The following is a 1,138,410-nucleotide window of genomic DNA, read 5'->3' on the forward strand; positions in this document are numbered from 1 at the left end:
TTTCATTCAAGAGAACGGCAAACAGGTGAAACCTAAAAACAAAATATTATTGAGTTAATTTGCAAGAGCATTTAGTTTGTGGTGAGCTATGTGCTTAATATAAATGTATAATATTTTTTATTAAACAATGGGTGGCCCAGCACTCAAATAAGTTAACTATCAGTAAAGGTTGTTAATTAACCATAGTCACAATGCAAGAGAGAGCAGTCCATCAAGATCTTCCCAATCAAAGAAAAGCACTGGTAGATGCACTGGTAGATTTTGATTGTAGATACAAACATTATTTTATTCTTTATTGGAATACAAATTGCTGTAGTCAAGAATTTCTTGAGATTAAGTATTTATAAAAATTCAATCAGGTCAAATTGCAGAATAAGTTAATATGAGATAATTCGTACAATTACGTAAATCAGAATCATGTCCCGAAATCTGAGGGGACCTGAATAACACGTGTAGTCCTTTAACAACAGTGATGTGGCAAATGTATCTCCTGTACTTCTGTGAGGCCGTCTGGCAAGAAGATAACTATTCGTATTAGTTGTATTCTTCAATTCATCAATCTAGACACTCACGCGCCCATCACTGCACTCACTTTTCCTTACAAGATTTCGATTGCTAGCCCATTCACTGACATACAGAAACTTAAATCGTTCCCAGATCCTGGAAGAGGTTTGACTACTCACTGCCTCAGCCTCACTCCCCTACAGGTGCCCCACACAGTCCTCACCCCTCCATCCATTCATGCTCACATCCATCTTTCCACGCACACACATCCACGGACCATCTGTATATGAACTCTTATTCATCCAAGCAGAGTCAATCTCATATCCATTTACTCAATCATCCATAAATCCATGAATAAAGCATTGCCTTCACTTTTAAGCCAAACCTATTGTATTTGTCATTGCTTGGTTGTTAATGAAAATAAACTTTAGAGATTAATTGCTTGGTTTTTTCGCTATAGTAACCCTGGAATCTGTTTCAGTTTGGCAATTTCTTCATAATAAACCACACCTCTGCTGTATTCATTGTAAAGTGCGTGCATTTAGCAATATAGCACTGCTGAAAGTATTAAATACCTAAATATTTGGATGGCAGTGCACTATGATTAAAGTAATTACTCTTGCAGATATCAAATTTAGGAGCTAAACAATAGTTCTACGACACCCTTCCAACAAATCTCAGCCTCTGTATTCTCTTGGATAGCATTTTTCTGCACATTTTAATTGGCAATGCATCCCAAGCTTCTTCTTTCTCCTGCCTGCTATTGCAGGCAGAACATGCTCTCCCACAAGGCATGCCTTTTTTCTGTTTATTTTCTTTGGTTACTACGACGGCACTTGCACTTTCGCTTTAAACATCTATTGTTTCGTAAACGTGTTGGGCCTCATAAATTGTTTTATATTTGATTTAGTTTCTCTTACAACAGAATAACCTCAGCTACCATGTCTCATCTCGAAGGTCCTCCGATGGATCTTGTTCTATGCTGAAAGGACTGGAATATTTAGGGAGGAGCGATTATCATATGAGGGCCTGGAATAGATAATTGCTAACATTCAAAATTAGAAGCAACCTCTCATGAAAACACCCCATTCTTAATCAGTTGAACATTAAATCAAATTTGAATTTAGCCACAACCAAATAAACGAAGCAGAATCAGCCGAATATTTTATCATAACATTTTTCCGTTTAAGTATCAAAGGATTACCATACAGCCTTAATTTCAAATTATGTCAGATTTAATAAGCATTCACAAATTCTGCGGGATTCAGAATTGAGAGAGCTATCTTCCTCAGCTGAGGGAGATTTTATTGACTCTAGAATAGTGAATTAGCAGGAAATTAGTCAAATCTCACAGAAACCTTCTAGGAAAGTTCAGCAAATATCGAATGACCAGTTCCAGTTCATAGACAGAATTGACTGCTTTTGTCTGCACTGCGGCACCAATGCCACAGCTGCTCTATAATGTAACCTTTCAGCTGAAAAGGTTCCATTGTGATAGCATATGATAGCATACCAGCAGACAGCAAACACGGTGTTTCCAATTATTTCAGCAGGACTTATCCCTCTTCTTAAACAAGTGTGTTTAAATGTGTTGGTTCCACTAGCATGTCTCACATGATACATTTTTGGAAATACTATTTCCATATAGCAGCATCCATACCAATGTTTTGGTAACTTATAATAGGCAATTTCCCACTGATATAATATACTCCTTCATCTGAGCCAACATCAGTTTTTCCTTCAACCTCTTAAACTTGGAATCCATTTAATCTCCACTATATTTTGCAAACTGAAGAATCTTGTTTATGGGCTTGCTTTGCCAACAAATCAAATGCTGTTGTATCATTGCACTTTTTTCAGGTCTTAATCCATTCACAAATCAATATACAAAATGTCTCATATCTTTCCCTGACACATTTTCCATACCACTATACTGTGTAAATGCCTGGAGAAGCCTCACATAATACGCACGCACTGTGTCTTTCAGTTCTTTGTCGTCCTGTCAATCTTTACCCAACCAGTTTCCTTTGGAGAAAGTTTTCCCTTTAAATAAGTAATGATCTGATTCTATTTTTTTATTACTTCAGGTGATGGTGCACCAGTTTTCTGATCTCTTGCAGGTTCTGTTTCTGGCCAATCTACTGCAATTGTACTCTCAGCCCATAAATCACTCAGGACCACAATGTCAAACAATGTATCTAAATCCCTCAACAACATCTTTGAAACCTTCACATATCTCTCAAACTGTCCATACCATTCAACTGGTTTCTCTCCTAACTTGGGAAATAATTTGTTAAGGGCAGTATGTCTGGTCTAGTCCAAGGAACATTAACATATCCTCCCCCCGGCACTTCCCTCATTGTAAGTATCTTTGCCTCTAAATTTTCAGTTTCCACTTTGAACATTGGATACGTTCACATGGTTGCCTTTTTAGTTTCCATCTTTTTAGCCCATCTGCCTTTCTATCTTTTTAACTCACCCCATTTCCTAAGTGGCTACAGTAACTCCTTAATCTGTAATCTTTTTCCTGATCGGTTTAGACTCTCAACATCTTTATCACTGAAATCCAATCGATATGTTTTTTGTAATGATTTCAATTTCTGTATGTCCCTCCCATATTTGTGAGCAGCCTCAGCCAAGTTTTCATGAGTATTTCTAGCTCTCCTGGTAATATCTTTACATATGAACGATAATTTATCATCCTGATAATTGACAATTGTTCCAGGACTGATAGTTCCCAAAATCATTGCTTCCAATTACACCTTACGTTCAGCTACATCGAGTGACTTTTCATCTAAATTCCTTATCCCTGGAGTTTCCTGCTCTTTTTCACCCTTGTCAAAATTAGAAGGGGCAATATCCTTAATCCAATCATTGAGCTCTTGTGGGGCAAGCCCTATTGTTTCACCTTATGTAATCCTCCATTGGCTTCCTCCATCTGTGGTGTGACACGAATTTCAGGACTCTAAGTTCCCTTTTATAAAGTTATTCCTGCCATAGCCTGTGATCCTCTGTTAGGAGTTTCCATAATCCCTTCTGCAGTATTAGACAATGGAATTAGTCTCACTTGATTATGTGACACAGTAGTTCGAATGGTCCCTGCACTGACTTCTGATTCATTCCCTTGTTGAGAGGTATTTACATTCAGAAATGTCAAATTGTAATTTATTAGATTCTACTCAATTCCAGTGAAACACTATCCATTCCCCCAATCCAGTGCCACAGTTAGTACATGTATTTGCTGGCCTCCCATACCTGACTGGTACAAGGGAACCACAGGTCCTATGGTTTCTGGAACTGAAAGAGCATCTGGAGCATTCAGTATTATGGGGGTTATTAAACCCTACAACTCTAGGTGTCTGCTCTTCAGTTTGGAAAGGATTAACAGAATTTAAACTATTTGGCAATGCAGTTGTATCTTGTTGAATTCCCACCAATGGATTGGATCCTGTCTGTGACTGTTCTTCATTATATGGTGGAGGTCGATTTATCAATAATTCACTCGGAAACTCATGGTCAATCTCATCGCCACTTTCATCAATTAACGTGAGAGCTTGAGGGTTTTCTATATGTTTCTTCTTTTTCTCCTTCGCTTTTTTCTGCTACTAATACAGGATACATTAGTGCTCCCTCAGCAGTATCTCTTCTTCATATTCGCCGTTGAGAGTTCCACTTGGCTTCTATATATTTATTTAAAGTATTCTTATATCTGCCCTGATATTTCCCCTTTTCCTGCTGATGGGCCACATGTTCCCATTCTTCAAGAGCTTCAAATTGCATATGTCTTAATCACATCTAAATCTAATATTAAATCTAATACGCAGGTGCGGCAATTGCTTCAAACGTAAAGAAATAGCAAAAAATTATATTTCTTTACTTTTGAAGCAATCGTGGCACCCTCTTTTTAGCTTTACATGTTTGAAGCTAAAGCACGGTGCCGCCATTGTAGCAAGGTTTCACCATGGCGTGACTAACTTTAATCTACACCTGCACCAGGTTCACAGGGTTGCGGCAGCTGCCATCTTTCCCCACTTCCAATGTGCCAATCTTTGCTTGGTTTTCCATCCCCTATCTGCCTCCATATGCTCTCCCACCCTCATCAGGGCTGGTCTGGATGTGATTGGCTGATAATGTGGTCCAGCGTACATTGCTGACTGTGAGCACCCAGTCTCAGATCTTCCAGCACGTCTGGCAGTCCTTGTGGTTCCACTGCCGCCGGCTGCTACCGCTCTCACCCAGCATCATGCCTGTCTGCTCTTTTTCCTCCATTCTCTCTGTGCTCGTCCCTGTAGCAACATGTCCACCTCTAACGTAGGCTCCATGCAGAGGTTGGTGAAGCAGTTCAAGATGGAGGCAGGTATGGAGCAGATCAAGGTGAGTGGGGTCTGGGTTTACCCACTTTCACTACATAATCCTGTACCAGAGGACGCAGCCTTTGCTGTGTCGTTAGCTGTATCCTCTTAGTAAAGTATAGTAATGACACGCTTCTCCTGTGCATGAAACACAATGTTTTTGTTTTATTGGCCAAAGCAGGGATCTAAATATAATGTCGTCGTTAGTGCTTTAGAAACAGGCTTGGTTTTGCACTGCTGGCTGCAGTGGGTTGTTAATGTACAACTGCTGTGCTAGTGTTTACATTCTTTAACAGGTGATGATTTGGATGATACGCGGAAGTTACTTTTTATGTAGTATGCAGCAACAGTTGGTTCAGTAAGGGAGGTTATATTTCTTTTACAAAAACATTAACTAATCACAAACATTCTTTGTGGCATGGCAAATCAATTGCACCATGATAAGGACAAAATAATACTTTAAGATACCAAGGAGAGTGATTTTAAGAGCGGTATATTATCAATCATATACCCTAAGGTGATGTAAATAATAACAAGTCACAGAATCACACCGGACTGTTAAGAGACATGTAGAATAATGAAAATTAAAAAACAGGAGTTAACAAAAATTAAGACTTAAACACAATTAACACATACAATGATACAAAAAATACATAAATGGTTCTTTTTAAGGTGTCCCAAAAACAGATGACTGCGCAAGTAGATGTTCTTTTAAATTAAAACATGAAAATAGCTTGCCAGGCTTATGGAGCACCAACAATTATCATCAACGTTTCGACCCTTTATGTATGTAATTCAAAAACATCACCCGGGTCTCCATCAGGAAAGTGCCAAGAGAGCAACCTGTGTGTTAGAAAAATATGTATTTGTGTCAGTTAGCAAAAACTAATCAAAAAGTTGCTCAAACCGGTATATACCCAGCCATGGCCCCTGGAGTGAGTTCCGTGGGGCAGAAAGGCGGGGCGGGGGAGGGGCAGGGTGGGGGGTGGTAAACACTGGAATATGGATGATTGCAGGTAAGTAAACAATTAAATTAATAAAACGAATTTCTTAGTGCACCCTGCATCAAATTTTGCGATGCAGGGCACGCAACAAAATTCGTGACCCTCCCCCGCCCCGCCTGTCTGCCCCACAGAACTCCCTCCACGGGCTGCGGCTGCATATGCCAAGGACTCCATGAGCGTCTCACCTGTGATAATGGTGAGAAGTAGCCTCAACTGGAGGTATCTAGATCCGACAAATAATGTGGTATTGAGAGGTAAGAATAGGGCCCATATTATTCTGGCCTAAATGCAGAGAAACAAATGAGGGGAAAAAGGGAATCGATCAATCCCGGTTGATTTAGCAATATATAATTACAAGTACCAGGTCTTACTCGGATCTTAACTTAGGCACGTGAGAAACATTCTACCAGGGAAGTATAATAACTGAGGTCATGATTGAACACTATGGGGCCGATTAGGATCGCGGACGGACCTGCGTCCGTCCGCGACCCCCGAGGTGGAGGGAACGTCCGCAGGGGCTGCGGCGTTCCCTCCAGTGCAATTAGGATGTGACCGGCACACTGGCGGTCACATCCTCAATATTTAACATTGCGGCGGGTGCTGCTTGAAGCAGCACCCGCCGCAAGGTTAAATATGCATGCTTCGCATTTGCATGCACAAAGCGGGAGGCACCACGCGGTGCCTGGTGCTTTGTGCATGCAAATGCAGGGGGGTACCATAGGTACCCCCCATGTGCACCCCCACCCCCCGTCACCCTGGGGGCCCGCAACGGGCCTCCAAAGAAAACACTGTATGCCTTTCCACGGCGGAGAAGCCGCCGCGGAAAGGCATTTGTTTTGCCCCATCCTAATATGGCTGGCGGTGTCTGTTAGACACCGCCTTCATATTAGAGCTTTTCCGCCGCGGTCGTAAGACGACCGCAGCGGAAAAGCGGCGTACGGTCTTCCTGACCCCCCAGCCATCCTAATCTGGCGGGGGGTCTTTGAAGCCTCCACAGCGGTTTTTCTCCATCCTTCGGCCGGCAGACACTTCCGCCAGCCCGGAGGATGCGAAAAAAACGCAATCCTAATCGGCCCCTTAGTAGGCATAGATTTCCCTGAGATCCGAGTCAGATTCTCTGTTGGAAAATTATTACATAATAATTGTATTGGCCTTATTGCCAAAAAATGATAAGACGATAGCCAATAATAGTTCAAAAGTGTGGGCGCACAAGATACATATACAAGCGTATTTACTATTTAGTACAACGTTGAAAGAGTATCTAAAATAAATCAAGAAAAGTCAAAATGGTGCTCCTTTTAGATGACGGTCATGCTTTACAAATGCACATTAAAATTAAAATTCAAAAAGAGCTCACCGAGTTGGGAGCGAGCAAATTAAAACCACCGGGCGGAGGAGACGCATAGTCCTTTAAGGAATGGGCAAGCCTCCAGCGTCAGTTATGAGGCAGGAATCTTCAGGCAAAAGTTGTCATGGAGCCCATAGTTAAGCTTCAACCACAGAAAAATGTGAAGTGTTTAGGGAAGGCGTGATCGTATTGCGCCTATGCTGGTAGAATGACGTGTGTTTTGTAAAAAAATGGGGGGGTTTTGAGGGAAAGTGTATCCCAAAGACTAACGGCTTCTTTCAAGCGCCTGTCAATTAAAAGTGTAAATGCAAGTGGATCAACATTGGGTAAAATACATTCAATACATACCCACACCAATTCTATGGTTACTCAATGTGCAAATCAAATGTTCGCAATTATGTAATTAGATAACTAAATATATGAGAACACAGAATGTATCATTAGGATACTATGGTTGCTCACAAGTTTAACATATCTAAAGGTAAACATCCAGTTAGTATAACAATGTGTGTCAACACCTGTACTATACAAAACATACGTTCCGAGTTGTGTTTAAATACAAATTTTGTCTTGGGTCTACATCCATACTGGTATTAGGATAATGCAGTTAGTCGCATGCTTAATAAGTTGGATTGTGAAAGTTCATTGCTACCTAATGTGTACCAGCATTTGCACTGTGTTCTTTTTTAACAAATATATATACAAGCCATATACAGAAGTTAGATTTGGGCAAATGATGGCGCATGGCCAATAATCATAATGTGTATATAAGTTATTCCATCAATCCATTTGGTTAGTTCCATTATTCATAGACCATGGTTACTCTGTAGTGCCATATCAAGAGTGTCCATATCAAAATAAGGGCCTGTAGTGTGGCTGGTTGAATAGACTAAATGCAGTTATGAGCAACAGTCAGAAGAGCAAATTAGTTCATAGAAAACCAACGCTACATCCAATCCACCATGTGTATTGGACCTAACATTAACTAGCAATTAGAAACCCATATTCAGGGGAGAAATTTGTCTGGATATTTCCTCAGATTCATTGAGCCCATGGTTCCCTGTGTCAAGTAAGTGTATCCACTTACATTCTCTTAGGCTAAGGGTAGCTGACAGGTCGCCACCTCTTGGTTTACGCAGTAACCTCTTCACGACCCACCAAAGTATACTGTCTGCTTTGTGACTCATTCGGCTGAAATGATCCACCAAGGGTGTTCCCTGTGTATTGCAATGGACTCTGGAGCAATTGTGAAGGATTCTGGCTTTCACCTTCTGATGTGTTTGACCTACGTATAGTTTATCACATAGGCAAGTGATGGCGTAGATCACATCAACTGAGTTACAATTAGTGTGGTGCTTCAGAGTATACTTGCGATTAGAGTGTGTAAAGTATTTTCTCTCAATTGTAAGTGCAAACTCTTTACAGGCACCACACTTGAAATGACCAGTCAAAGGAGGTAATTTCAGTTGGGCTTTTAGATCAGGGGTAGGGGCTGTTTGAAGATATGACATAACTACAAAGTCCTGATATTCCTGCCCCTTTTGAAAGCAAAGAGTGGTTTGCCTGACACATCTAACTCATCAGAGATAAGATCCTAGTGGTTGGTAATAATCTTTTTGATCTCATTGTTTCTAGTGTTGAACATAGTAACACACACTAATCTGCTATCTGAGGTATTACGGATGGGTTTGACCTCCAGCAAGGTTTCACGAGGACAGTACCAAGCCCTTTTACTTGATCTTTTGAGTAGTCCTTTCAAGTAGCCGCTCTCCTTTAATAGTGGCAATAGAAGGTCAATTTCTTGGAAATAATCCGCACTAGGAATAATTTTTCATTTCTCCATAATACCCATTGTTCCAGTCTAAACTCATTGCCAAATAAGTTTTTTTCTTCCCCAACATTTATTTTCCGATTGTCTGCAGATACTGCCATGTCTCGGCGTGATATGTACATACGCTGTGTTCGCAGTGTTGGGTGCCTGGTATGACGCCAGTTATTTTTTCAGGTGTGTTAGGAGAGATGGCAGAGTGGCTTATTTACCCAATGCTTGTATTTTTTTGTACACTTGACTTTTAAGATTCGGGGTTGTTGTTGGATGCAGTAAGCCTAAGGCTTGCTGTAGAGAATGTACGGAATTGTGTCTCAATCCTACCGATGTTTTACACAAAGATGCACCTTATCGTCACCGTTCAGAAAAAAAGTAATTGTGTGACCCATTAAAAAAGAATATAGGAATTATTAATGAGTTATTCCAGTTCCTCCACTGGCCATAGCTAATGGTGCTTTAGGTTGAGCAGTTACTGGCTTGCACAAACCTAGCAGAGGAGCACATTATGGTGAGTGCTGGGAGGTGATACAGGATCATGCACATCAAGTGATAATTTACATCTTACTGAGGCAGCATTAGGATATTGCTGCACATGGCCTTGACTTATACAAGCAGTGAATTTGGGTTTGGCTACCTGATGTCTGTGACAGGGGGGCCCTCGTGTAGGAGCAATGTGGGGTCTCGTCAAGGAGCTTTCCCTCCACTGCTATCTTACTAAACATCTCAAAGCTAGGTAAAATTCTGTTTTGTGACAATCAGCTATCAGATGACAAACCACTGCCAAATGCTCTACTGGCAAAGGCAGAACACAAAATCCCCCTCCCTCCACTGCCATTCCCAAACCCGCCACCCCAACTTTACTATTTGTACGGGTGTCCCAGCGAGCTAGAGTACCCCTTTGATAGCAAGATGTGGATCTGGACCCCCCCATCACCTGATTTACAACCTCCTCCTATTACCACCACCTGAAATACGCCACAAAAGCGCAATCCCTTCCGCCAAGTCAAACATTCATAACCTGTAAGCAGCACATTAAAACCTAAAGGAGTCTCTGTTGTTTCAAAATACCATTACATTCAAATTGTAAACATGCGTAAGTTTAAATTCGGCCAGATGCAGAAATACACTATGCAATATGTACTAGAGAAGATTGCAATAGTTGACACTTCGGTGCATTTCCTGACTGCGCTGCAGGTAACAGGTAAGACTTTCATTAAAATGTGCAAACGCCTTCTGCTGAGCTGGCGCTTTTGTGCTAAAGTTATTTCACTGCTTTCCCCATATTTACAATTAAAGTGAGACTACACAGGTGTTTTGAAACTTCAAAAGTTCTGTTAAAAGTTCACCTCAAGAGTTTACACGAGAAGTGGTCTCCAACAATAGCCAAATCATCAGTTCAAATAAAAAATGACTTCTCTTTCTTGGTCACGAGTTGTGCCACATTTGTAATTTCTGCCCGCCAAAAATGTGTGCTCCACTTCTAAAAACGGTTACTGCACACCTGCGGGTAGTGGAATGTCACCCAACTGCTGTCATGGCAGCGCACACGTAGGTGGCTTTCTTGTCACATTGAAGTGCATTCAAGGACCGAGATCAAATGTCTCGCTCGTTTTGGAGGGCGCCTCTTTGCTGTTAATTGTTAAACTCAAAGTTTTGTTTGTTATACATGGGCGTAACACTGCCACGCTGAAAACCCCTGCCTAGTCATTTCTAAAATCACATTGTTTACGTTTAGTAAGGATATAAGAAATGGGCATTGAAACACGCCCCTTCCAGCCCTGCAGTCATATTCTTAACGTTTAAGGCAACAACTCTGAATGATTTCTCAATAATGATTGTAGAAACGTTAACATATCTATATTGTTTCTGCTTAGATTTCACATGCTTTACTTAATCTTCCATTTCCTATGAGTCTTTACTATTTCCTGGATGTTGTTGCTTATTTTTCCAGCCAGCACATTACTCTTTTCTTCCCTGTCGCTAACCTATTTCCCATTTTGAGGTTCTCCAGCGCCACAAGGTAAAATAAATGGCTACAGCGCTATTCAAATATCAGCACTCCACTGCACACAAAAACATCCTCATTTTCAACATCCGGTCTCTAGCTTTCACAAATGCGAGACCTGTTGCATTGCCGATGCTTCCTTTTATGTACAGCTTACTCGACTCAAAGGTATCAAAGCGCTTTACATGAGCACAGGCAATGACAGACGGACACGTTCATTTTTCAGGCACAGGAAGATTAAGTGATTGCCCAGGATACTTGAGCTTCCGCCAACTAGGGTGACCAACTGGCATTGGTGCAAATTCAGGACGGTGAGTGTAAAAATTCAGGACAAAGGGTCAAAATTCAGGACACAAATTCAGGACAGGAGGTCAAAATTCAGGACAAAATATCAGGACAATTGGATAAGTTTTACAGACACGTCAGAGGTCGCGCAATAGTATATAAGTAAGCCCAGCCATATCCAAACATATTCAACCATTTGCAAACCTATCCATCATGTATCCTTCCATCTATCCTTTCACTCATCCATCCCTTCATCCAACCTTTATCCGTCCATCCACCCTTTCACCCTAGCCATCTGTACACTCATACATCCACTCTTCTACCCATCCATCCATCCATTCACTCATCCATCCCTCCATCCACCCTTTCACTCATCCAACCATTATCCATCCATCCACCCTTTCACCCTATCCATCTGTACACTCCTTCATCCACTCTTCTACCCATCATCCATTCACTCATCCATCCATCCAGCCATTTACCCTTTCATCCAGCCATCCTTTCACTTACTCATCCATCCACTCAGTCACTCATCCTCCCTCCCATCCACCCTTTCAGTCATCCATCCATCCTCCCTTTCTCTCTCCATCGACCCTTTCACTTAGCCATCCATCCACCCACCCATCCATCCACCCACCCATCCATCTACTCATCCACTCATGAATCCATCCATGGACCCCATCACTCATCCATCCTTTCTCTCATCCATTTATCCTTTCACTCCTTCACTCATTTATTCATCCTTTAGTCCATCTACCATCCCTTTCACTCACTCGTCCATCCTTACATCCACCCTTTCACTCATCCATCCATCCATTCACCCTTGCACTTATCAATTCACAATCCATCCATCTTTTCACTCATCCATCCACCCATCCACTCACTCATCCACCTTTTTACTCATCCATCCTTTCCCTCATCCATCCACCCTTTTACCCGTCCAGCTACCCTTCCACCCATACATCCAGCTATTTACCCTTTCTCCCTTCCATCCTTCCACCACTCACTCATCAATCCACCCATCCTCTTTTATTATCCATCTATTCAATCTTTCATTCATCCATTCACCCTTTTACTAATTCATCCATTCACTTACTCACTCGCCCACCTTTTCATATTAATTTTGAGCTGAGCATTTTTGAGCTGCAGGAGCCATTCTTGGACTGAGACAGAAGCCACCCAGGGCAGAGACAGGATCCACCACAGGTGGGGGGAAGGGGGAGGGACAGGGGCCATCACTGGGGGAGGGTAGGCAGGAGGGGGGCCAGGATCCACCAGGGTGGGCACAGGGGTGGGCATGCGGTATTCTAGTATCATCTTGGTCTCTTCCAGGGTGGGATAGGGCTCCTCACCCCCTCCTGGACAAGACAATGAGAAGTCAGTCTCTCTTTCCAAAGTGTTACTTTTGTCATCCCCCACTGTGATGTACAGTACTTAAAGGAGATACTCCAAGAGAACTAATATATCCGTTTGTCCTCCATACTTTGTTAGTGTGGGTGCGATTGTGCCATTTCTTTATTTTATTATATTAAAGACTTCATGTTTGAAGAATCGAGGTTTGTTTACAATTTAGTGACAGTAATTAAGCTCTGTGCTGTGAAGAGCGTGCTGCCTCGGTGTAATCCAGACCGGTTGTAGGATGTTTGGGGCCCTGGGCAGAAAGGGAATGTCTCACACAAATTGCAGAGCCATGACGCATTCAGGGCTGTTTGCATCTGAATAGATGCCCCCTGCTCCTGAAGCTGCAGCCCCCCCACCCCCTCCCCTCAGTCACCTCACCTCTTAACAGCTCATCAAGGGCTGGAGGTGTGAGGTGGGGGCTGCAGCTTCAAGAGCAGGGACATCTATTCAGATGCAAACAGCCCTGAATGCGTCATGTCACGTCAAGAAGGAAGGTGAGTGGAAGCTGTGCCGGCTTTAAGGAGGTGCGACCGGTGGCCGGTTAAAATTACGGACAAATGGCGTCCGTTAAAGAATCCTTCACGGACAACGGACAGACGGCCGATATTACGGACTGTCCGTGAAATTTACGGACGGTTGGTCACCCTACCGCCAACACGTGAAACTGGTTCCCCAGCTTGAAGATGGGCAGCTCTGGCCCGTAGCCACACCCTCTCCCCTCCACCCATCCATTTCTCCCGCCTCCACCTATTCGTTTGGCCTGTTTTCCTTTCAGAAAGCGATCGCCCATCCTGGATCTTTTTGTCCCTCGTCAAATAGAAGCACCAGTCGGGTTGATAACATGGATGTATGGAGCTTTATTTCCTGGCTGTTGCTCTCTGTCCTGGCCGTGGCAGCCCTCGCCTTCCTGGTTTTCTGCTGTTATGTGAAATACTCGCACATGAGGTTTGACCACATTCCAGGGCCCCCGAGGGAGAGGTGAGCCCAGCGAAGACTTTCTTATCTTTTCTTTCTATCAAAGGGCAGGGGGTTCGAAAGACAAACCGCTCGTAACTCGGTGACAGCGTTACTTTACTTGGAAAAACTACTGCGTGGATTTCTCGGTTTTCATTTTAGTAAATACTGCCCGAGAGCTGTGGTCAAAGTTTGGCATATATATATATATGTATATATAATTCTGGCTATTAAACTCAAAATCTCAGGCAGGTCTAGACCTTCACGCAATGCGGAAAACTAGCTGGCACATGCATCAATATTGCATTTTGCGATTCCTTAATTGCGAAAAATAAGGAATCGCAATTAAGGAATTGCAAACTGCAATGCATCAAGAAATCGCTATAAAAATAGCAATTTCCTCAAATTCCTTAATTGCGATTCTCCTGTTGCACCCCTGAAATCTTCTTAGAAGTACATTTTGCAAACTCACATGCCCCAAGGGCACATGTGTGTGTAAAATGGAACTTTGAAAAATGCTCTTTAGTGCATTTTTCAAAGTTTTCGCAAATTACCATGAAGGTCAACTTCATGGTAATTTGCTCCCCTTATTTGGGTATTCGCAAATTTTTAGAGTTTGATGCATTGCATTTAAGGAATCTCAAATTGCGATTCCTTAAATGCAATCGCAAATTTAGAAATCGCAACATGATTGCGATTTCTAAAATTGCGAAAAACATGATGCATCCCAATTTTTGTCAATTGCATTCGCAAACACCGAAATTTGCGATTCGCATTGTTTGTGAATGCAAATGACAATGATGCATGTGCCCGTTTATCTTAACCCTTTTCGCAAATTTTGCAGCAGCCTTTCTTGTACTTTTGTGTAATGAAAGTTTAAAATCAAGAAATTTCACAGTGATTTCTGTCACAGTTGGACCCGTAGCACCAAATGTACACAAGTCACTATTCTCCACTGCATTAACCAGGATTACATTCTGTGGCTCTCTGGTGCAGCACATTAACTAATGGAGGTTTCATAGTGTACAATAGCACACTACACTGATTACCAACACTTGCATTTAATTTCCATTTAAGCTGTGCGTTGTTTTATATGTAGTTACCTGAAGGCAAAAGACTGAAAAAAGTTACAGAATATTTAGTTTTTTTGTCACGCCTTTGACCACACCCCCCACGCTCACCCACCCCCATTGCACATAGTGTCACAGTTTCCATACTTTTTCAATGCATTTTAACCACTGCCCAAGAGTTGTATTGATTAAATAAAAGCCCTCTGTTACTTTTATGTACTGCCTTGACGTAACACTGCCAAAACAATGACATGCTCATTTAGAGAACAATAATTTGAGGATGTGAGTGTGCTGCCCTCTAGAGTCATCTCAATATCATACATTTTAAAAGTGGCTATTTGCCAATTTTATGTGCAGCCCACCACTCCACTTTTATTATATATTCTTAACTTTTTACGTCTGGGTTTTGACAGTGCTGCCATAAAACGAACCTTTTGCTAGCAATTTAATGACGTTTCACACAATGCCAGACTTCCTGCTCTGCATTGCATGAATGGGAAACACAGCGCAGACTGTTGCAATAGGAATTTCACACAAAATCCAGGTAGGTTTTACACTGTATATCTATTCCAGCAGCAACTAGTAATATCTGTGGAGCTCACAGTCAGCTTACCTTTTGCATCGACCGTTCACCGGTAAGTGCGCTAACCAACACTAAGGGCAGTATGGGCTGCGACATCCACATTCAAACTCAAGCAAAATATATATACAAAATTGAGCGTGTGAGGAGGCTCCCCCCCATAACAAAAGATGCACAACACATTCAAGGAATAACACACCATGAAAGAACACAGAGCTCCATGAGAGAACACAGAGCATAGAGAATAGAGATACATACCGACAACACCTTTCCCTTTTTGAAAAAATGAAGATAAATATTATAGGAAATTGTACAAAAATCCTAAACCAAATTTTCATCAATTAAACATTTTCATGCAACATAGTCATCCTTGAATTTTGTGGGCATGCCCGCATTGTGTGAAACTGTGAGAGTGGACACAAACCTTTTGACCCATCTGTGAATCTACACTAGTCCCAGCATCATCAAAAGAATTGACAGGGTCACTAGGCATAGAGACAAAAACAGAATCACAGGGTACAAAGACCATGGTGTTAGATCCACTGCCAAAATGCACTTCAGAATTTAGCCCCAAAAAATCATTTAAGGAAGTTTCATCACAATCCCTAGCAGATTGGATTTTCTGAGCTTGATCAGATGTATTTTTGACTACATCTCTCCTGCTCCACCAGCCTTTGCTATGCAACAGAACCAATCCTTTCGAAACTTTCTTCCCTCTTACAGGTGTTGCAAATTTAGATTCACCTTTCTTCACCCTTGTTTGAACCCTGACCAAATTGCAATCACGAATGTTCAACTCTATGTTCTTGACATTATGTTTATCAAAAAGTTATTTTGTGTGAGTTTGATTAGTTTTCACTCTATGAGGCAAGCACCTAAGTTGACAGATTTTGTTTTACTCAACTCCCATGTCTAATCAGGACACATTGCTCACCTGGGGAAACTCTTGTGTAACAAAACAAAAGGGCACACACATGTAGTGCTATGAGGTGCCACTAAATAGGATCAAACCTTTTCTTTTAGAAAAGGATCCACTTGATGCCCCTTTGTCAAAGCTGTCTGCACACCTTCTTTCAGTAATTTGTTCATGCATTCCACAAGGCCATTTGATGAAGGTGAATAAACGGCCACTATAATGTTAGAAATTTGAAAATCAGCAACAACGTTTTTCATGATACTGACCGTAAAATGAGTCCTATTATCGGTCACTATCGACCTGGGTTCCTCTTCAATGGCAAAAACTCTTTCCAAACATTTAATTACGAAATCAGTGTTGTGAATTGGTGTTGAAGTCAAAATACACCCACTTTGAAAAATAATCCCTTTTAAAGGGCGATTTCCCTGACCCACCGTTGGTGCATGCTCCATTATTGGCTACCTCCTTGTACCGTGATGCCTAGTCACGGTCCAGGCTACAACCGCCTCTTTGAGAGGGAGGAGCTCAGGGTAGTTTTTAGGAGTGAGTTATAGTAAATAATACCCAAATGATGAGCTAAGGTTGGCAAGGGCAGCAGAGCAGAAGAGAAAGTGAAACATAAAATTAGCTACAGGGTCCACAAATTACTTTATTAGTCCGTCCCTGGGCCACGATAACAAACGGGGCACTACAAGGAAAAATTCAACCTGCTTGAGAGTCAAAGAAAGGTCGACATATTTCAGCCTATAACCGTCAGCAGAGTTATTGGGAGAGAGGGGTGGGGGGAGAGTGAGCAGACCCAAAAACCATTGAAGTGTGAAAAAGGCCGCTTTATTGGAACAGGTGCACATTTACAAATACACACACTCGGCAACCGCCTCACAATCTAAATCACAACCCAAATTTTTGTTCGTTTTTATTTCAAACCCCAAACCCCGCCCCCACCCCACACCCTCCATCACAACCACCCCCACCCGTACATACCCAACACAAAACCATACAAACCCCAATAACATTATAACATTATAACATCACCTAACAAATATAAAATATCACATCTCCGACTATAAACCAACTGATCATATCCCCCGACCCATATTCTCCGAACCCCACCTCAATCAATCTGAAAAATCCCCAAACAAGATCCGATTACAACTAACGGGTCCAAACTTGGCCCAAAAATGACCATCACATAGCAAAACCGCCACGCACCTGTCCCAAGCGACAAAAGAACAGCATAAAGACCCCATGAACACATGTTTCAAACCGCAGCCAAACAAATAAATAAATAATATAAAAAATCCCCTAAAAAGGGGGAGGGAGGGAGGGACAAAAAATTCTAAGCTCAACCGGCCACCAGGTCACCAAGCCTAAAATGGTGCCCGGAGCGAGGAGCCCCGCCCATTTATAGGAGAACGCACAATACAACCAAAACCAGCCCAAAAAACGCCCAATGGAACCTGCTAGAATAAAGACCCCCACCCAGATCTCCCAAACCACCCGGGGGAGAGACCTCCCGGGGGTCGGCTGCCCTCCCCCAAGCCCCCCTTGGGAGAGAGGGGTGGGGGGAGAGTGAGCAGACCCAAAAACCATTGAAGTGTGAAAAAGGCCGCTTTATTGGAACAGGTGCACATTTACAAATACACACACTCGGCAACCGCCTCACAATCTAAATCACAACCCAAGTTTTTGTTTGCTTTTATTTCAAACCCCAAACCCCGCCCCCACCCCACACCCTCCATCACAACCACCCCCACCCGTACATACCCAACACAAAACCATACAAACCCCAATAACATTATAACATTATAACATCACCTAACAAATATAAAATATCACATCTCCGACTATAAACCAACTGATCATATCCCCCGACCCATATTCTCCGAACCCCACCTCAATCAATCTGAAAAATCCCCAAACAAGATCCGATTACAACTAACGGGTCCAAACTTGGCCCAAAAATGACCATCACATAGCAAAACCGCCATCCAGAAAGCCGTGGGGTGAAAGACTGATACGGAGAGAGCCCCACCTTTCTGCCCCCCACACCGACCAAAAACAGGGGGGGGGGGGATGGGGGGGGGGAGCGAGGAAGAGCACATAAGCAAAAGGAAAGGAAACCAAGAACTACCACAACGACTCCCACTTATTCACCAACAAACTGTTGCACAGTCAAACAGCGAGATAGAACCTCCCGCAACTCCAGCAGATATAGGTCCATACCCATACGGGACAAATGGACACCGTCCCCCCCTAAAAAATTCCACCGCATCATATTTAATGTCACTATGAACGATGCGCCCGAAACCCAAGTCCCTACAAAAACGGGAAACCTCCAGATTCACTTTCCTCCGGGATTTATCCACCGCCTTCGGTTTCAACGCATACCTCCAAACCCTCCGCGGCACCATTTCCGTCCAAATGACATGACAACCCGACCACTGGCTGTGCAATAAGGCCAAATCCTTTTTAATTGCCCGGAGCAGGACAACCCCTTTAACAGAACCCATGTCATTTTCACCCAAATGGAGCACCAGAACATCCGGGCAAACCCCCCCTACCAACCAAGAATTCAAGGCAGGGATAAGTTCCTTCCATAACATACCCCCCCTACCCTTCCAAACCACATTAAACAAACGATCATTGAAACCCAACGATGAGCCAAAATAACTCTGACGAGCTTGAACTTGAGCTCTCTTAACGAAGGAATGGCCCACGATCCAAACTGTAATGTAAGCAGCCCGAGGACCAGCCACAGAACCTGTAAAAGAAAACAGAATCAGACAGGCAAAACAGATGAAGACGCCAGCGCTCCAGCAGCCTCATCACGAACATAGCGCCGAAAACAATTAGAAGTCCAGCGCCCCAGACCCATGATGTCCTCCCTCGACCAGCCCCTGTGGAAGGCCTCCGTGGCCGCCCCAATCCTAAAGGAATGAGTACCGTATAAAGACCCATCCAAACCAATATGTTGCAGCGCTTTACGCAGCACCATGCGTAGTTGATAATTTGTCACACAAGAACCATTGGTATGGCGAAAAACTAGAAGATCCAAAGGCCCACCCGACAGTTTCTTCCAACAAATAGCCCATTTTAAAGGGCACGTTTCCGGAGGCGAAACCGCCTCCAACCAGACACCCTTACCCATACTCCTCTGATCCGTTTTGGAGTGTGAGAGCCAGATGTGGACCCCCCGCTCCGATATTTGAACATCCCCCCACAGAAGGCCAGGGGAGGACCTGTTGCCAAGCAATTCAGACACACGAAAGGCTCCAAAAAACATCCACACCATCAACGTAGCAAACAAACACGCTTCCACTCGGTCAGTACACACAACCGGGAGAACAGAAATAACTTGAAACAGCCTTTGCCAAGACAAAGGGGATCGCAAAGTGCGTATAGCACCACTCTCTCTAGACCACCCCTCCAACATTCTCCTACCCAACTCCCCAGCCGACGGAGAGTAACCCCACAAAAGCTTACCCATGAAAGAAACACCAGCTAGTTTACCGGAAATAGTGATTCTAGACAACTTCTTATCCATCAAAACCAAAATGAACTGTACCACATCCTCTGACCGTTGCCAATCCAGTTCCCGCCAACAAGCACCCGACTCCAAAAACTCCTTCCAGGCTAACTCATACGCTGTCCTCGTGGAAGGAGCCAGGGAACCTAAAACCAGGTGAAGGACCCGGTGTTGCCTACCGTCCACAGGTGGTCTGGCATGAGAGTCGGCTCCTCGTCTGCCTCCAAAGCAAGCCCACGGAATCTCTCCCACTGTGAACGAGACAAAGCATCCGCAATGTCATTGTCCACGCCAGGAACGTGCAGGGCCCGAAAACAAATATCATGTTTCAGACAACCCAACACAAACACTCTCAGAAGCTTCAAAATCTGGGGATCTCTGGCCGACTGTTTGTTAATCACCTGAACCACGGCCATATTATCGATCCGAAAGAGAACCTTTTTGTGGGCCAACTCCGCCCCCCACAGTGTGACCGCAACAACCACAGGAAAAAGTTCCAGAAAAGCAATACTTCTACCACCATTCTTCCACTGGGGGGGCCACTGTTGAGCACACCACTTTCCTTGCCAGTAGAGACCAAAACCCTCACTACCAGCGGCATCAGAGAAGATCTGTACCTCCCAACACCAATCCACCTCCCAACACAAAGGCACACCATTGAAGGAATGTAAGAAGAAGACCCACATACGTAAGTCCTCTTTCACCTCCGCAGACAGTCTCACCCGATGATGTGGAAGGGAATGACCAGACAAAGCTCTGCCCAACCCGCCCGAACCACTCTGCAGGCAAAATTCAGATGTCCCAGCAAAACTTGTATCTCTCTCACAAACACCTTCTCTTTCCCCAACATATTTCCAACCAGCACAAGCATTTTCTGTTTCTTGTCCAACGGAAGACGAGCCTGCATCAAATGAGAGTCAAGCTCGATCCCTAAAAAAGACATGGTCGCGCAAGGACCCATGGTCTTCTCCGGGGCCAATGGCACACCCAAGTAACTCATCAATGATTGAAAAGATGTGAGAGCCGCTTGGCAAACCAAGGAATTGGCAGCACCCACAAAAAAGAAGTCGTCCAAATAGTGAGTGACAAGGTCATGGCCACTCTGTGTAGTAAACCACCATTGAAGAAATGTGCTGAAAGTTTCGAACAACGCACAAGACATGGAACAGCCCATTGGCAACGCCTTGTCCACGTACCATTTTCCAAGGAAATGGATGCCCAGAAGACACCAGTCTTCAGGATGGACTGGAAGGAGCCGAAATGCGGATTTGATGTCGCATTTTGCCATCAGAGCATCAGGGCCCGCAGAGACAACCAGCTGCATGGCTACATCCACCGATGAATAAGATACCGATGCAGCTTCAGTATCAATGAAATCATTCACCGACCCACCCTCAGGCCACGATAGGTGTTGAATGAGCCGGAACTGACCAGGCTCCTTCTTGGGGACTACACCAATAGGAGATACAATTAGGTTCTCCAGAGGCCAATCATCAAACGGGCCCGCCATTCGACCCTCACTCACCTCCTTGTCCAATTTCGACTGTACAATATCAGGGTGTTCACTCGCTGACTTCAAATTCTTGGACCAACGTCTTAAACGCGGTCCTTCATACCCCAAACGAAACCCCACCTGAAAACCCAGCAACAAGACCGACCGCAGCTCGGCAGGCTCGTAGTCCCGTAAAGCAGCGGCCAGTCGAGTAACATTAACCGGCGTACGAGCCTTTGGGCCCAGCACCGGATGAAGACTTCCCTCCCCTGGGAGCTGAGGGTTGCTGAGGTGGCACGAAAGTTCCTGGACTCTGTTGGGAACCCTGGGGGCCTGATGTCCTAGGACCCCAGCAACGGGACAACGGATGGCTCTTCCTACCACACTGTGAGCATTCGTGACGGAATTTACAGAACTGTCTAGTACAGGTCCCGGTATTAAAATCCCAACATGTGCCGGTAGGCGACTGGGAAGTAGAGATGGCCCCCACCCCTCCCCGGGTGGGACGGGACTGAAAGGGACGATATAATATAGGAAGACCGCTGGCTGTAAAAATGGTTTTACCAGAGGCAGACGACCCCATCGTTTGCTGCCAAAGGTCAGAGTCCAACTCACCCCATTTCGCCTCCGGATCCCAAGCCATACGTGCCCTAAACTCCTCATCATATTGAGCCCAAGCATAATCATTCCTAGTTAGCTGAGCCTTACGGATAACATCCATGTACTTAAATAAGGACACGCAGCGCTCAGGGAACTTCTCACAGTAGACGCTGGCAAAGATTAAAAAGGCCGCCGTCCAATTTTCTATAGTCAAAGGCACCTTAGGGCGTTTCGCCAATTCAAACTCCTCCTCCTTGGAACCCTCTTTAGCACGAACCTCCCTGTGGAGCAATTTCAACAGTTCCACATACTCACCATTCCATATCTTTTCCTTCGTACTGAGCATCAAATGAGCCCCCAAAGGCTTTGTAACACCCATGTACGGCAACTTTTTGATTTTAAGCTCTTTACTGTGGAGTACATTTTTCGTAGTGCCCAAACCAACAGTGGACGTGCCACTATCCACCTTTTCACTTGTATTGACATCATCCCCGTTTGTACCTACACCTTGATCTCGTACCACACGTCCTTTATGTAGTTTACCATCCTTTTCAGGAGCCATTAAATCTACACCAACACCAATAGACACCATATTGGGCCGCACGGCCTGAACCACATTCTCACCTGGACGTAAAAGAGGCGGTTGACTGGCTTCCGTCCTCCACGCCGTCTGTGCACCGTCGTCCGCCCTCCGAGGAGCCCTCACCGCGGGGCCGAGCACTCGTGGCCTTGACGATTCCACACGACTCCGAACCACTTGGTCCTGTAACATATCACGAGAAACAATAACATGCCCCCCCCAGACACTAACTCACGAACTTCACCCTCTTCAGGGCTATCCTCATCATAATCTAGAATGAGTGATTCCTCCAACTGAGGGGGGGCAGGGACAACCACTGAAGTCTGCCTTGACTCCACCGTATTTGAACGACCATGGGCCTTACCAGCCCTCACTCTGGACCTAGGCGGGGAGGACGACTGAACTCTTCTATACATCCCCCCCACCAGAACTACTGACAACCTGTTGACTTCCAGAAAAAGATAAACCAGTAGTATAACCACCACGTGGCACGAGAGAGGTCGTACGTAACCCGCTCCCATGTACAATGTTGGAGTCCAACGCTGAGGATGGGAAGGTCGTGCCGGACCCGGAAGCACCGCCCATGTGGAAATCCCTCGTTGGGACCATCGAGGTCGTAGTAAACCTGCGTGTGATGGCCGCGACGGGATCCCTCGAAGGTATGGGACGTGCCGCGCTAGGCTCCACCCGCACTTCTCCTCGGCGTACCCGGGCTGCCTGCCGCCCTGCCAAGTCTGCTGCCGAAGGTCGAGCTTCTTCCTGTAAAGAAAAAGGCCGGACTGGTGTGCCGGGTCCCTCACAAAAACCAACTCTATGTGCAGAAGACAAGCCGCCAACAGTAAAACCGCCACCCCTGCCAGACACCATAAAACTTCCAGAACTAACAGCACTCTTCCTTTTTAAAGCATCGCAAAGCCGAGGAGACGGCGGACAAACCTCCTCATCCGAGCTACCATCCAACACAGCCTGAATAATCCGCGAAGCAGTTCCCTGAGGATCCCAATCCTGAACTCCCCTAACAGAAACCGCACCCCGAGATGCAGGCCCCGAAACCACCTTCCTACCAGGACACTGAAACTCCCCCGCCAGCCTATAAAAAGACCCTTCTCCCTCCTCACAGTGCCGAGCAACATCCTCTCCACTCACAACCCCCCCGATAGGAAGGTCTCCCACCACCTCCAACTGATGGAAACCCCCCACCGAGCCGCCCGCGTCACCCAAATCCCCACCCGGCATAAGCATGTCAGACCGCCCAACACCCTCCCCCAAACCCATCTGGGCCCATTCCCCCTCCCCCAGTGAACTGCCACCCCCGGACACAGCTTCCCCCCCAACAGATCCCGAGGGAGAAAACAATAACGGACTCTGCATATCCCTCCCCACCGAACGAACAAGCACTCCACGGCCCTCAGGCCCTCCAACTCCAGGATTCGATACCAAAGGACGCGCGATGGGCACACCTACTGCACCACCGTCAACCGTTAATGGCACCTGAACCACATGGCGGCGTATAACGCTCAAAGGAGCGACCACCTCCTGCATGTCCTGACCCGAAGCACCCCGTAACGGTTGCTGCGCCACAGAAACCTCATCCAAAATGGCCTCCGCCCGCCCCACCTGAGAGACGTCAGTCCCCACCCCCGCGGAGGCAGAAGCCGAACGCCGCGTGCAACCACGTTGCCTGGAAGCACGACGGCCCCGCAAAACGGGAGCAGAGGCTGCTCTTTCCCGCAAACCCACCTCGGAAACCACCCCCTCCACAGGATGAAAACCACCTTCCCCAGCCACTTCCAACAACGAGGAATCCAAAGAAACGGCCGGATCAGAAGAACTAGCATCACTCCCCCGCCGGGCCCTAGAACCCGCCCGCCGAGTCCTGGGACGACCCCGCTCACTTACCCCATCCTGCCTCCGACGTTTCGGGGAGTAACAAGCTGCCACCACAGCCGACACCCTCGCAGAGGCCTCCCGCTGGGGGCGCGGGGTCTCAGTCTGACCCCGGTCGCCAATGACCAGGTCCAAACGCCCGCCTCGCTAAGTAGGCGAATAGCCTCCAACACTCGGTAATCTTCACCAGACATGACCACGAATCAAAAAACACAAGGAAACAAGACAAAAAATTCTAAGCTCAACCGGCCACCAGGTCACCAAGCCTAAAATGGTGCCCGGAGCGAGGAGCCCCGCCCATTTATAGGAGAACGCACAATACAACCAAAACCAGCCCAAAAAACGCCCAATGGAACCTGCTAGAATAAAGACCCCCACCCAGATCTCCCAAACCGCCCGGGGGAGGAGACCTCCCGGGGGTCGGCTGCCCTCCCCCAAGCCCCCCTTGCAGCTTTCTTCAGGACCTAGATTCAGTGTTTCTACTCAATGGGCTCAAATCATAAAACACGTTAAATATGTTATGTTAATCGGTTTTGTACAGAACTTAGCTGCCCAAATTGGGCTTCCCGGTGCTGACAGGAGGATAAGTACCAGATTGTGTAACAGGGTGTTGGCTGAAGGTTTATCTGAAGAGATGGGTTTTTAGTTGCCTTCTAAAGCTTAACAGGATATTTGAACTCAGCTGGACAGGGAGCGAGTTCCATAGTTGGCAGTGAGGTAAGCAAATGAGCGACGTCCTTTTCTTGATTCTCGTGACAGCAAGTAGGGAGCGATTGTTCAATCTTAGTGCTCTGGGGGCCATATGTGGTGTAATGATGTGCTGCAGTACACTTGGTGGGGTAAATATTTTAGCCTGTGTGAGATGTGAGCCAGCGGGCTACCAACCTGCGGACATCTATCACTAAAATCTCAACTGGGCCCATAAACACATTCATACAATATAGGTCGGTAAAACACAGCTGGGGATCAATTTATAGGGCTACAATAAGTTATAGATTCATTTGCCTATACATTCTTTACTCTATTACTGATCCGCAGCCCTATTTATGACTAATGGATCTATTTTAGTGATTGGTATTTGTTGATTATGACATGAATCTCATTTACCTGAATTTTCATTAAATAACCACAAACTCAAATAAAATTAAATTTTTTTATCTAAATTAATCATAAGAGCAAAAACAAATTACAGTGTTAACTCAATCTTTCAGAGGAAGTAGTTTTGGTCTCTCCAATTAAATAAGAATTCACAATAACAAGTACCTCAGGAAAAGAGGATAGAAAGAGAAGAGGCACATTCAATCAATCAATCAGTAAAATTTATAGAGCGCGCTACTCACCCGTGAGGGTCTCAAGGCGCTGGAGGGAGAGGAGGGAGGGTGGTCTTACTGCTCGAAAAGCCAGGTCTTGAGATGTTTCCTGAAGGTGAGATGGTCCTTGGTCAGTCGTAGGTGTGTGGGTAGGGAGTTCCATGTTTTGGCTGCCAGGTAGGAGAACGATCTTCCTCCGGTGGTAGTTCTCCGGATCCGTGGGACGAGGGCGAGGCTGGCAGAACATAGCTGGCGTGTGGGGGTGTAGAACAAGAGGCGGTTGTTGAGGTATTCGGGCCATTGTCGCGGAGTGCTTTGTGTGCATGGGTGAGGAGCCTGAACGTGATCCTCTTGCTGACGGGGAGACAGTGCAGGTTTCTCAGGTGGGCGGTTATGTGGCTGTGGCGGGGGATGCAGAGGCGTTCTGTACGTGCTGGGGTCATTTCGGAAGTTTGGCTGTGGTTCCTGAGTTTGACACACTACACAGATTTATTTTTACCTAGGATGGTGCGAAAATCAGACCCTTTTGGCCAAGAGTCATGGGCCCCTTAAAGAGTTCAGATGACAGGTTCTTCAGGACAGGATAGGACTGGATAGATGACCTCTACTAGATTCAACACCTGCGTCTCACCCCTCTCTGATGCTTACTTCGTCCTCGATTCTTCCGTGATCTTCTTCTAATTCTATTGCCTCCCCGATACTTCTGTGATCTTCTTCTAATTCTAATTTGCTTTTGAGAATTCTAAGTCTGCTTCATCAGGTAATCGATCAGCATTCGGACAGCATCTCTGTCTTTCAGCGTTCTGGAAGCGACTACCATGCCTAATCTAATTAACTATCCCAATTATCATTTCCTAAGGCATGTACCGCCCCCAAATGTTTCAATTCTATGAAATTCCTAATTCTGATTGGACGAGCTGAGGGGATGATCATCACACCATACTAAGTTTAATACTTTTTTCTTAAGTTCATTGTTTTAAGTTCCCGCCCTTTCATTTGTTTCTCCCAAGCTTTATTTCCCACCCATGTTCACAAACGTATCAACAACTATGTATACAATTTCACAGTTGTCCATTGAATCTTCAGGATGTTCAGCTGGTTCCCAGGACATATGTGGAGAATGTCCTTGGACGAGTCCCAAGACTTGAGCTCATTGCTCCGGAGTTATCCCCTTTGCGCATGCGGCAAAACCACGTGGGTGTCAGACTTTAGCACTCTTTTGAGGCCCAAATACGAACTAGTAGAGAAGTCAAAAGAACAAGTATTAATTTCAAAATAAAATGATTTCACTGTATACCACCTGTCTATTCTCTAATACCATTTACGTATAAAGACTATTTTTGCGTTAGCATTTAGTATATAACACAGTTTAGTTTCAGCAAGGCAGATGCTTAGCAAATGAGCTTCCAAGCAGCCATTTTAAGTGCCATTGTGCAGAAGCAGAATTTTTTCCCTCCAAGCCTTAAGACGTCATGCAGCTGCCGCATGTGCATTACATTTTCCCACATTAGCAGCCATCTTTAATCGCACTTGAGTTACTTGTTAGTAAAACACATAGGCAAGCTTCCCCCTTTCTAGGAAATGTGGAATATTGTGCAGAATTAGTATTACAAACGTTATTAATACTTTGTTACGGGGTTATATGAGAGGATTGCGTCTGAGCAGGTCTCTCTTTCACGAGTCCTTGCTCCATCAGATGTATAGGTCCTTTAATTCTATTATTTTGTTGATAGGTAACCAATGGAGTTGTGCGAAAGCCGGGCATGTGGATTTCATTTTAAGCAGACCCAAGAGGGCTCCAGCAGCAACATTTTGGGTGACCTGCAATTTTATTGTGACATAAGCAGGACTGCCCAAATACAGGGAGCTGTAAACTAGGTGAGAAAGGATTAGGACTTGCACCACTGTCCTCCGGCATTCTGCAGGAAGCCGCTTGAGCATTTTCCTAAGGGATATTAACAGGCCAAAGCAAGTACCCACCACCTTCTTAGTTTGGGAGATCATAGTCAAATCTTTGTCCACAGTTAATCCAAGATTCTTGACTGCAGTTTTAAGGGTGTAGGACTCATCCAGACAAGGGGGCCATATGAGTTGTTCCTAGAGCACCGGGTTGTTGCCAACCACTATCACCTCTGATTTGTCCCCACTCAACGTGGGACATCCAACTGGCCACCTGTTTCCAGGCATGTATTAAGTTTCTTAGAGGTGGATTTGTTGTTAAGAGACATAGAAATGACAATCTGACTGTCATATGCGTCGGACACCATCGTAAATGCATGGGCACAGAGGATGTCTGAAATAGGTTGAACATATATGTTGAAAAGGTGGGGCTCAAAGAAGAGCTCTGCGATACTCCACATTCCAACTCATAGGTTTCTGACAATGATATACAAAGTAAATATATACAAAACCATCCAGAGATTCTGTGAGAAGGTGAAGGATGTACTGGCGGTATCTGCAAGAAACATGTGCAGAACGTTTTTATATGAGCTTTAGTGGAGAGTTTAAAACACCAACAAAGTTACGGACACAACAACATTTAGAAAAAAGCAAGATCCACAGTTATGCTTAGGTTGACGTGCAGAAGTGTCAAATAGAATGGCATCTCCCCGCGGTACACCCCCAATCCATTATATGCTCAGCGCCCCTTAATTCTACTCCAGTGGTGGAGCAAATCATTGCAAACTACAATAACTCAGGGTGAGGCTTTCCGCTAGTGTCAGGAGTCGTACCTCACCTCACCCTAGCATTGGGTCCAGGTTGCTCTCTGTCCTGGATGACAATCATAGGAAGGTAAATAAAAAAATAGAAAAGTCTCCTTAGAAAACGGGAAAGGGGAGCAAAGAAAGTATTGAAGGTATTTCTAAAAGGAGGTGTATAGAGGCATGTAGAGGTATATACATTGATACACAAATGTGTTGTGTAGTTGTTTTATTGAAAGAGATGTTGAAAACAGAGGCATTAGCCTCAGCTAGGTGACATCATAGCACCCACCTACTAAAGCATGTGAGAAAAGATGTGTGCCCAACATGGAAACAGGCAGTAATGGTTTCACAAGTCCAACTAATCCAAGTCATACTTATAATTACATGGTTAGGGAAGCACAGACCACTCCACTACAAGAACACAGTTGTGATTCCTCTTGGCAAATGTGCAGAATTGCTGGACCTCATCACTAGAACAATACAGTTGTGCTCCCTCCTATCAAATGTACAGAGTGGTCAGGTCCATTCAATCTTGTTAGAGATGCAACAGTGCATGGTCTTGCTAAGTGTACCCAGTATGGGTGGTACTGATTCTCCTGCTAGTGTGCTCTAAGTTCAGACACAATTGCACTAATACCTGCTATACAGAGATCTGGCTGACCACTTTGCCAAACCAGGGAAGAAGACGCTATCCACAACAGTGGCTGGAGCTTATGTACCGGCATCAATTGGCCTGAACACAGATCTGCTGTGTATGGAGTTACATAATCATGTGATGTGCCACACACGTTTCAGTCACGTGGGGTGAGGCTGCTGGGAATTGCAGTATCATCTCTATTATACAGGAGTTATTGTGATGTGCAATTATATGCTTATGAGATGTCCCGGTTGCAGTGACTTCATACAAGTGCGACATCTTCCTTGTGGTCTTATAGGGCAGCATGTGTGAGAAGTAAAGTTAACTAAACCCCAAGTTAGAAATGTATGTGGACAGGTTGTCTTCTAATTTCTAATTTAAAATATTTCTAGAGCGCAGCGTACACCTTGCGGTTTCTTGGCGCTGGGGGGATTGGCAACTGAGGGAAAGAGACCAGAAGAAAGAATAAGAGAAGGTATTAAGAGAGTTTAAGAGGGGAAGGCCTGGCTGAAGAGGAACGTTTTCAGATCTCTACGAAAGGGGAGGTACTGAGTGGCAGAGCGGAGGTGGTCAGGGAGTGAGTTCCAGAAGGTTGGAGCCAGGGTGGAAAAGCTGGCCCGCCCCACTTTTTGCGTGTGAAGCGAGGGGTCTGAAGAAGGGACTTGGAGGAAGACCGAAGTTCTCTTGCAGGTACATACGGATGGATTAATGAGGTGATAAAAGAGGGGGCAGTGCCCTGGCGGGCCTGGAAGGCCATGCAGCCGATCTTAAAGAGGGAGCGTTGTTTTACAGGGAGCCAGTGAAGCTTCCTGAGAAGGGGGGTGGAATGGTGATAACGAGGAAGGCCATACACCAGTCGGGCTGCCTGGTTTTGGATAATCTGGAGTCTACGCAAGCTGTACGCGGGGATACCATGGTAGAGAGCGTTTGCGTAGTCCAGTCGCGATATCACAAGTGCGGCCATGATGATCTTGAGTGCCTGGGGGGAAAAGAAGCGGGAAATAGTGCGGATAGTGCGGAGAGTGAGGAAACAAGAGGATACCACGGAGCTAATTTGTGAATGGAGAGTGAGCTGGTTGTTTATTTTGACACCGAGTGTTTTGACCGTGGTGGAAGGGGTAGGTGAGGGGCCGAGAGAGGGGGGCCAGAAGAGAGAGTTCCAGGGGCTGGATGAACCACCCGTGAGAACCAGCTCGGTTTTATCCGGGTTCAGCTTAAGGTGGTTGTGGTTCATCCAGTCCCTGATGAATGTCATAGTTGACTGGAAGTTAGAGACAGAGAGAGGAGAGGGGGACAGATCAAAGATGAGCTGGAGGTCGTCCGCGTAATTATAAACGGTGACCTCCAGCTGCTGGAGTGCGAAAATGAGAGGAAAGATATAGAGATTGAAAAGCAAAGGGGAGAGAGAGGAACCCTGGGGAACACCACAAGTGACAGGAAGAGGAGTGGCCGTGAAGTTGCCTAGCCGAACCGCCTGAGTGCGGTCTCTCAGAAAGGAGGAGAGCCAAACCAGAGCTGATCCCCCGATACCAGCCGCCTTGACACGGGTAAGTAAGATGGTATGGTCCACCGTGTCAAAGGCGGCGGAGAGATCAAGGAGGACCAGTGCCTGGTGTTTGTTCTCATCCCTGCCCTTTCTGAGATTGTCTAAGACTGCGACCACGACTGATTCGGTCGAGTGCCTGGGACGGAACCCGGCTTGGCGGGATGCCAGTCCTCCGTTTGCCTCAACATGGGCGCTAAGTGCCGCGGTGACGTGGCGTTCCAACACTTTGCCCAAAAAGGGTAACAGGGAGATGGGACGGTAGTTGGCCGAGATGGAAGGGTCCGCGCCAGGTTTTTTTAGGATGGGCACTATTGTAGCTGCCTTTAGGACGGAGGGCACAACGCCCTGTGCCAGAGAGCTGTTGAGGAAAGCGATGGGGAGGTCAGGGCAGCTGGAGTAAATTTGCTGCAGGACTCATGCCGGGCAGACGTCCGCAGGAGACCCCGACTTCACTTTGGGGAGTATCTCCAGAAAAGAGTCCTGGGTGAGGGGGGGAATGGAGGTAAATGGGCATAGGACGGAAGGGGGGGAGGGATCGACGAAGGCAGACGAGGGTGGTGGGATGTTGGTCTTGATGGTAGCAATTTTCTCTAAGAAGTAGGTATTAAGTTGATCACAGAGAAGCTGGGAAGGAGGAATTTGGGACGAGGTTCGGTCTGAGAATGCCAGGTCATTCACTATGTCGAAGATTTCCCTGGTTTTGTTTTCTGCAGAAGTTATTTTTGAAGAGAAGTAGGAGGTTTTAGCATCCAGGATTGCAGTTTTGTATTTAGCCAGTGCTGATAGAAAGTGGGTTTTTGATAAGGGGCTGTAATTTTTCCTCCATTGCCTCTCCGCCCGTCGGGCGCTCAGTTTGAGATCTTTTAGGTGGTCATTGAACCATCTATTGGAGTCCTTAGGTCGGCGGATGGAGATGCGGCGTAAGGGCGCCACTGAGTCGCAGCCTCCAGCCAGCCAGGTGTCAATGGCCTTGGCTTGAGAGGCAGATGATAAGCCGGCGAGAATGGGAGTGAAGTTGCGGAGTGAGGAGGTCAAGGAGGGATAATCCAGTCTGTTCCAGTTCCGCGCCCAGGTGTTTTTGGTGTGCGGAGTTTTGGGCATCGGGTTTCGGAGAATGGAGAAGGAAATTAGGGTATGGTCGGACCATGAGCACGGCGAGACAGAAGCCAAGGCCACAGGGAGGTTAAGGGACCAGACCTGGTCCAATGTGTGCCCATGGGAATGAGTGGGGACGGATATGTGTGACACGAAGTTGAGGGATGAAAGGTAATCTGTAAATTCTTTAGAGGCTGAGCACTCATGTGGGTCTGAGGGCCAGTAATTGAAGTCCCCTAGGACCAAGATCGAGGCGTAGTTGACCACCAGGTTAGCCAACAGGTCTTGAAATGCCGGCAAGAATAAGGGCGAGGGCTGAGGTGGGCGGTACATAAGGAGACAAGTGATGGGGGGGGAGAATGAAAGAGAGCGGACTACCAGGAAGTAAGCAGGGGGAATAAGGGGAAAAGGGAGTTGTTGAAAGTTCAGCTCCGACCGAGCAATTAGGGCGACCCCACCACCAGCCTTGCCTGTCGGCCGGTCGGCCCGCAGGGCCACATAGGAGGGCGGTAGGGTGGCCAGGAGAACAGGGAGGGAAGAGTCACAGTACCAGGTTTCGGTCAGGAGCAGTATGTCTGGTTTCTCTGAGTCGAGTAAGACGAACAGCTCGTGGTGGTGCTTGACCGCTGACCTGGTATTGAGTAGGACAACAGACAATGCCGGAGAGCGGGGGAGGGGGTCAAGGGGGGGGGGCAAGGTGACGAGGGGGCGTGCTGCAGGGGGTGGGATGCAATGGGGGAAGAGGGAGCGAGGCCTAGTGAGGAGACCAGACTACGGATGGGATCCGGGAGTGGCCAGTGGCCTTGGAGGGCAATTAAGTCCTTGGTAGTGTAAGACATAGTTTTAGCATGGAGTCGTGCCCCTAGCCCCGTCCGGCCGCGGACGGGCGCAGACGGGCTTGCCTTAGTCGCGCCTTTGGCGCGCAAAAGTCGCGCCCGCTGCGCTCGTCCGCTGCGCTTCCTGGCAAGACACATGCTTTATGTTGGCGGGTCAGGAGGTTGGAGGGGCGTGGCCAGCCGAGGGGGCGTGTCTCGCCTCGCCCTCGGGAATGGCGGGGATCGTTGCAGCGAGTAGCGCTGTTTGTGGAAGCCAAGAGATGCAGGTAAGTGAGGATGCCTGGTTAAAAACACAGTATTTCTAGTACAAATAGATTTAAAAAGTAAATAGCCCTGCTCCCGGCTTTCCGCCTCAGGAGCCAATCGTTAATGCGACGCTAGTCAGCGGCGCGCTCTATTTGTAGGTATGGCGGGGGGCGTGGCCAGCCGAGGGGGCGTGTCTCGCCTCGCCCTCGGGAATGGCGGGGATCGTTGCAGCGAGTAGCGCTGTTTGTGGAAGCCAAGAGATGCAGGTAAGTGAGGATGCCTGGTTAAAAACACAGTATTTCTAGTACAAATAGATTTAAAAAGTAAATAGCCCTGCTCCCGGCTTTCCGCCTCAGGAGCCAATCGTTAATGCGACGCTAGTCAGCGGCGCGCTCTATTTGTAGGTATGGCGGGGGCGTGGCCAGCCGAGGGGGCGTGTCTCGCCTCGCCCTCGGGAATGGCGGGGATCGTTGCAGCGAGTAGCGCTGTTTGTGGAAGCCAAGAGATGCAGGTAAGTGAGGATGCCTGGTTAAAAACACAGTATTTCTAGTACAAATAGATTTAAAAAGTAAATAGCCCTGCTCCCGGCTTTCCGCCTCAGGAGCCAATCGTTAATGCGACGCTAGTCAGCGGCGCGCTCTAGTTGTAGGTATGGCGGGGGGCGTGGCCAACCGAGGGGGCGTGTCTCGCCTCGCCCTCGGGAATGGCGGGGATCGTTGCAGCGAGTAGCGCTGTTTGTGGAAGCCAAGAGATGCAGGTAAGTGAGGATGCCTGGTTAAAAACACAGTATTTCTAGTACAAATAGATTTAAAAAGTAAATAGCCCTGCTCCCGGCTTTCCGCCTCAGGAGCCAATCGTTAATGTCTTGCTTTCCCTTTGGAAGTGCATACTGGGATAGGTAGCCTTAGTCATTTCTGTCATAGAACAAGGGTGTTTAGAATGCGATACATGGCATAAGGGGTGGAACCAAGATAGGACCAAGTGTGAGAAGAATTTTTAGGTGACTGAAACATGTAAATGTACATGGTGTAGGTTGTCATCAGATACCAACCACCTAACGGTGTGCAGAAAGGCATAGCTGGAAAAACCTGATGGATGGCGGAATCCTTTTACATAGATTTCAGTTCTAATCAGAATAATATGGCAATGTAGGATACAGTTGAAATCAATACACCTAAGGTGTTTATAGTAATATATCTCCCCCACCACAGTATCAGGCAGACTTTATGTTTATAGACTCAGGTGATGGTCCCTTGGTATAAAAGGATGGAGGACCACGGAATCTCATCATTCGGACCATCTCTATCGCATTGTAGTCTGTACACCTACTTTTCCCTGATGAATACAAATGAGGTATGTTGTTGAAGGATGGTGGTATGTTGGGTTCATCAAGGACTGTCAACCTCAGTTCATCTGCTTGATGACCTCTTTCAATGAAGTAATTTGTGAGTTTGGTTACCTGTTTCCTGCATCTTATGGTACTCATGCTCCATGATCAGAATTTTCACTTTGCGCGTTGTCAGTTTGTTGCTATTGCAGTTGTTGTTTTTGTTCCAATGGACTGTTTCATCTCTCACTAGATTGAACTACTTCACCACTCTGCACATTTGATAGGAGTGAGCACAACTGTATTATTCTAGTGATGGGGCTTTGCAATTCAGCACATTTGTCAAGATGGATCATGATCGCATTCTCGTAGTGGAGTAGTCTGTGCTTCCCTAACAATGTAAATTTAAGTATGCCTTGAATTAGTTGGACTTGTGAAACCGCTACTGCCTGTTGCCATGTTGGGCACATCTTTTCTCACACGCTTTAGTAGGTAGGTGCTATGATTCCACCTAGCTGAGGCTAATGCCTCTGTTTTCAGCAAGTAATTCCATAAAACACCCACACAGCACATTTGTGTATCAATGTATATACCTCTACATGCCTCTACAATCCTCCTATTAGAAATACCTTGAGTCTTTCCTTCCCGCCCTTTTCCTGTTTTGTAAGGAATCTTTTCAATATTTTTGTTTTCCTTCCTATGATTTTCATACAAGACAGAGAGGACCCTGAACCCCATGCCAGGTTTAGTATAGGTACGACTCCTGACACTAGCGGGTAAGCCTCACTCTGAGTTATTATTGTCATTTTCAATGATTTGCTCCATCACTGCAGTAGAATTAACGGGTGCTGAGCATATAATGTATTGGGGTGTATGGCGGGGATTTCTCATTCCATTTAATGCTTCTGCACGTCAACCTAAGTGTAACTGTTGATCTAGCTTTCTTCTGAATTTGTTTGTGTCCGTAACTTTGTTGGTTTTTTAAATAGTCCTCTTTAGCTCACATAGAAACCTTCTGCATATGCTTCGTACAGGTATTGCCAGTGATTCCTTCACCTTCTTACGTCTCACAGGATCAGGGGACGCTTTTGTATATATTTACTTGGTATATAGTCATCTTGTTTTTGTGATTTGAGCACATTGAACAGCAGCACTAAATCTAGGTCCTGATGGAAGACACAACACCTCTGCTGAGGGCTATAGGCTGAAATATGTCAATCTTCCTTTGACACTCAAGCAGGTTTAATTTTTCCCTGCAGTGCCCTGTTTTTAATCGTAAATTGTATGGAACAGTGGTCCTTGTTAGAGCAATAAATGCAGAAAGTAAATATAGAACACAATTGATTCTATATGGTCTACCCAGCTGGATAGACAATTTAATACAAATAAATAAGATTTCTGTCCAAGGACAGTTGCAATATCCAGTAGGATACAGTCCTGTATCCAAAGCAATACATAAAAAGGTGTGACGAGGTGACAATTTAAACACACAAATCATAAAGAAAACAAAACAAAATTCAAAACAGTCAGGCGAAACAGAAGGAGAGCTTGTTCATAATTATACATGAAAGCGACAAGCATGATATGTAGCTACAGATGTGACACATTGAGGTACAATTATTTGTGTGCACGCTGTTTTTTAAGGTCGACGAAGTTTCGATCTCTTTCATGGGATAACTGGGATCATAATCAACACAAAATTACTGTAAGCCTGAGATAATACTATGTCAAAATTCAACAATAATTGAAAACATGAAGAAATGGGAAAAGAAAAGGGAGAAAAGAACGAAAAAGGAAATTACAATTAAAAACGAATTGTTGTGCATTATGTCATTCATACAAAGCCAGAAACTGATCCTGAAAATAACAACTGATGGTAAAGACCAAGGTTTCCTTAGCCAAAAGGAATTTCTATTTCTCAACACAAAGTCCCCTCACACCCCAGTAATTTATACCTTACCCAAAATCCATAAAAATGAGACCTCACATCCTGGACGCCCCATAGTCTCTGGTTGTGGCTCCATTCTGGAGCCCCTCGGCCAGTATGTAGACTACTTCATAAAAGACTTTGTACCATTCACGGAATGTTGTGTCAGGGATAACATGTCTATGATCAACCTGGTGGAGCACCATCCCATAGACATTGAATCTGACATCTTGTGTACATTAGACGTAGAATCGCTCTACCTCAATATACCACAGGTTGAAGCGATGTTGGTCATTGAAAAAATATTGGATAGAAGACCACGTCCACATAATGTCCCCACCATTTTTATACTACAGCTATTGGAAGTATGTCTTATCAGAAAATTATTTTCCTTTGAAACAGAATTTTATCAGCTAGGTGAGGGGCACCTCAATAGGCGCAGTTTTTGCTCCAAACTTAGCCATTCTGTACATGGATCACCTGGAAACTTCTAGAATTCTCACCCAAAATAACCTGTTCTTTGAAGGCATTTCTATTTGGAATTGCTATATTGATGATATTTTTTTAATTTGGCATTCCAAAGAAAACAGCCTCTCCCAGTTCCTACATTGGCTCAATAACAACTGCCAGGGCATTACCTTAACACTCACACACAACAGATAATCCATAGCATTCCTGGATCTTACTATCTACCACGACAATAACAAACTCATTACCAAGTTATACCGTAAGCCCACAGAAAGAAACACACTATTAAAATATGACAGTAATCACCCCCGAGCACTCCGTGACTCACTCCCTTACTCACAATTTTTACGAGTGAGGAGGAACTGTTACCATAAGGAAGACTATTTCCAGGAAGCATCCATACTCTTGTTAAAGCTACATGCTCGTGACTACCCCAAACGACTGATACGGAATGCTCGTAAAAGGGCATGGTACTGCCCACAGGAAGTATTACTCACTCCCAAACCCAAGACTGACCAAAATCGCATGGTATGTGTTACTACTTTTTCACCAGTCTCAAATGCCATACGCAAATCCATCTTAAAACATTGGACCATACTAAATGCAGGTACTTTGACCATTGCTTGTCCATTGTTTGCCTTCAGAAAGAGCCGCAATATAAAAGACTATCTGGTCAGGGCAGCTCTCCCCATCACCAAATCACCTTCCACACTTACTGAACTTTGGGGATTTACTCCCTTGATGGGACATAAAAAGTGCGGTAACTGCAGTGTTTGTGAGTATGCTATTGAAGGCAAAGATTTCACTTGTAATGATGTAAATATCAAATCAAACAGCTTCACCAATTGTAATTCTTGTAATGTAATTTATGTGACACAATGTCCATGTAAAAAAATTCACATAGGTCAAACAACCCAGAAAGCACGGACTGGGATATGCCAACATCAAAGCCGTGTCCTTTGCAAAACACCGAACGCACCCCTGGTTGAACATTTCTCAAATCATGGACATGATGAGAATGACATTAAATGGACAATCATTAATCAGATTAAACCACCTCCTAGGGGAGCGTACATTGGCAGTCTACTAAACAATGTGGAGCTAAAACGGATTTTGCTCACTCAAAGTATAAATAATGGCCTTAACAGGACCGAAGATTGGACAACCCTTCTGTAACACCATTACTAGTACTTTCCAGAACAGAACTTGGTTTTTATTACATGTCTCCACTGCATTGTAAGTATTGTTGTTGTGTACTATGCTTCTTTCACATATGTGCTTTCACTGTAATTCGTTTCCACAGACTGTAATTTATGACAGAATTCCTTTACTGTTATCAGGACTTTCCATGAGTGTCTTCAGACTATCTTTCCCTATTTTTTCACTCACTCACGACCCACACCTAAGATGGCCACCGACTTGCCATAAAACTACTTCCTGGTTGGGCACACTTCCTGTTCCAAGGCTCTACTCGCCCATTCTTTCTTAGTCACGGTTGTTAATATGCACTTCCTTGACTCACGTAGCCCAGATCCCCTGAGCCACCGTGCACAGGCATTGTGATCCAGAAAGCGGCCAGAAAACGGTATCTACCGTTCCTAATTGACGATTCATCACCAAGCGACACTGACCGAGTGATTCCAGACCCCCCGCCACCCGGCGTTGTCCAGCCACTATATTCTTAAGGTATGTTCTGCTTGCAAACGCCGGGATATCGGTCTAGTTACCGTTAGCGCAATTGCTACAGTTCCATAATAATTTCTCCCTTCACAGGTCACCGGCCTCCCACCAGAACCCGCCACAAGCTTATTAATTCTACAAACCGGTATTTTCCTGCTGCCTCCCCTCACAATTCTCCGCACGTTATCTCCGGTTATTTTCAATTCCGTTCTTTGTCTCCCTTACAGCCCAGGGGAAGGAGCTGGAATCCTTCCCTCCGCGAACCACTCAGTCTGTGTGCCTTGCACCATTAGGTAACTTGCCCCCGCACATCCTTTTCACTTATTCATTGCCCATTCGGCATGCTATTGCCACCCCCACCATCCGGTAATTCCACAGATGCAAGGCATGGTTTGTTTTACTTCTTTTCGAATCGAGCCACTCGTGGTTAGACTCCGCACTCGGCGCCAGCATATTTTGCTCTTGACCGCTATGAACATCGTGCATGTTCTCATTACCTGGTTGCAAGACTTTTTGAACCTGTCTGATACACTCTTGATCTCAGCAACCTATACCCGGCGTCTATTTCTAAATTATTTCTCCTTTATCCCTTTTTTCCTTTTTCCTCTCTCCACTCCCACGCACAATTATGCACATCGCGGTTGGCCTCAATATAAATCATTCAAATTCGTACCAGCACTGCATTGATTTTCTTTAAATATAATTCTATATCTGGCAATCACACCTCAAATGTCCGCCTAATGATCTCGTATATGGCTTCCTATGAATGACATAATGCACAACATTTAGTTTTTAATTGTAATTTCCAATTTTTGTTCTTGTCCCATTTCTTTATGTTTTCAATTATTGTCGAATTTTGACATAGTGTTATCTCAGGCTGATGATGATCCCAGTTATCCCATGAAAGGGATCGAAACGTCGTCGACCTTAAAAAACAGCGTGCACACAAATAATTGTACCTCAATGTATCACGTATGTAGCTACATATCATGCTTGTCGCATCATGTATAATTATGAACAAGCTCTCCTTCTATTTCACCTGACTGTTTTGAATTTTGTTTTGTTTTCTTTATAATTTGGGTGTTTAAATTGTCACCCTGTCACCTTGTCATACCTTTTTATGTATTGCTTTGGATACAGGATTGTATCCTACTGGATATTGCTACTGTCCTCGGACAGAAATCCTATTTATTTATATGAAATTGTCTATCCGGCTGGGTAGACCATATAGAATCAATTGTGTTCTATATTTACTTTCTGCATTTTTTGCTCTAACAAGGACCACTGTTCCATACAATTAACTTATACCCTAGGTCCTTGGCTACCTTTAGGGTTCCCTTGTCTTTAAATAAACACTGTTTTTAATTAGGCACAGGGATTCACTAATAAAGTAATTGTGGACCCTGTAGCTAGTTTTAATTTTCCCTTTCACTTCTGCTTTGCTGTCCTTACCTTTATCTCGTCATTTGGGTATTTACTATACCTCATTCTCAACAACATCCCTGAGCTCTTAATTCTAAGAGAGGGGCTTGTATCCTGGTACGAAGAGGTTCCCAAAAATGATGCGGGCAACCTATAGTGTGTGGTAAACCGTCTTTTAAATGGATACTTGACCATGGCTAGGTCTCCGGACTATGCAGTTTCTATAGACCCAAGTTTTTATTTGTGGTTTGAATAACTCCAAGAGCCCTGCAAAATCTTAAGGAACCTTGTATCATGCTTCTTCAGGAAATGTTACTTTGTGAAGCTGAGATTCATAAACCGTCCAATGCTTGTCTGAAACCAAGCAATCAGTACATTAACCAGCTAACTTCGCAACCTGAGACAACATAGCTGGCCATCAGTAAAATTGTTTAAGTGCAAACACCCAAATGACCTTTATGGGCGTTCTTGATGAGTGTTTCGGAGGGGCATTGGTGGAATACAAACATAAGTTCGCAATAATGCACCATCTACCAGATAAAGGTCCTCAGACACCTATACATACGATCTCAGAGAGGCTTCAACATTCCTCTCTCTAGGCCACCCATTCTTCATATATGTGCAAACAGTTTGCAGAATAGGATCCTGACTGTCAGCCAGTAACCAAATTTGGTGTGTAATTGGGCATGAATTTTCCAGATTGTCATTAACCAGCGCAATTACACACTCTTCCTCACAGACACGGTCCTTGCTGCCACCATCCAGAGGGAACGTGGACAAGCAGTCAACATGTACATTCTTTCCACCAGGGTCATAAGTGAAATTGAACTTCTTCAATTTGGACAGCAACCAGACAATCAGGCGGACGCCTTCACAGACCCATTCCATTAAATGCAACAATGGTTTGTGATCCATATACAAGTGTGTACCCAAAAAGAAAGATTTAAATCTCTCATCTACCCAGGAACATGACAACTCCTCCCCCTCAATTGTACTGTAATATGACTCAGCCGTACTGAGAAAGCATGAGGCAAAAGCAATGGTGTACTGTCTTCCCTGGACTAATTGGGAAAACACAGCCCCCAGACCAAAAAGATTGGTGTCAACTGTAATAACACACCTTCTGCCTGTCAAAAATGAAGATAACACAGAGGCAGAGATCACAAGTTTTGTAACCATTTGTAAAGCTTCTTGAACCTCATTTGACCAGATATACCTGACACCATTTTTAAGTAGTACAAAAGGGGGTGGTGATGGACAGAGCATCTGATCCAATCAAACACTCACACCCAGTCAACCAGTCACACCCAGTCAACCAGTCAACCAAAGCGGTACAAAAGATGTACCGCTTTGGCTGCCACAAGTTGGCAGGGTATGCTCAGACATGAGTCCCTTGCTCACTTTGCCACTGGATTCAAGCAAGCCTGGCTGAAGATGGCTGTAATGCCAGAAACCGGTCCTAGGAAGCTTGAATACGGTCCAGGGAAGGCATGGCTTGGCAGTTCGGGCTGGACTGTTCCCATGAGGCACAGGGTCAGACTGATTTGCATATGGCCATGTCTGAACTGGGGTGGCAGAGTGGGCTAAAGAACGGTGATGGATTAAACCCAGATCTGTTGACTGAGTGTGAGTGTTTGATTGGTTCAGATGCTCCGTCCATCACCACCCCCTTTTGTACCGCTTTAGCCGCCATAAGTTGGCAGGGTATGCTCAGACATGAGTCCCTTGCTTACTTTGCCACTGGATTCAAGCAAGCCTGGCTGAAGACGGCTGTAATGTCAGAAAACGGTCCTAGGAAGCTTGAATCCGGTCCAGGGAAGGCATGGCTTGGCAGTTCGGGCTGGACTGTTCCCATGAGGCACAGGGTCAGACTGATTTGCATATGGCCATGTCTGAACTGGGGTGGCAGAGTGGGCTAAAGAACGGTGATGGATTGAACCCAGATCTGTTGACTGGGTGTGAGTGTTTGATTGGTTCAGATGCTCCGTCCATCACCACCCCCTTTTGTACCGCTTTGGCCACCATAAGTTGGCAGGGTATGCTCAGACGTGAGTGCCTTGCTCACTTGCAAGCCTGGCCGAAGACAGCTGTAATGCCAGAAGCCGGTCCTAGGAAGCTTGAATCCGGTCCAGGGAAGGCATGGCTTGGCAGTTCGGGCTGGACTGTTCCCATGAGGCACAGGGTCAGACTGATTTGCATATGGCCATGTCTGAACTGGGGTGGCAGAGTGGGCTAAAGAACGGTGATAGATTAAACCCCGATCTGTTGACTGGGTGTGAGTGTTTGATTGGTTCAGATGCTCCGTCCATCACCACCCCCTTTTGTACCATTTTTAAGTAGGTTTCTGAAAGGCAGAACAATATATGCATATCCCTTGATGAAATGTGAGTAGTACTCAGTTAACCCCAAGAAGGAACAGCGAGTGTATTTATACCTTGGTGGCTTGGCTTACTCAGTGGCTTTTATGAGTGAAAACTTTGGAGAAATCCCAGCGGGACAGATGGAATGACCCAAATAATTAAACTGTTGTGCAAGAAATCTGCACTTGCCAGTGTGGAGTGTGATGGGATTGTCCCTAACGCTCGCAAATACTATGGCCAAAATATGGTTGGGCTCAACCAGCATCTTTGCAGAAATGAGAACATCCATTTGGAAGGCCTGCGTTCCAAAACACCCTCCAAGATGGCGTTCATCAATCGGTGAAATACGCTGGCCGCAGATGCCAACACAAAGGGTAGCCTACAAAGTGTATACACCCCTAACAGGGTGAGTTCTTGCAAGATATCATCCAAAGGAGTCTGCCGATAAGCTAACTTGAGGATCAACAAAGAAAATAACTTTGAATCACTAATGTTGGACAGAAAGTCCTGTACTTTTTGAAGTGGGTGCCAATCCACCACAAAGTTTTTGTTCACACTGTACAAGTCAGCACATAGTCTGATGTCACCAATCTTTGTGTGGACAACAACTATGGGCTGACCCATTCAGAGGAATCAGCATTCTTAATAATATCATCATTAACCATTTTCTCAAGGAGACTCTTCAACTCCGGTCTTACATTCCACAGTACAGATGGGACCTTATGAGTGACCAGCACTGCATTCTTTTATAACTTGATATAATGTACTTTGTTTTTAATACACCTAATATTGTCATTAAACATTTAAGGGAAAGCTTTGAAAATCTCATCAATCTTGTTGTCATCACTCAATTCAACAAGAGAAATAGGCACACTGGAAATTCTTACTGGTGGGTCCGCACCTGGAACCAGCATAAGGCCTAGTTTGGCCAGGTCTTGCCACCCTACAATGTTCCTACCTTTGACGGCTACATAAACCTTAATGAAAGTTTTCTACCTTAACATGTGACATGTTCGCAAAGAAACCCACCAAGTCAGTATCATGTTCACCATTTGTCTTGGGGTGAACATCTGACGTTTTCAAACTGACACTTGCACCCTTATGCAAGTTGAATAAGGTATCAGAAATGATTGCAACAGGCACTCCAGAATCACAAATGATCTCAAGGGTGAGGGCACTACCCAAAGTTACCTGACAAATAGGATCCTTAACTTTACCAGCCACCACAAAAACCAAATCCAGGTTTAACACAGGATTTGAGAAATCCAGCACACTGTCATTATCAGACACATCACTGCTGTGCACCTTCCTTGAATTATTTCCCCTCTTACACACATACACTCTGAATCTGCCAACGTTTATTGCACTTGAGGCAACACTTGCCAACCGAAGGACTTTGTACAAAATTACTTCAATGTGACCTGGACTCACACCTGAAATAAAATGGTTGGAGTTACGAGACATAGGTTATACATCAACATGTTGTGAGGTTCCCACAGCATTCACAAAGGTGGAAGAAGGTAGGGCACTCACCTGAGTCATCATGCGAGTAGACACCTTCAGTACTCTTTGTCAAATCCAGGACTTCACTTAATGAATGATCCATGAAGCTAAGGAGTCTGTTCTGTATCTTCTTAGAAAACCAGCTGTAAACAAACTGATCCTGTACATAAGTGTCAAGGGTTGCACCAAAATTGCAGGTTGCAGCTGACAACTGTAACACTGAGATAAATTATTTTATAGATTCATCAGACGAATGTTTCTTTTTAAAGAAATGTAACCATTCAGGTAATACACTAAGTTCATCCTCAAATTTCTTCTTGAGTCTGGTAACAGCTCCAGGGAATTGATCCCACTCAGCAAACTCACCAGAAGGTCCCACAACTTTGGGTAAATTATCACAAATCTGTTGACCCTCATGGCCGAAATGACTAAAAAGTATAGCAGCTTTGCTCTTCAGATCAAACTCTTGAGCGCCAACAGCAATTAAAAATAATTTTCAAAAGATCTTAGCCACATGTTCCTTTTGACTGGTGGCTTCTCATGGCTCTGCAGGAATGGGGCAAATTGAGCAAAATTTGGTGCAGACACTGTAGCCATAGTTATAATTAAACATCAGCAAAACTTGCAATTCAAATCAGTAAACCACTTAAAGCTGTGTTGCAATAATCTGCAAATATTAATCCAAGTGGTGATGCAATTATGAATCCAGGTGATAACAAGTATAAACATACGCTAATACACTGGTAACAAAGCCTTAACAGTCAAATGCACATAATTTGCACAGCTCTTGTCATCCAAAAGTAGTTTCAAAATTGAAGAAAGCAGAATAACTGCCCAAACCAAGATGGTAGCATAGTTACTACCACCAATCAATTGAAGATGGCATCCGGGGTATAATGCTTGTAATCATGTGCCTTAATTGATCTACTTTAAAGAAGCACTAAGTTAGACATTACTTACTGTCCCCCTGTTGCACTCTGGCGTGGTTATTGATAACCTGTTTCAATTTTTAAAAAATCACAAATATTTGTTGTGTCTTTATATCGATGAATTGCAATTTATTTCATTTCTTTTTCATGACATATTGATAATTCTCATAGATGCCTATGTTTGATATGGATCAAATTCTTGGTAACTCAGACTGTTCGACATGTCGTGTCAATCATCCCTATGCATTTCGGGTCATAAGACCCTTCATCAGGGCACTGTACATCCTAGGAACAAATCAAGCATTTAGACTCTGTGGTACAATATACCATCAAAAACAACATATATGACGGTTCATCAATTATGCATATCATTGGGTGACTGTGCAACGGTGGTATCAACAAAAACACTGAGTTATACTGGTGAGGACGTGTACCCAGATGCATTACTAACAAACAGAGTGTAAGTGTTTCGAGTTTACGATGAGAATTATTCAGTGTACATTTAATTTAAAAAAGAAACAAGAAACAAGTAGCAGTGCTCTGAGTGCCGGGTGAGCTGAACGACATCCGTAGGTGATTACTTGATCTAAACAGTGTTTCAGGAGAAATTGCATATAATTATGGCTTATGATTATGTTGCAAAAGGAATTCCTCACAAAATCCAGGTAGGTTTTCCACTGTGTGTTTATTGCAGCAACAAGTAGTAATATTGACGGAGCCCACTGTCAGCGCACCCTTCGTATCAGCCACTAAGTAACTGCACTAAACAACACCAAGGGCAGCCTGTGCCTTCAATCAATCAATCAATCAATCAAAGCATTTATATAGCGCACTACTCACCCAGAGGGTCTCAAGGCGCTAGGGGAGGGGCATAAAGTGACATTCACTTTAAAACATAGGCAAAATATATATATATATAACACATTGAGCATGTGGGGAGTCTTACGCCATAACAAAAGATTTACAACACATTCAAGGAATAACACTCCTTGAGAGAGCACAGAGCACCATGAGAGAGCACAGAGCGTAGAGAACTCTCGGAGCAGAATGCAAAGCCTGAGGGACAGCTCGCCCTGCACAGCGATACATGCCTACAGCACCGACCCATATCTGCTAAGACAGGCATGGTCCTGATATCATCCCCTGCACACAAACAGCTACCTTGGCTATGCGCAGCCTCACGCGTTGGCAAAGAGGCGAACACGCACTATCCAGCATAAGATTTTTACTCCAATTGTAAATGTATTTATGTAGCGCTTGAAACCTCTGACAAAGCATTGTGTCCACCAAGGACACAGTCTTTATCATAGACCCCAGAAGCGTCAGATGCATTAGATGTGCTCTGTGCACTACATCACACAAATTATGCGATGGTTTCTGTGGGAAATTGATGCATTCACTCTTGCTTGTGCCAACTTGATGTTAGATTTTTATGCAAAGTCCGGCCAGGTTACCTTAGTTGAGTGATCTTTGTGCCCGAACGCCCCAAAACACCCAATTTAAGCAATATGGATCTGCCACCCTGAAAAGACCCCCTACCCAGCTCAAAACACTTTTTATGCTGGAAAGCAAACCCCTGCTGCCATTTTGCGTTGTACTAGCACAAAGCATTCATACATTTGGCACAGAGAGTGGTCATTGGGTCTGCTCCTTCTGATCTTTAACTTTTGTTAGTCAGCCTCGTTTAGCCATTTGCTTAAGACTTTGTGAATCAGGTCTTGGTTCAGCCCAGTGGAGTATTCATCTCTCACATAATGCTATTGGCTGGTTGGATGCATTATTCGGTTACCAGCTGAGTGCCTGCATTGATCTGCATGTGGGACTACCTTACAACTGCCTGCTCCCACTGACTTTCCTCCTTTGTCTCTCGCTTTAATGTTCTAATGTTGCAGTTGTTAGCACATTAAACCCAGACCTGTTGGCTTTGCCAATGATTCGTACTAGTAAGTGTTCAGCAATCTCCTTGGGTTGTTACTTTGATAGATGCTTCACCTTGAAAAAAAAGTCTAATAAACATTGCCAAAGCCAACATGTTGCTGTGCCACTGGCTTTAAACTAGCCTGGCTGATGAGGAGTGATACCCCGAAACAGGTCCCTTGATGCTTGTTTCCAGTCCAGGAGGACCTGCGTTGGCAGTTCGGGCTGGACTGTTCCCATGAGGAGCAGGGTCAAGACTGATTTGTATATGGCTGGTTCCAAACTGGAGTGGTGTGGTGAGCAAAATAACAATGGATTAAACCGAGTCATTGTGACTGGGGGTGAGTGTTTGAATTGTACAGCATTATGTCCATCTTTTTTCCTTTTTTCCGATGTATTCCTTACAGACCTATGTACACGAAGTACACGCACTAGCCACACACGCCCAATACTTCTCTATCCCTGTACTGTACCCTTCCTAGACACACATACATCCAGCTCAGAGTCACTACTCTTGTGCTGTGAAGAACTCCATATCTACCTGATGTAGGCTAAGGGCTGAGTTAAGCACACAGCAGCAGAACCTTTAAAATGATGAGTGAGTCTATAGACCTCATTCCAGTGACACAGGACAAGAGAGTCTGTTCACTACTGCTGATCACTACACAGTATGCTTCCACCACCGCCCTCGTGCTGCCTAACTCCTGGTCAAGCTGGTAGCCTTTCACCACTAAGAGCGTAGTGCTTTGGGCACCCCTCCCGGTCCAACAAGACAGCTTATCTGCGAGACAGGATTATGTCATTGTGCATACTCATGATTTGAATTCTCCATTTGAATGACACAAAATCATCAGTAGCGATCCAGACAACAGTGCATTTGGGCATTCAGGGCCAGGGAAAACCTCTCCAAGAAGAAAGTTACAATACATAACCCTATAGCACAACAGAAAAAAACTGCATACGGTAAACTACTTTTACTCTACATCAAATGAATAACACTGCATTATGGCTTGCAGACAAAACAATACCATGTCCAAAATATAAACAACACCTACTTTCGGCCTAAGGAAGTGGGCTTCTATTCTAGTACTGTTAACCCTACTTATCTGGATCACATGTATTCCAGCCCTGCTGCCTCTAGCTGCTCAGCCAGAGTGTGAGTTGGTCTTAGAATGTTGGTGTGCCTGTAATGCATGGTACATATATAAGGGGGTCCCCGCAAGAGAGGTGTATTGTATAACTACATACACTGGGAATATACTGGATAATTCAATGATACAAAGAATTTACAGGTATTGTCATTTATTAATCAACAATACGTAGTTGCCAAATGGCAAGTTACAATCACATAAAATTTGAAAGTTGAAAACCCCAAAGGGGGGAAAGGGGGGTAGGAGGAGGGAAGGAAGTGCTAAAGGGAGTGTCAAGTCAAAGGAAAGTAAACACAGTTCCAAGAGAAATAAATTACAATATTGCAATCAAAGTCATGACAATTATGGTGCAAAGCCCAGATTCAAGGCATATGTTGGAAACTGTTCAAAAGATGACATTCACGGTCACATACAAAATTCAGAAATATCGGGGCATGTGCCGGAAGTCCGAGGAGAGGAATAACCGTCGACGTTTCGACCCCTAACTACAGGCTATGTTGAGTCCTTTCACGGGGTCTTCATCAGGACATCTACAAGGGGTAGGAAGGGAGGTGGGGCCATTTTGTTCTGAAAAAAATGTAATAAAGGATTCGCACTTTAGTACATAAGGCGAGTTTGGACCATCCAATTTATGCTCAAACGTTAAAAAATTAATTAATTAAATTAAATTACCATGGAGTAAGGCCCTGCTGGGCTCTGTACATGAAAAGAAGAATAAGCCACGCAGGGTGTCGTGGTCAAACTCAGAGGAGAGAAATCGCAACTGCAGAGAAGACAACAATCAATCAGATACATAGAATGAGGAATTATTCTATGGTAACAAGATGTCTGTAGGACTTGAAAAATTGAATGCATGGTATGCCTGGGTGTCTGAGTGGGATGAATGTTGGCAGTTAGAGATGGGCTGAGCCGCTAGGCAGGCTGCTCCTGGTGGGGCTGTTACCACATTAGGCTGGCTGGAGTCAAGATTGATGAAACCTGAACTGAAGACCTATTAAAGAAGACTTAAATATACATCCTGGCTCCTGGTGTCTATCTTCATATTCACAACATATTTTGGTGACGAGCAGACTCAAAGGTGAGCAAATAGTACAATTCTGTAAGAATATAAAATGTAACATTTGAAGTAAACACTGTAAGCAAATGCATACAGACGCAAAGGACCAAACATCCTGCAAGAACAATCCCAAATGTAAGCAAACAAAATGTATATGGGTCTGCCACCCATAAACACACCCGTGTAGGGATGCACCTTGTTACTGCGCGCAACTAAATATGGAGACTAAATCCATATCCCAACCCAGTGTAAGGGTTGACCTAGATCTAATATGGGAACTAACCCATGTCCAACCCCATTTTGAGAGATTAACCTGGATCCAATATGGGAACTAACCCTTGCCCAATCCCCTTGGAGATTACATACTGCCATATAGGGGTAACAAAGCGTGAAAAAAGAAAAGGAGTGTTACTAACATCCACATTATGGGTACGGGACCAACTGTGATAACCACTACAAGAGAAAGACCCATCCTAATAAAAGCGTAATACTATAGAATTGCTACAACAAATTTGCTGAAAAGGAAACACCCTTTAACTTAAATACCAAGATATGTGGATACTATAGTTTTTTTTTTTTAAATAACAATACAATATGAAGACAGTTATGGTACTACGGCCAATGCCCCAAAACCCATCACACCTTTAAGTGATACACTGTGATGACCATCATGCCCCCAGAAAAACTGGCATGCCCCAGAGCAAAACGCCGGTGAGCAATCTCTCATGAGTTGAGTTACAATAGGCACACAGAAAATACTGAAACACAGAGCACCCCATAGAAAAAAATGACTCAAATCTCAAATGACAATGTAAGGAGCAAACCACATAAATATGTTACAAGTTAAAACCATTACACTTGTAATACAGAAGAGTTCATAAAAACAAAACCCGTCTGTAAAAATGACCACATTCTTGTTGATCTTCATATGTCTCACCTCCAGTTAACGAGTCTATGGCAAAGCTCACAAAAAAATCACAAATTGCACTTGACCACAATTCCTGCATAACCAACTTTGCCCAGGTGTACACCGTGTCCTCGCTGGTACTTAACACAGCGCCTGCTCCAGCCAAGAGTATTCGATGTCCACAGTTCAAATCCGGGAAACCATAACGAGCTGTGGCGTGCGAACACAACTCATGTGCATAAACAACAAAAGAGTACCTGGTGCCTGAAGTTGCTTGTACATCTTAACCCCTTCCATGCTCATCACGAGCTCAGCTCGTCATGAGGCATACTGGAGCTGTGCTTATGACGAGCTGAGCTAGTCATGAAATGCCGCTTTCCAAGGTTTTTCAGCACAGGACGGGAAAAGCCATAGCAGCCAAGGTGTTAAAGTATTCCCTAGAGTCTGAAGTCTGTATGCATTTGCTAACAGTGTTTACTTCAAATGTTACATTTTATATTCTTACAGAATTGTACTATTTGCTCACTCTTCAAATATTTTTGCATGGGGGAGGATGGTGGATATTGTTGCTCAACCTTATGATGCTGTATTGTAACCATTCTGTCTTGTTTTTATGGTCTATCTTCTTTGATGCTCTGTCCCTTTGGCTGCATCTTTGAGATTCGTTCCATTACCTTACCTGAGTATAGTTCTCCCGTTTCCTTTTTGCCTTTGTTAAAGGAAAAAGGGATAATGTTATACCCTACTTATCTGTATAACATGTATTCCAGCCCTGATGCCTCTAGCTGCTCAGCCAGAGTGTGAGTTGGTCTTAGAATGTTGTTGTGCCTGTGATGAGTGGAATGCCTGGGTGCCTGAGTGGGATGAATGTTGGCAGTTAGAGATGGGCTGAGCAGCTGGGGAGGCTGCTCCTGGTGGGGCTGGTACCACACTAAGCTGGCTGGAGTCAAGACTGATGAAACCTGAACTGAAGACTTATTAACACCTTGGCTGCTAGTGATATTTTCCTCCTGTGCTGAATATTATATTTTCCCTTTGTTCATGACGAGCTCAGCTCGTCATGAGCAGCGAAGGAGTTAAAGAAGACTTAAATATACATCCTGGCTCTTGGTGTCTATCTTCATAGGCCACAACATATGCCCTCTCCAGCAACCTCTTGATTAGAAACAAATACATGTTAAGAATGTTCCCGTGCAAGCAAGACCGTAAAGCTCACTTAATATTGTATATTTAATCAAGTAATGGAGGTCACATTTGAGCTCTTGGGTGTAAAATCAGGGAGGGAGGAAAAAAGTTTGTGTTAGGCATTGTGCCTAACACGATTTAAACTATGTGGGTTGAAAACACAACAAGGCCAAGTTCAGGTCAGCTTAATAAAATCCATTATTATACACAATAAATACACGACATTTGCAGCTCATTAATATTAATTTAAAGCACAGAATGAATACTAGTAAAATCTTCTTCCACAGTTTTAAAACGTACATGTTCTCATAGTAGTTCCTGGCATGGAAGGAAATACAATGTGTGTGAATGTGCTTGTAATGAACGAGCAGAATGTTGTCACTCATAGGGAAGTTAGCCCACGGCTAAGGAGGGCTGACCCATTGTCATATGCTCTGGGCTGGAGTGAGCATAAGAAAAATGTGAATGACACTACAGACAGCTGGATGAAAGCCCCAATGAGTAGTATAATATATATATATATATATATATATATATATATATATATATATATATATATATATATATATATATATATATATATATATATATATATATATATATATATATATATATATATATATATATGTATATATATATATGTATGTATATATATATATATATATATATATATATATATATATATATATATATATATATATATATATATATATATATATATATAACCCTATCAACAGAAGCAGACATTTTTTTTAAAAAAGAACACACATCATGCAACACGGACTTTGCAGTCTATGCCTTGTTCTGCCCATGTGACATGTGTTACATCGGCAGCACTACCAAAAAGGCTAAGCTTAGAGTGTTAGAAAATTTACGAGCAATAAAAAATGGAGATAAGTCATATCCAATTGCTAGACACTTTCAGAGTCATCATAAGCAGGATACATCATTGCTAAGTTTTTGTGTGCTAGACATGATCAAATTGGATGAAAGAGGTGGGAATAGAGTCCAAAGCCTGCGGAGGTTAGAATCAAGAATCATCATACAGTACAAAACAATGACCCCGCTAGGGCACAATTGCGGTGAAGAGCTAGAAGTACATCTGGGTTAGCTGGAAATGTCCCAGTCAGGTTTTTAAGAAAAGAACAGTAATATGTTGTATTGTAAGAAAAGTTGTATCATTCAATGATAAGATGAAAATGTTCGATAGTTTTGGAGCTTGCTAACAGTAGTCCACACAATATCTGGATAGTTGACAAGAAATAACGAATAATTTGATCTCTCGTAGAAAGCAATTTTAAGACATAATTTTAAATGTATTTATTAGTTAGAGTTTGTTTTGTATTCTTTCTTTTCTTCAGAGCACATGAGAGAGAAAAAAGAAGCAGTATAACTTGGAGATATCAAAAAAGAAACCTTTTTCCTGAATGCACTACAGTTTAAGACTAAGAGCTGTGATTCTGGTTGTTGAGGGAATCGCCCACTAGGGCATGATACCTAGCTTTTTGGGTTTTTAAGAACCAGTCGGATGAGAGAGCGATGACAAAAGGGTATGTAACCAAGCCCTTAGAAAAAATGCTGTTATTTATTTAAGATGAGGGTGCCCACTTGGCCTAGGTACCTCGTCTTTGCCTGACTATTTCCTTCTTTAGGACTACTAGGTAGATTTTGTCCCATAGGGACATTAACAGACAGCAACACAGTACTCTCACCGTGAGACTTCGTTAGAAACCATTTTTTGATTAATTTAAAACCCTCAGAACCAAACAGCCCAAGACTCTAAATGGTGTGTGCATTTAAAAAGAAGTAGCATGACTCATATGAAATTATCCGCTAGAAACATGTGTGTAAGAAATTTATTATTCACATTCATGATTTAATTTTGACAATAACAGTTATAGTCTGTTTTTCCTTTTTATTGTTAACACAACTGTCACATGACTATTTAAAGTTGCACTTAGAAAAATAAAAATTACTCGTGAGCAAGGGTTTCTGACCCGAAACGCGTAGAGTGATGATTGCCTTTTATCTACTTCATTAAAAGACTTCTTGGAGATTACAGTGTTTCTGTGCTTTCTTCCATCAAGGAAACGAAGAATGTATGATTTTATATATGTATATATATATATATATATATATGGCAGTAATTCTCCTCCGAAAAAAGAGAAAGTGACCCAGGCAGGGGGTTTCAAGGAAGCACTTTATTAGCAGCAGAGTCCCGGGCGAATGCATTTCGGCATGTGTGCCTTCGTCAGCGCTCCTCTCCTACTGCTTGCTGTGCTGTGGCGTAGGCAGACCTGTCTCGATGCTGGAGTAGTCCATCTTGCTCCGCCCCCATGATGTCGTCGTGCTCTCCCATTGTAGTCCCATGGACAGAGACTACACAGCCCAGAATGCCTCTGTATGGTGCACCCAGGGAAGGAGATGCTGTACGGGGAAACTTGCACGGAGTAGGTATCGAAGACAGGCACAGACTCGAAGAAAGAAGGAGGGTGGGACCAGACGGTAATGTAGTGTCTCCTCTAGTCCCCTGCCTTGGACCGCAACAACCTTTCCGCCTGGTGTTCATCACGGGGGTCGGCAAGGAAATCCCTGTCACCCAAGAGGAAGTAAATACAACCAGACCGCTGTGTATTCCAGGCATCGTGGTGGGTGCTGGGCGAGACTGCAACCACAATCAAGTAAGTAAGCTCGGATGAGCAAACCAGAACGTCCAGACCTCTTGTGCTGCGTGGGTTCACTGTAATGCGTTCTGGCAACCGCATTGATATATGGCAGTAATTCTCCTCCGAAAAAAGAGAAAGTGACCCAGGCAGGGGGTTTCAAGGAAGCACTTTATTAGCAGCAGAGTCCCGGGCGAATGCATTTCGGCATGTGTGCCTTCGTCAGCGCTCCTCTCCTACTGCTTGCTGTGCTGTGGCGTAGGCAGACCTGTCTCGATGCTGGAGTAGTCCATCTTGCTCCGCCCCCATGATGTCGTCGTGCTCTCCCATTGTAGTCCCATGGACAGAGACTACACAGCCCAGAATGCCTCTGTATGGTGCACCCAGGGAAGGAGATGCTGTACGGGGAAACTTGCACGGAGTAGGTATCGAAGACAGGCACAGACTCGAAGAAAGAAGGAGGGTGGGACCAGACGGTAATGTAGTGTCTCCTCTAGTCCCCTGCCTTGGACCGCAACAACCTTTCCGCCTGGTGTTCATCACGGGGGTCGGCAAGGAAATCCCTGTCACCCAAGAGGAAGTAAATACAACCAGACCGCTGTGTATTCCAGGCATCGTGGTGGGTGCTGGGCGAGACTGCAACCACAATCAAGTAAGTAAGCTCGGATGAGCAAACCAGAACGTCCAGACCTCTTGTGCTGCGTGGGTTCACTGTAATGCGTTCTGGCAACCGCATTGATATATGGCAGTAATTCTCCTCCGAAAAAAGAGAAAGTGACCCAGGCAGGGGGTTTCAAGGAAGCACTTTATTAGCAGCAGAGTCCCGGGCGAATGCATTTCGGCATGTGTGCCTTCGTCAGCGCTCCTCTCCTACTGCTTGCTGTGCTGTGGCGTAGGCAGACCTGTCTCGATGCTGGAGTAGTCCATCTTGCTCCGCCCCCATGATGTCGTCGTGCTCTCCCATTGTAGTCCCATGGACAGAGACTACACAGCCCAGAATGCCTCTGTATGGTGCACCCAGGGAAGGAGATGCTGTACGGGGAAACTTGCACGGAGTAGGTATCGAAGACAGGCACAGACTCGAAGAAAGAAGGAGGGTGGGACCAGACGGTAATGTAGTGTCTCCTCTAGTCCCCTGCCTTGGACCGCAACAACCTTTCCGCCTGGTGTTCATCACGGGGGTCGGCAAGGAAATCCCTGTCACCCAAGAGGAAGTAAATACAACCAGACCGCTGTGTATTCCAGGCATCGTGGTGGGTGCTGGGCGAGACTGCAACCACAATCAAGTAAGTAAGCTCGGATGAGCAAACCAGAACGTCCAGACCTCTTGTGCTGCGTGGGTTCACTGTAATGCGTTCTGGCAACCGCATTGATATATGGCAGTAATTCTCCTCCGAAAAAAGAGAAAGTGACCCAGGCAGGGGGTTTCAAGGAAGCACTTTATTAGCAGCAGAGTCCCGGGCGAATGCATTTCGGCATGTGTGCCTTCGTCAGCGCTCCTCTCCTACTGCTTGCTGTGCTGTGGCGTAGGCAGACCTGTCTCGATGCTGGAGTAGTCCATCTTGCTCCGCCCCCATGATGTCGTCGTGCTCTCCCATTGTAGTCCCATGGACAGAGACTACACAGCCCAGAATGCCTCTGTATGGTGCACCCAGGGAAGGAGATGCTGTACGGGGAAACTTGCACGGAGTAGGTATCGAAGACAGGCACAGACTCGAAGAAAGAAGGAGGGTGGGACCAGACGGTAATGTAGTGTCTCCTCTAGTCCCCTGCCTTGGACCGCAACAACCTTTCCGCCTGGTGTTCATCACGGGGGTCGGCAAAGAAATCCCTGTCACCCAAGAGGAAGTAAATACAACCAGACCGCTGTGTATTCCAGGCATCGTGGTGGGTGCTGGGCGAGACTGCAACCACAATCAAGTAAGTAAGCTCGGATGAGCAAACCAGAACGTCCAGACCTCTTGTGCTGCGTGGGTTCACTGTAATGCGTTCTGGCAACCGCATTGATATATGGCAGTAATTCTCCTCCGAAAAAAGAGAAAGTGACCCAGGCAGGGGGTTTCAAGGAAGCACTTTATTAGCAGCAGAGTCCCGGGCGAATGCATTTCGGCATGTGTGCCTTCGTCAGCGCTCCTCTCCTACTGCTTGCTGTGCTGTGGCGTAGGCAGACCTGTCTCGATGCTGGAGTAGTCCATCTTGCTCCGCCCCCATGATGTCGTCGTGCTCTCCCATTGTAGTCCCATGGACAGAGACTACACAGCCCAGAATGCCTCTGTATGGTGCACCCAGGGAAGGAGATGCTGTACGGGGAAACTTGCACGGAGTAGGTATCGAAGACAGGCACAGACTCGAAGAAAGAAGGAGGGTGGGACCAGACGGTAATGTAGTGTCTCCTCTAGTCCCCTGCCTTGGACCGCAACAACCTTTCCGCCTGGTGTTCATCACGGGGGTCGGCAAAGAAATCCCTGTCACCCAAGAGGAAGTAAATACAACCAGACCGCTGTGTATTCCAGGCATCGTGGTGGGTGCTGGGCGAGACTGCAACCACAATCAAGTAAGTAAGCTCGGATGAGCAAACCAGAACGTCCAGACCTCTTGTGCTGCGTGGGTTCACTGTAATGCGTTCTGGCAACCGCATTGATATATGGCAGTAATTCTCCTCCGAAAAAAGAGAAAGTGACCCAGGCAGGGGGTTTCAAGGAAGCACTTTATTAGCAGCAGAGTCCCGGGCGAATGCATTTCGGCATGTGTGCCTTCGTCAGCGCTCCTCTCCTACTGCTTGCTGTGCTGTGGCGTAGGCAGACCTGTCTCGATGCTGGAGTAGTCCATCTTGCTCCGCCCCCATGATGTCGTCGTGCTCTCCCATTGTAGTCCCATGGACAGAGACTACACAGCCCAGAATGCCTCTGTATGGTGCACCCAGGGAAGGAGATGCTGTACGGGGAAACTTGCACGGAGTAGGTATCGAAGACAGGCACAGACTCGAAGAAAGAAGGAGGGTGGGACCAGACGGTAATGTAGTGTCTCCTCTAGTCCCCTGCCTTGGACCGCAACAACCTTTCCGCCTGGTGTTCATCACGGGGGTCGGCAAGGAAATCCCTGTCACCCAAGAGGAAGTAAATACAACCAGACCGCTGTGTATTCCAGGCATCGTGGTGGGTGCTGGGCGAGACTGCAACCACAATCAAGTAAGTAAGCTCGGATGAGCAAACCAGAACGTCCAGACCTCTTGTGCTGCGTGGGTTCACTGTAATGCGTTCTGGCAACCGCATTGATATATGGCAGTAATTCTCCTCCGAAAAAAGAGAAAGTGACCCAGGCAGGGGGTTTCAAGGAAGCACTTTATTAGCAGCAGAGTCCCGGGCGAATGCATTTCGGCATGTGTGCCTTCGTCAGCGCTCCTCTCCTACTGCTTGCTGTGCTGTGGCGTAGGCAGACCTGTCTCGATGCTGGAGTAGTCCATCTTGCTCCGCCCCCATGATGTCGTCGTGCTCTCCCATTGTAGTCCCATGGACAGAGACTACAGAGCCCAGAATGCCTCTGTATGGTGCACCCAGGGAAGGAGATGCTGTACGGGGAAACTTGCACGGAGTAGGTATCGAAGACAGGCACAGACTCGAAGAAAGAAGGAGGGTGGGACCAGACATTTTTTGATTAATTTAAAACCCTCAGAACCAAACAGCCCAAGACTCTAAATGGTGTGTGCATTTAAAAAGAAGTAGCATGACTCATATGAAATTATCCGCTAGAAACATGTGTGTAAGAAATTTATTATTCACATTCATGATTTAATTTTGACAATAACAGTTATAGTCTGTTTTTCCTTTTTATTGTTAACACAACTGTCACATGACTATTTAAAGTTGCACTTAGAAAAATAAAAATTACTCGTGAGCAAGGGTTTCTGACCCGAAACGCGTAGAGTGATGATTGCCTTTTATCTACTTCATTAAAAGACTTCTTGGAGATTACAGTGTTTCTGTGCTTTCTTCCATCAAGGAAACGAAGAATGTATGATTTTATATATGTATAGATATATATATATATATATATATATATATATATATATATATATATATATACATATATATATATAAATGAGAAGGTCTTGGCTAACACTAGACCTACAAATGGGGTACATTTGCTTGCTGGTTAGCAAAAGACAACGATAATCCGAATCAGCCAGCAGATAATTTAATTTACGTAGAAGGTGTAGTGGGTTGCACACACGCCGGGTCCTTGCGCCACGGCTACTTCCTGCAGCAACAATGGCTGTGCGCCTATCTCCACATGACGTTAGGGACCAATAAGGATAGATCCTCTTGTATACAGGAGTCGATCACTGTGCTTAATGAAGACTTTTTGCTGTCAAACATAAAGTACCCAAGTACTCAGGTATTTGTTAATTTTGAACTGATCTGTAATTTATTTTTCTTTGTTGCAGCTTTTTATTTGGGCATATGCCCTTAATCATGCGTATGATGAAGAAGAACGAACTCTTTTATGACCAGGCACTGGAATGGTAAGTTGAGCTTCAGTTGTTTTTAGATTGCTTTTTAAAGGTTAGTCGTCTGTTTCCATCCCAAAGGCAGGGCAGGAGCAATTAGCTGCTCATTGCTTAGACATTTATTGTAGAGACAATTCCCATTTAATAGCAAAGTGCAAATTAGTGCTGGAGTGTTGCTGAGAGAGTTACTTTATATGTAGCTTACCATGGAAAGATGCAAGCATCCCTGTTACAATTATAGGTGGTTTAATTCCTTTTTTTACACCTGTGGTAATCGAAGGTGGAAATGTAAGCAATTCTGCCCGTTTCTGCTAGTTTGCATCTGCTTGCCCCGTATAAAAAAAGGCAGAATGCAGGCAGAATCTCCTGCTGCACAAGTGTTCCTGGTTCTGCGTAGTGAGGAATGGATGGATGGATACATTCTTCCACCTTTCTGCACTGTCAGAGACTGGATAATATATTTGCCTGGCGTTAACTACATTGCATGGTACCTGTCACTGCACAAAAGCCAATTTCCAGGCACCTACCAACTAGAGCGCCCAGAAACCCCATGAGGGAGGAACTGCACACAGCCTTGGCTGCTGGAGAAGTTGTTCTCAAGAGCTGTCAGAATTTAGGGCAGTGAATGAATTAACCTTATTGCCATTATCATCTGCTAAAAGCATCTGTGTTGGGCTTATGTTTTTTTCTGCTTGCAAACACAAAATGGGCGAATTTCACAGGTTCTGAAATTCGCCCGAATGTTCCAATTATCCCTAGAATGTCTGTGTTGCAATAAAGACTAAAACCAATCTTGTAAACTTAATAGAGCTGCCTGTGACCTTTTGTGTGTGTAGATTGGGGTAGGTTATTTTTACTCAGTAGTGCTTCCTTTTTTCATTAAAATACTATAATGTATTTGTCTTTATTTACATTGTTTTTTCCTATTGCCCCCATTGTAGGGTAGAGAAATATGGCCCCGTTATACGTCTAAATTTTATTCACAGACCAGTGATCTTCCTTTCAAGCCAAGACGCAGTCAAAGTAAGTACAACAAGCTCAGGTATCTCAGTCTTATATCACTGTAGGTTGGTAGCTGTAAAATATGTATTTGGATATTAATACCCACCTAGACTCGTTGGACACCAGTTATGAGCAACGCAACCAACCATACATTTGATTGTGACCCTATTTGTCATGTTAGATTAATCACTTTTGCATTGCATACTTTTACCAATTGTAGAGAGTTTCAGGGCTTTTGGGGTCTGGGTGTCCAGTACACATGTGTGATTCTCTGTAGTCCGATTCACGGTAAGGCTGGTTATTGAAGATATGCCTTTGCAATGTATTGATGAATATTGTTTCATAGTGAATGATTGTGCCCATGAGATGCCTTGGGGCCTTTAGGGATCTTTGCAGTCTCCTAAATGCCGGGATGTGGCCCAAGGAGGATGTCCTGTCGATAATTATAATTAGTTTGCTGCTTGGCTTCGATTTAAAGTTGGACATTAACGTGTTTGGCATATTTTGGCTAACTTGTTTATCTTACATATGACATCACAGATCACAATATTGATGTCATCACAGGTGACGTGACATGTGACTTCAAAATAATCACCAGGCCGTGGGAGCGGTGACTGGGCTTCAAGATCCCGGACTTTAGAGTGAAATGTTGCCCAACTCCAAGCCCCCTTTGGCTGTGACCAGCATGTTGTAGGCATACAGAACCTGGGAAGGTCGTGTGCTAAAGATCAAAGGGCATTGACTTATGTCATGACAACATGTACTCTGTGTACACGGATGGGCCTCTGGTCAAGTCCTGCATCTTGGACCTGAATTCAGCTCTTCAAATCCCAACATCCTCTGGAGAGTTTGCTGGGTACTTCTCAAGGCAGCACCCATTGATCTCTGGGCCCAGGCAAAAAGGACAGTCCCAGTGTTCCCGATACCTACCTCCACAGCTGATTGTTCTTATCCTTGGTGATACCCAATGTATTATGGGAATAGAGTTCGGGTTTTAGCCTGACCATTTTTTGTGTTCCTGCTGCAAGAGCAGCGTCATTTATGTTATTGATGATTACACATTTAATATTATCCATGATAACAAATAGGAAGAAATGAGCAGTCAACAGGTGGGGTTATGGTTTTGTTGCTTATCTTGTTTGGCAAATGTAATTTTTTTTTAACATTGCACGTTGTGCAATTGGGTTGTAGTGATGGAACTACACACACAAGACTTGGAGAAGACGATAAGTTTATTCCAACACCTCGGCCATGCAAAGCAACTGTCAAACACAATCAGTCACTGCAGGAAGGCTTCCATGGAACCTTGTGACCTAAAGGTTCTGATGGCTGGAGCCAATCCCCACTCCCTTGGTTTCTGGTCTCGGGCCAATACAGTGACCACAGATCAGCTATTGTAGATGTCGTCAAAAGCAGAATGCCACACATCTCGCTCCTTTATACAATGGCATGCATAACAATATTACATGTGAGCTAAAAGTAAAACCATACATAACATTTATACTGGGAAGGAAACCGAGCAGGGTGGCATCAGGGAGGATGTGGCCAGGACTGGAGGAAAAGGGAAGAAGAAGAAGAATCTTTGCTATTAGCTGGGATACGGGTCACCTGCCCACTCATCCTGAAGGATATCGCTGATTTGTCCATGTTAGTCACAGTTTTTTCTGTCCCCTGTTCAGGTTCCACACAGTGGACCACCCTTCGGAGATTCCAAATTCTTCCATTCTGCGTTTTTGCTGGATTGCAAAAGAGTTTGTTAAGCTTCCTGGGTTCAGTGAATTTTGATCAATGGGAGCCTTCGCCTTTACCCACTCACCCAGCTTAAACCTGATTATTTTGGCATTGTGTGCATGGCCATATCGTTCCTTCCTTGCCTTTTGCAATTCTACCTCCCTTCTTCTCCAAGGCTGGTTGGTGTCCACCTTTACCCATCCCTTGTACCACCCTGGCACTAACCTTGAGTTCAGTTTGCGACCTTTCAACAGTTCAAAAGGTATCCTGTCAGTGAAGTGATACAGTGAGGCAATAGGCTACAAACCTTTTCATGGTTTCCTCCCTCCAAAGTAAACCCCTGCTCTTCGCTAGTTGAATACCTTCCTTAAGAGTTTGGTTGAATCGGTCCACTACTCCATTTGTTTTTGGATGATATAGGGCACAGAGTTTGTGTCTAATCCCATTGCCATCTAGAAACTCCATTTCTCTGATGGAAAATTGTGTCCCATTACCTTTTCTTATTAACACTTCCATCAAAAATGTATTTAACGCACCAGAACTGGTATCAGTCACAATTTTACTTTCTGGCCAACATGAGAAAAGATCATTCAAGCATTACCTTCACCTGACAAAGGACCTATTATGTCCACCTCCATCCATGGCTGAGCATGATAAACAGTCTCCCACCACACTACAGCATAAACAGCCAGCCACCAACAATCCTGGCACAGTATCTGCTTGGTTTCAGTGATGCCCAAATGGCCCTCGTGCAATTTCTATTAACCTCTTTCTTAGGGTGCTTTGGGGTATCAACTGTGCGCCTCCAACAGCTCTACCTTGTCAATCCAATCTTAACTGTTCCTCCAATTTGTTTTCAGTGTCCCACCCCTTTATCAATAACTCTGACACCTTCTTAAGGATGAGATTAGTGATAAATGTATGCTTCCACATGCCTTCTTCCATGGCCCCACTGGTTCTCATCCTGATCTTTGTCCATCACTTTGCCCCGACCACTCTCTGCCTCTCTTACCAAGTGTAACAAACAATCTGTTGTATAGCTCTTGACTCCTGAAAAATATTCCATCTCAAAACTAAATACTTGTAGACTTACCACCCACCTCTTGATCCGGCTAAAGATCTCTACTATACCTTTGTTTGTGAAAACCACTGTTCCCCTTACGAAATCCCTAAATTTGGTGAGCGCCCATACAGCTAGTGCTTCACATTGAATTACAGAGTAGTTAAATTCTGCCTGTCTTAAAGGAAGGCAAAGCAATGGAATGTTCCCCATTACTACCTTATTGTAATAGCACTGGCCCCAGCCCTTTAGAGCTGGCAGAGGATCACTGGCAGAATATCGAGGAGCAAAATATCGACTTGCCAAAATATCGAGGAAAAAATATAGAATGCCAGAATATCGACCTCCTATCTACAAACAGGTAAGTAAAAAAATATCGACTCCAAAATATCGATTGTAAAAAATATAGACAGTCAAAATATCGAATTTTTGAAATGTTTTAAAAGTAATTTAAAATTAATATAATAATAAATATAATTAATTTAAACCTACTTAAAATACTTAAATAAACTTAAAATTAATAAATAATTAATGTAACTTAAAAAAATAAATTATATAACAATAAATATAATTAATTTAAAAAAACTTAAAGTACTTAAACTTAAAATTAAAAAAATAATTAATGTAACTTTAAAAAAATTTGATAATAATAAATATAATTAATTTAAACATACTTAAAATATATATATATATATATTAAGGATAGGATTCCAGTTCCAAGTAGTTTCTGGCTGAATACATCCAGGCACTCACAAGCATTATTCCATAGGTTTCTTTATTTATTTAAAGCAATGTCATCAACGCGTTTCGGGAGTCAGGCTCCCTTGATCACGATGTTTTTGCGTTGTCTAGAGTCCTCCCTTTAGTGCATGCAACAGAAGGTGGAAACAGTAGAGGGACTCATAGTAAGACATACTGGTATGTGCGAATACAGCGGCCATTTTAACACATTCTAGATGCCTTTAACAGAGATGTAAAATGAATGCAAACATTCGGTTCCCCGCTTTAAAATTCATTCTCATGTGAATAAACGTAACTGTCCTAAATGAAAGCAAGCAAAATATAATAGTGTCGCTCATAAAGACAATTACGGTATTTAAAGTGCAAGTGCAATTTTTATGTTAAAAGCGTTAACACAATATTTCACAATTTGATTAGGGCAAGTGCCTATTTCAGTAAGTAGAACCCTATTTGTAAACGGGAATCATTCATCATTTACATCTCATATTATTTAAATATTTTGCCACAGTGTATACAACTTAGCACAGTTTTGTCTTATATGGATTTACCTCTGGCTCATTAATACACATATATATATATACACATATTATTAAGAAAACATATACAATAATTTTACCGTAGGTTAGCGAGAGGGTTAAATTTACTATTACCACTCCAGTGAGTGCAACAGTAGAGAAAACATTGGATAGCGTAGGGGTAAAAATTACTATTCCCACTCCAGAAAGTGCAACAGTAGGGGAAGCATTGGATAGCATAGAGGTAACAATTACTATTCCCACTCCAGAGAGTGAAACAGTAGGGAAAGCGTTGGATAGCGTAGGGGTATAAATTACTATTCCCACTCCAGTGAGTGCAACAGTAGGGAAAGCGTTGGATAGCCGAAAATTTAAAATTACTATAACAAATTCATTGAGTGCAACAGTAGGCAAAGTATTGGATAGCGTAGGGGTAAAAATTACTATTCCCACTCCAGTGAGTGCAACAGTAGGGAAAGCATTGGATAGCGTAGAAGTAAAAATTACTATTCCAACTCTTAAGAGTGTAACAGTAGGGAAAGTGTTGGATAGGGTAGGGGTAAAAATTACTATTCCCACTCCGGAGAGTGCAACAATAGGGAAAGCGTTGGATAGCGTAGGGTTAAAAATTACTATTCCCACTCCAGAAAGTGCAACAGTAGGGAAAGCGTTGGATATGCTACGGGTAAAAAAATCTATTCTCACTCCTGTGAGTGCAACAGTAGGGAAAGCGTTGGATAGCCGGAGGGTAAAAATGACTATTCCCATTCCAGAGAGTGCAACAGTAGGGAAAGCGTTGGATAGCGTAGAGGTACAAATTACTATTTCCACTCCAGTGAGTGCAACAGTAGGGAAAGCGCTGGATAGCGTAGGGGTTAAAATTACTATTCCCACTCCAGAGAATGCAACAGTAGGGAACATAAATACTTCATTTATGAATGAAGATTAAGTAAATATGAATACCAATTATATATTTTTTTAAAATAATTTTTTGTTGTTTATAATACATTAATTAATTTCAACAAAAATAAGCAATAAATAAATAAAAAAATGTAATTTTTTATAATGAAATTACTTCCGACCTATTCCCCTAAAAACCCACAACCCACTACTGAAAAGAATTTAATACAATTAGCATGATTAACATTTAATCAATTCATTAAAATTAATTACCAATTATATTTTAATTACTTACCAATTATGAATTAATTAACAATGAATTACCAATTTTATTTTAATTACTTACCAATTAATCAATTATTAAAATTAATTACCAATTTAATTTTGATTATTTACCAATTAATAATTAATCAACAAATAATTAAAAATGAATACCAATAAATAAATTAACATATTTAATTAATTATAATTAAATTACTTCCCACCCTATTCCCCTATAAACCCACAACCCGCTACTGATTTATAGTACGCAAAAATAAAATACCATAAAAATAATTATTTAAAATAAATTATAAATTAAATATACACTTTTCACACATATAGTAACATAAAAAACACTTAAAAAAATTAATATTAACTTACTTACCTGTAATTCGATATTTTTGTTGTCTATATTCTGTCCAGTCGATATTTTGTCCATTCTATTTTTTGGAATCAATATTATTGCTATTGTAGACGATATTTTTGTTGTCCATATTCTGTCCAGTCGATATTTTGTCCATTCTATATTTTTGAATCGATATTAATGTAAATCGATATAAAAAACTCGATATTTTGACTGTACACCGCTGGCATCAGTTGCTATGATGGTTTTTTCCCTGGGACTAAGGACTGGAGACTAGGGGCCCGATGTAGGTAATCCCAGATTACCACTTCCTAAATACCGAATCATATTGATTCGGTATTTAAGAACTGGCAATGGGGATGTAGGTATTTTTACCGAATTAATGACAGAATCGGTAAAAATTCGGTAATTACCGATTCGGTAATTACCGAATCTGTATTTGCCATTGATTCCTATGGGCCTTGAAGCCCATAGGAATAAATGGCAAATACAGATTCGGTAATTACCGAATCGATAATTACCGAATCCTGCCAGGGGGAACAGGGTGTCATTTTGAAACCCTGTAGCACCCCTGTTTTGGCTTGTGTGCAATGTGACACACATACATGCCCTTAGGGCATGTATGTGTGCCACACGGCACATGTGTACATGCACAGATGTGCATGTACACAGGAATTCCTTATTTACCACCCAATTGTATTGGGTGGTAAATAACGAATTCTTAGAGGCCTCTAGCACTGTCAACAGTGCTACCTACATTAGAATTTACAGATTCTGTATTTTTACCGAGTCTGTATTTACCGATTCGGTAATTTTACCGATTCGGTAAATACAGAATCGGTAAAAATACTGTATCGGTAAATAAATGCCTCCTACATAGGAAAAGGCATTTACCTGTCGGTAACGGCCGAATTCGGCCGTTACCGACCGGTAAATGCCTACCTACATTGGGCCCTAGGTGTGCTAGACAGTGCTTTCTTAGTATGTAAAAATTCACTTTTACACCCCTCATCCCATGATTTAGGGGTATTCTTTGTGAGCAATTTGCTCATCTGTAATGTGCAGCCAGCACAGTTGTTTACAAATTTGCTATAGAGCTAGACCATCCCCAAGAATGACTTGAGCTCATCCTTATTCTTGGGGGCAGTCAAATTCAAAATTGTGTTTAAAATATTCTCCTTTGGATGCATACCTTCATCCGAAATTGTTTGCCCTCAATAATTTATTTTTGCACACTTAATCTTACATTTCACCCTTTTTACTGTGAGCTCATATTCCATGAATGTTTGTAAGCACTAAACATAACCTTTCATCGTGATTGGTGTCCGCCTCCCCAAAGATTAAAACTTTGTCCTGATAAAAGAAAGCCCCTGGGATATCAGCCAGTATAGTTGACGTGGTCCTCTGGAAAACTGATGCCGCCGGCAACAGGCAGAATGACATTCATTTGAATTTGTATGCACCCATAGGTGTTATAAATGCTGTGAGGTCTTGGGATTCTGCATGAAGGCAAACCTGGCAGTATGCTGATGTGAGATGAAGTGTGGAGAAGTTCTTGCCACCCGCTAATTTGGTAAAGATTTCCGTGATTTTGGGCAAAGGTAACTTGTCCGCCATGACTTCCCTATTGAGGGCTCTCAAGTCGATGCATAGGTGGATTTTTCCATCAGATATTTTTGCAACAACTATTTGGGCCAACCACTCTGTCGCCTCTACATGCATAATTTGTGCAGGGGCTTTCAGGTGCTCAGAACCTGCTCTTCTTTCACAAGGCCGGGCCACAATTTCTGAACCTGCAGGTGGTGGTCTCAATATTAATTGTTCAAATTCAAAATAAAAAGAATAAAATATATTGCATTGTAACTGGCTGGTAAATGTTCATACGCAGGCCAGCATACGCCTGTCCAGGAAGGCATGATTGTGTATCACCACGTTAGTGATGATGTCATCACGCTGATCACAAATCCAAGAAATCATCGAAAAACTATGGCTTGCATTCTAATCCCCTAGTCTGCTGCACTTTGCCACTGCCTGAGCCTAAACCTTCCATTGGATAATTTGGCTGGGGGCCATCTCATGACGGAGTTGAGGCAAGGAAGCTGCAAGAGCGCATTCGGAACTTGGGAGTGAGGGCTCTTGAGGAAGAATAAATCAAAGTAAGCATGGACTTTCCACTTGTTCCGTAGTCAGAGTAGCACATCCGGCAGCCCTGCATTGCTGCTATCCTCAATGTGCTCAATGCGGCTGTGGCCCAACACAACTTTTGTGCGCCATGGCGTCACCTGTAGAATCTGTAAGCTGCATCCCAGTAAGGTAATTGCTGAGTGTGAGTGAGTCCAGTAGGCACCACAGCCATACTTACCGGCAATGTCAGCATTTCTGCTGGAGACAATACCTGTGCTGTAGCAGGCAGGATCACAGCAAGCTGAGCAGTGGATGTTGATGCCGTCGCCACATGTACATTTTGTTTTTGCACTCGGTGTAGGTAAGAAAGTAAAACACGTCATGTTCCGCTTCTTTAGCAATGACAACAGGAAAACGCAGAGTTCAAAATAGTAGGGACATGTACAGGCTGACGACAAGGGTCACAGGCAGCAGCACTGTTAGAGATGAGACACAGCAAGAGTAAAGAGGAGAAGAAACAACATGAGAGGATAGAGATATAAGGAGCAAAGTTGAAGAAAAGGAGGAGAGCAAATTCAATACAAAGAGAAAGCAGCCAAAATGTGAAGAAAGCATTAAGAAGAGAGAAGATAGAATGAAAGGATGTGGAGGACAGGACAGAGGAAAAAAAACACAAATGATAAATTGGAGACACAGCTAATCACTGTTAGAGAGTGATAGTAAAGAGGCAAGATCGAGGGGAGAGAGAGCAGAGCATGGATAAAAGTGAAGAGAAAAAAGGGCAGGGCTAAAATGAATAGAGGGCAAATCACAAATACAGGGTGTGACAAAGATGATAGAAAACAATTAGAGAGGTGAGAGGATAGACTCTTAGAGCAAAGACTTAGGGGACAGACAACAGATCAAGGTTAGAAGATAGAGACTGAGGCAGTGAGAGTGTTGAAAGTGGGGCTCACCGGAGGAATACGTGAGCGGTGGCCTCCTTGGCAAAATTTTCAGCACCTGCACTTCTTTTTTTACAAATTAAGTACTAATAACCCCTAATTTGCACACATTTGCCATCACAGCTTCTTGTACACTAATGTGCAGAGGCAGAGACTAGAGTGGCATTGTCTTTCATTTTTATTTTATGTACAAAGTTCTTTAGGTACCCAAACTTGTCAATGAAGACTTCAGGGAACTCCTCCTCAGTTTGAAGCCTATTCTTCCTCATTTGTGTAACACTCTGTACCAAGATTTGAGGGCAGGAATTCAGATCAAGATATACTCCTAAATCCTTCTGTACCAGCCACCCCAGGATATTGTCCCCATGTTCTGATACGTACATCTTATATACTGCTTATATGTTTTTGTACTCTATTTTTCCCATGAAAAACCCTTTCATTTTTATCAGCTGCCCTCCATATGTCCCAGGAAATAGGTCAATATTTCGCAGTTTCACCTGACCATTATGAATTTGTTTGAACAATTATCTGACACAATTGTGAGCCTAGAGCAAGAGTCAAACATGACCTCAACCTCTTTGTCATTTATTTTTTTTACAAAATCTTTAGGATTGCCCAGGTTTGAGTCAGATACTTGCAGCACTATTTCATCACAGATTTCTGTTACATTTCTTCTATCTGGTTTCTGAATAAACTTCCCAGTCCTACAATGCCACAGCATGTCATGTAATGCCCTCTTCTGCCACATTTGTTACATTGCACATTTATCTCTGCTGTTGGCCAAATTCCCTTCATGTCCACGTCAGAAGCACCTCCCTTTAAAAACCACCCCTTTCTTCTTCTCACTTGGAAACCTTTTCTTCTTTATTGATTGTACACTGCAGTCTTCCATGTCCACTTGTTGCATCTCCTCTTTGCTTGTGCCTGTGTTGTCCCTCTTTATCTCATGTGCGCACTCAACATGTGCTTCTCCGGTTTAGCAACTATTAGCACCTCACTCAACAGCAGATTGTCCTTTAGCCATAACTCTTCCCTAACTTTCTCTACATTGCAATTTAGTAGAAATTGGTCTTGAATGTGCTCATCTGCACTAGCCCCAAAGTTTCATGTGACAGCGAATTTCCTTAGTGCTGATACAGTCTTCCACGCTTTCTCCTTCCTTCTGCGACCATTTGCCAAAATGGAAGCATTCTGGTATGGTGCTAATAAGGGGTAGAAAGTGATTGTCCAACTTTTGTATGCTTATCTTGTACTCATTCAAACCCCTGGCTGCATTCATCCCTAATTCTGACAGGGGCTCTAATACTTCCTGCCCTTCCGCACCTAAGCAATAGAGCAACAAAGCTGTTTTCCTTTCAAGCCCTAAATTTGGTCCGCAGACAACTGCATACTTGTGGAAGACCTTTTCCCACTTGCTCCACTTCAATGGAGGTTCTCCTGGGCATCCTAAAAAAAAGGGAGGGGGTGTGACACCGTGCATGTTAGCTATTTACACCCTTGGACTAGGCAATGTCACTGGCCCACATGCATCAAGCATTTTTGTAGTCGCAAACGGTGCGATTACTTAAAATCGGCCGTTTGCGAATGCAAAAGTGCTTTTTGGAATGCATGAAGCAATTTTAGAATTCGTAACATTGTTGCGAGTTCTAAAATTGCGGGTGCTTTTAAGAAGTCGCAGATGTGCGATTTCTTAAAAGCAATGCATCATTACTTTCACAAGTGCAAAGTCGCAATTAGGGTGCCAAATTTACCGAGTGGTTGAACCACTCGGTAAATTTGGAAAAAGTGTTTAAAATGCTGCAAATGGTTTTTTTTCTACATTCATGTTTCACACACACATGTCCTTAGGACATGTGTGTGTGAAACATGATGCGAAAAATACATTTCACGGGTGCATGGGGGGGTCCTTTGGACCCCCACCTGCACCCATGAAATTTTCAAAGTGCCACTCGCAATTTGCTGATGCCTTCCCATTGACTCCTATGGGCCTTTTGGCCCATAGGAATCAATAGGAATTGCGAAAATGCACTTAAGAATTCGGTATTCATTTGGGATTCGGTAAAAATTGCGATTTTTACCGAATCCCAAATGAATACCGAAAACAATGATGCATAGCATTTTGCACTTCTTAATTTGCGATTCCTTATTTTTCGCAAATTAGGAAGTGCAAAATGTAACAATGATGCATGTGGGCCACTACTGTTCCTTGACTCCTCCAGGAAATACCCCAAATAGTGATTTGTAGAAAAGGCTAATCAACACTTGACAAACAGTGTGCCAATCACAGATGAAGTATGAGGTTGATGCGCCAGAGAAGGAAGGCTAAAGAAGTGGAATTAAAAAGGCCAATTTCACAGTGTGCAGATCACTGAAGAGGCACCAACAGAGATCGCTTTGAAACTGCTCCTATTTCTTGCTCCCTTTTAGCTTGTGTAAATTCTTTCATTACCAAAATTGTAGTGGGCGGATCACTGAAAGGTTACCATCAGAGACCGCAGAAAAATTCGGGCTTAAAGGGCCAAGTTCACAGAGTGCATATCACTGAAGAGGCACCAGCTGAGACTGTATAGTAATTGCCTTTAATTCTTTTTCCTTTTTTTAATCCTCTGTAAAGGCTTACATCACCAAAATTGCATTGTGCGGATCACTGAAAGGTTACCACCAGAGACTGCGGATTAAATGCATCTATTGGTTTTCTAACCAACAAATCTCTACTCTTCAAAAAAAATATGCTTTATCTTTGTAATCACTGGCAAAAGATGCATGCACATATTCAGTGTCCACAATTCTACCAACAGACCACTAGGTGGCAATATTAAAGGCAGAGTTATGAAGGCGATGAGCAGACCTTGCAGAGAGGGAAGCCACTTCCTCAGTGACTCATGCTACTCTCACTCCGGTCAGGAAACTTCTGCAGGGTTGCTGTGGACAACAGACGAGCGCCAGCAACTCCGCCGCCTGCACCCTAGGTGCATTCCACATTTGGAAAAGCCTCCGACCCAGAGCCCAGTGGAGCATGACTGCGTCTTGGTAAAGAGAACAGTCATGCGTAGGGCACACCGCCTCTAAAGGTACCTCTCACAGAGCCTGGACAGGCTGAAAACACCACAGGCCACCCAGTTAGGTGCCTTCCTTATAAATTCACACCACAGTGAAAGAAGTGTGGGATAACTCATGGTTTGACAGTCCCCGCAATTGAGTCAGTGGGTATAAGTGCTTCTGCAACCCCAGGCCAGTCTCTAGATGCGGGCAGGCTTGTAGTTTCAGCCACGCTGGTCTTCAGCTTCTTTAAAGCCGTAATAGTGCCTGCTGCGAAGTATTCCCTTTGGTGTGTTAGGGTTTATTAGAGACCGTTCCTTAACCTCCCGTCCATCGTCGCCAGCGTGACATTGGGCTGTAATTAAGGAATGCCACACACAATATTGTAAGAAGAAGTTAAGTTTATTTCAACACCTCAGCCACCGCTGAGCAACTGTCAAACACATCCAATCACCTCAGAGATACGTATAAAGTGGTCAGAGTCTATTGATTAACACAAACATCAAATGTCTCACATGAATATTGCCAATTATAAATTATCAACATTTCATCCATGTAGTGCAAAAACTTTTATTTAAGCACCTTGTTACCTGGATACTTAGTATTATTCAATAAATACCAGAAATTGTAGAATAAAAATTAAACATATGAAAGAACATTTCAATTACTTAATTGAATCAAACAAATATTTAAGGGCACAAGTATCAATTTAGTGCATAGAAAAACTTCATATGTAGAAAAGATTCATACATATTATCTGCATTGTAACATATCAACGCGCTCAAAGTGATGAGAAAAAGAGGTAGTTAGATGGGATGGATGTGATGGGGTAAAGGTGGGGACTGAGTAAAGGTTGTTGTGACCATAAAACACAGTGATATTCAGTATGGCCTTTACAGTCTGATTAGGATCAGTAGTTCCAAGTAACTCTTTAGCATGGGATCTGTATTACTCCATTAGTTTCTCCTATGGTTAGAGGGTAGGTATAGTCTGGTCTACGTTTCGACCCCCGGTTTAAGGGTTGGTTGAAGCCTCATGCTGGGGTCTTCTTCAGGATATAAAAAGAACATGAGCGCTTTGTGTAAGGCCGTTCAGTGGCCGTTAGGATTGGACCATCCTCGGTTCCTATGTAGACGAATATTACTGGGACATCGTGGTTTTCCAATCAGTGTATCTGGTATTTCGGTTAATCATGTGTCCAACGGAGACCTTTGGGGTGCGCGAATAATCTCGCAGCCCTCGGGGTTCGTGAAATCCGCTAGGAAACGTGTGTATCCATCTTCGCTGCCGAGCAGTGAGTGATCTGCCTCGAGGTGCAGTCGCTCGATACTTCCTGAAGGCTCGCCAGTAATATTCGTCTACATAGGAACCGAGGATGGTCCAATCCTAATGGCCACTAAACGGCCTTACACAAAGCGCTCCTGTTCTTTTTATGTCCTGAAGAAGACCCCAGCATGAGGCTTCAACCAACCCTTAAACCGGGGGTCGAAACGTAGACCAGACTATACCTACCCTCTAACCATAGGAGATACTAATGGAGTAATACAGATCCTATGCTAAAGAGTTACTTGGAACTACTGATCCTAATCAGACTGTAAAGGCCATACTGAATATCACTGTGATTGTTTTATGATCACAACAACCTTTACCCAGTCCCCACCTTTACCCCATCACACCATCCCATCTAACTACCTCTTTTTCTCATCACTTTGAGCGCGTTGATATGTTACAATGCAGATAATATGTGTGAATCTTTTCTACATATGAAGTTTTTCTATGCACTAAATTGATACTTGTGTCCTTAAATATTTGTTTGATTCAATGAAGTAATTGAAATGTTCTTTCATATGTTTAATTTTTATTCTACAATTTCTGGTACTTATTGAATAATACTAAGTATCCAGGTAACAAGGTGCTTAAATAAAAGTTTTTGCTGTACATGGATGAAATGTTGATAATTTATAATTGGCAATATTCATGTGAGACATTTGATGTTTGTGTTAATCAATAGACTCTGACCACTTTATACGTATCTACTTAACTGACCCAGGTCAGAGAGTTCTTAGGGTATACCCCGTTATAACTCACCAATCACCTCAGAGAGGCTGCCATGGAACCTTGGTGACCAAAAGTTTCCGTTGGCAGGAGCCAATCCCCCACTCCCTTGGTTTCTGGTCTCGGGCCAATACAGTGACTACAGACCAGCTAATGATATGTCATCAAAGGCAGACTGCCACACACGTCGATTCACCTTACGCAATTAGGAGTATGTTTGTTTTGTAGTAATTAGTGTTTTCTCTTCTGTTTTCTGAGCAAAGAACCATACATTACCTTATAATAATGTTTGTCAGATTTTTGGCGGGGATTTTTGTAACATACTTGGGTCTGTGCCAAAAGCATGAAGACAATGTTATTTGCCAAATGATTTACTCAGCAGTTGGTAGGCACAAGTTGTGACCTCAAGGCCACTTCTGTGAGCATGCCAAGGGCCTTCACAATCCAATGTGTATGGACTTTGGCCATGCTCTATGTCCTTTTCAACTAATGGACTTCCAATTTTATTTTCTTCTTTTAGACCCCTCCTAGAGTCTGCTTAGCTGCATCTACAGCTTTTTGTAATCTTGTAAATGAATGCATCAGAATCTTAGAGACACTACATACAGGATGGGGCTTTGGGTCATCCTCCTTTAGCCATTGCTTTGTTGAAGTGTCAATCCCACTCTAGTACGGCCCCCTAGGGCAGCATAGCTGAAGTGGGAGACTTGGTCTGCTCCCTTCAGTCATTTGTGTGTAGGCAATGCTATCCTCATTATGTATCAGCCCTGAGGAGAAGCATGTTGTGTTTGGCTTGTCATATAGTGGCAGTGTGAATGATGACATTTTACCTACTTAATGAGTTATTCTGCATCCACCGGCGACAGCTTTGTACAGGAAAACTGTCAGTTTGTGAACTTCTATAGTACGCCCACCCTCATTCTGAGTGCTTAACTGCTCCTCAATATGACCCTGGCTCCTGCTCATCAAATTCCTTCTTGCTACAATTTCTCACAACTGTTTCAGGTCTGCTCTGCCCCACCCGTGCCTCACAGTAACTCATTTCATTACAGTAGGCGTTTTGCATTATAATGTTTATCAATAGGTTATGCAGTAAAAATGCATAACATTTTGAGATCTTGACAGAGCAGTGCCGTATTACCAACTCCACCACCAATGCTGTTCGACATCATTAGCACCACATCAATAATTGCCATAATCACCACCATCAACACTGCTGCTGCTCTTGAAAGCAATGGGCTTCATGCAGAGCAGTGGGGGCAAACATCAGCCCCCAAAAGCCAGTAACTTTAGGGTGAGACAGAACTACTCACCTGTGCTGAGCCAACATGTGAATGACACTGGCTTAAAGATAGGGCTGAAGGAGGCTAAATCGGTGGCCCCTAGTGGCAGGAATGACCTTATTGAAAAGACCCTACCTCTATATTCTTCATGTTAATAACAAAATACCTTAGCTATTACCAGAACTAACAATGACTTGGGTCCTGATTTAAATCTTGGTGGATGGTAATACTCTGCCACAAACATGACGGATATCCCATCCACCGTATTACAAGAGGCATAGGATATAATACACTTGTAATATGGCAGACTGGATATCCGTCACGTTGGTGATGCAGTATCCCATCCACCAAGATCTAAATCAAGCCCTGGGAATGAGTAACGTCTGCGTTAATGTAAAATTAAATTCAGTTGTGCTGGACAGTTTTTCTGTAGAAAGAAGCAGCCATTGACATAGGACTTTAAGAGCTAAACACTACTTTTAGCTCACCACATATTGCTTTGCCCCATACACTCCTTGAAAAGGACTCGGCTCAGAAGTGACAAACCTGAACTATACATGCCAACTGTATGTAGATTAACATTTCAGGTTCAAGTTGCCCACTTGTGGAATAAACTGCCTGCCACACTAAGGGAACTATCTGTTATCTGGCTTTTTAGGAAACAGCTTAAAACGTGGCTTTTCCAGCAATAATTCTCCCTCTCTCCACGAGCTCCATGGCTGCTGAGGAAACAGCTCCAGTGTGGTTATTCCTGTAATAATTGCTCCCTCTCTCTGCGAGCTGTCTCTACCTGTTTCCATTAAACGTTGTGCTCTGCTAGCAACGGGACACTCTTTTTGAGTAGCTGCGCGCTCTATAAATACGTTATAACATAACATATAACATGCAGCTGCATCAAGATGTGCCAAGGATATTGCAAACTTAGGGGCATATTAGCAAGGGCAATATCACCGCTTTAGCTGCACTTTATGCCGGCAAAGCGGCAATATTTTTATCGTCCTATTAGCAGGCTGTCGCTAACAGCAGTTAGTGACAGCTTTTAGGCAATAGCAACCGGTTTGGGGCCCGCTTTGCATGTCAGCGATATTTATCACTAATGATATGCAAAGTGGACATACCAAAACTGTTAGCGACTGAAAGCAGTCGCTAACACAGCTATCGCCTATTAGCAAGGCAGGCTTAGCGATATAATAAGTTGTGCTAAGCGCGATTATCGCTATATTCTAACGCCTGCTAAAAACATGACTTACCTGTTTATCCAAGGGGAGGTGGATTATCAGGTTAAGTTCCCATTGGCGTTAATGCGTGAATATCGCTGGATTTCCAGCGATATTCACGCATTTTGCTGTTATCGCTGGATATTTTAGCACAATGGAGAAAAACGTTGCTAATAGCATGTTTTCTCCGCTAACATATCCAGCGATAGGCAGCAATAAAAATAAATGCGCTAAGCGTATTTTGCGATAAATATTGCTATTCCTAGCTAATATGCCCCAGCATGTTTTCTCCGCTAACATATCCAGCGATAGGCAGCGATAAAAAAATGCGCTAAACGCATTTTGCGATAAATATCGCTATTCCTTGCAAATATGCCCCTAAACTTGTTTACTATGGTAGTCTCTGCATAAACATAACTACATCAACACTATCACTGATTCAGTGTGATTAATGTAATATACATGCTGGTATGCAGAGCATAGTACTCTTTCCCACTGTTGTGTGTGGAGATGGGTCACAACTCATGAGAGGAGAATCCCTGAGTGGATCATGATCCATTTTCCCTCCCATAACAATTGCCATTGATAAATAGCTTGTTTCTCTCAGCAATGTTTTCGTATATTTGTATGTGTTTGTGTGAGTGTTTGTTGCCCTTGTGAATGTGTTTATGTTTTTGTTCGCATGGGTGTAAGATTATGTCCTTCACCACAGTTTCAAAATAAAACAAATATAAAAGATGAAAATCACCTTATTATAATAATGTTTTAATGTGTTTTTTTCATTCCAGGAGTGTCTGATGTCACACAAGTACAAAAAAGATAAATTCTATGAAACAGTATTTTCGCTTTTTGGAGTAAGGTAAGGATCACGATATGAAAGAGTTACCAAAAATGTATGAGATTAAACAAAATTGCATTGTTAGGTTTTACACCATGCAACCTCATTTTATCTCAAACAGTGTATTGCAGCTCAAAAGCAGAGTCGGTTTCTTTCATGGCCTTTTTTTTTGCAGCCTACCTGCTAAGTACCACACTACAAACTTCAAATCCTACTCTTTACCTTAATTTGTTCTCAAGAAAATGAAAGAGGCTTTATTTTTGGGCAAAAGCTAAAATTCCTCAGAAGAAGCTCAAAAGGAAATGGGACAAATGTCTGGGCATACCTGTGCATCTGCTGCAACAAACAACGAGGTGATGGAAAGAATGGTTGGATTAACCTCAGCCACTGCTGATTGCTCAGGCTGCATTCCAGTCCATTGTTTTTCACCCACTATGCCACTCCAGACAGAGAGAGATTTGCATATAGCAGGTATACCTAGATGTAGGTCCCATTCTTGCTGTGTCATAGGGCTCTAGCTGCACCCGACTAACAAGGCCCAAATTAGCTGAGACCTGTCTGGGGTTGCTTGTGTTCCCATTCAAAGGAGAGCTGCCCTGAAAGCTTGGGCTAGACTGTTCCTCTTAGAGCAAGGCTGATTTGGATATGGCTAGTTCCTATTGGAAGTTGCATGGGGCAAAAAAAACTATTGGACTGGATTAATGCAGCCCAGATTAATTAACAGCGGCTGAGATTAATTCAAGCAATCCGCCCATCACTTTTTGTTTTATGCACAAGTAACTCCCAGGATGGCACACAACAGTTTCAGTCATAATAAGTGCTCTTCAAGGGCTACTCTTGAATGGTGGAGGAGAAACACTCAGGAATTCACTTGATTACATAATTGGAACATTTGTATTGAGTCCCCCTCAACAAAATGGGAGGGATTCTTAGACAAGCATTTTCAGATGGTTTACAGCAAGCACCCTTTATTGATACAAGATGCTCATCAATGGCCTGCGCTGGATGCAGGCAACCACTAAAAGACAAAGAAATCTCACTCAGTTCAGGCGCATATCCAGTAGGTATACATGGGAGAAGAGAAGTGTAATGATCTTGGATGAAAGAGTCAGACACAAGGTTGGTGAAAATCAAGCCAAACAAAAAGAATATTTTGATGAGAGAAAAAGGGCTGCCAGCAGAGATTTTGTTGTGGGAGAGGTAGTTAGAATAAAAAGACAGGGTTTTGTAAAAAAAGGTGAGTCCAAATTCAGTAACCCTGTTATTGTTGATAAGGTATGTGGAAGTGCTGTTCGCGTCAATGGACGTGATTGGTGGAACATGAACAAGATTGTAAAGAGTAAAGTCATTAACAGTCATCGGGGCAACACTAACAATGACTCAGAAGCTGCTCCTCATGTTATACCTGGTAACAGTTCAGTTCCTGATTCATGCAATCCTCCTATTGTTCCAAGGAGGAGCTCAAGAGTGGTCCGTTTGCCTGTCAGATACAGGCGTTAGTTTCTTTCTCTCTTTACTTATTCTTGTCTTACTCTCGTCTCTGCTTGTTCTCAATCTCACTCTCTCTCTCTCTCATCTCTTTCTCCTCCTCTTCTCTGTTCTCCTTTCCCCTGCTCGTTCCTATTTTCTTCTTATTTGTCTGTTAAGAAAAGGAGATATATGTAATGATCTAGCCTTCGCGCGACATGCACGCGACCTCTGCCCAGCGTTGGCCTCGCACCGCCTGCGTGCGTGCGTATTGTGCACTCTGTGACAGTTGAATTGTCAGTTAAGATTTCCCCTGTGACCTGTGCAGCCGCATGTGTTCGTTTTCCTGTGGGACTCATTAAAGACTTATCTTAAGCTTAATTACTAGTGTTTCTTTCTAATTACTACAAGAAGCCATAGTGGGAACTTTGTAGGATCTACCCCGGACTGGTAGATGGAAGTCTGCAAATATGTACTGGTTATAGGCAGTGAGAGGAGTTTTATTGCAGATAAAGACTCCAGTCAAACAATACAAACAAAACCAACAGAAATGGTAGAGATCTGTGGGTCTGGGGTCTGGGGTCTGGCTGAAGGATTGAACCTAGACAGGAAATTGTTGCCTAGACTCTCTGGTGCACACACAATGGACAGGAGTTGCTGGCAGAGAAGAACAAAGGATTGGGAACCTCTTGGACACAGCTTAGCCCTTAACTCAGGGCCTGATGTGTATGCAGTTTGTTCAGTGACATGTTTGAATAGTATTACACTGCACCTACACCCAGGACCTGCTGCAAGTAGCTAGTGGTTATTTGAGGGTGGTTTAGTGACACAAGAGGCTGGCATAGGGCTATAAGCGATAGCAGCTGGATTGTGGTTTATGGGCTGGCTGGCATGGAGGCTAGTGTAGGGTGGTAAGCCAGGCAGGGTATATTCATTATTGCCACGGGCCATACACAGTTTACCTGGTGGTATAGCCCTGCGCCCACAGCCAGCTTCCCCACCTGAAATGAAATTAATTTTAAAACCTAGGCACCCAAATAAGCTCTATAACTGCACATATATTCATTCTGTGCAGCATGATTTGGCTGCATGGTGGGATAGCCACTTAGGAGGTTGGGAGCAGGGATTGGCTTCTAAAATTAACACTTTCAAATTATTAATTCCCCAAAAATGCTTTGAAAACCGAACACCTCCCACATTGTTTCTTCCCGAAATATATTGAAGTAAGGATAGTGTGGAAAGATACAGTTTAAGGGTTAGGGTTTAAGGGATTAGGGCATTGGGTATATGGATTAAGGTTATGGGTTAAAATTGGTGTGTTGTCATTAGAAACTGGGCGAACAATAACGTGCACTCCTTGTATGCAGGGCTCATGATTTCATTGGTGAAGTTATACATGATCTCATCAATGATATAATCAGTGATGCTATGGATGCTCATGACTGGTCTATTAAATCTGACATATAGTTCCCCTTACTCTGCTGGATCAAAACATGGCTGGATCCGGAGCTATCATTAAATCATAAGATTATAAAGGATTGTGTGAGCTTAGAGAGAGCTAATGAGATACAGTGGCTGTCCTTTATCAAGGCAATGTTTACGAAACTGGGGCGATCTGAGATCTTTTTTGTACCTGAGGGAATACTAAAAGCAGATGTAAAGTGTGTTAAAACTAACTAAATGAATTTTAGAGAACAGGAACGTGAGGCAGTTGAACTAAAAAAAACTCTGGTTAGGGCACACTATTTATTAGTAACATCTTTTACTATTCAGCCCTATTTAAAAATCGTTTCAAAACCGTTCCACCGTTGGTTATTAACCAGATTTCGTTTTAACCAGATTCACCTCGTTTTTGGGTATTTTGTGGGGTGGAGTAAACCAGAGGACGCTGCTTTCTGTAACTGTGATTGTTATTCAATTCACGACACTGCGCACTTTACATTCTTTTGTACTTTTTATACAGATATCTGAAAGAAGTACATAATCCCACTGTTAGATAAAGGCTTTTTACAGGTTAAACCAGCTTTACTGTATCTACAATTATTGGATAACCCACGGAACATTTTTTATATTGCAAACTTTTTTGTATCTGCTGTTCGGATCAAGAAACTAAGAAACACAAGAATGATAGAATTATGAATTTTATTGGACCATTTAAAATTATAATGAAATTGTTCTTATTGAGAAATGTTGTATTGTATATAGGAGTCTTATAAAATTGTATTCATGGATGTATTTTAAAGTATACTTTTATGATTTTTAATAATCGAATAAATTGGTTTTGACTGACTGACATATAGTTTGTATGGCTAACAATAAGCAACACATACCAGAGGTTTTTCCACTGGAATTAATAAGTAGATCTTCACTTTTACTGAGGCGTGTTAGTGAGTTTCCAAGGTTTTCATAATGTAATTTTACTTTTATGAGCAAATAGTATGCTAATCAGTTTCTTTCTCTGCATAGCCAAAGCCGTGCCGGCCTTTGTCCATGTGCAATAGAGATTGCCCACAGGGTCTGGCTACAAGCCAGTCCTGTAACCCTGCACCCCACTGTACCTAACCTTCGCCCATTTGCCTAGAAGTTTGGAAGCAGGTCGTGGCCCAGAAATTCATCTCTTTTGGCATACTGCTCCATTCTGCTGGGTTTGTCCAGTAGACAGGCCCTGCATCCATCTATGGTGCACGCACAACACCTTCAGCTGTGCGAACACACAGACCCTGCACAAGCCCCTTTCCCACCCAAACCAGCCATGAATGGTCATTTGCCATTCTCAGAAGGTTCTCAGTTCAGGAACCGGCCTACAGCCAGGCCGTCTCCTCAAGTTTTGAAGTGATTTATAAATCTGAAGTTAGAAAAACAGTTTTAAAAAAATCATTAAATATTTGCAAATCCACTCATTAATATACAGATCCATGAACTATACCCTGCACATTTTCTGGGGCAGGACCTGACTTTTTGTTTTAGGGCATAGGCTTCAGTGCCTGGTATCCTGCAGTGGCATTCCCAATACATATTTTCATTTCTAACTGTTAGACCTGGCATCCTTGGCGTGGTTTCCCATGACTTTTTTGCCTCTACCTCCTGTACGTTTGATGCTGTGCTGGATTTCGTTTTTTCTGGCTTAGATGCTTTGGGCATTTGCCACCGCTGATCAGTGTCAAAGTGCAAGTGCTCCCATACAAAATTGGTATAGTGATTGGTTCTGCCTGAGTGGCATGTTGGATTCACCAATAAGTCCCTAGTAACATGCACTGAGTGTGCTAGAGTTGGTGAATCAGACGGTACTAGTGGGCCTGATTGTGCCACCCACCTGAGTAGCCTTAAAATGAGTTTTCAGGCCTGCCACCACAGTGCCTGTGCGCTTTTTAACTGCCATGTTCTTGGCAAGTACGCCAGGCCCTACCTTTCCCTTTTAGTACACATAGGACACCCCTATGGCAGGCCCAAGTTACCCCCCTGGACAGGGTGCTGTGTATGTGAAAGGCAAGACATGTACTAATATGTGTAACATGTCCTGATAATGAAACACTACCAATTTAGTTTTTCTCGATGGAACGGCTGCTTTGCCTATAGGACAAAATGGGGAATGCTTTGTAACATCTTACAAGCATATCTTCCCATAGTCACAAAATAGGAAAGTGGAGTTGGGTATCCCTGAACTCAAAATTTAATAACACATCATTTATACTGGCTATTAAAGGCCCGCTCCCGCGTTAAAGGCTGAGTTGAAGGGGAGGGACTATAACAAAAGACCAGGACTTTAATAGCCAGTATAGCCCTGTTACGAAGGGCTATAAGGCTATTAGACCATTCTGCCACTAGAGGGCAGAATGTTCTAACAAATAAAACAAAGGTCTCTCGGAGCTCGAGAGGATTTAAATCCCCTCGAGCTCCGAGATGCCTTTGTAAAACATTGGAATATTGCTCTGTGGGCCTTTACCGGCCAGTAGAAGCAGGGAGAACAATGGAGCTCCCAACATTCCAATGTTCTAATAATGGTTCCAGTGTTGATTATAAATTTCTTGAATTTATTTTCTGGATGCTACACATATTTCCATTCTGTTATGTTTCTTAATCTCCGTGACCATATTCCAAGATCATCTATGCACTAAACAATGCAATGCTGGCTGATTTCGTTGCCTAATTTTGATCCTGAGCTTTGGCATTGTCAGGCATTACACTTGCTCATCCCACATTCTTCAACTAGCATCTGCCCTGTGGCTGATTTATCACTTTGGCATATGTATTTGCCATCTTTCAGACATGGGAACATCTGTTGCCTTTGTGAAAGAACTATGTTATAGAAGTGTGCAGTGATGAGGGTAGATCCATCCTCGTGGAATAAAACTGCAATTTCCATGGAGGAAGTATAGCCAGGCTAATATTGGCGTATTCAAACCCCACATATTGTCCCAGTGGAAGAGAAGCCATGGACAGGAACAGAGAGAGGGATCAGATTCCCAGAGAGCTCTTCACTTTACGTTATGGCTTTGCTTAAGATGTTCCTCAATAGGTGGTTCGGAACTTCCAAAGAAAGAATATCACGCTCTTTCCCAAAATTAACTCAATTTGATTGTGACTGTTAATACAGTGACTGACAGTGGCTGGTGGTTATACTTACTGTGCTCGTTCTGTAGTTCTTTTTTTTCCCCTCGGCACCTTGACTCCCTACTGGTGACGACCGGCCCTCTCGCTGCTGTCTCCTGACTTCATGATGCAGCAGTGCACTGCACTCTCCCATGCCCAGTGGACTGGAGTTAGCCGCCCTGGGCTGCTTGGAAATAATTCTCCAGCATGGCCAATAATTTAGCTCTTGTGTCCCCTGAACAGAGAGGGCCGCCTGGACAGGTCTGAGCACCATCATGCTTTACACGTCGTGCTTTTGGACTTGCTGCCTTTACTTTTAGGTAACACCTAAGTTTGAAATCGTTGCTTAGCTTGTGTGCCGCCCGGCTGGTGTTTTGCTGCTTCTTTCTGTCTCTGCATCCAGATAAATAATACAACAAGTAACATTACACCTACAGCAGTAAAATCTTATGACGGTACCACTGTTGGAGTCTTGTGCTTTTCGAAACCCAAAATGTACTTGCCTGTGTAACCAATTCATGTCATGGTGTGTGAATCCAACTTGCAAACCCGCCTTAAGAGCCTTAACGTGGCACTGTATGTGTGGAACTGCCTTTTTTTCACTTTTTTAAGCAAAGGTTTAGAGCGATATTTGGCGCTGCTCCCACACGCGCGGTCTGGGTCCTGCCACACATAGTCTTCCCTGCAGCGCACATAGACCTTACACTGCCGCCCACATAGGGAAAAGATTAGAGGGAACATTGGGCCTAACTGTTGTACTCCTCGAGGCTGACAATCTGAGAACAGTCACTGGATGTAGTCCACTGCTCCTCTTCCTCAGAACTCCTCGATGCCAGGTAGACAAAGCAACTGTCCTCAACTAGGTCAAGGCCTCTTTAACCCCCGTAGAGCTCACTGTTATACCTGCTGCTCAGTCAGTGTGATTGGGTTGATGGAATGTTGGTGTGAGAGGTGGCAGTGGAATGTTGGATGAGTGAGGTTGTCAGTTGGAGGATGGGCTGAGCAGCAGAAAGGCTGCTCCTGGTGGGGCTCTATGCTGTAACATCTTACTTGGAATAAACTTACTTGGAAACTATTTGGACCAGATCTACTTTTATTCACTACATTTTGGTGGCTTTATTGGAAAGAACCTGCGTGTGCCATCCGTTTGGACTGTAACTTTCGAGCTTGAAGTAAATGGAAATCAACTAAGTAATTCTTGAAGAAGCTGGCAGCCCTGAGTCCCACCAGTGGCCACTACACCGGTCAGCACCAACTCAGGTGTGCCAGATCCTGCAATGTTTTCCTGGACTTGATTGGAATGGAGCTGCAGTATTTTAAGCTGACCCTCATTTGTCCATTTATTGGTCTGCCGTAACCTAGGGACATCCTGCTGGGACTGCTCCAGCTCTGTTACTGCCACATCGTATGTTGTGCCTCCAACCCTGTGTATTTGGGCTACTGCGGTGTGACCTGTGTGCTGCCTCTTGAGAGATATTAGCCTCCATAGCCCCTGTGTGCATTTACTAATGGCAACTGCACGTAGTAACCGTTTCGCGGGCAGTGGAGCCCCTTTGTGCCATCAAGAGGAGCATCCTGTGAGGAGCTCAGAGTGCAGGTCATGGAGTTACGTTTGGCCTCAAGTGTTTCTTGTGTGTTTCTTGTGTTAATCGGAGCAATAGCTGTGAATAGCCCCAGAGTTCATGTCATTGGCGGCTTCTGAAGAGGAATTTCCACCTGCCGATGACCAAGTCACAATCATAGGGGATGGACTTGAAATCCAAATGAAGAGGAGACCATTTTTTAGTTTATGTCACTCTTTCCTCATACAGCCTTTGTATATTCAAACATAAATCAAAGGCAAACATGCAATGGTCAAACAATGTTGTCCTAAAACCGAGAAATCCCAGGGACATGTTAATAAAACAATTTCTGCATTTGTCCATGACCATGGGATGGACTCTATTTATCTTACTAACATATTTTGTGATATGCCACAGGCGAGATGGAGTGCACTTCACTGCAGAAGGAAACAGGATCGTCCTTAATAGCATCAAGGAATGCATCCAATTGCACATCTAATGTCCACCACATACTATAAACACAGCTGCTCTTTTAGAGCTACCTACACCATCATTATCTGTTTGTTTTATGTTACAACTCCCTTTTTAAAAAATAAATTAACACCTTTTAACTCCCATGGGAGCACCCTAACAGTATCCTCTCCTCTAAATTTTTCCAACTCCTTTGAGAGACCCTCAAGCTCTTACATGTCCTCTACAATTACTGGCTGAAAACGATGCAGAATACGATGCAGGAAATGACTTGGCTTTCTGCAGAGTCCTCTCTCCAATGTGAAAGAAATACATAGAATGACGTTGAGAGGGACTATACTTGTTGCTGAGACCTCTACCCAGGGCAACAAGTGAGCATTATAGGCTGTTGGGAGGGTCTAGCCTTTCTGATGAGACTTCTCCACTAGACAAGTGTGCATAGTAAATTGTGAACACAGATTGGCCTCTCCCCTAACACCTTTGCCCATTGCAACAGGTGAACGTGTTATGATGTTATGATGTGAGAAGAAACTCGCCTCTCCACTACAACCTCTTCCCAGGGCGACAAGCGTGCATTGTAGGGTGTGAGCAGGGACTAGCCTCTCCACTGGCACTCTCCCCAGAATTACGTGCATGCATAGTTGGGTATGCAGATGGGCTATCCTCTCAACTGAGACTTCCCTCTTGGATGAGGGATGTACGTAGTAGGTTGTACAGAGAGTCTGGCCTCTTCACAGAGACCTCTTTCTTGAATTACAGGTCTGCATAGTTGAGTGTGGAAAGAGACCTCACTCTGGACAAAAGGTGTGGAAAGTAGGATGTCAAGACGCACTGGCCTTTCTGCTGAGGCCCATCCCAGGATGGCAGGTGTACAAAGTATGGTGTGGGGAGGGACTAGTCTCTCCACTGAGACCTCTCTTCTAGGCGACACGTGTGAAATAGGATGTGGGGAGGGACTGGCCTCTCCACAGGGTGTACTTGTAGGGTGTAGGGAAGGACTGGCCTCTCCACTGAGACCTCTTTCTTGGATGATGGGTGTGCATAGTAGTGTGTGCAGAGGGACTGACCTCTCTGTTGAGATCTCTGTCTTTAACGATGTGTATTTGTAGTAGGATGGGGGAGGGACGGGCCTCTCAGCTGAGATTCCTCCCATTGGTGACGAGTGTGAGAAGGGACTACCTTCTCTGCTTACACCCTTCCCCAAGATGACAAACGTGCTTAGTAGGGTGTACATAGTAAGGTGTGGAAATAGACTGCTCAGATCCCTCCCAGGGTGGCACTCGAGCACAGTAGGTTGTGGGGAGGGACTGCCCTCTCCACTGACACCTCTCCCCTAGACAACAGGTGTGCGTATTAGGGAGTAGGGAGGTACTGGCAACTCATGTCAGACCCCTCTACAGGTTGACGGATGTGCATAGTAGGGTGTAGGGATGGACTTCCCTCCCTGCTGAGATTCCTACCCTTTGATGTGTGTAGTGGGGGGTACAGAGGGACTGGCTTCTCTGCTGAGACTCCTACCCTTTGGTGTCGATTGTGCATTGTAGGTTGTGGGGAGGGGCTGGCCTCTCTGCGGACACCCCTCCCCAGGATTATGGGAATGCATAGTAGGGTGTGAGGAGGGACTGGCCTCTCTGCTGACACTTTTCCCCTAGGCAACAGGTTTGCATAGTAGGGTGTGCAAAGTGACTGGCCACCCCCTTTTTTCACACTCCTGTGAGACTCCTGTGCGATCACTATATTTGTTAGAAAACAATTTACAGTTTGCTTCATCAAACTACTAATGCCTCATGGAACTCCTCTCAATTAGTAGGGGGACAGGACGCCTTTACCCTGTCCCCTTATATAACGTTTCATGATCATTTACATAACACCTTGTACTCAGTAATGGCGGTATTTCATTTTTGTTCCACCAACAGTAAGTCAATCAGACCGACTCTCTGTAGCCTCCTGTTTTAACAGGACCAAGAAAGCCGACATGAAAAAAGCCTTCTTGAGCAAGCAGATCGCTCCATTTTATAGAATTTCATCAAGATATATAGACATGCCTTTTACAAGTGAGCATTTTTGTTGCAGTGCAAGTAGATGATTCATTGAGGCAAATGAAAAAAACAATGTCAGTGCAAGCGCAGGGCAGGGGATAAGGGGTGTACAAATGAGAGTATCTTATAAAAGAGGGACCTACCATATTAAAAAGGCCTGGAAGGCTGCTTTGTTCAAGAACTTGCAAAGGCATACACACAACACCAAATTGGTTCATAGCAAAAAACACACTCATCAAAAACAAAGTTTTTTAGGTAGAGGTAATGTAAAGACCTAACAGGCTTAATACCACCTAAAAATGACACTTTATGTCTGCCAAATGCAATACCAGTGGGCAACAGAATACTAATTTTTTTCATTGAAAATGGCAAGCAACAGGCAAGTGGATATTGAATCTACCAAACTATGAAGTAATGCATAAAGAAACTACATACAGTAAAATTAAAAAAAATCAAAGGTACAGAACAACTACAAATCCTACAAAAAGATGTATCCGAGTTACTCCTGAAGGATACCATAGAAAGACTACCATTACAGGAACAGGACACAGGAGTGTGCTTAGTATCCTTCCTAATTGATAAACAACCTTTACTCCAAGACCTATACTAGTCCTGTGCTATTGATCCTTCAGGAGTTGACTCCCTTACAGAGAGAGAATGACTGATTGGCAACAGTAGACCTCAACAATATATATTTTCACACTCCATTGCATTCAGCTCACACCAAGGGGTATATGTATAAGCCCCTACCGCCACCACAATGTCACCTATAGTGATGTTGTGGTGGGGATAGGGGCTTCGCCTTATGTACAAGGCAGCGTTAAGCCACTTAGCATGGCTTAACGCTGCCTTGTACATAAGGCCCCCTTTCACGCTATGGTTAGAGTGAAAGGTGTGGGCAGTGGATGTTGCGGTGGGCATTCCCCCGCAACACCCATTCATTTTGATGCTTTCCTCTATGTACAAGGGTGGCGTACATAGGAGGCAGTGCCAAAATTAAGACCAGGTACAAACTGGTCTTAAGATGGCGAACCAAGGAGAAATGCATTATTTCTCCTCGTTTTTGTTTTTCCCATGTGGGCTGCCTTGTGCAGAACACATGGAAAAAGCAAAATGGTATTGTTTGTTTAAGTACAGGAAGGTGTTCCTTCCTGTACATAAGCAAACTTTTTTTAAACAATCCTATTTTGTCACTTTCATGTGTGCTGCATGAAGCAGCACGCATGAAAGTGACAGAATGGCATTTCTAGGATTGTATATTTGCATGAAGGGATACCTTCCTACACATAAACAATCCTCCCCTGCACGCAGACACACTTGCACTCTGGTGCAAGGGTGCCTGCATTGGAGCAAAGTTGCTAAACTTAGCGCCATTGCAGGTGTAACTGCACGGCTGCCCCACATTCTTGTAAACATGGTGCAGCCTTGTGTTTCAGAAGTGGAGGAGAAAGACGTTAAGCCAGGAAGACTAATGCCTCTCTTCACCACTTCATTGTACATATCCCCTAAAGTACTTAAGGTTAGTAAAGAAAGAGGGGTCTTTTTGCCAATTCAAAGTTCAATCTTTCGGCATCAAGTGTACTCCAGGAATCTTCACGAAAACACTTTTGGTAGAAGCAGCACACCTGAAATGTCAAACTCTGGTTAGGATTATTTGAATCTCCTTTTCAGCACGCTGGTTAGAATTATTTGATGGCAAAATATCCGGAAACAGTGATAATAATGTCTGGGGATGTTAATACCGGTCTCCTCCCTGTGCAGTTAGATAAATACCTGGAGGAAGCAATGCATTCTTATAACATTCCCCAGCACCGTTCCCCCTGGTACCTTCGAAAAAGAGGCTAAAGTGTTGAGTCAAAGGCTGGTGAGACAAGGTTTGATTTATTTAAATGGACGATTAAAAAATGACTCATCAGAAGCAGCAGCCTTCCGGCAGGGTCAGGCTTTGGGCCCTATTGACTATATATTCACATCCCTTTGGCATTCTGACCTTTTTAAGAGTTTTGAGGTGGAAAAATATGAGGGGAGTGACCACTGGGCTACTATAGCAGTCCTTGACCCGTGTGTGCCGATATCCCCTGAGAGAATCCTGCCTTTAGAGATGTCCTACCCGCATAGGCTCACAACACGCTTCAATCTCATCTATCTTCATCAAATAGCCTCCCTTCAGCTAGAGGTGATGCTTGATATTCACCTTATTTATGTAAATGATGTTATTGTGTGGTACTATAGAATTGTGCAACCAGTTTTGGGCTGTATTTCAGTCAATTTATGTGAAAAGGGCGTGCAGGTAAAATCCTGTCAAAAGGAATCAGGGGGCTGGTTCGGCTCGGATTGCCAAAAGTTGAAATGATTGATGAGACAGAGAGCAAGGAGTGGTAGGCGTTTTAACTGTGCAACGGGCCCTTTACGGTCTCGGCCCTATCTATTTGCAGAAAGGACTTGCTTGCTACATACCAGGGAGACAGTTGCGTTCGTCTTCTCAGCTGCTGATGCAAACTCCGAGGTTTAAATGCCAGCGACTGGGGTAAAATTCCTTTGTGCGCAAAGCTTGTCTGGCCTGGAATACGCTGCCCTTAGCCTTAAGGGCCATCGAGGATCCTCTGCTGTTCAGGAAAACCTTTAAAACCCTGCTGTTTTAATTGGCTAACTGTTCATTTTCTCCTTTCTGTTGTAAGCGCCGGGACACTTCCGAGTAGCTGTGCGCTGTACAAATTAATAACATAACAACATCTCCCCAGCCACCCATGAGCTGGCTTAACCTAAACGAAACTATACATCCCTTGTGCAGGCAAAGAAGACAGCTTTGTACCATATTAAGTGGGATGAGATGTAGGAAATCATATCATTAAATGACCAGAAAAAATTCTAGAAAAAGGTCAATGAGTTTAATGGCAAAATAGGGGCCTCTTATCAGACAGACTTATATAGGGGACCTTCCAGCTCAGACGGCCTCAGAAAATGTATGGGCAAACTCTTCCCGTTATATGGTTCTCAGTAAAGGAAGTAACAGTTGGTATCGAGAGGTTAAAAACTCTCTCGAGCCACTGGCCCCAATAACGTTGCAGCAGTAATAATCAAAACAAATAGTGACTGGTGGGCTACGATTTATTCCTCTCTTTTCAGTTGGATCGTCATGTCTTTCTCCTGGTATGGATCCATAGTGAAACCAATTTGAAAAAAAGGTAGTGGTACAGACCCTATGCACTATAGGCTGATAAGCCTCCTGGATATTTCATTAAAAATATTTTCCAAGATTATTCTAGCTTAACTCGAAGATTCGGCCACCGAAATTAAGAGAATCTCACTAGAACAAGGGAGCTTTCATGAGGGTATTTCCACCATAGATCACTGTTTTTCTCTATGGGCCATTATCCGAAAAGCTCTGGAGGAAAATCAAAGGCTGTGCTGATGCTTTGTAGATTTTGAGACAGCCTTCGATTCTGTTTATAGGTATAATCTGTGGGAAAAACTTGCTTCCTGGAACCTACCACCAAATCTTCTTGGGGCACTCCGATCCTTGCACTCTTGCAATTGGGCTCAGGCGGAGTTAGATAAGTCGGGTCGGTAATCTCAAAGAATTTCTATTGACAACAGTCTGCACCAGGGGTGTGTTTTAGCGTCCTTGCTTTTTAGGTTATTCTTGGCCGTCCTTCCAACTTTTATTTCCCAATCTGAGTCCTTTTCACCAAAAATCAGTAAACATCATATTGCTTGTCTGCTTTATGCAGACAACCTGGTATTATTGGATTATACCCCAATTGGTTTAAAAGGGGAAACTCAATGCCCTGGCAACCTATAGCAAGCAGAACCAGCTCCGTATCAATTTGGAAAAGACCAAGATCATAATCTTTGGAAAAAAAGGTACAGAGTTTTTCTTGGTATCTAGGTACCCAGGTGGGGGAGCAAGTTGATCAATACAAATATCTGGGCTTAATCTTTAGGAGAAATCTGAATTGTGGTACACATTGGGATGCTACCAAACAGAAGGCCCTATTGCAGGCCAGCTGTCTATCAAGATTCAATGGTAGGTTCGGGGGGCTAGCTCATTTCCCACTATTAAAGGCTTACAAAGGGAAGATACCTCCGATAGGCCTGTATGGGGACAGCTTTATTTCCTTGATCCAACCTATGATTGGGATAGATTGGAAGGGGTAGTGCTTAGGACTTTTAGCACTCCCCCAAGGTACCATGGTTCAAGCCATAAGGAGAGAGTGCAATCTGGTTTCTTGAAACATGGCGGCCTCTAAGATATTTTAACACATTGTTGGAAGATGATGAGGTGCTTAAAGTTTTCAAGGGGCAGATTTATAAGCCCCTTGAGACACATTTACGCCATTGTTGCATCACTTCTGTGATGCAGCTTTGTCGTAAAAAATGCACCATGTTGCAACAAATTTACAATGTGACGCAACTCGGGAGATGTGTCATGTTGTAAAGCCCTGCGTTACATTATACCTGCGTCAGGTATAATGTATGCAAGGTGGGCTTTCCGTCGCAAGGAATCCTCATAAAAGTGACGCAGTGAAATCTACAAGATTTCACGGAGTCACTTTTATGACAACGCTACGTCATAACCTTACGCCTGCTTGTAGCATGGTGGCACAAGCTTTTTTTAAGTGTCGTATTTTAACTGGCACATCCCTGCTAATATGCAAGGATGCGCCAGTTCTTCCAAATCTGCCCCCAAATTCTGTTGGGAAGAGATAAAAAGCAGTGAAAGGATGTGGGCAAAGGCCGTAAGAACCAGAATATTTGAACATAGGAATACCCATTTAAATAGTGGTACAGTCACATCTTGACTCCCCTTTCCAGGCAAACAAGCACTGAGAGATTAAGCTGCTGCGGCGTCTGAATCGATCGACCTAGTGTATCTAAAAAAGAGATCATCTATTGGCCTCTCGATTGCTACATTGGGCTAGGATAGTGTATTTTCTTATCTATCAGGGTTACCAGACCTAGAAGTGAGGAATTAAATATTATGGTGGTAATTCAGATTACTCATACAGCCCACATAGGATCAGGGCGCAGAATAATAGTAGCCTCGGCCCCTGTCCCTTGAAAGTTAAATATACCCTTACGCATATTCTTATGGATTGGGTCTTTTATTATGCAAATTGAATTTTTAAGACCCTTGTTTTTTAAATATGATGCTCTCCATAGGAATAAAGCTGTGGAGTTATTGTCCGAAATGCATTATTTTGATGTGGCAGTTGGAAATACTCGGTTTTTATGGCCTGTCAAACAGAATTTTAACTATGAATTGTAGGGGGTGGGGGTAGGGTAGCTAGGAGGGGTCTTTTTATCGATTTAACTGTAAAGTGTGCCTTGTTTTAGAATGTTTTATGGACAAATGTTTAAATAAACTTCTTTTTTTAACCTGAACCTGAAATGTCAAACAATTCCCATGTAGCCCTAACAGGATGACTGGTAAACACAAGTTCTTCTTAGCAATGCCAAACAAACAGACGGACAGACATTTGAAGATACCATTTTGAATCTGGAATACGTAGGCAACATAAAGAAATCCTCTCCAACTCCAGATAAAATAAAAACCTTTGTGGGGGTAAGAGAGGCAACAATGTCTCTAGTATGGCCTCTAAGGAGAAGTGTAAATGAATTGCAGGGATTAATTATCCTCTACCACAAGTCTCATTATCTGACAGTATGGAATGCATTGAAACTGTTGGTTCAAATACTTGATTACATGTGGGAGCAAATCAGGAATGATTAAGCAGCCAATGTTTGTAAATACAGGCCCACGGGAAGCTCTAGAGTTCTGAAAGTGAATGCCATGGTGGAACCCAGACAATATGGCAAATTGGAGACACTCTCATATGCACACCCTTCAAACCATCATGAGAATGGGGTGGGGGTGAGGTACAAAACTGAAAAAGCTGATCATCTAGGGTCAGTGATCAGAAACAGACAAGACAGATATTATTCGGACTAAAAACCTGTTCTACTAGACTTGAAAATGTTTCCACAGCAAGCAAAAACAAAGTTGTGCAAACCGTTTTGGAAAAATCAACAGAATTTTAGCAGAACAGTATACTTTCCCCTGTGACAGCTAGCTCAAGAAATACTGAAATGAACAATGCAAAGTATATAACATTGATTTCACATTTGGCACCAGGTGTGGGTAGTGTTCAGGTGAGCATAAGAGAATCTGGATTTTTTTTTTTTTAGTTTAAGAAATGTTTATTAGGATTTAACAAATACAATACATAAGCCATATAGAGGATATGAGTAACAAAATAAGATAAAACATGTGGCATAAGTTAAATGTAGGATAAAAGCTAAAAGGGGGAAGGGAAGAAGGGAAGAAGAATAGGAAGGTGATTAAAAGAGAAAAGAAAAGGAAAGAAGAGAAGGGAAGGAAAAGAAAGAGAGATCTAGAACAAGACAAGAAGGAATATTTGCAAGAATGAAAAAGACCAGGCAATTAGCTGGGAGATTTGGAAGAAAGATAGATAGTAAAGGGAAGCCAAAGAAGATCAGATTTAATTTTTGAAGAAACAGAGGAAGAGGAGGCGACAGCATTCCTATGTTCATCACAAATGAAATTCCACCAAGTACAGATAATTTAGAGTTATCTTTCCAACACGATAAAATAACTTTAAAAGCAAGAGCAATGAAAAGATCAAGTAGTCCAGCATTAGAGGATACAATATCTATATCAATTGATAAAGAACCTAAAAAAACATTCAACAATGATAAAGAGGAAGAACATTGAAACATTGGCATGCAAATATTCCAAACAGAGTTCCAAAATGATAAAACAGATGGACAATCATACAATTGATGTTTAAGTGTGCCCCTTTCTTTGGAACAAGACCAACAAAGTGGGGAAGATGTTGGCGAAAACGTAGAAATACTAAAAGGTGTAATAATAGCTCTGTGATAAATAAAAAGTAAAGATTGAGTAATGCGTGCAGCTTTAGAAACTTTAAACAGTTTGGACCATAATCGATCCCATAATGCAACAGATAGAGAAACAGACAAATCAGTTTCCAAAGCAATCTCAGTAATTGATTTAGAACGATCAATAACATTAGATAACAATATTTTATAGAAAAGGGCAGCTTTAGGTTGGTGCAACGAAAATAAAGAATATAGAGGAGAAGATGGAGAGAAAGATGGTAAGATATCAGGAGCTGACAGAGTAGCCAGGTGAGATTGTATAGCAGAAGTAAAAATGGTATAGTCAATAAGGCAAGATGCGGGCAATTGATATAAAGTTTGCAATTCATTAAAAGGATTAATAGAGTTATTGGAGAAAAATTGATGGACAAAAATGATATCCTTTTCTTTCCAATATTTGTAATAGAAGGATTTGCCTTTATACTTGAGGAATATATTATACCACACAGAGGAGGATAAAAAACACTGAAGAGGAGAGAGGTCTTTAGAAAATGTATTGTGAAGCAATGTGTGGGAGTATTTGAGAACCGGGTGTTTGGCCAAAAAAGGAACAATTTGACATAAAAATGGTGTGTTGAAATAAGAAATCCTTAAATAATGAGCGTTCAAAAGCAACCCAACTTGGAATTGGAGTGTCCATAAAATCATAAGCTAAAGAAAAGGATTGTTTTATCAAAAAGGCAGAGTGATAGGATTTAAAATCAGGAAAATGAACCCCACCTTCATTTTTAGGACGGGAGAGTTTATATAAGGCAATGCGAGGGTGTTTATTATACAACAAAAATTTAGTACAAATGGAGTGTATGCAGGTAAAATATGCATTAGGAATTTTTATAGGGAGCATGGAAACAGTATATAGTATATGAGGAGTGATCATCATTTTGATAGTATCCAGCCTACCCCACCAGGACAAATATAGAGGAGACTAAATAAGGAGAAGAGATTGAATTTTCCTTATAAGGGAAGCAAAAGTGAGTTTAAGTGTGTCAGCCATGGAAGAAGAAAACAAAATGGCAAGGTATTTAATTTTAGAAGGGCACCATGTGAAATCAGTAGAGTTAAACATGTATTGGTAACATAAAGAATTCAGAGGTAAAACTTCAGTTTTAGATAAGTTAAGTTTATAACCCAAAACAAAGGAATATAAACGGACTTCGTCCAAAAAATGAGGCAGAGAAGAGGCAGGGTTAGCCATATAAACCAAAATATCATCAGCGTAAGCAGATATTTTTGTCTCAATAGAGGCAAGTTTGAAGCCATTAATTTCAGGGTGAGAACGAATTTGTTCTAAAAAAGGTTCAAGACAAAGGATAAACAATAACGGGGATAGGGGACAACCTTGTCTCGTACCTCTGGATAAGGAAAAAACCTAGAAAATTGAATATTAACAAAAATACTGGCTCGGGGGGAAGAGTAAAGGAGTTTAACCAAGGAGATAAAAGAGGGACCAAAACCAAACAATTGTAGGGTACGAAACATAAATTGCCAATTGATACGGTCAAAGGCTTTCTCAGCATCTAAAGACAGAGCTGCTAAGGGGGCTTTAACATTTTTGCTATGAGAGATAATGTTAGAAAACATACGGGCATTATCAGCGGCTAATCTGCCTTTCACAAATCCAACTTGGTCAGTTTTAATCAGGAGTGGTATATTAGAGTCAAGACGGGAAACAAGAATTTTAGCAAAAATGTTACTGTCATAGTTGATTAATGATATGGGACGAATGTTTTTACAGACAAATCTGTTTCCCAAGCAATCTCAGTAATTGATATTGAACGATCAATAACATTAGATAACAATATTTTATAGAAAAGGGCAGCTTTAGGTTGGTGCAACGAAAATAAAGAATATAGAGGAGAAGATGGAGAGAAAGATGGTAAGATATCAGGAGCTGACAGAGTAGCCAGGTGAGATTGTATAGCAGAAGTAAAAATGGTATATTCAATAAGGCAAGATGCGGGCAATTGATATAAAGTTTGCAATTCATTAAAAGGATTAATAGAGTTATTGGAGAAAAATTGATGGACAAAAATGATATCCTTTTCTTTCCAATATTTGTAATAGAAGGATTTGCCTTTATACTTGAGGAATATATTATACCACACAGAGGAGGATAAAAAACACTGAAGAGGAGAGAGGTCTTTAGAAAATGTATTGTGAAGCAATGTTTGGGAGTATTTGAGAACCGGGTGTTTGGCCAAAAAAGGAACAATTTGACATAAAAATGGTGTGTTGAAATAAGAAATCCTTTAATAATGAGCGTTCAAAAGCAACCCAACTTGGAATTGGAGTGTCCATAAAATCATAAGCTAAAGAAAAGGATTGTTTTATCAAAAAGGCAGAGTGATAGGATTTAAAATCAGGAAAACGAACCCCACCTTCATTCTTAGGACGGGAGAGTTTATATAAGGCAATGCGAGGGTGTTTATTATACAACAAAAATTTAGTACAAATGGAGTGTATGCAGGTAAAATATGAATTAGGAATTTTTATATGGAGCATGGAAACAGTATATAGTATATGAGGAGTGATCATCATTTTGATAGTATCCAGCCTACCCCACCAGGACAAATATAGAGGAGACCAAATAAGGAGAAGAGATTGAATTTTCCTTATAAGGGAAGCAAAAGTGAGTTTAAGTGTGTCAGCCATGGAAGAAGAAAACAAAATGGCAAGGTATTTAATTTTAGAAGGGCACCATGTGAAATCAGTAGAGTTAAACATGTATTGGTAACATAAAGAATTCAGAGGTAAAACTTCAGTTTTAGATAAGTTAAGTTTATAACCCAAAACAAAGGAATATAAACGGACTTCGTCCAGAAAATGAGGCAGAGAAGAGGCAGGGTTAGCCATATAAACCAAAATATCATCAGCGTAAGCAGATATTTTTGTCTCAATAGAGGCAAGTTTGAAGCCATTAATTTCAGGGTGAGAACGAATTAGTTCTAAAAAAGGTTCAAGACAAAGGATAAACAATAACGGGAATAGGGGACAACCTTGTCTCGTACCTCTGGATAAGGAAAAAACCTAGAAAATTGAATATTAACAAAAATACTGTCTCGGGGGGAAGAGTAAAGGAGTTTAACCAAGGAGATAAAAGAGGGACCAAAACCAAACCATTGTAGGGTACGAAACATAAATTGCCAATTGATACGGTCAAAGGCTTTCTCAGCATCTAAAGACAGAGCTGCTAAGGGGGCTTTAACATTTTTGTTATGAGAGATAATGTTAGAAAACATACAGGCATTATCAGCGGCTAATCTGCCTTTCACAAATCCAACTTGGTCAGTTTTAATCAGGAGTGGTATATTAGAGTCAAGACGGGAAACAAGAATTTTAGCGAAAATTTTACAGTCATAGTTGATTAATGATATGGGACGAAGGTTTTTACACAGAGAATGATCTTTATCGGGTTTGGAAATTATAATATTTAATGCATCCATGAAAGACCCAGAGGCCTTAGCTTCAGCAATAAAGTAGTTAAAAAGTTGTAGCAGTTTAGGTGCAAAAATGGCGTGAAAGGTAGAGTTTAAACTCAACAGGTAGTCCATCAGGACCTGGTCCCTTTGATTTTTTCAGAGTGTTAATAGCCCGAAGAATTTCTTGAAGAGAAATATCTTTCTCCAACTGTTCAAATTGATCAGGAAGGGACGGTGGTGAGGGGAGACCATCAAAAAAAGATATTAAGTTCTGGGCAGAAGAATGTGTGTCATCAGTATAAAGAGATTGATAATATTTATGGAAGACTTCCGCAATGTCTTCATCAGACGAAACCAGTTTACTAACGGATTCATTAAGAATGGGGCCTACAGTTTTACGTTCAGACTTGATTTTGAGATAATTTGCCAACATTTTACCAGCCTTGTTTTGACCCCCATGAAATTTGGATTTAACTTTAAGCAAGATGTTACATGCTTCAACAGTAGCAATTTTATTAAGCCCAGTTTTGGCAGTGATAAGGTTCTGAAGAGCATCAGGAGAATTAGAGGTGAAATAAGAATGCTCGAGTCTTTTGATGTTCTTGAGTTGGGCTTCATATTTAGTTCTATTGAGTTTCCTTTTTTAGCGACATAAGATATAGTGAAGGCCCGTAAAGCAGCCTTAAAAGCATCCCAATTATTCGGGACAGAGGTGTCCGCCGGATTGTTAAATGTAAAAAATTAATTAATAAACACAGTAAGTTCCTTTACAAAAACAGTATCAGACAGAAGGAAAGTATTGAATTTCCAGTGACTAAATTTAGAAGAAGTAAGGGCAAGGTCAAGGACAGCATATACAGGAGCATGGTCAGAAAAAAAAATAGAACCAATTTCGGATTTTTGAATTGAGGGGAGTAAAGATTTACTGACCAAAATGTAGTCAATCCTTGAGCGGGTATGATGAACATTCGAAAAAAAGGTGTATTCAAGGGAGTCAGGATTACACGTTTTCCACACATCATATAAGGCACGAGAGGCAATGGCAGATTGGAAACATTTATGGGATTTATCAGGTTGAAATTTGCATGAGGAGATTGGTTAAAATCACCTGCAATGACAATATTAGGACAATCAATGGAAGAGATAAGAATTTTAACAGCATTCCAAAATTTGGGTTCAGGTCTAACAGGGCCATATATGTTTAATAAAACCAAAGTTTTGTTCTGAATCACAACCTAAGCCATTGCCCAACTACTTTCATCATCATTTTGAGACGAGAGATTTTGAACAGCTAACCCTTTATGAAACAAAATAGCAACACCCCCCTTTTTGTTAACGGCAGGAGATAATACAACTTGACCCACCCATTGTCTTTTTAGCTTGATCGATTCAACAGCCGTACAGTGGGTTTCTTGGAGAAAAACAACTTGTGAATTAAGCTTGGATAAATGAGACAATACCTTTTGACGCTTGACAGGGTGTCCAAGACCTCGAACGTTCCACAAAACAAAATTACACATGATGGAAGGTGAGGATGATGGGGAACATTAGGAGTAGACACACTGCAGGACAACGGCTACAAAAAGAGAGGACACAGTAAAAAAATCCATTACAAATGAATAAGAACCAGATAGAATCACAATGATAGAAGGTAGTAAGCCCAAAGTCAAATTGGAGAGAAACACCAAATACGAAAACCAAATACAGAGAGATTGATTAGGAGAATGAGAGAAGAAAAGTGCACAAACCATGAAAGACAAACAGAAAAAGAAGAGGAAAGTGGGAAAGAGGAGAAAAGGAGAATAAGGAGAGAAAGAAACATGAGCATACGGATCAAAGCAAAAAAGCCAGGTCTGAGAAGAAAAGAGAAACCAAGACAGTGGGAGCGAAGAGACGCCAAAGAGGACGCGTAGCCGAACGAGCAACAGAGGAGCTAAGAAAGAAAGTGAAAGGATAGACCTTCAAAAAGAGAGACATAAAACAGAGAAAGGACGAAAAGGAGCCAAGAAAATCATATGCACAGAACAATTTCAGTCAAGCAGAAAAAAAATATTAAGCATTAGTGTCCATGCTAGATGAGGAGACACTCTGTAGATACTTGCGAAGCTTCTGAGGATCATCAAACGAGCAGGAATGACCGTGATGCGTAATCTTGCAGAAACACGGATGCAGGATACCATATTGGATGTCCAATTGTCTCATTTGAGGGCGAAGATTCAAAAATTCCTTGCGTCGAGCATTCGTTGCATTGGAAAGGTCCTGGGAAATAAAAATATTATGACCGGACCATATAAGACGTCGTTTGAGCCTTGCAGCCTTCAGGACATTCATTAACTCTGTGAATTCAAGAAACAGCATAATAATGCCACGAGGCTTAGATGCATTGGAAGTAAGGTGGCCTAAATGGTGATCCCTCTGGATGTTAAGAGGATGGGACGCAGGTTGAAGTTCCAAAAGTTCATGCAAAAATATCCGTATGAAAGACACCATGTCAGACCCCTCAACATTTTCTGGAATGCCATAAATACGTAGGCTGTTCCTACGATTACGATTGTCAAGGTCCTCAGTATGTAGTTTCAGCTTGTGGATCTCTTGTTCCAGTAGGGGTATTTTAGTGGAAACATCCTGAATGTCACTGACACGTTGTTCCAGATTCAAAACTTTGCCTTCCAAAATGACCCATCTTTCTTCAATTTGTTTGAGTTTTTCATTAGTTGCAGCCATAAAAGGTTGGATACCCCGTACCTCCTCTAAAATGGAATCCGTAATAGGATTTGGAGAGGTGTGAATGGGGGAAGGCGGGTCCTTTTTCTGTCGCTTAGGTTTTGTTCCGGTAAGTAAAGACTTCGTAGTGCTTGCGTCATGTGACATCGTGAGAACGTTAAGAGAGATCCAAAATAAGGCGGAGGAATTGAGGACTGTATAAAAGCAAGGACTCCACAAAAAACTCTGAGGCAATGTGAAGTAGATAAGGCTCCACAAAAAAAGAAACCACAGAGAAGCTCAGTCAGAGATAATCAGTGGAGCGCGAGGCGTAACAAATGAAAGCAGGCGGCACCACCTTTTCTGATAATAGCTGACAGAAAAAACAGTCTCAATCTCCTGAAGACCTCAGACTAGAAGAGGGACTGTAAAAAATAATTATTTGACAAGGGGTTGCGCCAATGAAGAAAAAGCAAATGAGCAGAGCAGAGGCAACATAGCAGGAACCTTCGCGCCAAAAATCTAAAATGGCGGCCAATAATCTCAAATAGGCACAAAAATAGAGGCTGCTGACAGAGAAACTGGCAAAAATATCGCAATATATGCCATACCTTAAATGGTGATGAAAGGAGGATGGCAACGCGATATATATGTTGGTTGAGTGAGCATTATCTCTGCAGAATGACGTTGCGGTGAAGAGATTGGGGACGCGGGCTCAGCGGCACAAAATGGCAGCCGCCCGCGTCCGATGACGGAAGAAATCACTGATAGTCCAAAATGATGCAAAAGCGGCTAAAAACCATGGAGCGAAGCTGCAAACAGGAGCGCACCATATTCCGCCGGCAAGGTAGCAAGAAACCAGGCTCCTAGGGGTGCTGAGAGAGGTCCATACGGCGTTGAAAGTCCTGTAGCTCTACGGAGCTCACGGAGAATCTGCCATCACTCTTCAGCGCGTAAGCCACGCCCCCGAGAATCTGTATTTTTAAACAAGCAGAATTAGATCACATTTACAACACATAGGGAAACCAGACATAGCTCTATTTGCAACACATGAAAACGCAAAAAGGCAAAGCATCACAACCATGCATTACCATCAGCAGACAGAGGGAAATGTGCTGTCAATAACTGGCCCAGGAAATTTACGTACTTATTTCCACTGATTTTACTGCTTCAAACTGTAATAAACCAGTTCAGTACATTAAAGAGTAACATTAGTAGCAGTCATCTAATGCAAATGTTTCACCAAAACATCTTCAAGTTGCCAACACATAAAATATACTTACAATACAGGGTAGCATATTTCACGCTGAACCACAAACTGCGCGACTGGGGTCTTGGATCCTCGGTTGTAGAGTTTGCACATCTCCTTCCACCACATACATATAAGGCTATCATTAAAGATGCAAGGAAGCCATCAACAAAGAAGTGCTGTGAAGTTATTTGGTCCTGATACATTATTTGGTGTATGAAGATTGGAAATGTAGAGATATTATCTAGTGAAACAGTAATTCCACCCTATTTAAGACAGCTGTTCGACCCATTTACAAAAGGGGCTCAAAAACAATTCTGTTTCCATTCCATTTATATAATGCTTTCTTGAAGGGGCTATAGCAGTGTATACCCCACATGTGGTACCACCACCTCAACAGAACTTTCATCTAGTATAAGCTTGTATATAAAAGCATTCTTTGAACCTTTATAAACAGCAATTTTAAAATATCTTATGTTACAAACAACCTTATTAGTAGCCATTGCATATGCACACACTAACAGTTTAAAATCCCTACCTGAATGTTCACAAGCACAAGGTAATCTTGGTAACAAATTCAACGTTTTCATGTCAATCAATCAACACAGTTGCCTTTGTTCCTTCAGAATCCACCTAATTCAGCAGAAAGGTTGTTACTTTCTGTAGACATTAGAAGAGTTTTATGTATTATATACAAGACACTGAAAACATTTGCAAAGTTAAGCTTTTTGGGGGAAACATGCTCTATTAATATTAGGACTACCTGTAACAAAGGTACCATTCCAAGATGGATTGCACAAACAATTCAGTTATGATACTTAAAAAAAGCTACATATTAAAAGGCACAGGCTATAAGAAAGAAAGAGGCTACATTAGCCATTCTTGGCAATGTATCATTGAAAGACATTTGTAAGGATGTAGCAAGGTCTATGAAAATTGGTAGACATGCATGCTCATTATAGGTCCAACAATTTTAAAATCGTTAATTGCCACTACACCCTCTTCACATCACCCTCCATAGTGGGAAAATACAACAACATAATCTTTACACAGCATTTGAATCTAGAAGAGATTTCACACCATGAAAGATACCTTTTATCTTTAAATATGGTTCTGTAGCTCGAAACTTGTCTAGATTTACATGTGATTCCTCCACCAAGCTGGTAAAGGAGAAGGGTTGGTGCAAACAAAATTAAAGTGAAAGTCATATTCAGGGGCATTTGTGATCTGATGGTCGTTATTGCAATGAGCTTTAGTGACTCCACTCAAGTCAACACCCATAGGTAAAACAAAAAAGACTACTAGAAACTCTTCCGGACCCAGCCTTTAGATTGTGGAATTGTGCTTGGTATGTGTATCTAGAGCTAAATTTTAAGCTGCATCACTATAATCACAGATATTTTACCAGAAGTATAAATCAATCAAACGACTTGGAAAGTTCGACTACTCACCCGTGAAAGCCTCAATTCGCTGGGTGGGAGGGGAGGGGGTTGCTTATCCGTCGAAGGAACTGTGGTACAGATAAAGTGCCAGGTCTTGAGGCCCTTCCTAAATTACGGATTTAATGGTGATTGCCTGAGGTGGAGAGGCTGGGTGTTCCAGGTCTTTGCTGCGAGGTAGAAGAAGGATCTACCTTCAGTCATGGTCTTGCGGATACGTGGGATGGCGGCTAGGGCCAGTTTGGTTGAGCAGTAGATCCTACCATTTCTTAAACTTGTTTGGAGGCATAACCAAACAAAGAAATTGTTCATGACACAAAACTCAGTGAGCATTGCGAGGCTGCTGGAGACATCGGGATTCATTTCGCAAATTTAGAGGAGTTCTCTTTTATTGCTGGCACAACCTCTATTAGAGGGCAGGAGGGTATATTACTGCAAACCCAATTAAAAAGTCATTTTACCTCGCGTGACTTTACTGCCAACCTTTACATGAACGTATTAGCCATATAGGAGCTGAATGAATCTGACTGGTTTAAGTAAAATGAGAGTTTTGTTAAGGCAGCCATTACATTATTTGTAAATTTCATGTCACATATCACAATATCTTTTTTGGTGCCATTGGGACGAGGAGATGACAACATTGCACAACAGTTGTTAACTCTGAATAGACCTTGGGAAATCTTGCATATAGAAGTATAGCAATCTTTATATTTCCAAACAAAAGATCTTTCAAAAATCTAAACTTTTACACTTCAAGGATATTGATGATGATGTCACTGGAGATATATTTTGGTGACATATGTGAGGTGATGATAAGTGCAATGGTCTAACTACATAGCTCACCATAATTTGCATATTGCAGTTTTTCTATTTTCATGGTGTCCCTTCAACTAAACTTAACTAGGTGAATCCGAATCATACTTTTTTATAAAACAGGTTATTTTGCGACGTAATGTAAAGAACTATCAGCCTGATTCATCATCGGCATGTTTTGCGAGTCTGTAATAGCGAATAATAAGGAATCGCTATTACAGACTCGCAAAACGGGATTTATGTAGGAATAGCAAAATAAATTGCGATTCCTAGACATTCCTTATTTGCGATTAGCAAATTACTAATCGCAAATAAGGAATAACTCCCCATTCATTTCAATGGGCCTAAAGGCCCATAGGAATGAATGGGGAGTTATTCCTTATTTGGGATTAGCAATTTGCTAATCGCAAATAAGGATGCGATTTCAAGGGTGCTAGGGGTGTCCACAGGACACCCTGTAGCACCCCTGAAATGTAAATTAGACTCATGTTGCGCACACACACGTCCAAAGGACATGTGTGTGTGTAGCATACAACTGAGAAAAATGCACAAAAGTGCATTTTTCTCAGTTTTCGCTATTTACCACGAAGTCTGACTTTGCGGTAAATAGCGGGAAAAAATAGCGAATTCGCATTTTTTTTATTGGGTCATGAATAGCATTTAAGGAATCTCAAATTGAGATTCCTTAAATGCGATCGCAATTTGAGGAATCACAATTTTTTGCGATTTCTCAAATTGCGAGTACATGACCCAATGATGAATTTCAAATGCCATTTTTGCGGGTGCAAACGGCCGAATTCTGCGATTCGCACCGTTTGCGTCCGCAAAAATGCTTCATGAATCTAGCTGTATAACTTGAAGTTTCTTCAGTTAACTCTTTTTTTTGCAATGCTTTGTCACTAAGATGTCACAACTCACACTTGAAACAAATTTAATTTCTTCAGTTGTCGACTTTATTTGTAATGGTGTCTATAACGAGCTACCGAGGACAACAGCCAAGCAGCAACTCACACAACCCGGCAATTTCACATTCTACTAGAGAACATGGAACTGCCACATGGTAAAGTTCCAAATCCCTAACTATGTCACTAAGTACTACACAGAGTATCGAATGGGCATTCTGCAGATGGCATGGCCTTTGGTTGTGCCCTGCAGCCCATGTCCATGCCCCAAACTCCATTTTGCATAACTATCTTCCATGTCCGAAGGGCTTCTGGCACATGGCATTACTTTTAACCGTTGACTTGTCAATTTGCCATTTGACCACCCTCAATATATATGAGTGGGTTTGAACGTGGAAGAGGTGTGGCGCAGCGGCCAGGGAGTCTGACTCTGGAACCCGGGGGCTCACGGTTCGATCCCTGGCACCTGCGGCAGATCAGCCCAACACCATGTGACTCTGGGCAATAGCCTGCTTAATCTTCCCGAGGGCTCTCATCACCTTGACACCTTCGGGTAATTGTTCGTGCTTTACTAATACTGGACATTTACATTTACATTTGAATTGTCATTGCTGTGTATATTCTGTTAAGGTCTGTGGACATCATGAACAAATTTGTTTTGTAAAGGAAAAAGGCATTTTCACCCAGGGTGATCCCTGCTGTCACCCTTTAAGCTCCCATTACACTAGTGCATTGTCTCTATGATGGAATTTGCATGCCTCTTTCCAGATCTGCAGAACTCAGACATTGCACATGGGGGGCAAAGTGAGTAGTTCTTTGTGGCCACACATTCTTACCTTCCATCTGAACTGTGTGGTTTGTTAACACACCCATCATTGTATCTCAAATAACATTTTTTTCTTTGTTTTATACAATTCTTTCAGACTTCATAGAACAGATTTGCACAAAAATACAAGGTGTATTGTGACAGTTACTACTTTCATGGCAAGTTAGTTATTGGAATGTACAGCGCTTTACTCTATGCTTGCTAAAATGTGTTTATTTAATTTGAGTAGGAAAAGCAACTTTTGGCATCCTTCTATCTTCAAGTTTTTGATATCTTTACATGAGAGCTGACAGAATTACGTTTGTTATATAAGTTTCCCTAACAGATTTGGCCCCTCAAAATTGGGCCAAAATTATTAGCGAAACAAATGCCACTCTGTTAATGAAAATGTGTCTCAAACAACACTACAGAGTGTTGGTAGCTGAAACTACTATGTTTATGAATAATCTATATACCTTGGTGACCATGTTGGACTTTACACTTTGTTAGTTTCATTATAATGAATTATTTCAGTAGGATGTGTTTTGAAATATTGGTCACTTTTTCCTTTGCACCCTCTTTTTGAAACAGGTTTTTGGGAAATGGTTTGTTGACTTCTCGAGATTATGATCATTGGCACATGCAGAGAAGAATCATGGACCCTGCATTCAATCGAACGTAAGTTACACTTACACGTTTACTGTTCGTGAGCTGTTTATAGAATATTCAAAACTAAGTATGTGCAGATTTTTTTTAAACGTTTTGTCTCTGAAAACATTACTAACTGTAAATTGTACTGGGAAAAAATATCTGTCTTTCCAATCTTAAATCACACTTTAGGTTATTAGCAAGGGTATGATATTGCCCAAATTCTGTCATCTTTAATTATGAAATTGTTATGGTTGTTAGCTTATTTGATTTAATCAGTTTGCACCATGCACCAATCAAAGCTTTCCTTTACAAATCTTCCTAATCTTGGATTTATTTAATTTTATTCAAGTGAAAACCGAGTGATCACCACTGTGTAAGCCACCAGAAAAGATCAGTTAATTAACACCAGTATATTCACAAGTTATCATGCATTTTAAAACATTCAATACGAGTTCTGCAGTATGTTAAAGGGTGAATTGTAGAAGAGGAAGACCCCTCCATGATGGCCACCAAATTTGTGAGCAGAAAGAAAATGCAAAATGTATAAAAAAAAAAACATTGAATTTGGCCGGAAAGAGCACAGCTACAAAATAGTTGGAACTACGTAAGTGGTTGGAAGAGCCACCACTAAACCTTGCTTGTTTGTGGAAACTTCAAACACACTCTATAGTATGTACCAGGTCTTTACGTTTACCTCTCCAAGATCTTTAGGGTCTGCATCTCACAGGGGTCAGCGGTTGGGTGCTGCCAGATTCACGAATATTAGAAAGAGAGAAATGGTTGTAACGAATGTTGGGGAGATCAACGCCTTGAGTAAGTGTAACTCAGGGTAAACCAGGGTTCAGTTCTTTTCCTGCCAATAGCAATGGAAACTTGTCCCACTAGATATTGCTCTGTTCTCCTAGTGCAATCTGGGGCAGAGGAAGTCTATGGGTCAATGGGACTGTGAGCACTGACAGCTTTCTGATGACTGGACCCTCCTCCGTAGTCGCCCTCCATTCCTCCAAGGTCTGCATGGGGGCAGAGCACCCAGCAGAAGCTGTGTGTCCAAATAGAGTTCAGCTTGGTTACTACAGGGCAGTCCACAGTTCTAGATCATGGGAATCTGGTGTGAGGGTTGACATAACTTCACCTGCCTAACACACATTTGAACTACAACCCCCATGATCCTGTGGGAGAGGAAGTACTTAGGCGAAGTAGCGCATTGGGGGATGTGCGTAATTTTGTTCCCTTCCTGGCTCCGGTTCTGGCAGTGGAAGGTCGGAGTGCCAGCAGGATTTTTGCTTTGCCCCGAGTGTTTGGTTCCAAAGTTGGCATCCTGTTCTGTGATTGCTGCGATCGGTTAGGAGAGAAACGGTTGGAGTGTCCATAGCAGAGCGTGGTGGTAGGACGCCACGGACTGCCCTTTTCCTCTGTTATTATTTTCTAAAGAGTCCGCAGTGCAACAAGTTAAAGGCAGAGCGCGGTAGTGAAAGCAAACTACGCGCTGCTGTCTTTTCTGTGTGGAGTTACCTGTTTTGGGATTTTGGCATACAACGGGACGCGGTGGCAGTCGCAGCCATGCGTTACCGGCTTTATCTTTTGGAAGAAATAATTTGTGATGATTTATGGGAGCGCGGTGGTAGGAGGCCACGCGTTACCTTATACTGTGTGTTTTTTTAATCAGGATTCAGAAGCTGAGCGCTGTGGTGGCTGCCACACTTTACAGTATTCTATGACACTAAAGAACAAAGGGAAGGGTTGTAAGAATTGGTGACTTGACCAAATATTGGCCAAACAACTTTGCTTTCATTACACCTTACTTTGTATTTCTGCATATTGAACTATGAACCTTTAATTGCTTTGTTCTGTACAGAGGGGATGATCATACAATCCTGTCATATAATTTCATTGGCCAAAAAACAGAAAGGGAAAGGCCTATCAAAGATGAATAGGAACCAGTTACTGAAAATGGCCTGAGTAGAGTCTTATGATTGCTTGTAGAAAACAGTCTTGGGAGTAAATCATATTGACTACAGAGTTCGTTTATATAACAGGTATACAAGAGCTTAGTGAGATCAAATGAAAGTAGCCACATATTCTATGCATTGGTTATATTATGGTCTTTTGTTGTTTCAAGTCTCCTTCCCAGCTGGTCCGAATACCCTGTATATAATAATCAGGGTGTTGGAAACATCTGGAGGTGGACCCTTGCTTGCATCAACCGAATTCTGCGGAGCACAACCTGACATCTGGTGCTTGTAGTCAACTTATTGGTTTCAATTCTTCATTCTTTGATCCTGCCTTCCTCCCTTCGCCAGCTCCGGGATCCAGCTTCAGTATCCCAGTGGGTAAAAGACATGCCAGCAGTGATCATGAATACATCATTGTTGAAGGAGTGATGCGTGCCAGCTAGGAATTCTCCCATTGCAGGAGATGAGGGAGCTATCTATGGAGCTAGTATGCAGGGCAAAGAAGCAGAGGTGTTCCCTGAGTGTAACTGTCTGATTGAGCTTAAGTACAAACTCCTAGCTCTGAAGCAGCAGGAGTGGACAGAGACTGCTGGTGAATAAAGCCTCCCAGGGGCCACAGGGGACTTGACAGAGTGCAGTCTCCACCAGTGGAGCCAATGCCGAAGCACTGGTGGGCCAGTGATTCTCAACAGGGTTCAGCCCATCTCGCTAGCAGAGGTAGGACAGGCCCGCTGTGCCAAGATCATTTGCTTTAGTTTCCAAGCAGGTAGGGAGACATTGGTACCATCAACAGTGCAAGCAGCAGCTGAAAGCTGCCCTACTCCAAGGAGGAAGAGACAAGGTAGGTGTTTTGACTTCAATGTCTAATACCTTTTTTGGAGTGTGGCTTGAGTCCTACCTCCCTAAGCCATTGAAATGCTCCAGGGACCCCAACCCTGGACCAAATACATTTTTAATAGAGGAGAGGGGCATGGGATCCCCTCCGCAAGCCATTCTATAGCCCCAGGGATCTCTCCTGATGGCAGCAGTGTTCAAGGGGCCATATCACCCCGACACTTTTCCCTACCCAGGAGAGTTCAGGTAGGGAATACAAATCTAGGTTCCTGCCTGCACTCTCCAGGGTAGGGGACACAACGTTTCTCTTGACTGGCATGAGCAGAGAAGGAAAGCTGTCCCCTTTGGGCGGTAGCAAAGAAATAGAGTTGGCTCCTGATACTGACTAGGATGGGTGCTGGTAGGGGAGCCGGCGGGTCGCTGGGGCCCTGGTGCACCCCTCACAAAACCCATCCAAAAAAAAGGTTTGGGTGTCCCTGTTGACCACTAGGGAACCCGAAATACATACATATAACAAAAAAGAATAATAAATGAGCGCCAGGAGCACCACCAAACTTTTTTTAATGTTGTAGGGGGTGGGCTGCAGGGAGTGCGGCAGCCCCCGAACAAAGGTAAATAAAACTGGGTCATTGAATCCATGACCCTAGGAGAACTTTTTTTTAAAGCACTCTTAGCTAGAGCTTTAGGCGGTACAGCTAGAGTGCAGGCCCCCTTGTGGTCAGTTTTATGCCTGCACTTTGTAGCTTGAAAAATATTTTAAAGGATTCAAAGACGTTGATTTTTTTAATAGAGTTTTATTAATTTTTTATGACAATCATTTTTATTGAACTGTTATTTAATTAAATATACCTTTCATTAGAATTATTGCTCATTTCTTGACAAAGACAATACATGTGATTTATATATGTTGCTATTCTGACCCCTTCATATAGCCAAATTGGCCCACTTTTTATATTGTTATATTCAGCAAATTGAGCCAATTAGAGTTTGTTTACCTGGCCCTGCACCAAACTTCCCGCTGTGGACAAGACATTCTGGGTGGGGAATTGGGTTCCAGTCGTGTCACGCAGCTAGCCCTATGATGTACATGGCCGAAGGCTGTGTTTGACGTGGGGTTGCACAGGATGTGCTCAACTTTGGGTTGGCTTTCTGTTTGTCATTAAGATATCACTTTACGTTAAAAACTCTGAAGATTCACTGAAAAAAAAACAAAGGTTAAAGTGATGTTAAATTTAGGTATGGAAATAATATCTTACTTTTCATTGAAAGAAAGCCTTCGAAATTCACTGAAAAATGTTGGGTTAAAGGGATGTTGTCGTTAGGTGAAAATATTGGTTAAAACATACCGTTTTAAACTAACAAAACCACTGAAATTCACCAGAATTAGTTAGCTCAAGTAACTAAACTTGCACCCTAAGATATCTAGAACTTGCACCCTCGCCCCATATTACATCACTCATGACATAATCTATGACAGCATTGATACCATGACTGCAATGACATCCTTGATGACAAGCCTGTGCATGGTGGCAGTGCGATTTAGAGTTACCTTAGGGTACGAGTTATAGTCACTTGAGATAACTATAACTGATGACCTTAAGTGGTTTTGTTAATTTACAAAGATATGTTATAACTGACATTCTAACCTAACTATAACATAACTATAACCTTATATATCTCACTGACATTGAACTTAACTCTGCTGAACAACAATTGTTAACATTAGGCCTCAGTTTCTGCCCAGAAAGTAATTTTGGTTTTGTCCGTACGCGGGTGGATGTTTACAAATTTATACGTAAACTGAAACTGCGAAAGTTTTTTATGATTAAAAATCAGGGCAGCAACACAAGTAAAGATACTACTTCAGCATCCAGAGCACTGACAGCCATGTCAGCGGGTACGATCCCCACGTTAGTAACATTGCACACGTTAAGGGATGATTGCACTGAAACTCTGGGATCACAAAAGGTCGCACAAAATGAAGGGATAAATATTTCCCTACCAGGGAACAGTCCATTTAAGCCACCATCTACTTTTGTGCCTATTATGCCGAGGGATGCCCTAGATATCTTTCACGAAAGGATTACTGACAAACTTAAAAGTTTATATAGAAACGTTTGCAGATCTAGACCTAAAAACAGTGGCAAGACGAAAGAATATTTTCAACTCATGAAAAAATTAAAGGACAATAAGAAGGTTGTTATCAACAATGCAGATAAGGGGGGCAATATTGTCCTGTGGGACAAAGATCTTTACAGGGCAGAAGCTTTCAGACAATTAGAAGATATAGAGTGTTATGAAGGCAGTGATGGAATTTCAGTACGGAAAATCAATAATGACTACAAAAATGACTTATCAAAGTCGCTGAGGGAAGGTTTTATTACCAAGGATGAATACACATTTTTGTATAATGAGTGTCCAGTTTTACCCTTGTTTTACCTAATCCCGAAGGTGCATAAAGAACTGAGCCCACTGCAAGGCAGACCCATCATCTCGGCCATTAATAGTTGTTTTGAAAGCACCTCCAAGTATGTTGACTATTACCTGCAAGAATTTGTCACAGCCTTACCTACATACCTACAAGATTCCAGAGACTTTTTGAACAAGTTAAACACTGTGCAATGGACTAATGATATGGTGTTTTTGACGTTGGATATAACGGCATTATATACATGCATCAGGCATGAAGACGGATTGAGAGCAGTTAAATACTATCTCGATCAGAGAGAGATAGGAATGTACCAACACAACAAAATGCTTATAGAAATGATCCGCAAATGCTTGATGAATAATGTATTTCTGTTTGATGCCAAAATATATAGACAAAAGAGAGGTGTAGCTATGGGGGCATGCTTCTCCCCCAGCTATGCATGTGTACATGTAGGCTGGTGGGAGGAGCATGTCCTCAGAAGACACCATAGGGCAATTTTCGATGCGCATATTGCACACATGTGGAGATATATAGATGATGTTTTTATCGTGTAGAAAGGCAATATAGATCAGGCAAATGATTTCGTAAAATGCATCAACAACAATGATCTCAATTTAACCTTTACCAGTAACATCAACAACACACGTACCAACTTTTTGGATATTGAGGTCTCAATTCATAATGGGGCTATTGAAACTAGTCTATATCAAAAACCCACAGCTGGTAATACGCTATTACACGCATCTAGTTTTCATCCACGCCACACCATAGAGAGTCTCCCATATGGAGAACTTCTGAGAATCAGAAGGGCATGCAGTACGGATAAGGCATGGAAAGAATCACAGGAAATTGCCAAAGCCAGACTATTAGCTCGTGGATATGGGGCACGTAAAGTAAAATTGCCTTTACAAAAGGTCAACCAACAGGATAGGCGTGCTTTACTACAATCAGTTGCCACCATCCAGAGTAGTGAAACAGAGCTAACCTCAGCTATACATACAAATCCGGTCAGCTGCAATGGCAATTCACAATGTAGGTTCATCACTACGTACAGTAAACAATCTCATGCCATAAGAAAAATCATTAATGCTCAGTGGCCCATTGTTTTAACTGATGGGGTTCTTAAGGGAGTCTTGCCCGTAACACCCAGTATCACTTACCGAAAAGAATACTCTATGAGATCGGATCTGGTACAAAACAGTCCAGAACTTCTGAATAAATATGTATGGTTCTCCACAAAGAAAGGCTTTTTCAAATGTAGTAGTTGCAGAGCCTGCAAGTTTGGTGCGAATACTAAATCCTACAAAAATGCTTTTTCTGAGGAGTTGATTGAGATCAAAGGCAACTTTAACTGCAAAACAGACTATGCAGTGTATGTCTTGACATGTATATGCGGTCTCCGCTATGTAGGAAGCACAAAACTTCCAGTACAGGCACGCATTTTACAACATTTGCGAGCAACAGTGAATTCGGACCCAACATACCCCGTTGCGAGACACGTTAAGTCTGAACACGATAACAATTTGAATGTATTATCTTACTTTGTTATTGACAGTGTCCCTATAAATAAAAGAGGACGTAATAGAGATAAAGCTCTGAGACAACTGGAAACTAAATACATTCTAGAACTCAATACTAAAAGCCCCCGAGGTCTGAATATGTGTGAGGACATGTATCATTATTTATGATTGTATGTATAATATAAAGTAAGTGGGTTTTTACAGAGGTTTATGACATGGTCCTGAGGAGTAGTTCAGAGCTGGCAGTCGGTTTTATATTGTATATATGGTAGCATTTTATGTCTCCATTTGGTCGCTAGTGAATGTGTGTATTATCATGAATTTTTAGTTTATGGTTTTATACTATTTATTGGCACTCATTTGCACAGATGTAATTTGCACGAACAAAAATGTATTTACCCAGCTGCTATGCACGGATCACTTTATTCTTGGAAAATATCTACTGGCAAATGTTTCTCAATATGAAGTAACAATCTAACAAGTAACGCTGATTCTCTCCCCTGAGTGGGGTTCCCGGCTGGGATTCCCCAATATTTATTTTTATTTAAGCACTTCATTCACTTATTGCACTTTTTTTTAGCACAACAGCACTTTCAATAGTACGGTTACTATTTTATATGATCTTTATACATGTGACAAAATAGCTTGATGGTAAAACATTATGAATTCAACACAGATATATTTGGGATGTAAACAATAGTGTATTAAGCAGTTATTGCAATGTATTGTTATGCTTTTGATAATTATCAAAATATTTATTGTTTTAGATATTAATTTAGGCAAACATACTAAAATATCGTTTTGTTTTTCCCCAAAATATTTCATATGCAATGTTATTGTATTTGTACAGACATTATCCACATTGCGACTACTACCATAGGAAAGTCGACTATGATTAAGTCTGTTTTCTATGTCAATAGCTATGACTCATGGTCACGTGATATCTGGTAAAAAGTGCTCTGATTGGTGGTTCACAATTTAAATGTTATGCACTTACAAACACTTTCATCTGGTGAGCAAGGCGACAGGATCGCCGAAACGCGTCAGATCGCGGCACCCCTGATTCACTGAAAATGAAATACATTAAAAAACTCTGCTGCATCCATTACCGGATTTGGTGTCTATTCTTCTCCTGGGGAGTGCTGGCTTGTGCGGAGCGCTGTGGGAGCGTCAGCGTATATATATTTATATATATATATATATATATATATATATATATATATTACCTACTGGCGATAGCCAGTAGGTATATATAGTTAGGATTTTTTCTCTATGGGACTTTTGAAAATTCTATGTCTAATAACTTTGGCGTTTGTGGACATAATCGGCTGAAATTTTCAGGAAAAGGGCACATTTTGTTTTTGAGCAGCCCCTGAAAATTTGAGGGGGTTTCATCAAGGGGAGGCAGAGAAAAAGGGGGGTCCCAAAACGCGTTTTTCCCATTCATTTTTCCATAGGGAGTTTGGCCTCACTTTTAGCTCGAACGGTTGAATGGATTTGCACGAAACGTGGCAAAATTGTAGGGACTGTTAGCCCGATGTGCCTTTGCTAGGTCTCAATATATGTGCTCCAGTGGATTTTGAGAAATTAATGTTTTAAAAAACAGATATATCTGTGACAGCGCTCCGGGTAGCGCTCCGGTTCGCGTACTTTTCACGTAACGGAACTTTGCGAAGCGAGGCTGATTGGCTCTCCGGTGTCTGTCAACATTCTAAACAGTCCGGAACGGCCGCCATCTTGTCTCTCGGTAGGATCGAGAGACAAGAGGAGGAGAAAAACGAAGGGGGAATTTAATGAAAGAGGCAAGGTAGACCCTTCTTGACCCCCTAGGAATGATGTTGGGGTTATTAAAGGGTCCCGTGGGGCAAATAAAAAAAAAATTGATTTTTTGCGGTAGAAGCGCTTCCCGGTTTGCGAAACGGGTAGCTAACCGGGTCGCAAAACTGGAATTCGCCATTTTGTGTTTCGTTTTAATTAAATTACAAGATGGAGGAAAAACAAAGTGAGAAGTGGGTATAAGGGGGTACGGGAGACGTATCCTGACCCCGTATGTTTTCTGAGGGTGGCTGAGGATGCTCATATATGTTGATACTTGTCTTCCAGCGGCTGCGCACAAGCGTTTTTTTTTTTTTTTGCTGCGTGACATCTGTTAACGTTCGATTCGAAGGAAATCAGTAAGTGTTGACCGCATTTTGACACTGCGAGTAAATATATTGTTAAAAATAATTGTTATAAATTAATCCATATTGATAAACATTGTCTGCGCCATCTTGCTTTTTTTCCAATGCCACACTTTTGTCGTGCACGGCAGCCATTTTAGATGTCTTGACCAGACCCACTCTCTGCATGCCGCCGATCCTCAGCATGGCTCCCCACCCTCGCAAGCATCTCCCCCATGCACTGGTCACCCCCGCTCTCTCTCTAATGCATGGGCCATAAACCTCCCCATCTGCGCTGCTGTTCCCTGAGAATCACACCCTTGCCCGCCCGACACCTCCCTTTCACCCTATTCACTACCGCACCCTCTGACACTCCTCTTCCTCTGTATCCGATTGTCCAGGCCGGTCCCAGGCTATCACCTAGCCCTGCGGAAATAGTTTATGGCCCCAACTGTAAAGAATCACCCCTCTTCAAAGGAGTTACAGTAGATCAAGGCCCCCACCCCATGAGATCCGTCACACCACACGTGTTCCTACTATCTGATCACGATCCTGTATTGTGATTGGGGAGGGGATTCTCACTGTGAGGGTGTGTGGGACCGAGCCTGAAGCGGAAGATTCCAGGGATGCCTTTTTGTACATCAAAGTCTTCACAATTATGTGTCATATTAAAAATATATAGCACTCCAACAAAGTAGTAGGATTATAACACTTTAATAACTTATAAATATATACAACGCTCCAACAAAGTAAACACGTTAAAATAAAAATTTAAAACAAAGCAACAATGGGCTGCTGTGAGATGGCGTCAGTAGCGGTCTGTTGTGCGAATAGTCTGAAGGCAGCACAACGCGCTGAGATCTGGACGGCACCCAGGTGATGCCCTTTACTTGCCGCACTGGTCTTGGCATCCTACAATGCTGCGCTGAAAAACGGCGTGGGGCGCCCCGGGGGGGAGGGGGAGGCGGCGTGAACGGGCCTCCCCAGGTGGAGGCTCCTCTGCTGCAATGGGGTGCCCCTTTAGCGTTTCAGTTGCCATTCAGCGGTTTTCCGCCCGCTTTTGCTGCACTGTGCCTCATCCGCCATTCAGCTGTTTACCGCCCGCTCTTGCGGCTACAGCGTCTCGCTCACCATCTAGTTGAATTGCGCCCACTCTTGCGGTGCAGCGATAGGCGGCTGCCACAGGACTCTTAAAATGGCGGCCGGCTCTTCGGATTTGGGCCTGGTCCACTAAAATGGCCCTGGGACACCTTGGAACTCGGACGCTTGTCTGCTAGGGCTTGGGCCCCATTCTCGAACGCGTCCCCTCAGCCTTGAAGATTCTACAAAAGTCTTGGGGGCCCCCGACTCCCGCAGGCTTCCGGTGGGGAGCGGCTGCCATGATTGCTTGCGGAATGGCCACGACGGAGCTACGAGATGGTGGTGCTCTCATGCTGACGCCAGATTCAGTCTGAAACATCCAGAAACACTGTAGACTATCAATTCTATGACTTCCGGTGGAGCCTCAACGTGACCCGGTAGGGAAGAACTTGCCCTCCCCTCTTTTGACTGATGGTTCTTGTTGCCTGTCCCCTCTGTTGTCATCTAACGGAACCTTTTTGGATTGCCGAGTGAGAAAAAAAAAGGAGGGGCTTTCATTGTTTTAATCCAATGAAAAGTGTTATTTTTAGGTCATATGATCAAGCATTTCATCATTAGGAAACCAAAAGTAAAATGAACCAATGAAAAGTTTTATAAGCAAGTCACATGACCTGTTATGCGGCTTTGGGCTATAAAAAGCCTACAAAATCCGTTGGCCTGTGAGGCGGCGTCAGTAGCGGACCGATGTGCGAATAGGCCGAAGGCAGCACAACGCGCCGAGATCCGGATGGCACCGAGGTGGTGTCCAGCAAGTTGCCGCACTGGTGTGGCCATCCTACAATGCTGCGCCGAAAGATGGTGTGTGGTGCCCGGGGGGGGGGGGGGGTGGGGAGGCAGCGCGAACTGGCCTCTCTCGCCTGATGTGCAGTGCGGCGCCTCTTATCGTTTCACTCGCCGTCCAGCAGAGTTGCGCCCGCACTTGCTGCTACAGTAGGGCAATGGCAGCACAACGCGCCGAGATCCAGATGGCACCGAGGTGGTGTCCAGCAAGTTTCACTGGTGTGGCCATCCTACAATGCTGCGCCGAAAGACGGCGTGGGGTGCCCGGGGGGGGGGGGAGGCGGCGTAAACTGGCCTCTTCCGCCTCCCCAGGTGAAGGCACCTCATCTGCAGTGGGGCGCCTATTAGCGTTTCACTCGCCTTCCAGCTGAGTTCTGCCCGCTCTTGCGGCACAGTGCCTCACCCTCCATCCAGCTGAGTTCCGCCCGCTCTTGCCGTACAGCGTCTCGCCCGCCATCCAGCTGAGTTTCGCCCGCTCTTGCGGTACAGTCACTCACCCGCCATCTAGCTGAATTGCGGCTACTCTTGTGGTGCAGTGATAGCCGGCTGCAACAGGACTCTCAAAATGGTGGCCAGCTCTTTGGATTTGGGCCTGGTCCACTAAAATGGCCCTGTGACACCTTGGAACTCGGACGGCTGCCTGCTCGGGCATGGGCCCCATTCACGAAAGCGTCCCCTCTTTTGACTGATTGTTCTTGTTGCCTATTTCTTCTGTTGTCATTTAACTGAACCTTTTTGGACTGCCGAAAGGGGTTCTGGTCCGACCGCTGGTTGGTGGAGACATTTTGACTATATCCTGGACCTATCCGGCCTAGCCCAAAATGGCGCCGGTATAAATGGGACTCGTAACTCCTTGTTGTGTACTGGTTGCCCAACCTTGATATCATGAGATACGTATGCAATTTGAAGCACATGGCAGGCGGGGACGAGAATTGATTGAACATTTGGACATCCCTATTGATATTAAGTTCTGATGTGTTATTGATTACTGTACTATTGAAAGTTCAAATTAACGTCACCCATGGTACTTGCCTGCAAATGTATATCTAGATAATTTTATTATAACTGGCCCTGTCGTACTTTAATTATAAAATGTACGTTCACCGATTCTGCAAATGTTAGACACCTTAGTTCTTGCAACCTAATGGGTCGCCCGTTACGTTCTTCTACAGTGTAAATGTCCCCTCATCATATACGATTCCAGTTTGCTCCGTGGCCGGCCCACGTGGTTATAGGCCCGTATTTGTATACTGACATTTTCACAATAAAGGTTTTTAAAACAAAACATGGTAGTAGTACCTTTTTTGGTAAAGTTTTGAATAATAGCCACTGTTTTCGAATCAGTAAAAGGCAAGTGAAATAAAGCAGTCCAATTACTTGACGGTTAAAAGGTATAATACGCAGGAACGCAGTAAGGATAAATGGTCAAGGGCTGTTGTGTTTTCCACTCCTGCAACATAAAGTGATCGATAAGAATCCTTTGCTTTACAAGTCAGAGTGAGAAAAAAAAAGGTGAGGCTTTCATTATTTGGGAAAAAAAATGTTCGAAAGCAATGAAAAGTGTTATTTTTAGGTCATATGACCAAGCCTTTCATCATTAGAATACCAAAAGTAAAATGAACCAATGAAAAGTTTTATTAACAAGTCACATGACCTGTTATGCGGGCCGCACTCTGGATCGTTTCTGGGAAGCTGCGCCTCGTGCACCGGAGCACTTCCGGGTGCGCTAACGCAGCGCGTCATATGACGCATTACGTGACAACGCAGGTCCAGAATATAGTCAATATGTCTCCACCAACCAGCGGTCGGAACACAACCTGTTTCAGCAGTCCAAAAAGTTCTGTTAAATGACAAGAGAAGGGACAGGCAACAAGAACTATCAATCAAAGAGGGGAGGGCAAGTTCTTCTCTACCGGGTCACATTGGGGCTCCACCGGAACTGGTCGAATTGGTAGTCTACAGTGTTTCTGGATGTTTCAGACTGAAACTGGCGTTAGCATGAGAGCACCACCATCTCATGGCTATGTTGTGGCCATTCCGCGAGCAATCATGGCAGTCGCTCCCCACCGGTAGTCTACGGGAGTCTGGGGTCCCGTTGACTGTTGTAGAATCTTCAAGGCTGAGGGGACTCTTTTGGGAATGGGGCCCATGCCCTAGCAGTCAAGCATCCGAGTTCCACGGTTGCCCAGAGCCATCTTTGCAGGCCAGGCCCAAGTCTGTGGAGCGGACCGCCATTTCGTGAGCTCCGTAGCAGCCGCCTGTCGCTGTACCGCAAGATTGGGTGCAATTCCGTTGGATGGTGGGTGAGACGTTGTAATAGCAAGAGCAGGCGCAATTCAGCTGGCCGAGCGAGGCACTGTGTCGCAAGACCGGGCGCAAGTCAGCTGGTCGAGTGAAGCGCTGGGGTGTAGCTGAGAAACCTCCACCTGGGGAGGTGGGGGAGGCTCGTTCGCGCCGCCTCTCCCTTCTACTGCACCCCACGCCGTCTCCTGGCGCAGGTATATGTGATGGTCGGACCAGGGCACCGCAGGACGTGTCTTCAGGTCAAACGGATTGTGGGACAAGGTGTGGAGCAGGCGAAATTATCTCGGGGGCCTCCATCAAGCGGTTCAGGGAGGCACCGCATCACATTGTTTTCCAATGCAGTCAGGTCCACAAACAGCCCCCACTTACTTTGAGAATAGTGAAGCTGCAGCAGGTGCAAATAAGCTTCAGACAGTGTTACAAGCGCTGCCCCGAACCCTCAACGATGGCACCCAACATCCAGGACTAATGCCATTTGTGCAAGGCAGTGACATCGAAGCATCTCAGGGACCAAGCAACATACCATATCCAGAGTCCTTCCCACAACCTCTGCCTTCCTTCTTACCTAGTTATTGTTCTTTCACTCCCACTCCAGGCTTTTAGTCTGTGGATGGAAAACCATGAACCTACACTCACCTATGAAAATCTTACTATTGATGGTTTATTTTGAGCCCAAAATACAAAGGCTTGTTTGGATCGATGTTGCAGCAGGCTGCCATGTAAATAGTTATTCAATAAAACGTTTTACCCTGTTACTTTGCTGGTGTGTTGTATATATTTATAATATTTGCATAGTGTTTGTCGTTATTTTGGGTGGGGTGGGCGGCGGAGCCGAGCCGTCTTGCAGCCATCAGGGTGTCGAGCTCAGTTCCTCTCACTAGTTTCGTATTTGTCATGAGGGGTTGTTCATAATGTTTCTATTTTAGCGAGGTCAAAAAGAGATCCCATTAGTGGCCTACTGATTTTGCTTGATTCCTTTTGTTTTTTAACGATTTTTCACTATCTGCAAAGACTAAATAGAGTATTGCGACTCTGTGCTTGTTTGTAAATAGAGAATGAACCAAAGAGAACCAATTACAAAACAATAAATGCTAGGATAACAATCAATCAAATGGAGAGGGAAGCAGGCACGACGGATTACAACGGGGGCAAAGGCCTGTGTTACCTACCCTTCACTATCTGCAAAGAGAGAATATTCCTAAAAGAAAAGAGGAAGGGGGGGCAGCGTTCAAAGCACATCAGCGTGCATAAATACGAAAATGTTTTTACCTACCACGTAATTGACATTTTACAGCTTTTGATATTTGCTATTAAAAAACCATTGAAATTCACTGAAAAAACCATAGGTTATAGACCATATATAGTTAGGAATTAGCATTTACAAAACCTTGAAAATTCACTGAAAAAACCATAGGTTATAGACCATATATAGTTAGGGATTAGCATTTACAAAACCTTAATTTACTCGCACAAAACCATTGCACCTACTAAATCCTTCATCCAGACACTTATACATCCACTCATTCTTCAATATGTAAGACATATTTTAACTTTACAGAAACATACAGTCACTGGATGTTGTCATCAGTGATGTCATTTGAGATGTCGTCAGTGATGTCATCAGTGATGTCACTGACCATGTCATGAATGATGTAATATGTGACATCATCAGCAGTGGATTGCGGGTGCGCGATATATAGTTAGTGCAATTAACTATATATGCGAATTTCCATGGTTTTGTGCGAGTAAATTAAGGTTTTGTAAATGCTAATCCCTAACTATATATGGTCTATAACCTATGGTTTTTTCAGTGAATATATATATATATATATATATATATATATATATATATATATATATATATATATATATATCTGGAAACCCTCAAACCACTTCCTGAGTTCTCCCAGCGGCAGTCAGGCGAGGAAAGAGACGGTTTTTTCAGTGAATATATATATATATATATATATATATATATATATATATATATATATATATAACCTACTGGCGGTCGCCAGTAGGTATTTATAGCTAGGATTTTTTTCAATGTTAAATCTCAAAATTCTATTTGGAATAACTTTAGCGCCGGTTGACGAATCTGCCTGAAAATTTCAACAAAATGGCCACGCGGCGCCCCGGTCCTTTCCTGAAAATTTGGGGGGGATTTGTCAAGCGGGGGCTGAGATAAAAGGGGGGTCCCAAAACGCGTTTTCCCCATGTTAATTTCCTTAGGGCGGTCAACCTCACTTTTAGCCCGAACGGCTGAATGGATTTCCACCAAACTTGGCAAAATTGTAGGGACTGGTAGCCCAATGTGCCTTTGCTATGTCTCAAGATATGTGCTCCAGTGGATTTTGAGTAATTTAGGTTAAAAAAAATATAGATATCTATAGCAGCGCCCCGGTACGCGCACCTGGGCGCGTACCGGGCGCGCCACGCGACTTGCGCACGGAAAGCTGATTGGCTGTCGGGTGTCTGTAAACATTCTAAACAGTCCGGAGCGGCCGCCATCTTGTGTCTCGGTAGGATCGAGACACAAGAGGTGGCCAAAACAAAGGGGGAATTGACCATAAGGGGGCAGAGTAGACCCTCCCTGACCCCCTATGTTTGATGTGGGGGCTTTAAAAGGGCCCCGCGGGGCAAAAAAAAAGTAATTTTTTTTTCGATTTTTGCGGGGGGAGCGCCCGGTACGCGCACCGGGGAGCGGACCGGGGAGCGTACTATGGGGAAAAAAGAATGACAGGCTTTTCAAAAATTGTGTGTTTATTAATTGTTCTTTTTGTTGTTTTTTTTTATTTTTTTATTTAAGTACCAACATGTAGGTACCAATGCAGAGTCTAAAATTTAATATACACCGTCTCCTTTGTAGATATCTTGCATGTTGTTACAGAAGTTATTGTGGTATATGGAATTCATACCATAGTCTGTCAGGAAAGCAGAAACAATATGGAGGCAGTAGATGATAAAGAGATGTTAAATACACATTGGAGATAATGTAGTGGGAGAAAGGAAGTAACTATGAGCAAACTTACTATGTAACACAAAAAAGTTGCACAGTATATTTTAAGTCTCACTTTATATTATATCTATTTTGGTACTATTTCATAATTTACATATAAAAAAGAATAATGTCTCAAAGAATTTTTAATTTTTAAATAAAAATTTATTGTGATTTTTCAAAGTCTAAAAGAATTTGCAACAATAATTCATCAGGTATGTCCTCCTTTTCATTCCATGATTCAATTTCTTCTACACAATTAATTAAGTCTTGGTCCAGAGAGTGATCCAAAAAGTCTATTTCATCTTTGTCTTCCTTAGGATTGTTTTCCATATTAATTTCAAATGAAATATTAATTTCATTTTGTTGTCCTTCCATTTTCTTGCTGTAAATTGCATAAAAAATAAATATATCAGTAGAGATAGGGCACTGTTGGGTTTAAGTTCAGACAGGTACTTGTGAGTTTTTAACAGTGAAGTTATCTTTGGGCAGTGTATGGTTTCAGGCAGGAAGTAGAACTATTAAAAAGTGCCTGTGATGAAGCCTAAGTAAATTCATAATTATACCAGAAAAGCCTAACTCAATCCATAATTATAATAGACAAGCCTATCTCAATGTCTAACTCTTACAGAGGGACAGTATATAACTATCTGAAAACGTTTTCCCAAATTAACTTAAAGTGTATAACATAGTTCTCCTTTCAAATTAACAACTTACCTTTTTCAAATTAGTTGAAGTTTTCTGACAACATTTTTTCCAAATGTACCTTAGGTAGTGTTAGTCAAAATGGCTGTGTTTCCCTCTCATTTTTCATTTACATTCATGTACTTAACCAATCAAATGTCAGCACATAAAAGTACAAAATGTAAGTAACATTTTAATTGGTTGAAAATTCAAACAGTTTCATATGTGTTTTGGTCATGTAATTTACCTCAGGATATTTAGACAGGGCTACAGCCCAAATGGCTCAATGGAATACCACCAAATTTGGGTAAATGGTAGGGACTGCTATGTAATAGCGCGTATTCTATATTTGGTGTCAGTGTCTCCAGTGGTTTTTCTGTAAATTACTTTCCCACCTTTTTGTTGGGAGCGCTTACCGGTGCGCGCCCCGGTACGCGCTCCGGCAGCGTTACGGGAGTCCTCCATTTTGTGTTTCGGTAGAATTGAGACACAAGATGGAGGACAAACAACGTTGGGAATGGGTAGAAGGGGGCACGGTAGACACTTCCTAACCCTCTAGGTTTTCTGAGGGGGGTTTAGAAGGACCCCATTTATGTCCCCCCCCAAAAAACATTCTTACATTTTTTGCAGGGGAAGCGCCTGGTACGCGCACCGGGGAGCGTACCGGGGAGCGTACCGGGGAGCGTACTTTGGTGAAAAATAGTGAAAAAAGTTTGAAAAAGAAAATCATTATGAGTGATCAGAGGTAGGGTAGCTCTGAAAAGAGCGTTTGGGTTCTGTGGCTGATTTAAGTACCTACAAGTAGGTTCCAATGCACAGTCTTAAATTCAGGAGGAATATTCTATTCCCCTCATCTGAGAAGTGCACACCATCTCCTCTGTAGATGTCTTGCATGTTGTAACGCAAGTTGTTGTTGTATATTGAACCCATTCCATAGTCTCTCATGTAAGCAGAAACCGATTTATTCACATGTTTCCGTGCTTTCTCAAATTGTGGACAAAATTGGTTGGACCAGTTCCATTTCTGTCTTTGGCATATATTGGAATATACCAAGGCAGTTTGTGGAAAAAGTGTCATCAATTGATCAAAGGTGTCCTTTAAAAGCATTTCCAGACCAACCCCAGTCATAGTGCCCAAATCATTTCCACCACAGTGCACTATTAAGAGGTCAGGGTTTGGCAGATGCAAAAAGGTTGTCACCAATGGTATCAATTGGTGACATCTCAATCCGCTCTGGCCAATCCACTTGATTTCCACATTTGATAAATCAAGGTTGTGATAATTTCTGCTTGCTGCATACCTTTGAGCCCAGTGGATGTAGCTATGTCCAATAATCCATACAGAATACATGATGAGAGAAGGTTCTGGTGCAGTCAGTTGAAGTGTGGGAATGAAATGGCAGTTGGAACAGTAGGAGTTTACAAAAAAAAATTGTAGAGTTTCCCTGCTGTTGAATCACAAGCAATGATTGGTGGATTCAGATAGTTGAAAACTGAAAGTTAGGGTGCATGGTTGTGTTGTGTTTAAAAAGCAATTTGAATGGTTAAGAAAAAGTCACTAAAAGCAATAATGCCCTGGATAAGCTGGTGTATCGAGAGGTCAAACATCCTTGCTGACTTAATTTGCAACATTGTAGAATAAACTTTTGAACCTGAGAGTTCAGGTAGGAGGGAGTTGCTATGGTAACAGATAGAAAGGTCTGAGAGGGGGAAGGGTGTTGGTTTGAAAATAGTGAGGGAAGACTTTTGATTGTTTGAAATAAGGCATATGTGTGTAGAAGTAGAGATTTTCTATGCCAGTCTTGGTTTCAGTGTATTGAGTGCACACCTTTTGCTCTGCTAAAGAAAAATTGGTGTGTGTGTCTGACACTGTTCTCAATCTCCCAAAGCATTTGTAAAGGTAAGTAATGATTCATTTAATTTAGATAGAGACTTGTTTGCTCTATGGAGAATATTTGGAAGCAGATAGTGAAGTTTCAGTAGTGAAATTGATTGCTTGTACATTGGACTTGGGCTGTGTTTGTAAAAAGTTATTTAAAAAACGATTTTGGGGTAAAAGAATGGCTTTTATATTTTTGAGAAGTAATTAATGGTGTTTGCCTCATTAAATAAATATATTTGAACCTTTTAGAATGATGTCACTTGCATTACCTCAGATTTGGAAGCAGATTGAGATTCTTTTTTATTGGTTTGTGGCATGTTTTTTGGGAAATGCTTGCTATGAACATTTGCAAGATAGGGGATTTGTATTTTGTGAAACAGTGAGGTTTCAGTAGTGAAATTGAATGCTTGTACATAGGTCCTGTGTTGTGTTTCTAAAATGTTATTCAAAAAACGATTTTGGGGGCAAATCAATGGTATTTACATTTGGGCTTCATTTATGATTGCTTTGTGCTGCTAGTGCATCACTTTAAACATGGGAAAAAAGTGACGCTCTGATGGCGCAAGGCCTTCATACATTTTTTTTTGTATGTTCTTATATAGCGCTCGAATCACCAGGGAGGTATCTCGGCGCTTGCCTTGGGAACCCGTCCTGGCTTTTTCCCTGTGAGATAGCCCCTACAGGGCATCCCCAAGGTGAAAGTCAGGCATCCCGCCGCGGGGGGTGCCGTTGTGGAGATTAAGCTAGCTTAATGCCCAGAGTTGCAGAGTGTGAACCCATGATTAGGGCAGGCACCGAAGCGAGAATTATCGAGTCCGTGGACATTTGAGCTCAAGACCCTGCCGCATCGGGAATTGAACCCTGGTCCCGGGTCTGACCTCAGCTTCAGGGTCTGCCTGCTCTAACCGGTGAGCCACACTTCTCCACCCTTATTTATGATTGCCTTGTGCTGCTGGTGCTTCACTTTAAACATGGGAAAAAAGTGACGCTCTGGTGGCGCAAGGCCTTCATAAATAAGGCCCTGAGTTTGTTTGCTGTTGGTTTTGTTTTTTGCTTTTTGATAATGCTTGCTATGAACATTTGCAAGATAGAGGATTTGTATTTTGGGAAACAGTGAGGTTTCAAAAGTGATATTGAGTGGTTGTACAAAGGATCTGCGCTGTGTTTTTTAAATGTTGTTCAAAAAACAATTTTGGGGGCAAATCAATGGTATTTACATTTGGTCCTTATTTATGATTGCCTTGTGGCACCGGTGCGTCTCTTTTAACATGGGACGCACTGGTGGCGCAAGGCCTTCATAAATAAGGCCCTGAGTTTGTTTGCTGTTGGTTTGTTTTTTGCTTTTTGATAATGCTTGCTATGAACATTTTCAAGATGGAGGATTTGTATTTTGGGAAACAGTGAGGTTTCAAAAGTGATATTGAGTGGTTGTACATAGGTTCTGTGCAGAGTTTCTTAAATGTTATTCAAAAAACGATTTTGGGGGCAAATCAATGGTATTTACATTTGGCCCTTATTTATGATTGTCTTGTGGCGCCGGTATGTTACTTTTAACATGGGAAGAAAGTGACACACTGGTGGCGCAAGGCCTTCATAAATAAGGCCCTGAATTTTGTTGTTGTTGGTTTGTGTCTTGCTTTTTGATAATGCTTGATATCAACATTTGCAAGATAGAGGATTCGTATTTTGTGAAATAGTGAGGGTTCAGTAGTGAAATTGAGTGCTTGTACATAGGATCTTCGCTGTGTTTCTAAAATGGTATTCAAAAAACGATTTTGGGGGCAAATCAATGGTATTTTCATTTGGCCCTTATTTATGATTGCATTGTGCTGCCGGTGCATCACTTTAAACATGGGAAATAAGTGACGCTTTGGTGGCGCAAGGCCTTCATAAATAAGGCCCTGAACTTGTTTGCTGTTGGTTTGTTTTTTGCTTTTTGATGATGCTTGCTATGAACATTTGCAAGATAGAGGATTTGTATTTTGGGAAACAGTGAGGTTTCAAAAGTGATATTGAGTGGTTGTACATAGGATCTGAGCAGTGGTTTTTTAAATGTTATTCAAAAAACGATTTGGGGGGCAAATCAATGGTATTTACATTTGGCCCTTATTTATGATTGCCTTGTGGCACCGGTGCGTCTCTTTTAACATGGGACGCACTGGTGGTGCAAGGCCTTCATAAATAAGGCCCTGAGTTTTTTAGTTGTTGGTTTGTGTCTTGCTTTTTGATAATGCTTGATATCAACATTTGCAAGATAGAGGATTTGTATTTTGTGAAATAGTGAGGGTTCAGTAGTGAAATTGAGTGCTTGTAAATAGGATCTTCGCTGTGTTTCTAAAATGATATTCAAAAAACGATTTTGGGGGCAAATCAATGGCATTTTCATTTGGCCCTTATTTATGATTGCCTTGTGCTGCCGGTGCATCACTTTAAACATGGGAAATAAGTGACGCTCTGGTGGCGCAAGGCCTTCATAAATAAGGCCCTGAGTTTGTTTGCTGTTGGTTTGTTTTTTGCTTTTTGATAATGCTTGCTATGAACATTTGCAAGATAGAGGATTTGTATTTTGGGAAACAGTGAGGTTTCAAAAGTGATATTGAGTGGTTGTACATAGGTTCTGCGCAGTGTTTCTTAAATGTCATTCAAAAAACGATTTTGGGGGCAAATCAATGGTATTTACATTTGGCTCTTATTTATGATTGCCTTGTGGTGCCGGTACGTCACTTTTAACATGGGAAGAAAGTGACGCACTGGTGGCGCAAGGCCTTCATAAATAAGGCCCTGAGTTTTTTTGTTGTTGGTTTGTGTCTTGCTTTTTGATAATGCTTGATATCAACATTTGCAAGATAGAGGATTCGTATTTTGTCAAATAGTGAGGGTTCAGTAGTGAAATTGAGTGCTTGTACATAGGATCTTCGCTGTGTTTCTAAAATGGTACTCAAAAAACGATTTTGGGGGCAAATCAATGGTATTTTCATTTGGCCCTTATTTATGATTGCCTTGTCCTGCCGGTGCATCACTTTAAACATGGGAAATAAGTGACGCTCTGGTGGCGCAAGGCCTTCATAAATAAGGCCCTGAGTTTGTTTGCTGTTGGTTTGTTTTTTGCTTTTTGATAATGCTTGCTATGAACATTTGCAAGATAGAGGATTTGTATTTTGGGAAACAGTGAGGTTTCAAAAGTGATATTAAGTGGTTGTACATAGGTTCTGCGCAGTGTTTCTTAAATGTCATTCAAAAAACAATTTTGGGGGCAAATCAATGGTATTTACATTTGGCCCTTATTTATGATTGCCTTGTGGTGCCGGTACGTCACTTTTAACATGGGAAGAAAGTGACGCACTGGTGGCGCATGGCCTTCATAAATAAGGCCCTAAGTTTTTTTGTTGTTGGTTTCTGTCTTGCTTTTTGATAATGCTTGATATCAACATTTGCAAGATAGGGGATTTGTATTTTGTGAAATAGTGAGGGTCCAGTAGTGAAATTGAGTGCTTGTACATAGGATCTTCGCTGTGTTTCTAAAATGGTATTCAAAAAACGATTTTGGGGGCAAATCAATGGTATTTTCATTTGGCCCTTATTTATGATTGCCTTGTGCTGCCGGTGCATCACTTTAAACATGGGAAATAAGTGACGCTCTGGTGGCGCAAGGCCTTCATAAATAAGGCCCTGAGTTTGTTTGCTGTTGGTTTGTTTTTTGCTTTTTGATAATGCTTGCTATGAACATTTGCAAGATAGAGAATTTGTATTTTGGGAAACAGTGAGGTTTCAAAAGTGATATTGAGTGGTTGTACATAGGTTCTGCAAAGTGTTTCTTAAATGTTATTCAAAAAACGATTTTGGGGGCAAATCAATGGTATTTACATTTGGCTCTTATTTATGATTGCCTTGTGGCACCGGTGCGTCTCTTTTAACATGGGACACAATGGTGGCGCAAGGCCTTCATAAATAAGGCCCTGAGTTGCTGTTGTATAAACTTTAATATGTTGCAAATTAGTGATTATATCGTTTGCTTTTTGTCATTACTTTGTTGTTTGCTAATAGTGGTCTTTAATGTGTTATTTTTTTCAGAACCACAGATTGAAATCCACATTTTAAAAGCAAGCAAAAATGCCGTCAAGGCAAAGGAGTAGAAAAAATACCATACGTAAAAGAACAAAATCATCAAAGGAATTAAAGGAATCCTCTACAACAAGTACTTCAAAAAACACCAGAAAAGCTCCTGGTAAGACAATAAGTCTTTTCTTCGCAATTTATGTAGATCAAAAAGAAATGTTAACGGTAATGTGAAGATCCAGAAGCAGAGAGCAAATCTAAAAAGGAAGGAGAGGCCCTCAAAAAATGTCTCTATTGGAGCAGGAGAGAAGAGTATGGATAGCAATAGAAGGTTAAATCAATTTAGGGACATTCGTAGACGAATGTTTCGCAATAGGGTAGTTTTAAATTTGCTAAAAAATGAAAAGAAAGTTATACAGAGAGCTGCTTTTTACAAGAAAAAGAAATGTGTAGAGAAGATTGTTGATCAGGCTTTTGAAGTTAAGAAAAAATTATTTATTTTAGTAATCAATAGAATTAGGATACTTAATAAGGCAATTGATGTTTTCAAATCGAACAGTAGATGGAAAAGAATTATTAATCGGACTAATTTTTGTGAAGTATTTTCTGGAGAATGGATGCATAGTTCAAGTTATGAGCCATTTTTTAATGAGGAGAGTTACTTTCAGGAAAATGATTTGGTGCATGCAGTTGACACCAGTGGTCGAGCATATGAGGTGAAAGATGGTTGTGTGATGGAAAAAGATAAACTTATGTCTAGAGATGCAGAAGAGGTGTTAAGTGATGAAGTTTTAGGGAGACGTACTAAGGGTCCAGTGTACACATGGAAGTGCAGTAGCATTTGTAGTGTGCGACAGGATTCAATCGATTTGCTTCGAAATTTCTTACGTACATATAGTAAGAAAAGTCTAAAACAAAAAATGAAGATCTTGCAAGAGTTAGATCCTTGCAGAGTGAGAGAAAACACAGGTTTGCATGGGCATTCACTGGCTTGTCTTTCTAGAAAATATATCAGAGTGTTTTTCATCATTTTAGGATGTTAGCAGTGCATCAGAATAAGGTGAGGAAATTAGTGAGAAGGTTGTATCATGCAAAAAGTCCAGCACTTAAGCTTAAACAGTTAAACAGTGCTCTTTTGCATGGATCTGAAGTAGATGTGAAGACTATTTGTGAAGAAATTGAGTTTTGTTATTTTGGGAACAAAGCGGACAGTGTAGAATTGGATATAGTAATGGATGGTAATGTGGAAGACAATGTACACATTTCAAGTACAGAAAAATTTGATGAGGAAATTACCAAGTTTAAGGTGAAATCAAGTTAAAGGCCTAATTTAACTTGTGTGTGTTGTCGAAGGACTCAATATAAGATTCAGACTAGGTTAGTTGATTTATATGCAAAATGTGAATTGGAAAATAATAGTGAATGGAAGGATTTTGTAAGTTATTTGTTGGTGGAGAATTCTTTTGATTTGAGTTTTGATCAGCGTATTTCTAATTATTTTTTGAAAAAATTAAATGAAAATAGAATGCCTGCTAGAGCTGCTCATAATAATCTTCAGTTGATAGATATTGCTTCTGAATTGATGGATTTAAATACTTATGAATCAATTTTGATTCAATGTGTCCATCCTTTTCAAGCTATTGTTCGCATGGAGCCTAAGATAGGGAAATTACCTCCTACAGATTTACTAAGAGGATTAAAGGGAAGAGTTGTTTATTTGCCTCTAGATGTCAAGAAAAATATTGATACAATTGGTGTAGAAAGAGTAGAAGAGGATCCTCTGGTTATTCTAGTTAATGGGGTTCCGACAAAGAGTAAGAAAATCTGGCAAGATTTAATGTGGATGTTAGGAAAGTCAAAAAGGTAACATTGTATTTGGTCAAAAACAATGAGTACTATAAAGATGTAAGTGTTGGAGCAGAGGAAACAGCTACAGAAGAAGACAGTGATTTTTCAGTTGGCCGAATTGAAAAAGTTGATGTGTCTAGAAGTGAAGAAATATATGAACATTATACTGTTCATCCTTTGCATTCCAAAGAAGTAATAGGGAATGCAATTGACTTGTTTCAAATGAAAGCAGCAAAAGGAAGTCCTATTAGTGTATGGGAAGAAAGTTTGGAAGCTCGTTGTTTTCCACAGTAATTTCCAACAGGTCGAGGTGAACGATATGACGATCGACCAGTTCAAATTCCTGCAGCTGAATACCGGACTTTAAGATTATATGCTGAAGATCCAAGGTTTCGTCAATGCATTCCGTATTTGTTTTATCTACTGTATGAAAGTGATTTGTCTGGGCTTTCTTATGCGGTTAATCATATATTGAAAAGTGGAGCTCATCTGCAAAATGTTTCAGCAAGGGACTTTATGGAGAAAGTCAATCTGCAAGACAGTATTTTGGAATCTAGGCTAATCAATCTCATGGCATGTCAGCGTGGAACAAACGAGTATTGGTTCCGTCGTCATGCTAAGAAACTTAGGAACTCCTACATGGTTCCTCACTCTTAGCTGTGCTGAGTATGCATGGGACGACTTACTTCAATTTCTACGAGAGGCAAATGGAAACATACAAAATATACAATTGAAAACACCTGGAGAACTGTGTTCTTTGGATCCAGTGAATGTTTGCAGATATTTTAATCATAGATTTGAAGCTATGATGTCTTTTATTACCAACAAAATAAATCCTCCCCTTGGAGAGGTTTTGGATTTCTTTTGGAGGAAGGAATATCAAGCGAGAGGTGCTCCTCATATACATATGTTGTTATGGATTAAAGATGCACCCAAATTTGGATCAGGTTCAGATGAAACAGTGATGAGTTTCATTGAAGAGTATTCAACATGTGCTGTTCCGAAAACTACTGAAGAAAACAGTTTAAGGCAACAAGTTTTACGTTTTCAATCTCATCGTTGTGGAAAGTACTGTTGTCGAAAATTCAAAAACAAGGAAAAGTACTACACGAAATGTCGTTTTGCGTTTCCACGACCAGTGATTTCTAAGGGAAGAGTAAATAATTTGATGTCATCTCTACGACATACTGTGATGAGGAAATCACCCAAAAATACATATAATTTAAAAAGAAACGGAGAATCCAAGTACATCAACTACTACAACCCAGTGATTTTGTCCATGTGGAATGCTAACATGGATATTCAGTTAGTTGCTGACAACTCTATTGCTGTGGCTCGATATGTGACATCTTACATCACAAAAAAAGAAAAGACAGAACTGAAGGAAATGTGGGAGGACATTTCACATGAAAAGAGTCTAAGCAAGAAATTATACAGTTTCAGTCTGAAGATGTTGTCGCATCGAGAAATTGGAGCATATGAATGTTCTGATCGGTGATAATCAGCAAGTCTCTATGCCAAATCAAGAACAATCATTTGGGTGAGTCTAGGTCTTGCTGCAACACGAAACCGAATTTTGAAATCTGTACAAGAAATTGAATATTTGGCGGAGAAAGAATCAAACAGTACAGATATTTTGAAGACAAATATGTTGGATACATACTATCCAAATAGAAGTACTCACCTTGAGAACACTTGTTTGTATGAAGTTCTGTAAATCTACAGTTATAAGAGGAACATCACAGAAGATATCAATAATGGAAAATATGCTGTCATTGGATATGAAGGATGTCTAGTGAAGCAGAGAAAAGGCCATTTGATTAATCATCGAAAATTGAGTTGCGAAGCTCCAGACAAAAGAGAATTTTACTATTTAGCTCTTTTGCAACTCTTTAAGCCATGGCGTACAGAAGATGAACTACTTGGAGATTTTCTCTGTTATGAAGACTCTTTTAATGCAACTAAGGATACCATAGAATGTCCTGTTTTTAAAAATTATCTGCAAATGTTGAACGAAGAAATAGAGCAAGAAACCACAATTGCTGAAGAGATTGCTAGAGACAGTTCTCAAGACAGTCAGAGTTCTACTTCATTGAGTCAGGATCCACTAGGAGGACCAATTATCCAAAATGAAGCTGCAACTGCCATGGATGAGGTGGAAAGAGCTATGGAACAAGCTCAAGAGGATGGAGTTAACTTAGAAGATTTGGTAAAGCAACTAAACGTTGAGCAGAAAAAGATATATGACGAAGTTACAGAACAGATTGAACATGGATTTAGACATGAGAAAAAAGTGTGCTCATGTACATCATTTAAGCCTGTTCGACTGTACGTAAGTGGAGAAGCGGGAACAGGAAAATGTTTTCTGATTAAAGCCATTGCAACTTATTTGCAGAAAAGGACTGAATCACCGCTGTCTTGCGTTGTAACCGCTCCAACTGAACTGGCAGCACATAACATTAAAGGGATTACTCTACATCGTTTACTGATGCTGCCAGTTGAGCATGATAATAAATTGCATTACAACAAGTTATCTGGAGATGCGTGTTCTGAAGTTTCCAGAGTCTTGAAGAAAATGAAACTTCTTATCATTGATGAAGTAAGCATGGTCTCAAATCTTATGCTTGCTTTTGTGCATTTGAGAATGCAAGAAATTCTTAGAACAGAGTATGATGTGTTATTTGGAGGAAAACACATTATTGTTTTTGGAGATCTACTGCAGTTGACTCCAGTAAAAGGACAACCAGTGTTTAAAATGCTTATGCATAAAGATACCAGGAAGTCCCTTGGAAGCATTGGAAACGTTAATATATGGTTAAATTTTAAATATGCTGAACTGCTTCAAAATATGCGAAAGGCAAAGGATGAAGATTATAAAAATATTCTACAAGATGTAAGAATCAGAAAAGTAAGTGAGCTTGGGAAAGAAGCTTTACATGCTCGATTAATTTCAAATTTGTATCTAAATGAAAACATTATTCCAGAGAATATTTTTAAAAAAATGACTGAGAAGAAATCTGGGATATGTTTGATGCCAACTCTGCAAGAATGTTCCATCTTCAACAACAAAATGTTAAAGTTAGAAAATGAAGAGATTGTGAAACTGGAAGCAATAGATAAAATAGAGCATATGGGTGCAACAATTGTTTTGTCAGAAAATCTGAAAACAAAATTGGATTCATTAGAGAAAAGTATTTCTAAAACAGCTGGTTTTGAAAAGAATCTGAATGTTTGTTTAAATTGTCGTATCATTTTGAGAAGGAATTTAAATGTTGAAAGAGGTCTGGTAAATGGAGCAATGGGTTATGTTGTTGATTTTGTGAATTATAGAAATAGAGATGGAATTGAATTTTTAAAAATAAAATTTGATGGCATTGAGCAAGTACAACAAATCAGTCGTTGTTCTGCTAGATTTTTGCTTGTAAAAGACTTATATGTTCGCCGAAAACAGTTTCCTGTTTGTTTGGCATATGCGGTGACAATTCATAAATGTCAAGGTTTAAGTGTGGATAGTGCTTTGGTGAACATTGGAAGATCTGTGTTTAAAGAGGGTATGGCATATGTGGCATTATCACGAGTCAGAACTTTATCAGGATTGTACTTGATTGAGTGTGATGAGACAAAGATTTGTGCAGATCTAGATTGTGTTAAAGAATACAATAGGTTAAGAAGAGAGTATGCTCCACATTTGCCTCAATATCCTCTGTTTGAAAAACGTGTGGTAGGCCGAAAAAGAAGAAATGAAAATAATTGCAGTGAGGTAGTAGCAAAAAGACAAAAAGTAGATGAAACTGTAATTCAAAACAGAAAGAAAAAGGATTCTGATGAAAATGTTGTTGGATTTCAGTTTGAAAACAGTTCTGGTGTCAACTGCTATGCTAATGTAGTGGATAATGTTGGTTTTTTTCTTCAAACTTTACAAGAACAGATTGTTGAAAATCGGGATCAAAGATTGTGTGGTTTATTGAATTCTGTGTTTGAGAAATGTAGCAGTGATAGAGCAAAAATAGAAAGTGTAACAGAAATTCGAAATATTTTAGATATGTGTTCTGGTCAAGATAAATTTTCACAGAACATTCAGCAGGATTGTCAGGAATTTTTAATGTATATGTTTGGTGTTCTGGAAGATGAAGGTGTAGATGTAGATAATCTTTTTAGCCTTTCTTATCAATGGCAGCATGACTGCCACAATTGTAGTTCATCAAGTACTACTAGAATAGACACTAAAAGATTTATATATTTGACTTTACCAGACTGTAAATCAGTGTCATTTCAAAATCTAATTAAAGCAGCAGATCATAATATGGTGTGTACCCAATGTAAGTGTCCAATGCTTTCCACATTATTTATACAAAGTTATGGTCAGTATATCATTTTAGTTTTCCAACGATGTAGACCTGATGGAACTAAATTGACAACTTCTATCAAACATTTTGTGGCTTCTCAGTTATCAATTTCAGGAAGAACCTTTACAACTGTAGCTATTATTTATCATAACGGTTCTTCGACAACATCAGGACATTATACATGCTACTTAAAATGTCAAAAAGGTTGGAGTTACTGCAATGATTCTCATTTGACTTATAAACAACGTTTGCCTTATGACTTTAAAAATTTTACCTAGTGTTTTTAAAACCAAAGTTTTAGTAAAGGTAATTGGCCTTTGAAGACGGGAGTAGTTAATAAAAGTTAGTTAGTTAGTTAGTCTAATGTTTAAAATTATTTATCTCATATAGGTACTGTAAGTGGATCTCATAGTAAAAAATACTCATATATCTGACACAATTTGGCCGTAAGGAAAGTGTAAGGTATGATGTTCTTAGATCTTTTTTCATAGGAAGTCGATGAAATGGAAGTTATAGAGAACAGCAGACTTTTTTTCCACCAAAAGGACCTTCACTATCTTCTATTTGGCCTCAAGGAAAAGTAAGTGAATCAAAGATTAGTGTGCATATATGAGTTGTAAGTTTTTATGTTTTTTTTAAACACAATCTTTTAGATTATGTTTTTTTTTCCCGCTATTATATGATGAAGAGTTTGAACTCACTAATTTAAGTGAAATTCAATATATTCTGAGAACAGCAAAAATAAATATTGTAACATATTGTATAAGTCATTCTATAGTTTGCATTGTGTAATTTATATTGTATTCCCATTGTCTCACACTCATTTTCCTTTTTCCACCCTTATTTAGCTCTCTTTACTCACTTACATTGCCTTTTTTCACTTTGTTTCATCGCTGTTCCTTTACTCCACTTCATTCACAACTCCTCAATCCAATTTTCAACTGTCTGCATTTCCTCTCTCCCTTCCACCACTTTTCATCTTTCTCACATTCTCTCAGTACAACTGCTTTAGTTCTCTTCCTCTCTCTTTCCTTCTTTTGCTCCTTTACTCTTTTTCCTTTCTCACTCATTGTACTGCAGTTCACTCAGTCCTTCCCTTTGTCTTTCTGTGTACTTACTCTCTCACTCCTTTTTCCTCTATCGTTCTATATTAACCTCATTCCTTTCATCCCTTCACTCTGTGACTCCCCTTCACTCACTCTCAGTCATCTTCCATTCCTCTTTCTTATTAATAGTTCCTTATTTAGACTCCTCTCCTTTTCACTCATTTTCCTTTTACTTTCTTCTCTTTCCTGATTTCGTTTTGGTATCTCGCATTCTTTTAGTATCTTACTTATCTTCAGTAATTTGTTCTCTTTCTATTTCTTTTTCCCTCTTTTTTCTCTTTCTACATTACTTTATTTCTGTTTTTGTATCCTTCACTATTGCTTTATTTCTTAGTACACTTTTTTTGATTTTTTACCTCTTGACCTGTTTCTTCTATTTTAAAATATATATTTTACTAATTATAACTTGTTTTTTCTTTTGTCTTTCACAGATACAAAGTGTAGTTTAAAGATGCAAGTAAGTTTTCATTAATTATATGGTAAGTGTGACTACAAAATGTAGTTTATCATCACCCTTTGCTTTAACCTCACTACTTTTCTCTCACCCTACCTCACCCCTGTTTTCCTACTCTGCTTCCCTCACTTATTGTTATCCTCCATATTTACTTCTCTTTTCCTTACTTTCCTACCACATTCAACTTCTTTCAGTGCCCATGCTCACCCACACTCCCTCTCTTTCCTTTTTTTTCTGCTTCACTTAGTCCCTTTCTGACACTCCTTCCTTTACTCTCTCTGTTCTTTCTCGCTGTCACTCCCCATGTCTTACCCTTATTCACTTTTATCCACCCTCTTTCACTTCTCTTTACTTACACTCACTGCTATTTTCTTTCCCTCCGTCACCACTGTTCCTTTTCTCTGGTTCCGTCACTACCTTTCATTCTTCATCCTTACTCTCCTTCCTTTAACTCTCATCACCCATTCACATTCTCCCAGAACATCTGCTTTAGTTTTCTTCCTCTTTCTTCTCTTCTTTTGCTCCCTTATTCATTTTCCTTTTCTCAGTTACTTCCTCTTATATCTTTTCTCTGTTTTACTATCTATTACACAGTCCCTCTGTGTTTCTCCCTCTAGCTCTCTTTCTCTTTACACCACTCTCTTTGTCCCCATTCCTCATGCTCACTCCTTCATTATTTTTTTTTCTTTTTTTTTTGTTGGTGCGCTGACGGGACGCGCCCCGGTACGCGCACCGGGGCGCTCACCGGGGCGCTCACCGGTACGCGCACTGGGGGCGCTCCAGAGTGAAATATTAAAAAAAAAGAATATACTTTTTTAAAAATATGTAATATATTAATATACAATATAGGATTCATTTTTAGAAAAGCATACCTTTTTAAGCTATAGATATTTGCGAAAAAATAACCTTAGAAATTCACTAAAAACACATAGGTATGAGGCCCTATAAAAAGTTAGGAATTAGCAGTTAAAAAACCTATGAAATTCACTGAAAAAACCATAGGTTTCACACCAGTTATAGTTAGGAATTAGCATTTAAAAAACCTATGAAATTCACTGAAAAAACCATAGGTTTCATACCAGTTATAGTTAGGAATTAGCATTTAAAAAAACCTATTAAATTCACTGAAAAAAACATAGGTTTCACACCAGTTATAATTAGCTGGAAATTTTACTGACATAAAACCAATGAAATTCCCACGTTATAGTTAGTTGGACTCACTATAACTTGCGCGTGTAATGCACTGCTGATGACATCACATATTACATCACTCATGACATGGTCAGTGACATCACTCATGACATCACTGATGACACCATCCTTGTGACAGAGTGACTGACCTCCTTTCACTGTAAGTAAGCCTTGAAACACACATTCAAAAATAGAAACTAACATTTACAAAAAAGTGGAGATACCTATACCAGTTACAACAACGAATTCAGTAATTCCACCATTTATATACACATCCACTCATTCACCAACAGTTCTATATAGTCATTCATACATATACTCACTTATCATATGTAGTGAGACACCTTTACATCTGTTAACACACCGACAGTCTTCCAAAGGTTGCTCACACACATACTCACATATGCAAATAAACTATTGAACATCCATTTTTTTGCATATACAGCTATACACACACTACCACCTTACTTCTAAGGAAACTTACACATACTTACTCTCCTAAACAATCACTTATAGAAACACATACTTATTAAAACAAGAACTCTTTCAATCTCTCACTCTCACATATACTCACTTATATAGATCAATACTCACATATACTAGATTAAAACATATGTAGTTACTGATAAAGACACTAGTGAAACTGTCATTCACTTACTAAAACATACATATACACACTCATTTATCCATACAGTCCGGAACATATGCTGTCTTCAAAACATATACAAACAGTGAGTCAGTCATTGATGCATCTATGTGCTAAGTAACACCCCCACCAAATCAAACAGACAATTATAAAGATACTAAAAAAAACCATCTAATAACCCATATACACACACATGTAGCTACTCGCCAACCCATGCAGCCACTTATACACAAAGTGAAACACTGATACAAACATTTAAATATTTAAACAATACTCACTAATATATGTATTCACTATGATACACTTAATAAGCCAGTTAACCAATCAATTTAAAAAAAAAACCATCCATTAAGACACTTATTGAAACATTTATTCTTCCATCGACCTTTACATATACATATATAAAACATGTTTATTTTTCAGAAAGACACACATTCACTGAATGGTGTCATCAGTGATGTCATGAGTGATGTCACTGACCATGTCATGAGTGATGTAATATGTGATGTCATCAGCAGTGCATTACACGCGCAAGTTATAGTGAGTCCAACTAACTATTACGTGGAAATTTTATTGGTTTTATGTCAGTAAAATTTCCAGCTAACTATAACTGGTGTGAAACCTATGTTTTTTTCAGTGAATATATATATATATATATATATATATATATATATATATATATATATATATATATATATATATATATATATATATATATATATATATATATATATATATATATATATATCCTCAAAGATACCGCTAATGCGGGCGCAAGTTATAGTTGGCTCAACTAACTATAGCAGCCAAATTTCTCTCGTTTAGCACTAATGAAATGTCCAACTAACTATAACGTCCCTGAAACATATGGCTTTTTCAGTGAATTCCAAAGGTTTTTTAAATGCTAATTTTGAACTATATTGACCCTGAAACCTATGTTTTTTTCAGTGAATTTAAAAGGTTTTTTAAATGCTAATTTCTTACTATAACGTCCCTGAAATCTATGTTTTTTTCTGTGAATTTCAAAGGTTTTTTAATTGCTAATTACTAACTGTAACGTCGCTCAAATCTATATTTTTTACAGTAAATATCAAAGTACTGTTGTGCTATTCATCATTAACACTCTTCAAAGTTTACCACTACGTACAATAAAATAAACAAAAAAGTATTATGTATTGTAATATGTTACACAAATTACACTGTTACTTTTTTAAGACTACAACATAATTTAAGATTTACATAACATTTAATTTGACCTTTTTTGCTGTTCTCAAATTCCACTTTACTTCACTATACAGAGTGATGTCAATGTAGTATCATCATGAGGCAGCGGGAGAAAAAAACAATCAACTAGATTGTTGAAAAAATAACAATGAGCATTATTTTTAATATCTGTACCTATATGTTTTCCTCTTTAAAAAATTTTCATTTCATCCTTCTACTACAGGATGTCTTTCATTTATCTCAAGAACATTTTCAAAATACACTCATTTACATCTCCTACAATATACAGAACAAATATATAAACTATTTGCATTTCAATGTAGTTTTTCCAAATGCAATACTAATAAGCACAAATATTAGTCGCAACACTAGTTATAATTTGTAATTGTTTCCAGTGCTCTCTACTATCTATTCACTTCTTCCCAATAGGCCGAATATTGTATTCAAAACTTTGGTTTGCACAAAATCCAATATGAATTCGTTAAAGCATGTTTACATCTTCTCAATAGGCCGAATGTGTATTCAAAACTTTGGCTTCAAAAATATCAAATATGAATTTGGTAATTCGCAAGGCAATCTGGGTTTTAGTTCCAAGAATGCATCATTGCAATGTATCCATCCTTTATTACACTTTGAATACACAGTATAGTGTCCAAATGTTGTAGTAGGTCCAGCATGGAAAATAATAGCCACTGTTGTAAAAGTTCTTCCAGAAATAGATATTTGCCTAGCAACAACATTTTTCATTCTGGTTTCCAGTTTGCATCCATTTGCTCTACGACGTTGTAGCATTAAAATCAGATATTTTCTATATATTTTTATGTGTAATGTAGATAACATCTCAGATTTGCAACGAGAACATTTCATCTCATCATTTGCTGCTTTTACTAATTTGTTAAAAGCTACAGATTTGCAGTCTGGTATTGTTGAGTATATGAATCTTTCTGTGTCGACTACAGTGCTTGAAGTTAATGAACACTTTTCACATTTATAATCCCATTTGTAACTTTGTTCAAATAATTTTTCAATCTGTATTCATTTATCTTCTAACACTCCAAGCATAAGTATTACAAATCCTTGTGCATCTTGTTGTATATTAGGACTGAAGGTCAAAGAACCAGTACATATATCCAAGAGATGGCAAATACCACAAGCAGTATGGATTTTACTTATGTCAGTTGTCAATTGTTGAAATACATAATGGAGAGCAGACCATAATCTTTTTTCTTGTTTTCCCATGATTTCAAGATGACGATCTTGTAGATAAAATACAACATTCAGAACTACATTAGCATAACAGTTGATAACTGAACTATTTTTCAATTGGTATCCCACAACGTAATCAACACTTTCAATTTTCTGTCTCTTTACACTCATTCCTTTCTCTTAATTTTTTTAATATTTTTCATCAATACTTGATTCTTTAACATATCTCCATTTTGAACACACAACACATTTCTCATAAATGGGATATTCACCTAAATTTGGTGTATAAAGTCTTCTTAAAAGATTATATTCTTTTACACAATCTACATCAGCACTAATCTTGTTGTCATCGAAATTAAATACAAACCAGACAATGTTCTTACTTGAGATAATGCAACATATGCCATTCCCTCTTTGCACACAGTACTTCCAATATTTACCAGAGCACTGTCTATACTTATACCTTGAGATTTATGAATAGTTACTGCATATGCTAAAGACAAAGGAAACTGTTCTGGGAACATACAAGTCTTTTACAAGCAAAAAACGTACAGAACAAAGCCCAATCTGTTTTACCTCTGTAATCTTATCAAATTTTATTTTGAAGAATTCTATTCCATATCTGTTCTGATACTTTAAAAAATAATCAACTTTACCAATTGCTCCATTAACTAAATCTTCTTCTACATTCAAATTACGCTGCAAAATAACTGCACAGTTTATACATACATCTAAAGTTTTTTCTAAGCCAGCAGTTGTAGACACAGTCTGTTCCAAAGAGTGCAATTTAGTCTGTAGTTTCTCTGAAAGAAGAATGATCACTCCCAGGTGCTCTATTTTATCAATAGCTTCAATGTGAACTATTTCTTTTTTTTCTAAATTCAGAAGCTGTTGATTAAATGTACAACACTCGTGCAGTGTAGACATTAGGCAAACTATGGACTACTTTTCTCCAATCTTCTTGTACGTTACTTCAGCTGCTGTGTTTTCAGTTGTAAACAAGTTCCTTGGTAGCAGACTTTCTAAAGCTTGTTTACCATGTTTCATTAGCACACCAATTCTTATATCTTTGAGAATATTTCCATAATCTTCATCAGTCGCTTGCTGCATATTCTTTATAAGTTCTTTATATTCAAAATGTAACCACATGTTCACATTTTCAATACTTCCCAAACATTTCCTAGTGTCTTCATGTACAAGTGTTTAAAAATCTGGTTGTCCTTTTAAAGGAGCAACATTAATAGCTTATCAGTTGTAATTAATGTTGCATTTCATATTTTAATACCACAGTTATTTCTGCTCCTCCCCCAATCCCAACAGTTTCTGCAACATTGAACAGCACGTGCAGGTCACAAGTTCAGCATTTTTTTAAGTTAAGAACAAATGCAAGTAGCAGGTGTGGCTGAGTTCTGCACCTTTGATCGTATCCTATGTAGTGTATGTTTCAAACATTTTTCAGAAACATGTTTTTTCATGAAACTAACATGCAACCTAGTTTTTAGGACAAATTATTCTTCATCAGCAAATCAGTTATCATTTTCTCAAACAAAAAAAGCTTCTTATCCACCTTTCAACATATCTGTCATTCTACCAATGGACTACATGAGCTACAGACATCTTTTGATTCCTTCCAGCCATACCTTCAAAATGCTAGTATGGATCGTAGGACACAGCTATGTTTCCTGGTCCAAAAGGTATGCTGAACAGAGACGTATTGACAAAGACCTCGGTTTACAAAATGTGGACATTAAATAATTTGCACAAAGAAGATTAAAGTGGCCCAATTGTTGCCTTTGATTAAAACCTATTTGCATCTCCAACACCCTGACCTCTTGATTGTGCACTGTGGTGGCAATGACCTAGGCACATTGACTTGGGTAGGTCTACTCTGGAAATGCTGATGAAGATGTTGCATTTGCCTCAAACTGTCTTTGTATACTCTAATATATGCCAAAGTCAGAAATAGAAATGGTCAAATCAATTCTGTCCTCGGATTGAGAAAGCTAGGAAGAATGTCAATAAAGCTGTGTCTGCATACCTCAGAGATCGTTGATTTATTTTATTTATTTATTTAGGAAGTTTTCTATAGCGCTGTCAAGACCCGGAGGTAGCAGAGCGCTTTACAGTAATAGAATGACAAAAATCTGTATAAACATATGCATAACATAAACATGAGCATTGACATAACATATGTAAGGTATAAGCATTCAAAGGGTGACATTGTAAGCGGAACATGGGTGAGTTGCCGAGCTTCTTTGGATTATGGGATTCACTGTAGTCACATAGTTCAGGGGTTGCTTGCTGACCCCGGTTATCAACGGCCAAGGGAGCGGATCAGGAACAAGGATTTGAGTTGCCTTTTGAATTCCACAAAAGAGGGAATAGTTCTGATGTGCGGGGGATGGAGTTCCAGATTTTGGGGGCGTTTCCAGTGAAGGAGCAGTCCGCTGTTCTTTTCTTTCTGGTTTTGGGTAGGATGAGCAGGAAGGAGGTAGAGCTTCTCAGATTCCTGGCTTGGCCTGGGTTTTTGAGTTTATTTGCCAGGTATTCGGGTCTGCCGGTATGGAGGGCTTTGTGTGTTAGGCAGGACGTTCTGAAGTTACTACGCATTTCTACTGGGAGCCATTTGAGTTCCTTGAGTGCTGGGGAGATGTGATCCAATTTTTTGATGACGGTAATCATTCTAGCTGCAGCATGTAGTGTTGTTTTGATCGGTGCCAAGTTCGATTTTGGGATGCCTGTTAGGATTGCATTCCCATAGTCTAGCCTTGACAGTACCAGAGATTGAGTGGCCAGTTTGAGATCTTTGTTAGGAATGTAGGGTTTGATCTTGTTCAACAGTCTGAGGTTAAAGAAAGCACCTTTGGCTGCATTCTTGATGTGTTTTACCATGTTTAGTTTGGGGTCTATGATGATGCCAAGAGATTTAACAGAGTCGGCTAGAGTAAGATTTCCTTTAAGTGCATCGATAGCTTTTAGCCATTCGAAGATTTGCGGGTTGTCTTCCTTGTTCGAGATGAGGAGTGTCTCCGTTTTGTCTGGATTCAGTTTCAAGTGATTGTTTGTCAGCCATTGTTGGACCTCTTTCAGGACAGCATTTAGTCTATGTGTGTCAGTGAGAGAGGAAGTTTCCAGATAGATTTGTGTATCGTCCACGTAGAGGTGAAAGCGGATGTTGGCTTTTCTGAGTAGCTTGGAGAGTGGTTCCATATAGATGTTAAAGAGCTGGGGCGAGAGCACCGAACCTTGGGGGACGCCCTTATTGACCTGTTGGATTTCGGAGGTGAAACTCTTGATTTTTATTATTTGTGTTCGGTTGTGTATGAATGAGGAGAACCATTTGAGAACTACTTCGCCGAGGCCTGCTCTTTCTTGAAGAGCCTTGGTGAGGAGTTTGTGATCCACCGTATCGAATGCTGCAGAAAGGTCAAGGAGAATGAGGAGGCAGCATTTGTCTGAATCCAGAGATCCGTGGAGATAGTCTATGATGTTCAGCATCGCTGTTTCTGTGCTGCATCCTTGTCTGAAGCCAGACTGGAGGGGGTCTAGGAGATTGATGTTGTCCAGATGATGAGTCAGTTGCAAGAGTACACATTGTTCCAATGTTTTGGCTAGTAGAGGGAGGTTAGATATTGGTCTGAAGTTGTTCAGGTCTGTTGAGTCAAGACCTGGTTTTTTCAGCAGGGGGGTAACTTGCCCAATTTTTAGGCAGTCAGGGACTACTCCGTTTTTTAGGGAGCTGTTTATGATTTTGCCCCATATAGGTGCAAGAGAGTGTTTCATTTTCATGATTAGTGAGGGAGGAATGGGGTGAGAGATATGAGCTGATGGTTTGGAGGACGAGATCAGCAAGAGTATCTCTGCGTCTGGGACGGGGCGGAAGCTAAGCCAAGGGGTGCTCAGAGAGCCGGGGGAGAGCGCCTGAGTAGCAGCCGAACTGGTCTTCTTGGGGTGTGAATTGTTGGGGTCAAGTGAAAGTTCAATTTTTGTGATCTTTTCATTGAAGAAGTGGGCGAAATTGTCGCAAAGATCTTTGGACACTAGCACAGAAGAAGACAGTGGTTTGGACGTTTGTTGCCTGATGATGCTGTAAAGTTCCTTCGGTCTATTTTTGGCTTTGTCCAGAGCCTCGCGGAAGAAGCTGGATTTTTTGTTTTTGATGTGGTTGTTGTATTTCCTTCGGGCTGCTTTCAGTTGATCACGAAGGATGGCCGTTGGGTTGTTTCTCCACTTTCTTTCCTTGGCTCTTAGAGTTCTCCTTTCTGCGTTGAGGTCAGCGTTGAACCACGCTCTGGAAGGGATAGCTCTGCTTCTTTTGAGCTTTAGTGGTGCAAGTTTGTCGAGTATGGACACTAGCTCGGAGTTGTAGCAGTCAGTGAGCTCATTGGTGGAAAGGTGCGCTTTATTGGCCGGAAGAAGAGAGCTTAACTGATCATCCAGGATATCCAGGGGTATTTGAGAGGGGTTTCTTGTCCATTTGGGGGGGGGGTCTTGGGGGGGTTTATGTGAGGTAATGGGGTGATTGATATGAAAGAGGATCATGTGGTGGTCTGACCAGTCGACGGGAAGGATGTGGTTGATCGTGATTGATTTCTTTTGTGAGATGATAGCATCCAGTGTGGCTCCTTTGTAATGAGTCTCCTCTGTGCAATGTTGTTGCAGGTTGTTATCATGAAGGAGGCTGGATAACAATTGGATTAGGGGATTGTGTGTCTCATTCCAGCGAAGGTTCAGATCCCCAAGAATTAGGTTATTGGAGTCGCCAAGTGCGCCTTGTGCAATAAGGTCGGAAAGTGTTCTCCAAAAGGGTTGTTTTTACCTGGGGGGTGGTAGAGCAGGTGACACCATAGAGAGTCGTTGTCATTAGTCTTGATGACGGTGGATAGGCATTCGAATGTATCGTAGTCAAAAGAGGTGGTTTCCGAGATGTCTAGGCTGTCCTTGTGGATGATAGCCACCCCTCCTCCCCTATGCTCTAGCCTGTCTTTGGTAATGAGGGAGAAGCCGGGTGGTACCAGCATGTCAAGGCAGGGAGGGGATATCTTATTTAGCCAGGTCTCTGTGAGGAACGCAATGTCAATATCGTGAGTGAGGATAGCTTCAGCTAGTTCTGTTGCGTGCAGTGAGGCCGATCTACAGTTAATTAGCAAGCAATTGGAGAATTGCTCCTGATCGCTGGCCGATTTATCTTTGATCTCCCTTGGTGTGGCGGTGAGGACCGGGTTTCTTTGAGGTTTCGTGGTGGGGTGGACTTTCCGGTGACCTGTGATTACTTGGATTTTGGATTTGGAAGAATCTAAGGCAGGGGTGTTGTATGTGGCGGCTAGTAGGGCTGCTTCGCTGTCTGACATAGGTGCTGCTGATCTTAAAGGCCTTGAAGTCAGGTTTTTGGAGTCTGATATGGGGTTAGGAGGAGTGTGGGAAGGAGTATGAGTCTTGGACCTAGGGAAGGGGTCTCCGGTTTTTGTGGTCTGCTGTAGGCAGGATTCCGAGATCTTGAGGGGGGGATAGTGAAGCTGGGTACTAGAGGTTTCTGTAGGCCTTGGAGAGCGGTTAGCGTTGCCGGAGTGATCCGTCAGCGGGGGGCATTTGGAGGGTCTGCGTCTTATACCTAGGTTGGAGAGGATCTCCAGAAGGCCCTGGGTGATTGTGACAATCTGGTTTTTGAGAGCCGCGAGGCGTTGTGACACAGAGTTGAGGGAGGGGATGGGAGTATCTGGGGTAGCGCCAGGTGTGCTGTGGTTCGGGTTGGGGTGTTGAGGGGTCCGGGGAGAGGACGGGGGAAGGGGAGGGGAAGGTGCAGGGGAGGACTTTGAATGACTGTGAGCTGGGATGGGACTCGAGGGGAGGGGGGTTCCTGAAGGCGGAGGAAGGGGAGGGGAAGGGACAGGGGGAGGCTTTGAATGACTGTGAGCTGGGATGAGGCTCATGGGATCAGGTTGAGGGATCAGGGTGCGGTTGATGGGATCAGGTTGAGGGATCAGGGGAGAAGGCGGGGGAAGGGGAGGGGAAGGGACAGGGGAGGGCTTTGAGTGACTGTGAGCGGGGATGAGACTCGAGGGGAGGGGGGTTACTGAAGACGGAGGACGGGGAGGGGAAGGGACAGGGGGAGGCTTTGAGTGACTGTGAGTTGGGATGAAGTTCGTGGGGCATGAGGTTCCTGGAGGCGAGGAAGTATTGCCAGTGGGGGGATGAGGGAGGCGGTAACTGGGGGAGGTGTGGCTGTTGGAAGAGGGGATTGAAGGAGGGGTTGAAGTTTCCTGTTGTGGCTGATTGGTAGAAAATGACCGTTGTGAGACAACGGGGCAAGGGGGGGGGGCGTAGCAGGCAGGAAAGATATCACGGAGGAGAGGATCATAGTCTTCTCTGTTAGTGGTGAGGGGGGGCGGAGAGAGAGTTGCGGCGTGGTGAGGTAGAGTTGGGGAGGTTGATCTTAATGTGGGGAAAAGGGCGTCGAAGGCTTCAAGGTTCTCGTTATTGGCCTGGATAAGGACCGTGCCGTTGGTGTAGATAGTCATCGTAGTGTAGCCTCTACCAACCGATCCAAAAGGGAGTATAGTGATAAGTTTGCAACTATGGGGAGTGGATGTGGTTTTGGCAATAAATAGTTGCGTTCTGATCACGGAGATCCAGTAATCAGGTCTCTCAGTATGGAATATAAGGTCCATCTTAGTCGGACCATTTGCAGACGAGTGGTAGATGTCTGTGATTAGGGTTTCCCTATGTTGACGGATAAGTTTCTGTTTGAAAGAGCTCTCGATTTAGTAGAGAGGAGTGGGGGGGAGATGATGGTGAAGGAGTTACGGCTATGGGGTTTCAGGTGGGTAGATAATACTTGAGGGGAAGGGGAAGGTCGGTCTCGAGCCATCCTGAAGGTAGTGAAGGGCGTGAGAGTACCTTAGTTAAGTTATGGTGTTGCGCTAGGTGGCGCGACTCACCAAGGTTGTATCTGGTGTCTGCGAGCCGGAGAATCCTTGAAGACAGCCAAATTGTAGACGATCCAGCATCAACTAGAGGATTGCGGGGAGGTCGATGTTGACGGCTGAAGGTGGCTCCGGTACCTGTGAGATTCGCTCTGGAGGTGTCACGGGAAGGCAGGGGAGCGTCGATCACGTTAACATGTAATCGGGCAGACAGTCCCTGCTTTCCGATAGCGTGAGTCAGGCTGCACTTCCTTGCTTAGAGGTGGGCTAGAAGGTATGGAGCTTGGGCGCCAGCTTTGTTAGAGGGCAGAGTTTGAGCGTTTTTAAGCAGTCATAGTGCCCGAGATGGGCCACAGATTGTGGAGAGGCTAGCGTTGCTTCTTTGTTGACTGATTTGACAGGCTACGGTGACGCCCTACCGTGTCTCACGAATCTAACATGAGCACATGATTGACTCGTACAAGGAGCGCGCCGGGCCTTTCAGGGCAGTATGATCCTCATGGTTGGGTCTGGGCATGACGATCTGTACCTCCTTGGTGCGCTGCAGGTAGGGAGGGGGTAGCTTGGGTGCCAGGTGAACTATAGATAGGAGGGCAGGAATCTGGGAGGTCAGGTGGGCAAGGGGTGAAACGAACAATGTACTCACTGTTGCGGGAGAGACTGGAGCGCAAAGGGGAAATAACACGTTGCGGGCCCCTAGCCCGGTGTGGAACGAACAATGTACTCACTGTTGCAGGAGAGACTGGAGCGCAAAGGGGAAATAACACGTTGTGGGCCCCTAGCCCGGTGTGAAAGGAACAATGTACTCACTGTTGCAGGAGAGACTGGAGCCCAAAGGGGAAATAACACGTTGCGGGCCCCTAGCCCGGTGTGAAACGAACAATGTACTCACTGTCAGGTGCATGTAGCAGTAGACTTTTCTTTCGAAAACAGTTTTAAAGCCTTCTGAATGATGTGGTGTCTCCACTTTAATCCCATATCTCAGATTCTGTAACATATGGCAGTACCTACGTTGGCTTGGGATATTTGGTTTAAATTGGTGTGGGTTGGATTAGTTGATTAGATGCAAATCGAAGGATACCTTTGGTCACCCCCTCAGCTTTGCTGGGTAGCTCCTACACATGGATAAGGGTGTTGGAGATGGTTTTAGGTGCTTGTTTTCTTGATAGGTTATCCTTATAGAAGTAGAGACGGTTTTTGATTTTTCTCATGCTTTGAGCTTCATACCGCAGTTCTTGATTTTATCCTGATTGATTTTCAGCTTGTTCCTTATGCAGAACAGTTCAATGGCTGTCATTTGAGATTGGACGGCACTTTGTGTCTAGGCTAGAAAGACAGTTGTTGGCATAAAGGAGTAGTATTTTTACATCTTTTGATTTGAGGCACATCTGGTGTCGCAGTTGGAATAGTAGAATACATTTAATTTAATTTAATTTAATTTAATTTGAGCATTTGAGTTGGAGTAGGGTTCATCACGGTTTTAGTAACCGTTGGATTATCTGAAGACTTTGATAGGGATGAACTGGCTAGCCTTCAGATGCTAATTATGGCTACTAGATGGAGCCCAAAGTTAAAGCAAGAATGCTATCTCAATATCACCAATGACTTCATGTAGCTTGATAGAGTAATTTTGTGTCCTATTTGTGGGCAGGGGGCAAGCAGAGGCTGCTGCATCATTTTTTATGTTCTAAAGCTCCTTAATTCCACAATGTGCAATACTTTCGCAGCGATGGGGGCCAGCGTTACTTGGATGTTGAGTTCATAGATGAATTCACAAAGGCTGATACTCGCAGACCAGTCGTTTAGAAATTGCACGGTGTATTAGATTCATCAAGCTCCCACGTACTGTACTATGAGAAGAATTCCGTTAATTTTGAAGTGTTATTGTTCAATGCAGATAGGTGAACTGCAGCTGCAGAGTTGTAGTCCTCTTTCAATCTTGTCCTAAACCAAAATTAGGCTGAGACGAGTCCATCAGGGGGTTGTTCCAGGGCCAGCGCCTCGAACCTCAGCCTGCTGGCAGTTTAGGGGGCAGGGATGCTGTAGATCGGGACTTGATTCGCAGTTCAGTCGGGACCAGGGAGATGCTCGACGGGCACAGCCTACTGGAAATATGGCCCGGAGTCTGCCGCACCGGAGCTTTTTGGCGTTCACTCTTTTGCTGGGAGGAGGGGGGGGGGGCGCGTTATGAACCTCTTGCTATCCCCCGGGTAATGCCACGTACCAAGCAGGCTTGGGCGCAATGCTAGGTAAGAGGGAGAGTCACCGAGCAAAACCTGCAGCGGGACTCTGCAACCTCGCCCCAACCCAAGCTATTATCTCTCGCCTCATAGCCTACTGACAACTGACATACCTTAGAAGAATGAAAAACTGGTCTCCCGCGTGCAGCTCCCGTGGTGTTCAATAGACAACACGGTTTGGAAAAAATCATAGAAAAGGGTCCATCTACAACAGTCTACGTTTTGATATGGATGACATATACAGAAGTGATGGAGTTCATTTCACCCATCAAGGAGGAAACAAAGTTTTTCTCAACAACGTGAAGCTATGCATCTGCACTTACATGTAGCTCCAACAAACTCATTATGAATATCCAACAAATGCACCAAAGTACACCAAACAATTTGTTACTTTTATCCCAGATCAGTATTATCGCAATAAAGTAACACACAATTCTTATTGTAATAGTTCTGTTAACAAGAGTTCAAGCAATGACCCATAGAAGTTGATACGTCAGATTACTCCATTTGATTCTATTCATAGAAAAAGAAGACGGCAGCTGACGCACGTTTCGTCCTCCTGGACTTTCTCAAGGCTTCAAAGTTTGAAGGACAGTCCTTCCAAAATGTTCCAGGAAAGAATTTCAAGATAAAAGGTTCCCACAAAGAAGTCCTATTCTCTGCTTCATTTGTATCAATACAAAAGGGGGTGGTAATGGACGGAACATCTGAACCAATCAAACAATCACACCCATTCAAAAGATCTGGGTTTAATCCATCACCGTTCTTTAGCCCACTCTGCCACCCCAGTTCAGACATGGCTATATGCAAATCAGTCTGACCCTGTGCTTCATGGGAACAGTCCAGCCCGAACTGCCAAGCCATGCCTTCCCTGGACTGGAAACAAGCTTACAAGGACCGGTTTCTGGCATTCAAGCTGTCTTCAGCCCGGCTTGCTTGAATCCAGTGGCAAAGTGAGCAAGGGACTCACGTCTGAGCATACCCGGCCACACTTATGGCGGCACAAAAACAATGGATTTAGGCCCAGATCTCTGTACTGGGGTGAATGTATGGCATTGTTCTGCATTCTGTCCATGAACTGTGGTTTTTCATTTGTATCAATGGCACTTAAGACACAGCTCTTCAGGCCATGTTAAAATGCATATTATTCATCAGATCAAAGTCCATCTCTTCCGTATCACAATTTGAACTGTCTAGGACGTGCACAGAACGTGATAAGTCCACGCAGGAGTGGCCTACTCCAGACCTTCACCCGGATTCCAAAATGGCCGTATTTCCACGTGGATACCACATTCATGAACAATTGAAATTCTTTTAGCCTTACTTAAACAAACATTTCCAAAATGCACAATTTTGCCACATTAAAAAAATTCTTTACCCTTGGCTGGACATTGCTTGTACTGAGCAGAATGAATTTTTGAACCACAACGATTGCAAGAAAAGCTAGTGCTAGAATTACTAAAAGGTATAAATGGTTTAGAAAATGTAGTTTTGTAAGATCCCAAATTACTATTATCTGTAATAGATAACGCTGCTAAACCCAACTGTAGTGCTGTCAACATTAATGGTTTTAAAATAATTATTAGAACGTTCAACGTTTTTAGTAATGACAATCGCCTCTTGTAATGTAGGATTGTGTTAACGCAAATGCTGGTCTGGAATCTTTTGGGTGGAGCAACGAATGATCAATTGATCTCTAAAATACTTGTCTACTTCAACACGAAGCAAGCCGTCTGCAGCAAGAACCCTCAAGGAGGAAACATAAGCATTCACAGACTCCTCAAGTAATTGGTGGCATGTCCGAAATGAAACATTTCTAAAACTGTATGTGGTTCTTCACTGAATCTTTTTTTTAATCTGTCCGAAGCTTCTGAATAACAGTCAACTGCAACTCCATGTGGTGGTGACATAGCAGGTAAGGGGTTGAAAATATCTTCAGCAAAATATCTTCAGCATCAATGGCCATCAAATTTGGTAGTAAAACTTTTTTTCTTTGGGGTGGAAATATTCCATTGTTAAATGACAAAAAGTAAAATGTCTGAACCATTTGTCCCATTTCATGATGGGTTGATTGGTACCCTTAAAATGTGACAATTTAAAAAAAATATTATCAAACCTGACAAAGTCCAGAAATACGCTGATAATGCTGCTGGTAAGATGAGAGGACGGGGGGCGGAGCTTGCCGGCAACGATGGTGGACGCGTAAACCTCAAGCTCCACTCCGCCGCCAGCAAAATCCGTAATTTATCCTGATTTTCGCCGAGTCTTCGGCAACATTATTGATACTACTGGTGCTGACTGTCCCCCGGGAGGCGTTGGGGCTGGGCTGCGCTCCTGGGCACTGCTCCGTGCCGCTTTCACCCTAGAGGATCCGGGCTATCAACCAGGCCCCAGACAGCGGACTCGAGTGAATCAGGCGCCGCGCGGCATGCTACGACGTGAGGCCTGCAGTGACTGCCAAGGTCCGACAGACTTCAGACGCCGGACTCCTGAGCGAAAGACTGTGGCGATATAAACAATCACGAGGCCCTCGACACCTGGGGCGGACCTGGAGATCAACAGATTTGGCTACGGAGTGCAGCCGAAATTGATTAACAATCGACCCCCTACATCGGGCTCCTGGCACATCGCCCGCCAATTTGGTACCTACGCGGCCTGGAAGCCTTGAGGTGCTGTACCACTCCAGCAGGATTGCCACCATGGGGAAAGGTGACCAGACCCAAAGCAAACTCCAGTTCGAGACCCGCCGTACCAAGACGAGCGACCTGCAGGAGGGAGCCCAGATCTCCCCCATGAATGGCGTCGAAGGTGCAGACTACTTGTATATAAAAACTATGCTGCCGTCTATGGAGAAGGGCATACAAGACAGTATAACATCTATTGGCACTAAATTAGATGCCCTCACATACCACATGGACCGCATGGCGGAGCGCGTGGACAAGCACGCGAATCGCCTGGACATGTCTGAGCGTCGAATCACGGAGGTGGAGGAGGCCCAAACGGAGCTGGATAAAGACCGGCAGACCATTAAGCGGTTACTACAAGTCATCCAAGACAAGACTTAGGACTTGGAGGCCCGCTCTCGGCGATCCAACATACGAATCACGGGCCTGCCGGAAAGGATGCAGACAGGGAACATGGAAAAATTTGTGGAGAAACTCTTGGTCACTCTGCTGGGAGACGATGTTTTTTCACCGGTGTTCATCGTAGAGAGAGCCCACTGTTCGCTGGGTCTGCGCCCTCCCCGGGGGCCCAGCTGCGGCCCATCATAGCCAAGCTCTTGAATTATAGGGACAGAGACACCGCCCTAAGAATTGCCCGTGATAAGAAAAGCCTGCCGTTCGAGGGGTCTGCCATTTCCCTGCATCCGGACTTCACTGCTAGGGTGCAGGAGGAGTGCAGACACTTTGCGCCATACAAAAAGCAGCTCCGGGAACTTGGACTGGATTATGCCATGCTCTACCCTGCGAAGCTTAGGATAAATCGTCAGGGCCACTCCCATTTTTTCACGGACCCCAAAGCACTACAGCAGGCCCTGAAAGGGTGGGCCAAGGACCATCGAGGAGACAAAGGTAACCGCCCGGAGGCAGAGGCCAGCGGGAGTCTACTCGACAAACAGGAGTGAGGCAGGATACCAGCGTATTGAGCGGGTCGTCTTGCTCCCCCCCCACTTAGTGAAGGTGCTTTGACTCGTGCTTGAGCCTGACAATCAGGCTGGACATACCTGCGCATCAGCCCAGGCGACCAGTTATCTGAAGTGGTCTGGAGACGTTGCGCCTCCACAACAGACTTTTCTGACTGTTCTGATACATGTGCCAGGTTTTGGGGGCTGGTGGCTAAACTTTGAAACCCGTCGAAGAGTGTGCGGGCGCCGCGGTTGGGGGCGGCTGTGCCCCCGTGCTCCAGCCCGGGGTGACTATTCAGTGCTGTAAAGACACTTTTTGAACTTTCTAGATCCTTATGGCGACTGTGCGTGAGGAGGCTCTCAGGCTCGGTTGGAAACCACTTGGTTACTGTTTGCCTGGCGACCTCGGCCCCTGCGCTGTATGCAATTTCTGCCCCACAGTGGGGCTTCATTTGTTGTATAACTGGGTAGGGTGGGGGGACCTGAGGGTATAATCATGCAAGGCCTAATTGGGGTTGGTCTGCTGTGGGTGGGGGGTTGGACTTGTTTGAGAGGGGATTGTTTCGTTATTTTTGGGGATCTGATCTATCTGGCTCTATACTCTGTGAATGTGATAGGCATTGACGTAAGCATGCTCCATTTATGCCCAACGGTATTGTGTTATGGTTGACTCCACCTCAGACAGTGGGACATCCCTCGCACCTAGACTTAAGGCACTTACTTAGAATGTCTGAGGCTTAAATAACCACCGCAAAGTCAGGAAAGTCCTCAGTTATCTACAGCGCCAACATATAGACATTGCCCTGCTCCAGGAGATGCATCTCCCTACACACAGTCACATGCTCAGTTGCAGGGGGCTTGAGGGTAATGTCCCTGTAGCTGGGTTCACCTCCAACTCCAGAGGGGTTCTGACATGGGTAAACCCTAAGTCCAAATTGCAGATACAAACCCTGGAGACAGACGCCGAAGGCAGATTCGTAATATCTAGATGCCATGGCCCTGCCATAGACTTCACTGTTGTCAACACCTATGGCCCTACTTCGATTCACTGGAATTCTATAAGACTCTTGCTGCCAAGGCCAAACACTATGACCAGAGAAACATGCTGCTGTGGGGGGGAGATTTCAACCTCAACATGAACCCGACTCTTGATAGATCGTCCGGACCTGCTCGCAGAGCGACGGCTGCTGCTCTAGAGCTGCAGAGTGCAATGATCTGCCTGGGATTGGGGGACGTATGGCGCTCTCGCAATCCTCAGCTGGGTGGGTACACGCATTACTCAGCATATCATGATGTCCATACCAGGATAGATTATTGGCTCGCTCCCTCTTCCCACTTTGACCGAATTAGAGACTGCAGAGTGTTGCCCAGAACACCTTCCGATCACTCGCCAGTGCTGCTGGAACTACGCATCCCAGGTAAATCCATACCACCATTCACATGGAGGTTTCAGCCTAATTCTCTCTTGGACCCGGTGTTTAGGGGAGAGCTGGCTGAGGCCATAGATGTATTCTTCGAAACTAACATTGGCTCGGTGGATAGCTTCCAGGTGGTCTGGGAGGCTTTCAATGTCTATATCCAAGGGGTTACAATGTCGAAACACTCAGGCATACTTAAGACCATTCGGCGGAGACTGGCAGACCTTGAGAAACAACTAGGCGAGCTGGAGCGTAGACAGCGCAACCTGTTAGACGAAACAGTGGGAGAAGAGATTAAGACCTTGCTCGCAGAATATCATGAAGAGGCAGATAGGGAGCTTAGACACATGGGCAAATATGCCACTGTCAGGGTGTGCGGCCAAGGTGAGCGGCCAGGTGCGGTTCTGGCCAATCTCATGAAGGGTGCAAGACGGCGATAGCACATTACGGTGGTGAAATCTGCCTCTGGAGAGCCGCTTACAGACGAGAGGGACATAGCTGATGTCTTCAAAGAATACTACTCAGATCTGTACTCCTCCAAGTGCGGTGATCTGGAAGAAGAAATAAATTACTATCTTGGCCACATTGACATCCCCAAATTGACCAACTCAGACAGGGAATTTCTCATGCTTCCTATTGAAAAGGATGAAATCCTTGAAGCGCTGGCCAGCATGAGGTCGAGCAGTGCTGCTGGAGCGGATGGACGTACGGCGGGCTTCTACAAAGCTTTTAAGAATCAACTACTCCCGCACTTGTCGACTCTCTTTGATGACATATGCGTGGAGGGCAGTATGCCCCACTCTATGTGGGAGGCACTCCTTGTCACCATACTGAAACCGTGGAAACCTCACGATGATTGGAGCTCATATAGACCTCTGTCGCTGCTGAATGTTGATACCAAACTGTTTGCCAAGGTCTTGGCCACCCGTCTAGCGCTCCTCGCTGATCGTCTGGTAGCCCCGGAGCAAGCTGGATTTATTCCTGGTAGGAACCTTGTCTACAACATACATACAGTCCTGGGCACGATTCAGCATGTGAGGCAGGATAGGAAAGCTCTGGCTGTATTTCTAGATATGGAAAAGGCCTTTGACTCGGTGGAGTGGCCTTTCATGCGTATGGTACTGCAGCGCATGGGTCTGGGGCAGCCGTTTCTACAGATGATGGGGGCACTATATCACGATCCACGGGCTCGGCTCCGCATGGGGGACCTGGTCACGGACTCTTTTCCCATCAGTAGAGGTACCAGGCAAGGGTGCCCTCTCTCGCCCCTCCTATATGCTCTGGTGGCTGAACCACTGGCGTGCGCTCTGCGAGAATACCACGGAAATGAGGGCATAGGGTTCCCGGGACATAAGATCACAGTGTCAATGTATGCAGACGACACCCTGCTGTCCATACGAGACCCTGATAATAACCTATCATTGGTTCTCAGGGAGGTGGTTCGCTTTGGTGCACTCTCTGGCCTGAGGGTCAATTGGACCAAATCTCTGGCTTTTCCACTGACTTCGATCACTCAGCCCACACCAATGGAATATCCGCTCCAGTGGACCACAGATTTGGTCTGTTATCTGGGGATCCAGTTACATACGGATGCGGAAATCCTCTTTAGAGCTAACTATGGCACTGCTGTCAGTAAGCTAGGAGACGACGTGATTAACTGGAGTAAGCTTCCTTTGTCCTTAATGGGACGCATATCAATAATGAAAATGGTAGTGCTCCCCAGATGTTTGTTTCTGTTCATGACCATCCCATTGGTTCTCCCCAAATCATTCTTTGCACGACTGCAGCAGCAGATGACCAAGCTGGCCTGGGCGGTCAGGCAGCCGCTTGTCAGGTGGATGATACTCACTATGCCATATTCTATGGGGGTCTTGGAGCCCCGGATCTAGAGGCATACTACCGTGTGGCTCAGGCGGTACATCTGCACACTTGGCTACATGGGGACCGGAACATACCGCATGTCCGCATGGAGACTCTCTTTGCAAGCTCTAACTCACTCCCACATACGATCTTCCAATCGTTGGATCGCAGAACGGGCATATTGGACTCTGTTACAGCCACGAATCTTGTATGGCATAGCCTCTTACAGATGCAAAATGGCATGCTGCTATATTCGCCGGAGAAGCCAGTGGACTGGGCCAGATGTTTGCCCCCGCTTAAGGAGAAGGGAGTAGTTATTGCCTTACAGAACTGAACATAAAAATGGCGGGTGATCTATTCATTGACGGGATTGCAAAGATATGGGAACAGGCCCTGGGAACCTGTGACGCACCCCCACTCCTGACACAATTCTAGTTCCACAGGGTGCACTGCGCTCTCAGTGACCTGCTAGGCGGGGACATGGCAGAACCCCCTGAGGTTCCTGAGCTCACATATGTCCTTAAAACTGCTTCTCCCCGGAAACTGCTGTCCAATCTATATAAACTAATGCAAGCGAGCACACAACACACATACACTAATACGCATTAGCATGGCAGACTGACTTAGACACTGTTTTGGATGATGACACATGGCGATATTGCTGTACGAACACTAAGAAAGTATCACTCAATGGCCGACATGGACTGGTTCACTTCAAATTCCTAAATCAGGTGTAATACACCCCAGCTAGACTCTGCAGATATGGCTTGAGAGATTCTGCGCGCTGTGAGAGGTGCAGTGCCCCAGATGCAGACTTTCTACACCTCGCTTGGCAGAGCCCCGGCGTCTGGGACTTTTGGAAAAAAAAATTCACTGATATTAGTGAGCTGACGGAGGTTGTCATCACACCTGACCGCCTTGGTGGCCCTATTAGGATACACCAAGAAGCTGCAGAGGGCGATCAGGTGTCTGGTTGACATGGGCCTGCTCTGGGCCTGCCGGGTGCTGGTTTGTTGCTGGATGAGACTGAGAGGTCCACTGCCCACTCCTAAGCGCTGGGCGCATGACATGCTCTATTGCTGCACACAATCTGAAAATTATAGTGAGCTACAGCCCCCCTACTAGCAGATCCAAGAACTTCTGGGGCCTGTACCAAACTTACTTGACTAACAGAGAAGGGACCGACGGGGCAGCAGAGTAATAGTGCACTGTGTGCTATAAAGAAGGATGGGACTGGGCTGGTACTCTGAGTGATGCCTTTGTATTGCTGTTACGCACTGCACAGATTGTCTCTTACCAGAAGTATAATTTGCAAATACCGTTGAGCGCCGCCCGCCCTGCTATGGCTTGTTGGCTAAATGGTTGTGTATATTCTTGTAAGAAGGATGCAATGATACCGTGCACGCAGAGGAAGCCAGCAATGTCAGATGGGGGAGGGGGGATTTTGAGCGGGACTGTTGTTTTATAATGAAGATCTCAATGTAAACTCAATAAAGAAATTAAAAAAAAAAAAAAGATGAGAGGACAACCACAATCTTCACCATATAACACGAAAAGTATTAGGTACAAAGGACATAATAGTCCTTAAAAATAACAGACATTCCCCAAAATATGGCCTCAATTGAGTGCAGAGGCATGTACAAAAAAGTCACAATCGGCGCTTGGATTTCTGTGTACATACGATTCAATGAATGTATTGTAATATTGTGCGAAAGGAACCACGAGATCCCAACAGAGGCTGGAAAGAATGGCACAGCATGAGAGAACAGAAACGCTAGCAGGATTTAAAAGTAAGCGCTCAAACAAGCTCCCTGGTTGGACATAAAACAAGATCCGAAGATGCCAGGGAAAAAGTTATGCCACATAGGCAAATAAAAACCAACATTAAACCAATGTTAGTTTCCCATATGAGCTGACCAGAAATGGAGCGTTTCGCTTGCGCCGTGCCACTTGCCTTAATGTAATCCAATTGAAACAGTCTCGTGCATTCCTTTAGCACGGCGCCACTTACCTTATGTTATTCCAAAAATGAACGCAGGAAACTGCAAGCGTGACGATAGTGCGTGCATAAAAATATCTGAATCGGCTCCTCTTCCCAATTAGTTGAGATTGTTTTATCTTCTCGTTTCCATGAAGAGTTCATCAACAAGACAACAGGAATTCAGCAGCAAACAGGTGCGAACGCTCCTTCCTGGTTTTTGCCAAATCATTATCAAAATGAAAATGAAGACGTAAGTGTTCAAATTCCAGTGTTTATTGGAGCATCCACATACAAGATAGACTGGTACCAACTGAATAGGAACAGCAGCCTAGAACGTGGAAAGCCATCAGTATGATGAAGCTCAACCGATGAACACAAAGAATGACAACAATAAGGTACGTAATACCTTTGGCAAAGAAACTTGGAATTAAGAATACTTAGAATGCTATGTATAAGGAAGCTAATACTAGCTACCACAAATGCAAAGGTGCTGCTATCCGAGCGCTGATTCAGGGGAGACGGTCTTTATAATCCACTTTGAAACCTATTCACCTTAATCCTAGCTTAGGGGCTAAGGCCCACATGCATCAATATTGGCATTTGCAAATTCTTATTTGCGAAAAATAGCGAATCGCAAATAAGAATTCGCAAAAGCCTATGCATCATTTTTCTTGCAAATTTTAAGCGATTCGGTAAAAATCGCACTTTTTACCGATTCGCATGAAATTTGCGATTTTTCAATTGCGAATTCGCAATTCCCATTCATTCCTATGGGCTAAAAGTCCTATAGGAATCAATGGGAATTGCGAATTCGCAATTGAAAAATCGCAATTCATGAATGCATTTCAAGGGTGGAGAGGGGGGGTCCAATGACCCCCCCCTGCACCCATGAAATGTACTTTTCAGTACAAGTTACATACACACATGTCCTTAAGACATGTGTGTCTGTAATTGAACAGTTTAAAAAAAGCAATTTTAAGCATATTTAAACCATTTCGCAAATTACCAAGAGGTTCAACCTCGTGGTAATTTGCACTTCCAGTTTCAAATATCGCAATTTTTAAAAAAATTATGCATTGCAAATTTGCAATTCCTTAAAAGCAATCGCATTTTTGGAATTCGGTAAAAATACCGAATTACTCAAAAATGCTTGCTGCATCCCAAAAACATATTTAGGAAGTGCAAACGGCCGAATTTACCGATTCGCACCGTTTGCACTTCCTAAACACGTTGATGCATATGGCCCTAAGGTTCTTAATTATGATGACGACTCACAACTTCTGTTCACTTATGAAAAAGGTGAGCCTTTTGATGAAAACCAAATATATTTGTGTCTGAGTGCCATGTTTGATTGGTTCCGTGGGAACCAATTATCCTGCAATTCCACGAAACCTGAAATAATTTTTTTCGGTCACACCCCAGATGATGAATAGCGGAAATGGTGGCCATCGGATCACCCAGCTCCTTCTAGTCCTGTCACTACGGTCAAGAACCTGGGAGCGATGATGGACTCAGATCTCTCTATGAAGACACAGGTGCAGTCAGTGGCTGGTATGTGTTTTAGGATGCTAAAAATGATGAGGAATTTCCTACCTTTGCTACCATTGGCCCATAGAAAGACAGTGGTCCAGGCCTTGATAATGTCTTCGCTGGACTATGCCAATGTACTCTACTTGGACATCCCTGAGTATTTACTGAGCCGTCTTCAGGTTGTTCAGAATTCAGCCGCCAGAGCTGTGTCCATGGTTGGGCCTAGAACCCACATGACGAATCATCTGAAAACACCTCACTGGCTATCAGTAAGGAATAGAGTCGCTTTTAAGTCGCTTGTGTTGGCCTTTAAGGCTCTTCATAACAGTGGGGATCAGTATATCAGGAAAATAATCTTGCCCTATATTCCAGCCAGGGCCCTAAGGTCATCAACCCAACATCTGCTGTGGGTGCCTAAATTTTGCTTGGCCAGGAAGGGCGGACGCTCCTTCCAGGTGGTAGTGAGCAGAATGTGGAACAGGCTCCCTTTGTCTTTGAGACAAGAAGCAGCACTCCTGAGCTTTCGACTCCAGCTGAAAACCTGGCTGTTCCATCAATAATTGAGTTTGCGTATGAGTAGGAGTAAACGTTGGTTTCTCTCTTCTGGATCTTTTGTTTAACTTTCCTCAGCGCCGGGACACTCCTTCGCATTCTGTTATCAAATTCATCGTTGATTCTTTTAGAGAAGTTCCCTGGGGTTTTTCCCTTCCTCACTAATACAGCTCTGGCAGTTTTTTGTTACCACCCCGCAGGTATTCAGTGACAATCCCTGAATTTAAATACATATTGGCAAAACCAAGTGGCCTGGCTTTAAAGGACTAATGCCTGAAAACTGTAAAGTTAAGAATGATGGTCCATTCGTTGTTGGTAACTTCATGAATATTTATTAAAGTTACAAGTTACAGGAAATAAAGTACATAAATGAAGAACCCCACCAGGAGCAGTCTGAATGTCGCTCTGCCCTTAACCCAACTGACTCAAAGCTTACTCACATTCCAATCCCAAACATTCCAACACACACGTAACCAGGCTGAGCATCACATTACATCATCTCTCTTTTTTTTAATAATGAAAAGGAGAACTGAGATGACAGGTTGAGCATCACATTACATCATCTCTCTTTTTTTAATGATAAAAGGAGATGAGAAGATAAAATATTGAGTGGGAGAAACAATGAGGAAGACTGGAGAAACAAATGAAAGTCTGAAGGCACTAAAGATAAGAAAGACTGAAGGCACTAAAGACGACTCAAACACCCATCTCCCTTTTTCCGAAAACAAACAACCAAAGCACTCCCACGACAAGAACAGGAAGCGACTCAGGTACAAAAATCTTGAAAGCTGGCCGGGCCGACATGAAAAAAATACAAGAGTACAAACTGGAAATAAAGCATGACACCATGTAACATGTGAAAAAGCACAAATGGGTATAAAGGACATTAAATAAATGGGGACACACCACATAAGTAGATGTGGGGACACACCAAAAACAGTATACACACAAAGAAATGTGTACAAAAATACGAATGTATGTTAAACGCATTAAATAGATGGGAACACATCACCAAAATACACCCCATAAAAACAGTATGACATTAAATAGATGGGGACACACCACACAGATGAGGAAACACCACATAAGTAGATGTGGGGACACACCATGATGTGGGGACACACCATAAAAACAATATAACACACAAAGAAACGTGTGGAACAGTACGAATGCGTGTTAAACACATTAAATGGATGGGGACACACCACATAAGAAGATGTGAGGACGCACCATAAAAACAGTACAACATGTGCATAAATTGCAATACATGAAATGTACCTGAGAAGCTTAAAAGCTTGTACCAGTGGAGCTTAAAAGCTTGGTGTGGTTAGCAGTACACTGACGAATGCATTTGCATTTCTAAATGACCACATGTAATAATGTAATGATGGGAAGTCCACACGTAGAGTAGTATTTAATGATGCTTTATTCCAAGATGTAAAGGGAGACCCCACCAGGAGCATCCAACATGGTGCTCAGCCCAGCCAACTGTAATCTGTCAGGCAGATCACCAACATTCTGTTACATGCATCACATTAACATTCTAATGGAGGTAGAGAGGGAAAGCATAGGGAATGACAAGATACTACAGTAACGTTTAAACCATAAATTTTAAGAACAGTGCACTGTTGAATGCATTTGCATTGGTGCGTAGGAGAATGCATTGCATCTCAAGAAACAACATGTAATAAACCACAAATTTTAAGAACAGTGCACTGATGAATGCATTTGCATTGGTGCATAGGAGAATGCATTGCATCTCAAGAAACAACATGTAATAAACCATAAATTTTAAGAACAGTGCACTGATGAATGCATTTGCATTGGTGTGTATACAAGTGCATTTGCACTGGAGACTAACCATCAAATCATTTCATTTTATACATGCCTATATGCGAATCACGAAAGGCTTAAAGTAAAATACTTATTGAAATCACCGTAAAATTCAAATCATTAAGAACGTATGAATAATGTAACTGTAAATATAATGTAAGTGTAAAGCAGATAAAGGTAATAGCATCCTCATAAAAGAGGTAACACTTAACAGAACTTTCGACGTCTGCATTATCAATCTCTAATTCACATCATCATCAAAGTGCAACGATGGAAAATAACCATTAGGTGGCAGTGTTGTGACAAATAAAAGTATTGTACTTTGATAAACAGCAGATCGAGGTGATGAGTTTCCAGAGAAAACGACTCCAGTACTTGTGGAAAAACAATGGATAGAAGTTCTGTTCAATAAAAATGAATGAATTGCAGCTCGTGTATTTCTTTGAAGAAGTGCTCTCAAGCGTGAAGGGAATCCAATGATTGATGAGCTGTCACTGGTGTTATCTGATTTCAGGAGTGCGTGAGCTTAATTGCTCTCAGAAACTTTGAAAACTGAACAAAAATTGCAGAGCACGTATTTCCTTGAGCTCGTGAACTTCAAACTGTATGCGATAAAGCTAATCGTATTTCATGTTCATAAATTGCGCGTTGCTGGGCAACAGTTTAACAATGCCTGAACACTTCCTGACAGATGGAGGCACGCACAGGATTACGTGATGACGTGCAAGAGAAGTCGTCACAGTGTAAGTAAGGTTTGATGCGTGGAGATGCCTCGCGCTGACTTCGAAAGAGGCAAATATCAACGGTAAGAGCGCGAGCAATATCTATTGCTCTTAACTTTTAACATATTAGTAAAGTATAATTAAGAAAATTCTCACGTTAAACACTTGACGCACTGCTGCTGAAGAAAATGTAAAACTCCCTTCCGCCTGCTGCTGAAGTAAAAGGAACACTCTTTTCTTCACTAAAAAGAGCAGGTCAGGAGAAAGCAGAAAACAAACAGTTGTACTCCGGTTGAGAGTCCCTCGTTCAGTTTTCTTGTCATCATGCCGGTCAGTGAAAGGGTTGTTGCACCATCATGCCGGTCAGTGAAAGGGTTGTTGCACCAGAGCACTCAGAAGGTGGCAGGACGGTGTTGACAGGCAGCTGGCGCTTTATAGTTGCAGGTGATCGGTCTCGAAGGAATTGGTATGCCGAGAAACCAGTAGTTTAATTTTAGCCGCTTCCAAAAATACACCTCACTGCCCTCGAGAAACTCTTTATCGGCAATAAGAGTCCTGTTTCAAACTATTACAGCTTTAAAGTTCAGATAAACGCTGCTATGAAAATAACTGGCACTTACTTCTAGGGCGACCGGTGAGAGGTCACTGGTGGGGTTCTGGGTGCCAGTACGCTTGATCTGTTTTGAAGGTTTCTTGCTGCAAAGTTCTTTATCTTAAGTTTCTATTTTCAATCCGTTTTTTTTTTTAACAAAAGTCTTCTTTGAAATTGACACGGAGGTCCGTTTTAAACCCGTCGCCAGATGTAAAGTTAAGAATTATGGTCCATTCGTTGTTGGTAACTTCATGAATATTTATTAAAGTTACAAGTTACAGGAAATAAAGTACATAAATGAAGAACCCCACCAGGAGCAGTCTGAATGTCGCTCAGCCCTTAACCCAACTGACTCAAAGCTTACTCACATTCCAATCCCAAACATTCCAACACACATGTAACCAGGCTGAGCATCACATTACATCATCTCTCTTTTTTTAATAATGAAAAGGAGAACTGAGATGACAGGTTGAGCATCACATTACAAAAACACAGGTACGTGAATTTGTGCATGCATGTGCTTGCATTTTTTAGCATATTACAGCCAGATTTGCCAAAGCTTGTATTGCTGTGCTTTTTCTGCTGCTGGTAAACACACGAGATCGGAAAAGTATTCACTATATTTATCTACCCTCCTTTCCATCGAAGGCCTGTATGGAAAAAGGTACTGATTTCTGATTAATCCCGCGCCTGGAGTTATATCCAAGGGGATTCGAGCTGTTAGGTCTTCTGATGTAACACCTGTCTCCTAATTACTACCTGTCCCTCTTAGCAAATATATTACTGGCAACTGGCATGGCAAAATGAACATTCGCATTTCTTTTGGAAAGCAAAACATGATCATATATGATCTATAGTAAAACATCATAACAAAAATGAACAATAAAAGCAAAGCACTACAGTTCTGTGAAAAGCATGAATGGCTTCTGTTGTGCATCATTTTAAGAGGCCAGTCTTGTGTCCAATCCCTGCAGATATTTTCATCAGTCAACAGTCCGTCTGCAGATGGTTTGCACTCTGTTCTGCAATGAACAGTAACACCTAGCATAAAACACTATGGGCCGGATTCACAAAGGTAAAATCAGACGAAAGTCTAACTTTACAACTTTCGGTAGTACTCGTAAATGCCCTTGGTGGATAGCGAAAGTCGTAAAGTTCAACTTTTGCTATTCACAAATGACATTTACGAGTAGTAAATGTCCTTTGTGAATACCAAAAGTCATAAAGTTAGACTTTCGTCTCAGTTTACATACGTGAATCGGACCCATCGTGTTCACTGATGCGTTATTCAGCTGATGTTATTTTTGTAAAATGACATTAAGGTAAATTCCCTGATGCACATGATATATAATCTTTATGTAACAGGATATGCATTCTGTGTTACACAGTGCACCACAGTATGCAACATGTAAGCGGTGCTCAATTTGTTAAAAAGATAAGTGCAAGGGCGCTCGTCAGGAGGCCACTGCAGTTTGCACCCCACATTGCCCCTGCCATGCTGCCAATCCCAATGCAGCATTTTGGCTCAGATCCCTTATCACTAAATAAATGCACAGAATGAGCAAGGAGTGGTGTGAGTGAGCAGCTAGCCTCATACCATGCATATTATATGCACAGCACTGAATAGGCTGTAACTCTAATATAGTTAAGCGCAGAACGTGCTGTAATTTTTATTGAACTAGCCTGAATAGAGGTTGTTCGTCAAGTCCTTCACGTGTATACTCTGAACTACAGTACTCCATAAATCATGTTTACTATCACTTCCATTGCAATGTGCACTTGTTCTGTAAATAGCATCAGTTTACACAAAAATAGCAGACTGTGGCCCAGATGTAGGTAAATCTGATTTACCGACTCTAGAATAGCAGCAGACCTCACATGGAAGAAGAGAGGAGTTAGGAAGAGCAAGCTAGCTGAAAGCTGTGAAATAGTAAAAATGCTGCAGATTACCTAGTAGTGTGAAATGACACATGGGGGCCCATTAGGATGGCGGGTGGATTGCCCCCGCCAGGCTGGCGGTAGCCACCGCCGGCCTGGCGGGGGCAATCCACCCGCCATCCTATCCAGAATGACCCCGCCATATTAGCAAGGCTGGGGGGTGCGCAGCGGTCGGAAAGACCGTCCGCCGCTTTTCCGCCCCGGTCACCTTGCAACCGGGGCTGAGGTCTAATATGGTGGCGGTGTCTAATAGACACCGCCAGCCATATTAGCATGGGCTTGCAGAGATGCCTTTCCGGAAAGGCATGCTGCCTTCACTTTGTGGGCCCCCTGCGGGCCCCTGGAGTGAAGGAGAGATGGGGGTGCACAAGGGGGGTACCTGTGGTTCCCCCCTGCATTTGCATAAACAAAGCGGCAGGCACCGCACGGTGCCTGCCGCTTTGTGTATGCAAATGTATACAAGCATTTTTAGCATTGTGGCGGGCGGTGCTGGGTGCACCGCCTGCCACAATGTTAAAAATGCAGGATGCGCCCGCCACAGTGGAGGGCGCATCCAAATACCCCCCACGGGACCCCCACTCTTATGGCTGGCGGTCCCTCCACACTACAGGATGACGGGCGGACTTGGACCACAAAACCCTTTTACTCTATGGTGAGCTACACAGCAAGGAATCAGTGATCCCTCTTTGTTTGTCCACTTAAAAGAAAATATTGAAATGTTACACCTATTTAAAGATATGAAGATGACAGCTATGGATTTGTCTTCTGAAGAATGTTTCAATTTGTTAGTTCGACTGAGATATACAGTTGTCCATTGTTTGGCTACAAATGCTCATTTCTTTTTAAGCTACCTTTCTTAATTATGTTGCTTTTATCCCATTGGATATGTAGTTTGATTATATGAAATAATTTGTCAGTATAACTTGAAAAGATGTGCCACAAATGGAAGTAGCACATCGACAACGTTTGACTTTGACATGTATTGTACATATGATGGTGATGTATGGCCACTCATACTTCACAAACCTGCATCTAAATCAAAAGTTCTCTGTCAAAGAGCCCCCTCAAGTGGCCCATTGGGCATAGCAGCACTGGCCCAACAAGTAGCTGCTCTTTGATCAAGCATGACACCCATTTGGATGTGTGAGGGCCATTGCTCCTGCTCTCAGTTCACTACCGACCTTATCTCTGTTGCAATTTTCACTTCTCTTGATAGGAACTGCATACTCTTACTGATTGACACAGATTATTTACCCGAAGCTGATCATTCTGGTAATTCTTGAGCACCAAACTACAAATCCGAACTTCAACTACTGTGTGTTGATTCCAAGCTGCAGTTCTTTTAACATGGACTGTCAACAAACATTTCAGGTAGATTTTATACCCGAGTATATCGTTCAGCAAATCTCTTAGCACAAAACTACAAATCTGAATACTAGCAATAGTGTTTTGAACACGAGAAACCATAAATCAACCTAAACTTAGTTTTTAGAGCTGAATCTTTATCCCAACAGACCATTTGAGTAATTTTTGAGTGTGAGATCCATTATTTCCTGTTATTTTGCTGTAAATTTCTTGCAATTAAGCCCACCCCTAGTGCTTACCTATTTCTATTCTTGATGCCAATGTTACTACTGCCCTGACAATAATAAATTAAATGTGACTCTACATATGTTTGTCAAGCTATCTGCACTCCTAATTTTGATTCACCTGTAAATATGGATTTGCAAATCACATGTTAATGAAAATATAGATAACCCTGCAGAGAGTTTTTCAGAAAAAAGTTCATAACAGTGCAAAATTCACAGATCACCTACCTTTGAAATTAACTCCTTTCAGTAGTTCTGTTGAGTCTCAACATATAATCATCAGCATAGTTTCCTTAATGTATTCATATTAAAAATGGATTCCATATACTTATTAATGTGATTACAAGCCATTATAATAACTAATATCTGTATTATTTTACATACAGCTACCTTATGAATTTAATGGGACCATTTAATGAAAAAGCTGAGGAACTAATGGAGGTACTTGCAGAAAAAGCAGATGGACATAAAGAAGTCAAAATGCATGATATGATGAGCAGGCTGGCCCTTGATGTCATTGCAAAGGTATCAGTCATTTTTAATGCTGGCTATAAACACATTGGAATGTAAAGCAGTACTAAATTATAGAACAGTGATGAGTGTTCAATTTCGATGAAAAAAGACAAACAATGTGAATATCAGTATCACCAAATCCAGGAAGGATACGGATATCAATTCTTTACCTTCTTTTTGCAATATTTTTATATTATGTGAAATAACACCTCTTGACTTGCAATGCCTTTTAACCACCCAGAGGAGATGACTATGGACTGGGCCCTCAACCTGTTGGTCATTTTAATAGCAAATCACTATGACTGCCTTTTTAGGGGGATCATCAGGTTTGTGCCTGCTCAGGGTTGCGATGCACTGCAAATCACGTTCCTTCACCAGTTATAAGCTGAATGTCAATTAAATTAGAGCAATCCCATTAGGAATCAATGGAGAAACCAGGAAGGGAATAGTAAGAGAGGAGTGATAGCACCCCCATAGAATGAATCAAACTTTCCGTACTGGTAGGAAGGCAATCTAGGATAGAGCACTAATATTGCTGTGTAACAGAGGGGCACACAATCAAAGTACACTATAATTTACAAATCAGAAGATTTGGAGGAAGCAGAAAATGGATGGACGGATGTGCAGCTTGGAGGGTCAAGGTAATCAGTGTGTAGGTAAACTATATATATTTAAAAAAAAAACATTTTTATTGTTTTGTCCACATAATAAAACACATAACTGGCATGTCATCATCAAGCAACGTCCCCGTCCTCCCAGCCCCACATCCCTTCCATTTTCGTCAGATTGCAATGTCCCAACAACATAATACAAATGTTCTCTTCATAGAAGGCTGCCTCACAGTTCCACCCACCCTCTTAATTACCTTCAGCATGTCCTCCCTTAGCTAGTCAGCATGGATAAGCTCATGCCCCCTCAGAGACCTCCGTCTAAGCCATGATAGCGTCTCCATTTACTCCATACTCTATGGAATTTCTTTGGGTAATCTCTTGCTCTGTATGTGACCCTTTCAGTTGCCATGTACATGTCGAGACCCCTCCGCCACTCCTCCAACTGGGGTGTATCAGGCGCACCCAATTTCCTAGCTAAGTCCCTTTTGGCCACTACTAGGGCCAACACTAGAAAGATTAGCAGTGGACAGGTCAAGTCCACATCATTAGTCATTCCCAAAAGGATGAGCTTCGGGTCTAATGGAATGTCTATCTCCAGCACCTCACTCAATTCGGCGGTGATCTCCGCCCAATAAACCTGAATCCTTGGGCAGGACCATATTATATGTAGAAAACCCCCGTCCTCATGTCCGCAACGCAGGCAGCTAGGATCAGTTACTCTCCACATTTTACAGAGCAGTATCCTATCATAGTGCGCCCTGTGTAAGACCTTGAATTGGATCAGGCGCAAGCGGGATTTGATGGCCACTTCCCTAGGGTGCATCAAAACCACTCCCCAGTCAACATCATCCATCTCCTCTACGTCATGTTCCCATGTGGCTCAAAGACCCTCCAGTCTATCTGGTTTATTGTTCATGATCGTCTTGTAAGTCAGGGATACAGCTTTTTCAGGAATCTTTTCCTGTAGTAAGCGGCCCTCTAGCAGTGCGTATTCTGGGAGCGGCTCTTGTAATGTGACTTCCCCTCTCCAAGCATGTCGTAATTGTATGTACTTAAAAAACTGGGAGCTGTGTAGTCCAAAATCAGCCTGTAAGGAGGCAAAGGGTTTCAAATCTCCATTTTTGGCTACATCCCCCAGAGTGGGAATGCCGATAGCATCCCATCCCTTGAACGCCTTAAGCTTGCCAAGTTCTTTGAGCGAAGAGCATTCCCATAACGGGGCCTATGTGTCCACCTAGTAATATACGAAACTCTGTTCCATGCCCTCAGTGTGATCTCCGTAGCCGGTAGTAATCTGGTCTGACCCTTCCCCCCATATATGTAATGTAGGCATGAATGTGCGCCCATGGTGTGCCTTTCCAGAGCATATGTGGGGTGTGTGGCAGACGCGTGTATCCAATCATTAATGGGGTGAGATGTTCTGCCCAGTAGTAGGCCTCAAGGTCTGGAAGGGAAATCCCACCATCATACTGGTTGCCAATGCCACTCTATGGTGTTTTCCCAACCAGAGGTAGGACCGGAGCTCCGCCTGGATATCCCGAAAGGTCTGAGGTGGGACTGGGGAGTATTCATTTTGGAAGGCATAGAGGAATTTTGGGAGTGAGATCATTTTAAACATAGCTGCCCGCCCAAGTATTGTCAAGGGGAGCGTTTGCCACCTACAGGCGTCAAGCTTGAAGTCACCTATGACCCGGTTAATGTTACGTTCGTAGGAGAGGGCACTGTCTGTAGTGATAAATATCCCTAGATACTGGAATCCATCTTCGCCTGTCTGTAGTCTCTGTGGCATCTAGAAACAGTCCGTCCGACCTCAGGGGTCATATAGCGTCGATTTGTGCCAGTTGATCTGATATCCCGACTTAGCGCCATATCTTGCCAACTCATCAAACAGCGCCCGTATTGTGGTCTTTGGTTGCGTGACATATAGCAGCACATCATCCGCATACAATGATAGCTTCTCGCCCTGTGCATCTGCCGGTCCCACCCGGAACCCCGTAATCCTCTCATTTTGTCTTACAGCGCAGGCCAGCACCTCGATAGTCAAGGCAAAGAGCAGGGGCGATAGGGGACACCCCTGACGTGTTCCCCGCTGGATGGGAAAGGCCCTCGACATCGTCCCATTAACCATTACTCGGGCACCAGGGTCTACGTAGAGTATTCCAATTTTGGGCCTATATTTGGGTCCGAAGATCATGCGTTCCAGCACTCCATCTAAAAAGGATCAATTGATAGTATCGAAAGCCTTTTCTGCGTCTAATGACAGGAACCAGTGTGGCTCTGTTCTGCCTTCCACCTCATGGAGCCAATTATGTGTTCTTCGCAGGTTTTATCTAGTCGCCCTTTCCGGGATGAACCCCGTCTGATCTTGATGGATCAACCCCGGGATGACCTTTCTCATACGAAGAGCCAGTATCGTGGCATATATCTTCGCTTCCGCATTCAACAATGATATGGGACGATATGATGCGCAGTCCTCCACCTGTTTCCCTGGTTTATGGATTGGAACGATCGTGGCCTGCCTGATGTCCGGCGGGAACTGTCCCTCTTCCTCTGCATCTCGGAAGAGGCCCTGTAGGTGTCGGGTCAGGAGGTCAGCCATCTTCTTGAAAAACTCCGACGGGAATCCATTGGGGCCCGGGGATTTCCCCACTCGAAGTTTAGTCAGCGTCACCCTGACTTCTTCCTCTGTGATATCGGACTCAAGGTCTATTCGGCCAGTGTCTTCGAGAGTTGGAAGGGTGATGTCTGACATGTATTGCAATGCTTCCTGTTTGGATCCCAAATCACGAGCCTTATATAGGGTTTCGTTGTAGCCAGCAAATGCGTCAGCTATCCCGGCATCGGCTGATATCCAATCGGCTTGACCCACACGTAGCCTGTCTACCCAGCGTTCATCTCTCTCTTTCCTGCTAAGCCATGCCAAGAGTTTGCCAGTTTTATCTCCCACGTCGATGGAGAGTGGCCAGTGCCTGCGTCTTAGCCTCCCCCGTCACCAGTTGTCTGTACTGGGCCTGTGTATCTGTAAGGCATTGTTGGGTCCTCGTATCCCTAGTGCGTAAGTGTTCGGTCTCTAGCTGTAATATTAATTTCTGGATCTCTGACTGTCTCTTTTTCCTAGCCTCTGCCAGTCTACATTGAGCCCTATCTCTAAGCACTACTTTAAGTGCCTCCCATAGCACCACCCGGGAGTCCACGGTCCCTATATTTTACGCTAGATATACCTTCACGTCAGCTCTCAGCCCCTTTAAAATGTCCGGGTCTTGCAAATCTCAAGCTGAGAGTCTAAGGATTGCGGGGCTTCCTTCTTTCGCCTACCAATCTGTACCGCCAGGGGTGAGTGGTCAGATATCCCTCTGGCATAATATTCTGCTGAGTCTGTCACCTGTAGTGCCTGTCTCGCCATAAAGATGTAGTCCAGGTGGGAGTAGACTTTGTGCTCTCCCAAGAAGAAGGAGTACGCCTGTGTGTCTGGGTTTAGCCAGCGCCACACATCTAGAAGGCCCAGTGTCATTATAACTTTGGCTAACGGAGTCGTAGTGTGGGGTCTGTCTCGGTCACCTGTCCTATCAACAGCCGTATTCATTACGTCGTTAAAGTCCCCCCCCAATGATTTGAGTCATGTCTGAGGTGTTGAGGATGATGTCTGACACTCCCTTCAAAGTTGCCGCCTGCAGTTTAGGCGGAGCATAGGCGGAGATAAGAGTGTATTCTCTCCTACCCCATGTCCCTCTCACTCCTACATATGTACCCTGGCTGTCACTCCAGACCTGTGCCACTTTCATTGTTTTTTTTTTAATCAGTATTGCTACTCCCCTGGATCCCGATGTAAACCCTGCATGTGCTAGAACCTTATACTGACCCCACGCCAGGAATGCGCACTTAGGGCCCGATGTAGGTAAACTCCAATTTACCACTTCTTAAATACCGAATCATACCGATTCGGTATTTAAGAAGTGGTAAATTGGAGGGGGGAGATGTGGGTATTTCAGAATCGGTAAATACCGAATCTGTAAGATTCGGTATTTACCGATTCTGTAAATACCGAATCGGTATCCCCCATTGATTCCTATGGGCCTTGAAGCCCTTAGGAATCAATGTGCATTACCGGATCGGTATTTACCGATTCGATAATTACCGATTACTGCAAGGGTGCAGGGGGTGTCACTTTGACACCCTCTAGCACCCCCAATACTGGCTTGTGTGCCATGTGGCACACAGACATGCCCTAAGGGCATGTCTGTCTGTCACATGGCATAGGTGTGCATGCACACATGTGCATGCACACCTGGATTCGGTATTTTAACACCCAATTGGATTGGGTGTTAAAATACCGAATCTGAAGGGCCTGTGGGACTGAAAGTAGTCCCACCTACATCCCGATTTTTTAAAATCGGTAAACTTACCGATTCGGTATTTTTCCGATTCGGTAATTTTACCGAATCAGTAAAATACCGAATCGGAGAAAAAAAGGTCCCCTACATCTCAAAAGGCCAAATACCGGTCGGAAACGGCCGAATTCGGCCGTTTCCGACCGGTATTGGCCACCTACATCGGGCCCTTAGTGCCTTGCAGGTGTGTTTCTTGAAGGAATATCACGTCCGCCTCGGACCGTTTGACATAATTATTGACTAGGCCTCGCTTGATCCTGCAACCCAGTCCGTTTACATTCCATGTCATCACCTTAATGCCACCCCTATGGCCAGTATCTCCTTCAGGGCTCCCCGACGTCTGGTAGAGTGTGCTAGGTAATATCGGAAACCTGCTGACTGATTGCGGAGGAGTGTGGCGCTCCGTGTACTTGTCTGCCTGACTAGTGTATGTATTTCTCATGTTGCGAAACCCCTTCCCCCCTCCCATCCAACTCTCCCCAACGCCCTCCCCCTCCCTCCATGTGCCATCCTCTGCGTGTTTAATCCGATGCAAAAACATTCCCCAACATTCCCTCTCCCCCCCCACCCTACCTTCCTCCCCCAACAGGCCCACCTTCTACCACCCTTTGCGATAGGCCGTATTGGCAGGAAAAGGTCTGTCGTCCTCCCAATTATCTCCCTCCCCTGTAGATCTACCCCATCTCGTTAATCACACAATGGTCAAAGCGACCAAGCACTCCAAAGTTCACAGCGTTGGATATCAGTTCTCTATAGGAAGAAGATATAACAATAAAAAAAACAACAATCAAAAAGGAAACAGTTTTAAACCCAAGAAATAGGGGTGCGTGTGAATCACTTGCGTGCATCCATACGGTCTAGCCGATATCGTGTTCATCCACCATCCTGCCAAGTCAAGTGCCACGGGGAACAGTCTCGCCCGGCGGGTCTGGTCCACCCGCGTCAGGCCCATTCTCGAGTTCTTGGATGGCCATTACCAGCGGGTGAAGCGACTGGTCTTCTCCTTCCTCAGCCCCGGTCACTTCACCTCCCGTTTCACTCTCCATCTCCGTACGCTCCTCTACAGCAAGAGCGCTGAACCTAGATCCTGATGGACCGCCAAGCCGCGGGGAGCCAGAGTATCTCCCCGTCCTTGGGGACCCATTCTGCGACGGATACGGCGTCGCTTGCGTCCTCCTTAGTCCCCGTGATCTATGTCTTCTCCATGGCTGCACTTGCTTCCACAGGTTTCCAACTACTGGGTCCGTCCTTGACGTGGTCGTCTCATTCCCCTCTCGCCTGCGGAGGGGTGGGCGTTCCTCTAACCATTGCCATGCATCATCTGGATGGACGAAAAAGTATGTTTTGTCCTTATATATGACCCTTAACTTCGCTGGAAAGAGGAGCATGTATTGTATTTTCAGTTCTCTGAGTTTAGCCTTTACAGTGTCAAAGGAGCGTCGAGCTTTCTGAACCTCGGCTGTAATCGGGGAAAATCATTATTTGTGAGTTCTCAAATCGAATCTCTCCCAATTGCCTGGCTTCTCGGAGAATCAGGTCTCTGTCCGCAAAGTTCAAGAACCTCGCAATGATCGGTCTGGGCCTTCCCCCCGCCAGCGGCTTGGCCATGAGCGCTCTGTGTGCCCTTTCAATGATGAAGCAATCTGAGAAGCGCGCCCGAACGCCGCCATATCGTTCCCCTCGATTCCTTCTCTAAAACTCACAAAACGGAGGTTGTTCCGCCTTGCCCTATTTTCCGCATCGTCCACCTTCCATAGGAGCTGTTTGTGGGCCACCTGTAAGTCTTTAAAGTCCTTCCGGAGGCCGTGTATGACATCCTCTGCTTCCCCCAGCCTCGTCTCCGCCGTGGTGACCCTCTCCGTAAGGTTTCGGAAGTCCTGCCGCAGTAGGTTGACCTCCATCCCCACCTCTCCGATCTTCACTTCAAGGGCCGCTCTGGACGCCTGGATATCTGCCCTGGAGGCCTGAATCAGACTCATCAGAAGAGCAGTGTCCGAGTTCGATCCCGTCGCGTCTCCGCCACCATTCGGATGAGCCACTGCAAATTTGTCTGAGGCCTTGCTTCTGTGCCTTCGCGGCCGCCTCCTTCTTCCCCATGGTGGACTGACTTCTCTGTCGCGGGAGAGAAAGTTTAGAGTCCAAGGAACGAGTATGCGTTTGCAGGCCACTTCTGCCCTCCACCGTGTTTACGGAGTGGGAACCCAGCAGGACACCCGAGGGGAGCACCAACAGACCCAAGGGAGGAACCCAGTGGACGAGGGCCTCAGGCCGCAGTTATTGTTGTCTGGGCGCGATGAGCCGGAGTAGTGGTGGAGCCGGGAAGACCAGCTAGGTCGGGTCCGGGGGGGTATCTCAGTGGGGGGGGGGCCTCCGAAGGGCACGCCGTCCGCCTCTATGCGACAGCAGTACACGCCCGTTCCCAAGCCTCCACCCTGCCTGGACCGGCCCTCTGGAGATTATGGGCACGGGGTAGAGGGAACGGGACGTGCAGCGACATAATAGGACCCCCTCTCCGCTTGTCCCCAAACCTGCTGTCTCCCACCGATCTATGAGCCGCAGCGGGGTCAGCCTCCGCCTGTCCGGGGCGCGCTGCGGCTCCGGGTGTCTGCAGACCGGAGCGGCTCTTCACGCCGCTGTGGCAATAGCGGCCGTTCCGTCGTGGGTCGCAGTGGGTCCCTCTGCCTCTGTCCAGATGTCAGGTCTTGGCAGGGGCCCGGATCCGGGGGCATCCCTTCCTCCAGGCCTCAGCGCCGCTCGGGGGGGAGGGACAGGCGGGTGACTCACCACTCCGGCTCCTCGCCTCGGCAGAGTCCGGGCAGGTCCTGATGGGGCAAAGGATAGCTCTGGGGCAGCTTCGAGCCCCAAGGATGGTCAACACCACCGACCGTAACTCCACAGCCTTCAGGCGGCGTCCAGGCCCGCGCCCCGGATCAATCGCCAATCCTACGCGGCCACCGCCATCTTCAAACCGGCTTCAGCTCCGGATCCGGGTGCTGTTTTTGGGTGACTTTGGCGTTCCCGCGGCTCAGGATTGAGGGCGGAGGTAGCCGTCGTGCTCCGCTAGGTATCCAGCACAGTTTATGGCGTTTTAAAAGTCGGTGAATGCAGTCAGCGATGTCGGATTAAGTCGGCTAGCCGGAGCTGGCGCAGAGTGCGACTCACTCGGCCATGCTGCTAGCCACGCCCCTGTAGGTAAAATATTTTGTTGGAAATTTCAAATTATACAATTATCGAGTCCTGAATATCGTCAGTCTGAAACATCGACTGCAAGAATATCGTAGTCAAGAATATCAATACAAAAAATATAGTTGTTTGAAATATCGATTTTTTAATCAGTGTTATGTATTTTAGTATATGTTTGAAAAGTATGTGATGTATAAGTGTTGTTGATGTTTTTTATTATATGTGTTAAATTTTTAGTAGTTATCAATTTCATTTTAATTACAATTCACGTTTTTTAGTTCTGTAGCGAGTTGTGGGTTTATAAGGGAATAGAGTGGGACATAATTTAATAATAATAAATTATTTATTTGTTTTATTTATAAATAGTTAATTAATTGAGATTTTATAGTGTTATTTGTAGGAATTCATTTGTTTTTAATTAATTATTAAGTTGTTGTTAATTCATATTAATTAATTAAAAATTAAATATGAAAATTGTGTAACTATTTCTAGGTGAGAGTTTTGGGGTTCATATAGGTAAAGGGTGGGAAGTTATTTATTTTTAATTATTTAATAATTAGTTGTTAATTATTATTATTTTATTCATTGAAAATTAAATATGGGAATTGTGTAATTAATTTTAGGCATGGGTTGTGGGGTTTTTAGGGGTAGCAGGTGGGACATTAATGATTTTTTTAGTGTTTTAATTTGTTCTTTATTAATCATATTTAATTGATAATAATTATGTTAATTATGGAAGTACATATTATTTTTGATGTGGGTTGTGAATTGTGTGGTGTTATAGGGTAGGATGTAAATAAAATACATGTATGTAATAATGTTTTTGTTTATAAATAATTTCTATCTAAAAAAATTTGTATGGAAAATATTTTTATTTTTTATTTACGATAATATTTGTAGGTATTTCTGTCATGTATTTAACTTTATTATAAGTTTTTATTTTTTCAATTATATATTTGTATTTAAATTTTTAACATATTTCTATTTATTTTTATTTATTTTTGTTTTAGAATATTTTTTGCTTTTAATATTTTGATTTTTTAATTTTGAATTGTAGTGGGAATAGTAATTTTATCCTCTGCAATCCAACACTTTCCCTACTGTTACACTCACTGGAGTGGGAATAGTAATTATTACCCCTCCGCTATCCAACACTTTCCCTACTGTTACAGTAATTTTTACCCCTCCGCTATCCTACACTTTCCCTCCTGTTACACTCACTGGAGTGGGCATAGAATTTTTACCTCTCCGCTATCCAACACTCTCCCTACTGTTGCACTGATTTGAGTGGGAACAGTAATTTTTACCCTTCTGCTATCCAACACTTCCCCTACCTTTGCCCTCATTGGAGTGGGAATAGTAATTATTACCCCTCTGCTATCCAACACTTTCCTTACTGCTGCACTTATTGGAGCGGGAATAGTAATTTTTATCCCTCCGCTATTCAACACTTTCCCTACTGTTGCACTCATTGGAGTTGGAACAGTACATTTTACCCCTCAGCTAACCAACATATTCCCTACTGTTGCACTCACTGGAGTGGAAATAGTCATTTTTACCCCTTTGCATTCCAACACTTTTTCTACTGTTGCTTTGATTGGAGTGGGAAATTTAATTTTAAATACTTCAATGTTTTAGGTGCAGGCTGTGGGGATTATAGGGGTAAAGGGTGGGAAGTAATGTATTTTTAATTAATTAGTTGTTAATTAATATTAATTTTTTTATTGAAAATTAAATATGGATATTAAGAGTTGAAAATGAATGGAAAGTTAGTGTGAGGCAAGATGGCCACCGAGACGCTGTAGAGGAAGGTCACGCCTGACTCTCCTCCTGATGGTGGTGTAATCGTTCTATGTGGTGCTCATCCCCTGGCTTGCTTTCTCAACTTATCAGCTCCATCTGCTACAGTCAGCTTTCTAAAGGATTAAACCGAGCCGAGCCGACACTGGGACAACACCGGAGAAAATACACCGGAGAGCTGACAGCTGTTGGACATTGGTTGCTGAACGTGATGTTTGGAATCTCTATTTTTTTTTGGCCTGTACGAGTAGAGGATTTTACTCAGCTAAAGGAAAAGACCCTATTTAAGATTATTTCCTTCTTAACAGCACAGTCTCTGTGGTCTGGGCGGGTTCATTGGAGGAACCTATCGAGGGTAATGGCTCCTAAGCTTTTGCAGTCTCCTAGGAAAACTCGCGAACGTGATGGATGGGGTAATGAAGAAGAGGACGCGCCCACAGACGACTCCGGCGCCCCAGCCGCTAACCTGAGAGGCAAAGCGAGATCAAAAGCGCAACAGAGACGGGAGGCTGCGAAGGAGACCAAAATGCGCAAGATTCGAGAAAAGGATGCGGAGAAGAAAAAGATGACGGCTTTGTTAAAGAAGAATAACGAGGTGCAGACTGTCGCCGGCGAGGTGGCAGGGAGAGAGATCGCACTTCGACAAACCACAATAGTGGAGACATTCTCACCTGTACTGAGTGCCCAGCCTGCTCCGCATCGGGTGTTCTTGGTTCCGACACTGGCATCCTTGTGCGGAGAGAAGCGGCGTGGCACGCTCACAGAAGCGGCTGAAGCAACTGGGGTAACTGAGGGAGTGAACCGCGTGGTGGAGCTCGTCAATCAAACTGAAATTACAGAGCCCTCGAGATCACCAGGGCTTTCTACAGACATGGTAGGGGGCGGGGCTGAGCAATTCAAGGAGAGAGAAGTACTTAACAATGAAATCATAGTTAAAGAGACAAAGGCACCTCTTGAACTATCCGGTGCTTGTGCTGATACAGACGTGAGTGAATTGAATGGGCATTCTAATGTAAGATCAGCGCCAGAACTGATTCAAGAGAACATAGTTGATGAAGAGGCAGCTCTCGACCTAGCCCTCGACCTAGTGAAATCAGGGGTCAAGAATCCTGTAAACGCAATCGCAAATGCAAATCATAAAACTGGCAAGAAAATACCAACTGTCTCAGGATCTATTCTGGCTTCCCCCAGCGAGGATGTCTTTTTCACAGGCAATGATGAGGCAGATGATGAGGATGAGAGCGAGAATAGTAGCTTGGAAATGGAGTCTGTCTCAGACTCAGAATTAGAAATATCAGCAGGTTCTGCAGTGGATACTGATTCAGAAATTAATGAGTCTGAATCAGATAGCATCTCATTTTCTTCGGATAGTGACACAGAGCCTATTGAGTTGGAGCAGGAGACAGTCCAAAAGGTCACAAAAAAACGAGACTAAAGACCGCTGCCATAGAGATGAAAAAAACAGTGTTGAACAGCAGACCCAAATGCAAGAGCAAAGTTAAAAATAACCCTAGATGTAAGAACCTGGCTAGAGCACCTCGGGGAGCTCCTGTGAAATCAGTTGTAAAAAAACTTGATTGGGACAATACACTGGAGAGCTGTGCACCGTCTATGGGGTGGCCTGAGAACACAGATATGGGTATCCACGAGGCTAACTCTCAGGGGCCTGAGGGGGGTGCCTCTAACTTTGAAGTCCTATTCTCTACCTTAAAGCAAATACAGGGTGAGGCTCGCGCTGAGAGTCAAAGGGCAAGCAGGCGAGCCAGACATGCAAATAAAAAAATACAAACTTCTTTGCATAAAGTTAATAAAATGTACAAAGAAATGGTCGGGAGAGTATCTGAGGTGGAGGTCAGAACGGGAAAATTGGAGGACGATTTCATCAAAATGCAGGACGCTAAGAGAGATCAGGATAAGACGACAGCGGACATGCTCTGGAAACTGGAGGATTTTGAAAACAGACAAAGGCGTAACAATGTCAGACTACTTGGGATACAGGAAGGAAAGGAGGGGGGCGACGCACGGAGGTTTGTTGTTGAATTATTAAAGGGTGCTTTCCCAGAGATGTCTTCATGGGACTGGGAGCATGAGGTACAAAGAGCACACCGGTTCCCGATGACGCGGAAGGAGACACAGGGTAAGCCCCGCGCAATATTATTCTATGTTGGGAACTTTTATTGCGTGAAGAGATAATCAGCAAGGCAAAACCCCAGGCAAAGCGTACCTATAAGGATGTTGTTTTCTTTGCCCGCCCTGACTTCTGCCACACCACCGTGGAAAGGCGGTGGCGGATGAGGCAGCTGATCACCCCCTTCCAGAATATAGGTTGTGAGGCTTACCTCATGTTTCCAGCACGACTGAAGATTGGTCTAAATGGAAACTTTAAATTCTTCTACTCTGAAATCATGGCACAAGAGTACCTCAGTTTTCTGCGTGAAACTAGAGGTCAACATAAGACACACCATATGGAGTCTGTGGGGCATGACGCGCAAGCAGTCGCTATCAGAGACATTCCCCGCAAGAAGCAGTAAAAAAAAAGAAAGAGACTAATAACATTATGCAGCAGTAGAATTCTATTGTATGTTTAAATATTTGGCTCTTGAGTTAAGATTGTATATTCCTCTTTCTGGGTCAGGGAGAAGGGTAGGTCTGTATTGGTGTTTTGGTGGGTATCATTAGTTCTAGGTTGGTAGCTGGGGTTTAACATTATCTTGGGGGGAGCACCATGAGTGGCATTTATGGTTTAAGAGAATCGGGGGAGGGAGGGCGTGACATCCTGTAGACATCGTCGGTCAGACATAGGTCCTTTGGACCTATTTGCCTGTAGGGGGGGTGGGTTTCTGTGGGAGGGTTGTCTGGGGTGGGGGAAGGGGGAGCAGGGGCAGGACACATGGTCATTGGAATTTGTCGGGATTATGAAGAACATGATTTGGAATGGAAGCATGAGTATGGTTACCGATCTGAAGGGATTGAGAATATAAAAATGGGAATCTGTGAAATAGATACAGCGAAGAATGAGTCTGGAAGTTTGGTAAATAAAAGTGAGCAGCCAGCGGGTAGTCCCTTAAACACTAGATATGTCTCTTAGATTTGTAACGTGGAACGTATGTGGCTTAAACGACGTCCAAAAGAGACAAAAGATAGGAATCCGATTGCGGCAAATGAATGTAGACTATGTATTTCTGCAAGAGATCCATATAATGAGCACCCAAGAGTTCTGTCTTAATCAGTTGGGGTTCCACTTAATAGCAAGGTCCCATCAAGGGACAAAAAACAGAGGGGTAGCTATTCTTTCAAGGAGTAAAAATGTGGTAATCGGGAAAAAACTAGAAGATCAATGGGGTAGGTGGGCCATGGTCGAGATCTTGATAGAGGGAGTATGGACAACATTGGTGGCGGTGTACGGCTCAACCCAGGATGATCCAGAAATTTTACAGTTCTTAGATAATGAGTTAGCAGCTTGGTCCCCTCAGGTTATTATAGGTGGTGACTTAAACATTAATGGGGCGGAAGGGCTGGGGGTAGGCTTGACCAGAAGTTATAAAGGTAGGAAGAAAAGAGTACATAAAGCCTTGGTTGATCTTTTAGAGAATAATACTCTGCAAGATGTCTGGGGCACAATTAGATCGGATCAAACAGGCTTTACATACTACTCCGCACCACATCGTATATGTGTCCGATTAGATTATTTCCTGATATCTAATGACTTAATAACCAGAGTAGAAATCGATAGGCTTCCACAAATTTTTAGCGATCACAACCCCCTAATATTAACAATGAAGCTAGAATGGAGAATAAGATTAAGTAGGGTTTGGACATTTGAAAGAGGGCTCCTCTTGGATAATAATTATATATTGCATATGTCCAAATGGATCAGTGAGTTCTTTGAGAATAATAGAGGGAGTGCCCCGGTGGGAGTTATATGGGATGCCTTTAAGGCGGGTGCTCATGGAGAGACATGCAGCTTTAGTGCTTATAAACGGAAAGCAGAACGACTTAGGCAAAGTGCCATAGAGAGGGCCGTCTCTGAGGCAGAGGAACAGTTTAATAAGTGTGTTATAATGGGTGAACCGACAGAACAATCAATCATAGAATTAATGAAAGCAAAAAGTGAAGCTGAGGATGACTTGGCAAATAAGGCAGCCCAATACTATACTATTAGAAGGGGGAGGTGCTACGAGTTTAGCGAAAAAGTTGGACATGTTCTCGCCATACGCACTAGACAGATAGCGGTAGATGGGACTGTCAGGGAGATTAGGGACGAAAATGGAAGGCTACACGCAGACTCTGAGGAAATTAGGGAAGTGTTTAGGAAATTTGATCAGACACTATATGATGATCAACACCCCAGTAATGCTGAAGAGAATACCTTCAGAATATCCCAGTCGAGAGGGTCTCTATTGAAGACGCAGAAGGGTAAGAGAAATTGCTGGATTATACTGAAATTAAAGAAGCTATGGGCAATCTCCCTTCAGGAAAGGCCGCTGGCCCGGACCAGCTCCCTTTAGAGTTTTATAAGACTTTTTGGGGGAGCTTAGGGCAGGATTTAAGTAGAACGATACAAGCTGCTCAGATGGGGGAGTCCATCCCAAAATCTTGGGGGGGGTGCAGATATCGTTTTAATACTAAAACAAGGGAAACCGACGACTGAGCCAGGGTCCTACAGACCAATTACATTGATGAACAACAATACCAAAATATACTCGAAAGCTCTTGCAATGAGATTCGCAGGAGTAATAAGCACCCTAGTCAGTAGTAACCAACATGGTTTTATTCCCGGAAGAGGGACGACGCACCACACCCGGAAAGTTATAACCATGTTTGATGCCACCGAGGTCACAGGAGACCCGATGGCAATAATGCTGTTAGATGCTGAAAAAGCGTTCAATCGGGTCTCCTGGGACTATTTATTGCACACCCTAATAAGAGCTGGGATTAAGGGTGGTTTTGTGAAAGCTCTACAGACCCTGTATAGGGATCCGGTTGCGGCCTTAAGAGTAAATTGGGGCATCACGGGGACAATTTATGATTAAGAGAGGTACACGGCAGGGGTGCCCATGCTCCCCGCTGCTATTTGCCATGTATATGGACCCATTAATCCGTAGGATAGAGTTATGTGCAGATATCATCCCGTTAAATACATTATTGGGCCCTTGTAAGATACTTGCTTATGCTGATGATGTGGCGGTGATAACACCAAACCCCATGGAAGAGACCGAGCTGGTAGAGGCAGAGGCTCGCAGATTTGGGCAAGTTTCGGGCTATGCCTTAAACACCTCAAAGACTCAGATCATCAAAAACTCAATAACTCTATGCGACGATAATCGAGTGGTCCAGGCAGGGATGTATCTAGGAATCAATATCTCAGGAGACCTTAATACTTTGGTGGAAAAAAATATTGTCCCAATAATAGATAAAGTAAAGAAAGACTTGGATCGATATGAGAACCCTCCACTTGTCACTAGTAGGACGAGTTAATATTATTAAAATGCTGGTTTTGCCAACATTTTTGTATATTTTTAGGGCAATACCACTCTTAGTTGATAATAAGTGGTTTAAAATTTGTGAACAGATGGTTAATCGTTTCATTTGGGCAAAAGGTAAGACGCGGAGGGCATTGAGATATATGTGGCTCCCGCGGGAAAGAGGGGGCTGGTCACTACCGGATTTAAAGCTCTATTATTGGGCTGCAGCACTGCAAGGTATGGTGGGCTTGATTGGAGGGGCTGAGGTGGATGGTTGAGACAAGATTGGTTCGCTCGCTATCTATAGTTTGGTTTTGGGTACAAATGCTGAAAATGTATTTCTGAGATTCACGGAGCAAAGTTACTTCAAAAGAACACAATTTAAGACAGTAATGGCTGCATATAATATATGGAAAGGATTTGTCAAAAAGGTGGGAATTGGGAAGTATAATGCATATACTAGATTAAAAAATAACCCTTCCTTACCTAGCGAGGTTTTCTAGGGAGCTGTATTTCAAGAATGGGAGAGGCGGGGGATAAGAAAGTTTGGAGATATGTTGGGCGGTCATGGTATATTACAATTTACGGAACTGCAAAATAGGCATACTTTGGGCACAAAACATTTCTTTAAATACCTTCAAATAAGAAGCTGTATATTGAATAAAAAAGGGGGATCATTGGGCTTCGAAAGAACTATAATGATGGACCTCATAGAAGGTGGCTTTGATTGTACTATCAAGAGGTTCTATTTAGAATTGACAAAATTAAAGAAAGATGATCTGGAGAAATGGATAGATAAATGGTCTATCGGTTTAGATATAGCCAGGGATATCTTCACTGAGTCATTAGAAATGGGGAGTAAAATGCTGTGTTCATCGTCTCTTCAGGCCCAACATTATAAGATACTATACCATCTATACTATACACCCGCGAAAATCGCCCAGTGGGGGGGCATATCAGGCACTACTTGTTTTAGATGTGGTAGCACAGATGCGGATCTGATGCATATTTTTTCGGTCTGCCCCCATCTGGACAAGACGAAACAGGATATTGTGAATTTCTTCCAGAATGCACTATCAACAACAATAGAGTTAACCCCAGCTGTTATGTTACTGGGGGTTAGTCTTGATGGACAGTCAAACTGTAAAAACTTTATATTTGTAGCAATGGCGATCCTTAGATTGTTAGTGGCTTCTGCTTGGCTTGACCCTAACCCTCCATCATACCATCAATGGCTGGGTAAAGTTTTATCAATACAAAAACTGGAAACTGCCATATATGCTAGGAAGGGAAAAAAGGGTAAGAAACTGGGTATGCAAATTTGGGGTCCTCTTATCCGATAGAAGTCAGGAACCGATTGTTGAAGGACGAAGAACTTGTCTAGTTGAATATTGGAATATGTATGTATGATTTTATGTTCTATGATTTTGTATTTTACTGTGCCCTGCTCATGTTATAAAGAAAATGGGGTAAACATTTTCAATAAAAATATATAAAAAAAAAAGGGAATAATAATTATTACCCCGCTGCTATCCAACACTTTCCTTACTGCTGCACTTATTGGAGCGGGAATAGTAATTTTTATCCCTCCGCTATCCAACACTTTCCCTACTGTTGCACTCATTGGAGTTGGAACAGTACATTTTCCCCCTCAGCTAACCAACATATTCCCTACTGTTGCACTCACTGGAGTAGAAATAGTCATGTTTACCCCTTTGCATTCCAACACTTTTTCTACTGTTGCTTTGATTGGAGTGGGAAATTTAACTTTAAATATTTTTAAATACTTCAATGTTTTAGGTGCAGGCTGTGGGGATTATAGGGGTAAAGGGTGGGAAGTAATGTATTTTTAATTAATTAGTTGTTAATTAATATTATTTTTTTATTGAAAATTAAATATGGCTATTGTGTAATTATGTTTAATTGTGGGTTTAATGTTTTTATGGGTAAAGGGTGGGAAGTAATTTATTTTTAATTATTTAATAATTAGTTGTTAATATTATTTTTTTATTTGAAAATTAAATATGTGAATTGTGTAATTATTTTAGGCGTGGGTTGTGGGGTTTTTAGGGGCGAAGGGTGGGAAAGTAATTACTTTTTAGGGTTTTAATTTGTTCTTTAATTAACAATATGTATTTAATAATTAATTATGTCAATTATGGAAGTACATTTACTTTTAATTTGATGTGTGTTGTGAATTGTTTGGTGTTATAGGGTAGGATGTAAATAAAATAAATGTATGTAATGCTTTTGTTTATAAATAATTTCTCTCTAAAAATATACCCCTCCGCTATCCATCACTTTCACTACTTTTGCACTCATTGGAGTGGAAATAGTAATTATTACCCCTCCACTATCCAACACTTTTCTTACTGTTGCATTTATTGGAGTGGGAATAGAAAATGTTATCCCTCGGCTATCCAACACTTTCCCTACTGTTGCACTCATTGGAGTGGGAATAGTACATTTTACCCCTCCGCTAACCAACACATTCCCTACTGTTAACTCACTGGAGTGGAAATAGCCGTATTTACCCCTCTGCTATCCAACACTTTTTTGAATATTGCTGTGATTGGAGTGGGAAATTTAAGTTTAAATATTTTTAAATACTTTAATGTTTTAATTAATTATAATAATGGAATGTGTTTTGACATAAATGTTATGTTAGCTGTATATATATATATATATATATATATATATATATATATATATATATATATATATATATATATATATATTCACAACACACCTCCACTTTGCTGGGGGCCACCGGTCCTGCAGGGCGAGCTCAAGGCCAGGAATGGAGATCCTGGTACACTACGCGTTCACCATGCCACAAAGATGAGCCCAACAGCGATTCTTACAGCAACTGACTTTTATTCGTCATCAACGGGTGCACAACTTGCTCGCATTTCTCCTTACGCGTTTCGGCGTTGCATGACGCCTTGTTCACAGGTGAGCAATATTAGATCCAAGTGGTCACGTGCCTGACAGGAATACTGCAGGTCCCAGAATGCACCATCATAGTCTTTTGAACCAGCATAGTGATTTCGATTTGTGCTGAGTAGCGTCATTTTCATTTTGCATATTGGTTCATGTTAAAAGTGCATCGAATTGTTGTCACACGCTGCAATGGTGTTGCTGTATTGGCGCTGTTACCGAAGAGAGGAGTCGCCCTCTCTCATCACCCTTTCTCAACCGCCTTTGCCGTGTTGCTGCGGAAGTCCATTTGAGCTGGCAACCGGCGGAGAGCGGTCCATGCCCCCTCAATTCATATTCACAACACACCTCCACTTTGCTGGGGGCCACCGGTCCTGCAGGGCGAGCTCAAGGCCAGGAATGGAGATCCTGGTACACTACGCGTTCACCATGCCACAAAGATGAGCCCAACAGCGATTCTTACAGCAACTGACTTTTATTCGTCATCAACGGGTGCACAACTTGCTCGCATTTCTCCTTACGCGTTTCGGCGTTGCATGACGCCTTGTTCACAGGTGAGCAATATTAGATCCAAGTGGTCACGTGCCTGACAGGAATACTGCAGGTCCCAGAATGCACCACTTTTTCTACTGTTGCTTTGATTGGAGTGGGAAATTTAACTTTAAATATTTTTAAATACTTCAATGTTTTAGGTGCAGGCTGTGGGGATTATAGGGGTAAAGGGTGGGAAGTAATGTATTTTTAATTAATTAGTTGTTAATTAATATTATTTTTTTATTGAAAATTAAATATGGCTATTGTGTAATTATGTTTAATTGTGGGTTTAATGTTTTTATGGGTAAAGGGTGGGAAGTAATTTATTTTTAATTATTTAATAATTAGTTGTTAATTAATATTATTTTTTTATTTGAAAATTAAATATGTGAATTGTGTAATTATTTTAGGCGTGGGTTGTGGGGTTTTTAGGGGCGAAGGGTGGGAAAGTAATTACTTTTTAGGGTTTTAATTTGTTCTTTAATTAACAATATGTATTTAATAATTAATTATGTCAATTATGGAAGTACATTTACTTTTAATTTGATGTGTGTTGTGAATTGTTTGGTGTTATAGGGTAGGATGTAAATAAAATAAATGTATGTAATGTTTTTGTTTATAAATAATTTCTCTCTAAAAATATACCCCTCCGCTATCCAACACTTTCACTACTTTTGCACTCATTGGAGTGGAAATAGTAATTATTACCCCTCCACTATCCAACACTTTTCTTACTGTTGCATTTATTGGAGTGGGAATAGAAAATGTTATCCCTCGGCTATCCAACACTTTCCCAACTGTTGCACTCATTGGAGTGGGAATAGTACATTTTACCCCTCCGCTAACCAACACATTCCCTACTGTTAACTCACTGGAGTGGAAATAGCCGTATTTACCCCTCTGCTATCCAACACTTTTTTGAATATTGCTGTGATTGGAGTGGGAAATTTAAGTTTAAATATTTTTAAATACTTTAATGTTTTAATTAATTATAATAATGGAATGTGTTTTGACATAAATGTTATGTTAGCTGTATATATATATATATATATATATATATATATATATATATATATATATATATATATATATATATATATATATATATATATATGTTAAATTTTTATATATTTTTAAATGAAAATTCAATTAATAGTAAATATATATTATAATTATTTAATATTTGTGTTTAACGTTTTTAAGTTAAGTTTATTTGATATTTTTGTTAAATGTATATTAAACCTATTTATTTCATTCAATTAATTTTAATATTTAGGGGCCGATTCTGATCTTGGTCGGAAGGGCTCCGAATCGGGTTCGGGATTAGCAGGTCAGATTCGGAGAATGAATTTCCGTCCGGTTCGTACACGGGTTCGGACGACAAAGTAAGATGCGAACAAGCACGAAATCTCCATCCAAATCGTTTCCATGTACGAACTGCTCCGTACGAACCTGCCGTAAGCTAACCGTGGCGCTCAATGGAGGCAAATTCCGACCAAGGCAGTACGATGCTCGATTCGGACGGCCGGATCAAGTGGGAGCTTCCGGCTCGCAAAAGCTCCCGTGGCTGGACTTTGGGGGTCCGCATCGGACCCCCTGTTACCCGCAGCCTTACGGCTCGGACACAGGGGGAGACCCATGGGTATCCCCAATACAGGCATGTACACTGCGGATGGCACTGATGCGTACCCACTGTAGGGGATGCACTTGTCCCGAACGTACCCATTCAGTCAATGGGAGCCCATGTACGTGTTGTACGACCGGCTCCCATTGACTTCAATGGAAGTCCGACCGAAACGAGTCCGACAGCATACAGCCGCATAGTACTCCCTTGGTCGGACTGCTGGAGTCCGGATCGATCGGAAAACACCCCGGATCCGGCTCGGTCGAAGTGATTTCTGACCTAGATCACAATCGGCCCCTTAATATATTATTCTATTTTATATGTATGTAAAAAAAAAACATCTATATTTATGTCATCAATATTGTTTCTCTCGATATTTTTGTACTTACCTTTATATTTTTTCCATCTATATTTATGATTCGATATTGTGGTATGGAGATGTTTTGGGTGTCGATGTTTTGTCAATGAACCAAAAAGACTGCTTGATGGTGGGTACAACCATGTAAAATGCTGCAGAGAGGCACAATGTTATGCCCTTCTTTCACCATACCAATTACCTTCCCCATTTTATAATGACATGATAATGAACTAGCTTCTCTATATTCTTTCCACTCAATATATTTAACCGGGCTAGATCTCTACTCGGATTCTCTTAACTATTAAAAGCACATTCCTAATATAAGTTTAAATAAAAACTACACAGAAAATCCCAATCCCTGCCCAAGCCCCACCCTATATTATTTACATTCAAGAGAAAGGCAGGAAAGAACCTGGTTGCGCCAAAGCCCCTAGAAAAAGGGGTAAAAGAGAACATAAGAAGGGGGGGCTTTTTTTATTTAAACCAAGTGATATGTATTATTTGTGATCCTCACTGAAGTGTTCACAAACCGTAGTTAAGACAAAAAAATCACTTAAAAATAATGTTGTACAGTTAATCCATTTGGCAGAAGAAAAGGGGACCATATGAAAGGGAGACATAAAGAAAAGGTCACAGTGTATAAAAATACAGAATCATTAAAAAGAAAATGGAGTCGACTGTTGTTCATGTGCAAACAGCTTAATATTCACAAATGGTGAACAGCCATTCTTCACTGCTTTGTCCATCACAGTATAAGGGCTACAGCAATCACAGCAACGAGTGGCAATACGTTGTGTGTCCCTTTTCTACTACCACTGGTGTTGCTTGTAAATTAGATTTACTAGAGACCAAACATTAAACCCTTTAGGTCTCACCCATCAGATGAGTAAACTGCTTCACTATGATCATTATCAGTGGTGGCTCATCCATAGGGGTGCCATGGCACAGCATCACCAGCACATTGTCCAGGCTTGTGTACATCTCAAACTGCTGACATGATATTACATTTTTACATGAAGACAATGTTTGTTTATAAATTAAAGTACAACATCATGCCAGCAGCAAAAAGTTCCAGTGTCCCTTTGGAATTGTGCCTGTGTCAGGCAATGGATTTACAGCCACACCTCACACATTCCCATTAGATAGCCAATTTGCTCCAGTAGCCTCTGACAGTGCAGCATGTCTGCTAATGAAGCTTTGGTGGAGTTTGCCACTCATCATCCCCATATCCTAGCAGAAGCCAGGATAGGAAAGGAGGGCCCGCCTCCAGCCCTATCATGGCCTCTGATGGGGCAGTAGATCCTGTCCTAGGACAGGACAAGCAAAAGCTTAATTCATGACAGTTTGTGGGATACAGGACCACGGAGCAAAAATCATGCTCCATCAACCATACTGTGGTGCCCCCAGGTAAATTTTATTAACAGCTTATATGTTTGTGTGCATGCCAGTGAGTGTATGCGTGTATAAATTTGTATGTGCCTCAGTATATACATATGTGTCTGTCTTCTGTTATAAGATCCTTTCTCTTCATTTAAAGATTTTTGGCCTTTATTATACCGTTTCTTATGGTTATGAACAAATAGGTTGAGAATACCTACATAATTTCAGTAAGCAGTGAGTATAATTCCAACCTTGTGAATTGCATAAAACCTACAACATCCATATTAATTGGAATGGAGATATGAGAGTAAAGTCCATAGAAATCAGAATCTTTGTCCACAAAAGGAAATATTGTAAGTTAAGGGTGTATAAACGTAGAAATAGTTTGCATAAAATGTGAATCACATCACACCAAATTACTTTCAGATGCATCTGATCAGCTATATTATGAAGTTCTGGGTTTTATCATCATAGTCGTTTTAGGGGCCCATTCAAACATCGTGAAGTCAACAGAAAGGGCAACTGTGCAATTATTAAACTTTCATCAATTGAGTTTAAGAAACAGAGGTCGGCTACATAGCAATTGCTTTGATGTCATACTTCTTGCAGAGCTTCATTCTTAATACCCTATTAACACTTTAGACTTATACGTCCGACTGGACCCTATACTCTGTTCCCAGGCACTCACGTCCTCCCTGCAAGCGCCCAAATACTTGGGGTGTGTAGTCTCTGATCATAACTCCCATACCGTAGACATCTTTTGGGGCACTATCCACGTATCTGCTTCATTATTGCTTAGAGTACCCAGCTTTAGGGCCTCCCAGGCCTCCCATAGTTCTCATTACTTTACTGAAAACCAAGGAACTACCTCAAACAAGCTCCTCGAGTGAGAAGCATTCAAGGTGGTCACCCGTGGGGTTTAGATGTAGGGGATTGTTGGGGTCTGCCACATGCTGGATGATTAGAGAGCCGGAACGCCGCCTGCCGTTGTTGGTGCGTCCGACCGAACAAGACTCTTGTCTCTCAGCATTGGTGGAGGCTAAGAACTAGCACGCCTCCATCCTGGAGCATTTGCGCTGCTTCCGTTCCACTGAGTACACGACTAAAACCCACTTGGATGGCAGTAAATCGGGCCACCTCCTTGCCTGGCTGATTTGTCAGCAACAAAGGGGGACCCCAACCTTGAGCTCCGCTCCACTTTGAGGGTTCGCTCCACGCACAGAGTAGCTCTCTCTAATCCTTCCACACTTGTTACTCTGGCATGCACCAAATGCCGGAGGAGATCCAGGGTGGAGCTTTAGCTGCGCTCCTGGACGGCCTTACCATCCATACTATTGGCACCCCCACCCAAAATAAATTAGATGAGGTCATAACTCTGGCTGATGTCAAACAGGCCATGCAGGACCTGGCTATGAATAAAACCCTGGGATTGAACAGCCTCGACATAGAATATACAGTGCATTTTTGACACTGTCACACCCCGTTTGGCTACTTTGTACGATGCAGCCCTCAGACTGGGTGAGTTACCCTCCTCGTTGTTGTTCTCTCTCCCCAAGCTACACCGGCACAATACAGATATGGCATCCTACCACCCCATTGCTAAACTAGGGTTGATTACAAGATTGTAGGAAAGATCCCACTGTACCTTATCCATCCGGATCAGAATGGGTTAGTCCCAGGACGCCGCACTTCCTACAATCTCCATCATCGCTTTCACATTCAGAATCAGGTGCGCAATCAATATCCTTTTTCAGCTTGCCTTGTTCTGGACCTGGAAACGGCATTTGACTCCTTATACTGGCTCTACCTCTTTTGTGTCCTCAAATGTGTGGTGTTATGCAGGGGTGCCCCCTTTTGCCATTGCTTTTTGTAATGGGAATGGAACCCTTGGTGATTTGACTCTGCATGGATGGCCCATAGTGGGGTAGCCCCCTTGAGGACAGGACACATGTGGTATCACTCTATGCAGACAACCTACTCCTCTTCCTCCATGGGTCTCCGATGACCCCCACAACCATCCACAACGTGTTACAGTCATTTGCCAAGGTGTCGGACTGTGGGTCATTTGGGGCACATCCTCTTCACGACACTCTAGCCCCTCAAAATCATTATGGATGGCGTGCCCCTAGCTTGGTGAGCCTGGGCTGTGGGTTACCTAGGAATGTGCCTATATCATTCCCCTGACAAACTTTTTGAAGATAACCTGCGCCCGGTACTGATCTCACTTAAATCCCTACAATCGTTTTGGAAAAAGTTGCCATTGACCACTACGGGAAGGATCGCTCTGTCAAAGAAGTTTATCCTACCTTGCTTACTGTGCTACTTTACTAATCTCCCTGTAATCCCACCCAAGCTTTTTTGGAAAATCTAGAGTTCTTGCTTATTGAACTTATTTGAAGAGGGGGGCACCGCGGAGTAGCTTTACACAAGTTACGATTACCTCCAGATGAAGGCAGGTTATGTGCCCCTTCATTTGAGCTATACCTCTTGGCAGCTCAATTAAAATGGGTGACTTGGTGGATAGCAGGCAAAAACCTTTGTGAAACCTGCCATCACTCCCTTGCACTCACGTCTTTAGCTGTCAGGGGGCTCTTCCTCCTGGACCAGTCGCCCCGCCCTTCCCAGGCACTCCCGCTGTGAGTGGCGAGTGGGTGTCTCTGAAGGCTTTGCACTTTTACACTCCATGTTGTTCCATATGCTAATTGATTTCCTTTAGTGCGCTATCCAGGTTCTTATTCCAGCTGGACATTACGTGCCTGGTAGAAGCGTTCGATTGCCACTGTCGGACATCTTTTCTTGGACAGCCATCTCCTTCCCTTCTCCCAGCTCCAGGTGAACTTTGACGTTCTGGCTGAACAGTTCCTGACCTGTCACCAGCTGCATGATACTAGCTTTAGGTATGTGGAATACGAGATAAGGAGCCTCCCACACACCATTTTCAGTAGACCCGGCTAACTTTTGGACCCACACAGCTCTTAATCACTTGGCTATCAAAAGGGCTCAGTGGCCACACTTGCATTTCATTAGCTCCATTCTAGACTAAGTTAGAGGACAACATCAGGAGGGTGTTCAACGATAAGGAGTGGTCTTGTACACTGGCATTTCCACACTGATATTAGCCCTCTCTCCCCTTACATCTTTTATTAATCCCCACTATTCACTGTGTAGCTTCTGAGACACCCCCCCTCACTAACCAGTTCAATACACTGGTATTTGTTGTTCTGTCATTCTTTGGTCACAAGACTTAATCTACAGGGACTTCCATTGCCCTTTAAATAACATGCATCACTTGCCATGTCTGATACTGGTTGATGCTATTCACGCGCTAATGGATGTTCGTCCTTGTTGATTCTCAGATTTTCCCTGTATCTATTTCACATGTGCAACATTTCTCAATGAAATAATGTTTTAAAAAAACACAGGTGCCACTCTATCCCAAAAACAGGGGAGCTAGAGGTATTATATACTTTATTAAGGAAGGACGCTACGCTCATACAGCTGATAACTACATAACTATGGCATTCAAAAGGAAATAAGCCTAGAGTAAGTGTGACAATAGGTGTGTAGGCAGACAGTATAAGGGTAAACATGATGCACAGTAGAATGTATTTTTCGTGAGCCTGAATTGAACATAACTTAGGTCATGCTCCTCTCTAGAAAATTGCAGGCTTCAGGTTCAAACTTCCTTAGGGGTTGAATGAAGTTGAGTCATAACACCTCTCATTCAAGCACTTTGACACTATTGAATTTGTAAAGTAAACTATAAATAGGCATTAATAATAGTGGGACCCATGCAGAAGTTAAACAAAACAAAGGCTGCTGCTACTAAAGATTATTACAACGATAAAGGTAAAACACCTCCTATGCCCACAAACCTCAAGAAACATATTCTCTATCCCCAAGAAGAATTGTGATACTTTTAATAGATGGATTCTTTAAGAGTGAAAGGATCTATGGATGAGTGGTGAATAAATAAGAGAGTAGATGGATGAGTGGATGAAAGGATGAGTGGCTGGGTAGGAGGATGGACAGTTGAAAGGATGGCAGAACAAAGGGATGGATGATTAGGTGGATGGACAGGTGAAAAGATGGCAGGGCAAAATGATGGATGATGCATGGGTAAAAAGATGAGTGAATGGATGGCAGAGTGGATAGACAAATGGATGGGTGGGGATTACAGTGGATGAATGCATGATGGATGGATGGGTGAATGGCAGAATGGATGTATTGATGGCAGAGCAGATGGATTGATTGATGGATGATGGTAGGATGGATGGACGAATAGATGACCGAGTGGATGGATGGATGGATGGATGGCAGCGTGGATGGGTGGATAGATAAATGGATGAGTGAATGGATGAGTGGATGGACAGAAGGGTGTATGAAGGAATAGATGAATGGATAGCAGGACGGATGGATAGAATTGGGAACGATTGAGTAATAGATGAAATAATTAATGTATGACAGAATGTAAAGGTGAAATAGTGGACTTCAGTGGGTGGATAGAAGGGTGAAAGGATGAATGGATAAATGCTTGGATGGAATAGACAAGGGATCTCTTCTAGGGATGGTTGGGCTCACTTGCTTCACTTGCATGGTGCCAACAGGTTTAGTTCAAAGTGGGGGGTATTTTCATTTTCTGGCTACTCCCTTTCTATGCATTACATCCTTTTACTTATTTTAACTCCGGGGAGATAAGGCAAGCTTGTCGCCAATTGATCAGCTGTGGGGGTCAGAGGTGTCATCACTTTGATTAATAATTTACCAAAGGGCCAATTTTATAAACTGGAGCCATGTGAGTCCCAAAAGACAATGGCCCAAGACAAATAAAGGAAGCCTACACAAGAAGAGTTTAAACTGATAAACTATGAAGTTTTCTTTAAAATTACAACTCATTATAGAAGTGAAATGGCAATTAGTTAGTCAATTCAAATCAGCAACAATAAAGATCTCAAGTCTAGGAAAAAGTCCAAGTATAGAGTCAAAAAGCAGCCTTCGGAGAACTGAGCAATAGGTCTTGCAAATTAAAATATTCTAAGGACAGATTTAAATAGCAAAGCAACATGGAGACTGATCGATACTAAAGCAGGGAAAGGCCGGTCACGCATCCCAGAAAAGGCAGTTTCTAGAGGTTTGCAAACAGTGAAAGATACACTCATGACATAATTGTAAAGACAACCAATAGATTTCATTAACACATGGAACATTAACTGCAATATTGCTAGTGACTCCTACAGGCTTGTTATGTGTGAAAAAGGCCACTTTATTGAAGACAGGTGAACCTTACAACAAATAGCCTTGGCCTGTACCGTACAAAAGTACACCTCACTAAATATTTTCTTCCTGCATTACCCCCCACCCCCACCCCTAAAGTTTCCCCCTCTGCAACCATTTACAAACCCCCAACTCAGTCATCCCTGCTGACCCATTAAACATGTAACCTCTTATAACTTCCTAAGATAACTATCTAAGTAAACTTTCCTATGCTACTTCCCCTTCCTGCTTGCTCCCGTAGTGACTTTTCCCAACCAATAAACTTAAACTGTAAACAATCTAACAACTATTACCACAAAAAATGCCACTCAGAAAAGACTCCCCCAGACTTTTCTGACCCCCCAAACTAGGGTCAAGGATGTTTCGGATACTGTCTAATGTCCAAAACTCTGTCTAGAACATCCTTGATCTGTATGATATATAACTCCAAACCAAAATACGATAAATGTACCCCATCCTCTCTGAAAAAATATATGGCAGCATACCTAGGCTCCAGATGCTCTACTCTCCCTATGCCCTCTTTGTCACAAAAGCTTCTCTTGTCCCAGTTAATCTTCCTCCTGGCCTTGTCTATCGCTGCTGGGCACTCCGCTCCCCTCCTTGGGATGAATACTGACCAGATAACATAGCACCCTGACCATTGCTGTTTAATCTTGAGCAGATCCCTATTAATTTGTTTCAGCAGTGCCAAACCCTTACACAAAACCATGTCATTCTCCCCTAGATGAATATTCAAAACGTCAGGACCGATACTGCCTTGCACCATCCTGTTTAAGGCAGGAAACAATTTGAGCCACCGCATGCCCCCTTTTCCTTGCTATGAACAACGGAACGTGTCGTCCAGACCCAAATTCCCACCTGTCCCTTTTGACCACTCATAACGCTCTGCCCAATTAACAAAAGAATGCCCCACAATCCAAATGGATAATTCCGCTGCAGCCGGCCCATCACCGCACCTGAAAAGACAGAGATATGAGACAAAATTGAACAGAACTATGCTTCCCCCTCCCCCAAGCCTCGCAGCTGAATGTATATACTAAAGCAGTCCGACTTCCAGCAACCCAAGCGCATATTTTCGCCCTTCCCCCATGCCAGCTTCGCTGCATCAGTCGTTGCCCCTATGCGAAAAGAATGTGTCCCAAACTGTCCAGGCGTCTCCCCCGAAACTAGAAGAGCTCGCCGAATGATCCATAACAGCTGCACCGCTATCACCTGGCTGCCCGCCTCCCTGTTGAACAATTCCCTGTCACCTGCAGCCAGACCCTTGGACACTGTCCTCTCCCAAAATACTGGACATACCTGTGTATCCCATGCAGAACCCATGACCAACCACTTCCCAACTCCCCACTGGCCTGTTTTGAATCAATTTAGCTGCACTGCTACCCCTTCATCACGAAGCTTCACATCACACCTTTTCCCCCCCGTGCCCCCCTACCACCCAGCAATTCAGAAACCTGAAAAGCCCCAAAATACACTCAAGACATAAGGGTGGAAATCAAAACGACCACCTCCGCATTTCGGCAGATCTGCAGCAAAACCTGAATTAAGCAAGCCAAGAGCCCAAGGGACAGAGGCCTCTTCACCTGAGGCCAACTGCCCCTTTCCTGCACCCAACCTTCCAGGAGGCAAGGGCATATAGCCACACCATAGTTTGCCAACGAACAGCATGCTCGACAACTTACCTGCTATAGTGACCCTTGATAGACCCCTGTCAATCATGGACAATATAAACTGCACTACCTCCTCCTTCCTTGCCCATTGCTCTGATGAGTGCCCCACCCACCAGAAATTCCTTCCAAGCCCTTTCATATGCCCTCCATGTGGATGCGGCCAGTGACCCTAATCCCAGCTGGAAAACCCTTTGTCTCCTACATACCACCTTACTTCTGGAACCGGTGTCCTGCCTCTGTCCGCCTCTGTGACTAGACCATGGAACGTCTGCCACTGCAAACGAGACAAAGCATCCGCAATATCATTGTCCAGTCCCGTCACATGCTTGGCTTGAAACAAGATATCATGTTCCAAACAGCTCAGCACAAAAACCTGTAACAATTTCAGCACCTGGGCCTCCCTTGCTGACTACCTGTTCACCACCTGCACTACTGACATGATGTCAACCTTAAAAACCACTTTTTGTGGGCCAAGTCCCGTGCCCATACTGTCACTGCCACCACTAAAGTTCCAAAAAGGCAATGCTCCTCCCCCCATTCTTCCAATGTTGAGGCTGCTCCTCTGCACACCACCTCCCTTTCCAGTGGAGACCAAAACCTCCCTCCCCTGCGGGTTCTGAGTAGATTGTGATGTCCCACTTCCATTTCTTCGGCGGTGCCATTGTGATGCCGTTAAATTCTGCTAGAAATGTGCGCCATAGGCGCAATTCTTCTTTAGTTCGGGCTGACAACTGCATGTGGTGATGCGGCATTGTCAAACCTGCTAGGGACATCCCCAATCTCCTGAAGAAAGACCTTCCTGCCCTTACCACCCTACATGCAAAATTCAGACATCCCAGCAATACCTGCACCTCCCTGACTGTCACCTTCTTTTTGTCCAGTAAACCATCGATCAGCAGCAACATGTGCAGCTTTTTGTCCATCGGAAGGCGTGCCTCGATTGCCCCTGAATCTAGTTTGATGCCAAGAAATGACACCACCATACTGGGACCGTGCATCTTCTCTGGTGTCTGGTACTCCCAGGTAACCCATGAGCTCTTTAAAACTTGACAGCTGCTGCTGACCGTTCGCAGAACCAGGCTGGCCCACCAGGAAGAAGTCGTCCAGGTAGTGTGTTGCCATCTTACCAGTGTGCCATGAGAAAACCCATTGCAAAAATGAACTAAAGCGCTCAAATAATGAGCAGGATATGAAACATCCCATTGGTAGCGCCTTGTCCACAAAGATGGAACCCTCAAATTGTATGCCTAGCAAGGTATTCATCAGGGTGTACTGGCAGTAAATGAAACGCCGATTTAATGTCGCATCTTGCCATGAGGGCACCTGGCCCTACCACGGAAACCAAATCTCGTGCCACATTTACCTAAGAATAGGACACTAACGTCAAGTCAGCCACTATGAAGTCCTTTACCAACGCCCCAACGCCCAGGAGAGGTGTTGTATCAGCCTGTATTATCATGGGTCTTTCTTTGGTACCACCCAAATCGGGGAAATAATCAGGTCGGTTTTGGGGCTACCCGTTATAGGGCTGATCATGCATCCTTCCTGTATTTGGTGCACACTACAGCCAGTGTGTCTTTGCAGATTTCAAATTTTATGCCCACCTGACAGATTGAGGCCCCTCATAACCTAGCCTAAAGCCCTCCTTAAAACCACGTCTCAAGAGCTCTGCGTCGTCTTTCCGTGGATGAGACACCAACCACTGTTCCAAGCGATCCTGCCTAATGGGTGCATAAACCTTTCCCCATATTCCCTTGCACTTCTCTGCCACCCCTACCCTTGTGGGATGCTGTGCGCCCTGGTTGGGTTGCTGGCCTAGCCCGCTGAACCCCGGTCCGTAGCACCAGTGGGTATCTGCCGGTGCACTTTGAGTATTTGTGCTTAAACTTGCAGTACTGCCTGGCACATGTGCCTTTGTTAAAGTTCCAATTGTTACCGCAAACAAATAATGAACGGAATGCTGACAATCTAGTGGCACAGTGAGCAAGGGACCCACGTCTGGGCATACCCATCCCACTTAGGGCGAAAAGTGTTACAGCAAACAAATGATGGATGGAATGCTGACAATGCAAACATTCCCCCCAGTCCCAGCATGCTCCCAGTGTACTCCCGGTGCTGCTTGCTGTGTACCCCACCCCCCCTCAGGTGGGGCGGTTCTGAAAGGGATGGGAATCCAGAGGAAGCCCGCCATGTACATCGTCTTCCCAAACTTCGCCACACCCTTTGGTTGCTGGTATTAATCTGTATCTATCTCCCCCCACTGCACCTCCATGTCCTGTGCCAGCCATGCCCTGAACCCCTCATCCTAGTTAGACCACACGTACTCCCCGTCCGTTAGTTGGGCCCTTCTGATCATGTCCATGTATTTAAACAATGCGGCAGACCTGTCTGGGAACTTTTCTCAGTATACGCTGGAGAATATCAGGAAGACTGCCAACCAATTCTCCATGGTCATGGCCACCCTTGGTCTCTTGGCAAGCTCTAATTCCTCTTCTTTGGACCCTTCCTTCGCTGTAAGCACCCTATGCAGCAGCTTCAGCATATCCACGTAGTCACTTTTCCAAAATTTCTCTTTGGTGGCCAACGTAAGGTGGGCCCCCAATGGCTTAGTTATACCCATGTAAGGCAACTTCTTCTGTGGAACGTTGTGGCTCTCTTTCACCCCCTCTGTGGTGACCCTGCCTGCCCCTGTCGCGTCTGCCTTTAGGACTGTGCTTGGCCCCGCCGTCTGACCCTTCCCTTGTCCGGGTGCCTCAGCCCCCTTCTTGCTCTCCTCCCCACTCCCTTGCTGCACCTCTGGGCCCAACCCTTCATCTTTCACGTATGCACCTCTCAGCAACCGAACCACCCCCTCTCCTCCCCCGATGCATCTGTGCCCACAGACACCTTGCCCTGCGATTTGTTACCTTTCTGCGTGCCTGTCTGTCCTGTGCCTGGCGTTAAGGCTGGTGTCCTCCACGTATCCTGCCAGCCTACCTGTCCGCACCCTGCTACCCTGTCATCGCCCCCACTCTGTGCCTGCACCCCACCACCTCCCCCCATGTCTCTGTGTCTGCTGCCACACCGCCACATGCTATGCTGTTCCTCTGCATGCGTGCTTTAGTCTTACCTGGCGTCAAGGTCGGCGTCTTGCCTGGATCCCGCCGCCTAACCAGTTGTGCAGGCAGTGCCATCACTCTATTCTTGACCGTGAGTGAGCTGTTTTGACCCTTCTGCAAGAAACTAGGCACATCATTAGTAGCCACTCCCTCCTCTCATCCTTCCTGTCTTTCGTCCTCCTCTCTAAACTAACTTCATAGTAATCCCACTGCAAACTGCTGTTCGCACTCGACTCCTCCCGTGTCTGTTCCCTCCCATTGGGTATTCATTCTCCAATGTCTAGTCCTGCATGCCGCTAGTCTGTAAACAGTCTACCCACCTCATCCCTTTTATTCGTTCTCGTCACCTGTGCCCTTTCCCCTGAGGCTGCATCGACCCACCGGGGGTAGTGACACCAGAGACTGGTAGTCCATCCAACATGGTGCTGCATCCTGCACGTCCCCCACAGGGGCCCGGCCGCCTGCACAGGGCACTGCCTGCCCATCCTCTCGGCAGGGCGGAGCCGCATGCAACTGACCCGAGTATCCCACCTGCTGCCCCTGGAAAGTAAAAGCGAGGTCTGACAATGCCCCTCTGGACCCCACTGCCAATTCTCCTCCCCCACTAGCCTTATGACCTTGACATTGACATTTTGCAGTGTCAATCTCAAATATATTCTAGCCTATTGCCCTGCTGGATCAAATAGACTGACTTACTTCGGCCCCTATTGGGGCCCTTCCTTTCAAACTACTGGGGCAAAAGAATGTGGCTTTTCAAAGTCTTTAACATGAGTGGGTTGTAACCTGATCTCTTAGAATGTTGCTGGACTATTTACCAAGTCAAATAATTCTATTTGGAACAACTTCATAAAAAATTAATATATTATTTGTCTGCATGAAACTTGGATGCAAGGTGAGGTTTATATAAAATGGTACCATGTTTCTGGGAGCCTGCACACCCTTCCCAGCAGGCGGGGCAAAGGGGGGCAACTTTGGTATCAGCCTTGATCCCTTCTTCAAAGGGGTCTAAGATTCGGTCTGCCCCATTTTTCTTACTTATTTTACTGTCTGGCTTGAGGGACTTTGATATAATGGTGGTTAATTTCTATTATAACTGTTTTAAGGACATTTTTGTGATGTTTTTCCTTTCGAAGATAAATTGCAAAACAATGTTACTCTAGGCAGGGGATTTTAATTTAAATCTATGTAAGTTACATGCAAAAAGCGTTTGCGGTCTAATAAATTCTGAGGAGGAAAATCTTTCTCATTTCTTACATACTTTATATGAGGATACCCTAAATAGCCTTATTGTAAGACTTTCCTTAGTTTCAGAGAGTGATCTGGTAAAAAATAAAGGAAAGTTTACTCCCCACTTTTACGGGATGTAATGGCAGAAGCACTATTGATTTTATTTTTATGACGCTTGACATGGCCCCCTTACTCAGGATTTTATGGTCGAACCAAACTGCCTAAGTGATCATAACCCGTTAGTTCTGTCTCTGAATCTTGAGGTAAAAGCTGAAAATACAGATAAGCTAAGTGGTGGGATAGTTGCAAGTAGAAGGGGTTCAAAACTGCAATGGGGTTTTGTTTTAAATGAGTAGTCTTTGAGCACTCATCCCTTGCCTACACCTGCCTTGCAGAATATTCCCTAGACCAGGACCTTCAACTAGGCTTTGAAAATGTATGTAGTGCCATATCTGGAAATCTCACTATGGATGTACCCCAAAGGGAAAAACCTTTATTCAGGTGATTTAATGCCAAATGCACGGCAGCCCATAAAAATTGAAAACCTTCCTGCAAACCTCTCCTCAATCAGCAGCACAGACTAAACTTGCCAGATGGCAATACAAACAAAGGCAAGAAGAGAGGAAAAGGGAGATTAGGGCATAAGCATGGGATGACCTACAGAAAGCAATCTTATTATGAAATAACACTTTATTAGAGCACAGTAAATAGGTCTTACTCTTCAGATTCTAGTGTTCCTAAAATAGAGATAGCATGCCCACAGACAAATGGAGGGAGCATTTCAAGGTTATTTTCCATCCAGATGCAATTTCTCTAGCTACTGTCTCCTTAAATACAGATATAATACAGCGCAGAGCTGAAATTTTACCTGATTCTCTATATTTTAACATTAAGGAAGTAGAGGAAGCAATTACAAAAGGCACACTGGGTAAATCGCCAGGTACGGATGGCATGCCAGCATATGTTTTTAAGTCAAGCGTAGAGTTGTGGGTCCCACTTTTGACAAATATTTTCAGAAATGTTGCTAGTGGTTATATCCCTGAATCATGGAAATCGCCCATTATTGTCCCGATTTTCACAAAAAGGGAAAGGTCCTCACCGACATGTATAACATTTCTCTGATTGATTCAAGTATGAAGATTCTTGGTAGAGTCCTTCTAGAGCACCTGGAAAATAGGCAATGGATATCAAAATATTGCCAAATGTGCAATTTGGTTTTAGGCCAGGGGTCAGCACAATTGACCAGTGCCTAAACTTGTACTTAATAGCAAGTATATATGTTTTAACCAAAAAAGGGTTGCTCCATATGGCCTTTATCGATTTATCTTCTGCTTTTGACCTAGTAAATCATGCTAAACGTTGGATCTTGATGGAGGAAATGGGAGGAAAGACAGATCTCCTGGTGTTACTTAAGTACTTACATCAGGACTTTACTGTGAAAGTGTGCTTTGGACCCCAGTGCGAATTGACCCCTCCTATAAAATCTACGTGAGGAGTTAGGCAAGGGTGCATTCTTGCACCCTTCCAATTTTTGATATATAAATGGCATTGTCACACATCTGGTCTAACTAGGGAAAGACATCCCTTACATGGGGGGGGGGGGGGAGCATCAAATTCCTATCTTGCTATAAGCGGGTGATGCATGCTTAAAATTAACTATGGTAAATCGTTTGTTATAACATGTAGGCCACAAAATATGTAAATCTAAACTTATTTGATGGACAGTGCAGTACTGGAGAAAGTACAAAATTAGGGTTAATTATTTTAAAAGTAACAACAAAGCTATTTTTAGATTTAGAAATTAAGCCTAAACCTGTTAAAGATAACTTATCTTTATAAAACGAAATGTGTTTCTGCAGGATCATCGGCACCGGCCTATGGAGCTATATGTAGACCTTTCACAAAAAGTTTAAAACTCGTTTTAAACCCCTCCTCTTCTTCTCTTCTCGGCTCAGGTACACAACTGGCATCAGATGCCACTGCCAGTGCTAGTGCCTCTACTTCACCTTTAGATCTTTCTTCAGTTTTAACAATGTTTTCCAACTTGACAGCTGATATTAAACGAGGTTTTGAGGAGGCATCTAAAATCCAGAGAGAGATTAGATCATACTGTGAATCTCTGGATAGCAAAATTGATGGGCTTTTTTCAAGAACGGGGGCCCTGGAAGAAACTACAGCGGTAATGTCCATAGAGCTAGATAATGCTAAAGAGGAAATAGTGAAACTTAGAAGGGAAGATACTTTACTGGCTGAAAGAATGGAGGTCTTGGAAAATAATGCCAGGCGCTGTAATATTCGCATCTTGAATGTCCCTGAAGCAAATGAAGGTTCCAACATTAAGGCTTATATTATCCAACTCCTAATAAAATCTCTAAATCTAAAATATACAGAGGCGGAGCTCAATATAGACATTCAATGGATCCACAGGGACCCTTTCAGGCGTAATCCGCAGCGTGAAAAGCCTCGTAAGATTTTAGTGAACTTTCACACTTTTCAACTGAAGGATCACATTCTAAATTTGGCCTTAAAACAAAAATATTTGACTGGTGATGGCTTTTCCTTTCAAGTGCGTTCTGACTTGTCAAGGGCGACCCTTGACAGACAGTGGGAACTGGATCGCAGAATGGAGGCATTCAGAAATTTGGGAGCATCAGTCCAGCTGAGTTTTCCCGCAGCATTGAAGATTATGCTTAATAATAAAATGTTCTATATACGCACAGTCCAAGCTGCAGATGAACTTCTGTTAAGTATAGGCACCTCTAAACACTGATGGTAGTGTAGTATCAAGTCGAGAAGTTTATGGTTTATCCTTGTATTGTTGCCTATAGAGTCTATTAAAGAATAAATATACAACAACGACAAAAAAAAAAAAACTTAGCTCAACGCTAACTTTTTCTAATAGAAGACAAAAATAATAAAAAGTAATTTAATTAAAAAAAAAAAATAATAATAATAAGTTAAAAATGAAGGAATAGAAATAAGAAAGGCACTTTGAAAGCACTTTAAATTCACATAAATCACTGCTAGAAAAAAATATATGTATATATGTATATAAATAAAAAAATAAAAAAATTATATATAACAAATAGCAAACCACAACGAATACACGCATACTACCTCAATAACCTTTTATAGAGATACCAGTAAATACTACTTAACCAATTTGTAACTTGACCATGAAGGGCTCGACTTAAAAATAGAAATTTTTAGCCCTCCAATACTCTAGTCATTAATGCCTCGCTTGAGCCTGGACAGAGTATCTGGGGTATCACAAACCGGACCTGTCCCGGTTGGTTAATTGGGGGTTCTTCAGGGGGGGGAGGGGGGCTTTCACGGGGGGAAGGGTAATGGAAACAAAAAATAAAATCTTTCTCATCTCTAAAATGGCGGTCGATAGCTATACAAATGAACAATGGACGAATTTGCTTTGTTTAGTAGTACTGAGGGGTGTGAGTTGACTGGACTCTATTTCACTATTTTTGGATATGTCATTAGATATGTCAGCTATGACTACCATTAAGATTCTCTCCTGGAATGTTAATGGCCTGTGCACCAAACCTAGATCTAACACAATTTTACAATATATCCGTGACTTTGACGCGCAGGTCATTATTCTCCAGGAGACACACTTGGTTGAAGCTGAGATATCGGACCTGCTTAAAAAAAACAGATGGGTAGATTTATCAGTTACTACCACTCAAACAGTTAATACTAGAGGGGTCGCCATTTTCTTTAAAAAAAACATCAAAACAAGACTTTTGAAGCAGAAGGTTGATCCTTTTGGTAGGTGGGCAATAGCATCGGTCATGATTGAGGGAACATATCTTACGTTGGTTGGTTATTATGGACCTAACCGCGATGACCCATCTGCCCTGGCTACGATGTTCTCCGAGCTTCTACATTTTCAAGAACCTTTGATAATAGCGGGTGATTTTAACATTGTACTCAATCCGTTGTTGGATAAGTCTCCTTCTGGTCGACAACTCCCTCACTCTAAATCTAGAGATGTTCTAACTAAATATATGTATCAATATGGATTTATTGACATTTGGAGGGCAAGGTCGGGCCGTAAGACTGGCTTCTCCTTCAGAAACTACAAGTACCGCCATAGATCTAGGATCGATTTTATTTTGATAAACAAAAGTTTGGATAAATCGATCAGGAATGTATCTTATTTACCATCTCACCTATCCGATCATTCGGCAATACTCCTAGACCTCGAGTTGCAGTCCCAACCCCCGACCAGGTCTTGGTCAATGGATAGATCTTTGCTTACATCCCCTGAAGACTTGGAGTATGTTAAGTTGGAGACGCAAGAATTTTTTAAAATCAATATTTGTTCTGCATGCTCCAGCACAGTATGGGATGCTTTTAAGTGCTCTTTGAGAGGCGTTATTAAGAATAAAACTTCGTTTCATAAGAAACAGTATACTCAGGCGGTTGCATTGATAGAGGCCAATATATCAACAGCCCAATCAGAATTAGATAATCTCAACAATCCCCCAGAACATGGTATACATGCTAAACAGGAGGAACTGATTAAGCTTAAAGGGCTACTGGCTTCTGAATTAAACCAACGTATCCTGCAAAGGTGGGAAGCCAGTAAACTAGCCAATTTCGAATTTGGTGAAGGGGCAGGCAAACTATTAGCCTGGAAGTCTAGAACAGACCAGACACGAAACAACATTGACTCTATAACTACTGGCTCCGGTACAGTATCTTCGGACCCAGAAATAAGGTCAGCCTTCAAAGACTTTTTCCAGGCTATTTATCAAGAGGACAATAACATCACTCCTATTGATGTAGGAAATTGGTTGAATAAAATTTCACTACCAGTATTATCTACAGAACAAGCTGCCCTATTAGATCACCCTATAACGGTTGAAGAGGTATCAGCTGCCATACTAAACAGTAAATCTGGAAAGGCGGCGGGCCCGGATGGCCTACCGGCAGAGATATATAAACATATAGCAGCAGATATCGCTCCCTTCCTCACCAAGTTATTCAATCAAATTCTGGAAGATGGCGATTTACCCCCTACATCATGGAACAAAGCTTCTATTACGCTTATTCTGAAACCAGGGAAGGCATCCACCGCCTGCAGCTCCTATCGCCCAATTTCAGTTCTTAACGCTGACTATAAGATCTTCGCGTCTTTACTAGCCAAGAGATTAGGTCAGGTAGCCCCCGCAGTGCTACATTCTAACCAAAAGGGCTTTGTTAAAGGTCGCCAACTCCATGAGTTGATATATGACTTAATAGGAGCGATTGATATGGCAACCAGTTCATCGCAACCCTTGGCCATTCTCACCTTGGACGCAGCCAAGGCCTTCGACAGGGTCAATTGGGTATACTTGTCGGGGGCCTTGGAAAAATTCGGCGTTGGCAGGGCCTTTCGCAGAGCGGTTGAATTACTGTACCATAGCCCATCGGCCTCAGTCTTGGTTAATGGCGGACTGTCGGAACAATTTACCATCACAAGGGGCACTCGGCAGGGCTGCCCGCTTTCCCCTCTACTTTTCGATATCTATATAGAGCCATTTGCTCAAATAATTTGTGATGATATTAACATTGTTCCATTTAAGTATAGAGATTGGGAAAAAAAAGTATCTTTGTATGCTGATGATCTTATGATCATAACCTCTGATATCAGCATAGCGTTCCCGACAGTCATAAACTTAGCTCAACAATTTGGTAACATCTCTGGCTATGAAGTTAACGCCACAAAGACTGAGGTTATGGCATGGAACAGCAAAATACCGAGACTCCCAGTACAACCTTGTGACAACATGAGATATCTAGGCATAAAAATTGTAAAAGACATTAATCTGATCGCCCATTCAAATTTCACTATGGTGGCTAAAGAATGTAGGAAACTAATGAGTTCTTGGAGACATCTTCCATTAACGCTCCTAGGTCGTTCAAACTTAGTTAAGATGTCCATCCTACCTAGACTAACCTTTATCTTTAACAGCTTACCACTCTACTTTGATAAGAAATTGATAGCCAAGATGCAGAGCGACATTACCTCATTTGTATGGGGGAACAAGACTGCTAGAATCTCTTGGAATAAATTAAAACGTCGTAGGGAGAAGGGTGGACTAGCCGGCCCAGACATTCAGATTTATGCTTGGGCCTTTCAGCTGACACATGCCCGAATGCTACTTAAAACTCCATCAGACCGGGGTATTGGGTTATTGTTTTCAGCATTATTACAATGCGAAGGCCTAAGTCAGTTGGGGTTTCTATTTAAGTTTGGAGACCCCAAATTCTTTAAGAAAATCAAGCTGAAGGTACTGCAGGGCCTAGCAAGAACCTGGTTTAACCTTAGAACCACAACCAAAATAGGCTACTACTCTAATGGTGCTCCTATATGGGACCTTCCTGCTGCGCCGGGCTGGACTAAGGATGCACTGATAAGCCCACTAAAAGATGCAGGAATTTCAACATGGGGAGATTTGTTTTTTGAAGGGGAAATGCTTTCCTGGGAACATCTAGTGAGTCAGGTAGGCCCCAATCTCTCCAGACTTAAATTCTTGCAAATCTCAAGTTGGGCGCAAGCACAAAAATTGGGTTCCACACGCCTTCAACAAGGACCTTTGGGAGGAAGTAGCCAACTAGAATCATGCTTACTTGACAACACACCAAAATGTAAAGAGGTTTCCTACTTTTACAACTTAATCCTAGAGGAGATAGACAGAACATTTCACCTTCCGGTCCAGCTGTGGGGTTCTTTATTGCCTGCAGCAAATGTGAATGAACTTTGGCCAACATCTTGCAACGTGCTTTGGGATATTGTTAAACCTGCCTGGCTACGCAGAAACCATCTCTTTACCCTTCACAGGGCTTATTATTCTCCCCAGAGGTTGTCCAAATTTTCAACAGGTTCACCAGTGGCTTGTCCCCGATGCGGCCAAGTCGCAGCCTCAGATGCTCATATGTTTTACGACTGCCCACTTTTAACATCTTTCTGGCAATCAATAGGCAATACAATAACATCATCAATAGGTTCTACTGTGAATATAGATCTTAGCCTGGTAATTTTTGGGGTAATGGACAAAAAACGTAGTACTAATAACAACCTCTTGTTCTACTCAATGCTGGCGGCCCGACGTGAGATTTGTAGGCGCTGGAAAGAGGCCTCTCCACCGACGTTGTGGGACTGGAGTTCTTCGATGCTTCATATATCAAAATTGGACCTTTCTAGGGCTGGGAAAATCGACAAAAGAGCTTTTTGGTTGAAACTTGACTGGTCCCAATAAAGAGAGTGGGTTTTTTTTTTTGTTTTTTTTTTCCCCACAGTTCCAATGATTATGAAGCCATGACACACTCTCTCTGCTCTATCACCTACGTCCTTGTTTCTTTAAGGTCAATTGGTGTTTACGGCAATGGTGGAATCTGGCTAATGGCATACACTACCGAAATAGTACACAAGGGTTCGTAATTATCAGTGAAATTGACATGACTGTAGGGTCCGGGCGCCTCCTCACTACGATCGACCCTCTACCAGTCCTGCACTGAGACAGTATGTCCTTTTCTCAAAATCAAATTTTTCCCAGTCCACGATACTATTGGGCCAGCCATGGTTGGGATGAGGAGCAAAAAAAAAAAAAAAACTCGTTTTTGAGGAGATTATAACAGGTCACCCAAGGTACGACAAACCTGGTATTCATTGACAAATTTAGCCTTCCGTATTTGGTGGATTCTCTAATCCTCGCCTCTTTATTGTTATGGGTCGAGATATGGTCAAATCCTGAGGCTTCTTTGGTCCACGCATGCATATCTGATTGCTTCGGCTTAACAAGGTTGGCTTAGATCCCCTGGCTGCATTATCTAAAGAAGACTTTTGAATCAATAGGCATGAAAGAACTGCATGAAATCCGTCCATCATTACTGCAAATGCAAAAGACATAGTAAAACACAACTTTTTAAATTATTGTTCTAGTAGGCTAAAACAAAGTATGCCAGTATTGGCAAGATATGTCCCACTGGTGTTAGCCAATGACATAGAACCATACTTGACCTGGGTGACCAGCCATCTCTACTGGCGGAATCTATCTCTTTTTAGATTTTGGACGATCCATTTTGTAGTAGCTTTCCCCACTCAACACTGTTGGCCCCACGATTTACCTTCGTGTCGGTGTGACCAACTATCTGCACAAAATATATGTCACTTTTTCTGTTCTGCTCTTTATATGAGGTCTCAAGGGGCTAGTTCTTAACACCTATATTGTGGAAATCAAATTTTATAGCCCATCTGGGTGGCTTACTCTACCTACAGCGCCTGGAGAATGAAGATGTCTCTTGGGCAGTTCTTAACTTTTTAAGGAAATCTTTGGCACTTCAAAAGAGTTATGAACAGGTTTCCTTGGCCTAATACCTCAGGTGAGCACCAAACCAATTAAGTTACAGATACGAGTGGATGTTAATCTGGAATTTTAAAACTTTTTCATTTTTATAAGTTGTAGCCTAAGAGTGTAATGTATAAAAAGTAGTCTAAAATGCTCAAGACGGGGCCCGTGGCTAAAATGGCGGCCTGAGTAGACGCTGGTCCGTGAGGCTCCCTGGCCCGAAACCCCCGGTGGTGCCCATTAAATGACATTTGCGCCCCCAAGCTGGAGTGACTGGTGCCTAGTGAGGTGGGCAACTGGTACCGATCCTTTGGGTGTGAGAAAACGGAGCCACCGCCCGCGACGTCCTTCCCTTTGCGGATCGAGGTTCTGCCCGGCGCTGAAGGGTAATGGCGGCCCAGACCACAAATCCGCCATCACCCACTTCTTATCCCACAATGACAACACAGACTTCGCGGGCAACGTAGTGGGACGCCGTTAAGGCCGTGCTTCGGGACTAATTCATAACTATCGACATAGCCAATAACAAAGAGCGAGCACAGAAACGGACGGAAATTGCTGAGCTGGAGCAAATGCACCAGCGTACGGGAGCCGCGCGGGCCTGGCGCCAGCTGTGCGCAGAGAGGACAATGTTAGCAGCCTTGGACCAAGACAAGGCAGAATACGCAGCCCTCTGTCTTCGACATGCCTATTACGCTGGGGGGGATAGATGCGGACGCCTGCTTGCGAACAAGCTGTGTGAGCAACGCCAGAGACAAGGGGTGTGGGCCATGGTGACTTGGTCTCAGACGAGGGGGCAATAGCGGAGGTGTTCAGGGCGTTTTAGAGAACCTCTATGCAGGTGACTCCCTTGACCCGCAAGTAGGCCAGGGTTATCTGAAGAGTGCACATCTTCCCTCCCTAAACTCAGCTCAGACGGCATTCCTGGACAGAGCCATCGGCCTGGAAGAGGTGGTGTCAGCGATTTCACGTCTGAAGCTGGGAAAATCCCCCGGCCCAGATGGGTACCCGGCGTTTTTTTACAAAACCTTCTGTCACCAGGTGGCCCCCCTGTTGCGAGATCTTTTTAGATCTCGCAACAGGGGGGCCACCTGGTGACAGAAGGTTTTGTAAAAAAACGCCGGGTACACATCTGGGCCGGGGGATTTTCCCAGCTTCAGACGTGAAATCGCTGACACCACCTCTTCCAGGCCGATGGCTCTGTCCAGGAATGCCGTCTGAGCTGAGTGCGATACCTGCTGAACTCTTGGAAACAGCGATTACGGTCATACCGAAACCGGGAAAGGATGCAACCCGCTGTAGCTCGTATCGACCGATTTTGCTATTAAACATTGACTTCAAGCTGTATACAAGGATTCTAGCAGGACGGTTAGCACCCTACATGCCACAGCTGGTGAAACCGGACCAGGTCGGCTTCATACCCCAGCGCAAAACCAGCGACAGCACTAGGCAGGTCCTCCATGTAATTGAAGCGGGTCGGGCACGCGACAAGACTGCATGCTAATAGCAATAGATGCCGAAAAGGCCTTCGTAGGGTTCACTGGCCCTTTCTTGAACAGGTCTTGCACCTCTTTGGACTGGGGGATGTTTTTTGTACCCGTATTCTGAACTGCTACAGGCTGCCTAATGCTGTGGTGCGCGTCAATGGGCATACGTCCTCTCGTTTCTCGATCGGCAGAGGGACTAGACAAAGGTGTCCCCTCTCCCCAATTTTATTCGCTCTATATATGGAGCCGTTAACACAAAGGATTCGGCAACATGCACTTATCACGGCAATCAAATTTGGAGGGAACACACACAAGATTAGCCTTTACGCAGATGATATTTTACTTTCCCTAACTGACCCCGTCCAATCTCTTTAAGCTCTTTGTATTGAAATGCACAGCTACGCACTGACTTCCGGGTTCAAAATCAACACCAATAAGTCCATTGCCCTCAATATTTCCCTGTCGACCAAGACGTTGGCCGTGGTTCAAGAGGAACACTCTATACAGTGGTCCAACACCACAGTCCCATACTTGGGTGTCCTCCTGGGCACCACCATCCCAGCCACCATAGACGCGAACTATTCTATACTCCGCACACAACTCCGCGGAGAGCTCCGGAGATGGAAGCGCCACTCCCTCTCCTGGTTGGGGAGGATAGCGGCCACCAAAATGGCACTCCTGCCGCAGTTACTATACCTCTTTCAGACCCTTCCCTTGCGTCCTCCGACAGGTTGGATTCAGCAGACGCAGTCTGAATTAGAGCGTTTCATATGGCAGAGTCGTCGTCCACGTTTTAAGCAGGCCATTGCGGTTCTCCCACCCGAGCACGGTGGAGTGGGGTTACCCGATCTACAACTCTATTTCTATGCATCACAGCTCTGTTGCCTGGTGGAATGGCACCAGCTGTAGTCTGCCAAAAACTGGCTCTTCCAGGACCAGGCAGTGGCGGGTATGCCCTTGAAAGGGATTCCCTTCCTCCCAAAGCACAACCGGCCGCCTAATCTATATGCGTCCCATATCACTGGCACGGTCATGAAAGTGTGGGATCGAGTCTCTACCAAACACGAGTTAACCTCCTTCCCCTCCCCCTGACACCACTATTTGCCAACTCCGATTTCACCCCGGGTCTCGACCCCAAGGCGATCGCGGCATGGCGGCATTCCCCCTGCAGGTCCTTAGGGCACCTTTTTAACCTTGACGGTATCCTTTCATTCCAACAAATGAGAGAGGGCTATGGCATCCCAGAGGGTGATAGGCTACCTTATATGCAGGTTCGTCATTGGGCACTTCATCCACAGGTTAAGCCAGGAGCGCAACGTCATCTCACTCTGTACCAGAAGTGGCTAGTGACGCGCACGTCTTACAAAAAATGTATTTCCGACTTGTACCAACACCTCCTTGGTACAAACTTTTACACGTACAATGCTGGCAGATGTCGGTGGGAGCGGGAAATAGGGAGAGCTCTCACACCAAAAGAATGGCGCAGCATTTACTACAGAGCTAAACACTCCGCATATCATGCGGGCCTCACTGAAACCCTGACTAAAGTGGCCACCTACTGGTACCATACACCTGAGCGCCTTCATCAATTCGACCCGCGCATTAGTGACCGCTGTTGGAGAGGGTGTGGGGAACTAGGCACACTAGAACATTTGCTGTTGAGTTGCGACCGACTGCAGGAGTACTGGAGCCCAATTCTGGATGATATAGATTCACACTTGGACACCCAACTACTCCGGTTCCAATCCTATATCCTCCTGGGGTTGCCCAACACATTGATGAATCCCTCGAAATCACGGAGAGGCCGCCTCATCGCTATAGCACTAGGGGCTGCCACACAAAACATTCTAGCACACTGGAGGACCCCACAGGCCCCCCCACATACATGCTGGCTGCATAGGTTGTGGATGGTACTCGGCATGGAGAAACTGTAGCTAGTCCTAGCAGGTAGAGGGGAGGAATTCCCAGAATTGTGGCGGCCTTTCCTGACACTACTCACTGGGGAGTTCTTTAAACTGAGTTGCCCAAGATACCTACGCCTTCTGCGTCTGGCAGACACCCCAATCCCAGAACTGCAGAAATGTGTGCTCCCGCGGAAGGCCACACTCTGCTGATTCGTCCATCTTCTCCTTTTTCCTTCTGGCGGGGTCCTCCTTTTTCTTTGTGAACAGAGGAGGTGGGGTGGGGGGGAGGGGGTTCAGTTGATCTGATTTGGGGTGTTCTACGTGACCTGCACTGCTGACCAACTTTAGCATGTACTGAACAAGACGGTCTTTATTGAGCTTGAGTATGTATCGCGATGTCTGAAGAAGAGATTGAGGTCTTTTTGTCTTGTTTTCTCTGAAATCTTAATAAAGAGATTTAAACCATAAAATGCTCAAGACCCTTAATGATGCTATTGATATCGTCTGTATGCACTTTTTATGAAATCATAGTATATATGTAGAGATGTTTTAAATGAAATGTGATTTTGTGTTTTAATTCTATGCTTTTATGGATTAATACGAATCCGAATAAATGTGTTATGGCTGACTGACTATAAGCAAAAGATACTAACTCATTTTCTAATCTAGAGTATAATGGAGGCACGCTATGAAAAATCATAATTAAAAAAAAAATCCAAATCTTCTCAGTAGCTGAGAAATTCATTTTCATTACACCATCAGGAGATTATTTAGCTTAGATAACCATTATTTTTTGTTCGCAACTATAAATGGAAATCAATAGTCTCTCAGGTCAGTGTCTCTTTCACCTGGTTCCGTTTTGTCAAGTCTGCCCGTGCAGATGCAGTGAAGTTCTTGTTTAGCACTCTTGTTCCTATTTTGATCTTAGGCGCTTCACAGTTTTCTCCACTTGACTTGTTATCAAGCTGATATCTTCAGTCAGGTTTGTCTCATGTTCTTCTGTCTCTTGATTTGCACAATAGCAACTTACACACCATGAACTGCTCTTGGGGTTTTCAGAGTTTCAATTTTTGAGATTAGATTTTCTTTTTGCTCGTTTTGTTGTTATTCTTTTTGTTATTCTTTTTGTTGCGTTTCTTGTACTTCTTGTAGTCTTTTTGTCTCTGTTCTCCTGTGCCACCACTTCTTCATCTGCAGTCTTCACTCTCTTTGTGTAAGATGTATGGATCCACTGTGACAAAACTTCACACTTCACAGCGGTATTTGCCATCAAGAGCACTTGGTAAGGCCCTTTCAATCGAGTTTTAAGGCAGTTCTTTGAGACATGGTTCAGCATGCTTCATTACAATCCAGTCCCCAGGTTCTAGGGTGTGGCACGGTTCTTCACTTGCTGAAAGGGTAGTCAAATGTACCAGGTGAGGGACAGAGAGTACCAGAGCAGCCATACTCTTGCATTAAATCAGAACTAGAACATTATCAATATTCACAAGAGCAGATGATGGAATTCCAGAAAATCTATTGGCTCTGACCATTAGTATCTCATGAAGTTACAAGACCATAGTGTTATTGGGCCTGCTCCTCATTCTCAACAATTCCAAAGGTTTGGGCATCTGTCCGTTTCGATGTCGTAGATGTGCACTTCTTTGCTACTCTTACTTTCAAGGTACCATTTGCTCTCTCCACAACTTCTGATTCTTTTGGGTGATATCTACAATGGATTTTTTGCTCAACCTTCAGTGCCGGGCAAATCATTCTCAAAATCTCATTGTTAAAATAAGTTCCCCTAACTGTTTCTAAACAACCAAACCATTTGGCACAGCAAATGTAGGGATCAACTCCCTTAACAAAAGTTTGGGTATATTGGGTATATTGATCTTGAATTTCCAGAAACCCTTAAACGTTATACATGAATTCCCCCCCAAAAGCTGTGCACAAAAATCCCAATAAATCACAATATTTTTCATCAACAGCTAAATTTAGAACAACTTTCGCAATTTGCGTAAAACAATACAGTACAGATTTCCATGCCTGCGTAACTACAAAACACAATTACCCTAACTCCACGATTGCACACACCACAGAACAATTAACTCACTCCAAACCGCATGCCATCACCCTCACAATCCACAAAACACATGCAAAACAACTCACTTCACAAAGTGCCCTATTTATACTCATGTAATGCAACTCCTGAATGCCTCAACAGGACCTGTACACAAGGATAATCTACATGATTCCAGAACGTTAATTCTAACAATTTTTGAGCTGCCTATTTTATTAAGATTTGGGATCAAATACGTCCCAATTTGCTAATAACCATCCTCTCCTACCAAAATCTGTCAGTACTTTGCATAAATAAATTACAGAAGGGCTCGATTTGCTGGACCAGGGCCATGTGAGTCCCAAAGAACAAGTGCCCAATAAAGAAAAAGGAAACATCCGTAAGAAAATATTCAAAGTCCAAATCATAAAGGTTTATTTAAAATTAAGACTCTTTATAGAAGTAAAGGGGAGGTTAGCTAATCATTTCAAATCAGCATCAATAAAGATCACAAGTCTAGAGATAAAGTCTAAGTATAGAGTCAAATAGCTGACTGCATAGAGTCTACTTTCAGAGAAATGAGCATAATGTTTTACGCTTAAAGATTCTCTAAATACAGAATTTGTGGTTCTGTGGTCCCGAATTGGGTTCGATAGCTTGGAAACCCGATTTATAAAGATTGTCGGAAATGGACGATCTTGGTGTCAGCAGACCGCAAATGACGAGTCTAACGTGTCTGAGTGTTTTCGTATGAATCGATATAGGGGAACACTCTGCATTTGAGGATTTAGTTTGAACCCTCGGGTTCCATTTTGTAATGTGGCAGCCATCTTGTATGGTTGCCCTAACATAGGCCCTATGATTGTGGTCAAACGAGTCCTTGACACGTATGCCTTAGCTGACTTTTGTTTGACCTGGCCGAACTGACTCCTCGCCTGGGGTGAATCCTGCTGAGCCAGTTCCTTGGTGAGCAGCTGCACTGATAAAGATCAAAGAACAGGACGTGGTCCGATTTTATGGCCCACCGTTCCCACTCCTCTACCTCCTTTCCATCTGTTTCTGCCTTTCCTTTACGACATATTCATCGATCTGGGTTGAAGGTTTTATGATGGGTTTGTCCGGCCAGATCGAACAGGAAACTAGCATATGTGCGATTGTTTTTGGTGGGCTGGACAACGGAAAGTGGGATTAACTTTGACTGTCGTGATTCGCTACTTTTTGAAATGCTACTTGCTCATTGGTTCGTTTTGTATGCACTGAATGTAAATTGTGATGTTGCCAGAAGCGTAATTTTCGGCATAAAAGACCCAGTTTTGTTCATTGAGATGGTGCAGTCTCTTTCGAACTACCCGTGTGTACTTCGTAGACCTCTGTCCCTGGTTGCAACCATTAAACTTTGGTCTTTGACGTCATCGAGAAGTATCCTGTGTCTCTGTTTGCCAAGACAGGGGAATCCGGGGTCTTTGGGTGTTGCCCTGACACCGCTGGGTTATTGTAGTAGTATCGGTTCCGAGAAAACCCAGTACCTCATTTGGCGCCCAACTGAGGGCGACTTCAGCGGTACCGGTCCAAGCCAGAGGTTCGTGAGGAGCTTCGTGTGAAAATACCGGAGGTTGGCCAGCCACTTCAGCGACCCCTGTATGTCGACGTGGTTCCGAAGGTCTTTGCTGCGAGGTTTCCCGCGTACCGACGGCTACGAAGGACTGCTGCCCTGACTGTCGCCTGTTTTGGAGCCTTAGACGTTTGTAGAGCGAGACGATTGACGGGTCTTCTGGTGACGCTATCGACAACTCAGTTAAGTATAAAGGGAGCGTCTCCTAGTTCTTAGTTTGTTTTGTATCCTTTAGTGGATAGCTTTGATTTGGTACCTGCAGGCCCCAAAGCCAAGGGATTCGTGTCTTCACGAGCTTATCGATTTTAGATTACTCTTGTTGTTTGAATCTAGACTAGTGAGCAAGATGCCTGGTTTTAGCAGTCTTAGGAATTTGTTTAGTTGTGGTACTATGAGGGATTCCCGGTTAGAGGATTCGTGTCCGGTTCCTCGGATCGGAACTCCTACATACGAGTTGTACGTGAAGCATGGAGTAGGTCCTATTAGTTATAATGAGATTTGGGTAAAATATAGGAAGAATGACGGTGTCCTACAGTGGCCCCGTTATGGTAGTTTTGAGACAGAAGTCTTAGATAATCTTGAAGTGAAGTTGTTTAAGAAGAAAGCCCGGCCGGCGATGTTTGACTCTTTCCGCATATGGCGCAAGGAAGCCAAATAGAAAGAAATTAAATTAGCGAAGAAGAATAGAAAGGGTATGTCAATGGTGCAAGCCGCCGTTGCGTACAGAAATGATGAAGAAGAAAGAGACAGTGAGCAGATGCTTAGAGTGAGGAAGTTAGCGGTAGACAGATGCTACCCAGTCTTGCCAGCTAAGGAACAGAAAGACGAAAAGGATCTTGTGAAAGACCCTTTGATGTCGCATTTGCTAAATTCACCACCACCTTATATGCAGAATGCTACGGCACCACCACAGCCTATTGTGGCCGTGCAAGCTCCTATTGCTTTGCCTCCACAGCCAGCTCCTCCGTTGGTTGTTGTTCCTAATGCGCAGCCTTCTCAAGGGTTGCCCACTTTGCCTCCTTCTACTACTGCTGTCTCTATGCCTGTTCCGACTACTACTACTGTTTCGTCTCCTCTTGTCCTTCCGACTGTTCCTTCTCCTAGACAGCGGATGACCCCTGCCTTTTCTAATTTCCTAACTCCTATTTTGGGACAAATGGGTATGTCCCCTATGAATGAGCGTAGACAATTGCGTAGTCAATTGCCCGATACAGATGAGCGAGTGGTTCTAGACCATATGACACGTAGATGGGTGACGTATAAGTCCCAGTATGGTCTAGAAGGTATTATGGATGTTTTCCGACAATGGGAAGCACCAAAGCAGCGTTACGTTTTTGAACTCATGTGTGCATTCCTCCATGAACAATGGATGGACGAAGTGGGTAGAGTTCCTGTAGAATTGTCCCGATTGCGTTCGGAGTTTGCCAAGGGAACGATTGTGAGTCTACCCAATGTTGAGAAAGCAGTATCAACGTTACTGTTGCTCCGTAGCGATGTTCCTACTGAACAGTTGTTTGAGCCAGATTCGTCAGTTAGGAGACATGCGCGTCAATATCCGATGCGAGAGGTTCCTCCAGTATGGAGACCTGCTGATCCTAATGCTGCTCCACCTGTTTTAGCTCACTTTCAGTGAGTGTGGGTACATGTACCATGGAAACGTGCAGAAGTTCTAGCGCTTAAGCAGACTCTACCAGATCCGCGAAAGAATCCCGCGGGGTATTATAAAGAACTTGCGCAAACTGTGAGTTTGTGTGTCATGAATTTGGCGGACATAGATATGCTGTTTGGGAATGTTGTTCCACAGTCCATTTGGAATGTCATTCGTCATACAGATCATGATCATGAATTGGGCGATTCGTGGGTGAATCTCGCTGCAGCAAATGATAGACAAGTGGGAGGTGCTAAGCCTGAAGATGTTATTACTGAACTTCCTGGTAGGATTATTACTTTCATGAAGACTTTAATGCATGAAGTCCGTGTTAATTGGGACAAATTGTCAGCCTGTAAGCAGAAGAAAGAAGAGTCTGTTTCAGACTTTTTCCTCGCATTTCGGGGAAACGTTTGTAGATCATAGTGGTCAGGATATGGCTACAGATGGTGGCCAGAGATTGTTTGTTGATAAATTTGTGCACAATCTTCTTCCTGAGTTGTGTACTAAGTTGAAGGATTCCGAGAGTTCTTGGCCTGTTTCTACTTCCGCGCAGATTCTTGCTACGGCTCAGTACTACGAGAATAGGCGTAAGGATGAGTTAGAGAAAGCGTATAAGAAGACTAAGGAATTGAAGACTAATGTTCTTCTACAACAAGCTTATCCACCTCGTGTTAGTAATCAGCGTGACTATCAGCAACCTCAACAGTATTCGAGGAACTCGCAAAGAGACGAGACTCCTCAACAACAGCGTGTTCAATATGGGCCTAATCAGTGTGCATATTGTAGAGAAGAAGGTCATTACAAGAATAGTTGTCCAGTTTTGTTGCAACGTGCAAATAGTGCTCCTGGCGTTAGAGGTAGAGGTGCTCAACAAGCGCCTAGAGGTAGAGGTCGCGGACAGAACGCGCACCCTTTGCCTCCACAAAATTCAATGAACAGTTTTGATCAACAGCAGAATTCTTCTGGTAGGTCTACACAGTACTACGTAGATGATTACTATGTTGAAGGCGATGGAGAGCAAGGTAATGATTATTAGGACAGCCATGGACAAAGAGAGGGAGTTGTTTCAGTTCCGGTAGATCAGAGTGGACCTTACGTGGAAGTGATTGCATCAGGTGTGTCAGAGCCTTTTCTGCTAGACACTGGTGCCACGAAGAGTTCTATTATGCATTCGAAACTCCCTGGCGCACCTTTGTCTGGCTTAAATAATGTTTCTATAGGTTTTTCTGGCGCCCCCGTTATGAATCCGATTTCCGTTCCATTGCCTCTTTCTGTTGGTCCTCGTAGGTTTGAAGCACCCCTTCTTTTGACAACAGGTTGTAATGAGAACTTACTAGGCCTTGACTTGTTGAAGAGATTATATGTGACTTTGTACTGTTCTCCGTCTGGAGTACATCTTACCTTAGGTGAGAATGTGATTTCTCCGATATATGTTTCGAAAGATTGTCTTCCACCTGAATTGTCTTCTCTATCAGATTCGCTGTGGGCTACGGGTCCAAATGATGTCGGCCTGTTAGACATTCCTCCATACGTTGTAACGTTGAAGGCGAATGCTCAGTTACCTCGCATTCCGCAATATTATATTTCAAGCAATGGTGAACGAGCGCTTTTAGCGATCATTTATGATCTGATTGACAAAGGCGTTATTGAAGAGACTCGAGGTAATGTGTGCAATAGTCCGGTTTTGGCCGTTCTAAAGAGAACTGATTCTTCACAGCCTCCTGTATATAGGTTTGTTATTGATCTCCGTGAAGTGAACAAGATCGCTGTTCCGCAATTCCCTGTTGTACCAGACATTACTGCGTTACTGACACTGATTCCAGCTTCTGCTACCTGGTTTTCGGTGATTGATTTGAAGAATGCTTTCTTCAGCATCCCGATTGCCATAGAGAGTAGAGATATCTTTGGATTCTCTTTAAGAGGACGAAGTTTCCGCTTTAAGCGCGCTCCTCAAGGTTATTGCGAGAGTCCATCGATTTATAGTCAAGCTCTGAAGACGCAACTTGACTTGTTGGCCTTATCCAGTATGTTGACGATTTGTTGGTCGCTGCCGATACTGAAGAGATATGTAAGGATGCCACTGTGTCCTTGTTGTCTCATTTGTCTGAATGCCAACATAAAGTTTCTCTTTCCAAACTACAATTCTGTCGCCAAGAAGTTACCTATCTAGGTCACCTCTTATCGAAGGAGGGAAGGAAACTGACCCCAGAAAGAATCCAGACCATTGCGAAAATGAGTGTCCCTACGACACAGAGAGAAGTACGTGCATTTTTGGGTATTACGTCATACTGTAGACAGTGGATCCCAAATTTTTCTCTTTTAGCGAAAACTTGATAGCTCTTACGGTTAAGGATACTCCAACTCCGATTCCTTGGACTGAGGAATGCCAAAAGAGTTTCTCTGAACTACGTAATGCGTTGTGTTCGGCTCCTGTGTTGGGTACTCTCGACTACAGTAAGCCTTTCACATTGTATGTCCATGAAAGAGAAGGATGTGCATTGTCGGTTTTGACCCAACAATTTGGCGGGAAGCAACGCCCATGTGCGTACTTTTCGTCAACTTTAGATCCTGTGGCTAGAGCGTTGCCGAGTTGCTTGAGAGCAACTGCGCAGCGGCTGTTTCGATTCGACAATGTGCTGGTTTGGTAATGGATAATACGCTAGAGTTATGGTTCCACATGCAGTGGATACCTTGTTGAACCGGACGAAGACACAGCACTTGACTAGTGCTCGGTTGTCAGGGTATGAGCTTACTTTGTTAGCAAGCCATGTGCACATTAAGAGGTGCAATACCCTAAACCCGGCTACATTGTTGCCGATTTCGCTTGAGACAGACGATGATAGCGAAGAGCAACACGATTGATAAAGATCAAAGAAACGGACGTGGTCCGATTTTATGGCCCACCCTTCCCACTCCTCTACCTCCTTTCCATCTGTTTCTGCCTTTCCTTTACGACATGTTCATCGATCTGGGTTGAAGGTTTTATGATGGGTTTGTCCGGCCTGATCGAACAGGAAACTAGCATATGTGAGATCGTTTTTGGTGGGCTGGACAACGGAAAGTGGGATTAACTTTGACTGTCGTGATTCGCTACTTTTTGAAATGCTACTTGCTCATTGGTTAGTTTTGTATGCACTGAATGTAAATTGGGATGTTGCCAGAAGCGTAATTTTCGGCATAAAAGACCGAGTTTTGTTCATTGAGATGGTGCAGTCTCTTTCGAACTACCCGTGTGCACTTCGTAGACCTCTGTCCCTGGTTGCAACCATTAAACTTTGGTCTTTGACGTCATCGAGAAGTATCCCGTGTCTCTGTTTGCCAAGACAGGGGAATCCGGGGTCTTTGGGTGTTGCCCTGACACCGCTGGGTTATTGTAGTAGTATCGGTTCCGAGAAAACCCAGTACCTTAAATTGAGTAGCAAAATGACATGGACACTGCTCGATATGAAAGCAAGGAATGGTCTGGCACGCATCCCAGTAGAGCCCCTCACTGAAATGGTGTGAAATGAAGTAATAATAACAACAACCAGTATATTTCTATAAACTCATTAGAATTTAATTTCAACATTGCTAGAGATGCCTTCAGAGTGCATAATTAATGCTAACCCTTAACGTAAAAACAAGAAAAAACCATTACATCTTCGCATATATTAAATACAATGGACTCTTCATAGTCCTCTATGGGAAGAGGAAAAGTAATTTGCTTGTTAGAAGAGTAGGTACAGTTCGAACCCAGCTTCAGAGGTAGTCACAAAATAAATGAATATTTAGTTCCAGCACCACAGTTCGCTTCCATTTCAACTATTTTATGAAAAGAAAGGCACAGTAGAAGGGAAAACATGCATCCAGATAACTCTGCATTACAATTTTAAAAGTCATAAAGACAGAACATACCGAGTAGATTTGTTTTTGCAGACAGAACATACCGAGTAGATTTGTTTTTGCAGACAGAACATACGAATTTGTTTTTGCAGACAGAACATACCGAGTAGATTTGTTTTTGCAGCCTGGTTATGCTAAGGTCAACACACAAAGTGAACATTGAAAGTTGAATTAATAAATCTGATCTCACAGGAATAGAGCTGTGGTCTTTCTACTGAAAACATGCTTTCTCCCTAATGGCCAAATAGTACATTAATGATATTTACACAGAAAGGCTGCAGGGATAACAGCCTCCCCTAAAGTCCCAATATTCATTTTACCTTTCTCCTTGTCTTGTGAATTTTCTCTCTCGTGTTCTCTTTATGTCTGTCTTCTATTTCCCTTTTCTCTCTGTCATTCCCACACCCTCCTTCACTTTACTGGCATCCCTCAGTCTCCCCAATCTTTTTTTTCACACACTCACCTTCCCTCTACTTTTCCTTCTTTTCATCTCCCACTTTCATCCTTTTCTCTTCTTTCTCTCTGGATGTAATAAGTATATATTTGTTTTTTCTCTTATTTCTAGTTCTTATAATTTAGCTGTTTCCTCATAAAACAATATTATATGTTCCACAATACAATGATGAATACAAGACATAATGAGCTACTCAGTCATTCCTGATTGAGTACAACTGGAAACCTCTGTGCTAGCCATAGTGGATGGCTTTCCATCAGTTGTTGCCCCTCCATTAGGATTAGAAACTGTGGCTTAAATGGCATCGGCAATGGCCACTTTAACCCAATGAGCTGTTTCAAAAGAGAGGGTGGAAGAGGAGGAAGGTGACGAGTGATAGAAAACAATATGTGGAGTAGCAAAAGAGAGGGAAAATAACAGATCAAAAAAGAGAAAGGAAAAACATGATGCTTGGAAGAGCAGCAAAGAGAAAAAGACAAAACAAAAAAAAGAATTAGAGCTAGAGAAGAGAGATACGGCAACATAACATTAGGAGAGAACATGGTCATGTGATGAATGAAAATGGTATAGATGTCAACCTAATTCGGTGACTGATCTCTCTTTTGAAATAACTCCAAAATGTAGGCAGTCAAGATTAAGTGCTGCCTGGAAGAAAGTCAGCTGTGTGGTCACCTACACATGTGAACATGAAAACTGCATACAAATGGTGCACCAGTGGGACTGAGCACTGGCCGCTTGACAGACTAGGCACAAAATGATCTCACTATGATGTTGGTGATTATCAGTAGCTTTGAATCAGCTAGATTTTTGAAGTCCTCCAGACATCGCTGGTAAACGTGCTGTTGTCACTGACAGGAAGCTGACATATATATTTCATGAGGACTGATTTTGTAGTGGAATATTCTCAGATGCATTATCATTTTTTTTATGTGTCAGTGAAGTCAAAGAAGTTTCCATTATTTGGCACAACCACATTTCTTAAATCTGGGTTATGGGAGGACAAGACAAAAACGGTCAGATGGTTTATTAAGTAGTTTATAGAAGAAGAACCACTGATAGGAAAAGGAGCAAAGAAAAGAACGCAAGTGTTTAGGGATGCAAAGGACTCTATATGGTCCCCCTACCTAGCCTTCTCCCCTTATATTTCATTCTCAGAGAAATTTACTGCATGAGCCACAAAGTCAATATGATTATCTTCCTACATTGGCATCGGAATTTAGCGATTTGCGGTGATTTGTTCTCCAGTCACCATGGACAACTGCAGATTAGTAACGTGTTTGCATGAATGTCTAACCGGGATTTCTGTTATGAAGTAATAAGCAAAAGTAGCGGATAGTAATCAGGTCTCTCCATGTCACAGGTGGCGTTTGGCCTGGAACTAGATGCACTGCATGATGACAGTACCCCATTTCCAAGAGCCATTACCATGGTCATGAAAGGAATGATTGAGAACCGCAATCCTATTTCGCAGGTTTGTAGCTTTTTTTTATTGTAGATTACTATTATTTTGTACAGTGGGAGAGTGCAGTTGGATCTATGAAGGAAATCACTGTGGAGGATTAAAAACAAACTGCTGTACTATCTCAGAGTTACTGAATCAAAAATGGGTAGATTTTGCCAATGGAAATACAATTGTCAACAGGAATCTCCATGTTGGAAATTCGTAATATCTCTTCAGTGTTATGATTCATAAACTACTTTTGACAGGTTGTGTACATGCTTCACGTACATGCTTTCACAAACATGAATGCGTGAATATTCCCATCATGCAATCTGTATGTATTGTAATTGTATTCATATAGCGCTTACTACCCCTAACGAGGCCTTGATGTGCTTTTCGGCCAGTAGCACACTGCTCCGGAGCCCAAAGGACTAGAGGTGAATTAGCATAGGAAAATGTAAGTTATTTTTCAGCGGTGAACATGTGAGTCTGTTAGTTTGATTGAATAGGATAAAGGAGAGATAGAGGAGGGAAGAGTCTTGATATTGTTAATTGGGAGACCTCATTAGATAAATGAGGTTTGGGATGAGTCAAAGGAGGGATGGAGCAGGAAAGAGTCTATCAATGGTTATTAGGCAGATTATAGTAGTAAAACGAGTTTTTGGGGTGAGTCAAAGGAGGGATATAGGAGGTAAGAGTCATCTAGGAAGTGTAATTGTGAAGATCATATTAGTAAAATGAGGCTTGGGGTGTGTCAAGGAGTGAAGAGTCTAGAAAGGTTTATGTAATAATTCGCCGTCAGAGACACCTCCTTCTCATTAATGTCAAAGATTGCTTTTGGAGGTATTCTCCTCCTCTCACCATCTTTAGCTACCACAGTGCTACCTTCCCATTCCATGAGTACTCAGAGTTTTCATCTTCTACAATAGCCACTTTCTTACCCACAAACTTGAACATGCGTGCAAAGTGATTCTTTTTGACACATTTGAGGCACTCCTTCCCTACAGCAAAACATAGTTTAGGATCTGCTATGTGATAAGTGGCCAACACACCTGTGGCAAGTGCTAGTTGAAACCATCCCTTGCCCAGATGCTATCCCTCTTGTGTTATTATTCTTGAAGGAACCCCTTTTAGCAGTTAGGAACTTGCTCTTTATAGTATATACTTCATCACTGTCATCATTCAACAAAGCAACATCAGTGGATTTACTGTATACATTAATGTTCTTCATTTCCCACCTACACTTTTCAGACTCCTCCACCATGTTTGCAATTGCAACAGCATCATTCAATGTGAAATGATTTGCAGCCCACAATCTCTCTTGGATTTGTTTTGCTGTTACACTGCACAGTGAGCTGATCCCTTATCATTTTTTCCGTCACTATCCCAAATTTGCACTTTGCAGAAAGCCCCCTTAACTGTGCCACAAAATCATCAATAGACTATTCAGCAAGCTGTGGTTGCATGTAAAATGTATGGCAACACCTGAACACATTTAGTTGTTTGGCAAACCTAGTAGCAAATGTAGAACAGCTTCCTTATACACAACTTCCATCTCTTCAACTTGTCCATTCATGGATGGTGTAAGATTTTTGTACAAATGTTGGCCTTCCCTGCCCAAACACCCCAATAACATCACTTTCTTCCTTACAGTAGAGAATCTGGATCCATCTAAAGCAAGTAGGTAATTCCCAAATCAATCTGTCCAGTCATACCCATTCAATAGGAGGATCACCTGGCATCATTAAAAAAAGGTGGAGGCGCAACAATAGATGTGTTAACACTCATTATTTTCTATGGATGGATAATTGTAAAAATTGACTTGTAATAACCACAGATTGGCTTGACTTGTAAGAAATAAATAATGGACTGACTTGTGAAAACCACCAGGTGGCAGCACAGAACAAGAGATATGAATACAAACAAATTCCCAAAAGTGTGCTTGTCACGGACTACAACTTGCACAGGACACAACAGGAAAAGAGTGTGTTTGTCACTGAATGCAAAATCATATGAATATGAACAAACTCCAAAAGTGTGCATATCACTGACAACAAATGGCACGGGATACGCCAGAAAGAGAGTGTGTTTATCACTTACAGTGCAGTAATTAGTTTATCGCACCAGTAGCAAGGACCGGCGGCTGAAACCATGCCTCCTCACTCAACGAGCAACTCTTGAGCACCCGGAAGGTGACTGGCCTCCGAAAGCATGACACTTAAAACAAGCATTTGCAATGCAATAGGTCTCGCATTAGAAAGTTTTGAGCTATTGGTGTTGTAAATAACAATATTTCTAACTAAGTTGTTTGTTTAAAAAATAGGAAAGTTTATAGGTTTGTCATTTAAAATGTGACACTTATAGCATTTGTAATGTACTTTCTTGTAATATAGAAACAATATATTTGGACTAGTGATGATGCTTTGGTGCTGAGTGATGTTGTGGTGAGTGGTGAGGTGGTGGTATTGAGTATTGTTGTAGTGATGTTGAGTCATGTTGTGGCAGTGCTGTGGCTGTATTGTGGTAGTACTGTGCTAGTGCTGAAGTACTGCAGTAGTGATGCGCAGTTGTGTTGTCTTGGTGCAGTGGCGGCGTTGAAGGATAATGTAGTGGTGCTGTGAGTAAGGCTGACGTAAACGTTTTTTTTTGTATTGCGAGTACAGTAAAGCGTGCATCGCCTGCTTGCTCATGAATGTTAGAGGCACATAATAGAAGCTTCACTGACACTCTGCCAAACACTGGATGAGTAATGTTGCTGTAAAAACTCTTATTTAGATTGCGATTACCGAAGTTGCCAGTGCAAATGAATAAACAACAAACAGCAGGTGTCCTGGACTCAAGTTCCAGAAGTGCTATGCAAAAGACACTGAACGGTGAACATGGAGAAAAAAACAAGTGGATAGCATGCTTGAGAATGTCACACTGAATATGAAACTTTTCATACGGTCATGGTGTACTGAATGGTGGTTTGCAAAGACCTAGCCATCTTCTCAACCAAGAACACTATCACTGAGACCTCTGGGGCTCAGTTCTGTATGATCATAGCTCAACTGTTAAACTTCAGGGATCTAAACCATAGTCCAAAAGGCGCCTAGTCATGAAGCGAGACCTTTGAACATAAGCACATGGTTATTCTCTTCCTAAAATAAAGAGGCTCAAGAGCAGCGTCTATCCTTTGACAAGATAAAGGAGAAACGGTCGGCTGAATGTGGGGTACACGGTGACAGTCCCCTGAACAGCTGAAAGTGTCAGCGAAAGACAATGCAAGGTTCGGTGACAGGGTAAATGGCAGAATGTTGGAAAATGAATATTGAAAGTTAATAGCTAGAGTCAGGATCTAATAAAGGTACACTGGGTGTCAATCTGCACACTAGAAAAACAAGCAGGCAGGAACAACCACCACAGAAGATGGACGAAGAAATTGTGAACCATGCACACCTTCTGACAAAACAGCAAGCATCCCAGGAGGGGCTCCTCTGACAGTGACCTTCCACGGTGAAATGGGTGATAATCGATGCACAAGGAGCTGGGGCGGGAGGTAGTGAACTGGACACAGAGAAACATTGTTCTTCTAGGTAACCCCAATCACTTTTACATCCTTATTTACTGCCCAATATCCTGCCAAGAACAGTGCTAGTGGATTATGGTGAGTGCCACAAAGCAGATGCTATCTCGGTACAAGAACAGTGCATCCCCAAGCGCCCTCAGATCTGCATTTTAGACCGGAGGTAGGAATGGGTGGCACAGGGAAAGTTGTCAGCAACGTTTACTTGGCGATTTTATATATTGTGCTGCTTTGCTTATGATGTTGTGCTCCTATCCCTATTTTGTGTGCAATTCTAATCATTTCATGAAGTTTGACAACAGCATTGTGTTTGCTCTTTTTCCTCCTTTACCCTCATACGTGGTCAGCAATGGTTAAAGCTCGGCAATGATAGTTTGGATACCTTGACTGGGATCAACCGGCAATCATTGACGATATGCTGGTTTACCGACCTGTCTTTAAATTTTACTGTCAATACTGCATGTCATGGGCCACAATTTTAATATCATTGTCCCCTATTTTAATGTTTTTTCATTTACTTATTGTAAATCGGCTCACTCTTTGAGATGCGTTAAAACAGACATATGTCTGGCTCAGAACTGCTGATTTGCCCATTTGAATTTTAATACATTTCTCTGCTGCCGACTTCAGCACCGCGTTTCTAATTCCAGCATTTTGACCTCTTTAGCTTTAAACAGTCCGATTATGTGTCTAGTACACATTTACAAACCATCCTTATTCAAATCAGGCGTGTTAGAAGTCACAAGTAGAGGAAGGGCTAGCCTTAGACTCAATTGCTCTCTTGGGTTTACACCCATTAAAGGGAGGTATAATCCAAATAACAGCCAAACACTGATTAGAATTCGAACATTACACCCAGGAAAAGAGCCTGCTTCATTCATTACTGGGGGGAACTAATATAGGTTGCTATACAGAAAAAGATCTTTAAGCCTTCTATAGGTACTAGAGAACCTCTGTGAGACTATGAAGAGCCACTGACTTAGACAGATGAGGTTGTGGCTATCCACCCGGGGGCTGGCACACCTTTGCTGGAAAGGGTGTTGCCACATGGTTGAAATACCACATATCTGATGCAGAAGGTCTGAGCTCAAAGGTTGTGCATGCAAGTGCTGGGGACTGAACTTATAACCAGGACACAAAGTGCAATGTTATTAATTGGGCGGAGCTATGGCTTCTAAACTCAATTCAATTACCTCTGGTAACATTTTGACATAGTTATTTTTAGCACAACAATTACTTCCAATGGCGTCCTGGCGCTGTAATGGGAGAACATAGCAGATTAAGTGGCCATGGAGAGCCATGTATTGTGCTTTTTCCTAAACAAAGTCTAACAACGAATAACAACGAATGTTCACAAGAGAAATAGGTAGCAAGTTGCACAGTTTAGCCGCCAGGTAAGAAAGAGCGGGTGCCTGTTTTGAATGTGTTCCTGGGGGTAGGGGTGTTTGACATATTTTAGAAATAGGGGAGGGAGGGTTGATTCTTGAGTGACACTGCAGGTAAGATTGGTAGCCCAGAACATAAGGGAGTGAAAGAAATGGTATGAGTCATACATTTGACAACTCAGTTGAGTGATCTTTTAGAGACATCTAGTTGAGAAATTCAATAAAGAAAGTTGAAGTAAGAACCCATAACAAAAGCATTAGAGAAGAATAAGAGCGTTCAAACTTCCAGATCAAGGAGTCGTCTGAGAAAGTTAGTTTCAACCAAAATATGTTACTGTGGTGTGGAAGCAAGTGCCAGACTTCCAGTCACTTTGAATCCACACTTGCATAACAATCACAGACATATGATTCAAGATTCTATACATCTATGGATAGTTATTTGCCATTTACCTGGTTTACTGAATTTTTAATATCTCGAGGTGGACAATGTAGCTCAACCATGTCCGGGAGATGGCTTCAGATTTGTTTACTTACATGGTGTCAGATTTAATTATTGGCTTATTTCGTTCTTAAACATTTAATTACGGAGTGAAATGGGCGCAGTTTTTGTCTAAAGATAAATGTAATTTCCTGCAACATTCGTGCGGTTTTTATTTTTCCCACTGTCAATGTCACCAACTGCCTTTCTCTCAGGTCTCAGGTCGTCTACGGTTTGCCTTTCTGAACTAAATATTTATCTGAACTGGCCTAAGCAACAACACAAACATCATTTGTCCTTAAAGAATCCTAGACGTAAAAGAGTTAATGTGTTGAATCATTTTTGTTCAAAAAAAGCATTTTAAAAACAGAGACTGGTGTCCCGATCCAAGGATGTGCAGTAAGGAGCAATCACCTTATGCGGAATTATTCGGACAATTATGCTTGCTTTCATTTAAAAAGTTGTAATTAATAACACCAACTCTAATTCAGCCCAGAGCTCCCTTATTACAAATTAGAGCGCAGCCAGGGGGTTCCCTTCCTTACACTAGGGCCCATGACGCACTGGCGACGCTACTAGCGTCACACAGCAGAGAAATGTATGTAACCAGGGACAGAAATCCATAAATTCCACACCACATGAAGCTTAATCATTGGCAGTGTCGAGTATAGCACACACCAGCTCGTGAATCACCTCTCCGAGTCTATAAACAGCACACAACACCGCCGCACAGACTCAAGAGTGGGAAGGCTAGCACCCCGTGACAATTACTCCCTCCATGTTTGTTTTTCCTATACAACACCACGCCAAAAGACCTTCTAAGCCAGCGATTGCAGTACCAAGGCTGCGCTGCACACAGATGCACAAGTCGCCTGGTTCTAAGAAAAATTATCACCGCCGACGGGCCCGGGATTCCAGAGGAAACGCTGTGCCCGCCTCCCTGCTCGGGGCCGCGCTGCCATTGGCGGACCCCTGAGGCAGGAAGCCAGGCAACGGGAGAGAAGACGTAGGCCGGGCCAGAAGAAAGAAGGAAGTCCCGCCTGCTGCTGGGCTATGATTGGCTGCCCGCCGGGATGGAGCAAAGAAGCCGAGTCCTCCCACGGCCCGGGGCTTCTGTGAGCTACGGAAAGCCCCGGGGCCGCCCCAGAGAAGAGAAATCCTGCGTAGCCGGTGAGTGGGGTCCGGTGCTGGTGTGTGTGTGTGTATGTGTACGATGGTGGCGGCGGCGGCGGGGGGAGGGGGGTCTTTGTATGTGTGCGTGAGTGTGTGTAGGTGCGCTGGTGTGTGTGTGGGGGGTCTCTGTGTGTGCGTGTAGGTGCGCTAGTGTGTGTGTAGGTGCAGGGGCGGGGGGGCTGTGCCTGTGTATGCGTGTGGCTGTGTATGCGTGTGGCTGTGATGTGCGCATGCGTGAGTGTGGGTGCGCGTGCACGCAGCTGAATCCAGATGGAGAGAAGCGCGTGGCAGTTTCTTGTCCTTCATTCCCCCGAGTCAGCTAGCTATAGTTCTCCACCTGGACCGCATCCTTCGGATGCGTGTTCCCAGGCTCGACCTAAAAAGTAAGTGAAATAGGTTTTTCTGATTCAACTAGCTGCTTTTGTCACTGCATTAAAATGACTTTCGCTGTGGCAGGCAGTGGGTGCCCTCTCCCTGCAGTAGCAGATGAGCAATTCACATTAAAGCCGGTGAGACGTAGATCTCATTGAGCGCGTCTCCTTCACAGCCTGGCAGCTCATTCCTAATGCGCCACACATTCGCTAGTGACCCTCGTATCCTTGAATGCAGGTCATAGCAATGGGAGATAATAGTTGTAGAATGAGGTTTGGGTTGAGCTAGAGAGTGGGGTTAGATGAAATATTGAGAGAGGTGAAGGCTGAGACATGTAGTGCATTGGAGGGAGTTGACGTTTTTTTTCTTTCTTTTTACATTGGGAGTAAAGTAATAAAATATATAGATACATAACCACATAGAAAGGGTATACAGGTATAAAAGAAAATAATAAAGAGACGTAAAATTGTATTGCATAAAGTTCCGTATTTGCAAGCATGGATAAATAGTTAGAAATTCAGACTTTTAGGTGGTGCTGTATGTAAAAGCTAATTTATTTGTGTATTTCTATATATTCCATTAAAAAAAAGTATTTTATGTTTTCTTCAATATTTCAGTAGTGAAACACATAACTATCCAAACAAATAACTTTATATGAAAACAGTGCAGTGACCTATATACACGTTAAGCATAAATTAATGTAAATTTGTGTATAATATATATATATATAATGTATATATATATCACATGAAGAGTCTCACGCTGTATGATCAAGACAGCATTGCTGTCGAAACACGTAACCTTTTGACAAATAAACCTGCACAGAGGGCATTTCCTGAGCCTGCATTTTACTGGGACTCTTCATGTGGTATGTTAGACTGGCTGGCTCCGCCAGCATCACGCTCCACCAGCCAACTTGCCGTGGATTCCAGAAGGATCTGTGGCTTACTTTGGATCTATCTATCTATCTATCTATCTATCTATCTATCTATCTATCTATCTATCTATCTATCTATCTATCTATCTATCTATCTATCTATCTATCTATCTATCTATCTATCTATCTATCTATCTATATAACATTACATCAATATTTCCTGCCCCGTCTGTTGCCGGAAATTCTCCGAGCCAATCCAGCCAGCGATTTTGAAACTTTTTCTATTCGCAACGGAAAAGGATAACGTGTTTTGACCTCACTGTGTCAGTATCATTTAACTCATAGTGAAACAAACAAAACTCGTTGCTACATTGTATTTCCATTGTAGCTTGTTTAATGCATTCAGCCATTATTATTGTTTATACTTTGTAATCAACATGTCAGTAATTCGTAACAACATCTCAGACTCTCAGTAGCCTAATTTTAATGTTATCATTTTAATGTTATATGTTTGGAGTATAGTGAATAGACTTCTTTTAATTTTTAATTTTAAGCTCAAAAGAGCCTTACATTGCAATTGTGTTGTCTAAAGTAGCCTATTTTCAAACATTGCAAAGCATATATCTCCTACATCAGGATTCTGACTGTATGCAAACTTTAAACAAAGTCCTCAGTTATTGCGGCTATAGTAGCATATTTTCATCCTAAGCTAATACTTAGACTCAATTCAACGTTCAAAGTCATACGTAATACATTGTGTCCACTTTCTAGATGTCCTAATCTGAAGCCATAAAATAATGTATAAAGTCAAACAATTTAACAGACATAACAATCCTTAATGAATTTTTTTTATCCATCATGCCCCAGACACTGATAAAAAAAGAATATTCAATCCATTCACACATAAAAAATCAGGAAGCCTCAACCTCTCCTCAATTATTATACTAATTAGTAAACATGCAGCTCTTCATCGATATTCATCCCAAATGGGGCTATACATCCTGCTTCCAAAATGAATATTGGTTCTAATTTTCTTACGGATGCTACCCTAACACGTTCTCTTGGGTTCTTGAGTATAATATCAATGCCAAAGATCTTTGCCGTCTTCCAGTCTCCTACATGAATCACATTAAAGTGCTTGACAGTGCTGTAACTTTGAACATTATTAGTAATGGCTCACCAATGATCCAAAAGGCATTTCTCAAGTGAAAAAATGGTCGAGCCAATATACCATTTTCCACTGGGACATGTAATACCATAAATCACAAACTATGTTTTGAATGTAATCAGTTTACTGATGTGCCATTTTTCTGTGTTCATGCTAGTGTAATTTCCTGCACATTATAACTGAATTTACATAATTTGCATTTGCTAGACCGTCTAAACCCCTTACCCTGTTGTTAGAAATGGGGTCTCTAGTTAGCAGTGATTGCACAATGTCTGAGTAGGGAGCCTCCCTCTAGTCAGGTTAAGGTAGTCACACAGCTAAGATCAACCCTGCTCACCAAAGCCTTGGAAGCTTGGCATGAGCAGTCAGGCTTATCTCAGAGGCAATGTGTAAAGCATTTGTATGGAAGTCATGGGTCGCACTCCAACTCCACCCACCAGCGGGTGAACCCCAGGAGCATCACGGTAGATGCAGTTTTATAGCGAGTGCGCTATTTTCGAAAGTTTGTGTATTCAAGCAAGTTTGCAGCACCAACTCTGGACACCGGTGTTTCGGAATTGTTGTTCCTCGTCAGCAGAGTATAGGTCGGTCAGGGGTTTGCTGTGCAGGCTGCCAAATGTTCTCAGGTTGATACCTCTCAAGGCGCGTGGGTGCGGGATCCGAGCTCGTCAGCTCATAGCTCGAGGGAGCCATTTAACTGGAAGTCATGGGTCGCACTCCAACTCCACCCACCAGCGGGTGAACCCCAGGAGCATCACTGTAGATGCAGTTTTATAGCGAGTGCGCTATTTTCGAAAGTTCGTGTATTCAAGCAAGTTTGCAGCACCAACTCTGGACACCGGTGTTTCGGAATTGTTGTTCCTCGTCAGCAGAGTGTAGGTCGGTCAGGGGTTTGCTGTGCAGGCTGCCAAATGTTCTCAGGTTGATACCTCTCAAGGCGCGTGGGTGCGGGATCCGAGCTCGTCAGCTCATAGCTCGAGGGAGCCATTTAACTGGAAGTCATGGGTCGCACTCCAACTCCACCCACCAGCGGGTGAACCCCAGGAGCATCACGGTAGATGCAGTTTTATAGCGAGTGCGCTATTTTCGAAAGTTCGTGTATTCAAGCAAGTTTGCAGCACCAACTCTGGACACCGGTGTTTCGGAATTGTTGTTCCTCGTCAGCAGAGTGTAGGTCGGTCAGGGGTTTGCTGTGCAGGCTGCCAAATGTTCTCAGGTTGATACCTCTCAAGGCGCGTGGGTGCGGGATCCGAGCTCGTCAGCTCATAGCTCGAGGGAGCCATTTAACTGGAAGTCATGGGTCGCACTCCAACTCCACCCACCAGCGGGTGAACCCCAGGAGCATCACGGTAGATGCAGTTTTATAGCGAGTGCGCTATTTTCGAAAGTTTGTGTATTCAAGCAAGTTTGCAGCACCAACTCTGGACACCGGTGTTTCGGAATTGTTGTTCCTCGTCAGCAGAGTGTAGGTCGGTCAGGGGTTTGCTGTGCAGGCTGCCAAATGTTCTCAGGTTGATACCTCTCAAGGCGCGTGGGTGCGGGATCCGAGCTCGTCAGCTCATAGCTCGAGGGAGCCATTTAACTGGAAGTCATGGGTCGCACTCCAACTCCACCCACCAGCGGGTGAACTCCAGGAGCATCACGGTAGATGCAGTTTTATAGCGAGTGCGCTATTTTCGAAAGTTCGTGTATTCAAGCAAGTTTGCAGCACCAACTCTGGACACCGGTGTTTCGGAATTGTTGTTCCTCGTCAGCAGAGTGTAGGTCGGTCAGGGGTTTGCTGTGCAGGCTGCCAAATGTTCTCAGGTTGATACCTCTCAAGGCGCGTGGGTGCGGGATCCGAGCTCGTCAGCTCATAGCTCGAGGGAGCCATTTAACTGGAAGTCATGGGTCGCACTCCAACTCCACCCACCAGCGGGTGAACCCCAGGAGCATCACGGTAGATGCAGTTTTATAGCGAGTGCGCTATTTTCGAAAGTTCGTGTATTCAAGCAAGTTTGCAGCACCAACTCTGGACACCGGTGTTTCGGAATTGTTGTTCCTCATCAGCAGAGTGTAGGTCGGTCAGGGGTTTGCTGTGCAGGCTGCCAAATGTTCTCAGGTTGATACCTATCAAGGCGCGTGGGTGCGGGATCCGAGCTCGTCAGCTCATAGCTCGAGGGAGCCATTTAACTGGAAGTCATGGGTCGCACTCCAACTCCACCCACCAGCGGGTGAACCCCAGGAGCATCACGGTAGATGCAGTTTTATAGCGAGTGCGCTATTTTCGAAAGTTCGTGTTTTCAAGCAAGTTTGCAGCACCAACTCTGGACACCGGTGTTTCGGAATTGTTGTTCCTCGTCAGCAGAGTGTAGGTCGGTCAGGGGTTTGCTGTGCAGGCTGCCAAATGTTCTCAGGTTGATACCTCTCAAGGCGCGTGGGTGCGGGATCCGAGCTCGTCAGCTCATAGCTCGAGGGAGCCATTTAACTGGAAGTCATGGGTCGCACTCCAACTCCACCCACCAGCGGGTGAACCCCAGGAGCATCACGGTAGATGCAGTTTTATAGCGAGTGCGCTATTTTCGAAAGTTCGTGTATTCAAGCAAGTTTGCAGCACCAACTCTGGACACCGGTGTTTCGGAATTGTTGTTCCTCGTCAGCAGAGTGTAGGTCGGTCAGGGGTTTGCTGTGCAGGCTGCCAAATGTTCTCAGGTTGATACCTCTCAAGGCACGTGGGTGCGGGATCCGAGCTCGTCAGCTCATAGCTCGAGGGAGCCATTTAACTGGAAGTCATGGGTCGCACTCCAACTCCACCCACCAGCGGGTGAACCCCAGGAGCATCACGGTAAATGCAGTTTTATAGCGAGTGCGCTATTTTCGAAAGTTCGTGTATTCAAGCAAGTTTGCAGCACCAACTCTGGACACCGGTGTTTCGGAATTGTTGTTCCTCGTCAGCAGAGTGTAGGTCGGTCAGGGGTTTGCTGTGCAGGCTGCCAAATGTTCTCAGGTTGATACCTCTCAAGGCGCGTGGGTGCGGGATCCGAGCTCGTCAGCTCATAGCTCGAGGGAGCCATTTAACTGGAAGTCATGGGTCGCACTCCAACTCCACCCACCAGCGGGTGAACCCCAGGAGCATCACGGTAGATGCAGTTTTATAGCGAGTGCGCTATTTTCGAAAGTTCGTGTATTCAAGCAAGTTTGCAGCACCAACTCTGGACACCAGTGTTTCGGAATTGTTGTTCCTCGTCAGCAGAGTGTAGGTCGGTCAGGGGTTTGCTGTGCAGGCTGCCAAATGTTCTCAGGTTGATACCTCTCAAGGCGCGTGGGTGCGGGATCCGAGCTCGTCAGCTCATAGCTCGAGGGAGCCATTTAACTGGAAGTCATGGGTCGCACTCCAACTCCACCCACCAGCGGGTGAACCCCAGGAGCATCACGGTAGATGCAGTTTTATAGCGAGTGCGCTATTTTCGAAAGTTTGCGTATTCAAGCAAGTTTGCAGCACCAACTCTGGACACCGGTGTTTCGGAATTGTTGTTCCTCGTCAGCAGAGTGTAGGTCGGTCAGGGGTTTGCTGTGCAGGCTGCCAAATGTTCTCAGGTTGATACCTCTCAAGGCGCGTGGGTGCGGGATCCGAGCTCGTCAGCTCATAGCTCGAGGGAGCCATTTAACTGGAAGTCATGGGTCGCACTCCAACTCCACCCACCAGCGGGTGAACCCCAGGAGCATCACGGTAGATGCAGTTTTATAGCGAGTGCGCTATTTTCGAAAGTTCGTGTATTCAAGCAAGTTTGCAGCACCAACTCTGGACACCGGTGTTTCGGAATTGTTGTTCCTCGTCAGCAGAGTGTAGGTCGGTCAGGGGTTTGCTGTGCAGGCTGCCAAATGTTCTCAGGTTGATACCTCTCAAGGCGCGTGGGTGCGGGATCCGAGCTCGTCAGCTCATAGCTCGAGGGAGCCATTTAACTGGAAGTCATGGGTCGCACTCCAACTCCACCCACCAGCGGGTGAACCCCAGGAGCATCACGGTAGATGCAGTTTTATAGCGAGTGCGCTATTTTCGAAAGTTCGTCTATTCAAGCAAGTTTGCAGCACCAACTCTGGACACCGGTGTTTCGGAATTGTTGTTCCTCGTCAGCAGAGTGTAGGTCGGTCAGGGGTTTGCTGTGCAGGCTGCCAAATGTTCTCAGGTTGATACCTCTCAAGGCGCGTGGGTGCGGGATCCGAGCTCGTCAGCTCATAGCTCGAGGGAGCCATTTAACTGGAAGTCATGGGTCGCACTCCAACTCCACCCACCAGCGGGTGAACCCCAGGAGCATCACGGTAGATGCAGTTTTATAGCGAGTGCGCTATTTTCGAAAGTTCGTGTATTCAAGCAAGTTTGCAGCACCAACTCTGGACACCGGTGTTTCGGAATTGTTGTTCCTCGTCAGCAGAGTGTAGGTCGGTCAGGGGTTTGCTGTGCAGGCTGCCAAATGTTCTCAGGTTGATACCTCTCAAGGCGCGTGGGTGCGGGATCCGAGCTCGTCAGCTCATAGCTCGAGGGAGCCATTTAACTGGAAGTCATGGGTCGCACTCCAACTCCACCCACCAGCGGGTGAACCCCAGGAGCATCACGGTAGATGCAGTTTTATAGCGAGTGCGCTATTTTCGAAAGTTCGTGTATTCAAGCAAGTTTGCAGCACCAACTCTGGACACCGGTGTTTCGGAATTGTTGTTCCTCGTCAGCAGAGTGTAGGTCGGTCAGGGGTTTGCTGTGCAGGCTGCCAAATGTTCTCAGGTTGATACCTCTCAAGGCGCGTGGGTGCGGGATCCGAGCTCGTCAGCTCATAGCTCGAGGGAGCCATTTAACTGGAAGTCATGGGTCGCACTCCAACTCCACCCACCAGCGGGTGAACCCCAGGAGCATCACGGTAGATGCAGTTTTATAGCGAGTGCGCTATTTTCGAAAGTTCGTGTATTCAAGCAAGTTTGCAGCACCAACTCTGGACACCGGTGTTTCGGAATTGTTGTTCCTCGTCAGCAGAGTGTAGGTCGGTCAGGGGTTTGCTGTGCAGGCTGCCAAATGTTCTCAGGTTGATACCTCTCAAGGCGCGTGGGTGCGGGATCCGAGCTCGTCAGCTCATAGCTCGAGGGAGCCATTTAACTGGAAGTCATGGGTCGCACTCCAACTCCACCCACCAGCGGGTGAACCCCAGGAGCATCACGGTAGATGCAGTTTTATAGCGAGTGCGCTATTTTCGAAAGTTCGTGTATTCAAGCAAGTTTGCAGCACCAACTCTGGACACCGGTGTTTCGGAATTGTTGTTCCTCGTCAGCAGAGTGTAGGTCGGTCAGGGGTTTGCTGTGCAGGCTGCCAAGTGTTCTCAGGTTGATACCTCTCAAGGCGCGTGGGTGCGGGATCCGAGCTCGTCAGCTCATAGCTCGAGGGAGCCATTTAACTGGAAGTCATGGGTCGCACTCCAACTCCACCCACCAGCGGGTGAACCCCAGGAGCATCACGGTAGATGCAGTTTTATAGCGAGTGCGCTATTTTCGAAAGTTCGTGTATTCAAGCAAGTTTGCAGCACCAACTCTGGACACCGGTGTTTCGGAATTGTTGTTCCTCGTCAGCAGAGTGTAGGTCGGTCAGGGGTTTGCTGTGCAGGCTGCCAAATGTTCTCAGGTTGATACCTCTCAAGGCGCGTGGGTGCGGGATCCGAGCTCGTCAGCTCATAGCTCGAGGGAGCCATTTAACTGGAAGTCATGGGTCGCACTCCAACTCCACCCACCAGCGGGTGAACCCCAGGAGCATCACGGTAGATGCAGTTTTATAGCGAGTGCGCTATTTTCGAAAGTTCGTGTATTCAAGCAAGTTTGCAGCACCAACTCTGGACACCGGTGTTTCAGAATTGTTGTTCCTCGTCAGCAGAGTGTAGGTCGGTCAGGGGTTTGCTGTGCAGGCTGCCAAATGTTCTCAGGTTGATACCTCTCAAGGCGCGTGGGTGCGGGATCCGAGCTCGTCAGCTCATAGCTCGAGGGAGCCATTTAACTGGAAGTCATGGGTCGCACTCCAACTCCACCCACCAGCGGGTGAACCCCAGGAGCATCACGGTAGATGCAGTTTTATAGCGAGTGCGCTATTTTCGAAAGTTCGTGTATTCAAGCAAGTTTGCAGCACCAACTCTGGACACCGGTGTTTCGGAATTGTTGTTCCTCGTCAGCAGAGTGTAGGTCGGTCAGGGGTTTGCTGTGCAGGCTGCCAAATGTTCTCAGGTTGATACCTCTCAAGGCGCGTGGGTGCGGGATCCGAGCTCGTCAGCTCATAGCTCGAGGGAGCCATTTAACTGGAAGTCATGGGTCGCACTCCAACTCCACCCACCAGCGGGTGAACCCCAGGAGCATCACGGTAGATGCAGTTTTATAGCGAGTGCGCTATTTTCGAAAGTTCGTGTTTTCAAGCAAGTTTGCAGCACCAACTCTGGACACCGGTGTTTCGGAATTGTTGTTCCTCGTCAGCAGAGTGTAGGTCGGTCAGGGGTTTGCTGTGCAGGCTGCCAAATGTTCTCAGGTTGATACCTCTCAAGGCGCGTGGGTGCGGGATCCGAGCTCGTCAGCTCATAGCTCGAGGGAGCCATTTAACTGGAAGTCATGGGTCGCACTCCAACTCCACCCACCAGCGGGTGAACCCCAGGAGCATCACGGTAGATGCAGTTTTATAGCGAGTGCGCTATTTTCGAAAGTTCGTGTATTCAAGCAAGTTTGCAGCACCAACTCTGGACACCGGTGTTTCGGAATTGTTGTTCCTCGTCAGCAGAGTGTAGGTCGGTCAGGGGTTTGCTGTGCAGGCTGCCAAATGTTCTCAGGTTGATACCTCTCAAGGCACGTGGGTGCGGGATCCGAGCTCGTCAGCTCATAGCTCGAGGGAGCCATTTAACTGGAAGTCATGGGTCGCACTCCAACTCCACCCACCAGCGGGTGAACCCCAGGAGCATCACGGTAGATGCAGTTTTATAGCGAGTGCGCTATTTTCGAAAGTTCGTGTATTCAAGCAAGTTTGCAGCACCAACTCTGGACACCGGTGTTTCGGAATTGTTGTTCCTCGTCAGCAGAGTGTAGGTCGGTCAGGGGTTTGCTGTGCAGGCTGCCAAATGTTCTCAGGTTGATACCTCTCAAGGCGCGTGGGTGCGGGATCCGAGCTCGTCAGCTCATAGCTCGAGGGAGCCATTTAACTGGAAGTCATGGGTCGCACTCCAACTCCACCCACCAGCGGGTGAACCCCAGGAGCATCACGGTAGATGCAGTTTTATAGCGAGTGCGCTATTTTCGAAAGTTCGTGTATTCAAGCAAGTTTGCAGCACCAACTCTGGACACCAGTGTTTCGGAATTGTTGTTCCTCGTCAGCAGAGTGTAGGTCGGTCAGGGGTTTGCTGTGCAGGCTGCCAAATGTTCTCAGGTTGATACCTCTCAAGGCGCGTGGGTGCGGGATCCGAGCTCGTCAGCTCATAGCTCGAGGGAGCCATTTAACTGGAAGTCATGGGTCGCACTCCAACTCCACCCACCAGCGGGTGAACCCCAGGAGCATCACGGTAGATGCAGTTTTATAGCGAGTGCGCTATTTTCGAAAGTTTGCGTATTCAAGCAAGTTTGCAGCACCAACTCTGGACACCGGTGTTTCGGAATTGTTGTTCCTCGTCAGCAGAGTGTAGGTCGGTCAGGGGTTTGCTGTGCAGGCTGCCAAATGTTCTCAGGTTGATACCTCTCAAGGCGCGTGGGTGCGGGATCCGAGCTCGTCAGCTCATAGCTCGAGGGAGCCATTTAACTGGAAGTCATGGGTCGCACTCCAACTCCACCCACCAGCGGGTGAACCCCAGGAGCATCACGGTAGATGCAGTTTTATAGCGAGTGCGCTATTTTCGAAAGTTCGTGTATTCAAGCAAGTTTGCAGCACCAACTCTGGACACCGGTGTTTCGGAATTGTTGTTCCTCGTCAGCAGAGTGTAGGTCGGTCAGGGGTTTGCTGTGCAGGCTGCCAAATGTTCTCAGGTTGATACCTCTCAAGGCGCGTGGGTGCGGGATCCGAGCTCGTCAGCTCATAGCTCGAGGGAGCCATTTAACTGGAAGTCATGGGTCGCACTCCAACTCCACCCACCAGCGGGTGAACCCCAGGAGCATCACGGTAGATGCAGTTTTATAGCGAGTGCGCTATTTTCGAAAGTTCGTCTATTCAAGCAAGTTTGCAGCACCAACTCTGGACACCGGTGTTTCGGAATTGTTGTTCCTCGTCAGCAGAGTGTAGGTCGGTCAGGGGTTTGCTGTGCAGGCTGCCAAATGTTCTCAGGTTGATACCTCTCAAGGCGCGTGGGTGCGGGATCCGAGCTCGTCAGCTCATAGCTCGAGGGAGCCATTTAACTGGAAGTCATGGGTCGCACTCCAACTCCACCCACCAGCGGGTGAACCCCAGGAGCATCACGGTAGATGCAGTTTTATAGCGAGTGCGCTATTTTCGAAAGTTCGTGTATTCAAGCAAGTTTGCAGCACCAACTCTGGACACCGGTGTTTCGGAATTGTTGTTCCTCGTCAGCAGAGTGTAGGTCGGTCAGGGGTTTGCTGTGCAGGCTGCCAAATGTTCTCAGGTTGATACCTCTCAAGGCGCGTGGGTGCGGGATCCGAGCTCGTCAGCTCATAGCTCGAGGGAGCCATTTAACCGGAAGTCCTGGGTCGCACTCCAACTCCACCCACCAGCGGGTGAACCCCAGGAGCATCACGGTAGATGCAGTTTTATAGCGAGTGCGCTATTTTCGAAAGTTCGTGTATTCAAGCAAGTTTGCAGCACCAACTCTGGACACCGGTGTTTCGGAATTGTTGTTCCTCGTCAGCAGAGTGTAGGTCGGTCAGGGGTTTGCTGTGCAGGCTGCCAAATGTTCTCAGGTTGATACCTCTCAAGGCGCGTGGGTGCGGGATCCGAGCTCGTCAGCTCATAGCTCGAGGGAGCCATTTAACTGGAAGTCATGGGTCGCACTCCAACTCCACCCACCAGCGGGTGAACCCCAGGAGCATCACGGTAGATGCAGTTTTATAGCGAGTGCGCTATTTTCGAAAGTTCGTGTATTCAAGCAAGTTTGCAGCACCAACTCTGGACACCGGTGTTTCGGAATTGTTGTTCCTCGTCAGCAGAGTGTAGGTCGGTCAGGGGTTTGCTGTGCAGGCTGCCAAATGTTCTCAGGTTGATACCTCTCAAGGCGCGTGGGTGCGGGATCCGAGCTCGTCAGCTCATAGCTCGAGGGAGCCATTTAACTGGAAGTCATGGGTCGCACTCCAACTCCACCCACCAGCGGGTGAACCCCAGGAGCATCACGGTAGATGCAGTTTTATAGCGAGTGCGCTATTTTCGAAAGTTCGTGTATTCAAGCAAGTTTGCAGCACCAACTCTGGACACCGGTGTTTCGGAATTGTTGTTCCTCGTCAGCAGAGTGTAGGTCGGTCAGGGGTTTGCTGTGCAGGCTGCCAAGTGTTCTCAGGTTGATACCTCTCAAGGCGCGTGGGTGCGGGATCCGAGCTCGTCAGCTCATAGCTCGAGGGAGCCATTTAACTGGAAGTCATGGGTCGCACTCCAACTCCACCCACCAGCGGGTGAACCCCAGGAGCATCACGGTAGATGCAGTTTTATAGCGAGTGCGCTATTTTCGAAAGTTCGTGTATTCAAGCAAGTTTGCAGCACCAACTCTGGACACCGGTGTTTCGGAATTGTTGTTCCTCGTCAGCAGAGTGTAGGTCGGTCAGGGGTTTGCTGTGCAGGCTGCCAAATGTTCTCAGGTTGATACCTCTCAAGGCGCGTGGGTGCGGGATCCGAGCTCGTCAGCTCATAGCTCGAGGGAGCCATTTAACTGGAAGTCATGGGTCGCACTCCAACTCCACCCACCAGCGGGTGAACCCCAGGAGCATCACGGTAGATGCAGTTTTATAGCGAGTGCGCTATTTTCGAAAGTTCGTGTATTCAAGCAAGTTTGCAGCACCAACTCTGGACACCGGTGTTTCAGAATTGTTGTTCCTCGTCAGCAGAGTGTAGGTCGGTCAGGGGTTTGCTGTGCAGGCTGCCAAATGTTCTCAGGTTGATACCTCTCAAGGCGCGTGGGTGCGGGATCCGAGCTCGTCAGCTCATAGCTCGAGGGAGCCATTTAACTGGAAGTCATGGGTCGCACTCCAACTCCACCCACCAGCGGGTGAACCCCAGGAGCATCACGGTAGATGCAGTTTTATAGCGAGTGCGCTATTTTCGAAAGTTCGTGTATTCAAGCAAGTTTGCAGCACCAACTCTGGACACCGGTGTTTCGGAATTGTTGTTCCTCGTCAGCAGAGTGTAGGTCGGTCAGGGGTTTGCTGTGCAGGCTGCCAAATGTTCTCAGGTTGATACCTCTCAAGGCGCGTGGGTGCGGGATCCGAGCTCGTCAGCTCATAGCTCGAGGGAGCCATTTAACTGGAAGTCATGGGTCGCACTCCAACTCCACCCACCAGCGGGTGAACCCCAGGAGCATCACGGTAGATGCAGTTTTATAGCGAGTGCGCTATTTTCGAAAGTTCGTGTATTCAAGCAAGTTTGCAGCACCAACTCTGGACACCGGTGTTTCGGAATTGTTGTTCCTCGTCAGCAGAGTGTAGGTCGGTCAGGGGTTTGCTGTGCAGGCTGCCAAATGTTCTCAGGTTGATACCTCTCAAGGCGCGTGGGTGCGGGATCCGAGCTCGTCAGCTCATAGCTCGAGGGAGCCATTTAACTGGAAGTCATGGGTCGCACTCCAACTCCACCCACCAGCGGGTGAACCCCAGGAGCATCACGGTAGATGCAGTTTTATAGCGAGTGCGCTATTTTCGAAAGTTCGTGTATTCAAGCAAGTTTGCAGCACCAACTCTGGACACCGGTGTTTCGGAATTGTTGTTCCTCGTCAGCAGAGTGTAGGTCGGTCAGGGGTTTGCTGTGCAGGCTGCCAAATGTTCTCAGGTTGATACCTCTCAAGGCATTTGTACATACACACACAGTAACCCAGTGACAAAACTACAGTATGAGTCTTCACCTGTTTTGAAAAATAGCCAATTTCTTTTATAACCAACTTTATTAAGACATTTGCGGCAAAAGACAGTATACATAGTGCAAAGACTAGGTTGATGCACCTGCATAGTAGTACAGCAATCCCAGACATCTATAATATATAACATTATCCAGTCATATTGACCCCATTAATAGCTACACCATTTCCCCCCATACGCTTATGCTTCTTAGGGCATCCACAAGTCTCAAAGATCCGCTTCTCCTGGTGAGCTCACCAGTCCACTCCTGCACATCAGCTTTTAACAGTCTCGGTGTATACAGTTTCCATGCACAGACCACTTCCTGTTTGACAACCAATCTGGCCATCCCTAGAAAAACATGCTCAGCTCTTGGGCCACCTACCTCCTCCATCAACCCCAATAGTGCAGTTTGGGGCTTTAGCTCCAGGTTGCGGCCTAGGACAGAGGAAAGTACCTTGTTCACCCCTTCCCAAAATGCACCGGACACTCTCAGGCCACGTGGAAAAAATTGGCAGCGGTAAAGCGTGCACCACACATACACCAATTGCAGATCGGGGAGCAAGTGCTGTAGGCACAGCAGGAGGAGATATGTTGCATGCAAGTAATTAAATTGAATCATATGCAGTAGCGATGAAATCGCCAACTACTGAGGTGCCATACAAGCCTCCCACCATTCCTCTTCTTCCAAGTCACTCAACCAGGACACCCATCTCTGTCGGGCCCTCTCAAGGCTATCAGGTGCATGGATCACTAATGATCGATACATTGCAGAAGTTGCCCCTTTACCCAGCTGCCTGAGAAAAATCTTCACCTCCAACGGACTCTGTTCGGGCAGCAAGTCATTTGGGAGCTTGTGAGTCTGCAAGGCGTGGCGCAACTGAAGGTACCGAAAGAACTGTGAGTTAGAGAGAGAATATTTAACCTTTAATTTCTGAAATTACATAATGCCCTCCAGATTCGACAGCTGACCAAGCAACATTCCCTGCCATAAAAGTGATACCTCTGTGAGATGGTGATGCCAACCAGTGAGCCGAAGGGCCACCCTCCAACAGGTGAGGGACACTGGTGTGCAAACTGGCAGTGTATCAGGCAAACATTCTCCATACAGAAGATCATGCAGGCCATCTATACCCAACATGTGAATTTCCAGCTGGTATGCCGGATAATCCCATCCCCCTTCAACCAGTTATTAACCAGTACCAAGTGTGCTGCAAGGTACTATAAGTAGATACCTGACCCAGGCCACCATCATATGGGGAAATGCCACCTTGTGCCTACTACCAGCCCACACAAAGGTATTGATATTAGCACTCAAGGAGTGAAACCATCTACAGGGGATGGGCTTGGGATAGTTACTCAGAATGTATAAATAACGCGGCAGGCATACCATTTTGAAGAGGGCAGTACTCCCCATGGGGTTCCATGGCAGGTAGACCAAGCGACCGAGGTCACGATCAAGCCGCAGAGCCAGCCCCTGAAAATTGAGAGCCCAGGCCATATCCGAGAGAGGAGACAAGTGTACCCCCAGATCCTTGAAAGAATTGTGCCGTTATTAATATTGGCACACCAAACCCTTCCCAGAGTGTCCCTCCTTACCTTCACCAGACACAACTTGCCTTCCTTAACCCAGAACCCAGATGACTCACCATATAGCCGAAGAAAAGTCAAACAACGGGGCCCAGAGCGCTGGGGATCCTTCAAGAACAGAAGCATATCCTCAGCATATAATATGATGCAGTCGTCAAGGCCATATCCCCAAAGCCAACCCCAAAGTTGGGCATTGCACTGTATAAGCCGCACCAGAGGTTCTATCACCAAAGCAAATAGCAGTAGGGAGAGTGGACACTCCTGGCGCATACCGCGTTTGATAGGAAATCTAGGAGACAGAACCCCATTTCCATGAACCTGAGCAGTCGGAGCATGGTAGAGAAGACAGACTAATCGATTAAAACCCTCTACCACAACCTGGTGAAGGACTCCGTCCATAAAATCTCAGGACACTGTATCGAATGCTTTGATGAAGTCAACTAGCAAGAGGGCCAGAGTGCCATTGAGTCCCTGTGCCCGAGACAGAGCTGCATGGACCTTCCTAATACAGTGGAGCGTGTTGCGGCCCGACATAAATCCACACTGGTCGGAGTGAATCCGATGAGGTAAGGCCTGGCCCAGCCACCTAGCTAAGACTTTTGCGGTAATCAGCTAAATTGGCTGCTAGGTGGAACACAGGGCCCTAAGGAGACCCTCCTTGGGCAGGGCAATGATTGCAGCACAATCTAGTTTGGATGGAAAGAACCCTTGCTGCAGAGTAGCTGTTTAAAAATGGAGGCATACAATCTTGGGGAAGCGCTTTAATACTCAACGAGGTACCCATCAGGACCAGCCGTCTTCCCGGCCCTCAACCCCGACACCGCAGAACTCACCTTTTCCAGGCTTTGGACTTGTCCAACTGTCTGGACAAGACATTGGGCACAATTCGGCAGCGATATGCTGTCCAGGAGGGGATTTGCAGTTTCCGCTGGTGGTGTGGGACATTGCAAATATATCCCCCGGTAAAATTCAGCACAGGTCTGAGCAAATTGTGGGAAGATCTTCTGGGGGACATCCCAACGAGTCCTGAATCACCAGAACCAGTCAGTCGGAGATGATGCATGTAACCAGCCGGTACAATAGTTTACCCAATTTATTTCCAGAGGCATATATCCTCTGCATAGAGGCTCTTTAACGTGCCTTGCTTCTTTTAGGGAAACCTGTTGCAGTTCTGTGTGGGATATAGCAGATAGACAATGAGATTTCTCAATATAATAGCAGCTCCACATGCAGTATCTGAGCTTCCAGGTCAGTCAGGCGCGCCACATGGAGCAACTCAGTTTTACGAACATAGCCTTTAAGGTGGCCTCTCAAGGACGGCTTACTAGCTGCCCAGAGCATGGCCACCGAGGTCATCGAACCTATGTTGAGTTCAAAGAACTGTTGTAGTTCCTCCTGGACAAAATGCTCGCATTCAAAGCTTTGAAAGTACCATGCATTGAACCTCCAAGCAGTACGGTGGGCTGAGCCCCCACAATACCAACAGCAGAGCATGGTCAGAAATACCACACGGGAGAATGCATACAGATTGAACCAACAGAAGATCTGCTGCCGGCAACCACAGCAAATCTGTGTGGGATTCTGCTGTGTGCGCTGCAGATTGATGAGTGTAAGCTCATTGAGTGAGATGCCAAGAGCCCCATGCATCTCAGAGGACCAGTGAATCAACCCATGAGGATAAGCAGACCGACCAGGAGTGCCTAGCAGGATATGGAGCTGAGGAGGCATCCAGGTCTGGATCAGGGAGTGCAATAAAGTCTCCTCCAATCAAGGTAATGCCGTGGGGGAGAGTCAAGATGAAGGATCGCAGTAATTGCAAGGAGGGCTGCAGCAGGTGCGATGTGACATCACAGGATACAACATTGTAATGACTCATTTCCAGGCAGCCCTCAATACCCAGATTGCACCCCTGAGTGTCTGTGTGCTGTGACTGCCAGGGGAAGAGATTTATGCAACAGTATGGCAACTCCTCTGGAGCTACTGGTAAAACCGAGGTGGTAGACCCTGTCATAGCCGAAGAGGCCCAGAAAGGGGCAGTCTGTAGCTAATTGGTTTCCCTCCCGCAAGAGGACGAACGATGGCCTGTGTCGCTTAATATACTGTAACACTGCAGACCATTTAATGCGGTCCAGAAGGCTGTTCACATTCCAGGAAAGCACTGTTATCCTAGTTTTTTTTTATTATTCATCCGGGAGAACAAGGGACCACCCCCACCTAAAGCAGGATGAGACATGATACCCTCAGGGCCTGCAGTGCCATGCCATACATAACTGGCTACTGTGGTCTGCATGTTTGCCGTAAGTAACCTAAAAGGAAAAAACACTGTTAAGATAGAACAGAAAAGGAAATAAATCAGGCTGAAGGAAAGAAAGCCAATATTTATCTGAATAAAACTGGACCAAAATGGCAAAAATCCAACATACATGAGTCAAGATATCACTTTTCAAGGGTTAAAAAAAATTCAGTCCATAGGAATCAATGGATGCGTTTATTTTAGCACTTTGGATGCATCAGAATTCAAAGATGAAACAGGCACAGAAAAGGTGTGGCACTGGAAAAGCAAAGTGATGCATTGGTTCCTCACTCCCAGGGGAAGTGAGGCATCTGTTTCTTACTGCCAAGGCAGGTGATTTTCCGGGTCCTTGTTGCTAGGCAGAGTAGGTGATGCATTGGCTCCTTACTGTCAGGGGAGGTGATGTATCTGTTACTTACTGGAAGGGGGTTGATGAGTCAATCTCTGGACATACGGCCTCAGTTCCTAACTGTGGGGGGACATCAATAAGGACACAGCTTTGAGGGATGCAGCTTCGAAAAATCCAGAGGCACTGCATCGATGCGACAGCGGTCAGGGTCAGAGCTGATTTGCATATCACCATTGTCTAACCCAGGGTGGTGTGGAGTGCAAAAAAACGATGGATTTGGGCCCAGATCTTTTGACTGGGGGAGTGTGTGACATTGATCCACATTCAGTCCATCACTTGTTGTTTTTGCAATTGCCGCCCTAAGTGCGCTGGGGATGCCCAGACGTGGGTCCCAGGCACTCCACACCACTTGGAGTCAAGCTAGCCGGGCTGATGAGAGGTGTTACCTCGAAACCGGTCCGGTCCTCGGATGCTTGATTCCGTTCTGGGAAGGACATGGCTTTTGTAGTTCGGACTGGACTGTTCCCATGGGGCAACAGGGTCAGAGCTGATTTGCATATCGCCATTGTCTAACCCAGGGTGGTGTGGAGTGCAAAAAAACGATGGATTTGGGCCCAGATCTTTTGACTGGGGGAGTGTGTGACATTGATCCACATTCAGTCCATCACTTGTTGTTTTTGCAATTGCCGCCCTAAGTGCGCTGGGGATGCCCAGACGTGGGTCCCAGGCACTCCACACCACTTGGAGTCAAGCTAGCCGGGCTGATGAGAGGTGTTACCTCAAAACCGGTCCGGTCCTCGGATGCTTGATTCCGTTCTGGGAAGGACATGGCTTTTGTAGTTCGGACTGGACTGTTCCCATGGGGCAACAGGGTCAGAGCTGATTTGCATATCGCCATTGTCTAACCCAGGGGGGTGTGGAGTGCAAAAAAACGATGGATTTGGGCCCAGATCTTTTGACTGGGGGAGTGTGTGACATTGATCCACATTCAGTCCATCACTTGTTGTTTTTGCAATTGCCGCCCTAAGTGCGCTGGGGATGCCCAGACGTGGGTCCCAGGCACTCCACACCACTTGGAGTCAAGCTAGCCGGGCTGATGAGAGGTGTTACCTCGAAACCGGACCGGTCCTCGGATGCTTGATTCCGTTCTGGGAAGGACATGGCTTTTGTAGTTCGGACTGGACTGTTCCCATGGGGCAACAGGGTCAGAGCTGATTTGCATATCGCCATTGTCTAACCCAGGGTGGTGTGGAGTGCAAAAAAACGATGGATTTGGGCCCAGATCTTTTGACTGGGGGAGTGTGTGACATTGATCCACATTCAGTCCATCACTTGTTGTTTTTGCAATTGCCGCCCTAAGTGCGCTGGGGATGCCCAGACGTGGGTCCCAGGCACTCCACACCACTTGGAGTCAAGCTAGCCGGGCTGATGAGAGGTGTTACCTCGAAACCGGTCCGGTCCTCGGATGCTTGATTCCGTTCTGGGAAGGACATGGCTTTTGTAGTTCGGACTGGACTGTTCCCATGGGGCAACAGGGTCAGAGCTGATTTGCATATCGCCATTGTCTAACCCAGGGTGGTGTGGAGTGCAAAAAAACGATGGATTTGGGCCCAGATCTTTTGACTGGGGGAGTGTGTGACATTGATCCACATTCAGTCCATCACTTGTTGTTTTTGCAATTGCCGCCCTAAGTGCGCTGGGGATGCCCAGACGTGGGTCCCAGGCACTCCACACCACTTGGAGTCAAGCTAGCCGGGCTGATGAGAGGTGTTACCTCGAAACCGGTCCGGTCCTCGGATGCTTGATTCCGTTCTGGGAAGGACATGGCTTTTGTAGTTCGGACTGGACTGTTCCCATGGGGCAACAGGGTCAGAGCTGATTTGCATATCGCCATTGTCTAACCCAGGGTGGTGTGGAGTGCAAAAAAACGATGGATTTGGGCCCAGATCTTTTGACTGGGGGAGTGTGTGACATTGATCCACATTCAGTCCATCACTTGTTGTTTTTGCAATTGCCGCCCTAAGTGCGCTGGGGATGCCCAGACGTGGGTCCCAGGCACTCCACACCACTTGGAGTCAAGCTAGCCGGGCTGATGAGAGGTGTTACCTCGAAACCGGTCCGGTCCTCGGATGCTTGATTCCGTTCTGGGAAGGACATGGCTTTTGTAGTTCAGACTGGACTGTTCCCATGGGGCAACAGGGTCAGAGCTGATTTGCATATCGCCATTGTCTAACCCAGGGTGGTGTGGAGTGCAAAAAAACGATGGATTTGGGCCCAGATCTTTTGACTGGGGGAGTGTGTGACATTGATCCACATTCAGTCCATCACTTGTTGTTTTTGCAATTGCCGCCCTAAGTGCGCTGGGGATGCCCAGACGTGGGTCCCAGGCACTCCACACCACTTGGAGTCAAGCTAGCCGGGCTGATGAGAGGTGTTACCTCGAAACCGGTCCGGTCCTCGGATGCTTGATTCCGTTCTGGGAAGGACATGGCTTTTGTAGTTCGGACTGGACTGTTCCCATGGGGCAACAGGGTCAGAGCTGATTTGCATATCGCCATTGTCTAACCCAGGGTGGTGTGGAGTGCAAAAAAACGATGGATTTGGGCCCAGATCTTTTGAGTGGGGGAGTGTGTAACATTGATCCACATTCAGTCCATCACTTGTTGTTTTTGCAATTGCCGCCCTAAGTGCGCTGGGGATGCCCAGACGTGGGTCCCAGGCACTCCACACCACTTGGAGTCAAGCTAGCCGGGCTGATGAGAGGTGTTACCTCGAAACCGGTCCGGTCCTCGGATGCTTGATTCCGTTCTGGGAAGGACATGGCTTTTGTAGTTCGGACTGGACTGTTCCCATGGGGCAACAGGGTCAGAGCTGATTTGCATATCGCCATTGTCTAACCCAGGGTGGTGTGGAGTGCAAAAAAACGATGGATTTGGGCCCAGATCTTTTGACTGGGGGAGTGTGTGACATTGATCAACATTCAGTCCATCACTTGTTGTTTTTGCAATTGCCGCCCTAAGTGCGCTGGGGATGCCCAGACGTGGGTCCCAGGCACTCCACACCACTTGGAGTCAAGCTAGCCGGGCTGATGAGAGGTGTTACCTCGAAACCGGTCCGGTCCTCGGATGCTTGATTCCGTTCTGGGAAGGACATGGCTTTTGTAGTTCGGACTGGACTGTTCCCATGGGGCAACAGGGTCAGAGCTGATTTGCATATCGCCATTGTCTAACCCAGGGTGGTGTGGAGTGCAAAAAAACGATGGATTTGGGCCCAGATCTTTTGACTGGGGGAGTGTGTGACATTGATCCACATTCAGTCCATCACTTGTTGTTTTTGCAATTGCCGCCCTAAGTGCGCTGGGGATGCCCAGACGTGGGTCCCAGGCACTCCACACCACTTGGAGTCAAGCTAGCCGGGCTGATGAGAGGTGTTACCTCGAAACCGGTCCGGTCCTCGGATGCTTGATTCCGTTCTGGGAAGGACATGGCTTTTGTAGTTCGGACTGGACTGTTCCCATGGGGCAACAGGGTCAGAGCTGATTTGCATATCGCCATTGTCTAACCCAGGGTGGTGTGGAGTGCAAAAAAACGATGGATTTGGGCCCAGATCTTTTGACTGGGGGAGTGTGTGACATTGATCCACATTCAGTCCATCACTTGTTGTTTTTGCAATTGCCGCCCTAAGTGCGCTGGGGATGCCCAGACGTGGGTCCCAGGCACTCCACACCACTTGGAGTCAAGCTAGCCGGGCTGATGAGAGGTGTTACCTCGAAACCGGTCCGGTCCTCGGATGCTTGATTCCGTTCTGGGAAGGACATGGATTTTGTAGTTCGGACTGGACTGTTCCCATGGGGCAACAGGGTCAGAGCTGATTTGCATATCGCCATTGTCTAACCCAGGGTGGTGTGGAGTGCAAAAAAACGATGGATTTGGGCCCAGATCTTTTGACTGGGGGAGTGTGTGACATTGATCCACATTCAGTCCATCACTTGTTGTTTTTGCAATTGCCGCCCTAAGTGCGCTGGGGATGCCCAGACGTGGGTCCCAGGCACTCCACACCACTTGGAGTCAAGCTAGCCGGGCTGATGAGAGGTGTTACCTCGAAACCGGTCCGGTCCTCGGATGCTTGATTCCGTTCTGGGAAGGACATGGCTTTTGTAGTTCGGACTGGACTGTTCTCATGGGGCAACAGGGTCAGAGCTGATTTGCATATCGCCATTGTCTAACCCAGGGTGGTGGGAAGTGCAAAAAAACGATGGATTTGGGCCCAGATCTTTTGACTGGGGGAGTGTGTGACATTGATCCACATTCAGTCCATCACTTGTTGTTTTTGCAATTGCCGCCCTAAGTGCGCTGGGGATGCCCAGACGTGGGTCCCAGGCACTCCACACCACTTGGAGTCAAGCTAGCCGGGCTGATGAGAGGTGTTACCTCGAAACCGGTCCGGTCCTCGGATGCTTGATTCCGTTCTGGGAAGGACATGGCTTTTGTAGTTCGGACTGGACTGTTCCCATGGGGCAACAGGGTCAGAGCTGATTTGCATATCGCCATTGTCTAACCCAGGGTGGTGTGGAGTGCAAAAAAACGATGGATTTGGGCCCAGATCTTTTGACTGGGGGAGTGTGTGACATTGATCCACATTCAGTCCATCACTTGTTGTTTTTGCAATTGCCGCCCTAAGTGCGCTGGGGATGCCCAGACGTGGGTCCCAGGCACTCCACACCACTTGGAGTCAAGCTAGCCGGGCTGATGAGAGGTGTTACCTCGAAACCGGTCCGGTCCTCGGATGCTTGATTCCGTTCTGGGAAGGACATGGCTTTTGTAGTTCGGACTGGACTGTTCCCATGGGGCAACAGGGTCAGAGCTGATTTGCATATCGCCATTGTCTAACCCAGGGTGGTGTGGAGTGCAAAAAAACGATGGATTTGGGCCCAGATCTTTTGACTGGGGGAGTGTGTGACATTGATCCACATTCAGTCCATCACTTGTTGTTTTTGCAATTGCCGCCCTAAGTGCGCTGGGGATGCCCAGACGTGGGTCCCAGGCACTCCACACCACTTGGAGTCAAGCTAGCCGGGCTGATGAGAGGTGTTACCTCGAAACCGGTCCGGTCCTCGGATGCTTGATTCCGTTCTGGGAAGGACATGGCTTTTGTAGTTCGGACTGGACTGTTCCCATGGGGCAACAGGGTCAGAGCTGATTTGCATATCGCCATTGTCTAACCCAGGGTGGTGTGGAGTGCAAAAAAACGATGGATTTGGGCCCAGATCTTTTGACTGGGGGAGTGTGTGACATTGATCCACATTCAGTCCATCACTTGTTGTTTTTGCAATTGCCGCCCTAAGTGCGCTGGGGATGCCCAGACGTGGGTCCCAGGCACTCCACACCACTTGGAGTCAAGCTAGCCGGGCTGATGAGAGGTGTTACCTCGAAACCGGTCCGGTCCTCGGATGCTTGATTCCGTTCTGGGAAGGACATGGATTTTGTAGTTCGGACTGGACTGTTCCCATGGGGCAACAGGGTCAGAGCTGATTTGCATATCACCATTGTCTAACCCAGGGTGGTGTGGAGTGCAAAAAAACGATGGATTTGGGCCCAGATCTTTTGACTGGGGGAATGTGTGACATTGATCCACATTCAGTCCATCACTTGTTGTTTTTGCAATTGCCGCCCTAAGTGCGCTGGGGATGCCCAGACGTGGGTCCCAGGCACTCCACACCACTTGGAGTCAAGCTAGCCGGGCTGATGAGAGGTGTTACCTCGAAACCGGTCCGGTCCTCGGATGCTTGATTCCGTTCTGGGAAGGACATGGCTTTTGTAGTTCGGACTGGACTGTTCCCATGGGGCAACAGGGTCAGATCTGATTTGCATATCGCCATTGTCTAACCCAGGGTGGTGTGGAGTGCAAAAAAACGATGGATTTGGGCCCAGATCTTTTGACTGGGGGAGTGTGTGACATTGATCCACATTCAGTCCATCACTTGTTGTTTTTGCAATTGCCGCCCTAAGTGCGCTGGGGATGCCCAGACGTGGGTCCCAGGCACTCCACACCACTTGGAGTCAAGCTAGCCGGGCTGATGAGAGGTGTTACCTCGAAACCGGTCCGGTCCTCGGATGCTTGATTCCGTTCTGGGAAGGACATGGCTTTTGTAGTTCGGACTGGACTGTTCCCATGGGGCAACAGGGTCAGAGCTGATTTGCATATCGCCATTGTCTAACCCAGGGTGGTGTGGAGTGCAAAAAAACGATGGATTTGGGCCCAGATCTTTTGACTGGGGGAGTGTGTGACATTGATCCACATTCAGTCCATCACTTGTTGTTTTTGCAATTGCCGCCCTAAGTGCGCTGGGGATGCCCAGACGTGGGTCCCAGGCACTCCACACCACTTGGAGTCAAGCTAGCCGGGCTGATGAGAGGTGTTACCTCGAAACCGGTCCGGTCCTCGGATGCTTGATTCCGTTCTGGGAAGGACATGGCTTTTGTAGTTCGGACTGGACTGTTCCCATGGGGCAACAGGGTCAGAGCTGATTTGCATATCGCCATTGTCTAACCCAGGGTGGTGTGGAGTGCAAAAAAACGATGGATTTGGGCCCAGATCTTTTGACTGGGGGAGTGTGTGACATTGATCCACATTCAGTCCATCACTTGTTGTTTTTGCAATTGCCGCCCTAAGTGCGCTGGGGATGCCCAGACGTGGGTCCCAGGCACTCCACACCACTTGGAGTCAAGCTAGCCGGGCTGATGAGAGGTGTTACCTCGAAACCGGTCCGGTCCTCGGATGCTTGATTCCGTTCTGGGAAGGACATGGCTTTTGTAGTTCGGACTGGACTGTTCCCATGGGGCAACAGGGTCAGAGCTGATTTGCATATCGCCATTGTCTAACCCAGGGTGGTGTGGAGTGCAAAAAAACGATGGATTTGGGCCCAGATCTTTTGACTGGGGGAGTGTGTGACATTGATCCACATTCAGTCCATCACTTGTTGTTTTTGCAATTGCCGCCCTAAGTGCGCTGGGGATGCCCAGACGTGGGTGCCAGGCACTCCACACCACTTGGAGTCAAGCTAGCCGGGCTGATGAGAGGTGTTACCTCGAAACCGGTCCGGTCCTCGGATGCTTGATTCCGTTCTGGGAAGGACATGGCTTTTGTAGTTCGGACTGGACTGTTCCCATGGGGCAACAGGGTCAGAGCTGATTTGCATATCGCCATTGTCTAACCCAGGGTGGTGTGGAGTGCAAAAAAACGATGGATTTGGGCCCAGATCTTTTGACTGGGGGAGTGTGTTACATTGATCCACATTCAGTCCATCACTTGTTGTTTTTGCAATCAGGATATGCAGGGCACACCTCAGCTCCCTTTGTGGGACTGTCTAGATAAATGCACAAGAGCCCAACTGTCAGTCAGCCCAGACAGATAGAGGCAAAGAATGGTTAAGCAAGAAATTGCCTCATTTCTAAAAGCAAAAACAACAGTTGATGGACAGAATGCAGAACAATGTCAGGGAGGACCTGGCTTGGCAGTACGGGCTGGACTGTTCCCATGGGGCACAGGTTCAAGACTGATTTGCATATGGCTGGGTTCAAACTGGATGGCGATGGATTTAGGCCCAGATCTCTGTACTGGGGTGAATGTATGACATTGTTCTGCATTCTGTCATTCAACTGTTGTTATTGCGTTTGTCACGCTGAGTGGGAAGGGTATGCTCAGACATGAGTCCCGTGCTCTCCATGCCACTGGAATCAAGCTATCCTGGCTGATGAGGTCTGAAAGTCCGAAACCGGTCCTAGGATACTTGTTTCCAGTCCAGGGAGGACCTGGCTTGGCAGTTCGGGTTGGACTGTTCCCATGGGGCACAGGGTCAAAACTGATTGGCATATGGCTGGGTTCAAACTGGAATGGCATAGTGAGCATAAAAACAATGGATTTAGGCCCAGATCTCTGTATTGAGGTGAATGTATGTCATTGTTCTGCATTCTGTCCATCAACTGTTGTTTTTGCACTTTCTAAAAGTGGCATTTTCAAACATGCAATTTAAAAATCAACTTTACCAAAATATGTATTTTTAAATTGTGAGTTCAGAGACTCCAAACTCCAAATCGCTATCTGTTCTAAGTGAAAAATAACACTTAAAAGATATTTCAAGGTAATCCACATGTTACCATATGGGAGAGTTAGTCCTTGCAATAGTGAAAAAACGAAATTCATAGTATTTCACCATTGGACATGTAAAATACATCAGCACATGTCCAACCTTTTCATTACAATGCACCCTTACTCATAGGGCTGACTTAGGCCTACCTTGGGGGTGACTTGTAGTAAAAGGGAAAGTTTGGGCCTGGCAAGTCATTGTACTTGCCAAGTCCAAATTGCAGTTCAAAACTGCGCATACAGACACAGCAGTGGAAAGTCTGAGACATATTTGCAGGGCTACACATGTGGGTGGCACAATCAGGGCTGCAGGCCCAGTAGTATTTTTTGATTTACAGTCCATGGCAACACGTGGTGTACTTTACTGGGAACTTACTAGTAAATCAATACTGCCAATCATTGATAAACCAATCACCAATACATTTTACACAGGGAGCGCATGCACTTTAGCACTGGTCAGTAGTGGTAAAGTGCCCAGAGTCTTAAAAACAGCAAAAATGAAGTCAGAAGAATACAGGAGAAAGGGAAAAAGCCTGAGGATAACCCTGCAAAAAGGGCCAGGTCCAACAAGTAGCTATGGGCCAACAAGTCTTTTAGAGATGTATTTCTCCAAAATGTGACGCCTGGGTGTGTGCCCACTTTGTCCTTTAGGAGAGGATCATGTGAAAGAATAGCCCACGTTTTTCTTAATATCTGTTTTAGTCGGTTAGATTTCTGGGTGTATTTAGTGATGAAACATATCGGCTCTTTGGAGTTACTGGTTTATCTTGATATGTGCTTAAATAGTGTTTCTTCCCTATTGACTTAATCAGCACGAGTACCGGCTACTGCCAGCGCTCTATTAGGGTACCCTCTCATTTTCAATCTATTCATCATCTCCGTCTTGGTCTTATAGTACTGCAATTACGCTTAGCTCGAAGAAATTCGCTAAACGTCATACTCCATTTTAAACTTGCTGGATGGCTACTCCACACATGCAAAATTGAGGTTTTCGCTGTCTCTTTTCTAAAGAGTACTGTTACGAGAATTTCTACAGACAGTTTGAGGTCTAAAAAGTCAACAGTCTTTTTGCTGTGGGTCTTGGTAAACTGCAAATACAGATTATTATGATTCAGAGCCATGGCAAACTGTGCTAATTCATCCTCTTCACCATTCCTGATATAAAATAGGTCATCAATATAGCGTAGCCAAATGATAATCTTGTTTTTCCATTGTTCCATATTGGTACCCCAGAGCACCTGCTCCTCCCACCAATCCGTCACCAAATTGGCATAGCTGGGGCAAAGCAGTTGCCCATAACGTACCCTTAATTTGATTGTAGAAATCCTTTTCAAACATAAATACTTTTTCAGACAGATTTTAATCATCTGAAGAAGCATGTAAGTGTGTTCAACAAGTTGAACCAGCCGGCTCTTAGAAAGTATTTACTTGCCTCAAACCCGTCATTATGGCTTAGACTAGTGTAAAGGCTTTCGACATCAAAACAGGCCAAAACAAAAGTGTCTTCCCAGTATAACTTTAGAAGTTTTCTCATAAAATCTTCAGTGTCGCTAACAAATGAGATTAGATTCTGCACAAAATGGTCAACATACATAGATGTTTTTTCTACTAAACTGTTTTTTGAGGATGCTATACGTCGTCCTGGGGTATTGGCCTGATCGTTGTGAATTTCAGGTTGTAGATAGAGTGTGGGTAAATCTGGTGAATCCTTTCTATAGGAACTGCATCTCTTCCCAATTGATGAACTGGTCATTATACTACTCTTTCAGCTGTTCTGCAAACCTAAGCTGTAAATCTGTGTAGTATGCGCTTTCAATCTTTTAATAACATGATCTATTACCTAACTGCATCAGTGCCTCTTTTACATACTTCTCCGTAGACATAAGGACCACGTTACCTCCATTAGTGGAAGGTTTTATAACCAGGTTATCTACTTTCTATAATTTCATTACAGCTTCCCATTGCTCTCTACTTAGGTTGTGTGTCTTGAGTCTCTTGTTACATACTTATAACACTCTGCATCCACTAGATCACAAAACAAATCAATGTTGTCTTTAAGTAGTTGAGGTATATATTGGGATGGTCATTTGAAATCAGTCTCTACAGTCAAATCCTTATGTATCCCATGTTCTTTACTCAAATTCCCAACTTGCATGAGATCAAAGGGATCGGTAACATTTAGGTACATTTACATCAATTGGATTACTCAGATCATATAACACACTAATGCCCACATGCATCAAACTCCCGTTTTGCGTTTCCAAATTTGCGAATTTTACCGAATCGCAAATATGGATTCGCAAAACGGGATGCATCATGGAAAGTGCAAAATATTTCCGATTCGGTAAAATTCGCAATTTTTACCGACTCGCAAATATTTTGTGACTTCAAAATTGCGAATTCGCAATTCCCATTGATTCCTATGGGCCAAAAGGCCTATAGGAATCAATGGAAATTGCGAATGGCACTTAGAAAATTTCATGGGTGAAGGGGGGGGTCCAAAGGACCCCCCCCTGCACCCCCGAAATGTAATTTGAAATGGATGTTTCACACACACATGTCCTAAGGACATGTGTGTCTGTAACATGACATTGTTTAAAATGTAAATTAGTACATTTTAAAAATTTTTCGCAATTTACCACGAGGGTCAACCTTGTGGTAATTTGCACTTCCAAACCTTGTTCTCGCAATTTCATTTCTGAATGATGCATTGCATTTAAGGAATCGCAAATTTGCGATTCCTTAAATGCATTCGCATTCTGGAAAGTCGCAAAATCAGCGAATTCCATTCAGAAATGATGATGCATCTGAAAAAGCACTTTTGCATTCGCAAACTGCCGATTTTAAGGAATCGCACCGTTTGCGAATGCAAAAGTGCTTGATGCATGTGGGCATTCGCATTTCAATATCATCAATGACCAGGTTGGAACGTTTATAGGTCCACCCCTCTTGTGGGTATGATGTTCTATCTTTTGTTTATAGCGTATACTTTGTGTAGTTTTAACTTTCACACAAATTTAAACTGGTCCACTTGCATTTCAGCATAGTTATCAGAAATATCAGGGCAGAAAGAAAGACCCAGTCTCAAGACATCCCCCTCAGTATCAGTCAATTGATGTGGAGAAAGATTTAATACCATCAGTTGGCTTGCTGGTTGACTGCCATCCATTATTGCTTCCTGCGTCCTCACCCATATATATATTTTTTTTAACCATAAGTAATATATACAATTGTTGAGCAGACCTAAAGAATATACATTTTTAAACAAAGTAGTATACATTTTTGTATAAACAAATGCCCATATTTAAATACATAAATATTATCAGAATATACATATTTACATGCACATGCATAGGATGTACATTTGTGATTGCGTGTGGTGGTCATGTAGGAAAGAACCATCTCTTAAGTAGTCTTCTGAAGATTAGATAGTTATCTGTGGTTCTTATGTTTGTGGTTAATGAATTACATCGTTTGGCTGCTGGAACAGTGAAAGTTGTGCCACCCATGCTTTTTTCTGGTATGCTGGGATTTTGAGGCAAGGTGCCAATCTTGGGCATACGTTCCTTTGTTCTATGTATTTGGTGATTTTATTCCTGATAAAATGTGGTCCCATTTCATGTATTGCTTAGTGGGTGATGCAAAGCAGCTTGAATGTGGATCTTCTGGCAACCAGTAACCAATGTAGGGCCCTCAAGGCAGGGGAGATGTGGTCTTGTGGTTTTACATGTAGGAGTAGTCTAGCAGCAGAGTTCTGAACTCCTAGTATTTTTTTTATAGTTAATAAAGATGATCCATGGTAGTGGCCATTGGCATAATCAAGTTTAGACAATAAAAGAGAGATAGTAGCCTGGACCTTGTGTGGTAATCCCCGGTGTGGGAAGATGCTTCACAGAGCTTTCATGATAATGAAGCTTGATCTTACTAACTTGTCCACTTGGGCATTCATTGATAATTTAGAGTCCATGGTAATAACAAGGTTTCTTACTTCCATAGATACTTTAGGAGGTGGACCCAGATCGCCAGGCTCGGCTCAGAGTGAGTCATAACTGTTCCAGTCGCCACATGTGAGTGTTTTAGTTTCAATTTGAGGTGGCTCCATATCATCCACTGATCAACAGCTCTGAGGCAACTGAACATTTTTGAGTTTTCTATGCCTTTGGGGCGTTCCAGTTTAAGAAGTATATTGTGTGTCATCTGCATAGTTATAGCGTGAGAGCTGAAATTCATTGATCATTGCCAGTAATGTCTTCAGGTAGATGTTGAAAAGCATGGGTGAGATGATACAGCCTTGAGGGACCCTACTTTTGTGAAGTATGGTGTGGCTGAGACACGGGGAGTATGGATGAAATTTGTCCTGTATTGAAGGTAGGATGTGATCAGTCGAGAGCAGTCCCCTCAATGCTGGCTTCGTAGAGTCTTCAGATTAGAGTGCCATGGTCATCTGTGTCGAAGGCAGTTGACAGGTCAAAGAGACTAGTGCAGCATCCCTGTTCCTGTCTACTGTGTTTATAAGGTCATCCCATATAGCGACGAGGGCAGATTCTCTGCCTCTTGCTGGACAGAATCCGGTTTGGAAGTTGGGAAGTATTGAGTTATATTCAATGATTTGTGACATCTGGGCAAATGCTGCTCTTTCTATCAGTTTGCCCAGAAAAGGTCCATTTGTAATCGGCCTGTAGTTGTGTGGGTCATGTAGGTTCCAGTTTGATTTCTTTATTAACTGGTGTATGTATGTCTTTTTTAAGTCTTCTGGAAAGATTCCTATAGCTGATAAATTATTGATGATTTTTCTTACTGGTGTGGCAGTAGAGGTAGTTAAATTAATGTTCATGAAGACTTGTGGTGGACAAGGGTCAAAAGAGCAGGAGGCTGGCCTGCTTGCTTTGTCCAAATCCATTAATCCACTTTGTTATAGTTGTTTTAAGGAATGCAGAGTCTGGGATAGCCTACTATTGGAGGGGATTGTTGGAAATGGGTTGGTTCTGGGGCTTTTCCTTTGTTTTAAATAGAAATCCAACATGTCTGCTTTGGTTGTGTAATGATTTGCCAGTTGTTAGTACATTTTCGAGTCTTGGGATGAGTTCTTTCTGTGCAATTTGGGCAAGTCATATTTACATTCTCCAACTCTTCCTTCCTGGAGATCTGTGTCGGCGTCTTGGAAATTATTTGTTACAGCCAAACGTTGGTAATCATGAAGGTGTAAACCGTCCTTTCCCTGATCTAGCCAGTAAGTCATTGAGTGTCTGCAGAGGATGATATGTGCTCCTTCTTGCCTGGGATGCATTTGGCACTTCTTCAGATGCATTTGACACTTCTTCAGATGAGGCCTGGCCTAGCAGATCAGGGTGACTAATGCTTTTTGAGTGTGGCCAGGAATGATTTACATATAACCAGTCCCAGTCGGTACCTGCACAGATGAGCTATACAATGATAGAATTAATATTACCCATAGCAATTATCTATAGAGAAGATTTCAGGAATTCCACCCTAAATTTTTGTGCTGTCTACATGTAACACCAAACTATCATAGAGGTGAAGCTTATGAAGCTCAGGTAGTGCATGTCTCAGTTGTCATCTTATCCACAGCGAGTTACTCTCAGCCCGAAGTGCTGTGTGAGATGAGCGCGCCATGTGATCTGCTGCAGACCTCTCTGATTCCCGGCTGCGCTGCTCCACGACGCTCAACGCTCAACGCTTACGCTGACCTACATGACCACGTCACCGGCTTTCTCGGACCGGATCAGGTTGTACAGTGAGAATGGCGGAGGAGAGTGGAAGGCTTCCAAAAAAAATACCCCAAACGCCGTGATTTTCAAGGAGGTACCGCGCAGGGTGCAAAGAACCAGTTGTACACAGAGCGGGAGGGGGCATGAAGCCCTGAACGCTGCTTTAGTAATAGCAGTCGACCAGGGTGCAGCAAGCAGCTCACAGCCAAGGAACAGAGGTGAGTGTAATTACGGAGTGGGAGGATTAAGGAAATACCGCCAACTAAATTTTGTGGGGGTATAAAAGGAGACGACAGAGTTCTGATACTAAGGTCTTACCATTGAATAGGGCATTGAAGGTGATGGCCCTTGGGAGAACAAGAGCCCGGAAGGGCATTCTAAAAAAGAAGAAACTAAACCCAGATCTTAGTGTGTCAGATGGAGAAGCTATGGACTTGGAAGAAAGGAGCAAAGAATTGGCCAAGGGGGGTATAAAAGGTATGCATGGCAAGATACCAGCACGTAAAAAAGCCCACCTGAAGTAGCAATATCCCCGCATACCACACCGCAACAGGCCTGCCCAAGGAGGGAAAAGGGCAGTCCCTCTGCTACTAAATCAATTAAATACTTTGTGGGGAAATTTTATAAAGGAAAGTGCTTGAAGGATGGGGAACCAAGTGTGGATATAAATCTCCCAACCTCAGCAAATATGGTAGACTTAACTTCAGTCAATACAGATTTTACAGGACAAGATTCACAGGTCCTGTTCGACCTTAACCTCTCTGGAGCATCGCTGGATCCAAGACGGTCCTCATCCCCAAGATTTTCCTCAAGACTTTATGCCTCGCCAAATGCCTCGCCATGTGTCCATGAGATAGGAAGGGAGGCGGAGGAACGGGGGATAGAGGCAGAGGAGTATTCAAGCAATAATCACTCTTCAAAAGAACATTGGGATGAGAGGGAGAAGGACGGAGTGGAAACCTATCAGGATAAAATAACTGATTCCACCAGACCATCTCTGTCCAATTTAGATGTCACAGGGTCTTCTAGTGCTTCAATGTTGGAAGCGATGATGATACTGCAAAATACTTGGTTTACTAGAGGTAGCAGTATTAAATAATGAAGCCCTAATAGCTCAAGAGGCCCAGTTTAATACTATGATAGGGGAGTTAAAACAAATCAAAGATCTAATGCCTTCTATGGTTAGACCGGTTGCAAGAGACCTGGCTGTGTGACGATACCCAAGTAAGGGTAGGGTATGTTCAGCAGACAAAAGTAGCGGTAAGAAGACGCTTTGGTAGACCATCAGGAGGGTAAGCGACATTGGTATCGACCAAAATCGCCAAGAAAGTGGTTCTGTTGAAGGTAAAATGTAAATGGGTGATAGGATGCAGTGTTATTGTTGAACCCAGACCCTCGGTTTGATGGTATTATTATCGTAAATGTGTACATTCAGAAGGGGGAAGAGAGGCTGTACAAAGATGACATGGAAAAATGTAATGAAGATTTGTCAACTATGACTGAGCACTACCCAAGAGATGTAGCGCTAGTGCTGGGTGATTTTAATCATAAGTTAAACCCTGTGAGGACTGACGATTGGTGTCAAGATCTATTGCACTTCTACAAAATTAGGAATGCAATAATTCCAAGGGTGGTAATGTCAAAACAGGACTCGACTTAAGGTCAAATGTTGGGGGCCTTGGGGTTGAATTGTGCAAATGGTAGATTTGATGTAGATAGACCAGCAAAGCGAACCTTTAAGACTGGCCAGCAACTATGCCCAATTGATTATGTTTATATACAAGGCTGACATTTTGAGCTGATCAAACAATTTGAGGTGCTATGTGAAGATGGTAGTGATCACTTCCCGTTGAGGTTTGAAATGTGTGAGCTAAAGAAAAAAGAAAGGGATACAGTGTTGTTGGTCCAAGTTGATTACCCCAGACGACTAACAACTCGGATTACGGAGGAATATTTGGAAAAATTAGTAGCTGTTCAACAGACGTTGCTGGTAGAAGATATCCTGAGGGTAGATGAAAGCGCCTGGTTTGAGAACCCAATCAGTGTATTAGTGGATTTTGTGAAGGTAAAAATTAAAGAAGGAAACTCCAGATGTGAGAGGGAAAACTCAGTATATAAGAAAGGGAGGAATGTAGGAAGGCCAAAACCTTTATTAGGCAACAGGAAAGAGGATTAATGGTAAAATACAATGTAGAACTGTTGTATAATCTCCAGAAGCAAAGGAGACTGTATAAAATGTTAGTGAGGAATAAAAAACGATGTTATAAAGAGAGTTGCTGGGATAAATTGCTGACTGCAATAGAGTCTAAGGATCTGAAAGGGTTTTGGAGGTTGGTACATGAAAGTTCAAGTAAAGTAAGGGGAGTTTTGAAATGTGTGATCCCTGAAAATGAATGGGCGATATACTTGGGGGAAATCTATGGGGACTGGAAAGAAATTGAAGATCGAAATTCAATACTATGGTCTGGTGTTAGTAAAGAAATGGAGGATAATTTTTCTGTTGCTAATGTCAAAAAATTATATCTAATCTAAATTTGACTCGTGCAGCTGGCCCAAACAATCTCCCTGCAGTGGTGATAAAAAAGAGGTCGGAGTGGTGGGCTCTTTTCTTTTCAGAAATGTTCCAGGGGATACTTACCTCAGGCCAAATTTCAGAAAACTGGAGAGGCGCAATTATAAGGCCTATACATAAAAAAAGTGACCTTTATTCCCCAAAAAATTATAGATTAATTAATTTATTGGATAGAGGCGAAAAAGTTTTTGTCAAATTGATTCTGGAAAGACGAAAGGAATGGTCAGAGAAGTATCAGGTTGTACCTCCAGAACAGAGGGGGTTTAAGGAGGGCCATTCAACGGTCGACCACGGTTTCGCACTTTGGTCCATTGTGGGGAAGTCCATGGAGCAGAATGGTAGGTTGTGCTGTTGCTTCGTGGACTTCCGTGCGGCTTTTGATTTGGTGGACCGTGGGAAGTTGTGGGAGACATTGAATGGTTACGATATCCCTAGTGATCTGTTGAGCATAATACAACTCTTGCACTCTGCAAACTGGGCACAGATTATTTTAGACACAGATGGGAGTATCTTTAGAAAAATTCAAATTGGGAATGGGCTGAGACAAGGGTGTGTCTTGGCCCCCCAACTTTTTTCACTTTTTATAGCAGACTTACCCTCAATTTTAGATGGAGCAAGGGGGGCAAGTCCTAAGATAAATGGGAAACATATAGCATGTCTGTTATACGCTGATGATTTGGTGATTTTCGACCAAACAGAGATCGGGTTACAGAAAAAGTTGTAAGTACTGTAGTTATAACAAGTTAGTAGTAAACATGGATAAAACAAAGATTTTACGTTTTGGCGAAGGGAAATAAGGTATAGCTGGTTTTTAGATTCGGTGAAGCCGAAAACAGTAGACGAATATAGGTATCTGGGCATGTGGTTTCAGAAAAATCTGAAATGGACCACTCACCTTGACGCATTAAAAATAAGATCAGCTGCATCAATAAACGGCCTAAAGAAATTTAACGGAATCTACAGAGAAAAATTTGAAAGGCCGGTTTTAAAGGCATATTTAGCTATGGTCCCTCCGCAATGCTTATATGGGGCCAAGGTATTGTTTTAGGGCGGTAAACATAGTTAGGACGCCGAGGAGGGAAAAGTTTTGAAAAATCTATTTTCACTTCCTAAATGCTCAATGGTGCAAGCTGTTAGATTAGAAACAGGTGTAACCTCATGGAAGATAACAGTTTGTACGGCCTTAGTTAGATTCTGGCAGCGCCTGGGATTTGAAGAAGATCATAAAGTCTCGCAATGGTGTAGGAGGGAAGCCATGATGAGTGAACTATCATGGGCTAAAGGGGTAAGAAATTCCTTTAGGCTAGTTGGTAAATTGCTGAGACTGGAGGTAAGCCCAGTGACCCTACAAATGGAAATTGCGATGAGGGCTCTAAGGGAAGTTGGAAATGAAGTATGCTGAGCCGAGGATCAAGATTATATGGCGACGAAAAAGTCGGTACAGTTTTTGACCCAATCCTGGCAAAAAGATGTACATTTTCCTTACATCGATAGACTACCAAATAGAAGGCTGAGAAGAGAAGTCCTAAGGTTAAGAATTGGATTGAATCCTTGCTATTGTAACACAAGAGTAATAAAAGAGACGATAGATAGCATTGGGACTTGTAAATGTATATTGGGAACTTCATGTGATATGATGCGTATTTTATTGGACTGTCCAAAGTTTTTAGAACCACGGAAAGAGATTTTACGCCCCATTTCTCAAAAATACAGTATATACAATAGACTTTCTGCAAGTGCTCTCCTAACCGAAATGAGGAGTTTAGATATTGCTTGTGCCTTGGGGAGATTTATGCAAAAAGTTATACAAAATTTGAAATGGGAGTAGTCTATGTCGCGCGTGATCTATTTTAACGAGATATAAGTTATACATTGTTTTAAAACTTTTATGGAAAACTTATTGTTTTTATGATGTTTTTATCTGTTTAAGGACAATGGGCCAAATAAACTTACATTTTGAACTGAACTGAACACAGAAACCCTCGGCTTCTACAAGCAGTTCTACACTAATTGCCACTTTTTGGGGGTCAGTGAAGCATTCGGTGCTACATGACATTTATTTTAGAGTATATGGAAAATATTTAAATCAACAATGTCATAACTGGCCAAGATCCTACAGGCACATTGGCCGGCACTTCAACTGTTGACAAAGGGACAGGAAGTTGGATGTTACTGTTTTGGCCACCCAAATTTCAGATTACTATTTTTGGGATAGTTTATTTCAGATTATCATTAACATTTATTTATTTTTGATAGATACTTATAACTGCATAGTCCTTACCGTTTGGACTGGATCTGTAAAATAATTCAGCATAGCCCCTGTGCACGGTAATTGGTTCTGTGCTTCTCTGGGTTGACCCTCATCATCCCCGGAAGTGGAGCCTGGAGTCCCATAAATTGCCACCAAAGCGCACTAACATAAGTGCTATTCTTTCTGAGGCTTCGTATATGGATCCGGAGCTAGCTCCCAACTTCTTTTCAGTTGATGAGCTATTTGTACCAAAAATATTTTCTTGTGTGCTGGGTAACAGGTTACCTTCTGAAATTACTGGGACTGTCACAAGCAGATTTCTGTGACCGATCCCCATGAGTTATTGCTCTGGTGTTTGGCCCACAACTCCAAGTCATGCAAAGAGTGTGCTTTTTTCCACCCAAAGGCAATACAAGATCCTTTCCCTCTCTCTGGGCCACTCCTCTGACAAGTCTTCATCATGGTACAAGTCTTCGAGTGGTTCAAACTCCTAAAAGAAACACAAGATGACCCAGTGGTACTTATCCCTGTCTCTTCACTCTCGCTGAGAAGTTGCAAGGATGTTAAGGTGTCTCAGATCCTGCTCCTGGTCTCCTATCATGGAGTCAATATCACAGCTGATCACGATACACACTACACTTTGGGCAGTCAGCAAGGCTGCAATAGATAGAGGCTTTCGGGGATGCCATGATGTGCATCTTTGGCACACTACAAGATCCCTCAGGTGTGCCATCTGGCCCCAGGGATCCAAAGAGCCCTCTATTTGGGTTACCACCAACAGATCCATGCTTGGTTATACTGGTCACTCCTGAACCCACTTCGGGTTAAGCTCTGACTTTGGATTGAGCTCAATGTCTGGCACCAAAATCCATGCCAGTTCCTACCATGCTGATGCTAACCCTGAAGCCAACCCTGTTGTCCTGTGCAACTCCAAGCTGAATATCTTTTTAGCTCAACCATGGGTGTATCATGGAACAGTCTTGATGCAACTGGCCACTGTTCACTCTGACTCAAATAAAACAGCACCTTTGCCTTGGATATGGAGTATGACCAAGCCAGTGAGCCCTTGACGTCAATGACTGATGAGGGTGAATTTCCTCCACAATGTGATGCAACAATTTCTCTTTGGACCTATAAGAGGCCAGTGAACACAACACTTCCCCTGACTTGAGGCTGGCTTCTCCCCCTGGTCACTCAACAGAAGAGACAGACTCATATGCTGTTGTCTTTAGTTGGGTGCTGTATGTTGAGTTTATTTTTATTTATTTATTTTATGGAGTTTGTAAAGCGCGCAGCTACCCCCGAAGGGGTGTCCCGGCGCTAAAAACCAGGGGTTACTGAGTGGAAACAGGAAGAGAAGAAAAAGGACGGTGCAAGAAGTTAGAGTCCGGAAAAGAGCCAAGTTTTGAGCTTGGCTCGGAAGACGGTTTCAGAGGGGCAGAACCTTAGTTCAAGAGGAAGGGAGTTCCAAAGTCTGGCAGCAATGACACCGAAACCTCTGCCACCGGTTCTGGAAAGTCTGAAGCGGGGCGAGATGAGGAGGCGGAGGTCATTGGATCTCAGGGATCTGGTGGAGCGGGATATCGAGACCCGATTTTTCAGGTAAGTGGGACCAGAGTTGTTGACGGCTCGATAGGTAAGGGTGAGTACCTTAAACTGGATGCGGCTGGCCACAGGGAGCCAGTGGAGTTGCCTTCGATATGCAGAAACAGATTGGCGGTAAGGGATAAAATCAATGTCATCACTGAGTTTTGCAGCCTAGACCGACCTCGTACAAACACTGGCTGGAATTCAACAATGCCCTGGCTGACACTGTCATTGGCTCGTGTGCTAAACCTTATTAATTCCCACCTGCAAACAGACAGCTAGCATGACACCACAGATTAGCTCCAGATGATTGTGCCTTTTTGACTCTAGACCATCCTCCGAAGAGCCTGGTGGATGAGGCTTCCACTAGCAGTATCAATCCAAACTCATTCCCCATAAGCCACCCTTCCCAGATAGTGAGTTTAAGAGAATTGATACATTTGAGAAACAAGTATTCTCTCAGCTAGCCTCGCCATTAGGTCAGTCTGTGCCATCTGTTTGCTGAGTAGGTAACTCCTTCCATTATGGGACATAATCACAGGGATGTTGTTAGCAGTCCCAGAGGAATACGACACCAACCTGGTGCAGGCCATTCAGATTGGCCAGGGTGTGGCCAGATATGTCATACAGTCAGACCTGGACAATACCAACTGTTTACCTAGAGCATTGAGGACTAGTGTGGTGCTCCACCTGCATGCATGGATGAGTTCCACCGTCGTCTCTCGTAATATTCAGGCGTCACTCATAGATATGCCTTTTGACAGATCTCCCCTGTTTGTTGAGAACGCAATTTCCCCATAGAGTGCTTTAAAGAACGTAGAGCCACATTGCGCTCCGTCGGCTCCCACACCTGCAAGGCAGAATCCCCAATGATTTTGCCCCTGTTGTGGAATTCCCACAGGTTTCTCCTACAGGCAATGCCAAGTCTCACCACGCCAACAACAGGCACACCATATTTTCAGGGACATGGTAGGGGATCCGATTCAGAAAAGGGGACATGGTAGGGAATCCAGCGGACGACATCAAGGCCTTCAGGAACATTGAACATCCCAGTCTCCCAGATGTGAATTTTGCGAGTGCCACCCCAGAGCTCCCGGGGTTGGTTTCCTACCCAACTGGCACAAGGTTTAAGTTCAGTGCTTCATCATAGAATGAGGAAAACCAGTTGGACCCCAGACCTTACACAAACCCACCTAGCAATCTTGGGCAGGCAGAGTTTTCAGATTACTGTCAGTCCTGTTCAAGTTTCAGGGAAACAGTGGCAATCCCAAAAGTGTTTAGTTTGTGAACAACACATTCAAAGATAACACTAAGAAACGGACATGTAAGTTAAAATGTTTTTTTTTTAATTCCTCAGTCTATATCATAAAATAGGAATAGTAACGACATAGAATATCAATGCAAGAGCAGTTAGACATGTTATGATCAGTAAAAACAAAAACATTCCTAGAATTGTAGTGAGCTGTTCCTAACATCCTAACACTATTTCTAGCACAATGCTAAATTTTAGCTAGAGCATTAAATAGCAAATTTACCTTTTGAGTTTCTCAAGATGCACTGCACATCATACCTTTGAACAGTTAGATCAGCTGTTCCGTATCAAAGCTCAGGGAGAGAGTGAGAATGGGTGCGTTCCGCCAAAGCCAGATATCAGCTCTTTGCCTTAGAGTGTCTCGATCCTCAGTCGGGGCGACCTCTGGTGATAATTCTAATGCGAACACCTCTAATCTACTGTCAAATCCCGGGGTTTAAATAGGGTTTGATCACTGATTCTATCCCATCTTTTCAAAATACAACAGAGCTTGGAGCCACTGTGTCCCTTACCAGACTAATTTAACTTGGCAAAAAAAACATCAGATCTATCTACAAGTATAAATCCAAGTAAGGTGTCATGTTGTTAATGACAAAAGTGACAAAACATGCTAGCTTGGACAATGAGCAGCCATGATGAACTCAGCATTTTTCAAGTGCTGTTAGTAACTTCACACTTTCTATTACACATAACAAACTGAAGGCAGGGCAGGAAACAGAAATAGGCTAATGAAAATAGTGAAAAACATCCCTATAATTTGCTGTTACCCATATATAATTCTATGTGTTATCCCTGTCATTTTAGCAAATGATTTCACCTGTTTTATGATGTTTCTAGATCCTTGCCATATAGAGATAAGTATGGTTGGTCAAATGTACCAAACGTCTGCCTCCCTACATTCGGAGTAAATTTAAGATTTTTGGTAAATTAACCACATGTTTTCGGATTACTTCTGGAAAGCTGTGGCTGTCAGTTTTCTAGCAGTACGCTTAAAATGTACACTTGTGAAAATATATTGATGCTTGTTTTCACTTACTTTCTAGAGCATATGCATTACCAATCTCAAACACCCACTCCCAAGTACTAGGAGATTTGCACACTTATATGCGAGTAAATTCACTATTTGCAAATACAAATTTTACACTCGTCTTTGAGCACGGGCCCACTGGGTTCATAGATTGAAGAATCAATAAATTATTAAACTGTTGTTACAAGTTTTTTTCCTTTATTCCTGTATTTTTCAAATGAGTGAAATAGGCTAACGAAGGCTGATGAGAGAAAGTTCTAATAATCAATATGTCATCCTGCGTAATACCACTTCAGTATTGTTATCAGCTATCCTATTAACAGTTTTTATTATAAATACTCATGCTTGCTTTTACATTTGGATGTCTCTGGCACATGTTCGCTGTTTACCTACTGGATAATTTTCCTTCTTAATGATGCTGGTGCAAAAAAACAAAATTAAAACAACTTTATGCAGTGTTTCCTAATTTATCGTTTAGTACATTCCAGGAAAGCGTGCCTTTGTAAAAGAGGTGCGGGAGAGCGCTCTGTTACTTCGTCGCACGGGAAGGGAATGCATCGAGCGAAGGCAGAAGGCCATTGAGAACGGCGAGGACATCCCAAAGGACATTCTTACTCAGATCCTGAAAGGAGCTGGTAACTTGAACATTATTTGACTTCATTTCACCCTCTTTAGCTAATTCATGCTAAATACTGTTGCTAGCATATATATAAAAAAATAATGAGTTTTGTTTTTGCAAATTTCTCACCTAAATAGCCCAAATAAACGCTTGATTATCTTTAATTACCATCTCGAACTAATTTTCTTTTATATCACATGAATGGAAATCTAAAAGACACACTATGTGATTGGAAAAGATGCTAAAGCATAAAAAAGTGATATTAAATATGAAATACTTGAATTAATCTCAGCCGCTGGTAATTACTCCGGCTGTATCCCATCCATCGTTATTTTGCAAACCTTTCCACTTCAAATTGGAGCCAGCCATAGACAAATCAGTCTTGACCCTGCTCTAATGGGAACAGTCCAGCTTGAACAGCCAGACCAGGTCATCCCTGAACCAGAATAGGAGCAACCCAGGACCAGTTTCACCCTTGTTACGACTCATAAGCAAGGTATAGCTTGATCCTAGTGACACTGTGTGCATGGTACCCACGTCTGGACATGACCGTCCCACTTATAGCGACACTAAAGTATATTAAATTGATTGATGGAATACTTGAATTAATCTCAGTCACTGGTAATTACTTGAGCCGCATCCCAGTCCATCGTTATTTATCACCACTTGCAGCCTCAGTTTGGACCCAGTCGTAGGCACATCAGTCTTGACTCTGCTAGAGTGGGAGCAGTATAGTCTGAACTGCCAGCCACATGTGTTGCGTTGCAGAACATGAACTTTTAGGTAATTGAGAAAATTACTTTTGTCACTCATGAATGGTGAATTCAAATTGGATTGCCAGGATGATCGTCTGAGGCATGTAGGCAAAGCAGCAGCTATCTGCTAATATCCAGTCCACTAGCTCCCCTATAGAACATTGCTTTTGCTCTGTGTAGCCCCTGAAGAATAAAGCCACCCCCTTTCATCTAATCTGGTGGTGGCAGGCATTCCTAAGAGCAGTAGGCTCAACACGGTCATGACACCCTTGTGATCCTCTGTCATGGTCACGTCTGAAGGCTCAGCCCTGCATTAATGCTTCTCTGATGGTGAGGAACCCTTGAACTGCAATATGTTTCTTTCTTTTTATTTTATTTTTTTTATAAAGTTTTATGTAGTGCGAACTTGATCCCGAAGGATATAAGAGCGCTTTACAATTTGTGTGTCCAAAATAGTTTTTCTTAATCGTGCTGTATCCAACCCCCTTTCAGTGATCCTGTGGTGCAGACACCTTTGGGACCAACATCGGCAGTCTGGGTAGTTATCTTTCAAAAGCAGACATTTCTTTAAACAGTTCTTCTAAATGGTGTAGCCTTACACCAGATATTGTTTAGCAATCCTTACAAATCTATCCATCTCAACATTGTCCTACTGTAAAAAAAAGAAACAGTTTGGTTATGGGGAAATGATCAAATAATAGTAGTAACAACAAAATGGAATGAACAGGTCATTGATTTCTGAGGGGATAGTGGCTTGATTTTTAGTTGATCAGCCAAAAGCCCCTGCTTTTTTGTGGCTCACAAAGGAAGATATGAAAATAAAATAAAATGCAAAGTATTGTACCTTCTGGAAATGTGTTTCACAAAATGTTCTATAAGGTTTACTTTGACGAATTCACTCAGTTCTACGGTGGAGAGAGTTGCCTGTGGAGAAGGTAAATTTAAAAGAGGTGCAGAGATAACTTTTACAGCTGGCCCGGTGGAAGGCTTATATCACTATGCTAAGGGGACACATACGATCCTAATTAAGGGAATAGATTAGATCCAGAACAAAAATGAATGGTGGGATTTTTCAAGAGAGTTATGGATGGTGGAGATGAGCATCAGAAAGTGAAGAGAGAAATAAAAGATGATGATAATTGCAGCATAGACAATCCAATCAAGAATTAAGTTTATTCATAGACGCACTGAATGGAGAGAACTAAAATAATTTAAATAGTAATATAAACTATCTTTTCGAGCAGAATAGAAAATATATTTTCTGCTTCGCAGTAGAATAGAAAATATTTTTATAAGCTGAAAATTTGGAAGAGGTCTGGGTGACTCATAAAGGAGACAAAAAAATTCAGCTATACACTTGTGAGAAAACAATAAGGCGAGAAGCATTGTAGATTTAGGACTTCGTTTTAAAATTGGTTTATAAATACAAGATAAAGGCATTTATATTATCTCAACTGATTACATCGCCAGATTTTCTCCCTGGCCCATATTACATTGTAAATACAAATAAATTACATTTTGAAAGGCTCAAGGAAAAAAAGAATCTTAATCAGACTGCTTTTTCTATTTTCAGAATTGGAAGAAGACTATGATTTCGAAAGTATGCTGGACAACTTTGTCACTTTCTTTATTGCTGGTTGGTACTTATAAACTACACTGATTTTACTGTGTTTATAAGCTCTTTCCCTAATAATGGCTTTTTCAATTACCCAATGTTCTTAAATTATCAGCCCGAGATGGTTTCAAGGCAAAGTGAGTCTGCCTGAATTAGGACCTGGAGACATTATGTAGTTTCAAGTTAATTAATAAAGTGCATTACACATAGAAGCTACGTATTAAGACAGCAAATATATTCACTTAAAAACTTTTTAGGTCTCACCTAGGCAGCGATTGCGCTGTTTCTTAGAGAAATGCTGTATTCAGGAATGGACTTTAAGCTCCTCCCATTTTCCACTCACCTTTACAATTTACTTCTCTTCCTGTCCTTTGTAAACAATGGCTTTTTATTCATGACTAGGCTTAGTTGACCGTCCTTAATACCTCCCTGTCTTCTACTGTTGCCTTCCATAAGGACAGCCCCTCTTACCTGTGTCCCTACACTCTAGCTTTCACTAGCAGGTAGGAAGCACTATTTACTAAATTAATGTCTTGCTGAAGCAAGCACAACAGAGCGCATAGTAATGTCCCCACTTGTTTGTATTTGGAGCGTGCCATGCGCGCTTTCACTTTAATAATGGCTGACGTTTGTTTTAGCTGCAGCCCCACAAAGCACTAGTGGGACGCTGGCTTCGGCAATGGCAGACCCTTGATTGTACTGGCAGCACACCATGCGTGCTTTTACTTTATCAATAGCTGTCGCCCCACAGAGCACTCGAGTCCTGCGACTGCTGTGTGGGGGCAGCACCTATTCTAAATGTGAAAGCGCACATGGCACGCTGCAAACATAAGCAAGCAGTCGCCATTTCCGAACAGACGGGGAGCACAAAACAACGGAACACTGGCTTCAGACAATGGCTGCCACCCCACACAGCACTCGCAGGACGCCGGCTTCGGCAATGGCTGCCGCTTGTTTGTATTTGCAGCTCTAGTGTCCTGAGTCTGTGTTTCTTAAAAAGTCGCAAGATTCCAATAATAAGACTAATTCATTTTCAGTCTCAGTTCATCCTGGCATTAGCATGATTATTTGACTTGTTCTCACCATTATAAGCCCATAGATTTGCTTCAAATAGGTGTTCAAGTTTGATGACCTGTGTGTTCAATCAGATATGGGCTGAGTAGAGGTCTTGGATGACTGCTTGTCTGCATGTTTAGGTCTCGACTAGCGTAGGCTGCGATTGCGCAGTCTCACTGACGAGATTTAATGTTTCTAGTAGTGGGGCTTAAACCCGCCCCTCTTCTTCATTGGCTGGCTTCCTAAACGGCGGCCAGCCATTGGAGAAGAGGTTTGTCTTTAAATTTAAGCCCCGTCTTTTTCGGATTGGGGGCGTGTTTTTTCAGTCCCTTCTCTCCGTGACGTACTCAGTCCAAAACACGCCCCACATCAAGCTGCATGCACGCCCAAGTCGGCTCTCTGATTCGTTGATAAATACCAAATAAACACTAACATTAGTGCTCCTTAATAACCAATCAGAGGGCCGACTGGTGCCTGCAGGCAGCGTGAGCATGCTCCGAAGAACCAACGTTTCAGACCAGACGGACACCACATCAACTGAACCCTGAAGCACGGAGAACTTCCTCCTGTCTGCTGGGAGCTGTTAATTAACTGGGTAATTGAGACGCTGACATGTGTTCCCAAAACAAAACAATAGCAAGAAGAGACAAACAAACACTTTATTTGCCAATCATGGGAGGTTGGTCTTTTCAGGGTGCCGCGGCTAAGTAACTGGCTGAATACATAAAACAGTACATCGAGGGCCGGCAGATGCCGGGACAATAATGCCGGACTGACAGCTTATGGCCCATCTGTGCCCAACATTTTGTTAAGGAAATGACTTGACTCGCCAAGCGGAGAGAGCCCGTACAGCTGCCCCCAGCGCTGCCTCCGCGACATAAATCACGGGCTAAATGGTTCCATGCTTAAAATGACAATGCATATTAATAGTCGAAGGGGGACATTTTGTGAGCACAGCTTGACACCGTTATTAATGGCAGAAAAAAGGGGTGGCGCGCGGCTCATGTCGCGGCCGCGAGCGACGCGGGAAAGGTAGTGCAGCAGAAAGGAAACCAAGTGCGTAGCTATAAACAGTGCAGCAGGTGCAGTGGTACCGGGGCCCATGGACGCAAAGGGCCCGCGGCACCCCAAGTATATACAGAGTCAAGGCTGATTTGCATATGGCCATGTCCGAACTGGGGTGGTGTGGAGTGCAAAAAAACTATGGATTTAGACCCAGATCTCTGTACTGGGGTGAATGTATGACAATGTTCTGCATTCTGTCCATCAATTGTTGTTTTTGCATTTGTCACCCCGAGTGGGATGGGTATGCTCAGACGTGAGTCCCATGCTCTCCACGCAACTGGAGTAAAGTTATCCTGGCTGAAGACGGCTGATAGCCAGAAACTGGTCCTAGGATGCTTTATTCCGGTCCAGAAAAGACATGGCTTGGCAGTTTGGCTGGACTGTTCCCATGAGGCACAGGGTGAAGGCTGATTTGCATATGGCCATGTCTGAACTGTGGTGGTGTGGAGTGCAAAAAAACGATGGATGTAGGCCCAGATCTCTGTACTGGGGTGAATGTATGACATTGCTCAGCATTCTGTCCATCAATTGTTGTTTTGCATTTGTCAACCCGAGTGGCATGGGTATGCTCAGACGTGAGTCCCATGCTCTCCACAACACTGGAGTCAAGTTATCCTGGCTGAAGACGGCTGATAGCCAGAAACCAGTCCTAGGATGCTTGATTCCGGTCCAGGAAAGATATGGCTTGGCAGTTCGGGCTGGACTGTTCCCATGAGGCACAGGGTCAAGGCTGATTTGCATATGGCCATGTCTGAACTGGGGTGGTGTGGAGTGCAAAAAAACGATGGATTTAGGCCCAGATCTCTGTACTGGGGTGAATGTATGACATTGTTCTGCATTCTGTCCATCAATTGTTGTTTTTGCATTTGTCAACCCGAGTGGGATGGGTATGTTCAGACGTGAGTCCCATGCTCTCCACACCACTGGAGTCAAGCTACCCTGGCTGAAGACGCCTGATAGCCAGAAACCAGTCCTAGGATGCTTGATTCGGGTCCAGGAAAGACATGGCTTGGCAATTCGGGCTGGACTGTTCCCATGAGGCGCAGGGTCAATGCGGATTTGCATATGGCCATGTCTGAACTGGGGTGGTGTGGAGTGCAAAAAAACGATGGATTTAGGCCCAGATCTATGTACTGGGGTGAATGTATGACATTGTTCTGAATTCTGTCCCTCAATTGTTGTTTTTGCATTTGTCACCCCGAGTTGAATGGGTATGCTCAGACGTGAGTCCCATGCTCTCCACACCACTGGAGTCAAGCTATCCTGGCTAAAGACGTCTGATAGCCAGAAACCGGTCCGAGGATGCTTGATTCCAGTCCAGGAAAGACATGGCTTGGCAGTTCGGGCTGGACTGTTCCCATGAGGCACTGGGTCAAGGCTGATTTGCATATGGCCATGTGTGAACTGGGGTGGTGTGGAGTGCAAAAAACGATGGCTGTAGGCCCAGATCTCTGTACTAGGTGAAATGTATGACATTGTTCTGCATTCTGTCCATCAATTGTTGTTTTTTCTCCTATTATACCAGAAGCATAACTGAGTACTAGGTTTAACAAGAACATTTAGACGTGCTTACAGAGAAAGGCACGTCCGCTTGAGGATGAGCCTGTCATCCGGGGTTACCGGAGGCGCTGGGCTGGCTCACCGCCTGGAAAGGAGAGCACCTAATAAGGGCAGCGTCCCACTCTCCTCCAGCCTGCCAGCAGAGCAGGGGACATGATTTATGGCCTAGGTAGTAAACCTACTGTCCAATTAACGCTTGCTTCTGGAACCATCCACCACAACATCCACCACAACATCCACCACCACATCCACCACCACATATACCTCCACCACCTCCACCACATCCACCACCACCACATCCACCACCACCACCACCACCACATCCACCACCACACCCACCACCACATCCACCACCACCACATCCACCCACCACCACATCCACCAAATCCACCACCACCTCATCTATGTGTGTGGCTCTGTGTGTGTGTGTGTGTGTGTGTGTGTGTCTCTGTGTGTGTGTGTGTGGGTGCAAATGCAATAGTCTTGCATTTGCGAGAGATTAAGTTATTGCCATTGTAAATGACAATACCATATATTTATTGGTTTAAAAAAAAAATGAAAACAATAACATTTGAAATGCCAATAGCTCTAACTTTAACAAAGACGAGACCATTGCATTGTAAATGCTTGTTTTATATTGGCTTGGATAAAAGATCCCCTTAGTGGTTTTGTTCTTTTGGGCAGCAGCCTTGACAAAATCATAGAATGTGCATCATTGTCTCCTTTCCCATTCCACAGAGCCTACACACTTCTCCTGTTGTTGTTCAGGACTCAGGCACAGTCGCATACATGCTAGCTTTAAATGGAATGGGACTCCGTGATCAAAATAAGGATGGAGTTTTGAATACATTGTAAGAATTAATAACTTGACAAGCATAGACTTTCTTTGCCAGCATTGTTTTGTCGTCTTGTAGAGGAAGCGATCTGGTCATTGGTTTGAGACACTTTTAAAATTCTTTAGGTGATACTTGAAGGTTCCTTAAGCTTTCTGCATGAAGAGATTGAACTGCGTCTTTTAAAAAATCATTCAGTCTGGCCTTCAAGTTCAGATTCTTTATTTCGTGCCAGACCCCAACTGATACAGCGTTGTTTTGGCACGTCTTAAGAAAGGCTTTTTTTTATACCCCAAGTGTGTTTCGTAAGGCCAAACTCTAGACACAGCTGGGCCTGTGAGTTATGTTTGAAAGTTTGAATACTAGCCGGTGTGTCTTAGCCGTCAGTGAGTCTAAAAGTCTTGCCATCTTGACTGGTGCGATTTCGGCCCGTATTTTATTGTGAGTATTTATTTTGCAGCCATGACTTTTAGTAAGGGCCCTAACATAGGAGCTTGCAAGAGTTTAGAAAGCTGACTGAATCTTAACATTAGGGAACCAGCCGTTGACTTCATGATATTTGTGTGTGGGATAACGGATCCTCTGTAATCAAGAAACACTCCGAGGTACTTGTATTGTGAGGTACATGCAACCCAGAGACCACCAATTTTCCATGCGGCAGGTGCTCTAAGTCTCTTTTTGAATTTGACCACTTTGGTTTTAGTGAGGCTTACTTCTACTTTGTTCAAGCTGTGAGATTGTGAAGAGACCATTTAGAAGGCACTGCAGCCCTACAGGTGTAAAGCTCAATAGCATCAGGTCGTCTGCATATAAGTTTTGTATCATTGGAAAAATACAGAATTTTTGAGAGTGTGTATTCAAACAGTTTAGATCATGTGACAGCTCTGAGATATAGATGTTGAAAAGCAGCTTGGCAATAAAGCACCCCTGCTTCAGTCCTGTTGTGGTATAAATCTTCAGACAGACCAATTTTAAACAGAGCCATGTTCCGATATGCAGGACTTTGCATAGGAGCCTATCAAAGGCCGCCTTGAAGGCAACAAAACAGGCAAAAGCCTGGTTTATTGCATCGAAGGAAGTCCATAAAGTTTGCCCATGCTGCATGGTCTTACAAGACAAAGATTGCTAAGTATTTTGAGTCCATGTCTAATAATGCTATCAATCAATAGTTGCCTGTATTACTCCTATTACCGCCTTCGTAAATTAGTTGTATAATGGATCCATGTCGTGAAGCAAGTAATATCTGATTCTGAAGCACTACTTTATATAATAACAGCTTTCTTGCCCAATATTCAATGTTAGACCTAAAAAGGGTGGCAGGCAGGCCATGTGGACCAATGGTTTTGTCTTCTTTCTTATAATCACTTCTAGGGTGTTCAGATTTTGATCAGGATTCTGTGGTGAGCAGATGTTTTGTGCAGCCCCCTTATTTGGCATCGCCAGGGTGAAAAATCCTAACTTTTAGGCTTTGAGCTTCCTGTTAGCACTTATTGTACAATGGCACGGTGGTGAATTTCCTGGCCTAATGGGCAGATTATAACCTTTATGTACTACTCACAATCGTGTAGTGAGCAAATTTCCCTCCAAGTCTTCAAGCTAGCATTGTTTGAAGTTTCAGTTGATTGTGTAATATGAACAGCTTTAGAGAAGCCTTAACACTCTGCAGCCTAGCAGCACCTACACTGTATTCTACATTAGTAGTTGCTGCAAAATTATTTTTACAGCTAAATTAATGATTTTCCATGCAAAAAGTTGAAATAGGGGTTGGAAGAAACTCAGCGTACAGAAAATTGATAAATCAGTTTATTTAAAAGTAATTTCAGGTTACCAAGCCTTATCCAGGTTACAAAATATGTATGTTCAACTTGTTTTCTAATAAAACCCATTCCCGAAAAACAAAAAATAAAAAAGTAGCAAAAAATGTATTTGGCTATAGGTATCCAAACTCGACACACCTCCACTGCAGTAAAACACTGACTAACTAGAGTCTGGTGAAAATGTATTTTATTGGAAGTATTATTATTTTTATTATTATTATTATAGAGGCTTTTGTAGCGCGCTCTGTTACTAAGAAAATAGTATCCTGGCGCGAGGTAGGTGAGAGGCAGAGCAGAGTGATTCCAGTGTAAAGAAAGGAGTAAGACCCTATACAGTGATGTTAAAAAGGTGGGTCTTCAGTCCCTTCTTAAACACAGTAATGGATGGGGCTGTTCTCAGATGGAGAGGAAGGGTGTTCCAGGCTCTCGCAGCTCTGACAGAGATGGATTGGCCACCAAGCCTGCTGTATTTAAACTTTGGTACAGTCATTTGGTGCAGATTAGTTGATCTGAGAGGTCGGTTGGGAACATATAGGGAAAATCTTTTCCTCAAATAGACTGGGCCGGTTTGATGGACATCTCGATAAGCGAGGACAAGGATTTTAAATGAAATCCTATGAGCAACTGGGAGCCAGTGAAGGGTACGGAGAGGTTGACGAACACTTAAACTTAAACTTTTGGGTATGTTAAACAAAAGCCGCACAGCGGCATTTTGAATAACTTGGAGACAATGAATCGGGTAGGCTGGTAGGCCACAGAAGAGGCCGTTCGCGTAATCCAATCTGGATAGTATAAGGGCGCGAATGACAGTCTCCTTGACCTGCGTAATGTTTTAAGTGTGGAGAAGCAGATCCCAGTGAGTTTTTTTAAATGATCCTCGAATCTGAGGTCATTGTTAAACCAGACTCCAAAGTTTTTTGCAGGGCCTCCGATGGATTTGGGGCATGGCAGATCGGCAGGCCAAAGAGAGTCGCTAAAGTTGTCTGGGAAAGAACCATATAGCAGGATTTCCGATTTGCTTTCGTTACATTTTAGTTGGGCGAGGGCTAGCCATCGAAAGACAGATGATAGGCAGGATTGGGCTCCCGACGTATCCAGGTTGTTTTTTGGCCATGTGAACAGAAGTTGAGTGTCGTCAGCGTAGGCCATAATTTTTGCTCCCTGCTGTTCGGCGAGATAGATGAGCGGGGTCATATATATATATTAAAAAGCAGGGGGCTAAGGGTAGAGCCCTGAGGTTCACCAGTTGCAAGTTTCTTGGGAGAGGAGGCAAAGGGCAGCATCCAGACTTGCTGAGATCTATTGTCTAGAAAAGATGTCAGCCAGTCAAGGGCGGAGCCTGTTATGCCTATGGCCGCTAGTCTAGTGAGCAGGAGGGAGTGAGGGACCTTATCGAAGGCGGCAGAGAGGTCCAATAAAATCAGAGCCGCTCTGCCACCTCCGTCCAGGCACTCCCGGATAGCCTCGGATATTTCAACCAATGCCGTCTCCGTACTGAAGGCTGCCCTGAAGCCTGATTGCGCTGGATGGAGTGCCTGGGAAGTTTCTACAAATTTGTCCAGCTGTGTGAAAGCAACCTTTTCACATATTTTTGCTAAAGCCGGCAACAGTGATATGGGCCGGAAGTTAGAGGGGACAGCGGGATCTAAACCATTTTTTTTTAAGAGTGGGAGCAATTTGGCTTGCTTCCAGCAGGCCGGAACAGTAGCAGTGAGGAAAGAGCGGTTAATGATATGTGTTACCTCATAGCCGACTGTGTCTGCAAGACGCGCAAACACTCTGGCAGGACAGGGGTCAGAGGGGGATCCTGATTGTAGGGCAGCAAGGATACTAACAATGTCTGTTTTTTCTACTGGGGTGAAATGGTCAAACTGTTCCGTAGGGGCAGGCATCACGGGGGACGGAATGACCAGTGAGGGTGGAAAACTGTTGCATACAGTAAGCAAATCGTCCTGGATTTTGGTGATTTTATCAACAAAGAACACAGAGAGTTCTTCGCACCATTTCTCCGATGAGGTTATTACAGGTTGGGCAGCACAGGATGAGGTAAAGCTTTTCACAATAGCAAAGATTTCCCTACTATTGTTATTGGCCTTAATTATACACCCTTCGTAGTATTGGCTTTTTGCAGTTCTAATCGCTGCATAGTACTTCTTTTGCGCCATCCTCAAGTCCTTTTTAGCCTCGGGGAGATAGGCTTGTCTCCATATCCGTTCAAGTTTTTTGCAACCTGATTTAAGAACACGGAGGGTGTGGGAGAACCAAGGTTTGGAAGGGGTAGAGCGCAATCTGCAAACCCGACCTGTTTTTATTGATGCAGCAGTCCCACATTCAATCCATGAATTGAATGAACTAACGGCTGACTCAATTTCAAGAGGAAGAGTTGGGCGGGAGGTGTCTAGATGTTCAGACAGGATCTCTACGTTAATTTTCTGTTTGTGAGCAGCTGGGTGATTGATCTCGGCCTGGCGGGTCAGGGTCCAGGTAAATCTAATCAGCATGTGGTCTGACCAGGTCACTATTTCGGGGTGAGTCATGTCAATATCAAGGACATGTCCCCCTGAATGAGTGGGTGCCTTAACCCATTTTTTAAGCTGGGCCATAGCGAGAGCTTCGTTTAAGCGGGCCGTGTCAGGAAGATCTAGATTATCCACATGGATTTTAAAATCCCCCAGAAGAAGGTATCTGGAGTATCTCAGAGCCCGTGGGACTGCTATGTCCTCCAGTGTACCCAGGAATTTACCTGCATGACCTGGTGGTCGGTAAACCACAGTGCCCCCTAAAGTAAAGTGCGCCCCAAGTGATAGTGAGAAATGAAGCATCTCGGCATCAGCTGGGGGGCCCTGAAGGTCAAGAGAGAGTGTCCATTGTTCTCTAAATATGGCTGCTATGCCGCCACCTCTGCCTAAGGGGCGATCATTTCTAACAATTTTAAAACTTCGTGGGATGGCAAATTCGACCGCTGGGCTGCATGTCTCATTTAGCCAAGTTTCCGTGACAAAGAGGAGATCGAACTGATTGTCGCTCAGTAATTCAAAGATATCATCGGTGGTTTAAGGTTTAAGGTTTGTTTATTGTACAGTTAATTAAAACTCACAATTATAAAACGTACAAATTTTTTTTAAAAGGTCTGTTTCTTCGTTAAAACAAGTAAGGTGCAGTGGTTCAAAATCTAAAAAGTCTCAGCTTTAGTTGCTTAAGAGTCTGTGGAGTTTTAGTGGGCTTAAATGCTTCCTCTTTTGATGGCCATGAATGCCAGGGGTGTTGTTTAGTTATTATTTGACTTCTGCTAGAGAGTACCCTCTGGTTTTTTCGTTCAGTCTTTTGGCCACTATATCAAAGTATTTTGTTATTCGGCAATTTAGCTGAGTTTCATTAGGGTTAAAGCAGAGCATCACGGCCTGCCTGCAGCTCGTAATGCCCTTCTGGTTCCATAGAGCTCGAAGCTGGGAGCGCCTTATGTCCTGGAGGTTTGTGCAAATGCAGATAATGTGTATAAGGTCTTCTTCTTTTGCAGAGAGACAGAGGCGGCAATGATTTGCATGATTTTCCCTTAACCATGGTGCCAGGTGCGGAGCTATGGGGATTCTACCCATGCGCATGTTAAGAAACTTGTTTTTAGTCTTCTGTGTGAGTCCCATCAATAGGTAGTCTTGTGGTTTAAGAGCGCTATAACAATTCAGCACCACCCAGCCGTGCGCTCTCTTGGCTAGGGTGGCTTTGTCCTCAATTGATGACACCATCTTGGTGACTTTTGACACCACTTTTTTAAAGGTACGAGGGTCAGTAGCCGACTCCCATAGGTCTGCAAGTCCTAAGACCTTCAGGGAGTCCATTAAGTAGGTTCTTGCTGGTGAGTTGTCTCTTATGTTTAGTTCTGTCCATAGATGGGCCAAAGATATCATCGGTGTGCTTGACCAATGATCTGGCGTTGATCAGGCCTGCCGGGATGTGTGATGAATCATCGGAATGCTGAGTAGGAAAAATAAGAATGGGCTGAAAGCGAAAGTTGCAGGCTTGACAAACCCGCGAGGGATTGTCAGCAGCCTCCCATTTGTCACTGCAAGGGCAGGAGTTCGCTCTTAGTGCCATAAGGTACTCACGGGAGTAGCAAGATCTGGTCCTGTGGGGTAAAGGTATAAGTGGGGCACCGACAGGGGGGCTGGCGCTGGCCGCGTCCGGGACACGGACGGGCACAGACGGGCCCTCCTTTGGCGCTCCTTCGGCGCGCAGACGGCGCGCCCGCTGCGCGTGGCCGCTGCGCGTCTTAACTCCTTCCACGTTCATGACGAACCCAGCTCGTCATGCAGTAGCCTGCTGCTACACTCATGACGAGTTGAGCTCGGCATGAACTAATGGAAATGAGACTAAGCCAGCGCAGCAGGGGAATTCCCATAGCATTGAAGGTGTTAAAGTGCATGACTATTTGTAGTTAAAACCCCACCCTCCGCTGGACCGCTAACTCGGGTCCCGCAGGGTCCGGCCCACACTCAAGATGGCGGCCGACCTAGCCCTCCACAACAATCGGCACTTGGAGCCGCGGTGGAACGGGGCTCAGGGGGACCTAATTAATGCAGTGCTAGTAGCGGGAAGTTTTTTAAAAAGTACACACAATAATAACACAGTAATTTGTAAAATCAATTAAGAGTGTTAAAAAGAGTCAGAGTAAATGCATCAGTGGGAAACAGGTAAGAGCAGAGGAGAGCCCTTGCAATCTGCTCGCCTTCTCAAGCGCTGTAATGAGGTGCTGCCACCGCCTCCAACAAACGCACAGCCCCACGAGCAACAGATCTATTTGTAGGCAAAACCCCACCCTCCGCTGGACCGCTAACTCGGGTCCCACAGGGTCCGGCCCACACTCAAGATGGCGGCCGACCTAGCCCTCCACAACAATCGGCACTTGGAGCCGCTGTGGAATGGGGCTCAGGGGGACCTAATTAATGCAGTGCTAGTAGCGGTAAGTTTTTTAAAAAGTACACACAATAATAACACAGTAATTTGTAAAATCAATTAAGAGTGTTAAAAAGAGTCAGAGTAAATGCATCAGTGGGAAACAGGTAAGAGCAGAGGAGAGCCCTCGCAATCTGCTCGCCTTCTCAAGCGCTGTAATGAGGTGCTGCCACCGCCACCAACAAACGCACAGCCCCACGAGCAACAGATCTATTTGTAGGCAAAACCCCACCCTCCGCTGGACCGCTAACTCGGGTCCCACAGGGTCCGGCCCACACTCAAGATGGCGGCCGACCTAGCCCTCCACAACAATCGGCACTTGGAGCCGCGGTGGAACGGGGCTCAGGGGGACCTAATTAATGCAGTGCTAGTAGCGGTACGTTTTTTAAAAAGTACACACAATAATAACACAGTAATTTGTAAAATCAATTGAGTGTTAAAAGGAGTCAGAGTAAATGCATCAGTGGGAAACAGGTAAGAGCAGAGGAGAGCCCTCGCAATCTGCTCGCCTTCTCAAGCGCTGTAATGAGGTGCTGCCACCGCCTCCAACAAACGCACAGCCCCACGAGCAACAGATCTATTTGTAGGCAAAACCCCACCCTCCGCTGGACCGCTAACTCGGGTCCCGCAGGGTCCGGCCCACACTCAAGATGGCGGCCGACCTAGCCCTCCACAGCAATCGGCACTTGGAGCCGCGGTGGAACGGGGCTCAGGGGGACCTAATTAATGCAGTGCTAGTAGCGGTAAGTTTTTTAAAAAGTACACACAATAATAACACAGTAATTTGTAAAATCAATTAAGAGTGTTAAAAAGAGTCAGAGTAAATGCATCAGTGGGAAACAGGTAAGAGCAGAGGAGAGGGCTCGCAATCTGCTCGCCTTCTCACCGCCTCCAAGTGACAATAAAACAGACTCTACACATATCAGCTCAGCAGTATTACGAGCCCTGTTTACTGATAAAAGCCCAGCATGTAGGCATATATGCAATAGACAATAAAGACAGATTTCATCATATTTTTCGAATTATATAATTAATTGATTTGGCCATAATTACATATTTGGGTCGGTGTTATCAAAATGTGTGTATTTTTGAGTCTCCATACTCTCATTTGTCAGTAGTTCAAAAGCGCTTTTCAGTTCAAGTCCAAATAATAATATGCTTGAATTAATCTATTCATAATGCACATTTTATAGTCATTTATAAAGGCAATGTCCAACTCATCCACTGTATCTAACTCCATTGCCCAAATGGTCTTGTATTTTTTGTCGCCTTAGTTTACTATTGTCCATGTGCTGTGTAATCCACAATCGGATGTGAATACGGTAAAGACAATCTTCATATGTTTCTAATTTAAAACATTTCTAGCTACAGTTGCTAAATCACAACAGTTAGATTTTACTTTTCGTGTTGGTAAGTGCACTACCAACTTTTCACTTTTTTTCAGACCATAAGGTTCTCATATATCCATATTTATTACATAACAAGATTCAAGTTTGTGCAATTAATTTCTGTGATTTCTTTCTATTTGTTGTCCTAATGTACTATCTAGTGCAAAAAAATGACTTATCTGTCAAATCCTCATGATGTTTTATAGTGTTTAGCTTCTGGATATTTCTGATCACGATTGGTGATGGCCGGAATGTGCTCCGGAAAGCACTTCTTAACCTGGAAAATGGTGCTTCATACATATCAATACCACGACTAATTACTCCAACTGACCAGATGATGGTCATTCAGAAAGCACTTAGGAGGGAGGACGTGAAGAATGAAGTGTGAGGGAGTTCATTTTACTTCACCAGTAGGTGAGCAAGGAAGCAATTCCTTTTTGTTTAGTTACCCTCACACATCCTAGTGGTGTCATTTTCATCATCAGATCACTACGTCGCCTAGAAGTCGGGGTGGGCTCGACCACAGTGTTGGGAGCTCTTTGAAGTTATAGGAGGCCAAGGGGACTATACAGATACACACCCTCCGACAGATCCCCGGTTTCCATTTATTGTTGGGTCTGTCAGGGTTATTAAAATTACATAAAAGTGAGGTCAGTGTAGGAGTGTTATGGTCCAAAGACCCTAGTGCCAACATCTTTCAGTCCATATGCGGCCGTGAAGGTCCAGGACTTTCTTCAGGGCTATGGTTGGTCTCCCTATGTAGCAGTCAAGGGCATTCCCAATCCTGTCAGTGATGAAAAGGGCAGAGTAGCTGCTCCTTATGTGTTGTGATAAATAATTTATCTATCACATGTGGGTCTCCATCTGTAAGAAATAAACAGAGAAAAAGGAAAAAAACATACAGCCTTGTATGAATATACATGTGGAATTCCACACAAGTGTTTCCCAATTTCGTGCTGAATTGAGAGAGAACGAGGCCACCAGTGCCCAAATATTTGTGCAACATTGCAGTATTCACTCTCTTCCAATCTTGTGCCACTCGCATCAAACCCTGTACATGACATTGCTATGTGACAGACTATAGTGCGGTGGCGAAATTGCTCACAAACTGACATTAATTGCATGCCAGATAGTGCATGTTTCACATGGAATCAAACACAATACAAAAATATCACTCTTCACTCACCCCGTGTCTTTAGTAAAAACATATGTTACATCACAAATAGTCAAATGGATCATATTTGCTAAACTCCGTATCCATTCACAAACATCCATACTGCCTTACCCAAACGTTATGGAGTATCCGCTTCTCAGGGGACCGTGTGGCCATGTTGGGGTAGCTCTGTAGTCAAACCCTAAGATGTGCCCCCAATGGAAAAATGGTAGTGTCAAGTCTAGTGCTATTGGGATAAAGAACGAGGCGGTAACCAATTCAATCCGCTCTTTCAGGGGAACGGGGATCGAAATGATCCTTCTTTTCCCCACAGTCACAATCACTTACTTCATCAAGAGTCCTGCCCGCCATCAAACCTGTTCGGTCTCGGTCCCCGGCTGGTACGAGCTTGTGTGGGGGATCGGCGTATTTGTAATGCATCTTAGAGCGGGAAACGGCACTGATTGATAGTGCTGCCCACCTCGTGACGTCATTGTCGGTACGTGGCGTCGCGGACAGTGTGACCACAGGATCATGGGAATGGTAGTTTTAAAATTATTGTCTCATCTAGTACGTGGTAAAAAATGTTTAAAGACACGTATATTTCTAAGCACCACAGTAAAATCGCTGGATGCTGTAAGTTAATGGAAGAGTAACGGTTCATTGCGTATATGTGTTGTCCGCGATCATAGACTCATGGGACTTGTGGTCTAAAGATCTTGCCACTACCCATTGTGGTATAAATTACTGGTAATAAATGTGATCTTTTGAGCACATAAAAGTGAGTGCTCGATGTTGTTAGTATAAGAGCTTTAGACTAGAAAACCTTGCCATTTCTTGCCTATAGTGTCGCCCCCTGCATGACGTATTTTCGTTGTCAACGCAAAAACGCTAACATCGGATTGTGGGAATTGTGGTCTAAGAGTTATGCCGCTTTTAGTTGGGATAGGTTACCGTAATGGGTTATTAGTACTTTTGTTCACACTATTACCTTACGCCAGAGGATGTAAATAGATGGAACTCATGACTGTAACGACCATCCGGCCATGTTGTCACAATACATTCCTAATATTCTCTGCGTAAGTACGCGCTTTAATGTGTGTGTGTGACTAAACATGCTCTGTATCACGACCTAGTGTGGGGTCCAACAGGACGTGAGTGGTAATGTTATCCCTATATAAGCTTGGTTGTACATGATCTCCCTCAGTGTAATAACCGGGGGAGTCAGTTTCTAGCAAGTCACTCAAGTTTGCATGATAGTAAAAGGGCTGTCATAAGCTTATTTACTGAATAATCACAGGGTCGTGCAGATTCAAATGGATGATGTACGTATAGGTAGGAGCTGCTCAATCATCTATAGAGTTGGCTCCAAGGGATACCATCATTCAGCCCCAGTTCGTTGGTCTTAAGACGGTATACCCACTGTTGTTCTCGTTCCAGCAGTCTACGCGGTAAATTGCCACTACCTTTGACCCTTTCTATGATGGTCTATTTGATTTCTGTGTCCTTGTGTGCCTTTTCTTTGTAATCTGCAGTGAGTCTGGTCGCGGATATAGCGCGTCGTTTTGTACTTCTATGTTCGTTAATGCAAATCTTTATTTTGCGGCTAGTCATTCCAACATGTGTTAGTCCACACAGGCACTTGATTAGATTTACAACTGCTTCAGAGTTGCAGTTTGTATAGGACCTCTGTTCCCAGGGCGAACTTAGTCCTAGATCGAGATATTTTGTGTGCTCTGTGAATGTGCAAGCAACGCAGTTCCCACAGGGGTAATGTCTCTTAAATATAGGTGTATTCTACAGTGTTAATTGGCTCGTTGATGACTGTGTAAGTGTGTTAGTGTGCACCAAGGAGTCCCTTAGACTGGTGTTTCTCTTGATTGAGAACATGGGTTTTTCGTAATTGAGCTTTTTAGACATCAGGATCGACCATTTCCTGTTGATTATCTTCTTCACGTCATTAGACGATGAATTGTATGTGGTGACACATATAAGTTGGTCTGGCTGTGTTTTTTCATTTGTCTCCAAGAGTGCTTCCCTAGGTGTGTTGTGTGCCCTTTTGTTTGCCTTCTCTATGATCTTCTTACGGTATTTCTTCTGTTGTAATTTAGTTGTAAGGAGTGCTGCCTCCTTTTTATATGTGGTGACACATATAAGTTGGTCTGGATGTGTTTTTTCATTTGTCTTCAAGAGTGCTTCCCTAGGTGTGTTGCGTGCCCTTTTGTTTGCCTTCACTATGATCTTCTTAGGGTATTTCTTCTGTTGTAATTCAGTTGTAAGGAGTGCTGCCTCCTTTTTATATGTTTGTAGGTCTGGGCAGTTTCTGCGCACCCTTAAAAACTGACCAACTGGAAGATTTTCCCTGAGTGAGCGTGGATGGGCACTGTCGAACCTCAACAGACTGTTCTTATCAGTTGGTTTCATAAACAGAGAGCTCGCTAGTGTGCCCTCTATTGCTGTTAAGGTTACATCTAGGAATGAGATTTGTTCTCTGTGTGTAGTCATAGTGAAATGAAGGTGGGGGTTCAAATTATCAAACCAGTTCTTGAATTCATTAAGGCTGTCCATATCCCCTTTCCATATCATGGGAATATCATCTATGTACCTATACCAGTTGCAGATCTTCATTGTATAGGGATTATGGGTCCAGATATGTTGGTCTTCAGAATAGCTGACATAAAAGCAAGCTAAGCTTGGGGCGAATGTGCTGCCCATAGAAGTACCATGTACTTGAAGGTACAACTGATTCTCAAACTTAAAGAAGTTTTCTGTGAGTGCCAAACGTATGAGTGTAATAATCCACTCTATAGGGGCTGCCCACACCCACTCCTCCTGTTTCAAAATTTCTTCCACTACTCTGATGCTCTCTTCTTGCGGAATGTATATAGTATATAAAGCCTCAACGTCAAGGCAAACCAGGATGTTCTCTTCGGGGTGTATTCAACATTTGTTAAGAGGTTGAAGAGATGTTTCGTATCCTGCACATACGACCTGATGCTTGTCACCAAGGGGCGTAAGAACCAATCTGTAAACTTGGACAGCTGTTCCAACAGTGAGCCAATGCCCAAAACAATTGGCCTGCCTGGTGGGGGAATTTTGCCTTTATGAATCTTAGGGATCATATCAAACAGTGGGGTTCTAGGATCTTCTTGGTTCAGGAAATCATGTTCCTTTTCGTGATCCATTCTCTTTCCAAGGCGTCCACCGTGAGTGTACCGATGGTTGTGCTTAGACGTTGAGTCGGGTCTCTTATTGTAACGTGTGTCTGCCAGAAGATTCATGCAGCCAGTCCTGTATGCATTCATGCTCTGGATAACTATGGCGCCGCCCTTGTCCACCGGCTTTATAACTATATCCGTTCTGGATTTCAGGGCTTCAAGGGCTGTGCGTTCCTTTGTGCTCAGGTTGTTAAACCCTTCTTTTCTGGGCTGTAGTTCCTCAACTTCTTTAACAACCGCTTCTTCGAACGTCAGGACTTCAGGAGGCATCATGCTTGAGGAGGGAAAAAGACATAGATTTTATCTAAGGGCTGTGTGGATGCCATCATCCGAGGGCTTGTCTTTATCTCTGAAAAACGTCTTCAGGCAAATCTTCCTGAAAAATTCCCCCAATTCACAGCGTAGACGGAATTTGTCTAGGTATGTAGTAGGGACAAAGCCTAGTCCTTACTCCAATACAGCGTTCTCATCAGTGGTCAGAATAGTGTCAGACATGTTCACCACTAGTCCCTCATGTTGCTCGTTCCTGCTTGTTGTGGGCCTCTCGTGTTGCTCCGTGTGCTCATCTGTGTCCTGTCTTCTTCCCATTGAATTCTCTTGTTCCCACATCTTCCTCGTTTCCCTCGTCTTCCACCCTGACCTAAAAAAGGCTGGTTGTAGTCGGGTTGATAGTATGGACTGACAGGAAACTGGGGAGGACCTTGTAACGGTATCGGGCCATATGGGTCTGGCCATGGGTACATCTGTTGGTGTCTGTACCGTTGGTTGTAGCCACCCCTGCGTGGTCTTCTTGCTCTCCACGCCAACTTTTGTTTGACCCGTCACTTGACTAATCATCATGTTCTAAGTCGGATGACATCGATTGTCCTCTCTGTGATGAAAGGGAGTCCGAGTTCTCTTGGCCTTTATAGTCATCTTTGATATAAGGGTACACCTTTTCATGACTGAATTTCTTCAGATCTTTTTGCAGTTTACTGATTTTGTTCTGCATTAGGTAATCCTTATGTTCTGATATCTCCTTGTTCACTTCTTTCAGCTTTTTTTGTATAGAGTCAGTTTGATCTATGTTACCAGTGAGTCCTCACTGGCTTTGATTTTGATTAGTAGAGCATCTGCAAGCCTCTTGGTTGTGTTTATGATTAAAATTAGCCAATCGCGTGAGCACCGCCACGCGATCAGAGACCACTCTTTTTTAAAAAGTGGATCATCCAAAAAATTTCTAGGCTTCATACATATCGACAAGGCAATATACCATGAAATCTGGCATTCAGCTTCTATATTTCATTATTGTACACGTTTTAGCTCTATGGGGTGTCATATTCTATGACACATGCCTATGTTTACATCCCTTGCAGTTATTGCATATAACGCATCCCAATGGTTCATTACCTAACAATATTGTATGTGAGAATGTTGGTAGATGACTTCTTAACATCATACCTCTGAGAGGTCATATTGATGGAATCTTTATGTATTTAGAAATAGTCCTTTCATTCTTCAGTACATCCCAGGTCTTGGGCAAGATATTTTTCACCATTTGTGCCTTATTCCTACACTGTTAATGACTTTGATTCTATGTGTTTCTTTTGTTGATAGCATAGGTATGTGTGAGGTTTATACTGTAAATCTTCCCCTGTGATTATGTCTATTTTCTCTACTAAACTTCATAGTATTCTCTGTGGATAACATCTAACTTATCTTCTTCTATTTTTTTAAATACATGTACTGCAGTTTCTTCTCAGTCAAACAAATTTGCCATATGGAATGTTCGATTTGACTTGTGTTGGATGGCTGTAGGAGGTTTGTAAGATAGTGTTGCCTGGTCTCTTCTTTCTATAGAGCAATGTTTGGGACAGGATCCAGAAGCTCTATCAAAGGTGGACTGTGTGTAATTGTGAAAGTGATATTAAATGTATTATTATTCCAAAGTCTGTTCAATTCTAATAGCTGTTCTACTGAACCATTCCAAATTAGAAATAGGTCTTCAGTATACCTATGTTTCACGTCATCCATGCGCACAACATCAACATCCTCTCCTATGCTGATGACATGCAATTCCTACTCTTCCTCTCAGAAAAGACCACAATAACAGGAACAAGTTCAGTTTGCCGACTGCAAGACCAATGTCACTAACTGGACGAAAACCCACTGTGTCAAGCTCAACACAGACAAGAAAGAAGTAGGGAGATTCTCTAAGATCACTTTACCATTTTTTTTTAAACATATTTTATTAGTTGTGTGTCAACAAAAGTTCAAAATACTGTACAGTGTACAGCCACAGAAACATAACCATATACAAACCATACTATGCTTCTCAATGTAAGGAACCTTAAACAGCTTACCAAATTCTACTCCTAACGCCAACTACGAGCCACCCCCCCTCCCTCCCCAAAGGTGTGTATCACATTAAGTACAATATCCAAAGCGCATTTCGTGATCCATTTATAATGCATTTTTTCCCATCTTGGACATATAAGGGGCCTCCCTTAAGTACACCTTCCTCCATCTATCCCTCCTGTGATTGTTGGTCAGACAGAGATTGTACCAATGTCTCCCATGCTCTCGCCGAATCCAGTGCTTTCTCATTGTTCAAGCATCGTGCCTGTTGCAATTTAATAACACTCTCGCTACTAGCCCATTTATTCAACTCTGCCTTCCATCTCTTGCTATTGGGACCCTCCTTTGACTTCTAGTGCATCGTTATTTCCCTCTTTGCCAGCAGCAACCCCATATCTACAAATTTACTTGTCACCTTTGTCTTGGAGGTATGAGGGAACCAATGTAAAATACATGTTGCCATATCAAAATCTAATTGTCGCTCAGTGACTGCATTCAACAGGCCTCCCACTTTGCCCCAATAATGCCCTAGCTTTGGACACTCCCACAGCATGTGCTCCAGTTCCACCCCCTCACTTGCGCACCAAGGATATGCTGCATCATCAACCTTAAAATACTTCCGGATCTTACCTGGTGTCAAGTATTCTCTGTGTAGTATAAAGAAGTGCACCAGTTGAAACCTTGCGTTCCTGGTACTTTTCCAAGCCCTTCGTAGGATATATCCCCATGCAGTCTCCGGTATGGGCTTCCCAATGCCTGCTTCCCATTTTAGTCGTAAGGTATCCAGTGGGACCAATCCCTCATTTAGCATTCTTGAATAAAGCACGTAACTGCTTTAAACGTCCCTGCTGCCATCGCTACATACTGACATGCCATCGTTGTTTTGGGCTCTACCTATCCCTCCCTCCAATGTTTCAGAATTGCATACACCAGAGCGGCGTGTAGCAAGAATTCCCCCCCAGGGAAATCATACCTCTCCTGCAGTGCCTGATAGGTTAGCAGTTCACCATCCTCGTATAAATCACCAAGGACCTGGATCCCTGCCTGTTCCCACTCCATCAAGGACGTCCAGTATCCAACGTGGGGTAACGCTGTAATCATTCCCAGCGGAATTTCAGGTGCATAGGGATGCAGCACTCCAGCTCTACACTGGCTGCGATTCCAGCATAACCTCAATGTTTTCTCTTCTAATGAGAGATCCCTAAAGTTAAGCTTTTGTTGTAATATTATAAAGGATAGAATGTGCCTCGGAATGCCCTTATCCCTCAACTTCTCAGGACCTCTAAATTCCATTGCAACCGCCTGTGTCAAGACCTTGAGTTGAGCTGCCAAATAATAAAGCTCCAAGTCGGGAACTGCTAGCCCGCCTTCTGCCTTCGGTCTCACCAGCGTTGTCTGGGCCACTCTCCACCTGTCAGATCCCTAGAGGAACCCTACAATCATGGATTTCAGTAATTTAAATGCCGAGCCCGGTATCCAGATGGGCAACGTTCTAAATAAATACAACAGCCTAGGCAGTGCCACCATTTTCAACAAGGCAATCCGTCCCATCACGGATAACGGAAGCGTAGACCAAAATGCCATGCTACCTTTCAGAGCTCTCACGCATCTCCCTATGTTCTAACATATCGTTGACCTCATTATAGATATGCACACCCAGGTATGCCAAACATGTCGGCTCCCAGCGCACATTTTGTGATATCGTAGGTGGTAACCCACCAGACCTCACCGGGAATAAACATGTCTTAGTCCAATTCACCCTCAGTCCGGAAATGTCACCAAACTCCGACAACAAGCCCGCAGCTCCTTCCAGTGCTCCCTCCGCATCCGCCAGAAACATCAATAGATCATTCACATACAACGAAATATACTGCTGGTCCCCTCTGAACTCCAAACCCCGGTAGGATTGTCCCAACCTAGCTCTCGCTGCCAAAGGTTCTATTGCCAGAGCGAACAATAGCGGAGAGAGTGGGCAGCCCTGCCTCGTCCATCGTGACACTCGGTAACAGGGCGAGATTAACGCCCCCACCTTCAACCTGGCCTCTGTGGAGGTATACAACACCCTAGTCCAGCCTACAAATGCATCTCCCAATCCAAAACGCCCCAGTGTCTTATACAAATACAACCATTCCAAACTATCAAAGGCCTTCTCTATGTCCATTGAAAGTATTGTGGACCTAGATGAGCCATGGTGGGCCTCCCCAAAATCCTCAGCTATCTCCTCACGTTCGTAGCCGTGTTCCTAGTTGGGATAAACCCAGCCTGATCCCCATGAATCAAACCAGTCATATGTTGTAGGAGGCAAGACGCTAATATCCGATTCAAGATCTTAAAATCAGTAGACAACATTGATAATGGACGATAGGCAGCTGTGACTGTACCTTCCTGCCCGGGTTTTAACGATGGGATAATGAGCGCCTCTCTCATCGACATAGGAAGTTGACCCAAGTCCCGCGCCTCTCTATAAACTTCCAGCAACCGCGGGGCCAGCAAGTCCACATACCGCGAGTAGAATTCTATTGGCAAGCCGTCTACACCCGGAGTCTTATTGCAAGCCATATGCTTAATTGCGCTCCTAATTTCCTCAAGTGTTATATCTCGCCCCAAACATTTTGCTTGTTCCTCCTCCAGCTGCGGGAGGGGCACGCTCTCTAAAAAGGCGTCAATTTCTTATTCTCCCGCCACCAGCGAGCTCTCATATACCACTTCATAATATTCTGAGAACCGAGCCATAATCTCTCGCTGAGTATATATGGTGCTACCATCCTGCTCCTTCAGTGCCATGATTAGAGAGCCTCGTGAAGTAGGATTGGCTAACCATGCTAATAGCGTCCCCGCCTAGTCCACCTAAGCATGAGCCTTCGTAACATAGTTTTTATAATCGAAGCATCGTAGTCTCTCTATTTCCCCGGCCACTGCTTCCTTTGCTTCCACTACCTTTGCTTGTACTTTGGAATGCTCAGGTCTTGCCTGCTCAGCCGACAGCAATCTGGTTTCCACCCTGTCTACGTCCTGCAGAAACACCTTCTGCACCCCTACATGCTTACTAATACAGAGCCCCCGTACCACCACCTTAAAGGCGTCCCACTCCATTGCTCTAGTGGAAGCTGTCCCAGCATTTTCATTAAAATAAGGTAGTAATGTGCCAATGTGCCTGATAGGCGGTCTGAGAAGCGCGCCTGGTCTATGTTTGGCGCATATACACTGCACAGCGATATGTCCCTACCATGTAAGCGCCCCTCAACCGCTACAAATCTATCTTCAGGGTCTATGGATGTTTTGTGACCTGAAAAGGGACCCCTGCCCTTACCCAAAACAATGCTCCGCGTGCAAATGCCGAGTATGATGTACTAAAAACCTGTCCTCTCCCTCTGCGCTGTGTAATGCCAGACCTTCTGTTTTCGTAAGGTGGGTTTCCTGGAGTATATGTACTCCTCTACTGACGAGATACGCATGGACCTTATGGCACCTTGTCATTGTGTGTAGCCCCCTTACATGCCAAGTGACACAACGTAGATCAGGTACCAACCCCATCATAGAAGAATAACTTTCTCATTTCGCTCTGTACAAAAGTAAACCCACCGGTGAACCCCTCGTCCCTACCATTCTCCCAACCCCCCTTCCCTCCCACACCCCCAAGAACAGGTCCTAGAACAAACTGCTAGTCCCCATCCAAACCAGACCAACAATCAACACACATCTAAGCCCACCAGTTGTCACTGCGGGCATGCCTTAAGGGCAATGGTGGGTGCTCAGTGCCAACGGGCAACCACGTACGCTCCAGGACTAACCCCCACTTCGATCCCCCAAGTAAACACAGTATCCTCTTCCCACCCACGCCCCTTTCCAGAGGCTACCGAGCACCTACAAATTGTTCGATTCCTTCATCGCAGAGCGACCCCTGAAAACCCCCCCTCCCATGAACTACTAAGCACCAGCACCCTGCAGTTGCAACAGTGCTCACAAACCTCCTCCCAGCTCCCAACATTTCTACAACAGCCTCTCAGATTGCAACCATTACTCATCCAGCAGTCCATCTGCTGTGGCCGGAGTGACCTGCGGCAAACGTAGACTGTCCGCCTCCGAGGTCTCAGTGTCCGAATGTGCTTTGTCCTTCTCTGAGTCCGTGTACTCCGGCGACTCTACCATCTGTTCTCCCGACAAAGCTGACACCGCCTCCAGCACCCCCGTCGCTCAACCTCAGTCTTTGACATCGATGGCTTCCGCAGATCCCTCCGCCAGCGCCAAAGCTGCTGTGACTTGCGCAGTGGAAGTTCCCCCGAAGATTCCGGGGCCTGGAGTTCCATTCGATCCGTTCCAGCCCTGTGGGATTCCAAACACGTCCATGCTTCTTCTGGGGTATCATGAAAATGAGTCTTACCATCCAATATTATTCTCAGTTTGGCTGGGAACAACAGGGAGTACTGGAGTCCCTCTGATCTTAACTCTTTTTTAACCGACATGAAGGTCGCCCGGCGGCGCTGGATGTCCAAGGTATAATCCGGAAAGATAGTCACTTTGCCGTTTCCGACCTGATATGGCCCATCAGTGCGCGCTTTTTGGAGCTAGAAGTCTCTGTCCTTATATTACAGTAGGCGAGCTACCACCGGGCGGGGAGGCCGCCCCGGCTGCAGTGGCCTCGCAGGTACCCTGTGCGCACGCTCCAGGGTTTAAAAAGGAGACAATCCCTTGGGAGCCACCACCGTCTCAACTTGTTCTCCAGGTACTGCACCATGTCCGATCCCTCCACTTTTTCAGGCAGGCCCACTACGCAAATGTTATTCCACCGATTTCTACTTTCCGCATTCTCAGCACGTTTCTCCAATGCCAGGATACGGTCCAAGGCATCCGCCATTCTGTTCGTCAACGCAGTTTGGGCTGGTGCCACATCCTGGAGTATTCCTTCCACTTGTTTCACTCGATCCGTGAGCCTAGAGTGATCCGCTCTCAGGAGGCCAAGTCCCGTCGCCACTTGCGCAATGTCCTGTTGCAGGGCCGTGCGTGAGTCCACAATTGCTGCCAGTATTCGGTCAAATTGTTGCTGCATTCCAGGGTCCTGGGATGTTTCCAGGGCTTCCAATGCAGTCTGGGTTGGAGCCTCCCTGTCCGATAGCTGGTGTGCTCCATCCTTCTTCCCTTTTCATTTTCCCCATGGCCAGGCCCTCCAGCGCGTGTCCCAGTATTTATAGGTACCCCACAGCGTTCTGACCCCCGGAGGAGAGCCAAGGTCCAAATCCATTCCAGTCAAGATCAGGAGTCCTTCTCACCAAGAGGCTCCCTGCTCTGCAGCTTGTGTGCTCCACCCCGCAGAGCGCTATCGTATCCCAGCTGCGTTAATCCAGGAGCACTGAAGGAAGGGTCTCATCACCTCTATCTATCCCACGTCATGGTAGCGCTTGTCTGCACTCATGCTCGCTTCCAGCAACAGAGACTCAACTCGTCGCTCTGCAGAAGAGACCCAAGCAGGGAACCTCCACCGCCTGTGGCCCTGCACAGGGGATGCCTCCTTTGCTTTGCTAGTCCGGAGCCAATTCCACGCGGCCCTGGCCGCCACCATGGTCCCAGACCCCAGCGGCGCTCTCTGATCTCCAGGGTTGTTTCAAGGGTACCAAGCCCCCGAGTCCGCTTCAAGCCGCCCCACCTGGGAGGCCGAACACTCTCCACAGTCCTCCTCCGGTTCCTGCAGTGCACCTCCACTTGTTATCTCCCAGCCTCAGGGGTCACAGGACCAGGGCAGCAGCGTTTCCAGCTGCATGCACTGCAGGGGCTGCGAGCGATTCCACAGTAGGTTCCTCGCCAGTAGCCTTCAGCCGACTCTCCGTTCACACCCCCGCTCCCGCCCCAGCTCGCAGGCCACAACCATCCCTGGCATCCGCGGCCCGGAGCTCTGGGTGACGCCACACCCCACTCACCGAGGCAGGATCAGTAGTGCCGCTGCTCCTTTGCAAGCCGCCAGGCAGTCCCATGCCGCCGCGCCCTCTCTTGATCCCGCAGCTCAGCCTCAAGGGGGTCAGAGCCTCAGGGCCAATGCCTCCAGCCTCCGCGCTGACTGTACTACCAGCCGATCTCGCGCAGGGCATCCACAGCGCAGGACGAGGCAGTCCGCAAACCTCTCGAGTGCGGCCCCGAACCGGTCCACAATGAGACCTCCACTGTGCCGCCCCTCCTGTTCCGCCAGTGAATGGGCCTCTCGGTCAGAAGTTCCATTCTACCCCCGACCCAGGCTCAGCTTTCACAACCTCGGCACCGCCGCCATTTTGTGTCCGCCTCCATCAGCGGCCCCGGGCTGGGAAACCACCAAAACTCCCGATTGACGCCGGGTATATCATCAGGATAGCGCCAGTTCAGGCCCGTACCATTCCCAAGTCACTCGGTGCTACCAGTTGGGTCGAAGAACTGGGTTATGTCAGGATTAATATGGGGATCATCGCGGAGCCCAGCGCTCACGGAGCTTGCTCCATCAGCCTCCAAGCCACGCCCCCCTCAAAGATCACTTTACCATGATGCTTCAGCTGGTGGGTGGGCACATTTGGACCCACACGCAGCATTTACAACAGGGACCTCAGAATCATCATCAACAGCAAACTGGATGTGATTAAACAAGTCAATACCGTGAATGCATCCTGCTTCCACACCCTGAAGATTGTAAGGAAGATTTTCAAATGGCTCCCAAGCAACACCATAAGACTGTTACTCATGCCATAGCCACCAGCAAGTTGGGCTACTGGAAAACCCTCTATGCCAAGATCACCAAGCAACTTACCAGAAGACTACAAACCATCCAGAACATGGTAACCCGAATCATTATCAGTCTCCCATACAGAACTCATATCACATCACACCTCAGGGAGCTCCACTGGCTTCCGTTACACAAACACACTCATTTCATACTCCTCACAGAGATGTGCAAGACTCTACGCAACTTATGCACCACCTACCTAAACAGTTGCATCTCCTTCCACTGACTATCCAGACTCATCTGCTGAACTCCTACTTACACATATCCCATGCATACACAGAACCAGATCATTTGGACGGGTGTTCTCTCACATCACTCCTAAAGCGTGGAACCATCTTCTACTCAACATCAGATCCTCTACCTTCTTGAAATCCATTAGAAAGTGAAAACCTGGCTTTTTAGTGAACAGCCTATCCTAGGCACAGCTAGGCACATACACCTGCTCAGTGCCAGGATACACTCAGGATACGCTCAAGGGAGAATGTAAGAAATTGGGTTACTAGTTGAAGAGGGGGGTTATCCCTACTCAACCAGCAACCTTAGTTATTGTCAGGGTGACGCTAAACCCTCTGGTAGTTTGGCACAAAGCAGTCGGGCTTAATTTAGAGGCAATATGTGAAGTATTCATGTAGCAATTCAAACAGTAATAAAGTGCAAGAAAAATTCAAATTTCCACACAAAATTAGAAAAATAGAGTAAACTTTAATAAGTTATTTGACACCATAACAGCCCAAATCCATGTATTAGAACCAGATATATGCAATTATAAATATGTAGGTAAAAATAGTACCTAAAAGCACAAAGCGCCAACTGTGGTTATCAGATCACACCAGACCAGGACAAAGTCACAAGTAAAAGCCAGCCGTGATGGAGCATGGGTTGGATTTTGGGACCAAATTAGGCCCACTGAACAAAGTTCCTTAAATCCTTGTTTCAGAACATTGCTGGATCCCGTGTCGACGAAGCATCACACAGCAGCAGGTGCGACGTCCTGTCTTGAGTATGTATCCCGCAGTGACGATTCAGCAATGCTGCGTGGCTTCAATGCGGGGTCCTGCACCAAGCATACTTCTTGCAGTTGTGGTTCTGAGAAGCTACAGAGCTGCGATACCAGGTCCTGTGTCAAGGGTGCGTAAACCAGCAGCGGTTGCGAGGAGTTGCAAGATCCTGTATCGGGAATGCGTCACACAGTGGCGGTTTCAATGCAGAGATGCGAGGCGATGAGGTGTGCTGCATCGGTTCTGCTAGGACCACAGATGGGCTGGCAGAGCACTTCTAGGCCCACTTCTAAGGGTCTACAACTCTAGTGGCACAACTTAGGTGATATGACTTACAGCAGGGACAATCGTGGTGCAGGGATCAATGATCAATGTAGTTGGAATCTTTTCTGTCCTTGAGGCTTTGATCATGAGTCCAGCCAACTAGTCCTTGGAGTCTCTCTGGTGGACCTGGGTTCAAGATGCAGGTCCAGGCCTTATTACCCAGGCAACAGCAGAGCAGTCCTTCTGGGTCTTCCACAGGTCCAGAGGTGTACTAAAGAGTTGGGTCAGAGGGTATTTATCCTTGGTGCCAGCTTTAAAGAAGGGGAATGTTCTAGAGGGTTCCGCCCCAGAGCTGTTTGGAATTTCCTTTCAACCCTGGTCCCAGCTTGTCTAGGGCACGAAAGGCTAGTGTAAAACCCCTTCTAAGTGTGCTGAGGCAGAGTCTTTGTGATGTGCAAGTGTGGTAGGTGACAGCCCCAACCCCATCAAGTCAGAGATGGTCCATCCTGCCAAAACGTATTCCCCCCTTGTCTCACTGTCTGGGAGCAATGCACAAAGACAAACTGCCAGGTACACCTAGGCATGTCACCCACAGTACAAGCTGCAGGCACCAAATTGATGGGACAGAAAAGCTGCATCTTTCTATAGGTGACATTTTCAGAAACTTGAAATCTAACTGTGCCATTAAAGAGCGTTTTAAATGACAGTTCTTGAGAGACTAAACTCAATATTCCTACTTTCTCCCAATTAAAAGTTATGACTTATTAAATGCAATAAGGTAACCCAATATTATCATTTTGGAGAGACAGATCTGCAATAGTGAAAATCAAATCTGATTTTTCACTACCAGAACATGTAAAAACTAAAGGTATATTTCCAATTTTTTAAATACCATGTACACTGCCGTAGGGCTGTTTAGGGCCTAACTTATGTGTTGAAAACTGCCACACAAGCTGCAGTGACAGGCCTGAGGCATTTTTTTTTAAAGGCTACATAAGCGGGTGGTGCAATAAATGATGGAGGCACCACTAGTAACATTTAATTGATAGGTTCTGGGCACCTGTAGTACCACTTTATTGAGTATTTACAAGTAAATTAAATGTGCCAAATGTGTGTAAGCCAATTGCGCCATGTTTAAATTAAAATAGCACAAGCAATTTAGCACTGGTTAGCACTGGTAAAATATGCAGAGTCCTAAAAGCTAACAAAAACGGGTTCAGAAAATATGAGGGTGAAATCAAAAAGGTTTGGGGTGACCCAACAGTAATAATGACCTTTACAAATAATTATTACATAACAACTTCAACATAACACAGCCATATAAGAACATATTGTATATACATTTCCATTGTTCTGTCTGTGCATACCTGCTCCTTCCACCAGCCCATCAATTGCCATAGGCGGGGATGAAGCAGGTCCCGATTGTGTTACCCTGGATTTGCTTGAACAGACATTGCTCAAACAGAAATACAAATCATGAAAACAAAACATTTTTTAAATTATGTGACGTATAACATAACTCAGTATGCAGGTGGGTAACGTCCCAGAACAACTCCAGGTTTCATTGACAGTACTCAATCGAATAGAAAAAAACTATACATGCATTAACCATTTCAAGATTTCATTGTGGCTTTGTCAGGTCCAAAGGAGAAATACTCATGTAACTAAGCTCACAGCAACCCCCTATAGTTCTTCCATGGGCCCCACACTTTCTCAAATTTAACGTGGCCAGCCTCTCCCCTCATAGACACACCGCTTCACACCAATCCATACTCCATTGCTCCAGATGAGGCATTGCTGGTGACCCCCACAGGTGTCCAATATTCCGTTGGGCTACTATCATACCTAAATTACAAAATAAACATTGATATCTGGTGCCTGCTTGGTGCCCTTTGGCCCATGATGCAGTGTTTCTTAGCAACAAAAGTCCTGCAGATTCTGTTAGGACCCCCAGTGTTCCCACCCACTACTGCTGTAGTGCTGGGCACTCCCACATGGAATGCAGAAACATGCCCTTCTGGCCACATCCCCGGAAAATATCAATGTCAGCTCCACTGATCTTTATCAGAAACCTTCTAGTGTAATACACTCTATGTAGGATATTCAATTGAATTAGGCAGAACCGTGCTCTAAATGTTTCCTTCCTGGCCACTCAGGAGCGTCTCTGTCCACTCCTCATCTGATTGCTCCCCAAGGTCCTGCTCCTACACCGCCCTCAAGGCATCCAAGGTATTAGGTAGATTATTAATACTTTTCCTGTATATAAGAGTGATTCCCTTGTGCCTTAAGGGTTCATCTTGCATGTCATCCACCAATTGTGTTCTCTTCAGCACGTCTTTATAAAAAAATATACCTAAGTCATAGGTAGCAAAAAACCTGTCCCTCTGGCATCATGTAGTTCTCTTAGAGGGCGTCTTCATGTCTGCACCTACCCATATATCTTCCAATTTACTGATCTCTATAAGATCCCGCTGCTCGAATCCAGATAGGCGTTGCACTTCACCCTGTCTCCAGGAGTCCCACAGTGGTATGTCCCCTGTTAGGGTTGAGAACCACCTCATCTATTTTGCCTGTAGCATCACCTTAGTATATGTCAACCAGTTAGCTGACCCTTTTTTTCTTATATGGCTGCCATGTAACGTTTCAGCCCCATTAATCCTCTGTCATGCTGCACAGAGGGCTCATCTTATTTAGCGAGAACCCAGGTGTTATCTAAAACTAATTGTATAGCCCAGTAGTATCTCCTAAGATGCCGATGACCATACCACCATGATACACTCCCTGGACTAATTTATATATTGGTATGCTTGGGACACTGTTATTCCACAGTATGTGCCTCAGTTCCTTGTATACACTCTGGAAGAAACTCTCTGTTATGACTTATGGTGTATTTTGTGAGGCATAAAGAAATATTGGCAACCCATAAGTGTTATACATAGCTTGCCTGCCTAGCAAGGAGAGCAGGAGTGTTCTCCAGTGTGCAGCAGCATCAATCTTAAATGTCTCCTGTCACTATAGAGGTTCCACTGAGCTGATCCTCAGGGATCAGGTAACTCGAATTTCCAAATATCGCTGACAGATCTCTAGATTTCTCTTTATCGATGCTACTGGCTCCCAAGTCCACAGTGGGCTAGGAGCCGATGTTGGCCAATTAATGTGAAACCTACTACATCTCCCAAAGATTTGTTCTACCTGCATTACTATGTTGATAGAGAGCACCGGGTTGGAAATATACAGTACAATGTAAACTACACTTGTTTTTTTGTAACTGTTTCCTAATGTGTTTTTATGGGTGAATTGGTCTTTCTCCTAAAAATGTTTGCATGGCTTGAATTTTGTACATGCACAGATAGACAGACAGTCAATTTATTCTGTATATGTTTGTGGGCCCTTCACTTCCTACTATGTTTTGTAAAATGACCTAGCTGTTTATAGAGTAATTTGATGCGTAGTAGGTTGGATGATATCATCAGTGATGTTATCAATCATTTTAGTTTAGATGTCATCAGTGAAGTCATCAATGATGTCATTTAACATCTCAGTGTGAGTCTATTTAGGTAACTCATGTTCTGCATGTTTTGGATGCTGCTGACCACTAGAGTGCTAGACTGTATTGGGTGAGCAAAGACATACTATTTTTTATTATCATTAAGGATGACTTCTTTCATCCTGACCAGTTCATTGCAAGACTCACAAGTGCTAGCTGCTGACTATTAGTCATGGTTTATAGGCCTTTTAACTTGCACCCAAGTTGGGGTTCTTCCTCCTCTCACTCTCACTGTAAATCAGTGCAGCAAATGACATCAACAGTATTTATTTATTCTTAGTTTTGTAATGTCTGATTTGTTCCAAAAATATGTAAGACAACTTTATATATGAATAGCTACAATACAAACGCACTTTAGCTTAATTATACAACATTTTGCAGAGAAGAAGGTTTGTGGGTTATACGTTATCATCACAAAAAATCTGCATCTACGTCAGTCTGGTGCAATCACCACACAGTCCAGGATGGGAAATTGGTTAAAGCTCACCAGAACCTAGGATGCATGCATTCCAACGTATAGCCTACCCATCTAGACCTTCTATGCAGTAATGCCTGTCACTAGAAAGCTGCTGCCAGACTTGCTCAGGCACACCTTCTGCCAGTGCTGCTGGTAGCGTGGTGAAATAGGCAAGGGCCCAGCAATGTTGTATACATCTTCATAGTTTCCGTCATACTCTATAATGCAAGATTTGCAATTTGTTCATTGTTATCAGCCACAACTATCGTGTTATGTTGGTAGGCACTTAATGTAGTTGAGGTAGAATGGTGGCCTTGGTTACAATCAGTATGGCCAACATTATATGGTACCACTGTGCCTGAAGTGAATTTCCAGTTTATTTTGTCTTTATAGTTTTCTGTAGCACACAGCTGTGTTTGGGCATGGCAGAAACTAAGATGGAGGATCTCTGTGAGAAAATTTCAGCCGCCGACTCATGATCCAACATGATGATCAACTTCAACGAGAAGGAGCCAATTTGACCTGCCACCTCACTAATCAACCTACAATACCCAGTCACGCCATCAGTATCCACAATTGTCTGGAACAGAGTAACCTTTGGCAGATCCAGGGTTGCAGGGTGGAGGTGAGGAGGAGGGAGTTGGAGTGAGAAGTTCGGAGTGTCCGGTGCTGTCCAGTTTGGTATGGCCATAATTAGACAGCCTTTATGAGGATGATGGGTATGTCACCATATATCTAGGTCTGTTATGCATACCACCACCAGCTTTGGGATCCTTTGAGGGAAAGGCAGTCAGTGCAAACCACCTATACGTGCAGGTGGACTGATTGTGATTTCCAACAAATGGGTATCCCAGGCACCTCATGAAGTTGGGCTGTTGTTCAGAATGGCGCTTCCTGGGTGCAAAGAGGGTATTCAGAGATTGGATGTAAAAAACAACATTTAGCAATCATATTTTAGGACAACATTGTGCATTTTACAGCACTTTTGGAGAGTAAAAACCTTCTTGGGACATTTCATGTAATTTATATAATTAAATTGCCTTTCATGCCCTATTACGTTCTGTGTGAGGATGCCTGACAGTGACCCATTGCCCTGTTGCCATTCTTATCAGTGTAAAACAACTGCTTTGTCATCTAGTAATGGTCAGAGGTACTGCTGCCTTGCTATTCTGTCTAAATCAAGTACATCTAGTAATGGCCAGGGCTACAGTTGTCTTTCTTCTCTGTAATAAACAATTTATCTATGGAACATTTCTATTGGTTAGTGATGGTGAAACCTTTTGTCTGGGTAGATGAGTATTGATTTTTATTTCACGACTACTGTACATATACAAGGTCACCTACTAACAGTAGCCATTTTATCTATGTTATCTTTTAAGACATCTGGTCTGGACTTCAATTTGTTATTTATGTGTATTATCCTGTAGTGTCATGTGTATGGTCATGTGCAGTGCATTTGAGGGTGGCGGCATGGTAGTATAGCTTATCCGTGTTCGTTATGCTTTAGAGTTACCAATAACTTCACTTTAACTGAAGTTTGTTGTAGGAACTTTTTATATATTATTGAGAGATTACTGATCTTGGGCCTGATTTAAATTTTCAGGAGAGGGTACCCTAGCAACTGCCACAAAGTACCTCTGCCACCAAACTAAAGGTCTGCCTGCCTGATTTACAGGCAGGCAGACTTTAAGTATGTTGACGATGAAGCCTACACCGACTCCTGTGACATATTGCTCTGACGGAATATTGGCCAACATAGGTTTACAGATCTTTGCAGACTTTCCTAAACATAATGGCAGGCCTAGTGCACCTGGGATGGCAGAATCTAAGAATAGGTCTACTACTTCATGTAGGGAAGAGGTTACTCTGGGACAACCTACTCATAGCTGTCTAGCCAGGTTCTACCCGTTTCCGGTGGCTAAAATTAAAACTCTTTGCCAGCCCAGGGTACTTCAGTTGGCCCCAGACCTACTTGTGGATATCTTGGAGAATGTTTATTCACAGGTTTTGGAGACTGATGTGTACCTGTAGTGTTGGAAGGAGGTGATTATCATTTCTCTTAAGGAAAAGCTGGATGGAGATTTGAAAAATCTACATCCTATTTCTCTGCTGTCTGTTACAGCTAAAATCCTATAGAAGCACATCAACCAGGAATTGGCCCAGTACCTCACTGACCAACAACTCCTTGACCCCTCTCAAAATGGGTTTAGGAGGAATTACAGCATTAAATTGGCATTTCTAGTGGCCATGGACTCCATTCGCAGGCAAGTCGATTAGGGACCTATCAGCTGCCTTTGAAACCATATCTCCATCTCTGTTGGCACAAAGACTGCACCAGGCCGGTCTGAAAGATGTCGCTCTCAACATGCTGGAGTCCTTCCTATGAGATAGTACCCTTACAGTTAGCTGTGGAGATTTTAGAGCAAAACCTTTTCAGCCTCCCTGCGGGGTTCCACAGGGGTCCTCCCTCAGACCTACTTTATTTAACCTCTACATTGCCCCATTGGCTTTGTTGGTACAATCCTTCAGCTTCCAGGTGTTGTTGTATGAGGATGACACCCAGATCATTGTTACCATCTCTCATGACTGGGAAGGGGTGGCTTGCATGACTGAAATCTACACGTGGATAAGTGAGAACTGGCTCAAAATGAATTGGGTTTACCCTGAAATTGTAGATTTTGGTACTGGAAATTCAACCTGGAGCAACTGTTGATGGCCAGAAACTTGTGGCACTTTACCGGTTCCAGTGGCAGCAGCCACAAATCTTGGTGTGATGTTTGATAACACCTTGTCTTTTGACACCCAGGTCAATAGAACAGTGAGCTCCTGCTTTTGGATTATTAAGACTCAGAAGAAAATTCTTCCTTTTCTTCTGAGAGAGCTTAAGGTGTCAGTGGTCATCGTCCTCATTACGTCTCACCTGGACTACTGCAACACCCTATATTCAAATACTAATCAGTACTCCATGAATAAGCTCGAAATTATCCAAAATACAGCAGCTCGATTTGTCCTGGACCTGCCAAAACATACTCAGTTAGGGAGGTTTTGAGACCCCTCCACTGCAAGCCAGTAAAGAAGCTGTTGTCTTTTAATGCCCTTTGCTTGTCTTACAAGGCTCTCCATGGGCAGGGACCAAGATGTCTGAGAACCACTTTCAATATGTATGCCCCTAGCAGACCACTGAGATCAGCATGATGAAGCAAGGTCATTGTTCCCAGGTGTTGGAAGGTTAGATGGGGTGGTGGGGGCCAGGTTGTGGAATCCCCTTCAGGCTATCCACAGCCCATAAAGTATTTACCAAGTTTTTGGCAGTTGTCACAGATCATCTATGCAGACATGTCATCCACATGTTTCCAAATCTACACGATTGACTGATAAAGAACAGCAGCAAAGAACAATATCAAGGAAACACTGAACAAGCAGTGTTTTTACTGAACAAACCCAGTTTTACAAACAATATGGAAAAGTCACATTTCCAACCCCAGCAAATTCAACCTTTCTTAGTGTCAATAATAAATGCTTAAACATGCAAAGCCTACCCAAATCCATAGATGGTGATAGCATTCCAGCAGATGCCTCCTCTCTTTCGGACACAATGTCCTATTAGTGTAAGAAATGTAATGAATCTTTAGAGCATGATGGCTTCCCGCATAACAATAGTACCCTATGCAAGATACATATGGACTTTTTGCATGATTGTTTGGCAAAACAGTAGGCACTAGGAGAAGGCCATTGTGAAGATCTAGTGTTGATAATGACAAGGGCTCACTGGTAGAACATCAACAACCTATTACTCTGCAGGCAATTTCTAGACCCCCTTCTGCAGGTGATCATCACCAAAAATGCCTCTATAATCAAGTGGGGATCTACCTTCATCACATGATAGTTCAGGTACTTGGCCTTTACAGTACCAGCGTTGCCACATCAACTATTGCTCAAACCAACAAGCTAGCACTCAAATCCTTTCTCCCAATGCTTCGAGACAACATTGTACTCATAAAAATTGACAACATGATGGCCATGTTCTACATTCAGGAGCCTTGAGGGACACACTCCACCCTGCTCTGACAGTTGGCACAGGAGATTTGGCATTGGGCACTTACCAGGAGTGGACAAACAATTTTGCAAACCTGCTCAGCAGAATACCATCAGGTTCATGAGTGGGAAATCCACCCACAAGTTCTCCACAAGTACTTTCAACAATAGGGGACTTCCACAATAGATCTGTTAGTCAATCCTGAAAAGACAAAAACATCAAAACTCAGTCGCCATTTACCCACACGCTCAATCCAAGGGCAACACACTGTGCATCAGTTGGTCAGGGATATTTGCATATGCTTTTCCACATCTTCCCACAATACTGTATGTAGTAAGGATGATGCAGTATGCCTCAAGGAAACGTGGACAAGGCAACCATGGTTATTAATCCTTTTAGAAATGTTACTCAACTCTTACAAGAAACTGCAAGTATGCCCGGACCTTCTCACACAACACCAGTGTCAATTAAGCCACCAAGACCTCAAACAGGTGAATGTAGCGTTTCGTATTTGGGTACCTTAATCTTCCACAAGAATGTATGGTTATTTTATGTGAGACTAGGAAACCAACTAATCATGCATGCTACACTGCTTAGTGGAAAAAAATGTGAGCACATTTGCTTGTTTAAACAGATGGACCCATTTGCGATGATAGTATAAGTTGTCACTTCTTATCTTCTCCATCTTTACAATGCAAGACTAGTGTATACTTCATTTGTATCTCACTGCAATTTCAACACAGCCGCAAAATAGACAGCTTTAATCAACTTTTCATGCGCCTGCCATTAAATCATTCATGGAAGGTCTAAAAAGGATTACCCCTTCCAAAAAAGAAATCCAGCACCCACATGGAACTTGCAGGTTGTACTGACATGACTCGGGGGGTACCCATTTGAACCCCTTCTCTCATGTCAATCACAATACCTATCCTGGAAAGTGGCATTCTAAATATCAGTCACTCTCCTCAAACGTATTAGTGAGCTTCAAGCTCTTACAATCTAAGAACCGTTATTTGGGTGCGTAAGGATAGGGTGTTTCTTCTCACTAACCCTAAATTCTTACCCAAGGTTGTGTCATATTTTCACATGAACTAAACTGTTGAGCTGCCAGTATTTTTTCCATTCCTAGATTCAGTAGTGGAATGGGCGCTCCATACTCTCAATGTTTGAAGGGTGCTAATGTACCACATTGCTGGGCTAAAGCTTTTAGAAAGTCCAAACCACATTGTACTCCTTTTGCAAAGCCTGAAAGGGCTCTCCTATTTCAAAAGCAGGTATTGCAGAAGGGTGACTAAATGTGTCCAAACCTGCTATCATAAAAAAAACGCACAATCCCAGTGCCCCCAAGGGCTTACTCTGCATGTGATGTAATCAAGGGGCCATACTGGCTTTCTTAGGAAATATCCCTATCATGGACATTTGTGTGGCTGTTACTTGGTCTACATCGCACACTTTCACTAAACATTACTGTAGAGATGTGTGTGCATGTCAGCAAGACTTAGTAGGCCATGCAATTTTAAGGGCATTGTTTAAAATATCTGCATCATCTGCTACCTAGCCACCACTTTCTTTAGGGACTGCTTTACAATCTAAGCAGAGCACGTCTATATCCCGCCACGCATACATGAAATATGCTACTTACTATGTAACTATCTGGTTGTAGCATGTAGAGCTGAAGATTTACAAGTGCTCTCCCTGGAAGATAGAATTGATTACAAATGTTTACACATATTGACCACATATCATCAGCACACTCATTATAACTTAAGTCACTCAACTTACACTACTTGCCCCTTTGTCTGAAAAATAACCAAAGGTGCAGCCCTTGCGCTGTTGCACTTTAGAACAAAACAAGGGAGGAGTTACAACAGCACTACATGCTATGAACAGTTGGCTCCAGGGTATGTAGCTATGTATATATGCTAATTGTGAAAAAGTACAAATTGAAGAAGTTGTGAAATAGCGAGAGGCAAGAACAGAAAATAATTTGAAATTGGGAAGAAATATAGAAAGCTTGGGAGAAAGAATGAAGAAAGCAAGGTACTAAAAATTTAAAAAAGGAAGGAATTGCAAGATCAAATACTTGATATAGAGATGAAGAAATCCTTAATGGACTGATTTCAAGTTTAAGATAGCAGACATTGGGTCTGCAGGTCTGGTGAGGTGCTATCCCTATTGTTGCTTGTAATCCAGACTACTGTTAACTATATCCATAACTATATCCATAACACTCGCCTGTATCTTCAAACTGCATGAAAATTCTTAAACTTTTTAGTGCAACATTGGTGTTTAGCTAATCTAAATTCTGCACCAGTCATGATTTTAGAGCCTTAAGCTACATGTGCAATGATAGAAAATCAAGAAATATTGTAGATTTTTCACTGTGGTAACGTTACGGTTATGGTAACAATATAGTTGTTCCCAGAAGATAGACAATTTAAACTGCTATAATGCCAACAACAAACCCAGTAAGCTTTCCACCACGTTTACACACCTAAACTATTCCTGAAAATAGTAGAAGCAAGCATAAAAGCCTGGTGAATATATTCTGTGAGAGAGCTTTTTCAAAGGATAAAGGGAATGGGTTTTGTAAGTGCAGAGTGGAGAATGAGCATGAGTAAATATTGGCCTTTTGCAGTATGTCAGAAACATAGCAACTATTGTAGATTTCTAGGACTATTCTCTGGGGTGCCTGAATCAATAAAAATGTAGAAATACACTCCAAATGAAGGGTGAAATACACCAAAGTAAATTCCCGACTTTTTGAAGAAGGTGTTTGAGCATTGGGCTCTCAGTGTTTAATTATATCAAACTGAAAGTTGACATACTTTTTTTTAATTAATTTTTTTATTGATGTTTTATGACAAATGAAACAGAATCAAAATTAAAAATTACAGTTACCATGCTTAGCTGGATCATTTTACATTAAAATACGGTACAGTGTGTATTCTGCATAGTTTTCAAGTTGCATAAACAAGTCTCACTGTGACTCTAGCAAAATTGAGCACGTTCAGTGTGCAATCCGTGGCGCCCATAGCAACAACCTCCCTCAGCCATCCTCCAATTAGCATATATGTAGTTTCTATGTCATTTTCAGTTCTCTTGACTGTTGTGTAGAGCAATGTAGGTTCTATAGGGCCTCCAGATATTCTTGAGTTGAGGCTTTGCTGGCATTAGCTCACAGTGGTCTTCCAGTCTCTCCTGGCAGAAAGTTACATCAGCCAGCTAGTCTTTCAACTGTGGGCTAGTGTTGTATCCTCAGAGCATTCCACCTTTCTTTTGGCTAGCATCAGCGTTGTCGCCGATAGGTGCAAGTCAGGAGTCAGAATATCCTTAACATGTCCCATCAATGCCACCAGCAGCTTTCTATCGATTAATATACAACTTGCTCCTCTCACACTTCTTTGTTGCTTGATAATACAAGCACATAAATCAGGACTACTTCTGATTATGTGGGTTTATTTAGTTTCACCCTTTACTTTTTATTCATTCAAATACAAAAGTGGATCTCTATTGCATGTTTGAGAAACACACGAAACATATAACACTTAATAACAAATGTAGAAATCATGAATGACAGCACATTAATTTCAAAACATCAAATCCAACAAAAATGAAACCACACATTGCACATTGTTTTCTAGCCTTCTTTATGCCGACGCGTTTCGAACCCGTTAATTCAATAAGCGGGGTCTCATCAGGGCCTTGTCACTTCTATCCTTTCTATATCTGTAACTTTGCGTGTAGCCGGATCCAGGGGGTTCGACGCAAAGACTTTAATAGAGAAAATAGAGAAGGAAATCCGGCAGTTTAAAGATATCACTATCAATAATAAAACTGCCCAGTACGATAGAGACTCAAAGTCATTCACGTTAGAGAAGGCATACCCATTCTTAAAGGACGACTATTACTCACAAGCAGACTCGCGCGGAGCACTATATAATTATCAGGGACGCTCTCGCAATAGATTCAAAACATTCTCAGAGACAACTTCATCAGACTCCTCGGGGTCGGAATTAAGAGGTAAAAACAACAAAAAACAAGTCGATTTTTTAGAGAACGGCCAACAGACAAAACAAAGGCAAAAAATACCATGGGAAATGCGGACACGGAAACAATTCTTCCCAGAGACATTGAAAAAGTAAGAAGGCTGTCGAACTCGAACCCCCTGGATCCGGCTACACGCAAAGTTACAGATATAGAAAGGATAGAAGTGACAAGGCCCTGATGAGACCCCGCTTATTGAATTAACGGGTTCGAAACGCGTCGGCATAAAGAAGGCTACAAAGCACACAGGACTCACTGCGACTTGGACTTACTGATTTGTACCCACTAGCCCTCTTGCAGACTCTTTGTCCTTCAATGATTCTATGAAAATTAGCATTTTTGATATAGGCATTCTTGTTTCAAAGTAATTTTTTGAACATTTGCCGCAATAGAAAACAATGTGCAATGTGTGGTTTCATTTTTGTTGGATTTGATGTTTTGAAATTAATGTGTTGTCATTCATGATTTCTACATTTGTTATTAAGTGTTATATGTTTTGTGTGTTTCTCAAACATGCAATAGAGATCCACTTTTGTATTTGAATGAATAAAAAGTAAAGGGTGAAACTAAATAAACCCACATAATCAGAAGTAGTCCTGATTTATCTGCTTTTATTATCAAGCAACAAAGAAGTGTGAGAGGAGCAAGTTGTATATTAATCGATTGTCATATGGTCCAGCTCCTCCCACGTCCCAGGACCTAACTCCTTAAGCTTCAGCACCAGCAGCTTTCTAGGCACCAGGTGACCAGTTACATCTTCAACACAAGTGAAGACCTTTGTTCAAATAATCTGCTATTTTTGTGCAGCCCCAGCTAGATGTAGAAAGTCCTTGCTAATATGGCCACATCGCAGGAATTGAGGGTCAGGTCAGTGGCCCATCTTGAGAAGACCAAAGAGAGTATGATATATACAGTGGAGGAATTTTACGTGTATGAGTCCCAGTCTGTAGTTTGGTGAAAGCCCAATATCTGCATTGCTCTTCATTTAAGCCCTCACCGGGGTCTACCTGCCATCACTCCAATGCCTTAGGGTTGACTTATCTTGCATTGTGGTGCATAGCTTGTGATCAGCCTACTATGGCAGGGGGACCCAAGAACACAGTGAAGAGTGGGAGTGTGTGTCCGGCTCTCAGGGAAAGCGCTATCCCCAGCCTTGCAGGCACTTCAAAGTCAGTGATAAAGGAAAATGTTTAATGGTGTCCAGTTCTTGCTGCCCTACACTTCTTGTAGAGAGAGGAACATGCCTTCTGGGTATATGTACCCCTTTCTCCGCAGCCCGAGGGATCCTGTTGGCCTGTTCCTGCTCTTCATTCGTCGGAGGTAGCACTCTAGATTAATAGCGAGCAGTGTTTCCGCAGAGTAGAGGCAGTCCAGGCGAAATCTGTAGCGTAGTTGACTCCACATCCATAATGTGCATCAAACAGTTTTGATCATGTCTGTAGGGTGGGTTGGTACATTGCAAATAGCAGTTGAGTGTGGGCACAGGTGGGGATTGTCTTTCTCTATGGCAATGTGAAACAGGTGCAGCTTGGGATGGAACCAGTGCTAGGCGTTTAAGGCTTGGGCACAATAATAATTCAGTTCTACATCTGGAACGCTCAACTCTCCCTGTCTGAAGGACAGGGTCAAAAACTCAGAGCCTAGCTGCATCTGCCAGCCAGGCTAAGTCAATCATTTAAAGAGGGAGTAGACTTGAATGTAAGAGACCCTCGGAGGCAGCATGTGGTGATTGGTGAACAAGTAGAGAAACTTGAACAGCACCACCATTTTGGAAATGGGTAGTCTCACAATAAGGGACAGGTGCAAGCCAATCCGTACTGGAATTCGCTCCTTTACACATCCCGCAGCCCTACTGTAGTTCTCATACAAGTGCTGGGACATGTCTCTGCTAAACCAAATCCCTATGTATCTAATTGCTTTGTCCACCCACTTCAGGGGTACTCCATGGGAAATCTCCCCATAGTGTCAGTCAGAGGAAAAAACACAGATTTAGACCAGTTGATCATAATTCCAGTGAGGGCACGTATAATATAAATTTACGTAGCTTAGGCGCCAAGTTCTGGGAAGGGTTCATCACATAAATTGTGACAGCATCTGCATACATTAACACAACAAGCCTTCAAGCCACATAGTTAAGGCCTCGATCAGAATGATGCTGTGTCAAGCATGCAGCGAGAGGCTCCATAGCTTTGCATATAAAATTTGGGAGAGCGGGCATCCCTGTCGAGTGCCTCTGTTGATCATTATTGAGTCAGAGACTATACAATTGATCCAAAGATTAACAGTAGGAGATGCGTACAGGAGCGGATCCATTGAAGGAAGTAGGGGCTGAATTTAATTTCAATAGGGCGAAAGGAATAGCCATTCAAAGGAACCAAAGGCCTTTGTAGCAACTAGGAAGATCTCTGCAGCTGAAACTTGTGAATGGAAAGTATGAAGCAAGGCAAGGAGAATGCGGAGTTTGTGTGCATCGGAATGCTCCGGTACAAAGCCTGACTGATCTGGTCTACCAATGGTGGGGAGAAGGGGGAGTATTCTAGTCACAAGCATACAAGCCAGGATTTTATTATCCATGTTTATTATGGAAATCTGCCTGCAGGAGTCACAAAGGTTAGCCCATTTGTTGAGTTTTAATATTGGTACAATTAGGGCCTCTTGGACCGAGAGGGGTAGGTGGCCAGTCTTCCCAGCCTCCTCATACACTGTCTGTAAATATGGGGCTAGTTTCTCTGCATATTCATTGGAAATTTGAGCTGGCAGTCCATCCAGCCCAAGGGCTTTGTTTCCTGGCATGGTGCTGATTGAAGTAAATCATCAAGTAGTGAATGGGGTGTCTAGAAATTCTGTGGCCATTGTCTAACCTGGGAGGTTGAATAAAATCAAAGTATTTGGTGAGCCTGTTTGGGGGCACCAGGGCACCATGTCAGTAAAGGTATTGTTTGAAAAACATCGGCTAAAGAGCAACTTGGTTTCCCGGTGGGATTTAGTAGTTCAGTGATGTAGAATCTGTTCCACTTTTTCTTAAGTATGGCTACCAGGGTCTTGCTAACTCCGTCGCATTCAATATAGTGATGGGCAACAGCCTCTTTATGCAGGAAGCAGGCTTAGCTTTCAGGGCATTCCTCTTATTCTAGCTGCTTGTCTAAACATTTTACTAAGTATTGCATGTTTGCCAATTCTCCATAGCAAAGTTTGAGCTATAAAATTTGCCTTTCAGAGCCTGCAGCTACCTGTCAAGCTCTCCTGACTTCTTTGTATAAGCCTCAGCCTTGAAGGCTACCCAAAGAAGTCCAAGGGAGGTCACAGAACCTAGGTTGTGCTGGAAGAATTCAGCAATGGCACCCCTTACCTCCTTGTTAAAAAGAGGATTCCTGAGTGCATTTGACAGTAATCTCCATGTGAAGCTGCGGTCCACTGAGTTGACCCACAAGAGTGTTAGGGCCAGCGGTGCAGTTAGTCATGCATGTGCCCTCGTTTGTCAGGGGGTGTCTGGCATGCCAGATAATGAACAATTCCTGGTCAGTCAGGAGGGACTGCAGAAGAAAGCAGCTCAAGAATGCGTCCTCCAATTAAATTGGGATTTATCTGTGTGGGGATCAAGGATCACATTAAAGTTGCCCCCTAGATCACTGTTGAGTGACTAACGCCACTATTGTGCCTCAAACTTTCGTAAAGAAATCTAGGAGTCAACATAAGGGCCAAATACGCTGGCAATGGTGACTTCTTACCTAAGAGTATTCCATGCAGGAGTATGTACCAGCCCTCCGTCTCACAGATCAAACTAAGGGAGGATGGACAATCCCTGCACATAAGCCAAGTAAGTGGATACATAGGCCTCTTCCACCCATTCCGCCCATTGTAACATGTGCTCCGGTGCTCTCTGTTAGGTGGAGCTCCTATATACTGCTGCCTGCGCCAACATTGTGCGTCCAGAGGTACGTTCCAGGACATGAATGTAACATTTCTCATAGCTGTTCTGGGAATGCTACACTTGGGGGGGTCAGGCTCACGAAGGGCAGCGACTCAAGAAGCTGCTGTCGGAAGATCAAAATATGGTCTGTAAGTACAGGGGCAGATGAATGTGCTATGCAAACTAGCATGGGAACTGCTCTAAATCAAAAGTCTTAATAACCTCCAATCTCAACAACCCCAACCTGAAGGACTGGGTTCTTTTGGACCCAGCGGTGCCAGGGCACAACACCTGAAACCTTCGTGGGTAACCTGCTCCGGCGTACAAGTCACAGAGACACGGGACACTTCCTCTGACGTCAAAGATTCAAGGTTTATTTGCTGCAGGGAACACAGAGATCACAGGAAGTACATCGAGTGTAGTTCGGGGAGACTGCTTCAAATTGGTTCTGTGGATCGCTCCTTTTATACAGTTTTTACCCATAGGATAACATGATACACAAAAGTTTACAACCCGGTTCCCACAATTAGCCCCCGGAGGGGTCGCTTTGGTCACTTTGAAACACACAAGGTCCGAAACATAAGTGCGGAAACATTTGGCGGTTCCCAACTGTAAAAACCCATCTTCCCACCATTAGCAAATTCTAATCTGCAGTAAAACAGATCGAAATAGGAACGAAGACAGGTGCAGAGGAAGACGGAGACAGTGGGGAGATCGAAAAGGGTGTAAAAGGGGAGGTATCGGGAAACACGAGATACAGGCATCAAAGGGACGTGCCTAATGAGATGCACGGCTGAGACAATAAGTCCGTGCGACAAGATGAGCCTCGAGCGGCGCCATCTGCTTTACAGTAGCTTCCCCCTCGTCATAAAGACACTTACAAAGAACATGTGTCTTCCACAAATATCTTGGGAGTCCCAGGGTCGCGAAGCGGACAACGTCCGTTCGCTGGCTACTTGAGGGCAAGAGACAAAATGGATGCCGTATCTAAGATGGAACCCGTGGGTACAGATGAAAAACCCACATAACAAACGAACGGTTTAAGTTAGCACAGCGAAACTGCGCACACTTACTAAACTCGTCATTTGCGGTTCATAGATACCAGACTCGACCATATTCGCGCGAGTCGAAAAACCACTTACAATTGTCACGGAACCTCAGACGCTCCTTTTGCCCTCATGTAGGCAAGCACTAGTCGGAATCATATTCGATATTCATCAGACCCTCGAGATGTTGTTGTAGCATAGCTCTGTCCAACCGAGTCCCCTTGGTAACAGATGGTTGTCTCATACACGTTGTAGCACAGAGGCCACATAAGGCAGGACCACACTGCACACAAAGGCAACACGTGAACAGGAACACTACCACAACCCCAACGATCATCAGAATTTTCCAACCCCAAGTCGACATCAAGCCCCAAAACCATCCAAGTAGCGTCCAATCCCCTACATCCACGTGTATGGATTCGGAGATCTTATGCAACCTCGAGATGGCTTGATAGACAGTAGGAGCATTATCTGGAATGAAAATGCAGCAGCTCGAATGGATCACCTTACATACCCCACCGCGATCTGCTAAGATGACATCTAAAACCATTCGGTTTTGTAACGTCATAAGTCTCTCCGCCTGAAGTTCTGTGGTGATATTACCAAGGGCACTGGCAGTAATGTTAGCTGTCGATTCTACCACTCGAGTCAACTGTCTCAGGTTCCTACTATTAACCATAGGTCCCCAAAACGGGAGGAAACCCTTGAAAAAGTCTCCTGCCTCTTGACCGGCGGTGTCTTCTTCGCTAATCACGCCTCGTACAACTCTAGTCTTATGATAATCGGCATCCACAGTGACCGTCGGAGGCAACAGATTTGCAATAAAACATGTGCCCATGAAGTCAGCGGGCAACCATGTGTATGCACGATCATAACAGATAAAGTATGTACCCTTGGCGGCCAGAAACACAGGGGACGAGAACATTGGCAGAATGTAATTTTCAGTGCAAGCACTTGCTCCAAGTCGGGCTTGCGATCTTCGACCACGACCCATAAGACAAAAATTACCAGTGTGGGGTACGACCCATATTGGAGGCGAGCTTTTAAGCTGCTTTTCACTAGTGAACACACTATATTCACCTCTACTTAGGACCTTATAGGCTTGTACCTCTTCTACAGGGATAAGAAAAGGGTCATGGATCTCACTATCCATATCCTCTATTGCTATCGATAAAGGCTTCTGATACGAGGTAGGACCAGAGTAGGGGGAACGTGGTTCTCGAATGGGGTGGAAACCCAGTGCGCTTCGAAACATTGTTTGAAATGCTCGAGCTGACCCTTGGGAACTATACGGTAACACCAGATATGGGATTCCCTTATCCGTAGTATGTGGCATCAACCCACACACCCAACAATTAGTAGTGTTAACCACTAACTGATGCTGATGGAGGAGCTGAATAAAGGAATTGTTGCGGAATTCTACACGTCTAGCCTGTTCGTGTTCCGGTAACATATGAAAAGAATGAGGAGAAGCAGTAGAAGTAAGGTTAGGGTAAGAAGTAGGAGTAGGTGTAGCAGGTAAGAAGTAAGACATAGTGTAATACACCCCACCCGCCAATAATGCAGAAGCAGTCAAAAACAATACGAACAGTTGGAATATAAAACATTTGGTACGACTGAGTTGCTGCAGCTTGAATCTATAGACTTTAGCTCCCTCCAAATCATTCAGCTTCGAGAATGCCATTCCCTATGACCGTCCGCAACGTTTCTTGACGCACTTCGTTCTGTGCAGCAACAGTCAATCCCCAGGAGTTCCTAGGAACCGACGGCCTTTAACCTAGCGTCAAGACCTACTGTCCAGAAGGAAGTACGCGCGCGGCCCTACGGCCTTCAATACACAATATGTATATACAAGCAAAAAGTCTCTCGGCTGTGGAAGTAAAAAGATACAAGGAAGGAAACTCAATATATATATATATATATACAAATCACAGTGATACGAATGTTCAAAATTGATCACGGAAACGAGGATATTGTAGTTGTCAATTTCAGCAAAGCAAGGAAAAATTTTATTTGTCCTTAGTGCGAGATCGCAAAGAATATCGATGTTTCCCGGGACGTGTCTGCTCGTCGAACAAAGGATCCGTTGAAGAGACAGCGTCCTGCTGATCAATTGATTGTTCTGGTCTTGAGTCTTTTGCTGACAATGTTTCAACAGTGGCTTTCTGCTGCGCCGAGGATTCCCCAACACGCTGTGCGTCGCTGAAAGGCACAAACGCCGGCAATGTTTCTGTTTCTGTTGACGCAATGCCTTTCCTTACCCACGGGTCTGCCGGCAAAGGAATAGGGACTCGCTTGCAATGGGTAGCATGTACCCAATTTTTCCGTCCCTCAAGACGAACGGCAGTCCTCGTGGCCAGGAGCACCTGGTAAGGTCCGGTAAACCTTGGGTCCAGATTATTCTTGCGTGAAAAGTTGCGTGTTACCACCCAGTCTCCGGGCTGGAGCTGGTGGCCTGGACCCTCCGTCTGCGTCGGCAATGCGTCGTAAACCTGTTGGTGAATTAACCTCAGTTTAGCAGTCAAGTCATGTAAATAGTCAATCAACATTGGATACTCAAGATCAGAAAATATTCCTGGCCTAGGAACCCCCCACACATTCGCAGGACGGCCGAACACTATCTCATAGGGACTAAGCCCTACTCGGGAGTGTACAGTCGCCCTAGTTGACAGTAATGCTAGAGGCAAAGCGTCAGGCCACAAAAGACCAGTCGTAGCCTGAATCTTCGCTAGTTTTAGTTTAAGGGTACCATTGTACCCCTCAACTAATCCAGCTGACTGGGGATGATTGGCGCTGTGGAATTTTTGGTTTATTCCAAGGCCCTTACACACACTCTTCATCACACTTCCAACAAACTCACTTCCGTTATCTGACCACACGACTCTAGGCATTCCGTACCGAGGAAAATATTCCTTCAGTAGGATTTTCGCAGTAGACAAAGCAGTATTGTCTTTGAGGGGATAGGCCTCAATCCATCGGGAGAATGCGCAAACCACAACCAAAACGTATTTCAGGTTATTGCATCGCTCCATATGGATGAAGTCCAATTGAATCACCTCAAAGGGATACGAAGGAGGAGCAAAACTGCCAGGGGGAGTTGGGGTTCCTTTGCCAGGATTGTACATTATGCATACCATACAATTCTTCACCAGACGTTCAGCACATTTCGTAATGCCGTCATTCTTCCACACATCAGCCAACAACTTGCAAATACCTTTCGCACTAATATGTGCTAACCCATGTGCCATTGTCACAACGGCCAGCACATACGCATCAGGCAACATCCATCTTTTCTGATCCGACAAATCAATCCAACAACCATTCGCGTCCAACTTTCCCGTACTTTCTTTCCACTTCGTCTTTTCAGTCTCGGTGGCCTCATTCTGAATTGCTTTCACACTCTCTATAGTATCCTCACACATACTTGATTCTGTAGGCCACCTAACCGAACTCGTCACATACATTCGAGTGCTAAGGTTCCGGGCAGTCTCCTTAGCAATCTCATCCGCAAACGCATTACCACGACCAACATCATCCGTCACTTTACGATGCGCACTACACTTAACAATCGCAACTTGCTTAGGCAAAGTCAATGCATCCAAAAGATCGTTCACAAGCTGGCCATGCTGTATCTTCGTACCGTGCGACGTCAAGAAACCACGCTCTCGCCACAAACGTCCAAAACTATGTGCTACACCGAAAGCGTACTGGCTATCGGTGTACACATTCACCCGTTTCCCTTTTGCTAACACACATGCTCTAGTAAGAGCAATCAGCTCTGCAGCTTGGGCAGAATTCTGATTCAACCTTGCGGTTTCAACAACAGTGTTCAGTGTTACAACAGCATAAGCAGTAGTCACATCGCCATTCGGCAACTTAAAACATGACCCATCCACATACAGAGTGCCATCCGGATCTTCCAATGGGGTGTTTTTAAGGTCCACTCGACCTTTCGTTTCCTCTTCCGTCCTCAAGTAGCAGTCATGTTCTGCTACTTCATCTGACTCTGCACTAATTGGTAACAAAGTTGCCGGGTTTAGGACATTACAACGTTTTATCTGAATATGGCTTGCCAGTAACGTCAATTCGTACCCAGACAACCTCGCACTCGTCAAGTGCTGAGTTTTCGTACGATTCAGAAGAGTATCGACTGCATGCGGAACCATCACCGTAAGCATATTATCCATGACCAATCCTGCTGATTGTCGGATGGAGACCGCAGCTGCCGCTGTTGCTCTCAAACAACTCGGCAATGCTCTAGCTACTGGGTCTAAGGTCGAGGAAAAATATGCACATGGACGTTGCTTACCACCAAAAGGTTGCGTTAGAACACTCAAAGCACAACCTTCCCTCTCGTGAACATATAACGTGAACGGCTTGCCGTAGTCAGGGGTACCTAACACAGGAGCCGAACACAATGAATCACGCAGTTCAGAAAAACTTTTCTGACATTCGTCCGTCCATGGTAAAGGAGTTGAAACATCCTTGCACGTAAGAGCCACCAATGGTTTCGCTAGCAATGAAAAATTAGGAATCCATTGCCTGCAGTACGACGTGATACCTAGAAAGGCACGCACATCTCTTTGGGTTCTTGGCACAGCCATTCGTGCAATCGCTGCAATTCTCTCTGGGGTCAATCTCCTTCCCTCCTTTGACAATAAGTGACCTAGATAGGTTACTTCTTGACAACAATATTGGAGTTTAGAAGGTGACACCTTGTGATTTAACTCACAGAGATGTTGCAGCAACGATACCGTAGCAATTTTGCAAATGTCCTGAGTATCAGCGGCCACCAATAAGTCGTCGACGTATTGGATTAGAGCCGCACCAACCGGCAACCGAAACGCATCCAGTTGACCCTTCAAGGCTTGACTGTAAATCGAAGGACTTTCACAGTAGCCCTGAGGAGCGCGTTTGAACCGGAAGCTACGTCCACCGAGAGAGAAACCGAAAAGGTCCCTGCTCTCTTCGGCAATCGGGATGCTGAAAAACGCGTTTTTCAAATCAATCACCGAAAACCATGATGCAGTAGCTGGAATCAGAGTCAGTAGCGCCGTGATGTCAGGCACAACAGGAAATTGAGGAACCACAATTTTATTTACCTCCCGTAAATCGATAACAAAACGATAAACAGGTGGTTTTGTAGGATCTGAACGTTTAAGAATGGGCAGTACAGGGCTATTGCACACGTTTCCCCGAGTCTCCTCAATAACATCTTTCTCGATCAGGTCATAGATGATCGCTAACAGTGCTCGTTCACCATCAAGGGAGATACGATATTGGGGAATACGGGGCAATCGCACATTCGATTTCAACTGAACAACATAAGGGGAGATATCAAGTAGGCCCACATCATTTGGACCCGTCGCCCACAAAGACGCAGGAAGAGAACTCAATTCCGGTGGAAGCTTATCGAGGGACAAATACATGGGAGAGACTACCCTCTCTCCTAACGTAAGCTTTACACCCGCAGGAGAACAATACAAAGTTGCATACAAACGTTTAAGCAAATCCAGACCCAAAAGATTTTCACCACAACCAGTAGTCAAAATCAACGGAGCTTCTAGCTCACATGGCCCAATTTGAAGGGGCAAAGGGCGCGAAACTGGATTGCTAACGGGGGCGCCAGAGAATCCAACGGAAACATTTGTTAAGCCAGACAAAGGTGCGCCAGGGAGTTTCGAATGCATGATAGAACTTTTCGCTGCACCAGTGTCCAACAGAAAAGGCTCAACGACGCCCGATGTAGCAACTGCGACGTAAGGCCCTCTCTGATCAACCGGAACTGATACCACTCCCTCTCCTTGTCTTTGGCTGTCCTAGTAATTACTGTCGTCGGTTCCCTGATCGACGTAATAATCGTCTACATTGTACTGCGCAGATCGTCCTTGCGATGATCCACGTTGATCAAAACAGTTATTAGAATTAGACGAGTTGTCTGAGCGATCGTTTTGAGCACCACGACCTCTACCACGTGATGCCTGCTGTGAACACCCACGACCTCCTTTAGACGAGTTACCACCATTACGGTCGTTCAGAACGGGGCAATTAAATTTAATGTGTCCCTCCTGTCTACAATAAGCACATTGATTGTACCCTAACGAAGATCTTTGGGAGGAGGAATCATTACGCGACTGCGATCGATTTGATTGCGACTGCGATCTATTCTGTTGGGGCGCATTCTGATTAGAACGCGGCGGATACGCTTGTTGCAACAACACTTTAGTTTTCAGTTCTTTCGTCTTTTTGTCAGCACGGTCATTCTCCTCTTTCTCCCTATTCTCATAATATTGCGCCGTAGCCAATATCTGAGCTGAGGTAGAAACGGCCCATGCACTCTCCGAATTCTTTAATTTATTGCTCAAATCGGGCAACAAGTTCGACACAAATTTATCCACAAACAACCTTTGTCCACCCTCAGTACCCATATCCTGTCCACTATGGTCAATGAACGCTTCCTCAAACCTTGTAAAGAAGTCTGATACACTCTCATCTTTCTTCTGCTTACAGGCTGACAACTTGTCCCAATTCACCCTCATAGCTGGCATAAGAGTTTTCATTAATGTTATTATTCGTTGAGGAAGAGCAGTAATCAGCTGCTCAGGCTTAGCGCCACCAACTTGCAACCCATCTGCCGCTACAATGGCAGCCCAATCACCACCTAATTCATTTGTGTGATCTTCTTGTTGAATCTTCGCCCATACCGGTTGCGGTACGACATTACCAAACAACATGTCGATATCGGCAAGATTCATTACCGTAGCATCTACAAGCTGCGATAATTCCTTGTAATACCCTGCAGGGTTTTTGCGAGGGTCAGGCAAAGATTGCTTCACTTGTAATACTTCCGATCTTTTCCATGGGAGGTGTATCCATACTCTCTGGAAATACGGCAGAACCGGAGGGTTTGCCCCAGGATTACCTGGCATCCAAACTGGCGGAACTTCACGCATAGGGTATTGGCCAGATTCGTCTCGTTGTTTTTCAATATCCTCAACAAATAATGCATGAGGTATCGGAGCGGGACGAAGAGATAGCAACCGCTCAATAGCACGTCGAACATTAGTATCTACTATCAGTCCAGTTGCGAACTGAAGCCGAAGGTCAGACAGGGCGGTCAGCACCTCGTCAGGCGCATCAGCCGCTATCTGATCATGTAAGAACTGACACATTTCGTCAAACACATATCTCTGAGTTGGTATGTTGAATTGACTAAACGTTTCGAGGACAACACGGGGTGGATTTCTAAGAGGGTTTACCATCCAACCCATCGCCATATTATACAGCGCAACACGTTCTCTGTTTCCAGGAAGCTGACTACGTCTCTGAGGACCATCGAAACCAGCGGACCCATGAACAGGTCCGAGCGACTGAAAGAAACTAGCCGCAAGGGGAGAATTGCGACTACGAGTAGAGGGAGAAGAATAAGACACAGGGCTAACAAGAGAAGGAGTAGAAACAGTAGCAACAACAGGGGTTAACAAAACAGGAGCAGTAGCGGGAGCAGGAGTATGTGGAAGCGGAGGAGCAGTAGGAATAGAAACAGACAAAGGTGCAGGAACAGACGGAAGAGCGGGTGCAGGTTGAGGAACAGGCGGAGGAACAATAGGTGGAAGAACAGGTACGGCAGGGACCACAGGAGCTGCGGTACCCTGTACGTACGGAGGTGGCGACTTCATAAGATAGGACATTAAAGGGTCCTCAACTGCCTCTTCCTTCTTATCCGACTCCGTAGGCAAAGCAGGATAACATTTATCCATGGTCATACGCTGTAGTCTTTCAAACACTTCCTTATCCTTATCCTCCTTATCACGCTGGAACTGCTCAGCTTTCTTCACTATGGTAGCAACATTATCTCGCTGACTACGTTTATTCTGTCTGATCTCCTTCTGTCGGGCTTCTTTGCGCCACAACCGAAAGGCATCAAACATGGCCGGCCTTGATTTACGTTCAAACAACTTCATTTCTAGGTTATCTAAGATCGACGCCTCGAAGCTACCATGAGGTGGCCAACGAAGGTCGCCGTCTTTCTTTGTATATTTAATCCAATAATCGTTAAAGGTAATCGGGCCTAGCCCATGTTTGCTATATAAGTCATAAGTAGGAGTTCCAACCGGAGGTATCGGACACGAGTCCTCCAGTCGGGAATCCGCACCACAAGGTCTGAAACAACTGAACAAAGTACTGCGACCAGGCATCTTGCACACTAGCCGAGTTTCACAAACTTCAAGGGTTACGGGATTTACCAAGTCCCAGCAAAGAACAAAACCCTCGGTTTTTGGCGGCTGCAGTCGTCAAATAACACAACAACAAAGTACGCTAGCAAAGTGTCACCGACAAAAACACTCACACAGCGTGAACAACAAAAACACTCGCTAAAGTGTTCAACAACCAAGAACTCTGGGAGCGACCCACAAATACTTAACTCAAAGATCAATGGCGTCACCAGGAAGGCCCGTCAATCGTCTCGCTATACCAAGGTCTACGCCAGGCGCCAAAACAGGTCTACAGTCAGGGCAGCAGTCCGTCGCAGCCGTCAGGAGGCGGGAATCTTCGCGGGAAAAGTCTTCGGGCCACTTATTTCGACAACAGGATCGATGAAGCGGGGTGCACCTTCCCTCGGAGATTTCACACGAAGTTCCTCACGATCGTCGGGCTTGGACCGGTACCACTGATGCAGCCCCACGTTGGGCGCCAACTGAAGGACTGGGTTCTTTTGGACCCAGCGGTGCCAGGGCACAACACCTGAAACCTTCGTGGGTAACCTGCTCCGGCGTACAAGTCACAGAGACACGGGACACTTCCTCTGACGTCAAAGATTCAAGGTTTATTTGCTGCAGGGAACACAGAGATCACAGGAAGTACATCGAGTGTAGTTCGGGGAGACTGCTTCAAATTGGTTCTGTGGATCGCTCCTTTTATACAGTTTTTACCCATAGGATAACATGATACACAAAAGTTTACAACCCGGTTCCCACAATTAGCCCCCGGAGGGGTCGCTTTGGTCACTTTGAAACACACAAGGTCCGAAACATAAGTGCGGAAACATTTGGCGGTTCCCAACTGTAAAAACCCATCTTCCCACCATTAGCAAATTCTAATCTGCAGTAAAACAGATCGAAATAGGAACGAAGACAGGTGCAGAGGAAGACGGAGACAGTGGGGAGATCGAAAAGGGTGTAAAAGGGGAGATATCGGGAAACACGAGATACAGGCATCAAAGGGACGTGCCTAATGAGATGCACGGCTGAGACAATAAGTCCGTGCGACAAGATGAGCCTCGAGCGGCGCCATCTGCTTTACAGTAGCTTCCCCCTCGTCATAAAGACACTTACAAAGAACATGTGTCTTCCACAAATATCTTGGGAGTCCCAGGGTCGCGAAGCGGACAACGTCCGTTCGCTGGCTACTTGAGGGCAAGAGACAAAATGGATGCCGTATCTAAGATGGAACCCGTGGGTACAGATGAAAAACCCACATAACAAACGAACGGTTTAAGTTAGCACAGCGAAACTGCGCACACTTACTAAACTCGTCATTTGCGGTTCATAGATACCAGACTCGACCATATTCGCGCGAGTCGAAAAACCACTTACAATTGTCACGGAACCTCAAACCCCTTAAACCCTACCCCCAAAACAGCAAAGTCAAACACCAATTAGGAGCCATCCTGTGGGTGACACCGTGAGGAGGGTACTTTCCCTATCTAATAAAGGGGACAGGTGACCTGGAGTGGGTGGATGAATAACTGAGCAAAGTCTATTTCAATTATGGTTGCGACGGGACAGTATAGATAATTCTCAGCCTTTGAGCTTGAGTTTCCCAGTTTGCTGTCATGTTTCTGGCAGAATTCTATGACCAGTTGAGGATCCGTGTAGAACGATTCCGAGCTTATCTTGGGGGAGTATGGTAGATCTGTCTTCCTCAGCAGGTGCTTGGCGGACAGAAGCTCCCTGTGGGTTTCCGACCAGCCACAGTGAAGCCAGGATAGCTGGATAGTTTGTTACCTTGGTAGTGAACCTCCCTCTTTTTTGCATGTAAGGCACAGGATAGTATCTCTATGCCTGTAATGCAGCAATCACCTGTGCTGGTTGCGGCTTTTCTACCGGCAAAATGTTGCTCTCTAAGACACAAACAACCAAGGTGCATTACCGGGGCAAAAGGAAGCCCACTAAGAAACTCCTGACTTCCCATCCTCTCCAATTTTGGAGTATTAATTGTAGATCGCTCTCCAAACATAAATTCAATCTATTTGATTTTATAAATGATGAGTCACCAGATGCATTGTTTTTGACTGAGACCTGGCTCCACGAAAGCTCTGGACCTGACATTGCCATAGCCGTTCCCAACAACTACGTGATGGTACGTCAGGACAGGGCTTCCGGGAAGGGTGGGGGGGTTGCTATTATTTTTAAAACCATCGACCAATGTAAGTTGGAGTCGTTTCCCCTCCCTGGATGCGAGGCCGCACTATTTAAATTAATGATTGGCCCTCAACTAACGCTTTCCGGTCTTTTGATATATCGCCCTCCGGGCAATGCTGGCCCTTGGATATCCTCATTGGCTGATAGTATATCTCCCGTACTACTTAAAACGGTTAATTTCACCATTCTTGGTGACCTTAACATCCATCTTGAAGATGTTGAAGGTACTCTCAGTCAGTCGTTATTATCTGACCTCAAAGTTTTTAATCTTTTACTTCGCAACTCGGGGGCTACTCACTCGGCCGGTCACTTGCTAGACCCAATTATCTCTAATCTACCCTACGACTGCTCCCAAAGGGCCCGCCCACTAGAATGGTCAGACCATTCTGCGGTACACTTCCTGTTACCTCTCTCTTTACCCAATTCTAAGCCCGGTGCCGGTAAGAGTAAGCCTTTCTATCGGTGGGACAAGCTTAATATGGTGGCATTCAATCAACATCTTACTGAATCTACTCCGATTCTGGAAAGCTCTGGATCAGAATCTAATGCTGTAGTTTCTTAGTGGTTAATGGATGCTGTAACTGCATTCCTTCCTCCTACACTTAATAACCACAGATCCCTTCATCCTCCTGCACCTTGGTTCTCTGAAGATTTAAAATTACAACGAGCCAAGTGCAAGGCTCTGGAAAGAAAATGGAGGCTTTCCTATTCAACCCCTAGTAAGGTGGCTTATAAAGAAGCATTAAAGAGCTATCATGCTAACTGTAAATTGGCCAAGGCCACCCTTACGGCATCAACGATTACTCAAGCACAGAACTGTCCGCGGACTCTTTTTGCAGTGGTGAAGAAGCTAACAGGAGCAGACACGGTACCTTCTCCTCCGGCTTTGGATAAATCACAGTGTGATGCCATCGCAGATTTTTTCATCTCTAAGGTGGAGCGTATTCATGAATCCTTGATTACTCCTCTGCCATCTGCTGATTCCCTACCGGTGGATACTTTTAGCAGTCCTCTTCCTTCTCCCTCAATGCACATCTACGACTGGCTATTGTTTGGGTAAGAGTGGTCTGCCTAATTCAGACACTCTGTTCATCACCACCCGCTTTTCTGAATCGTTTTTGGCCACTATAGGTGTGGCAGGGTATACTCAGACATGAGTCCCTTTCTCACTGCTCCATCAGGATTCAAGCAAGCCGGGCCGAAGACGGCTGAAATGCCAGAAACCGGTCCCCGGTAGCTTGTTTCCTTTCTGGTGAAGAATTGGCTTGGTAGTTTAGTCTGCCCTGTTCCCATGATGCACTGGGCCAGGGACAGAGTGATTTGCTTATAGCCAGGTTCTGAGCTGGGATGGGGCAGTGAGATAAATAACGGTGATGGATCAAGCCCTGATCTTTGGACTGGGTAAGAGTGGTCTGCCTAATTCAGACACTCTGTTCATCACCACCCCCTTTTCTGAATCGTTTTTGGCCACTATAGGTGTGGCAGGGTATACTCAGACATGAGTCCCTTTCTCACTGCTCCATCAGGATTCAAGCAAGCCGGGCCGAAGACGGCTGAAATGCCAGAAACCGGTCCCCGGTAGCTTGTTTCCTTTCTGGTGAAGAATTGGCTTGGTAGTTTAGTCTGCCCTGTTCCCATGATGCACTGGGCCAGGGACAGACTGATTTGCTTATAGCCAGGTTCTGAGCTGGGATGGGGCAGTGAGATAAATAACGGTGATGGATCAAGCCCTGATCTTTGGACTGGGTAAGAGTGGTCTGCCTAATTCAGACACTCTGTTTATCACCACCCCCTTTTCTGAATCGTTTTTGGCCACTATAGGTGTGGCAGGGTATACTCAGACATGAGTCCCTTTCTCACTGCTCCATCAGGATTCAAGCAAGCCGGGCCAAAGACGGCTGAAATGCCAGAAACCGGTCCCCGGTAGCTTGTTTCCTTTCTGGTGAAGAATTGGCTTGGTAGTTTAGTCTGCCCTGTTCCCATGATGCACTGGGCCAGGGACAGACTGATTTGCTTATAGCCAGGTTCTGAGCTGGGATGGGGCAGTGAGATAAATAACGGTGATGGATCAAGCCCTGATCTTTGGACTGGGTAAGAGTGGTCTGCCTAATTCAGACACTCTGTTCATCACCACCCCCTTTTCTGAATCGTTTTTGGCCACTATAGGTGTGGCAGGGTATACTCAGACATGAGTCCCTTTCTCACTGCTCCATCAGGATTCAAGCAAGCCGGGCCGAAGACGGCTGAAATGCCAGAAACCGGTCCCCGGTAGCTTGTTTCCTTTCTGGTGAAGAATTGGCTTGGTAGTTTAGTCTGCCCTGTTCCCATGATGCACTGGGCCAGGGACAGACTGATTTGCTTATAGCCAGGTTCTGAGCTGGGATGGGGCAGTAAGATAAATAACGGTGATGGATCAAGCCCTGATCTTTGGACTGGGTAAGAGTGGTCTACCTAATTCAGACACTCTGTTCATCACCACCCCCTTTTCTGAATCGTTTTTGGCCACTATAGGTGTGGCAGGGTATACTCAGACATGAGTCCCTTTCTCACTGCTCCATCAGGATTCAAGCAAGCCGGGCCGAAGACGGCTGAAATGCCAGAAACCGGTCCCCGGTAGCTTGTTTCCTTTCTGGTGAAGAATTGGCTTGGTAGTTTAGTCTGCCCTGTTCCCATGATGCACTGGGCCAGGGACAGACTGATTTGCTTATAGCCAGGTTCTGAGCTGGGATGGGGCAGTGAGATAAATAACGGTGATGGATCAATCCCTGATCTTTGGACTGGGTAAGAGTGGTCTGCCTAATTCAGACACTCTGTTCATCACCACCCCCTTTTCTGAATCGTTTTTGGCCACTATAGGTGTGGCAGGGTATACTCAGACATGAGTCCCTTTCTCACTGCTCCATCAGGATTCAAGCAAGCCGGGCCGAAGACGGCTGAAATGCCAGAAACCGGTCCCCGGTAGCTTGTTTCCTTTCTGGTGAAGAATTGGCTTGGTAGTTTAGTCTGCCCTGTTCCCATGATGCACTGGGCCAGGGACAGACTGATTTGCTTATAGCCAGGTTCTGAGCTGGGATGGGGCAGTGAGATAAATAACGGTGATGGATCAAGCCCTGATCTTTGGACTGGGTAAGAGTGGTCTGCCTAATTCAGACACTCTGTTTATCACCACCCCCTTTTCTGAATCGTTTTTGGCCACTATAGGTGTGGCAGGGTATACTCAGACATGAGTCCCTTTCTCACTGCTCCATCAGGATTCAAGCAAGCCGGGCCAAAGACGGCTGAAATGCCAGAAACCGGTCCCCGGTAGCTTGTTTCCTTTCTGGTGAAGAATTGGCTTGGTAGTTTAGTCTGCCCTGTTCCCATGATGCACTGGGCCAGGGACAGACTGATTTGCTTATAGCCAGGTTCTGAGCTGGGATGGGGCAGTGAGATAAATAACGGTGATGGATCAAGCCCTGATCTTTGGACTGGGTAAGAGTGGTCTGCCTAATTCAGACACTCTGTTCATCACCACCCCCTTTTCTGAATCGTTTTTGGCCACTATAGGTGTGGCAGGGTATACTCAGACATGAGTCCCTTTCTCACTGCTCCATCAGGATTCAAGCAAGCCGGGCCGAAGACGGCTGAAATGCCAGAAACCGGTCCCCGGTAGCTTGTTTCCTTTCTGGTGAAGAATTGGCTTGGTAGTTTAGTCTGCCCTGTTCCCATGATGCACTGGGCCAGGGACAGACTGATTTGCTTATAGCCAGGTTCTGAGCTGGGATGGGGCAGTAAGATAAATAACGGTGATGGATCAAGCCCTGATCTTTGGACTGGGTAAGAGTGGTCTACCTAATTCAGACACTCTGTTCATCACCACCCCCTTTTCTGAATCGTTTTTGGCCACTATAGGTGTGGCAGGGTATACTCAGACATGAGTCCCTTTCTCACTGCTCCATCAGGATTCAAGCAAGCCGGGCCGAAGACGGCTGAAATGCCAGAAACCGGTCCCCGGTAGCTTGTTTCCTTTCTGGTGAAGAATTGGCTTGGTAGTTTAGTCTGCCCTGTTCCCATGATGCACTGGGCCAGGGACAGACTGATTTGCTTATAGCCAGGTTCTGAGCTGGGATGGGGCAGTGAGATAAATAACGGTGATGGATCAATCCCTGATCTTTGGACTGGGTAAGAGTGGTCTGCCTAATTCAGACACTCTGTTCATCACCACCCCCTTTTCTGAATCGTTTTTGGCCACTATAGGTGTGGCAGGGTATACTCAGACATGAGTCCCTTTCTCACTGCTCCATCAGGATTCAAGCAAGCCGGGCCGAAGACGGCTGAAATGCCAGAAACTGGTTCCCGGTAGCTTGTATCCTTTCTGGTGAAGAATTGGCTTGGTAGTTTAGTCTGCCCTGTTCCCATGATGCATTGGGCCAGGGACAGACTGATTTGCTTATAGCCAGGTTCTGAGCTGGGATGGGGCAGTGAGATAAATAACGGTGATGGATCAAGCCCTGATCTTTGGACTGGGTAAAGTGGTCTGCCTAATTCAGACACTCTGTTCATCACCACCCCCTTTTCTGAATCGTTTTTGGCCACTATAGGTGTGGCAGGGTATACTCAGACATGAGTCCCTTTCTCACTGCTCCATCAGGATTCAAGCAAGCCGGGCCGAAGACGGCTGAAATGCCAGAAACCGGTCCCCGGTAGCTTGTTTCCTTTCTGGTGAAGAATTGGCTTGGTAGTTTAGTCTGCCCTGTTCCCATGATGCACCGGGCCAGGGACAGACTGATTTGCTTATAGCCAGGTTCTGAGCTGGGATGGGGCAGTGAGATAAATAACGGTGATGGATCAAGCCCTGATCTTTGGACTGGGTAAGAGTGGTCTGCCTAATTCAGACACTCTGTTCATCACCACCCCCTTTTCTGAATCGTTTTTGGCCACTATAGGTGTGGCAGGGTATACTCAGACATGAGTCCCTTTCTCACTGCTCCATCAGGATTCAAGCAAGCCGGGCCGAAGACGGCTGAAATGCCAGAAACCGGTCCCCGGTAGCTTGTTTCCTTTCTGGTGAAGAATTGGCTTGGTAGTTTAGTCTGCCCTGTTCCCATGATGCACTGGGCCAGGGACAGACTGATTTGCTTATAGCCAGGTTCTGAGCTGGGATGGGGCAGTGAGATGAATAACGGTGATGGATCAAGCCCTGATCTTTAGACTGGGTAAGAGTGGTCTGCCTAATTCAGACACTCTGTTCATCACCACCCCCTTTTCTGAATCGTTTTTGGCCACTATAGGTGTGGCAGGGTATACTCAGACATGAGTCCCTTTCTCACTGCTCCATCAGGATTCAAGCAAGCCGGGCCGAAGACGGCTGAAATGCCAGAAACCGGTCCCCGGTAGCTTGTTTCCTTTCTGGTGAAGAATTGGCTTGGTAGTTTAGTCTGCCCTGTTCCCATGATGCACTGGGCCAGGGACAGACTGATTTGCTTATAGCCAGGTTCTGAGCTGGGATGGGGCAGTGAGATAAATAACGGTGATGGATCAAGCCCTGATCTTTGGACTGGGTAAGAGAGGTCTGCCGAATTCAGACACTCTGTTCATCACCACCCCCTTTTCTGAATCGTTTTTGGCCACTATAGGTGTGGCAGGGTATACTCAGACATGAGTCCCTTTCTCACTGCTCCATCAGGATTCAAGCAAGCCAGGCCGAAGACGGCTGAAATGCCAGAAACCGGTCCCCGGTAGCTTGTTTCCTTTCTGGTGAAGAATTGGCTTGGTAGTTTAGTCTGCCCTGTTCCCATGATGCACTGGGCCAGGGACAGACTGATTTGCTTATAGCCAGGTTCTGAGCTGGGATGGGGCAGTGAGATAAATAACGGTGATGGATCAAGCCCTGATCTTTGGACTGGGTAGGAGTGGTCTGCCTAATTCAGACACTCTGTTCATCACCACCCCCTTTTCTGAATCGTTTTTGGCCACTATAGGTGTGGCAGGGTATACTCAGACATGAGTCCCTTTCTCACTGCTCCATCAGGATTCAAGCAAGCCGGGCCGAAGACGGCTGAAATGCCAGAAACCGGTCCCCGGTAGCTTGTTTCCTTTCTGGTGAAGAATTGGCTTGGTAGTTTAGTCTGCCCTGTTCCCATGATGCACTGGGCCAGGGACAGACTGATTTGCTTATAGCCAGGTTCTGAGCTGGGATGGGGCAGTGAGATAAATAACGGTGATGGATCAAGCCCTGATCTTTGGACTGGGTAAGAGTGGTCTGCCTAATTCAGACACTCTGTTCATCACCACCCCCTTTTCTGAATCGTTTTTGGCCACTATAGGTGTGGCAGGGTATACTCAGACATGAGTCCCTTTCTCACTGCTCCATCAGGATTCAAGCAAGCCGGGCCGAAGACGGCTGAAATGCCAGAAACCGGTCCCCGGTAGCTTGTTTCCTTTCTGGTGAAGAATTGGCTTGGTAGTTTAGTCTGCCCTGTTCCCATGATGCACTGGGCCAGGGACAGACTGATTTGCTTATAGCCAGGTTCTGAGCTGGGATGGGGCAGTGAGATAAATAACGGTGATGGATCAAGCCCTGATCTTTGGACTGGGTAAGAGTGGTCTGCCTAATTCAGACACTCTGTTCATCACCACCCCCTTTTCTGAATCGTTTTTGGCCACTATAGGTGTGGCAGGGTATACTTAGACATGAGTCACTTTCTCACTTCTCCATCAGGATTCAAGCAAGCCGGGCCGAAGACGGCTGAAATGCCAGAAACCGGTCCCCGGTAGCTTGTTTCCTTTCTGGTGAAGAATTGGCTTGGTAGTTTAGTCTGCCCTGTTCCCATGATGCACTGGGCCAGGGACAGACTGATTTGCTTATAGCCAGGTTCTGAGCTGGGATGGGGCAGTGAGATAAATAACGGTGATGGATCAAGCCCTGATCTTTGGACTGGGTAAGAGTGGTCTGCCTAATTCAGACACTCTGTTCATCACCACCCCCTTTTCTGAATCGTTTTTGGCCACTATAGGTGTGGCAGGGTATACTCAGACATGAGTCCCTTTCTCACTGCTCCATCAGGATTCAAGCAAGCCGGGCCGAAGACGGCTGAAATGCCAGAAACCGGTCCCCGGTAGCTTGTTTCCTTTCTGGTGAAGAATTGGCTTGGTAGTTTAGTCTGCCCTGTTCCCATGATGCACTGGGCCAGGGACAGACTGATTTGCTTATAGCCAGGTTCTGAGCTGGGATGGGGCAGTGAGATAAATAACGGTGATGGATCAAGCCCTGATCTTTGGACTGGGTAAGAGTGGTCTGCCTAATTCAGACACTCTGTTCATCACCACCCCCTTTTCTGAATCGTTTTTGGCCACTATAGGTGTGGCAGGGTATACTCAGACATGAGTCCCTTTCTCACTGCTCCATCAGGATTCAAGCAAGCCGGGCCGAAGACGGCTGAAATGCCAGAAACCGGTCCCCGGTAGCTTGTTTCCTTTCTGGTGAAGAATTGGCTTAGTAGTTTAGTCTGCCCTGTTCCCATGATGCACTGGGCCAGGGACAGACTGATTTGCTTATAGCCAGGTTCTGAGCTGGGATGGGGCAGTGAGATAAATAACGGTGATGGATCAAGCCCTGATCTTTGGACTGGGTAAGAGTGGTCTGCCTAATTCAGACACTCTGTTCATCACCACCCCCTTTTCTGAATCGTTTTTGGCCACTATAGGTGTGGCAGGGTATACTCAGACATGAGTCCCTTTCTCACTGCTCCATCAGGATTCAAGCAAGCCGGGCCGAAGACGGCTGAAATGCCAGAAACCGGTCCCCGGTAGCTTGTTTCCTTTCTGGTGAAGAATTGGCTTGGTAGTTTAGTCTGCCCTGTTCCCATGATGCACTGGGCCAGGGACAGACTGATTTGCTTATAGCCAGGTTCTGAGCTGGGATGGGGCAGTGAGATAAATAACGGTGATGGATCAAGCCCTGATCTTTGGACTGGGTAAGAGTGGTCTGCCTAATTCAGACACTCTGTTCATCACCACCCCCTTTTCTGAATCGTTTTTGGCCACTATAGGTGTGGCAGGGTATACTCAAACATGAGTCCCTTTCTCACTGCTCCATCAGGATTCAAGCAAGCCGGGCCGAAGACGGCTGAAATGCCAGAAACCGGTCCCCGGTAGCTTGTTTCCTTTCTGGTGAAGAATTGGCTTGGTAGTTTAGTCTGCCCTGTTCCCATGATGCACTGGGCCAGGGACAGACTGATTTGCTTATAGCCAGGTTCTGAGCTGGGATGGGGCAGTGAGATAAATAACGGTGATGGATCAAGCCCTGATCTTTGAACTGGGTAAGACTGGTCTGCCTAATTCAGACACTCTGTTCATCACCACCCCCTTTTCTGAATCGTTTTTGGCCACTATAGGTGTGGCAGGGTATACTCAGACATGAGTCCCTTTCTCACTGCTCCATCAGGATTCAAGCAAGCCGGGCCGAAGATGGCTGAAATGCCAGAAACCGGTCCCCGGTAGCTTGTTTCCTTTCTGGTGAAGAATTGGCTTGGTAGTTTAGTCTGCCCTGTTCCCATGATGCACTGGGCCAGGGACAGACTGATTTGCTTATAGCCAGGTTCTGAGCTGGGATGGGGCAGTGAGATAAATAACGGTGATGGATCAAGCCCTGATCTTTGGACTGGGTAAGAGTGGTCTGCCTAATTCAGACACTCTGTTCATCACCACCCCCTTTTCTGAATCGTTTTTGGCCACTATAGGTGTGGCAGGGTATACTCAGACATGAGTCCCTTTCTCACTGCTCCATCAGGATTCAAGCAAGCCAGGCCGAAGACGGCTGAAATGCCAGAAACCGGTCCCCGGTAGCTTGTTTCCTTTCTGGTGAAGAATTGGCTTGGTAGTTTAGTCTGCCCTGTTCCCATGATACACTGGGCCAGGGACAGACTGATTTGCTTATAGCCAGGTTCTGAGCTGGGATGGGGCAGTGAGATAAATAACGGTGATGGATCAAGCCCTGATCTTTGGACTGGGTAAGAGTGGTCTGCCTAATTCAGACACTCTGTTCATCACCACCCCCTTTTCTGAATCGTTTTTGGCCACTATAGGTGTGGCAGGGTATACTCAGACATGAGTCCCTTTCTCACTGCTCCATCGGGATTCAAGCAAGCCGGGCCGAAGACGGCTGAAATGCCAGAAACCGGTCCCCGGTAGCTTGTTTCCTTTCTGGTGAAGAATTGGCTTGGAAGTTTAGTCTGCCCTGTTCCCATGATGCACTGGTCCAGGGACAGACTGATTTGCTTATAGCCAGGTTCTGAGCTGGGATGGGGCAGTGAGATGAATAACGGTGATGGATCAAGCCCTGATCTTTGGACTGGGTAAGAGTGGTCTGCCTAATTCAGACACTCTGTTCATCACCACCCCCTTTTCTGAATCGTTTTTGGCCACTATAGGTGTGGCAGGGTATACTCAGACATGAGTCCCTTTCTCACTGCTCCATCAGGATTCAAGCAAGCCGGGCCGAAGACGGCTGAAATGCCAGAAACCGGTCCCCGGTAGCTTGTTTCCTTTCTGGTGAAGAATTGGCTTGGTAGTTTAGTCTGCCCTGTTCCCATGATGCACTGGGCCAGGGACAGACTGATTTGCTTATAGCCAGGTTCTGAGCTGGGATGGGGCAGTGAGATAAATAACGGTGATGGATCAAGCCCTGATCTTTGGACTGGGTAAGAGTGGTCTGCCTAATTCAGACACTCTGTTCATCACCACCCCCTTTTCTGAATCGTTTTTGGCCACTATAGGTGTGGCAGGGTATACTCAGACATGAGTCCCTTTCTCACTGCTCCATCAGGATTCAAGCAAGCCGGGCCGAAGACGGCTGAAATGCCAGAAGCCAGTCCCCGGTAGCTTGTTTCCTTTCTGGTGAAGAATTGGCTTGGTAGTTTAGTCTGCCCTGTTCCCATGATGCACTGGGCCAGGGACAGACTGATTTGCTTATAGCCAGGTTCTGAGCTGGGATGGGGCAGTGAGATAAATAACGGTGATGGATCAAGCCCTGATCTTTGGACTGGGTAAGAGTGGTCTGCCTAATTCAGACACTCTGTTCATCACCACCCCCTTTTCTGAATCGTTTTTGGCCACTATAGGTGTGGCAGGGTATACTCAGACATGAGTCCCTTTCTCACTGCTCCATCAGGATTCAAGCAAGCCGGGCCGAAGACGGCTGAAATGCCAGAAACCGGTCCCCGGTAGCTTGTTTCCTTTCTGGTGAAGAATTGGCTTGGTAGTTTAGTCTGCCCTGTTCCCATGATGCACTGGGCCAGGGACAGACTGATTTGCTTATAGCCAGGTTCTGAGCTGGGATGGGGCAGTGAGATAAATAACGGTGATGGATCAAGCCCTGATCTTTGGACTGGGTAAGAGTGGTCTGCCTAATTCAGACACTCTGTTCATCACCACCCCCTTTTCTGAATCGTTTTTGGCCACTATAGGTGTGGCAGGGCATACTCAGACATGAGTCCCTTTCTCACTGCTCCATCAGGATTCAAGCAAGCCGGGCCGAAGACGGCTGAAATGCCAGAAACCGGTCCCCGGTAGCTTGTTTCCTTTCTGGTGAAGAATTGGCTTGGTAGTTTAGTCTGCCCTGTTCCCATGATGCACTGGGCCAGGGACAGACTGATTTGCTTATAGCCAGGTTCTTAGCTGGGATGGGGCAGTGAGATAAATAACGGTGATGGATCAAGCCCTGATCTTTGGACTGGGTAAGAGTGGTCTGCCTAATTCAGACACTCTGTTCATCACCACCCCCTTTTCTGAATCGTTTTTGGCCACTATAGGTGTGGCAGGGTATACTCAGACATGAGTCCTTTTCTCACTGCTCCATCAGGATTCAAGCAAGCCGGGCCGAAGACGGCTGAAATGCCAGAAACCGGTCCCCGGTAGCTTGTTTCCTTTCTGGTGAAGAATTGGCTTGGTAGTTTAGTCTGCCCTCTTCCCATGATGCACTGGGCCAGGGACAGACTGATTTGCTTATAGCCAGGTTCTGAGCTGGGATGGGGCAGTGAGATAAATAACAGTGATGGATCAAGCCCTGATCTTTGGACTGGGTAAGAGTGGTCTGCCTAATTCAGACACTCTGTTCATCACCACCCCCTTTTCTGAATCGTTTTTGGCCACTATAGGTGTGGCAGGGTATACTCAGACATGAGTCCCTTTCTCACTGCTCCATCAGGATTCAAGCAAGCCGGGCCGAAGACGGCTGAAATGCCAGAAACCGGTCCCCGGTAGCTTGTTTCCTTTCTGGTGAAGAATTGGCTCGGTAGTTTAGTCTGCCCTGTTCCCATGATGCACTGGGCCAGGGACAGACTGATTTGCTTATAGCCAGGTTCTGAGCTGGGATGGGGCAGTGAGATAAATAACGGTGATGGATCAAGCCCTGATCTTTGGACTGGGTAAGAGTGGTCTGCCTAATTCAAACACTCTGTTCATCACCACCCCCTTTTCTGAATCGTTTTTGGCCACTATAGGTGTGGCAGGGCATACTCAGACATGAGTCCCTTTCTCACTGCTCCATCAGGATTCAAGCAAGCCGGGCCGAAGACGGCTGAAATGCCAGAAACCGGTCCCCGGTAGCTTGTTTCCTTTCTGGTGAAGAATTGGCTTGGTAGTTTAGTCTGCCCTGTTCCCATGATGCACTGGGCCAGGGACAGACTGATTTGCTTATAGCCAGGTTCTGAGCTGGGATGGGGCAGTGAGATAAATAACGGTGATGGATCAAGCCCTGATCTTTGGACTGGGTAAGAGTGGTCTGCCTAATTCAGACACTCTGTTCATCACCACCCCCTTTTCTGAATCGTTTTTGGCCACTATAGGTGTGGCAGGGTATACTCAGACATGAGTCCCTTTCTCACTGCTCCATCAGGATTCAAGCAAGCCGGGCCGAAGACGGCTGAAATGCCAGAAACCGGTCCCCGGTAGCTTGTTTCCTTTCTGGTGAAGAATTGGCTTGGTAGTTTAGTCTGCCCTCTTCCCATGATGCACTGGGCCAGGGACAGACTGATTTGCTTATAGCCAGGTTCTGAGCTGGGATGGGGCAGTGAGATAAATAACAGTGATGGATCAAGCCCTGATCTTTGGACTGGGTAAGAGTGGTCTGCCTAATTCAGACACTCTGTTCATCACCACCCCCTTTTCTGAATCGTTTTTGGCCACTATAGGTGTGGCAGGGTATACTCAGACATGAGTCCCTTTCTCACTGCTCCATCAGGATTCAAGCAAGCCGGGCCGAAGACGGCTGAAATGCCAGAAACCGGTCCCCGGTAGCTTGTTTCCTTTCTGGTGAAGAATTGGCTTGGTAGTTTAGTCTGCCCTGTTCCCATGATGCACTGGGCCAGGGACAGACTGATTTGCTTATAGCCAGGTTCTGAGCTGGGATGGGGCAGTGAGATAAATAACGGTGATGGATCAAGCCCTGATCTTTGGACTGGGTAAGAGTGGTCTTCCTAATTCAGACACTCTGTTCATCACCACCCCCTTTTCTGAATCGTTTTTGGCCACTATAGGTGTGGCAGGGTATACTCAGACATGAGTCCCTTTCTCACTGCTCCATCAGGATTCAAGCAAGCCGGGCCGAAGACGGCTGAAATGCCAGAAACCGGTCCCCGGTAGCTTGTTTCCTTTCTGGTGAAGAATTGGCTTGGTAGTTTAGTCTGCCCTGTTCCCATGATGCACTGGGCCAGGGACAGACTGATTTGCTTATAGCCAGGTTCTGAGCTGGGATGGGGCAGTGAGATAAATAACGGTGATGGATCAAGCCCTGATCTTTGGACTGGGTAAGAGTGGTCTGCCTAATTCAGACACTCTGTTCATCACCACCCCCTTTTCTGAATCGTTTTTGGCCACTATAGGTGTGGCAGGGTATACTCAGACATGAGTCCCTTTCTCACTGCTCCATCAGGATTCAAGCAAGCCGGGCCGAAGACGGCTGAAATGCCAGAAACCGGTCCCCGGTAGCTTGTTTCCTTTCTGGTGAAGAATTGGCTTGGTAGTTTAGTCTGCCCTGTTCCCATGATGCACTGGGCCAGGGACAGACTGATTTGCTTATAGCCAGGTTCTGAGCTGGGATGGGGCAGTGAGATAAATAACGGTGATGGATCAAGCCCTGATCTTTGGACTGGGTAAGAGTGGTCTGCCTAATTCAGACACTCTGTTCATCACCACCCCCTTTTCTGAATCGTTTTTGGCCACTATAGGTGTGGCAGGGTATACTCAGACATGAGTCCCTTTCTCACTGCTCCATCAGGATTCAAGCAAGCCGGGCCGAAGACGGCTGAAATGCCAGAAACCGGTCCCCGGTAGCTTGTTTCCTTTCTGGTGAAGAATTGGCTCGGTAGTTTAGTCTGCCCTGTTCCCATGATGCACTGGGCCAGGGACAGACTGATTTGCTTATAGCCAGGTTCTGAGCTGGGATGGGGCAGTGAGATAAATAACGGTGATGGATCAAGCCCTGATCTTTGGACTGGGTAAGAGTGGTCTGCCTAATTCAGACACTCTGTTCATCACCACCCCCTTTTCTGAATCGTTTTTGGCCACTATAGGTGTGGCAGGGTATACTCAGACATGAGTCCCTTTCTCACTGCTCCATCAGGATTCAAGCAAGCCGGGCCGAAGACGGCTGAAATGCCAGAAACCGGTCCCCGGTAGCTTGTTTCCTTTCTGGTGAAGAATTGGCTTGGTAGTTTAGTCTGCCCTGTTCCCATGATGCACTGGGCCAGGGACAGACTGATTTGCTTATAGCCAGGTTCTGAGCTGGGATGGGGCAGTGAGATAAATAACGGTGATGGATCAAGCCCTGATCTTTGGACTGGGTAAGAGTGGTCTGCCTAATTCTGACACTCTGTTCATCACCACCCCCTTTTCTGAATCGTTTTTGGCCACTATAGATGTGGCAGGGTATACTCAGACATGAGTCCCTTTCTCACTGCTCCATCAGGATTCAAGGAAGCCGGGCCGAAGACGGCTGAAATGCCAGAAACCGGTCCCCGGTAGCTTGTTTCCTTTCTGGTGAAGAATTGGCTTGGTAGTTTAGTCTGCCCTGTTCCCATGATGCACTGGGCCAGGGGCAGACTGATTTGCTTATAGCCAGGTTCTGAGCTGGGATGGGGCAGTGAGATAAATAACGGTGATGGATCAAGCCCTGATCTTTGGACTGGGTAAGAGTGGTCTGCCTAATTCAGACACTCTGTTCATCACCACCCCCTTTTCTGAATCGTTTTTGGCCACTATAGGTGTGGCAGGGTATACTCAGACATGAGTCCCTTTCTCACTGCTCCATCAGGATTCAAGCAAGCCGGGCCGAAGACGGCTGAAATGCCAGAAACCGGTCCCCGGTAGCTTGTTTCCTTTCTGGTGAAGAATTGGCTTGGTAGTTTAGTCTGCCCTGTTCCCATGATGCACTGGGCCAGGGACAGACTGATTTGCTTATAGCCAGGTTCTGAGCTGGGATGGGGCAGTGAGATAAATAACGGTGATGGATCAAGCCCTGATCTTTGGACTGGGTAAGAGTGGTCTGCCTAATTCAGACACTCTGTTCATCACCACCCCCTTTTCTGAATCGTTTTTGGCCACTATAGGTGTGGCAGGGTATACTCAGACATGAGTCCCTTTCTCACTGCTCCATCAGGATTCAAGCAAGCCGGGCCGAAGACGGCTGAAATGCCAGAAACCGGTCCCCGGTAGCTTGTTTCCTTTCTGGTGAAGAATTGGCTTGGTAGTTTAGTCTGCCCTGTTCCCATGATGCACTGGGCCAGGGACAGACTGATTTGCTTATAGCCAGGTTCTGAGCTGGGATGGGGCAGTGAGATAAATAACGGTGATGGATCAAGCCCTGATCTTTGGACTGGGTAAGAGTGGTCTGCCTAATTCAGACACTCTGTTCATCACCACCCCCTTTTCTGAATCGTTTTTGGCCACTATAGGTGTGGCAGGGTATACTCAGACATGAGTCCCTTTCTCACTGCTCCATCAGGATTCAAGCAAGCCGGGCCGAAGACGGCTGAAATGCCAGAAACCGGTCCCCGGTAGCTTGTTTCCTTTCTGGTGAAGAATTGGCTTGGTAGTTTAGTCTGCCCTGTTCCCATGATGCACTGGGCCAGGGACAGACTGATTTGCTTATAGCCAGGTTCTGAGCTGGGATGGGGCAGTGAGATAAATAATGGTGATGGATCAAGCCCTGATCTTTGGACTGGGTAAGAGTGGTCTGCCTAATTCAGACACTCTGTTCATCACCACCCCCTTTTCTGAATCGTTTTTGGCCACTATAGGTGTGGCAGGGTATACTCAGACATGAGTCCCTTTCTCACTGCTCCATCAGGATTCAAGCAAGCCGGGCCGAAGACGGCTGAAATGCCAGAAACCGGTCCCCGGTAGCTTGTTTCCTTTCTGGTGAAGAATTGGCTTGGTAGTTTAGTCTGCCCTGTTCCCATGATGCACTGGGCCAGGGACAGACTGATTTGCTTATAGCCAGGTTCTGAGCTGGGATGGGGCAGTGAGATAAATAACGGTGATGGATCAAGCCCTGATCTTTGGACTGGGTAAGAGTGGTCTGCCTAATTCAGACACTCTGTTCATCACCACCCCCTTTTCTGAATCGTTTTTGGCCACTATAGGTGTGGCAAGGTATACTCAGACATGAGTCCCTTTCTCACTGCTCCATCAGGATTCAAGCAAGCCGGGCAGAAGACGGCTGAAATGCCAGAAACCGGTCCCCGGTAGCTTGTTTCCTTTCTGGTGATGAATTGGCTTGGTAGTTTAGTCTGCCCTGTTCCCATGATGCACTGGGCCAGGGACAGACTGATTTGCTTATAGCCAGGTTCTGAGCTGGGATGGGGCAGTGAGATAAATAACGGTGATGGATCAAGCCCTGATCTTTGGACTGGGTAAGAGTGGTCTGCCTAATTCAGACACTCTGTTCATCACCACCCCCTTTTCTGAATCGTTTTTGGCCACTATAGGTGTGGCAGGGTATACTCAGACATGAGTCCCTTTCTCACTGCTCCATCAGGATTCAAGCAAGCCGGGCCGAAGACGGCTGAAATGCCAGAAACCGGTCCCGGGTAGCTTGTTTCCTTTCTGGTGAAGAATTGGCTTGGTAGTTTAGTCTGCCCTGTTCCCATGATGCACTGGGCCAGGGACAGACTGATTTGCTTATAGCCAGGTTCTGAGCTGGGATGGGGCAGTGAGATAAATAACGGTGATGGATCAAGCCCTGATCTTTGGACTGGGTAAGAGTGGTCTGCCTAATTCAGACACTCTGTTCATCACCACCCCCTTTTCTGAATCGTTGGCTATTGTTTGATGACATCACTTTCTCATCGTGCTTGAACAGTATCAGGTCAGGCTCCCCTCGGGACCCTGTTCCTAGGAAAATCCTAAAACTGTTGGACCTCGAACCACGGATAGTCCTAATGAGACTTCTGAATACATCTCTTACAGAGTCTATGGTGGCACAAGAGTGGAAGCATGCCATGGTCGTTCCCTTGTTGAAGAAGACCGGCGCGGACATCACTAACTTAGCCAATTTCAGGCCCATATCCTGCTGCCTGCATGTTCTAAAATCTTGGAACAACATGTGAACACTCAGCTTAATTCATTTGTCGAGAACGTGGGATATCTACATCCGTCCCAATCTGGGTTTCGCGCACATTACTCCACTGAATCCGCACTCCTCGGGTGACGGAGAGGCTTCGGCACGGTATCGATCGCGGGGAGACCTTTGCACTCATCCTTTTGGATTTGAGTGCAGCGTTCGATACCGTGTCTCATTCCATTCTTCTTGACTCTCTCCGCTCCCTTGGTGTTGCTGGATCTGCACTGGCCTGGATTGCCTCCTTTCTAAGTGAGCGCACCTTTCAGGTGTTTTCGACAGAAGCTGAATCTGCTGTCTATTCCTCGGCATATGGCGTCCCCCAGGGGTCGATTCTCAGCCCTCTGCTGTTTAACATCTATGTCAGACCCCTTGCTACCATCGTGGAGGACGCCGGTTTGACAATCTATTCGTATGCCGACGACACGCAGATTGTGTTCTCTCTCTCCAGCAGTGAGGGCCATGAGGTCTCTGCCTTGAAATCTGGCCTGTCACGTGTTGCTGCTTGGATGCATGACCATCTGCTCAAGCTCAACGGTGACAAGACCGAGGTTGTTATTTTGGGCAAGAATAAAGATCTGTGGGGCCCTCGGCATTGGCCCTGTGATATGGGTCCTTTGCCGAAGCCAGTCCCCGTAGCCCGCAACCTCGGCTTCCTCATTGACGACAGGCTCTCTATGAGACAGCAGGTAACAAGGGTGGCTGCAATCTGTTTTTCCACCTTAAGATGGTTGCAGAAGATCCTATGGATGCTGCCTCGCTCTACTCAGAGAACTGTCATCCAGGCTCTTGTGATCTCCCGCATCGACTATGGGAATGTGCTTTATCTTGGGGCCGATAAGGCCACTATAAATAAGCTTCAGGTGGTGCAAAACTCGTCAGCTCGTTTATTATGTAATGTACCCCGGAGATCTTCCGCAGCTCAGGCTCTGCATGACCTTCATTGGCTTAAGGTCCCGAATCGTGTAAAATTTAAAACCTTATGCCTTCTCTTTAAAATCAGGCAGGGTTCTGCCCCTAAATACCTACAGAACCTGGTTCAAGTCTATAAGCCTGGTCGCACTTTAAGATCTTCCACTAGTGGCGATTTTTCTGTTCCCAGAATTAAACTGGCCAAAATGGGTGGCTGCTCGTTTTCTTATCTTGGCCCAAAGATGTGGAATGCTCTTCCGCCGGCCTTGAAAGCCGAGACTGATCTCCTCCCTTTTCGTAAAAAATTGAAGACTCTTCTGTTCAATCAATCCCTCTGCACTGTTTGTTCTGTTTTGGGCCTTTTGCTTGTTTTTCTTTCTTTTATCTATCCCTGGCGCCGGGAAACCCATTGAGGGTAGCTGTGCGCAATATAAGTTTAAATAAATAAAATAAATAAATAATAAATCCAGCAATTGAGAAATAATGGGGCGGGCAAGGGCTCCATTTTAGGTAGACATTCATTGTTTACAGCTGTCGCATCCTCCAAACTGGACATTTGTTGATCTAACTTGGACTGATGATTGCCATGTTTGTCAAAATGATTGCTCATGCGATCCAACCTATTGGTGAGTGTGTCAATCTTGGAGTCAGTAGTTTTGAGGCTGCTGTGGACATTAGCAAGGATATCTTTGATAGTAATTTGCTCAACTTGATCACTGTGCCCCCTATCCCCATCAGACGGTTTTTCCCCACCATGTCCATCAGGCAACTGGGAGTGGGGTCCCTTGTTGTCAAACTTTTGTTTGGTCTGGAGCTTATCCACTTTCCCCAAAGTTGTGGCGTGGGGTCTGTGCCACCTGAAGATGTGGAATTGCAGTTGAAGGGTCTCTAAGTGCCTAGATGGTCCAGTTGTGCAGGACCAGCAATGGCTCCCCTCTCTCCAGAACCCCGTGGAGGGGGCAGGAGCAGATGTCAGCATGTGCTGTGAAGTTGGGACCACAGGGGAGGGAGTCCATCTCACAGAAAGCAAGCCCCACAGGAACATGACCAGCCACCAGGCAAGAGCAGTCAGCAGGAGTCCCAGTACTTAGATCCCTCCATGCTATTGCCCATGGTGTGTTACTTGCAGTGCAAAATAGCGCAGTAGCAGGTGGGCTGGTAGAGCAAGTGGTGCTCCCACCGCCAGCCAATCCAAAGAGCAGCCCAAGTTGGTCTCCTCTGCTCCTTCGGGGATCGCAGATTCTCAGCTATGGGATGCCGGGAGGTACACCCACTTACGGAGCCACCCTCTGCAGGGCTTCAGGCAGGTTGCAACCACTCAGGCCCAGGCTTCTGACCTGAGCATGTCTCTACCGCCAGCCAAGGCATCAGATAATGAGGTGAGCCGCTGTGGGCCAGGCTCTCTTCACCATGGTCACAGTACATCAGGGTTGGTCGCTGCTGGAACAGTTAGGGGGTCCAAATCCCCGCATTGCTCAGGTGCAGAGATGCCCGGACTCCCCGGTCCGATCAGGCCTGTGCCTCCGGGTCGCCCGTCAGTCACCACTTCTCTGTGGATGCCGGCTCCTCAGGCCTCAAAGTATCTCACTGAGAACTTTGTCTTTCAGATGGATAGGTCCCGCTGTGCGGGGGTAGGTGGCGGTCCAATGGCATAGAAATGAACGGGTAATGCGGCAGGCCAGCGCAACCTTACACAATGGTGGCCATCTGGTGACCCGGCTTTCTGGTGCCCCCTGTTTGCATTCTACTTAGCATGTGAAGTAAGCAATTTGCATGTACTCATATTGAAGTATCTTCTCTATCTTCCTCAACATTGAAACATTTAATGATTTGCTTAAAGAGGCCTTTTATGCTTCTTTGAAAATGTTAGTAATACCAATGACTTTGTTTTGTAATAAACAGCCGGTATATCCCACATGTCATTATAGAGACACGAAATATATTGCGATAATACTTTTAAATGCAACTATTTATTAGATTTTCAACAATGTGTTGATCTTCAGGAGAGGGATATTACCAATGTTCAGTCAGCATACACAGGAGGAAATGCAATAGTAGGAGATGACTGGAATGTTAAAGTCAAAAGCTCGTGTTTGGGTACAGGAGACTGTATCGATCTCAAAGAAGATTGAACCATCCTACATGCTAAGCTAAACCTACAAAATCATAGTGCAAAAGGTGCTGTTTTAGCTTTGTGAATCTCATTTGTTTTTTTAATGGATGGATTAAAGATGATTTCTCTGCATGCCTTACTTGTATTCAAGGTGTTTTTGATTCTCTCATTTACTTTTCTGGAATTATTGATTATTTTACTTTTTGACATAACTTCAGAGTTTTTGACAATGAAGATAGTACGCGTTTACCCATAGAGTTTAGCATGGAAATTGCAGAAGCAGGGGCTGCTAAGACACCCACATCTGAGGATAATGTATGTACAATAAGGAAATCTCGGATACATTTTGCATTGATCTACCACAAAACGTCCTCTCCCTTCCCAGGGTTGACGCTACAGGGCTTCAGTGTTTCCTAGTATCTTTTAGTGTTTACTAGTTATTGCTTCTTACCCCTCTCTCTGGGTATATCTACTTTTCTATCCTCCCTTCTTTTTTTCTCCTTTTATTCGTACGATGGAACATATGACCTTGTCTCTATTTATACAAGTGTAAAAATATATAGAGCTGACCCTGTTTCATACAGATTTATTTCTGTGCTAGATGTGTGGGGAAAGATCTTTTAAAATGAAATCTCCATTTAAATTACAGTGATCTGTTACCCGGGGAACAAGACGGTTTAATATTCGGCCCTGGCACTCAATATCGTGGATTTGCATTATGGTACCATGCCCGTACATCCACCCTAGCTGGAAAGCGGAAACGTTCTTGATATTTTGTGGACTTACAGGTAGCATTTGATACAGTAGATGTAAACTTAGTATGGTGCAACTTAAAGGGACTTGGGATTTCTCTGCGTCTTTTTTTATTAAAGCAACTTAATGACTCAACATAGACTTGTGTCCAGTTAAATAATTTAGACAACATGTTGGTACTAATCCCTGTAGAGAATGGTCTCAAACAGGGGTGTGTGCTGTCTCAATAGTTTTTTCATTATTTATCTGCTCCCCAGCACTTTAGTTAATGTATGTAGATGCTGCACAAAACTTGGGATAAACCAATAACAGTATTATTGTATGCTGATGGCCTTGTGGTCCTAGACAGGACTAACATAGGTCTACAACGTCACTTTGGTATCTTATTACAGTAATGTTCTGCTAATAAGTTGAAAATCAACACACATAAAACTCAAACTCTCATTTAGAGTCATCTAGAGGAGGCCTCCCCAGACGTTCTCTTTCTTACTGAAACATGGCTTTCTAATGCTGAACCCGGCCTTGCGCTCCCGGCGGGCTATAGCATTCTTTTAATTAATAGAGCAACTAGGGGTTGGGGAGTAGCGATTGTTTTTAAATCATGCTACCCATGCTCTTTCACTAAACGGATGGTTACCGGTTGTGAGAGTGCCCATTTTAATGTCACTTTGAACCCGAATTACACTATGTTGGGGCTCCTGGTATATCGATCCCTAGGGTCTTCCCTAGGCTTCAGGGAAGCCCTTGTAGATATGGTCAGTATATTAGCAGTTAATATCACCAATTTAAAAATTTTGGAGGATTTGAACCTCCATTTAGATAATTTTGAGGACACCGATATGGCAAATTTCGTGGCCCACCTGGAAGCCTGCCAACTGATGCAGGTGGTCTCAGGCCCAGCTTATATTACAGGGCACCTATTAGACCCAGTTTTTACTAACATACCTCAAATCATAATGCATGCACCGATTAGGATGGGATGGATGGAACATTTTTTTGCTCTCAATGTCCCTATACAGTGTTACTCCTGCTCTGACTGAGGGTCAGTCGACCTCCCTGAAACAGCCGTGGCATAAATTGAACTGGGATCATTTGGATGCTTGCCTCTTGGTTACTCATCCAAATTTGCCAGAGGATTCCAACGAGGCACACAGGGTATTCTCTGAGTGGATAGAGCATCCATTAGACAGCTTAATCTCTATAAAACGGTTTGTCAATCGTAAACCGAAACACGGCCATGGTCTCAGACTGAACTCGCTGATATGCGCAAGGACTGTAAGACATTAGAGCACATATGGAGAAGAGACTTCAGTCCTACTGCTAAAGATCTCTATCGGGCAGCTATTAAAAGGTATAATAAGGCCATATATCAGGCACGTGCAGTTTTTATTTCCAACCATATCCGCGAAAGTGCAAATCCTTCTAAGAGTACATTCTCTATACATGCCAGTTTGCAATCTGAGCAAATTATGGCTGGGTCGACCATTAAGTCTAATAAACAGTGCGAGGACCTGGCCATCTTTTTTGGGACAAGGGTGGATGACATCTACAGGTCCTTCCTGACTGCACATAGTAACGTGCCGGTGGCACGCTGCTGTCAACAGGTTAATATCCTTCACACCTTTCGTCTGATCCCGGTTGATCAGTTGTTAGCTTTTCGAAGTAGGATCAAGTTGGGAACCTACTTAACCAAACTAATTCAAAAAAAGTGCTGTCGACAATCTTACCTTCCTTGAATCAGGTGATAAATGGGTCCCTCAGTACAGCAACTGTGCCCAGGGCCTGGAAACAGGCTAAAGTAATTCCGCTACTTAAAAACCTGCGCTCGACCAAGCCAAACTAGAAAATTACCGCCCTATTTCCTTGCTTCCCTGGGCAGCAAAGATCATAGAGGCTTATGTGAACTCCCTTCTGTCAGACTTTCTGGCAGTGAATAACATACTGGACCCCTCCCAGAATCGCTTCAAACCAGGCCACAGCACGGAGTCAGCTCTCCTAGCTGTTACAGAACATCTCTGGTCAGCAATGGATGAGGGCCAAACGTCGGCGTTGATCTTGTTAGACCTGATTACTGCGTTTGATACTGTGTCTCATGATATATGGCTGAGACGTCTTGCGGAGGTTGGAATTACGGGCTTGGCACTGGAGTGGCTGGCTTCATTTCTCCATGAGAGGTCATTTACAGTAACTGCCCCACCCCCTGTTTGCTTCTGGCGAATTTCCAGTTAAACAAGGGGTGCCACAGGTCCCCTGTTATTTAATATCTATGTTCAAACTTTAGCTGCAGTAGCCGGCAGCAGGCGTCTTCTGACTATGGTCTCCTGCGCTGACAATACTCAGTTGGTGGTGGCACTCTCGAATAACACCGTGCGGGATGCCATTAAGTTTAAGTTTCAGGGTGACCTTGCAGCAGTGGTCGAGTGGATGAACAGCAACTGCCTCCAACTGAATTACAACAAGTCAGTGGTACTGTTGGTAGGAAGGGACCATGGTCGGTGGAGTGACCTCTGGTGGCCAGCCAGCCTAAGCAACCTCCCTTCCCCAAAACAGGCAGTAAAAATCTTAGGGGTTTGGCTGGACTCTTCCTTAAACTATCGAGTCCAAACAAAAAAAATGGCAGGGACCTGTTTTGGTCTTAGACCCTTGCTGTTTTTTTTTTTAGGCATCCATGCATCAGGTCATCATTCAGGCGACGGTTTTGTCAAGACTTGATTATGCCTGTTCCCTCTATCTAGGGTCCAATAAGGCGGAGGTCTCAAGGTTGCAAAGGGTACAGAATGCAGCAGCAAGAACACTCTTAGGCCTGCGCAAATCTTGCTCTGTATCAAACACCATCCGCCGCCTTCACTGGTTACCTGTGGCCAGGCGTATTGAATTTAAAACCTTATGTATCTCTTTCAAGATTTTGAAACTGGCCACTCCTATCCTGGCCGATCTCTTGTTGCCATATGCCCCCACACAGCTTCTCCGCTCACAGGGTCAGCACTTGGTGGTGGTTCCCAGGACATGCAGAGTTTGAGCCGGTGGGCGCTCTTTTCGTTACAGAGCCACCAGTCTTTGGAACACAGTCCCTGGGCAGATTTGTGGCCTTAACAAATATTTCGCATTCATGAAGGCCATTAAGACCTATCTTTTTCCTTCATCTTAGTTATGGCCTGCTTCTTTTGATTTGTCAGTCTTTCCTGTACTAGTGCCGGGACGCCCCTTTGCTGGGGCAGCCGATCGCGCTTTATAAAACACAATAACATAACATAACATTTAAGGACACTTGAAAACCCAAGGGACATTGTACCTAGACACTGAGAAATTGGACACTGAAATATTTGGGAATCACTTTTACCATATCATTTACACAGAAGTTGCAAAGGGAAGCAACTTCAAGTACAGTGTTAATGAATTTTTGAGGCCTGTTAGGTTTTGATCCATTACGGTAGGGATACTAGGTGAACTAATTTTTATGGGCATACACTGCAAACATAGCTCCTGCAATTCTGTATTGCCATCCTATATCGGCATTAGATCCACCTCAGAAGTGTGAAAGATTGATTAGATAGATAAAAAAGGGTATTTTGGCTCTCTATATATGCCATAGTATAGGCTTTAAGTGTTGAGTTAGAGTTGCAATTACATAAAGTTAAAGCTAGCACACAACCCATTCTTTTTATGAACTAGACTAGAGGTGGTATGAGCTCAGTTAGGGATGACTCTTCTTTGGAAATCCGAAGAAGTGCTTTTCAGTGTACCAATGTATAACGTGGGAAAAATACTGCAATTATGTCTTAGGATAAATCTAGACTCGGTAGTGATTTCTTTAGAAGAAACATGTAGAATTCATTTGAATTAAAAGAGAATGTCTTTTTTCACTTCTAGCATGCTTGATCTATATTATGCATCTTCGAAGAGATCATTAGAGATGTGGGTAAGGATTAAAAGCACCTGCGGTCCCCCACGGACCATGCTCACAACCTCAGAATCATCCTGGACTCCGAACTCAAACTGGACCGCCAGATCAATGTTGTCACCTCTTCCTGCTACCACACCCTCTGCCTATTCCATAAGACAATCAACTAGATTCCCCTCGAACACAGGAAAACTGTCACCCACACCCTCATCAGCAGCAGACTGGACTACGGCACCACTTTCTACACCGTGGTCAACAAGAACCTCATTTGCAAACTCCAGAACGCAGCCGCCAGACTGGTCCTCAACCTACCATGCCACTGCCACATCAGCCAACACATACAAACACTTCACGGGCTCCCAGTTGAGAAGAGAATCACCTTCAAGCTTCTAACCCATGCCTACAAGGGCCTACACAACACCAGCCCCACCTACATGAACTTCCGCCTCTCGTTCCATGTACCCCAAAGATCTTTCCGCTCATCCCAGCTCTCCCTTGCAACGGTACCACGCATCAAGAAGTCCAGAACAGGAGGGCGCTCCTTCTCCCTCCACTCAGCCAAGGAATGGAACTCCCTCCCTCTCCACCTATGGAAGACACCAACATTCCCCACGTTCTTGAAGGACCTCAAGACCTGGCTATTCGTCCAAACAAGCTGAACTCACAGGACCTGCCCCCCCCCCTTTCAGCTCCTTGAGACCCTTCCAGATGAGTAGTGTGCTTTACAAACCCACTGATTGATTGATTGAAAATCTTGTCTCTACTACAGACCCCAGACTTAGGCAGATATTGCTTAGCATGCAAATAGGTTTACCAGTGTATATGTATTACATTTGTTTAAAGCCAATTCTTTTCACTCTGTTAACGCAGCAGTGGACTTTTTATGTGTTCTGTATGATGCTCAGGAGGCAATTTCATTAGCTCTGTATTTGAATAATATTACTATTTAAAATGATTGTTGTTGGTATTGTTAAGAGAAAGGATGATATATTTGCATAATATTAGAATATATAGAGATATAGATATAAAGATATATGCATATAGATATGTAGGTGCTATATAGTAATATATAATAATAGTAGTAATATTGTTGATGCATTTCATAGAAAACCTGAGGTGTATATGTTGGTGCAGAACTGAGAAGAAATATTGATTAACTTCATGCTGTATTTGTTTAACCACAACCTGTAACAGGGAAGGGATACAACTACAGTCACCCATTCTGGCTAAATCCCAGTAGTTGTGCTGTCGTGCATGGACCTAAACACTGTGTGATAGATAACAGTGCAATTGTTCAAAGCTTAAAAAGAAAGTATGTATTAATAAAATTGCAAATCCTCTTTAGCGACTTTATTGACTTCTCAACTGCATTTGTTAAAGGGACCGGTCAATTCTATGTAAGTAATTACTTACGCTTGATATCCCCACACACCTACTAAGTCCGCTTATTGCACTTCATTCTTTCACATAGTGTGGAATTTTGATGGGAGTGAACAAGGGCCTAACACCAAAAATACAGGCAGAGAATGGCCTAAAACAAGGAAGTTTGTTGGCCCCTTTTATTTGCTCTTTATAGCTTTATGATCTTCCTGTCCAATTTGTTAATATCAAGAACATCAACATGTGTTGCATTTTATGATTTACATGTGTTAGTGTATGCAGAGCATTTGGTTTTGTTTGATCTTATCCCAGTAGGCTTACAACATAATTTCAAAGCTCTGACTATATATGCTGAGAAAAACTTTAAAAAAAATGAACATCTCTAAACTTAAAGTAATGGATTTTAAAGGAAGAAAAAACTGTTGCCCCATTTGTTGGAATTTAGGTGGAATGCCACTAGAGATGCTAAAATCTTACACATATCTTGGTAAAGCATTTTCTCAGAGTCTAGAAAATAAACCACAATTCTTGCACATAGAGAATACGGCTTTAGGACATGCTGGTGTTTTAAATAGGTTTTATAAATCCTCGGGAAGGAGACATTTTAAATATTTTATAAAACAATGTGTAGAACAAAAATGCCTCAGACTCTCACATATGCACTTGAGTATACACCTATTAGTAAATGGTATTTTACAATCAAAATGAAGGAAACATCCTCCGTAAATGAACTACAGAAAGTGAAATAGTTCCTGTCCAAGCACTGCGGTTAGAATATGCACTCTGCAAGGTCTTGTGCTAAAGCAATGGCAAGTGTAGTCCATTGGGCCTATAGCTTACTGCATGAAGCAGTAGGTACTCTCAGTGATATATTGAGACAAGAAATCTTTTGCAACTCTCTAGAAAGATTACACTTTTATCAGAAGCGTAACGAAACTTGAGGGGGCCCCCCTGCAAAGCACATGGAGGGGGCCTCCCATGTACCACTTTGCCCCACCACGCAGAAATCTGACGTCCAGTGAAACCCACAGAGTCGATGGTTTACCACAGGAGTTAGGAAGAATTCTGCACTTTAGTTTAAAGGAGTAGGCGGGTCCTGTTTACTTCAGTCTTCGTCGTTACCAAATGTGTCTTTTTCATCATGGAATTATTTAAACCCCCGCCACCACCACCTCCCACCACCACCAACTCCCAGTCCCACCTCATACACATTATGCAGCCTCTTCAGTCTGTAAACATTGTCACTTCACTTTTTGGCATATCGATAAGCGGCAATGTAATGTCCTTTTAATGGCACAATATTATAGGGCACAGGGAGAGAGTATTTCTGGAGGCCTTTGTGCGCGGGGTGGGCACTGGGCGGCACCTGGCAGGATGCATGCTAAGGTTACCCCTACCACCTCACAGACGCCCATATACCAGTTGTGCTACTGCTACTCCACTGCTCCCAGTCCCACATTACCCCCTGGGCCCTCCCCTGCCCCAGTGCCCCTGCCCCCGAGGCATACGTAGCAGGCGGCTCGGCAGAATTGAAAGTGAAAGTCGGGACTTGAGTCTGGAGGGAGTAAACAACAAGTGTGACTGCTGTGTGTGCGCGCTGTGCCCGCATCATCCACCCTCCCTGTCCTGCCGCCATTTCATCATCGACCATCGATTCGAGACTTTCGAGTCGACTGAAAAAAATAAACTGCTCAGGAGTCAGGCCTCAGGCTCAGGGGTGGCCCTGGGGCACCAACCATTTATAATTGCACTTTGCAGACCAGAGTGCCCGCAGCCCGGGCCATCAGAGTCAGACAGAGGAGGCACCTGGCAGTGGCAGCACGACTGCACCATTCCCTTCCTCCTCCTCCAAATCTGCCCCCATGACATCATCACATCGTCATCTACCGCCGGTTAAATCTCTGGTCCCACATGGCATGAACACTTACTGGCTGTACTTCACGGACACGGGACACCCGAACTTACACATCTTCAGGGGTACACGTCACGTCCTCCGACCTCAAATTGCAAGCGTTCCCACCTCACACAACCTCCCTACCCGCACAGACATCCAACGCCACGCCAGTGCCACTCACCATCTCCCTCCCCCCAGTCTATTACAATACCAACCCCTGGTCCTTTGGAATGATAGTGATACCTTCCAGAGTTCAATGTTCACACACCCACCACCCACCCTCTGCCTTCCAATCCAGCTACTGCTGCTCCCCTCCACATTTTACCTAACGAATCGAGTAACAAACGTTCTCCTCTCTTATGGGCCGCTACCACGCACACCTGCCTCACAGACGCCCATATATATGCCCCGTTCGCCACCTATGCCATTGAATTAATTGCCCATTCAAAGTTCTTCTACCAGTCCGGACTCGGAGCTCTACTGCACACCATCCTGATGGCATGCGCCACACCCAGGCCAGAGCGCAAGGCTAGCCAGCTGCCAGGCAGGACACAGGAAAGGGCAGGGCGGGGGTCGGGCCGGGCCATTTAAATCAGGATTATAAGGTCCCGCAGGTCAGTGTCACTGTCAGGACGATGACGGCAGGGTCAGGGACAAACTTACTTTGGACAGTCTGTCTGCCGGCGGGGCGGGCCTAGCCTGGCTGGTTTTTGTCTTCTTCTGAATCGTATCAATCTCTTCTCTTCTAAGATGTCTTGACTATGGGCGGCTGCGTGGTCTGTCTCCTTGGGGTGGGCGGGCTATGCGCGCCCTGGCCCATGATGCCACACCTTGTGTTTGCGCCACCGGCAACTGCGCTTGTGCTGCTGTGTGCCGAGTGCCGACAAATGTAATGAGGGCAGGGCATCATTGGTCACCTCACCAGCCAGACAGGCCTGCCCCAGCCCCCCCCCCACCCCACGTGCATACGCGGCAGAATTGAAAGTGAAAGAATTAAAGTCAGGAGGACTGGACAAGACCGACTGGGAGTAAACAATTGTGTGCGCCCATCCACAGTCTGTCCGTCCCGTCGCCTGATTCATCGATCGATTCGCCACCTGACCATTTATAAATGTTATTTGCATCAGAGAGAGAATGCCCGGGGTGCCGTGCCACACTGCCACCACCCTGGCCCTGCCTGCCCTGCATCAGACAGACGGCCGGGCCCCGGCCGGGGCCCCCCAACCCCATTTTGGAATTTTAAATTCGGACTTGACTTGACTCGAGTCGGGCGGGGTCCCCAGCGGGGGGCCCCAGGCCCACCCGCCCCGCACCAACCATTTCGAACTAGAAATCAGAGAGTAGTGACTCGGCCCGCCCGCAGCCCCGCGCACAATTCCACAATAACAATACATTTAATTTGAAAATTCGAAGTTTTGAACTGCTGCCTCACACTAGTCACTCACTCATTACTGACAGCCAGGGCCCCTGGCCGGCCCGCGCCCCACACCATAAAAGATGAAAGACAGACTGAGACTCGGAGGGGCCCTGGCCAGGGCCCTTGCCGCCACCATTTCAAACTCGCAGCAGGGGCCCCGGCCGGGCCCACGCTGCGCGCACCATTTTGTCACAGCCCTACTGTGTGCGCAGCGCAAGCAGCATGTGTTACGTGAGTTGCCCCTGCGGGGCCCCCGGAGCCAGTGGCCCTCGCGGGCCCCCCCACCCCCCGCAATGCGGGGGCTGCGGGGCCTTGTGTTACGCCCCTGTCTTTTATTGAAAACCTTAAATTGGTCTCAGAAAAATTGGAATGCAAGATAGAACACATGCATTCATGGACCCCTGCGTAAATGTAACATTTCCTAAAAACATCCACTCCAAGATAAAGCCACTCTTGTGACATCAGTCATTGTCATTGAAAGTAAACCTGTACAAATCATTCCCAAATATTATAGATAATAAGCAACCTCAGAAATAGAAATATGTATCCTTTACTTTAGATCATTATGTTAGGTGGGCAACACCATCACGCAAGCTGGGATGTTACTACGCAATGCTGGTCTAATTCTAAATGTGAGACAAGCTTGTATGAACAGTGTCACTGAAGGATCCATGATTCAAGACATATACTTTACGCCTGCCTTGCAGTTTCAACTATTTTTTTCCTTTACATTTAACATTTTGTATAACACGAACTGATGACCTGAATAATATTGTCTCCTACAAATGAATAGTTATGTTACAATGTTTTTAGATCTCTTCTTTTAAACTGTTTAAAACAATGTATGCATGTGTAGCAATGGAATCATGTCACAGTTGGGAGCTTAATCAATAAAATATCTGGTATAACTCTGAATTGACTCATCTATTGGGTGCAATCAGGATGGGGGACAATCAAGAGATCTGGACACGTAGAACTGCCTACAGGAGGGAATTAAAGCAGGTTAAAAGAGATTGGAAAGATTAGAAGTGGTCTGACCTACCCAAAGCTGTAAGATCAGAAGGTTTCTGGCAGATTATTAGCAATTGTACCAGGAACTCTCTCTCTCCCGCTGGGTCCTCAATACATTCGTCTGAATGAGCTGCTAATTTCAGCAGGGCTGGACTGGCCATAGCAGGCAAATGGCATTTGCCTGGAAGCCTGGAATGGCGGGGGCCAGTTTTGGAGAAGTGGAGGCCTTTTTGTTACTGGGGACTAGTTTTGCAGCAATGCTGCAATATTGACCCCCCAGTAACAACAGGAGCAGTGCTGGAGGACGGTTTTGTTTAGCAGTAGTGCTAAAAATTCCTGGGCTGTTCTTTGCTGATGACACCCTCCTCTTAGCCAAAACCAGGATGGGCTTGCAAAATCTGGTGAACAGCTTTGGTTAATTTTGTAAGGACTTTGGTCTGAAAGTTAACGCCACCAAGGCCAAGTTGATTATATACACCAAAAGGAAGAGGCTGTGAGGTGCAGCTTCTCTGAACTGTGTGGTATTGGAGAGAGTAACCAAGATTGATTTTTTGGGCATTAGATTGGCGGCCAGTGAATCCTGGTCCCACCAGGTAACTAAGAGCTCTCAAATTATAAGCCACCGAGCAGGGGCCATTATTAGAATGGTAAGAAAGTTTCAGTGGTCCCCAATAAATCCAGCGGTTGAAGTTTATAAAATGCAGACAAGGGGAGCAGCCCTGTATGGGGCAGAACTTTGGTATCAGTGTAACCTGAGCTTTAAAGAGAACAACTTTCTTAGAGCCATTATAGGGTTGGGTAAATCGATTCCTCTGCCTCCCCTAACTTTGGATCTGAGAATACATTCAGTTGCTGAACTTGCAGGACTGACCCCTTTGTTATATTGTGTCCGTGTATGGATGACAAGAGAACTAGATAACTATAGGTCTGGCCGTAGTGGCGTTATGTCAGGTAAAAAAGCAACCCAGAGGCTCCAGTGGCTAAATAATTTGAGAGAGGCATAGATTAAGCTAGGATTAACAGGATTTAGGGACGATCCAGGGTCCATGTCAACCAATGATGTTGTTTTTGTAAATCAAAATTATTGGAAAATGGCCAGCCTACGACCAGTTATTGGAAAGTAGTAGAGGCACACTGTCCAATCATTTTTTATTCTATAAAGATGTCCCTAAAGCTGAGGAGTTCGTGGACTACATAAGACCTACATGGTACCCTTCCTATGCTGTTTTTACCAACTGCTCGGCCCCTTGCGATAGTACAAATTCTGTACGATTATGGATAAAAAACGGATGAACATCTGATTTTCTTTTGCCCTAAACACACAGTGCCTAGAAGAAGGTAGATCACTCCTCTATGTGAAAGCCTGACAATCCTGGATAGGGCTAATACCCTCACGATTTTCAAGACTAAGTCCACCTCAGTGGTGGTGGTTGCAGTCTCAAAATGTGTACATGCAGCATAGGCTATTAGAGGTAATGAACTCTTGAAACTTTAATAATTTTGGGCTAAAATGTATTTAATTGTTGCTGCTAACATTTGCATAGTTTTACTGTTTTAATTAATTTATTTTTTTCTTCTTCGTTGTAATAACCCTCACGCTATCTTCAATTATGAACTATGTAAATGTATTAAATCATTCAAAATGTGCCATTTTATTCTTTTCTAATGGATGTGTGATGATGAAATCTTTTTTATTTCGATCTTTCAATAAACTTTGAAACTTTGACTCAGTTTGCAGTGGTGGTGCACAACATTTTGCACTATAAAATGTTGATCATCAGACCAGCTAGGCAGTTCTGGCTCCTCCGCTAAGGCTGAGAAGCATCGCCCCACTGCTCTTTGAGCAAGGCAAAAAAATAAAAATAAAATTATAATAACATCATGTTATTATCATGTTATTTTTTAGTGTGGACTTGGAGGCAGGTTAGGTCAGGGAGCTGGCCAGAGCAGGGGGAGGTCTGGTTTGCACCCTATAAGGGCGCATGACGGTTTGGCTGGCCCTCTTGGGCTGGCCAAACAGTTATGGCACTTTGCAAGTTCTCTACTGCCCTGTAATGCACAGCCTAGGTGGAGAACATGCACAGCCTCCCGGCCCTTGTCTGAGTGCCGAACCAAGGCGCTCAGACCATTACGGGTATGCTGTCATGGTGACAGCAGTGTCGTGATTGGCTGGAAGGGTCTGGGACTCTGGGTGCTTCCGTTCCGTGCTGCCAATGCCAAGAGAAGAGGATGGAGGAGAGGCAGCAGTGATGTTCAAAGGTAAGTTTCTCTTATTCTTTTTTTTCAGCCGCACCACCCATTCCGGAGGCAGCCGCAACTGCAGCTAGGTGTTAGGTTTTGGACTAGTAAATTTACCATAAATTGGGAATAACTGGGAAAATGGGATGTAGATTCATTTTATGATCCAGCCTGCTATTTTGCCTAATCGATACCTGTTATGAATGCACGCTATTGAGCCCAGGTGTGACCATCTTTTTTAGTTAATTCTATGCTTTACATTCTAGGTCATGAGACAACAGCTAACCAGCTATCATTCCTAATACTTGAATTGACCCGTCATCCAGACATTTTGAAAAAGTAAGTATAGAACACTGCTTATTCCTTCTGTATATGCCTTACAGCTTAATAGAGTGGTGGATGGATATGTGAAAGTCAGAGAACTGTCTCCATTTATTGAAAGATGACAAGTATCCATAATGCTTCATTGCTGTTCATTATAAATCTGGGTTAGAGTCTGGATGCGAACATTTTTGCATAATCCTCACTTTACATTATAAAGCGTGGATTTACACAGGAAAGAGGAACATTGTACATTGCTCCTAATTACGTAGTTTAGCGGAAGAAATTAAAATGTGTGATGTGGTTTTGTCACATTGGACCAACCGTGAAACCAGATAACAGTATGGTAAAGTCCTGAGCCAGTACAACCAGCAAACCATTGCTGCTAACTATGTTCTAATACAGAAGGATAGGTGGATAATATTAATAACACCAACATGTCTTATAATTTCTTTCACATAACCACAATGTTACTACAGATACAGGTGTCTGCTTAACAATTCAGTGCTGTGTTCTAAATGAGCACCTTAGCATTTGACTTTATTTGCTGGCTAGTTAGCGTGTGGTTGAGAACTTATTGCAGGATGTGATAAGGCTTGCATTCAAGGATTCCTAGTACCGTAGTCTCAGAAAGTATGAAAGCGTCACCACCTTAAGAGCTACTACCAGTTCATCTGTGTTGCACACCCCTACCTCAGCTACTACTGTTTTCATCAAGCTGGACTACTAAAACAGTTTTCTCCAACAAGGCTTTCAGCTTACCTCTTTGTAACCGCTTGGAAAATCCATCAATATTTTATTCCGAACCCAGTTCAACCTTACCAGATCACCTCTCTTTCCTCCTATCAGCCATTAGGCTTGTTAGGTAGCACAGTTCCCTATGAAGTACATTTAGTTGCCCTCCCCACAAACCTTCTCCACAACCTCAAGATTTAGGTTCTTTCCTTCTTGGCACACCACCACTCACATTTTTTTCCACTTGTGCTAAAAGATCACCCACCTTCTTGAAGATCTTAAAAATAATAGCCTGCGAGATTCACCTCCTTCAACCTAACCTATCTGCTCTTCTTACCCAAGTCCCCTGTCAGTGTTATTCACATATAATAGATCCTGAGCAATCCCTTCAGTTTGGAGTATAATAATAATGTACCTGCTGTAATTAGCTTGTAATTTATTATACACCTCCCAAACTATTTCCTCCATTTACCTTCCACAGCAAATTTCAGTATATTAGCCAAAACATATCAACCGATATTCTCTCCGAATTACTCACCTCATGAAGAGATACACATTTCTTTATTCCCTTAATGTTTAGCTGCTGGGGTCGCTAGGAATGTGTTGCCTCAGCTTCTAACTTCTAATTTGGCTGGCGTGTGTTACAGTGCATTCAGATTTTGTTGTTTATTTTAGGCAGGATCCTGGCAGTGTTCTATTGATGTTCTATTGGTGTTCTTGGTTTTCATTGGATTTCTTCACAGACACAAATTTAGAATTCCTTGACTATAGTACCTCTAAAATTTGGGCTGCAGAGACAGGTCTGTGTCAGGCTGGCAACCAAAGATTTTAACTTTTTTCGGATCTTGAATAAGGTGTTGTATTCAGTTTAGGAATTATTTAGAGCTTGGTGGATTGAATATTCCCTCAACATTTGGCAGATATCCCATCTGCTGCATTACAAGTGACATAGGCTATGGTGCACTTGTAATATGGCAGACAAGACATATTTGTAACATAGTATCCCGTCCGACAAATTTTAAATAAGTCCCTATCATGTAAAGACATGTTAACTCCTCACAATGGCGGTGGCATTGATTGCTTAACCTCCAGAATTCCTACAAGTGGTCTCCAACATTTTGAAAATGCATTTTCTGCAACAAGATTTTGGAAACTATTAAAACTATGCAAAATGTGTTACAATGTGGTTTGAGTGAAATGAGTAGAAAGTGGTTCTGTTAAAATCTGTAAATTAAAGTTCTATTTTCCTTAATATCAGACTTCAAGCAGAAGTTGATGAAGTAATTGGATCAAAGATCAACGTTGATTACAGTGATCTCGGCAAGCTACAATACTTATCACAGGTACAGCAGGCATTATAGTCAATAGAATATGCAGAACATTGTGAATATAGTCATATCTAGATGTCGAAAGGAATAATCTGCCCAGCTAAGTGGGGAAACAGAATATGAAAGCACAGCACAGGACCCACTCTCAGATCTTGGTTGCGAGGGGCTGTGCTGCGCAATCTTGATAAATAGAACACAAATCCCTTTGTCTATTGTACCATGCGTAGCTGTAGCAACTACGTGCACAGTGCCAGAAATTGAATAAACAAACATTATTAAATCAGTCACCCAAACTATGGTATTGACTAAGAAACTCTTTCGCTCTATTGTGTAAGTCACTATGGCATGTTTGTCATGGAATGGGAGAATATACAACTCAAAAAATAGACAAACAAAGCCTTCAGTAGCTCTGTGAACTACCTCTCCTCATGCACATAATTCACACATTGTGTATCTGTGAGATACTACGCCCCTTGAGAATGTATTGGCTCCGCCCCATCTGGCGTATTGTAAATCTTTGTTTTGGACCTGTCAGGCTGCCCTGGTAGAGTGTATGTATGTCAGCACAGCTGGCAGCAAGCTTTATGAAACTTCCAAAGGCTGTGAAAGTCAAGCTGACTTCTGCCAATCCAATCGAACAATAACGTTCATTGTTTTAATTCTTTATGCTTCTATCGCCGACAATGTGAAGTTTAAATGTATACTTTTTTAGAATAATAAGACGATATACTGTCTTATTTTACTTTTAACGTTGGAAATTATGCACTTTATCCTAAATCTAATCAAGCTTGATTGCAATGATTTTAATTAATTGTGCAATACAAATTATTTTTCTATCTATCTATCTATTTATCTATCTATCTATCTATCTATCTATCTATCTATCTATCTATCTATCTATCTATCTATCTATCTATCTATCTACAATCACTACTTTTTCTCAGAATTGTTTTATGTAATCAGGATATGGTTGGTAAATGCATCTTGTTCACATATGGGTGAGTGACTTGTATCAAGGTGATGGTGGAGCATTAAATGGAGGGTAAACAAAACAAAAAAAATATGATAGCTGAGAAAATTGTAATTTATGGATCCTGTATAATTAGTAAAGCTATGCGATCAATAAACTAAAAGCTTCACAATGGTTTCCTTCAAATCTGGAGTTTCATCTCAATATTTTCTCTTTCGGTGTGTTTTATGACTATTAAGTGTGTCCTGGGCACTTACCTAACAAGATGAAAGTTCTGTTGCATTCTTGAGTCATACTGTAACCAGATACAGACCGAGTTTCTTTTGTCTCCTCTAAGTCACAAAGTATTCATTTTATTTCAAATGGAACTCTACCTGTGTCATTGTTATTGTTACATGTATTCATTTAAATTGCTTTCTTAATGAATTAAAATGTAAACATTTCAATCAAAATAATATACCAGTCTCACCTGATTGAAAGTGCAGCTGTTGCCAGATCTTATGTGATCAACAAAAAAGAGCTTTTAGAAGCAACACTGAGAGAGTGGCTTTCAGTGCACCCACATATTGATTGCATTTAGTGCAGCATTTGGGTTGGCAGATGTTTCTATTGAATGAGTGCTTGTATTGCCCACCTATTGGTTTGTGGAGTGGTTCCCCTCAACTAAAATGGTTGCTACTTTCAAACGGGCATGCCTGTGCAAAGCCAACATGATGCTTTAATTCTGATATGGTTTTAGTTTCCCAATAATGCATGAGCAAACAGCAATACCGCTGGCAGAATGCAGAATTATTTACACTGCTTTTATTTACAGGGTCATGAAATCCAAATACAGTGACCGTTACCGCCTGAAACTTGTGGTTCTTTTTAATTTCAAACGTGCTTAAACATCTGTTGCATGAATACTGCATGTCCATCATGCCTACTCCGCATGCCCGTTATGGCTTATGCCATCTCCTGTATTGTGCAGGCACAGTTTCTACTCCCTTGCATGCCTGCTCATGTTTACCAAGATACCACCACACTTTATTCCCTCTTTCCCAGAATTCAGGCACAGCTTGTGCACTCCCTTTGTACGTTCCCTTACATTGGAGTGCAGGCATTATTTTAGCACCCTTACATTGCCTCCCTACATTCCCAGGGAACTGGTTCAGGTATTGATCCCTCCCATGGGGGCCCACTTTGCTTTGATTTTGGCAGTTACATGACCCTATTTTGCAACCTCCATCCTGAGCGCAGTTTCTGCCCCATGACCAACTTCCTTGGGTGCTAGCACAGACATTGTCCTCATCCCTAGAACAATAGCATCCCTAGAACCATAGCACAGACCCTGACCCTAACCATAGGGACTGGCCCAGTCCCTGCCCTCCTTCCCTTCACTCTTTACCCTCCTCGAATGAGGCTGGCCAAGTACCCCACTGACCTCCACACATTTCCAGGGACTGGCTAAGTACCACCACACTCCACCCCATGAACAACCAGCCTGTCCTTACATACAAAGGCACCGCGCCCCGTGCACCACCCGGCCATACCAGTGGGCCCATGTCAGGCATTGGGAAGAGGAGTCATTACCTCTCATCATTGAGATAGGCCTCTGGCCTTACCATCACACAACCTCCTCTCACAGGAGTAGTCTGGTAATATTAGATTATTATATAGGAGTACTAGCGAAGGCATGCATACAAGTCTTCACATGAAGCTACCTAAAATGACCCACACATTCTGGCACTCTTTCGCACACTATGGCACCCTTTCGCACACACTTCTCTCCACGAGTGCCCTAGTCAGTACTTCATGTTGTAGTAAAATACTCTAATACCTGCTTGTGAACTGTGCACTGTGTGTTGAAAGCCCCACTGCACAGTTGCCAAGTTTCCAGGTTAATTTATCATTTATGACTTCTGGCCCTGTCCATGTTTTTTCTCCTTTGCACTCTTACACTGACAAACAAGAATACAAATCCCAAAGTGCTAATCTAAAGACCGAAATGAAACAGCAATTCACACACTGACTTATGAAAGCCTATTGTACACAAAGTCATGTTTCATGCCGTCTACTTGCCATCAGTCTGCGTGTAAAGCTTTGCATTCCCAGGCATCTTCTCTTTAAAGCCAGACTTATTGGCATTGCCATTTTTGTTATTTATTTTTAAGAACTTTTTCATGCATTTTCAAAGCTAAAATAGTAAAACTATTTGGTCCTGGACTAAGGCAAAGAGAGATTGCCACTCTAAACAGACCCAATCCTAAACCATTACCATGTGAAAATATCTCTGCCAGATCTTCACATTTAAAATACATATGCTACAGATTGAGAATGGGTACTAAATCACCCATGAATTAAGAGCAGTGTGCTCCACATTCCCTTACATCTGAATCACACACAGCTATATTATTTTTGTACATGGCCAGAAATGTTGACACACTTAACTTCAAGGAATCAAAGCCTCTGTCTCCAGACATTACCTAATCTGGGACATATTTTGGGAACTTGGCAATACTAGCTTTGAGAATACCTGAGCATTAGATTAGAAATGTGAAAAAAAAACATTTGTGTCTCTGTTCATCCCCTTGCACTACCAATTGGGGTTTCTGCTTCCTTTTGGGGGGAATTTCTGGGGAGTGGTATGAAATGCATTTTACTGAAACTCTGGCCAGGCAATAAGAATAGGTAGCCTAATTTAGAGTTTGGTAGATGGAGGTCCTGTGACCTTATTACAAGTGCATTGTATCTAATGCACTTGTAATAAGACAGCAAATATATATGTATAATTTGTGAGGAAGTACCCTTCATCCAAACTTTAAGTCAAGCTCAAGGAGAAAATGCTAACAGATAAATAAATAAAATAGCGACAAAAATGTAGTTTTTGAAACTAAAATAATGTAGGATTAAAAAAGCAACACAATATAACAATTATATGGACAACATGTACATAAAATCGGGGTAGGATCACATTAAGGGGCCGATTCCGATCTCGGTTGGAAAGCACTCCGACAGGGCCGGATCCAGGGTGTTTTCCGAACAAACCAGACTCCTGCAGTCCGACCAAGCGAGTCCGATGCAGCCATATGCTGTCGGACTCGGTTCGGTCGGACCCCATAGAAATCAATGGGAGCCGATCGTACGATGCATACATGGGCTCCCATTGACTGAATGGGTACGTTGTGGACAAGTGCGCCCCATACAGTTGGTATGCGTTGGTGCCATCCAAACCGTATCTGCCTGTGTTGGGGAGACCCATGGGTCTCCCCCTGTGTCTGAGTCGTAAGGCTGCGGGTAACAGGGGGTCTGATGCGGACCTCCAAAGCTCTTCTCCGGGAGATATTGCGAGCCGGAAGCTCCGACTCAATCCGGCTGTCCGAATCGAGCATCGTACTGGTTTGGTCGGAATACGCCTCCATAGCGCGCCACGGTTAGCTTACGGCCGAGACGTACGGGGCGGTTCAGACCCGGAAACGATTCGGACGGATATTTCGTGCTTGTTCGCATTGTACTTCGACGTCTGGACCTGTGTACGAACTGGACAGAAATTCAGCCTCCAAATCCGATCTGCTAATGCCGAACCCGATTCAGTGCCCTTCCGACCGAGATCGGAATCGGCCTCTAAGTAGAACAAGAGTGGATGAAATCTGTAGGATCAGCAGACTTCAAAATGTATGAGAGTAGTGTCCCTTTTAGGTGCACAGGGCAATCATACACAACAGAGTAAGGAGCATAATTTCCCTATGGGTATTGCTTCCCTTTTTGCCTGCCTCATCTTGTCCTACACCATCAATTATTTTGCATTGAACTAGACAAAAACAGACCACAAATTGTCTCAATCGACATTTGACTACATATCCCTTGTCACAACCTTTTTACACGGGCTACCTTTGGAGGCTTCAACCATATCCAAGACAAGCTTTCTCACCTGATGGTACTCACCATTTCTGGTGGCATTTGCCCGCAGCATAGCAGAGACCTTTTGCATATGGAATTTCTAACCCTTAATGAAAAAAGCACAGAAATAATAATTCTTGCAACGTTCTCTCAAAATGAACAACTTACTATGATCTGATTTAGAACTGCTCATAATCTTCTGAATGAAGATCACCACATACCTGTTTAGGCCTCGTCTACATTGATCATTAGCTGTGTTGTTGAAGAAGTAGGATGTGATTGAAAGAGGGGTATGGATCCCCACACAAAAAGAGTAAGCCAATTTCTAATCACAACCCTTCTATAGTCACACAGCCAAAAAGGAGCAAAACAGTCAGAAACGTATCCAGCTCAGACCTTTAGTAAGTACAACACCACCCATGGGTACTCACAAATACCTCAGAAAATAATGGCAGAACAGACCTAAAATGAAACCCTTTCTGGAAATAACGTTTAAAATAAATTAATTTAGTTATACCTATTAAAAATATATGTACATATATTTTAATTTAAAAATATATAAACTATAGATAAATATTACTTTATTCAATCTAGAAATAAATGTAACTTTAAAAAAATCGTAAATAAATTCCATACTAAGGGGTTCATTACGATGTTGCGTGGAATCACTTCTGCCTGACATCGCATCGGTCATGGGACTGACTAACACCCGGTCTGCAGCCCGACTGTCCCATTACAATGCGATCAAACACTGTTCGGTCGTATTCCTATATTTTTAAATGGGAGCATGCGTTACGGCCGTAAACCACCCATAATGTATGCTTCCAAAGTACAATGGGAGGTGCAGTTCATCCTAGCACCCCGTGGCAACGTGCCTACCACAAGGTGCAGGGATCAACAGAGGGGCACCATAGGTGTCCGCATGGCCTCCAACAGGAGGCTGTACACTAAAGGGTCCCTGCTGGGGACCCCAAAGTCGGGTCGGATGGACTGGCATGGTAACCATGGCAAAAACGGTCATTGTAATCTCAAGGGCAGAAAGGCCCGCCCTTAAGATTACTTGCCGCATTACGACTGGCTGGAGTCAGCTAGAATGAGCTGTCAGATTTATGTCTGACCGCCTCAATCAAAATGAGGCAGTCGGGAAATAATCTGACCTGCATCTTACGATGTGGCTCAAGACTCCAACCATCAGTCGGAGCCTTCCGAGTCGTATCGTAATCTGCCCCATAATGTTTAGTAACTTTCAATACATAATACATAAATATAAACATTTTACTTTAGGTGGGCAATATTTAAAATAAATCTTTAAAAATTAGTTTTTGTTTAATTTACTCAAAATAATTACATTTAAAATGTAAATGTAGTTAATAGTGCTGTTGTATTTTAAGATCATTCCAAATTTAGAATTCATGTGTAACGTCAATTTGTGTTAACATTTAAAGTACAAAAATTATAGTTATTTTTTTTTACTTCAATGTTTTTAATACTTTACCATAGGGAATTCTCCACCCTGACTGTGGAGGTCTTCAACAAGGGCGCGGAACATCAAATACTGTTGTAGTCACCACTAGTAATAACTTTGCAGTCAAATAGGAAGTTTTTACTGACTCCTCCCCCTGTTTCAGGGGGTTTGGGGAATGTGCATCTACACTTTTCAGTAAGTACACAATAGTAAATCGTAAATTACCAAAAGTAGTAACGTTATTAAAAAGTGTAAGAGTTAACTTGTAAAAGTAGCTTTACTCACCTGTAAGTTTACCTTTGTGTATAGAGTCATTATTGTCCACAACCTAATACATAGAGTGGTTTTTGAGTTAGACAATTGCTAATGATTCAATAGCTTTCTTGTTATTCTCAGTTCCCTGCTCCTTATTTAGTGACTTTTCTCCCTATTCTTGTGTTTTTCCTGCCTTCAGAGCAAGGGTACTCATAGTATGGCCCGCGGGCCGGCAGCGGCCCGGCAAGCCTTCCCTGGCGGCCCGCGTACCTTGCAGACATGGACCCAGTGTTTAAATTTTTTTTTACAATATCAGCAAACACCCCTGCGGTAGCGCGACTCAGACTATGCTGCTCTGTGGGGGCCAGGCGATTCTCGCTATAGTCAGAGTGGGGCTGCAGGGGCGCTAAGAGGTGAACAAAGCCTCCTTAACATGCCAATGGTCGTTTAAAGACCTGTGAAGTGCTCGGAAACGTCCACAATGGTTGCAAGACTATGTGTGTTGATGTAGAGTGTAGTTAAGGATTATTTTGATAGGCGTTTTGATTTCGGGTTCATTCCACTTTATTTTCGCTTATATAGGGGAGAAAGAGGAGTTGTGTATGTAAGTTAAGTTTTATATGTTGACCATGTTATTAAAATAGGTTGTGAGACCTCTGCCTGACTCAGTTTACTGTTCTACGTTAGAATGGTAACACCAGGATGGTTAAGCTTGTGGCAGTTGAACGATGCTAGCCGATGTATTGGGAGTGTTCTGTTTACCTCCTGCGTTCAGGTAGCAATAAACTAAAAGTTACTCAACCTTTTAGTTTGTATTTACTCCACACATGGGTTGAAACCGAGGGTTGTATGGCTAAATATTCAATAGCAGCCCTCTCCTTTCTGGATCAACTCTCTTTGGAGTAGAGAAAGGGCAGGCAGAATAAACGAGCAACTGCAGTTCTTCCCACACTCCTGACCACGGAGTGAAGGAGACCCTCTGTTCAAAGTAAAGGGAGTTGTCACAGTACAGGTTCTGCAGCTCTCCTCATGATAATGTTGATCTACCCAAGGAGGTAAAAGGCAAATGCATGAATATGTTGGAGAGGAGAGGACCATAACCTGGGGAAAGGACTGCTAAATTCTTACTGCATCGCTTACACAACTGATGTCACTGACTTAGTACACGTCAGTTATTTCCACTCAACTTCATTAATTTTGCTTTATTGAGAACGCTCTCTTCCGTCATCCCTAAAAACTAGAATATAATAATCCTAAAAAATGTAAATGATTGTGAGATGCCCCAGAAGACTACGAAGGTCGTCAGTATTAAAGATAAGATGGTGAGAGCAATGCAGGATTAATCTGTAAGAATAGAACATCTGATGTGAATGGAGATGCTGTTTTATATTCAAAAATATGTAACATATGCTATATATAAATCACAGAATGCAATGGCATGGATGGTAGAATCAAGATAAGCTGACTAGGTGGGGTTCCAACCTCCATCAAATAAGAGCAGTTTTAGTGAATTCTAGTCTGGACGAAGGTCCCGGGTAGCTATTCTTCAAGCAAGATAATCTAACAGAGTGTCCTCTATAGATGAATAACACTAGTCAAGTCAAGTCAAGTCAGAATTTATATAGCGCACTACATACCCAGAGGGTCTCAAGGCGCTTGAGGGAGGGGGGGAGGTTTACCTATCGAATATCCAGGTTTTAAGCTGTTTTCTGAAGGCTAGGTGGTTTTGGGTAATGCGGAGGTGGATGGGAAGGGAGTTCCAGGTTTTGGCCGCTAAGTAGGAGAAGGATCTTCCCCCCATGGTGGCTTTGTGGATGCGCGGCACAGCGGCGAGGGCTTGGTTGGAGGAACGCAGTTGGCGGGTGGGAGTGTAGAAGGAAAGGCGCATGCTGAGGCAATCAGGTCCAAGTTCGTAGAGGGCTTTGTGTGTGTGGGTGAGGAGCCGAAACGTTATCCTTTTGTTGACGGGGAGCCAGTGAAGGTCTTTCAGGTGACCGGAGATGTGTTCTGTGCGGGGGATGTCTAGTATGAGTCTGGCTGAGGCGTTTTGGATGCTTTGGAGTTTTTTCAGCAGTATTGCGGTGGTGCCGGCGTAAAGGGTGTTTCCGTAGTCCAGACGGCTTGTAACCAGTGCGTGGGTGACCGTTTTTCTTGTTTCGGTGGGGATCCAGCGAAATGTTTTTTTGAGCATGCGTAGGATGTTGAAGCATGACGAGGAGACGGCGTTGATTTGTCTGGTCATCGAAAGAGAGGAGTCCAGGATGATGCCCAGGTTCCGTGCGTGGTCCGTCGGTATGGGAGCTTTTCCTAGGGCCGTTGGCCACCAAGAGTCGTCCCAGGCGGAAGGGGATGCACCTAAGATGAGGACGTCCGTTTTGTCCGAGTTCAGTTTCAGACGGCTGTGCTTCATCCACTCGGATACTTCTTTCATCCCTTCATGGAGGTTAGTTTTGGCGGTGGTTGGGTCTTTGGTGAGTGAGAGGATCAGTTGAGTGTCATCAGCGTAGGAGATGATGTTGAGGTTGTGCTGACGTGCGATGGTTGCGAGGGGGCTCATGTAGACGTTGAAGAGGGTAGGGCTGAGAGAAGATCCCTGTGGTACGCCGCAGATGACTTCGGTGGCCTCTGATTTGAAAGGGGGGAGCCGGACTCTCTGAGTTCTTCCAGCGAGGAACAAGATGATCCAGTCTAATGCTTTTCCTTGAATTCCGATGTTGCTGAGGCGTTGTATTAGGGTACTATGACAGAATGTGTCGAAGGCTGCTGAGAGGTCGAGGAGGATGAGGGCGACTGTGTCTCCGTTGTCCAGTTGTGTTCGAATGTCGTCTGTTGCTGCGATGAGGGCGGTCTCGGTACTGTGTTTGGCTCGGAAGCCAGACTGTGAGGAGTCGAGTGATTTGTTGGTTTCGAGGAAGGCGGCGAGCTGATTGTTGACGGCTTTCTCAATGACTTTGGCAGGGAAGGGGAGGAGCGAGATGGGGCGGTAATTTTTGAGTTCAGTGGGATCAGCAGTGGGTTTCTTCAGAAGGGCGCTGGGTTCGGCGTGTTTCCATTTTTCTGGAAATGTGCCGAATTTGAGGGAGCAGTTGATGACGTCTCGGAGATGGGGTGCGATGATGGAGTCTGCTTTGTTGAAGATGTGATGGGGGCAAGGGTCTGTGGGGGATCCGGAGTGGATGGAGTTCATTAGGCGGATGGTGTCTTCTGTGGTGATTGGGTTCCAGTTGAGAAGGTTATTCAGGGGGGTACAGCTTCGGAGGTGGGAGGGGTTGACTGGATTACGGGTTGGTTGTCAAAGCTGTTGTGAATGTCGGCGGTTTTGTCATGGAAGAAAGAGGCGAGGGAGTAGCAGAGGACTTGAGAGGGGGTGATGTCGTTGGAGCTGGCGGTGGGGTTGGTGAATTCTTTGATGATGTTGAAAAGTTCCTTGCTGTTGTGGGCGTTGTTGTCTAGCCGGTCTTTGAGTGCTGATTTCTTGGCTGTCCGGATTAGTTGGTGGTGTTTGCGGGTGGCGTTTTTGAAGGCGGCTTGGGTGATAGTGTTTGGGTCTTTTTTCCAGGTTTTTTTAAGGGAGCGGCAGAGTTTCTTGGATTTCTTAAGGTCATCATTGAACCTTGGGGCGTTCTTGCTTCCTTGCTTGATTTGATGTTTTTTCAGGGGTGCTAGTTTGCCTGTGGTTTGGGTTAACCATTGTGTGAAGTTGGTGGCGGCTTGGTTAGGGTTTGTTGAATAGGCAGGGGGTTTTTGAAGAAGTGATGTGGAGATTTGGTCGATTGTGGTTTTGTTCCAATTTCTTCGCAGTGTTGGCTGAGGGTGGTTGTGGATCGTGGTCTTATTGTAAATGAAGTGGATGCAACTGTGATCCGTCCAGTGGAGGGTTGTGGAGTGAGTGAAGGAGATATGCTTGCTGGAGGTGAAGATAGGGTCGAGTGTGTGTCCTGCATAGTGGGTGGGGGTGTTAACAAGTTGTTTGAGTCCGAGATTGGCGAGATTGTCCAGGAGGGTGGTAGTGTTCCTGTTGTTGCTCTTTTCCAGATGGAAATTGAGGTCTCCCAGAAGAATGTATTCTTCTGAGGGGAGGGCGTGTGGGGTGATGAAGTCAGTGATGTCTTCGCTGAATTGAGTACGGGGTCCTGGGAGTCTGTAGAGGAGGGTGCCTCTGAGAGTGGTCTTGGGGTCGGTGTGGATCTGGAAGTGGAGGTGTTCGGCGATAGCGAGGTTGTCTTCTGAGCTGGTTGAGACGCGGATGGTGTTCTTATGGAAGATGGCGATGCCTCCTCCTGTTTGCTTGGTACGGTCCTTACGGATGATCTTGTAGCCGTCCGGGATGGCTATGGCGATGTCTGGAGCTGATGAGGCATTCATCCAGGTTTCTGTTAGGAAGGTGACGTCTGGGGAAATGGTGTTGAGTAGGTTCCAAAGGTCGATGGCGTGTTTGTGAACCGAGTGGGTGTTGAGAAGGATGCATTTGAGGTGGTTGGTGTTGGATCTCTGTTTGGTGTTGGTGGGTTTGGTGTGGGTCTCGATGGAATTGTACTTGCAGGAGTGGCAGGTGAAGGGTCCGTGGGTGTGTCCCGGTGCAGCCTGGGCACAGTTAGGGAGTCGGCCGGGGTTAAGTGTTAGGAGGGTGGATGGGTCGTATGTGATGCGGGAGGGGTGGGTGATGCGGGGACCAGGGGGTCTGGCGCTGGGCGCAGTCCAGGCGCGGACGGGTGTAGACGGGCTTACCTTTGGCGCACCTTCGGCGCGGCTGTAGCACGTCGACGCTGTGCGTTGAGACATCTGTCTTTTATGGATAGTGGAGGGGGCGGAGCGTGGGAGGGTCAGCTGGGAGGCGGGAGCGAGGTGGAGGAAGGGCCAGGGGTTACAAACAAAATGGCAGCAACAACAACAAGGCAGCAACAACAACAAACGCAGCAGCAGTGGAAATGGAGGCGCTTTGGAAATATGCAAAACTCTGTACCAAACACAGCCAAGAAGTGCGCGCTAGCGATATTAAAAAGCAATTTGAATTCAAGCACTATGATCTGAATAAGGACAGTGCAGTCAAGCTCTACGTTATGAGAAAATAATCTGCAGTCAAGCACTACGATAATATTTCCAGAGGCATAGTCAGGCGCTACAATATCAGGTCTGCAGTCAAGCGCTACGGTAATATTTCCAACAGCAGAGTCAGGCGCTACAATACCAGGTCTTCGCAGGAGGAGGCAAGGGGAGCGACCGCTCGTGTCCAGGACAGGACGATCACAGCTCAATGAGAGTGCGAGGACGGCCTACAGCTTCAGTGGGTGGGAGGGTCAGCTGGGAGGCGGGAGCGAGGTGGAGGAAGGGCCAGGGGTTACAAACAAAATGGCAGCAACAACAACAAGGCAGCAACAACAACAAACGCAGCAGCAGTGGAAACGGAGGCGCTTTGGAAAAATGCAAAACTACTGATACTACTACTGATATATGGCTTTGTATCAAAGTGACTGGCAGCTGCTAATAGGCAGCTTTGCAGCAAGGGCAACAAAGGGTTTCAGAACAATTGATGGAATAGTCATCCAGCTTTATCACAAAAAATGTGTAGCAAACCCAAAGCAACCAGTTCTGTGGTTGCATAAGGTGTATGTCCATCTGGTAAGATAAAACAGCTTTCACCAACAGTTTGTGCATGCTTCATCATCGGCCCGTCTTCATCCCATCAATGATCATTTTGGGTTGAGCTCGATCAAGACAATATGGGAGCTCTTGATACTATATGCAGGAATCAGTGTGCCCGGAAGCTGTCACTGCCAGGCACACATAGGCAAGGTGAGATGACAGAGGAAGGTAGAGAAAGGGAGGGAGACAAAGGCACAGGGAGAGGGAGGGAGGGAAAGACAGAGGGAGAGGGAGGGAGGGAGGGGCAGGGAGACAGATGGAGACGGAGGGAGGGAGGGAGGGAAAAGGAGACAGAGGGAGAGGGAGGGAAAGGGAGGGAGAGGGAGGGAGGGAGAGGAAGAAAAGGAGACAGAGAAAGGGAGAGGGTGGGAGACAGAGTGAGGGAGACCTCAGAATGAGGGCGAGGGAAGGAGAGAGAGGGAGACCTCAGAGTGAGGGAGACCTCAGAGTGAGGGAGACAGAGGGAAGGAGAGTGAGGGAGACCTTAGAGTGAGGGGGACCTCAGAGTGAGGGAGAGGGAGACCTCAGAGTGAGGGAGAGGGAGGAGAGAAAAGGAGACCTCAGAGTGAGGGAGAGGGAGGAGGGAGGCCTCAGAGTGAGGGAGAGGGAAGGAGAGAGAAGGAGACCTCAGAGTGAGGGAGAGGGAAGGAGAGTGAGGGAGACAGAGGGAGACCTCAGAGTGAGGGAGACCTCAGAGTGAGGGAGACAGAGGGAAGAAGAGTGAGGGAGACCTCAGAGTGAGGGAGACCTCAGAGTGAGGGAGACAGAGGGAGACCTCAGAGTGAGGTAGACCTCCGAGTGAGGGAGACAGAGGGAAGGAGAGAGAGAAAGACAGAGGGAAGGAGAGGGAAGGAGACAGAGGGAGGGAGACAGAGGGAGGGAGACAGACAGAAGGAGAGGGAAGGAGACAGAGGGAGGGAGAACTCAGAGTGAGGGAGAGGGAAGGAAAGAGAGGGAGGGAAGGTGAGAGAGGGAAACAGAGTGAAGGAGAGGGAAACAGAGAGGGAGAGGGAAACAGAGGGAAATAGAGAGAGAGAGTGAGACAGTCAGAGGGAGTGAGACAGAGGGAGAGAGGGAGTGAGACAGTCAGTGTGAGTGAGAAAGATGGAGACAGGGAGGGAGAGGGATAGAGAGAGGGAGGGAGGGAGATAGAGAGAGGGAGGGAGGGAGACAGAGAGAGAGAGAGAGAGAGAGAGAGAGAGAGAGAGAGAGAGAGAGAGAGAGAGAGAGAGAGAGAGAGAGAGAGAGAGAGAGAGAGAAAGAACGAGAGAGAGAGATAGATGTGTGTATGCCGGGTCTGGTGGCTCAGTGGACGAAGGCGTCCGCTGAAGGGACCTGTGATCAACCTCATGGCCACAGTTTTTTTTTTGTTGCTATAGCCCCGCCCCTTCTCCACTGACCTCGCCCCCACCGGTGTGGCCCTCGGACACATACCACACTGTAAATTTGGCTCCCAAGAGAAAGTTTGTGAGTACACATGCTTTAGAGCATAGCTGATTTGCCAAGTGGATCACTTATATCATTCCACTGCTGACATCAGACAAGTATTTCTAATATTTTTGTTTTAGAATTCCATACGAGTGCATGTCTTTCCAGGCTCACTATTCCCTGTCAGTTTTTTCCCCTCACATCCAAGCATACACACCCTCTATTCTTTATTTTTCCCACTTCCTCTATTTATGTATTGCCCCTCTCATATTCTTACTTGTTTTAGTCTTAGTTTATTTTTATTGTAAACAGAATTTAAGGGACTTGCAGCTGCACACTCCTAAAGGAAGTTTGCTTCTTAATTGACTTGACTTGATATATTTGTTTTAAATTTACTGTTCAAAAATGGTCGTCAGCCACCTTACATTTTAGTTTAAAAAGAAACAAAATTTCAAATAACGTCCAGAGTCAAGTCAATGCTGTATTAGTGTTTTAGTAGCCTGAATGGAGAAATAATCTTTGACCTCACTAAATTCCCAATTTCTCTCGTGCAAGTGTGTGTAGTGTGTGTAGAACATAGCGGCACCAACAAGCACTGTACTTGCTTGTTATGAGCGAAGCTTAGAATGCAGCATGGCTGATAGCCCCTTCATCCTTGCTGGCTTCTTTCACTTGATATAGGTTTTAGCCCTTTGTCTTTCTGAGCTCCTTTAAGTGTTCATGCTTCTTTTGCTGAGATTGATGTGGTGAAATGTTGGAATGATGGTGTGCTGCACTGGTGATGTTGGATGCCTGTTTGGCCAACAGAAAGCAAGCCAGCAGGGCAGGCAGGATGAGCTCCTGCAAAAACTAAAGGTCTGACTGTGTGTTTTGTTCTGTCGATTTTTATTTCAACAGCTCTCTAGAAGATAACAGCCAAATCATCACAGTGACACTCAGACTTATGTTTTTGTTCCTGTAACTGAATTTCTAAAGATGCCTGGTTACTCTAATGTACCTGGTCACCTGACAATAAGTTATACCCTGATCAGGCTGTTGATTTTTTATACCAGCCTCAACTAGAGAACAGCACCTCCAGATTGTACCACCCTAGTCTCATACTCACTATGACTACTGCACAAGAGAAGGGATGCGAGGTATGCGTTGTTTCTCAAGACCCATGCTTATTTGCTGCCAGCTTGCCTTTCACTGGTTTCGGAGAGCTTTATTTGGCCTCAGCCTCAACCTTGGTTCCTCTGCAGAAAATCATAAGTCATGAAATGCTCTATCAAACACTAACCCCCACCACCACCTACCTACCCAATTAGGCTTGTATTTTGAATTCATGTTTTATGGATTCAGGGCAAGTCTCCAATCCTGAGATGGATATTCATTCCATGTTCCATACCAAGAGTATCAATTCCAGAGTGATCTTTGACCCTGATCATGTGCGATATCTTGTCAATTACGTTATCCTAGCCATGCTATTCTCCCAGGCTGTGTGTAAACTGATGAGTGTTTATCAGTTTATTAGTGTTTAATAACAATCAACACAGTAGTTATGGCCAAAAATATAGGGCACACAATGACGTGATTGGAAGGGCTAATACCAAACTTGCCCTAGAAAGGCGACCTTGCTGTAAGACTTGTCTAACTGAGCATCCAGCTCCCACTATTATTATCCTAAGTAAATCCAGCTCTCAAGTGGAAAGTATATTCCGGTTATAGGCTGTTGATGGCAGCAGCCCTATTATCACAAATGATAGGACTAAACGTATTCTTTTTTTGTTTTCAAAATGTTTTATTAAAGTTTGCAAACAGAGATAGACAGTGGTAAAAGAAATACATATACAGTTAGAGAGGTGGGTTACATTGAGGGGGAGAGGGAAAGGCTGTGCATAAGTTGATTCATTATACAGTAATTGATATAGATCACTTCTTTGTGTGAGAATAAATACAGATACAATTAGGCATAAATATCACAGGGAGTCAGTAGTATCTGAACAGCAAGCGTACAAACATACATTTTCATAAAGGACTTTACACTTTCGAATGAGTCCTCCATTGGCGATACATATGCATATAAAACATTTTTGGTACTGCTGATCAAAAAATTTAACCTAATCATACACCTTGATATCTATGAAAATCTGAGGATCTTATCCCTGTTTAGACCTTCATGCCGCTTAAAACAGATTGCATACAATGTGGTTATACGGTGTTATAAGTCTAGAGGGATCCCATTGTATACATAAGATGCACACAGGTTTGAATAAAAAGTGATTGTCTCACGTGAATGAGGGAAGATGGCGGCAAGGATGACCTTGGGGATTAGTATAATACCCCCCGAAGTGTGTTACGTCGGACGTGAAAGGAGAATATTCGAAGGAGAAGTGACCTTCTTTGAGGAGGATTCATGGATGCTTGTGGATGAAGGCTCTTGCATCTAGCGAGTTCCATATTGAACATCAGGAAGCGCGCCATGGGGATAGCTGTAGCTCAATGTTATTGTCTCCTCTGAGTAAAATTACCCACTCTTGCCACATAGAGAAGGAGATCGCTTTAAAGTTTTCCATTTGTTCATAATAAGCATGCAAGCCAAAGTGACCATTAGATCTAGTAAATAACGGTCATTGTCATTCTTAAGTTGGGGGTCCAAAGAGCCCATAATAATGTATGAGAATTCTTTTGTGGGAAGAATATTTACGGTATGTTTGATGAAGTCCAATTATTTGTTCAAGAAGTTCTGGAGGAGAGGGCGTTCTAATAGCCTGTTTGCTAGGGAGTCTCTTGTTTATAACAGCACCAGCAGTTGGGGTTGTGTCTGAGTCTGGTGTGAGTCCAGTATGTCCTATTTACTAACATATATTCAGTTTGTGATAAAATAGGTGAGATTTTGTGAGAGAAGGGAGATTTGTTGAGGGTGATCCAGTCAAAGGCAATATCTTTTGTATTCGATTCAGCTTTCCATTTTTGCTGATTACGTGTTAGACTTTAATTTTGGTTCGATAGGAGAATTTTGTATATGTTGGAGACCTAGTATCCTGCCTTAAGTAGGCGACCCAGAAGGGTAATGAGAGATGGGGTGGCTTCCGAGATATTCTTTTCAGTAAGCCTTACTTTAAGCTGTAAGAATTTATAGAAATCTGAATTTTCGAGATAGAGACGATTTTTCAAAGACGAGAATGGTACCTTTGAAGATGTCTTGATGTCTCAGGTGGTCCCAGACAGAACTCTGGGCAATGACAGACCAGCAATATTCAAAGAAGTCAAAATTGGACGGTAAGCTATATATTTGATTTCTTCTTGGTTAGTCTCTTTGATTCACAGACCAAACTCATTTCTGCTCTTAATTAGCGCTTAAATCTAGCTGCAGTTTGTTGTGATCTTTCTGCTACTGTGCTATATATGTGAACAGTTATTCCTGAGCAGAATGATCCCATTGATGACCATAATTGTAAAACATGGGGTTGCTAGTGAGGGGGGTGCTCCTGAAGAATGGCCGAACATCTTGTAGTTCTCCAACATCACCTATGCCATCTGACAATGAACCATTTAGTAGGGGCTCGCTTAAACAAGTATTAGCGGTGGCAGATCATAATGTAATTAAAAGAACCTAATATGTAGGGTCCATTGAGTATATATGGCCAAAACTAATATTGGCTATTTCACCTCAAATGTCTTCTATTGCATGCTGCTAAAGGTGACATTGTTCAACGGTGTGACATCCAAGCTGGCCCCTTTTCTACTTCATCTCAGTACAAGGTTTCTGTTGAATTAGTACTGGAAGTAAAATGTTTCCTAAAGTGTTACGATCCACCACAAAGGTCTGACTGTGCTCAGGGCAGTGTGTTTCTCATCCTGGTGTGGATGCACACAGTGTTTGCTTAAATACCCCTCACACACCAAAAGGGACGGGCGTGCTACGACCTACGACTACATGGGAGCACTGTTTTAACAAAACTATGTGTAGTGATGGGGTAGTGAGAGGAAGGGTCTAAAGTGAATATGGGTAGGTGAATTAAAAAAGTCCTGGCCTCATGGATTTAAAAAACTTTAATAGGTCGTCAAGGTTGGACTTGTTAAAAAAGTGATGTGGAGATGTCCTGCCTATAATGTGCGGATACTCCTATAAATTCAACATGTTTCGAAGCAAAGGCTTCTTCATCAGGACTGAAAACATCCCCTCAGTACTCACTATGTTGAAAATACCAAATAGGTGTACTATATATAAAAGTGAAAAAATGAGAAAAATGTAAGAATTTCATGCACTTAATACGATACCTAATAGTACCACTATTGTGTTAATCTGAAAGCAAAAGTACAATTAATAGCGCTTTCCAATGCGCAAATACTCAAAATCTGTGAAAGGAGAATGGTTAAAAAAGGTGAAAAATCCACAAGGTGACTGTAGCGTGTTCTTAGTGCTTATAATATCGTGGTCTATCAGTCCAAAGACCTGTGGAGAAAAGGGACAAACAAGACACACACACAAGTGTCGTAATTTGACAATGGCCGAGTTAGCGCTTAGCTGTGCTACACGTTTTCCCGCTTAACTTGGCTATACTTGGAAACGCCATCTTGTTTGTTACGGCGGCCATCTTAGATCATGAGCGGCCTCGTGGCCAGCGTGCCCTTTATTCCGTTGTCCGTACCACTGACCACTCGAGTTTGCCCAGCAACAGGCTATTTTTAGTACTGGTCAAGCCTGTACATGCGCAGTCCCAACTGACCAGTCACCCCTCAGGAATGTGCCGCCCAACTGACCAGCGGGGTTGTAACCCCTCCAATGAGCTGGCTGTGTTCCAAAAAATGACCATATATGTACATAACGCTCTGTAACTTTGTACTGCCTATCTTTTAATTACCTGCAAATTGTATAAAAGAACGGGTCACACCGATGTTCGGTGTGATACTTCTTGCATTACCGAAGGGTGCTGTAGGAATGTACCACCACCCCATGGGGTCTTAATAAACTTGTTCTTTGTACTTTTCAGTTTCCGTGCCAACAGTTCTTTCAGTGTAAGTGGGTTATCTTCGGAACATGTAGGCCTTGGGAACCCGATACTACAAATTGGCGACCACGAAGGGACTCATCGGCGACTCGGATGCCCGAAGGAGAGGTCGTGACGAAGGTTTGGAAACTCGCCATGGACGCGTACGCTGCCACCGAGTGACCCGAGTCTTGGCACCCGCGGTGTTTCTTCCTTTCCTTCTGATCTGACCTTCCAGGTGGCGCCGGTCTCCGACTGAGTTCTCGATCATCTGCGTCGCTGGATAAAGTGCCGCTTGGCTGATTCGATTAAAAGACCTTGGCAGTTGGAATCTGGACCTTTGAGACTTTGGGTAAGATTTGTGATCGGTAAGGTAGTCTGCGGACGCTTACTGAAGTTCTATGATTTGTGATCGGTAAGGTAGTCCTCGGACGCTTGCCGAAGTTCTATGACCTATGATTTTGATTTGAGTTAGCTAACATTTGTGAATTTGTGAACTTTGAATCTATATGTGTAGTGCACTTCACATAGGCAGGCATGTAGAGATGTTTCTCTAATTTTGTTTTTTTCCTTTGAGCGGCACGTTTGTGTGAAGTACTGTAAGTGCCATTTTATACGGTATCGCGCTTTCGTGATACTTTTTGAACATGCCTGTTTTAAGCACACTCCGAGGGATGTGCTGTCTTGGAAATGGTACCACAATTAGGTTAGCGGAAGCACAGCCGGCTCCCCCAGAAGAAACACCAAATCGTGAAATGTATATCAAATTTGGCCTTCCCCCTATAATGTACAGTAAATTATGGAATAAGTATACTAAATCGGATCCTGAATTGCAATGGCCTCTACATGGGTCGTTCGATTTGCGTAAAGTACAGTTTGTGGAGCAATGTTTGTTTCAACGAAGGTCTAGACAAAATATGTTTGATTGTGTACGAATGTGGGAGAAAGCGGTGCGTGAGCGAATGAAACGTGAAGTTGCCTTGGCAGACAAAGAGCAGCGCAACGCTGCTCGTGATAAGGCTTTACAGCTTGAGGAAAAGGAGGCTCAGGAGAAGAAAGAGAGGGAGGAACGGGAACGTAAATTGCAAACGACTGGTCAATTCCCTATTCGCCGACCGCTTTATCCTGTCCTTAATAATGAAATTGATGATTTTTCATTGCTAGATCGATCACCGCCTCCGTACGTTTCGCCTACGGCTCCAGCTGCAGATTCGGATGACGACGGACAGGATAAGCTGGGAAAGAAGGGTGCATCTGGTGTCAGGTTTTCTGCGGAGAGATCCGCACATTTACGTAGTTGGGCTCGTAAAGTGAATACGAATTTTGTTTCTCAGTCTGAAGTTGTTACTGAAAGGGGTAATTGGACAGAACAAGAATTATTGTATTTTTTGGCTACTTTGGCAGATGAAGTTGTTATCGCATATCGTCAACTTTCAGATACGCTAGAACCTAAGGTTGTGTCAGTTCACCGTGAGAATCTGGATAAAGGTATATTTGATCTTGCAGATGTCGATGCCCTTTACAAGCAACTGATCCAGCTGCGAGATGAGACTACCAGATTGCGGGACAAGCGGAAAAAGAATAAGGAGTCCGGGCCGGAGTCTAAGGGGCAATCTAAGGAGTGTTCTCTCCGGGGGTTCAGATAAGAGTTCTGCAATGCATGTTATGCCTATGCGTGAAGCTGCACCTTTGTATGTTCCACCAAAAGGGGAAGGTACAGATGATGATAAAATGTCAAAGGATGCGAAGGGGTATTTTATATATAACTGGGTGTATACGCCTTGGAATAGAGCAGATGTTATGGCGTTGAAAAATTCTTTACCTGACCTTTGTAAAAATCCGGCGGCATTCTATGAAGGGGTGGAAGGGGCTATTTCGTCTTGTGTGATGACTCTTGTCGACATAGATCTGTTTTTTGGGTTAATTATTCCGCCTGATATGTGGAGACAAATTCGTAAAAATAATGATGAAACGATACTTGGGGGAACATGGAAAGAAATAAATGCAGCTGATTTAGATAGGGAACCGGCATGTAAGCCCTGCCAGTTGATTTTAGACCTCCCGGCGGCTATTTTGAATAAATTAAAAACGCTCGTACCTTCTAAAAAGATCGATTGGACTATGTTAGCTTCGTGCAAACAAAAGCCAGATGAAACGGTTTCAGATTTCTTTACACGCTTCGAAGAGGCGTTTCATGATTACAGTGGTCAATCTTTAACAGATGATACGGGTCGGCATTTGTTTGTAGATAAGTATGTGGCTAATCTCCTACCGGAGATTGCAAAGCGATTGAAATCGAGTGAAAGTTCCTGGGCCACGGCGACCCCTGCGTCTTTGTTAACTATGGCTCAGTATTATGAGCGGCAGGAGTTGGAGGCTAAAGAAAGTGTTGATAAAAAAGCGAAAGAATTGAAAACGAAGGTGATGTTGGCACAGGTTCGTGGAACACAGGGTAGAGGGAATGATAGAGGTAGACGAGGTGGAGGCAATACGTCTGTGGTCGTACGGATATAGCGGAGGATCAATGTGCTTATTGTAAAGAGTTTGGGCATTGGGCTGAAGATTGTCCGGTACTTTGTGAACAACGTAGTCAGCGTGGTCGAGGAGGCGGTAGGTCGCGGGGTAGTTACACGGGGGTGAGAGGTGGTGGAGGCGATCGTGGAAGGGCTGAGGAGAGGGGCCGTGGCCAGGATGAACGGAATACTTTTGATAGACGAAACCAATATCAGATATTGGAGGGTGAGAATGTGGAGCACCAGGATTATGTGCATGCATTGGACTGCGTAGGATGGGGTACGGAATCAATTGAAGTGCCGGTAGATCAGAAGGGTCCATATGTAACAGCGGGCATTTTGGGTTCTACTGATCAATTTCTAGTCGACACAGGAGCTACTCATAGCGCTTTGTCAAAAATCTTGGTTCCGAGGGCTCCCCTGTCTGGCGAAATGATAACATGTGTAGGGTTCGATGGCACACCCTCCCCTAGCCCATTGTCAAAACCCCTTGCACTTTGTCTTGACAAATTATTTAGTTTTGGTCAATTTTTGCTATCGCCCCATACACCAGATAATATCCTGGGCATTGATTTGCTTAAATATTTTCGAGCAACGATACGGTGCGCTCCTGAGGGAGTGCGGGTTATCCTGAATGACAATTATCCTGATTCAGATAGGTTTTGCACTATACTAGACATTCCAGCTTTAGCCTCTCTCCCGCACACGTTATGGGCGACCTCAGACACAGATGTGGGAGAGATGCGTATTCCACCTATTCATATTACTGTTAAGGAGGGGGCCTCTCTGCCACGGTTACCACAGTATAAGATTTCGAGAGAAGGTGAAATTGCCCTGACACATATTGTTCAAGATTTGATAACTGCAGGAGTGGTGGAGGAGGTTCCTTATAATGTTTGTAACAGCCCTATTCTTCCGATCCTTAAGAGAGATACTGACGATAAAGTCTATCGGTTTATTATTGACTTGAGAGAAATTAATAAAATTGTCATTCCCCAATACCCGGTGGTGTCCGACATTACGACCTTGCTTACACTGGTACCACCAACGGCAACGACCTTTAGTGTAATTGACTTGAAAAATGCGTTCTTTTCCATCCCTGTCTATCCTGATAGCAGATATTTGTTTGGCTTTACGTTAAATAATAAATCGTATAGATTTTGTCGTGTTCCTCAAGGTTACACTGAGAGCCCGAGTATCTACAGCCAGGCTTTGAAAAGACAGCTTGATTCCTTTGAGTTACAGTCTGGGGTTGTCCTTATCCAATATGTGGATGACCTTCTGCTTGCTGCAGATTCTTATGCACAATGTGAGGAGAGTACGATTGCGTTGCTTTCTTTTCTGGCACAGAATAATCACAAGGTTTCTAAGAAAAAGCTTCAATACTGTAGACCCAAGGTGACCTACCTCGGTCATCTTTTGTCTAAGGAGGGGCGTGCATTAACATCAGATCGAATTCAGGTGATTTTAGATACACCAGTCCCCCGCACACAGAGAGATGTACGCGCCTTCATAGGGTTAACGTCCTTTTTTAGGCAGTGGATCATGGGGTTTTCGCACATTATAAAACCCTTGCTAGCGTTACTGTCCAAAGCTACACCAATGCCCCTTGAATGGACAGATGAATGTCAAAATGCTTTTGAACAATTGAGACAGGCCCTCTGCTCTGCCCCCGTATTAGGTACACCAGATTACACGAAGATTTTCACATTGTACGTGCACGAGAAAGATGGGTGCGCGTTATCAGTGTTAGTGCAAGCACACGGGGATAAGCAGAGGCCATGTGCATATTTTTCAGCCATTCTTGATCCTGTAGCACGAGGGTTGCCTGGGTGTTTTCGAGCAGTGGCAGCAACAGCAGTAGCTATACGGCAGAGTGAGGGAATAGTGTTATCGCATAAATTGTTGGTATTAGTTCCCCACGCACTAGATGCCCTGTTAAATCAAACAAAGACCCAATATCTCACGAGTGCACGGTTAACAGGATATGAGGTTACACTTTTGGCGCCACATATCACACTGAAAAGATGCGCTACCCTGAACCCTGCCACTTTATTGCCCTATCCGGTTGAGGAGGGTCAGGAAGAAAAACATCATGACTGTGTTTTTCTGACCGAGGAACAGACAAAGGGTCGTGTCGACTTACAGGATATGCCACTTCCAGATGTGGATGGGGAACTGTGGGTTGATGGATCGTGTTTGAGGCTGCCAGATGGTACGACTTCCGCAGCCTATGCGATCACGACACTTAAGACAGTGGTAGAAACAGCTAGAATACCACAGAAATCGGCTCAGGCAGCAGAGCTGATAGCCTTGACAAGCGCCTGCGAATTGAGTGCTGGCCTATGTGTGAATATATACACAGACAGCCGGTACGCCTTCGGAGTAGCACATGACTTCGGGCTGCTCTGGAGAGAACGTGGGTTTTTGACTTCCCATGGAGTACACATCATGCATGGAGAACTAGTGTGTGATCTCCTAAACGCGTTACTTTGTCCAAAGAGAGTAGCAATAATAAAATGTAGTGCCCATAAAAAAATCACTGATAAAGTGGGTCAGGGAAATGCCTTTGCGGACAGCATAGCGAGACAAACGGCTATGTCTCGAACTGACTCCCCCATGTACGTGACACAATCACAGGCTGAGCGATGGTATGAAGCTAGAGCAGAGATACTAGATATTCAGAAATCAGCTACTGAATCAGAACTTGCGGCATGGGCAGCAGATGGGGTGCTAGATGATGAAGGTTGTTGGAGAAGCAAAGACATGGAAAGATGGAAATTACCTGCAGCTTACTTGCAAGCGATGGTCCAGATGACACATGGGTTGGCACACGTGAGGGCTCTTGCAATCACTCGACTGTTAACACGAGTTTGGGAGCATCCCGAGATTGGAAATACTGCCAAGAGAGTAGTGCAGACCTGCCTGATATGTTTGCAGCACAATCCTGCAAAGGGGACCCATACTCCGAAAGGAGGGTTCGTTCCACCTTCTGCACCATTCGAGGTACTCCAAATGGATTATATCCAGCTTGAGCGTTGTAACAACCTGAAGTATGTCTTAGTGGTGGTATGTGGTTTTAGCAAATGGGTTGAGGCTTTCCCCACGAAAGACAATACAGCTTTGACAACAGCTAAGGTGTTGCTTAAGGAGTTCTTCCCTCGATTTGGAGTTTGCAAATTTCTGTGGAGCGATAATGGGCCTCATTTCGTTGGGAAAATTGTGGAGTATGTGTTGAAGGGTTTGGGAATTCAGCAGAAGTTTCATGCTGTCTTCCACCCTCAGTCGGCAGGTATTGTTGAGCGGTACAATGCCACGTTGAAACTCCAACTGGCTAAAATTGTGGCGTCCACGACATTGAAGTGGCCGGATGCCCTACCGTTAGCATTGCTCTCCCTCAGATCAGTGCCCCACTCGAGAACTGGCCTCACACCGTATGAGGTGGTGTTTGGACGGCCTATGAATATTTGGGGAGTGCCCAAGCCGCGACTGATACATGATGTGCCTTGTATATTGATGAACGATTATTTGGCACGATTAACAAATGATTTGCTTTCTATTCATCAACAGGTTCGAGAAGCGCTCCCTGACAACTCTACTGGAGAGGCCCACAATCTTCATCCTGGCGACTTTGTGATGATAAAGTCGTTTGAGAGGGCGAACAGCTTGGAACCGAGGTGGCGTGGCCCCGAGCAGGTCCTCCTGGCGACTCGAACAGCTGTACGAGTGACCAATAGAAAGCGGTGGGTGCACTCAACCCACTGCCGTCGTGTCTCTCCTGATCTGGTGAATCCTGCTGTGTTGACCGACTACAAGGAGATTTTGGAGAAAGAAAAGAGCCCAGCTGTGACATCGGCCGAAGTTGAGGGAGCCTTCCCGGACCACACTGTTTCTGGACGAGAGCGCTATAATCTGCGGCCACGATAAAAGAAGATTTTTTTTGGTTTTCGAGACTGGTTGGTTACCGCTCTGGGGTTTGTGAAACGGAAACCGGGAATCTCAAGGGGGGGGGATCAGTTCTGCCAAGAGTAGCGACACCCGTCTTGACCCCGGAGAAGAAAACAACGGCTACCTCGGAGCTCAGCACCGTATTTTTCTTTTTTAGGTATATACATATGTACATTTGAGACTTTGTGAACTTTTGAACTATCTGAGGCATTAAGAACTTTTTGAACTATGGCGTCTTCAGCATCACGAGACAAAAGAATACTTGGTGCCATCCTTTTCGTCTTGACAATTGTGGTAATAGCAGTGATAGCCCGGGTAGTTGAACTCGTGGTGCCTGCACGTGAACATTTGCTGCCGACTACCCCGGCTCCATCTGAACATTTTCACTTCACCTTGCCCTACCATGAAGAACGGCAAAGACAGACTTATTTGAACAATAGCTTTATTCAGATTCTGCATCATACGCATAACATGACAAATACGTCTAATTGTTGGGTGTGTGGGATGTTGCCTGGGCATCAGAAGAAAGGGGGCACTCCACTCATTCCACTCCCGTTTTCACATAATGGTTCCTGTAACGCCTGGTACACTCTTCTCTTCACCTTACGATGGCCAACAAAAGGAGGGGTGCTTTTCCGTTTGAATAAAATTTTCTATCATGACCGGGATGGGTATCTACGGGCCGAGGGTACTCGATTTGAATGGGAGGAGTACCGCCCCGATAATGTGTCTGCCCCACGTGTTTACAGCAATCAAAAGAATATCAATGTATCCAGTTCGCATATTATTAATGTTATTGCCACTAAAGCTGATTTGTGCATATGCAATAAAGATACAATTCCGGTGGGGAAAAGTGAATGTAACACTACACTTACCTTTGACAGTCCGAATGGCATATCGTTTGTAGCATCTCGCAATACTTACTTCATTTGTGGAACGAAGGGTTATCATCAGCTCCCACTAGGATGGTTAGGCACATGTTATGTATCGTTTGTACTGCCCCCTGTATTCATTGCCCCACCAATGTATCATAATGATTATGTCCTTTACCACGATTTCGTGTTGAATCGTGTTAGACGGTCTGTTGTTTTGGATGACATCGATCAGACCGATACTGCTTTGCAACAATATGTGGACTTTAATTTGGGATTGTTTTCCTTTGTGGGGGCTGCACTGAATAGTCGGAAAATACGACGACTGACCCGTGTTGTTGAGGCTGTGGCTAACGATACTGCTATTGCACTAGGTAATATTACTGAAGAACTCCAGATCTCTAGGATTGTTACGCTCCAAAATAGAATGGTTCTAGATGTAGTTCTAGCTGACCGTGGGGGGGCGTGTAGAATTATCGGGAGCAGCTGCTGTGTATACGTACCTGACAATTCTCCATCTGTTTATGATGTTTTTTCTAAATTGCATAAGATAGCTGCTGAAATACACCTGGACAATGGAACTTGGACTCTTTCAGGGTGGTTCTGGTCGATGCTTACCACTTGGGGTTGGAAACTGCTAACGATTCTATGTATCATTGTTGGGATATTGTTTTTTGTATGTTTGTGTATACAATGTGGTCCAGCTTTATGTTCCATGTGCTTATCGGCTTGCATACCATCAAGACGAGCTCTTGCTCACAATAACATGATGCTTCATAAAGAAGTAGCCCAAATAATGATAATTGATATAGAAGATGAACACCCTGACTATGTTCACTATGAGGTAGCTTCAGCTAAACGCTAAAAGGGTCGTCTGTCGTAATTTGACAATGGCCGAGTTAGCGCTTAGCTGTGCTACACGTTTTCCCGCTTAACTTGGCTATACTTGGAAACGCCATCTTGTTTGTTACGGCGGCCATCTTAGATCATGAGCGGCCTCCTGGCCAGCGTGCCCTTTATTCCGTTGTCCGTACCACTGACCACTCGAGTTTGCCCAGCAACAGGCTATTTTTAGTACTGGTCAAGCCTGTACATGCGCAGTCCCAACTGACCAGTCACCCCTCAGGAATGTGCCGCCCAACTGACCAGCGGGGTTGTAACCCCTCCAATGAGCTGGCTGTGTTCCAAAAAATGACCATATATGTACATAACGCTCTGTAACTTTGTACTGCCTATCTTTTTATTACCTGCAAATTGTATAAAGGAACGGGTCACACCGATGTTCGGTGTGATACTTCTTGCATTACCGAAGGGTGCTGTAGGAATGTACCACCACCCCATGGGGTCTTAATAAACTTGTTCTTTGTACTTTTCAGTTTCCGTGCCAACAGTTCTTTCAGTGTAAGTGGGTTATCTTCGGAACATGTAGGCCTTTGGAACCCGATACTACACAAGGAACAGAAATCACACACTCTATTTATGTGGCTAGAGTAATTGTCGAAAGGTACGTATGGTCTGTCGCCCGATTGTGCCCAGTATCGGCTCCATACTTGAGCCTCTCTCCAAACATCAAGAAGAAAAGTAAGCCTGAACTTAGTCCATCGTCGTATAGGCCAATTTCTCTTATTAACACAGATAGTAACGTTTATTCTAAAATAATAGCTTCTAGACTAGCTAAATCATTACCCCTCTAGTGTCTATCCACCAGCATGGGTTCATCCCCGGGAGAGATACAACTGATCAAGTAAGACGTTTAATTGCACTTCGTGACTGGGCTAAAGCTTGGGGATCTTCACTGGGGTGGCCCTGTTGGATGCAGAGAAAGCGTTTGACAGGGACTCCTGGCGATTCATGTGGTTTGTACTGCAGTGGAAGGGGTTTCGCCCTGAATTTATTCAAACAGTGCAGACACTCTATGTATCCCCTGTAGCAGAGATCCGTATATCAAGGCAGGAATCAGGAATTGTGTTCTTCCACCAAGATTCAGGAATTTTCCCCTTTTGGGCCAGCTGAAATAGCGAAACCATATTCTGTCGAAGTGCTGATCTAAATGTCCTAAAGAACTCTAAAGGGATGCTGTCTGGGCCAACCGCCTTACCGGCTAAGAGAGAAACTATGGCACTTTCTATCTCTTCCCATGTGATTGGGGCAGCTAGAATCTTATTTTGTTCAGGAGTAACCTTCCTTGTTTCAAGATCTTCAAAGAACTCAAGGTATGCCTTTAGACCCGCTGCCTCACCCGCACCTGTCTCTTCAGTATATAATTGCTGATAAAAATTCTGGAATACCTCTAAAAATTTTATTTGAGAATCTTGAATCTGGCCAAAATGATCTTTAATCTTACATATTACGCTGGCCACTTCCCTCTCTCTCAGCCTCTTTGCCAGGACCATTCCAGTATATTCCCTAAATTTGTATGTTTCCGCCCGGAACTGTGTATATTTAATAGCAATTTCTTCCCCAAAGTACTGCTGCATTTTAGATTTTAATAGAGCTATTCGCTGAAGACATTCTTCATTGTCCTGACCATCCGCTATTTTATTCATCAGCTCAATTTCAGTCATCCTAAGCTGATCCACCTATCCACTGATCTTTTCTGTTTGGCCTTCTGCCGATATATAGAAAAGCTAAGAGTCTCCCTATGCAAGGCTGCTTTGAACACATCCCAAACAATAGTTTCAGAGGAAGTGCTCCTAATAATACTAAAGAATTTCATTATCCATTTGGACATATAGTCACAGCAGGTCTGCTCAAGGAGCAGCTTTCTTTCGAAAGACCACTTCCTCTGGACCCTAGAGATGCCACTTAGTGGCAGCTCAGCGACCAGTGGGTTGTTGCCCGAAATGGTCCTAGGGGAAATATCAATACTGGCCCTCTCTGCAATATGAAAGGATTTTAAAAAATAGTCCAGACGGACAGATTTGTTATGAAGGGCTGAGTAAAAGGTGTACCCTGGTGTACCCAGAGATCGACTAATCCATGTTCCCTTACTACTCTCTTCAGAGCTTTAAACATCCTAACTTTCCTTCCTTGATATGGAGCATTGCCAGAAAAAAAAAAATTACTGTCCAAATGGATATTAAAATCTCCACAGAGAACTACTGGATACTACCATAGAGCCAATTTGATGTTGAGATGGTCTACGATCTCTGGGTCATCCAGATTAGATCCATACAATGAGCAAATTGTCAATGGGGTTTCGTTAATTACAAACTCTAAAATCACCCACCTTCCCCATTTATTCTCCTTACTTTTTTGACACAAACCAATACCTTTCTTAGCTAGGATGGCCACACCAGTAGTAGTAGTACCTTGATGAGTACAAGCCAATAAATCTAGGCCCAAGCCCCTCAAGTACCCCCGTTTGCCCCATGCTATGTGGGTCTCTTGTAAGTAAATAGATACTTTATTTGATTTAAAAAAATCATAAAAGGGTGGACTTACCACCATGCAAGCGACATTTACATCATAAAAACAACGCAAAATCAACTTTAAATCAAGTTGAAAACTGATATCATAGAATGTGCAAAATTAGCAGGGAAAGGTCTAAAAGGAAAAATAATAAAAGGAATAGTGTGAGTTCGATCTGGATGCACGTTATTTTTGACTCATAATAAGAAGGAGAAAAGTAAAAGGTATGGGAGAATAACGGAAGTTCAACCAGGGTGCACGTTGTTTTTAACTCATGATACAAAAAAGACGACCTTTTAGGGAGGAGGGGGGGAGAGAGGAAGAGTCCGTGACCGGCCGGAGCCTGGCCTATTGTCCAGAGACCTCTTTGGTTGCTGCCCTTTTTTCCAGCTCTATTGCGCCAAGATTCAAAAATGTAATGGTTTTAAATGAGAGTTCTATCCAAGATCCACTTAGGCATCTTATCACTGCCGCCCTGCAAGTTCTCACCTGGGCTTCTCTTGGGAGTGGTAGAAAGAGCGTTTTTGTAAGGTTCTGAAGTGCCGGGCATATGCATATAAGGTGCAGTAAAGACTCTGCACCGTTGCCGCAGAGGCGACAGTCGGGAGTTGCCCACAACTGTAGCCATTTGGGAGTGAGATCTTTAGACAAGAAGCAGCCCAGCCTTAGTAGGCTCAGCTTCCTTTTGTAGTAATCCCTGAAGCAGTTTTTCAAATATTCCTGAGGTTTTAAATAGGTGTATGACGGCAAAATGATCCAGGCATGGCTTTTGCCAGCCACTGCTGCTTTATCCATGAGTAATGATGCTTGTTTGACTGCTTTCTTGGTTATCAGCTTGAAAGCAGTATAAGTCATGGGCAAAAGCCAGGATTCTTCCAGTTTTAATGCTTCAAGTGCTTGCCTCAAGGTCTTGTATGTTGAGTCTGGTAGCCCGGCCTGTTTTTGAACTTCTAACCAGCAAAGGTGGGCGGGGGATTCGTCAGCTGCGTCCCTCATATGCCAATAATATTTGGCGAGTGCTCCTTGTCTTGCCAGGAGCTGGTTAGTGAGACCAAACTCCAAACAAATTTGAGCTTGAGAGATATGACGCAGGATTGAGAAGAGATTTTTGAACAGCCTGGATTGGGCGAGATTTAGCACTGCGGAGTCCCGGGATGCCAGTAATTCAGAGCCGTAAGTTAGTGATGGCAGAAATTTAGCAACATGGGGGACCAGATGGAAACACACTGAATTCTCCAACTGTAAGACCAAGAATGTGGTCTATCTGGTCTTATGTCCCTGCAACAAAATCTATACAGGGAAAACAAGACAACAAGTCAACACTCGCATCTGCCAGCATAGGTCCCGGATTAAAAATAAAATCCTGAATGCCCCGATGGTGGAACACTTCTTGGAAGCCAAACATGACGAAAATGATCTCAAATGGACGGTGGTACACACACTTCGATCCCTACATCGAAACGCAGACGTGGATAGAATGCTTCTTAAAAAGGAAGCATATCTTATCCTTAAGTTCAACAGTGTGCAGAAGGGCCTTAACAGCCTATCAGAAATCGCAAGACTTTAATACCATAGTGCCTTGGCGCCATGTAGCAGCCTCAACTGTTCAGCTTGCCTCGTTCCTCCTCGGTAAATCAATCATTTTCATAACACTTTTAAACACAGGGAGCCACCCCTTCCACCTCAATGCAATTTTTGCATTGAATTGGCTCTAAACCAATCCTCTTTGTGCTTTTGTGCACAAAACTACGTTCCCCATAAGGCTTAGATCTCTACCTGAGGGCTCGTATTAGGTAAACACACCCACCTTCCATCTTGAAACCACTGCAGAACGCCGTATACTAGGACCGGGGCAGACACAGGTATGCCACGCTCGTGCACTCCCTAATTCTGTCACTTAGACTCTTGGCTTTGTTTATTTTTTAATCAATCCATTCCGCTATTTTCGCAGCGGATGCCGTTAAAACCCCGATCTGATAACAAGAAGAATAAACAGAAAAATACGAGGCTACTCGGTACCGGGATCGCTAATCTCAGGTACGTTTCCAGGGGAGATTTGCCGAGCACGATCGGGTTACATCCAAGCATGTTCCTGATCCAATTGCCCTCTTGTTCCCACAGTGCTCGACCCTCACGGCGTTCCTTAATTCCGTCATGGAAAACTATGTCAACATAGCGCCAGCTGCCAGCTTTCCTTAAGTGCACCGGCTGATGGTAGGTCGTTTCACTTCTTTTCCATTTATCGACTGGCCACAGGGATTTGGAGTCAGCTCTCTAATGGTTCATTTGTTTTGTAGGTGGCCCCCGCCCTCACTTTGATTATACAACGACAAGCCCATTCCTGCACTTCCAGACTCAACGTGCTCTTTTTCTTGAATTTGCTTCAACCCCTACACTGGTAGGTTCATGTCAATACCGGAGTGCCACATAAATAGGGTCTAGTGTTCACGATCACAAAAATTAAAATTTCGTTACCCTTTCCCTTTACCCCACAAACAGATTAATTGCGCCCTGATGAGATTCCAGGAAACCACTACCTGGATTCGAAACGCGTCGGCCAGTTAGCAAGGATTAATTTTGATCCATTCCTTTATACCAGCTCTTGCTGGTTGTAAAAAGAGTCACAAAGTGTATTTGCTTCATTGCTATTTTCTTTTCCCTTTTTCTGAACTTTTTGGGGTACTAAACTCATTCTCTATATTTGTGAAAATTCACTGTCTTACGTTGCACATGTTTAAACTGTTCTGTTTGTTTATTTTTGAATTATCTTGTCATTCATGCTTGAATATCTTTTTCTCAGTTTGTAATACATTTGTATGGCGATCAGTCCATCAATTCTGGTGTAAATATGCATTTTTGATAACTGTCTTTGTGTGTCTTCTCATTCATGATTTTTGACAAACTTTGACTAACTGATAAAATGTGTTGGTATAAATAAAAATACCTCGTTGATTACGACATTCAGCGTGTTCAACTTTCCTCAAGTGTGGATTCAAATGTAGGTGGAGAGGTATTCTTTTGGTGTGTTTGGCAGAAATTTAGCGGCTGCAATCTTAAGAATATGGCCGGTGGAATGTCCACTTAGTTGCTTTTGAACAGTTTTAAAAGCAAATTGAAGCTGTTTAGCTTTGGATTTCCCCTGTTCCAGGTGCTGTTTGAACTTTAATTGGTAGTCCAGTAAGATTGTATTCTGGTTAATTTGCGTATCAGTTTACTATTGGAGACAGTTCCTAGATAGGGAAAGAATCCTTTATTGAAATCTGTATATTGTTCCCATGTAGTTTCAGTCTGATCAACTATTGGGAGGTCTCTTTTGTGTCTAACAATATTAAGGCGGGAATTCCTGTGATAGTCAGATGGGGCTAGAAATACTGGTGGTAATAGGAATGCAATGAAACAGGTACCATCCCAATCTGGAGGCAAACGGACATAAGCTGTCTGACCACATATAAAATAGGAATGTCGGGAAGCTTTGAAAGTAGACTTGCCTTGATCACTAAATTCGACCACAGTAGTACAGTCACTGTGACCTAGATGTACTGAACCATTCTTTCTGACACATAATACACCTTTCGCTGGTAGAACTGATATAGATGGCAAGTCTGGACTGGTTTCTGACTGAACATTTAGAATCATGAGGTTAAGTGTAAAATTGCCTAACCCATACACTTCGTTTTCTAGATCGGTCCCTGTCATTTGTGGAAGACCTTCTTCGTTCGGGAAACATGCTTTGTTCATGACTGTGTTCAGATTTCCCCATATCCAATTGCCTTGGGAAACCCTAGAGTCAGTGTCTATAGAAGATATTAAACTAAACCAGGATACACAGGAACCATTATGTGTAAACGGGTAAGGAAAGAGAGGCAGAGCTCCCTTGTAGTTCTGGTAGGGAGGGAGTCGGCCACATATCCAACAATCAGTAGCATTGTTGATCTGGTGTGAATGGTGTAACATACGAATGAATGTATTGTTGCGCAGCGCAAGTCGATAAGACAATTCGTGTGGGGGTAGAGCACTAAACGTGTGTTCTGCAGTGTTATTAGAAAAATGTGCAAGAGGAAAATACATATAAAGCATCCAACTTAAAACAATAATCGTAAGACTCAGAAAAAAACATAATAAGTAATGTGCAGATACATCTGCTCCGGAGACTTTTACAATATTTTCGTTTCTTGGTCTCCTGTCTATCTCTCTCTCTATTTGGGTCTAACTTGTACATTGTCAGAACTGCCTAACCGCTTCACCCAGGGGGGGACTTAAACAATTAAACTGTCTGACTTACTAGACCTCAGTTTCTGGCGATACTCCTCTTGGGGAGTTTTCTCTAGAAGGGGGAGTTTGGTATCAGTCACTGGGACGTGGGAGTTCTGGGATTCAGAGTTTGGCGGAAGTCCATGAAAGCGTTTGACGTGACTGGAGTGCACCCACCCCTTCCGTCCCTCAATTTTCACCGCAGTCCTTGTTGTTAACAAAACAATCTTCGGCTCCTTCCAGCGGGGCTCCAACGGGCTTGACCTGGCGAAGTTGCGTACGACGACTACATCGCCTGGAACCAATTCATGTGGCTTCACCTCGGTGTTGTCTGGGAAGGCTGCCGCGACCTGTGAACGACATGATTGTAGTGCAGACATCAAGGAAGCAAGGTAATCTGTCAGCATAGTACTATCAACATCAGTAATCTTTTGCGGCAGAGGCGTCCCCCACATATTAGGAGGTCTACCGAAGACCACCTCATACGGGGATAGCCCTGTCCTAGAGTGGGCTACCATTCTCATATAAAAAAGTGCAACTGGCAATGCTACTATCCAATCTACTCCCTTCTCTTTACACACTTTTGCAAGGCGAGTTTTCAGAGTCTGATTGTGTCGCTCCACGAGACCTGCTGCCTCTGGATGCCGGACACAGTGAAACTTCCACTGGTATCTCAATAGAAGAGAGACCTGCTTCATGAGTTCGGATGAGAATGGCTGACCGTTATCTGAATACACGACACGGGGCAAACCGTATCGAGGGAAAAATTCACGAACCAACTGCCTGGCAGTGGTCGGGGCAGTGTAATCTGGGACGGGATATGCTTCTGTCCATCGGGATAGGGCACAGACAACTACGAGGACATACTTAAATCCTCGGCATCTGTCCATCTGGATATAATCCATCTGGAGGACTTCAAAAGGATAGTCGGGAGGATGAAATCCACCTTGCTCTACGGGAATCCCTTTGCCTGGATTGAACTGACAACAGATCATGCAGGTACGCACTTTCTGTTTCACTGCTGCTCGTAAATGCTTGTTGAACCAAAGATTCTGTACACTATCTAACATGGCTTTTTCTCCTAAATGTGCTGGACTATGTGCTGTGTTAATGATAACTTGAAACATAGAGTCGGGGAGAAACCATGTGGTCTTTCCCCTCGTCATCCATCCCTGGTCTGTCTGGACCCCTCCTTGTTCAGCCCATTTCTTTATTTCATCTGGAGTGGCATGTGTCTGTATGTCGATGACATCTTGTGTGGGGTCCCTGACTGTCATGCAATGTGTCTGTGATGTTACATCTGTCTTGGTCATGTCCGTCGTTTGAGTATGAGTCAGTGCTGTATGTTTCGCTATTCGATCTGCAAAGTCGTTGCCCTGAGAAATCTTGTCTGTGACTTTCGTATGTGCCTTACACTTCATGATAGCTATAGCTGTAGGCAGATGTATTTCTTCTAACAGAGCTTGAATGAGGGGGCCATGCTGTATCTTGGCTCCGTGGGAGGTCAAGAAACCTCTTTCTTGCCAGAGTACACCGAAGTCGTGAACGACTCCGAATGCATAACGTGAATCTGTGTATATATTTACTTTCTGGTTCTTGGCTCGAATACAGGCTTGGGTCAGAGCAATGAGCTCTGCTGCTTGGGCTGACAGGGTGTCAATGCGATGTGTTTCTATGACATCAGTTTCAGTGGTCACTGCATACGCGGCCACTAACTCTCCTGTATTTGTTCTTAAACATGAACCATCCACATAAAGTGTCAGGTCTGGATCGGGTAATGCGACATCTGTCAAGTCTTGTCTGGGTTTCGTAACTGTGTCAACTACCTCCACACAGTCATGTGAAGTGGGATCTGTTGTGCTCGATGGTAAAAGTGTAGCAGGATTCAGTGTATTACAGCGTCTGATTTCTATGTGTGGCTGGAATAACGTCAATTCATAACCTGTCAGTCGTGCTATAGTCAAGTGTTGAGTCTGTGTTCTGTTTAAAAGAACCTCTACAGAATGTGGAACTTGTACTGTCAATTGATGTCCTAATACAATGGAGTCGCTTTGTCTGATTGCTAGAGCAGTAGCTGCGACTGATTTTAAGCACGCAGGCAAGGCCTGGGCTACTGGATCCAATGTGCTCGAAAAATAAGCACATGGTCTGTGTTTGTCAGCTTGTAACTGAGTGAGAACCGACAACGCTGTGCCATCGCGTTCTGTGACAAAAAGTGTAAAAGGTTTGGTGTAACATGGTGTTGCTAAAACAGGTGCTTGACATAAGGCTTTCTTTAATTCATCAAAAGCTTGTGTATGTTCCTGAGTCCAAGGGAGGACAGACGAAGACGCTGCCTCCTGTGTTGTCAACTGTATGAGTGGTTTAGCTAGAAATGCATATTGTGGAATCCATTGTCTGCAATAGGAAGTGAGTCCAATAAAGGCTCGTACTTCTTTCTGTGTCTTGGGTTGCGGAAGATGTGCAATTAACTGAATTTGTTCAGGTGTCAGCTGCCTACCCCACTTGGTCAGCAAGTGCCCAAGGTACACCACTTGCTGGGCACAGAATTGTAGCTTCGAAGGAATCACCTTGTGTCCCTTGTCCGCCAGGAAAAGTAAAACTGTCAGTGATGCTTGTTCACATTCTGGTTCACTACGAGCAGTGATCAGTAGATCATCGACGTACTGAAGTAGGGCAGTGTTGGCAGGCATGTGAATACTGTCAAGTTGTCGTTTTAATGCTTGGCTGTAGATGCTGGGGCTTTCTGTGAATCCTTGAGGTGCGCGTGCAAATTTGAAGCTTCGGCCATTTAAACAGAATCCGAAAAGATATTGGCTTTCCGGATCAATGGGAACACTAAAGAAGGTGTTCTTGAGGTCAATTACAGTAAAGAACGTCGCTTCGGAATCAATAGCTGTCAATAGGGACGAAATGTCTGGGACCACAGGATATTGTGGTACAATGCATTTATTCAATTCTCGTAAATCGATAACTAGTCGATAAACTGGAGGTGCATTTGGATCAGTACGTTTAAGAATTGGAATGATAGGGGAATTACAAACATTTGAGTCGGTTTCTACAACCACTCCTTGTGCAATGAGCTCGTCAATGATTTTCAGTAAAGCCACTACAGCATCTGGTGGTAACTTGTATTGTCGAATGCGTGGTAGTACTACTCCTGGCTTGAGTGTGACACGATATGGAGTAATGTGCATACAACCTACATCAGTGGGGCCTTGTGCCCATAAATGTGCAGGAACATTCTGTAACCTAGCATCAAAATCCCTCAATACATAATGTCCCTTAAAATCACGAAGGAACAACCTTACTCCTTCCGGAGAACAACAAATTACAGCTCCTAGAGCTTTCAGGGTCTTTATGCCAAGCAAGTTTTCTGGGCATGATTTCGTGAGCAGTAAATCTGTAGTGCGGGACAATGGACCAACTGCAAGGGGAACAGGTTTCGATACTTCATTAACAATAGGCTTTCCTGAAAAACCAAGGGAAACATTCTGTGAGCCTGAGAGGGGTGCCCCTGGAACCTCGTTGTGACTGATGGTTGTCCTGCTTGCCCCTGTGTCAATAAAAAAATTTCTATTCTTCCCTAATACCTGACTGTGTACATAGGGGCCTTCTTGATCTACAGGAACCTCGATAAGGGGCAAGCCAACCTCCCTCTCTAGGCTGTTTCATGTGTATTGCTGGTAGTCGGGGTAATCAGATTGCGCATACTGGTACATCTGCTGTGTGACATGCTGTGTTGCGGCAATGGGTTGTGGCTGTGGTACTGCTACGGTCTGTTGTGGAACCTGCATAGGCTGGACATTCTGTGGAACGTGTTGTTGGACCTGGTCCTGTCTAGGAGGACGCGGTCTCTCTTTAGTTTTACCTGTAGCTATATTGTGTTTCAAAACTGCACAATCGTTTACATAGTGACCTGGCTGTTTACAATAGTTGCATATCCCTTTAACAGGAGCTGCTGAATTTGAGTTATTGGATTGTGTCGTACCCCTTTTATGACTGTCAGCTGGAACTGACTGAGCAACTAGTACTTTCATTTTCGTGTCTTTCATACGTCTCTGTTCGTGATCATGTTCTTCTCTAATTCTGTTCTGGTGATACTGTAACATTTGTAACATTTGGGAAGGCGAATTAGCTTGCCATGTGCTCTCGACTTTCAGTACACGGTTCTTAACCTGGGGCAATGAATTCTCAACTAATTTGGATACAAAAAGGTGTGGGTATGACTCGCTACTTGTTTTCAGACCACTATTAATAATAAAACATTTCTCAAATCGGGAATAAAAATCACTAGTGTCTTCGTCGGGTTTCTGTTTGCAGGCTGAGATTGCATCCCAGTCCTCCTTTTTAGTTGCTAACAATCTTGGCAAAACCTGTACTAACAATCCTGGTAATGCTTTATTTTTATCCCCAAGTCCTACACCTGGGGTTCGAGTCATTTCTTCGGCTTCTAATGCAGCCCAATCAATCTTTTTGTCTCCCACCTCCCATTCTTTTTCTTTGAGTTTCTCGTAAATACCGGCAGGCAATAACACTTTCAATATTTTCATAATGTCGGGATAAGTGTAATCTCCCATGAGTAACATGTCTTTTATTTCACGGTGGAAACCTGCAGGGTCTTTATCATGACTGGGCACTATTTTCTTCATTTCCAATAATTCCATTTTAGTTATGGGCGTGTATACATACACACGTGCAAAGGTATCATCAGGGTTCCGGATTGGATGTACTTCTCGTAAAGGATTCTGTTTGTCAAAGTGATATGGTTGCCTGACTGGGGGTGGAACGGAAACAAGATGTGGAGTCAAGAAAGTTCTATATTTGTGACGTTGTTCTAAAATTGTCTCAATTAGATCGGTACCTAGACCTCTCCATCTTCTCAGGAGTAAGTCCTGTAATAAACTATATAACGGACCTGGATCAGAGGCTTGGTTTTCATACTGTATAATGAGGTGTTGGGTCATGTATATACCAGCTAGTCGCTGTTCTTCTGGAGTAAGACTTAAAAATGTTTGCACTACTGAATCGTCTTTATATATGCTGTCATCTCCGGCCCACTGTACTGCGGACCGGGCCAGTTCCTGATCACGTAAGGTATTGAGTTCGTGATAACCTACCCTCTCTTTCAGTACTTTGTCAGTGATTTGGAATACATGTTCAATGGTACATCGCTCTGGTATTGGGCAAAGGTAACGTTTCTTGTTTTCTAACCGAATGGGTCTATCGAAGGGCCTATCAAGAGGGTACGGTCTAGGGAGTTTCTCTCTACCTACATATGCCACCATGTCTCTATTTGGTAATTGCGAGGTTTCTGCTGGATTCTCTGGTTCTTCCTCCTCTGAGGAGTCCTTATCCTCTGACCCAGAATGTCTTTCAGATTCTCGACGGGCATGTATTGCTATTATTTCTTTACGAATCTTTCTAACCATAGCATGTACACAATTCTCTTTATCATGTTTACCCTCCGAAATATTCTGGCTCCATCTGTTCAATCTATCCATCTCATCCTGTGGAAAGCCTGTCTGATCTTGTTCCCTTATCAAACAATTAACCAAAAATCGCATAATTAAACCTTTGTTCTCAACTTTCTGACGTGACATGGCTTCACCAACACATTCCTGTCTTTCTCCTGTTCTAATAAAATGATACAAATTGTCTAGATGATCTGGCATTTCTGGTAGCAATTGCAAATAATCTGTAACACGTCTTAAACGTAGGGATGCTAACAACATGGGTCCTGTTTTACCAGGCACTGTGTCATATCTGCAATCTGTAAGCTGTTCTCTGAGCTTTTCGGCTGGGGCATTGCAATTCTCTCATTGTCACTCGATGTAACTGGGGCGGGGTGCGATAACCTCCTGTAGCACCTCCCGAGGCGGAGGCTTGAGCATAACCTGGCTGTAGGGTCGGTATTTGCTGTAACGGGGTTGGAACCTGAACCGTGCCAGACCCAAAAGGATTAAGCGGATGAATAGGGGGACCAACAGGTACGGGTGCAGGAAGCGGTACAGGAGGAGTCTGCTGTTGCGGACCCGGGGGCAGATGATCATGGGGTAGGTTGTCAGCAGGGGGTACATGGGCAGGTACATTGGTGTATGCGGGAGCTACGTCGTCTAAATAGGAAGAAAGAAAAATATCTGCTGCGGTCCTGTGACGTAATTTAGTCGGAACCAATGGAGGGGGCAGATTTTTCGGTGTTTCCGGGGTCGCCTTGGGCAGGCCCTCGGCCAGGACTGGATACAGTCCCGTCATAATGGCATTACTCTGTCTGTCGTGTTGTTCCATTCTAACTCGTTCTCCTTCTTCTAGTAGTTCTTTTTCTTTGGCTTTTTCAGAATCCTCTCTACTTTTTTCTGCTTTTCTGAGTGCTTTCTCTGTCCGTCTATGTGATTCTTTACGCCATAATTCAATGGCATCTTTCTGTGACTGTCTAGCTTTCTTTTTCCACAACGCTTCCTCTACTCTCATGATGCACTCGGCATCCCATGTCCCTGTAACGGGCCATCTCTGATTCTCTGCTAAGTCTTTCGTGTATTCCACCCACAAGTCGAGAAATAATATGGCATCTAAGCCGTGCTTGTGGTACATAAAATAACCAGTAGTGTCCCTGGGTGGGATGGGAACAGCTTCCTCAAGTATCCCTTTCCTAGTTCCTATCTGTCTCAATTTCGAGAATAAAGGCATCGCTACCTCGGTCTAGACACTATACACAATGAACACAGAAAAAAAATGCGAACGATCACTCATACCACGACATTAAAACACATTGAAACATTATGAAACGAACAACAATAACTGTATAATTCAATACTAGATGCACTGCTAAACAGTACAGATACACTGCTAAAACAGTGCAGACCGGGTCTGTGTACCCAAACCCGTCTTGACCGGACACAAATTAATGCACCCGTCTAGAGGCGTCCCCAGCAACGGTATTCACCGGGAAGCACGGAACGGAAGGCCTCGGAAACTCGACTGGACTGGACTGACGTCACTGCTTCTGCTGCGCACTACGCATGCGCCTCGACACTACTGGTGGGCCTCTCGATACCTCGGACACTGCTCTCTCGGCTGGGCTCTGGTCGGGATCCTCCGCACTCCTCACCGCCTCGTCTGGATGTCGGCCGCAGTCTCCGTCACCTCCGTAGGCCTGAGGGAGATACAGGAAATCCTGCAGATGTGCATGGGGTCCGTCACAGCTGTAGTCGGGGGCAAAGCCTGCGACGCATCGCCGGCGCGTGGGGTGGGGGAGGGGTCCCTATTCGGGCGCCAATTATGTGGTAAATATTTTACCGTATACTATTTTTCCATATAATTTCAGACAGAAGAAAAGAATAGCTCAATCAAATGAGAGGCAGAGTCCGTGGTGTCTGAGTCATAAGGGCTTTAATCATAAAGGATGACTAAATGACTCGAGTCAATGAGATCTAGTCCATCAATACAAGGGTTCGGGTATGCAATGATGGCAGGAAAAGATGTCAACGATTTATTCACAGTACATGACATATATAGTAAAATGACACAATAGCATTGAATACAGTAGGCGTGACAAGTGAAATGTATATGATAAGAACACATGTACGTAGCAAAAAGGCGTGAACATGGGTGTGCACAGAGGCGTGAACTAGAAACGTCACAGAAAAAGTGTCATAAGTGGGTGGATGCTTGGAGAATTCTTGCAGAGTCAGCTGAAACCTATGGCCTGGATGCGCGCGCAGCTAATATGACGTGTGATTGACGTGCACCGGGAGGAAGCTAAAAGTCTGACTTTTAACACTGGTAGAAGAGACAGAAGTCTGGCATGTCAGATCGACCTGTCCCTATAACATATCTGATATCTAGTATTTGGAGGATGTTTAATCTAGAGGAAAAGGTCTCTTGGGCAGAGGCTACTCTATACGGAATGTTAGTGCGTGCATAGGTGTCTGCGAAGCCAGGGGCCTACTATGGTAACGGGAACTGTAAATTACTTGCACGGAGACAGAGAGACTTGCTCTTTGCTCTGCAGCCGGGGATATGTTTACCTAAATCACTAGACAGGAATGTGTTTTCGAGGAGCTGAGCTGGCTATGCTGATAACTCGAAGGCTAAATACTGTTTTTGGCAGGCAGACCAGGCCGAGCCGCGCACCGCTCGGTTGGCAGGAAGTAAGGCAGAGGTCAGGGATGCATCTCCATGCTGCAGCTTTCAGAGACAGAGGCAGAAGTGACTTGAAGACAGAAATCAGGGCCTAGCTCGGCAGAGCCAGGAAAAAACGTGAAAATGCACCATATAAAGACGGTGGCACGGCATACTTAGGAACGGAATTATCGATCCATTCATGGTGGATCTGATAGAGGACATGTTAACGTTGGACGCAAATGTATTTGCGTCTTCAGATTCGGTCGTGGAGGGTAATTACATGTACTTGAAGTGCGTACATGGAGCCGTTGGGGTCTACATTAGGGGACACAATTGACCATAAAAATTCCAATTACCTCAAGATTCCCAGGCATTTATATTGGTCTACCTGGGTTAGTTAGGTTGAATGAATCTTCTAGACGAATTTTGGTTTTTTCTTTCGAGAGCCGCAGAAGCATAGGATGTTTTTTTTTTTAGATTTATAGTCAGTTGTGTGTTCGAGAGGTACTGCGACAGTTTGTAGATCAAGCGTTGTTGACCGATGGGGGGTTTTGAGAGGAGCACAATGTCGTCTGCGTATTGTAGACTTATTATAGGTGAGTGGGCCAATTTTGGTGGATCTCCCTGAATGGTACGTAGGTCACTTTCTAGGTCCGCGGTGTAGATGTTGAAGAGGCTGGGGGCCAGTACGCAGCCTTGCTTTAAGCCGTCGGTTGTATGGAATTTCCTTGTCAGTCGTCGACCGTCTCCTTTTTTCACTCGGACCCAGGTGTCTGAATAAAGCTCGATAATTGCTCCCAATAACTTTGACGGCACACCCCAAGCTTTCCTTTTGGCCCAAAGATTGGATCTAGGCACTTTGTCAAAGGTGGAGTTGTAGATTGCTTTGTTAACAAGGAGGGTTAACGCAAATAAGTTGGTCAGGGTGCCCAGTCCTGGCCCAGTCCTGGCCGAAAGCCTGTTTGTGTCCGGGGGATTATCCCTGTACTGCTCACCCAAGATTCCAATTCTACCAACAAGTTGGAAGCGTAAATCTTGGCCTCCAAATCTATTAAGGCTATTAGCCTATAGTTGTTAGGGTCTGAGCGGGACCCAGATTTATAGATTGGGTGAAGAATGCTGCCTCTCCATGATTCAGGGATGTTCCCGGTCTTTAGACTGTGACGAAATAAGGGTGTTAATTGGCTGGCCCAGAACGTTAGGTCTTTCCTTAATAAGGCATTGGGAAGCCTGTTTGGTCCAGGCGCTCCATCTGCTCTCAATTATTTTATGGTGTTTGAGACCTGCTTTAGTGAGAACAATTCCATGTCTCCTGCATTCAATGATGTCGGTAAATTGCCAGTGATTTTTGAAACTGGCTTTGTACTCAGGCTGGACCGGGGAGGCTCTTGTATACATAAGATATCTATTTGCATACATTGTATAATTTAAGCCAATACATCTCTTCTCTTTCTATCATTCAGGGTGCATATGGTCAAAGATCAAATGCAAATTTGATCCTTTCCACCCATCATTCTTATTGACAATTGATTCTCCCATCAACCTAAAGAAATAGTTCAGACAATGCAAGTAGACTCCACAAGTCCTATCAAAAAATACTCTTATATTGAAACAAAAGAAAATGCCATGACTATAAGTGACAAACCCTAGCTGTACAGCCCTCCTAACTACCCTTAACCCACCACCACCCCTTACCCCACCCTCTCCTCTCCCTCCACCCTGTCTCCCCCACCCCTTCACCCTGTCTCCCCCACCCCTTCCCTCCCCTTACTACCTATCTTATGATGCTTAGGGACCAAAGGCCCCTGGTGATGGAAAGCTGAGTCATTGGCCCCCTCCTCAAGACCGAACCCCACCCCCCACTACGCTGTCATCGAGAAAAGGAAAAAAAGGACACTGGGTATCAGAGGAATCCTCCAAAGGAATAAAAGATAAAAGAAAGAAATAGGAGAGATAAGAGGAATAGGAGGAAATCCTGAATCAGGCTTTACACCACCCACTGGAATTAATACCCCTATTCATCACAACATTACTAAGAACTTTTTATCCCCCGGTGCATTTTAGATCATTTGTAAATATTCTTTTACTAAAGTCTCAGATAGAAAAGATGGTGTCTGCCCCTGAAAGACTACTTTCAACTTTGTGGGATTATGCAAAAAAAACAGTGCCCCTTTTGCTTTGAATAATGGGATTAATTTGCGAAGCTGCCATCTTTTCTCAACTGTTGCAGGGCAGAAGTCTGGCCTTACAAAGCCCTAACTTACCTCAATTTTTTCAGGATATCGAATCTTTTTTAATATAGTTTTGGGGATCCCGCTTGCAATAACACAAGAATTGGTAATCCTGGGCACTGAGTGCAATGGGCGAGGAAATATAAGAGCAAGATCTGAGAGTAGATTTGTATTTATCGCCATGGCCATTATACGATTGTGTATTACTTCCCAATGGATTAGCCCTGATTCTCCAACTTTTATAATTTGGAGATCAAGGATTTAAGCTATCTATAATATGGAGTCCTCTGTAAATAGATTGAAAGTACGCAAAAGATAGAAACTTGGGCAAAAAACCTGGGCTCCTATTTCCGAGTAGATTGACTAAAATATGTTGTTTGTCTTGTTATGTCAAATTGTTAAGGCTGTTACTTTTTTTTTCTCGATAATGAATTTGCCATGACTTGTAACTGCAATATAGAGATTTAACAATTTTAATAAAAAAATAATAAAATCCCCTCCTCCCATTATAATTGGTTCTTTAAAATCCAAGATATAAGAAAAGACCTCCTTCATGAGGCCAGGATCATAAATATTGATACTGTAGACACCAACCCAAACCATGTGCTTCTTCCTTTCTCTCAACTTCACTATTACCCACCTGCCCCTACATCTTCACTTAATTCCAACACTTCCACTGACTAATATTGCCCACTCACTTTGTACATCCTGTCTATGGAGTGCATAAAGTATGAGCCAGCCATTTTTGTTTATGAAAGAGGGCCAAGCATCCCGAACTTTTAAGATGTTTCTTGTAAAATCATAATCTTCGCCTTGTGATCTCTCAAGTACTAAATCACTAGGTCTTAGTTTCTTTCCATTATCAAACTCTTTACATTCCATGATAGGATTGACAATGACTGGCTCCACCTATTATCTATTCTACTCATCCAAAACACTCACACCTAGATGTGAGAACACCTAAAAATGACATCCCTTTATAATGCCCAATGTTCTGTGTTTGATTGAGCAACTATATTTTTTCATTATGTCTCATATGCTCCACACCCTGTGCCTCCCCCCACAGGGAACCTTCACCTCCATCTTATACGCCATTAATCTTATGTTGTGATTCGAGCTAGCACGCAAAGCTAACTGAACCTTTTTAACGTGAATATTTTACAAATTGGCCTTTCTTACACTGCATTGACCAGACTGATTTATGCTTATGAATCCTAATTTACAGAATAAACTGATCCACTTCCTCCGGTGCATCTGGTTATCATACATAACTTTGGACAGAGCAGGGAATTTGACCTGAGCTTTGGCCCCAAGGCCGTTCAACTCATCTATGCGCATCCCCAGCTCCCACTGTCTATCTGCTGTTACACTAGAAATGTCAGAGCATATCTGGAAGGTGACGCCTTGGGCCTGGAGAGACCCCTCTTTGAGAGCAAACCCCAAAGTCTTCTCTTTTACAGAGTATGACAAAAAGTTCACAAGAATCTTTATAGGTTTCTTGCACCCAGGTGCTAATCTAAACCGGTTCCAATGCACTCTATGGACTTCCTGATACATCTGGGAATCAGCTCATAAAACCACCTCCTTCACTAAAATCATCAAAGAAGGTTTGAGATCATCATGCTTTCCCCCCTATGGAACATTCAAGAATTACAAGTTATTTCTTCTGGCATTATTCTCCAATCTCTTCATTCTGTCCAGAAACTCCTTACTCTTTTACCTCAAACAATTTCTGCTGCGTTAGCCTCCTCTGTAACACTTAGCTTCTCAAAAGCCTTTTACAGAAACTCCGTACGGGCTGTTAAGCAATCCAACTTCTTCACAAAGTTTGACACATGTACATTGAATCTCTTTTTTGTTAGACTCTGAGACCTAAAATCCTTTCCTCATCTCTGCCGATAAAACCAATACGTTTTGTGTATGCTGATCTCCTCACTGTCAGCCTGCCATGCTTGATCTTCCTCATACCCCTTCTGACACTGGTCTTGAAGCAGTGGTTGATCTGTCAAATCCCTGCCTTTCAGTCAGTACTTGATCTGTAACAAGTTCTATGGAATCAGACCTAGGGTCATTTAGCCCCGTTCCTTACTTCCTTCTTCCCGGAGTTTACTCCTTGACCTCTCCCTGCTTCTGCTACATTGCCCTTCATCATGCTATGTGTCATCGTTACTTTAAAGAAGGACCTGAGGGAAAGGGGTTACATTTAGGGCATATTTTGTCTTCTACAGCTGTTAACCTTTGCAGTCTCTTCCTGAACATTCACTGCTGTTCCCGCTTATCTTACTTGACCCGAGAGTGCCCAGGAGTTTGCAGTGAGTGTCCTTGAGTTTTCCCTCTTGTTTTAAGTAAGCGGTGCAACTCAATCTCCAACCTTCAACAACACCTTCCTTCGTAGAAATATTGATTGCTTTCCCAGATCTAAGGCTATACCATGCATGCTTCAAACGAAGGTCAATGGGAGTCTTTTGGAGCTACTCTCATAGACCACACTAGTGAGGTAGCATTTTTATTAGGACAAGCGGGCTAACGCTGGGTGGTTGATATTGTGTGGATACCTGAGTTTCCAGACATTTGCGTCACAGAAATGCAAATGTGGTATTTTAGCCAAAGTTTGAGATTGGCACAGATTTCTGGGAACGAAAATATTGTGGGATCCACACGAGACACACCATCCTGGTCTCCCCCGGATATCTAGTTTTCAGAAATGTTTGGGGTTGGTAGGTTTGCTTGTGTGGCCACCAAGCCCGATTTCAAACACTGGAGCTAACTAATTGTTGATTTCTCCACATTGGGTTTAGGATCATTTGGTGTCATGGACGCTGGGCTCAGCCACACAAGTGGGGTAACATTTTTATCAAGACAAGCGGGGGAAGGTAGGGTAGTTGGCATTTTGTGGCTCTTGGTGGTTTCTGGACATTTATGTTACAGACGCATGGTGTGATGCCTGGGTGAGCTGCCCCCACTCTTCCCTTTTTTTGGGGGGGGGATATTTGTTTTATGGGTCTAGTGGCTTTGTGTCTGCCTGCCCCTGGGGGACAAAAAGGCGACTACACCAGGAGAAAAATATTCTCAAAAATGAAGAGGGGTGGGAGCGGCTCACCCAGGCATTGTGCTGTTCTTCCATCCTAGAACAGGTGCATCAGTCTTCCGGCTCCCCTGGACTGGATTGAGGGTTTTTACCCAAAATATTCCTCCATGGGGCAATATGGCCACTAGACGCCAGGGGTAGAAATAGTCTCATAAAAGAAAAAGGAGTTGGGCAGCTCACTAATGCATGATGCCTTACCCCCAGGCGTGGCCAGTGCTGGTAAGAGCATTGGGGCGGGACCAGCCAGTAAGAGCGGTGGTGTGGGGAGGGGGGAGTAAGTCAACACATGATGGAATAGGGAAACAAAATAAAAAAATTATTAAAACCACTTACCTTATGCGCGCGATGCAGCGAGGTCAAGGTAACTGTTTGTTTTAAATGTTTTTATTTTGTTTCCCTATTCCGTCATCTGTCAACTTAACTCATGCGCTCACCCTGACCCACCGCTCTTATCTGCGCTGGCCACGCTTGCTTACCCCTAGTCCAAAATGGGCACAACAGTTTTCTGACCCACCTCGGGCAGATTGTAGGAGAACATACTCCAACCCCTTTTTACAGAAAAAAGTCTTTGGAGTCTATTGGGCTTTTTGCCACCAAAGCAGGGCATATTTGTGGTAAAGACCTCTTATCTGCCCCCACTTAGATTAGAAAGATTGTTGGGATCATATTGGAGGTGGAGACAGGCCACTCTCACACCTTGTAGTAATGAAAACAAACGTCCTGATGTCTAGAAGGCATTTGGCCCCCAATTGTGTCAGATTGGAGTTAAAGACGTCTTATCTGCCTCCTGGGTAGAGGCAGAAAGTCTGTTCTGGCCATTTATGGGGTGGGTTCCAGGCTGGATGCCTGGGTAGGACTCCCCTACCCATTTCTGCACCAAAACAAAATCTCTGATGGTAATTTGGATTTGGAGAGAAAAAACTTGCTCCGGGGGGATGGTGGGCCACTGCGAGGGGGCCACTCCCCCCCCCCCTTCAAATGCACACCCTGGTGGTCAAGTGGGCTTTCTGCCTTGTCCAGGGGTCAGAAGGGAGGAAAACATCTCATATCTGCCCCAGCAGGGGCAGAAAGGCTGTTAGGGGTTTTTAGAGCAGGGTGGCGGCTAGGCCCAATACCTAGGAGAGCCACACCACCCATTTGTTGATGTAAAAAATATCCCTGGTTTCTAGTGGGCTTTTCTCCCTGGAGTGCTGGGGGCAGAAAGGCTTTTGTGCTTGGGGGAGCCCTAATCCATTGCGAGGGGGGCAGCTCCTCCTTCAAAAAATAGTCCCTGGTGTCTAGTGAGTTGAGACCTGCTTGGGAGTCGGCCTCCTGAGGCTAACCTCAAGCAAGGACTCACTTGAGCAAGGCACCATTAGAAAGGGGAGATTCTTCCCTTTCCAATGACACCTCCCCCGTCTGAATCAGTGCTTGGGGGCTGAGATAAGCCCATGAGCACCAATGCAGTTCATTTTCTCTGAAATTATGTTTGCTTGCTGTGCGTGCCGATCATCATTTCAACAAGAAACAAGCATTTACAATGCAACGGTTTCGCCTTTGGAAAAGTTAGAGCTATTGGCATTGTAAATTACAACATTTTTATTTATGTGTTGGTATTGAAAACAGATAAAACAAGCATTTACAATGCAATGGTTTTGCCTTTGTTAAAGTTAGAGCTATTGGCATTGCTCTTGACATTATTTTTATTTATGTTTTTTTTAACATAAATAAATGGCATTGTCATTTACAATGCCACTAGCTTTATCTCTCGCAAATGACACACACAAACACACACACAGAGCCTCCCCACACACACACCCACACAGAGCCCCCCACACACACACCCACACAGAGCCCCCCACACACACAGCCACACAAAGCCCCCCACACACCCACACAGAGCCCTCCACACACACCCACACAGCACAAGCAGGCAACAGGAGCACACAGAGGCACAAGTAGGCAACAGGGGCACACAGAGGCACAAGCAGGCAAGAGGGGCACACGGAGGCACAAGCAGGCAACAGGGGCACACGGAGGCACAAGCAGGCAACAGGGGCACACGGAGGCACAAGCAGGCAACAGGGGCACACGGAGGCACAAGCAGGCAACAGGGGCACACGGAGGCACAAGCAGGCGACAGGGGCACGAAAACGGAGGCACAAGCAGGCGACAGGGGCACGAAAACGGAGGCACAAGCAGGCAACAAGGGCACACGGAGGCACAAGCAGGCAACAGGGGCACAAGCAGGCAACAGGGGCACACGGAGGCACAAGCAGGCAATAGGGGCACACAGAGGCACAATCAGGCAACAGGGGCACACGGAGGCACAAGCAGGCAACAGGGGCACACGGAGGCACAAGCAGGCAACAGGGGCACACGGAGGCACAAGCAGGCAACAGGGGCACACGGAGGCACAAGCAGGCAACAGGGGCACACAGAGGCACAAGCAGGCAACAGGGGCACACAGAGGCACAAGCAGGCAACAGGGGCACACTGAGGCACAAGCAGGCAACAGGGGCACACGGAGGACTGATGGAGGGCCCCTGACACGTAGGGGCACTCTCAGTGGATATCCCGCCCCCCTCCATCGTGTCGCTGGGGCTGCCGGGGCCTGCGTTACACCAGCATCCAGTGTGTGCCATAACTCGAGCTGAGCATCACCACAGTTTCTACTCCCAGACATAGCTCACCTTTCTTTTCTCATGAGTTCGCCCTCTCCCTGTCCTCAGTCTTTCCTCACTGGCCCCTGCTGTCCTTTACACCTGTTCATTCATCTTCGCCCGTCCCCTCTCCCTCATTAGTACCTGCTCCCCATTTCATCCGTATTCTCACTCCTTTATCTCTTCCTACTGTCCTTTTTATCAGTCCAAAATCTATCTCTTGCTCATTCGTCTCTGCACCCCGTTTATACGTCTGCCCTCCCCCTCTCTTATTAGTCCGTGCTCTCTTTCACTCATCTGCCCGCAACTGCCCTACTAGTTTGTCCTCTCCTTTCACCAGCCGACCACTCTCTGCTCCCCGCTCTGCCTCCCGCCTGTCTACTCTCACTCACTAGCTCCTGCTCTCTTTTAACCAGTCTGTCCCCAGTCAGTCAGTCTACTCTTCTGTCAGTGTTCCCTGCTCGTTCCTCCTTTCATCCGCATATCTACTCTCCCCGCGCTCTTCTTCTTCACCGTGCCCTCTCCTGCTCAGTAGCTCCCGTGAACCTTTCCCCCGTCTGCCACTCTCCCCACGCTGGTATTTTGTATCCATTCACCATTCGACCCCCCCCCCCCCTCGGCCCCCTGCTTTCACTCGCATCCGTCTGTCCTGCCTCTCCCTCGTTGGTATCCGCTCTGCATTTCATCGGTCTGTCCCCGCTCCCACACTGCCTCCTGGCTGCGCTTCTCTCAGCAGGCCGTCCCCGCTCCACTCACTGGTCCTCTGCTCACCTTTTCACCCGCCTCTCCCCACTAGTCCGGGCTCCGCTTTTCATCATTGGGCCTCTCTCTCAACTCTAGTTGTAGTTCTCCATTTGCCAGTCTGCTCTCGCCGCCCACCCCCCAAATTCGACCCTCCTCTCCGTTTCGTCCGTCTGTCCTCTCTCCCTCGTTATTATCTGTCCGTCTGTCACCAGTGCCTGCACACTGCTCTCCTTCACACCAGCCCATAATCTCCGTCCCTCGTTTGTCCCTCCTCTCTTTCTCCTCAGCTGGTCCCCTCTGCCTCATCAGTCCCCGCTCTCTCTTTTTTCCGCCCATCTATCTCCTGCTCCTCTCACTGGGTCGCGTTTTGCTTTCGGCAGCCTCAGCCTGTCCTCTCTCCGCGCACTCGTCCCTTCTCTCTCATAATATCCATTCGCCTCCCTCCCACTCACTATGATCTGCTTATCTTTGTCACCCAACAAGTTGCTGCTTTCCTTGCCTCTCCCCGTCGGCCCGTCTCTCTTCCAGTAGAGGTGCATTTCTGAGCCGTGCTCACCCATCAGCCGTCCTCCTCCCCATCCAGCAAGGGTGCAAGGACGTGCAAGGGGCCCGCAACCCCCAGCTGGAGTGAAGTGGGCTCCTCTCAACCCCTCTGGGCCCCGGTGCCACAGCTGCACAAGTAATGGGGCGCCCTCGCCCCTTCTCATAAATGTTATATAATGTCCGCCCCTATTCACCTTGCACCTAACCCGCTGCCGTCACTAAATAGAAAAAACAGCGCCGTTGTCGCCCTTTGCTGGCGTTGTTTCTGCTTCAATCCCTGCTCACAGACAAAAGGGTCCAACCCTAAAAATACACCGATTAGCCGAGGCACTACTCACTGCGGGCGGCGTGGTGGTGCTGCAGGGCTCTCCCGCCTCTGATGCTGCCGGGCTCCCTCAGCTCACGGGAGCTCGGCAGAGCGCCCGCCATGGTTGTTCTCCTGTCTCCCAGGCTGCGGGGGGCGGGACTTCCGGCCGGCCGGCCGCGCAGGGATTGGCCGGCCTGAAGAAACGGACAGCAAAAAAACGCCCAGCTGGAGTGAAAACGCCTACGGAAGAAAACACGAAAACGGGTCCGGGAACGCCTCCTTCTTCTTATGAGGTTTTTTGGTGCATCGCCGAGGCAAAACCTAACAGGTCAGGTCCCGGGCCGGCAGCCAATCACAGCGCGGCCCGGGAATGACGTCACAGAGGTGTCCCGGCCGGCAGATTCGGGGGCGTGTTTTCGTGCTCTCCCCTTCCCATTGGCTGGATGGTAAAATTCCAGCCAATGGGTAGAGGAGAGGGGCGGGAGTTAAAAAAAGACTGAGAAACGCCCCCGAATCGCGTTCGGACGGGGAAAGAATGATTGATAGCCACTCTCTTCCAATGGCTAGGCTACATTTATGGAGCTAGCCAATGAAGAAGGGGCGGATTCAAGTCCCCCATATTGTAAACAAAAGCTTTCGCCTGGGCGGAGCACTGCTTCGCAGTGCTGCCACCAGGTCAAAACCTAAAAAACGGCCTTGGTTGCTGGAAAAGCTCTTCCCTAGATACTGAGGCTAAAAGGAATATAAGGAAATCCTACTGGCACTCACACAAGAAGGATTTTCTACTGCAAGTGCTAGGACGTGCTAGAGTCGTCCATTGCACCTAAGCAGTTAATGAAGAGTGGCTATTCATTAGGAGCAGCCAACTGCCCTTAGTGAAGTGGTTAGAGATATGCTAAGAATGGACAGTGCCAGAGTAGCGCCACATGGTAAAGACTTGTACAGATCCTCAAAGCTGCTGAACACTTGTGTGAGTTTGTTGGTTTGCCCCCAGATGCACTCCCACCAAAATATATGCATGGCTCTATTCTGGATAATACAGTACTTAATGATCATTTTAATTGCTATTCAAAATGGTTGTTGTTGATTGCTTTTCCTGTCGCATGCTTTTCCTTCCTAGAGCACCAAGTGTTTCTATAGTAATTGTCTGTTGATTCTTCCTATGGCTGTGTGACTAGCAGTAACGTTTCATAAATAAGTGCACTTGACATATTTTGCAAAATAGATTTTGGTTAGACATTTCTATAAGCTGTATGGAGACCTCAGCTTTGCTCAAAGGCATGTTCATAGTACTATACCACTGTAGCCTTTTTTTCAATATGCGGTTCAGAAGGAGAGATAGAAGGAAACAAAGGAGTAGGAGAAGTAAAGGGTTGACTGTGGGGAGAAACAGACAAAAGAGGTTGTAAAGAAGTAGGTGAAAATAGAAAAGGAAAGGTAGCAGAGGTGTTTTTGACTGAGATGTGTCGAGGGAGAGGAGAGCTGAGAAGGAGGGACTAGATTGAAAAGATCAGGTAGGCTAGAGGGAGAGAAGAGTTTGGGCTAGAGATGTATTGGTAGAATATGAAAGAAAAGGAAATGTGTTGCAATGGTTAAGATTCAAACTAAGAAACCAAGCAACTTCAATGATCTCAGATTTCACACTTAATTCAATAATGTGATATGGAAAAATCATGTTTCTCCTATAGCCTTAGCTTCCTAATGTCTCAGCATTCACTGAACTTAGCTGGTTTTCAGCATTTACTATATAAATATTTAATTCCAGCATTCCATTTATCACTTTTCTGTTCTGCTGAGTGAAATACCCTAAGTATGACAATTATACCCAGATTTAGGTCCCATACTCACTATGCATGGGACTCATGCTATACTATACTGATGAGGTTGAAATGGGCTGGAATCATTTTGATGTTGCCTGTGTTCCTGTTTATAGGGGACCTGGTCTGACAGAATGGTGTGTACTAATCGTATTGGATGAGGATCAATGCTGATTTGCATATTGTTGTTTCCTGTCTGAAGAGGGACACTGGTCAAAATAGCTATGGACTGCATTGCTTCCAAGAGTATTTACCAGTGGCTGAGATTAATTCAAGCAACCCACCCTCACTTTTGTTGTTTATTTCATTAGGGAAAGAAAGTTTATTACACTCATCAGAGTGCCTTTCCTATTCTGAATTTGCACCCATGTGCCCGGAGTACTTTAGTTGTCAGAATACTGGAAGATGAGCCTTTTCCTGTTGGCATAGAGTGTCAGAGAAGTCTTAAGTTAGTTGTTCTTTTCAGTATGAAATGTGCTGAGAAAATGGGATTTACATAAAAAAGGGTAATTATATGTTTGAAGGAAATGCTGATAATCTGTATGCATCTGCAGGCAACGGTAACAGAGAGCTCATTTTCTGAAGATGTATATATAATGCATTTTGTTGCATTAAATGCATTGAAGTATTGTAATATATCTTTGTTTCTACCTTCCCAGACTCTCAAAGAAGTGCTGAGGTTGTACCCAACAGCTCCTGGCACTTCACGCTGGTTAGAAGATGAACTAGTCATTGAAGGAATAAGAATCCCTGCTGATGTTCCAATCGTTGTAAGTCCCATCTCTCTGTCTTCATAACAGGAGCAATAAACTATGTCATCTTGATGAATTTCAAAATTTTCAATGTATTCTCTTTAAAGATTTTCAGGCCCTTTGCACACACAATTGTAAGTTTTACAAGTTTTACAGAAGGTCCTAATTTTAAAAATGTACAGTAAATGGTGTTATTGATGGATAATACATGTCTTAAATATTTTGTGGTGTTCCTTTTAAACATTATGGTCATCAGTTTTAATCAGACAAGTATCCCAGCAACACATCTTAGCTTTCTTAATTATTTTAAATCACGTTATACTTAATAGAGTCTTTCTGATCATGACACAGTTCGCAAATTTGGCAGACACTGGTCTGACTGTTGAAAATGATAGTTGGTTCCTGATGGATTTCTCATATGCACAGATGTATCCTGGAAGCGATAAAAGTGTATGTTAGTTAAAAGCCCTCTAACATAGGCTCACTTTAGCGTCCTACCCCTTAGATATCTGGTGTAACTGCGAGACATATGGGTTTACAATTGCACACTAATTCACCTTTTGTTTCAAAATGTGTATTTCACAGTTGCCCTGAGCAATACATGTTGAGACTTTCTGCATTGTATTTTGTTTAAAGGTCATTTTCCTTCTTGCCCTGACCAAGTACTTTAACGGTCTGCTTGCTGAAAGTTGTGACCTTTTCAATCGAATTATGAATCATACAATATTTCTCAAACTGGGCAGTTGCTTATATTGTTAGACTGCAAATTCATACATTTACAGAATCTGTCTGTTACCCATCCCCAGGGCATATTCCTCTGTGATCCCTCATTCAACAACCCTATTCAAAACACTAAGGGGCATATTAGCAAGAACCTCGTTAAAATTATCGCTGTTTTAGCGGCGGTGATAATGAACTTGCTAATATGCGTTATAGACTTCCAACAGAAGCCCAGGTTAGATGTGCAGGACATCTAATCTGGGCTTCTATTGCAATTCTATAATGCATATTATCAAGCCCATTATCGCCGATTTAGCGACAGTTTCCTGCAGCCAAAACGGGGATAATTTTAACGAGGTTCTTGCTAATATACCCCTAAATCTCATCCAAAGTATAAAATTGAACTAGATGACTTTGAAGACCTTTCTCCTAGCAAAGACCTTCTATCCCAAACCCCAAACCGTAATCCTATACCCTAACCAAACTCTAAAACATAACTTTGAACTATTTGCTTCACTTCTATTAAAACCATAATTTCATTGCTGTACACATGGGAGTTAAAAAATAATCCGATACTCACAAACATGAGAAATTCATCAAAAGTGTTACTCACCAACTGATCTTTCCACCATGAAAGCATGTGTTGTAGTTAAATGAAACAAATCAAACGTCAGTCTGTACACTACCTGCCAGGCAAAATGCAATGATTGCAGGACTGTCTAAAAAAACAGTGCACATATCACCAGCCTTTTCAAAAACAAATATATTACACAGAGGCAGGCTAAGATGTTTTTGACAAATCACTTTGAAATGCACTTCAGGACCAAAACAATTCCCTTTATTCCTCATTAATGCCTAGAAAGCTCATGGACCTTAATTACTTATAAGCATTGCTTAGAAGAATGATACCCTCCCCACCTCTAGAGTCTCTCACCAGCGAAACACTCACTCCCATATTCAAGTTTATCTAAAAGTTTCAATGACCAGATGTAGTCAGTGACTCCGTGCCTACCTTATCTAAACCTGGATATCTACTTTCTTCCTGCAGCTTGACCTCCTGCCAAGAAATTGTGTGGACCTAATTAACAAACTGAGGGGGATATTCACAAAGACGGGCGATAACTATTGCCATCGTCAGACATCGCAAGGAAAGTTAACGCTGCCTAACCCAGATGAATATCGCCATGTAACGGGGTATTTTCAAGCCCGCGGTATATGGTGATAGTAACAGGGAAAGGGTGTCAAACCCACGTACTAATCATCGCAATGGTGATTTAAAATCCTGCGTTAGCCGGCGATACGTTGTGAATGGATGATAATCTGCTGAAAAGTCGCATCATCTCTACTTTTGGCTCCCGGCCCAACACTGCCCCTTCTGGAAGCCAGGTGTCACTGTGAGACTGGCAGCATGGTAACCACAGCAATCAGCTTCCTGGAAGTCTGACCATTTGTTTTATCCAAAATTACTGTCATTTTAGTTGTGCTAACTTAGGCAGACACCTTGCATCTGGAATACCTGCATCTTAAAAGGCTCCTGGCTGTGTTCCCTTCCATGCTGCAGGTAGTCGTCCTGCTTAACACCAGCAACAGGCAGGTATAAAATCCCTGGTGCTAACGCGGGTTATACCCTGTTTCTGCTTCGCTTCGCAGATCTGGCAGTTCATTGTGAATGTGGTAATGTGATATTCTTGTGTGTTTTTGCACGGGAACGCCTACTCTGCATCTCATTAGTGTTAGTTGGTGGTGTCCACCGTGGAGATAACTTTAGGGGCAGTTATTGCTGGAATACTGGTGCTGTCTGCAGTTTGCACTAGATTGTGAATGGGCTGTTAATTCTATCACTACTTTTGATGCATTAAAGTGGGGATAATTCAGAGATAAATACTTGTGAATATGCCCCTGAATGTTCTAGTATGTAAACTCAACTACAGCAGTACTACTTACTACAAAATGCAATTTGCTGACATGTGGGAGGAGATCTCCACCTCTCTTATCTTTTTTATGAAATGATATCCACAAAGGTAAATTTACTACTTAGTAATAAATGTGTGAGGGGCCAGAGGGTTGGTATAAATAGATGTAAGAGGGACCAGTGTGAGTGATGGGAAAAGGGAGAATATCAACTACAAAATGGGAGAGTTTTAGGGAAAAGTAAGAAAGGGTTTAGGGAAGAACATTTAGGGAAGAACAAGCTACCACAAATTTCCACCCACAAAAGATTAGGCCCACAGCTATTGACAAACTACTCTTCTAAAATAACTATGGAACTAAAGGTAGAGACTTTTAAAACAAGCACGCACACAATATATAATCATAGTTGGTGATTCAGCAAGTAGATTTTGCTCCAATATATATTTAATGAAGTTATTTTGTACAAGGAAAATTGAAGGATACTGATAGCAGACTGCTGCATTTGCTCCAGTCTTTATTATGTATGCACAGCAAAATTTGTGAAATAGCTGCTTGCACTAGCGCAGTGATTTACTTTGGAATACATCTTTTTGGCTCTATTCCCTGATAAGCAAGTAGTAAACATAGCACAGAAAGTTGCTGCACCTGTGCAAAATTGGGTGTAATGCAAATGATGGCATAAATACAGTACAAGGCATGGTGTACATCTCCCTCTATGTGATGATGTCAGACTATTTTAAAAATAAAATTTAGCCTGTTTAAGTTCAACCTCACACCACTCAGTCACGAATTGACCCTCCCACTAGAATGGTAGATTTACAACTATCAATAAACAGTTTTGATGAAGGCAGTACATCCCATTTAAGTAGCCAAGCTCTTGGTGGGTTGAATCCTCCTACAAGTCACTTCACCCCTGATTCTAGCGATATTAATAAACTGACACTTCTGCCTTTCATTGAACATGCCCTGTCGGCTACAGATTCTGGCATGGACCGAACCAGTATGATTGATGTTTATCAGCCATTTCTGGCTCCATCTATTATGCCTAAAAAGGGTATATATATCTTATCCTGGAATATTGCAGGCCTCAAATCGAAAATTGCTATCCCTGATTGAACTTCTTTTATCAAGATACCTTACCTTTTTACCTTTACCAACAAACTTGGAGTATGGAGCCCAATTTAAACTGGGCTATTTGAACTTTTCCATCCCCGCTACTCATGGTCCTGTTGGAAGACCTGCTTGTGGGCTAAACATAAGGGTAAGATTGGACCTTGACTGTTCCATCCAAATATAGCACCTTGACTCACTCAATATGTTTGAAAATTCAAGTTAAGTTACCTAGGGAGAGTACTCACAATATATACATTTTTAACGTTTATGCAAGAGTGGTATGGGGAGGACTGAGATCTCAACCCATCTCATTTCTAGAAGTCTATTTGACCGCACATTACTCCAAGGCCTAGATGTAGGTAATTTTATTTTACCACTTCTTAAATACCGCATTGTACTAATTCGGTATTTAAGAAGTGGTAAAATAGAGGGGGTATTACCGGTATTTGCCGGTATTACAGAATCGGCAAATACCGAATCGTTAAGATTCGGTATTTACCGATTCTGTAAATACCGATTTGGTAATGCCCATTGATTCCTATGGGCATTGAAGCCCATAGGAATCAATGGGCATTACCAAATCGGTATTTACCGATTCGGTAAATACCGATTCCAGCAAGGGTGCAGGGGGTGTCACTTTGACACCCTCTAGCACCCCAAATACAGGCATGTGTGCCATGTGGCACACAGACATGCCCTAAGGGCATGTCTGTCTGTCACATGTCATAGGTGTGCATGCACACATGTGCATGCACAACTGGATTCGGTATTTTACCACCCAATTGGATTGGGTGGTAAAATACCGAATCTGAAAGGCCTTTGGGACTCAGAAGAGTCCCACTTACATCTAGAAGTTACCGAATCAGTAAAAATACCGATTCGGTGTTTTACCGAATCGGTAAATTTACAGATTCGGTAAAATTGGCCCCCTACATCCCAAAAACCCATTTACCGGTCGGTAACGGCCGAAATCGGCCCTTACCGGCCAGTAAATGGCCACCTACATCTGGCCCCAAGTGAGGAATAATATTAGGGGGTGATTTTAACACCACATCCCCTGGACCAGGATAATAGCACCAGAAACAGGGATGAAAACCAGATCCGGGAAATTCCACAGCTTGATTTCCCTCCCATGCAAAGGTGGGCAGAGGTGGCTTTACAGCTGAAGGCTTTTACATTGGATTTTTCCCTTCGAGCCACAAATGGAGAGTCCTCTCTGATAGGCAGGGAGAAAATACCTTCAGTAATTCCACCCACTTGAATTGTATAGATTATTTCCATCTAGATTTTTGCCAATGGCACAGCCTTGTGGACATGAAGGTCACAAATAGAACTTAAAGCGGTCACGAGTCGCTATGCCTTCATATGGCCTCCCACTGCCATAGGCTAAGAATCTTGACCTTGGTATGTATATGATCAACATCCATTTCAGTCTTTTCAAAACAATTTTGTCTTATTTTTAGGCCATAAAAAGAGCAAATTCAAAAATACTAACTGGTTTAATAAAGAGTGCAGATTATCTCATGGGCAATTGGGCAAGTTATTTTGCACTAAAGATATAAAGCAAATAATTTTAGCTAGGGAGACATATAAAAGGACTCAAATACAGGCCAAGAAAGGCTGAGGCAAAGAAAGATGGCAAGAACTTAAAGGGTCTTGTGACCTGAAGGATTCCACTAGGCTCTGGTACACTTGTAAAACAGAGGAAATAGGTTACAGCATCACATCTCCAGAACAACATCGCCCCCCAGTATTGGGTTGACCATTTCTCTAGCTTATATTCTTTGAATGACTCGGATACCATCCTTGGGATTGAACTCATAAATGGTGCCACAGTTGACGCCGATCTGCATATTGATTCAGCTGATGTGGCCCTAGCTTTGGATGCCATGAATGGAGGAAGAGTGCTACACAAACAAATGATGGACCAAATGCTGAATAATTCATACATTCACCCCCATTCAAGAGATCTGGGTGAAATCCATTGTTCTGTTACTCACCATGCCACACCAGTTTAGACCCAGCCATATGCAAATCAGTCTTGACCTTGTGCTTCATAGGACCAGCCCAGACTGAACTGCGAAGCCAGGTCCTCCCTGGACCGAAAACAAGCATCCTGGGACCGGTTTCTGGGTATTACCCTTCATCAGTCAGGCTAGCTTTAATCTTGTGGCACAGTGAGCAAGGGAACCACGTCTAGGCATACCCATCCCACTTAGGGTGAAAGTTCTACGCAAGCAAATGATGGACAGACTGCTGAATAAATCATACTTCCACCCCCAGTCAAGAGATCCGGGGTAAATCCATCATTCTTTTGCTCACCATGCCATCCCAGTTTAGACCCAGCCATATGCAAATCAGTCTTGACCCTGTCCCTCATGGGAACAGCCCAGACCGAACTGCCAAGTTAGGTCTTTCCTGGACCGAAAACAAGCATCCTGGGACCGGTTTCTGGGTATTACCCTTCATCAGCCAGGCTAGCTTTAATCTAGTGGCACTGTGAGCAAGGGGACCACGTCTGGGCATACCCATCCCACTTAGGGTGAAAGTGCTATGCAAACAAATGATGGATGGAATACTGAATAAACCATACATTCACAGCCAGTCAGGAGATCTGGGGTAAATCCATCATTCTTTTGCTCACCATGCCACCCCAGTTTAGACCTAACCATATGCAAATCAGTCTTGACCCTGTGCCTCTTGGAAACAGCCCAGACCAAACTGCCAAGGCTGGTCTTCCCTGGACCGTTAACAAGCATCCTGGGACTAGTTTCTGGGTATTACCTTTCATCAGCCAGACTAACTTGAATCTAGTGGCACAGTGAGGAAGGGATCCACGTCTGGGCATACCCATCCCACTTAGGGTGAAAAGTGCTACATAAACAAATGATGGACGGAATGATGAATAAATCATATATTCACCCCAGTTAAGAGATCTGGGTTAAATCAATCATTCTTTTGCTCACCATGCCACCCAAGTTTAGAGCCAGCCATATGCAAATCAGTCTTGACCCTGTGCCTCATAGGAACAGTCCATACCGAACTGCTAAGCCAGGTCCTCCCTGGACCGGAAACAAGCATCCTGGGGCCAGTTTCTCTGTATTACCCTTCATCAGCCAGGCTAGCTTGAATGCAGTGGCACAGTGAGCAAGGAACCCACTCAAGGTGAAAAGTGCTACGCAAACAAATGATGGACGGAATTCTGAATAAATCATACATTCACCCCCAGTCAAGAGATCTGGGTTAAATCGATTGTTTTTTTGCTCACCATTCCACACCAGATTAGACCCAGCTATATGCAAATCAGTCTTGACCCTGTGCCTCATGGGAACAGTCCAGACTCTCTCTTTCATTAAGTTATTATTATTACAAGGAAAAATGAAGGAAACTGATTTCAGACTGTTGCATTTGCTCCAATCTTTATTATGCATACACGGCCGAATTTGCAAAATAGCTGCTTGCACTAGCGCCGTTATTTAGTTTGGAATAAATCTTTTTGACTCTATTCCATGATAAGCAAGTAGCAAACATGGCACAGAAAGTTGCTGCACCTGTGCAAAATTGGGTCAAATGAAACATTTGGCATAAATACAGTACAAGGCAGGCTATACATCTCCCTCTATGTGATGATGTCAGACAATTTTAAAAATAATAGTTAGCCTGTTTATGTTCAACTTCACATAACTTAGTCACAAATTGACTCTATCACTAGATTGGTAGATTTACAACTATCAATTAGCACTTTTGATGAAGGCAGTACATCCCATTTGAGTAGCCAAGTGCTTGGTGGACTGACTCCTACAATTCACTTCACCCTGATTCTAGCGATATTAATAAACTGACGTTTCTGCCCTTTATTGAACATGCCCTGTCCTATACAGATTCTGGCATGGACCGAACCAGTTCAGTTCAGTTCAAAAATAAGTTTATTTAGACCGTTCGGTCTTTAAACAACAACTCATACATTTATATTTAAAAGAATCTACACATAAAACATCATAGTCATAAAATCATGATATCCTTTAAAGTTAATTCCTAACAATTTAAACATCAATAAAATTGATTTTTAGATTTTTACGCATCTTGCTGTGCTTAAACCGCTAATGCAACTGGGAACTTGTATACGCCCTGCATAAATTTCCCAACGTCTATCGCAATATCTACATTTTCCATTTTGGCAAGAAGGTCCCATGCTTGTAAACGCGCCCTTACATTATACTTTAAAAAGATCAGACAAAGGATTAATTTACGTAACTTTAAAAAAAATTCACAATCCAATAAAATGTGTAAAATGTTACATTTCATCCCTATCTCACATATAATTTTACCATCTGGTTGCATTATTCCGGATTTTATAGCAATATTTTTCTCAGCCGGGTTAATACCAATTCTTATCCTAAGCACTTCCATTCTTAGCCAACGATTCGCTAATGTGTCTAGGTAAGGATAACTTATATCTTTCTCCCAGCTACTGCACATCCATTTTACAGAATCCTTTTTACTTAAATACGCCTGGTCTGATGCTCTAGACAATTTTTTCCCCGGGTCTATTTTCACATTCAGGTGAACGCAAATGGTCTGAAGTTTACTCCTTGTGGCTTAAGCCCATTTGAGCTCACTAGATTGAATTTCTTTCATACACCATTGCAACACCTTTGTGACCTCCTCAAGACCCAAGCGATTCCAAAATCTGAGTAGGCTTAATTGCACCTGAGCATTCCACGCAGTCAGGCCTAGTTCCAATCTAATTGCCTGGACCACTGCCGAGCTAGGGAGGAACAGTAAAGATTTTAAACATTTCCCTTCCTCCTTATCCCAGGAGTTTGTATCATCAATGCAATACATTTCTGAGCCATATTGGAGTTGCGGGGGAATCATTGCTTTATAGGCTGTCAATAATGGTTTATGGGACATATCACCATAACTTTGATTACATCTTTTCAGCCCACATACCGCCATATTTGCTTTTATTTTCTGTGCCTCCAAATGCAACCCCAACTTCAAAGAGTGAGTGAACCATATTCCAAGGTATTTGTATTAATTTACTATATCAAGTTTGGTTTGGCCCAAATACCAGTTAAACTTCGTATTCCTTTTCCCGAAGCACAACATTTTTGTTTCGTCCATGTTTACGGTTAGTCGTTTTGCTGAGCAGTATGCATTGAATGTATTCAGCTTTCTTTGTAGACCCACCTCAGTTTGATCCAAAATTACTAGGTCATCGGCATACAGTAAACAGAACAGATTCCTTCCATTTCATTTTGGGCTTGCGCCTCTAGCTTACTTATAATAAGATGCATTACTCGCACGAAGGCATATAACGTAGACATGTTGTAACCAAACAATATTGGAACATGACAATGTCCGAGTGTCAGTGCCTTCTATATAAAATGTGGAATATTCTTCATGTACATACATTTTAGCATATCCCTAGCAACCAGCCCCGAGCAGCCACACAATGCAGCTGCACCTTGTATGCACGTTTCCTAATGACGTTTAGCGCATTCCTGACCGATACGGGTGAGCGTGCACATCCTAGGCACGCCAAGAATGTTATTAATCACCCACTTCTGTCCCTAGCACCACTGTTCCAAATGAGTGAGAGCCGGATGGATGCGTGCTGCCAGATCACGGTAAGAACCGAATTGAGAACACTTTTAGAAGCGCATCTTCACGTGCAAAGTGCCCTTTAATTTCAGTGACAACGCTCCCCTCTTCTTAATGTCTTTCAGTAAATCGTCTGAATGGCCACAATCACAGACTCCAATGGATGGGTGGAAGTCTTTAAACAAAGAAATCTGTAAAGAAATACTTTGAGGTATGTCTTAACTCAAACAGACTCTCCTCTGGATTAATCCTTTATTTAACTGCATGCGCGCTAGCGGAATTCCGCTCGCACGCTGGGTTTTTAAAAAACGCACTTTACGTGACGAGCTGGGCTCGTCATCAGCGTGCGAGGAGGCTACGCCATGACGAGCCCAGCTCGTCATCAGCGTCGAAGGGGTTAATAACACCGTGAGTGACTAAATGAATATTGTCATTCTCTTAGGCTACCACTGGCCAAAATATACGGACTATTACCTGATTCATATGCCCTTCACACTCGCAGATATATTAGAGAATCTGCATTTTGGCAAGTCTTACTCCTCCATTAGAACAGTCATATGTTGTTCTATTTTATAACACAGACCTGACTTAGCTTTTCAATTAAACCAATAGACTGCATATCCTCCCTTCCTGTCCTGGAGAAGACCCCCTTGACGCTTCTCATAAATTGCGCAACTTACGGGGTCGAAACGTCGACGCACCATATATGTCTGCACAACGCTTATGATCATAGTTTAACCCTTCAATGGATCCTGAAGCATATGTGCAAAAATCATAAGGACAAACAGAAATTCCCCTTTCCTTTTTTGATTGCACTGTCATTTTTGTTTTGCATATAGTGTAGTGTCTATATCACTAACCTCCACATGTCACTTCTTCACCACAGTCACTCAAACTCTTTTTGCAATTGAATTTGTATATTGCGACAGCCTTGAATATTGGATATTCCCTAAATATATTATTGAAATCTCACCTTAGGGTATTTTATACTCCTTTTCTTAAATCGTTGATATGTTTTACAAGTAAACTGTATGTTTCTTGAACATTTAAAAGCAATTGAAAATCCCGACAGAACCAATTGTTTTGTTTAACACTTATACCCAGGTTCTGAGGGACACCGGGTCGCCCCATTATTATTTCTAATAAATAGAGGAAGGGCACAGAGATTGGATGGCATCTCGGCTGATAACCTTTTGTCTGACAGAGATAACGGAAAAAAGTATGTCCTTCTTTTATCCAATGGCAATGTTTGTGGGTCCCCCATACCCGACTCTTGGAAGGGCGCAGAGTTTATTCCCCCACATAGATAGGGGGATAGAGGTCTCCCACTAAATTATAGACCAGTCATTTTGATAGACTGGACACTAAAAATCTTTGCTCATTTAGTTCTGGGCAGGATAGAGGAGTGGATTACTGATAAGGCCATTATGACTCCTTTTCAGGCAGGCTTTAGAAAAAAGTTTTGCACGTTAGACCAAGCCTTTAGTCTCCTCCTAATTTACTGGAAGACAGTTGTAGTCGGAGGAGGCAACTCGTACGTTGCCTTTGTCAACCTCAAATCTGCCTTTAATCTACTTCTGCTCAACAGGTTATTGAAGGTTCTGGATGATCTGGGCATTCCTAGAAAATTTCTGAGTCTGTTTGACCATCTTCATGAGGGAAACTTTGCCAAGGGTCATTGGGGAGCTCAGGGCCAGTTAACCTAACGATTTTTATTCAATGAAGGTGTTTACCAAGGATGTGTGTTGGCACCTACCTTATTTTCAGTATATATTAGTGATGTCATCCGGCATCTTTCCTCCTATTCAACTAATCACCATGCCTGCCTGGGGAAGAAAACCCTATATTACTTTTCAGGGATGATACTCTGCTGATATCAAAACCTTCTTGTGGTTTCCAACAAGTGTTAATTTACTTTGAGGATTTTTGTTCTGCCCGGGGTCTTGAAATAAACACAGCAAAGACAAAGCTCATGGCCATCAACAAGCATAGATTGTTTAAAGGCAGGTTATCACTGGGTGTTGCACTTCTCAAAATGGCTGAGGTCTTTAGTCATCTGGGTATTACCATTGCTTCTAATTTGTCGTGGAAATACCCAGATAGAACTAATGTGTCACAAGTAGTTAACAGGAGTCTTTGCAAGATAGCATAGCACATCTTTTTCTAAAATATTTGCTCAGGTATTACAGATATATGACAGCAAGGCTGTCAGTTCTGTTCTTTACTCACTGAGTAGTGGGGGCTCTCTAAATTAGATTTGTTGTCTATCTCAGATTCTGATCAAGTTACCCCAACGTCCACCAATTAAACTCCTATTGAGGATATGGGCAATCGTAACCTGGCACAGAGAGCAAGACTTCTTCCCCTACTGGTCTGTGGGAGATTGTAGCAACAACCAGAGATATCTTAGTATGCCCTTGCTCTCAGGGACGTGATGGAGGCAGACTGATTCCACAAAATACCCTGGCTAAAGCAAGTCCAAATGCTATTGCTGCCCATAGGCCTTGGGGAGTTTAGGGATAATATATGCTCCACACCATTGCTGATGGCTGTTTTGATAAATAAACTATACTGGCATTCGGTTGTCGACAACGCTGTAAGTGCAAGCCTTGGTCACTCCTTGGTTAGATGACTTTTTGATTTTAAATCCAACACTTTCTGGAAACTAATTGGGATGCCATTATGGCACCCTTTGTCCAGAAACTGTATTTTCAATGTAGGGTTGGTACGCTACCCCTTAAAACATTTACTACATGCTAGGCTTTGGGCAATGATTCTTTATGCTCCATTTTAACACCTTCCCTGAAACACTAGGTCATGTCTTGTTTTCCGTTAAATGCCAGACATGAATTAAAGCAGTTTGTAGGCTACAAGAAGATGCCTTGTTGCTTTAAGAATCCTAAGATCAGATCCAAATTTGGTTTATGCCTGTGCAGTTCTAAGTTTCTGGGAAAAATGTAGGTTATCAGAGCCAAAGTTATGACATCTGGTGTTCACTCCTGATCTCTGATTGTGCCAAAATATTAATAGATATGAGCGACATTCTGTAGTATCTACTGTGAGAAGTATTGATACTTAATACTTAATATCAGCTCTCTTTTAAAACCACCTATTGGTCTCCATTCAGACAACACTGAAATATGGGTCAGATTCTGTTGATTCCTTTTATCTATCTTGTGTTTACGACCACTTTAATTATGAAATGTGTATATAATATGACTTGTATGATGTTTATTATGTATCTTATTTTTATTGTTTTATCTGTAAATGTTTTCGACTATGTACTATTGGAAGTATTTTGACTGCTTTTATGACAAATTGTTGAATTAAGCTATATTGATGATTAGTTCAACCCCACAGTAAAGGACTACGGATTGCTGACTATTCAGTTAATGGTACCATCTTTGCTTCACTTATATAGGTACATTTAACATGTAGGGTGTGTATTATTGATGTGGCAGACAGTTGTAGGTTGTGTATGAACACATGTGAACTTGTTGCAACAACCATTGTCTAAGGCAGTGCACTTTTCTAACAAAACATATTTTCACTCTGCATATGCAATATTTGAAAGACTTGATACGTGCACAAGGATCATCTAGCACAAAAAACTGAGCAATTTCTTGAAGGCCAACTACTTGAAGCTTGCAGTCTAACATCCACCATTGTGTTCCCCTTCAGGCAGACCTGGACTGCAAGCTAAAAGCAGACCTATAGAATATTTTAATACCGGCTCTAAATTCCATCATGCAAGCCTGATCAATATGCATGTTTGCCCCTCGCTATATGGCTGAGATACCCGCCACCCCCTCTCAACACAATCCCCAAGGATGGGAAACCGGAAACGGTTCTGAACTTTTGGAAGGCGGGAGGGAGTGACCCTCCCGGCCGTATTTATTAAAATATGAAACAAAATCAAAACATTAAAATAACAGTTTCATATTATGTACAATTTCATTTCCACATTACGATGTTTGGCTAACCTTAACAGATCTCTAACACAAAGGTTCTCCTAGCCGAACTAACATCCTACAAAACATTTGACTTGAAATTGTACATCCTAACGTTAAGGGCCAACGGCAAGGTCGTAACCGGTGTCAGATCCCTAAACCAGGAATACCCCCCTCACTTGTGAGGGGAGCGACCGCACAGAGGCGTACCTCAAGTGCATCTACCAATTTCCCTTTGACTTGACGGGGGCCCCAATGACCTCGACGCCATTTAACGGTCATCCGAGGACTCGTGTGAGGTGTCTAAAAGGTAGCGTAAACCCCCTCCCGAACCCCACACAACTTACCCATCTGCCGTCGCAGATGTCCTGGCCCCGGGAAATTCCCCAGGAGGGCCCGTAGCACCTCCTATCCAGGAAGGGGCCTTGACCACCTTTCCTTTCCTTCCGGCGGCCTATCCTTAGAAGGGACCGCCTCCCCGTTGAGGGGCCAATGGCCACCTCCCCCGAGCGCTCCCATCCGTAATGGGTGACGCCCCCCCATAGGGATCTTCCAATTACTGCTCACCGATCATGACCTTACCGCCCGACCAAAATAAATACGACAATTCTACCTAAATTACTAAATTACAACACAATCATAACTTATTACAAGCATGATTACTGATCAACACTAGTGCAGAATTACTTTATTTGAAAAACATACTAAAAATGACCATTCTTTATTGCATATACAAATTATCACGACACTCATCACAACCTGCAAGAAATAGAGTTACCACATTAAAACTTTATTCAAAACAACTAGCTGTCCTCAGGGGCTGGTGGGTGGGTCAAAATTGGCTCTTCGTTCCGTCTCGAGCTCACGTGCAGCGGGGAGGTGCAGCTTCAGAGCACAGGAACAAGAGGATGTTTCCTTGGCTTGTTGCTCCTTTTATCCGTCTTCAGGGCGGGCATAAACCCGCCCCCGCCTGCCTCCGAGGGCGTGGCCGTCCGCGTCAGTGTCTAGGACAACCCACTCCAGGGCGGGAAAAAGGCACGCCCCGGCTACGCCGCTTCGGGCATACCAGCCGAGACTCGCCTCCCGCCCAAGATGGCTTCCCGGGGGGATCGTGGTACTCCACCATACGTTCGGGGGGACCGAATGGTCGCCCCTTTCCATATGGCTGAGATACCCGCCACCCCCTCTCAACACAATCCCCAAGGATGGGAAACCGGAAACGGTTCTGAACTTTTGGAAGGCGGGAGGGAGTGACCCTCCCGGCCGTATTTATTAAAATATGAAACAAAATCAAAACATTAAAATAACAGTTTCATATTATGTACAATTTCATTTCCACATTACGATGTTTGGCTAACCTTAACAGATCTCTAATACAAAGGTTCTCCTAGCCGAACTAACATCCTACAAAACATTTGACTTGAAATTGTACATCCTAACGTTAAGGGCCAACGGCAAGGTCGTAACCGGTGTCAGATCCCTAAACCAGGAATACCCCCCTCACTTGTGAGGGGAGCGACCGCACAGAGGCGTACCTCAAGTGCATCTACCAATTTCCCTTTGACTTGACGGGGGCCCCAATGAACTCGACGCCATTTAACGGTCGTCCGAGGACTCGTGTGAGGTGTCTAAAAGGTAGCGTAAACCCCCTCCCGAACCCCACACAACTTACCCATCTGCCGTCGCAGATGTCCTGGCCCCGGGAAATTCCCCAGGAGGGCCCGTAGCCCCTCCTATCCAGGAAGGGGCCTTGACCACCTTTCCTTTCCTTCCGGCGGCCTATCCTTAGAAGGGACCGCCTCCCCGTTGAGGGGCCAATGGCCACCTCCCCCGAGCGCTCCCATCCGTAATGGGTGACGCCCCCCCCATAGGGATCTTCCAATTACTGCTCACCGATCATGACCTTACCGCCACAGGCCGGATAGTTGACCGGCTATCCGGACCCCCCACAACCACTCCTGCCTAAAGGTCATGTTTTAAACTCTTTAGCCAAGCTATGAGGTCTCCTATGAGTAACTCATTCCCCACCCGGGACAAATGAACCCCATCCCCCAAATACATACTGTCCCCTTTGATACAACCATGCGAAACAGAATGCAGTGTACCTGAACGAAACAATCTACTCACTTTGTTATTTATTTTCTTTACTGAATTATTGATAGCAGAAACCGAAATAGCCCCCCGCCACACTTTCCGTGGGATCATATGGGACCATGCAATTGTGCACCCTGGAACTCTTCTTGCCAACCAACTTACTGTGGAAAGCATTGCCTCAAGAAGAAGTCGTCTACCAGTGGCCACCAAATCGTTGCCCCCAAGATGGACTATGATTATAGACGGCGGTGACCTTGTCCGCCCTAACAAACCCTCAAAAAAGGATTGAAACTGGTCAATACAGAGCCCGCCCTTTCCGTAGAAGGACACCCTGTACCCGTATTCCCCAGCCACGTGAATCATGTCACCTGCTTTGAATACGTCCGCGGCACGCCTCACGTATGAGTGGCCCACGACCCACACCTCCTTTTTCACAGCCGGTGATGTCTGACCGCTGGTCTCCAGGTGTCGGGTCGACTGCCCAGTCCGCCCCGCCTCGTAAGCTTGCGCAACTGAAAACCAAACAAAAACACGAAGCGTGAGTACATCATTACAGCTTCACAACATGTGCAACCGCACATACCTTTTATAACAGTTCGAGGACCAACGCCCCACACGTTTTACTTCTTCTACACTCAGACCCCTGGCTGTAGCCTCAGTAGCAGCCCCTATCCGAAAGGAATGGGTCCCGAACTCGCCGGGGTTCAAGCCCGCGGCCAAAATCGACATCGCAAGCACCCGCTGGAACTGAAACCTCGTCAGTGGGGTGGCGTCAGCGTGTCTCAACAAGGTCCCCCCCATGCTGCCACCCTCTGTGCTAAATATTCCTCTACGCACACCACGGGGCACATGGAAGACCCGGGGATCCTCTGAATGATTACGCAGTCCCCAATTGCACCCTGATCGGATTTGGACCTAACAAACGAGACCGTCATCGTCTCCTCCCTGACCTGGATGTGCTCCCGGCACAGTCCCCCCATCGTATCCTGCTTGTTCTTCGCCACTAGTTCGCTTACGCGCATAGCCCCATGGAATGCTAGCGCAAATGCAGCTCGGAATAACACTGCTTCGTACTGGGATGAACACGTTGCCGGGAGTACGGACAATAACAGGGTCAGCCTATCCAGACCTATCGGGTGCCTCTCATCTACTCTGCGACCCTCAAGGCGTTGCCACCCACGTAGCGCTTTCTGCACAACGAAAGACGCTGTCGGGTCCTGGATCCCATGAGCCCTTGCCATAAAGGAAATGGCGGCCCGATGCCTCTGGGCCGTAGCTACTGATTTGCCTGCCTGATGTAAAGACAGCAGAAATTTTACTACAAACTCCTCCTGGCCCCAAAGCTCCCTCCTAGCAGTACCCAAAAAGGCCCAATAGGAACGGAACGCCCCTTCATATGCCTTCCATGTCCTGGGTGCTAAACTCTCTCCCACGAGGTTTCGTAGTTCGGGGCACCGAGAGACCAGAGAGCTTCGGGAAAGGGTGCCGCCACCGGGTCCGCTGTGGGCAGAAAACCCCAGAAGGCCTGCATACGGAAACGAGAAAGCGCATCAGCCGCTTGGTTCAGTACCCCCGGCACATGCTTTGCCCGAAATAGCACATTCAATTGCATACACAATAAAACAATTTCTTTGAGCAGCCTTAGAATCCATTTGTATCGTGCTGCCTGACTATTGATACACTCAACCACGGTCATGTTATCAGACCAGAACACCACAGAGTGATCCCGGAACCCCTCAGGCCAAGTTTTCAGGGCCACCAAAATAGGGAAAAGTTCGAGAAAAGCAATGTTACTCGTCAGCCCGCACTCGTGCCACCATGACGGCCATTTTTGAGCCGACCATTGTGTACCAAATATGGCACCAAAACCTATACTCCCCGCCGAGTCTGTCCAAAGCCCCAGCTCCTCGGAGGACATCGCCGGTTTGTTCCAGACGATTCGACCATTGAAATCCGCCAGAAATGCCAACCAAATGCGCATGTCCTGACGAACCTCTGCCGAGAGCCTCGTGCGATGTTGACCTTCCTTCAGGCCGACCATGGCTTGTGCAATCGAGCGGGAAAAGGGGCGCGCCATTGGCATCACTTTCAGGGCAAAATTCAACTGCCCCACCACCTGTTGCAATTGATGCAGTTTTACTTTCGTTGCACGAATACATGTTTCAAGGGATAACCTAAATTTTAACACTTTTTCCTTGGGTAATCTAAAACAACCTTCTTCCGAGTCGAGCTCGATCCCCAGAAACTCGAGCGAAGTCGAGGGACCCACAGTCTTACCTGGCGCCAATGGCACACCGAATTGATTCATCAAGGCACAGAATTCATGTAAAGCCTGTCCACACTCAGGATCCCCGGCTGCCCCCAAAACAGAAAGTCATCGAGATAGTGCATAACATGCTGAAAACCTGTCTTCCTTGAGAATACCCATTGCAGAAAACAACTGAACTTTTCGAAATAGGCACAGGAAATTGAGCACCCCATTGGCATACATCTATCCATATAATAGCGGCCCTGAAACATAAAACCAAGGAGGCGCTGATCGTCTGGGTGCACCGGGAGCAACCGGAACGCTGACTCGATGTCTGATTTTGCCATCAGCGCCCCGGGCCCCAGGCGATTCAACATGGCAACGGCCTCATCGAAGGATGCGTACCGCACCGAACACACTTCCGGGTCTATCGCGTCATTCACGGAAAGACCACGTGGGGCTGACAAGTTATGTATCAGCCGAAACTCACCCGGGTCCTTCTTGGGGACCACCCCTAGAGGGGAACAAACAAAGTTAGCAACCGGTGGCACATCAAATGGACCGGCGACACGACCTCGAGTCACCTCCTTCCCAATCTTTACCTGAACCACCGCCGTATGCTGCAAGACCGACAGTTGATTCCTACAGTTTGCTACACCCCGAAAATCCCCCACTGGGATGCGGAAACCATATGAAAACCCATTTCGCAACACCCCAGCGGAAGCATGATCTGGGTATTCGTTGAGCCAAGGAATCATTGCCATGGTATCAATCGGAGTAGGTAAAGGCGCCCCTCGGACCATTTCAGACCTGTTTGGCGCTTCCCCTACCACCGTTATCACCCGTTTTGGCTCTGCACATGGACTCAGGATGGGATGGCTGCCCACACCCCCCACATTCATGTCTGAACTTGCATGACCCCTGGGGCCTTGTACATTTCCCTCTGTTAAAATTCCAACAAATCCCCCTTTTACCTGCATTGCCACTCGGCTTCGAGTGGTACTCGTTACCTGCCCCCGCCCGAAAGGGTGTCCCAGAGTATTGGCGGGAAGATTCACCCCCGTTACTCCCTGACAATGGCACTTTTAACATTCCTGTACTCTCCATTTTTTGCCATGACACAGAGTCGTAACAATCCCAAGTCAGAACTGGGTCGTGTTCCTTAGCTTTTCTAAAAATATTGTCATAGCAGAACCACTGATTGCCCCCATACGCTACGGAATACTCCATGATACGTGATTGATAAATAGGCAACTCGGTCAGCAACTCGGGCCTACGCTCGCCCATGATGGAGGTAAAAATGCCCCACGCTCTGCCCCAAGTACCAATGTTTTCGTCAACCTTAAAGGCGGCCATTTTTGCGCGCCAAACACTCGGGTGCATGAGCTCCTTTTGGCTCTTAACATGCTCCATCTCGTAATGGTCGGTAAGCAAAGAAAAAATGTTAACATACTTATTTGCCCAAATCTTTTCCTTAATTTCCAATGGAACATGCTGAGCCACCTTCTCCCTTCGTGAAGGTACAGGCCCCTCCCCCGCGATCGGCAATGGCCGCTTACCTGAACCAGAAGCTGCATTTGCCGCCGAACCTGGGCCTGTTGCATTTTCCGCCGCCGGAACCGGCGGGGTAACAGAAGATGGTGCCTTCGCAGCCTCCCTAGATTCCTGCAGTTGTCTCATTACTGCCCGGGCGTCGTCAGCCGTGGTGCCCTCGCTATCTTTTCCCAACCACGCTGCCAATTGTGCCGCTAACTCGGGAGGCATATCTTCCCCGGTCACGGGGGTGACCACCACGGGGATCGGGTTCCCCTCCTTCGGCACCGGGGTTGGCTCCTCAAGTGGGGTATCGGGAATCGGGGCTTCCCCCCCAAGCGCCCCCCTTCTGGATCTCTTGCCTCTCCCACCGGGGGCTACTCCCGGCAAAGGCCGTTTCAGTCCTCCCTCCCCGTTCTTAGCCGCCATTTGCTTCTTCAAATCGGCTACCTCCTTCATGAGCATGCGGAGCATCTGATCGGTACCGACCCGCTTTCCGACTTTCTTGGGCATTCTCAGACGGGAAAGATTACAACGCTCAAAATTGGCTCTTCGTTCCGTCTCGAGCTCACGTGCAGCGGGGAGGTGCAGCTTCAGAGCACAGGAACAAGAGGATGTTTCCTTGGCTTGTTGCTCCTTTTATCCGTCTTCAGGGCGGGCGTAAACCCGCCCCCGCCTGCCTCCGAGGGCGTGGCCGTCCGCGTCAGTGTCTAGGACAACCCACTCCAGGGCGGGAAAAAGGCGCGCCCCGGCTACGCCGCTTCGGGCATACCAGCCGAGACTCGCTTCCCGCCCAAGATGGCTTCCCGGGGGGATCGTGGTACTCCACCATACGTTCGGGGGGACCGAATGGTCGCCCCTTTCCAGAAGTGATTGAGGAGTGCCATCAGGAGGGCAGCTGTGTGTGTACTTAGTACTGCACACAGGAGCCAGTGTGGCCTGCTACTGGCAGATTGGGTAGATGTAAAGGAGTTTGCAGGGATGAATGCTTCAAACATTATTTTTGACTCATTATTAAGCCTGACAGTAGGCTGGACAGTTTACACCCTAGGTATCAAGAATTTTGATGGGTGGTGGTTGTAGAACAGAAAGCAAAAGAGCGACAACCCTGCTGCCTGTTTTCTGGTCAGTTGTGGAAATCCAGCTGACAAACGTAAGGTGAAGAACTGAGCAATGGATTTTGAGGGCTGAATGTTGCTGCATTCTGGAGGCAAGGAGGATGTCTTGCTGGATCATTGAATCTAACCTTATAACCTACTGACTCCTAAGTTACATCACCACTACCCTCCCCTGTTCTGCTCTGTTAGAAATGGCATTCCTGGTTGGCTGAGGTATACACCCAGTCCAGACAGGAACCACCACTCTAGTCAGGGTAAGCTCGGTTCACACTAAGAGATAGCCTCTGCTCGCCCTCTGATAGCTTAACAGACAGCCGTCAGACTTATCTAAAGAGGCAATGTGTAAAGTATTTATGCAACACAAACACAATAACACAGTGAATACATCACAAACAAACTCCACATAGGTTGTTAAAAATAGATTAATATATTATAAGAAAAACAAGATCAAAACGACAGAAATCCAATAAGCAAAGATATGCCTTTTTAAACAATAAAAATAGTTTGAGCGCTTAGAAGCAATAAGCACCAGTGAAGGTTATCTCGTTGTTCCAGACCAGGAAAAAGTTACGAGTTCAGACTGACCGCGATTGAGCATGGGACGGCCACAGGGACCCTCTAGGGCACACTGAACGTGGTAGCTTGGATCCTGGGGTGCAGTCTGCACTGTGAGGCAGTGTGGGTCTTCGCATTATCAGTCTTCGGTTCCAAGGAGGTCTCAGTTGTGCGGCGAGGCTTTGCGTCATCCTGCACCTAATTCCGAGAGTCAATGTAGAAAAGGGTTGCACTCTCACCTCTTTAATGAACACTACATCACAGTGCATTAACCGTCCTCAACTCAGCTTTCTCTCCTGTTACTCACCTACTGTAAACTTTCCTTTACCATGTATAGAGCTCAACTGCTTATAGAAATACCATATACATACAAATAAGTACATTTATTTTCCTCACCAGACAAGTTGGCCCAAGCCCTTGCAGTGCAAACTATATGGCTGTCATTTTAGACCAGAGCATGAATCTGTGAAAGAGGATTGTCTGCTTTTAAAGCAAAATTTGTATCCATATTTATAGGTTTTTCAAATAGATATGTATGATCTATTATTGTATAGTCTTTACTATTACGGTGAACGTGCTAAGGAAATGAAGTGAGCTCAGCTTTCATTACTGATTACTGGTTTGATTATGAAAACATGTATAAATATTTCAAAATGTAACAGTTAGGGGCTGTTTGTTATTCTCCCCGATGCCCCTGATTGGATGCAAATATATACAGAAGCCCCAATGTCAGGCTACTGATTATTTGCTCTCAAATTAAACTGCTCACGAAAAAAATTGCAACTTGAAAAAAAAGCGTTGTGCTAAATTGTTGTGTAAATTTGGACACCATTTCTCTCAGGCATGATTTAGTAAAACATGTTTCATGCTTAATTTAGTTAAACGTGTTTTGTGCATGCCAATGTTTAAAAACAGATTAGCAATGGAGAATAAGCTTAATGCCGTTATGGGCAATATGATAACAAATCAGGAGACCGATTATTAAAGAAATTCACAAAAGTGCATCCCGCAGTTATACGTCCTTGTATTGGTGGATATTTATGCCTTTGAGGAATTCACAACAATTTACAGAAGTAGCCCTGGAAACGGTACTCTTAGAAAAAGTTTGTGATTTTCATTAACTCATGATACATGTGTATATTTGTTCATAACAAAATATGTCAAGTGATTGCAAATCCAGTTTCTCTACAACCTCTTTTTTTCTCAACCTGGAAAATGATTTACACTTGCCCATGTCAGGGGTAAGTTTTCAACCTTTTCCAGTGAGGTAAGAGATTGGAGAAGAGTTGGTGAACACCCTTAAACATGTAGGTCTCTGGTTGTGCACAAAGTCATAGGGCATTCCAGTGCTTGAACTACTGCTTCCTTTCTATTTACAGCCCATGCATGTTGAGTTGTGGAATGGTGGCAAAATCAGTTCTTGTATGCAAACCTACTAAATGAACCCTGGCATAATCGATGAAGCTATTATCAGACATCTGATATAATAAGAACGCTGGCATAGATTGTCCCTTCACAACAAAGCTTGAAAGGGGTCAACTGCATTTATTTTATGAGAAAAAAAGTTTCTGAAGCACAGAGGGCCATATTATCAATAAAGGGCTATACATTATCGCTTCTTTTATCGACAGGAAATTGCTGCTAAAGCGGCGTTAATGGGCTTGATAATATGCCCTTGTGAATTCCCTTAGAAGCCTAGGTGAACATTAGAACCTGGGCTTCTATGGGAATTCACAAGGGCATATTATCAAGCCCATTATCGCCGCTTTAGCGGCAGTTTCCTGCCGATAAAAGCGGCGATAATGTATTGCCCTTTCTTGATAATATGGCCCTAAGTTTCTTGGACCAGTAATTATTTTAGAAATGTCCACATCCCTGCTATTTATGTTATGTTAATTATTTTTAGTTTCATTATGTTATGTTGGTTGTGTGTAAAGTGAATAAGAAGGTCTGGTCAAGAAAAGGTTTATTGAGCCGGCTTACCAATAATAATTAAATAGGACATTATTTTCATGCATTTATTTATAGTTCAATGCGTACATCATGGGCCGGCTGGACAAGTATTTCAAGGACGCACTCACCTTCGACCCAGATCGATTTCATCCAGACGCCCCAAAGTAAGTATTTCGCCAAACATTGACAACTGATTCCAACTTTCTAGACATTTGTATTAATCCTATTGCATACCATATTTATTGTTAATGTTGTAGGACATGTTGTTCTGCCTGTTTTGATATTATGAAAACATATATACATTTCTAATAGGCAATAATAATCATGTAGGCCCCAAGATACCTTTATTGATATATTTTTATATATTTTTATTTTTATCTAATTATTTGTATACATTAGATATTTTATTAAGCTATTTAGACATGAGCAGAAAAGTTAACACCCACTTAATTTTGTTTGAAAAAAGTGTTGAATAATGCGCTGTTCTTCCAAGTTCTAGTGGTTTTCTTTCAAATAATATAAACACTGTGAGATTAATATTGAAATGGAGCTTAAAGGCTTTCTGTTTAATTCACCTTTAATATTGGTACTTTTAGATGAGGAAAAACCGTTTGAGCATCTATACTAGAAATATATGATGTTAGTATTAAAATGGGTTTGGATCACTTTTTGTACAGCAAAATTTTCAATGATATGGTGACTCTAAAGTTCACTGTATGTTAACGCTAATCTTTCAGCTCATTTTGATCTTCACAGAGTTACCTGTTAGTACTGCTCCATTTTTTGTTATAAAGCCATAAGCATTTTTACTTGGATTTTTTATAAAGCTAGAGACTTGCAAATATATCTAATTAGAATCTTGTTGGGGACAAATCATATATTTTATATTTGAATAAGTAAGTTGTTAAAGTTATGTGTGATGGATTTAATGTTGTTTGGAACAGTTTCAAGATGAGGTATTATGGTTTATGGTTTTCCACTTCAGTTAAGGATAAACTCCAAAACGAATTTGATAATATTAAGAAAAAGATTTGTAATCTTTTTGAGAGATGGTCGCCTTTATTTCCTTATTGGTGGGCACATCAGACAATATCAAAATAAAATTTGTAACTACCATTTCATACCATATCTCAGTATTTCCTTTGGACTTAACCAGATCCTTCTTTTAAGTATTTGTTTCAAAATTCTCTTTTTAAATATGCCTATTTTATAGTATATAAACAATGAGCTTTGGCCAAGATCCTTACACACCAAACTTTGCCACATGCATCATTTGTCAGTATGGTGCAAGACACCTACTGCGTAACTTTATGCTGCTAAAAAAATATCAAATTGGGTAAAGGAAAAAAGGGGGAGCAATTAAATCCCGTTAAAATGCACTCAACTTGAAATATTTTAATGGGGGTATATTGGTATTGGCAAATAAAAAAGAGATTTTAGTAATGCCAGAATAGATTTCTCTGATATATACTCTACACACAAAAAATATAAATTTACAGACATTCTAATAGCAAACAGTCTTTAACCTTGATTGTTATGTTGATTGCTTCTGTTAATTCCATATTTATATTGTTTCCAAAATCCTCATCTGTTGATCAGCCTTGATAAACAACAAAACTCCACCTACTCCAATAGCACCAATGTGTTTCGTCCCTCATAAGGAACTTCTTCAAGGCAATAATATCATCATTTTAATGTATGCCCTTTGCTTCACCAGATCTATATTTGGATATAATTTGAAAGTGAAATTTGTTTTACAGCTTTTCATCGAACATTGACATATGTATAATAGGCAGTGCTTGGGGTGATATTAAAACAGCTCTGATAAGCCTGGATAGGGACAGGTGAAAGTGTAATAGTGATGTTAAAAAAAACAGGAAATGTATTATATTCAGAAATAGATATAGGATATAGTCATCCTGAAAGGCAAGAAAAGAACAAGTTAAGTAGTACAAAGCAGTATATATTACAAGCACAACCTGAGCAAGAAGGGTCTTGTTGGTGGATGTAACTAGTATTCAGTACATTGGAGTAATTGTATAACAGCCATGGGTGGCATTGAACTGTACAACCATATCAATATTTATATGGGGTTTTAGGTGACAGTGGCATTACTTGCTTGTCATATCATTCATGATGATGTGCTTGTGCTTCAGGTTCAGAGCCTTAGTGAATGTGTTACCCATACAGAATATCTTGGCTCTTGTCCATGGTGAGGTAGATGGGAGGTACATTTGTGATGGAATGATTAGAACTGGTGTTGCACTCTTCAATACCATTGACATAGATTCAGTAATGTTCAGTTATATACAGTATTCAAATAATTATTGTGAAGACCTCAGATATATTATAACATCTTGTTTTCATCTCTCGCTAAGAAGATGGTATAAAATCACATACTTATTTGATAGTTACCTCTCTTTGCATGGAATAAAAAGGGTTGTCTCAGAGTTTTAAATAGCAGAGTCATAAATAGTATTGCAGTCTGTATCCTGATTAATGCCCATATTGCCCACTTTGACCAATCCTAATTTGGCAATAAATTTGCCATCTTTTTATTACAGTCTTGGTATTCCATCTCTTTCTCTAGAGTTGTGTAGCTTCCTTTGAATGTCATCGAAATGGACTTGAATATTAGGGCCTGATTTCAAGTTTGGGGCAACTGCGCCGGCTCCTCTGCGCTAAACCCGCGCAAGGACTGCCAACCATATCACAAGTTGAACTTTAAAGTGCGCACATCAGTTTGGCCACTTAGATTTATCCAACTCAGCTGTATTGCACAGCCGGGTTGGTAAAACAGCACAGACTCCCTATGCCTGAGCGAGCATTAATCCTGCCCGCTCAGGAAATCCCTACACTGCTCTCATGCTGGAGAGCAGCACCGTTATTGGATGGGGAGTCCGTGATGCTGTCCCAGGGACTGCTGGGACTAGATTCTGGATGCAGAGGAGCGCAAGGCAGCTGGCAGCACCAGGTAAGTCTTTTTTTTGGATTATTAACCCCTTGCTGCCCGCTTCACCCTTGGCCTCCTCCACCCACCCCACCACTCTATCTTTGTCGGCTGCCACTGCCTGTTGGCATGTTGCTATAACTAGGAAAGTTGGGTATGGCGGTATTGACTATTGGTTTACCACTGTTTTACTGACATTTGTCCTACTTAATTAAATGTTGCTTGTTTTTCCGTTAGGCCCTACTTCACCTATTTCCCTTTTTCTTTGGGACCACGTGCGTGCATTGGACAAGTTTTTTCACAGGTGAGAAAATACATTTGGGATTTGAGCTTTATATTCAAAGTGGATTCCACGTGTGTGTGTTTATCTTAGCATTAGACAGGGGTAATTTTTTGTGAAGTAATCTCTCCAATATGAGTAGTTTGTTGATTTTTTTAAAAGGATTTTTGCATAACTATTAAAAGCAACCTGCAATTAATATTACTCATCAGTTCATTGTAGTGGGGAGCACTGCAATTATGTCATTCAGTGGCTTTCAATTTTCCACATAATTGTGGGTTTACAGTGCTTGAACGTACAAAAAAATATTTGCCGCTCAAACTGATCAAGCGGTACTGAAAATGGGCCACTCGTGCTGCTGCGCGTTAGCAGACCCATGGCAATGTTTAGCTTGTCACCTTTCAGTTGTTGCATTCGGGTGGTTAACTTGCACTAATTTAGTGAATAAATGAAACCTTTTCCTAGATAATATTAATGTAATACTAATATAAATAGAAACACAATACTGGCACAGAATGTGCCTCATAATTTGCCATTTCTTGACAGATAATTGTGTCAATTCATACATGAGCATGACAGTGGACCCACTAGCAAGAATCGCACCTAACATGTATATCCCCAGATAATTAAACATGAACCATATACCTGATATGTGCACTCAATGACAACACCTGCTGTGAAGGTTCAGTCCAAAAGGAGGACTGTGCAAATGCAAACACACAGTAAGGTGCACCAAATTACTTTTATTGTGTAAATTGTTTAACAATTCTTGTGTTAAAGATATATGGGACAGCTAACAGTTACCACATAATTTGGTCCTCCATTGTCGCAGAATTCCATTTACCCATGTTAGTTGTAGTTGTGAGGTACACCATTTTAGCTACTGCTTGTTCATGTTTTTCTTTCTTCAAGTAGAATATGAAGAGAAATATTTCTAAGAATTGTTTGACTGACAAACATAGAGTATGATTATCTTGTGAGGCCAGCCCTCTCCAAATGGATTGAAGGTTTTGGCTGGGGGGGTGGACTCCAACAAGGTGTGAACTAAATAAGGGCAACATTTGCATTTTATAGCACGGACATCATGGCTAGTAGTCCCCATGTCCTACAAGCAGGTTGGATAGTGGGGGTAATGACATGCTCCAATGCTTCTTCTATAGTAAAAGTATTTTGTGTTGCAGCAAACTATATGGTTGCCTATTAAAAGTGTATGGTTCATTAAAAAAACAGTCAATGCCTATGTTCCTTTACCAGATAGGAGCTTGTACAATAAATTATTAATGAAATACACACACACACACACACACATATATATATATATCGAGGAAAAAATAATGGCACCAGACTGCTTGCAGCTGTTAGGCGTCGAGGGATCGACATTTCCTCAAGACGGCCAGTCACCACGGAACAATTTGGGGAGATTAAGGTATTTTACCTGCTTGGAGCTAAGTCCGCAGTGACAGCCCCTACCCTGTCTGTTGTTCCATGAGGCTGGTTGTTGCAGTGTAAGGGGACCAAGGAAGTCGGCCGTGGCTGTTCGTCTGGATGGAATAACACACAGCCTACCTGCACCAGCGCGGACCTACCGTTCTGCCTCACTCCTCCACACCACCCGCCCAGGCTGGACGGTACAGTGCCTTCTGGGAGCTGTAGTTTATTTGTTGACACTGAACTACTTTGGGTGTGGCGACACCATTATGGGGAGGAGCAGCGTTTGCTGGGAAGATTTTTTAACAGGTGGACTATTAGGTGTGCTCAGTGCTGGGCGCTGAAGAAGGCTGACTACGCCGAAATGCATTCGCCCGCTGCCACTGCCTAAAGATGAAATAAAGCGAGCTGGCTTCTCTGAAAACTCCTTCAGGCCTCTGAGTCCTTCTTTCTGCGAGAGGGACTGTTTCTACAAGTAATTGCTGCGCCTGCCAGGGACGCAGAACAGAAGGCTCTGCAACAACAAATGGTCGAGGAAAAAATACTGGCACCAGACTGCTTGCAGCTGTTAGGCGTCGAGGGATCGACATTTCCTCAAGACCGCCAGTCACCATGGAACAATTTGGGGAGATTAAGGTATTTTACCTGCTTGGAGCTAAGTCCGCATTGACAGCCCCTGCCCTGTCTGTTGTTCCATGAGGCTGGTTGTTGCAGTGTAAGGGGACCAAGGAAGTCGTCCGTGGCTGTTCGTCTGGATGGAATAACACACAGCCTACCTGCACCAGCGCGGACCTACCGTTCTGCCTCACTCCTCCACACCACCCGCCCAGGCTGGACGGTACAGTGCCTTCTGGGAGCTGTAGTTTATTCATTGACACTGAACTACTTTGGGTGTGGCGACACCATTAGGGGGAGGAGCAGCGTTTGCTGGGAAGATTTTTTAACAGGTGGACTATTAGGTGTGCTCAGTGCTGGGCGCTGAAGAAGGCTGACTATGCCGAAACGCATTTGCCCGCTGCCACTGCCTAAAGATGAAATAAAGCGAGCTGGCTTCTCTGAAAACCCCTTCAGGCCTCTGAGTCCTTCTTTCTGCGAGAGGGACTGTTTCTACAAGTAATTGCTGCACCTGCCAGGGACGCAGAACAGAAGGCTCTGCAACACCAAATGGTCGAGGAAAAAATACTGGCACCAGACTGCTTGCAGCTGTTAGGCGTAGAGGGATCGACATTTCCTCAAGACCGCCAGTCACCACGGAACAATTTGGGGAGATTAAGGTATTTTACCTGCTTGGAGCTAAGTCCGCATTGACAGCCCCTGCCCTGTCTGTTGTTCCATGAGGCTGGTTGTTGCAGTGTAAGGGGACCAAGGAAGTCGGCCGTGGCTGTTCGTCTGGATGGAATAACACACAGCCTACCTGCACCAGCGCGGACCTACCGTTCTGCCTCACTCCTCCACACCACCCGCCCAGGCTGGACGGTACAGTGCCTTCTGGGAGCTGTAGTTTATTCATTGACACTGAACTACTTTGGGTGTGGCGACACCATTAGGTGGAGGAGCAGCGTTTGCTGGGAAGATTTTTTAACAGGTGGACTATTAGGTGTGCTCAGTGCTGGGCGCTGAAGAAGGCTGACTACGCCGGAATGCATTCGCCCGCTGCCACTGCCTAAAGATGAAATAAAGCGAGCTGGCTTTTCTGAAAACCCCTTCAGGCCTCTGAGTCCTTCTTTCTGCGAGAGGGACTGTTTCTACATATATATAAATATAAATATATATATATACATGGGCTGGTGGGAGGAGATGGTCCTCATGGTATCACACTCAACAACGATGCAGGCCCAGGTAATTACCTGGCTACGTTTCATTGACGATCTTTTTGTGATCTGGGAAGGGGATATGTTATCAGCTGAAAATTTTATCTCTGATCTCAATAATAACAATCTCAACCTCCAGTTCACAGCTACACTGAGTAAGTCGTCTATTACTTTCCTTGACACTGAGGTGTTTATAGAACAGGGTAAAATGGAGACAAGACTGCACCGTAAGGCCACAGCTGGAAATTCCACCTTACACGCCACCAGTTCCCACATTAAGCACCTCATTAACAGCATCCCTTATGGCGAGATGCTACGCCTTAAAAGGATACATAGTAGGCAGACTGATCTAGATTTGGCACAGAGGGAGAGCAAAGCAAGATTTTTAGCCAGGGGATACTCTCCTAAAATTGTAGATGCGGCTATTGAGAAAGCCAATCAGAAAGACAGATCTCTTTTATTGGCAGGTAACTTACCTTTAACAACAGACTCTGAGGACACCACCACAATGAACTCTGAGTTCAGATTTATTGTACAGTACAACACCCAATACAAGGAAATAGCTAAAATTATTAGCAAAAACTGGCCATTGGTACTCAGTGACCCAGTGGTCGGGAGGGATCTCCCTAAAAGGCCCAGCATTACATATAGCAGAGGGCAGTCAATGAGGGACGAACTGGTCAAAACCAGTCCTGAGGTACTGGAAACAACAGCATGGTACCAAACCCATACAGGATTCTATAATTGCAAAATCTGCAAGGCATGCCAACAAGCTATCAACAAAAAGAGCTACCATTCCCCTTTTGATAGCAGAGAACATAAAATTACGAAACTATTAACATGTAAGACAGAATTTGCTGTCTACGTGTTAATATGCCCCTGCAACCTGTTGTACGTGGGGAGCACTAAGCTCCCAGTACACAGAAGAATCCTGCAACATCTTCGAGCCATTGGGAATCAGGACAATACCTATCCTGTAGCGAGGCACTTTAAGTCAAAACACAATTCCAAAAGTAGTGACCTCAAATACTATGTTATAGACTGTGTACAGGCTAGCAGGAGAGGTGGCAATAGGGAAGACAGATTACGCCGCCTTGAAACACAGTACATCATTGAACTGAATACAAAGCATCCCTCAGGCCTGAACATTACGGAAGATTTATATACTTGTCTATGATAAAGTATACACACAAAACTAATCCCCGCTAATACACAACCTGTTTCAAAGTTCCATGGGTCTTTATTAATTCGGAGAAATATCTAGGACTGTCTATGTTATTTATACCCTTTTGTACCATATACATTAATTAGCCTGTGATTTTATCAATCTATTTATATGTGGTTTTAGATTCATTAATTTTAGTCTTTTATGTAAATTACCATTTTAAGGTATTTATATGGCTTTATATGAATTATGAACAAAATATCGTATTGTTTTTTAATCACTGGGTCACTTGCTGTGAATGGAACAAACGGCTCTATATGAATGATAATATATTCTCCCTAATATACTCTCCCTAGTACTGTACATATCGTGAATGCTATCACTGGTAAAACGACCAAATTGGGGATTGTATTTCGTATTTTACAGAGACTATACCTTTATCCCTCAATGCAATATCGTTTTGCCACCATAGGTGATGTTGTCCTCATGAAATTTGGCAGCTATTTAGTCTTGTTTGCACCAGCACTTTACAGTACTTTTCATGTCTTTGCAGTTTGCACATATTATATGGCAATGTATTCACTTGTGGGGCTCCACATGTGTACGTGTTTTTAAAACACGGACTTTAGCAATAGGGTACTATACCGGTATCATTGCAAAACGTTGAACTTCTAAAAATAATGCTGCACTTTAACCGATAATTAACCATGATTGTTTTTATCCTATTTAAAAATATTTTTTGGTTAAACTCCTATTTTTAATCACTTTCACCGAATGTTTATTACACATGTTTTTTTACTTATGCCAGTTATTTAACTCTACAGATGCTTAAATGTGTTCAAAAGACACTATAAACAAATGCATTTGCAGTCATTGCAACAATAATGTGAGTAGTTCGTAGAGACTTAACTCTTCCATTTCTATTGCACTTGTAGTTCGATTTATATTGGTAGACTGTATTTAAACATGTGTCAGGTGATCACCTGTGTCATGTGATCAAGCGCTCTGTGAAGCGCGAAACTCGTCGTGATGACTAAGGGAACACCATCTGCTAAATAAATCATCAATTTGCACAAAATTTTGGGTTCGAGTCCGTTTTTGCAGCTGTCTGGAAAGCTCTGCGCTCCATCGGATTATTCTTGGAATATATATATATATATATATATATATATATATATATATATATATATATATATATATATATATATATATATATATATATATATATATATATATATATATATATGTATATATATATATATATATGTATATATATATATATATATATACATATATATATATATATATGTTGTCCAAATAGCCTGCGCTCGGGAGGTCACACCACAGCGCCTTCAGTGAAAGATGCAACCAGCTCGCTTTATTTTCTCCTCTTTATTTAGTAATGCTTGCCGACGCGTTTCAGGATCACACTCCCTTCTTCTTGGGCACAAGCAGGTAAATGAAAGGCACACCTGGTTTTGTTTCCTTTATTGACACGTTAATGTTCACGCCCATAGTGGGTGTTGCTGTTGAATTCTGGGATATCGTGTTTTTAGGTGTGCTATCGTCGATTCCTTTAGTAGGTTCATTCATGTTGCTTATCAATTAAATTCTAGTAATTCACCTTTGTAGGTAGAGGAATTAAAACAGCCAGTTTATTTTGCATGGCGATGTGCTTTCTCAGTTCAGAGGGTTCTGAGCTGCAAGTTCGCATGCCGGTTTGCTTGTCTCCCCCAGCCTGCGATGGTGCTCCTCCCCACGGCTGGCGGGCGTGAAAAATGTTTGTTGTCCAAATAGCCTGCTCTCGGGAGGTCATATCACGGCGCCTTCAGTGAAAGATGCAACCAGCTCGATTCATTTTCTCCTCTTTATTTAGTAATGCTTGCCGACGCGTTTCAGGATCACACTCCCTTCTTCTTGGGCACAAGCAGGTAAATGAAAGGCACACCTGGTTTTGTTTCCTTTATTGACACGTTAATGTTCACACCCATAGTGGGTGTTGCTGTTGAATTCTGGGATATCGTGTTTTTAGGTGTGCTATCGTCGATTCCTTTAGTAGGTTCATTCATGTTGCTTGTCAATTAAATTCTAGTAATTCACCTTTGTAGGCAGAGGAATTAAAACAGCCAGTTTAATTTGCATGGTGATGTGCTTTCTCAGTTCAGAGGGTTCTGAGCTGCAAGTTCGCATGCCGGTTTGCTTGTCTCCCCCAGCCTGCGACGGTGCTCCTCCCCACGGCTGGCGGGCGTGAAAATTTTTTGTTGTCCAAATAGCCTGCGCTCGGGAGGTCACACCACAGCGCCTTCAGTGAAAGATGCAACCAGCTCGCTTTATTTTCTCCGCTTTATTTAGTAATGCTTGCCGACGCGTTTCAGGATCACACTCCCTTCTTCTTGGGCACAAGCAGGTAAATGAAAGGCACACCTGGTTTTGTTTCCTTTATTGACACGTTAATGTTCACGCCCATAGTGGGTGTTGCTGTTGAATTCTGGGATATCGTGTTTTTAGGTGTGCTATCGTCGATTCCTTTAGTAGGTTCATTCATGTTGCTTGTCAATTAAATTCTAGTAATTCACCTTTGTAGGTAGAGGAATTAAAACAGCCAGTTTAATTTGCATGGCGATGTGCTTTCTCAGTTCAGAGGGTTCTGAGCTGCAAGTTCGCATGCCGGTTTGCTTGTCTCCCCCAGCCTGCGACGGTGCTCCTCCCCACTGCTGGCGGGCGTGAAAAATTTTTGTTGTCCAAATAGCCTGCTCTCGGGAGGTCACACCACAGCGGCTTCAGTGAAAGATGCAACCAGCTCGCTTTTTTTTTCTCCTCTTTATTTAGTAATGCTTGCCGACGCGTTTCAGGATCACACTCCCTTCTTCTTGGGCACAAGCAGGTAAATGAAAGGCACACCTGGTTCTGTTTCCTTTATTGACACGTTAATGTTCACGCCCATAGTGGGTGTTGCTGTTGAATTCTGGGATATCGTGTTTTTAGGTGTGCTATTGTCGATTCCTTTAAAAGGTTCATTCATGTTGCTTGTCAATTAAATTCTAGTAATTCACCTTTGTAGGTAGAGGAATTAAAACAGCCAGTTTAATTTGCATGGCGATGTGATTTCTCAGTTCAAAGGGTTCTGAGCTGCAAGTTCTCATGCCGGTTTGCTTGTCTCCCCCAGCCTGCGACGGTGCTCCTCCCCACGGCTGGCGGCCGTGAAAAATGTTTGTTGTCCAAATAGCCTGCGCTCGGGAGGTTACACCACAGTGCCTTCAGTGAAAGATGCAACCAGCTCGCTTTATTTTCTCCTCTTTATTTAGTAATGCTTGCCGACGCGTTTCAGGATGACACTCCCTTCTTCTTGGGCACAAGCAGGTAAATGAAAGGCACACCTGGTTTTGTTTCCTTTATTGACACGTTAATGTTCACGCCCATAGTGGGTGTTGCTGTTGAATTCAGGGATATCGTGTTTTTAGGTGTGCTATCCTCGATTCCTTTAGTAGGTTCATTCATGTTGCTTGTCAATTAAATTCTAGTAATTCAGCTTTGTAGGTAGAGGAATTAAAACAGCCAGTTTAATTTGCATGGCGATGTGCTTTCTCAGTTCAGAGGGTTCTGAGCTGCAAGTTAGCATGCCTGTTTGCTTGTCTCCCCCAGCCTGCGACGGTGCTCCTCCCCATGGCTGGCGGCCGTGAAAAATGTTTGTTGTCCAATTAGCCTGCGCTCGGGAGGTCACACCACAGCGCCTTCAGTGAAAGATGCAACCAGCTCGCTTTATTTTCTCCTCTTTATTTAGTAATGCTTGCCGACGCGTTTCAGGATCACACTCCCTTCTTCTTGGGCACAAGCAGGTAAATGAAAGGCACACCTGGTTTTGTTTCCTTTATTGACACGTTAATGTTCACGCCCATAGTGGGTGTTGCTGTTGAATTCTGGGATATCGTGTTTTTAGGTGTGCTATCGTCGATTCCTTTAGTAGGTTCATTCATGTTGCTTGTCAATTAAATTCTAGTAATTCACCTTTGTAGGTAGAGGAATTAAAACAGCCAGTTTAATTTGCATGGCGATGTGCTTTCTCAGTTCAGAGGGTTCTGAGCTGCAAGTTCGCATGCCGGTTTGCTTGTCTCCCCCAGCCTGCGACGGTGCTCCTCCCCACTGCTGGCGGGCGTGAAAAATTTTTGTTATCCAAATAGCCTGCTCTCGGGAGGTCACACCACAGCGGCTTCAGTGAAAGATGCAACCAGCTCGCTTTATTTTCTCCTCTTTATTTAGTAATGCTTGCCGACGCGTTTCAGGATGACACTCCCTTCTTCTTGGGCACAAGCAGGTAAATGAAAGGCACACCTGGTTCTGTTTCCTTTATTGACACGTTAATGTTCACGCCCATAGTGGGTGTTGCTGTTGAATTCTGGGATATCGTGTTTTTAGGTGTGCTATTGTCGATTCCTTTAAAAGGTTCATTCATGTTGCTTGTCAATTAAATTCTAGTAATTCACCTTTGTAGGTAGAGGAATTAAAACAGCCAGTTTAATTTGCATGGCGATGTGATTTCTCAGTTCAAAGGGTTCTGAGCTGCAAGTTCTCATGCCGGTTTGCTTCTCTCCCCCAGCCTGCGACGGTGCTCCTCCCCACGGCTGGCGGCCGTGAAAAATGTTTGTTGTCCAAATAGCCTGCGCTCGGCAGGTCACACCACAGTGCCTTCAGTGAAAGATGCAACCAGCTCGCTTTATTTTCTCCTCTTTATTTAGTAATGCTTGCCGACGCGTTTCAGGATGACACTCCCTTCTTCTTGGGCACAAGCAGGTAAATGAAAGGCACACCTGGTTTTGTTTCCTTTATTGACACGTTAATGTTCACGCCCATAGTGGGTGTTGCTGTTGAATTCTGGGATATCGTGTTTTTAGGTGTGCTATCGTCGATTCCTTTAGTAGGTTCATTCATGTTGCTTGTCAATTAAATTCTAGTAATTTAGCTTTGTAGGTAGAGGAATTAAAACAGCCAGTTTAATTTGCATGGCGATGTGCTTTCTCAGTTCAGAGGGTTCTGAGCTGCAAGTTCGCATGCCTGTTTGCTTGTCTCCCCCAGCCTGCGACGGTGCTCCTCCCCATGGCTGGCGGCCGTGAAAAATGTTTGTTGTCCAATTAGCCTGCGCTCGGGAGGTCACACCACAGCGCCTTCAGTGAAAGATGCAACCAGCTCGATTCATTTTCTCCTCTTTATTTAGTATTGCTTGCCGACGCGTTTCAGGATCACACTCCCTTCTTCTTGGGCACAAGCAGTTAATGAAAGGAACACCTGGTTTTGTTTCCTTTATTGACACGTTAATGTTCACGCCCATAGTGGGTGTTGCTGTTGAATTCTGGGATATCGTGTTTTTAGGTGTGCTATCGTTGATTCATTTCGTAGGTTCATTCATGTTGCTTGTCAATTAAATTCTAGTAATTCACCTTTGTAGGTAGAGAAATTAAAACAGCCAGTTTAATTTGCATGGCGATGTGCTTACTCAGTTCAGAGGGTTCTGAGCTGCAAGTTCGCATGCCGGTTTGCTTGTCTCCCCCAGCCTGCGACGGTGCTCCTCCCCACGGCTGGCGGCCATGAAAAATGTTTGTTGTCCAAATAGCCTGCGCTCGGGAGGTCACACCACAGCGCCTTCAGTGAAAGATGCAACCAGCTCGCTTTATTTTCTCCTCTTTATTTAGTAATGCTTGCCGACGCGTTTCTGGATCACACTCCCTTCTTCTTGGGCACAAGCAGGTAAATGAAAGGCACACCTGGTTTTGTTTCCTTTATTGACACGTTAATGTTCACGCCCATAGTGGGTGTTGCTGTTGAATTCTGGGATATCGTGTTTTTAGGTGTGCTATCGTCGATTCCTTTAGTAGGTTCATTCATGTTGCTTGTCAATTAAATTCTAGTAATTCACCTTTGTAGGTAGAGGAATTAAAACAGCCAGTTTAATTTGCATGGCGATGTGCTTTCTCAGTTCAGAGGGTTCCGAGCTGCAAGTTCGCATGCCGGTTTGCTTGTCTCCCCTAGCCTGCGACGGTGCTTCTCCCCACGGCTGGCGGCCGTAAAAAAGTGTTTGTTGTCCAAATAGCCTGCGCTCTGGAGGTCACACCACAGCGCCTTCAGTGAAAGATACAACCAGCTCGCTTTATTTTCTCCTCTTTATTTAGTAATGCTTGCCGACGCGTTTCAGGATCACACTCCCTTCTTCTTGGGCACAAGCAGGTAAATGAAAGGCACACCTGGTTTTGTTCCCTTTATTGACACGTTAATGTTCACGCCCATAGTGGGTGTTGCTGTTGAATTCTGGGATATCGTGTTTTTAGGTGTGCTATCGTCGATTCCTTTAGTAGGTTCATTCATGTTGCTTGTCAATTAAATTCTAGTAATTCACCTTTGTAGGTAGAGGAATTAAAACAGCCAGTTTAATTTGCAGGGCGATGTGCTTTCTCAGTTCAAAGGGTTCTGAGCTGCAAGTTCGCAAGCCGGTTTGCTTGTCTCCCCCAGCCTGCGACGGTGCTCCTCCCCACGGCTGGCGGCCGTGAAAAATGTTTGTTGTACAAATAGCCTGCGCTCTGGAGGTCACACCACAGCGCCTTCAGTGAAAGATGCAACCAGCTCGCTTTATTTTCTCCTCTTTATTTAGTAATGCACGCCGACGCGTTTCAGGATCACACTCCCTTCTTCTTGGGCACAAGCAGGTAAATGAAAGGCACACCTGGTTTTGTTTCCTTTATTGACACGTTAATGTTCACGCCCATAGTGGGTGTTGCTGTTGAATTCTGGGATATTGTGTTTTTAGGTGTGCTATTGTCGATTCCTTTAAAAGGTTCATTCATGTTGTTTGTCAATTAAATTCTAGTAATTCACCTTTGTAGGTAGAGGAATTAAAACAGCCAGTTTAATTTGCATGGCGATGTGCTTTCTCAGTTCAGAGGGTTCTGAGCTGCAAGTTCGCATGCCGGTTTGCTTGTCTCCCCCAGCCTGCGACGGTGCTCCTCCCCACGGCTGGCGGCCGTGAAAAATGTTTATTGTCCAAATAGCCTGCGCTCGGGAGGTCACACCACAGCGCCTTCAGTAAAAGATGCAACCAGCTCGCTTTATTTTCTCCTCTTTATTTAGTAATGCTTGCCGACGCGTTTCAGGATCACACTCCCTTCTTCTTGGGCACAAGCAGGTAAATGAAAGGCACACCTGGTTTTGTTTCCTTTATTGACACGTTAATGTTCATGCCCATAGCGGGTGTTGCTGTTGAATTCTGGGATATCGTGTTTTTAGGTGTGCTATTGTCGATTCCTTTAGTAGGTTCATTCATGTTGCTTGTCAATTAAATTCTAGTAATTCACCTTTGTAGGTAGAGGAATTAAAACAGCCAGTTTAATTTGCATGGCGATGTGCTTTCTCAGTTCAGAGGGTTCTGAGCTGCAAGTTCGCATGCCGGTTTGCATTTCTTTCCCAGCCTGCGACGGTGCTCCTCCCCACGGCTGGCCGCCGTGAAAAATGTTTGTTGTCCAAATAGCCTGCGCTCGGGAGGTCACACCACAGCGCCTTCAGTGAAAGATGCAACCAGCTCGCTTTATTTTCTCCTCTTTATTTAGTAATGCTTGCCGACGCGTTTCAGGATCACACTCCCTTCTTCTTGGGCACAAGCAGGTAAATGAAAGGCACACCTGGTTTTGTTTCCTTTATTGACACGTTAATGTTCACGCCCATAGTGGGTGTTGCTGTTGAATTCTGGGATATCGTGTTTTTAGGTGTGCTATCGTCGATTCCTTTAGTAGGTTCATTCATGTTGCTTGTCAATTGAATTCTAGTAATTCACCTTTGTAGGTAGAGGAATTAAAACAGCCAGTTTAATTTGCATGGCGATGTGCTTTCTCAGTTCAGACGGTTCTGAGCTGGAAGTTCGCATGCCGGTTTGCTTGTCTCCCCCAGCCTGCGACGGTGCTCCTCCCCACGGCTGGCGGCCGTGAAAAATGTTTGTTGTCCAAATAGCCTGCGCTCTGGAGGTCACACCACAGCGCCTTCAGTGAAAGATGCAACCAGCTCGCTTTATTTTCTCCTCTTTATTTAGTAATGCTTGCCGACGCGTTTCAGGATCACACTCCCTTCTTCTTGGGCACAAGCAGGTAAATGAAAGGCACACCTGGTTTTGTTTCCTTTATTGACACGTTAATGTTCACGCCCATAGTGGGTGTTGCTGTTGAATTCTGGGATATCGTGTTTTTAGGTGTGCTATTGTCGATTCCTTTAAAAGGTTCATTCATGTTGTTTGTCAATTAAATTCTAGTAATTCACCTTTGTAGGTAGAGGAATTAAAACAGCCAGTTTAATTTGCATGGCGATGTGCTTTCTCAGTTCAGAGGGTTCTGAGCTGCAAGTTCGCATGCCGGTTTGCTTGTCTCCCCCAGCCTGCGACGGTGCTCCTCCCCACGGCTGGCGGCCGTGAAAAATGTTTGTTATCCAAATAGCCTGCGCTCGGGAGGTCACACCACAGCGCCTTCAGTGAAAGATGCAACCAGCTCGCTTTATTTTCTCCTCTTTATTTAGTAGGTTAGGTTAGGTTAGGTTAATGACATTTGTTAAGCGCATGGTTGCACAGAGAACAGTGCGTCCCCGCGCTGACAGCCCTATCTACATCTCATTAGCTGGGTTACAGAGGGAGTGCCTGGCCTGCTATGCTGAATTTAGCTTGGGGAAAAGGTGGGCTTTCAGCCTCTGTCTGAACCTGGTTTCAGACAGCTCCATCCTCAAGTCGATGGGTAGGTTATTCCAGTCATTGCTGGCATGGTGTCTAAAGGACCGACCTCCCATCCTAGCTCTATATATCCGAGGCGCCACTAAAAGCATGCTGCCCATTGACCTCAGGGGACGTGAGGGGCGATAGACAGGAAGCAGGTCCTGGAGATATGGAGGTGCTTTTTTGTGAGCTATACGGTGGGTTATACACATAGTTTTAAATTTGATTCGTTCCTTTATTGGGAGCCAGTGGAGGGAGCGTAATGCATGTTTCCCAGAGGCTCTCCTAGGGAGGTTAAGGACCAGCCTAGCAGCTGCGTTCTGGACGCGTTGTAACTGTGCTAGGCCTTTTTTGCTGAGTCCGCATAGAAGGGAATTCCCATAGTCTAGGTGGGAGGTGACCAAGGCATGTACCATAGTTTTTCTGGAGCTGGGGGGCAGAAGGTCCAGGACTTTCCTCAGGACCTTCAGGAGTCCATAGCATTTTCCGGCAACCTTCCCCACATGGTTGGTATATGCTAGCTTAGAGTCGAGAAGGAAGCCAAGGTTTTTGACTGTGTCTACTGGGGCCGGGACCAAGCCCAGTTCCGTGGGCCACCAGGCAGAGGTCCAAATGGAAGGGCAGGGGCCTACGATAAGAACTTCCGTCTTATTGCCATTGAGGCGGAGACAGTTCTGTTTCATCCAGCCGTCAAGTGCTACCAAGCAGGCCGAGAAATTCTCAGCGTCCACAACTGGATCACGGGATAGATTGATCACCAGTTGTGTGTCGTCTGCATAAGAGACTATTGCAACACCATATGACTCCACCAACTTGGCAAGGGGTTCCATGTACAGATTAAATAGAGTGGGGCTCAGGATCGAGCCCTGAGGAACCCCTTGCCTGAGACATCTTACACTGGATTTATATGGTGGGCAGTGCACTTGAAATCTCCTATTGTTGAGGAAGGAGACCAGCCACTCATATGCAGGACCGGTTATTCCCTTTTCATTTAGGCGGTCCAGTAATACGGGGTGAGATACGGTATCAAACGCCGCACTTAAGTCCAATAGGACCAGTGCAGCTGTGTGACCTTCGTCCGCCTTATTTCGCTAATGCTTGCCGACGCGTTTCAGGATCACACTCCCTTCTTCTTGGGCACAAGCAGGTAAATGAAAGGCACACCTGGTTTTGTTTCCTTTATTGACACGTTAATGTTCACGCCCATAGTGGGTGTTGCTGTTGAATTCTGGGATATCGTGTTTTTAGGTGTGCTATCGTCGATTCCTTTAGTAGGTTCATTCATGTTGCTTGTCAATTAAATTCTAGTAATTCACCTTTGTAGGTAGAGGAATTAAAACAGCCAGTTTAATTTGCATGGCGATGTGCTTTCTCAGTTCAGAGGGTTCTGAGCTGCAAGTTCGCATGCCGGTTTGCTTGTCTCCCCCAGCCTGCGACGGTGCTCCTCCCCACGGCTGGCGGCCGTGAAAAATGTTTGTTGTCCAAATAGCCTGCGCTCGGGAGGTCACACCACAGCGCCTTCAGTGAAAGATGCAACCAGCTCGCTTTATTTTCTCCTCTTTATTTAGTAATGCTTGCCGACGCGTTTCAGGATCACACTCCCTTCTTCTTGGGCACAAGCAGGTAAATGAAAGGCACACCTGGTTTTGTTTCCTTTATTGACACGTTAATGTTCACACCCATAGTGGGTGTTGCTGTTGAATTCTGGGATATCGTGTTTTTAGGTGTGCTATCGTCGATTCCTTTAGTAGGTTCATTCATGTTGCTTGTCAATTAAATTCTAGTAATTCACTTTGTAGGTACAGGAATTAAAACAGCCAGTTTAATTTGCATGGCGATGTGCTTTCTCAGTTCAGAGGGTTCTGAGCTGCAAGTTCGCATGCCTGTTTGCTTGTCTCCCCCAGCCTGCGACGGTGCTCCTCCCCACGGCTGGCGGCCGTGAAAAATGTTTGTTGTCCAATTAGCCTGCGCTCGGGAGGTCACACAACAGCGCCTTCAGTGAAAGATGCAACCAGCTCGCTTTATTTTCTCCTCTTTATTTAGTAATGCTTGCCGACACGTTTCAGGATCACACTCCCTTCTTCTTGGGCACAAGCAGGTAAATGAAAGGCACACCTGGTTTTGTCTCCTTTATTGACACGTTAATGTTCACGCCCATAGTGGGTGTTGCTGTTGAATTCTGGGATATCGTGTTTTTAGGTGTGCTATTGTCGATTCCTTTAAAAGGTTCATTCATGTTGTTTGTCAATTAAATTCTAGTAATTCACCTTTGTAGGTAGAGGAATTAAAACAGCCAGTTTAATTTGCATGGCGATGTGCTTTCTCAGTTCAGAGGGTTCTGAGCTGCAAGTTCGCATGCCGGTTTGCTTGTCTCCCCCAGCCTGCGACGGTGCTCCTCCCCATGGCTGGCGGGCGTGAAAAATGTTTGTTATCCAAATAGCCTGCGCTCGGGAGGTCACACCACAGCGCCTTCAGTGAAAGATGCAACCAGCTCGCTTTATTTTCTCCTCTTTATTTAGTAATGCTTGCCGACGCGTTTCAGGATCACACTCCCTTCTTCTTGGGCACAAGCAGGTAAATGAAAGGCACACCTGGTTTTGTTTCCTTTATTGACACGTTAATGTTCACGCCCATAGTGGGTGTTGCTGTTGAATTCTGGGATATCGTGTTTTTAGGTGTGCTATCGTCGATTCCTTTAGTAGGTTCATTCATGTTGCTTGTCAATTAAATTCTAGTAATTCACTTTGTAGGTACAGGAATTAAAACAGCCAGTTTAATTTGCATGGCGATGTGCTTTCTCAGTTCAGAGGGTTCTGAGCTGCAAGTTCGCATGCCTGTTTGCTTGTCTCCCCCAGCCTGCGACGGTGCTCCTCCCCACGGCTGGCGGCCGTGAAAAATGTTTGTTGTCCAATTAGCCTGCGCTCGGGAGGTCACACAACAGCGCCTTCAGTGAAAGATGCAACCAGCTCGCTTTATTTTCTCCTCTTTATTTAGTAATGCTTGCCGACACGTTTCAGGATCACACTCCCTTCTTCTTGGGCACAAGCAGGTAAATGAAAGGCACACCTGGTTTTGTTTCCTTTATTGACACGTTAATGTTCACGCCCATAGTGGGTGTTGCTGTTGAATTCTGGGATATCGTGTTTTTAGGTGTGCTATCGTTGATTCCTTTAATAGGTTCATTCATGTTGCTTGTCAATTAAATTCTAGTAATTCACCTTTGTAGGTAGAATAATTAAAACAGCCAGTTTAATTTGCATGGCGATGTGCTTTCTCAGTTCAGAGGGTTCTGAGCTGCAAGTTCGCATGCCGGTTTGCTTGTCTCCCCCAGCCTGCGACGGTGCTCCTCCCCACGGCTGGCGGCCGTGAAAATTGTTTGTTGTCCAAATAGCCTGCGCTCGGGAGGTCACACCACAGCGCCTTCAGTGAAAGATGCAACCAGCTCGCTTTATTTTCTCCTCTTTATTTAGTAATGCTTTCCGACGCGTTTCAGGATCACACTCCCTTCTTCTTGGGCACAAGCAGGTAAATGAAAGGCACACCTGGTTTTGTTTCCTTTATTGACACGTTAATGTTCACACCCATAGTGGGTGTTGCTGTTGAATTCTGGGATATCGTGTTTTTAGGTGTGCTATCGTCGATTCCTTTAGTAGGTTCATTCATGTTGCTTGTCAATTGAATTCTAGTAATTCACCTTTGTAGGTAGAGGAATTAAAACAGCCAGTTTAATTTGCATGGCGATGTACTTTCTCAGTTCAGACGGTTCTGAGCTGGAAGTTCGCATGCCGGTTTGCTTGTCTCCCCCAGCCTGCGACGGTGCTCCTCCCCACGGCTAGCGGCCGTGAAGAATGTTTGTTGTCCAAATAGCCTGCGCTCTGGAGGTCACACCACAGCGCCTTCAGTGAAAGATGCAACCAGCTCGCTTTATTTTCTCCTCTTTATTTAGTAATGCTTGCCGACGCGTTTCAGGATCACACTCCCTTCTTCTTGGGCACAAGCAGGTAAATGAAAGGCACACCTGGTTTTGTTTCCTTTATTGACACGTTAATGTTCACGCCCATAGTGGGTGTTGCTGTTGAATTCTGGGATATCGTGTTTTTAGGTGTGCTATTGTCGATTCCTTTAAAAGGTTCATTCATGTTGTTTGTCAATTAAATTCTAGTAATTCACCTTTGTAGGTAGAGGAATTAAAACAGCCAGTTTAATTTGCATGGCGATGTGCTTTCTCAGTTCAGAGGGTTCTGAGCTGCAAGTTCGCATGCCGGTTTGCTTGTCTCCCCCAGCCTGCGACGGTGCTCCTCCCCACGGCTGGCGGCCGTGAAAAATGTTTGTTATCCAAATAGCCTGCGCTCAGGAGGTCACACCACAGCGCCTTCAGTGAAAGATGCAACCAGCTCGCTTTATTTTCTCCTCTTTATTTAGTAGGTTAGGTTAGGTTAGGTTAATGACATTTGTTAAGCGCATGGTTGCACAGAGAACAGTGCGTCCCCGCGCTGACAGCCCTATCTACATCTCATCAGCTGGGTTACAGAGGGAGTGCCTGGCCTGCTATGCTGAATTTAGCTTGGGGAAAAGGTGGGTTTTCAGCCTCTGTCTGAACCTGGTTTCAGACAGCTCCATCCTCAAGTCGATGGGTAGGTTATTCCAGTCATTGCTGGCATGGTGTCTAAAGGACCGACCTCCCATCCTAGCTCTATATATCCGAGGCGCCACTAAAAGCATGCTGCCCATTGACCTCAGGGGACGTGAGGGGCGATAGACAGGAAGCAGGTCCTGGAGATATGGAGGTGCTTTTTTGTGAGCTATACGGTGGGTTATACACATAGTTTTAAATTTGATTCGTTCCTTTATTGGGAGCCAGTGGAGGGAGTGTAATGCATGTTTCCCAGAGGCTCTCCTAGGGAGGTTAAGGACCAGCCTAGCAGCTGCGTTCTGGACGCGTTGTAACTGTGCTAGGCCTTTTTTGCTGAGTCCGCATAGAAGGGAATTCCCATAGTCTAGGTGGGAGGTGACCAAGGCATGTACCATAGTTTTTCTGGAGCTGGGGGGCAGAAGGTCCAGGACTTTCCTCAGGACCTTCAGGAGTCCATAGCATTTTCCGGCAACCTTCCCCACATGGTTGGTATATGCTAGCTTAGAGTCGAGAAGGAAGCCAAGGTTTTTGACTGTGTCTACTGGGGCCGGGACCAAGCCCAGTTCCGTGGGCCACCAGGCAGAGGTCCAAATGGAAGGGCAGGGGCCTACGATAAGAACTTCCGTCTTATTGCCATTGAGGCGGAGACAGTTCTGTTTCATCCAGCCGTCAAGTGCTACCAAGCAGGCCGAGAAATTCTCAGCGTCCACAACTGGATCACGGGATAGATTGATCACCAGTTGTGTGTCGTCTGCATAAGAGACTATTGCAACACCATATGACTCCACCAACTTGGCAAGGGGTTCCATGTACAGATTAAATAGAGTGGGGCTCAGGATCGAGCCCTGAGGAACCCCTTGCCTGAGACATCTTACACTGGATTTATATGGTGGGCAGTGCACTTGAAATCTCCTATTGTTGAGGAAGGAGACCAGCCACTCATATGCAGGACCGGTTATTCCCTTTTCATTTAGGCGGTCCAGTAATACGGGGTGAGATACGGTATCAAACGCCGCACATAAGTCCAATAGGACCAGTGCAGCTGTGTGACCTTCATCCGCCTTATTTCGCTAATGCTTGCCGACGCGTTTCAGGATCACACTCCCTTCTTCTTGGGCACAAGCAGGTAAATGAAAGGCACACCTGGTTTTGTTTCCTTTATTGACACGTTAATGTTCACGCCCATAGTGGGTGTTGCTGTTGAATTCTGGGATATCGTGTTTTTAGGTGTGCTATCGTCGATTCCTTTAGTAGGTTCATTCATGTTGCTTGTCAATTAAATTCTAGTAATTCACCTTTGTAGGTAGAGGAATTAAAACAGCCAGTTTAATTTGCATGGCGATGTGCTTTCTCAGTTCAGAGGGTTCTGAGCTGCAAATTCGCATGCCGGTTTGCTTGTCTCCCCCAGCCTGCGACGGTGCTCCTCCCCACGGCTGGCGGCCGTGAAAAATGTTTGTTGTCCAAATAGCCTGCGCTCGGGAGGTCACACCACAGCGCCTTCAGTGAAAGATGCAACCAGCTCGCTTTATTTTCTCCTCTTTATTTAGTAATGCTTGCCGACGCGTTTCAGGATCACACTCCCTTCTTCTTGGGCACAAGCAGGTAAATGAAAGGCACACCTGGTTTTGTTTCCTTTATTGACACGTTAATGTTCACACCCATAGTGGGTGTTGCTGTTGAATTCTGGGATATCGTGTTTTTAGGTGTGCTATCGTCGATTCCTTTAGTAGGTTCATTCATGTTGCTTGTCAATTAAATTCTAGTAATTCACTTTGTAGGTACAGGAATTAAAACAGCCAGTTTAATTTGCATGGCGATGTGCTTTCTCAGTTCAGAGGGTTCTGAGCTGCAAGTTCGCATGCCTGTTTGCTTGTCTCCCCCAGCCTGCGACGGTGCTCCTCCCCACGGCTGGCGGCCGTGAAAAATGTTTGTTGTCCAATTAGCCTGCGCTCGGGAGGTCACACAACAGCGCCTTCAGTGAAAGATGCAACCAGCTCGCTTTATTTTCTCCTCTTTATTTAGTAATGCTTGCCGACACGTTTCAGGATCACACTCCCTTCTTCTTGGGCACAAGCAGGTAAATGAAAGGCACACCTGGTTTTGTCTCCTTTATTGACACGTTAATGTTCACGCCCATAGTGGGTGTTGCTGTTGAATTCTGGGATATCGTGTTTTTAGGTGTGCTATTGTCGATTCCTTTAAAAGGTTCATTCATGTTGTTTGTCAATTAAATTCTAGTAATTCACCTTTGTAGGTAGAGGAATTAAAACAGCCAGTTTAATTTGCATGGCGATGAGCTTTCTCAGTTCAGAGGGTTCTGAGCTGCAAGTTCGCATGCCGGTTTGCTTGTCTCCCCCAGCCTGCGACGGTGCTCCTCCCCATGGCTGGCGGCAGTGAAAAATGTTTGTTATCCAAATAGCCTGCGCTCGGGAGGTCACACCACAGCGCCTTCAGTGAAAGATGCAACCAGCTCGCTTTATTTTCTCCTCTTTATTTAGTAATGCTTGCCGACGCGTTTCAGGATCACACTCCCTTCTTCTTGGGCACAAGCAGGTAAATGAAAGGCACACCTGGTTTTGTTTCCTTTATTGACACGTTAATGTTCACGCCCATAGTGGGTGTTGCTGTTGAATTCTGGGATATCGTGTTTTTAGGTGTGCTATCGTCGATTCCTTTAGTAGGTTCATTCATGTTGCTTGTCAATTAAATTCTAGTAATTCACTTTGTAGGTACAGGAATTAAAACAGCCAGTTTAATTTGCATGGCGATGTGCTTTCTCAGTTCAGAGGGTTCTGAGCTGCAAGTTCGCATGCCTGTTTGCTTGTCTCCCCCAGCCTGCGACGGTGCTCCTCCCCACGGCTGGCGGCCGTGAAAAATGTTTGTTGTCCAATTAGCCTGCGCTCGGGAGGTCACACAACAGCGCCTTCAGTGAAAGATGCAACCAGCTCGCTTTATTTTCTCCTCTTTATTTAGTAATGCTTGCCGACACGTTTCAGGATCACACTCCCTTCTTCTTGGGCACAAGCAGGTAAATGAAAGGCACACCTGGTTTTGTTTCCTTTATTGACACGTTAATGTTCACGCCCATAGTGGGTGTTGCTGTTGAATTCTGGGATATCGTGTTTTTAGGTGTGCTATCGTTGATTCCTTTAATAGGTTCATTCATGTTGCTTGTCAATTAAATTCTAGTAATTCACCTTTGTAGGTAGAATAATTAAAACAGCCAGTTTAATTTGCATGGCGATGTGCTTTCTCAGTTCAGAGGGTTCTGAGCTGCAAGTTCGCATGCCGGTTTGCTTGTCTCCCCCAGCCTGCGACGGTGCTCCTCCCCACGGCTGGCGGCCGTGAAAATTGTTTGTTGTCCAAATAGCCTGCGCTCGGGAGGTCACACCACAGCGCCTTCAGTGAAAGATGCAACCAGCTCGCTTTATTTTCTCCTCTTTATTTAGTAATGCTTTCCGACGCGTTTCAGGATCACACTCCCTTCTTCTTGGGCACAAGCAGGTAAATGAAAGGCACACCTGGTTTTGTTTCCTTTATTGACACGTTAATGTTCACACCCATAGTGGGTGTTGCTGTTGAATTCTGGGATATCGTGTTTTTAGGTGTGCTATCGTCGATTCCTTTAGTAGGTTCATTCATGTTGCTTGTCAATTAAATTCTAGTAATTCACCTTTGTAGGTAGAGGAATTAAAACAGCCAGTTTAATTTGCATGGCGATGTGCTTTCTCAGTTCAGAGGGTTCTGAGCTGCAAGTTCACATGCCGGTTTGCTTGTCTCCCCCAGCCTGCGACGGTGCTCCTCCCCACGGCTGGCGGGCGTGAAAATTTTTTGTTGTCCAAATAGCCTGCGCTCGGGAGGTCACACCACAGCGCCTTCAGTGAAAGATGCAACCAGCTCGCTTTATTTTCTCCGCTTTATTTAGTAATGCTTGCCGACGCGTTTCAGGATCACACTCCCTTCTTCTTGGGCACAAGCAGGTAAATGAAAGGCACACCTGGTTTTGTTTCCTTTATTGACACGTTAATGTTCACGCCCATAGTGGGTGTTGCTGTTGAATTCTGGGATATCGTGTTTTTAGGTGTGCTATCGTCGATTCCTTTAGTAGGTTCATTCATGTTGCTTGTCAATTAAATTCTAGTAATTCACCTTTTTAGGTAGAGGAATTAAAACAGCCAGTTTAATTTGCATGGCGATGTGCTTTCTCAGTTCAGAGGGTTCTGAGCTGCAAGTTCGCATGCCGGTTTGCTTGTCTCCCCCAGCCTGCGACGGTGCTCCTCCCCACTGCTGGCGGGCGTGAAAAATTTTTGTTGTCCAAATAGCCTGCTCTCGGCAGGTCACACCACAGCGGCTTCAGTGAAAGATGCAACCAGCTCGCTTTTTTTTTCTCCTCTTTATTTAGTAATGCTTGCCGACGCGTTTCAGGATCACACTCCCTTCTTCTTGGGCACAAGCAGGTAAATGAAAGGCACACCTGGTTCTGTTTCCTTTATTGACACGTTAATGTTCACGCCCATAGTGGGTGTTGCTGTTGAATTCTGGGATATCGTGTTTTTAGGTGTGCTATTGTCGATTCCTTTAAAAGGTTCATTCATGTTGCTTGTCAATTAAATTCTAGTAATTCACCTTTGTAGGTAGAGGAATTAAAACAGCCAGTTTAATTTGCATGGCGATGTGATTTCTCAGTTCAAAGGGTTCTGAGCTGCAAGTTCTCATGCCGGTTTGCTTGTCTCCCCCAGCCTGCGACGGTGCTCCTCCCCACGGCTGGCGGCCGTGAAAAATGTTTGTTGTCCAAATAGCCTGCGCTCGGGAGGTTACACCACAGTGCCTTCAGTGAAAGATGCAACCAGCTCGCTTTATTTTCTCCTCTTTATTTAGTAATGCTTGCCGACGCGTTTCAGGATGACACTCCCTTCTTCTTGGGCACAAGCAGGTAAATGAAAGGCACACCTGGTTTTGTTTCCTTTATTGACACGTTAATGTTCACGCCCATAGTGGGTGTTGCTGTTGAATTCAGGGATATCGTGTTTTTAGGTGTGCTATCCTCGATTCCTTTAGTAGGTTCATTCATGTTGCTTGTCAATTAAATTCTAGTAATTCAGCTTTGTAGGTAGAGGAATTAAAACAGCCAGTTTAATTTGCATGGCGATGTGCTTTCTCAGTTCAGAGGGTTCTGAGCTGCAAGTTTGCATGCCTGTTTGCTTGTCTCCCCAAGCCTGCGACGGTGCTCCTCCCCATGGCTGGCGGCCGTGAAAAATGTTTGTTGTCCAATTAGCCTGCGCTCGGGAGGTCACACCACAGCGCCTTCAGTGAAAGATGCAACCAGCTCGCTTTAATTTCTCCTCTTTATTTAGTAATGCTTGCCGACGCGTTTCAGGATCACACTCCCTTCTTCTTGGGCACAAGCAGGTAAATGAAAGGCACACCTGGTTTTGTTTCCTTTATTGACACGTTAATGTTCACGCCCATAGTGGGTGTTGCTGTTGAATTCTGGGATATCGTGTTTTTAGGTGTGCTATCATCGATTCCTTTAGTAGGTTCATTCATGTTGCTTGTCAATTAAATTCTAGTAATTCACCTTTGTAGGTAGAGGAATTAAAAGAGCCAGTTTAATTTGCATGGCGATGTGCTTTCTCAGTTCAGAGGGTTCTGAGCTGCAAGTTCGCATGCCGGTTTGCTTGTCTCCCCCAGCCTGCGACGGTGCTCCTCCCCACGGCTGGCGGGCGTGAAAAATTTTTGTTGTCCAAATAGCCTGCGCTCGGGAGGTCACACCACAGCGCCTTCAGTGAAAGATGCAACCAGCTCGCTTTATTTTCTCTGCTTTCTTTAGTAATGCTTGCCGACGCGTTTCAGAATCACACTCCCTTCTTCTTGGGCACAAGCAGGTAAATGAAAGGCACACCTGGTTTTGTTTCCTTTATTGACACGTTAATGTTCACGCCCATAGTGGGTGTTGCTGTTGAATTCTGGGATATCGTGTTTTTAGGTGTGCTATCGTCGATTCCTTTAGTAGGTTCATTCATGTTGCTTGTCAATTAAATTCTAGTAATTCACCTTTGTAGGTAGAGGAATTAAAACAGCCAGTTTAATTTGCATGGCGATGTGCTTTCTCAGTTCAGAGGGTTCTGAGCTGCAAGTTCGCATGCCGGTTTGCTTGTCTCCCCCAGCCTGCGACGGTGCTCCTCCCCACTGCTGGCGGGCGTGAAAAATTTTTGTTATCCAAATAGCCTGCTCTCAGGAGGTCACACCACAGCGGCTTCAGTGAAAGATGCAACCAGCTCGCTTTATTTTCTCCTCTTTATTTAGTAATGCTTGCCGACGCGTTTCAGGATCACACTCCCTTCTTCTTGGGCACAAGCAGGTAAATGAAAGGCACACCTGGTTTTGTTTCCTTTATTGACACGTTAATGTTCACGCCCATAGTGGGTGTTGCTGTTGAATTCTGGGATATTGTGTTTTTAGGTGTGCTATTGTCGATTCCTTTAAAAGGTTCATTCATGTTGTTTGTCAATTAAATTCTAGTAATTCACCTTTGTAGGTAGAGGAATTAAAACAGCCAGTTTAATTTGCATGGCGATGTGCTTTCTCAGTTCAGATGGTTCTGAGCTGCAAGTTCACATGCCGGTTGCTTGTCTCCCCCAGCCTGCGACGGTGCTCCTCCCCACGGCTGGCGGCCGTGAAAAATGTTTATTGTCCAAACAGCCTGCGCTCGGGAGGTCACACCACAGCGCCTTCAGTAAAAGATGCAACCAGCTCGCTTTATTTTCTCCTCTTTATTTAGTAATGCTTGCCGACGCGTTTCAGGATCACACTCCCTTCTTCTTGGGGAAAAGCAGGTAAATGAAAGGCACACCTGGTTTTGTTTCCTTTATTGACACGTTAATGTTCACGCCCATAGTGGGTGTTGCTGTTGAATTCTGGGATATCGTGTTTTTAGGTGTGCTATCGTCGATTCCTTTAGTAGGTTCATTCATGTTGCTTGTCAATTAAATTCTAGTAATTCAGCTTTGTAGGTAGAGGAATTAAAACAGCCAGTTTAATTTGCATGGCGATGTGCTTTCTCAGTTCAGAGGGTTCTGAGCTGCAAGTTCGCATGCCTGTTTGCTTGTCTCCCCCAGCCTGCGACGGTGCTCCTCCCCATGGCTGGCGGCCGTGAAAAATGTTTGTTGTCCAATTAGCCTGCGCTCGGGAGGTCACACCACAGCGCCTTCAGTGAAAGATGCAACCAGCTTGATTCATTTTCTCCTCTTTATTTAGTAATGCTTGCCGACGCGTTTCAGGATCACACTCCCTTCTTCTTGGGCACAAGCAGGTAAATGAAAGGCACACCTGGTTTTGTTTCCTTTATTGACACGTTAATGTTCACGCCCATAGTGGGTGTTGCTGTTGAATTCTGGGATATTGTGTTTTTAGGTGTGCTATTGTCGATTCCTTTAAAAGGTTCATTCATGTTGTTTGTCAATTAAATTCTAGTAATTCACCTTTGTAGGTAGAGGAATTAAAACAGCCAGTTTAATTTGCATGGCGATGTGCTTTCTCAGTTCAGATGGTTCTGAGCTGCAAGTTCACATGCCGGTTGCTTGTCTCCCCCAGCCTGCGACGGTGCTCCTCCCCACGGCTGGCGGCCGTGAAAAATGTTTATTGTCCAAACAGCCTGCGCTCGGGAGGTCACACCACAGCGCCTTCAGTAAAAGATGCAACCAGCTCGCTTTATTTTCTCCTCTTTATTTAGTAATGCTTGCCGACGCGTTTCAGGATCACACTCCCTTCTTCTTGGGGAAAAGCAGGTAAATGAAAGGCACACCTGGTTTTGTTTCCTTTATTGACACGTTAATGTTCACGCCCATAGTGGGTGTTGCTGTTGAATTCTGGGATATCGTGTTTTTAGGTGTGCTATCGTCGATTCCTTTAGTAGGTTCATTCATGTTGCTTGTCAATTAAATTCTAGTAATTCAGCTTTGTAGGTAGAGGAATTAAAACAGCCAGTTTAATTTGCATGGCGATGTGCTTTCTCAGTTCAGAGGGTTCTGAGCTGCAAGTTCGCATGCCTGTTTGCTTGTCTCCCCCAGCCTGCGACGGTGCTCCTCCCCATGGCTGGCGGCCGTGAAAAATGTTTGTTGTCCAATTAGCCTGCGCTCGGGAGGTCACACCACAGCGCCTTCAGTGAAAGATGCAACCAGCTTGATTCATTTTCTCCTCTTTATTTAGTAATGCTTGCCGACGCGTTTCAGGATCACACACCCTTCTTCTTGGGCACAAGCAGTTAATGAAAGGAACACCTGGTTTTGTTTCCTTTATTGACACGTTAATGTTCACGCCCATAGTGGGTGTTGCTGTTGAATTCTGGGATATCGTGTTTTTAGGTGTGCTATCGTCGATTCCTTTCGTAGGTTCATTCATGTTGCTTGTCAATTAAATTCTAGTAATTCACCTTTGTAGGTAGAGAAATTAAAACAGCCAGTTTAATTTGCATGGCGATGTGCTTACTCAGTTCAGAGGGTTCTGAGCTGCAAGTTCGCATGCCGGTTTGCTTGTCTCCCCCAGCCTGCGACGGTGCTCCTCCCCACGGCTGGCGGCCATGAAAAATGTTTGTTGTCCAAATAGCCTGCGCTCGGGAGGTCACACCACAGCGCCTTCAGTGAAAGATGCAACCAGCTCGCTTTATTTTCTCCTCTTTATTTAGTAATGCTTGCCGACGCGTTTCTGGATCACACTCCCTTCTTCTTGGGCACATGCAGGTAAATGAAAGGCACACCTGGTTTTGTTTCCTTTATTGACACGTTAATGTTCACGCCCATAGTGGGTGTTGCTGTTGAATTCTGGGATATCGTGTTTTTAGGTGTGCTATTGTCGATTCCTTTAGTAGGTTCATTCATGTTGCTTGTCAATTAAAGTCTAGTAATTCACCTTTGTAGGTAGAGGAATTAAAACAGCCAGTTTAATTTGCATGGCGATGTGCTTTCTCAGTTCAGAGAGTTCTGAGCTGCAAGTTCGCATGCCGGTTTGCTTGTCTCCCCCAGACTGCGACGGTGCTCCTCCCCACCGCTGGCGGCTGTGAAAAGTGTTTGTTGTCCAAATAGCCTGCGCTCGGGAGGTCACACCACAGCGCCTTCAGTGAAAGATACAACCAGCTCGCTTTATTTTCTCCTCTTTATTTAGTAATGCTTGCCGACGCGTTTCAGGATCACACTCCCTTCTTCTTGGGCACAAGCAGGTAAATGAAAGGCACACCTGGTTTTGTTTCCTTTATTGACACGTTAATGTTCACGCCCATAGTGGGTGTTGCTGTTGAATTCTGGGATATCGTGTTTTTAGGTGTGCTATCGTCGATTCCTTTAGTAGGTTCATTCATGTTGCTTGTCAATTAAATTCTAGTAATTCACCTTTGTAGGTAGAGGAATTAAAACAGCCAGTTTAATTTGCAGGGCGATGTGCTTTCTCAGTTCAGAGGGTTCTGAGCTGCAAGTTCGCAAGCCGGTTTGCTTGTCTCCCCCAGCCTGCGACGGTGCTCCTCCCCACGGCTGGCGGCCGTGAAAAATGTTTGTTGTCCAAATAGCCTGCGCTCGGGAGGTCACACCACAGCTCCTTCAGTGAAAGATGCAACCAGCTCGCTTTATTTTCTCCACTTTATTTAGTAATGCTTGCCGACGCGTTTCAGGATCACACTCCCTTCTTCTTGGGCACAAGCAGGTAAATGAAAGGCACACCTGGTTTTGTTTCCTTTATTGACACGTTAATGTTCACACCCATAGTGGGTGTCGCTGTTGAATTCTGGGATATCGTGTTTTTAGGTGTGCTATCGTCGATTCCTTTAGTAGGTTCATTCATGTTGCTTGTCAATTAAATTCTAGTAATTCACTTTGTAGGTACAGGAATTAAAACAGCCAGTTTAATTTGCATGGCGATGTGCTTTCTCAGTTCAGAGGGTTCTGAGCTGCAAGTTCGCATGCCTGTTTGCTTGTCTCCCCCAGCCTGCGACGGTGCTCCTCCCCACGGCTGGCGGCCGTGAAAAATGTTTGTTGTCCAATTAGCCTGCGCTCGGGAGGTCACACAACAGCGCCTTCAGTGAAAGATGCAACCAGCTCGCTTTATTTTCTCCTCTTTATTTAGTAATGCTTGCCGACACGTTTCAGGATCACACTCCCTTCTTCTTGGGCACAAGCAGGTAAATGAAAGGCACACCTGGTTTTGTTTCCTTTATTGACACGTTAATGTTCACGCCCATAGTGGGTGTTGCTGTTGAATTCTGGGATATCGTGTTTTTAGGTGTGCTATTGTCGATTCCTTTAAAAGGTTCATTCATGTTGTTTGTCAATTAAATTCTAGTAATTCACCTTTGTAGGTAGAGGAATTAAAACAGCCAGTTTAATTTGCATGGCGATGTGCTTTCTCAGTTCATAGGGTTCTGAGCTGCAAGTTCGCATGCCGGTTTGCTTGTCTCCCCCAGCCTGCGACGGTGCTCCTCCCCATGGCTGGCGGCCGTGAAAAATGTTTGTTATCCAAATAGCCTGCGCTCGGGAGGTCACACCACAGCGCCTTCAGTGAAAGATGCAACCAGCTCGCTTTATTTTCTCCTCTTTATTTAGTAATGCTTGCCGACGCGTTTCAGGATCACACTCCCTTCTTCTTGGGCACAAGCAGGTAAATGAAAGGCACACCTGGTTTTGTTTCCTTTATTGACACGTTAATGTTCACGCCCATAGTGGGTGTTGCTGTTGAATTCTGGGATATCGTGTTTTTAGGTGTGCTATCGTCGATTCCTTTAGTAGGTTCATTCATGTTGCTTGTCAATTAAATTCTAGTAATTCACTTTGTAGGTACAGGAATTAAAACAGCCAGTTTAATTTGCATGGCGATGTGCTTTCTGAGTTCAGAGGGTTCTGAGCTGCAAGTTCGCATGCCTGTTTGCTTGTCTCCCCCAGCCTGCGACGGTGCTCCTCCCCACGGCTGGCGGCCGTGAAAAAGTGTTTGTTGTCCAATTAGCCTGCGCTCGGGAGGTCACACAACAGCGCCTTCAGTGAAAGATGCAACCAGCTCGCTTTATTTTCTCCTCTTTATTTAGTAATGCTTGCCGACGCGTTTCAGGATCACACTCCCTTCTTCTTGGGCACAAGCAGGTAAATGAAAGGCACACCTGGTTTTGTTTCCTTTATTGACACGTTAATGTTCACGCCCATAGTGGGTGTTGCTGTTGAATTCTGGGATATCGTGTTTTTAGGTGTGCTATCGTCGATTCCTTTAGTAGGTTCATTCATGTTGCTTGTCAATTAAATTCTAGTAATTCACCTTTGTAGGTAGAGGAATTAAAACAGCCAGTTTAATTTGCATGGCGATGTGCTTTCTCAGTTCAGAGGGTTCTGAGCTGCAAGTTCGCATGCCGGTTTGCTTGTCTCCCCCAGCCTGCGACGGTGCTCCTCCCCACGGCTGGCGGCCGTGAAAAATTTTTGTTGTCCAAATAGCCTGCGCTCGGGAGGTCACACCACAGCTCCTTCAGTGAAAGATGCAACCAGCTCGCTTTATTTTCTCCACTTTATTTAGTAATGCTTGCCGACGCGTTTCAGGATCACACTCCCTTCTTCTTGGGCACAAGCAGGTAAATGAAAGGCACACCTGGTTTTGTTTCCTTTATTGACACGTTAATGTTCACACCCATAGTGGGTGTTGCTGTTGAATTCTGGGATATCGTGTTTTTAGGTGTGCTATGGTCGATTCCTTTAGTAGGTTCATTCATGTTGCTTGTCAATTAAATTCTAGTAATTCACTTTGTAGGTACAGGAATTAAAACAGCCAGTTTAATTTGCATGGCGATATGCTTTCTCAGTTCAGAGGGTTCTGAGCTGCAAGTTCGCATGCCTGTTTGCTTGTCTCCCCCAGCCTGCGACGGTGCTCCTCCCCACGGCTGGCGGCCGTGAAAAATGTTTGTTGTCCAAATAGCCTGCGCTCGGGAGGTCACACAACAGCGCCTTCAGTGAAAGATGCAACCAGCTCGCTTTATTTTCTCCTCTTTATTTAGTAATGCTTGCCGACACGTTTCAGGATCACACTCCCTTCTTCTTGGGCACAAGCAGGTAAATGAAAGGCACACCTGGTTTTGTTTCCTTTATTGACACGTTAATGTTCACGCCCATAGTGGGTGTTGCTGTTGAATTCTGGGATATCGTGTTTTTAGGTGTGCTATTGTCGATTCCTTTAAAAGGTTCATTCATGTTGTTTGTCAATTAAATTCTAGTAATTCACCTTTGTAGGTAGAGGAATTAAAACAGCCAGTTTAATTTGCATGGCGATGTGCTTTCTCAGTTCATAGGGTTCTGAGCTGCAAGTTCGCATGCCGGTTTGCTTGTCTCCCCCAGCCTGCGACGGTGCTCCTCCCCATGGCTGGCGGCCGTGAAAAATGTTTGTTATCCAAATAGCCTGCGCTCGAGAGGTCACACCACAGCGCCTTCAGTGAAAGATGCAACCAGCTCGCTTTATTTTCTCCTCTTTATTTAGTAATGCTTGCCGACGCGTTTCAGGATCACACTCCCTTCTTCTTGGGCACAAGCAGGTAAATGAAAGGCACACCTGGTTTTGTTTCCTTTATTGACACGTTAATGTTCACGCCCATAGTGGGTGTTGCTGTTGAATTCTGGGATATCGTGTTTTTAGGTGTGCTATCGTCGATTCCTTTAGTAGGTTCATTCATGTTGCTTGTCAATTAAATTCTAGTAATTCACTTTGTAGGTACAGGAATTAAAACAGCCAGTTTAATTTGCATGGCGATGTGCTTTCTCAGTTCAGAGGGTTCTGAGCTGCAAGTTCGCATGCCTGTTTGCTTGTCTCCCCCAGCCTGCGACGGTGCTCCTCCCCACGGCTGGCGGCCGTGAAAAATGTTTGTTGTCCAATTAGCCTGCGCTCGGGAGGTCACACAACAGCGCCTTCAGTGAAAGATGCAACCAGCTCGCTTTATTTTCTCCTCTTTATTTAGTAATGCTTGCCGACACGTTTCAGGATCACACTCCCTTCTTCTTGGGCACAAGCAGGTAAATGAAAGGCACACCTGGTTTTGTTTCCTTTATTGACACGTTAATGTTCACGCCCATAGTGGGTGTTGCTGTTGAATTCTGGGATATCGTGTTTTTAGGTTGGCTATCGTTGATTCCTTTAATAGGTTCATTCATGTTGCTTGTCAATTAAATTCTAGTAATTCACCTTTGTAGGTAGAATAATTAAAACAGCCAGTTTAATTTGCATGGCGATGTGCTTTCTCAGTTCAGAGGGTTCTGAGCTGCAAGTTCGCATGCCGGTTTGCTTGTCTCCCCCAGCCTGCGACGGTGCTCCTCCCCACGGCTGGCGGCCGTGAAAATTGTTTGTTGTCCAAATAGCCTGCGCTCGGGAGGTCACACCACAGCGCCTTCAGTGAAAGATGCAACCAGCTCGCTTTATTTTCTCCTCTTTATTTAGTAATGCTTTCCGACGCGTTTCAGGATCACACTCCCTTCTTCTTGGGCACAAGCAGGTAAATGAAAGGCACACCTGGTTTTGTTTCCTTTATTGACACGCTATTGTTCACGCCCATAGTGGGTGTTGCTGTTGAATTCTGGGATATCGTGTTTTTAGGTGTGCTATCGTCGATTCCTTTAGTAGGTTCATTCATTTTGCTTGTCAATTAAATTCTAGTAATTCACCTTTGTAGGTAGAGGAATTAAAACAGCCAGTTTAATTTGCATGGCGATGTGCTTTCTCAGTTCAGAGGGTTCTGAGCTGCAAGTTCGCATGCCGGTTTGCTTGTCTCCCCCAGCCTGCGACGGTGCTCCTCCCCACCGCTGGCGGCCGTGAAAAATGTTTGTTATCCAAATAGCCTGCGCTCGGGAGGTCACACCACAGCGCCTTCAGTGAAAGATGCAACCAGCTCGCTTTATTTTCTCCTCTTTATTTAGTAATGCTTGCCGACGCGTTTCAGGATCACACTCCCTTCTTCTTGGGCACAAGCAGGTAAATGAAAGGCACACCTGGTTTTGTTTCCTTTATTGACACGTTAATGTTCACGCCCATAGTGGGTGTTGCTGTTGAATTCTGGGATATCGTGTTTTTAGGTGTGCTATCGTCGATTCCTTTAGTAGGTTCATTCATGTTGCTTGTCAATTAAATTCTAGTAATTCACCTTTGTAGGTAGAGGAATTAAAACAGCCAGTTTAATTTGCATGGCGATGTGCTTTCTCAGTTCAGAGGGTTCTGAGCTGCAAGTTCGCATGCCGGTTTGCTTGTCTCCCCCAGCCTGCGACGGTGCTCCTCCCCACGGCTGGCGGCCGTGAAAAATGTTTGTTGTCCAAATAGCCTGCGCTCGGGAGGTCACACCACAGCTCCTTCAGTGAAAGATGCAACCAGCTCGCTTTATTTTCTCCACTTTATTTAGTAATGCTTGCCGACGCGTTTCAGGATCACACTCCCTTCTTCTTGGGCACAAGCAGGTAAATGAAAGGCACACCTGGTTTTGTTTCCTTTATTGACACGTTAATGTTCACACCCATAGTGGGTGTTGCTGTTGAATTCTGGGATATCGTGTTTTTAGGTGTGCTATCGTCGATTCCTTTAGTAGGTTCATTCATGTTGCTTGTCAATTAAATTCTAGTAATTCACTTTGTAGGTACAGGAATTAAAACAGCCAGTTTAATTTGCATGGCGATGTGCTTTCTCAGTTCAGAGGGTTCTGAGCTGCAAGTTCGCATGCCGGTTTGCTTGTCTCCCCCAGCCTGCGACGGTGCTCCTCCCCACCGCTGGCGGCCGTGAAAAATGTTTGTTATCCAAATAGCCTGCGCTCGGGAGGTCACACCACAGCGCCTTCAGTGAAAGATGCAACCAGCTCGCTTTATTTTCTCCTCTTTATTTAGTAATGCTTGCCGACGCGTTTCAGGATCACACTCCCTTCTTCTTGGGCACAAGCAGGTAAATGAAAGGCACACCTGGTTTTGTTTCCTTTATTGACACGTTAATGTTCACGCCCATAGTGGGTGTTGCTGTTGAATTCTGGGATATCGTGTTTTTAGGTGTGCTATCGTCGATTCCTTTAGTAGGTTCATTCATGTTGCTTGTCAATTAAATTCTAGTAATTCACCTTTGTAGGTAGAGGAATTAAAACAGCCAGTTTAATTTGCATGGCGATGTGCTTTCTCAGTTCAGAGGGTTCTGAGCTGCAAGTTCGCATGCCGGTTTGCTTGTCTCCCCCAGCCTGCGACGGTGCTCCTCCCCACGGCTGGCGTCCGTGAAAAATGTTTGTTGTCCAAATAGCCTGCGCTCGGGAGGTCACACCACAGCTCCTTCAGTGAAAGATGCAACCAGCTCGCTTTATTTTCTCCACTTTATTTAGTAATGCTTGCCGACGCGTTTCAGGATCACACTCCCTTCTTCTTGGGCACAAGCAGGTAAATGAAAGGCACACCTGGTTTTGTTTCCTTTATTGACACGTTAATGTTCACACCCATAGTGGGTGTTGCTGTTGAATTCTGGGATATCGTGTTTTTAGGTGTGCTATCGTCGATTCCTTTAGTAGGTTCATTCATGTTGCTTGTCAATTAAATTCTAGTAATTCACTTTGTAGGTACAGGAATTAAAACAGCCAGTTTAATTTGCATGGCGATGTGCTTTCTCAGTTCAGAGGGTTCTGAGCTGCAAGTTCGCATGCCTGTTTGCTTGTCTCCCCCAGCCTGCGACGGTGCTCCTCCCCGCGGCTGGCGGCCGTGAAAAATGTTTGTTGTCCAATTAGCCTGCGCTCGGGAGGTCACACAACAGCGCCTTCAGTGAAAGATGCAACCAGCTCGCTTTATTTTCTCCTCTTTATTTAGTAATGCTTGCCGACACGTTTCAGGATCACACTCCCTTCTTCTTGGGCACAAGCAGGTAAATGAAAGGCACACCTGGTTTTGTTTCCTTTATTGACACGTTAATGTTCACGCCCATAGTGGGTGTTGCTGTTGAATTCTGGGATATCGTGTTTTTAGGTGTGCTATTGTCGATTCCTTTAAAAGGTTCATTCATGTTGTTTGTCAATTAAATTCTAGTAATTCACCTTTGTAGGTAGAGGAATTAAAACAGCCAGTTTAATTTGCATGGCGATGTGCTTTCTCAGTTCATAGGGTTCTGAGCTGCAAGTTCGCATGCCGGTTTGCTTGTCTCCCCCAGTCTGCGACGGTGCTCCTCCCCATGGCTGGCGGCCGTGAAAAATGTTTGTTATCCAAATAGCCTGCGCTCGGGAGGTCACACCACAGCGCCTTCAGTGAAAGATGCAACCAGCTCGCTTTATTTTCTCCTCTTTATTTAGTAATGCTTGCCGACGCGTTTCAGGATCACACTCCCTTCTTCTTGGGCACAAGCAGGTAAATGAAAGGCACACCTGGTTTTGTTTCCTTTATTGACACGTTAATGTTCACGCCCATAGTGGGTGTTGCTGTTGAATTCTGGGATATCGTGTTTTTAGGTGTGCTATCGTCGATTCCTTTAGTAGGTTCATTCATGTTGCTTGTCAATTAAATTCTAGTAATTCACTTTGTAGGTACAGGAATTAAAACAGCCAGTTTAATTTGCATGGCGATGTGCTTTCTCAGTTCAGAGGGTTCTGAGCTGCAAGTTCGCATGCCTGTTTGCTTGTCTCCCCCAGCCTGCGACGGTGCTCCTCCCCACGGCTGGCGGCCGTGAAAAATGTTTGTTGTCCAATTAGCCTGCGCTCGGGAGGTCACACAACAGCGCCTTCAGTGAAAGATGCAACCAGCTCGCTTTATTTTCTCCTCTTTATTTAGTAATGCTTGCCGACACGTTTCAGGATCACACTCCCTTCTTCTTGGGCACAAGCAGGTAAATGAAAGGCACACCTGGTTTTGTTTCCTTTATTGACACGTTAATGTTCACGCCCATAGTGGGTGTTGCTGTTGAATTCTGGGATATCGTGTTTTTAGGTGTGCTATCGTTGATTCCTTTAATAGGTTCATTCATGTTGCTTGTCAATTAAATTCTAGTAATTCACCTTTGTAGGTAGAATAATTAAAACAGCCAGTTTAATTTGCATGGCGATGTGCTTTCTCAGTTCAGAGGGTTCTGAGCTGCAAGTTCGCATGCCGGTTTGCTTGTCTCCCCCAGCCTGCGACGGTGCTCCTCCCCACGGCTGGCGGCCGTGAAAATTGTTTGTTGTCCAAATAGCCTGCGCTCGGGAGGTCACACCACAGCGCCTTCAGTGAAAGATGCAACAAGCTCGCTTTATTTTCTCCTCTTTATTTAGTAATGCTTTCCGACGCGTTTCAGGATCACACTCCCTTCTTCTTGGGCACAAGCAGGTAAATGAAAGGCACACCTGGTTTTGTTTCCTTTATTGACACGCTAATGTTCACGCCCATAGTGGGTGTTGCTGTTGAATTCTGGGATATCGTGTTTTTAGGTGTGCTATCGTCGATTCCTTTAGTAGGTTCATTCATTTTGCTTGTCAATTAAATTCTAGTAATTCACCTTTGTAGGTAGAGGAATTAAAACAGCCAGTTTAATTTGCATGGCGATGTGCTTTCTCAGTTCAGAGGGTTCTGAGCTGCAAGTTCGCATGCCGGTTGGCTTGTCTCCCCCAGCCTGCGACGGTGCTTCTCCCCACGGCTGGCGGCCGTGAAAAATGTTTGTTGTCCAAATAGCCTGCGCTCGGGAGGTCACACCACAGCGCCTTTAGTGAAAGATGCAACCAGCTCGCTTTATTTTCTCCTCTTTATTTAGTAATGCTTGCCGACGCGTTTCAGGATCACACTCCCTTCTTCTTGGGCACAAGCAGGTAAATGAAAGGCACACCTGGTTTTGTTCCCTTTATTGACACGTTAATGTTCACGCCCATAGTGGGTGTTGCTGTTGAATTCTGGGATATCGTGTTTTTAGGTGTGCTATCGTCGATTCCTTTAGTAGGTTCATTCATGTTGCTTGTCAATTAAATTCTAGTAATTCACCTTTGTAGGTAGAGGAATTAAAACAGCCAGTTTAATTTGCATGGCGATCTGCTTTCTCAGTTCAGGACAACAAACAACTTTCACGCCGCCAGCCGTGGGGAGGAGCACCGTCACAGGCTGGGGGAGACAAGCAAACCGGCATGCGAACTTGCAGCTCAGAACCCTCTGAACTGAGAAAGCACATCGTCATGCAAATTAAACTGGCTGTTTTAATTCCTCTACCTACAAAGGTGAATTACTAGAATTTAATTGACAAGCAACATGAATGAACCTACTAAAGGAATCGACGATAGCACACCTAAAACACGATATCCCAGAATTCAACAGCAACACCCACTATGGGCGTGAACATTAACGTGTCAATAAAGGAAACAAAACCAGGTGTGCCTTTCATTTACCTGCTTGCACCCAAGAAGAAGGGAGTGTGATCTTGAAACGCGTCGGCAAGCATTACTAAATAAAGAGGAGAAAATAAAGCGAGCTGGTTGCATCTTTCACTGAAGACGCTGTGGTGTGACCTCCCGAGCGCAGGCTATTTGGACAACAAATATATATATGAATATAATATTTTGCACCTATCAGTGTGCGGTGGGGTGTATTTTCACTGCAGTACTTCTGGGACTTCCTATTACACACATTGCAGGCGCTGACGAAGGCCAATCCGGCCGAAATGCATTCGCCATTTCTTCAAGAATAAAGTGTGTTGCTTTGTCAATCCCCTCTGAGGCTCCCGCTTCTTTCTTCGAGAGGAGACTTTTTTTATCTAAATCCACGCGTGTGCCAGAAGCGCGTTCAGGAGCCCACCCACTATCTGTGGCTTGGAGAATCTGGACCCAGTCTCGGCTGCTTCTGTTTCTTCACGGTAGTGAAAATCTCCAAGCTCGCCGGATGTCCAGGTGAATTGATGCGGCTTAATGAGGCATCTTGCCTCCGCCGGGCGGGTTACATTGTTCTCCCGCCCCTGCAACTTTGCTTCTTGGTCTCCGGTTTGTGGGGTGGGGACGCGAGGCAGCACCTTCAACTTCTTGTGCATGTCTTGTCCTGCATTGACCCCAACCCTCGCTATTTTGGACACTTGCATCAACGCCCCTCAGCCAAACTTACCTGGGAACAACCAGTGCATCCTGGGTCACGTAGTCCGTGTACTCCCCCAGACCAGCTGAAAACTTCACTTGTGAGGGGCGGAGCTAATATTTTGCACCTATCAGTGTGCGGTGGGGTGTATTTTCACTGCAGGACTTCTGGGACTTCCTATTACACACATTGCAGGCGCTGACGAAGGCCAATCCGGCCGAAATGCATTCGCCATTTCTTCAAGAATAAAGTGTGTTGCTTTGTCAATCCCCTCTGAGGCTCCCGCTTCTTTCTTCAAGAGGAGACTTTTTTATCTAAATCCACGCGTGTGCCAGAAGCGCGTTCAGGAGCCCACCCACTATCTGTGGCTTGGAGAATCTGGACCCAGTCTCGGCTGCTTCTGTTTCTTCACGGTAGTGAAAATCTCCAAGCTCGCCGGATGTCCAGGTGAATTGATGCGGCTTAATGAGGCATCTTGCCTCAGCCGGGCGGGTTACATTGTTCTCCCGCCCCTGCAACTTTGCTTCTTGGTCTCCGGTTTGTGGGGTGGGGACGCGAGGCAGCACCTTCAACTTCTTGTACATGTCTAGTCCTGCATTGACCCCAACCCTCGCTATTTTGGACACTTGCATCAATGCCCCTCAGCCACACTTACCTGGGAACAACCAGTGCATCCTGGGTCACGTAGTCCGTGGACTCCCCCGGACCGGCTGAAAACTTCACTTGTGAGGGGCGGAGCTAATATTTTGCACCTATCAGTGTGCGGTGGGGTGTATTTTCACTGCAGGACTTCTGGGACTTCCTATTACACACATTGCAGGCGCTGACGAAGGCCAATCCGGCTGAAATGCATTCGCCATTTCTTCAAGAATAAAGTGTGTTGCTTTGTCAATCCCCTCTGAGGCTCCCGCTTCTTTCTTCGAGAGGAGACTTTTTTTTATCTAAATCCACGCGTGTGCCAGAAGCGCGTTCAGGAGCCCACCCACTATCTGTGGCTTGGAGAATCTGGACCCAGTCTCGGCTGCTTCTGTTTCTTCACGGTAGTGAAAATCTCCAAGCTCGCCGGATGTCCAGGTGAATTGATGCGGCTTAATGAGGCATCTTGCCTCCGCCGGGCGGGTTACATTGTTCTCCCGCCCCTGCAACTTTGCTTCTTGGTCTCCGGTTTGTGGGGTGGGGACGCGAGGCAGCACCTTCAACTTCTTGTGCATGTCTTGTCCTTCATTGACCCCAACCCTCGCTATTTTGGACACTTGCATCAACGCCCCTCAGCCACACTTACCTGGGAACAACCAGTGCATCCTGGGTCACGTAGTCCGTGGACTCCCCCGGACCGGCTGAAAACTTCACTTGTGAGGGGCGGAGCTAATATTTTGCACCTATCAGTGTGCGGTGGGGTGTATTTTCACTGCAGGACTTCTGGGACTTCCTATTACACACATTGCAGGCGCTGACGAAGGCCAATCCGGCCGAAATGCATTCGCCATTTCTTCAAGAATAAAGTATGTTGCTTTGTCAATCCCCTCTGAGGCTCCCGCTTCTTTCTTCGAGAGGAGTCTTTTTTATATATATATATATATATATATATATATATATATATATATATATATATATATATATATATATATATATATATATATATATATATATATATATACATTCACTGAAAAAAACATAGGTTTTACAGACTTTATAGTTAGGAATTCGCATTTAAAAAACCTTAGAAATTATTTGAAAAAAACATAGGTTTTAGGGACGTTATAGTTAATTGGACATTTGACTCATATAAAACCAGAAAAATTTGTCAGTTACAGTTAGTTGAGCTAACTCTAACTTGCGCCCCCGCAATGCACTGCTGATGACATCACATATTACATCACTCATGACATGGTCAGTGACATCACTGATGACATCACTGATGACATCTCAAATGACATCACTGTTGACATCATTGATGACATCATCCATGTGATAATCTGATGCACCCCCTCACATCCTAATATAACCTTTGATACACCCACTCTAAATTACAGACTACCATTCTCAAAACCATAGACACTCCAACACCAATAACTATATCTCCACTCACTGATTCTTAGGTTTACACACACATCCACTCACTCACCCGTACAGTCACTCATACTTATGGTCACTCAGTACATGACTATCGTATCCACTCATACACCTATAAAGACACTCACACACTGCCACTCATCCATAGAGGTACTCACACACCTAGTCAGTCATGCAAATAATTAGTCACACTGCCATTTACTCACCTATACAGTTATACACACACCAGCTCAATTACTCATACAAATACTAGCACATTCTTACGCTCTTATACAATCACTGATACAATCACACACTCATCCATACAGCCACTCTCACAATCATTGTTATCATTATGTTGACATGTTACTCATACAAAACAATAGTAATTCAGTAGTTATAGTTATACTTATTTAAAGAAACTATGACTATTTGCCTTAATTTACTTAATGGCACAAGTTATATAGTTTCTTTAGATAACTATAACTGCTGAATGTCTATGGTTATGTATGAGTAAAAAGTCAGCATAACTATAATGACCCTGTAACCTTTGGATTTCAATGGTTTTATTTTTTTCGGCTGCGGCCAAAATTTACAGATGATCCGCTGCTAGTAAACTGCCGCAATAACAAAAAACACCATTTTAGTGTCCTAAAGCTCACGTCAGTGATCCCTCTATGCGTCCTCTGGAGTCAGGATACCTGTATCATGCCCCCTTCTATCTGTTTTACAGTGTATTTTCAGTGCACCAAGCCACTGAGAGGAAACAAATGGTGGGTACAACTTTTCTTTCAAGCTACAGCCAGCTAATCAGGGTCTTCCTTTCACCTCCAGATTTGCGGATATTTCATGGGTAGATTTGCGAATCACCCATGTCCCCAGAAATAAAAATTTGTTTTCCACTTAATATCTCTCAAACTACTGAACGGATTTACACCACATCAGAAAAAGCACAATGTGCATACCAAGATCTAGCTTCCTGCCAAAATTGGTGTAATTCTGTCCAGCGGTTCGGGCTGTTGACTTGTTCAAAGGTGCTATAGGAATTACCATGGGGAAGATGTGTTTTGGGACTCCCCCCTTTTTTCAGCCCCTGCTTGAAGGATCACCCCAACACTTTCCAGACTCCATCTCAATGAGACCGGGCACATTTTGGGGAAATATTTCATGGAGATTCATCCAGTAGCGCCAAAGATATAGGAACCTGAAAATTACCTCTTTCTATGGAAACTACGTTGTAACTATAACTACCTACTGTCGACCGCCAGAAGGTAATATATGTATTTGTTTTTTGTCTTTGTGCAGAGAGATTGCTAACAGGAAACACTGATATTAAGACATTCTTTTATTCTGTAGCTCATGGTACAAAATGAGAAGTGAGCTGATCTCCGGTCTTGGGAGAGCCCTGCTCTCATTTTAAGGTCTTTTACCAATAACCAAAAGTAAAGAACATTAAGCTTTGTTATTTTTCTGACAAACACTCTTCAGTCTGGTAGAGTTATCAAAATAAATAATACAACTCAAAACACAAGGAGACCCTGCAAAAGTTTGTAAAGGCATATTTCGTTGGGACAGCTGGGCCTCCTACACCATCCACACAAATAAAGAAGCTGCATGCCGTGCATTGTTTGTTTTGCGTCATTTAACAGAAATTGTCTTCCTGGCGGAGCCAAGGGTACTACGTGGCAAAATACACCATGGTGGGCACATATCCCACGTTGTGCGACAGCCTTTGCTATCATTCTGCCTTTATTAGCATCATGTGTGCATTTAGTACCAACAATGAAGATAGACTCAGAAAAATACAACTTGTTTACATAGTGCCTACCAAAACAATGTTCCTTCGGTAAGCATTGCAGATTACGTTTGTTACTGTCACTGTATTTGATGATTCTAAATTTCAACCACAAAAGGTTAGTTGTCTGAGTTGGTCTTGCAGGGATCCATACGCGCAACCTACAGGAAGTGGCACAGGGTAAGTGTGGCACAGGCAATAAAGAAAAAGAAGACAACCCAGTCGGATTCCAGGTCTGGCAGCTATAATTGAGTTGGATCAGAGATCCAGATCAGACACACTCAAATCCATGGCTCAGACATGCAGCAGCATCAGGTGGAAAGCTGTCAGAGCTGCTCTTAACAAAAGCACACACAAAATAGACACAGTGTGAGAAGCAGGAGTGTAAGGCCCTTTGCCCCCACGTCTACAGCAGAGCAAGGGGTCACTAGGCCAGCCTTGCCGGGGGAGGCTGAGTATGCTGCACTGACAGTGTGCAGGGGGCATGCCATGGAATGTGTGTGGTATGACCATGACATGAGCAGGAGATGGGCCACCATGAGTGCCTGCAAAAAAATGTATACAGCAACAGTAGGTTTTTCCTACAAGGAACAATAATAACTAAACCATGCAGAAGTCTTGCAAGCTTCAGGGCACCCAATGTCCAATCACTCTACACTCCGGTCAGATGACGCTGAGGCAGGGCTGAAAGGGAATGTTTAGTGAGATTTAGCTGAGGTGTGTCAACAGCAAGGAGCCATAGGACAACGGGGCACTGGTATGCAAGTCTGGTATGGAAGCAGCAATAGGTGTAATGACTACAAACTTCTACCAACAGGCAAATTATCTGCCGCTGCCTGCATTCCGGCAGTGTTAGTGCAGTGGTTCCATGGCTTGTCCTCAGCACTTGAAATCACATGTGAAAATAAGCCCATGCCCTGAACTTCATTGGGCCTCTGTCGGCTGAAAGGGAAGACTGCTTTTATGGAGGAGAGCCGAGGCGGCTCCTCAAGTGGAGGAGCATCGTCCCACTGAACAAAAAGGCAAAATTAAATGATAATAAATATTGTTATTATCATTTTATTTTTCCTATATACTTCAGTGGCTCTCAGGCAGCTCAGGGCTGGCTGAGTAGGGAGAGGAGTAGTTTATACTACTGAAGTGCGCACAACTGCTTGACTGGCCAACTTGTTCCGGCCAAACAGTTATGCGCATTTTTCATCTTTCCCCACCAGGCTGCATTATACAGCCTGGTGAGGAACATGCAAACCCTCCCAGTCCCTGTCATAAGCGCCAATCCACGGTGCTATTGGTTATGAGGAGGCTGGGAGGGCAGGTGCTTCCTGCTTCTGGCTGGGATTACATCAAGTTGTCGGAAGGGACGAGTACGAAGGAGAGGCGACGGCCATATCAGGTAAATAGTTTTTTTTGTTTTCTTTTTTGTCCCCACCACCTAGGTCCAGTAGCAGCATCTACTGGAGAGGAGGACAGCTAATGTAGCCTACAGAGACCTGCATCCTACTTGGGGAATCTCCTGGCGTCCTTGAGAGCCAGTCCACCAGAGGGTGCTACCTAGCGAGGGTTTTGAAACCCACATCGCTGCCTGAATGGTTTTTTAATCTCTTTGTGGGAATCTACATTTGGGCTATGCAGTCTGTGCGTATTTGTTCATGGAAAGTTATCTTTTTGATTATGTGTGGCGCGTTTTTTTCTGATAGTTTTACCCTAGATATAACTATCAACTGCAAAGTCTTCATCACAGCTCATGTGCTTCTGAATATTGTCCATGTTTCTTCACAGATGGAGGCCAAAGTGGTGATGGTGAAACTGTTACAAAGGTTTGAGTTTCAACTGGTGCCAGGACAGAGCTTTAGGATTGTGGACAATGCAACACTGAGAACGCTGGATGGTGTAATCTGCACTTTGAGACCCCGCAAAAGCAGAAACGGATCAGAATAATTTAATTCCTTTGATGTTCTCTTTAAGTTTAAAAAAAAAGTAGATTACACATCTCAATGATTTTAATAGCTGCTTCTTTAATGGTTGAGTCATAATAATAAGTGTATATGAAATAAATTACCTCCTATCATACGTTGAAAAGAGATTTGAAGTTACAGAATACTTCAATAATCATATGGAAGAACAAGGCCAAAGTTGAGTTCCTTTATGAGTTAACATTACACCTGAGGTGACATGCAATATCTTGTACATGTTTGGTTAGCTGTATGTTATTCCTTACAATCAGGGCAGCTGGAATCATGTGAATTGGATGGCATTGCATTTTTTGAATAATTATGGAATTACAGCACTTGGCACGTAATCCCAAAATGTTGCTTTATTTGCAGTTTTAAAATAAAAATATTAAATCCACACAGAAGGTGCTTACAGTTATTATGAATGTATCCACCTCACCGCTCTTTAACATTGGTTTGATTAAAATAAAAATAGTTTATATCTAAAAAAAACTCAACACATTGTGCAGCACAGTGCCTGAGGTTTCCCAGTCGCCTTTCTGTTGCTGATTGCGATTTTGATGTTTTAATCGAGTGGGACAAATCTTGGGCCCGCTTAGTATTGGCGTGTGTTAAGATGTCGAAATGGTCAAATAATAGTTTCACAGAATATGCCACATTATGTCTCATAATTTTCTATTTATGTGTGCATTATATATATATATATATATATATATATATATATATATATATATATATATATATATATATATATATATATATATATATATATCCAAAGTTCTCGCCAAAAAAACCTCCTTGTTGAGAAAAATTAGTGTGGACCACAATTGTTTGCATAAATTCTTATTTTTTATTGAATTCCGTCCGCCATAGCGCGTTTCAACCTTTGATCACATGACAACACATGCACTACTGATCGGCTCTTTTAGAGACACAAGTGTTCACATTTAATTCATGGATGTGGAAAACAGACTCCCCAAATTTACGTGTAAGCCATTGTATGTGTATAAATACTCATTTAACTGTATCGCACAAGTATGACCCCACGCTAAACTCGACATTTATACTGTATAAATACCTAATTATTCATGATGACTACTATATAGCACAAATGCAATTTTCGTTACTGTCCATTTCGTACACAATCCACTATCATTTTGAGCAAATTAAATTAAGTGAATAAAATTACTGAATAATCACAAACCCTACCCAGCTATGACTTGTTCAATGATCAAATCTTTTAAAGTGACAAGTGCTTAAAACATAACGGATGTTTTTTTTTTGATAGGCCAAAATACTTGTATAAATACGGTTTTTGTATATACATACACATACTCATTCAGGTTGATATATGCACACTTACATGCACATATATGTATATACACCTACATATGGCTTGTGATTCCAACGATAACAATCTTTGAATATAAAACCATATAATGGTCCCATATTAAGATTATATTAATTACAATACAATATCATTCCTGCCACATTTGTTATATATCTCGTCCTATTTTATGTGCGAATAACAACCACAAGATAATGTGACTTTGTGCTCGCAAATCCTTCCCAGCCAGGATTTGTTTACTATAAAGAAGTTGGATGGTATCTTTAGCAATTTAATTTGTAAATATACGAAAATTCAACAATCCCTCAAATTTTTAACACAACCTCAAGATCGAGGCGGCTGGTCAGCCCCTAATCTCAGATTTTATTACCTCACAACAGAAGACCGTTGTGACCTCATCAGGAAACGGATATAGAACAGATAAACACTAGGAGGCAAATATGGGCGGTCCCTCTATATATGAGCTGGCCATAGGCAAGGCAGTGCATGGAGTACTTATCCGACAAGAGGAGGCCAGATACTACAAGAAGACTAGGTTTAAGGTGGTAATAGCAATTTGAAAAATCTGGAGTAAAATGGTAGGGCTCATGCAAATACAGAAGTACAATAGATATACACCTTTGTGGTGATCTCCCCTATTTCCCACATCAATGAATGACAACTTAGGTAGGCAATGGGAGGAAAATGGGATCTCCAAAATCGAGTATTTATTCTCAACTGATCAGAGGTTTTCATTAATTGAATTGTGACAAAAATATGGCATAACAGCTGGGACGTATTTTAAACATAAGCAGATTACCAGTTGTCTAAATCAAATAAACAGACAAAAGATCTCCACAAATAGGATTCTTTTAATGGAGGCTATGTCTCATTCCTAGATAAGAATTAAAAAGATATCTAAAATATTATTAGACACACTCCCTGATGATCTGGAAATAGTAGAAACTAAGTGGGCTACTAAATTTGTAGACTCTGATGTTGATCTTTGCCAATCACTAGCATTAGGTAAGGGGACATTTCTCGCAGCTAACCTAAAAGCTCAACATTATTATACCATTTATGATCTCTATTTCACTCCTGCAAGGCTCTACGGTTGGGGAAAAATAGAGGATGATAAATGTCCTCAATGTGATCAAGGGCCAGCGGACCTTGGTTGTGAGAAATTCCGACCTCTTTAAAAGGGAATAGAGAAATTTCTATTAGCAGCACTAGGAAATGTAATTAGCATAACCCTACATTAATGCTGTTAGGATAAGATGAAAAGACACAATATGATTCACGGAAGAATAAGTTTGTCTTTGTCTTAGTAGCTGTGGCCCGATTGCTTATCGCCACACAATGGAAGGATGTTGATCCACCTACATATTATGCCTGGCTGGGTTGTCTGTTGGCCATATATAAGCTTGAAAGGTCATTGTTTAAATGTAAAAGCTGAGGTGCTAGTAGAAGGGGCAGAAAAATCTGGGCTCCAATGAATAAATGGATTACAAGGCAAAATGTAGGGAGGGATTGGTTGGCTTAGGTTGAAGATTTTATGAGGTCAGGCAGCATTCTTTTGTTTTCCCTGACTTTCAATTTTTCTGTCTTCTATGGCACTCTTTTTTTTTCTTTGTATGTATTTATTGACTGTAAATTTTATCCGAACTGTACATATATGAAATGTTGAAAAACTTGATTCTCAGTAAACATATATTAGCTAAAACTATATTTATCTTTACTCATGAACACTTTTTCTGTACTTTTATACTCTCTCCAAATACATTTTTTTTTAAAAAAACATACTGAACATATATAAAAGTGATGCCCTGAGAAGATACACTACCACATTTCTGTTGGGGCCTGTTGAATTGTATCAATGTTTCATCACAAATATGTGTGAAAATCCTCGCTTATATTTAGTCCTCCCGGATGCCTTGAATCCAACTCTAGGATATACCTTGTTTTCAACCTTCTAAGCTTTTCCTTTCATTTCCTACTCTGCATCAATGATAACATATGTAATATATATATATATATATATATATATATATATATATATATATATATATATATATATATATATATACAGACACACACACACACACACACACACACATACATATACATACCTGCCTCCTGCTTTGGTCCTCGCTGCTGCATACCTCCAGTGGCTCTGGTTATAATATATGGTCACACTATGTTTCTCCCTTTCCCTCCACCCCCACAAAATCTTTTGCTTCCGCTTTTCTACACACAGCAATCTATTGGAATGTGGACAATGTATATAACACACGTGGATGTTTTCCTAAGCAAATAAATACATCATGAAGCAGCTTATAGTGATTAGCAAACTATATTCTTAGACCAATTAACTCGAGTCAGTATCACAGCTATTTTTATGTATTGCCATATGAAGGTGACATGGAGATGGTTTCCAGCTGTTCTGTGTTAGAACACAGAAGTGAAATTAATATTTTACCATAAAAAGCTAATGACTGTGAATTTTCAGTATCTATACTTTTTGAAGGAAGGAGTAGCAAAAGGGAAGCCTTTCTTTGATCGTTAAGAGAAAGTTAAGTGTTCAGTTCTGGAACTTGGTTTTCAAGGTGTCTGCTTGCGTTGTGCACAACACACCTGTAAAAACGTATTACAGTAGAGTTGCAATGCGATTTTCTTAATGCAGATGACTAGTGATGGAATAACTAAGCTGTAATGTTAGCATCTTAGAGAGCTTAAAAAATAGTTATTTAAGAGCACTTAGAGTGTATATATATATATATATTCAATGAAAAAACCATAGGTTATAGGCCATATATAGTTAGGAATTAGCATTTACAAAACCTTATTTTACTCGCATAAAACCATTGAAATTCCATATATAGTTAGCTAACTATAAGCGCTAACTATATATCGCGCACCCGCAATCCACTGCTGATGATGTCACATATTACATCATTCATGACATGGTCAGTGACATCACTGATGACATCACTGATTACAACATCCAGTGACTGTATGTTTCTGTAAAGTTAAAATATGTTTCACATATTGAAGAATGAGTGGATGTATAAGTGTCTGGATGAAGAATTTAGTAGGTGCATGACTGACTGTATGAGTGAGTGATTAAATGTGTCTCACTGAGTGCATGGGTTAGTGACTAAACTGTCTTAATTCGTGCATCAGTATGTTTGTTGTTGTGTAAACTGCTGCTTGTGTTGATCAGTAGCTATAAGAGTAGCCATATGGGTTATTGATTGGTTGCCCAAATATTTGAATGGGAGGCTGAGTGTGTGTGTGGGTGGCTGGGAGGTGCGTGACTCTGTGCATAGATGTGTAAGCAGTTGATTCACTAGGAGTATGAGTTCAAGAGTGCATGTGGAAACAGCTATATGAGCGGTTGACTGTGCATGGGTGTGTTGGTGAGTGAATGGATTTCTCATTGCTACATGTGCAAGTAAGTACGTATGTAAAACACAATACATGTGAGAGTTGAGATATATAAATAACTGAACATAAGAGCCAGTGAATGTGTGAGTGGCTGTATCGATCACTGTGAGCTTGTATCAGGGATTATATAAGAGAGTAAATATGTGTTATTATATGTTTGAATAAGTAAGATGTGTATAACTGTATAGTTGAGGAAATGGAGGTGTGATTGATTCTTTGCATGACTGACTAGGTGTGTGAGTAAGTCCATGGATGAGTGACAGTCTGTGAGTGTCTGTTTATACTGAGTGTATGTAAGGTTATATTAGAGTCTGAAGAGGTTCATTGTATTATCACATGAGTGATGTGATCAGTGATGACAAATGAGATGTCATCAGTGATGTCATTTGAGTTGTCATCAGTGATGTCATTTGAGATGTCATCATTGATATCATTTGAGTTGTCATCAGTGATGTCATTTGAGATGTCATCAGTGATGTCATCAGTGATGTCACTGACCATGTCATGAATGATGTAATATGTGACATCATCAGCAGTGGATTGCGGGTGCGCGATATATAGTTAGCGCTTATAGTTAGCTAACTATATATGGAATTTCAATGGTTTTATGCGAGTAAAATAAGGTTTTGTAAATGCTAATTCCTAACTATATATGGCCTATAACCTATGGTTTTTTCATTGAATTTTCAAGGTTTTGTAAATGCAAATTCCTAACTATATATCCACTATAACCTATGGTTTTTTCTGTGAATTTCATTGGTTTTTTAATAGCAAATATGAAAAGCTTTAAAATGTCAAGTACGTGATAGATAAAAACATTTTCATATTTATGCACGCCGATGTGCTTTGAACGCTGCCCCCCCCCTCCCCTCTTTTGCCTTTGTTAGTACTCTCTCTTTGCAGATACAGAAGGGTAGTTAACGCAGGCCTTTACCCCCGTTGTAATCCGTCGTACCTCCTTGTCTCTCCATTTGATTGATTGTTGTCCAAGCATTTACTGTTTTAGAATTGGTTCTCTTTGGATCATTCTCTATTTACAAACAAGCACAAAGTCGCAATACTCTGTTTAGTCTTTGCAGATAGTGAAAAATCGTGTAAAAAAATAAAAGTAATCGAGCAAAATCAGTAGGCCACTAATTGGATCTCTTTTTGACCTCGCTAAAATAGAAATATTAGGAACAACCCTTCTTGAGAAATACGAAAATAGTGAGATGAACTGAGCTCCACACCATGAGGGCTGCAAGACAGCTCGGCTCCATCACCCATCCCGCACAAAATAATGACAAACCCTATGCAAATATTAAAAATATAGACAACACACCAGCAAAGAAATAGGGTAAAACATTTTATTAAAAAACTATTTACATAACGTTGGTTTATAAGATGATGTCAGTAGTGGACCGATGTGTGAATAGATCGAAAACAGCACAAGGCTCCAAGATCCGGATAGCAAGCTCCTGGATGTTGGGTGCCATAGTTTAGAGTTCTGAATTTCAGCCTTTTTCGATGCCTGTGCTTTGTTGAATCAAAATGGCGGCTTGACACAAAGCTGACTCAAGCGTTGTTACTGATGCTATGCAGACCAAAACTGGTTTTCAGTTTGTACATTTTTCTAGATTTTTCAATCCAAGTTTGGTTGACTTTGTAGAACGATGGCTTCAGATTTTCAACATACGGTGTGGTGGCGCTGACTGGGAGGGGGCGCATCGCTCCTGCCCCCTCCCCAAGTAAGATTTTCATACGTGAAAGTACGTTAATGGTTTTGGTCCCCGAGATGCTTCGATGTCACTACCATTCTCAAATAGCATAAGTTCTGGATGTTGGGTGCCATAGTTAAGAGTTCTGAGCAGCGCTTGTAACACTGTCTGAAGCTTATTTCCTCCTACTGCAGCTTCACTATTCTCAAAGTAAGTGAGTGTCGTTTGTGGACCTGACTGCATTAGAAAACAATATGATATGTTACCTTCCTAAACAGCTTGACGGAGGCCCCTGAGGGGCGCTGTGATGGCCATGGACTCGGAGAAGACGCTTGGCTCCGACACCCTCCCCAAGTCTTATAGCACTGGTGTAGCCTGAGATCGCCCCCGACATAGGCGGCCGGCTCCCGGGGTCCGGCGGTACTTTTTGCCTTTTGATGACTCTTCAATTCTGGACCTTGTCCCACAATCCGTTTGACCTGAAGACAAGCTGTAGTGAGGCGCCCCTTTATCGTTTTAGTTGCCATTCCGCCCGCTTTTGCTACACTGTGCCTCTTCCGCCATTCAGCTGTTTTCCGCCCGCTCTTGCGACTACAGCGTCTCGCTCACCATGTAGTTGAGATGCGCCCGCTCTAGCGGTGCAGCGATAGGCGGCTGCCACAGGACTCTCAAAATGGCGGCCGGCTCTTCGGTTTTGGGCCTGGTCCACTAAAATGGCCCTGGGACACCTTGGAACTCGGACGCTTGTCTGCTAGGGCTTGGATCCCATTCTCGAAAAGCGTCCCCTCAGCCGTGAAGATTCTACAAAAGTCATGGGGGCCTCCGACTCCCGCAGGCTTCTGGTGGGGAGCGGCTGCCATGATTGCTCGTGGAATGGCCACGACGGAGCTACGAGATGGTAGTGGTCTCATGCTGACGCCAGCTTTAGTCTGAAACATCCAGAAACACTGTAGACTACCAATTCGATCAGTTCCGGTAGCGCCCCAACATGACCCGGAAGAGAAGAACTTGCCCTCCCCTCTTTGACTGATGGTTCTTGTTGCCTGTCCCCTCTGTTGTCATTTAACAGAACTTTTTGGACTGCTGAAAGGGGTTGTGTTCTGAACGCTGGTTGGTGGAGACATTTAGACTATATTCTTGACCTACGTTGTCGCGTAATGCGTTTTATGACACGCCGCGTTAGCGCACCCGGAAGTGATCCGAGGCGCGGCGCGCAGCGCGTAACGTAAGCATAACAGGTCATGTGACTTGTTAATAAAACTTTTCATTGGTTCATTTTACTTTTGTTAATTTAATGATGAAAAGCTTGGTCATATGACCTAAAAATTACGCTTTTTATTATTTTCGAACAATATTTTTTTTTCAAACATATGTTATAATATTCCAGGCTAATGTACTTTCCCGGAAAATTTACAACTGTCTGGCAAGTAAAATATATTCCTTTTTCGAGAAAAAGGGCGTTTCTTCCTTCCATGACGGAGCCGTTGAGTAAAAGAGATTCGGCCTGCTGTCTTAGTCGCCGATGCGCCTGATTATCAGATTCTTATCGATCACTTTATGTTGCAGACATGAAAAACACAACTGCCCTTGACCATTTATCTTTACTGCGTTCCTACATATTATACCTTTTATCCGTCATGTAATTGGACTGCTTTATTTCACTTGCCTTTTACTGATTCGAAAACAGTCACTAAAAGTAAAAACTTTACAAATGAAAATACTACTACCGTGTTTTGTTTTAAAAACCTTTATTGTGAAAATGTCAGTATACAAATACGGGCCTATAACCACGTGGGCCGGCCACGGAGCAAACTCAAATCGTATATGATGAGGAGACATTTACACTGTAGAAGAACGTAACGAGCGGGCCATTAGGTGACAAGAACAAAGGTGTCTAACAGTTGCGGTATCGGTGGACGTACATTTTGTAATTAAAATACGACAGGGCCACTTACAATAACATTTTCTAGATATACATTTGCGGGCAAAGAGTTACGAGTCCCATTTATACCGGCGCCATTTTGGGCGAGGCCGGGCAGGTCCAAGATATAGTCAAAATGTCTCCACCAACCATCGGCCAGACCAGAACCCCTTTCGGCCCTTTATGTTACAATATGATGTCTTCCATTCAGAAAATATTGGTGGCAGCATTTTGAAAGGAAACAAAAACAGCTGTTCTCCTAGTGAGTTTCACATTGTTACATTTAGGAAGAATGTTGAAGAGTAGTATGTGGAAAATCTGAAGCCATTTTTCTACAAACTCTCAATCAGACTTGGATGGAAAAAAAAACCTGAAGAATGTACAAACTGAAAACCAATTTTTGTCTGTATAGCACCAACAGTAACGCTTGAGTCAGCTTTGTGTCAAGCCGCCATTTTCATTCAATCAATAGCGTCCCCCTGCACACATTCAGGGACCTGGTCGTGTCTTCAGATGAAACGCATTGTAGGAAAAGAAGCAGAAAGGAAAAGGAAAAAAGTTCCGCCGGACCTAGTGAAGCTGCAGCAGGTGCAAATAAGCTTCAGACAGTCTTACAAGCACTGCTCAGAACTCTCAACTGAGGCACTCAACATCCAGGACTTGCCATTCGGATCTTGGCGCCTTGTATTTTTGTTTTGTTTTTGATGGAAGGGAAAGAACAAAAAACAGACATTGAAAAAGGCTCAACAGTGCAGGGCGCCTTGTGCTGGTTCCGACCTATTCACACATCGGTCCGCTACTGACATCACCTCATAAACCAACGGGGCACCCCACGCCGACTTTCGGCGCAGCATTGTAGGATGGACACACCAGTGCGGCAATTTGATGGACACCACCTCGGTGCCATCCAGATCTCGGCGCGTTCATTCATTCAATAACGTCCCCCTGCACACATTCAGGGACCTGGTCGTGTCTTCAGAAGAAACGCATTGTAGGAAAAGAAGCAGAAAGGAAAAGGCAACAAGTTCCGCCGGACCTAGTGAAGCTGCAGCAGGTGCAAATAAGCTTCAGACAGTTCTACAAGCACTGCTCAGAAATCTCAACTGAGGCACTCAACATCCAGGACGTGCCATTCGGATCTTTGCGCCTTGTGCTGGTTCCGACCTATTCACACATCAGTCCACTACTGACATCACCTCATAAGCCAACGGGGCACCCCACGTCGACTTCCGGCGCAGCATTGTAGGATGGCCACACCAGTGCAGCCACTTGCTGGACACCACCTCGGTGCCATCCGGATCTCAGCGCGTTCGAGTCACTGTGCCGGAAGAGTGACCGGAACTCAGCTGAACACGCCGTCTTTCGGCGCAGCATTGTAGGATGGCCACACCAGTACGGCAATTTGCTGGACACCACCTCGGCGCCATCCGGATCTCGGCGCGTTCGAGTCACTGTACCGCAACAGTGACCGCAATTCAGCTGGACACGCCGTCTTTCGGCGCAGCATTGTAGGATGGCCACACCAGTGCGGCAATTTGCTGGACACCACCTCGGTGCCATCCGGATCTCGGCGCGTTGTGCTGCCTTTGGCCTATTCGCACATCGGTCCGCTACTGACGCCGCCTCACGTGCCAACGGATTTTCTACGCTTTTTGTAGCCCTATGTCGCATAACAGGTCATGTGACTTGTTTATAAAACTTTTCATTGGTTCATTTTACTTTTGGTTTCCTAAAGATGGAAGGCTTGGTCATATGACCTAAAAATAACACTTTTCATTGGTTTAGAACATTTTTTTTTCCCAAACGATGAAAGCCCCACCTTGTTTCTGGATCATTCAGACTGAAGCTGGCGTCAGCATGAGAGCACCACCATCTCGTGGCTCCGTCGTGGTCATTCCGCGAGCAATCATGGCAGCCGCTCCCCACCGAAAGCCTGCGGGAGTTGGGAGCCCCCAAGACTTTTATACAATCTTCACGGCTGAGGGGACGCTTTTCGAGAATGGAGCCCAAGCCCTAGCAGGCAAGCATCCGACTTCCAAGGTGTCCCAGGGCCATTTCAGTGGACCAGGCCCAAAACCGAAGAGCCGTCCGCCATTTTAAGAGTCATGTGGCAGCCGCCTATCGCTGCACCGCAAGAGTGGGAACAACTCAACTACATGGTGAGCGAGACGCTGTAGTCGCAAGAGCGGGCGGTAAACAGCTGAATGGCCGCCACCTGGGGAGGCCCGTTCACGCCGCCTCCCCCCCCCCCCCCGGGCCGCCGCACGCCAATTTTTGGAGCAGCATTGTAGGATACCAAAACCAGTGCGGCAGTTTACTGGACATCACCTGGGTGCCTGTCGTACATGTTGTGTCAGCCATGTGACACTGGACACAGACCGCTACTGACGAGGCCTCCCCCCGCACCACCCGGGACGCCCCACGCTGTTTTTCTGTGCTGCATTGTAGGATCCCTAAACCAGTGCGGCACCCAGGCGACATCACCTGGGTGCCGTCCAGAACTCTGCACGTTGTGCTGCCTTGGGACTATTCGCACAACAGACCGCTACTGACGAGGCCTCCCCCCGCCCCACCCGGGAGGACCCACGCCAATTTTCGGAGCAGCATTGTAGGATCCCTAAACCAGTGCGGCACCCAGGCGACATCACCTGGGTGCCGTCCAGAACTCTGCACGTTGTGCTGCCTTGGGACTATTCGCACAAAAGACAGCTTCTAACCATTGTTGCTTTTTGTGTTAATAAATGTTTAAATGTTTTTAGTTTTTGTTCTGTTCATTATCGTTAAAAGTTAATAAAGTTTTATAACCTTACTTTGTTGGAGTGTTATCTATTTTTTGAAAAACGGGTGAATGGGGCCTTGAATCGGGTTATTGTCATGTGTGGGCTTTGGAAGTGTGCTGCTGCAGGATCGGACATTTCAAACTCAAATGCACGTTCTTTTTCTTACCTTTCCGAAGCATGGAGCGCAATAGCAAGCAGAGAAAGGGTGATGCACGTGTTGAACACTACCTGACCTGGCAAGTTGCTGGCAGTGCCCCCCCGCCCGCTCCTGAAAGAGGGCACACACACACCGCCGCCCCGAGTACTTCAGAAATCTTTAAAAGACCATGCGCTTGTTCATGAGGCTTAAATGGTTTATCACCTCTTCTAGAACCCCTACATCGACCCTCTGACGTTTCATGGAAAAATTACCATGTAACACAATACCAAGCCCTATCAGCTGAAACCCCCAAGGAATCGTGGGGCATATTAGCAAGGGGGTTTATCTCCGCTTTTTTGGCTTTAAAAACCATGAAAGCGGAGATAAAATTATTTCCCTATTATCAAGCTGTCGCTAACACCAGTTAGTGACACCTAAAAGGAGATAGCGACCATCTTGGGCCCGGCTTTGCATGTCAGTGATACTTATCACTAATGACATGCAAAGTGGCGTGCCAAGATGTTAGCGACTGGAAACAGTCCCTAACATCGCTACCTTCTATTACCAACTTTTGGAGATATTCGCACTAAGCGCGAATATCTCCAAAAGCTAACACCTGCCCTGAGCAGGTTTTAGCCATGTTATCCAATGGGAGGTGGATAACATGGCTAAGAGCATTAGGTCGATAATACATGAATATCGCTGACTTTTCTGCGATAATAGCAAGGTTTATCTGCGATAAAAATCGCCGATGTGCGGCGATAATTTTTGTCTCTAAACAAGTTATAGACAAAAATTATCGCTAGTTGTTAGTAATATGCCCCCGGGTTTTTGCTTGCAGAAATCGGGAGGCGGGAGACTAGCACTGAAATCAGTACTCACACGCCTGAATCAGGAGGATTGGCATGTCTGAATTCTCTACAGCTGGGGCCATAAACTACATCCGCAGGGGTAGGTGATAGCCTGGGACCAGCCTGGCATCTAAAATGGCTGCCGTGCACGACAAAATTGTGGCATTCGAAAAAAGGCAAGATGGCGCAGCCGCTGGAAGAGATATATCAACATATATCAGCCTCCTCAGCCACCCTCAGGAAACATAGGGGATTAGGATATGTCTCCCGCACCCCCTTATACCTAGTACTTTAATTAACGAAGCACAAAATGGCGAATTCCCGTTTCGCTACCAGTTTGCGGCCCGTGAAGCGCTTCTACCGTGAAAAATCATTTTTTTTTTATTTTCCCCACGGGACCCTTTAATAACCCCAACAACATTCCTAGGGGGTCAAGAGAGGGATACCTTGCCCCCTTTCATTAAATTCCCCCTTAGTTTTTCACCTTTTCTTCTCTCTCGATCCTACCGAGAGACAAGATGGCGGCCGCTCCGGACTGTCACGCAGCAAAAAAAAAAAAAAAGCTCACGCACAGCCGCTGGAAGAGATGTATCAACATATATCAGCCTCCTCACCCACCCTCAGGAAACATAGGGGATTAGGATACGTCTCCCGTACCCACTTATAACTAGTAATTTAATTTACGAAGCACAAAATGGCGAATTCCCGTTTCGCTACCAGTTTGCGGCCCAGTTCGCGGCCCGTGAAGCGCTTCTACCGTGAAAAATCATTTTTTTTTTCTTTTCCCCACGGGTCCCTTTAATAACCCCAACAGCATTCCTAGGGGGTCAAGAGGGGGATACCTTGCCCCCTTTCATTAAATTCACCCTTCGTTTTTCACCTCTTCTTCTCTCTCGATCCTACCGAGAGACAAGATGGCGGCCGCTCCGGACTGTTTAGAATGTTGACAGACACCGGAGAGCCAATCAGCTTTCTGCGCGCAAAGTTCCGATAAGCGAAAAGTAAGCGGACCGGATCGCTGCCCAGAGCGCTGTTACAGATATATATCTTGATTTAAACGTTAATTTCTCAAAAACTACTGGAGCACATATATTGAGACCTAGCAAAGGCACATCGGGCTAACAGTCCCTACAATTTTGCCAAGTTTCGTGCAAATCCATTCAGCCGTTCGAGCTAAAAGTGAGTCCAACCGCCCTATGGAAAACTCAATGCAAAAAACGCGTTTTGGGACCCCCCTTTTTTCTCAGCCCCCCCTTGACGAAACCCCACCAAATTTTCAGGAGCTGCTCAGAAACAAAATGTGCCATTTTCCTGAAAATTTCAGCCGATTCCATCCACAAACGCCAAAGTTATTAGACATAGAATTTTCAAAAGTCCCATAGGGAATTTATCCTAACTATATATACCTACTGGCGAACGCCAGTAGGTAATATATATATATATATATATATATATATATATATATATATATATATATATATATATATATATATATATATACCTGCAATCTTCACCACTGCAGCGAAATGAAGAGACGGACCCAAGGCTGTTGGCAAGGTAAGACACATCTGCAGTCCACTACAATCTAAAGTTTACTTTTAGGCAAGAAAATGTATCACCATTACTTTCATTCTTTTGGAACACCTTCTATTTTTGTATCGTTCATATGGCAAGGCAAACTGCCATATATATATATATATATATATATATATATATATATATATATATATATATATATATATATATATATATATTCACAGAAAAAACCATAGGTTATAGACCATATATAGTTAGGAATTAGCATTTACAAAACCTTATTTTACTCGCATAAAACCATTGAAATTCCATATATAGTTAGAAGCGCTAACTATATATCGCGCACCCGCAATCCACTGCTGATGATGTCACATATTACATCATTCATGACATGGTCAGTGACATCACTGATGACATCACTGATGACATCTCAAATGACATCACTGATGACATCACTGATGACAACATCCAGTGACTGTATGTTTCTGTAAAGTTAAAATAGGTCTTACATATTGAAGAATGAGTGGATGTATAAGTGACTGGATGAAGGATTTAGTAGGTGCATGACTGACTGTATGAGTGAGTGATTAAATGTGTCTCACTGAGTGCATGGGTTAGTGACTAAACGGTCTTAATTTGTGCATCATTATGTCTGTTGTTCTGTAAACTGTTGCATGTGTTGATAAGTAGCTATATGGGTTATTGATTGGTTGCCCAAGTATTTGTATGGGAGACGGAGTGTGTGTGTGGGTGGCTGGGAGGTGTATGACTCTGTGCATAGATGTGTGAGCAGTTGATTCACCAGATGTATGGTTTCAAAAGTGCATGTGGAAACAGCTGTATGGGCGGTTGACTGTGTGCATGAGTGTATTGGTGAGTGAATGGTTATCTCAGTGCTACATGTCAAAGTAAGTACATATGTAAAACACAGTACATGTGAGAGTTGACATATATAAATAACTGTGCATAAGAGCCAGTGAATGTGTGAGTGGCTGTATGGATCATTGTGAACTTGTGTCAGGGATTGTATAAGAGAGTAAATATGTGTTAGTATATGAAAAAGTAAAGTTTGTATAACTGTATAGTTGAGGAAATGGAGGTGTGATTGATTCTTTGCATGACTGACTAGGTGTGTGAGTAACTCCATGGATGAGTGACACTCTGTGAGTGTCTGTTTATACTGAGTGTATGTAAGGTTATATTAGAGTCTGAAGAGGTTCATTGTATTATCACATGAGTGATGTGATCAGTGATGACAAATGAGATGTCATCAGTGATGTCATTTGAGTTGTCATCAGTGATGTCATCAGTGATGTCATTTGAGATGTCATCAGTGATGTCATTTGAGTTGTCATCAGTGATGTCATCAGTGATGTCATTTGAGATGTCATCAGTGATGTCATCAGTGATGTCACTGACCATGTCATGAATGATGTAATATGTGACATCATCAGCAGTGGATTGCGGGTGCGCGATATATAGTTAGCGCTTCTAACTATATATGGAATTTCAATGGTTTTATGCGAGTAAAATAAGGTTTTGTAAATGCTAATTCCTAACTATATATGGTCTATAACCTATGGTTTTTTCTGTGAATTTCATTGGTTTTTTAATAGCAAATATGAAAAGCTTTAAAATATAAAGTACGTGATAGATAAAAACATTTTCGTATTTATGCACGCTGATGTGCTTTGAACGCTGCCCCCCTCCCCTCTTTTCTCTTAGTAGTACTCTCTCTTTGCAGATAGTGAAGAGTAGTTAACGCAGGCCTTTACCCCCGTTGTAATCCGTCCTGCCTGCTTGTCTCTCCATTTGATTGATTATTATCCAAGCATTTACTGTTTTTCAATTGATTCTCTTTGGTTCATTCTCTATTTACAAACAAGCACAAAGTCGCAAAACTCTGTTTAGTCTTTGCAGATCGTGAAAAATCGTGTAAAAAAATAAAAGTAATCGAGCAAAATCAGTAGGCCACTAATTGGATCTCTTTTTGACCTCGCTAAAATAGAAATATTATAAACAACCCTTCATGAGAAATACGAAAATAGTGAGATGAACTGAGCTCCACACCATGAGGGCTGCAAGACAGCTCGGCTCCGTCACCCACCCCGCCCAAAATAACGACAAACCCTATGCAAATATTAAAAATATAGACAACACACCAGCAAAGAAACAGGGTAAAACATTTTATTAAATAACTATTTACATAACGTTGGTTTATAAGATGATGTCAGTAGTGGACCGATGTGTGAATAGGTCGGAAGCAGCACAAGGCGCCAAGATCCGGATGGAAAGTCCTGGATATTGGGTGCCATAGTTCAGAGTTCTGAGTTTGAGCCTTTTTCAATGCCTGTGCTTTGTTGTTTCCCCTCCATCAAAAACAAAAAAAATATATAAAACTGTGCAAAAATACAAAAAAAACAAAAAATGTTTACAAAAGCAGTGCTTGTAAGACTGTCTGAAGCTTATTTCCACCTACTGCAGCTTCACTATTCCAAAGTAAGTGAGGGTCGTTTGTGGACCTGACTGCATTTGAAAACAATGTTATATGGTACCTCCCTAAACCGCTTGACGGAGGCCCCTGAGGGGCGGTGTGATGACACGGACTCGGAGAAGACGCTTGGCTCCGACACCCTCCCCAAGTCTTATAGCACTGGTGTAGCCTGAGATCGCCCCCGACATAGGCGGCCGGCTCCCGGGGTCCGGCGGAACTTTTTGCCTTTTGATGACTCTTCTATTCTGGACTTTGTCCCACAATCCGTTTGACCTGAAGACACGCTGTAGTGGGGCGCCCCTTTACCGTTTTAGTTGCCATTCCGCCCGCTTTTGCTACACTGTGCCTCTTCCGCCATTCAGCTGTTTACCGCCCGCTCTTGCGACTACAGCGTCTCGCTCACCATGTAGTTAAGTTGCTCCCGCTCTTGCGGTGCAGCGATAGGCGGCTGCCACAGGACTCTCAAAATGGCGGCCGGCTCTTCGGTTTTGGGCCTGGTCCACTAAAATGGCCCTGGGACACCTTGGAACTCGGACGCTTCCCTGATAGGGCTTGGGTCCCATTCTCGAAAAGCTTCCCCTCAGCCGTGAAGATTCTACAAAAGTCTTGGGGGCCTCCGACTCCCGCAGGCTTCTGGTGGGGAGCGGCTGCCATGATTGCTCGTGGAATGGCCACGACGGAGCTACGACATGGTAGTGGTCTCATGCTGACGCCAGCTTTAGTCTGAAACATCCAGAAACACTATAGACTACCAATTCGATCAGTTCCGGTAGCGCCCCAACATGACCCGGAAGAGAAGAATTTGCCCTCCCCTCTTTGACTGATGGTTCTTGTTGCCTGTCCCCTCTGTTGTCATTTAACAGAACTTTTTGGACTGCTGAAAGGGGTTGTGTTCTGAACGCTGGTTGGTGGAGACATTTAGACTATATTCTTGACCTACGTTGTCGCGTAATGCGTTTTATGACACGCCGCGTTAGCGCACCCGGAAGTGATCCGAGGCGCGGCGCGCAGCGCGTAACGTAAGCATAACAGGTCATGTGACTTGTTAATAAAACTTTTCATTGGTTCATTTTACTTTTGTTAATTTAATGATGAAAAGCTTGGTCATATGACCTAAAAATTACGCTTTTTATTTTTTTCGAACATTATTTTTTTTTCAAACATATGTTATAATATTCCAGGCTAATGTACTTTCCCGGAAAATTTACAACTGTCCTGCAAGTAAAATATATTCCTTTTTCGAGAAAAAGGGCGTTTCTTCGTTCCATGACGGAGCCGTTGAGTAAGAGAGACTCGGCCTGCTGTCTTAGTCGCCGATACGCCTGATTATCAGATTCTTATCGATCACTTTATGTTGCAGAAATGAAAAACACAACTGCCCTTGACCATTTATCTTTACTGCGTTCCTACATATTATACCTTTTATCCGTCATGTAATTGGACTGCTTTATTTCACTTGCCTTTTACTGATTCGAAAACAGTGACTAAAAGTAAAAACTTTACCAATGTAAATACTACTACCGTGTTTTGTTTTAAAAACCTTTATTGTGAAAATATCAGTATACAAATACGGGCCTATAACCACGTGGGCCGGCCACGGAGCAAACTGAAATCGTATATGATGAGGAGACATTTACACTGTAGAGGAACGTAACGAGCGGGCCATTAGGTTGCAAGAACTAAGGTGTCTAACAGTTGCGGAATCGGTGGACGTACATTTTGTAATTAAAATAAGACAGGGCCACTTACAATAACATTTTCTAGATATACATTTGTGGGCAAGGAGTTACGAGTCCCATTTATACCGGCGCCATTTTGGGCGAGGCCGGGCAGGTCCAAGATATAGTCAAAATGTCTTCACCAACAATCGGCCAGACCAGAACCCCTTTCGGCCCTTTATGCTACAAGATGGTGTCTTCCATTCAGAAAATATTGTTGGCAGCATTTTGAAAGGAAAGATAAACAGCCGTTCTCCTAGTGAGTCTCACATTGTTACATTTAGGAAGAATGTTGAAGAGTAATATGTGGAAAATCTGAAGCCATTTTTCTACAAACTCTCAATCAGCCTAAGTCATGGGCGATCTTTGTCCACACCAGGGCAATAGTGAAGCTGCAGCAGGTGCAAAGGAGCTTCAGACAGTCTTACAAGCACTGCTTTTCTAAACATTTTTTTGTATTTTTGCACAGTTTTATATATTTTTTTTTGTTTTTGATGGAGGGGAAACAACAAAAAACAGGCATTGAAAAAAGCTCAACAGTGCAGGGCGCCTTGTGCTGCTTCCGACCTATTCACACATCGGTCCACTACTGACATCACCTCATAAGCCAACGGGGCACCCCACACTGACTTTCGGCGCAGCATTGTAGGATGGCCACACCAGTGCGGCAACTTGCTGGACACCACCTCGGTGCCATCCGGATCTCGGAGCGTTCGAGTCACTGTACCGCAAGAGTGACCGGAACTCAGCTGGACACGCCGTCTTTCGGCGCAGCATTGTAGGATGGCCACACCAGTGCGGCAACTTGCTGGACACAACCTCGGTGCCATCCGGATCTCGGCGCGTTCGACTCACTGTACCGCAAGAGTGACCGGAACACAGCTGGACACGCCGTCTTTCGGCGCAGCATTGTAGGATGGCCACACCACTGCAGCAATTTGCTGGACACCACCTTGGGCAACAGTGAAACTGCAGCAGGTGCAAATAAGCTTCAGATAGTCTTACAAGCACAGCTCAGAACTCTCAACTATGGCACTCAATATCCAGGACTTGCCATTCGTATCTTGGCGCCTTGTGCTGGTTCCGACCTATTCACACATCGGTCCACTACTGACATCACCTCATAAGCCAACGGGGCACCCCACGCCGACTTTCGGCACAGCATTGTAGGATGGCCACACCAGTGCAGCAACTTGCTGGACACAACCTCGGTGCCATCCGGATCTCGGCGCGTTCGACTCACTGTACCGCAAGAGTGACCGGAACTCAGCTGGACACGCCGTCTTTCGGCGCAGCATTGTAGGATGGCCACACCAGTGCGGCAATTTGCTGGACACCACCTCGGTGCCATCCGGATCTCGGCGCGTTCGAGTCACTGTACCGCAACAGTGACCGCAATTCAGCTGGACACGCCGTCTTTCGGCGCAGCATTGTAGGATGGCCACACCAGTGCGGCAATTTGCTGGACACCACCTCGGTGCCATCCGGATCTCGGCCCGTTGTGCTGCCTTCGGCCTATTCGCACATCGGTCCGCTACTGACGCCGCCTCACGTGCCAACGGATTTTCTACGCTTTTTGTAGCCCTATGCCGCATAACAGGTCATGTGACTTGTTTATAAAACTTTTCATTGGTTCATTTTACTTTTGGTTTCCTAAAGATGGAAGGCTTGGTCATATGACCTAAAAATAACACTTTTCATTGGTTTAGAACATTTTTTTTTCCCAAACGATGAAAGCCCCACCTTGTTTCTGGATCATTCAGACTGAAGCTGGCGTCAGCATGAGAGCACCACCATCTCGTGGCTCCGTCGTGGTCATTCCGCGAGCAATCATGGCAGCCGCTCCCCACCGGAAGCCTGCGGGAGTCGGGGGCCCCCAAGACTTTTATACAATCTTCACGGCTGAGGGACGCTTTTCGAGAATGGAGCCCAAGCCCTAGCAGGCAAGCGTCCGAGTTCCAAAGTGTCCCAGGGCCATTTCAGTGGACCAGGCCTAAAACCGAGGAGCTGTCCGCCATTTTAAGAGCCATGTGGCAGCCGCCTATCGCTGCACTGCAAGAGTGGGAGCAACTCAACAACATGGTGAGCGAGACGCTGTGGCCGCAAGAGCGAGCGCAACTCAGCTAGATGGCCGCCACCTGGGGAGGCCCGTTCACGCCGGCTCCCCCACGCCCCCCCCCCCGGGCCGCCGCACGCCAATTTTCGGAGCAGCATTGTAGGATACCAAAACCAGTGCGGCAGTTTACTGGACATCACCTGGGTGCCTGTCGTACATGTTGTGTCAGCCATGTGACACTGGACACAGACCGCTACTGACGAGGCCTCCCCCCGCACCACCCGGGACGCCCCACGCTGTTTTTCTGTGCTGCATTGTAGGATCCCTAAACCAGTGCGGCACCCAGGCGACATCACCTGGGTGCCGTCCAGAACTCTGCACGTTGTGCTGCCTTGGGACTATTCGCACAACAGACCGCTACTGACGAGGCCTCCCCCCGCCCCACCCGGGACGCCCCACGCCAATTTTCGGAGCAGCATTGTAGGATCCCTAAACCAGTGCGGCACCCAGGCGACATCACATGGGTGCCGTCCAGAACTCTGCACGTTGTGCTGCCTTGGGACTATTCGCACAAAAGACAGCTTCTAACCATTGTTGCTTTTTGTGTTGAGAAATGTTTAAATGTTTTTAGTTTTTGTTCCGTTCGTTAAAGTTAGTAGTTAATAAAGTTTTATAACCTTACTTTGTTGGAGTGTTATCTATTTTTTTAAAAACGGGTGAATGGGGCCTTGAATCGGGTTATTGTCATGTGTGGGCTTTGGAAGTGTGCTGCTGCAGGATCGGACATTTCAAACTCAAATGCACGTTCTTTTTCTTACCTTTCCGAAGCATGGAGCGCAATAGCAGGCAGAGAAAGGGTGATGCACGTGTTGAACACTACCTGACCTGGCAAGTTGCTGGCAGTGCCCCCCCGCCCGCTCCTGAAAGAGGGCCCACACACTCCGCCGCCCCGAGTACTTCACAAATCTTTAAAAGACCATGCGCTTGTTCATGAGGCTTAAATGGTTTATCACCTCTTCTAGAACCCCTGCATCGACCCTCTGACGTTTCATGGAAAAATTACCATGTAACACAATACCAAGCCCTGTCAGCTGAAACCCCAAGGAATCGTGGGGCATATTATCAAGGGGGTTTATCTCCGCTTTTTTGGCTTTAAAAGCCATGAAAGCAGAGATAAAATTATTTCCCTATTACCAAGCTGTCGCTAACACCAGTTAGTGACAGCTAAAAGGAGATAGCGACCATCTTGGGCCCCGCTTTGCATGTCAGTGATACTTATCACTAATGACATGCAAAGTGGCGTGCCAAGATGTTAGCGACTGGAAACAGTCCCTAACATCGCTACCTTCTATTACCAACTTTTGGAGATATTCGCGCTAAGCGCGAATATCTCCAAAATCTAACACCTGCCCTGAGCAGTTCTTAGCCATGTTATCCAATGGGAGGTGGATAACATGGCTAAGAGCATTAGGTCGATAATACATGAATATCGCTGACTTTTCTGCGATAATAGCAAGGTTTATCTGCGATAAAAATCGCCGATGTGCGGCGATAATTTTTGTCTCTAAACAAGTTAGAGACAAAAATTATCGCTAGTTGTTCGTAATATGCCCCCGGGTTTTTGCTTGCAGAAATCGGGAGGCGGGAGACTAGCACTGAAATCAGTAGTCACACGCCTGAATCAGGAGGATTGGCATGTCTGAATTCTCTACAGCTGGGGCCATAAACTACATCCGCAGAATTAGGTGATAGCCTGGGACCAGCCTGGCATCTAAAATGGCTGCCGTGCACGACAAAATTGTGGCATTCGAAAAAAGGCAAGATGGCGCAGCCGCTGGAAGAGATGTATCAACATATATCAGCCTCCTCAGCCACCTTCAGGAAACATAAGGGATTAGGATACGTCTCCCGCACCCCCTTATACCTAGTACTTTAATTAACGAAGCACAAAATGGCGAATTCCCGTTTCGCTACCAGTTTGCAGCCCAGTTCGCGGCCCGTGAAGCGCTTCTACCGTGAAAAATCATTTTTTTTTTTATTTTCCCCACGGGACCCTTTAATAACCCCAACAACATTCCTAGGGGGTCAAGAGGGGGATACCTTGCCCCCTTTCATTAAATTCCCCCTTAGTTTTTCACCTTTTCTTCTCTCTCGAGCCTACCGAGAGACAAGATGGCGGCCGCTCCGGACTGTCACGCAGCAAAAAAAAAAAAAAGCTCACGCACAGCCGCTGGAAGAGATGTATCAACATATATCAGCCTCCTCAGCCACCCTCAGAAAACATAGGGGATTAGGATACGTCTCTCGCACCCACTTATAACTAGTAATTTAATTAACGAAGCACAAAATAGCGAATTCCCGTTTCGCTACCAGTTCGCGGCCGCGCTTCTACCGTGAAAAATCATTTTTTTTTATTTTCCCCACGGGACCCTTTAATAACCCCAACAACATTCCTAGGGGGTCAAGAGGGGGATACCTTGCCCCCTTTCATTAAATTCCCCTTTCGTTTTCCACCTCTTCTTCTCTCTCGATCCTACCGAGAGACAAGATGGCGTCCGCTCCGGACTGTTTAGAATGTTGACAGACACCGGAGAGCCAATCAGCTTTCTGCGCGCAAAGTTCCGATAAGCGAAAAGTAAGCGGACCGGATCGCTGCCCAGAGCGCTGTTACAGATATATATCTTGGTTTGAACGTTAATTTCTCAAAAACTACTGGAGCACATATATTGAGACCTAGCAAAGGCACATCGGGCTAACAGTCCCTACAATTTTGCCAAGTTTCGTGCAAATCCATTCAGCCGTTCGAGCTAAAAGTGAGTCCAACCGCCCTATGGAAATTAACATGGGAAAAACGCGTTTTGGGACCCCCTTTTTTCTCGGCCCCCCCTTGACGAAACCCCCCCAAATTTTCAGGGGCTGCTCAGAAACAAAATGTGCCATTTTCCTGAAAATTTCAGCCGATTCCGTCCACAAACGCCAAAGTTATTAGACATAGAATTTTCAAAAGTCCCATAGAGAAAAAATTCTAACTATATATACCTACTGGCTATCGCCAGTAGGTAATATATATATATATATATATATATATATATATATATATTCACAGAAAAAACCATAGGTTATAGACCATATATAGTTAGGAATTTGCATTTACAAAACCTTGAACATTCACTGAAAAAACTATAGGTTATAGACCATATATAGTTAGGGATTAGCAATTAAAAAACCTTATTTTATTTGCACAAAACCATTGAAATTCCATATATAGTTAGTTGCACTAACTATATATCGCGGACCCGCAATCCACTGCTAATGATGTCACATATTACATCATTCATGACATGGTCAGTGACATCACTGATGACATCACTGATGACATCTCAAATTACATCACTGATGACATCACTGATGACAACACCCAGTGACTGTATGTTTCTGTAAAGTTAAAATATGTCTTACATATTGAAGAATGAGTGGATGTATAAGTGTCTGGATGAAGGATTTAGTAGGTGCATGACTGACTGTATGAGAGAATGATTAAATGTGTCTCACTGAGTGTATGGGTTAGTGATTAAAGTGTCTTAATTTGGCAATCATTATTTATGTTGTTCTGTAAACTGCTGCATGTTTAAATCAGTAGCTATATCAGTAACTATATGGGTTATTGAATGGTTGCCCAAGTATTTGTATGGGAGACTGAGTATGTGTGTGGGTGGCTGGGAGGTGTATAACTCTGTGCATATATGTGTGAGCAGTTGATTCCCTAGGTGTATGGGTTCAAAAGTGCATGTAGAAACAGCTGTATGGGCAGTTGACTGTGTGCATGAGTATATTGGTGAGTGAATGGATATCTCAGTGCTACATGTCAAAGTAAGTACATATGTAAAACACACTCCATGTGAGAGTTGACATATATAAATAACTGAACATAAGAGCCAGTGAATGTGTGAGTGGCTGTATGAATCATTGTGAACTTGTATCAAGGATTGTATAAGAGAGTAAATATGTGTTACTATATGTTTGAATAAGTAAGGTGTGTATAACTGTATAGTTGAGGAAATGGAGATGTGATTGATTCTTTGCATGACTGACTAGGTGTGTGAGTAACTCCATGGATGTGTGACAGTCTGTGAGTGCCTGTTTACACTGAGTGTATCTAAGGTTATATTAGAGTCTGAAGATGTATTATCACATAAATGATATCATCAGTGATGTAATCAGTAATGTCAAATGAGATGTCAGTGATGTCATCAGTGATGTCATTTGAGATGTCATCAGTGATGTCATCAGTGATGTCATTTGAGATGTCATCAGTGATGTCATCAGTGATGTCACTGACCATGTCATGAATGATGTAATATGTGACATCATTAGCAGTGGATTGCGGGTCCGCGATATATAGTTAGTGCAACTAACTATATATGGAATTTCAATGGTTTTGTGCAAATAAAATAAGGTTTTTTAATTGCTAATCCCTAACTATATATGGTCTATAACCTATAGTTTTTTCAGTGAATGTTCAAGGTTTTGTAAATGCAAATTCCTAACTATATATGGTCTATAACCTATGGTTTTTTCTGTGAATTTCATTGGTTTTTTAAAAGCTAATATCTATAGCTGTAAAATATATTCTTTATTAAGTGACGTATCACGTAGCCCGTGAGACGCCTTATGATGCATCGCATAACCGTGACGTATCGTCTCTGCAGCGCAAACCAAACCCAAAACGTAAGCGCGCCAGAACACGCTTAAAGATATATATATATGTTTTTTAACCTTAATTAGACAAAATCCACACGTGCACATATCACAAACGTTCAAAAAACACAATATGTCGGACTCCCGTTACGCTGCCGGTTAGCTGCCCGGTTAACGTACCAGGAAGCACCTTTACCGCGAAAAATCGCAATTTTTTTTTTCTTTTGCCCCGCAGGGAACTTTAATAGCCCCCTCATCAATCCTAGGGGTTCAGGAGGGGTCTGCCTTACCCCTTTCATTCATTTACACCTTTTTTTTTCCACCTCTTGTCTCTCGATCCTAACGAGAGACAAGATGGCGGCCGCTCTGGACTGTTTACAATGTTGACAGCCAATCAGCTACTCCTCAGGATTTTTTTTTTGGGCCCCGCGTGGTTTTATAATATCCCCCTCATCAATCCTATGGGGTCAGAAGGGGTCTACCTTGCCCTCTTTCCTTCATTTCCCCCTTTGTTTTGGTCTCCTCTTGTCTCTTGATCCTACCGAGAGACAAGATGGCGGCCGCTCCGGACTGTTTACAATGTTGACAGCCAATCAGCTACTCCTCAGACTCCCGTTACACTGCCGGTTAGCTTCCCGGTTAGCTGCCCGGTTAGCTGCCCGGTTCGCTTACCAAGACGCGTCTCTACGGCGAAAAAATCGGATTTTTTTTTTGGGGCCCCGCGTGGCTCTATAATATCCCCCTCATCAATCCTAGGGGGTCAGAAGGGGTCTACCTTGCCCCCTTTCCTTCATTTCCCCCTTTGTTTTGGCCTCCTCTTGTCTCTCGATCCTACCGAGAGACAAGATGGCGGCCGCTCCGGACTGTTTAGAATGTTGACAGACACCGGAGGGCCAATCAGCTTCGCATCGCAAAGTTCCGATACGCGAAAAGTTCGCTAACCGGATCGCTGCCCGGAGCGCTGTTACAGATATATATCTTGATTTAAACGTTAATTTCTCAAAATCCACTGAAGCACATATATTGAGACCTAGCAAAGGTACATCGGGCTAACAGTCCCTACAATTTTGCCAAGTTTTGTGGAAATCCATTCAGCCGTTCGGGCTAAAAGTGAGTCCAACCGCCCTATGGAAATTAACATGGGAAAAACGCGTTTTGGGACCCCCCTTTTTTCTCAGCCCCCCCTTGACGAACCCCCCCCAAATTTCTAGGAGCTGCTCAGAAACAAAATGTGCCATTTTCCTGAAAATTTCAGCCGATTCCGTCCACAAACGCCAAAGTTATTAGACATAGAATTTTCAGAAATCCCATAGGGAAAAAATCCTAACTATATATACCTACTGGCGACCGCCAGTAGGTAATATATTTATATATCGTTGCCATATCGTTCATATGGCAAGACAAACTGCTATATATATATATATATCAGTTTGTCTTGCCATATGAACGATCGGCGGCTTCAAGAGTTTGGATTTAGTTTGTTATTGAAATATTGCATTCTGGGACTAGTAGTCCCCGTTGAATCTAACATTATTTGAAGTCTATCGAAGTGTGTCAAAGTACAATACATGTTTATTTAATATTATGTATGCACTGCCCTTTCAGATGTGAAAGCTACACTTGTTTGTTTTAACTAATTTCGGAATTGGAAAATACATTTTCACATAGCAGCTGACAATGAGGCATCAATGCTATAGACCATAGGAGTATAGGATATATATATATATATATATATATATATATATATATATATATATATATATATATATATATATATATATATATATATTACCTAATGGCAGTTGCCAGTAGGTAGTTATAGTTAGGACCTAGTTTCCATAGGAAATCCACAACATTCTATTTGGAATAACTTTGGCGCCGGTGGACGAATCTTCGCGAATTTCTCCTAGAAAATGGCCTGCTTGATTCCGCTCCTTCCCTGAAAGTTTGGGGGTGATTCGTCAAGTGGGGCCAAGAAAAAAGGGGGGTCCAAAAACGTGCTTTCCCCATGCAATTTTCCATAGGGATCTTTAGCCAGGTCTACAGCCCGAAGGGCTGAACGGAATTACTCGGAATTTGACAGAGAGGTAGAGTTCTGTTCGCAGATTGTGGTCTTTGTTAAATGGTGTAAATCCGTTCAGTAGTGTCTGAGAAAATTGCAAGTAAAGTCATAGCGATATCTAGAGTCGAAGTTCAGTACGCGTACTGAAATCTGTTCAATTACGAGTGCGAGCTGCATGCTGATTGGCTGTGAACGGTCTGTCAACACTCGAAACCAGGAAGTGTTGGCGGCCATCCTGTGCCTCGCTAGAACCGAGTCACAAGAAAACAGTAAAACAAAATTGAGAAATAAGGAAAGGGGGTAGGGTAGAGATATTCTGACCCTGTAGGCTTGCTTTGGGGGTCGTATATGGATGTTTAGGCTCTATTTTTTATTTTATTTTTTTGAAAGAAAAATCGCTGCGTACACGTATGTAAATACCTACAATTACGAGCAGGAGCTGCATGCTGATTTGCTGTCAATACTCCAAACCAGGAAGTATTGGCAGCCATGTTGTTTGTCAGACGAGCAGAGTCACAAGGAAACAGTAAAACAAAGTTGAGAAATAAGGAAAGGGGGCAGAGTAGAAACACTCAGAGCCTATAGTCTTGGTCAGGGGGTGGTACATGGATCTTTAGGGTCAATTTTTATTTAAAAAAAATAAAAAATGGCGGGGTACTCATGCAGTACTTGTACGCGGTGGAAAAGGTGAAAAAAATTCATTAGGTCCCGAGCGGGTAAATTATGGGGGCAATTTTTCTGCATAATGGGGGCTTGTAAGGTGCCCCGAGGACTGGGGAACGGCACTCCTCTGGTTCTATTTTGAAGTATGTGGGGGGGTTACGGTCCTACAAAATTAAATATATGTTTTGAGCTCTCTCTCTCTGTCCCAGTACATGTCGCGGGGAACGCCACATTTCTGGGGCAGTGATATGTAAAATGACCTTCCAGCTCCAGGTATCTGCATTGTCTGAAGTTTTTTATTATTGTTGGGAGGGTGGGCTTGATAATACGTCTTTGTTAAGTCCCATAGAAGCCTATCCATAGCAGCCTAGGTTAGGATCAGAACCTGGGTTGCTATGGGAAGTTACAAGGGCCTATTATCAAGCACATTATCGCGCTTTATCGGCAGTTTCCTGTCGATAAAAGCGGTTATAATGTATCGCCTTTTGTATGTAAAGCTTTCCTTTTTTTGGTGTAGCAGTTGTACTCTCTTCGCATGCTCAGCGTCATTTCGAAGTTCACGTTTTTTTCTTCAAGTTCAACAAGCAAACCTTTCTTTATATCAGTTAGTAAATCTGTCGCTTTCTGTTCCCGGTTCGTGTGATTCATCCGGTAATGTACTTTTGTACAGTATTAATAGTCATATTTTTTATATATTTATTTGTAAGGTAGTGCCGAGGTGCCAAACATTGATTACGTACTCCGTCCACCGCCATTTTAGTAGTTTCTCACTGTTGTATTTATTATATCAGTTAGTTAAAACTCAGTAGTTTTCAATCCTAGCCTTGAATATTTTACTATAGTATTTCAACATTATTTTTTATTGTGGACCATCATACCCCCCCCCCATAAAATAAAAGAAGTATGTAGTTTTTTTTAACTAACTTTTATTAAACAATAAATATAAACGAAACTCAATTGTAACTATATTAGAACTGGCAAAATGAGTTAAACAATGTTATAAAAATATTGTGAAATGGAATCCAAAAGGTGCCGATTGGTAATCTGCAAAATAAAAAAGAAAATTAGAGTTTAGAATTATGTAGAAATGAGTAAATGAGGTGAAGCATTACAAGTTGTGGTAACTCTACAGTTTTACGTGTACAGTGTGACTCGTATATTCCTGTTCTGTTATAGTGCCACATTCAAGTGGTGTCTATATGGAAGTGTCTATTGCGTTACTGATGTCCATTATGGCGACTTATTTCTAATGCATTCCTATGAAGGATTTGTAGATCTAGGCTTCTGTGCTTACCGTTGAGTAAACTTTGCGCCAAGCACATTAGGAAGTGGAGTTCACTACTTAAGTTGGGCAGATCTTCTACACGTACAAGCAGACAGCAGTGTCTAAGTTTAAGAGAGAAAGAGAAATGATGTCACAGAGAGTGAGAGAGAGAAAACAACATTAAAACTGTGTTACAGAGTCTGGAGTTGAGATTTTTTGTTGAACCAGACATAGATTTACTAGTTCTTTGCATCACTTTACCCATGTTAAAAGTGACTCAAAAGTGGCGTAATAAGGTTGATGATCTGTTTGTCAGACTGTTGTAACCTATCTGTTGTCACTGCTCGGAGGTAATTATACATTTTACAGAGAAGCTGCTGTACACTACTTACTCTGGGCCATAATATCAAGCCTGGGCGACAAAAATTATTGCCACTTTATCGGCAGGAAAGTGTCGCTAAAGTGGCGATAATTAGTTTGATAATATGCTCTATAGAATTCCAATCGAAGCTCATGTCAGATGTCCTTCATATCTAACATGAGCTTCAATTGGAATTCCATAGAGCATATTATCAAACTTATTATGGCCACTTTAGTGGCAGTTTGCTGCCGATAAAGTGGTGATAATTTTGTTGCCAAGGGTTGATATTTTGGCCCTCTCTCGTTTCACGAAGAAAGCTAACACTACAGTTTTAAGAGTGCAGTGTACCTGGTACATTTTACTTGTTATAGTACCGCGTTCAAATGGTGTCTATATGAAAGTGCCTACTGTGTTACTGACGCCTGTTATACCGAATTATTTCTAATGCATTCCTATGAAGGATTTGTAGATCTAGCCCTCTGTGCTTACCGTTGTGTAAACTGTGCGCCAAACACATTAGGAAGTGGAGTACACAACTTAAGTTAAGCAGATCTTCTACACGTACAAGCAGACAGCAGTGTCTAAGTTTAAAGAGAGAAAGAGAAATGATGTCACAGAGAGTGAGAGAGAGAAAACAACATTCAAACTGTGTCGCAGAGTCTGGAGTTGAGATTTTTTGTTGAACCAGACGTAGATTTACTAGCTCTTTGCATCACTTTGCCCATGTTAAAAGTGACTCAAAAGTGGCATAATAAGATTGATGATCTGTTTGTTAGACTGTTGTAACCTATCTGTTGTCACTGCTCAGAGGTAATTATACATTTTACAGAGAAGCTGCTGTACACTACGCACTCTGGGTAATAAAATCAAGCCTGGGTGACAAAAATTATTGCCACGTTATCGGCAGGAAAGTGTCGCTAAAGTGGCGATAATGGGTTTGATAATATGCTCTATGGAATTCTAATCGAAGCTCATGTCAGATGTCCTTCATATCTAACATGAGCTTCGATTGGAATTCCATAGAGCATATTATCAAACCTATTATGGCCACTTTAGCGGCAGTTTACTGCCGATAAAGTGGCGATAATTTTGGCGCCAAGGGTTGATAATATGGCCCTCTCTCATTTCACAAATAAAGCTAACACTACAGTTTTACGAGTGCTGTGTACCTGGTACATTTTACTTGTTATAGTGCCGCGTTCAAGTGGTGTCTATATGAAAGTGCCTACTGCATTACTGACGCCCGTTATGCCGACTTATTTCTAATGTATTCCTATGAAGGCTTTGTAGATCTAGGCTGCTGTGCTTACCTCGTATAAAGAGTGCGGCCACCGGAGTTCACCACTCGACTTGAACTCTGCTTCTATGCGTTCTGTATGCGAAAGGGGGCAATGTTTCTACTTGGTTTAAAACATGTATGTATTTAATGTACATACTAAGGGCAGACATTTGTGATAAGTATGATTTTCTTTTAATGCTTGTAATAATCATACATTACTTTTAAAAAGAATTACACAAATCGCGGTAGAACATCATGCGTACTCGTATTGAAAGAGCTGCGCAAGCGCATCATAAGCGTGACTTTAAAAGTAGAGATTTGATTGGTTTGTAACTTTTCCTATTGCAAGGGTTGAAAGTTTCATCCCATTATAATTATTCGACTTTGACTTTCTAAGAAGAAGCATTTGTTTTGAGAATCTACTCAAATAGAAGGAAGATCACCATAATAAGAGCAATGGAGATATCATTCAGCAGTTCTTCAGAGGGAGATTTAATTCCTGAAGAAGCTCCAAAGAAGAGGAAAGAAGCTCTAATTTGGAAGTTTTTCACTTTTCCAGAAGGTCAAAAAAAGGTTAATGCTCCAAAAGTAACCTGTAAAATTTGCCAAACAACTCTTTCAAGGGGTGATCCATGTAAAAAATACTCCTTTGGCACAGCAAATATGGTGCGACACATGAAGAACTTGCACTCCAAGAACTTTGCTCGAGCTGAAAGACGGAGATTGAACGAGAACCCAGCTGCTGCTACACCAAGCACATCAACTGCGGCAGCATTTTCAGAAAGCAGTCCACACCCACATATTGATTATGACTTTGCTAAAGTTAGATTTCTTTGCATTTATTGCGATAAACTTTTGTGTTATGGGGAACAGTCTATCGACCTGATAAAACGCAGGATACAGGATCATTGCTGTCCTTGACATTAGTTGTTCTTTTTTTCATTCTTTTCTTTCGCTTGGAATTTGTTGCGAAAACACAAAAAAATACAAAACAAAAAAAACTGTTCTTTTTAGAACTACCTTCACTGGTCAAAGAAAGAACTATATTTCTATGTTAGTGTGTAAAAGTTTGTCAGAATGAATGTGTAGGTCATAAATGAATGAATAAATATCTTACTAGTTTATGGAGAATGTGAAAGTGCAGAACTATAAGAAAGTGCTACAGCATGTATCTATAAGGTGTTTACCTATAGTATACTGTAGTATGTGCGAAGCACTTGAATTTAACATATGTACATAAATATGTTAGAAGTCTATGCTTCAATTTGCGCTGCTGGTGAAACTGTCTGGGTGAATTTGTATGTATTAGGGGCGGATTTACAATCCCCTTGTGCCTCTTTCACATAGCCGTTGCGTCACTTTTGTGACACAGCGGTGGTGCAAAAGATGTGCCATGGTGTGTGCTATTAACAATGTGACGCATCTGTAGGGTGCATTACATTGTAAAGCCTTGTGCCAGAAGAGGCTTTCCTGTGCAGAAGGGGGTGCAGCAACGCCTCCTAAAAGTGACTGAGTGAAATGTATAACATTTCATTCAGTCACTTTTGAGCTTATTCTGCATCAAAACCTTGCACATGCTTGAAGCAGGTGTAAGGATTGATACAGCTTTGTGAGCATAGGGCCCCAGGGCATTGCTTGAGTTGTGTTATACTTGCAACCGAAGTTAAGCAATAATTAATCCAAAAATTACTTTGCAATTTAGTTTTTTTTATTATTTTATAATAAGAATATGAAATATAATCTAAAAAATTAAATACATATAAATATTTATATTAAAAATATAAGAAATTAGTGTAAAAAGAAAGACATAATAATTAATACAGTTATAACTTATCATTTACAAAACCTTTGAAATTCACTGAAAAAACCTTTGACATCAGTGATGTCATTTGAGATGTCATCAGTGATGTCATGAGTGATGTCACTGACCATGTCATGAGTGATGATATATGTGACGTCATCAGCAGTGCATTGCGGGCGCTCAAGTTATAGTTAGCTGAGCTAACTATATCGGAGGAATTTCAAAGGTTTTGTATGAGAGAAATGTTCAGCTAATTATAACGTGTGAAAACTAGGGTTTTTTCAATGAACTTGCATGGTTTTTTAAATGCTAATTCCTAACTATAACGTGTGTGAAACCTATGGTTTTTTTCAATGAATTTGCAAGGTTTTTTAAATTCTAATTCCTAACTATAACGTTTGTGAAACCTATGGTTTTTTCTGTGAATATATATATATATATATATATATATATATCCAAACAACTCCTTCCGCCTGTGAAGAAGCAGAGGCCACAGCGGGGAAACCAGAGGAAACACTTTATTGGCGCTGAATTAGGGCATGATGCATTTCGGCCTGACATAGGCCTTCCTCAGATGCCTTCAGTAATGTTCTGGCGACTTTGCTGCTCGTTAAATGATTCCTGCCACTGTCCCATTGGTTGAGGGGCGCCACACCTTCGAGTGGAGTGAAGTCACGCTGCCTGCTGTTCGTCGGAACTGCAGGCCCCACAATGCATCAGCCAGGTAGGTGCTGCTGTCAGTGTCTCCGAGTGGAAATGCGCGTTGTATGGCAGAATGTTGCGAGGAGCAAACAGTCAATGTCCAGTGAATTGTTTTTCAGAGTGCTCCCTCCGGACCCCGAACGTTCCAGCCCCCTGTTACCGATGTCAAACAGACAGGGACAGAAAAGCCAGTGCTTTTTTCCGTCCTCCGTGAAGTCACGGTCCGCTGCTGCAGCCGCCCAGGGATTCATCAGTGTTTAGAGGCGAACTCTGGGCTGTAGCAATAACTTTCTCCCAAAAAAAGACTGCCGAAACAGGATCCAGATGAACCCAGAGCCTCTTGATGGCGACCTCTGATGCACGTTATCTGGAAACGCGCAAAATATCCAAACAACTCCTTCCGCCTGTGAAGAAGAAGAGGCCACAGCGGGGAAACCAGAGGAAACACTTTATTGGCGCTGAATTAGGGCATGATGCATTTCGGCCTGACATAGGCCTTCCTCAGATGCTTTCAGTAATGTTCTGGCGACTTTGCTGCTCGTGAAATGATTCCTGCCACTGTCCCATTGGTTGAGGGGCGCCACACCTTCGAGTGGAGTGAAGTCACGCTGCCTGCTGTTCGTCAGAACTGCAGGCCCCACAATGCATCAGCCAGGTAGGTGCTGCTGTCGGTGTCTCCGAGTGGAAATGCGCGTTGTATGGCAGAATGTTGCGAGGAGCAAACAATCAATGTCCAGTGAATTGTTTTTCAGAGTGCTCCCTCCGGACCCCGAACATTCCAGCCCCCTGGTACTGATGTCAAACAGACAGGGCCAGAAATATATATTTATATGTATATGTATATTCACTGAAAAAAACATAGGTATCAGCCACGTTATAGTTAGGAATTAGCATTTAAAAAACCTTAGAAATTCACTGGAAAAACCATAGGTTTCATACATGTTATAGTTAGCTGGACATTTCACTCATACAAAACCATTGAAATTCCCCCGTTATAGTTAGTTCAGCTAACTATAACTTGCGCGCCCGCGATGCACTGCTAATCACGTCACATATTACATCACTCATGACCTAGTCAGTGACATGACTCATGACATCACTGATGACATCTCAAATGACATCACTGATAACATCATCCAGTGAATGTGTGTCTTTCTGAAAAATACATATTTTTTTATATATGTATAGCTAAAGGTCGGCGGAAGAATAAATGTGTAAATAAGTGTCTAAATAGATAGGTTTTTTTGTAAAATTGATCGTATAACTGACGTACTAATTGTATCTTAATTAATACATGTATTAACAAGTAATGTTTAAATATTTAAATATCTGTATCAGTGTCTCATTTTGTGTATAAATGGCTGCATGGGTTGGTGAGCAGCTACATGAGTGTGTATATTGGTTATTAGTTTGTTTTTTGAGTACCAATATGAGTGTATGTATGGTTTGGTGGGGGATATTACTTAGTGTATAGATGTATGAATGAGTGACTCACTGTTTGTATGTTTTTTGAAGACAGCATGTGTGTAGGACTGTATGGGTCGATGAGTGTGTGTATGGATGTGTTAATGAGTGAATGACTGTCTCAATAGTGTCTTTATTAGTAAGTACATATGTTTTAAACTAGTATATGTGAGAATTGGTGTATATAAGTGAGTATATGTGAGAGTGAAAGATTGGAAGAGTTCCTGTATAAATAAGTATGTGTTTCTATGAGTGATTGTTTAAGAGAGTACGTATGTTTACGTTTCTGTAGAAGTAAGTGTAGTGGTGTGTAAATAGCTCTATATGCAAGTAAATGGATGTTTGATAGTTTATGTGCATGTGTGTGTGTGAGTAACTCTATGGACGAGTATCGGTGTGTAACAGGATGTATAGGTGTGTGAGTACATATGATGAGTGTGTACATGTATGAGTGACTATATAGAACTGTTGGTGAATGAGTGGATGTGTATGTAGATTTTGGAATTACTGAATAGGTTGTTCTAACTGGTATTGGTATCTAATTTTTTGGAAAATTTTAGTTTCTATTTTTGAATGTATGTATCAAGGGTTATATTACGCTGAGAGCATGTCTGCCACTCAAGGATGATGTCATGAGTGATGTCATCAGTGATGTCATTTGATATTTCATCAGTGATGTCATGAGTGATGTCACTGACCATGTCATGAGTGATGTAATATGTGACGTCATCAGCAGTGCATTGCGGGGGAGTGAGGTATAGTTAGCTGAACTAACTATAACGGGGGAATTTCAATGGTTTTGTATGAGTGAAGTGTCCAGCTAACTATAACATGTGTGAAACCTATGTTTTTCCAGTGAATTTCTAAGGTTTTTTAAATGCTAATTCCCAACTATAACGTGGCTGAAACCTATGGTTTTGTTCAGTGATTTTCAAATGTTTTGTAAATGATCCTTTTTAAATGTATTAATTTTTATATTTTTTATACTACTTTACTACATTGTTTTAAGGTATTTATTTTTTAGATATTTTATTTTTGAACTTACATTACATATTTTTAATATAAATTGAAAAAAATGTTTTTAAAAATATTGAAATTGTAATATTTTTTTCTTTTATTTTATATTTTTTTAATTTATATATATTTTATATAGCAGACGATGATATCCTATGGAAAGAAATTCAAGTTACTGGTAGGTTCAGTTAAATTAACTTTTCAGGAATAGTAGTGAGCTGAAAGATGCAGCACTGAGGTCTCTCCAGATAACAGGTGAGTAAATCGGAATTCGTAGTTCGGCTGATTTTTGTGGATTTTTTTCAAGTTCCAAAACTCCACACTTAAAAAAAAATTCCAAGTGAAACCAGTCAATGTTAGCCTATGAAAAGAAATTCAAGTTACTGTAACTATGATTAGAATTACTTTTCAGGATCAGTAGTGGGCTGAAAGATGCAGCACTGAGGCCTCTCCAGATAACAGGTGAGTAAATCGGAATTCGTAGTTCGGCTGATTTTTGAGGATTTTTTTCAAGTTCCAAAACTCCACACTTAAAAAAAAATTCCAAGTGAAACCAGTCAATGTTAGCCTATGGAAGGAAATTCAAGTTAATGTAAGTATGGTTAAAATTACTTTTCAGGATCAGTAGTGGGCTGAAAGATGCAGCACTGAGGTCCCTCCTGATAACAGGTGAGTAAATCTAAATTCGCTCAATAGTGAAGGAAGGGGGCGGGGCCTAAGGTGACATGTGTGCAAACACGCCCTGTGGCACGTTTTAGTTTGGGGAATTCATTCGTCTTCAATCCTGAGGTCCCCTGTGAGCCAACTAGCCCACCAGGTACCTTCAGTATGCGCCAGGGAGCTGCGTTGCAGAGAGGTGTTCAAAGGGCACGTCCCCTTTTTACAACACGCTGCATCGCAGCTCCGTGGTGCTTACTAGAGGTACCTGTTAGACTAGTTGGCCCCTAGGGGACCTCTGGATTGAAGAGGAATTAATTCCCCAACTTAAAACGCCCCACAGGGCATGTTTGCACACATATCACCTCAAGCCCCGCCCTCTACCTTCACCACTGTGCAAACACGCCCCGTAGTGCGTTCTACATTGGGAGATTAAGTCCCCTTGCATACTGGGGGTCCATGGGGACCAACTAGCCCACCAGGAACCTCCAGTATGCACCAGGGGGCTGCGTTGTAGAGAGGTGTAAAAAGGGGCGTGGTCTCATTACACCTCTCTGCAACTCTGCCCCCTGGCACGTTTGCAGAGGGGGAACTAATTCCACTTGCATGCTGGGGGACCCTGGGGGTCAACTAGCCCACAAGGAACCTCCAGTAAGCGCCAGGGATGTTTGATGATTTGCATGTGTGAGTATGTGTGTGAGTAACTCTAAAGATGAGTGTCGGTTTGTAATAAAATGTATAGGTGTATGAGTACATATGATGAGTGAGTACATGTATGAGTGCCTATATAGAACTGTTGGTGAATGCGTGGATGTGTATGTAGATTTTGGAATCACTGAATAGGTTGTTGTAACTGGTATTGTTATCTCCATTGTTTTGAAATTTTTAGTTTCTATTTTTGAATGTGTATCAAAGGTTATATTACACTGAGAGGAGGTCTGCTACTCTTTCCTAAGGATGATGTCATCAGTGATGTCATTAGTGATGTCATTTGAGAATTCATCAGTGATGTCATGAGTGATGTCACTGACCATGTCATGAGTGATGTAATATGTGACGTCATCAGCAGTGCATTGCGGGGGCGCGAGGTATAGTTAGCTGAACTAACTATAACGGGGGAATTTCAATGGTTTTGTATGAGTGAAGTGTCCAGCTAACTATAACATGTGTGAAACCTATGGTTTTTCCAGTGAATTTTTAAGGTTTTTTTAAATGCTAATTCCTAACTATAACATGGCTATAACCTATGGTTTTTTCAGTGAATTTCAAACATTTTGTAAATGAAAATTGTTAAATGTATTAATTGTTATATTTTTTATACTAATTTACTACATTGTTTTAAAGTATTTATTTTTAGATATTTTATTTTTTAACTTACATTACATATTTTTTATGTAAATTGAAAAAAAATGTTTTTAAAAATATTGAAATTGTAATATTTTTTCTTTTCTTTTATATTTTTTTAATTTATATATATTTTATATAGCAGACAATGATATCCTATGGAAAGAAATTCAAGTTACTGGTAAGTTCAGTTAAATTAACTTTTCAGGAATAGTAGTGAGCTGAAAGATGCAGCACTGATAACAGGTGAGTAAATCGGAATTCGTAGTTCAGCTGATTTTTGAGGATTTTTTTCAAGTTCCAAAACTCCACACTTTCCAAAAATTTCCAAGTGAAACCAGTCAATGTTAGCCTATGGAAGGTAATTCAAGTTACTGTAACTTTGGTTAGAATTACTTTTCAGGATCAGTAGTGGGCTGAAAGATGCAGCACTGAGGTCTCTCCTGATAACAGGTGAGTAAATCGGAATTCGTAGTTCGGCTGATTTTAGAGGAATATTTCGCTCAATAGTGAAGGAAGGGGGCGGGGCCTAAGGTTACATGTGTGCAAACACGCCCTGTCACGTGTTTTGGTTTGGGGAATTCATTCCTCTTCAATCCTAAGGTCCCCTGTGAGCCAACTAGCCCACCAGGTACCTTCAGTATGCGCCAGGGAGCTGCGTTGCAGAGAGGTGTTCAAAGGGCACGTCCCCTTTTTACAACATGCTGCAACGCAGCTCCGTGGTGCTTACTGGAGGTCCCTGTTGGACTTGTTGGCCCCTATGGGACCGCTGGATTGAAGAAGAATTAATTCCCCAACTTACAACGCGCCACAGGGCATGTTTGCACACATATCACCTCAAGCCCCACCCCCTACCTTCGCCACTGTGCAAACATGCCCTGTAGCGCGTTCTAAATTGGGAGATTAAGTCCCCTTGCATACTGGGGGCCCATGGGGGCCAACTAGCCCACCAGGAACCTCCAGTATGCACCAGGGGGCTGCGTTGCAGAGAAGTGTAAAAAGCTGCGTGGTCTCATTACACCTCTCTGCAACTCAGCCCCCTGGCACGTTTGCAGAGGGGGAACTAATTCCACTTGCATACTGGGGATCCCTGGGGGTCAACTAGCCCACAAGGAACCTCCAGTATGTACCAGGGATGTTTGATGATTTGCATGTGTGAGTATGTGTGTGAGTAACTCTATAGATGAGTGTCGGTTTGTAATAAGATGTATAGGTGTATGAGTACATATGATGAGTGAGTACATGTATGAGTGCCTATATAGAACTGTTGGTGAATGAGTGGATGTGTATGTAGATGTTGGAATTACTGAATAGGTTGTTCTGACTGGTATTGGTATCTCCATTTTTTTGAAAATTTGATTTTCTATTTTTGAATGTATGTAACAAGGGTTATATTACGCTGAGAGGAGGTCTGCCAATCTTTCACAAGGATGATGTCATCAGTGATGTCATCAGTGATGTCATTTGAGATGTCATCAGTGATGTCATGAGTGATGTCACTGACCATATCATGAGTGATGTAATATGAGGCGTCATCAGCAGTGCCTTGCGGGGGCGCGAGTTATAGTTAGCTGACCTAACTATAACGGAGGAATTTCAATGGTTTTGTATGAGAGAAATCTTCAGCTAACTAGAACATGGGTGAAACCTATGGTTTTTTCAGTGAATTTCTAAGGTTTTTTAAATGCTAATTCCTAACTATACCATGGCTGAAACCTATGATTTTTTCAGTGAATTTCTAAGGTTTTTTAAATGCTAATTCCCAACTATAACGTGGCTGAAACCTATGGTTTTTTCAGTGAATTTCTAAGGTTTTTTAAATGCTAATTCCTAACTATAACGTGACTGAAACCAATGGTTTTTTCAGTGAATTTCAAAGGTTTTGTAAATAATAATGTATAAATGTATTAATTATTATGTCTTTCTTTTTATACTAATGTCTTATATTTTTAATAGAAATAATTATATTTATTTCATTTTTTAGATTATATTTCATATTCCTATTATAAAATACTAACAAAACTAAATAGCTAAATATTTTTTGGATTAATTATTGCTTGACTTCGGTTGCAAGCATAACACAACTCCAGCAATGCTCTTGGGCCGTATGCTCACAATGCTGTATCAATCCTTACACCTGCTGCAAGCATATGCAAGGTTTTGACGCAGCATAAGCTCAAAAGTGACTGAATGAAATGTTATACATTTCACTCAGTCACATTTAGGAGGAGTTGCTGCACCCCCTCCTGCACAGGAAAGCCTCCTTCGGGCACAGGGCTTTACAGTGTAATGCACTCTCCAGATGCATCACATTCTTAATACAACACACCATGGCACATCTTTTGCACCACCGCTGTGTCACAAAAGTAATGCAACAGCTGTGTAAAATAGGCACAAGGGGATTGTAAATCCGCCCCTCACACATACAAATTCACCAAGACAGTTTCACCAGCAGTGCAAATTGAAGCATAGACTTGTAACATATTTATGTACATATGTTACATTCAAGTGCTTCGGACATACTACAGTATACTATAGGTAAACACCTTATAGATTTATGCTGTAGCACTTCCTTATAGTTCTGCACTTTCACATTCTCCATACACTAGTAATATATTCATTCATTCATTTATAAACTACACATTCATTCTGACAAACTTATACACACTAACATAGAAATATAGTTCTTTCTTTGACCAGTGAAGGTAGTTCTAAAAAGAACTGGGTTTTTTTCTGTTTTTACTTTTCAATTTTTTTTGTGTTTTATCAACAAGTTTTTTTTTAAACCAAAAATATTGAACTGTAACCCAAAAAGTATCAAACAGGAACAAAAGAATGAAAAAAAAACTAATGTCGAGGACAGTGATGCTCCTGCATCCTGCGTTTCATCAGATCAATAGACTGTTCTCTATACAGGGGCGTAACACAAGCCCCCGCAGGCCCCGCATTGCGGGGGGGCCTCGGGCTCCGGGGGGGGCCCCCAGCCGGGCCCCTCAATACATCTGTGACGCTGACGCACAGCAGGCTCTAAAATGGTGCGCAGACAGTGCCAGTGCAGGCCCCGGCCAGGGCCCCTTCAAATCTTTGAAATGGTGCGAGTGCCCGGCCGGGGCCCCAGCCAGGCTTTGAAATGGTGCGGGCGGGGGCCCCGGCTGGGGCCCCAGGGAGTGTTCGAAATGGTGCAGGGCCCCGACCAGGGCCAGAGCCTTCGAAATACTGGGTGCGGGGGGCCCAGCCAGGCTTTGAAATGGTGCGGGCGGGGGCCCCGGGGTGCGGGGGCCCCGGCTGGGGCCCCGAGAGTCAAGTCCAGTCCAGTCCGAAATGGTGGGGGCCAATTTAATTTGGAGGCGGCAGGCACATGTGTGGCGGTTGTTGCTGAGCAGCCAGTGCTCGCACGTATTTTTGAAAATAAAATGCAACTAAAACCTGCACCACCTAGCTTAGTGGTGGTGCGGCGCCGGTGCGCCGTAAGCCGTACTGCTTATGTGGTTCCCAGGGCCGTCAATCTTGCAGCGCAAAATCTCTACCAATGACGGCCCTGGGGACCTTTGTTTGGCCAGCCCACGTGCTACTATAGTGACTCCTAGTATCGACTCGAGAGTCACTGCTTTCACTTTTGTTCAGTTGGGCAGCAGCTGAACTCGGAAATGGCTCACTGCATCACATGCGCCCGATGACCCAGCCTGTCCCACCACCATGATGACCCGTGCAACTGAGCCTGCCAGCTAGAGCGAGCCTGATGTGGGCAGCCGGATACTACAGGGAGAGAGAGGCAAGGCAGGCGGTCGGCATCTCGTAAAATGGAGCTGCTCTCGAGATGGCCACAGCTACAATTTCCTTCAAGTAAGTGTGTGCTTGAAGTTAAAGAGGAATTGTGGAAAGTGAATTTGGATGTCTGAACATGTTTTACAAACGAAGTGCACGATGGGAAATGTAGTGTGGAAAACAAGCTAGCAATTTGCATACCAGTACTCATGGCTCATGAGAGAGGGAACATTTTGAATAATTAACCAATCGGGAGGATGTAATTGATATGGGTGCGTCGTGCGTGCGAAAGCGAGGAGATGAGGTCGGAAGCTTTTAACGTGTGAGACAGGTATGAAGAAAGCTTGTAAATGTTGGCATTTAAAACCTCTAATGACACAAAACGGCTTTGCTGTGAATTCAGGGTGAAGGCAATATAAGAAATCGACAGGTTTAAGTGCACACATACGACCTGAAATGGGCAGAGGTGAGGAGTGGGACGTTGTTAGTAAAGTTCACAGTATGAAAGGAAGTGAGTAATTTAGAAGTGTTGCAGGGGATGAAAGCAACGGGAGTTGCACGGGAGTTGAAGTGTAAAATTCGAGAAAGGGATGAGAACATGCACTAGGATTGATGTGTGATGGCGAGCTGGAGCAGTTTGACTAGTTATAAAGAGAGATGAATGGGTAATGGGAGGATGGACAAGGTAGAAGTAAGTAATGTGACTCTGTGAGAGATCGTATGGATTCTTGGTTGGTAGATTAAAAGAGCCAATTTAGGTTGTGATTAGTCAGGTGGTGAAAGGTATTTGAGAAAGCAGGGCATATGCAAAGTGGGATTCTGAAGGGGGAGAACATGAATGTTTTTCGAAAGTAAGCATGGAGGGGTGATTGTTTTAACGCATGAGAAGGAGGATGAGGAAGGACTTAGTGCAGGGATTGATTTAATGGGTTATCACTAGTGCTGTTGGTTGGAGGGGGAGAAGTGGGGGTATATACGTAAATTGCATGGTAACGTTGCACTTTGATAAAAAGATGTTTTTGGAAGTGTTTATAATGTAAGATTGGTGGGGGTGTAAACGACGCCCCAGTTCATGTTCAAGTTAAAGAGGGGCATCAAATAAGAGTCCTTGCTGGCAAGGTTTCAGATTTTCTTTTGTTTGACATTTTAATAATTTTAGTGTAATTATGAGCGACATTCAATGACTAAGAGTGACGCTTTCTCACGAGATAAAAATCAAGCAAAGACTACAGGGGAAACATACCAATATCAGAATTAACACCCATTTGAGCAATAGGTCTAATAATATCTTACAACTGCTGCACAGCAACAGAATTCAATGCCAAAAAATGTAGCCCATATAGTGAACCTGTCCCACCTACACTTCAGGGTGTGTACTGGAAGACCGAGTCCATATGTGATTTTACTGCAGGAAAGGTTTATGGTAATATAAGAAAAATCAAGAGTACAACCGAGTGCAGCAAACTCAACACACCCAGAAAAAAGCCCAAAACAATCAGCCCAAAACTGTCACTTCAGGGGTTGCATTGGAAGCGGGCATGAAACTCGTTTATAAAATTATAAACACTACAGTGCCCTACCTGCTGGCTATGCCTTATACTTAGACTTATCTGTCTCTCAGCCTGAGGCTTAATGCATTTCTAGTGCTTTGCAGCATTTGTACGAGTTTCTTGTTGATCTAATTTAATATATTTCCCTCTTCATTGCTGGATTTTGCTCGAGAGAAAGTGTCACTCCTAGTCCTTGAAATGTCACTCATTATTACACTGAAATTCTGATAATGTCACACATAGCAATCTGAAACCTTGGCAGCTATGACTCTGACAGCCTAAATAAGGTAAGTGAAAATGAATTACAATTGAATTCTTATTCCTCTGTTCTATACAGCAGCAGTAGGAACTTAACTTAAGGGCGGCTGTCCGTTTAAGGTATCACTGGATATGGGTGACACTGACAGTTGGAAGGATCTCTAGTTTTGACCTGGGGGCCACAGGTGGGTCGATGGTGCTGCTTTTCAAAGGAGTCTCTAATGAGTGCTGGCTGACACCACATGAAGTTACTCAGAGGCAAGGGCGCGGGGCAGGCCTTTAAGGAATGCATGTGGTGGATGAGAAAACATGAAACTGCCTGCACTGTGGGGAAAAATATGTAAATTGTATTTTTTTACGCTATGGACTTTCTTACAGCTCCATTATGGGGGTGGGGGGACTAACCTAGTTAGTCAGTTTGCAAGTAACATCATAGTCTGTGCCATCACAGCCTGTGATGTCACAATGCATGACCTCACACGTGGCATCACAGTAAGTGACATCACATATCATGAGGGCATTTGAGCGCATTATGAGAATTAACAAATTAGATTTCGCTTTGGGGTTGTGCTAAAAAAAAGTGGCGCATTGCCTGATGCCTCAACTAATTTTACAAATTTTCTAAAAGCCTGCCTCAAAGAAATTGGCAGCAAGGAGAAGCATGTTGGTAGATCTTTTATGCTTAATTGTTTGCAAAGTCTGCGTTTTCTAATATTTTTAGGGGGGGAAGACATCTGCTGCAGAGGTGCCCAGTATATATCATGGAATAATAATTGGTGAGATAACCCAGGTGGTTAAAGTATTTCTTGGAGCAATTTCTGTTTTGTGTAGTCCCAGATCTGACTCGAAGTAGTATAGAAGGTTAATGTGCTTGCAAAGCACATCATGTAATATGCAAGTGATAGAATGTTTTTTAGGTAGCAAGGTATGTGGGTTACTGCTTTGAACACAGATCCTTTCGTTACTTGCAGCTCATAAATAGTAAGCCTTTTACTATTGCACAGTGAACCATGTAGGCTATGTGACTGCTGCACCTTTTAACCCTCACTGACTCATGCAATACATCTTGTACACTGATGTACACACTTGCATGAAAATAGTGCTATTTAAATTGTGTGTAAATACTGGGACAAACCAACACATATGACATGCTTACAGTTCATGCACTTACATAAAGGGACCTAATAAAGTCAAACGCATGCCTCTCTTAAGCACCTGTGAAGAGATAACAAGCTGTGTGCTTTTGTTTCCCTCTGTTGCATTTACATAGTGTAAGGTTCCAGGCCACTCCATCAAAAGGAGGCCTAATGGCCCCTTAACTCTACCTTCATCTCTGGCCCAGCTGGAGGTGAACATAAAAAAGCCCCCCTCGCTTCCAGCACGTTGCTGATGGTAATGAAAAGCAGACAATGTGCAGGTGCTGCTGAACGTGTCCAGGAGTCTGAAAATGACACCAGGACACGTTCAGCATATTTCTGTGTGGCCCAACTTCTTGGCAGGGTGGACTGCGTTCACACTGTGAAAATTGTGGGTGGACCCACACAGCACCTCCGCTCCGACCTTTGCTTTCACCTGCAGTGGAGTAGGGAGTGGCGTAACTTCAACCCTGCCAATCCACCCCGCTGCTCGCTGTCCTTTTTCCCCAGCCCCTCGTCCAGAGGCAGCAATCTGAGGGATAGCCCCGGGCGCCAGAAGCTCTAGCTACGCCCCTGCCCGTCGTCACCCTTGTGAGTGTGAGACTGAATGAGGAGCAGTTATTATAATTGAGCTCACACGCAAATGCGCGTTAGGTGTGCTGTGTGGCATCAGGGGCGCGCATATCCATACTCAAGAAGACAGAGAAGAGAACGAAGACAAAGCCAGGCCCGCCCACGCTCAGGACTGTCCAAACAGCCGAACTCCGAAGTAAGTCAGTCACCGGCGGGGCCCCCAGCCTCAGGCGGTGACACCCCATGGAAGGACAGACCGTGGCCATGGGGGGAGTAGTTGACGATCTTAAATGACTTTGGCAAACCAAGGGAATGAAGTCACAAAAGCTGCAAATGGATATATGCTTCCTTTGCAAATCAACAAGCCTTCTTCTTTCCATTCATTTTAAACAACCGTAGGCACTCGGACTTTCATGTGCCTATTAAGGCATGCAAACACAGACATGCACACGTTCTCACAGATGGAGTCGTGTCTCTGTGGTACCTGTCTCTTCCTGTGTTCCTTTTTACCTTCTGTGATTTCCAAGTGTTACCTCCCCACCCCTAGCAAATACAAGGCTTTTAAGAGGTTGTGATTGAGCCAAGGGTCACGCCTGTGTGATGTCTGTTCGGGTGAAAGGATGTCACGTCTTCTGATGTCCATGATAGATCCTGGTGAATCTCGTCTTTGTTTTTTACCGTGTTGATTTATTAGCATACAGTATCCACGAGAAGGCTTTGATAGCATTTTCTAAAAATAGTTCATACATTTGCTGCAGATTCTTTTTATTATGATTGTATTTTTTTATATATTATATTGATGCGTGGGTTCAGTTATCAGGTGGGCAACAACAAATAATTTGTAATATACAGTTATGAAGAACATAACACTTACACATGAATATCTCTATAGTGTACCCAGCAGCATTACATGTGGTTGCAATCCAAAGAGAGGGAGACAGAGAGGGAGGGAGAGAGAGAGAGACAGGGAGGGAAAGAGAGAGAGACAGAGAGGGAGGGAGACAGACAGAGAGGGAGGGAGGGAGAGAGAGAGACCAGGAGGGAGGGAGGGAGAGAGAGAGACAGAGAGGGAAAGAGAGAGACAGAGAGGGAGGGAGGGAGGGAGAGAGAGAGAGAGAGACAGGGAGAGAGAGAGAGAGAGAGAGAGAGACAGGGAGAGATGGAGAGACAGACCGGGAGGGAGAGAGAGAGAGGGAGAGAGAGACAGAGAGGGAGAGAGACGGAGGGAGGGAGAGATAGAGAGAGACAGGGAGAGATAGAGAGGGAGGAAGAGAGAGAGAGAGACAGAGACAATATAGAGGCATTTCCTTTAAATGTTGGAGGTTTCAAAGCAAAATATGCTAGATTTCTGGGTGGTAGGGCAAAGTGGTACATGGTGAGCCGCGCCGCTGCGGGGGGGGGGCATGGTGGGTCGTGCCACGGGGGCCCCCTCCATGTGCTTTGCAGGGGGGGCCCCTCAAGTTTCGTTACGCCACTGTCTCTATAACACAAAAGTCTATCGCAATGAATGCATGCAATTTTAACGTCAGCAAAATCAGGATCAATTTGTGGATGTGGACTGCTTGCTGAAAATCCTGCTGCAGTAGTTGATGTTCTTGGTGCAGGAGCTGGTGGGTTCTCCTGCAACCTCCGTCTTGCAGCTAGAGCAAAGTTATTGGGGTGCAAGTTCTTCACATTTCGCACCATATTTGCTGTGCCAAAGGATCATTTTTTAGATGGATCACCCCTTGAAAGAGTTGTTTGGCAAATAGTACAGATTACTTTTGGAGCATTAACCTTTTTTTGCCCTTCTGGAAAAGTAAAAAATTGCCAAATTAGAGCTTCTTTCCTCTTTTTGGAGGTTCTTCAGGAATGAAACCTCCCTCTGAAGAACTGCTCGAAGATGAGTCCATTGCTCTTATAATGATCTTCCTTCTATTTGAAGAAATTCTCAGAAGAAATGCTTCTTCTTAGAAAGTCAATGTTGAATGATTATAATGGGATGGAACTTTCAACAGTTGCAATAGGAAAAGTTATGAAGCAATCAAATCTCTCCTTTTAAAGTCACATGACTTTACGTACGCTTATGATGCGCTTACGCAGCTGTTTCGATACCAGTACCCATGATATTCTACCGCGGTTTGTGTAATTGTTTTTAAAAGTAATATATGATTGTTAAAACTGTAAAAAAAATGTTCATGGTTATCCCAAATAATATTTTCCTTTAGTATGTACATTAGATACATAAATATATGTTTTTAACCATGTAGAAACATTGGCGCCTTTCCCGTACAGGGCGCCGTTCATGACGTCACACGTAAGCTTTGATGAGACGCGTAACGACAAACTATATTCGTACTGTATGCGCGGGTACACGCTGAGTATGATTAACAGTACAAAGTATATTGCAATCACCGTCTCACTGACAAATCAGAGCTCAGGGGGCGCTAAGGAGAATGATTAGAAGTGGTCACTCATTGGAGATCTGATTCTGGGCCTGCCTCTGCGCACATGATAACACCGCCCCCATCTCTCTCTGTTAATTGTTGGTGCACACACTCACACTTGCACATGCGCGGTGCACGCCCGCCCACACTCCCCACATGCCACCACCTAGCATTCTTGCTATCACTAAGCCTGGAAACCAATACATTAGCCAATGGGATGTCCCCCAAGGCCATCATTCTTATAGACCGCAAAAACGCTACCAATTATGCTCCTGGGCTTGGTTTGCACTGCCCCCGCGGTTCCCATATAATCCGAACACTGACGTGAGCACGCTCTCTTTTGCCTGCTTGTGCTGCGGTGACAGACAGAGTGTCGTAATCGATTTTACTACAAACTCACAGCTCGAACGGAGGAGGACTCCTGACACTCGACGTGGTATCACTACTGCTGCTGCCCAGCCACAATACCATAGGCACGGAGGCGGCGGCGCCCGCACCCAAAACACCCCAGACCCAGTGAAACCGCAGCCTTTAAAGACACAACAGAAGCAAAGGTAAGAAAAGCCATCACAACATCAGACTCCGCTGTAAATTGTATATGCATGATGCTATTTTTTTCTCCATCATATGGCTCTCCTACCCCTCAATGGTTTTAAATTGTATGCACATAGTATAAAAGTTTCTATCTGCGTCACGAGGTCCTATACATCTCTAATTTTATAAATTATGCGTCCATAAATTTATGTGTCGTATTTCTGTACCACGCCACGTGCTTAGGCCTCTATCGTTATTAATTGTGCGTGCATGATGATATTTTATTTTCTGCGTCACGAGGCCGTCCCAGGCATGCCCGGACTGGCCGTTGCGGGCACAGGCAATCCCCCGGTGCGCCGCAAGGGTGGGGGCCGGTTTTGGGCCCCTGGGGGCCGATTTTGTTACAGGGCCATTTTTGCAGCATAGCCCTGTAACAGAATCGGCTGAAAACAGGTCCCGGCAAAGAGCTTGGTCGCACCCCTAACCCCCACCCCTCCCGGGGGAGGGGGTGGGGGGCGGCGAGCACTTTGCCAGGGCCGGTTTTAGTTCCCAGGCCTCCATTCTCATTGATCTTCCTTTGTTGGTCCTAATATTTCCTTCTGTCTTACGGAGCACACCCACGCCTTTTTTATAAATTGAGCTTCCATGAATTTCTGTATCCTATTTTTGAAGTGTGTCACATGCTTTACATTGTGTTCTTTTTATTGTATGTTCATGATGGTAATCTTTTCTGCATCACGTGCCCCTCCTACCCCTCAAGGATTTTGTATGTACATAGTATAAAAGTTTCTTTTTGTGTCACGAAGTCCTCCAGACCTGTATTTTTCTAAATTCTGCGTACAAAAATTTCGGTTTCATATTTTTTAACTGTCACATGCTTTAGCCTGTATTCTTATACATTGTGCGTTCATAATACTATTATTTTTTTTAATCCATCACGTGGCCCTCCCAGCTCTGCTTTGCTTTATTTTTCTGGAATATATGCTTCTGGTTCATCGTATTTGCTCCCTCCTAATTCTCCCATTATTTTTATTATTTATTACTGCGTCACATGACACTCCCAAGCCTGTATTAGTTTTGGAATACTTGTAAGTCTAAACGAATGTAATTGGCAGCCACGACTTGTGCAGGACGTTACACCGGGCAGTGACGTCAGCAGCCATTGCTCGTGCAGGGCGTTACGCCGGGCGGTGACGTCAGGTAGAGGAGGGGCAGGGTGGGGGGTTGTAAAATGCGGGATATGGACGATGTCAGGTAAGTACCGAAAAAAAAAAAAGAATTTAGTTGCCCGCACTGCATCACATTTGGCGATGCAGCGCGGGTAACGAAATTCGTTTTTTTTTGTTTCCGGTACTTACCTGACATCGTCCATATCCTGCATTTTACACCCTCACTCTGCCCCTCCTCTGCCTGACGTCACCTACTGGTGTAACGCTCTGCACGAGCCGTGGCTGCTTAAATGCAATCGCAATTTAATGAATCTCAATTTAGAGATTCCTTAATTGCGATTTTTGCATTTGGGATGATGCATCCCAAATGCAAAAATACCGGTCACAAATGGAAAGATTCTGAGAATCTGCCCGTTTGCGACCGTTTTCTTTGCTTGATGCAACTTCTTTAAAATACTCGTAAATACCAAAGAGGGTTTCCAAGGATAACATTTATGAATATCTACCAAACTAATCTATAGTGCCCGTCGGAACGATATTTCTATTTGCATATCATTTTGTCTCACCATTACTATGGTTCTAACACGGTTGCTCTGAAACCTATGATTGTTTTTTACCCCAATCCTAATAAGAACAATTACTATTCTTTTGAATAGTTGTGACAGCCCCATTACTTTCATTTTAAAACACTTGCAACATGTACAATAATTTGCAAACTACCTTTTCAATGGTTGTCATTGCTATTATGATTTCCTGATATACATCTTTTTTCCATTTACAGTCTATTGAAAAGTATTGTGGTGTCTGCAACCAAAAAGCTTTAGCAACTTATACAGAAAACTTTATGGTAAGAATCTTTTCTGAGTTGCGTGTACTATATTTGAAAGCGGACTATGCACCGTCAAGGATGTGTAATTCCTATAGCCCGACGCACAGCACATATTGTTTGAGGTCAAGCGCAACAAGTTTTCATGTGTATTGTGTCCTTGTAACAAGTAGGCTAAACTCCCACCAGCACAATGGCTGACAGTTAGCAGTACCACATAATGGGTCAGAGAAGGGCACTGTCTGTAGTTAACGTAATATGTTTGCCCATATGTTAATGCTGTTCAAACCTGTATTTATGGTTAATTAATTGAATGCATTTATTACTCGGGCGCGCACTCTAAGTAAATGTTGTAACCTCTGAGTGCACAACTGTCAGTGGCTCCAGTATACAAAAGCGTGCAGCTCTGAAACACGCCTGACCCACGTATGCTTATCAGAAATGTCTGCTGCCGAGTTAATATTTGTGTCCATATGTTAAAGACCTTCAAACTTGTGCCACATTGATGCAGTCATTATTATTAGTTAGAGTGACTCTTCCAAATAAATGTTGTAAACTCAGACTGTACTACTGACAGTTTCTGTAGTAAAAAAAGTGTACACACACTTCCAAAGTTTAGCACTATGAGGCTATGTATACTGGTCCCAGAATGCTCTGCGATTTGATGCAAATAATTGCAGAAGCTTAAAAGCAAGTTTGATAATACTTTGCTTTCAAGATAAAATGTTCATAAAAAAGAAAAAGCAGGAAAAAAAACATTTTGCTAAACTACTATAAAATGTCTGTTACCATTTTTTTGCAGCATCATTTAATAACGTGTTAATCTATGCTAGTATTTCCCAAAAATATTCATTATGGAGAATCTCTGTAACTACTTTCAAAAGGATTATGGGAAACAAAATTCAACAAGCATTGGCAAACACAGTAGGTCTGAAATTGATGGTCACCTTTTTACTTTTGTCATTGTGTGACTCGTTTTGGCATCGTGTTTGTAAAACGTTATTGGCATGTAAGCTGCTGCACCCTCACTATTATACCAAACTTTTGCAAAAGCAAAAAATATTTTTGGTTTTAATAAGCACAAACTTCCACAGTAGTTACTGGCACTGAACAAAACTACTTTGTGTGCCGATATGCTCCTTGTGAAACACCATAATGCTGTGACTCACAGTGAAGCCATCCGATACAGAGACAGAGAGACAGGGAGAGAGAGAGAGAGAGAGAGAGAGAGAGAGAGAGAGAGAGAGAGAGAGAGAGGAGAGAGAGCAGAGTGGATGAGAGTGGAGGGAACAGAGAGAGAGAGAGAGAGATGTAATAAACGTAAAAGGTCACGGTTAATGCCAGACAAAATTAGGGGCCCAATTATTCAAGAAAGTCTCAAAAGTGCACCCATGGAATATGACCTAGCATTAAGTGCAGCTATACAGCTTTTGTGGATTACCAAAAATGTACACAAGTAGGACAAGAAATAGTACTCCTAGAAAATATTTGTGAACTACATTTTAACATGAGCAAATTTGCATGTGTAGATTTGCTCATGAGAAAATCTGAATGTTTACAAATTCACTTTTCCTCCAACACCTTTTTTTGCCAACTCAGGAAGAAGGTTGATGTCTGCCATTGTCGGGAAGAAATTTCCAACATTCTTCACTATGACAAATGATTACAGAAGAGTTGATAAAAACGCATAAAACATGGAAGTTAGTGGGTTTGCAAAGACTCAAAAGGCCATTCTGACACTGGAACTATGTTTACCATGTAAATACATATAAAGTTTTTATTTCAAAAAGGTATTCACCTTTAAACAATGCAATATTAATTACAATGTACTTTTCACTTTCTTCTCAATACGCCCAATGTTTCGAATGCAGCAGATGACTGAACCTTCAATTCACAAAACCAAATGTAAATCATACTTGCCTTTTACTGCCTGAATATGTAAAAAATGTATTATTTTTTTGATTCTAAACACACCTTTTGGATTAGGACTATGGAATAGTGGTATAAAAATATAATTAATTTTAGTGTCCGATATCTACCTTGGTGATAGTGGAATTACCACTACTTTTTAGACAACCATTCTACAATAATGTGTACAGGAGCGGTGTTGCTTCTTCACCTTCAAAGAGGAAGATTTAAATTTATATTTCAACAGATAAACAAAATAATTACTCAATTTCAAAAAGAAAATTAAGTAGGAATGTTAGACGAAGTCTGCTCCAACTCTAAAAGCATTGTGCAAATCGTAACAGGTGAAAAAAGGTGTGTTTTAAGATAATTTGAACACAAGACTAGACTGCATGAGTGTCCAAATTTCTAATTAGATATCTTGCATGTGATCATATGTTACTTAAAAACATACTTATGCACTTTTTATGCTGGACAGTATTGCTTCTAAACACCCTTTCACTGATGTCTTCAAACCTTCAAAAAAGATTTCATGAATTTACATGCATAGTCTTTCAGGTCTGTATATCTCTAATGTAAAACAATCGTACTTGTTTTCTCTTTTGTAAACTGACATATGTAAACTAATCAGTCACTTCTATGGTAAGCCTTTACAATCATGAATGCTGAGTGCTGAGTTTTGTGTGAGAGGATGCCCATACATAACCAAGCTAACTTTTCTTTAGCTACATAGAAATATGTAGTGTAACCTGTCAAACACTTCGAAATACTACCCTTCCACTAGTCCTAGAGGTGGATGTAGAATTCAACCGTTCTTCATAAAATAGAATTGGATGTCACTAAGTACAAAGTATTTCTGTATTATGGAATCCCTAATGCGTACCTTAAAGATTCAAGCAAAGTCCAAACACATACTAACTGAAACACACCAACCATTAGTAACCTGTAAAATTTGCCAAACAACTCTTTCAAGGTGTGATCAATTTAAAAAATACTCCTTTGGCATATCAAATATAGTACAAAACACAAAACACATAAACTACTTGCACCCCAACAACTTTGCTTGAGCTGCAACACAGCTCAAGAAATCAGCCTTCAAGAAACCAAGACTGTCAAGATCTTCAACAAAAAGGCAAGGTATTCTAAATTTACATCTATTTCAAACTCCATCAAACTTCAAATATTAATTCTGGCATCGAGACCCACCAGTGACCCTTTCACCGGTCGCCCCCAACTTTGTTGTGCCAGATTCCTTTTCAAGTCTCAAAATTTGATTTCACAGCAACAACACTTCATCAAGCAAGGTAACTGGCTGTTTCCTTTCTGACGCTTTGCCTTTGGACTGTCATGTTAAGAAGTGTGCTCTGATCTACGCTAGTTCTGTATGCTGTATTTACAACCAAGTCATCTTAACCTTCAAGCATCATTCAAAAATCACGTTTCGTGCGCTCCTATTTACAAGGGTAAACACATCATCTAAATCTCAAAAGGAAATTCATATTAATTTCAATAAGGATACTACAGCGCACTTGGTTCAAGACACCTCAACCATGATGTTTACCTACTGTAACTACAAAACAGTGTGAGCCTACTTACATTTTCTATACCTGCAAGTCAAACCTGCCTGCAAGTGTCTACGTTTTCTGCTTTGAGTCAGGCATCAGCTCTTTTACAAACTGCCTTGTGAAAGAGTGTCTTCAATTGATGTTCTTTCATGGAGGTAAGCCTGACGCTCTCTAAACCTCCCTTCATCTCTGTTCTGTGCCCTGGGAGGTGTCAGTACTCCATCCCAAGATGCAAGGTAAATGTTTTCTATTCAACGCTGTTCAAACCTATTTACTCAACATGCTTTTCTAGCTTGATGCATTTTGGTAAAGACATTTCTTGACTCTCATTTGCAAGTTTATAGACAGCCTGTTTTCTCTAACAGTAGCACTTAATTTTCAAGTTTGTGTCGGTTTTCTACTTGTTTAACCACTATGGGTTGGTAAATATAACAAGAAAATCCATACTTGAGCCATCGCCGGTTTAACTGCCCATTTTACATTTAAAATTCGGCGCGCGCCTCACCTAGTGCTCGTGCTCACTTGTCTACTCTGCCTTCCACGAAGCTCTAGTGACGTGTGGTCTTCCTCGAGGAATCTTTCCTTGGATGAAATCCACCCGGCACGACGTTATCAACATGGCGCCATCTTGTGGATCGTGTTTCTTCAGTGAAGCTGTAACTTTACTCTATCTGTAAGGCTAACTTTGTTTTCCACAGTGAAGCCTGTCAGGTTCTCGAGACACTCTTTTGTGTACATCATTGAATAACGGAAAAGCTCACCTTATAGCAGCGCCAGTGTGTTTTATTTGGATGATTCTTTCAAAAGAGTGAGTGGCATTATTTATACTCGTTGACACAAATAAAAAACACTGTAAAGGAAGAAATGCCATTTGACACGTATCTATTCAATGATGCTAAGGGTACTTTCAATCTAAAAGCACCATGATGCACACAGCATTACAATAAAGGTGCACAAGATCTTCTTTCAAGTACCAGATTTGTCATTTTTATTAACAGACCTACACGATTCCTTTCGTAGCTCAATTGACTCTACACAAGTGCTAATGAACGGTATTCACTGCCTTACATTATACTGCCATCTAGTGACTTTTGGGAATAGTGAATGGAATTATTTTGTACTGCTTGTTTTCTTTAAATATGGACTTCATGTTGACAAATGGAAAGGGGCGACCACTCGGTCCCCCCGAACGTATGGTCGGGTGCCCCGATCCCCCCGGGAAACCATTTTGGGCGGGAGGCGTGTCTCGGCTGGTATGCCCGATGTGGCATAGCCGGGGCGCGCCTTTTCCCGCCCAAGAGGGGTTGTCCTAGACACCTACACCGTTGGACACGCCCCGTAGGCGGTTGGAGGAGGGTCCACGCCCTCCCGAGGAAGAATAAAAGGAGCAACAATCCAAGGAAGCATCCTCTTGTTCCCGTGCTTGGAAGCTGCACCCCCTCGTTGCACGTGAGCCCGAGACGGAACAAGGAGCCAATTTTGAGAACGTGTAATTTTGTGTTTCTCTTTCAGTGAGTCCGAAGCTTTGGATCCAGGACCTCGAATCGAATAGCCGTGAACGATGCCTGGCAAGAAGGTCGGAAAGAAGGTTGGGACCGAACAAATGCTTCGCATGCTGGTGAAGGACATGGCGAACATGAAGAAGCAGATGGCGGCAATGAATGGTACGGGTAGACCGAAGAAAGTCATCGGACCAGCATTGCCGGGAGTAGTCCCTGCCGGGAGAGGTAAAAGGGCCAGGAATAGGGCGGCAGGAGGGGAGGCCCTGGTGCCCGAGTCCCCTCCAGCGAGCCCGGTCAGCCCGGTGGAGGCCACAGTTCCGATCCCGACCGCGGGACAGCCGATCCCTGTGGTCGTTACACCCGTTAGCGAGGGGGATATGCCTCCCGAACTGGCCGCCCAGTTGGCGACATGGTTGGGCAAAAACAATGAGAGTGGTGGGGCATCAGGGGACACGGCCGAAGAGGCCAGGTTAATAATGAAGCAGTTGCGGCAATCGAGAGATGCTGCGAAGGCACCTTGTCCTCTTGTTCCCCCGCAGGTTCCCTCGGAAAAGCCGGCGGCGAGCGTTGGAACGGCAGCAACAACAGATACAGCTACCGGTTCAGGTAAGCAGCCGCTGCCAATGGCGGGGATGGGATCGTTACCCTCAAGGAGGGAAAGGGTGGTGCAGCATATCCCGATGGATGTGAAGGAAAGGATATGGGCTGATAAATATGTGAATATGCTTTCTTTGTTGACCGATCACTACGAGATAGAGCACGTTAAAAATCAGAAGGAGTTGTTACATCCGAGTGTATGGCGTGCAAAAATGGCGGGTTTCAGAGTAGATGAAACGATCTCTAATTGGGCCAGGGCCTTTGGAATGTTCACTGCAATCATGGGGGAACGTAGGCCTGAACTGTTGTCGGAATTAGCCTGTTATCAAACACGTATTATGGAATTTTATGAATCTTACGAAGGCAATCAATGGATGTGTTATGATAACAAATTTCGTAAGGCCAAGGGGCACGACTCATCCCTGACGTGGGATTGTTTCGACTCCATTTCATGGCATAAACAGGGTATGCCGAGCACGGCGAAGTCGTCTTCTTTTGGCGGGAATGGGACAGAGCCTTCCCGCCATTATTCGGCGGCGCCCTTTCGGGCAGGCGCCAACGGGGATCAGCACACAAAGAATAATGGGAACTCAGGTAAAAAAGGGGTCTGTTGGAGCTTTAACAGAGGCAAATGCACTAGGCCACAAGGGACATGCAAGTTCAGGCATGAGTGTGCGGGGTGCGGACAGTCTTCACACCCCGAGAGTTTGTGCAGAGCCAAGAATGGTGAGACAGGACGTAGAGGAGGAGCCAAACAGGTCTAACATCGACCGAGGGGCACCGTTACCTACTCCCGTTGACATCATGGCATTGATCCCTTGGCGGAACGAGTACCCTGATCATGTCTCCGCTGGGGTGTTGCGAGATGGTTTCTCATATGGTTTCCACATCCCGGCGGGGGATTTTCGGGGGGAAGCACAGTGTAAAAATCAACTATCTGTCCAACAAAATACGGCGGTGGTACAGGCAAAGATTGCAAAGGAGGTGACCCGAGGTCGGGTTGCGGGACCGTATGTGAATCCGCCTGTTGTTAATTTTGTTTGTTCACCGTTGGGAGTAGTCCCCAAGAAGGACCCAGGTGAGTTTCGATTAATCCATAATTTGTCGGCTCCTAGGGGTCTTTCGGTGAACGATGCGATTGACCCGGGAGTTTGTTCGGTGCGGTACGCATCCTTTGATGAGGCCGTCGCCATGTTGAATCGCCTGGGGCCCGGGGCGCTGATGGCTAAATCAGATATCGAGTCAGCGTTCCGGTTGCTCCCGGTACACCCACACGATCAGCGTCTCTTAGGTTTTGTGTTTCAAGGACGCTACTACATGGATAAATGTATGCCGATGGGTTGCTCCATCTCTTGTGCGTATTTTGAGAAGTTCAGTACTTTTTTGCAGTGGGCATTCACCAGAGCCACGGGCTTTACGCAGGTTATGCATTACCTTGATGATTTTCTGTTTCTGGGGGCAGCTGGGGACACGGAATGTGCACAGGCTTTGAGGGAATTTTGTAATCTCATGAAACGTTTTGGCGTGCCACTGGCACCAGGCAAGACGGTAGGGCCATCTACTTCACTTGAGTTTCTGGGAATTGAGCTCGATTCTGTAGAGGGGTGCTTCCGTTTGCCCAAGGAGAAGGTAATGAAATTTAAAGCCTCACTTGAAATGTGCCTCGGCGAGAAAAAAGTAACTCTCCATCAGTTGCAGCAAGCTGTGGGTCAGCTTAACTTTGCCCTTAGAGTGATACCGATGGCACGCCCCTTTTCCCGCTGTATCGCACAAGCCATGGTGGGCCTCAAGGAAGGGCACCACCGCACACGACTGTCAGCAGAGGTTCGCCAGGACATGTGCATATGGCTGGCATTTCTGGCGGATTTCAACGGTCGCGTTGTGTGGAACAAACCGCCAGCCTCCTCCGAAGAGCTGGGGTTGTGGACCGACTCGGCAGGGAGTGTGGGTTTTGGCGCCATCTTTGGTAATCAATGGTCGGCACGAACATGGCCGGCGTGGTGGCACGATAGTAGGCTCACAGGTAACATTGGGTTTCTTGAGCTGTTCCCCATTCTGGTGGCATTGAAAACATGGCCAGAAGGCTTTCGTGATCGCACGGTGGTGTTCTGGTCTGATAATATGACCGTTGTTGAATGTATCAATAATCAGGCAGCACGCTGCAAATGGATTTTGAGATTGCTGAAAAAAATTGTCCTGCTATGTATGAAACTAAACGTCCACTTTAGGGCAAGACACATGCCTGGGGTACTGAACCAGGCGGCTGATGCGCTCTCTCGTTCCCACATGCAGGCCTTCCGGGGTTTTCTGCCCTCAGCGGACTTGGTGGCGGCACCATGTCTCGAAGCTCTCTGGTCTCTCGGTGCCCCGGATTACAAAACCTTGTGGGAGAGAGTCTAGCACCCAGGACAAGGAAGGCATATGAAGGGGAGTTCCGTTCATATTGGGAATTTTTGGGTTCAGCTAGGGGGGAGCATTGGGGGCAGGAAGAGTATGTCCTGAAATTTCTGGTATCACTACATCAGGCAGGCCGATCACTGGCAACAGCTAATAGGCACAGGGCCGCCATTGCCTTCATGGCGCAGGCTCATGGCATCCAGGACCCCACATCGTCCTTTCTCGTAAGGAAGGCTCTGCGTGGGTGGCAACGCCTTGAGGGTCGTAGAGTGGATGAGAGGCACCCGATAGGTCTAGAAAGGTTGTCCCTGTTAATGTCCGTACTCCCTGCGACATGTTCATCTCAATCAGAGACAGTGCTGTTCCGGGCCGCTTTTGCATTAGCATTCCATGGGGCGATGCGGGTAAGCGAACTGGTAGCAAGGAATAAGCAGGATACGGGGGGAGGTCTGTGTCAAGAACACATTCAGATAAGGGGTGACACAATGATAGTCACAATGGCCAGGTCCAAGACCGATCAGGGAGCCATCGGGGACAGTGTGGTAATCCAGCAGATCCCGGGGTCTCCCATGTGCCCGGTAAAATGCGTGAAGGAGTATTTAGCGCAGAGGGCGGCATCATGGGGGGGGAGCTTGCTGAGGCACACCGACGCCACCCCACTGATTAGATTTCAGTTTCAGCGGGTGTTAACAATGACAATCGCGGCAGCGGGCTTGGACCCGAGCGATTTTGGGACCCATTCCTTCCGGATAGGGGCTGCTACAGAGGCTACAGCCAGGGGTCTGAGTGTTGAAAAGGTGAAACAGTTGGGGCGTTGGTCCTCAAATTGTTATAAAAGGTATGTGCGATTGCACATGTTGTGAAGCTAATGTCATGCACTCACGCTTCTTGTCTTCTGTTTGGTTTTCAGTTTCGCGAGCAGGCTTTGCGGGGCGGACTGTGCAGTTGACCCGACACCTGGGGACTAGCGGTCAAAGATCACCGGCTGAGGGAAGAGTGGTGTGGGTCGTTGGCCACTCATACGTGAGGCGCGCCGCGGACGTATTCAAAGCAGGTGACATGATTCACGTGGCTGGGGAATACGGGTACAGGGTGACCTTCCACGGAAGGGGCGGGCTCTGTATTGACCAGTTTCAAGGTTTTATGGAGGGACTGTTAGGGCGGACAAGGTCACCGCCGTCTGTAATCATAGTGCATCTTGGGGGCAATGATTTGGTGACCATTGGTCGACGAGTACTGCTCGAGTTAATCTTATCCTCAGTAAGTTGGTTGGCAAGAAGGGTTCTGGGGTGCACGATTGCATGGTCACACATGATTCCTCGGAAGGTGTGGCGGGGGGCCCTCTCTGTGTCAGCATTGAATCAATCGGTAAAGAAGGTTAATAACAAACTGGGTAGGTTGTTTCGTACAAGAAATTTGCATTGTGTTCCACATGGATGTATCAGGGGGGACCATATGTATCTGGAAGACGGAGTCCACTTGTCCCGAGAGGGAAATGTCTTACTCATAGGTGACTTCATAGCTTGGTTAATAAGTTTGTGTAGCCATGACCTTTAGTAGGAGTTTTGTGGGGGGTCCGGATAGCCGGTCAACTATCCGGCCTGTGGCGGTAAGGTCATGATCGTGATCAGTAATTGGAAGATCCCTAGAGGTGGGGCGCCACCCATTATGGATGGGAGCGCCCGGGGGGAGGCGGCCATTGGCCCCTCACACGGGGAGGCGGTACCCTCTAAGGATGGGGCCGCCGAAAGGGAAGGCGGTCAAGGCCCCTCCCTGGGAAGGAGGGGCTACGGGCCCCTCCTGGGAATTTCCCGGGGCCAGGACATCCGCGACGGCGGATGTGGTAAGCAGTGTGGGGTGGGAGGGGGGTCTACGCTACCTTCTAGACACCTCACACGAGTCCTCGGACGACCACCAAGATGGCGTCGAGTAAATATGGGGCCCCCGTTAAGACAAGGGAAATTGGAAGTTGGCACAGAGGTACAGTCCTCTGTGCGCCCGCCCCTCACAAGTAAGGGGGGGAGATCTGGTATTAGGGATCTGACACCGGTTACGAACTTGCCGTTGGCCCGTAATGTTAGGATGTACAATTTGAATTGTGAGAAATGCGTTTACAGGATGTTTTAGAATCGGCTAGGAGAACCTTTGTATTAGAGATATGTTAAGGTTAGCCAATAAATATCGTAATGTGTAAATGAAATTGTACATGATATGAAACTGTTATTTTAATGTTTTAATTTTGTTTCATATTTTAATAAATACGGCCGGGAGGGTAACTCCCTCCCGCCTTCCAAAAGCTCAAGAATTGTTTCCGTCTTCCCATTCTTGGGGATCGTGTTGGGAGGGGGTGATGGGTATCCCGGCCATATGGAAATACCACTCGGTCCCCCCGAACGTATGGTCGGGTGCCCCGATCCCCCCGGGAAACCATTTTGGGCGGGAGGCGTGTCTCGGCTGGTATGCCTGAAGTGGCGTAGCCGGGGCGCGCCTTTTCCCGCCCAAGAGGGGTTGTCCTAGACACCTACACCGTTGGACACGCCCCGTAGGCGGTTGGAGGAGGGTCCACGCCCTCCCGAGGAAGAATAAAAGGAGCAACAATCCAAGGAAGCATCCTCTTGTTCCCGTGCTTGGAAGCTGCACCCCCTCGTTGCACGTGAGCCCGAGACGGAACAAGGAGCCAATTTTGACCCACCCACCAGCCCCTGATGACAGCGATTTGTATTGCAATAAAGTGGATTGACGAGGATTTTATCTCTTTTCAGGTTGTTTCAAATAAAGTTTGGATTATTTTTTGATGTGACAATAAAATGGTTACTGTTTTTAGGCGAAGTATGGCAGCTGAATTGAAAGAGCAGCGATTGCATAGTTTGCAGTTTATATTAAAATGTCCATTATAACTGTTTATTCCGCCTCATTAGATTAAAAAACTGTCGTATTTATTTTTTGGTCAGGCGGTAAGGTCATGATCGGTGAGCAGTAATTGGAAGATCCCTAGAGGTGGGGCGCCACCCATTATGGATGGGAGCGCCCGGGGGGAGGCGGCCATTGGCCCCTCACACGGGGAGGCGGTACCCTCTAAGGATGGGGCCGCCGAAAGGGAAGGCGGTCAAGGCCCCTCCCTGGGGAGGAGGGGCTACGGGCCCCTCCTGGGAATTTCCCGGGGCCAGGACATCCGCGACGGCGGATGTGGTAAGCAGTGTGGGGTGGGAGGGGGGTCTACGCTACCTTCTAGACACCTCACACGAGTCCTCGGACGACCACCAAGATGGCGTAGAGTAAATATGGGGCCCCCGTTAAGACAAGGGAAATTGGAAGTTGGCACAGAGGTACAGTCCTCTGTGCGCACAAGTAAGGGGGGGAGATCTGGTATTAGGGATCGGACACCGGTTACGACCTTGCCGTTGGCCCGTAATGTTAGGATGTACAATTTGAATTGTGAGAAATGCATTTACAGGATGTTTTAGAATCGGCTAGGAGAACCTTTGTATTAGAGATATGTTAAGGTTAGCCAATAAACATCGTAATGTGTAAATGAAATTGTACATGATATGAAACTGTTATTTTAATGTTTTAATTTTGTTTCATATTTTAATAAATACGGCCGGGAGGGTAACTCCCTCCCGCCTTCCAAAAGCTCAAGAATTGTTTCCGTCTTCCCATTCTTGGGGATCGTGTTGGGAGGGGGTGATGGGTATCCCGGCCATATCGATATGTGACTGCATTTTCAATGCCTTACTGTTTAGTATCAATATGCCTATTTTGAAAAGTTTAATTTTTAACAGTTTACAGGGATTTATTCCGTTTACAGCTTACGCTGTTTCATCCTGTTCTACAATGCACAATATTTTTATTCGATGCCAGGTCATGGTGTGTGTGGTATGTATACTGTTCCATTACTGTGTACGTCAAATTACTTTTACACCAGGTTGTCCAGGTTACATGTTCAAAAGGTTTCAGGGTCAATTACTCAATTTTTCTTTATTTTCAATTTGTGCATTTCAAATGTGCATCAAATCTACATCCCTCCCTGGGGATTACATTGTGGTACTTTTCGACGTACTCACTTTTATTTTCAAATAGTCACGTTCAAGAGATTATCTAATGTTTCAACGTGTGACTTTCAAGATTTTCAAATAGTCACGTTCAAGAGAGTATCTAATGTTTTCAATGTGTGACTTTTAAGGTTTTCAATTTTTATTGCTGCCTATCAATATTTCAACCTTCATAGGTTGTCGACATGGAGAATTCTCCATCTCAATGTTTTTGAGGATGTAATTTTTATTGCAGCCTTCCAATGTTTTAATGTTATTCATTAATAATTTCTACAGGTTCTGTTCAAAATCTTTCAATATCTATTCAACTTGTTTTTTATTGCTGTTGAACAGGGTGGTATGAAAGATCTTTATTAGTTCTTTTCTCTGCTTCTGTTTGGTATTTCTATCATATACTCAATGTTTCACCTTTTCATACTCTCCTTAGCAGTGGGTGTGTCTTGAGTGAGTGTTGGGTTGTTCTTTTAATTCTCTTTCTCGTTATTTTCTATAGAGGAGAATGAAAGCTCTTTTTTTTTGTGTGTTCCAGTCTTGCTACTGGTTTGTTCCGCGTTTTTGTATTCATTGGGAAAAAAGGGAAGAATAGTTCCTATTTATGTCCTTGTTACCTGTCTGTTCCACGTTTATGTTTTTGTTGGGAAGAAAGGGAAGAATAGTTCCTATTTATGTCCTTCTGCGTTTCTGTCCCTCTCCTCTAATCTGGGTGTTCTTTCGCTTTTGCTTTGTCTTGTGTTTTGGGAATGTATCTGTCTCTGTCTCTCTCCTCTAATCTGGGTGTTCTTTCGCTTTTGCTTTGTCTTGTGTCTTGGGAATGTATCTGATCTATTTTCCTTCATATCTTCTCTGTAGTTTCTATGCTTCTTGCTGTTCATTCCTTCCTGTCACATCTGTCTGGCCAGTGGGTGTGTCAGCTCGTAATGATCGGTACGTTTTCTTTGTTGATCGGTACTCTTTTTCTTTCTTTCTTGTTCTTTTTTCCTATGTTCTTTTTTGTTGTCGAAGAAAAGGAGGTATGTTATATTCTACTATGGCTCATTTCTATGCATGCCTTTATCCACTTCATGCTTTCTAGTGGAATGCCTTTGGAATGCCTCTGCACTGTGTTTCATCATAGAATGTTGGGTGGAGGTTGAAAGAAACACACTGTTATGATGGGGCTGAGCTGCCTGCTGGTGGCTCCTGGTGGGTTCTTGTTCTTGACTTATTCCTGATTACCTAACATCTCAATAAATACCTCTTGAATACCTCAACTCGGCTGGAGTTACTTACTACAAGATTGCAGGACAACCACTTGCTGCTGCACCAAGCACATCAACAGCTGCAACACCATCTTTAGCAAACAGTCCATACTCGCATATTGATCTTGAGTTTTGTAAATTTACATTTCTATGCATTTATTGTGATGAACTTTTGTGTCATGCAAACACTATATCAACCTCATCAGAAACAAGATACAGGAGCAGCGCTGTCCTCAACATTAGTTATTAGACATTTATCAAGCTTTTTTGTTGTAAAAACTACCCCTTCCGAAGGCAGTTGAAAATGTGTACACTTGCTGCCTTTCTTGGCTGGGGTTATCAATTACTCTTGCATTTCATATTCTGATTCAAACTGGTGGCCCTTTATTGAGCCTTTTTGTTGTACCTACTACCCCGGCCGAAGACAGTGGTACATTTGGACACTTACTGCCTTTCTTGGCTGGGGTTATCAATTATTCTTGAATTTGATATTCTGATTCAAACTCGTGACCCTTTATTGAGCCTTTTTGTTGTACCTACTACCCCGGCCGAAAGTGGGAAATTTGCACACTTGCTGCTTTTCTTGGCTGGGGTTGTCAATTGTCCTTCTTGTAATACAAATTCAAAGTGTAGGCCCTTTATTGAGCCTTCTTGGTAACTATTACTCGTGAATGGCAGTGGGTAATTTGCGCACTTCCTGCCGTTCATGTATAAACAAAAGCTTAAAAGTCTAACATTATTAAAAAAGAGCCAGTATAGTCTATCTTTATCAAATCTTCTGTTTGTTATTGAAATTCAAAGTACAGGCCCTTTATTGAGCCTTCTTGGTAACTACTACCCGTGAATGGCAGTGGGTAATTTGCGCACTTCCTGCCATTCATGTATAAACAAAAGCTTAAAAGTCTAACAATATTAAAAAAGAGCCAGTATAGTCTATGGTTATCAAATCTTTTGTTTGTTATTATAATTCAAAGTACAGGCCCTTTATTGAGCCTTCTTGCTAACTACTACCCGTAAATGGCAGTGGGTAATTTGGACACTTTCAGCCTTTCATATTTTTTACATTCTTCATCCACCACTCAATCAACACATCATCTACACGTACACACACCTACTTGCTGCCTTTCTTAGCTATGGTTGTCAACTATTCTTCTATTTCATATCTGTATTCAAAGTGCGGGCCCTTTATCAAGCCTTTTTCATGTAGATACTGCAGTGCCAGAAGGAAGTGGGAAATTTGCAAACTTACTATATTTCTTCAAAGGGGTTATGAACTATTGTTCAATTTCATATTCCTATTCAAAGTGCAGGCCCCTTATTGAGCCCTTTTTCTTCAATCAATTACCACGGCCGAAGGCAGTGGGAAATTTGAACACTTGCTGCCTTTCTTTGCCGGGGTTATCAATTATCCTTCTTCTAATACAAATTCAAAGTGCAGGCCCTTTATTGAGCCTTCTTGGTAACTATTACTCGTGAATGGCAGTGGGTAATTTGCGCACTTCCTGCCGTTCATGCCTAAAAAAAAAGCTTAACAAAAGTCTGCCAATATTAAAAAAGAGCCAGTATAGTCTTTGGTTATCAAATCTTCCGTTTGTTATTGTAATTGTAATTGTTATTGTAATTCAAAGTACAGGCCCTTTTTTGAGCCTTCTTGGTAACTACTACCCGTGAATGGCAGTAGGTAATTTACACACTTGCAGCCTTTCTTATTTTTCACATCATTCATCTAACACTCAATCAACACATCATCTACATGTACACACACCTACTTGCTGCTTTTCTTGGCTGTGGTTATCAATTATCCTTCTTCTAATACAAATTCAAAGTGGAGGCCCTTTATTCAGCCTTCTTGGTAACTATTACTCGAGAATGGCAGTGGGTAATTTGCACACTTGCGTCCTTTCTTGCGTCCTTTCCACTGCACATTGCGTGTATTTTGTGCACTTGCTTAACTCCTTAGATGAGATACCCATTTCTCAGGCTCCCACTGCGGAATCCGACTCACAGTCTGTAATGGACTGGAAAACCAAACACCCATTTCCTTTACAAGGCAGTGGGTTCTTTCCACATCTGCTACCTTTCTTCCTTTTCACCTTATTCTGCATCCACTACCTAAAACACACCTACCTCCTAACTTTCTTGCAGCCTTTGCCAAGTATTATTCTAATTCAAAGTAGAGTCCCTGAAATGGGCCCGGTGTTGTAATTTTGCAGCCCTACCCCCCACAATGGTAACTTAATGCACTTACATTGCTTTCTTCAATGTCGTAGCCAATTCTTATGCCCCCACTGCAAAATTCGATGCCCTAGCCCTATCCGTATAATGACTTGGATATCCAAAGATCCACTTCCCTGACAACACAGTGGATAGTTTGCGCGTCTTCTGCCTTTCTAATTTTTGACCTTTTTTTTATCTTCCACTCAATCAACACATCATCTACACATAAGATACACCAACTTGCTACCTTTTATGGCTGCAGTTATCAATTATTTTTCAATTTCATATTCTGATTCAAACTCATGGCCCTTTATTGAGTCTTTTTGTTGTAGCTACTACCCCAGTCGAAGGCAGTGGCAAATTTGAACACTTACTGCCTTTCTTGACTGAGATTATCAATAATTGTTCAATTTCATATTCTGATTCAAAGTCAAGTCCTTTTATCAAGCCTTTTTCATATAGATACTGCACTGGCAGAAGGCAGTGGGAAATTTGTACACTTGCTGTATTTCTTCGCAGGGGTTATGAACTATTGTTCAATTTCATATTCCTATTCAAACTGCAGTCCCTTTATCAAGCCCTTTTTATTCTATCAACTACCCTGGCCAAAGGCAGTAGGAAATTTGAACTCTTCCTGCCTTTCTTGGCTGGGGTTATCAATTATCCTTCTTACAATACAAATTCAAAGTGCAGGCCCTTTATTGAGCCTTCTTGGTAACTATTACTCGTGAATGGCAGCGGGTAATTGACACACTTCCTGCTGTTCATGTATGATAAAAAGCTTAACAAAAGTCTACCAATAATAAAAAAGAGCCAGTATAGTCTATGGTTATCATATCTTCTCTTTGTTATTCTAGTTCAGGCCTATACTGAGCCTTCTTGCAAACTACTACCTGTGAATAGCAGTGGCTAATTTGCACACTTACAGCCTTTCTTAGTTTTTACATTATTCATGTTCCACTCAATCAACACATTATCTACACGTACACACACCTACTAGCTGCCTTTCTTGCCTATGGTTATCAACTATTCTATTTCATATTCGTATTCAAACTACAGGCCCTTTATCAAGCCTTATTGTTGTAACAAGTACCCCAGCCGAAGGCAGTAAATAATTGCACACTTGCTGCCTTTCTTGGCTGGGGTTGTCAATTGTTCGTGAATTTCATATTCTGATACAAACTCATGGCCCTTTATTGAGGCTTTTTGTTGTACCTACGACTCCGGCCGAAGGCAGTGAAAATGTACACACTAACTGCCTTTTTTGTCTAGGGGTTATCAATTGTTCGTGAATTTCATATTCTGATACAAACTTGTGGCCCTTTATTGAGGCTTTTTGTTGTATCTACGAGTCCGGCCGAAGGCAGTGAAAATTTGCACACTAACTGCCTTTCTTGGCTAGGGGTAATCAATTATTATTCAATTTCGTTTTCTAATTCAAAGTCAAGGACCTTTATCGAACCTTTTTATTGTAGCTAATACCCCGGCCGAACAAAGAAGGATATTTTCACACTTGCTGCTTTTCTTCACTGGGGATGTCAACTATTTTAAAAGTACCTACAAGCTTAGCAACAATATTTTCTTTTGGAAACAAATTTCAAACTAATCGTCTCTGTAAAACTTCTTTGACATGTTCAGTCATTTCTCCAATTCTTATTTCTTGTAGAATCGTTCCATATTCAGCATCATTTCCTTATTGCATATTTGTAATAACTTCCTTGCATTAAAAATATAACCAAATGTTAACATTACCAATGTTACATTACATCATTTACTTATACTACCTATGGAGCTTAACAACAAATTACAATACCACAGGATATCTGGAGAAGCTTGTTGTGAAGACTCTTGAAGAAAATGAAACTTCTCATTATTGATGACATGAGCATGGTATCAAACTTAATGCTTGCCTTTGTGCATTTAACAATGCTGTAAACTCTTAAAACAGAGTATCACATATTAGTCTCAATTTATTTAAGGCACAGACAATTGTACTATGTCCTCAGATTCTGTTAACTGTACAAAATAACATTCATCAATGTTTGTGTCGAGTAGCACCTTCAATATACATTGCAGACATCAGGGTTCACAACTTCACTTCAGCTTTCCTTCTACATTAATGACAGCATTGAATCCAGCCTTGCTTTACTTAAGGCAGAGACAATTGTACTGTATCCTCACATTCTGTTAACTGTGACAAAATAGCATTCATCGATCTTTCTGTCAACAACTACATTCAATCTACACTGCGGACAGCTGGGTTCACAACTTGCATTCACCAATCTTTCTGTCAACAACTACCTTCAATCTACACTGCGGACAGCTGCGTTCACTACTTGCATTGACCGATCTTTCTGTCAACAACTACCTTCAATCTACACTGCGGACAGCTGGGTTCACAACTTCAATTCAGCTTTCCTTCTACATTGAGGACAGCATTATATTCTTGCTTGCTTTCCTTAAGGCAGAGAAAATTATACTGTGTCCTCAGATTTTGTTATCTGTGACTAAATAGCATTCTTCGACCTTTGTCTCAACAACTGCCTTCAATCTACACTGCAGACAGCTGCGTTCACAGCTTCAATTTAGCTTTCCTTCTACATTAAGGACAGTATTGGATTCTTCCTTGCTTTCCTTAAGGAAGAGACAATTATACTGTGTCCTCAGATTCTGTTATCTGTGACTAAATAGCATTCTTCGATCTTTGTCTCAACAACTGCCTTCAATCTACACTGCGGATAGCTGGCTTAAAACTTGAATTCAGCTTTCCTTTTACATTAAGGACAGCACTGTATTCAACCTTGCTTTCCTTAAGGCAGAGACAATTGTACTGTATCCTCACATTCTTTTAACTGTGACAAAATAGCATTCATCGATCTTTCTGTCAACAACTACCTTCAATCTACACTGCGGACAGCTGGGTTCACAACTTGCATTGACCAATCTTTCTGTCAACAACTACCTTCAATCTACACTGCGGACAGCTGCGTTCACAACTTCAATTCAGCTTTCCTTCTACATTGAGGACAGCATTGTATTCTTGCTTGCTTTCCTTAAGGCAGAGACAATTATACTGTGTCCTCAGGTTATGCAAACAGTGACAAAATAGCATTCTTCGATCTTTGTCTCAACAACTGCCTTCAATCTACAATGCAGACAGCCGGGTTCACAAATTGAATTCAGCTTTCCCTCTACATTAAGGACAGCATTGCATTTAGCCTTGTTTTCCTTAAGGCACACACAAGTATACTGTATCCTGAGATTCTATTATCTGTGACTAAATGGCATTCATCAACCTTTGTGTCAACAAATACCTTCAATCTACACTGCGGACAGAAGGGTTCACAACTTCAACTCAGCTTTAGAACTAAAATTATCTTCAATATCTGTCCTTACAACAACCTTCAATATATTCTGCGGTCAGTAAAAATTAAAACTTCATAGCAAGAGCTCCACTACTGCAGAAAACATTGAATTCAGCCTCGCTTTTTTTAAGGTACAGACTAATGGATTTTATGTGTTACGATTTTGTAAAAGAATGTCACAAATAGTATTCATCTATAACTGCTCACTAGAGCATTCCATCTACACTACGAACAGCTCAGTTCCCAACTTCAATTCAGCTTTCCTTCTACATTAACAACACCATTGTTTTAAGCTTTACTTTCCTTAAGACAGACACAATTATACTGCGTCCTCAGATACTGTTAACTTTCACAACTTGCATTGACCGATCTTTCTGTCAACAACTACCTTCAATCTACACTCCGGACAGCTGCATTCACACCTTCAATGTAGCTTTCCTTCTACATTAAGGACAGCATTGCAAATAGCCTTGCTTTTCTTAAGGCAGAGACAATTATACTGTGTCCTCCAATTCTCTTAACTGTGACAAAATAGCATTCATCGATCTTTGTGGCAACAACTGCCTTCAATCTACACTGCGGACAACTGGGTTCACAACTTGCATTGACCGATCTTTCTGTCAACAACTACCTTCAATTTACACTGCGGACAGCTGGGTTCACAACTTCAATTCAGCTTTCCTTCTTATATTCTTACATTCAACATTGTTTTCCTTAACGCAGATACAATTCTACTCTGTCCTAAGATTCTGTTAAGTGCACAAAATACCATTCATCAATGTTTCTATTGATTAGTACCTTCGATCTACATTACAGACAGCAGGGTTCACAACTTCAAATCAGTTTTCCATGTAAATTTCTCTTCACTATGTGTGCTGAGAAGTGCCTTCAATCAATTCTGCGCTCAGTGGAGTTCACAACTAGATACCAAGAGCGCCAGCACTACAGAAAACATTCAATACAATCTTGATTTACTTAAAACACAGACAATTGCACAATATCCTCACACTTTATTAAACTTTGAACACTAGGAAATTCAGCCTTCATTTATTTAATGCAGACAAAATTCTACTATATGCGTTTCACATTTTGTTTAAATAAGTGACAAAAACAATTAGTCTATATCTGTTAACAACAACCTTCAATCTACACTGCACAGGGAACATACAAGCTCACCACCAAAGATACTACTTACTCAGTGCACCATAAATCATCACAAACAAGAGTGAACACTTTTATGACACAGTGAGACATACTGTCCTTTTTAAATGGAATTAATGCAGAATTCAATCAACAAAACACATTACCTCAATTACTGTACCTCACCCCGACCACACATCATCACAGGGTACATTCAAGCTCAGCACCAAAGGTATTACTAACTCAGTGCACCACAAATCATCACCATGTCACCGTATTAAATGAGATGACTTATTTAGAAAAAAATACATCATACTTTTTGAAAATATACTTCAACTTACTTCTGTGAATGAACAACGAATATTTATTAGAAAACTTGATTTTAAAGATTTTGCTACCAATCTGTGCTGCTTGCACCACACATCATCAAACACTCCACAGAACTTTGTTGCTTTAGATGCACACTTGCTGCCTTTCTTGGCTGGGATTATCAATTATTCCTCAATTTCATATTCTGATTGAACATAGGTTAATACTCAAAGTAATCTGTAAAATTTAGCAAACAACTCTTTCAAGGGATGATCCATTCAAAAAACACTCCTTTGGCACACCAACTATGGTGCGACATGTAAAAACTTGCACCCCAACAACTTCACTTGAGCTGCAACACAGAGATTGCAGGACAACCCACTTGCTGCTGCACCAACCACATCAACTGCTGCAACAGCATCTTCGGCAAGCAGTCCTTACTCACATATTGATCTTGATTTTGGTAAACTTACATTTCTATGCATTTATTGCTATGAACTTTTCTGCTACGTCAAATAGTCTATCAACCTCATCAAAAATAAAAAAAGGAGCATCACTCTCCTCAACATCACTAACTACACATTTATCAAGCTTTTTTGTTGGAAGAACTACCCCATCCAAAGGCAGTAGGAAATGTGCTCACTTGCTGCCTTTCTTGGCTAGGGTTATCAATTATTCTTTATTTTAATATTCTGATTCAAAACAACTCGGAGCATGATGTTTGCACAGCAGCCCAGCTGTGGAATGCGCACCACCGCACCATTACAGTGAATTGAGTGGCTTGAAATCATGTCAGGCACCTTGGGAGAAGCAATACCTAGCAATAGAGACCCAGCACACGATGGGGCCCATTTGAGGGTTTGATTTGGGGACCCTGTGTACAAAGCACCCATTCGGGTGAAATTCACTGCACTACAACTCCCACAAGACCTTGGAGACAGCTCATTAGAGCAAGCCCATTAGCCTATCAGAAGGCTGTGTATGGTATTAAGGTGCAGCAAGAAACGCTGTGTACTTGGCAAACCAGCCTGTGAAGAAGGAATACAATCCGAAACGCGTCAGCTACATCCCACTGTGTGTTGAGGCCTGAGGAGATTCATTGCTTCCAGCGTGCGCTTCGCCAACGTGTCAACTTGGAGCTATATATATATATATATATATATATATATATATATATATATATATATATATATATATATAGATATCTATATATATATATATATATATATATATATATATATATATATATATATATATATATATATATATATATATATATATATAGATAGATATGTAGTTTTAGTTAGAACCCAGTTACCATAGGAAAATGGCAACATTCTATTCCCAATAACTTTGGCACCGATTGACGAATCTTCGCAAAATATTGAAAACAAATTCTTTGTTGAGATCAGCTCCTATGTTGAAAGTTTGGGGGCGATTCGTCAAGGGGGGGCGAGAAAAAAGGGGGTTTAAAAACGTGTTTTTTCAATGCTAATTTCCATAGGAAACTTTAGACAAGCTTGCTGCTGATTGGCTGCGAGCGCTGCGAACGTTTTCAACTAGGAAGTGTTGGCCACCATTTTGTGATTCCGTTGAAGCGAGTAAGGGGAAAAAAGAACGGAAAAAGTGGGAAAGGGGAGGGTAGGAGTACTGTAACCTCTGTAGGGGGATTAGGATGTGCTATATAGGGTGTGCAAAGCAAAGTTTTCACCCCTACCGGTGTGAAAGTGCTGAGCTACGGAAATTAAGTGAGGTATTAGTAGTGTGTGATGTTGCTAAGGTGAGCTGGTGCACGACTCGGGGATTAAAGCTTGAGCCCAAACTGTGTGTCTAATGCTGTGAAGTCATGTGCCCTGGCCGCTGAAGTAGAGTTGTGGAAGTAGTGTCAGCATATGTTTATACCTAGTAGGATGAACTACTGACCCGTACTGGTGTGAAAGACCTGTGGTATGGAAAATATGTGAGGTATTGTCTAGAGTCTCATGGAACTAGGAAGTGTTGGCCGTCATTTTGTGATTTTGTTGAAGAGAGTAAGGGGAAAAAAGGGCAAAATACGTAGGAAAGAGGAGGGTAGGAGCACTGTAACCTCTGTGGGGTGTTTAGGGTGTGGTATACATAGGGTGCGAAGCACACTACTCATATCTACCGGTCTGAAAGTGCTGGGCTACGGAAATTAAGAGAGGTATTGCGTAAAGTCTGATGCTGCTAAGGTGAGGTGGTGCGGGACTCGGGGACTAAAGCATGAGCCCAAATTGTGTGCCTTATGCTGTGAAGTGATGGAGAAAGGTTTTGTGCGTAAAGAGACTTGCTATGAATAAACCTCTCAAAATAATGTATAATATATTAATCAACATGTTTCGTTTCCTAATAATTGCACCACACAACATTTCTAGTATCTAGGGGAAGCTTGACAATGTGCTTTTACTAACAGTAACTCGTATGCATTAAAATGGCCACCAGAACACGGGAATTTCACTGTGCATGCGTCTACCACACTCACGTGGTGTGACGTCTTTTCTGCTTTGGTGGTAAATCTTTCCTTCTGCGCACTAGTGCCAGAAATGGCCGCTTCGAACATCACAAGCTAATGCTTATGCTGCTGCTTGTATTAAACATTGTTCGTTCTGCTTAACTATTAATGCTGTAGCTAAAATAAATTAATGGGAATAGAGTAGAGATAAGTGGTATACAGTGCATTTATTTATTCTTTGTTCTAAAGCTGTTTCTCTTTAACTTTGCTACTAGCTCGTATTTGGGCCTGATGTGTCATTGCTGAACTCCATATTGAAACCCCCATCACGCATGTGCTGAATTTTCAAGAGTCCACAAGCCATGGCATTGAAACCCTGCCGCCAACCTTCTTGCCCGAGATGTGCCTAGGAAGGTCACCTTATGAACTCTCCAGAGGAAGAAGAAAATACAAATGTTATTAAATAATATATCTTTTGCTACAATAATGCTGGGTGGAATAAAAGTGCATGGGAAAATAAAAGTATAGGCGGGAATGAAAATGTGCATTAATGAATTAAATGATCTCATACTGGTGTGGTGTGATGACCTCTCCTCACTTTTTGATCAATCAAATTGAGGGAATACACAAATTTGCAACACTGGGGGGTGGTACATTGCCCTGAAAAATGGTGTAACTAAGGTAGGCTTAGCTAGTTAGATTGTCCGACTTGTCCAAATAGCTGACTTGTCACTGACCCAACGACCTCAATAGGAGATCGAGAGCAGAGGTGCTGGTGGAGCACTCTGTCAGAAGAATCAATAACCCAATCGGGGTTCTGAAGGAGGAGAATCGATAAACCAATTGGGGTTCTGAGGGAGGAGAATCGATAACCCAGTCGGGGTCTGACTGTTAGCCGCAGAGACGGGTGTGATGCTGGCGTTGCACTTTAGCTGAGGGTACCTGTCCTGACCTGCATCTGTCCTGTCCTGATCCATATTGGTCCGCATCTATCTTGGTTCTGGTCTGCAACTGTTTACCCTGTTGGCACCTGAACTATATAGACTATATAGTTCTATATATATATAGTTCTATATAGACTACGGCAATGTGCTATTCCTAGGAACCACTGAAAAAAATATCAGGCGACTGCAGGTACTTCAAAATACCGCAGCACGACTGGTCCTGAGACTACCCAAAAGAGAAGCATCCAAACCAACTCTGGCTGCTCTACATTGGCTACCCATAAAAAAAGGATCCTATTCAAAGCGCTCTTAATGTGCTATAGGATCATATCGCACAAAGCCCCTCTCTATCTGGCGGACCTAGCCCTCACCTATGAGCCAAGCAGAACACTTCGCTCTAGGGGAACTGGCCTACTTAAAATCCCTCGCGTAAAAAAAGCCAGAATGGGAGGCCGATCTTTCAGAGTGCTAGCTGCTAACAAATGGAATTCCCTTCCAGCGAACATCAGGCTAGCAGACACTGAAACTAAGTTCAGAAAACTTTTAAAGACCTACCTGTACGCCCTATAGATTCTGTCTCTTGGTCTCGGTTATGCCTCTCTCTCCACAGCGTGGGGACACGCCGAGATGGCGTCACCAGGCGCTCTACAAACTCCTTTATAATTATATAATTATAACTATCGGGAGTCCTGTTTCCTTTGTCCCAGCCCGTGGCCAGGGTTGGTCTTCACACCATTCTAGGTAAATATAAATCTGTGTGGGTATGTCATTGTATTGTTTCCCTTTTTCTACCCTTCCTATGTTTCAATGCCTAAAGAATTCTCGTAATATTTCTATATATCATTGCTTTTATCATTATTTTTCTAAGTGAAAAGGCTTTAATTGCGTCTGTATGGACTGTGACTTTTAAGATTTTGCATAGATGAAGTGTTTAAACTTTACCCGAGTCTGTGGTTATTTTATGAAGGTAAATGAAATGTTATTTTTCTACCTATTATTCTAACACCTTTGATCTCTTAGGACTTAAATATGGGTGACAAGGATTGGTAAGTCAAAGTGTATAGGTACAATTCCTAAATTATCAAATAAACCTGATTGGCAATTTAGTAGAAACCCGGATTTACCTTTTCAAGTTAAGAAGAAGTGTGGCTCAGGGGTTAGAGGCGGCAGACCTGGAAGCTGAGATCGGTCCTGGACCAGGGTTCAATTCCCCGCCTCGGCGGGTCTTGGGCTCAAAAATTCCACGGACTCGATAATTCTCGTTCCGGTGCCTACTCGACTCACGGGTTCACACTCTGCGACTCTGGGCAATAGCTTGCTTAATCTCCACTACGGCCCCTCGCGGCGGGATGCCTGGCTTTAACCTTGTGGATACCCTGCTGGGGTTATCTCACAGGGGAATACCAGGACGGGTTCCCAAGGCAAGCGCCTTGATGCCTTCGGGTGATACGTGCGCTATATAAATCACAATACATTTACATTTACATTTACAAGGTGTGTATGTTTATGGGCCAAGGTGAGTATGGTAATTGAGCAGGTAGCTCCGCGCACCATCAGTATTTCTTTGGCAGCAGAGTAGTGGTTAGGGTTTAGTTAAGATAGGTAGTTAATTGTGTATTGATTATCAATTTTTGATTATTGATTTTGTATTGAATTCATGTATTAACCAAAACCCGTTTGTATTGTTTTATGTTTGTTTGGAATCCCCGGAGGCAGAATAGCGGGTGGTAAATGGAACCCACACTGCAGTGAGGTCACTTGCCGATGAAGTAAGTGCGTAAAGTTAGTCAGAACTTGAAGTGCTAATTAGGGATTTCTGTATAAATGTGTGAATAAGTGATCGCAAAGGAGTTCGCTGGTGAAACTTTGGTCTTATATCACCTAGAAAGGGTAAGGCTGAGGGAGTAACAGGTTCTCTGATGCTTGTGTGAAGAGTAGTCGGAAGGGATTTACCCATAGTGAGTGAAAGGTAAACGGAAGGGATTTACTCACAGAAAAAGAAAACTATCTTTTCCTTGAATCCAGTCAATCGTGCACAGTAGCAAATGTTTTTACGTTGTAAATTTATGAAAATTGCATTTAAAAGTGAAAATAATTAAGTTTTCATATTGCATTTCAAAGGAGGTAGTCAGTCGCAGTGCTGCGCTGACGTCACAAAGAGCTGCACTGGTATTGGATGAGACAGCGGGTGTGTAGCTGAGGTAATATTGTATTTGTATTTGTATTTTGTATTTGTAGAGCGCCTTATCACCCAGAGGTCTTTAAGCGCTTGTCAGAGGGTGCACACAATACGAAAAAGTGGGCCAGTTAGGCCGAGCCCCAGGCCTCCTGAAACAACACAGTTTTGAGCTTTTTCCTAAAGGGTAGTAAACTCGATTCCTTACGCAAGCTCTCAGGTAAATTATTCCAGACTATAGGGAAAGTGTGGGAGAACGCGCGCCCTCCAAGGGAGGATAGTTTGAACCGAGGGCAGGCCAGAAGTGCGGCATCTGCTGATCGTAGATTTCTGCTGGGAATGTACGGGACTAGACGCTCTCTGATGTATTGTGGGGCTTGCCCGTACAAGGCTTTATGCGTAATGCATAGGCCCTTGAACTTGGCCCGCTACCTTACCGGCAGCCAATGAAGCTTACGAAGGAGTGGAGTAGCGTGGGTCTTTCTTGGTTTGTTAAAAATTAGTCTGGCGGCGTCGTTCATGACTATTTGTAGTCTGGTCAGCAGTTGTTGAGAGATACTGGCATATAGGACGTTGCCGTAGTCCAACCGTGCCAGTATCAGAGCTGACACAGCCCGTCTGAGCGTATCAACAGTCAGGAGGGGAGAAAGCTTGCGCAGCTGTCGCAGTAAACCCACGCAGGTGCCCACTACAGCTGAGACCTGGGTGGACATAGTAAGTTTGGCATCTATATACAGGCCTAGACTTTTCACGGCCTCCGCAGGTACTGGAGAGGGCCCTAGTTCGGTGGGCCACAGGAGATCGTTCCAGGGACTGGATGCCGTCGTAATTGCAAGCACCCCAGTCTTGTCTGGATTTATTTTAAGCGAATTGGCCGTCATCCAATTGAAAATACATTTTAAGATGTTTTGCATTCTCTGGTGTGCAGTTAGAGAGTTATCTATTTGGATGATGATCTGAGTGTCATCAGCATAGTTGTAGATTCTGCAGTCCATCTGATTTAATGCCGAGATATGGGGCTGTAGGTAGGCGTTAAACAATAGGGGTGACAAGGTTGAGCCCTGTGGGACTTCACATGTAAGACCCTCTGCCTCCGAAACCAGGTCAGCTAGTTGCACTCTCTGTACCCGGTCGTCAAGAAAGGATGTCAGCCAGGCATGGGCAGTGCCCCGGGTGCAAGAGCATGAGAACCTGTCTCACAGGAAAAGACGCGCAACTATTGGTTGAAATAATTTGAAATCTAATTGTCGATTGGTTATTGAAAATAAGAAACACACTGGTATTGGAAAGCATTTAAGTAAACAGTTAGCTATAACTTTAAAATCAATTTATCGATTCACATTATATGTGGAATTTAGATCCAGCGGGTATAGGGAATCGTCCTGATAGAAAATATCTAGGTTTTGCTAGAGAACCACAGATTAGAGGAAGACCTTATATCATGTACGGAGAGAAGAGGAAAATGTAATTTCTCAAGAAAATAAAGAATTATTTCAAAAAGGATAAAAACATTAAGAACATAGAAGGGATTATTATTCCACCGCCAAATAAGACCGCATCATACATGATGGTAAAAAGGGGGTATCACACTTTTAAAAATGATATGCTCTGATCTGCTTGATTAACTAAGCTCTTCTTTTAAACGTATTTGCATTCGTCTTGTTTGTACTCGCTGAGCTTGACTCACTAAGCCTCCTACCAGGAACTGCACATTGCACTTTGTTCTACCCCCGCCCCGCTTGAAACACTAAGCGCGATCTCAGCGCTTCCTCACCCTCGTATTTCCTCACTCACCGGGCCAGTCCCAGCCGACTTAAACGCTGAGGGCATCTCCACATCCCCGGGTGAGCTCCAAAAAACCGCAGCGGCCATCTTAGGTGGGGGAAGCCTCAGTCGCTTCCTAGTGGCCAGCATAAAAAGGGCACCCGAGTTAGGTCTCGACCTCACTGTGTGTATGAATCCCTCCTGAGGCGGAAACCGGGAGGTTGCTGTGTCACTGCGCTTAGAATCTGTTTGTTGATTTACTCTGTCCTGAAAGCGACTTTTAAAAATGATATGCTCTGATCTGCTTGATTAACTAAGCTCTTCTTTTAAACTTATTTGCATTCGTCTTTTTTGTAATTGTTTGTACTCGCTCAGCTTGAATCACTAAGCCTCCTACCAGGATCTGTCATTGCACTTTGTTCTCCCCCCGCCCCGCTTGAACCACTAAGCGCGATCTCAGCGCCCCCTCACCCTCCTATTTCCTCACTCACCGGGCCAGTCCCAGCCGATTTAAACGCTGAGGGCATCTCCACATCCCCGGGTGAGCTCCAAAAAACCGCAGCGGCCATCTTAGGTGGGGGAAGCGTCAGTCGCTTCCTAGTGGCCAGCATAAAAAGGTCACCCGAGTTAGGTCTCAACCTCACTGTGTGTATGAATCCCTCCTGAGGAGGAAGCCGGAAGGTTGCTGTGCCACTGCGCTTAGAATCTGTTTGTTGATTTACTCTGTCCTGAAAGCGACTTTTAAAACTTATATGCTCTGATCTGCTTGATTAACTAAGCTCTTCTTTTAACTCCTTGTATGCTGATGACGAACCCCAGCCGTCATGCACTACGGTGCTCGTGTGCTGATGACGGCTGGGGTTCGTCATGGCCCGCCCCTGTTCATTTGTTTACCGCACAGCGGCGGAAACGGGCCAGCAGCGAAGGGGTTAAACTTATTTGCATTCGTCTTTTAAAATTGTTTGTACTCGCTCAGCTTGTATCACTAAGCCTCCTACCAGGAACTGCACATTGCACTTTGTTCTCCCCCCGCCCCGCTTGAACCACTAAGCGCAATCTCAGCGCCCCCTCACCTTCGTATTTCCTCACTCACCGGGCCAGTCCCAGCCGATTTAAACGCTGAGGGCATCTCCACATCCCCGGGTGAGCTCCAAAAAACCGCAGCGGCTATCTTAGGTGGGGGAAGCGTCAGTTGCTTCCTAGTGGCCAGCATAAAAAGGGAATGACATGCCTCCGCGCAGCGGACGCGATCAGCGGGCGCGCCGGAAGCGTGCCGGAGTCGTGCCAGAGTCCTGCCCGTCTGCGCTAGTCCGCGACCAGGACGCGGCCGCGGCAAGCCATAACTCTGCCTTACCTTGCTCCCCTTCTACCATCTCTTACGGTAGTGAATCTCTTTTACACCTCGACTTAAAAAACTGTTCCTATGCGCATAGTTCCTCTTCCGATCCCTCTTCACTACCCTATAAACCCTGTAGTGCACAAAACGGAGACAACAACTCGTTGACACAATGTCATTTCCTACAGGCTTCCACCCGACACCCCGCTGCTCCCAAGAATATGATTATTAACGCAGGACTGATCAACTGCCGCTCACTCGTGAAACACTCATTAGATATAGCCCAGTCGTTAGAGGACAACAAGTGGGACCTCATTTTTCTCACCAAAACCTGGTTAGGAGATGAAACCAACCCGGCACTTTGCCTAGCCATTCCGCCAGAATACAATATCTTGTGCACCAATAGACAGAACATCCACCCCGGTGGAGGAGTGGCCATAATCTACAGATCACAATGGTCCATCTCTTCCTTCTCCTACTCCCAAATAGAATGTATCGAAGCACTACCTTTTGTATTAAATTAGCAGCCAATTGTACATGCTCAGGCTTATTAGTATACCGCCCCCCCAAATCTAAAACTATCCATCTTCCGGATCTCCTTGATTATGCCTTACAGGCCTCCTCCTGTTACGCTAACTTCACCCTTATTGGGGACTTCAACCTTCACGTAGATAATGCCAATGATCCCACCATCGTAAACTTTCTTTCCACCTTATTGGATGGTGGGCTAAACCAAATAATTTCTGGTCCGACCCATAAGGCAGGACACACCTTGGACCTTATCTGCACCAACTTAACCGACATTTCCTCGAGTGACCCCATCCCTGTAACCTGGTCTGATCACCATGTGATCTCTTTTACCATCTCCTTTTGCCATCAGGATCGATCTAGACCTACGACCAAACCAGTGGGCCGCAACTGGAGCATGATTTCCCCAGATAATTTAGCCACTCATCTTTCCTCGGCGGCCCCTGAGGAAGCCACAGATTTAGACACTAGATTGTCCAACTTTAATCACTGGATCACCTCCGCTATTGATCTTCTAGCTCCTATCAGGCCTATTAAATCCTCCTGAGCCACCCCTTCCGCACCCCGGTACTCGGATGAACTCTGCAAATGCAAAGCGGCCTGTAAACAGCTAGAGAGGTGCTGGAGACAATCTTACTCTCCGAACAGCAAACTCATATATAAATCTGCCCTTAAAGAGTACAGGAAGAAGATCATAGACCACAAAAGAACCCATCTAGAAGAGAAAATCACACGGGCACAAGGCTCGTCAAGAGAGATTTTCAATACCGTTAGAACCTTCACTGATCCACTGGCCCTCAAACGTCAAACCCTGGTGTCCCAGACCCTCTGCAATTGCCTCTCTAACTACTTTGAAGACAAAATTGCCACTATCCAAATTCCTTCCCTAGCAAGACCAATTCGGACAATCACGAAACATGCATAGCCAGCTCTAATCCGGTCCATGTCTTCTCTAACTTTGAGGTGATTACCCCAGAACAGTCCCTGGCAGAATTACTAAAATGTAAATCTGGCTCCCCCATGGACCCTTGGCCGGAAAAACAGTACAAATCCTTAGCACCCCTGCTCAACTCCATCTTAAATGGTATATGGAACGACTCCCCCCCAGACAGGCATCTACCCCGATTCCTGGAAGCACACCAGACTGGTTCCCATTCTTAAAAAAGCGAAACAAACCCTAACGAACCTGCTAACTACAGACCCATTTCTCTGCTCCCCGCACCAGCTAAAGTACTTGAGAAACTTGTAGAACAGTAACTGGCCAGCTTTTTGGAAACCCACGGTGCCTTCCATAACTCACAGCACGGATTTAGACCCGGATACAGCACCGAGTCCGCCCTTATTGAGATGGCTGATGCCATTCGATGGAAGTTGGACGAGGGATCAAGAGCCATGTTGGTGCTGCTCGATTTACCGGCAGCATTCGACACCGACTCTCACCCCGTCCTCCTTGACCGTCTGCAGGCAAAAGTCATACAAGGCAAGGCCTTGGAATGGTTTGCCTCTTTTCTGTCCAATCGGACACAGGCGGTATTCACCCCCCCATTTACCTCGGACAGCCGCCCGCTTAGGTGGGGAGTCCCTCAGGGCTCCTCACTAAGCCCTCTCCTGTTCAACGTCTATTTCTCCTCCCTGGCCGAGATCATTGCTCAATCAGGAATCAAGGCCACTTCATACGCTGACGACATCCAGCTATTGTTTTAGTATGACTCCCCATCTCAAACTACCTTTGACCCGTTGAAAAACTGCCTCCGCAACATCGCAAGTTGGATGGATAACAACTCCCTCAGGCTTAACGCCGGCAAAACTGAGGTCCTATTTTTCCATCAGCCCGCGCCTCTGGATTCCAACTTGTGGTGGCCCCTCGAACTGAGTGCGCCCCCTTTACCTAAAGACTCAGTTAAAAACCTCGGGGTAATCTGGGATACCAACCTCTCATTCCAAAAACAAATCCAGACGGTATCCGCTGCTTGCTTTTCCAAGATTAGGATGGTGAAAAAGTTCATCAATTTCCTCTCTAGTCACACTAGGAAAACAATTGTGCAGGCACTGATCACCTCCCATCTGGATTATGCCAACGGACTGTACCTAGGTCTTTCCTTGGGCCTCCACCGGCGTCTCCAGACAGTCCAGAATGCTGCTGTTCGTCTGGTCTGCGGCCTCCCCCTTCGTGAACATATCACACCCCACCGGCGTAAGCTGCACTGGCTTCCCGTTCACAAAAGGGCAGAATTTAAGGCACTTACTCTAGCCCACCGGGCAGTCAAGGGGAAGGGCTCTGCATACCTCTCCTCCTACCTCCGTCAGGCTTCTCCGTTCCAGCTCTAAACATCTTCTTTCCACCCCCAGATTCAAAAAAGTTTGTTCTGGGGGTAAAACATTCCAAGGCTGCGCCTCTACCCACTGGAACAAGCTTTCATGTCCATCCGGTCTATCAAGGAAGAACCCCCCTTCCGGAGAGCTCTAAAAACCTTTCTCTTCTGTTAGCTCCATCTGAGTCAGATACAGCATCAGTATTCACAGGAGCCCGGGACACCCCGTTGGGGTATCTGTGCGCTATACAAAATTCTCTAAATAAATAAAAATAAATAGAAAACTGGATGGAATACACTAAGGAAGATGGTATTTTGGCTTTACAGAAAATGGTACCTTAAATGGTAGAATTATGTACAATTTAAGAACTTGCAGGAATGAGTTAGATCCCAGACCTAGACTAACCCAGTATGAAGCATTAGAGGAATGGGAAACAGAGGCTTTTGAGAGAGACAGACCCAGCAGTGACAGAAATTGGAGCAAATTCTATACAAGATTCCCTAAAGAGACAAGAGATAAGCAAATTAAAAATTGAGACAATCTATGTTAGTGGAAGGATTGTACCCTGTACTATCCCTAGAAGAACCACCAGAAAGCAAATGTACGGAAAATACCAGAAATGTAATGACTAGTGGTGATTCAAAAGATGATTACCTTGAGGATTTGTTAATGAAAAATCCTCTACCTTATCAGTTAGAGTTAACCCTAGTGCCCCGTTCTTGAAATCACCTTTGATTCCGCAAATTGTACATGAAACCTCATTAGAAAAAGTCTTACAGGAAAGGGAAAGAGAAGCAACAAATAAACAGAGAAGTGAATTAATTCAGAAAATTACCCAATTAAATACGAGTCCTGATGCCCTGACAATTCCTGTTAACTATAGGTCCTGTTGTTCCATTGTATGGAGATAAACAGCCCTGTCCTAAAACCCCTGTTCTGACTACACCTGTAGTGCAACCTAGAAAAGAAGCCTTAATAATTTATGATCAGGCAAGTGAGTGTGCGTCAGTGATTTCCCTGATGGATCTACCTATAAGAGAACCTTTGGGTGGTTCAATCAGGAAAAGCACTTCCGGAAACTTTAGAGAGATACAGATGGAAACATCTACAGGAACGAGAAGAGCCACAGTAGGAACCCCAAAAGAAATAGAGAGGTGGACCCGAGAAGTTGAAAAGCCGAAATCACAGCCAAAGGTATTAGACATTTTCAAATTAAGAGTTGAATTAGAGGAAATGTTTGCTGGAAATGTGGGATTGGAAAGGTTAAACACTTTTAGTGAAGACAAATTGTTATTTATATGCAGAAGCATCACTCGAAATACAAAAACGCTTCATGAAAAGTTAATGAGTTTAGCTTCCGACATGGGAATTGACATTGGTAAATCTGAAGAGTTGCAGAAACCTTACCGAGCTGAATTTTCTGACAAAGACTTAGAAAATATGAATGTCAGGACAAAAATTGCAAATAAAAAGAATATCGTCATTTTTACAAAAATGGGGTGATTTAGACAGATGGAAAGCTAGATGGACAAAGAAAAAGGAGGAAGCTCAGGCAAATGGTAGGACATCATGAATATTTACTAAAAGAACCAGAAAAGGTAGAAAGGTTGTGTCCCATGAGAGAAGTGCCAGGAGGAGGGTATGTGCATGTCCCATGATCCCGACAGGATATTTTGTCATTTACAAATGATTTCCCAAAACTTCGAGAGAAACCTGTTGAATGGTACAGGCAAGTCGAAAGGTTTGCAAAGGTCTCGAAAGTGTTGCTAAAAGATGTTTATTCAACATTGTAGTTCCTGCAAATTTGTGGACAGAATGTAAAATTACTGTAGATTGGCCCAATGATGAGTACCGCAGAGACTCGAAGACAGGAGCCCCGTCCAATGATGTTATGAAAAAATATCATCAAGTAATAACTTATTTGAAAAGCAAGGTACCTCCAAAGAGACAGACTGGACAAGGATAGACAGAACTACCCAAAATGAAGATGAATCAGTACATGCATTTTATGAACGCCTTTTACAGGTATGCAAACAGTACAGTGGGTTCGAAACATTGATACAAAGCATATGACCCATTTCATTTATCGTTTTGTGTCAGGGTTAAGACCAGAAATTTTGCAAATGATTAAGGATCATAAAATATGAATCAGAGTCAAGGAGAAGGAAGAGAGGGTAAACCAGGGGGAAGAATGAACAGAGATGAGGCAAAGAAAAATGTTCCCTGTCACGGGTGCGGAAAATTGCGGCATTGGAAGAACGAGCGTAAGGCTGTACAAAGTAATAATGTCCAAAATGACCATTTGAATCCACAGACGCAGAATGGGGTTTCAAGGAAGCAACAACAACAGGTAATACAAAACCAGTTACCACTTGCACCTATGCCAGATTCTCGGAGTCAATCTAAATACAGTGTGGATTAAGCATGGGCTGAAAATTTGTTCCGCTCGTGGAATTTGCGGATTTTCCACGATTTCGCGATCCGCGAAAATCGCAAAATCGCGGTAAAATCCGAGAATCAGCGGGGAAGAATTTTCAGCCAAGCACTTACAGGGTTACAGCAGCAGGTGCAAAAGTTGAAGCACATTTTTTGTAACCTTTTACAAAAGGGTTACAAAGAAATTAACTTCAACTTGGGCACCTGCTGCTGTAAGCCTGTAAGTGCTTCCTGGCGCCTCGTTGCTTACTTGCAACTATTCTCTGACCCTGCTCTGACCCTTGAAGCAGGGTCAGAGAATAGTTACAAGTAGGCAATGAGGCGCCTGTCACGAAAATTAAACCTCAACAGGAAGCACTGACAGAAATAAAAACAAGCATTTGCAATGCAATAGGTCTCGCATTAGGAAGGTTTGAGAGTTTGGTCTTGTAAATGACAACTTTTTTTATTTATGTGTTGGTTTTGAAAATAGCTAAATAAATAGCTTTGTCATTTACAATGCCAATAGTTATAATTTTCGCAAATGTGACACCTATGGCATTTGTAATGCAACATGTTTTGTATTTACGTGACTTAGATGTATTTATATTATAAATTACAATGGTTTTTAATTTTTTTAAATAATTAATACTTAAATAAAAGTGATTTTAATTTATAATGGCAATAGCTTAAACTTTTATAAATAACTTTTGTGAAGATTATGTGCAGTGTATTTTATTGTGACGAAAATCCAAGAACAGAAGTGAAATATTAACATCTTTTTGTGACATTTGTAATAAAGCTTGAAACATTGAGAGAACATATTTGAACCAGTTGTTGTTGAATGGTTGTGCAGATTGATGCTGGGGTGGCGCGTGGTGGCACTGAGTGGTGCTGTGGTGATGCTGAGTGGTGCTGTGGTGGTGCTGAGTGATACTGGGATGGTGCTGAGTGATGCTGGGGTGGTGCTGAGTGGTGCTGTAGTGGTGCTGTGGTGGTGCTGAGTGATGCTGTGGTAGTGCTGAGCGATAATGTGGTGGTGCTGAGTGATGCTGTGGTGGTGCTGAGTGATGCTGTGGTGGCGCTGAGTGGTGCTGTGGTGGTGCTGAGTGGTGCTGTGGTTGTGCTGAGTGATGCTGTGGTGGTGCTGAGTGATGCCTTGGTGGTGCTGAGTGGTGCTGTGGTGGTGCTGAGTGATAATGTGGTGGCGCTGATTGATGCTGTGGTGGCGCCGAGTGATGCTGTGGAGGCGCTGAGTGGTGCTGTGGTGGTGCTGAGTGGTGCTGTGGTGGTGCTGAGTGGTGCTGTGGTGGTGCTGAGTGATGCTGTGGTGGTGCTGAGTGGTGCTGTGGTGGTGCTGAGTGATGCTGTGGTGGTGCTGAGTGATGCTGTGGTGATGCTGAGTGGTGCTGTGGTGGTGCTGAGTGATGCTGTGGTGGTGCTGAGTGGTGCTGTGGTGGTGCTGAGTGATAATGTGGTGGTGCTGAGTAATAATGTGGTGGTGCTGAGTAATAATGTGTTGGTGCTGAGTGATGCTGGGGTAGCACAGAGTGATGATGTGGTGATGCAGAGGGCAGAAAGGCACAAAAAGGAGTCTAACAAAGGGCAGAAGGGTGGAAAAAACAAGGGAAAAACGAGTCTAACAAAGGGCAGAAGGGCACAAAAAACCTGTCTAACAGAGGACAGAAGGGCAGAAAAACAAGGGGAAAACGAGTCTAACAGAGGGCAGAAGGGCACAAAAAACTAATCTAACAGGGGCAGAAAGGCACAAAAACGAGTCTAACAGAGGGCAGAAAGGCACAAAAAACAGTCTATCAGAGGGCAGAAGGGCATAAAAACAAGGGAATAACAGAGGGCAGAAGGGCACAAAAAACGAGTCTAACAGAGGGCAGCAGGGCACAAAAACAAGGGAAAAACAAGTCTAACAGAGGGCAGAAGGGCACAAAAAACGAGTCTAACAGGGGGCAGAAGGGCACAAAAAACGAGTCTAACAGGGGGCAGAATGAATCCCGCCCTGCCTGTTTGTCCACGAAGATGCCACTGTTTTGTACAATACCTCTACTCAACTGGAGTACTTTCTACTGTCTAATCAGTAAGTGCTCCCTCGTTGGCTAAATGTATAGGGGCAGATTTACAATAACTGGCGCATCCCCAGCGATGCACCAGTTATTGTGCGCCGTAGCTCCGCCACCCATGGTCCGCCGCATTTATAATGCGGCGCACCATGTGGCAAAAACGGCACAGATGCTTCACGCATCTGTGCCGTAAAAGCAGCGCATTGCTGGAGCTGCGTCGCAAGCGCTCTGGGGAGCCCTATCTCCCCAATGCTGCGTCAAGCCTTGCGCCTGCTTCAAGCAGGCGCAGGGTTTTGACGCAGCATTTGCCTAAAAGTGATCTTGTAGTTTTCACTCAGCCACTTTTAGAAGGCGTTCCTGCGCAGGAACGCCCTCCCCTGCGCCGGAACGCCTCCTGATGGCGCAGAGCTTTACAACGTGATGCATCTCTCAGCATTGCTAGACGCAGCTCCAGCAATGCTCTGTGGGGCCTTATTTCCCCAATGCTGTGTCAAGCCTTGCGCCTGCTTCAAGCAGGCGCAGGGTTTTGATGCAGCATTGGGCTAAAAGTGACTGAGTGAAATCTTGTAGATTTCACTCAGCCACTTTTAGGAGGCGTTCCTGCGCAGGAACGCCCTCCCCTGCGCCGGAACGCCTCCTGATGGCGCAGGGCTTTACAACGTGATGCATCTCTCAGATGCGTCACGTTGTTAATACCCAGCACCATGGTGCATCTTTTGTGCTGCTGCTGCATCACAAAAGTGACGCAACTGCGGCGCAAAAGAGGTGCAAGCGGCTTGTAAATCTGCTCCATAGTGCTTTTACTTCACTGTAGCTGCGTAAAGGGCCAGAAGATGTGTCTCCAGTGACCATGTGTGCCTGTGCCTGTGTTACAGGCACACATGGTCACTGGAGACACGTCTTCCTGCCCTTTACGCAGCTGCTGTGTAGTAAAAGCACTATACATTTATCCAATGAGGGAGCACTTACTGGATTAGCCAGTAGAAAGTACTCAAGGACAAATCGCAAAACAATCTGGGATTTCACGGGAAAATTTGCGAATTCACTGATTTTTTTTGCGATTTCGCTGGGAAATCCGCGAATTCGCGCAACGCGAATTCGCAAATTTTGCCCATGCTTAGTGTGGATACCACAAATTGGGAGGGAAGTAACAGGAGAGACTCAGTGTACCACAATTTTTTTTTGCATGACACATTTTTCGAAGAAGATAGTTTCTGACGGTGCCTGAGAGGGGAGGAAGAGGAATGCGTACTTGGCGCATCCTTAACGGTAGATCAGTCAGGTCCATACATTGAGGGAAAAGTTGAGGGAAATGATGTTACCTTTTTGTTAGACACTGGTGCTACCCGTTCTACTGTGAGAACATCAGCGTTCCAAACCTACTCCTCTCGGGAGAAGCGATCCAAGTAGTGGGCTTTTCTAATAAACAAATTAGGACTCCTGTTACAGAACCCTTGGACGTCAGAATAGGCAACTTTAAAGAAATGCACAAATTTGTTGTGTGCGATTCCAGTCCAGTGAGCCTGTTAAGCAGGGATATACTGTGCAAAATGAATTGCACCATCTTTTGCACCCCAAGTGGAGTTGAAAATCAGACCCCAGATGAAGATGGAATCTATAAATTAATGTTAGCCAAACAGGAAACTGAAATTAAAAAGATGACCATAGAAGATTTACCAAGGGAACCGCAGAAAACTGTAAATCCTGATGTGTGGGATTTCACGGGAAAAGAAGTAGGATTAATGGCAAATGTCAATCCAATAAAAGTGACAGTGAAAGAAGGTGCAGTTTACCCAACTACTCGACAGTACAAAATAAGCCCAGAAATAAAAGCAGGAGTTGCAGCAGAAATAGAGCGTTTGGTTGAGCAAGGCATTTTACAAGAAATAATGAGCAGTCCATGTAATTCACCTATAAATGGTATAAAGAAACCAAGCAAAAAATACAGGGTAGTGAGAGACCTTCGTAAAATTAATAAAATTGTCGTCCCATGTTGTCCAGTTGTGCCAAATCCTGCAGTAATTCTGTATCAGATACCGGGGGAGCCGGATGGTTCACCGTAATTGATTTATGCCATGCCCTTTTCTCTATTCCATTGCACCCAGATAGCAAATGTTTGTTCTCGTTCAAGTTTGACGAGCATGTCTATGTCTGGAATCGTGTTCCACAGGGGTACAGTGAAAGTCCATCGATTTTTCATCAGATTTTTAAAAAAAATCTTGAATCTGGTACTGCCCGGACAATCTGCCCCGGTGCAGTATATACATGACCTATTGGTGGCGTCCAAGACTCGAAATGACTGCAGTGTTGACACGATTGTATTGCTGAATCATTTGGCCAAAGGTGGACATAAAGTGTCGCCTGAGAAGTTACAATTTTGCACCACTTCTGTAAAATATCTGGGGCACCAGATAGAGAGAGGTGTCAGAAGAGTTACTTCAGAAAAGATCAAAATAATCAGAGACATGAATCTACCTCAAACACAGAAAGAAATTAGAATGTTTCTAGGGGTTGCAGGTTAATGCAGACAGTGGATTGTGGGATTTGCCCTTGTTACAGATGACAAAGAAAAGAGCGAAAGACCCAGTGGAGTGGGATGAAGAAAGCATGTCTGCTTTCTTAAAGTTACGAGAATGTTTGTGTTCAGCTCCAGCATTGGGGATGCCTGATTATTCGAAAGAATTTGCACTGTTCTGTGATGCACGAGACAATAGTGCACTTTCAGTACTGACCCAAACTCATGGTCTGATGAGACGTCCTGTGGCATATTTTTCTGCTACACTGGATCCAGTATTTACAACAAGGGGTGGTGAGGGACAGAGTCTCTGAATTAAACAGAATACTCTCACCCAGTCAAGAGATCAGGGCTAGATCCAACACCGTTTTTTAGCTCACTGCACCATCCCAGTTTCAGAACCTGGCTGTATGCAAATTAGTCTGTTCCTGTCCCAGTGCATGATGGGAACAGGGCAAACCAAACTACAAAAGCCAATTCTTACACTGGGAAGGAAACAAGCTACCGGGGACCGGTTTCTGGCATTTCAGCCTCTTCGGCCCGGCTTGCTTGAATCCTGATGGTGCAATGAGCAAGGGACTCACATCTGAGTATACCCTTCCACGCTTAGGGTGGACAAAAATATTTACAACAAGGGGTGGTGAGGGACAGAGTCTCTGAATTAAACAGAATACTCTCACCCAGTCAAGAGATCAGGGCTAGATCCAACACCGTTTTTTAGCTCACTGCACCATCCCAGTTTCAGAACCTGGCTGTATGCAAATTAGTCTGTTCCTGTCCCAGTGCATGATGGGAACAGGGCAAACCAAACTACAAAAGCCAATTCTTACACTGGGAAGGAAACAAGCTACCGGGGACCGGTTTCTGGCATTTCAGCCTCTTCGGCCCGGCTTGCTTGAATCCTGATGGTGCAATGAGCAAGGGACTCACATCTGAGTATACCCTTCCACGCTTAGGGTGGACAAAAATATTTACAACAAGGGGTGGTGAGGGACAGAGTCTCTGAATTAAACAGAATACTCTCACCCAGTCAAGAGATCAGGGCTAGATCCAACACCGTTTTTTAGCTCACTGCACCATCCCAGTTTCAGAACCTGGCTGTATGCAAATTAGTCTGTTCCTGTCCCAGTGCATGATGGGAACAGGGCAAACCAAACTACAAAAGCCAATTCTTACACTGGGAAGGAAACAAGCTACCGGGGACCGGTTTCTGGCATTTCAGCCTCTTAGGTGTGGCAGGGTATACTCAGACATGAGTCCCTTTCTCACTGCTCCATCAGGATTCAAGCAAGCCGGGCCGAAGAAGGCTGAAATGCCAGAAACCGGTCCCCGGTAGCTTGTCTCCTTTCTGGTGAAGAATTGGCTTGGTAGTTTAGTCTGCCCTGTTCCCATGATGCACTGGGCCAGGGACAGACTGATTTGCATATAGCCATGTTCTGAGCTGGGATGGGGCAGTGAGATAAATAACGGTGATGGATCAAGCCCTGATCTTTGGACTGGGTAAGAGTGGTCTGTTTAACTCAGACACTCTGTTCATCACCACCCCCTTTTTGTAAATCGTTTTTGGCCACTATAGGTGTGGCAGGGTATACTCAGACATGAGTCCCTTTCTCACTGCTCCATCAGGATTCAAGCAAGCCGGGCCGAAGAAGGCTGAAATGCCAGAAACCGGTCCCCGGTAGCTTGTCTCCTTTCTGGTGAAGAATTGGCTTGGTAGTTTAGTCTGCCCTGTTCCCATGATGCACTGGGCCAGGGACAGACTGATTTGCATATAGCCATGTTCTGAGCTGGGATGGGACAAATAACGGTGATGGATCAAGCCCTGATCTTTGGACTGGGTAAGAGTGGTCTGTTTAACTCAGACACTCTGTTCATCACCACCCCCTTTTTGTAAATCGTTTTTGGCCACTATAGGTGTGGGAGGGTATACTCAGACATGAGTCCCTTTCTCACTGCTCCATCAGGATTCAAGCAAGCCGGGCCGAAGAAGGCTGAAATGCCAGAAACCGGTCCCCGGTAGCTTGTCTCCTTTCTGGTGAAGAATTGGCTTGGTAGTTTAGTCTGCCCTGTTCCCATGATGCACTGGGCCAGGGACAGACTGATTTGCATATAGCCATGTTCTGAGCTGGGATGGGGCAGTGAGATAAATAACGGTGATGGATCAAGCCCTGATCTTTGGACTGGGTAAGAGTGGTCTGTTTAACTCAGACACTCTGTTCATCACCACCCCCTTTTTGTAAATCGTTTTTGGCCACTTTAGGTGTGGCAGGGTATACTCAGACATGAGTCCCTTTCTCACTGCTCCATCAGGATTCAAGCAAGCCGGGCCGAAGAAGGCTGAAATGCCAGAAACCGGTCCCCGGTAGCTTGTCTCCTTTCTGGTGAAGAATTGGCTTGGTAGTTTAGTCTGCCCTGTTCCCATGATGCACTGGGCCAGGGACAGACTGATTTGCATATAGCCATGTTCTGAGCTGGGATGGGGCAGTGAGATAAATAACGGTGATGGATCAAGCCCTGATCTTTGGACTGGGTAAGAGTGGTCTGTTTAACTCAGACACTCTGTTCATCACCACCCCCTTTTTGTAAATCGACACTGGATCCAGTGGCATCTGCATTGCCTGGATGTCTGAAAGAAGTAGCTGCAACTTGCATGAGTTTAGAACAGAGTGAGTCCATCATTATGGGACATCCTGTAACCAATCATCTTCAACAGCATCTTATTATGCTCATACATACGAATACTGTTTTTTTCTCCAAAAAATAGTGAACTGCATTGATACAATCAGTGTGGTGAATACTTGTATATAGTGAACAAATGTCCATCACTATTAAATGACAGTCAACTTCCCATTCAACCTTATTAACTTTGCTTAAAAAATGTCCTTTGTCTCTAAAGAATGAAGGCAGATTTTCCAAAAACTCGTTTAAAAAATGATCAACATATTTGGACAAAGCTTCCAATAGACTTTTTTGTGCCGAAATAATTGGTCGGCCTTGGACTGGTACCTAATTTCTATGTACTTTTGAGATAAAGTATAAAATGGGAGTGATGGGGTAATAATTTTTTAAACAACAGTATTCATTTTTAGCCAATAATCCCACTCGTTTCCATTGTGCCAATTCTGTAAAGACAGTATCTTTAATTTGTCTTAATTCCTGAAAGCTGGCATTTCTGTAACAATTTGTATCATTCAGATGGAGCAATGCTTCCTCCATATATGATGACCTTGGCCACAAAACGATATTCCCGCCCTTGTCAGCCTTGTTGATGATTACTTCTGTGTGTTTTTGCAGTTTATGAATGAGTTTTGTGTACTAAATTTCAGAATATTTTTGATGCCTATTTTGTTGCATAACAGTACAATGGAGCTTTTTAAAATCCTCAACCACACAGTCATTAAAGACATCAGTAGCGTCTCTTGGCATCATTGGAATAAAAGTAGATGGAGAACTGAATGGACAATTTGTAGGACTGTTACAGATAATGCCAGCTTCAAGTAAGCTTTCCTGTGTGAAATTAGTTGGTATGTCGTTGGCACCAGCCAATAATTGTGCTACTAAGAGGGTACCGATATCTAATGCTTGTAAATTGGAGCAAAGTCCTTGAGGAGGTCTGACTTGAGATGCAATATCCACTGCATTTTTGAGTTGAAAATGTTTTCTGAGTTTCAGCTTTCGAATACATTTTAAAAAATCTACTCTTGTTTGTGTGTATTTGAAACAATTGGTGGGACAATAGGATAAGCCACGATCCAATAGTTGTTTTTCCGCAATAGACCGGGCTATTTTGGATAGATTCATCACCGTATTGTCTTCCTTCTCTGATTCAGTGCTCACTTCTTGCTGCTGTGATTTTTCTTGCCTCTGGCTCTGTAGTTAGAATTTCCGCCTCTGTTTTCTCGTTGGTTCCTTCTGCACCTTGTTTCAACGCCTGATTGCGTGGTCTCCGTGTTTGCCAACGGTCTTCCACTAAAAAAGTAAGCTCTTCTCCTGGGGCAAAGGTAGTAGGCAGCTGTGGTGTTTTATTTCCCATAATATCATCTGAATCAACGCTACTGTCTACACTGCTGATTTCTGCAGAGGAGAAACGTGAATCTGCTTGAGCTGTAGACGTTGTTTATTACTTTCATTAGCTAACGACTGACGCTTTATATTATTGAATTTTTTCAAAAAAGTAAATATGCGTCCCGTTTCATAATCACGTTTATCTCTAGCAAATTTGTATATCTTTCTCTCTTTTATGGTTTCCTCGTGTTTCTTCAGCCTTGTTTCTATTTGCTCCTCCTGATCTTTCTTTATTTGGTCTTTATGTTCATTAGCTTCCAGCAAGGCGTTGATATAATCTATTTCTTTGAGTATAACCACTCTGTCGATTTCAGCGTATTTTATTAAAATGCCTACCATATTCATTGAGGCATACATATTGTTTGTCGCCCACTCTTTCAGCATTAGAGGGTTTGGATTTTTGAATGAAGGGGCAATCATAATCCGCAAACCCCGCAGAACTCTTCCAGCTTCCTTATATTTTTCTAACGACTTTCGTTCCCACCATTTAGTCATCTCAGTACGGTGGAGCTTTTCTAGCTTCTTTATTAAAGTATTTTTTGATAATCAATTTTTATTGAAACTTCTGTAACAAACAAGTTCATTGGTAGAAAGTCATGTATCACAGTTAAAAAACTTCCATTCCTTGGTGACAACACAAACAAATTTAGCCCCTCTTGAGCGATTACTTTAACATCCACATGGCACAATGACATAGCAGATTAGGGCCCTCAAGATGGTAACAAGCCAAACCATTTGCCCCACACTTTGCCGAACAGTTCTGGGCAACCCCGGGCCTCAAAGAGAGACTCCTCCTGCACCCCGCACCAATCTACGCCCCTTCTCCATTTCCACAGCACCGAGGCCTCAGCCTGGGACCAACAAGCCGCAATGTCCCGCTTCGCCACCGCCACTGCTGTCCCCAGGAACCGCTTATCAGCCCTAGAGCCATCCATGCCATCGAATACCCCCAACAGCAAGTGCCTCGGGTCGTGGGGGACCTCCCACCCCAGGGCCCGTCTGAGCTCAGCTCCACCCCCCTCCAGAACGGCTCCAAGGCTGGACATAGCCATACCATGTGGTAGAAATCGGCTGGAGTACCAGCACAGCGCGCGCAGGCCGGGGAGGCTCTCATGCCGGCTCGGAAGAGAAGCGCGGGGGGAGGTATGCTGTGTGGAGATAGTAAAGCTGAACCAGGCGTAGCTTAGATGATGTAGACAGGGTTTTGGGTGCCATAAGGACGTCTCGCCAGTCCGCCTCATCTAAAGGACCCACCCACCCCTCCCATCGCTCCCTAAGCCGGTCAAGGGATGTAGGACAATTATTTACCAGAGCTCGGTATATACGGGACACGCCCCCCCTCCCCAGGTTTCCCATCATTACCTGGGCTTCCAGAGGACTAAATTCTGGGAGGGAGGTGGGTGTTGGGAGGTGTATGTGAAGAGTATGATGGAGTTGTAAATATTTGTAGAACTGGGAATGGAGGAGGGCGTGCCTGTGCTGTAGGTCAGAAAAGGAGCGCATGTGGTCCCCTACCCACACGTGCCCTAGTAGTGAAATCCCCACCAAGTCCCATTGACGGAAACCCTCACGATAAGCATAAGCCTTGTGGCTAGGTAGTAGGGATGGAGGTTGGTGACTCCCATGCCGTCAAAGGGGGGAATCCGACAGTGAGACAGGGACATTCGTGATCGCCCACCTCCCCACAGAAACCGGGTGAGTGTGCCGTCCAGTTCCCTGAACCAACCACCCGAGAGATGGACCGTGGTGTTCTGCAGAATGTAAAGAAAACGAGGGAGGATCATCATTTTGAAAAGGGCGCTCCTGCCCAGCGGGTTAAGGGGAAGGGATTGCCAGTTCCTAAGGTCGGTTTTCATTCAGGCGACCAGGGGGGGCAACGTTGAGGTCCCATTCCAGCTCCGGTAGGAGGGTTACCCACACACCCAGATACTTGAATGATTTTCTCCGGAGGGGAATCACCGCCTGCCAGTCAAAACACGCCCGAGAGGGGTGTAGGGGGTCCAAGGTGGACTTTGCTGGGTTAAGACAAAGGCCTGAGACCTTCTCAAACGCCGAGAGGGCCGCTAGGGATCTAGGGTGGGAACGCTCTGGATCTGCCAAGTAGAGCAGAACGTCGTCTGCATATAAAGCAATTTTATCCAACGGGCTCTGATCCCAGACCCAACCCCGGGTAAGGGAGTTCTGCCAGATTAACGCCGCCAGGGGCTCCATCACCAGTGCGAATAGGAGTGGTGAGAGGGAGCAGCCCTGGCGGGTGCCTCTCCGGATCGGAAATGGTTCGGAAAGTGCACCGTTGACAAGTACGCAGGCTCTAGGGCTGTTATAAAGAACCCGGATCAGGCGGCGGAAGGGGAGGCCGAAACCCATTCTCTCTAGAACATCACTCAAGTACCCTCAGTCCACCGTGTCAAAGGCCTTCTCAAAGCCCACGAGGAGCAGCGCCAGGTACGGGGATAGCCGATGACGATGGGCCAACGCCAGGTGGAGGCGGCGAATACAGTGGCGGGTACCCCTGGCAGGCATGAACCCACATTGATCAGGGTGGACCAGGTCTTGCAGGAGGGGCCGGAGTCGCTGCACTATCACAGTGGCAAAATTTTAATTTCTGTGTTAATCAGCGAGATCGGTCGGTAGTCAGAGCAATCCAGGGAAGGCGGCTGTGTCTTCGGGATGATCACAATGGTCGCCACATCAGATTCAGACAGGAAGGACCCATTGTCAACCACCTGGCGGAAAAGATCCGTCAAATGAGGGACCAGATCATCCCGGAATATAGCGTAATATTCCTGGGGGAACCCGTCGGGTCCAGGCGTCTTGCTAGAGTGCAGCAAGGTGATGGCCCGTGAATTTCTTCCGGGGTTAGAGGGTCGTCCAGGGTATCCGTAGTTTCTCAGGTGAGACATGGGAGGTGAGTTCCAGACTCCTCCAACAATCCCGCGAGGGAGGCTCTGGGGGGACGCGCTGCATATAGGGCCGCTTAATAATGAGCGAACGTTTGCGCAATGGCTGACGATGTCACTTGATGGGCCCCTGTGACCATTTGGATCTCCGGGATGATGCGGTGGGCCCTGGGGTAAGACACCAGGTAGTGGAGCAGTTTACCATTTTTGTCCCCCCAGCTGTAGATACTGGCCACCCAGGAGCGCCAGAGCATTTTGGCCGACTCCAGGGAGAGCCGCCAAATCTCATCCCGGACCAACGCCAGCTGCCTGTAGGAGTCGGTAATGCCATTGTTCAGCTGAGCACGATCCAGTTGAACAGCTCGGGACTCCAGCTGCACCAGCTGGGCGACTTGGGCCGTTCGCTTGGCATGCACTAGCCCCCTGGCCACCCCGCGAACCACCGCCTTCCCAGCCTCCCAGAGCGTTCCCTGCGAAGGGACCGATCCTACATTAGCGGAGAAGTAGTGGCGGTGCTCCTGGCTGAGGGACTGCACCAATGTGGAGTCCTGCAAGAACCAAGCGTTTAGTCACCACACTGCTCTGGGGCCTGCAGTGGGGGATCCGATGCGGAGAGAGATGGGGGCGTGGTTGGAGATTCCCCTGGGCAGGATCTCCGCTCCCGACACGAGCTGGCAATCTGTGGTGGGCATTAGGATGAGGTCTATGCGGGAGTGGGTATGATGAGCAGCGGACGTGTGTATATTGTTCCCTTTGAGGGTTCCACACCCTCCATACATTGCAAAAGCCTATAGCTGAAGTCCATCCTACAAGGCTATTCGCAGAGGCCAGCCGTTGCACCGACGGAGTACCCGTCAAATCCCTGGAGGGCTGTAAGACAGCATTGAAGTCCCCCCCAACAACAGTAAGGCCCAGGGGAAGGGAAGAGACCACCCGTGTGAGGCGCCGAAGGGTGGTTGTCAAGAGCGCTGGGGGAACATGGGTGCAAAGGAGGTTCACGGGATTTCCTTCAATCATCCCGACACGGCCACATACTGTGTATCAGAGGCAGTGGTAACCAGGGTGAAGGGAAGCCCTCGTCTCAGAAAAATGGCCACCCCCCAGGAACCTTGGGCAAAGCCAGAGTGCCAGACTCGGTCAAACACATAGCGGGCTAAGAAATTGTGAACCCAGAAGGTGTGTCTCCTGGAGGAGCACTTTCACAAGGGTCCTTTTTCTATTTCCACGCTCTCTTGGCTCACTTCTTACGTATATCACGGGCGCCTGAATGACGTGCATGCTCACTCTTTGCTGACACCGGGTTGTTTCCATCGCGTTCCGCAGTATTTTCCGGTAAGCCACAGGCATGTTCTATTTCTACTGTCCAAGCATCATTTTGATAAACTGGGGCACCCATTGTGCGTTTTTTGAACGTTTCAGCGCACCGCGAGTGGTCTCATGGCGTTCGCTCCCGGTCACCCGACTCGTACAGTAAGCTGCATCACAGCATGTTGAATGTGGTTTCACTCTTGCGCATATAAACTTGCTCATATGTGTCACACGCGCCTGCACACGCTCACTGTTCTGTATGGGGATATGTACACACACCGTGTCTGATCGCTTCTACACTCGTGTTTTCATCACGTTTTTATCAATTATGGTTCAGTCGTTTCTTTGGTTTCAACACCGCACTGAGAATTTTGCTTCTATTACTCTTTTTGTGATGGTTTCTTGTACTACACACACACTATCAACTTCTTGTGTCACATTCCTGCACTTGTATTTTCATCACGCCGTTTTTTGCACATGTGGTTGTCTTTGTCAACAACTTGGCATGCGTCTCCTCACACCCTTGTTTGAGTAGATATGAGTCTTTAGCTTTAAAAAAATGTTGGAGGTTAAAACTGCCTTATTATTATTTCTCTAGATCCCCTGATGAAGGGCTTTTTCACAAGCCCGAAATGCATTGGGATTTGCTTATTTACCACATCTGAAGATTGTGACAATATGTCCTGGATTTTGTGAAATTGCAACATTGTCCTTGGATATTACAAGTTCCTTTGATTGCATCAATACAATTCTTCAATAAGAACTTCAACTATTGGTTTTATTTTTTATGGTCCTCAATTGTACAATATGTACAGCACTTAGTTCCTATTATTTGATCAAATGAACATCATTGGAAAACTGTTTTGATTTACACTCTTTTGAGTGATTACGCAGTGCACAAGGCTACTTCGACACATGTCCAGTATTCTTTTTGATTGAAACGACAAAGGGTTTGCAGGACCCTTTTCCTTGTGGCACGCAATTGATTAAGATTGATGACTTGTACTTCTACTAGTACTCAAAGTGAGTAAGTGAGTTACCCGAGTGCATTCAGGTTGCTTCTGTTTCCATTTTCCTGGAGGAGCAGGGCATCAGGCATGTGACGGCAGGCCGCCTGAAGCACAGCGGTACGTTTAATGCGGTCCAAGAGGCCGTTCACATTCCAGGAGAGGATGTGGTGGGGTCTGTTATAGGCGTGAGGCATGTATTAAGGTGATTCTTGATGTGATGCAAGTGCATGAGGAGAGCTGTGTACGGTCAGAGGGGAAGCTCCAGCCATATCTGGGGCACAAGGGCATAGTTAATGGAGATACGGGTGCGTGTGCCAACTGAGGAAGAAAGAAGGACACGTGACTACCAATAGGAACAAAACACAGCGGCCCGTGGGCGGCCAAAAACAACAAACTCCCGGGAGACAACGGTCTCCCCCCTCCCTCGCCCCCAACTCCCCCCACTCTATACTTCATAAAGGGAAGCATCTGTCACCCTAAACAATTCACTAGCACCTCACAAGGAGGTAAACAGCTAAACTAAAATGGTTAGCAACCACAAAAATAGGACATGGCGGAGTTGGACGCCCCTCCATGTGTTCGGATGAAATGCTAACAGCAAGGTCAAAGAAAAAGGAACAAGTATTTGTTGACTAGAGTGTTGGAACCCAGGATTACATCAAAGGTGAGTACCCCACCAAACCAGTCTGGTGAGCTCTGTAAGAGCTTGCTTGGGGAGTCAGAGGCAAGCACAATGATGAAGAACCCCGGAGCGAAGCCCCAGGCGCCGGAGGCACTGTTGATCATGTCCCGGTGTCCACATCAGTGCTTCGGATCACAGGGCTCCTGGACAGGTCGGAGTCTGATGTGGCACATCTCAGAGTTGCACTGGGTCCGGGGACGCTGCCCAGATCGATCAAGGAGGAGGCCAGCGGCGGGGGAGCAGACCCCTGCTCCCGAGTCTGGATCGGAGAGTGTTGGGGCCGTGCCTCCAGCGACTGAGAACCACCATCCCGGCGACCGGCCCTCCTCCGGGATCCGGTCCTGCGTCATCGGGGCTTCGGCTCGGGTTGACTTAGCTGCCCCGGGACCCTCCAGGAAGGAGAAAGAGTTGCTCCCGGCGGGGGGGCGCTCATCCGTGAGCCAGGTCCACGCGGCCTGGGAGAATTGAAGAAGAAGTTCTTGTTTTGGAAGATCACTTTGAGCAGGGCCGGGAAGAGGAGCCCATAACGAAGGCCCTTTGCCCTGAGTTTTTGTTTGACTTCGTCGTAGGAGCAACGTTTTGACTGAACCTCCCTGGAGTAGTCCGGAAACACCATTATCTTAGAGTCCTGGTAGTGCAGCGGCCCCAGCTCTCTGGCCGCCCCCAGTATGGCGACCCTGTCGCGGAAGTTAAGAACACGAAGGATGATGGGACGAGCAGGGGCACCAGGCGGTGGTTTAGGGGCAAGAGAACGATGGGCTCGCTCCACCGCGAACCAGGAGGAGAGTTTCTCCTTAGGCATCCAGGAGCAAATCCAGGTCTCCATAAATGTGGTGGCACGGTCCTTCTCCACTCCCTCCGGGAAGCCCAGGAGGCACAAGTTGTTGCGGTGCACCCTGTTTTCAGCATCCTCGGCCCTACGATGGAGCTCCGAGGTCTACGACTGAAGACGGGCCACTTGGCCACTATGCACCAGCTCCACAGGATCAGGAAGGTCGCTTATCTCCCATCCCCCGAAGTTTTGCTCCAAGTCATCCTGGCCTTGGTCCTCTCCCGCTTGGACTTCTCAAATTCCTTATATCATGGTCTGCCCAAAACCTTGCTCTACAGGCTGCAGATCGCTCAGAACCAAGCGGCGCGACTGGTCTTCAGGATTCCAAAATGGCAGTCGGCCAAGCCTCTCCTTGCCAAACTGCATTGGCTCCCAGTCAATCTCAGGGCAGCCTTTAAGATCGGCTGCATAGTATTCAAATCCCTGACTGGACCCTCTCCTAGGTTCCTGAAATCCCTCATCACTCCGTACTGCCCCCCTCGCAATCTTAGATCCTCCCATCTTCATCTCCTTGCCACCCCCTCCTTCAAACTCGCGAGGGTTGGAGGTCGGAGTTTCTCACATCTTGCTCCTACACTTTGGAACTCTTTTCCCCTCTCTCTCAAATCTGCTAACTCACTCATCCTTTTCCGCAAATCTCTCAAAACTTGGCTTTTCCCCCAATCTGGTTAATCTCTATCTGCTATCTCACTGAATCCCAATCAGCGCCAGGAAACTCACGGTGTCAGTGCGCTTTAAAAGAACCTCCTAACATAACATAACATAACTTGGGACTTGAGGATGGTGACGTCGTCTTCCCCCGTGGAGATACGGGACTCCGCCTCGGTGATACGTTCTGTGGCCTTGCGAAGATCTTGACAAATTAAGGCCACGTCTATCTGCAGCTCCCCTATCTTGCTTTCTACGGATGTTTGGGATGCGCTGATCGCTTGTAAGATGGTCGAAAGGTCTCCCCCGACTGGGCCAGAGCCGGTCAGCATTCCGCTGCTGGGCCCTCAATCTGACTTCGCAAACTGCTTCATCATTGTTTGGGTTGTGGGGCCAGAGGCCTGGATAGCGCGGGGTCTACCCATAATCTCCAGACGGCCAACCAACACATGCTAGGGAAGGATTGGGTGGGCTTCCCAGGCAGTGCCTCCGCACCCCGATATGATGGCCGAACCCCACCCCCACACCCAGCCCATCAACACCAGAGTCTTCCAAGCATAATCTCCAGGGGGGTGGGGAGGGGGCACCACCCGAGGAGATGGGCAACCCACCAGGGACCAGACTGCAGCGTGGTGCTCCGCTGGGGATTAGGTGGCATTCCCAGGCAGACTCCTGATAGTCAAGTCATAGGGGTAGGCCGGGCTGGTCCAAGCCCCTCCGCACTCCTCCTCAGCCACATGGGCCACCAGGCAAGTTAAGGCCACTGGAAGCCCACTTATGCCCCAGCTCCACGAGTCCAAGCCAAAATGGTGGGGGGGCAGACGATCTCTGCCGCCCAGGGAGAAGATGGTTCACAGGGCTGCCACACACGGACCTCCCAGTGGTCCGCAGCTCTCTGTAGGGGAGCCCCCTTGCAGAGGGGTGCACCGGCGCAGTCAGTGCAAGTCCAAGGCCTCAAGGTGGACAGCATGGGCCCAGTCGCGCTACAACCCGGGAGCTCCTCACCGCAATGGCGCCTCCAGCAAGCAGGTCCGCTCCGCGGATCAGCACTCCCACGTCGGCGCGGTCCGGCCAGGTGCCGGCAGCTCCCACAGCCTCCTTGACGTCTCCGCAGATCCAGCCGCCACCGTCTCAGCGCCGCCGGCTCCGCTCACAGCTGCAGGATGGCCCGGCAGCCCGACAGCCTCACGTGCGCTGCCCAGGGCATCCGGGACCACGGGCGTCCTCCCCACTCGCAAGCCCCCAGCTCCGTCAGGCAGTCCACGGCCCCAGGGCAGGAAGGCGGCCCTCTGGATCCGTCACCCCCGACCACCAGCCACGGGGAGGGAGATCACCGGACACCAAGGGCACAAGCGTCCGGGCCCCGGTCCACGTTACCTGGGGGCCGCCATCTTGGAAAAGCCAGGCCGCGATCAGTAAGGGGCTAAATGAGAAGAAGGGAGACCCAGAGCGGCCCCCCCAAGGACACCGGGGGGCAGCGGACAGCACAGGGGGCAGCGTCCAGTAGGTGGATGGACGAGACATAGGCTGATAGCGGCGGATGCGAGGCGGATGACGGAGGGGGTCCGGAGCACTCTCAGAGTGCGACCCCCATCTTGAGGCCTCAGGCCATTCCCCCTCTTTAATAAAGTCTTAATGTCATTATTCGTATTTGAATTGTTGGTTTGAACATTGCGAACTGTTTCTACTTCTGGTATGTTTAAGAAAAGGGCGTTTGCTGCCACTTCTCGGTCCCTTAGCCCGTCCGCTGTTGATAACATGATTATTGCGGTAATCTGCAATGACTCTTTATTATACCAAAAAATCCTTTTGTCTAGTTGTCAGTTTCACTCCACTATCCCTACCAGCCACAATATTCAATAATCAGTCCGACAAGCTGCTTACCTGTTGGAACAACAATTTCGGTACCTTTGGTGTCCTCTGACTCCTCTGGTCCTGACGCTGAATCCTTTGGGTAAAACAAACTCCAACTCCAACCTTCGGTGTAGAACTGTGGGGGACTTTCTCGGAAAATACTCCTTCCAGATTTTGGAACTAATCACTACAGTGATGTCCGCTGTATGCCTTCCAGCCACACAATGGAGGGAAGGTCCGTAGCAACGAAGACAGCCGTAGTTCGTTGAAATCACACGGTATCCATAATCCTGTGAGCGATCCTTTCACGATCCAAGCAGGTACGGACCACAGCATGGAGATAAATATCCTTTATTGCATATTTACATGTGCAAGTGCAAGTGCATAGAATTTACAAGCGAGTGCCCAGCCTGATGCGTTTCGACTGTCCAACGGCAGTCTTGATCACATGACGCACCGGACCTATCAGAGTATATATATAAATTGATTTAAATTAGCACATGATACTATAATATGTAAATTGGTATATATATATATCTATATATAAATATATATATATATATATATCTATATATATATATATATATATATATATATATATATATATATATATATATATATATATATATAATTTTTTTTTCTTCTGGTTGCATAATATGAGGAAGAAGCCAGAGAGATTTGCACATGTCACCGAACCTCAAGATTCAGGTGATATTTTGAAGAAGTGAATTGGCCGCTCCTGGGGGTTCTTGTTGCCCTTCTCCTCTTATCTTTGCCATATGAGGGAGAATACAGTGCCCTTAACCTTGGCTGGATGTGGGGTGGGGTTGTAGTTTTGGCCCACACCGCCACCCTGCCAAAGGGTGGCTGGGATAAATTTAAGTGACCAGGTGCTTGGTAGCCCCCAAACCACTGCCTGCATTACTAGATGCAAACTGGTAACCATATACTGCACCCTGTCATGCCCAAAGGGCAAGATGGCTTGTTCCACCCTCATGTATTGTCCAAGTGATGTTGGGGAATTTTCCCAACTGACCCACTTTTCCCATGACATTAGGTGTTTGTAACCTTGAACACCCTCAGGCTTGCCAAAAGGTAGTTTGTACCTGTGTAACCTAACCCCTTCCTGCCCTGTTTCATCCCCTGAAAACATAGTGTGAAGGAAGGCTGGGACAGGTGTTTTTTATGTCCCTCCAAACATTCATGAACTTTGTAAGGGTGAAGGATTGTAGTATACCTATAAGCATTTTTGTATATTTGCACATTTGCAATCAATTATCCATGTTATCAAGTGATCTTGAACTTTTAAATATATATTCGTAATTGGGGAATGTTTTCTAGACATTTTAGCTTTTATCATTTTAGCTTTTATTATTGAAATACCTAGAGGTGTCACCAAATCAAGAGAGTGTAATTAATGATGAGCATGAGACCCCGTCAGTTAAAGATGATGCATTTTAAATCTGAATTACCCATAGAAAAACTTCCTATGTCAAACCACATTTTATTTTAGAACCTGGAAATTTTTGAGACCCTTATAGTTTAATCCATTTGAGCTGTCTGTCCAAGTCCCAAAATGTTCTTAAATAAGGTAGTGATTAAGCAGTCCTGATTACTCACAGTGATAATTACTTCCTACATGGTAATAAATTGAACATCATGTAGATCTCAAATTTTGTTTTGTTCCAACCCATTTTCAATCTGCATTACCTACTTTAATTTCTTCTGTAGAAGAAGTCAAGATATGGATGATAAGTAAATGGTAACTGTGTCCGCCATATGAAGAACTGATATTGTGCTGTTATTTTGGGAATGATGGCCCTTTCTACAGGGTCACCCGTAAACTTTTTGCCTTCACCCCTCCTGTTTTCTTAACCCGTTTTTTACATATACATGCAGCCTGTAAAAGAAATGCTACTAGTGGGCCTGCAGCAATTATTGTGCTACCCACTTGAGTAGCCTTTTAAAACCTGCCTCATGTCTGCCTTTGCAGCCTGTGAGCAGTGTTAAACTGCCAATTCGACATGGCAAAATAAATGTTTTGTGTGACCTAAACCTCCCTTTCTAATACATATAAGTCACCCCTAAGGTAGTCCCAAAACAGCCCATAGGTTATGGTACATTGTAATTAAAATGTTGGACATGTACATTTTCGTTTTATGAAGTAGTTTAAAGTGTTGTAGAGGCAGTCTAGTTTTGTAGAGCGGAATATAGTATTAGAATTTAGTATAGTGTTGTAGAGTGGAGTGTTTTATTGTGTTGTTTAGTAGTGTTGAGTATTTTGTAATAGTGTAGAGGGTGTTGTGTTTAGTGTTGTAGAGTGCAGTGGCATAGAGAGGGGTATATTGTTATATAGTGTGGAAATATTGTGGTTTATAATATGGTGGAGTAAAGGGATATGCAGTGTATGGATCGAGTTGCATAGAGTGTTGTATAGTATATAACAGTAGAGTAGTGTTGTTGAATGGCATATTGTGGAATATAGTGCTATAAAGTGTAGTGGTATATAGTGGATTTGTGTATTACTGTAGTATAGTTTAATGTAGTATACTATTATAGAGTTTTATATTTTAGAGTGTAGTGTAGTAGATTGTAGTAGTCTCAAGTAAAAGAAATAAGGGAGGTCTCCTTACAAATCCAATCAGGGACAAGGAGCAGTAACAGTGTAAAAAAGGGGGGAAGTCCCTATTTTCCAAACATGGAGGTGCAGTAATAATACAACCCTTAGTAAACATTCAAGTACAAAAAACTACAATGTTCTCAAACACCCTCAATAGAATGAGATAATCAAAAAAACAATATCTAATAGTAGTAAAAAATATTTGTACAATTTATTCAATATAAAACAATACATTCATCCACAGTTTAAGTGCCTTAAAATACAATATTAAAAATGTGTCAAATTCACATGAAGAACAGTTAAAAAACTTTTTAGAAGTTGTCGACGCAGCGTTTCGGTTTTATTATAGCACCTTCATCAGGACAAAGTTCCTGCTGGTTCAAGAATTGAATTATCCTCCTCTTTAACACCATGCGCGCTAGCGGAATTCCGCTAGCGCGCTGGGTTTTTCAAAAACGCACTTTACGTGACGAGCTGGGCTCGTCATCAGCGTGCGAGCGGGCTACGCCATGACGAGCCCAGCTCGTCATGAGCGTCGAAGGGGTTAATCAATTTGAGGTTATCTTCTTCAATATAGTATCAACTTCATAAGAACAAGTGCCAAGTGCTTTTACTTAGTGCACAGACAGTTTCTTTCAATATGTAGCGGATATGTTCTTATTTAAAAGAGTTGTGGGAGCCACCGTTATTTACTGATGCAGGGTTGAAGCCTCGTGTGTGGGGAAGACGTGAATAAGAAGATAACCTCAAATTGATTAAAGAGGAGGATAATTCAATCCTTGAACCAGCAAGAACTGTTCTTCATATGAATTTAACACATTTTTAATATTGTATTTTAAGGCACTTAAACTGTGGATGAATGTATTGTTTTATATTGAATAAATTGTACAAATATGTTTTACTACTATTGGATATTGTTTGTTTGATTATCTCATTCTATTGGCTCTTGTATCTGCTCCGTGGGGCCAAAGTGCTGTCCCTCACCTTCTGAGTTGAGCCCCAGACCCTAGCGCTTCTCTATCCCCGCCATCGCCGTCGCTGCCAGGACACCGCAGCGCGGCACCCGGGACAGGGAACTACATCCCCCAGGAACCTCAGCGGCTGGACGCCGCCTCCACCAACCAGGGTGTGCCCGAAGGCGCTTTAAAGGAAGGGCTGCCCTTGGGGGAGCGGGAGGCTCTTGTATCTGCTCCGTGGGGCCAAAGTGATGTCCCTCACCTTCTGGCTTGCGCCCCAGACCCTAGTGCTTCTCTATCCCCGCCATCGCCGTCGCTGCCAGGACACCGCAGCGCGGCAGCCAGGACAGGGAACTACATCCCCCAGGAACCTCAGCGGCTGGACGCCCCCGCCACCAACCAGGGTGCGCCCGAAGGCGCTTTAAAGGAAGGACTGCCCTTGGGGGAGCGGGAGGCTCTTGTATCTGCTCCGTGGGGCCAAAGTGCTGTCCCTCACCTTCTGACTTGCGCCCCAGACCCTAGCGCTTCTCTATCCCCCCATCGCCGTCGCTGCCAGGACACGCAGCGCGGCAGCCGGGACAGGGAACTACATCCCCCAGGAACCTCAGCGGCTGGACGCCGCCTCCACCAACCAGGGTGCGCCCGAAGGCGCTTCAAAGGACGGACTGCCCTTGGGGGAGCGGGAGGCTCTTGTATCTGCTCCGTGGGGCCAAAGTGCTGTCCCTCACCTTCTGACTTGCGACCCAGACCCTAGCACTTCTCTATCCCCGCCATCGCCGTCACTGCCAGGACACAGCAGCGCGGCAGCCGGGACAGGGAACTACATCCCCCAGGAACCTCAGCGGCTGGACGCCGCCTCCACCAACAAGGGTGCGCCCGAAGGCGCTTTAAAGGAAGGACTGCCCTTGGGGGAGCGGGAGGCTCTTGTATCTGCTCCGTGGGGCCAAAGTGCTGTCCCTCACCTTCTGACTTGCGCCCCAGACCCTAGTGCTTCTCTATCCCCGCCATCGCCGTCGCTGCCAGGACACCGCAGCGCGGCAGCCGGGACAGGGAACTACATCCCCCAGGAACCTCAGCGGCTGGACGCCACCTCCACCAACCAGGGTGCGCCCGAAGGCGCTTTAGAGGAAGGACTGCCCTTGGGGGAGCGGGAGGCTCTTGTATCTGCTCCATGGGGCCAAAGTGCTGTCCCTCACCTTCTGACTTGCGCCCCAGACCCTAGCGCTTCTCTATCCCCGCCATCGCTGTCGCTGCCAGGACACCGCAGCGCAGCAGCTGGGACAGGGAACTACATCCCCCAGGAACCTCAGCGGCTGGACGCCGCCTCCACCAACCAGGGTGCGCCCGAAGGCGCTTTAAAGGAAGGACTGCCCTTGGGGGAGCGGGAGGCTCTTGTATCTGCTCCGTGGGGCCAAAGTGCTGTCCCTCACCTTCTGACTTGCGCCCCAGACCCTAGTGCTTCTCTATCCCCGCCATCACTGTCGCTGTTAGGACACCGCAGCGCGGCAGCCGGGACAGGGAACTACATCCCCCAGGAACCTCAGCGGCTGGACGCCACCTCCACCAACCAGGGTGCGCCCGAAAGCGCTTTAAAGGAAGGACTGCCCTTGGGGGAGCGGGAGGCTCTTGTATCTGCTCCGTGGGGCCAAAGTGCTGTCCCTCACCTTCTGACTTGCGCCCCAGACCCTAGTGCTTCTCTATCCCCGCCATCGCCGTCGCTGCCAGGAGACCGTAGCGCGGCAGCTAGGACAGGGAACTACATCCCCCAGGAACCTCAGCGGCTGGACGCCGCCTCCACCAACCAGGGTGCGCCCGAAGGCGCTTTAAAGGAAGGACTGTCCTTCGCGTCGCGGGTAGCGCGCGGGTAGCGCCGGGAGAAGCCCGGGACAAGGGCAGGACCATCTAAGGCCATCATAGGCCAGAGGAGGCCGGGTCCGGTCATCCCCCCTTGCATTTGATTTGAATACGTGCTATGAGGAACACTGACTCAAGGTACTTTACCAACTGACTATATTTGGGTTTTTCTACGGGGTCTTGACAAGGGTCACTGTTGCTCGACTCCCGATATTGTTTGTGCTCGGATTGTTACAAGCTGTCACACTATGTCTTGTAAGGGGGTCTCTAGAAAACACTCCTTTGAGGGTGACTTACTCAGGGGAAGAATGGACTATTATCTTAAGAGTGCCATATTGCCCATTGCTAGCGAATTGGAGAAACTAGAACGATCTCCAGCCATGGACAGTTCACTTATTAAGGGTTCTCCCTCACAGACTGCTGATATAGCCCCAGCGATATATTGGAAGAACTTCTCCAAAATCAAAGGAAAAACGCGGTACTGATCTTGTTGGACCTCACGGCAGCGTTCAACACAATCTCCCACCTTATACTCCTGGACAGACTTAGGGACATTGGCATCTCTGACCTGGCATTGGACTGGATAACATCTTTCCTAACCGAAAGATCACAATCCATCAAACTAGGACCTTTCAGCTCTGTAGAGAAAAAGATTTGATCAGGAGTCCCACAGGGTTCTATTCTAAGCCCCTCTCTTTTTAACGTTTACCTCATACCCCTTATCTCCCTGATCGAATCATACGGTATCACCGTTACATCTTATGCCGACGATACCCAACTCATAGTCCCGCTAGAGGAGAACTCTACGACTGCCGAACAAAATCTAACAAACTGCCTGAAAGATGTCTTCCTGTGGATGGAAACTAACCATCTCAAGTGTAACACAGGGAAGACAGAGATCCTCCCCATGGGGAAAAACGTCAACTTCTGTCCTCATCTCTGGTGGCCAGAGGATTCCACAGCCCCCCCCCCCCCCCAGACCGTCGTAACTGCAAGAAACCTCGGAGTCACCTTCGATACTGACCTATCCTTTGACCAGCATGTCAGGACAGTGGCAGGAAGCTGCTTCGGAATCATTAAATCCCTCAAAATTTTTTTTGACTTCCTACCAATTGAAGCCAGAAAGGCGGTAACTGTGGCGCTAATCCTTTCGCGCATAGATTACTGTAATGGTCTACTGGCAGGCAGGTGTGAAAAAAGCCACACTCAAAAAACTGCAGAGTGTTCAGCATTCGGCTGCCAGGCTGGTGCTTAAACTCCCCAGAAGATCTTCAGCCTCCACCGCTCTAAGAACCCTCCACTGGTTGCCCTTGAACAAAAGGATCCTATTCAAGATCCTAATCGTTGCTTTTCGGGCATTCAACCACACACTGGCCCCAAGTACCTAATCAGACGCTATCCCCACTACAACCCCCAGAGGACTCTGAGATCCTCCAACAATAACCTACTAAAACTAGCCAACTTCAACCTAAAAACTAAAGGGGGTAAAACTCTTACCCACTATCCTCCAAAGCATGGAACTCTATGCCCCAACATCTGAGATCCCTGACCAAGGAAAGCCACTTCAGGAAACAACTGAAAACATGGATCTTCAGCCTATCTGACGAGTATGTGCGTGACACCATCTAATCCTGCCCAATTCCAACCTTCTACATACTTTCCAGTCAGCGCCAGGATGCTTCTTCCGGAGCGACAGTCGCGCTTTATAAATACCAATTCCAATTCCAATTCCAACTCAATCTAATGTGTAAAGCCTCGTATGCCCCTGTGAATATAGAAAATGTGCTAACTTCTGTTCCAATCTCCCCCATAGCTATGACTAGTCCTGGTCCCAGTCGTTCTTCCCAACCAACCCAGATCTTACAGGATACAATTCACCCAACATCAAATTCCCTACCCATCGTCTCTACCCAGGTGCCCTCAGCCAAAAGGAAGAGAGATAAAGTTAACCAAACGGGCAGTCAGGTCAGGAAACAAAAATTAAACCTACACCGACCAGTACACAATACCCCTAGCACTAATATTCTGAAAGTACCTGTACAGGATTCCCTATTGTCGGCGCTTGAAAATATTATGAAATCTATTATATCCCCATTGCTTGATAAAATGACTAGCCTAGGGGATAGGCTTACGGGACTTGAAGAAGCAATAAAGGCTAATTCGCTACCTACAAAAACCTTGGGAGGACCAGTACAATTACAGTGCCCACCCCCCATAGATTCACCTGATTCTACTATACAAAACACAACCATCTGTAAACAAATAGCTGCCCCACCTATGAACACTTTAAAAAATTCAAAAGCAGCCACGATATCACAGCGTTCTTACCCCAGGGTTGGGCAAAATAAAGAAATGCCATCCCAAAATAGAATAGCGGCTAGTCACGACACCATCCCACGTAAAACTAATCACCTTCATCTGCCTCCAGAAGCAGCTCCTATTGTGTGCGTCCTCGCAGGTATACCAGAACTCCCAAAGGGGAAACATGAAAAACAGCAGGATCTAAGGAACAAGGTAGTGTTCTGGCTAACTCCAAATAGACCATTGCCCCCCAATATAGACGGCACTATACTAAGCGTCAGAATGGTGGGCGGCTAGAACCTCTTGTAAAAAATACTGTGGGCGACTTGATCCTCGTAAAATTCAGCAACAAATATGTCGTCCCATACCTCAAATCTTGGCAGCCGCAAATAGGCGATGGTCCAATATCGACTTGGAGTCTAAGCGACTTCTATCCTAGATCTTTATATGTCCCGTCGCACCGCTAAGTAACTCAGAGTAACTTCCGGACGGCTAGAAGTGGTCCTGTACTGAATGGCCCCCTTTCCCCCTATTTTTAATTGATTTGTTCATTTCTTCTGTTGTCCAGTGATTAGCTGAATTCTTCTATTGATTTAATCATTTTTAAATGCTCGTTAATTTCTTGTGAAATGAAATGTTCTTGATGTGTTGATGTATATATATGTGTTGCTGTTGCTTTTATGATTTTATATTGAAATCGAATAAAGCTAATCAAATCAAATCAAAATCATTCTATTGAGGGTGTTTGACAACATTGTGGTTTTTTGTACTTATGGGCTTGAATGTTTACTAAGGGTTGTATTATTACTGCACCTCCATGTTTGGAAAATAGGGACTTCCCCCCTTTTTTACACTGTAGATTGTAGTAGTGTGTCTTAGAGTTAACTCGCTAAAAAGTACAGTGGTGCCGAAATCATTGCTAAACAGTGTATTGGTGTAGAGGGGATTTGATTTGAGTAAAGCAGTGTATAGTGTATTGGTGTTTTGTGTAGCGAGGTAGAGTGGAGTGTTGTGGTATAGAGTATGGTGGTATGGATTATATTGTAGTTGTATATAGTGGAGTTGTGTATATTGAAGTGTGGTATAGTAAATTATAGATATATATTTATTTGGTGCAGGGTAGAGTGGAGTAGTGTTGGTTACATTGTAGTCGTGTAGAGTGTAGTGGTGTAGAGTGCAGTAGTGTTGAGAGGTGTTGAGTGCAGTAATATAGAACGTAGTGGTATACAGTGTAGTTATGCAGAACTGAGCATTATAGTGTATGTTTGTGTAGTGCTGTGTTGCATAATGGTGTAAAGTATGATGATGCAGAGAGGAGTGAGGTAGAGTACTGTGGTGCACAGTAGAATAGAGTAGTATGTATTGCAGTTTGTTTTAATGTAGTGGCATAGGGTGTAGTGGCGTAGATTGAATGTAGTGTGTAGTGGTGTAGAGTGCTATGGTATAGAGTATAATGTTGTTTTTATAGTGGTGTAAAGTTCAGTGGAGCAATGTAGTTGTTGTAGGTGTAGTGTAGAGTATATTAGCTTTCAGTAAAGTGGTGTTGAGCGTATTGGCATAGAGTGCAGTTTTAGACTACAGCAGCATTGCGTAGTCTGTAGAGGCATTGAGTGAAATAGCATATAGTTTAGTGGCATAGAGTTGCATATTTTGTCGTGATATAGATTGCAGTAATGTATAGTAGATTGTTTTAGAGCACTGTGAAGTAGTGTAAAGTGTAGTGTGTTGAGTGCAATGGTGTATAGTAACGTAGGTTTTTTGTGGTATATAGAAGAATGTGGTAGTGCATGTTGGTGTGAAGTGTAGTAGTGCACAGTAGTTGGCGTAGGTATAGTGGGCTAGAGAGTATTTGTTTTGAGTAAAGTGGTGTAGAGTGAAGTGTTGTAGATTGTAGTGGTTTTTCAGTAGAGTGGTGTAGCGTAGACTGCGGTGGCATATACTGGAGTGATGTAGAGTACAGTGGTATATATTGTATAGGCGTATAGTGTGGCGTGGTGTGGTGGTGATTATTGTTTTATAATGCAGTGGTATATAATGCTGTTGTATACAGAATTTTAATTTTGTGTGTTGTAGTGTGCGGAGTTGTGGAGTAAAGTGCTATTTAGTGCATTTGTGTAGATTGCAGTGGAGTACAGTGGTGCTGAATTAGGTGTTTTAGTGTGTAATGGTTTACAGTATAGCGGTGTGGTGTGCAGTGGTATAGATTAGTGTTTAGTGGTGTGCAGTGCAGGGGTGCTTAGTAGTTTTCCAATGACAGACATGATTTTGGTGGGTTTTTTTGCCTTTTATTTATTTTGCACATATAATTAGTTTCTATATGTTGTGTGTCTGTGTACATGCCAAACTCTACTGCCATAAGGCTCGGATAGGAGTTGTTTTCTGCATAATAAAGGCTCAGTAGTAGAAGTGTTATTCCCACATAACACTGAGATACACTCCTTGTTGTGCATCCATGCTTTTTAGGTACAAGGCGTGTGTTGGAAACGGGACATGCTGCGCATCGCCGAGGCTCGGTGACAAGTCTCTGCTACTTATCCACATGTGGTCAGGTACAAAGCATGTCTTGTGTACAACAAGGGGCACAGATCGGCCCTAAGCAGCCGAGGCGCTGTCATAACTACAGCAAATGAGCTTCCTTATTCTGGCCAGTGAGATGGACTAACTTTAAAGATAGGCGCTCACCCAGGTCTGATCTGCATCTCTCAACTGGATTCCAATGATACAGGTTTCCCCAGGTGATTTTAAGTGACTTTCAGGAAAGAGAAAACAATGTTCTGTACTGGGGTTATTTTTTTACCGAGGGCACTTTAACCCTCGCCAAAGACAGCGTATAGAAACACTTATGCATACAAACCATAAAGGGCAACACAATAATATTTTGCATTAAAAAATGTTCTGTTATTTTGCTGAGTTTAGCCCATGTAGCGAAGCAGCTTATTTCTTTCTTTATCCTCACAAATAACTTTCCAGCTGTGACCTTTTGCACACATTTGCACACATGGCCATGTTGGATTCGTTTCTCTGAAACTAAACTTGTTAGGTCTCGCCTACGCAGTGCGCAAGCGCTGCTTAGGAGGGGAACCTTTTGGAATCACTCATGACTTTTGTTTTAACTTGTGCATGGTTTGCACTGTTGTCTATTGGCACTTCTGCACGTTTGGCGTTTCCCTTGCAGGAGCAAGCAGCGGCACCATCTGTTTTCAATTATATTGCTCGCGCTTTCAAAACAGATGGCGCCGCTGCTCACTCCGGTAAGGGAAAAGTCAAATGTGCTTGTTTTATTCCTGCATTGAGATACCTTTTTCACAGCTACTGAGCACTATAATACAAACTGGCAGCATTGTGCAGGTAGCTCTCCTACCTGCTACCTTCTCCCTTTAATTACAACCATTATGTGTCGAGCAGAATGGCGTTGCCATAGTGACTGCAAACAGCCAGGCCTCCCACTTCCGGGCCTGCTTAGAGCTCAGGCTCTCCCGTGCCTGATCATAAATAAATAGCAGCAGGGTGAGGCTACCCCCGGTAACATCAGCCTTTTTTGCCTCAAATAATGGAGTTTGTTCGTGAAGAAACAGATTAAGACGAGAATAGAAGGCAAGATTGACCCTGCAACAAAAGGAACGCATTTATTTCTACTGCAGCGGAAATCATCCCACGTTGACTTTTGGTATATGCTTTGTTGTCGTAATAGTGTTGATAAAGGGATTAAAAGTTGACGAGGAGGGCGTCACTCCATTCTAGTTCTGGTGTGTCGTTTAGAATTTTAGGTGTTGTAGTTGGGCTTAATTAGACTACTGCACTTTCCTCACATGCTAACGCTCTCGCTTTAGGTTGGAGACTTTCGATTTTTAAGATGTTATTTTAGCTTTATCCCACTTGCATTAGCTTCCATATCAAGACAGGTAAATGTTGAAACCAAATTTAAATATAAGCCAATGCTCTTAATTTAGCCTGTAGACTCACAATTTTTTTTTAAGCTGGAAATGATGCAGTTTTAGCTCTCACCCTTAGAAATCCCTGCGATCCAAGGTAATAAAGTGAGGTAATCAAATGTCCATGCATGACAAAGGACATTATTTTTAAGTCACTGGAGAAAGTCAGCCCCTCAGGTTTCATTTTGTAAATATCCTATTTTCCCAAATGCTATCATGCATTAGTTCTCCGGGTATTTTATTCGCTAATCTCCCTTTTAAGATGTTCCTAAATGTTGGCATGTACGATTATGATGCAGCTTATATCAAAGGACCGTTAAGTAGCAAATCCTGATCAGAAGGGGTTAAATACTTGTGTTGATATGAAGTCTGATGATGTGCCTGAAGCCATTTTATAATTGGGCAGCTTTACATTTAGTAGCAGTTGTTAAACTAACCGCACATCCAATGACAAATGTATGAGGTAGGTAGAACCATACAGAAAGTTGACTTAGAAACTATGCAAGTTGACTTGTTTACATAATTCATATGATCGTGGGTGCTACATAGATCACAATATTGCCACCAACTAAGGACATCCAGAGTACATTGAAAACCATACTCAACCACATATATAGAAGATCCAAAGCACACCTCGAATTAGAGTACATAAGTAAGAAATCAGAAATACATCTATATTTAGTATAGAATCGTGTACATCATATATGCCAATATTTCAGAACAGGAAAGTGAGAGATAGTAAAAAAATAAATATGAGGAATTTATTTTCCCCATTTACTTCTATTGAAGCAGAGGCACTTTCAAGCTGGAGACAGCTACAATAAAGACATTTTTGGCATAAGAATTAGTGAGTCTCCCGCCTGAATTAGGTTTGTTGTCATGTCTGGTACATAGGCAGGATACGTTTCTGAATGCGAATTAAAAGAATACAAACAGAACCAGCCATAGAAAACTCCAATGAAGAACAGTTGAAAACTCTTTGTTAAGCTGATCAGATGTAGTAATATTCATAGGTGTATATTAGAATTTCGTTGTTGGTTGACTGCGGTGTGAGCTCTAGTCATGTAGGAACCACAATCCTTGTCAGAGTATTGCACAAGCAAACCTAAAATTAACCTGTGTTTAACCCCCTGGTAGTTCGGCTCAGAACAGTCCAGCATAAGTTAGAGGCAATGTGTAAAGTATTTGAGCAACACTTCAAATAGTAAAATAGTGAAAACACAACCCCAAGAGAATCACACTCCATGTTAAAAAAATATAGTTTATTTTAATTAATAAAACAAGCAAAGGGTCGGACAGACGGTGCCTGGTGTCGCTCACAGGGCCTGACAGAATCTTGTATGACAGGAGGGGATCAGTTGGGTGCTGTGAAAGCCCATTCAAGAAGCACTGCTTGCCCTGGAGCAGCAGACATGCTCATGGCTGCTTAGTGGTCAATCAATAAATAAAGAAGCCAAAAGCACTTTTTTATTAATTCACGCTACTGGCCTCGAGACTCATTCTTCAAGTACCCTTTTTATGAACTGCTATTTTCTTCTTATTTTCCTAATACTGCATGTAAACGTGAGTACTACGATAATATGCAGACACAAATCTTTTTTGTTAATGGAGTATTTGCATAACATGGAAAGCATTGGCATAGCCAATAGGTCTCGCCTTTGGGATCTTATAAGTGTTAAGCCATGCAACAGTTGATGTTGTTGCACCAAGGATATTGTACTGCATAACTAGATACTTATAGGGTCCCAAAGGCAAGACCTATTGGCTATGCCAATGCTTGTTTTTACATCTAGCTTCGCACAACATTATTACAACACCCTGAACATCATGTACATGGGTTTGTTTCGCACTATGTACAAATGTCATCACTATCTTCATCCATGGAGCGACAGGGCTATCTACAGATCAATAACATCATTAACCTATGCGTAGATGGCAAGGCTGCTTTATATAATAAAAGATGAGCATCCGGATACATTAGCAGAGCAGGTACTTCCATTGATACAGAGGGTCCTTGCATGCTCATGACATCTAATGAAGGGTGTCCAGTTTGTGACCAAGACGGGGTCCTTCACTCTATCCCATCAGGTAATGGGGTTGGATCGTCCCTTGGGGGATTCTTGGCTCTATGCCTACACACACTCTAGGTACACATTGACTAGGGTTTGCATAGTACGAGTACGCCAGATTACTACCTTGTTTATATGCCTGCATATATACAATTGTTTAGTACCATGGCAGAACTATATCTTCTATTTAATAACGTGTATCTGCCTCTATCTACTAATCATTGCAGCACACGTATTTTATGCAAGAATAGCGTTGGCTCAATACATATTATTGAAAATCATCCCACTGTGTATTCGCTGTATATTTCTCTGAGACTAGGTGAGCAAGGTAGACTGAGCGAAAGGTTCTGTACTGTTTCCAGGATCCCTGAGGGGGTCAGGGTTGTCATATTCAGCGGTTGCAGAAACCATTTGCTCCATGGTAGGTTATGGGGGCTTACGGTGACACTGAGCTAGCTGGTCAATAGGCCAACATATCCTGCAGGGGTGTCCGGACTCAGTCTTGACACCAAGCCCTTAGTTTATGTTGCCCGAACGATGCGCAGGGCCTACGGATTGGTAGGAACCGAACGATAGTTCATCTTCAGATTAGAGGCGAGGTTTAACGTCCGGCATACATTTCCCAGACGGCAATGGGAAGTGGCAGGTTCAACTCTAGAGAACTTAAACCAAATCTAATGTTCAAACTGGACGGTATTATAGGGGCTGTGGAAAACTTGATTACAGTGTTACTTATTTATCTTATTCAACTAACAACCATTGACAAAGCCAATTGTCCTGGCTTGTTGTAGGTGTAGTGTTAGTTGTTGTATTGTATATCTGGATGCAATGATAGAAGCAGCAAAATGCCAGTTGGGGGCACATTGTGCTAAGCACAGATTTTAGCTTACCTGTTTAGCCATGCCCTTAATTGCATCGGCCATGCTGCTTTGAAAAACTCCCCTGCTTGTGCATTTATAACCACAGATGTATTTTACTACCAGTAAAAATTCACAATTAGAAGAGATTACCAGACGTAAGAGGGTTACAGTTACTGGTAGAAATGCTGATTTTCTCAAGTGATGGCATGACACTTTGTCCCCAAAAGGCAGGAGGACATATGAGTATAAGGGGATGCAGGAACATGTATGGGAATGTATTGTTTTCTAACCTGTTATGACGTGGTGATTAACCTGTATAAAAGGGTTACTGGTGAGTGTTGGTATATGTCCTTGTTACCAGTGAGTGTTGGTTATATGTCCTTGTTACCACTAGTGTTGGTTATATGTCCTTGTTCCAGTGAGTGTTGGTTATATGTCCTTGTTACCAGTGAGTGTTGGTTATATGTCCTTGTTACCTGTGAGTGTTGCTTATATGTCCTTGTTACCAGTAGTGTTTGTTATATGTCCTTGTTACCAGTGAGTGTTGGTTATATGACCTTGTTAACAGTTAGTGTTGGTTATATGTCCTTGTTACCAGTGAGTGTTGGTTATATATCCTTGTTACCCATGAGTGTTGGTTATATGTCCTTGTTACCAGTGAGTGTTGGTTAGTCCTTGTTACCAATGAGCGTTGGTTATATGTCCTTGTTACCACTGAGTGTTGGTTATTTGTTCTTCGTTACCAGTGAGTGCTGGTTATATGTTCTTCGTTACCAGTGAGTGTTGATTATATGTTCTTGTTACCAGTGAGTGTTGTGAGTGTTGGTTATATGTCCTTGTTACTAGTGAGTATTGGTTATATGTCCTTGTCATGAGTGAGTGTTGGTTGTATATTCTTGTTACCAGTGAGTGTTGGTTATATGTCCTTGTTACCAGTGAGTGTTGGTTATATATCCTTGTTACCAGTGAGTGTTGGTTATATGTCCTTATTACCAGTGAGTGTTTGTTACATGTCCTTGTTACCAGTGAGTGTTGGTTATATATCCTTGTTGCCAGTGAGTGTTGGTAATATGTCCTTGTTACCAGTGAGTGTTGGTTATATGTCCTTGTTACCAGTGAGTGTTGGTGATATGTTCTTTGTTACCAGCGAGTGTTGGTTATATATCCTTGTTACCAGTGAGTGTTGGTAATATGTCCTTGTTACCAGTGAGTGTTAGTTATATGTCCTTGATACCAGTGAGTGTTGGTTATATGTCCTTGTTACAAAGCTGTAGGTAGCACGGGTGAGTGCAGCTGGCGGCCGCTACCTGGATCCAGAAGCTACCACCAGCTGCACTCACTCGTGCTACCTACAGATTTCCAGATACTTCTGTTGACCTACGACCTGAACATACCCTTTCTAGTCTTTCCGCTAACCGGCATATTGTGCCCAGCGGGAGTCTTCCCTGCCATAGGACTCGTTGCGCCTCTCCATGCTACGAAGCCAGTTTTCATTTCACTGGACTTGCGCGCCATTATCGTAGGAATCCAACAGCCCTGCTGAGTCATATCCTCCACACGATGTGACAAAACACGTGTCGGCTGATTGTATTTTTGTATGTACTGATCAAGATTGAACCATAAAACTAAAGACTTAAGCATCATTGGATCTTGACTCCGTTAACTTGTACTTTGTCCAACTCTTCTGGTTCTGACACAAGAACAAAGTACTTTGATATGTGTGCACAGGACTTGTACCTAATTGTTTGGTATGGGACTTGTCCCTCACCTTTACAGGGGCTGTTTTCTGTCTGGGTTTGTACCCCTGACCTGTTTGCACCGTGATATCTGAAGACATTTATATCAAACTTATATCGTACCTGCTTGAGCGCCATTTCTTCCTGTCCTTTACCCAAACCCAATCTTCTCTCACCTCTTAGTCATTTATTCTGATATTTGATTTATGTTCTCACACCTTTGCATGGTCTTTTTTGTTGTTTGTGTTACGTAATCAAGACATCGTAGTGCACTTATTGTAGAAATAAAAGTGTTGTCACAAGTATAATATGCTCTTACGGGTATTGGCTTAAATGGAAAATGTCATCTTTTGCGGCATTGTAGAAGTGGCTGCAATGTAAATACGGGAATGCACCTGACTATTCATTTGCTATTTTAGTCTAGTGTTAATTTTTCTGCCTTTTTACCTGCTCAAATCCAATTTATGTCTGGAGCTGTGGCCTTCTGTACATACCATTTGTGGTTCCTCTACAGATACTTTCTTCAGGTTTTCATCCATTTGTAGTAGTTGTCATTGTTTCTGTACTATTTTCTGTATGTGTCTAAATAAGTGGAGATTAACATTCCTCTCTCACTCTGCTGTTTCTTTATTTGATCCTACACAGGTTGTTGTTGTTGTTTCATCAATTCCGCCTTGTATGACCACATTAATGGTTTGCACTTAAAACGGAGTTAAACTATGTACTAATATAATAGTGTTGTTAATAGAAGGGTATTCTCCGCGGGAGTAGTATTTAGCTCTGTAATTTATATACTCTCAAATTCAGCTACAATACCAAAATGTAGGATTTAACTGTGGAAAAGAATTTCGAGGAGAGACATAAATATAATAACATTTTATTTTTGTAATGTTTTTGTGAAGTACAGTTGAATATAAACAGAATAAAAATAATACAGAAGTTAGTTTATGAAATTGGTTAATTAAGGTAATGACAATGTGTTTGAATGAACCAAGAAGGGAGAAGTCTGGGAAATCAAGGAATAAGTAGGCATTGACAAAGCCACTAGTTACTGCGTTTAATGAACTAATGTAGCCTAGACATTTTACCAGCCAATGCTTGTTTGTTGCTTTTGTTAGTTGGCATTGTAAGGGAAGAAAGGAACGAGGGAGGAGACCAAGGGCAGGGGATTCAAATTGAAAGAATCCTGGGCAGCCATCTTAAAATGACATTGCAATCTTTGAATATTGTTTTACCATTCACCGATGAATGCTTGTTTGGAATCAACACATCAGCTGTTTTAGACCGGTACAACAATGATAAGAATGCAAAATAACATTCCAGAAAAGATAGTACTGGGCGGCCATCCCAGAATTGTACTGCGTAGTGTGTCATTGGTGTACTGTTCCAAGATGACTGATGTATTACATCTAAAAGCGGAGGCCATATTAAAATGGTAAAACAATGCTAAAGTTTTTCAACATCATTTAGAGATAGACACCCATAGAAGCTGTCTTTGCAGGGGGTGTAGTGCACTGAAAGTGCCAGAACACCATATAGGGCCACATGTATTACATTTGGAAATTGCGATTTCCTAATTGAGATTTTCTGAGAATCGTAATTAGGTAATCGCTATTTCCAATGTATTCAATTTCATGAGTTTCATAAACCGATTCCTGGTGGGCCGCAAATCAATCTAACTCCTTAATATTAATGAGGTAGATCGCAATTCGAGACCCCCTAAGAATTGCTAAAATCACAGGGATGATGCCCTGCTGAGGTCAGAAGACCATTTTCAAAAAATGGGGCAACCCAATAGGTCAAGGACCTGGGTGAAGTGCGATAAGAGAAACAATGGTCCTTACCATCAATTAGATATTACATGAGTCAATACTTAGTTACTCAGGCAAAACATTATTTAGAGCATATCATAACTCAACAGCTCAATGTGATGAATCCCATATATGATACAACAAAAGCAACAGAATTATTTCTTACCAAGCAATTTAATTCATTGCTAATCCAATAGATATTTTTCATAATTCATAAAAACAATTTCTGAATATCAATTCAGTACTGTCAATAATCACATTAGTACAGCAAATTGATTAAAGGTGAATATGCCGCAAGAGGGGACGTGCAAAGGTAGACGTGATAAGGAATGATATAAGTGTTTAGAGGACATATAGAAAGAATCAGAAAATTGTGACAAGGAGTGGATTACAATCTTTACAATGGAGAAAAAACGGTTTCGGAATCACAGCCCAAATAAACACCCAGCCATAATATTATTCATATGCAATTTCATCAATGCAAAATGGACATAAATTCCAAATTGAGCACATCAAGTTGGGGGGTGAATCAAGGTCCAGGTGAGATCAAAAATTGGGTGTCGACGTTTCGACTCGTCTAGTGGCCCGATGGGTAGGTTACACCTCGGCCGTGCGAGTCTTCATCAGGACAATAGAAGGAAGGGCAATATCACCAAGGCTTGGTAGTCCCTAAAATGATTAAGGGCATAGTAAGTCTGTTGCACTGATCTAACTATTCCTTGATAATTTAAGGTACCCACAAAAGTGGGCAAGGCTAACCCGCAAAAGTGAAGAGCGGAAGTATATCAACCGTGTGTGGACTCTCTCACATCGGGAAGGGGTATATTATTCTACCTGAAGAACAGATATCCATATGTGGGCTTTCTCACACCGGAAAGGGGTATATTATTTCACCTAGAGGACAATTATATAATAATAAATACTCTGTAGGACAGCCTCAAGAATACTCTGCTTATATAAAAAAAAAAATTAAATGGGGGGGGGGGGGGGTTGATAAACTTTTTGAATTGCCTTCCTACCTTCAGGTTATTTTTTAATTTTTAACGTCTAAATTATAAGTAAGGCTCCCTGTTTTCTGTTTTTACTGATTTTTACAGATGAATACAGACAGAACTATTTATTTTCTTGTCTGTATTTATTTTTAAATGTGGATAAAAACGGAAATTGGATGCTTCTTGAGTGATTATAAATACACTTTGCTATGCCTGTCAAGCCAATAACCATGTGGATTCATAGGTAAGGTGATTAAAAAAGAAAGGAACTTCAATAAAGAGGCTTAAACAGCAGTAGATATGCACAAGGCTGATACTGAAATGTGCTTATTTTCATATGAGTGCATTGAGTTATATTCTGCGGGTGTTCATATCACTGAAACCTGGCAGGCATTCAAGCATGACTGCATATTTATTGGTTAAATAAATGTGGAAATAAACCAGTTTCAGCTTAACTTTTTTCACAAAACTCATAATAAATATGGATTAATACAGATAAAGTTGACAAAAAATAAATATGGATAAATACAGAAGGAAATGACAAAAAAATAAATACCATAAAACCGGGAGCCCTAATTATAAGCAGTGAAATTATCCTTAGACCATAATGCAGTATAATATTTTGACAAATAGGCTGTCCATCCAATACAGTTTACAAATTCTTAAAAAACATCTTGATCATAGAGTCTTTTTACTAGTTCTATGATGATGCCATCGTTCCCTGAGTGATATTACTTCCGCGTTTGGCGCGTTCCCTAACAAACGCTGGAAGTCCGACGAGTGAGGCGCTTCTCGAATGAAGGTAGGGTGTGCTTTCCTCTTTGATAAACTCAAAAACTCTTGAAGTTCCCTTATAATACACCCGTTGGTTCAATATAAGTTTTAATCTATTTCAGGTTGAACCCCTTCTTTGATTAAGATCACGGGGGATATAGTCTGCCACGCCGCGAGTGATGGCTATGCAAATTCTCTCTTTAAACGCGAGGAACTTGTTCCAACAAGAGGTATGTGTACACCTTGTTGCTCTTTATTGAATCAAATGAGACTGAAGTCACATCACATTACTTTTCAGAGATACGGATGTGACTTATGCCTAATCTGCACGATACCCTAGTAATTTTTGGACACCAGTGCGGTTCATATATAACAACCGCTGGGAATCAATCAATATATCGATTGAGCACAATTGGCTATGTAAATTCCCTCATTGAACGCGAGGAACTTGTTCCAACAAGAGGTATGTGTACACCTTGTTGTTCCCTATTGAATTAAATGAGCCTGAAGTCGGCCCCAGCATTTTTTACAACAAAATCACATTACTTTTCAGAGATACTGATGTGACTTATGCCTAATCTGCATGATACCCTTGTAATGTTTGGACATCAGTGCTGTCTATATATAACAACCGTTGGGAACTAATCAATATACCCATTGAGCAGAATTGGACAGCGTAAGGTACGTAAACCCCCCCAATTTCATATATATATATTTTTTTATATATAAGCAGAATATTCTTGAGGCTGTCCTACAGAGGTTTTATTATTATATATTTGTCCTCTAGGTGAAATAATATACCCATTTCCGGTGTGAGAAAGCCCACATACGGATATCTGTTCTTCAGGTGGAATAATATACCCCTTCCCGATGTGAGAGAGTCCACATACGGTTGATATACTTCCGCTCTTCACTTTTGCGGGTAAGCCTTGCCCCCTTTTGTGGGTACCTTAAATTATCAAGGAATAGTTAGATCAGTGTAACAGACTTACTATGCCCTTAATCATTTTAGGGACTACCAAGCCTTGGTGATATTGCCCTTCCTTCTATTGTCCTGATAAAGACTCGCACGGCCGAGCTTTAACCTACCCGTCGGGCCACTAGACGAGTCGAAACGTCGACGCCCAATTTATGATCTCACCCGGACCTTGTTTCACCCCCCAACTTGACGTGCTCAATTTGAAATTTATGTCCATTTTGCATTGATGAAATTGCATATGAATAATATTATTCGACAAAAATGGTTCAGCATGGTTCAGGTGCTGCATTAGCGCAGGTCGCGCTGCCAGTGCGCTGTGTTTTTAAATTTACCTTTCTTGCATTTTCGCTATTTTATTTGGATTCTCCCCTGTTTTTACCACTACTCTGCCTGGGCACTCGTCCCCTTACTTGCACTTAATTTTCGGAAAGTGCACTGCCGTTTGGCGGGTCCGGGTCCCGGGGTTGGACTCTTGTGGGCGCCATCTTGGCTTGGGTGAGTGGAAATTTAGGCGGGCGCCATCTTGGAGCGTCGCGACGCTCGAGCTCTTTATTGCGAAGCCTACTTAAGGCAGACTCGCTTGCTCATCACTTTGATTAAGTGCTGCATTAGCGCAGGTCACGCTGCCAGTGCGCTGTGTTTTTAAATTTACCTTTCTTGCATTTTCGTTATTTTGTTTGGATTCTCCCCTGTTTTTACCACTACTCTGCCTGGGCACTCGTCCCCTTACTTGCACTTAATTTTCGAAAGCGCACCGCTGTTTGGCGGGTCCGGGTCCCGGGGTTGGACTCTTGTGGGCGCCATCTTGGCTTGGGTGAGTGGAAATTTAGGCGGGCGCCATCTTGGAGCGTCCCGACGCTCGAGCTCTTTATTGCGACGCCTACTTAAAGTCGTCCTCTCCCGCGCAGCGGGACCGCGCAGTGGGATGCCGTCGCTTAGCCGGAGTCGTGCCAGAGTCCTGCCCGTCTGCGCTCGTCCGCGTCGAGGAAGCGTGAGCGAGGCCGGGACTCTGGCACTTAGTCATCATACCACCATGCAGAATACTTTGCCGCTCAGGTACAATCGCGCCGCTCTTCTTTCTATTAGAGAGAGGCTCTCGGTGTGTGGTCATGATCCTGTGCACCCGCTGTCGGGCCCTTATGACTGTGCCTAGGCAGTTTGTCACTTGATACCCCCTCTGGGGTGCGCTTTGTGGAAAGGAATGCCCCAAGTACACGTACTAATATTTCTGAGCGTGTACTTAGCATATGGAGTCTGAACGTGAGATCGCTGGTCAAGCACCATCAGTCCTTACGTGATATGATCGAAAAGGACTCTCCTGACCTCATCTTCATCACTGAGACTTGGCTTCAGGATGCGGACACTGCAATAATCAATCTGGCATTCCCTTCCAACTACACAGTGTTCACTCTTAACCGCACTTCTAGAGGGGGTGGCATAGCTATGGTGATAAAATCTTGCTTCCTGGCTGAATGGAAAGCTCTTGACTTACCAGCGTGTGAGAGCGCTTCTTTTAAGGTAGCCTTCAGTCATCAGTTTACTCTTAGCGGTATGCTCATTTACCGCCCGCCAGGGAACGACACTGTCTTCAAGGCTGCTCTTGCTGACCTGGTCAGCTCCTTAGCTCCAAGATGTGCTAATTTTAACATCGTAGGCGACCTCAATATCCATCTTGATCAGAGGTCATCAGAACCTATTAATACCTTCCTAGCGGACCTTGAAGCCATGCAATTGAACCAACTAGTTACCTCCCCTACCCACATAGGAGGTCATATCCTTGACCCCTTCTTTACTACACTGGAGCGGGCTACGGCTTCTGACCCGATGGTGGTAGGCTGGACTGATCATCTGTTGGTTAAAGTTTCATGCCCTATATTTGACCCACAATTTAAACCTGTGGACAGACTGATCCTTAAAAGAAATTGGCATAAGCTCAAACTGGAGGAGTTTTTTAAGATCTTGGAGGCGCAGCCCCTGGGCAATCTGCTGAATGTGGAACAAGGATATGATCAGTTTCGTAACTGGGTCCTAGCCGCCCTTGACTCTCTTATACCGATGCGCTGGTCAAAATGCCATGCTAAAGTTCCCAGCCCATGGTATAATAATACTCTTGCCGAGCTTAAGAGAACGTGCCGGCGAGCTGAGAGGGCGTGAGAGATCCTTTGATCCCACCTTGAAATCTTTGTATTTTGCCCAGCTTAAGATCTATCACAGGACAATCTGTCAAACCCGGGCCGCACACTATGCTTTCGAGTTTCAGAATAGCCCCAACCCATCTAAATTAATCTTTAAGGTTCTCAAAGACCTTATGGGGAAACGGGCCACCTCGGTGGAAATCTGCACGTACTCTCACTGTGAAAGTCTGGCATCCTTTTTCGTGGAGAAAGTGCAGGCAATCTATCGAGGATTTACGTCATCTGTGCCCGGTGCTGAGCAAACTGGTGTGATGGCTACGGTTCATGAAACCCTTTCCTCCCTGCCAGTAATGTCTGACGAGGTTTTCGATACTCTGAGCCTCAAAATTAAATCCGGCTCTCCATTAGATCCGCTGAAGCCAGAGTTATTCAAACTTCTTCCTCCCCTATGTCGTGAGCCTATATTGGATCTGATCAATTTATCGCTCACATCGGGTGTGGTCCCCTCTTCCTGGAAGCAGGCAGTGGTCAGCCCAATTTTAAAGAAGCCTAACCTTGACCCCCTATTACCAGAAAACTACCGTACCATCTCCCTTCTGCCCTGGACCGCTAAGGTTACTGAGGCACACGTGAACTCCATCTTGTCCGCCCACCTTTCTCGTAATAACATTCTAGACGAGATCCAGAATGGTTTTCGTGCACAACACAGCACCGAAACTGCACTGCTCTTTATGACCGAGCACTTGCGAACGGTGCTAGATGCTGGGCAAACAGCGGCGCTCCTTCTGTTAGATCTGAGCGCCGCGTTTGACATGGTGTCTCACGACATTCTGATCCGGCGGTTGGAGGAAGTGGGAATTGAGGGGTCTGCTTTCCAATGGTTTCGCTCTTTCCTCTCGGACCGGTTTTTTAAAGTGGCTATTCCACCTGGTCAGTCCTCTTTCCATCCTCTGGAGCTGGGGGTTCCGCAGGGCTCTGCGTTGAGCCCTACTCTGTTCAACCTATATGTGAAACCGCTGGCTGCAGTCGTCAGACAATGTGGCCTAACCATGACATTGTATGCCGACGACACGCAGCTGGCGGTGACACTCAGCGGTGATCCCGAGGTGAACGCTCCCAGATTCCGTGCAGGACTCATAGCCGTGGCAAATTGGATGCGAACTAACTGTCTGCAGTTAAATGCCAAAAAAAACGAGGTCCTGATTTTAGGAAAACAGGCGGAGCTCTGGGGAGACCAGTGGTGGCCTCCAGAATTGGGGGTGACTCCCATCCCAGCTGCCGAAGTTAAGAACTTGGGGGTCTGGCTGGATCCTACACTCTCCTTCACCAGCCACACGAAGAAGGTTGCAGCTACCTGTTATGGTATTCTGCGAGGGCTAAGACCGGTCCTCAAATTCTTTGACCCCCCTACTCGGCAACTGGTGGTCCAAGCCTCCATTCTTTCGCGGCTGGACTATGGGAGTGCGCTGCTGCTCGGAGTGAATCAGGCAGAGGCTACTAGACTGCAAAGGGTGCAGAATGCCGCGGCACGTGCCATCGTTGGCCTTCCTAGACAGTGCTCTGTCTCTGCAGTTTTGACCTCTCTCCACTGGCTGCCGGTCAGACAGAGAATTAAATTTAAGGCTCTCTGCCTGACATTTAAAATCTTGAAGCTCTCCTCTCCTCCAGCCCTCGCTAAGCTTGTCTCCTCCTATGTCCCTACGCGGTCTCTTAGATCGGAATTTCTCCATTTGGCGGTTAATACACGGTTTAGACTTAGTAGGATGGGAGGTCGCTCCTTTCGAGTATTAGCGGCAGGATTGTCGAATTCTCTCCCCGTCCATATTCGAGCCTTGAACAGCCTTACTCCCTTTAGGCGTGCCATAAAAACTTTTTTGTTCCCAATTGCTGAATGATTTCTTCTTTTCTTTCCCCAGCATCGATTTGTTATGTTGTGGTACCTGATCAGGCGCCGGGACGCCCCTTTGCTGGGGCAGCTGCGCGCCTTATAAAAACTATTAACATAACATAACATAACATAACATACAATGTATAATGACAGTATTAATGAGGTTAATAATATCAATAAGCCATGGTGTATTCTTTTCTTGTTTTATTCCAAATCTTCACATACAAGTAGCCAACGCGTTTCGTCCGAAGGACTTCTTCAGGGCCACAACAAACAAATATGCAAAAATATACATATTATAAAGTGCTATATTACAATTAAAAGCCTAATTTATTTATACAACCTCTTTGGGAAAGGGGAGTCTAAAATGCGGTTACATGATTTATACAAAGGAGTGGCTTACTGACAAAAGTTCAATTTAAATCTCATTGAAGCAAGGAATACACAACATGATTTATTTTATAACAAGATGAAGAGACAAAAAGCTGGATGTTACTGCAAAGGATTACAGAGTTGGGAAAACCATTGTAATGAGAAAAAGTGCCAAAAAATTATTTTTCATTAAACCAAAATACATATTTAAGATCTGTGAACAAGTCTCCAGTGTGATGGGCTAAGTTGCTTTACAATTTAAAAAAGTTTTTGGCAAGCCAATGTTGAACTCATGGTGGAACAGAAGAAGTAATCTTCTAACATTTGTAGTTAGACACAAGGAGGACAAGGATTCAACAAAGAAAGGTTATATCCTACCGAATAATGATAAGATGCTGTTTTGTGTTCTGGACTTTAACAGTAAGAAACAATCTCCAGCTACTGTGTTGGCACCAGTCTCCAGGAACTTGGGTGGCAAATATCCTATTTATAAGCAAGGGAAGGGTGTAAATCTCTCCTGCTCAGTGTATAATTTATACATTTATTCATGGTTCATTGGGCTGACATAAAACATACCTTGTGTTCTGTGATGGACTGGTCAAGTTTCTGTGATAGATATATTCCAGCAAAAAGAAAGGATGTCAAAATACACATCCATGAAAGGTGATGTCAATATTCACCCTAGTGAGAATAAATAATAATAAAAGCTGGGTTAAAAACCCAGAAGGAAAATATCATCATGCCTGTTATATAAACACTGAAGAGATATTTTATTAAATTCCCAGGATGAACCTGGTTATGTGGGGCACGTGCATTTACTGTTTAGCATGTGCATTCGTTAAGGTAAACATGCACACACCCTAATAGAGGTAAGAATAATGGTAAATTAAAGCCTCTGGGAAGGAAAAGCAAGCGTGCATGTCATATGCGCAGTCATAGGTATTTGGATTTCATAGCAAGTCCTCAATATGTAGGGCACATGCTTCTGCTATTTTGAAATACCAGTCCATTGTGCTGGACATATACCATGTCAACATTTTGATGCCTATCCCTGGATTCCATAGAACAACAACATTACTAAAGAGTAGTGTGCTAAAGCAAAAGGGAATAAAGTTTAAACCCAAATGTCGAGTGGCAGAAAGAGCCCCACAACCCCAGCCAGTTTAAAATTAGTGTACAAATGCCCTCCCCAGGTTTCACTTACTTCGCTAAATAACATGTCTCTGTTTCCTTCGGTCTCCTCGGTCGTTGTCTCGGAAAGGTAGTTCGAGATAGACACCGAGCCGGGCCGGTTTAAATAGCCCGCTAAACAAACTTCACCTGCTGTCAATTGACACCAAGGTCGCGTATAAGGATGCTTGCACTGCCGCCATTTTGAAGTGTGCAGATAGTGCATGAAAACAGTACAAAGATGCAGTGAAATTAACGAAAAGACCCCTGATTTTACCGCATGTTGTAATCTTATGAGAGGGGTGTGATCCAGATGTATTATGGAAAGATCTATTATTTTTTAAGGTCACTAATTAATAATATACAGTTCCGTAATTAATTCATGCGTAACGGACTGGGATGCGATGCCTGTTAAGAATCGTCAAAAGAACGGATACTTATTATTTTCTGGGTATTACACACCTCGTAAAACAAGGTTTCAGAGGTTGGCAGCTAGCATTAGACGTTATCGAGGGAAACAAAAAACGGACAACAATTATATCCGATATGTGCTTTTTAGCGTGCCATTTTAGGTCGGAAAACAATCAGGGCAATACACTAGAAATAATATATCGACATGGTAATTTCTGTATGTTCTTTACGGTTTAACAAAAATTCATTCTACTCTGGTTTATTTTATTGGTTTACGGCATTTTATATTAAGAAGTTCTAATCCATTGTGACCTTTTATGCTGGTTGGTGAGTTATTTACAAAGCATATTGGGCATCACGGAATGGCTCATTATTAGAACACATTATTATTAAATGATTTGGGTGACAATGTTTACTAGGGCCAATGTCAGATACCAAGGAATGGCTCATTGTTAAAACACATTCTGACTCAATAATTTGAGTAACAATATTTGCTAGAGCCCATGTCAGATACCAAGGAATGGCTCATTGTTAAACCACCTTCTCACTCGATGACTTGGGACACAGTATTTGCTAGAGCCAATGTAAGATACATTCTATTCTTAGATCCACAATATTAATTATGAATGATCATGCAAGCTTGTTTTAGGGAGACAATGTCTCGTAATTGTTTTATCATGTACAGAAAACACTTAGTATAACAATAATGAACAACTGGACTATCGGAATACATCCATAAAGATTATTTACAGATAAATTTTGTATAACACTGAACGATGGTACATATATTTATACAATTCCAAAACTCATTCATCTGGAAACATACGAGAGGACTAAATTTCATCAACAGAGTGTATACTAGAGGACAGGTATTATTACAGAAAATGGTATAACTCATTGTTGATGTTAAGTCCCTTTGTAATGCTACGAAGCCGACAAATCCATACCGCTTCCCTTTGTCTAAGCATCTTAATTCTGTCTCCACCTCTTGTTGGGGGTTGAACATGATCTATGCCAAAAAAACAGATATTAGATTGATGCGGGTGGTTTTCCTGAATGTGCATAGACACAGGATATCTGTCATCTCTATTTCGTATGGCTCTCACGTGCTCCTGAATGCAGGTTTTAAGGTTTCTAATACTACTGCCCACATATATTTTGTTGCATGCGCATACAATAATATACACAGTGTAGGTAGTGTTGCAATTGATAACAGAATTTATGGAGAACTCCTTTTCAGTGTTATACTTGGGCCACCAGACGAGTCGAAACGTCGACGCCCAATTTTTGATCTCACCTGGACCTTGAAGTAGTGTGGCTCACTGGTTAGAGGCGGCAGACCCGAGAGCAGAGGACGGCCCGGGACCAGGGTTCGATTCCCGGCGTGGCAGGTTTCTGGACCAGGGTCAGCGGACTCGATAATTCTCTCGCCTCGGTGCCCACTCTGATCAGCGATCACACTCGGCAACTCTGGGCATTAGCTTGCCTCATCTTCACTAACGGCCCCACCAGACCGCAGGGGATGCCTGGTCTCACCCTGGAGATACCCATTAAGGGACCATCTCTCAGGGAAGCCAGGAAGGGTTTCGCAGCGGTCGAAGCGCCTTGGGACCCTACGGGTAAGTAGTGCGCTATATAAATGCCAATACATTTACATTTACATTTACCTTAATTCACCCCCCAACTTGATGTGCTCAATTTGGAATTTATGTCCATTTTGCATTGATGAAATTGCATATGAATAATATTATGGCTTGGGGAGGAGCCTAGCCTGCAACCATGATGGCCGCCTAAACCCTCGGCTCCGTTAGTTGTTGTATTGTATATCTGGATGCAATGATAGAAGCAGCAAAATGCCAGTTGGGGGCACACTGTGCTAAGCACAGATTTTAGCTTACCTGTTTAGCCATGCCCTTAATTGCATCGACCATGCTGCTTTGAAAGACTCCCCTCCTTGTGCATTTATAACCACAGATGTATTTTACTACCAGTAAAAATTCACAATTAGAAGAGATTACCAGACGTAAGAGGGTTACAGTTACTGGTAGAAATGCTGATTTTCACAAGTGATGGCATGACACTTTGTCCCCAAAAGGCAGGAGGACATATGAGTATAAGGGGATGCAGGAACATGTATGGGAATGTATTGTTTTCTAACCTGTTATGACGTGGTGATTAACCTGTATAAAAGGGTTACTGGTGAGTGTTGGTATATGTCCTTGTTACCAGTGAGTGTTGGTTATATGTCCTTGTTACCACTAGTGTTGGTTATATGTCCTTGTTCCAGTGAGTGTTGGTTATATGTCCTTGTTACCAGTGAGTGTTGGTTATATGTCCTTGTTACCTGTGAGTGTTGCTTATATGTCCTTGTTACCAGTAGTGTTTGTTATATGTCCTTGTTACCAGTGAGTGTTGGTTATATGACCTTGTTAACAGTTAGTGTTGGTTATATGTCCTTGTTACCAGTGAGTGTTAGTTATATATCCTTGTTACCCATGAGTGTTGGTTATATGTCCTTGTTACCAGTGAGTGTTGGTTAGTCCTTGTTACCAATGAGCGTTGGTTATATGTCCTTGTTACCACTGAGTGTTGGTTATTTGTTCTTCGTTACCAGTGAGTGCTGGTTATATGTTCTTCGTTACCAGTGAGTGTTGATTATATGTTCTTGTTACCAGTGAGTGTTGTGAGTGTTGGTTATATGTCCTTGTTACTAGTGAGTATTGGCTATATGTCCTTGTCATGAGTGAGTGTTGGTTGTATATTCTTGTTACCAGTGAGTGTTGGTTATATGTCCTTGTTACCAGTGAGTGTTGGTTATATATCCTTGTTACCAGTGAGTGTTGGTTATATGTCCTTATTACCAGTGAGTGTTTGTTACATGTCCTTGTTACCAGTGAGTGTTGGTTATATATCCTTGTTGCCAGTGAGTGTTGGTAATATGTCCTTGTTACCAGTGAGTGTTAGTTATATGTCCTTGATACCAGTGAGTGTTGGTTATATGTCCTTGTTACAAAGCTGTAGGTAGCACGGGCCGCTACCTGGATCCAGAAGCTACCACCAGCTGCACTCACTCGTGCTACCTACAGATTTCCAGATACTTCTGTTGACCTACGACCTGAACATACCCTTTCTAGTCTTTCCGCTAACCGGCATATTGTGCCCAGCGAGAGTCTTCCCTGCCATAGGACTCGTTGCGCCTCTCCATGCTACGAAGCCAGTTTTCATTTCACTGGACTTGCGCGCCATTATCGTAGGAATCCAACAGCCCTGCTGAGTCATATCCTCCACACGATGTGACAAAACACGTGTCGGCTGATTGTATTTTTGTATGTACTGATCAAGATTGAACCATAAAACTAAAGACTTAAGCATCATTGGATCTTGACTCCGTTAACTTGTACTTTGTCCAACTCTTCTGGTTCTGACACAAGAACAAAGTACTTTGATATGTGTGCACAGGACTTGTACCTAATTGTTTGGTATGGGACTTGTCCCTCACCTTTACAGGGGCTGTTTTCTGTCTGGGTTTGTACCCCTGACCTGTTTGCACCGTGATATCTGAAGACATTTATATCAAACTTATATCGTACCTGCTTGAGCGCCATTTCTTCCTGTCCTTTACCCAAACCCAATCTTCTCTCACCTCTTAGTCATTTATTCTGATATTTGATTTATGTTCTCACACCTTTGCATGGTCTTTTTTGCTGTTTGTGTTACGTAATCAAGACATCGTAGTGCACTTATTGTAGAAATAAAAGTGTTGTCACAAGTATAATATGCTCTTACGGGTATTGGCTTAAATGGAAAATGTCATCTTTTGCGGCATTGTAGAAGTGGCTGCAATGTAAATACGGGAATGCACCTGACTATTCATTTGCTATTTTAGTCTAGTGTTAATTTTTCTGCCTTTTTACCTGCTCAAATCCAATTTATGTCTGGAGCTGTGGCCTTCTGTACATACAATTTGTGGTTCCTCTACAGATACTTTCTTCAGGTTTTCATCCATTTGTAGTAGTTGTCATTGTTTCTGTACTATTTTCTGTATATGTCTGTAAATAAGTGGAGATTAACATTCCTCTCTCACTCTGCTGTTTCTTTATTTGATCCTACACAGGTTGTTGTTGTTGTTTCATCAATTCCGCCTTGTATGACCACATTAATGGTTTGCACTTAAAACGGAGTTAAACTATGTACTAATATAATAGTGTTGTTAATAGAAGGGTATTCTCCGCGGGAGTAGTATTTAGCTCTGTAATTTATATACTCTCAAATTCAGCTACAATACCAAAATGTAGGATTTAACTGTGGAAAAGAATTTCGAGGAGAGACATAAATATAATAACATTTTATTTTTGTAATGTTTTTGTGAAGTACAGTTGAATATAAACAGAATAAAAATAATACAGAAGTTAGTTTATGAAATTGGTTAATTAAGGTAATGACAATGTGTTTGAATGAACCAAGAAGGGAGAAGTCTGGGAAATCAAGGAATAAGTAGGCATTGACAAAGCCACTAGTTACTGCGTTTAATGAACTAATGTAGCCTAGACATTTTACCAGCCAATGCTTGTTTGTTGCTTTTGTTAGTTGGCATTGTAAGGGAAGAAAGGAACGAGGGAGGAGACCAAGGGCAGGGGATTCAAATTGAAAGAATCCTGGGCAGCCATCTTAAAATGACATTGCAATCTTTGAATATTGTTTTACCATTCACCGATGAATGCTTGTTTGGAATCAACACATCAGCTGTTTTAGACCGGTACAACAATGATAAGAATGCAAAATAACATTCCAGAAAAGATAGTACTGGGCGGCCATCCCAGAATTGTACTGCGTAGTGTGTCATTGGTGTACTGTTCCAAGATGACTGATGTATTACATCTAAAAGCGGAGGCCATATTAAAATGGTAAAACAATGCTAAAGTTTTTCAACATCATTTAGAGATAGACACCCATAGAAGCTGTCTTTGCAGGGGGTGTAGTGCACTGAAAGTGCCAGAACACCATATAGGGCCACATGTATTACATTTGGAAATTGCGATTTCCTAATTGAGATTTTCTGAGAATCGTAATTAGGTAATCGCTATTTCCAATGTATTCAATTTCATGAGTTTCATAAACCGATTCCTGGTGGGCCGCAAATCAATCTAACTCCTTAATATTAATGAGGTAGATCGCAATTCGAGACCCCCTAAGAATTGCTAAAATCACAGGGATGATGCCCTGCTGAGGTCAGAAGACCATTTTCAAAAAATGGGGCAACCCAATAGGTCAAGGACCTGGGTGAAGTGCGATAAGAGAAACAATGGTCCTTACCATCAATTAGATATTACATGAGTCAATACTTAGTTACTCAGGCAAAACATTATTTAGAGCATATCATAACTCAACAGCTCAATGTGATGAATCCCATATATGATACAACAAAAGCAACAGACTTATTTCTTACCAAGCAATTTAATTCATTGCTAATCCAATAGATATTTTTCATAATTCATAAAAACAATTTCTGAATATCAATTCAGTACTGTCAATAATCACATTAGTACAGCAAATTGATTAAAGGTGAATATGCCGCAAGAGGGGACGTGCAAAGGTAGACGTGATAAGGAATGATATAAGTGTTTAGAGGACATATAGAAAGAATCAGAAAATTGTGACAAGGAGTGGATTACAATCTTTACAATGGAGAAAAAACGGTTTCGGAATCACAGCCCAAATAAACACCCAGCCATAATATTATTCATATGCAATTTCATCAATGCAAAATGGACATAAATTCCAAATTGAGCACATCAAGTTGGGGGGTGAATCAAGGTCCAGGTGAGATCAAAAATTGGGTGTCGACGTTTCGACTCGTCTAGTGGCCCGATGGGTAGGTTACACCTCGGCCGTGCGAGGCTTCATCAGGACAATAGAAGGAAGGGCAATATCACCAAGGCTTGGTAGTCCCTAAAATGATTAAGGGCATAGTAAGTCTGTTGCACTGATCTAACTATTCCTTGATAATTTAAGGTACCCACAAAAGTGGGCAAGGCTTTTACCCGCAAAAGTGAAGAGCGGAAGTATATCAACCGTGTGTGGACTCTCTCACATCGGGAAGGGGTATATTATTCTACCTGAAGAACAGATATCCATATGTGGGCTTTCTCACACCGGAAAGGGGTATATTATTTCACCTAGAGGACAATTATATAATAATAAATACTCTGTAGGACAGCCTCAAGAATACTCTGCTTATATAAAAAAAAAAATTAAATTGGGGGGGGGGGGTTGATAAACTTTTTGAATTGCCTTCCTACCTTCAGGTTAATTTTTAATTTTTAACGTCTAAATTATAAGTAAGGCTCCCTGTTTTCTGTTTTTACTGATTTTTACAGATGAATACAGACAGAACTATTTATTTTCTTGTCTGTATTTATTTTTAAATGTGGATAAAAACGGAAATTGGATGCTTCTTGAGTGATTATAAATACACTTTGCTATGCCTGTCAAGCCAATAACCATGTGGATTCATAGGTAAGGTGGTTAAAAAAGAAAGGAACTTCAATAAAGAGGCTTAAACAGCAGTAGATATGCACAAGGCTGATACTGAAATGTGCTTATTTTCATATGAGTGCATTGAGTTATATTCTGCGGGTGTTCATATCACTGAAACCTGGCAGGCATTCAAGCATGACTGCATATTTATTGGTTAAATAAATGTGGAAATAAACCAGTTTCAGCTTAACTTTTTTCACAAAACTCATAATAAATATGGATTAATACATATAAAGTTGACAAAAAATAAATATGGATAAATACAGAAGGAAATGACGAAAAAAGAAATACCATAAAACCGGGAGCCCTAATTATAAGCAGTGAAATTATCCTTAGACCATAATGCAGTATAATATTTTGACAAATAGGCTGTCCATCCAATACAGTTTACAAATTCTTAAAAAACATCTTGATCATAGAGTCTTTTTACTAGTTCTATGATGATGCCATCGTTCCCTGAGTGATATTACTTCCGCGTTTGGCACGTTCCCTAACAAACGCTGGAAGTCCGACGAGTGAGGCGCTTCTCGAATGAAGGTAGGGTGTGCTTTCCTCTTTGATAAACTCAAAAACTCTTGAAGTTCCCTTATAATACACCCGTTGGTTCAATATAAGTTTTAATCTATTTCAGGTTGAACCCCTTCTTTGATTAAGATCACGGGGGATATAGTCTGCCACGCCGCGAGTGATGGCTATGCAAATTCTCTCTTTAAACGCGAGGAACTTGTTCCAACAAGAGGTATGTGTACACCTTGTTGCTCTTTATTGAATCAAATGAGACTGAAGTCACATCACATTACTTTTCAGAGATACGGATGTGACTTATGCCTAATCTGCACGATACCCTAGTAATTTTTGGACACCAGTGCGGTTCATATATAACAACCGCTGGGAATCAATCAATATATCGATTGAGCACAATTGGCTATGTAAATTCCCTCATTGAACGCGAGGAACTTGTTCCAACAAGAGGTATGTGTACACCTTGTTGTTCCCTATTGAATTAAATGAGCCTGAAGTCGGCCCCAGCATTTTTTACAACAAAATCACATTACTTTTCAGAGATACTGATGTGACTTATGCCTAATCTGCATAATACCCTTGTAATGTTTGGACATCAGTGCTGTCTATATATAACAACCGTTGGGAACTAATCAATATACCCATTGAGCAGAATTGGATAGCGTAAGGTACGTAAACCCCCCCAATTTCATATATATATATTTTTTTATATATAAGCAGAATATTCTTGAGGCTGTCCTACAGAGGTTTTATTATTATATATTTGTCCTCTAGGTGAAATAATATACCCATTTCCGGTGTGAGAAAGCCCACATACGGATATCTGTTCTTCAGGTGGAATAATATACCCCTTCCCGATGTGAGAGAGTCCACATACGGTTGATATACTTCCGCTCTTCACTTTTGCGGGTAAGCCTTGCCCCCTTTTGTGGGTACCTTAAATTATCAAGGAATAGTTAGATCAGTGTAACAGACTTACTATGCCCTTAATCATTTTAGGGACTACCAAGCCTTGGTGATATTGCCCTTCCTTCTATTGTCCTGATAAAGACTCGCACGGCCGAGCTTTAACCTACCCGTCGGGCCACTAGACGAGTCGAAACGTCGACGCCCAATTTATGATCTCACCCGGACCTTGTTTCACCCCCCAACTTGACGTGCTCAATTTGAAATTTATGTCCATTTTGCATTGATGAAATTGCATATGAATAATATTATTCGACAAAAATGGTTCAGCATGGTTCAGGTGCTGCATTAGCGCAGGTCGCGCTGCCAGTGCGCTGTGTTTTTAAATTTACCTTTCTTGCATTTTCGCTATTTTGTTTGGATTCTCCCCTGTTTTTACCACTACTCTGCCTGGGCACTCGTCCCCTTACTTGCACTTAATTTTCGGAAAGTGCACCGCCGTTTGGCGGGTCCGGGTCCCGGGGTTGGACTCTTGTGGGCGCCATCTTGGCTTGGGTGAGTGGAAATTTAGGCGGGCGCCATCTTGGAGCGTCGCGACGCTCGAGCTCTTTATTGCGAAGCCTACTTAAGGCAGACTCGCTTGCTCATCACTTTGATTAGGTGCTGCATTAGCGCAGGTCGCGCTGCCAGTGCGCTGTGTTTTTAAATTTACCTTTCTTGCATTTTCGTTATTTTGTTTGGATTCTCCCCTGTTTTTACCACTACTCTGCCTGGGCACTCGTCCCCTTACTTGCACTTAATTTTCGAAAGCGCACCGCTGTTTGGCGGGTCCGGGTCCCGGGGTTGGACTCTTGTGGGCGCCATCTTGGCTTGGGTGAGTGGAAATTTAGGCGGGCGCCATCTTGGAGCGTCCCGACGCTCGAGCTCTTTATTGCGACGCCTACTTAAAGTCGTCCTCTCCCGCGCAGCGGGACCGCGCAGTGGGATGCCGTCGCTTAGCCGGAGTCGTGCCAGAGTCCTGCCCGTCTGCACTCGTCCGCGTCGAGGAAGCGTGAGCGGGGCCGGGACTCTGGCACTTAGTCATCATACCACCATGCAGAATACTTTGCCGCTCAGGTACAATCGCGCCGCTCTTCTTTCTATTAGAGAGAGGCTCTCGGTGTGTGGTCATGATCCTGTGCACCCGCTGTCGGGCCCTTATGACTGTGCCTAGGCAGTTTGTCACTTGATACCCCCTCTGGGGTGCGCTTTGTGGAAAGGAATGCCCCAAGTACACGTACTAATATTTCTGAGCGTGTACTTAGCATATGGAGTCTGAACGTGAGATCGCTGGTCAAGCACCATCAGTCCTTACGTGATATGATCGAAAAGGACTCTCCTGACCTCATCTTCATCACTGAGACTTGGCTTCAGGATGCGGACACTGCAATAATCAATCTGGCATTCCCTTCCAACTACACAGTGTTCACTCTTAACCGCACTTCTAGAGGGGGTGGCATAGCTATGGTGATAAAATCTTGCTTCCCGGCTGAATGGAAAGCTCTTGACTTACCAGCGTGTGAGAGCGCTTCTTTTAAGGTAGCCTTCAGTCATCAGTTTACTCTTAGCGGTATGCTCATTTACTGCCCGCCAGGGAACGACACTGTCTTCAAGGCTGCTCTTGCTGACCTGGTCAGCTCCTTAGCTCCAAGATGTGCTAATTTTAACATCGTAGGCGACCTCAATATCCATCTTGATCAGAGGTCATCAGAACCTATTAATACCTTCCTAGCGGACCTTGAAGCCATGCAATTGAACCAACTAGTTACCTCCCCTACCCACATAGGAGGTCATATCCTTGACCCCTTCTTTACTACACTGGAGCGGGCTACGGCTTCTGACCCGATGGTGGTAGGCTGGACTGATCATCTGTTGGTTAAAGTTTCATGCCCTATATTTGACCCACAATTTAAACCTGTGGACAGACTGATCCTTAAAAGAAATTGGCATAAGCTCAAACTGGAGGAGTTTTTTAAGATCTTGGAGGCGCAGCCCCTGGGCAATCTGCTGAATGTGGAACAAGGATATGAGCAGTTTCGTAACTGGGTCCTAGCCGCCCTTGACTCTCTTATACCGATGCGCTGGTCAAAATGCCATGCTAAAGTTCCCAGCCCATGGTATAATGATACTCTTGCCGAGCTTAAGAGAACGTGCCGGCGAGCTGAGAGGGCGTGGAGAGATCCTTTGATCCCACCTTGAAATCTTTGTATTTTGCCCAGCTTAAGATCTATCACAGGACAATCTGTCAAACCCGGGCCGCACACTATGCTTTCGAGTTTCAGAATAGACCCAACCCATCTAAATTAATCTTTAAGGTTCTCAAAGACCTTATGGGGAAACGGGCCACCTCGGTGGAAATCTGCACGGACTCTCACTGTGAAAGTCTGGCATCCTTTTTCGTGGAGAAAGTGCAGGCAATCTATCGAGGATTTACGTCATCTGTGCCCGGTGCTGAGCAAACTGGTGTGATGGCTACGGTTCATGAAACCCTTTCCTCCCTGCCAGTAATGTCTGACGAGGTTTTCGATACTCTGAGCCTCAAAATTAAATCCGGCTCTCCATTAGATCCGCTGAAGCCAGAGTTATTCAAACTTCTTCCTCCCCTATGTCGTGAGCCTATATTGGATCTGATCAATTTATCGCTCACATCGGGTGTGGTCCCCTCTTCCTGGAAGCAGGCAGTGGTCAGCCCAATTTTAAAGAAGCCTAACCTTGACCCCCTATTACCAGAAAACTACCGTACCATCTCCCTTCTGCCCTGGACCGCTAAGGTTACTGAGGCACACGTGAACTCCATCTTGTCCGCCCACCTTTCTCGTAATAACATTCTAGACGAGATCCAGAATGGTTTTCGTGCACAACACAGCACCGAAACTGCACTGCTCTTTATGACCGAGCACTTGCGAACGGTGCTAGATGCTGGGCAAACAGCGGCGCTCCTTCTGTTAGATCTGAGCGCCGCGTTTGACACGGTGTCTCACGACATTCTGATCCGGCGGTTGGAGGAAGTGGGAATTGAGGGGTCTGCTCTCCAATGGTTTCGCTCTTTCCTCTCGGACCGGTTTTTTAAAGTGGCTATTCCACCTGGTCAGTCCTCTTTCCATCCTCTGGGGCTGGGGGTTCCGCAGGGCTCTGCGTTGAGCCCTACTCTGTTCAACCTATATGTGAAACCGCTGGCTGCAGTCGTCAGACAATGTGGCCTAACCATGACATTGTATGCCGACGACACGCAGCTGGCGGTGACACTCAGCGGTGATCCCGAGGTGAACGCTCCCAGATTCCGTGCAGGACTCATAGCCGTGGCAAATTGGATGCGAACTAACTGTCTGCAGTTAAATGCCAAAAAAACCGAGGTCCTGATTTTAGGAAAACAGGCGGAGCTCTGGGGAGACCAGTGGTGGCCTCCAGAATTGGGGGTGACTCCCATCCCAGCTGCCGAAGTTAAGAACTTGGGGGTCTGGCTGGATCCTACACTCTCCTTCACCAGCCACACGAAAAAGGTTGCAGCTACCTGTTATGGTATTCTGCGAGGGCTGAGACCGGTCCTCAAATTCTTCGACCCCCCTACTCGGCAACTGGTGGTCCAAGCCTCCATTCTTTCGCGGCTGGACTATGGGAGTGCGCTGCTGCTCGGAGTGAATCAGGCAGAGGCTACTAGACTGCAAAGGGTGCAGAATGCCGCGGCACGTGCCATTGTTGGCCTTCCTAGACAGTGCTCTGTCTCTGCAGTTTTGACCTCTCTCCACTGGCTGCCGGTCAGACAGAGAATTAAATTTAAGGCTCTCTGCCTGACATTTAAAATCTTGAAGCTCTCCTCTCCTCCAGCCCTCGCTAAGCTTGTCTCCTCCTATGTCCCTACGCGGTCTCTTAGATCGGAATTTCTCCATTTGGCGGTTAATACACGGTTTAGACTTAGTAGGATGGGAGGTCGCTCCTTTCGAGTATTAGCGGCAGGATTGTCGAATTCTCTCCCCGTCCATATTCGAGCCTTGAACAGCCTTACTCCCTTTAGGCGTGCCATAAAAACTTTTTTGTTCCCAATTGCTGAATGATTTCTTCTTTTCTTTCCCCAGCATCGATTTGTTATGTTGTGGTACCTGATCAGGCGCCGGGACGCCCCTTGGCTGGGGCAGCTGCGCGCCTTATAAAAACTATTAACATAACATAACACAACATAACATACAATGTATAATGACAGTATTAATGAGGTTAATAATATCAATAAGCCATGGTGTATTCTTTTCTTGTTTTATTCCAAATCTTCACATACAAGTAGCCAACGCGTTTCGTCCGAAGGACTTCTTCAGGGCCACAACAAACAAATATGCAAAAATATGCATATTATAAAGTGCTATATTACAATTAAAAGCCTAATTTATTTATACAACCTCTTTGGGAAAGGCGAGTCTAAAATGCGGTTACATGATTTATACAAAGGAGTGGCTTACTGACAAAAGTTCAATTTAAATCTCATTGAAGCAAGGAATACACAACATGATTTATTTTATAACAAGATGAAGAGACAAAAAGCTGGATGTTACTGCAAAGGATTACAGAGTTGGGAAAACCATTGTAATGAGAAAAAGTGCCAAAAAATTATTTTTCATTAAACCAAAATACATATTTAAGATCTGTGAACAAGTCTCCAGTGTGATGGGCTAAGTTGCTTTACAATTTAAAAAAGTTTTTGGCAAGCCAATGTTGAACTCATGGTGGAACAGAAGAAGTAATCTTCTAACATTTGTAGTTAGACACAAGGAGGACAAGGATTCAACAAAGAAAGGTTATATCCTACCGAATAATGATAAGATGCTGTTTTGTGTTCTGGACTTTAACAGTAAGAAACAATCTCCAGCTACTGTGTTGGCACCAGTCTCAGGGAACTTGGGTGGCAAATATCCTATTTATAAGCAAGGGAAGGGTGTAAATCTCTCCTGCTCAGTGTATAATTTATACATTTATTCATGGTTCATTGGGCTGACATAAAACATACCTTGTGTTCTGTGATGGACTGGTCAAGTTTCTGTGATAGATATATTCCAGCAAAAAGAAAGGATGTCAAAATACACATCCATGAAAGGTGATGTCAATATTCACCCTAGTGAGAATAAATAATAATAAAAGCTGGGTTAAAAACCCAGAAGGAAAATATCATCATGCCTGTTATATAAACACTGAAGAGATATTTTATTAAATTCCCAGGATGAACCTGGTTATGTGGGGCACGTGCATTTACTGTTTAGCATGTGCATTCGTTAAGGTAAACATGCACACACCCTAATAGAGGTAAGAATAATGGTAAATTAAAGCCTCTGGGAAGGAAAAGCAAGCGTGCATGTCATATGCGCAGTCATAGGTATTTGGATTTCATAGCAAGTCCTCAATATGTAGGGCACATGCTTCTGCTATTTTGAAATACCAGTCCATTGTGCTGGACATATACCATGTCAAAATTTTGATGCCTATCCCTGGATTCCATAGAACAACAACATTACTAAAGAGTAGTGTGCTAAAGCAAAAGGGAATAAAGTTTAAACCCAAATGTCGAGTGGCAGAAAGAGCCCCACAACCCCAGCCAGTTTAAAACTAGTGTACAAATGCCCTCCCCAGGTTTCACTTACTTCGCTAAATAACATGTCTCTGTTTCCTTCGGTCTCCTCGGTCGTTGTCTCGGAAAGGTAGTTCGAGATAGACACCGAGCCGGGCCGGTTTAAATAGCCCGCTAAACAAACTTCACCTGCTGTCAATTGACACCAAGGTCGCGTATAAGGATGCTTGCACTGCCGCCATTTTGAAGTGTGCAGATAGTGCATGAAAACAGTACAAAGATGCAGTGAAATTAACGAAAAGACCCCTGATTTTACCGCATGTTGTAATCTTATGAGAGGGGTGTGATCCAGATGTATTATGGAAAGATCTATTATTTTTTAAGGTCACTAATTAATAATATACAGTTCCGTAATTAATTCATGCGTAACGGACTGGGATGCGATGCCTGTTAAGAATCGTCAAAAGAACGGATACTTATTATTTTCTGGGTATTACACACCTCGTAAAACAAGGTTTCAGAGGTTGGCAGCTAGCATTAGACGTTATCGAGGGAAACAAAAAACGGACAACAATTATATCCGATATGTGCTTTTTAGCGTGCCATTTTAGGTCGGAAAACAATCAGGGCAATACACTAGAAATAATATATCGACATGGTAATTTCTGTATGTTCTTTACGGTTTAACAAAAATTCATTCTACTCTGGTTTATTTTATTGGTTTATGGCATTTTATATTAAGAAGTTCTAATCCATTGTGACCTTTTATGCTGGTTGGTGAGTTATTTACAAAGCATATTGGGCATCACGGAATGGCTCATTATTAGAACACATTATTATTAAATGATTTGGGTGACAATGTTTACTAGGGCCAATGTCAGATACCAAGGAATGGCTCATTGTTAAAACACATTCTGACTCAATAATTTGAGTAACAATATTTGCTAGAGCCCATGTCAGATACCAAGGAATGGCTCATTGTTAAACCACCTTCTCACTCGATGACTTGGGACACAGTATTTGCTAGAGCCAATGTAAGATACATTCTATTCTTAGATCCACAATATTAATTATGAATGATCATGCAAGCTTGTTTTAGGGAGACAATGTCTCGTAATTGTTTTATCATGTACAGAAAACACTTAGTATAACAATAATGAACAACTGGACTATCGGAATACATCCATAAAGATTATTTACAGATAAATTTTGTATAACACTGAACGATGGTACATATATTTATACAATTCCAAAACTCATTCATTTATCTGGAAACATACGAGAGGACTAAATTTCATCAACAGAGTGTATACTAGAGGACAGGTATTATTACAGAAAATGGTATAACTCATTGTTGATGTTAAGTCCCTTTGTAATGCTGCGAAGCCGACAAATCCATACCGCTTCCCTTTGTCTAAGCATCTTAATTCTGTCTCCACCTCTTGTTGGGGGTTGAACATGATCTATGCCAAAAAAACAGATATTAGATTGATGCGGGTGGTTTTCCTGAATGTGCATTGACACAGGATATCTGTCATCTCTATTTCGTATGGCTCTCACGTGCTCCTGAATGCAGGTTTTAAGGTTTCTAATACTACTGCCCACATATATTTTGTTGCATGCGCATACAATAATATACACAGTGTAGGTAGTGTTGCAATTGATAACAGAATTTATGGAGAACTCCTTTTCAGTGTTATACTTGGGCCACCAGACGAGTCGAAACGTCGACGCCCAATTTTTGATCTCACCTGGACCTTGAAGTAGTGTGGCTCACTGGTTAGAGGCGGCAGACCCGAGAGCAGAGGACGGCCCGGGACCAGGGTTCGATTCCCGGCGCGGCAGGTTTCTGGACCAGGGTCAGCGGACTCGATAATTCTCTCGCCTCGGTGCCCACTCTGATCAGCGATCACACTCGGCAACTCTGGGCATTAGCTTGCCTCATCTTCACTAACGGCCCCACCAGACCGCCGGGGATGCCTGGTCTCACCCTGGAGATACCCATTAAGGGACCATCTCTCAGGGAAGCCAGGAAGGGTTTCGCAGCGGTCGAAGCGCCTTGGGACCCTACGGGTAAGTAGTGCGCTATATAAATGCCAATACATTTACATTTACATTTACCTTGATTCACCCCCCAACTTGATGTGCTCAATTTGGAATTTATGTCCATTTTGCATTGATGAAATTGCATATGAATAATATTATGGCTTGGGGAGGAGCCTAGCCTGCAACCATGATGGCCGCCTAAACCCTCGGCTCCGTTAGTTGTTGTATTGTATATCTGGATGCAATGATAGAAGCAGCAAAATGCCAGTTGGGGGCACACTGTGCTAAGCACAGATTTTAGCTTACCTGTTTAGCCATGCCCTTAATTGCATCGGCCATGCTGCTTTGAAAGACTCCCCTCCTTGTGCATTTATAACCACAGATGTATTTTACTACCAGTAAAAATTCACAATTAGAAGAGATTACCAGACGTAAGAGGGTTACAGTTACTGGTAGAAATGCTGATTTTCACAAGTGATGGCATGACACTTTGTCCCCAAAAGGCAGGAGGACATATGAGTATAAGGGGATGCAGGAACATGTATGGGAATGTATTGTTTTCTAACCTGTTATGACGTGGTGATTAACCTGTATAAAAGGGTTACTGGTGAGTGTTGGTATATGTCCTTGTTACCAGTGAGTGTTGGTTATATGTCCTTGTTACCACTAGTGTTGGTTATATGTCCTTGTTCCAGTGAGTGTTGGTTATATGTCCTTGTTACCAGTGAGTGTTGGTTATATGTCCTTGTTACCTGTGAGTGTTGCTTATATGTCCTTGTTACCAGTAGTGTTTGTTATATGTCCTTGTTACCAGTGAGTGTTGGTTATATGACCTTGTTAACAGTTAGTGTTGGTTATATGTCCTTGTTACCAGTGAGTGTTGGTTATATATCCTTGTTACCCATGAGTGTTGGTTATATGTCCTTGTTACCAGTGAGTGTTGGTTAGTCCTTGTTACCAATGAGCGTTGGTTATATGTCCTTGTTACCACTGAGTGTTGGTTATTTGTTCTTCGTTACCAGTGAGTGCTGGTTATATGTTCTTCGTTACCAGTGAGTGTTGATTATATGTTCTTGTTACCAGTGAGTGTTGTGAGTGTTGGTTATATGTCCTTGTTACTAGTGAGTATTGGCTATATGTCCTTGTCATGAGTGAGTGTTGGTTGTATATTCTTGTTACCAGTGAGTGTTGGTTATATGTCCTTGTTACCAGTGAGTGTTGGTTATATATCCTTGTTACCATGAGTGTTGGTTATATGTCCTTATTACCAGTGAGTGTTTGTTACATGTCCTTGTTACCAGTGAGTGTTGGTTATATATCCTTGTTGCCAGTGAGTGTTGGTAATATGTCCTTGTTACCAGTGAGTGTTGGTTATATGTCCTTGTTACCAGTGAGTGTTGGTGATATGTTCTTTGTTACCAGCGAGTGTTGGTTATATATCCTTGTTACCAGTGAGTGTTCGTAATATATCCTTGTTACCAGTGAGTGTTAGTTATATGTCCTTGATACCAGTGAGTGTTGGTTATATGTCCTTGTTACAAAGCTGTAGGTAGCACGGGTGAGTGCAGCTGGCGGCCGCTACCTGGATCCAGAAGCTACCACCAGCTGCACTCACTCGTGCTACCTACAGATTTCCAGATACTTCTGTTGACCTACGACCTGAACATACCCTTTCTAGTCTTTCCGCTAACCGGCATATTGTGCCCAGCGGGAGTCTTCCCTGCCATAGGACTCGTTGCGCCTCTCCATGCTACGAAGCCAGTTTTCATTTCACTGGACTTGCGCGCCATTATCGTAGGAATCCAACAGCCCTGCTGAGTCATATCCTCCACACGATGTGACAAAACACGTGTCGGCTGATTGTATTTTTGTATGTACTGATCAAGATTGAACCATAAAACTAAAGACTTAAGCATCATTGGATCTTGACTCCGTTAACTTGTACTTTGTCCAACTCTTCTGGTTCTGACACAAGAACAAAGTACTTTGATATGTGTGCACAGGACTTGTACCTAATTGTTTGGTATGGGACTTGTCCCTCACCTTTACAGGGGCTGTTTTCTGTCTGGGTTTGTACCCCTGACCTGTTTGCACCGTGATATCTGAAGACATTTATATCAAACTTATATCGTACCTGCTTGAGCGCCATTTCTTCCTGTCCTTTACCCAAACCCAATCTTCTCTCACCTCTTAGTCATTTATTCTGATATTTGATTTATGTTCTCACACCTTTGCATGGTCTTTTTTGTTGTTTGTGTTACGTAATCAAGACATCGTAGTGCACTTATTGTAGAAATAAAAGTGTTGTCACAAGTATAATATGCTCTTACGGGTATTGGCTTAAATGGAAAATGTCATCTTTTGCGGCATTGTAGAAGTGGCTGCAATGTAAATACGGGAATGCACCTGACTATTCATTTGCTATTTTAGTCTAGTGTTAATTTTTCTGCCTTTTTACCTGCTCAAATCCAATTTATGTCTGGAGCTGTGGCCTTCTGTACATACAATTTGTGGTTCCTCTACAGATACTTTCTTCAGGTTTTCATCCATTTGTAGTAGTTGTCATTGTTTCTGTACTATTTTCTGTATATGTCTGTAAATAAGTGGAGATTAACATTCCTCTCTCACTCTGCTGTTTCTTTATTTGATCCTACACAGGTTGTTGTTGTTGTTTCATCAATTCCGCCTTGTATGACCACATTAATGGTTTGCACTTAAAACGGAGTTAAACTATGTACTAATATAATAGTGTTGTTAATAGAAGGGTATTCTCCGCGGGAGTAGTATTTAGCTCTGTAATTTATATACTCTCAAATTCAGCTACAATACCAAAATGTAGGATTTAACTGTGGAAAAGAATTTCGAGGAGAGACATAAATATAATAACATTTCATTTTTGTAATGTTTTTGTGAAGTACAGTTGAATATAAACAGAATAAAAATAATACAGAAGTTAGTTTATGAAATTGGTTAATTAAGGTAATGACAATGTGTTTGAATGAACCAAGAAGGGAGAAGTCTGGGAAATCAAGGAATAAGTAGGCATTGACAAAGCCACTAGTTACTGCGTTTAATGAACTAATGTAGCCTAGACATTTTACCAGCCAATGCTTGTTTGTTGCTTTTGTTAGTTGGCATTGTAAGGGAAGAAAGGAACGAGGGAGGAGACCAAGGGCAGGGGATTCAAATTGAAAGAATCCTGGGCAGCCATCTTAAAATGACATTGCAATCTTTGAATATTGTTTTACCATTCACCGATGAATGCTTGTTTGGAATCAACACATCAGCTGTTTTAGACCGGTACAACAATGATAAGAATGCAAAATAACATTCCAGAAAAGATAGTACTGGGCGGCCATCCCAGAATTGTACTGCGTAGTGTGTCATTGGTGTACTGTTCCAAGATGACTGATGTATTACATCTAAAAGCGGAGGCCATATTAAAATGGTAAAACAATGCTAAAGTTTTTCAACATCATTTAGAGATAGACACCCATAGAAGCTGTCTTTGCAGGGGGTGTAGTGCACTGAAAGTGCCAGAACACCATATAGGGCCACATGTATTACATTTGGAAATTGCGATTTCCTAATTGAGATTTTCTGAGAATCGTAATTAGGTAATCGCTATTTCCAATGTATTCAATTTCATGAGTTTCATAAACCGATTCCTGGTGGGCCGCAAATCAATCTAACTCCTTAATATTAATGAGGTAGATCGCAATTCGAGACCCCCTAAGAATTGCTAAAATCACAGGGATGATGCCCTGCTGAGGTCAGAAGACCATTTTCAAAAAATGGGGCAACCCAATAGGTCAAGGACCTGGGTGAAGTGCGATAAGAGAAACAATGGTCCTTACCATCAATTAGATATTACATGAGTCAATACTTAGTTACTCAGGCAAAACATTATTTAGAGCATATCATAACTCAACAGCTCAATGTGATGAATCCCATATATGATACAACAAAAGCAACAGACTTATTTCTTACCAAGCAATTTAATTCATTGCTAATCCAATAGATATTTTTCATAATTCATAAAAACAATTTCTGAATATCAATTCAGTACTGTCAATAATCACATTAGTACAGCAAATTGATTAAAGGTGAATATGCCGCAAGAGGGGACGTGCAAAGGTAGACGTGATAAGGAATGATATAAGTGTTTAGAGGACATATAGAAAGAATCAGAAAATTGTGACAAGGAGTGGATTACAATCTTTACAATGGAGAAAAAACGGTTTCGGAATCACAGCCCAAATAAACACCCAGCCATAATATTATTCATATGCAATTTCATCAATGCAAAATGGACATAAATTCCAAATTGAGCACATCAAGTTGGGGGGTGAATCAAGGTCCAGGTGAGATCAAAAATTGGGTGTCGACGTTTCGACTCGTCTAGTGGCCCGATGGGTAGGTTACACCTCGGCCGTGCGAGTCTTCATCAGGACAATAGAAGGAAGGGCAATATCACCAAGGCTTGGTAGTCCCTAAAATGATTAAGGGCATAGTAAGTCTGTTGCACTGATCTAACTATTCCTTGATAATTTAAGGTACCCACAAAAGTGGGCAAGGCTTTTACCCGCAAAAGTGAAGAGCGGAAGTATATCAACCGTGTGTGGACTCTCTCACATCGGGAAGGGGTATATTATTCTACCTGAAGAACAGATATCCATATGTGGGCTTTCTCACACCGGAAAGGGGTATATTATTTCACCTAGAGGACAATTATATAATAATAAATACTCTGTAGGACAGCCTCAAGAATACTCTGCTTATATAAAAAAAAAAATTAAATTGGGGGGGGGGGTTGATAAACTTTTTGAATTGCCTTCCTACCTTCAGGTTAATTTTTAATTTTTAACGTCTAAATTATAAGTAAGGCTCAATGTTTTCTGTTTTTACTGATTTTTACAGATGAATACAGACAGAACTATTTATTTTCTTGTCTGTATTTATTTTTAAATGTGGATAAAAACGGAAATTGGATGCTTCTTGAGTGATTATAAATACACTTTGCTATGCCTGTCAAGCCAATAACCATGTGGATTCATAGGTAAGGTGGTTAAAAAAGAAAGGAACTTCAATAAAGAGGCTTAAACAGCAGTAGATATGCACAAGGCTGATACTGAAATGTGCTTATTTTCATATGAGTGCATTGAGTTATATTCTGCGGGTGTTCATATCACTGAAACCTGGCAGGCATTCAAGCATGACTGCATATTTATTGGTTAAATAAATGTGGAAATAAACCAGTTTCAGCTTAACTTTTTTCACAAAACTCATAATAAATATGGATTAATACAGATAAAGTTGACAAAAAATAAATATGGATAAATACAGAAGGAAATGACAAAAAAATAAATACCATAAAACCGGGAGCCCTAATTATAAGCAGTGAAATTATCCTTAGACCATAATGCAGTATAATATTTTGACAAATAGGCTGTCCATCCAATACAGTTTACAAATTCTTAAAAAACATCTTGATCATAGAGTCTTTTTACTAGTTCTATGATGATGCCATCGTTCCCTGAGTGATATTACTTCCGCGTTTGGCGCGTTCCCTAACAAACGCTGGAAGTCCGACGAGTGAGGCGCTTCTCGAATGAAGGTAGGGTGTGCTTTCCTCTTTGATAAACTCAAAAACTCTTGAAGTTCCCTTATAATACACCCGTTGGTTCAATATAAGTTTTAATCTATTTCAGGTTGAACCCCTTCTTTGATTAAGATCACGGGGGATATAGTCTGCCACGCCGCGAGTGATGGCTATGCAAATTCTCTCTTTAAACGCGAGGAACTTGTTCCAACAAGAGGTATGTGTACACCTTGTTGCTCTTTATTGAATCAAATGAGACTGAAGTCACATCACATTACTTTTCAGAGATACGGATGTGACTTATGCCTAATCTGCACGATACCCTAGTAATTTTTGGACACCAGTGCGGTTCATATATAACAACCGCTGGGAATCAATCAATATATCGATTGAGCACAATTGGCTATGTAAATTCCCTCATTGAACGCGAGGAACTTGTTCCAACAAGAGGTATGTGTACACCTTGTTGTTCCCTATTGAATTAAATGAGCCTGAAGTCGGCCCCAGCATTTTTTACAACAAAATCACATTACTTTTCAGAGATACTGATGTGACTTATGCCTAATCTGCATGATACCCTTGTAATGTTTGGACATCAGTGCTGTCTATATATAACAACCGTTGGGAACTAATCAATATACCCATTGAGCAGAATTGGATAGCGTAAGGTACGTAAACCCCCCCAATTTCATATATATATATTTTTTTATATATAAGCAGAATATTCTTGAGGCTGTCCTACAGAGGTTTTATTATTATATATTTGTCCTCTAGGTGAAATAATATACCCATTTCCGGTGTGAGAAAGCCCACATACGGATATCTGTTCTTCAGGTGGAATAATATACCCCTTCCCGATGTGAGAGAGTCCACATACGGTTGATATACTTCCGCTCTTCACTTTTGCGGGTAAGCCTTGCCCCCTTTTGTGGGTACCTTAAATTATCAAGGAATAGTTAGATCAGTGTAACAGACTTACTATGCCCTTAATCATTTTAGGGACTACCAAGCCTTGGTGATATTGCCCTTCCTTCTATTGTCCTGATAAAGACTCGCACGGCCGAGCTTTAACCTACCCGTCGGGCCACTAGACGAGTCGAAACGTCGACGCCCAATTTATGATCTCACCCGGACCTTGTTTCACCCCCCAACTTGACGTGCTCAATTTGAAATTTATGTCCATTTTGCATTGATGAAATTGCATATGAATAATAATTTTCGACAAAAATGGTTCAGCATGGTTCAGGTGCTGCATTAGCGCAGGTCGCGCTGCCAGTGCGCTGTGTTTTTAAATTTACCTTTCTTGCATTTTCGCTATTTTGTTTGGATTCTCCCCTGTTTTTACCACTACTCTGCCTGGGCACTCGTCCCCTTACTTGCACTTAATTTTCGGAAAGTGCACCGCCGTTTGGCGGGTCCGGGTCCCGGGGTTGGACTCTTGTGGGCGCCATCTTGGCTTGGGTGAGTGGAAATTTAGGCGGGCGCCATCTTGGAGCGTCGCGACGCTCGAGCTCTTTATTGCGAAGCCTACTTAAGGCAGACTCGCTTGCTCATCACTTTGATTAGGTGCTGCATTAGCGCAGGTCGCGCTGCCAGTGCGCTGTGTTTTTAAATTTACCTTTCTTGCATTTTCGTTATTTTGTTTGGATTCTCCCCTGTTTTTACCACTACTCTGCCTGGGCACTCGTCCCCTTACTTGCACTTAATTTTCGAAAGCGCACCGCTGTTTGGCGGGTCCGGGTCCCGGGGTTGGACTCTTGTGGGCGCCATCTTGGCTTGGGTGAGTGGAAATTTAGGCGGGCGCCATCTTGGAGCGTCCCGACGCTCGAGCTCTTTATTGCGACGCCTACTTAAAGTCGTCCTCTCCCGCGCAGCGGGACCGCGCAGTGGGATGCCGTCGCTTAGCCGGAGTCGTGCCAGAGTCCTGCCCGTCTGCGCTCGTCCGCGTCGAGGAAGCGTGAGCGGGGCCGGGACTCTGGCACTTAGTCATCATACCACCATGCAGAATACTTTGCCGCTCAGGTACAATCGCGCCGCTCTTCTTTCTATTAGAGAGAGGCTCTCGGTGTGTGGTCATGATCCTGTGCACCCGCTGTCGGGCCCTTATGACTGTGCCTAGGCAGTTTGTCACTTGATACCCCCTCTGGGGTGCGCTTTGTGGAAAGGAATGCCCCAAGTACACGTACTAATATTTCTGAGCGTGTACTTAGCATATGGAGTCTGAACGTGAGATCGCTGGTCAAGCACCATCAGTCCTTACGTGATATGATCGAAAAGGACTCTCCTGACCTCATCTTCATCACTGAGACTTGGCTTCAGGATGCGGACACTGCAATAATCAATCTGGCATTCCCTTCCAACTACACAGTGTTCACTCTTAACCGCACTTCTAGAGGGGGTGGCATAGCTATGGTGATAAAATCTTGCTTCCCGGCTGAATGGAAAGCTCTTGACTTACCAGCGTGTGAGAGCGCTTCTTTTAAGGTAGCCTTCAGTCATCAGTTTACTCTTAGCGGTATGCTCATTTACCGCCCGCCAGGGAACGACACTGTCTTCAAGGCTGCTCTTGCTGACCTGGTCAGCTCCTTAGCTCCAAGATGTGCTAATTTTAACATCGTAGGCGACCTCAATATCCATCTTGATCAGAGGTCATCAGAACCTATTAATACCTTCCTAGCGGACCTTGAAGCCATGCAATTGAACCAACTAGTTACCTCCCCTACCCACATAGGAGGTCATATCCTTGACCCCTTCTTTACTACACTGGAGCAGGCTACGGCTTTTGACCCGATGGTGGTAGGCTGGACTGATCATCTGTTGGTTAAAGTTTCATGCCCTATATTTGACCCACAATTTAAACCTGTGGACAGACTGATCCTTAAAAGAAATTGGCATAAGCTCAAACTGGAGGAGTTTTTTAAGATCTTGGAGGCGCAGCCCCTGGGCAATCTGCTGAATGTGGAACAAGGATATGAGCAGTTTCGTAACTGGGTCCTAGCCGCCCTTGACTCTCTTATACCGATGCGCTGGTCAAAATGCCATGATAAAGTTCCCAGCCCATGGTATAATGATACTCTTGCCGAGCTTAAGAGAACGTGCCGGCGAGCTGAGAGGGCGTGGAGAGATCCTTTGATCCCACCTTGAAATCTTTGTATTTTGCCCAGCTTAAGATCTATCACAGGACAATCTGTCAAACCCGGGCCGCACACTATGCTTTCGAGTTTCAGAATAGCCCCAACCCATCTAAATTAATCTTTAAGGTTCTCAAAGACCTTATGGGGAAACGGGCCACCTCGGTGGAAATCTGCACGGACTCTCACTGTGAAAGTCTGGCATCCTTTTTCGTGGAGAAAGTGCAGGCAATCTATCGAGGATTTACGTCATCTGTGCCCGGTGCTGAGCAAACTGGTGTGATGGCTACGGTTCATGAAACCCTTTCCTCCCTGCCAGTAATGTCTGACGAGGTTTTCGATACTCTGAGCCTCAAAATTAAATCCGGCTCTCCATTAGATCCGCTGAAGCCAGAGTTATTCAAACTTCTTCCTCCCCTATGTCGTGAGCCTATATTGGATCTGATCAATTTATCGCTCACATCGGGTGTGGTCCCCTCTTCCTGGAAGCAGGCAGTGGTCAGCCCAATTTTAAAGAAGCCTAACCTTGACCCCCTATTACCAGAAAACTACCGTACCATCTCCCTTCTGCCCTGGACCGCTAAGGTTACTGAGGCACACGTGAACTCCATCTTGTCCGCCCACCTTTCTCGTAATAACATTCTAGACGAGATCCAGAATGGTTTTCGTGCACAACACAGCACCGAAACTGCACTGCTCTTTATGACCGAGCACTTGCGAACGGTGCTAGATGCTGGGCAAACAGCGGCGCTCCTTCTGTTAGATCTGAGCGCCGCGTTTGACACGGTGTCTCACGACATTCTGATCCGGCGGTTGGAGGAAGTGGGAATTGAGGGGTCTGCTCTCCAATGGTTTCGCTCTTTCCTCTCGGACCGGTTTTTTAAAGTGGCTATTCCACCTGGTCAGTCCTCTTTCCATCCTCTGGGGCTGGGGGTTCCGCAGGGCTCTGCGTTGAGCCCTACTCTGTTCAACCTATATGTGAAACCGCTGGCTGCAGTCGTCATACAATGTGGCCTAACCATGACATTGTATGCCGACGACACGCAGCTGGCGGTGACACTCAGCGGTGATCCCGAGGTGAACGCTCCCAGATTCCGTGCAGGACTCATAGCCGTGGCAAATTGGATGCGAACTAACTGTCTGCAGTTAAATGCCAAAAAAACCGAGGTCCTGATTTTAGGAAAACAGGCGGAGCTCTGGGGAGACCAGTGGTGGCCTCCAGAATTGGGGGTGACTCCCATCCCAGCTGCCGAAGTTAAGAACTTGGGGGTCTGGCTGGATCCTACACTCTCCTTCACCATCTATTATTTTTTAAGGTCACTAATTAATAATATATAGTTCCGTAATTAATTCATGCGTAACGGACTGGGATGCGATGCCTGTTAAGAATCGTCAAAAGAACGGATACTTATTATTTTCTGGGTATTACACACCTCGTAAAACAAGGTTTCAGAGGTTGGCAGCTAGCATTAGACGTTATCGAGGGAAACAAAAAACGGACAACAATTATATCCGATATGTGCTTTTTAGCGTGCCATTTTAGGTCGGAAAACAATCAGGGCAATACACTAGAAATAATATATCGACATGGTAATTTCTGTATGTTCTTTACGGTTTAATAAAAATTCATTCTACTCTGGTTTATTTTATTGGTTTACGGCATTTTATATTAAGAAGTTCTAATCCATTGTGACCTTTTATGCTGGTTGGTGAGTTATTTACAAAGCATATTGGGCATCACGGAATGGCTCATTATTAGAACACATTATTATTAAATGATTTGGGTGACAATGTTTACTAGGGCCAATGTCAGATACCAAGGAATGGCTCATTGTTAAAACACATTCTGACTCAATAATTTGAGTAACAATATTTGCTAGAGCCCATGTCAGATACCAAGGAATGGCTCATTGTTAAGCCACCTTCTCACTCGATGACTTGGGACACAGTATTTGCTAGAGCCAATGTAAGATACATTCTATTCTTAGATCCACAATATTAATTATGAATGATCATGCAAGCTTGTTTTAGGGAGACAATGTCTCGTAATTGTTTTATCATGTACAGAAAACACTTAGTATAACAATAATGAACAACTGGACTATCGGAATACATCCATAAAGATTATTTACAGATAAATTTTGTATAACACTGAACGATGGTACATATATTTATACAATTCCAAAACTCATTCATTTATCTGGAAACATACGAGAGGACTAAATTTCATCAACAGAGTGTATACTAGAGGACAGGTATTATTACAGAAAATGGTATAACTCATTGTTGATGTTAAGTCCCTTTGTAATGCTACGAAGCCGACAAATCCATACCGCTTCCCTTTGTCTAAGCATCTTAATTCTGTCTCCACCTCTTGTTGGGGGTTGAACATGATCTATGCCAAAAAAACAGATATTAGATTGATGCGGGTGGTTTTCCTGAATGTGCATAGACACAGGATATCTGTCATCTCTATTTCGTATGGCTCTCACGTGCTCCTGAATGCAGGTTTTAAGGTTTCTAATACTACTGCCCACATATATTTTGTTGCATGCGCATACAATAATATACACAGTGTAGGTAGTGTTGCAATTGATAACAGAATTTATGGAGAACTCCTTTTCAGTGTTATACTTGGGCCACCAGACGAGTCGAAACGTCGACGCCCAATTTTTGATCTCACCTGGACCTTGAAGTAGTGTGGCTCACTGGTTAGAGGCGGCAGACCCGAGAGCAGAGGACGGCCCGGGACCAGGGTTCGATTCCCGGCGCGGCAGGTTTCTGGACCAGGGTCAGCGGACTCGATAATTCTCTCGCCTCGGTGCCCACTCTGATCAGCGATCACACTCGGCAACTCTGGGCATTAGCTTGCCTCATCTTCACTAACGGCCCCACCAGACCGCCGGGGATGCCTGGTCTCACCCTGGAGATACCCATTAAGGGACCATCTCTCAGGGAAGCCAGGAAGGGTTTCGCAGCGGTCGAAGCGCCTTGGGACCCTACGGGTAAGTAGTGCGCTATATAAATGCCAATACATTTACATTTACATTTACCTTGATTCACCCCCCAACTTGATGTGCTCAATTTGGAATTTATGTCCATTTTGCATTGATGAAATTGCATATGAATAATATTATGGCTTGGGGAGGAGCCTAGCCTGCAACCATGATGGCCGCCTAAACCCTCGGCTCCGCCGGCCCGCTTGTTTTCCTTCCGTACCGCCACTTATCCTGCAACCTATCCTGTACTCTCGTCGTGGTATTGGACTTGGGAAGCAATGCTGCACCCAACGGTGTGCTCCCCGGCGTGCTCCCTGCGACATTAGTGGCAAAACGTCCTTGTCTCCTCTCTGCTGATCAATGGCGGCGACCGGGTCTTTGTTCTCAGGGGCGGCCGGCCCCGGCTACGATAACAGCGGCTACTGAAGGCAGGGCGGAGTCGGCCGGCGGAGAGCGGCTGCTGCACCGAGTTCTCCGCAACAGTGTGACACTCAATCCCTTTCATCTCTGCGCTTGCTTGATATCGCGGCTACCAGTGATACTTTTGTATCCTTCCCCCTGGATGATTCTGCAAGCTTTTCATTCTCGGGTGTTGTGGAGGGGGCCATTTTGAGCCGAGCGCTCTCTACTTGCAACTGACGGCCCGACCTGCTGCTGAGGGTGCTTACAACGGTCGACGCTGCACTACAATCGTGTGTAGCGTCAGTATGTGCTGCCCCTGTCCCCAAGACCTGGCTGTGTTTGTCGGGGCACCGATGGGATGACGGGCTGCGGAAAGGGGATGTCGGTGGAGGGGCTTGAGGACTGCCACACGTCTTCGAGCCCCGTGTGCATGGAGATACAGCATCCTCCTCTCCTGAGCTGCCCTTAAAACTCGGAGATATTCTCGGCGCCCTGGCTACCTTGCGAGCTGATTTGAGGGACAACGCCCTTGACCTGGGGAGCCGCCTAGATGCCATTGTGCCCATGCTATCCTCTACTGGTCGAGCTAGCATCTGTCTGCAGAGCGCTTCGCCACACCCTGGGCTCGATTATGGTGAGCTGCCTATCCAGAGGTGCATGGAGGCGCTTGGGGTGCGAGACCTGGTTACCGCCGCGACCCTGTCTGCTACAGCTGTGAAGAGGTATGGGACTCCTGGTCGGTTACAACGGCTGGGGAATCGCCTCTGGGCGCCATGTTTTGCACCCTCTTCGGGATTTGCTGGCGATTCTTTCTATTGTGTCCTGGGCATGCTGCTGTCGCTTCGGTGGTTTGACTTTGGAGGATTGCTGCGGTGCACTGCCCCTCTTTGTACACTCTTGGACCACATGGCTTTGAGTTGGTCGGATATTGGTGGACAGCGCCTTGTCCTGTTGTGGTCCTTGCGACTGTCTACCCTACTCTGGAAGGCTGTTTTGCTATTGCACCTCATCGGCACATTGGACCGACAGGGACAAGGTTGAAGATGTTTTTCCCTTTTACTTCTTGTGGATTGCTCTCCTGGGCTTGTGCTGGGTAGACGGGGGAGCCGGACGTTGGTTATATTTCAATTCGGGGTCGGGGGTGGGGCGGCCGAGGATATACAGTTTGGTTGTTTTCGGACACATAAGTTTGGCCCTCCTCCGGTTTTACAGGTATACCTTTTTCCTCCTTTCTCTTCTTTCTTTATTTCGGGAACTCTTTTTTGGGCGACAGGCACACTGCTAGGGGGGGGGTAGGCCGTAGCCTCTGCATGCGTGTAGGGTGGGGGGTAGGGGTGGGGGATTTTATTTTTGTCCGTTTCAGTTTCTATGGGCCTTATTTTTTCTCACTTTTTCTCCAATTCCTTTCCTTTTTCCTTGGGTCAATGAAATGAGTCGAAGTGGGGTGGGTGGTGTCCGGCACGCAACATGCTATGCGATTATCAATCCTTATATGATATCATTGTGCCGCCATTTTGATTCTGTTTTACTGCTTGCTTTTTCTTTGATGGACGTCGCCCACTTCTGTTTTGGACGGATTGTGTGAACTCTGATCCTTTCTAGCGTTTAATATTTCAATATGCTTTACAAAAACCGCAAAATTAAACCTTAAATTCTCCTTCTTCTCGGTAGTGCACGTATTTCCAGTGTAACCCAGGCTGCTTGTATTTTAACATGAGATGCTACTGAGTTGCCATATTGCTTGCTAATGTGCTTCAAAAGATGTCGAGGCCGGCCGGATGGTTGTAGGCCCGTACTTGTTTTCGGATACTGTGCAATAAAGGTTTCCAAAAATAAAAAAAAATAAAAAATAATAATATTATGGCTTAGAGTTTATTTGGGCGGTGATTCCGAAACCGATTTTTTCTCCATTGTAAAGATTGTAATCTACTCCTTGTCACAATTTTCTGATTCTTTCTATATGTCCTCTAAACACTTATATCATTCCTTATCACGTCTACCTTTGAACGTCCCCTCTTGGGCATATTCACCTTTAATCAATTTCTTGTACTAATGTGATTTTTGACAGTACTGAATTAATATTCAGAAATAGTTTTTATGAATTATGAAAAATATCTATTGGATTAGCAATGAATTAAATTGCTTGGTAAGAAATAAGTCTGTTGCTTTTGTTGTATCATATATGGGATTCATCACATTGAGCTGTTGAGTTATGATATGCTCTAAATAATGTAATATCTAATTGAGGTCAGAAGACCACCATGTCCGTGATTGCTTTTAAATAAAGCAGTTTTTTTTTCAAATGCAATTTGTTTTCCTTCAAGGAAAACGGGTTGATTTTAAAAATAACAAATTCAACTTTTTCTTTTCAGTTTTTAAGAACAGGCAGTGGTCCCCTGGTAATAAAAAAACTTTTTACAACCATTCACAAAGGGGGAGGGCTCCCTTGGGGGGACACCTTCCCATTTGCAAATGGGTTACCACCTACTTGAAGTAGGTGGTAAAATGAAATGCTTTGCGAGCTCATTCACGATCACAAAATGTTCAAACATACAATTAGGATTCACTATTTGGAAGGGACGCCCTAAACATGCCTCTTCCAAATACCGAATCGTAAACCCATTTTGCGATTCGGTAACAGGTTACCGAATCGCAAAATAGGTTTTCATACATGTAAAAAGCCTTTTTTGCGTTCGCAAACAGGACGATTCTGCGAATTGTCCCGTTTTTGAATGCAAAATTGGTTGACACATGTGGCCCATAGACAGCTACTGGGCCTTCTAAAAAAATTGGCAAAGTCAAACAACAAAGATTAACCCGCTGGCATTGGCACAGAATTGCACTGCTTTATAGCTGGATGGGCACAATTTATCAGTAAAATGTTGTCATTCAAATTGCAAGTGAGGCAGTGGCTAGAGTGGCTTGACCTTATTACCCCATGCTGTATGCTGTGATATATTGAAGCAAAATGTAAATGGCAACAAGTTAACAGACCAGTGGGTGAAGATAGCCGGCTCAAAACCATCCGGCTATGAATAAATGCATATGTTTAATTTTTTTTTTACATGAGGCTGTTGAGGTATCCTAAACTGTCTCTAGGGCAGACCTAAAAAGTTGTTTTCTACTACATTACAGGTTTGGTCCTTTAGGGCTAACACGATGATCCGTTACAGTCACAAAACAAAGTTAAATATTCTCACATTTATAATTATGGAAGTTAGGGTTGTTGACCTTTTTCTCTCCTGTATTTTTGGCAGGATTTCTTTCCAAGATCTGAAATCTTCAGGTGCGGCTGACAGAGGTGTGTACAAGGAGGCGCCCCTGTTTCAGCAAGAGCTGCATTGCTGTTAGTTGCCTTGCGGTGTCACTCATAGTCATGTTTCTTTCCAAGATGAAGCCTGTTTTTGCTTTTTCTTCGTGCTAGGAGAGAACTGCTGTTGTGGCTGTTGTCTTGCTGACACATGTTAGGATCCCTAGGATGTAATTCAGCCACAGATGAACTTTTGTCTGTTCCCCTGGAGGTCATAAGCAACCTAGGGGCATATTTACAGTGACGTTGTGATGGCGATAGGGGCCTTGCCTTATTTACAAGGAAGCATTGTGGTGTAACGATGCTTTGAAAAGAAGGCCAATTTTCACGCTCTGCTTAGCGTTTAAGAGGAGGGCAATGGGTGTCGCTGTGGGCGTTCCACCGCAACACCCATTTAATCTGATGCTGCCTTCTATTTACAAGGAAGACGTAAATAGGAGGCAGCGCCAGAATTAAGACCAGGGAAAACCTGGGGGCATATGTACAAGAGAAGTGGCGGAGTGAGGCCTTAGCCTTCCTTGCTTAGCGCCTCATTCCATCACTTCAGAAACGCAGGGCTTCACCATATTTACAAGAATGTGGTGCAGCCCTGCGTTTCCTCATGCGCTGGCACTACACTTTACAGCCTAGCGCCAACGCAGACACCCTTGCTTCATATTGCAAGGCTGTCCGCTTGCAGGGGAAGATTGTTTATGTGCAGGAAGGTGCCCCTTCCTGCACATAAACAATCTTTAAATGCCGCCTTGTAACGTTTATGTGTGCTGCTTAAGGAAGCACACACAAAAGTTGTAAACCAGCATTTTCAAAAAATTCTTGTTTATGTGCAGGAAGGGGGACCTTCCTGTACAGAAACAATTGTTGGCCTTTCACTGTTTGCATGTGTGCTGTACGACGCAGTACACATGAAAAAGAAAAAACGAGAAGAAATGAAACAATTCTCCAGATTTTCTCCTGGTCTTTATTCTGGCGCTGCCTCCTATTTATGCCTCCCTTGTAAATAGGAGGCAGCATCAGAATTAATGGGTGTTGCGGTCAAACACCCATAGCAACACCCATTGCCCTCCCCTTTCATGCTAAGCATAGCGTGAAAGGGAGCCTTATTTACAAGGCGGCGTAAAGCCACATTAAGTGGCTTAACACTGCCTTGTAAATAAGGCAAGGCCCCTGTCGCCATCACAATTTCACTGAAAGTGAAGTTGTGATGGCGATAAGGCCTTATACATATGCCCCCTGGTCTTACCCTGGCGCAACAAAGAGCAATATTTCATTTTTCCTAGTTTTTGCTATGTTCATGTGTGCTGCATTGTGCAGCACACATGAAAACAGTCAAAGGCCAAATATTGTTAATGTCCAGGAAGGTTCCCCTTCCTGGACATAAACAAGCATTTTTTTAAATGCTGTTTTGCAACTTTTGTGAGTGCTGCATTAAGCAGCACACATAGAAGTTACAAAGCGGCATTTAAAGATTGGTAATGTGCAGGAAGGAGAACCTTCCTGCATGTAAACAATCTTCCCATGCACGCAGACACCCTTGCACTAGGGTGCAAGGTGTTGGCGCTAAGCTGATAAGTGTAGCGCCAGCGCAGGGTGAAACGCAGGGCCGCACCATATTCTTGTAAATATGGTGCAGCCCTGCGTTTCTGAAGTGACGGAGTGAGGCATTAAGACAGAAATGCTAACGCCTCACTGCGCCACTTCCCTTGTATACATGGGCGTCCGCAGGGGGGGGGGCAAGGGGGGTCGCTTGCCCCCCCTGGATCGCCGGTCTGTCCTGTGCTGGCCCAGTGACAATGTGGTAATTACAGCAGGCTGTGCTGTTCTAGTGCGAGAAGCCCCAGGAGTTGAAACGTTCTCTCACTTGGGGCCTCTCACACTTTTCTCTGAACTCTAAACCCCTTCCGAATCTCCTGCAGACTGTGGCGTGGCCCATTGTCATTCTGTTAGCTCCTGAGCATCACATAAAGAATGACAATGGGCCCTCTGCCTTTAAGGTGCCTTGCAGTGCAGACATCCTACCTGTGTTTTTTTTTTATTAAATAGTGTCAGCTGACACCAATGCAGCAGTGCTGCGATTCACAACTTAGCCCATTAACAAGTAAATGGTCTTTTAAAGACTCCCTGTCTGTCTGTTTCCCTCCCTCACTCTTTGTGATCTGTCGGGCCAGGTGTCACAAAGGCAGTGTTATGGGTTGAAAGGCACGAGCCAGGGGTCACAGCCGCGGCCCCTGGTGACCCCAATATGACGTCCATGGTGCTGTGGCAGGATGCAGTGTGCAGAAACGCAGACCTGATGGAACAAGGGCCCACATGCATCATTGTTTCATTTTGCACTTCCTAATTTGCGATTTTTGGGGAATTGCAAATTAGGAAATGCAAAATGGGATGCATGTACATTTTCTAAAAATATTTGAGAATCGGTAAAAATCGCAATTTTTACCGATTCTCAAATATTATGCGATTACCAAAGTGTGAATTCGCAATTCCCATTCATTCCTATGGGCTGAAATGCCCATAGGAATGAATGGGAATTGCGAATTCGCACTTTGCTAATCGCAAATCCTGATTGCATTTCAAGGGTGGAGAGGGGGGTTCAAATGACCCCCCCCTGCACCCATGAAATGTTGTTTTCGCATCATGTTGCACACACACATGTCCTAAGGACATGTGTGTCCGTAACATGAATGTGTAAAAAATGCTTTTGCAGCGTTTTTAACACTTTTTGCAAATTTACCGAGTGGTTCAACCACTCGGTAAATTTGACACCCTAATTGCGAATTCGCAATTATGAAAGTAATCATGCATTGCTTTTAAGAAATCGCAAATTTGCGATTTCTTAAAAACAATCGCATTTTTAGAAATCGCAAAAATGTTGTGATTTCTAAAAATGCTTGATGCATTCCAAAAAGCATTTTTGGAATCGCAAACGGCCGATTTTAAGGAATCGCACCGTTTGCGACTCCAAAAATGCTTGATGCATGTGCCCCAAGAGAACGCTCTTGAAGTGGCCATGTTACGTGCCTGCAGCAAGCGGTGGGGTGAGGGGGGATTCACTGGCAGGCTTCACAGCAATGGCAGCATCCACAATGGTTCAGATGTGTGGGCAATGCACGGACCGCACAGCATTCTTACACAGAAGCAGGCCAGAGCCTTCCAAGTCACCTTCCTTTTGTTCTTTCGGGCCGTTTTCTCTAATTAAAAAGACCAATTAGTTGATCAGATCTGCTCTTCTTTAACGGAAAACACTTTGATAGGTGAAGGATTGGTGAAGGATTATGAAAAATGCATCCAGTGATTTATTAATGTACTAGGATTATATTTTATGAATAGATCCTGAAATAAATGAATGGCTTCTGACGGAGGGAGACAGAGGGCGACAGACAGAGGGAGGGGGGCGACGAAGGGAGGGAGACAGACGGAGACAGATAGAGGGAGACAGAGGGAGAGAGACAGATAGTGGGAGGGAGACAGAGTGAGAGGGAAAGAGAGGGAGACGGAGAGAGAGGGAGACAGGGAGGGAGACAGAGGGAGAGAGACAGAGGGAGGGAGGCACAGGGAGGGAGACAGACAGAGGGAGACAGAGAGAGGGAGACAGAGAGAGAGGGAGACAGACAGGGTGAGTGAGAGGGAGAGCGAGAGGGAGGGAGGGAAGGAGACAGATAGAGATAGAGACAGAGACAGACAGAGAGAGATGGAGGCAGAGACAGGGGCAGACAGGCAGAGAGAAACTGAGAGGGAGACAGAGGGAGGGAAACAGGGACAGACCGAGACAGGGACAGACAGCGGCAGGGACTAAGACAGACAGAGAGGGAGACTGAGGGATAATTAGAGAGGGAGGGAGACAGAGGGTGATAGAGGGAGGGAGAGGGAGGGAGACAGAGGGAGGGAGACAGAGAGAGAGAGACAGAGAGAGACAGAGAGAGAGAGGGCGACAGAGAGGGAGACAGAGAGAGGGAGACAGATGGAGGGAGACGGAGACAGACAAAGAGGGAGACAGAGAGAAAGGGAGGGAGACAGAGAGAAAGGGAGGGAGACAGAGAGAGGGAGAGAGACAGGGAGAGAGACAGAGAGAGAGGGGAGGGAGACAGAGAGAGGGAGAGAAGAGAGATAGATAGAGGGAGGGAGACAGAGAGAGAGAGTGGGAGTGGGAGGGAGACGGAGAGAGGGAGAGAAGAGAGATGAATAGAGCGAGGGAGACAGATAGATAGAGGGAGAGAAGAGAGATAGATAGAGGGAGGGAGACAGAGAGGGAGAGAGGGAGAGAGAGAGAGATAGGGAGAGGTAGAAGAGAGAGAGGTAGGAGAGAGAGAGAGAGAGAGATAGAGAGAGATGTGTGTATGCTTGGTCTGGTGGCTCAGTGGATGAAGGCGTCCGCTGCAGGGGCATGTGTTCAACCTCATGGTCATAGTTTTTTTGTTGCTCTAGCCCCAACCCCCTGCCCCAATGACCCCGCCCCCACCGGTGCAGCCCTCGGCCACAAACGACACTGTAAATTTGCCCCCCCCCCGAGAGAAAGTTTGTGAGTACCCATGCTCTAGAACCACATCAACCTGATATAGAATTTTTTTGTTTTTTCTTGCCATTTTTAGTTTTTCCCTCTGTGTTATGGTAGTTGCTGTGGCGCCTCACAAGATTTTTCTCTTCCCCCTATGGGTTTCTTTGTTTATTTAAGCTCTTTGTCTTATTAGATTTAAAAAAATTTTTAATTAAGACTTGTGCTCTATCATGTCGGAGAATGGTGATGAAGTTAAAATTTTGCCCCCCCCCTGGAAACATTTCTGCGGATGCCCATGCTTGTATATATGTCCCCTAGTTTTCTTTCTATGTTATTAAAACTGTGCTGTTTTCTGAACTCACTGACCCTTGATGCTCTTCTTTTTCAGACATACAGCACACCCTGATACACAGGCCTTCATTGGATGTGCTGAGAAAAGGCACTGTCAATTCTGCAACGGGAAGTGTCAATATAGTGGGAAGCGTTATTTACAGGGTGGAGAAGGGGGGCACTGCAGCAGCATTAAAAGTCAGAAAAAAACAATCTGTGGAATTGCTTGGTTTTTATGCGCATTTTCACCATTGCACCTTTTTGACAGGTTTTACCTGGCAACATTTGCGCGGGGAAAAAAATTGCAGTTTTAAATGCAAAACTTGTAACTCCCAGAAAGGTGGAAACCTGTTTTAACCCTCGTTCTTTCAGTGGTTCAGTCTACGCAGTCATTCATCGATTTGTCTGTGGTTGTTTTAAAATCTTGTGGAAGAATCCGCTGACAATAATCGTTAGCTTGGCTTTACTTTACTATTTTCCCCACTTGAATTGTGAGGAATTAGATCATTTGTGACCCTTGCTTTCCCACTGGATGTCTCAGGGGAACTGACACCATTTGGGTCCCTTTATTTTTGGGTGGTTTCTTGGGTTTTTCTTGCTGTTTATGATACCAGCTAGGTTATCATATAGCTTACAATGAGTAGACTTGAGAACAGGGCCGGACTGGAAACCAAAACTGGCCCTGGCAAAGTGCTCCGCTGGCCCCTAGGGGGGTTGGGAGTTTGGTCGAGCTGTTTGCCACAGCCGGTTTCTGCCGATTTCGTTGCAGCGGCCAATATTGCAGCCAAGGCCCTTAACATTGCGGCCCACCGGGAAAATGCCCGGTGCCCGCTAAGGCCAGTTCGGCCCTGCTTGAGACCTTTTCAGGCTTGTTATATGTAGGCGTTTGGATGTGTATGTTATCCACTTTCTTAAAAAGACTGTCTCGCCTCTCTAAAGTTTCATGAAATATATTGTGTGTGAATGTAGTCACCATCTTTTTAAGAAAAAAAGTTGCCTTCCAAATTACATATTTCTTTTACTGTTGTTGGTTATTATTAAGGCTCCCAGTTTTCTGTCTTTACTGATTTTAACAGATAAATATAGACAGAAAACATTGTGTTTCCTGTCTGTATTTATTTTTAAAAGAAGGAAAATATGAAACATTTGAGCGACTCTATGCTGTTTTTCGAGATTTCCAGGACAACAGCAGTTCAGATAGATAACATAGGAAGTTAAAAACAGGTTGAGATTTCCATAAATGCCCGCGCACGTTAACATATGTTCGTATTATAATGCTGCTATTGACCTGTAGGTGTCATTGTTTGCTACATTTGGCTGCTCATTGTCTAAAACATGACAGGCAGAAAAGTATGAGTGCATGTGTTTATTCGTTAAATACATATTCGCAAAACACAAAATAAATATGGGTAAATACAAATAAGATGGCCAAAAAAGAAATATAAATAAACACAGAAGGAAATGTTTAAAAAAAAATAGCATAAAACCGGGAGCTCTAGTTATTATACTCTTCCAATGATTGCCATTTGTAGCCCCTTTTCTGTTGCTGCATTAAGTGGCAGATCCTGTGCGCATGTATTGACTCCGCCCCTCAACCGTGAGTATACCCTGTTATTCGAAGTAACTGGCTGTTTGGGGTGGAGGTTCTTGAAAAAAGTTCCATGCCTCCTCCTACTAATTAGCCAAGCTACTTTCAAACGGCTGATTGATAGTCAGTAGTCCACTGTAATGAAGTTATTTTAAGGCTCATATTCATGGATTTGCTGTATTTGCCACATAAACCAGCATCTGATGCATTGCTTCTTGCTCAAATGGATCAAAAGTTACTAAAAACTCATCAGGGTGTGTTTCTGTTGCTAATTGGTGTGTTAAAACGGTACTAATGGTTTTAACCATTGCTCACACAGTGATTACATGTATAAACACAACAAAATCATGAAGCAGTACTGTTAATTTTTTGCCACATAATTTAGCCACCACTGCATTGGAGAGAGGATGTAACCTTAGAACTAAAACGGTCGACGTGGAAGCTTGGGAACCGGACGCTCAAATTTCCTGTGATTCTGGGCAAATCACTTAGGGCCAGATGTAGGAGAGAAAATACCGGTCGGTAACGGCCGATTTCGGCCGTTACCAACCGGTATTTAGGATTTGGCATGTAGGGGCCATCATTTTACAGAATCGGTAAATTTACCGTTTCAGTAAATTTACCGATTCTGTAAAATACTGAATCGGTAATTTTACCGATTCGGTAAATCCACATGTAGGTGACACTCCTAAGAGTGTCACAGGCCCTTAAGAATCGGTATTTTACCACCCAATCCAATTGGGTGGTAAAATACCGAATTCAGGTGTGCATGCACATCTGTGCATGCACACCTGTGCCATGTGGCACACAGACATGCCCACATGGCACAGGGCATTTCTGTGTGTCACATGGCACACATGCCTGTATTTGGGGAGCTAGAGGGTGTCAAAGTGACACCCCCTGCACCCTTGCAGGATTCGGTATTTACCGAATCGGTAAATACCGAATCCTACCGATTCGGTAATTCTTAAATTCAAATTACCTACATCTCCCCCCTTCATATTTACCTACTCTTAAATACCGAATCGGTAAAATTCGGTATTTAAGAGTCGGTAAATATTAATTACCTACATCTGGCCCCTAATCTCCCCGTGCCTAACAAAAATGAATGTGTCCTTATGTAACGAAACTGGTTCTATGAAAGAGCTCTGATACTCGATATCTTCGAGTCTAGCTCGCGCTATAAAAAAAAAAAAAATCCGCTGCATAATTTGGTCCTCCTTTGACACCCGATTACAGTGTATCTAGCCTAGTTGACTCAACCCTGCCGTTCGGGTCAATGCGAAATTAACAGCCATTATTGCTTGCACGTGCAGACAACAACTTTTATTCACACGGACTTAACAACAATATATTAGGTAATTAACTACCCCGAAACATAACTGATAAAAATTCAATTCGTGTTTGCTATAGAAATGGTAATGCCCAGAACTATGAGACGCAGAAGCTCTGAACGCTTTATTGGACGTTAATTATTTCATTTTTCTCAAGGCGGGGATATAAAAAAAAAAATCCCATCGTAGTGGACACTGATTTCTTACACTGCCCTTCCTTGCTTTATTGTGTATCTTCTTTTCTTGTGGGTAAACAACAATAGAATACAAAAAACTGCCAGCTGATGGCGTTCCAAGTCCTCATGTGAAAATTACAATACCAAATTCCAGTTCTGATTGTAGATCATTCGAAAGACAAGTTTAGAATGTTTTGCTCTTTTATTCATCCCTTCACAGTGCTATTGCTGAAATTAGCAACATCGGTTACAGATGACTGGCCACAAGCCAAAAGCATTATTCCTGGGAAATGTTCTTCAGTAGAATTACTTTCAGGTTTGGGTGTAAAAAGAACAATTTTGAGTCACGTGAGAGAGAGAGGGCGCATGTTATACTGAGATGTCGAGACGGTCACACCCTTAATATTTTGTTTTCAATATTGTTTTGCTTATATCTGTGTGGCGCTGTGCGGTGTATATCAAACAGATTGTGGATTTTCCTAAACTGGGGGGCATATTAGCAAGAACCTCGTTAAAACTATTGACGTTTTAGCGGCAGGAAACTGGCGATAATGGGCTTGCTAATATGCGTTATAGAATTCCAATAGAAGCCCAGGTTAGAGGCTCTGCCCATACAACAGTTCATTGCGGGCCCAGCGACATCACGCAAGTGCACATGGTCCTGGCCCCCAGCTGAGCTCCATGCTGAGTTGTTCACTAAAATCAGGTGTACAACTCGAGAGGAAACACCTCTTGCCCATATAAGCACTGTAGTGTGTGCTTTACACACAGGGCACTGACAAACTCATACTAACCCCTGTAACACCATACACATATAAGGTCCTGACGAAAGCCAGTAGAAGAAAAGGCCTGGCTGAAACTACTTGACCGCACAGGACGTCGGAGGCCATAAGTCTACTGTGCACGTCCGATAGCCTTTGTTTTTATTGACTGCGTGGGGCCCACCATCAAAACAGTCTTTGGAACACCCAGGACAGTATTTTAAACCTCACAGCAGCCTCTGGAACAAAAAAAAACCCGCTCCGCAGTAATCTGGCATCGAAGCACATCTGAGGTACACTCGGTACCTCGGGTGGGGCCCGATGATGAAGCATGCCACCAACTAGGTTGGTGCGTGAGGGCCTTCATAAAACCTAATGGTTTTTCTCCACCCGCAGACGTACAAACAATTTAAACCAGAGCTAGGTCTCATTGATTGCTAACATTATTCATATTTTTGTCATTTCAGGATCACTCCGAATGTGCTTACATAGGATTTACAAGTAAGGTCACTGCATGTTGGAAAATATACTTCCACCCACTTAATAATGACTAAATACAAGGGGTGGAAAAAAGTTTGGGGTATTTAATCCTGAGGAAGGCCAAACGACCCAAATGAGCGATGGATACCAGCCAAAACATGTCGACAGGATAGCAGATAGTTGGGATAAAGAAGCAGTAATATATCCACTTCATCACCGTTATTCATTTCAATCCTATATGTGGACCCAGTATTAAAGAGGAACAGGGACATCCCCGAGGTAGTTTTAATTAAATCATTTTCTGCACAGATGATTCCTCTATATATGTGTGTATTGTCTTCCCCCATTGCTCCATCCCCGGAGTTGGTCTTCACAGGGATGTTGTAACACGCCAAATGATGAAGTATGATTATGAGTGGTTGAGGGCATTTATAAAGTGCCTTTCGTTTTCCCCCTGAGAGATTTTTGTTCTGAAATAGAATTTCATTGCCTCCTTTTCCTTTTTGTGTGTATGTATATTGTCATAAATAAGGGAGAACGGAAATGGATGGGTACCTCTCACCCCTTTCTTTTGTGTGTATCAACATAATATATACCTATCTAGATGAGCAGCCATTGTGGCAGGTTTCATTTAATTAGCAAATCAATTGAATATTTCACAGAAGCTCCAATAGCAGCACAGCATTTGGGAATATCAAAGAAACCATTATTTTGGTGGGTATGTTAGAATTTGTGTTGACTACATATGGAAAATTCCTAGTTCATCATGGGCATCTTTCACATGAAAGAGGAGTATAGTGTAGAGCACAAGGCGGGGACAGATGTACAATGACCTGTATACAGCACTTAGGGGCAAAGTCTTGACTACACAGCCTCACTTATCTCATATACACCATTACTGAGATCACTTTTACATATTTCCAGTCCCTAAGATATTATCCCTGGGATACCATCATTCTGATTTCAACACTTCTGACTGACACATTAGGTATTCCTACACACAAGAGTCCTGTGACGATTATCCAGGCAGGCACTCTACATGTTTTTGGAACTATATGCCCTCTGGGAGACCACTTGACTCTGGACTTTGTCTTCATCCAAAGCAAGCTTTTTTTTTAACATGGGTATCTCCTGTCTCCAACATTTGACCTCAACCGTGGTATAGTTGGTTGCAGCTGATTGACAGTTATGTGGACATTTATGAATGTGTGTGGGTACTGCTCTCTGTTTTACCCTTTTTATATGTTTGTTCGGTATGTGTGCTACGCTAGATCAGTGCCTGCTCACTATTGTAAATCAAAATGTGTGGCCTGGTCCCAAAAGGTCACCAGGGCTCTAACGCGCACTACAATAAATTAAAAATCTCCAGTTATACGTTTCAGATACAATTTTATCAGAAGTTGCGAAGAACATCAATGTTTCACATTACTGGCGTATACATTGAAAATTATTCACAAGGTAAACAATAGTATTTCCATCATATCAGTACATGTTCAAATCATAATTCAAATCAATGCGTTAAAAACCCCAATGCATTTCGGGGCTGAGGCCCCTTCGTCAGGGGTCTGTTAAGGAAAAAGAAGAAGAAGGAAACTCAGTTACTAATGGTGCCATTGAGGCTTATAAACTTTTAATGGCTTGTGCTCTTGACGATTATTACCGCGAGTATAGAGTAAACTCGATAAATCCTATATCAAGAAGTTTATTTCGTGGCAACGGTCAATCTAAAAGGAAAGGATTGTTTAAGTATCTGATTTTAGGAACTCTGTATAAAGGATTTTTGGTGTTTATTAAGTTTTATGAATTGGTTTACCTGAGCCTTGCTTGTATATTATGTATCTGCAAAAGAAACATTATATTTGTAGTCACTTCCAAGGAGTGTCAGAATTCATATTATCATCAACGTGAAGCGTTGTTTTAAAATAACGAATTTATTTGCTCACCTTCGAGTCTGTTTTGGACCGAAAATGAAAATGCCCTGTGGGAATGAAAAAAATATATATATTCCAATGAGCGTCGTGATGTTTAAGAAGTCTGCATCTCGAACTATATTGAGTGGAAAGAAAGGATTTTTTTACCTGCGAGCCTCCAAAGAAGTTTAAACAGTCTCGCTGGTTCATTAAAGTAGTCTGGCTGTAAATGAAAAAATAGACGCATTCAGTGGCCTGCTCATTGTTTTAAAATGGTGGAGCACACATTAGTGCTTATTTAAAGTCTTACCGATAGCGCAAATCGTCCCGCGCGGTGTGGCGTTTTCAATCGGGAAGGCCGACCGGAGCTAGTCCTCTTAGTTGTTAGTCCTTTTTTATTGTTTACCCACTATTGCTTAACACGTTGCAACAGATGAAGGACTTGTTCATTAGTGTTATATGGCCGCCATTAGTAAAGGGGCAGGGTTGAATATTGAGTGATAGTTTGAATTTTTAGACTTATTGCAGTGAATATCACGCTATGATGATGCTCAAGAAATATTCAAATGGTTAACAACCTTTGCATATAAGAACCCTAATAATGAAAACATAGTCAACATCTATAAAAATAACAAAAAAATAATAAATAATGAATAAATAAAAATAACAAGAGTGGTTACCACAGACTCAGGTAATCAAGTTCAAATAAGAGAAGATACTACTCCACATATACAAATTCCTGCCTATTTACAATCTGAAATAAACCTTGCGTCGCTGAAGCGCTTATGTGTGTTGAGTAGGTATCAGTCTATCATTGTATCGTGTGTATGTACATATCACTGTGGATTAGAAGCCCTTGAGGGTCTGATTGTGTTAAGAGTTCTTAATTTTGGAATAATTAAGTTTAAAGCTTTAGAGAAAGCAGATCATTTCCATTTTCCTTTTGGCCCATAGGAATGAATGGGAAATACCGATTCAGTAAATACCAAATCGGTAAATATCGATTCGGAAAATTCCGAATCGGAAAGGGAAAAAAGTGAAACCTAGTAGTCAGCCAATCAGCTGCTACCACCCACCCCCTCCCAAAAAGGGGCTGTGCAAATCCACACAGGTGGAAGTAATCAGAAGCTGCTGGAGAGGGAGAGCAAGCAGAGCAGAGTCACTGAGCCACAGGAAAACTTTATTTGTGCATTAAAAGTGTGAATATGACAAGCAGCAGTGAAAAAGAAGCTACAGAGAGGAAGAGAAAACTTAAATTTAGCACCATGGAGCTACAGGTCCTTGTGGAGGAGGTGGTAAAAGAACACCAGAAATAGTTTGGCAAGCTGTCCCTGACTGTGGCTGAATCTGCAAAAAGAACGATTTGGCTGGAAATACAGACTAAGGTGAATGCTGTAGGAGTAACTCCAAGGGATATAGACAACCTGAAAAAGAGGTGGTATGACCTCAGGAGCATTACCAAGAAGAAAATAGCAGAGCTCCACAAAGAGGCAAACAAAACTGGAGGAGGGAAGAACCGTGCACCACCCCTGACTGAGCTGGAGGAGTTGGTGGGGTCTACCATTGAACCAGAGAGTGTCTGTGGACTGGTAGATGCAGACAGCTTAGCCAGAGCTGCCGCAAGAAAAGGTAAGATGCATGCACAGCAATCACCCCCACACCATCACCTTCCCTTTTCCCTAAGTGGCAAACTTAACCCCACTGTAGTAGAGGCAGTATTAGACAGGAGCAATGCATCATGGGACATGCTGTATTTTAAAAACCTACCATGTCATACAGCACAGCAACGAAGAAGTTAGGCAACACATATCCTTCATAATGAGGCTGAGGCAATATGTACAGTGTTTGAGTGAAACAATGTAATTGTAGAAGCAGTGAGACAGGAGCACAGAGCTAATGTATGCTTTTATGTCTACAGGCGAGACATCTCGTAGGCGTACCAGGGAGGAGGAAGGCACAGCATCACAGAGGGATGACAGCCAGGAGGCAGGCCCGAGTGCAGATAATGTCACAGAGTACACAGGTGCACAAACACCACTGCCACCATCCCAAGACCTTGAAATGTCTCCACATCTGCAGGCATCCCCAGAACGTGCAGGATCCCGTCTGCTACTTTCCTCACCTGAACTGCCTGCGTCACTGCCGCAAACAACACCTGCACCTCAAAAGAGCAGGAGGCATGCAGTTGCTCCACTGGTACAAATGGAAACTTCAGCTGGTGAAATGGAGGGTGAAGACACTCAAACCTTGGCTGGGGAAGGAAGCACTGCCACACAGCAGTCCAGTGCAGAGACTGGCCGTATAGGTTTCAGACACCCCAGGGCCAGAGATAGCAGTGATGCACAACATGTGGAGCGTCCCAGTGTCTTTCTTGAACTGGAGGGTACCATGGTAAAGATCCAAAGAATGCAGGGGAAGTCCATCCAGTCTGTGCAACACCCGATGAGGACCCTAAATACACATATGGGAAACATAGGGAAGGGCATCAGTGCACTGGTAGATGAGAATAAAACCATGGCATCAGGTATGAGGGAGATGGCCACAGGTGTGCGGGACATGACACAATCAGTGCAACTCCTGTGCAGGAAACTGGACCAGGACAGGTTAGCAAGACGCAAGGACAGACAACATGCGCAACAACTAAGTAAGGCTATGAACCGCCTGGCCACAGCCACATCCCTTCTCTGCAGACGATGCATCAACATGCAATAGAGACCATCACACAGCAGCAGTGAGGTGTCTAGGGGCCTTGCAAGGGTGACCAGTGCTGCAGAGGTGCCGCTTCATGCACACACAGCACAAACTTCTGCTCTGGATGTACCGGAAAGTGAGGAAAGCACCAGTAGGAGCTGCATGACAAGCCCCCCTGTAGTTGAGACACGGAGGAGCAGCAGGCGCCATGGTGAGACAACACTCCAAACACCCAGTGAGGACAGCCAGCCACTTTCATCTGGCACTGATAGGCGTGCCCGGAAATGACTTGTACAGACCACTCTCAATGAACTTAAATGGTGAAGTGAGACCGGACTACCATTATTACATGGCTGACATTGTTGTAAGAAATCTTTGAATTTTAGTGCCTGCGTAGTGCCAAATATTAAACTACGTTGGGTGCATGCTCCACCTGTCTGTGTGTGTTTACTTACTCAAAAGTAGTTCCGCATGATCTCTGCTCTTCTCTGTCTGTCGTCTGTTGGTGGTGCAACTCCTGCTGTGTTTGGGTCAGGCAGTGCATGTTCATCATCGTGGTCCTCATAGTCACTCAATTCCACTTCTGTGCCTTTCTTAATTGCAAGGTTGTGTAGTATTGCACAGGTTGCAATTATCTTACAGCAGATTATAGGTGAATATTGCTGTGCACCTCCGTTTTTGTGGAGGCACCGGAACCTGCGTTTCAATAGCCCAAAGGTGCGCTCCACGACGTTCCGTGTGGATTTGTGTGCCTGGTTGTAACGTCTCTGGCTACGGGCTGAAGGGTTGAGGTAGGTGTCAGGATGAATGAGCGGACGGCATATGCACTATCCCCTGTTTGAGAAGAAGAAAGCCATTACTCACATGCACACATACACATGCATTGCCAATATCTATCAGGGTGTGTCACAGTGTTTTACCTAGCAAGTATCCTTTGCCAAATTCCCCCGCTGTCAGCCGTGTGTAGATCCTACTGTTCTGAAAGATGTAGGAGTCGTGGGTACTTCATGTGAACTTGGCCACAATGTCTGTGATGATGTGTTGGCATCACAGATTACCTGTACAGTGATGGAGTGGGTTGACTTCCTGTTCCTGTAAATGTACTCTGTGGCAGCAGGTGTGCATATGGGGATGTGGGTGCCATCAATACAGCCAATCACGTGTGGGAAATGTGCTATTTGATAAAAGTCAGTCTTGGTTTTGAGTAGTTCCACGTGTGTGTCTGGGAAGCTGATGTAATGATGCATCCTCTGCATCATGGCGTCAAGGAACTTCCTGAAAAAACGGGACAGGCAGCTCTGAAACACCCCACCTGCCACAGCAATCACCCCTGGTAACTCCCAGACGAAGCAGGTGTAGGCTACAGAGCACCTGCACATGAGGTGGGATGGCATGGGCCCTTGGGGTGGGGTGCTCCAAAAGTGGGTGCAGGTCCCTGATCAAGTCCAGGATGGTTTGGGGGTATAGCCTGTACCTTTGCAGGATCTCTGGTTCTGTGAGTTGAAATAGTGTTATTCTCTGCCTGTACACTTGCTCCTCCCTTAGCCAGACCCTCTCTTCCGCTTCCTGTAGCCATAGCTGCCTTGCTATCACGTAGAATGCCGCCATTCTGGTCACCCTGTTGCATTTTGGGTCCATATTTATAGCCTGCACCTGGTTACCACCTGCTTTCAATCCATGGTAAATACAGACTCTTAAATGATGATTTCATGAAATTCGGTATTTTAGAAGTCTCCTACATCTCAAAACCCATTTTTTTCCATTTCTTATTTACCGATTCGCTAAATACCGAATCGGTAAATTCCGAATCGGTAAATTCAGAATTGGTAAATTCAGAATCAGTAAATTCCGACTCCTATTTACCGATTCGGAATTTTTTTAACACCTACATCTCATTATCCAAATACCAGTCGGTAACGGCCGAAATTCGTTATTTTCGGCCGATACCGACCGGTATTTGGCTACCTACATCTGGCTCATAGCGCTTTATAACATTCAAATTATTGCACGCCACTCATGTTATTTGTATGAGTCTCCAAAACTACATCACCCTCCAAGAGTAGGGGCCACATGTACAAAAAGTAGGAATTGCAATGTCCTAATTTTAATGTAAGAACTCTTACATTCTGTAAGTAGTGATTCCTAGTGGGTCACAAATTGACCTCCCTCATGAATGTTAATGAGGTAGGTCACAGTTGCGACCCATTAGGAATTGCTGTCATCACAGAGATGGTGGTTTGCTGACCGGCCTGCTGGGGTCAGCAGACCACCCTGTCTGTAAATGCTTTTTAATAAAGCAATTTTTTTATGCTGCTCTTTTTCCTTAAAGGAAAACAGAATGTGTTTCAAAAAACAAAATGAAACATTTAAGTTTCATTATTAAGTGAGGTAGTGGGCCTGTGTGACCACCACCTGCTCTAAAAAAAATATTAATTTTAACATTCACAAAGGGAAAGGGGTCCCTTGGGTATCCCTTTCTATTTGTGAATGGTTACCACCTCCTAAGAGGTGTTGGTAAAAAATGAAGGTTTTGCAACTGTAATTTGGCCACCCAACATTCATACATACCATTGTAATTCTGTATTTGGAAGGGCACCCCTAAACATGTCCCTTCCAAATACTGAATCGCTAAACACAAATTGCAGTTCACAATTTGTGATTTGTACATATAAAACAGCATTTTTGCAGTCGGAAACAGCGCAATTTTGTGAATCACACAGTTTTCGACTGCAAAATTGCTTTGTACATATGACTCCTAGTGTTGGCTACTTGACCTCATTAACTCTTAGAGAATCAAAGCGTAAAGAGGAGGTTCTTGGCATTTCAGTAAGTTTAAAGTTGTACCAGTATCATGAGGATCCAGAGACAAATGACAGAGCTTGTCACAAGGATTGCCTAGTTGCCCTGAATTCTCTAGACATTATAGAACTGGGCTGATGTCCGTGATGTCTCAGACATGTCGGCAATTCCTATCCACATGTTCAACACAACTGCTTGACAACACATTCAGTTAGTCACTAACAAGACGTTGAATAATGTTGTAGTGGGAACAAGGTCAGTTCAAGGTACACAAACACATGCTTAGTTCAGTTGCCAGTTAAGAAGACACTGATATTTCCAGTTTATCCATCATAGTTGGGACCTCAAAGATGCCTCAACCCATGGTTCTGGGATCTATACTTTTACCTTAGTTTGGCAGGTGAAAACAGCTACAATTATTGATAATGCAAAATTCACATCAACACATGATAAGACTGATCCTAACTTATGACTCTCATCTTCAAAAAAGATGTTGCGGATTTAGTCACAGGCAGCAATAATAGCCCTGGAGTCCTGCATACTTCACACCATTGCAATGCACTGGTGCATCCTACTTGAGCAGAAAATGGATGCTGATTTCCACTTACCGACCAGGATAGGTGGGGCACCATTGGCACATCAATCTGGGCCTACTACCACTCACCTAGCTGGTAATTGGACGTTCTGTCAACACATTGAAATATTACAAATTCATTGAGGTATTATCAGGGTTTCCAGATCTCAGAATAATCTCACTAACCCTGTTTTGAGGAGTCCTGAATCTAACAGCAGAAATAAAAAGAAAGTACAGATTTGCGATTACTTTTATTTTCTGTAGCTAATCTTACTTTTCTCCTCCTACATTTAGAGGGTAGGCTATTGAAGGCCTAAGAGAGCTATAAGGGTCAATCTTGTGATGTCATCAAGGGATGGAATTTTGGTAAGTTTTTACTACTGTGGAGGTATGGTTCTACTGATGAATAAGAGTTGTGAATACAAACAGAGTAAATGTTATTTTATGTTATCAGGTTGGAGTTATTGAATCCTTCCTGATCTCAGTTTGTTCACATTTTATTAATGTAAACCAATTCTATCCTCTTTCGTATTCTCAATTCTCTCAACATTTAGTTCACTTCTTTTAATTTTGAGCCTGTGTGTATATGACAAAGTCACCCAAAGCCACCCATTGCATTCTCCTTTTCCATTGCCTCTCTCTACAGCAGGGTTCTTCAATCTGTGGGGCGCGCCCCCCTGGGGGGGCGCGGCGCCATCCCAAGGGGGGCGCGGCGCCATCCCAAGGGGGGCGCGGCGCCATCCCAAGGGGGGCGCGGGCTCCACTTCGATCTTCCCTTTGTGCCCGTTTCTTTGTCTGGGTGATTCTCCCAGGAGGGGGCCAATTCAATTCACGAGTCGACACCTTCGGCTGCGTGCGAGGCAGGGGTCTCCTCTGCTAAAAACGAAAGCAAACAAACAGACACGCTTTCAGTTTTAGCAGAGGAGACCCCTTGCCTCCCACTGTAGCTGAAGCTGTCAACTCCGTGAATTAACCCCCTCCTGGGAGAGTTAGCTCTTCCCAGAAGGGAGAGAAGGTTTCGCAGAGGTTTTGAGGCACAGGCAGGGTGGGCTCTGGTCCAGGGCCCCAGCCTTTCAAGGGGGGTGGGAGTGAGGGGGAGTTGGGGGGGCGGGAGTCCTTCAGTTATTTTGGGAAGGGAGGAAGAGGTTGCAATCCGGGTTTGGCCATGAATCGGGACAGTGGGCTCTGGTCAGCGGTCCTCAACTCATGAGGATCTTTGTGTGGGCACCCGGTGTTCAGGGATGTTGGTCTGCAGATTCGAATTTGAATCATAAAAGGTGTGAGGGTGGAGTGGTGGATGTATGGGTGGGGGGTGGATGGATGAGTGAGGGGATGGATGGTGAGTGAAGGGGTGAATGGATGGTGGGAGAGAGGATGGATGCATGAGTGGAGGGATGGATGGGAGTGGATGATGTGTGTATGGTTGGAAGGGTAGATGGATGGGTGGAGGGGTGGATGGATCAGTGAAATGGTGGATGGATCGATGGGGGGGTGGATGGTGGACGAGTCGGTGGGTGGATGGATGAGAGAGGTGATGGATGGATTGATGTATTGATGGGTGAAGGGATGAATGAATGGATGGATGGATGAGTGAAGGGGTGGATGTGGGGATGGATGGGTGATTGAGGAGGGTGGATGGACGGGGGGATGGATGGAGGAGTGAAGGGGTGGATGAGTGGTCAATGGATGGATTCATGAGTGGATGGATGAGTGGGTGGATGGGTGAAGGGTGGATGGAGGGATGGTGGCTGGGTGAGGGGGGAATGGAGAGAGAGGGGGAGGATGGATGGATGGATGGATGAGTGATGACGTGGATGAATGATTGGCAGAGTGGATGGGCAGGTGTGTGCATGGATGAGTGAGGAGAGGAGCATGGAGATGGATGGGTCAGAGAGTGCATGCATGAGTGGGGGGGGTGGAGAGCGGGATGGATGGGTGGATGGATTAGTGGGGGGTTGAGTGGGTGGACGGATGAGTGACTGGGTGGATGGATGAGTGGGTGGGGGATGGCTGGATGGGTGAGAGGGTGGGTGGTTGGATGGATGAGTGGATGGATGGGTGGAGGAGTGGATGGATGGGTGGAAGAGTGGATGGATGAGTGGAGGAGTGGAGGAGTGGATGGATGAGTGGAGGAGTGGATGGATGAGTGGAGGAGTGGATGTATGAGTGGGAGGATAGCTTGGGTGAATGGTTGGATGGATGAGTGGGTGGATGGATGGGTGGAAGAGTGGATGGATTGGTGAAGGGATAGATTGGGTGAAGGGATGGATGGATGATGGATGGATGGGTGAGGGGGTGGATGGAGGGATGACGAGGTGAGATGATGGATGGAGGGATGGAAGGTGGATGGGTTTGCAAGTGGTTGAAGGGGTTTGGATGTGGATGGGGCTCAGATGGAGGGACGGAATGAATGGTGGGGGAGTTGGTGGATGACAAGGTGTACATGATGGATGGGGAGGGTTGTGATGACTTCCTTTGCTTTCTTGGTGCCATAAGAGCTGTGGTTCAGAGTGGAAGGTATTTGAATTGTTTGGCTGCTATCTTGCCTATGTGTTACTGTTCTGTATTCTATGTGTGCTCATGTGTGGGATCTATGCATCATGCTTGTGACATTTTGCGTGACGTCCAGCTGCTACTTGAATGCGGGGCCCCATGGGCAAGGTCTGGTTCCATGTTTTGGGTTCCGCTTGGTGAAGCACCCATGGTGTGTTCCCTATAGTGGGTTCATCACGGCGGTCCTCCCTTTGGTTCACTTGTGCATGGTGCTTTACATCCTACAATGTATTTGTTTATTTGTTGGGGAGTTTGTGAGATTGGGTTCTCAGCACTTGCGGTTTTGAAGACTAGGTACCGTTTAGAACTGGATGTGGAGCACAGCCTGAGGATGGCAGTGGCAGGGATTCACCCACAGATTGAGAGTCTAGGTGTGGCTGGGCACCGGCACACCCGTCACATTCATGTTGGTGGTGTTGTTGTTGATCTGTGTCCTGTGTAAGGCAGGGCAACCTAGTGGGGAGAATTTGCGCACATTTTGTCTTGGAGGATTGTGTTTTGAGCTGTCTGGTACGCCTTTGTCGTTTCGTCATACCCACTCACAGGCCTGCAGTTTGCTATGCACTCTTGTTGTGTTGAGCATCATTTGCTGGATATGGCCTGTGGTGTGCGCGTGGCAGTCGATCATGCGGTGTGCCGGATTCCCGAGGTTTCTGTCGGGTGGTGGGGGGGCCCCAACATCTGGGGGAATTCAGCTGGGGGGGGGCTCAACCGGGAAAAGTTTGAAGACCTCTGCTCTACAGTGATGGAGCACCCACCTCCTTCAGATAGATACTTCTAACCACAAATTCCTCACTTTATGAACATTCCCACAAGCATTAGTCTGGATCTGTAAACTCAAAAGCACTACTCCTGCGCTCTGCTAGTGGTATCATGTGGCTTTGTGATGACATTGTTCTGCTCGTTCTGTCAGTCCCCATTTTTTGCTCCATCATTTGAGGAGCCAGAACTTGCTCCTCTCATCCTAGATGAGTATTTTTTTCCCCCAAAAATACATTTTCCAATGTGCAAGGGAGAATATGTCACCTGTTAAAATGAAAAGGTTTAAACCTTGTAGGGACTGTCACTTACAAATATAGATGACAGATCCCCACGAGGTGTATCTGTGGTGCCTGGAGTCAAGATATGACTCCAGGGCCTGCGACGACTGTGCCCAGATGAACCTGTGAGCCATACACAACTACAAGGCAAAACTCTACATCGCCAAGCATTGAAAGACACCATTCTGTGACCGGCTAAAGTATAATGAAGGTCCAGTTTCCACTCCTGAAGTAAAATCAAATCAAATCAGGGGCATTTGTATAGCGCACACATCACTCAGAAGTCTCATGGCGCTTGCAGACGGCTCTGATGGAGATGCTAGCTTAATTATCAAATAGCCATGACTTCAGCTTCTTATGAAAGCAGTTATGATCAGGGATGGTGCGCAAGTGTGGGGGAATTTTGTTCCATGATATCGGCGCGAGAAAAGAGAAAGACCTTCCTCCTTTTCTGGCGGTGCAGATTCTAAGAGGGGTATGTAATGATTCATTACCAGATCTGAGCACCCTACGTGGCTGATACCAACATAATTTTTTGGACCAGTTTCTCTGGCCCTTTCCATACATATGCTTGTGTGTCAGACAGAGGATCTTAAAGAGAATTCCTTTTCTCACCGGAAGCCAGTGAAGGGCTCTTAAGCAAGGAGAAGATGTAGATTTGCGTGGAAGATCTAGAACTAACCTGGCAGCAGTGTTCCGCAAGAGTTGGTGTTTGTTTAAGAGGTCTTCATTAATTGAAAGCAATAGGGGATTTCCATAGTCCATTCGGTTTATTATTAATCCCTAGACTAATGGTTTCCTGGCCTCAGTAGGAATTCATTTAAAAACCTTCCGCAAACTGCGCATCACTCCAAAACAGGTGCCAATTATGTTTCAACGTGGCTCTTCATGGACAGCTGGTTGTCCATGTAGAAACCTAGGCTGCGTAGCATTTCTTTGGGGATTGGGCAGGGGCCCAAGTTCGGTGGCTACCAGTCTTGTGCCCAATGCTCCTGAGCCTTACCAAAAACATGATCTCTGACTTGCCACCATTCCATTGGAGGTGGTTGTAACTCATCCACCTATCCATATGAGACATACATTTTTTAAAGCGCTGTTTAGTTTCGACAGGGTCTGGGCCAATGGTGATCAGGATCCGCGTGTCGTCTGAATATGATATGACATCAAATCCGAAGGGTTTGATCACCTTAGCCAGTGGAGTCATATACAGGTTAAAAGGGTCGGACTCCTTGTTCTAATATCTTCTTGGTTCAGTGCATTTTCTCTCCCGACAGGATGGGCATTGCTGTTATTACTAGTATTGCTTTGAACCTCACACCCCCGCTGAGAATGAATACATGTACTTTGTATGGCTATAATACTTATTGTACTGCGTTGCACTGTCCTTCAATAATAAAAAGATTTAAACCTAAAAGGGTCGGACTCAAAATAGTGCCCTGTGGCACTCTCATCTTGACCGGTCTCTCACACGAAATGCTGATACCAATTTGGGCAGTTGTTACTCTGTCAGCTAGATAGCTCTTAAACCAGTTGAGGGCATTTCATCTGACACCTATCTCCCAAAGCCGATGTTCTAAAATGCTATGTGAGATGGTGTCAAAGGCAGCGGACAGGTCGAGCACGACGAGAGTGGCTGATGATTGTCCAAGGTCAGCCTGATGTTATCTGTTACCTCAACAAGTGCTGTCTCTGTACTGTGTGCCGCCCTAAACCGGACTGTGAGGGGTCGAAAAGTCCATGGCTCTCGAGATGGTCAACGAGCTGTTGGTTTATGAGGGATCGCAACATTTTCCCAAAGTATGGAAGTAAAGAGATGGGACGGTAATTTAGGAGCAGTTTAGGGTCGGCAGTTTTTTTTTTTAGAATTGGTCTTACCCTGGCTGCTTTCCACATTTTAGAAAAATCAGCCTCTGAAAGAGATTTATAGACCAGTTAAACTTTCCAATAATACCGGTGCAATAGTGGGGAACATTTTTGGAGGTACAGGGTCTGTGGGAGAGCCGGATTTTATCTTTTGAATGACAGTTGTAACTGACATAATGTCACATTTAACAAATTCGTTCAAAATATGAGGGGGGTCAGAGGACATGCTAGGCACATCTTCAGAGTAGATGTTATTGTGTTGTGATGGGAAAGAGTGATGGATGACTGTAATTTTATCTTCAAATAATTTAGAAAGAGAATCAATCCATTCTTGAGAGTTGGGAATTGATGGTTGATTGCTAGGTGTTGAAAATTCTTTTAAGATTTGATAAAGTTCCTTCCAGGAATTTTCTGCCTTATTTTTCCAATTTAAAAGAAATAATTTTTTTGCCAGTTTGATGTCGGTCATATAGTAGTGATGGATTTTTTTATATATTTCACGGTCTGCCATGTTTTGCTTTTGCACCATTTTCGTTCCGCGGTTCCACACAAGAGCTTTGTTATTTTTAATTGATCTGTGAACCAGGGGGTGGTCCTGGGCTTAATTTAACTTGGGTAAGAGGGGCAATTTTTTCCAGTGCAGTCGAAACGGCTTTATCAAAGTCATATGCCGTTTGATTTACGCTTGCTTCTGGATCTTGATGGTCTAGGCAAAAATATTTTGAGGAGAGGCATGACCTTCGCAGTATTGATTCATTTTTATGATCGTTTTTGATCATATTAATAGAAATAGCAAATTTTAATAGATGGTGGTCTGACCATAGTAATGGAACTGGGGGTGCAGCTATGATCCCAGGGGAATTAGTATAAAGAAGGTCAAGAGTATGACCAGCACTGTGGCTAGGACCTGCGATCAACTGAACGAGACCAAGAGTGTTCATATTTGTCATCAACTGGTCGGTGCCTGAGTTTGATAGAATTTCAGCATGATGGTTAAAGTCTCCAATTAGAAAAAAGTTATCAGAGGCCTATACATGCATTGCGGTGATCTCTAATAATTTATTGGAGAAGTCACCTTTGGGTCCTGGGGGTCGATAGATTAAGGCCCCTCTCCAGGTACCATTAGAAAGGCCAAAACCACAAAGACTAGTAGTGGTTGGTACTCTAACAATGAAGACTGAGCAAAAAAGACAGGAGCAAAAGGCTGTGTGTTGGAAAAACTATGTGTGTGAAGGAACGGAGATGAATCCCATCAGCCCACCCAAAGGGCGGAGCCTCATCATCTGGGATTGTAGTAGGTCAAAGTCTAGATAGGAGACACACCTGATGATAATGTGTGTATTTCTCCAATTCTCCAAGACTTCCCCTTGGAAACTCCCTAACTTGTTGTGTTACACCATTAGAAAGGCCGTCTATCTTAAAAATACATATTTCTATGTGGCTTGAGATCAAGATTTCTAAGCCAGTGATATTCAAATCCTCAGTGGAGGCTATTAATAAGCTTCCATCTCTTGTCTCTTTCTTGTCCATTCTGAATACCTTGTATTGAGAAGGAAAGGTGATGTGCACATCAGGGACGGCGTATTCATGCAGCCAAGTTTTCATGATGAAACAGATGTGCGGGGCTACTAGATCTAAAAAGCTCCATATCTCAACTGTGTGTTTTGGGATAGAGCAAGCATTAAAATAAATAGCACTAAGTTGCTTGGGAATACTGGACTGGTTGAGGTGGTGGGGTGTAAGGACTTTATTTGAGTTGATGGGTTCGGTTAAGCAGGAAATGTCTGGAGTTCTATATATTTCCGCTGCTAATGTATCAGTGAGTCCTAAGTGTGGTTTGTTTAGATCTTTTAATTTAATGTTTGAATATTTTTAAGTGTGCCATAATACCTCAATCCAAGGATATCCTTGGACAAGTTGTTGCTCAGGAGGAAGGAACAGAGCAGTGGTCCTGGCATCGGGCGTCAGTTAGGCGCAGACAGGCGCAGATGTGCTTGCCTTTGGTGCACCTTCGGCGCACCACTGAGCGTCACCAATACGTACTTCAGCACCCTTACCTTCTTTAAATAGGAGATAAGGGTAAGGACTAGAGCGCTAACTGCAACTTCTGGCAGATTGGACCGGAAATTATGTTGTTGCCTTGACGACCCTCCGTTCGAGCGGCACAAGCCGTGACAGACCTGGGTCAAAGGCAGCTGGTTAGTGAAACGATAAAACTTGGTAGGTATGGCGCTGTTAAAACAAATGTTAAAAGTTCTATTAAACTTTCAGCAGCAGTGCTGTAATGTTAGCTAAAATTTAAGTGGCGTTATTCTTTACCCCAGAGATACAGCAAAGCTCCAAGATTGACCGAGCGCCGCTGTGCGCGTCCGCACCCTTCCCTTCCCTTCTTTAAATAGGAGATAATAAGGGTAAGGACTAGAGCGCTAACTGCAACTTCCGACAGATTGGACCGGACGTTATGTCGTTGCCTTGACAACCCTTCGTTCAAGCGGCACAAGCCATGATGGGCCGGGGTCAAAGGCAGCTGGCTAGTGAAACGGGAAAACCTGGTAGGTACGGCGCAGTTAAAACAAATGTTAAAAGTTCTATTAAACTTTCAGCAGCAGTGCTGTAATGTTAGCTAAAATTTAAGTGGCGTTATTCTTTACCCCCGATGTAGCCAAGAGATACAGCGAAGCTCCAAGATTGACCGAGCGCCGCTGCGCAAGTCTGTGCCCTTCCCTTCTTTAAATAGGAGATGATGAGGGAAAGGACTAGCGTGCTAACTGCAAATTACGGCAGATTGGACCAGAAGTTATGTTGTTGCCTTGAGGACCCTCCATTCAAGCGGCACAAGCCGTGACAGACCGGGGTCAAAGGCAGCTGGCTAGTGAAACGGGAAAACCTGATAGGTACGGCACAGTTAAAACAAATGTTAAAAGTTCTATTAAACTTTCAGCAGCAGTGCTGTAATGTTAGCTAAAATTTAAGTGGCGTTATTCTTTACCTCCTGATGTAGCCAAGAGATACAGCGAAGCTCCAAGATTGACCGAGCACCGCTGCGCGCGTCCGCGCCCTTCCCTTCTTTAAATAGGAGATAATAAGGGTAAGGACTAGAGCACTAACTGCAAATTCCGGCAGATTGGCCCGGAAGTTATGTCGTTGTCTTGATGACCCTCCGTTCAAGCGGCACAAGCTGTGATGGATCTAGGTCAAAGGCAGCTGGCCAGTGAAACGGGAAAAGCTTGTAGGGATGGCGCAGTTAAAACAAATGTTAAAAGTTCTATTAAACTTTCAGCAGCAGTGCTGTAATGTTAGCGAAAATGTAAGTGGCATAATTCTTTACCCCCTAATGTAGCCAAGAGATACAGCGAAGCTCCATGATTGACCGAGCGCCGAAGTCATTCCCACAATAGATCCTCATCACGGTTGAAGTCATTGGACAAGTTTAAGAAGAAGTCTAAGAAATCAAAGTGGGAATCATCCCCTTCCCAATACTTTCAAACTCTGGAGAGGATGCCAGGGCATCAGCAGGCTTCCCGGTCTAGGTATCAGTTAGGGGGTTTAAATAACCCCAGTGTCAGACCTCACTGCCAACACATCTGTCTAATCAGACATTCCTTGGCCAAGGCACCCAGAGAAAATGTTCAGGGCATATGTGACAACGTGTAGTTCAGTCCCTCGGTCCTCCACCTACCCCAAATTAAAAAACACTTTTCTGTGTCCTTTTTGGCACACACGCAATTTGTAGGATGCAGGTTCAGACATTTCCTCCAAGGGTTATAAGACTTAACTTTAGACACATGGGCCATCCAATACGTCCTCCCATTTCTTTCAATTCCGCCACACTTACTCCCCCATTAACTAAGCTGACGAGAGAACAATTGCCCATTATGCGTCAGGAAATGCAAACCCTTTTGGCCAAAGGAGGAAAAGAGTGGGTTCAAGCCTCGGATGTAGCAACAGCTTATTACTCCTGCTACTTCCTTGTGCTGAAGAATGAAGGAGGCCGCTGTCTTATTCTAGATTTCTGCCTTCTCAATGACTTCCTGCAGAGGACAAAGTCAAGCTGCTCATGTTGGCACAGGTCTTATCTGCCCTGGATTCCGGAAACCAGATGGTAGTATTGGACCTGCAGGATGCGTATCTCCATATTCCTGTCCTGTAGGCCCACAGGTTTACTTCTGCACTACAGTGTGCCAGGAGCATTTCCAGTTTGCGCTGCTCCACTTTGCACTTGCCTTTGCTCCTCAGGTTTTCACAAAGGCGATGGTGATGATCGCAGTGTACCTTCAGAGGTCAGGTGGCCAGTCTTCCTGTACCTCAACAACTGACAGTTTGGTTAGCACCAGGCAGTCCTAGACCGCCTCCAGATGATGGTGCACAGCCGCACCTGACTTCTTCAAAGACTCTCCCCTTTATCTAAGCTATCCTGGATATGGTGCAGTTTTGTGCCTTCCCACTGTAGCAGAGTGTCCAAGACATTCGCGCTATGATCCCAATGTTTCAGCCTCTGTCCTAAATCGCAGTGAGGATGATGTTAAGGTCGTTTAGGCTCCTGACTTCCTGTATCCTGCTAGTACAACATCCTAGATGGCACATGCCGGCTCTGCAGTGGGATCTGAAGACCCAGTGATCACAGCACCAGGCGAACCTGTCCGTTTACATCCAGGTTTCGGAGGGGACTGCAAAAGATTTGCAGTAGTGGTGCTAGACTGTGATCGGGCCAGTGGAAGAACTCTTTCTTTTCCTCACCCAGAGTTTACAGTGGTCAGGATGCATCACTACTGGGCTAGGGAGCACATCTGGGACAATTGGATATCATAAGACAGGTCTCCAGTGGAATCTAAGGGTGTGTGCAACTCACGTAATGTGCTGTAGGGAAATTATGCAAAAGTATCATATAAAATTACCTAAGCACACTGTCTGGCAAAAAATTAAACTTGAAAATGTAATTTCGAGTTGATTTCTAGTTGCTCATGTTCAAAACACTACCGCTCACACATGGATTTGTACCTTTGTGCACAAAAATTACCCAAATGTTCAGCTCAGGTAAGAAATTTACCTGTAGTATCTGTTATCTCCTTTGAGCTTTCTCCTGAGCTTGTTGATGTGTTTCTGGCAGCCAGGTGTCTACAAAATCAGTGTATGGCGAGCGTTGGAACAAGTTTGTGGCTTGGTGCGACAACTGTTATATTGACCTGCTACAAGCCAAGCTTTTCAATTTGTTGTTATTTATTTTGCCATTGACCCAACAAGCATTTGCATTGGGCACTGTTAAAGGCTAAACCTCTCCAGTCTGGGTGTCAATTGTGCCGCAAGATCCACCAGCAATCATTAAGCCAGGTCTGGCGGCTCCGTGAACCAATACCATCCCGACGGGTCACCTCAGCCTTTCATCCACCTGAGGTCAATAACATGAGTACCCTTAAGTTGGGTAACGACAAACCGCTGCTACACAGTGCCAAAATACCCACGAGTGAACACTAAAGATGTTCGCTTAACATGCAAACACATTCTTGTCAATTATTACCAGAACCCCCCCAACTCCGTTTCCGAAGGCAGTGATAAACTGTCATGCTATCCCAAAATTACATCAAAACCAATTCATTGAAACAACTGAGGAGTACAGCAGGTTCTAAACGGCATCCGTAATCTGACGCCACCTACAATTATTGCACTACCGAGAGTGCAGATGTGTGCATAACTATGCATCCCTGAACCTCAGTCTGCTACACCATCCTTTCGGAATTTTCCCTTTGTTCATATAAATGTAACCAGCAACCCCTTTTGACGTTATATTGAAAATGTGACATCAAAATGACAGGATTTTAACTCATAACTTTGGAGTAAGAATCCGGGGCCTTAACCACGAGTCCACCGTGACTCATTTGAACAGACTGTTGATTAATTGTGCCCTCGTCTGCCACCCCAATACGACTGCCACCAAACAGTCAACCTTTGAACTCGTTTACCACTGGTGGCAGTGATAAAGTATCTTGCTATCACAGAATTACCTCCCAACCCATTCATTGAGACAACTGAGAAGTGCAGCAGATCTCATAGGGCATCTGCCATCTGAAGCCAAGCACATGCAGATGTGTATCTAACTATGCATCCCCAAAACCTTAACTCGAAACACAATTCTTTCGGAATCTTACTTGTTCATAAAAATTGCCACCAGTAACCCCTTTTGAAGTAATACCGAAAATGTGAACTCAAAATTACATGATTTGAACGCATAATCTTTGGAGTGAGAGTCAGAGGCCTTAAACACAAGGCTGCAGTGACTCATTCACACACTGTTCATTAAATGTGAAATCATCTGACACCAATTTTGGACTGCCAACAACCCGGCAACCTTTAAGCTCGTTTTCCACAGTGACACCTGTTGCAACATCTGCATCTCCGGCCATTAAACCGCATCCTCTCCACATAATAATGTCCCATCCCTCTCATACGCAGGGGAAATCTGCGAAATCTCTCCGCCACCACCTCATCACATGCCATGCTGCCAGCCCGAGAGCCAACTTTGACCACTCCCAGAAGTCCTGCTCCTTTGCAACTGCACAATAACAGTTGAAGGACAGAACGCAGAACAATGTCATACATTCACCCCAGTACATCTGGGCATGAATCCGTTTTCTTTTTGCTCACCATGCTATTCCAATTTGAACCCCGCCATATGCAAATCAGTCTTGACCCAGTGCCCGACCCCCCCCCCCCCCCGAACAGTCCAGCCCGGACTGCCACGCCAGTCCTTTCGCAAAGCGGCTATTATAAGTGAGAAGCCCAACATTGTGCTCACTAGACACATACTCGTAACTGGACAATGTATAGAAAAGGCCCCTGACATCAAAGCTTTGCTTTTTAACCTTGACATCCATAACTTACATTATCCTTTTTACTTTGTAAACCAGGAGCTCTTAGCTGTAGCCCAGCCGCGACCCGAGGGCAAGAACCTATCGCTTGTTGTCAGCTTCTTACAATTTTGTAATCATTCCCTAAATGAGCTGAAGACCGGCACCTCGATGTGTGCCAACTGAATCGGGCATGCATGACAAGCCATGGCTGTATTTAAGCATGAGTAACACTCGTCCGAGGGCGGGACCTTCCTCCTTCTGTCAGATTCCCCCTATCGGTCTTTCTTTGAAATCCTTGATGCCCTGCTCCCTATTCTCGCTATGCTGGCTCTTCTTTCCTTTGCACCACCCCGTTACAAACTCCAGACTCATTCCGTCAGCCTCCACATACCAGTTTTATGAAGCTGGATGGGCACCCGAAACCGAATCGTTTGAGAGATTTCTAATATCGCCTGACATACTTCGCAGCGCTCTCACCACAGGATAGACATTACCAAGAGTTTTTTTTTTTACATGCCACCCCACGCCTATCCTACAAGTTACACGGTGGCTTTTTACCCACGAACCTCACCACTTTTACCAACGAACGTGGACTGGACCGGTAATACTCCCAAACCCGTTTGCCACCAACGAATTACAAGTAAAGCATCCCGATATTGAAGCATGCACACCGTTAAGGGAAAAACCCACAAATCCTAAGATTTGCATCAGCTACTTACGCATCCAAGGTCCCCAACCACACCGCTGGAGCGCTCACAGCCCTGCCTGCCGCCCCCGCGCTCCCCACATTCTTGCCTTGATTTCTCCTCACAGGCCTTAGATATTCGCCTTCGTTCTTTTTGAATGCTAAAGCGCGCGCCTCGTGCCACTACCACCCCAGAGTGTGTCCAAAATGTCCCCTTAGGCTGAATGTTGCACAGTATAGGTTTTTATTTTATTTATTTTATTTTATGTGTTTTTATATAGCGCGGACTTTACCCGAAGGTGTCAAAGCGCTTCACAATAGGAACATTAATGATACATGAGGAGAAAATTAACTAACGCCTGAACACCAATGTTATTTGGAGGATCATCACCTCATACATTGTTTTCAAGTACATCAAATATTAGCAATTGTCTAGTTGTCAGTGAGCCATGAGAAGGGCTTCCTCTGTGAGGAGGATTTAGAGGGATTTTCCTAGTAACTTGAACAATGTTTTTCGCCGTTCCCGTAACGCGTGAAGTGATGTGTCACATCAGAGACCCCGTCTGAAATGTTAACTATCTGTGTTTGCTTCCTCTGCCCTGACAGTGCGTTCCCTTACTGCGCTTTATCGGAGAGTAAGCCTCTATTTCTATTAAGATTTCCCTGCCAACTGTTTTAAAATAGTCATAAATCCTGGCTGTGTCAAACCAAATGCTATAAAGGGTTACTGCACCTTCTTGTCGGAGACATAACTGATAATAGTTCTGAACGGAGCAGTGTGCCAAGAAGTTTACCCACAAAGCGCTGCCTAAACACGCCTACTCCTTAATCGCCTCTGCTCCCATGATGCCATGAAATAGTCAAGCTCTACGCGGGAACGTTTAACGGACCCTCCTCATTCCATAGCTAATTCCCAAAAATACTTGCAACAGGTCAGGCCCTGGCCTCGAACCCCACACTCAATAAGGAAATACCGCCTGCTCCTACCCGGTGAGCTACGGCGGGTACAGCCTTCAAAACCTTTTGTCTCAAGGCCCCCGCCCAGCCCCCTACTCAATTCCACATTATCAAAATAATATTACTTAAGCAATGACAAAAAGGCCCTAAATCCGAACCTTGCCTTGCTACGCTTTGAGGCCCCCTCACCCCAGTGCCCGCCGCAACTTCCAACTTCCTTATAGCTGTGACCCGCGGCACCCGAGGCAAGAGGACAAAAAGGGCTCGCGCAATAAACAGACCACGCAGTTATAGGCGTAAAAGGCCATTTATTAGACCAGAACTGCGCATAACAATAGAACAGTAAACAATAACAGAAACACCCCACTCATACATCCCCCCCATTCGTTTTCAATCATTCATGTCAGTACTGAGCCCTAGCGGCTCCAAACACCCTCCACTTGCCGTCAATCACCCTTCCAGCCCCCAGCCATTGCCAACTTCAAACCAACTTCGATCCGTCCTGACCAAGTCTCCCCCCCAAGGGATGGGTATGCCCGCTCTTGACCCCCTATCCCTTCGGAACCTGCCTACCGCAGCTCTGGCCTAAACTGGCAACGCAACAAAGCCAACCCACAAACCACCTCTAACTGCCGGGTGGGTGGGTGGTCTTTTTCGAGCTCCCTCCCGATGGTGCCAGGCGCGGAAAAGAGGAAGATCCCTTCCTCCCCCGCGCTTAAGTACCCACCCCCTAGCTCCTCCCCTTCCCCTGCCTGGACTATCCCCTGCGCGAAAGACCCCGGGGAAAGACTAGTCTGCGACTCTGCTTTCCCCGGGGCCCGGCATCGCGCAATAAACAGACCACGCAGTTATAGGCGTAAAAGGCCATTTATTAGACCAGAACTGCGCATAACAATAGAACAGTAAACAATAACAGAAACACCCCACTCATACATCCCCCCCATTCGTTTTCAATCATTCATGTCAGTACTGAGCCCTAGCGGCTCCAAACACCCTCCACTTGCCGTCAATCACCCTTCCAGCCCCCAGCCATTGCCAACTTCAAACCAACTTCGATCCGTCCTGACCAAGTCTCCCCCCCAAGGGATGGGTATGCCCGCTCTCGACCCCCTATCCCTTCGGAACCTGCCACCCAGTGGACCCCCTGTAGGGCGGTACACTGCCCCACCCCCCCCACCAAGGGGCCGTCCGTCCGTCAGGGCCAAGTCACTCCCTCCGACACCAGATCGACTCATTCCACAACTTGCTCACCACATCCCTCAGTTCCATCATCTACCAAGCATTCCCCAGACGAGACAGATGCACACCGTCCTCCCTAAAGGCTAAAGGTTCCTCCAGGCGAATTCCAGGATGTGAGATGACTTTCATCCCCCTGCCAACACAGTAAAGTCTCATTGCCCGATTCAACTTTCTCCGGGCCTTCTCAATGGCCCCATGTTTCATGGCCCCTCTCCAAACTTTACGGGGGACCAGCTCCGTCCAGGCAATGCAGGCCCCCGACATCCTCGATTTAAGCACATCCAAGTCCCTCTGCATCAATTGCAAAAGAGCCAGTCCGGACAATTGCACCAGGTCGTTCTCGCCCAGATGGATGATCAACAAATCCGGGCAGCCCCTCTGGGGCACCATCTTCGCGAGCCAGGGCAGTAGTGCCCCCCATCGCATTCCGCTCTTTCCCCACCACTTCACCTCGTGCAATTGTCCTCTCAGTCCCAGGTTACGTCCGTAAACCTGTTGGTCAGCGTACTTGGATGCCCAGTGCACAAAGGAGTGCCCGACGATCCACGTCACCGTCTTACCACCCGGGCCACCCACGCAACCTACGAAGAAAAAAGAAGTTAGAAACGGGCAAAACGGAAAGCACAAACCATCAACCCGCCTGGGACCCCATCTACTTCCTCACATACCGCTCGCAACAGCGAGACTTCCAACGACCAATACTCCGAATCCGGTCCCAGGACCAACCCAGACGGGCCGCTGCAGTGGCAGCACCAATACGGAAGGAATGAGTACCAAACCCCGCACCATTCATCCCCAGCCGTCCCAAAGCCATCCTCAACACCGCCAACAGCTGGCCCGCCGTCAACCTCGCACCCGAAGCATGCTGGAAAATCTCGCCCCCCCCGCGGGCCTCCCGCCCCGCAGAAGGAGCGCCACTCACGCACCGGGCAAACCGCCCCACCAGCCTCGTTCAACCACACCCACGTACCACGGCCCAACTGATCAGTCTTCGAGCGGCCCAGCCAGATTCCCAAACGTCCCGCATCCACCCGCACATCCTCGTACAAGCGCCCAGGCCCCCGCCTCGTGCCCAGCAACTCAGACACACGGAACGCCCCAAAAAACATCCACACCATGCACAAGCGAAACAAGCCCACCTCAGCTCTGTCATAGCAACACTCAGGCAACACCCCCACCAGACGCACCAACAGGTCAAACGTCACCGCCTCCTGCGGGCGCCCCCCCCCAACACTCCTCTCCCGACCCCACCCCCGCAACATGCGAGCCAGTACCACATCCTTGGTGGGGTCGAAACCCAGAAACAAAACACAGTAAAAGGAAATGCCAGCCAACTTTCCAGAAATCGTAGCAGCAGTCAGGCCCCGGTCCATGCAAGAGAGCACATAGCCCCGCACACCACCCAGTACCTCCGACTCCCCACACACAACACCATCCACCGTCCAACCCATGAAAGAACTAAATTCAGACCATGCCAAACGATATGACCTCCTCGTGGACGGTGCCAACGAACCCTCCACCAGGCCAACCATCCTCACTCCCCCAAGGCCCAGATGCCGGCCGGCAGCTCGGTCTTGCAGGCGTCCGCTCCCGGCGCCAGATGTCGGAACCGCTGCCACTGCGAACGAAACAAAGCATCCGCAATGTCATTATTCGCCCCAGGGACATGCTTGGCCCGAAACACCACATTCAATTGCAGACACGCCAGCATGAACCTTCGCAACAGCTTCAACACTCGCAAGTCCCTCGCCCTCTGGTTATTCACAAGGTCCACCACCGTCATGTTGTCTACGTGGAAAAGCACTGTTCTGTCCCGAAAGTCATCCCCCCACACCTCCAGCGCCACCAGCAAAGGGAAGAACTCGAGAAAAGCAATACTCCTGCCCTGCTTCAACCAGGAGGCCGGCCAGCACTCCGCGCACCACCGCCCATCCCAAAACACACCAAACCCCGCTGACCCAGCCGCGTCAGAAAAGATCTGGCATTGCCACACCGCCCTCTCCTCATCAAACTCCAAGGGTACTCCATGGAACTCCCGCAAAAAGGTGATCCAAGTCCGTAGATCCGACCGCACCCCCAGCGTGATTCTCACCCGGTGATGCGGAAGCACTGCCCCCGACATGGCCATGCCGAGCCGCCGACAGAACGTGCGCCCCGCCCGGACAACCCTGCGCGCAAAGTTAAGGAAACCCAGCAGCCTCTGAACCGCCCGCAACGGGATCCGCCTCTCCCCCACTGCCCATTCCAGACACTCCAAAATCTCCTTCACCTTAGCCGCAGGCAGACGCGCCAACCATGCAACAGAGTCCAACTCGATCCCCAGAAAAGTGAGGCAACAGCTGGGACCAGCCGTCTTCTCAGGCGCAAGAGGCACCCCAAACTGCACCGCCAAGGATTGGAAACGCGACAGGGCCCTGCCACAATCCCCCGACCCCGCCCTTCCCAGGAAGAGGAAATCGTCCAGGTAGTGAGTGACCTCGCGACACCCGCTCGCCCTCACCATGACCCACTGCAAAAAGGAGCTAAACAATTCGAACAAGGCACAAGAGATGGCACAACCCATGGGAAGGACCTTGTCAACATAGATGGCACCCTCGAACTGCATGCCCAAGAGCCCGAAATCCGCCGGGTGAATCGGCAAGAGCCGGAAGGCCGACTTGATGTCGCACTTCGCCAGCTCCGCCCCGGGACCACAAGAACGCACCATCCGGACCGCATCGTCCACCGACGCATACAGCACCCTTGAGTCCTCCTCGGCAATGAAGTCATTCACCGACCTACCCTCCGGCCAAGACAAGTGATGAATCATCCTGAACTCCCCCACCTCCTTCTTCGGCACAACCCCCAGTGGCGAGACAATCAGATCAGGCAGCGGCCAGTCTAGGAAAGGCCCCGCAACTCTCCCCTCCGACACCTCCTTCTGCAACTTCGCAGCCACCACATCCGGCAGATCCCTCGCCGACCTCAAATTCTCGGCCCACCGCCGCTCCCTGGGGCCCTGATAACCCACCCGAAAGCCTTCGGTGAATCCCCAAAAGAGCCGCGCCGCGGCCTCGCGGTCAGGGTAGCACGCGAGCCACGGGGCCATCGCCTCCACCTTAACCGGAGTAGGCGCCCTTCGGGCCAGGCTGTCCTCGCCCCCTGGCATTCCGCCACTGTTCAGAGGGGGTTGCGAGCGAGAGGCAATGAGTGATGGGGTGCTTCCCTCCGCACTTAGAACACTCATGTTTAAACTTGCACGGGTACCTGGAGCAGAAACCCCGACTGTAGCTCCAACACACTCCTGTGGTGGCCCCCCCCCCCCGGCTTGGGCGGCTGTCCGGACACAATGGTGCTGGGCACAGTTCCGCCCCCCGCCCCGCCCTGGGCGGGACGCGTCGGAAAAGACCGATACAACACCGGTAGACCGCTGGCCGTATGAGTAGAGGCCGACGAGTGCGACGACGCCATCCACTGCATCCAGAGTTCCTGATCCACCTCCCCCCAGCTCTTCTCAGGATCGGCGCTGACCCGGGCCCGAAACTCCTCGTCATAGCTCAGCCAAGCAAAACCCCCAAACTGCATCTGAGCCTTGCGGATAATGTCCATGTACTTGAACAATGCAATCGCCCGGTCAAGGTACTTCACACAATAAACACTAGCATAGATCAAAAAAGCCGAAGTCCAATTCTCCATGGTGATAGGCACTCTAGGCCGCCTCGTCAACTCCCACTCCTCCTCCTTGGAACCCTCCTTCGCCTGAACCTCCCGGTGCAACAACTTAAAAACATCCACAAACTCATGTTTCCAGATCCTTTCCCTCATTTTTTCGGACAAATGGGACCCCAACGGCATTGCCAGCCCCATGTACGGCATCTTCTTCGGGACCTTCACCCCTTTCTCATCCTTCCCGTCACTCTTGTCAGTCTGCACCCCCAAAGTCACCGACTTACCATCCACCTTCTTACCGTCCTCAGGTGGACCGCCCGAAGGCGCCCCCCCCTCCCGCACAGACCCATCCCCCACTCCCACCGAACGGCAGGGCCGCTTCCTCCCCTCCCCACCCCGGGGTGCGTCATCCCAAGCCGCCCACCAGGCACTCTCACCTGTTGGTGCCTCCGTCCGCTCCCGGGGCCGTTCTCTGGACTCCTTCCCACGGGCCTTCATTGGACCAGTCCTCCTCCGAGATCCGGGGTCGACCTGCAAGACACCAAGGTCGTCACCCCCCGCTGCGCGGCCTACGCCTTCCAGGTCATCCCGCACCTCCCCTTCTTCCAACTCCTCGCTCTCAGCACCGTAATCCAGTTCAAGCACCGGTTCCTGATCCACACCTTCAGACGAGACACACTTCACCGCACGTTTCACACCCTTGGCTCCACACTCGCGGCCACGCTGTACGGTGGCGCCACCAGAAATCGTTGCCCGATCCCGCGGGGGAGGGACAGCCGCCGCGGACTGCCCTACTGCTTCTGACCGGCGTCTCGGAGCCGTGTTGCGCCCCGCTAGGCCCCCCTTAGCTCTGCCGACACCGCCGACTTGGATCCCCTCCCGCCCCCCAGGTCGCTCGAACCTGGCAGGGCCCCGGCACCATTGGGCCTCAAAGCCGTGCTGGCCGTCCCTACCCCGGCCGCGCCCCCAGTAGGGTGGGCGGCCAGGCCTGACCTCTTCAACCTCGCCTGCCGAATCTCCTCCTCCTGCCTCTCCGCCTCCCTCTCCTCCTCCGAGGTGGGGGTGGGGGGTCCCTCAATGTCGGGGCCCCACACCGAACCAACCCGGGCCCTGGTCTCCTCAGCCCACCTGACCTCCTGTATTTGCTCCAAAATACGCTCTCCCCTAGCCCTCTCCTCCCAGGAGACAGAACCCCAGATCGGAGAGGGGAGCGGCTGGCCGTGGCCAAAAAATTCGCCCCCCCGGGGGAAGAAACCCACCTGGTGGAAACCGTGGACCCAACCCGGACCGCCAATGGGAACCAGAGAGGGGGAAGCACTCCTGCCCACCGCAAAACCAGGCACCAACGGCCGAACCACAGCCGGGGTGCCCGCCCTGGAGCCCCGGGACAAGTCAATCGGGCCGCCCCCAGACACCCGCAGGTCAAGCCCAGGCCCATCCCCACTAAAGGAAGCCCCATCCACACGAACCAAGGCCCCGGGGGCCCCGCCGTCACCCTCCGACCCGACCAGGCCCTGCGCGGGCCCAGCCCGTGCGTCGCCTAGCTCCTCCCCCTGCTCAGCACCGTCCGGCGCCAACAGAGGACCCTGGAGCGGAAGCTCCTCGGGCACGGCCCGCATGGCCGCCCCTGAGGCCCCCGGCAAAAACTCCAATTGGGGGAAGGGGCGAGTGGAAGTCGACCGGCGCTTCCCGCCCCGCGCAGTATCCTTCAGGACTCCCCCCCCCCTCCTGGCCCCCGAGCCACCCTCCTGAACCTGATCGTCCTCCAGGCAGGCAAAAACCGCCGCCTGCACCCCCGCCGAGGCAGCCCTCGTGCCTCTAGTGGCCCCCACCCAGGCCTGATCCATGACCCCGGGCCTAATCAAGTCATCGCGGCCGGCCCTAGCGAGCAGCAACAAGGCCTCACGGACCTGTTCCGCCGACACCCCAGACATCCCAGCCAAAACAGCAACAGCAGCAAGAGAAAGAAGCACAAACCCAGCTGTCGAAGAACAGCTCCGAGAACAATTCCTAAAATTAGCACTAGGCCTCAACTATGCACTAACTACAACTCTTTTTCGAGCTCCCTCCCGATGGTGCCAGGCGCGGAAAAGAGGAAGATCCCTTCCTCCCCCGCGCTTAAGTACCCACCCCCTAGCTCCTCCCCTTCCCCTGCCTGGACTATCCCCTGCGCGAAAGACCCCGGGGTAAGACTAGTCTGCGACTCTGCTTTCCCCGGGGCCCGGCATTCTCGTCTGTGTCTTGTTTTTGTCTGTCAGATTCCTTCTGACAGTGGTGAGTTTATGGACACGAGGCAGTAACCTCATTACTCCACATTCATTTTGAGTTTTTTAGTCGCAGTTTAGGTTGTCTTATTGATGTGTGACGCTTTGTCACATTTGAGTTTGTATCACAAGGTCAGCGCTGTGATAGGCCGTGGGTTGCGGGCAATTTGGTTTGCAGAAGTGTCAGCAAGATTTATCACAGAGTCTTGTTTTCGTCTGTCAAATGTCTTCTAGCAGTAATGAGCTTTTGTTGGCTGCCGTGGCGGTTGCCTTCAGACAGTGATGAGTTTTGCGTACCTGCCAGGCGTTTGACTTCAGGCAGTGATGAGACAGTGCTCTTATCCCTTTCCCTGGGATGGGGGGGTCGCCAGCGCACCTAGGTGACACACAAAGAGCTCGTCCTACCTCCTCGCATTTCCTGTTTACCCCTCCCACTCCCTTGACCACATGTCCACTGACCCAGCCTCTTTCTCGCAGCCTCTCGCCCGAAATGCCACTAAAGGCCCCCCTCCCCTAGACGCGGGGGGCCTCTCATTTCAATCACTTCTTCTAACGAGATGTCTTAAATGTTTACAGCTCATGTCCACCAACGTTCTATCTGATTTCACAGTGAGACCTGAATTTGGTTCTCGTTTTTCTAATATGTACCCCATTTGAGCCAGTGCATAGGTTTCCACTACATCTCTTGACCATGAAAATAAAAATAGCACTACCGAAGGTAAGTAAGTTATTGTTCTATGTCACCTGTCTTTCTGGCTGCCGTTCTGTCACACTCTACCTCCAACCCTCCATTCCCTGGTGCTGATTTTTTCCAGTCCTCCCTTCCTCTTTTATATTTGCCTTTCCTTGCCGTGCCCTCTTACCTTTTCCAAGAGTTGTTTCTTTGGTTCTTCTTTTTCATAAATGTATGTTTCATATTGGATTGCAGTTGATGAAACGTATATACTACTCTAAACTCCTCTTCTGTGGTTGTTTTTTCAGTAATTATCCTTTCAATACCTAATGTTTTAGAAATTGTTAGAATGTCTACTTTTTTCCCCACCAGACCAAAGATGCAACACTGCCTCAGTGGTCAATTTCCTTTATTTAAAAAAAATAACCAGTCTTTTATGGATAAATAGCAACTTGTCTATTTGTCAGTGTCAGCTGCGCCCAGATCTTATGATCCCTGGCAATATGGCTGGTAACTTTATCACCTATGACTCCTCATCGCTGTATAAATTAAGTACAGCTGTTAATCCTAAATGTCTGCATTCTATGCGCCCTTCGGCCAATAGGGCCAGTTGTATGTATTGCAACTGGAAACCACTATCTAACACCATAGGGCGACATCCTTCCCAGGGCACAAGGAGGATGCTCCTCCTGAACTGTAGATCGATGCCCAAACATCACACTGAGTTGGCCATTTTAATAGAAGAGCACAAGCCCGATGTACTATTTCTGACAGAGACTTGGCTTCATTTGGAAGCCGATCCAACCACAATATGGGCAACTCCGCAGGTCTATACTATAAAGAGATCTGACAGGAAAATGGGCAGAGGGGGTGGTCTAGCCATCATCTATAGAGAGCGGTACAAATGTCGTATTACCCCTACCACTACATCAGTCTGTGAGAGTCTGTTGTTTTCATTAGAACTATCTTCTACCAACACTTTTACAGGCCTTTTGGTCTATCGACTACCTGGAACGCTAGGCCAGTTTATCCCGAACATGGCTGACCCAGTCGCCAACCTACGGCTCACCTAGGCGAATTTCACGGTGTTGGGCGATCTAAATTTATATTTAGAGGACCCTCTTGATTCCGCAGCCAATAGTCTTCGGCTGAGCTTTCAAGCGATTGACCTGGCTCAAAAGGGATTCCTTCCAACACATAACAAAGGACATCTTTTAGATCATGTCTATAGCAACCTTGACAATTTAAACACTGAACCGCCTGTGCCACTGCCCTGGACTGACCATTATTTGATACCCCTTACTTGGATAACAGGGAATCCCCCTTCCATGCAAGAATCTACAAAACATTGGGGTAGAAAGTGGTCCAAACTTTCCACCACCAAATGGGAATCTACGCTAGCCAAACTTAAACCTCTGAAAGCCTCCTGCCCCGACACAGCCAGTACTAATTTTGATAACTAGATCCATAATTCCCTCGACTTAGTCCTCCCGAAGGAACCCTTGCACTCCATAAAAAGACAAAAAGTAGCCCCCTGGTATACCTCTGGATTAAGGGACATGAAACAATCATGCCGTAAATTAGAAAGTTTCTGGAGACAAGATCGCTCACAGCACAAGAAGGCAGACTATAGAGCCGCAACTAGGGTTATAAAACCAAAATTAAGTCGGCTCAAGCCCAGTTCTACGAAACTAAAATTAACTTGGCCGCAAACGCTCCCAAGGAAATTATTTTTTTTTGATAGCCAAATCACTGATATCCCCCCCAGAACGAACGCCATTAGATGGGGCACCTGCCCGCTGCAATAATTTAGCATCTTTTTTCTTTCAGAAGAGTCAAACCATCTATTCATCTTTTGCTTCTGATAGAATTGAATCTGATGCCGCTACAATAGTGAACCCCAGCACACCAGCCCCCTGTACGCTGCAAAAGTTCACCCTCCTGGATTTTGTCACCTTAGATAAAATAATTCCTAAAGATACCTCAGGATCCCCTAGAGATCCAGCACCGCCACAGTTCCTTTCCTCAGTCATTGACTCAATTCGCCCAGCTATCCTTGATGTTCTTAACACCTCAATCATCTCGAGCACAGTCCCGACATCTTGGAAATGTGCAATGGTCAAAGCCCTTTTATAAAAGCCCAATCTGGACCAAATTTAGCCAATTTTCGCCCCATCTCCTTGTTACCCTGTATGAGCAAACTGCTAGAAAAGCACATTAATAACATCTTAGTGGAGTACTTAGAATCCAACAATCTGCTATGTGCTTCCCAGATGGGATTTCGTCCCCAACACAGGACTGAGACGGCCTTGCTGGCAGTAACCGAAGAAACAAGAACTGTGCTAGACCGGGGTGGGAAAGCAGCCATCATATTTTTAGATCTTACTGCTGCGTTAACCATGCCACTTTATTACATCGACTCAATGGCATGAGAGTGCAGGGCGCGGCCCTGACATGGCTCACCTCCTTCCTGGACGAGCGCTTCTTTCAGGTGTTTGAAGGAGAGGCTATATCCACCAAGCAGCCACTCAGTTGTGGGGTTTCCCAGGGCTTTGCCCTGAGCCCCACACTTTTTAATGTCTACATGAGGCCTCTAGCAGAGATAGTCCATCCATTTGGCGTTCGAATTGTCACCTATGCAGACGACACTCAGCTGGTGGTCTCACTGAACCACACTGAGGGGTCGTCTAGCACTCTGCGCCCCTGTTTAGAGGCAGTGGCCAGATGGATGGAATCTTCCTGCCTCAGACTAAACGGGAAAAGACGGAAATGATGCTACTGGGCAACCCTTCACCTACCATCTTGGCCCCCATCTGGCCTACGTGTTTAGGTCCCCCAACCCCCATCCCCCCAAACCTCAGATAAAGACCCTGGGAGTTTGGCTAGACAAATCTCTTGACTTCACTTTACAGGCCACCAAAACCGCATCTACCTGTTTTGGGTTGATGAGAGTGCTCCGGAAAGTTCTCCCTCTGCTTCCGTTCCAGGTGAGGAGAGTCATGGTTCAGGCCCTGATACTCTCTCGCCTGGATCACGGTAATGCTCTTTATCTGGGAGCTCCGGTGGCCGAGATCAACAAACTTCAGGTCACCCAAAACTGTGCGGCCCGATTGCTCTTCCAAATTCCACGCTGGCAGTCGGCCAAACCTGCTTTGAGGAAGCTACATTGGCTTCCTGTAGCAGCTAGGATACAATTTAAAGCTATGTGCCTTGTCCAGAAAGCCATACACAGAACAGGTCCAGACATACCGTACTCTCTAGTCACTCCCTATCTCCCCCTCAGAGCTCTCCGCTCCAGTTCGTTAAATTTGGCCACCACTACTAAGATAAACAATGCTCGCTGGGGCGGTCGCTCATTCTCACACAACGCTGCGAGAATATGGAATTCCCTCCCGACTGACCTTAGAGAGAACACCAATCTGATGGCATTCAGAAAACTTTTAAAAACTCATTTGTTTGGAAAAGCCTGTTAGCACCTTATCCTGGCGTCTTCTGACTCCAATTAAAGCGCTGCGAGGCCTCAGGGTAGACTATACGCTATATATATATAATTTTCATTTCATTTCATTCATTTCATTCAGTGTTGCCTCCAGTCGCGGCTGGTGACATTTGAAATAGGCGGGGCGTAAAATCGGACTGACTGCCTCATAATAATAAAAATAAAAATAAATGTAAAAAAACTTACCTTGGCTTGGCTTCCCGCTCTGGCTCTCGACTCGAGTCCTGTCCCGAGGGCCGATACTGCAGACTCCCGCGCGCCATCCTGGATTTTTTTGAATGCCTCCCTCGTCACCGAAGGCTGCAGGCAGCCTCCCTCCCTGCCATGGCAGCCGGCGCTGATTGGTTCGGCCGGCTGCCCTAAATACGTCATGTCTCCTACTCTGCATGCTGCAGAACGGAGAGTGGGAGGAGGCTTGGGGGAGCGGCTTGCCCACTGTTGCTAATACTGTCTGTTTGGACAGCCTCTCAGGCTGTCCAAACAGTCCGTATTCACAACAGTGGGCAAGCCACTCCCCCAAGCCTCCTCCCACTCTCCGTTCTGCAGCATGCAGAGTAGGAGACTGAGGCTCGAGGAAGTTTGCTGACTGATTTCTCGCCGTGCGAGAAGGGCAGGCAGAAACAAATGGTAGTTATAAATAAATAACTACCATTTGTTTCTGCCTTCTTCTCGCACGGCGAGAAAACAGGGGGGGCGGCGCCCAAACGCCCCCACGGTAAAACCGCCACTGGTTGCCTCTAAATTATTGACATGACCTATTTACGTGTTATATCGGCTGTTCCTCAGATGTAACATACTGTCTTTCATCCCTCCACTCCTATCTCCCCTTTATCTCTTCCTTCTACCTTCAGAGCCCTTTCGTTTCTCCACTCTCACTTACTAATCTTTCTGTCTCAGTTCTCCCATCTGATCCTCTCTCCATGGCCCCAACTTCTTTCTCCCCATCTCTGATATCTCCTTCCACATCTCTTCTCGCTCTTTCCCACCTCCTTCCCCTCCATCCCATCCTCATTCTCACTTTCTCCCTTCCTTTCTCCTCCTGTCGCTCAATTCCCCCCATGCCTTCAGTTTCCCTTTCCTCCTCTCATTGTCCAACCTTTTAATTCAACCCCCAGTAATATCAAGTCAAGTCAAGTCAAAAAGCTTTATTTCGATAAAATTTCATTATCATAAAAGCAGAACAGTAAAATTAGTAACACATAGCCAGTTGATAACAAGAAGTAAGACATTACTAGAATAAATATTCTTTAAAAAGGAATTAAACAGAGTATTTTAGCTTTCTGGCTCGAATAGCCCAAGCCCAGGATAAAGATTTGGCTAGGTCACACACATAGGGTACATAGCTATCCGAAACAAGTATCCTAATTGCCACATCATGGCTCCTGGTTCCCAGCTGACGGCATAGATTCTTCAACCACACCCTTCTTGGGTTAGCATATTCCTTACAGACAAATAAGAAATGGGCTAATGTCTCTGGGTGAGCTAAGCATGATGGACACAAATCAGTTTTGCCTGTACAGGATTTCCATGTTTTGGTAAAAGTATTCAGGGGCAAAGTACCCGTTCTAAATCTAAAATACAAAGACCGGGCAAAAGGTTTCCCGATTATGTCTAAGTAGGGTTCTCGCCTGGGACAGTCTTTAAACATCAAAAAATCCTCTGTAAGCCTGCCAATGGACGTGCTGGAGTGTCTTTGGGAGCAAATCCAATCCCGATAGAGCTTTTTGAGTGTTTGTTTTGGAGGTGAAGTTCTGCTTAACCAAGAATCGAGTAGGCCCAAGTTGGACAATAGGATTTTCCTATCTTTTAACCATTTGATTCTGGCCCAATGTGGTGATGCCATTATTTCTTCAAGACCTCTGGCGTAGCCACTAAGTTCTTCTACCCGCCAAATACGGGCCCATAGTAAGAGAGGGCGAAATTTCGCAATTTCGCCGATCTGGGTACAGCCAAGGTCCATGAATAAGGGTAAAAGTGGGGTGCTTTGAGGGAGGGACATTATTTGTCTACAGAAATTATTCTCAGATCTTTGTAGAGCTTCGGTAGATGCAGAGCCCCAAAGTTCAGCTCCATAAAGGGCAGAGATGACACCTTTGGCAGCGTAGATCTCGAGGACTGTTCCTATTGGTTTGAACGAACTGGAACGTTGCTCCCTCAATAGGGCACCTGTGATCCTTTTATGGCTCAGCAGCATCTTGTCTAGATGGGGCGTCCAATCCATTTTGTCTGAAAGGCGTATCCCTAAGTAATCAAATACTTTTACCCTTTCTAAGGGCTCAGTGTTTAAGATGGGGGGACGCACTTGCTGTTTAGGGGGATTGAGGACCAGGTACTTTGTTTTATTGGTATTTATTACCAGGCCCCGGTCAGTGCAAAATGATTGGAAATTGTCCAAGAGTTTCTGTAGTCCCATTGGGGTTTTAGAGATTAAGAGCGTGTCATCCGCGAAGAGGAGGGTCGGTATGCGTGCCCCAGCCAGGGATGGTTCGTCAGATGGAGATTTAAGTAGATGCTCAACCACCCCATTGATGTACAAAGAAAAAAGGGTGGGAGCCAGAACACATCCCTGGCGGACCCCTCTCTCGACCGGAATACAGCCCGTTTTCTCCCCTCCAGAACCCCACCTAATTTGGGCAAAGCTGTCCTGATGGAGCCTGACTAGTAAGGATAGTAGATACTGTGGCAGCCCCATGTTGGCCAGAACCTTCCATACCAAGTCCCTAGGGACAAGGTCAAAGGCAGTCTTTAAATCGATGAATGCGAGATAAAGACTGCCCTTGCCTATCACTACCACCTTCCAATAAATCATCATAAGCCTAAATGCTTGCTCTATCGTTCCAGTACCTACTCTAAAACCGGCCTGAAAATCGGTAAGAATTTTGTTTTCTTCTACCCAGTTGAGTATCCTGAGTAAAAGAACTTTACCGACAACTTTTTGGCTGACATCTAGCAAGCTAATCGGCCTATAATTGGACGGATCATCCCTTGGGCCTTTCTTGTGGATGGGAACCACCTCCGCCCCCTTCCATGACGAGGGAATGGGGGCGCCCCTACAGATGGCAACAAGGAGGGAGTGGATAAGTTTGCCCCATTTAACACTATCAGATTTTAGCAGGTCCCCGGGGATGCCATCTGGTCCAGCAGCTTTTTGTGGAATGATAGAGTTTATAGCATATTCTACTTCCTTTAGCGTAAAGTCAGGGTCGCTAGGGAGAAGCATGTAGTTAATGTGAGGAGAGGATTGAACAAACCCTCTCTCATTGGGGCCATTATGACAGGAATAAAGTTTGGAAAAATGGGCCTCCCATACCTGTCCCGAAATGTTGCAGGTTATAAGGTCACTATCCGGTCTGTTTTGTGCCCTTATAGTGTCCCAGAAACATTTGGAATCTTTTTTCATGCTTGCTTCCTTGAGGGTTAGCCAGTAGGCATCATCCCACTCCCTTCTAGCTAACTGCAGGGCCTTTTTATGTTCTCTTCTGGCAATTTGAATTAATGGGGGGGACTTCCCTTTAACTGCCTCTATTAGACGAGATTTGGCCTTCCTGCATGTTGCCGAGTACCAGTCGTGTTTGCCTTTGGGTTTAGATGGAGGTTTCTGTTTCCCTGAAGACGATTGAACCCAAAAGAGGTCCCCTATGGTTTTTATGGCAGCTTCAAAAATAGCAGTGGCCTTGACTGCTGATTTAGTTAAAACAATAGAGCCAATTTCGGCTTGCGTGCCCTTAACCACTTCGTCTATGGTGGATAATTTGTCGGTGTTACACATAATCTTGCTCCACTTTAGACGCCTGCCACAAGAGGAGACAGTAATCCCCTGTGGGCAGCTTAGTGGGACTGGCAACACTTCAGTGGGCCAAAGGTTTTTTAAGCATAAGGAGAGTGAGTTGTGGTCACTCTCTATGGTAGTAGTAACAACCATGTCAATAACAAGACTCCAGAGGCCCCTATCCAACAGGATGTAGTCAATCCGTGTAGAGTGACCAACTCTGTTGAATGTGGGAGCACCCAGCAGATCAGATCGAGTGCGGCCATTGGCTGCTCTTAAGCCAAACTCCAATGTGAGTGCATTTAGATGGATTGCACTGCGAGTCCAGCGCTTAATGGGTGGGATAGAGAGGGTAGGGATACCCCATCTGCTATCCTCTTCTCCTAAGTCAGGTATTCCTTCTAGGGGGAGTGGCTCGTATGTGCAGTTAAAATCCCCTGCTACTAAGATATGACCAAGTCCACTCTGCTCCCCTAGTTGGGCTTCAAGCTCCATTATTGTAGGTGAGATACGCCCATTTTTTGTTCCTCTGATGTAAACATTATAGAGGTCAACAGTTATTCCTCCCTGTAAGCCCAGTAGGGAAATACCAAGGATATCAGGTGTTCCTGCCTTCTTGATAGTTAGCCTGCAGTTAAGCAGGATGCTTATCCAAATAATAAGCCCCCCCGATGGCCGCCCCTTCCCTGCCTTGGGTTTTACTGCTGGTGTAAAAAAAGTGACAAACCCAACCCGGTGCAGTGGTTCAGTAGCCCATGTCTCTTGGAATATACAAATTTTATGAGTATCAACCAGGGCATTCCACTCCGGGAGGCCTAATTTCCTTGAGATCCCAGCAAGATTCCAACTGAGGATAGGTGGATCTACACTGCCCCTAATTGGTGTAGATGGTGACACCTCTGGGTATGTAAGGAGAGATGTATCCAATACTACATCCTTCGTAGTGTTATTACTGTGAGGGAGGTTAGTATCTAGGCCTTCCTTGAGGGAAAGTCAATCGACCTCATCTATTACACAGTACCTATTTGGATGGGCAAACTGTGAATAGGAGGGGTTAAAGGACGAAGACGGGTCCTGCCATGGCTGTTGCCATTGATGGTTAGCAGAAAGTGATGGCTGAGGGAGTTGTTGCCACTGCTGGGCAGGTTGGAAAAAAGGTGGTAAGGGGTGGAAAGGTTGTTGCCACTGGGGGCCAGCATGGTGCGGAACCAAAGATGGAAAATTAGGCGGCTGCTGCCAGTGGTTAGGGGCATATTGTGGGGGATGTGCAGGCCCTTGATTACTTGGAATAATTGGCCGATGGAAGTTGGATCTTAACGAGTTAGGGAGGAAGTAAGACAAGGGGAGTGGTTTGATTTGGGTGGCAGGACCACTGTTAGGTGTATTGCAGATGAAACTCGCAGCCCCTACATCCCTAAAATTGACAGTGATTACATCCCCTGATATTGTTTTCTTACTCCTACCCACCCAATCCCCTCTACGCACAGCAAGGATTTCCCCACTCATACTACTGGGTAGGGGTCTATGTAGTTGGAGCCACTGGGCACATTTGTTTCTTAACTCTACATAGGTCTCTTTGACTCCTTCCTTCAGTGGGGGGACAGCAGTCAACACAACCACGAAAGGAGAGACTTCTGGTGGCAGGCTAATAGATTTGTAGCGAGCCTGCCTAGGCTTAGGGGCTTCAGAGTTATTAGTAGAGTGAGAAACTGGGGTATTCGTGGGTTTCCCTTTGGAATCCTTAGCTTGGGAGGTGGTAAATTTAGTACCAGCGGCTGGTTGCTGCAAGGACGAAGGATCGCTCACCGCTTTTGGAGTAGGGATAAGTGGGGGTTGAACAAAATTGTTCCCTGGATGGGGCAAGTGTGATGCAGGTTGATCCTTGGTGGATGGGGGTATTTTCGCCTTGTCGGTTATAGTCTTAGTGACCTTGACTGGGGGTTGGGGATTAGGGGGTGGTTCTCTGTGCCCTTGTTGCTGAACAGACCCGGGCTCGTTGATCTTGTTGGGCCATTTTGTATTAATGAGCGACGTTAGTCTATCGAGTTTAGAAATCAAGGGTTTAATTTGGGCTGCTATTGTGGCCTCAAGATCCTGCTTGAGGTCCGTAACCATATTTTCGACCCAACAGGGAATGCCAGACGCTAAGTGAGGAGTGGGTGATACCAAATTGTGGTTCCTGGCTTTGGCTTTGGGCTTCTCCTTGGGTTTAGACTCCTTGGGTTTAGACTCCTTGGGTTTAGACTTGGGCACTTCATTTATAGGTATAGTAGTAGCCTTACCCCCGGAGTCACTAGGCACGAAAGGGGTCGACTTGGCAGTTAGCCCATCCAGGCCCGGTTCCGTCTCTCTAGGTGTCCGGCAGGCTTCTAGGTCTGGGGTCGCCTCCAGATCCACAAAGGACGGGTCCGAGTCCGAACAGGTAACTGACAAGTCAACGGCACTTGGTACTGTAGCAGTGCCTATGGTGGACGAGGGCAAAGGTAAGGAGCGGTTGTTCAAGGCTTGCTGGGAAGGTGAGTTTGCATTTGCAAGGGAGCCCAGGGAGGAGCGTTTGGCATTCATAAGGTCCAAAGAGACTCTTTTCTCCAGAAGTACAATGCTCTTGTCAATTGTCTCGTTTACCCGTGAGATAAAAAGGTCAATGGGGCCAGTCACTTGTGCTACCTCCGTAGCTTTTTTAGTACAACTTCTAGTTTTCTGTCGCATGGTAAACGTTGGTAAGACGGTACCAGGTGTTGAATGGATGTGGCCTCAAAGAGGAGTAAGCGACAGATCAGCCTACCTGGATGGTGGTTTTAGGGCGATGTGACAGGGATTCAGGGCCTGGCCGTCCTCTGCCATCCTTGAACGGCCTTAAACGGCCCGCTCTTTGCCCGGTCTTCGCCCCGGCCGTTGCCCCGCGCGCGTCCCGCGTGCGCGTTGCTCTGAGCGATGTTATAGGAAGAGCAGGTGAAGGGGGCGGGAAGAGGACCAGCTGCGGCCGATCAGCGCCGCGCTGCACGCTGGTCCTCGCAGTCCCGCCTCAAGCAGAAAGGTTGGTGACAACTCGCTGGTATCGCGTTGGTGCTCCTATGCACTATCAGGTATCCTTGGGCAAATCAGACAGCAGAAGTCTTTGCCTTCGAGCCGTGTGCCCCACGCTCCGTAGTCAGACGCTCTGGCTGCTGCGCCACACCTCTCCTAAGTGATACAATTACTGCCTCTTGCGTCATTATGATTGATTTGGGGGGAAATAAGCACAGAAACAACTAATTTAATGAGCATGAGTGGCTGTTCGCCCTGCTGTTCGTATTTTGCATTTGTCGTTATTTTCTTAGTGCAAAATGCATCCTCTAGTCCATTTTGTGCTAAGAAAATAGCGCAAAATGCCGGGAGTAAGTTGGGTGGGAATTGCACTGCTACTCATGTTCTCTTGTATTTAGCAGCATTTCTGAGCGCAAAATGGATCTTTGTGTCTATTTTGAACTAAAGGGGCATTTTTGCACTACGAAAATAGCACTAAATCCTGAATTACTCTTATTGCGTAATACTTTTGCGGTAATTCTGCATGATTACGTGCAGCAAATTACGCAAGGTATGGCCCCCAGTAAATGAGATACAACCAGGGCACTTAACTTCCAGAACATCTGGGAGAGCCATCACAATAAAGCTACTCATTCTACTGGAACTCTGTCCCAGAGACACCAAGACACTCACAATGGGGGAATTTTACCACGCATTATTGTGTAGACTGGAATACAAACACTCATAATGAGGTTTCATTTTTCTTCTTCAAGAAATTGTAAAAATGTAAACAAAAGAAGAAAAACGTGAAGGGCGACAGTATTTTTGTATCCAGATGTTACATAGAAGAACAGCACGAAAGGCTTTGCCACACCCTGAAGATATCAGGGCATGAGACTCATTCCCAGCTGCAGGTCCGCCCTAAATGGAATGATGCTGCCTGGTGATTAAAAGACATGCATATACATGAGCACCGCAGGTGACAGGAGGTTAAACCAGAATACAACGAAGTCAGTTGGAGATTACCAAACGCCTGGCAGCAAGGCCAACTGAACAGTTTCCACTATTTACCCCCAAGTGAGAAACGCAAGTCAATTAAGGGAGGCTGCTGCAAAAGATTAATCTAATATCGCCTTAGGTTTGATTCTGTTCCAAAACGCAAATTGCCAAGAATGACATCTGTTAATTTACCATACATCTGGCGTGCCTCCATGCTTATCTCATTAATTGCTCATAAATTATACTTATTTTTGTGTGTGAAAGATGCTTGCTCGCACTGTTTAGCTGAGCTCATGCACCTCTGACAAGTAGATTAGGAGTAAGCTTATGTGTATGAGCGATGGTTGCAGTAACGTTCATATTGCTGGGTGGGGGGGGGGGGCAAATTCCACCCCCAACAGTGCAGTGAATAAGCAAAGCGAATGGTTCCAAAGTGTTCTAAAGGGGTTTGTGGGGTGCATAATCTCCCCCGCAAAACATGCCTAATGGTTCCTCTTATAATACGTAGATTGACCTTCTGGTCACAGGTTCAAATCCTGGCAGGACCACTCAGGCTTTCATATTTCCGAAGTCGATAAATGTAGTACTAATGCGTTAGATAAGAATAAACATTTGTTATTTTAGTACCAAGAGACCCAAGGGCAAGCGTGGCTGGCACAGGTAAGAGCGGTGGGGCGGGGTAGGGTGAGCAGGAAAAAGTGGGCAGACGATAGGTAAAATTAAATAAAACCACTTGCCTTGCGCTCGCCGCATCGCAAAGTCAGCGATGCGGCGAGCGCAAGGTATGTGGTTTTATTAATTTTTTTATTTAATTTTACCTATCCCATCTTCTGTCAACTTCCACCCTCCCCCCGCCCAACAGCTCTTACCTGAGCCAGCTGCGCCTGCCCAAGGGTGACATGTGCTTTACAAATACGCATGAAATATACAATAAATGTATCCACTCATAAGCAAAGGGGCTCACACAACGCCCACTATGTGTTATTGTATTGGTGACAATAATGATTTGATAACACCCAGCTAAAGTCAATTTTAGGCGAGACCTAAAAAGGTAGCAGTGGGTATTATATTCCACTGAACAAATAAAATAAATTATAGCCTGGTGGCTTCAGTAGTCTCCTGTACTTAGGAGATAAAGGTCAAGCCAGAGGAGAATGCAAGTGTGTAAATCACAGGGAAATATTTGTTAGCGCATCAATTCCAGTGGACATGGTCAGAAATTAGTGTGAAAAGGAGAAGAAGGGTGAAATATAAGCTGATAATGGACCCCAGCACAAACTTACTTACCACACGTTCATGTTGCACAGCAGCCTTGTCTCGAAAAAGCTAACAAGGAGCTTGATTTGGCCTCTAGAAGCAGCTAGTTAAGGGGCTTATTTTATGCAGGTATTTCAATGCAGCACCAACAACCCATCTTTTGAAGCTGCTTCAAGTTGCTTTGATGTGTACATCTTTTCGCAGCTGCAATGTCAGGAATGCTGGTTCCATCAATATGGTGAAAAGAGAAGAAGAAAAAAAGCTAAAGAGGTGTAATTTAAAACGTTCAGAATTTAGCTCAGTATGGTAATGCCCCACAACAAAAATTGGTGCGATCGTTCAGGTCAGTTTTGATTTACCCAAGAGAAGCAACTCTCATATTTCTAAAGACAAGTGAAAATAGCTCCAGCGTGGCTAATTCGAACACTTAGTGCAACAGCGCATAGGCATTTCCCCTGTGCCTCCAATCACAATCCTTTCCCACATATATAAATACCCCTGTTACTTCCTGTTTTGTACCAAGCCCAAAACACCACACTATTGGACTGGCCTCAAAGGCGGGAGGGAGGGAGGGCCGGGGTCATCTGGGAGAGAGAAGGACTCAGAGCAATGCTATTACCGGTAAGTAATCGCAGCATTCCCCCTTCGTCGATCTCGCCGTGGTGACTCACTCATTGAGATGTACCCAAGCCAAAAAGCCGCCTTGACCACCGCACAGAAAATGCATACACAAGTTCAAGCCACAGGCAAAAACAAGGTACAACAGGGAAGCCAGTGCCACAGAAACCAACAAATCTGGAACCGCCAGACCCTACACCACCTAATAAGTAGACCCAAAGGTAGAAAGGAATGCCCAAAAGGCAGCCCAACAGAGTCCCAGCAAAGAAAAACCATGAATCCCAGCCATGGAAGCCATCAAGCCACAAGCAGACATCCCCAGTAAACCCCAGAGGAAAAGAAAGTCCAAACTGCCCAAAAGCAAGCACAAGCACAAACTGACCCACTAGCACAAAGCTGGAGTCAATGACATATCCCCCCCCCCATGAGTGAGACCAAGCACACAAATATGAAGAGGAGACCCGGAACTTCCACACATGGACCGGGAATAGCAGGACCACAATCTGCACGGTAGGCAAAGGAAGGGACACCTGTCCATGAGACAGAGGAGCTGGGGAACAAAGTATACCGGGAAAAACATCACCAAGAGAAAATGAAACAAAAGAAGCACAGGGAGCACAAATCCAAGGTCCAACAAAAGAATAATCCTGTCCACAAAAACCTGAAGCAAAGACAATGAGCCAAATGAAGCCTGCCGATGAGCAGATAATACTGTCACACGAAACAGCACCAGCAAGGCCAAAAGACAGAACCACATAGATGCCAAGGGTGCAAACGTGGGGGACCAAAGATATCGCAAAACCAGAGGCGAATTTCAAAATGGGCACATCAGCAGAGGGACAGGACGGAGATCTGAAAACCCTGAGAAGGTCCCATTAACCAGGCCTGGAACGACTACCAGACCTCCTCAAGGGGGCCAGATGTCAGAAAAGCCCCGTCAGGAGGAAACGAGCGGCCAAGTCAGGGAAACAGAAATGGGAACCCCATGTGACTGAGCGTACAAAGCCAGAAACACTGCCATGCTGAGCAGAAGAATAAGCAGCAAACATCTGGATGCTGTCACAGAAGAGGAAACCCAAGCAGAAACAACAACAGTGGGGTGGTACCAAAGGAAACCGCCATACCAAAGACCTTACCATTGCCAGAAACAGAAGAAACAGACATAACGGGCCATGTCGGAGCCACCAGAACAACCTAAACCCCCATCCTCTGAACCAGAAACCACCAGAGCAATAAAAAGGAGGGAGAGCAGCCAGCAGGCCCACAGGCCAACGATCTGCCAGAAAATGGAATGCATTGAAACACTGACCTCGCAGCACCAAGACACCATCACAGGCCAGAAACCCCAGCACCGTCAGCACATGTAACAGGGCAAGGGAAAAGAAGCCCCTTTGGACCAACTCCTGTCAAGAAATGTGAAGAAGGAAATCCCCAGTAGATGAAGAACAGCCAGCAGGGGAGCCAATACTCAGGAAACAACCCAGAGACTGATACACAGGCCAACAGCGGACCAGGAACAGGAAAAGCACGACTCCACAGTGACCACAGAACTGCCGAAAACATGAGTAAACATGCATGAGTAGAAATGTTGCAAGCAGAATTAATACAGCCACGAAGAACCCAGGAGACAACAGGGAAAGGAGGTGCTGCAAGGACAGAAGCCAAATGGAAAGCACCCATGCTGGAAGGAATGCAGAGTCCGAACACCCACAGGCCATGTCCACACCTGACAGGTCAACCCAGGAGCACTGCACCTAAGAACCTGCATCGTCTGAGACATCGGCCACATAGCCCAACTGTAAGATACAGTCCCCACAGAAGAAAAAGGAGTGTCCGCTCTTATTGGAGAACATAGCCCAACTGTAAGATACAGTCCCCACAGAAGAAAAAGGAGTGTCCGCTCTTATTGGAGAACCCCCGACATCTCTGGCATCTGAGCAAAACCAAAGATCAGAAGAAATGCAGGAAGAGGAACTGCAGCACCAGATGGGCAACCAACCACCTCATGAACCAAAGGATCCAGGGGCAACACCCTAATTCAACTAATGAAGAGCCCCCGCCGGAGCACAGCAGCTCCGGGACACCCACCGACAGCCCTAACCTCCACTGCCCCAGCCAAGCAAACAATGTGGAAGCGTGACAACGCAGATGAAAACCAGACACAAGCTCTCTCAAGGGCATCCACCACTGGTGCATAGCAGCTGGGGCGATGCCGAAACCCAGGCACCCTACCTTGCTGCACCACGCAAGAAAAGAGATGAACCACAAGTCCTGGCCTGCAAAAGATGCTCTGGCCCGCATGAAACTAAAAGCAGATGATGAGCAAGCAAACTTGGAGACAACAGCGATGTAAGAATCCAAATGCAGACATGCCGCAGCCCATGGATATGGCATCCTACATGCCACGCCCAGGTAAACGTGTCAATAAGCCAGGGCGACAATAGGGCAGAGTAGGAAACAGCAGCAGAAGTGCCCACAGCACCAATATGGCAGCCACCCAGAAGAAAAGAAAGTCATATCTATTGAACACACAGACAACACATGTCGATCCATCTGAACTTCGACATCTGGTACACTCGCCCCCTCCTGCACAGACTGAGCCAGAGCCAAAAAACCTTTCCTAAGGATCAAGCCGACAATGTTCCATACAAGGCTGCCCTGGGAACAAAATCAGAGGTCACTAAAAACTCAGTCAGGCCATCATCCACCTTGCAAACAACATAAGTCTTCTGCTAACCCTTTGCGTTGGAAGGAGGAGTGGCGCTGTTGCCTTGTTTATTTCTCTGGCTTTTTGCCTTCGGATCATGTGGTTTGCAAGGTGATGGTGGCCTTAAGGAGTTTTACATGACCTCTAATTTCATTCCAAGGGTAGCCTCATATGGGGCATTGTCGGCTTGATCCTTGGGAAAGGAATTTTTTGCTCTGGCTGAGGCTTTGAAGGGGGAGGTGAGTGTGATGGATATCCAAGTCTGGATGGATAGACATGTGTTGTCTGTGTATTCGCTGGATCTGACTTTGTTTCTTCTGGATGGCTGCCATATTGATGCTGTGGGCACATTGGCTGCTGTTTCCTATGCTGCCTTGTGTTGCCCTGGCTTGTTGACATGTTGCCTGGGTTTGGCACATGGGATGTCATATCCTTGGGCAGCGGCATGTCTGCATTTAGATTCTTATATCGCTGTTGTCTCCAAGCTTGCTTGCTCATCGTTTACTTTGAGTTGTATGCGGGCCGGAGCATCTTCTGCAGGCCTGGACCTGTGGTGCATCTCTTTTCCTGCTTGCAGTGCTGCAGGGTAGGATGCCTAGCTTTTGGTATCCACCAGGCTGCCGTACGCTCATGGTGGATGCCGATGAGGGAGCTTGTGTCTGGTTTCCACCTGCATTGCCATGCTTTCACATTGTCTGCTTGGCAGGGGCAGTGCAGGTAGGGGGTTGGGGGTGGATGTCCCGGGGCTGCTGTGTTCCTGCAGGAGTTATTCATTGGCTAAATGTGGTTGTTGCCCCTGGATCATTTGGTTTGCGTGGTAGTTGGTTGCCCGTCTGGTCCTGCGGGTCATCTACCTGAATTTCTTCTGATCTTTGGTTTTGCTTGGATGCGGGAGAACCTAGGGTTCTCTCATGAGAGGGGCCAATAATTTTTATTCCATGGAGACTGTGAGACTTGGGTTATGTGGCCGGATGTTTCCTCCGATGCGGATTCCTCTGGGTAGCGCTCCTGGCTTGGCCTGTCAGGTGGAAACATGGCCTGTGGGTGGTCGGCATTTGCATCCCTTTCCCGCATGGGTGCTTACCATTTGGCTTCTGTCTTGCAGCAGCTTCTTCTTCTGTTGTGTCCTGGGGTCTTCATGGCTTCATTAATTCTGCTGGTGGCATTTCTACTCATTCACTTTTATCCATGTTTTCAGCAGTTCTGTTGTCGCTGTGATGTCGTGCTTTTACGGTACCTGGTTCTGCCATTCAGCCTATGTACCAGTCTCCGGATTGTTGCCTGAGTGTTGGCTCCTGTGCTGGCTGTTCTTTGTCTACTGGGGATTTTCTTCTTCCCATTTCTGGTCAGCTGTTGGTCCATGGGGGCTTCTTTTCAACAGCTCTATTACATGTGCTGAGGGTGCTGGGGTTTCTGTCTTGTCATCGTGTCTTAGGGATGCAAGGCCTTCGTTCGGTTGCCAAGCAGATCTTTGGCCTGTGGGCCTGTTGTTTGCGATCCCTCCTTTTTATTGCTCCAGTGGTTTCTGGTTTGGAAGGTGGAGGCTCTGGTGGTTGTTCTGATGGTTCCGGCATGGTCCCGATCTGTCTATTTCTGCTGTTGCTGGAGTGGGTATTGGGTCTGATATGGTGGTTTCCGTTGATTCTATCCCCCCAGTGTTTTTTTCTGCCTGGGTTTCCTCTTCTGTGACGTGTCCGGAAGGTTCCTGCCTGTTCTTCTGCTCAGCATGAGAGATGTTTCTGGCTTGGTGTGCTCAGTCACATCGGGTTCTGCTTTCTGTTTCTCTGCCTCTGGTACTGGTTTCTTCCTGACGGGGCTTTTCTGACTTAAGATCCCCTTGGGGGGCCTGGTAGTCGTTCAGGGCCTGGATAACAGGACCTTTATTGGGGTTTTCAGATCTCTGTCCTGTCCCTCTGGTGATGTGCCATTTTTGGAGATTTGCCTCTGGTTTTGTGATCTTTTCAGTCCCCAACTTTTGCGCTGTTGGTGTCTATGGGGCCTGTCTTTTGGCCTTGCTGTTTCTGTTTCTGGTGGCTGTACTGTCTGCTCGCCAACTGGCTGCATTTGGCTCACTATATCTGCTTCAACTGTTTGTGGCTAGGATAATTCTTTTGTTGGGCCCGGGCTTTGTGTTCCCGGTGCCTATTTTGTTTCAGTTTCTGCTGGTGGTTTACTTCAGGTGTTTTTTTTCCCCCAGCTCCTCTGTCTCCGGGACTAGTGGCGCTTCCTTTGCATACTGTGTGGATGGCGGTCCTGCTCTTCCTGGTCATTGTGTGGATGTTCTGGGTCTTCTCTGCATGGTTGTGCACTTGGTCCCGCTCATGGGGGGGGGGGCATAGGGGTTTGCCTTCGACTCTGGCTTTGTGCTGGTGGGTCAGTTTGTGCTTCTGCTTGTTTTTTTAGCACTTTGGTCTTTCTTCTTCTCTGGGGTTTACTGGGGTGGTCTCATTGTGGCTTGTCGGCTCCCATGGCTGGTGTTTATTGTTCTTCTTTGCTTAGACTCTTTCTATCTTTCGGTCTACTTATTGGGCGATATAAGGTCCAATAGTTCCGGAATTGTTAAGTTCTGGAGTGCTGGCTTCCGTATTGTGCATTGTTTTTGCCTGTGGCTTGATCTTGTTTTCGCATTTTCTGTGCGGTTGTCCTGGCTGCTTTGTGGCTCGGGTACATCCCAATGAGTGAGTCATCACAGAGAGAGGTATGAAGAGGTAATACTGCAATTACTTACCCGTAATAGCATTACACAGAGTCGTTCTCTCGCTGGTATGATTCCGGTCCTTCGGCCCGTTCTTTTCAACCAGTCCAACTATGTTATGTTTTGGGATTGGTATGGATGAGGAGGTAAGGAGGAGAGTGAGCTTTTTATCTGTGGGAAAGGATTGTGATTGGAGGCACAGGGGCCTCAATGAATGAGTCATCAGGTGAAGGAAGGACTCCGAGTAATGCTATTACCAGTAGGTAATCGAAGCATGTGTGTGTGTTTGAAAGGCAACAGCTATTATCTTTTCCTATGCTTTTTTTCAACTGTATGTTGAATCTAAAGAAGTGGAACCAAAATCCACCCAAAGCTTTATGAAGTGAGCCAGGCCTGCAAAAATAAAAGAGCTGTGGCTGACCAATAAAAAGCAAGAGAAAGGAGACTGTAAGCTGCCACTGACCAAAGAAAACAAAAGAAAGGAGAGCGATGAACAAGCCTACCAGTGGTAATTAATTGGTGAGCTCTAAGGCTTCCTTTAGATTTTTTTGAAGAACAGTAAACATTCAAGCAACAACGCTAGACCTATTGCATTGCAAATGCTTGTTTTATTCAGTATTCTTCCTCCACATTCTTGGGGTGTCCTGCCCATGGACAAGTCCGTCTCAGATTGATTTGATTGGATTGGATTGGATTGATTGTATCCTTCCAGTGCATATTTAAGTGCACTTTTTAAATGTTCTATTCTGCACTCCCAGCAGGTGCATGTGTTTCCTTGCTTTCTGCCAGTTCCCCTCTTTATCCCATCCATACACTCGTTTTACTGCCTTGCTCCCCTGTAATTACATATATACATATATAGCACTTTTACAGTGTGAACTTAGCCAAAAAGCAGCGGTGCTCTGTACATGGTCAAACTTAAAGGCAGCAAGTAAGATGGGAGGAAGCTGGGTTTTTGTGTTGTATAACCGGTTAACCGCTATGGTAATTCCGCTGCGGTGCGGGCGTTTTCGTGCGGGGTGGGGAGCCGTCGGCCAATGGCCGACGGCAGCACTGGGGAGGTAGTGCTGCCGTCGGCCATTGGCCGACGGCAGCAGGGAAGGGGTTAAAGAGGTTAGTCTTCTACTCTTTCCTAAATTGGAGCAGCATTGAGGTGGCCTGATGGATAAAGGCATGTGGTTCAAAATCCTGGATGATTAGATGGAAAATGCTGGCTGTGCTCTATGTTCTGTTTATTATTTTTTTAAGCTTTTATTTATTTATTTTTTGGGGGCTGGGCAACAAATAAGTGTTTCTGGGTTGTCCACTTCCTTTTTGGCACTGCACACACTTATTGTGGATTCTTTTTTATCTGTTCAATTAATACTTTAACATAGCTTGACACTATTTGCCCTTAGATGCCCTGGTGTCTTGGCACCAGCAGTTGGGCCTTAGCGAATGCAAGTGTGGGGTAACCTTGAAGGTATGTCCACCAAAATCCATGCTGCAGTTCACCTCCAGTCTTGCAATCAAGCCTTTGAAGCAGCACACCCTAGTGTGACTGTGACTCTGTGTTAGAAGGTGGTTCTGACCATCTGAGATGCCTGGATTTGTCGCTTTTGAGCACCTAATTTTTTTGCTTTTACTGTGGGAGATATTTACAAAAAGGGGTGGTGAGGGACAGAGTCTCTGAATTAAGCAGAAAGCTCTCACCCAGTCAACAGATCAGGGCTAGATCCAACACCGTTTTTTAGCTCACTGCACCATCCCAGTTTCAGAACCTGGCTGTATGCAAATTAGTCTGTTCCTGTCCCAGTGCATGATGGGAACAGGACAAACCAAACTACAGAAGCCAATTCTTACACTGGGAAGGAAACAAGCTCCCGGGGACCGGTTTCTGGCATTACAGCCGTCTTCGGCCCGGTTTGCTTGAATCCTGATGGTGCAATGAGCAAGGGTCTCACATCTGAGAATACCCTTCCACGCTTAGGGTGGACAAAAATATTTACAAAAAGGGGTGGTGAGGGACAGAGTCTCTGAATTAAGCAGAAAGCTCTCACCCAGTCAACAGATCAGGGCTAGATCCAACACCGTTTTTTAGCTCACTGCACCATCCCAGTTTCAGAACCTGGCTGTATGCAAATTAGTCTGTTCCTGTCCCAGTGCATGATGGGAACAGGACAAACCAAACTACAGAAGCCAATTCTTACACTGGGAAGGAAACAAGCTCCCGGGGACCGGTTTCTGGCATTACAGCCGTCTTCGGCCCGGTTTGCTTGAATCCTGATGGTGCAATGAGCAAGGGTCTCACATCTGAGAATACCCTTCCACGCTTAGGGTGGACAAAAATATTTACAAAAAGGGGTGGTGAGGGACAGAGTCTCTGAATTAAGCAGAAAGCTCTCACCCAGTCAACAGATCAGGGCTAGATCCAACACCGTTTTTTAGCTCACTGCACCATCCCAGTTTCAGAACCTGGCTGTATGCAAATTAGTCTGTTCCTGTCCCAGTGCATGATGGGAACAGGACAAACCAAACTACAGAAGCCAATTCTTACACTGGGAAGGAAACAAGCTCCCGGGGACCGGTTTCTGGCATTACAGCCGTCTTCGGCCCGGTTTGCTTGAATCCTGATGGTGCAATGAGCAAGGGTCTCACATCTGAGAATACCCTTCCACGCTTAGGGTGGACAAAAATATTTACAAAAAGGGGTGGTGAGGGACAGAGTCTCTGAATTAAGCAGAAAGCTCTCACCCAGTCAACAGATCAGGGCTAGATCCAACACCGTTTTTTAGCTCACTGCACCATCCCAGTTTCAGAACCTGGCTGTATGCAAATTAGTCTGTTCCTGTCCCAGTGCATGATGGGAACAGGACAAACCAAACTACAGAAGCCAATTCTTACACTGGGAAGGAAACAAGCTCCCGGGGACCGGTTTCTGGCATTACAGCCGTCTTCGGCCCGGTTTGCTTGAATCCTGATGGTGCAATGAGCAAGGGTCTCACATCTGAGAATACCCTTCCACGCTTAGGGTGGACAAAAATATTTACAAAAAGGGGTGGTGAGGGACAGAGTCTCTGAATTAAGCAGAAAGCTCTCACCCAGTCAACAGATCAGGGCTAGATCCAACACCGTTTTTTAGCTCACTGCACCATCCCAGTTTCAGAACCTGGCTGTATGCAAATTAGTCTGTTCCTGTCCCAGTGCATGATGGGAACAGGACAAACCAAACTACAGAAGCCAATTCTTACACTGGGAAGGAAACAAGCTCCCGGGGACCGGTTTCTGGCATTACAGCCGTCTTCGGCCCGGTTTGCTTGAATCCTGATGGTGCAATGAGCAAGGGTCTCACATCTGAGAATACCCTTCCACGCTTAGGGTGGACAAAAATATTTACAAAAAGGGGTGGTGAGGGACAGAGTCTCTGAATTAAGCAGAAAGCTCTCACCCAGTCAACAGATCAGGGCTAGATCCAACACCGTTTTTTAGCTCACTGCACCATCCCAGTTTCAGAACCTGGCTGTATGCAAATTAGTCTGTTCCTGTCCCAGTGCATGATGGGAACAGGACAAACCAAACTACAGAAGCCAATTCTTACACTGGGAAGGAAACAAGCTCCCGGGGACCGGTTTCTGGCATTACAGCCGTCTTCGGCCCGGTTTGCTTGAATCCTGATGGTGCAATGAGCAAGGGTCTCACATCTGAGAATACCCTTCCACGCTTAGGGTGGACAAAAATATTTACAAAAAGGGGTGGTGAGGGACAGAGTCTCTGAATTAAGCAGAAAGCTCTCACCCAGTCAACAGATCAGGGCTAGATCCAACACCGTTTTTTAGCTCACTGCACCATCCCAGTTTCAGAACCTGGCTGTATGCAAATTAGTCTGTTCCTGTCCCAGTGCATGATGGGAACAGGACAAACCAAACTACAGAAGCCAATTCTTACACTGGGAAGGAAACAAGCTCCCGGGGACCGGTTTCTGGCATTACAGCCGTCTTCGGCCCGGTTTGCTTGAATCCTGATGGTGCAATGAGCAAGGGTCTCACATCTGAGAATACCCTTCCACGCTTAGGGTGGACAAAAATATTTACAAAAAGGGGTGGTGAGGGACAGAGTCTCTGAATTAAGCAGAAAGCTCTCACCCAGTCAACAGATCAGGGCTAGATCCAACACCGTTTTTTAGCTCACTGCACCATCCCAGTTTCAGAACCTGGCTGTATGCAAATTAGTCTGTTCCTGTCCCAGTGCATGATGGGAACAGGACAAACCAAACTACAGAAGCCAATTCTTACACTGGGAAGGAAACAAGCTCCCGGGGACCGGTTTCTGGCATTACAGCCGTCTTCGGCCCGGTTTGCTTGAATCCTGATGGTGCAATGAGCAAGGGTCTCACATCTGAGAATACCCTTCCACGCTTAGGGTGGACAAAAATATTTACAAAAAGGGGTGGTGAGGGACAGAGTCTCTGAATTAAGCAGAAAGCTCTCACCCAGTCAACAGATCAGGGCTAGATCCAACACCGTTTTTTAGCTCACTGCACCATCCCAGTTTCAGAACCTGGCTGTATGCAAATTAGTCTGTTCCTGTCCCAGTGCATGATGGGAACAGGACAAACCAAACTACAGAAGCCAATTCTTACACTGGGAAGGAAACAAGCTCCCGGGGACCGGTTTCTGGCATTACAGCCGTCTTCGGCCCGGTTTGCTTGAATCCTGATGGTGCAATGAGCAAGGGTCTCACATCTGAGAATACCCTTCCACGCTTAGGGTGGACAAAAATATTTACAAAAAGGGGTGGTGAGGGACAGAGTCTCTGAATTAAGCAGAAAGCTCTCACCCAGTCAACAGATCAGGGCTAGATCCAACACCGTTTTTTAGCTCACTGCACCATCCCAGTTTCAGAACCTGGCTGTATGCAAATTAGTCTGTTCCTGTCCCAGTGCATGATGGGAACAGGACAAACCAAACTACAGAAGCCAATTCTTACACTGGGAAGGAAACAAGCTCCCGGGGACCGGTTTCTGGCATTACAGCCGTCTTCGGCCCGGTTTGCTTGAATCCTGATGGTGCAATGAGCAAGGGTCTCACATCTGAGAATACCCTTCCACGCTTAGGGTGGACAAAAATATTTACAAAAAGGGGTGGTGAGGGACAGAGTCTCTGAATTAAGCAGAAAGCTCTCACCCAGTCAACAGATCAGGGCTAGATCCAACACCGTTTTTTAGCTCACTGCACCATCCCAGTTTCAGAACCTGGCTGTATGCAAATTAGTCTGTTCCTGTCCCAGTGCATGATGGGAACAGGACAAACCAAACTACAGAAGCCAATTCTTACACTGGGAAGGAAACAAGCTCCCGGGGACCGGTTTCTGGCATTACAGCCGTCTTCGGCCCGGTTTGCTTGAATCCTGATGGTGCAATGAGCAAGGGTCTCACATCTGAGAATACCCTTCCACGCTTAGGGTGGACAAAAATATTTACAAAAAGGGGTGGTGAGGGACAGAGTCTCTGAATTAAGCAGAAAGCTCTCACCCAGTCAACAGATCAGGGCTAGATCCAACACCGTTTTTTAGCTCACTGCACCATCCCAGTTTCAGAACCTGGCTGTATGCAAATTAGTCTGTTCCTGTCCCAGTGCATGATGGGAACAGGACAAACCAAACTACAGAAGCCAATTCTTACACTGGGAAGGAAACAAGCTCCCGGGGACCGGTTTCTGGCATTACAGCCGTCTTCGGCCCGGTTTGCTTGAATCCTGATGGTGCAATGAGCAAGGGTCTCACATCTGAGAATACCCTTCCACGCTTAGGGTGGACAAAAATATTTACAAAAAGGGGTGGTGAGGGACAGAGTCTCTGAATTAAGCAGAAAGCTCTCACCCAGTCAACAGATCAGGGCTAGATCCAACACCGTTTTTTAGCTCACTGCACCATCCCAGTTTCAGAACCTGGCTGTATGCAAATTAGTCTGTTCCTGTCCCAGTGCATGATGGGAACAGGACAAACCAAACTACAGAAGCCAATTCTTACACTGGGAAGGAAACAAGCTCCCGGGGACCGGTTTCTGGCATTACAGCCGTCTTCGGCCCGGTTTGCTTGAATCCTGATGGTGCAATGAGCAAGGGTCTCACATCTGAGAATACCCTTCCACGCTTAGGGTGGACAAAAATATTTACAAAAAGGGGTGGTGAGGGACAGAGTCTCTGAATTAAGCAGAAAGCTCTCACCCAGTCAACAGATCAGGGCTAGATCCAACACCGTTTTTTAGCTCACTGCACCATCCCAGTTTCAGAACCTGGCTGTATGCAAATTAGTCTGTTCCTGTCCCAGTGCATGATGGGAACAGGACAAACCAAACTACAGAAGCCAATTCTTACACTGGGAAGGAAACAAGCTCCCGGGGACCGGTTTCTGGCATTACAGCCGTCTTCGGCCCGGTTTGCTTGAATCCTGATGGTGCAATGAGCAAGGGTCTCACATCTGAGAATACCCTTCCACGCTTAGGGTGGACAAAAATATTTACAAAAAGGGGTGGTGAGGGACAGAGTCTCTGAATTAAGCAGAAAGCTCTCACCCAGTCAACAGATCAGGGCTAGATCCAACACCGTTTTTTAGCTCACTGCACCATCCCAGTTTCAGAACCTGGCTGTATGCAAATTAGTCTGTTCCTGTCCCAGTGCATGATGGGAACAGGACAAACCAAACTACAGAAGCCAATTCTTACACTGGGAAGGAAACAAGCTCCCGGGGACCGGTTTCTGGCATTACAGCCGTCTTCGGCCCGGTTTGCTTGAATCCTGATGGTGCAATGAGCAAGGGTCTCACATCTGAGAATACCCTTCCACGCTTAGGGTGGACAAAAATATTTACAAAAAGGGGTGGTGAGGGACAGAGTCTCTGAATTAAGCAGAAAGCTCTCACCCAGTCAACAGATCAGGGCTAGATCCAACACCGTTTTTTAGCTCACTGCACCATCCCAGTTTCAGAACCTGGCTGTATGCAAATTAGTCTGTTCCTGTCCCAGTGCATGATGGGAACAGGACAAACCAAACTACAGAAGCCAATTCTTACACTGGGAAGGAAACAAGCTCCCGGGGACCGGTTTCTGGCATTACAGCCGTCTTCGGCCCGGTTTGCTTGAATCCTGATGGTGCAATGAGCAAGGGTCTCACATCTGAAGAACAGTAAACATTCAAGCAACAACGCTAGACCTATTGCATTGCAAATGCTTGTTTTATTCAGTATTCTTCCTCCACATTCTTGGGGTGTCCTGCCCATGGACAAGTCCGTCTCAGATTGATTTGATTGGATTGGATTGGATTGATTGTATCCTTCCAGTGCATATTTAAGTGCACTTTTTAAATGTTCTATTCTGCACTCCCAGCAGGTGCATGTGTTTCCTTGCTTTCTGCCAGTTCCCCTCTTTATCCCATCCATACACTCGTTTTACTGCCTTGCTCCCCTGTAATTACATATATACATATATAGCACTTTTACAGTGTGAACTTAGCCAAAAAGCAGCGGTGCTCTGTACATGGTCAAACTTAAAGGCAGCAAGTAAGATGGGAGGAAGCTGGGTTTTTGTGTTGTATAACCGGTTAACCGCTATGGTAATTCCGCTGCGGTGCGGGCGTTTTCGTGCGGGGTGGGGAGCCGTCGGCCAATGGCCGACGGCAGCACTGGGGAGGTAGTGCTGCCGTCGGCCATTGGCCGACGGCAGCAGGGAAGGGGTTAAAGAGGTTAGTCTTCTACTCTTTCCTAAATTGGAGCAGCATTGAGGTGGCCTGATGGATAAAGGCATGTGGTTCAAAATCCTGGATGATTAGATGGAAAATGCTGGCTGTGCTCTATGTTCTGTTTATTATTTTTTTAAGCTTTTATTTATTTATTTTTTGGGGGCTGGGCAACAAATAAGTGTTTCTGGGTTGTCCACTTCCTTTTTGGCACTGCACACACTTATTGTGGATTCTTTTTTATCTGTTCAATTAATACTTTAACATAGCTTGACACTATTTGCCCTTAGATGCCCTGGTGTCTTGGCACCAGCAGTTGGGCCTTAGCGAATGCAAGTGTGGGGTAACCTTGAAGGTATGTCCACCAAAATCCATGCTGCAGTTCACCTCCAGTCTTGCAATCAAGCCTTTGAAGCAGCACACCCTAGTGTGACTGTGACTCTGTGTTAGAAGGTGGTTCTGACCATCTGAGATGCCTGGATTTGTCGCTTTTGAGCACCTAATTTTTTTGCTTTTACTGTGGGAGAGCCTCATGAGTTGGGATTCACCCACAGTGAACTCATGATGAAAGAGACTGCATGTGGATTTTACTGGTGTCCCTCTAGCATGACTAGGCTGCTGAGCGGCAGCTGGCGTAAGGGGCAACAGTAGATTCCTGGCGTGCGCAGGCCAGGAGCAGCTACAAAGTGAATGGTGTGGCAGGACTTAGGCAGAAATGGGTGGTGACATGGACTAAGCTTTAGACAATGGGAAGAAACATTTCAGGGAAAGTCAGTGTGCTTTATTGTTTTCACTCCATTACTCCCCTATGAGGATGGGGACCACCTGGGCTAGTTTCACTTTCCTATGGCCTACAAGTTCAAGACAAGCATTAAAGTCCACTGTAACTGGTGTGAGAAGAATTATTCTGAAGAGTCCAAAGTCATATTTGTACTGCTTTTGGATCATCCAGAATTGTTATATTTCCCTGAATCAGCTCATAACCAGGGGCAGGAGCTGGCAGGCTGGATTAATGACCTTTTCTCCAAGAGCGAAGGCCTCCTCTCCAAGAAGAGAAGATGGGTGGAGCTACAGTCTAATCCATCAGCAGCTGTCACCAGGTGCCAGGCACCAAGCTGCACCAGGGAGAAGTCAGCGCGTGGAAAGGGGCTCTCAGAGACCATGTGGCAGGAGACCCTGGATGACACCATTTTGAACAAACCCAGAGGGCTGGGCAGGAAGGAGGGAGCAGGGGCAGAGAAGTGAGGTGTTGCTGTATGATAGGGCAAACAGAGACTTCCTGCCAGCCCCTCCCAAATTCTTTAAAAGAGCTTGCAGGGGATGGGGAGCTCTCTGTGGGGTGTGGTCTGCTGAGGCAGAGGGTGCTGGAGCCTGGCACGATGGTCAGTTGGAAGGAGGAACCCCCTGACTACCCCAGGATCCTGAAAAGCGCCAGGAGAAGAGTCCAGGAACAGTGTGCAGAAGCACGGGCCTCTGCGCAGGGAGAAGAAAGGCCAAGGATGAGAGCCAGGCAAAAGGCTGGCGCAGGGAGCCAGAGAAGACTGCTACCTGCTGAATGCACCTACTTGAGACTAGGAGGACGATGGAGAGTGCTCCCAGTGGCTGGGGAGCACCACAGGAGCAAGAGGAGGCGAGAATGGCACAGATCGGTACCCTGGGGCTGAGATATGCCCCCAGAAGGTAGGTGACCTTTGACCTCCAAGAAAACTGATGATGAAGCGCGTGGGGGTTACACCGCGGGCCTTGAATAGGCCCCCGGGATGGGTCAGGTCCCGGGGGCTGCCCCCAACAGAAGCTAAGGGGGGAGCGCCGTAGCACTCCCCGTGAAGGTGGTGAAAAGGGGCCTGGGATCCCAACTCCGGGCCCGCTGGATGCGGGGCTGCCGTCGTGCCCCCCACAAAGACGGAAGTCTGGAGCGCCGTTGAGCTCCGCGTGAAGGTGCCCCCACGGGGTGCAAGGAACCCACCCTGGCCCCCCACCAAAAATGAAGTTGCTCCCCATGAAGATTTTCTGGGTAGGGGCCCGGGACCCTAACTCTGGGCCCCGTGTGAGGAGGAGGAGGAGGCAGGGAGCGCCATCGCACCCCTGCAAGGAAGCCAAGCTGGAGAGCACCATCACGCTCCCTGTGAAGAGGTGCAAGCGGGGTGCCAGGAGCCCACCATGGCCCCCAAGGAAGAGCGGAGGTCAGGGAGTGCTGTAGCATTCCCCGGGAAGGAGTGCCCCATCTCCGGTGTGCCCTACCCCCTAACCAGCTCATTCACGAGACACTGCAGGAGTGAAGAGTGTTCCAAATCCTCTACCCACGTATCTATCTCTCCTGATGTTAACAAATCGCAAACAGGAGGGAAAAGATACCCTAGTGAGGGAAGGGAAAAAAGGGAAAGGACAAGGACCCACTGCATAGGACCTCCAAACCGATGCCTCAAGGTGATGTTTATTTATTTATTTATTTATTTATGTGCTTCTATAGCGCCTGAATAAATCCCCAAAGGGGTATCTCCGCGCTCATACTGGAGGGGGGGAAAAGACCTGTACCTGATCATTACAGAGGTGAGAAATCATAAACTGATTTAATTAGTGGTGAATAAGTGGGTCTTGAGTGTTTTGCGAAAGGATAAGTGGTTGGTGATGAGTTTAAGTTTGAGGGGAAGGGAGTTCCAGAGAGCGGGACCTGTATGTGCTAGAGCACGGCCACCGAGGCGGGATTTTTTTATTTTGGGGACCTGAAGTAAATGAAGGTTACTCGATCGAAGTGATCGGCCTGGCACATAGGGTTGAAAAGCTTTGGTCAGATATTTGGGGCCCTTTCCTGTCAGGCATCTATGAATGGTACAGAGAATTTTGAACTTCGTACGTTGCCGCACTGGCAACCAATGGAGCTTAGCTAGTAAAAGACGGGATGGAGTTCTAGATGGAACATTGAGAACTAGCCTTGCCGCCGTATTTTGGACTACTTGTAATTTGTTTAGTTGGCCTTCATTAGTTTACAATAGAAGGCCATTACAGTAGTCCAGTCTACTGATCACAAGTGCCTGGACTAGGGTTTTCCTGTGACTATCAGGTATATAAGGGAACACCCTTTTTAATAGTCCGATGGCCCTAAAGCATGTGCCTGCAACTTGGTTGACATGATGTTTGAAAGTCAGGGCTTGATCGAATAACACCCCCAAGTTTTTGGCAGTCTGCTTTGGGACAGGGACTGGTCCTAGTTCTGTAGGCCACCACTCCCCCGGCCATAATGTTGCCGCCTCTCCAAACAATAAGACTTCCGTTTTGCCAGTGGCGGTTTCTAGTCATGGGCGGAGGGGCTCCGCCCCCTTTAATTTTTCCCCGAGGTTAAAGGAAAACTAAATCCAAATCCATTTTTTTCGGTAGCAATAATAACAGCTTCAGTTACACTACCAACTTAAAAAAAACACATTTACACTGGCTCGAGTGACTCGAGTCGATCCTGATTGCTGCTGCACTCTCCCCGAAGCCAATTTTCTTTGCCGGGCTGACGATCTCACCGCTCTGGGTTCTGTGAGGTCATCACCTCAGCAAACACAGATCCTCGGGGGTAATCTCCACCCCTAATGACGTGGTGGGTAAAGTTAGCCCCGGGCGCTTCAGGCTGCAACCCTGTAGCTCCGGGGCTTCACGTCAATCAGGTAGTGGAGCCCATGTCACCCCACCCTCTCCTAACTCATTTCAGGGTAGGGTCAGCGTACATCACTTACTCCACCCAGTGACGAGGTGGAAAAGGGCGGGGTGAAGGCTAAAGGCCAGAAGCAGAGAAATCGAGTCTGCGCAGTGGTTTAAAGACACACTGCGCAAACTCGAGGTCTATGCTTCCCGCCATAGATTTAGTGGGGACGCCATTGAAGTTCCAGTGCCAGCAGACTTGTGCCGTGCGACACAGAAGACAGTAGGCATGCTGCTGCAGGTTTCAAGAAAGAAGCTTGTAGCTTAGTTTCAGCCGCCTTAGGTGCCCTCCACCCACCTCTGTGTAAGGTAAATACAATTTGAGAGCATCGGAAGTAACAAAGAACATTTTGTGTGGCATTTCTCCTTCTTTCGGCACCCGTGTATCTTTTCAGTGCAGCATTCCTTTAGTAAGAGGGTAAATACTGGCCCGGTCATGCAGCGTGCCAAATACCCTTCATTCCAAATAAGGGAAAAGGCCTGGGGGCTTCACAATGCCTGCAAATGACAGGGTCGAGGTGGAGGTGCCGAGGGTTGGTCCAAGGGAGGTTAGACATGACATAAGCAGAGTTGCAGAGGGAGACCCGACATTGAATTAACTGTCACACCTGGTCCCAACAGTCCTACTGTACAGTGTCCAGAAACAAAAGCGGCCCGGGCATTTTTTCAAAACTGTGAAATGAGTTGTGCTTTGTGTGCACGCTGTGAACCTGTGTTCACGAGTACTGGGTGTGTTTAGAGCAAAATGAGTGCAGTTTTTTTCTACTTTCTTCACCTGGAGACGGAGGATACGAGCGTCTGTGCCCTGCTCATTCTCCATTATCAACTTTCCTTGTTGTCCGAGTGTGCAGTAGCAACCCTCAACCTGCATAGTTGACGGCTGCTTGGGTCAGCAGCAGAGAACTGGTGTCTTAGAGTCTGAGCAGATGTCATTTCGTAACCCATAGCATCAGAAAGAACAAAATACTCTTTTGACTGGCCGTTGTGTTTTCTGGGTAGGCCGTAAATTAATTAATGTTCCCCCCACATCATGCATTCCTTTCAGACTGCTTACTGGTTTATGACTCGTCTATCTTGGAGTGCCTCTGAATGTAAGGGGAAGACCAGGCCTCCTACAATGTGCACTTGTTTTAGGATGTTATATACATTTATTGTTAATGGGCAACGCTTTAATGATTAGCCCCAGATTTCCTTTGTGCAAGATGTTGTATTATTTTGATTAGGTGGCACGGAGAGCTGGCAATGTAATTTTTCTGGCAATTCAGCATACTTTCAGTTGTTGCCGATCACCTATTCAACTAAATAGAGTCACATTATTAGTTTGTACATGTTAGCAGATAACTATTTGAATAATTCAGGCTATTTCTCTGTGTCAATGCAGTGAGAGATTGGTTCCTTCATACTGCAAATGTTACGGTTAAAATTCTCACCTAGGCATGATGGCTGCATCCCAGGGAAAGAGTAATTTATGATACACTAATTGTGGTTCTCCGGAGAACCATCATTTAAAAATAACTGAGCATAAGTGAGGTTTGTTGCTCTTTTCTTCTGGGTAAAATTTTAAATGAAGATGATATGCCAGCATAGCTCATAGGAGTATTAATAGCATTACACAATGAATATGCAGATAATGGCTTCGTTGAATTAGGAGATGGTATCAATATATCCTAACACTGAGCATAGATGTTGATGTGACATCAGAAGATGAATTCTGGTTGGAATAAGTTGTCTTGGTCATAAGATTAATATTAAGAGTTTTATGAGATGTACACATTGAAGTTCTTTCTCATTTTACCTAATTTTCAAATATGTATTTGATAATAATAGCTCGTATTTTACATAATGTTTAATACTGCAGTTTTTTCTACATTTAGTGCTAAAACAAATCGCCGGCATTTGAGTTTGTGATATGATATAGTCATGACAGGATCTAAGTGATGAATTTATGTATTGTAAAATGCTTCTGTCTTATAAATGATAAAACATTTAAAACAATAATATTAATAACTATGGAAGGACTATAGACACATAATGTTGTCCTTTGTGTGGTCACCAAGGTTTTTATAAATTATAAATGAACTATTTACAACAACATTATACAAACATTAACAAATGACAGAGGCATTCGACCGAATGATGAATGATGATCGCCATGGTCAAAACTAAGATGGGAGTCTAGAGTTTGTTGGAGTGGGTAAGCTTAAAAAAATTAGCAGTTCATTTGCCCGCCAAGTCTCATGTTTGACAGTGCTTGATCATTCACAAACTCTGCCGATCACTTACCTCAGTGAGAGGCACATTTGAACTGGTGAGGAATTTCAGTGAGCAGTTTCTAACCTAAGGCAACAGAAATCCAGTTCCCCGATGGTTTAATTCCCTCCTTTATCTTTAATATTCTCACTTTCCTTAAAGAGCGGGCCTCCTACAATGTGAAGCAAAGGACGTGGCAGTCAGGAATGGTGTTGCTGCTCTCTAGAAATCAGGAAAAGGCTGCTTGGAGCCCGCAAAGGCTTTAATTTGTGAATTCATTTGAAAATTTCTGGTGACAACTATTCTATTTTTTTAATCATTTTTGAGAGGAAACGTGAGTGTGATATTGATTGAGTTGTGCAGTGATTTCTTCTAATGAAAAATGCATATTTTCACCCCATTTATTTAAAAAATTGCTTAGGCGAATTGCCCCAAACACCCGATATGTCACGACCCCCAACGATGTCCCTCACAGCCCCACCACTTTCAAACTTCACCAGCCGCCACTGCGTTTTGCCCACATTGCATTGAAGGCAATTCTCGGCCATCCAATTTGCGATGGCTCTCATGCCTTCAGCAAAAGATTTTTGCAGGGCAGGAGTGAAAGTTTTAAAGGGGAACATCAGCTGGGTGTCATCAGCGTAGGATATCGGGGTAAACCCGTATGGCCTCACTAAGTCGGCCAGGGGGGCCACATACACATTAAATAATGTGGGGCTTAGGCATGAGCCCTGTGGCACACCCCTGGTGAGCTCCCTGGAGGTGGATTTATGGGAGCCCAGCCTGACTTCTTGGGAACGGCAGGAAAGGAAACTTTCCACCCAGGACAGGGCTGCACCTCCCACCCCTACATCCTTCAGACGATCGACGATTCCCAATAACTATGAACACGGCAGTAGAGAGAGAGAGAAAAAAAGAAGGACAAAGGAACAGTTAACAACAAGGAAACAAGATATGTCCCCTCCCATCCCTTCCAATCCCTAGCTTACCCCCACTAGATTAAGCAGTCCTCTAGGCATATATTTTCTCCATTAGTTCCATTAGAGAATAGGTCTCGTGGGTTAAATGAGTAAAAACAAAAATAAACATAACCATTCCTGTTTCAGTGTTGTGGGAAAAACCCAAACATTGGGAAAAACCTGTATCAGGAATGAATAACCAGTCAAAGGATCCCTTCTCAAGTTATGGAACACAACGAATCAAAGAAGAAATAAAAAACTGTCTCTGGAAACGACCAACACAGTTTGTACTTGTTACCAAAAAAACAGGTCTTGAAACAACAGTTCTGTAAGGGGAGAGGTCCCAAGTCATCCACAATCATCCAGTGGGAAAAACTCCAAACAATCCAGTCTCAAAGTCGCGCTTCCAACGCACGTGCACATCCCACAGCGATATGTCAGCAAACCAAATCCTGCTGACGGCAAAGTCCTTCCAGGGGCCAAAGGACTGGAAACAAAACCAAGCGCTGAAGCCCCGGCTCACTTGGTTTAAATGTGGAAGAAGCTGCCGAACAATCTACAACCCGCCCTCCTCCAGCCCCGTAGGGCAGCTCCGAAGACAGCATAGAAAGAGTACAGGGAGGGAAAGAAAACACAACAAAAAAGGACCCTACGGTACCGCCTCTGGGACATAACAGTACCCCCACCCAAACGCCCTCCCCTCGGTCTGGGCTTAGAAGGATGACGAGCATGAAAAAGGCAAACCAATCTGGGCGCATGAACCCCACTAGCTGGCTCCTATGTACGGTCCTCAGGGGATACCCCTTCATATCTACCAGATAAAACAGTCGACCCAGCCATCTACAAGAATTCAGCATGGCATGTACCTCGAACATGGGCGTCCGCAGACTTTTTTCCAGGTGGGCAAAATGTTAACGTCATCACCATCCTCCGACATGAAGTGTGCCAGGTGGGGCACAAGAAACACTAGGGCGCAGAACTGGGATAAACTCAATTAAATGACAGCAATCCAGGACATGTGACTGACCCTGCCACAGGCCAACAAACACCGCCTGTAGGGAAAATGCTAAACTTTCTGACAAGCTGCTTTATCTCTGTCTGCTAGGTGTGCAGACTTCCGGGTCCTCGATCCAACACCAATCAAGGCTGTCTTCAGCACCGAATACTTTAAAACAGCCTATGATTAAAGCACCAGATTAAATATACTGAATGCACAGTGTATGTTAGGGATTATTTGGAGTGCACATATTTACCAATATTGGCTTCTTTGCGCTAGAATTCATGATAAATGTTACACAAAGTTAAAGCACAACCTCAAAGCCAGTAATAAATAATACAGCAATCACACACGCTAGTGATTCGCCAAGGGGTACTCCCTTTACTAGAATTCCCTGGACATTGCAAAATTTTACACACATTCAATTAATTTATACAAAATAAAATGTATAGGTCCAAATGTTAGCTATATTTTTTTAAAGAAACCTAGAGTCCCTCTACGTGTAGTCAATGTCAAACTGACAATGTGCACATGTTTAGGGATACAATAATGGCCAGCTCCCTTATGCGGAAGCCCTGCACAGTAAATGTGTGGCACATGCAGCGCCCACAGCTGCGGCACATCACAGATCCAGGGATGCTGAGTCTTACACAGTGGTCGAAGTGGGGGAAAAAAGTAGGAGAACAGTGGTCGGAGAATCAGAGGGCGGGAATAACCCACGGATTGGATCTGTGGGGGAAGCCAGAGGTGTGGCTAGAATGAGCAGACATCCCAATTTTTTGTATTTGTTTGGCATTTCACTGCCCAGTTTAATCAACCAATGGATACACATGATTATTTAAGGTTATAATAAGTTATTGACATTAAAATATATTCACAAAGTGGGATATGCTTCTAATCACAGAATGTACCAAATATGTGGAAACACAAGCCATTAGTCTCCGAGCCGTGGAGTTTCTGTCATCAGCACTTCTCCCTTTTTCATAACGCTCTCATTTATACCTTGCAGTTTGTATGCAGTTCTTAGATCACAGTTAATAGCTCACTGTTCTAAGTTAGGATTTTAACTTATACACTGCAAGTAACAAAAGGATCTCTCTGACAAAAGCAGTACCCACTAACCTATTTACATTATGTGCACTTTGTGATCTGCATAGCACATGTTCTTTGCAGCCGGTACATTAACCCTCTGAGCTACTTTCCCATGAGTCAAAACTTCCACCAGACAAAATTCTGATCTCTCTCTAGGAAGAACATTAATCACCAGAGTCATCATGACATTTTTATTGATGCCGAAAATTGCTGGAGGCCAGGATGGAGGCAGCAAGCGTTTTTAAAACCATAATATACTTGCAAACATGATACCACCACCTAAAGTCAGCACCCGGTGCATTCACACTGGTTGCACCGCCCTAGAGCTGGCCCTTCTCAAGGGTTCTGTGACATCAGGGACAGAGTCACTATTGTTCTAGGGCGTGCTGCTTCAAAGTTCTGCTCTCAAGACTGGAGGTGCACTTCAGTATGGATAGTGGTGGACAAGCCTTGAACCTACACTTGTCATGCTAGGTTCCACCTGCTGGTGCGAAGACACCAGGGCTTCTAAGGTGTTGCGAAGCCTTCTAAGGTCTAGCATGTGACTGTGCTCTCGCAGGAGAGTGGTCTGGTGGACTGGTTATTAGGGCTTAACCTCGTTCCCAGTTCCAAATTCAGCAGCTCTGACCATAGTGCCACATCCTCTCCTCCACTGATCACCGGATGCGGCTCAATTTAAATTACGCACTAGACAAGAGCAATATGCGGCCTACAAAAAAAAAGTAACAACATCCTGGAAAAAGCAAACACTTATAGGGAATGCAACATTTAGCAAACCATGGGAAATGTAAGCAGGAACCACATGGTTACCTTAATGCTTTTACACTCACTATTCAGATATCAGTGAGTGCTTTTGCCTGAAAAGTTAAGGACACGACTACAGGGCCCTGAATGGACCCATTTCAATGGCCATTGCTTATATCTTTACAAAACATAAGCAGTATGGTAAAATGACCACATCCCTGGACGCAGAGCCGCAGCACACATTTTGTTTTCCAATCCACACATTGCAGTACCTCCAGGATTGGTGCACTAGCTCCAAGTCCAGGGAAAACAAAGACAAGAAAACAAAAATAGCGCTTCACTGGCAAACTCTGTAAAAGTGGCGCTAATGTGTTTCGGTGTGTATAAATTCAGTTTGGGCAGTTTGCTACCACTCTGTATTACTTTATTTAGTTATTTATCTATTTTTCATATTTTTAGCCTTTTATTCCCAATGCTGCACTTTGGAATTAAAATGTCAGAAAAATACGAAATTTCCAGCAAAAGTGTCTTTCTTTTTTGGATCCATTTCACAGGGAAGCAAATAAAGGAAAGAAGAGGAAAGAGAGTGAGAACCCCGTCTTGAAGTCACGGTTTTCGTGGGTGTCGGCAGGGGGGGCAAGGACGGGTGCTCCACGGGGGGCAAGTGCCCCTCCTTGCGCCCGCCCTGCGGACGCCCATGACCTCGAACTCTACCTCCCCATCAATCAACACTGGAGGAGGCGGGGGCAGCTTCTCGGACGTAACAACATAGGGTTTTAGAAGATTAGTGTGAAAAACAGGGTGTATCCGATAGGCAGGGGGTAAAACCAGTTTCCTGGCTACAGGATTAACCACCCGCTCAATTCTAAACGGCCCCACATATCGGGGCTGAAACTTCCTACACCCCCTATCCTCAAGTTCTTAGATGCCAACCATACCATATCCCTAGGGTCATACAAGGGAGAAGGGCAACGATGCCGGTCAGCCTTTGCCTTCATACTAACTTTAGCAGCAGTTAGTTGGTTGTGTGCTGTCTTCCACACATCTAGCAAGGTTTTATTCAAGGCATCTACCGCAAGTACATAACTTGTGGGTTGAATCGGAATGGCCCTTGGATGAAACCCCATAGAACAGAAAAATGGGGACATACCAGTCACTGAATGTACACTGTTGTGTGCAAACTCAGATATGGGGAGCGCTTTCAACCAACTGCTCGTCAAAGATGTCAATAAACAATGTATATATTGTTCCATCTCTGATTAGTTAGTTCCGTCTGCCTATCTGACTGAGGATGATAAGCAGAGGACAGACGTAACTCCATCTTTAACAGAGCACACAATTCCCTCCAAAAATGTGAAATGAACTAGGCCCCCCTATCTGACACTATAGCAGTAGGAACCCCATACAACCTCAACACCTGGGCTATGAAAACATCAGCTAATTCCCCAGCTGATGGCACCTTGAGCAATGGTATGAAATGCGACATCTTAGTAAATAAATCAACCACTACCAGGATGGTGGTATAACCCTCTTCTGGAGGGAGGTCGGTTACGAAATCCATACTTATGGTGTGCCAGGAAGAGGGAGGGACCGGCAAAGGAAGCAATAACCCTGCAGTCGGAGTATGGGACACTTTTTTTTACTGCAAACACCGGACAGGAAGCCACAAACACCTGTATATCCTACCCTATCTATTTTATCCCACCAAAACCAACGTAGGCATATCTCCCTGGTCTTGGTACTCCAGAATGGCCCACTAGAGAAAGAGAATGACACCAATCAAGCACCTTTTTTCTCATCTGAGGGGAAATAAACAACTGCTGCTCTCCTTGATATAACAATCTGTCTCGTAATTGACAAGCGGCCTCAGTTAACCATGGAGTCAAATCCATCGCTAACAACTGGTCCCTGACCTTATCAAGAAAGTCCTCACTCGAATTACATCCTACAATCCTATCACTGGCAATCACGGTATGTCCTCTAACACTGCAGCCTCTTCCAGGGGAGCAACATGGATTCGTGATAGAGCATCAGACTTCACTTGCTCACTAGCAGGTCTATAAGTAATCGTGAAGTCATACTCATTGAAGAATAGCACCCACCTCATTTGTCTGGGAGTTAACGCTCTTGCAGAATGAAAAAACTCCAGATTCTTATGATCTGTATAGATGGTAATAGTATGTCTCGTCCCCCACAGGTAATGCCTCCATTCCTGAAAGGACAGTTTTATTGCCAAAAGCGCCCTCTCAGCTACAGTGTAATTCTGTTCCGCTGGCAGTAAAGTCTTTGAAAAGTAGGCAATGGGATGCATCAGACCTGTCTCAGTATCCCTCTGTGACAATACCCCTCCCACCGCATATTGGGAAGCATCCACTTCCACATAAAAGGGAAGAGTGGGATTGGGATGTCGCAGTATAGGAGCTAATGTGAACTTGCCCACCAAGGTCTCCAAGGTACCTCTGTGCGGCAGCAGACCAAACAAAAGGTACTCCCTTCCGCAATAACCCAGTAATAGGTGTGATAACATCCGAAAAATGGAACATTAAACGCCAATAAAAATTGGCGAATCCCAACAGGATTTGCATCTCTCTTACACTGGTAGGCACTGGCCAGGTGGTAATAGCCTGCATCTTTTTGGGATCCATCTGTATACCATCAACTGAAATGATAAACCCCAAAAACTCCACACAAGAAACCCCAAAATGGGATTTCTCTAACTTCACATACAAACTATGCTCCCACAATTTCTGCAACACCTGGATAACATGAGCTTCATGCTCCCCAGCAGTCTTAAAGAAGATTAAAATATCATTGATGTAAACAACAACGCTCACATCTAGATACTCTCTCAACACCTCGTTTATAAAAAACTGAAAAGCCGCTGGGGCATTGCAAAGCCCGAGCGGCATGACACAGTACTCAAACAAACCGAACTTTGTTCGAAAAGCGGTTTTCCACTCGTCCCCGACGGACACGAATGAGATGGTATGCGCTCCGCGGATCGAGTTTGGTGAACACTGAGGCATGCCGTTTTCAAAGCACAAATAGAGGCTGCCCTACTAATTTAATGAGGAGGCTCAATAAGAGTCCTTATTCTGAACCATGCATATGAGAGCTCACTGACATCAGAGACTAGACCACAATATTATCAACAATCATTTTATTTTTCTTAAATTCATAATTTTCTCATTTTCGTTTGTGGATTTCAGTAAGTTATTTTAAAACGGTACAACATTAAATTACAATCAAGGCAAACATCACATTTTATTATTTTTATTTTTTTCTCATAAAAAACATATCCCACACACACTCCAAACAATTCTCAACATCAGGATATCCAACAAACATACACACTCAGTGATCAGACATACATACATCAAACACTCTTCATTCAGCCAGGTCCAACAATCTTCCATGATCAGATGTAACCCAATTTCTCTGTCTAGATAGCGCTCCCAGTCACAGCGTGGGAGATCAGATGGCACAACATATGTATCTATCCAGACAGGTAAGGCCACGCCGTACCTGATCCAACAATACCGGAATAAAAGGCAACAGATATTTGTTTTTGATAGTCACCTTATTTAATGCCCGATAATCTACACAGCCCCGAAGATCGCCCTCCTCCTTAGGTATAAAAAAGATAGAAGAAGAGACCGTGAAGAGGATTGCCTAATAAAACCAGATGCCATCCAAATATGCTCTCAAATGCCGTTCTTCAGGCTCAGACAATCCATAAACCCTACTACTGGGCAGAGGAGCCCCCGGGACCAGATCTATCCTACAATCGAAATCTCAAATGGGAGGCATCAACTCTGCTTTGACCTCATCAAACACCTCAGATAATTCCCCATAAGCAGGGGGAAGGCAACACCCTTCCATAGTAACGTCATTGCTACTCGTTGCACAAACTAACGGTGAATTCTAATCCGTTGCCTCACAATAACACTGCCGCAAGCAATGCTCAGAATCCAATGTTATTGTTCGCCGCGCCTAATCAATCCTAGGGTTGTGAGTTTGCAACCATGGTACTCCAAGTATTACCCCAAAGGCAGGAGCATCGATTAAATCAAAACAAACAGACTCTGAGTGCCCATTGTCACAAAGCTAGAAAAGAGGTTCAGTTTGTTTAACAATCAAATCAGAAGTTAAATCAGTGCCATCAATGGCCCTCACTGGTTCTGGTTGTTCTTTACACACACACGGTACCTCCAACCGCGCTGCCAACTGGATATCCATGAAATTCCCGGTAGCACCGAAATCCAACAAAACAGAGATAGCAGACCCTCTACTATTGGTTATCACCAAAGATGCCACTACAGTAAAATGCTGCGGTACCGAACAACAATCGTCTCCCCTGCTGGATATGGCTTCTTGTTTCACCACAGCCACAGCTTTCTTGAGCCCCATAGTAGAGGGCTTTACCGGACAATCACGTGCATAATAGCCACTCTTGGCACAATACAAACACATATCGTGAGTCCGTCTCCTTTCCTTCTCTTCTCTTGACAAGGGGCCCCAAATCCCCCCGATCTGCATAGGTTCAGGCCAGGGCTGAGGCTCCATTTCCACCGTCTGCTCCCCCCTCATCCCCGAGGGAAACGGCGTAGGAAATTGTCTCCTATCTCCTTTCCGTTCCAACAAACGATGATTTAATTTCATGGCCAAATCAATAAATTCTGAACAATCCTCAGGGGGACACACCACCTGGGATGCTACATCCTTAAGCTTGTCACAAAGTCCCTGATAAAACAAGGAAGTTCTTTTTTCAATACGCCAGTGTGTCTCTGTAACCAAACGATTAAAGGTGGAAACATACTCCAACAAGTCCCGCCTGCCCTGTCGCAACTTCAGTAACTCGGTATCACTGGCCTGCATAAAAGCATGTTTCGCAATCAACCGCCGCATCTGTTCTTTAAAAGGATGGAAATCATACAGTACAGGATCATTGTTATCCACTAAAGGAACCAACCACTGAGCCGCGGTACCCGCCAAGTAGGAAATCACAAAAGCAACCTTTGCTGAATCGTCCGGGAATGCCAAAGGTCGACACATGAAATGCAAATGGCATTGATTCATGAAAATGCCAAACTTATTGCTGTGCCCGGAAAAATACTCAGGTACAGCCAACTGTACCTGTACAGGGGTGTGAACTGTAATAGCAACCGGTGTCCCTGAACTGCCAGTGGAACCTCCGCCCAATCAAACTGAAATATGACTGGCTGTACTACAGGGCTAGTAGCATTAGGAATAGCGCCTACTCCCTTTCCCCATGGGTTCTCGCGAGCCTTATAAGTGGTCAACTCCTGACTCAACCCCAGATTTTCTTGCCTGAGTGAACATCAGCTATTGCTTCTCCGGCAACTCTAGATGCGCTCTTTGATGACACCTTCTGTTTGCTTCCGAAGCCTGGTAATAGTTTGAAAAAGAAATATTGATCGTAAAATGTATTGAGGGTGGAATTTTCAAAAGCATTTTGCTTGCACGTGCAGTAAGTGAAAGACAAGTTGCAGTCAAGCGGATGTAAAAACCAAAAGCTAACTGGAGCCACTAGCAAAATGAAACTAGCCGAGAAGTGAAAACAAAAAACAAGGGGGAGGGGCCATCACACGCTGTACAGTGTGATGGCCAAACAAAAACATTCTCTGATTGAAATCGCCAGGAACATAACTAAGCATGCAAAGGAGGGGCATTTACACAAATGCACCAATAACAAGCCAGCATTTCTAAATGCCACAGATAGTAACCATTGGCAATCGGTGGGATTGCCAAAAGTCCACAGAACAGATACAACAGGTTGAAGATTGACCTAAAAATTGGCTAAATTGTGGTTTGCAGCACAAAATTTGGTAAAAAGCAATACACTTTACAGGGACAAATGTAGATACACAATTCAATATGGCTTCCTAGTATTTTCCAAAATGTATAGAGCATTCCTTCACTTTTGTGCTCTACTTTCTTGCATTTACGACTCCTGACCTCTCTATATTGTTTATTAATCATAGTATATGTTTCGAGATATATTTAGAAGGATCAGGAGGCAGAATTGTAATGTTAGGAAGATTTCAAAACCTCAGGCTTTAGTCAGCAGAGCTAGCCCACGGGAAAGGAAGAGCTCAGTGTACAGAGAATGAAGAGGCTTAGAAATCACACACACCACTTTTGTCACGCAAATCCTACGTTGTTATTTCACCGGATATCACTCAAATATAGTTATGATAATGCCATACAAAGCTGTCAATATACACAATGAACTGCTTTTACACGAGAAATGAACAAATACTCAAAAATGTTTGATTTAAGGAATGTACCAGAATTTCATTTGAGTTAATAAACGGATCTATCACAAGCAATACACCATTTTCAGAAATGACATGAATTGGACGTTTTTTGACATTACACCTATTACAATGATAATCTTCAAATAGTAGTCTTTGGTTGTTGGTAAATAATCATTTTGTACCAAATTCCCTCCTTACTTGTATGTGAAAAATGTGCTAACTTTTTTCTTAAATACCATGTTTTTAATGTTGACAAATAAACTAAATTTTCAATCAGTATTGCTTGCCATTCTCTAGAAATATACTTGTGACACCCTCATGTCAGTTTTATATATTTTTGCAAATAGACTCATTTATTCCTCTAATATCCAGTCATACATTTCTAAATATATATAGAAAATCCTTAAAATAAGTAAATACACTTACAAAGTACAATTCATAAAACATAACAATTGTTTACAGGGTACAAAATACACAAAATGCCAGCTCAGTCACAATTAAAATGGTAGCCCCATTTGTTTCCGATGTGTCAATACAGTAAATAAAAATTTACTTAGGCAAGACATGATTAAAGTACTTGTGTCAGGCCTTAGCACAAGGGGCGGTATCCATTTCCTACTTGCTGTTGCATAGATGGGGCCAAAGAATAAGACATGTTCAATATTGTCCTTCCTGTTACCACATGCCTTACACAGACTGTTGCTAGCTGATTCACTCCCCTGATTACAAGTGAAGCTGTTAAGAAATAATATTCCAAATCTGAACTTAATATAAAGTATTTTAGCCCTGTGAGAAACTCTTTCATGAGATATTCTTCAAAGAATGGAGCTGATTTAATATCCAGAACTTTATCCGAGAGGCTACCAATATTTGCATTCATTTACCACTTATGCGCAACAGGTATCCAGGAGGTATTTTTTAGTTCTCGAATATACAGCGCATGCGTTGTCTCTTCAAGATTTTTTTTTCTATTGGTGGACTTCAAATCCATCTTTTCTAGCACAAAACAAAAATGAACTGTGCTGATAGTTCAAAATACATCAGAATGAGAACAGTAGAAATTAAGCAAATTTTGTAATTCTGAAGTGTGGTGGAAACAAATATTTTAATACGATCAAAACAAACCAATACACCTGGTGAGGACATGCACAGTTAAACTGTATTTCTGTGCACATGTAATGGCCATTTTCAATTGGAAATGTGTTGTCTGTAATGGCAGGTACTATCACACCATGCATACTATTAAATCCACGACACAGTGTGGTAGGTAAGAACTTCTTTATTCCATGTCCAGAAGTGCGTCCTCCAACCTCCTCGACCAGCAGCAACTGCTGCTCCCAGAATTCCCCTATTGAATTTCCCTTCCACAACATGCTGTGTTCCATTTTCTATAACACACTAAGAAATTCAAATGCAAAATATCTCCTCTCCTTAGTAAACAATAAGTAAGCAAAACTATATTCAAAATGTGAAGATGAAATGACATCATAAAATACAGTAGTGACATAAAGAAGCAAAACTATATATACATATAAAGATGAAATGACATCATGAAGTGTCCAATGACATGGACATCAACTTCTACACTCCACGTCAGCATCATGGCACTTCGTTAACTTCCTGGCATTCCACACATTGCCACCTTCCAACTCCACGGTATTACCCAACACTCTGGACACCCTGCATGAGGTAGACCACACTGACTCACCATTTCTTCCCAACCTTCCTTTTCTATACCTGACCCAATCGCCCATTTTAAAGCATGCTTTTTTACAATTCGTAGATTTTCCATGCCGCAATTGGTAACCTTGCTGATATTTCTCAACACTTTCCTTCACTTTGTAACCTCAACATTATAAATCACCTTATTCATTTTGCACATCTATGCTGGATATACCAGTGAGTGTGGATTTCTTCCTTTTAACAAACTAAAAGGTGCAACACCCATGGCAGAAAGGGGAGTTATTCTATAGTTCCACAACATTTTCTGCACCTCTTTCTTCCAGTTCAGATTACTACACACAACTAAGCATGAGCGAATTTTGCGGATCTCGCGTTCGCGAATTTTGCGGATTTGCGGATTCGCAATCCGCAAAATCCGCGAATTCCCGCGAATTTGCGGATTTTTTTTTTTGTGTTCGCCCGTGTTTCTGCCAGTTCGCGAGGGTTTTGTACACTTTCGCAAATTGCGAACTTACCTGTCGGGTCACAAGTTTCGCGAACTTGTTGTTTCTACGTGTCCAGCCTGTTTGGGACACTCTTCTTCATCACTGCCACTCTCTGTCACCACTGCCACTCTCTGACTACTCATGCCACCCTCTGGCCCACCCATGCCACCCTCTGTTTCATCACCACACGCTCTGGTTGTCCAGTGTACATTATTTTCGGCAAAGCAAAGCACACCTTCCCTGCCTCAAGTGACCTGAATTAATTTGGGGCTGATTAATGTGTCACAGAATATTTTTTTAGCTGGCACCTGCTTCCTTAGTGCGCCCTGATTAGTGATCTTTTGCACTTGCTAAGTGCTTTCATTGTTGCAAAATTAGTTACAACACCTGCCCTGCCCCAACTGACAATAATGAATTAGGGGCTGATTAATGGATTTTAACTTCCAGCCTGGCTCCTGCTTGTCTCCCTTAGCTGTAATTCAGGACCTTTGTGGCATATGTGTAACTATTCTGAGGTTCAGAGCAGGGTCACATAATAGTTTCAACTGGCAACTGAACTCTGGAGGGGCCCCTCAGGAAGCACTACAGGAAATGGCTACTAATGATGAGCCTGAACTTTTGAACCTGGTAAGTAGTTACTTTCAGTTTTGCTAAAATCGTATTTCTGCAATTTTGCACTTATTCGCGGGGCGCGAACTCACGCGAACAGTGCGAGCAGTGCGAGCAAAATCCGCTGCTCGCGGATTTGCGGATTTTGCGGGAGATTCGCAAATCTCGCGGATTGCGGATTTCCCGAAAATCCGCAAAATCCGCGAGCGGAACGGATTTTCCGCCCATGCCTACACACAACCAATTGCATACACTCCACCAAAACACGATTGAACCTCTCAATCAAACCATTCTCCCTGGGATGATATGGTGCAGTACGATGATGCACAATACCATTGACCTTCAAAAACTCTTCCTTCTTACCAGACACAAATTGAGGACCATTGTCAGTAACTATTTCCTTTGTCCATCCTTCATTCATAAATACCTCAGCTAAAAATTCCACCACAGCATCAGTATTCAAGCAACTAACAAACTTAACCTTAGGCCACTTGGAAAAATAATCCATTAGCACCAAGGAGTACTTTCCCACACATCCTTTATTAACAAACGGCCCACAAATATCCATTCCTAACTTCTTCCATGTCCCATCGGGAATCTTCATGGGAGTAATCGGCGTCTCTTGGGATCTATATGTTTTATCACTCCTTGAACATGGCAAACAACTTCTCACTGTCCTTTCAATCATACAGTCCATGCCTGGCCACCAGAAATGCGTTCTTGCCTTTCTTTTCATCCCAGATATGCCACCATGGCCATCGAGCACCAAACCCATCACCCAATCCCTTAGCTCTTCAGGGATCACCAACTTTTCACCCCTGTTCAATTTACCATCTAATCAAGTTAGCTCAGCCCACACTTTTTTGTACTCATCTAACAAAACCGTTCTCTGCCTGTCCCTTGGCCAATCTTCAGACAAACATTCCTTAACAGTCTTCATAATACTATCAGAGGACATTTTTGCTAATCACTCATCTTCTTGAATCGCACCTTTTCCACACTCAGACAAAGAGGCAACCACAATACCGTCATCCTCCATATCACCTTCTTACATTTCTTTACCATTGCAACATAACAGTAAACTTGATAAGTAATCAGCATTGACATTAGTATGGCCAGGAACATACTTTATCTGAAATGACAATTCTTGCAAATAATACAACCACTTGGCTAATGTAGGTGTGGCTTTACCAGCACCTTGGGTAGAAAACAGATCAAGCAATGGTTTATGATCCGTCCTTAACTCAAGTGAACGGCCCCATATGTAATTCTTGAAATGGTTGATTGCCCACCAACATGATAAGGCTTCTTATCGATGGCACTATAGGTTCCCTCTGCCCCCTTAAGTGTGTGAGAAGCAAAAGCAACAAATCGTTCTTTACCATCCTTCCTCTGCATAAGAACTGCACTTAATCCATACAAACTGGCATCAGTCACCAAAATGGATTGATCATTCACATCAAATAGTTTCAGGTTGACAGAATTAACAATACAATCCTTAATCTTTTTAAAGGCATCTTCACAAGATGGTGTCTAATTAAATTTGGCATTCTTTTTTTACAAATCTCTCAAATTCTTAGCAAAGTCAGAGAAAGGATTAATTAATTTAGCGTAATATTCTGACATTCCCAAGAATGATCTAAGTTGGTACTTATTGATCGGTGCCGGATCATTCATTATTACTTCAATTAGCTTCATTTTTAGGCTCACGCCATTCTCTGAAATTATATGTCCTAAATATTCCACTTGTTTTATTGCAAACTTACATTTGCCCAAACTCACAGTAAACCCAGCCTCATTTAATTTTGGCAACACTTTTCATAATATAATATAATGTACTTGTTCATTCATGCCCCACACCAAAATATCACCTTGAGAACTGTTTACATTGGCTTCATCATCAAATAACTTTTGCATAATTCTTTGAAAAACTGCTGAAGCAGAAGCCAAACAAAATGGCATACGCACAAATCTATATAAACCTTCTAGGGTAATGAACACAGTTAAGTGTTTAGAGGATTGATGCAACTAAATCTGATGGTACACTTGAGATAAATCCAAAATCGAAAACACCTTGGCATGATGACCTATGGTTGTTAACAATTCATTAATGTTAGGCAAGGGGGTACTGATCCACGAAATAGACTTGTCTACGTCGCGACGATCCACACACATGCAGTCCCCCCCATTCGACTTCTTAACCAAAACAATTGGACTTACCCAATCAGCAGATTCCACTTGCTCTATAATACCTTCCATCTGCAACCGGTTCAATTCATTCTTCAAAGAAGATCTAATAGTGATAGCTACACTTCTTACCTTATGAATAACTGGTTTGGCACATTCTTTTAAAACTATCTTATTACAGAATCCCCTTCAACAACCCAGCTTAGTTGTAGAAACATTTGGAAAATAATGTTTCCATTTACAGTTACTCTTTTGCTCAACAATTTGTCCAGTGTTAGTGAACAAGACCTGTTCTGGATAGTTTGGTTCTAAAATAATTCCCAGCAACCGTTGGTCAGACCAACCCAAATGATGTTTTTCCTTCTCTGACAACATAAACAGTGGTCTGTATAGATCTCTCTTTAAAATGTATAGCTGTAGAAAAACAACCCAACATAGGTAATTTCTTCCCACAATAACCCACAGGTTAACTTCAGTAGCAGCCAAACCTGTGTGCCCTAAGCTGTTGTACGTTATAAGGTCAATAATCATGTACGGAGAGCATAAATCTGCCCACACACCTACAACTCTCCCATACATGAGCACATTACATTTCGGCAGATGATAAAAATCACCCAATACATTAATTGATGCCTCCTCTGTGACTAAAACTTCATCATCCTCAGATCCCGATTCCTCAGCTTTGTGAATAACATTTACATTTTGTCTAACTTTCCACTCTTGCTCTTTGCATGCACGAGCGAAATGACCTATGTGTCTACACCTATAGCATCTGACAGTAATTGCTGGACAGTTAGTAAAGAAGGCAACATATTTTTCACTACCACGCCGATACATTAGATTTCTTGCTAATTTTAAACCCTGCTTGTGCGGCGGTACCTCGGCGTCGCGTGAATTAGGGGATTTTATGTCCAATTTCTTTAACCTTTGCCCAACATTTACAGTTTTTAACGTATCTATACATTTGTCAACATCTTGTTGTTTCAATTCTTTGACATACTGAGTGATATTCTCCAACCTTTTTGCTGCCAAAATAGCTTTTTCCAACAAAGGGTCCTTCATGTTGAGTAGTTTTTCCTGAATTTTGATGTTATTCGTCTTATTTACCAACTGATCACTTATTATCTCATCTCGTAAGTCACGGAATTTACATGTGGAAGCCAACGTTCGTAAAACTGTAATGTATTGATCCACAGACTCCCTCGTCATCTGCTCTCTAGAAAAAAAATTATGGCGCTCCACAATGATATTTATTTTTGGCCTGTAATTGCTCTCCAAAGCCCTATTGGCTCATGTAATGTAATGTAAGAGACACTTCTATAGCGCTACTTTAACTCCAAGGAGTATCTTGGCGCTCACCCAACCCAGATGGGAGAGTTGGAGGGAAAAGGATGACTTACACTCTACACCACAAATTACACCAACGCCCTACATGCCGCATCAGACAAAGGGAAGACCCAGGTTTTTAGTGCCTTCCTGAAAGAGGTTTCTTGGGACAGTGATCGTAGAAGGGGCGGAAGCTTATTCCAGGCCTTGGTACCTAGTACAAAAAGGGATTTACCACCTTTTGTTGCCAGCTTGAATCGGGGAGGTGTAAGTAGATTCTGACTAGCAGACCTCAGACAACGTGTCGGTGGTATCTTTTGAAACTCATCATCATCCTCTTCCTCTTCTGCTTCATTGTTTTGCTCCAATGCCTCACGGGGAGGCATTGGCAATAATTTGAATATATTTCTTCCTTCTGCAACCAAGTTATGTTTAAGAATTGCCAATTTGCATTTAGGCACAAACACAGCACCACCAATGGCATCTAAACAAGTTAAAAACGCTTCTTGTCAATCTTCCCACACATACGTGGGTTTCCAGGAGATGCTAAGAATGCAGGAGGAGGTGCTATGGAGTCTAAATTGGCCATATCCTTATGGGTTCTGGAGGTGCTGCTAACCATAAGAAGTAGATGAAAATAAAACTCCCAGTACCGTTAAAACAATCAAAATTGTACCTGTTTAAAAAATCCCACCCTGTTACAGAGACGGACCGATGTCCCACGTCTCCATGGTGAAAAGCAGAACAGGCCCTGGATCGCGTTGCAGGAATTAGCCGCGTTTGGAGACAGCTGATATGGCAACACTGCGGGTAAGCATTTTAACAACATAACGCTCACACCTCCATCTGAAAATTAGGCGGAAGTCAGGCAACAATTATGACGTAATCACGCCTACTCTCTTCCACTGCACTCCTCCAGAGCTGGTGCTTGCGTTGTACTCGTGCCTCTCGTGCTCCCGTATCTGCCTGTCGCCAGTGCTCGCGCAATACTCGCGCACCTCTTGTTCCTCTTGTATCTCTCATGGTGCTCATGCAACGTTTGCACTACACAATTGATACAAGTAAACTGTCTAATTGTCCAAGGAAACTCACAATATCTCCAGCAGACAGCAGTTATTATAGCCCCACTTCAGTTGATAGATTTTAATCTTCTTGGCACAGGCACACGTAAAGACGTCTCCTTCTTGTTTTGCGAAACCTTCATGGATCACAGGAGTGTTGAAGGACCAGTCACCACTCGTCGCCAGTATTAAATCCATGACACAGGGTTGTAGGTAAGAACTTCTTTATTCCATGTCCATAAGTGAGTCCTCCAACCTCTCCGACCAACTGCCACTCCAAGAATTCTGTGGTTTATCAAGAGTAGGGAGGGTGATCAGTCGATCAATTGGGCACTATTTACCACTAAAAGAAGTGGAAGGTCCAGTGTCAGCTTGTGCCCTCAAGTATGGATCAACAGCATGGGTTGCTGGACTGTTCCTTAGATGAGAGAGTGTGTGTAACTGGCGTGACCTGAGGTGAAAGTGTAACACCTTGGGGCATCCATTTTGTTGGAAATATTTGCCTCACACACCCATGCAGGTGTCATGCTTCATCATCGGCGTTGCTCCTCGTCGGGGAGGCGGTGCAATCCCCGACGGACTCACCTCTAAGAGGGGCTCTTTGGCGGAGATCTTTTAAATCCAACTGCCTTTTGGTGAAGTGCAGGTGTGTGGGTAGTTAGGTGTGTAGCCTAGGTGGTGATTTAAAATGGAGTAGAGGGTACCAGAAACTACTTTATTCAGGGGGTCCCCTACTACAATTAAAAACGCGAATCTAATAGTCTAGGTGCCAACAGGTTAGGTGTGGTGGCCATAGATTAGATTTGCAACGATCTGGTCAACATGTTTCTCGCAAGGGTCAGGTGCCCACGATTCATCAGGACCTATAGTGGGTAAGAGCAAGGTCTACAACCGTTAAACAACATGCAAATGTCATGTGCCTAATGCCAGAATTGTGGGATGCTTTATGTTACCTCTGTAGCTTTGTCCTATACCTAATAGTCAGGGACTAAAGGCCACATCAATAATCAGCGGGTCGGTACTGCAGGTCGGAGCCTTTAGGATATCGCTCTCTGTCACAGCGTACTGGTCAAGTCACCTACCCATCGCCGCCGAGCTCAGATATTCTCCCATCGAATTTCCATTCCACAACATGCTGTGTTCCATGTTCTATAACACACTAAGAAATGCAAATGCAACACATACACCACCCTAAGCCACTCCACTTTACAGTACTCCTCTCTACAACACTCTACACCACTTCACACTACAACACTCAGCTCCACTTTAAGCCATTCCAATCTATGCCATGCCATTCCACGCCATGCCACTCCACTCCACTCCACTCCACTCCACTGTAAGACACTCTAGGACACAGCTCACCACTCCACCCCACGCCCCTCCACTCTACATCCCTCCACACCACTCCACCCCCTCTATTGTACCCCACTCCAATCCAATCTACCCCAACTCAATATACCCCACTCCAATATACCCCACTTCACTTCACTACAATCTACCACCATCCACTCCAAGTGAACCCACTCCACTCAATCTAGCCCAATCAAGTACACTACAATCTACAATCTACTTCACTTCAATCTACTCCGCTCCACCTTACCCCTCCACTCCACCCCACTTCAACCACCCTTTATTCCACTCCAGTCTACCCGACTACACTCTGCACAAATTCACCCCACTTCATTCCAATCTACCCTACTGTAATCCACCCAATCTACCAAACTACACGTAGCCCCGCTCCACTCCAATCTGACCCATTCCACACCAACCTACTCCTCTCCTTTCTAATCTCCCTTACTCTAAACCACCCAATCTACCTCACTCAAAGTACTTCACTATAATCTGCCCCAATCAACACCACCTCACTCCACTCCAATCTAACCCAATCCACCCCACTACACTCTTCCCCAATCTACCCCATTCCAGTCTACCCAATATACCTCACTCCGCTTCACCCCAATCTACCCACGATCTACCATACTCCTATCTACCGCAAGCCAACCAAATATACTCCTATCTACTCCTATACACCCAAATCTACCCCACTTCAATCAACCCCACCCCTTTTCACTACCCCACTCTACTCGAATCTACCCCACTACACTACAATCTGCCTCACCCCACTTGAATCTACCCCTCTCCAGTCAATCTACCCCACTCTGCACCACTATAATCTACCCCATTCCAGTCTACCTCACTCTACCCCTCTACAATCTACCCCCTACACTCTAAACCAATCTACCCCACTCCAAGCTACTCCAATCTACCCCACTTCATGCTACCCTAATCTACGCTACTCCAGGCTACTCTAAACAAAAGTACACCCTCTCAATGCTACTCCAGTCTACCCCACTCCACGCTACTGCAATCTACCCATTCCACTCTACTCCAATCTATTCCATTGCTACTAATGTTTAGCCATGCTGGCGTACAACTGGACAGAGTGCCCCCACATGCATGGGAGGATGCGATGCTTAGGACACAGGGCCTTCGTGGCCCAAGCCCCTTGAAATCCAGCAGAGTGCTGGCCAAGGGTGGCTCTGGACAGTTCTGTGGCTTCCTGTTGCCACATCCTGCAATAGGGGGGGCAGGCAGCCGGAAGCGAGTCATCACTCATCACTTCTGCGTGCCGCCACTGAGGGGGTCAAGAGATATAAAGACCCCTTGTCCTTTCACCGTGGCCTCTTTCCTGACCTGGTTATCGCAGCAGTGGCACACAGATCGGCGACAATTTATTTCTTGCGGTTACTTAAACATCTGGTCCTCCTGTGTTTGAAAGCTAACATTTAATTTTGAGCGAAGCATGTACCTGGTATTCGTAATAATGCTGCTGATGCCTTATCTCGCTCCAAGTTGCAGGAATTTCGGGACTTCCGCCCACAAGCAGCAGACGAGATGACGGTGTTCCCTTCATATCTGTGGAAGAGTCCCACCTTACCGGATCTAGTGGCAGCCTCTCTTGCTAAGTGCACCAAAGTGTCTTACGAGAAATGTTTTGCGACTTATAGGTCCTTCATGCAAAGGCAGAATATCTCTAGCATGTTCAGTCCGAGCACTATCTGTCTGTTTCTAGGTAACTTCAGGAAACTGGACAAGACGGTGTCTTGCGCCTGAGCCCACATCTCAGCCATAAGATTCTTCACCAAAGTGCAAGGTGAGACTGACCTGAACAATTCTTTCCTCATTCAGAAAGTACTGGCTGGGTGGGCTCATCTAGAGGGTTCAGAGGACACCAGGCGTCCTCTCATCACACATATTCTGGGCCGCCTGCTAGCTATTCTACCTAGGGTGTGGAATTTACCTTATGAAACAACACTCTTCGCCACAGCATTTACTGTGGATTTTTATGGCGCATTCAGAGTTAGTGAAATAGTCGGATCTGCACAAAATGATTTGGCGGGGGCCTTCAGTGGGCAGATGTGCAGTTAGGCAAAGACAACTTGATGATTTGGTTGAGAAGGTCCAAAACAGATCAGGCGGGTAAGGGGCCCGTGATTAAACTCAAGGCGGCCTCAGGTTCCCACATCTGCCCTATAGCTCGAGTTGGGTCATATTTGGCAATTCGTCCACAAACGGCATCTCCAACTTTATTTCCTCACATAAATGGGGAATGCCTCTCCCAGTACCAGTTCACTGCTGTTCTGTCGGTGGGTCTTAGATAGGCTGGTGTCAATCCTGAGGGTTACTTGTCACACTCCTTTAGTATAGGTGCAGTGGCATAGGCCGTGGGGGCAGGTATGTCAGCCAAAGATGTTAATAATTTGGGTCATTTAGCATCACGGTCATACAAGCGTTATATTCGCCCTGACTTACAATGAAAATGGTAAATTGTCTGTTTTCTTTTTCTATGCATATTCATTCGTGTTTTTCGTTGTTCTTTTAGTAGGATGCCTCTCAAGGTTGTGTGGGTGGTTGGTCACTCCTTTATCCGTCGGGCGGCCTACAGTTTGTAACTGTTCCATGGACCAAAGATTTTCGTCCTGTGTGACGTGGCATTCCGGTGGTGCAATATTGGTGACCTACATATCTCAAAACTACAGCATCTGATTCAAGTTGTCAGATGTTGTAAGGGACTCCAGTCCCCGGATCTCATTGTAGTATACCTTGGTGGTAATGACTTGGTGAGGAAGGGCCGTAAGGCCCTCAGGGAGGCGATTTTGACTGAATTCGCGAAATTGGGTAAGGCTTTTCCTGAGGCGGCTATTGCCTGGTGCCACATGGTGCCAGTCCAGAACTGGGGGAAGAATATAAAGTCCAGAGTGATTAATGTGTTGGTACAGTGGTTGAACTCTGAAGTGTCTAGGTTGTGGCTGGGCCCGGGCTTCCTGTGAAATATCCCCCACAAACTTCTCAAGGGCAATGACATGTTCCATGACGATGGTGTTAACCTCTCGGATTCAGGGACTGATTTTTATATTAAGGACATTTGGGCATTTGCACCGCAAATGTTTTGTGGTGGGGAGTGCAAAGGACCCTGGAGCCCTGGTTGCCCTTGTGATGGGGTCTAGAATCCTAGAGTCACCCCTAGTTAGCAGGGGGAGGTCCTCCAGAAGCAGTCCACCCCACAGGACAGTACTAAGGGGTAAGGTTCTGCAGTTCTGCAGTCCTGAGCCAACCAGAGTATGTACACCACCTTATGGGGTAGGGCGCACAGATAAATCATTGACGGTGGGCACAAGGTGCGCTGCTCCTGCCCACCTCATCGCAGCCCCTGGAGAGCTCGCTGTTTGGGGGAGGTGCCCATAGCGAGGACAACAGTACACTGGTGTGGGACCGCCCCTCACAGATGCAGGTGGTTGCACCTGTGTGGTCCTATAAAGTTCAGGATTGCGAGGTAGCCCTTGGTGCAGAGGGTGTACTTCATGATGTTGATGAATTTTCCCCTTCCTAATTGTGTTTTGCACATATTCTATTTACACTTTCTTTCTTCACGGTTTGGAGACTGTTATGTGTTCCAAGTGTATTTTCATATTGAAGTTTGTTATGACCTTTTCACTTTCACAAGGGTGATATACTATGTTGAATAAATTGATCCAAAACAACAAAGTTTCTCCGTAGATTTGTTGGTACCTCGTTTCTGTGTTTGGGCCAGACTGCAGGTCTCCGGGTCCTAATGGCTAAGACACATTGCCAATAGCTCTCTCATAGGCGAGACCTATTGGCTTTGCCAGTGCTTGTTATAGAATCTCTTGCTGCTGATTGATGCAAGGAGGGTCAGACCACATTCTTTGCAGCCCCAGAGTGCAAAGCCAATACTAATATGGCATAACCAATGTAGTTTGTGATCCCTATCTAACCTTAAGATTTTCCTTAGTCCATTCCTAAAAGATTCCAAGTCTGGTGTTGCCCACAACTTAGCCCAGTATAATAACCGCCTAAGAGCTACTAGATTGTCTGCTCTTTTAAAAGAAATGTCGAAATAGAGTGAAAGGGCTAGAGTACTCTGTAGTAAATTAGGTAGGGATTGTTATATTCCACATAGGTACCCTAAAAAGGGGCAGGTAAAACTGCAACCTTTCACCTGTATCCTTCCCTACATTACATACATAACGGTTCATAGGGACTAACCTTTTACCTAGATACGACACTGCATTCAGAACACGGGTTTTCCCCTAGTTCGAAACTCATACATTATGCATAAGGCTTCTTGGGAGCACATCAGGACTGACAGCAGGACGAACATCTCCTGTATAATATCTCTGTATAAAGTTCAGGCCCGACATCATCCTTTAGGCCGACACAATAACACAACAAGGTAGGACCCCTGGGGAGACCTGTGGGTATATATACATCACATCTTGCTTTAGAAAGACAGAGGAGACCGGCTGACACACTGGCCAGAGACGCTGAGGTTCCTGCATGCAGGCACTCCAGCTCGCAGTGGTCTAACATCCCTCGCTGGGTGTCCAACTCGAGACCAGGACGGGGTCCCAAATACTCTCCTTCTCACGTAATGGGGTTGACTAGGTACATATAGGAAGGGAGGCATTGTAGGAGTACGCACTTTTTATCATGTATTTTATGTTCTTGTATATATTCATGATTACTGCAAAATGGTAGAACTGTACCATCCTATTACTTTCATAGTACTGCTAATCATATATCTCTGCTACTGTCTAATGGTTGTTACAGCTCATCTTTTCTACACTAGAATAACAACTGTTCAATAAATTCTTATTGAAATGCCCAGACTGTTTATTCTATGTATCTATGAGACGAGCTAAGGGAGCACGAGTGACTGAGCGAAAGATAGTACATTGTTTCCACGATACGGGCGGTCAGGGTTGTCATGTTCCCAAGGTTGCCAGAAACTATTCTCTCCCCAATAAGAGGAGATTCTAGTGGCACTGTGAGCTAGCTGATACTAATAGGCTAACGTAGCAGGTGGGGTGCACGGAACTAGTTTGCCACCAATCCCACAGTTTATGTTATCCAAACGTGCAGATCCTGTATAGGGTATATAGGAACTACACGACATGGCGCCCAACGTTGGTTGGGTGCTTATTTAACAGTTGAATCTGAGTAGTTCATTTGTGCTTTTCTCAGAGACCCTTACTCACAAAAACCAGCGACGTCTGTAGTGGGTGGGCACAAACTCCCCCACAGCTGATTGGGCGAAAAATCCTATTTATTACCTGTTGGTTAATCAAGCTTGAAGGACACACAGTTCCTAAAAATTGTGCCTAACACCTGACCTTGATTACCTTGAAAAACTATTTTTCAGTGTTCTAAGAACAATGACTAACCAGGTCTTAGACCCACTATGACAAGCACTCCCCGTCACAGACGATGAGGAAGATGCAGACACAATACAAATTGCATCAAAATTTAGAAATACAGTCACCCTGAAACTGCTAGAGCATGGGTCATCTAGGGGTGGCATAGTAGTTTTCATGATTGAGGCACACGAATCAAACAAAACAGAGATATTTTATTCATGGATTACATTCCCAGCAGCAAATGCAAGAACAAAGACATTTCACTCCTACACGGAATGAGATGCACCAGCAGAATATTGTCCGTTCGAGGACATAGAGGTTCCACTCACGTGCCAGGAAAACTTATACTGGTTTAAAGGTGCCCTACCCCATATAAGAAGAAGAGTAAGACTCTGCCTGCTCGGGGGAGATGGGGCAACATGGCCGATATTAGAGGCCTACACACCACATCCTGACATTGAAACAATGCCACCAGGAGACATTTACAGTCCAACCAACATTAGGTGCAACAAATGGAACTCAAGCTCTGGGTACAGCAACTAAAATTACAACACAAACATTACACGCAGTGATGGGCAAGATGCCCACAAAACGTGAACAAATGCCATTCTGGGAAGCTCAGAATATAACACAGCTAGAGGCAGTATTCCTGAATACTACCCTGTATGAAAAACACAGAATGCTAACAATCTGTGTGCCCAGGGGGATAACACCACAAGTAGAAGACTGTACCACATGGGGTACTATCGTTGCTGCCATTTATACCAGGACTCATGATATTCTGTCCTTAGCAGTGATACCGGATATATTAAGACAAATACAGAACGAGTTCGGAGCAGAGCCTGCTCTGAACTTAGGGATGAAGTTACTAGCTAACTATGCCCAGGTATCTGCCATAATTTTAGCTAATATTAAAGGGGAAGCATCTTCAGTGGCTATCCGCCAATGCCTAAGGGAGTTCAGTCCTTCAGAACAGGAACATGAACTGCCAAAAATAACTGAAACTGCGTATGCAGAATTAGGCAGAGACAGTTTGGGTGGGAAAGCTTTAAAACCACAACTAATGGGCAGTTCTGAAAAGGACACCTCCAAGCAGACACCTACTTCAACTAAATAGAAGTGGGATAATAAAAAACAACAAAGGTTTAAAGAGAACAGATCTCAATCTCGAGGTAGATCTCCTCCACAAGAGCCCTCAGAAAAGAGGTATAACCTTAGGAATATGGATAATATCAGGAAAGCTGACAGGTATCAGGATACTGACACATGTTCCTCTCGTTCCTTTCAGGGTTCATCGTAAAACTCCGAGAGGGAATGACATTCAAAGAGACAAGAAGAGCGTACAAAGTCTAGAGACAAGCAGCACGCTCAAGATTACACTTTCAAAAAAGAAGAGAAGCCAAAGCAAAATCCACAGTTCAAAAAGAAGAAGGTTGCAGGTCTAAAGATCAGACATGCCCAGAATTCTGAGGACTCGACTACTAAATGGGGAATGGGGTCTGACAATGCTAGATAGTGTGGCAGAGGTAACAATAGCTCGCCAGAACCTGATGGAATTTCTGGTGATAGCGGACTTGAATGATTATATCACAGTAGAAACACACGATGCTAGGGTAAGTGTCCCACATAAAGTATATGAAATAACGCTCCAGATGGAGGGGGACAAATTTAGAACAGTGAGAGGTAACTTTTGCGAGAACCTGACATTTGGCTATGACATTTTGTTAGCTGAACGAGATTGGCCACCAGCATTCGTCATGGATTGCCCTAAAGGGGAAACGGTAATTCTACTGGCATTCTCAGATTATATTCCCAGGCACTTGCAACACACATATGCGCAGGAGTGGGCGGTAGCCTAGGCTCCAGCATTATACAAATACCATGTTGGATGGGATGAGGATTCAACCCACCACATAATTCCTTTAAAAAATACTCCAACTGCACAGAGGCAGTATCCAATAAAGCTAGAAGCTAAAACAGGTCAGGGAGATCTTAGATCAACTTGAATACCAAGGCAAGATTGAAAATTGCACCTCGTCAATGAATAATCCTGTGTTTCTGGTCATGAAACCCGACAATTCATATAATGTAGTTTTAGATTACAGACATTAAGACATTTGCAGTTCAAAATGCACACAGTGCAGCATTAATGAATAATATTGTGCGGAAAAAATATAAAACGACACTTGATATCTCAAATGGATTTTTCTGCCAAAATATAGCACCTGAAAGCAGGTATCTAACAGCATTCTCCGCGCTAGGGTTCCAGGCAATTTTGTCGACTCCCCCAAGGGTATAAGAACAGCCTGGGTTTTTTTCGGACAGAGTAACTGAGTTACTTCAAAAATTAGATGAAGAGGCATTGTCCTATGTGGATGATATTTATCTGATGGACGATGACCTAGAGGAACACTTGAACAGAGTGAATACCATCATTTTGAGATTTGCATCTGAGGGCTACAAATTGAACTTTAAAAAATCAAAATTGTCCACCTCAGTGTCCTGCTTTTAGGATATGAGCTTTCAAGTGAAGGAAAAAGCCTGGCAGCCAATTTTGTTGAAAAATGCGGGCTGCTCCAACCTCCAAAATCATGAAAAAATCTACAATCAATCCTGGGATTCCTAAATTTTGGTAGAACATACATTTTAGATTACGCCGAAAGAGTAAAACCTTTCTACGATTTATTAAAACCTGATTTTTCAATAAGACAATGGACACAGGAACACACAGATAGACTTTGTTCCTTACAAGTTGACATGATAGCTTCCAAACACTTACAGACACGCATAAACATACGCAACTTGGTGATCCGTATAATTGCGGGTCAATCTGGGTACACATATCTGACATACAATGAAGGCGAAACAGAACCAATTGCATAAAAAATCACATTTGTACACAAATTCTGAGATGCGCTTTGCATCAACAGAAAAGGTCTGACAGCAGTCCAGATGGCTGTAATTAGAGAAAGAGCACTGGCTCAGGGGTAACGAATAATAGAAGTAACTCTGGTTCCAGCCTTAGAGGCTGTAAAAAAAGTGAGCGTTCCTAACACTAAAGCCTTACATCCAATATGGATACAATGGGCTAATTCTCTCACTGCAAAAGATGTGGAATACAGCTATGACCCAAATTTAAATACACAAGCATTCCTGCAATACGAACAAGAATATCCTCTAGCGAATTAAATAATGCCTCTAGATCAGTATGAACTATCATCTACACTGACGGATCTGCTCAACCGGCCATAGGAAGTAAGCAACAATATAGCGTGGCATGTGCAATCATTAAAGGTTGCATGCAAGATGGAAAGTTCCATCCAAGTTAGACAAAAACGCAATCTCTAGGAGACTGCATGGCTCAGTTGCCAGAGTTAAAAGCCTGGATACTGGCACTGGTAAATACGGATCGCGAATTCCCCACACTAATTGTGTGCGATTTCCTTTACTGTGTGCAGTCATATAATGAATACCTACAATACTGGGTTCAAAACGGGTTCAAAGACGCAAAAGGTGGCATATTTAAGCATAAAATGCTATGGGAACAGGTAGTGGAGTTGGAAACCGAACTACTGAGGGCTCCTGTGATACATACACTGAGTCATCAGAGTGATGGCGTTCACGTTGGAGGGAAATCATTGGCTGATGAAGCCGCAAAGGGGGTGCACATGGGGGGGCATGCGGTTCCTGCATGTAAGGGCCTGTTGAGAGCCCCCGGAGTGTTAGGGGGTGCACATAGGGGGTACCTACATTGGCATTGACAAGGTGGCAGGCACCGCGCGGTGCCTGTTACCTTGTGCATGCCAATGCACATGGTGTATCCACAGCATTGTGACAGTGTCACGATTGCTAGCCTAAGACTAGGCAGGAGAACAGACACAATCAGTAAGCCTCATACACCCTTCCTGGTTTTGCATGAGAACACTGTTTCACATCATGCAGGTTCCTAGACTACATACCCCAGAAGGCCATGGGGCACAGTCATAGGAAGAAGCAACCATGTGAACCGGAATGGCCTCTTCAGATATAAGCTCCCCCTCTAACTAAGGCCGGCGCTTGACAATGTTTGACTTGCACCCGTGTAGCGGATGGTATTCCCCGCTGGATATTTATCTCTCGACAGCGCCGTATTAGACGCTTTACTTACCCCCGTAAGGATCGGTGTTTGGGCCACTAAACTTTCGGGTACTTGATTCCGACTTTTGTGGTCTTCTAAGCGATTCATTTCGGCAGCACCACAGAGATGCTGCCATTTCCTTCGTCTAGTTCTGTGCTGGGAAGTTGGAAATCTCGCTTGCTCGTTTCCGAGTGCCGATTTCCTGAGCAAGAATCTCCCGGTCTGGGAGACGAAGGTATTTCATCTTGTGACCGAGAGTGGAAGACTGCGCATGGGAGCGCTCTTTTCTTGGCCACTCTGTACTTGTGTTCTTTTGTTTATTTTTGCCTATAAGCACAGCGATTGAGTTTCATGACTGTGCAAACTATCAGACGCTCATGGATAGCTCTCTGCATTCTTTGATGAAGTTCCGGACGGAACTTGATTAGTTCATATCTCTGATGTGCTTGACAGCAGCTGTACCTCCATGCTGTACTTCCAATGACATTTTGAATGTAGCTGTGATTTTTTAACAGCAATCTACTAATTGAGACTTTGAAATTACCATTACCTGTGGAGGTCGTATCTGTGATTTATTGAGACTGGTCATTTGTTTGATTTTGAGTTACAAGAAGTCTATACTGTGTCTCTCTGTGAGTTTGATATATTTGCTAGACAAACATTGTACACTGCTTGAATGTATGAGTGATTTATGCCTGACACTTTCCTTCCTTTCTATATCACACAGTGCTACCAAAGAGAGAGATTGATAGACGATTCAAACCAGACCTGTGAAGTAACAGAGGCAATTTTATTATTTTGTCCCCTTCCCTTTTCCCCTGGGTGCTCCCTTCCATAGTGTGGTGCTACGTTGTGGGGGTAGTGCTTAGGGGAAGAAGGAGGCCATTCTCCATGGCATCATTCCTGCTAGCTGCTACAGAAAGGTTAGTGGCAAATCTATATCTTGTGCTTCTGACAACCCCGACAGATTGTCAAGCCCAAGTTGGACGACCAGCCTGAATGATGGACACTGAAGTGGTGTTGACCTCAATGTTGGAGAGGCTAGCAGCTCTCCAGCTGGAGGTGCAAACCTCTCGCCTAGAGAGTTGGGCATGTTACGGCGTGAAGTAGCGGGTCTATCACGTAAAGGTAATAGTTCGTACATAAGAGAAGGAACCTTACCCCCTCTCACACAGACTGTGCATTCCCCAGTATCTTCAAAAGGGGGTACCTTTTTTACAACCAGTCCTACACCATCACCTACCAATGAATCTGTCCCTACAGTCCATGTCATCCAGAACCCAGGGATACCTCTGGCATCCCCGGAACGCTTCTATGAGGATCGAAAGAAGTTTGAAACTTTTCTTAATCAATGCCGGTTACACTTCCTGTGTAAGCCTGCCGTATTTCATGATGAGGCTGCCAAGACCGCCTTTATGATGTCCTACATGGGAGGAAACGCTGATAGCAGGACCATCTCTTTAATGGAACATAACGATCCTGTGCTTCATCGGTTTGCTGATTTTTGTGTGGAAATGCGGAAACTGTTTGATTGCAAATCCCATATGATTTCTTTGGATCGTGAATTGATTGCTCTCCGCCAAGGTTCCCAGGACTTGCTAACATACATCACTACCTTTAACCAACTCATCGTGGAAACAGACTGGCCACAAGAAAAACAGACCACTCTTTTCTACCAGGGATTGAGGGGAGAATTAAAAGATGTCCTATCCCAAGTGGTGCAGTTGCCCCAAACCTGTGAAGAATTGATTGATCTTACGGTTCAGCTTGACCACTGAATACAGGAAAGAAAGGGGGATAGAAACAGGGGAGATATGCGCTTTCTCTTCTCTAGCCCTAAGACTCATCCTGAAGAATCTTCCAAACATACGGAAGGAACAGAACCTATGCAAATAGGAAGTATTTGAGGGCCTCTTACTACAGAAGAAAGAGAAAAGAGGCGCAAGATGAAGCTATGCCTGTACTGCGGAAAAGGGGGATACTTCATCAGAGAATGTCGTGCTCGTGCACAACTCCCATAACTGACCATCGGCTCGAGGAACCAGGCTTCAATGAAGAGCAGGGAACCGTCAGAATACTAAAAAGCCTGAGTCAGGGGGAGATCACTGACTTTGAGGGCACCGGAAATACGATCTCATCCGTTATTGCCAACATTACGGTAAACAGTCATAATATCGATTCCAAAATATAGAATGGACATAATATCGAAGTAAAAATATAGAATGGACAAAATATCGAATGGACACAATATAGTGGTTAAAAATATCGAATTTAAGGTAAGTAATATTGATTTTCAAAATATAGAAGTCAAAATATCGAAGTATACAATATAGGCATTAAATATATCGATTTTTTAATATCAATTTTTGTAAAGTGTTTTGTATGCTAGTATATGTGTGAAAAGTGTATATTAATTTTTGAAATGTATGTTTAATGTATTTTAAGTAATGAATTTTATGTTATTTAATTTTTGCGTAATTTAATTCTGTAGCGGGTTGTGGGTTTATAGGGAAATAGGGTGGGAAGTAATTTAATTGCAATTAATTAAATATTTTTATTTATTTATTGTTAATTCATTTTTAATTTATTGTTATTTTTTAATTGGTAATTAATTTTCTATTAATTGCCAATTAATTTGTATTAATTGATTAATTGTTAAATATGTTAATTTTCTAAATTTATTTTCTGTATCGGGTTGTGGGTTTATAGGGGAATAGGGTGGGAAGTAATTTAATTGTAATTAAGTAAATAATTTTTTTTCATTTATTGGTATTGATTTTAAATGTATTGTTAATTAATTTTTAATTGGTAATTAATTTCTATTAATTGGCAATAAATTTTTATTAATTGGTAATTATTTTGTATTAATTAAATATTTGATAATTAGATAATTGTATTAATGTATTTTCTGTAGTGGGATGTGGGTTTATAGGGGAATAGGGTGGGAAGTAATGTAGTTGTAATTAATTACATATTAAAAATACTTTTTGTGTTTTGATAATTAATTTACTGTTAATGTTTAATTGGTATTAATTTGTATTATTAATTAGTTTTTGTTATTGAAAATTAATTAGTTGTTAAATTATTATGAATAGGTTATTAATTTTTATGTAGTTGTATTTCTAATTAATTATTACATAATATTAAATTGGTTATTAATTTCAATTAATGTTTTATTGGTATTGATATTTAATTTATTTTTAATAATATATTAAATCATTACTTTCCCTACTGTTTAAACTCACTGGAGTGGGAATAGTAATTTTCACCCTCCCGCTATCCAACGCTTTCCCTACTGTTGCACTCACTGGAGTGGGAATAGTAATTTTCACCCCTACGCTATCCAAAGCTTTCCCTACTGTTGCACTATCTGGAGTGGGAATAGTAATTTTTACACTCCCGCTATCCAACGCTTTCCCTACTGTTGCACTCTCTGGAGTGGGAATAGTATTTTTTACCCCTACGCTATCCAACGCTTTCCCTACTGTTGCACTCTCTGGAGTGGGAATAGTAATTTTTACCCCTACGCTATCCAACGCTTTCCCTACTGTTGCTCTCTGGAGTGGGAATAGTATTTTTTTACCCCTACGCTATCCAACGCTTTCCCGACTGTTGCACTCACTGGAGTGGGAATAGTATTTTTTACCCCTATGCTAGCCAACGCTTTCCCTACTGTTGCACTCACTGGAGTGGTAATATTAAATGTTACCCTCCTGCTATCCTACGGTAAAATATTGTAAATTTTTTATTAATAACTTAAATTAATTATATCTTAATTTTAAGGTTATTTGAGTATGTTTAAGTATGTTTTAGTTAATTATATTTATTACTTCATTAATTTTAAATTACTTTTAAGACATTTAAAAAAAATCGATATTTTGACTGACTATATTTTTTACAGACTATATTTTGGATTCGATATTTTTGTACTTACCTGTTTGTAGATAGGAATTCGATATTTTGGCATTCTATATTTTGGTGACTATATTTTGGTAAGTCTATATTTTGTCATTCTATATTATGTCAGTGATCCCAACATTACACAACCTGCAGTGGCACATATAACCATTAATATCTATTTGCAAGTGAGTGACGAGCAAGACATCGAAGTTGCTGCGTTACTTGATTCTGGGGCAACCGGAAACTTTATTGATGTGAAGTATGCCAAAATCATAGGAGTCGCCTGGGAAAAGAAGAAAACTCCAACAAATGTAAGAGAGGTAGACGTAACGGCATTGTCCTCTGGTCCAGTGTGGTATCATACAGTTCCCCTCCTGAAGCGGTTTGGAGAAAACCATCATGAAATAATCCAGTTTGATATCATTGATGCTTCCAGGTTCTGTCTCATCTTGGGTATGCCTTGGTTAACTTTGCATGATCCTGTCGTTAGCTGGACCGCTCGCACAGTACTTATGAACTCTAACTATTGTAAAGAACATTGCACCTGACAGGATGCCTTTCACGACAGAGTCGAGGGCTCTCAGGCCAGTCTACTAGCAACCACGTGTGTGAGCCATGTCTTCTGTGGTGCTACCTCCTTGCCGGAAGAATATGAAGATTACCAGTCAATTTTTGATAAACAGCAGGCCACCCAGCTTCCATCCCACCGGGCTTACGATTGCAGCATTGAACGAATCCCTGGAGCAGAAATCCCATACAGCAGGGTATACACCCTGACCGAACCAGAGACGCACTATGTGCGAAAATACCTCGATGAGAACCTAGATTCTGGTTTTATAAGACATTCCTCATCACCTGCTTCTTCGCCCCTCTTTTTCATCCCTAAGAAGGATTGCGAAGAATTACGCACGTGTATAGATTACGGAGCGATGAATCGAGTGACTGTAAAAAATCGCTACCCATTGCCACTGATTCCAGTGTTGTTGGACCAACTGAAGGGGGCGCGGTATTTCACCAAGTTAGATTTGCGTGGTGCTTACCATTTGGTGAGAGTTAAAAATGGAGATGAGTGGTAGACCACTTTTCGGACGAAGTTTGGGCTCTACGAGTATAGAGTAATGCCATTTGGACTCTGTAATGCCCCGGCGGCCTTTCAATACTTCATGGACGAAGTCCTTCGGGGATTCTTAGACACCTTCTGCGTTGTCTACATAGATGACATACTTGTCTATTCATCCAGTCTTCATGAACGCATTTTACGTGTGAAATCCGTCCTGCATCGGCTCCGACAGCATTCATTGTATGCCAAATTGGAGAAGTGTCTATTCCACGCCCAAGAAGTTGCATTCCTAGGATATATCATCAATGCAAAAGGGTTCCAGATGGAGACAGGCAGAGTGGAAGCCATCACCCAATGGAAAACCCCTCAACGCGTGAAATCCATTCAAAGCTTTTTGGGATTCCTCAACTACTTACGGCGTTTCATCAAAGACTTCTCAAAGATCATCCACCCCATCTCCAGCCTGCTAAGAAAAAATGCTCCTTTCATGTGGGGAGAAGAGGCAGAAAAATCCTTCAATCATCTGAAAGAACGGTTCACACAGGCACCTATCCTAAGAAATCCTGACCCACAACTTTCTTTTATAATGGAAACAGACGTCTCACAACACGCTTTAGGAGGAGTATTATCTCAACGCCATCCTGCCACCGGACAGATTCATCCAGTGGCCTACTTCTCAAAGAAACTCACCCCTAGTGAATTCAACTATTCAATTACAGATAAGGAACTATTAGCCATCAAACGAGCTTGTGAGGAGCTGAGACACTACCTTCTGGGAGCGCATCATGTTATTGAAATCTACACAGACCACAGGAATCTGTTGTTTTTGAAAACAGCCAAAGCTCTAACACCGTGCCAGCTAAAATTGACTCTTTTCTTTTCTGATTATGATTTTGCTATCAAGTACAGACCTGGACCACAGAACGGAAAGGCAGACGCATTATCCCGCATAGCAGAACCTGAGACACCAATGTTACCTGAAACATCTGAAACCCCTTCAATCCTCTCTGAAGCATGTTTTCATACTCCGACAATAGCTTTGATAACAACACAAGATTTCCTAGACGATCTAGCAGTAGCTAACGTCAATACTTAAGCCTAGATTCAAGAATAGCCCTAATGCCGCACAGAAAAGGATGACTTGTTATATCATTATCAAGCATTATATGTCTCAAACCCAGCTCTACAAACCAAAGTTGTATCATGGGCGCATGATTCCACATTGGGGGGGACACCTGGGAAGCTACTAAACCATAGCTAACATGGAACAATCCTTTTGGTGGCCCTCATTGAGAAAAGACACAGAGACATATCTGATGAACTGTGCCGTGTGCACGCAAGGAAAAGCCAACCACAAAAAACCTACATGACTTCTACAACCGTTACCCATTCCTCCTCGACCGTGGCATACGGTGTCAATGGATTTCATCCTAGAGATGCCACCTTGTAACGGATACACAACCATATTGGTAATAGTTGATCATTTATCCAAGATGGGACACTTTATACCTCTCAAGAGGTTTCCCACTTCTGTTGAGTTGGCCAACGTTTTCTTGCAACAGGTGATCAAACTTCACGGAATCCCGAGTGTTCTTATCACAGATAGGGGTACCCAGTTTACTTCCCGCTTTTGAAAGGCGTTGTGCAAAACCATGGACATCGAAGCTAGACTCTCGAATAGCTATCATCCTCAGACCGATGGAAAAACAGAACGCTTAAATCAAACTCTGGAACAATATCTCCGTTGTTTCACCCTGCAAAATACCACAAACTGGTTTACACTCTTATGGATGGCGGAATTCACTTACAGCAATACTGAACACTCCACATTGGGTTGCTCGCCCTTTTATTGCTTGAACAATCATCATCCGAACATGCTTCCTTTTGAATGGCTGATCCAATCCAAGCTTCCGAGCATTCAGGAACATCATGCACACCTCAGGGCAGTGTTGATCGACGCCAAGAAACACCTTGCATCTGCTCAACTGTCTCATAAACACTTTGCTGACAGAAAAAGGTCTCCCGAACCCGTTTACCATGTGGGAGACATGGTATAGTTATCAACCAAGAACCTACACCTAAAAGGGGCGAACAAACTGAAACCAAAATATATTGGTCCCAACGGTATAGAAGAAGTTATAAACCCCGTAGCTATGAGGTTATACTTGACTGCGTCCTGGCATATTCATCCTGTATTCCATGTCTCACTGCTCCAACCCTGTCCTCCTAGCATAAGACTATCAGACAAGCCCCTCCCCGTAGAAATAGAGGGTCAGGAAGAATATGAAGTACAAGAAATCCTCAATTCATGCATAGTGAGAGGTCGAGTGCAGTATTTAATTGAATGGAAAGGATTTGGGGTGGAGGATTGAACCTGGGAGCAAGAACAGAACCTTCATTGTCCTGAAGTGGTAGAACGCTTCCACGCTGCTCATCCGGGTAAACCTGGACGAACGCCAAGACGGCGGTCCTTGAGAGGGGCTTCTGTCGCAAATGCTAGCCTAAGACAAGGCAGGAGAACAGACACAATCAGTAAGCCTCATACACCCTTCGTGGTTTTGCATGAGAACACTGTTTCACGTCATTCAGGTTCCTACGCTACAAACCCCAGGAGGCCATGGGGCGCAGTCATAGGAAGAAGCAACCATGTGAACCGGAATGGCCTCTTCAGATATAAGCTCCCCCTCTAACTAAGGCCGGCGCTTGACAATTTTTGACTTGCACCCGTGTAGCAGATGGTATTCCCCGCTGGATATTTATCTCTCGACAGCACCGTATTAGACGCTGTAATTACCCCCATAAGGATCGGTGTTTGGGCCACGGTACTTTCGGGTACTTGATTCCCGACTTTTGTGGTCTTCTGAGCGATTCATTTTGGCAGCACCGCAGAGAGGCTGCCATTTCCTTCATCTAGTTCTGTGCTGGGCATTAGAGCACTCATGTGCTCGTTTCCGAGTGCTGATTTCCTGAGCAAGAATCTCCCGGTCAGGAAGACTAAGGTATTTCATCTTGTGACCGAGAGTGGAAGACTGCACATGGGAGCGCTCTCCTCTCGGCCACTCTGTACTTGTGTTCTTTTGTTTATTTTTGCCTATAAGCACAGCGATTGAGTTTCATGACTGTGCAAACTATCAGAACGCTCGTAGATAGCTCTCTGCATTCTTTGATGAAGTTCCGGACGGAACTTGATTAGTTCATATCTCTGATGTACTTGACAGCAGTTGTACCTACATGATGTACTTCCAATGACATTTTGAATGTAGCTGTGATTCCTTAACAGCAATCTACTATTTGAGACTTTGAAATTACCATTACCTGTGGAGGTCTTATCTGTGAGTTATTGAGACAGGTCATTTGTTTGATTTTGAGTTACAAGAAGTCTATACTGTGTCTCTCTGTGAGTTTGATTTATTTGCTAGACAAACATTTTACACTTCTTGAATGTATGAGTGATTTATGCCTGACACTTTCCTTCCTTTCTATATCACACAGTGCTACCAAGGAGAGAGAGGGATAGACGATTAAAACAAGACCTGTGAAGTTTGAAGAACAGATCCTGTGCACACGTAAGTGTAGTTTGTAGTTCTGGAGTCAGGACCTGCGGATATGCTGAGAGAAAGGGTTTTCGTAATGGTTTAAAAGATGCCAAGTACAAAGGTTCAGGTGGTTGAAAATATTTATAAATCAAGTGTTGGTCAGTACAGAAATAGTAGCCGGCCGACACGTGTCTCGTCACAACGTGAAGGAGATGTGACTCATCAGGGCTGAAGGGCCACGGTGCTGATACAAGAGTCATGATGGCAGAAATTAAAGGATGCCTGCCGCGTCTAATAAAAGATTTGTGAGTCTTCATAGGTAAATACACAATTGGCACATTACATTCTGACCAGGGCTCTGTGTTTAGCTCTAGGGCTTACAAGGAGGCCATGTGACAATTGGGTGTAGAATTGCGGTACTCCTCTCTGTACCATCCAGAGGGACAATCGGTCATGGAGAGGAAAAACCGAATCTTAAAGCGGTCTTTAACAGCTAGAGTATTAGGCACGGTGAGAGCTGGGTAAAACATCTAGTATGCAGACATAATATTGAGTTTTCATTATCAACATACACTAATATCGAGTTTTAAATATCGTAGGAACAGAATATTGATGTCAAGAATATCGGTGACCAGAATATCGACATTAAGGTAAGTAATATCAGTTTTTTTTATATCGAAGTAAGTAATATCGAAGTAAGTAATATCGTTTGCAAAAATATCGTAATTAATAATATCGATATTTATATTAGTGTTATTTATTTTAGTATGTATTATATATGTATTTGTTTAACATTTTTTGTAATGTTTTTTTAATTATTTTTAAATATATGTATTAAAAGTGTACAAATTAGTAATTTCTTTTAAAGTAAATTTAGCGTTTTAGTATCAGAGTGGGTTGTGGGTTTATAGGGGAATAGGGTGGGAAGTAATTTAATTATTAGTAATTAATTAATATGTTTATTTATTGTTATTGATTATTAATTTCTTGTTAATTAATTATTAATTGGTAATTATTTTTTATTAATTGATAATTACATTAAATGTGTTATTTTTTATGTGTAGCGGGTTGTGGGTTTATAGGGGAATAAGGTGAGAAGTCATTTATTATAATTAAGTATATTTTAATTTTAATTAATTGGTATTGATTATTAATTTATTTTTAGTTAAGTATTATTGGTAAATAATATTTATTAATTGATTAATTGATCATTAAATTAATTGTGTTATTTTTTTATGTGTAGCGGGTTATGGGTTTATAGGGAAATAGGGTGGGAAGTAATTTCTTATAATTAAGTAAATATACATTTTTCTTAATTGATATTGATTACTAATGTATTGTTAGTTAATTTTCCATTGGTAATTAACTGTTGTACATTTGTAAGGGAATAGGGAAGTAATTTGATGTTATTCAAGTAAATATAAATTGAATTTATTGGTATTTATTATTAATTGTTTTCTTAAATAATTGTTAATATCCAATACTTTCCCTACTCTTGCACTCACTGGAGTGGGAATAGTAATTTTAACCCCTACGCTATCCAACACTTTCCCTACTGTTGCACTCACTGGAGTGGGAATATTAATTTTAACCCCTATGCTACCCAACACTTTACCTACTGTTGCACTCACTGGAGTTTGAATATTAATTTTAACCCCTACGCTATCCAACACTTTCCCTACTGTTGCACTCACTAGAGTGGGAATAGTCATTTTAACCCCTACGCTATCCAACACTCTCCCCACTGTTGCACTCACTGGAGTGGGAATCGTATTTTGTACTCCTATGCTATCCAACACTTTCCCTACTGTTGCACTCACTGGAGTGGGAATACTCATTTTTACACCTACGCTATCCAACACTTTCCCTACTTTTGCACTCACTGGAGTGGGAATAGCCATTTTAACCCATATACTATCCAACACTTTCTCTACTGTTGTACTCACTGGAGTGGGAATAGTAATTTTTGCTACTACGCTATCCAACACTTTCCCTACTGTTGCATTCACTGGAGTGGGAATAGTAATTTTTGCCCCTACGCTATCCAACTCTTTCCCTACTGTTGCACTCACTGGAGTGGGAATAGTAGTTTTTACACCTACGTTATCCAACACTTTCACTACTGTTGCACTCACTGGAGTGGGAATAGTGATTTTCACCCCTACACTATCCAACACTTTCCCTACTGCTGCACTAGCTGGAGTGGGAATAGTAATTTTTACCCCTACGCTATCCAACATTTTTCCTGTTTGGAGTTGGAAAAGTAATTTTATTCCCGCTGCTATTTAATATTTTTTGTATTATTTTAGTTAATGTAGTATTTAATACATTTTAATAAGATTAAAATGTTTTTTAATTTTTCCTAATTTGTTATATATATGTATTTAATTTTTATTTATTTTAATGTTTTATGTGTATAGATATATTTGTAATTTATACCATTTAAAAAAAAAAAATTAAAAGACCTTTATTGTACAATTCTGTAATGACACAGCATTCAGCCTACAACCCCAAGGGCCGGTCGCGTTGTTCATAATTTCTTTTCAACACTATCGGTTTAACACAGCCCTTCAGCCGACACCCCTTGGGTCCGGCGGCGCGGTAAAATAAGGTGTACATAGATCCATCAATTTGTGTTCTGGATATCCTCTAGGTCTATCATTATTATTTTTTAATTTTTTTTTAAACTTGTAACAAACATACAGGTTGATAATCAATACGACAAAAATCCTACAAAGATGTTGGTGATACAATTGCTTAGAATCAGAGTTTACAGAAACAGCATCTAGTGTGAGGGCCCACTACGCACTGTTGTGGTTAACAGGCAACAGTTTCAGTCCCAATCCCTTCTACCGCTTCGTCTGAGCTGGCATCTTCCTCCTCCGGCAATGGATCACACAGGCCTCCCCTATATACATTCCAGAAGGTCCAGACCTTGTTCCACTTACGCAGGCAAGCCCTGTTTACATATACCGCCCGTTCTGTAAACATTAACAAGTCCATGCTCCTGCTTCATTGTGCTAACGAGGGCAGTTCTGGAGCGCCCCATTTTTGCGCTATATCTCGTTTCGCCACCATGATGGCTAATGTACCCCATATCAGTCTGTAACTGGACAGATCATTTGGATCCCAAATTTTTAAAAGGCATTTACGTGGTTCAGGAGTCAGCGACACCCCCAGTGCTTGTGACAATGTGCGCATCACCTGACGCCAATAGGCAGCTATGAGGGGACAGTCCCAGAGGGTATGGAGTAGTGTACCTTCCTCCCCACAGCCCGAAGGGGATCACTGAAATATTATCGACGGTCAAAATATCGACTAGCAAAAATATCGTTGGAAAATTATCGATGACAAAAATATCGACTTTCTATACTTATTAAACAAACTACAAAAATATCGAGTAAAATATATTGAGTCTTTAAAATATCGAGTACATAAATATCGACCTACTATATATCGACTACAAATATATCGTTTTTCATCACATTACATCTAACACTACAAAAATATCGACTACAAAAATATAGAGTACAAAGATATCGTCTACTGAAAAATATCGACTTTGATTTATTACCCTTTCATGTCTAAAATACCATTTTAATAGTCTAAAAAATGCATGCCACTATAGTAAATACATATTACATATAATACTAGTTACTTTTATTACATCCCTCTTTATCTACATTTTCCATACATTATATGACATGCGTGCTATTATTTTATAAATATTCAATACATTTAACACATTTTTTTATTCTTTATTTTCACTTATACATCTTATTTCTTGAACTAACCTGCTTTAATGCAGAAATATGCACATATCACCATTCCCACATCAACAAACACACCAATTAACTTAAAAAAAATTCAAACTAGCCTATACAATGCTTCTTTTCTTCCTGTACCCAATCAAATCAAAGCACACAAAATACACATACTATAAAAGGAATACATGCATACTACCATTTGTTGCTGCTAACTCTATAGAAAGAAGAAGTCAACACTCAGAGGATCTTGTTCCTGAACAAACATCTTAAATAATCCAGCTTACTACCAAATTATTCAAGTAAGTTACAGTTAATTATTTAGAAATCAGAAGTTGTAGTCTACTATTTTTCATATATCTCCTAGCTCTTTCACTCATTTTTTCTTCATCTCCTCCTACATTTCTGATAGAGACTACTCCTAAAAAATTCCATATACATGCTCCTATTTGTTCACCCGGAATTTCTGATTGTAAGTATATGTTAATGCTCTTTTATACACAAACTGCTGTTCTTAAACACTATTTTACAAGATCCATTCTTTATTTTCTGTATTTTCTTAACAGATAGTCAGAGAATTTCCTAATTCGACTCTACAAATGTCTAAAACTACACAAATTAAACATGTAAGTATATATGTATTTCTTATTAAACACCGAAAAATAATTAAGCTATTTTCTTAACACCATATCTTGCATATTACATCTTCCCTACAGATCCTGTAAAAACATCCTACATCGACTATACCAAAAGACAAGACTACCCTTGTTAAAAATGTAAGTATACTTGTAATTTTTCTAAAAGTCCCGAAAAATACTAAAGCTATGTTCTAAACACCATGTTATATATTTTATATGTCCTCTACAGATATTCTGAATACATCATACATCTACTCTACCTACAGCAAACTACACTACATTTTTACAATTAAGTATTTATTTTTATTTTCCAATGTTCCCAACCATTAATAATATTTTTATTAATAATTTACATTTATTTATTCTATCTTCTCTACAGATCTCAACTTTACAACCTTGATCTACTCCACCAAATACTAAAACTCAACTGTTTAAACAAGTAAGTATTTCTAATGTTTAGATCAAATATACTACTAAGCTAAATAGAAAACAGCTTTATCCTAGGAAAAACGTTTGTTATGTGTAAACATTTACTTATTATTTATATGTTTTCATACCAACAGTAATTAAAGAAGAACATACAAGATTATATTAGAAAACACAGTTCAGCATTTTTGGAAACAACTTTTAGTCACTGTAAGTATAAATGCATCATTAATTATGTATGCACCACAAACTGAAATATCTCTTTTTTAAATATGTTTCTTTCTACTCTTTCCTAGAACAAGTAAAACAAAATGACAGAAGGTGCAGAATTTGTTATGTCACAGAAAAATAAATTACTGTTATGTTATATGGGGTATGTTTATAATCAGGAAAGACAAAGTGGCAGAAAAGTATTCTGGAAATGTACCAAATATTACTCAAACAAATGCTATGGGAATGCTACTACTAAAGAAACAAATGTGTTATTTACCAGGGAACACAATCACCCCCCCAATGTCACCGAAATAGAAATAAGAGATGCATTGGAAAGTATAAAAACTGCTAGCACACAAAGTGATAAACCAACAACACAAATCCTTAAAGAAGAACTGTTAAAAATTTCAGCCCATGCTTCAGGTCAACTACCCTCTATTGACTCCCTTAAACGCACAATAGCACGCACTAAAAGACTAACTACCACAACACAACGTAACCCTACTACATTTGAGGAAATTATCATTTCCCCAGAAATGAGCGTAACACACAATAATGACAAAGTTATCCTTTTTGACAATGAAAGCAGTACAAACCGAATAATAATGTTTGCAACTGCAAGTAATTTAAGAAAAATCCAACAATGTGACCAATGGATGATGGATGGAACTTTTAAACCATGTCCAAAACCTTTTTATCAACTATATTCCATACATGGTTTATACCATCACTATAACATCCCTTTCATTTACTGTTTGTTACCTAACAAACAGCAAAATACATATACAGAAATATTAAATGTTATCAAAAATGAAATCAATAATTATTTTCCACAAAAAATAATTATTGATTTCGAGCTAGCTATGATTAATAGCATTTAGAAAACATTTCCCCACACAGCAATCCAGGGTTGCTACTATCTTTTTTTTTTTTTTTTTTTTTTTTTTTTTTTTTCTTTATCCTCATTTGTGTGCATAGCTCCAGTCTATCAAAACCGAGAGAAGAAACCACCACAGAGCGAATAGCCAAAAGGTCATGTGCTGTGCCAACTCAGCCATATAGCTGGTGAGGGATTTGTCTATCGAGGGGTACGGCCAGTTCCCATTTGGCACTAAATACAGCGACCAGTCTTAGACTCGCTTAGGATGTTACCTCAGTTGATAGTGCCCGAGTCATCGAGACCCCCTTGAAATGTAGACAATAGTCTTGATAGCCAAGGTAGGCAATGCTCACATTAATCATAGGACCTGGGGGGAAAAAAAAAAAAAAAAAAACCCAGGTAAAGGTCGCAACTAACCAAGCATTGCCCAGTATGCTCTAGTGTTCGGGTTTCCTACCCTGGCTAAGTCAAGTTTAGAAATTTGAAGGAGTGATGTTCGCCATTCATGCACTGTAGGTGGTAGCGCGTCTTTCCAGTGCCTACATATCTCCCTACGTGCTGCAAGGATAGAGTAAAATATTAATCTTGTTGATGCATCATGAGTTTTATTTCTTAAACCAAAAATCACAAGCTCGAGGTCTATTGTGATGTTTTCGCCCACAGAATGCGACAACTTATTTTTAATGGCTTCCCAATATTCTGATAAACTTGGACATTCCAAGAACATATGTGTATCGGTGGCAGCAGCTAGCCCACATCTAGGACATGAAACTGGGCCAGTTAATGAGAATTTTGTTAACCTATGGGGGGGATAGTATGCCCTATGCAAAGTAAAAAGGTGATTCCGACGAAGCCACGATGGTTTAACTAAATCCCAAAGCAATGAACAGGAAGCACTCCAGAGCTCTTCCACTTCAAGCCCCGGCATTAGTTCTGCCCATAAATTTGTTGGTAGTTGAAAGCTAACATCTATTTCATCTAATATTTTGTTATACCATCGGGAAATTTCTTTTTTCACCACTGAGTTGTCTAGTAAGGAAGTTATCAAGTCACTGATGCCACCTATAGGCTGCTTGCTACGTCTCATAGACTGACCATAATATGTCTGAGCCCAGCTAGAAATCTGAATATATTTAAATCTTGACAACTCAGGGCCGACTTTGTTAATAAGATAGTCCCATGGGAGTAGAGCCCCATCCATGAACAAGTCGTCCCAACAGTCAATACCAGCTTCTAGTAAGGGTTTATTAAGGGCGTCTGTTGCCCATAAGGGGGGGGCAGGTAAGTTCCATATCGGTGCCCTAGCTGAATAGTAGCCAATCTTTATCGCTTGTCTTATTTTGTACCAAGTAGATACACAACCTTTTAGAATTTTCAATTTGATTTTTTTAAAGAATTTGGGGTCGCTGAACTTAAACAAGAAACCGGAATGATTAACTCCCTCACTGAGCAATAGGGTAGAAAAAAGAGGGCCCATCCCAGTAGATAGCGGAGTTTTAAGCAACATACGCATGTGCGATAGTTGAAAGGCCCATGCGTATATTTGAAGGTCTGGTCCAGCTAGGCCTCCCTTCTCCCTCCGTCGTCTAATTTTTTTCCACGAAATTCTGGCACTTTTGTTATTCCAAATAAAACTAGTAATAGCACTCTGTAGTTTAGAAATTAATTTTGAATCAAAATAAAGTGGAATTGAATTAAATAAAAAAGAGACTTTCGGTAGAATACTCATCTTCACCAGATTAAGCTTTCCCAAAACAGAAAGCGGGAGATGAGACCAATCTCTCATGAGTTTCCTGCACTCTGCAGCGACTTTATTGAAATTAAGAGAGGCAATTGCATTGATATCCTCAACTATATTCACCCCTAAATATCGAATTTGACTTTTAGATGTCCCGTTATCGTTAGTTCTGTTGCAGTTCCAGGACATTGATTCTGTCTTAAGAGCATTGATCTCATACCCTGAAACTTTCCCAAATGCATGAGCCTGTTCAATTATTTCTGGGTACGCCTCTTCGTAATCTGTGGAAAAAATCATAATATCGTCCGCATAAAGTGCCACCTTCTTATCCCAGCCACCATAAATAAAAGGTTTAATGAGTGTATTATCCCTTAGGATCTGAGCGAATGGCTCTATATATATGTCAAAAAGAAGGGGGGACAGGGGGCAACCCTGTCTGGTTCCTCTCATGATCTTAAAAGGTTCTGTCAGGCCTCCATTAATTAGTAGGGAAGCAGAAGGGTTACGATATAGAAGCTGAACTGTCCTCCGAAATCCATCTCCAATACCAAAGCTCTTCAAGGCCTCCGATAGGTACAACCAATTCACCCTATCGAAGGCCTTGGTAGCATCTAGAGTGAGAACAACCAGTGGAATTTCCTCCTTTATAGCAATATTGATTGAACCAATCAATTCGTATGTAAGCTCACAGAGCTGTCTTCCTTTTATAAAGCCCTTTTGGTTCGGAGCTATTATATCCGGAGCTACCCGCCCCAGCCGGTTTGCTAAAATTGATGTAAAAATTTTATAGTCGGCATTTAGTATAGAGATGGGCCTATATGAGCCACAGTCAGAGGCGGTTTTACCAGATTTCAGAATTAGGGTTATAACGGCACTGTTCCATGACTCCGGTGGTGTTTTGCCCTCTCTAAGAATTTGGTTAAACAAAGTGACTAGCACTGGTGAGAGTTCCGAGATAAGTTTTTTATAAATCTCGCTGGGCATACCATCTGTACCAACCGCCTTTCCGTTTTTTGATTTCTTTATGGCCTCCTCCACCTCCGCTACAGTAATTTCCCCTTCTAAGTAGCAAGACTGTTCTACTGTTAGGGAGGGAAGAGGTATGCCTCCCAGCCAATTAGTTACGTCACCCCGATTCGGCCTGAGATCATCTTGATATATAGTTTCGAAGAACTCTCTAAAAACTGCTCTGATTTCCTCATCTCTGGAAAAAGTACCTTCCGCTGAAATAACTGAACAGATGTTATTTCGTGTCCGGTCAGATTTTGCTTTCCAGGCTAGTAATTTACCTGCCCCCTCTCCATATTGAAAATGGGCGAGCTTACTTGCTTCCCATCTCTGCATGACCCGCTTCTCCAAAACTGCTGACAATAAAAGTTTCAGCCTACTCAATTCTGCTTGTTTAAGATCAAAGGTTGGATTTTCTATGGGATCAGTGTTATCCATATCATTTTGTACTCTCGAAATGTCTCTCTCAATAGAGGTGACTTCTTCTATATATTGTCTACTGCGGAAGGCTACTTTATTCTTAATAAGGCCTCTTAGAGTACACTTGAACGCGTCCCAAATAATCCCTATTGGAGCCGAATCTTTATTAGTGCTAAAAAAATACTTTGTCTCTGATTGTAAAAATACAATATCCTCTGTTGAGGAGAGAAGAGATCTATCAAAGGACCATGTTTTAGTGGGTGATGTTGTGGCTAATTTTAGTACTAATTCAATTGCAGAGTGGTCAGAAAGATGTATTGGGGTATATTGTGTTGAAATAGTATTTTCAGCAAAAGCTCTACTTATAAGAATAAAATCAATTCTAGACCTGTGACTATATTTATGATTTCTGAATGAAAATTCTTGCCTTTGACCCTCTTTAAACCGCCAGATATCTAAATAGTCATATTGGCGCATCAAACCTAACAGGCAGTTTCTAGATTTAGAAGTTATTTTCTGCCTACTGTTAGGGGTTTTATCTAAAAGTGGATTCAAAGTAATATTAAAGTCCCCTGCTATTATCACTGGGTCTGGGAAACTAAGCAAGTTGTTAAATAAAGTTTCCAGTGTTGAGGGATCATCTATGTTAGGACCATAGTATCCCACGAGTGTTAACTTTGTGTCCCCTAATTCTATTGCCGCAATAACCCATCTACCTCCGGTATCTACTTTCTGCTGCTTAACTTTGAATATGACAGATTTTCTAAAAAATATTGAGACCCCCTGTGTGTTAGAGCCTTGTGTTGTTGAGATTGATGATTCTATCCATCTGTTCCTACGGACCAAGTCGAGTATTTCACTCTCTACTAAGTGAGTCTCCTGGAGGATAATGATTCCCGCATCAGTGTCCCGAAGGTACTGCATGATTTTATTAGCTCGTGGTTTGGTGCGGAGACCATTGACATTCCAGGACAATATTTTTAATTTACTCATTAGATTGTACAGTTATGACGTTTATTAGGGGTGGCTGTGACAGGAAGATGATAGAAGATTCAAACAAATTGTTGCTTTGTGTCTTAAGATGAGAAAAAAACATTGTATTGAAGAAAAAGCTATTTACATATAAGGATTGGAGCTCTTTACTAAAAGTGTGATTTTGCCCCCTTACCCCCCCCGTGCCCACCCCAACTCCCACCCTGGGAAAACCCCGTACTCACCACCCGGAAAACTTCCGGAAGTAAGTGCTCCTAGCTCTTCCCCGTCTCATCACCTCGTGCCCATACTATTTAAAAGTGACTCGCTGAACATGGCTGTGTAAATCGTATATTTGTGTTCGTTAGTTATATTTGTTTTTTTTTTTGTTTTTTTTTATCATACTTTCCCCCCATTTTTTTTTTTTTTTTTATTTACGCATTTTTTTTTTCCCTTGGTCATTCCCCTTATCCCTTCCTTCCCGTTTTTTTTTTTTTTTATTCCTTGTATTTATTTATTTATTATTTATTTATTTATTTTTTTATTTTTTATTTTTTTCCTTTCATTTCTACTTTTTTATTATTTCATTTGACTTTCGACCTGTGGCCGTTTCAATATTCTTTTCCAGTTCTTTGCCACCTCTAAGTCTAAGTTCAAGGGTCAATGGCGGTACTTCTTTTCCTCAATTATGAAATCTATTGTCACTCTCCTTGTTTCTTATTGCCAAAGGCTAACAAGAGTTCGTCTGAAGCTTGCACTGATCTGATATTGTGCATTTTATTGACTTTAAGAGATGCAGGGAACCCCATTTGTACTGTGGCACCAAATTTACGAAAAGCGTCCATTCTTTTACCAAGTTCCCATTGTTTGTCCAGAGTGAAGCGGGACAAGTCTGAACGGATGTGGAAGTTGTAGCTTTATATGTTTGTGACTTAAGTTTAAGAGCCTGGTTCAAGATATGTTCTTTAAGTGAATAAGTGTGAAAGTTTACGAGAATTTTCCTAGGTTTAGACCGTTGGATATTGCGCCTAAAAGGATCCCGGTGTATACGTTGAATATCCACTGCTAGCTCCTCAATGGATTGAGTTAGATTTAAGGTTTCTTTCAAAAGAGTGATTACGTAACTCTTGATGTCTGCACCTTCAGACCCCTCCGGAATATTCAAAATGCGTATGTTACTCCTCCTTGCATTATTTTCTAAAACCTCCATTCTTTCTGAGATGTCCTGGTTTTCTTTCCTTAGTTTAACAATGTCCTCCGTGGTACCCTCAGCTCTCATTGATATTTGCCCCACCGTCTCTTCTAGGGCTTGTGTTCTTAGAGTCAAGTTACCTAATCTCTCATCGAGAGATTCACAGAAGGACCTTATCTCTTTCTGATTAGAGGCTGACTCAGCGAAGCCTTGCTTAATTTCTGCAGACAGCTCCGCAAACATTCTTTGCACTGAGGCAACTGAGATTGTGTCCGTACTTGAGCCAGCCACATCACATAAATCTTGATTTTGAGGAGTTCCCAGAGGGGCTTCAGCAAATATATCAGCCTCATAGTTGTCTGCAGTGTTAGCATTGGCGTTAGGACTCTCGAGAGAATTCGTGCCATCTACCGGAAAAATAGAAAATAACGAATCACCCCCTGCTTTTAAAGTATCTTCGTCTAATGTGTCTGCTGTGGCTTGGTGGACTGAACTTTCAGCCTCAGACTCTCTCTGTGAGCTTAATGTACTCCCCTCTGGTTGTGATGTATGGGGCAAATCAAGATTAGCGGCTTGATTATCCTCTAGCTGGTTGGTTTCCATAGTCTCAGAGCCAAACTTGAGAATGCTATTGCTATTACCAGATTGAACTTGTTCTTTACCTAGGTTCAAGATTTGAGGTATCGCCTTAAAATATGAACGCAGCGAGGGGGTGACTCTAGGGGGGAGAGCTGTAGCGGGGTTTGCTTTGGCACGTTTTCTTCCCCTTTTAGCTTTCACCTCAACCGAGAGATATGAAGATACTTCCCGATCTACTTGTGGACTTTTTTCTAGTTTAGACACTTTTTTAACAACCTCCTCCTCAATAGCTTGAAGTGCACTCTTTGCTTTCTTTTTTCGAGATGCACTAACACCTGCTGTATTTCTTGCTACGCTCTTTCCCCTTAACTTTCTAACAGGGTCTGAAGCACTCATGTGTGCCAAATTATGGCAGAAGGGCGCGCTGGATGCTTTGTAGTCGGTCAGCACATCAACACCCTTTATTACATTCAAAACGCACACAGTACTTACTGTGGAAGTCTCAGAACCCCCAGGGGACCCGCCTTCTGGTGTACCAATCGATATAGTACTCACGTGCAGGGAAGAGTAATCACCATGTACCTTGTTTGCTCCTTGCGCGGTGTATCCGACTTTCAAACTGCACATACCAGCGGCTCCATTAAGTTTCCTGGCGCTTCCTACGCCTAGAGAACACTGAAGGCGTTTTACCTTGTGCAACTCGAAAGCGGCAAGATTCCAGGGCTGAAGCCTCACAATCGGGAGCAGCCCACACGGAGAACGGTTTCTTCTTTCACACTCGTCTTCGCGGTTACTGGTGTTTGTCAGGAGCAACCTGCACGAAGGGCGAGTTCTTCCGTGAATACTTCCGCATTCGTCTCCGCTGGCGTTACCGAGGTTGCTGCGCCCTTGCTGGACGCTGCCAGAAATCCAGTAAACTCGGCACATTGGGCGAGAAAAGGTATTTACCCTCGCTAAACAGCCGTGTAAATAACGTAGATGGTTGAAAGCCGAGTCAGGTGTAGATAGCTAGCGGACAGGCATCTGCGAGGGCGAGACGGAGCGGAGCACTTGCCGCAGTCAGCCGACTGCCGCCACGTTTTCCCCTCTCGAGGGTTGCTACTATCATTTCAATCAGAGTATATGGAGACATCTCCAGAAATCCACCTTAAGTATTCTATACTCAACAGATAGCAACTTTGCCTATCAAATTAAAAAAATGATAGCACTAGCCTATGTTCCTGTTACAGATGTAGCGGAACACTATAATTTATTAATTGACAGCACATATTACAAAAAGAATGAAGATAAACTGACCCCATTACTGGACTATTTCGAAGATACTTGGGTGGGAAGGTTACACAGATCTGGACACCGACGCCAACCCAAATTCCACATACCTTGGTGGAATGTATATCTAAGTACATTAAACCAAGAGGCAAAAACTAACAACAGTGTAGAAGGGTGGCACAATGCATACCAAGCTACCACCAGCAGAGCCAAACCCACATTCCATAACCTACTAGAAGCTTTAAAAAAAGAACAAAGCAACCAAGAACTAAGAATCGAACAATCTGTGACCCAAATTGGTCCAAAACTAACTAAACAAACTAAACAAATGTTCAGACTCCTGCAAAGTCAAGTCACACTATATCCTACAACCAGAGGACTAGAATACCTGTCACTAATAGCTAAAAGCCTACTATAAATAATTAACCCTAAAATACAAATGTCTTCTTACAATAATGCTAAATATAAAAAACATAAACATTTCCAAATAATTATAAATAATACATATTTGTTTTACATCTTAAGAACATTTTGGTATATTATTTCTGAACAAATATGCAATATTTATAATAACATCACACATACACATTACATAAAAATCGATATTTCCCACCCAAATAAAATTACGTTAAAATACTTACAATTTATGTAGCAGAGAAAGACGTAATCCAGCCAAATATAATCCATACAATCCCTTACAATCCAGGACAAATCCAATATCGTAAACCCTCAAAAACGCGAAAGTTATGTAAAAATTAAATAAACGCTCCAGGAAATCCCGAAAACACAAGTGTGGACACTTTAGTATTTAAAGTGATATACACACACTTTAAAAAAACTGTAACGCATATTAGTTTCTCAATCCAATACGAGCCCCTCCAACAACCCGAAAAATAGAAAAAAAAAATTTAAACCGCTCCAGGCAATCACGAAAAATAGGATATAGATGTAAAAATATAACCATAATAAGTTATACAGTACTTTCTCCCCCCAAAAAACGCTTCCTTCCATGTACTTCTCATGCGAGGAACCGGAACCTGTAAAAAAGCATACAGAAAGAAACCCACCCACAAATACCCCATAACATTTGTAAATACACTCACAATTAACATTAAACATGTAAGAAGACATTTCCTAACCCTTAAAAGAACACTAGAACTGAAACATACACAACGCATCCATAACTACGACATTTCACCTAAAAGATACCTAAACAAGTACAACAAACACACCAAAACACTACACAGTTCGAATATACCCTCAAACACTACCAATCTGTAAAAAAATTATATATAAAAATAGCCTTACCTCTCTCCTCGCGAAGCAACTCCCAACCGCGAGCTTCTCCAGTCCAGAATGAAGCTCAATAACCTTACGCGGTAAAAAAGTAGTCCCCTTAAACCATATTAGAAAACGATTCATAGTACATACAATGTTATAATACAAAATATAATACATACCCATACTTATTATATAAAAATAATAGACTAGACTCATGATAATTTAATGTGTTTAAATAAATATTTTTTTAATATTAATTAATATATAATAATTATAATATATTATTAATCTTAAAAAAATATTAATACAAGGAAATAATATATGTTAATATTTTATAATCATGTACATTTATTAGAATCACTTTTTCCTTTATTTTATTAACTATACATTATTATTTTTTATGCAAATTATTAATAATAATAAATAATATAATGTATTTATTTTTATTAATATAAATTCAATATAACCATTTGAAATATAAACAATGACCTAAGAAATGTATTTTGTATTTGCTGAATGTATGTCTGAGAAAATAAGTTAGAAATAATTATGTTTAGTAATTAATAATAATAATAATAATAAATATATATTAGTAATTATTATTATTAATTATAACAATTTTTTTGTAATAATTACTAAGTATTATAAATGAAGATAATTACCAAAGTCATTATTTACCAATACCACATATTAATAGCAGACATATTTTTTCCCTATACTGTTATAAACTTTACAACATAATATATGTAAATGTATTATTTAATATGAACATTGTATTTAATATGTACCAAATAAATGTCTTACTTTGTATTTTCATATATTGAACACATATAAAAAAATTACTGTTACTTTATAAAAATGTATATAATCTAAATATATATTTAATAATATTAATATATAAAATATTAACATTATTAAATATAAATGGAAGAAGCTGATAAAGAAGTGAATATTAATTTTATGAAATATAATTACTTGTTACCCCAACATAAAGAATAAAAAAAATATTTTTTTCTGAATAAATATTGTGAAATATTTATTTGTGACAATGTACAACATGTACATAAATAATAATGTGTTATTCTGCTACTACTTTGCAAACAACTTTTATGATAATTTTGCTTTTCATTGTATTGTACTGTACATAAATAAAAATAAAATATCTGAATAAACTGTTGTGTAAACATCCATGTTGCATTATTTTCTAAGATAATGACACAGTAATGTAAAAATGTATGCAAATGTGCTGGACACTGACCAATTACAATGTACTATTCCTACTCCAGTAAAGCTAATATCAAGAAAGGTGCAGGACAATGACCAATTATAATTTTCTATTCCAACTCCAGTGAAGCAAAGATCAGAGCAGGTGCTGGATACTGGCCAATTATTATTTATTATTCCAACTCCAGTCAGGCAAATATCAGGGAAGGTGCTGGACACTGACCAATAATAATTTACTATTCCAACTCCAGTGAAGCTTATATCAGGGAAGGTGCTGGACACTGACCTATGAAAAATTACTATTCCAACTCCAGTCAGGCTAATATCTTGGCAAGTGCTGGACACTGACCAAGTATAATTTACTATTCCTACTCCAGTCAAGCTAATATCAGGGAAGGTGCTGGACACTGACCAAAAAAAAAATAATATTCCAACTCCAATCATGCTAATATCATGGAAGGTGCTGGACACTGGCCAATTAGAATTTAATATTCCAACTCCAGTCATGCAAATATCTTGGAAAGTGCTGGACACTGACCAAGTTGATTTTACTATTCCTACTTCAGTCAAGCTATTATCAGGGAAGGTGCTGGACACTGACCAATAAAAAATTACTATTCCAACTCCAATCATGCTAATATCAGGGAAGATGCTGGACACTGGCCAATTATAATTTACTATTCCTACTCCAGTCAGACAATTATCAGGGAAAGTGCTGGACACTTACCAATTTTAATTTAATATTCCTACTCCAGTCAAGCAAATGTCAAGGAAGGTGCTGGACACTGACCAATAATAATTAACTATTGAAACTCCAGTCAAGCTGATATCAGGGAAGGTGCTGGACACTGAACAAACATAAATTTATATTCCAACTCCAGTCAGGCAAATGTCAAGGAAGGTGCTGGACACTGAATAATATAAATTAACTATTCCAACTCCAGTCAAGCTAATATCAGGGAAGGTGCTGGACACTGACCAATTAATAATTACTATTCTAACTCCAGTCATGCAAATATCAAGGAATGTGCTGGACACTGACCAAGTATAATTTACTATTCCTACTCCAATCTAGCTACTATCAGGGAAGGTGCTGGACACAGACATATAAAAAATGACTATCCAACTACAGTCAAATTAATATCAGAGACGGTGCTGGACACTGACCAATTACAAATTACTATTCTAACTCCAGTCATGCTAATATCAGGGAAAGTGCTGGACACTGACCAAGTATAATTTACTATTCCTACTCCAGTCTAGCTAATATCAGGGAAGGTGCTGGACAGAGATCAAATAATAATTACTATTCCTACTCCAGTCAAGCTAATATCAGAGAAGGTGCAGGACACTGACTAATTTCAAATTACTAATCTAACTCCAGTCATGCAAATATCAGGGAATGTGCTGGATACTGACCATGTATAATTTAGTATTCCTACTCCAATCTAGCTAAAATGAGGGAAGGTGCTGGACATAGACCAATTATAAATTACTATTCCTACTCCAGTCAAGCTAATATCAGGGAAGGTGCAGGACACTGTCCAATTATAAATTTGTATGCCAAATCCAGTGTACCAATTGTTGTAAAATGTCCTGTACACTAACCTATCCAAATTTCCTAATCCTACACCTGTAACTGTAATATTTTTTTACATATTATATATTGTCTCAAAAATGGTTGTTATGAACAAATATTAGTAAATGATATTACATTTATAAAGTAAATAATTAATCATTATTTATTTATTGTTATGTCTTTATGATAAATACTTTATTGTTTATTACATTATTATATGATGAAATTAACATTTATAATAATATTTCATATTTTCTTAGTAGAAAACAATTTTATAATGTTATTATTTTTCAATTCTTTAATTATTTTAAATTTTATTTGTAATCTTAAATTATATTTTTATTTGCACAAATTATATTCCTTTGACAAATATTATATTCAAAATTGTATTATAAATTATTTGCAGACTAGTGGTAAATGTATTATTTTGCACATAAATTTGCAACATTTTTTTATTTTAATATTTTTTGTACTTTTAATATTTAATTATTTTTGCACACATTATATTCCTTTGACAAATATAATGTACACATTTTATTTTTAATTTATTTGCAGACTAGTGTTAAATTTTTTAATTTGCAAAAAACTTTGCAACATTTTTATTTGCTAAAAATTTATTGCTATATATAATTAGATCTCTTTTACTAATTTTCAATTTTTCCATTATTTCTAATTTTTTTTAGTATTTTTACACTATTTTTTTAAATTACTCCCCACCCTTATCCCCTATTAACCCTACATCCCGCTCCTAACATTTTACACAATATTTATTATTTTGTTATAAATAATTTTTTAACAAATATTTTGTTTATTCTCTCACTTATTTTTTTGATAAATCTACCATATATTATATATATATATATATATATTTTTTTTTAATTACTCCCCACCCTTATCCCCTATTAACCCAACATCCCGCTCCTAATAATTAACATTCATTTATATATTTATATTAGTTTATTTATTAATTTTTTTTTTATATTTTATCCTTTTATCTACATATTGTCGATATTTTTTACTTTTACTACGTAACGATATTTTGTGAAGTCGATATTTTTGTGTCAATATTTTTGTACTCGATATTTTATTAACATTACTTTTTTCGATATTTTGGCCAACGATATTTTTTTTCCGATATTTTTTTACTATCGATATTTTTGACACGATATTTTATCCAATCGATATTATGGAGTCGATATTATGCCTAGTTACCCCCCGAAGGCAATAGGGATGTGGAGCTCTTTGTAACTTATGTAGTGCGGTTCTCGTATAATATATACGATGCAGGATTTTCAATTGAACTAGTCTGAACTTAGCCGAGATGCCACCTCCCTCGGGGACGCCAGCGCCTCGTTCCACTCCGTCTCATCCATGTCTCCCAGTTCATCTACCCACTTTTCGCGCAATTTTAGTGTACGGTCTGATTGGTTGTTCATCAGTTTTTTATAGGTAAGGGAAGTGGTACTATGCTGCATATAATCCGTGAGTAATCTATCCTCTAGCGGGGAGGATTCCGGGACTTCATTGTTTGGAGTTATCGCCTGTAGTAATGCGTGCCTTATCTGTACATACCTATAGGTTTCGTTTGGTCCTAATTCATACTGTTGCTGAAGAAGGGAGAACGGGACTACCGCTCCCCTGTCCCACAAGTCTCCCACAACAGATATTCCTATGTTGTCCCATTGTGTAAACCCTTTACTCCGTCTCAGCTGTCCCAGTGCCTTAGTGTCCCAGAGAGGGGTGAGCTTAGTAATCACACCCCTCCAGCCCAGCCTCCCCTGCGCCGCGTGCCACAGCATGGCTGTATGTTTCGTGGGGCCTATCAACTTTGCCACCTGACCTCTGTTATAGAGCACTGAAAGCATACTGTCTGTGCCTAGTTGAGTCCTATCAGCCCTGTATGCTGGGTTATCCCGAGGCGCATGAATCCATTGGTTGACGATCTTGAGTTGGGCGGCCCAGTAGTACAGTTGCAGATTTGGTAATGCAATCCCCCCCTCGTACCAACTTCTGTTCAGTTTGATATGGGCAATAGGTGCCGGCTTGTTACTCCATAACAGGTTGTACACCAATGTTGTCACCTGTCGAAAGTATCTTGGCAGGACAGGGTAGGGCGAGTTTACCAGGGCATAAAGGAATCTTGGGAGAGCCATCATTTTATAGAGTGCAGCCCGTCCGAGGGGTGTCAATGGCAATAAAGCCCAATGTTTCACGTCAGTTCGGAGCCGGGCCAGGGGAAGAGCCAGGTTTTTATCAAAGAATTCTGTTTCATTATCGGTAATATGGATACCAAGGTACTTAAAGGATGACGTGGTCAGCTGTAGTGGGCAATTTACATTGAGCAGAGGCGCTGGCCCCTTCAGAACGTACAATACAGATTTTGACCAGTTGAGAGTGTATCCCGACGATTGTTCGTATTCGTCACATATGGCAAGTAGGGCTGGTATACTTCTGTCTGGATCTGTCAAATATACCAACATGTCGTCAGCATATAAGGACACACGATCCTCCCACCCCTCTTTCCAGCTAATGCCCTTCAATAACAGTGTAGGGCAAACAACAAGGGGGAGAGGGGACAGCTCTGCCGGGTCCCCCTCGCCAGTTGGATTGTACGCGAAATGTGACCATTGGCCGTAATGTGTGCGACCGGGTTGGCGTAGAGAAGACGCACCCGAGCTATGAACTTGGGGCCGAAACCCATTCGTGACAGGACCGCAAAGAGGTGCCCCCATTCTACCATGTCGAACGCCATTCTGGCATCCAATGATAGGATCACGGCTGGTTCCATTAAGGACGGAGCTCGTGCTATCAGCCCATGCACTCGCCTGTGATTGAAAGCTGTGCTCCTGTTCGGCATGAAGCCAGACTGATCCGGGTGCACCAGTAATGGGAGATGGGCCATCAATCTCGTGGCTAACAGTTTTGCAAGGATTTTGGCTTCAGCGTTGAGGCGAGAGATCGGGCGATATGATGTGCAAGCTGTCGGCGGCTTGCCAGGTTTTGTAATCGCCACTATGGTGGCTGTTTGTTGATCCAGCGGGAGTTCCGCTTCCTCATGACTCTCCGTGTACATAGCCAGCAAAGGCAGGCTGAGTGCTTCTGACATGAGTTTGTACCATTCTATGGGGATTCCATTGGGGCCTACTGCTTTCCCTGACTGTATTGCCTGGATTTCTAGTTGTATTTCCTCAATAGTGAGGTCAGCTTCCAAATCTTGGACCGCTTCTTGTGGAAGTGTCTGGGTCAGTATTTGATTCAGAGAGTCCAGGGCTGCACCTTCTGTGACGTTCCGCTCGGGGGTGTATACCCTCTCAAAGTGGTCCGCTAGTATATTTACGATACCCTCAGGGTGTGTCTGCACTGACCCTCACTTGTATACAACTGCTGAATGCCTCTAGTCCTCCCTCCTTTTTTATCTAACCAGGCTAGCATTTTCCCTGCTTTGTCTCCCACATCGTATATTTTGTGGGTCGTAGCCGAGACATTGTCAAGTACCTGCATTCTGAGTTGTTCCCTATACCTTTGCTGGCATAGTTGTAAAGTGTGAGCCTTGTCTACTGTGGGATCTGCCATGTGGGACACATTGGCTGTGTGTACGGACCGTTCCAACTCCGTAAGTTTCTGTCTTTGCGCCTTTTTGTGCCCCGTAATTGAGGCCATCGCCTGTCCATCGCCTGTCCACAGAGGACCGTCTTGTACGCTTCCCAAAGGATCGAGGGGGAGGGCACTGAGTGTTTGTTCTCCTCAAAATAAAGCCTAGTCGCTTTCTTGAGATCCTTCCTAATGCCAGGGATTTTCAGAAAGTTGGGGTATATGGGGTATATTTTCTTACATGTCTTTTCCGGGCCGAACAATGTCAATACTATCGGAGAATGGTCTGATATTCCCGTAGGATTAATTTCAATGGTGTCTACTGCTTGCATTCCGTCTCCTAACCCTCAAAAATAGTCTATACGTGATAAGCTATTGTGTACAGTCGAGTGATAAGTGTATTGCCTCATGGTCGGGTACCTGTGTCTCCATATATCGACCAAACCCATGGCCTCCAAGAACCCCCGGAAACTGGTGGGACCGGGCGTGTGTGTCCGCACCGGGAATTTATCCAGCATTGGGTCAATCACTGAGTTGAAGTCTCCCCCAATGAAGGTGTCTCCCGCCGGGAGGTTTAGTAGAAATTCTCCCAGTGCCGGTAGGGCTACTGTTTGAAGCGCTGGTGGTACATAGACCGATACTATGTTCAAAAGCTGACACTCCCACTGCCCGTGTACTGCTGCAAAGCGGCCCTGATCGTCTATTTTGTGTTTCAAAAAAATGAAAGGGGAGGTCTTTTTTAACAGAATACCCGTCCCCCTGGAGCCAGAGGTAAATTCGGAGTGTGCTACCATCTTGTAACCTCTTCGGTACAGTGCCTGGCATGCCCTCCCCGCGAGGTGCGTCTCTTGCAGCAAGGCCAAATGTGGGCCTTGGTGCTTGAGTGCCTGAATCACCAGTCCCCTCTTAATTTTGTCTCCCAGACCCCGTACGCTCCAGGTCAGCATCTTTAGGGGTGGAACTGCTGTCCGCTGCATCAAGCCACTATGGGCGGCTGCTTGCGAGTGTTGTGACATAGGGAGGCGGTCTAAGTGGGGCCCTCCGTGTCGCCCCCATCAGTGCTGTGATCCCATTGCCCCGTTGAGTGGTGTGTGTGTTTCTCTCGTCGTGTCGTGTCTGAACGTGTAACACCTGAACCGCTACAAGCGCTCTTGCCCGTACGTGTAAAAATAGAACATCAACAATTAACATCCCCTTCCCTACCCCCCCTCCCTGCCTCCCTGCTCCACGGACATATAACCGCCCGCCTCCCCAACTTAGCAGAGTGCATATCCCCGCCCCAACCCAAAGTACTTGCTTGCCGGGTGAAAGAGTTCTGTGGCGGCAGCGGCTCCTTCTGCCCTCTTCGTCTTCACCCTGTCATCAAGCCCGAGGGCAGCACGCCCCATATCGTAGATGAGCGCCGTCTAGTCTCTATCTGTAGGGTCCTCAGGACTCCGGTTACTGGTCATCACTTCCCGGTTCCGCTTCTGATCTGTTGTCCGGGGTAACACTGTCCGTTGCTTGTAAACCCGGGAGGCGCTCACCATGTTGATTCTGGTGACCTCTACCAGAGCGACGAGGTGCTTCCACTTCGCGCCAACCGTCCAGCCAATCTTGTGCTGTCTCTGGTGTGTCAAAGAACCATGTCTTGTTGTTATCGACGACTCACAGTCGTGCCGGGAACAGCATCGAGTAGGGCAGTTCCTTTGCTCGCAGGACTTTTTTAACTTCCGTAAAGGTTTTTCGGCGGCGGGACACCTCAGCTGTGTAGTCCGGAAAGAACGCAAGCGTAGAATTTTGTACCTTAATTGGCGGCACCGTCCGTGCTGTTTGGAGTATGGCGTCTCTTTCTCTGAAGTTGAACAGCCTGGCCAGCAGCGGTCTTGGTGCAGCGCCTGGTTTTGGTGCACCGCAAGGCACCCTATGTGCTCTTTCCACTGAAAAGAAATGCGATAGTCCCTTAGACTGCAGTTGGGTCTTAATTAACTCCTCCACGTAAAGGTCCATCGCTCGCTTGCCCTCCGACTCTGGCAGACCTAGGATTCGCACATTGTTCCTTCTCGAGCGTCCTTCCTGATCGTCCAGCTTCTCCTGGAGCTGGTTAGTGACTGCTTCCATACGTTCCATAGCTCTCTGTAGGTCGGAGGTGTCTTCTACCAGGGATTTCGTGACAACCTCCACTTCTGCCACCCGCTCCGTCATTTTATGAAAGTCGGCCCGTAGTAAGCTAACATCTGTAGATATGGATCCCACCGTTGTCTGTACATTAGACAGCTTGTTCATGATATCCTCTAGTGTCACTTTTTTGGATCCATCACTCTCCGCACCTTTTCCTGCTAGCCAGCCAGTGCTTGGGCAGCCTGTGCGCAGTTCAAAGCCTGAGTGTCAGTGGAGGAGTCGGTGTCCATACCATCTGGTCTTTGTCCGTGACCCGAGGGGTCCACGCCTCCACCATCAGGTGGCCCATCGGGGCTCGTAGGGTATAACCAGGGGTGGATGCCCCATGCCTTAGTTTGTAAACTGGTGCCCTTGCCCCCAGCCGGTGTCTCCATTCTCTTTAGTGTGATCTTACCATATCTCCCCTCAGTGCTGGCCTATTGAGTATTCAGGAGGACTCCCCTTAACAATGTAAGGCAATTTATGTGGCCTCCTTACTGCCACTCTTAGTTCAACTTCCAACACCTTCCAAAGCTCTACCTCTAAGGATGGTGAGTGGGAGATTCTTGATGTCCCCTGCACACAGGGCTGGCGCTATAAGGAAGAGAGGACGAGGGCCTGGGCAAAGTGCCCTAAATAGGCCCCCCACCCTTTCCTCCCACTCCATTACTGGCCCCGGCAGGAAGTGACGTCCGTCTCTCCCCAAAAGTGCTTCGTATTGTTCGGGGCGACCAATCCCTCGGCCAGGAGCCATGAGGGCGTGGCCGGGGATCCTGTGGCCCCGTTTCCTAATGGCGCGCTCCCTTATAGTATGCACTTTCCATTTGGTACATCTAGTTAGGGATGAATCGTAGCAGTACGCACTTTTTATCCTGTATTTTATGTACTCGTATATATTCATGATTACTGGAAAATGGTAGAACTGTACCATCCCTTTACTTTCATAGTACTGCTAATCATATATCTCTGCTACTGTCTAATGGTTGTTACAGCTCATCTATTCTGCACTAGAATAACAACTGTTAAATAAATTCTTATTTAAATTCCCAGACTGTTTATTCTGTGTATCTCTGAGACAAACTAAGTGAGCACGACTGACTGGGCGAAAGTTAATATATTGTTTCCATGAACCTGGGGGATCAGGGTTGTCATGTTTCGAGGTTGCCAGAAACAATTCTCTCCCCAATAAGAGGAGATTCTAGTGGCACTGTGAGCTAGCTGATACAAATACCAAGGGCGAGGCTAGACGAGCCCGCCTTTAGGGGCCGGCCCCCCGGCCCACGCCCCCCCATTGGATAAGAGTAGCCGGTCGGCCACCCTATGGGAGGCGACCGGGGTGGAGGAAGTCCTTCCGGGTTAGCCAGCGGTGACGCATTTCCAGCGCGGGCGGGGTCAGAGGCCGTGACCTATTTAGGTCACAGTCTCAACTCGATCGGCCTCTTCCCTCGCCTGCGTCGTGACCTGCTCGTACCTGCTGGACCCTTACCCCCAGGCTCGTTAGCCTGTTTTCTTTAACTTCTTTAACTTAAGTATTGTCTGGTCCCCGATCTAGTTGCTTCCCCTGCCCCATAGTTGGCGCCTTTTTTCCCGCGGTGTCGAAGGATTTACAGCGGCCGTGCGTGAGGGAGTGCGAGCAGGAGCGAGCAGAATCGTGGTCGGAGCGGAGTAGATCAGCAGCGACCAGTGCGACAGGTAAGGGGTTGTGGCTCACGAGGCTGCGGGCGTGAGTGGGTTTCAGGGCTCGCCCTGCTTCTGGTTAGGCGTTACTTGGGCATCCCTGGGGCCTGCTCAGGCTGCGGCGTTTGTTTAGTTGTATCGATTGAGCTGTGATGCCCCTTGCCTGCCGCCTGGGCGCGAGCTGCGAAGGCGGGAGGGGGTTGGCAATAGCGGCGCGGCGTAGGATCTTACTGCAAGCGAGAGGCCCCGTAGGCGCGCTGCACCGAGCGCTTTAATTTTCCCGCGCGCGAACTTTGCGGGCACTATGCCGCCCAACGGCTTGAACCAGAAGCGCAAGGGTAAAGATCCCGAGGTAGCGCAGCTTCTGAAGGCGCTGTTAGCGAAGTTCGATGGCGGCGAGGACAGCAGTGAGGGGGAGGGAGACGAGGAACCCCCTGAACCCGAGGTGGAGCCCGAGGTAGTCGTGGAACGTCCACGGAGGCCGGGCGTCCCCCCCAGGGCCGCTTTCCCTCCTTTGACTAAAAAACCTAGAGTACAGAAGCAAGGCGGGCGAGGCAGGAACAAGAAAGCTGAAGGGCGGGCGAAGGCTACCCCTAAGGTGGTCCCACTCGAACCCGATATTGTGATCATACCTCCCCCTAGGCAGCCTGAATTACCGCCAGCAGCACCGGGCAGCCCTCAGGGTTTACCACCGACACCTGTCCCTGTAGACCCGCCTGAGGACAGGACGGGGGCGATTTTAGAGGAGATTCGGGGAGCGTTGGCGGCCCTTGCGCCGGTCCCGGTCACGGGGGGAGGGGTGAATTCACCCGGCACTGTAGCACCAGTAGCTCCTCAACCAGCGGTTCCAGTGGCGCCCCAACCGGCAGCACCAGTAAATCCTCTTCCAGGGGGTGCAGCTTCGGGGCCGCTCACAGAAATATTGGGGGCCCTTAGAGCATTGACATCAGGTCCCAAGGTACAGGAGGTAGGGGGGGGGGGGGGGGACGCCGGTGGCGGCGACCCCCACCCCCGTTTCAGGGGCGGTGGCTGCCACTGCGGCAGTCGCTCCATGGGCGCCAAGTGCGTCGGATGACCCCTCCTTGAGCGAGATTAGGGCGCAGCTGGCTTTACTGGTCAAGGCACAGGGAACCAATGGGCAGTTAGGTCAGCAGACCACCGCATCAGGGATGGTCGGTCCCGCGTCTTCAGGAGGTAAGCCTGAGGGCACGAGTATTTTACCGGCCAGTGGGGCAAAAACCGAGGGGGGGCAGGGTTATGTGCTGTCCAAACCTGGCCGCTTGGCTACACATGTGTCCCTTGAAGTTAAAGAGAAGATCTGGAAGGGGGAATATGTAGATTTGTTTTCTCTCATTCGACCCAAAAGGTGGGAGGTAGAGTACAAGGATAAGGATGGTAAGGATAGTGCTTCCAAGGATAGGAGACCGAGAGTGGAAGAGTCCATTACAAACTGGCTGTTTGGTTTTCAGGTGTTCATGACGGTGATGATTGAAAAGAAACCAGAGCTAGCGGCATCCTTGGTGTATTATCAGCATAAGATTTTGAAGGCACACACGACCCATGGTGGCTCAGCTTGGTTGGACTATGATAGGGACTTTAGATGGGAAAAGGTGCAGGATCCTGACATGGGGTGGGACCAAGTGGAGGTCAATGTTTGGCTGGAAAGTGTAAATGGCAAGTCAGGAGGGTTTCAAGCGACTAGGCAGCCCTTTCGGACTTCGCAGGGGGGGGCCGGTGAGAAAAGAGGAACGTGCTGGGCCTTTAATAGAAAGACATGCACCTGGCCCACGGATAAGTGCAAGTTCAAACATGTGTGCTCCTACTGTGGTCATCACTCCCACCCAGAGTTCAAATGTATTAAAAAATCCAAAGAGAAAGGGGGAGGGGGTAAGGATATCAAGCCTCCCCAGCCTTAAGTTGCCCACTCCCGTGGACATTGGGAGACTGATTTATTGGCTGAATCAGTATCCTGACCGGTCAGCAGCTGAGTTATTGTACCTTGGATTCTCAGAAGGTTTTCGCATCCCAGCTCAAGACGCTCCCCCTGTCGAGTATTGCAATAATTTGCTTTCTGCACGGGCACAGCCAGCAGTGGTCAAATCCAAAATAGATAAAGAACTAGGGTTAGGGCGGGTAGCAGGTCCTTTTTTTACTCCTCCCCTACCTGGTTATGTGTGTTCTCCTTTGGGGGTGGTCCCCAAGAAAGACCCTGGTCAGTTTAGGATGATCCACAATCTGTCGGCACCTAGAGGGTCCTCAGTGAACGATGCGATTGACCCTGCCCTTTGTTCGGTGACTTATTCCTCATTTGACGCCGCTTTAGAGAAATTGAAGGACCTAGGCCCGGGAGCCATCATGGCTAAGACAGACATAGAATCTGCCTTTCGCCTTCTGCCGGTACACCCGGAGGATTACCACCTATTGGGTTTCCAGTGGGATGGCAAGTTTTATTTTGACCGGTGTATGCCTATGGGGTGTGCTGTGTCTTGCAGATATTTTGAGACCTTTAGTTCAATGCTCCACTGGCTGTTTTCATATAGGACAGGTTACAAGGGGGTCGTACATTACTTAGATGACTTTATGGTGATGGGGCCGGCGGCTTCTGCAGACTGTGAACATGCTTTAGAACAGTTAGTGGCCATGTTTCAGGAGTTTAAGATACCCCTGGCTCCTGGTAAGACGGTGGGCCCGGCGACATGTATGTCCTTCCTAGGTATAGAGATTGACACAATGGCAGGTGAGTGCAGGTTGCCCCTTGATAAGGTACAGGCCTTTTCTAGGGCCATCGAGGCGGCATTGTCTTCTCCTAAAGTGACTCTACACCAGTTACAGGTACTAGTGGGCCAGCTGAACTTCGCCCTAAGAATCATCCCTATGGGACGCCCTTTCTCGAGGTCAATTGCAAGAGCTATGGTAGGCCTGTCCCAAAAGCACCACAGGGTCCGCCTCGGGGCGGAGGTGAAGAATGACTTGAAGGTGTGGCAGAATTTCTTGACAAACTTTAATGGTTCTGTTGTTTGGCCAGCACCGGCGGTCTCTAGCAAGGAACTGGGGTTGTTCACTGATGCGTCTGGGAGCATTGGTTTTGGGGCAATCCTGGGTTCTCTTTGGTGTGGGGCTGAGTGGCCAAGCGAGTGGCATGAGAGTGGTCTGACTAGGAACATTGCATTCTTAGAGTTGTTTCCGATCCTGGTAGCAGTGACCATTTGGGCTGAGTGCTTCAGGAATAGATGGGTGATCTTTTGGTCAGACAACATGGCTGTGGTTGAGGCTATCAACAGGCAGGGTGCTAGATGTACACTCGTGTTGAGATTGTTGAAACGTTTGATATTGGAATGTTTGAGGTTGAATTTGACGTTCAGGGCTGCACACATTCCGGGTATTGACAATCACGCTGCTGATGCTTTGTCTCGTTCCAAGTTGCAGGAGTTCCGGAAGTACCACCCGGAAGCGGAGGACGAGATGACAGTGTTTCCCCCATCACTGTGGAGGATTGGAGCCCCGCTCTAGCGGGGCTGGTAGGTGCCTCACTGAGTGATCGCACTTGGGCTGGGTATCAACAGTGTTTTTTGACTTACAGGTCGTTGGTGCAGGAGGCGGGCATCACAAGCTGGTTCTCTGATCAAGCCATGTATTCTTTCTTGCAACAGATCAGGGATCAGGGCAGGTCTCTCTCTTATGCTAGGGCTCATATCTCAGCGGTGGGATTCTTTGCTAGATTGGCGGGTTCTCATGATCCTGGGCCCTCTTTTGTGGTTAAGAAAGCGTTATCGGGTTGGGCCAGGCTAGAGGGGCCTAGGCGAGATTGCAGACGCCCTTTAGATGTGAGGACTCTGGGGGACATCCTGGGAGTGTTACCTAGACTTTGCACCTCAGTATATGAGGGCAAGCTATTTGCAGCAGTGTTTTTCTTGGCCTTTTATGGGGCCTTCCGCTTGGGCGAAATTGTAGGGTCCTCTCGTAGTAATCAGGGTGGGGGGATTCAGTTTAGGGACACGAGGATTCAACATGGTGACCTGGTTGTGATCCTTACGAAATCTAAGACCGACCAGGCGGGTAAGGGGGCGGTGATTCAGCTATGCCCCGCTACGGGGGCCCCGGTATGCCCGGTTGCCTGCATGCAGGAGTATTTAGCCATCCGCCCTAGTGGGGGGGGGGGCAGCCCTGTTTATTCATGAGAGTGGGGAGTGTGTATCGCAGTTCCAATTCAAGGCCGTGCTGCAGAGGGCCTTATTAGATCTGGGGCTGGGGGGCGCAGGTTACTCTTCTCATTCCTTCAGAATAGGGGCAGCTACTTTAGCGGCAGGAGCAGGGTTGTCATCTACTGCGGTCAAAAAAGTGGGCCGCTGGTCGTCCGATTGTTTTAAGCGTTACATACGCCCTGAATTGCTTTGACAAAAGGTTTTGTCCATGATTTTGCTTAACTTTTCTATTTCCTCTCTGATTAGTATGCCAAGAATGGTGGTGTGGGTGTTGGGTCACTCGTTTGTGCGGCTGTGACTGTGAGCTAGCTGATACAAATAGGCTAACATATCCGGTGGGGGTGCACGGAACCAGTCCGCCACCAATCCCACAGTTTATGTTCTCCAAACGTGCAGATCCTGTATAGGGTATATAGAAACTACACAACAGTATCTAACAAAATGATTTACCCTTGTAGTGAGCTCTTTGGTGTTATTTGTACCCCAAATTCCTGTCCCATAAAGTACTGTCAATTGAGCTGTTTGTCTATAGATATCTAGTGCTGGGGATACTGATCTAGAAATTGTACATCTATACAGATTTACAATAGATGAAGCCCTATGGAGAATTATTGCTCTACTTTTCTCAATGTGCGGAAAACAGGTCAATGCGTTGTCAACCCTTATATCCCAAAATATCAAAGTGATTGACTTCTTCGAGAATAATATTCCTCACTTATGGGATCTAATTGCAATAAACATGTATGTGTATTAAAACTTCCATACTTCTACATTATGTACACTTAAATACAATTCACAGAGGTACAGGAGTATCTATACCTATGCCAGTCCTAGCTCTTTAGGGCAGAGTTCTCTGAGGAGACAAAGAACTCCACATACATAGTATTGCATTTTAGGTTTAAATGTGGGAGTGGTAGGAAAATAAGGTATATCTCTTACATAGTAAAAGAAGTTAAGGGGAAAAAATGGACATAGGAAGGGACGTGCAAAAACAAAAACACGCCACACAAATGTGTAAGTCAGTTAACTAAATGTACATCCACATCTACTTCAGAAGTACTGCGTCCTAAACAGGCTGAAATCTACAATAGTGAAGCCCTGAAGTAAGTTATGCACCCCAGATGGTTACTCCATGGTACTGCAAAGGGATCACACATAAATCAATGCAGTTAGGGAATAATGAAACCAGCAAAAAGCACTAGACCTGAAAAAACATAAATAAATAAATTGGAATGGTCATATATATTTTAGACATTGAAAATTCCTGTACAAATATTTTAAAAAATATATAAAACAATGTAAATGATTGTCAAAATGGTCACATAAACTTCAGCATTGCATACACCCACACATCACATTATAAAAATGTGAACAAATTACAGATGCTTATTCAACTCTCATTGTAAAAATGTAAACATAACTGAAGCACATACATAGAAAAATAAAAATAGATACATTGTTAATGAGTTATTAAAAAAAACACAGGATGTGTCTTACATCTAACACTACTCTACACAATCTCAAAGGTGCATGAGAACACATTGCATGCCTCAAACACTTTTACACACACACACAAACAATGTAGCAGATGTCTGGTGTCCTCATTCTTGCATTACAAGGCATATAATGCAAAGCACAGGGTGTGGGCTCAAATTTCAAATTTCAAAGCTTTATTCGACATTTGTCATTAAAGCATCCTTCCTAACCCTAATACAATAAATACTACAGCTAAAAATACTTTCTAAAACACATATTAAACATTGACAGTCGAATGCTATACATGTTAAAATACAAAAAAGTTTTTCCAAATTTCATTAAAAAAAATTTTTTAAAAACATTTCATACAACGGAATAATTAGATAATAACAGCCATATTTCATAATGTTATTGTATTTGACATTAAAGTGCGAGTGCGGATTGCCCATGCCCAAGCAAGGAATTTAGCTACAGCAACTACAAATGGTGCAGAACAATCGGATTCTAGTATTCTGAGGGCCATCGATTGACTACGGGTACCAATATTTGAGCACAATGGCTTTAGCCATTTGCGCCTAGGGCTGGCATACAATGGGCAACAGAACAACAAATGGGAAATGTGCTCTATTTGATCCTTACAATAATAACAATGTTCATCCCACATTGGGGACCAGTGTTTCTTAAAAGCATTCACTGGTAATGTTCCTATACGAAATTGGAAGTATAGTTTCCTGTCATGTGGTCGTTCAATTATATCCCAATATCGTTCGCATGACGGATAAATTTTTACATCCAAAAAGCGAGTTGACAATTTTGATTGGGATCCTTTACAGAACATTGTTAAATACACCATCTCCCAATATAGTTCTTTCAATTTTGCTTTTGAAGGAATACTAGCCACATCATTAGTGCCCCATAGGTGTTCCAGCTTTAGCTTTACAAGAAGTCCCCGTAGTTCTTTTAGCCATTCAATACAATGAAAACGATCAAACTTTACAACATCTGCCAGAGCTGCAGCATAATGGCTTAGCTCTGGAGTCACCATCAGGCGTCTCCAATACAAAAGTGGCCGTAGTCTAGCTATGTCTTCAATATTTTTTCTGCCAAGGTCCAGTTTTAGAGGAGTTATGGGTGTACTTTGGGGGACCATTACAAGTCCTCATAAAAATCTATTTTCTGCACGCCCCAACTCTCCCAAGTTTGAAAACCCCCATAATTCGGATCCATATAAACAGGCGCCCAATACTTTCATATTATAGATTTCAAGTGCACAGTTTACCGGCTTTGTTAGCGAGGCTCGATGTTTTACAGCAACTGCGCCTGCTAGCTGGCTAAACTTCAATACTGTTGTGTTAATGTGCGATTTCCACTTCATGTTTCCCTGTAGAATGATGCCTAGATAAGAAAAAGCATCCACTTTCTCTAAAGGGGTGCCTTTGTATTTTATTACACCTTTGAAAGTGGACTGATAGTTTAAGCACATGAATTTGGTTTTGGTGGTATTCAGTTCAAGGCCCCTGCTATCACAAAATTCACCAAAGGCATCAACTACTTTTTGGAGACCGCTCGGCGTGCGTGAAAGTAAAAGCGTGTCGTCCGCAAACATTAAAACAGGGACGTGGGAGCCTGCTATAATTGGAGCGTCACTTGGGGATTTCTTTAAGTGGTCAACAATGCCATTTATATAGATTGAAAATAGTGTTGGCGCTAGGACACACCCTTGCCTTACTCCTCGTTCTATTGGGAAGGGGTCTGTTACTTCTCCCTGCTTGCCCCACCTGATTTTAGCAAAATTATTTTCGTGGAGGCGGACTAGGAGAGTAAGGAGTTCCTGGCTTAATCCTACATCAGCCAAGGTCTGCCACAATTTTTCTCTAGGGACTAGGTCGAAAGCTGCTTTTAAGTCCACAAAAACGGCATACAATGAACCCTTTTTTAATGTGACATTTCTCCAATAGATAGTTATGAAGTAAAGGACTTGGTCAACACTACTAGTCAGGGGGCGAAACCCTGCCTGGTAGGGTGACAGTATGTTCTTTTCTTCAATCCATTGTTGCAGCTTGTTCTGGACTAGGCGCCCCATCAATTTTTGTGCGGTGTCAATGAGGCTGATGGGTCTGTAGTTTTTAGCTAGAGTTGTATCGCCTTTTTTAAATATAGAGATGATTTCTGCCCCCTTCCATGAAGCGGGCACTTCCCCTCCCATCGCCACTGCATTAGCCAACATTTTAAAATAAGTACACCAGGAATTCCGGTCCGATAGGAATATGTCAGCCGGGATTCCATCCATGCCCGGAGCTTTTCCACCCGCTACACAATCCAATGCTTCACTAACATCCTTTTCATTAAATATTTCGCTTTTGAAGAAAATGGATGGGGGGGTTGATCGGAAGTATAGGCTGGATTTCGGGCATACTGTGGTTTGAAAAACTCAGTCCATTTATTTATAGCAACATAGTTTTGTGGCTGGGCAGCTATCCCTCCCCTTTCCCATTTTACTGTGGCCCAAAATCGCTTGGAATCCTTGGCAGCACATGCCTCCTTCAATTCATACCAGCATTCCTCATCCCAGCGTTTCCTGGCCTGTGTGGGCTCCATTTATGTGCTCCCAATAGTAATGTTTGTCAGGGGTATATTTTTTCTCATGTTATACCAGTTTCCTTGTTCTGTTCAATTCAACATTCTACATTTCATTGTCAGAGATCTCTGCCTACACAATGTTGAAAAATATTTGGTAGATTTAGGTTTAAATTACAACAGATGGTCGGTGGTATAATGTTAGGGACACTGGGGCTACAAGGGTGACATCACAGAATATCTCAACTAAAAAGTATTGCTTCAACTGTGCTGTAGGGTGGCGAGAGCTACAAATACACGAAATTGGAACCCCCAGCACACGTTTCTCTTATTCAAAAAATGACATCAGTAGCATAGGTAAATCCACTTAATCACAAAACAAACATAGAAATGAGGTTCTACGTTTCTTTTATTCTTTTTCCTCTTTTTCTTTTTTTATTCGTACAATTTCTTAGCCAGCCAACAACTGTTTTGTCGCCATAGTGGGATAGAAACCAGCGACTTTTTCAAGGCTCTAATGTCACTTGTCCTAATCTGTTTAAATTGTGGTGATAATTCCAACCCACGCGATATGTTGGCGTAGATATTCGTATTTTACGATTTTATCTTCCAATATTCGTCCACTGACACAACCAAAATCTCAGTCTGTCGTGTGTGCTGACGCATAGTTCACCAATGCATTCTTGTTCCTCGAGTACTTAGGTTTAAATTACGACCATAAAGTTACCTACAATTGTATTTTGTATTGTATTTTGAGTTTTACATGTCCCCAGTCCTGTCATTTAGTGGCAGTTGGTGGTAGTGACACGTGCTCCTACTGCTAAGAATAATCTTCAGCTGGAGTTGCTGAACTACACATCCGCAGAGATGTACACCCAGGTGTAGGCGTAAATCTACGTATGTGTAATGTTCTGCCCATATATCACCCTTTTCAAGTTTGTCCTAATATAAACAGTAACGTTTACAAAGCAAGTACACGTGTATGAAGTATTCTAGAAATCTCATCACATTCACATAAACAGGAAACACATTAAAAATCAAAAACACCATACATGCAAGAGACTTATGCAGAAACACGCTACGATTCCTAAAGTACACATGTATGAATCATTCAAAAATCCCTGTTAACATCACTGTAAAAAAGGTATTACTATTCCTAAAACAAATATGGGACGAACACTAGATTTTTCAAAACAAAAATTATGAAAGCCTTCTTGATTTTTTTTCTCAAATACACATGTAGGAACGAAGTTAGAATTTCCACATGCAGGAAGAATATTGGAATTCCCAAAACAAATATACACGTAGGAAGTGCACGAGAATATTCCATGCACGAAGTGTAGGAAGTGCATTAGAGTATAGGAAACCACGAAGGGAGCATATTAGCTTTTCCAAACACGTATACATGAAGTCCTAATCTAGTGTTTCGAAGACAAATGTGTTTAAACCCTTAAAACACGTATATTAGTTAGAGAACTACTAAAAGCGTGTGGATGGCCAGAGCAAAGTGCAAATGCCAGAGATAGAAATACATTAGAACAACCTAAATAAGAACAGAAATCGGAAGACCTTTAAAATGTACAAAACAAGTTCATGCCAGGAAATGAAGTTGTGTAAATTTTTCAAACAAGTACATGTCTAAACCTGGAAGTATTCATCAAATCCTAAAATTAGGTAGAGGTGCTAAGTATTATAGAACTCCAGGTTAATTTCGTCTGTATCATGTATACTAGAATCTCTAACAGAAGCACACGTGTATGAATTGGAAGTCAAACTGAATTCTCTATAAGCGAAGATGTGTAGGGTGTATATTAGGATTTCTCAAAGGGTTACGCGTACTGAAAAAATGGCTGAATTCCCACAAAGACGCGTGCAAAATATAAGTACATTAGTACGAATTATAGTCAAAGCTATTAAATAAATCATCTAATCGTGCATGCATAAACTAGAATTTCCAACTCGATTATACATATAGGAAGTGCACTTCAACTCCTAAAAAAAGAAAGGGGTCATATTCTTTAACAAAAGGGGGTGTCAAATTAAGGTCATTTTTGACTCCAGGGTTCTTTCTATAATTCAATGAATTTTAATGGCCCATTAGTACACTAAACGCGGTCCTTCGATGCCATCACAGGTTGGATACACATCGCGCCTGTGTATTAGTTTAGCCACTAGAGGGCAGTGCTGTTCTTCGTTAGCCTAAAGCACAGATAGAAGAAGAGCCTGGGGTTGAGAGGGAGACACTGATGCTGGTACTCCGTGCTTCTATCGAAGAACCCGCCTCGTTGGGCGTGATCTAAAACCTGGACCCCGCCTATTCACGCCGTCCCTGATATCTCGAAACAGAAGCCAGAGAGCAGCAAGCAATCTTTGGTGCACCGGCGCTGCAGCATGGGAGCCCTGGGTGTTGGCGTGCTCCTGGGCATCGCGCTCTCTGTCGCCGCCCTGGCACTGGTGAAACTCTCCATACCCTCCAATGGGACTGGCAATGGGAGGCACAGATCTTTCCTGGACTCCATGCACCAGGGATTGCTAAAGGAGATCGAGAAAAGGCACGCGGACCTGGCACTGTACCACCGAGCATTACAGAGAGGTCAGAGGTCAGGAGGGCTGCGACCCGCCGACTATAAACTGGACCTCCGAAATCTGGATTGGGAAATGCTCCAGGGCCCGGAGACGGACCGAGAGGGTCTGGGCTGCCAGGAGCTCAGCGCCTTGAAGCAGGTGGACTACCTGGGTGCCGGCTTCACCAAGTTGGTGCTGAAAGCGACGCTGGCCGACGGGCGAGCCGTGGCCCTCAAGTCCGTCCACGGGGAGGGCAGCGACCTGAGGGGGTGCATGCAGCTCTACGGGGACCCGGCGGGCTGCTACAGGCTGGCTACCTACAAGCTGCTGAAGGAGGTGACCCTGCTGAGGGGGCTGCAACATCCGGGCATCATCCAGGCATGTACATACTTTATGCCCCATGTATCTTATTCACTCTCATATATACCTCCCTCATTCCTGTCAGTGCCCCATCTCCGTCACCCCGCGCCTTCCTTACGCATTTATGTAACCTGTCAACTGTCCTCTATTCACTCTCCCCCTGAACCCTGCATGCACCTATTACCCTCCAATTAACGCCCCATTTCTCGGCGCGTGGCTGAGTACACTTGGTTCTCGTGTGTCTCAATCTTGCGAATTCGATCGGTTCTAGGCGCTATTATGCACAACAGTCTCCCCAGTATATTAGAAGTGTATGGCACTGGAGTTTTAACTCTCTGGCCATTTGCAAAGCTTTTACTCTTTCAACTTTCTTCATCTAGTGGATGTTGCATCAATGAAATGGCAATATTTCACTTAAATTGACCTGTGTAATTTCCAAAGGCCGCTGTCGATATTTCTTTCCACAGGTTGTGCACCGAGTATTCTCTCTTCTCTTTCTAGTTTTATTCCTGTTCTTCGTGTAAGTGTTTGTTTTCGGCTTACGTCCTGACCTCTTTGGCCCGGAGTTGACTCAAGCAAACACAGACAGACTACCTTTTATTGTTCAACACTCCCTTTGTACAGAGAGGTGAAACGTGCATCTGACGTGACCAACTGTGACTCCCTGCGTTTCGATTGCCTGGAAACGACCAATACTAATCAGTTTTTATCTTTCATACTGTGAAGGAGAGGACAGCAAATGATACACCCAGGATCACACAATTGCCAGATGAAGTGGCGACGCCGGGATTAGTACCTAGGTTGCGGGCCAGCCATGTAGCCGCCATGGCACACGTTTTCCCTTCTTGCAGACATCCACCACCTCTTTATTCTCTGTACAGACGTTCGCCTTGACGGGTTCTGCTATAGATCGACGCCTCGTCAGGGGTAGGAGGCGCTATATAAAAGCAATCACAATACAGGCGTTCCGCCTGCCCCGGCCTGGGAATCCTCCCGGGCACCGTGGGCTGCTGACAGTGACTCCCTCCCCCTGAGTTTTCTTAGCGCAGCTGCTATTTTTCACACTTGCCGAATGCTCCCCTTGAATGTTTATGCAATGAGAGCAGGGTTTACAGAAACCACTGGGGTTCACCCCCCAGTGCAAATGTCTTCAGGGTGTGACTGGCCTGGTTCCCTACGCCGTGCTTAAAAACACGTTTGGTTGAAATTTTACACACCGGGCGACACGTGTTGTCTTTGGGGCGCGCCTAGGCCTGGTTTGGCTCAGTGTAATCGTTACTGGGCACACTCGCGCCTGCGCGCGTGGAGATGTGAGCTATCATCAAGCGTCTCGGCGCCTCACATGGGGTAGCAAGCGCTATGCAAGAGCTACAAATAAAACACATAGTAGCTGGGTTAAAGCTACTGTTTTAAAGGCTATGTAAATATATGCATATTCTGGTCCAGTTACACACACTGGCACTGTAGGGTTTGCTCCTGGTCTCCCCTAAACTTGAGAGTGGTGGCGCAGCGGCCAGAGCGGCTGACCCTAGAGCATGGGGTTTACAGTTCGATCCCTGGCGCCGGCAGCAGGTGACTCTAGGCAACAGGTCACTTAATCTTCCCGATGGCCTCCAGCGCCTTGACACCCTTAGGGGTAAATGATTAGCGCTTTACAAATACCAGCATTTCATTAATGCACCTACTGCTGAGGCTGTGTCTGAACACTATACTAACCAGCTAGAATTAATTCCTCCGTAGCTGAAGTCAACACCATTGGCATTTGTGTCAATGTACGTCTTTACCTCTCAGTAGTGCTTAGATGCATTGCTGGGCGGACACGTGCTCTACAGAGCTCTAACAATAAATTATATAGGATATCCGCATTCCGAATTCGATAAGAGATCTCAGCGAGTTACATCATTGCCGAAAATAATGTGAAATCTGCCTTTCACAGGTTCTGACATGGACTGACTCTGCCTTTCATCCTTCAGAGGCCCTCCTTCTATAGGCAGTAAAGAGAGTAGTGCTGTCCAGCAGTATAATAACAGAACGTGCCTTGCCACGACGTGTTCTCAATAGGAGTACAAAGACTGTCTCAGCATTTTCTCCTTTTACGGTCAGTAAAACAAGTTTCACTGACTTGGGGAATAACAGCTCATGTAATCAATAGCGCAATGACCGACCTCTTAGTTGCTAAAAACTAGAGCCAATAAAAAAGGTAATTACTTTTTATTAACACTTCTCCAAAGCGGCGTGCCGCTGGCACAAGCGCTATGTATGCAAAAACAAGATGTCTCCGGGCAGAGATGCCCCGGCGCGCCTTGATTTTCCTCCGTTGTCACTCTGCAGGTGTCGAGTTACCAGTCTTTACTGCCTGGACACACTTTCTACGTGCCCTCGGCTCACATTCAAGATGCTTCAGACGGGGAAAGGCTGGAGCGGGCCAGCTGCAACCAGCCCGGTTAAGCGAAAGCACTTTTAGGGGTCGAACAGCGCCGCAGCGAGCCAGAAAGCACTTTTCCACCCCAGAAATCCCACTCACAACAAACTGGGTGGCAGCGGCTTGCAATTAAAGAACCAGCTCGGATGAAGTAGCCAATTAGAGATCACCTTGTAATTAGAGGCCTGCCCTGCCTTCACCTTCTGCAGGGGGCGCATCCTCACTCCTGGAAAAGCCAGGTAGACTTGGCCTCGGCGTTAATGTTCCATTCATTCTGACATCTTTTATGGCCTGAGCAGGAGAATGTTGGAGCGTTTCTTCTTCAATGGCGGCTGCAGCAGCCGGGCTCCAGCCGGACGACGCTTGGTCGCTTCTCTCCCGGGCTCTGCTGTTCGTAACTTTAGAAATCCCTTATTTGGAGGCGGCCGCTTCCTCGTTTGCAAATGCTTTTCCTTTCATGAATTTAAGAATGGGAGCGCAGTAAAGAACACAGTCTGAACTGACAATGATTATGCATCTTTTTCTATTGATTTGTAGTTATGAAGATTCATGATTCAGGGATGTATGAAGAGAAAGTCAGTCAGCTGCCCTATGGCTCTCAGAGTGGTGGGGCGTTTTTGACTTAAAAGGAAGATGTAGCGCTTCGAACAACTTGGTTTCAGATCCCGGCTTTCAGCTTGACTATGCTGTGATCGTAGACAAATCGTGAATTCCATTCACTTACCCCCGAAACTCTTTTCTGCGCAATATCAGTTCTCTGTCCCAAGTCCCTGCAGTACCCGTCCCACCCCTGCCCATCGGTTCAGTTAGTGCTCACTGCTGACATATACTGTGAGCTGCAGATCGCGAGTCCCAATCGTGGCATGGCCGACTCAGCCTTCCATCCTTCCAGATTGATACATTCAGTACTATTACATTGAGCTGAGCAGTAGTAGGAACTGTTGCTTACAGCGCTTAGAAACTGCACCAGTCGTTCTATATGAGAAACAAGATATTATTACCCTCCGTACTGGGCGCACCCTATTAATCCCTTATCGGTCCTTGCTTCCTGTTCGTTTAATCCCTATCCTTTTCGATCCAGGTCACCCTTGGTTCAAGCTGCCCTCTGTCTATGAATGCACCCCCTGGTATTTACATCTGTGTTTCTGTTAGCTCTGTTGCCAGTGCCTTACTGCTCAGCAATGGGTGCTTAGGTCCCATTATTTATGAAAGAAACATGCGTGGCAGTTTTTGGGAATATAGAGTCGCCATCTTTGAATTATTTTGAGGGTAACAGTTCATAGTCAGTTCATTCCACACCGAAAGGTATATAAGGTCATTATAGGCATATATTATGCTCCACAGCTGCGCTCCAAAGAGAGAGATAACGCCAGAGAGAAAGACAATGGAAGACAGCGAGAGATAGTCGCAGACAGTGCTCAATATGTGGTAAAGAAACAAATTTTACTTAGGAGCCCGGCCGCCCCCGCTGCTGAATGCCAGGGTTGCCAGCTACCAGCGTGTCCTAGTCATGGTTCCACCTCATGCCTTGTTTTCAACACCCTGCACTTCCTGTCTATTTATGCCACTCTTATATGTTCTTTTTCATACCTAGTCTCTTTCTTTTTCACTGTTTCCATGTCTTTCTGTTCTTTCCCCGTTGTCTGCCTTTTCCTTTCTTGGCCAAATTTTGGTGATGAAAACTCCCTGTCGTCAAACATGCATGCCTGTGGTGGGCCCTGCACGGATAGCGCAACGGGGAGGTGAAAGAAGAGGGAGAAAACATAGAGGGAGAGATAGAAACAGGGGGAGGAGGGGAGGATAAAGAGAAGAGAGACAGAGGTAAGAGAGAGAAAGACAGAGAGAAGTCAAGTCAAGTCATAAAATTTGTATAGCGCACTACATACCCAGAGGGTTTCAAGGCGCTTAGGAAGGGGAGGAGGATTATTTGTCAAATATCCACGTTTTAAGCTGTTTTCTGAAAGCTAGGTGGTTCTGGGTGAGGCGAAGGTAGGCGGGGAGTGAGTTCCATGTTTTAGCAGCCAGGTATGAAAAGGATCTGCCTCCCATGGTGGTCTTGTTGATGCGAGGTACAGTGGCGAGGGCTTGGTTGGAAGAACGTAGTTGGCGGGAGGGGGTGTAGAAGGACAGTCGAGAGTTGAGGCAATCTGGTCCGATGTCGTAAAGTGATTTGTGTGCGTGGGTGAGCAGTCGGAAAGTGATCCTCTTATTGACGGGTAGCCAGTGGAGGTCTTTAAGGTGACCAGAGATGTGTTCGTTGCGTGGGATGTCTAATATGAGCCTGGCTGAGGCGTTTTGGATTTGTTGGAGTTTCTTCTGGAGTTTAGCGGTGGTACCTGCGTAGAGGGTGTTTCCGTAGTCCAGTCGGCTCGTGACCAGAGCGTGGGTGACTATTTTCCTTGTTTCGGAGGGGATCCAGCGAAATGTTTTTCTGAGCATGCGAAGAATGTTGAAGCAGGAAGAGGATACGGCGTTGACTTGTTTGCTCATCGAGAGTGAGGAATCCAGGATGACGCCAAGGTTCCGTGCGTGGTCTGTCGGGATGGGTGCTTTTCCGAGGGCTTCCGGCCACCAGGAGTCGTCCCAAGCAGAGGGGGATGTGCCTAGGATGAGGACTTCTGTTTTGTCTGAGTTCAGTTTCAGACGGCTTTGTTTCATCCATTCGGCGACTTCTTTCATTCCTTCGTGCAGGCTAGTTTTGGCGGTGCTGGGGTCATTGGTGAGAGAGAGGATCAGTTGAGTGTCGTCCGCGTAAGAGATGATGTTGAGGTTGTGTTGGCGTGCGATGGCCGCGAGGGGGCTCATGTATACGTTGAAGAGGGTGGGACTGAGTGAGGATCCTTGAGGTACGCCGTAGATGACTTCAGAGGCCTCGGACTTGAATGGAGGAAGGCGGACTCTCTGGGTTCTTCCGGTGAGGAACGAGGTGATCCATTCAAGTGCTTTTCCTTGGATTCCGATGTTATTGAGGCGTTGTAGGAGGGTGCTGTGGCAGACTGTGTCGAAGGCTGCAGAGAGGTCGAGGAGGATGAGGGCGACTGTGTCTCCATTGTCCAGTAGAGTTCGAATGTCATCTGTTGCTGCGATGAGGGCGGTCTCAGTGCTGTGTTTTGCTCGGAAGCCAGATTGTGAGGGGTCGAGGGATTTGTTGGCTTCGAGGAAGGCGGCGAGCTGGTTGTTGACGGCTTTCTCGATGACTTTGGCCGGGAATGGAAGAAGCGAGATTGGGAGGTAATTTTTGAGTTCGGTGGGGTCCGCTGTTGGTTTTTTCAGAAGGGCGGTGAGTTCAGCGTGTTTCCAGTCTTCTGGGAAGGTAGCGGAGTTGAAGGAGCAGTTGATGACGTCTCGGAGGTGCGGTGCTATGACGGAGTCTGCTTTGTTGAAGATGTGGTGAGGGCATGGGTCTGTGGGGGATCTTGAGTGGATGGAGTTCATCAGGCGGATGGTGTCCTCGGTGGAGATTGGGTTCCAGTCGTTAAGGGTGTTCACGGGGGGGAGATGGACAGCAGAAGGTAGGGTGGGTTGGTTTCCTGGTTGGTTGTCAAAGCTGTTGTGGATGTCTGCAATCTTGTTGTGGAAAAAAGAGGCTAGGGAGTCGCATAGGGTTTGAGAGGGGGTGATGTCGTTGGAGTTGGCCGAGGGATTGGAAAATTCCTTGACGATGCTGAAAAGTTCCTTGCTGTTGTGAGCGTTGTTGTCGAGTCGATCCTTGAATGCTGCTTTCTTGGCTTTTCGGATTAGTTGGTGGTGAGTGCGGGTGGCGTTTTTGAAGGCGTCCTTGGTGCTGGTGGTTGGATCTTTTTTCCAGGCCTTTTCAAGGGAGCGGCAGAGTTTCTTGGATTTCTTGAGATCATTGTTGAACCATGAGGCCTTCTTGCTGCCAGGTTTGTTTTGACGTTTTTTCAGTGGTGCTAAGGTGTCAGCGGTGTTGGATAACCATAGGGTGAGGTTAGCGGCGGCTTCGTTAGCGTTGGAAGAGGGGGCTGGGGTGTGTTGAAGGAGCGATGCGGAGATTTGGTCCGTGGTGATTTTGTTCCAGTTCCTTTTCAGGGTAGGTTGGAGGTGGATGCTGGGTTTTGGTTTGTTGTAGGTGAAGTGAACGCAGCTGTGGTCAGTCCAGAGGAGGTCCGTAGTGTGGCTGAAGGAGACATGGTTGCTGGAGGTGAAGATGGGGTCGAGTGTGTGGCCTGCGATGTGGGTGGGGGAAGTGACTAGTTGTTTAAGTCCTAGGTTGGTGAGGTTGTCCACGAGGGTGGCGGTGTTGTGGTCGTTGATCTTATCGAGGTGAAAGTTGAGGTCTCCCAGAAGGATGTAGTCTTTGGAGGTGAGCGCGTGTGGGGTGATGAAGTCCGTGATGTCTTCCCTGAATTTTGCGCGGGGTCCTGGTGGTCTGTAGAGGAGGGTGCCTCTGAGTGTGGTCTTGGGGTCGATGTGGATCTGGAAGTGAAGGTGTTCGGAGTTAGCGAGGTTGGCGTCAGAGCTGGTTGAGATGCGGATTGATTTCTTATGGACGATAGCGATTCCTCCTCCTGTGTGGCTGGTGCGGTCCTTGCGTGTGATCTTATAATCATCAGGGATGGCAATGGTGATGTCTGGTGCGGAGGAAGCATTCATCCAGGTTTCCGTTAGGAAGGCGATGTCCGGAGAAATGGTGTCTAGTAGGTTCCATAGGTCAATGGGAAGAGAGACAGAGCAAAAGGAAGAGACAAACACAGGGGAAGGATAAAGAGAAGAGAGACGGAGGTAAGAGAGAGAAATACAGCGAGAAGGGGTTAGAGGGGAAGAGATACAGAGCAAAATGAAGACACAAACACAGGGGAAGGATAAAGAGAAGAGAGGCGGAGGTAAGAGAGAGAAAGGCAGCGAGAAGGGGTTAGAGGGAAAGAGAAAGACAGACCAAAAGGAAGAGCCAGGCAGACATCCGTTTCTTGTCAAGCGAGAGACTGACGAATGATCCAGTATCCGCTGTTTTCCGAGAGCAGCTCTTTCCTGGGAGTTCAGGGGTTTATCAGTCAGGCCTGCCTCGCTCCTCACAGTAGTCTTAACGCGCCTCTCTTCTCTGCAGCTGCGGGGCCAGTGCTACGATAACAGCCCGGATGGTGACACCAGGGTCACAGCTATGCTGGAGCTGGGCTGCCCTCTGGAGATGATTAAACTGCTGCAGACCCCCTGGGAGGAGAGATTTAAGGTAAGAAAACAGAGCAAAGGGAAACGTACCAGCAACTCGCAGCTCTCCAGCTGAGCAGGCTGAGAGGCCACAACTCCTGGGTACTGAATATGACGTTTGCCTGAACAAACCCTCCGGATACAGCTTTGTTTACACGCCTATTAAGCATCTTCTCTCTTCATCGAACATCGTCATGTTTGTGTTCATTTTGCTGGTAATCCCGCCGGTAAAAAGATTTGGAACTGCAAACAGTGTCAGGTATAATCCTTAATTGCAGGGCCTGGCCTGGGTGCTACGGCCCGTCTCCGCCCTGTGACGCAGCCTCTTTCAGCAGCGTGGGGGGCTTGTTTTCCTGACGAGATAAGGCGGGCGCTTGTAAACAGAGACGCCTCAGAAGGCCTGCGCGCGGCGGGGGGAGGATGCGCTGCTCCCGTAGATAAGCACGAGAGCCCTCCTCGTGAGAGTGAGGTGCACACGTGTTACAATCTCTGTGAAACTCCTCTAAAAGGAGAGCTGGCAGCTGGTAAAGCCACATCCAAAACTTTCTGATGTCCTGCCACGTCACTTTCTGCCAAATGAACCCAGAATATACTCCCCTTGAACGCCGAGTTGAAAGCAAGCCTTATTACTTAAAAACTTTCCTGACATATAGTTGTAATCTCCCCTGTCACTGCTGAGCGGCATACTACACAGCCACATCATGCCATTTCTTTCAGGAGTAAATAATGATATTGCAACAAGCATTTTCCAGCCAAGGGAGATGAAGTGTGCGTGAAACTGCGAGGTAGTTCTTGCCTGAAGGGGTGCGTGAAAATAAAATGTAATGTGGTTTTAATAGCATTTACGTCATCAGAGGTAGCCATTATTTCTTCACATGCACATATTTGCTTACACGCAACTAATTACGCAGTGATATGAACATACCTAACTCTAAGGAGTGCTTTGAAAAGAACATTATATTGTGACAGGAGCATGTCAAACATTTTTTTGCATTGTATTATGCTATTTGTTTATAGCGCTTGCTTCTCCTTGCCACTGGATTCAAGCATGCCGGGCTGAAGACGGCTGGAATGCCAGAAACCGGTCCTTGGAAGCTTGTTTCCGTTCCAGGGAAGACATGGCTTGGCAGTTCGGGCTGGACTGTTCCCATGAGGCACAGGGTCAGACTGATTTGCATATAGCCATGTCTGAACTGGGGTGTCATAGTGGACTAAAGAACAGTGATGGATTAAACCCAGATCTTTTGACTGGGTGTGAGTGTTTGATTGATTCAGATGCTCCGTCCATCACCACCCCCTTTTGTACCGCTGATTGGTGGGAGCGGCCTTTGTCGGCAATCCTGAGGGAGCTGGATGTCTGCACTCAAGGCCGGACTGGCCGTAGCAGGCACCAGGCATTTCCCCGGTGGGCCGGAAAGGTAGGGGCCCGGTTTTGGACACCTGGGGCCGGTTTTGTTTCAGATGACCGGTTTTGCAGCAGTGCGTCAATATCTGCCCCTTCTAACAAAAGCAGCAGCAGGAGCGGTGCTTCCCACTCGCACCCCCCCCCCCCCCCTTGGGGACTGGTCAAGCTGATTACCAGGGCTGGTTTCAGTTCATAGTCCGGCCATGCCTGCACTTGCTCTCAACCCAGCTGTGTAAAGACAGCTGGGTTAAGAGGTCTAAAGTGTGCATGTGTGACTGGCCATCTCAAGACGGCCGGCCAAAGATATATGCATACTTTAAACAAGTGCAAAGTGGTCTTCTGCCCACCATTCCTACCAATTCACTCAGTAGGCCTGCCCCGTCCTGACTGTCGGTTCAGGACGGGATGATAAAAAATAAAATGGTAAGCAATTATTCTTTTCTTTTTTTATCTGTGGGGCTTTGGGAGGCACTTAGGTGGAGCGACGCTCCTCCGCTCCAATGGAGGAGCCGCCCCATAGTTTGTCCGAGGCTGCAATCCATTTGTGGGCGCAGTATGGACCGCTGCTAGGCGTAGAATGCCTCTGGGAGTCTGTATGACATTGTTGGTAAGTCGCTCAAGTGGAATTAAGAGACCCGAGCTCTTCTGAACTTGCTATCTGATTTCACGCCCAACTCTTCACACTGCCCTTTAACTGAACCCAACACAAAACGTCTCGATCAGAGAATTTCAGACACAGTTACTCACCCGTCGACTAGACTCTAAGCACCCCTTTCAACGTCTTGATGTATAATTTAATCACAAGTACTTAGACTAAAGAAAGAAGACACATAGAACTCTGAAAATGTACCATTGAGTTGGGTAACAACTTCTAGTAGTTTAGCACCAAGAAGCGCAAGGTTGAACACCCACGTAACAAATATATGTTATGTTAAAACATTGTAATAAATAAATAAATACTTTAGGCTTCCTCATGTGTCCGCATTGTGCAATCCTGGACACATTACATTGTATCTCTGATCCTCAGATCCATTATCTACTAACATTTTATGTGTTTAGCTAGAGGTTAGCTTCCAGGATTCCATACCATATAAAAGCTTGGGCATTTACAACAGCTTGGCGCTGGGACCTATGGGTGGCCGGTGGGCCTCATCAGACCTACAACTGTTGGGCCTGCAGGTGTCTAGAGGGATTGGGGTTTCTTTCCTGTGCCATGTGATGTGATGCCGTGGTCCCCTTTTCCTCACTTTGCAGTAGGAGAGGACTATTGGGATTGAATTAGCAGTGTTATTACTACATCTACCACTCTGGGTGGTGGCGGTTAGTTAACATGGCCAGTTTAACCATTGTAAGCGGAGGTGACATCTGGCTAGTTTCTAGGGCTGTAGAGCAGCAAGTGTACTTATAACCACTGAGCTTCACATTTAATCTTTTTCGAATGCTCCAAGGGAAAAGAAGAGATAGCTTTGTTTGTGGAGAGAATAGCTATTGAGTGTCCACATTAGTAGGGTGACCAGACGTGCTGGAATAGTCCCAGTTTTAAACCATCTGCCCTAGCAACTTTCAGTAAATCAATACATGTAGTACATGTCCTGGTTTTCTGAGAGGGTAGACTGAACACAGAGAGAGGCACATTTTCATGTGTTCCAGTGGATAATTAGTTAGCTTACCCTAGCAGAAAGCAATTTATTTAACACAGATGGTACTTTGTGTAAAAGCTGCATTTAATTTACATTGGTACAACATTGTCTTCGCTTTCTTTGTTGGTGAGATCTGTCAGTTAGGCCTCTCGGTCCATTTAACACTGTAGTCTTTCTTCTGTGTTTGTCGAATGCCCCTGTTTTTTGTTTTCGTATTCTGGGCCTCCACTCACTAGGGGAGTATGAAGTGTTTATTAAGCAAGTGAAGTATTGCATAGATCCTTGTTATTGACCTACCTGTGGTTCACAGAGTTGTCTGGATTAACAGCATTTAGGCCCTTTCGTAGATTTTGCATGCCAACTTGCAATATTTTCTTGTGTATGCTTGGAAGCGAGGAAAATGGATGTGCTGTTTTCTCACAAGATAACTATAAAAAAATGTTCCTTGGAAATTTTGAAAGCTAGTGGCAGTTGGAGATCCTTTTTCTCCCCACAGCTACCTAAATGGCTATAAAAGTCCTGATTTTAATATAAACAGCAACATGCAGAAAACGTATGGATCTTCATCGTATAATTTATTAGAATTAAGAACATTTCACAAGAGAAAAACTTTGCAGCTGCTCACATCCCTTGTCCTCATGCATGCCAAGTAATGCTTTGATTTACTGCCTTCAGGGCCTCAATCAATTGAAAGATCACTAGTAATTTTGTAGACTATGTTAGACTCCGTTTTTACATTTGAGGAATATTTTACTTTCATTTCATTATAATGGTGGCATTTCATCAGTTCTGTGGTATCAACTGAAGCAGTAGTTGGTGCATCAATATTAAGACCATTAATGATAATATGCACAGTCTGTGATAAGTTAGATTTTTTTTTAATTGAATGTGTTCAGTGCCAAGTGTTTCCATTCTTAAGGTTTTTCATTTCCTATCCTTTTGGTGCAACACAGTTTAAGACTTTCAATCACTTAATGTTTGTTGTTACTATTATCTTGCTCTCTGAAGATCGGAGATCAATTGTGATGTCAATTATTGTAGGCATACTGTTCACTATACAAGAAATCATAGGAAGAATGCCGATGGGAATGTGACATTGAGGAGGCCAATTTCTCTTATTTTCTCTAGATTTGTCTGAACCTTGTGCAGCTTCTACATTACCTGGCACAGTCGCCATTGGGCTCAATAGCTCTTCTGGATTTCCAGCCCAGGCAGTTTGTCTTGGTCGACGGAGAGCTGAAAGTGACCGACCTCGACGATGCTAGCACCGAAGAGCTCCCTTGTAGAGAGGACGATGACTGTCGCCTCGACTTCCCAACAAAAACATTTGCCCTTCGTTGTTCACCTTCTGGGACTTGTGAAAGGCTAAATGAGAAGAGGAACCTATATAATGCATACAGGTGAGTGGCACTCTTGTTTAATCCGTAGAGAGGTATCCGCAGCTCCAGGCGTTCATTTCACTCCCCGCTTTTCCCATGGGTGTCGATTCACCCAAATACAATGGGAGTAAAAGAGGCATTCTGTATATATGGTGGTGTTTTATACCGCAAACCTAACTGGAAAGCAACTATGGAGGTATTGGCAGACAATGTAAGATTATGTATCTAATGTGGAAATTTACATATATATATGTTTTACATAGCGCAAACTTGACCCACAGGTATTAGAGCACTTTACATGAGCACCAGTTGCATCACAGACGGACACATTCATTTTTTTGTTAGTCATTGAGAGATTAAGTGATTTGCCCAGAATCACAGGATGTTGAGCCTCTTTGCCAAGACTCCAATGACTCGAACCTGGTTCTCCAGCTTCGATGTTGACCGCTCTAGTCGTTAGGCCACATCCTCTTCTCTATATTTGAATTACACAATTGCATTTCATGTATTTACATTTTAGTTCCACAGAGATATCAGATTCACACAATTTTCAATCAAACGCTTTGGCTGGCATTTGAACCTAGGTGCCCAGATTCCAAAGTCTCAAGCTTTGCCACCAAGCCAAATCTCGTGCTATCACAGGGTTATACCCTTGCTCCACCCTTCACCTTTAAAACCTCCTTCTTGTTGCTGAGAAGCTAGTGTAGCAGCGCAGAGTGGAAACTAGAGAAAGAGAATGAAACTCTTAGCCCTGTTTACTTTCTGTTCCCGCCTCTGCCTTCCTGACCCCCCGAGACCAGAAAGGTAGTGCCAGGAGTATCAAAGAGCAATCCAGGGACAGTAGCTGCTATACCTGTCTACCCTTAATTTTCATCCTTTTAATATAGTTTTATGATACAGTTTTACTTTTCTATTGATTTACAAGGCTGACATTCTGAAACCGAAAAACTGACATGAAGCCGGTGACAATTTTGGTGTCTGACACAATCAAGGCTTTGTATACACATTTCATGCATATTTAAAGTCCCTGACTCATCCCCAAGTCCACATGGTAGCAATATTCCTCCATCTAATTGTTTCTTAAGCACTACCTTATGCAATAGATTGAAATAATTAATGTAACACACAACTCCGTATTGCTTAACTGTATTTGTTCCTGAGTTAGTTTTTCGTGTTGATGTGTCGCCCTTATGCGACCATTGTTTTCTCAAACATCTTAATATAAAATACAAGAAGTGATAATAGATAATTAGTGGTAAAACTATTTCATTTATTGGGCTCTTTGTTCTCGTAAACAGTCTGTTTTATTTGTCCACTGTCTGAACAGGTAATGTTGCAAGCATATGCGATTTGCAGAGGTTTTTGGGGCAGCAACAATTGTTACACATATTTTGCTACCTGAAAAATCCATGTTTATTATTTTGTAGCCTCTGTGAAATCACAATCTTGCTACCGATCTTTAAAGAGCCTTTGATAGTTTTAGCAGCTGGTTGTTTGTGTCTCTTATTCATCATAATTTATCAGGATTGCAAAGTCTTGAGTTTGCATTAAAATTTAGTTTGACAAAGTATACAGTGGCCCGTTTATTGGATCAAAGATTGAGCAATGGCAATTCTTCTGATATCAGGGGGGAACAAAGCAAAATATTTTTCATTCTGCCAGGTAGATGCTCATTGCAGCCTGGTTGATTCCAGTGCTCATCTAACTATGTGTTAGCTAAGATAAGCTTTACTGAAACAAACAGGCTTACATGTTTAAACAGTGGCGTAGCAAGGTCAGGTGGCACCCAGTGCGGAAAATGACAAAAGGGCAAACATATGTGTTTATAACACATATTTTTGCCATTTTGTCACCCCCCTCAGTGATGACACCTGGGGCGGCCTGCACCCACCACACCCCCCTTCCTACACCACTGTGTATAAACTTATGGATCCCTGAAAAATACTCAAAGCCAAGTTGGTGAACCTTGATACAAAATCTCAAGCTGCGGAAACTAGGCTAACTAACTATTCTCCAAAACACCCCTCTCTGAAGACTGAGACACATAAGAAAGAGGGAGGGGCGGAAGGAGTTAGCAAGAGTGGGCACACAAGAGGAAAGTTGAAGGGTTGGGAACAAGCATTGATAGGCCAACAGAGAGGCCTAATTCAGTTTGATACAAACATACTTTTGGAGTCAGAAAGATCAAATTCAACATTCAGTATCATCTGCTAAGAGAGAAATATTCCTCTGGGCTGACACAAGATGTGATAGACAAAGTCTCAGACTAATGGCTGAAAGACGCTGGTCTGAAGAAGGCCAGTGTTTGAAAGGGGTGAACTCAGCCCACTTTTATTTGAAAACTATACTGTCAAAACCAAGACATTAAAAACAGAGTCGTTCTAGACAAATGATCTCAAGGAAGAATGTATTTCTTCAAGATAAAAGACGTATCTCGTTGGGTTCATCAACCTGAGGAATTCTGTTCATTTTGAAAAGTTATTATTTAAGATTCAGCAAAACAAATTCCCTTAAAAAGCTTTTCTTCAAGAATGCAAGCAATCCAAAGCAAGGGAGCTTATGTTAAAATTAACAAGCAAAACACAAGAATCTCTTGAGGTGAGAGAAAACACAGTTCTTTTATTTCCAATTGGAAAGCCTGAAGAGCTGCACCTGTGTGGATCTTTTTCACCATCTGGTTTTCATGCTAAGTTTCTGCAGTATAGCTGAGCATAGAGGGGTAAAGGACCCCAATGAGATCCCAAAGTCTGTGAATCACCCTTCTTTTTTGTTACTGTCACTTTACGGTGAATGGTTTCTCACCAGTCGTCCTATTCTTCTACCCAACTCTCTTCGGTTATTTAGACTTATCATTCCAATCACAACTTAGCCTGCACCATCTTTAGTGGTTGAAGAACCAGTTCAATGTGGATAAGACCTTTAAATCATGGCCTCAGCTTCTGGATCTAACGACATTGCATGCTGAAGTCGATACCAGCCAGCTATCTGAATGGGCAATTACCAAATGTGCCGGGTGCTAGAAGATGACGAAGAAGCTGCCCCTGAATACTTCTGTTACAGTAACCATTAGTAGTTAGTATTTAGCGAACTGTTCTTTCCATGGCGCTTGTGCCATGAAACTAAATAGCAGGAATAGAAAGTTGGCTTCTTTTATTCACCTGGACAAATTATATTCATCTAAAGTTGCTGAAAGCCCCTTAACCCCTTCGATGCTGATGACGAGCTCAGCTCGTCATCAGCCACGGGGGGCGTGTGCGGATGACGAGCTGAGCTCGTCATCTAACGCGGCTTTTGCAAAAAAGCAGCGCAGCGCAAAAATAACCGCCGCAGCGATGCGGTTAAATGCAGCACTTTTCTTATAAGACTCTGATTTTCTTCCTTATTACAGTCTCCACAGTCCCAGCTGTATCACATTGTTGTATTCATGGTTTTGGAAGAATGACCCTCCTTCTTGAGTCAGGGCATGTTAAGCTAAATAGCTGAGCATCAGTTATTTTTCATCTTTCTATGTCTGGAGCTCCAGTCTCCAGCTCTTGAAACATTTGCGTTTTATTCTCTAGCTGCTGGCTTGAGATCCTCAAAAGGGTTTAAATGAGTTAATAACACATGTGGTATATGTTTGAAGAATAAGCAGTGTTGCACCCGTCTCATACTAATACTAATCTTAGGACTGTGGTTGGTGTTTGGGAAGTGCATGTCCACAGGTATGTGCATAGGTGTGTGTGTAGGTGTGTGTGGGTGTGTGTGTGGTTATAAAGTTGTGTGAAAACCTTCTTCTAATTCCTTCAAAACTGGATAAAGAGGGGAAGACTTTTTTAATTGTTATGATCGATTTTTAAATTGAAGATTCCACCACATTAATTCTGCACACACAATTTAGGCATTCTAGAAAGTAAACGTGATCTTGCAGAAGGTATCCAGAATCTAGCCATGGATCAGAATAGGGGTGACTCAAGAAACAATTGCACCATTGTTTTTCCAGTTCTTTATAGGCCTTCGAGATCAGCAAACCTGTTGCCATATTTTGCAAGGTAAACTTTAAAATCAAAGTTTCGGTCTCCAAGCGGTGGATGCCATTGAAGAGCAAGTTCGTACACAGCGAGGAGCTTGTTTTCAAGTAGGCGTGTGTCCCCAGGGCATCAACATTGCAACCGTTTGATATTTCTGCTGGCTCATCTTTCTAAACAACATATATGGAGGTACAGAGACGAAAGAGTGAACTTACACATCTCCTGAAATTTCTAAGCAAAATGGAAGTTGCACGTTTTGCAAGTTTTGAAGTTAAAGGAATGCACTCGTAACCAGTGTTACAAATAAATCACCTATCTTCCTTTTAGCCACTCATAAAACAACTACTTAAAAATCTGAAGAAACACTGTAAACAGTAAAAAAATAAAATATACACTAGTGGTTTTGGCAGCCATTAGGGTGCAGTTTAGAAGGAATGGCCTTGTTGATGTAGTACAACACTGAAGGAATTTATTGTGGTAGTTCCTAACAATGTTGACATTGAAAATATCAGCACAGAATAGGCATTTTGATCCAGCTTAGTACACAGTTTATATTTTTATGATCAGGTTCAATATAGTACTCTCATTATATTTGGATGATGAAGGTAAATAAAGAATAAGAATGTTGGTATGATGAACTTTAATACAGAATATGAAATTACAATTCAGAATTGATATCTTGATGAAGTTCAAAATAGAAAGGATATTTTGATGCCACAGAATACAGAAGCTCTAATTTTATGATGAAGTTCAATACTTAGGGCCTCACTACGATGTCGGGCGGATGTCATGTTGGATTGGGAAGTGACCGACCTCAGGTTGGCGGTTCCCACTGCATTATTTGAATACGACCACACACAGTGGGTTTGGAAACATCCATTTTCCAATGGGAGTTTGTGGGGTGGGCAGAAAACGGCAGCAGCATAAGCTCCCACAGAACAACGGAAGTTTCCAAACATCCCTGGACGGTGTAGCAGGCACCTCACAGTGCCTGCCACACAGAGTAGGAGTATTTAGGGGGGCACTACAGGTGCCCCCCAGGACCAAATGTGAGTGTCGTGGAGGAACGGGGGCCCTGCTGTCCGACATTAATTGCATGACGGAAAGGCCGACATCGAATGGCTGTTGGAAACCGACATCATAATCCTGATGGCCGAAACTCCCTCTTTAAGGGATTATGGTGAGTTTCCGACTTAAAGCATCGGTCATCCCTCCGACTGCTGCCCCTGACTGCACGCATCATAATGCGTTCATCGTACTGCTGCAGGAGATGGCAGTCGGCGAGCCGCCAGTTGTAGTCCAACCGCTATAGTAATGATGCCTCTAACATATTGTTTTAATGATAAAGTTAATTAGAGAATGAACATTTTGTTGTGCAAAATTTTAATACAGAATGGATGTTTAAAAATTCTGTTCAGAATTGATATCTTGCTGAAAATCAACATAGAATGGACATTTTCATGCAGCTTAATACAGAAGCTTTATATATGATGATGATCGATACAAAATGGATATATTGTTTTAATCATGAAATTAATTAGGGAATAGAAAGTTTAGTGCAGGAAACTTTATTACAGAATGGATAGTTGATAGAGGTCCATATAGATTTTATATTTTGAGGGATCTCGATACAGAATTGAGATTTTGATGGAGTTCAACACAATAGAGAATTGCCAATTAGATGTTCAATACAAAATATATATTTTGATGCAGCCTAAAATAGAAGGGCAAATAAATAATGCTTTTTTTCCACATGCAGATATTTTTTCACATACCTCCTGCCTCATTCGGCCCCGCCAGCTCTCCAGCCGCTCCTCTATGATATCATGAATGCTACAGGTACCAGCACACCTTCTATATGGTTTTTTTTTACAGTATAAAAAGAAGTCTTCATAGCAGCTCACTTAACAATATCATCTTTCCTCCCGCTCAGGCGATTTACGATATGGGATAAACGACACCCTGGAAGCTTTTGAAAACGTTTTCCATTTGTACAAGTCTGGACTGTATCTACATAAAAGGCCTCGCTATTTGAAAGGTATAGTTGATAGCATGCTTTGGGATATATTTTAATTAACACTCTGGCTGCCTGACTGCATGTGTTGATTAAGTGTCTCCGCTAAGTATGCTTTATGCCATTTGATACCCCAGATGCGTTGTCGAGAGGGCGGGAGGCAGTGGGAACATGCATTGAGACTAGTCATTTTCTGGAGCCACGTGGATACTTTAAGATTAAATGAGAACAGGGAGGGGCAGCCCCCCAACTTAGCCCCAGGCAGATTCCTCCCAGGTTTCCTTGATCTCACTTTTGTTCAGTTCATTTGCAGTGGAGGAGTAATTATGGTGAGTGTAATCCACCTCCATTTTGTAAAACCACACTTTTCAGATTCTCACACTCCTGCAGCTGCCTGCGTCACCCACAACAGTATTGTTAGAAGATACTTGCAATACGAAGAGGTAACTCAGAGGGTTGACCAGTCGCTGCAGAGAGGCTTGCCACCAGGTCTGCTGTGTTTACAGGTCCTGCAGGTCAGGAAAAAAATGCTTAGCCATGGCTGACTCTGCCTTTTATCCTTCTGATGGCAATGAAAGGAGTACTATTAATATATGGAATGATATCCCCTCTTGTTAACTGCTAAGAGACACAGTAATTCTGTGGTGAGAGCTTATTATTGATTAATGTATTGTCTGAGGACATTAGCAAGCTGGGAGCTCCATTGATCATCACTTGTACCTCAGGTCTATAATTCATGGACTTGCAGATAGCGAATGGTATCGCCATCGGCTATGAACTATTATACTTTATAATATACACGATGAGTCAGATTTACTAATATCTCATGCAACTGAGTACAGTAACCAAAATGTATGTGCTGTGTTGCGTGCAAGGGAGAGAGCAGGATAGAAACATATCTTCTAAGATACAGCGCTGATGTTCTTTTTCCAAGTGCTGGCTCACAATTTGGCTACCTTGCACTTTGCACCATAGCATTTGTTTGCTAATTCCATACTGTGTATATACATAGGAAAGATGTGCAGAATAGTCATGTGCTCGGTTGTTCTGGAATACTAACCTTACTTGCACTGAATCTTGTCAGAATAGGTGCTTCCTGGGAAATGTGAATGATATAATTTCTCCCCCTGATTTAAAGTTAGAAATGAAATCCAGCACACCAACGCTCATGACATGCATGAACATGTATGCCCTGTTCTTAGAAAACAGGTAGGGGACATTTTTGCACCCAGTCTGCTTTTTACCTGGCCCTGCACGGATACTGTGTCAGAGGGAGACTCACTGAGTGAAAGGGGAACCTTGGTAGAAGGAGCACATACACATACTCCAATGTTGTGATTACCCAAGCTATCTCTAGAAGTGGTTGTGAGCACATACACCACATTATGTGTGCATGCAAATTCATTTTATGACTTTGTCCATGGACAATATGCACTCTTTTTCATTATGGTGATTTGGGTTCATAATGTGGCCATGTCCTACAACCTTCACTGCATATTTTGTGGGTTGCGTATGTTGCAAGGAGCATTTCATCAGCCCTGAGTAACGTGCATCAAAAGATGGGTTGAGGCAGAAGAAGAACGGTCAACGGGTACATTTTGGGATTGGATTTTTCAGAGCATGAAACACACTGGGCAGTAGGCAAACTGAGAGGTTTTAATTTCACAAATCATAAAGCCATCTTTGTAGTAAAAAGGAACTGGTGGAAAAACTCCTGGAATCAGGTTTTCCCGGTGTAACCCCTTCTATCCATTACAGGTGTTTTGTATACAAAAGTAGGAGATTCTCGGTGCAGTTTTGGAATTCATTACATCGTTATTCAGTTCCCTTACATTAAACTATAGGCCACTGAACAGTATTAATGTTGGGAAACTAATCTGTACTAATTTGATCGACCAACCACTTTCAAAGGTTGCGATGCCATTATTCGAATCTGGCGATTTACATATTGTTGTTATAAATAGCAAAATGTATGCCTACAAAATATAGGCCATCCCACCATCAGAACATCCTTACTCAAGCTGGTGGGAAAAATATACTTGTATAATAAAAGAAATCCATGTGTTTATATCTAACAAACCATTTAAGCTACCCTACAGTAAATTGTGCCGCCGAAAGGCAGTATTTCTTGTAGCAGTGCATATGGCCGGATTAGTGTGACATCACGAATGCAACTCTCCTGCAACATTGCCGAATGAAATTAACTGTGGGGAATCCTTTGATTTTTTTATCCAAGGTTATCAGATTTTACCTGCAGCCATCTCGGAAATGGGTGCTGCTTTCTGATTATCTGTGGGAACCTCCCTTTTGTCACGTTAATATTTGTGTACTTACAGAATGTATCATTGTAATAAGGAATTGGATTTTGTTTGGGGGGAGCTTATATGTATATACTCGTCTTCCCCTTCATCATAAGATTATAGGGTAAGCAAGAAAGACATCACAGGGAATTATGTTGTCGCAAAGTGAGCTGTGTGTGGCGTGGAAATTGCAGGTTCAAAACATGGAGAGCATGACTCAGCATTTCAACTTAATAATGTAGTATCTGCAGAGTGCTCTATCTGAAGGAGAAGTTATTCTCCTTGGCAGCTATCTGGTTACAACTGCTGATGAGTGTCTGCTGTTAGTCATATTTATTAACACCTGGTTCGTAATATTTTTCAGATTACACACTCTTGAAGGGATTTCGAATCAAGGAGACACAGGATTACAAATGCTGGCCTTCCTTCAGCCACCTCGGATGCTTACTCTCCGTCCACAATGCTGAGGAAGCGGGCGCCATCTGCAACTCCCATCCACAGTGCCAGAGCTTTGTTATCGGCGAGGCAACAACGTGGACAGGTGAGATGACACTCTCTTTATTAAAGAAAATTTCAGGGAATTTTTACTTCAGTGGTCATTCAGTGAATCGAAGGGAGGATACGGATAAAGTGGATACTGTGAAACTGTAGGCTTGAGTTTTAGCCCCGATTGCCTTCCTGACAGTTATTCTACGACTCAACAGAATGATAACCTTGCTCCGTGACTCAGTTCCCTTATGTGCTCTTTGAGTCGCATAGCTTTGGTCTAAAATTGTCAGATTAGAATATTTTATGAGTGGGACCTGCTGCGATACTGAGCACGGCCCCAGAAGCACTTCAAGTATATCTGGTGACGCCTACTCCCAAAGGAGCCAATCACAGCTTGACTTACTGGGAGGCAGCGGTGCAATTACGCCACCAACCTCACTTCCTAGGCCTGGCGAGTCCGCCACACGTGCGGCTCCCCTGAGCTGGGGAGCCTTTGCCATATGGCCTGGTATTGCTGAGGCTTCCCCATAAATAGGCACTTCATCCACTCCTAACAACAGACCCTCCCTGCCCCGTCACAGGTAGACTCTACAAACTCCATTCTTCTTTGTGTTAGGGGTTGTGTGAATCCCCGGCCATATTTATTTTAAAAACACAAAAAATTACAGTTAAGAACACACAACTCTTCCATAATTATACACAGTAAACCATCATAATGTACACCTTTATTAACATTTGTTTGATGACTAGCCTTAACAGAGGCGCTAATATGTTACATTTTCTACGCATATCTAAACTTATTCCTGCGTATTCCTAAATTGGCCCGTCGAGTGACATCACGACTGGTCCCACTGGTGTCCCTTGCTCTGAAATCTCCTTCCCCGCTAAAGGAACCTGGATGGATCCAACCTTAGGGGAGGAACTCACCTGCCTGCATCCCCTCCCGGGGTACTCTTGTGCAGTGGGTCCATCTGCCTGCTAGGATACCTACCGTGTGCATCCCCCACGCCCATCATTATCTCCCCAAGGGCTTGTGCTAGCTTGGCGTTCATTACAGCTGTGCGGGGTTTGGCCAGAAGAACCTAATGGCCACGTTCACTCTCAACCCCCACACCTCTGCAACCTCTATTTGACTCGCTGCAAGCCCCCCTTGGAGAGCCCTGTGACACTGCTATTATGTTTATCTGAAAGGAAAAGGATGCCTTATATGGAGCTGAACTGCACCACCAATCATTACCTCATCCAGCAAGGCTACAGAATATTGTAATAAATTTGACATAGCGATCAAGCTGCAAAAGAAAAAAATTAGTTAACATGACAAACCATCAAGGATGAGACACTCTTCCCCAGGACACGTCATAAAATAGAACTCTAAAGCCAAGGAAATTGTCAATTACCCCTTCGCTACTCATGGACAAACCCAGAGAAACCTCGCTTGAACCACACAAACCAAACAAGGGGAGGGTTGCTTGCTAGAAGGATTGTGGGTGGGGAAAGGAGCGGGCGGCGTCCTTACAGTGAGGCGCAGAGCGGGAAACAGAGACCCGCTCCCAGCCTCGGGCCCCTTTTAAGGGCAGGGCCCGGCACAATCCAGAGTGCGTGGCTCCAAAAGAGCTTTAAGTACTTCTAGTACCGCAAACTCCTAAGGGAGCCAGTCACTGCCCGCCTTACTGGGAGGCAGCAGCGCAATTATGCCGCCGACCCCACCTCCCAGGCCCGGCGAGACCACCATACGTGCGGCTCTCATGAGCTGGGGCGCCTTTGCTATTTTCTCCTTCCTGATTTGGCCAGAGAGCCACTAAATCTATGGGCTTAACTGAACCAAAATTTGGAGAAAAGGAATACACTTCAAATAGGGCTATCTTCAGAGGCTGGGTAACAAATTCATGTGGGATCCATCTTCCTGTTCTTGAAGAATATAATGTAATGGGAGTTAACAAAAAAAAAATCTGATAAATAATACATGTTAAAGCGCGCCGGGCATGTAACAAAGGTCTCACCTGGAAATAAACAACATTTTAGAGGGATGAGCCCTTAACAGCATTTCAGTGGGTTAAATGGCAATGTTGCATTTTAAATACAAATTCTGTCAGCGAGGCTGGTTAAAAGTGGGATTTGGTATTGATGTTTCTGGGCCAGTCTATAACAAATTGTCCATTTTAAAGGACATTTCACCATTTGCATTAATCATCAATAAACTTTAAAAGCAACTTTTACAAGGGATTTGTATTTCTTCTTCCCCAGAGTGATTTTAGGAAATATTGTCCTCCAGTGTTGCCACTCTAAGAGTACATACCATAAACATTTATTGTCACTTAATAAACCTTTCAATTCAGTATTCAAAGCCGTGGCATTTAAATAGTGAAAATCTATTGGAAATGGTTACATGTCATTTACTTTTGACTATTTTTTGGTTGACTTTATTGAGTCAATGTGATTTAAAATTAATAATTTTTAACCAGTTACTTAACAGACCCATGGTGAGAATGGTCACATTACATTTTACAGTTCTTTTCAAATGCATAGCCCCTTTACAGATTAAAATAAACACAGTTGGCATAGGGAAGAGGTAGGGACCAGACAGAGTGGTTAGGTATAAAGTGACAAAAGACAGAGCCTAGACAGCTGTCAGGCAGACAACTGAGAAGTTTTGCAGTTTGGGAAAAGATCAGCAAGCCCAAAGACCTGTAGAGTAGGGTGACTCGGGGAGATTTCACCATCCCCAAAGACAATGGACATCTGGGAAATATAGCAAGGGGTAGTATTTCAAATAGCAATGGTCAAAGATAGCTTGCACAATGAGCATTTGGACCAATCTCCTTGAACTGCCTACCATCCACTCCACACATTCTTTATAGACCTTTTTACTCAAAAATGTCTGCCACTTTGACCTTCACACAACACAATAAATTGAACTGAGGCCAAATGTATTGCGGGGAAAACCCTAATCCCATTCCAGGGCCAAAATATGCCCTCGATTTTCCAAGACCTGAAACCATCAAGAAGTTTTAAGTGGGAGGGTTTTTACTCTCTCATTGAAACATGATAGGTACAACACATTTTGAAGATGAACAAATTGATGTCAACATAATTAAATGAGCAGATTTGTAGGTCTTGCTCCCAGAAGTGGGTCAGGTGTTATTTTATGTCAAATTACATTATTGGAATTACTATTGCTCCCAATCAGCTATTGGTATGGCATTGCAGTACTTTCAGTTTTCCAGGGATAGCTTTCCAAATGATACACATGTTTCCATCACAGACGCGCTGTCCTTAGTGTGAATGGGTATGTTTCTGTGTTAGGTGAATGTGTCCACGTATTGAAATGTTGGTAAACGTTTTGGTGTTTGATGGGTGAGACCAGTGGGTTGTACTGAGTCACTTATGCATCTTCTAGGATGATGTACAAGCCCATTGCCTGGCAGAAGTATACATATGTAGGAGAGTTGGTGCCAGTGAGTGCTGCTTTGTGCCATAGAACATCTAAAGACATATTTGAGTTGTTCTGGATGTCTTAGGAGGTTTGTCCTGCGGTGGCCTGTTGTATGCTAGTGCATTGTGTGTCCTAGTGAAGAGTTGCCATACTCAACTATGGCCATCATTGTGTGGTTCAGTAATAATGATGTGGTATTCCCACCGTTGTAAGTAGTGATACCGAGGGTATCTGTAATTCTGGAGCAGGCACAATATTCTGACTCCCACACTGGATGCACCCTTGGAAACAGGAAATTACAGCACGAGCTTGACATTACTGCACCACTTCCTGTCGGATTCCCCATTTTCATGTTGTTTCCAATTCGAAATTCCCAATCTCATTCCCTCTTTGTTATTAGGTAAATCTGGAATCCCACCAAACTCAAAAGGATGCCCTTGGGGTATTAGGAACCAGAGCCCCCCCCCCCCCCTCCCAAATCTAACTAGACATCCTCCCAAACCCAACGAGTCAATGACAGATGCCAACTGCTTTGGGAAGAGGACCATGTTTATTACATAAAATTACAAACATGACATCGTATTATTCATATCATTTTTCTTTACATTTATAACGGTACTCATCAAATAAAATTGAGGAACAAACACATTTACAATTGTATGTACATAGGATAGCCAAACCTTTACAATCTGACATAGTCATGCTAAAATCATTGAAGTCATACAATCATAATTGGGGCTCCTGGTTTATGGTATTTATGTTTTTAACAATTCCATCTGTATCTATCCATATTTCTTTTTTGCCCATCTTATTGGTATGTATCCATATTTATATTGTGCTTTGCAATTATATGGAGTCATAAATGGTATTTTTCCACATTTATTTAACTGATAAACATGCACTCATACTTAGCTGCTTGTCGCGTGTCAGCAAATTAAACAGCCAAATATATCAAAACACTACACCTACAGGTAAATATGAGCATTATAATACAAATATGTTACTATACACCTGCATTTAAGGAAATCTCAAGCAAATTATAAGTTCCCATACTGCCTATTTGCTCAGCTGTCGTCCTAGAAATCACAAAAATAAGCATGGAGAGTCACCCACAAGAAGAACAACTTTCTGTATTTTTCCGCGTTAAAAAATAAATACAGGCAGGAAACACTTTGTTTTCTGTCTATATTTATCTGTAAAAATCTGTAAAAACTGAAAACCGAGAGCTTTAATCATAATGGAGCCTCCATTCTTTAATCATCTGACACAAAGGTCCAGTTAAACTTCACCCCAAAGAGAACCACACAGGTGCACTTCACCTGCATCCCTAAGGGGCGGTCTCCAGTCCCCTAAACCTTGTCTGCAACCCCAGGGGCCTGCCCTCTAACACCAGGCTGTCTGTGGGGCTCATAGAGTGTGACCAGGAGCTAGAGCCCCATGCCCTAGATTGTCTTCACTGTGCGCCCTTCCCCCAAGCCAGTGCGAACGTTCTTCTTCAGGATTCAGATTGCTGTCTTCCACCTCAGTGCTGCCCTAGGAAGGGAGTTGGAGAACTCCCCCGCAGTGGTAAAGCAAGTTTGGGGTTCACATTTCTGCTACATAGGGAACGGGTAGGTGTGCCACCCTACTCTGTCTCATTGATGCAATGCTGCTGTAATAAAAAGAGGGGAGCCAGGTCCGACACACCCTAAATAGACCCAGCTATTGCGATGGCGGGAGCGGAAGTGATGCGCAAACCGTGCACCACCCTACATTGCATTCCCCCATGAATAGGTGAAGGCAGCCTCAGCTGACCTGGTAGCAAGCACACATCCCCTTTCCCCTATGGCCAGAGAGTCGCAGGGTGAGCGAAGAGGCGAGGCGCTATGTCCAAAATATCTTTGCTGTGCTGTATGTGTGTGCAATGTTCTACCTAAAGATTAATGCTGGGAGGTGCATATGTGATGTGTGATTAGAGATGTATGCTATAGTATGCACATTGGTAGATAACTAGTGCTGCCAAGAGACGACCCTCTCCCCCGGGTTGTATGCATCGCATAAATCCCTAGGGAGAGAGAGCTATGGCACATTAGCACTGTAATATATGCGTGCTCAGTGTGTGCTTAGTGACTTTCTCATGTACAGTATTTGCATAGGAATATAGAAAAATAATTTTCCATTCCACATCTCCTGGTCGCCATCTGTAATATCCAGCTCACAGGTCAATGTTTAGCTTGGATATATATATTTTTTTTAAAACAGGAGCTTAATTATACATATTCCTTCCTGTAGAGGCACAGTTATTTTAGATATCTGATATTTTAGCAGGGACAATCTCTTCCTTTCCATTGGCATGCTTGGGAGGAAAGTTGCTTGTCAAGAAAATCAAGATAATGTGTTATAGTCCCACCCACTGATATTCTTAGAGGGCTGTGCAAGAGTCAGACATTTCATCTAAAATCACAGGGAGACCAGTCAGCCCCTCAGGTATAAGTGACCCTCATTAAATCCACCTTTCTAATTGATTGTGTCTATATGTTGGGTGCGTGAAATTTGGGGTGAATGTGACATGCGCTAAAGTTGCATTGTCTTTCCTTTACAGGCCGCCACCTTGCCTCGTTTCGAAGCACTTTCACTGAACTGGTACCGGATGCTAATTCTGTGGTCTACGTTAAACGATCCGGGAATTTGAGGGAAAAGCTATAGAGGATGACAAGACACGAAAAAAGAACCCTTTGGAAAGATCTTTGAAGGCAGTTTCATCTCTAAGGAGGGTTATCACCCAGGAGTTTGATTTAGAGGCCAGCACACGCCGAGTCAAGCATTCCAGCCTTTTTGGCTCGTAGCAAAGACGTTGCACAGCGGCAGAAAAACCACAGGATTGCCTGTTCTTCCTTCATGAACACTCAACGACAGCACATCAAAAGATGCTGGCAAAGTTCTGCCTTTTCCTTTCACGGAATGATTGTATGGGCCGAGGAAGACATTTTGTGTTGGCGAAACAGCCATTGGTGTGATAGACCAAGGACTATTTTCAAAGTTATTTTACATTTACTTATAGCTGACTCATATCATGTGCGAGACTTCTGGCTACGCTGTTTATGTTTTAGCATATGCACTTTGGATGCTGGGACTTATAGGTCCGCACTTATAAGAGTGGAACTACTAGTCCCATAATGCACCTAGCAAATGGCCCCAAAGTCTAAACAAAAAAGGTATCGCTCATAACAAAGGTACACTGTCACACTCATTTCATATGGTGTGTGGTGCCATGTCAGGCGTGGCTCCTGCAGGCAAATTAGGCTTTTAGCCTATGTGCATTTGCATTTTTGTTTTTTAATTTTACTTTAACGATTACAAATCTTGCGATTTTTCGAAGAGACTCAAATCTAAAACAACCCCTGTCAGCCATCTTTGATTCTACTCAGTGTCTATATATGTATACACATTTTCCTTTCAGTCAACAGCGTTTCCCAGGCCCTCGGGAAAGCCGTCTGTTCCTGTTGTACTAGCACAGCAATTTGTAGAGAAAAGTCAATATGGGTAAACGCAGCCAGCGGCTAACAAATATCAAACAACTGTGATAGCTTGAATCTTGAAACAAATGTCAAAAGCCTTATAGGTTTTCAGTGTACTTTCAGTGAAAGTTGATCTTGATTGTTAAGTGCTTAATTTATTTGAATACACAAATGTATGTTTTGAAAAAATAAACATTTTTTTTTTCTAAAAACGCGTTTACGGCAGATATATTTTTTCTCGAATCCTGTTGCAAAGCAAACAAATCACAAAGGCCAGTTTGAGAGTAACACGTCAATTGTGAAAATTCATGGTTCATCTTAAATTATGTGCGCATGCGCCAGTTTATCTGTTTGGTTGATAAAGCTCAACTTCGGAATAATTACCTCTAAGTTAATGTGTACCTATTACATTCCATTAGGGGCCCGTTCTCATGCAGCGCACAGTAAATGCATTAACCTAAACAATGAGAGGCGGCAGCATAGCCAATTAACTGAATCACCATTTATCATGACAATACCACTCCCAGAACGAGAAACTATTGTTTCTCGCTCGAGAATAACAGTGGGATCCCTATCTCCTTCTGGATTGAGAGGTGAAGGCATAAGAATACACGGTGGGGGAGGGCTCGTGGGGGGAGGTATGGGGGATTAAGGCAGGCTTTGTTTCTGACCTGAGGCCTCTGAATTTTATTCTGACATCATCTGGATTGTGGAGCCGGGAACTGACCAGGCATAGTTCAACCGTTTTATATAACATAGAAATGGAAGAGATACTATGACGTGGTACGGGACTAAAGCAGCAGACAGGTATGCAGAACAACAACATGTCTTCAAAAAGATGTCAAACACTTTTATTTATGTTCGGAGGGTTTACGAAAAACTAAAACCGAAATCGGTTAAGGGAGGAGCGCCTTTCCTTCCTCTCGCCACCTGGTATACTTTTAGAAAGCTACTCTAGAATTAAAAATATTGCCTCAGACACTGGAATGTGGATTTAGCGGAATTACAGATTTCAGATGGGGAGTAAGTGGGAACAGAACATTTACAGGAGGCGAGGTAAAGGAAGCAGAAAGTAATGGATCATTTGTGGGTTTTTTTGTGGACATGTAAGAGAGAGGGGCAGTTATCAACACAGCGTGCCGTTGATAAATCACACAAAATTATATAAAGTGGTGCAAAGTGTTGAGATTGTATTAACTTTCCGGCTCATAAACTTGTTTTGCAGTGGAAAGTAGCTCCTAATGTAATGCAAAAAAAACTCCTTGCATTGTTTGGCGCTGCTTCGTGCTACTTTACTTCAAGCGAGCATGCCATTGGTGGTATATGGGCGTTTCCATGCTACCGCCTTTGGATTATAACACAAAGTCCCTCTCTATTAAAATTGGTAGGTAGGCTTTATAAAAAAAACATTGCCCCACTGAGGTAGGCATTAAGTAAGAGAAATCTTTTAATTTCTCCTAACTTTTCTCACATAGCATTCAAATTGCACTGTTCAGCCCACATCCAATGTTTGAAAAGTTTAAAAATTTGCCTAAGCACATTATGTTTTTGTACTGGAAGGGTAAGCTTCCAGTAGAAAACCTATGCTAGACATCAAGCATATATTTTTCTACTTTAGTACAAATGTGAGTGTGTGGCCTGTGCGTGGGCTTGCTCTGTGAAGAGAGGACATTTGTCTTAGGTAATGAGTGGCTGGAATGGATAATGCATACAATAATTGTTGATTCAAAAAGTGCAGATAAAATCAAATTTTGAAGTGCGAAATGAGAAGGGATTTTAACAAATCTATATTTCGAGTCCCACAGGGCCCCCAGGAATTTTAATGTATAATTTGACCATTGCACAAAATGCTGGAAACCTGATGGGTAGGATTTCATATTTATGCAGATGAAACATAACAGTATTTCCTTCTGAAGGGGGATATTAGTCAGATTCCTGGGGCACTGAAGTCTGGTTGATGAGATCCAGGGGAGGATGAGCAAGAGCAGACTCGCCCTCAGCACAAGTAAAGCAGACTTGATGCCCAGTTACTTGTACTTTGAGCTCAGGTCTTCCTCGTCACAGCCCTTACTGGATCGTCACAGCCCTTACTGGATGAGATGGTTTAACTATCCAAAGCAAACCCACAATAAACTGAAAAGTTTGCTGCCTTCCCCTGCCTGTGTTAATCACATTTAAAGGAAGGGGTCGTAATATACTTCCTTGAAATATCAAGCAGAAAACTCTTAATTAAAAAAACATACATAAACCATTTTGTGGTTGGCTCCCAACACTGGGTGAGCGTAGAACTGCGATAAGGAAAAGCTGAACTTGGATTAAAAGGATTGCAAATAAGTAACATGCCTTTATCTCCTAGTCCGTCTTCCTTGTCCCAGTCTTTATTGGATGAGATCATACCAAAGCCAATAAAAGCACCCAGAAAAAACATCAGCATTTTAAATCATGCTGAAGAGGTCTATTTAATGCAAATTCAGAATGTAAAGAATTATGCAGGACAGCATCCAAAACCTTTACCCAAAAAACAGTAGAGACTCCACCTCTTAACTGCGGATGATAGTGTTTCATGAAGGTGTTTGGAAATTACCAAAGGGCTGCTATATACATATAATTCATCAAACACTTTTGATTAAAGCCCAGGAGGGAGACATGCCGCTCGTTGACCTTCTGTGTACCTAACCTGTTAGTAACTCATTTTCTTTCCTATAAGCCAAAGTGATTGTCTTTTTCAACCATCCCTAAAGATGACTGTAATCCTGGTCCAGAAATACCAAATATTGCAAAAAGAGATTGCTATTTCATAAATGCAGCTGCTCTTGCCTCATAAGTCAATAAAGCTCTATGAAGGTCAAGTGTATGGAGTCTTTTCTCTTTGGAAAGAATAGAGATGGAAAATAGACTGTATACACCAAGATATGAGAACAATTAAAGTCAGACAGTCCTTTAAGTACAAAGGAAGGAGTCAGTCTCAAAGTTATCTGGAAGAAAATTAGGAAAAGGATCAGCACACAGCAGTGCCCCCCCCCAATTCTTCAGAAAATATAACCACTAAAATAATACCTTCTGAGAAAGAAATTCCTACTCATTCTAAGTGCTCAAAGATAGGATCCTGAAGGTTTGTAGAAATAATGGCAACTTCTGGGAAAGGATAGGGGAATATACCTCAGGCCTCTTAAAAAACTCCTTAAAATCTCAAACCTACCGAATGTCTGGACCGCTGCTTGCTCACCACACAGTGTAGAGACTGTTAGCCAAAACACAAACCCATCCCCCAAAAATTAAAATCTTCATAGGATCATTTAAGGCAGGGACTCTGACCTTGCTATACACCAAGTTGAAAAAGACATCCAATGTCTAGCGTAGCTTGAAGTTGGGACTGTTGAATTGAATAAGCAACCTTATCTTAAATCCCGGGGTCTGAAGATTTAATCTTTGCAGCTCCAGGACCCCAACTGTAGGTAGACTAAGGTTGATTTGTTGAGGGATGGGGACATGGAGGGGTACGGACTCAGAGAAGCGACCAATGAGGGGATACTGATGGCTGGAGGAGGAGAAATCAATTCCCTCTGGTCCAGCAAGAAATGACTTGAAAAACCTCAACTATCTTCTGCAGAACGCTCGCAATCATGGGAATTAGAGAAAAGGCATTTAGAAGCCACTGTGGCCAGTTTACTGAGAATGCATACAGTGTGAAATCACTGGCTGTTCTCTGTGGAGGCGAACAGTTCCAACCATCGGGACATGAAACTCACAACTATCTGCTGGAAACCCACGGAGACAGTACTATCAATGTTGAGAAAGAAAATAAGCAACCGAGATGCAATGCAAGCAAATTCTTCTTCCCAGGAAGATAGACTACATATAATTTGAGAAGATGATTATCCACTCATAATCAAATCACCTGAGTCAAGTTATCTAGAGAGGAGGATCCTACCCCTGTTGGTGATTCACATAGCGTCTGACCACTTGGTTGAGTGTGCGAATCTTGACAGATTGATTGACCAGGATCAGAGCAAAGTCGTAATCACTTTTATAGAGCAGTGAAGGAAAGGGAATCCCTGGACAAGGTGACTGACTGTAGCCACTCCTGAAGAACCTGGGCGATTTGAGGTTGAATTGGAACTAGGCAACTGTAATCCAGAGAAAAAGGGATCCAATGGTTTAATAAATGACGAGTAGGGGACAATAGATATGGTTGATGCCATAGCCCTCTGAACCACCAACCCCTCCCTGGCTGATGTATTAGTTTTGCCAGGAGATTCCTCAGATGAGATTGTAGTTTGGTTCTTCTGTGTTTATACAGGAAAATCTTCTCCACAAAAGTGTGTGTTAAATATGACCCTGATGTGACTGAATTTTACATGTTCAGAAGCAGTGTGGAATGTAGGGAGATCGAGTTGGATCCTGGATCCAACGGCTGTCACTGAGACTGATCCAGGTTGCGTCTTGCACCATGCTCAATTTGTCCTAGTATAATTTGCCAACACTGAGACATAATTCAGCAGTGCCTGCACATTGTCTTCTTTCTGGTCGGAACAGCAAAGTACAGGCATTGTGGGGGCTTTCTTATTTTAGATTCCATTGAGCCCAACAATAAAGGTTGAATTTAAAGAGCCTTCAACCCTTCTTTTGCTTGAGTATGATTCTAGTTGGGAGCTATCTGAACCTAACATATAGACACTAGTACAATGAAGGGGAAACAAATCACACAGTTTATCACTAAACAAGTACTTTAGAGGAACTACACTTTGGAGAAAACATTTGACTTGGCCCAATCCCTATATATGCAGTGTTTAAGCACTGAAAGAATTTAAGATGTATAAAACTCTACAGGTATTTACAAGCAGTGGTGGCTGGTGAACTTTGAAAGTGGAGGATCATTCCATTTATCCCGGCAGACTTTAAATTTGGCAGCCGTAGAAGGCAGATGACGAGTGCCAGGCCTCTAAGGCAGCTTGGCAGACAAGTCATCGTTTTCAGCTTGGTGTTTCTCCCAGAGGTGTCTCTGGGGCCTGGCTGCAGCTGGTGAAGGAAGGAGAGAAATACGAACCCAGCACAGGCTGGGGGAAGCAGTACTTGAAATCCCACCTCCTATTCTCACAGGCTGACAGTATCAAGGAAATTCATGGTGGTGAGATGCACACCAAGTTTCTTCCATTATTTTTCCTGTTTAATCTGATTCCACTTTGTTAGCGTGCAAACTTGTTTTGTGCTTCGCCTCCTGCGCTGCAATCAAAACAAAAACAGGGGGGAACCCTGGGTTCTTAAAAAAAAAAAAAAACATCATGATATGCGGAATCAACCTGTGCCTTGGACTTTGTTTGAATATTCCAGTAGCAGAAAGTGTATGGACAAAATTAATTGAACTAATGGTTTAAAAGGATAAATAATCAAACAGAAAAACGTAAAAAATGGTTAAAAGGAAGATGAACATGGTTGAAATTCATTTCATTGGATTCATACTGAGGTCATGGCCGTGCAACTTGGCAGACCCTGTAAAGAAGGTTCCCCCCTGTTTTTGTTTTGACAGTATCAAGGGCCAGCCAGTCAGAGGAGGAGGAGAAGGATGTTATGAGCCACATCATAGATCCAGGCTAGCCGAGTATTCAACCGAAGCCCTGAAAAAACTGTAGCTTTAGGCAGCATCTGCAGGCCCTCACCACTGCTTCAAAGACGCACACTGCCCATGCAGGATTTGGGCGGTATTGAAGTCGTCCACCTCACATGTGCAGCATGTGTTTGTACACAGCTATGCTGCACTGCTACCAGACTTCACAGTAGTAAGCGCTGCAGCCACAGCCTCAGTCCAGTCTTTCTATCACCTTTTCCATCCTCTGAGACTGATGGTGCTCCAACCCTATGTCCTCATGCAGAAACCACCCCTGTTTATATGTATAAAAATGTAAATAGCACTCACTAATTTCTGAAAAAAAAATCATAGTGCTACTCATCCCAATGCAGGTGTCAGAGGACTTGACATCACATGCACACTTTATAGATTGATAACAAAACACACAAGTGTGCAAATCAGTGTACAGGATGTAAAATACGACAATAAGGGTTTCAAGGTATACAAGTACTACATCAGGTTTACTGATAGAAATTATGTCTTAAGAGCACATGGCTAGGGGAAACTCAAAGTTAGCATTTAAAACTTAACACAGTGCTCTGGGTTGTCTGTACTATTAATACTTTATTGCTACCCAAAGCAACCTTTTTAAGCAGCCCTAATAACAACAAATTAAGAAAAAACGATAAGGTTTTAAACCATGCCTTCCAGTTTGCATGCTAGTCCTTGATGTGGGTTCATGCCTCACTGTACAATATTAAAAGGGTAGCAATCTATGAAATGCAAGTAATGAAAAAAAGGATCTCTGTGTAAAAAACAATAACCCACATCTGTCACCTGCATGTTACAAATGTGCTTTGCAGCAAACCTCTATGCTACTTCATAAGTCAAAACTGTAACTAGACACAATACAGATCTCCTGAAAAGGTAGTAGAGAAAAGCTCTGTACCTGGAGCTTAAGGCTCATTCGAAGCACAATGTGCCAAACCTTAGCAGGACAATGCATGTCCCTTTAGAAGACCCCTCACTCACCAACCTGGTTGGTGACATGCTTCATCATCGGGGTCCCACCCCGAAGGCCGAGTGCCAACAGGGTGTGCTTCGACACCTGGTTACAGTGGAGCGGGTTTTTTTCTTTTTTATATGTGCAATAGCTCTAAAAAGTGATAAGTGGTTTAAAAAGGGGCCAAAGCTACTCACTGCAAGAGTTTATTCCTGAGTGTTTGAACCCCCATAAAAGAATGTGACACCTATGCCTAATTAGGAAGACGTTGGTGTCTAAAGACGTGTAGTGTTTTAAAAATAGCGAAGTGTGCTATGTGATTTGTTAAAAAGAATTAGGTCTACATGTTTCAACCATCATATGATTGTGGGTTTTCGTCAGGACCAGAAAGGGTGACCTGGGTGGTACGTACACGCTAAGGTACGACCTGCCCTCGGTCACATGAAAAAAGAGTCCACAAAATTATGGAACTTAACGAAAGATCAAGGGTCTTCTCCCCAGTCTGGAAGAAAAAACCTGTGGAGAAAAAGGGGGTAGGGGTTGGGATCACATACATAAGTGGACAGACATTGTTATACACTTAACATATAAGTAATTGTTTATTCAAAGTTTTATATAGCGCGAACAAGATCTTTGCAGATATCAGAGCGCTTTACAGAAACAGAGGGTAGGGGCAACAAGGGGGTGATTTAACAAATTCTTTAAAACAATATAATAGTCGGTAGTAAGTGAGTTGCAAAGTAGGAAAGCAATCAAGTAAGAGTATAACACAATAAACAATCAGGAAACCAATAATACAGAAGCTGCGCAATGTCTTTGATCCAGTAACACTAGAGTTCAGGTGAACTTAGCCATAAGGATGGCTTTTACCTCTTTCTTACAAAATGCAGTGGAGGAGATAAGCCTGGTTTCAGGCGGGAGTGCATTCCAGATCCTGGTTGCCATTCCTGAGAAGGAGTGTTTGTATGTTTTTTCCTTCCGGAATCTTCGAGGTTTCAGGAGGAGGTTTTTTGTGCTTCTATTGGATCTCGAGCCTCCTGATATAGTCAGCTTTTGAGTGAGGTAGTTGGGTGATTTGTGGTGTACGGCCGAGTGTGTCATACAGGCAATTTTCAGCTGTACTCTGGCTTCTAAAGGCAGCCAGTTCAGGGTTTTTAAGTCAGGGGATATATGCAAGTGTTTTCTTGAGCCAGTGATGAGTCTCGCGGCAGCGTTCAGGGAGGCTCTTAGGGGTGCCATTGTTGATAGGGGGAGCCCGCTGAGAGCCGCAATTCCGTAGTCTATGCGAAGGATGACTAGGGCTTGTACAGCAGTTTGGAAGTCCTTAAGTGGGAGGAAGGGTTTGAGTTTCCTCAAAGTGTTGATTTGGAAATTAGCTCCTTTAGTTGCTTTGCTAATGTGCTGCTGCATGTTGAGATTGGAGTCAAGTGTGATGCCTAGGGATTTCGCGGAGTCCACGATGGTGGGCTGGACATTGAGTGCGGTTAGATGATTGAGCCAGGTTTGGGTGATGGCGTTTTTCGCAGGAGGTGAGATCAGAAGGAACTCAGATTTCAGAGCATTTAGTTTGAGGTGATTATCGCCCAGCCAAGATTGGGTGTTTCTTAGTGTGGAGTTCAGAAGTTTGATGTCTTCCGGGGATTGTAGCTTGAGGTAAAGTTGAGTGTCATCGGCGTACATATGGAAGTGTACATTCGATGCCTGAAGCAAGGTGGTGAGTGGTTCCATGACGAGGTTGAACAATGTGGGGGATAGGGAAGATCCTTGTGGGATGCCTAGTGTTACGGGCACAGATGAGGACAACACGTTGTTGATCTTGAACTTCTGAGACCGGTTATGTAGGAAGGAAGTGAACCATTTGAGGATAGTCCCGGATAAACCCATTCTGGTATTTAACAACTCCAGTAGATTCTCATGGTTGACCGTATCAAATACATCATTGAGGAAATCGCTTCTTATAAGTATATATATATAAGTCTGTTTATGAGTTTCTGGTCTGATTTTTCTCTTGTAGAGAGTGACTTTGCCAGAATTAGGGTCAATGTAAAGTTTTGACTATTCTTCTGATGAGGGGTCTGGATATAAGATCTCCTGCAAAGTAGTTCTTGGCTTTTTTTCCCAATGTCTTTCGTTTTGTTGTTTTGGTTCGATACCGGTTTTCGGGTCGACCGCCTTTGTCTTAGAGGAAGTTGGTAGGCCAAATTTGATGGGTCCGAGATCTCTCTGTGTTTCAACAGTCTTTTTAGGTTGTGCCTGTTTCTTTGGAGCCGATGTTTTTATCGTTTCGACGTTTTTTGTGGGGTCGATAGTACCCTTCTGACCTTGTAGCGTCTTCGGAACCTGTGGATTCGGACCGATGCTTTGCGGTCTCGGCTCGATGACCTTCTTCGGGTCGATTTTCTTCGGCTCAATGGTTTTTGGTTGCACAGCCATTGGTTTGTCGACTCTGTTTCGGTTCGACAATCTTTTTCGATCGAGTCCCTTTTTTGTGTTGTCAGCTGTCGGCACCGATCTTATCGGTTCAACTGCCTTTTGTTTTGGAGTGGATATAGGTGCACTGGCCTTCGGCTCGACGACCCTTGTGCTCGACTCCGATGGATCGACACAGTTCGGTCCGAAGACCGTATTGTCGATGATCTTTGGGATTGACGTAGTTTGGTCCAAAGACTGTGGTCAATCAGTTTCGGTTTCGTTTTTGGTTCCATAACTTTTGGTTTCGATATCAACAATTTCAGGTTACGTTGATCCGATGGCTCTTTTCTAATATTCTTAGCTGAGCTGTATTGCGGGGCTATAGAATGGGTTTCGAGATCTTGGCTAAGGCCTTCCGGCGATGCCTCGACCTGAGCCTGTGGAACCATAGAAGTGTACGTTTGGGGCGTCGTACTCACGGTTGGCCCCGTTTCATCACTGGAGTCGTCTTCGATGGCTCCGATCCCTTGTTCGTCGTCTCCTACCTCGACGATGTAAAATGAGGCCTCCACAACCAATTAAGTCAGAACATATTTACTGTCACATTTCTTCTTGTTGCCAATTTCTTGTTATTTTATGTTACGTTATTGGCTAGAGCGCACAGTCACCGGGGAGGTCTTTTGGCGCTAGGTTCAGGGTTAAAAAAAATAAATGTATAAGTTGACTGTCTGGCTACTATTCATTACTATGCCACTTGTAATTCCACCCCCTTTTTGTTGCTATACAGTGACCGCCAATTTATAGGTTTACTGAGTAAAGTTTTTCCAGTTCCAGAACTGTTCAGAAGGAAGCTATCCTGGCAAGTGTATCATAAATTATCCAGAAATAGTCTTTTCCCTTTGAAAGAAAAGGAGACATGATAATTCAGTCATCCTGATTATGATAAATTCTGATATCAAAAAGAAATGTACTCACCACTGATGATAGCATTTTTGTGAAAGTTATTGGTGCTGATGCTTGGACACATGAAAACACCTACAACTGGAAGTGCCTGTCCTGAACACAAAAGCAGAGATATCTCTTGGAGTCTTTGTGTATTAGCATATGCTGGTTAAGGTCTCTAAAACCTGTCAAAGGGAGGAAATCGTCTCTCTTTAGTGGTGGTAAGATTGACCCCAACATCAGCATCCTGAACCTTTGGTACAGTATGTAGTGTTTAATGACTTGAGATCCAGAACCAGTCTGTAGCTTCGGGGGTCTTTCCTTACTACAAAAAATTATGGAGTTACGGGGCGTGGCCAAGATGGCGGAGTGAGAGGACGCTTCTTCTCGATGCTCCCCGGTCCGACTAGGCCCGAGCCCTGAAATATAGCTCTTTCTCCCCCCCCCCCCCGGAGCTTAACGGCACGGGGAGAGACAGAGGAACCTGCAGAGACGACGCTGGTCGAGTCCTAGCCTCCGTTTAGCCTCAGGACAGCCCGTCGGGCGGTCCGGAAAGTCCGGCCCGGGAGGCGCGGAGACGAGGAGGTCGACCCCAGAGCACGTCGGCCGGACGCACGCCGCGCCCAGTGCCGCTTGGAGTGAGCAGCCGGAAGAGACACTGCAACGCCTCGACCGGGAGGTCCTGGAAATCTAGAGAGACCACCGTAGTGGCCCCGTGAGAGCAGCAGAGTGTGACGCTTGAGCCCCAGCATACGCGTCTGGCCGCCCCCGGGAGGGCATCGAAGGGACAAGGGTGCGGACCCGGGGTCTTGTGCGGAGCCTCCCCCCCTCGGCTCCTCCGGTGGCAGGACTCCACAACTTAGTGAACGCCGAGGCTCGCAGCGACACCGGAGTCCCTGGCGGCCCCACGGCCTATATGGTCGGACCCAGAGCGACTCTCGGCCATTAGCACTGTGACGCACAATGAATTTGGCCGAAGCCTGGAGATGACGGAATCGCCCTGAAGGGTCTCTGATGACGGCGACGGCCGGGGAGTCCTGCACATCTCCGGAGGAATCCACAACGCCTCCCGAGCAGAGACGGAAAGAGGGGACAGTCACAGGTGATACTACCCTGGCCTAGTGGGGGCCGCGACAGACGGAGGCTGGCGAGGCCTATAGAAGGAGTGCGCATCCTGCCATAGCTATCGTGTCTGGACCCTAACGTGACGATCCCAGAAGTACTGTCCCCAGAAGGTGCTTGGTGCAGTTGCCGGTGGCGATCCCCGGTCTCTTGTCTACCACGGGAGGGGAGACCTGGCCCGCACTCAATCCAAGATGGTGTCGGGCAAAGGCACCAAGCGGGGAGAGCGCACTCTCCCTGAGATGCTCAACAGATCCCAGTAGAGGGGGGATAGGGGGCCGTCTTCAGCAAGCCCGGCCGTAGGCTCGCAGAGTTCGAATGGAGGAGAGCCACCGGTCACCAGATCGTTTCTTGAGTCACTGTTTGGCACCCTCAGAGACGATTTTCAGACATTGAAACAGGAAGTGGCGGGCGAGGTTCGGGAGATACGAAGAGAAGTGGAAGAGTTCGGGGAACGAGTAGCCAAGGTGGAGGGCACGAACCACCGTATCGATGAGGAGTTAGCCCTGCTGCAACAGGAGGTGCTGCGCCTCAGAGAACAGCACCTAGATCTGCAAATGCATAACGAAGACCTTGAGAACCGCTCTCGGCGAAACAATATTCGAGTCCGGGGGTTCAGTCCTCGGACGAAGGCACGGATGTGACTGGCTACCTGAGAGACCTGTTTCGAGCAATCCTAGGTGAACCGCCGGAATTCCCGGTCAGGATTGACAGAGCGCATCGAGTGGGCCCGCCACGGCGAGCGTCAGCACCCCCCCTTGACATTTTGGCTTTTCTTCCGGACTTCCCACTAAAAGAACGCATCGTGGCGGAGGCCCAGAAACAATCTGGGTTCACTTTCCGTGGCCACTCTGTGGGACTATATCAGGACTTGTCTGCCATTACTTTGCAAAAACGGAAATCATTCAAGATCGCCACAGACTTTTTGAGAGAACACGAAACACCATATGCCTGGGGCCACCCCTTCCGCCTCATCTTTAGATGGAACGGCACGATGCATCAACTTAGATCGCTCCAGGACACCTGTGAAGTTCTGGGGATCACTGCGGAGGAGGAAGACACAAACACACCGAGTGGGAGGCGCGGCCCCAGAGACAGATGGCAGAGGGTGTCACGGAGACGGGGATCGGCCAACCCCAGAAGGCCGGACTCGCCCACCATTAGGGCCAACATGCCGGATGCGGTCTCTGAGGTGGCCAGAAGCAACGCATCTACCGGTGATGTGGCTCTTACAGCATAATGACGCTCCGGGGGAGAACACCACAGCCTTACTGGAATAGCAGGTTCGGGTCTTGGAGGGCGGGGGGGGTGGGGGGAAGTGAGGAAGGGAGTAAGTGGCTGGACGTCCACATTGGTAACTCACCACAGACTTGCCCGAGGGCATGACTGGGACTGACATTTGTTTGAACTGCAGGGGTTTGTTGGGGGGAGGGGGGGCGGTCGTTTGGTTGGTTGCATGAAGGGTGTGTTGGGGAGTGGAGGGTGTTGGTGGGAGGGGGAGGGGGGAATGGGCAGCCTGGGAGATGGGTGGGGGGTGTTGGGAGGAATCACGGGGTCCGTCCAGTGCAATTGTGCTACCCATCACAGCCTTGCTGTGCTTCTACACATCATCTACAACGCGCCCTCTTCTCTTAGGCCGTGATACATTGCGTCTACCTTGGTCTAATCCACACAGATGACGGCTTTCACAGTGGTTACCCTTAACGTGAAGGGGTTAAATAATCCTATCAAGAGAAGGGTGGTTCTTTCTTTATTGGAAAATACCCACGCAGCTATTTGTCTCCTACAGGAGACACATCTTCTAGCCAAAGACTGCCAAAGGATGCGCTCCCATAAGTTTCCCATTCAATTCTTCTCCTGCAATACCACTAAGACCGCTGGGGTCGCAATTTTGGTATCCCAAAAGTTTAAGGGAGAGATTCTCCATAAGTTTGCTGAGCAGAAGGGTAGACTCCTGGCTTATAGGGTCAAGTACGGGGGACTGACCTTCACTGTGGGATCGATGTATAGCCCCAATGAACACTAAGAACGATTCCTGCATTCAGTGGTGGTGGATATCACCGCCACACCAGACAGACACGTCATCGTAGGGGGGGATCTGAATATGGTCTTCGACTCCTCCCTGGATAGGTCCGTGCAACGGCGTCCGCAGACTGGGGAGATCTCGCAGACGGGCAAACGCCAGCTGGAGGACTCGGATCTCCATGACCTCTGGCGTTCCTTGCATCCTACCACCCGGGATTACTCCTATTATTCACACGCTCACAAGACCTACGCACGCCTCGATCATCTCCTGGTCTCCAAACCGTTCCGCGATTTAGCCGTAGCGTCAACGATAGGGGTTCTTTCTCTATCAGACCACGCCCCAGTTATGGGAGAGTTTCAATTGCCACCGATATCGCAGAGGCGCGGGGTGTGGCGCCTCAGAGATACCTTGCTGCACAGACAGACGGTGGTAAAGCATATTCAAGATTCAATTCGGGAATACCAGGAGCACAATAATAACGGTGGCACTTCCCTAGCAACGCAGTGGGCGGCATTGAAGGTGGTGCTTCGAGGGGAATTTATTGCCATTTCCTCAGCTGAGAATCGAGAGCGTCAACGGAAACGTGAGGAACTCACAGGCAAGGTGCGAGAACTGGAACAGGTTCACCAGAGGACGGGGGCACCCAGAATCTGGAAGCAGCTTAAGGCGGCGAGGAAGCTATTAGCAGCCTTGGATACGGACAGGGCGGAATATGCTGCATTGCGCCTAAAGCATGCATATTATACTGGTGGGGACAGGTAGGGGAAACTCCTGGCACACAAACTTAGAGAAGCACACCAGAAGCACTTAGTGAAGGAGCTATCGACGCCCTCCGGGGAGTCGGTAAAGGAAGATGACCAAATAGCTGAAGGTTTCCGCCGATTTTATGCCGACCTCTATAGGGGCGAACCCCCATCGGCACGGGCAGAGAAGGCCTACCAGGCCTCGGTTGACCTTCCCTCCCTCACTCCGGAGCAGGCAGTATATCTCGAGAGGGATATTCGAGTGGAGGAAGTAATCACAGCCATCTCCAGGCTTAAACACGGGAAGGCCCCGGGCCCCACGGTTATACTTCCCTCTTCTATAAGACTTTCTGCCCCACGCTGGCCCCGATCCTCACGCGCCTATTTAACTCCTTCTCCGAGCCTGGAGCTATCCCTCCGGATTTGCTTAGGGCAACGGTTTTGGTTATTCCCAAGCCGGGAATGGACCGGACGCAGTGTGGCTCCTACAGGCCTATCTCTCTCTTGAATATTGACCTTAAGCTGTACTCTGGGATCTTGGCGGCCCGTTTAGTGCTTCACCTTCCGGGCCTAGTAGACTCGGATCAAGCCGGGTTCGTTCTGGGGAGGCAGACGGTGGACAACACCAAGAGGGTGGTTCATATTCTGGAGAAGGCCTCCAGGATACCCGGAGAAAGGATGTTACTAGCAGTCGACGCGGAGAAAGCCTTCGACAGGGTGCACTGGCCATATCTAGAGAGATTTCTGACGAAAGTAGGCATTGGCGAGAAATTCCGCACTCTGGTGTTTAACTGCTACAAGTTTCCATCAGCTGTGGTACGGGTTAATGGTTGCAGTTCCTATCAATTCGCGATCGAAAGGGGTACCAGACAGGGGTGTCCATTATCCCCCCTCTTATTCGCACTTGATATGGAACCCCTGGCTCAAAGAATACGTCAGAATCCGAATGCCCTGGGAATTAAGATAGGGGAGTACACCCACACTGTCAGTCTGTATGCAGACGATATCATTCTGACATTGGAAGATCCGGGTAGGTCGCTCCCTGCTTGCATCGATGAGATGGAAGCCTTCGCTGCCATAGCGGGCTTCAAGATGAATATGGGGAAATCGGCGGCCCTTGATGTCTCCCTCACCGTGGCCACCAGAACCGATTTGCAGAGGCGATTTCCCATGCACTGGTCGAAAGATCTGGTGCCTTACATGGGCATTCTTCTGGCGCCTACACTAACTGCTATGGTGAATGCGAACTACACCGCCCTAGGATCTAAAATTAAGGAGGAACTGGGTCGCTGGAGCAAGGGCACATTGTCCTGGCTGGGTAGAATTGCCGCAGTGAAAATGACCATCTTACCGCAGGCGCTTTGCCTGTTCCGTGTCCTGCCGCTGCAGCCCCCGAAAGGATGGCTGCTTCAGACTCAAGCGGACATTGCGCGCTTCATATGGCAGGGCCGTAAACCCAGACTCAAGAGGACCTTGGCCACTCTGGCACCCGAGGCAGGGGGGCTCGGTATACCGGACCTCCGTAAATATTTTCAGGTGGCTCAACTAAGATATCTGGTAGAGTGGAGCAAATGGGAGACCGACAAACACTGGCTCTTCCACGACCAGGCAGTAGCGGGCCGGACCCTGCAAGAAGTGCCCTTTTTGCGGCGGATACATCGCCCTCCCAATTTATATGCATCTTATATCACACGGGTCCTCTTGAGGGTGTGGGATGCCACGAATTTTACTCACACACTTACCACCTTCCCCTTTCCGTTCACGCCCCTGATCGATAACCCAGAGTTTCGCCCCGGCACGGAACCGGGGGCTTTTGCACGTTGGCGGGCTGCTGGGTGCAGGGCTCTTTTTCATCTGTACGGTCCGGAGGGCATAATCCCGTTCTCAGACTTCAGGAAAGAATATCAGTTGCCGGAGGCAGAAAGGTTGCGCTATATGCAGGTGCGCCACTGGGCACTGCAACCACAGACGCGAGAGTCGGCAGATCGGAAGCTTCTTCCATATGAGAAATGGCTTGTTACACGCACCTCAGACAAAAAAACTCATTTCGGACTTGTACAAATTCTTGCAGCCCTCCCCCTTTGACATCTATAACCCGGGTAGGGAACGATGGGAAAGAGAGCTAGGGAGATCTTTAAGCCGTAAGGAATGGGACAGCATCGCATATAGGGCCCGACACTCCGCATATCACACTGGGCTAACGGAAACATTTACAAAAGTGTCCACATAGTGGTATTACACGCCCCAAAGGTTACACGAGATGAATTACAACATTGATGTCACCTGTTGGCGAGCATGTGGGCAACCGGGTACCCTCACTCATATTTTATGGGACTGCCCGATACTAGCCCCCCACTGGAAGGAGGTTTTAGACTTGATTGACTCCAACTTTGAAATTGAATTGCCCCGCTTTCCAGCGTATGTTCTGTTGGGCTTGCCCAACGGACTGATGTATCCTCTGACGTCTCGTAGAGGGAGGCAAATTGCGATAGCACTGGGTTCTGCTGTTCAAAATATACTTATTCATTGGCGCTCGACCACACTTCCCTCCATCACAGGGTGGTTGCATAGACTATGGCATGTCCTGGGAATGGAAAAATTGTCGCTCATGGTGGCGGGAGAGGTGGAACAATTTAATGAACTATGGCAACCGTTTCACTCATTGCTTGTAGGGGAATTTACAGAGCTTACGTGCCCCAGATATCTCCGCCTGTTGAGGTTGACTACATTGGCAGACTCGGATGGCCTGCGAGCCTAGTTGCGAGGGCACAGGAGGGGGAGGAGTGGTCTTTGGGAGGGAGGGCGGGTGTTGCTTTGGAGCACTGGACGGGGTTGGGGGAAGGGGCATGGTTGGGTTCGGGGAGGCGTGGGAGTTGGGGGGTTTGTTCACTTTGGAGCGCCTTGTGGTAGCATACGCACCAGCCATTGCATCTGAATGTCCACTGCTTTTTTACTGGACCCTAACGCGCTGGTGCGCTATTATATGACTGTATCGGACGCTTGCGCCCCTGTATCAACTGTTTGTCTTTCTTGTGAATGCTTAATAAAATGCTTTAAACCTAAAAATTATGGAGTTACAGCCCCGCCTTTCTCTGCTTCTGAGACTAGAATAATTGCTCCTGTGCTGAGGAGCATTTGGATGCCCTCTTGTAGAGTAGCTTGGTGCCCTGGATCCCTGGAAAGAGGGGTTAAAAAACAAACAAGTCTGGTCTGGGGTTAAAGCAGAAAAATTCACCCATAAACCCGTTCGAACCACTTTCACTGCCCAATTATCAATAATATCCTGCTGCCAAACCTTCAAAAATATTTCAATTGAAATCACACCTGCCTGGGAGCTGGGCAGGGATAGTCATGTCTTTAAATCTGGGGATTGATGGCTGTGGAGGAAGGCTGAAACTGGGATATATCACCTGCAGGGGCTGCCTGAGTATGACCCCACTCTTGAATAGGCTGGCAAGCTTGGAGGTTGCTGCTGGATTCATAGGTCCCGAACCCCCCAGTATGACCCCCACCCCAACCTTATGCTGTTGTGTGCTATCTAGGACCCCGATCAATATTGTGACCGTATGCCCCTATACGGCTATAATCAATACATATCCCTATGATGGCATAAACGATCAGAGCCATATTTCAGTAACTCGTCTCTGCAGCTCATTACAGTACATGACACAGCAGAAGCCACTTCCTTAGATTCCTAGATAACACACCGAGTTCTTTCAACAAATTAAACCCCCAGCAACCTGGGAAAGCCCCTCTTGCTTTGTTTTGATTAGTAATAGAACTCTTGCAAGCACTGTAAGAACGACCAGTTCTTAGTGACATCTTTATTGACGTCTTAGGTCCAAAAACTTACGTCAAACTCGGCACCTTTCAGATATAAATAATACCAACGTTGCCTTAAGCACACACGATGGTGGTGGTGAATACAGGAGCAGAACAGCTGTCCCTTGCAGAGCCCAGCAGATGCGAGAAGCCCATGGACGCTGCCCCTCCTCCTCCTTGACGCACTGAGAAAGACGCTGTGTTTTCTCCTGCCGAGAAAATCCAGCTCCGGCGTTTCCAGCCTACCCTCGCAGGTAACTGGAATATCGAGTCCTGAGAGGAGATACCAGACCTCCAACATTCTATTCCAGAGGTACGGTGTTGGCTAAACCCTTAGAGAGAATTCTTGAAGCAAACCCTTGGCAAAACCAACTTAGCTTAAACTGCTACTCACTTACTCCCTCCAAGGTATTAGGCTTAGGTCAGGTACACCGGGGTAGGCGTAATTAGAAGCACCAGTTGAGGACGTTAGCCAAATGTATATATGAATGTATATATTTTATTCATTTTAACTATCGTATGGTTAAGAAACCATATCAATGCTTTTACAGTATTATTTCGTAATACTCCTTTTACTGTACGCACATTTTATAATAACAAGTCTTGCAATTGTGGCAATTCATTTCTCTTGCATGAGAAGGAAGACTGCTTAATAAATAATATCTTTTATTGAAAACACCCGTCTCTCTATTCTCTGCATCCTGGTGAAAGTAATTCTGCACAACTGACTGAGTGAAATAGCAGTCTATTGTTTCACACGACTCTAGAGATTGACTCTTATTCTGAGGAGCAAAGTTGTCATGTTAATGCGGTTGTCAGAAGCTGAATCCCTTCTTGTCTGAGCCAGGGAAGCTGATCACTTCCTATTCAGTCAAGAAAGTTTCTAGTGACCTCTGAGCTAGCTGGCGCAAACCTAAATTAAGTCAAACATAGTCAGTAGAGACCTAGAAGACCGCACTCCTACGTCTACACTGCTGTTTATGTTATTCCAATGCGCAGGGCCTATAGGGAAAATAGGAACTACACTACATGGCGCCCAACGTTTGGTTAGGCGATAAAACTAACGCAAGACGTTAGAGTAACTCAGTCGTGCTTTTTCTCTCAGACCCTTTCTCCCATAAATACTCCAATAGACGTCTGGAGTGGGTGAAAGGTTAAAATCAACCTGAACTTAGTAGGAAGAGATTCCTATGCAGAGCTTCTGGTTTATTCAACGTTGAAGGATACAGTGTTCCAAAATATTGTGCAACTAATCTTTGTCTCCTTGGAGACCTGCTCTGCAAAACTTTCATTTATACAATGTCAGTAGAAAACAACGGAACCGCTGAAGCCCCAGTAAATGCGACTCAGCAGGGTCCCGATGATACAGGAATGAATGAACGGAATGCTATCCTCATTCCGGTCAACATAAGAAAAACTATAACGTTAAAACTTATAGAAAACGGACTGACCACACTAGGTGGCACAGTCGTTTTCGTGATAGAGGCACACGAATATCAGCAGACAGAGGTATTCAATTCTTGGATAAAATTTCCAGCGGCAAACGCTACAACACACGAAGTCCACTATTGCAAAATAGAGGATTCCCCGGATGAGTACGCTCCTTTCGAGGAGATTGAAATCCCATTAAAATACCAAGAGCACCTGCTTTGGTTTAAAGGCGCCCTAAAACACAATGATCTCATCACCAGGCTCGGTCCACTAGGTAGACCAGGAGCAACGTGGCCGGTTCTAGCCAGCTACACACCACATCCAGACATTGATAAAATGTCAAAAGAAGAACTTTTAGCACAGCTAAAAACATTAATTAAAATACATAGACAATTAGTCCAATATGTAATGCGGACTGCAACAGTCCAAACAGCTGTTAATGTTCCACAGCTGACCCCTCATCAGGGGAACACAAATAAAATTACACCACAAAACATACAATCATGTCTTGGTAAAACACCCATAAAAAGGGAACAAATTCCTTTCTGGTTAGCACAGAAAATTACTCAAATAGAGGCAGTATTCCCGAATACTACCCCTATTGAGAAACACAGAATTCTGACCATCTGCCTTCCAATGGGGGTCGCACCACATGTAGAGGACTGTGACACTTGGGGTACAGTCTTTGCTTCCATTTACACAAAAACACATGGTGTTCCATCCATGGCGGTAATACCAGATGTGCTAAAACAAATTCAGAATGAATACGGTCCAGAACCTGCTTTAACTTTTGGTATGAAATTACTGAAAGACTTCAAGCAGGTCTCGGCTATATTACTAGCCAATATAAAAGGAGAAGCAGCATCTGTGGCGATCCGCCAGAAATTGAAGGAAACAGATATAACAGATCAACCAATTGAGCTTGCCAGAATTATAGAAAAATGCTATGAAGAATTAGGTAGAGATAGTTTGGGTGGGAAACCAGTAAAACCCCAACTACTCGAAAATCCTGAAAAATTATTTATTAAAAATAATCTAAACACTCCTAAAAAGAGCTGGGATGGAAATAAACAATCCACTCCCAAAGAAAAAGCTTTCCAATCCAGAGGAAGGTCTCCTCGACGGAGGGAAAGAACTCCGACTCGAGAACACCAGTCTCCCCAGAGGGAGCACTCTGAGAAAAGATATAACCTTAGAAATAGGGATAACTTGAAAAGCCTGATAGATATCAAAGTATTGATACACGTCCCTCTCGATCTTTTTCGCAGAAATCGGAAAGAAGAGGACGGTCAGGCCCAGGAGAGCACACCAAGTCCAAAGACAAGGAACCTGCTCAAAGTAAAAAATTACAAATTACAAGAAAGAAGGTAGCCAGTATTAGAGTAATCGAACATGCCGAGAATACTGAGGACACAGCTGAAAAACGGGGAGTGGGCACAGACAATGCTAGACAGTGCAGCAGAAATCACCATAGCTCGCAAGATCCTGATGAGTCATCTGGAGACAGTGGACACGAATGAATACATTCAAGTAGAAACTGCAGACACCAGAGTCAGCGAACCTCATAAGATATATGAAATAACACTGCGTATAGAGGGAGATAAGACTAGGAAAATAAGGGGTCTATTTTGGGAAAACCTCTCAAAAGGCTATGACATCCTGTTAGCTGAGAAAGATTGGCCCCCGGAGTTTGTCATGGAGTGCCCTCATGGCAAAGAAATGATTATGCCTGCCTTCTCAAATCACATTCCAATTCACACTAAATATATATATGCAAGGAAATGGACAGTAGCCCACGCACCAGCATTATATAAGAATCATGTAGGATGGGATGAGGACTCTCCTCCTCACAAAATCCAGTTAAAATGTCAACCAACTGCACAAAGGCAGTACTCAATTAAGCAAGAAGCTAAAAAACAGGTCAGGGAGATTTTAGATCAACTTGAATACCAGGTGGTGATTGAAACATGCACCTCTCAAATGAACAATCCTTTGTTTCCTGTCTCCAAACCGGACGATTCATATCATCTAGTCTTGGACTACAGACACCTTAACTCATGTTGCAAAACATTTGCAGTACAAAATTCGCATAGTGCTGCACTAATGAATAACATAGTTCGCAAAAAATACAAAACGACATTAGACATATCTAATGGGTTCTTTTGTCAAAATATTGCACCAGAAAGCAGGTACTTGACCGCTTTCTCAATAACGGGGTCACAGAAAAATTTCTGTAGGCTCCCACAGGATTCAAGAACAGCCCAGGACTATTCTCAGCCAGAGTAACAGAGTTACTACAAATATATGATGATGAGGCATTATCTTATGTCGATGACATGTATCTAACAGACGACGACTTGGATACTCACTTGAGAAGGGTGAACACCATAATACTTGGGTTCGCTGCAGAGGGTTACAAATTCAACTTTAAAAAGTCAAGAATTGCCCATCTGACAGTATTTGTTTTAGGATACGAATTATCAAGTGAAGGAAAAAGCCTAGCGGACAACTTCTTAGAGAAGTGCGCTGTACTCCAAGCACCAAAAACGCTGAAGAACTTACAATCGATACTAGGCTTTCTTAATTTCGGAAGAACTTACATTCTAAATTATGCAGAGAGGGTTAAACCTCTCTATGAATTAATAAAACCTGATTTTAAAACAATCAATTGGACTCAAAAACACACAGAAATTTTGAGATCATTGCAAAAAGACATGTTAGCAAAATCAAAATTAGAAACACATGACAATACACACAACCTTGTAATCCGAGACATCCCAGGAAGATGCGGATTCACGTACCTGACCTCTAATGAGGGAGAAATGGTACCAATAGCTTACAAAACTCACTTGTACACACAAGCAGAAAAAACATTCAGTCTCAAAGGAAATACTGTGAAAGCACTGCTATAGCGAAAGAACGAAAACTAGCACAAGGCAAAAGGATCACTGTTCTCACAGCAGAATCCGCCTTCGAGGCACTATTCAGCCCAGTAAACATGCCTACAGTATCACTGGATCCGAAATGGATACAGTGGGAAAATTCTCTTGCTGCAGAAGACGTGAAATACTATTTCCCCCGCACATGAAAAAACTGAATGATTTATCTTATGAAAAAGAATATCCTCTGCCAATCGAAATTCTTCCTCTACAACAGTACTCCTGTATAATCTATACAGACAGATTTGTACAGCATTACAATGAGGAAAATAAATCCTACGATGCAGCCTGCACGATTGTTAAAGGTCGCTGGCTCTGCGGTGAATTCAGACCGAAAATAACAAAAACTGCATCACTGAGAAAATGTTCGGCTCAGCGAGCTGAAATCAGATCTTTAAAGATGGCGCTTCAAAATGCAGAACATGAATTCCCGACACTAATCGTGTGCGATTCGCATTTTTGCATCAACTCTTACAATAATGAGTTGCAGAACTGGATTCAAAATGATTACAAAGATGACACAGGTGCCACAATCAAGCATAAAATGCTTTGGGAACAGGTAGCTCTTTTACAGAAAGAACTACAAAAGACTCACGTGATACACACTCTGAGTCATCAACGTAATGGCGTTCCCGTTGCAGGGAATTCATTGGCTAATACAGCCATAGCGGAAGCAACTAAACCGGCTTCCGTAGCCACAAAAAAGCGTTCAGAAAAATATATAGACGGGGAAACCATGCTGGCAGTAAAAACGTCTTCAAAAGGCAGCTGTGCAGCACTACCCGTGAACTATCCACTCAATTATGCATACGTAATTGATGCAAACTCCGTTCCTTTTGCTCGAATCCCTGGAGTGGGGGATAGGGTAATTTCAAACACGAACCGGAGAAAGTTACTAATAGCAGACGCACACATGGGTGAAGCTCCAAGGCACAAACAGATGAAGGAATCTCTGACTGAATTACAATCAGAGTACTGGTGGCCAGGGATGAGCCTGCACCACTACAAATATGTAAAGAACTGTCCGGACTGCGACAGAGATCGCAGCAATGAGTCAAGCGGAGTAATGCCATGGCCTTGTATGTAGGTAGCATAATACTGTCTATATGCAATCCAGTGTCCTATTAATTGTTTAAGACTACATTCACTATAAAAATATGGCCCCAGCGCTCGGTTGACGCCAAAACTGTTATAAAAGATCTGCGAGTCTTTATCGGCACATACGCAATTGCCATGTTTCATTCTGGCCAGGGTCCTGCTTTCAGCTCTCGAGCTTATAGGGAGGCCATGGCCAGTATGGGCATTGGGTTGCGATTCTCTTGTCCATTTCACCCTGAGGGAAACAGTGTAGTGGAAAGAAAAAACCGAGACATAAAGCAATCTATAACAGCGAAGGTATTAAGTTCGGGTGATGGGTGGATCAAACATTTAATAAGTGTCCAACGTAGTCTTAATAATTTGCCAAGAAATTCTCTAAAAGGTTTCAGCCCGTACGAACTATTGTTCGGAACTAGAATGTATGTTCAGGATCTTGATAGTCAGGCTTCAGTGGTAAAAGAAAAAAATAAAGACTTTGACATCAAAGATCGTTTGGCTGTTTTACAGGACTTGAATGAAACAAGAAAATCCTTAAGCAACATAAAAATAAAGCAACAGCCAACTAGCACTGAAGACACACCACCTGTCCCAGCAAGACCTGTCTGGATTCCAGAAATTGGGTATCTGGTCAGAGAGAAAATAGTGGTGAAGAAGGAATTTGGGCCTTCTTACAGAAAAGCAGTACCTGTCTTAGAAATCAACGGAACAAGATCAGTAGTACTACCGCCCCTTGCTGGTAAAAAGGAGAACCGAGTTGTATCAATCGACCTGGTAAAACCACAATCATGTGGCCTATAATCAACAGTAGGCCAAGTTGACTCCCGAGAAATAACAGAATACCCAAATTTGCAACAATCCAAGAGGTTCAAAATGAAAGACTAATCACATTTGATAAACCTGCAGTGCACAGAGAAGGACTATGCAATAATGCCATGGAACTCGTGCCTCTTGAAACACAGATTGAAACAGTTTGTCATGAAACTCCAGTCTACAATGATGTGGCATCAGAATGTGCTAATGAAAAGCAAATGGAGAAAACAATACCAACAATTGACAGAACTGCCTCTGGCTACTTCATCAATTTCGATAACTTCTCTGAAGATCAAAGTGACCCTGAAGTGACGCCAGAAATAAAGACTTTTAAAGAAAAAGCAACAGAACTCTTTCATCAACTCAAGGAAATATTTCTGAATGCACCTTTGTTTGAGCATTGGATTGTATCAGGGGTACTTATACTCCTACTATGCCTAATTTTGGTTTTAATTTTAGGAACATTTATTACAGTTCAATGGACACAGCAAGTCAGAACATCAACTTAGTTCTGAAACCTCACAAATCATCTCACGTCAAGAAAAGAGAACTATCATCAGTAAATGTCACAGCTATTCCAATACCCGGCGGGGTAGTGTGGGACAAGACTGACTATGAAGTATATGGCCCGGTCGAGATCTTGAAATATCCTCACCAGTTCAAAGTTTCATTAAGTGACTTTGTAAAACCAAGTACATTCTCTGATGATTGGGATTTTGAAAGTATAAATAATATGATGTCGGATTTAGTGTTGTCAGCAAAATTTACAGAACATGATTATTTACAAGGTTCATCTAATTATGAACAAATGTACTGTTTTTCACATTACGCAGACCACTACTTACATAAATCTGCTCAACCTTGAAATGTTTTTAAATATAACCAATGGGAACATTGTGCTACTCCACCTAAAAGTAGTTCAAAAACATTCTATGAGAAATTCCAATACTTCTCAGGGTTTAACACAAGTGATGCAGAAACATTTTATTATAAACTGTTGGATAAAACAGGGACGAAAACAATGCTGCCAAATACTAAATTGATATATTCAGAAGCATTTTATGAAAAAATGATGACATTTGGTTTTGATTTCTGGAAAAACAACATTGAAACAAAAACCATCTGGGGTACAAAAGAATGGCAGGTACAAGGTCTAGAAACATTATTTCGAGCCTGCATGATCCCAGAACAAATAATGTTCTTAAATGACACAATTCACCAAACAACCTGTCTTGGCCTAGCTAAGATTAAAGACCTTAACAAACCGTCTATTCCAAAGCCAATACCTGATAATGCAACCACAGATATTGAAATAGACGTATCAAAAATTTTACATCTAAACAGAACACATCCTGATTGGAAAAAGTGGTTAATCTGGCCTACTGACACGAATAACTGTCAAGATAGATTCCTGAACAAAACACAGGGGTTAAAAATGACCAGACCAGACCCTAGATACTCCCAGAGACAACATCCAGGGATAGTAACAACATACAGTGTAGGGAAACTGTGCCTTGAATGGCTAGAATCATCCACACTGGTAAAAATGAAGAAACATTTATCTTTACTTAAAGATGGTGCTGATTTGCGCGATTTCATTATGGGACCACGCAAACAGCGTCAAAAATGTTTCATAGCGGCAAGTGTATATGCGGCATACAACAAGGCATGGAAAGTAATGCAAATTGAAACAGCAGAAAAAATACAAGAAATTGATCGTATTAATTTGGAAAAATCACTTTCTGTTGTGGACAATGGGTCAATGACTCTGTCCTCCAGAATATATTCACTGGACAGTATTGTATCATCTGCCATCGATATAATAGATAAAGACTTGCTAATGTTACAACATGGCCAGTCGCAATTACGTTCTATTGTACAGCTAGGCTGGACGCTGCAAAATCTTCGTTCAGGCTATGTGCCATGGCGTTTAATCAACACAATGTCATTGTTTTCCATCTTTAACCTTCCTGATAAACAAATCAGCTTGGCACAGAAAGGAGCAGACTATACAATCCTGAGCATCGAAAAACTTGAGAGATTACCACTGACAATGTCAGAAAGACCTGTCATTGAATGGATAAAACAAGGGATTATCACAATTCCGATAACAAATTTCCGATTTAAAAATTGCCTTGAATATATACCGACAGGCCAGTATGAACGATTGGGTAAAGGGTACATTAAGTCATCCTGAAAATTACCATATACACACACATGCTATAGTGACAACAACAAAAATGTATTTCTTAGTGGTGAAAATTGTAAACATTCACTAAGCGGTATACTTTTGTGCCAGGGTATTAATTTACATGGGGCCTATGAAGGGACTTCAAACAACCTTTCATGCCACCAGCACGTCACACCTGCAACGCAGATAGAGCCTTTCTTTAGGCAACTTTCTAACGGGAGTTACATTCTAATAACGGATCACAACTGTTGTGGCTTGGTGCCAGGGAAAGCATATCTCGTAAGCGTGACTTCCATGGTCACTTGCTGTATGCAAGCATTGTTTCCAAACGGCCCTGGAGATTCCGAGACGCCGATTTGGCCTCCTTTGAATGTCTCTTCTATAGGAATTGATACTTTAAGCAGAATGAAGTCTGCGCTTTTACAGACAACAGTGCCCATCACGTCATCAAAAGAGACGTATGATCTCCAAGTTGCAAGGACAGCATCAGAGATACATGAACTTTTATCAACAAATTGCCCCGTGCATTTCACAGAAATGCTAAGCCAAATCCTAAATATGTTGGATGCCATTGGTATCTCAAACGTATTTAAGACAATTTTTTCGGGACTGTTAACACCATTCAAAGCAATTCTGGGCATTATTCCCAATTTTGTCCATTCAGTCTTTGGCGGCCTACCACTAATTTTGGGACTTGTAGTAGGCATTTTATTTTTGACCCTCCTGCTCCGATATGGCAAGCCAAAACACAGACATGACTCCGGCAAGGATGGAAGAAACGATCCTAGCAATACGCTACCGGGACCGCATAACTAGAATCCTTGGATTGGCCCGGCTGAGAGATCTGAACATGACCTGGTTTCTTTCATTCAGACCTATATGGCAGACCTGCATCTTACCTGTGCTTTGATGTATGCTATTCGGAGAAGAATGCGTGTTAGACACCTGTCTTGCACTACCATCAGCAGTACCAAGGGATATCAATACTTTGCTAAGTCCTGTAACGGCTCATGCATCGTGTTGTCCCCAGCGGCTACCAATCCTGATGACGGCATTCGTTGAGACTCCTGCGCTATGACTAGGTGGCGGCAGTGAAGCGGTAAATGAAAGCAACATCACCCAGGTACGGCCTTCTGTGAGCATTGCTGATCCAGACATCGATGATAGTAATCATTCTCACAACTGCCAGGTTACTGCACTATCGAACCTGGTCGAACTGTCACCTGAATATGTAGACCTATTCTATGAGAGCTAGTCTGATATGATGTTCTCCCCTGAACAGAAACAATGATTTTTGGAAAGCATTCCGGCGCACAGCGTTCCCATGAACTCTGAATTCGGCCTTCAGTTTTGATAAACAAAAACTACTGCAAAGCGTTTGGAACTCTATTTCCCCGTTCACCATGAAATATTTTTGAATCGAACATTTTTCAAAATATTTACCTTTTTTTTTGGCACAAATACTTTTGCTTAAAGTAGAATTATTCATAAAGAACAGAACTTCTATTTTTAGTAGATCTAGAGACAAATACTTTACCTCGGCCTCTAGTACAAAGCAGAGCAATTGTATTTGTATGTGATGAAATAGTCTCGCCCTTTCTTTCTGTTTTAAGAGTCATTTCATGTGTAATTTTTCGCAAAATCGTTCTACTGATTACATATGCAATAATTTTTGAATGATTTCTATGCTTAAAAATGTACAGTATCTATATTTTCATATATTTCATAAACGCCATTTCAAATGCATTATGTATTTTGGGGTGGGCAGGAATACACGCGCATCTTATTGCTTTAGTTTTTAGTAATTTGATGGACATAAATTTGTGGAGTGGGTGTTGTGTTCTATCTAGGACCCCGATCAATATTGTGACCTTATGCCCCTATACGGCTATAATCAATACATATCCCTATGATGGCATAAACGATCAGAGCCATATTTCAGTAACTCGTCTCTGCAGCTCATTACAGTACATGACACAGCAGAAGCCACTTCCTTAGATTCCTAGATAACACACCGAGTTCTTTCAACAAATTAAACCCCCAGCAAACTGGGAAAGCCCCGCTTGCTTTGTTTTGATTAGTAATAGAACTCTTGCAAGCACTGTAAGAACGACCAGTTCTTAGTGACATCTTTATTGACGTCTTAGGTCCAAAAACTTACGTCAAACTCGGTACCTTTCAGGTATAAATAATACCAACGTTGCCTTAAGCACACACGATGGTGGTGGTGAATACAGGAGCAGAACAGCTGTCCCTTGCAGAGCCCAGCAGATGCGAGAAGCCCATGGACGCTGCCCCTCCTCCTCCTTGACGCACTGAGAAAGACGCTGTGTTTTCTCCTGCCGAGAAAATCCAGCTCCGGCGTTTCCAGCCTACCCTCGCGGGTAATTGGAATATCGAGTCCTGAGAGGAGATACCAGACCTCCAACATTCTATTCCAGAGGTACGGTGTTGACTAAACCCTTAGAGAGAATTCTTGAAGCAAACCCTTGGCAAAACCAACTTAACTTAAACTGCTACTCACCTACTCCCTCCCAGGTATTAGGCTTAGGTCAGGTACACCGGGGTAGGCGTAGTTAGAAGCACCAGTTGAGGACGTTAGCCAAATGTATATATGAATGTATATATTTTATTCATTTTAACTATCGTATGGCTAAGAAACCATATCAATGCTTTTACAGTATTATTTCGTAATACTCCTTTTACTGTACGCACTTTTTATAATAACAAGCCTTGCAATTGTGGCAATTCATTTCTCTTGCATGAGAAGGAAGACTGCTCAATAAATAATATCTTTTATTGACAACGCCTGTCTCTCTATTCTCTCCATCCTGTTGAAAGTAATTCTGCACAACTGACTGAGTGAAATAGCTGTCTATTGTTTCACACGACTCTAGAGATTGACTCTTATTCTGAGGAGCAAAGTTGTCATGTTAATGCGGTTGTCGGAAGCTGAATCCCTTCTTGTCTGAGCCAGGGAAGCTGTTCATTCCCTATTCAGTCAAGAAAGTTTCCAGTGACCTCTGAGCTAGCTGGCGCAAACCTAAATTAAGTCTAACATAGTCAGTAGAGACCTAGAAGACCGCACTCCTACGTCTACACTGCTGTTTATGTTTTTCCAATGCGCAGGGCCTATAGGGAAAATAGGAACTACACTACAATGCAACCCACAAACAACTAACCAGGCTAAAATGTGGGTAAAAACGGCCATGTTTAATTTTCCAAAACATTCATAAACATGACAAGATCATTCATTCAAAATTCACATTTCAGAATTCAAATATTTGCATTTTTAATATGTACAAGTATGATAACTGTTCATAACCACTGTTTATGCAATAACCACTTCCTCCAGCACCAAGGGGCCTTCTGGTTCGCATCTCCAAACTGAGAATCACGCAAGGCGCAACCCACCTGCGTCCTTGAGCGGTGAGCCCCCAGCCCACGATCCTTGTCCGTCACATCCAGGGGCCCACCCCTCTAACACCAGGCTGCCAAGGAGGCTCGTGTGATCTGGCGCCCTTGCCTCCCTAGCCGGTGTCCCCATTCTGCCTGCGGAGAGCTTACTGTCTCTCCCCTCAGTGCTGGCCTCAGGAGTATGTAAGCGGGCCTCCCGTTACCCCTCCTGCAAATCAATGTTCTGTGGCCTCTTTTCCGCCACTAGGGTGACCAGGGCCCACAGGTCCTTCACCCGACCTACCCGCAAACAAGTTAAGCACAAACAACCAAATCCCTTTGATCCACACATCTGTACCAATGCCCGACAAATGCACTCCATCATTATGGAACATCAAGTCTCCAGAGATCAGTCTGTGTGGAATATTTCACAAGCGGCCCCGGCCTGAGCACAACCTCGCCAATTCCCAGTTGAGGCGTCTCACCGATACGTTCAAAGCCCGGGATCTGACTCCAGTGGCCCATGTTCTGCGAGGAATCATACATGACCAAGCAATGCGAGCGCTAGGAAAAGCTCTTCCTATCCAGGCAAACTCTGTAAGCAAGGCTTCTCTGACTGCCAGGCGTCCTAGCTCCACCATGTCGTTACCTCCCTGATGCAGCACCACCAAATCCGGGGACTGATGTTCCTCGCGTTCTCGTGTCTCCTCGATTAGCCGCCGCAGCTGCCGAATTCGCAGGCCGCCCACGCCACAGGAATGTTGTCCCTTTCAAACCCGGTGGTTTCGACACCCGCTTCTGCCGTAGCCGCACTGTGGCCCGCCGCACGAACGAGTGTCCCAACACCCACACCACTTTCGAGGACATACTAGTAGTAGGAAGAGAAATGTAAACGTCAGCATTGTTATGTCAAAACCCATCATTCTGGTATCTCACAGTAGCTCGGGCCGCACATAGCGCTTAAAACAGGCCAATGACCAGCACCCCACATGTTTTACTGCTTCCGCCAGTGAGCCAGCGCCTGCCGCCAATGTTACCGCCCCATTTCTGAATGAGTGTGAGGAATACCCACTAGGACCCAAACCCAGATGTAACAGTGCGCGCTTAAAGATTGTCCTGAATTGGAACTGTGACAAGCACTCGCCGTTTTCATGAATGAACAGTGCCTGGCCAAGGCCGAATAGCCATGTACACTCCCATCCTGGCCACCGGGCAAATCCCTGCCCCTGGTGCGGGGCACAGGTGAATCGTGGTCCCCTTCCCCAATGGGTCGATCTTGAATCTCCTTAAAACCACCACCAAGCCTCCCGCGACCAAGTTTGAGTCCTGCCTCTGGAGCCTCCCAGTGAGGTCTGATTTAGAGGTCCCCACCAGCTCCCCCAGCCGAAAAGCGCCATAAAATGCGAAGGTAAACCCAGCGCCAAACAGGATACCCTCATAATAAGATGAGCATACCGACCGTGGTACACCCAGAATGTCCCCTAAGGTTTTAGATCTAAGGGCCTCCTCCAATCTTTCTTACCCCCTTCTAGTCTAGCCCAGCTTGACAGGGCCCCCCTTACTACAAAAGCTGCGCCAGGGTCTCGCTGACCTGTCAGTTTGGCAAAGAAGCCTATTGCTGTCACATGCGCCCTGGCATAGTAGGCTGGCCTCCCCTGTTCTCTTAGAGTAAGCACGAAGTCGCAGAGCGCCCCTGTTGAAAAAAGTGTCGCCTGGCTCGTGTCTTTAGCAAATGCCCTGTACGCCTGAAAGTGTTGGAGGTAAGTCCTCCCTGTGCGCTCGCTCAATGAGGCTCCCACCAGCCCGGCTAGGCCAGGACTCCAATCCTCCACAGAGATGTCAGGAACACAGTCATCTGCTCCTCTGCCTGCGGGTGATACCTTCGGAAATCCTGTAACTTGGAGCGAGACAAAGCATCAGCAGCCAAATTCTCCACACCTGGAATATGCGCTGCTCTAAAGAGCAGATTGAGCTTTAAACAAGCCAAGACTAAGGGCCAGATGTAGGTAATTCCGATTTACCGACTCTTAAATACCGACTCATACCGATTCGGTATTTAAGAGTCGGTAAATTGGAAGGAGGCAGATGCAGGTAAAAAATTACCGATTCTGTAAGAGTCGGTATTTACCGATTCTGTAAATACCGAATCTGTATTTCCCATTGATTCCTATGGGCCTTGAAGCCCATAGGAATCAATGGGAAATACAGATTCGGTATTTACAGAATCGGTAAATACCGAATCCTGCAAGGGTGCAGGGGGTGTTACTTTGACACCCTCTAGCACCCCAATTCCGGACTTGTGTGCCATGTAGCACACAGACATGCCCTAAGGGCATGTCTGTGTGTCACATTGCACAGGTGTACATGCACAGATGTGCATGCACACCTGAATTCGGTATTTTACCACCCAATAGGATTGGGTGGTAAAATACCGATTCTTAAGGGCCTGTGGCACTCTTAGGAGTAATAAAGTAAAGGAGGCCCCCTTAACTGTCGAATTTGGGACAGGGGAGGTAGCGTAGGAAACTGGAGAACGTCCCACAGATTTACCGCAAGATGGGTATGAAATGGAGTAGTAAACTGAAATGCGTTTTGCAAAACCTAGCAATACCATCAATATACTTCTATTAGTTGTCAGGACATAGAATCCAAAGTATATGTTCAAACTTATACTTATTGTACCACCGAAAATTGTGATTGTATTCATGCACACAGACCATCAAATGTAAGAAAACAAATCAGAGAATAATGTTTTAGAAAAATATATATATATATTTGTCAAGTTATTCATAAAGGTACATTGTCAAACACAATTATAACAATCATTAAAAAACATACATATTGCATGTTATTACATTTATTAAAAAAATTTTAAGATAAAAAAGCAACACATAAGCATTCAAGTTAAAAAGTTCAAGAGAACAGGGGTCGACGCGGCGTTTCGGTTACAGTAAGATAGACAACCTTCTTCAGGACCAAGTTCTTGATAGTTCAAGTAGCCTCCAAATAAATCCAGGAGGGCACTTTTGCGGTTGTATAGTCCGGTATGAGTACTGAAAATATTTCCTCTTGTAGTTCTATATTTCCTCACGATATCTTAAGATTTTATGTGGATAAATCTATTCTGGTAGTAGGAGCCACCGATAAGTATTTCTTGTGCTGCCAGGTTTAAATTACTGGCAGTGGTATGTGATGCACTTGCTTTTCACTAGGCTGATATAGCAGTTTTTTAACATTCAATTCGAGGTGGGCATTGTCCTGCCACTGGTTCTTTAGCGTTTCATTCGGCCTCCTTGCTCCCACCACCGTCGTCGTTGATCTTCTCCTTGCCGTGTAAGCGAAACGGCAAGGAGAAGATCAACGACGACGGTAGTGGGAGCAAGGAGGCCGAATGAAACGCTAAAGAACCAGTGGCAGGACAATGCCCACCTCGAATTGAATGTTAAAAAACTGCTATATCAGCCTAGTGAAAAGCAAGTGCATCACATACCACTGCCAGTAATTTAAACCTGGCAGCACAAGAAATACTTATCGGTGGCTCCTACTACCAGAATAGATTTATCCACATAAAATCTTAAGATATCGTGAGGAAATATAGAACTACAAGAGGAAATATTTTCAGTACTCATACCGGACTATACAACCGCAAAAGTGCCCTCCTGGATTTATTTGGAGGCTACTTGAACTATCAAGAACTTGGTCCTGAAGAAGGTTGTCTATCTTACTGTAACCGAAACGCCGCGTCGACCCCTGTTCTCTTGAACTTTTTAACTTGAATGCTTATGTGTTGCTTTTTTATCTTAAAATTTTTTTAATAAATGTAATAACATGCAATATGTATGTTTTTTAATGATTGTTATAATTGTGTTTGACAATGTACCTTTATGAATAACTTGACAAATATATATATATATTTTTCTAAAACATTATTCTCTGATTTGTTTTCTTACATTTGATGGTCTGTGTGCATGAATACAATCACAATTTTCGGTGGTACAATAAGTATAAGTTTGAACATATACTTTGGATTCTATGTCCTGACAACTAATAGAAGTATATTGATGGTATTGCTAGGTTTTGCAAAACGCATTTCAGTTTACTACTCCATTTCATACCCATCTTGCGGTAAATCTGTGGGACGTTCTCCAGTTTCCTGCACTCTTAGGAGTGCCACCTACATGTGGATTTTCCGAATCGGTAAATATACTGATTCTGTATTTTACCGATTCGGTAAATTTACAGAATCGGTAAAATATAGGCCCCTAAATCTGGAAACCCTAATACCGGTCGGTAACGGCCGAATTCGGCCGTTACCGACCGGTATTAGGGCTCCTACATCTGGCCCTAAATGCTTTAACAATCTCAAAACATGTTTGCAAGTAGCTCCCTGCCTATTGATAGCTTCCACCACCGCCATGTTGTCTGACCAGAAGATGACTGACTTGTTGTTAAAGGATTCTGCCCAGACTTCCACCGCCACTACGATGGGGAATAGCTCTAAAAAGGCTATGTTTTTTGTCAGTCCCATCTCGTGCCAGGATGCTGGCCAGTCACCCCTGCACCAGTGGGAGCCCAACACAGCTCCAAAACTGATGCTTCCAGCTGAATCCGTGAGCTAACCCTTGCTAGATACAGTGGGCTCGGGCCAAATCACCCTACCATTGAATTCCTTCAAGAAGCTACTCCAAATCCTCAAGTCACCCCTCACCTCGGCTGTTAGCCGGACGTGATGGTGTTTCTGTGTCAAGCCTACCATAGAGCTCACAATTGACCTTGAAAACGGGTGCCCCATTGGGATGATTCTCAGGGCAAAGTTGAACTGGCCCACCAGAACCTGCAGTTGGTGCAGCGTGACCTTGGGACCTGTCAGGGCAGATTCTATTGCTTGTGAGAAGGCCTGCATTTTGTCTGCTGGTAACCGGCATTCTCCCTCCACAGTGTCTATCTCAATGCCCAAAAAAGACATGCTAGTCGCTGGCCCCACCGTCTTGCCGGGGGCTAAAGGTAGCCCCAGTTCCTCAAACATCTCAACTAGCTTGCCCAAGGCTTGACCACACTTACTTGACTCTGGGGGACCCATGATCATTAAATCATCTAGGTAATGCACCGTGTCTCTGTGCCCTGTTCTGAAAACAAAAACCCATTGTAGCATGGAGCTGAACATCTCAAAGTACTTACAAGACACAGCACAGCCCATTGGCATACACCTGTCGTAATAGAACTGAGAATTCAGCTGAAAACCTAGCAAATGATAGTCCTCAGGGTGTACTGGCAGGAGCCTGAAAGCTGATTCAATGTCAGTCTTAGCCATGAAGGCCTTAGGTTCTAGAGCGTGCATCCTCTGAAGTGCTGAGTCAAAGGAAGAATACGTAACTGAGCACAGGGATGGGTCAGTAGCATCATTCACCGACGCCCCCTTAGGTACTGACACGTTGTGAATCATCCTGACATGGCCAGGCTCTTTCTTAGGAACCACACCTAGAGGTGAGCAGACAAATCCTGGCAAAGGGGGAGAGGGGAAAGGGCCAGCCACCCGCCGGAGGGACCTCTCCTTTTCTACCTTTTGCGAAACTACAGAGGGATGCCTACACACTGACAAAAGGTTATTGCAATAATCCATGAGCTGGAATGCGAAAACCTGTAGAAAACCCCTCAAACAAAGTCCTGGCCGCCTTCCTGTCAGGATACTGATTTAGGCAGAAAATCAGCCTCCCCAAATCCACTGCCGTGGGTAACTTACTGCTGCAGGGGAGGGGCCTTGGGCTCTCTCCCCTTCTCATTGGATTTTTTAATGCATTTGAACTCAGGATGGGAAGGGGTATGCACACGCATGTTTGAACTTACATACCCCAGGGGGCCAGGTGCATGTCTTACGATTAAAGGCCCAACACACACCCCTTCTGTCCCCAACGCCCCCTTGGGAAGTCCGAAAGGGCTGTTTCATGGGTGCTTTATTGTTAACACTCTCTAACCATACATTTACTTCTGTCTGATCCCAACCCATGTCAGGATCGTCCACCTTGTCCGATCTGAAGTCCCTATCGTAGTCCAACCAAGCCACCCCAAAGGACATTATTTGTGCTTTCAAAATCTTATTGGCATAACATATCAAGGGTACAGCCAATTCCGGCTTCTTTTCCAACATTACAATGGAAAATACATTGAAACCAAACAACCAATTAGTAATGGATTCCTCTACCCTAGGTTTCCTATCTCTAAAGGAGCCTTCCTTGCCATCTTTATCTTTAGACTCTACCTCTCTTTGGTCTAATTAAGGAGAATATATCCACAAATTCACCTTTCCAAATGTTTTCCTTTATTTCCGGCGTAACATGTGCCGCCAACTTATCACGTTTGGATAAAACAGACTCATGGCCTCCAGTTGGTGCACACCCTTCTCTATCTCTTTGCCTCCGGACTCCACTGCCTTACCTGCAGAGGACCCTGCTGTCGCTGGTTGCACGAGGGCCGCTTGGCCCACCACCTGTGGAGGCGTGCACAAATCCTTTTCGTGTGTTTTGGCCAAGAGAGCCCCTGTTTATTCAATTCCCCCAGCTCCCCCCCAGTGCCACCAGGTGTGGCCCATGGCGCCACTGTCGCGCTGACTCCGGGCGCGCCGAACTGAGCCAACAGTGTGGCTACTGTGGATAGTATGGTAGCTGTGGTAGTTTGCCCTCCCTCCAATGTTGGCCCTGTCAATTCCCAAGGGGGTGGGCACTACCCTCCTGGTGCTGCCCCCTGCGTAATTGGTGCTACCACCGGGGCCACCTCAGGTGCTATGGGGGTAGGAGGATTTGGAGCTGGCGTCAAGACCTTCAAAGCACTCTGGATCTCAGCCAAAATTGTGCTTACATCATCCCGCCCTTCTGCTGTTGGACCGCTGACTGGCTGCGGGGAAACCGGCATTGGTTGTGGCGGCGGGGGGGAATGATGGGCACCGGTATTGCCGGGACAACGGATGTGGCCACTACAGGAACTACACTGGGCGCTGGCGCTGACGGCACCAGAGGTATGGGAACCCCAGGAACTATATTTGGGAGCCCCAGTGGTGCAGGAAACCCTGAATCCGGCAAGCTTGGTACTGGCGTGGGAGCGCTAGGCCCAGGCAGAAAGGGCGTCACCGGGGGAATAGGTGCAGGGGGTGAATCATCTGGAACCTTGCACACCCTCCCCTTCTTGTTCACCCTGTGCTTCTTAACTAGGGGTGGGAAGGCAGCTTTGGAGGGACTATGGCTTGCCGTGTTTGGGCCCCATGTAAAGGTTCAGGCATTTCTTCACTATCTGATACTGGAGATTCACCCCCTAGTTCACTTTCACTGTCCTCGTCATCCCTGCCACATTTTGCGAGTACTAGCTTTAAAAGATGAGCAATTTCAGATTCCCCCTCCTTACGCTTCTGGTTGCGCTTGGGAGGCATTGTGGACCTTTAATGCAGTCTTTACTCCCTAAATTCCTAGTCTGATGCAGCCTCTACCACTCAATGCAGCCCTTATTAAGCAGACTGAACCAAATAATATAATGCAGCCCTTACCAAAGTATTCTTAATCAATTAATACAATCCCCTCAAAGCAAACGATCTCCAGCCCTCCCAAGTACTGTGCATGGCTGTCCTTCACACCCTCCCCCTCATGCTCAAAGCTGCCTCTGATATTTGGACCAAAAAGAAAACGAAAGCCCCGAAGATGGTTAAATGCGCGGGCGCTCACACTTGAGCCCCTACTTTCCTTGATGTAATCGCGCTGGCTTAGAGGACCTGCTTGTTCCCACCAAAACTAACTGCCGCAACCAAGGGAGTACCGAGGAAACACCCGACAGCAATCCGGCCTGAGTATTCATGTACCCGAAACCTGAACCTGCAGATGTGCTGGCACAACAATTACTGAGCACCAAACCCAAACACAAGATCCCCCTGCAGGCCCCACTGGAACCCCCGCACACTACAGCGCTCTGCCTCGCGCCCAGCTGAACCCCCGCTCCCGCGCCACACACCGGAACGGGCCAGCGTGCTCGAAACCGGCAGACTCCCGCCCCAACAACGTGGTAAAAAGGACAAACCTCAAGACCAGTGCGGGCTCTTTTTACGCCACGCCCCGGTCTACCCCTCACTCACGTGCCACACAAAAGGGGTGCTCAAAAACCCACTGGACTCCCGCACACACTAACCAGGTCTCAGAATAAGCCCCGGCCCCAACGCGGCAGCTAATACTGCAATTACCCGGGCGCCACCCTACAATGGAGGGGAGGGAGCACCAGCGGCGATAGATTAAATCGCCCACAATCTAAACTCGGCAAGCCTCAGCGCCCAACACCTCACCTCAGCTCCGCGACCCCGGGCAGTCCGTAATCAATCCCGCCACGCAACACTGCCACCCGCCGCAAATCCTACACGTGACGACCAAGAATCCAGGTGCGCAAAATCAGAGCCGACCGCAAAACAAGTCCCCACGCGGTTCGAGGCGAGATTCCAGTGATAGCCCCAGTCTGGTGTCCAGTGCAGGAACAAGAGGGTGAGCAGTTGTGCCCCCGGGGTTAAATAGCCCCCTTAGGCTCCACCCCCACTACAATGGCTTGCACCAGAAGTGTGTTGTCGCCTGACCCGGAAGGAGTTCCTGTCCAGTAGCCAGCCGGCTACTGGACTTCCTATAGGGGTGTGGCGGGGATCCGGGGGGCCGGGCCCTAAGAGCGCACTTGTCAAGTTTCTTGCGCTTTTCAAATGCTCTTCTGTAGCCAAAACCCATTCCTTTTACTGCAGATGAAATAGTGGTCAGAGATTTCTGATCCTTTGCCGACTTCTTGACCATTTCTTCCAACTGGTTCCCAAAACGTTTGGAACCTGAGAAAGGAAGATGCCTCAGCATGTTGTTATGAGCTGATAAACTTTCCAGGAATTAATTTCAAGGTGTCTTTTAGTGGCCACAGAAGCTCCTGATGCCACAGCTGCTGCTCTGAGATAACCATTAAAAGCCACACTTGCTCATCCATAATAGACAGGGTATCCACAAAGTTAATGCCTTGATGGATTTGGTCTGCCAGAGGTTGAAAATCCTTAAAGAGAGACTTAATTGCATAATCAGATTATGTGCTGGCGCTAATTGAGAAATTCAATGCTGCATTTCCTCGCTGTACAGCAGACTTTACCTTCTTATCTACAGGATCAGATGGAGACACTGCCTCCACAATAATCTGCCACTGGGAGAATAATTCATTCTTCAATTAATCTACCTTCACCACCGGAGGTAAATTGTTAGGGAATTTCTTAAGAGGATACTTCTGCTAAAGGAATCTTGGAAAATATTGTTTTTCCATATCACTCCATTCACAGATCATGACCTATCTGCCTGAAAAATGAAGGGGAACACTCTCAAGCTCCTTCTGATATTGACTGAAAAGTCCCTTTCATCAGATGGTTCAGATGTCGAAGGCATAGGTAAATTATCCCTTAAGTGCTGGAGGACTTCAGCTAGTCCAGGACTCTGAACAAATAACCAATGAACCTTCTTTGTCTGGGAGCCCTTGATAGTGGTGGCCCATCTCTGGTAGTCTGGATCATCAATTGTATAGCATCCATCCTAATTCTTCTCCCAGCGGCAGGCTCAGCCATAGTCCCATCGGAACCAGGCTCAATATAATTTATTTTGGAACTTGTCTTGTCTTCCATCATTTATGCAAAGTGCAACCACAAAAGAAAAAATAGATCACCAGTGTTTATAAACTTCTGTGATTTAAATAGATTTGGTTACCTGCCGCTTCCCGCTTGAAGCATTGCCTAGCAACCAGGTTTCACGCACCCCCATCTTGTGAGCTTACCATGCATCAATGAGGTAGTAGACACCATCGCAACTTTGTACAACCAAAGTTAGATGGCTAGAGTCATAAAATGAGGTGCTCCATAATGGCCAAAGTCTACTAGAGTTGGGGTGCATTCAGCCGTTCTATTCCTGAACAAACTTCCCACTCTGTAGCAGCTTTAATGGGGGCTAATACATATAGCAGCACATGCTAATTTGAAGCTTCTACATATAAAATGCAAATCATTCAAATATATCAGTCTTACTTGTACCACTATAGCAGATTTATAGCATACCTCAAAGCAAGCCAGCTGGTACACCCCTGAGCACCGGCCCATGAAGCCAACTGCTTCCAACTGGAGAAGAGGTGGCTCATCATGAAGAGCTCCACCAACAGAGCTGCTAATAAAACAGCCTCAGTAACTATCACTGATACCAAAGGGGATGACGTACGGAGCAAATCAAGCACTCACCCCCAGTCAACTGATCTGGGTTTAATCCATCACCATTCTTTAGCTCACTCCACTCCCCCAGTTCAGACATGGCCATATGCAGATCAGTCTGACCCTATGCCTCATGGGAACAGTCCAGCCCAAACTGCCAAGCCATGTCTTCCCTGGATCGGAAACAAGCATCCTGGGACCGGTTTCAGGTAACCCTCATCAGCCAGGCTATCTTGAATCCAGTGGCAAAGTGAGCAAGGGACCCACGTCTGGGTGATGTGTCAGTAACTATAACTGGCACATCAAGGAAGCAAAGAAAGCAGCTATCACCACCCTGATTGACACTGCAGCCAACCAAACCAAGTAGCTCTTCAGAAGAGTCAAGGAATTCTCCATCCCAACAGCCATAGAAAACACCATCCACCCCTCCGAAGAACTTTGCGACACCCTCCCAGACTACTTCCAAAGCCAGATTGCCACAATTGATGACAAATTTGACCCCAAACCTGCCACCCTCAAGGACCTCAACCAACTAGCAAACACCAACCAAACAATCTTCACCTGGTCTCCACTCTCCACCAAGACCACCACAGCCATCATGTCATCCATCCACTCCTGGGCACCCACAGACCCCCGCCCCACCTCCTTTTCAACCTCAGAGTGAACCCTATCAGCACGGAACTCACCAGCATCCTCAACACCTTCATCAACACAGCAAAATTTCCAAACAAATGGAAACAGGTGAAAGTCAAACCCCTCCTCAAGAAACCCTCTGCTGACCCCAGCGATCTCAAAAGTTATCGACCAATCTCCCTGCTCCCCTACCTTTGAGAAAGCCATCAACCAACAACTCACCAAATTCCTGGAACAAGACCACCTTCTGGAGCCCTCACAATCAGGATTCCAAACTGACCACAGCACAGAGACTGCACTGATGACATCAGAACCCTCCTTTTCCATGGGGAAACTGTGGCCATGATCCTCCTAAACCTCCCAGTGGCGTTCAACACAGTCTCCCACAACACCCTCATCAGCAGACTCTACAACATTAACATATGGCAAGATCCCCTAAAGTGGATCACCTCCTTCCTCACAGGATGCACACAAAGTATCCGGCTGCCTCCCTTCACCTCTGTACCCTAGTACACCATATGCAGCTTTCCTCAAGGATCATCACTCAGCCCAACCTTATCCAACGCCTACATGCCCTCCCTTGCAGATGTGGTCAGGTCCCATGGCCTCAACATAATCTTCTAGCAGGCGACACTCAATGCCAAAAACAGCTTCTCTAGTGCCATGACCAAAATAGCCAACTGAATGAGAAACAACTGCCTCAGACTAAACTCTGGCAATACAGAAGTACTGGACTTCTGTAACAACACCTCTGTCTCAGACCACACCTTGTAGCCGGCTGAACTCAAACCAACCACTACACCTACAGACCATGCATGCAGCCTAGGGATCCTCCTCGACAGCCAACTGACTATGAAATGACAACTCGATGCAGTCGCCTTTTCTGCTTCCACACTCTCCGCATGCTCTGTGGAATTTTCAGATGGATACCAGTCAACACCAGAAAGACCGTCACTCAAGCCCTTGTCACCAGCCACAGTGACTACGGCAACACCTTCTACACCAACATCTCCACCCAGCTCCTCAGAAGACTGCAGACCATACAGAATTCAGCAGCCAGACTCATCCTGGACTTTCCCAAATGGTCACACATCAGTAGCCTCCACTGGCTCCCCATCCAGAAGAGATACCAGTTCAAGATTCTCAAGCACACCTACTAAATGCTCATGACCATGGACCAACCATCGACTGAAATTCCACAACCCTCCAGACTCCTGCATTCCTCCTCTCTCTCCCTCGTCCCCACTCCCTACATCCATCACAGCGGCACTGAGGGCAGCTCCTTCACCTACTATGCCACCAAGACCTGAAATGGCCTACCCCTTTACCTTCGTACAACACCCTCGTTGGTCGACTGCAGGAAAAGACTCAAGACCTGGCTTTTCGACAGAGACAAAACATCCTCAGCACCCAGTGACCTCTATGGGTACAAGAGTGGTGCGCTCTTCAAATATAGTTTGATTGATTGATTGATCACATTGACACAATACATAGGGTATCCATAGCACTGTCAGAAATGAAGACATATGAAGAATGTGTGACCACTTCCTCTTTATGTGATTAGCTCAGAAAGAGAAAGTCGGTCATCTTTGTAGTTTATTGTGGTTTTGCTTTGGTAGGTACACCATTTCTGTTGCCAAAGATTATATCTGTCCCAGTAAGGACTAAGATGAGGAAGACGGACAAGAAGGTACTGCTGATCTGGCCCCTAACTGAGGATAGCATTAGGAAGTTAAAGGATCCCCTTTACCTCTTGTGTACTAAATAATCTCTTTGACCCAGCAGGCCATGTCATGGGGGGGAGTTTGCCACCAAATTAAACAAGAAAGGACAGGCAAACCAACGAACCACATTCTCTGGACACCATACTTCACCTCTTTCCAGATCACAGCTTTGGTCTACAACAGAGAATCCAGCACCGATTTAGGCCAAATTATTGTAGTACCCTCTATATGAAGTACCTAAGAAGATGAAAGAGGCCAAAGGATTCAAAACGTGGGACAGATTCACTTATTTGATGCAACTAGCACAGCAAACAAAGTTGTTGCACTGTGTTGCATGAAGGAGAGAGAGACGAACAACACCATATCTACTAAGATGTGGTGTTGTTCCTCTCTCTCCATGCTCTGGCGCATTTAAGGCAGCCTTGCGTCACAGACCTACCCTCTCAGTGCAAGGGTGTGTGCGTGACACCAAGCATAGGCTTTGTACTGGAAGGACATCCTTCAAGTATAAAATACTATGCTTTGACATAGTTTAAACTTTTCCATGTTTGCACGCGTGCTACACTTTACAGCACATATGCGAAGCTGTAAACGTTTTGAGAACAGAAAACTTTTCTCCTACATGACACCTGCCTCGAGGTGTCAATTTTTTGGACAAACAACTGTCTAAAATATTTAGTAGATAGGCCTCTGCATCAAAAATCCTGAGAAGTTCCACTGGAATGTCCAAGTACCACCAATCAACACCCACTTAATGCAAAGTAATAAAAATTAGCATAAAACGCTACTTTGCGTTACCTTAGGGCTACTTTCCAACTCAAATTAAGGTTTGCACTGGAAAGTAAATCCCATTTATTCTAAACTCTAATGATGTGATATTCACGTAAATGTATCAGTGTCGTCCTTTTCCCTGGGAAAGAAGATTTCCATCCATAGTTTGCATGCAAAAATTTGAGGTTGTCAAAAAGGAATGACTAGAGGTCCTTAAAATGAATTACAAGAATATGGGCTGTAATGTCGTACAAGACATGAGAGTTAAATATTGGAATGAGTCCTCTTTGGATCATTAACATTTTCAATCTTTCTTTCTAATCACAAGGAGGTCGAAAGCCCACCTCTACGTAACAATGCACTCGATCTCTTTTTAGCTCACCGGCATCACTATGGAATGGGTTGTAACAAAGTGCAATTCAGTCTTCTACATTTAAATCAACATGGTTTACACTGATTTGAAAATAAAATAGATTATTTCTACACTTGGGCCCGAATTTACAAAACTCGCATGCAACACAGCGCATCACCAAAAGTGCTGTGCTGTGGTGCATGAGAGGGAGAGAGCAGGAGACCTCCCTATTTACAGAGATGTGGCACTCTCCTCCCTTGCTTCTGTGTCAAGTCAAGTCAAGTCAAGAAATTTATATAGCGCGCTACATACCCATAGGGTCTCAAGGCGCTAGAGGGAGGGTGGGGAATTACTTGTCGAATATCCAAGTTTTAAGTTGCTTTCTGAATGCTAGGTGGTTCTGAGTAAGGCGAAGGATAGTGGGAAGTGAGTTCCAGGTTTTAGCTGCCAGGTAGGAGAAGGATCTACCTCCCATAGTGGTTTTGTTGATGCGAGGAACCATGGCAAGGGCTTGGTTGGAGGATCGCAGTTGACGGGAGGGGGTGTAGAAGGACAATCGTGTGTCTAGCATTGGTTGGGTACAGGAAGATTACCTTTCCTATTAAAAATACTATGCTCAAACTGACTTCACAATTCTCCCTACTTTTGATGTGTGCTGTACGGTGCAGTGCAGCACAAATGTAAAGTCGAGGTAAGAAATGAGAGCATTTCATTTTTCACATCTGCTTTCAAGTGGCATTCATTTTTAGTGAAAACCTTGTCTACTATTGTTAGTAGATCGGGTTTCTGTTAAACACCATGGGTAGTAGCACAGGAAGGCCCATGTACAATCCATGGAACACCCTCTTGATGCAGGGTAACGCAAAGCAGCAATTCGTCCTGTGTAAATCCCCAAAAATATTTTGCGTCAGCTTCGTGTTAAAAAGTAATGCAATCCCAACGCAAACCCTTTGTTAATCTGGGCCAAATTCAGTATAATTTCCACTCCGTTTTAATAACTAAACTGATGACAGTTAATATTCACTGTATATTTATCACAGCTTCCTAGAATCCAATCTCTGAAAGGCCCAAAAAATAATGTTGTTTAGATAATGACATTAGCAAAGTAGTATTTCCCTAAATTGTGCAGATGTTCCAATGCTAGTTAAAATCAAATTGCCAAGGGACAAGCCCATTCATGTACCAATGAATATGAATGATTATGTTGGAAGAATGTATATTTTCTCCAGCAAGTATCCGGACATCATTAATAACATTTAGCAATCTCTTAGGGCGCCAACTTCAAAATAGATTTATTTCCATATTTCATGTCGGTCGGTGGGATAGGGAGAGTTTGTATCAGAATTCTTACACATAACAGCAACCACAGCATAATGGACAAAGTGACACAGTGTGAGGAATACCAGGAACGTTTTAAGAAGTTTACAAACTCTGCAGGTGCATCAAGTTGCTAACTTTGTTACTTTGGCAAAAACACTGGCAAACCTGGAATGTATCAAAATGTTATCCCTTCCCAGGGGAGGCACAATAACTTTATTTCTCCTTGTTGCTTTCTCTTTCTAAGTGTTCTGCATTCTACAGCATACTGAGAAAGAGGAAAATGCCTCTGAGGATTGTTGTTTTACAGGAAAGTGCCCCTTCCTGCACAAAAACAAGCCTGCCTCCAACGCAGGAACCCGTACACCACGGTGCAAGGGTGCCTGCATTGGTGAAATGCAGCACTTTGTGCACCATTGCAAGGAGAGGACAGGAATGTGCTAATAGAATGTTTAATATGGTGCATTCTTGTCCTCTGCCTTTCACACACCACAGCATAGCACAACAAGGTGTATTGCTGCCTTGCGTGAAAGTATGATACATCTGGGCCTAATTTCTCCAACTTGTTAGAGCAGATTTACACCAAATCACGTGTAGTTCCATTCAGCCAGTTTTTCTGTATCAGAGAGCAATGTCTGAGACCTGTCCTTTTTCCTTGGCCTCCGCTTGCCAAATTGAATATCTAGCTATATCTATGTTTAAATATATGTCATATTTGAGGTGGCATGCCATTGGGCACGTAAGCAAGGATGGTGCGTCCCCACCAACTCTGCGTAACTCATCTCCAACCAACAGGATTGAAATCCCAAAAGAAAGTGGACAAGTTACTAATTTATAAACAGTGAGAAAAATCAGTCAGGTGTGAAATTTGTGCACATCTAGTAACCGCCACACCTGGATTACATGGGTCCTAGGAATAAGGCTCTTGTGTTTAATTCGGCCGTGTTTCAATAAAGGGGCGCTCATGGTTCAAACACTCTGATTCCTTTAAAAAATATATTTTTATTCCACTGTGCTTTCTCTTTAGAGTTCTGATATTGAGGGAGGAAAGAAAGCCAACTGGGTGTGTGGTTTAGGCATTAAGAGATCGCCTTCAGGGTTTCTCTCCTGCACCAAGCCTGTTTTCTGTTGACTGTTTTTTATTTTTATTTTGCTAAAGGGCACAAGTAATCAATCTAGGTGACTAAACGATGATCAGCACCTGCTTTCTACTGCTGGGGGAGGAAGACAGGGTTGGCAAAGCGTGGATTTAAATACCTGAAGCTGCAAGAGGAAAGTTCAAATAGTCTATGTTTGTAAATCTTTATTAAAAGCAACATCTGTTCGGCAATTCTAGAGCTCTTACACTGCAGCTTGAACATTTGATTTATTACTGAGCCACCCCACAGGCTTCCAGAATGAGACATGTTACTGGAACGGCTGCAGCCATGTTTTTTAAATCTTATTCTTCCCAGTGGAGCTGTACAGTGTGTGCAGGCACTTATTACACAGGCACTGTGCCTAGGGGGCTAGAAGTGTCTTGTGTGGGGGGTGGGGGCGGGTGCAGTATATGTCTCAGCCGGTAAATAGTGACACTCAGTGTGCACTAAATGTCACATATTTCCAGATGACTTGCGGTCAGTGGGGACAAGCATGCAGAGTTTAGTGCTTACCACATTGCATTTGGCATGTACCTGTATTTACTGGCCATATTCCAACAGCAAGGCCCTCATTACAAGTCTGTTGGAATATGGTGGGGTATTTACCACAAGCGATAAATACCAGTACTCCATAGAGAGGTATTTATTAGATGTAGTAAATACTTTCTATTCTGAAAGAAAACTGGGGCATAATATGCGGAATCGACACACACCAAATTTGTGATGTTCTGCCTTTTTCCGGGCCATTTCCCAAATAGATTTCTGTTGGTTATCACACAACTCATAATTCCAAATTCTTGAGCAAATATGTTGGAATTTAGCCCTTAAATTGCAATGCAGGTCTTAAAATTCTCTCAATAGATTTACTGAAATTTACCTGGGAAAAAAATTGGGCGGGGTGACAATGACCGCAAAACCCAGAATTCCGATATGTGTAGCAAAGTGTTTTTTTATTCATTACGAAATTGAACACCCCACTTGTTATCTGGGCCATTGTGTCAAATGACAACATGGCTTGCAACTGGGGAAGAAATGCTGTGTGAAATGGCCACGTCTGCATATTTGCTTTAAGAAACACAATTATAGAGGTATTTGCACTTTGCCATCAGCTGCATTTATTGCCATGATGCCTTGAGAACTCACAATAAGAAAGTTACAGCCATTATATCCAAGTCTCAATAATATTATGGATTGTGCCCTTTAAGCACCAAATCAAAATATATGGAAGTCTGATACCCGATTCTGAAAGGGAGTAACAGAATTGCTACCCACTGTTGATGTGTCATAAAGGCATTCCTAGCTGCTGTCCATGGGCTCTCCAGTCTTGGAGTGCAGAGAGCACAGTTCCTGGAGAGGAGAAAAGGGAAGGTACAGAGAGTGTTGGAAGTGGGTGGCAGTAGGCCAGGTATTTTTTGCTCCATATTTTTTGTGCAAGGGAGAAGAGGTCCTGTAATGTATAGCTCACCCATTACTCCTCTGTCCCTGTGTATCAGGTGAAATCCGGGGCAGATGATTTTGATGGCCATGTATTACATAAAATATATGCAAGTAGAAAGTTAATGCCAGATGTTTCTCACCTCTGGGTTCTAAGTGACATCATAGACAACTCGAGATTTGCTCTAATTTTCTATTTCATGTCACTCAGAACATCTTGGTGAAAACATTGATATTCACTGATACCATCTATAATTCTGTATATTATATAATGCATCCATGGAAACCTCTATTGTGGATGGTGGATTCTAAATCTGGTTTTTCATTGCAACTATTTAGCAACAGTGGGAAATAAACTGTTCCCACTATGTCATAAAGGAATTCCAGGCTGCCGTGACAAGGCTCTCAGAGAGCCTGTCAGTGCTGCACTTGCTCAAGCACAACTTCAGTAGGGGAGGAGGTGGGGTGGGAAGTCAGAGAGGACAGAGGGCATGGGCAGCAGGAAGTCAGGTATTTTCTTTTGCAATTGAAAGAGTGAGGAGATACTTCCCCCATTAATCCTCTGGTCCTGAATAGCAGTTGAAAGCAAGGGCAGATGATTTGGTTGGGCTATACATAGTATAATTAATATAGGAAGAGTGACTAACAAATGTTAGGGGTCCTGAGTGACATCATAGACAACTCAAGCTTCTCTCCCATTGACTATATGATTTTGTTAAATAGAACACAACACTTTGCAGTTCTAACTGTCTAACAATGGATTTAATTCATAAATAGGTATCAATCGAGCAAAACTGTGTTCAGCAGTAGCCATTTCAGTGGACCAGAGCATCTGCTCAAACCATTTTGGATCATATAATGTTGAAAACTATACATTACATGCATATTTGTGTACCTTTTTCTCAATACAAGTGAAAGTAACACAGTGATAGAAGCTGTTACTTTGTGTAAAGCCGACTAACGGAGAAGATGGGAGGATCCACTCGTAAGAAAGACTGTGAGAAGTCCATGCGATCAGATACAGAAATACAAACAAGTGCTGAGTTCACCCGTTTTCTCAAATCAGAGCTTTGCTGTTTTAGTTTTAAATCAATACAACACTTAAACAAGATGCAAAAAAAGTACATATGTGTGACACTAAATAAAATTGCTTCCACACTTCAAAAATACATGAAATTTAGCAAGCATGTTAAGATTAATATACATGTTCAGTCAATATGAATACAAAATTGAAATACAAAAGTGACAGGTATCAGTACTTGTTAAGGCACTTTCAGGTAGTAGCATAGTCAAAATTAAGCAGTGGTATAACACACTGAAAGAATTGATTACATTTCTCAAATACACTCAGAAGCCCTCTTGTGAAAAACATCTCCATTAGTGACTGTTACCCATCCAATAATTCTATATGTTATGTATGGCACTCATTAAGCCCCACTTTCATGAATACCATATTCTAAATCTGAACATTCCTGCTGTGATGTAGCAGCAGTGATAAACAAAAGCTGAATCCCACTGTTGCTACATCATAAAGGAGTTCTAACCTGCTCGAACGGGAATGATCAGTGCAGCACTGGAGAGCTGAGAGCAGCGTTTTGCTGAGTGGAGGGACAGGAGTGGAAAGCACATAGGGCGGGGTAGGGCTGGCAGAGTCTGGCAGGAGACCAGGTACTTTTTTACATTTGCGAAAGGGTGGAGAGTCTGTGGTATGTACAGCTCTCCCATTATGTCTCTGCCGTCTGCTTAGCAGTTGGAAGCAGGAGCAAATAATTGTGGGCTCCATTGAAAAGATAAAATTATAAATTAGCAAAATGTTTATTTCAGGGATGATTTTCACCACAGATTCTGAGTGATATTATAGACAACTCGAGCTTCATTCTTGTTGTCTATCTGATATTACTCAGAAGTCCTGGATGAAAAAAATCTCTGTAATATAGATTGTATTCATCTATAATTTTATATGTAATATGTGACTCTCGCTGAGAACATCAAGCATGAGCGCCAGGTTCTAGATCTGGTTATTCACTGCTATGATGTAGCAACAGTGGGTGCTGCTACATTATAAAATATTTCCAGGCTGCTATGGCAGGCCTCTCTGAGAGCCTGTCAGATCAGCGCTGGCTTTCTGCTCTAATGGAGAGCAGAGGACATAGCCCTGAGAGAGGAGGTTGTGAGATGGCACAGATGATGCTGGTGTTGAGTGGTTTATGGCCAGTTTTCTTGTCTACATTTGGGATAAGGAGGGAAGGTCATGTTGTGCATAGCTCCACATTACTCCTCTGCCTTTCAGTAGCACTTGGAAGCAGGGGTAGATGATTTTGTATGCTACTTATTTAAAAAGTGCGAACTAATCTCCCTTAAGGGTCTCAAGGGACTGGGGGGTAGGGGGGGATTAAGTGAGCTGTAGCCCATAGTCACATGATGCTGAGCTGATCGGCCTCCGGTGCTGGGGATCGAACCGTGAGCCCCACGGCCCTGGCCACTGCACCACAGCACTCACTCTGGGGAAAAAGCAAATAACAGGAAAGTTGTACACTTTATGAATCCCTCTGTGTTTCTGCATCCAAATCCTTTGCCTTTCCAAAGCAGGGGGGATGGAGTGAGAAGCTACCTTGCTGCCCCTGTAATAATAAGGTTTCGCAAAACACTTTGCACCTTATCCTTTTTTGCACTTTGTATAAGGTCCCAAGAAATACTTTTATTAGACCATTACTATTATCCCTTGGATCGTGCTACTATAAAGAAGGATATGAATATCTATTATCTTTGTCAACTGCAAACATCTGTAATGCTGTATTAAGTTTTATTAGATCAGCTCTTGTGATTAGAAACCAATATTGAATGTTTATGAAAATCAGAATCATGTAAATATGTATTGTGGTCTTATTGTAGAATCATGTAAATATGTACTGTGGTTTTATTGTAGATGGTGATTTTATATTGATGTATACTTTTATGATTTCTTTGTGGAATCGAAATAAAGTTATTTGAACTGAACTGAACTGAATCCCTCTGTGAAAAACGTCCGCTTTATCCTCTGTTACTCATCTATAATTCTTTATTTTATGCATAGCTGTCACTGAGAGCCTCCAGCATGAATAACACATTCATTATGGCCTATAAACTTGGAACAACTTCGAGGCAAGAAAAGTAGCCTTTTAGCAAAGGTGCCTTCTATCCATTGTAAATAATCTATGTTTGCTTTGCCCCATACTGCCGCACCATAAGTGTTTGACACCTTAGCTTTAGAGGAATCCATCTGTAGCATTTCAGGAACAGATTTATTCCTCACCTTCTTTGAAGATTTAAAGACGGCTGCAACATCTGTCTCCAGATGGAGCGCTCTGTTGCTCACCATATGCTTCTTTGACGAATTCCCATCAAATAAGTGAATAACGGGAAAGTTGAACACTTTATGAATCCCTCTGTGAAAAACATCCACATTATCCATTATGTTACTCATCTATAATTCTTTATGTTATGCATAGCTGTCACTGAGAGCCTCTAGTTTGAATAACAGATTCTAAATCAGGTTATTCACTGCTATGATGTAGCAATAGGATTGTTGTTATGCCATAAAACAATTCCAGGCTTCTTTGATATGTCTCTTAGATAGCCTGTTAGTGCAGTATTTACTGGCTGCTGTGATCTAGAGCAGAGAGCACAGTTTCAGGCATGCAGAGGGAGGGGAGGAAAGGCACAAAGGGTGGTGGTGTAGGAGGCAGGGGATAGGCCATATTATGGGGGTCATTAGGATGGAGGATTTTCCGCATCCTCCGGGCCGGCGGAAAATCCTCTGCGGACCCACCAGGACCCACCGCCACATTAGGATGGCTGGTGGGTCATGGTTTAGGTCCGCAGCTTTTCCGCCGCGGCTGGCTTACAACCGCGGCGGAAAAGCACTAAAATGGTGAAGGTGTCTCTTAGACACCGTCAGCCAGATTAGGATGTGCTTGGGAACATGCTTTTCCGCGGCGGCTTTTCCGCCGTGGAAAAGCATGTGTAACTGCACTGCAGGGGCCCATTGCGGGCCCCCTAGGTGTAGTGGGGGGTGCACATGGGGGGTACCTATGGTACCCCCCTGCATTTGCGTGCACAATGCAGCAGGCACCGGGCGGTGCCTGCCGCTTTGTGCACGCAAATGCTGTGCATGCATTTTTAACATTGCTGCGGGAGCAGCTTGAAGCTCCACCCGCAGCAATGTTAAAAATAGAGGATGTGACTGCCACCCTGGCGGTCACATCCTAATCTGCACAGAGGGAACGCCGCAGCCCATGCGGACGTTCCCTCATGCTCTGGGGTCGCGGACGGACTCAAGTCCGTCCGCGATCCTAATGACCCCCTATGTGTGTCTCTTCTATTACTCCCATGCCCCTGTATAGCAGTTCAAATATGGAACAGATAATTTGGGGGTGATACATAATGTAAAATTAGAGATGGGTAAAAAGTAAAAAAAACAGGGGGGCATATTAGCAAGAACCTCGTTAAAATTATCGCTGTATTTGCGGCAGGAAACTGCCTCTAAAACGGAGATAATGGGCTTGCTAATACGCGTTATAGAATTCCAATAGAAGCCCAGTTTAGATGTCCAGGACATCTAACCTGGGTGTCTATTGGAATTCTATAACGCATATTAGCAAGCCCATTATCGCAGTTTTAGTGGCAGTCTTGTGCCGCTAAAGCGGCGTTCATTTTAACAGGTTCTTGCTATATGCCCCTAAAATAGTTGTTCTCTCAGATTCTGAGTGACAACATAGACAACAGGAACTTTGTTGTTTATTTGTTGTCATTCAGAACTTCATGGTGACAAACTTCCCACCTATTCTGTGTTATCATTGTTATACCATTACAGAATTAAGAACATTAAACCTTATTTTCTAAGGTATTGACATTTTGATTGCATGCTCTAACAACAAAGAGATGATACTGACAATACTCATAAAAATATTCACTTTTTTTAACCTTTACATACCTTACACCATAAACTGCCGCACCTGAAAGTAAATGGTACGGGTTAATGGTCACCCAACTCAATGGTGTTCATCTAATTTGGAAGGGTGAAAGTTTGAGCCAGTCTTGCCACTTCTACATGTAGGTTACACATAGGTCTTGCAGGCAGGGCTTAGCTTGCGTGTTTGTAACATCAAATATTAAAAATAACACTTTACAGAGTGCATACCACAAAGAGAATGATCTCGAAGCACTTACTAATAGATGCTACTATTATAAGGTTGCTCATTGTATAAACATATAATATTTTTGGTTTTATTGAAACAAATATAAATGGGGAAATTTACTGAAATCTGAAGTAACACAGTGTAGAAACCAAAGGTACTGCGGTGTGTGTGTGTGTGTGTGTGCGTGTGTGTGGGTGTGTGTGTGTGTGTGTGTGTGTGTAATGCCAAGCTAACGTTTTCTACGGTAAGGTTACCCCTTCAGTGCTAAAACTATAATTTGATGTACTTTAATACTTTACATATGTGAGGTAGAGAGCAGTACACATGCAAGTATGAGAAGTTTGCAGGAGAAAATGTTTTCCTCAACCATATACCTGCCTCAAGAACATTTACATTTTTGGCCCACATACTGGTTTACCTGTTTTACAGATAGGGAGTAACACATAGTGCTACTTTCCATTACTTTAGGCAACTTTCCAATGCAAATCAGGATTTACACTGAAAAGTAAATTCCAGCTCAACACTTTATGCTGGGTTTGTCTTCTTTTGTGAGGCAAATCCAGCGCAAAATATTAGTGAGTTTCCCCCCTAAATCTGCGGTTCCGGGAATGAAACAAAAATTGTATAAGAATTTGAAAAATCTAAGTGTGCAAGATGTTCTGACATGAGGAGTCTGATGATATTTGTAATTTGGCAAATATAGAATCCCAGAAAAGGTGACTGATGTAGCAGAACTGTTATTGTTGTAGACAGAATACAGTAACCAAAAGCACAGATACGGCTCATCAAGCTATATAAGTGAAGCAAATTAATATATATTAGAAGGCAGTAGCAAAAAGAGAATTTTCTATTTGTGGTAGGTATCTGAGTGAATAATGTAAAATAATAGAGTGGATAGAATTTTGTGACACTACAGATTTTACGCATGTGGCCATATACAGGAAAATTAGATATCGGAAAGTAAACCACAGCAAGTGTTATCCAGTTAGATATAATTGGTTGAAAGTCCTCTGTGTATTTTGATTTTTTTTTATTGCGTATTAGGTAAGTCCTCATCACAACCGGTACTTACAATTTGGATGGGTGAAAAGGGGTAGGTGCCTAACAAACGTCTTTTAAATGCACATGGAAGGGAACCACTTTGAGAATAAACAGCACCTACCACAGACTACAAACATTCTCTTGGGTTCCCTCATCCTTTCCCAAAAGCAAGGGTACAGAAAAGAACTGGGCTAGAGATATTAGAGACTTTTTGAAAAGCAAAGCTACTAGAGAACACATACAGATTTATAGTGGCAAATTTCAGAATCACTGTGGCAATGAGAAATGAACAGAAAATAAATAAAAGGAAAGAAGTATTTGCTATTTAGAATTAGCACCTAAAGGTTTGCCATTGAGAGCGGTGCAATATGTTATCATACCTGTTGGTACACACAGCCTACCCTGTACCTGTAAGGCCATGCTGTGTCTGTGAGAACCTAACTTCTTAGCAGCCAATGTACTTGCTGATGCAGAAACAGCTCATAGATTTCAGGATGCACCTCTCTGTGGGTGTAAGACACTGTTTACATACTGTTTCAGATCAAGAGAGAGCATCCCCATGACTACTGATGCAATGTGGGAAAGAATCTCATGGGAGTTTTTAAAGCTCTACCTATGAATATCCATTTAGGAAACCACTAAGTGTAAACTAAAACACTGTGGATTATATGTACACTAAACTAAAAGCACACAATCAAAATATTGGAAACATAGGTCTACATTTTAATGTATTGCCCCATCAGAAAGACCAACCCCTCATATGTGATACTTTATAAATAGTTGTATTTTTTCTTTCATAAACATGAAAGACAGCTTTGTAAACCTCAAATTTAAAGTTGTCTTAAAGACTGTCTAGAAAGAAAAGAAGGATTTTAAACCAGTGAGTATAGAAACCTTCAGATTGTACAACTGTTCCTCAATTATTTTCTGAGGACAGAAGGTTTTATTCAACGGCCCTTATTTCTCTGTGATCTATATTGGACAGTTGTCTGGAATAGGGGCACATATTGATAAGATTTAGAGCTAGATACTGCATGCCGGTAGTAAACAAGCAAGGGTAAAGATGAAGATCACAGTGGCAAGCCTGTGTGTCTTAATTAAGCAGGGCATCCTGCAAATTTCTTATCAGCCACCACATTACATGTTTCTTTAGGATCACTTGAATAGTAACAGGATGGGATTCACATGTGTTTATTTATTTTATTTATTTATTTTATTTTAGAGGTTTTATATAGCGTTGGCTGGACCCGGGCGTATCAGAGCGCTTTACATTTTAGAGAAAAGAAAGGTCAATAAGACAGGGGACATACATAGCATCAATGTATATAAACAACATAAAAGTCTCCGCCTGACAGATTTAAAAAAGATAAATATGGGAAATAAGCACAACAAAATGTGTAAGATGTGATAAATCGAAAATATCAAAAGGCACAAATTGAGAAGAAAAAAAATAACAAAAGCCGGAAAATTGCAGGGTCATGATAGGGAGGTTAGTGGTCCGTTAGGTTGGTGAGGAAGAGAAGCGGGAGGGGCAGAAATGAGGGGGGGGGGGGTTTGAAAGGGATGCAGGCTGAGGGTGGACGAGGGAAGGGGGGAGCAAGAAGGAGTGAAGGTGGTAAACAGGGAGGGGGAAGTGACGAGGAGAAAGGGCGAGTAAGGCTAAAAACAAGGGAGGGCGAATGCATCTAGGGTCGGACAGATGTAGTCAGTGGAAGAGAACAGATATGTATTAGGGTCCCCAGTATTTATTGAGGAGATGTAGTTTGAGTTCTTTTTTGAAACTGGAGTAGGAAGGATTGCAGTGAAGGTCTGTTGGAAGGGCATTCCAAATGCAAGGAGCGTTGCCAGAAAAGGATCGAGACTGGGTGGTTTTCTTTTTTAGAAGGGGGGGATAAGAAGGAGGGTGTTAGTACTTCTCAAGGAATGGGAGCAACCGGCTTTAGTGAGTTTGCTAGCAAGGTAGGTCGGTGTATTCTGATGGAGAATTTTGTGTGTAATGCAGGCTGTTTTGTAAATGGATCTACCTTCAATGGGGAGCCATTTAAGGGTTTTAAGGGCAGGGGATATTTGGTCGAATGGCTTGCAGTCTGCGGTAAGCCTAGCTGCAAAGTTAAGCACAGATTTAAGAGGTGCTAGGTGGATCTTGGGAATTCCGGTGAGAATGGCATTGCCATGATCGATGCGAGAAAGAACAAGGGATTGGACTGCTAGTTTGAAATCTTCGATCAGAATGAAGGGCTTGATTTTCTTAAGATGCATTCCTTGAGATGCAGTGCAGTGTGGGTGCCCTTAGGATTCAGTGCAGTGTGGGTAGTGTGTAATACAGCTCAGTGTGCTGCATTGGTGTCCACTGAAAGTTTAGTTGGGTGGGTTAGTTATTATCCATACGGTTAGGACAGTGTGGCTGGCTAGTGTCCACGGTGCAGTGCACTGTGATGGATTCACGGCCTGATGGTATATTGTGGTGTGCTAGTGCCACTGGTGTGCAGTGCGTTGGTACAGTGGTATTATAATGCTGTTCCATATGGTAAGTGTCACTAGACTTGAGGGCAAAGCAGTGGATCACTGCACATATGATGCACCATGGGAGGAAAGGGCCCTTGGGATGCAGTGTAGTGTAGTAATGTAGGTGCAATGAAAGCCCCCCTTGACAAACTGCAATGCAGTTGCTAAGGGCCTGTTTTAGATCTTGGCGGATGGTATACTCCATCTCAAATATGACGGATATCCCGTCTGTCGTATTACAAGTCCATTATATCCTATGGCACTTGTAATCAGGCTGACGTTTGTGACAGAGTATCACATCCGCCAAAATCTAAATCAGGCTCTAAATGTTCAGAAGATGCAGTGCTGTGTATTTTTCCAAAATATATTTAAGTCTGATATGTGACAAAGAAATGATGCAGCATTGGAGAGATGTATTACCTTGGGACGAAGGGCACTGCAGCTCTGGCTGTTATGCATTACCCATGTAGAGGCACAGCGTCTGAGCCTTTTTTTTTATTTTGCTGCTAGCAGAGTAGCCTGAAGAACTGAGGTGATGACTGCTGGGAATCTTACATATTATGGCCACGGATATAATTTTTCCCTGATGTCATCACTTTCACAACAGTAATAATATTAGTAGCTTGGGATCATTTTTATTAAACCTAAGTAACTCTTATTACAGAAAAGGCTTGAGACCTCCAGTATATCTCATAGTGTGTTAGCGCCATTGGAATACTTGGTGTACATTCATTACTATATTAATATCCAAGCGTGTACTCAGCCAGACCTAAATGAACACCAATCACTCCCCCTAAAGAACTTTGCCTTGCAGCCATTTGCTACAGCTCTTTTAAAACTGTTTTACAAGTCAGCAACAAACAGCCTAAAGATGAGACAAGTTTACCCCAGGAAACCAGAACATTCAATTAAGAAGGAAGTGAATCATAGAGGAAATGAACCAGAAATAACCACAGATGGATATTAATAGCCCTCTTGTCATATTTGTTGAAAGCAGTGCTTGTAGCAGTAGTTTCACGGTACTAAACTCTAGGTGAACTCCCTTGTAGACAACTGTATCTGATAAACATCATTGAAAGTAAAACAATTAATGTTATTGTTGGAGGTGACTGGAATGGTGCCTCTAAGCTGTACCACTACATATTTTAACATATTTCTTTCTCAGACAAAAACCAGCAGATGTACGAAATATAAAAGCAATGTCATTGTAAACCCTACCACTCCTTCTCCCACTCGAGCAGCTATGACAAGGCCTCTAATCACACTCTATACTGCTCCGGCTGCACTAGGGCAACCACTCGGGAGATAACCAATGACTCTCGGCCATGTACAGTACTACAGGGGCCCTGCTGCTGATAGGGTGCACTTTCCCTGTTTACGCCACGGCGCACCTTTAATCAGCTGTGCTGGGTGCAAACATGGAATGTGTGCCCTGTTATGTTGAATGTGCTGCCCTTAGGGCTGCTGTGAACAGAAATACTGAACAGCAGTTGAAAAGCTGCTCCGTGTTTGTCTGGGCAGGAGGCAACTCACCTGCAGTTTCAAAAGGGAATAGAGAACCCCTTCATGTGGGTGAAGTGAGTGACTGCACCCACCTGCAAGGGGATGTCAAGGAGGGTCCATTGGACCCGCTTTCACCCCTCAAGAGCACTATCTGTATCACAAAAGGGTCCGCACAAGCGTCTGTGGCCCCTTCTGTAAAACCAAAGTGCCACAGGGGCTGCACAAAGTGGGCTCAAACGCACTTCTGTAATAAGGCTCCTGGTCTCTCAGTCCATGATATGAAGCAATATTTAAATTTCACTACAGGGTATGATTTGTTCAGCTCATCATCTCTACATATTGATAAACTTAGACAGTGGGTTCAGCTGAAGAATTTCTCTCCATGTGTATATGTATCATCAGGCACAAATTTTGTCAGTACATCAATGCCTTGCAGATGCAGCCAAATAATACTTATGGGTAAAGAGGCCAAATGTAAAGTAAAACATAACCCCAACAACGGATGGGGGAAGAAAATAGGTCTAGGCAACATAATAAAAGTAGCTAACATTTATGAACTGGGTAGTAGAACAGTGACCCATATTTGTAAATCAATCGGCTCTGGGCTTTTAAGACATGCTGTCTGGATGGTCTGCGAGAGTTGGGAAACCACAGATGTTTGGGCATGCTGTGGACAATGTATCAGCCACAAATCTGGGACCAACGGCCGCAAAACTGGCCCTCAAACTCTGTTCTGAAAGACTGGCCATTCGGGCACTCCCAGATTTTCCTATAGGACAGTCCAACACTGTCCAACACCTCTGCAGAGGGTTAAACCCTCTTCGTGCAAGATTTTTCTATCTTGCATTTGTTCTGCGTCTGGATCTCCTTGGCATTAAACAAAAGAAGTTGCGATTTTTCTTATCCAACAGCGGCTCCTCCACATGGGTGGTGGAGCGTCGCCCCACTGCTTTCTCACACTGCGAGAAGCCGAAACATAAATTGTATTATGAATACCATTTTATGTTTCTGCTTCTCGCACTGCGAGAAAGCAGAAGGGTTTGGTTGGGGGTGGGAGGGTGGGCGGTCCTGCTCCAGGGAAGGGAGAAGTGGCTTGCCCACTGTTGTGGGCGCTGACTGTAACCAGACATGCACACTCTCTGTTTTCTCCATGTAGGCTGCATGCATCCTGCATGAAGAAAACGGCCCCAGGATGCTTGTTTCCGGTCCAGGGAAGACATGGCTTGGCAGTTCGGGCTGGACTGTTCCCATGAGGCACAGGGTCAGACTGATTTGCATATGGCCATGTCTGAACTGGGGTGGCTGAGTGAGCTAAAGAATGGTGATGGGTTAAACCAAGATCAATTGACTGGGGGTGAGTGTTTGATTTGCTCAAACGCTCCGACCATCATCCCCTTTTGTATCGCTTTGTTCGCCCTAGGTTGGCAGGGTATGCTCAGACCTGAGTCCCTTGCTCACATGGCCACTGGATTCAAGATAGCCAGGCTGATGAGGATTATAAATCCGAAACCGGTCCCAGGATGCTTGTTTCCGGTCCAGGGAAGACATGGCTTGGCAGTTTGGGCTAGACTGTTCCCATGAGGCACAGGGTCAGACTGATTTGCATATGGCCATGTCTGAACTGGGGTGGCTGAGTGAGCTAAAAAATGGTGATGGATTAAATCCAGATCAGTTGACTGGGGGTGAGTGTTTGATTTGCTCAAACGCTCCGTCCATCATCCCCTTTTGTATCGCTTTGTTCGCCCTAAATTGGCAGGGTATGCTCAGACGTGAGTCCCTTGCTCACTTGGCTACTGGATTCAAGATAGCCTGGCTGATGAGGATTATGAATCCGAAACCGGTCCCAGGATGCTTGTTTCCGGTCCAGGGAAGACATGTCTTGGCAGTTCTGGCTGGACTGTTCCCATGAGGCACAGGGTCAGACTGATTTGCATATGGCCATGTCTGAACTGGGGTGGCTGGGTGAGCTAAAGAATGGTGATGGATTAAACCCAGATCAGTTGACTGGGGGTGAGTGTTTGATTTGCTCAAACGCTCCGTCCATCATCCCCTTTTGTATCACTTCTAAAAATTTAACATACCCTTAACTGATCTCACAAAATCAAATACTGACAGATTTCAAAAACAATGTAAAGCTCCCACAGTAATGTTACTACAGGTTTCGACTCTATTAAAGACACAGAGGCTAGGATTATGGTTAATACGTCTTTACTTTCAACTCTAGAAACAAGGGAAAACATAAAATATTTTCTTTCTGTAATGTTTGTAACATGACATTGTATACCTATATTTTCTAGCCTCCTTTTTCCGATTGCAAGAATGAATTTTTGTTAATTGAGTGAAATATGATGGAAAATAGAAAAAAGGCATGGATGGAATGCTTGAATTAGCCTCAGTCACGGCCTCCCTGTCCACCGCTGTTTGCCCACCATGCCAAGTAAGATTAGTCTCAGCTATCTGTAAATCAGACTTTCCTGTTCCCATAGGAACAGTCCAGCCCAATTTGCCAAGCAAGGCCCTCTCTGAACCAAAACACATGCACCCAAAGACGGATTCTGGCCTGGTTTAGCCTCTTCAGTCATGTGCAGCTTGGTTCTAGATACACAGTGAGCACAGGACTTAAGTCTGGTCAAACCTGTCACACGTAGCCTCTGATTTCTTTTAGGAATCCTCTTAGTCCTGTATCCTCTTCCTTCTGGGCAGCATGGGTCAAATGAATTATAGCTGAGGCTGGCATTGATGTCTCCGTTTTCGGGGCAAATTCTGCCAGTGGGGCTATGGTGTCAAAGGCTTTTATTTCTTCTGGACTATTGAAGAACATTATGAAATCAGTGAATTGGCCTTGGAGTCTACGTTTAGAGTTTATTACTATAAGCAATCGCTAATCGTGTCTTGCCATTTGATTGGCTGGGGTTTCACTTGTTATGACTGAGACTCCGGAATGATAACAGAATATGAAATCCTCCAACTAATGTGAAGGTTTGGAATCTATTATAGACATAGAGGTTAATATTATCCCTCCTGTTCATGCATGTTAAATCTTAATGTATTTTTCCCTTGCAGTTTATGTTTCATCCTTACAAGAACACATTTTCTTCGGACTTCAATTGTATTGATATCCTGCAAATACGAGTATTAAGTACTGAAAGTCTATTTAAGGTTTGGATGGCCATAGAATTAGTGGTTCAGTGTAGGAAAAGTAACTTTGGGAATTCTTGTTCCTAATTCAGGTCTGAATAGCCCGAATGGGCATAGCATAACATCCCACTTCTCATTTTTGCCATGTTGGGCACCCTTAGTAACAATAACTGCACAAAACCTATCCTGCCCACCATGGCGCAAGGGTGTCTGTATTGGTGCGTGGCAGCTACAAGTGCGCCAATGCATGAGAGCTGAACAGCACCATATCTTTATACATATGGTTCAGTTCCGTTTTCTAGTGTTCACACAACACAGAGCATAAATTACCTTGCTGTTAGAAAAGCATGGCATTTATTGATGTGCGATTAATTAAAATCATTACATCTAGACACATATAACAATTATACAACATGGATAACACACTGTTTCGAGAAGGGAAAGAAAAAGGTCTCATGTTGGAAGTCCCCTTTTGTTAGTAAAAATCTGGGTCTCAATTTCTGTAAGGAGTTCTAAACCTTTGAAGCCTGTACACATCTGCATGGTATATTAGATGAATAGGGACCATGGAAGTTTTTCTGATTTCTAAACACGTTTGACCAGTATTCAGCTACCCTGTTGTGTGAGTTCAATGATATTTTCAGCTATCAATCAATCAATCAATCAATCAATCAATCAATCAATCAGGGAATCGTAAAGTGCGCTATTAACCCTTGTGGGTCTCAAGGTGTTGGAGGGCGGGGGGCGGGGGAGAAAGAGGGGGGGGCAGCTCCGGGTCAGCCGGAGAGCCAGGTCTTGAGGCTGTTCCTGAAGGTGTGCAGACTAGAGGAGCTTCTGATGTTGACTGGGTGCTCGTTCCAGCCCATAGCCGCGATATATGAGAAGGCTCTTCCACCTGCTCTGATTCTGCGGATGCGTGAGGTTTCTGCTAGGGTACGTGGAAGGAGACTCTTTCGTTGAGGTATTTGGGTCTGGTGTTGTGGAGAGATTTGTTGCTGTGGGTGAGTAGCTCGAGGGTTACTCTCTTCTCAACTGGGAGCCAGTGGAGGTCTCGCAGGTGATGGGTGATGTGCTCATGTTGTGGGATGAAGAGGACAAGTCTGGCCGTGGTGTTCTGGATGTTCTGGAGTTTGAGTAGCAGGGATTTATTGATTCCAGCATAGAGGGCGTTTCTATAGTCCAGTCTGCTTGTTAGGAGTGCGTGGGTGATGGTCTTTCTGGCGTCAAGGGGATCCACTTGAAGGTCTTGCGGAGGATGTGGAGGGTGTTGAAGCAGGTGGAGGCAAGGGCATTGATCTGGAGGGTTATAGTGAGGGAGGAGCTGAATGTGATGTCGAGGTTCTTGGAGTGGTCTGTGGGGGGGAGGGTTGCAGATGGCGGTGGGCCACCAGGTGTTGTCCCAAGCTGAGTGGGTGATTGCAAGGATGAGGACTTTAGTCTTTTCCAAGTTGAGCTTCAGACAGCTGCTGCTCATCCAAGCTTCGACATCTTTCATTCCTTCCTGGAAACAGAGTCTGGTGGCTTCTGGGTCCTTCTGGAGGGAGAGGATGAGCTGGGTGTCATCGACGTAGGAAACTGTGTAGAGTCCACGCTATCTGACGATGGTGGCTATGTAGATGTTGAAGAGCGTGGGACTGTGCGATGATTCTTGGGGTACTTCTCAATAGATCTCTGTGGGTTCAGAGAGGAAAGGCGGGAGTATGATACTTTGATTTCTGCTGGCGGGAGTGTGGTGGGAGATGGTGTTGAAGGCTGCAGAGAGGTCTAGTAGGAGAAGGGCCAAGGTGTGGCATTGGTCGAGGATCGTGTGGATGTCGTCTGTGGTGGTGAGGAGGCGGTCTCTGTGCTGTGGTTACTGGGGAATCCATATTTGGAAGAGTCGAGGATGGCGTTCTCTTCGATGAAGCTTGTCAGCTGGGCTTTGACGATCTTACCAGTGACTTTGGCAGCAAAGGGAAGGAGAAAGATGGGTCGGTAGTATTTCATGTCCGCCTGGTCTGCAGAGGGTTTCTTGAGGAGGGGCTTGACTTCTGCACGATTCCAGTCGCCTGGGAAAATGCCAGATTCTAAGGTGGCGTTGATGGTGCATCCTTGCTCGGGCTCTGTGGCGGTGGCGGCTCTGTGGAAGATGTGCGGCAGGCAGGGGTCCATGGGGGCTCCTGAATGAGTGCTCTTCATGGTCATGGCGGTATCTTTGGTGCTGACCGGGGTCCAGACGTTGATGATGGGCTGGTTGTCTTCGCTGGAGGGAAGGGTGGTTTCTGGAATCTGTTCACTGAAGTTGTTGTAGAGGGCCTTGATTTTCCCGTGGAAGTAGGAGCAGAGCTGGTTGAAGAGGTCCTGGGAGTTAGTGACATCCGTGGCTTCACTGGGGGGTTTGGTGAATTGTTGGATGATGCTGAAGAGTTTCTTCGAGGTGCTCAAGTTGGTGAGGATTTTGATCTGGATGAAGGTCCTTTTGGTGGATCTTATCGGTTGGTGGTATTCTGTCATGGCGTTTTTATAGATGGTCTGGTCTTCAATGGTTTTGCTGTTCCTCCATTTTTTTCGAGACGTCTGCAGGTGCGTCTGGATTCTTGGAGGTTAACCAGATGGCCTTCGGTTGGCTTTGTCTGTTGGGGTTGCGGAGGGTGCGAGCTTGTCTGCGCAGTTGGTGATCCAGGGATGTAGTTCCTTGGCTGCAGAGTTGGCGTCAGTCGAGGTGAGGAGGGTTGTGGATGAGGGTGGAGTTGAGGTGCTCCTCTGTGACCTTGCTCCAGTTCCTTTGCGGTGGGCGTGGAGTAAGTTTGTGAGCGGTGGCAGTGTTGGAAAAGAAGTGTACGCAGTGGTGGTCTGTCTAGAGGGGCTGCCTGTTGTGGCTGAAGTGGATGTTGTTGCCTCCTACGAAGATGGAGTCGAGGGTGTGTCCTGCCTTGTGGGTAGGGGTGGTGAGGTGGTGATGAGCTGTTTCAGTCTGATGTTGTCCAGGAGGGCGGTGGAGTTGGGGTCACTGAGGTTGTCTAGGTGGAAGTTCAGGTCTCCGATGAGTATGTAGTCCATGGAGGCAACGGCGTGGGGTGCGATGAGGTCGTCGATGGTTGTGGTGGATGAAGCGTGAGTGAAGAACCGGGTTTTAGAACCCAGCGGCGCCAGGGATAACGCCCGATGTCTTCGGATTCCCCTGCCTCGGCAAACAGAGACACGGGACACTTCTCGATGACGTCAAAGACCAAATTTATTGGCTGCAACCAGGAACAGAGGTCTACGAAGCACAACACGGGTGGTTCGCTAGAGACTGCACAAATTCAAGGAGTGGAACATCGTCTTTTATGCCAAAAATCACATTCCTGGCTAGCATCAATTACATACAAACTGACCAATGGAAACATGACATTTCAAACATAGCACATGACGACAATCCCACTTTCCGTTGTCCAGCCCACCAGAAATGACCAAGCAAATTCCAATATTCCTGTTCGATCAGGCCGGACAAACCCACCGTAAAACCTCAACCCAAATCAGTGATTAAGCCATAAAGGAAGGAACAGAAACAGGTGAGAAGTGAGATAGAAGGGTGTGTGCATGTACTATAAACTGAGCAATGTCCTGCTCTTTGATCTCTATCTGACCAGCTGCTTAACGAGGAACTGGCTCAACGAAGTTAGCCCAGGGCAAGGGAGCAAGTTTGGCCAGATCACGCAAGAGTCAGCTAAGGTGTACGTGTCCCAAGTACTCGTTTGGCCATAGTCATCGGCCTATGTGAGGGCAACCACACAAAATGGCTGCTACACACAAAATGGAACCCGAGGGTTCAAACGAAATCCCTGAATACGCAGTGTTCTCATGGATCGTTTATGGCGAAAATACTCGTACATACCGCACTCGTCAATTGCGGTCCGCTGATACCAAAATCGTCTATATCCGACAACCTTCATTGAACGGGTTCAGAATCTATGAACCACGGACCCTCGAACTACGGAACCACAGACCCTCCTTTTGCCCTTACATAGGCAATAAACCTAAACCCACGTCAATCTGAATCCAGGTCTATATTCATCAGATCATCAAGATGTTGCTGTAACATCATCCTAGTACTTAGCAACTCTCTCTGGACAGGTCTCCTTGCACAAGAAGTAGCACAGAGGCCACATATAGCAGGAGCACACAGTACGCAGAGACAGAACAGGAAAAGGATAGCCAAGATCATCCCAATGACCGTCAGAATCTTCCATCCCCACGTGGATATCAATCCCCAAAACCATCCCATCAACGACCAATCTCCCTCGTCTATATGTACAGACTCGGAGATCTTATGTAGCTAGGAAATGGCCTGAAAGACTGTCGGAGCGTTGTCTGGAATGAAAACGCAGCAGCTCAATTGAATCAATTTACACACTCCACCTCTATCTGCAAGTATGACATCAAGAGCAACTCTATTCTGAAGTGTCATAAGTCGATCCGACTGAAACTCAGCAGTCAAGTTACTAAGGGCACCGGCAGTTTCGACTATGGTGGACTCAACCACTCTCGTCAACTGGCAAATGTTCCTGCTGTTAGCCATCGGTCCCCAGAACAGCAGAAAACCCTTAAAGAAATCTCCCAACTCTTGCCCTGCGGTATCTTCCTTACTGAAGACACCTCTAGCAACTCTCATTTTATGGTAATCTGCCGCAGCTGTAAAAGTGGGAGGCAACAGAAAAGAAACAAAACATGTGCCCGAGAAATCAGGGGGCAACCATGTATACGCTTTGTTGTAACAGATGAAATAGGTACCCTTAGCTGCTAGGAACGCTGGGGAAGTCTGAGACGCAAATACATAAGTCTCAGTGCAGACACTCTTCCCTAACTGAGCTCTCGGATTCTTGCCATTTCCTTGCAGACAATAGCGACCCTGATGGGGCACTATCCAAATCGGTGAAGAACTTTTCGCTCGCTGGTTAAAACTCAGACTAACTCCATATCCAGTAACGTTCCAACCAATATATGCTTGTGTCTCATCTCTTGGAATAGTCTCATACAAACTAATTCCTCTAATCATGTTGACTATGCCCTTGACCAGAGCACTAGTCTTCGGACTATCTTTCACGGAACGTTGGGGATAGACACTATGAGCATAAATAAACATCGTTCTGTATGCCCAAACAGAACCATTATAGCTGAAAGGCAAAACCAGGTAAGGAATACCTTTATCGGTCATATGGGGCATTAGGCCACAAACCCAACAGTTTGTTGTGTTCATTACTAGCTGGTGTTGGTGTAGGAGCTGAACAAAGGAATTGTTAGCAAATTCCAGTCTTCTAACTATTTCATGTTCAGGCAGAGCGTGAAAAGAATGAGAGGAACTAGTAGGAGGAGGTATAGGTTGCGTAGTGGGCATGAACGTCACTTGAAAAGAGAATGTCACATATCCAATTAAAAACATCATTAAGCTAAGCAACATGAATAAACACAATATTAAAAATCTTTTCCGGGACATTAGTTTACATATTTTGCTCTTGAAGCTTCTTGTCTCAACAGGTCTCTCCATCTCGAAAAACTCCATCCTCACTAATTTGCTGCTCGTGGTGGTAGGGTGTTCTATGCTAAGGAAGGCTTCTGTCAGCCCAGGGCAACTCCCTTAGGCCAACCAGAACCGTCAACCTAGTGTCTTCGGCTTGCACTCCAAAGACTTCGGCAACCGCGACCCTACAGCTGAACCCGGATGGCGGTTCGAAAAACAAAAATCAAAGTAGTTCCTTGGAGGAGAGTCAACCTGCAAAAATCAGTAAAAGAAAGCTTTATCTCTTTATTTGTCCCGCGACTCTTGGTCGCAAATTATAACGCTCTTTGCCAGGCAATGTTTGTTCACGAAAAAGGAGTTTAGGTTCAGTAGTGTTCAAACGGTTCACTAGAGGCACAGCTTCTTGAAGAAGATCGTCACTTTCTTGCTCAGTGTTCGTTCCAATCAAACGGGCATCGCTGAATGGCAGAAAACGAGGCACGGTCTCAGTCTCAGAATCAGGAAGTCCCTTCTGGACCCAACGGTCGCACGGCAGAGGCAAAGGAGCCCTTTTGCAATGCACGCCGTGGATCCACTTCTTTTTACCGTGCACTCGTACTGCAGAACGGGTAGATAACAAAACAAGGTAGGGTCCTGTCCAACGGGGCTGCTGGTTCTTCGTTCGCTGGAAATTTTTCACGAGCACCCAGGATCCAGGTTCAATGGCGTGCCCTAGATCTTCAGAAGACTGTGGTAACGTATCGTGAACCTGTTGCTGCAAAACATGCAATTTAGCCGTCAATTCGTACAAGTAGTCCAACAACACAGGATATTCTATCTCACTAAATTTTGTCGGCCGCGGCACTCCCCAAATGTTTGCTGGGCGACCAAACACAACCTCATACAGACTCAAACCCATTTGTGAATGCACAGTCATTCTAGTGGACAAAAGGGCTAGAGGCAAAGCATCTGGCCATTGTAAACCAGAGCTCGCTTGAATTTTGGCCAACTTCAACTTGAGGGTGCCATTATAGCACTCGACTAAACCAGCTGATTGGGGGTGATTTGCAGCGTGAAACTTCTGCCGAATACCTAATCCATCACATACTCTTTTCATCACTTGACCCACAAATTCACTCCCATTGTCACACCAGATCATTCTCGGAAAACCAAACCTAGGGAAGAATTCTTTGATAAGGGCTTTCGCTGTGGACAAGGCAGTATTGTCCTTCAAAGGGTAGGCTTCCACCCATCTAGAAAAAGAGCAAACAACCACTAACACATACTTTAGGTTGTTGCACCTCTCCATGTGGATGAAATCTAACTGCAAAGCCTCAAACGGATACGTTGGAGGAGCAAAGTGACCAGCTGGAGTTGGAATTCCCTTACCAGGATTGTACATCAAACACACCATACAATTCTTAACCAGATTCTCTGCACACTTAGGAATTCCAGCATTCTGCCAAACCGGACCCAACAACTTGCAAATCCCTTTCACACTAATGTGAGCCAATCCATGAGCCATTGTAACCACTGGAAGCACATACGCATCGGGTAACAACCATTTCTGAAGCTCTGACAAATCAATCCAACAACCATTCGAATCTAATTTACCCTTACTCTCTCTCCATTCATTTAACTCTTTCTCTGTAGCTTCAGCTGGGTTGGATTTCACACTCTCAATCGTACCTTCACACATATTTCCATCTGGAACCCATCTAGCTGGACTCGCAACATATATTCGACTCATTACATTTCTCGCAGTTTCTTTCGCGATTTCATCTGCAAACACATTACCACGACCAACATCATCCATAACTTTCTTATGCACACTGCATTTCACAATTGCTACTTGTAATGGTAGAGTAAGCGATTCAAGGAGTACATTCACCATCTGTCCATGCTGGATCTTGGTTCCATGCGAAGTCAGGAACCCACGCTCTCTCCACAAACGTCCAAAGCTATGAGCCACACCAAATGCATACTGGCTGTCAGTATACACAGTCACTCGTTTTCCTTTTGCCAACACACACGCTCTCGTTAATGCAATCAACTCTGCTGCTTGCTCTGAATTATGAGGGATACGTGCAGCTTCAACAATCGTATGCAAAGTCGTAACAGCATTTGCCGGAGTCGTATCACCATTCGGAAGCTTAAAGCACGACCCATCAACCCACAAGGTACCATCACACTCTGGAAGAGGAGTATCCCTAAGGTCTATCTTCCCTTTCGTTTCTTCCTCAGTTCTAAGGAAACAATCATGTTGTTCAATGTCATCTGTCTCAGTTGAAATCGGCAACAACGTAGCTGGATTCAACGTGTTGCATCTCTTTATATGCACATGACTCGCTAACAAGGTCAATTCGTAACCCGACAACCGAGCACTAGTTAAGTGCTGTGTCTTGGTACGATTCAACAAGGTATCCACTGCATGTGGAACCATCGCAATCAGTGTATTGTCCATTACCAAACCAGCAGACTGTCGAATTGAAACAGCCGCTGCTGCTGTAGCTCTCAGACAACTCGGCAATGCTCTAGCTACCGGATCTAAAGTCGATGAAAAATAAGCACATGGACGCTGCTTATCGCCAAATTGTTGAGTCAAAACTGACAATGCACATCCCTCTCTCTCATGGACATACAATGTGAAAGGCTTACAATAGTCGGGAGTACCCAACACAGGAGCCGAACACAACGCATTGCGTATTTCCAAAAAGCTCTTCTGACATTCGTTAGTCCAAGAAATAGGATTTGGAGTATCCTTAACCGTAAGAGCTATCAAAGGTTTCGCGAGCAACGAAAATTTAGGGATCCACTTTCTACAGTACGATGTAATCCCTAAGAAAGCACGTACTTCTCTTTGTGTCGTAGGCACACTCATTTTCGCAATCACTTGAATTATTTCTGGGGTCAGTTTCCTTCCCTCCTTCGATAAGAGGTGACCTAAATAGGTAACTTCTTGTCGACAATATTGCAACTTCGAAAGAGAAACTTTATGATGGAAATCAGACAAATGACATAACAACGACAATGTAGCCTCCCTACAAATCTCTTCATTGTCGGCAGCAACTAACAAATCGTCAACGTACTGAATAAGAACAGCACCATCAGGTAAAACCAGCAAATCAAGTTGTGTTTTCAAAGCCTGACTAAAGATCGATGGACTCTTGCAATAGCCTTGAGGAGCACGCTTAAAGCGGAAACTTCGTCCTCTTAAAGAGAATCCAAAAATATCTCTACTCTCCACGGCAATCGGGTTGCTGAAGAAACCATTCTTTAAGTGAATCACCGAAAACCACGTGGCTGTAGCCGGGATCAAAGTCAGTAAAGCGGTGATATCAGGCACAACAGAAAATTGCGGAACAACGATCTTGTTCACTTCGTGAAGATCGATCACAAACCTATAAACAGGAGGCTGTGAAGAATCAGTTCTCTTCAGAATGGGCAAAACTGGACAATTGCACACATTACCTCTCGTTTCCTCAATCACACCTTTCTCAATCAGATCATACATTATTGCTAAAAGCGCTCTTTCACCATCACTAGAAATGCAATACTGTGGAATGCGTGGCAATCTGGCATTCGCTTTCAACGTCACAACATATGTCGGAATCTCTAGTAGACCCACATCGTTCCGACCAATAGCCCAAAGAGAATCAGGGAGAGAAGACAATTCAGGTGGAAGTCGATCTTTTGACAAATACATCGGAGAGATCACTCTCTTACCCAACGTAAGGTGTACTCCTGATGGAGAACAATATAGCGTTGCATACAATCTCTTTAACAAGTCCAAACCCAACAAGTTCTCACCACAACCTGCCGTCAGAATGAGGGGTGCTTCAAATTCACAAGGACCAACAGAAATAGACAACGGACTAGAAATCGGATTCGTAACCGGGGTGCCAGAAAAACCTACTGAAACATTCTTTAAGCCAGACAAAGGTGTACCAGGGAGTTTAGAGTACATAATGGAACTCTTTGCAGCCCCAGCATCCAACAGAAAAGGCTCTGACACACCTGATGCAATCACTTCAACATAGGGTCCACTCTGATCTACTGGAACTGAAACAACTCCCTCTCTTTGTCTATGGCTGTCCTAGCAATCATTACCATCCACATTCTCACCTTCGACGTAGTAATCATCCGCATAACACTGTGCCGTCCTACCAGACGCACCATTCTGCTGATCAAAGCTATTCATAGAATTCTGTGGAGGCAAAGAACGCACATTTTGACCACGACCTCTACCTCTAGGAGCTTGTTGAACACCTTGACCTCTCACACCAGAAGCACCATTCGTTCGCTGTAACAGAACCGGACAACTACTCTTGAAATGACCCTCTTCTTTGCAATACGCACACTGATTAGGGCCAACGGGAAAACGCTGTTGAGAAGACTCGAACCTTTGTGAGTTTCGCTGATATTGCTGAGGTTGCTGATAATCGCGCTGATTATTACGAGGCGGATAAGCTTGCTGTAGAAGAACTTTAGTCTTCAATTCCTTAGTCTTCTTATCCGCTTTCTCTATCTCATCCTTGTTTCTATTTTCATAGTACTGGGCAGTAGCTAAAATCTGCGCTGACGTAGAGACAGCCCAAGCACTCTCAGAATCCTTCAACCTATTACATAATTTGGGAAGCAAATTATGAACAAATTTGTCAACGAACAACCGTTGACCACCTTCGGTACTCATGTCCTGACCACTGTGGTCTACAAATGTCTCTTTGAACCGAGTGAAAAAATCGGACACTGTTTCATCTTTCTTTTGCTTGCATGCAGACAGCTTGTCCCAATTAACACGCACAGCCGGCATCAAAGTTTTCATATAATCAATAATCATACCAGGGAGTTCAGCAATCACATCTTCAGGCTTAGCACCACCTACTTGTCTATCATCTGCAGCTCTAAGATTATTCCATGTATCACCTAACTCCTGTGCATGATCCGTATGACGAAATTTCCCCAAATAGGCTGTGGAACAACATTCCCAAACAACATATCTATATCAGCTAGATTCATGATACATGAATCAGCAGTCTGAGATAGCTCCTTATAGTACCCAGTTGGATTTTAAAGAGGATCAGGCAAAGTCTGCTTAAGGGCTAAAACTTCAGCACGTTTCCATGGAACATGTACCCAGACACGCTGAAAATGTGGCAGAATAGGCGGATTGACATTTCCATCACCTGGTCTCCAGACTGGAGGAACCTCTCGCATCGGATATTGACGTGCCTTTCTCCTAACTGACAAATCAGGCTCAAACAACCGCTGAGAAGGAGATTAACTCCTAAACGACAACAACGTCGCATTTGCTTTTTCAATTTCGAGACCCACAACAGTCCCTTTCGCAAACTCGGAACGTATACGGTACAACTCAGGCGGAGTTTGACCTACCTCGCTATCTTCCCATTGCTCACGAAGGAAAGAACACATCATATCAAAGACATATCTTTGTTTTGGTGCTTCCCATTGATGGAAACATCCATAATACCCTCAAGGTCATACTGTGAAGGATATGTAACCCATTTACGCGCTAAGTGATCTAACACTATCCGTTCATCAGAACCAGGCAATTGACCACGCGATTGCTTACGCTCGACAACTGGAGACATACCCAATGAACCCAACAGAGGGGAAAAGATACTAGCAACCGCATCAGTCATTCTCTGTCGAGCAGAGGGAGAAGTAGACAAAAGAACAGGAGACGGAGCAGAATGAGAAGAAACTGAAGTCGGAACAGTAACAGAAGGAACAGACAACACAGGTGTAGGAGTAGCAGACGAAGGAGGTAGCAAAGTCGGCTGCCCTTAAGAAGGCTGCGCCAAAGCAATAGGAGCCAGTGGAAGAGGAGCTGGCTGTTGAGGAATCGCAGGAGGCAAAGCAACCGGAGGTTGCGCAACTACAAATTGTGGAGGTGCTGTAGCACTCTGCACATATGGAGGTGGCGAACTCAATAGATGCGACATTAAAGGATCTTTCACAAGATCTTTCTTCTCTTCTTGTTGTTGAGGTGGCAAAGCTGGGTAGCACTTATCTACCGCTAATTTACGCTGCCTAAGCATCTGTTCGCTTTCTTGTTCTTCTTGATTATCCCTAAACTGTATAGCAGCTTGCACCATTGACATACCTCATTCACGTTTATTTTTCTTCGCTAGCTTAATTTCTTTCTGTTTGGCTTCCTTGCGCCATAAGCGGAAAGAGTCAAACATTGCCGGCCGGGCTTTCTTCTTGAACAGTTTAACTTCGAGATTGTCTAAAATCTCTGTTTCAAAGCTACCATAACGGGGCCACTGTAGGACGCCGTCTTTCCTGGTATATTTGACCCATATTTCATTATACGCGATGGGGCCCACTCCATGTTTTACGTAAAGCTCATAGGTAGGAGGAACGGGACACGAATCCTCCAACCGGGAATCCCTAGTACAACCACAACCAAATATCTTTCCAAGTCTGCTAAGACCAGGCATCTTCGCTCACTAGTCTAGCTTCAAACTTCAAGGGAAATCTTAAAACGATAGTCTCGTGAAAACACGAGTCCCTTGGCTGTGGGGCCTGCAGGTACCAAATCAAAGCGATCCCGAAGGATACCCAAACAAAACTAAGGACTGGGAGATGCTCCACTCATACTTAACTGAAATGTGGATGGCGTCACCAGAAGACCCGCCTATTGTCTCGCTCTACAAATCGTGTAATGGCTCTAAGACAGGGCGACAGTCAGGGAAGCAGTCCTTCGTAGCAGTCGGAAAGCGGGGAACCTCGCAGCAAAGACTTTCGGACCACGACGACATACAGGGGTCGATGAAGTGGCAGGCCTTCCTCCAGAATTTCCACACGAAGCTCCTCACGATCTCCAGGCTTGGACCGATACCGCTGAAGTCGCCCCACTTTGGGCACCAACTGAAGAACCGGGTTTTAGAACCCAGCGGCGCCAGGGATAACGCCCGATGTCTTCGGATTCCCCTGCCTCGGCATGTGGTAAAATCAATTACCTATGCATAATTTATAGTCAATAATCAATAAGAATAACTCAGAAAAATAAGAGGCAAAATCCGGGATATTGAGGTTAACTCAAAAGGGTTTTATTCCTGTTAAAGGAATTGGGTTATTGGCTCGAGCCAAGGTGGCATACCATTCCGTCACCACACGGGTTCGGAAAGGGGCAGACAGACAACATATTATTTACAGAAGTACATATATATAGTCAATGCATTACATTAAACGAATAGGCAGTAGGCGTAACAGCTGGAAAAAAAGGAGATAAAACATGAATACGTCATAAAAAGGCGTTACAATAGGCGTGCATGAAGGCGTATACTAGAGACGTCATTTATCATGAGGTCACAAATGGGTGGATACATAGGAGAATCTTGCAATGTCAGCAGAAATTCATGGCACAGATGCGCGCGCAGCAGCTTGACGTGAATCTGACGTGTAACTGGAGGGTGAAGGGGACTTGACACTTAGCACTACAAGTGTAGACATATGTCTAGGATGTCAGATCAACCTGATCCCAAATCGTATCTAATATCGTATGTTTAAGGAACTGTAGTATCTAGAAGGGAAAAGGTCTCTCGAGCGGAGACTACTCTATACTGTCTGCGTGTATATGCGTCTACGTGTTGGCATGCGGGGTGAGGGGGCATGGGCCTACCATGGCAACAGAGTCTATGAATTATTTGCACGGAGACAGAAAGACCGGGCCCGATGTTCCTGCAGCTGGGAGGATGTTTACTTGAGCTACGAGACAGGAATGTATTTTCGAGGAGTGGAGCAGATAATTCGAAGGTTGAATACAGTCTTGGCAGGCAGAAGGCTGGGCTGGAGCCGCGCAGGGAGTAAGACAGGGGTCACTGGTACAGGGGGAGCCTGGGTTGAGGCCCTCAGAGTCGGGAAGCAGGAAAAAGGCTCGGTGGCAGAATCAGGGCCTACTTTCGCCAGAGCTGAAAAACGTGTAAAGTGTACCACAAAAAGACGGTGGCACAGCATATATAGGAACTGAATATACAATCCGTTCATGGCGGATCTGAAAGAGGACATGTTAAAGATGGACGCAAATGTGTTTGCGTCTTCGTAGCTGAGACAGGAGGGAAATCACATGCACTGCAAGCTAGTACATGGAGACGGTGGGGTACTCGCTGGGGAACACTACTCGATCAAAAATTATATTTCCTCATTCCCTCCTTGTTCCCCACGGACCCTTCATGATACATCGATTCTCATCAATTGATCAATCTGTTCACTTAACATCAATTGCTCTTCTTGCTTTTCGCGTTTTGAATGGGAACTTGGATGTGGTACGCATGAAGTGGCACACAGGCCGCAAATCGCCGGTCCACATTGGAGACACAGGCAACAACTGAGTACTATTAGAAGGCCAATACCCAGGAGGGATAGGATCTTCCACCCCCAGGCCGATAGCGTTGTCCAGAACCAACCGGACCAAGTCCAGGTGCCTGGAGTCTGATGTATTAAACTTGCAATTTTATGGAGACGAGTAATAGCTTTGTACACGGTTGGCGCGTTATTTGGGATGAAAACACAGCAGCTTGACCCGATGACCTTACAAGCTCCACCCCTATCTGCCAAGATGACGTCAATAACGAGACGATTTTGAAGAACAACAACCCGCATGGCGGACTGCTCCTCCGTTAAGTTACCTAGGGCTGAAGTGGTCTCAAGCACCACTGCTTCGAGGGTTCTTGTTAATCTACGGATTAGTTTACTATTGGAAACAGTACCTAGGTAGGGGAAAAAACCTTTGTTAAAATCTGTATATTGTTCCCATGTGGTTTCAGTATAATCGACAAGTGGGAGATCTCTTTGATATCGATGCTTAATCAGGTTGGTGTTTCTATGGTAGTCAGGAGGGGCTAGAAAAACAGGCGGCAGAAGGAATGCAATGTAACAGGTACCATCCCAATCTAGAGGCAAACGGACATATGCAGTATGGCCACAAACAAAATAGGAATGACGTAAAGCCCTAAACGTGGATCTACCATGATCACTAAAATCGACTACAGTAGTACATTTACTATGACCTACGTGTACAGAACCATTCTTGCGAACACATAGTTCACCAGTAACTGGCAATACTGCCATAGCAGGTAGGACGGGAGCAGCTTCAGATTCGACAGATAAAATCATGAATGTAACTGTGTAATTACCTAATCCATATACTTCATTTTCTAGATCAGTTCCAGTATCTACGGGGAGTCCCTCCTTGTCAGGGTAGCATACATTAAGCAAGACTAAGTTCAGGTTTCCCCAAACCCAGTTACCTTCGAAAATAGCAGCATCAGAAACTAGGGAATTGAGCATTTTAAACCACGCTCCACATGTGCCATTGTGAGTAAACGGGTACGGGAAAAGGGGTAAAACACCCTTGTTTTCTTGGTAAGGAGGGAGTCGACCACATATCCAACAGTTTGTAGCATTGGTAGTCTGATGGGAGTGATGTAACATACTAATAAAAGTGTTATTGCGCAGCGCAAGTCTGTAAGATAGCTCGTGAGGAGGTAATTCACTAAAAGAATGTTCAGCAGTATCATTATAAGCAGATTGTGCACGCTTGAATATAGGATAATATATGTGTAACAGAACACTAGCAGTAATAACCAGCAAACTCAAAAAAAACATAATAAGTAGTGTCACTATACAGCGACTGCGAAGTGATTTACAATATGCGTTCTTTTTATGTTGTCTTTGTCTATCTCTCTCTCTATCTCGATCTAGGGGATACATGTCAGAAACTAATTTAACCGATTCACCTAGGGGAGGACTTAAACAATTAAACTGTCTGACTTGCTAGATCGTAACTTAGTTCTGTATTCTTCAGAAGCGGATTTCTCAACCAAAGGGAGTTTTGAGTCAGTTTGTGGAGGAGGGCAGGGCTTAGAGACCAAGTCCGAAGGAAGTCCGTAAAATTTTTTAACGTGGCTGGAATGCAGCCATCCCTTCCTGCCCTCTATCTTAACAGCTGTCCTCGTCGTGAGCAGAACCAACTTCGGAGTCTGCCAGCGGGGCTCCAATGGACTTTTCCGATCGAAGTTGCGGGTGAACACGTAGTCACCCGGGACCACCTCATGGGGCTTCACCTCGGTGTTGTCAGGAAACGCTGCAGCTACCTGTGAACGACAAGATTGTAGTGCAGACATCAAGGAGGCAAGGTAATCTGTCAGCATAAGACAATCAACATCAGTAATTTTTCGTGGTATAGGCGTCCCCCACATATTCGGTGGCCTACCAAAGACCACTTCGTACGGGGATAGCCCAGAACGGGAATGGACCACCATCCTCATATAGAAGAGGGCGACCGGCAAGGCAACTATCCAATCCACACCTTTCTCTCTACAGATCTTGGAAAGTCGGATTTTTAAAGTCTGATTATGACGCTCCACGAGACCTGCTGCCTCGGGATGCCGAACACAATGGAACTTCCACTGATAGCCTAACAGGAGTGTAATGTGTTCCATTAGCTTGGATGAGAATGGCTGGCCATTATCTGAGTACACGATACGGGGCAAACCATACCGTGGGAAGTATTCACGAACCAGCTGCTTGGCAGTGGTCGGAGCAGTGTAATCGGGAACTGGGTATGCCTCTATCCATCGGGAAAGAGCACATACGACTACGAGGACATACTTGAATCCTCGACAGCGTTCCATCTGGATATAATCCATCTGGAGTATTTCAAAAGGGTGATCGGGAGGCTGAAATCCACCTTGCTCTACGGGGATACTTTTACCTGGATTGAACTGACCACAAATCATGCAAGTACGCACTTTCTGTTTGGCTGCTGCCCGTAAGTTTTTATTGGACCATATGTGTTGAATACTGTCTAGCATTGCCTTCTCTCCTAGGTGTGCGGGACTATGTATCGTGTTAATGATGACTTGTACCATGGAGTCGGGGAGAAACCATGTAGATTTTCCCTTCGTCATCCATCCCTGGTCTGTTTGGATCCCTCCCAGTTTAGTCCATTCCTTAATTTCGTCTGGCGTTGCATGTGACTGTATGTCGATCACATCATGTACGGGATCCCTGACTGTCATGCAGCGCGACGGTACCACCAATTGTGTCTGATCAGTTACATGAGTCCGGTTCTGAGCAGTTTGCTTTGCTGTTCGGTCTGCCAGGTCGTTACCCTGGGAGATGATATCAGTAACCTTTGTATGTGCCTTACATTTCATGATAGATATTGCAGTGGGTAGATGTATTGCATCTAACAGGGCTTGAATAAGGGGACCGTGTTGGATGTTGGCCCCGTGAGAAGTTAAGTAACCTCTCTCTCGCCAAAGGACTCCAAAGTCGTGTACGACTCCGAATGCATAACGTGAATCAGTATATATATTGACTCTCTTATTTCTGGCTTGAATACATGCTTGTGTCAGAGCAATAAGCTCTGCAGCTTGGGCTGACAAAGTGTCAATACAATTGGTTTCGATGACTTCCGTGTCTGTCGTGACCGCATAGGCTGCCACTAATTCACCTGTCCTTATTCTCATACATGAACCATCCACATAAAGTGTCAGGTCTGGATCTGGTAACGGAACATCTGTCAAGTCTTGTCTGGGTTTTGTTGTGATAGTAATAACTTCAATGCAATCATGTGCCAATGGATCTACTCCATTTACTGGCAATAACGTGGCAGGATTTAATGTGCTGCAGCGTCTGATTTCGATGTGTGGTTGAAACAATGTCAGTTCGTAACCTGTCAATCTTGCTATGGTCAGGTGTTGGGTTTGAGTTCGATTTAAAAGGACTTCTACAGCATGTGGAACCTGTACTGTCAATGGATGTCCTAACACAATAGAATCACTCTGTCTGATTGCTAAAGCTGTGGCTGCAACTGATTTCAAACACGCCGGAAGGGCCTGGGCTACTGGGTCTAATGTGCTAGAAAAGTAAGCACAAGGCTTGTGTGAACCTGCTTGTTCCTGAGTGAGGACTGACAAAGCAGTACCCTCACGTTCTGTGACAAAAAGTGTAAAAGGCTTACTGTAACATGGTGTTGCTAAAACAGGTGCTTGACATAAGGCTTTCTTCAAGTCTTCAAAAGCTTGTGTATGTTCCTGAGTCCAAGGGAGGACAGTCGAAGTCGCTGCCTCCTGTGTCGTTAACTGAATAAGTGGTTTCGCTAGAAATGCATATTGGGGAATCCATTGTCTGCAGTATGAAGTTAGGCCTATGAAAGCCCGCACTTCCTTTTGTGTTCTGGGTGGTGACATGTTTACAATTAACTGAATGCGATCAGGTGTGAGCTGCCTCCCCACTTTGGACAGCAAGTGACCCAGGTACACAACTTGCTGAACACAGAATTGTAGCTTCGAAGGAGACACTTTGTGTCACTTGTCGGCCAGGAAATTCAAAACGATCAGTGATGCATTCTCACATTCGGGTTCGCTTCGCGCGGTGATCAGCAGATCATCGACATACTGAAGCAGGGCAGTGTGAACTGGCATGTGGATACTGTCGAGTTGTTTTTTCAATGCTTGACTATAGATGCTGGGGCTTTCTGTGAATCCTTGAGGTGCACGGGCAAATTTGAAAGATCGTCCATTTAAACTGAATCCGAACAAATATTGGCTCTCCGGATCAATAGGGACACTGAAGAAGGCGTTCTTGAGGTCAATTACAGTGAAGAACGCTGCTTCGGAATCAATAGCAGTTAGTAATGAAGAGATATCTGGGACCACAGGGTACTGTGGTACAATACATTTATTCAATTCGCGCAGATCAATAACCAATCGATAAACAGGTGGAGCATTTGGGTCAGTACGTTTAAGAACAGGAATGATAGGAGAATTACACACATTAGAGTCAGTTTCCACAACCACTCCTTGTGCAATGAGCTCGTCAATGATTCTCAGTAAAGCCACTACAGCATCTGGGGGTAACTTGTATTGTCGAATTCGTGGTAATACCACTCCTGCCTTGAGTGTGACTCGATATGGGGTAATGTGCATGCAACCTACATCAGTGGGGCCCTGAGCCCACAAGTGTGCAGGGACGTTCTGTAGTCGGGGATCCATATCTCTCAATACATAATGGCCTTTGAAATCTCGCAAAAACAATCGTACTCCCTCCGGAGAACAGCATATAATAGCTCCTAGAGCCTTCAATGTTTTTATACCTAACAGGTTTTCTGGACATGATTTCGTGAGCAATAAATCTGTAGTCCGTGTCAGAGGACCTACTGCAAGAGGGAGAGGTTGTGATACTTCATTAATAATGGGTTTTCCTGAAAATCCAAGGGACACGTTCTGTGAGCCTGAGAGGGGTGCCCCTGGTACTTCATTGTGGCTTATCGTTGTTCTGCTTGCCCCTGTATCAATGAGAAACTTTCTGTCTTTCCCTAATACTTGACTATGTACATAGGGACCATTTTGATCTACAGGAACTTCAATAAGAGGCAAGCGGAATTCCCTCTCCAGGCTGTTTCATGTGTATCGCTGATAATCAGGGTAATCGTTCTGCGCATACTGATACATCTGTTGAGTAGTGTTTTGTGTTGCGGTAATGGGCTGTTGTTAGGGTATCGCTACGGTCTGTGTAGATGCTGGCATGGGTGCAATATGTTGTATATTCTGGGGTACTTGTTGTGAAGTCTGATCTTGTCTAGGAGGACGCGGTCTCTCTTTAGTTTTACCCGTGGCGATATTGTGTTTCAGAACTGCACAATCGTTTATATAATGACCTGGCTGTTTGCAATAATTACATACACCCTTTACAGGAACTGTTGAATTACTGGGATGGGTCGCACCTTTTTTCTGTCCGTCGGCAGGAACCGACTGAGCAACTAGCATTTTCATTTTGGTATCTTTCATACGTCTTTGTTCATGTTCTTGTTCTTCTCTAAGTCTATTCTGGTGGTACTGTAACATTTGTAACATTTGTGAAGGAGTATTAGCTTGCCAAGTACTTTCTACTTTCAGTACTCTGTTCTTAACCTGGGGCAAGGAATTCTCGACTAATTTCGTTACAAAAAGATGTGGATATGACTCGCTACTTGCTTTCAGACCGCTGTTTATACCAAAACATTTCTCAAATCGTGTATAAAAATCACTAGTGTCTTCATCAGGTTTCTGTTTGCATGCTGAAATAGCACCCCAATCTTCCTTTTTCGTACTCAATAAACGTGGTAACACTTGTACTAATAAACCTGGTAACACTTTAACTTTGTCTCCAAGCCCTAGGCCTGGCACTCGGGTATCTTCTTCTTGCTGTAATGCAGCCCAATCAATCTTTGCGTCTCCCACCTCCCACTCTTTCTCCTTGAGTTTCTCGTATATGCCTGGAGGTAGTAGTACTTTCAGTATTTTCATAAGGTCGGGATAAGTGTAATCGCCCATTAATAACATATCCTTTATTTCGCGGTGAAACCCTGCAGGATCTTTATCATGACTGGGTACTAGTTTCTTCATTTCCAACAATTCAATTTTAGTTACAGGTGTATACACGAATACACGTCTAAGCGTGCTGTCTGCGTTCTGTACGGGGTGCACTTCTCGCAACGGATTCTGTCTATCCATATAATACATGGTTTTTCGTTCCATAACGGGTGCTGAATTGATCTGCGGACATAAGAATGTACTATACTTGTGGCGGTGTTCTAGAATTACTTTAATTAGATCAGTACTTAGACCTTTCCATCTGTTCGTGACCAGTTCTATTAGTATGTCAGGCAGAGGACCTGGATCAGAACGTTGGCTTTTATACAATAAGAGCAGGTGTTGTATCATGTACATACCAGCTAAGCGCTGTTCACTTGGTGTCAAGTTCAGAAACGTATGTGCTAACGCATCATCACCATATTTCTCAGAGCTGTCAGCCCATTGCACGGCTGACCTGGCTAATTCTTGTTCATCCATAGAATCGAGTACATGGTACCCCATTCGCTCTTGAAGTATTCTGTCAGTGGCTTGGAATAAGTGTTCGGGTGTTCTAGGATTACACATGGCTTCCTGATATAACCTTTTACTTTCTGGGCGCACTAGGCGCATCGAATTATTAAATGGTCTTCCTCTACCTACATAAGCTATCATTTCTCTAGCTGGCAACTGTGTGTGTTCTGGTGTCTCGGCTTCCTCCTCTGGCTCCTCCTCTGTGGATTCATGTTTGTCGGAATCCACTTCCGGTACGGGCTGTCTTCTCTCATGCATCTTATTAATTGCAGTTCTGATTCTTCGGTACATATTATCTATACAGGCCTCTTTGTCATGCTGTCCATCTGTTATATTCTGACCCCATCTGTGGAGTGCTTTTACGTCTTCCGGGTTCATACCCGGCCTATCCACTTCTCTAATGAAGCAGTTTATAAGAAACCGCAATATCTTGGCTTTAGTATCCACTTTCTGATAGGTCATGGCCTCCTTAATACTGTCAGGCCCTACTCCTGTCTGAACAAACTTATATATTCGATCCAAGTGATCTGTCATTCCAGGTAGTGTCATTAGGAAATTCGTGACTCGCCGTAAACGTACTGATGCGAGTAACATTCTCTCGTCATTCTTTTTGCCAGGAACAGGATCATATCTGCAGTCTGCAAGGCGATCTCCAAGAATTGTAATATCTGTTCTAGGTGTACGCTGTTGCGCTATTTCCCTAAAGCTCATGCGATGGGTGGCTGGCGGGGTCTGAAAACCTATCGCTCCTCCGGACGCGCCTCCTGAGGCGCCGGCTCCGAAGGGGTTAGTCGGGTTCGTATCAAGGGAAGTAGGAGGTGGAGGGAAAGCTGGAAGACCAGAAGGAATCGGGGGAGGAGTAGCTTGTCGGGGAGGAAGAGCATAATTGTCCTGACCATCAGGCGCAGGCACTTGTGGCAATGCAGTATTAACATATGCGGGAGCTACATCGTCTAAATAGGAAGAAAGGAAAATGTCCTTTGCTGTCTTCTGGTATGTTTTAGTCGGGAGCAATGGGGGTGGTAGATCCTTCGATACTTCCGGAGAGGCCTTTGGCAAGCCCTTTGACAGGATGGGGAACATGCCATTCATCAGTGTATTTCACTGTCTGTCTACTTGTTCCAATTTTACTCTGATACCTTCCTCAACTAATGCGTTTTCTCGGGTCTTGTCAGACTCCTCCTTACTCTTTTCTTCTAGTCTGTGTGCTTTTTCTGTACGCCTATGTGATTCTTTACGCCATAACTCGATGGCATCCTTCTGTGACTGTCTGGCTTTCTTTTTCCATAATGCTTCTTCTACTCTCATGATGCAATCTGCATCCCATGTCCCAGCAGCGGGCCATCTCTGATTCTCTGACAGTTCTTTAGTGTAATCCACCCATAAGTCGAGAAACAAAACGGCATCTAGGCCGTGCTTATGGTACATAAAGTACCCTGGAGTATCCCTAGGTGGTATGGGAACAGCTTCTTCTAGAACCCCTTTACGGGTTTTTATTTGTCTTAGTTTGGAAAATAACGGCATTCTGAAATCTGGCTACTTGGTTCTTACTCAGATATGAACATGAACACACTACACATAAAACACGTGTAAGCACAATAATGAGGGTCGAACATTCACTCACACCACGACATTTGAATGACACATTAAAACACTTCAAGAACGAACCACATTAATCAATTACAATTAAAAACCTACCAACCACGTGAAACAGGATGTACCGCTAAACGGCACAGATACACCTTTTACAGATGCAGACTAGATATACTGCTCAACAGTATAGATACACTGCTAAACAGTGCAGACCAGGCTCGTGTACCCGAACCTGTCTTGACCGGCACAAACTAATGCGCACGTCAGGATGCGTCCCTAGCAACGGTACTCACCAGGAAGCACGGAAACAGAAGGCCTCGGAAACCCCGAACTGGACTGGGCTCGGACTGGATTCGGACTCGACTCGCGACGTAGATACTTCGGAACTTCGGAAACTGGTGGGCCTCCGTATACCTCGGATCTTGCTCTCTCAGCTAGGCTCAGGTCGGGATCCTCCGCACTCCTCACCGCCTCGTCTGGGTGTCGATCGCAGCCTCAGTCACCTCCGTTGGCCTGAGGGAGATACAGGAAATCCTGCGGGTACGCGTAGTTGTCCGTCCGGCTGTGGCAGGGGGCTAGGCCTGCAACGCACCTCCGGCGCGTGGGGTGGGGGAGGGGTCCCTATTCGGGCGCCAGAACTGTGGTAAAATCAATTACCTATGCATAATTTATAGTCAATAATCAATAAGAATAACTCAGAAAAATAAGAGGCAAAATCCGGGATATTGAGGTTAACTCAAAAGGGTTTTATTCCTGTTAAAGGAATTGGGTTATTGGCTCGAGCCAAGGTGGCATACCATTCCGTCACCACACGGGTTCGGAAAGGGGCAGACAGACAACATATTATTTACAGAAGTACATATATATAGTCAATGCATTACATTAAACGAATAGGCAGTAGGCGTAACAGCTGGAAAAAAAGGAGATAAAACATGAATACGTCATAAAAAGGCGTTACAATAGGCGTGCATGAAGGCGTATACTAGAGACGTCATTTATCATGAGGTCACAAATGGGTGGATACATAGGAGAATCTTGCAATGTCAGCAGAAATTCATGGCACAGATGCGCGCGCAGCAGCTTGACGTGAATCTGACGTGTAACTGGAGGGTGAAGGGGACTTGACACTTAGCACTACAAGTGTAGACATATGTCTAGGATGTCAGATCAACCTGATCCCAAATCGTATCTAATATCGTATGTTTAAGGAACTGTAGTATCTAGAAGGGAAAAGGTCTCTCGAGCGGAGACTACTCTATACTGTCTGCGTGTATATGCGTCTACGTGTTGACATGCGGGGTGAGGGGGCATGGGCCTACCATGGCAACAGAGTCTATGAATTATTTGCACGGAGACAGAAAGACCGGGCCCGATGTTCCTGCAGCTGGGAGGATGTTTACTTGAGCTACGAGACAGGAATGTATTTTCGAGGAGTGGAGCAGATAATTCGAAGGTTGAATACAGTCTTGGCAGGCAGAAGGCTGGGCTGGAGCCGCGCAGGGAGTAAGACAGGGGTCACTGGTACAGGGGCAGCCTGGGTTGAGGCCCTCAGAGTCGGGAAGCAGGAAAAAGGCTCGGTGGCAGAATCAGGGCCTACTTTCGCCAGAGCTGAAAAACGTGTAAAGTGTACCACAAAAAGACGGTGGCACAGCATATATAGGAACTGAATATACAATCCGTTCATGGCGGATCTGAAAGAGGACATGTTAAAGATGGACGCAAATGTGTTTGCGTCTTCGTAGCTGAGACAGGAGGGAAATCACATGCACTGCAAGCTAGTACATGGAGACGGTGGGGTACTCGCTGGGGAACACTACTCGATCAAAAATTATATTTCCTCAGGCAAACAGAGACACGGGACACTTCTCGATGACGTCAAAGACCACATTTATTGGCTGCAACCAGGAACAGAGGTCTACAAAGCACAACACGGGTTGTTCGCTAGAGACTGCACAAATTCAAGGAGTCGAGCATCGTCTTTTATGCCAAAAATCACATTCCTGGCTAGCATCAATTACATACAAACTGACCAATGGAAACATGACATTTCAAACATAGCACATGACGATAATCCCACTTTCCGTTGCCAGCCCACCAGAAATGACCAAGCAAATTCCAATATTCCTGTTCGATCAGGCCGGACAAACCCACTGTAAAACCTCAACCCAAATCAGTGATTAAGCCATAAAGGAAGGAACAGAAACAGATGAGAAGTGAGATAGAAGGGTGTGTGCATGTACTATAAACTGAGCAATGTCCTGCTCTTTGATCTCTATCTGACCAGCTGCTTAACGAGGAACTGGCTCAACGAAGTTAGCCTCGGGCAAGGAAGCCAGTTCGGTCACGCAAGAGTCAGCTAAGGTGTACGTGTCCCAAGGACTCGTTAATGGACTGCTTTGTATCTTTTATTAAGAATAGGAAACTGGTGATTAATAAGGCTAAGACTTATGTAATGGAATGCAGCCCTGGAAAAGCTAAAAGAAATGGGAAAACCCATTATGTTATTGATGGGGAACCAGTGAAAAAAGTAGAAAATTTTTGCTATCTGGGGATTACCTTCTCGAATAACGGGAGCTGGGCCATGGAACACAAGGTGGTCAGAACTAAGATGACCAGAAGCGCCAATGGGGTCTTTCTGTTTGCCAAGAAACTGGGGAATAGACGCATTAAAGATATGTTAAACATCTATAATTCTAAATGCCGTTCGGCTGCCCTGTATGGGGCAGGAGTCTGGGGGGTGAAAACTGCTAAGAGCCTGCAGGTAGAGGAGAACCTCTTCCTGAAGAAGCTCCTATGCTTACCCAGGTCTACTGCCAATTCCTTGGTTTACAATGAAACAGGGACCCAAGCCCTAAATGATTTGATCATGTTAAGGCCCATTTTATTGTGGCGCTCGATCTGGCTCAGCGAAGGTACCACTTTGAACAGAGCAATTATCAAGGACTGCCTTCTATTGGACCAGCATTTGAAGATCCCCTGGATCGGTTATATTATTGACCGTGTACAAAATTTATTTGGTATTAATGTTTTAATGGACCCCTACAGGCTTTCGGAAATCTCCAAATCCGATGTGAAAACTATATTTTTAAATAACTGTAACGAAAGGCACCATTTAGAGGACTCTAAATTAACAACTTGTGTACTATACAATAATTTGAATGAATTTACAGGTTTCAGACCATATTTATCACAGGTGACTAGATCTTCACACCAGTTTGTTTTGACCAGAATGAGGATGGGCATAGTACATCATCTGGTCGCGTGGCCTAACATCAAATCACGCCCTGTTGGTCCCTGTAAATGTGACAATAAGTCCGAACAATGCACTAAGCACTTTATGTTAACTTGTGATTTGTACACTGAGTTAAGGAAATTCTACCTGAAGCCATTATTCATTAGATTTGGAGTGAGAGACACAACAGAGGCTATGAAAATGATTTTTAATCTGAACCATGCGGACATCTGTTTTTTCACTGCATCCTTTTTATATAAAGCGATTAGCGCCAGGAAAAGAATGTGTTTTTAAAAATTAAAATTTCTGTACATTTTTAAATATTTTAAATATTTATTCCATCCCCCTCTGGATATTTTGTAATATGTGTATTTTGCTAGTTGATGTATATGTATATTTATGTTTGCCTCTAAGAAATGTATGAATTGCCTGTATTATTTGTGCTTTTATGGACATGTTTTTTAAATTTTCCGAATAAAGCTTTATGAAATGAAAATGACTCGTTTGGCCATAGTCATCGGCCTATGTGAGGACAACCACACAAAATGGCTGCCACACACAAAATGGAACCCGAGGGTTCAAACGAAATCCCCGAATACGCAGTGTTCTCATGGATCGTTTATGACGAAAACACTCGTACATACCGCACTCGTCATTTGCTGTCCGCTGATACCAAAATCGTCTATATCCAACGACCTTCATTGAACGGGTTCAGAATCTATGAACCACGGACCCTCGAACTATGGAACCACATGAGGTCCGGTGAGGTCTGTATTTGAGGGTGCTGTGAAGTGTGGTTCTGGGGCTGGTCTGGATTTGGAAGTGAAGGTGTTCGGTGGTGGAAGGGGAGTTACGTGAGCTGGAGGTGGAGAGTCGGAGGGAGCTCTTGTGTGCAATGGTGAGTCCTCCTCATGGGCGGTTAGGGCTGTCCTTCCTCTGGATCTTGTATCCATCCGGAATGGCAGTGGCAATGTCGGGGCAGAGGAGGTTCCAGGTTTCCGTAAGGAATGCGACATCTGGAGAGAGGGTGTCGAGGAGGTCCCAGATCTCTACAGCATGTCTGTGCAGGGAGTGCACGTTGAGGAGGATGCACTTCAGGGCTTTGGTGGTGCTAGCGTCTGGCGTTGGTGCTATCTATGTGTACTCAACATAATATTTGCACACTCTTTAGTATGTTGTTCCTATCTTAGAATCTGAATAAAGAACTAACAATGTAGCTTCTCTCAAATGATGGGATATGACTTTGCTACATAGAAATTACTCAAGGATAAAATGATGTTAATGAGCCATTGATGATTACGTTCATAGTCTATGCATTGTAAGTAACCATAATATCATTACACAGTTACACAACACAACATATAACAAAACAACACAACAATGTTTCTGTAATCTTCACTAAATTGTACATATGAAATTGGGATGTTAATATATGGGAAATGAACATTGTATGAATGCTATGGGATTTAACCTGGAACTAACACATGTGAACTGACACATTTACAACTCAGAGCTCAATCAATCAAACAGGGGGTTTATAAGCGCACTACTCACCCGTGAGGCTCTCAAGGCGCTGGGGGGAGGGGGTCATCAGCTTTTTTTCAGTCGAAGAGCCAGGTCTTCAGAGCCTTCCTGAATGTGTTCAGGGAGGGGGCATGTCTGATGTCGATGGGGATCTCGTTCCAGGTTTAGGCCGCAATGTAGGAGAAGGATCTTCCTTTTGCTCTGGCTTTGCGGATGCGCAGTAGGAGGAGGTTGGCTGAGTAGAGGTTTTGTGTGGGTACATAGAGGGTGATTCTGTTGTGGGGTATTGAGGTCCGGTATTGTGTAGGCATTTGTAGGTGTTAGTCAGTATCTTGAAGCTGACTCTTTTCTCAATGAGGAGCCAGTGGAGCTTGCGAAGGTGTTGGTTGATGTGTTCATGACGAGGGACCCCCAGGTTTAGTCTGGCGGCGGTGTTCTGTATTGTCTGTAGTTTGTGGAGTAAAGATTTGTTGATGCCAGCATAGAGGGTGTTTCCGTAGTCCAGCCTGCTGGTAATGAGTGTGTAGGTGACTGTCTTCCTTGCCTCAGGAGGGATCCATTTGAAGGGCTTACGGAGGATGTGGAGGGTGTTGAAGCAGCTGGAGGTGACATCATTGACCTGCTGATTCATGGGGAGGGAGGAGTCTAGTACGATGCTGAGGTTTTTGGCATGGTCCATGGGGATCTGGGGCTGCCGAGGGCAGTGGGTCTCCTGGTGTTGTTCCACGCTGATGGGGTGGTTCCAAGGATGAGTACTTCTGTCTTCTCTGAGTTGAGTTTCAGGCAGCTGTTGCTCATCCAGGCTGCAACATCCTGCATTCCTTCCTGGAAGTTGAGTCTGGTGGTGGTGGGGTCCTTGGTGAAGGAGAGGATGAGCTGGGTGTTGTCGGCATAGGAGTCAATGCTGAGGCTGTGCGGTCGGACGATGGTGGCAAGGGGAGCCATATAGATGTTGAAGAGGGTTGGGCTGAGTGATGATCCCTGTGGGACTCCGTAGTTAATTTCCGTGTGTTCGGAGAGGAAGGGTGGCATTCTGATCCTTTGGCTCCTGCCAGTGAGGAAAAATCAGATCCAGTTGAGGGCTGTGTTTTTTATGGTGGCATCGTGTAGTCTGGCTGCGAGTGTGCGGTGGGAGACAGTTTCGAAAGCTGCAGAGAGGTCGAGTAGAATCAGGGCTGCAGTGTGGCCTTGGTCGAGTAGGGTGCGAATGTCGTCAGTGGCTGCGAGTAGGGCGTCTCGGTTCTGTAGTTGCTTCGGAATCCAAATTGAGAGGGGTCGTGGATGGCGTTGTCTTTGATGAACCTCGTCAGTTATGCGTTGACTGTCTTCTCGGTGAACTATGCTGCAAAAGGGAGGAGGGAGATGGGCCGGTAGTTCTTGAGGTCCGTCGGGTCTGCTGAGGGCTTCTTGAGCAGGGGCCTGACTTCTGCGTGTTTCCAGTCATCAGGAAAGGAGCCGGTCTCGAAGGTGGTGTTGATGAAGCATTGTAACATGGGTGCGATGGTGGTAGCGGCTCTGTGGTATATGTGGGGTGGGCAGGGGTCTGTAGGGACTCCAGAGTAGATACCTTTCATGGTAGCAGCGGTCTGCTCATTCGTTATCGATGTCCAGGCAGAGATGGTGGTCTGGCTCGCGTTGCCGCAGGGCGGGTTGACTGCGGGGTCAGATTTCCGGTCATTGAAGTTGTCATAGAGGTTCTTTATCTTCAGCTGGAAGTAGGATACGAGTTTCTGTTCTGGATGAAGGTCCGTTTGGTGGTTCTGATGTGTTAATGGTATTCCGTCATAGCGCCTTGTAGGTGGTGTAGCTTTCAGGCGTCTTGTTGTTTCTTCAGTTCTTCTCCAGGTGACTGCAGGTGTGTCTGGTTTCTTGGAGGTCGGTGGTGAACCAGGTGGCTTTTCTGGGGCTTTGCTTGTCGGGGTTGTGCAGCGGGTGAGCTTGTCAGTGCAGTTGGTGATCCAAGTGCGGAATTCCTTGGCCGCGAGGTTGGCGTCAGTTGCAGCAGAGGGGGTGTTGTCGTTGAGGGCGGATTTGAGTTGTTCCTCTGTGAATCTGCTCCATTTCATATGCGGGGGTGCAGAGCCGGTTCGGTGGCTTGGGTTAGTTGATGAGGAAATGTACGCAGTGGTGGTCGGTCCAGGGGGGCTGCGTGGTGTTGCTGAATTGAACGCTGTCACCTCCAGCGAAGATGGGGTCGAGAGTGTGTCTTGCCTTGTGGGTTTGTGAGATGACGAGTTGTATCAGACTGATGTTAACGAGATTGTCATGGAGGTTGGAAGAGTTGGGGTCGCTGAGGTTGGTGAGGTGAAAGTTCAGGTCTCCGATGAGTATGTAGTTTGTGGTGCAGATGGCGTGGGGTGCGATGAGGTCAGTGATGGTGTTGGCAAAGAGTGCTCAGGGGCCAGGGGGTCTGTAGATGAGGGTGCCACGGAGTGTGGAGTTAGGACTGGTCTGGACCCGGAAGTGCAGGTGTTCAGCGGTGGGCAAGGTTCGCTAGAAGTGGTGAGGCGGAGGGAGTTTTTTGTGCGCGATGGCGATGCCTCCGAGCGGGTGTTTGGGGCAGTCATTCCTCTGGATCTTGTACCCATCTGGAATGGCGATGGTGATGTCAGGGGCCGAGGAGGTGTTGGCCCAGGTTTCCGTGAAGAATGCGACTTCGGGTGAGAGCGAGTCTATAAGGTTCCAGATTTCCACTGTGTGTCGGTGCATGGAGTGCACGTTGTGGAGGATGCATCTTAGGGTGTCGGCAGTGCTGGCGGCCGGAGCGGTGGTGACAGGAGAACTGGTTGTTACTTGTGTTTGGGGTGGATGGCTGGCAGTTGTTGTTTCTTCCGGCGTTGAGTGCGAGGAGGGTGGCTGCATCATAGCGGTGGGTGGTCGGAGATCCAGGGTCCTTGGTGCTGGTCGCAGACGGGTCACGGACAGGCACAGATGGGCTTGCATTTGGTGCGACTGCGCATCGGCCGCCATTAGGTAGGGGAGGGAGGAGGGACGATCAGCTGGGAGACGGGAGCAACTAAATGGCAGGGGGGAGGGACCGCAGGGGCAGCAGTGGCGGAGGGAAACGGGTAGACAACGGGAAAACAAACAAAACAACCAGGCAAAAGTAGGATAAAAGGCAGACAACGGGAAGACAAAACAACAAGGCAAAAATAGAATAAAAGGTAGGCACAATACGCAACGGATTACAACCATGGATATTTTTGGATAATATTTGAGAGGCAATGTAATGTTTCCAAAACTATACTTGAAATTAAAAACAAGTCCACTGAATATGAAAATATTCAAAAAATGTGTCAGTAGGTATGTCAACCATTAGGGAATGTAAGACAAATGCTTTACTCCCAATGTAGGAGTTTGTTTCTGAAAAACAAAACAAATGATCCCTATACTTGCTGAGATTTCTCCCGGGGTGGGGTGGGGGCATTAATTTTTTCTGCCCTTCACTGACAGGGTTTACCGGACAGTGTGGACAGAAAAAAATGACTCTATGCCATCCACCCTAAACAGGGAGAAAGGTGTAATGCTCTACCTCTGATGGTCCCTTCGCCATTTGGGTGCGGAAGCTTTCTGTCAGCCAAGGCCATGGAGGCTTTAAAGCTTAAAGTAAAGAGTATCCTATGCACTGTACACTAAATCAGACCCTTAGTTTCGTGAGGCAAATTAAATTACTGTAGGTGTTGTATGTTTTGCAAAATGTATTTCTGTTGCTTATGTTCACTTTATGTTTTCAGTTCTTAATTATTTCCTTTTTTATATGAGAAATAAGACTTACCAGGAAATCAAGGTAAGTCATAGCAGACGGAGGTATACAAAGGACATAGTACAAAATCGAAACACATCAGCATAACAAATCTGCGTACAAAACTCAATAGGAATCTCAAATAAGAAAGAGAACAAATGCCACCTGTACAAAAATAGATATGTACAGTGTGATCAAATGGCACCATGAGGTAGCCTGAAATACTCCAAGCTTTGAATGTATTTTGATCCTCACAGCTCTATGGCTAACTTTAAAAGTAGGCTTGCAGTTTGTCATAGTTCCTAGTGTTACGTAAAGACTAGTGAATTAAGATGTTTCTTGAAAATGTCGAAAGATAGCTTTCTCATTTTTACCAGAGTAATGGTGTTCTAGATACATTTGTTGTTGTATAATGCACGCTTCCAATTAATACACTATAACTACTTACACTGCACCTACATGTAGGGTGAACAGAATTTTAAAGCCAAAAACCAGGACATTTCACAAAAATAGAAGAAGGACTACAATTTTACTTCAAGCAATGAGAGCGATCCTCAGCAGAGAATTACAGAACAGGTAGTAAGAACATACATAAGATGCAATTTTTAAGCCCAGTAGCTTACCTGTTAATTAAATTGCTTTCTTGAAACAACTGCTAACTATCCCTGCTTTGTAAAACATAAAAAAACACCTCCCAACGTTTTCTCTCGACCCTCTCCAAAAACAGGGACATGAGCTAAATTTCTTGAAATTTGCTGGGTCAGCTGGTTAAAAACAGGGACCGTTCTGGCAAAACGGGGACGCCTGGTCACCCTACCTACATGACCCCAGTGAGGATGCACCGCATGGCACCCATCCGCCCAAACATGTGCCCTTGGTGTTGAGAGACGGGTGCATATTTCATACACTTAGCGTGGGGTTGCCCCAAGGTAAATCAATTTTGGGCTCAGGTGGTGAGGAGGGTGTGGAAGGGCACAGGCATTAATATTGAGGAGTCACCGCTGCACTGCTCGCCGGGGCTTGTTAGGAAACCTAACTGGCACAAGATGGCTTACAAACTTTTCCAGCTGCTGATAGTGTTAGCAAAAGGTAGGGTTGCTATAACGTGGATGGGCAGGTGCTCCCCTGAGTTCGATGCGTGGCTGAAGGATGTGCACGAATGGACATTGGCAGAGGAAGTCCACACATGAAACACTTGAAGTGATGGCAAGCTAGAAGTGGATCCGGCAACATGGAGAGAGCTTTGTAATGCTTTCCTAACAACCAACTCAAATGTAAGTGATCAGGATAAGACAGGAATGGGTGAAGATATGACAGAGGGGAAACTGGAATGAGTGTGCTGTGGGACACCTTGCCTTCTAACGCTTTATTATATTAAAAATCAGGAGGTTCTAATTTAATCTTGGGACACTGCTGTACTATTCACCAATATGTGCTGTACACCTGTTGCGTTTTTGTTGAAAAGAAAATAATGGTAATAAATTAAATGGTGTTCTAGATCTTCGGAGCAGTTCCTGAGAAAGATTGCTTCAGAGTTCTTAGGCCCATATTTATCAAGGTTTTGTGTTACCCTTGCACCACACAAGGGGAAGCTAGGTCGATGCAAAACTTAAGTGAGATTTATCAAGCCATGCAAGGCCACCTTGTGTGGTCCTGCATGGCTTAACAAATCTAAAGTAACGCAAGGCAGCGCAAATCACTGCCTTGAGTTACTCTGCCCCAGATAGGCATAGAGCCAACAAAGGCACCCTTGCACCATGGTGCAAGAGTGCCTGCATTATAAGCAGGATTTTTTTGTGCAGGAAGGGACACACTGCACTTAAATATTCCAAATTATTGCTAATAACGTGATGCTTAGCATGTCAGTTTGTCTTTAAGTAGATACTCCTAGTGGAAATATGTGCCCTTGTGACCTAGGAGGGGGGAAAGCTGAGGTACATACTAATGAGGCCTGCAAAATACTTTATTGGAACATCGCGGGCCTATCCAACAAAGTTAATAACCCTGAATGGTTAACTTTTGTAGAACATTTTTCCACAATTTCTCTACAAGAAACCTGGTCAGACAAGGAATACCACATTATTGGCTTCAGATCCTTTTTTACACCGGCAGTTAGCAGTGGGCAGGGGCGTAGTAAAAGGGGCCTGTGTACATACATCTCCAATATGGCAGGGGTATGTAATATGAAACTTATAAGTGAGTGTATTTACTATCAAATTGTATTACTAAACAAGATAGGTGGTCATGGTTTAGTGTTAATTAATTTTTATAATAACATTCCCAAACCTCAGACTATAAGTGTGCTCAAGAACCTACGTAATATCTTGGGTAGCTTGGACGACAAAATGTCTGGTGATATGTGTATTATTTGGGGTGGTGATTTTAATTGTTTCCTGTGCCAGTATAGCCAAAGGGGTATATGTGGTCTAGGTAAAGAGGAGGAAGATCAATCTGCCCATTTTTCTCACTGTGTATTGGGGGACCTGTTAAATGACATTTTGTTTCAGTTTGACCTGGGATATGCAAATGAATTGTGTACTTTAACTGTACCTTTTAAGCCTACGTTCAACGGTAGGGCATGTAACTCTATAATTGACTACATCCTAGTATCAAGTAGATACCAATGCAAAGTTTAGTCCTTTACAACACATGACTTCCTTATGAGTTATCATTATCCTTTTAGCATGGCTTTTGAATTGGAGGGGACAGACAAAACCAATAGTCAAGAGAAGACAAACTATGACTTTAAAATCAATCTTGCTTGTAGTAATGGGTACTCCCTAAAGTGGGCAAAAGTGGATCCCGTGGTCTTTATACATAATCTGATAAACATTACCTGGGATGATTTCGAAATCTGTTTGACTGAGGGTAATGAGGATAAAAGGTTTTAATGCTTTCCATAATATTTTAGGGGAGGCTCTAAAGTTTCTGACAAGGGAGCAGAAACAGAGTTCGAATAAGCCAAAGGGATGATTTGATAAAAATTGTAGCAAAGCCCATACCCTCTTGAATAAGGCTTTGCATAGCCCTAACAGATCTAAAGAGGAAATAAGACAGGCGAGATATTCCTATCAACATGCCTTAAAAAGAAGAAAGATTCAATTTATTTATTTTTATTTATTTTCTTATATAGCGCAGGATTCGACCCCCAATCTCTGTCCTTGCTCCCCGGTTTTGGAACTCCCTTCCTCTCTCGATGCGTCCTATCCCTATCTTCTCACACTTCCGTAAAGCGCTCAAAACATTCCTGTTTGCCTAGGCCTACCCCCGCTAACCTCCTCGGCCCTGTCTGTTCTGTTCACTAGAGCTCTCAGCGCCAGGAAGCCGTTTGGCCATCGTGCGCTCTATAAATACTTTCATTCATTCATTCATTCATTCATTCAAAGGGGTATCTCCGCGCTTGCGCTTTTGATGCAGATGTTGGACTGATAACTGAATAAATTAGACTACCAGCAGATTATGAGGTCGAATATAGATGGGTTTTAAGGAGCTTCCTAAAGAATTGAAGACAGAAGCATGGGAGACGTTACACAAGGCTGGTGTGAGAAAAGATAACTACGCCTTCTGGAAAGCAGTCAATGCCTCATTCTTTACAAAGAGGGATACTGATAGGATAGATATCGCTATTTCCGAGGATAAGTGGGTCGAATTCTTTGTGGGTCTATATAATGATGATCCTATGGGACAAAATGAGATAGCCTCATTGGTAGCGATCACCAACGATAGTGTGCAGAAGAAGGTATTCCTCATAGATATTAGCATCTCTATTGAGGAGGTCACAAAGGCCTTAAAAGAGAGTGCCTCTCGTAAAGCGCCAGGACCAGATGGCGTCCCTGTAAATGTGTATAAAAGCAATATTGAATTATGTGCCCCTCTACTTACTAATGTTTTAAACAGATGTAGTTGTTATGGTTTTATCTCCACATGGTCAGATGCTATAGTGATCCTGATTTTTAAAAAGGGAGACAGAAACGAACCAAGTTGCTACCACCCTATCTCCCTGCTAGACTCCCTTCTGAAAGTAGTGGGGAGGGTGATTCTTAATAGACTACAATCTTGGGCAGAAGAGACAGGTCTCCTATCAAACCTACCATATGGCTTCTGAGCAGGGTTGGGTACGGTTGAACAAGGTCTGAATATAACGTTGATTATAAGTAAATACACAGTTGCTAAGGAGGGAAACATTTTCTCTCATTCGTTGACTTAAGTTCAGCGTTCGATTGTGTTAATCATAAAACATTGTGGAGAGTTCTTAAAGATATGGAAATTGACCCTTCCTTACTTTTATTTATTAAAGAACTGTATAGAGAGGCTGGAGCCAGGATCCACTATGGAAGGCAGGGGGAATGCTCGGCCAAATTCCGTATAAAAATGGTAGTGAGGCAAGGTTGCATTCTTGCACCCTTCCTCTTCTCTTTATATATAAACAGCTTGGGTAAATATTTGATCGAGCATTGACAGGACAACCCAAATATTAAGAACACACCAGTCCCCATTTTACTCTATGCGGATGACGCTGTTATTATGGCACGGACGCAGGTGGGGTTACAACTAACAGTCACCAACTTCGCTAATTTTATGCATGACAGGGGTTTAAAAGAGGGGTTTAAAAGTTAATATTAGTAAAACCTTTACTATGAGTTGTGGGAAAAAAACAAAGAAAAAATGTGACATCTTTATTAACAACAGTAGTGTAGGAAGTACAGATAAGTTCTCCTATCTGGGTATCACATTTGATCGGTCTGGGTCCTGGACTGCGGCAATGCAGGCAAGAAAACTGATGTTCATTAGAGCCCTTGGGGCAGTCACTAATTTCTCAAGGAAACTAGACTGTAGACCTGTCCCAGAGCTACTAGCTATTTACAAAGCGAAATGTATGCCCACAGCGACTTATGGCGCATGTATCTGGTGGCTTGTAGAGGTTGATCAGATTCAACGTTGTGAAAATGCGTTTATACGTTATCTCTTGGCGGTTCCTGGCTCCACTGCTAATATTAATTGCCACATGGAACTTGGCCTCCCTTACATTTCCGATATTATCAATTTAAACCCGTTTTTACTCTGGCATAAGGTTTTAATCGTGATGTAATTGAGGATTGCCTTAGATTAGAGAAGGTGGCTAAAGTTCCATGGCTCACTTATATTAAAAAAATGGCGACTGACATTGGCCACCCTGAATATTATGATTGGCCAGAGATCATGGAAACAATCTCTAGAAAATGTCTGAAAGCTGTTTGCCTGACTCACCTGGAGAATAAAAGCTGGCTTAAAGAAAGAGAGAAACAAACTGTTATGGAGGACCAACTTATGTTAACATGTCGGGGCATACGACCTTATCTGACCCAGATTCAGGGAAGTTTCTGTCGGATGCTCTTAACCCGTTTCCGTTTTGGGGTTTTTCACAGAGTGATAACGTTCCCAAATGTTAATGACTGGTCAAGAAATCTACCCTTATGCCCGTGTGATGATATTTCTAGTCAAACAACATTACACAGTGTGCTATTTTGTAAATTTTATACACGACCTAGGAAAATCTTTTTGTCAAAGGATTTTTTATTGAATGTTTGACAACAAAAATAAAAGACATGCGACAATCCTGCACAACTTCCCACTCAGGGGGCAGCTACAAAAGGCAGGCGATATAAACACATAGCCCAAGGGAGGTAACAGGGGCCTAGTCTGTAAGAAAGCCATAAGCTAAAAGGTGCATTGGAAGCTTAGCAGGGGCCACGTCTCCTTCAGGTAAGCAACTAGAACATGGTCACGGGAGGAGAGGTGACATTGCAAGGGCAGAAATCAGTGGCACCCAGTGGGCCCTCAACCCGTGGTGGCTAGAGCGCCGTCCCAATAACTGTCGGGATGTCACAAGAAGAAGAATCAAAACCCCCCTCCCCCACAACCCATACCCCTCCCCCCTCCCCCATTGGTGGTAGCAATGTCTGCACACAAATAATCATCCGAAGGACCAACATTCACACTTGAAATAGATGGAGAGCTTGTACGCTGGGTGGACAAGCTGCTGAGGGGAGACCCTTGGAGAGGAATCGAACTTGAGGCCCCCAGCGGAATGCGAAGTTCTTAAAATCATCCAAGAAGATGTCAGCCATTCGTTCCATACTCAACAGTTTCCACAACCTCGCATGCCATAAAGAAATTGCAGGGGCTTCCTTCTTCTTCCAAGCCTCGGCCAGGGTTAGCTTGGCCGCTCCCACACACAGCCACAGTATCTTTTTGTCCGCTCTGGTCTGAAGAGTGAGATCCGGGTCTCGAAGTCCCAACAGAATATGGGCCATCGAGTCTGAGACCGGATAACCTAACATCTCCCTGATATGGGACAGGATCTCTTCCCAGTAGGGACGAATAACGGGGCAGTCCCACCAAATGTGACAAAAGTCTCCCAGCAGGCCGCACCCCCTCCAACACCTATCAGAGGAGCCAGGAAATATCTGTCGCAATTTAGCCGGATAAAGGTACAAGTCCATCATTGTTTTGAGGTGCGCCTCACGGAGCTCCACCGAGTGGTTATGTTTGGCTATGTCGCCCCACAAGCTGGACCACTCCGCGTCAGATATATCGCGACCGAGTAATTCTTCCCACAGGCAATATAGCGAGGTCGGGGGGCTCTGGCCGTCGAAAGAAGGAGGCTATAGATGAACGAAATGACACCCCGCATGGCGGAGGTCTTAGAGAGGAAGGCCTTGAAAGGAGTGGGCGGTCTAGTAGCTGCGTCTCTTACCGTAGGGGGCAGCGCCCAGTGGAGGAGCTGGGCATGGCGGTAACGCTCGGTCGGTTGGATCCCATAGTCCCGCATACAGTTATGAAAAGTAAGAGGCGCAGAGCCGTGGAATAAGTGCGTGAGTGCTAGGCAGCCCCCTTCTCTCCATGCACCAAAGGAACCCTCACGTGTCGCTGGCGGGAAGGCTGGATTAAAGTGTATTAGCGTAAAGGGAGAAAGGAAAGTCGTCCACCTTTCGTCACCAGAGACAGAGTCCCAGACCTTTAGGGTAGTGCTAGTGGGGGTACTAATGTAGGTGTTTTTAGGTCTGTTGCTTTTGGGTTTCCAGACTAAGTCCCAGATCGTTCTCCCCGCTACACTCCTATCCATATGTAGCCAGTGTTTCTCTGACATAGGCTGGGACCATTCCACCAACACTCGGAGTTGCGCTGCCTTATAGTATAACTGCATATCGGGCAAGCCTACCCCCCCTCCTTCCTCGGACAGCGCAACGTAGCGAAGGAGAACCGAGCACGGCCCCCTTGCCAAGTGAAGTGTAGCATCAACGTCTTAATACGTCGGAAGAAGTCTCCCTCGGGTACAATGGGGAGCGCCTAAAAAAGATATAGAAGCTTAGGGAGGAGAGACATTTTCACCGCCTGAATTCTCCCCAACCACAACATGAAAATCGGTTTCCATCGGGCTAAGTCAACCTGAATATTTGCCAGCAACGGAGGAAAGTTGGCAGAGTAAAGCCTCTCGAGTGTGGGAGTCAAGTGAATCCCCAGGTATTAAATAGAGGATCGGGTCCAGGGCAGGGGCGTGAGCGGCCAGAGGCGAATCACCTCTGCCCGTGAGAGTGTAAGATTAAGGACGTAGGAATTATCATAGTTGATCTTGAATCCCGCCACCACCTCGAAGCGTGATAAAGCCTCTTGGACATAAGTAAGAGAGTGCGCGGGATCCGAAATAGAGAGGAGGACGTCGTCGGCGAATAAGGTAATCTTGTGCTGTTCCCCTGTGAAGGGCAGTCCCGAATATTCGGGTCCTCTCTCACCGCAAGAGCCAACGGTTCTATACTTAGGGCAAAAAGAAGGGGGGACAGTGGGCAGCCCTGTCTGGTGCCCCAGGAGTGCGAGAAGAAGGCTGATAGATGACCGTTCTCGGCATCAAGTCCCACCAAGACCGCCGGGATTTTAAACCTGTTGGCCTTCTCGATCAGGTGGATCACCCTTCTGGTGTTGTATCGGTCTGACGTCCCTTAGTAAAACCGGATTGGTCGGGGTGAATCAGGGTCGGCATTAAGTCATTATCATTGAGCCTATGTGCAATGATGGATGAATATAACTTAGCGTCCAGGTTAAGTAGAGCTATCGTTCTGTATGAGGAGCATTTCAACAGGTCCTTCCCGCTTTGGGAATGACCGATATGATAGCTTCGGCCATAGAGCTAGAAGTCATCCCATCCTCCGCCATGGTGTTAAAGAGGGGGACCAGAAAGTCACTGTGTTCAGAGGCAAAGGTTTTTATAAAAAATAGCCGTATACCCGTCCGCTCCGGGGGCCTTATGGGGCTTCAGGGCCTTGATGGCCGCCAGCACCTCTTTCTTGGTGAAGGGGGCAGTGAGGAGCTCATTCCACGCTGCCGACACTTGGGGAAGCGGGAGCGTGCTTAGGTAGTCCTGTGCTCCACAGTCTAGGGCCTCCCCCGTGTATAACGCTGCGTAGAAGTCACCAAATAGGCCAGCCTTGGCCCCATCTTGGTGAGTCAGGGCTCCAGCCGCATCCCGAATTCCGCCAATATATTCCTTCTCTCGCTTATCACGGAGCTGCCGGGCCAGATGCTTCCCAACTTTATTCCCCTGCAAGTAGGAGAGGCGCCATAGCTTCAGCAGCGTATATTCCGCTCTATTATTGTAGTGGGCCCTAAGCTTGCCCCTGACAGCTGTCAGTTGTCTCAGTGTCTGCCTGGTGGGGTTCCGTTTGTGTTCCTGCTCAAGAGCGAGGAGCTCTCCCTCCAACCCCTCTCTGTCCCTTCTTCGCTTGCCCGATTGAGGGCAGCATTAAGAGCCAAACAGGTGCCGCGGATAGACGCCTTGAGGGCGTCTCAAGTGATATAGACGGATGTATCACCGGTGTCGTTAAAGTCGAAAAATTCGCGAATAGCCTTCCTTAGGTTCTTACAAGAGGGTTCATCCCGGGTCAGGGAGGCCGGAAAGTACCAGGAAATATCTTGGCTTCCTGCAGGGACCCCTGTAGAGACTGGTCCAGGCGGGAATATAAGCGGTGAACATGGGAGAAAAAAGTGTAGTCCCTAGATTGTGGGTAAAGAAAGCGCCACCCATCTATAAGCCCCATGTCTTCCATCATTCGTTGCATTTCAGCGGAGAATAAGCCAGCCTCTGATCTTTGGTGGTGAGAGCAATTCAAGTCCTTATTCCAAACTAGATTAAAGTCTCCCATCACAATCAAAAAACTTTCGACAAAGTCCAACACGGTTTGCAGCAGTCCCTGTATAAAACCATTCTGGCCCACGTTGGGGGCATAGAGGACCAAAAAAGTGCACAGTCTACCCCGCAGCACGCCCTTAACCGCAAGCCAGCTGAAGGACTGGGTTCTTTTGGACCCAGCGGTGCCAGGGCACAACACCTGAAACCTTCGTGGGTAACCTGCTCCGGCGTACAAGTCACAGAGACACGGGACACTTCCTTCGACGTCAAAGATTCAAGGTTTATTTGCTGCAGGGAACACAGAAGTCACAGGAAGTACATCGAGTGTAGTTCGGGGAGACTGCTTCAAATTGGTTCTGTGGATCGCTCCTTTTATACAGTTCTTACCCATAGGATAACATTGAACACAAAAGTTTACAACCCGGTTCCCACAATTAGCCCCAGAGGGGTCGCTTTGGTCACTTTAAAACACACAAGGTCCGGAACATAAGTGCGGAAACATTTGGCGGTTCCCAACTGTAAAAACCATCTTCCCACCATTAGCAAATTCCAATCAGCAGTAAAGTAGATCGAAATAGGAACGAAGACAGGTGTAGAGGAAGACAGGGACAGTGGGGAGATTGGAAAGGGTGTAAAAGGGGAGGTAACGGGAAACACGAGATACAGGCATCAAAGGGACGTGCCTAATGAGATGCACGGCTGAGACAATAAGCCCGTGCGGCAGGATGAGCCTCGAGCGGCGCCATCTGCCTTACAGCAGCAACCCCCTCGTCATAAAGACACTTACAAAGAACATGTGTCTTCCGCAAATATCTTGGGAGTCCCAGGGTCGCGAAGCGGACAACGTCCGTTCGCTGGCTACTTGAGGGCAAGAGACAAAATGGATGCCGTATCTAAGATGGAACCCGTGGGTACAGATGAAAAACCCACATAACAAACGAACGGTTTAAGTTAGCACAGCGAAACTGCGCACACTTACTAAACTCGTCATTTGCGGTTCATAGATACCAGACTCGACTATATTCGTGCGAGTCGAAAACACCACTTACAATTGTCACGGAACCTCAGACGCTCCTTTTGCCCTCATGTAGGCAAGCACTAGTCGGAATCATACTCGATATTCATCAGACCATCGAGATGTTGTTGCAGCATAGCTCTGTCCAACCGAGTCCCCTTGGTAACAGATGGTTGTCTCATACACGTTGTAGCACAGAGGCCACATAAGGCAGGACCACACTGCACACAAAGGCAACACGTGAACAGGAACACTACCACAACTCCGATGATCATCAGAATTTTCCAACCCCAAGTCGACATCAGGCCCCAGAACCATCCAAGTAGCGTCCAATCCCCTACATCCACGTGTATGGATTCGGAGATCTTATGCAACCTCGAGATGGCTTGATAGACAGTGGGAGCATTATCTGGAATGAAAATGCAGCAGCTCGAATGGATCACCTTACATACCCCACCGCGATCTGCTAAAATGACATCTAAAACCATACGGTTTTGCAACGTCATAAGTCTCTCCGCCTGAAGTTCGGTGGTGATATTACCAAGGGCACTGGCAGTAATATTAGCCGTCAATTCTACTACTCGAGTCAACTGTCTCAGGTTCCTACTATTAACCATAGGTCCCCAAAACGGGAGGAAACCCTTGAAAAAGTCTCCTGCCTCTTGACCGGCAGTGTCTTCTTCGCTAATTACGCCTCGTACAACTCTAGTCTTATGATAATCGGCATCTACAGTGAACGTCGGAGGCAACAAATTTGCAATGAAACATGTGCCCATGAAGTCTGCGGGCAACCATGTGTATGCACGATCATAACAGATAAAGTATGTACCCTTGGCAGCTAGGAACACAGGGGACGAGAACATCGGCAGAATGTAATTTTCAGTGCAAGCGCTTGCTCCAAGTCGGGCTTGCGATCTTCGGCCACGACCCATAAGACAAAAATTACCAGTGTGGGGTACGACCCATATAGGAGGTGAGCTTTTAAGCTGCTTTTCACTAGTGAACGCACTATATTCACCTCTACTTAGGACCTTATAGGCTTGTACCTCTTCTTCAGGGATAAGAAAAGGGTCATGGATCTCACTATCCATATCCTCTATTGCTATCGATAAAGGCTTCTGATACGAGGTAGGGCCAGAGTAGGGGGAACGTGGTTCTCGAATGGGGTGGAAACCCAGTGCGCTTCGAAACATTGTTTGAAATGCTCGAGCCGACCCTTGGGAACTATACGGTAACACCAGATATGGAATTCCCTTATCCGTAGTATGTGGCATCAACCCACACACCCAACAATTAGTAGTGTTAACCACTAACTGATGCTGATGAAGGAGCTGAATAAAGGAATTGTTGCGGAATTCTACACGTCTAGCCTGCTCGTGTTCCGGTAATATGTGAAAGGAATGGGGAGAAGCAGTAGTGGTAAGATTAGGGTAAGGAGTAGGAGTAGGGGTAGCAGGTAAGAAATAAGACATCGTGTAATACACCCCACCCGCCAATAATGCAGAAGCAGTCAAAAACAGTACAAACAGTTGGAATATGAAACATTTGGTACGACTGAGTTGCTGCAGCTTGAATCTATAGACTTGAGCCCCTTCCAAATCATTTAACTTCGAGAATGCCATTCCCTACGACCGTCCGCAACGTTTCTTGACGCACTTCGTTCCGTGCAGCAATAGTCAATCCCCAGGAGTTCCTAGGAACCGACGGCCTTTAACCTAGCGTCAAGACCTACTGTCCAGAAGGAAGTACGCGCGCGGCCCTACGGCCTTCAATGCACAATATGTATGTACAAGCACAATGTCTCTCAGGCTGTGGAAGTGAAAAGATACAAGGAAGGAAACTCAATATATGTATATATATGTACACAAATCACAGTGATACGAATGTTCAAAACTGATCACGGGAAACGAGGATATTGCAGTTGTCAATTTCAGCAAAGCAAGAAAATTTTATTTGTCCTTAGTGCGAGATCGCAGAGAATATCTGTGTTTCCCGGGACGTGTCTGCTCGTCGAACAAAGGATCCGTTGAAGAGACAGCGTCCTGCTGATCAGTTGATTGTTCTGGTCTTGAGTCTTTTGCTGACAAGTGTTCAACAGTGGCTTTCTGCTGCGCTGAGGATTCTCCAACAGGCTGTGCGTCGCTGAAAGGTACAAACGCCGGCAATGTTTCTGTTTCTGTTGACGCAATGCCTTTCCTTACCCACGGGTCTGCCGACAAAGGAATAGGGACTCGCTTACAATGGGTAGCATGTACCCAATTTTTCCGCCCCTCTAGACGAACGGCAGTCCTCGTGGCCAGGAGCACCTAGTAAGGTCCGGTGAATCTAGGGTCCAGATTGTTCTTTCGTGAAAAGTTGCGTGTAACCACCCAGTCTCCGGGGTGGAGCTGGTGGCCTGGACCCTCCGTCTGCGTCGGCAATGCGTCGTAAACCTGTTGGTGAATTAACCTCAGTTTAGCAGTCAAGTCATGTAAGTAGTCAATCAACATTGGATACTCAAGATCAGAGAATATTCCTGGCCTAGGAACCCCCCACACATTCGCAGGACGGCCGAACACTATCTCATAGGGGCTGAGCCCTATTCGGGAGTGTACAGTCGCCCTTGTTGACAGTAATGCTAGGGGCAAAGCGTCAGGCCACGAAAGACCAGTCGTAGCCTGAATCTTTGCTAGCTTTAGTTTAAGGGTGCCGTTGTACCCCTCAACTAATCCAGCTGACTGGGGATGATTGGCGCTATGGAATTTTTGATTAATTCCAAGGCCCTTACACACACTCTTCATCACACTTCCAACAAACTCACTTCCGTTATCTGACCACACGACTCTAGGCATTCCATACCGAGGAAAATATTCCTTCAGTAGGATTTTCGCAGTAGACAAAGCAGTATTGTCTTTGAGGGGATAGGCCTCGATCCATCGGGAGAATGCGCAAACCACAACTAAAACGTATTTCAGGTTATTGCATCTCTCCATATGGATGAAGTCCAATTGAATCACCTCAAAGGGATACGAAGGAGGAGCAAAACTGCCAGGGGGAGTTGGGGTCCCTTTGCCAGGATTGTACATTATGCACACCATACAATTCTTCACCAGACGTTCAGCACATTTCGTAATTCCATCATTCTTCCACACAGGCGACAACAACTTACAAATACCTTTCGCGCTAATATGTGCTAACCCATGTGCCATTGTCACAACAGCCAGCACATACGCATCGGGCAACATCCATCTTTTCTGATCCGACAAATCAATCCAGCAACCACTCGCATCCAACTTTCCCGTACTTTCTTTCCACTTCGTCTTTTCAGTGTCGGTGGCCTCATTCTGAATTGCTTTCACGCTCTCAACAGTATCTTCACACATACTTGATTCTGTAGGCCACCTAACCGAACTCGTCACATACATTCGAGTGCTAAGGTTCCGGGCAGTCTCCTTAGCAATCTCATCCGCAAACGCATTACCACGACCAACATCATCCGTCACTTTACGATGCGCACTACACTTAACAATCGCAACTTGTGCAGGCAAAGTCAAAGCATCCAAAAGATCGTTCACAAGCTGACCATGCTGTATCTTCGTACCGTGCGACGTCAAGAAACCACGCTCTCGCCACAATCGTCCAAAACTATGCGCTACACCGAAAGCGTACTGGCTATCGGTGTACACATTCACACGTTTCCCTTTTGCTAACACACATGCTCTAGTGAGAGCGATCAGTTCTGCAGCTTGGGCAGAATTCTGATTCAATCTTGCAGTCTCAACAACAGTATTCAACGTTACAACAGCATAAGCAGTAGTCACATCGCCATTCGGCAACTTAAAACATGACCCATCCACATACAAGGTGCCATCCGGATCTTCCAGTGGAGTGTTTTTAAGGTCCACTCGACCTTTTGTTTCCACTTCCGTCCTCAAGTAGCAGTCATGTTCTGCTACTTCATCTGACTCTGCACTAATTGGTAACAAAGTTGCCGGATTCAGGACATTACAACGTTTTATCTGAATATGGCTTGCCAAGAGCGTTAATTCGTACCCAGACAGCCTCGCACTCGTCAAGTGCTGAGTTTTCGTTCAATTCAGCAGAGTATCGACTGCATGCGGAACCATCACCGTAAGCATATTATCCATGACCAATCCTGCTGATTGTCGGATGGAGACCGCAGCTGCCGCTGTTGCTCTCAAACAACTCGGCAATGCTCTAGCTACTGGGTCCAAGGTCGAGGAAAAATATGCACATGGACGTTGCTTACCACCAAAAGGTTGCGTTAAGACACTCAAAGCACAACCTTCCCTCTCGTGAACATATAGCGTAAACGGCTTACTGTAATCAGGGGTACCTAACACAGGAGCCGAACACAATGAATCACGTAATTCAGAAAAACGTTTCTGACATTCTTCCGTCCATGGTAAAGGAGTTGAAACATCCTTACACGTAAGAGCCACCAATGGTTTAGCTAGCAATGAAAAATTAGGAATCCACTGCCTGCAGTACGACGTGATACCTAGAAAGGCACGCACATCTCTTTGGGTGTTTGGCACAGCCATTCGCGCAATCGCTGCAATTCTCTCTGGGGTCAATCTCCTTCCCTCCTTTGACAATAAGTGACCTAGATAGGTTACTTCTTGACAACAATATTGGAGTTTAGAAGGTGACACCTTATGATTTAACTCACAGAGATGCTGCAGCAACGACACTGTAGCAATTTTGCAAATGTCCTGAGTATCAGCAGCCACCAATAAGTCGTCGACGTATTGGATTAAAGCCGCACCAACCGGCAACCGAAACGCATCCAGTTGACCCTTCAAGGCTTGACTGTAAATCGATGGACTTTCACAGTAGCCCTGAGGAGCGCGTTTGAACCGGAAGCTACGTCCACCGAGAGAGAAACCGAAAAGGTCCCTGCTCTCTTCGGCAATCGGGATGCTGAAAAACGCATTTTTCAAGTCAATCACCGAAAACCATGATGCAGTAGCTGGAATCAGAGTCAGTAGCGCCGTGATGTCAGGCACAACAGGGAATTGAGGAACCACTATTTTATTTACCTCCCGTAAATCGATAACAAAACGATAGACGGGCGGTTTTGTGGGATCAGTACGTTTAAGAATGGGCAGTACAGGGCTATTGCACACGTTTCCCCGAGTCTCCTCAATAACATCTTTCTCGATCAAGTCATAAATGATCGCTAACAGTGCTCGTTCACCATCAAGGGAGATACGATATTGGGGAATACGTGGCAGTCGCACATTAGATTTCAATTGAACAACATAAGGGGAGATATCAAGTAGGCCCACGTCATTTGGACCCGTCGCCCACAAAGACGCAGGAAGAGAACTCAATTCCGGTGGAAGCTTATCGAGAGACAAATACATAGGAGAGACAACCCTCTCTCCTAACGTAAGCTTTACACCCGCAGGAGAACAATACAATGTTGCGTACAAACGTTTAAGCAGATCCAGACCCAAAAGATTTTCACCACAACCAGTAGTCAAAATCAACGGAGCTTCTAGCTCACGTGGCCCAATTTGAAGAGGCAAAGGGCGTGAAACAGGATTGCTAACGGGGGCGCCAGAGAATCCAACGGAAACATTTGTTAAGCCAGACAAAGGTGCGCCAGGGAGTTTCGAATGCATGATAGAACTTTTCGCTGCACCAGTGTCCAACAGAAAAGGCTCAACGACGCCCGATGTAGCAACTGCGACGTAAGGCCCTCTCTGATCAACCGGAACTGATACCACTCCCTCTCCTTGTCTTTGGCTGTCCTAGTAATTACTGTCGTCAGTTCCCTGATCGACGTAATAATCGTCTACATTGTACTGCGCAGATCGTCCTTGCGATGATCCACGTTGATCGAAACAGTTATTAGAATTAGATGAGTTATCTGAGCGATCGTTTTGAGCACCACGACCTCTACCACGCGATGCCTGCTGTGAACCACCACGGCCTCCTTTAGACGAATTACCACTATTACGTTCATGTAAAACAGGACAATCAAATTTAATGTGTCCTTCCTGTCTACAATAAGCACATTGATTGTATCCTAACGATGATCTTTGGAAAGAGGAATCATTACGCGGCTGCGATCGATTCGATTGCGACTGCGATCTATTCTGTTGGGGCGCATTCTGATTAGAACGTGGCGGATACGCTTGTTGCAACAACACTTTAGTTTTTAGGTCTTTCGTCTTTTTATCAGCACGGTCATTCTCCTCTTTCTCCCTATTCTCATAATATTGCGCCGTAGCCAATATCTGAGCTGAGGTAGAAACTGCCCATGCACTCTCCGAATTCTTCAATTTATTGCTCAAGTCGGGCAATAAGTTTGACACAAATTTATCCACAAACAACCTTTGTCCACCCTCAGTACCCATATCCTGTCCACTATGATCAATGAATGCTTCCTCGAACCTCGTAAAGAAGTCCGAAACACTCTCATCTTTCTTTTGCTCACAAGCTGACAGTTTGTCCCAATTTACCCTCATAGCTGGCATCAGAGTCTTCATTAATGTTATTATTCGCTGAGGAAGGGCAGTAATCAATTGGTCGGGTTTAGTAGCAGCCACTTGTCCAGCATCTGCCGCTGTAATGGCAGCCCAATCACCGCCTAATTCATTTGCGTGATCTTGGTGACGAATCTTAGCCCATACCGGTTGCGGCACGACGTTGCCAAACAACATGTCGATATCGGCAAGATTCATTACCGTAGCATCCACGAGCTGCGATAATTCTTTATAATACCCTGTAGGATTTTTGCGTGGATCAGGCAAAGATTGCTTTACCTGAAGCACTTCCGAACGTTTCCACGGGAGATGTATCCACACTCTCTCAAAGTGCGCCACCACCGGAGGATTAGCATTAGCATCAGCTGGTATCCAAACTGGCGGAACTTCACGCATAGGATATTGGCCAGACTCGTCTAGTTTTTCAATATCTTCAACAAACAGTGCATGAGGAATGGGAGCGGGACGAAGAGATAGCAACCGCTCAATAGCACGTCGAACGTTAGTATCTACTATCAGTCCAGTTGCGAACTGAAGCCGAAGGTCGGACAGGGCGGTCAGCACCTCGTCAGGCGCATCGGCCGCTATCTGATCATGTAGGAACTTGCACATTTCGTCAAACACATATCTCTGGGTTGGTATGTTGAATTGACAAAACGTTTCGAGGACAACACGGGGTGGATTTCTCTGCGGATTTACCATCCAACCCATCGCCATATTGTATAGCGCAACGCGTTCCCTGTTACCAGGAAGCTGGCTACGTCTCTGAGGACCATCAGAACCAGCAGACCCATGAACAGGTCCGAGCGACTGAAAGAAACTAGCTGCAATAGGAGAATTACGGCTACGAGTAGAGGGAGAGAGATAAGACACAGGGCTAACAAGAGAAGGAGTAGAAACAGTAGCAGCAACAGGGGTTAACAACACAGGAGCAGTAACAGGAACAGTAGCGGGAACAGGAGTATGTGGAAGCGGAGGAGCAGTAGGAATAGAAACAGACAAAGGAGCAGGAACAGGCGGAGGAACAATAGGTGGAAGAACAGGTACGGCAGGGACCACAGGAGCTGCGGTACCCTGCACATACGGAGGTGGCGACTTCATAAGATAGGACATTAAAGGATCCTCAACTGCCTCGTCCTTCTTATCCGACTCCGTAGGCAAAGCAGGATAACATTTATCTATGGTCATACGCTGTAATCTCTCAAACACTTCCTTATCCTTATCCTCCTTATCACGCTGGAACTGCTCAGCTTTCTTCACTATGGTAGCGACATTATCTCGCTGACTACGTTTATTTTGCCTGATTTCTTTCTGTCGGGCTTCTTTGCGCCACAACCGAAAGGCATCAAACATGGCCGGCCTTGATTTACGTTCGAACAACTTCATTTCCAAATTATCTAGGATCGATGCTTCGAAGCTACCGTGAGGTGGCCAACGAAGGTCGCCGTCTTTCTTTGTATATTTAATCCAATAATCGTTAAAGGTAATCGGGCCTAGCCCATGTTTGCTATATAAGTCATAAGTAGGAGTTCCAACCGGAGGTATCGGACACGAGTCCTCCAGCAGGGAATCCGCACCACAAGGTCTAAAACAACTGAACAAAGTACTACGGCCAGGCATCTTGCACGCTAGCCGAGTTTCACAAACTTCAAGGGTTACGGGATTTACCAAGTCCCAGCAAAGAACAAAACCCTCGGTTTTTGGCGGCTGCAGTCGTCAAACAACACAACAAAGTACCAAGAACCACAAATGCAATGGAACCATGCAACCATTAAGTAACCACAACCAAGAACTCTGGGAGCGACCCACAAATACTTAACTCAAAGATCGATGGCGTCACCAGAAAGGCCCGTCAATCGTCTCGCTATACCAAGGTCTACGCCAGGCGCCAAAACAGGTCTACAGTCAGGGCAGCAGTCCGTCGCAGCCGTCCGGAGGCGGGAATCTTCGCGGGAAAAGTCTTCGGGCCACTTATTTCGACAACAGGATCGATGAAGCGGAGTGCACCTTCCCTCGGAGATTTCACACGAAGTTCCTCACGATCGTCGGGCTTGGACCGGTACCACTGATGCAGCCCCACGTTGGGCGCCAACTGAAGGACTGGGTTCTTTTGGACCCAGCGGTGCCAGGGCACAACACCTGAAACCTTCGTGGGTAACCTGCTCCGGCGTACAAGTCACAGAGACACGGGACACTTCCTTCGACGTCAAAGATTCAAGGTTTATTTGCTGCAGGGAACACAGAAGTCACAGGAAGTACATCGAGTGTAGTTCGGGGAGACTGCTTCAAATTGGTTCTGTGGATCGCTCCTTTTATACAGTTCTTACCCATAGGATAACATTGAACACAAAAGTTTACAACCCGGTTCCCACAATTAGCCCCAGAGGGGTCGCTTTGGTCACTTTAAAACACACAAGGTCCGGAACATAAGTGCGGAAACATTTGGCGGTTCCCAACTGTAAAAACCATCTTCCCACCATTAGCAAATTCCAATCAGCAGTAAAGTAGATCGAAATAGGAACGAAGACAGGTGTAGAGGAAGACAGGGACAGTGGGGAGATTGGAAAGGGTGTAAAAGGGGAGGTAACGGGAAACACGAGATACAGGCATCAAAGGGACGTGCCTAATGAGATGCACGGCTGAGACAATAAGCCCGTGCGGCAGGATGAGCCTCGAGCGGCGCCATCTGCCTTACAGCAGCAACCCCCTCGTCATAAAGACACTTACAAAGAACATGTGTCTTCCGCAAATATCTTGGGAGTCCCAGGGTCGCGAAGCGGACAACGTCCGTTCGCTGGCTACTTGAGGGCAAGAGACAAAATGGATGCCGTATCTAAGATGGAACCCGTGGGTACAGATGAAAAACCCACATAACAAACGAACGGTTTAAGTTAGCACAGCGAAACTGCGCACACTTACTAAACTCGTCATTTGCGGTTCATAGATACCAGACTCGACTATATTCGTGCGAGTCGAAAACACCACTTACAATTGTCACGGAACCTCACAGCGGCCCTCTTTATCTCTACTGACTCCCATGGGTTGGAAATGCAGGACCAAGCGGAACATAAGTGCCACTCCCCTATGCTTTGTGGGTGCTGAGGACCTATAAATAAGGGGAAATTGTTTGTGTTTAAGGCGGGATTCGTCCGATCTGGCCAAGTGAGTTTCATGAAGGCCAACCACATCTAGCTGATGGTCAATTATATATTTCCAAACCTTCTGGCGCTTCTGTGGGGAGTTCAAACCTTTCACATTCCAGTTCCAAAAAGTGAGCGTCATCATGGACTATGTAACCAACCTCGCTCAACAAGCGGACTCATGCCAGCTGACTCGTGATTCCCAAGCCCAGTCAGACCCGTCACACTCCCCTCCAGTCCGACTGAGTAAACACCCCACATCAGTGCTTCCCCCGGGGCATCACGCCTCCCGCCACTACCAGCCACCACCCCCGCCCCCTCCCACTTTCCCCAGCTCTCCACACTCCTCACTCAACAGCCAACAAACACCTCTCGCAGACCAACCCCAGCTACCACCACTGCCCTCCCACCTCCCCCCCGCCTGACCCTCATCCTCCCTCCCCCTCCCACCCCCAACTCCCAGAAAAGTCAAGCTTGAACAGGCAGTGCCAGAGCGGGCAACAGAAGGGCCCCCAACAAAGGTCTCTGTAGACGCCCTCAAGGAGCGGGGTTTGCGGCCATAGTCAATATCCCACCAGGTCTTTGGGCCGGGGTGACTTATCAAAGAGAACATAGATTACCCTCGGTACCTGGTAGGTATGTGTCCCTCCGACGCCATTGAATCTTCCCGCCTGGGCTTCACGCTGCTGAAGAGCTGTCCGTGATGACGCCTTCATCACCATCGCCACAGAGGCCACCGCTGCTCCTCTCTCGTGGAGGCTGGCATTAGGATCCGGCCTCCTCACTGCAGCAGGCGGACCCACCCTCTGCCAAGATGAGGAGCGCCGCCGCCGCCTCGATGGGGAGCTTCTTTCACCGGGGGCCGGAGTAGAGTCGACCAGTCCAAGGAGCGCCCTGGCCGCCTGCAAAGATCTGATCTGAACCAGCCTGTTTTGCCACCGGAAGATAAGGCGAAAGGGGTGGCCCCATGAGTAGGCCACATTCTGATCTCTCAAATATGCAGTTACTGGTCGAAACTCATGCCTCTTTTTCAGCATCTAGGCCGCCAGGTCCTGGAACAACTGGGGACGATGGTCACGAAATTGCAGTGGATTAATTCCTCTCGCTTTCCTGAGTATACGTTCCTTCAGTTGGAAATCGTGGACACAGACCAGAATATCAGGGGCGGCGCCCCTGAGCCCCTTGGCAGACCGACTCGGTGGACCCAGTCCATTCGTATCTACCGGAGATCGTCTTCACCCAAGATCTGCAGGAAGAGGGCCTCCATGTAGCCCTTCAGATCTCCAGCTTCACCGTCCCAGGGCACCGCCCGGATCCTGATGTTATTTCGGCGTGACCTGTTCTCCAAGTCTTCAGCGTGAGCCTGGAGGTCCAGATTCTGCTCCGTGAGCCGAAGCATGACCTGCTGGAGCTGGTGCACGTCTCCTGTCAGCCCCAAGTCATGCTCCTCCAAGGTCGCTACCGGCTCCCCTATGCCGTCCACCTCTCTCCTCACCTCGCGTAGGTCCGATGCAAGCTGTGAGCGGAGCTCCGAAATGTCTTCTTTTATAGCCGTAAAAAGTTTTACCATGAAGGCCTTGGTGGCGGACGCCTCATCGTCTCCCTTCAGGGGCGATTTGCTGGTCCCGGCGATGTCGCAGGCTGGGTACCCTTCGATTGGCCATCCTTGCCTGGTTTGTCCTTGCGGGGTCTAGTGGCCATTGTCTCGGTCCCAGAGGTCACGCACGGTCCGGGGGGCAGGCCTAAACTTCCCTTCCAACTTAGCTCGGCCGGGCCACCAGACAGGCCTCTGCGTGCTTTCCCCGTCTGTGTTGGCCCCACCACTCTGTCGTTGCTCCCGGGGCCCCCCAGGAGGTAATCCTCCTCACCGGACCCACCAGTTCTTGTTATGCAGAACATCAGACCACCTCACGCTGCTCTGGCTAGATCGTCAGAGCTCAGATCCGTCGCGACCCACGTCTCAGCCCTGATCCGATGACCACGCTGGGACGAGTGTACGGTCAAGAGCGGGGAGCCTCGGGCATGGGCCAACAGTCCACCAATGCTCTCTTGCCACCTGTAGTGCCACCGGGCTTTGCTACCCTGATATGGATGCTCCAGCGCTCAGGCCTAGGTCTCCAAAAGATCCCGCAGCCACCAACCCTGGGCGCTCCCGCGCTAGATGACCGCAATAAGCCGGGGGGGTTCTCCCCACCAATGCCGGATAATGGGGACCCCACGCGGCTGCAGGCGCAGAGCAAAGGCCCCTCGGTGAGCTCTGTCTCCTGAATCCCGGGCCCCACCGCTTCCTTCGGTCGACTCTCTGCCCATACTTTCACGCTGGAGCAGCTAGGGGAGACCCAGAATCAGCCCCCGTCGATCCACGTGGGTCGGGGATCTCGCCGTATCCGGTCACCACACCACCAGCCTCAGGACTGTCACAGCTGATGGGCCCGCTTCGACCCCCTTGCTTATCGTGGGGAGCCTGTCCACACGGCGCCGTCCACTCACCGCAAACTGACTCTCCTGCCGCTCCTGCTGCCCCTGCACCTTGACTTGTGTCCGCGGTCCGCTGCCATGCCCCGTGTGCTTTCAGGATCTCCCGAGCAACCGGCCGCTGCAGGCCCAGAAGCCGCGGACCCAGGTGGTGAGGGTCGCCCAGTCGCTGTGGTGCACCGCGGGTCGCGAAACTCGAGGTCCAGTGCGGCACTCTCGATGTAGGCCAGAAGCCCCTAGCCTCAGGTGACGCCTCTTCCTTGCTGCCTCACCGCTCCTCAGCGCGCTCCATCCCACTGTGCCAGCGGCGCCTTGCTCCGTCCCCCTGCGTCAGCGGCGCCTTCCTCTCTCGTCTCCGGGGTCCAGGTCTCAGCTGAAGCTGTTGCCGCGTCTTCCGCTCTGGCCACCTCACAGCCCGTCCCTGCCGATATGCAGGCCGCACCCGGCCCCAGCTCCGGCCCCTAATCTAGCCGGAATCAGACCCACGGTGACCGAAAAAGCACCACCGGACACCTCCTTGCCTCCACGGCACCCAGGTAGGTCAGAATCACGGGTGGAAGCACTCCCCAGAAAGCTGCTGGTCAAAGCTAGTGAAATTGGCGCCAGAGGGAGTCAGAGACACGTCTCACTCCGTCGCCATCTTGCCACGCCCCCCGGAAAATCTTTTTAAAACCAGTTTTGAGGGAAATGGGCTTAAGACATTGTAAAATAGCGTTTTTGAAGCTACAGCTCTTAGAAAATGAATTGATTCTATTGGCAGTCTCCTCCTTTTTTAAAGTCTGTTATTAAACTTAGAAACACAATGTATTTATCAAATTGCCATGTTACCTATGTTGTCTATAGAATTGTGATGCTTTTTAACGTGAAACTATAGCAAAACGAATTTATCTTTTTAATCTGTGCTTTTATGATTTTCAAGTTTGTAAAATCGAATAAAGCTGAATTTGATTTGATTTGAAGTAGATATATACATTTTCCGACAAGGGGCTAGTCATAGCATTTGAGATGGGTATCAGCAAATGGGCTCAGCTTTGGACCATGAAATAAGGGAACAAGGGCCATATGTATCAATAAAGAGTTTTGTGATTCTCAAATTGCGAATGGCAATTAGAGAATCACAAAATGCAATGTATGTAGGTTTTGCTAAAAACTTTTAGAATCCTACATATTCCTTATTTGCGAATTGCAAATTAAGATTCGCAAATAAGGAATACCTTCCCATTCATTCGTATGGGCTAGGATGCCTATAGGAATGAATGGGAAGACATTCTCTATTTGCGATTACCAATTAGAGAATTGCAAATTGAGAATGCAATTTCAAGGTTGCAAGGGTGCCAAAAGGACACCCTGTTGCACCCCTGAAATATGCATGTGTGCACATTTTGCGCACGTACATGCCCTAAGGGCATGTATGTGCGACATATGACACTTTAAAAAAAAATCAAAATAGTTATTTTTCAGAGAAAATCGCAAATTACCAACAAACTGATGTTGGTGGTAATTTGCAATTCCTTAAGGCCAAATAGCACATTTCTGGTGCTTCCAGAATTGCATTTAAGGAATCACAATTTGCAATTCCTTAATTGCATTAGCAAAATAGTGAATCGCAAATTTTGCAATTCTCTATTTTGTGACGGGCTTTTGGGATGATACATCCCAAAAGGCTTTTTCCAATTCACAAATGGGCTGATTTTGAGAATCTGCCCGTTGGCGATTGGGAAAAAGGCTTTTTTACCTATGGTCCCAATATTTATAAAGTCTAATAATGCCCATATTGAATAAGGAAACACACAATATGCATCCATGGGACCGGGTTAGAGAGAGAGAGTATGTTTGCACTAGTTGTCTAATTACCTGCAGGCAATCTAACCAGCTCCATGATGTTACCATTTACCATTTTACCGGGTTCAGTAAATATGGTGGTTTCCATCACAATTGTCTGCTCTCTTTTGGTTACCATACACTTCTCCCCTGGACAGAATTTGTGACGAAAATTAAACAAAATTAAATGTGATTAGAGGGGGGGGGGGGGTATAACCGTTCCAGATTTTGATATACATTTATTATCTGCTATTAAAGATATATGCTTGAATATAGATGTTTGTATGGTTATAGGAGTTCACTCAATTAAAAAGGCTTTGTTGTGATGAAATTGAAAAAAACACGATAAAGGCTGATGAAATATCCGGATGCAGTCGAATCGCAGCTTTGATGACAGAGATTAATGACCTGGAAAGAAAATCTAAAAATGTAGAATTGTGGTCAGAAGCAAGGTTTTTCAGGAATGTAGACAGGCGGTTAGATGAACAGATAAATTGAACTAATTAGCAGTGACGTATATATGAATAAGTTTCCGCTGTAAAATTAAGGAGGGGATGGGTTTTTGATCACTGGTGAGTAATATGTAGAAGGAATCTACATTTGTGTAGAATGGCATACACGAGTGATGCTGCTTAAATAGACTACAGCCAGATTCATCAAGCGAAATGCGCTAGCAAAAAGTCCAGATTCTGCAAATCTGGCCCTTTGCGAGTGCAATTTTTGCATTTGGGATTCATCATCCCAAATGCAAAAATCGCTAATAAGGAATTCGCAAATTTGCGAGGATTAGCATTTAAGGAATCTCTATTAGAGATTCCTTAAATGCTATTCATGAAACATTTAATAATTGCGAATTCGCAATTTAGGACCGCTATTTACCACGAAGTCAAACCTCGTGGTAAATAGCGAAAACTTAGAAAAATGCATTTAAATGCATTTTCCTAAGTTGCATGTTACACACGCACATGTCCTTTGGACATGTGTGTGCACAACATCAGGGTAAATTCACATTTCAGGGGTGCTACAGGGTGTCCTTTGGACACCCCTGCACCCTTGAAATCGCATCCTTATTTGTGATTAGCAAATTGCTAATCGCAAATAAGGAATAACTCCCCTTTAGGCCCATAGGAATGAATGGGGAGTTATTCCTTATTTGCGATTAGCAATTTGCTAATCGCAAATAAGGAAGCTGTAGGAATCGCAATTATTTTACGATTCCTACATGAATCCTGTTTTGCAAGTCCTTAATAGCGATTCCTTAATAATCGCTATTAAGGACTCGCAAAATGGGACAGTGATGAATCTGTCTGTATGTCTGCTGAGGACAGGAGACTGCTTTTCAAGATGCCAGCCGTGGCAAGTTAGTGATTACTCTGAGGTTATCAACCTTCCAGATTCAGCCCTCCAATAACAGAAATGTCCATCAGGTCAGATCCATTGCTGCATTACAAGTGAGTAAGGCACATACATTTCCATGCCAATTTATGTCTGAAATAAGATAACTGCGAATTTAGGGAACTGACCTGCCTAGCCTATCTCCAACTACTCCACCTCGCACAACCGAACCACAGCGCTGATTGATACACAACCGAACCATACGCCGATTGGTATTTCTACCTCCTTGTCTAATGGTCTCTTCTACCTACACAACATCACTTTGATGGGTATTGGTTAGGCCCTGTCGAGTACCTGTTCCCTTTCTGGTTGTTCCCTCCCTCCTCTCTTTGTATCCCTTTCTCTACCTCACTCAACCTGTCTGCTTTAAACCTGAAAAAGAAAACTGATAAAGAAATACATTTCTTGGGTGACTTATCACGACTACTTTCAAAGTTAATGGAATATAAGAGAATTTTAAGTAAGTAACATCCTTGGCCAAACAGGGTCCTTTGACAGTGCAACATAATTCCTTACTCTATTTGTCAAGGAAACAATAAGCAGATCTTCGAGTAATGAACAAGGCTGAGCTGTGTACTCATAGTACAGCACTGAGAGCATGCACAGCTGCCCGCAGATGTGCACTAAAGTATCAAAAGTTTCCTTGATTTGGCCTGTACTAATGTAATTTCTAGTTTGATAACATTGTCCATTATTTCAGTTGTTTCACCTTCACTTTTATAATTTGTAAATCGTTTCGACAAGCAGAGGGAAATTATATTTATGACACAGACAATACATAACTGTTTTCTTAAAACCACAACCTAGTGTGGTGACTGCTTGATGCAATAGGGCCGTGCAGTGTGGTACCACAGTAATAACTATTAAATGTTGTCGTGCAACAATATCGACAATATTCTGAAAGGAGTCTGTTATTTCAAGTGGATATTTTTATATTCAATCCCAACCGTGCAGATGTGCACGTTACTACAATTTGCAAGTTGTACTGAAGTATCATCAGAACTCATATACACTGAAAATATGGATAAAATGTTAACAGATTGAAAACATTTAAAATGTATGACTAATCTGTAATTGATTGTCTATTGGTTTTGCTGCTTTCTCTATTACAATTTACAACGGCTCGAAGTAGCACAGAAAGGAACTGCTTTCACCTACAAATTCAGTCTGCTGATTGAGAGAGAGGGTACAGTATTGTTAAGCTGGTTTGTCCAGAAGCCTGGCTCCAGTGTTAGTCAAGACCAAGGAGTAAGTTAGCACTCTAGTTCTTTCTCAGAACTCTCTGGAGGAAACGCTGGAGGCTTGGTAGGAGGACCCGGCAGCCCATCCCAGCTGCTGAGGACTGGATGCAGTTGTCTGGCAGGCTGCGTTCTGCCTGAAAGTTGGAAATATTATACATTATACAAAAAGTAGGCATGAGCGGGAAATCCGTTACGCCCGCGGATTTTGCGGATTTTTGGGAAATCCGCAATCCGCGAATTTTGCGGATTTCCCGCAAAATCCGCAAAAAAAAATCCGCGGACGTAACGGGTTCAAAAGTTGAACCCCCACTCATGTAACTATTTTACAATGGCGCCAGCAAGCTGCCAGCGCCGTTGTAAAATAGTTACAAAGTTAGCTTGCACAGGAACCACTAGATAAAACGAAGCAGGTGCTGCTTTATTTTATCTAAGTGCTTCCTGTGCAAGCTAACTTTGTAACTATTTTACAACGGCGCTGGCAGCTTGCTGGCGCCATTGTAAAATAGTTACATCATACATGCCAACATTTCAGAAGAGCAAAGTGGGAGATTTTTTTAAAAAAATCGGGAGAATGGGGCCTTGAATCGGGTTACTGGCATGTTTGCATGGGTTTCTGCAAGTTCGCGAGGGTTTTGTACAATTTCGCAATTTGCGAAATTGTACAAAACCCTCGCGAACTTGCAGAAACCCGTGCGAACACAAAAAAAATAAAAAAATACGCAAAAACATTTCAGAAGAGCAAAGTGGGAGATTTTTAAAAAAAATCGGGAGAATGGGGCCTTGAATCGGGTTACTGGCATGTTTGCACGGGTTTCTGCAAGTTCGCGAGGGTTTTGTACAATTTCGCAATTTGCGAAATTGTACAAAATCCTCGCGAACTTGCAGAAACCCGTGCGAACACAAAAAAAATAAAAAAATCCGCAAATCCGCGAGAATTCGCGGATTTTGCGGATTTTCGCAATCCGCAAATTTGCAAATCCGCAAATTCGCGGATTGCCAATCCGCAAAATCCGCCCATGCCTAACAAAAAGCAAATTTGGCTTTTAGCACTATATTTTAGTGAAAAATGAGTTCTCACATTAATTTTGTCTGGAAGGGATCATTTTGCATAAAAATAAGCGGAAGAAAACAATGGGCACAGAAAACAGCACATTCTCTTTTTTTTAACAATAATTTTTATTGGTATTTTCACATTACAATATATGACAAATAACATGTATCAACACTTCGCGGTCGTCCTCGCAGGGGCTCTCGTTTTTGAGTTTTGTCTGCAGATTTCTATGGGGCTTACGAATTGAGCATACCTGCCTGCGTTTCCTTGCCCATCTGACTTGTAAACACGTAACATAAAACAAGTAACACAAAACATATAGGTACTGGCACTTGTTTTATGGCCGACCGTCCGCCTGATGGGGAAGTTTGAATCTACTGACTATCCAGTTACCCTGTCACATCCTACACCGCTCTGCCTCGCCCGATCCCCTGTGGGTGTAACCTCAGGCTGCTTGTGCACCCTGATTTTCGTTGTTCATGGGGGTTTGTATGGGTCTAGGAATTTGCCTAGGGTTGTCCACATCACTCTGTTGGGGTTCTTCCATGGTGTGTTTCTTAGCGCTGTATTGTCGGCTCCCCTAAGGTATGTCACCCAGTCCAGCCACCGCTTGAACGTTGCTTTGGCTGTGTCCTTCCATTTGGCGAGCACTGTTTTGGCTGCTGTCGTTAGAAGGAAATCTAGGAGATTTCTGTCTTGTTGTGTGTCTATGTCCGCCGTTATGATTGCAGTGGTGAATGTGGCAAAGTCTTCTTTTAGTGTACAGTCTAAGGCCCTATTTATGAATGCGAAGACTTTTTTCCAGAAATTTCTAACCTTACTATAGTGGAAGATAAGGTGTGCCAGGTCTCCCTTTTTTGAGTCACAGTTCCAACAGCAGTCGTTTTCTCTAAGTCCTATCGCACTATGCGCGCTGGGGGTCCATTATGTTTGGTGCAGTAACCAGAATTTTGTCTGTGCTAGGACAGGGGAGATCATGTTTTTGGATGGGACCCCCAGAGGGTGTGTAACTCTTGCTCGGTGAGCGTGGTATCCAGTAGTGTTTCCCAGTAACTAGTTGTCTTGGTGTTAAGTTTGGAGGAGCTTGGTCGGAGGAGCTTATATAAGTGGGACACCTGGTGGCCCACTTTTTTAGGTTCTCCATATACCGAATGATCAAGGGCTTGTGCTTTGCTATTTTTGATTTTGTTATGGCTGTTTTGATTATGAGGAAGTTGTAGAGTTCTATGTCTGGGAGGTTGTGTCCTGTTTTTAGGTTGTTTAAAGTGCATGGCTTCCCCTCGTCTTGCAGATGTGCAGGGTATAAAACCTCTAGCCTTTTCCAAGACTCAATGTCCAGCGGTTTTCCGGGGTTTCTTGGGGTTTGCCCAGAGGGCTTCCCAGTTCGAGTTTTTGATGCTGTGTTCAAGTTTCTGGTCTACCTTAAGAAGCGTGTGTCTTTTGTTTTTAAATATTGGGTTATTCTTTTGTGCCTGCTTGTTAGCGGTGAGGAGAGCCATAGAGTCGGTGTTGTTTAGAATGGCCTTCTCGATGGAGAGCCAGGTTGGCGAGTATTTCTGGTTTGGTAGTATCCAGTACATTCCCTGTCCAGTTATGAAGGCCGTCTGGAATGTCCTGAAGTCTGCCACGTTTAGTCCTCCTAGTCTCTTCTCTAATTTGAGTTTTGGAAGACTTATTCTAGGTTTTTGTCTCGCCATATGGATTTGTTTAACATTTGGTCTACCTTGCGGTGGAATTAGTCTGTGAATGTGAGGGGGAGCATTCCCGCCAGGTAGTTTACCACTGGGGTGATCATCATCTTTATGGTGTCTATTCTCTACAACCAGGTGATGAATTTGGGTGACCAGGATTCCAAGAGCCCTTTAATCTTTTCTAGGGTTAGTTTCTCGTTAGGCTCAAGAGTGATCTTCAGGTTCTTCCCAAACTGGATCCATAGGTATTTAACAAACCCGGTTTGCCAGGTTAACCCTGAGGTGCCTATTACCTCTCTGGTTGTATGTCTGTTGAGTGGCATACACTCAGATTTGTCTCTATTGAGTTTGTATACCGAGTGGATAGAGCACTCATCGATGGTGTCCATTAGGGCTATGATGGATGGTTCTGGGTCTTCTGTTATTACGAGTATGTTGTCCGCATAGGCAGCAAGTTTGGCTGTGGTCTTGCTGATGGTTACTCCTCTCATATTTCTATTGGCCAAGATGTCTCTTATCACGGACTCGAGTGCTAGTAGGAACAGTGCAGGGTAGAGGGGACAGCCTTGTCTCGTTCCCCGTTGAAGGTTGAATTGGTGTGAAGTTGACCCATTTCTGGCTATATGTGGCTTGGGGGTTTTATATAGTGCCAGTACATTCCTCATGTAGCTTTCCTTCAGGTTTTATGCCTGCATGTTCTGTTCTAGGAAATGCCAGGACACTCTGTCAAAGGCTTTCTCTGCTTCTAGCGTGATAGATACCGCCGGTTTGTCAGATTTGGAGGAGTGTTCGATAACATGGCAAATGAGTCGTGTGTTATCATGCGACATGCGTGCTTTCAGGAAGCCTACTTGTGAGTTTGTAATCAGTTGTGGGAGCACGTTGTTTAGTCTTGTGGCTAGGATTTTGGCATATATCTTGCAGTCTATGTTGATACGTGAGATGGGTAGGTAGTTTTGGGGCCGCTGTGTGTCCTTGCTTCCTTGGGTATGACTATTATGTTTGCTTCTGTCATGGATTCCGTTACTTCCCCTTCTTTCTCCCAGTGGTTAAAGACTTTTTTCATGATTGGAAATAGCTGGGCTTGGAACGTTTTGTAGTAGGTGGCCGTGTAGCCATCTGGCCCTGGAGCTTTGTTGTCTTTCAGGGACTTGACAGCCATGGCAATCTCGTTAACTTTTATTTCTTGTCCTAGCGACCGGGCCTCCTCGTTTGATATTTTGGGTAGGTTCAGTCTGACTAGGTAAGCCCTGTAGCCCTCCTGGTCTAGCGTTTCGTCTCTTTTGTAGAGATCTTGATAGAATTCCCTGAACGTGCGAAGGATGTCCTTATGTTGGGTGTGCGTGTTGTTGTTTGCGTCTGTGATTGATGAGCTGGAGTGTTGCCTCTGTTTGTGTTTAAGGTATGATGCTAGTATTTTTCCTGCCTTGTTTGCCTCGCAGAGGTTAATTTGTTTGTATTTTTTTATCCACAGGTTTGCACGTTCACTTAGTTATCTGTTGAATTAATACTATTTTCCTGTAAGCTCTTTTAGAGAGTCAATGTTCAAAGTGTCCCCGATGTGTTGTGTTTCTAGGTGTTTGATGTCTCTTTCCAATTGGTCTAGTTGTGCTTTTGCTTCCGTAATTCGTCTTGCTTTGATTTCTGTTAGTGTCCCTCTAACTGCCGCCTTAAACGCGTCCCACAGGGTTTTGGGGTCTATGTCTGGTGTGTTGTTGTCCGCGATGTAGTCCTTGATGGTTTGCTCTACTCTAGCTTTGTCCTTTTGCTTTGCCATGGCTATGTTATTCAACCGCCATCTGCGGGTGGGGTTTTCGTTGTGACGACCTGCTAATTGTAGGCAGATGCATGAGTGGTCGGAAATTGTTCTTGCCACGATTTCCATGGGTTCTATTAAGTGTGTGCGTGTGAGCCTGAGATGAGGATGTAGCCTATTCTGATGTAGGAGTTGTGTGGGTTGGAGTAGAAGGTGTAGTCCCTGGTGTCGGAGTCTTGTAGTCGCCAGGGGTCTTTCAGGTTAAATCTATTACATATATTCTTTAAAGTGTTGTGTGAGGCTGGGGGCCGGTCCTGGGAGCTCGATTGTCTGTCTAGGGTGTTATCTAGTGCCAGGTTGAAGTCTCCTGCCAGTATTGTCATATCATTTGGGTAGTTTGCCTCCAGACATTTCGATATTCCCTCCCAGTATATTGTGTCATCTGTGTTAGGTGCCTATGTGTTTGCTACGAGTATGGTTTTGTCGCCTCTCTTCAATTGTGTTATTAGTAGTCTCCCATCCTCGTCACACTGTTCGTTTTCAATGGTTATCTTTGGTTTTCTATTTATCAGTGTGATAACCCCTCGCTTCTTGCTCACTGCTGGTGAGCAGGCTACCTGTCCTATCCATCTTGCCCTAAGCTTGGTCACGTCCTCCATGGAGAGTTCGGTTTCTTGTAAGAGTATAACATCTCCTTTAGTCTTTGCTAGGAAGTCAAGTACCTTCTTTCTCTTAATCAGGTGGTTTAGGCCCTTTACGTTGAGGGACACTATCTTCAGGGCTGCATGCAAGGCTGCGTTGTTGCTATGCGGCTTAGTTGTGTTGTTATTATGTGTCATGGCTTACAGTGTGTGGGCCTCGCTTTCCTTTTCCCCCACTTCCCCTTGTTTTTCCCTTCTTTGGGATCTATACTGGGTTGATGGCTGCTGCGTTTGGATTACTTTGGCATAGTGGTGTGTAACAGGGTTCATGGTTGCAGTAACAGTATTGTACAGGACAGTCTACCAAAAGGTGTAGTGTGGACATTTACGTATACAAAACAATATAGATGTACAGGACAGACCAGACAACACCCCCCCTACCCCCTCCCTGAGCTAAAACATTGTACTGTAGCCGTGTGACGGCAAGATCCCTCCCGCCCCGCCGCTACCCCGGGATATATTGGCTCGCTGTGGTTGTTCTACTTTACTTTTGACTATGCTTCTGCCCCTTAGCGATAAATGTATCTAGTTTACTGCCCTCTGCGTTGTAAGTAGAAAGGATATATCAAGGGCTTATAGCCACTTGTGCTTGTGCTTGTTTTCTCTCCATTGTACATTGGGATAGGGCACTCCTCTTAATGGGACCACAGGTCTGATCTCCATAACCAAGTCTTATTGTCTCTGGAGTGTCCGGCAACAGCAGTTTCTGCTTTGTCGTGTTCAAGAGGTAGTCTTTGTTATCTTGAGGTATATATGTTGTTCCTTGAGGTTTCTTCATACAGGACTCATGTTTCGAGCCATGGATACTATAGGTTATTCCTGAGTGATCGTTGCTTTTCAACTTGCACATCCTGCCTAGTCCGCCAATAGGTCAGGTGAAGCGCTCCTTTTGCTCGATGCCGTCGTAGTCGTCTCCATTTCCTGTTGAACTGGTCCTCGAAGGTATCTTGTCAGTTCCATTGGATCTTCAAATGTGTGTGACCTCCCTTTGTTGCTTATCCAAAATTTAGTGGGGGCAACGAAGAAGAACATGATGTTTTCTTTCCTTAATTTGTCTCTCTGGGCCAGAAATCCTTTTCTTATGTCTACTGTAGTCTTCGAGTAATCCTGTGGGCGGATTATTTTGTGTCCGTTCCATTGTAGGTTTGGGTTTTTCCTTGCTACTCCAAAAATGGCGTCCGTGTGGTTTGAGCGTAGCGGTTTGCAGATTATGGGTCTCGGGCCCGATCTGTTTGTTGGTTTGAAGGCCGGTACTCTGTATGCCTTTTCTAGCTCAAAGGGGTTCTCGAACTTGCGATTCGTGAGCTTGGGTATAAGTTCCTGTATGAGTGGCACGCATGAGCCCGCTTTTTCCTCCTCTCCTTCTGGTACTCCTAGGATCCCTACATTTCCTTTTCTGCTGCGGTCCACAAACTCCGCCGCTTGTTTCTTGAGGGCTGTGGTTGCCTTAGCTAGAGTGCCGGTCGCTTTGTTTGTGAGAAGGCCCCCGTCTTCTATATCACTCACCTGCTGCTCCACACTTATAGTCTGTTGTTTGCTGCATGGATGTCTGCTCTGACTCCAGCCTGTTCAAGTTGGATTGCGTCCGTTGTTTACTTGGTTGTTTTGGCTAGGTCGTGGACTTCAGCCAGTTTTTTGAGTATACTGTCCAGTGTGCTGTTGATGTCTGGTCTGTGTTTGATGGGGGACTCCACATGCCCTTCTGGTTTGGACTTTTTCAGTAGATGAGAGATTTTCCCTTCACTGCCGGCCATGTATGCTAACCCTCTCTTTGCCTGGATAAGCTCGAATCTCCTGCTCCTGCTTTGTGGTATCGGTTGGCTGAGCTTGTGGGTCGCTTCCGTTATGAAGCCTGTTTGTGACTTTTGGATACAAGACCCTCCGCTTGGTCCTCTCTGTTGGCTCTGGCACCCCTGGGGCGATGGCTTTCTTGTGTGATGGTACGCTGCTGGCACCATTTTCTGCTGTGACTGGTCTTTCTTTAACTGTGTTGGCCAAACGTAATCCTTGGTAGGCTTGCTGGGATGATCCTGCGGTTTTGCTCCGGTTTGGGTGGTGGTTGTACTGCGGATTGATGTGGAGTGGTGTGGCTCACTGGTTAGAGGCGGCAGACCCGGAAGCAGAGAGCGGCTCGGGACCAGGGTTCAATTCCTGACGCGGCAGGGTCATGGACCAGGGTCAGCGGACTTGATAATTCTCGCCTCGGTGCCTACTCTAACCAGGGATCACACTCGCAACTCTGGGCATTAGCTTGCCTCATCTCTACAACGGCCCCCCACATTCGCCGGGGATGCCTGGTTTCACCTCGGAGATACCCAGTAGGGACCATCTCACAGGGATAGCCAGGACGGGTTCCCCAACGGTCTACAGTGCCACAACGCCTCAGGGTAGCAGTGCGCTTTACAAGACGCATACATTACATTACATTACATCTGGTGTTAGTGTGGTGTTGTCGCAGCTTCCACCGCTGGTCCTCACAATTGCACACTCTTTGTGTGTTGGGCGCTATCCCTTTTGGTCCGTTTGGATGCTGTCACCCTTTTATATATTTTTCCTCTCCATTACGGCACTCACACTTTGTCTGGCTCTGAGCCCGTGGTTCTTTGGCAGGCCGTGGGTGGTTTCTCCCCTTGCAATGTATTCCCCTCAGGAGGCGGTCTTCTTATTCTTGGGTTTGCTTACCGCTAGCTTGGGACAGTCCACTTAATTGCTCCGTGCTGAAACCAGGGGTCGACGTATCGCGTGGCTTTCGTGCAGTTGCTAAATATGCTCCACGTGTGTGAGATTGTGTTGTTCCTTTTATTTGTCTCTCTGGTACGCGTTGGTATTTGTTCTTGTTAGCACTGTGCCTTCCAAGGTGTGCCTCTCAAGATGGCAGCCCCCTTGTATCCCCTTCGGTTTCGCTTTTGCACTGGGCTTTGTTGGGTTTACCCAGGCTCCAAAGCCGTCGGGGGCACTGCGTGGGTGGGGGAGGGGAGTGTCACTGACCTCGTTGGCAGGAGACTCACCAGATCTTAGTTCCTTCCTTGTCTGTTGTCGCACTGTGTTATATGTAATGTGGGGTACTCAGACAACAGGCGCTATTTTGGGGATCAAGTTTACCGTCGGGCGCTCTCCTCAATTTGCTTTTGTTTCCCGCCTCTTGTACCGCTGCTTCTTTTTGCAGGTTAGTCTTGTTTTTTCGCTGGGGAGTACTGATTGTGGAGTCCATCTGTCTCTTTACTTTGTCCTCCTCACCCACGTTGGTTCAGTTTTTCCTAGCGCCGCGCCCCTCTCAAGATGACAGCCCCCTGTAGCACCTCCGATTTTGTTCTTCCTCGGCACTTAGTTGGGGGGACACTAGGGCTCTTAGTGATCCATCGGCAGTGGGGCGTACCATGTGGGGCGGAGGTCTTGCACTGACCTCGCCGGTTGGGGCTTGCTGAGTTGCTGTGTCGTCTCTTGTGCGGGTATCCCAGCTAGCTGGAGCCATTTTAGGTTTCACCATATCTCCTGGCGACCGCCTCCAATTCTTTGCTTTTCAGTATCTTGCTGCACTTTTTGGCTGTTGTCGGTTAGGCCCTTTTGCTCGCTGGGCATTCCGATTGCTTCTGGGCTGGTTCTTTCTTCATTTTGCGTGCTGGGATCACGCTTTCGGCTAACTTTTTATCCCGAGGTGTAGCGGAGCTCTGGACTCAGGCAACTCTCCTTGTGTGCATTGTTCTGTTTTCCTGTGATAGAATTTTTACTCTATTGCACTTGAAATTAGGTGCTGAGGCAAAATGGCATTATTTTGGAACTTTCGTGTGACAAGCATAATGGATCACATTTAATAATACTTTATGAAAAACTAAAGTTGCTGCATTGTCTTGCATCAAAGGAAGAGAGACAAGTTCATCTTATCTACTAGGATATGGTGCATTTTTGTTCTCCACCAGCACTGGTGCACTTTTGACTGCCATGTGCCACAAAACGCACTTTTGTGCCATAGTGCAAGGGTGTGTGCGTTCTCTACGGAATAGGATTTGCACTGGAGGAAGCCCCTTTCAGTGCATAAAACTATCCTTTTAGACTTTTCCCACTGTGTATGTGTGCTGTACATTGCAGCACATGTAAAAAGTTGGAAACATAAAGTAAAATTAAAACAATTCTTGTTGCACCTGCCTTGAGGAGGCATAGGTTTTTGGCGCAAATCCCTGTCTATGAATGTCAGTACATAGGTTTTTGCATCAAACCTATGGATATTTGCCTGGAAAACCCATGTACCACCCATGCAACACCCCCTTGATGCAAAGTAGTGAATAGTGCAAATTTAGTTACTTTGAGGATCTTTCGACCACAAATCCTGCTTTGCGGTGGATAATAAATCCTACCTCAGCCCTTTGCGCTGAGTCTGCATTATTTTGTGATGTAAACCAGGTGCACAGCTTTAGTGCATCTTTGCCACTATGTCTACCTCATGCTGTCGGATCCGCGTAGATCTTGTGTTGGGCAACCTGTCAGATTCTTCCAGACAGTCTGACTGTGTAGTTTAATTGTCTTTTTGTCTATTTTTATCAGCGTGCATTTAAGTTGGTACAGTGGCAGTAATTGTTAAACCTCTGAATGTTGGAGTACTTCAGGTGTGGATTGGATTGCATTGATAGGATGCTAGTGATACAGCAGCTCGCACAAGCAGGCTCTCATCACTAAAGCGAAACAAACTAGTGCAAGAGGATAGCCAAGATTGGACGATTACTGCCAATACTACGACTCACTGTTGATGTAATGGGAGTGCATAGTGCCAGTATTCATAATATTTTGAAACATGCCACATGTGATTATGGTGTTCAAAAAGGTGTAGGTCGGAAATGTTTTGTGGCTAAGTCTAAGTGCTTTACTGGAACAAGCTCCACCATTAAGTTCAAACATTTTCAGAGCAGCGGTAAACAATGTGAACTGCAACTACCAGGGCTGGACTGCCTATTTATTCCACCACCGGGAAGTTCCAAAGTGGCCTGGAGCCATTGATGCAAGCCCTGGTGCCTCAGTCACTTCCCCAGCTTCCCGAGATTAACAGCAGCCAGCATACTGGGTGCCTTAGGATAGATAGAGGATATGTTATGCTATGTTATGTTAATAACAACTTCTAAAGAGCACGGGCACCCAAGGGTTTCATTGCGCTGTTAGTGAGGGTAATTGCTGGCGAAAAACCTATACAGATGCTTACCTAAACAGCCAGGTCTTTAAAGCTTTCCTGAACACCATGAAATTATCACAGCTTCGGATTGTCAAAGGAAGAGCATTCCAGGCTTTTGGGGCAATATGAGCAAAGCAACAACCCCCTTGTCGCTTTTGTTTGAAAGAGGGAATGGTAAGGAGATAAAGATGGGCTGGACGGAGATTTCGGGTAGGCTCATACTTCACGATCATGCTGGTAATAAACCTGGGGCTTTTCGCATGAAGGGCTTTGAAAGCCACACAGCCAGCCTTAAATACAACTCATGGGCAATAGGAAGCCAGTGGAGATCGGCCAGCAGTGATCTTGCCGAGCACCATTTAGGCTGTTTATAAATGAGTCGGGCCGCTTGATTCTGAAGAATCTGCAAGCGCCTTATTAATCCTGCAGGTAATCCCAGGTAGATGGAATTCGAAAAGAGGACCAATGCGAGCACCACCTGTATGAGAGCCGACTGGATCATCAGGTGGGCAATTTTTTTGATTTTGACATTTGATGGAAGCTAGGAGAGATCACAGCTCCCACCTGGCCTTTGAGTGAGAGATCTGAGTCGATAATAATCCCAAGACTTTTCACCGAGGGAGAGGGAGAGGGAGGAGGCCCTAGTTCAGTTGGCCAGAAGTGCGGGCCCCAACTGACCTCGCTTTTCCCTGGGAGCACCAGCTCTGTCTTTCCTGGGTTGAGTTTCAGGTGGTTCTCATCCATCCACCGCTGAATATGCAGCATGGTGGCCTGAAATTCAAAGAGTCCGGGGAGTCCAATGGGAATATTAATTGCAGAACGTCAGCATAATTAAAGATTACGACCTTTCTGTTTTTGAGAGAATATAGTAGGGGCTTGAGATATAAATTAAACAGAAGCGGGGACAGGGAAGAACCTTGAGGAGCCCCACAAGTAGGGACATGCTTAGGGGCCTTGAAGTTCCCAAGCCTAGCCGCCTGAGTACGGTCAGTCAGGAAAGATTTGATCCAGCTGAGAGCAGACCCCCGCACGCCGGCCTGTTCGACACGGTGGAGTAAGATGTTATGGTCTACTGTGTCGAACGCCGCAGACAAGTCCAGGAGCACCAGGGCCTGATGTATACCCCTATCAGCGTTGGATCTTATGGTGTCTAGAGCTGCTAGGATCACAGTCTCAGTTGAATGCGCCGGACGAAATCCGGCTTGGTTAGGTTCCAGATAATCTGTAGATTCTACGAAGTTGGAGAGGCACCTAGTCACGCGTGCTTCCAAGATTTTGGCACCAAAAGGTAAAAGAGATATAGGCCGGTAATTGGAAAGATTGGAGGGATCAGCCCCTGATTTTTTAATAAGGGGGACCACCATTGCATTTTTAAAAGCGATGGGAACCTCACCCTGCACAAGTGACTTGTTAAAAAGGGGGAGTACACTATGAGGTAGAGGCAAGAAAATGTCTTTTAAAACATAAGGGGGACAACAGTCATTGGGTGAACCTGATTTGACGCGGGTCATAAGTTCGGCTAACATGGAGACATCAATGGGAGGGATAAAATCTAATATGGAAAGATTGTTAGGCATGTCTTCCAGGGAATCCAAGCTGGTACTTTTTGATATGCTCTTTTTGATGGTAGCTATCTTATCCAGAAAGAAATCATTTAAGGAGTTACAGAGCTCTTGAGTGGGTGCTTGATCAGAGGCTGTTCTGTCATCATTACACAAGTCGTCCACAACCTTAAAGATTTCCTTTGATTTATTTTGAGCATTTAAAATTCTCTCAGAAAAATAAGCCGATTTGGTTTCCAAAATAGCGGTTTTATATTTCCTGCGAGCCATCATAAATAGCTCCCTGCCTTCAGCGGAGTAGCCATGTTTCCATTTCCTCTCGTATTGATGCAATTCAAGTTTTTGTTTTTTAAGCTCGAGAGAAAACCATCTATGAGCATCTGATCGTCGAGCAGGTGAGAACTTAATAAGTGGCACTTGTTCATTACATGCTGCCAGAAGCCATTCTGATAGCTTCTCTTCCATAGAGTTTACATTGTGGCTAGGCATGGGTGCCGATTTGGCCAGGGTACTAATGAAGTCCTTGATAGACAAATGGAGAGAGCAGGATGAGAGATAAGGGAGGGAGCTGGCTGATTTGAACATTTTTGGCAGGGCTGTTTTTAGTTCCCAGTACAGACCCCGACATCATGTTTTACTTGGTTTCTACTGGACCGGAAAACATGCAAAGACACATGTACATACCTACCAACTTTAAGAACAATTTCACTGCGTGAGGAGGGGGCGGGACCTGAAAGGAGGTGGGGCCTTGTGCCGAGAAGTACCTACGAGTCACTTTTGAACCACACCCCTGCCCAAAGCCCCCTTCTCCCAAAAAAAAAAGACAAAAACCTTGCTGAGGGTGGTGCCGATGTCCTGGGGTGTTTTCACACCCCTCAATGGATGTTGACAGTTCAAAGCCACAGAAAACAGACTGGAAACCACTATTCAAAGTGGTTTTCAGCTTGTTTTCCCTGCCACATTGTGATATTGACTCCTCACTAGGAGACCATGTGATGGGAACCGATATTGTGTGTCACAAGGTGGCACAAGGTGGCACCGTGTGAGTTGGCAGGTATGCATGCACTGCAACAGGCAGTATCAATTGTTCCATCAGGAGCTTCATATGAGGTTGGCTCTCTCTACTGTGTGTCAAGGCGTGCAATTCCCCTGAAAAGCCATGCTAGGGAAAAATATGCACAATATGTAATTGTAATTGTGAAGCTGAAATACAGCCCTTAAACTCAAGTGTAGGGCTTTTGCCTTGTCTATCGCCTAACTACTCGTTGTTGGCAGTTCGATACAGGCAGTGGCAGGAAGAACTTAGCACTCAAGCGTGCGAGGGCCTCAGATTTAAAAAATAAACATCTCTGGTGAGCCTTGGGGGTGGCACACGGCTGCTCCGACTCAGGCCTCTGGTAAAATTAGTGGAGCTTGGTCTCAATAACTCTGACCTGGTGTTCATAGTGCCATAACCCTGGACTTCCAACCTTATGTCTTTAAATAAAGGCTAAAAAAGAATTGGGTGGGTGCAATGACCTTTTAGGTCCTTGTCCCAAATAGTTGGGGTAACTTTTAGGCCACCGTCTGATGCCTGCTCCATTTTTTTGTCAGCTCGTTAAGCCTAAGTGATAAATTCCCTCTTCACATATACAATACTGAATCCATCTGGATATGCGACAATGGTGGTGAATGTTTGAGAGCGATCCAACATTATTACACAACCATTGCATTTTCTGTATGGAGAATCTGTGTTTCTCTTCCCAGACCCACTGCAGGACACCTTTGTCAACACCCATAGGGTTGCTATTTTCCTCTTCTGGCCCAAGTACTGGGAATATCATGAGTTGTGGTTTGTGTAAAGCCTCTTAAGAGCTAAATCCCACCCAACACAACACTATACCTTGATGCAAAGCAATGCTTATAGTTTGTGAATTCTAACCTAGGCTATAGCAATGTAATTGTGACTTGTCTTGATGGCAAAGGGATTGCTAATGGTAGACTCTGTTGTGTGAAAAGGGCTTTGGCAGTGCAATAGAGAAAACCAAAGGTGTCTTTATGAACCCTTGGAAAATAGCATGCAAAGTGGAGAAAATGGGTGTTAGGACACTTAGCTGCACTATACTGTTTATCGTCTGTTAGATATTTAATTGGCTTATCCAAATAGGACTATTTAAAATCTCATCCTGTGGCATTTGCTTCTCTTATACCTTAGCCACTGTGTTCACAGTATATGGGAGCGATGCAATTTCTTTTTTCTTTTTTCTAACTTAAAGGGTGGTTTTAGTGACCTATGATGTGACTGGGGTTCCACAACTAGGTGGTCTCCAATCAGAGTGCTGCTACTGTAAAGAAAACAAAAAAAACAAGCACTGGCAAATCAGATAGGTCTCGGTTTGTAGACCTATTGGCTATACCAATGTTTTTTGCTGATGGACAAACCATATTTCACACTCCAGAGTTGGTATACATTTTGGTGTATGTGCCATGAAATCATGCGTCTACTGACTGTGTCAGGCATTAGTTGTTTTTTTCTAATTTACAGATCTACGATGGTGGCCCCACTTAGATTGGTAAATAAAACCAAAATTGTAAGTGCACAAAAGTGTAAGGCCTGGCAGCAAATGACAGCTCACAGTGGCTCCAAATAATAATATAAAAATTGAAAAACTCAGAGGGAATGGAGGGGTGGCTAAGCAAATAGCTGGGGTGAGGTTGAGGGAGCATCAGAGACACACAAATGCAATTGTTAGGGCCTGGCAGCAAATGGCAGCTGCCAGGCCTCGAAAAAAGTAAATTAATGTATTTGAAAAAAATAGATGAATGGTGGAGAAAATGAAAGGGAAGCACCCAGCTCATCCTCTCCCTCACCAAGGACCCGCACACTGCCAAAACCAACCTCTACGATGGAATGAAGGCCGTCGCCGAGTGGATGAGGAGCAGCCGCCTGAACCTGAACTCAGACAAGAAAGAGATCCTCATCCTCGGCCCCACCCCCTCTGCCTGGGACGACTCCTGGTGGCCGACCACACTGGGAACAGCTCCGACACCCACGGACAATGCACGAAACCTAGGATTCATCCTCGACTCCTCCCTCTCCATGTCTAAGCAGGTCAACGCCGTCTCCTCCTCCTGCTACAACACCTTCCGCATGCTTCGCAGGATCTACAAGTGGATCCCGACCGAAACCAGAAGAAGGTGACTCAAGCCCTCTTCAGCAGCAGGCTGGACTACGGCAACGCACTCTATGCAGGAATCTCGACCAAACACCTACAACGACTGCAAGGTATCCAGAACGCCTCCGCCTGCCTGATCCTCAACATCCCTCAACGCAGCCGCATCACCTCCCACCTAAGAGACCTACACTGGCTCCCCGTCAACAAGAGGATCACCTTCAAGCTCCTCACCCACGCACACAAAGCACTCCACAACACCAGACCAGCCTACCTGAACAACAGACTCAGCTTCTACACCCCCACCCGTCAGCTTCGCACCGCCAGCCTCGCCCTCGCCGCTGTCCTGCGCATCCAACGAACTACCTCAGGCGGAAGATCCTTCTCCTTCCTCGCCGCCAAGACCTGGAACACCCTCCCCGCCCATCTGCGGCAGACCCAGGACCTGCTCACCTTCAGGAAGCTCCTCAAGACCTGGCTCTTCGAACAGTAGCAGCAACCTCTCCCTCAGCGCCTTGAGACCCTCACGGGTAGGTAGTGCGCTTTACAAATAGATTGATTGGTTGATGAGTGGGGCTGGGATTTGAAGAGGGTAATCAGCACACAAGAGAGAGTAAGAAAATACATGCACTCTCATGGAATGCTTAACAAAAAAGAAAAAAAGTAGTTACCTAAATCTAAGCATTGGAAGGGTGCAAGTCAGTCAATAATAACGATGGAAAAGAGAATATGCTCCAGGCACAAAGGGCATTTAAGAGTTCTATATGTTCGCATTTGTGCCTGATCTATGCTGGACATAAAGATAGTACTTGCAAATACCTTTTGTGATTTCTCAAAGTCACAAACGTTAAGTTTACCTTTGTGAATTGGGTCCAATGATTATAAAATTAAATAATAGAAAGCAATACTGAAACAGAAAGCTTTTGGTATATCTCACAAGAGGCTTTCACCTATACACAACTAAAATCTGTGTGGTAGATGAGATCTAATGAAGAAGGAGCACCTCTTACGACAGGTGTCTATTTCTTAGGCCCTATCTAGGACGGTTGTTTGGTCCCCACCGGGAATATTCCTAAAATGATCAGAAACACTTTCATTTTATTTATAACTTAATCTTCCTAACTTGTATGGCATTGTATTGCAGCATTTTTGTAGCTCCTGCCTAACCTTAATGAGGTCTCAAAATGTTTCTTTGACCACTATTCATTTCATATCACTTCACAAGTGAGTTAGGAAACTGACTGAGAAGTGTGCCCAAAGAGACACAAATGGATACTCATGATATTAAGCTCTTAATTTGCTCCAATTTCACTCAACAGATTTCAGTGAGAATTGTTTTGCATGCATGCCAATGGATGTGCGTCATGTGCAATTATTTCATGTGTATGCAGCATCTTATTTGAGTGGGTGATAAACAGTGGAGTGTCAAATACGTTTTCCTCTTCTTTGATGATTTCCCGCTTAGGATTTAGGGACTACAGTTTGCACAAATCTATCAGGGTGCTTAGTCTATGTCGTGAAAGAATTTGCTGTTCCCCTCAACCTCAAGCTTCACAACTAAGCGGACAATTTTGAAAGGCGAAACAGTCCTGTTTGTATAATGCTCTCCTAGAGTCTCTCAGCAATACTCTTATCTCCTTTCTTTTAAACAAGATTTCACAATATATATTTTATACATCCTTGCTCACTTCAGCTAGTGTATCATCTACATCTGTGCCTAAAGGCTACCCTGTTCCACAATAAAAATGTTACCAGCTCGGCTGTCATTTAGCCATATCCTACCATCTGCGATGAAGGACGATTCGCATATTTGGGATTACTTCCAACATTAATTCAATATTATTTTGATTTGTTCTACCCTATTAGCAGTGTGGAGTTTGGAGCCAAATTGGATGAAAAGTAATGCATGCAAAGATTGCTTGAAAGTGTCAACAATGGGTCAGGTTAGAAGAAATTTTACAGTCCTAGAGCTGTTTCTCGTTATGGTTGTGGTATAGATTTAGTGAATGCAATTATGTGCTACAAGAATTAACTCTGACTCACCAAAATAGCAGTGGTAATGCTAGACATTTCATGCACCCTTTAACTCCCAAATACATCACTTGTCCCATCCATTGCTCTTCAACAGCCTTCCATATGCTGTTGAATGGTATGGGGGGCAATCAAAGGAAAACAAAGAAATTGAACAGAGCTCCAAGAGGCTTGTGCTGCTTTCAGGACCTCTAAGGCCACTGGTGGCAAGGGTCATGTCAGGGGTACCAAGGGGAAGACCATGGCCAAGATTGTGTTGTTGCGGTCAGATATCATATCAGTGCTGGAGTCACTGAGACACTAGAGAAATCAATAATCAGAGACCTCACCGACCACCTCAGAAACCACCAACTCCTCAATGCCACACAGTTCGACTACAGGCCCAACCACTGAAGAAACAGCACTCATTGTCACCACTGACCTTATCCGCATAATCTTTCACAGAACAGGCATGGCAGCCTCATTCTCCTCGATCTCTCTTCAGCATTTGACATGGTCTCATACCACATCTTCATCAGGTGCTTGGTTGAGATTAGCATCCAAGGACCTTTCTGTCCACTGGAACAGCTTCTTTTTAATGGATATGACACAAACTATCAGCCTGGCACCTTACTCTTCTGAAGCACATAAATTAATCTGCAGAGTGCCTCCAGGTTCATCGCTCAGCCCCACCATTGTCAGTGCATGCATCATCCCTCCGGCCAATGTCATCCACTAATACAACATCAACATCCTCTTGTATTGTGTCAGCATACAACACATACCCTCTCTAAAGTACAAACCCCCAACACAAGAAACAATGCATAGCCTGCATGACCAAAGTCACTAACTGGGTGAAAGCCAACTGTCTGAAGCTCAACACTGACAAGACACAATTAATTATCTTCGGTAATAGGACCATGTCACCATGGCACTCTAACTGTTGGCTGGCCAAACTCATAACCAGACCCAGAACCCATGCCAGGAACCTTAGAATAATCAACAGAAAACTGGACATGACTGCTGAAGTCAACGCCGTCACTGCATTCTGCTTCCACATCCTGAAGATGCAGAGGAAGATCTCTAATTTGGCCCCAAACATTGCTTGAAAAACTGTCACTCACTCATTGCTCAACAGGAAGTTGGTATATGGGAACACACTCCATGCTGGATCACCCATCAGCTCACTGGAAGACTACAAACCATCCAGAATTCAAACGCCAGACTCATCGTGAACTTCCCACACAAAAACTCACATCACCACCACACCTAAGGCAACTCCACTGACTTCCGATACACAATCGTGCTCAAGTCAAACTCCTTATCCACACATTCAAGGCACCACACAACTCAGGCTTCCCCTATCTGAGCACTCACATCTCCTTCCACCAACCACCCAGAGACCTCCGCAGGACTCCTACTTGTACACACCCCACACATAAACAGAACCAGATCAGGAGGACGGGCATTCTCTTACATCACTCCTAAAAGATGGAACAGCCTCCCACTCCACATCAGAGCCTCCTCCTCTTTTCTTGAATCAGGCAAGAAGCAGAAGACCTTGCCTTTCAATTAACCTTCCTATGATAGTCAGGGCTGGACACATACCCCTGTTCAGCGCTGTAAGAAACTGATGTACTAGTTGAGGTAATTGAAACCCTACTACAGCAGCAACCACAATCCTGGTCATGGTGAGGCTCAAGCAAACCTCAAATTAACCCATGCTCAGCTCTCTGGTAGCTTGGCACAGAGCAGCCGGTTTAATTTAGAGGCAATGTAAAGTACTTATGCATCACTTCCAACAGTAATAAAGTGAAAACACACCACAAGAAAAATCCCACACCAATTTAGAAAAACATAGTAGAATTTAATAAAGGAATCAAGACCAAAGCTACAAAAATCCAATTAGAAGTTCCGGAGAAATGCTGTTTTAAAGATGCAAGTGAAAATTAAGCCAAAAAGTCCAAAGCCCCACTCACGGCTATCTGGTTGTGCGAGACCAGGAGAAAGTCCCAAGTTCAAGCCAACAGCAATGGCTTGCAGGTTGGATGCTAGGACCAGGTTAGTCTTGTTGAAAAGTTACCTTCTCAGTCCAGCACAAAAAGTTGTGTTGGCGGTGGAGGGGGCCGTGGGGAACAGGAAGCATCGCTAAGGGTCATCAAGCTTGTGCAAAGAGGATGCCTGGCCTCACGGATGGTCACCGCTAGTCTAGGAGAAATACGCAAAGCCTAACTGTCAGATCCACCCAGTGATATGACCGAGAGACTAGATGTAAGCACTAAAAGTGCAATTTTTGAAAATTGTAACTTACTATAAGAGGGGAGTTTTCATTAGAATCACAAAGAAAACAAACATGAACTGGTGGTTACCTGTCCCCATTTGGACATTACAGCTTATTAAATGTAATAAGGTAACTCCAATGTTATCCTATGGGAAAGCTAGGCCTTGCAGTAGTGAAAAACGAACTTAAAAGAGATTTTCACTACCAGGTTCAAGTAAAACTTAAAAGCACATGTCCAACTTTTTAAATACACTCCACCCTGCCCTTTAGGCTGTCTGGGGCCTAACCAAAAGATCACTTATATGTATTAAAAGGGAATGTTTGGTCCTGGTAAATGGTTGAAATGGCAGTTTAAAACTGCACACACATGCTGCAATGGAAGGCCTGAGACAGGTTTAAAGGGCTACTCAAGTGCTGCAGAACCACTGGTAACATTTAATTGACATGTCTGGGACTACTTTACTAAGTAAGTGCAAGTAAATTAAATATGACAATTGGGGATAAGCCAACGGTACCACATTTTAGGGAGTGAGCACAAGCACTTTAGCACTGGTTAGTAGTGGTGAAGTCCACAGAGTCCTAAGGCCAGCAAAAAGGAGAGCAACAAAAATGGAAGAGGAAGGGAAAAAGTTTGTGGAAAGACCACCCTAAGGCTGACAGGTCTAACAAGCACCAGAATACCCTGATTGGTGATAATGTGCTTTACAAATACAGATAACATAACAGCATAACAACACGCAGTGGGCTGTACTTAAATGGTAATATTCTCTTCAGAGACAAGTGAAACCCCGGTAGAATCATTTAAACTGCTAAAGGTAAATCTAATTTCAACAGTGCTTTAAATGGGCAGACTCTTTCCAGTACTAGGTACTGTCCAGCACTTCTTTATCTTGAAAGGAAGAGTACCTGCAATTCTAGGCAGTCCTGCAATACATTTAATGCAATAGATCTGGCACCTCTCATGAGCAAAGAGGGACTCTAAATAAGGAGGACCTGTACATTTCCATTTAAACCACTGCAATTCAAGGTTCCGGAATTCAGCGTTTTCCGCGGACAGCAGAGCAGAGTAGACTGATTGCCCTAATGATCTATGTAAGCTGCATCCCAAGGGCCTGATTACAAGTGTACCATTAAATTGCTAACCCTGCACTAACACATTATCTGTGCAGAGATCTTAATTACAACTGGTGTAATGTGCATCACACCCTAGAGTTACCAGGTGAGATAAAGTAGGCACCATTCATTAAATTTTGGCTGGTCAAATTTGCTGGACTTTAACAAGGGGAAAGGGCCTGGTATTCACCGGGACATGCAGATTTTAGTGTGGTAAGCACCAAAATCCACTTTGTTATCTAATAACTCAGAATATGCGATAATGATCAAATCCTATAATTTCGCAACACCTGGGAGTTGGAGTGTTAATGGACGTGATGATTATCGCATCTTACTGGTTCTATGCATAATCAGCCCCGAAGGTCTTTTCAGAGCTGACTTAATCTTCAGACACACTCTAAATCAAATTTGCTGTAAGAGCTTTCTTGATGTACTCCAGTTCAAATGGATTTGGTGTTGTTTTCTCTTAAATCATTGGCAATTTCATAACACATTGAAGGAGTTAAGCTTCCTCACAAGCCTATACACGCAGAGATCTGGCAGCCATTACATTTCTGCAAAGTTGTTTTGACTATTTTGGGCATCTAAGGAGGTTTGCTTATTGTAATTATATGATCTATTGCATGTTGTTTAGCCCATACTTGAGTCCAAGGCAACATTGGTTGGTTTACTATAGCCCTGTGGTCCCGGCAAATAGTTGTTAGTTGGCACACAGATCCAAAAGGTGATGGGTGGACAGCAGGGCCGGCTTTAGCGCTGGTGGCACCCGGTGCGACAATCTTTTTTGGTGCCCCCAACCCCATGGATTCTTCATTGCATTCTCTCACTACCACCGGGCAAAAGTGCCCCTCACCGCTCCAACAGAAGTTAGTGCTAAACACAGCACACTCTCTGAAGTCAACGCCCCCTCCACATGTCAGCGGCCGGCCCTAAAGCCAGCCCTGGTGGACAGCAATCCATTGTTAGCCGTTGCACAGTATTTGTGTTATCAGAATTCCTATTAGTCAGTCTGAATCTCAGCAGAATGTAGCTTCCATGACATCGGAATAAACCTCTGTGTTACCTTTTGTGTTCTGTAAATTGTGTGGCCATTTGGAATAGAAACTCAACGTGTTTCTGTCATTCCTTCAAAAATGCACAAGCGTATAGACTGAGTCACTGGAATTATGCGATTCTGCAGTTTTTTCGCTTAATTAAGGATTTACCACATTTGCCACATAATCCATCATCTGCTGCATAATTTGCAGATTTGAACAAAAAAATTGTTCCTAGCTCAAACAATTCAAAAGTTACTAAAAGTTACTAAAAAAAATTATGTGTTGTCTCACAATGAAAGGCCTGCCAATAATAACTGGTCATTATTCAGTTACTTATTTCTTGAATTTCGTTGTTAAACTGGTACAAAAGAGGTCGAATCTTTCCCCAGGCAGTATAACCTTGTGTAAAAATGACAGAATAATACAATCAAAAAATTGGCCGCATTAGGCCTTTTGTTGCTGCATAATTTAGTTAACCTGCTGCATAATTTGGTGCTCCATGCTGCATAATTCCAGTATCCCTACGTGTAGGCCAATCGAAGTCCAACAAGTATGAAAGGTGCAAACCTCCTTAATTGCCGTAACTATCTGTAGCTTTGTCTTGTAGTAATGGTCCTAAAATCTAGGTCTACTGAAGAAATCATGTCTTTGCCAGTTCTGGATTCTAAGCCATTTATTTGTGAAGTGGGGTTTTCCGATTTATGGTAAAAACTTCATGATAACAGGAGGTAAGACATACTCTTGAGTTGGGATGCGGTTTGTCCCATCTGTCCCATCTCTCCTCTTCTATGCTTGCCTATGGTGTAGCACGCTTTGATCGCCAGATTAGCTAAAAGTGTCTGATGATGGGAATAATATGGCTGCTCTGGCAGGAAATGTGTCATGAGCCTGCTTATTTACAATTTGGCCTGAACAACAGAGTTTTTCGAGTCAGTGGAGACCGATGGGGCCACAGGACTTAAACATTTCCACGAGGAAGGCATTCATTCTTGGCAATGGACAAGGAAAGTTCTTCATTGGCTACTCAAAGAACAAATCCTGTTTGGTATGGTTGTTGTGCATCTCTCTGAACAGGGAATGGATCTTATTCATATTCAATTTGTGGTAAATTACACCCAGGTGCAGCCGTAAGGCATTAACTGCGTTAGTTATGCTCCCTGTGGCGACCTTGTTAATGTGTATCATTGCTCAGTAAACTCGGCATCATTACAATCAAATGTACACTGAACATTTCATTTAATGTTTCCCGATGAAATGGGTTTAAGGATGGCATTGAGGATTGGCGGGGGGAGGGCATGTTTCCCCTCACAGCACTGATGTGCTTCATCTTACTTCGCAGTCTGTAGGCTGTCCCCTCTGATAGGTTTCAAAAGTGCTAGGTTTCAAAACTGCCAGGTTCCAAAAGTGTCAGGTTCCAAAAGTGCTAGGTTTCAAAAGTGGCAGGTTTCAAAAGTGCTAGGTTTCAAAAGTGTCAGGTTTCAAAAGTGTTAGGTTTCAAAAGTGCTAGGTTTCAAAAGTGTCAGGTTCCAAAAGTGCTAGGTTTCAAAAGTGGCAAGTTTTAAAAGAGCCGGGTTTCAAAAGTACTAAGTTTCAAAAGTGCCAGGTTTCAAAAGTGCTAGGTTTCAAAAGTGTCAGGTTTCAAAAGTGTCAGGTTTCAAAAGGGCTAGGTTTCAAAAGGGCTAGGTTTCAAAAGTGTCAGGTTCCAAAAGTGCTAGGTTTCGAAAGTGGCAGGTTTTAAAAGAGCCAGGTTTCAAAAGTACTACGTTTCAAAAGTGCCAGGTTTCAAAAGTGCTAGGTTTCAAAAGTGTCAGGTTCCAAAAGTGCTAGGTTTCAAAAGTGGCAGGTTTTAAAAGAGCCAGGTTTCAAAAGTACTACGTTTCAAAGTGCTAGGTTTCAAAAGTGCAAGGTTTCAAAAGTGTCAGGTTTCAAAAGTGTTAGGTTTCAAAAGTGCCAGGTTTCAAAAGTGCTAGGTTTCAAAAGTTCCGGACCATTGCGGAAGGGCTGAATGTGGTGTAGCAGCACATACTGTTTTGTGGAATTTCTTGAGACAGGTCTGATCTACTGTCCCATAGTGATGATGAAAATAATAAAACAATTTTTTTTCTTTCTGTAAATTCATTTACACTATAATATACGAAGGTACATTGTGTTCCAAAAAATATCATTTGAGTTTTCCCCACGTAACATCAATGAAATAAGCTCCTCTCCTCAGTTTCTAATGAATGTGGTGGGTCCTAACTGTAAATGCATTACTTTCAAGATTACCATATGAGGCTTTGTAGGGGCACTGAGTTCCAAACTAGGCCTTCAAATTTACAAATCATAGTAACCTGGCCACTTAATCTGATTGGTTCAGTTGAAGGGAACCAAGAAGATCGGGAAGTGCCGCCATTAACATGTTATTCATCTGAGCAGAAGGGTAAAACCAGCACATGAAAACCACAAACAAGTGAACTGAACAACAAAATGATTTAAGCACCACTACTAACATATGACAACAATGTTGTGGCTCAGATTATGTCTTTGAAAGCACAGAGATGAAGAACATGCACACATGAGGGGAAGATGGGGCTGTATATGAATCTAACTTATTGATGTACACTGTTGTATTACGCCTGGCTACATGGACGATTCACTAAAATGCTTGGGGTAAATCACATGCCCTTTGAGAGCAGAAGAGGTCACAGGAAGCGACATCTCATTGACCTGGTGACATCACAGGAAGTGAAATCATGTAACCTAGAGTCTCCCTAATGGCAGGAATTGACATTGCATATCTTAGGAGTCTCAGTTAGTCACAAAAGAACCCTGCCTGAAGCAAAGACCCAAAACAATAATGCTGGCTGAATTGTACAAACTTGATTTGACTGTGTGGAAACATAAGCAAGATGACTCAGCCGAGTGATACATTGATATCCACTCTGATTTGTAGGCCACGATCTAGAATCCCCGTAGGTCAAACTCGTCCTTCCACATTTCTAAATTTGGGGCACAGTAGGGTAATTGTAACACATCTATCTTATAAACGGCTGAAGTGCAGTTTAAAGTGCTACATAAGAACTCAGGCCCAGATTGAACATTGTTTCATGCAGTGCAATGCAGCAAGCCACCTTGCTGTGCTGCGTGAAAGGGAAAGAGCAGAAATGCTCTGTATATACCATTATATGGAGCATTCCTGTCCTATCCTATCGCTGGTGCACTTTTGGCAGCCTGGCACCAACGCAGGTAGCCTTGTGTCATGGTAGAAGGGTGCCTGGGTTGCAGGCAGGATTGTTTTTGTGCAGGAAGGAACAACTACCTTCAGGGGCATTTTACTCTTTCTATGTGTGCTGCAGAATGCATCACACATAGAAAAAGGAAAAAACGAGGAAAAATAAAGATATTTCTCCTTGATGCACCTCACCTGGGTAGGCATAGCATTTTGATGCATTCCCAGGTATACCGCAAATGGTTACTCTGGGAATGCACCAAACTCCATGGGTGGATGCAAGAGAACACACACACTCCACCCATGGAACGCCTCCCTGGGGCAGAGTAACGCAAGGCAGCGATTTACGCTGCCTTTTTGGACTGTAGATTTTTCAAGCCATGTAGGGCTACACAAGGTGGCATTGCATGGCTTGAAAAATCTCACTTAGGTTTTGCATTGACCTAGTGCACCCTTGCAGGAAGGAGGGGACCCTGATAAATTTGGCCCACAGTGTAATTCATCTATTAACTGTCTATGCTATAAATACAAAGTTGAACAGTTATTGTGCCCCATAACAAACACAGCACTTCACAGCACAGCACACATTGTGCATGCGGAACAACTGAAAGTAATTTGGAAATACCACAGCTTCTCAAATTCTTTATTACGATACGGAAGCTCATTAGGTTAGCTAACTGCATGTATCTCCCTTTTAACATCTGCTGAAAAGCAGTTACTGATTCTTCTAGGTTTGGTCAGTAGGAAATGAAATGAAATGAAAATGAAATGAAATGCACTACTTTATTGTATGATTACCTAAAATCATTTACAAAGAACGAAGCATATTACGACCATGATAAAACAAGCAAAAACAAAACATTTAAAATGCAATGAGATTAAAAGAAGTCTATTCAATTAGGGTGGCAATGTTCATGACCATAGGAATTAGTGAAGCATCGCTATTAATACTGTGGATGCTTGTCCATGTGCAAATTATAGTTAAGCTGCTATTTTTCTAGACTTTGTGTTTGACATAAGATCTGTCCAGCAGAGACAAAGAACTTCCTGGCACGTGCCAGCTCCATTGGCACTGTTGTGGTATAAATGTGCGTTAAGGCCTCCTTACATGTTCTTACTTTATTAAGATTGAATATTGCCCTCAAGTATTTACGCCTCGGACTTACTAACGCTGGGCAACAACAGATGATATGCTCTTCTGATTCTTTTTATTATTGACAGAGTCGAAATCCTCTATTTCCACTTAGTGTGGATGACCAGTGAGCCCTATAGTCCTTTATTGGTAGGGTTAGCAGCCTGGTCTTCAAGACATTTTGAAGAACATATCTCCCCAGACCGGCATTCAGGTATGGTTGGCATTGAGTGGCTTCATGTGATTTTACGAGGCCCTCAGCGCCACAAATTGTTCTGATCGTATCTATATCCCGGAGCCTTGAGATGGTCTTTCCCTGTTTTTTTATCAGGTTTTTTAGGCTAACTGTTGGCAGATTTAATATTTGATCAGTTGTCAGGCATAGTGTTTTATTAGCTAAAACAAGGTACCTAGCCCAACGGCTGGTTTGATCAATAAAGAGAGTTTGAAGTGCTTCCCTTAGGGTACCCGGGCTAGCCTTGTACACACAATGGTATCATTTCACTGTCTTTTTTTACATTCTATGGACAGTAGGTCAAATTCATTATTTCATTCTGACCTTTGTCAGCAAGGTCCTTAAATGACTGTTATTGCTGGCTGAATTTTCATGATGATAGAATAGCCAGCAACTTGCACAGATAACATAATTACTATTTCTTTATTTGAACTGTTCAGAACTACCAAGCTTTATCCATAATGTAGCATTTATTGCAGATTGTCTGAATGGCATTCGTGATTTATGTATGTCAGTGATCATGTTCCACCCATGGATTACAGAGGCAAAAGTAAGCACAAGGTAACATCTTGCTATTATAAATTGACTTACTGGATAAAGGGGGTGAACCACTACTCAAGCAGCAGCCACTATGTCTGTCACAATGAAATCATTAGCAAACCCCTAATTAACCAGTGCTTAACCCTTTGGTAGCTTCGCACAAAGCAGTCGGGCTTAAGTTAGAGGCAATGTGTAAAGTATTTATGTAGTACTACAAACAGTAATAGGATGAAAAGACAATACAAGAAAAACCCCACGCCAATTTAGAAAAATAGAATAAAATTGAATAATGCATTCGAGGCCCAAAATTTAAAAAATCCAATTATTATAACGGGGGATATGCAAATATTTAAGTGAAAATAGTGCCTAAAAGCACCATGACCCAACCGTTGTTATCTAGTCTCTCTGGGCTGGTACAAAGTAACAGCTTCAGGCCAACCATGATGAGCATGGGCGGGATACAGGGACCAAGTGAGGCCTGCTGAAAAAAAGTACCCTAAATTCTGGTTTGCGGAGTGGTGCGAGATCCCACATTGAGGATGCATCATACATCGGCGACTCAGAGGAAGCTGCGGGGCTGCAATGCAGAGTCTTGCGTTGTCAGTGAGGATGTCGTCAATGAGGGGCTTGCAATGCGAAGTTCTGTGTCAAAAATGTACAGTGTGCCAGTGGTTCCGAAGAAGCTGTGGGGCTGTGATGTGGAGTCCTGGATCAATGTCCAGGATGCCGTTGATGGTGGCTTGCGATGCGCAGGCCCACCTTGAGTATGCATTGGGGCGGTTCTGAGGTGACTGCGGGCTTTGATGTGAGGTTCGGCTTCAGGGATGCGTGGTGGTGGTTCACATGGAGTGGCAAGGAGATGCATCACGCTCCATCGGTTCTGATCACAGGACCACAGATGGGCTGGCAGAGCACCTTCAGGGCCACTTTCAAGGGTCCAAGACTAGGGTGGCACCGCTTAGGTGGTAGGACTCACATCAGACCGATTCCAGGTGCTGGTTTCAGGGGTGTTGGCACCTTTTCTGTCCCTGAGGCTCTGATCAGGAAGCCAGCCAACTAGCCCTTGGAGTCACTCTGATGGTCCTGGATTCAAGATCCAATCCTTTTCACTCAGGAAGCAGGGCAATAGGACAACAGAGTAGCAGTCCTTTTTGCAGAGCAGCATGGTAGTCCTTTTAAGTCTTCCACAAAGGTATACTGAGGAGTTGTGTCTGAGGCTCCAATATTTATACATGTGCCCACTTTGAAGTAGGAAAAGGTTCTGGAGGTTTCCACCCCCAGAGGTGTTTGGTATTTCATGTCTCTCTGCCCTGGCCACAGCTTGTCTGGAGAAACAGTAGACTAGCGACAAATCCTTTGTGAGTGTGCTCAGGCAGAGCCTTTGTGATGTGCAAGTGTGATAGGTGACAGCTCCTTCCTCTCAAGTCAAGTCATAGATGGATTTAAATTGTCATTCTTAAGACAGCAAACTCGGCATTCCTACCTGCTCCCAATTGAAAGTTATCACTTATTAAAAGTAATAAGTTAACCCAAGGCTATCCTATCGGAAAGGTAGGCCTTGCAGTAGTGAAGAATGAAATTAAACATTTTTCACTACATTAACATGTAAAAGTTAAAAGTACATATCCAACTTTTTAATACAGTACAACCCGTCCCATGGGCTGTTTAGTGCCTAGCCTAGGCGTGACATATGTGTTAAAAAAGGAAGTTTTTTAAGCCTGGCAAGAAGCCAAACCATCAGTGTTACGTAAAATTATTGTAATTTGAAGTTAGTCAGATCTAACCTGAACCACCATTGTACTGGCAAATGGAGTCAGGATTGCAAGCATTGTGACAGGATTTACAAGAGCTTACCAAAGGTCCCTCAAAGTCCCCAACTGCAGTTGGTACGTAATTAATTGAAAGCCCAGGCAAGTTGTTGCAGGTAACATGCAGTACTCTTACAACCTAGCCCAGGAATGATGGAATTGGTCTCCATATTTCCATTTCGACAAGCATCCTGGGCTTCCATTTAAGTTGTTTGAGGGCTCACAGAGGGGGAACTAACCTAGTATGAGCAACACAGTTGCAGATATGCGCCTTCATGTTTCTCAGGCAGAACGTCTTCTTAGAACCAGCTGAGTCACAGCTAGAGGGGGAGAGGTTAGGTGCACCTTTATTTACACCTTCAATTGAAAACGGTAGCTGACTTGCTCCAGCACTTACCTGTTCTTTTAATAATAATACAGTCCTCTCTCTGGGGCCCTGAACGGGTATCAAGTGCTACATTCTTTTCAAAACAATACAGTAAAAGTAGGAGTTCTCAATTAGTACTAACATAACTCGCTCGCTAACAACAATTAATCGACAAGGAAACAAATAAAGCTCAATAAATAAAAAATAAAAAACATAAAACACTTTTTACTAATTTACTAGCTTCTTACCTCTAACCTTGAGTGGTGGAGAAGCGTGGCGTGCTACTTGCTGGAAAGTACTTCAACGCAACGTCAGGGTTAGTAAGTTCTACATAAATATAATTTAGAATTACAAATACAGTAAATAACCCACAGATCTTCAGAACAAAACAGATCGAGAGTTATATTCCCATTTAACTGTTCATTTAGAAAAAATACTGCTAGAAATGTAGTGAAACACATGTATCAAATATGCCTATAATGCCTCACCGGGCGCAGTCCGTTCTGGTTATAAATGCTTCTTTTTTTGGCCACAAGGCTGAATTTGACAACTATAAGGGGATATGAGGATAAACTGCAATGCGAACCACATGTGCCTCATGTGAATAGTATTTGTCTCCTGGACCTCCCATCGTACCCTGTAGCATGGGCAACAGCAACGGAAAATACATTTATTTTACATTTTTACACAAATAGATACAAGAAGTCTGATGTCAGTACTGTTTTGATTTCTTTCATATATAGCCTTTCCAAATAAACACAATAAGGATAAATCAATTTCAGAATTACAGAAGCACATAGGAATGCAATGTTGAACACACGAAGACGTTTGTAAATCTACACCTGGAGATTTACCTCTATTTTTATAGTAGTGTCCAGCAGCACTCCTGGGAAGCTGTGGCAGTCACAGCTTTTCAGTATTAGTCACATAGCTGATCATTTACATGTGCAATTAATGCATGTCCAAATGTTTGGAAAAAGTGCACTTGCACATATTTACACACCCCCTTACAGACTCATCAATTTTTGAGGTGTTCGCACCTCATTACCTCCATGGCGAGTGATGTACGCTTACATTTGACAGTAGTAAACCTCATAATGTATTCATGGTGGGAATTTATCTTGGAAAAGTTAGTGAACAGCTATGCAGTCACAGGTTTGTGGGTGTCCACTGTATTTCCTTCACATTCATTCACTGGAATTTCCACTCTCTCCACCTGGTAGCAGATCTGTTCCTACATAACATTACACCACTCTGTTGTAATCTCTTGTGCAAGTAGATCAATTTAGTAATTGTACTGGGCAGTCTGCTCTAATTGGGATATTTTTAAACTAATGAAATCTTTTGCTTAGGGTCACAGAGTATCTGAAGCACAACAACCCTTTGAGTCACACTGGTGGTCCTGGGTTCAAGATACAGGGTTAGTCCTACTCAATTAGTTAGGAGAGCAACAGGGCAGCAGAGCCTGGCAGTCCTTCCTGTAGTAAAGCAACACAGCAGTCCTTCTTCTGAGTCTTCCATAGGTGCAAATATGTACAGAAGAGCTGGGCAAGAGGGTCCATTATTTATACCTGGTGCGCACTTTAGAGTAGGAGACGGTGCAGTAGGTTTCCGTTGCCTCAGGCGCCAGGCATCCCCTTCCTCACTGCCTTGACCCCAGCTAGTCTGCGGACACAAATGACTAGTGACAAACCCTTTGTGAGTGTGTTCAGGCAGAGCCTTTGTGATGTTCAAATGTGGTAGGTGACAGACCCTTTCCACTTGTTAAGTCAGAGTGGACCATCCTTCCAACACTTAGCCTCCGTTTGTCTTACTGCCTGGGAGCAATATGCAAAGACCAACTGTCAGCTACAGCCAACCATGTGACCCGAGGACATGCTTCAGGCACCAAATGGTTAGGACAAGAAAATGTAAACTTTCTGAAAGTGATTAAAAGGACAATGGTCCCTAAACATTAAGTTTCAGTAAGCAATACTGTGGGAAAAATAATGATTTCCATTGATTGTTGCAAAGACTATAAAAAATGTCATTTATTACCAGAAGGAAACACATAAAAACATATAAGGCATACACCCCTACTGGAGTAAATCACAAACAGGTGTAAAAACCAAAACAAAAGAAACAAAATAGAAAACATACAGGCTAGACAGAATGTGACCAATAATCATGTACAATTGTAGAGTTGCTTTTTTAGGAAAACAGTTCATTTCTGCACCTAAACGAAAGCTTTTATACATAGTCTAGCGGGTCAGACTTCATTTGTAGGTATATGTATGTATGTATGTATATATATATATATATATATATATATATATATATATATATATATATATATATATATATATATATATATATATATATATATATATATATATATATATATATATATATATATATATATATATATATATATATATATATATATATATATATATATATATATATATATATATATATATATATATATATATATATATATATATTACCTACTGGCTATCGCCAGTAGGTATATATAGTTAGGATTTATTCCCTATGGGATTTTTGAAAATTCTATGTTTAATAACTTTGGCGTTTGTGGACGGAATCGGCTGAAATTTTCAGGAAAATGGCACATTTTGTTTCTGAGCAGCCCTTGAAAATTTGGGGGGGTTTTGTCGAGGGGGGGCCGAGAAAAAAGGGGGGTCCCAAAACGCGTTTTTCCCATGTTAATTTCCATAGGGCGGTTGGACTCACTTTTAGCTCGAACGGCTGAATGGATTTGCACGAAACTTTGCAAAATTGTAGGGACTGTTAGCCCGATGTGCCTTTGCTAGGTCTCAATATATGTGCTCCAGTAGTTTTTGAGATATTAACGTTCAAAACAAGATATATATCTGTAACAGCGCTCCGGGCTGCGCTCCGGTTCGCTTACTTTTCACGAAACGGAACTTTGCGCGCAGAAAGCTGATTGGCTCTCCGGTGTCTGTCAACATTCTAAACAGTCCGGAGCGGCCGCCATCTTATCTCTCGGTAGGATCAAGAGAGAAGAAGAGGTGAAAAACAAAGGGGGAATTTAATGAAAGGGGGCGAGGTATACCCCTCTTGACCGCCTAGGAATGTTGTTGGGGTTATTAAAGGGTCCCTAGGGGAAAATAAAAAAAAAATGATTTTTCACGGTAGAAGCGCTTCACGGGCCGCGAACTGGGCCGCAAACTGGTAGCGAAACGGGAATTCGCCATTTAGTGCTTCGTTTTAATTAAATTACTAGGTATAAGGGGGTGCGGGAGACGTATCCTAATCCCCAATGTTTCCTGAGGGTGGCTGAGGAGGCTCATATATGTTGATACATCTCTTCCAGCGGCTGTGCGTGAGCTTTTTTTTTTTTTTGCTGCGTGACGTCTGTTAACGTTCGATTCGATGGAAATCAGGAAGTGTTGACCGCCAATTTGTCACTGCGATAAAATATTTTGTTATAAATGAATCCTTATTGATAAACATTGTCTGCGCCATCTTGCCTTTTTTCCAATGCCACAATTTTGTTGTGCACGGCAGCCATTTTAGATGCCAGGCTGGTCCCAGGCTATCACCTACCCCTGCGGATGTAGTTTATGGCCCCAGCTGTAGAGAATCCAGACATGCCAACCCTCCCGATTTAGGCGTGAGACTACTGATTTCAGTGCTAGTCTCCCGCCTCCCGATTTCTGCAAGCAAAAACCCGGGGGCATATTACCAACAACTAGCGATAATTTTTGTCTCTAACTTGTTTAGAGACAAAAATTATCGCCGCACATCGGCGATTTTTATCGCAGATAAACCTTGCTATTAGCAAGGTTTATCGCAAATGCGATAAAAAACGGCCGCAATGCATGAATATCGCAGAAAAGTCAGCGATATTCATGTATTATCGAGCAAATGCTCTTAGCCATGTTATCCACCTCCCATTGAATAACATGGCTAAGAACTGCTCAGGTCAGGTGTTAGCTTTTGGAGATATTCGCGCTTAGCGCGAATATCTCCAAAAGTTGGTAATAGGAGATAGCAATGTTAGGGACTGTTTCCAGTCGCTAACATCTTGGCACGCCCACTTTGCATGTCATTAGTGATAAATATCACTGACATGCAAAGCGGGGCCCAAGATGGTCGCTATCTCCTTTTAGCTGTCACTAACTGGTGTTAGCGACAGCTTGGTAATAGGGAGATAATTTTATCTCCGCTTTCTTGGCTTTTAAAGCCAAAAAAGCGGAGATAAACCCCCTTGATAATATGCCCCACGATTCCTCGGGGGTTTCAGCTGACAAGGCTTGGTATTGTGTTACGTGGTAATTCTTCCAGGAAACGTCAGAGGGTCGATGCAGGGGTTCTAGAAGGGGTGATAAACCATTTAAGCCTCATGAACAAGCGCATGGCCTTTTAAAGATCTGTGAAGTACTCGGGGCGGCGGTGTGTGTGTGTCCTCTTTCAGGAGCGGGCGGGGGGGGGGGGGCACTGCCAGCAACTTCCAGGCCAGGCAGTGTTCAATAGTTGCATCACCCTTTCTCTGCCTGCTATTGCGCTCCATGCTTCGGAAAGGTAAGAAAAAGAACGTGCATTTGAGTTTGAAATGTCCGATCCTGTAGCAGTACACTTGCAAAGCCCACACATGACAATAACCCGATTCAAGGCCCCATTCACCCGTTTAAAAAAAAATATATAACACTCCAACAAAGTAGGATTATAAAACTTTATTAACTTTTAAATATAACGAACGGAACAAAAACTGTAAAAACATTTAAACATTTTTCACAAAAAAAAGCAACAATGGTCAGAAGCTGTCTTTTGTGCGAATAGTCCCAAGGCAGCACAACGTGCTGAGTTCTGGACGGCACCCAGGTGATGTCACCTGGGTGCCGCACTGGTTTTTGGGATCCTACAATGCAGCAAAGAAAAACAGCGTGGGGCGTCCAGGGTGGTGCGGAGGAAGGCCTCGTCAGTAGCGGTCTGTTGTGCGAATAGTCCCAAGGCAGCAGAACGCGCTGAGATGTTGATGGCACCCAGGTGATGTCCAGTAAACTGCCGCACTGGTTTTGGTATCCTACAATGCTGCTCCGAAAATTGGCGTGGGGCGGCCCGGGGGGGGGCGTGGGGGAGGCGGCGTGAACGGTCCTCCCCAGGTGGCGGCCATCCAGCTGAGTTGCGCCCGCTCTTGCGGCTACAGCGTCTTGCTCACCATGTTGTTGAGTTGCTCCCACTCTTGCAGTGCAGCGATTGGCGGCTGCCACATGACTCTTAAAATGGCGGACGGATCTTCGGTTTTGGGCCTGGTCCACTAAAATGGCCCTGGGACACCTTGGAACTCGGACGCTTGCCTGCTAGGGCTTGGGCTCCATTCTCGAAAAGCGTCCCCTCAGCCGTGAAGATTCTACAAAAGTCTTGGGGGCCCTCGACTCCTGCAGGCTTCCGGTGGGGAGCGGCTGCCATGATTGCTCGCGGAATGACCACGACGGAGCCACGAGATGGTGGTGCTCTCATGCTGACGCCAGCTTCAGTCTGAATCATCCAGAAACAAGGTGGGGCTTTCATCGTTTGGGAAAAAAAATGTTCTAAACCAATGAAAAGTGTTATTTTTAGGTCATATGACCAAGCCTTCCATCTTTAGGAAACCAAAAGTAAAATGAACCAATGAAAAGTTTTATAAACAAGTCACATGACCTGTTATGCGGCATAGGGCTACAAAAAGCGTAGAAAATCCGTTGGCACGTGAGGCGGCGTCAGTAGCGGACCGATGTGCGAATAGGCCGAAGGCAGCACAACGCGCCGAGATCCGGATGGCACCGAGGTGGTGTCCAGCAAATTGCCGCACTGGTGTGGCCATCCTACAATGCTGCGCCGAAAGACGGCGTGTCCAGCTGAGTTCCGGTCACTCTTGCGGTACAGTGACTCGAACGCGCCGAGATCCGGATGGCACCGAGGTTGTGTCCAGCAAGTTGCCGCACTGGTGTGGCCATCCTACAATGCTGTGCCGAAAGTCGGCGTGGGGTGCCCCGTTGGCTTATGAGGTGATGTCAGTAGTGGACCGATGTGTGAATAGGTCGGAACCAGCACAAGGCGCCAAGATCCGAATGGCAAGTCCTGGATGTTGAGTGCCATAGTTGAGAGTTCTGAGCAGTGCTTGTAAGACTATCTGAAGCTTATTTGCACCTGCTGCAGCTTCACTATTGCCCAAGGTGGTGTCCAGCAAATTGCTGCACTGGGGTGGCCATCCTACAATGCTGCGCCGAAAGACGGCGTGTTCAGCTGAGTTCCGGTCACTCTTGCGGTACAGTGACTCGAACGCGCCGAGATCCGGATGGCACCGAGGTGGTTTGCCGCACTGGTATGGCCATCCTACAATGCTGCGCCGAAGGACGGCGTGACCAGCTGAGTTCCGGTCACTCTTGCGGTACAGTGACTCGAACGCTCCGAGATCCGGATGGCACCGAGGTGGTGTCCAGCAAGTTGCCGCACTGGTGTGGCCATCCTACAATGCTGCGCCGAAAGTCAGTGTGGGGTGCCCCGTTGGCTTATGAGGTGATGTCAGTAGTGGACCGATGTGTGAATAGGTCGGAACCAGCACAAGGCGCCCTGCACTGTTGAGCTTTTTTCAATGCCTGTTTTTTGTTGTTTCCCCTCCATCAAAAACAAAAAAATATATAAAACTGTGCAAAAATACAAAAAAATGTTTAGAAAAGCAGTGCTTGTAAGACTGTCTGAAGCTCTTTTGCACCTGCTGCAGCTTCACTATTGCCCTGGTGTGGTCATAGATCGCCCATGACATAGGCGGCCGGCTCCCGAGGTCCGGCGGAACTTTTTTCCTTTTCCTTTCTGCTTCTTGTCCCACAATCCGTTTCACCTGAAGACACGACCAGGTTCCTGAATGTGTGCAGGGGGACGCTATTGATTGAATGAAAATGGCGGCTTGACACAAAGCTGACTCAAGCGTTGCTGTTGATGCTATACAGACAAAAATTGGTTTTCAGTTTGTACATTCTTCAGGATTTTTTTTTCCATCCAAGGCTGATTGAGAGTTTGTAGAAAAATGGCTTCAGATTTTCCACATATTACTCTTCAACATTCTTCCTAAATGTAACAATGTGAGACTCACTAGGAGAACGGCTGTTTATCTTTCCTTTCAAAATGCTGCCAACAATATTTTCTGAATGGAAGACACCATCTTGTAGCATAAAGGGCCGAAAGGGGTTCTGGTCTGGCCGATTGTTGGTGGAGACATTTTGACTATATCTTGGACCTGCCCGGCCTCGCCCAAAATGGCGCCGGTATAAATGGGACTCGTAACTCCTTGCCCGCAAATGTATATCTAGAAAATTTTATTGTAAGTGGCCCTGTCTAATTTTAATTACAAAATGTACGTCCACCGATTCCGCAACTGTTAGACACCGTAGTTCTTGCAACCTAATGGCCCGCTCGTTACGTTCCTCTACAGTGTAAATGTCTCCTCATCATATACGATTTCAGTTTGCTCCGTGGCCGGCCCACGTGGTTATAGGCCCGTATTTGTATACTGACATTTTCACAATAAAGGTTTTTAAAACAAAACACGGTAGTAGTATTTACATTGGTAAAGTTTTTACTTTTAGTCACTGTTTTCGAATCAGTAAAAGGCAAGTGAAATAAAGCAGTCCAATTACATGACGGATAAAAGGTATAATATATAGGAACGCAGTAAAGCTAAATGGTCAAGGGCAGTTGTGTTTTCCACTCCTGCAACATAAAGTGATCGATAAGAATCTGATAATCAGGTGTATCGGCGACTAAGACAGCAGGCCGAGTCTCTTTTACTCAACGGCTCCGTCATGGAACGAAGAAACGCCCTTTTTCTCGAAAAAGGAATATATTTTACTTGCAGGACAGTTGTAAATTTTCCGGGAAAGTACATTAGCCTGGAATATTATAACATATATGTTTAAAAAAAAATAATGTTCGAAAACAATAAAAAGCGTAATTTTTAGGTCATATGACCAAGCTTTTCATCATTAAAATAACAAAAGTAAAATGAACCAATGAAAAGTTTTATTAACAAGTCACATGACCTGTTATGCTTACGTTACGCGCTGCGCGCCGCGCCCCGGATCACTTCCGGGTGCGCTAACGCGGCGTGTCATATAACGCATTACGCGACAACGTAGGTCAAGAATATAGTCAAAATGTCTCCACCAACCAGCGTTCGGAACACAACCCCTTTCAGCAGTCCAAAAAGTTCTGTTAAATGACAACAGAGGGGACAGGCAACAAGAACCATCAGTCAAAGAGGGGAGGGCAAGTTCTTCTCTTCCGGGTCATGTTGGGGCGCTACCGGAACTGATCGAATTGGTAGTCTACAGTGTTTCTGGATGTTTCAGACTAAAGCTGGCGTCAGCATGAGAGCACTACCATCTCGTAGCTCCGTCGTGGCCATTCCACGAGCAGATATGGCAGCCGCTCCCCACCAGAAGCCTGCGGGAGTCGGGGGCCCCCAAGACTTTTGTAGAATCTTCACGGCTGAGGGGACGCTTTCGAGAATGGGACCCAAGCCCTATCAGGGAAGCGTCCGAGTTCCAAGGTGTCCCAGGACCATTTTAGTGGACCAGGCCCAAAACCGAAGAGCCGGCCGCCATTTTGAGAGTCCTGTGGCAGCCGCCTATCGCTGCACCGCAAGAGCGGGAGCAACTTAACTACATGGTGAGCGAGACGCTGTAGTCGCAAGAGCGGGCGGTAAACAGCTGAATGGCGGAAGAGGCACAGTGTAGCAAAAGCGGGCGGAATGGCAACTAAAACGGTAAAGGGGCGCCCCACTACAGCGTGTCTTCAGGTCAAACGGATTGTGGGACAAAGTCCAGAATAGAAGAGTCATCAAAAGGCAAAAAGTTCCGCCGGACCCCGGGAGCCGGCCGCCTATGTCGGGGGCGATCTCAGGCTACACCAGTGCTATAAGACTTGGGGAGGGGGTCGGAGCCAAGCGTCTTCTCCGAGTCCGTGCCATCACACCGCCCCTCGGGGGCCTCCGTCAAGCGGTTTAGGGAGGTACCATATAACATTGTTTTCAAATGCAGTCAGGTCCACAAACGACCCTCACTTACTTTGAGAATAGTGAAGCTGCAGTAGGTGGAAATAAGCTTCAGACAGTCTTACAAGCACTGCTTTTGTAAACATTTTTTGATTTTTTTGTATTTTTGCAGTTTTATATTTTTTATTTGTTTTTGATGGAGGGGAAACAACAAAGCACAGGCATTGAAAAAGGCTCAAACTCAGAACTCTGAACTATGGCACCCAACATCCAGGACTTGCCATCCGGATCTTGGCGCCTTGTGCTGCTTCCGACCTATTCACACATCGGTCCACTACTGACATCATCTTATAAACCAACGTTATGTAAATAGTTATTTAATAAAATGTTTTACCCTGTTTCTTTGCTGGTGTGTTGTCTATATTTTAATATTTGCATAGGGTTTGTCGTTATTTTGGGCGGGATCGGTGACGGAGCCGAGCTGTCTTGCAGCCCTCATGGTGTGGAGCTCAGTTCATCTCACTATTTTCGTATTTCTCATGAAGGGTTGTTTATAATATTTCTATTTTAGCGAGGTCAAAAAGAGATCCAATTAGTGGCCTACTGATTTTGCTCGATTACTTTTATTTTTTTACACGATTTTTCACGATCTGCAAAGACTAAACAGAGTATTGCGACTTTGTGCTTGTTTGTAAATAGAGAATGAACCAAAGAGAATCAATTGTAAAACAGTAAATGCTTGGATAATAATCAATCAAATGGAGAGACAAGCAGGCAGGACGGATTACAACGGGGGTAAAGGCCTGCGTTAACTACTCTTCAATATCTGCAAAGAGAGAGTACTACTAAGAGAAAAGAGGGGAGGGGGCAGCGTTCAAAGCACATCAGCGTGCATAAACACGAAAAAGTTTTTATCTATCACGTACTTGACATTTTAAAGCTTTTCATATTTGCTATTAAAAAACCATTGAAATTCACTGAAAAAACCATAGGTTATAGTCGATATATAGTTAGGAATTTGCATTTACAAAACCTTGAAAATTCAATGAAAAAACCATTGGTTTTAGGCCATATATAGTTAGGGATTTGCATTTACAAAACCTTATTTTACTCGCATAAAACCATTGAAATTCCATATATAGTTAGATGCGCTAACTATATATCGCGCACCCGCAATCCACTGCTGATGATGTCACATATTACATCATTCATGACATGGTCAGTGACATCACTGATGACATCACTGATCACAACATCCAGTGACTGTATGTTTCTGTAAAGTTAAAATATGTCTTACATATTGAAGAATGAGTGGATGTATAAATGTCTGGATGAAGGATTTAGTAGGTGCAACTGATTGTATGAGGGAGTGATTAAATGTGTCTCACTGAGTGCATGGGTTAGTGATTAAACTGTATTAATTTGTGCATCATTATATCTGTTGTTCTGTAAACTGCTGCATGTGTTGATCAGTAGCTATATGAATAACTATATGGGTTATTGATTGGTTGCTCAAGTATTTGTATGGGAGACTGAGTATGTGTGTGAGTGGCTGGGAGGTGTGTGACTCTGTGTATAGATGTGTGAGCAGTTGATTCACTAGATGTATGGTTTCAAAAGTGCATGTGGAAACAGCTGTATGGGCGGTTGACTGTGTGCATGAGTGTATTGGTGAGTGAATGGATATCTCAGTGCTACATGTCAAAGTAAGTACATATGTAAAACACAGTACATGTGAGAGTTAACATATATAAATAACTGTGCATTAGAGCCAGTGAATGTGTGAGTGGCTGTATGGATCATTGTGAACTTTTATTAGGGATTATATAAGAGAGTAAATATGTGTTAGAATATGTTTCAATAAGTAAGGTGTGTATAACTGTATAGTTGAGGAATTGGAGGTGTGTTTGATTCTTTGCATGACTGTCTAGGTGTATGAGTAACTCCATGGATGAGTGACAATCTGTGAGTGTCTGTTTTCACTGAGTGTATCTAAGGATATATCAGAGTCTGTAGAGGTTCATCGTATTAACACATGAATGATGTCATCTGTGATGTTGTCAGTGATGTCATTTGAGTTGTCATCAGTGATGTCATCAGTGATGTCATTTGAGATGTCATCAGTGATGTCATTTGAGTTGTCATCAGTGATGTCATCAGTGATGTCACTGACCATGTCATGAATGATGTAATATGTGACATCATCAGCAGTGGATTGCGGGTGCGCGATATATAGTTAGCGCATCTAACTATATATGGAATTTCAATGGTTTTATGCGAGTAAAATAAGGTTTTGTAAATGCAAATCCCTAACTATATATGGCCTAAAACCAATGGTTTTTTCATTGAATATATGTATATATATATATATATATATATATATATATATATATATATATCTATATGTATATATATATATATATATATATATATATATATATATATTGTCAAACAAAATGCCACAGAAGCTTCGAGGGTGCACACAAAAACCACTGACACCATCCGGTTTATTTGTTGAATAACTTGATGCTTTATTCAGGAATGCATTTCTGACCTGACGCGTTTCGAGAACACTCTCTTTTTCAAAGGTCATATCCCTCTCACAGCCGGCTCCGTATTTGCATGCTTGTAAATTACCCCACTGGAATTGATCGCACTTGAGGCTTGTTTGGGACACACTGGGGGCGAAATAATGCCTTTTTAAAACATTATCGTTTCTCATGGACCTACTTAAGGATAACTATGGGCTCTGTGTGGGACTACTGTATCCAGCATGCAACGGAGGGAAGGTGCACTCAGCGCAGCCCACGTGGGGTAATTTACAAGCATGCAAATACGGAGCCGCCTGTGAGAGGGATATGACCTTTGAAAAAGAGAGTGTTCTCGAAACGCGTCAGGTCAGAAATGCATTCCTGAATAAAGCAGCAAGTTATTCAACAAATAAACCGAATGGTGTCAGTGGTTTTTGTGTGCACCCTCGAAGCTTCTGTGGCATTTTGTTTGACAATATATATATATATATATATATATATATATATATATATATATATATATATATATATATACCCACTGGCGGTCGCCAGTAGGTATATATTGTTAGGATTTTTTCTCTATGGGACTTTTGAAAATTCTATGTCTAATAACTTTGGCCTTGATGAACGGAATCGGCTGAAATTTTCAGAAAAATTGCACATTTTGTTTCTGAGCGGCCCCCAAAAATTGGGGGGTTTTGTCAAGGGGGGGCCGAGAAAAAAGGGGGGTCCCAAAACGCGTTTTTAACATTGAGTTTTCCATAGGGCGGTTGGCCTCACTTTTAGCTCGAACGGCTGAATGGATTTGCACGAAACTTGGCAAAATTGTAGGGACTGTTAGCCCAATGTGCCTTTGCTAGGTCTCAATATATGTGCTCCAGTGGATTTTGAGAAATTAACGTTTTAAAAAACAGATATATCTGTGACAGCGTCCCGGGTAGCGCTCCGGTTCGCGTACTTTTCGCGTAACGGAACTTTGCGAAGTGAAGCTGATTGGCTCTCCAGTGTCTGTCAACGTTCTAAACAGTCCGGAGCGGCCGCCATCTTGTCTCTCGGTAGGATCGAGAGACAAGAGGAGGAGAAAAACGAAGGGGGAATTTAATGAAAGGGGGCAAGGTAGACCCCTCTTGACCCCCTAGGAATGATGTTGGGGTTAATAAAGGGTCCCGTGGGAAAAATTGATTTTTCACGGTAGAAGCGCTTCCCGGTTCGCGAACCGGTAGCGAAACGGGAATTCACCATTTTGTGTTTCGTTTTAATTAAATTACAAGATGGAGGAAAAACAATTATGTGAAATGGGTATAAGGGGGTACGGGAGACGTATCCTGACCCCTTATGTTTTCTGAGGGTGGCTGAGGAGGCTCATATATGTTGATACATGTCTTCCAGCGGCTGCGCGTGAGCGTTTTTGTTTTTTGCTGCGTGACGTCTGTTAACGTTCGATTCGAAGGAAATCAGGAAGTGTTGACCGCCATTTTAAGTGTTGACCGCCATTTTGTCAGTGCGAGTAAATATTTTGTGTGATCCCCTTGCTCTTTTGAGGGGGGATGTTTGCCACTAACCAAGTGTCATTTTCTTTTACAGAAATACGAGTAGGATACAAATCGTATGTATAAGAAACGCATGTCTAATCATTAACAGCGTATAGTACAACAACTTTTTTTTAAAAACCTATTTATTAAAATATAGGAGTGGAAAATACAGGGCTGGACCCTGTATGGTCCTGATGAAAAGCTTGGGGAGCTTGAAACATGTCGACCATAACATTGATCTAGCCCAAATTTAAGGTTAGAATACAGTGTTACCCCATTTTAATATACCACACTAGGAGCAAAATAAATTGTTGAGGCCCACTAGCATGGTATTTTTAATCACACACCCACTCCACCATCACCACACTTTACACCACACATAGTCATTTCACAAACAAGTGCTCCTGCGTAGTCCGCTAGTCGCAGCACGCCCCTTTTCGTAGAGAACTGGGATGGCCCCAATGATGAAGCATGTCACCGTGGGGCAACCCCGGTGAGTGAGGGGACTCTAGAAAGAAATTTTTCTTTCTCATTTCTTGGTACACACTGACATAATTGACAGTAACCATATACACCAACTAGGTCATTGAACCCTTCAAAGTGGGTTCCTGTATTTCTTCCACTCCTGCAACATAAAGTGATCGATAAGAATCCGATATTCATGCCTATCAGCGACTAAGACAACAGGCCGAGCCTCTTTTCTTCAACGGCTCCCTCATGGGACGAAGAAACGCCCTTTTTCTCGAAATAGGAATATTTTACTTGCAGGACAGTTGTAAATTTCCCGGGAAAATACATTAGCCTGGAACATTGTTAGTGGTAAACTGTAAATGCATCTGGGTCCTTTGCTTTACAAGTCAGAGTTAGAAAAAAAAAGGTGGGGCTTTCATCATTTGGGAAAAAAAATGTTCGAAAGCAATGAAAAGTGTTATTTTTAGGTCATATGACCAAGCCTTTCATCATTAGAATAACAAAAGTAAAATGAACCAATGAAAAGTTTTATTAACAAGTCACATGACCTATTATGCTTACGTTACGCGCTGCGCGCCGCGCTCTGGATCGTTTCCGGGAAGCTGCGCCTCACGCACCGGAGCACTTCTGGGTGCGCTAACGCGGCACGTCATATGACGCATTACGCAACAACACAGGTCCAGAATATAGTCAAAATGTCTCCACCAACCAGCGGTCGGAACACAACCCCTTTCAGCAGTCAAAAAAGTTCTGTTAAATGACAACAGAAGGGACAGGCAACAAGAACCTTCAGTCAAAGAGGGGAGGGCAAGTTCTTCTCTACCGGGTCACGTTGGGGCTCCACCGGAACTGATCGAATTGGTAGTCCAGTGTTTCTGGATGTTTCAGATTGAAGCTGGCGTCAGCATGAGAGCACCCCGTGGCTACGTCGTGGCCATTCCGCGAGCAATCATGGCAGTCGCTCGCCACCGGAAGTCTGCGGGAGTCGGGGGCCCCGGTGACTTTTGTAGAATCTTCAAGGCTGAGGGGACGCTTTTGGGAATGGGGTCCATGCCCTAGCAGTCAAGCGTCCGAGTTCCAAGGTGTCCCAGGGCCATTTTAGTGGACCAGGCCTAAATCCAAAGAGCCGGCCGCCATTTTGAGAGTCCTGTTGCAGCCGCCTATCGCTGCACCGCAAGAGTGGGCGCAATTCAAGTGGATGGTGGGCGAGACGCTGTACCCGCAAGAGCGGGCGCAACTCAGCTGGTTGCGTGAAGCGCTGGGGTGTACCTGAGAAACCTCCACCTGGGGAGGTGGGGGAGGCTCGTTCGCGCAGCCTCTCCCTTCTAGTGCATCCCACGCCGCCTCCTGGCGCAGGAATATGTGATGGTCGAACTAGGGCACCGCAGGACGTGTCTTCAGGTCAAACGGATTGTGGGACAATGTTCAGAATGGAAGAGTCACCAAAAGGCAAAAAGTTCCGCTTGACCCCGGGAGCCGGCCGCCTATGTCGGGGCGATCTCAGGTCACACCAGGGCAACAAGACTTGGGGAGGGGGTCAGAGTCCGCGCCATCACACCGCCCCTCTGGGGCCTCCGTCAAGCGGTTCAGGGAGGCACCGCATCACATTGCTTTCCAATGCAGTCAGGTCCTCAAACAGCCCCCACTTACTTTGAGAATAGTGAAGCTGCAGCAGGTGCAAATAAGCTTTAGACAGTGTTACAAGCGCTGCTCAGAACTCTCAACTATGGCACCCAACATCCAGGATTTATGCCATTTGTGCAAGGCAGTGACATCGAAGCAACTCAGGGACCAAGGAACATACCATATCCAGAATCCTTCCCACAGCGTCTGTCTTCCTTCTTACCTAGTTATGGTTCTTTCACTCCCACTCCAGGCTTTTAGTCTGTGGATGGAAAACCATGAACCTACACTCACGTATGAAAATCTTACTATTGATGCTTGACTGAGGCCAAGGAGATCAGAGTGCATGAGTCTCATGCTCAATCAATTGAGCTAGCCGGATCAGGCAACAAAAAGGTGGTGGTGGGGGTGGCGGCATCAGCAAGGCATCCTCACACACAACTTGTCGGACATCAGCTCTGGATATACTGGGGACGAGTCTTGGTGCATGGTGTCGTCCCCGGGCAATTTGCACAACGGTCCTCCACCCCTAGGCCGCCAGCTATGCTACCTCGACAGGAACAGTGATGGATGTTGCAGCAGGCTGCCATGTAAATAGTTATTTAATAAAACGTTTTTACCCTGTTACTTTGCTGGTGTGTTGTATATATTTATAATATTTGCATAGGGTTTGTCGTTATTTTGGGCGGGGTGGGTGGCGGAGCCGAGCTGTCTTGCAGCCATCATGGTGTCAAGCTCAGTTCATCTCACTAGTTTCGTATTTCTCATGAGGGGTTGTTCCTAATGTTTCTATTTTAGCGAGGTCAAAAAGAGATCCCATTAGTGGCCTACTGATTTTGCTCGATTCCTTTTGTTTTTTTAAACGATTTTTCACTATCTGCAAAGACTAAACAGAGTATTGCGACTCTGTGCTTGTTTGTAAATAGAGAATGAACCAAAGAGAACCAATTCTAAAACAGTAAATGCTTGGATAAAAATCAATCAAATGGAGAGAGAAGCAGGCACTACGGATTACAATGGGGGCAAAGGCCTGCGTTATCTACCCTTCACTATCTGCAAAGAGAGAATACTCCTAAAAGAAAAGAGGGGGGTCAGCGTTCAAAGCACATCAGCGTGCATAAACACGAAAATGTTTTTACCTATCACGTACTTGACATTTTAAAGCTTTTCATATTTGCTATTAAAAAACCATTGAAATTCACTGAAAAAACCATAGGTTATAGACCATATATAGTTAGGAATTAGCATTTACAAAACCTTGAAAATTCACTGAAAAAACCATGGGTTATAGACCATATATTGTTAGGAATTAGCATTTACAAAACCTTATTTTACTCACACGAAACCATTGAAATTTCATATATAGTTAGTTGCACTAATGGAAAGGGGCGACCACTCGGTCCCCCTGAACGTATGGTAGGGGGCCCGGATCCCCCCGGGAAGCCATTTTGGGTGGGGGGCGTGTCTTGGCTGGTATGCCCGAAGCGGCGTAGCCGGGGCGCGCCTTTTTTCCCGCCCAAGAAGGGTTGTCCTAGACACCTATACCGTTGGCCACGCCCTGTGGGCGGACCGGAGGAGGGTACACGCCCTCCCGAAGAGGAATAAAAGGAGCAATAATCCAAAGAAGCATCCTCTTGTTCCTGTGCTTGGAAGCTGCACCCCCTCGTTGCACGTGAGCCCTCGACGGAACAAGGAGCAATTTTTGAGAACTTGTAATTTTTGTGTTTCTCTTTCAGTGACTCCGTACCTTCGGATTCAGGACCTCGTGGAGCATCAAGGATCGAATATCCGACAACGATGCCTGGCAAGAAGGCCGGAAAGAAGGCTGGGACTGACCAGAAGCTTCGCATGTTGATGAAGGATATGGCGAGCATGAAAAAACAGATGGCGGCAATCAACAATGCGGGCAGACCAAAGAAAGTCATTGGACCAGCATTGCCGGGAGTAGTCCCCGCTGGGAGAGGTAAAAGGGCCAGGAATAGGGCGGCAGGGAGGGAGGCCCCAGTTCCAGAGGCACCCCCGGCAAGCCCGGTTAGTCCAGTGGAGGCCCCGGTTCCGATCCCCGACGCGGGCCAACAGATTCCGGTTGTAGTTATGCCCACTAACGAGGAGGATATGCCTCCAGAGTTGGCCGCCCAGTTAGCCGCATGGCTAGGCAACAAATAATGATGGTGCTACGGCACCAGGAGACACGGCCAAAGAGGCCAGGTTACTAATGAAGCAGTTGCGGCAATCGAGAGATGCCGCGAAGGCGAATCTCCCTCTTGTCTCCCCACAGGTTCCCTCAGAACGACCGGCGTCTGGCGTTGGAAAAACAGCGGTACCAGCTATGGATTCGGGAAGCAGCCATTGCCAATGGCGAGGGGGGGAACGTTACCTTCAAGAAGGGAAAAGGTGGTCCAACATATTCCGCTGGCCATGAAAGAATTGATTTGGGCTGATAATTATGTGAATATGTTTTCTCTTTTGACTGACCATCACGAGGTGGAATATGTTAAAAGTCAGAAGGTTTTGTGGCACCTGAATGTGTGGCGTGCAGAAATGGCGGGATTCAGGGTGGATGAGACGATCTCAAATTGGGCCAGGGCATTTGCGATGTTTACTGCGATCATGGGGGAACGTAAGCCCGAGGTTTTGTCCGAATTGGCCTGCTATCAGACACGTATAATAGATTTCTATGAAACGTATGAGGGCAATGAATGGTTGGGTTATGATACTCAGTTTCGTAAGGCCAAGGAGCACGATTCATCTCTGACGTGGGATTGTCTCGACTCCATCTCTTGGCAGAAGCAGCTCCTGCCGGGCGCGACGAAGTCGTCTTCGCTTGGCGGGAATGGGTCGGCGCCCTCCCGCCATCAATCGGTGGCGCCTTTTCAAACAGGCGCCGCTGGTGACCACCAACCAAGGAGTGGTGGGAACGGGGGTAAAAAAGGGGTTTGTTGGAACTTTAACAGAGGCAAGTGCACGAGGCCACAAGGGACATGTAAGTTCAGGCATGAGTGTGCAGGGTGCGGACACTCTTCACACCCTGAGAGTTCGTGCAGAGCCAAGAATGGTGATACAGGGGGTAGAGGAGGGGCCAAACAGGTCTAATGTCAACCAAGGGGTACGGCTACCTACCCCCGTAGATATCATGGCAATGATCCCCTGGCTAAATGAATACCCTGATCATGTCTCCGCTGGGGTGTTGCGAGACGGCTTCTCGTATGGTTTCCACATCCCGGCGGGGGATTTTCGGGGGGAATCACTGTGTAAAAACCAACTGTCGGTTCAGCAGCATACGGCGGTGGTGGAGAGTAAGATTGCAAAAGAGGTTGCCCGTGGCCGGGTTGCTGGCCCATATAGGCACCCGCCAGTAACTAATTTTGTTTGTTCACCGTTGGGAGTAGTCCCCAAGAAGGACCCAGGTGAGTTTAGGTTAATTCATAACTTGTCGGCTTCTAGGGGTCTTTCGGTGAACGATGCGATTGATCCAGGAATCTGTTTGGTGCGGTACGCATCCTTCGATGAGACCGTCGCCATGTTGAATCGCCTGGGGCCCGGAGCACTGATGGCTAAATCGGATATTGAGTCAGCATTCCGGTTGCTCCCGGTACACCCACAGGATCAGCGTCTATTAGGTTTTGTGTTTCAGGGACGCTATTACATGGATAGATGTATGCCAATGGGTTGCTCCATCTCTTGTGCTTATTTTGAGAAATTCAGTTGTTTTCTGCAATGGGCGTTCACCAGAGCCACGGGCTATACCCAGGTTATGCACTACCTAGATGATTTTTTGTTCTTGGGACCAGCCGGTGACACGGAATGTGCACAGGCCTTACTGGAATTTTGCACTCTCATGAAGCAGTTTAGTGTGCCATTGGCACCAGGGAAGACGGTGGGGCTATCGACTTCACTCGAGTTTCTTGGAATTGAGCTCGATTCTGTGAAGGGATGCTTCCGTTTGCCCAGGGAAAAAGTGGTGAAATTCAGGGCCTCTCTAGAACTGTGCATTAGCAAAGAAAAAGTAACTCTCCATCAGTTACAGCAAGCAATGGGACAGCTTAAATTTGCCCTTAGAGTGATACCAATGGCCCGCCCCTTTTCCCGCTCTATTGCACAAGCCATGGTCGGTCTCAAGGAAGGGCACCACCGCACAAGACTGTCTGCAGAGGTTCGCCAGGATATGCGCATATGGTTGGCATTTCTGGCAGATTTCAACGGTCGAGTCGTGTGGAGCAAGTCACCAGCATCCTCGGAGGAGCTGGGTTTGTGGACCGACTCGGCAGGGAGCGTGGGATTTGGCGCCATCTTCGGTAATCGATGGTCGGCACAAACATGGCCGACGTGGTGGCACACCAGTGGGCTCACAGGTAACATTGGGTTTCTTGAGTTGTTCCCCATTTTTTGTGGCTCTGAAGGCATGGCCAGATGAGTTTCGTGATCGCACAGTGGTGTTTTGGTCCGACAACATGACCGTAGTCGAATGTATAAATAATCAGGCAGCACGCTGCAAGTGGATATTGAGATTACTGAAGGAAATTGTACTACTTTGTATGAGACTGAACGTTCAGTTTAGGGCGAGGCACGTGCCGGGTGTACTGAACCAGGCGGCTGATGCGCTCTCTCGTTCCCACATGCAGGCTTTTAGGGGTTATCTACCGTCCGCGGACCTAGTGGGGGCACCATTTCCCGAAGCTCTCTGGTTACTCGGTGCCCCGGATTACAGGACCTCGTGGGAGCAAGCCTAGCCCCCAGGACAAGGAAGGCATACGAAGGAGCGTTTCGTTCCTATTGTGCATTTTTGGGTCCAGCAGGAGGGGATAATTGGGGCAGGAGGAGTATGTCCTGGAGTTTTTAGAAGCACTCCACAAGGCAGGCCGATCAGCGGCAACAGCCAATAGGCACCGGGCCGCCATTGCATTCATGGCACAGGCGCAGGGCATCAAGGACCCCACATCGTCCTTTTTGGTAAAGAAGGCACTGCGAGGGTGGCAACGCCTCGAGGGTCATAGAGTAGACGAGAGGCGCCCGATTGGGCTAGAAAGGTTGTCCCTGCTGATGTTGGTACTCCCCGCGACATGTTCCTCCCAGTCCGAGGGAGTGCTGTTCCGGGCCGCTTTCGCATTAGCATTCTACGGGGCTATGCGGGTGAGCGAGCTGGTGGCAAAAAATAAGCAGGATACGGGGGGAGGTCTGTGTCGGGAACACATTCTGATCAAGGGTGATTCAATGGTAGTCACAATAGCCAGGTCCAAGACCGATCAGGGTGCTATGGGGGACAGTATTGTTGTCCAGCGCATGCAAGGGTCCCCCATGTGCCCGGTGAAATGCGTTGAGGAATATTTAGCGCAAAGGGCGGTAGCATGGGGGGGAAGCTTGCTGAGACACACCGACACCACCCCACTGACTAGGTTTCAGTTTCAGCGGGTGCTAACAATGGCAATCGCGGCAGCGGGCTTGGACCCGGGCGATTTTGGGACCCATTCCTTTTGGATAGGGGCTGCTACAGAGGCTACAGCCAGGAGTCTGAGTGTGGAAAAGGTGAAACAATTGGGACGATGGTCCTCGAACTGTTATAAAAGGTATGTCCGGTTGCACATGTTGTGAAGCCAATGTCATGCACTCACGCTTCTTGTCTTCTGTTTGGTTTACAGTTTCGCGAGCATGCTATGCGGGGCGGACTGTGCAGTCGACCCGACACCTGGGGACCAGCGGTCAAAGATCACCGGCTGAGGAAAGAGTGGTGTGGGTCGTTGGCCACTCATACGTGAGGCGTGCCGGGGACGTATTCAAAGCAGGTGACATGATTCACGCGGCTGGGGAATACGGGTGCAGGGTGACCTTCCACGAAAGGGGAGGGCTCTGTATTGACCAATTTCAATGTTTTGTTGAGGGACTGTTAGAGTGGACAAGGTCACCGCCGTCTGTAATCATAGTACACCTGGGAGGCAATGATTTGGTGACACTCGGTCGGCGAGTACTACTCGAGCGAGTTCTATCTACTGTTAGCTGGTTGGCGAGAAGGATTCCGGGGTGCACGATAGCATGGTCACACATGATTCCCAGGAAGGTGTGGCGGGGGCCCTCTCTGTATCAGCTTTGAATCATTCAGTAAAGAAAGTCAATAACAAGCTTAGTAGGTTGTTTCGCTCGTGACAGTTGCATTGTATTCCGCATGGATGTATTCGGGGGGATCACATGTATCTTGAAGATGGGGTCCATTTGTCCCAGGGAGGGAATGTCTTACTCATAGGAGACTTCATAGCATGGTGAAGGGGTTTGTAAAAGCATGACCTTAGTAGGAGTGTGGGGGGGCCGGATAGCCGGTCAACTATCCGGCCTGTGGCGGTAAGGTCATGATCGGTGAGCAGTAATTTCAAGATCCCTAGAGGGGGGGCGCCACCCATTATGGATGGGAGCACCCGGGGGGAGGCGGCCATTGGCCCCTCACACGGGGAGGCGGCACCCACTAAGTATGGGGTCGCCTAAAGGGAAGGCGGTCATAGGCCCCTCCCACGGGAGGAGGCGGATAGATGCCCCTCCTACGAATTTCCCGGGGCCAGGACATCCGCGACAGCGGATGTGATAAGCAGTGTGGGGTGGGAGGGGGTCCATGCTACCTTCTAGACACCTCACACGAGTCCTCGGACGACCATTAAGATGGCGTTGAGTTAAATAAGGGGCCCCCGCTAAGACAAGGGAAATTGGAAGTTGGCACAGAGGTACAGTCCTCTGTGCGCCCGCCCCTCACAAGTGAGGGGGGAGTTCTGGTATTAGGGATCTGACATCGGTTACGACCTTGCCGTTGGCCCGTAATGTTAGGATGTACAATTTTTTATTTAGAAAGTATGCATTTGCAGGATGTTTAGACTCGGCTAGGAGAACCTTTGTATTAGAGATTTGTTAAGGTTAGCCAATAAACGTGTCTGCATCATAATGTCATAAATGAAAAATTGTACATGATATGAAACTGTTATTTTAATGTTTTAATTTTGTTTCATATTTTAATAAATACGGCCGGGAGGGTAACTCCCTCCCGCCTTCCGAAAGTTCAGAACTGTGTCCGTCTTCCCATCCTTGGGGCTTGTGTTGGGAGGGGGTGACAGGCATCCCGGCCATATGGAAAGGGGCGACCACTCGGTCCCCCCGAACGTATGGTAGGGGGCCCGGATCCCCCCGGGAAGCCATTTTGGGCGGGGGGCGTGTCTCGGCTGGTATGCCCGAAGCGGCGTAGCCGGGGCGCGCCTTTTTTCCCGCCCAAGAAGGGTTGTCCTAGACACCTACACCGTTGGCCACGCCCTGTGGGCGGACCGGAGGAGGGTACACACCCTCCAGAAGAGGAATAAAAGGAGCAACAATCCAAAGAAGCATCCTCTTGTTCCTGTGCTTGGAAGCTGCACCCCCTCGTTGCACATAAGCCCTCGACGGAACAAGGAGCAATTTTTGACCCACCCACCAGCCCCTTATGGCAACGATTAGTACTGCAATAAAATTGATTTGCTTTGATAGTATCTTTTTCTCCTGGTTTAGTGGTTAATAAAGATGTCTATGTTGGTACTGCAATAAATTATTTGCTTCATAACGTTTTCTTCCCCAGTGGAACAGAGTATCACAGTCTAATGGAAGATGTGTTGAATGTTTAGTTAAAGAGGATAAGTATTGCAATGTAAAGTTTATTTTCTTTCTTCAATAGGTAGATAAAACGTCGTATTTATTTTTAGTCGGGCGGTAAGGTCATGATCAGTGAGCAGTAATTTCAAGATCCCTAGAGGGGGGGCGCCACCCATTATGGATGGGAGCGTCCGGGGGGAGGCGGCCATTGGCCCCTCACACGGGGAGGCGGCACCCACTAAGTATGGGGTCGCCTAAAGGGAAGGCGGTCATAGGCCCCTCCCAGGGGAGGAGGCGGCTAGATGCCCCTCCTACGAATTTCCCGGGGCCAGGACATCCGCGACGGCGGATGTGATAAGCAGTGTGGGGTGGGAGGGGGGTCCACGCTACCTTCTAGACACCTCACACGAGTCCTCGGACGACCATTAAGATGGCGTCGAGTTAAATAAGGGGCCCCCGCTATGACAAGGGAAATTGGAAGTTGGCACAGAGGTACAGTCCTCTGTGTGCCCGCCCCTCACAAGTGAGGGGGGAGTTCTGGTATTAGGGATCTGACACCGGTTATGACCTTGCCGTTGGCCCGTAATGTTAGGATGTACAATTTTTTATTTAGAAAGTATGCATTAGCAGGATGTTTAGACTCGGCTAGGAGAACCTTTGTATTAGAGATTTGTTAAGGTTAGCCAATAAACGTGTCTGCATCGTAATGTCATAAATGAAAAATTGTACATGATATGAAACTGTTATTTTAATAGTTTAATTTTGTTTCATATTTTAATAAATACAGCCAGGAGGGTAACTCCCTCCCGCCTTCCAAAAGTTCAGAACCGTGTCCGTCTTCCCATCCTTGGGGATTGTGTTGGGAGGGGGTGACAGGCATCCCGGCCATACTATATATTGCGCACCCGCAATCCACTGCTGATGATGTCACATATTACATCATTCATGACATGGTCAGTGACATCACTGATGACATCACTGATGACATCTCAAATGACATCACTGATGACATCATTCATGTGATAATACGATGAACCTCTTCAGACTCCAATATAACCTTAGATACACTCAGTGTAAACAGACACTTACAGACTGTCACTCATCCATGGAGTTACTCACACACCTAGTCAGTCATGCAAAGAATCAATCACACCTCCATTTCCTCAACTATACAGTTATACACACCTTACTTATTCAAACATATTCGAACACATATTTACTCTCTTATACAATCACTGATACAAGTTCTCAATGGTCCATACAGCCACTCACACATACACTGGCTCTTATGCACAGTAATTTATATATGTCAACTCTCACATGTACTGTGTTTTACATATGTACTTACTTTGACATGTAGCACTGAGATATCCATTCACTCACCAATACACTCATGCACTCATGCACACAGTCAACCGCCCATACAGCTGTTTCCACATGCACTCTGGAACCCATACACCAAGTGAATCAACTGCTCACACATCTATGCACAGAGTCATACACCTCCCAGCCACCCACACACACACTCAGTCTCCCATACAAATACTTGGGCAACCAATCAATAACTCATATAGTTACTCATATCGCTACAGATCAACACATGCAGCAGTTTACAGAACAACAGATATAATGATGCACAAATTAAAACAGTTTAGTCACTAACCCATGCACTCAGTGAGACACATTTAATCACTCTCTCATACAGTCAGTCATGCACCTACTAAATCCTTCATCAAGACACTTATACATCCACTCATTCTTCAATATGTAAGACATATTTTAACTTTACAGCAACATACAGTCACTGGATGATGTCATCAGTGATGTCATTTGAGATGTCATCAGTGATGTCATCAGTGATGTCATTTGAGATGTCATCAGTGATGTCATCAGTGATGTCATCAGTGTTGTCACTGACCATGTCATGAATGATGTAATATGTGACATCATCAGCAGTGGATTGCGGGTGCGCGATATATAGTTAGTGCAACTAACTATATATGAAATTTCAATGGTTTTGTGTGAGTAAAATAAGGTTTTGTAAATGCTAATTCCTAACTATATATGGTCTATAACCCATGGTTTTTTCAGTGAATATATATATATATATATATATATATATATATATATATATATATATATATATATATATATATATATATATATATATATATACATATATATATATATACACTCACTCCAACTCCTGGTCTGCCAATCCTTTGGCAACACACCCAGGCACGGACCTCAAGGATCTCCAGAAAGACACAGATACTCCGTTATTCGGTGAATGTGCAGTGTCAAATGTATTGCCATATTGTCCCTTCTTATTCGAGCATAGTGCTCGCCATGACGCATTTCACTCACCAACTGCAAGCTTGATCACATATATATATATATATATATATATATATATATATATATATATATATATATATATATATATATCACGATGCCATCAATGATGTCATCAGTGATGCCACTAACCATGTCATGAATGATGTAATATGTGATATCATCAGCAGTGAATTGTGGGCGCGCAAGTTATAGTTAGCAAAACTAACTACAACGGAGGAATTTCAATGGTTTTGTATGAGTGAAATGTCCAGCATCCCTGAAACCTATAGTTTTTTCAGAGAATTTCAAAGGTTTTTTAAATGCTAATTCCTCACTATAACATGTCTGAAACCTATGTTTTTTTCAGTGAATTTCAAAGGTTTTGTAAATGACAACTTTTAAATGCATTAATTGTTATATTTATTTTTCTGATACTGATTTACTACATTTTTTTAAACTATTTAGAAGACGGCTGAAATGCCAGAAACCGGTCCTCAGTAGCTTGTTTCCGGTCCAGGGAAGGCATGACTTGGCAGTTCGGGCTGGACTGTTCCCATGAGGCACCCGGTCAGACTAATTTGCATATGGCCATGTCTGAACTGGGGTGGCAGAGTGGGCTAAAGAACGGTGATGGATTAAACCCAGATCAGTTGACTGGGGGTGAGTGCTTTCATTGTCAACGCTCCGTCCATCATTTCCTTTTGTTTTTCTTTGTTTGCCATAAGTTGGCAGGGTATACTCAGACGTGAGTCCCTTGCTCACTTTGCCACTGGATTCAAGCAAGCCGGGCTGAAGACGGCTGAAATGCCAGAAACCTGTCCTCGGTAGCATGTTTCCGGTCCAGGGAAGGCATGGCTTGGCACTTTGGGCTGGACTGTTCCCATGAGGCACAGGGTCAGATTGATTTCCATGTCTGAACTGGGGTGGCAGAGTGGGCTAAAGAATGGTGATGGATTAAACCCAGATCAGTTGACTGGGGGTGAGTGCTTGTATTGTCAATGCTCCGTGCATCATTTTCTTTGGTTTTTCTTCACTAAATATTAGATATACATTTAAAAAAATTATGAGATTGAGTATTTTTGTTATCATATATTTAAAATTATAATGTATAAAGTAATTTAATATGATTATTTAATACACCTTTAATTTGACTATTTAGGGCCTGATTCACAAAGAGCCACCGTTCTCATGGTGGAGGCACCGCAGTTGTGGTGGCAGACCCACACTCGTGGCGAGACCTCCACACTGCAACCTCTTATTGCGGAATTTCCACCCTGAATGTGCTCCCCATGCCACAACTGTGGGGACTCCACAACAAGTGCAGAGCCCTTTGAAAATCGGACCCTTAATGTGCTGTAAAATATGCATTTATTATATGCACGTTAATAAAAACATATTTTACATTGATTTGCATTTATATTTTACATTAAAATAGTCTTCCGTAAATAATAATTTTTATTAGTTTCCCCTGTACATTCCGATAGGGAGGTATCCACCCCCATTTTGCAGATATGCTCTAACAGGTGGAAGGTTACTAGTAGTAACTTTACACTTGCACATTTTGCTGTAGGAGGTTCACCCCTTCACTTGAGGGAGTGAAGACATCTATGTCTACACCTTGGTATAAACCTTCACTCAGAAATGGTGGTGAATAGCTAACAATTGGAGAGTTACTTCTGGGTGAAGGATAAATACTCACATGGTTAAATATCCAGTTGTATACTTTATCTTTGAGCATCCGGCCAACTAGCCCTGGCTTAAGGGAGGTTACGGCTTCGTCTTTCAGCCTATGTATACTGCTGATCTGCTATCTTATCTTGCAAAGGTAACCACTGGCTTTCCTGCCCTTGTCACACACATAAGTTTGTTTCTCCAACATGTGGGCTATTTGGTTGTTCTTTCTCTCTCTCTCACAAGGCTCGATTACCGCAGTCTATGAATTCCCTGAAAATGTTTTGTGAGGATCAGGAGTTAAGAATCAATTACAGTAACACCTTTTGGGGAAAAGAATGTAAAAACATGATTTTTGAAGTTTGGATATAGCAATATTGAACGATTGACATCTTTTTGCCTCGGCAATTGTTTCAAACAACTTAGTAGAAATAGATGTTATTGAGCCATGGAAAAACTCCCAGTAATATTCTTATTTTTACATTGAGGAACCTGTTTTATAACCGAACAGTCCTTCTATGCATCTGGTATTAGACGTGATTGTAAATAAAAGTTCTACCCTCATTGATGTACGTGCAAGGGATATTTTTTTAAGTTTAGCTCTTTCGCTGGGCATTGATCAAATCAAGTTTTACAAAGCAATATTTTTAATTGCATTATGTAAACAAGCAGCTGGTCTCGTAAACTAACTTTATAGCATACTGCTTTGGAGCAAGATGTGCTAGTTCTGGCATAGTTAAACAAGCATTTACAATGCAATAGGACTCGGGTTAATTAAGTTTGAGCTATTGGCATTGCTAAATATTGCAACACCAACTGCAACAAAAGTCTATAAATTGTAGGCCAAAAAAAATGTGTATTTATTTTTGTAGCAAAGCTGGCATGCTGCGCTTTAGATGAATATGTTTAAAACTTCGTTCACGTGTCGACAGTGGTCGGGCAGCCTTCTTGGTGCTGCTCGACATGTCGGCCGCGTTCGATTCGGTTTGCCATCGGACCCTTATCAGGAGGCTCGAGGAGTGCGGGATCACAGGGGGGCAAGAGACTGGCTGGTTTCCTATCTCAGCAACCGGCAGCAGCTGGTCGCGCTTCCTCCATTTCGATCGGAGCCACGGAAAGTAGGGCAGGGGGTGCCACAGGGCTCGGCCATCAGCCATATACTTTTTAATCTGTACCTCCGCCCTCTGGTCCAGCTTATAAAATCTTTCGGTATCTCGGCTTTTAATTACGCCGATGACACCCAGCTGGTCTTTTCCCTGGAAGGAAATAACGCGGTCCCACTGGAGACATTCCATCGTTGTATGGCAGCCACAGCGGATTGGCTGTGGGCCAACTCCTTACAATTTAATAGCACAAAGACGGAGGTACTTCATTGCTCCATGGACCGGATTCCGCGGTCACTCCCAGAGTACTTTTGGCCTGCCACCTTCCCCGAGCCAGTGTCGGCTGCGGAGTCAGCTCGCAACCTGGGGGTGATCTTTGGCCCAAACTTACAACTTGACTTGTACGTCAATAAGACCATCTCCTCGTGCATGATGCTGCTACGCATGCTGCGTAAAGTTCTGCCCTCCTCCCGGCCCAGGCAAGACCGGAAGTAGTTCGCGGGACCCTACTAAGTCGTCTAGACTACTGTAACGCGCTGCTTCTGGAGGCCCCACAAAATCTGCTGGGGAAGCAGCAACGGGTGCAGAATATGGCCGCCAAGCTGGCTCTCTCTCGCCCTAACTTCAGCTCTTCCACCTTAGCGTTAAGGGACCTACACTGGCTGCTGGTGCACCTGCACGTACTGTATAAAGCGGCGTGCTTGGTGTTTAAGGCAGTACATCGACAGGGCCCGGTGCCGTTGCAGAACATGTTTGCCTGGTACTCTGCCCCGCGGCTCCTCCGCTCTTCCTCGGCACATCTGCTAGTGGTCCCTAGGTTCCAGAGAGTCAGGATGGGTGGCCGCTTGTTTAGTGTTGCAGCGGCAAACTTTGGAACTCCCTGCCACTCTCTTTGAGATGCCATAGGGAATACTATCCATTCAGAAAAGCCCTAAAAACGCACCTCTTTCCCAGAATTGTCTGAGCAGTGATAAGTGTGGGGGACCGAACTTCAAGCGCCAGGATGCCCTCTGGGTGACAGGACCGCGCTTTACAAGTATACCTACAATACAATACAATACAATAAAAGTGTGCACTGACGGCTGGTGGTGTTTGTGCCCGGTAAAAGCGTGCACTGACGACTGATGGTGCTTGTGCCTGGTGAAAGTGTGCACTGACGGTGTGGTTGTGTGTGTAGTTGTGTGTGTAGTTGTGTGTGTGTGGTTGTGTGTGTGTGGTTGTGTGTGTGGTGTTGTGTGTGTTGTTGTGTGTGTGTGTGGTTTGTGTGTGGTTGTGTCTGTGTGGTTGTGTGTGTGTGGTTATGTGTGTGGTTGAGAGTGTGTGGTTGTGTGTGTGGTTGTGTGTGTGGTTGTGGTTGTGTGTGTGTGTGTTGCTGCGTGTGTGTTGCTGTGTGTGTGTTGCTGTGTGTGTGTGGTTGTGTGTGTGGTTGTGTGTGGTTGTGCGCCTCGAGCTAGGAATCCTTTTAAATAAAAGGAGAGGCACGTGCACTGGTGCAGTGTGCACCTTTGGGTATGCACACAGACACATACTCTCTCGCGCTCTCTCACACACCCATACACACACCCATACGAAATCACTCTCACATCACACACACAGACTGTGATGGGGCAGGGGGCAGGACATGCCGCTCTCGCCTTGAGACTCCATAGTGTAAGAGCGCATGTACCCCGGGAGGCACTCACAACACAGGCGTGCATGTGACACCGTGACACTGCCAGCCGCAGAGAGAGGCTGTGCTTCACACCCAAAACACACCATGGAACTGCCAGCCGCACAGAGAGGCCGTGCTTCACACCAAAAACACAGCACAGCCAGCCACAGAGAGGGGCCGTGTTTCACAGCAAAAACACACCATGGCACTGCTAGCCACAGAGAGAGGCAGTGCTTCACACCAAAAACACACCATGGCACTACCAGCCGCAGAGAGAGGCCGTGCTTCACATCAAAAACACACTATGGCACTGCCAGCCGCAGAGAGAGGCCATGCTTCACACCAAACACACACTGTGACACTGCCAGCCGCAGAGAAAGGTCGTGCTTCACATCAAACGCACACCATGACACTGCCAACCGCAGTGAGAGGACTATGGGTGAGCCGGGCTTCTACTCCAATAAACTGTGTAATACTGCTAACAAACAGCTGGGCCACGGGCCATGCTTCCACTAACTACTCACAGTGAAACTGCCCCTTCCAAGGAGTACCAAGCTTCACATAACTTAATCACAGTGCCACTGCCAGCTGCAAAAGAGGGCAGGGAGTAAGCTACTTCACCCCCAATACACACTGACTGTGGCACGGCCAGCTGCAAGGAGAAGGCAGTGCTTCACACCAAATACGCAGTGACACACTGCCAGCTGCAAGCAGAACTTCACACCAAGTACAAAACTGCACATCTGCCATTCCAAACAAAAAGCTAAAGACCATGTTTATTTAAAAATACAACAAGCAAACCACTGGAGCAGAGTAATCCCAAACATTAACACCACTCTGACTGCTTCGAGGCACTTAAAAGCACTCAAGAATCTCAGTGGAGTGGGAAGACATGTAAACAAACCAACACAACAGTACTATTGATCCCGGCTATTATTTTCAGTCAACAGCACAAAGGCTTCTTGTTTACAAATAAAGATGTATCTTGCTAAATTGTAACTCAGCTACCTTAAGTTACTGAAACAGCATGAAATTGTTTTTCGGACCAAGCTTTCAACTGCTTCCAGATTCTGTTGCTCCATTTCATTACTTGTCATTTTCTAATATCTGCTAAAAGCACAATGTGACGAGCACTACCAAATCTACTAATAGTAAACAAAACTATTTAAAGTAATCAGCAAGTGCTAATCGAAAAGCAATAAGCCAGGCATGCAGTGAAAACCGGTTTTGTTCCCTCTTATACAATAGAAATACTGATTACGTTTAAAAGTTACTACATTTATCGCACACGCGTGTGATATGTGTATATATATAAAGAGTTGCGTTTATTAATTAACAAGTCAGGCCCGACTTCTGGAAAGTAACCACGTAATACTGGAAGTTAAAAAGCACCTGAATTTACAAATAATCAGAGACACCTACAGCTGCAGCCGTAAAGAGTAGAGAGAGTTTTAGGGCAAAACAATGGACCCCGTTTCTTGCAATGCCCTGGGAATTCTAATATTCTGGCAGCAGGGCTACCAAATCTCTCCAAATACAAGGCTATTCGTGCACCAAGGCCTGTGGGACAGCGTGGCTAGAACAGAGCACTGCATGGAATGGTGCTGGAGAGGGTGCAGCATGACAGGTGGGCATGGGGGCAGACCGATAGGTCGGGATAGGATGCAACATGAGAGTAGAATTGCAAAGGGTAGCATAGCACGTGCTAGAACACACCATGCCAGTAGCAGAGGATGCAGCACAGCATACACATGTGTAGTTTATCAGGGGGCGCCGCGAGGAGCAGTGTCCAGTATCGTTCAGAACAGTGAAGTTCAGGGCGTGCTGCACAGATGACAGGTACGCGGGATCGCGCATGCCAAGGGGTGCTGGGAGGCTGCGTGATACCAGGGGTGCTGCACGGCGGGAGGAAACGATTACGTGCCGCACGGCAGGAGATGCAACAAGGCAGTGTTCAGAAGTCATGTGAAGTTATTGAGGAGGCTGGTTGTTTGGTAAGGGTTGTCTCGCGGCAGTGCCATGGACATGCAGATAGAGCTCCCTCGGTACTTACATGCTAACAGCCCAGGAAGGCAGCGGGGCGGCCAGCTCGGTAACACCCAGGCGGCTGCAGCCCAGCAGGTCCCCGGAGCAGGTGCAGTTCGAAACGGTTAAGCGATCGCGAATGCAAAGCCGCAAGTAAAGCAATAGGTTTTAGAAGCTGAGACAGCCGCCAATGCTGCGCGCGTGTGTGCGCCATGGCAAAACATATGCTTTCAATTATTGCTCCCGTGTGCGGGCGCGATAATTGAAAGCATATGCCAGAAATGCGTGTAATAGACACCAACAGGCCAGGGGCGGAGCTACACGCCCACATCTGGCCTATTGGTCTCTACTTTACAAAACAGCAAGCAGTGAAAGGCCAATAGCAGGCCGCAAATGGAAAATCACACGCAAGGGCGTGTGAATTTCCAGGTTCGTTTCGAAAACCCTGCCAAAAGGACTCTGGCTGCGTGAACACTGCTGCGCAGTGTACGCTAGGTCGAGGCCTAAAAATGTATATGGCTCTACATTTGTCTTGGTTGTCAGAAGAAGGGCAGCAACCAAATGTGGTTTAAATATTAGTATTCAGCTAGCCTGGATTTGGAACGTTCTCCCTAATGGGACAGCTGGCGGACTTATGCTACTTTTAGGTATTTTGTTAAGAAGCATCTATCTTCAAGATGCAAAGGAACTTTCAAGGTGGAAACATATCTGAGGGCCACTATGCTAAATCGTTTTTTCTCAATTTTGTGAAAGTGAGATCTATGGAGTTGGATAAACTAAAAATGTCTTCACCCTGGGTTGTGGAGTCAGAGAAGAACTTTGATGCTTGTTTGAGGTAACCTTGGCTTACACAATTTGCATTTGGCCAGCTTTACATTTTGCAAAAATATGTTTGTTAAATTCCCTATTTAAATAGTGTGTATGAGAATTATGAAGGACGCTGTTTCTATTTCTTAAATTTTCTACTTCTCCAATTGACCGTAATGCTAACCAAGTTTTTTCAAATCATTTTAAACAGAACTTCCAATATTTTAATACTTTGATGTGTACCTGTTACTTTTATGGTCACACACAAATTTGTCATTTTCGGGATGTTTTCTCAATATAAAATATCCCGGTTGGGTGCTTAATTATATAAATACACATGTGGAGTAGCATTTAATTGTATTTCTTTTTCTGAAAGGAGATAATAGATTTTGTGACGTTTAATGACAATTATTTTAGTCTACTCAGTTGAGGCACAGGATGGTGCCAATTGTGACATTGTAAGTGTCTGTTGAAAAAATATTCTTTTTTACCTGTCAGGATTTGTTATGCATGTCTACAGAGCTTGAATAGCAAAACTGTGGTCATTCTTTAAATAGGAAGCTTTTCTCCTCACCACATTTGATAATGGAGCAATGCTTTAAAGTAGCTTCCTTGATGTCTGTGGATTGTTTATCATATGGCAAAATGAACAACGTATGGTCCTGTGTTATTTTATGGTTTTTCTTTTAGTACATCAAAATTAATTATTCAGTCTCCACAATTGTATTTAATTATCAATAAGAAATTTCTCTGTAATAAAATTTTTACTACTTTCATAATCCTCTTATCAGAGGAAATATGCTTTGCTACTGTCAGCTGGGACAAGGTAGATGTTTTATAAAGGAAAGGACATTGAAGCTCACATGGTGTAGAGTGTTATTAAAATCTGTAGGTTTGTTAAATACAGATGTTTTCCAAGTGCCAATCATAATGTCTATCTGAACATCCAAATACTCTTCAGAATTTTTACTGATTGTTACCATGAAATGAATCCAGCTAACACCCTGCTCAATTATGTTAATTTTTTCCCAGTGTTTGATGCGGATCTTGCCTGAATATGAATGTGTCACTGATAAAGGGATAGCTTGAGGTCTTTCGCTGCTTCCTTATTAATGAGAATGTGTTCCATTTCAAATGGAAATCTTAAAGGTTTGCAGGCAATGGGGCAGCGCGGGGACCTACTGAAGCACCAGTTACTGAAAGCAAGATCTATTTTTTCCATCTAAAATAGTTATGTACAATTATGAGCATAAAATTCGGTTTACTCTTGAAATCATGTGTAACGGAATAGTCCATTCTAAACTTTCAAGCATCTCATTATACTGTAAAGATGGTCTCATTATGCACATCACTTCTTCGCAAAGCAATGTAGAAGTTTCGTAAGATACTGCCTCTGGGTGGTTGTAAGAATGTATTGATATATATAAAATAAACTGAATACAGCAACATGTTGATCTGCCTGGTGATTTCACAAGCACTTTGTGTATTTCTGGAAGCAAATATAAAGTTGGGTTTTGGTGCGTAAAAACTGTTTAGCCTGTCAGTAATCCATCCTTTCTCTACCTCTTCAGATTCCTTGAAACATGTTTAACTACTGTGCTTCATTTGGCAGCTAGATTAGTTGTTAATATTAAATAAATGCTCTTCTCACTCAATGTTCATGAATGTCGGTTGACCTCACACACATAAAAGTGTTCATAATGACTAGCGATCAATCCTTCTAAACTTTTTAGCTAATTTTAGTATTTTCAGGATTGTTCCAAAGCTGTTATAAAACATTTAGCTCTCTTTTTGTTATATTTTCTTGGGTTGTCCTTGTGTACTGGAGTGTTACAAACTCATTCATTTTGCTCAAACTATTAGACCACACCAGATTACCAACCTGTCTATAATTAATTTCATAGGCTGTCCACCCCTGCGTTCATAGTCCTGAGGAAGACCCCAGTGACGCTTACCATTCAGCGCCGTGTCCAGGGTCGAAATGTCAACACTTTTCCATCACACATGTCTACACAGTTTTCATGACCAATAATCAACCAGTATTGGGTTTTGAATTACATGTATTAAATAAGTAGACAGGACAATAATCCTAAATTCTTTTATTTATGTCACATATGTATGTTTTGTATATAGTGTACTGTTCACTTCACCAGTCACCACATGTCTTTTCGTAATTTACTTGTGTTTTGTGACAGCCATTTAATATTTAATTTGGTGTGTTCTTAAACTGCAATTATTTTTCATTTACTATGAAATAGGAAATGTGAAAAAAGGTTTTTCTTGTTTTTAATAGAGCTACCACAGAAATAGTTTTTCTATATTACCCAAACCCAGGTTCTGAGGGACACTTAATTTTGATGCTCCAATGACATCCTCACTTCTCCAGCGGGCGTGAAGATTAGATTGCAGTTCTTTGTGCTCTCAGTGACACCCTCTGGCATATTGGGTTACCGTATCCCATGATGCACGAACTCTAGTTTGATCAGCACAGTGATTTATTTCATGGCAGCCCCGCCTGGCATACAGTTCGCCTACCACTACTATGGCCCTTACCGCACAGCAGTCTTCATAACAGTGGCTCAATTCACGGCATACCTCTCCTGGTATATGGTGGTTGCTGACTCTGCCCTGCACATGCAAATGACCTGATCAATGCAGCAGTTGTTTCCTCACAACTTACAAAGGGAGTCCACTTCACAAGTGTCCCACTGGGCCTCACTCCCTCCAACAGTTTCCTGGCCGGGAGATCACAATCTACCAGCCTGGGCCCCTTTCGTTCCATCTCAAGGGGGCTCACGAAGGGGGTGCCACAGGGCTCATGCCTTAGCCCTACATTGTTTAATGTTTATGTGGCCCCCCTTGCTGAGATTGTGCGGAAATACGGGTTCATACCGGTTTCCTACGCTGATGACACTCAGCTTCTCTACCCTTTCAGCTCCCTTGACCCTAAAATCAAGGGGAATTTTGCTGAGGGTATGAGAGCGGTGTCACACTGGATGGCGAGGAACTGCCTCCAGTGCAATGTAACAAAGACTGAGGTCTTGCTCTTTGGCAAAGCAAATATCCTCTGGACCCCTGACTGGTGGCCACTCGACCTTGGCCCAGTACCGGTACCCAAAACACACGTTAAAAATCTTGGTGTGAAGTTTGATCAAAAACTGACCATGAAAGAACACACCAACTACATCGCTGGTCTGTGCTTTCACACCATTGGTTTACTCAGACGTGTCTTTCCTTTCCTTCCTGCCACATGCAGAAAGACACTTGTACAGGCCCTGGTAACCAGCCGCCTGGACTACTGTAACGGCCTGCTGACATTAGCCAGTACGGATGCAGTAGGCCGTTTGCAGGTGGTCCAGAATACGGCAGCCAGATTGGTCATGGGTGCACCCGCCAGGACTCCCTCCAAGCCCTTGCTGAAGGAACTGCATTGGCTTCCCATACGACAGCGCATCCACTTTAAGATCTGTTGTACGGTACACAAATGTCTGTATGGAGTAAGCCCCAAATACCTAGCCCAATCTCTTGAACTGTACCAGCCTAGCAGGTCCCTGCGCTCCTGCAATCAAGCCCTGTTAAAACCTCCCATCACAAAGAAGACCAGACAGGGTGACCGTGCTTTCTCCGCTGTTGGACCTGCCCTTTGGAATAACCTTCCCATTAACCTAAGAACCACTATAAACCACCTGTCCTTCAGAAAGGCATTAAAAACCCTCCTCTTCCAAGAAGCATTTTCATCCGCATAAACCTCAGGCTGCTCTACCTAAAAAAAAACTGGCTTAGCTGGCAAAGCGCGGAGATACCCCTGCGCTTTATAAGAAATTAAATAAATAAATAAATAAATAAACACTCTCCTCTTCCTCACAGTGCACACTGGTCTAAGCAAACAGTCAGGCGCTAGTGCTCCAGGCTTCAGGGCAGATGGTCTTGGTTTCCCTGGGTGATGTCCCCTCACCTAGCAGGGAAACTTGCAAGCTTTAGCCTCCAACACTGGTCACAGGCAGGAGTCTTGCAGAACATTCCTTCCTCACACAGCCCATCTGGCTGCTTCGGAGATGGGAATTTTTGAGGGCTAGACTCCCTTCTTGGAGTCAATTTCCAGACACCAAATGTGCTTTAGGGATTGAGTCTTTGAAATGTTTATGTTGGAGTTCTGCTTCATTTGAAGTGTCCACTCCTCTTCTCACTCTTTGTCTTGCAGTTTGTCACAGTAGGAGTGACTCCGAAGCTCATATCCCACATAAAAGGCCATGGGAGTGACTAGTGTTCACAACTGGATGTCAGTCACAGTGTTCACACAGCATCAAAAGTTTAGTCCAGGGACCTCGAACCCTGTCCTTTATGATTCTCTTATCAGTCCTCTCACTGATTCAAAGAGCACCCTTTGAAGTGTACAGGGAAAACTGGGTCTCCCCTACCTAGTGTGGGTCCCACCCAGCTTGCTGGAATGCAGCAATACACAAATCTGTCTAGGAACATTACTCTACCTTCTCATGTCTTCACCATGCAGGCCTGGATTTCCCAAAATGGAACCCAGAATCTTCCATGCTACCATTCACAGGCACACTTATACCCAGTGCATGTATACACCCTACACACTGCACAGCACTGCACCTCACATGTACTGTACCACTCATGGGCACACATACTGCAGGCACATACATTTACCACACATGCACTGCACAGCATTTTATCCTTAATGTATTGTGACACTCATGAGCACACATACATCCATCAAATGCCTTCAACGTGCACACACTGCCTAGCACTGTATCACTTTTGTATTGTACCACCTCCAGGTACACAAAAACCCAGCATATACACACAACCTAAGCACAATGCACAGCACTACATCCTTCATGTATTGGACCATTCACAGGCACACATACACCTAGCCACCCAGCATATGCATTTACAAGAACACGCTGAACAGCACTGCATCCCTCATGCATTGTGCCATTTACAGGCACACATACACCCAGCGAATGCATTTAACATGCACTCACTGCAGAGTACTGCATGTTTTCTACTGTACCCTTCCCAGGCACACATAAACTCAGTACAGAGACATCGCTCCTGAGCTGCGCTGCGCAGCACTTCACATCAACCGAATGTAGGGAAAAAAGTGAGTTAAGCACATTGCAGTGGAACTTCAAGAGGGTGAGTCTGTAGGCCTCACTTCAGTGACACAGGTTAATAAGGACCTTTTCACTACTACGGATCACTATTCCATATGCTGTTACTATTGAGCTCATGTTGCTTAACTCCTGGTGAAGGCTGTAATCTTCCACCATTATGAGGGTAGTGCTATGAGCATCCTCCATGTCCAACAAGAACGCAATCCATGATACAGCCCTATGTCATGGAGAACATGCATGATCCGTGTTTGCCTATGGCAACAGAAATCAGCATAAGGCATCCAGACATTAGTACAGTTGAGCTATCAGGGCAAGGCTGCATGTCCATTACCATGCAAAGGTCTTTTCCGTCCCAACACTTTTCTTTTTCTTTCCATTCTTCGCCCAGATGAAAACAGCTGATAAATCGTGGTTTTATTCTGTCTTGACCCTGAATGCAGAGCTAAAACATTGCTACATTGAACAATTGTTGTTTCTGAAATGTTCTCAGTTGGTGCTCCCTAATCAGAGGTGCATCTGTCATTTTTGTTAATTCCTTCAATGGGCGTATATAACAGATAATGTTATGTCATGTTAATTCCTTCAATGGGTGCGTATAACAGTTAATATATATACCTTTTCAGTGTAACAGTTCACAATGCTAGGTTTTAAATACTCAAATAAAATATTCATAAAGGAGCACACCTTCCACTTCTTTACCTATTCTTCAGTGATGAATTCCCATACCACCATTACAAAACAAAACATTTATTGAAGATGTTACTGACCGACTGGCTGATTTAGAGATTGGTGGAGAGAGAAATCTGACAGCCCAATCAAGGAAGGGTCGTTGGAGGTATGGCATTGTGTCCACCGACTTAATTTAAAGTGGGTGAACACATGGCCAGATTTCACTGTCCATCACTGCCAGATAAACCCTGCCTGTAAGAGCTAGTATAAACTTTAAAATGGCCACTTTATTATGGGAGTCCTGTGGTAAAAGGGGCATTTTTGTATACAAATGTACACAAAATGTACACAATGTATAAGTTTGGTATGCGGCTCTGTCATTTTGGTGGAAACATCTGTCAAACTTACAATGCTCTAACAGATGGTGACTCCTGCCAGTGCTAGAGATGCCCACAGGGCCAGTGGATGTCTCAAAATGTGGCAGCACATTATTCCATTGCCCAGACGCTGTAAGACTCTGTCTTCCAAACTCTAAAACAGCCCACAAATTACTAACACAACCATCAGTTACTCCAGTGCCGTCTACCTCCGGATCATTAACCTGCGAGGCAACCTCAACTCACTGGGGTTGGCGGAGGAGTTCATTAGGAGGGGTATCACCTCTGCTTGTGGAGGTGATGGACCCTGGAGTGAATGGACGACATGATGGTTGTGGTGGTCTGAGAGGTGAGCACGGATCAGGTGGTGATTGTTCGGCTTGTGTTTACTGGTAGGTTGAGGTTGTCGAAGGGGAAGTTGATGGGTTGGGGGTCGAAGTTGTTGTAGATGCTGTCAATCTTGCTGTGGAAGTATTCCAAGAGGGTGTCGCAGAGTTCTTGGGACGGGTGGATGGCCTGTTCTAGGTCTGCTGAAGCTTCAGGTTGGGAGGTGCTGAAGGCTTGTATCCACTGTCTCGCGGTTACCTTGCTCCAGCTGCAGTGGGAGGAGCTGTGGTGCTTGGTGATGGTATGCTGGGTGTCAAAGATGGTGAAGTGAATGATGGGAGGGTCGGTTCAGGTGAGTTCTGACAGGGCTGAATTTGATTCTGTCCCTCAAGGTGAAAATGGAGTCGAGTGAGTATCCGCCATTATGTGTCGGTTCGGAGACCAGTTGGTCAAAACTAAACTGAAACATACAGAAAGGACCAAAGTTGCCTGAACTCCAACAGATAAAAATCAATAAAACTAAGTAGGCAATGGTACTAAAAATGTGCTACTGACCAAACTCTGAAATGCAATGAAAAGGGCCTGTGGCAGGCGAGACCAATCAGGTAGGGCCTTGAAGGCTGGAGCTGAGGCATTGTCCTTGTACTGAAGGAGCTAGTCAGCATCCAGGGAAAGTGGCACACAAGACCAGTGGTCAATGGCTACTCCCTGGAGGCTGCGCAGCGGCCTCCATAAGCAGTCCTGTGAGATGGAAGGAGATGGCCGGGAGAGCGGGAGCCAGCAGGGGAACAGAGTGGGAAAAATGGCAGGAGCGGGCGGGCAGAAAGCCACAAGGAAAACTAACAAAACAAAGTTTAACCTAACAGAAAGGACCAAATAGGCCTGAGCCTCAACAGATAAAAAACAAAAAAACAAATAAGGCAATTGGAACAAAAAATGTCCTACTGACCAAATTAAGAAATGCAATGAAAAGGGCCCATGGCAGGCTGGATCGAACCAGGAGGACCTTGAGGGCTGGAGACGAGGTGTTGACCTCGTACTAACAGAGCTAGGCAGCAGCGAGGGGGAGCAGTGCACAAGACCAGGGGTCAAGGGCTCATCCCATACAGAACCAAAAAGTAGAGCCTCACTACTCCACCTGGCTGAAAAATTGAACATTGCCTGAGATAAGTACATCACAAGAGGCCAACATCAGCAAGGCAATATAGATAGGGATTTGGACATACTAATATATTTGAAGGTGTTTTATGCCTCAAAATCAGCAACAAAAATATCACAATACGAAAATAAACTTTCCTAAATATTAACTATAAAAATGTCAACTTTCTAGACATACTATATAAAACAAAATAATATCGGCAACACAAATATTTATGAAAAAAAAGCAATCAAAACAAATATATTGAAACAAACTTTAGAGAACAATATTGGTAATTACAAAATATAACTCAAGTTACCTAAATATTGACATCAAGGTCATATTCATAAAAAATATTTATAATGCTGGACTAAAAAAACATAAATAACTATATAACCCAAAACTATAAACATTTCTTCATCATGTGAAATAAACAAATTTAAATCATACATTAATTAATAAATAAGCATTTTTACAACAAAAGTTAAAAACAATATATTAAAACATACATTTTATATTTAACTGAGCATAGCAAAAATAAATAAGCATATCTGTAAACATTTGATGCAATTATTTAGAAAATAAAACACATTGCCGACAAAATAAATAAAACATTACACAAAATGCTTACTATTTTAACGTTAAAAAAAACCTTAGCACATACACTAAATCAATTTTGTAATAGTTTATTATAATATTAAGTTCGCAAATGTTACTACAAAATAGAGTATTTAAATGAAAGTACTGACAAGTTTGATACTGCAAATAATCCAAGCAGACCTTTCCTCCAGAGAAGTTAATCCAAAATTAGTGTCCCAAAAAAAATAAAAATAAAATAAAACTAAGGTTGCACAGGAAACTCATCGATATCCTTCAATGTCCTAAAAACAATTTGAAAAAAAAAGTCCAGTAGACTGAACAATAGAAGAAAATACTCAAAAATACAAAATATTTCAACACATTCTCCCAAAAAAGCAACCCCTAGGAAATCGTGATAAACACAACTCCAGCAGAAAGATCTTCAGTACCTATCAACATGAAAACAATATTTGGTTCGCTCCACTACACCAAAAACAAACAAAAATAAGAAAACAAATTCTATTCATAGTATCTCTACAATATCTGAACCCATTGCAAATGCTGAAATTCCCATTTAGTTTTAAATAAGCTTACAATGTACATTCTACAGCAAAAAAAAAACCATGAACCTACTAATAATATTCATAAATAGTAACAGACCGTACGCTACAAACTTGTAAAACTAAACACAATCAATTTATATAATGGAAATATATATACAATTAAAGTGTTCTTACTTGATACAACAAAACAGGAACCAACAGGTGTATCCCGCTGGGCAATGACATAAAGAAAAATCTTTATAAAAGAGATATTCAAAAAATGGTGACCTCATATAAATGAATGAAAAACAGACTGAACATATATTGTAATGTAAATATAAAATAATGTAAATAATTTTTAAAAAATTGATAAAAATATTAACATTTGCTGGAAAATGGGTATAATTTTTAAAGAACTACAAAATTTTGTAAAATCTATTACACACATAAAGATAGAATGAAATTTAAAAATATTAAACAATATATTATTACAAATGTTTACAATTACTCAGCATAATTTTATTTTTAAATATTGTGCTTTTAAGAAAAATATATTTGTTTTCCTATTATTATGATGGATATCACTTTAATTATGTTTTACTTGAAAACCTATCGAATTTCACCACCCTATTTTAATTTGTTACAATAGAACTCTAAAACTATTTATTTATTTTTAGATGTTCTCAGTAAATGCTGTTTTTATATTATTCAATGTGTACATCTTTGTTTTATTTTAAAATTAGATGTTATTTTAGTATTGCTAGTAAAGAGTTGTATGACTTCTCCAGAAACTCTATGTAGTGGGGTTCAACTGGTAGCCAAGCGATGGGCTAATGGTTAAAAGAGGGTATTTTGTAAGCAATGTGAGAGATGAGTTGGACTATGTGAGAGTCTTTTTGTGACTACATGAATCTTGATGGGAAGTCCATATCATATGAACTCTGTGACAGCATGGTGACAGCTGTTTCAGAGCCTTTTGTAGGATCTGTACATGGCTGTGTGAGGTTTATACAGCTATATTATGTCAACTTGGCTGATTGTATGGCAATATCCTTTAAAGGTTGCTTCAAACCACCTATAGGAGCATAAGATGGAAGGAGTTGGCTTTGCAGTGAGACTGTAGAAATCTAAAAGCATGATGAAAGCTGGAAGTCTGATATTACATCATGTCTTTTTATGGCATTCTAGCCTTGAGCTGACTTCAGAGCAAATGCTTGTCACACGTACATTATGAAAATAATTGTCTGTAATTGTGGCCCTCTATAGGAGACTCTTAGGCACAGAGTAAGGATGGAAGAAAAATCGGCAATGACATCAAAAGATAGGACGGATAAGGTGAGTAAATGTGCTGACAAAGAGCAATATTTGATTGAAAAAGAGTGAGATACCCTTAAAAATATGCTGAGCTGTCTATTGTGCCGAAGAGAACAGAGTGACTTTGGTTACCAATATTGCCAGACCCCAAGTTGAAGTCAGCAACTGTGTTGATTATTCGGTCTTGCCTATTGGGCAAACATATTGTTAGCTTACCATGGGGTCAGAGCCTGCCATTGCTTAACATTCACCGACTTCATGGTCACTCACATTTGTTTGTTTCTTATTTTTTAATGTGTATGGGCTTTCCTTCCACTTCTTGTGTGTGTCCCTCTTCTGGAGCACAGATGCAATACCTTGTCCTTACACTGTACACTTTTTCTGGAACTGCTTTTTTTCTTTTTGTTTGGGCACTCCATAAGGGTGCATCTGTTTTCCAGCTGTCTCCCTAGTGTTCTTTTCTTCTGCTTTCTGCGTGGCTCTCTCTTGGACGTGTGATTCTCCCCACACCTATGTTGCTTTCTGCCCATGTGCTTCTAGCTTCTACCAGCTTCACCTTGCTCCCGCTCATCTGATCTAAGTTGCATCAGCAGATAAAAAGAAAAAAACGTCTGTATTGTTTTGTAGGTGCATGCATGAGTGGTGAGTGCACCTACAAAATTATGCATTAGGCTTTTTTGTAATAATCATCTTTGCTGCACAGCAATGAAGATGCTGTTCATCATATGAAAATAGTATTGACAAAGCCAAAGGGTCCAAAAGGCGAAACCTATTGGTTTGTCAATGCTTGTTTCAACACCCTAGTTATTGTGAACAAAAAGCTCAGGAATTGCCAGAATTGTGTGGTAGAAAGAGCGTAGCCTGCTTCTAATCACTCAAACAAACTGCTTTAAACTTCAAATGCTAGCTTAATAATGTTGAACCAGAGATTTAGGATCTATTGCCTCCTTAGTACCTAAAAAGAAAGAGAATTATTTTTTCCATTTACAGAATCAGGTGAACTTTTATGAAGTATGTATGTATAAAGTGGAAAAACTATTCTAAATTATGATATGGATTGGAATCATCTAAATTTGCTTCATTCATCTCACCACGAATTGAAAACCAAGCATTCAGTGTATTTGGCAACAGCCATGATGGTGAATACATTTGCTCCGCATGCATGTATGTTATGTTATCTTATGTCAATTTGTATGGTGCAGCTTATCACCCGTGAAGATATCAAGACACTGGAGCAGGAACGAGGCTGGAGAGCTCCTAGTTGAACAGCCAGGTCTTCAGTTACTTGTGGAAGTTGACAAGTGAAGGAGCTCTCCTGATGTGTTGAGGAAGTTCCTTTCAGTTCTTGGCGGTGATTAAGGAGAATGTGCGCCATCCTGACTTGCTTCTGCAGATGTGGGGGACCCGTGTGAGTTGCTGTCTGGAGGGTTGGTAGAGTCCTCATCCTGGGCTCCTCTCCCTCCGCCTGGGACGACTCCTGGTGGCCTCCCGCCCTGGGCACCGCACCCAAACCGACAGACCATGCACGCAACCTGGGCTTCATCCTGGACTCCTCCCTCTCCATGACCAGGCAAGTCAACAACGTCTCCTCGGCATGCTTCAACATCCTACGCATGCTACGGAAGATCTTCTGGTGGATCCCCACCGAGACCAGGAAGACCGTCACCCAGGCCCTCGTCACCAGCCGACTGGACTACGGCAACGCCCTCTACGCCGGGACCACCGCCAAGCTCCAGAAGAGACTCCAGCGGATCCAGAACGCCTCAGCCAGACTCATCCTCGACATCCCACGAACCAGCCACATCTCCGGACATCTGCGAGACCTTCACTGGCTCCCCGTCAACAAAAGAATCACCTTCCGCCTCCTCACCCACGCACACAAAGCCCTACACGACCAAGGCCCGAGCTACCTCAACAGCCGAGTCAACTTCTACGCTCCCAAACGCCACCTCCGATCAGCCAACCACGCCCTCGCCGCCGTCCCCCGCATCCGAAGAGCGACTACAGGAGGAAGGTCCTTCTCCCACCTGGCCGCCAAGACCTGGAACTCCCTCCCGACCGACCTGCGCCTGACCCAAGACCACCTCTCCTTCAGGAAGAAGCTGAAGACCTGGCTGTTCGAGCAGTAGCGGCTCCCCCCCCCCCAGCGCCTTGAGACCCCACGGGTATGTAGCGCGCTTTATAAGTGTCACTGATTGATTGATTGATTGAGTTGAAGTCGGTAGTTTAGATATTCTGATCGGGCATTGTGGAAGGTTTTGTAGTCGTGGATGACCAGCTTGAATTGGCAACATTTCTGGACGGGCAACCAATGTAGTTTAGAGAGGTACGGAGTGATGTAAGCACTTCTGGGGGCATCTAGGATGAGCCTGGTGGCTGTGTTTTGGATGGTAGAGTGTCTTTGCGTGAGATGGGTGGACATGCTGACATGAAGCACGCTGCCATAGTCGAGTCTGCTGGTTATGAGGGCCAGGGTGACCATGTGTCTTGTGTGTGTAGAGAGCCACGTGAAAATCTTGCAAAGTTTCTGAGAATGAGGCAGCAGGATGCAGTCCAGTGATGACCTGTTTATTCATCGTGAGTTTGTCAACTATGATGATGCCAAGGTTTCTGGCATGGTCTGTTGGAGTGGACATGGGACCAAGTTTTGATGTCCACCAGGAGGAGTTCCATGGGAAGCTCTTGTTTCCAAAGATACGTTCTGTCCATATTGAGTTTAAGGCAGTTCTATCTCATCCAGGTGGCCACATTGATCATGCAGGAGGTGGAGTTAGTCCTGGTGGTGTTGTTCACGTCAGGGAGGAAGAGGTTGAATTTAGTGTTGTAGGAGAAAATTTTATTGATGTGAGCTGTTATGAGGCGGGTAAAAAGTGGCATGTACATGTTGAACTGGGTTGGGCTGAGGGAGGAACCCTGGGGGACTTTGCAGATGAGCTTCTTGTTTGCAAAGGTGTAAGGGGGGTCTGACTTGCTGAGATCTGTTGGAGAGGAAGAAGGTGATCCATCTCATAGCAGGTACCGAGATTGATCGAGTTCTGGAGTCTGGCGAGGAGGGTGCCATGGGTGTCAGTCCTGGTGCAAGAGCGATGCAAATGAAAAATTAGATTTATGAAGCCATGCAAGACCACCTAGCATGGCCCTGCTTTGCTTCATAAATCTCAAGGGATGTATAGCATTACTCTGTGCTAGGGAGGTGTTTTCATGGGTGTTGAGTGGGTGTTGCTAGATTCAGAGATTTTTTATGCATTCCCAGATTTACAGAAATAGGTACACCTAGGAATTTGTCAAAAAGATACGCCTCTCCAGGAGAGGCGTAACAAGGGGACACATCTTTATATTTCCTTGGTTTTCCTCTTTCTGTGTGTGCTGCATTCAGCACGCATAAAAGGTGCCTATGGGCATGCAGTTTATTTCCATATCTTCATTCTCCTATTCCGTTTCTGTCATGCAAAGCATAACCAGTTTCTAAGCTGGATCACTTGGCAGGTGTAAATGGGGGTATTTTTGTTCATAAACATATGCTTATTGCCGGAAATACATTTGTTAGTTAGACCCATACTTTCTAGTGATTTTTTCCAATTCAATGAATCAATGTTTTGCAAAGATGTACATTTTAGGACTTCTATAAATGAAGTTCGGTGTACAGTTCAGTACACCTTACACTTCAGGGCTGTTGCTCCTGATGCAACCTTCTTACAACCTTCTTACAAAATCTAGTCTTTTGTCGATGTCTTGGCAGTACTCCTGGCAAAACAAATATTTTAGAATATCTATTTACAGTGACTCAGCCTATCGTGTTTGCTTAAATGCACTGCCAGTACTATACAGGGAATTCCAGTTGAATCTAATTCTATATGACTAGCTTGTGGGCTTGTGGGTTTACGCAAATTAAACTGATTTTTCAGTTGTCAGATTTCTTGATGAACTATAAGAAGGCAACATTAGTCGACATTCATACTTCTGGGCTGTCAATCACATCATGCACCAGTAAAGCCCTCATTGAGCATGACCCACATTCTCGATCAAATTGCTGATTTCCTGACATTCTTGGAGTAAAATGTAACCAAATCGTTCCATAGGGACATTTCTAAGACATCCTACAAGAGACTCACACCAAATATTGTCATCAGTGTTCAAGAATTGATCTTTCAAAAATAAAAGTTTAAAACATACTTTTTCACCTTAAAAGTCGAGGCTTAAATGTTATGATAATTCACCATCAGGTTGCTAAATTTTACAAAACTGTAAAGAGTATAAATCCATCTTTGGAGGCAAATTGATGTTTTCAGAGGACAACACCAGCATGTGTGCTTGCTTAATTATGGTGGAAAAGCCCCCAAAAAGGAACTAAAATGCCCTAGTAACTGTGTTACAAGGTAAAGAAAGAAAGTGTTCCAAGATGTAATCCTGTATTACTCCTGTATGAGAACAACTTTTTGCTGAGACCACGTTTTCTGAACCCGCCGAACAATAGTATTACAGAATACAGTAACTCCATTAAAGAATCCACCAAAGATACCCCAGTTTACATATTCAGCAACAACAGATCCCGTCAACTATGTCAAATGTAGTAAATAAATCTACACACACGCAAAAATAAAAAGCATTTTTAAACTACCATATTTTCCTTTTCTCTTTGTCAGTGCCAGTTTTATTATTTTTTTGTTGAAATTTATTTCGGGGGGACCTGCTAGACCCTCGACAGTATAAAAAAACATTGTGTGTAAGCAAAAATATTTTTTGGGTGCAAAAAGTACACATTCCTATACATTTACATCTATACTTTTTAACCAATATGCTGAACCACAGGGGATTTACAGCCATATTCATGAACATGAATTGCGCTCGCAAATGTCCAGATTCTGAGAATCTGGCCGGTTGCGAGTGCGATTTTTGCATTTGGGATTCATCATCCCAAATGCAAAAATCGCTATTACCGAAATCGCATATTTGCGAGGAATTGGATTTAAGGAAACTCTAATAGAGATTCCTTAAATCCAATTCATCACCCATTTTGAAATTGCGAATTCGCAATATTTGGTCGCAATTTACCACGAAATCTGACTTCGTGGTAAATTGCGAAAAAAGAGTAAAAAGCACTTTAGTGCATTTTTTTCTTTTGCATGTTACACACACACATGTCCTCTGGACATGTGTGTGCGCAACACCTGTTCAAATGTTCATTTGAGGGGTGCTACAGGGTGTCCTTTGGACACCCCTGGCACCCTTCAAATCGCAATCTTATTTGGGATTAACAAATTGCTAATCGCAAATAAGGAATACTCCCCATTCATTCCTATGGGCCTTTTGGCCCATAGGAATGAATGGGGAGTTTTTCCTTATTTGCGATTAGCAATTTGCTAATCGCAAATAAGGAATCAGTAGGAATCGCAATAATTTTTGCTAATCCTACATGAATCCCGTTTTGCGAGTCCTTAATAGCGAATCGCTATAATTCGCTATTAGGGCCTCGCAAAACGGGAGATTGATGAATATGGCTGTTAGTGGCTTATTAGAGTATAGAGTACAGTTACTCTAAACAGATATCCCATCTCCCATATTACTAGTGTCATAGGGTATAATGCAGTTGTAATACTATGAACAGACATCCACCAGATGTGATGGGGTATCCTGTCCGCCAAATTCTAAATAAGGCCCTTAAAGTTCCAAAGAGCTCCTTCCACCAGTATCCACATGATAAACAGTTGTATCTAAAAATGAACTTGCCTGAATCCCTCTCAAATCTAAAATCACTACTCAGCCACATTAAGCTACAGATTGAAAAAGAAATCTCAAATTCAAGACCGAATTTCTGCTCTTTACCCATTAGGAACTTTTTCAGGAGTCCGATCCAGTCAGGGTGTAATGGGCTTGAACTGCAATATTCAGTACTCCATATGCCCACTCTGGGATTGGTGTCAGGCAGTTTGTATATCTTCCTAATTGGTTTGGACGCAGTATTTTTCTCTTACAGTGTCAGCATGATGGTGGGGAGTGGAGGCAAGTCGAGGGAGGGCAAAAACAAAGGCAGAAAAGAGATAGAGGCTTCCCCACTTATTTTTGCCCCAACCTATTGGAAGTAGCAATGCTAAGGAACAATGGAGCAGGGAAAGGGCAGTGGAGTTCTATGCTCTTCAAAACGGCTCTCTGTAACCTGTCTTCCCCATCCAAGATTCTGGTCCACCGTGAAGGACCTGAGGACTGCTTCTAAGAGCCTTGACGTTCGCATTGCTGTCTGGATCTCTGAACAGCCCACATCTTCTTTACCACTTTTGTTCAGGAAATCAAAATGGATTCCTGGATTACCACAGCTACATGCAGAATACTGACTCCAGGCATACACCCCTTTACAGGTTCATTACGCAGACTGTCATCCGTGTCCCACTTGGATGGGGTGAAAGACTCAGCTGTAATTTTAACATGGGAGAGGCCAGTGTGCATCACTCCCTGACAGGCAACTTGCACAAAACCTCTGCCACTAGAGCCTGTTGCTGCCACCACTGTCAGTCTTCCTCAGCCTCTTGAACTTACAGCTGAGATGCTCAGAAAAGCAAAGCCCACTTGGTATGCCCGTATACACCTCAGCACCCAACACTGAGTCTTATTATATGTTATCATTAACGCCCAGTGCAAACAAACACTTGATTGATGTGTGCCCTAAGATTCAAGATTAAAAACTAGGTGAAACGCACTATCAGAAAATCAAGGTAAACGCACGGGCTTTCCAGAGTAAGGGATCTTTCCATTACAACCTACCCCCAGTCAAAATCTAATTGCCAAACTTTGTAAAGTTGCAAATATCAATACAAAGTAACGGGGATTTTTACTCTATGAAGAACTCCACATTCTCTCTCAACAAGATCTAAAAATAATTGTTGAGGATTTAGTTTGCTGTCGTTTAGCCTAAGTTGTGCTCTACTCACTGTCCTTCAAAACAATTGCCTTGCTCAGTTTCCACCAAATGCAAAAAAAAATGAGCAGATCACGGTTCCCTAACAAACCTGACTTGCTCACCTTTTGAAGCAGTGCACTTTTTAAACAGCTTGCAATACTTACACAGCACTCCCCCTCAACACAGCAAGCTTTTCAAACAAAAAACTCAAGGTCTCAGGGGGGTCCAGTTGATTTAAAAGCAGAAACAGACTGAGACTGCTCACCCAACATTAAAAAAAAATACTACACTTTTAAGGTATTTCTCAGGTCATGCTTCTAGAATCTGGAATGCCATCTAGGTTTAAACCAGAAACACATCCTCCTTACGCATGCAAAAAATGACTTAAACACCTGCTCATAAGCAAATTTCTCACCCTATGATCTTGTCAATTGACTCCAAACATTTCACAAGTATATATTGGTATACATGTACACTAAAATGATGCTCGATACTTAAACATTAACCAGAACTACCTCCTGCAGTTCATAATGAGAAAGAAAAATGATGTATTTGAGATTACGAGGAATGGACCTTGTCAATATAATAGCAACATGCTAATGTAAATTGCATTTTCAAATCTAATCCATTATGGAGTAAAGATATTGAAAAAATACAAACTTGTTACATGATTTGTATAATCTACAAACTTTATATATTTTGTACATGTACATTATGTATATAAAATGGGGAAATGGTCTAAACAGTAAATTTAAGACTGAAATCCATGCCCTTTATGCATCATATCGGCTGTTGCTGATCCTTCGAAGGATCATTGTATAGTGAATCTCGAGTCTGAGTCTCTCTATATGTGCAGCAGCATCAGCGTACCGCTCTAAAGAAATCTTCAGTTTCTCTGTGCTATATAACATACCTAAAATGAATATTATGAATAAAAAATGTAACGTGTGATTAGCTTTCAGTATTTTAATACATAAGAACCTCTATGCTACGTTTCCGTAAAGGCAGGATATTTTTCGGCTCAATGCAGTTTACAAACAACAGGAGCAAACTTTTTTCACAGCACTGAGAAAGGCGTTTGAGACACCATTCCAGTCTGGCCCCCTGTGATGATGTTCAGGCTCTTTTTAAGTCCCTGATTTGAACTACTGATTGACCTCTAGTTTTTAACAGCAGCAGATGTTATGTTATGTTATTTTATGTTAATAACACGTCTATAGCGCACAGATGCCCCAGCAAAAGGGCGTCCCGGCGCTTCTGGAAGGGAATCCAGACACAACACAACAGAAGATGGAGGAAGCACACTAAACAGAATCCTAAGAGGGATGGATGAACAGATGCGTTTTGATGGCTTTCCTGAATTTCAACAGCTCATCAATTTCGCAGATGTGGGACGGTAAAGAATTCCACAGCTTCGCAGCCAGGACACGGAAGGAACGTCCTCCTGCTCTGCATAATCTAAATCGCGGAACCACAGCCAAGTTTTGGCCCATGGATCTCAAAGGGCGCAGGGGAGCATAAGGCTTCAAGAGATTGTCAAGAGTCAGGGGGGAAGCCATCTTGAGAATCTTAAACGACAAGCATAGTGTCTTAAAATGAATCCTCTGTGCCACCGGCAGGCAATGAAGGGAGCGGATGGTACTCTCAGCAGAGCAGAACTTCAGTAGCCCTACCAGGGCTCTGGCGGCAGCGTTCTGAATACGTTGCATCCGCGTGATTTCAGCCTGGTTGGCACCCAGCAGTAAGGAGCTGGCGTAATCAAGCCGTGATAGTATTGATGCTTGAATAACCAACTGCCTGGTTGAGGCATCAAAGAATCTCAGGATAGGTCTCAGCCCTCGTAAGATGCCAAAACAGGTGGCCGCTACTTTTTTCGTGTGGCCACAGAAGTTGAGTGCAGGGTCAAGCCAAACCTCCAAGTTCTTTACCTCTGTCACTGGGGTAGGGGTTACACCCAGCTCAGGGGGCCACCACTTATCATCTTAACTGAGATAAAACTTCTCAACCGACCAATTGTACATATTTGATTCAAGCTATCACATTGCTTGCTGTTTTCTGAATAGCTTACTAGTAATACAACTTTCTGCTACTGAAACTGAAAATGTGGAGTAGCTTTTTACTTATTGTATCAAACTATTAACTATCTATATTCTGAAATTCCCCATTTCAATATTGTTAGAAATGGGGACTCTAGTTGGCAGAGGTATGTACCCTGTCCAAGCAGGGAACACAATCCTAGTCAGCGTAAGCTAGGTACACACTAAAAGATAACATGTGTTCACCCTCTAGTAGCCTGGCACAGAGCAGTCAGGATTATTGAATGAGGCAAAGTGTACAGCATTTGTGCAATGACCACACAAACACACACTAATATAATGAAAACACCACAAAATACTTCACCCAGGGTTAGAAAAATAGATAATAATTTTTTGAGTAAAACAAGATCAAAACAACAAAAATCCAATAAGTAGAACCAGAGTTTGAATTTTCAAAGAATAAATCCAAAGTAGTGCTTAGAGTCAATTAGGGCTTTGGGGTTACTTGAGGTTGTGCGGAACTTGGATAAATCCAAAAATCAGGCTGACGGTGTGGAGGGCAGGCTGGCTACCGGACCGTCTCAGGGCCTAATTAAAAAGGATCTTGGATGGAGCAGACATCATCATCAAAGGCTCAATGCGTTGGTTCCAATTCCTGCGGTCGGCTTGATGCATCAATGTTGAGCCTCGCAGTTGGATCCCGCATCATCGTTTAACCACTTATGAGGCAGGTACTGCATCGTCATCGAACCTCACAGTTGTGTTCCATGTTGTTGTCGATCTATGCAGGATTATCATTGGATCGGCACTGCGTCGGTGTCGAAGGGCACTGCATCGGTTTCGATTGGCGCAAAGTTGTCACTGCAATGATTTTGAAGCAAAAACAGCTGCAGAACCCACTTCTGAGCCCAGGTCTGGATTGGCACCTCGGGCAAGGGAGGACACACAGATCACAGAGTTCAGCAGCAGCAGGGTTGCAGGAAGTCTTTGATGGCCCATGAGACTTCAGAACAGGGGGCAAGCCAACAAGCTCTTGGAGTTACTCTCAGTTCAAGTGAGTTGGGTCCCGTCATTGTCTTCATCAGGGCAGAGATCAGCAGACAGCAGGGCAGCTCAGCAAAGCAGAGAAGTAGTTCCTTCAGAACAGTCAGTCAAGAAGAGTGGCAATCATTGTAGCACAGCAGTCTTTGCGCCTGGCAGAGTTCTTCCCAGGTCCAAGTAGTGTACTGTCTTGGTAGGGTCAGAGCCCCAGTACTTATACCCAAATATGCCTTTGAAGTGGGGGGGACTTCAAAGCAAGTCCTTGAAGTCAACAGGTCTCCATTCATCACAGTCCTATCTGTGGGGTTTAATTAGCCCTTTGTGTGGGAACAGGACACTGGCTATTCACGTATAACTGTTAGATCCTCCTCTCTCTTCCTGCTCAGGAAGAACTATCGGACTGTAGAATAATGCAGTTGAGTTCTCTGTCACACCCACACTTCCTGTATTTGTGGCTGTCTAGAAGGAATACACAAAGTTTAGCGGTCACCCATCCCAGACGTGTACTGGAAACATGCTGCAAGGCACACAGAGCAGTAAGAGCAGAGAAATGTCCACTTTCCAAAAGTTGAATTTCTAAAACAGTAATGTTAAATCAAGCTTTACCAGTAAAGAGGATTTATCAATACCATCCCAAAGATATGAAACATGATGCAGTTACTCCTTTCTAAAAGAAATGTAGGCTGTGGGTGTCCTGGGTGAGAATGGAGCACCCATGTATAAAAAAAAGGAAAAGCTGCCATTGCCATATCCATATATACATATATTACCCAATGGTGGTTGCCACTGAGTATTTATAGTTATGTCAGAGTTACTACAGAAAGACTGTTTTTTTCTTGTGCTAATTAATCTGTGTTTAATGGACCTACATGAAACTTACCCAAAAAAAGTTCACCCACCTCAGTTCCTTCATGGAAAGTCTGCACTGATCCATCAAATGAGGGCAGAGAAAAAGAGGGGTCTCCTATTGTGAATTCCCATGCTAATGCCCATTTGAAACTTTGCTCTCTAATACAGAAATTATAACTGAACGCAATTATACCAAATTTGGCAATAAGTTAGAACTTTACTTAGAAAGTGTGCTTTTTATGATTTGGAGTAACTCCATTGAGCTATTTCGTAGAACTTAGCAGGTGCTTTGGTTGGGAATAAAGGGGTAAAAAAGTTAGGTGCACGTGGATTGTTGGTGTCCACATATTGTCTCATTGACCATTTTTAAGGGGTTGTTTGACAAAGCTGCACAGAATTTCCCGCAAAAAGTTCATAAAATTTGGGTTTGGCCTGGCAAGTTTCATTCATATAAGGAAAGTACGCTAACAAAGGAGAGACAATGAGAAAATTGGCTTTTCCAATTTTAATCTTTGATGTTCAGCACTAAGAAAATATCTGATCAGAATAACCCAGTCTTGGCATGAAAGTAGAACTTTACTCAAGGAAGTGTCTTTGCATTGGTGTAGATCTGTCCAGGATTTTTTTGAGCAAAAATAAATAAAATACAACTCTGTTTATTAAACGTAGGCAGTCATATAGCAGATTTTAAGTATAACCACAGTTATGACAAGAAACCCAATTAAGATTTACCTTACAGTGTTCAGTTCAAACCATCAGTGACCCATTACAGTTTTTCGCCATTTTCCTCCATAAGGTTGCCTTTCCAGCAGGTTTCGCCCATTCCACTTGAGGGCAAGACAGATATACCACCCCAATGGGCTTCTATTTGCCCCACAACCGGTCCCACTTCCGGGGACATCCCCTGCTTTCATAGACTACCCTTTCTGCTAACATGCACCAGTCCATGTCTCGTTCCCATACCCCTAACGATGGCGTTTCCAATGCCCCCCCACCTCCTGGCTATGTTTAGTTTCGGAATTGTCAGTCGCAGGGTAACCTAGAGCTGCTCCATGTGAGTCATGTCTGTTGCCTCCCACACATTGAGAATACATAGTGTAGCAGCTGACGAAGTTCCCCACCACACTCACCCCGTATCCCAATCGAGTTTGATAGCCGGGCATTCCTATAGTATATGGCAGAACGTACTCTACTGCATGAAAAGCCTTCTATTGATAGCGTTGTCCCTCCTTCCCATTTTACCCAGGGTACCACAGGAAAAATATGATCTATGAAATATTTTAAGCTGTATCATCCTCAGTCGTGATGTTATTGCTAGTTCCCATGGGGAGGAAATTGCTTCCTGCCACTCCTCATCTTCTAAATTCCCTAAGTCTTCCTGCCAAAGTTTGCGAAGGTGCGAAAGAGGGTCAGGTAGGATATTGACTATTTTTTGGTATGTCATGGAGATGGACCTTTGGTCCAAGTAGTCTGTAAGGAGTCCAGCGGCGGTCGGCAGTAGGAGTTCCTGCAGGGCGGTGACATGGGGAGTGGGAGGGGCAGGATGGGGGGTAGTAATGTATGGATTACGGAGTTTGACAGGTAAGTAAACATATAAATAAATAAAATGAATTTCGCTGTGCGCACTTCATCGCATTTGGTGATGCAGTGCACGCAACGAAACCTTCTTAGTCATCCACCTGAGCTGCTGTAGTTTTCTTGTGGCCTGTGGTTCTCTAGCTTGTTTCTTGAGGGTAGGTGTGCTGGCCGTAAGACTGTGGGTAATGTCTTCTAATTCTTTGACTCTGGTATCTATTTTGCTCAGGTCCGCTCTAATTAGGGTGACTTCCATAGATACTAAGTCTATACATGATTCAAAGGAGGTATGCACAATGGTGATAGCGGCCATAATGTTGTGTAGGATGAGGTCACCTTGATCTGTTGATGCTGATGCTAGGGATTGTGGTGGGTCTGGATGGCTGTCCGACACCTCCTGATTTTTCTGCCACAAGAATTTGTTCGATTTGGTTTGGTGGATCCTGCACCCCCCTCTTCTGCCCATCATGATGCTGCTTTATAGGTGGAGGCAGTAAATTTATGTCCCAATATAAGGCGAGCAATAGGGTAGTCACCACCGCCTGTCTAGGGAAGGTACCCCCTCACGGCCTGTCGGTTTTCCCCCAATTGGCTCCCCTACCACCTCTCACAGTCCTATCAGGTAAGGTACCTCTCTCTCCTCAGTCATGAGGGGTGCCACCCACCTCAACTCCATCTCCTTTACCGCTGTGTGAGGAGGGGAGTAGCTGTGAGATGACGGGACCCTATATCAGGACCCTTGAGGCAGCTCTTAATACCATGTCCCATGGATGGCGCTTGTTATAGTTGGCACATGTGGCCCCACTTGTCACAGCGGCATCACGTAGTCCATTTTCTTCACCCCTCAACAGTGTGTATCTCTGAGGTGGGATATCGCCCCTGCATCTTCATGCAGGTTATAGTTAAATGCAGTCCTCGGGAGGTTGGGGGATGGATCGTCACCATTCAGCCATGTCTGTAGCGCTACCAAAGGCCTCACCTTCGCAGCCGAGCCTTTGCAAGTCTAATCCCAGGTGTTGCGTCCGGCCTCAGCCCCCCATACCGCTCACCATCTGCAGTGCTTCTCAGCGGATCCTTCAGCACCGGGGCTGCCTGGCATCCACCACAAGAGAAATTAACATTTTAACAAGGTTTTGGGTCACCTTGAAATGGTTAGAAAGTTATAGCTATCTGGATCATTAGTCTTCGGAGGTTCTGAATCTAGGATCTAGAACATCTATTAAAACATTTTAAAATATGGTTGAACGATGGAGCTTTTCCACCTATTCCATCATTTCCAGTGAAATTGTTATTGCTGCCGCAATTGAACCACTTTGGGCCTCAGCCCCCCAATTCTAAAAAGGTAAATAAACGAGTCATCAGGGTCCCCCTGGGGTCAACATTAAAAAAAGTACATTTTGCTACAGGGGTTGTGGACATACATCATGGATCTGAGGTGGGCAAAACCTGGCTTGTTTCCCGTAAACCTTCAACAAGAGTGTACTTTGAGGGTTTGCGTACACTGGCACAGGGTCTATTAACCCTCTTGGACTTTTGGGATCTGGTTGGGCCTCCTGGAATGTTTGCTCTCCTAGTACTGGTAATAAAAGCTTCTGCTGGGCTGGCCAACCCCCAGTGCACACTGGTTACCGGGTTCAGTTCAGACCCTGCAGCCAGCCCTCGCTGTGAATAGCTGTTGGAGTGGTAAGAAAGCAAATTTACCCGTCGGATCATAAATTGAGAAATCCAGGGCCTACAATATCAGACTGTGCATTTGCACAATTCACAGATTAATTATCTAAAGAGAGAGGGGCGTGGCCAGGCATCGAGGCAAGATGGCCGCGTAAAGCGTAGCTCCGCGACCGGCACCCTTCTCATGACTATCCTGGAACTGATCCGGCACGTCCGACAGCAGTCCCGCTTGTCTGAATTATAGCGGTCATGAACCCACCAACTCTGGTCCGTCTCCAATATCGGAGACTGAAGCTACAGACACTGCGAAGGAGAGGCCTGCCCTCTGAGCTCACGCCGGGACCCACAGTGCTGTGTGGGGCCAGGGATGGGCTCCAGATGATCTAGCCTGTTCACAGGGTGGCGCCGCATCTGGAGAGCGCCGCCGCTGAGAGGGGAGGATCGCTTCCGCGTCGGAGGACTGAGGCTCGCCCGGCCCAACGGCTGATATTGACTGCCTGAATTGCGCCGCCCAGTTTTGTCATGCCCTGCCCCGCCCCTGGCATTGCAGGCTGTAATCAGAGATCGCACCAGCTGCATGCGGCCTCCTGGGGACCCTTGGCTGCAGTGGCATAGCACCCTGTGGTGCCCCGATATCTCTCAGGGTGCAGGGACGGGGCTGCAGAACCCCCACATTGCTATCAGAGGAGTGGAAGCGCCCACCGCAACAGAGGGGAAGAGGTCCACAACCAGGCACAGGACACATTGCCAACATAGCGACCTGGAAAGGTCGGAAAAGTCCCTGGCGCCGCCATCGCCTTTATGACCGTAGCGGGGGCGGATCTTTCACCAGCGGAAAGTGAACCTGGAGTGGGCACATTGAACACGCACAGGGGCGCATCAGCATTCCTATCGTACAGCCAGTTCACAGCTCGCTTTCGGTGACAGTGTGGCCGCTTGGCTGGGGTGCCCTCGGACAGGCTGTTAGTGCACAGTGAGTGTTGCGATGGAGCGCAAGAAGGCTACGCAAAGCAACAAATTGGAACAATATACTGTCTCTAAAGAAATGCAACAGCCCAGTTTGTCCAGAGATGCAATCTCAGGGGGCTTGGGTGAAGTGGAACAGGAAATCTCACTACAGGACGTAATGGAAGCCATAACCAGTGTTAAGATCTCCCTGGACACAATGGCAATCAATGTTAACCTCATCAGGGCTGACATGGCGAAACTGAACGAGAAGGTCAAGCAAGTAGAACTTACCACCACCAGTCTCGTTGCCGACGTCGCTCAGCTTCAGGGAGAGATTCGCGACCTCCAGGGCTTTCGCAAGCTTACTGACCGCAAGCTGGATGACTACGAAGGCCGCCTACGAAGGAACAACCTCCGCATCCTGGGTGTTCCGGAAAAATCAGAGAGGCAATCCCCTGATCTCATTTTCGAGGACCTTATTCTGAAACATTTACAGCCCAAGGCCTCAGTACAATTGTTGTTATTGAACGTGCCCAAAGGGTCCCGGGCAGCGGTCCCAAACTGGGCGTTTCCCCGTGGCCCATGCTGGCTAGGGTCTTGAACTTTCGTGATAGAGACGTTATCCTTCAAAATTCCAGGGCGGGCACACCCCTCTGGTACGAAAAAGTGGATATTTCCTTTTTTCCGGATTTCACACAGAGGGTACAACGGCAGAGAAGGTTGTTCCTATCGGTCAAACGTGCCCTCAGAGAGCGGGGTCTGAAATATTCCATGTTGTTCCTGGCATGTTTTCCGATTGAGGCGGAGGGGAGAGCGTGTTTTTTTTAACATCCTGAATCCGCATCAGAATGGATCGAACCCCGCGTAGTAAGGAGCCCAATCGATCATGGCGGCAGTGAGAGTGCGGACAGTCAACCAGCCTGAGATGTTGACCTGTTTGGCAGCGGAGCTTGAACTGAGTAAATGGGGCTTGTTAAGTGGTGGGCCTGGGAGGGGGGTTTCTAGTTAAGTATTGTAGGGGTTCGTGGACTCGATTGGACCTGAGGTATTTGCTCTTATGTGGGTTTACATTTGACCTGTTCGGGGTCGGGAAATGTAGTGCTTTAATTTCCCCCCTTTCTCTTCTCTTTTCTTTCTTGAACCTTTTCTGGGGCAAAAGGCACTCTGCAAGTTTTCAATGGGCAGTTCTAGGCGCAGAGTGCAGGGCAGCGGGGTGGGGGGTTGTTGGGAGGGGGCGTTTTGTTATGTTTATGTGGCATTTATTACATCAGCGACTACTATTGCAACTTTAGTTGGGGAAGTAGAAACATGTACTGCATTCTCCGCAACAGGTATGGAGAATTTTATAACTCGCAATGGCAACATGTTGGGACGGAGGGATTATACTGTTAAATTGGAATGTCAATGGACTGGGGGACAATATAAAATATAGTGTGGTCCTTCAATACATAAAGCGCCCGGCCCCTGATTTTATTCCACTTCAGGAAACTCATCTTATTGGTAATGCATGTGAGGCACTGCACAGAGGGAGTTACATGATGTTGGCCCATGCAGGATTTACCACGGGCTCCCGAGGGGTAGGCATACTGATGAAGAAGTCCTTCCCCGCAGGGAGGAGCTTCGCGGGCAACCAAGATGGCCGCGTAAGCTTGGAGCTCCGCGGACCCTCCGATCCTCCTCATATATCCTGCCTGAAATCCTGTTCCACGTGGGTGGATTCTTATTGCTGATGGTCTACTGAGTTGAACTCCGTGCCAGGGCTGTGCCATTGTCTCTCCGGTCTCCGCCACTCCGCACGACTGGACTGCGGAGTTCTCGCCTGTTGTCTCTGTTGGCGGAGAGCGGGTGCCTGCTTCACGTTCCTTCATTGGCCTGCCTAACTATCTAGCCCGGATTCTCTACTTGACTCGCTGGGGGTCGGGCTCCGCTGGTGGAGCCCTTTGTCCTCTTCGGAACCAACATGTCGGGCAGAGGGGACCCCGACAAGACGTCGAACAATGGCGTCCGCGGGAAAACACAGCTGCAACAGAACAGAATTGAGCGATATGTCCAGCCGAAGACGCCGCCCGCTACGGGACCCTCTGCCAAGGGCGTCCCACCTGACGGCTCCGAGCCTACCCTAAGCGACATCATGGGGGCCATCACCAGTTTTCGGGCTGACATGCAGCAACAACATGAGATCTTAACCCACAAGGTGGACACAATGGCTGTTGATCTGACTCTCATTAGAGCCGACCTGGGCAAAACTAATGATCGTGTGAAGACACTAGACATTAAGACCTCCAGTTTAACGGCTGATGTCTCGGACCTGCAAACCGAGGTCCGGAACCTGCGGATGACTGCGGACCAATTCTCTAGGAGACTGGAGGACTTTGAGGGCCGTGCCAGGCGGCAGAACGCCCGCATTGTCGGTGTTCCGGAGGGATCGGAGGAAGCGGCGACGGACCTCTTTGTGGAGGAACTGATAAAGACCCATTTGGCACCGTCTGGCCTTAGTAACTTTTTCTCTGTGGAGCGTGCCCATCGAGTGCCGGGCGGCCCGCCGAAGTCGGGCGTGGCGCCCAGGCCCATCGTGGCACGGCTTCTCAACTTTCGGGACCGGGATGCGGTCCTGCAGGCATCCAGACGGCATGGACCGCTTAAATACCAGAACACTGAAGTACACTTCTACCCGGACTTTACCAGGACTGTTCAGCGGCAGCGCCAGAGCTATGCGGGAGTAAAGCGGAGACGGCGAGATATGGGATACAAGTACTCCATGATGTTTCCTGCTAAACTCCGGAATGAACATGAGGGCCGTGCCCTGTTCTTTGACTTCGCCGAGAATGTGAGTGACTGGTTAGACACTTTGTCGCCGCGTCGGGACGCTCAAGATGACCACGATGGAGGTGCGGCTGGTGGCTCGGATCTATGAGACTTGGCTTTACTGTGTACAACCGGCGTTTGGTGACCCAGCTTCGTGAGACTGTTGGTATTGTTTCTTCAGTGACCCTGTTGACTTTCCTGTTGATTACATGGAGGGTGGCGGGAGGTATTCGCGGAGATTCCTTACTCCTCTGGGACTTTTTGTAGAGTAGTTATGGGGCGACAGGCACACTGCTGGTTGGGGGGGCTTTTTAGTCTGATGCAGGGGTGCAGGGTGGGGGTGCAATTATGCAAGTTTCTTTGTTTGTTAGTTCTTTCTCTTTTTCTTTCTATAGGCAATGGAACGTGTTTACTGCTGTTCTCCACTTGATGGTTGGGTTGGCTGGGATTGGGTGGGACGGGTTGCGGGACGATGGGGGGTAGGAAATTAAAAGTAATCAGTTGGAATGTTAATGGGTTGGGTGACCGTGTTAAGAGAGGGGTGGTGATCCAATTGCTTAAGAGACATATGCCCGATATTGTGATTTTACAGGAGATGCATTTGATAGGAAACTCTTGCAAGGCTCTTAACCGTAAAGGTTACAAGATGGTGGCCCACTCTGGGTTCTCTTTGGGCTCCCGGGGGCGGGTATCCTTGTGCGTGCGTCCCTTCCTCTTGAGATAGACGTGACTGTGATTGATGAGAGGGGGCGCTACGCTGCAGTGGCGGGGAGATGGGAGGGGCGTTCCCTGGCGCTACTTTCGGTTTATGTTCCCCCGGGCCTGCAATCTAGTACCTTCCAGGACCTTGGTGCCACCATTTTGTCCTTGCCTGATGGTCTATTGATAGTGGGGGGTGATTTCAATTCAGTCTGCTCTGGTTCCCTGGACCGCCAACCACCGAGAGATCTCCGCAGTTCTCAACTGTGGTTGCCTTCATTTCTGGACTCCATGGGCCTGGTGGACAGCTGGCGTCTACTACACCCCGTGCTCCACCATTTCTCCTTCCTCTCGAGTGCCCATGGTAGTCTCTCCCGTATAGACTATGTTTTTACCCTAGCCGCACATGCATCTTCCGTGTCTGAGGCCCTTTTTTTGGCACGGGGTATCTCCGATCACTCCCCGCTGTGGGTCTCGTTTGACTTTAACATCATCCTGTCTGACCGCCCGGTATCGGTTAACCCGTGGTATTTCCGTAACTTCAAGACTCGTGCACTCCTTGCTAAGGCCATCGACCTCTTCTTTTCGGAGAATGTGGGCTCGGTTGGCTCGGCTATCACCTTGTGGGAGGCATTCAAGACTGTGTTGAGAGGTGAGGCTCTTGCTCTCATTGCGGAGGCCAGGCGAGTTAGAGATGCCGACCTCGCGTGTATAGAAGACGAGGTTTTGCGCCTTGAGTCCCGTCTGGGACCCGAGCCCGATCCCTCTCTTTTGCATGACCTTTCCCTCAAACAGGCGGAATACCATGATCTCGCCACGAATGCTGCCCTCACCCTGGCCAAGGAACCGCAAGGTCGTATCTATGATGTCGGGGATAAAGCCGGGAAACTGCTGGCGTGGTTGGACAGGCGCGAGATGGCTAGCCGCGTTGTGCCCGAGATCTTGGGCGACGACGGGGTTGCCGTCACGGATCCCAGTGCTATTGCCGAGTCTTTTGCTGATTATTTCCCGGGTGTCTACACTTCTAACTCGGACCGCTCCGAGGCTGACTCGCCAGAGTTCCTGTCAACGATTGCCCTTCCCTGTCTCTCTGAAGAGGACCGTGCCGACTTAGATCGAGACATATCCGCTGATGAGGTCGCCTTGGCGATCCGTGCACTGAGGTCGGGTAAAGCGACTGGCCCCAATGGTCTTCCGGTCGAGTTATACAAAATTCGACCGGATGTGGTATCCCCGCACCTGCGGACTATGTTTTTGAAGGCACGGGACGAGGGCCTCCTCCCCTTAGATCAGAGGCTGGCCACCATCGTGGTTATTCACAAGGAGGGAAAACCGAGAGACGTATGCCGATCCTATCGCCCCATCTCTCTCCTCAATGTGGAACCTAAGATCCTAGCCAAACTGCTTGCCAATCGCTTGGTTGGAGTCATCGGAGATTTGGTGCACCCGGACCAGTCGGGTTTTATTCCCCGCCGTAACACTGCCCTTAATCTGCGTCGGCTCCATGGTGTCATGGCCAGAGCTCACACCCTCGAGGAACCGGCGGTACTTGCTTCGCTTGACGCCACGATGGCCTTTGACTCACTTGAATGGAGTTATCTTTGGGCGGTGCTGACGAAGCTTGGGTTTGGACCGGTCTTTCTGAGCTGGGTACAACTCCTTTACGCTTGCCCGTTGGCTAATGTCACGGTCAATGGCCGCGTGTCGGCGTCCTTTGCCCTTCACCGAGGTACCAGGCAGGGTTGCCCCCTGTCTCCTCTCCTGTTTGCCCTGGCACTGCAACCGCTTGCGGCCATGCTACGCTCACACCCGGATTTACATGGTATAACCTGGGCCCCGGGCTTTGAGGATAGGGTTTCCCTTTACGCAGACGATATTCTGCTCTACCTTACCTCTCCCTGCAAATCGCTCATTGTAGCGTGAGATGTGCTCAGGCTGTTTGGACACCACTCTGGCCTTGTCATCAACTGGGCCAAGTCCTCTCTTTACATTCTAAAGGGGGACACGCCGCGCCTCCCCAGAGGTTGCAATATCCAGATGGCCGGACAAGGTTTTAAGTATCTGGGAATATACATTTCCGGTAGCCCTAGGGCGCGATACGACCACAATCTACTCCCCCCACTCCAGCGCCTGCGGAGAGACGTGGATAGCTGGCGCAGGCTCCCACTCTCTCTCCTGGGCCGGGCAGCATTGTTTAAAATGATGTCTTTACCCTGGTTTCTGTATGCCTTACAGAACACTCAGGACTTGGTTCCTGCCCGCTATTTTCGGGAGATTGAGAGCTTGCAAAGGACCTTGCTCTGGGATGGCAGACCTCGTGTCGCCATCCAGAAGCTCACGTTGCCGTGGTACGACGGAGGCATCGCCCTGCCGGATGTACGTAGGTACTATTGGTCCTCTCAGCTTACTGCCATCAACCACAGCTTTTATGGCCCTGTAGATAGCCCAGGCTATGCAATGGACAGGTGGCTCTTGCGCGGTGGTAACTACTACCGTGCCTTGTATTCCAGATCCTTTGACCGGCGCCTCTCAGGCCCGACCAAGGCGGCGGTTCACGTCTGGCGGACGATTACTAAAACGCAGGGTTGGCAGGGCAGATTGACTCGATTTACCCCACTGTATGACTCCGATATACTGGGCAGACTGTGGCACACCAAGGGCTTCGACAAATGGGATCTTATAGGCATTTCCAGGGTTGACGACATGGTCATTAAGGGCGCAATCAAGACCTTTCCCCAACTGCAGACCGAATACCATTTGGGCGCTTCGGAGTTTTTCCGCTACGCCCAGCTGAGACACGCGCTGCTCTCTGCCAGACCGACGGAGGGTGAGATCCCCGAGAGCACCCCCTTGGAGGACAGGATACTGGATGGCCATATGCGTGACAGTGCTATTTCCCTGTCCTACAAGAAATTGATTAATGTGCGCACTGATCTCCTTCTGCGCTTGCGAGACCAATGGACTGCGGACGGCCTGGAACTGGACGATGAGGACTGGCAGAGTGCAGTGTCCTCCCCTAAGGAGGTCGCTATCTCCTCGCGTCTCCGACTGGTGCAGTTCAAAATTCTTCACCGGGTCTATGTCACCGGCCCTCGGCTCTTACACATGGGGTTCTCGTCCGATGGCCTTTGTCGTCGTTGTTGTGGGGCTCTCGCAACCTTCTTACATATTCTTTGGGAGTGCCCCGTCATTGCCCCTTACTGGGCGAAAGTGCACCGTATAATGGGAGAGGTAACTGGTGTGGTGTTGGCAGCGGAGGCGCGGAGGTGCCTCCTTAATGTTTGGGAACCATCTGATCACAACACGGCGCAGACTCGTTGGGTGACGTTGGGCAATATGGTTGCCAAGCGCGATATTGCTCAAAAGTGGGGTGCTGCTACAGCCCCCCTGGTGGTACAATGGAAAGCCAACATGGATTGGTGCATGTTCAGAGAAAAGACTGTCTACGTTGCCAGGGGGAGGCCACAGACATGGAATAAAGTGTGGGGGGCATGGAATGCATATAGAGGAGATGTGTGCCTACCACCGGAACCTGCCCCTCAGGACGAGCACCTATCACCTTAACCTGTGACACCAACTGTTTTTTGCTGTATGTACTTCTCCTGCCTTTTCCTACCCCCCTCCCCCATCCTACTATTTGTTCTTTTTTTCGATTCTCTACCTGTCCCCTTCTACCTGTAGCCGACTCCTTCCCGTTTCTATTGCTCCATTGCCACTCTCATGCGCCCTTTGGCGTTTCTTTTCTTGGTTTAGTTATCTTTCTTATAAATAAAAATACAAAACAACCTGCAATGTTCTGATGTTAATCACCTTGCACTTTTCTCCTCCTGATTCTTTGCTGCCTTGCCTCCGGGATGTTAGGCTGAATAGCTGTGTGCTCTTTTACAATAAAGGTTTTAAAAAATAAAAAAAATAAAAAAAAGAAGTCCTTCCCCCTTGTAGTGCAGGAAACCTGGACGGACGACAGGGGGAGATATGTTGGAATTTTGGGCACCTGGTGGGACATCCAATTACATTTTTATCAGTTTACATGCCTCCAGGCCTCCAAGCCGGAACCTTTAGGGACCTGGGAACACTACTATTGAACATCCCTGAGGGTCTGTTATTGTTGGGGGTAGATTTAAACTCTGTGGTCTCCGGCAACTTAGATCGTCATCCTCCGCATAAGATTGCTCGCTCATCTGGCTGGCTACCCGACTTTCTCAGACAATGTGGCTGGTGGACGGTTGGAGGGCCTTTCACTCTGACACTCTGCAGTACCCCGTTCCATTCCGGGGCACACAGGAGCCTGTCCAGGATTTACTATTTTTTGATTCCCGCATCTCAAATTACCCATGTTTGGGAAGTTAAACATCTCGCTAGAGGCATCTCTGATCATTCGCCGGCCTGGCTTCATTTGGCTTGTAATTACAAACAGGTGGGACGGGTGGCCCCCATTAATCCGTGGTATCTTCTGGATCCTAACATCCGTCGGGAACTCCTTGTAGCCATGGATAACTACTTCATTGAGAATGAGAGCTCTGTAGAATCCCCGCAGACGCTATGGGAGGCCTTCAAGACTGTAATTCGGGGCCAGGCCCTCTCTTTGATCTCGGGGAAGAAGAAAGAGTGCTGGAGGGAGATGGAGGCCATGGAGGAGGAAGCCAGGCAGTTAGGACTAGACCTAGAATCAGATGTTACACCCGATAAACTCCACCTTCTCAAACTCAAACAGCAGGACTATAGGGCACTGGCAACTGACCAGGCTAAGGCCCTGGGGAGAGTGTGCAGGGATGGTAGTATGAGGTGGGTGACAAAGCTGGGAAGCTACTAGCATGGTTGAATGAAAAGGATTGGTCAAGCAGACTAGTGCCGGAGCTCCACGGGCAAGGAGGTAACTCCATTACGGACACACAAGACATTGTGGAGCAGTGTGCGGCCCATTTTGACACAGTCTACTTTCGGTTGCTCCTTATTCTAAAGAAGATTCCCGCCAAATGCTTGCTGACATAGTACTTCCCAGACTGTCGGTGAACGACCATGATTTCATGGAGAGTAACATATCCAACGATGAAATAGCAGCAGCGATAAAGTCCCTTGCATCGGGCAAGGCCTCTGACCCTAATGGGTTGCCGATCGAACTCTACAAACTCAGACCAGACAGATTGGCCCCATACCTAAAGGCTATGTATGAGGACTCCAGAAACATAGGGCTCCTACCCCTAGACCAAAGGACGGCCACTATTGTGACAATCCTTAAGCAGGGGAAAACTAAAACCGATTGCAAATTGTATTGGCTGATATCCCTATTAAACGCAGAACCCAAGATTCCTGCTAAACTCTTGGCCAACCGGCTTTTAATGGTGGTTGAGACTCTAGTTCATCCGGATCAGTCTGGTTTTATTCCGCTTCACAACATTGCACTTAACTTGCGTAGGGTGCACGGTGTGTTGGGCAGAGCAGCCTCTATCCAGGAGCCTGCAGTCATAGTCTCCTTAGGTGCCGCCATGGCATTTGACACCATTGAATGGCCATATTTGTGGGCAGTGTTGGAGAAAATGGTATTTGGCCCAAAATATATGCAATGGGTCCAACTATTATATTCTAAATCTTTGGCCCAGTTTGTGGTCAACAATAAAAAAAAATCGGCCACATTTGAGTTGGGTAGGGGGACCCGGCAGGGATGCCTCCTATCCCCTCTTTTATTTGCCTTGGCATTGGAGCCACTGGCAGTTTGGGTAAGTGATGATTCGGGGCATGCGCTGGTCCCCGGAATGGGAGGACCTTATCTCCCTTTACGCTGACAATATCCTCCTCTATTTAACCTATCCGAGGCGATCTCTGATTGTGGTCTTAGATATTCTCATGATCTTTGGTAGATACTCCGGTTACTCCATAAACTGGAGCAAGTCCCTCTTGTTTGCAGTAGTGGGAGAGCCGCTGATTCCACCGCGGGAGTGTCCTATACAAATATGCACGGAAGGCTGTAAATATCTGGGTATCTTTCTTTCCCTAGACCCCTCCCTCCACTACACCCACAACCTGCACCCCCCTAGCTCAGGCTACGTAAAGATATTGACAGATGGAAAACGCTCCCCCTTTCCCTGTAGTGGAAGGCAGCCCTTTTTAAAATGATGTCTCTACCCTGGCTCTTGTATGTCCTGCAGAACTCTTTAGACCCGATACCTGCGTCCTATTTTAGAGAAGTGGAAGGCCTCCAGCGAAATCTACTGTGGAATGGCAAGCCGCACATCGCTCTCAGTAAGCTTTCCTTGAACTGGTATGATGGAGGCATCAGCCTTCCTAATATCAAACTGGGCAGCCCACTTGTCCTCTATCAACCCCTGCACTTACGCTCAACCAGGAGACCTGGGTTACAGTATAACATAACATAACATGTGTATTTGTAAAGCGCACGTTCACCACTACGGGTATCTTGGCGCTGAATAACAGATGTTTGTTGTTACCCAACTCAATGGTACTCATTTTATCGACCTCAGATGGATGAAAGGCTGAGTGGACCCGCCGGGATTCGAACCTGTGACCATGAGGTCGAACACAGGCCCCTGCAGTGGACGCATTAGTCCACTGAGCCACCAGACCCGGCAAGTATGGATAGATGGCTCCTTTCTGGGGGGGAACTTCAATGGAGCCCTCTACTCTAAGCCCCAGCGCTACACACTTATGGGCCCCACTAAACATGCTGTACATGCCTGGCACCCTTCGACTAAATGCCTTGGGTGGGGGCGGGGGCTTACACTCGCAACACCATTATGGGACTCTGAACAACTGGGTAATTTGTGGAGGAGTAAAGGGTTCGACAAATGAGATCTTATAAGCATTTCCCATGTAGGTGATCTGTGGGAAAAATCAGACATAAAGTCATTTGCCGTATTGCTGCAACAACTCAAATTGGCCGACTCGGAACTCATCTGATGTACACAGGTCAGACACGCATTACGCACTCATCTGCAGCCCGGGGCCACGCCAACTCAATCCTCGCCGTTAGAGGATAGTGTGTTAGATGGCCATATCCCTGACAGCACCATTTCAATAATATACAAAAAGCTGGTCAACAACATGTCGGATCCTCTCCGTCCCCTTTAAGAGAAGTTGTCCAGGGATGGCATTGAGATGGACCATGAGGAATGGCAGGTGGCTATCTCCTCACCCAAAGTAATGGCAATACCAGCTTGTCTCCCACTTGCCCAACAAAAATTCCTACACAGGGTATATGTGACAGGGCCTCAATTGGTGCTGATGGGGAGGGCTGACGGGGAGACTGTAGAAGAGGATGTGGCCAGTTGGGTACTTTTATCCACATAGTTTGGGAATGCGAACTGATCCAACCCTATTGGCGTAACATTCACGATATTATTAACACTGTTTTATCTGCACATCTCCATATGGATGCCCACAGGTGTTTATTAAATATATGGGAGCCAACTGATTTGAATGTCTGCTTGACACAGTGGGTCACTTTGGGACTAATGCTCGCCAAGGGAAACATTGCCAAGCGATGGGGAGCACCGCTTCCTCCTACAGTGCGAGATTGAGAAAAAGACTTGAATTAGGCAATGTTTCAGGACAAAACGGTATATGTGGCCCGTGGATGTCCCAAGAAATGGACCTGTGTTTGGGGCTTGTGGAATTCCTACTGAGGAGATATATGTCAACCTCCCCTTGTCTTCAGTAAACGAAGATCCCCTTTCACCCTAGACCTTCCAAAATATATTCTGTATAACGTGTATTACCTACTGTTCCCATGAAACCTGATGTACTACTTCCTTTGAAATGTGATTGCAATGCTGATGTCTGTTTATCAATAAAAAGTTTTACAAGAAAAAAAAAGAAATTATCTAAAGAAATTGCATTGAATTACCAGTAAGCTAACATTGAAAAGACCCAATGCATAAACAGGGGTGGCTCCTCTGTTTGAGCGGAGGAGCGTCGTCCCACTGAATGCCCCCAGAGAGAAAAATAAAATGGTAATGAAGTTAATTCATTACCATTTAATTTTTATTCACCCCGTCCCGAACTGAGCGTCAGCACAGGGGTGGGGCTGCTGCTGACTGGCAGCAGCAGAGACAGATGGGCGTTTTCAGTTTTAAGTGTGCATGTATTGTTGGCTGGCTGCAGCACACAAGCAGACTTCAAACCTGTCTAAACCAGCTGTCTTAGGACAGCCAGGTTAGAGAAAGCCAAAGCCTTCAGAGCACTGTGGAACGCCAAGTGAGGCCTCTCCCACCAATCCTGGCACTGCTCTCAAGCTGGTGAAAACAGCGCTAGGATTCGTTTAGGAGTTTGGAGCCTGCCTGTCTCGAGGAGAGACCATCGAGGAGTACATTGTGTTGCGCTCGAAGGTAAGTGCTTTTAATTTTTTTTTCTTTTATTTATGTCCTACCGGCCCTCCACCCTTGTGACATGCCAGCCGCCACTGTGCACCAACCATTCAACTAGAAATAACTGAAGGCGCCTCCCGAAATGCAAGCTAAGGTACATAGGGGGACCTAATTTGAAAATGTCAACTTGTTAGAAATCCTGACTCCTGTAGGACTTGCTCAACTGCAATACATCTGATCACGATCATTCTGTGCTGTCTCGTTCCATAGTGGTAGGAATGCCCATCGCTCCACTGAGAATATCTGGAGACATCTATCGCTTTCACAATGTTTCACAATGTTCCCCTCTTCACCAGTACCACACGTACACATGTACACTCAGCCTTACGTAATCAGAAGCTCTCAATTTCTCCACAAGAGATTGGTGTAAAGAGCAAAGGTGAGAGCTGGATAGACCACCAGGACACACAACATTTCACCAGTAGCGGCCCGAGTTGGGAGTGCTGCCGGGCACTGATGTGGGGCGGGGAGGGCCAGGGTGGGAGGTAGTATACTACAGATTACAGCCAATTAGAGGTAAGTAAACATAAATAAATAAAACGAATTTCGTTGCGCGTGTTGCATCACCAAATACAATGCATCACACGCAACGAAATCAGTTTTATTTATTTATGTTTACTTACCTCTAATCAGCCGTAATCTGTAGTTTACTACCCCCCAACCTGCCCCTCCCCACCCCAGGGTAGCACCCAGCAACACTCCCACCACGGGCCGCTACTGCATTGTATATTGTGGAAGATTTTACTCCTCACAGATGCGTGCTAAACCTCACTGCGACACGATGAGGAGTTAAAATGTGACACCATTAACATTCAGTTATAATATTGCTTGCCATATCTATCAACTGTTTGTTGAAATGATATGAAAGACGGTGTAGGACAAATAGGAGTCACAACGCAAAGCTGTACCTTCAGAGTGCTGCAGGGCCGACATTACACAATAAGCGCCGGGATCACCTTTAAAAAGGTGCGCCTGGAGCAAACAATGAAAATGCGCCCCATTATGATGAATGCGCTGGCGCTGTCCCAAGGGAATCTACGAACTCGTGCTGCCCCTATGGCAGAGCATTCGGGTGAAAAACTAAGCAGCTGCTTTACAGCCGCTCCATGTTTTCACAGTGCAGACTGTAGTGCGGTTAGCACTCTAGCAGACGCACGTACGCATCCACGCATCCGCAGGCCAGGCGTGGCCTGCGGGGTCCAATAAAAGAAGGACGCGCGCTCGGGCACGTCACTTCCGAATGAGACGAGTGTGTGGTTTACTGGCTGATGCTCCGCGCTTCCACCCCTGCGCACGTGGCCACGCTGGTCGCGTAGGCCTACCCACACACCCTCACCACATTGGGGACGAGTGGAGGGATACCAACCCTCGCTCCTTTCATCGGGTGGTACCATCGACACCAACCCGCGGTGCCTACCGCGAAGAGCTCAACGTGCCCTCATTCTGGCGGGTCCGCCCCAGTGACCCGAGGTTGCCTGACTCACGCCGAGGCAACGCCACAGGTTTTGCCGACCCACTAACATTCGAGCACAACCGCCATGGTGGACGAGGCAGCGGCTCCAGTCATCAACATCCCGTTCCAGCATGCTGCTGCGGGAGTGCTACCGCCGTTCAGCGAAGCGAGTGACCCATCCACAGCATCACCCCGGTGGAAGGTGTGGCTAGAGAGACTTGAAAATTACTTCGTGGTCACCAGAGAAACGGACGACGCGGTGAAACGATCGCTGCTCCTTCACTACGCGGGGGACGAGGTGTTCCGACTCTTCAAACACCTGCCCAATTCGGCGGGAGTAACCACGTATGCTGCTGCGGTCACCGCATTGAACAATCACTTTGACCCACAGCTAAACGTAGACTTCGAAGTCTTTAAGCTGGGACAAGCCCGCCAACGAGAAGGTGAATCGATGGATCAATTCCACACCCGGGTCCGGGAACTGGCCAGTTCCACGGAAGAAGACCAACCCAAGGCCATCAGGCGCCAACTAATACAAGGGTGTCGGGACAAAACGCTAAGGGGCCACATCCTAAGAAAGCCCGGGATCTCGCTCGAGGACATCCTTGTCCTGGCCAGAGCCCATGAACTGTCAGATGCCAGGGCCACGGCCATGGAACAAGCGCTGCACAAAATTCCCGCCAAACCGGAAACGACCAAGAATGAGCGTGCTGACGCAGTACGGGCACGACCACGTGGCCCAGGAAGAAAAGGAGCCCGGCGAGATGCACCACAGGGCCGGTGCGGATACTGTGGACACGAACCCCATGCGGCCAGAGACTGTCCTGCCCAAGGCCAAGTCTGCGGGAACTGCGGAATCCCAAATCATTTCGCAGCGGTTTGCCGCCGGAGGAACAAACCTCCAAACTCACAGAAATTATGGACAACCGCCAAAGCGGTCCGCCAACTATCTATAGCAGAATCACCCCCGGGGAGGACAGACAAATTCCTACCAACGTCACAGGTTGAATCAGACTCCGAGGACGAGGAGGAGGCGTATGTGGTCTCGTTCGCCAGGGAACTAAAATTCAGACGAAGGCCGCAGCCAACATGTGTGATCCACGTGGGTGAGAGCGAAGTGAAGGCCGTCATTGACACAGGGGCCACTGTCAATGTCATGGGCCTACAAGAGTTCAACAAGCTGCGCCCTCGCCCGGAAGTCTTAAACTCCAAGACCAAGATATTTGCGTATGGCGCCGACACCCCACTTCCCCTAAAAGGGAAAATAATTACACCCATACGGGCTGACGACGTGGAAGTCACCGCAACGATCCACATCATTGATCGAGAGGCCGACACCCTAATAAGCAGTCACACGGCGGAAGACCTAAAGCTCATTGCTTTTGCCAACCACATACGAAACCACCAGGTAGAAGAACTTCTGGAACGATTCCCCGAGCTGTTCAAAGGCCTGGGGTGCATCAAATGTGCACCGATCAAGTTGCACATCGACAAGACCGTCACCCCCACCGCTCTCCGCCATCGGAGAATTCCATTCCACCTGAGGCCATTGGTGGAGAAAGAACTGGTGAAACTCGAGAAATTGGGAGTCATCGAAAAGGTAACTGGGCCCACCCCGTGGGTGTCGCCCATGGTCATCGTCGAAAAACCCAAGCAGCCGGGCGAGGTCCGGCTATGCATAGATATGAGACTACCAAACGCGGCAATCAAGCGGGAAAGACACCTGACCCCGACGATGGATGACATCATAGCCGACGTGAATGGCTCGAAGTGGTTTTCCAAAATCGACCTTAATGCAGGATACCATCAACTGCCACTCGCTGAAGAGTGCCGTTTCATAACCACATTCAGCACCCACCTGGGCCTCCGGAGGTACAAGCGACTCAACTTCGGAATATCCTCGGCCGCCGAGGTGTTTCAAAACACCATCAGGGAACTGCTCTCAGGACTGCCAGGAGTCATCAATGTGAGTGACGATATCCTCATACACTCAGCCACGGCCTCCGAACATTACAAACACTTGCGGGATGTGTTGAAGAGACTCAGCTCACATGGAGCGACACTCCACAAGGAGAAATGCCAATTCTTCCAGCCTTCGATCGAGTTCTTTGGCTATGTGTTCAACCAGGAGGGAGTCCATATTGACCCGCGAAAGTCAAAATCCATCAAGGACGCCCCAGCACCCCAGTCGCCCACAGAAGTGAGGAGCTTCCTCGGAATGGCCACATATTGCGGCCGCTTCATCCCAGGACTGGCCACACGCAGTGAGCCTCTCCGAGCGTTGACGAAGGCAGATGCCGCCTGGACCTGGGGCCCCAAAGAACAAGAAGCCTTCCGGAGCATAAAAGAAGCACTTCTAGAGAACGCCACCCTCTCATACTTCGACCCGACCAAGCGGACTGAGGTAATCGTGGATGCCAGCCCCGTGGGGCTTGGGGCAGTCCTGACACAAGAACATGAACCAGGAAAATGGACCGCCCTAGCATTCGCAAGCAAAGCCCTGACGCCCACCGAGGCCCGATATGCCCAGATTGAGCGCGAAGCGCTAGCTATCAAATGGGCCTGTGGACACTTCCACCTTTACCTTCACGGACAAGCATTCGTCATGGTCACAGATCATCAACCTTTGGTGCCACTCTTCAAAGGCACTGCCCCCCATCCACCGCCACAAATCGAGAGATGGGTGATCCAGCTCCAGACCTACGACATGGAGGTCATCTACAGGCCCGGAGCCAAAAATCCAGCCGACTACTTATCACGGCACCCACTGCCGCGAGAACTGGCAGCCACTGATGAGGAATGTGATGGCTATGTTCAGTGGGTAGCTCTCACATCATGCCCCCAGTGTATGACTCTAGATGAAATCAAGGAGGCAGCCACGGAAGACCTCCCCTACATGCGGTCACTCCAGGCGGTGCAAGAAGGGTCTTGGTCGGATTATCTCCGGCCTCCCCCGAACTGGTCGGCGGCAGACAAAGAAACCCTCACCAAGTATTGGCAGATCCGCCATGAACTCAGCGCCACAGAGGAGGGCACACTACTTAGAGGGACGCGCCTCGTGATACCAAGGCAACTCAGACATCGGGCCACCCAACTGGCTCACGGAGGCCACCAAGGGGTCACCAAGATGAAGGCGCGCATGCGCGAGAAGGTGTGGTTCCCCGCACTGGAAAGCACCGTGGACGAATATGTCAAGAACTGCATGTCCTGTCAGTTAACCAGCGATCCGGAGCGACCAGTCCCCATCATCACGGAGGAAGCCTGCACAGCTCCCTGGGAAAAGGTTAGTGTGGACTTCGGAAGCTTCCCGGGTGAGGGACATACTCTGGTGGTCATAGACTCTTATTCCAAATACCCCCTTGTAGAGAAAGTGCCATCCACGGCTTTCATCCATGTGGGGCCAGCACTTGAAAAGATGTTCTCCCTATTCGGCCTGCCCGGTGAACTTAAAAGCGACAATGGCCCTCCCTTCCAGGGAGCGGAGTTTGCCACCTTCATGGCGACGCGAGGCATCACCCACCGGCGCATCACTCCCCAGTGGCCACAAGCCAATGGGGAGGTGGAGCGGTTTATGCGCACACTTAACAAAATGTTCAGGATCGCAGTGGTCGAAGAGGCCGACCCCGAGCAGAGACTGCACAAATTCCTGAGGGAGTACCGTGGAACGCCCCACTGCACCACGCTGAGAAGCCCGTGGTCGCTGATGTTTCAAGGCCAACGTAGGGACCTCCTCCCTGTGCCGCCTGGGCCAAGGTGGGAAGATAAGGAACCGGATGAGATGCAGAAACTCGCCCAAAGACGCCGACACAAGAATAACATGCGGGCGAGCAGCTGCCGCAGGGCCACCCCGAGGCAGCTATACCGAGGGGACAGGGTCATCATCAAGAATCGACGGCCCGGGGGAAAGTTTCGGACTTTCTATGAACCAGGACCGTGGACGGTCACTCACACGAAGGGCACCATGGTGACCGCCAACAAGGAGGGAGAAGAAGTATCAAGGAACTCATCATGGTTCAAGGTTATCACTCCAGCCGGCAGTGCAAGTGCTGAAACACAGGAGGACACTCCCGAAACGCCCGGAGCGACAGCACCAGAAGTGGCGAGTGGTTCTGCAGCAGACAGTGGGGGCCTCACACCAGAATCCGAAGCGCCAATACCCTCCACCCCCGTCCGGAGCCAGGCCCACCACGGGGATCGAGGCTCAGGCCGCACGCCTCGTTACAGTCTGAGGCCCAACCCTCGCCCCAATCAGAAACTCAATGACTATGTCTGCCACCTGAGCTCCTGAACTCTGCAACCGAGGAGCACGCAAGTACCCTGTCATCATTGTATTGTTTCACTTCATGAACAGTTTATTGAACACTTTGAAATTGTTGAAAGTTGGATAGAGATGTAGTGCGGTTAGCACTCTAGCAGACGCACGTACGCATCCACGCATCCGCAGGCCAGGCGTGGCCTGCGGGGTCCAATAAAAGAAGGACGCGCGCTCGGGCACGTCACTTCCGAATGAGACGAGTGTGTGGTTTACTGGCTGATGCTCCGCGCTTCCACCCCTGCGCACGTGGCCACGCTGGTCGCGTAGGCCTACCCACACACCCTCACCACACAGACGACAACCAGTCTGCTCCTTAGGAGGGGTCCATTGGATCCCCTTTCCCCCCCGCCAGAGGGACGCCATCAGGGGGAAAACTTGATGGCACAGTCAGCGTGCCTCGTGGGGGCTTCTTTGCCTCTTCGCTCACGTCTGTAATACGGTGCAGGTGCAGATGCAAAGGGGTTTCCTTATTTGCATGGGGCACGCCCTCATGCAAATGAGGGAACGCTCCCTGCCGATAGCGCTGGTGCTTTAAGTGCAACAGCGCTATTGATATTACAGAAGGAGCTGCACAAGTGTCTGCGGCCCCTTCTGTAATACCAAAGTGCCTCAGGGGCACGCAAAATGGACGCAAAAGCCCTTAGCGCCCCTGGGGCACTTTCTGTAATGCGGCCCCAGGAGTGCCAATGCAGCAATGTCCAATATTGGGTAAATACGGTGCATTCGTGCCCTTTCCTTGTGATGTTGGCTACCACAGCTTCGTAGCTTGCTGTGCTGCGCTGGTGTGCTGCCCTAAGCCACCGCTCTGGTAACTATGCCCCAAACAGTTTACGTGCAAAGGATTGCATCAATTTACTTATCATTAGAAACGCCTGCAGGCGCAGCGCAAAATTTTGCAGCATCGATTGAGCACCTGCGCAAACCTTAGTAAATGGCAGCCTTTGTGTGACTTTGAACAAGTCACTTTAGGTCCGTGATCCTCTGCGATCCAGTTTTATAGGTCTCACTTGGATCCTGGCTGACCTTTATTAAGCATGATATTAACACGTAATTGATGGCAGCAACATGTTTCAAAACTAAGGTACAAAGCCAGGACTACAGAGAAGGCAAAGGCAATATTATGCATCTTGCATATTTTTGGGTCCGTTAGGAAGTTTATTTTTATTTCTTAATCTGCCTCCATATAATAGCGCAGAATCAAATTCCTGTCCCCTTTTTACTTAAAATCTGAGAATCTAAGGATTCCATCCAAATAAAGCGTGGCTACTTCCAAATTTGGCCATATTCAAACATGCCCTCTCTTTTTCTTAAATACCTTTCAAGTTTTGTAATTCTATGTCCATGACCAGCGAAGCAATGTAAACATTCCTGATATTAGGACACATTTGGCTGCTGCCCGAGCCGTCTTTGAAATGAACCCTTATTGCCGACAGCATCAGCAAGAGGAGAAAAAAGAATTTCTGAAAGCACACTGAAAATAATCCCTTTTATTGAACATTGAGGGCTCTCTTTCCGTTGCCTACAGCACAACGATGACAATCATTTTCTAAACATTTAAGTCAAAAAATGTTTGCAAAATTAACCCACTCAATCATCCTAATGCGGGCAACCAGGAACAAAGTAAGTTCTCATTATGAAGAGGGCATTGGTTCGGTGTGGACACGGTATGTGGCAGAATGTGGGGAACCCACGGGCTGCGTATTGACGTTTTGTGAGTCAAGTGGGTCTGAAGAATGTCTGTGTGTGTAGGCAAAGCCCAGAAAAAGTTTCTGCTGGGTCAGAACAAGAAATGGGCAGTGTCAAAAGGCTTTGACCTGTGACTTGGTTATGTGATATCAGGGGTGCAACTAGAGCTAAATTTCGGGGTTAATACTTCCAGCAATGTAGAGCCACATTTGTGGGGGGGGAGAGAGGGGGGAGTCTAATACTTCTAGCAATGTAGAGCCAAATTTCGGGGTTGGGGAGAGCTAATACTTCCAGCTATGTGTCCTTGCATATGTACAAAAGTGCCTCAATACCTTCGGGCGGAGTTCGAGCTGTGTAAAAATACAATAGAACAACGCCTTAGATTACTTTTCGGGAAATGCATTCTCACACTATTGCAGCAAAAGTAATTTGCAACTTTAAGGAATAGGCAGAGTGGATATGCAGGGGCTCTAGGAACTGGTGAAAAAACAATAAAGCCTCTTGATCAAGTAAATGGTCTTTTCAAGACCTGTCTTTTAAAGACTTGTTGAACCATTTGGATTCGAAATAATCTCTTATGCTGATGATACTCAGCTGATGTTTCCAGTCGGTTCCGATTTGGAGGATGAGAAAACCCAATTTGCAGCAGGCATGCTTGCAATTTCAAATTAGATGACAGAGAACTGCTTCCAATTGAATCCCAGTAAGAAAGAGATTATGCTCATAGGCAAAGCGTGAACTATCTGGACACAAGAGTGGTGGCCTGACCAGCTGGGAATTGCTCCCATCCCAGCCCAAACTGTGAAAAATCTAAAATCTCGGACTAAAACTGGATTCAACACTAACCATGAAGGATCATGTGGCGGCCACTATTAGTTCCTGCTATTACAGCCTTCGCCTCCTACGCAGGATACTTCCCTATTTGCCAATTGATCATCGGAGAACCTTGGTCCAAGCGATGGTTATGAGTTGCCTAGATTATGGCAATGCAATGGTGGAGATAGTGGGTGAGACATTGCTTGCCAATTTGCAGATAATCCAAAATACCGCGGCTAGGATGATCTTAAATCGTCCACCAGGCTCATCCTTGGCTCCTTTGCTGAATCAGCTGCACTGGTTGCCAATAAAGAAGCGATCCTTCTTTAAGATCTGTTGTCTTACTTTTAAATGCCGTGAATGGCAAAGGTCCCCTTTACCTGCAGAAGAAATGTATAAAGCAGGTTTCGGGCTGCAACCTAAGATCCAGTTCTTTGGCTCTGCTAAAGGTTCCCAGTATCCGTTCAAGAAGGACCAGGGGGAGAACTTTTTTATATCTCGCCCCACGATACTGGAACCAGCTTCCCGTTGCGCCTTTAGGAAACAACTGAAAACGTTCCTGTTTTAATATATTAATTTAATGTGACCGGACTCCACCCTCATTTCACTAGGTAAGCGCCAAGATGCTTCCCGGTGATTCGCGTGCTATAGAAAATTAAATAACATAACAATTAAATAACATAACAAATACTCAGGTGCAGCGGTGATAAGACATCAGATCAGCAGCTCAAGAACTGTCTGTGTGTGTGTCCGGTAAGCTGTCTCTGCTTGGGCTGACACACATGATACAGGGGACTGCAGCCTTTTGAGCCCTAAGGGCGTTGCGCACCTGTGTGATATTATGTTACCCAGTTTTTGTGAGTTGCAGCGTTTGCCAAGTACTTGAATTTGTGGTATTCTTGCGTAGGTTGAGACTGTCCTCTGTGGTTGGGGCTCCTATATTTAGTCTAGGTCCTAAATTTAATCTAGGTTCATAGGTCCTTCTTTATACCTTGTTCAGAGGAGGTTGCTGATGTCTTTTCTCTAAGGTATCATGACCCAGCTGTCAATTTCAAGGTGTTGACAGAGATTGGGATAGGGCCATTCACATGTGCCATTCCGTGTCGGGTGGCAGCATTCTACACCTGATTATGACATTGCCTTGTGGTCTGATAGGTGGTGCTGGGAGATGGTGGGCCCACCGGCTTATGGCTGGTAATAGCTGGCAATGCCTCCCTCTTCAGAGGTCAGGATGTTCCATGGGATTCCCCCCACCAACCAACTGCACTTACATGATACGCCAGGGAATTCACAGTGAGCCGGGCAATGGCAGAGGGGTGCCGTCACCCATTGACATTGAAGCACAGTGATAGTCATATGGACTTGGACCCTGGAGGATCCATGCATCCCATGACATAAAAGGAACCCCAGGGATACCTATGCTGGTACAAAAGATTTAAAAAATACTTGCGGCATTCCAGTTCAGGGACAGAAACTCATGTTCCCCTACCCTGAGTGCCGGACTGTATGTATCTGATGTCCTTCCTTTTGATTTTAAGCCCTAGCCTCACAGAAATCTAGCATATGCACACAGGCCTACACCTTTCTCTTGACATGAGTAAGGTCTAGAATCTGACCTGCGATCTAGAAGGCACACCAAACTTGCCCTTATTATCAGAAAGTGGATTACAGTTGCTCTTGCGGGTTTGGTACGTAGGGCAATGGTGGCAGCGAACTGTATGTGAATCCGTAGTTATGGCCAGACCTTTTTATCTTTGTCACTGTAGTGGAGGCCTACTGACCCACTCATAAAGTTTGCTCCTATGCGCTCACCTAACTTCTAGCGCCAACATCTCAAGTAAATGTTGCGTGTCTTTACGTGTGTGTATCCCACATGGTACCTGCATGGGATGTGTGAATGCATCATTGGAATGTAGGCCTGTGGGATCCATTTTGGATATCGAAGGGCTGGCCTTTGACAAGATGGAGGTAAAGGTGTTTTCTAACTGTGAAAGTGCATTGCTGACAGACCTAGACACTAAAGTGAGGGAAGAGGAAACAGGGGTCCTTTAGAAATTTGATTAGGATTTTTACTTAGCAATGAGCTTCTGGTTAGTCCTCATTTGGTAGATGGTTTGACTGAGGAATGGAAACAAGAACTTCACTGTGAAAGTTAAATAATGTTTGACATACAACCCACATTTCAGTGAAGCCCAGTTATTTGTATTTCTTTTATTACACTTTTAGTTGGCTGGTAGCATACATGGTGCAGAAACCTAACACCTCTTTGTGCCTTTGTTGTGGGTACTCAAGACTAGAGACTATTCTGCTGTGAGGAACATCACTCTCCACAAAGTCTGTGTATTGTAGCATCCTAGAAAGAACATTTCGAAAGAGAACCATCCAAACTGGTTCTGAAGATGCGGACAGTGTACACATGTCTCCTGTCTGACTTTATCGTATAAAAGGGGGGACCTTACTGGGGGGACCCTACTCTGCCTCTTATGGTTAGTTTCAAGACTGCTATGCCAAGTAAGGGAGTGCTTTGTAGATTACTCAGAGGACTGCCATGCAACCAAGCTAGTGTATTCCTGTCAGCCAGCTTCCTAGAGATGAGAGTACATCACTTGAGTCTGACCTCTTGCTTAATGACCTAGACACCTGTCTGCCTGATGAGGGAAGGAGCGTGCCAATCCTACAGGAAGAGTGGCAATCCAGAAGGAGCGAGTTGAAGTGTGTCCCTAGTGCCTGTGGGGTATCCCGAATAAGACTGCAAAAAGCAATTTGTGTACTCTAATGCCTTTGGGCCCACAGTCTCTCTGCAGTAATTCTGGATGGGAACTGCAAAGATTCGGACTGTGATTGCTGAGGCCCAGTTGGGGCTGTGATCGTGAGTCAAGAAAAGAATTCTGTGCTAGGCTGCATCATCACCAGAGCATCGGTCTGTGAATGGCAACATCATTACCTGAAGTATCAGCCTGTGTATGGCCACATCATCACTGCATCGGCCTGTATATGACGTATTGTCACTAATGTATCTGCCTGTGCATAGATGCACTGCCACCAGAGTACTAGCCTGTGCATGTCTGTCTCCTTTGAAAGACTTGGCATATGCCTAGTCATATTGTAACTAGAAGAACCAGCCTTTGCAGGACTTCCATGACAAATCAAGACTGCCAAGCTGGATGTCATCGTGGAGCACATGAACAGATCTGCTGGCTAATGTGTCACCTCTCAGAAAATCGGGTGGGTGAGCACAATGAGGAAGAAGCCAGGTGGCTGCCCTGAGGACTGAGCCATCAAATGTAATGAGGAGAAGTACCACCCAGATCAAAAGGGGCATTGGGGAGATAGTGAATAGAGGCCCTACCTGATAGTGCCCAGACACACTCAATTGTATTTGGTTCTGTTAGTGTTTGCTATTATATTCTGATGTGTGCATTAAAGTACTTTTTTCATGAAAGATAGACACTAGGTTTGGCAATAGATCATTGTGCTGTTAAGTGATTGTTAAGCTCTGAGCTCCAGCTACCGACACAACCTCCCTGAGAAGACCTTGACTGCCCACCATTGATACCACAAAGAGCCGAGTGCTGAAAGGGTTGTACTTGGGCCGCTTTGCACAGCTATAGTAGCAATAGTTGAGCAACCATACCCTAGTGGTTACGGCCCAGTACCCGCTGCCTGCCTGAGGCTCCTGTGGACTGAGTCTAGCATTCAGTAAGTGAATCCCTGCAGTCCAAGGACTGGGTTCCCCAAGCGGCAATAAAAGAGCTATGAGGGAAGCAGGGATAACAACAGGTAGTGCTTTTGCCAACATATTGATGTCCTCAAATTCCCCGCCATCCTTCACACATAATTCAGCCAAAGGTGGTGGTATTTAGGTTTAGGCAGTGGGAGTGCCTCTGTCAACACCTAAATTAGGCTTTCAGCTTCCTATTTGAAAATACACAGCAGTTTGGGAGTATGCTGCTATGCTGATTGTATTTCCAATGGAGTGTGCTTAGACATGGAGGGTCTTGCAAGCTTCCTCTGCCCCCTGGTGCAAGTAAGGTTGGTAAGGATTGTGTGATGTCAGCTTACTCCAGTGTGTTCAATACATGTCTTAAGTAGAGCTATTGGAGGTTCTCTGAGAGATTTGAGGAAGTGAACATTTTTAATTTATGGACCCGTTGGACATGCAAGGATATTGTAAAGTTTTAATTTGAGTGTGGAATAAAAATAATTTGGTCAATGACATTTCCAGTGTGTATTTCTGTGCGTGAGATGTGTAGATTTGATGAACAATGTATTGTGGTGTGGTGTGGAGAATTATGAAGGGTCAATGGCAGGTAGGGGGTAGAATGATGTAGCGAGGAGGGTATAGTGTGAAGTGGTTGTGCGGTGTTGTGGGCAAAGTCACACGTTATGGAATGAAAATAAAGGGAGGATGTTTGTTTAGGAATAGTGTGATATGTGGGGTGGCGATAAGTGGGGCAGTGTGGGCTGCTGCTTCTTTTGAAAGCAATGAACTGTTGGTCAGACTTTGCTTCCTGTCCAATGTATAAAGCAGACTCACAAGGCACTCTGTCACCTTTGGTTCACGCTCCCTGGCCTCACATACAACACCACTAATGAACATTGCTAACACCACCCTTCACTTATCCATATACATGGACTTTAGAAGCAGAAACTTTGCAAACCGTTTGTGGACCTCTGCAAGGAGGAGGGGAGCACTAATAAATTGATGCAATACAAAACAATGCAATATCGCTATTCCCCATACAATAATTGGTATATTGTTGGCAGAGCGTTTTTGTCATCCTGCTTTAACACGGCTTTATCTGCTTTAATTCTGCTTTAACTCTGCTTTATAGGCTTTAATTCTGCTTTATCTGCTTTAATTCTGTTTTTGCCGCCGCCTCACTCCTGCTCTTTTCCTCTCGCTTCCCACCTCCCAGCGCCCCTCCCTCCTCCCAGGACTGACTTAATGGAAGTCGCAGTGCAACCCCATTGAGCAGGTCCTTGACCCAGCTCTCCCTTGCTTCCCTGAGCAGCAGGTCTTCAGTCAATCCCTGCATGAAAGCCTTCGGGTCATTTCCTCTTTCTCCCAATTTTTGCAGCATTTTCTGCTGCGCTTGCCTCTTGTTCACTGCCTTCTGCCACATTTCTCATCAGCCTTCCCACTGTCCTTCTACCTCTTCCTACCACTTTTTTCACTGCTTTTGCCCCATTTCCTCTGTGTGCCTGATTATTTTCTTCTGCTTTAATTCTGTTTTAATTTCTGCTTTATCTGCTTTACTTCTGCTTTAACTCTGCTTTATCTGCATTAATTCAGCTTTAACTCTCCTTTATTTACTTAAATTCTGCTTTATCTGCTTTTATTCTGTATTTCCCGCTGACTTGTTCCCGCTCTTTCCCTCCTGCCTCCTGCCTCCCAGCACCCCTCACTCCTATCAGAACCTACTTAATGGAAGCAGCAGCATGGCCGTGCAGCAGGCATTCCGAAGGCGCACAGTCGGTGCCCCAAAAGGCAAGCCCATCTGTGTTCGTCCGCGCCTGGACCACGCCCAGTGCCAGGAACCCTGGTTCTTCCCAGCCATGGCCCGTGTAGGGCGTGCCACCAGGCGGTGACATGGGGCAGGGGTGGGGCATGGTGGGGGGTTGTAAAATGCGGGATACTGACGATTTCAGGTAAGTACCGAAAAAATAAATAAAACTCATTTTGTTGCGCGCGCTGCATCACATTTGGCGATGCAGCGCGCGCAACGAAATTAGATTTTCTTTTTCTTTTGGTACTTACCTGAAATCGTCTGTATCTCGCATTTTACAACCCCTCACCCTGCCCCTTCCCCGCCCCACGTCACTGCCCGGTGGCATGCCCTACACGGGCCATGGCTGGTTCTTCCATGCCGTGCAGCTACACCGCTGCAGACCTCCGAGCCGTGGACCTGGGAGCATCAACAACAACAACTACTGCTGCACATCCCCAAGCACCACCAGAGAACTGTTCTCATGCCAGCACTGCTGCTTCTCCTACAACACCAAATCACCTAACAAGAGAGACACTGCAAACACAACTGCATCCACCATGCCAACTGAGAACGCCCCAGCACAACTCCAGTGCATTCTACTCAATGCACGATCACTCTGCAAACACACCATGGAGATCTGGGACTTTATCTAATCCCTCACCCTGGATGTCATCTTCCTCACAGAAACCTGGCTGAACACTTCCTCTGCGCTAGACAGCGCCATTGCCACCCGGAAGGCTACAAAATAGCACACCGGGACCGAACCATAAACATGGAGGTGGAATTGCCATCATCCACAAGGACATTATCCACAGCACGACCTCATCAGATGGCTTGATCGTGATAAGGGAGCACCTCAACTACCAATTCCACACAGATGGAAAAAGCACCATCAGAGGCACCCTCGCCTACATACCACCAGGACCATGCCCCAGCTTCTGCAACACCATCTTTGACTTCATCGCCCTGATCACCTTCTACTCCGAGCATTACATCTTCCTAGGGGGATCTTAACTTCACCCTTGCCAACCCCAGCAACATCAACGCAACTGACCTCCTGGAAATTATGAGCAACATCAGCCTCAAGCAACTAGTCATTGACCCTACCAACATTGCAACACAACTCTTAACCCAATTTTTATATCCAACAACAACGACCTCTTACAGTTCACCAGGACCGACCACTACAGCTATCACTTCACCATTTGACAACCTACTAACACTGGCCCCATGCCCCCAGCTCAGCTCCAGGTGCAGAAACTGGAAAAAGATATTGAAAGATCAGTGGAACAACACTCTCAACTCCCACCTCCCAGACGCAACACCCAACCTGGATTAGGCGGTGGAGAACTTCCCCCAGTGGATCACAGAATGCGCTGACAAAATCACCCCATCAAGCCAGCCAAATCTAAAGGATTGGCCAGAAGAGCCAGGAGTTACACTGCCGAACTGAAATTCATTAAACACAACTACCAGCAACTAGAAAGGAAGTGGCAAGGCAGCAAAGAGACAGGAGACCATACCACCTTCAAAGACTGCACTCAACCAGTACTACCACCTCTTGAAAGAAACGAGGAAGAACACCCTAGCAGACCATATAGAAGCCATCACATTCTGCAGCAAGGAGCTCTTTGCCATCGTAAAGGAGTACTCCAACCCTGCAGCTACTTAGAACATCACCCCCTCCCAAGAACCATGCGACACCTTGGCGGACTTCTTCCATGACAAGATCTCAGCCATCTACAAAAACCTCAAACCCCAACCCCCCACCACCGAAATCCTCCGCCTGCTCACACCCACAAACACAAACCCCGAACACCTGCTCATCCATTGGGAACCTCTGAAAACTCAAGTCACAAACTCCATCTTCAATATCCGTGCACTTGGGAGCACCCATGAACCCCTCTCTCCACCACATCTTCAACCCCAGCAGCAAGATGATTGGTCTAAAGATCTAGAAAGTCCTCAACACCTCCATCACCTTGGCCTCCTTCCCTGAAGATGGGAAGCACGCTGAAGAGAGGCACCCCCTAAAGAAACCATTGTCCTACCCAGCAGAACCGAAGGACTACCGCCCATCTCTATGCTCCCCTTTCCAGTGAAGGTTCTCGAGTAGGCAATCAACCAGCAACTCACTGAACACCTGGTACACAACAACCTCCTGGACCCCTCTCAATCCAGATTCCAAGCCAACCACAGCACAGAGACAGCCCTGATCGCAGCTACCGATGACAACAGGGCCTTCCAGGACAGCAGCAAAATGGAGCCCTCATCCTCCTGGGCTTGTCAGCTGCCTTCACCACAGTCTCTCATTGCTTCTTGATCAACAGACTCCACCACAGCAGAATTCAGGGAGACACCCTCAAATGGATCTCTTCATACCACACTAAAAGAACCCAGAGAAACCATCTCCCACCATTCACCGCAGAACCTGAGATTATATGCAGCATTCCACAAGGATCGTCCCTCAGCCCACCCTCTTCAACACATATGTGAACCCTCTGGCCAACATCATCAGATCACACACATTCAACATCATCTCCTACGCGATAACACCCAGCTCACCCTCTCGCTGACAGAAGGTCCTTCCTCCACCAGAGCCAACTTCCACAGATGTATGATGAATGTCGCTGATTGGATGAAGGACAACTATCTAAGCTCAACACAGACAAGACATAAATCCTCATCTTTGGGAACAACACCTCACTATGATGATTGGTGGCCTGCTGATTTCAGCCCATACCCCGCCCTGAAAGACCTTGCCCTCAACGTAGGCATCATCTTGGACAGCAAGCTATCTATGAAGAAACAGGTGAACGCAGTCTCATCGCCTGCTTCCACACTTTACACATGCTTAGCAAGATCGTCAGGTGGCTCCTAGTCAACACCAGAAGTACTGTCACAAAATCCCTCATCACCAGCAGGCTGGACTACAGGAACAAATTCTACATAGAAATCACCTCACGCCTTCTTAAGAGACTACAGACAATACAAAACTCGGTGGGAAAACTCATCCTCGACCTCCCCAGGCAGACCACATCCCACCACACTTCAAAAAACGACACAGACTTCCCATCCAGAAAAGATGACAGGTCAATTTGCTGACCCACTCATTCAAAGCCCTGCACAAAGAAGGACCAGCATACATCAACAAATGCATGACCTTCCAACAACTGACCAGGTAGCTACGATCCACCTCCCTCTTCCTCGCAGACACCCCCCAGATCAGCCGAAGTACCTTCATACACCGGTGAGCAAAGCTTGGCACTACCTTTCCTTGCACCTCAGGACCACACAATCGCTCTGGCAATTCAGGAAAGGCCTCAAGACCTGGCTGTTTGAATGCACAGCCCACCACGAAGTAATTAGCACCTCCAGTGCCTTGAGACCCTCACGGGTGATATGCCACACTTTATAAGTCCTTGATTGTTTGAGTAATTGTTTTTCCTGCTCTTAGCACATCTAAAACAAAATAATTCGGTGATGCCACTGTTGTTGTAACATCTCATGTATAAATAACTTTCTGTAAACCTATAGTTTGACATCACATAATACGAATAATTCCGATATCTCATGTGACATACATAGAGCCTCATTATGAGTGCCCCACTAAGTCACCTGTTTACTCCGCAGCAGGGGCTCTGGTAACTATGGGGGGGCTGAGTTAATGGTGGATTATAAATGGGACCCTTAGAGTGACTCAAAATGAGGAATTATGGGTACTCATGAATTGCACTCCTGATTACTCTGACAATTTCCCATTTTTCCACCAATTTCCTTCCCTGCCATAATTACGAATAGCCTTTTAATGACAGTTACCAGCCTATTGAAATGATGAGGTCCACTGGTACACCGCAGATCACTTTACTTTTGCACAGAGAGTTTGGCTGCTGAAAACAGCCAAAATCTTTTGATGAAAGTCTGGGGGGAAATGAAAAGTTAGAAGGGGAATCAGTGCTGGAATTACAGATTCTCCTAGTAATTCCTCCTTTCTTAGTCGACCTTCAGGGTCCGATTCATAATGGGCTTGTTCTCCCCCTGCCTTAGGGTTACTAGTAGCCCCGGTATTGGTATCTTTGAGTTAGGGAAATGCCAGCTCATTTTCTCTGCCCCCTCACAATAAGGGCCTTCGAGTTTTTGTCTATCTTTACTAATTGAAACCTCTTGGAGGCGTGGACTTTAAAATTCCAGGGGGGCGGTAACAGGAGCTACTAGCCCTCTCAAAATAACTGGGGACTCGTAATGAGCACCATATAAGAAATGATATGAGATATTGGTCAAATGGTTTTCAATCCACCTGTGGTGCGTGCGTAACGAATATTGTGCCTGTTAAGTGTTAATTAGCTCTTATATAGGGGCAAAAGGGGCACCATTTTTAGCTTTAAATTACATTTACCAACTTAAGCATTAAATTAAATTAAACTTTATTCCCTGTGGTTTCGAATGTCTTTCCCACTCTTAATAACATAACCAACAATCAAACATAAAGTATTGTTTCGCAAAACAAATTTCGTAAAAACTGGTACAAGAATTCAGAGGTTAAGGATAATTGAAAATACACTTTGTGCAATATTGTTACCCTTAGACGTTCGTGGCTCAAAATGAATGGACAAACTCATCCTCAAAATCAAAAGTTATCAGATAAAAGTGTAGCAAAATGTCTTTAGTTGAAATGGCCAACAGTGATTTTGCCGGTTTGACAAAAACACAATTGGGTTTCTCTTCACACCAGCCTCTGTTCTTCCTAAGTTCATAAAACAACGTTATTCCTTTCTCACTACATGTGTTTTTCTGCATAGAAGAGTTCTAAGCACACAGTGCGTCCAACCTTCCCCAGAGATTGTTTCTGCTGATTAACCCCTTCGCTGCGGCGGCAATTCCGCCGCAGCGCTAGGGCGGGGGGGGGCCGAGCGGCGCTCGCATGCTCGTGACGGAGCCGCTCCGTCATGAGCCGCGGTTGCGCTGTGCTCATGACGGAGCGGTTCCGTCGTGGCCCCGCCCGGTCAATAGAACGCGCCGCGCGGGCGCGGCGGCAGGGCCATGACGGAACCGCTCCGTCATGAGCACAGCGCAACCGCAGCTCATGACGGAGCGGCTCCGTCATGAGCATGCATGGGGTTAAGGTTCGATTTGCTAATCAACCATTCCACTTTACATCCTTTCAATGAGTTTATCAGGCATTTTTTCATGAAGACCAAGCAGTGGAGCACATTCTAACACACATGGTCCTGAAACTGAGGACGAGATTGGAGAGGATGATGGTTTGGTCAGAGGCATCTGCATGTATGGTTCATGGCAACTACAGCATTTCGCTCCTTGTAAAGAGTGGCGAGCAACAAATTATTAATAGCTATTCTGGAAATTCTTCTAAACCTGGCTGCAAAATGGTTTTAAGGCATCTCTAAAAGAAAATGTACTATTTAGGCTATAAGCCTGTTCAGATTTATCACCCTTTATGAACTCTACATGGTCAAATAAATCTTCTAACGTTAGTAGCCAACAATCTGAGAAGCATCAAAGTATATGTTTTACTACTACTATATTGTGTTGTGTGTTTCAAAACAACAAGGGACCCCAAGTAAGTCAGCACAGGACCTCAGGGAGCAATTTTTAAAACAACAATGGTCCCATGCAACACAGGATAAAGCATACAAATGAATACAGACACAATTTGTGTTATAAAGTAAATATACTTGTTGACCACTGTCCGGCTGGACAAGTCACTTAAATCCAGAATCCATTGTGTCTGTATTCATTTGTATGCTTTATCCTGTGTTGCATGGGACCATTGTTGTTTTTAAAAATTACAACTACTATAGGCATGGATGTGTTGCTTCAATTCAACATCATCCCATATCTTGAACACCAGCCATGTCCAGACTACCCAGTGGTGAATGTCTGCCCTACTCACAGAAGGGGCTGTCTTTAATTCCAACTTCAGTTGTCCTTCAGGCTCCTATTTACGGAGACTTTGCTTTGCCCTTGGGTCATGCATGCTCATTTGGAATGTACAACACCAAGCAAGGACTGATTGCATGGCCTTTGTATGACTTTGTAGAGAATGAATTGCATTGCAGCAGTTTGTGCTGCATTGCGTTACATTTCTTAGTGGTAGGCGTTCCATGGTTAGAGCATGGGCGTTCCCGTGCATCCATCCATGGATTTCATGCAATTCCATATTTACTAAGGTTTGTCAAGCTGGAATTCGCATCAACCAGTAGCACTTTTCCCAGTGTGTGGAGACTCCGCCCCAGTAAAGTTACTACTCGTAGCTTTACCTTGGTGAATACCCAAAAGTACTAAACTTAGACCAGAGTCTAAGTTTACCTTTTTGAATTAGGCCCTTAATTCGTAAGTATTGTACTCAAATTCAGAAAAGTGCCTCTAAAAATAAGATGAGGTGTTTGTCAGTACATACAGCAGTTTGGATAGCACTACCGTTTTGAAAGTATCACCCTTTCCCATAATTGATAACAGTAGCATGTCCCATCCATGGACCTTTTCACATCCTCATTAAACTCCCTACATCAGTACATAGCAGTCACACTAAACAACGAAATTCCCTTTGCACCCATCGTAGGTTATATGTCTTTGCTACTTCAGTGATGTCACCCATAATATGGAACATTTTGGACTTGGTAAGGCTTACGTTTATGTTTGCAGCGGGCAGAATCACCCCAACAGATTACAAAAGCCTGTGGATTAAAAAGTGAGAGTTACTGTGGAAACAACATCTGCAGCATGCAGTGCAATAAGACAATCTACAGTTCCATCTCTGAAATCCTATTTGCCATGTCTTTGATATCTTGAATCTGAAAGTATTTCAATTCCAACAGTGACCAACGTAAGGTACAGGGTCATCCATGTCTGGTGTCTCTAAAGAAATAAAAAGCATTGAAAACGACAGATACAATAGAGTGGTCTCAGAAGATACCGGTCCAGGACTGCATAGTGTGCCCAATAGCCACATCTCGTAACATCCTACACTGCCACTCCTAGATAATGGAGTCAAAGAGTTTCTCCATATCTTATGGCCACATCGACCATTCCCTCCAAAAACTTTGGCCATAAACAGGGGCAGGTGTTGGAGGGCCTAGACAGTGTCTCTACAAAATACAATGCCCGATTGACCCAGAGGCACTGGTTGTGGCACCGATATAACTATTATAAACACCTAGGGAGAAGAAAGAGGCTGAAAAGGACCCACACCCACCTCTGAAGTAACTGCAAAACACAACTATTGGCATTGTGTCCTTATGTTAAGAGCATCTGGGGCAGGTACCAGTTGCTCCTCTAGTCATCCTATTTGAACACTTCTGGCGTGTCTCCTACTTTTTTTGGCTGAGGTGGTCTGACTCACGTAATGTGACATGCTTTATCATAGATGATTCTACCATGGCGGTCTGGATCTCAGGCTGGGCTATTTCGAGAGATTTCTTAATATTAATCTTTTATCTGGATAACTTGGGTCCAGTTTTACCGCTAGAAATACCTTGGGGTATACCACAAAGGTATACTTTTATTAAGGTGGTACCCTAGATATAATTTTAAAAAAGCACCATACGATATTGACAGGGTATGTTGGTGGATCCTATGATCCTTGCATTGCCTTGGATTGAGCCAACATTTTTCTGTCCTGTTATAAGCTTGAACAGTCTCATACATTCATCAGGGTTATTGTCTGGGACCCTGACCTTGATACAAAGTGAGAAAAATAACATTTATAATACGAACAGAGGGGACATACCAGTCTGAAAGTGAACCTCGTACCGGGGGCTATTTGCCTCATGGTCTGTTGCTGGGGGCGTCTCCTGTAGTCACACATTCGGCAACGAAAAGTGCCAACTTTGATCCTCCCCGTCCCGTTTCAACCGTTGTTTTTACTTTGTGCAGCTTTTGTCCGCCATATTCCTGCTTTGCCTAAAACACCATGTTGAAGCTTCATAAATGTGAGCATTGTTCCCAACCACTAAACATAATGCCACACCTGCAAAATAACTCTCTTTGATTGAATGCAGAACGCTAATGGATGCCTGCAAACTGTACAAACGAAAAACAGGATTAAAGGACTTTGCACTCACATACCTTTTTGCACTGGATTGGATAGCAGGTCTGAGAAGCTTATGAGGCATTTCCTGTGCGGCAGGGGATTCTGCTAGGGTGGTCAGCCAACACCTGTATGAATCTATGCTTCTGCCAACGTGGCTGGCGTCATTGTATTTAATACAGATCTGCAGGCTCTTTCTTGAGTGTTGTTGTTGCAGACTTTCCACAAGACACCAACAGTCAGTAGGCATGCTAGCAAAAATAAACGTTCTCGCTTCACCCTTTTCATAAGAGCTTTGCACCCTTTCACTGAACTGTCTATGTTAAACTGTTTAAAGATGGCTGGCATCCCCAAACTTCAATGTGTAACTCTTTCGAATTTTCTACCAAATGAACAACAGGAATTAAGTACAACCTTTTAACAACTTTTTTCATGCTCCTCTCACAAGTTTACTCTTATGGTTTCAGTTTGTTTCTGATATATGTGATACACAAAGAATCCTAAGGGTACCCAAGGAAATACAATTTCCAGGAGTACTCCAATGCACAAAATTTGCCCATGCAATCTTTTCAGCAGGTTGAAAACATTGCTTAATTAAATGATGGCAAAAGGTACTCTTTCACATCTAGGTTTCTCTTCTTTTATCTCCAAAGAAAAAAATTTTTTTTGCTATTGAGAAATCCCATTCTGTACATCCTCAATAAATATGGGAGATGTAGAGGACAGATGCAATCTGGAGGGAGAGGCAAAGGAGAGGGATTTGGAATTCTGCAAGACAGTGGTGGTGATTAAAAAATTAAAAAATAAGGTGTGTGATTTGGAAGACAGGTCGAGGAGGGACAAAGTCTGTTTTCTGGGCTTTTCAGAGGGGAGTGGTTATTACATCGGGGACTTAATAAGCCTGCTCTTCCAAGAAAGGGCAGAACTGGAAAACGTATTGATGGCTATTGAACGTGGCTCTCCTGGTAAGAGTCCCGATTTGACTCTGGTTCTAAACCGAAGTCAGGATTCTCCAATTCTATGACAAGATCAAACTGCTTTCTTGGTGAGGGTGGCAGGCAAAGACAGACATACATTCTACCATAAATTCTCACCGGAGATCAGTAACGCATGCAAGTATTACAATAAGGTGATGTATGATCTGATGGTACTGGGATAAATAACGACATTGTGGATCAAAACTTTCTCTAAATTGAGTTCAAGACTGGCTGTAACTACTTTGATAATCAGTGCATGCTCAATAGTATCTTGTGGCCTGAATCAAGTGGATGATGGGGTATTCGTTTTGAGTGAAACAACACTGCATGGGATTGATTTCACTGATCCTGATCCCCTTCTATTTCTGATCCTTATTCACTGCCACTATATCCCAGTTGTTGCAAGGTACATGTTTTTACAAAGGTTCCATGAACTGCTGGGGCTGTTATGCTCATTTGCAAGCCTCCATATTGCAGTAAAGTGAGAATGCTGATCAGACACCCACTAGTGAGTTTGCCAATAGTTGAACCCCATTTATTGTGCAGTGCTTAGGCAATCTATTTGTTGATTTGAATTAATTTGCTGAGTTGCAGGTTGGCAATTAGAGAGAGGGTGGGAGGATAGGTTTAGTCAGAACTTGAAGGGAAATCAGATGGTTCAAATTTTCACCTGTCTAGGATGCATTGCTATGATATTGTTTTACTGAAACAGTTATCAAGGAATGTCTGAGCGTACCCTTAGCCCCCCTCCACCCTGAGAAGTTAAGTCGGTCCCCTCTTTAGAGACCGGTCATAATTTACTAAGGGCTTGCATTGCCTTGCATCACGCCAGGTGACACAAGCCAAAACAAGCCCTTCAGTCAGATTTACTAAGCCAAGTCACCTTGCCTGGCTCTGCGACGATTAGTAAATCTAGAGTAACGCAAGGCAGCAGACGTCACGGCCTTGCATTACTCTGCATTGGGAAGGTGTTCCTTAGTGGAGTGTGGGCATTCCCATGCATCCCCCCATGCATTTTGGCACATTTCCTGTTTTAAGAGTGAACCTGGGAATGCATCAAATGGTATGCCATTATAACAGAGGCATAACAAGGAGAAATATGTTTATTTCTTCTCATTATTTCCTCTTTCTGGATGTGATGCATTCTGAAGCACACATTGAAACAGGAAAATGCCTCTGAGGATTGTTTTTGTGCAGGAAGGTGTCACTGCTCAGTTGCAAGCTTTAGAGTAGAGCAATGCACACCATAAATGACTGTGGCCCCAATCACAATGGCACAGAATGTTTAACCTCCCTTGTGGGGTTCTGGACAGTTATTGGAGAGTTTCTTTACTCTGGTGAGAAAACACACACTCTGCAATGACTTTGATAGATAGCTGGAGGCATGTTCGTGATCATTAGTGGGCTTATTCGTTCTACTTACTAGTTCAAAGCACTTATACGAGAATATTGATTCTCAGAGGTTTACTGCATAGAGAATCACAATTTTTATTAAAGGCAAAGTGGGTAGCATACTGCATAAACCTTTCATACACTACCTTTGTACAGCAAACACTTCAAGGGTCCAAGATTAGAATAAAACGTGAATACACAACACAATATAGAACACTGACAATCAATATAAGCTTCATGACCACCATTTCCTTCCTCTTTTGAGACTTATAATTTTAACCAAAACGTTCCAGAAATTGCTTGTCCTTAAAAACATCTTTGATTGTCCTTCGGAATATATCACTGTTTCTCTAAAGAAAATACAACCTTGCAATTAGTTCTTTCCTAAATATTGTCACTCTTCCCAAAAAACTTTAATTAATAACAAGCTAATTCCATATTCCTGAAATGTATATGTATATAGATGCACTCACGTTATCTTCTTCTTCCCCAAACCTTCCCACGATAAGGGTGGGAGGGATAATGCTAGCCTCTTTATCTTTAATAAAAATCATGATTCTCTATGCAGTAAACCTCTAGGATTCGACATTTTATGGCAAGACAGGAGGCTAGCATTATGCATGTTCAAAGACTTTAAGTACAACACCAGACATATGCTCAATTGGTTTGAAGTAAAAAAATATTTTGCTTTTCAGCATTAGACCAATCAGCTGCTTTCATTATCTCCCCCTCCTTCCTCGTTTGGTCGAAAACCCAGGGCCCCGTTAATTCGCTACCGCTGGTCTGCCCATACGAAGGTGTTGAATTCAGATTGCAGCTGTTTGATAATGCCCAGGGGGGTTTGAAAGAGATAGAGGATTTTAGGGAGCATGCTCATTTTGAGAGCTGCAATTCTACCCAATCACGAGAGATTGGACGGCCGCCAACTTCTGAGCTCCTGTCTCATCTGTTGCAGCAATCTGGAATAGCTCGAAGACGTTCTTTCTGCAATGGATAAAGCCAGAGAGATCCCCAGATAGGGCATGGCCTTTTGATCCCACCGAAAAGGGCATGCTTGGGTCACAGGAGTAATAGTGTCCGGCATCAGAGAGAAGTCCAGTGCTTGGGATTTGGTCACATTGACCTTAAATCCGGATGCTGCTGCAAATGCATCTAGTTTGGACAGAAATGCTGGGACGGAGATGTGAGGAGACTCTAGCGTGGCAACGACATCGTCCGTGTAGAGGCTAATGGTGTGCCATTCCCCCCTGAACAGGATCCCCTGAATATCCTGGTTCCCCTGGACCTGCTGGCCAAAGCGAATAATAAAGGGGACAGCGGGCAACCCTGACGCATTCCAGGGGTTATTGGGAATGGGGCCAAGATAAAGCCGTTGACCCTGACTGTGGCCGGGGGCTACTGTAGCCACTGAAAACCCATTGGCGGAAGCGGCGCCCAAAGACAAACCTCTATATAATGGTCTCCAGAAAGGGCCAATGAACCCTGTTGAATGCCTTCTCTTTTTCTTTTTTTTTCCTTTCTTTTTTTAATTTTATTGATCGTAAAAACATATCACAGCTGTAAGAAGCCTACATCCCTGGGGCCGGCAGCAAGGGAATTCAATAAACCAATATAAGTTACACAGCTTAAATGCCGACATCCCGGGGGCTCGGCAGCGAATGTGTGGCAATGGTACACCTTTATAAACGGAGTCAGTTTGCAATACTAATAGAAATGAACATAAAAAAAAGAAAAACAAATCTCCTTGTCCGTTCTCATATGCAGCTGCTATCCACTTGCATACAAACTATAACCTAACACCCCCCATCTGCCATTTTCTACTTCACCTGTCCGTACCCTTCTATTGCCTTTTATCTGAGTATTTTGCACCTGTAGGCCTTGGATCTAATACAGAAAGCGTCATCACCTATCTTATCTTGAAGAGGAGCCTCCAGAATCATCACCACCAGTGTCTCCAGGATCCCCAGGTCTCCCCCAGTGTTCCTGTCTTGCTCCTTACTCCACAGTGTCTACACCATGATCCGCACCCCCCGCCGCCAACCACGTCACATACGGTTCCCAAATATCTATCGGACTCGACCTGCTGGGCATCAGCTCCCAGTATCTGGTTAGTTGATCTTTACAATAAGTGACTGAATGTAGCCAACCATCAATGGCAGGAGGCCGCGGCCTCTTCCAGTGTACTGCCACTTGCCTCTTGGCCAACAACAATAACATTGCCACCAGCTTGCGGCTGTCCCTCGGAACCTCCCAGACATAGCCCAACAGCGCCACAAACGGTTTGGGTTTTAACTGCACCGCGGCAATATCTGCGATATGTTTGAACACCTCTGTCCAGTAATGTGTCACCGAGCTACAGGACCACGCCAGATGAAAAAACGTCACGTCCTGATATCCACTTCTCCAGCACATATTGTTCGTATAGAGTCCCATGTGCTGCAACAGTATCGCGTACGATATACCCTATGTAAAAAGTTAAAATGAATCAGTCAAAGTCTGTAATTGGGCGATAAATGTTGCAATTGAGAGCAACAGTACTCCCATTGTTTGTCAGTGATTGTCAGTGTAGTTTCACATTCCCAGTCTGTTTTGGAGGTGCATACAGTCAGTCATAAGCTTTTATTCGATATACAGAGATATCTTATAAGCACATTTAAAATACAATCAATACAATGTACAAAAAAAAATCATTGCCACAAGAAGTCAGTATGAAGTATTAAAAGAGATAAAAGGATATAAAAGTCCGTTAATAAATTAGCTAAAAAGAGAATTAAACAGCTACTGACAATCTCTTACATCGAATAAGCCAAAACTGCTTTAAAAATTTAGCTAAACCACACACAATGGGGGGAGAGGTGCATACAGTTATTGGAGACGTAGTCTGTGTGATATTATATATGCACGTGATCAATTTCTTAGGAGAAGAGTTTGATAAAATATTCTCTAACGCAGGGAGAGCCCGCGGCTCCTGGGGGTATTCAGCGTACCTCGCCTTACATGCTGCCTGGATCTGGTAGTATAGAAGTGTGTCTGAAACCGAAGGTGTTTGGTCTCCACAAATTTGTTGTAGAGTTAGAAACTCAGCTCTCGGGTACAAATCGCTGCCAGTCTGCAGGCCGGGAGCTCTAGCTCGTACAGCAATTGAATTTTCCATCAACGGAGTCAGCAGTGGGTTTCCGTCTAAGGGCATAGACGGGGCATATAGTTCACATACTCTACCGCGCTTTGCTATACCCTGCCTTGCCCAGCGTAGTGCCTCAGCCGTGTTAATTTCATGACGGCCCGTTTATATCTTTGATACACTGCTGTCTTTAGCGGAGTCGGGGCCACGCTGTCCAGCTCTATTGCCACGTACGGCTGATACTGTGTCGGATGGTGCCAAAAATGTAAATATTGTGCTTGTGCACTAAAGGCATACAGTTTAAAATTAGGGGCTCATAGGCCTCCTTGATCAAAGGGTAGCGTCAGGATGTTCCAAGATATCCGAGGTTGCTTGCCTGCCCATACAAGTTCAAGTATAGCGGATCTGAGGCGTCGAAAAAAATGCTTGGTGAGTGGCATAGGAATATTTACAAAAAGATATAAAAATGTGGGTATCAGAACCATTTTTGCAATCGCTATGCGTCCCAATAGCGATAGCGGCAGGGTTTTCCACCTTTGCACTTTGGTTTCAAGCCATTCAATCGCTCTGCCATAATTCATCATCCAGAGGACTTGTGTCGATCTACTGATCATGATGCCCAGATAACGTGCTTCAGCGTCCGCCCACTGAATGGGATAATCTGTGTCGCACGGGGATGTGCTATCTGTAAGGGCCAGAATAGTAGATTTTGCCCAGTTTACCCGAATCCCTGTGAGGCCGCCGTATCTAATCAGTTCTCTCATCAATATGTTAAAATTATCCTTAGGATCAATCATATAGATCGTCATATTGTCCGCGTAAAGCAAAATCAGTAAACCTCTGGAAGTGAAGCCTATACTTCTATGTGTGTGGTGTTGGCGTAGTTAGCCGCCAGTGGCTCCGTTGCAATGGCGAACAACAGTGGCGACAGTGGGCAGCCCTGCCTTGTGCCTCGTGTGATGGCAAAGGAATCCGACACCTGTCCATTTACCCACACTCTCACCATCGGGTTCATATATAGAAGCCTGATTTGATTAATGAAAGCAGGACTGAGGCCCATGGGAGCCAGTAATAGAAAGAGAAACTTCCATTCTAAGGAGTCAAAGGCCTTGGTGGCGTCCAATAGTGCCGCCACCGCTTGCACGTGCGGGTCCAAGTAATGCAGGAGGCCAAACAACGTAGGCAAGTTGTGGGCCGTCGACCTACCTGGTATAAACCCAGATTGATCGGGTAGCGCAATTCGTGGCAGCATCGGCTGCAACCTATTTGCCAGGAGTTTCGCATATATTTTAGCATCAAGGTTTATCAATGATAGTGGTCTATAGGAGTCCGGAGATGTGGTGTCTTCATCAGGTTTAAGTATAGTGATGATAATTGCTTCTCTCAGAGTGGGGGGGAGAGTCCCCGTTTCCATTGCCTCTAAATCAACGTGCAGCAACCGGGGGGCTAATAGGTCAGCATACTCCTTATAGAAGGCGGCTGTTAATCCATCCGCTCCAGGGGTCTTAACTGATGGAATACTACTGATAACCTGGCATATATCCTCGACCGTGATCGGTGGCTCCATATATTCACGAGCTCCGTTATTGAACCACGCAAGCGCTATTGTGTCGAAGTATTTCGTTACGTCTTCCTCTAGTGGATTTGTTTTAGAAGTGTACAGACAGCGATAGTAGTTGAACATTGTGACCAGAATATCCTGCGGTGTCCTAGCTGTGGTGCCGTCCTCTGTCAACAGTTCGGTGATATACTCAGCCCCCCGCGGGGTGCGCAGCAGACCTGCCAGTGTCTTTCCCGCCCTGTCACCCTCCCCGTATCTCCTTGCCTGTGTGTATGTATGCAAATAAGCTACCTCCCGCTCCTCCTCCTCCTGATAGCTAGTCAATTTGGACCTGAGTAGAGATGTAGCGGAAGGAGAGGGGTTGGTCTGAACGTCTCTCTCGAGCACCCCTATTTCTCCCTCCAACTTACTCAACGAGTGCCGTATATCCCGGAGGACCCCCGTCTTTAGCGCCATACAATGGACCCTGATGATGACCTTAAAGGATTCCCAGAGCGTCCCAGGAGAATCCACTGAGCCATCATTGATGTCAAAATATTCCTCTATTCTGTCCCTGACCCCTTCTCTGAACACCTGGTCTAATAGAGCCTTTGACGGGAATTTCCATGTATAGAGCTGTGTGTAGGGCACAGGAATCCCCATAGTCAGTGTCGTGGGTGCATGGTCAGATAGGGTGCGGGGGTAGTGAGCCACCCCGTGACCCATGTATGAACATCTTTTGAGACTAGCCAGTAGTCTATCCGCGACCAAGAACGTCTGTGATGCGTGGCGCATGTGCCCACCATGAGAGAAGGGTATAGAGTCCTCCAAGAGTCGACCAACTGCAACTCAGTAATGATGTCTTTCAATGCCTGTGCTGCTCTGGGATGATTGTCTCGAGTTACTCCCTGCCTGTCAAGGGCGGCGGATAGCACCACATTAAAGTCGCCGTCCCAAATTATAGCCTCTCTCTCCAGCGTCTGTATACGTGGACAAACCTACAAAAAAATTCCGGACTGTCCGTATTGGGGCCATAAATGTTGACCAACAACGTTGGTGTCCCATGTAAAGTGCCCTGCAGTACTAAGTAGCGACCCTCCCAGTCAACTACAGAATGATGTGTCTTCCACTGTAGGCCTCTACGGATGAGAATAGCCACCCCTCTAGAGTATGACGAATAGCCCGCTCCCACCACCTCGCCCCATCTAGCACACCTAAGAGTGTTCGTAGCTGTAGTCGGCAAGTGGGTTTCCTGGAGCATACATATGTCCACCTCGCATCTCTGGGGATAGGATTGGACCAGTCTTACTTTCCTGCGGTCATTTAACCCCCTTACGTTCCATGATAAACACCTAAGCAATGTCCTGCGATCCCCACCTGTACTATGATCCATAACAATGTTTCAACTTCAAATGTGTGTAGAGTCCGCTATGGGCCTCACAGATATTGATGGCCCCAGTGGTACTACAGTGTCGCGATAGAGGTAGAAAGTGTACAGCAGCATACGGCAGTTCTAACAAACAATACTTGAACCCCCTCCTCCCCCCACCCACACAAACCCCCCAATCAGGTCGTGTACATTCCCACCCCAACCACAACAACCAGAACTTAGTGGTCCACAGTGGTGACCTCGTGGGAGTCATCCCATAGGGTATACGTGAGGTCACTGGCTATACTCCCCTACACTTGAGGTAGGGTGGCTGAGCTAACAACATGCAGCATGTCCCATTAGGCCAAAGGGCCCATCCGAGTAATTAATACGACAGAATTATACAGCTTGTTGCTTCACAGGTGTAATGCATTGAAGTATTCAGAGTGACGCACATCCCACAATATTGGCACTTTCCACAAAACTCACACAACTATAAATATACTTATCTGTGCATCCAATGACCAGGTCCATCTGTCTCAGTCGTTATCACTGAGAGTTCGATCTGTCTGCGAGTCTGAAGCTGGCGTCTGTTGGTTCTGTCCTTTCGCCAGCTGCTTCGCGTACGCCAGGGCAGCCTTAGCATCAGTAAAAAACGTGGGCTTCCAGGTCCCTGGACTCTCAATTTCGCCGGGTAGATCAAGGCGTACCTGGTGCCAACCTGCTGGAATATTTTCTTCGCCGGGATGAATTCTCGACGGGCAGCCTGCACCTGAAGCGTGAAGTCCGGGCAGAGCGCGATATTATTCCCCTTATATTGAAGGTCACCTATTTCTCTGGCGAGCCACAGAATCGTGTCTCTGTCCCTATAATTCAGGACCCAGGCCAGGATCGGTCGCGCTGGGGCTCCCGGTTTTGGACGAGGGCCCAACGTGCGGTGCGCACGTTCGATGAGGAACATCGAGGAAAGGTCTGGGCCAAAGAGGTCGCGCATCATGTCTTCAATATATTTTCCCATGTTCTGGATGTCTGTAGTTTCCGTGACTCCCGTGATGCAAACCTTGTTCGACCGGCACAGCCGCTTCAACACGCGGCCATCCCGCAGCACAGCAAAGCCACGCCACTCCTGTTGAATGCCTTCTCAGCGTCTATTGACAGGAAAACACGTTCCTCTGATTGATGGTGGGATTTGTCTAAGAGATGCAGTCCTGCATTGTCGCTACACAGTTGTGTCGCAATAATCCCAGCTTGATCTGGCTCTATCAAGCCCGGCATCATTGACCCCAGTCTAGTCGCAAGGATCCCTGTGAGGATCTCGGAGTCAATGTTCAAGAGAGATATTGGCCTATAGGAGGCGCAGCGTCTAGAGTCTTTACTGGGCTTGGGCAGGACTGCTACTGACACCAGAAGCATTATGGGCGGGAGCCCCCTGGTACCGTCGATGGCATTGAAAAGTCGCACCAGTAGTGGTGCTACAGCGAGCAAATGGTGTTGTTAAAAAGGGAGGTAAAACCAGCGGGCCGGGGGATTTGAGGAGTTTAAGTCGAGCTATGTCCGAGATAACTTCCTCGATTCTGATGGGGATGTCTTGGGCAGCTACCTGGTCGGCCATCAGCTTGGAGTGTGTTATGCCCTGACAGTATTTGGAAGGGTTATGGGTGGGCAAAGACTGTGCATTGTACAACTTTGCATAAAAATCGCGGAAGGCGTTCGCTACATCTATACCCCGGGTGTTCTCAACGCCCTCATCAGTGACAATGAGTGGAAGCATTTTCATTTTAATGTCAGGTTAAACGACATGCTCGATGAAAACGGGGTTAGGCACAGATTCATCACCCACAAACAATATTATCATGATGGATAACGCCTGTAAAATGATTGCCAAAGTAAGTGCAGGGATTGGAAACAATCTCAATGGACTTAATTGTCTAATATCAGACTCTATATTACCTAATCACCCCGGCATGGACTATTCATACCATCATGCCTCAGTGGGACAGTCCGCCCGTTACTGAATGGATTCGTCAGTTTGTAGGCATCTGAAAATACGTGTGGTGACAAAAATCAACAACACCGTTTGATAAATAAATGTCACAGCAACACAGGAATATCCAGCAATGTGCACTCAGGTTTTCTCGATCGGGGAATACCTTCACCTGAAATCTTCCGGACTCAGACTCTAGCGCTCTCCATTTTGACTAATCCCGTTAAGTGTGGGGCAATACAAATTAAACTCACAAAGTCTCCTTTATTAACAGCAGAATAACTATGAACCAAAAACCATTTAAGCAGGGTCGGGGAGACTGTTGTATAAAAATAGATAAGCCTCGTAGTCTTCAATGCTTTAGCCTTGAACTTACATGGTGCCCAGTCACCAGGAATCTATCGAACTGCTGAGAGAGGCATCTCAAGACACAGGGAAGAAAGAGTCCTGTGCTGAAAGTTTGCAGACTCCCTCGCATACAGGTTACCACCAGAGTCGGATTGGTAACGTGGGCACTCGGGCAATGCCCGAGGGGCCGGTGTTCAGTTTCAGCTGTGGGCTGCTTTTTTTGAGCAGCCTGGGGGCCGATTTAGATGGTTTCTGCATTGTTCGGATACCGCCAGACGCCTAGTGGGGGCCTGAGTGGCCTTTCTGGAGGTAGATGGGCGTCAATACCTCCCCTTTATCAACGGCAGAGGTGTCACTCCCTTTCTCTTGCAGGGCCGGCCCATTAATATATGCATATTAAGCGGGGGCAGGGGGTCTGAGTAAAACTGGCCTCACCCGTTTCCTGGTGTGTTTCACCAATGTAAACTAATATGTGCATTTTTTTATGTTTGAAAGCTTTATTAAAGTAAATAATCAGTACAGTAAGGTGACATCCGCATAAATAAATGAAGAGGAGGAAATATGAGGTAAATAATCATAATAAAACAGATGGCACAAATGAGGGACAAAGCATTTTGAATTTTAAGAGAGGGGGGATAGGGGGGAGGGGGGGAGGCGGGATGAGAAAAAACCTAATAATAAATCAGAAATGGAAAAATTGCAATAATCATAAACAGCAATCACAGTAAATGCACAAATAACAGCAACTATATGGCCTAAGGCATTAGAGAAAATATGAATGAAGTTAATAAAAACAGCATAAGTGAAAGATTAAGGAATGTACTTATAAGCAGGAGTACAAATATTCAAGGGGGTTTAAAATTGGCAGAGGAGAACGTAGAGGGTTTCTTTTTGGCGGATTGATCCAAATGGAGAGTAAGGGGTAACCAGTACAAATCAACATTACGAGAGGGTTTGCAAGAGGCTGCAAAGGCAACGTCGAGCCTATGGGAGTGACAAAGTAAGTTCCACCAACATATAATGGAAAGTTTGTTTAGAGACTTCCAATTAGAAGAAATGTGTTGGAGTGCAAGGGCAAACATGAGGTCTAGGAGACCACGTGAGTGTGGAGGGAGGTCAAGAGATTCTGAAAGACTCCCCAGAAATACCAAAGAGGCTGAGAAAGGGATAGAGAGGTGAAAGATATGAGAAATACGAGTCCACATCTGTGTCCAAAAAAGACGAACTGAAGGGCAGAGAAAGAAAAGATGAAAGGAATCCGCATTGGGAGCATTGCAGGTCCAGCAATTAGCACTAGAAGAGGAGAGAAAGCGAGACAGGGAGAGGGGAGAAAGGTAGAGTCTATGATAGAAGAAAAAGAGGGATTGAGTAAGAGAGACATTGCGGGAAGTTTTCAGAGATTTAGCCCAGACTTTATCCCAAAGACAAATCGGCCATTTGGAATCTAGATATTTTTCCCAAGAGAGTTCCAGTTTTGATTTGGGGCGATCAGGGTTAGGAGCAGAGAAATGTCTGTAGATAAGAGAGGCCTTTGGAACATTGGATAGAAGTGTAAGTAGGGAAGAGGATGATGAGGGTGAGATGTCCGATTCAAGAGAGTAGTACCGGTCAAGAACAGTTTCCATAAGAATGAAGTATTTCTTTGCAAAGGAGGAAGGACAGTGGAAGAAGGACTGAAATTGAGGAAAGGAACGAGGAGATAAACCATCGAAAAGATGGTGGACCCAGATAATACCCCTCGACCTCCACGTAGGCCAGCCAATGGGTCTGTTTCGTATGAGAATGAGTGAATTATACCAGATGGGTAATAACAGAAAGGATTCACGAGAAATAGGGGCAGTTGATACCAAGGGTCGTAAAAGAGAGGAAGTGTGTCTAAATAAAGGGGGGATAAGACATGGAGCTTTAGCGGTAAAATGAAGAACTTCCTGAAATGATTAAGGGAGTAACAGGTCACGTTCAACAGAAAGCCAAAGAGGTGAAAAAAGGGAAATGTCCTGTGACAACCAACGAGATGCTTGACGGAGGGAAAAGGATTTGTGGTAAAGACGGAAATCCGGGAAATTAGTTCCACCATTAATTTTGGGTTTACGAAGGAATGAGAGTGATATTCGTGCTTTTTTCTGTTTCCAGAGGAACTTGGACAAGACAGAGTCAATACGACGAAAGTAAAGAGCCGAGATATGGATAGGGAGCATGGAAAGTAAATAAATTAAGATTGGGGCAACCATCATTTTGATGGAGTCAAGACGACCCCACCAAGAAAGGAAAAGGGGATTCCAGGAGGAAAGTAGAGCGTCTATCCTAGATATAACTGCGTTCATGTTAAGCTGGACAGAAGATGAAATAGAGTTGGAAAAAAGGACACCAAGATATTTTATTGTCTTACTATTCCAAGTGAAACCAGTGGAAGAAAAGAAGTGTGGAAGGCAGAATTTAGTTAAGGGAAGAATCTCTGTCTTATCCGAATTTATTTTATAACCGGAAACCAAAGAAAAGTTCTCAAATTCAGCTAATAAGGAAGGGACCGAGGTAGTAGGGTCAGAAATAAATAGAAGTATGTCATCAGCATATGCAGATAATTTAAGTTGATGGGGTCCGTATGGAAAGCCAGAGATGGAAGGATTATTGCGAATGGAGGTCAAAAAGGGTTCAAGAGCCAGGATAAACAAAAGTGGGGAAAGAGGACAACCCTGGCGGACACCGCGTTTAAGTGTAAAGGGTGAAGTAAGTTTACCATTGACTAAAACAGATGCTTTGGGCATAGAATAGATTAAGGAAATATAGGAAATGAATTTCGGGCCAAAACCATGCCACTTCAGTGAAGCTATCAAAAAGGACCAATCAACTCGGTCAAAAGCCTTTTCAGCATCAACTGAGATGGCTGCAAGAGGGATAGATAGGGAGGAGGCTTTACTAAGGACATTGAGGAGTAGTCTAGAGTTGTCCGAAGTGAGGCGACCTTTAACAAAGCCACATTGCTCCTTCCCTATGAGGCGTGGCATAAGGGGATCAAGGCGAAGAGCTAGAAGTTTAGCAAACAGTTTATAATCTACGTTGACTAAAGATATTGGCCGGTAATTTTTACAAAATTTAAGATCCCGTCCTTCTTTAGGGATGAGGCATATAGTAGCGTCTTGGAAGGAGCCTTGAGCCAGGCCGTCGGAACAAAAAGACTGAAAAAGGAGGAGAAGATGAGGCAAGAGAATGTTGGAAAAATGCAGATAAAATTCAACCGGGAAGCCATCAGGGCCAGGGGTCTTGCCTTTGGTGAGAGACGTCAACGCAGTGGACAATTCAGAAAGGCTAAGGTCAGAGTCTAGAGTAGAAAAGTTGAGCTGGGAGGTATCAGGCGTAGGTAAACGATCAAAGTATGATTGAAGAAGATCTGGAGTAGGAGGATTTTCAGGGGAATATAAAGATTCATAGAAAGATTGAAATTGTTCCAAAATGTCTTTGTCTGTGTGTAAAAGAGTGTTAGAGGGGGAGTAAATAGAATCAATAATAGTTCGTTCTTTTCGTGATTTTAGATAGTTAGCAAGCAGTTTACCTGATTTGTTACGACCGCCATAGTAACGAGCACTACTTCGGAGGAGATAGGAAGAGGCTGAATCTGGAGTGAGTTGGTTAAAGGCAATTTTAGATCGAAGAAGTTCAGGAGACATCTGATTTGGAGAGGAGGTATAAAATTGGTGTTCTAGTGACTTAATATGTGTTAGGGCGACCTTGCGTTTTTGAAGGAATGCTTTCTTTTTTTTGGAGACAAAGTCGATAATGAAGCCGCGGGCCGTGGATTTAAAGGAATCCCAAAGGATATGCAGAGGGGTGTCAGGGGTAGAGTTGATTTGGAAAAATTCTGAGGTGAAAGAGCGAAAGGAGGAAGAGAAAAGAGGATCAGTGAGAAGAGAGGAGTTAAAACGCCAGCGAGAGGATTTAGGAGCAGGAGGAAGAAGATCAAAGATAGTAATAATAGGAGAATGATCAGAAATGACAATAGGTTCAATGGAAGAGGAGAGAAGGTTTTGAGATAAGGAGGAAGAGAGGAAGATGTAATCCAAGCGGGAAAAGGAGGCATGTGGGGGAGAGAAAAAAGAAAAATCTATGGCTTCTGGGTGTGTGATCCTCCATGAGTCAACGAGATGAACCTGAGAGATAGTATCAAGGAACTGCTTGTGGGGTTTGTGAGGGGTGAAACGAACAGAAGATTTACGGTCTAAAAAGGGGTCAACAATCTGGTTACAGTCTCCGCCTAGTAAAAAGGAATCATCTTTGTATTGGATACATTTTGCTGTGATCGAGGGCCAAAAGGAAGAGTCAAAGCATGTAGGGCCATAAACATTCAATAAAGTAATCGGGATAGCATTAATAAGTAATTTAACTAAAACCCAACGACCCTCTTCATCCTTCTCCTCAAGGAGTACCTTACATTTGAGACGTTTGTGTACTAGGATAGCAACACCATTCTTTTTATGAGAGGCAGGTGAAAAGAAAACATTGCCCACCCAAAGTCTTTTTAGTTTCAAAGATTCAGCATCAGAAAGATGGGTTTCTTGAATGAGGACAATATCAGGATTGTAAGAGGAGAGGTGGGAAAGTACTCTCTGCCGCTTAATGGGATGATTAAATCCTTTCACATTCCATGAAATAACTTTAAATATGAAAACGCTTAAAACTGTTCAAAAACAACAGGTGCAAAAATATACTGTAAGTGCAACAAGTCAAAGTAGAGAGGGTAAGAACTATTACAACAATTAGAGGAGTAGAATGATCAAAATTGAAAAGTGCAAAAACATACTGTACAAGTAGTAATGCAAACTTTAAGGAGGTAAAAAATATGAAAATCATTAAAAAGGTAGAAGGAAGGATAGGAGGAGGAAAAGAAAGAGAAGGGGGAAGGGAAAAGATTAGGGAAAAGGAGAGAGGGTCAGCAGAGGTAGAAGAAGAAAGAAAAGAGAGAAGGCATAGAAGACAGTACAAATCCAAAAGGATGACTGTAATGAACATACCTGAAAGGGGAAATACACAAAGGGAAGGTGGGGAGGTGGTGATGCGTTACAAGACGGGTGGGCCAGGAACAGGAGCAGAACCACACCGAGACCTCACAAAAAAAAAGGAACAAAGGATGGAACAGGATGGTGAAGGGAGCATCCAATATATATCTGCAAGGGGAAAAACGAGACAATTGTTAACATACGGAACATTTGACACACAGTATATAGCCAGAGATTAGAAATAAGATTTATGAAGAACATACGCAAGGAGACACAGGAAAAAAGAAGATAAAGAAGATAAGAAGATTGAGAAGACCAAGAGAAGGATTAGAAAAGAGTACATGAAGTCAGAAAAACACTGCTAAAGAACAATACATGGAGACAACAAAAAACATTTCAGCCACTAGTCATAGGAGCGGAAGAAGCGTCCATCCCCTCCTCACTCTGCAAAAAGATGAAGTTGCGTAGTTCACCAGGTTCTTGAAATGACCAAGTCTTATTTCGATAAGTGACTCTGAAGGTACAAGGGTGAAACAAGCCATATCTTGCTCCCAGGGATCGCGAAGAAGGGCGCATTGCTAAAAATTCCTTACGTCTGGAGGCAGTGGCATTAGAGACATCTTGAGAAAGGTAAAACTCGTTGACCTTGCCAAGTCAATAGTTTTTTGCTCCTTGCTGCCGAAAGAATCGAGAGAAGATCTGTGAATTTCAAAAATAGGATAATGACTCCACGAGGCTTAGGAGATGAATCTGTTCTTGCGCCTAGTCTATGAGCTCTTTGAATACTGATGGACGTAGAGGGGGGCATGTCCAAAAGTTTCGGTAAAAAGGTGGTAAAGAAAGTCACTGGATTGTCACCCTCAAGATTTTCTGGTAAATTGTAAATACGAAGGTTGTTTCTTCTATTGCGATTTTCCAAATCCTCCGTATGCTTTTGTAAAGAGAGGACAGTCTTTTCTAATGCAACAATGCGTTGCGTGTTGGATTGAACCTCAGGAATCTGTAGCTCAACAGAAGAAAGGCGAGCATCCATGGACTCCCATTTGTCCTTCAAAAGCTGCATATCCTTGCTTGTCTCTTCGACAAAAGGACGCATTGCACGAAGTTCTTCCAAAATTTGGTCAATAGGAGACGAGGAAGAGTTATCCTCCGGTGTGGGAGAATTCTGTTTAAGACGCTTGCCAGACGGAGCAGGTGGAGAGGTTCTACTGGAAGCTGGATGAGCCGAAGGGGCTTTCTGAGAAGAAGAATTCAACATTTTTGCAGAGTGAGTCGATCTAGACGCACCAGTTGAAGAACCCACCGAAGTATTCACAGAGGAAGCAAAGACAAATTGAGGTTTGCGTAATCTCACCATAGAAATTCGTGTTGCAGCCAATAACTAATCGCAATGTCTCAGAAGTTCATCGTAGTAGAAGGTACGCCAGGCGCTCATATAATACAAGCTGCTTCAAAAATACAGCACTGCGAATAATGCCAAGAAGAGAGAAGTAGTAGCGTTGAAGAGCTTAGTTGAACATGACAAGGTATACCAAAACACCTTTATCGGGTCCAAAGCATATACTTGAAAAAGTAGTATATAGATAACATAGGACAGAAAGGTGATATACCATGAAGAGGAGAAAAGGTAGATATCTCTCTCAGGAAGCGCTTGTAAATTGCGCAGGAAAGCGCCAGGGAATTGAGTGGAGCATATGCTGGCAGCTTGAAGAGAGAGGGCGCTGAGAATGGCAATTAGGGAAAGTGCACCATGAGGCGGCTGAGGCGTAATAAAGGCACAGAAAGTCAAAAAGTCAGTAAAAAACCATGAGGCACAGCAGTGGCGCACTTGTACTGAATAGCGCTGAGGAGACAAGGTGTCCGAAGAAAGCGGGTCTCATAGAGGAAACGCCATGATGAAGCGTCTGGGAAGAGATTCCTCAGAGCAGAGAGAGGGAGACAAAACGTAGCAAAAATCACCGAGATACTTTTAGTTGCTCACCCCCAGGGTCGTTGCTGCCGAGTGACATATGGCAGTCGAGGTCGTTCTGGCGTGTTGAGGAGGCAGAGGTCCGGTAGTTCAAGGGACGCCCAAAATGGCGGCTGCGTGAGGAGCGGCAGAAACATCGTGTAAACGGATGAAGAACGGCAGTTCAAAAGCCGCAGAGTCGCTCCGCTTGTTCTCCCGAGGTTCCGACAGGATAATTCAGTAAGGAGGTGCAAAGGCAGTCCCCTTCACATCGGGAAAACTGCAAAGAGGCTGTTCGGTGCGGCGGAGCTCCGCAACTAGCCGGTCATCTTGCGCGGCAGCCAAGCCACGCCCCCAGGACTATGTGCATTTTTTATTTCTTTTTTTTTTAACCCCCAGCCCTCCTTGTTTTTATAAAATTTCCCAGGAGCAGTGTTTCGCGGACAACCAATATGCAAATGTGGGCCACTTTTTTATAACGTGCCCGGGCCGAATTTTTATCCCAATCCAACCCTGGTTACCACCCCTCATACTGCTGCCATCCTCAAATCCTCGTCCCGGCGAATATCCCAGGGGCTGCCAATGTAGCACTTGCCATGCTTCTCCCTCTAGATTGCAGCTGGATCTGACAGCGCAGAGCGACTGGTTGTGCGTGAACAGCGTCAACCGCAAACACTGAATATATCCAACAAAACCTCTGCTCCACATAGAAAAGAGCAAGCACATGAGGGCAAATGGGTTTAAGGCTTTTTATTTCATATAGCCTCCTCCAAACTGGCAGACAAAAGAGACGCGTTTCGGCTAGCACAGCAGCCTTCTTCACTCTAATCAGCACCATTTTGTTACAATTAAATACCTAATAACAATCATAGACCTAGAAAAGTTTCTAGATTTGCAAATAATAATAAAACATTACATTTCCCTGGAGTAGCATAGACATGCAAGTGTAATCACATAGTCAATGTGCTGCGTAGAAAATATTGAATAATGCATAGTGCATTATGATGTCTCCATTGTATGCCTAGTGCACAACCGAACCACTGCGCATTGTACAGAGAATGCATTGCCTTATCATATTCAGAAACAGGTATTTCAATGACAGTCATGAAAATAAAATACACGTCGCCTAAACCAAAAGGTAATATTGTTAGAAATTAGTCATGCTGCATATGAAATAGGGTTGGACGGAGATTTGCTGGAATACATCCGCTTCCTTCAATACATGGAAGCACCACAGGTCAGAGTCCGTTACAACTTATTATTTTCATTTTAATGTCAGGTTAAACGACATGCTCAACGAAAACAGGGTTTGGCACAGATTCATCACCCACAATCAATATTAGCACGATGGTTAAGTGCGGAACTTGGAAACAGTCTCAATGCACTTACCCCCAGATTCATCAAAGCCACATTCTACAAATTCTAAATTGCGAGAAATACCGAATCGCAATTTAGAATTCGCAGAATGGGATTCATGAAGAAATGCAATAAAAAAAAGCGAATTGCAATCGGCCGCAATTGCCGTTTGCGATTTTGCTTAAATTCATAGAATCGCCCTTTTTCCGTGTAGAAATTGCGATCTTGCAATTACCAAAATCGCAAATTGCAATCCCGCTAATTGCGAGATCGCAAAAACGGTAAGTCGCATTTCGAGCACAGTGATGACATCACAACCAGGAAGCAGGCAGTTCCCTCCCTCAGTCAGCACACTGAGCCTGAAAGTGGAAGCAGCACTGGCCAGAGCTCCACTACAGACCACCTTCAGCTGCAAATCAGGAGACAAACCACCCCAGAAAATGTCCCAGGAAGCTTCAGGAGGCAGTGCCTCAGGAAGGAAAAGAAAAATCAAATTTTCCAAGCAGGAATTGGAATATTTAATTGAGGCAATATCCAAAGATCATGACCGGCTTTTCGGTAAGGATTCACGGAGGGTGCCTGAGGCGGACGCATCTGCGCTAAAGTAAACGCAGTGGGAGTGACCCAGCTCTCCATAGACGACCTGAAAAAGAGGTGGTATGACCTCAGAGGTCATGCTAAGGAAAGAATTGCAGAGAGGGTGGGGGAGCGACTCGGAACCTGAGGAGGAGAGCCCACTGTACCACCCAACACCCTACTGGAGGACCTTGTGGAGGACACCCTGAATCCCGAGGCATGCGTGGGGTACCCCGGCTGGACTCCTCCCAACCCACCCAAGAATCCCAAGGTAAGTGCCATGCGACTGCGACCCTGTCCCCTAACAATGGCCATGACTCCAGAGCTACCCATTAGAAACCCCAGTCATGCCGGCCATGCACACCAGAAAAGCCCAATTGCATTGTGGGACTTGTAGTGTGACCACATTTTCCATATAGCCCCAGACAGCCAGACCTGTCCAGTGAGAGTCATTCCTAAATCCAGCCAGGGAATGCTAGCCTGCATGCATGTAGCAACCTCCCATATGCAAGCAACATGTCATTAATCACCGTCCCATTTACATCACAGGTGGCGCAGAACAACCCAGCACTGATAGTGAGGCCCTTCACATTGACGACAATCCCGAGGACACCGAGGGAGAGGGCCATCATACCCCTCAACCAGGACCATCACACCCAGCCCCAGCAGCAGTAGTACCACCACCTGCCCTTGTGGACAGGGCCACCCCTGCAACAACAGGCGCGCCACAACCACCCCAAGTTACACCCATGCCAGTGGCACCGGCAACTACAGCTGCAGCACGGAAGCAGACATGGCGCACAGCCACTGTTCGATCACAGTCCAGCGGACTGGTGAGGGAGCCGCGCGACACAACACCACGCGCTGGCAGGGGGTGAATGTCCGGGTACCTGGCCTGTCCATTGAGCGTCGGATGCTCAGTGTACATCAAAAGCAGGCACGTCACTTGGCAGCCATCCACCTGCAGCTGCACAACACTGCACGTAATGTGGGACAGCTCACTAACAGCATGGAAAGCATGACCGCTGCTGTCCGGGAAAACAGCCAGGTCCTGTTGTCCCAGCAGGATGTCAACCGCCGCCGCCACCGCCAGCTGCTGACCCGCCTGTCAGCGTACACACGCTCCAACCACATAATCGGGAATGCCACCTCCCAGCTATCACGTTGATCACTAGCGATGCAAATACAAATGGTGCAATGCTGCCAGGATGTCGCTAGGGCACTGGAGCAAGTCACCACTGCAGTGCAGAGTCTGCAGGCGACTGGCCATGGCCAGGCAGGTGGGGGGGATGATGCCAGTGAGGGCAATTCCAGCCACAACAGCCTGTCGTTGCCGCTGGTGACGGTAACCCGCCGCAGCACCAGCACCCACTGCAGCCTCACAGGATAATGCTGATGTGGAGGAGGTCGAAAGGCGACTGGGAGCGTCCGCCCGGAGGCGCCACTGACTATTTATTATTTTCCATGCAGGGCCATGCTGATGATACAAGCATGCCCTCCTCACAAACATGGGGATGTATGAGTCAATACAGCTCTCATGCAATTTATAGAAAAAATATTACAATATTGTGAAAAAAACAATAGGATTTATTATGCACAAGTTAATCTGACTCATGTCATTATTTCAATTGTCATGCATGAGTGAAGTGTTAGGTGAGGGGAGTGGGTGCAGTATAAACAGTTCATTGTGATTTGGTTGCGGCGCCTGTGTCCTTCAGCAGGATTCTCCCCACATGCATGACGCACATGTGCAGGTGGGCGGTTGTCCCCTTCAGACTCACTGGCAGAGATCTCTACAGGTATCCTCCGCTTGGTAGCAATGTTGTGGAGTATTGCACACACGGCCACGATGCGGCAGCAGACCTCGGGGTGGTATTTGAGGGCCCCACATGTCTTGTGAAGTATGCGGAATCGGCTCTTCAAAAGCCCAAATGTCCACTCAATGCAATTTCTTGTGCAGATGTGTGCAGCATTGTAACGCCGTTGCTGTGGTGTGGCAGGGTTGAGGTTTGGGATGAGGAGTTACTCACGGAGACCGTAGGTGCTGTCACCTGAAGGAAAGGAGCAGAGGGTGAGTGCCTTTTATGTGCAGCTACATGGTCGCAATGTACTATTTGTTGGCATGTGTACTTACCTAGAAGGTGTCCTTCGCCAAAGTCTTCCCTGGCCAGTCTTGTGTGCATGCCGCTGTGCCGGAATAGGAAGGAGTCATGTGTGCTCCCTGGGTATTGTGCCACTATGTCTGTGATGATTGTCTTAGCGTTGCACACAATCTGGATATTCAGGGAGTGGTAGGACTTGCGGTTCCGGTACATGTATTCTGATTGTGCAGGTGGGCAGATGTGGATGTGGGTACAGTCAATGCATCCAATTACATGGGGGAATTGCGCAGTGTTGTAAAAATCAAGCTTCGTTTGATTCAAGTCCTGTTGGGTGGTCGGGAATGTGATGTAATGGTGTAGCCGGGTCAGCATTGCCTCCAGGAAACTCCTTAGGCAGCGGGACATGGTGCTCTGGGAGATCCCCCCTGCAACGGCAACTATCCCCTGGAAGCCTCTGGAGGCCTGGAGGTGCAGGCTGGACACGACCTGGACATGGGTGGACACGGCATTGGTCCACCATGTTGGGTGCTGCATCAGGGGGTCTAGGTCTAGGTCGGATCAGCTTTGTAATCATTGCCCTATTCAGGCGGTACTTTGAGTAGATTTGCTCCTCTGTTTGGTCCAGAAGGGTGATCCGCTGGTGGAAGATTCGCTCCTGGATCCTGCGTCTGTTCCTTGCTGCAGCCTAGTGCCTTCGCCGCCTGACCACCATGTAGAGTCCTGGCATTGTGAAAGTCCTCATGCTCCAACTGTGTCTCCTTAAGTGTGTTTGGTCAGGCCCGCACCTGTGGCTAGTTTAGGTTTTGTTTGGATTTTTTTTATTGACTTCATGGTTACCACCTGGTTTGGGTTCTCCTTAAACTGTGCCTCGCAAATAGCGATTTAGCGATTTTTCGTTATTTGCGATTTTTCATGAATTGGGTTTGCGATTATTTAGCGAATTCGCAAATTATTTCGCAGAATCCTTGGAATCTCTCTAATTCCGATTCGCTAAGGGGGTTCCACCTAGATTCTGCGATTTATCTTGCGAATTCGCATAATCAATTTTACGAATTCTCTATTTGGTCATTTTTCAAATCATGAATTGCATTTATTTAATTGCGATAGCAATAGCTAATTCGCAGCTATTGCGATCGCTATTTTGGTTGATGAATCTGGCTGATAATTGCCTAATATCAGACGCTATATTACCCAATCACCCCGGCATGAACTACTCATACCATCAAGCCTCAGTGTGATAGTCCGCCCATTACTGAATGGATTCGTCAGTTTGTAGGCATCTGAAAATGCATGTGCTGACTGAAATCGACACCACTGTTTGAAAAATAAATAAATGTCACAGCAACACACGAATATCCAGCAATGTGCACCCAGGTATTCTCGGTCGGGGCATGCCTTCAAAGCGGGGTTTGACACAGATTCATCATCCACAAACAATATTAGGATGATGGATATCTCCAGTGAAATAATTGCCAAAACACCCTCGATGCACTTACTTGCCTAATATCAGACCCTATATTACCCAATCACCCCGGCATGGGCTACTATGTATGTATATATATATATATATTTGAACACTTCACTCGGAAATGAGGCCGCTCACCACTCGCAGGTCGGTTTCCAAAACCTTTATTCGAGAAACATGCAGCTTAACAAGTCCCGTATTTTCATCCTTTGGCCTTAAGCGTTTCGAAGCATTTGCGCTTCTCATCAGAGGCCGCATCACACGAATCCAGTTCATTGCGGTTACATCTCCCACGTGCTTTCTTATAATTGCAATTGGCCCCAGCTGTGCCCAAATTTCAAAGTACAATGTTTGCTGGGAGATGTAGTCCTATTTTACACATTTTATGCCCTCCAATGGGTCCGATTCCTGTGTGCCAGTGCAGGATCTTTTTGTAGCCCTCCAGTGTGCTCCAGGCTTGCAAGAGACATGTTCAATTCTGCTGCCTGCCGTGCCAATGCAGAGGAAGCTCGTTCTCTCCCCTGCGGTCCTTTACCCCTCTAGGCAGTGCGATCCCTCCACGGCCGGAACCACCGTGATAAATATTTGAACACTTCACTCGGAAATGAGGCCGCTCACCACTCGCAAGTCGGTTTCCAAAACCTTTATTCGAGAAACATGCAGCTTAACAAGTCCCGTATTTTCATCCTTTGGCCTTACGCGTTTCGAAGCATTTGCGCTTCTCATCAGAGGCCGCATCACACAAATCCAGTTCATTGCGGTTACATCTCCCACGTGCTTTCTTATAATTGCAATTGGCCCCAGCTGTGCCCAAATTTCAAAGTACAATGTTTGCTGGGAGATGTAGTCCTATTTTACACATTTTATGCCCTCCAATGGGTCCGATTCCTGTGTGCCAGTGCAGGATCTTTTTGTAGCCCTCCAGTGTGCTCCAGGCTTGCAAGCGACATGTTCAATTCTGCTGCCTGCCGTGCCAATGCAGAGGAAGCTCGTTCTCTCCCCTGCGGTCCTTTACCCCTCTAGGCAGTGCGATCCCTCCACGGCCGGAGCCGCCGTGATAAATATTTGAACACTTCACTCGGAAATGAGGCCACTCACCACTCGCAGGTCGGTTTCCAAAACCTTTATTCGAGAAACATGCAGCTTAACAAGTCCCGTATTTTCATCCTTTGGCCTTACGCGTTTCGAAGCATTTGCGCTTCTCATCAGAGGCCGCATCACACAAATCCAGTTCATTGCGGTTACATCTCCCACGTGCTTTCTTATAATTGCAATTGGCCCCAGCTGTGCCCAAATTTCAAAGTACAATGTTTGCTGGGAGATGTAGTCCTATTTTACACATTTTATGCCCTCCAATGGGTCAGATTCCTGTGTGCCATTGCAGGATCTTTTTGTAGCCCTCCAGTGTGCTCCAGGCTTGCAAGCGACATGTTCAATTCTGCTGCCTGCCGTGCCAATGCAGAGGAAGCTCGTTCTCTCCCCTGCGGTCCTTTACCCCTCTAGGCAGTGCGATCCCTCCATGAACTGGATTAGTGTGATGCGGCCTCTGATGAGAAGCGCAAATGCTTCGAAACGCGTAAGGCCAAACCGACACTGCCACAACCATTCACATACCAATACAAACAATGTCACACCCATTTACAAACCCATACAGACAATATCACACCCATTTACAAACCCATACAGACAGTGTTGTACCCATTCACAAAGCCATACAGACACATTCACATCCATTCACATCCATAAACAGACACTATCAAAACCATTCACGTACATATGCAGACTCTGTGACACCCTTATATATACTTTAGAGACACTGTTACACCCATTCACATACTCATACACCCTCTGTACCACCCATTTGCAAACCCATATAGTCACTGTCACACCTATTGTCAAACCCATACAGACACTGCCACACCCATTCACAACCCCATACAGACTGTGTCACACTCATTCACATTCCCCTAAAGCCACTTTTACTCACATTTACAAACCCATTCAGCTGCTGTAACACCCATTCACAAAGCCATGCAGACAATGTTACACCCATTTACATTCCTAAATCGATACTGTCACTACCATTAACATACCTAAACACACTCTGTGACAATCATTTACAAACTCATACAGTCACTCTCACACCCACTGACAAACCCATACAGACACTGCCACACCCATTCACAAACTCATACAGTCACTGTCAAACCCATTCACAAACTCCTCCAGTCACTGTAACACCCATTGACAACCCCATACAGACTCTGTCACTCCCATTCATATACCATAGAGACAGTCAGGAGGAACAAAGTGACTTGATTTGGTATGGTTTTCCCAAAATTTGGGTGTGGTTCAACAGGAACCAATAGAAATAAAGCTTTGGTTTTTATTATCAAGCAAGACCATGAATTCCGACAAAAATCATCGGATTTGAGTAATAATAAAGTAGCTAATTTAAGCAGGTAAGTGAAAAGAAACATTTAAAAAAACAAAATATATATATATATGTTAACCCTAATGCTATAATGTAATTAAAGTGGTCGTATACCTCTAAAATACTTGTTTAGTATTTTGCCTAATCCGTGGATTGGAACCGCAAGCTCGCTGCTATCATGTGATCAAAACAAAAACCATAGAGTTGCAACCGGACAAACCGTGTCTTTTAAAAAGCAGTTATAATACATATAAAGAAAATACTAAGTGTTGAATTGTTTAAAAAAAAAATACTATTTAGATAGATTGATTGTTACTCTTCTGACATCAAATTTTTTTAACTTTATTTACTATAATAATTTCTACCTTTTTAGGTCTTGCCTGATTCAGCACGCATGCGTTGCTCTGCGAGACAGCACGCAATGAGGCAAAGGCGGGTGAATGTCCCACCTTTGCATTCACCCACGGCCTATGGCTTGCGAGCAGCAGCGCCATCTGCGTTTGCGTTAATTGGAAAACAGATGGCGCTTGCGCTGGCCCTTAATTTTTTTTCTCCTTTCAGAGCGATTAAGGCCGCGCTTGTTCATGTTGGTTTTCAGTAAGTCTGGAACCCGCAGTTCCAAATAGGGTGTACATCGTTTTCTCACTGGAAAAAAGATACATTCTGATTACTATTGGGAGAATTTTTTTAATGGGTTAGCATTTTAAAATTCATTTTCATCAGATACATGGCTCTTTTAAGTAGTCTCTGCTCTGTTTATATCTGGAGATTCTCGTTATTGGAAGTACTTTGTTTCCCATGCTCTAGCCGCATCTCAGACAAGGTAGGGGGTGTAGCACCTGCCGCTGATGTCACCGAAAGGACGTGTTCGTTGAGTCCAGCAGAGGGGGCTCGGGGGAGGTTCTCTGTATCAGTTGCTCACTGTTATTTTAGGAGTTTTTATGTGATGGCCGTCAGGTGGGTGGACAGGCACAATCATATGTTAATTGGTATTTGTAAGTGGTTATTGTAGGGTCTGTCTAAATTAATGGATTGCTCTGTATTGGAGGAGTGGGTTTGTGTGCGTGTGTTTGTGTGCGTGCACACAGATATGTGTATTTGTGTGCAGTTCTACAGACGTTCTCCTCGTAACGAGCCGACTGTTTGCTATTAAGTACATTTTTTACTGCTCCCTCCATAAATTCAACCCTCGGCAGTGGGCGGGTTGCCCAGATTGGCCCCCTTGGCATTCCATCCAAGACAGGAGCCGTGACATTCCGCACGGAAGGGAGCAGGTGGACCTGGGTGACAGGTTGTGCAACAGTTGGACGTTGCTTGTTACATCAATGACACAGCTTTCACGTTACTGTTTTTATATTATGTACAGTACTTTCTCATTTCTCTCTATTTTTCTAACCATTTAATACTTTCACCTTTTTTTGTCATGTTTTGTGTTGAGATATTTATTTTTTATTCAATACTGTGTGAACTTATAATAATCCAGTGGACTGGCCAATGACTCTGATTCTGGCAGACCTCCTGTGATCAATCCACCACATAATTAAACAATAATAAAAATGTAAATTTTAAAAAAGGAGAGTAAACATAATTTAAATAACTGTAGTAATTTAGTTAAAAAACACATAGCTTATAAAAATGATATAGTAATAGAATTAAAATGTAAACAACCATAGAAATGCACTAAATAAACAAAGGTTACAGGGACGTTATAGTTAGGCTGACATTTCACTCATACAAAAGCAGAGAAATTCAGCAGTTATAGTTAGCTGAGCTAACTATAACTTACGCCCCACATTACACTGCTTATGACCTCACATATTACATCATTGATGACATGGTCAGTGATATCACTGATGACCTCTCAAATGACATCACTGTGTGTGTGTGTGTATATATATATACATATATACACACATATATGAACACATATATACATATATATGTTGCTTTTTTGCACATATATAAACATGGGAACTGCCCTTTGTTCTCTGCTTCTTTTTGTGCACATATCTATCTATCTATCTATCTATCTATCTATCTATATCTATCTATATATATATATATCTTCACCACTCCACTCCCACGAGCAAGATGCAAGCGCTCTCTCCTTTCGAAAAGAAACGTGGAGCACAGACCCAAGTAAGTATAAAATTTGCTGGTTTATTTAGCTGCTGTTCCGTCGGCCATTATGCGTTTCGGTACTGACGTACCTTGATCACATGACACAGTGAATGGTCACCTGGTTTCTTAAATACCAACATTTCACATTTTTTTCTTTTTTCTGTGATGCAACTTTAAAGTGACAGTGCTTATTTTAACTGTGCAAAGAACGCTACAATTGTGACATGTTTTTCTTAATCTCGATCAAATATCAGATTTGAATTCATTTGTTTGTACATATCTTTCTAATAGGCAAGCACATACAATTCCGTGCAAATTTACATATACTAATGTGCAAATTCCGCAATACAGTACATTTTACTCGGTATAAATACCATAGAGCTTTTACCTCATGTAAAATTATTATATACAGTTCCTGAGGTTCGAATATTACAAATAAATAAATAAATAAATAAATACAAATTTATTTAAAACCATTTTTTCTCTCAGGCTCTACTTTGCATGTATTTTTTGTTTGGTATAAATACCAGAAGTGCAGAGTTACATGTGCAAAGTTATGCAATACTGTGTTTGCCTGATTATGAAATTTTGGTACTTCTGTATATTTATTTCTTAGTCCCAGATATGGAGTATATATATATATATATATATATATATATATATATATATATATATATATTCACTGAAAACACCATAGGTTTCACTTAATAAGCCAGTTAACTAATCCATTTTTTTTAAAAAACATCCATTTAGACACTTATTTAAACATTTATTCTTCCATCCACCTTTACAAATACATATATAAAACATATTTATTTTTCATAAAGACACACATTCACTGGATGGTGTCATCAGTGATGTCATGAGTGATGTCACTGACCATGTCATGAGTGATGTAATATGTGACATCATCAGCAGTGCATTGCAGGCGCACAAGTTATAGTGAGTCCAACTAACTATAACGTGGGAATTTCAATGGTTTTATGTCAGTAAAATTTCCAGGTAACTATAACTTGTGTGAAACCTATGGTTTTTTCAGTGAATTTCATAGGTTTTTTAAATGCTAATTCCTTTCTATATCGAGTTTGTAACCTACGATTTTTTTGTAATTTGCTGTTTTGTGTGAGTATTAATTAGTATTATTTTTTTTAATAATAGTATTTAAAAAAAAAAAAATTATCATTGTTTCTTGGGGCGCTCTGGGTCCCCGCACCGGTAAGCTCTCCGGAAAGCGCACCCAGGGCGCTACTTACGTTCGTGTAAAAAAATATGAATGAAAAGTAAATAATAACGCAAGACATTTAGTACCATACATATAAAAGCAGTTTTTTTTAATAAGGAAATGAAAATAATTTTGCATTTCTGTGAAACTATCAAAACGTCACTTCGGCGCGCCGCGTAAGCGCCCCCGTAAGCGCCTACGTTCGCGCCACGTATGCGCCCCCGGAAGCGCCTACGTTCGCGCCGGGTATGCGCCCCCGGAAGCGCTCCGGTGCGCGCAGCGTCAGCGCGTCAAGTCATGTGACCTTAAAATAACACTTTTCATTGGTTGCTAACAGTTTTTTTTACAAAGAATGAAATCCCCACCTATTTCCTTCACTTCTTCTTTCACTTTTGTGACTGAAAGACCTGCCTATTTGCTCTTGGATCTTTCTTGGATAATCATGGCTGCCAGACCATCCAGCAGTGAAGATGAGCCTGAATTCATTGATGAAGAGCCTCCTCAGCCGAAGGTCAAAGAGCATTTCATCTGGAATTTTTTTTCCATACCAGATAACCAGAAGAAGGTCAATGCTCCAAAAGTGGAGTGCAGGATCTGTCACACAGTCCTGTCACGGGGTGACCCCACTAGGAAATATTCTTTTGGGAACTCCACAATGCTTTGCCATGTGGAGAGGAAGCACCCCCAGAATTTTGCCCGGGAAAGTGTCAGGGCTCTGGCACAAGAGGTTCCCAGCGATGGGGCCTCTACATCCACCGGAGGAGCAACTACTTCAGTGAGGGGGAGATCGCAAGAGCTGGTTCCAAACATTCAGCATGCATTAAACAAAGGCGTCCTGAAATGCAGATACTGCGATCAGCTACCTACCTTTGGGGAGCAAAGTGTTCTGCTCATGGTTTGAGCATTGTAGAACCATCGCTGCCGTTCTCAGCCCTAATTTTATTTGGTTTTTTTTGCTCCTGTTGAGCAGTTTCCATTCCTTGTTTTTGTTTTTGTTCTAAAAAAAGGAAAAAGAAGAAAAAAAAGTTATTTTCAGAACTACCTCCAATTCTCATCAAAGAGCTATATTCTTAAAAAAATGAAAAAGAGTAAGTGAAGTGGAGTGTATTGATAATGGAAAGGAAAATGAGTAAGAAAGAACAGAAAGGTATGAGAGGAGAAAGGAAGTGAAGTAGGGGGACTGAAAGAAGGTGAGTGTTGGGAAGGAAAGTAAGGAGAAGGAGAGTGAACATGGGGAATGTGGATATTCAAAGAAAATGTTGAAAAGGAACAGGGGTGTGGAAGGGTAAGAAAAGATGCATTGCTGGAGTTGCATCATTTTTGTGACACACTCCAGCAATGCATCACTTTTGCGCTTACAGATACGTCTGAAATACTGACGTATCTGTAAGTACTTCCGACATAATACGTCATATATTTAATATGACTAGAAGACTGAAGGCCTCATTTATGAGGCCATGCGTCACTTTAACGCCACCGGTGCGTCACTTTTTGTGACGCACCAGTGCTGTAAAAAATGCACCTTATTCAGTCATATTTACAAAGTGACGCATTTAGGTAGATGCATCACTTTGTCAGCCCCTGCGCCACATTATACCTACGTCAGGTGTAATGTATGCAAAAGGGGAGTATTGACGCAAAAAAAGGGTCGTAGAGGTGACGCAGTGAAATCTATGAGATATCACTGCGTCACTTTTATGACGCTGTTGCGTCCAAATCTTGCGCCTGTATCACAGCAGGCGTAAGACTAATGCAGGCCCTTTCACATGGGGCCTGGCCCCATGTGAAAGGATGCATTGCTGGAGTTGCATCATTTTTGTGACACACTCCAGCAATGCATCACTTTTGCGCTTACAGATACGTCTGAAATACTAACGTATCTGTAAGTACTTCCGACATAATACGTCATATATTTAATATGACGCATGGCTAGAAGACTGAAGGCCTCATTTATGAGGCCATGCGTCACTTTAACGCCACCGGTGCGTCACTTTTTGTGACGCACCAGTGCTGTAAAAAATTAACCTTATTCAGTCATATTTACAAAGTGACGCATCTAGGTAGATGTGTCACTTTGTAAGCCCCTGCGCCACATTATACCTACGTCAGGTGTAATGTATGCAAAAGGGACGTATTGACGCAAGAAAGGGTCGTAGAGGTGACGCAGTGAAATCTATGAGATATCACTGCGTCACTTTTATGACGCTGTTGTGTCCAAATCTTACGCCTGTTTCACAGCAGGTGTGCAGGCCCTTTCACTTGGGGCCTGGCCCCGTGTGAAAGGATGCATTGCTGGAGTTGCATCATTTTTGTGACACACTCCAGCAATGCATCACTTTTGCGCTTACAGATACGTCTGAAATACTGACGTATCTGTAAGTACTTGCGACATAATATATAATATATTTAATATGACGCATGAGTAGAAGACTGAAGGCCTCATTTATAAGGCCATGCGTCACTTTTACGCCACCGGTACGTCACTTTTTGTGACACAGCAGCATAAAACATGCACCTTATTGAGTTATATTTACATAGTGACGCATCTAGGTAGATGCTTCACTTTGTAAACCCCTGCGCCACATTATACCTACGTCAGGTGTCATGTATGCAAAAGGGGCGTATTGACGCAAGAAAGGGTCGTAGAGATAACGCAGTGAATAAACTGGGTTTTCCCCATGCTACGCTCCCCGGTCCGCTCCCCGGTGCGCGTACCGGGCGCTCCCCCCGCGCAAATCGAATTTTTTTTTTTTGCCCCGCGGGGCCCTTTTATAGCCCCCACATCAAATCTAGGGGGACCGAAACGCCAACCAGATGGGAGGAGGCATCGCCATCATCCACAGGAGCACCATCCGTCTCACGACCAGCACCGACAACTCCCTGACCACCGCCGAACACCTGCATTTCCAGATCCACACCAACCCGAACACCACCCTCAGAGGCACCCTGATCTACCGACCCCCTGGACCACGCACACAATTCAGCGAGGACATCGCCGACTTCGTCAGCCCGCATGCCCTCCCCTCCGCCGACTACATCCTCCTGGGAGACCTCAACTTCCATCTGGAGAACAACAACGACCGCAACACCAGCACCCTGCTCGACAACCTCACCAACCTGGGACTCAAGCAACTGGTGTCCACCCCCACCCACCTCGCCGGACACACACTCGACGCTGTCTTCTCATCCAGCAAGGACATCAACTTCAGCCACACCACAGAGCTTCAATGGACGGACCACAGCTGCGTCCACTTCACCTTCAAGAAAACAACGACCCACCACCACCAGCAACAGACCGCCCGCAGAAGCTGGAACAAGATCACAGCAGACCAGCTCGCCACCTCCCTGAGCCAGCACCCTCCTGCCAGCTCAGCGAACCCCAGCCAGGCCGCCGACAACCTCACGAAGTGGATCAGCAACTGCGCGGACGAACTCGCCCCACTGAGGACCCCGCCCAGCAGACCCGGCAGCAAGAAAGCCCCATGGTTCACCGACGAACTCAAGAGCTCCAAGAAGAACTGCCGAGCCCTCGAGAAAGTCTGGAGAAGGGAACCGACACCGGACAACAGGACCTCCTTCAAACTTGCCACCCGGAAACACCACCAGCTGATCCGCGCCGCCAAGAAAACAGCATTCAAGGACCGGTTGGACAACAACGCACACAACTGCAAGGAACTCTTCAACATCGTCAAAGAGCTTTCCAACCCCAGCGCAGGAAACAACGACATCACCCCATCGCAAGACCTCTGCAACTCCCTGGCTTCATACTTCCACAACAAGATCGCGGACATACACAACAGCTTCAACAACCAACCAACGCACACCATGACCGAACAACCACCCCCCACCACCACCCTCCACGCCTGGACCCCGATCAGCACCGAAGACACCATCCGCACGATGAACTCCATCCACTCCGGATCACCGACCGACCCCTGCCCTCACCACGTCTTCAACAAAGCCGACGCTGTCATCGCACCCCACCTGCGAGACATCATCAACACATCCCTCGACACCACCATCTTCCCCGAGAGCTGGAAACACGCCGAACTCAGCGCCCTACTCAAGAAACCAACAGCGGACCCCACCGACCTCAAGAACTACCGCCCCATCTCGCTCCTCCCGTTTCCAGCCAAAGTCATCGAGAAGACCGTCAACAAGCAGATGGCCGCTTTCCTCGAGACGAACGGATCCCTCGACCCCTCACAGTCCGGCTTCCGAGCCAACCACAGCACCGAGACCGCCCTCATCGCCGCCACCGACGACATCCGAGCCCTGATGGACAATGGAGAAACAGCGGCCCTCATCCTCCTAGACCTCTCCGCGGCATTCGACACGGTCTGCCACCGCACCCTAGTGCAGCGCCTCAGCAACGTCGGAATCCAGGACAAGGCGCTGGAGTGGATCACCTCCTTCCTCGACGGGAGAACACAGAGAGTCCGCCTACCACCGTACAAGTCAGAGGCCACCGAAGTCATCTGCGGCGTCCCCCAAGGATCATCTCTGAGCCCCACCCTCTTCAACGTCTACATGAGCCCCCTCGCGGCCATCGTACGCAAACACAACCTCAGCATAATCTCCTACGCCGACGACACCCAGCTGATCCTCTCCCTGACCAACGACCCCGCCGCCGCCAGAGCCAACCTGCACGAAGGGATGAAAGAGGTAGCCGAGTGGATGACGACCAGCCGCCTGAAACTGAACTCGGACAAGACGGAGGTCCTCATCCTGGGCCCCTCTCCCTCCGCCTGGGACGACTCCTGGTGGCCTCCCGCCCTGGGCACCGCACCCAAACCGACAGACCATGCACGCAACCTGGGCTTCATCCTGGACTCCTCCCTCTCCATGACCAGGCAAGTCAACAACGTCTCCTCGGCATGCTTCAACATCCTACGCATGCTACGGAAGATCTTCTGGTGGATCCCCACCGAGACCAGGAAGACCGTCACCCAGGCCCTCGTCACCAGCCGACTGGACTACGGCAACGCCCTCTACGCCGGGACCACCGCCAAGCTCCAGAAGAGACTCCAGCGGATCCAGAACGCCTCAGCCAGACTCATCCTCAACATCCCACGAACCAGCCACATCTCCGGACATCTGCGAGACCTTCACTGGCTCCCCGTCAACAAAAGAATCACCTTCCGCCTCCTCACCCACGCACACAAAGCCCTACACGACCAAGGCCCGAGCTACCTCAACAGCCGAGTCAACTTCTACGCTCCCAAACGCCACCTCCGATCAGCCAACCACGCCCTCGCCGCCGTCCCCCGCATCCGAAGAGCGACTACAGGAGGAAGGTCCTTCTCCCACCTGGCCGCCAAGACCTGGAACTCCCTCCCGACCGACCTGCGCCTGACCCAAGACCACCTCTCCTTCAGGAAGAAGCTGAAGACCTGGCTGTTCGAGCAGTAGCGGCTCCCCCCCCCCCCCAGCGCCTTGAGACCCCACGGGTATGTAGCGCGCTTTATAAGTGTCACTGATTGATTGATTGATTGAGGGGTCAGGGGGGGTCTACTCTGCCCCCTTATGGTCATTTCCCCCTTTGTTTTTGCCACCTCTTGTGTCTCGATCCTACCGAGAAACAAGATGGCGGCCGCTCCGGACTGTTTCGAATGTTTACAGACACCCAAGATCCAATCAGCTTTCCGTGCGCAAGTCGCGTAGCACGCCCGGTGCGCGTACCGGGGCGCTCCTATAGATATATATATTTTTTTAACCTAAATTACTCAAAATCCACTGGAGCACATATCTTGAGACATAGCAAAGGCACATCGGGCTACCAGTCCCTACAATTTTGCCAAGTTTGGTGGAAATCCATTCAGCCGTTCGGGCTAAAAGTGAGCTTGACCGCCCTATGGAAATTAACATGGGGAAAACACGTTTTGGGACCCCCCTTTTATCTCGGCCCCCGCTTGACGAATCCCCCCCACATTTTCAGGGAAGGAGCGGGCCACGAACTTTGAGAAATTCGCGAAGATTCGTCCACCGGCGCCAAAGTTATTCCAAATAGAATGTTGCGGATTTCCTATGGAAAGTAGATCCTAACTATAACTACCTACTGGCGACCGCCAGTAGGTAATATATATAGTGTCAGCCGCTATACACCTTCGTGTCTAAATTTTCTTATATACAGAATTTCGTTCATTTATCACTTCCCCGTTTTCCGATCACTTATGGCTTCATGGTTGTTATCATACAAGCTTCCCCTTATTTAATTATTATTTGGGTAACACTTTATCTCATTTATATCTTCGGACATAGCCATTGGGTACTATCTGTTAATTACTATTTTTTTTACCTACAACTGTTGTGAGAATAATCAACAGTGGTCCTTTTCCACTATTAGTCCATTCTTTCAAATTTGGCACTTTGACCATTGTCCTTATCTGCATTTTAGGCATTAATATTTGTTGTTGCTGTATTACATTTGAATACAAAAGAATGCTGTCTTCTTGGATTACATCCAATTTTTTATACTTTTGCGTATTTTGCACCAAATTGCATTTGTCACTTTATTTGCCTACATATAGAGTTGTGGTATTTGCACTATGCATTGGCACTTTATAAGGATATTTGTAAAATGCACTTTATTGCTTATTTGCACATAGACAAGGTTTTATTTACGATACTGTATTGTATTTTAATGTATTTTCACATAGCATTACAAAATTAGGCTTTTTTAGCATTATATGCAGTCATGTTGCCTGACCTACATTACTGAGAGTCCGATCTATTTTTATGTTGGTCACTTAATGCACTTTATAAGAAACAATGCATTGATTTCTCTCCTTTTTTTAAATGTGGATTTTAACCATTTTTTTATACAGTGAATAACAGACCTTGGTAAAAATTGTTTGGAAAACAGACCTCATAATACTAACAATGTAGTATGTCCTCCATTTCTATGATCACATGGTGTAATGCAAGAGAAAGATAAAATGCAAATTGAAAAAAACTGTGGAGCACCTGGTATTTAACTGTGGTTGTCTTACTTACTGACTGTCTGTGAGCAAGGGCGGGTGCCCGAAACGCGTCAGATTTTGTTAGGCTTAGCTTTTAAATAAACCTTTGTGCCTTCATTACGTTGGATTCGTGTGGTTTTCCTTGGTCGTTTCAGTACGGAGCTCTGGTAGGCTGCAGCTGAATATATATATATATATTATATATATGTGACCAAGAGCCTGTGCGCTCGAAACGCGTCTGTTTCTTTGCCCATTAAAAATACCTTGAACCCTACCTGGCTGGAGTGGCTCGTGATTCCTTCGCATCTATATGGCTTGTGCAGGAGACCAGATAGAATATATATATATATATATATATATATATATATATATATATACCTCCTGATCATTTAGGTATCTGAAGAAGGACGTGACAGGCCGAAATGCATTATGCCGCAAAATCTATTAAAGGTGTTTCCAAGGTGTCCCTCGTGTGGCCTCTGCTCTTTCGACCGGAGGAGATGTACTGGATATGTTTCACATCAGCCAGAGGCCCCCGTTTCACAAGTAGGCCCTGGAAGTTACTGGTTGCTGCTCCGGCAGATTTCTTTTTTGACCTCTGCATCCAGGATCAAAATAAGGCGGCGAAACGTAGGGTGGGATGTATTGACACTCCTGCCTCTGCCCGAAGTAATACCAGAATTTTGGGTGCTGAAACGCTGTTGGGAACCCAAGGATACCCTGAGGAGGATATTAAAGCAGGAAATAGGCACGCTAAATACTCCGACGATCATCCTGCATCCCGCCTATCCACTTGGACTGTACATTCCCCCTGCAGCACCTACCTGGATATATGGTGCATCCTTGGACCTGCAGTTCCGATGACCAGCGGGATGGTGAGGGAACTCTAGGGAAAGGGGGCGGAGCGGGTACCCGCTAATGGGGATATTGAGGGACTTTTAAATCAAGGTGTACTTATGTCTTCTGAACATTTAGGCATCTGAAGAAGGCCGGGACAGGCCGAAATGCATTTTGCCGCAAAATCTATTAAAGGTGTTTCCAAGGAGTCCCCCGTGTGGCCTCTGCTCTTACGACTGGAGGAGACGTACTGGATATGTTTCACGTCAGCCAGAGACATGATACAGAGGCTCCCATTTCATAAGTAGGTCCCGGACGTTACTGGTTGCTGCGCCGGAAGTTTTCTTTTTCGACCGAGGTATCATATGGTCCGCGGCACGCCTTTGCATCCAGGATCAACATAAGGCGGCAAAACGTAGGGTGGGATGTATTGACACTCCTGCCTCTGCCCGAAGTAATACCTGGATTTTGGGAGCTGAAACGGTGTTGGCGACCAAAAGAGACGCTGAGGAGGATATTAAAGCAGGAAATAGGCACGCTAATTACACCGACGATCAACCTGCATCCTGCCTATCCACTTGGACTGTGCATTCTCCCTACAGCACCTACCTGGATCTATGGTGCATCCTGGGACCTGCAGTTCCGATGACCTGCGGGATAGTGAGCGAATACTAGGCACTGATGACATCACTGATGACATCATCCAGTGACTGTGTGTTTCTGTAAAGTTTAAATATGTTTTACATATTGAAGAATGAGTGGATGTATAAGTGTCTGGATGAAGGATTTAGTAGGTGCGTGACTGACTGTATGAGTGAGTGATTAAATGTGTCTTACTAAATGCATGGGTTCGTGACTAAACTGTCTGTGTGCATCAGTATGTCTGTTGTTGTGTAAGCTGCTGCATGTGTTGATCAGTAGCTATATGAGTGGCTATATGGGTTATTGATTGGTTGCCCAAGTATTTGAATGGGAGAATGAGTGTGTGTGTGGGTGGCTGAGAGGTGTGTGACTCTGTGCATAGATGTGTGAGCAGTTGATTCACTAGGTGTATGAGTTCAAGAGTGCATGTGTAAACAGCTAAATGGGCGGTTGACTGTGTGCATGGGTGTGTTGGTGAGTGAATGGATATCTCAGTGCTACATGTCCAAGTAAGTACATATGTAAAACACAGTGCATGTGAGAGTTGGCATATATAAATGACTATACATGAGAGATAGTGAATGTGCGAGTGGCTGTATGGATCATTGTGTACTTGTATCAGTGATTGTATAAGAGAGTAAGTATGTGTTAGTATATGTTTGAATAAGTAAGGTGTTGTGTGTATAACTGTATAGTTGAGGAAATGGAAGTGTGATTGATTCTTTGCATGACTGACTAGGTGTGTGAGTAACTCCATGGATGAGTGGCAGTGTGTGAGTGTCTGTATAGGTGTATGAGTGCATATGATAGTGTTGTATTGATGAGTGACTGTATGTATGAGTGATTCTATGGGTGAATGAGTGAATGTGTGTGTAGACCTAGAAATCAGTGAGTGCGTATGTAGTAACTGGTATTGGTGTGTCAATGGTTTCAAGAATAGTAGCCTGTATTTAACACTGGGTGTATCAAAGGTTATATTAGATTGTGAGGAGGTGCATCGTATTATCACATGAATGATATCATCAGTGATGTGATCAGTGATGTCAAATGAGATGTCATCAGTGATATCATTTGAGATGTCATAAGTGATGTCATCAGTGATGTCACTGACCATGTCATGAATGATGTAATATGTGACATCATCAGCAGTGGATAGCGGGTGCGCGAAATATAGTTAGTACAACTAACTATATAGGAGCAATTTCAATGGTTTTTTAAATGCTAATTCCTAACTATAAAAGGCCTGAAACCTATGGATTTTTAAGTGAATTTGCAAGGTTTTTAAAATGCTAATTCCTAACTATATAAGGCCAGAAACCTATGGTTTTTTTAAGTGAATTTGCAAGGTTTGTTAAATGCTAATTGCTAACTATATAAGGCCTGAAAAATATGTTTTTTAAGTGAATTTGCAAGGTTTTTTAAATGCTAATTCCTAACTATCTAAGGCTTGAAACCTATGGTTTTTTCAGTGAATTTGCAAGGTTTTTTAAATGCTAATTCCTAACTATATTAGGCGTTAAACCTATATTTTTTTTCAATAAATTTCAAAGGTTTTGTAAATGCTAATTCTATTAGCGGATAACGTTTATGTATGTTATTATCCTTCTAGGACCACCTGAGCAACCATCTTGTTTCTCAGGAGAACTGAGGCACAAGAGAGCACAAAACAAGAGTGGAAACGCGAAAAGGGGGCAGGGTTGAGACCCCCTGACCCCCTAGCCTTTCTCAGGGGGTCCCAGAGGACCACCAAGTGCCAATTGTTTTTTTTAAATCGTGGGGTACGCGCACGGTACTCGTGCCATACGCGTACGGTGCGCGTACCCAGTGATTTTTTGAAATTTTTTTTTTTGCCCTTGGGGGTCTTTTTGGGACCGCCTGAGAAGGGCTAGAGGGTTGGGGGGTCTCTACCATGCCCCCTTTTCATGTTTTCCACTCTTGTTTTGGGCTCTCTTGTGCCTCAGTTCTCCTGAAAAACAAGATGGTGGGCAACACTTCCTGGTTTGGACAGTTTGGAATGTTGACAATCGACTGCCAGCCAATCAGAAACTCGCTCGTGCACGTAAGGGTACGTGCAGGAACGCGTACGGTACGCATACCGTACGCTTACGGTGCGTGTACGGTGAGTGCATATATGAATGAATGAATGAAATGGCATTTGTAACGCGCAACTATGCCCATTGGGCGTCAAGGCGCCTAACTCAAATAACAAGCTGTCAGCAATCAGAATCAGAGCTTACTGGTATGCTTTAATGAAAAGCCAGGTTTTCAACGCCTTCCTAAAGAGGTCAAGTGAAGGCAATGACTTGATCTCAGTAGGAAGTGTGTTCCACATCTGGGGTGCCAGAATGGAAAAGGCCTTACTCCCCCATCTAGCCTTCTTAGCCCGAGGGATTACCAGTTGGTTAAGCTCCCTCGAGCGTAAGCATCTGTTCGGGACATACCTAGTGAGTAAGGATCCAAGGGCGTCTGCCGGGCCTGCTATTAGACTAAGAAACAAATAAGGTTTTGGATCCTACATCTACCTAGCCCGGATCTCAACAGTAGAGTCAACAGAAAAAAGTGGCTAGATAGGGAAAATTTGTGACATAAATATTAGCGACGCAGTCAATATGTACCACGTAGCTGCGGTCAAAAGTACCAAAACAAATTTATTTTCTTTTTTGTTTTTTCAAAATTTCAACAACACAAGGGCAAACCAAGGACTGTCACGACAGTGATTACATGAATACCATATCTACACATATATACAAAAGATACAAATATACAGTATTTACAATAGGAGTTAAGCAAGGCTAATGAAGGCAGGCAGGCGTCTCATTCCATCTATTCCCGCCTGTCCCATGGTTTTACATCCCCATGGACTGGTTGTCCCTTGCTTTTGGCACGAATTCTTCCACTGTTTATTAATTCAATTAAGTTGTGAATATTGTATTGATGCATTGCTATCTGTGTGTCATTTGTTTAATTTTTTGCTTATTTGCTTTCATTAGCCTTGCTTAACTCCTATTGTAAATACTGTATATTTGTATCTTTTGTATATATGTGTAGATATGGTATTCATGTAATCACTGTCGTGACAGTCCTTGGTTTGCCCTTGTGTTGTTGAAATTTTGAAAAAACAAAAAAGAAAATAAATTTGTTTTGGTACTTTTGACCGCAGCTACGTGGTACATATTGACTGCGTCGCTAATATTTATGTCACAAATTTTCCCTATCTAGCCACTTTTTTCTGTTGACTGGGCCTGCTATTAGGGCACTGTATGTGAGGCAAAGAAGTTTAAACGTAATCCTTGAGGGAATAGGAAGCCAATGGAGATTCTTTCTCGCCAGGGTCATAGAGGACAGCCACGGCAGGGCAAGGGCAAAGCGCACCGCCGCATTTTGTACAACCTGCAGGCGCTGCAGAAGGCACTTGTTGGCCCCGGAATAGAGTGAATTACAATAATCCAGCCTTGAGCCAACAAGAGCGATCACAACCTGCTTCCGTGCCTGGGGGAAAGATAGTGGACAATTCTTTTCAGAGTCCTGATGACGCCCCAACAGGTGGCCACCGTCCTATTGACCTGGAGTTCCATAGAGAGCCGGGTGTCAAAAATAACATCGAGGTTCCTGGCAGATTGTGTAGGTGTGGGGCAGATGCCTAAAGATGGGGGCCACCACTCACTTGACCACATGCCCTGGTCTTTGCCGAAGACCAGGACCTCTGTCTTGTCCCCGTTCAACTTTAGGGAGTTGGTAATCATCCAATCTGCAACTAGTTGAATGCAGGACCTAAAGTTTGACGCGGCGACATTCACAGAGTGTGTCAGGGACACCATGATCTGCGTGTCGTCGGCATACGACACTACCTCCATCCCCTGAGATCTTACTAGTCTTGCAAGGGGGGCCACGTAGATGTTGAACAGGGTCGGACTCAATGCCGACCCCTGTGGCACCCCACATTGCAAAGACTTGGCTGGGGAGAGGTACTCTCCTAGCATGACACGCTGCTCTCGTTGATGTAAGAAGGAACTCAGGAGACTGAGGGCCGGTCCTTCTACCCCTGCCTCCCTTAACCTGGATGTTAAAGTAAGGGGAGACAGGGTGTCGAATGCTGCTGTAAGGTCCAGCAGTACCAGCAAGGTGGTTTGACCCAGATCAACTTTCCTGCGGATGTTATCCATGACTTTAGTCAAGGCAGACTCCGTGCTATGCAGCTTTCTAAAGCCGTGTTGGGACCCGTCTAAGAAGCCTGAAGCATCAAGGAAGTTGGAAAGATGCGAGTTCAAATGGGCCTCTAGCATCTTAGCAGGGGCAGGCAGAAGGGATATGGGTCTGAAGTTCTTCAGTATGCCAGGATCCAGGGTAGACTTTTTCAGCAGAGGCTTTACAATAGCTTTCTTCCATGCTGAAGGGAAAGTACCTTGTTCCATGGCTCCATTCATTACTTCCAACATCGGAGGAAGAATAGTATCCCTCCAGTCCTTTAGTAATTTCAAAGGAACTGGGTGCAAAGGGGAAGATGATTTCGTTTTGTCTAGAAGGAGATTGAGTCCTTCCAGAGAAAGAGCAGGGAAATGATTGAGGGTCAGGGGCGTGTCCGCGTCCCGAGATTCCAGCAGTTTGATTCGAGAGAAGTCCTCATCACTCAGCAAGTTCCTCTGTGATTGTAGAGCTAGATAGATATCATCTATTTTTTTTATAGAAGAAGTCTGATATGTTATTACATAGCTCTTGTGTGACAACCACAGGATCAGGTACCTGGAGAGAGCAGAGGGAGTCCACGATTTTAAAGAGCTCTTTAGAAGATGTTAAAGAACAGGTCAAGTTGGTAAAGTAATCCTGTTTTTCCTTGATCACTCTACTTTTGTATTCTCGTAACAGGCCCTTATAGACTTCTCGATCTTTAGGATCCCAGGATTTGCGCCATCCTCGTTCCTTCTGTCTGCATTTTTGTCTAAGAAGCCTCAATGCGTCCGTGAACCAAGGGGCAGTAGGTTTCTGTCGCGCTACAAATTTCAGAGAAGAGGGGGCTAGTTCATCTACGGCTCTGGTAATAGCATCGGTGAGTTCTTGTGCCGCCTCGTCCACCGCCTGTTGGGATGAAATATTGGTGTTATGGAGAAAGGGGGCCAAAGCCTCATTGGTAAAGTTTCTGAAACTTCTTTTGAAACATTTTTTGCCAGTGTACAAATCAGCCTCAGAACAGGGGAAGTCTAAGGACAGTGGGACTGCTAGATGGTCGGACCAAATTATCGGTATCGGCATCCCGACAGTTAATCTAGAGTCGTTGGAGAAAATCCCGTCAAGGGTGTGTCCAGCCTTGTGGGTCGGGTGGAGAACCCTTTGGACAAAGTCGCAAGCCTCCAGGGAATTGAGCAAGGAGGAGGTGTCTTTCGAGGTCCTATCCTCTAGGTGAAAATTAATATCACCCAAGATGGTTAAATGAGATCTACCAAAGTAGGGTTCCAAAATTCTGAAGAGCTCTGGGCAGAAATTAGCTCTGGAGCCAGGAGGTCTATATAGGAGAATTCCAGAAAAGGAACTCGATGGGGCATGCACAATACAGAAATATAAAGCCTCAAATGGGTCCGTGGGAACCGATAAAGGTTTTATAGTACAAGAGAGTGTGGATTTAAAAAGAATCGCCAGTCCACCACCTCTACAACGTACTCTATCTAATCTCTGGAATACATATCCTTCAGGTATAGCCAGGAGAAGGTCATGCCCAGAGGAGTCAGAGGCCCATGTCTCGGTGACAAAGACCCAGTCAGGTTGCCTCATACTAACAAAGTCATGGAATTCTATCCCATGTTTAATTAAGGAACGTGCATTGATCAAAAAGCCCTGTTTGGGTTGCGAGATGGGCTTACCAGACGTGGGAGGAGCAGGATTCCTAGTAGCCTGACTGGAAAAATTAAAAGAAGATTTACAAGAGGGGCATGTCCGCGCCTGATGTAAAGCCTCCGGAAGGAGCCGATGATGACAGAGGTGCACAGGGGGTCTAAGAGACAACAAGGTGTGGAGCAGATCACCCCTGATAGACGAGGAGGACAGGATGGGAGTCCCAGAGTCCAGCCCGTCCTGCAGCGCGTCCTCAGCGCGGACGGGCGCAGACGGGCTGAACTCTGGCGTAACTCCGGCGTCATTCTGGCGTCCCCGCAGCGCGTATCCGCTGCGCGTCAGCATGACTCAGTTAAATACCCGCCTAGCGTCCTACTGAGGACTAGCGCGTTAAGCCTGCCTGTTAGCGCTGAGAATCGGCACCATCTACTACCAAGATGGCGCTACTAAGAGGAGCTGCGCCGGGAAGCGGACCCGCCCAACAGCGGTGTGTTTCCCAGAAGTTAAGGTGCAAGTGAGGGCCAAGCGCTATTAAAACCAGGGACAAATAACAGAACACTGAAATAAAATAGAAAACAAGGTAAGCTTTAAAACGAGCAGCAGCTCGAGTCCTGAAGCGCACAAAGCGCGTGCACCGGTCGACTGGCAGCTAAGAAGGGAGAGCCAGCGATTTACCTCAGTTAAATACCCGCCTAGCGTCCTACTGAGGACTAGCGCGTTAAGCCTGCCTGTTAGCGCTGAGAATCGGCACCATCTACTACCAAGATGGCGCTACTAAGAGGAGCTGCGCCGGGAAGCGGACCCGCCCAACAGCGGTGTGTTTCCCAGAAGTTAAGGTGCAAGTGAGGGCCAAGCGCTATTAAAACCAGGGACAAATAACAGAACACTGAAATAAAATAGAAAACAAGGTAAGCTTTAAAACGATATATATATATAATTTGCTCAAATTCAATTTTCTCAACAAATACTGGAGGGATTTTCACCAAATATAGAAAAGGCACTACTGCATACCTGTCCCTACCATTTTGCCAAGTTTGGTGTAATTCCGTTCAGCCGTTCGGGCTGTAGCCGTGTCTAAAGGTCCCATAGAAAATGCCATTTGAAAAATCTCAAATTCAATTTTCTCAAGAACTACTGGAGGGATTTTCACCAAACATAGCAAAGGCACATCTGCATATCAGGCCCTACCATTTTGCCAAGTTTGGTGTAATTTCATTCAGCTGTTCGGGCTGTAGCCATGACTAAAGGTCCCTAAGGAAATTAACATGGGGAAAACAAGTTTTGGGACCCCCCTTTCGGCACCCGCTTGACGAGTCCCCCCGAAACTTTCAGGGAAGGAGCGGAGCGGAGCGAAGCAATTTTAAGGAAAATGACACGTAGATTCCTCAATCGGCGCCAAAGTTATTCCCAATAGAATGTTGGGGATTTCCTATGGTAACTAGGTCCTAACTATATATACCTACTGGCGACCGCCAGTAGGTAATATAGATATATAGATAAAGGTATAGATATTTATATATATGTGCAAAAAAAGAGGCAGAGAACTATGGGTAGTTCCCAGGTTTAAGTGGAGGGAAGCTCCGGTATAGAGCACCCTGTCACACCAGCAACTCTCTGAATCTACTCTCCTCAATTATCTATTTTTCTAACAAAGATTTTTAAGCATAGGATTAGCATTGTGCCATCCACGCTGAGCTAAAAAGGGAAAAGGTATTTTTCCATTTTTATAACAAAGGCTTTAAGCATAGGATTAGCATAGTGTCATCCACGCCGTGTTATAAGATAACAAAAGCCTTTTACCACTCCAGGAACACTCCACTGTTGGGAGTAGAAAGAGCCATCAATCAACCACTGGGCTCTCACCAGCACAGTCAAATTCATTAGTAAGTTGGCAGGTATGCTGATGTAATATGTCTCCACCCCTCTTTGTCATTTTCCTGTTCAGGCAACCTCCATAAACTCATGTGAACTCATGTGAAAATTAGGAATCGAGAAACACTGAAAAGAGTGTGCACAATGTTTTCAACTATGCAGTACAGTACCTTAAACTCACGTACTACTCTTTTCTTTCTTTTTAGAATTCCGAATTGCCTTCCATGGCCAAGACAAAGAATTTGATTTAGGACTAGAAATGCTGCCTGTTGTGATTCATGTGTGACTCATTACATGTTTTACCTCCCAGTGTAAATTACCATACTGTTCGTTCCCCTTCAAGCGTGTGCAGCCCTCTGTAATTTTTTCATATTGTTGTGCAAAGGTAAGCAAGCATAATCCAAAAAAAACAACCAAAGGACCTTTGGAACAGCACTATCTCTAGTGCCACCTGCCACTAAATTCTGGATTACTCTAGCTCAGTGATGAACATTTAAAGCAAATATGTGCTGTTAAGTACGTTTTTTGCAGCAGCAGCTCTTCCTCTAGGGTGGAGGAGTGTCGCCCCCCACCCCCCAAAAACGTCAGGAAAGCAAAAATAAAATGACATTCGTTTTATTTTTCCTTTCCTGCAGAGTCTTGAGGGTGGGGCCTGGTGATGACAGGTACTGAGGGGAGTAGTAGTGCACTCCCATCACTGCGCCTGATGGTTTGGCTGTCCGTCTCAAGCCGTCCAAAACAATCATGCGCAGTGAAAGTTCGCTCCAACCCAGCAACGCAGCTGGGTTGGACAGAACAGGCAGAGACTCACAGTCCGCCCTGGAGCACAAATTGAGGTCACTCAGGCCAATCCTGGCGCTGCTGTCATCCACGAGAGCAGCTTCATGGTTGCCTGCAGGGCATTCTGGAAGTCTATGTCTTCCTGAAGTGGTGAATCGGAGCAGAAGAGCGCGACAGGGAGCCTGGAGTGTGAGGCTGTCTGACTGACAGGAGATGAGGCTTCTGGTTCCTTCTGGAGGGTTCCTTGGCAGATCTAAGCCTGGGATGTGTCGATTCATTCTCATTACCACATGTCAATTCTCTTCAGGTCACTGAGTTCATGCCTGTGAGAGAGCGCAATTTGAATGCAAAGTATATAGTAGCCATATCTAGACGTATATGTTATAACCGTAGGAATGAAACGCATATTGTAATATAAAATTGGCGACTATAGCATAAAGGCCAATGGATGTGATAACATGGTATAGGAAATGTAAATGTATTCACATGTTAAAATGTATTAGATTTAGAAGGCCGTATATATGATGGGTAACGTAGAGATGCTTAGAAAATGTAGAAACGTGCACAGCAGAATTCATGTACATGTGTAACTTTAAATTGGAGAAGCGGCGAGAAAATAACGTGGAAAGACGTAAACGTGGAGAAACGTGGATAAATGTATAAGAGAATTCACATAAAGATGTAACCAAGGAAAATGCATAAGTTATATTCTATACAGTCATATTCTATGTATTACTTATATTTGATGTAGAATGTTTAAGTATAACTAAGGCTTTTGCTAAAATACGAACATATAAATGTATGCCAAAGGTTATACTGTGTAGAGGGTTTCTGTAGGAATGCTGGAAGAGTTTAGGTCATTTGTGTTTGTAACCTGACTGGTCAAGAGTTCGCAGGAGCATAGTCAAATGTATGTAATTTAGAGGGCTTGTGAAAGTCGTAAATAGCTTGATGTGGACGTGAGAACCAAGAAGTCTAGCACTTGTTAGATTTAAGGTGACAATGCCGGACGGAGCTTATTGCTCGAACGTGAGGAGAGACACTTTGAATGTGGACTATGTTTTGACAAGACCATTCACAGGACCTAGCAGGGTCAAGTTAAGAGACATAGAGTTAAAGCCTTGTCTAAATTCATATGTTACTCGATCTGAAAAGAGTCAATAAAAGTCGACGATGAGATGATGAAGATGACATCCAAAGGAGAAGGGTCAACTTAACGGACGACGCAAGGAGTGGACCAATGGAAGAAGCAGGAAGTTGACATCATCGGGGAAAGTCCGTGGTGGGCGTCAAGGGGCGTTCCACCCACACTGTGATTGTGTATTTTAGGGACAGCACCCCAGGGAGGAGAGCAGAGTCATCAGCGGAGCAATTAGCATTAGGCTAAGGCAAGAGCGAAGACAAGGGTAGATGCCTTGAGCAGATGCGCTTAGACATCAGAAGCGCAAGGGAGCAGTAGGCCGAGGACCCTTAGAGAGCGGATGGGTAGGCAGATAGGGTACTGCTTCTGAAACTTAAGATTTCCTTTAGAGGCTAAGAGAGTTTGAACTTCTTTGGGAGTCAAACTGCTGACACCTTTTTAGGGAAGAAACTTGCGAAGTAGGGTTGTCACATAGCATAGAGTAGGGACAGATTAACTTGATGATAATTTTATCTTACTGCAGATGACGCAGAAGGAACCACTTCACACCGAAGCTTAAGCGGCTGATATTGTAACCGATTTTGTATTTTGTATACTTTGAGATTTTATCCTGAGTGGATTGTATCGCTTTCAAAATTAACTTTATATAAAGCTCTTAAAACTTTATCAGTTGTAAGTGGTTCTTCAGAGTGGCGTCAGTTAATGGGGTTTGTCTAACCAATGCGGGGGTGGTCCTTTCCTCAATGACAGATACGAGCGGTCCAAAACAGATGAATGGGATTCTTTATTAAATTTATCATAATCATAAATTGATATCAAAATCTCATTCCCCGCAGTTGGTAGCAGAGTATGATGGTTATCTTCTTGAGGAAGACGACCTAGGCCAGGTTAGTTTACCCCAAGGTCCCTAGTCATCGTCGACCAGAAGAAGAATCGCAGCCGAAGACGGTGCTGACGGTGCGTCGAGAGAAAAGCAGCAGAGTCGGTCGAGAGTGAGTATAAGGGTCATGCGTTGTAAGATTGCGGTGTTTTATGTTGTTCCTGTGTTATAATGTCAAGCGGAGTTGAATGCCTGTAGTGTGATTGGGGGAAGGTTGTGAGCGCGCGCAACCGGATGAAATCTTATGTCCAGAGGACTTAAGTGGTTCGGGTGTATCGAACACCCAGAGTAATTTGTCTACCATTTAAAGGGGGTCATGAGGTACCATTGATTTCCCGACAGACCGATGATAGGGGGAGCGTATGTGTGAGTGAATGAGTAGCGGACGCTGGTCGTACGTTTACTGCGTGTAAGTAACCTATCAGTTAAGGCAAGTGTCCGACCGTAAGAGGAAAGACGTTGTGCCAGTTAAGGTAGCAATTACAGTTAGACTGTGGCCGTACAGTCAGAGAAAAGTGATCGCTTGGACGGAAGTAGTCATTTTTCAGTGTATGAATGGAAACGCATATGAAATCGTGAAACGAGTTGAGAAACGAGGGAAGCTGCTGAAGAGAGAAGTGACGTCAGCGTAGAGCCGCGCTGAGATTGGTCGGTTGGCATAGAACCGTGCTGGGATAGGCTGATTAGCGAGAGTCGCACAGGGATTGGTGGTTGTTATCAAGACGCAAATAAGTAAGAAATAATACGTGATCAAAATGAAGTGTTTCAAGGGTTTAGGAAAAATCTTTAAAAAGAAAAGGAGAAACTTATATGCCGGAGAAGAAGCTCCACCAGAAGGCACACCAGCATATCATATGGCAGTAAATGTAGGCTTACACTCAATACTGTGGATTTCCGAGTGGCATAGGCTAACTGAAGGGCAAAAAGAACTGGCGTTTCCAAGATTCGGAACGTTTAAATTAGAAGTGTTGAACCAACTGAAGGCGACGATGCTTTCAATAAGACCTCTACCGAGGCCAACACAATTCGAAGCTCTTGGTGTGTGGTTTAGAACAGCACACGAAAGGGGCGTAAAGAGGCGACAAGAAAGAGTGAGAAGATCGGTAAAAGCAGTGCAGGATGCTAAATGGGACGATGAAGCTAAGAAATGGAGGGTGCAGAAGATAGAAGCGGACAAACTGTTCACCATGATAGAGGCTACGGGAGAAAGGAAACCTCTAGAACAAGAGGATGAGGAAAGCGAGTCGGAGGAGGATCTGATAGAGAGGCTATTGACAGACAGACCACCTCCATACAGCGGGGAACTTGCGAGTCCTATATTACCGCAAACAGACGGAGCTAGGTGGGGGGAGTATAAGTCAATCCCGGTAACAGAGTGGGACGCTAATAAGACTGAGGAAATACCCCAAACTAGTTCTGAACAGAGAGTAGTGGGAAGACTTGTGGTCCAGAAGGTGCCGGAGACGCAATGCGCTAGGTCATACCAAATGCCGGACGCCTTGCAGGTTCCGGTCACCATAGGCCCTATTGTGTCAATCTATAACCCAGAAGGGGTCCAGCAGGAGGAACAGGCACGATGGGACAGTGAAAGAGCAGAAGAGGAGAATAGGAATGCCACAATGAATTCCCACAGGCAAATACGAGCACCAATAAGTCGGAGTACCCCATTGGATTCCGCAACGGGTCCCAGGGTAGAACAGGGAGGTCGAAGAGGACCGATGGATTTGAGGGGTCCTAAACCAAAAACTCATAAGGAATTAAGGGAATACCTGAGAGAATGGGACGCGGCCGAAGAAGCTCGGAATAGAAGTTTAGAAACGGGATCCGAGTGGAGAGAGCAGGATAACAGGATTCTCTCTCATTGTGGAGCTTGCGAAAGCAGCCCCGAGTGGGAGAGAGGAAGCCAAGAGAGCAGAAGAGATACTTATCCTACTGATAACAGCAATAGGCTAATGTGCGAAGACAGAAGTGCAGGGTGTGGCGAAGTGCCTCGCGTCACCTTCAGTGAAGGGGAACATAGGACACAGGAGTACCGGAATACCTTCAGGTGCACACACCATGCCCCAGGGGAGAATGTGAGACATTGGAGTCACGGAAACATGGAGAGTCGCGAAGCGTCTCGACATGCATCCGGTGATAGTGGACGGAGTCAGGAGAACATAGGAAGTCGCGAAACGTCTCGCCATCCATCCGGTGATCACGAAAGAGATCACGGGAACACGGAAGACCGGCGAGGGCCTTTCATATTATTAAGCGACACCAGACAGCAAGCAAGTTATAATGGGTTAGAACAGAACGATGGATCCTATCTCACATCTGGAGAAACCGAGCCTAGAAATCGGAACATAGGGTTGGGGGACGGAGCATTATTCCACCATACCCCGCGCAAAGACGGAAAGGCTTGGGATCTAGAGGGGTGGGAACGAAGAGAAGAGGGGAAGACTCCTCATAACTCACCTGTGCTCAGGCGTAGGGCGCATAGTGGAGGTGAGAGAGATATGAGAGAAGAACATAGAACTGAAATGCTGAAAGCGGAAATAAAAGCAAAACGGCTTGACGTAATGAGTTTGAAGGCAGATCTGGATGAGTTGATTGATGGTACAGTGCCATTAGAGAGATTAGCCTCGTATACACCAGATGAGATACTGTTCCTATCCAAAGATATTACTCGAAGAGCGAGGTCAGCTCATGAGAACTTATCTAATTTGGCAAACAGGTACATGGTAGACCTGTCACGAACTAAGGCTTTACAGAGCAACCATAGGCTAACTTGCACGGATCAGGATTTGGATGATCGCAGAACGATCGCGCTGAAAGTACACATAAGGGAATTGATCGTAAGTATCAGAATATGGAGAGATCTAGATAGATGGGAGGAAAGATGGTCCAGAAAGGGCTCTGTCAGACGGAGTGTGCTTGAGGAGTCCCAGGACACAGGCTTGATGCGAATGGAAGCCTTCCCTTTGCGAGAAATCGCGAATGGAAGTTACGTTCATGTGCCCTGGAGTAGGGGGGATTTGGCAGCATTCACCAATTCCTTCCCAAAGCTTAGAGACAATCCCGTCGAGTGGTATAAGCAGGTAGAGAGATTTGTGAAGATCTCGAAGGTACTGTGGATCGATTTGAACACACTGTTCGACATCGTAGTACCCGGAGACTTGTGGACGGCGTGCAAGCTTAGTGTTGAATGGCCCACTTGTGAGCCATCAAGAGACACCAGGACGAATGGTCCATCTGATAGAGTCATGGAAAAATACGAGAGAGTAATAACGTGGCTAAAAGAGAAAGTGCCGGTGCAAGACATAGACTGGGTAAAGATAGATCGAACTACTCAGGAGCCGAAAGAGACAGTGCATGAGTTTTACGAGAGATTGCTGAAAGCATTCAAGCAATACAGCGGGTTAGATGTGATGGATCCCAAGGACATAGGACAGTTCGTTTCAAAGTTTGTCCTCGGATTAAGACCAGAAATATGCCTAATGATCCAACAGCATCTGACCTGTTGGCAGAACAAACCTTTAGATGAGATTCTGAGATACGCAAGGTACTGTAGTGACGAGATAGACTCGAAAGCAAAGAAGCTTAAAGAGAAGTTAATGCTAGTCCAAATGCAAGCTGCTGGAAAGGATAAACAGCGGCAGCAGGGAACAGGAATGCCAGCAAAGAAACAGAATAATCAGAGCAGAGACGAGGAAGAAAGACCGAGACCGAGAATGGATATCGCGACACTGAAAAAGACGACGAGATGCCATCAGTGTAATGAGGTGGGACACTGGCGACGCGAGTGTCCTTACAATGTTGAGCCAGGGGAATTAGAGCAGGAGGAGGAAGAGGTTCAGAACAACGTGGTTAAGGGAGCCACAGTCCCGAAGGGCAAGTTTGTCAAAGGGGGGACTCAGACTCCTCGAGCCCCGTTTCCTCAACCACCTCGCATCTCAAATGGAGGGAAAACCTACAGACAGATGCCATTGTTTGTAGGAGGAGAGGAATGTTACTACGTTGATCCTCTTACAGGGCAGCGGGCGAATAGGGAGGAAGATTGTACTCTAGGAGCCGCTTTGGAAGTAGATCAGAGAGGACCATACGTAGAGGCTGAAATAGCGGGATGTCCTACAACCTTTTTGGTGGATACGGGGGCCACTCGATCCACGTTGAGATCGGCGGTAGTCCCGGGTCTGCCAATATCAGGAGAAACGGTTCAGGTGGTAGGAGTCGCGAATAAAAGGATGACAAATCCCTTGACCGAACCAGTGTCGGTAAGGATAGGGAATTACAGTGACGAACATCAGTTTGTGATCTGCGACTCTAGTCCTGTGTGCTTATTAGGGAGAGATTTGCTGTGCAAACTGAATTGCACGATACATTGCACACCAGAAGGAGTAGAAGTGCAGACCAATGATGAGGACGCTGATTTTAAGGTCGTAAACTCAAAGGAGTGTGTGGAACTCTATCCTACCTTAACAGTGGAGGGGCTTCCGCAAGACTTGAGAGAGAAAGTCTCAGCTGAGGTATGGGATTTTACTGGGGAAGAAATAGGATTGATCAAAGGAGTGGAACCGGTAAAAATCTTGGTAAGACCCCATGCTGAGTATCCAAGAACACCACAGTATAAGCTAACGCCAGAGACGATTGCAGGAATAAAGCCTGTGATCGAATCCATGATTAAACAGGGAATACTGAAGGAGATCGTGGGTAGTCCATGTAACTCCCCGATCATGGGTTTGCAGAAACCTAGTGGAAAATACAGAATAGTGCAGGATCTTCGAAAGATTAATAACATTGTTGTCTCATGTTGTCCAGTGGTACCGAATCCATCAGTGATATTATTTCAGATACCGTTCCAAGCTGAATGGTTTACCGTGATAGATTTGTGCCAGGCTTTCTTTTCGATACCGTTAGACGAAGAGAGCCAGTATCTTTTCGCTTTCAAGCTGGAAGATCGCGTCTTAACATGGTGTCGTATCCCTCAGGGGTATACAGAGAGCCCGTCGATCTTTAACCAGTTATTGAAACGAAATCTTGAGAGTCTAGTACTGCCCAAGAGTTCAGTTCTGGTCCAGTACATAGACGACCTCCTCGTTGCGTCAGAAACTGAGGAAGCTTGCAGAGAAGACACCATCACCTTGTTAAATCACTTGGCCGAGAACGGACACAAGGTGTCTCCAAGTAAATTGCAATATTGTAAGACTGAGGTGCAATACTTGGGCCACAGGATTGAAAAGGGAAAGCGGAAGGTGTCTCCAGACAGAATAGAGGCGATTATGAAAATGAACGCGCCTACGACACAAAGAGAAGTCAGGATGTTTCTAGGCATGGTCGGTTATTGTCGACAGTGGATAGCAAATTTTTCACTGAAGGCTAAACCGTTATTACAACTGACGCACAAAGGAGTAAGTGATCCGGTACCATGGGACAAAGATTGTTTGATGGCATTTTACAGCTGAGGGAGGACTTATGTCGCGCCCCGGCTTTGGGAATGCCAGATTACACTAAACCTTTTTTGCTTTACTGCTGCGAGAGAGAGGGATGCGCTTTAGCGGTATTAGCACAGGTCCATGGAGATGCGCGCAGGCCAGTGGCGTATTTTTCGGCTACATTAGATCCAGTAGCCGCAGCGTTGCCCGGATGTCTCAAATCCGTAGCTGCAACGGGTGTCAGCATTGAACGATCTGAAAGCGTAGTTATGGGTCATCAGTTAGAAGTGTATGTACCACATTCTGTAGAACTGTTAATGACCAGGACTAAGACTCAGCATCTGACGAATAGCAGGCTCACACGCTACGAGCAGGCCATACTGGCTGCCGAGAATGTGACCCTAAAGAGATGCTCTGTCTTGAATCCTGCAACCTTGATGCCACTTCCGAACGAAGTGGACGATGAAAATTGTACAGAGCATGACTGCCTCGATGTGACTGAACTATGTACCAAACCGAGACCTGATATCGTAGATGAGCCATTGACAGACCCAGACGAAATTTTCTTCGTTGATGGTTCATGCGTAAGAAACGATGTCGGTCAGCTGAGAGCAGCTTATGCAGTATGCACGATTACCAGAGTTATAGAAGCCGCTTGCCTGGAAGGAGTACACTCCGCACAGGTAGCTGAAATTGTGGCTTTGACTCGTGCTTGCCTAGCAGGCGACAGACTTCGAGTCACTATATACACCGATAGCCAGTATGGTTTCGGCGTAGTTCATGATTACGGGCAGTTATGGTCTCAAAGAGGTTACATGACCTCCTCGGGTTCTCCCATTAGGAATGGAGAATTCGTGAAACTACTGTTAGAGGCTTTGCAAAAACCTATGGCCATAGCTGTGGTCAAATGTGTAGCACATACAAGAAATACGGACTTTGTATCACTAGGAAACAAATACGCAGATGAGGTAGCGCGTTACTGCGCAGAGCAGGGATATTCTCACACTGATGCAAAAGTGGGGGGAATCCAGGAAAGAACTGAATTGACCATGTTGTTAGACACTGTGGATACATGGGATGAACTGAGAGCAGTACAGGAAAATGCACCAAATGATGAGAAAAAGAGCTGGGAAACAGCAGGGTGTGAAAGAAGTGAGATGAATTTCTGGGTTTCTGCCGACGGAAGGGCAGTATTACCAAATGAGCTTGTTAGTCCAATGGCAAGGAAATTGCATTGATCAGCACACATAGGTAGAGATGCTATGGTGAGAGTATTCAGACAAACGTGGTTCAATCCTAAGTTTAGAGTAGCGGCAGAAGCAGTGTGTCAGCGATGTACGATCTGTCAGCAACTAAATGTGGGAAAGAGAACACCAGTTACCTTGAGTCACATAGGAAGGTCTGGGGGGCCTTTCAATAGGATGCAGATTGACTTCATAGAAATGCCTCCATGCAACAGACTCAGATACGTGTTAGTGATTGTCTGCATATTTTCTAGATGGGTTGAGGCTTACCCTACACGTAGGTGCGATACACTTACAGTAGCAAAATTGTTACTTAGAGAGTTGATACCGAGGTTTTGGGTGCCATCCTCTTTGGAATCGGACAGAGGAACTCATTTCAATAGCGAAGTGGTGAAGATGCTGTGTTCAGCTTTGAATATCGATCAGAAGCTACACTGCAGCTATCGACCAGAAGCTTCAGGGATCGTAGAGCAAATTAACAGTACTATCAAGTCCAGACTGGCTAAAGTTTGTTCATCGACATCCCTGAGTTGGCCAGACGCACTTCCAGTAGTTCTTATGAGCATACGTAGCACACCTGATAGAAGAACAGGCCTCTCTCCACATGAGGTGCTAATGGGGAGAGCTATGAGATTGCCATCGGTTCCGACTGCAGCGCTAGTGAACATCACAGACGATTTGATCTTGGACTACTGCAAGGGACTATCTGATGCCGTAAATTCTGTGTCCCTCGAGGTCCAGGCTGCAGAGGTTCCATCAGTACAAGACTTGTGCCATGACCTGAGTCCAGGAGACTGGGTCCTGGTGAAGAAGCATGTCAGGAAGAACTGCTTAGACGTGCGTTGGCGAGGACCGTTTCAAGTCATACTTGTAACGAATACCGCAGTGAAGTGTGGAGGTCTTCCAAACTGGATACATGCCTCACACACCCGAAGAGTGCCAACACCTCCAGAAGAAACAGCTCCTCTCTCGGATGAGAATCCGGCAGGAAGCGGAGAAGCCATAGAGGGGGAAAGCCAAGCTGTGGAGGTGATCGAAGAAGCTGAAACTGTGTTGGAACAGGACGACGAAGGTCAGGACACTAGTGGGACCGAAGTCGCCTCAGGAGAAGAAAGTAATTGGGAGTCCGACACAGATATCGAACAAATTGAGAGTGATCAAGAGACGGGTCCTGGAACAAGGAGCGGAAAGACGGAAAGCAACGAAGCCAGTTGGCCGGAGAGAAGGAAAAGGCCAAGTTCGGAAAGGAAAAAGGAAAGGACTCTTGCCCCGATCGCTGAAGAATCGGATCAGGAGGAAGAGACGACAGATTCAGGAACTGAGAGTCCACGAAGATCGAGAAGGGTACGCGTGCCCTGCAGAAGGTACGCCACCCCAGAGTGGACTTATCTAGCAGATGTATTGGGGACAGAAATCTGGGAGAGTGAAGAGTGTGAAAGTAATCAATCTCGATCCATTTGTGGCAGTGGAGATATGGATGTTGGCGCCTGGACTCGAGACTGAGGGGTTACTGACTTTCACACTTCCCATACCCCCACGTTTGAGTAAAATTCAAGATTTAGTGCTAAAAAGATTACAGTTTCCAACGGCTGGTCAGCAAATGACAGAAGAAGAAGAAAAAGTTATTCGCTTTGAACTATTGATTATTGTTGTGAAAGCTGCAGGTCCGAAAATAATTGTTGATGCATAAAGACTTTTGTACGTATGTTATAAAGAAGAAGATAACCTAGCGCCGAGTGGAAAGAAGAATAAAATTAGGGATTACATTTAGAGGACGGAGAAGGGCTAGGATTGTCTGCTGCTAAGAAGGGAAAAAGACATTGTGGTGAAAAAGATACCTGTTGATAAAAAGCACTTTAAAGACTGTGAAGGCAACCAAGCAACCGAAGACTGAGAAGAGAACTTTCGCTAGAGAACGAGGTACGCTGTTTTGATGACATGGAGAACGGCAACCCAAACAGAAAAGCTAGATGTATAGTAGGTACACTTATAGCAATAGTGATATTTCTCATAATCATAGTAGTAACGATATCTTACATGACAGGACATGAGAACGATAAAAGAATAGTGAATGTAAAAACTGTAACGACTTTGAAACCTGCTCTAGTGGGAAAGAAAGAGGAGAGCACTGTTACACGTGAAAAGGCGATACTTGCAGATGAAGCTCGTAGATTACATATAGACGAGTCACAGGGAAACTTTAGGTCAAATGCATATGCCAAATTATTGTACGAATATATCGATGCCATGGAGGCCAAAGATTGCTACGTTTGTATGCAATTGCCGGCTTCTGTAGACGAAGGCATTAGATATCACCATCTCCCATTGACTTATGGGATAACATGTAGTTTACTGCTTAGTATATTTTATGGTAGAGAAGGATTTGAGTACTACTTTTCAAATTATGATTCGGTACTGCCTGAAGTTCCGAATTATAAGCAGATGAATAAGTGGGACTACTACAAAAAGGAAGATAGATTGGCTAAATTCTTTCTTCCTTGGGACACATTAGATACATCATATGCACGTAGAAATAATTTGACTTGCAAAGTATCAGAAGTAGAGAAAAGGTTTATAGCACAAGTAGATGACCGATGCAGACGGCAGAAGATTCTAAAAATGTCAGGACAATGGAAAATAGATTGGACAGAAGAAGAGAAGGCACATAAAAAGAAAGGTAGCAATGGTCCAATAGCATTGGATAGAACACAGAAAGGGAAGTTATGTTTAACTCGAAGCAAGACGTATTATGAGAGTGAATTTGTAGGTGAAGTTAGTTGCGAGCACTCTTTTAGACTGGAGTACTACACGAAGGATTTTATGAAAGGGATGCAAGCTATTCCGAATGTATATTTTGTATGTGGGAGAAATGCTTATGTAAAACTTCCAGACAATTGGTATGGTTCGTGTTACTTGGCAATTGTCTTCCCCAAAATATATCATGCAAAGGATTTAGCGATCATAGAAGGAAAGGCTTCGAGGAGAACGAAAAGGGAAGTAGGAGATGCAGAAGTAGTAGGAGATGTATTTGGAGCGATGTTTCCATTATTAGGTTTGATTCTTAACGATGTTAAGATTAGAAGGTTAGCAACAGTCGTAGATAGATTGTCTGCTAGCACTGCAAGATCATTGATGTTGATAGAAGGTGAGATGCAGTCGATTAGAGCAATGGTTTTACAGAACAGACTTGCTTTAGATGTAATATTAGCAAAGGAAGGCGGAGTTTGTAAAGCTTTGAAAGTTCAGGAATGTTGTACTTATATTCCTGATAATTCAAAACCACTTGAGAAAGTCATACAGAACATTACACAGATTCATCAGGAAATTGAAGATTTATCAAAAGTAAATGTTTGGGAAAAAGTAGGAAATGGAATGGGAAAGGTTGGAAGTTGGTTTGCTAATCTAGGCAAAAGTATAGTTTGGTATATTTTAAAGCCTGTATTAATAGTATTAATATGTATAATTACATTATTAGGATTAGTAAAATTGTATAAATGGTATAGGTCGAACCAGTTACAAAGATCGATGAGAGACCAAGAAAAGAGACTAGCTGTTCTACAAGATCAACAGTATAAAAGTCTGAGAACACTTGAATCGATAAAAAGAGGAACTGATGCAACTAGTTCGGTATAAGTGATGTATTCAAATTGCTTTTAGTGATGACTCCTAAAAGTCATCAAAGGGGGGAACTGAGAGAGCGCAATTTGAATGCAAAGTATATAGTAGCCATATCTAGACGTATATGTTATAACCGTAGGAATGAAACGCATATTGTAATATAAAATTGGCGACTATAGCATAAAGGCCAATGGATGTGATAACATGGTATAGGAAATGTAAATGTATTCACATGTTAAAATGTATTAGATTTAGAAGGCCGTATATATGATGGGTAACGTAGAGATGCTTAGAAAATGTAGAAACGTGCACAGCAGAATTCATGTACATGTGTAACTTTAAATTGGAGAAGCGGCGAGAAAATAACGTGGAAAGACGTAAACGTGGAGAAACGTGGATAAATGTATAAGAGAATTCACATAAAGATGTAACCAAGGAAAATGCATAAGTTATATTCTATACAGTCGTATTCTATGTATTACTTATATTTGATGTAGAATGTTTAAGTATAACTAAGGCTTTTGCTAAAATACGAACATATAAATGTATGCCAAAGGTTATACTGTGTAGAGGGTTTCTGTAGGAATGCTGGAAGAGTTTAGGTCATTTGTGTTTGTAACCTGACTGGTCAAGAGTTCGCAGGAGCATAGTCAAATGTATGTAATTTAGAGGGCTTGTGAAAGTCGTAAATAGCTTGATGTGGACGTGAGAGCCAAGAAGTCTAGCACTTGTTAGATTTAAGGTGACAATGCCGGACGGAGCTTATTGCTCGAACGTGAGGAGAGACACTTTGAATGTGGACTATGTTTTGACAAGACCATTCACAGGACCTAGCAGGGTCAAGTTAAGAGACATAGAGTTAAAGCCTTGTCTAAATTCATATGTTACTCGATCTGAAAAGAGTCAATAAAAGTCGACGATGAGATGATGAAGATGACATCCAAAGGAGAAGGGTCAACTTAACGGACGACGCAAGGAGTGGACCAATGGAAGAAGCAGGAAGTTGACATCATCGGGGAAAGTCCGTGGTGGGCGTCAAGGGGCGTTCCACCCACACTGTGATTGTGTATTTTAGGGACAGCACCCCAGGGAGGAGAGCAGAGTCATCAGCGGAGCAATTAGCATTAGGCTAAGGCAAGAGCGAAGACAAGGGTAGATGCCTTGAGCAGATGCGCTTAGACATCAGAAGCGCAAGGGAGCAGTAGGCCGAGGACCCTTAGAGAGCGGATGGGTAGGCAGATAGGGTACTGCTTCTGAAACTTAAGATTTCCTTTAGAGGCTAAGAGAGTTTGAACTTCTTTGGGAGTCAAACTGCTGACACCTTTTTAGGGAAGAAACTTGCGAAGTAGGGTTGTCACATAGCATAGAGTAGGGACAGATTAACTTGATGATAATTTTATCTTACTGCAGATGACGCAGAAGGAACCACTTCACACCGAAGCTTAAGCGGCTGATATTGTAACCGATTTTGTATTTTGTATACTTTGAGATTTTATCCTGAGTGGATTGTATCGCTTTCAAAATTAACTTTATATAAAGCTCTTAAAACTTTATCAGTTGTAAGTGGTTCTTCAGAGTGGCGTCAGTTAATGGGGTTTGTCTAACCAATGCGGGGGTGGTCCTTTCCTCAATGACAGATACGAGCGGTCCAAAACAGATGAATGGGATTCTTTATTAAATTTATCATAATCATAAATTGATATCAAAATCTCATTCCCCGCACCTGCCTCTGAGCAGCAACGGGGGTTCTTATCACCAGGAGAGAAGGCGCCCTGCACAGTTTCAATCTGACCCTCCAGCACTGGATGCATGTTTCAGATTTTGATGGAATCTGAAAATTGGTATGCACTTTCAGCGTTTGCAATGCGCAGAAATCGGGGATTTTCTGTCAGGTGGTGTTTGTGTGTTTTGTGTGTGTGAGTGAATGTCGGTGGGCGGGGGGTTGTGGGTGTATGCACATGCTCAGATTAGTGAGTATGTATTCATATGTGTGCTAAAACTAGTGAGACTTTGTGTGACCCCTCAGAAAATCACTTCAGTGGTTTACTCCTACATTTCAATTTTGTTCACATTACATTACTTGCGTACTACTGCCGAGGTTCAACTGTCCCAGATATCGAGGAGTAATTCTGGAATACTTTTGAAAATGCATTTTCTCATGCGTAAATATTTTGCTAAAGTATAATTAGTTTAGTTTTCCTCCTTGGGGAATTTGTTTTTCCCTTTTTTGAAAACCAGAACACAGATTTACTCTTCTTCTTGGGAGGAGTAAATTGTCGACTGTATTCAGGGTGAAAAAGGGCCTTGCAAAAATCTGGAAATATCCGCAAATTAATTATTTGAGGTATTCGTCTACTTTCTAAGGCATCTTTAACTTGCACCTTCCACCTCTATCCCCCACCCCCCCCCCCCCATCCCGCCAACCCCCACGAGAGCAGATTTGCTCAGACCTCATTTTCACCTTCCTTGTGCAATACTAAATGTCAGTAATTCAATTCTTATGTTTTGACTAAATAGAATAAACTTACCTGGTTAAACACGCTATTTAACTGCCTAATTCTATTTAGGTGTTCAAGTGACTACTTAGAATAACTTCATATGATGCATTCTCTTCTTTCAGTTGTTCACACGGTGACGCATAAATGTGAAAATTACAGTTCTTTCAAAAGTTTTTTGCTTCACCAAAACCAGACCGGTGGTGGGGGGGGGGGGGGGGGGACACATCACTGAACCACATGTCTACGCCATCACTAGAAGTCAAGTAACATAATAAGTCGTTTGACAATTATTCAGAGCCATGTGGTATGTTAATAAAAAGGCTCCTATAACCTGCTGATATACCTTGATAAAACAAAAAGTATGTTTTTAAAAAAAACGGAGGTCAGGATGACCACAGACTTACCTTTCAACCTGTTTAATTTCTGAGTAGGAAGGTCGGAGTAAACAGTTTTGAAGATGTTCACCCTTTAAAAATCTATGAAGGTAAACTTGTATTTTTTTAGGGGGGCGTGGGGTGAGTGTGGGTTGTACAGTGGGACCCCACTGAGGTATACAAGAGACATCTGCCTTGCTTTGGGGTGAAGCAACACCCAGGGAATGCCCCCCCCCCCACCTCCTCCAACTGAGGGTGAGCGAGAGACTGTTGGGAGTGCCGATCAGCAGCATAGGGCTAGAAATGTCGACATGATTCGTTATTAACTGTACAGTTGCTGTCTGCCCCACATAGATTGCTCGAAAAGTTGAGACTTCCTCAAAGAGGAAAGTATTGTTTATAAATGCATGTATTGTTTTAAGGGACCTTCAGCTGTGCTTGTGATTTGTGAATAGACCCCTGTCCCTCCATTGAAGCCCGGACTCCCCGCCGCCTCATTCGACATGCGCATATCTATGATAACTTGAACCCTCGAGTGAAGGGTAAGTTAAACAGAAGCTTCCAGAACCCCTGGGGTTCCCAAACATCCCCCAGCTGTCCAGAGGAGCCCCGCTGACAGCGCACTCTTTCATGTGCAACGCAGCATCTTTCAATGATTGCAACTGCTCGAATGTCTCTGCTGCGTGCAGCACGAGGCGGGCGACGCGTGATACGTACAGAAATATGGCGCCTTGCAAGCTTTTTTTTTCCAAGAGAGCCTGCGACTGTTTTCATGGATTAGCTTTATGACTAGCAGGCGGTCGCCTATGCTAATGGATCAATAAAAAGAGATCAGAGCCCTGGGCCGGTTCCCAGAAACTGCGAGTCTGACTCAGTGTGTTTCCCAATACACAGGGCGTACGCCTTTCCTCTTTTTTACTGCATGGATAGTAAATCCATGTTCTGAGTTTTTGCCAATAGACTATGTGGTGATGTAAGCAAAATCAGCCATTGGACAGTTTTTGGCTACCTGGAGTTAAGCACAGTTAACAGAAATGTGTCCTTTGGAGCGTGCACCATAGAGCTAAACTGGATTTTAATATTTTTAGGTTGACCATATGGCTCTATGGGGGAGATTCAGTGGCTTAGCACGGTCAGGTGGTACCTGGTGCGGAAAATGTCTTGTCACCCCGGCTTGACAAAATGTCAAAAATATGTGTTCAAAACACATATTTTTGCAATTTTGTCACCCTGCCTCAGTAATGACACATGTCTCCCCCGACTTGACAAAGCGGCAAAAATATGGGTTAAAACACATGTTTTTGCCATTTTGTCACCCCCTTCAGTGATGACAACCGGGCCGGCCCGCACTTACCGCACCCCCCTTCCTACGCCACTGGGGAGATTCACTAACAATTTACACCGTTTTGAGTCATAAAAGGGTCTTAAATCGGCACTGCTTTGCATTACTCAGCGCCAAGCGGCCGTACCACTGGTGGAGCATGAGCGTTCCCATGCAACCACCAGCCGCGGTCCGTGGAGGGAGTTCCGGTGGGGCAGGCAGGCGGGGCGGGGGAGGGGCAGTGTGGGGGGTGATAAACACCGGAATATGGATGATTGCAGGTAAGTAACCTATTAAATTAATAAAACGAATTTCGTTCTTTGCCCTGCATCGCAAAATGTGGAACTCCCTCCACGGACCGCGGCTGGCAACCACCCAAGTTTTCTCACACTAAACCCAATTTACTAAAGAAAGCAAACAGGGTTTAGCATGAGAAAACTGCGCCCTTTCTTAGTAGGCGCAAGCAAGGAGAAATGCTTTCATTTCTCCATTTCTCCTTCCTTTTCCGACTTTCCATGTGTGCTGCACTGTACAGCACACATACAAAGTGGGAAAAGGCTTCAAGTTAGTCTAAGCATTGTATTTGTAAATTGGGTGCTCTCCTCCTCTCCCCTGTTCAAGCAGCGCAGCATTACCTCCTCGTTAGTCTTCCTCGCCACATGACTTACATAGTGAGCTTCAGCTCCACGACAGAACCCTCCAAAGTAAAAAAAGCCTCCCACCCCCTCCCAACATGGCCGACCAGTCACACCTGACCTCTATAAGAGGCGGGCCGGCCCAACCAACAGCCTGTTTTTTTTGTTCTGCGCGATTCTCTCCAGAGGCGCTGTACAGGTAAGATGGGCCGGCGTTAGCTGGCCCATGGGTTTTGGGGTTGAGGATCCTGCTTTAGCGGTCCCTGGTACCTTAAACTCAAATCCCCCCCCCTCTTCCTTCCCCCGGTCCTGTGGGGCCGGTTAGGTGCTGCTATAGCGTGCCAGGGGTTTACAGGGGAAGGGGGGGCGGCCGGGGATGTGGGGTGTTTGTGCATTCCCGTGTCTCCCCTGGTCGTTACTGAAGGGCCCTGGCCACTATGTGGGCTTTTGGGTCCAGCGCTGGGGGTTCTCCTGTATGGGGCTCCGGTTGCTTTCATGCGCCTTTGCGTGGGCTTGCTCTGTGGCAATAGCTTGGTGTGCGCAGGCTGCGCATAGTGTTTTGCCTGCACGAGCCCCGCCTGGAGCAGCGGATTTACCGTTGTCCTTTTCAGGTGCGTGGCGCTTCTGCTAGTGCTTGCACTGTGCCTGGCCGGGGTGGTGAGCCTCGGAGTGAAGGCGGCTCTTGCTGGGTGCCTTTGCGTCTTTATTTCGGCGGCGCGGCGGCGGGGGCGGGCTCGGTCCTACCTCATTTGTCTGCGCTTCCTCGGGGGCTCTGCTGACCGGGTCCGGGTGCTCCCCTCCTGCCGGCCTGGGTCTCTGTAGCGCGGCGCTGGTCGCTGCCGCCTACAATCGAGATTTTTGGCTTCCATACGTCTCGCGGCGGTTTGCCGCGCTGGGGTTGGCTCCGGACGCCTCCCGCCTCTTGTGGGCGGGGGTTGGGTTTCCGCCAGGTGCGGCCGGTGAGTGCCTTCTTCGGCCGTGCGCGGCATTCCCCTGCTGGCTCAGCTGTTTTGGACGTGGCCTGCTTAGGGCAATAATGATTCAGAAAAGTGGGTGGTGATGAACAGAGTGTCTGAATTAAGCAGACCACTCTTACCCAGTCCAAAGATCAGGGCTTGATCCATCACCGTTTTTTAGCTCACTGCACCATCCCGGCGCAGAACCTGGCTACATGCAAATTAGTCTGTTCCTGTCCCAGTGCATGATGGGAACAGGGCAAACCAAACTACCAAGCCAATTCTTATACTGGGAAGGAAACAAGCTTCTGGGGACCGGTTTCTGGCATTTCAGCCGTCGTCGGCCCGGCTTGCTTGAATCCTGATGGTGCAATGAGCAAGGGACTCAGATCTGAGTATACCCTTCCACGCTTATGGTGGACAAAATGATTCAGAAAAGGGGGTATATAGCCAGGTTCTGAGCTGGGATGGTGCAGTGAGATAAATAACGGTGATGGATCAAGCCCTGATCTTTGGACTGGGTAAGAGTGGTCTGCTTAATTCAGACACTCTGTTCATCACCACCCCCTTTTCTGAATTTCTTAGGGCAATAGGCAGCGCGTCAGTCTCTTACTCGGAGGGTCCTGTGTTCGATCCTCGGTGAGGGCATTTGATGTTCGTGGCTGATAGCTCCGGTGGCGCTTTCGAATAGCGCGAGGTGCTTCTACTGCAGTACTTGCACTGAGCCATGCCGAGGTTGTGTGTTCGGGCCTCACCTGGAGCGGCTGATTGGTTTTTCATTTACCAGTTCACCAAATGTAATGTTTTGACTCAGCGTGAAGACGGCTCTTGCTAGTGAGCTTTGCACGATCTGTTAGTGCGCGGAAAGGCGTGGGTTCAGATCCGACTTCTGTAATCCCTTTCCGGCGTCCTGGGGGCCCGTGTTTCCTACGGTGGGGAGGTGGGCTGTGTAGTCGGCCCTGGGCACGCCCTGAACCGTCAGGATGGTGTGTTCTGTGTCGCCGGACTCAAGTGAGTTTGCTCTTCTGGGTTGCTGTGCCTTCTGGTCTCCTCAGGGAGGCGGGGGTTCTGGCCCCTCTTCTGTCGCCGTCTGCGGGGTTTCCCTTTTTACTGCGCTGTCCCTTCTGGGGGTCCTTGCGCGGCGGGTTGCCCTGCCCCCTCCTTGCCTCGACTCCCTCTCGATGGCCCCGCTCCGTCGGAGGTGGTGGTCGGGGGGGGGTGGATAGTGAGTTTCTCGCTTGTCTAGGTTGGCTTGCGCTTCCCTCCTCCGGCGGCGGTGGTTGTTCACGGGGCTCTCTTGGATGCGTTTCCTCCGCATGTCTCCGGACTCCATTCCTCTTGCTGCGTCCGTCGTGATGGGCGTTGAGGGAGTATGGTTCGTGTTTGTCCTCGGGCAGCGAGGGTGTGCTCTCTGACTGTGTTTTCGGCGAGTGGCCTATTTGGCTGTCTCCTGTCCTTCCGTTTGGGGCCCGCTCCCCTGGGCTCGGCCAACCTTGTGTCTCCTCGTCCGCCTGTGGGTGAGGGCGTCTCGCCCCTTCGTGGGTTGGGGCCTACGGCCTTGCCACCCTGAATGCAGGGTGTCTGTCTTCACGAGGTGCGTTCATGTTTGGCTTCCGGGCCCGAGCTTCGGCTATTCCCGGTCTCGTCCTGGTACGGCCGCTCCCTTTTCGCCACTAGATCCTGACTTTCGTCCGTCTCCCTCCGGGGGGTTCCCGGGGGGGGGGGCTGTCCCCGCCGTTTCGTCCCGGCTTGGGACGTGTCTGTCTCGGGTCTTGGGTTTTTCGGACTTGCTGGCCGGCGTTCAGTCTTGCTTGTCTTGCGGGACTTCCTCGGGGTCCCCCCTTCTCGGGGGGTTCGGACATCTACTCCTTCCTCTGTCTGCTCTGGAGGGTTTTCTGGGATGTATTAGGCCTGTTTTGGGTTGTGTGTGATTGTATCCCGCCATTCCGCGCTTCTGTGTTTGGTTTGCTGCTGTTTCTGGTCCCCTTCCTTCCATGTCCCATGGGTTGGTCTGAGTGGCCGGTTGGTTTTTTCCGGTTCTGCGATTGGTGGTTTCCTCTATCAGTTGCGGGTACTTCCGTTGGATCCCCTTCCTCGGCTCCCTGCTCGGGGTACAGTGGTCCCTTCTGTGCCCGTCTCGGGCCTGTCCTCCTTCGGGGGTCGTGTGCCTGGGCCCGGTCCTCCCCTCTGCTTCGTTCGGTGTGGGGTTGGCTGGTTGGTGAGGCCTGCGGCCGTACCTCCCTACTAGCTCCTGATCTCGTCTGCTCTCGGGAGTTATGCTGGGTCGGACCTGGTTGCTACCTACATGGGGTCTCGCCGCCCCGGGGGTCTTGCCTCCTTGGTTTCCCCGTCCTGGGTGGTCACGTCCGTGCCTCCTCGGCTGGGTGGGGGGCGTCCTTGGGCGCTGGGTCGATTCCAGGTCGTTAGGCCGGGCATGGTGGCGTGTGCCTGTCCTTGCTACTTGGGAGGCTGAGGCTTGTGGATTGCTTGAGCTCGGGGGTTCTGGGCTGCACTCAGCTGTGTTGATCGGGTGTCCATGCTACGTTGGGTATCTATGTGGTGTTCTAGAGGGGTACTCTAGAATTTCGGGTTGTGTACTGAGTGGTGCACCGACCCAGGCTGGAAACAGAGCTGGCCACAGCTTTCATGCCCATCGGTAGCAGGTCGGCACCTGTGTGCGGTAGGTGTCACACAGCCTGAGAAAAATAGTGAGACCTAGCCTCTCAAGTTCGCCTGCCCGCACCCTGCTCCTCGTTCTATCGGGAGTTGTGGCGGTCCTCTTGGCCTGCCGTCAATTTTGCTCCTTCTCTACGGGGTCACCATGTCTTGGTCTGGACTGTCTCCCAGGTTGTGTGGGGCTGTGTCTCCCTTCTGGGGGGGTGCAGGGTTCGCTCCCTTTGGTTGCTGACTCAGGAGTTGTGGTCTTGGGCGGAGGCGTCAGTCCTGTCTCTTCGGGCTGTCTTTCTCCCGGGGTCCGACAATGTGGAGGCGGATCGACTGAGTCGGATTTTTCCTTCGTTGCCTTGTCTCTCCCTGGCCCCGGTGGTGTTTCAACGCCTGGTGTCTCGCTTCGGTCTGCCTCTGGTGGATTTGTTCGCGGACGGGGACTCGTCCCTCCTTCCCAAGTTCTGCTCTCTCCTCCCGGGTCCGGGGGTATGACGGGTGGATGCTCTGTCGTTCACTTGGCCATCCGGTCTGCTGTACGCATTTCCCCCGTTCCCTCTGATTCCCCGGGTCCTCTGCAAGATTCGCTTGGACAGAGCCAGGGTGCTTCTGGTGGTTCCAGGCTGGGTCCGCCGCCCCTGGTACCCTTTCCTTTGCGAGCTGGCGGTTCAGGCCTACTGGCCGATCCCGGATCTGCCCTTTCCGTTGAAGGGCCCCCCGCTCACGGAGTCGGTGTTGCGCCGGCTCCATCTGCAGGCCTGGCTCTGGAGCGGGTATCGCTGCTTGCTCGGGGTTGTTCTTCTTGTGTTGTGGATTTGCTGCAAGGCTCCCGCAGGTCTTCCACCTTATCTTCCTATGCCCGGCACTGGGCTTCTTTTTCGCGTTGGTGCGGTCTGCTGGGGGCTGACCCCGCCTCCGTGGATCCCTTGAGGGTCTTGGATTCCTTGCTGATGGGTTTTCCTTGGGCTTGGCCCCTTCCTCCCTGAGGGCCCGGTGGGCGGCCTTGCGGGCCTTGCGCAGTCCGGATTTGGACGGGCTGGGTCCCCTGGTGGCTCGTTTGCTCCGGAGTTGTTTTCTCCGTCGCCCTCGGACGATCTACCTGTCTCCCCCTTGGGATCTCCCTCTCATTCTACGAGCCCTTCAGGGTCCTCCCTTTGAACCCCTGGCCTCGGTGGCTTTGCGGTTTCTCACCTCTGAGGTGGTTTTTTACTGGTGGCAGTGGTGTCTGCTGGACGAATGGGCAAGCTGGGGTCGTGCCTCCGCTCCCCTCCCTTCTTGCGGGTTTTGCTGGACAGGTTGCTTCTCCGTCATGACCCCCGTCTCCTTCCCATGGTTCCTTCCCTGGTGAACCGGGCTCGGGAGGTGTCTTTGCCTTCTTTCTCCCCCGACACGGATCCTTCCTTGTCCTTGCTGGTTGTCCGGCATGCAGTTTGAGTTTATCTTGAGCGCACGTCTTCGCATTCCCGGTGTGTTAGCCTGTTCGTGACTTTCGGCCCAGTTCATGCGGGCCGCATGCCCTCTCTTTCCACCTTGTGTCGTGGGCTTAAACAGGCTATCATCCTTTCCTATGCTTCACTGGGTTCGGTGGTGCCGGCGGGGGTCCAGGGTCGGTCCACGAGGAGTGTTTCTGTGCCCTGGGACCCCTTCAAGGGTGTCTCCACTGTGGAGATTTGTCGGGCGGCGACGTGGTCGTCCCCCCACATGTTCATGGTACACTATCGCGTTGTCTTGGGTGGTTCTGTCCCTGGGGTCTTCGCTGGGGCCGTTCTGAGTGCGGGAGCTGTGGCTCCTTGATGGCCTTTACTTTATGTCTTGGTTCAGGTTTGAGGTTATTCCTGTTTTTCTTTGCATTGTACTGTATAAACCTTGTGTTGGTTTATCTGCATCACCGTGTGGTGTTGTTCTTATGGTGGTCAATGAAGCCTTTTTGGCTTGGGTATTTGCTCACTATGTAAGTCATGTGGCGAGGAAGACTAACGAGGAGGTAATGCCCCGGTTACTTACCGGTAATCTTCATTACTCCGAGTATAGTCTTCCTCGCCACATGAGTTCCCTCCCCCCCTCCCTGTCTGGCTATCGGCTTCATTGTTTGCTTGGTAGTTCAGGCTGTTGGTTGGGCCGGCCAGCCTCTTATAGAGGTCAGGTGTGACTGGTCGGCCATGTTGGGAGGGGGTGGGAGGCTTTTTTTACTTTGGAGGGTTCTGTCATGGAGCAGAAGCTCACTATGTAAGTCATGTGGCGAGGAAGACTATACTCGGAGTAATGAAGATTACCAGTAAGTAACCGGGGCATTTGCGGCTGCTACAGTGCTCCAAGTGAAAAAATGGTAAATCTCCCCCTATATTTCATGGGCAACATAACTATGATGTACTAATCTTCATGCAATTTTTGTACTGCATGAAACTAGGGGGAAGATAAAGTAACATTTTGCACTAGGTTTGCAAACAGGTGCAAAATGTTTTTTGGGGCTCCCAACACAAAACCATATTTGCATTGGAAAGTAGCCCTAAGGTAACGTAAGGTAGCGCTTTGCACAGCTTTGAGTTGCTTTTTATCAAAGGGCATACCATGGGTGATATGTGAGTTTTTCCATATCATCACCCATGGTTTTTGACGCAAAGTCCTATTTACTAACATTTGCAGCAAGGGCTCTGCTTCGAAAAATGTATGCCTCTTTGAGGCTGGTGTTAAAAAGAGAAATGTTTTTATTTCTTCAAAGTTTTCTGACTTTGTATGTGTGCAGCAGTGTACAAAACACATCCAGAGTGAAAAACGTGTTAAAGATTGTCTAAGCATAGCATTTTGTAGTGGAGGGGTCCCCTTCCAGTACAAAAGTTATGATAGACATAGGGAGGCACTATAGTGCAAAGGTGTGTGTTTGGCACTTGGTAGCCGGATTGTGCGCCTGCGATAGGCAACAGAGGAGGAGAACCCGGTCCTGGAGGGCCGGATCCATGCCAGATTTTTGGGATATCCCCATTGAGATACATGTAGTTATTTTAAAAATCTGGCATGGATCCAGCCCTCCAGGACCGGTTTGGAGACCCCTGGCTTAGAAGATATGGCTCTGTCCTGCTCTCTCCCTGTCACGCAACGTAGCTGCTGCGTTGTGTTGCGTGACATCATGTGCTGCATTAAACAAACTGCCAAAAGTACTGAGCGCCAAATTTGCAACATGTTTCCCGACCATGCCGATATCCGTAGTGCAAAGAAACATCTCTTGGTGCTTGTGCGATGTTAAATGCCAAATGGCGTGGTGCCACAGCGAACTGTATATGGGTAGTAAGCCGAGTAATATTTTATTGCACACTGTACACATATCATAACCTCATGTACAAATGGCTTGAAGATGCCGGCTAAAGGCACTTTGAGTGGTATTCTTATAAAAAATTACAACTGTTCTCCATTGAAAAATACCACAATTTTGCATGCTTCCACTGTCGCCCATTGTTTGAGTCCTGCTTCATTCAGCACTAATTACCTACTCAGTGTGAGCATGCACTACATTGTCTAACTTTAGTAAATATTGGTTTGTGCTGAGGGATTTATTTGGTCAACTTTCGGTGTAGAATGATGCTATCATTTGCACGCACTGCTTTTGTTCACACAAGCACTCATGCCAAATATTAGTAAATCCACCTATGTTAATGGCCCAAATTTTGCTTTTGCAAAATCGTTGCTATCAGTAACCCAACTCCACATCGTTCAACAGAGATTAAAACTCCTAAAATGCCTTATTTGCTAGTAATAAACATTATTCTGTCGAGATTATGGCTTTTCCGGGTGCTAATATTCATATTATTGATATTCTGTATTACCAGTTGCACTACCAACTAAAATGCTAAATAAAATTGGTGGTAGAAACATCCCTGTTGAAACACCTATTCGAAAAAAAGGAAGCTGAGGCGCGGCAGGGCACAGACACTGGTAGGCAGTACCAGGATGGGGACCACCACCCTGTCTGATGCCATTGATCCTAGACTTCTGGTGGTCTCTTCCGCCTGCCACAGACAAATCAGAAAATGACTTCCGTGTGAGAATAGGTAGACGGAAGTGAAGTCAGATGATGCTGAAACCAGTGACAGCTGTCCGGGAACAGAGGTGGTGGAACAAAAAAAAGAACATTTACCTTTTGCCGGCCACTGTCTCTCCTCAGCTTTGGACCCTTCTGACGCCACTGTTTCTCCTCAACTTCGGTTACTGAAACAGGAAGCTCCCAGGCTCCCTCCCCTAAGCCAATCCAAATGCTGCAATGCCTGGTGGGGAACATGCAAAGCCCCGCCCTAACCCGTAGTGAAAAATAAAATGAAAATAACAAGGTTATTATCATTTTATTTTTATTTTCTCCTGCTCTGAGAACAGTGGACCGAAGATCTCTGCCTTAGCAGAGGAGCCGCCCCTGGCGTAAACTCCCCAGGCTCATGTGAGACACTGGTATATAAAAACACTTGCCGCATGCGAAGTTTACCCTTTTTGGCTCCTCACCAAAACCCTATGAGTTCTGCTGCATGAGGACCTGGCTCAAGAGTCACCAGTTTTTTCCACTCTCCCAGCTCCTGCTCTTAGGTGGCTAGTGAGGTGTTAATTGAGCGTGGAATGTTTATGATGTTAAGCATGTTTTTTAGTACTTTCTCCTTTTGGCCAGACTATGGGGCATATTTACAAGAGAATGGCAGAGCGTGTGGTTAAGCCAAGATTGCTAGCGCTGCACTCCACCATTCTGAAAACACAGGGATAGGCCAAATTTCCAATGATTCGTCGCACCCCTGTGTTTTCCCTAGCACTGGCGCTAAATTCAGCTGCCTAGCACCAACACCAAAGATGCAATTCTTGGGTTTTACTACATACCCGTGAAGGTGTAGCTTCATTTACCAGAGAAAACAATATGTCTAATAAAAAGGGATGGTGGAGATTTGTTGACCAAAGACAAAGTATCTCTGAGGGAGTTGGTTTGAGTAATTGGGCTTTCATCTTTGTCAATTCAGTCAGTTTTTCCTGGACACTTCCATTACAGGGCTTTGCAGCGTCTGAGAAGATCAGGCTTGTCAAGAAGTCTTTGATATGGGGACAAGATAGTGGTGACTCAGGAAGCTCGGACGGAAGTAATTGGGTGGATCGAGAATTTACAAGCTTGGAATTGTCTCGCTATTTTTGGTTCAACCCCAGACTTTGTTTTGGAGTCAGATACAAGTAATTTAGGTTTTGGAGCACACTTAGAGGATTGAGTGGCAGGTGGAAAATAGAGTTTAGTAGAAAGACAGGATCAGATCAGTTTGGAGTTAAAAGCAGGTGTTTTTGTAATTTGTAGTCTCAAGAATCAGATTCAGGGGAGCTCGCGACGCGGCAAACCAAGATGGCCGCACCCTGAGGAGCTCTGCGTTGACGAGCAGCGCTCGTACACAAAGGGTCCGTTTTGCGACGGCGTTTCAACACTTTATCGGCGGATTCTGCTGTCGGAAGCACTCCCAGCACATGGGTATGCTTTCAGAGTCCACCAAGATGCTTTTCTGATGATTCTGGGCCGAAATGTTCTTCACTCGGTAACAGCCGCCATTTTGTTTTTCTCTGCCTTTTTTTCGCAGCGTTTTTTTCTTCCTTTTTTGCTGCTTCATTACCTCTTGCTTGCCTTTCTGTCTGACATTATGATGGATTTACTGCCCCAGCCTGCAGGATATGTTGCCTCATTCGAGGAACCTCTTGTAATTCCTCTTTTTCTGAACTTCCTCATTTACTTCAAGCTTTAACCTGCGTCATGGCTCTTCAACCCTGCTGATATGTTTCCCAGGTGCTGATGCATGCTTTCAGGACTAACATAGAGGTTTTTTTCACCATTTTTCCTACTCGGCTTGACACTTTGTTTTGCTTTTCCTGACTCCTCAACTCAACGGTTGCTGCCTCATTAGTTTGCTTGCTTTTGGCTCGCCTGTTGATGGCTTCTTCACGATTCCCTGTTGCACTTACCTTCTGGTCCTGCTGGTGTTTCACGCCTTTGAACAACAATGGAACCTCTGCATACTTCTAACATGTACATGTTCTTCTGCGCCAGAGTACTTTCTATATGTTTCTATATGTGCCAGCTTCAAGCAGTCATAGAAAGGCACATGTATATATATGTCTGTCTAACCGAGCCACAGTGTGTCAGTATTTTATATGCCATAGTGGGTGGTAAGTTCCTAAATTGCCCCAATCAATCAAGACACTTGTTACTCAATTCAATATGAGTTTCCCTCTGTCCATCCCTCAGAACCCCAGCTAATACAGCCACATGATGGCAAACATCCAGGGGCAAATCGATAGTCACAGGTTCCTAGTTTCTTGGGGAGGTTAAAATAACCACTTAAATTTTTCCTGGAGGACCTTGTGGGTCTTGTATCAGCTAAACTGGTGGTGCATTTCAAACCAATGCCTCCGGCATTCTGTGGCCCCCGGGGCATGCCTTGGTCAATCTCTTTCCTCTATTCGGTTGTGCAACTCTGCAGGATTTGGCTTTGGCTTTGACAGAGGCTCAATGGAGGTGGCCCAGCCCGTGTTGTCTGGCCGTGGACGGGTGCAGACGGACCCACTCTTCGACGCAAAGAAACAGTGTTGGCTGCTTCCTACAGCAAGGGAGTCTGGGACTAGTGGTCCAGACCAGCCCCCGACAACATAATCGCATCGCATGCAGTGGGAGTCCCGGCAGGATTTTGTAGGTGCTTCTAGGCGCAAATAAACAGGGTTGGCAGCGTCCTGCCACAAGAGAATCTGTGGCTTGTGGTCTGGTTCAGCTCCCTCCAAAAACACAATTGCATCCCGCACAGCGGGAGCCACAGCAGGATTTTGTAGGTATCTCTGGGCGCAAAGAAACAGCGTTGGTGGCTTCCTGCTACAATGGAGTCCCGGGCTTTTGTTTCAGTCCAGCCCCCTTCCACGGACAACACAATTGCGTTCCATACAGTGGGATCCCCAGCAGGATTTTGTAAGCACCCCCGGGTGCAAAGAAACAGCATTGGTGGCTTCCTGCTGCAAAGGAGTCAGGGGCTTGTGGTCTGGTCCAGCTTTCTCCACTGGCAACACAATGACGTCCCACGCAGCAGGAGCCCCAGCAGGGCGAATTTGTAGGCTCCTCTGGGAGCAAAGAAACTGCGGTGGCGGCTCCCTGCCGCAAGGAGTCCGGGGCTTGTGTTCCAGTCCAGTCCAGTCCCCTCCCCTCCACCAACAACATAATTGAGTTCCGCGCAGCGGGAGCCACAGCAGAATTTTGAGGCACCTCCGGGTGCAAAGAAAAAGTATTGGCGGCTTCCTGCTACAAAGGAGTCCGGGGCTTGTGGTACAGCTCTGCCCCTTCCACGACAATTCAATTGCATCATATGCTAAACTTCCACTTTCTTTATCAGTTGCAGGTGCTTTAGGCTAGTAAAATAATTTCGATATTATTAACAACTTGTATAATATGGATCTAAACACAAATTTACATGTGTACGCTTTTACAATGTTATTTCCTTTTAAATGATTTTGCTATGAGCTGTTTCTTGACATATGTTAACTAAGACTCTGCTAGACCTGAATGCCATCTTGCTCAAAATGGATGTCTCACTCTTTACATTCACTTTTGATTATTTCTGCTGCATGTATTCATGCGAGACATGTTTTTTTTCCAAATGATGTCCCCAACGAAGTCTTTCTAACATGGACTCTGTAAGGTTTCAACCTTCGAGGATTCTTCTGCCTGCTCACTGTATTACATTCATTCACTATAGGTCACTGTTGTTTTGTAACTTGTTCTTTCTGCCATCTACATATTACATTAGCTTAGAAGGGGCTAAATCAATATGCATGTGGTGAGACAGTGCTTACGTGGTAAAGAAATATAACATTTATTCTTCTGTTCTCTGATTTGCCAAAATTTTATTATTTTGCTCACACCATAATGAATCTGAGGTTTTCATTGTGTTCTACGAGAAGTTTTCCTGTATTAACCCTCAGTTATCAGGGTGAGCAACAGACCTTTCCTATGCTACTAGGGGTGTTGTCTGATTTCTTACTGGTTTTTGCTGCTCATTTGGACTTGGAATATTCTTGATTTTGCCTATTATTCTGTATTGCCCTGTTGCTGAGAGCCTACATGACAATGATTTAATGCATCTGCATTTGCAATTTCTGTATTATACACTTATACATTTAGCAATAAATCTTTCATAATATTATAATCCCCAAGAGCTCTTTAATTGAGTCCTACTTTGACTGTATGTTTTGACTGTCAAACTAGAACTGTTTGACTATATAGTTTTATTGTATTCTTGTTATACTATTTTGTACCTTATCACGTGGCACATTGCCTCATGAAATTGAGGTTTAACACTGTCCCTGACCCACCCACAGGTGGATGTTCTATTGAGGTGTGTTTTAGGGTGTAAGATTTTACACCCCACACCAACATAGTCTTATCTTTGATTATTGGTCGCAGGGATGATCTAAATCCTTGCTTATGTCTGCATTGGTTGGTAACCATATCCTTCCTCGCATTGTTAAACCAGGAGTGTGCCAGTAAGTGCGGCCAGGAACAGTATCACCCTCACACAGGAAAGGCATTATTCATTTGTGGGATTGTGCTATATTTGGCATTCAGGATTTTTATAAATGAGGAACATTACCTTGTAGGACGAGAACATTATTTTTATTAGGGATCTGCTTTCATCTACTTTTGATTTATTAAGTGCTAACGTTTCATTTTGTTCCTCTATTGTATTTTATTTGTAAGCATTTCGTAAGAAAAACGGTATTTATACAAATCTAAAAAATTATGCATGAAATAAGAGTGTTAGGACTGCTGCTTCACAGGAAGTCAAATCTGTATTAAGAGTCCTACAAAGCAGCAATGTAGTTGTGCATCTATTTATATAAAAAAAGCAACACCACATGTACAGCATTATTTTTATTTCACTACCCAGTTATAATCTGAATATTAACAGTTGTTCACAGGTTTATCTCGGCATTTCCCCTAAATTCGGAATTTTGGTTGATTTGACAAAATCCTTCCAAAATAGACATCCTGGGGCATATTTACGAGCCCCTTGCGCTGCCGTAGCATCACCTTTTGTGACACTGTGGAGGGGCAAACCATCAAATCATATTTATGAGGCTGCGCAAAGCCACTTTTTGCATGGCTTTGAATAGACACCTAGATATGGAGTGAGGAAAGGCAGCAAAAATTGCTGTGTTGCCTTACTCTGAGCTAGGGAGGCGTTCCATGGGCTCTGAGGTGGATGTTCCCCATGCAACACCTATGTATTTTGGTTCTTACCCAAAGACCATGTAAACCTTTGGATGTGCCAAAACTTAACCCCCTCCAGAGGAGACACAATGGGGAGAAATACCTTTATTTCTCCTCGTTTTTTCCTCTTTCTATGTGTGCTGCATTGTGCACATTGTGGGTTTGGCACTAGGCTGCCACCACAGGGTGAAAGGACAGGAATGTACCATATGCCATTGATACAGCGAATTCCTGCCCTTACACTATCACGCAGCTCAGCGCATGCCCTGCGACAAATCACAATAAATATGCCCCCCTGTCCTTCTGGTGTCTTCTCTACCTGCAAACCTTCTTGCTGCCATGTCCAGAATCTTTCTTCACTTCCCTATGGCTTTAGCTTCATCAGCTAAGGACACAGAAATTTCTTTTAGTTGAAAGCACACACTATGATTGTTACTCCTATATAATTATTCTGCTCTCCAGACTGCTACTCACTCCCTTCCGTAATTTTGCTATATTCAGGGCCGTTTCTACCATTATTTAATAACGAAGAAAAATGCCAGTACTGATACTTTAATCAAAAACCTAATCTATCCAAAATGCATAGACGACTGTACAATGCATCCAGTGCTATTTAATAGCTTGTTTTATTTGAAAAATTCCTTTTCAGATTATTTGAAGGTTCAACACATTTAAAACAAGAAATATTATACAACAAAAGTAAAAATGGACACAAAGAAAAGTGCACTAAATTCACAAATATACTTTCAATCAAACCACTTCAGTCATTTCACAAACACACCTCATACATTCATCTTGCACAATGCTAAATCAAACGGGGGATTGAATACACCAATTGATGAAGCACTCGGTCTGCCAAAATACAATAATTTAAATCATTGGTTATTGTAAATGCACCTTCTCCAAAGTCATATAAATGCTTGAATTCAATCACAATGAAACAAGAATAGTACGGTGTAAAGTTGCCACAATCTTTGTAAAATTAATAAGCAAAAAAAGCAACTAGGCAGACCTAATGGTCTACGAATTTCGAATCCCTCGAATACTAGGGATTCTCCTCAGGACCAACCACACTCTATGGAATGAAAAAGAAAGAAACTATCACCCACATGCATCAAAGTTAGCATTTGCGATTTCTTAATTGCGAAAATTAGGGAATCGCAATTAAGAAATCGCATATTTCTATGCATCAAAAAATCGCATTTTTATTTGCGATTTCTAAAAATTCCCTAATTGCGATTCACAATTTGCGAATCGCAATTAAGGAATTCCTTCCCATTGATTCCTATGGGCCAATGGGAAGGCATTCACAAATTGCGATTAGCATTTTGCGAATCGCAATTTGTGAATGCATTGAAATGTAACTTTAAGTGCAAGTTTCACACACACATGTCCCAAGGACATGTGTGTGTGTAACATGAAACTTTTCAAAAATGCATTTTTGTAAATTTTTGAAACTTTTCGCAAATTACCATGAAGGTCAACTTCCTGCTAATTTACCCCTTCCTATTTGCGAATTCGCAAATTAAAAATGTTCATGCATTGCATTTAAGAAATCTCAAATTGCGATTTCTTAAATGCAATTGCAATTTTAGAAATCGCAACATGGTTGCAATTCTTAAAATTGCGAAAAGCATGATGCATCCCAAATTTGAGAATTGCATTTGCAAACGGCCAAAAATTGCGATTCGCACCGTTTGCGAATGCAATTCTCAATGATGCATGTGGGCATATGTCTCAGTCCAATCTTATATAAATGTCTAAAACAACTGAGTAACATGACCACCAGCGCTCCGCTGCCGCTTACCAGTAAGCGTGGTGTAGAACTGTTTTATATCTGTAGGAATAATCTCCTTAACTCCTCTGTTCAATTCATGTACAGCAAAGGAAAGAGAGATAAAAAACCATGAGTGTACCCATAGCGTAACGATGTCCAGAGTCCTAGTAAGCTTGTAGACAGTACTTAGGCTTACCTCTTGGTTTGCCGCAGTGTCCGGTACAGACCGTGTTTCCAATGTTAAGTGGCTCGCTTGTCACTTTACAAGTTAATCGTACCTGTGGGCATAAGGGGAAGCCGTTGTAATCGGTCAGCTCACCAAAATAACCCTGCACACGGCACCCTGTATTAAATAGTTGTGGCAACCATTGTGGCGTCTCTTACTTACAGGCGCCCGAAGGCGCGGGGAAGCCTGAGTCTTTTCCTCTGTTAGGATAAACTCCATTTATACATGGTGCAAAAGACAAACGGGCACATGCATCAAGCTATTTAGGAATCGCAAACGGTGCGATTCTGTAAAATCGGCCGTTTGCGATTCCTAAATACCTTTTTAGTATGCATCAAGCATTTTTGGAAAAATCGCTATTTTTAGCGAATTCCAAAAATGCGATTGCTCTTAAGGAATCGCAAATTTGCAATTCCTTAAAAGCAATGAATGATTAATTTTAAAATTGCGAATTCGCAATTAGGGGGGGCAAATTACCACGAGGGTGAACCTCGTGGTAATTTGCGAAAAAAAATTAAAATGCACAAATTAGCATTTTAAACATTGTCATGTTACAGACACACATGTCCTTAGGACATGTGTGTGAAACATCCATTTGAAAATACATTTCAGGGGTGCAGGGGGGGGTCCTTTGGACCCCCCCCTGCACCCATGGAATGCAACAACATTTTGCGAATTCCAATTTGCGAATTCGCAATTACCATTGATTCCTATGGGCCTTTTGGCCCATAGGAATCAATGGGAATTGCGAAATCGCAAATTGGAATTCGCATAATATTTGCGATTCGGTACAAATTGCGATTTTTACCGAATCACAAATATTATGCCCTTTTAATCATGCATCCCGTTTTGCGATTCCTTATTTGCGATTCGGTAAAAATCGCAAATTAGGAATCGCAACACAGGAGTTTGATGCATGTGGGTGTTACTCTTTTGAGCAACTAACTCATGGGTAGTTAAAAGCAAGCCAGATATCCATGCCTTATGTCTTTCTGAAGTGTGTCTCATTTGCAAATTTTCAGGAGTAAGACATTTTTATTCCTGAAATATTTTGATATCTGCAGCTCACATGCAGGAGCCTAACTCCAGTGGGGGCTGTTTGGGGTGCCCCTGAATAAATGCATTCTTGGTTTGATAGTGGGGTCTTAGGGCCCTGAGCATGGTCTGCTATCTCTTTGTAGGTTTTTCTTATGGTGAACCAAGAATGGAAGACAAATTGTGACCTTTGATTTAAATGGTGTGTGAGAGAGAGAGCAACAGAGATGCCCATCTGTTGGCTGAACATTAAAATGTTAAACCAGACAACTTTGAATATGGTTTTCCTGCTTGTCCAAACTGTGTGATCAGAGGCACATATTTTATTTCAGAATGCCTCCTTTCTTCTTTATTTTGACATGAACACCCTTATAAATACTTGCATTCAGGGTGTACTCTGTACAAGCACCTCTTATGATTTGATTTAATAGACTGTAATCTTGCTCCTTCTATAATAGGAGCATGTTTAGGGTGTACATTACTACTAACTTGGTTCACCAATGGCATTGTTGTTGGGGGTGAGCCAATAATGTTTCAAATTCATGTTTAATATCTGTCTGTCAATACAGTGACATTTTGATGTGCTAAGACAGTGGCAGCTCCTCCATTGGGGCATGGGGGAATCGCCCCACTGATTTCTCGCGGTGCGAGAAGCAGAAACATAAAATGTTAAAACGACCATTTTATGTTTCTGCTTCTCGCACTGTGAGAAAGCAGAAGTGCCTAGTTGGGGGCGGGTGGGCGGTCCTGCTCGAGGGCAGGGGGAGTAGCTAGCCCACTATTTTTGGCCCTGACTGTTTGGTCGGCCCTGGGGCCGACCAAAGCAGTCATAAGCACTCTCCCTTTTCTTTATGTAAGCTGCATGCAGCCTACATAGAGAAAATGGCTGCTTAACAGCCGTCCAGCTGGGGTTCTGTCCGCTGCACCGCACCAATCACAACACTGCCATTGCAGCATTGTGATTGGAAGAGGAGAGGGGAGGGAGACTGCCTGCTGGTACTTTCTGTTCCTGCAGGAAAGCAGCAGGAACACTGGGACCCAGCCAGGAGCTGGACCCGGCGGTAAGGTAAGTTTAATTTTTTTTATTTTTATTCCCCCACCTGCGAACAACCACGCCCCCCTCCCTCCCGCAAGCATGCCAGCCTTAGCTGACAATCCCCCGGACACCACCGCTGATTAACCTTTATCTCCAGAGCCACGGCAGCTAGGTGTGCAGACCTCCTCCACAGTGCAAGACAGCTCCAGGTTAGGTCCAAGGTCGGCACACCCGGCCAGAGAACCCTCACTCCTGTCACCCTGAGGGAAAACCTACCCGGCATGGACTCAGTCGAGGCTCTCCACTTGTCCAATGGGTGCAGCTGTGCCAATTGAGGCAATCCTCCCTCCAGCCCCTGGAGACCTAACACAAACCACTTCTCCGACCAAGGCATGATCCCTAGATGGCCAGGCCTGTGCACCCCAGTAGCCACTGTCAAGCACCCCCAGAAGTGCTAGGTAGGTCCACGATCCAGGTCCCCACACTATCTAGCACAGGCATCCTCAGGCCTCCACCAGGGGGCAGCTCGAGCTGAGGTTCCGGTGTGTTTTCCGCACACCAGAGAAAGGCTGACGGAGGCCAGGAACCAACCATAAAGCGATTATCATCCTGGCCAGCAGCCTCCACTATCCCCCGCTACCCCAGGACCCCCGCATTTATTTTACATGGGGAAACCGATGCAGCCACAGCCATCAGGGCTGCTTCAGAGATGGCCACCTCGCTTTTCCGCAGAGGGGGCACTTGAAATCTAGGGTCCCTGGAAGCAATCAAGGCATCCGCAGCAGCCCAGCCGCCAAGCCTGAGTCCTCCTTTTACTCTGCGGCAGGAGGACCAGGTTTATTGTAGTTATCAAGTGGCTGATGCACTCGGGATCCAAACTGCAGAGAAAAAACATGGCTAGGCTAGCCTAAAAAAACATTTGTGCCAGTGTAGAAGCTGGAAGGGCATTGACAGGGACCCGCTAGAGTATGTGCAAGGCTCCTTCTGGGTGTCCCCTTGGAGCTCCCATTAGCGGTTTAATCACCTTCCATGTGACCAAGCGCTACATTAGGCATTTTTACAGCGCCTCATGCCGTCCTTAGGTTGCCTCTTAGTGCTGAAGGGTCATTGTTACCTATGTCCAGTCCAGCTGAGCCTGACTGTTGCGCGCCCCCGGGGCCCAGTGAAAGGCCAGGGTGTGCACAAAGGGCAGCACTGAGATACTGCCGTTTTGTAGCAAAAACCGAGGAGCTTGTTCTTTCTCACGGAAACCATTTAGCATGAAGGGCGCCCATTATCGCAACATTCTATTTCACTATCTATTCCCACACATTTCTGACTTTTCTGTAGAGTAGAACTCAGTTCATCATGAAACAAGTATTTCTGGCCACCACTCCACGAGAAGGCCTTTTAAACACCGACACCGCCCTGCTAGCAGTTGTTGAAGAGGCTAGAGCCATCATAGACGCAGGAGGATCAGTGGCAGTGATCCTCCTCGATCTAAGTGCCGCCTTCGACACGGTGGACCACGCCATCTTGGTCCACCGGCTGAGTCAAGTGGGAATCTCTGACTCAGCCCCCGCGTGGATTAAATCCTTCCTCGAGGGAAGATCTTTTCAGGTGTCAGACGGCTTTTCCACGTCCAAACCCCTGACCATGCAGTGTGGGGTCTCCCAGGGCTCCTCCCTCAGCCCCACACTTTTTAATGTTTATATGTCTCCCCTCGAAGACATTATCGCTCCCTTTGGTGTCAAGACAGTGATGTACGCTGATGACACCCAGCTGGTGGTGTCCATCAACCACTCAAACACTAGCCTAGGAAACCTGGCCAGCTGTCTCGAAGGGATCTCACAATGGATGTCGGACTCAAGACTTAAGCTCAACGGCGATAAATCCGAGATCCTTTTCCTGGGCAACCAAAACAAATTACCTGCAAACCTTTCCTGGCCACCATGCATGGGCACTTACCCTACTCCCAAAACCGAGGTGAAAAGTCTAGGTATCTGGCTCGACCAGGACCTTAACTTCAAAACCCAGGCCAGGAAAACATCAGGGACCTGCTTCGGCCTAATCCGTATGGCCCGTAAGATCCTCCACTTGATCCCTTTCCATTCCAGAAAGCTACTGATGCAGGGACTGGTCAACTCAAGACTAGATTATGGTAACATCCTGGGCCTGGGAGCCCCTGCATCAGTCATTCAAAAACTTCAGGTGGCCCAAAACGCCGCAGCTAGAGTCCTCATGGGAACCAAAGCACGGAGCTCGGCTAAACCTGCCCTCAAAAGCCTACACTGGCTCCCAGTGAAGGAGCGCATCACATTCAAGACGCTCTGCACAGCGCACAAAATCCTGCACGATAAAGGCCCCCCAATACTCAGATCCCTGATGAAATCACACCAATCTAACAAACACCTAAGATCTGACTCACTTGCCCTGGCCTCCATCCCTAGAATAAAAAAGGCAAGATCTGGCGGCCGCAGGTTCACCTACAACGCGCCAAAGCTCTGGAACTCCCTCCCACTAGCCATGAGGAATGATCATAATCTACTATTCTTCCGGAAAAAATTAAAAACTTGGCTCTTTCCCTAATTACCTTCCTGCACTGACCCCTTTTGGAATAAACTAGGTCCTCTTAGCGCTGGGATGCCCAAGGGTAGCTATGCGCTCTATAAATCCACTTCCAAATTCCAAAAATTCCAAACTGCAGTTCGACTCGGTCTGTAAACATTCTTTACACGCACACCTGAAGCTACTGTAGGTGCTCTGTATTCCACAACGTAATAATAAATGAGTTGCTTGATGTGCCAAATTAACTGAGAATGTGTTTTGAGTTTTGTGCATACATTTGCCTGTTACAAGCGATTTATTAGCGCAGCATAAATTCACTGACTACATTTTTCTATTTGTAACAATTTTGATTTTTAGACATTTAATTCGCTTCTCCAGATCTTCCTAAACAGAATTCTTTTGAATACCGTTTTCCTGATATTTGGTTTAAATGTGGGTGATGTGGAAGATTATTCTATTTCAGAGTGACATTTCGCAGAGAAATGTTAGTTTACGTTTCAATCAACATCCTTAAAAAAGATTCTTTTAGATCAAAACAGTACCTTACACACACATATGAGAAATGGGAAGGCGTCACAGAGATTTGCGTTAATATTAGTGAACTGTTGTTGTGTTGCAATATTGAAAACACATGTCATCACTATCCATGAATATTATAGATGTAAACACATTTAGAATTTTGGAGGAATGGCTGTGCACTCTCAGTGACCAGGTCAAAGAGGGCATGAAAGAGCTGACTTTTGGCCATATATTCAAAGCTGTTCCTAACGGGCCGGGTAGCCCCTAAATATGTTTGTCCCAGGGCCCCCAAAATCCTTAAGCTATCCCAGTTTGCCCACCCTTTTTTAAAAAAAAAATCCCAGCGCGGAGATCCCCCCCGATCCCCCCTTAGTTTGTTCAGGCTTGCTCGCCGCAGTGCACTCCCACACAAATTTTTACTTCCCACCACTTTCAAATGTCACCAGCCACCACTGTACTGAGTTGACAAATTTCTGTATGTTTAAGACATACACTTCATTGAAACGTTTTAATGGCTTGGCTTGTGCACGGACTATTAGAGCGAATTAAGACCCATTGCTCGGCTTGCCCTAATAATTTGCCTGCAGGCCCTCCTCTATTTATAACTCCGGCTTAATGCTTGGGGCTGTCAATCTTTGATAAAATGATTTGTAAAAGGTGAGGACTAGAAATGTGAAGCATGCCTGCATGCACTGATTTGACAACTCTATCATCAAGGATTTTTGTAGCAGAGACAAAGAAGTGTGGATGCAGTGAAAAATAAGTGATCCCATGGCAGGGACTCCAGGCTGTAGTGTTGCATGTGACCATAGTCATGAGTTCCCAAGGAGAACTACCAGTCCCAGTTGGGATGGCATCAGCATAACTTCAATGGGGGTGTTTAAATGCATTCATAGCTTGGTAGTTTGGTCTGGGCCGACCTGAGTTGGGTCTGCAAACTCTGTATCAGCTTTGCTCCTCATTATCATTTCACTAAGAATGTTTAACTTGTTTATTTTTTGGATTGTCATTTTAAACATATAAATATATAGGTTTACCAAAAAAGTAAATTTGTGCCCATCGTACTCCTTGAATGGGTGCAAATGTACTATTTTTTATCGAATTCCCAAATATTGGCAGTAGTAGGTTTAGAAAGCTGTGCATTTTCAGGTTTCCATGCATACTTCTGGCAATCATACACCCAAAGGGCGATAGGATGAATGCTGCCAAATAGTCTTAACAGCAGCAATTTCTCGCAGTAACATTCCAACCCATTGTCTTTCACCCGCAGTGCCACTCTAGACAGGGGCCCATCTAATGGAAATGAGTACTTACTCTGTTCTTCATGGAGAACAGTCTATCTCAAACCTTGGCTATCTCATTCCTGAACCTCACTGCTTCTTTAGTTGCGAATCTCACCTGGGTTTTTAGAACTCACTGGCCGTTCCTCTGACACCACCAGAGTTATGAACAATCTTTATAGTCAAGGTTTGAGATGTTGAAATCTTCCTCCCTTCATTTCCTCCATTTCCTACTTTGAGTTTTCTTTCCTGCTGGCTCCTCCCCAATCTATATTGCTTCCATGTTGTTCTTATCCAGTAAAAGCATGGGGGAGCGTAGGGTTCACTCACTACAACATTATCCCTTTTTGATTGAGATTGGATTGTACATGCGAATTGGTTTTATACAAGGGGGCTGATTATATAGTGCACAGCTAGGTTATTTCTTTGGTTGAAACTTTATTTTTATGAAAATCCTCTGTGAGTTTCATTTGTCAAGTAAAAATTATTATATTCCAAGTAATATGTGTAATTACTCGTTTATCTCTTGCATTACATAAAAGCCTTTTTA

General features: G+C 44.8%; 2 protein-coding genes, 1 non-coding gene and 2 pseudogenes across 3 annotated transcripts; all 5 read left to right on the plus strand.

Moving 5' to 3' along the window:
- The first annotated feature begins 13,476 nt into the window (after nucleotides 1-13,476).
- On the plus strand, nucleotides 13,477-485,461 carry LOC147690175 (cholesterol 24-hydroxylase-like). Its single transcript, XM_086936649.1, has 15 exons — nucleotides 13,477-13,705; nucleotides 57,651-57,728; nucleotides 58,655-58,736; nucleotides 75,738-75,808; nucleotides 104,762-104,848; nucleotides 166,771-166,909; nucleotides 223,192-223,302; nucleotides 270,640-270,796; nucleotides 273,109-273,171; nucleotides 360,478-360,550; nucleotides 362,526-362,610; nucleotides 416,359-416,469; nucleotides 439,329-439,417; nucleotides 442,441-442,507; nucleotides 484,897-485,461. The coding sequence occupies exons 1-15, from the start codon at nucleotides 13,569-13,571 to the stop codon at nucleotides 485,053-485,055; spliced, it is 1,509 nt and encodes a 502-aa protein (XP_086792775.1). The 5' UTR covers nucleotides 13,477-13,568; the 3' UTR covers nucleotides 485,056-485,461.
- Nucleotides 485,462-608,623: 123,162 nt separating this feature from the next.
- On the plus strand, nucleotides 608,624-635,837 carry LOC147690176 (uncharacterized; annotated as a pseudogene).
- Nucleotides 635,838-636,765: 928 nt separating this feature from the next.
- On the plus strand, nucleotides 636,766-653,794 carry LOC147690177 (uncharacterized; annotated as a pseudogene).
- Nucleotides 653,795-787,669: 133,875 nt separating this feature from the next.
- Nucleotides 787,670-816,196, plus strand: LOC147690178 (extracellular tyrosine-protein kinase PKDCC-like). Its single transcript, XM_086937769.1, has 7 exons — nucleotides 787,670-788,247; nucleotides 795,717-795,839; nucleotides 799,991-800,262; nucleotides 806,011-806,090; nucleotides 806,185-806,289; nucleotides 808,930-809,106; nucleotides 815,069-816,196. Exons 1-7 carry the CDS (start codon nucleotides 787,696-787,698, stop codon nucleotides 815,170-815,172), a joined length of 1,413 nt encoding a protein of 470 aa, XP_086793895.1. The 5' UTR covers nucleotides 787,670-787,695; the 3' UTR covers nucleotides 815,173-816,196.
- A 303,757-nt stretch (nucleotides 816,197-1,119,953) lies between these two features.
- On the plus strand, nucleotides 1,119,954-1,120,251 carry LOC147690179 (signal recognition particle RNA). Its single transcript, XR_015300222.1, has one exon.
- The last annotated feature ends 18,159 nt before the right edge of the window (nucleotides 1,120,252-1,138,410 follow it).

The sequence above is a fragment of the Lissotriton vulgaris genome, chromosome 9 (genome assembly GCF_964263255.1).
Source record: "Lissotriton vulgaris chromosome 9, aLisVul1.2, whole genome shotgun sequence".
Classification (NCBI taxonomy): Eukaryota; Metazoa; Chordata; class Amphibia; order Caudata; family Salamandridae; genus Lissotriton; species Lissotriton vulgaris.

Bases quoted from the DNA above. Each gene is read 5' to 3' on its own strand.
- LOC147690175 (XM_086936649.1), top strand. From the start codon at position 13,569: ATGGATGTATGGAGCTTTATTTCCTGGCTGTTGCTCTCTGTCCTGGCC. The intron at 273,172-360,477 runs GTTGGTACTTAT...TTTACATTCTAG, and splicing joins TGTCACTTTCTTTATTGCTG to GTCATGAGACAACAGCTAAC. The intron at 360,551-362,525 runs GTAAGTATAGAA...CCTTAATATCAG, and splicing joins CATCCAGACATTTTGAAAAA to ACTTCAAGCAGAAGTTGATG.
- LOC147690178 (XM_086937769.1), top strand. From the start codon at position 787,696: ATGGGAGCCCTGGGTGTTGGCGTGCTCCTGGGCATCGCGCTCTCTGTC. The intron at 806,290-808,929 runs GTATAGTTGATA...AATATTTTTCAG, and splicing joins AAGGCCTCGCTATTTGAAAG to ATTACACACTCTTGAAGGGA. The intron at 809,107-815,068 runs GTGAGATGACAC...TTTCCTTTACAG, and splicing joins CGAGGCAACAACGTGGACAG to GCCGCCACCTTGCCTCGTTT.